The 1,153,433-nt window shown below is 45.4% G+C and overlaps 3 protein-coding genes across 9 annotated transcripts; 1 reads left to right on the forward strand and 2 right to left on the reverse strand.

Annotated features, from left to right (window-relative positions):
- Window positions 1-116,917: 116,917 nt before the first annotated feature.
- On the forward strand, window positions 116,918-698,587 carry OLFML2B (olfactomedin like 2B). Of its 3 annotated transcripts, none has more exons than XM_069737200.1 (8): window positions 116,918-117,490; window positions 394,602-394,865; window positions 470,469-470,576; window positions 483,467-483,637; window positions 541,766-541,976; window positions 595,375-595,884; window positions 651,591-651,767; window positions 697,485-698,587. In XM_069737200.1, exons 1-8 carry the CDS (start codon window positions 117,311-117,313, stop codon window positions 698,084-698,086), a joined length of 2,223 nt encoding a protein of 740 aa, XP_069593301.1. In that variant the 5' UTR covers window positions 116,918-117,310; the 3' UTR covers window positions 698,087-698,587. The 3 variants fall into 3 exon arrangements, with proteins under 3 accessions (XP_069593301.1, XP_069593302.1, XP_069593300.1); XM_069737199.1 differs by having other exon boundaries at window positions 116,919-117,490; window positions 595,372-595,884; XM_069737201.1 differs by lacking the exon at window positions 470,469-470,576 and having other exon boundaries at window positions 595,372-595,884.
- Window positions 698,588-776,231: 77,644 nt separating this feature from the next.
- On the reverse strand, window positions 776,232-958,570 carry ATF6 (activating transcription factor 6). Of its 2 annotated transcripts, XM_069737202.1 has the most exons (16): window positions 958,374-958,570; window positions 924,316-924,392; window positions 920,030-920,117; window positions 916,674-916,771; window positions 902,058-902,184; window positions 900,936-901,136; window positions 899,764-899,978; window positions 866,655-866,840; window positions 853,220-853,311; window positions 852,684-852,815; window positions 849,736-849,849; window positions 847,645-847,741; window positions 844,644-844,705; window positions 843,744-843,855; window positions 822,173-822,257; window positions 776,232-777,361 (listed from the first exon to the last, which is right to left on the reverse strand). In XM_069737202.1, exons 1-16 carry the CDS (start codon window positions 958,468-958,470, stop codon window positions 777,153-777,155), a joined length of 1,992 nt encoding a protein of 663 aa, XP_069593303.1. In that variant the 5' UTR covers window positions 958,471-958,570; the 3' UTR covers window positions 776,232-777,152. The 2 variants fall into 2 exon arrangements, with proteins under 2 accessions (XP_069593303.1, XP_069593304.1); XM_069737203.1 differs by lacking the exon at window positions 916,674-916,771 and having other exon boundaries at window positions 958,374-958,531.
- Window positions 958,571-1,003,136: 44,566 nt separating this feature from the next.
- On the reverse strand, window positions 1,003,137-1,102,969 carry DUSP12 (dual specificity phosphatase 12). 4 transcript variants are annotated; one of them, XM_069737207.1, is made up of 7 exons: window positions 1,102,862-1,102,969; window positions 1,078,259-1,078,548; window positions 1,058,325-1,058,438; window positions 1,051,481-1,051,599; window positions 1,024,656-1,024,746; window positions 1,020,808-1,020,985; window positions 1,003,137-1,003,837 (listed from the first exon to the last, which is right to left on the reverse strand). In XM_069737207.1, the coding sequence occupies exons 2-7, from the start codon at window positions 1,078,513-1,078,515 to the stop codon at window positions 1,003,691-1,003,693; spliced, it is 906 nt and encodes a 301-aa protein (XP_069593308.1). In that variant the 5' UTR covers window positions 1,078,516-1,078,548; window positions 1,102,862-1,102,969; the 3' UTR covers window positions 1,003,137-1,003,690. The 4 variants fall into 4 exon arrangements, with proteins under 4 accessions (XP_069593308.1, XP_069593307.1, XP_069593306.1 ...); XM_069737206.1 differs by lacking the exon at window positions 1,102,862-1,102,969 and adding an exon at window positions 1,085,324-1,085,388; XM_069737205.1 differs by lacking the exon at window positions 1,102,862-1,102,969 and adding an exon at window positions 1,085,089-1,085,313.
- Window positions 1,102,970-1,153,433: the final 50,464 nt, after the last annotated feature.

The raw sequence follows: 1,153,433 nt of genomic DNA on the forward strand, positions 1-1,153,433 counted from the left end.
GTCAACTGACTTTACAAAGCTGACATCAACCCCACAAATATTACTCCACTTTCCACCGCACCATGACAAGTGGGAAGAGCCAGGCACAGCGCCAGAATTTCCACATTTAACAGATGCACCCTTTCTGGGGTGGCTGCAGGCTGCTGTTTTTTAGGCTGGGGAGGACCAATGGCTCCTTCCCAGACTGAGAACACCTGCCCGCAGCTGTATGCTTTAGCTTAGATGGATATGAAAAAAGGGGAGACCCTATGCTGTTTTTTACATTATTTATTTAAATAATTTAAAAAAATGTAGGGACCCTTCTATTTTTTATGACCAGCTAAGATAAAGATGACGGATGGATGCAATCCGCAGCTGTCTGCTTTAGCTTGCCTGGTTATCAAGAATGGGGAGAATCCTATGCCATTTTTGTAAATTACTTATTTAAATACACTGGAGCTCAGCAACTGCAGGGTGTCACGCTGTGCTCTGCGAGATCCTGCTGCAGGGAACTGAGGTGACGCCAATAAAGTTATATCAATTCACAGTGCCCAATTCTCTCAAGTGCAGGGCGACTGTGAACTGATATAACCTTACTGTAAGACCACCTGAGTTCACAGCAGCTGGTTCTCATGCTGTGCAGCACCAGTGTCAGACTGATGAATGACCGCATTAATCAGTCTGGCACTTGAACTACAGTAAGACCCGGTTGCTCTGAACTCAGATAACTTTAAAGATTATCAGAGTACACAGCCAACAAGTCTCCCGGCAGCTGAGAGGCCTGAAAACCTCATGGGAATCTTTGAGAGACACTTTACCATAACTGGAAGTTTCAGCTGCTGGAACACCTGGAGGCTGTAAACTAAGGTTATCTTGGGTTTGTAGTTTACTGTTCTTATTTATAAATTAAAAGATAAATAAAAAAGGCAAGGTGTCCACCATAATTTTCTTAACCAGCTGAGGGAAAGTGTTGTGAGTTCTGTTTTTGGGCTCCCTCTGGTGGTTACTGATGGTACTGGGTGATTTGTGTTCTGCTGTCTCTGGTTTCCACCTGTTCTATTAGGATTTGGGAGTTTCCTATTTAACCGGGCTTTCTTGTCATTTCCCCGCCGGCTATCAAGGTTATCAGAGTGTTTTGTTACCTCAGCTTCTGGCTTCAGTAATCTTCAGGACAAGCTAAGTTTTTGATTTTCTTGTTCCACGTTTTGATTTATTTTTGTCTTGTCCAGCTTGCATATAATTGTTTCTTTGCTGCTGGTTGCTCTAGCGGGCTGTAATTGCTCCTCATGTTCCATGAGTTGGAACATGAGTTCAAGTAATTACAGGATGGTTTTTTGAAGGGTTTTTTGCTGACCGCGCAGTTTACTTTTGTATCCTCTGCTATCTAGTTTTAGCGGGCCTCATTTTGCTGAATCTGATTTCATACTGTGTATGTTCCTTCCTCTCATTTCACCGTCATTATATGTGGGGGGCTGCTATTTCTGTGGGGTATTTCTCTGGAGGCAAGAGAGGTCTGTGTTTCTTCTAATAGGGGAAGTTAGATCTTCGGCTGGTGCGAGACGTCTAGGATCAACGTAGGCACGTTCCCCGGCTATTGTTATTTTTGTGTTCAGGTTTAGGGTCGCGGTCAGCTCAGGTTCCATCACCCTAGAGCTCGTTGGTGCTTGTCCTTTTGTGATTCCCTGCCATTGGAATCATGACAGTATAGCCGGCCTCAAAATGTTTGGGCTGAAGTAGGAGGAAAAGTAGTCTGAGGAAGTTTTTTTTTTTTTTTTTCTCCTCTGAGGTTGCTGCCTAGCCCTAATTGCAGCCTGGCTGATTTTTTTTTTTTTTTTCCTCCTCTTAATCCTTGAATGGCTCTGACCTTAGCTGTTTATCATGGACGTCCAGAGTTTAGCTTCCAGCTTGAATAATCTTGCTGCTAAGGTTCAAAATATACAAGATTTTGTTGTACATGCTCCTATGTCTGAACCTAGAATTCCTATTCCAGAGTTCTTTGCTGGAGATAGATCTAGTTTTCTGAATTTTAGGAACAATTGCAAGCTGTTCCTTTCTTTGAAATCTCGCTCTTCTGGAGACCCTGCTCAGCAGGTTAAGATTATTATATCTTTCCTGCGGGGTGACCCTCAAAATTGGGCATTTGCATTGGCACCAGGGGATCCTGCGTTGCTTAATGTGGATGCGTTTTTTCTGGCATTGGGTTTGCTCTATGAGGAACCTAACCAAGAGATTCAGGCTGAAAAAGCTTTATTAGCTCTCTCTCAGGGGCAAGATGAAGCAGAAATATATTGTAAAAAATTTCGGAAATGGTCAGTGCTTACTCAGTGGAATGAGTGCGCCCTGGCTGCAAAGTTCAGAGATGGCCTTTCTGAGGCCATTAAAGATGTTATGGCGGGGTTCCCTGCGCCTACGGGTCTGAATGAGTCTATGACTATGGCTATTCAGATTGATCGGCGTTTACGGGAGCGCAAACCTGTGCACCATTTGGCGGTGTCTTCTGAACAGGCACTTGAGACAATGCAATGTGATAGAGTTCAGTCTAGAAGTGAACGGCAAAACTATAGGCGGAAAAATGGGTTGTGCTTTTATTGTGGTGATTCAGCTCATGTTATATCAGCATGCTCTAAACGCACAAAAAAGGTTGATAAGTCTGTTGCCATTAGTACGTTACAGTCTAAGTTCATTCTGTCTGTGACTCTGATTTGCTCATTATCATCCATTTCCGTCGATGCCTATTTAGATTCAGGCGCTGCCCTGAGTCTTATGGATTGGTCATTTGCCAAGCGATGTGGGTTTAGTCTTGAGCCTCTGGAAGTCCCTATTCCTTTGAAGGGAATTGACTCTACACCTTTAGCTATGAATAAACCTCAGTACTGGACACAAGTGACCATGCGTATGACTCCCGTTCATCAGGAGGTGATTCGCTTCCTGGTGTTGTATAATTTACATGATGTTCTAGTACTTGGTCTGCCATGGTTACAAACTCATAATCCAGTCCTTGACTGGAAAACAATGTCTGTGTTAAGCTGGGGATGTCAGGGGGTTCATGATGATGCACCTTCGATTTCTATCGCTTCATCTACTCCTTCTGAGGTTCCTGTATTTTTGTCGGATTATCGGGATGTTTTTGAGGAGCCTAAGCTCAGTTCGCTTCCTCCTCACAGGGATTGCGATTGTGCTATAGATTTAATTCCTGGTAGTAAATTTCCTAAAGGTCGTTTGTTCAATCTGTCAGTGCCAGAGCATACTGCTATGCGGGATTATGTTAAGGAGTCCTTGGAAAAGGGACATATCCGTCCATCTTCGTCCCCTTTGGGAGCAGGTTTTTTTTTTGTGGCCAAGAAAGATGGGTCCTTGAGACCTTGTATAGATTATCGTCTTTTGAATAAGATTACCGTAAAATATCAGTATCCTTTGCCTTTGTTGACTGATTTGTTTGCTCGCATTAAGGGGGCTAAATGGTTCACTAAGATTGATCTCCGGGGTGCGTATAATCTTATACGAATAAAGCAAGGTGATGAGTGGAAAACCGCATTTAATACGCCTGAGGGCCATTTTGAGTATTTGGTAATGCCTTTCGGACTTTCTAATGCTCCTTCAGTCTTCCAGTCCTTTATGCACGATATTTTCCGTGAATATCTGGATAAATTTATGATTGTGTATTTGGATGATATTTTGGTTTTTTCTGATGACTGGGAGTCTCATGTTCAGCAGGTCAGGAAGGTGTTTCAGGTCCTGCGGGCTAATTCCTTGTTTGTAAAGGGCTCAAAGTGTCTCTTTGGAGTCCAGAAGATTTCTTTCTTGGGGTATATTTTTTCCCCTTCTACTATTGAGATGGATCCCGTCAAGGTTCGGGCTATTTGTGACTGGACGCAGCCTGCATCTCTTAAGAGTTTGCAGATGTTCTTGGGCTTTGCTAATTTCTATCGTCGTTTTATAACTAATTTTTCTAGTGTTGTTAAGCCTTTGACGGATTTGACTAAGAAGGGAGCTGATGTTGCTGATTGGTCTCCTGCGGCTGTGGAGGCCTTTCAGGAACTTAAACGCCGGTTTTCTTCTGCTCCTGTGTTGCGTCAGCCTGATGTTTCGCTTCCTTTCCAAGTTGAGGTTGATGCTTCCGAGATTGGAGCGGGGGCGGTTTTGTCACAGAGAAGCTCTGATTGCTCGGTGATGAAGCCATGTGCGTTCTTTTCTAGAAAATTTTCGCCCGCTGAGCGGAATTATGATGTGGGTAATCGGGAACTTTTGGCCATGAAGTGGGCATTTGAGGAGTGGCTGGAGGGTGCTAGACATCGTGTGGTGGTCTTGACTGATCACAAAAATCTGATTTACCTTGAGTCTGCCAGGCGTCTGAATCCTAGACAGGCTCGTTGGTCACTGTTTTTCTCTCGTTTCAATTTTGTGGTTTCATACCTGCCAGGTACAAAGAATGTGAAGGCGGATGCTCTTTCTAGGAGTTTTGTGCCTGACTCCCCTGGAAATTCTGAGCCCACTGGTATCCTTAGGGATGGGGTGATTTTGTCGGCCGTATTCCCAGACTTGCGAAGTGCTTTGCAGGAGTTTCAGGCGGGTAAACCTGATCGTTGTCCGCCTGAGAGACTGTTTGTTCCGGATAGCTGGACCAGTAGAGTCATCTCTGAGGTCCATTCTTCTGCGTTGGCAGGTCATCCTGGAATATTTGGTACTAGAGACTTGGTGGCCAGGTCTTTTTGGTGGCCTTCCTTGTCTAGGGATGTGCGTTCTTTTGTGCAGTCTTGTGAGGTTTGTGCTCGGGCTAAGCCTTGCTGTTCTCGAGCCAGTGGATTGTTGTCACCTTTGCCTATCCCGAAGAGGCCTTGGACGCACATTTCCATGGACTTTATTTCGGATCTCCCTGTCTCTCAAAAAATGTCCGTCATCTGGGTTGTGTGTGACCGCTTTTCTAAAATGGTTCATCTTTTACCCTTGCCTAAGTTGCCTTCCTCCTCTGAGTTGGTCCCTCTGTTTTTCCAGAACGTGGTTCGTTTGCATGGGATTCCGGAGAACATCGTTTCTGACAGGGGATCCCAGTTTGTGTCTAGATTTTGGCGGACGTTCTGTGCTAAGATGGGCATTGATTTGTCCTTTTCGTCTGCATTCCACCCTCAGACGAATGGCCAGACGGAGCGAACTAATCAGACCTTGGAAACTTATTTGAGGTGTTTTGTTTCTGCTGATCAGGATGACTGGGTTACCTTTTTGCCGCTGGCCGAGTTTGCCCTTAATAATCGGGCTAGTTCTGCTACCTTGGTTTCTCCTTTCTTTTGTAATTCGGGGTTTCATCCTCGTTTTTCCTCTGGTCAGGTGGAGCCTTCTGATTGTCCTGGAGTGGACATGGTGGTGGATAGGTTGCATCAGATTTGGAGTCATGTGGTGGACAATTTGAAGTTGTCCCAGGAGAAGGCTCAGCAGTTTGCTAATCGCCGTCGCCGCGTGGGTCCTCGACTTCGTGTTGGGGACTTGGTGTGGTTGTCTTCTCGTTTTGTTCCTATGAAGGTCTCTTCTCCTAAGTTCAAGCCTCGGTTCATCGGTCCGTATAGGATCTTGGAAATTCTTAACCCTGTGTCGTTTCGTTTGGATCTCCCGGCATCGTTTGCTATTCATAATGTGTTCCATCGGTCGTTGTTGCGGAGGTATGAGGTACCTGTTGTTCCTTCGCCTGAGCCTCCTGCTCCGGTGCTGGTGGAGGGAGAATTGGAGTATGTTGTGGAGAAGATCTTGGATTCTCGTGTTTCCAGACGGAAACTTCAGTATTTGGTCAAGTGGAAGGGTTATGGTCAGGAGGATAATTCTTGGGTGGTTGCCTCTGATGTTCATGCTGATGATTTGGTCCACGCTTTTCATAGGGCTCATCCTGGTCGCCCTGGTGGTTCTCGTGAGGGTTCGGTGACCCCTCCTCAAGGGGGGGGTACTGTTGTGAGTTCTGTTTTTGGGCTCCCTCTGGTGGTTACTGATGGTACTGGGTGATTTGTGTTCTGCTGTCTCTGGTTTCCACCTGTTCTATTAGGATTTGGGAGTTTCCTATTTAACCGGGCTTTCTTGTCATTTCCCCGCCGGCTATCAAGGTTATCAGAGTGTTTTGTTACCTCAGCTTCTGGCTTCAGTAATCTTCAGGACAAGCTAAGTTTTTGATTTTCTTGTTCCACGTTTTGATTTATTTTTGTCTTGTCCAGCTTGCATATAATTGTTTCTTTGCTGCTGGTTGCTCTAGCGGGCTGTAATTGCTCCTCATGTTCCATGAGTTGGAACATGAGTTCAAGTAATTACAGGATGGTTTTTTGAAGGGTTTTTTGCTGACCGCGCAGTTTACTTTTGTATCCTCTGCTATCTAGTTTTAGCGGGCCTCATTTTGCTGAATCTGATTTCATACTGTGTATGTTCCTTCCTCTCATTTCACCGTCATTATATGTGGGGGGCTGCTATTTCTGTGGGGTATTTCTCTGGAGGCAAGAGAGGTCTGTGTTTCTTCTAATAGGGGAAGTTAGATCTTCGGCTGGTGCGAGACGTCTAGGATCAACGTAGGCACGTTCCCCGGCTATTGTTATTTGTGTGTTCAGGTTTAGGGTCGCGGTCAGCTCAGGTTCCATCACCCTAGAGCTCGTTGGTGCTTGTCCTTTTGTGATTCCCTGCCATTGGAATCATGACAGGAAAGCCAATGACTGAGGGCTGATGTTAATATTCTGTGAAGGAGCCAAAAGCCATAAAGTTTCTAGGCTCTTAGGGTATGTGCACATGTCAGGATTGCATCAGGATTTTGTCAGGATTTTTCATCAGTATTTGTAGCCAAAACCAGGAGTGGGTGATAAATGCAGAAGTGGTGCATATGTTTCTATTATACTTTTCCTCTAATTGTTCCACTCCTGGTTTTGGCTACAAATACTGATGAAAAATCCTGACAAAATCCTGACAAAATCCTGATGCAATCCTGACGTGTGCACATACCCTTAATATCAGTTTTTAGCTGTTTGCTTAGACTACACTAGCTATTAAAGGGGAGCCCCTCAAAAATTATGTGGGGTCCCTCTTATATTTACTAAGCATGAAAGGCTAATTAATACAGCTGCGGGCTGATATCAATAGCGTAGGAAGCGGATATGTATATTGGCCCCCTGCCCAAATAACAATATCAGCCCTCAGCCACCCCAGAAATGGTGTAATGGTGTATTCATAAGATGCACCAATTCTGACGCTTTGGATCGCTCTTCCAACTTGCCCTGGTGTGGTGGAAAGTGTGGAAAAAGTTGTTGGGTTGATGCCAGCTTTGTAATGTCAGCTGACATTAAGCCCAGGTGTTAGTAATGGAGAGGTGTCTATAAGTCACCATTAACCCCATAGTAAAATGTAATAAATTCAAAGACAGAGTAAAGTCTGTTAATTTGAATAAACACATAAAGTCCGTTATTTGAAATATAAACTTCCAGACCATCTTTTACCCATTTATTCAACAAAAATAAAAATGTAAAGTTATACTCACCTTTCCACTGATAATCCATTAATGGCCATGTCCCACGGATGGTTAGAAGAGCAGTCACATCAGTGACTGTTTATTTATTTTAGATGGATCACTCTTAGCTTTCTTCCCAAAGACATCAGGCGGGCTAGAATGTGGATGTAAAAATGTATTTTAGTCAGACAAAACTCAGTGAGTCTAACTGATATGGCAAAATGGAAAATCTACTCTTGTGTTAATTTGGGCTACTGGGTCTGTCTGATCTCCAGATTGGCATGGAAGGTGCAGGTAGTTCCGGCTGAAATGCAGACTGACAAGGCAGGTACTACCACGTACTGACAGGAAGAGGGCAAGAATCAATAGGTAGAGTAGGGACAGGCAGACACTAGTGGAACTCGCTGGCAGTAATTGAGAGGAACATGAGAACTAGCAAGTGTGTTTGTAAAACAGATTAACAATGTTGAAAATGCACCTCACTGCAGGTGGAGGTGTCTTAAATAGTGTCTCCCAGCCATTAGATGGGGTAAATTTAGGATGGCGCTCATGCCCTTCCCCCCTAAAAAGGAGGAAGCACGTGCACTGAGCGTAGCCCCTGGGGATCTGCGTGCTGCGCGTGGGCCCTAGGGAAAAGTCGGAGGGGATGGATGAACAGGTGTGAGACAGGGGGTGTGGCAGTGAGTTGGCCTCCATCCCGGGTAGAGAGGAGCAGTGTGCAGGGACGCCAGCGCTGCAGTGCATACGGCGCCAGTTAAAATTTTGAACACATATGTTTATGTAATGGTTTTCCTTGTTCTTATTGGAATGTGCATATGGTATTTTCAGATAGAAAGCTGTAAAACCACAAAAGACACACATATGGAAACAAGGCGTAAAGAAACATGTGAAACAACCAAACTATGTATTTACATTTAGATTCCTTAAAGTACCATTCCCATTTAGTCTGTTGACACCTTTATGTGCTTTTAGCATTCTCTCGAGCAGCTTTGTTAGGTATTCACTTGGAATGTTTCCATTGAACAAGTATAGCTCATCAAGAGTCCATGTGTGGAATCAACTGCCTTTGGAAAGTGTTTGCAACCATCAGGTGTGTTTTGCAGAGGCAGTGTTTGCACAGTGATCGCATACAGTGCTGATCTCTATTCCAAAACAATTCTAGGTCAGAATATGGCAAGAAAAATTCTGCTAATAAAAAAGGATCACAGTCCATCTTTACTTTAAGACATGAATGTCAGCTACTCTGGAAGATTCCTAGAGTCTTAAAAAATATGTTGAATTGAGAGTCCTCAGTGGTTGATACCTTTTAATGACTAACTGAAAAGGTGGTAACAAACTGCAAGCTTTCGAGACTACTCAGGTCTCTTCATCAGGCATAGACTAAAAGAAATTCTGAAGAATCACATATTTATGCACAACACAGAGCATAAAAATGCCATAGACAAGACAGGTGAAGCAAAAGTACCATTATGTGAGTGATAAACAGTTATGTCCATAAATATTGGAAGAGTTCATAGATAAGGAATGTTTTATTGTCCTCTGATTGGGGTCAGGTTCTGTTATGATGACCCCACATGGTCTGAGGAGCAAATTCCTTAGCAAATGAATGTGTCGCATGGATTTATGTCTTTTTACATTATCAGAACATTTCGATACAGAAGATTCAGAAAACACTCAGACTGAAGGAAAAGGGATCCTAACAACCAAGAGGTCAGACTGGACACCTACACCTGGATGCAACCCTCATTTGGATAAATTTATAGACTCCTTCAAACATTTAATAAAATCCACCATCATAGATACTAACAGGAGACAAGCATCCAACATTAGTGCCCAGGAGAGAAAGGCCATACAGCCTTTAAAAACCAACAAAGAAATCATCATTAATCCTGCTGACAAGGGTGGTGCAATTGTCATGATGAACACATCAGACTATATGAAAGAAGCAAACAGACAACTTATGGACACAAGCTACTACAAAAAATTAGAGTCGGATCATACACAGGACTATTACAAGGAACTAAACAAGTTAGTATCTTGTCTGCCCGACGAATCCATAAGCGCCGATGACCTGATACCAGAAAGGCCAACAAAAGGAACATTCTACATGCTTCCCAAAATCCACAAATCTGGAAATCCAGGAAGACCAATTATTTCATGTGTGGGCACCCTTATTGAGCAGGTATCTGGATGAGTAGAGGGTATTCTTAAACCACTGGTAAAGGATACACCCAGCTTCATTCAGGACACAACTGACCTATTGAATAAACTATCATCAATAGGTCCTCTACCAGAAGGAACCATCCTGGCCACCATGGATGTGGAATCTTTGTACTCTGATATCCCACACAAGGATGGATTAAATGCCTGCAAATTTTTCCTGGAAAACACAGGGACTGATGCTGATTCTTTGGTGAAACTTAAAAAATTCATCCTCACTCGCAATTACTTTGAATTTGACAACAAGCTATATTTACAGAAGACCAGCACAGCAATGGAAAGTAAAATGGCCCCAAAGTATGCAAAGCTTTTCATGGCCAAGCTTGAAAGCGACTTATTGTCCTCATGTCCCATCAGGCCTCTGGCCTACTACCGCTACATTGACAATATTTTAATCATATGGACGGAGTCTGAGCCACAGTTAAAGACATTCCATGAAAAGTTTAATGAATTTCATCCTACCATCAACTTAACACTCAACTACTCCTGCACTGAAATTAACTTTTTGGACACCATCATTAAGCTGCAGAACAATAAAATAGAACCGTCCCTGTATAAGAAGCCAGTCGACCATCCAACATATCTTAAATGATAGTTTCCATCCAAAACATATAAAAAATTATATTGTATACAGCCAAGCCATCAGATACAATCGTATATGTTCCAATCCCATGGATAGAGATGAACACCTTGGTCACCTCAGAAAGACCTTTTTGAATCAAGGCTACCATCCAAGAACAATTGAAAACCAGATTACAAGAGCCACCAGAATATCAAGGCATCATCTGCTAGACTGCTACGTTACAAAGCTAAAGAAGAAAACAATCGGGTGCCTCTAGTGGTCACCTACAATCCAAATCTGGAGGTGCTAAGGGGAGCTGCACGGAAATTACAACCTTTACTACAGAAAGATGCCCGACTACAATCCATTTTTCCAGACCTCCCATTACTGTGTTTTAGGCAGCCCCCAAATCTAAGAAGCATCATTGTCAGAAGCTTGCTGTCCTCTCCAACAGCTGCAGGAATCTTTCCTTGCAACCAGAAAAAATGTAAAACCTGTCCATTTATAATGACCATGGACAAGATAAAGATCCCCAATTCACATGAGGACTACAAGATACCAGGTCCTTTCAGCTGCGTCACTTCTATTATGGTGTACTTAATTATTTGTACTAAATATCCAACTGGGGGTCTGTATGTAGGGGAGAATGTGTGTATGTATGTATGTATGTATGTATGTGTGTATGTCCGGGAATAGCATCTGCACCGTCGCAGCTACAGCCACAAAATTTTGCACAGTCACACGTCTGGACCCCGAGAGCATCATAAGCTATGCTGTGAGGTGAAATTTTAACCCCGCGCATTCCTATTCACCAATTTTGCCCATATCTACATAATGGGGAAAAAGTGAAAGTAAAAGTTTTGGAGGCAAATTGACAGCTGGCAGATGTGAAGAAGGGGAATAAAAAAGAATGAGAGCGATGGCGCCAAAGAGTATATACCGTACAGTTGCTAAGGTGGGGCCTCAACATGGGATACTCACCACAAACGGGGATATGAACACTAGTGTTGAGCATTCCGATACCGCAAGTATCGGCTGTCAGCCAATATTTGCGGTATCGGAATTCCGATACCGAGTTCCGATACTTTTGCAATATCGGATACAGGAATCAGAAGTTCCCATAATGCAAAGAGCCAGTTTAATTTAATTTAGCCAATGAGGGAATGATTAGAAGTGTGGGCACATCTTGTTCTGCATGGTAGGCATGTAACTACTTGTACAAAAAGAAAAAATATGTAACCTAGGGAAAATAATAAGTTGTGTAACATGTAATCCCTTAAAACGTAGATTTATTAATATATATTAAAAATACCATTTCCCAGTGAGACAAAAAAAATATAGAGTAAAAATATGCACCTATCCTGTCAGGTATCCCTACACTTCACTACTCTCCCTACCTACCAGTGGAGGTTGGCACCCTAATAGATCGATTTGGCGCCCCCACTCAACGGCGGCTGACCCCAACTTGCCCTATTAAGTGTCTAGCAAGCTACAGGTGGGAAAACAATAAGCTGTAGAAAGAGATGAAGGAAGGTCTGAAGAATTACGCTAAGGTGCACAAAAAAGGACAAAAATAAATAAATACCCCCAAAAGCTGTATAGCATAATGTAACAAAACTTCTTATGTGTGCTGCATACAAGCAAAACACTATCACATAAGAGCTAAACCCATAGTGTACTGGCTAAGCACACACAACCAGAATGCACAGATACAGCCAGCACTACAAGGGGTCACAAGTACCAGCGTAATAGCAAAAATAATCGGGGTAGGTAAAATAACCTTAGAATAACCTGGTTCAATATATGTCAATCAGACTGTTAAAGACAGACCTTCTTGATAACAGCCTCAGGCAAAAATGTGCCACTGGTGCCAGGGTAAATAATGGGTGATGTGACATAACATCCATATATATCCAACGTAAAGGACAGTATAATTGTCACAAAACACACTAGAAAAATCTATTCCTTCCCTGAACACCCGGCTGAAGACAGATCAGCGTTACAACCATATACAGTCTCAGCATATTAATACATGTGATATACAAGACAACCAGAGGAGGACATTAGCCCAAATCAACTTAGCTGTCAGGTAATCGCCCCGACGCGTTTCCCCGTAAAGACGGTTCCTCAGGAGGCAGGGGATATCAGAACCAAAGAAACATAGATGCAGGCGCCATGGGAAATGGTATTTTTAATATATATTAATAAATCTACGTTTTAAGGGATTACATGTTACACAGGCATGTAACTACTGGCACGGCTGTGATTTGCTGCTGAAATGATGTCATGATGCACTATAAAAGTCGCCGCTGCCATTTTGGGTTCACTCTGCTGTGAATTCAGTTAGGGACAGGACGCTATGTTCTGACTGAGGGCCAGTTTTGAGATAGCGATTTGCTTCATTGTGTTTTACCCAGGCTAATTTAGCAACTGCTGTGTGAGAACCTTGCTTTTGCCTTGCAGCGCTGTTCACAGCCGTCTGCAAGGTCTCTGTGTGTGTGAGTGCAGCTCAATCTGTAGTCTGTCCGCAGCCACAGTCGGTTGTAATCAGCTCAGGGTGCGTCACTGCCTCATACTGTTCAATCCATTGTCCTTTTTTGCAAATAGTGCAGCCTGCTGCACATTTTTTCAAATTTATCCTATTAGTGGGTTTCCATCCGTATCATGCTAGATTGTGGAAAAACACTATATAGGATTAGATAGAGGAGCTTTTCTTGGCCATGCAGCGCCGTTCATGGCTGTCTGCACAGTCTCTGTGTGTCTGCAGCTCACTCTGTAGTCTGTTCTGCTGCCACAGTCGATTGTAGTCAGCTCAGGGTGCGTCACTGCCTCACACTGTTCAATTGTCCTTTTTTGCATTTGTGCAGCCTGTTGCACATTCTTTCAAATGTATCCTATTAGTGGGTTTCCATACGTATCCTGCTAGATTGTGGAAAAACACTATATAGGATTAGATAAAGGAGCTTTTCTTGGCCTTGCAGCACCATTCACGGCTGTCTGCACTGTCTCTGTGTGAGTGCAGCTCACTCTGTAGTCTGTTCTGCGAAGTTCACCAAACACTCCACTTTACAGTTGTGTAGGCCACATTAGCTCATATTAAAGTGTAATCCACACAAATTAGTGTTTCTTATACCTGTTAGCAGCTGTTCAGGAATAAGCACACTAAGCCCTTAGTACTTTTCTGCCTATCTTTATCAGTCTACCAAGATGAAGAAGGCAGGAAGTAAGGCACGTGGTCATGGACATGGAGCAGGGAGAGGATGTGGGGATTCTGTGCCTGCTGCGGGCACCGGTGACTCATCATCCCTCAGTTTTAGCAGGGAACAGTCCTTCATGCGCAGCTTTGTAGAAGCTCGCCGTAACCCCGCTGCTGTGGGACGAACAAATTGAAGCCGTTGTCGGATGGCTGGCAGCTAACGCATCGACTTTAATTAGTGCCACATCCCCTCAGGCACAGAGCACTGAAGAGCACCCATCTGTCTCTTCACCACCTGCCAAATTGCCCAGGCAGTCAGAGAGCCCAAAACAGGAGCTATCTCTACTTCTGTTCTCTGAATCTCTTGGCTTGGAAATAGGGGGCCAGCCAAGCAGCATTCTAGAATCTGAAGTAGAGGCAGTATGCAGTGATGCCCAACAGCTTTGTCTCTCTGAATCTGAAGAGGCGGGTGGGCCAGTGCTTCCGGTCAGCACAACTCAGTATGCATTTGATGATGAGACTCAGGTGCCACTTTCTGGTGCATACTGTGCTGCCGAGACTACCCAGGAGAAGCAGTTGTTGGAAGAGGGTAGTGTAGATGATGAGGTCCTTGACCCATCATGGCGTGAGGTACAGGAAGGTGGTGGGAGCAGCTCTGAGGAAGAGATTCCCTGAATGGCTCAAAGAGGGAGAGGGAGGGGGAAGACTGCATTGCCTGTAGCCTCCACTTCGGCACCCATTAGGAGCATGCCTCTTCCAAAACCCAAAACGGGCACTCCCAAGACTTGCAGTGCCTGGTCCTTTTTTGACACAGTTGCAGCTGACATTTGCTTTGTCAAATTCAAGCTGTCATCAGAAAGTCAAAAGAGGGAAAAGTGTCAGCAACCTCAATACCACAAATATGTGGAAACATGTGCGGACCAAGCACGTGGTGGAGTTACAAAAACACACTGAAGACCTAGGCCAACCTACAGCGGCACCTACCACCTCTTCAGGTCATGTTGGAGCTTCTTCCTCCAGCTCACACACAGCTGGTTCGACTTCCTCACATGATCGCCATGGAAGAACCTCTGGCCCTGTTGTCGAGAGACCCAGTGTAATTCCACCCACAGCAACATGTTTCCAGTCATATTCACACTCCCAGCCCACTCTACAGCCATCGGTAGCACAGACATGGGAGAAAAGGCAGCCATTCTCGGCAAACCACCCACGAGCACAGGCTCTGAATGCTGGCATTGCAAAACTACTGTCCCTTGAAATGCTGTCATTCAGGCTGGTGGAGACTGACACCTTCCGTAACTTGATGGCATTGGCAGTCCCACAATACAACGTTCCCAGCCACTTTTATTTCAGCAGGCAAGCTGTCCCTGCCCTGCAAAGCATGTGGAGGGAAACATTAAACATGCACTACTAAACACCGTCAGTAGCAAGGTCCACCTCACCACCGATGTGTGGGTTAGTCACCATGGACAAGGACGATACCTTTCCCTCACTGCCCATTGGGTAAATGTTGTGGAGCCAGGTACAGATCGTGAGAGTGGCGCTGTATGTGTTCTGCCAACTTCAAGGATTGCAGGAATCCAGTCTGTACACATTGACTCCTCCTCATACTCCAGTTCCTCTGAATCATCGCTGCAGGAGCTGTCATAGTCCACTTCCACATGGACCCGTAAACACTTACCTGTTACGACCAATATGAGGACAGCCGTGGCCAAACGTCAACAGGCTGTATTGAAATTAATTTCTTAGGGGAATCAAAGCCACACAGTGCAGGAGCTCTGGAATGCCATCAAGCAGGAGAGCGACGTGTGGTTTGTGCCAGCGAATCTCCAGCCAAGCATGGTAGTGTGTGACAATGGCCGAAATCTGGTGGCAGCTCTGGGCCTAGGCAACCTCACTCACATCACATGTCTGGCACATGTGCTCAACTTGGTTGTGCAGAGTTTTTTGAGTGACTATCCGGATCTTGATGCACTGCTGCACAAGGTCCGCCTAGAGTGTGCTCACTTGCGGCGTTCCAGCATGGCAAGATCGCGCATTGCAGCTCTGCAGCGCCGATTCCGCCTTCCGGAACATCACATCATATGTGACCTACCCACCAGGTGGAATTCAATGTTACATATGTTGGAGCGGTTGTGTGAGCAGCAGCCAGCAGTAATGGAGTACCAGCTGCATCAGGCGCAAAAAAGTCACACTGCACGCCGTTCAGACTTCACAACCACTGAGTGGGCCACTATGAACGACATCTGCCAGGTTTTGCATGCCTTCGATGATTCCACGCGGATGGTGAGTGCAGATGATGCATTAGTCAGCATGACTGTCCCCCTTATCTGCCTGCTTGAAAGAACACTGCAAGTGATAAGGGATGAGGTGGTGGAAGAGGTGGAGGATGAGGAGTCAGAAATGCCATCTGCTTCTGGACAGTCTGCGGGACATGGTTCCTCACAAAGGCCTAGGCAGGGGACACTTTGTGAGGAGGATGAGGTGGAGACAATGGAGGAGGAACACATCTGTCCAGAGGAGGGAGTTACACAATGAGTTACACAATGCTCCAGCAGTCAGTATGTAGAGCGAGGGTGGGGTGATGCAGAGCAGGCAGAGATCACGCCTCAATCAGGGGACAGCATTTCTTGGCCAGTTGGCAGTCTGCAGCACATGGTTGATTTCATGCTGCAGTGCCTGAGAAACGACCGCCGCATCGCCCACATTCTCCACACAGCTGATTATTGGGTGTACACCCTCCTAGATCCGCGCTACCGGGACAACTTACGAAGCCTCATAACACCATTGAACCGGGAGCGTAAAATGCGGGAGTACCAAAACACAATGGTGCAGTCCATCATCTTCTCCAGTCCAATCGAGAGAAGTGCTGCTAGTGCTTTTCAAAGCAGCTCAGTGCGTCGAGACAGTGGAGGAAGCTCTGCACAAAGAGGGAGCAAAAGCAGTGCCTCAGCACAAGGCAAGACCAGCATGGCCCAACTGTGGCAAACTTTTGTGTGCCCGCCACAAATGTCTACACCATCACAGATGGATCCAATCAGCAGGAGGCCACGTTTCCATCAGATGGTGACAGACTACATGTCTTGCCCTCTCAGTGTACTCCCAGACGGCTCTTCCCCTTCAAGTTTTGGGTCTTTAAGCTGGATACATGGCCAGAGCTTAGCCAGTATGCATTGGAGGTGCTGGCTTGCACTGCTGCTAATGTATTATCGGAACGCGTCTTTAGTGCTGCAGGTGGTGTACTAACAGACCGTCGCATGCGACTATCCTCCGATAACGTTGACCGGCTTACTTTTCTGAAAATGAACAAGGCCTGGATCTCGCAGGAATTTGCCACTCCTCTTTCAGATTATATAATTGGTTGGCACCAGTATCCAGGTCTCCTGTTGTGTTCATGTTTCTACCACCTGAACTTTTATCCCTGGGCTCCAACACCACCAGTTGCTGCTCAGAAGTGCCGTCTGCACACATGACCCAGTGTTATTGGGTTTCAGTAACGTCAGCTGATCCCCTGCTGTGTATCCGGCAATTGCTCCTGCTACCTCCACACTCACACTACTACAGAAATGAAAGGGAACCTGTCCCCCCACAGGCATTTGTAACTGAAAGAGCCACCTTTTGCAGCACTAATGCTGCACAAGGAACAGGTGCTCTTTTAGTTATGGTCCTTGCACACGCTGAACTTTACACTTATAAAATATGTGTCCCCTCATACCGTGAAACCGTCCCGGAGGTGGGACTTTCCTTCGTAATGAGACGCAGCACAGCCGGCATTCATCCCCCCTTGGCGCCGCCTCCTCAGCGTTGTTTGAATCTGTCCCGGAGCCTGCGCTCTTATGTTTAACCTTGGGCATGTGCACTTAGCGCTGCCTGTCTTCTGACATCATTTGATGCCAGGCTGACTGCGCGTGTGTGGCCATGCTGCCTGAGATCCCGCCCCGCAGTGTCTACTGATTTATTCACCCTTAGGGGCTGGGATTCATGGGCATGCGCAGTGCATATCTTCGCCTGTCACTCATCTTCCTCCGCCTTCTACAGACTGTGTGGCGTCAGCTGATCCCTATCCACATGCCACGGCCATGACGCCGCACACTCTGAAGAAGGTAGATGGAGAGGAGTGATAGGCGAAGATATGCACTGCGCATGCCCATGAATCCCAGCCCCAGAGTGGGAATAAATCTGAAAACACTGCGATGGGGGTTCTCGGGCAGCGCAGCCGCACAGGCGCAGTCAGCCTGACACTAAATTATGTCACAAGACGGGCAGCACTAACTGCGCATGGCCAAGGTTTAAAATAACAGCGCGGGCTCTGTGACAGATTCAAACAACGCTGAGGAGGCGGCGCCCAGCACCAAGGGGGTATGAATTCCGGCTGTGCTGTGTCTCATTACGAAGGAAAGTCCCACCTCCGGGAGAGTTTCACGGTATCAGGGGACAAATTTTATAAGTGTTTAGTTCAGCGTGTGCAAGGAGCATAACTAAAAGAGCTATCTTTTCCTTGTGCAGCATTACTGCTGCACAAGGTGGCTCTTTCAGTTCCAAATGCCTGGGGGGGCTTAAAGGTTCCCTTTCAACTTGCTCCAATTAGGCCTCAGCCAACACTCTGCTTCTCCTTTATTCCCTGGGCTCCAACACCGCCAGTTGCTGCTCGGAAGTGCCATCTGCAGAGTCAACAGCTGCTCTTCTGTTATTGGGGTTCAGTAACGCCAGCTGCCCCCCTGCTGTGTGTGCGGCAATTATTACACTCAGATTCTAGCATTGACCCTGGGCTCCAACAATGCCAGTTGCTGCCCAGAAGTGCTGTATGCACAGTCAACACTTGCTGCCGTGTTATTGGGGTTCAGTAATGTCAGCTGATCCCCTGCTGTGTATCCGGCAATATCTCGACTCTGTTTCTGCTGTAATCCCTGGGCTTCAACACCGCAAGTTGGTTCTCAGAAGTGCTGTCTGCACAGAGAAAAACAATCGCTCATGTGTTAGTGGGGTTCAGTAACGCCAGCTGCTCCCCTGCTGTGTATCCGGCAATTGCTCCTGCTACCTCCACGCTCACACAACTACAGATTTGAAACTAGCTCCAATTAGGCCTCGGCCTACACTCAGTTTCTGCTGTAATCCCTGGGTTCCAACACCACCAGTTGGTGCTCGGAAGTGCGGTCTGAACAGAGAAAAAAACTCGTTCATGTGTTAGTGGGGTTCAGTAACTCAACCTGCTCCGCTGCTGTGTATCCAGCAATTGCTCCTGCTACCTCCACGCTGACACAACTACAGATTTGAAACTAGCTCCAATTAGGCCTTGGCCTACACTCAGTTTCTGCTGTAATCCCTGGGTTCCAACACCACCAGTTGGTGCTCGGAAGTGCTGTCTGCACAGAGAAGAAAACTCGCTCATGTGTTAGTGGGGTTCAGTAACTCAACCTGCTCCACTGCTGTGTATCCAGCAATTGCTCCTGCTGCCTCCACGCTGACACAACTACAGATTTGAAAGTAGCTCCAATTAGGCCTCGGCCTATACTCAGGTTCTACTGTAATCCCTGGAGTCCAACACCACCAGTTGGTGATCGGAAGTGCTGTCTGCACAGAGAAAAACACTCGCTCATGTGTTAGTGGGGTTCAGTAACGCCAGCTGCTCCCCTGCTGTGTATCCAGCAATTGCTCCTGCTACCTCCATGCTCACACAACTACAGATTTGAAACTAGCTCCAATTAGGCCTCGGCCTACACTCAGTTTCTTTTGTAATCCCTGGGTTCCAACACCACAAGTTGGTGCTCGGAATTGCTGTCTGCACAGAGAAAAACACTCGCTCATGTGTTAGTGGGGTTCAGTTACGCCAGCTGCTCCCCTGCTGTGCATCCGGCAATTGCTCCTGCTACCTCTACGCTCACACAACTACAGATTTGAAACTAGCTCCAATTAGGCCTCGGCCTACACTCAGTTTGTCCTGTAATCCCTGGGCTCCAACACCGCCAGTTGGTGCTCGGAAGTGCTATCTGCACAGAGAAAAACACTCGCTCATGTGTTAGTGGGGTTCAGTAACGCCAGCTGCTCCCCTGCTGTGTTTCCGGCAATTGCTCCTGCTACCTCCATGCTCACACAACTACAGATTTGAAACTAGCTCCAATTAGGCCTCGGCCTACATTCAGTTTCTGTTGTAATCCCTGGGTTCCAACACCACAAGTTGGTGCTCGGAAGTGCTGTCTGCACAGAGAAAAACACTCGCTCATGTGTTAGTGGGGTTCAGTTACGCCAGCTGCTCCCCTGCTGTGCATCCGGCAATTGCTCCTGCTACCTCTACGCTCACACAACTACAGATTTGAAACTAGCTCCAATTAGGCCTCGGCCTACACTCAGTTTGTCCTGTAATCCCTGGGTTCCATTACCGCTAGTTGGTGCTCGGAAGTGCTGTCTGCACAGAGAAAAACACTCGCTCATGTGTTAGTGGGGTTCAGTAATGCCAGCTGCTCCCCTGCGATGTTTCCGGCAATTGCTCCAGCTATCTCCACGCTCACACAACTACAGATTAGAAACTAGCTCCAATTACGCCTCAGCCTACACTCAGTTTATCCTGTAATCCCTGGGTTCCAACATCGCCAGTTGCTGCTCGGAAGTGCTGTCTGCACAGAGAAAAACACTCGCTCATGTGTTTGTGGGGTTCAGTAACGCCAGCTGCTCACCTGCTGTGTATCCACCAATTGCTCCTGCTACCTCCACGCTCACACAAGTACAGATTTGAAACTAGCTCATATTAGGTCTCGGCCTACACTCAGTTTGTTTTGTAATCCCTGTGCTCCAACACCGCCAGTTGCTGCCTGGAAGTGCCGTCTGCACAGAGAAAAACACTCGCTCATGTGTTGGTGGGGTTAAGTAACGCCAGCTGCTCCCCTGCTGTGTATACAGCAATTGCTCCTGCTACCTCCATGCTCACACAACTACAGATTTGAAACTAGCTCCATTTAGGCCTCGGCCTACACTCAGTTTCTTTTGTAATCCCTGGGATCCAACACCACAAGTTGGTGCTCGGAAGTGCTGTCTGCACAGAGAAAAACACTCGCTCATGTGTTAGTGGGGTTCAGTTACGCCAGCTGCTCCCCTGCTGTGCATCCGGCAATTGCTCCTGCTACCTCTACGCTCACACAACTACAGATTTGAAACTAGCTCCAATTAGGCCTCGGCCTACACTCAGTTTGTCCTGTAATCCCTGGGCTCCAACACCGCCAGTTGGTGCTCAGAAGTGCTGTCTGCACAGAGAAAAACACTCGCTCATGTGTTAGTGGGGTTCAGTAACACCAGCTGCTCCCCTGCTGTGTTTCCGGCAATTGCTCCTTCTACCTCCACGCTCACACTACTACAGATTAGATACTAGCTCCAATTAGGCCTTGGCCTACACTCAGTTTGTCCTGTAATCCCTGGGTTCCATAACCGCTAGTTGGTGCTCGGAAGTGCTGTCTGCACAGAGAAAAACACTCGCTCATGTGTTAGTGGGGTTCAATAACGCCAGCTGCTCCCCTGCGGTGTTTCCGGCAATTGCTCCAGCTTTCTCCACGCTCACACAACTACAGATTAGAAACTAGCTCCAATTACGCCTCAGCCTACACTCAGTTTGTTTTGTAATCCCTGAGCTCCAACAACGCCAGTTGCTGCCCGGAAGTGCCGTCTGCACAGAGAAAAACACTCGCTCATGTGTTAGTGGGGTTCAGTAACGCCAGCTGCTCCCCTGCTGTGTATCCAGCAATTGCTCCTGCTACCTCCACGCTCACACAACTACAGATTTGAAACTAGCTCCAATTAGGCCTCGGCCTACACTCAGTTTCTTTTGTAATCCCTGGGTTCCAACACCACAAGTTGGTGCTCGGAAGTGCTGTCTGCACAGAGAAAAACACTCGCTCATGTGTTAGTAGGGTTCAGTAACTCCATCTGCTCCCCTGCTGTGCATCCGGCAATTGCTCCTGCTACCTCTATGCTCATACAACTACAGATTTGAAACTAGCTACAATTAGGCCTCGGCCTACACTCAGTTTCTCCTGTAATCCCTGGGTTCCAACACCACAAGTTGGTGCTCGGAAGTGCTGTCTGCACAGAGAAAAACACTCGCTCATGTGTTAGTGGGGTTCAGTAACTCCACCTGCTCCCCTGCTGTGTATCCAGCAATTGCTCCTGCTTCTCCACGCCCACACAACTACAGATTTGAAACTAGCTACAATTAGGCCTTGGCCTACACTCAGTTTCTGTTGTAATCCCTGGGTTCCAACACCACAAGTTGGTGCTTGGAAGTGCTGTCTGCATAGAGAAAAACACTCGCTCATGTGTTAGTGGGGTTCAGTAACGCCAGCTGCTCCCCTGCTGTGTGTGCGGCAATTGCTCCTGCTACCTCTATGCTCACACAACTACAGATTAGAAACTTGCTCCAATTAGGCCTCGGCCTACACTCAGCTTGTCCTGTAATTCCTGGGCTCCAACACCGCCAGTTGCTGTCCGGAAGTGCTGTCTGCACAGAGAAAAACACTCGCTCATGTGTTAGTGGGGTTCAGTTATGCCAGCTGCTCCCCTGCTGCGTATCCGGCAATTGCTCCTGCTACCTCCACGCTCACACAACTACAGATTTGAAACTAGCTCCAATTAGGCCTCGGCCTACACTCAGTTTCTCCTGTAATCCCTGGGCTCCAACACCACCAGTTGGTGCTCGGAATTGCTGTCTGCACAGAGAAAAACACTCGCTCATGTGTTAGTGGGGCTCAGCATCGCCAGCTGCTCCCCTGCTGTGTATCCGGCAATTGCTCCTGCTACCTCCACGCTCATACAACTACAGATTTGAAACTAGCTACAATTAGGCCTCGACCTACACTCAGTTTCTGTTGTAATCCCTGGGTTCCAAGACCACAAGTTGGTGCTCGGAAGTGCTGTCTGCACAGAGAAAAACACTCGCTCATGTGTTAGTGGGGTTCTGTAATGCCAGCTGCTCCCCTGCTGTGTATCCGGCAATTGCTCCTGCTACCTCTACGCTCACACAACTACAGATTTGAAACTAGCTCCAATTAGGCCTCGGCCTACACTCAGTTTCTCCTGTAATCCCTGGGCTCCAACAACGCCAGTTGCTGCCCGAAAGTGCTGTCTGCACAGAGAAAAACACTCGCTCATGTGTTAATGGGGTTCAGTAACGCCACCTGCTCCCCTGCTGTGTATCTGGCAATTGCTCCTGCTACCTCCACGCTCAGACAACTACAGATTTGAAACTAGCTCCAATTAGGCCTCGGCCTACACTCCGTTTCTCCTGTAATCTCTGGGCTCCAACAACGCCAGTTGCTGCCTGGAAGTGCTGTCTGCACAGAGAAAAACACTTGCTCATGTGTTAGTGGGGTTCAGTAACGCCAGCTGCTCCCCTACTGTATTTCCGGCAATTGCTCCTTCTACCTCCACGCTCACACAACTACAGATTTAAAACTAGCTACAATTAGGCCTCGGCCTACACTCAGTTTCTGTTGTAATCCCTGGGTTCCAACACCACATGTTGGTGCTCGGAAGTGCTTTCTGCACAGAGAAAAACACTCGCTCATGTGTTAGTGGGGTTCAGTAACGCCAGCTGCTCCCCTGCTGTGTATCCGGCAATTGCTCCTGCTACCTCCACGCTCACACAACTACAGATTTGAAACTATCTCCAATTAGGCCTCAGCCTACACTCAGTTTCTCCTGTAATCCCTGGGCTCCAACACTGCCAGTTATTGCTCGGAAGAGGCGTTTGCACAGTCAAATGTTGCTCCTCTGTTGTTGGGGTTCAGTAACGCCAGCTGCTCCCCTGCTGTGTGTGCGGCAATTATTACACTCAGTTTCTTGCATTGACCCTGGGCTCCAACACCGCCAGTTGCTGCAAGGAAGTGCTGTATGCACGGTCAACACTTGCTGCCGTGTTATTTGGGTTCAGTAACATCAGCTGATCCCCAGCTGTGTATCCGGCAATTTCCCCTGCTCCCTCCACACTAAGGCTGGTTTCACACTTACGTTTTGATCTGCAGCGTTTTGAACGCATCTGCAAGTGCAGGACAAAATGCATGTAAACGCGTACAAACGCAGCGTTTTTTAGACACATGCGTTAACGCATGCGGCTAAAAAGCACAGCGTTTGTACGCATTTACATGTGTTTTTTCCTGCGTTTGCGTTTTTGGTACACAATGGGACTAGAGAGGGCGTATATGATGGGATCTCTATATATAGACCCCAGGGCTACTGAAATTTTAACAGCTTGCTACTGTATCCTGTGTCATGTTGGATCTTCGCATGGAGAGCTTTTATTTCAACCTGGATTTCAGCTTCAAGCTGTTTCTTGCCTGTGCTTTTGCTAGGGAGCAAGACCGAAATCGCGAAAGATGGAGAAGGAGACAATGTGGGCGTTTTTGGAGGCACCCCATTATTGAACTGCGTGAGAGCCGTGGAGCCTATCGCATGCTCTATGCCGAGCTGAATGCCAACCCGGAGAAATTCCAGGAGTACACGAGAATGTCGCAAGAATCGTTCCGGGATTTGCTGTCTCGTGTCCAAGGAGCCATACGGCGACAGGACACCCAGCTCAGTAGAGCTATTCCACCCGAAGAACGTCTGCTGGTGACATTAAGGTACGTTAAAAATCTAAACCAATGACAGTCCAAATTTAGGTTATTATGACATGTATTTTTTGTGTATTTTCCTCTTTTTTTGTAACCACACCATAAAAAGAATAGATTGTAATGTTGTTTTTTTTGTTTGTGTTTTTCTTCTAGATTTCTTGCCACAGGGGAGAGTTTATCATCCCTCCACTTCCAATACCGGCTTGGAATATCCACCCTGTCCGGAATAGTTGTGGACACCTGTCGGGCTTTGTGGAATGTACTCCGGGATGAGTTTATACCATTACCCACCGCGGACATGTGACGTGAAATTGCAGAAAAATTCTGGAATGTGTGTGATTTCCCCAACTGTTTAGGAGCGGTGGATGGAAAGCACATCCGCTGTTATGTTTGCTAATGACAGGTGTTATGAAGGCAATCCAGAAACACAGTGTGCTAGCGATCAGAGCGCACACAGTGATCTGACAAATACCCAAAAATACAAGAACGAGCTCTGAGACGTGAAAACTCTGTAGACTGCACACCTGATCCTATCCTAAACACAACTAAAAGCGGCTGTGGATTGCGCCTAACAACTACCTAGGCAACTCGGCACAGCCTAAGAAACTAGCTAGCCTGAAGATAGAAAAATAGGCCTGACTTGCCCCAGAGAAATTCCCCAAAGGAAAAGGCAGCCCCCCACATATAATGACTGTGAGTAAGATGAAAAGACAAAACGTAGGGATGAAATAGATTCAGCAAAGTGGGGCCCGATATTCTAGGACAGAGCGAGGACAGTAAAGCGAACTTTGCAGTCTACAAAAAACCCTAAAGCAAAACCATGCAAAGGGGGCAAAAAAAAACCCACCGTGCCGAACTAACGGCACGGCGGTACACCCTTTGCGTATCAGAGCTTCCAGCAAAACAAAAGACAAGCTGGACAGAAAAAAAGCAACAAAAAAGCAAAAAGCACTTAGCTATACAGAGCAGCAGGTCACAGGAACAATCAGGAGAAGCTCAGATCCAACACTGAAACATTGGCAAGGAGCAAGGATAGCAGCATCAGGCGGAGTTAAGTAATGAAGCAGTTAACGAGCTCACCAGAACACCTGAGGGAGGAAGCTCAGAAGCTGCAGTACCACTTGTGACCACAGGAGTGAAGTCAGCCACAGAATTCACAACAGTACCCCCCCTCACCAGAGCCCCCAGGCCGACCAGGATGAGCCGCATGAAAGGCACGAACAAGATCGGAAGCATGAACATCAGAGGCAAAAACCCAGGAATTATCTTCCTGAGCATAACCCTTCCATTTAACCAGATACTGGAGTTTCCGTCTAGAAACACGAGAATCCAAAATCTTCTCCACAATATACTCCAATTCCCCCTCCACCAAAACCGGGGCAGGAGGCTCAACAGATGGAACCATAGGTGCCACGTATCTCCGCAACAACGACCTATGGAATACATTATGTATGGAAAAGGAGTCTGGGAGGGTCAAACGAAAAGACACAGGATTGAGAACCTCAGAAATCCTATACGGACCAATAAAACGAGGTTTAAATTTAGGAGAGGAAACCTTCATAGGAATATGACGAGAAGATAACCAAACCAGATCCCCAACACGAAGTCGGGGACCCACACGGCGTCTGCGATTAGCGAAAAGTTGAGCTTTCTCCTGGGACAAGATCAAATTGTCCACTACCTGAGTCCAGATCTGCTGCAACCTATCCACCACAGAATCCACACCAGGATAGTCCGAAGACTCAACCTGTCCTGAAGAGAAACGAGGATGGAACCCAGAATTGCAAAAAAATGGAGAAACCAAGGTAGCCGAGCTGGCCCGATTATTAAGGGCGAACTCAGCCAACGGCAAAAAGGACACCCAATCATCCTGGTCTGCAGAAACAAAACATCTCAGATATGTTTCCAAGGTCTGATTGGTTCGTTCGGTCTGGCCATTAGTCTGAGGATGGAAAGCCGAGGAAAAGGATAGGTCAATGCCCATCCTACCACAAAAGGCTCGCCAAAACCTTGAAACAAACTGGGAACCTCTGTCAGAAACAATATTCTCAGGAATGCCATGCAACCGAACCACATGCTGAAAGAACAAAGGTACCAAATCAGAGGAGGAAGGCAATTTAGCCAAGGGCACCAGATGGACCATTTTAGAAAAGTGATCACAGACCACCCAAATGACTGACATCTTTTGAGAAACGGGAAGGTCAGAAATGAAATCCATCGAAATATGTGTCCAAGGCCTCTTTGGGACCGGCAAGGGCAAAAGCAACCCACTGGCACGAGAACAGCAGGGCTTAGCCCTAGCACAAATCCCACAGGACTGCACAAAAGTACGTACATCCCGTGACAGAGATGGCCACCAGAAGGATCTAGCCACTAACTCTCTGGTACCAAAGATTCCAGGATGACCAGCCAACACCGAACAATGAAGTTCAGAGATAAGTTTATTAGTCCACCTATCAGGGACGAACAGTTTCTCTGCTGGACAACGATCAGGTTTATTCGCCTGAAATTTTTGCAGCACCCGCCGCAAATCAGGGGAGATGGCAGACACAATGACTCCTTCCTTGAGGATACCCGCTGTTAGGACTGGCGGAACGCACCAAGACAGATGATAAAGGTGCGTTCGCAGTCCGGGGTCCACCGTGCAGGTGAGAACCTGCTGCTAGCAATTAGCAGACAATATGGCGGTACACTAAAGTAAACACGCGTGGGTTAAACCTCACCCAGCGTGAAGAAAGCGATCCTGTTAATTCACAGGACCGCAGTACCGCACTAGTGCGCGAGCAAGTGGTCAGCGGACTTAACCCCAGAAGGGATTGGAGCCCGATTAGACCCTTGCTGGCGTAACACCGCAACTGGGTGTGTAGAGAACCTTAAGAAATCTATGTGCACAAGAGTGCGAGCGATGCCGCACTAACGGACGTCACTAACCACCCAGACTCGGGTATGGAAAGCGCAAGGCAGGCGCACGGCGCCGTACTGGCAGGCACAGCTACAGGACGCTGTGATGTGTGTTTAGTGCTGTAGGCTAAGTCGGGCGCTAGGTAGCAGCCATACACCTTCCGCGAACAGACATTCAATAGGGTAGGGGTTTCCAAGGACGACTTGCACTCACAACATACACACATAAGCAATTGTAAGACAATACTAGCGCATGGCCGTGCGGTCATGCGCAGTTTATATAGCAGCAGCACAGGAAGTGGCCACAGCACTTTTGCCCTTCTAGGACCTGCCAAGAGGACCAATGGAATGTGCTGCAGAGCCTGAGCACATGACCCTCGATCTCCAACGGGAGACCTTATGCTGGGCATGCTCAGTACATGCAGACAAGGACTTAGTCCCAGAGAAGTCCGCTCGCTGCTGACCAGCACTGACTTTAATGGCAGAGACTGGAGAAGCAGCACTAACTCTCAGAACAGAGTGAGAATGAGCAAGACGCTGGGACCGACGTCCTTGCTGAGCAGGCTCCACTGCAGCTGGACAAGAATGGGAGACCGCAGCGGAAGTGGCTCGAGATTCCCCCTGTGCAGAAGCGGGAACTCGACCCCTAACATTACCCCCCCTCCTAAGGCCCCCCCCTCCTTGGGCCTCGCTACGTTCGAAGGCAGCAATGAGCTGCGGAGCCCGAATGTGCTCAACAGGCTCCCAGGACCTGTCCTCGTGGCCATAACCCTTCCAGTCCACCAAATAAAATTTTTTACCACGCACCACCTTGCACCCCAAAATAGCGTTCACCTCATAATCGTCCGTAGACGAACCCGATGTCCCAGCAGATGACTCGGAAAAGCGGGACATATACACGGGTTTCAAGAGGGACACATGAAAGGTGTCGGTGATACCCAGGCGTGGCGGAAGGGCCAAACGATAGACCACAGGATTAACCTGCTCGAGGACCTTGAATGGACCCAAGTAGCGAGGAGCAAATTTAGTGGACTCAACTCGCAGCCTGATGTTACGGGCGGAGAGCCACACCAAGTCGCCAGGAGCAAAGGTCGGGGCGGGGCGCCGATGAGCATCAGCGGAGGACCTCATTCTCTCCTTAGAGGCCCGAATGGCATCCTGAGTGCGGTCCCAAATATCCCGTGCCTCCACAGCCCAGTCTGCCACCCTGGAGTCGGCGGAAGACACGGGCATAGGCACAGGTACCCGTGGATGCTGACCATAGTTGAGGAGGAATGGGGTTTGTCCAGTGGAGTCGGCAACGGCGTTGTTCAGTGCAAACTCTGCCCATGATAGCAAGGATGCCCAGTCATCCTGCCTGGCTGAAACAAAATGTCGCAGGTATGTGACCAAGGTCTGGTTGGCCCTCTCTACCAACCCATTCGTCTCGGGATAATAAGCGGAAGAGAGATTCAACTCAATACTGAGAAGACGACAGATCTCTCTCCAGAACCGAGACGCAAACTGGGGACCCCGGTCACTGACAATTTTGTCTGGCATACCATGTAGGCGGAAGATATGTCTGATGAACAACGCTGCCAAGGCCCGTGCAGAAGGTAACCGCGGCAGCGGCACCAAATGCACCATTTTTGAGAAATGATCGGTGATGACCCAAATGATGGTACAGCCGCGAGACTTGGGCAGACCCACAACAAAGTCCATCCCGACCATCTCCCAGGGCCTATCTGCCACCGGCAAGGGATAGAGCAAACCAGCTGGCCTTTGACGCGGAGATTTATTTTTGGCGCAGGAGACACACGCCAGAACATAATCCCTGACATCCCGGACCATATGCGGCCACCAGTACGTCCTCGCCAGTAGCTCAGATGTCCTCTTTGTCCCAAAGTGTCCACCCACCCTGGACGAATGAGCCCAAGAGAGAACCTCCGGTCGCAAATTAATGGGCACAAAAGTCTTGCCCGGAGGCACAGACTCTAGCGAAACCGGCGCCACGGTTCTCAGGCTCTCGGAAGGGACAATAAGCCGAGGCTCCTCTTCCTCCTCCTCAGTTGACATAAGGGAGCGAGAGAGAGCGTCAGCACGGATATTCTTCTCCCCGGCGAGATAATGAAGGGAAAAGTGGAACCGGGAGAAGAACAGGGACCATCTGGCCTGGCGAGAATTTAGCCGCTGGGCTGTCTGCAAATAGACCAAATATTTGTGGTCCGTGTAAACTTGGAAGGGAAACCGCGCACCTTCCAGAAGGTGTCTCCACTCCGAAAAGGCCAACTTCATTGCTAGCAACTCCCTGTCCCCGATGGAGTAGTTCCTCTCCGCTGGCGTGAAGGTCTTGGAGAAGAAGAAGCATGGATGCTTCCGACCTTGAGCATCCTTTTGGTAGAGGACTGCTCCAGCACCAACGGACGAGGCATCCACCTCCAGTAGGAATGGCTTATCCACATCGGGACGATGTAAGATGGGAGCGCTAGCAAAGTGGGACTTAATAGAAGTGAAGGCCTTGGAGACCCCTTCCGACCACAATTTGGGATTCGCTCCCTTCTTGGTGAGGGCTACCAAGGGAGCTACCAGAGTTGAGAAGTGGGGAATGAACTGGCGGTAATAGTTTATGAACCCCATAAAGCGCTGCACCGCTTTAAGAGAATGGGGCTCTTGCCAGTCCATCACAGCCTGTAGTTTGGCAGGATCCATAGCCAATCCCTGGGCGGAGATGATATAGCCCAGGAAAGGTAAGGACTCCTGCTCAAACACACACTTCTCCAACTTTGCGTAAAGAGAGTTTGCCCGTAGGAGGTCGAAGACTCTGCCAACATCTCTCCGGTGGGAGTCAATATCTGGAGAAAAGATGAGAATATCATCCAGATAGACTACAACCGAGGTGGAAAGCATATCCCGGAAGATGTCGTTGACAAAGTCTTGAAAAACGGCAGGTGCATTACAGAGCCCGAAGGGCATCACCAGATACTCATAATGCCCATCTCTGGTGTTAAATGCCGTTTTCCACTCGTCCCCCTCACGGATGCGAATCAGGTTGTAAGCACCCCGCAGATCTAGTTTCGTAAACACTCTAGCTCCCCGAAGCCTATCGAAAAGCTCAGATATCAACGGCAAAGGGTACTTGTTCTTAACTGTGATAGCATTAAGACCCCTGTAGTCTATGCATGGACGTAGTTCTCCATTCTTCTTCTGCACGAAGAAGAACCCTGCCCCAGCAGGTGACACTGACTTCCTAATGAACCCTCTTGCCAGATTCTCTTGTATGTACTGAGACATTGCCTCCGTTTCCGGGAGAGATAATGGATAGACTCGACCCCGGGGAGGCTCAGCACCAGGCAAGAGATCGATAGGACAGTCATAGGGGCGATGGGGCGGAAGGGTCTCCGCCGCCTTCTTGGAGAACACGTCTGCATAAGACCAATATTGCTTGGGGAGAGAGGATAGATCTGCGGGTACCTCAGTAGTAGCAACCTGAACGCACTCTCGGTGACACCTACCCCCACATGATTCACCCCATCCCAGAATTCTGCCTGAGGACCACTCGATGTGAGGAGAGTGGTACCGTAGCCAAGGTATCCCCAACAGGACCTCATCAATACCCTCAGGAATGACGAGCAGAGAAATAATCTCCTGATGGGATGGCGACAGGGACAGTGTAACAGGGATGGTCTGATGTGTTATCTGTGCGGGGAGTGTCGACCCATTCACCACTCGTACCGTTACTGGTTGGGATAGCATAACCAGGGGTATTGCGTGACGTTGGGCGAAGGCAGAAGACATAAAATTGCCCTCCGCCCCAGAATCCACGCAGAGGTCTACCGAGTGGGAGGATGAGCCAAAGGTAATTGTCCCCTTAAAGGACAATTTGGAGGCAAACGTCGCAGTGTCTAGTGCACCTCCACCTACTACCACTAGACGCTGACGTTTCCTCGACCGCTGATGACATCTGGTGGCAAGATGTCCTGACTGTTGGCAAACATGGCAACCCTGGAGTGCACGAGCAGTCTGGGACTTAGATCCCACTCGTGACACCACCTTAGGTCCCTGGAACTCAGGAGCCTGAACTGGAGATTCCAAAGGTTTGGCGAAGGTGGGAGCCAGCCGAAACCTCTGCCTACACTGGGCTCGCTCTAACCTCCGCTCGTGAAAACGGAGGTCAATGCGAGTAGATACTGCTATTAACTCCTCCAGTGTGGCGGGAATCTCCCTAGTGACCAGAGCGTCCTTAACGTGGTCAGCCAGCCCCCTCCAAAATATAGGGATAAGGGCTTTATCCGACCACTCCAGCTCAGATGCCAGAGTGCGGAAATGGACGGCAAAAAGGCTGACCAAGGACGAGCCCTGAGTCAGTGCCAACAGTTGGAGCGCCGTGTCATGGGTGATACGAGGTCCTAGAAAGACCTGTTTCAGAGTGCTCAGGAATAACGGAGCACTCTGCACCACATGATCGCCACGCTCCCACAGCGGCGTAGCCCACTGCAACGCCCTGTCCGACAATAAAGAAATTATAAAGCCCACCTTAGCCCGCTCTGTAGGGAAACGAGAGGCCAGAAGCTCGAGATGTATTGAGCACTGACTCACGAAACCCCTACAGGATTTACTGTCACCAGAAAATTTCTCTGGTAGCGGGAGGCGAGATAGCGTCGGTACAGGAGCGGCAGTGGACAAGGTAGCTGCAGCCACACTTGCAGCCTGAACAGCGACAGCAGTAACATCCACAGCTGAGGTTGAACGCTCAAAAGCCGCCAACCTTCCCTCCAACTGCTGGATGTACCGCTGTAAACGCTGATCGTCCGCCATTTTACTAGCCAGACCCTGGCGCTAGTATTCTGTTAGGACTGGCGGAACGCACCAAGACAGATGATAAAGGTGCGTTCGCAGTCCGGGGTCCACCGTGCAGGTGAGAACCTGCTGCTAGCAATTAGCAGACAATATGGCGGTACACTAAAGTAAACACGCGTGGGTTAAACCTCACCCAGCGTGAAGAAAGCGATCCTGTTAATTCACAGGACCGCAGTACCGCACTAGTGCGCGAGCAAGTGGTCAGCGGACTTAACCCCAGAAGGGATTGGAGCCCGATTAGACCCTTGCTGGCGTAACACCGCAACTGGGTGTGTAGAGAACCTTAAGAAATCTATGTGCACAAGAGTGCGAGCGATGCCGCACTAACGGACGCCACTAACCACCCAGACTCGGGTATGGAAAGCGCAAGGCAGGCGCACGGCGCCGTACTGGCAGGCACAGCTACAGGACGCTGTGATGTGTGTTTAGTGCTGTAGGCTAAGTCGGGCACTAGGTAGCAGCCATACACCTTCCGCGAACAGACATTCAATAGGGTAGGGGTTTCCAAGGACGACTTGCACTCACAACATACACACATAAGCAATTGTAAGACAATACTAGCGCATGGCCGTGCGGTCATGCGCAGTTTATATAGCAGCAGCACAGGAAGTGGCCACAGCACTTTTGCCCTTCTAGGACCTGCCAAGAGGACCAATGGAATGTGCTGCAGAGCCTGAGCACATGACCCTCGATCTCCAACGGGAGACCTTACGCTGGGCATGCTCAGTACATGCAGACAAGGACTTAGTCCCAGAGAAGTCCGCTCGCTGCTGACCAGCACTGACTTTAATGGCAGAGACTGGAGAAGCAGCACTAACTCTCAGAACAGAGTGAGAATGAGCAAGACGCTGGGACCGACGTCCTTGCTGAGCAGGCTCCACTGCGGCTGGACAAGAATGGGAGACCGCAGCGGAAGTGGCTCGAGATTCCCCCTGTGCAGAAGCGGGAACTCGACCCCTAACACCCGCTGGCTCAGATAAACCCAGAGAGTCGGGCACAAAACTCCTAGACAGAGCATCCGCCTTCACATTTTTAGAGCCCGGAAGGTACGAAATCACAAAGTCGAAGCAGGCAAAAAATAACGACCAACGGGCCTGTCTAGGATTCAAGCGCTTGGCAGACTCGAGATAAGTCAAGTTCTTATGATCAGTCAATACCACCACGCGATGCTTAGCTCCTTCAAGCCAATGACGCCACTCCTCGAATGCCCACTTCATGGCCAGCAACTCTCGATTGCCCACATCATAATTACGCTCAGCGGGCGAAAACTTCCTGGAAAAGAAAGCACATGGTTTCATCACTGAGCAATCAGAACCTCTCTGTGACAAAACCGCCCCTGCTCCAATCTCAGAAGCATCAACCTCGACCTGGAACGGAAGAGAAACATCTGGCTGACACAACACAGGGGCAGAACAAAAACGACGCTTCAACTCCTGAAAAGCTTCCACAGCAGCAGAAGACCCATTAACCAAATCAGCACCCTTCTTGGTCAAATCGGTCAATGGTTTGGCAATGCTAGAAAAATTACAGATGAAGCGACGATAAAAATTAGCAAAGCCCAGGAACTTTTGCAGACTTTTCAGAGATGTCGGCTGAATCCAATCCTGGATGGCTTGGACCTTAACTGGATCCATCTCGATAGTAGAAGGGGTAAAGATGAACCCCAAAAATGAAACTTTCTGCACACCGAAGAGACACTTTGATCCCTTCACAAACAAAGAGTTAGCACGCAGGACCTGAAAAACCATTCTGACCTGCTTCACATGAGACTCCCAATCATCTGAGAAGATCAAAATGTCATCCAAGTAAACAATCAGGAATTTATCCAGATACTCACGGAAGATGTCATGCATAAAAGACTGAAACACAGATGGAGCATTGGCAAGTCCGAACGGCATCACTAGATACTCAAAATGACCCTCGGGCGTATTGAATGCAGTTTTCCATTCATCTCCTTGCCTGATTCTCACCAGATTATACGCACCACGAAGATCTATCTTAGTGAACCAACTAGCCCCCTTAATCCGAGCAAACAAGTCAGATAACAATGGCAAGGGATACTGAAATTTAACAGTGATCTTATTAAGAAGGCGGTAATCAATACACGGTCTCAGCGAACCATCCTTCTTGGCTACAAAGAAGAACCCTGCTCCCAGTGGTGATGACGATGGGCGAATATGTCCCTTCTCCAGGGATTCCTTCACATAACTGCGCATAGCGGCGTGTTCGGGCACGGATAAGTTAAATAATCGACCTTTAGGGAATTTACTACCAGGAATCAAATTGATAGCACAATCACAATCCCTATGCGGAGGTAGAGCATCGGACTTGGGCTCTTCAAATACATCCTGATAATCAGACAAGAACTCTGGGACCTCAGAAGGGGTGGATGACGAAATCGACAAAAATGGAACATCACCATGTACCCCCTGACAACCCCAGCTGGATACCGACATGGAATTCCAATCCAATACTGGATTATGGGTTTGTAGCCATGGCAACCCCAACACGACCACATCATGCAGATTATGCAACACCAGAAAGTGAATAACTTCCTGATGTGCAGGAGCCATGCACATGGTCAGCTGGGCCCAGTATTGAGGTTTATTCTTGGCCAAAGGTGTAGCATCAATTCCTCTCAATGGAATAGGACACCGCAAAGGCTCCAAGAAAAACCCACAACGTTTAGCATAATCCAAATCCATCAGATTCAGGGCAGCGCCCGAATCCACAAACGCCATGACAGAAAACGACGACAAAGAGCATATCAAGGTAATGGACAGAAGGAATTTGGACTGTACAGTACCAATGACGGCAGACCTAGCGGACCGCTTAGTGCGCTTAGGACAATCAGAAATAGCATGAGTGGAATCACCACAGTAGAAACACAGACCATTCAGACGTCTGTATTCCTGCCGTTCAACTCTAGTCATAGTCCTATCGCACTGCATAGGCTCAGGTTTAACCTCAGGCAGTACCGCCAAATGGTGCACAGATTTACGCTCGCGCAAGCGTCGACTGATCTGAATGGCCAAAGACAAAGACTCATTCAAACCAGCAGGCATAGGAAATCCCACCATGACATCCTTAAGAGCCTCAGAGAGACCCTTTCTGAACAAAGCTGCCAGCGCAGATTCATTCCACTGAGTGAGTACTGACCATTTCCTAAATTTCTGACAATATACTTCTATATCATCCTGACCCTGGCACAAAGCCAGCAAAATTTTCTCAGCCTGATCCACTGAATTAGGCTCATCGTACAGCAATCCGAGCGCCAGGAAAAACGCATCGACACTACTCAATGCAGGGTCTCCTGGCGCAAGAGAAAATGCCCAGTCTTGAGGGTCGCCGCGCAAAAAAGAAATAATAATCAAAACCTGTTGAATAGGATTACCAGAAGAATGAGGTTTCAAGGCCAGAAATAGCTTACAATTATTTTTGAAACTTAGAAACTTAGTTCTATCTCCAGAAAACACATCAGGAATAGGAATTCTTGGTTCTAACATAGATTTCTGATCAATAGTATCTTGAATTTTTTGTACATTTATAATGAGATTATCCATTGAAGAGCACAGACCCTGAATATCCATGTCCACACCTGTGTCCAGAATCACCCAAATGTCTAGGGGAAAAAAAAAAAAGTGAACACAGAGCAGAAAAAAAAAAAATGATGTCAGAACTTTTTCTTTCCCTCTATTGAGAATCATTAGCTGGGCTCCTTGTACTGTTATGTTTGCTAATGACAGGTGTTATGAAGGCAATCCAGAAACACAGTGTGCTAGCGATCAGAGCGCACACAGTGATCTGACAAATACCCAAAAATACAAGAACGAGCTCTGAGACGTGGAAACTCTGTAGACTGCACACCTGATCCTATCCTAAACACAACTAAAAGCGGCTGTGGATTGCGCCTAACAACTACCTAGGCAACTCGGCACAGCCTAAGAAACTAGCTAGCCTGAAGATAGAAAAATAGGCCTGACTTGCCCCAGAGAAATTCCCCAAAGGAAAAGGCAGCCCCCCACATATAATGACTGTGAGTAAGATGAAAAGACAAAACGTAGGGATGAAATAGATTCAGCAAAGTGGGGCCCGATATTCTAGGACAGAGCGAGGACAGTAAAGCGAACTTTGCAGTCTACAAAAAACCCTAAAGCAAAACCACGCAAAGGGGGCAAAAAAAAACCCACCGTGCCGAACTAACGGCACGGCGGTACACCCTTTGCGTCTCAGAGCTTCCAGCAAAACAAAAGACAAGCTGGACAGAAAAAAAGCAACAAAAAAGCAAAAAGCACTTAGCTATACAGAGCAGCAGGTCACAGGAACAATCAGGAGAAGCTCAGATCCAACACTGAAACATTGACAAGGAGCAAGGATAGCAGCATCAAGCGGAGTTAAGTAATGAAGCAGTTAACGAGCTCACCAGAACACCTGAGGGAGGAAGCTCAGAAGCTGCAGTACCACTTGTGACCACAGGAGTGAATTCAGCCACAGAATTCACAACAATCCGCATTATCAAACCTGCCAGAACCGGATCGGAGTTTTTCAACTACAAAAAATATTTTTCTGTAGTGCTCATGGCAATAGCTGATGCGGACTGTCACTTCATCGCCATGGACATTGATTCCCAGACTTTCAAGAGCTCGGATATGGGCCGGCGTGTGTATGGCAACAATTTCAATTTTCCCCCTCCACAGCCTCTCCCCAACACTCAAGGTCCGCCGCTGCCATTTGTTATGATTGGGGATGAGGCCTTCCAGATGTGTGAACATCTACTGAAGCCCTATTCCAGTCGGGACTTGTACCACACTAGAAGGATCATCAACTACAGACTGACCAGGGCCCGAAGAACAGTAGACTGTACCTTTGACATTCTGATCGCTAAATGGTGCAATTCTGCATCAGCCATAAATCTAAAAGTGGAAACAGTTGACAAGGTGGTCAAAGCCTGTGTGGTTCTCCACAATTACATAATTACTAAGGAGCCACCCAACATTGAACTGGATGAACCAGTTGCACACCCACTGCCTGATTTCCAGCATCACCCGCTGCGGTCAACTGCAGCCGTTGGTCTCATGCGGGACCAATTTGCTGCATTTTTTTATTCAGATATTGGACGGGTGTCATGGCAGGACAATGTTGTGTAAATGTCCTGTTGGATCTTTATCTGTACCAGTAATTTTCTACAATGAAAATAATATTTCACATTAATAAACTTTAGTGTTGGTTGTGTTGACCGTGTCTCCTATCTTTTTCCTCTCTAAACCAAGGTTGTACAAAACCTGGCAGTATTTGATCGGTATTTAATATCATTTTTTGTAATCCAAAACCAGGAGTGGGCGATACAGGCAGAGGTGCTAGTTATTATGTTATCATAATTTACCTATCATTTTTCCACTCCTTGTTTTGGTTTACAAATACTGTTATAACACACTGGCCACGTACTGTTAATAATGGCAGCCATGTTGCTTTATTGGTAAGCTTGTTGACATCATTGCGTCAGGATTGTCTTCTCATGTATCCATTGGACACAAACTGAAGAGACAATCACTGTCACGCTATCTATACTCATCAAGTCCGGTGTCAGAAATAATGCATTCATGATAAACATATACAGGCTCATGAATTCACTATTTCAGACACATGGGCAGGTGAGCATGGATATGTAGCATGTGAGAAACATTGTGCCCTCAATTTGTGTGTAATAGATTGTAAAGTCAGTTATCTACTCAACAGGTCAGGTGTCATAACTAATGAGTTTTTGACACCTGACCTGTTCAGTAGAGGACTGCACTGTATTTCCACCATTTTCTCTTCATACTGGAACACTAGGCATAGACAAAAAGAGAATATGGAGATACATGTTATATTTTTTGGCCCACCTCATATCTGTATACTAAAGACACACAAAGCTGCAGTCTTTTTATTTTTAACTACTGGAGATATGATGTGGCCCAAAAAGTAGGTGTGTGGCGACGTTTCTTGGCGCACGGTGTGTGTTGCCGGCGGCGATAGACACAATAAACCGAACATAATTGTGGCAAATCAAACTTTTTTTAATTTTGTTAACAAACAACTGCAAAAAAATATTTTTTACTGCATCGGCTTGGGGTATAGTGATGTAAACGGGGTTTGTGAAGAAATGAGGCCTGGCTAACCGTGGATGACACAGACGTGGCAGGAGAAGGGGCAATGAAACTAGAAGGGTCTGGAAGTTCGAGGATGGGGCTTGACACATGAGAGGCTTGAGACGCACTGGAAGGGTGAGACAAAACAGACAATACAGACACATCGGTAGGTGAAGGAGGAGGAATACTAAGAGTTTTGGGTTTTTTTCTGAGTTTTTTTGGGTTTTGCCTGGTAGGGGGACGTCTTGGTGGGCTCATATGCTGTAGTGTGGTGGCGGGTGACCCATCAGGGTCCAGCTGCACTGTGTCACAGTCCATAGCGCTTGTCGAGCGATCGGCCATGCCAGAGTCCTGCTGCGTCGTGGTGGTGGGGTACATAAAGCCCTGCCAGGGTCCTGCTGCATCGTGGTGGGGCCGGTCCGAAAAGCCATGCCAGGGTCCTGCTGCATCGTGGTGGGGGCGGTCCTGAAAGCAATGGCAGGGTCCTGCGGCATCGTGGTGGGGGCGGTCCTGAAAGCCATGGCAGGGTCCTGCGGCATCGTGGTCGGGCCGGTCCTGAAAGCCAAGGCAGGGTTCTGCGGCATCATGGTGGGGCCGGTCCGAAAAGCCACGCCAGGGTCGTGCTGCATCGTGGTGGGGGCGGTCCTGAAAGCCATGGCAGGGTCCTGCGGCATTGTGGTGGGGCCGGTCCGAAAAGCCACGCCAGGGTCCTGCTGCATTGTGGTGTCAGTGGAGGAGGTCCAAGCCGGAGCAGCGGTTGTCATGGTGGTGGCGGTGGGATGTCCAACTGCACTCGTCATGGTGTTGGCGCTGTAGTGGAGTCCGCCTGTGGAAGGAATTGAGGTGGCCGTGCAGTGGTATGCAGCAGAGGTTGGCATTGAGGTTAATCGTGACAGTGACGGCACAGTTGGATATGCTGCCATTGTCTGCTGTAAATACCGACTCTGCTGCATAGCCTGCACAAAAGCAGCATTGCAGGCCTGCATCACACTGAGCTGGAGATCAGGGGTAAGGTGTTCCGACATGGCCTGCTCAATTTGGTTAAAAAAATGATGAGCTGGCCTCTGGAGGTCGGCTTTCACTTGATCAAGGCTTTTGGTGACCTCCTGGATACGGGCATTCAAGAGGATATGAGAAACATCCATTCGGTCACCTAAAGCCTTGATTGCTTCGTGTAAAGCCGAGCTCAAGTGCAAAAACTCGGGCATGAGTGACCTGTCCGAAGCCCTCTGTCGCTGCCGGGATGAGCCCCCAAAAAATGGTGCAGTGGAAGAGGACTGCGAAAGGGGAAGAACTGATGGGCCAGCTCCCTGGTCTCCAGTTAGTGTGGAAGGCCCACCTGCTGCTCCGCTGCTGGATGGCTGGGACTGGTCCGTGACTGCCGGATGAGGGACCGCTCCTGAAGCTGGGCCGACAGTCGTGCTGTGTGTGCTGTGAAAAAAGGAAACAGAAAATTAATACTAAAAAATAACCAGATGCTAAATCCTGTGGAATTTTAAAATACAGATTATGTCAATGCAATACAACCGAAAGCATGTGACAAAAACTTACGTTCTCTGGACAAGGACCGGTCTTAAAAATGACAGCACGCGAGGATACTTGTACAGTCTGATCCTTGCTCCTGAACCACTGGCAGCACGACTCTCTTGGCACATGTCCCTGTTGAAGCGGTCCTTCATGGAACGCCAACGTGTTTTTACTTTGTCCACTGTTAAAAAAAAACATTATGGTCAGGAAATGGACTTTTTGCCGTGCAAATACAACTGTTTGTGATGAGAGAAACTCCGGAGAGTTTCTTTCATCACACACAGTCAAGAGAGCACGGCCAAGGTCTCTGCTGCTTCACACTGCAGTGCAATACTTACCAAATGCACTGCGGACCCGTGGCGGGGCGTTGTCCCAGCCATCCCACAACGCTTGGGCCACCTCATTCCATAAACGGCGGAGAATGCAGTGGATCCCGGCTGTCCCACAACGGAACTCGCTCCTGGACCAGTGTTATTAGGAGGTCGTTGTCGATAAGGTCATCGTCCCGTTGTGAAACCTAAAAATTAAAGAAAATCATTAAAGTTTGCTCAATCACATAAGGAAAAGAAAGAGAACCGATGATGAGAAATGGCATTAATACGAAAGTCAACATACAAAAGGATTCAAGAAGAAAAATTTAAAGAAATACGAGTGTAAAGAAAGAAAGATTCAAGAATATTACAATGAGGACAGTCAGCCTTGTATACATACCCGCTGCCGTCTTCCCACCGGAGCTTGACTCCGCTGCTCCTGCCCGGTCTGTGCCTCAGTAGAAGTGCTCTAAAAAAAAGGAAAAATCTAATTGTCACATGTGTCGATGTGACAGTGAATACTTACCAAGCTGAAGAGGCAAATACTCACCTCACTGACATGCTCCACTTCCGACTGACGTGGCTGATATTCCTCATCAGATGAGGACTCCGCAGAAGACATTCTGATGCATGTAGAAAGAAATAAATGGAAGAAATTAGGACATGTAGAGCCAAAAAATAGAAAATAAAGGCATTGGTTAGGATATACTCACATTGATCTGGGTCTTGTCCTCCAAAATGCGGCCTGCCAGTGTCTTGTCTTCTTGAGAGTCTGATGAGAAGTGTCCTGAAACTGTCCCCAACCTCCCTTTTATCACCTTGATGGTAGGGGGTGGCTTATCAGTGTCTAGACATGCTTATCTTAATTGAAACGCATGCGTTCAAAAACGCAACCAAACGCATGTGTGTAAAAACGCATGCGTTTCCATAGACACCAATGTATTTTTTTGACGCAAATCAAACGCAAATGAACGCATGCGTTTCCATGCGTCAAAAAAACGCCTCTTAAAATTACTACATGTTGCATTTCTGCAATAGAACGCATGCAGCAAAAAAACGAATGCGTCGTTAAACGCGTACAAAAAACCGCATGTGTTTTTAACCCCTTCCCGACCCATGACGCCACGTAGGCGTCATGAAAGTCAGTGCCAATCCGACCCATGACGCCTATGTGGCGTCATGGAAAGATCGCGTCCCTGCAGGCCGGGTGAAAGGGTTAACTCCCATTTCACCCGATCTGCAGGGACAGGGGGAGTGGTAGTTTAGCCCAGGGGGGGTGGCTTCACCCCCTCGTGGCTACGATCGCTCTGATTGGCTGTTGAAAGTGAAACTGCCAATCAGAGCGATTTGTAATATTTCACCTATTATAACTGGTGAAATATTACAATCCAGCCATGGCCGATGCTGAAATATCATCGGCCATGGCTGGAAATACTAATGTGCCCCCACTCCACCCCTCCGATCGCCCCCCCAGCCCCCCGATCTGGCCGGTACACTGCTCCGGCTCCCCTCCGTCATGTGCTCCGCTCCCCCCCGTGCTCTTGTCCGCTCCCCCCGTGCTCCAATCACCCCCCCGTGCTCCAATCACCCCCCCCTGCACTCCGATCCACCCCCCCGGTGCTCCGTTCCACCCCCCCGTGCTCCATTCCAGCCCCCCCGTGCTCCGTTCCACGCCCCCCGTGCTCCGTTCCACCCCTCCCGCGCTCCGATTCCCCCCCCCCCGTGCTCCGATCCCCCCCCCCGTGGTCCCCCTCACCCCATCATACTTACCGATCCAGCCGGGGTCCCGTCCGTCTTCTCCCTGGGCGCCGCCATCTTCCAAAATGGTGGGCGCATGCGCAGTGCGCCCGCCGAATCTGCCGGCCGGCAGATTCATTCCAGAGTGCATTTTGATCACTGAGATATAATCTATCTCAGTGATCAAAATAAAAAAAATAATAAATGACCCCCCCCCCCCTTTGTCACCCCCATAGGTAGGGACAATAAAAAAATAAAGAAATTTTTTTTTCCCACTAATGTTAGAATAGGGGTAGGGTTAGGGTTAGGGGTAGGGTTAGGGTTAGGGGTAGGGGTAGGGGTAGGGTTAGGGTTAGGGGTAGGGTTAGGGGTAGGGGTAGGGTTAGGGGTAGGGGTAGAGTTAGGGTTAGGGTTAGGGGTAGGGGTAGGGTTAGGGCTAGGGTTAGGGCTAGGGGTAGGGTTAGGGTTAGGGCTAGGGTTAAGGTTTCGGTATGTGCACACGTATTTTGGTCCTCTGCGGATTTTTCCGCTGCGGATTTGATAAATCCGCAGTGCTAAACCGCTGCGGATTTATGGCGGATTTACCGCGTTTTTTTCTGCGCAGTTCACTGCGGTTTTACAACTGCGATTTTCTATTGGAGCAGTTGTAAAACCGCTGCGGAATCCGCACAAAGAAGTGACATGCTGCGGAATGTAAACCGCTGCGTTTCCGTGCAGTTTTTCCGCAGCATGTGTACAGCGATTTTTGTTTCCCGTAGGTTTACATTGAACTGTAAACTCATGGGAAACTGCTGCGGATCCGCAGTGTTTTCCGCAGCGTGTGCACATACCTTTAGAATTAGGCTATGTGCACACGGTGCGGATTTGGCTGCGGATTCGCAGCAGTGTTCCATCAGGTTTACAGTACCATGTAAACATATGAAAAACTAAATCCGCTGTGCCCATGGTGCGGAAAATACCGCGCGGAAACGCTGCGTTGTATTTTCCGCAGCATGTCAATTCTTTGTGCGGATTCCGCAGCGTTTTACACCTGTTCCTCAATAGGAATCCGCAGGTGAAATCCGCACAAAAAACACTGGAAATCCGCGGAAAATCCGCAGGTAAAACGCAGTGCCTTTTACCCGCGGATTTTTCAAAAATGGTGCGGAAATATCTCACACGAATCCGCAACGTGGGCACATAGCCTTAGGGTTAGGGTTGGAATTAGGGTTGTGGTTAGGGGTGTGATTAGGGTTATGGCTACAGTTGGGATAAGGGTTAGGGGTGTGTTGAGGTTAGTGTTGGAGTTAGAATTGAGGGGTTACCACTGTTTAGGCACATCAGGGGTCTCCAAACGCAACATGGCGCCACCATTGATTCCAGCCAATCTCGTATTCAAAAAGTCAAATGGTGCTCCCTCACTTCCGAGCCCTGACGTGTGCCCAAACAGTGGTTTACCCCCACATATGGGGTACCAGCATACTCAGGACAAACTGCGCAACAATTACTGGGGTCCGATTTCTCCTGTTACCCTTGTGAATCTAAAAAAATGCTTGCTAAAACATAATTTTTGAGGAAAGAAAAATGATTTTTTATTTTCACGGCTCTGCGTTGTAAACGTCTGTGAAGCACTTGGGGGTTCAAAGTGCTCCCCACATATCTAGATAAGTTCCTTGGGGGGTCTAGTTTCTAAAATGGGGTCACTTGTGGGGGGTTTCTACTGTTTAGGCACACCAGGGGCTCTGCAAACGCAATGTGACACCCGCAGACCATTCCATCAAAGTCTGCATTTCAAAAGTCACTACTTCCCTTCTGAGCCCCGACGTGTGCCCAAACAGTGGTTTACCCCCACTCATGGGGTATCAGCGTACTCAGGAGAAACTGGACAACAACTTTTGGGGTCCAATTTCTCCTGTAACCCTTGGGAAAATAAAAAATTCTGGGCTAAATAATTATTTTTGAGGAAAGAAAACGTATTTATTATTTTCACGGCTCTGCATTATAAACTTCTATGAAGCGCTTGGGGGTTCAAAGTGCTCACCACACATCTAGATAAGTTCCTTTCGGGGTCTAGTTTCCAAAATGGGGTCACTTGTGGGGGGTTTCTACTGTTAAGCCACATCAAGGGCTCTGCAAACGCAACGTGACGCCCACAGAGCATTCCATCAAAGTCTGCATTTCAAAACGTCACTACTTCACTTCCGAGCCTCGGCATGTGCCCAAACAGTGATTTACCCCCACATATGGGGTATTAGCGTACTCAGGAGAAACTGGACAACAACTTTTGGGGTCCAATTTCTTCTGTAACCCTTGGGAAAATTAAAAAATTCTGGGCTAAATAATTATTTTTGAGGAAACAAAACGTATTTATTATTTTCACGGCTCTGCATTATAAACTTCTATGAAGCACTTGGGGGTTCAAAGTGCTCACCACACATCTAGATAAGTTCCTTTGGGGGTCTAGTTTCCAAAATGGGGTCACTTGTGGGGGGTTTCTACTGTTAAGCCACATCAGGGGCTCTGCAAACGCAACGTGACGCCCACAGAGCATTCCATCAAAGTCTGCATTTCAAAACGTCACTACTTCACTTCCGAGCCCCGGCATGTGCCCAAACAGTGATTTACCCCCACATATGGGGTATCAGCGTACTCAGGAGAAACTGGACAACAACTTTTGGGGTCAAATTTCTCCTGTTACCCTTGGGAAAATAAAAAATTGCAGGCTAAAAGATCATTTTTGAGAAAATAATTTTTTTTTTTATTTTCATGGCTCTGCGTTATAAACTTCTGTGAAGCACTTGGGGGTTCAAAGTCCTCACCACACATCTAGATTAGTTCCTTTGGGGGTCTAGTTTCCAAAATGGTGTCATTTCTGGGGGATCTCCAATGTTTAGGCACACAGGGGCTCTCCAAACGTGACATGGTGTCCGCTAATGATTGGAGCTAATTTTCCATTTAAAAAGCCAAATGGCGTGCCATCCCTTCCGAGCCCTGCCGTGCGCCCAAACAGTGGTTTACCCCCACATATGGGGTATCAGCGTACTCAGGACAAACTGGACAACAATATTTGGGGTCCAATTTCTCCTATTATCCTTGGCAAAATAGGAAATTCCAGGCTAAAAATCATTTTTGAGGAAAGAAAAATTACTTTTTATTTTCATGGCTCTGCGTTATAAACTTCTGTGAAGCACCTGGGGGTTTAAAGTGCTCAATATGCATCTAGATAAGTTCCTTGGGGGGTCTAGTTTCCAAAACGGGGTCACTTGTGGGGGAGCTCCAATGTTTAGGCACACAGGGGCTCTCCAAACGCGACATGGTGTCCGCTAACAATTGGAGCTAATTTTCCATTCAAAAAGTCAAATGGCGCGCCTTCCCTTCCGAGCCCTGCCGAGTGCCCAAACAGTGGTTTACCCCCACATATGAGGTATCGTCGTACTCAGGAGAAATTGCCCAACAAATTTTATGATCTATTTTATCCTACTGCCCATGTGAAAATGAAAAAATTGAGGCGAAAAGAATTTTTTTGTGAAAAAAAAGTACTTTTTCATTTTTACAGATCAATTTGTGAAGCACCTGAGGGTTTAAAGTGCTCACTAGGCATCTAAATAAGTTCCTTGGGGGATCTAGTTTCCAAAATGGGGTCACTTGTGGGGGAGCGCCAATGTTTAGGCACACAGGAGCTATCCAAACGCGACATGGTGTCCGCTAACGATGGAAATAATTTTTCATTCAAAAAGTCAAATGGCGCTCCTTCCCTTCCGAGCCTTACCATGTGCCCAAACAGTGGTTTACCCCCACATATGAGGTATCGGCGTACTCAGGAGAAATTGCCCAACACATTTTAGGATCCATTTTATCCTGTTGCCCATGTGAAAATGAAAAAATTGAGGCTAAAAGAATTTTTTTGTGAAAAAAAAGTACTTTTTCATTTTTACGGATCAATTTGTGAAGCACCTGGGGGTTCAAAGTGCTCACTATGCATCTAGATAAGTTCCTTGGGGCGTCTAGTTTCCAAAATGGGGTCACTTGTGGGGGAGCTCCAATTTTTAGGCACACGGAGGCTCTCCAAACGTGACATGGTGTCCGCTAAAGAGTGGAGCCAATTTTTGATTCAAAAAGTCAAATGGCGCTCCTTCCCTTCCAAGCCCTGCCGTGCGCCCAAACAGTGGTTTACCCCCACATATGAGGTATCAGCGTACTCAGGACAAATTGGACAACAACTTTCGTGGTTCAGTTTCTCCTTTTACCATTGGGAAAATAAAAAAATTGTTGCTAAAAGATAATTTTTGTGACTAAAAAGTTAAATGTTCATTTTTTCCTTCCATGTTGCTTCTGCTGCTGTGAAGCACCTGAAGGGTTAATAAACTTCTTGAATGTGGTTTTGAGTACCTTGAGGGGTGCAGTTTTTAGAATGGTGTAACTTTTGGGTATTTTCAGCCATATAGACCCCTCAAACTGACTTCAAATGTGAGGTGGTACCTAAAAAAAATGGTTTTGTAAATTTCGTTGTAAAAATGACAAATCGCTGGTCAAATTTTAACCCTTATAACTTCCTAACAAAAAAAAATTTTGTTTACAAAATTGTGCTGATGTAAAGTAAACATGTGGGAAATGTTATTTATTAACTATTTTGTGTCACATATCTCTCTGGTTTAACAGAATAAAAATTCAAAATGTGAAAATTGCGAAATTTTCAAAATTTTCGCCAAATTTCCGTTTTTATCACAAATAAACGCATAATTTATTGACCTAAATTTACCACTAACATGAAGCCCAATATGTCACGAAAAAACAATCTCAGAACCGCTAGGATCCATTGAAGCGTTCCTGAGTTATTACCTCATAAAGGGACACTGGTCAGAATTGCAAAAAACGGCAAGGTCTTTAAGGTCAAAATAGGCTGGGTCATGAAGGGGTTAATGTTAAATATAGAAAAAAAACACATGCGTTTATATGCGGTACAAATGCTGCAGATCAAAACGCAAGTGTGAAACCTGCCTAAGACTACAATAGATATTTAACTTAAGTGGTACTGTGCAGTGTATTTACACAGACCAGGAGAAGTGGTACTGTGCAGTGTATGTATACAAGAGGAGTGGTACTGTGCAGTGTATATATACAGGACTGGAAGAGTGGTACTGTGCAGTGTATACTGTATATACAGGACAGGAGAAATGGTACTGTGCACTGTATATATACAGGAGGAGTGGTACTGAGCAGTGTATATATATGGGACTGGAGGAGTGGTACTGTGCAGTGTATATATACAGGACTGGAGGAGTGGTACTGCGCAATGTATATACTGGACAGGATGAGTGGTACTGTGCAGTGTATATATGCAGGACAGGAGGAGTGGTACTGTGGAGTTTATATATACAGGACAGGAGGAGTGGTACTGTGCAGTGTATATATACAGGGAAGAAGTGGTACTGTGCAGTATATATATACAGGACAGGGGGAGTGGTACTGTGCAGTGTATATATACAGGATTGGAGGAATGGTACTGAGCAGTATATATATACAGGACAGGATGAGTGGTACTGTGCAGTGTATATATGCAGGACAGGAAAAGTGGTACTGTGCAGTGTATATATATGGGACAGGAGGAGTGGTACTGTACAGTGTATATATACAGGAGGAGTGGTACTGTGCAGTGTATATATACAGGACAGGAGGAGTGGTACTGTGCAGTGTATATATACGGGACAGGAGGAGTGGTATTGTGCAGTGTATATATACAGGACAGGAGAAGTGATAATGTGAAATGTATATATATAGAATAATACAGATACTGAGGATCACATACAGTATACAGGACAGGATGAGTACTACTGTGCTGTGTATATGTGGTGCCCCAGGGTTCTGGTTGTCACAGTGGTATTACTTTCTTCTCGGGGAGAGTGATACTACGTTTGGAGGCAAGGAAGGGTAACTGCATCCAGGTACCACAAACATGCAACACATTCATACTCCAGGGCACCAGGGGGAGCTTTTGATCCTATTTACTAGGTGGCTCCCTATATATATATATATATATATATATATATATATATATAACTGGTAGTCTGTAGGGAAAGTTAGTTCCAGACAGTCTGAGCAGGACAGAGGGTCCACGGAGCTGTGCATGCCCTAACAGCTGCAGCTCCCAGAAAGAGACGATTTGAAAGCAGAATTGATTGCAGTGAGCGTGAAGGACAGCAAAGCATGGGAGAGGATACCAGAAGGGGACCAGCCCTGAGCAGGCTGCCTCCTTCTGAGGCACAGATAGCCGGTAGCCAGAACAATGAGGTAGTAAAGACCTCTACACCTTACTTCAGAGACCGGCAGGACAGCTGAACTTTACCTTACCTGTCCGCACCTACACCCAGGAGGCACGGTGACACCCCACAGAGCCGGGTTATCTAAGAGACCCTATAAACAGGCTCAAGTCACCAGTATTGTTGAGCATTCCGATACTGCAAATATCGGGTATCGGCCGATATTTGCTGTATCGGAATTCCGATACCGAGTTCCTATATTTTTGCGATATCGGAATCGGAAGTCCATAAAAAATATGGATATACTCACCCCTCCAACGAACCCTGGCTGTCACCGCTGCGAGCATCTGCCTCCATTTCTAAGAATGCAGTGAGTGAGGGACCTTCGATGACCGATCAGGTGAGCGGTCAAGTCACCTGACCGCAACGTCATTCCTCAGGTCAACGATGGTGAGCCGAAGGTAAATATTACCCACCACATTTAATAACCAATGTTTTACATGTCTAACCCTCGCTTGCTGTTTCAGCCAGGGCCAAGCAATAACAGTATATCTAATATATAAAGCTGAATGTGTGTATGTGTGTATGTATGTATGTGTGTATGTCCGGGATTGGCATCTGCACCGTCGCAGCTACAGCCACAAAATTTTGCACAGTCACACGTCTGGACCCCGAGAGCGTCATAGGCTATGTTGTGAGGCGAAATTTTAACCCCGCGCGTTCCAATTCACCAAACAATTTTGCCCCTATCTACATAATGGGGAAAAAGTGAAAGTGTTGGAGGCAAATTGACAGCTGCCAGATGTGAACAAGGGGGACTTAAAGAGTGAGAGCGATGGCGCCAAAGAGTATATACCGTACAGTTGCTAAGGTGGGGCCCTGATATGGGATACTCACCACACGGGGATATGAATACACACACACAAAATGCGCCACACACTACCACGTGCTTGAACACATATACCACCCTCAGCACACATTTCACCACACATACACCAACCTCGCCACATAAAAGTCGAAACACAAAAGTCGCCGCTCAAAACTCGCCACATGCAAAACTCGCCACATGCAAAACTAGGCTGACGCAAAACTCGCCACACGTGCAAAACTCACCTAATGGAAAACTCGCCACACGCAAAACTTGCACACGCGGAAAAATTGCCACATGCACAAAAGTTGCAACACATGCAAAAGTTGCCTCACATAAGACTTGCACATACTCAAAACGCACCACACATAAAACTCGCCATGCGCAAACTCACCATGTGCAAAACTTGCTGCACACAACTTGCTACATTAACCTGTCACATGCAACTTGACACACAAAAAGTTGCTACACGCACGTCGCCACACAAAACTCATCTCACAAAAGTCGCTACATGCATGTCGCCACATGCAACTCAACACACACAACTTGACACATGAAACTCGCCCTAAAACACACACAAGTCTGGTATTATCCTTCAAAAATAAAAATCTGATTAATAAGCAGACAAACTACAAGAGAAACAACTGTACCATAGGAAATACGGCAGCTGTCAGTCACATGACCTGTCTATTATGTGTATGTGTGAGTTAATATATACTGCCAGGGGGGAGGGCTTCCTGTTGGCTGGGGATTTATCAGGCTGCCAATTTAGCTTACAAATACTGAGGTAAAAATACTGACCAAATAACGTGTGAACGCGGTCTAATACAGAAGAGATGACACACAGGTATATACTATATACAGGAGGAGATGACACACAGGTATATACTATATACAGGAACAGATGACACAGGTATATACTATATACAGGAGCAGATGACACACACACATACTATATACAGTGGAGATGACTTACAGGTATATACTATATACAGGAGGAGATGACACACGTATATACTATATACAGGAAGAGATGACATACAGGTATATACTATATACAGGAGGAGATGACACACAGGTATATACTATACACAGGAGGAGATGACACACAGGTATATACTATATACAGGGGAGATGACATACAGGTATATAATATATACAGGAGGACATGACACACAGGTATATACTATATACAGGAGGAGATGACATACAGGATGTGTACTATATACAGGAGGAGATGACAACCTGGTATATGCTATATACAGGGGAGATGACATACAGGTACATACTATATACAGGGGCGATGACACACAGGTATATACTATATACAGTGGAGATGACACACTGGTATATACTATATACTGGAAGAGATGACACACAGGTATATACTATATAAAGGAGCATATGATACACAGGTATATACTATATACAGGAGGATATGACTTACAGGTACATACTATATACAGGAGGAGATGACACACATATATACTATATAAAAGAGGAGATGACTCATAGGTATATAGAGGAGGAGATGACATACAGCAGGTATTTACTATTTACAGGGGAGATAACATACAGGTATATACTATATACAAGAGAATACATACAGGTGTATACTATATATATGGGAGATGACAAACATGTATATACTGAGGTGAAAATGAGGGGTGTGAGGTGAAAATGAAAAGGTGTGAGTGCAAAATGAGAGGAGTGAGGGAAAATAGTGGAGTGATCGGAAAATTACAGATGTGAGGTCGAAATGACAAGTGTTAGGGGGAATGAGAGGAGTGAGGGGGGAAAATAAGAGGAGTGAGGGGGAAAATAAGAGGAGTGAGGGGGAAAATGAGAGGTGTAAGGGAGAAAATGAGAGGCATGATGGGAAAATAAGAGATGTGAGGTGCTATAACTAACCACAGATATTTACTATGCCCAGGCAACGCCGGGCTCTTCAGCTAGTTAATTATATATTTTTTCTCTTTGTTCCACAGCACCGTTGGGAGCGCCCGGGAGCCTGCAGCAGAGTTGAACCCTTCTGGAACTATCCCTCAGGAGCCCATCACAGAGGGACACTTCGACAGTCCCAGCCCCTCTGCACCTTCCCAGCCTTCCCACACATCTGATCCATCGGTACCATCCACCAGTGCTGGAGCATCCTGGCCGGCTCCATTGCATGAATCTGCTGGTAAGGATATATCTTTTCCTGTACCCACCCCTCTGCTGCTGCCACCTCTAGTACACCTGTGGCTTCGGGGCGGCAGCAGCAGAGAGGTCAGGTACAGAGCTATGCCCCCGAGTTCTTGCACCTGAATGCATCCTTTCAGAGCTGTCTGAAACTTTTGTCAGAGCAAATGGCCGCAGGTTTCAATTTGATAAGTAAAAGCATTCTCGAGTTGCATACACTTCTGCTACGGATGCATTCAGAGGCAAGTCAGTCACCGAACCACACTTTTTTCCGGTCAGTACTCGAGTGCATGGATAAGCTATCTACTGATCAGCAGATGCAAGTAATGGAATCATGCCAGTCTGCTCTAGCACTTGTTACCTCCCAAGCCAACAGACCTGCCCCCCTCATGCACCTGCCCCCCTTCCAGCCACTGTCCCTCACTCCAACCACTCCCATCATCCTGTTCCATACCAGCATCCTGACTATTACCAACATCGTGCTTGTGTCCCGTCCCACCATCCTGACCATTGCCAACATTGTGCCCGTGCCCAATCCCACCATCCTGAAAAGTACCAGCATCCTGCCCATGCCCCATCCCACCATCCAGACCAGTACCAGCATCACACCCGTGCCCCGTCCCACCATCCTGACCAGTACGAACATGCCGCCCATACCAGTTCCCAACAGCATCTTCCACGCCTCCTCTCCCTGCCCACTACCACCAGTCTCCTTCACCCATCATGTCACTATCCCAACCCTCTTCTCCACCCATCACCTCTTCTGCCTCCCAATCCATCAGCTACACCCCTCCATCATACCAAATTCCTAATCCAACTCCCAGTTTCTTGTCCACCCGTTCACTTTCTTTCTCCACCCCTTCAACGCTACCTACTGATCCTTCACCACCACAAACACATTCCTCTCTCCACACTCCCACTGTCGAAGTGTCCCAATCTGACAGCCCCTCCACCCTGAGTTATTCAAACTTATAAAAGTTTATTTTTGTTTTGCAAGAAAAGTTTAATAAAACTGTTTTGTTAAAATCTAATTTATATTTTATTTATAAGGTATAGTTAAATAAAAACAAGGTTTATTGGTTAGAGGTAAAATACATTGGGTACAACCCAAACAGGTACACAACTTTGGTAAAAGAAGGTAAAATACTTTGGGTACAACCCAAACAGGTACACAACTTGGGGAAAGTAAAATACTTTGGGGACAACCCAAACAGGTACACAACTTGGGTAATAGAAAGTAAAATAATTTGGGTACAACCCAAACAGGTACACATTTTTGGTAATTAAAGGTTAAATACTTAGGTGGAAACACAAACAGGTACTTGGGTGCAATATGGAAAAATACAGTTACAATATTCTTCCTTCAGGTGAAATAAAGTATTCTGCGAATTGGTCCCTCATTCGGGAAACTGCCACAGAACTTCTATACATAATGAATCAAAAAAGAAAGTATGGCACTCACCCCTGAAGATGCTGTAGTGAAGTCCTTTATTTGCTACAAACAGCAATCAGGTACACATGGAGAGGCGGCAGGACGTGAAGAGGAGAGGGTGCGGGGAACCGGTAAGGACTACGGCCGTTTCGTGCAAAGCGCTTCAACGGGTCCAGGTTGAACCCGTTCACTGGTTCATTGCCAGTCAAGTCTTTTTGATCCTCTGTGGATTGTCCATTGAGCACCACCCCGAGCTGTTTTGTCTGGATAGTGTTGCAGTCTGCTCTGCCGCCGCTTATTCGTACACCTGTGAATAATGTGCGGATCTAGTGCCGCACGGCTACCATTTTTTTGGTTTGGTTCTGGTTGTAACTACTGCTATACATAATGTTGTGATAATCCAGCAGGGTGGTTTCTTCTGAGAGGTTTTCAATGGAAATCTGTTCCTTACATATCACATAATTGTGCAGGATAACACACGCTTTCACCACCTCGTCAACAGTGTCAGTCTTCAAGTTTATAGCTGTCAATAGAACTCGCCATTTGGCGGTCAAAGTCCCAAAAGCGCACTCCACCATTCTCCATGCGCATGTGAGGTGGTAGTAAAATTCTTTTAGTTTGCGTTAATCCACTGCTGGAGTAGGCTTTCAGTAGGTGTTCCGATAGTTGGAAGGCCTCATCCCCAACACAAACAAAAGGCATTGGTGGCCCAGAGGTTTGAGGCAGTGGTCTTGGTGGGGGATTGAAAGGTGTTTCCATACAAATGACGCCCCATTGCAGACCGTTTGAAAACTTGGGAATCATTTAAGCGGCCATACACCCCAATATCCACCGCTATAAATTTGTACTCCGCATCGGCGATGGCCATCAGCACAATGGAGAAGTATTTTTTATAGTTGAAATATTCCGAGCCAGAACCAGCCGGTTTCATGATACGGATATGTTTCCCATCCACCGCGCCCAAGCAGTTGGGAAACTGACACACTTGCTGGAATTTCTCGGCTACTTCCCACCAACTCTCCATTGTGGGATGTGATATAAATTCACCGTGCAAAGAGTCCCACAGTGCATGGCAAGTGTGCTTGACAATTCCGGAGATGGTGGAAATTCCCAGTCTGAACTGGAAATGTAGTGACGAAAGGGATTCTCCAGTTGCAAGGAATCTGTGAATAAAAGCAATGCAAAAATTAGTACAAAATCCCAGCAATGACATTACAGTTATAAAGGCAGTAGGAGATACTATAAAAAACATCACTAAAAAATATTCTAGAAAAACAACAGCAAAAACATTAAAGTGTGCTTTACAGGAGTACATACAATAAAAATGGCTTACCGAAGAGTGACCATCAGACGCTCCGCCGGTGAAATGGAGAATCGGCAATAAGTATCACTCATTCGGATGAGATGTCCAATTCGGTCCACCAAACCATCAACGTTCTCCGCTTTCATCTGCACATATGAAAAAAACTAGATTGTGGCCCGATTCTAACGCATCGGGTATTCTAGAATATGCATGTCCCCGTAGTATATGGACAATGACGATTCCAGAATTTGCGGCAGACTGTGCCCGTTGCTGATTGGTCGAGGCAACCTTTATGACATCATCGTCGCCATGGCAACCATTATGACATCTACGTCGACACTGTGCCCGTAGCTGAATCAGAGACGCGGGATGTCTACATCCTTTATGACATCATCGTCGCTGTGCACGCGGCCTCGAACCAATCAGAGACGCGGGATTTCGAGGACAGACAGACAGACAGACAGACAGATGGAAAAACCCTTAGACAATTATATATATACTAGATTGTGGCCCGATTCTAACGCATCGGGTATTCTAGAATATGCATGTCCCCGTAGTATATGGACAATGATGATTCCAGAATTCGCGGCAGACTGTGCCCGTCGCTGATTGGTCGAGGCAACCTTTATGACATCATCGTCGCCATGGCAACCATTATGACATCTATGTCGATACTGTGCCCATCGCTGATTGGTCGAGGCGAATTCGCGGCAGACTGTGCCCGTCGCTGATTGGTCGAGGCAACCTTTATGACATCATCATCGCCATGCTGTGCCCGTCGCTGATTGGTCTATTCTAATGCATTCTAATGCATCGGGTATTCTAGAATATGCATGTCCCCGTAGTATATGGACAATGATGATTCCAGAATTTGCGGCAGACTGTGCCCGTCGCTGATTGGTCGAGGCAACCTTTATCACATCATCGTCGCCATGGCAACCATTATGACATCTACGTCGATACTGTGCCCGTCGCTGAATCAGAAACGTGCAATTTCTACGTCCTTTATGACATCATCGTCGCTGTGCCCGTTGCTGATTGGTCGAGGCCTGGTGGCCTCGACCAATCAGAGACGCAGGATGTCTACGTCCTTTATGACATCATCGTCGCTGTGCCCGTCTCTGATTGGTCGAGGCCGCCAGGCCTCGACCAATCAGCAATGCGGGATTTCCAGGACAGACAGACAGACAGACAGACGGAAAAACCCTTAGACAATTATATATATAGATAGATTTCTCTGGGTCTCCTCATAACTCCATGCATAGTGTAGAAAACACCCCACGTGTCATTCTTTGTGCGGTGATGGGGTGGATCCACAAACGGTGTCAGCGCAGATGCATGATGCTCCTTTTCAAGAACAATTGTCTTCAAGCGATTCGCCTCCACAGTGAAATCCACGTAGATCTTCATAATATTTGCAATAACAACATCCATCTTGCTCTCCAAACTCTTGCTCTTCTCCAACCTGTCACAGAAGGGCTGTAGGAACACTGTATATATAGTTTTCATGGGGCCAATCACATTTTGGAGCCTCCCAGGGCGTTTTTAAAAACCGGATCCGTCAAAAACCGGATGAAAAAACGGATGAAACGGATGCCAACCGGATGGAACTAATCCGGTTTTCCGCCGGATCTGGGCATCGGATCTCTGCAGCGCGACGCCGGAATCGGCAAGGCGCCAAAAACCTGATGTGTGAAAGTAGTCTAAGGGGGGCTGGCTGTGGGAACATTACAAATAGGGCTGGCTGTGGTGACATTATGAGGGGCTGAATGTGGAGACATTATGGGGGGGTTGGATGTGGGGGTATTATGAGGGGCTTGCTTTGGGGAGGATGCTGTTTAGTTAATGAGATTTACTTTAGTCTATACTCACACAAGAGGCTGCTGTTTAATATATACAGTGCCTTGTGAAAGTATTCGGCCCCTGGAACTTTTCAACCTTTTCCCACATATCGTGCTTCAAACATAAATACCAAATGTACATTTTTGGAGAAGAATCAACAACAAGTGGAACACAAATGTGAAGTTGAATAAAATTTATTGGTTATTTTAAATTATTGTGGAAATTCAAAAACTGAAAAGTGGGGCGTGCAATATTATTTGGCCCCTTTAACTTAAAACTTTTTTGCGACACCTTTTGCTGCGATTACAGCTGCAAGTCGCTTGGGGTATGTCTCTATCAGTTTTGTACATTGAGAGACTGAAATTCTTGCCCATTCTTCCTTGGCAAACAGCTCAAGCTCAGTGAGGTTTGATGGAGATCGTTTGTGAACAGCAGTTTTCAGCTCTTTCCACAGATTCTCAATTGGATTGAGGTCTGGACTTTGACTTGGCCATTCTAACACCTGGATACGTTTATTTGTGAACCATTCCATTGTAGATTTTGCTTTATGTTTGGGATCAATGTCTTGTTGGAAGACAAATCTCCGTCCCAGTCTCAGATCTTTTGAAAACTCAAACAGCTTTTCTTCAAGAATGGTCCTGGATTTGGCTCCATCCATCTTCCCATCAATTATAGCCATCTTCTCTGGCCCTGCTGAAGAAAAGCAGGCCCAAAGTTTGACAGTGGGGATGGTGTGTTCAGGGTGATGAGCTGTGTTGCCTTTACACCAAACATATAGTTTGGCATTGTTGCCAAAAAGTTTGATTTTGGTTTATCTGACCAGAGCACCATCTTCCACATGTTTGGTGTGTCTCCCAGGTGGATTGTTGCAAATTTTAAATTACACTTTTTATAGATATCTTTGAGAAATGGCTTTCTTCTTGCCACTCTTCCATAAAGGCCAGATTTGTGCAGTGTACGGCTGATTGTTGTCCTATGGATAGACTGTCCCACCTCATCTGTAGATCTCTGCAGTTCATCCAGAGTGATCATGGGCCTCTTGGCTGCATCTCTGATCAGTCTTCTCCTTGTTTGAGATGAAAGTTTAGAGGGACGGCCGGGTCTTGGTAGATTTGCAGTGGTATGATACTCCTTCCATTTCAATATGATCGCTTGCACAGTGCTCCTTGGAATGTTTAAAGTTTTGGAAATCACTTTGTATCCAAATCCGGCTTTAAACTTCTCCACAACAGTATCACGGACCTGCCTGCTGTGTTCCTTGGTCTTCATGATGTTCTCTGTGCTTTAAACAGAACCCTGAGACTATCACAGAGCAGGTGCATTTATACGGGGACTTGATTACACACAGGTGGATTATATTTATCATCATTAGGCATTTAGGACAACACTGGATCATTCAGAGATCCACAATGAACTTCTGGAGTGAGTTTGCTGCACTGAAAGTAAAGGGGCCTAATAAAAAAATGTATAATAACCAATACATTTTGTTCAACTTCACAATTGTGTTCCACTTGTTGTTGATTATTCACCAAAAAGTTACATTTGGTATCTTTATGTTTGAAGCATGATATGTGTGAAAAGGTTGAAAAGTTCCAGGGGCCGCATACCTTTGCAAGGCACTGTATAAGGTTTTTCTGAGTATATTCTCTCCCACATAGGATGGTGCTGTTTAGTTCATGTAATATTTACCTTAGCCAATACTATTTCACCACAAGATAGTGCTGTTCAGCTAATAAAACATTTACCTTAGTCTATTTCTTATTCCCCTCAAGAGGGTGCTAAGTAGATGAAAGATTGACCTTAGTCTATTTCTTTCTTCACCATAAGAGGGTGATATTCAGTTAATAAAATATTTACCTTAGTCCATTTCTTATTTCTCAACAAGAAGGTGCTGTTCAGTTAATAAAATATTTATCACAAGAGGGTGATGCTCCATTAATCAAAAGGTTTAATTTGGACTACTTCTTATTTCATCAATTCATTATTTCACCGTGTTAGCCCTCTGTGTCTGTACTGCTACATACTTAGGCAGGTAACTGGTTCATGCAGCTTTACATGAACACCCGAGCCTTACACTATAGCTGGTCCGAATAACTAAAGCAATTGTTACCATCCACCTCTCGTGTCTCCCCTTTTCCTCATAGTTTGTAAGCTTGCGAGCAGGGCCCTCACTCCTCCTGGTATCTGTTTTGAACTGTATTTCTGTTATGCTGTAATGTCTATTGTCTGTACAAGTCCCCTCTATAATTTGTAAAGCGCTGCGGAATATGTTGGCGCTATATAAATAAAATTATTATTATTTATTATTATTCCCCACAAGCCAATGGCAGCAGGCCACGCAACTACTATGGAGCCTTTGAGTGAGGGGAGCCCAGTGCCAGTGTCAGCACTGGGCCCCCCTGTTTGTCATCGCATGTTCAATTATACAGTCATCACAGTTGAAAGTAATGAGAGAGTCTAATCTTAGCATAACAAGCACGATGGCGTCACTACATAGGCCCTGTCATGCAGCTGCAGTGCACTCCTCTTGTTGGCAGCAGTGGGGAGGAGAGATTGCACACTCCCAGGGCAAGCCTGCACTGCAGCAGCCAAGGCTATCACCAGGTAGCAGCGAAAAAACCCAAAGCTGGGTTAGCAACAAGCAGTGATACAAAGTACCAGAAGTCTCAGCAAGCACGTGGTCAGAAACAAGCCAATAGGTCAAAATCAGATGGGCGCATGGTACTGGGGGAAAAACGGAAGGTTAATCAGAGACAAGTCAAGGGATCAGAAACCAGAACAAGCTAAACAGTACCAAAATGGAGAATAGAAACTCAGGTCAGGGAACAAGCCAGGTCATACACACAAAAGCAGGCATGTATACAGAAAAACACGATTACTAACAGACAGTGTGGCGCCCCAGGGTCCTGGTCGTCACAGTAGCATTGCTTTCTTCACGGAGAGAGTGATGTTGCATTTGGAGGTGATGAAGGAGATATTTTATCAGGTAACCACAATGCATACAACATGTTCACACTCCAGGCCAGAAGGGGGAGCTCTAAGCCTAGTTTAGGGTGAACTCCCCTGTAAATACATTCTGATCTGGAGGGAAAGGGTTCAGTTTGAGTTTCAGTTGAGAAAGTGAGAGACACAGAAGAGAGCAGACCGACATAGAGTGTCAGAAGGTCTGAAGGGGTCGTGTACTCTGAAGCACTATGCTCCTGGAAAGAGACATACATAAAACCAAACATTCAGTGAGTGTGCAGGAGAGCGCAGCATAGGAGAGGAACATCAGGGGAGACCAGCTGCAAATGAGCGATTCCCCTCTGAAGCGCAGATAACCGGTAACTGGACCACCGAGGTTGCAAGGGACTCTAAGACTTACATCAGAGACTGGCAGGACAGCTGAACTGCAAGTTACCTGTCCGCCACACACACCTGAGACACAGTAACACATGGAGCCCGGGGCGTGCTAGAGTCCCTGTAAAAAGGCTCGAGTTACCTGTCAAGCAGGTATTGTCCTATCCTATACGGGGGACAGAGAGAACTGTGAGGACCTTATCTGAAGCCATAGGTAGTAAGGGACTACAACACCACCGTGTTAGAGGAAGGCTTTTAACTCCACCTGGTAAAGGGGACTCTGGATTCGCTTCCAAGCCGGCCACACCCTGCCCACCCTGTGATCTGGTGCCCTGGAATGTGGCTGCCTGAAGTCTTCAGTAAACCAGGTAAAGAGACTACAAACCTGTGTCCTCGTTCTTTACTGCACCATTCACATCTTCCATCTACACACCGGGAGCCCTGGGGATACACTTCATCTGTGGGAAGTTATACCATCTAGCTGCCATAACATCACCCCAGTGGACCCCGTAAAGCAGCGTCGGTCCCCACTGACCGAATACCACAGGTGGCGTCACGAACATAAACTTTATTCCCTTTAAAGACCTTTCCCTTTTGCATGGGCGCCTGGGGCCACAGGCCGGGGCCCCACCGTGACATCCCCCTTTGAACACCGGACCCGGTAGCGGGTACCCCATGGCCCGGCGGGCGACTCAAGTAACCTAGATCATCTTCTCTAGCTGATGGACCGGAACTATCACCAATGCTGGACCTAGGTCATATGGCAGCTAAATAGCTGCCCTAACACCAGAGAGAGGCAGATACAATTAACCCCTGTCTGACCAGGACAGGATAAAGTCAAAACCCCATCCTGGATCATAACAGCACCGCAGTCTCGAAATGTGCAGTGTTTCAGAAGAACAATCACTGCAGAAACCAGAGTTGAGCTGATTTTTTTTTTTTTTAATCCGCGAGTACATTGTGGTTGCCATAATACTGTATGGAGAACTTTGTCAGTGTGCATTATACTATTTGGAGAGCTATGAGGAGAGCATTATACTATACTGAGTACTATGGGGTGCACTATACTATATGGAGGACTATAGGGCGCATTATATTGTGTGGAGGACTATGGGATGCATTATTCTGGATGGAGGACTATGGGGAGTGCATTATACTATTTGGAAGACTACAAGGAGTGCAATATACTGTATGGAGGACTATGGAGTACAGTATATTATACGGATGATTATGGGGTCTAGTATAGAATATAGAGGACTATAAGTCCCATTATACTATATAGAGGGTTATGTGGGATCTATTATAATACTTGGAAAGCTATGTGGTTGCCATTTTAATACTTGAAGAGCTTCGACGTTTGTGTGGGGTCCATCATACTGTGCGGAGGGCTGTGTGTGGGTCACTATACTGTTTGGAGTGATGTGTGGTGGTCAGTATACAGTGTATGTAGAACTATCATACTGCATGAAGGGGTGTGTGGGTGTCACAGTTGGGGAATCATACTTCGCCAGGGGAGTTGAGGTGGAGTACACTAGGGGTCATCATGCTGTGCATATGGATGGAACTGTGGCGGAATACACTGTGGCGGTATCATACTTTGCTTAGGGGGCACTTTTGTTGGCAGCATACTTTATAGGTGCAATGAAAGGGGGAATCTAGGGCTTCAGTGGGAGGAAAATTACTTTGTAAGGACTGCAAAGCTGTGAGGTATTCTTTTCTTTATGCAATATTTTTTTGGGGGGTGTGTGTCTGACCCAATTAAAACTTGTGCTATGGGGCTGCATTATTTTTATGTACACCCCTGCTCACATGATGATGCTGTTAATATAAATTTACTATAGTCTATTTCTTATTTCCTCCAAAGTGGCTGCTGATTAGTTAATAATTACCTTAGTCAATTTCATATTTCCCCACAAGAGGGTGGTGTTTAGTCAATAAAATATCTACCTTAGTCAATTTTCTATTTCCCCACAAGAGGGTGCTGTTCCTTTAAAGGGACTCTGTCACCTGAATTTGGCGGGACTGGTTTTGGGTCATATGGGCGGAGTTTTCGGGTGTTTGATTCACCCTTTCCTTACCCGCTGGCTGCATGCTGGCCGCAATATTGGATTGAAGTTCATTCTCTGTCCTCCATAGTACACGCCTGCGCAAAGCAATCTTGCCTTGTGCAGGCGTGTACTATGGAGGACAGAGAATGAACTTCAATCCAATATTGCAGCCAGCATGCAGCCAGCGGGTAAGGAAAGGGTGAATCAAACACCCGAAAACTCCGCCCATATGACCCAAAACCAGTCCCACCAAATTCAGGTGACAGGTTCCCTTTAATAAAAGATTTACCTTAGTTTATATCTTATTTCACTATAAGAAAGTGCTGTTCAGTCAATAAAATATTTACCTTAGCTTTTTTTTTCTTTCCGTGCAAGAAGTCACTGCTCATTTAAATTGACTTTAGTCTATGCCTTATTTCCCCACAAGAGTGTGCTGTTGCATCAATAATTACTTTAGTCTATTTTAAATTTCTCTGCAAGAGGGTGCTGTACAGATAATAAAAGATTTAAAGGGAACCTGTCAGCAGGATTGTGCACAGTAACCTACAGTGTCAGGTCGGTGCCTTTATATTGATTAGGCTGGAGTCACACTAGAGAGGAATATGGACGAGTGCTATGCGAGAAAAAATTGCATAGCACTCGGACCAATGTTAATGTATGGGGCAACTCCCATCACCGTATTTTTTCTCGGCCGTATTATACGTGTGAGATCGCAGCATGTTGCGACTTGCATCGTATATTGGCCGAGACTCGCCAATTCAAGTCTATGGGTGCGATAAAAAATGGAGAACACATGGACCATCAGTGTGACTTGCGAGAGATATACACGGCTGTCCTTTGAAAAGCCAGCAATTCAGTGTGGTGTACAGTAAAATCACACTGACAGCTTACAATAGAATAGATAAAATAGATATATACACGTAGAATAGGTGTGTATATACAGTACAGACCAAATGTTTGGACACACCTTCTCATTTAAAGATTTTTCCGTATTTTCATGACTATGAAAATTGTAAATTCACACTGAAGGCATCAAAACTATGAATTAACACATGTGGAATTATATACTTAACAAAAAAGTGTCAAAGCAAAAGGTGGCTACTTTGAAGATCCTAAAATATAAGACATATTTTCAGTTGTTTCACACTTTTTTGTTAAGTATATAATTCCACATTTGTTAATTCATAGTTTTGATGCCTTCAGTGTGAATGTACAATTTTCATAGTCATGAAAATACAGAAAAATCTTTAAATGAGAACGTGTGTCCAAACTTTTGGTCTGTACTGTATATATATATATATACATATATATATATATATATAAATATAAGCTGAAGAGCCCGGCGTTGCCTGGGCATAGTAAATATCTGTGGTTAGTTATAGCACCTCACTTCTCTTATTTTCCCATCACGCCTCTCATTTTCTCCCTTACACCTCTCATTTTCCCCCTCACTCCTCTTATTTTCCCCCTCACTACTATCATTCCCCCTAACACTTGTCATTTCGACCTCACATCTGTCATTTTCCGATCACTCCACTATTTTCCCTCACTCCTCTCATTTTGCACTCACACCTTTTCATTTTCACCTCACACCCCTCATTTTCTCCTCACACCTCTCATTTTCCCCTCAGTATATACATGTTTGTCATCTCCCTTATATATAGTATACACCTGTATGTCATCTCCTGTATATAGTATATACCTGTATGTCATCTCCCCTGTAAATAGTATATGCCTGCTGTATGTCAACTCCTCCTGTATATTGTATATACCTATGTGTCATCTCCTTCTGTATATAGTATATACCTGTATGTCATCTCTTCTGTATATACTATATACCTGTATGTCATCTCCTCCTATATATAGTATATACCTGTATGTCATCTCCTGTATATAGTATATACCTGTATGTCATCTCCCCTGTATATAGTATATACCTGCTGTATGTCATCTCCTCCTCTATAAACCTAAGTGTCATCTCCTCTTTTATATAGTATATACCTGTATGTCATCTCCTCCTGTATATAGCATACATGTGTGTCATCTCCTCCTGTATATAGTATATACCTGTGTGTCATCTCCCCTGTATAGAGTATATATCTGTGTGTCATCTCCGCTGTATATAGTATATACCAGTGTGTCATCTCCCCTGTATATAGTATGTACCTGTATGTCATCTCCCCTGTATATAGTATATACCAGTGTGTCATCTCCTCCTGTATATAGTATATACCTGTGTGTCATCTACTCCTGTATATAGTATATACCTGTGTGTCATCTCCCCTGTATATAGTATATACCTGTGTGTCATCTCCCCTGTATATAGTATATACCTGTGTGTCATCTCCCCTGTATATAGTATGTACCTGTATGTCATCTCCCCTGTATATAGTATATACCAGTGTGTCATCTCCTCCTGAATATAGTATATACCTGTGTGTCATCTCCATTGTATATAGTATATATGTGTGTGTCATCTTCTCCTGTATATAGTATATACCTGTATGTCATCTCCTCCTGTATATAGTATATACCTGTGTCATCTCCCCTGTATATAGTATATATGTGTGTGTCATTTCCCCTGTATATAGTATATACCTGTGTGTCATCTCCTCCTGTATATAGTATATATCTGTGTGTCATCTCCTCCTGTATTAGACCTCGTTCACACGTTATTTGCTCAGTATTTTTACCTCAGTATTTGTAAGCTAAATTAGCAGCCTGATAAATCCCCAGCCAACAGGAAGCCCTCCCCCCTGGCAGTATATATTAGCTCACACATACACATAATAGACAGGTCATGTGACTGACAGCTGCCGTATTTCCTATATGGAATAGTTGTTGCTCTTGTAGTTTGTCTGTTTATTAATCAGATTTTTATTTTTGAAGGATAATACCAGACTTGTGAGTGTGTTTTAGGGCGAGTTTCATGTGTCAAGTTGTGTGTGTTGAGTTGCGTGTGGCGACATGCATGTAGTGACTTTTGTGAGATGAGTTTTGTGTGGCGACATGCGTGTAGCACCTTTTTGTGTCAAGTTGCATGTGACCGGTTAGTGTAGCAAGTTGTGTGCAGCAAACTTTGCGCATGGCGAGTTTTGCGCGTGGCGAGTTTTATGTGTGGTGCGTTTTGTGTCATGATCCCAATGGCAGGGGATCACAAAAAGGACAAGCACAGATACAAACAAGCTCTAGGGCGATGGAACCTGAGCTGACCGCGACCCTGAACCTAACACACAAATAAAAGTAGCCGGGGAACGTGCCTACGATGATCCTAGACGTCTCGCTCCAGCCGAAGATCTAACTTCCCCTATCAGAAGAAACACAGACCTCTCTTGCCTCCAGATAAATACCCCACAGCAAATAGCAGCCCCCCACATATAATGACGGTGAAATGAGAGGAAAGCACATACGTAGTATGAAAACAGTTTCAGCAAAATGAGGCCCGCTAAAGCTAGATAGCAGAGGATACAAAAGTGAACTGCGCGGTCAGCGAAAAACCCTTCAAAAAAACCATCCTGAAATTACTTGAACTCATGTGCCAACTCATGGTACATGAAAAGCAATTTCAGCCCACTAGAGCAACCAGCAGCAGAGAATCACATATCTGCAGGCTGGACTAAAAACCAAATTAAGCAAAACACAAAACAGGAAAATCCAAACTTAGCTTGTCCAGAAGGTTCTAGGAGCAGGGAGCAGAGGTAACAAGACACACTGGATACATTGATAACCGGCGAGGAAATGCCAGCAAAGCCAGGTTAAATAGGAAACTCCCATATGCTGATGGAACAGGTGGAACCCAGAAACCCAGGAAAGACAAGTCACCCAGTACCATCAGTAACCACCAGAGGGAGCCCAAAAACAGAACTCACAACAGTACCCCCCCTTGAGGAGGGGTCACCGAACCCTCACGAGAACCACCAGGGCGACCAGGATGAGCCCTATGAAAAGCGCGAACCAAATCATCAGCATGAACATCCGAGGCAACCACCCAAGAATTATCCTCCTGACCATAACCCTTCCACTTGACCAAATACTGGAGTTTCCGTCTGGAAACACGAGAATCCAAGATCTTCTCCACAACATACTCCAATTCTCCCTCCACCAGCACTGGAGCAGGAGGCTCAAGCGAAGGAACAACAGGTACCTCATACTTCCGCAACAACGACCGATGAAACACATTATGAATAGCAAATGATGCCGGGAGATCCAAACGAAACGACACAGGGTTAAGAATTTCCAAGATCCTATAGGGACCGATGAACCGAGGCTTGAACTTAGGAGAAGAGACCTTCATAGGAACAAAACGAGAAGACAACCACACCAAGTCACCAACAAGAAGTCGAGGACCCACGCGGCGACGGCGATTAGCAAACTGCTGAGCCTTCTCCTGGGACAACTTCAAATTGTCCACCACATGACTCCAAATCCGATGCAACCTATCCACCACCATGTCCACTCCAGGACAATCAGAAGGTTCCACCTGACCAGAGGAAAAACAAGGATGAAACCCCAAATTACAAAAGAAAGGAGAAACCAAGGTAGCAGAACTAGCCCGATTATTAAGCGCAAACTCGGCCAGCGGCAAAAAGGTAACCCAGTCATCCTGATCAGCAGAAACAAAACACCTTAAATAAGTTTCCAAGGTCTGATTAGTTCGTTCAGTCTGGCCATTCGTCTGAGGATGGAATGCAGACGAAAAGGACAAATCAATGCCCATCTTAGCACAGAAAGTCCGCCAAAATCTAGACACAAACTGGGATCCCCTGTCAGAAACGATGTTCTCAGGAATCCCATGCAAACGAACCACATTCTGAAAAAACAGAGGGACCAACTCAGAGGAGGAAGGCAACTTAGGCAAGGGTACCAGATGAACCATTTTAGAAAAGCGATCACACACAGCCCAGATGACGGACATTTTTTGAGAGACAGGGAGATCCGAAATAAAGTCCATGGAAATGTGCGTCCAAGGCCTCTTCGGGATAGGCAAAGGTGACAACAATCCACTGGCCCGAGAACAGCAAGGCTTAGCCCGAGCACAAACCTCACAAGACTGCACAAAAGAACGCACATCCCTCGACAAGGAAGGCCACCAAAAAGACCTGGCCACCAAGTCTCTAGTACCAAATATTCCAGGATGACCTGCCAACGCAGAAGAATGGACCTCGGAGATGACTCTACTGGTCCAATTATCCGGAACAAACAGTCTCTCAGGCGGACAACGATCAGGTTTAGCCACCTGAAACTCCTGCAAAGCACGTCGCAAGTCTGGGGAGACAGCAGACAAAATCACCCCATCCCTAAGGATACCAGAGGGCTCAGAATTTCCAAGGGAGTCAGGCACAAAACTCCTAGAAAGAGCATCCGCCTTCACATTCTTTGAACCTGGCAGGTATGAAACCACAAAATTGAAACGAGAGAAAAACAGTGACCAACGAGCCTGTCTAGGATTCAGACGCCTGGCAGACTCAAGGTAAATCAAATTTTTGTGATCAGTCAAGACCACCACACGATGTCTAGCACCCTCTAGCCAATGACGCCACTCCTCAAATGCCCACTTCATGGCCAAAAGTTCCCGATTACCAACATCATAATTCCGCTCAGCCGGCGAAAACTTTCTAGAAAAAAACGCGCATGGCTTCATCACTGAGCCATCGGAGCTTCTCTGTGACAAAACCGCCCCCGCTCCAATCTCGGAAGCATCAACCTCAACCTGAAAAGGGAGCGAAACATCTGGCTGACGCAACACAGGAGCAGAAGAAAACCGGCGCTTAAGTTCCTGAAAGGCCTCCACAGCCGCAGGAGACCAATTAGCAACATCAGCACCCTTCTTAGTCAAATCCGTCAAAGGCTTAACAACACTAGAAAAATTAGTTATAAAACGACGATAGAAATTAGCAAAGCCCAAGAACTTCTGTAGACTCTTAAGAGATGTAGGCTGCGTCCAGTCACAAATAGCCTGAACCTTGACGGGATCCATCTCAATAGTAGAAGGGGAAAAAATATACCCCAAGAAAGAAATCTTCTGGACTCCAAAGAGACACTTTGAGCCTTTTACAAACAAGGAATTGGCCCGCAGGACCTGAAACACCTTCCTGACCTGCTGAACATGAGACTCCCAGTCATCAGAAAAAAACAAAATATCATCCAAATACACAATCATAAATTTATCCAGATATTCACGGAAAATATCGTGCATAAAGGACTGGAAGACTGAAGGAGCATTAGAAAGTCCAAAAGGCATTACCAAATACTCAAAATGGCCCTCAGGCGTATTAAATGCGGTTTTCCACTCATCACCTTGCTTTATTCGTATAAGATTATACGCACCCCGAAGATCAATCTTAGTGAACCATTTAGCCCCCTTAATGCGAGCAAACAAATCAGTCAACAATGGCAAAGGATACTGATATTTTACGGTAATCTTATTCAAAAGACGATAATCTATACAAGGCCTCAAGGAACCATCTTTCTTGGCCACGAAAAAAAAAACCTGCTCCCAAAGGGGACAAAGATGGACGGATATGTCCCTTTTCCAAGGACTCCTTAACATAATCCCGCATAGCAGTATGCTCTGGCACTGACAGATTGAACAAACGACCTTTAGGAAATTTACTGCCCGGAATTAAATTTATAGCACAATCGCAATCCCTGTGAGGAGGAAGCCAACTGAGCTTAGGCTCCTCAAAAACATCCCGATAGTCAGACAAAAACACAGGAATCTCAGAAGGAGTAGATGAAGCGATAGAAATCGGAGGTGCATCATCATGAACCCCCTGACAACCCCAGCTTAACACAGACACTGATTTCCAGTCAAGGACTGGATTATGAGTTTGTAACCATGGCAGACCAAGTACTAGAACATCATGCAAATTATACAGTACCAGGAAGCGAATCACCTCCTGATGAACGGGAGTCATACGCATGGTCACTTGTGTCCAGTACTGAGGTTTATTCATAGCCAAAGGTGTAGAGTCAATTCCCTTCAAAGGAATAGGGACTTCCAGAGGCTCCAGACTAAACCCACAGCGATTGGCAAATGACCAATCCATAAGACTCAGGGCAGCGCCTGAATCCACATAGGCATCGACGGAAATGGATGATAATGAACAAATCAGAGTCACAGACAGAATGAACTTAGACTGTAAAGTACTAATGGCAACAGACTTATCAACCTTTTTTGTGCGTTTAGAGCATGCTGATATAACATGAGCTGAATCACCACAATAAAAGCACAACCCTTTTTTCCGCCTATACTTTTGCCGTTCACTTCTGGACTGAATTCTATCACATTGCATTATCTCAGGTGACGGTTCAGACGACACCGCCAAATGATGCACAGGTTTGCGCTCCCGTAAACGCCGATCAATCTGAACAGCCATAGTCATAGACTCATTCAGACCAGCAGGCGCAGGGAACCCCACCATAACATCTTTAATGGCCTCAGAAAGGCCATCTCTAAACTTTGCAGCCAGAGCGCACTCATTCCACTGAGTAAGTACCGACCACTTCCGAAATTTTTGACAATAAATTTCTGCTTCATCTTGCCCCTGAGAGAGGGCCAACAAAGCTTTTTCAGCCTGAATCTCTTGATTAGGTTCCTCATAGAGCAAACCCAATGCCAGAAAAAACGCATCTGCATTAAGCAACGCAGGGTCCCCTGGTGCCAATGCAAATGCCCAATCCTGAGGGTCACCCCGCAGGAAAGATATAATTATCTTGACTTGCTGAGCAGGGTCTCCAGAGGAGCGAGATTTCAAAGAAAGAAACAACTTGCAATTGTTCCTAAAATTCAGAAAACGAGATCTATCTCCAGAAAAAAACTCTGGGACAGGAATTCTAGGTTCAGACATAGGAGCATGTACAACAAAATCCTGTATATTTTGAACCTTAGTGGCAAGATTATTCAGGCTGGAAGCCAAACTCTGGACGTCCATGATAAACAGCTGAGATCAGAGCCATTCAAAGATTAAGAGGAGGAGGAAGTAGCCAGGCTGCAATAAGGCTAGGCAGCAAACTCTGAGGGAAAGAGAAAGAAAAAAAAAAAAACTTCCTCAGACTACTTATCCTCCTACTTCAGCCAATACAATTAACACTTTGTGGGCCGGTTATACTGTCATGATCCCAATGGCAGGGGATCACAAAAAGGACAAGCACAGATACAAACAAGCTCTAGGGCGATGGAACCTGAGCTGACCGCGACCCTGAACCTAACACACAAATAAAAGTAGCCGGGGAACGTGCCTACGATGATCCTAGACGTCTCGCTCCAGCCGAAGATCTAACTTCCCCTATCAGAAGAAACACAGACCTCTCTTGCCTCCAGAGAAATACCCCACAGCAAATAGCAGCCCCCCACATATAATGACGGTGAAATGAGAGGAAAGCACATACGTAGTATGAAAACAGTTTCAGCAAAATGAGGCCCGCTAAAGCTAGATAGCAGAGGATACAAAAGTGAACTGCGCGGTCAGCGAAAAACCCTTCAAAAAAACCATCCTGAAATTACTTGAACTCATGTGCCAACTCATGGTACATGAAAAGCAATTTCAGCCCACTAGAGCAACCAGCAGCAGAGAATCACATATCTGCAGGCTGGACTAAAAACCAAATTAAGCAAAACACAAAACAGGAAAATCCAAACTTAGCTTGTCCAGAAGGTTCTAGGAGCAGGGAGCAGAGGTAACAAGACACACTGGATACATTGATAACCGGCGAGGAAATGCCAGCAAAGCCAGGTTAAATAGGAAACTCCCATATGCTGATGAAACAGGTGGAACCCAGAAACCCAGGAAAGACAAGTCACCCAGTACCATCAGTAACCACCAGAGGGAGCCCAAAAACAGAACTCACAACAGTTTTGAGTATGTGCAAGTTTTGTGTGAGGCAACTTTTGCATGTGTTGCAACTTTTGGCAATTTTCCCACGTGTGGCGAGTTTTCCATGAGGTGAGTTTCGCACATGTGGTGAGTTTTGCGTGAGCCTAGTTTTGCACGTGGTGTGTTTTGCACGTGGCGAGTTTTGAGCGGCGACTTTTGTGTTTCGACTTTTTTGTGGCGAGATTGGTGTATGTGTGGTGAAATGTGTGCTGAGGGTGGTATATGTATTCAAGCACGTGGTAGTGTGTGGCGCATTTTGTGTGTGTGTGTTCATATCCCCGTGTGTGGTGAGTATCCCACGTCGGGTCCCCATCTTAGCAACTGTACGGTATATACTCTTTGGCGCCATCGCTCTCACTCGTTAAGTCACCCTTGTTCACATCTGGTAGCTGTCAATTTGCCTCCAACACTTTTCCTTTCACTTTTTCCCCATTATGTAGATAGGGGCAAAATTGTTTGGTGAATTGGAACGCGCGGGGTTAAAATTTCGCCTCACAACATAGCCTATGATGCTCTTGGGGTCCAGACGTGTGACTGTGCAAAATTTTGTGGCTGTAGCTGTGACGGTGCAGATGCCAATCCCGGACATACACACATACATACATACATACACACATTCAGCTTTATATATTAGATATACCTGTAAGTCATCTCCCCTGTATATAGTATATACCTGTATGTCATCTCCCCTGTATATAGTATATACCTGTATGTCATCTCCTCCTGTATATCATATATAGCTGTATATCATCTCCCCTGTATATAGTATATACCTGTATGCCATCTCCTCCTGGCTGTCAATTTGCCTCCAACACTTTTCCTTTCACTTTTTCCCCATTATGTAGATAGGGGCAAAATTGTTTGGTGAATTGGAACGTGCGGGGCTAAAATTTTGCCTCACAACGTAGCCTATGACGCTCTCGGGGTCCAGACGTGTGACTGTGCAAAATTTTGTGGCTGTAGCTGCGACAGTGCAGATGCCAATCCCGGACATACACACACACACACACACACACACACACACACACACACACACACACACACACACACACACACATACATACACACACACATTCAGCTTTATATTTTATATATATATATATACAGTATATATATATATATATATATATATATATATATATATATCAGTGTAACATGTATATATATATATATCTTTATATTTCATAGACAGATAGATTGCAGAATAGCCGTTATTTCATTTGTAAAATCATTACAGAACCCGACAGGATAGGAGACATTGTTTACATACAGTAAACCGAAGCAGAACAGTTAGATTTATATATGTGAGTGACTAATACTGTTAGTAGTATGTGTGTGTACAATTTGAGACTTGTATGTATTTACCAAAAGAATGTATTCACAGAAAAAACTGGTGTGGGCTCCAGACCAATTTTCTGTGCCAGAGAGGGAAAGTCAGTGACTGAGGACAGATATTAATAGCCTAGAAAGGGGCCATGGTTATTGCCCCCCCCCCTGTCCTGGCTAAAAGCATCTGCCCCCAGCCACCCCAGAAAAGGGTGAAAGATACACCAATTTCGGCACTTAGCCTCTTTCTTCCCACTGCCCTGTAGAGGTGGCATATGGGGTAATAAAGGGTTGATGTCACCTTTGTATTGTAATGTGACATTAAGGCTCGATAGGTGCAAAATTGAAAGAAACGAATGGCACTCATCGATTAAAAAACATCTTTATTCCAATACTTTAAAACATCGGTGTCGGGAGAATGGGAGCAGGAGTGGAATGGAGGACAGCTGTTTCGCTCTGCAGTGGAGCTTCTACTGGTCACACAGGTGAGTGAGACTGATGAGTCGCCCGTCAGGGCCGTGGGGTACTTTGTACCGGTCCGGTCACACTTAAAGGGGTGGTCACGATGGCAATGACCCAGTCCGTGGCCCAGGGCGCCCAAGTAAATGGAACGGTCTTTAAAGGGGTTGTGGAAATACTGAAAGCTAGTGACGCCACCTGTGGTTCTCGGTCAGATGTGACCGAAGCTGCTTAAAGGGGTCCTCTGGGGGCGATGGTGTTGCAGCAGAGATGGTCTCGCTTCCAACAGAAGTGGTGTCCCCAGGGCTCCCGGTGTATATGGCAGGGATAGTGAATGCTGACAAATAAATGGAGGATACAGGGTTGCAGTCTTTACCTGGTTTACTGGTGTTAAGCAGCCTCAGTCCAGGGTAGCAGCAACAGATATAGATGGAGTCCAGGTAGCTTGAAGACAGGTGGAAATCCCCTTGACAGGTCAGTTAGGGAGCCTTCCAATATGCGCTGGTCTGTAGTCCCTTGCTGCCTGTAGTTATCTAACAAGGTCCTCTTTCTTCCCTGTTATGATCCGGTGACCTTGGAGCTGCATGAGAACTTTCACTGGAGAAGGTGGCCACTATACTGACCGCAATCCTGAACTTAACACCGCGACTAGAAGTAGCCGTGGAGTGTACCTAACACACCTAGACACCTCGTTACAGCCAGAGGACTACATACCCCTAAAGATGGAAATAGGAATACTATCTTGCCTCAGAGCAGATCCCCAAAGGATATACAGCCCCCCACAAATATTGGCGGTGAGTCGGAGAGGAAAAAACATACACAGGCAGAGAAACAGGATTTAGCACAGGAGGCCACTCTAGCTAGATAGGACAGGATAGGACAGAGTTCTGTGCGGTCAGTATTAAAACCCTTCAAAAATATCCACAGCAGAATATACAAAACCTTCCTACATCTAACTAAAAGATGTAGGAGCGTAAATCTGCAACTCCAGTGAATCCTACAATCAGAACAGGAATAAAACTGAAACAAGCACACAGCAGTGTGCCACAGATACAAAAAGCAAACACTTATCTTTGCTGAATTTGGCAGCAAGCAGGAGAAGCCAGAAAGTGATCCAACACTTCACAAGGAACATAGACAAATGGCAAGGGCTAAAGGATCCTGCACACCTAAAAATCCCAGTCAGAATTGTAATCATCCGATACACCTGGCCAGGACTGCAACTCAGAGACAACTGCATTCCCACCTACAACCACTGGAGGGAACCTAAGAGCAGAATTCACAACAGTACCCCCCCTTGAGGAGGGGTCACCGAACCCTCACCAGGGCCCCCAGGACGATCAGGACGAGCCAGATGAAAGGCATGGACCAAATCAGCAGCATGGACATCAGAGGCAAAAACCCAAGAATTATCCTCCTGGCCATAACCCTTCCATTTGACCAGGTACTGGAGCTTCCGCCTCGAAAAACGGGAATCCAAAATCTTCTCAACAACATATTCCAACTCCCCATCAACCAACACAGGGGCCGGAGGATCAACAGAGGGAACAACGGGTTCCACATATTTCCGCAACAAAGATCTATGGAAGACATTATGGATAGCAAAAGAGGCCGGAAGCGCCAGTCGAAAGGACACCGGATTAATAATCTCAGAAATCCTATAAGGACCAATAAACCGAGGCTTAAACTTAGGAGAAGAAACCTTCATAGAAACATGACGGGAAGACAACCAGACCAGATCCCCAACCGGAAACCGAGAACCAACACACCGACGACGATTAGCAAAACGTTGAGCCTCCTCTTGAGACAACACCAACTTGTCCACCACATGAGCCCAAATCTGCTGCAACCTGTCCACCACAGAATCCACACCAGGACAGTCAGAAGGCTCAACCTGCCCAGAAGAAAAACGAGGATGAAAACCAAAATTACAAAAGAAAGGCGAAACCAAGGTAGCAGAACTAGCCCGATTATTAAGGGCAAACTCGGCCAATGGCAAGAAAGCCACCCAATCATCCTGATCAGCAGACACAAAGCATCTCAAGTAAGTCTCCAAGGTCTGATTAGTTTGCTCGGTCTGGCCATTTGTCTGAGTATGAAATGCAGAAGAAAAAGACAAATCAATGCACAGCCTAGCACTAAAGGCCCGCCAAAACCTAGAAACAAACTGGGAACCTCTGTCGGACACAATATTCTTCGGAATACCATGCAAAAGAACCACATGCTGAAAAAACAACGGAACCAAATCTGAAGAGGAAGGCAATTTAGGCAAAGGCACCAAATGAACCATCTTAGAGAACCGGTCACAAACAACCCAGATAACAGACATCTTCTGGGAGACCGGGAGATCAGAAATAAAATCCATCGAAATATGCGTCCAGGGCCTCTCAGGGACTGGCAATGGCAAAAGCAATCCACTAGCACGGGAACAACAAGGCTTGGCCCGCGCACAAGTCCCAAAGGACTGCACAAAAGAACGCACATCACGCGCCAATGAAGGCCACCAAAACGACCTACCAACCAAATCTCTGGTACCAAAAATGCCAGGATGACCGGCCAACATGGAACAGTGAACCTCAGAAATCACTCTACTAGTCCATCTGTCAGGAACAAACAGTTTCCCCACAGGACAGCGGTCAGGTTTGTCAGCCTAAAATTCCTGAAGAACCCGTCGTAAATCAGGGGAAATGGCAGAAAGGACCACCCCCTCTTTCAGAATACCGACCGGCTCTAAGACCTCAGGAGAATCAGGCAAAAAACTCCTAGAGAGGGCATCAGCCTTAATATTCTTAGAACCTGGAAGGTACGAGACCACGAAATCAAAACGGAAAAAAACAAGGACCATCGAGCCTGTCTAGGATTCAGCCGTTTAGCAGACTCGAGGTAAATCAAATTCTTATGATCGGTCAAGACCACAATACGGTGCTTAGCTCCCTCAAGCCAATCACAGGGTAAAAGAAAGTTCTACTTCCGCACTGCCCCGATAATCTGACCCCAATGTGCACAACAGCAAAAACCACATGCAAAGGGCGTATATGGCTGATAATTTCCTTTTCATTACCAACGGGGTGCTGCATCCAACAATAGCATACAGAGTTCATAAAGGAAAAACGAGGAAAAAGATTGGAGCGCACTTACCCAGGTAAAATAGTCACCACTTTATTAGGACTTTGTACAAAAAGCAGGGAAGGGAGTGGATAAAGATCGGACGACGGCCGTTTCGTGCAGAGTGGCAAACACCGCCATACTGGACATGAGCCAGACAGGGTTAACACAGCATGATAGTCAGAGCACAGAGTAGTAGATGCTCAGAAACACCGGTTTCAAGAGACTCAAAATCACTGGGAGTGAGGCTCCAGATGCAAAGGGATTCCAGGAACATAATCATAGCAGACACAGTTCAGACAGGTACAGGACAGGTACAGGATCAAGGATTCGGGCCTAGACATACCACCTCCAGGACAGGCGCCAGAACAGGACAAAACAGGAATCAAGGCAAGGACTTTGGTACCAAAACCTAGACAGGAGAGGTGCATGAACACAAACACACCTAGCAAAGTTCAGGAGCTTTGTGAATAGATCAGGCCCCGCCCATAGGGCAGGGGAACTTTATATAGGAGCTGCCCCTCAGCAATTGGCTGGGGACAGTATTTGAAGTACACACCCTCACCTTGATAAAAGCAGGGGAGGTGTGGCTGCGCACGCCCTAAGCACAAACAGAAACCATTACAACACAATCAGTGCAGGATTTGAGGCTCAGGGCACCTGACTGAAACCGCATGCACTGACCTACTTGGAAAGTCATTCACCAGCTGCAAATGACCTCACAACCCGCAGACAGCTTCACAGCAGCAACCAGAGACCGCACATGAAGAAGGTATGCAGCAGGGCAAATACTTAAACACCCATGTACGACTGCGCAGCAGAGCAGGGAACTGAGAAGGCTCATCCAAGTAACAGCCAACAGTATCCCAACTCAAATTAGGGGGAAAAGAGTAAAGAGTTAAAGCAAACATATGCATTGTCACGCCGAAAACCAGATACAGACAGAACGGCGTGACAATACCATGATTGCCCATCATCTGCTGATGATGAAGTTGATTATGCAAATACTATCTTGTCTACTACACGCAGGGGCGGATTATAAGAGGGTCAATCTGGGCGGTAGCCCAGGGCCCAGTGGTGTGGGGGGGCCCTGGGCTACCGCACAGATTGCCCGCCGGCCGCCGCCATCATACTACACAGTGCAGAGTCCAGAGAGTCAGTGACACAGTGGCACTCACCAGCCGCCCCTGTCAGACTGGAAGTGCCGCGGCGTTATTACCTCCTGATTTATGTGCCGTGTGCGGCCGTGCCCCTGCCGTGCCGTCTCTGCCGTGCCGGGAGCCCCCCGGACCCGGTGGGCAGAGAGAGGGGGCCCGCATCGGGCCCCGTCTCATCTGCTCACCGGGCCCCTACCGGCGCTGCCTGCGGCGGTTTCCTATTGTATAGTTAACAACAGCTGCCAGCCAATTGGAGGCTGGCGGCCGAAGTCGGCCGCAGGCGCCGCGCAGTGCACATGTTGCCGGCGTCTGACGTCATAATCTGTCGCTGGCGAGTGCGCGCTGCTGGAGGGAGCTCACCGCCTGGATCGCTGGTAAGGTGAGGAGAATTTTTTTTTTATAACCTAATGGTGGAGCGGAGGAGTGTCGGACACTGGGGCTGGTGGGGAAGATTGCTGTACACACTGGGGGCAATGCTGGGCCTGGGAGCAGGACACAGTCTCTGGGGCAGTCTGATTTCTGGACACACTGGGGGCAATGCTGGGCCTGGGAGCAGGACACAGTCTCTGGGGCTGTCTGATTTCTGGACACACTGGGGCAATGATGCTGGAGGAGGACACAGTCTGGGGACTGGGGCAAATGATTGCATTTGCTGGACACACTGGGGCAATGCAGGAGACACTGGGGGGCGAGCAATGCTGGAGGACACAGTCTGGGGACTGGGGCAGATGATTGTTGGACACACTGGGGCAATGATGCTGGAGCACACAGTCTGGGGACTGGCCTGGGGCAGATGATTGCTGGACAGACACACTGGGGCAATGCGGAGAAACTGGGGCAATGCAGGAGACACTGGGGCAATGCTGGAGGACACAGTCTGGGGACTGGGGCAGATGATTGCTGGACACACTGGGGCAATGATGCTGGAGGACACAGTCTGGGGACTGGGGCAGATGATTGCTGGACACACTGGGGCAATGATTCTGGAGGACACAGTCTGGGGACTGGGGCAGTTGATTGCTGGACACACTGGGGCAATGATGCTGGAGGGAGGACACAGTCTGGGGACTGGGGCAGATGATTGCTGGACACACTGGGGCAATGCAGGAGACACTGGGGCAATGCTGGAGGACACAGTCTGGGGACTGGGGCAAATGATAGCATTTGCTGGACACACTGGGGCAATGCAGGAGACACTGGGGCAATGCTGGAGGACACAGTCTGGGGACTGGGGCAGATGATTGCTGGACACACTGGGGCAATGATGCTGGAGGACACAGTCTGGGGACTGGGGCAGATGATTGCAGGAGACACTGGGGCAATGCTGGAGGACACAGTCTGGGGACTGGGGCAGATGATTGCTGGACACACTGGGGCAATGATGCTGGAGGACACAGTCTGGGGACTGGGGCAGATGATTGCTGTACACACTGGGGGCAATGCTGGGCCTGGGAGCAGGACACAGTCTCTGGGGCAGTCTGATTTCTGGACACACTGGGGGCAATGCTGGGCCTGGGAGCAGGACACAGTCTCTGGGGCTGTCTGATTTCTGGACACACTGGGGCAATGATGCTGGAGGAGGACACAGTCTGGGGACTGGGGCAAATGATTGCATTTGCTGGACACACTGTGGCAATGCAGGAGACACTGGGGGGCGAGCAATGCTGGAGGACACAGTCTGGGGACTGGGGCAGATGATTGTTGGACACACTGGGGCAATGATGCTGGAGCACACAGTCTGGGGACTGGCCTGGGGCAGATGATTGCTGGACAGACACACTGGGGCAATGCGGAGAAACTGGGGCAATGCAGGAGACACTGGGGCAATGCTGGAGGACACAGTCTGGGGACTGGGGCAGATGATTGCTGGACACACTGGGGCAATGATGCTGGAGGACACAGTCTGGGGACTGGGGCAGATGATTGCTGGACACACTGGGGCAATGATTCTGGAGGACACAGTCTGGGGACTGGGGCAGTTGATTGCTGGACACACTGGGGCAATGATGCTGGAGGGAGGACACAGTCTGGGGACTGGGGCAGATGATTGCTGGACACACTGGGGCAATGCAGGAGACACTGGGGCAATGCTGGAGGACACAGTCTGGGGACTGGGGCAAATGATAGCATTTGCTGGACACACTGGGGCAATGCAGGAGACACTGGGGCAATGCTGGAGGACACAGTCTGGGGACTGGGGCAGATGATTGCTGGACACACTGGGGCAATGATGCTGGAGGACACAGTCTGGGGACTGGGGCAGATGATTGCTGGACACACTGGGGCAATGATGCTGGAGGACACAGTCTGGGGACTGGGGCAGATGATTGCTGGACACACTGGGGCAATGATGCTGGAGGACACAGTCTGGGAACTGGGGCAGTTGATTGCTGGACACACTGGGGCAATGATGCTGGAGGGAGGACACAGTCTGGGGACTGGGGCAGATGATTGCTGGACACACTGGGGCAATGCAGGAGACACTGGGGCAATGCTGGAGGACACAGTCTGGGGACTGGGGCACTTGATTGCTGGACACACTGGGGCAATGATGCTGGAGGGAGGACACAGTCTGGGGACTGGGGCAGATGATTGCTGGACACACTGGGGCAATGCAGGAGACACTGGGGCAATGCTGGAGGACACAGTCTGGGGACTGGGGCAAATGATTGCATTTGCTGGACACACTGGGGCAATGCAGGAGACACTGGGGGGGCAATGCTGGAGGACACAGTCTGGGGACTGGGGCAAATGATTGCTGGACACACTGGGGCAATTATGCTGGAGGACACAGTCTGGGGACTGGCCTGGGGCAGATGATTGCTGGACAGACACACTGGGGCAATGCGGAGACACTGGGGCAATGCAGGAGACACTGGGCAATGCTGGAGGACACAGTCTGGGGACTGGGGCAGATGATTGCTGGACACACTGGGGCAATGATGCTGGAGGACACAGTCTGGGGACTGGGGCAGATGATTGCTGGACACACTGGGGCAATGATGCTGGAGGACACAGTCTGGGGACTGGGGCAGATGATTGCTGGACACACTGGGGCAATGATGCTGGAGGACACAGTCTGGGGACTGGGGCAGTTGATTGCTGGACACACTGGGGCAATGATGCTGGAGGGAGGACACAGTCTGGGGACTGGGGCAGATGATTGCTGGACACACTGGGGCAATGCAGGAGACACTGGGGCAATGCTGGAGGGCAGTCTGGGGACTGGGGCAGATGATTGCTGGACACACTGGAGCAATGCAGGAGACACTGGGGCAATGCTGGAGGACACAGTCTGGGGACTGGCGCAGATGATTTCTTGACACACTGCAATGCAGGAGACACTGGGGCAATGCTGGAGGACACAGTCTGGGGACTGGGGCAGATGATTGCTGGACACACTGGGGCAGTGATGCTGGAGGGAGTACACAGTCTGAGGACTGGGGTAGATGATTGCTAGACACACTGGGGCAATGCAGGAGACACTGGGGCAATGCTGGAGGACACAGTCTGGGGACTGGGGCAGATGATTGCTGGACACACTGGGGCAGATTGCTGGACAAACTGGGCAATGCTGGACAATTGGACATACTGGGGCATATTGCTGGACAGGACACACTGGGGGCAATGCTGGACATACTGGGGCAGATTGCTGGATACACTGTGTGGAGGTAATATGCTGGACACACTGGGGGTAATATGCTGGACACACTGGGGCAGATTGTTGAACACACTGTCATGGGACAGGATGGAGATGGATGGGGCAGGATGGGGAAATCATATGGGGTAGAATGGATACTCATGAGTGCAGGATGCGAGAACATATTGCAGGAGCCAGGAATGAGATACACGGGGGCCAAGATGGGGAATATTAATTCCGTAGGGGCTAATTAAGGGATATTATTACTGCAGTGATGTATTTATTTTATTTTTTGAGTATACTGTTTTAAATGGGGGGGTGGTCCTGTTACTGTGCAGAGTGACACTATATCACCTTTTTTTCTTCATGTGGTGTATTGTTGAAATTGGGAAAAATTAAGTAATGTGTTCTGCAAGCGGAGCTCGAGATAACTGTGTTATTTCCTGCAGAAACAACAAACAAGCCCTGGCTGGAATAAATGATGGCGGTCTGTGCTTCATGACAGATGAAGGACTTCACCTAGAGACGTCGCTGGTGAGTCAGTGTTACCTATACACTGACACTATACACTGTAAACCAGGGGTGTCAAACTGCATTCCTCGAGGGCCTCAGCTCAGACCATGAGTGTTTTCAAGATTTCCTTTGTATTGCACAAGGTGCTGGAATCATTCTGTGCAGGTGATTAAATTGTCACCTGTGCAATACAAGGAAATCCTGAAAACATGACCTGTTTGCGGCCCTTGAGGATTGCAGTTTGACACCCCTGCTGTAAACCATATACAGAGCTCCTGTGTATAATGTCGCCAGTGATCGCTGTATAACCTCTACACAGACACTGCATACTAGGTACAGATCTCCTGTGAATACTGGCAGTTATGGTGATAGTATTTTGTTGTTTTATTTTTTTATTACTGTCAGTATTGTAGTATTCAGTCACTATGTGGCGGTAATATGTGGTCTGGAAATGGTGTTGTGGTATTTGTCCCTTGTATGTGCTATTTGGTCACCAAGTGGTGGTAATATGTGCTCTTGACATGGTGTAGCGATATTTGTTCCTTGTATGTGATATTATTCCCTGTCACATGACCCCCCCATCACATGACCCTCCCCCGTCACATGACCGGGGGGGCCCACAATGTCTGAACAGCCCGGGGCGCTGGCTACCTGTAATCCACCCCTGACTACACGTGTTCTTCCTTCACGTCGTCAGCCCCCTGGCATAAAAGTTTGTGATGTCTTAGCAAATTATTTTGTTTCAACAGAGGGATCAACTGTCTGGCAAGACAATGCTGTTTTGCTTTAATTTTGTTGTTATATTCTAACTTAATAACTTAATAAATAAAATAATGTTCCTGTTTGAATTGTGTAGTATGTTTGTCCTAACAAAATACTTCTTTTGTTAAGTAGTCACATCATGTATGTAGTATTAACAATACATAACACTCATATTTTTTAAAAACTTTTTACTGCTCAAAGCATATATCTAGTAGCAAACAACATATTCACATCATATGTAATTATAGGCATATTAACCTGAGCAAACAATAAAACATAACATGCCAAGGGCACAAATAACATTACACCAAAAACAGCGTAAATGACAGGCCAAAAACTGTTTATCAAAAATTACAGGTTCTGGTAGGTTGGGGATGGTGATGGCGGGTGGCCAGCATGTGCCGAACTTGGCCTAGGTGGATGACCAACCTGACTGTCAACCTGTGGTATGCCAGATGTGGTATGCCAGATATATATGAAGGGTTGTGCTGCAAAGATCTATCCTGTGTCTGAGGTAAAAATTATTGCTGAGGGTAGAAGTGCATTAACTCTTGTGAACTGGATCTTCCCACTTGGTCATACCCCCCAATATGGCCATGTCGAGCAGACACATGTTGGGACCAGCCTCCAAACATGTGTTTGCTCAAGTGGTCAGATTGGGCAGGTGGTGGATACTCATACATTGGCGTAGGTTGTGTTTGTTGGTTGCTTTGGGCAGGCTGTTGTTGTGGTGCAATACGTCACAGGGGTGGTGCTGCGACTGGTTGTGTTTGTTCCTGCGGAAGGTCTTGCACTGCCAGAAGGTTTGTAGATGACATTTGCCAACTTCCTAGGTAGTTAAACACAGGAGTAGGGATGTTTGGGGGTGTTGCCGCATTTATCACTATTTGTAGACAACCTCGGGTCCGCAGCCTGAGCGAGCATGGAATGGGACGAAAGTAGGACTGCGGAAGTATGCTTCCTCCCCATCGTCATGGGCAGCCCTGGACAAATAGTCCAACACCCCTGTATCCACTTGCCTCCTGGTGCCAGTGTTAGAAGGCACCCTTCTGCGCCGACCACGATGTGGTCTTGTAGTAGGCTGTGGTGATGTATCCAGAGCCAAGGTTGGACTGCTACTGTGGGCGCCTTCCTCCACCTCTGGATTGGCCTCCTGTGTGGCAGAAGATGCTGCTGCTGGTTGTGGTGGTGGTGGTGGTTGGTTGCTGCTTGTTGGTTGGCCTGATGGTCCAGCCACTTCGGCACCTTCACCAACGGGGTCAATCACCACCTCGGAGTCAGATGCAGTCTCCCTTTCTGTCAGATTTGACTCTGTTCTGGAAATCAAAAAATAATAAAAAAGCTTTAAAAAAAAATATTCACGTTATAACATGTGTTACAAATTTTGTGACATACATTCACTTACGGTCTGAGCTCCATCACCGGTGCAAGAAAATTAAGATGCTCAAAATAAAGATATTTTCTTTTTTGGGGGGCTGCATCACCACTACGCCCAAAAAGTTGACTTTCATGCCGGTATTGGTCCCTGCAACTCCACCAGCGTCTATTGACATAATTCACTGCAAAGAAACACAAGAATTGTTTTAACTATCAAGCACATAACTCCAACAGGTACAGGGTTTGCCATCGCACACGGGCCCTGGAGCCTAGGGGGACATAAAAGTCCCTTTGTCCTATATAAAAGGACTCTTTCTAGAAAATTTTACCCATATTAGAGTGTCATGTTGATGATTTTGCATCCGCAAGCAACATTTACCTCACTAATAATAAACACATCACATATGATGTGTTCATGGTTATTTTTATCAGGAACACAATTTTTGAAATATTTTGTTAAAGGATGGTACTTACAAATTTCTTGCTGAACATCATGAGGTCACTCATCAAAATCAGGGAACATGTGGTAACAGATTGCCCTCCATGCTGCGTCTTTACGTGCACGGTCCGCATAATGTGCGTCGCGTTGGTCCCATAATTCTGGTCTATCATGGACCAGAGCAATCAGAATCTCAGCATTTATATGCCTGGCCATGCTGCTACACAGTACACTCTGTGGAGGCGTGCTTCCTGGTTTTAATACAGCGTGGACCACAAATTTGCATGCCAAAGCTTCCTGATAATGGATGATTAAATTTCCTGTCACCTGGAGGTGTCTTCCGTATTTTTCGCAATGCACACGCATGGTCCGTGTGTAATCCGATTTTATCTCGCACCCATAGACTTGCATTGGTGATTCTCGGCCGAGATACACTGACAATCGCAGCATGCTGTAATTTCACTTGGATCCTGAATATGACTGAGAAAATATCCGATGATGGGAGCTGCCCCATAGATTAACATTGGGCCGAGTGCTATGCGATTTTTTATCGCATTGCACTCATCCGTATTAAGGTCTAGTGTGACTCCGGCCTAATTGTACCGCTATTATGTGTTCCCTTAGCAGCATCTGCCCAGGGTATGTTGCTGTGACTCGGCAACACATGTATCTACCTTTATCTTAAATATGTGAATCTTCTTGTCATTTATCTTTGCATTCAGGTACAATTGGACATTAGATTTTTTTACCACTAAAATATATATTCAAATGTCTTGCATCTCACATATCATGAGTTTACAGTGTTTCTGAGAGTTTCACCCCCTGAGAATTAGCTTTCTACAATCCACTGTGATTTATATTGGACAGATGTGGCATATAAAGATATATCTGCATTCTCTTTACTATCATTTAGTGCTAACTTCCTGCTTGTGCTGTCACATATTTTATGTCTTCACTAGGGTTGAGCGAAATGGATCGGTCAATTTCATAAGTCGCCGACTTTCTGCAAAGTCGGGTTTCATGAAACCCGACCCGATCCAAGTGGGGGTTCGGCCATGCGGTACGCGATCTTCGCGCCAAAGTCGCGTTTCATATGATGCGTTCAGCGCCATTTCTCAGCCAATGAAGGTGGACGCAGAGTGTGGGCAGCGTGATGACATAGGTCTCAGTCCCCACCATCTTAGAGAAGGGCATGACAGTGATTGGCTTGCTTTCTACGGCGTCACAGGGGCTATAAAGGGGCGTGCACGCCGACCGCCATCTTACTTCTGCCGATCTGAGCATAGGGAGAGGTTGCTGCAGCTTCGTCTGAAGCAGGGATATTGTTAGGGAGGCGATTTCCACTGTCCAACACCACCTTTTCTTTGCAGGGACAGTGGAGGCTAGATTTCTGTGCATCAGCTCTGTAGCTTATAAGGCTTCCTGATAGCTGCATTGCTGTTTGTACGCCGCTGTGCAAACCAACTGCTTTTTTCAAAGCAAAAATCCTGTTGCTCCTTCTTTTCAGCACACGTCTCTTGTTTCTTTGTCCACACTCATGTGTGCAGCAGTCCTTTTTATTGCTGCCATACTTGTCCTTTGATCATTGTAGGGAGATTGAAATTCTACAACAGCCCTTGTATTTTTTGATATATCTGCCAGCCACTTTCTGCCACTCAAACTGTGTAGTGTAATACAGTGGGCCTGATTTTTTCCTGCATTCTCCCACACATAAAAAAGGGAGATTTATATTGCCACTGAGTGCATCTGCGTCAGTCCTGTTTGTGGCATATCTGGCAGCCACTTTCTGCCACTCAAACTGTTTAGTGTAATACAGTGGGCCTGATTTTTCTGCTGTCTCCCACACATACAAAAGGGAGATTTATATTGCCACTGAGTGCATCTGCGTCAGTCCTGTTTGTGTCATATCTGGCAGCCACTTTCTGCCTTTCGAACTGTTTAATGTGATACAGTGGGCCTGATTTTTTCCTGCATTCTCCCACACATAAAAAAGGGAGATTTATATTGCCACTGAGTGCATCTGCGTCAGTCCTGTTTGTGGCATATCTGGCAGCCACTTTCTGACAATCAAACTGTGTAGTGTAATACAGTGGGCCTTTTTTTTCCTGCATTCTCCCACAGATAAAAAGGGAGATTTATATTGCCACTGAGTGCATCTGCGTCAGTCCTGTTTGTGGCATATCTGTCAGCCACTTTCTGCCACTCAAACTGTGTAGTGTAATACAGTGGGCCTGATTTTCCCAGCAGTCTCACACACCTATAAAGGGAGACTTAAATTCACAACAAGTTTACGTACACCTTCTAACTGGTTTTACAGTACCATATAACGTTTGTTAGTTTGGTAACATTTTTCCAAGAAGGAGGAAGTCTGTTGGAAGAGGTCGTGGCCGTGGGCGGTCATTGCCAGCTGGTAATGATGGTAGTGGTGGTGGAGCATCAGGTGGTTGTGGGAAAAGCAATATAGCACCTAAGTCTCGAGTTGTTGAGCCAGCGTCATCGTTTGGCTACACAAGGCCTCGAACGCTCCCTTTTCTGGGAGTAGGAAAACCGCTTTTAAAGCCGGAGCAGCAGGAACATGTTTTGGCTTTCCTTGCTGGCTCTGCCTCTAGCTCTTTCGCCTCCTCTTCGGAAAGTGCAAAATTTAAAAGCAGCGCGTCGTCAGTGGATGCTCCCGATCAGGAACAAGTCGCTTCCTTGTGTCCTTCACCCAGAACAACATAGAAGGATGCGTCAGGCGACACAACAGGTTACTCCATGGAGCTCTTTACACATACCGTGCCTGGGTTAGAAAGGGAAATTGTTAACAGGCCATGCCCATTACAAGATGAATCGGACATGGAGTGCACAGATGCACAGCCACAGCTAGATTATTATGCTGTTCCATTGACTCAGATCACAACATTGCCCTTGCAGTGTACTGAGCCAGAATCTGACCCTGATGAGACTATGATGCCCCGTCTCGAACACTATAGCACCGACTTACACGGTGACCCAGAGGAAGGTGCACAGGACATAGAAGAGGAGGTGATAGATGACCCAGTTGTTGACCCCGATTGGCAGCCATTGGGGGAACAGGGTGCCGCTGGCAGTAGCTCTGAAGCGGAGGAGGAGCCGCAGCAGGCATCTCCATCGCAACAGCTTTCATCTGGCAGGCCCACATCTGGGCCAAATCGTGTGTCAAAACCAAAAACAGTTTTAGGACAGCGTGGCCATCCAGTTAAAGTTGCTCAGTGTGCAATGCCTAAAAAGGTTTTTGATAGTAGGAAGAGTGAAGTCTGGCAATTTTTTAACCAAGATCCTAATGATCGGTGCAAAGTGATCTGTAAGAAATGCTCAAGGACCTTTAGCAGAGGTCAGAATGTCAAAAATGTAAATACAAGTTGCATGCGTAGACATTTAACCACCATGCACTTGCAAGCCTGGACTAACTACCAAATGTCCTGTAAAGTTGTTGCACCCGCTCACAATGAAGCTAGTCAGCAACGCTACATTCCTTCCCTCACTGAAAGCCCACCGTTTACGACACCACCTGCAGCAAATGTGGAGGTATCGTCGCAAGGCCAAAGCAGTCAGGGAATCACCAGGTTCTTGGTAGGAAACACTGTATGTAGCCCAACAGCAAGATTACCATCACCAACCCTCTCTCAGTCTGCCATGTTCACCACCACCCCCGCTAGTTCCACCATATGCAGCTCTCCAGTCCAGCTCACCCTACAAGAGACTCTCCTTAGGAAAGGGATGTACTCATCCTCTCATCCGCGTACACAGGGTTTGAACGCCCACATTGCTAGACTAATCTCGTTAGAGATGATGCCCCAGCGGTTGGTTGAAAGCGAAGCTTTCAAAGCCCTGATGGCCTACGCAGTACCACGCTATGACCTACCCAGTCGACACTTCTTTGCGAGAAAAGCCATCCCAGCCCTCCACCAGCATATCAAAGACCGCATTGTCGATGCACTCAGGACATCAGTAAGTAGAAAGGTGCACCTCACAACAGATGCATGGACCAGTAGGCATGGCTAGGGACGTTACGTGTCTATGATGACGCACTGGGTTAATGTGGTGGATGCAGGGTACACAGGGGACAGCCATAGTGGCACAGTTCTGCCTAGTCCACGGTCTAGGAAACAGTTGGCTGTAGGCATTTGCCCCTCCTCCTCCTCCTCCAGAAGCGAAAGCTCGTCCACAGAGCGCAGTCGTGGGACCACTCCATCCGCAGCTGCCAGTGTTGCAACCGTGGTGTCCCATTATGGAACAGCTTGTGGGAAGCGTCAGCAGGCTGTGTTGGAAATTAAGTGTTTGGGCGACAACAGACACACCACAGAAATTCTGTCCGACTTCTTGCAGCAAGAAACTAACTCATGGCTGGGCAGTGTACATCTTGAGGCAGGCAAGGTAGTCAGTGATAACGGAAGGAATTTTATGGCTGCCATAGCCCTTTCAGAACTGAAACACATTCCTTGCCTGGCTCACACCTTGAACCTGGTGGTGCAGTACTTCATGAAAAGTTATCCGGGGTTACCCGCCCTGCTCGTGAAGGTGCGAAGAATTTGCTTGCACATCGGCCGTTCGCCCGTACACTCCAGCCGTATGCAGAACCATCAGCGATCTTTGAAGCTTCCCCAGCACCGCCTTATAATCGACGTTGCAACAAGGTGGAACTCCACACTGCACATGCTTCAGAGGCTGTGCGAACAGAGGCGTGCTGTTATGTATTTGTGGGAGGATACACATACATGGGCAGGCAGTTGGATGGCAGACATGGAGTTGCCAGGTGTGCAGTGGTCGAAGCTACAAGATCTGTGTCAAGTCCTTCAGTGTTTTGAGGAATGCACATGCCTGGTTAGTGCAGACGACACCATCATAAGCATGAGCATCCCCCTAATGTGTCTGCTGATGCAAAGTTTGACGCACATAAAGGAGCAGGCGTCTGCAGCCGAGGACGAGGGTAGCCTTGATGACAGTCAGCCACTGTCTGCTCAGGGAAGAATCCTCGACGAGGTGGCAGATGAAGAGGAGGAGGACGAGGAGGATGATGGAGATGAATATTTATGGGAGGAGGAAGATTCTCAGGGGGCAATAGAAACTGGTGGTGTTGCAAGGTCAGGTACAGGGTTTTTGAGGGAGACAAGTGATGTTGATTTGCCAGAAAGTGCTCCTCAACCCAGCACAAGCAGTGAATTGACACCTGGAACATTGGCCCACTTGGCGGATTATGCCTTGTGTATCCTAAAATGGGACCCCCGCATTATCAAAATGATGACCGATGACGATTACTGCTTGGCCTGCCTCCTGGATCCACGCTATAAAGGGAAATGGCAAAATATCATGCCACATGAGAAAGTTGAGCAAATATTGGCTACCAAACAAGCAACTCTTTTAGGCCGTTTAGTTCAGGCATTCCCACCACACAGCGGCAGTGATGGTTCTCACACGAGCTGCAGGGGGCAACATGGCAGAGGTGTTAGAGGTGCACAAATCAGAAGTGGCGTTGAACAGAGGGGTTTTATGACCAGGTTGTGGAGTGATTTCGCAATGACCACAGACAGGACAGGTACTGCAGCATCAATTCAAAGTGACAGGAGACAACATTTGTCCAGTATGGTTACTAACTATTTTTCCTCCCTTATCGATGATCTCCCTCACAAGTCATTCCCATTTGATTACTGGGCATCCAAAATAGACACCTGGCCTGAATTGGCAGAATATGCATTGCAGGAGCTTGCTTGCCCAGCAGCTAGTGTGCTATCAGAAAGAGTATTCAGTGCTGCTGGTTCAATACTGACCGAAAAAAGGAGTCGTCTGGCTACCCAAAATGTTGATGATCTAACCTTCATTAAAATGAACCAATCATGGATTTCTAATTATTTTGCCCCACCTTTCCCTGCTGACACCTAGCTTTCCTGTAAAAAGGTCTTGCTTTTGGACTGGTCTTACTGACTGCTCCAATTTCTCCATTTGCAGCTGCTGTATGTCCAGCATACACCATTTTTACACCTCCCTAAATGGGCTGACTCCCCCCATGGGGCCGTGGTCACCACTTGGCGCAAGCACGCTTGCGAGTGCCGTTTGGCTGAAGAAGTGGGTGTGCCCACTTTTGGGCGACGGCACTGGCACAGGGTCCCTCATAGTACAATGAAGTGTCTCTGGCGGTGGTTGTGCGCACCCAACGTCAGACACACCATCGTAACATGAGGGGCCCTGGGCCAGTACCGCCGCCCACGAGAGAGTGTTCCCCCCCCAGCTCAAACAGTGCTCTACCACTTGCAAAATTATCTCTCACTGCTCCACCACTGTTTAGTCTGTGCGGTTAAATCCTTCAATGGCACTGCCAATACCAATTTGTTGACATGTATGATGCTAGTAAAAATATTCAGGGGCCCTGTCCTACATTTACACCAGTTAATATTTTGCGCCAAATACCACTGTCTGCAAGTCAGCAGAGGAGCCCACCCCTGTACATAGGTATGCCACCTGTTTATTTGTTAAATTATTTTTTTGCCAGACATTAACCCCCTTCTGCCAGCTGACGGAATAGTACGTCAGCTGGCAGATCCCCTGCTTTGAGGTGGGCTCCGGCGGTGAGCCCACCTCAAAGCCGCGACATGTCAGCTGTTTTGTACAGCTGACATGTGCGCGCAATGAGCGCGAGCAGAATCGCGATCCGCCCGCGCTCATTAACTAGTTAAATGCCGCCATCAAGCGCTGACAGCGGCATTTAACTAGCGCTCCCGGCCGCGCGGCCGGTGGTACTCGCACTGCGGACCCCCATCACATGATCGGGGGTCAGCAGTGCATCGCCATAACAACCAGAGGTCTCCTTGAGACCTCTATGGTTGTTGATGGCCGATTGCTTTGAGCGCCACCCTGTGGTCGGCGTTCAAAGCAACCCTGCATTTCTGCTACATAGAGGTGATCTGTACTTCACCTCTATGTAGCAGAGCCGATCGAGTTATGCAAGCTTCTAGCCTCCTATGGAGGCTATTGAATCATGCCAAAATTAAAAAAAAAAAGTGATTAAAAATATAAAAAAAATAAAAAAATATATAAAAGTTCAAATCACCCCCCTTTCGCCCCAATCAAAATAAAACAATTAAAAAAAAATCAAACATACACATATTTGGTATCGCCGCGTTCAGAATCGCCCGATCTATCAATAAAAACAAAGGATTAATCTGACCGCTAAATGACGTAGCGAGAAAAAAAATCAAAACGCCAAAATTACGTTTTTTTGGTCGCCGCGACATTGCATTAAAATGCAATAACGGGCGATCAAAAGAACGTATCTACACCAAAATGGTATCATTAAAAACGCCAGCTCGGCACGCAAAAAATAAGCTCTCAACCGACCCCAGATCGCGAAAATTAGAGACGCTACGGGTATCGGAAAATCGCGCATTTTTTTTTTTTTTCGCAAAATTTGGAATTTTTTTTCACCACTTAGATAAAAAATAACCTAGACATGTTTGGTGTCTATGAACTCGTAATGACCTGGAGAATCATAATGGCAGGTTAGTTTTAGCATTTAGTGAACCTAGCAAAAAAGCCAAACAAAAAACAAGTGTGAGATTGCACTTTTTTTGCAATTTCACCACACTTGGAATTTTTTTCCCGTTTTCTGTTACATGGCATGGTAAAATCAATGGTATCGTTCAAAAGTACATCTCGTTCCGCAAAAAATAAGCCCTCACATGGCCATATTGACGGAAAAACAAAAAAGTTATGGCTCTGGGAAGGAGGGGAGCAAAAAACGAAAATGAAAAAGCGGAAAAAGCTCCGGGGGTGAAGGGGTTAACCTCACTTTATTATTTTGGCCTACTAACTGTGTCAGACACTCCTTCCAATTGTCCTCTGCTGACCACACCAATGCTGCCTGTGTACCCCTGTAACCTATTTAAACCTGCATCAAGCCTACTTTTTTATTTTAGGCCTACTAAGTCTGTCTGCGGTTCCTCCTTGCAATCGTCCTCCGCTGACCACCCCAATGCTGCCTGGGTACCCTTGTAACCTATTTAAACCTGCATCGAGCCTACTTTTTTAATTTTAGGCCTACTAAGTCTGTCTGCGGTCCCTCCTTACAATTGTCCTCCGCTCACCAATGCTGTGCGTGTCCCCCTATAACCTTTTTTAAACTGCATTGAGCCAACTTTTTAGTTTAACTTGAGTATATAAAACTGGTGCACAGCCTAAGGATAAGTGGTGCTCAGGTAGGTTCCAACACCATGACCATATATAACAAAACCTGGCACTCAACTTTTATGTCTAAAGAAATATTTTATTTATCAGCAATGAAACGTTTCGGTCCCAAACAAACTGGACCTTCATCAGTCACTGAAAGTGTAAATAATGTACAGGATAACGTAAAAAATAAGAATACAAAAAATAAAGTATATACAGTGAAAGACATCTAATGTATGGCAATTTAGTTATTAAAGGTTCAACAACAGTATAGAACCGCCCACTAGTGGCACAATACTACTTCGGTTGGTAAGTGGTTAACAAGGTGAAAAGGTGGTAACATACCGTGCTTTTTAGCGTATATTTATAAGAGATGTGCTCCTATGGGTAGGCGATAGGAAGTATCTGTAATGGAAGGTTAAGCATGAGAGTGGTGGATAGAAAGGGTAGTGGTGTTGATGGAATGACACATACCAGTATAGCTGTCGGGAAATAGTCCGTATGGCTGCAAGGGCAGCATCCTATCGGAATGTTTAACGTAGGGAGTTAGAAAATGAACACTTATATGGCCCCATAGATATATAATGTGCGCGTGCACCTTACCGTGCAGGGATGGCTGTGATGACGCGGTGTCCACCGCTAGTCCAAACGCTTAACAGAGAGAACGCCATAGCAAGTATACGGTCTCAGCGGTATATACGCCGCCGACCGGAAGCGGGCGTGTCCGGCGCGCAATGACACGAGGCCTGGTACGTCACCACCAATATGGCGGTGCGTTCCAGGGAGCCGCTCGTGCGTGTCATACTAGGGGGTGTGTCCAAAGAACAGAGGTGTGTCTGCAACACTGCTACGTCACCACCAATATGGCGGTGCGTTCCAAGGGAGCCACTCGTGCGTGTCATATTAGGGGGTTTGTCCAAGGAACGGAGGTGTGTCTACAATACCGGTCTAGGAAGAAATGTACATGTACTGGCTAGGACATTGGTCCAGGACGCATATCAGGAATGGTAGTGCGTACCAGGAGACAATGTCAGGAGCAAGGCAATGATAGGTGTACTTAATAAAAAGAGATGATAGGAAAAAGATATAATAGTATAGTCCCACATAGATAAAGTAGTAATGCAGTCTGTGTAGGGATATGTAGTAAAATACTAAGAATGGGTCGCATATGGATACGAGAACACCTAAACAGAGAACATATACAGTGGGGCAAAAAAGTATTTAGTCAGTCAGCAATAGTGCAAGTTTCACCACTTAAAAAGATGAGAGGCGTCTGTAATTTACATCATAGGTAGACCTCAACTATGGGAGACAAACTGAGAAAAAAAATCCAGAAAATCACATTGTCTGTTTTTTTAACATTTTATTTGCATATTATGGTGGAAAATAAGTATTTGGTCAGAAACAAAATTTAATCTCAATACTTTGTAATATATCCTTTGTTGGCAATGACAGAGGTCAAACGTTTTCTGTAAGTCTTCACAAGGTTGCCACACACTGTTGTTGGTATGTTGGCCCATTCCTCCTTGCAGATCTCCTCTAGAGCAGTGATGTTTTTGGCTTTTCGCTTGGCAACACGGACTTTCAACTCCCTCCAAAGGTTTTCTATAGGGTTGAGATCTGGAGACTGGCTAGGCCACTCCAGGACCTTGAAATGCTTCTTACGAAGCCACTCTTTCGTTGCCCTGGCGGTGTGCTTTGGATCATTGTCATGTTGAAAGACCCAGCCACGTTTTATCTTCAATGCCCTTGCTGATGGAAGGAGGTTTGCACTCAAAATCTCACGATACATGGCCCCATTCATTCTTTCATGTACCCGGATCAGTCGTCCTGGCCCCTTTGCAGAGAAACAGCCCCAAAGCATGATGTTTCCACCACCATGCTTTACAGTAGGTATGGTGTTTGATGGATGCAACTCAGTATTCTTTTTCCTCCAAACACGACAAGTTGTGTTTCTACCAAACAGTTCCAGTTTGGTTTCATCAGACCATAGGACATTCTCCCAAAACTCCTCTGGATCATCCAAATGCTCTCTAGCAAACTTCAGACGGGCCCGGACATGTACTGGCTTAAGCAGTGGGACACGTCTGGCACTGCAGGATCTGAGTCCATGGTGGCGTAGTGTGTTACTTATGGTAGGCCTTGTTACATTGGTCCCAGCTCTCTGCAGTTCATTCACTAGGTCCCCCCGCGTGGTTCTGGGATTTTTGCTCACCGTTCTTGTGATCATTCTGACCCCACAGGGTGAGATTTTGCGTGGAGCCCCAGATCGAGGGAGATTATCAGTGGTCTTGTATGTCTTCCATTTTCTAATTATTGCTCCCACTGTTGATTTCTTCACTCCAAGCTGGTTGGCTATTGCAGATTCAGTCTTCCCAGCCTGGTGCAGGGCTACAATTTTGTTTCTGGTGTCCTTTGACAGCTCTTTGGTCTTCACCATAGTGGAGTTTGGAGTCAGACTGTTTGAGGGTGTGCACAGGTGTCTTTTTATACTGATAACAAGTTTAAACAGGTGCCATTACTACAGGTAATGAGTGGAGGAAAGAGGAGACTCTTAAAGAAGAAGTTACAGGTCTGTGAGAGCCAGAAATCTTGATTGTTTGTTTCTGACCAAATACTTATTTTCCACCATAATATGCCAAAAAAATGATAAAAAAACAGACAATGTGATTTTTTGGATTTTTTTTTCTCAGTTTGTCTCCCATAATTGAGGTCTACCTATGATGTAAATTACAGACGCCTCTCATCTTTTTAAGTGGTGGAACTTGCACTATTGCTGACTGACTAAATACTTTTTTGCCCCACTGTATACCACAAATATAGTGGGACTCAGTACGTGGAAGGACGTGCCTGGAGGCGATAATACATTAACTTATGCTGAAATAGTGCCGGTGAGTAGAGGGTGAGCCGTCATGTTAAAGTGAGTGCCACATGGGAGGGTTCTCGGTCCAAGAATCAATACAGGCGATTCTAGAATAAGCAAACAAAGGGAACAGTTAGCATAAATACAACTCAAGTAAAATTACACGGTGATAACTGGTACAGTAGTTTAAATAAATGCCAACAAATCATAGTCCCTGTTTAACCCTTTCGGTGTGAGGGTATCCAAAGTATGTATTCAGAACGCCTCTCGCTTCTTCAGAAGCGCAATACGGTCACCCCCCCGTCGTTGTGGTGGAATAGAATCAATTACTTGGTATCTCAATTGTGAAATGGTATGACCATGAGTCGAGAAATGATGGGGAACTGGTAGAAGAAGATTATTACAGCGGATGGTAGATTTGTGCTTCGATATCCTGTCTCGCACTGGTTGGGTCGTTTCTCCGATGTATAATAGGCCACATGGGCATTTAATGAGATAAATTACAAACGACGATAGGCATGTGTAATAGTTTTTAATCTCAAAGCTTTTACCTGTGTGCGGGTGTTGAAAAGTATGGCCTTTTTGCACATTCCCACACTGTGCACAGTGCAGACACGGGAATGTCCCCATTCTAGGATGTGACAGGAATCTGGATTTCATTGTCTGTGTGGTACCAAAATCCGCTTTAACCAGTGTATCCCTAAGATTATGTGGTCTTTTGTAGCACGGCAAAAAGGGAAGTTTAAATTCTGGTACTGTAGGGTATGCCGTTGAAAGTAATGGCCAGTGCTTTCTAATATGTTTGTGGAGGATGGAGGTAACCGGGTGGTAGAGATGTACGAAAGGGACCCTTTTTCCCTGATCACTATCCCGTGTCCGGGGAGGGGTTTTTTTTTGTTCCTCTAGGACGCGTTTCGGGTACCCACGTTGGTGGAATTTGGTAGTCATGTCCTGTAGGCGTTGCTCACATTTGTCTTGATCAGAGACAATGCGGCGTACACGTTGGAATTGTGATTTTGGAATGCAGCGTTTGACTGCTGGGGGATGGAAACTATCGTAGTGCAAAATGCTATTCCGGTCGGTGGGTTTTATATGTAAGTCAGTGGTCAAACGACCCTCTTGATCCTTAAGAACCGTAGTGTCCAGAAAACTTACAGTCCTAGTGTCATGGGTGATGGTAAACCTTATGCCCGGCCATGCCTCATTCAAAAACGTGAAGAATGTTTCCAAGGATTCCAACGTGCCCCCCCATAGGCAAAAAATGTCATCTATATAGCGTGTCCAATAAAGGACATGCGAAATGAAGAGATGATGTCTATAGATGACGGACTCCTCGAAGTGTGCCATATAGGCATTAGCGTACGGGGGTGCTATACATTCCGATAGGATGCTGCCCTTGCAGCCATACGGACTATTTCCCGACAGCTATACTGGTATGTGTTATTCCATCAACACCACTACCCTTTCTATCCACCACTCTCATGCTTAACCTTCCATTACAGATACTTCCTATCGCCTACCCATAGGAGCACATCTCTTATAAATATACGCTAAAAAGCACGGTATGTTACCACCTTTTCACCTTGTTAACCACTTACCAACCGGAGTAGTATTGTGCCACTAGTGGGCGGTTCTATACTGTTGTTGAACCTTTAATAACTAAATTGCCATACATTAGATGTCTTTCACTGTATATACTTTATTTTTTGTATTCTTATTTTTTACGTTATCCTGTACATTATTTACACTTTCAGTGACTGATGAAGGTCCAGTTTGTTTGGGACCGAAACGTTTCATTGCTGATAAACAAAATATTTCTTCAGACATAAAAGTTGAGTGCCAGGTTTTGTTATATATAACTTTTTAGTTTAAGGCCTACTACCTGTGTCTGTCTGCGCCACTCAATACAGCTGATATTTTAAATCTGAAACTGCATTTGAGCTACTAGTTTGGTTGGGGCCTACTAACGGTGTCTGCCGCTCCTTGCTTTTGTCCTCCACTGAACAAAGCTGACCTTCAATCTTCAGGCTTTCGGCCTATATTTACAAATTTTAAACTGCATTTGGCCTACTAGTTTGGTTGGGGCCTACTAACGGTGTCTGCCGCTCCTTGGTGTTCTCCTGGTTTTTTTTCCTGAGCTTCAATCTTCAGGCTTTCGGCCTATATTTTTAATATGAATCTGCATTTGGGCTACTAGTTTGGTTGGGCCTACTAACAGTGTCTGCCGCACCTTGCTGTTCTTCTCCACTGAACAAAGCTGACCTTCGATCTTCAGGCTTTCGGCCTATATTTACAAATTTTAAACTGCGTTTGGCCTACTAGTTTGGTTGGGGCCTACTAAAGGTGTCTGCCGCTCCTAGGTGTTCTCCTGGTTTACTTTCCTGAGCTTCAATCTTCAGGCTTTTGGCCTATATTTTTAATATTAAACTGCATTTGGCCTACTAGTTTGGTTGGGCCCCACTAACCGTGTCTGTCGCTCCTTGGTGTTCTCGTGGTTTGTTTTTCTGAGCTTTGATCTTCAGGCTTTCGGCCTATATTTACAAATTTTAAACTGCATTTGGCCTACTAGTTTGGTTGGGGCCTATGTTATGACCTGGTGGTCAGGACAATAATGGACCTGGTGGTTAAGAGCACACGGAATGACCTGATAGTTACTGATAATAAAGGACGAGCTCTGGGACGTGGGAACTCTGCTGACCGCAATCCCTAATCCAATCAAACACACTAGAAATAGCCGTGGATTGCGCCTAACGCTCCCTATGCAACTCGGCACAGCCTAAGGAACTAGCTAGCCCTGAAGATAGAAAACGAAAGCCTACCTTGCCTCAGAGAAATTCCCCAAAGGAAAAGGCAGCCCCCCACATATAATGACTGTGAGTAAAGCTGAAAATACAAACACAGAGATGAAATAGATTTAGCAAAGTGAGGCCCGACTTACTGAACAGACCGAGGATAGGAAAGGTTACTTTGCGGTCAGCACAAAAACCTACAAAAAGACCACGCAGAGGGCGCAAAAAAGACCCTCCACACCGACTCACGGTGCGGAGGCGCTCCCTCTGCATCCCAGAGCTTCCAGCAAGCAAGACAACAATAAAAATAGCAAGCTGGAAAGAAAAATAGCAAACCAAAGAAATACAAGCTGGAACTTAGCTTCTGCTGGGAAGACAGGTCACAAGAACGATCCAGGAGTGAACTAGACCAATACTGGAACATTGACAGGTGGCATGGAGCAAAGATCTAAGTGGAGTTAAATAGAGCAGCCAGCTAACGAATTAACCTCGTCACCTGTGGAAGGAAACTCAGAAACACCCACCAGAGGAAGTCCATGGACAGAACCAGCCGAAGTACCATTCATGACCACAGGAGGGAGCCCGACAACAGAATTCACAACAGTACCCCCCCTTGAGGAGGGGTCACCGAACCCTCACCAGAGCCCCCAGGCCGACCAGGATGAGCCAAATGAAAGGCACGAACCAGATCGGCAGCATGAACATCAGAGGCAAAAACCCAGGAATTATCTTCCTGACCATAACCCTTCCACTTGACCAGGTACTGGAGTTTCCGTCTCGAAACACGAGAATCCAAAATCTTCTCCACCACATACTCCAACTCCCCCTCAACCAACACCGGGGCAGGAGGATCAACGGATGGAACCACAGGTGCCACGTATCTCCGCAATAATGACCTATGGAACACATTATGGATGGCAAAAGAAGCAGGAAGGGCCAAATGAAATGACACAGGATTGATAACCTCAGAAATCTTATACGGACCAATGAAACGAGGCTTAAACTTAGGAGAGGAAACCTTCATAGGAACATAACGAGACGACAACCAAACCAAATCCTCAACACGAAGTCGGGGACCCACACAGCGCCGGCGGTTAGCGAAACGTTGAGCCTTCTCCTGGGACAATGTCAAATTGTCCACCACATGAGTCCAAATCTGCTGCAACCTATCCACCACAGTATCTACACCAGGACAGTCCGAAGACTCAACCTGCCCTGAAGAGAAACGAGGATGGAAACCAGAATTGCAGAAAAACGGCAAAACCAAAGTAGCCGGGCTGGCCCGATTATTAAGGGCGAACTCAGCCAACGGCAAAAAGGACACCCAATCATCCTGATCAGCAGAAACAAAGCATCTCAGATATGTTTCCAAAGTTTGATTAGTTCGTTCAGTTTGGCCATTTGTCTGAGGATGGAAAGCCGAGGAAAAAGACAAATCAATGCCCATCCTAGCACAAAAGGATCGCCAAAACCTTGAAACAAACTGGGAACCTCTGTCAGAAACGATGTTCTCCGGGATACCATGTGAACGAACCACATGCTGGAAAAATAATGGCACCAAATCAGAGGAGGAAGGCAATTTAGACAAAGGTACCAAATGGACCATCTTAGAAAAGCGATCACAAACCACCCAAATGACCGACATCTTTTGAGAGACGGGGAGATCCGAAATAAAATCCATAGAAATATGCGTCCAGGGCCTCTTCGGGACCGGCAAGGGCAAAAGCAACCCACTAGCACGAGAACAGCAGGGCTTAGCCCGAGCACAAGTCCCACAGGACTGCACAAAAGAACGCACATCCCGTGACAAAGACGGCCACCAGAAGGATCTAGCCACCAAATCTCTGGTACCAAAGATTCCAGAATGCCCAGCCAACACTGAACAATGAATCTCAGAGATAACTCTACTAGTCCATCTATCAGGGACAAACAGTTTCTCCGCTGGGCAACGGTCAGGTCTATCAGCCTGAAATTTTTGCAGCACCCGCCGCAAATCAGGGGAGATGGCAGACAAAATTACCCCCTCTTTGAGAATACCCGCCGGCTCAGGAACACCCGGAGAGTCAGGCACAAAACTCCTTGACAGGGCATCAGCCTTCACATTCTTAGAGCCCGGAAGGTACGAAACCACAAAATCAAAACGGGAGAAAAATAACAACCATCGAGCCTGTCTCGGATTCAACCGTTTGGCAGACTCAAGATAAGTCAAATTCTTGTGATCTGTCAAGACCACCACGCGATGCTTGGCTCCTTCCAGCCAATGACGCCACTCCTCGAATGCCCACTTCATGGCCAACAACTCACGATTACCAACATCATAGTTACGCTCAGCAGGTGAAAACTTTCTAGAAAAGAAAGCACATGGCTTCATCACCGAGCCATCAGAACTTCTTTGCGACAAAACAGCCCCTGCTCCAATCTCAGAAGCATCAACCTCAACCTGAAACGGGAGCGAAACATCTGGCTGGCACAACACAGGGGCAGAAGAAAAACGACGCTTCAACTCCTGAAAAGCCTCTACAGCCGCAGAAGACCAATTGACCACATCAGCACCCTTCTTGGTCAAATCAGTCAACGGTTTAACAACAGTAGAAAAATTAGCGATGAAGCGCCGATAAAAATTAGCAAAGCCCAGGAACTTTTGCAGGCTCTTCACAGATGTCGGCTGAGTCCAATCGTAAATGGCCGGGACTTTAACAGGGTCCATCTCGATAGTAGAAGGGGAAAAAATGAACCCTAAAAATGAAACCTTCTGAACTCCAAAGAGACACTTTGACCCCTTCACAAACAAGGAATTAGCACGAAGGACCTGGAACACCATTCTGACCTGCTTCACATGAGACTCCCAATCATCCGAAAAGACCAAAATATCATCCAAATACACAATCAGGAATTTATCCAGGTACTCTCGGAAGATGTCATGCATAAAGGACTGAAATACTGATGGAGCATTGGAAAGCCCGAATGGCATCACCAGGTACTCAAAATGGCCCTCGGGCGTATTAAATGCGGTTTTCCATTCATCGCCTTGTTTAATACGCACAAGATTATACGCCCCTCGAAGATCTATCTTGGTGAACCAACTAGCCCCATTAATACGAGCAAACAAATCAGACAGCAACGGCAAAGGATACTGAAATTTGACTGTAATTTTATTAAGAAAGCGGTAATCAATACAAGGTCTCAAAGAACCATCCTTCTTGGCCACAAAAAAGAACCCTGCTCCTAACGGTGATGACGACGGGCAAACATGGCCTTTCTCCAAGGATTCCTTTATATAACTCCGCATAGCGGCGTGTTCTGGCACAGATAAATTGAACAATCGGCCCTTAGGAAGCTTACTACCAGGAATCAAATTAATTGCACAATCGCAATCCCTATGAGGAGGTAGGGCACTGGCTTTGGGCTCATCAAATACATCCCAATAATCCGACAAAAACTCTGGAACTTCAGAAGGAGTGGAAGACGAAATAGACAAAAATGGAACATCACCATGTACCCCCTGGCAACCCCAGCTGGACACAGACATAGATTTCCAGTCCAATACTGGATTATGAACCTGTAGCCATGGCAACCCCAAAACGACCACATCATGCAGATTATGCAACACCAGAAAGCGGATATCCTCCTGATGTGCAGGAGCCATGCACATGGTCAATTGGGTCCAGTACTGAGGCTTATTCTTGGCCAAAGGCGTAGCATCAATTCCTCTCAATGGAATAGGATACTGCAAGGGCTCCAAGAAAAAACCACAGCGCCTAGCATACTCCAAGTCCATCAAATTCAGGGCAGCGCCTGAATCCACAAATGCCATAACAGAATAGGATGACAAAGAGTAAATCAGAGTAACAGACAATAGAAATTTAGACTGTACCGTACCAATGGTGGCAGACCTAGCGAACCGCTTAGTGCACTTAGGACAATCGGAGATAGCATGAGTGGAATCACCACAGTAAAAACATAGCCCATTCCGACGTCTGTGTTCTTGCCGTTCAGCTCTGGTCAAAGTCCTATCACATTGCATAGGCTCAGGCCCATGCTCAGATAGTACCGCCAAATGGTGCACAGCTTTACGCTCACGCAAGCGTCGATCGATCTGAATGGCCAAGGACATAGACTCATTCAGACCAGCAGGCATGGGAAACCCCACCATGACATCCTTAAGGGCTTCAGAGAGACCCTTTCTGAAGATTGCTGCCAGGGCACATTCATTCCACTGAGTGAGCACAGACCACTTTCTAAACTTCTGACAATATATCTCCGCTTCATCCTGACCCTGACACAGAGCCAGCAAGATTTTCTCTGCCTGATCCACTGAATTAGGTTCGTCATAAAGCAATCCAAGCGCCAGGAAAAACGCATCAACATCACGCAATGCCGGATCTCCTGGCGCAAGGGAAAATGCCCAGTCTTGAGGGTCACCACGTAACAAAGAAATAATGATCTTTACTTGTTGAACAGGGTCACCTGAGGAGCGAGGTTTCAAGGCAAGAAACAATTTACAATTATTTTTGAAATTCAAGAACTTAGATCTATCACCAAAAAACAAATCAGGAATTGGAATCCTAGACTCTGACATCGGATTCTGAACCACAAAATCTTGAATGTTTTGTACCCTTGTAGTGAGATTATGCATCCAAGAGGACAGACCTTGAATGTCCATGTTTACACCAGTGTCCTGAACCACCCAGAGGTAAAGGGGAAAAGAGAGACAAAACACACTGCAAAGAAAAAAAAATGGTCTCAGAACTTCTCTTATCCCTCTATTGAGATGCATTAGTACCTTGGGCCACCTGTACTGTTATGACCTGGTGGTCAGGACAATAATGGACCTGGTGGTTAAGAGCACACGGAATGACCTGATAGTTACTGATAATAAAGGACGAGCTCTGGGACGTGGGAACTCTGCTGACTGCAATCTCTAATCCTATCAAACACACTAGAAATAGCCGTGGATTGCGCCTAACGCTCCCTATGCAACTCGGCACAGCCTAAGGAACTAGCTAGCTCTGAAGATAGAAAAAGAAAGCCTACCTTGCCTCAGAGAAATTCCCCAAAGGAAAAGGCAGCCCCCCACATATAATGACTGTGAGTAAAGCTGAAAATACAAACACAGAGATGAAATAGATTTAGCAAAGTGAGGCTCGACTTACTGAACAGACCGAGGATAGGAAAGGTTACTTTGCGGTCAGCACAAAAACCTACAAAAAGACCACGCAGAGGGCGCAAAAAAGACCCTCCGCACGACTCACGGTGCGGAGGCGCTCCCTCTGCGTCCCAGAGCTTCCAGCAAGCAAGACAACAATAAAAATAGCAAGCTGGAAAGAAAAATAGCAAACCAAAGAAATACAAGCTGGAACTTAGCTTCTGCTGGGAAGACAGGTCACAAGAACGATCCAGGAGTGAACTAGACCAATACTGGAACATTGACATGTGGCATGGAACAAAGATCTAAGTGGAGTTAAATAGAGCAGCCAGCTAACGAATTAACCTCGTCACCTGTGGAAGGAAACTCAGAAACACCCACCAGAGGAAGTCCATGGACAGAACCAGCCGAAGTACCATTCATGACCACAGGAGGGAGCCCGACAACAGAATTCACAACAGGCCTACTAACGGTGTCTGCCGCTCCTTGCTTTTCTCCTCCACTGAACAAAGCAGTGCCGCCTGTTTACTACTGTTACCAATTTTGAACTGCATTTAGCCTACTTACTTATTTGGGTCTACTCACTGTGTCAGCCTCTCATTACAGTTGTCCTCCACTGAACAAAGCAATGCCGCCTGGTTAGTCCTGTTACCAATTTTGAACTGCATTTAGCCCACTTTATTATTTGGGCCTATATCTGTGTTTCCTTCTCATCCTGCCCATTGCCCAGCCAGTGCTAGATGAGTCTGCTGGTACATTGACCCAGACCACTACATTCCCCTTGCACGCTACACAGCCAGAATGTGACCCTGCTGAAAGTCAGGTTCCCCTTCCCGCATACTATACCACCTTACACGGGGACAAAGAGGAAGGTGCAGATGAAAGTGCAGGTTCCTTCATCAGGTGGGGGGGCATACTCGTTGGCGACGTCACTGGCACAGGGCCCCTCATAGTACGCAAAAGTGTCACTGCCGGTGGAAGGCGCCCCCGCCGTGCAAACACACCGTCGTACTTTGAGGGGCCCTGTGCCAGTACGAACGAGTGGGCCGCCCTGCTTGCTCAGGATCACAGTACTTGCAAAGTTGAAATACTTACCTCTCCCTGCTCCATCGCCGTGACGTAGTCCACGTTTCCTGGGCCTACTAAAAACTAGAACCAGCCCTACCTCCCACAACTTTAGCCAAATGACCCCCAATTTCCAATGCCTAACTATTATTATAAGGTAAATTAAGATTGACAAGCTTTAGTAACAAGAATGGATGTTTTTGCCATTAAAATGGGCACTGTAGGTTTTTTCCTGGCCTCCACTCACTGCCGACTATGCTTCCCCATTGACTTGCATTGGGTTTCGTGTTTCGGTCGATCCCCGACTTTTCGCGATAATTGGCCGATTTCACTCGACCCGACTTTTGAGAAAGTCGGGTTCTGCAAAACCCGACTCGGTCCTAAAAAAGTAAAAGTTGCTCAACCCTAGTCTTCACCATTCTCCTGATACTGTTTACTGTCTTTTTCAAGTTATCTTCACGTGAATATTACGATTTTTTTAAATATCTTCAATAAAGTTTAAGCTTTTTATAAGAAATAAGTTTTATACTTTTCTTTTTTTAGGGTACATAGGTGCGGCGCCCCAGGGTCCTGGTCGTCGCAGTGGTATTGCTTTCCTCTCGGGGAGAGTGATGCTATGTTTGGAGGCAATGAAGGATAACTGCATCCAGGTATCACAAACATGCAACACATTTCACACTCCTGGCCACCAGGGGGAGCTTTTGTTCCTATTTATTAGGTCACTCCCCACATTGGTAAAACTGGTGACCTGTAGGGAAAGTTAGTCAGTTGCTGGCTGAGCTCAGCTCAGTTAGTTGGTCCCTGGCAGGGTTGGGATCCTGTCAGAGAACGAAGGAGAAGAACACGGAGCTGTGCATGCCCTCAGAGCTGCAGCTCCCAGAAAGGGACATTCAGAAGGCAGAACTGTATTGTAGCCAGGGGTGGGCTGGGCCGGGTTGCAGGAAAACATATGCCCCCCCGGCTGGTGTGTAAGCAGCTGCTGAGGGCCGCTGGAGGACCTGCACTGCAGTGTGTGATGAGAAGGAACAGGAGGGCGGGACACGCAGCCTGCATCTGTGGCTGGAGCCATGGCCGGCTTCAGTGATGTGCCGGCTGCGGTGAGTGTGGGCAGCTCCTGGCACACAGAAGAGGAGGATGGGTGCAATACTTACATAGTGATCGCACTCAGCCTCCTCCTCTTCTGTGTGCAGATCTGTCTCTGATGTCCGATCTGCCAGGACCTGGAGGGGGAGGAGCCACAGTGTGCAAAGCAGCAGCACAGGACAAGAGGGCAGGAGAAGATGAGAGGTAGGCAGCTTTGTGTGCCCACTGCCCAGCACATTCCAGCTAATCTCTCCAGCTGCTCATCTCAAGGTTTGCTGTGCCAAGTAGCAGGGGGAGGAGGCATTTGACAAATTAAATATGGCAGGTCAGAGTATGTGTTTTTTTTTCTGAGTATGTGTGGTTTCCTATGTGTGTTTTCCTAGGTGTGTGTTAGGGTGCAGGGGTGTAACTACCACGGTTGCAGTGGTAGTGAGGTGTGTCTGCTGCCCATATGTCGCCGTCCTCATCCACCAGCATCCCCAGCCCCCTGTGACACCAGCCCCATTTCCTCCCTGCTCTCCTGTGCCCCATGTCCTTGTAGGTACCCAGAATTAGGTCATTGTGCCCCGGGCCCCCGAACACGCCTTGTCCCTCCTCCCCTGGTCCCCTATTGCTCCCCATCTCCCATGCCCTGAGTCCTCATGCACCCCATGCATTCCCTGCCCCTTGTCCCCGTGTGACCCGTCTGCCCTGCTCTCAAGTCTCCCCTGTCCCCTTTCTCTCCGTGTGTTCCCCATCTACCCTGTCCTCGTAATCCCTTTGCCCCCTTCTTCCCTGCTCCTGTTTCTCACCCCCGTCTTCCCCTGTACCCTTGCAGCCCCGTCTCCCCGTGAATCCCTATCTACTCTGCCCTCGGAGTCCCCTTGTGTCCTCTTGTGCCTGTCTCCCTTGCTTCCTAGTCCCTGTGTGTCCCCTTGTGCCCTTCTCCCCTTCTTCCTACTCCCCATGAGTCCCCTTGTGCTTGTGTCCCTTGTCTCCGTGTGTCCCCTTGTGTCAGTCTCCCTTGCCCACTTGTCCCTGTGTGTCCCCTTGTGTCAGTCTCCCTTGCCCACTAGTCCCCTTGTGACCTTCTCCCCTGCCTCCTAGTCCCAGTGTGTCCCCTTGTGCCTGTCTTCCTTGCTCCCTGGCCCCTGTCACCCTTTTGCCTGTCTCCCCTAGCCCTTTGTGTCCTTCTCCCCTGCCCCCTAGTCCAGGGCCGGCGTCAGCACCCGGCACAGCGGGCAAATGCCGGGGCCCTGGGGAGAGGGGGGGGGCCCACTCATGCTGTCATAGATACAGCTGGGAGAGCAGAGCAGGAGATAACATGCTCTCTCCCCCCACAAAGTCACTGCTGGCTGCGTTCTCTTAACCCCTATGTGCCAGCTCTGACACAAGCATCTTCTCACTCAGTCAGTGCAGCCAGGCAGGCACACATAGGGGTTAACAGAAGGCAGCCAGTGTGACTGTTTGTGGGCGGAGAGAGCACTTCTCTGCTCTCCCCCCTGGGTGGCTGCAGACAGTGCTGAAGTTTATCAGGCAGATTCCGAGGAGGAGCTCCGTCCTACCCGTGCCCCAGTGAGTGTTATGGTATCCAGCAGTGGTTGCAGTTGTGGCTCAGTCTGCTGCTGTCTGTCTCCGCTGCCTAAAAATGTGGGTGATGTCTGGAGGAGCAGCTGGTGGGGTGCAGTCTGCAGCCACCCAGCTCTCCCAGAACCCCAGAATACATGCATGCTGCACCAAACCTGCACCAGTGGGGTAGGAAGAAGCTTAACCCCTTCCCATCTGTATGAAGGTTATTGCTAAACCTTAAAGATAACAATCCGACCCGCATAAATGGGGTTAACCAGATGCCAGGAGGAAGGGGAGCTGCTGCCATGGATAAATCTGAGCTGTGGGCTGTAGGTTGGGGCCCCGTGGCCCCAGGCTGGTGACTGGAGGGACTCTGCCCAGTGCTGGCATGTGGGTGATTTCTGCTCCGGAGTCTCAGCTTCTCTCCTCCAGGTCACACTGTGCAGGCACAGCAACATTGGTTGTCTCTGTCCAGGTCCCAGCAGCTGCCACTGCTCCCACCACGGACATGGCATCACTTAACCCTTCCCCTGCAGCCACCGGCAACAAATCCACATTATTCCTTGATTAAATCAGGTTCCAATAGAGGAGCAGACATTTCCTGCTGCCATTAGGGTCCGGGAGGGGGTGACATTGGCTGCCCTGCTACTCTGTAGTGGGGGGTGACAAGTGTAACATGGGGTAACGATGAAGGAGAAATGCACAGGATAATAGTGAGCGCGACAGAGGGCAGTGTATGGTATGGAGCAGTCAGGGGGTGGCTGCAGGATCCCCCCATACTGTACATGACTGCTCGGGACAGGGAGGCGTTTAATGAGCTTCTAATGACGGGGCACTAATTGGGTCATTAGGGTTTGTGGAAAGGATTCAGCATCAGGTCCCTCATTAATGTCCGAGCCGCCTGTTACTTTGTAGCACAGATCTGTTGGGGCCACAAAACCAAACAACGTTGTTTATGTAGAAAAGTCTTTGCTTCATAGAAAAACTCAAAACAGAAAAGCACCTCTCCTGTATATATACACTGCACAGCACCTTTCCTCCTGTATATATACACTGCACAGCACCTCTCCTGTATATATACACTGCACAGAGCCTTTCCTCCTGTATATATACACTGCAGAATCTACAATAGCTGTCACTCATGTAAGAAGTGAAATCTGGCATTGTACTATACATTTCTCTGCCGTATCTGTGCATCATAAATCGGGGTATGTGTTAAAGGGGGGGGGGCCCACTGAGACTCTTTCGCCCGGGGCCCTCGAAAACCTGGAGCCGGCCCTGCCCTAGTCACTGCTTGCCTGTGTCTTTCTCACTGCCCCTGTATGGAGGAGCTGCATTATACTATGAGCGGGGCTGCATTATATTCTATGGGGGTTATATTATATTGTAAGGCAGGGCTGCATTATACTTTTGTGGAGTTGCTGCATAATATTCTGTAGAGTGGCTGCATTATACTATATGTGGGCTGCATTATACTGTATCGAGGACTATGGGGAATACATTATACTATATGAAGAACTATGGGGTGCATTATACTATGGGAAGTGAATTGTACGACATGGATGACTATGGCGGTGCATTATAGTATATGTAGCACTATGAGGAGTGTATTATACTATTTGGAGGACTGAGCAGTGCATTTTAATGTATGGAGGACTATGAGGAGTGTATTATACTGTATGGAGGACTATGAGGGGTGCATCTACTATATAATTGTCTAAGGGTCACTTCCGTCTATCTTTCTGTCACAGATATTCATTGGTCGCGGCCTCTGTCTGTCATGGAATCTAAGTCGCTGATTGGTCGTGGCAAAACGCCTTTGACCATTGCCACGACCAATCAGCGACGGCCACAGTCCGGCGGCAATATGGCCGCTCTTTCCTCCCCGCAGTCAGTGCCCGCTCCATACTCCCCTCCAGTCATCCAGTCAGCCCTCACACAGGGTTAATGCCAGTGTTGCCGGAGCGTTAACCCTGTGTGACCAAGTTTTTACTATTGATGCTGCGTATGCAGCATCGATAGTAAAACGATCTAATGTTACAAACAATAATAATAATAAAAAAAAGTTATTCTCACCCTCCAACGTCGTGTCCTGTCCGCCGGCAGGTTCCGGTTCTAAGGATGCTATGGGAGAAGGACCTGCCATGACGTCACGGTCATGTGACCGTGACTTCATCACAGGTCCTGCACGCCTGCACGAGAAGGACCTGCCATGACGTCACGGTCATGTGACCGCGACGTAATCATAGGTCTTGCAGAAGGACCTGCCATGATGTCACGGACATGTGACCGCGACTTCATCACAGGTCCTGCACGCCTGCGCGAGAAGGACCTGCCATGACGTCCCGGTCATGTGACCGCGACGTCATCACAGGTCATGCGCTCATAGTCATACCAACTCTGGCACTGGAAGCTGCCGCGTGCACCGTACACAGGAGCCAGGACTAAGGTGAGTATAGGTTTATTTTTTATTTTATGTCACTGGCTAATATACTACTTTACTGGGCAATATACTACGTGGCTGACCAATATACTACATACAACGTGGCTGTGCAATATACTACGTGGCTGGGCAATATACTACGTGGCTGGGCAATAAACAACGTGACTGGGCAATATACTACGTGACTGGGCAATATACTACGTGACTGGGCAATATACTATGTGGCTGGGCAATATACTATGTGGTTGTGCAATATACTACGTGACTGGGCAATATACTACGTGGCTGGGCAATATACTACGTGAGTGGGCAACATACTACGTGACTGGGCAATATACTACATGACTGGGCAATATACTACGTGACTGGGCAATATACTTCGTAGCTGGGCAATATACTACGTGACTGGCCAATATACTACGTAGCTGGGCAATATGCTACGTAGCTGGGCAATATACTACGTTACTGGGCAATATACTACGTCGCTGGGCAATATACTACGTGACTGAGCAATATACTACGTGGCTGAGCAATACACTAAGTGAGTGGGCAACATACTACGTGACTGGGCAATATACTACGTGACTGGGCAATATAATATGTAGCTGGGCAATATACTACGTGACTGGCCAATATACTACGTAGCTGGGCAATATGCAACGTAGCTGGGCAATATACTATGTTACTGGGCAATATACTACGTCACTGGGCAATATACTACGTGGCTGGGCAATATACTACGTGGCTGGGCAATATACTACGTGGCTGGGCAATATACTATTTGGCTGGGCAATATACTATGTGGCTGGGCAATATACTACGTGGCTGGGCAATATACTATGTGGCTGGGCAATATACTACGTGGCTGTGCAATATATTTCGTGGCTGGGCAATATACTACGTCACTGGGCAATATACTACGTCACTGGGCAATATACTATGTAGCTGACCAATATGCTACACACTACCTGGCTGTGCAATATACTACGTTGCTGGGTAATATACTACGTGGCTGGGCAATATACTACGTGACTGGGCAATATACTACGTGACTGGGCAATATACTACGTGACTGGGCAATATACTACGTGGCTGGGCAATATACTGTGTGGCTGGGCAATATACCATGTGGCTTGGCAATATACTACGTGGCTGTGCAATATACTACGTGGCTGGGCAATATACTACGTGACTGGGCAATATACTACGTGACTGGGCAATATACTACGTGACTGGGCAATATACTACGTGGCTGGGCAATATACTATGTGGCTGGGCAATATACTATGTGGCTGGGCAATATACTACGTGGCTGGGCAATATACTACGTCACTGGGCAATATACTACGTAGCTGACCATTATACTACATACTACGTGGCTGTGCAATATACTACGTGACTGGGCAATATACTACGTTGCTGGGCAATATACTACGTGGCTGGGCAATATACTACGTGACTGGGCAATATACTACGTGACTGGGCAATATACTACATCACTGGGCAATATACTACGTGACTGGGCAATATACTACGTGACTGGGCAATATACTACATCATTGGGCAATATACTACGTCAATGGGCAATATACTATGTAGCTGACCAATATACTACATACTACGTGGCTGTGCAATATACTACGTGACTGGGCAATATACGTCAATATACTATGTTGCTGTGCAATATACTACGTGGCTGGGCAATATACTACGTGAGTGGGCAACATACTATGTGACTGGGCAATATACTACGTGACTGGGAAATATACTACGTGACTGGGCAATATACTACGTAGCTGGCCAATATACTACATGACTGGCCAATATACTACGTAGCTGGGCAATATGCTACGTAGCTGGGCAATATACTACGTTACTGGGCAATATACTACGTGACTGAGGAGTGTATAATACTATATGGAGGACTATGGGGAGTGTATTATACTATATGGAGGACTATGGGGAGTGTATTATACTATATGGATGACTATGAGCTGTGCAGTATATTATAAGGAGGACTATGGGTGTGCATGATATTTCTTATATGGATTCCCATGACTTCTATGTAAGCCCCTGATGAGTATAATGGTTTATTTTCTTTTATACATTACATAACGGCAGTACGGGGGACAAATATATACCAGGATGGGGCACAGCATAGCTATGCCACTGAGGTCACACTATACAACTTTGCAATAAAATGAACCCATAAGAAAAAATGCACTAAGGGATCCAAACCATAAAACAATCAATTTATTAAATACATAAATACAAAATCTTATAAATCATAACAACATGCGGGATACCAAGATGGAAAATTCTACAGAATGGAACCACAGGTCAAAGGCAAATTCATATAATCAATAGTGCCAGCACCCTACCACAAATATAACTAACATACAGTATATAGCCATATTTATATTGGTCAGACAAGGTGTATAAGTATACTGGTAAATAACATCCAGTGACCAAAATTTTGAGGCTCAGGAAGGGAAACTAAGCCACATAATCCAACATAATTACCTTAGACCTGCGGTGCCACTGCCCCTATGCATGTTTCGGCTTGTGTGCGCCTAAATAATAAAGCTATAGTGTGCGAAATGAATAGGGAAAATGTGAATTTGGGTGGAAAATATTTTGGCGTGGGGGGGCCCATTTGAAAGTTTGCATCAGGGCCAATAATTTTGCAGTTATGCCACTGTGTGTGAGTTTTCCTGGGTGTGTGTGTTTTCCTGGGTGTATGTGTGGTTTTCCCAAGTGTGTGCGCGTGCATGTGTGCGTGTTTTTTCTGTCTTTGAGCGTGCATGTGTGTGTGTGAGCGTGTGGACAGCCCATAATTTCACTTTCGAATATCAAATTTGTAATGTGTGTTTATATATATATCAGTCCCAGAATACCCTGTATGGCGGATAGTCATTGGCCCCGGCGTATCCAGTGTAGCAATTAGTGATCGGCCTGGCGTATCCCGCGTGGTGAATAGTGGTCGGCCCCTCCAGAACCAGCGTGGTGTATAGTTTTCGGCCCCAACGTATCCCTTGTGACATAAACGGCATAATTAAAGTACCCCTGTCAGAAGGATTGTGCACAGGAACCTACAGACAGTGTCAGCTCGGCGCCGTTATACTGATTACAATGATACCTGGTGATGAAATCCGTCTTGCGGTTGTTGTCTGATCTTTATTTTCAGTTTTGTGTTAATAACATGCTCGCACTCCGGGGCGGCCCGTGGGGGGTCTTCATGTGGTGCTCTGATTAGGTATTCATAATGCAGACTGCTGATAGGTCACTGCTCCCTCACTGACCTGCCCCCTAGTTTACATAATGAATATTTTATATACGGTAAATAAAAATCCACTGATCGGGGATGGGACATGTTATAGTATGTGTGCTGGTGGGATTTGTGTGGCAAGGCTGCTTTTTGTCTCAGTCCGGCCTTGGACAGAGCCACCGAACGCAGAGCAGAATCCTGCACTGGACTGAGAACTGTGACCCGGGCAGCAGAACACCACTGATAAGACCATCTGTCTCCCTACCGCTCCATGTGTGTGTGTGTATACACACACACACTTTATGACCTTGCGTGTACATATGGATATGTGTGTGTGGTACTGTTCAGACACTGTAGGTTTTGCTGAGGCACAATATGATGGTATTAGTAAAGCATTGTTCATTGGTTAGTGAGGTAGTGTCCGGTTCTGTTGAGAAACTGTGTGGTGGACAAGATGTTACGGAGATATTCTATGGTGGAGTTATGGAGGTTTTGTATGGTGCCGTTATGGAGGTAGTGTATGGGCGGCGGACAGCGGGAATGGTGAGCAGTGATCCACATACGAGCTGAAGATTACATGGCCTGACAAGGGGAGTGGAGGGAAGGGAGTATTGGGCAAAGTGTTTTACTGCTAGCACAGATTCAAGGACTGTGGTGTGTGTGTGTGTCATTAAACAGTGGGGCTGTGCGTGTGTGTCATTATACAGTGGGGCTGTGCGTGTGTGTGGGTCATTCTATGTGACTGCAGACTTGTGAATCCTCACATTGCTTGCAGTGCTGTGGTTATTCGGCGGGCTTGTGACTGCAAGTTTGTGATTTGCATACATGTGGTCACATGCCGACTAGACTTGCATGGCTTAATGCAACTGTATTGAACAAGGCCAGAAACAGTCTAGTCGAAATGTGGCTTGGAATATATACACCAGAGAATCTTCACAGAGCACAGTGAGCATGATATGAGGATTTACACATAGTGACTGTAGACGTGTAGCATAAACTCTGACAACCCCTTTAAGGATGGGCCGCTACTCATGGGCCACTGCTGTGTGCTTGCCCCCCAGGCTAAAATTTGCCAACCAGCTCCTGATTGCAGCGAGTGTGAAGGAAGTTGTAGCAAAGGACTTGTATTGTTTAAGATTATTGTACTTGTTTTTATTATGTATACCCCTTCTCACATGTAAAGCGCCATGGAATAAATGGCGCTATAACAATAAATAATAATAATAATACCAGAAGGGGACCAGCCCTACACAGTCTGCCTCCTTCTGAGGTGCAGAAGCCTGGTAGCTGGAACACCGAGGGAGTAACGACCTTTATGCTTTGCTCCAGAGACTGGCAGGACAGCTAATTTCACGTTACCTGTCCGCCCTACACCCAGGAGGCACGGTGGCACCCCTTAGAGGCTGGGGCATGACAGAGTTCCTACAAACCACCTCAAGCCACCAGTCATACGGGTTTGTCCTATCCTATATGGGGGACAGAGAGAGAGACATTACATCTATGAGGACCTTATGTGAAGCCTTAGGCAGTAAGGAACTACAACACTGCAGTGCAAGGGAAGGCTACTGATTTCCAACTGGACAAGGGGACTCTGGACTTGCCTCCAAACCAGCCGGACTCTGCCTGCCCTCTGATCTGGTGCTCTGGACTGTGGATACTGAAGTCTTCAGTAAAGGTAAAGAGACTGCAACCTTGTGTCCTCGTTCTTCTCTGCTCCTCTCACCATACCACAATCTACACACCGGGAAGCCCTGGGGATACACTTCACCTGTGGGAAGGTATACCATATAGCTGCCATAACATCACCACAGTGGACCCCTTAAAGCAGCGTCGGTCACCCTGACTGAATACCACAGGTGGCGTCACGAAAATTCTTCTTAAAGACCTTTCCCTTTTACACGGACGTCCCAGGGCCATGGGCCGGGTCAGACACCGTGACATTCCCCTGTGAACTGCAGGACCCGGTACCGAGTACCCGACGGCCCCATGGGGACGCTCCAACTTTGGCATCACGAACAGGATCTACTAAAGCCTGAAAAATCAGGTCATGTGCGCCTAAAAGAACTGTGCCTAACTGATTTGTGCTAAAAGACTGTGTGACTGATGAACTGTGATTTGCCACCAAAAATTCCAGCCAAAACCGCCACCATTACAATGCCACGAGAAGCGCCGGAGAAGAAGGGTGTGCCATCATGGGAGGAGACTACCAAAGCGGCGCCAAAAGCGATGAACGCCCCCTCCGACTGCTGCTATGTGAGGGGGATGTGCCCATAAGCCAGGGATTTCCGCCTCCTGATTTGCAATGGCGGGAACAAGGAGAAGAAGCAGCCCAGCCCCCGAAGATGGAGGAGCAGGGTGCATGTGCGGCCGCAGATCCAGGAGCAGGGATGGCGACCAGTGGGTACCTGAACGACGAAGAAGTGACCCAGAACCATCCCAGGCGACTGGAAGCGAACCCGGATTTGTTGCTACAGGAGGATCCGGACTTCTTGGAACCGCAGGTGGAAGAGCTGAGCCACCAACTCCTGGACGCAGAACTGACCATGGTGAAGAAATGGAAGTCGGCCCTGTGCAGGAAGATCGCGCTGGAAGAATCGCGGTCCGGGCAGCAGCGGACTCCAGCATCCTCATCAGCGGAGTGGACTGGCATCGATGGAACCACATCGGATGCAGGTACAGAAAACGCCCCTGCCCCGGTGACCGATCCTGCTCCAACGACCGCTCTCCCTCCAGCCACTAATCCTGCTTCAGTGACCGTCCCTCTCCCAGACTACGACCGGACGCCAGTCTTCGCTCCAGCTCCAGTGACTCCCCACACCACTGACGAGACACTACTCCCGCTACTAGCGTCTGTGGGCTTACCGCTGGACATGAGCCCTGAGGGGGTGATCTTCCGATGGGACGCTCCGAGAGTCAGGTTGAACGGGTCTATACGAGAGGCCCAAAAGGGAGAATCCTATATCGGAGCCCTCACCTGGGAGGAATATAGACAATGCCTGATCTTAGAGTGGAAAGAAAGAAAGAAACAGGAAGCCCAACGTAAAGAGCAAAACCACAAAACCAAACGATGTAACCGGAGTCCAGCGAAGCGGGGAATAGTAGTAGCCTTTCATCCGAGAAGAGGCTGGGGCTTCATTCAGGAACCGGGACTGCTGGCAGAAGTCTATGTCACCAGCCGTGACGTGGAACCCCATCTCCGGGAAGGACATCCTGACCAGGGTTATTTCTTAAAGGGGTCCCTCGCTTAAAGGGATCCTCTGTTTACAGGGTTTCGTTTTGCTTCAAGGACATTTGGATCATGGACAGTGAATGGTCCATATACTTTCCATTGCACATAGTTGGCACCCACAAAGTGCACCTTGGTTCTGCCCACTTGCTGGTGTGGGTAGGGCTGGACTTGCTTGTAAATAGTTTGCATCTTCTTACAGGTGCTTCCTACTGGTTTTACAAAAGGAAGCTTTTGCAGAGACTGCTTCTGAAAGAGACTGCTGCTAATCTTGTTGTGAGAACTGCTTTGTTTTACAGAGACCTGAAGAAAAACCCGTTTGGCGTGGCAGAATTCCGGGTCAGGATACATGCCTTGTAGCCCGCCCAAAGCCAACTTTGAGGGTTAATGATGGGTCCCTCGCTTCGTTTCTGCTGTTACAACGTTATTAACTGACTTGAGTATTGATACTTTGTACTACCTCAAAAGAAAAAGGACTTGAATATAGTTTGCACCCTTAAAGAGGAAGTCTATTTGTTGCACTTTCTTAAAGTGGTAATGTTTTATATAAGCTGTTACTTAGTCTGATATGGTAATGCACCTTGAATAAAATGAAGAGAAAATATAGTGAGCCCGTGGGGGTTGATATGAAGTCTTGCACTTGAATAAGGAACGTGATTGTTTTAGATAGTGTTGGGTGTAGATGGCGAATATAATGGAAGTTTTACACTCTGAAGTTCTAAGATAGTATACCCGTTCAAGTAATCGTATTTCACAGTTAGTAAATTGCTGCACTGTTCCATTAAGTTGTTTTATGTTTGAAAGTGAATTCACAATGTAAGTATGTTATGTTATGTAACGTTCAAGAGTCCTTACTTCCCATAAAGGGAAGCATCAGTTATATTAATTTGTTTTATAGCATTTCAAAAATTTGTATGTCTTTTTGCTAACCTGTAGCTGTTGTTTCTTTTCCCAGTCCGGGAGTACTGGATTTAACGGGAGGGGGGTGCAGCACCCCAGAGTCCTGGTTGTCGCAGTGGTATTGCTTTCCTCTCGGGAAGAGTGATGCTATATTTGGAGGCAATGAAGGATAACTGCATCCAGGTATCACAAACATGCAACACATTTCACACTCCTGGCCACCAGGGGGAGCTTTTGTTCCTATTTATTAGGTCACTCCCCACATTGGTAAAACTGGTGACCTGTAGGGAAAGTTAGTCAGTTGCTGGCTGAGCTCAGCTCAGTTAGTTGGTCCGTGGCAGGGGTGGGATCTTGTCAGAGAACGAAGGAGAAGGACACGGAGCTGTGCATGCCCTCAGAGCTGCAGCTCCCAGAAAGGGACATTCAGAAGGCAGAACTGTATTGCAGCGAGCGTGGAGGAAGTCGTAGCAAAGGAATGGATACCAGAAGGAGACCAGCCCTACACAGGTTCTGAGGTGCAGAAGCCCAGTAGCAGGAACCCCGAGTGGGTAAGGACCTTTATGCTTTGCTCCAGAGACCGGCAGGACAGCTAATTTCAGGTTACCTGTCCGCCCTACACCCAGGAGGCACAGTGGCACCCCTTAGAGGCTGGGACATGATAGACATGATAAACAGCCTCAAGCCACCAGTCATACGGGTTTGTCCTATCCTATATGGGGGACAGAGAGAGAGACAATATATCTGTGAGGACCTTGTGTGAAACCTTAGGCAGTAAGGAACTACAACACTGCAGCGCAAGGGAAGGCTTCTGATTTCCACCTGGACAAGGGGACTCTGGACTTGCCTACAAACCGACCGGACTCTGCCTGCCCTGTGATCTGGTGCTATGGACTGTGGATGCTGAAGTCTTCAGTAAAGGTAAAGAGACTGCAACCTTGTGTCCTTGTTCTTCTCTGCGCCTCTCACCATCCACCATCTACACACCGGGAAGCCCTGGGGACATACTTCACCTGTGGGAAGGTATACCATCTAGCTGCCATAACATCCCCCCAGCGGACCCCTTAAAGCAGCGTTGGTCCCCACTGACCAAATACCACAGGTGGCATCATGAACATAAACTTTTTTCACCAAATCCCTTTAAAGACTTGTCCCTGTTACATGGGCGCCCAGGGCCACGGACCGGGTCACAGCCATGACTCTGAGCACCGGACCCGGTACCGGGTACCCCACGGCCCTGGTGAACGACTCATGAGTACAATACTGGGGTCAGTGAATTTACGCTAGTGGCACCACCGCAGTGCTGAAATAAAGCAAAAAAATTCCTGGAGTGGTGCTTTAAAATAGTAAACATTACGAATTCATCTGTGGACACTTTCAGTTTACAGAATTGCTTGTGTTAATTGGAGCTGACAAAACAAATTTGATGAAATATAGAACCAGTGGATTAACTTTGCTTGGAAATTTCCTTTCCTAGATTTTGACCTTGCAAAATCGTGGGCTGTAAGCATTAAGCGTTGGTGAATATAGCATTATTCATTTTCCTACATTTGTTTTTAAAGTTTTACATTCTTGTTAAAAAATGAAAACGTCATGAATGAAATTGAAAGAGTAGGGTAGAAATCACCTGCTTAGCTCAGCTGATTGGCAAACAGATCAACCAGGGTGGTACAGAATGTGGATGATATTAATTACTGAATTATTCATTATGCATTAAGTACATAATATATTGCATTATACATGTAACATTTGTTTAGGCTTTTATATTTTAATGTCTTATGTAAATAGTGAGCTCCTATGGCAAGGAAGTGCTGTGTCTGCACTTTGTCATCAGTAGCGGTGATGTTTTTGTTGGCATGGTTGACCGTTTGACATTTACTACAGAGAAAAACACACCTGACTTTCAAATAGTTCCTGGCAGTGAATATATTGCTCTGTTATAAATTGCTGTATCAGATTCTCAACTGGAAAAGTAGTTAGCTATGATTCCTTAAAAGTGAAGTAGCCGCTGAAGTCTCCTCCCCGACCTCTCTTCCCTTGTAGGGAGACAAGACTAGAGAGCTGCAGCAGCCAATTCTCCCAGCTGCTCAGAGCTCATAGCACCCAGAACTTCTCAGTTCTTCTGCACCTTTAGCCTTTTCTTGTCTTGTAACTTGAGAAGATTCTGTGTGGAGCTAAAGAAAGAAGCCCCTGCCTCTCTTGTCTGGCTGCCCCTCTTGTCTGGCTGCCCCTTTCATCCCTTTGCAGTTTCGGAAAAGGCAGACAACTCAACAAGTTGGCAGTACTTTATTAAACATGAAGGAGACAACCTGCATTTGAATCCGACTCTTACGTTTTACAAGTGTTATGTCGATGGCCCTTTCTGCCATTATTCTGTGATGATCAGCTGAAGATCCTCTAGAGTAGAATATTTTGGAGCTTTATGGTGACATCAACCTCTTGCAATTCTTATGGATCCACACAGGATTATTCTTCTGTGTTTCATTCATTTTTGTATGGGTTCAATTGCCCTTGGAGAAGAAAGCGAGAATCCTAGTCCTTCTCCAGTTCAGCCAGCAGAATCCAATTCAAGTTCAGAAGACAAAACACTGGAAGACGAGTCTGAGAACCAAGAAAACATTTTGTCTCAGGTAACGCAACTTTTGCACGTCTAATCCGTTTGCAGTACAGAAATCACAAATATCATGAAAATTCATGTGGGATATTATTTACAGTGGCTATTAATGCATTCGTAAGTTGAATCTACATTAAAGCCAATATCTTTTTTATTAAGTTGTATCAGTATTGGATTGGTCATATTAGGTTGAATATATAATTGTCAATAACGCATTTCATATTGTTAGATGAATTGAATAGTATATAAATATATAGATGAATTCTTGTTATGTAGTGGAATCTAAGAAAAGATAATGCAAACAAACCCTAGCTCCGAATCCCATAGATAAATTGTAGTGAACATTAAATCTAATTTGTCACAAGATTTCACAATACAAAAAAAATACTAAACAGATCAGTTACTCTCGATCATGTTGAGGTACTTACTTTTAAAACCCATGTCAGAATGGTTGTATAAAATTGATTCTAAGGAGGCTGACAAACTAGTTTTGATATTCTCTCATCTGCTGAATAAAATAAGAAAAAAAAAAAACATACTGTACATAGCTCTTGGACAGGCGCCATTCCTCCACTTAATGCGCTGCATCCCCTGATGATATCATGACATTGTCTATGTCACGTGAGTTCTTCAGCCTATATTTTTTTTATTTTATTCAAGACACTGGGGTCATTCAAAATTGGTTGCAACTCCTTTAAGATGAGCATTCTATGAGTGAAGCTGGACTCGGTGAAGCATGGCGTTTCAGAGCAATTATTCATTTTTCATCAGGTCTATGTGATCTTTTAAAAAATATATGCATGTGTTGATATCAAGTGACAGAACCTCTTTAAAAATCTCTTCAAAATGGAAGTCTGTCACACCCAAAATGCAAATTCCGCTAATTAAACATTTATATAGGGGACAGTAATATATATTTTAGTGTTGTAGTTGTAAATAAATTGACTTTTATTTTGTATGAAATCAAGGCACTTCCCTACCCTCTTGAAATAGCCACTGGAATAAATTAAGGCTAAGTTCACATTTGCGTATATGTGGTAGCGTATCGTCTGCATGCAAAACATGCAAAACATGCCTACGCCTGCGCATCATCTTGCGCATGACACAAACAAAAAGCGCTGCGTGTGCATGCGTTTAAGTGCATTTTAGCATGTGTTTGTGTTTTTTATGCGCATGGTGTGGGCAGTGACATCATTTTCTGGACATGCACAGTCTAAAGTACGCATGCTTATCGAGCACATGAGAACGCATGTCCTTGCGTACCAATGCGTTCCCATAGACTTTAATGCTTTTTTTTTACGCAATCATCCGCAATCGTCAACTTGCGGACAATTGCGAAATATTTGATGGCTCAAAAAATGCAACATATTGTGTTCGCCAGACCCCGCCGCACACCTCAAAGCCACACATGCGTACGCATTCGCAAACGCATGCAAAAACATATCCCTGCGTACACAATGTTAAAGATATGTACACATGACATTGATGCATATCGTACACTGCGCACACAGACGCAAATATGAACCCGGCCTAACACTGTCCCTGATCCTCATTGACAGTGCTGTTTTGCTCCTCTCTGAAGCCGCTCTTTACACCTCCAGGTGTAGCGCTCAGTGCACACAGACTGGCAGGAGCCACAGATTAGAGAGCACCCTTGCACTGTGTGCGCAGTGCCATGCTCCTCCTGTGTCTGTGCGCACGTACAGGAGCAATGATTTGAGTTTAGAAAAGAAAAAGTAGTCCATATGTAGGACCAACCAGTGGTGCATATTGGCAGCGTATTGGCAGAATGATAGATAATTGCAAATAGATTTGTTATGAGAAAATATGTGACCAATATGAGGTAGAGGTAGCAAATAGAATCCAGGGAGTATTACCATTACCACTGAGCTAAGGAATGCAGTGGTTAAGGAGCTGACGACCAGAGTGTAACATAAAATCAATGGATAATAATACAGTGCTGGGATTTCAACTGACATAAAGCTTCTAAATCTGGGAAGATCATATTTTTGTAGGGGCAGAGTGGAAATTTATCATCAGGTGGAAACAAAGGGTCTTTAATAATTACATATACATTTAACTAACACATCTTTGTCTGGATGCAGCCTCGGGGCAAAATCTGTTTTTAATGGTTTATATACAGGAAATATATATATCTTTATACCGTGTTAGCCAGTAGATAGAAAAATATTTAGAATTGAGAGTCCTCAGTGGTTGATATCTTTTAATGGCTAACTGAAAAGATGGTAACAAATTGCAAGCTTTCGAGACTATGCAGGTCTCTTCATCAGGCAAAGACTAATGCAAAATCTGAAGAATCACATATTTATACACAACACAGAACAGCGAGAAAGAAGGCGATAGATAAGACAGGTGACGTGAAGCAAAATTATCGTGTGAGAGGGATAGACATAGATATTGGAACAGTTCGTAGATAAGGAAGTCTTAATGTTTTATGGTCCTCTGAATGGGTCACACAGGTCCTTACAGGAAAAGGACGGTTATCTATACCAATGTTAAGGACTGCTAATTGGCCCGAGAGATTTATTCTAATAACCATAAGAGAGTTAATGAGATCCTCCACCGATCCCCAAAATACCTGGATCTTAGGGCAGAACCACCCCATATGCCCAATATTCCCCAATAGTTGACTCCCCTTCCAACAAGTGGAGGAAAATTGGGAGAGTAAGATGCCATCCTCAAAGGGCACATATGCCAATCTAACTGAATGTTTTTAATTTTCTCCACATGGTTAATACAGGAAGAGGACTTCAAAATCCATCTAGTCGATTCCCACCACTGTTCCAGTGAAGCATTAAATGAAAAGCTATTTTCCCACTTTATCATATAGATATACTTTGATTGAATATCTGTATTGTGTGATAATAGTTTGTACAACCCCTGGCAAAAATTATGGAATCACCAGCCTTCGAGGATGTTCATTCAGTTGTTTAATTTCGTAGAATAAAAACACAAAATTAAAGTCATTTCAAATGGCAACTTTCTGGCTTTAGGAAACACTAAAAGAAATCAAGAACAAAAAATGTGCTAGTCAGTAATGGCTACTTTTTTTAACCAAGCATAGAGAAAAAAATAGGGAATCACTCAATTCTGAGGAAAAAATTATGGAATCATGAAAAACAAACAAACAAAAAAACACTCCAAAACATCACTAGTATTTTGTTGCACCACCTCTGGCTTTTGCAGCAGCTTGCAGTCTCTGAGGCATGGACTTAATTAGTGTCAAACAGTACTCTGAGTCTTCATCAATCTGGCTCCAACTTTCTCTGATTGCTGTTGCCAGATCAGCTTTGCAGGTTGGAGCCTTGTCATGGACCATTTTCTTCAACTTCCACCAAAGATTTTCAATTGGATTGAGATCCGGACTATTTACAGGCCATGACATTGACCTTATGTGTCTTTTTTCAAGGAATGTTTTAACAGTTTTTGCTCTATGGCAGGATGCATTATCGTCTTAAAAAATTATTTCATCATCCCCAAACATCCTTTCAATTGATGGGATAAGAAAACTGTCCAAAATATCAACATAAACTTGTGCATTAATTGAAGACGTAATGACAGCCATCTCCCCAGTGCCTTTACCTGACATGCATTCCCATATCAATGACTGTGGAAATTTGCATGTTCTCTTCAGGCAGTCATCTTTATAAATCTCATTAGAATGGCACCAAATAAAAGTTCCAGCATGATCACCTTGCCCAATGCAGATTCGCGATTCATCACTGAATATGACTTTCATCCAGTCATCCACAGTCCACGATTGCTTTTCCTTAGCCCATTGTAACCTTATTTTTTTCTGTTTAGGTGTTAATTATGACTTTCATTTAGCTTTTCTGTATGTAAATCCCATTTCCTTAGGCGGTTTCTTACAGTTCGGTCACAGACGTTGACTCCAGTTTCCACCCATTCGTTCCTCATTTGTTTTGTTGTGCATTTCCTGTTTTGGAGACATATTGATTGAAGTTTCCGGTCTTGACGCTTTGATGTCTTCCTTGGTCTACCAGTATGTTTGCCTTTAATAACCTTCCCATGTTGTTTGAATTTGGGCCATATTTTAGACACAGCTGACTGTGAGCTGATCTTTTACAACATTGCATGATGATTTACCCTCTTTTAAGAGTTTGATAATGCTCTCCTTTGTTTCAATTGACATCTCTCGTGTTGGAGCCATGATTCATGTCACTTGACTTGGTGCAACAGCTCTCCAAGGTGTGATCACTCCTTTTTAGATGCAGACTAACGAGCAGATCTAATTTAATGCAGGTGTTATTTTGGGGTATGAAAATTTACAGAGTGATTCCATAATTTTTTCCTCAGAATTGAGTGATTCCATAATTTTTTCCCCTATGCTTGGTTAAAAACGTAACAATTACTGACTACCACATTTTTTGTTCTTGATTTCTTTTAGTGTTTCTTAAAGCCAGAAAGTTGCCATTTGAATTGACTTTAGTTTTGTGCCATGTCTGTGATCTGCTTTTTTTACTACAAAATTAAACAACTGAATGAACATCCTCTAATGCCGGTGATTCCATAATTTCCAGGGGCTGTATATGTAAGAAAGACCTTTGATTGGGGGGGTTTGAGACTCTAAAAAGTCTGCCCCAGTCTGCAGAATTCCTAGGAAGTCATTCACCACGAAAGATTGAGAAGTAGTGTTGAGCGATACCGTCCGATACTTGAAAGTATCGGTATCGGATAGTATCGGCCGATACCCGAAAAATATCGGATATCGCCGATACCGATATCCGATACCAATACAAGTCAATGGGACATCAAGTATCGGAATGTATCCTCATGGATCCCAGGGTCTGAAGGAGAGGAAACTCTCCTTCAGGCCCTGGGATCCATATTAAAGTGTAAAATAAAGAATTAAAATAAAAAATATTGTTATATTCACCTCTCCGGCGGCCCCTGGACATCAGCGGGAGGATCCGGCGTCCGGCACGGCTTCTTTCTTCAAAATGCGCGCCTTTAGGACCTGTGGAATGACGTCCCGGCTTCTGATTGGTCGCGTGCCGCCCATGTGACCGCCACACGACCAATCAGAAGCCGCGACGTCATTCCTCAGGTCCTAAAAGGCGCTCATTCTAGGACTTTAGCTGAGGAATGACGTCGCGGCTTCTGATTGGTCGCGTGGCGGTCACATGGGCGGCACGCGACCAATCAGAAGCCGGGACGTCATACCACAGGTCCTAAAGGCGCGCATTTTGAAGAAAGAAGCCGTGCCGGACGCCGGTTCCTCGCGCAGATGTCCAGGGGCCGCCGGAGAGGTGAATATAACAATATTTTTTATTTTAATTCTTTATTTTACACTTCCGATACCGATACCCGATATCACAAAAATATCGGATCTCGGTATCGGAATTCCGATACCGCAAGTATCGGCCGATACCCGATACTTGCGGTATCGGAATGCTCAACACTATTGAGAAGTAAATAAGTGTCTAATTTGTAAGTGTTGATAAAAGCAAGTCTTCCTGAGACCAAATTGTTCCTGCAGGGAACTGAAGCCTCTGAGTCTGGACTATTCAATCAAGAAATTCAGTTTAGAAATCCCCAACTCTTCACATTCCCCAGGCATAAGTCTGTGATATGTGCTTCAATAGCTCAGATAGAGATATCAGACAACAGAAAATTTAGGTAGTTGGGGTTAAATATTCCTCCATAGATTTACTAGGGTAGACATTGAATTTAATAGTAAATTATAATCTACTTTCCCAAGCAAAAGTGATTCCAATAACCAACGTGTGGAACCCCTAGGAGCATTTTGCAGTTCGATCTGCATCCATTTCTGTGTCCAGTCTTCTCGCCACCAGCTCCCAATTGCGTCTAGTATGGAGACTTTGTAGTAGTTGACTAAATTAGGGACCCCCATGCCTCCCAAATTGTAATGGTGGTACATTACATGCTATCTTTTTAACCCAAATAAACTTACCCAGCAATGATTGTAATTTGAGAATTCCTTCGGAAGGGAAGGATAAGGGAATGCACCTAAAAACATACAATATTTTGGGGAAAATCTGCACTTTCACAGCTTGAATTCTGGCATACCAAGATAAAGGAAGAAGGGTCTGCCTATCCAAATCAGCTTTTATTTCCTGCAACAATTACTTAACATTCTGTTGTACTGGTTCTTTAATTTTGGTTAGTTTAATCCCCAAGTACACCATATTTTCTTCATTCAAATAAATGGAAATATACGTTGAAGTTCAGATTACAGGTTCTTTTCTATTCCCACTCCGTATACTGTGGATTTTGTGGCATTCAATTTATAATACGACACCATAGCGAAATCCAAGAGGGTTTCCATATTGGCCTCTAGAGAGGTACTAACATTTTCACATGCGATAACAACGTCATCAGCATAAAGACCAACGTTATGGGAAACAGTCCCTATCTGAATTCCATGAATATTCGGGTTGGATCTTATGGACGCCGCCAGGGGTTCCATCACCAGCGCAAATATTACTGGTGAAAGTGGGCACCCCTGACAAGTCCCATTCAATATGGAGAACCTCCAAGACTGGAAACATGACGCATTAACTGATGCAACCAGGTTTTAGTACAGGAAAAGAATTGCATCTTTAGTTGGACCTATCAAACCAAACTTTTTTAAAACCTTCTCCAAGTAGCTCCCGTCAACCCTGTCAAATGCCTTTTCAGCATCAAGTGACAAGAGAACACGAGGGTGACCTCTCTTTTCCTGTGTTTACAGAATATTAATGATGCCTTGAACTCCATCTTTGGCCTGCCATCCTGGAACAAACCCAACTTGATCCAAGTCGACCAAGTCAGGCAGAACCAGCATCAGTCTTTCAGCAATAATTTTGGCATATAGTTTTAAATCACAATTTAAAAGGGATAAAAGGTGGAAGTTGCTAGGGGAAGTGGGGTTCTTTCCTGGTTTAGGAAGGGTTGTAATACTAGCTTCAAGGCTCTGGGGGCTTATGGATCCATTAATTTTTCAATATATAAATGTTTTAAGTAAAAATGGGGATAGAATAGATGAGAATTGGTCAAAGTATAGATTGGACAAACCATCAGGACCGGGAGCTGAGTTCTTTTAGATGTCGAGATTGCTTCCTTGATCTCCTGTAGGGTAAAGGGTGCATTAAGAAGGTCAAATTGGGATTGTGAGACTGCCGGAAGGTGTAATTTTTGAAGATAACTATGAATTCCCTCCATTGAAGGTTGAGTGACATCCGCATCCTCCATTAAGTTATAAAGTTTACTATAATATTGGCTAAATTTTTTAGAGAGTAAATATTTGTTGAGTCTCCATTTAAGGGTCTGTGCATATGTTACGGATTTGGCTGCGGATCTGCAGCAGATTTGAAGCTGCGGATTCGCAGCTTTCCATGCCTTGCATAGTACCATGTAAACCTATTGAAAACCAAATCGGCAGTGCACATGCTGTGGAAAATTCAGGGTGGAAATGCTGCGGTTTATTTTCCACAGCATGTCAATTCTTTGTGCAGATTCCGCAGCGTTTTACACCTGTTCCATAACTGGAATCCGCAGGTGTGAAAACACAAGTGAAATCTGCACAAAACCGTGGTAAATCTGCAGGTAATTTGCAGGTAAAACGCTGGGTGTTTTATCTGCAGATTTTTCAGATTCTGTGCGGAAAAATCTGCACACGAATCCACAACGTGTGAACATATAGTACCCTAAAAGATCTTGGGACTAATAAGGCATTAGTAACATGTATAGAGATTGGGGCATGATCAGACCAGGACGCATTACCAATATCAGCAGATTTACACCTGAGGGGGAGGTTATCATCAACAAAAAACGATCAATGCGACTGTAAGAGTTGTGCCTGAAAGTATCATCCCTCTCTACACCACGAGTGTATCTCCATACATCATGAAGACAAAATGATTTAATAATGGATCCCATTTCCTTCCTATTTCGCGCTGGCTGGAAACAGTCTAGTGATCTTTTCATTGGAAGATTAAAATCCCCCTATTAGTTCTAGACCTTTAGCAAAGTCTTAAACTTTTTGAAGAAAGGATCTAAGGAACCCAATCTGGGAAAAAATTAGGCTATCGTAAATTGGACACCATTTAGGGAGCAGTGGATTATAATAAATCTACCCTCTGGGTCTTCTATTTTGTTATGAAGGGAAATCGGGACAGAGGTAGTATACCCACACCAGCTCGCTTGTTATTTTGGCAAGCAAAAAATCTGTGCAGGAAGGTATCATTGTTTAAGCTACGTGTGTCTGGTTCAAGTAGATGAGTTTCTTGGATACAGATCACATCTGCTGCCATTTTGCAGATCTCTTTCCACAGGTGGGATCACTTACCCGGGGAATTCAATCTCTTCACATTAAAAGACATTATTCTAATACTCATATTTTATATATATATATATATATATATATATATATATATATATATATATATGGAAGAATTCAGTTAACCGGAGTATGCATAATATAACTAATAGTGGTGTCATTAAGAACAATAAACTGTAGTGGAGAAAAGCCCTGCAAAAAAAAGGTAAATGCATTCTATGACCATGAGAGGGCAGTATGGTACATCCTTAAGTTTGTGTATGGGAAGAGAAAAAGAAAAAAGGAAAAAAAAAAGAAAAAAGTGCAAATAGAAAAAACAGTCAACGGTTCAGTAATAGAAGTAAACCTTCTTTATTGGGGGAAGATCAAAACAATGATCAGTCAATACTACAGGTGGAGCACGAACGCCCAGCTCCATATGACAAGTAAAAAGAAAGGTGCAAGCACAAATAATTCAAGTGAGTGGGTAATAGAGTCAGACCGTGTCCCATTCTGGGTTCAGTTTCTTTTTGGGATGGTTGATATTTGAGGATCGCCGATACTTCTGATCCTTCACAGGGGTAATTCCCCAAGAGAGTTTCAAATTCTCTGCCTTGGGTGGGAATAAGCAGACGTGGGTGTCTTCTCTGTGGATTATCAACTTTACTGGGAAGGTCCATCTGTATCTTATGGCCTCCTTCATTAGAGCCAAAGTGCAGGGTTTGAATTCCCCTCTTTTGGCAAGGGTCCCGGTTGATAGATCAGGGAAAACAGAGACACTGGAACTCCTCTGGGATAGCAGGCCTTTTCCTTAGAGCTTGCATAAAGGCTCCTTTAGTGCCCGCAAAGTGTATTCTTGCCAAAACATCTCTTGGGAGACTGGGGTTTAAGGCTTTTGGTTTGGATACTCTGTGTTCATGTGGCTCCAATTCTGGTAGCACTTCCGCCAAGAATTTATCAAAGAACTTAGGCAGATCCAGGTCTGTGATGGACTCTGGGATTCCCCGGATCTTAACATTGTTGCTACGTGACCTATCCTCCATATCCCGGTTCTTATTCCGGACTTTTAGAGCTCTTCTTTTAGAGCTTCATACTCATCAATCATAAACAAAACCCACTGATATATCCTAAATATCGATATAAGCTGGCACTACCAATCTAAAAAACCAGTATAAAGTGTATAAGGACACTCCCATGCAATATATCCTATAGAAAACAACGGAGTTATAGTCCAGGAGAATATTTTAAAACCAAAAGTATTTTAGTTAAATAATTAGACATAAGAAAGATTAACAAGGCAGTATAAATATACAATTTATCCATCAGTTAGAAAGGCTCAGGTGGGAAGACCAAACCACATCCCAATATGTGGGCAGAACCAAGAGAATGCTACTCTACCTAGATTCTATTAACATATATAAGGTGCACATCAGATACACCACTGCAGCTACTGTAGCATAAATGTAAAGTGAACTGGTACCTCAGAATAGCATTAATTGCACAAGTGTTCCAAACTCAAAAGGAGGAGTACCAAATAGAAGTCTCACTAAGAGCTGCCTAGCAGAAGCGCTGACACAAAGCACCAAGGAAAATATAACCTATATAAATATACTGTATTAGGAGAGCAGCTTACCCATGGATATCTCTGCGGGATAGGAGGTCTAGTGCAGCCTCCTTGGTAATTTGTGTCAGCGCTTCTGCTAGGCAGCTCTTAGTGAGACTTCTATTTGGTACTTCTCCTTTTGAGTTTGGAACACTTGTGCAATTAATACTATTCTGAGGTACCAGTTCACTTTACATTTATGCTAGCTGCAGTGGTGAATCTGATGTGCACCTTATATATGTTAATAGAATCTAAGTAGAGTAGCATTACCTTGGTTCTGCCCACATATTGGGATGTGGTTTGGTCTTCACACCTGAGCCATTCTAACTGACGGATATATTGTATATTTATACTGCTTTTTATTCTTTCCTATGTCTAATTATTTAAATAAAATACTTTTGGTTTTAAAATATTCTCCTGGACTATAACTCCGTTGTTTTCTATAGGATATACTCATCAATCAGTCCACTATGTGCTGGTTACTAGTCCCTTGCTGCCTGTGGCTTCCTGACAAGGACCTCGTTTACTTTCTGTCCCTGACAGTCCCTGCATGGTGGTCAACGCGAGCCTTTCGCTTGGGGTCTCTATACACGGTGACTCCGGGCTCTGGATGTTGCTGTACCTCAGGTGTAGTGTGAGCAAGTCACTTTCAGCTTCCTGCCCTCCGGTTCTGCTGTGGGATTTGTAGTTCCACACAGCCTCGGGCTCCCGATGCCTGGTTTCTGCGCCTCTGCCTGGAAAGAGCCCAGTCACGGCTAACTAACTCCTCCTCCAGACCAGAATGTATAAAGGGAAGATCCCCTAAAACCGGGTTCAGAGCTCCCCTTCTGGCCTGGAGTCAGAATATGTTGAATGCACAGCTTACCTGCCAAAGGGATTCTCCTCGTTTCCAGGCATGGCATCACCCTCCCCAAGAAGAAGGCAATACCACTGTTGTACCTGAACTCCTGGGGTGCCACATGTACACTAGCTGGTAATCGAGAACTGAATATTGGTCTATGAAAACAGGATGTCAATTAAGTGATGCTTAAACAAAACTTCAGTTTATCGGATGAAATTATTTTACAACTTGCTTATCTTTCTTCTTTCTTGGCAGCACATTGTCCTGTGTAAACATGTGCTATCAAGAACAATTCTATTCTATACACATAGAACTACTGGGTTAAAGATTGTTTTATATACATGACAGTGCGGTTGGCTTGCATAAACTAACTTTTAAACAACTGACAATCGGCTTAGTATAGTAGAATGGTGATTGTTTAAAGGCTGTGATTGTGCAGTATAACTGCATTCTTAGATCCAGGTACCTTATAGGTGACGTATTTTCTGTTTGGAGTCGTTCTCATCCCTTTCTTCATCTTGTCCTGACACCATGATGAGTTTTCACAACTTGAGCTCGTGTATGCAAATTTTTCTCTTCTCTGGTCTTCTGCGAAACATCCCAACACGGTGTCTTTAAAAGTAATGTTGCCAGATTAAAAATTACCACCCATGGTGTGCCCTAAATAATGCCTAGATTGTATTTTTGAGTAAATGATTATAGTTCACAGTGCTCCTTGCAAGAAATATTATTCCCACACTGTCCCTCTTATAATACACTAGACTGTGGCCCGATTCTAACGCATCGGGTATTCTAGAATATGCATGTCCCTGTAATATATGGACAATGATGATTCCATAATTCGCGGCAGACTGTGCCCGTTGCTGATTGGTCGAGGCAACCTTTATGACATCATCGTCGCCATGGCAACCATTATGACATCATCGTCGCTGTGCCCGTTGCTGATTGGTCGAGGCCTGGCAGCCTCGACCAATCAGAGACGCAGGATGTCTACGTCCTTTATGACATCATCGTTGCTGTGCCCGTTGCTGATTGGTCGAGGCCTGGCGGCCTCGACCAATCAGAGACGCGGGATTTCTACGTCGATGCTGTGCCGGTCTCTGATTGGTCGAGGCCTGGCGGCCTCGACCAATCAGAGAGCCGTCGCCATGGCAACCATTATGAGATCTACGTCGATACTGTGCCCGTCGCTGAATCAGAAACGTGAGATGTCTACGTCCTTTATGACATCATCGTCGCTGTGCCGGTTGCTGATTGGTCGAGGCCGCCAGGCCTCGACCAATCAGACGCGGGATTTCTACGTCCTTTATGACATCATCGTCGCTGTGCCCGTTGCTGATTGGTCGAGGCCTGGCGGCCTCGACCAATCAGAGAGCCGGGATTTCCAGGACAGACAGAAAGACAGACAGACAGACAGACAGACAGACAGACGGAAAAACCCTTAGACAATTATATATATAGATTGCCTCAATGCCATACTCTTCTATAAAATATTTCTACCACACCGTCCCCCTTTATATATTACACTGGTCTACAAAAATAAAAAATTCTAGCATGGACTTTAAGAACAGTTTTAGACTAATTTGAGGGTGCTGAATTCAAATCTGATCTTATAATTTCTCTATCACATCACGTTTTTGCGCTATAGGTCTATAGCTCATTTTCATGAATTCCATGATAAATATAAGTAGTGTATGAAAAGTGCCGGTTTATACAGTTCACTAAGGTAAATTTAGTTTTCATTTAGTCTCCCAATAAATGTGAAAATATATTTTTTTTCTTTGAACATGCATAATTCCCATTTGTTATGATAACCCCCTTGTTTTCTGTGCTACTGGGACAGTAGAGCTACAGCAGAGCATTGGGTGAAAACTGAATGGTCTCAGCGACAGAGTTTGGCATCTGGCAATAAGAATGTCATCCATGATCCTGATGGACCTCAAATAAGAACACTTATGAGAGAACCAAATTTTATCACATCAATGAATGAGACAGAAGAAAGAGCTTGGAATACATTTTGTAATGTGGTGCAGAATTTTCTAGGGAATAAGAAAGCAGACAACTATGAAGAGATTGTGGAAGAGCTACTAATGAGTCTGCGAAATCCTGGATGTAGAATGAGTATCAATATTCACTATTTACACAGCCATTTGGACATTTTTCCAGAGAACCTTGGGGATGTGAGCGAGGAACAAGGGCAGCGTTTTCGTCAGGACATTAAAACAATGGAAGAACGGTATCAAGGCCAGTGGGACTCACATATGATGGCTGACTATTGCTGGAGCTTGATGAGAGACAACCCAGAAGCTTAGAAGCTGTACATCACAGATCAGCCAAGAAAAGAAAGTTCAAATAACTGCCATTTATCATTCATCTGTGTGCCATATATATGTGTTTTTATATTTTGTAGTTTAATTCTGCTATTATATTTGATTTGCTGTACATAGACTTTGTAATCTTTGTTATTCCTTGATTAAAAATATACAAACTGTAGTACCGAAAATCATGTGTTTTTATCATAAAACATTAGGAGTAATTTTCATCAAAAATTGAAAATATCTCGAAATCCTGATGTGATAGCCAAAAACGGAGTACATATTCATAATCAGCAGCCAAAATTGACTTAAAATATGTTTTAAAACCTTTTGCCAGAAAAATTTGTGTTGACCAGTGTTATAACAGCAATATCATCCTTCTAATTCTAATGACCTACAGTAGCTACATGGCCCTCTTATCAGGAAAATGTCACACTGTCCTCCTTATGAATTGTACCCACAACACCTTCATCCCTAAGAAACTATGACCTCTAAACATAGTATCATATTAAAATAGTTAGTAAGGCTGAAAAAAGACATTTGTCCACCCAGTTGAGCCTATATTCCATCAGAATAAATACCCAGATCTACGTCCTTCTAAAGAGCCTAATAACTGTAAGTTCTTCACACTTTTCCTTTCATGCTACCCCATCTTCACACTGTTTTCCCCATGCCACCATCACTCCATACTGAGTCTCCTCTTCAGACAGCACCTTCAGGCATTATACCCCCCCAATCTGATGCCCCAGGCTTTGGTGAGTACGGCCCTGTGTGTGTGTGTATCTATATACTGTAAGATTGCTCTCACTAAGTGTATTGGGGGACACGGAATTAACGTAGTCAGGCACGATTTTTGACTTAAACACAGTCTATACGGTTTATTAAAGTGTCATAAACCGGGTTGTGCACAGTTCACATTATACATTTCATCAAACACAAAAGGCACCAACTGGTGATATTAACTTGCAGCTTTGTCTTAAACACTTCATTTACGGCTTTGTTTCATGGACACTAAACATGCTGGACCTCTCACTTTGCCCAGTTACCATGGGTGTCCGTACGCCGTACAGTTCACCAATGCCCCAAGTCACATACAGCGCATATGACACTGGGTCGTGGTCTCTAAACACGCCGAACCTTACTCCGTTAAGTCACCGTGGGAGACCACACAGTTCATAGAACATTACAAGCACCAACAGTCTGTTTAGGTACCTGACTGGAGCTCCTGCTCCACCTGCTGACTTCTTGTCAGTCCACTCCTCCGGGAAAGCTGCCTCACAGGGATCACCAACTTGCCTGGGCGGCATATCTTAGTCAGTCCAGTCCCACTGAAGGACGGTAGCTTCCCCACATAGACATCCAGAATCATAGTCTTTCTGTGCGCTATTCAGGGATCTGGTCCTAGTCCCAGGACCTCCCAACACACCAGCATGTGCTCTTCAGGAAACCTACTCCCAGGTCTTCCAACACAGGTTGCCCAGTGTGCTATTCAGGATTCCTACTCCCAGGAAATCCAACACACTGGCGTCTCCTCTTCACATGAACTGCACATGTGACCTGTCCAGGTGCTATTTAGGACCTCGTCCAACACCCCAGGCATATGACCTGTCCAGGTACTATTCAGGACCTCGTCCAACACCCCAGGCATATAACCTGTCCAGGTGCTATTCAGGACGTCAGACCAATACCCCAGGCCACTAGCAAGTCCAAAGCCCCACCATGTACTCTTCAGGACTCCTACTCCCTGGACATCCAACACAGGTTGTTTAGTGTGCTATTCAGGGATCCGGTCCTACTCCCAGGACCTCCTTACACACAGGCTCTCCAGGACCTTCCACTGGAACCACACAGGAACATGTGACCCACACCCTGGCCACATTATATACCCTTAACCACTCCCCTGGGTGGGAGTGTGGATGTGTAGCTAGTTTGCCCCACCCATCTCACACAACTAGCCTAGTAAGTCTCCCTTACAACTACATCATACATATACACACTCTTGAGGGACTACAGGTCCCAGAACAACAACATTGCATCGACTCCCTCTGCGACACATATCGGCCATTCACAAAACAGCCAGTCACTGTTTCACCACGATTATCACAATAGATATGCCTCCATGCACATCCCAAGGAGCACTCACAGCGCCCCGTAGCTGTCACAGGGGTCACTGCATCACAATACATTGCTCAAAAAAATAAAGGGAACACTTAAACAACAGAATATAAGTCTAAGTAAATCAAACTTCTATGAAATCAAACCGTCCACATAGGAAGCAACACTGATTGACAATCAATTTCACATTCTGTTGTGCAAATGGAATAGACAACAGATGGAAATTATTGGCAATTATCAAGACACACTCAATAAAGGAGTGGTTCTGCAGGTGGGGACCACAGACCACATCTCAGTACCAATGCTTTCTGGCTGATGTTTTGGTCACTTTTGAATTTTGGTTGTGCTTTCACACTCATGGTAGCATGAGACGGACTCTACAACCCACAAAAGTGGCTCAGGTAGTGCAGCTCATCTAGGAAGGCACATCAATATGAGCTGTTGCAAGAAGGTTTGCTGTGTCTGTTAGCGCAGTGTCCAGAGGCTGGAGGCACTACCAGGAGACAGGCCAGTACACGAGGAGACATGGAGGAGGCTGTAGGAGGGCAACAAACCAGCAGCAGGACCGCTACCTCAGCCTTTGTGCAAGGAGGAACAGGAGGAGCACTGCCAGAGCCCTGCAAAATGACCTCCAGCAGGCCACAAATGTGCATGTGTCAGCACAAATGTTTAGAAACCGACTCCATGAGGATAGTCTGAGTGCCCAACGCCCACAGATGGGGGTTGTGCTCACAGCCCAAAATCGTGCAGGATGCTTGGCATTTGCTACAGAACACCAGAATTGGCAAATTCGCCACTGGTGCTCTGTGTTCTTCACACATGAAAGCAGGTTCACACTGAGCCCATGTGACAGACATGACAGAGTCTGGAGACGCCATGGAGAGCGATCTGCTGCCTGCAACATTCTTCAGCATGACCGGTTTGGCAGTGGGTCAGTAATGGTGTAGGGTGGCATTTCTTTGGAGGGCTGCACAGCCCTCCATGTGCTCACCAGAGGTAGCCTGCCTGCCATTAGGTACCGAGATGAGATCCTCAGACCCCTTGTGAGACCATATGCTGGTGCAGTTGGCCCTGGGTTCCTCCTAGTGCAGGACAATGCCAGACCTCATGTGGTTTGAGTGTGTCAGCAGTTCCTGCAAGATGAAGGCATCGAAGCTATGGACTGGCCCTCCCATTCTCCAGACCTGAATCCGATTGAACACATCTGGGACATCATGTCTCGCACCATCCACCAATGTCACGTTGCACCACTGACTTTCCAGAAGTTGGTGGATGCTTTAGTCAAGGTGTGGGAGGAGATCCCTCAGGAGACCATCCGCCACCTCATCAGGAGCATGCCCAGGCATTGTAGGGAGATCATATAGGCATGTGGAGGCCACACACTCTACTGAGCATCATCTCCTTGTCTTGAGGCATTTCCACTGATGTTGGATCAGCCTGTAACTTCATTTTTCACTTTGATTTTGAGCATCATTCCAACTCCAGACCTCCGTTGGATATTTGTTGTGATTTGCGTTGATCATTTTTAGGTTTTATTGTTCTCAACACATTCCACTATGTAATGAATAAAGATTTACAACTGAAATATTTCATTCAGTGTTATCTAGGAAGTGGGATTTTAGTGTTCCCTTTTTTGAGCAGTGTATATGATTATCATGGTATATTTTAAATGTCTTGAATAAAAGTATATATTTTTAGCCCATTTAGGAAGAGTTATCTTACTCTTAGTGGTTGTTTTCAAATCCTCCTTTCCTGGGGTAGATTTATTTCGGGATTGTAGGTTCTCATTGGTATTATGCATTAGGAAATCAGGCAGAATTTTCTCCTGCAAATCCTGAACATGTGCACAAAGCCTTATTCCTTGTCCTGTGTCCTCTCATCATTCATTATAAGTCCTCGATAGTATCATAATGAATTTGGGGGTGTCCCTGACAACATCTTTTCCCACCTTTCAATTCATTATAAAGTGTTCTATACTCGTTACCGCCTACTCTCCCACTCCCCAATAAATTTTAAGTCACTGATAGCATCACAGTGAATTGTGAGATGGAGGAGGACTTAGAAGCCTTCTCCACCACCTAATTCATTTTACATCGTCCTCAGCCCCCTGTTCATAAGTCAATTATAAGCCTCCCTTCTGCCCATCCCAATCACCAACCCACCTCATTGTCATCTACATCATCCCCCTTATTGTCCTCTTCCCCACCTCCATTATTGTCCTCCCCAACCTCCATCATTACCCTCTCCCACCTCCATCATTGCTCTCTCCTTTACCTCCATCATTGCTTTCTCCCCCACTTCCATCATTGTCCTCTCCACCACCCACATCATTGTTCTCCCCCACATCCATCATTGCTCTCTCCTCACCTCCATAATTGCCTTCTCCCTACCTCCATCATTGCCTTCTCCCCCACTTCCATCATTGCCTTCTCCTTCACCTCCATCGTGGCCCTCTCCCCCACCTCCATTATTGCCTTCTCCTCCATCTCCATTATTGCATTCTCCCCCACCTCCATCATTGCCTTCTCCCCATCTCCATCTTTGTCCTCTGCCACCACCATAATAGTCCTCTCCACCATCTACCTTATTGTTCTCTTGTCTCCCACCAATGCTGATTGTCCTGGACCTCTCCTCAGTGTATTATTGAAAAAAAAACACCACCACTCACCTCTTCGTCCATTCCCCTGCAGAATCTTTCTCTCTCACACAGGCACATGTTGCTGCTTACTAACATCATCCAGCCACATGTGCCTGTGTCAGACAGAAAGCAGAAGACATGAAGCAGAGGACGGATCCCTGAAGCTCTGCTCTGCTGCCATTTTCTACTAAAGGCAGTGGAGTTGCAGGGATCGCTCCCTGCCTGCGGCACATAAGAGCAATCTGGCCATAGCTCCATGGATCCTTTGGTTCCAAGAAACATGCTAGATTGCCCTCAAGATTAGCCGGCCTGCAGGTGCCCCCCTGCACCTCCAGGCATTGGTACAACTTCACAGGCTGCATCGGCGGTATGTATGCCCTTGAAGTTCAGCACCATTAAAACTCCAGTCCCATTTGTAAGAGACATTGCTGGCTACTATGTTACCTCTCCTTTTCTTATGAATAGAACTGTACTTCAGAAGCCACTGGAACAAAAATCCACTGATTGGTGGAGATGCAGGGTCATCAAATAGGCCTGAACAACACCTTGAAAGGAAAACCAAGAAAATGGGGTTTTCAAACCTTTGTCCACACATAGTCGAAGACATAGAAACAAAAGACTGCAGACACACAGTCACACAGAATGACTGCAGACACAGATTGACGCAGAATGACTGCAGACACACAGTCACACAGAATGACTGCAGACACAGTCACACAGAATGACTGCAGGCAGTCACACAGAATGACTGCAGGCAGTCACACAGAATGACTGCAGGCCGTCACACAGAATGACTGCAGACACACAGAGTTACTGAGAATGACTGCAGACACAGAGTGACACAGAATGACTGCAAACACAGAATTACGAAGAATGACTGCAGACACAGTGACACTGAATGACTGCAGACACAGAGCAACACAGAATGACTGCAGCCACATTGTTACGCAGAATGACTGCAGACACAGAGTCACACAGAATGAATGCAGACACAGAGTCACACAGAATGAGTGCAGACACACAGTCACAGAGAATGACTGCAGACACAGTCACGCAGAATGACTTCAGACACAGAGTTATGCAGAATGACTGCAGACACATAGTCACTAGTGATAAGCGATTATACTCGTTACTCAAGATTTCCCGAGCACGCTCTGGTGTCCTCCGCGTATTTTTTACTGCTCAGAGTTTTAGTTTTTATTGCCGCAGCTGAATGATTTACATCTGTTAGCTAGCATAAGTACATGTGGGGATTCCCTAGCAACCAGGCAACCCCCACATGTACTTATGCTGGCTAACAGATGTAAATCATTCAGCTGAACAAAAAAATTAAAACTCCGAGCACTAAAAAATACTCGGAGAACACCCAAGCGTGCTCGGGAAATCTTGCGTAATGAGTATATTCGCTCGACACTAATAGTCACACACAATGACACCAGACACAGTCTCATAGAATGACTGCAGACACACAGAGTCACACAGAATGATTGTGGACACACAGTCGCACAGAATGACTGCAGACAGTCACACAGATTGACTGCAGACACACAGTCACACAGAATGACTGCAGACACAGAGTCACACAGAGTGACTGTAGACACAGTGACACAGAATGAATGCAGACACACATTCACACAGTATGACTGCAGACAGTCACACAGAATTATTGCAGACACACAGAGTCACACAGAATGACTGCAGACACAGTGACAGAATGACTGCAGATACATAGATACACAGAATGACTGCAGATACATAGATACACAGAATGACTGCAGGCACAGTCACACAGAATGACTGCAGACACAGTCACACAGAATGACTGCAGATACAGTCACACAGAATGACTGCAGACACAGTCTCACAGAATAACTGCAGACAGAGTCACACAGAATGACTGCAGATACAGTCACACAGAATGACTGCAGACAGTCACACATAATGACTGCAGACACAGAGTTATGCAGAATGACTGCAGATACAGAGTCACACAGAATGACTGCAGACACAGAGTAACACAGAATGACTGCAGACACAGTCACACAGAATGACTGCAGACATTTCTTCTTAGACCAGACAACCCTTTTGCATACAAAGTAACTTCCAGTATGTGTGATGGCTCCTTTACTCCTGCAGGGAACAGTCATTACAGCTATCGTCTCTTTTTCCAACTCTGACAGCACTTTAAAACTTTATGAAAACACTGAACATTGTCAGATATGGATGCATTTTGTACAGAGTACAAATCCTGTTGATGTCACTACTTCTGTATAATTGTCCAGATGGCGGTACTATATGGCAACATAACGTGAGTTAGAAGGGTACAAGCACTCACTGCTGCTCACTTGCCGGACTATTACCACACCAGTCGTACTGGATGATATAGGAGGGATGTGGAAACCACAAAGAAACGACCAAAAGGAAGAACTATAAGTAATAAAAACAGCTTTTTTTTGTTAGATACAAATATTATAAAAATATATAGACAAAGATGGAACAAAAATGGGGGAAAATGGTACAGGTCATAATGCGAATACTGCCGTATAGATACCAAACGTGCAGGCCCAACACTGTCTCCCTACAGTATATAAGATGTAAGTATGGGGAGTAGACACCAATACACCAGAGTGGCTGGTATGTACATAATGTAACAACGCTCAATCATTAACCCCTGGAACACTCTGTAGAAAAAGTACATCCCTCACTTGCATAAAAACTGCTACATCAGTGTGTGTGAGAGGGTCGAAAAATCAATAACTGGAATGTCCAGGGATGCTGACAGCGCTAGTCATAAATAGCAGCCATCTCTGAAACCATTTAACACCGCACCAGGAAAAACACCAAGGTGGCACAAACACTACCCATATGTCAAACAGCCCATGCTGTATCAATATATTACCTGGTCCTGGGCGACCACGCCACGCCCCTGAGGAAGGAGCCCCGCTCCGAAACGCGCGTCGGGTAGACGTGCGGGCCGCACACTTAACACATATCAGTGCACCGCCCAGGACCAGGTAATATATTGATACAGCATGGGCTGTTTGACATATGGGTAGTGTTTGTGCCACCTCGGTGTTTTTCCTGGTGCGGTGTTAAACGGTTTCAGAGATGGCTGCTATTTATGACTAGCGCTGTCAGCATCCCTGGACATTCCAGTTATTGATTTTCCGAGCCTCTCACACACACTGATGTAGTAGTTTTTATACAAGTGAGGGATGTACTTTTTCTACGGAGTGTTCCAGGGGTTAATGATTGAGCGTTGTTACATTATGTACTCCCCATACTTACATCTTATATACTGTAGGGAGACAGTGTTGGGCCTGCACGTTTGGTATCTATACGGCAGTATTCGCATTATGACCTGTACCATTTTTCCCCATTTTTGTTCCATCTTTGTCTATATATTTTTATAATATTTGTATCTAATAAAGAGCTGTTTTTATTACTTATAGTTCTTCCTTTTGGTCGTTTCTTTGTGGTTTCCCAATCCCTCCTACTTCTGTATAATTGTCTATATATATAATTGTCTAAGGGGTACTTCCGTCTGTTTGTCTGTAACTTCCGTAACGGAAATCCCGGGTCGCTGATTGGTCGCACCCAGCCGTCCGTGACCAATCAGCGATATTGGGGCGGGATTTACCGCTTCACTTTTTACCATTGATGCTGCCTATGCAGCATCAATAGTAAAAACATATCATGTTAAAAATAATAAAAAAAACCAAAAAACATTATATTCTCAACTTCCGCCATCCGTGCCAGCCTTTCCTGCTCTTCGCGACGCTCCAGTCCCAAGAATGCATTGTGGCAATGACCGAGATCACGTGGCGGTCTCGCGAGACCGCTACATGATCACGGGTTATTGCCGCGAGGCATTACTGGGAACAGAGCATCGCAACAAGCATCGTCAAAGACCTCCTATTCAAGGATACCTCCTCTCTCCACAGCTCTCAGCCCACCCCATGAGCAGGGCACCGGTACCCCAGGTAACCATCACCCATTCGGGGCACATACAGTATTCCCTTTTATCTGACACCATTACCCATTTGCACTCTTTACTCCCCAGTGACTCTAACCATACCCACTGGACATATGCACAAAGCGACATGCAATTTTACTCCAAGTATGGTACGCCAGTCCATATTTCTCCTCTCTGCCTCCATTATAATGTATCTGAAATTGGGAATAGGTTTATTATGTGGTTTCTATGCATTTTTCTAATATCACCAATATGACCGATTCTACATTTTGTATATACTTTGTTTGTTTTTGTTTTCCCCTTGGTCCCCTCCTATTTCACTATTTTTTGTTTACTCATTATTTTGTCTTATTGATTTATTTATTTAATTTCTTATGTACTGTAGTAACTGAAGAAGGTTGAATAAGACCGAAAAGTTTTGTTGGTACTACGCAATAAATTTTTCAAGCCACACGCATTTAAGCTGAGTGCCAGGTTCTTTTATATTCATTATATGCATCAATAGTAATAACATATCATGTTAAAAATAATAAAAACAAACATTATATTCTCAACTTCCGCCGTCCATGCCAGCCTTTCCCACTTCTCGCGACGCTCCGGTCCCAAGAATTCATCGTGGCAATGACCCGAGATCACGTGGCGGTCTCGCGAGACCGCTACATGATCACGGGTTATTGCCACGAGGCATTACTGGGAACAAAGCGTCGCGACGAGCATTGCTAAAGACCTCGACTGGATCCGGGGGCCGCCGGAAAGTGAGTATAAGCTCACCAACACAACAAGAGGACTCAAAAATCCTCCAAAAAATTCAAAAAAGTCACAGAGAAAAAAGCAGAGATTTTTACCTGCTGAAGCCTTCAACCGAACGCACCAGCAGGGCGCAGCGGACCCGATAAATGATGGCAATCACACAGGTGCAAAAAATTCCGATGAAACAACCACTTTCAATCCAGTATTGGCTGTTTGGCATTAGTGCACAAAAAGATAAGAGATACTAGTCTGTATATGGCATAATTCACACACGCAATGCAGAGCATCTGGTTTGCAGCCTATTAGTAACGCACATACAGGTGGGCTGCCCAGTGCTACAAAATGCATGCTGTGTGAACAGGGGCCAATAGTTTACAGAGCCATCTTGGTCCGACTGCGCCCTGGAAGATAAAGTGCAAAAAGAAAACCACATATCAATGTATGTAAGGTATTAGTTTATATTGGGGCCTCAATACGTAAGCTGGCAACCCACGTCATGGGTCCTTACAATTTGCCAGTCCTAACGCTAAACATTGAATAAAAGCTCACCGACACAACAAGAGGACTGTGAGGTGAGTATATAACTATTTTTTATTTTCACTGTTTTTTAACAGGGATATGGTGCCCACATTGCTATATACTGCGTGGGCTGTGTTATATACTACATGGGCTGTGTTATATACTGCGTGGGTCGTGTTATTTACTACGTCGCTGTGCTATATACTATGTGTGCTGTGCTATATACTACGTGGCTGTGTTATATACTACATGGGCTGCGTTATACACTACCTCACTGTGCTATATACTACGTGGGCTGTGCTATATAATACGTGGCTGTGTTATATACTGCATTGCTGTGCAATATACTATGTGGCTGTGCTTTATACTATGTGGGCTGTGTTATATACTGCGTGGGCTGTGTTATATACTACCTCGCTGTGTTATAAACTACGTGGGCTGTGCTATATAATACGTGGCTGTGCAATATACTATGTGGCTGTGTTATATACTATGTGGGCTGTGTTATATACTACCTCTCTGTGTTATATACTATGTGGCTGTGCTATATACTACGTGGGCTGTGTTATATACTGCGTGGGCTGTGTTATAAACTGCGTGGGCTGTGTTATATACTACGTCACTGTGCTATATACTATGTAGGCTGTGCTATATACTACATGGCTGCGCAATATACTACACGGCCTGTGTTATATACGCATGGGCTGTGCTATATACTATGTGGCTGTGCAATATATTACGTGGCTGTGCTATATACTATGTGGCTGTTTAATATACTACATGGGCTGTGTTATATACTGTGTGGGCTGTGCTATATGCTATGTAGGCTGTGCTATATACTACGTGTTGGTCGCGCCCGGCCGGCAGCAAACAATCAGCGACAGGCGCAGTCCGGCCGTCAATTTGCGCGGGATTTTAACCACGCTTCACTGATTAGTCACGCCCGGCCGGCCGAATCCTGTGTATTCATTGCATTATTCTAAAATCTTCATAAATTAACTACATACATATTCTAGAATACCCAATGCGTTAGAATCGGGCCACCATCTAGTATTTAATATTAGCCTATGATGTCATGTTCTTTTCTCTTTTAATGACATTCACATCTGTTTTAAGTCAGTTTTCCAAAGCCTTTGTCTGTTTGTCAACCTTTTTAGTTATATGTGTATATGAAAACTTCTTCCATCTGATTTAATGTAAGACGCACACAGCTAAAATAATATTAGAGATTTTTTTCCCACTTTTTTATCTACAGTGGAAGGAAAATAAAGCTGCATAGTAATGTTAAAGCTAACTGCTAATTCTTATGTGTGTTATGCATGAACTCTTTCTAATGGAATGTATTTCACAACAAAATCCGAGATACAAAGCTGTGCTACTGAGTGGGGCAGCGGGATCCTGCAGCTTCTGGTTCTCATACAGAGCAGCTTGTTATACCAAGCTTTTGGCCTCATTCAGCCATCAGTGATTTTTGTCATTCACAAAAAATGATCTGAAATTCATCCATGTACTGGATTAGACTTCATCATCTTTTCTTATATGCAGCAAAAATGCACATGTGTTTTTTCACTTTTTTGCCCAGATTTGTTACAAAACCAGAAAAATTTCCTAGTGCAAACAAAGAGAATGACATTCCTGAAGTCTCATGCACACATTGCTTTTTTTTACTTGCAGATTTGCTGCAGATCTAAATCTGGAACATGTCAATTCTTTCCGCTTTTTTGCTGCAGATGTCACCCATACCAACGAATGGCGAAAAATATGCAACAAAATCACACGTAAGGCTGGTTTTACACTTGCGTTTCAAAACGCATGCGTTTTAAAAAAAAAAGCATGGTGAAAAAACGCATGTAAACGCGCGCAAACGCTGCGTTTTTTTGACGCATGCTTTTTTTGACGTATGCGTTTTTGCATGTGGTGAAAAAAACGCGGCGTTTTGATGCGTTTACATGCGTTTTTTCATGCGTTTGCATTTTTTAACCCCTTCATGACCCAGCCTATTTTGACCTTAAAGACCTTGCCGTTTTTTGCAATTCTGACCAGTGTCCCTTTATGAGGTAATAACTCAGGAACGCTTCAATGGATCCTAGCGGTTCTAAGACTGTTTTTTCATGACATACTGGGCTTCATGTTAGTGGTAAATTTAGGTCAATAAATTCTGCGTTTATTTGTGATAAAAACGGAAATTTGGCGAAAATTTTGAAAATTTCGCAATTTTCACACTTTGAAATTTTTTTCTGTTAAACCAGAGAGTTATGTGACACAAAATAGTTAATAAATAACATTTCCCACACGTCTACTTTACATCAGCACAATTTTGGAAACAAAATTTTTTTTTGCTAGGAAGTTATAAGGGTTAAAATTTGACCAGCGATTTCTCATTTTTACAACGAAATTTACAAAACCATTTTTTTTAGGGACCACCTCACATTTGAAGTCAGTTTGAGGGGTCTATATGGCTGAAAATACCCAAAAGTGACACCATTCTAAAAACTGCACCCCTCAAGGTGCACAAAACCACATTCAAGAAGTTTATTAACCCTTCAGGTGCTTCACAGCAGCAGAAGCAACATGGAAGGAAAAAATTAACATTTAACTTTTCAGTCACAAAAATGATTTTTCAGCAACAATTTTTTTATTTTCCCAATGGTAAAAGGAGAAACTGAACAACGAAAGTTGTTGTCCAATTTGTCCTGAGTACGCTGATACCTCATATGTGGGGGTAAACCACTGTTTGGGCGCACGGCAGGGCTTGGAAAGGAAGGAGCGCCATTTGACTTTTTGAATGAAAAATTGGCTGCACTCTTTAGCGGACACCATGTCACGTTTGGAGAGCCCCCGTGTGCCTAAAAATTGGAGCTCCCCCACAAGTGACCCCATTTTGGAAACTAGACGCCCCAAGGAACTTATCTAGATGCATAGTGAACCCTTTAATCCCCCAGGTGCTTCACAAATTGATCTGTAAAAATGAAAAAGTACTTTTTTTTCACAAAAAAATTATTTTCGCCTCAATTTTTTCATTTTCAGATGGACAACAGGATAAAATGGATCCTAAAATTTGTTGGGCAATTTATCCTGAGTACACCTATACCTCACATGTGGGGGTAAACCACTGTTTGGGCACATGGTAAGGCTCGGAGGGGAAGGAGCGCCATTTGACTTTTTGAATGAAAAATTATCTCCATCGTTAGCGGACACCATGTCGCGTTTGGAGAGACCCTGTGTGCCTAAACATTGGAGCTCCCCCACAAGTGACCCCATTTTGGAAACTGGACCCCCCAAGGAACTTATCTAGATGCCTAGTGAGCACTTTAAACCCTCAGGTGCTTCACAAATTGATCCGTAAAAATGAAAAAGTACTTTTTTTTCACAAAAAATTTCTTTTCGCCTCAATTTTTTTATTTTTACATGGGCAATAGGATAAAATGGATCCTAAAATTTGTTGAGCAATTTCTCCCGAGTACGCCGATACCTCATATGTGGGGGTAAACCACTGTTTGGGCACACGGCAGGGCTCGGAAGGGAAGGCGCGCCTTTTGACTTTTTGAATGGAAAATTAGCTCCAATTGTTAGCGGACACCATGTCGCATTTGGAGAGCCCCTGTGTGCCTATGCATTGAAGCTCCCCCACAAGTGACCCCATTTTGGAAACTAGACCCCCCAAGGAACTTATCTAGATGCATACTGAGCACTTTGAACCCCCAGATGCTTCACAGAAGTTTATAATGCAGAGCCATGAAAATAAAAAATAATTTTTCTTTTCTCAAAAATGATTTTTTAGCCTGGAATTTCCTTTTTTGCCAATGGTAATAGGAGAAATTGGACCACAAATGTTGTTGTCCAGTTTGTCCTGAGTACGCAGATACCCCATATGTGGGGGTAAACCACTGTTTGGGCGCACGGCAGGGCTCAGAAGGGAAGGCACGCCATTTGGCTTTTTAAATGGAAATTTAGCTCCAATCATTAGCGGACACCATGTCGCGTTTGGAGAGCCCCTATGTGCCTAAACATTGGAGATCCCCCACAAATGACCCCATTTTGGATACTAGACCCCCAAAGGAACTAATCTAGATGTGTGGTGAGCACTTTGAACCCTCAAGTGCTTCACAGAAGTTTATAACGCAGAGCCATGAAAATAAAAAAAAAAATTTCTTTTCTCAAAAATGATTTTTTAGCCCGCAATTTTTTATTTTTCCAAGGGTAACAGGAGAAATTTGACCCCAAAAGTTGTTGTCCAGTTTCTCCTGAGTACGCTGATACCCCATATGTGGGGGTAAACCACTGTTTAGGCACATGCTGGGGCTCGGAAGTGAAGTAGTGACGTTTTGAAATGCAGACTTTGATGGAATGCTCTGCGGGCGTCACGTTGCGTTTGCAGAGCCCCTGATGTGGCTAAACAGTAGAAACCCCCCACAAGTGACCCCATTTTGGAAACTAGACCCCGAAAGGAACTTATCTAGATGTGAGGTGAGCACTTTGAACCCCCAAGTGCTTCACAGAAGTTCATAACACAGAGCAGTGAAAATAATAAATACGTTTTCTTTCCTCAAAAATAATTTGTTAGCCCAGAATTTTTTAATTTTCCCAAGGGTAACAGGAGAAATTTGACCCCAATATATGTTGTCCAGTTTCTCCTGAGTACGGTGATACCCCACATGTGGGGGTAAACTACTATTTGGGCACTTGCCGGGGCTCGGAAGTGAAGTAGTGACGTTTTGAAATACAGACTTTGATGGAATGCTCTACGGGCGTCACGTTGCGTTTGCAGAGCCCCTGATGTGACTAAACAGTAGAAACCCCCCACAAGTCACCCCATTTCAGAAACTAGACCCCGAAATCAAATTATCTAGATATGTGGTGAGCACTTTCAACCCCCAAGTGCTTTACAGAAGCTTATAACGCAGAGCCGTGAAAATAATAAATACGTTTTCTTTCCTCAAAAATAATTTTTTAGCCCAGAATTTTTTATTTTCCCAAGGGTTACAGGAGAAATTGGAGCCCAAAAGTTGTTGTCCAGTTTCTCCTGAGTACGCCGATACCCCATGTGTGGGGGTAAACCACTGTTTGGGCGCACGTCGGGGCTCAGAAGGGAAGTAGTGACTTTTGAAATGCAGACTTTGATGGAATTGTCTGCGGACGTCACGTTGCGTTTGCAGAGCCCCTGGTGTGCCTAAACAGTAGAAACCCCCCACAAGTGACCCCATTTTGGAAACTAGACCCCCCAAGGAACTTATCTAGATATGTGCTGAGCACTTTGAACCCCCAAGTGCTTCACAGACGTTTACAACGCAGAGCCGTGAAAATAAAAAATCATTTTTCTTTCCTCAAAAATTATGTTTTAGCAAGCAATTTTTTATTTTCTCAAGGGTAACAGGAGAAATTGGACCCTAGTAATTGTTGCGCAGTTTGTCCTGAGTATGCTGGTACCCCATATGTGGGGGTAAACCACTGTTTTGGCACACGTCGGGGCTCGGAAGTGAGGGAGCACCATTTGACTTTTTGAATACAAGATTGACTGGAATCAATGGTGGCGCCATGTTGCGTTTGGAGACCCCCTGATGTGCCTAAACAGTGGAAACCCCTCAATTCTAACTCCAACACACCCCTAAACCTTATCCCAACTGTAGCCGTAACCCTAATCACAACCCTAACCCCAACACACCCCTAACCACAACCCTAATTCCAACCCAACCCTAAGGCTATGTGCCAACGTTGCGGATTCGTATGAGATTTTTCAGCACCATTTTTGAAAAATGCGCGGGTAAAAGGCACTGCGTTTTACCTGCGGATTTACCGCGGATTGCCAGTGTTTTTTGTGCGGATTTCACCTGTGGATTCCTATTGAGGAACAGGTGTAAAACGCTGCGGAATCCGCACAAAGAATTGACATGCTGCGGAAAATACAACACAGCGTTTCCGCGCGGTATTTTCCGCACCATGGGCACAGCGGATTTGGTTTTCCATATGTTTACATGGTACTGTAAACCTGATGGAACACTGCTGCGAATCCGCAGCGGCCAATCCGCTGTGAATCCTCAGCCAAATCCGCACCGTGTGCACATAGCCTAATTCTAAAGGTATGTGCACACGCTGCGGAAAACGCTGCGGATCCGCAGCAGTTTCCCATGAGTTTACAGTTCAATGTAAACCTATGGGAAACAAAAATCGCTGTACACATGCTGCAGAAAAACAGCACGGAAACGCAGCGGTTTACATTCTGCAGCATGTCACTTCTTTCTGCGGATTCCGCAGCGGTTTTACAACTGCTCCAATAGAAAATCGCAGTTGTAAAACCGCAGTGAAATGCGCAGAAAAACCGCGGTAAATCCACAGCGGTTTAGCACTGCGGATTTATCAAATCCGCAGAGGACCAGAATACGTGTGCATATCCCGAACCCTAACCCTACCCCTAACCCTACCCCTAACCCTAACCCTAGCCCTAACCCTAACCCTACCCCTAACCCTACCCCTAACCCTAACCCTACCCCTACCCCTAACCCTACCCCTAACCCTAACCCTACCCCTAACCCTACCCCTACCCCTAACCCAGCCCTACCCCTAACCCTACTCCTAACCCTACCCCTAGTTCTAACTCCAACCTTAGTGAAAAAAAAAATTCTTTATTTTTTTTTATTGTCCCTACCTATGGGGGTGACAAAGGGGGGGGGGGTCATTTACTATTTTTTTATTTTGATCACTGAGATAGGTTATATCTCAGTGATCAAAATTCACTCTGGAACGAATCTGCCGGCCGGCAGATTCGGCGGGCGCACTGCACATGCGCCCGCCATTTTGCAAGATGGCGGCGCCCAGGAAAGAAGACGGACACCGGCAGGCTCGGTAAGTATAAGGGGGGGGGGGAGATCAGGGCACGGGGGGGCGTCGGAGCACGGGGGGGGGCGTCGGAGCACGGGGGGGAGGCGTCGGAGCACGGGGTGGGGGGCGTCGGAGCACGGATGAGGATCGGTGTGAGTGCGGGTGGATTGGAGCACGGGGTGGGGGATCGCTGTGTGTGGGGGGGTGATCGGAGTGCGGGGGGGTTGACTGGAGCACGGGGGGAGCGGACAGGAGGACGGGGGAGCGGAGCACAGGACGGAGGGGAGCGCTGCACAGATCGGGGGGCTGGGGGGGGCGATCGGTGGGGTGGGGTGGGAGCACATTAGTATTTGCAGCCATGGCCGATGATATTGCAGCATCGGCCATGGCTGGATTGTAATATTTCACCAGTTTTTTAGGTGAAATATTACAAATCGCTCTGATTGGCAGTTTCACTTTCAACAGCCAATCAGAGCGATCATAGCCACGGGGGGGTGAAGCCACCCCCCCTGGGCTAAACTACCACTCCCCCTGTCCCTGCAGATCGGGTGAAATGGGAGTTAACCCTTTCACCCGATCTGCAGGGAAGCGATCTTTCTGTGACACAGCATATGCGTCACAGGTCGGATTGGCACCGACTTTCATGACGCATACGCTGTGTCACAGGTCGGGAAGAGGTTAAAAGCATGCTGAGAAATGTGTGACAGCTGGCAATCATCAAAATAAAGTAAAAAACCCACTATAAACAGAAATAGTTAGGGTTAGGGGTAGGGGTAGGGTTAGGGGTAGGGATCATAACCCTAACCCTAACCCTAAAGGGATCCTAACCCTATCCCTAACCCTACCCCTAACCTTAAGCCTAAAGGGATCCTAACCCTAACCCTAAAGGGATTAGGGTTAGGGTTAGGGGTAGGGTTAGGGTTAGGATCCCTTTAGGGTTAGGGTTAGGATCCCTTTAGGGTTAGGGGTAGGGTTAGGGTTAGGGATAGGGTTAGGGATAGGGTTAGGATCCCTTTAGGGTTAGGGTTAGGATCCCTTTAGGGTTAGGGTTAGGATCCCTTTATCACCTTTATGGTGGGGGGTGGCATATCAGTGTGTTTTCTGTTTTTTTGTTAATAAAAACGCATGCGTTTTTTTAATGCAAACAAACACATGTGCTTAAAAACGCATGCGTTTACATAGACATCAATAGGTTTTTTTGCTGCGAAAAAACGCATGCTTTTTTTGCGGCAAAAAAAAACGCCGCAAAAATTACTACATGTTGCATTTCTGCAAATGAACGCATGCAGAAAAAAACGCATGTGTCACGATTCCCCTGACCGCTGTCACCAATTGGTCAGGATTCCCACCGTGACCGTCACCCCTACGTCACGGATTGAGGTGACTTTACGCCAACAGACGGCTATCACATGTGCAGGGGGGCTTATCTTAGTTATCCCTCCACTCCACGATGTGATGAAAAAACACACACAAGGCTATTGACCTCTTAGTTTACAGCAGGGGCTTATTCTAGGTATCCCACTGCTTTTCTATATCCCACGAACTGCAGGGATTTATGTATATCCCGCTTACAGTTCCACTTAACACTTGCAGCTCTCTGGCGCCCCCTTACTCTCAGGTCAGATTAGGTACTGCACCCTGGGTAATTAGTCGCCAGAAAGGCTGCCTGCTATGTACTGGCTATTGGGCACGCTGCAGCGACGCGATAACTACTCCCACTCAGGCATGAACAATAATTATTAACGCCGCAGCCGCTACAACATAACCCAAAAGTCTGCACACTTCTCGCTGCCGCCAGCTTCGATTAAACGGGTCCGAAGCTAACCCAACACAGTAGCGTAATTCTCTTCAAGAGACAGGGTACGGCTTTTAGAGCATGGAGAACTGAACTAACATATAATAGTATATCCCATTAACAAATTAGGCAGTGCTTTATCAAAAATATTTTATAAAGATGTTACAAATGAGACAATTGCAAATATGTACATGGGTAATTATAACATAAAGGGAATAAATGAGAAAAGATAACACTCACATGTTAAAAGCATGGCGGACACCCCAGGCTAGTGCAGTTTCCATACATCCCAGTCCATGGGATGTATTCAGCTCTTCCAGGACAATAGGACAAGAAGTCCAGAAGAAGAAATCAAGCAGAGAGACTGAGCTGGGGAGCCTGCCAGACACTTAATACCTTAAGGCTTTGACATCACAGAAGGGTTGGCTTATCCAGACCCTCCTCTCTCTACATTGTGAGTACTTCAATCTTAAATTTATCTACTTGCTATAACTTCGCTACAACACATGACAGAGTCAGACCAAACTTATCATTCATCTCGGATTAACGTGAGCATTCTAATGAGATCAAATATGTCCTATCTGGGATACATATTTACAGAGAAAACCCTACTTCTTTACCAGATGGAGTTAGAAGCCCGAGTTTCAAGGGATGGGTAGATACACCGAGTGAGGATAAGAATATATATTTTCATATTTGGGGACATAGGATCGGTTTCACCTGCCTTCTAACACATGGGTAACTACTAGCTGCTATTTATTACTTCTTTGTCTCTGCGGTTTAGCTGGAGGACATACACTGTTGGTCTAGACCGACTTTTTATGCTCTGGGAGTTGTTTGTGGGTGGATAAGATATGGACTAATGGAGGACACATTATTTATGCTGCCTTAGGACTAGTTTAACTCCTTCCACATATACACCCCTGCTTCACTGCTTTACTCTTTGCCCATATTCATGGACATACGTTTCTGTCTGGTCTATGGATGCACTTTGATATATTCCTTGTGCATATAACCTTCAGTACCGTAGTCATGGACATTTTTTGACAGAGCATGTTACATCCTATGCAGTTATCTAGGTTTGGTGTACCGTTCATTATTTTAATTGGAATCTCGCTTGACACCTGTTGTTAATATTGCCATATTCTGTATTGATTGCTCATTTGAACTATAGATACTTTTTAAACAGTTCTGTTTTTTTTTGTTTATCTCACTAATAATAAAGCTTTTTCACATTTGTTACTATTGGCATATTTCTTTGACTCATTGTCCTCCTGTTTATATTAATATTTTCGTATTTCTAGCTTAAATCGTTTGCCTAATATCTAACAAAAACTAAACAAAGAATCTTTCATGAATTTTTGGAACCACTTTTCCATTCTAGCTAGTGGAAGATTCTAACCTGGTCGTAAATACCGTTCGGCCATAAAACTCCCCCACACTCTCTGAGAAGGAAAGCCAGGAATTGGCAGCTACAAACTGTTACTCCAAGAAGGGGGGCTTAGCCCACGCAGGCTAGCAAGAGAACTACTTATGATATTTCATACCATATCGTGACACCTCCCCCTTTTGGTGTGCGCTAGGGAGGTAGGACCTGATGGTTCTCCTCCATGCGCACCTCAGCAGGTTCACCCTGGTGGGCCAACCCATCACCATTGCCATGCTCTGGCTCCATGGTGCCTTCGCCTACCCGGTTTCCCAGGTAGTGAACCTCCCTCATGCCCATCTGACACTTTCCCGGCTTGATAGTCAGTCCTGCTTGGTGAATTCGCCTGAGCACCTCCTCGAGATGCTGCAGGTGTTCCTCCCAGGAGGAACTGAAGATGGCAATGTCATCCAAGTACGCCACGGCGTACTTCTCCAGTCCCTGAAGCAGGAGGTTGACCATCCGCTGGAAAGTGGCAGGGGCATTCTTCATGCCGAAGGGCATGACCGTGGACTCGTACAGTCCAAAGGGTGTGATAAAGGCGGACTTCTCCTGCGCCTCGGGGCTCAGGGGAATCTGCCAGTATCCTCGACTCAGATCCATTATTGTCAGGTATTTTGCGCCAGCTAACTTCTCAAGCAGCTCCTCGATGCGCGGCATGGGGTGCGTGTCAGAGGCTGTGATGGTGTTGAGCCCCCTGTAGTCCACGCAGAACCGGGTGGTCCGGTCCTTCTTTGGCACAAGAACTACAGGTGAGGCCCATGCACTCTTTGACCGTCGAATCACCCCCAGCTGTAACATCTCATCAATCTCTTGGCGCATAATCTGCTGCACCTGGTCAGAGATTCGATAGGGTGTTCGCCGTAGTGGGGCGTGATTCCCGGTGTCCACCTCGTGGACTGCTAACTCAGTCCTCCCAGGTCGGTTGGAGAACATGACCCGGAAAGGTTCCAGTGTGGTTTGCAACTGCACCCGCTGGGGTTCAGTTAACGAGGCGCTTACCTCCACATCCTCGATGGACCCATTGGCCTTGACTTGGGCCAGCAAGTCCAGGAGGGTGTCTTCCTCACCGTCTTCGGGCAAGCTGCAGACCGGTAGGACGAAAGGTTTACGTTCGTGATGAGCCTTCATCATGTTGACGTGAAAGGCCTTTCGCCTACCCCGAGCGTGGTCAAGCGTGACCACGTAAGTGACCGGGTTGAGCTGTTGATGGACGACGTACGGGCCCTCCCAGGCGGCCTGAAGCTTATCCGTTGGTACGGGGACCAGCACCCACACCTTTTGACCCACGTGGTAGGTCCGCTCCCGGGCGTTCTGGTCGTACCAGTGCTTCTGATCAGCCTGAGCCTGCGTCATGTTGTCATGCACCAACTGCGTCAAGGTCTGCATCTTTTCACGGAAGCGCATGACATACTCCACTATGGACACTTCAGAAGGGTTCGGCTCCTCTTCCCAGGATTCTCTTACCAACCCAAGGGGTCCCCGGACTCGCCTGCCGTACAGGAGCTCGAAGGGGGAGAACCCCGTCGAGGCCTGCGGAACCTCTCGGTAAACGAACAGCAGGTGTGGGAGGTACCGCTCCCAGTCGCGCCCTTGGGTCTCAACCAGCATGCGTAGCATCTGTTTGAGGGTACCATTGAAGCGTTCACACAAGCCATTGGTCTGTGGGTGATACGCACTCGATACCAGGTGCTTCACCTGCATTCCCTTACAGAGAGCCTCCATTAGGCGAGACATAAATTGGGTCCCTTGATCAGTAAGCATTTACCTGGGAAATCCTACACGTGAAAAGATAGCCAACAGGGCATCCGCCACCTTATCTGCCCTAGTTGACGACAGAGCTACTGCCTAATTGCTTTCCAGAGCTGCTGGGGACGGCCAGCGGGCCCACAATGTCCACCGCGATCCTCTGGAAAGGCTCCTCTATCACTGGCAAAGGGATCAGGGGAGCCTTAATAGCAGGCCCCGCCTTCCCCACTCTTTGACAAGTGATACAGGAGCGGCAGTAGTTTGACACATCTGTCCCCATCTTAGGCCAATAGAAGTGTTGAGACAGCCGGGCCTTAGTTTTGCTGATCCCAAGTGTCCAGCTAGCGGGATCTCATGGGCAATCCGCAACAACTCACCCCGGAATTGCTGTGGGACGACCAGCTGTCTTTCCCTCAACCACTCCTTTTGTGATTCTCCGGGTACTGTCTCCCGGTACAACCTTCCTTGTTCCCAGAACACCTTCTCCTTATCAGCCTCGGAGAAGTGCGTCCCGGCAAGTTGTCTCAAACTCTCTAGGCTCGCATCTGTGTGCAGAGCGGCCTGAAACTCCTGGCTAGGGGAAGCCAGAAGCGATGTCAGGGTCCCTTCCCCACGGGAACCCTCTTGGACCTGCTATGGGTCCACCTCTGGTTCAGTCACAGTGGTGACTGAGGAGGGTCCGGAAGGCTGACAGTTATCTGCGTTCCGGGCACTCTGACTGCGGGTGACAGCAGCTACGTAGGCTGTCTCCCCGGGGGTTTCTACAGTCCCATCAGCCGGCGCTGCTATGGGCTCTACCTCCCCATCCACCCCCAACACTTCAGGGGCAGTGCTACTTATGGGCCAGTTACCTTCCTCGGTGGTACTGGTCACTTTCATGGCATCACCTTCCTCACGGTTCCCATGTTCCCATGCATTTCCTCATTTCCTGTAGCACCGACACTTGCCCCTGTTAGGGGTTCCTCAGCCGTCTCACTCCGCAGAGCGACGTGGCTGGGCACGCCTGTACCTATGGACACATTAACCTTCACAGAAAAATCATTATCAGGTTCAGCTGGCACAGGTACAACATTTTCACCATCAATCCTAGGGAAAAAATGGTTATTAGATGCATCATTACAAGATAAAGCATGGTCAGGTAACACATGCGATCTCCCATCATCATCATCAGGGTTAACGTTACCCTTATTAGTAGATTGGGGAGGGGTATCAGTGACGTAGTATGCAAACATCCTCCCCAAATCAGTCCCCAACAAAACATCAGTGGGCAAATTATCAGACAGCCCCACTTCCTTCACCCCGCTCCCGGCACCCCAATCAATAAAAACCCGGGCCATCGGTAAGGGACAGCTGATGCCCCCAATCCCAGTGACAGTTAGGGTTTTCCCCGGAATGATTTCTTCAGGGGCCGCCAGTTCGGGTCGGATGAGGGTTCGTTCAGCCCCGGTGTCCTTGAGGCCTGTAGCAACATGGCCTCCCACAGTGACGGGCTGTACGTTGTCACACACCCTCCCAACCACACCACCCACCAAAAGAACTGCGGCATTAGGCCCTGGGGCCTTGGCTGGGGTGTTCTTCTGCTTGGCTGGGCAGTAGGTACTGATATGACCAGTCTGATTGCAGTGGTAACACTTGCGAGGTTCGGTGGTAGGTCTGGTGCTGTTGGCTAAGGGGACAGGACCTCTGGTGTGCTGGCTGGCAGGGGTACTGGCGTTGGTTGCAGGCTTACCCCCTCTCCAGCTGGTGGTGACTGGCTTCCACACTTCCGATCTACGGTTGGCCTCATAGGCATCGGCAATCTGCGCTGCTTTCGTCACGTCTTGGGGGTTCTCTGTCCATCACGAACTGTTGCACCTCAGCTGGGCAAAGATAAAAGAACTGGTCTTTGATCATCAGGTCTCGCAGCTGTGCAAAGGTGGTCACTGACAGTCCTTGGGTCCACTGGTCAAAGTGGGTCCCCAGTCCATGCACCACATCACTGTAACTGTCGTGTGGGCCACGTTGGAGGGTCCGGAACTTTCTACGGTACACCTCGGGTGTAAGCTGGTACTTGGCTATCAGAGCCTTCTTGATGGCCTCATAGTCACCATCTTGTTCTTGAGGGAGGGCAGCAAATGCCTCCAGAGCTTTACCTCTCAGCCCTGGTGTCAGGTATCGTGCCCATTCATCTGTAGGCAGCCGGTACTGTCTGCAGGCTTTCTCAAAGGCCCGCAGAAAAGTGTCCAAGTCCCCGTCCTTCTCCATAACAGGGAAGTGATCGTGCCGGGGCTTAGGTATCTGAGCGCTGCTGGGCTCACGGCTGGACTGGGACGACCCCTGCATTTGCAGTTGGGCTAACTGCAGCTGGTACTCGCGCTCCGCTTGCCGCTCGGCTCGCTGGGCCTCTCGCTCGGCTCGCTCGGCCTCTCGCTCGGCTCGCTCATGGTATTGCTGAATCAGCTGACGACGTCCCTCTAGGTCATCTGCGGCGCATTGTTGCAGAGCCAGCTGCAGGAGGAGGTCTGCGCCCCCCTGGTTACCAGTAGGGCCCGTATTCAGTGGTTGGACCTCTGCTGCAGCACCATGTTCGCTTGTGCTGGCTTCTGCGGCCTCTGGGCTCTGTGGCCTGGCTTGGTCTGCTTCAAATTGCACCAGTTCAGCGACCATTTGAGTCTTGGTCTTACCCTGGGGGTTCAGGCCATGGCACGTGCATATGCCAGCAAGAAAGTCCTTCTTCTGCTGGTTGTACCAGGCTTCCCCTTTCGCAGCCATGGTTGCCAAATAAAAGATAGGATAGAAAAACGAAGAGAAACGGAAGGGATAATTACCAGTACGCAATTGTCTCACAACTAAAAAGCACTGAGTTCGTTCTCCAAACTTATTTGCGCAGAGTCCTCGCAAGAAATTTCTGCAAGTTTTTAGTGAGAGGAATGATTACTCAAACCAAATCACTAATGCTCTAAGATATCCCACCGCTGCCACCAATTGTCACGATTCCCCTGACTGCTGTCACCAATTGGTCAGGATTCCCACCGTGACCGTCACCCCTACGTCACGGATTGAGGTGACTTTAGGCCAACAGACAGCTATCACATGTGCAGGGGGGCTTATCTTAGATATCCCTCCACTCCACGATGTGATGAAAAAACACACACAAGGCTATTGACCTCTTAGTTTACAGCAGGGGCTTATTCTAGGTAACCCACTGCTTTTCTATATCCCACGAACTGCAGGGATTTATGTATATCCCGCTTACAGTTCCACTTAACACTTGCAGCTCTCTGGCGCCCCCTTACTCTCAGGTCAGATTAGGTGCTGCACCCTGGGTAATTAGTCGCCAGAAAGGCTGCCTGCTATGTACTGGCTATTGGGCACGCTGCAGCGATGCGATAACTACTCCCACTCAGGCAGGAACAATAATTATTAACGCCGCAGCCGCTACAACATAACCCAAAAGTCTGCACACTTCTCGCTGCCACCAGCTTTGATTAAACGGGTCCGAAGCTAACCCAACACAGTAGCGTAATTCTCTTCAAGAGACAGGGTACGGCTTTTAGAGCATGGAGAACTGAACTAACATATAATAGTATATCCCATTAACAAATTAGGCAGTGCTTTATCAAAAATATTTTGTAAAGATGTTAACAATGAGACAATTGCAAATATGTACATGGGTAATTATAACATAAAGGGAATAAATGAGAAAAGATAACACTCACATGTTAAAAGCATGGCGGACACCCCAGGCTAGTGCAGTTTCCATACATCCCAGTCCATGGTATGTACTCAGCTCTTCCAGGACAATAGGACAAGAAGTCCAGAAGAAGAAATCAAGCAGAGAGACTGAGCTGGGGAGCCTGCCAGACACTTAATACCTTAAGGCTTGCCTTTGACATCACAGAAGGGCTGGCTTATCCAGACCCTCCTCTCTCTACATTCTGAGTACTTCAATCTTAAATTTATCTACTTGCTATAACTTCGCTACAACACATGACAGAGTCAGACCAAACCTATCATTCATCTCGGATTAACGTGAGCATTCTAATGAGATCAAATATGTCCTATCTGGGATACATATTTACAGAGAAAACCCTACTTCTTTACCAGATGGAGTTAGAAGCCCGAGTTTCAAGGGATGGGTATATACATCGAGTGAGGATAAGAATATATATTTTCGTATTTCTAGCTTAAATCGTTTGCCTAATATCTAACAAAAACTAAACAAAGAATCTTTCATGAATTTTTGGAACCACTTTTCCATTCTAGCTAGTGGAAGATTCTAACCTGGTCGTAAATACCGTTCGGCCATAAAACTCCCCCACAATCTCTGAGAAGGAAAGCCAGGAATTGGCAGCTACAAACTGTTACTCCAAGAAGGGGGGCTTAGCCCACGCAGGCTAGCAAGAGAACTACTTATGATATTTCATACCATATCGTGACAGCATGCGTTCATAAACGCGACCAAACGGGTATACAAAAAAACGCATGCGTTTTTAATGTTAAAGATAGGGAAAAAACGCATGCGTTTTTTTGCGGTAAAAACGCTGCAGATGAAAACGCAAGTGTGAAACCAGCCTAAAAACTGCAGCAAAATCATTTGTATTTTAGGCAGCATTTTTCCTGCCAAGAGATGCAGAAATGGTGCAGAAATTTTTGCAGCAAATACTTAACTTTTTTTTGCAAGCTTGACCTATCACAAAAGCATAAAAATATACATCACTATCATGCATTTGGGAAGGCATCTGAGTGCTGTCTGAGCTTTGCACAGAGCCATAAATGGCTAAATTCAGAATGTCATAGTAAAACTCTGTACAAATACATCAGCCAATTTTGGACATAGCGAGCTTTGTGTGGAGCACGGCATATAAGCTATCATTTGGATCATATGTCATCTGTTTTCCACATGGAAAGTACAAAGACCAAAAATTTGATCTCCTGAACTAACGCAATGGGTAAACTTAATCCATATAGGATATGTGCTCATGGCATCGTATAAATGTCGGCATGCCTCATATAGTTTTTGAAGCAAAACATACTTCAGGAAAGTGCTTGCAATGTGTTACGTGAAGTGGCTTCTTTGTTGCGTTTGTGGTGTTTTCACCACTTGCTTTTTTTATTATTATTTGAAACAGTGGTGACTTCAAAGCAAAAGAGATCACTTCTCTTGGGGTATGTGCACACGTTGCAGATTTGGCTGCGGATTTGGCTGCGGATCCGCAGCGGATTTGGCCCTGCGGATCCGTAGCAGTTTTCCATGCGTTGTACAGTGCCATGTAAACGTATGGAAAACCAAATCCGCAGTGCACATGCTATGGAAAATTCTGTCCGGAAACGCTGCAGTTTATTTTCCGCAGCATGTCAATTCTTTGTGCAGATTCTGCAGCGTTTTATACCTGTTCCATAATTGGAATCCGCAGGTCTAAAAATGCAGGCGAAATCCGCATAAAAATCGCACAAAATCCGCAGTAAATCCGTGGTGAATCTGCAGGTAAAACGCAGGGCGTTTTACCTGCGGATTCTGAAGAATCGACGTGGAAAAATCCGCAATGGAATCCGCAACGTGTGCACATACCCTTACAATCTTCACGGCTTTCAAATCCTAAAGCGGTTAAAAGATGTTAAAAAAGACAATATATGCACGGCAAGTCGTTTTGACACTGCAGTACATTATATTCATTATTTTTATTATATTCATTACATTCAGTAAGCTCTTTTTGAATCGGTTTCCAAGGGCATTTCACCTGAAAGAGACATTGTCTGCACATACCCTTTTACAGGAGAATCTTAGGCCAGTCTCACGCGTCCAGATAATTCCGGTACCGGAAAAATCGGTACCGGAATTATCCGTGTCCGTGTGTCCGTGTGCTCACGTGGCACATCAGTGTGGCACACGTGCGGCATCCGTGTGCTGACTGGGTACCACACGCACCATGCAGGAGACAGTGCTACAGTTAAGCGCTGTCCCCTGCATCTGGTGCTGAAGCCCCATTCATTTCTTCTCTCCAGCAGCGTTTGCTGGAAAGAAGGAATTAATAATCTTTTTTTTTAATTTATTTTTGTTTTTAAAATAAAGTTGCCGGTAATCTGCCCCCTTCCACCCCCTGTGCGCCCAAACCGCTGGCATTGAAATACTTACCCAGCTCCCTTGGCGCTTGCATCCTCTCAGCATCGCAGCTCTTCCTGTATGAGCGGTCACGTGGTGCCGCTTATTACAGTAGTGAATATGCGGCTCCACCCCTATGAGAGGTAGAGCCGCATATTCATCACTGTAATGTGCGGCACCACGTGACCGCTCATACAGGACAAGCAGCGACGTTGAGAGGATGGAGGCGCCGAGGGAGCTGGGTAGGTATTTTAATGCCAGTGGGCGGGCGCACAGGGGGTGGGAGGGGGCAGATTACCGGCAACTTTATTTTAACCTCTTTCTGACCTCAGACGGGATAGTACGTCCGAGGTCAGATCCCCTGCTTTGATGCAGGGCTCCGCGGTGAGCCCGCATCAAAGCCGGGACATGTCAGCTGTTTTGAACAACTGACATGTGCCCGTAATAGGCGCGGGCAGAATCGCGATCTGCCCGCACCTATTAACTAGTTAAATGCCGCTGTCAATCGCAGACTGCGGCATTTAACTACCATTTCCGGCCGGGCGGCCGGAAATGACGTCATCGCCGACCCCGTCACATGATCGGGGGTCGGCGATGCTTCAGAATAGTAACCATAGAGGTCCTTGAGACCTCTATGGTTACTGATCCTCGGCAGCTGTGAGCGCCACCTTGTGGTCGGCGCTCACAGCACACCTGCAATTCTGCTACATAGCAGCGATCTGATGATCGCTGCTATGTAGCAGAGCCGATGATGCTATGCCTGCTTCTAGCCTCCCATGGAGGCTATTGAAGCATGGCAAAAGTTAAAAAAAAATGTGAAAAAAAATGTGAAAAAAATAAAAAAAATTTAAAAGTTTAAATCACCCCCATTCGCCCCAATCAAAATAAATGAATAAAAAAAAAATCAAACCTACACATATTTGGTATCACCGCGCTCAGAATCGCCCAATCTATCAGTTAAAAAAAAGCATTAACCTGATCACTAAACGGCGTAGCGAGAAAAAAATGCGAAATGCCAGAATTACGTTTTTTTGGTCGCCGCGACATTGCATTAAAATGCAATAACGGGCGAACAAAAAAACGTATCAGCACCAAAATGCTATCATTAAAAACATCATCTTGGCACGCAAAAAATAAGCCCTCAACCGACCCCAGATCATGAAAAATGGAGACGCTACGGGTATCGGAAAATGGCGCAATTTTTTTTTTTTTTTTTTTTTTTTTAGCAAACTTTGGAATTTTTTTTTACCACTTAGGTAAAAAATAACCTAGTCATGTTTGGTGTCTATGAACTCGTACTGACCTGGAGAATCGTAATGTCAAGTCAGTTTTAGCATTTAGTGAACCTAGCAAAAAAGCCAAACAAAAAACAAGTGTGGGATTGCACTTTTTTTGCAATTTCACCGCACTTGGAATTTTTTCCCGTTTTCTAGTACACAACATGCTAAAACCAATGATGTCATTCAAAAGTACAACTCGTCCCGCAAAAAATAAGCCCTCAAATGGCCAAATTGACGGAAAAATAAAAAAGTTATGGCTCTGGGAAGGAGAGGAGTGAAAAACGAACACGGAAAAACGAAAAATCCCAAGGTCATGGAGGGGTTAAAAACAAAAATAATTAAAAAAAAAAGATTTTTCATTCCTTCCTTCCAGCGAACGCTGCTGGAGAGAAGAAATGAATGGGGCTTCAGCACCACACGCGGGGGGGACAGCGCTTACAGTAGCGCTGTCTCCTGCACGGCACACGGACTGCACACGGACAACATCTGTGTGCGATACGTGTTTTACACGGACCCATTGACTTTAATGGGTCCGTGTAATACGTGCGCTCCCACGAATACTGACATGTCTCCGTGTTTTCCAAACGGACACACGGTCCGTGAAAAGATGCTGACATGTGCAGAGACACATTGATTTTAATGTGTCTACGTGAGTCAGTGTCTCCAGTACGTGAGGAAACTGTCACCTCACGTAACGGAGCCACTGACGTGTGAAACCGGCCTTAAGAAAACTCCAGCTGTTTTTTGTTCCGTTCTAGAAAAAGTTCTCAAATGCTGCTGATAAAAATGTACACAGTGACCAAGCACTGATGAAAATCTCATTCAAAATACTGATGAAAAACGTGTTTTATTCATACGGGAAAAATCATTAACATGATTTAGAAAAAACTGATGATTTTAAATACAGTTTTTATGCTAATAATTGTCCATAAAACTGATGCCATACAGACAGAGCCTGGTCGGCACCCATTTTTCTAATATTTTGTTTAATATATATATATACTTGCATATGTTTGTATTCATTTTTATTTTAGTTTTCGTTTCTATACATTTGGCCATTTTGTGATATACAGCTCTGGCAAAAATTAAGAGACCACTGCAAAATGTTCAGTTTTTTTATACATATTAGTCCATATAAAGTTTAACCGAACACATTCAAAGATCTAATACGAACAAAAAAAAAACCCCCCAAGAATGTTATTCATAGCTCAGAATGTTTAGTTCAAACATACAACGTTTATTTATCAATAAGAAATATTTCATTTTTTTTAAAGACATACATAATAGAAAAATGTGTGCAAGTACCTCCGATCCAAATAAACAACTGGTTTATATGTGCTTGATAATTGATCCTGACATGCATATTAATTACTGATCTAGTGCATAAAGTCAAATGATTTCATACCAAATGCTATGCAGGCTTAAACTATGTCATTGCAAGGAGACAGCTCTCGATTTCTAAAAGTGCCAATGTGCATGAGTGCATATCTATGTATGGAGATTTTCAAGGAGCTAGCTAAGGTAATACTTAATAGAGTAGTAAAATATAACACCACTTCTTTTAGCTCAAATGTTGCATAAAGAACCCCTTCATGATCGGCACATGCCTAATTGAAACAGAGTTGGTAAGTATATAAAGGCATATTCACCTTGCTGAAGCGCACACACAACACCAGGAACCCCTACGCACGTTTCGATAGTATCTTCATCCGGGGGCGTGTCACACGCGTAGGGGTTCCTGGTGTTGTGTGTGCGCTTCAGCAAGGTGAATATGCCTTTATATACTTACCAACTCTGTTTCAATTAGGCATGTGCCGATCATGAAGGGGTTCTTTATGCAACATTTGAGCTAAAAGAAGTGGTGTTATATTTTACTACTCTATTAAGTATTACCTTAGCTAGCTCCTTGAAAATCTCCATACATAGATATGCACTCATGCCCATTGGCACTTTTAGAAATCGAGAGCTGTCTCCTTGCAATGACATAGTTTAAGCCTGCATAGCATTTGGTATGAAATCATTTGACTTTATGCACTAGATCAGTAATTAATATGCATGTCAGGATCAATTATCAAGCACATATAAACCAGTTGTTTATTTGGATCGGAGGTACTTGCACAAATTTTTGTATTATGTATGTCTTTAAAAAAAATGAAATATTTCTTATTGATAAATAAACGTTATATGTTGGAACTAAACATTCTGTGCCCTGAATAACATTCTGGGGGCTTTTTTTTTTTTTGTTCGTATAAAATGTTCAATTTGTCTGATTTTTCTCTTTATAAGTATATTTTTGACTAAAATGTAAATCGTTCTTCTATTCTATAAACTTCTGACAACATGTCTCCGAATCCCCAAGCAATAAATTTTGTATTTTTTTCTGACAAAGAAAAATGGTCAAAATTAAAAACAAAACAAAACAGTGCTTTCAGACCCCACAAAGTGAAAATAAAGCAAGTTCTTTATCATTTAGAATACTAATGCATTAACTCAGGAAGAGTTCAGAAATCAATATTGTGTGGAATAACCATGATTTTTAATCACAGCTTTCATGCGTCTTGGCATGCTTTCCACCAGTCTTTTACACTGCTCCTGATGCAAAAATTTAAGCAGTTCTTTGTTTGGTGGCTTGTGACTATCCATCGTCCTCTTGATTACATTCCAGAGGTTTTCAATGGGGTTCAGGTCTGGAGATTAGGCTGCCCATGGCAGGGTTTTGATGTGATCGTCTCTTAATTTCTGCCAGAGTTGTATATGTATTGATCTGGCGTGTGGGGTGGAGTTACTCATTGTATGTTACATCAGTTCCGGGACATGCTAAGGATATACAGTCATGGCTGTAAGTAGTGGCACCATTGAAATCTTTCCAGAAAATGAGGTATTTCTGCCAGAAAATGATTGCACTTACATGTTTGTTATACACATGTATATTTCCTTTGTGTGTACTGGAACAACAGAAAAAAGGAAAAAAGGCAAATTGGAAATACTTTCACATAAAACACCAAAATGGGCTGGACAAAATTGTTGGCATGTTTCCTGAATTGCAAGTAAATAACTTTATTTCAAGCATGTGATGCTCATTCAAACTCACCTATGGAAAGTAACAAATGAGGGCAATAAGAAAATCACAACTGAAACTAGAACAAAAGGGGAAAAGTTGACTCAATGTTTGTATTGGGTGTCTGTGTGTGCCACACTAAGCATGGAGAACAGAAGTAGGAGAAGGGAACTGTCTGAGAACCAAATTTGTTGAACAATATCAACAATCTCAAGGTTACAAGTCCATATCCAGAGATCTTAATATTCCTTTGCCCATGATGCTCAACATAATCAAGAAGTTTAAAATTCATGGCACTATAGCTAATCTCACCGGATGTGGACAAAGGAGAAAAATTAATGAAATTTTGCAACGCAGCATAGTTCAGATGGTGGATAAGCAACCCCAATCAAAATCCAAAGAAATTCAAGCTGTCTTTCAAGCTGAGGGTGCATCAGTGTTAATGCAAACTATCCGTCAACATTTGAAGGAAATAAAATGCTATGGCAGGAGACCAAGGAGGACCCCACTGCTGATACAGAGACATAAAAAAGCTAGACTGCAGGTTGTCAAAATGTATGTGAGGAAGCCAAAATCCTTCTGGGAAACCATTTTGTGGACAGATACAAACAAAATAGAGCTTTTTTGTAAAGCACATCATTCTACTGTTTACTAAAAAGAGAATGAGATCTACAAAGAAAAGGCCACAGTACCCACAGTAGAGGTTCAAAGATGTTGTGGGGTTGTTTTGTTTCCTCTGGCACTGGAATTTTGCATTGCAATACAGTGCCCAGTATCAGAAAACTGGGTTTGCATCCTAGGTCATGGATCTTACAGCAGGACAATAACCCCAAACATACTTCAAGAAGAACCCACAAATGGATGGAAACAAAGTACTCTAGAATTTTGAAGTGACCAGAAATGAGTCTGGATCTAAATCCCATGGAACACCTGTTAAGAGATCTTAAAATTGCTGTTGGGAGAAATCAGCCTTCAAATCTAAGAAACCTGGAGTAGTTTGCAAAAGAAAAGTGGTCCAAAATTACAGCTGAGAGGTGTAATAATTTTTTTGATGGTTATAGGAAGCTATTGATTGCAGCTATTTATTCCAAAGTGTTTGCAACCAAATATTAAGTTGAGGGTGTCAACAATTTTGTCCAGCCCATTTTGGGGTTTTGTGTAAACTACTGTCCAATTTGCCTTTTTTCTTGTTTTTTTGTGTGTCGTTCTGATACACAGAGAGAAATAAACATGTGTATAACAAAACATGGGTAATTGCAATAATTATCTGGGAGAAATACTTCATTTTCTGCTACAATTTCAAAGGTGCCAACACTTTCGGCCATGACTATATATTCATTGGGACTTTTCATATAAAATACCTATGAGTAAGGATATTGTCCAAAATGAGTAATGTGTTACATGTCCCATTTTGCTTATTTTATTCCTGTTTTTAATGTTGATCCAAGAAATAATTTATTTATTATGGTTCCGATTCTGGATTCCACCATCCCTTTCCATATTTTTTCTGGGATACCGGGGGCAAAGATCCATGCATCAAATATTTCCTGAATCCATGGATGTTTTATTATGGTTAATGGAGCTGATGGCATTTCTTTTTGATTGTCTATTACCGCTTGCATCATGATGCTACCTCTTGATTTAACTATTTTATTATTGGATTTAGTGATATACACACATGATCAAAATTGTTGATTCCCCTCGTTTAATGACAGAAAAACCCACAATGATCACAGAAATAACTTGAATCTGACAAAAGTCATGATAAATAAAAAAAATCTATAAAAATGAACAAATGAAAGTCAGTCATTGCTTTTCAACCATGCTTCCACATAATTTTTTTCTAAAATAAAACATGAAATAGGCCTGGACAGGAATGATGATACCCTTATCTTAATATTTTGTTGCACAACCTTTTGAGGCAATCACTGCAATAAAACGATTCCTGTAACTGTCAATGAGACTTCTGCTCCTCTCAACAGGTATTTTGGCACACTCCCCAAGAGCAAACTGCTCCAGTTGTCTCATGTTTGAAGGTTGCCTTTTCCAGACAGCATGTTTCAGCTCTTTCCAAAGATGCTCAATAGGACCCATAGAAGGCAACTTCAGAATAGTCCAGTGTTGTCCTCTCAGCCATTCTTGGGTGTTTTTAACTGTGTTTTTGAGTCATTATACAGTTACAAAACCCATAACCTGCAGCTGAGACCAAGCTTTCTGACACTGGGAAGCACATTTCTCTCTAGAATCCCTCGATAGTCTTGAGATTTCATTGTGCCCTGCACAGATTCTAGACACCCTGTGCCAGATGTAGCAAAGCAGCCCCAGACCATAACAGAGCCTCCTCCATGATTCACAGAAGGGACAGTGTTCTTTTCTTGATATGCTTCATTTTTCCATCTGTGAACATAGAGCTGATGTGACTTGCCAAAACGTTCAATTTTTGTCTCATCTGTCCATACGACATTCTCCCAGAAGCTTTGTGGCTTATCAACATGTAGTTTAGCAAATTCCAGTCTGGCTTTTTTATGATTTTTTCAACAATGGTGTTCTGCTTGGTCGTCTCCCATGAAGTCCACTTTGGCTTATACAACGACGAATGGTGCAATCTGACATTGAAGTTCACCTTTAATCTGTTTAAAAGTTTTTCAGGGCTCTTTTTTTGCCATTCGTATTATCCGTCTCTTTGATTTGCCATCAATTTTCCTCCTGTGGCCAGGTCCAGGGAGGTTGGCTACAGTCCCATGGATCTTAAATTCAGAATAATATGTGCAACTGTAGTCACAGGAACATCAAGCTGCTTGGAGATGGTGTAACAAGGGGCACCGGGGTGGTAGTCCGGACCGAGCTCACCCACTAAACAAGGCCCCTCGTACATGCAATCTGGGATGGATTCAGTCTTTTCCCCAACCAGAGTTACCTTCTCTCCTCGGGCCACAGCAGTTCAGGCAATCAGGATCCAGAAGTACAGTTCTGATCCAACAGGGAAATTTTTTATTTGTGAACAAACAAGGTAGGAAAAGTAGTTGCAGTAAATCCAATAAAAGTTCCTGCTCTGTCGCTGTTGCTAGTCACTGCATTGTCAGCAGCAGCCACAGCAGCGGTCACCATTCACAAGCAAAGGTAGTGAAACTTCCCTCGCCGGCATCTAGATGCTTCTAGTTCCTTCGGCATATGGACACTTAAAGTGCCTTCAGCGAAGGCCCCTCTATAGTCTAGAGAGCCTGTGTTGTAGTCCTTTTTTAGTCCTTGGTGATCTTTAGCCCAGAGCAACAGACTTTTCCCATCTGGTGGGTCTGGCAGTGCCCTGTCTGTCCGTACGTCTGCACTGGTCAGCGATCCCGGCAGTTCTGAGAAAGCAACAGCTTCCTCTCTCCTCCTGACTGCAAGTCCAGCCTCTATACACAGTCATAAAAGGGGAACTTACACAGGGATAAGTTGGAAACTTGGGCTGAAAGGTGGCAGATGAGGTTTAACAATGATAAATGTAAGGTTATACACATGGGAAGAAGGAATCAATATCACCATTACACACTGAACGGGAAACCACTGGGTAAATCTGACAGGGAGAAGGACTTGGGGATCCTAGTTAATGATAAACTTACCTGGAGCAGCCAGTGCCAGGCAGCCAAGGCAAACAGGATCATGGGGTGCATTAAGAGAGGTCTGGATACACATGATGAGAGCATTATACTGCCTCTGTACAAATCCCTAGTTAGACCGCACATGGAGTACTGTGTCCAGTTTTGGGCACCGGTGCTCAGGAAGGATATAATGGAACTAGAGAGAGTACAAAGGAGGGCAACAAAATTAATAAAGGGGATGGGAGAACTACAATACCCAGATAGATTAGCGAAATAAGGATTATTTAGTCTAGAAAAAAGACGACTGAGGGGCGATCTAATAACCATGTATAAGTATTATAAGGGGACAATACAAATATCTCGCTGAGGATCTGTTTATACCAAGGAAGGTGACGGGCACAAGGGGGCATTCTTTGCGTCTGGAGGATAGAAGGTTTTTCCACCAACATAGAAGAGGATTCTTTACTGTTAGGGTGGTGAGAATCTGGAATTGCTTGCCTGAGGAGGTGGTGATGGCGAACTCAGTCGAAGGGTTCAAGAGAGGCCTGGATGTCTTCCTGGAGCAGAACAATATTGTATCATACAGTTATTAGGTTCTGTAGAAGGACGTAGATTTGGGGATTTATTATGATGGAATATAGGCTGAACTGGATGGTCAAATGTCTTTTTTCGGCCTTACTAACTATGTTACTATGTTACTATGTTACACAATGCAAGGCATAACAATTACAGCACATACATTACATTACTTATAAAACATATGGGTGCATAACACATGTACATAAAGTGATCGTGGGGTCACAAGAAAGGAGGAGAGGGCACCTTTAGCACTGATAAGCCCTACTTAGGCCCCGCAATTTCCCCCTCTCCTCCGTTCAGTGTACCACGGGCCCTTTTGACAGTGGTGAGCTGCACTTTCAAACATGGGCCAGTCCAAGGGCAAAAAGGGGACAAAGTTCAGGAACAGACAGTCCAGCAGCCACATGTGGAGTCCACCGTCAGTAACCCCATGGAGTCCTGGTCCCGTGATCCAGCAGGGGGGACACCAACTGGTGTAAACAAAACTGGGAGAAGGGAGAAAACAAATAAATTTGGCCATCAACAAGTAGCCACCACAAATGGCATAATCCTTTTGGGGATGCGGAGCAGTCCCTCATATGACCAGGGTGCAACTGGCCCCAATTAACATTAATTCCTTAAGGGGCCGCTCAGTGTGCAAACAGCCGATGAGTTGCATAGTAGGTCACATGGGGACCCTGCACTATCACATACACTTGAGATGAGGACCCACTGGAGGAGGAGTCCCCACTGTTCCTCCAGCTCTTCACTCCCTCCAGTGGAGGTCCCGCAGCTCCTAGAGCCTCCAGCTCTGCCGACACATTGGCGGCCACCTCACTGCTCCGAGGCACCGCTCTCTCCTGCTGCTGCAGGACCTGCAGCTGCGGCAATTGGCTGCTCACCATGTGGGCCTCCCGTAGGTCGCCCTCCTGGTTGCAGGTCTTCTGTACAGCCACCCTATATGGCCCTTGGGGCCCCTGTTCCTTAAAGGCAACACGATCCCCCTCCTGCAGATGACAGTGGAAAATCAGGGATCCAGCATTTACATATACCTTTGTGCCGCCTGGATAAAGCCGTATCATCTGACATGGTCAGGATGCCGGACCACACCACTGGTCATCCGGCCAGCTGCAACTCCCCCACTGGGGCGCTGTAATTCTCTGACAATACGGTGCTCTCTCCGCTTCTTTTCCCGGATCCACTGGGCCTTGTCTGCGATGGCCATCCGGGCCTCCTCCACATGCGCACCGCTGGTGCCGCACAGGACAGGCACAGGTCGGGAGGAAACAGATGCCACCAACACTGGGGACAATGGTGAGGACGAGGGTCGGGGCATGACTGGAGATGTTGGAGGGGCCACAGGAGGGGAAACAGCAGCAGTCAGGGTGGTAGGTTGTTCGGATGGACACTTCCTACTTACCGCCACTGCGTCCGGTGACAGTCCTCCTGTGCGGCCACGGAAATCAGAGATGGTGGCCCCAACCATTCCCCTCAGCGCAGCCTCTAATGTCTTCCGGGCTCCTTCTGGTTCTGGCTCCTTCAGTCTCGCAGGTTCCTCACTCTCCACTGGCCGCCCGTCCAGAACGGATGCCACTCCACATCAGCAGGTAATGGTGTCTCTTTCACTACTTTTCTTTGCGTGCCACTCATTCGTGGGTGGGGTCACCTTCTGCTGCTCCACCCATTTCTCTAGGTTCAGCTGCGGGGGCAGGAGCTCTGTCTTCGCCTGCACCCATTAAAGGCGGGCATCTTCCACAATGGGGTGCGGCCTTCTCTCTTCTGTCACCAAATTCTCTGTATGACGCTCACAAAAGGCAGCGATTTCCCCATTTTTCGCGCCAACTGCCGCCATCTTCTACATAGCGGTTGGCGCCATTTGTAAATCAGCAATATCCGCCATCTTTACTTTTGCAGTGGTCCACTGCTTAAAGTCTCTATCATCCACCTGCGATGCTGTAACAGCGGACAACAAAGCACAAGTCCCAAATTCACAGTCATCAATCTCCTAATCTCTGTCAGCCGACAGCTCCATTTCTTCGATCTCAGGTAGCATATCACACCTTTGAGATTCATAGTCCAAGTCAGCTGCCATCTCTATTTCTCCCATGGCGGTCACTTCAAAATCACAGGTTTTAAGCATTCCATCATCAGTCTTTAGGCTGCGGGGGTCCACCCTGCCGACTATGCCAAGTGTAACAAGGGGAACCGTGATGGTATTCCAGATCAAGCTCACCCACTAAATACAGTCTGTAGACACCCCGGCCCCTTGTACATGCAATCTTGGATGGATTCAGTCTTTTACCAAAAGAGAGTTACCTTCTCTCCTCGGGCCAGAGCAGTCCAGGCAATCAGGATCCAGAAGTACAGTTCTGATCCAAAAGGGAAATTATTTATTTGTGAACAAATTAGGTAGAAAAGGGTAGAAAAAGTAGTTGCAGTAAATCCAATAAAAGTTCCTGCTCTGTCCCTATTGCTAGTCACTGCAGTGTCAACAGCAGCGGTCACCATTCACAAGTAAAGGTAGTGAAACTTTACCCACCGGAATCTGGACACTTCTAGTCCCTTCAGCAGGGCACTCACATAGTCCTGTGCCCCATCTGTCTGTACGTCTGCACTGGTCAGCGATCCTGATCCTGGCAGTTCTGAGGAAGCAACAGCTTCCTTTCTGCTCCTGGCTGCAAGTCCAGCCTCTCTTCTGCTGCTGGATCATCCCCTATCTTAACTATTTCTGTCGCTGACTCTATATATAGCCATTAAAGGTTTCATTTACACAATACAAGGCATAACAATTACATTACATACATTACAATACATTATTTATTACATAGAACAAAATAGTTTGGGAGCAAAACAGGAATATAAAGTAAAAACGATATACATAAAGACGTTTCGGCTCTACCAGAGCATTAATCGTTTTATCGCTTATTCCAAAGTAAGATCAAGAGTAGGGTGCAGATTAAGGGATAGAGTTCCCCGCAGTGCCTTGAAACGGCTGATATGTTACAGATGTATAACGGAGCTCCTGCGCCTAGCTGCAATGGCGGTGTATTTTGTTCTGCCTAATAAATATTTTGAATGAATTAGCATTACCCTGAGTGTGCAGTGAAATTATATTATACTGTCATTAGAACCTACTGGTCCATTACACTGGCACCTCACAATTTTAACAGAATGCACGCTAACTTTACTTCTATTACATTACATATAAAACATATGGGTGCATAACACATGTACATAAAGTGCTTGGGGCGGTCACAAGAAAGGAGGAGAGGGCACTACTGAGGGGACTGGCCACCTCCTTACAATGGTCTTATAACTTTTACCTTTAACATGTTTGTCTATAATTTTCTTTCTAATCTCCTGAGACAACTCTTTCCTTCGCACGTGCCACAAAGAGAGTACCGAGTACTGTATAGACTTTTGTAATCCACCTTACCAGCATATACTTTACCGCCCACGGAAGGCCCTGATTGTGCTGCAGCCTTGTTTGCTCTAGCCGCATATGTTCATTGACTAGAGGCTCAGTGGAAGGTACTGGGCACCACCACTGCTGCCAGAAGACGGACCGTTGTTTGCCGGACCCCACTGGAACAGCTGTTGTTGGTGTCATCGCCTGCTCCATAATTGCCACGGCCTGGAAGACGACTGACAGGCTAAGTTGATCTAACAGGAACTGTCACTATCTTTTCCCTTGTTTTCATTGACTCTGCACACCTTTTTGCATCTGAACTGTTTTTGTTCTCCCTTTAACTCTTTGCCTCCCTGCATGGAGTATTCCTCTGTTAAGTAAATTTGTTAACCCTTGCTCTTCCTCTGTCCGTCACTGCATCTCACAACCTGCTCACACAACCATAGAGCGGGTGGGAGGTTTTTAACCTTATCTCCACTCCAGGGTGTGGTCTGGGACTTAAGTAGTCGCCTTTCTGAGGCATTCAGTATTTAGTAGGCCTGGAAAGTGGAACTCCAGTGCTATGTTGTTTTTTCACGAATGGACAGATCCCCGCAACAACATGGTCTGAGCTGTATGTTCAATTTTATTTTTCCTTAGGCCAGAAAGGCCTTATTTATTTTTGCTAACTCTGCACTGGCTCATGCAACACCCCTAATAAACTAGCAAGAGACTTAAAAAGACAGCGTTCCTTTGTCTACCTCCATGTGCAGCCGAGTGAGCACATCTATCACAATATACATAAATTGGATAATTTCATCAGTAATACCAATACAATGCATTGTGTCATATATAAATTGTAACACCACTTATGTGGTCTATATGGCTACTTACACGTTGTGCAATAAATATTATACAGGTTGCACCACATGCACCCTAAAAAAGAGAATGGCGGAACATGTATCGGCTGCATCTCCATGGAATTCCATACAATCTCACAACATGACAAACAAACAACATGGAGAGTGTCTCAGCATTATGTAACCCTGATAAAGGAACAACATCAGCACATTTACTGAATCAGTCACAACTCAAATAACAGTTTTCCCACTAGATAGAGGCAAATCTGTGATGAAGTCCATGGGCAGATGAGTCCATGGTCTTTCTGGAATTGGCAATGGAGCCACTTCCCAAGCTGGCCAGTTATGACAGACATTAGTGTGCGTGCAAACTTTACAAGCAGATACAAAATTTGTAATATCATTATTCATACATGACCACCAAAAAATCGTAGTAATAACTTTCCACATACAATAGCCATTACACCAGGATGACCAGGATCAGCCCCCTTACATGTGAGATGAGTAATAGGTTTAGGCTATGTTCACACATAGGAAGGGGGCTGCGGGTTCTCCCGCAGCGGATTTGATAAATCTGCAGGGCAAACCCGCTGCGGTTATCTCTGCAGATTTATCGCGGTTTGTGTTGCGGGTTCCGCTGCGGGTTTAATCCTGCACTTGTTTTACTATTGATGCTGCACATGCAGCATCAATAGTAATGTTAAAAATAATAAAAATAATGATATACTCACCCTCTGACGTCCCGATCTCCTCGGCGCTGCAGGCGGCGGTCCGGTTCCAGAGATGCTATGCGAGAAGGACCTGCGTGACGTCACGGTCATGTGACCGCAACGTCACGGTCATGTGACCGCGACGTCACCGCAGGTCCTGCTCGCATAGCAAACCTGAGACCGGACCGCCGCGTGCAGCGCTGAGAAGTGAGTATAGCATTATTTTTTATTTTAATTCTTTTTTTTTACACAAATATGGTTCCCGGGGCCTCCACCCCGGGTACCACCCGCACATTATCCGCTTACTTCCCGCATCGTGGGCACAGCCCCATGCGGGAAGTAAGCGGATCAATGCATTCCTATGGGTGCAGAACCGCCGCGATTCTGCACAAAGAAGTGACATGCTGCGGGTTGTAAACCGCTGCGTTCCCATGCGGTTTTTCCCGCAGCATGTGCACAGCGGTTTGCGGTTTCCATAGGGTTTACATGTTACTGTAAACGCAATGGAAACTGCAGCGGACCCGCAGCTGCAAAATCGCCGCGGTTCCACGGTAAAAACCGCAAAGTGTGAACATGGCCTTAGCAATCTGAGAAAAACCCTCAATTAATTTTCTATAATAGTTTTAAATTATGCAGATCGTCTCTTCAGAGAGGAAGAGAACTGGAACTCTAGTGCCACCTATTGGAAGTAGCAATCCTAATTGTCAATGTTGACCCTTTAATGAGCTTGTCACATGACTTAGGATAATAGCCAAACCAGAATCTCAATTTGCAGGCACTGTGTTTTGGGGTACTGTCCCTCATCAGTGCAAAGTGGATATCTGTTTTGGCTGTGTGAGAGGCGTCCAACCGATATCCAAGAAGTATCGTTTCTCCTTGTGGAGATTGACATGATAAGCATGCCGAGATGAGGAGACTTAAACGATACTTCTTGGATATCGGTCGGACGCCTCTTACACAGCCTAACCAGATCTCCACTTTGCACTGATGAGGGGCAGTACCCCGAAACAGTGTCTGCAAATTGAGATTCTGGTTTCGCTATTATCCTAAGTCATGTGACAAGGCTCCATTAAAGGGTCTACTTTGACTTTTAGAATTGCTACTTCCAATAGGTGGCACTAGAGTTCCAGCTCTATTCCTCTCTGAAGAGACAATTTGCATAATTCCCAGAGGAGCATTGCGGCTTTAAGTCTCCTCATCTCGGCATGCTTAGCATGTCAATCTCCACAAGGAGAAACGATACTTCTTGGATATCGGTCGGACGCCTCTCACACAGCCTAACCAGATCTCTACTTTGCACTGATGAGGGACAGTACCCCGAAACAGTGTCTGCAAATTGAGATTCTGGTTTGGCTATTATCCTAAGTCATGTGACAAGGCTCATTAAAGGGTCAACATTGACTTTTAGGATTGCTACTTCCAATAGGTAGCACTAGAGTTCTAGTTCTCTTCCTTTCTGAAGAGACAATTTGCATATTTCCCAGAGGAGCATTGCGGCATGCTTAGCATGTCAATCTCCGCAAGGAGAAATTATACTTCTTGAATATCTATAATAGTTGTGAAATCCTTGAAAACATTGCAGGCTCCCCATGCCAGGCTCATGATCATTGCCTCAGCAACCTGGATCCTATTGAGTTTGTCATAGATCAAACCAAAGGCGTCAAAAAAGTATCAACAAAAGACAGTTCTAGGGTTTGTGGGGGCAAAAAGAATGCCCAGGTCTGAGAGCCCCCTTGCAGTATGGACATAATTATCCATCCCCACCTCTTGTAAATCATACACTGGAGACCGAGATTGCAGAAAATAGTCTACAGCTTTCACTGAACACGCTAAACTGGTTATTCTCCCCTGAAAATGTATCAGGGAGGGCCATTACATGTTCTGTCCATCAGAAAGTATCGATGTCACAGTCACTGCTGGCAGTGGAGGGCTATAGGATATTTCTATCAAACTAACTACTTGACCCTCCAAATGATATTGCAATGATTCAAGGCTCTTGCATTCCTTAGCCATATCCTGAATAATCTGCATCAGATTTGCCACCTGGTCACAGAAGGTGTGAACAGGTTTGAAACTGGTGAATAAGACAAATATATTGGCCAGTTGTAATGTGGCATTGAGTCACTACTCAAGGACAAGCCTTGAGAAAGGATAGTCAAGAGGTCCGTGATCAGATGCGAAGAGAGCTTGTCATAAACAGAGGGGTGAAAAAAAGATGTAGTCAGGTCACAGTTCAGGGACCGAATTCCAAGAAGGTAGTGGATCAAGACAAAATGGCTAGGCAATTGGATGGTCAAAGGTAAGGTCCAACAAAGATCAAAAAACAGGATCTTAGAGCACACAGTAAATGCACACTACTTGAGCTAAGCTACAACTGGCAAGGTCTGATAAACGCTAGTCAGTTAAATAGCCAGCTAATCACCAAGATGGGGTGACCACCTGGAAGACCATGCAGGCTCTTCCAGATGGGACAGCGGGGCTGTCAATCACAATAACGACAGCCCAGCATGCCCCTGCCTCAGATTGGGCACACACAGTCCTGAAATCTCAACACACACTTATCTAAAAGAGAGGCTGAGCTGTCACTGACACAGTGGTGGAATTGTGACAGCCTGTTATTATGGGGGAAGCTAATAATATGGTAATGACATATGGTGGTTTTAGTTCTTAGACACGACTGCTCAGTGAATCATCATCACCTATGCTATACCTCTGTGACGTATGCCCTATCATTATACCATTCAAAATAGTTACAGGAAGATAGCAAAGGCATATCACTAAATGTGTGTTCTAATTATATCTGTCTCATATTCAACAGTTGTGCTCAAACGTTTGCATACCCCGACTGAATTTTTGCTTTCTTGGCCTTTTTTCGGAGAATATGAATGATAACACCAAAACTTTTTCTCCACTCATGGTTAGTGGTTGGGTGAAGCCATTTATTGTTAAACTACTGTGTTTTCTCTTTTTAAATCATAATGACAACCCAAAACATACAAATGACCTTGATCAAAAGTTCACATACCCTGGTGATTTTGGCCTGATAACATGCACAGAAGTTGACACAAATAGGTTTGACTGGCTACTAAAGGTAACATCCTCCTCACCTGTTACCTGTTTGCTTGTAATCAGTTTGTTTGCAATGTGTATACATAAAAGCTGAGTGAGTTTCTGGGATCCAGACAGACTCTTATATCTTTCATCCAGCCACTGACGTTTCTGGATTGTGAGTCATCATGGGGAAAGCAAAAGAATTGTTAACAGATCTACGGGAAAGGTTGTTGAACAGTATAAAACTGGAAAGGGATACCAAAAGATATCCAAGGAATTGACAATCCCAGTCAGCAGAGTTCAAACTGTGATTAACAAATGGAAAATCAGGGATTCTGTAAAAACAAAACCACGGTCAGGTAGACCAACAAAAATGTTGTCCAAAACTGCCAGGAAAATTGTTCAGGATGCAAAGAAAAACCCAGAAATACACAGATGGTCAAAATTGTTGGTACCCCTCGTTTAATGACAGAAAAACCCACAAAGGTCACAGAAATAACTTGAATCTGGCAAAAGTAATAATAAATAAAAAATGTATGAAAATGAACAAGTGCGGTCTCAATCCTACAGCACAGTCAGTCACCTTCTTTCCATGCTCACTGCAGCCACTGAGGGTGAGGATCCAGGAAGAACACGACAGGCACAGTTCTGCTCCAACAGGGAATTCTTTACTGTACATGAAATAATGCTTCCTGCTCTGTCCCTGCAGCTACATGAGGCCAATCAGTATCAGTGGCTGCCTCCCGAACTGGAGAGTTACAACAGTCTTTCTGATTAAACTGCCTGGCAGACTAAGGCTGAGGTCTGTGGCAGCTTTTGACCCATCGTCCAGAGCTCCTTCTGCTCCTGGCTGTGTGGAGTGTCCTGCCACGTGTCGGGCACTGACTGGGAGACAGGAACTACCTGTTCACCGAATTAACTCTTGCTATCCCTAGTGTTAACATGTTCATTACAACACAGTATATACAATACAAGGCATAGATAAAAGAGCACCACACATTATACATAGTATTAATAAAACAGTAAAACATAGGCAAACCTTCAGGGCACCGCACGGGGTACTCATGCCCGGCATCTAGGAGAGAGGGAGCACTGAAGGTCCCAGCCACATCCTTACAATAGTCTGCACCTTGCACTTCATGGTTTGCATGGATTGTTATTTTAATTTATTTAATAAAAGTTCATTTTTATCCCAATTGTTACACTAAATTATATTTCTTGTTGGGTTACCACCATTTGTTGAATATTTTGTTATCCAGGAGTATTTTACTTTTTTAGTATGGTGTAAGAGCTAGCAGACAGGTAGTTGCTAAATATTTGTCTGTTCTACCTGACGCTGGCTCAGGGCGGTCACTGGCTGCTTCTGCCAGTAATTCTGCTGCTTCATGCCAACAGAGCAGCTCTTTCTCTTCCAGACTGCTCTGTCAATGGGGCGTCACTGCTGATGTGATGCTGACTGACAAATTGCTTCCCGTAGTAACTTAGCATGGAGCTGATTGTCAATCAGCATGACATCAGTAGTCATGACCCGCCAACAGAGCAGAGCGACAGAGAAGCCACTGCTCTGTTCATATTATGTCAAGAAACTCACTGGCAGGAGCTGTCTATGAGCAGGCAGAGATCGGCGGCAAACAGAACTGGCAGGTATTTAGTAACTACCTGCGTGTATGTTCTTAGCCCCATAGTAAAAAAAATAAAATAGTCCCGGATAACACCTTTAAGGATGCAGCTTAGTTAAACACCTAGTGAGAAACTGAAAGCCTTAACTTTGGTATTAATCCACTGGCATAGCTGTATAAGGAGTTGTTTGGTGTGTTGTATGCGTGGCACATCTTTGGAGGATATATAATGTATTGCTTAAAGGGATGTCCAGGCTAATGATATTAATGGCCTATTGTTAGGATAGGTTATCAATATCAGATCGGTGGGGGTCCAACAGTTCTTCTTTGAACTTCAGCTTATTACCATAATGTACTGGTGACTGCAATGTACTGGTCACTACAGCATACTGGTTACTACAATGGCAGTTTGCAATTTTCACACAACAATATCCACTGCTGCCTGTTTCTGGAAAACACTCATGGAGTCAAAATCGTGACTACATCTATAGATAAATTCCCGAAGGGTTATAATTTCCAAAATGTGGTCACTTGAGAGGTGATTCTGCATTTCTACCACTTAGGGCTCTTTAAATCTAGGAAAATCTGCGCTCTAGGAAGCAAATAGCGCTTTGTCCCTCCCGAATCACTCCATATGGTAAATTAGTACCATACAGCCACATTTGGGGTGTTTCTCCATTCAGCAGAGAAATTGTGGGACAAATTTTGGTGCCATTTTTACCCATTTCTCAGTTTGAAAATGTAAAACTTGGGACTAACACACAATCTTGGTGGTAAAAATTTAAATTATTTTTTCATCACTGCCCAATGGTATAAAAGTGTGGGACACACCTGTGGTGTCAATATAATCATTGCACCCCTAGATGAATTAATTGAGAGGTTTAATTGGTAAAATGGGTTCACTTATGGGAGGTTCTGCTTTTCTGGCACCTCAGGGGCTCTGCCAATGCAACATGGCACCCTCAAACAAGGGCAGCAAAATCTGCACTGTAAAATGGCGCTACTTCCCTTCTGAGCTTTGCACTGTGCCTCAAAAGTAGTCTTTGACCACATATGGGGTATTGGTGAACTCAGGATAAATTGCACACCAAACTTTGGGGTCCATTTTCTCCTTTTGCCCTTGTGAAGATACAAAATTTGTAGCTAAAAAAGATTTTTGTGGGAAAAATTTGATTTTTTTTATTTTCACGGCTTAACATTAAAAGCACCTTTGTGCTCAAGGTGCTCAATACATATCTAGATATCATCCCAAAGGAGTCTAGTTTCCAAAATGGTGTAATTTGTGGGGGGTTTCTACTGTTTAGACACATCAGGGGCTTTCCAAACTTGACACGACAACTGATAACTATTCCAGCAAATTTTACATTAAAAAAGTCAAATGCACTTCTTTCCTTCCAAGTCATGCCGTGCTCACAAACAGTAGTATTTCCCAACATATGGGGTATCAACGTACTCAGAAGAAAATGCACAACAAATTATATGGAGCAATTTCTCATGTTACCCTTATAAAAATGCAAAATATGGAGCTAAAAAATATTTATATGGAAAAATTTGAATTTTTTTAATTCAATGACTCTACGTTATAATCTTCTGTGAGGCACATGTGGGTTCAAGGTGCTCAATACACATCTAGATAACTTCCTTAAAGGGTCTAGTTTCCAAACTGGTGTCACTTGTGGGAGGTTTCCACTGTTTACACACATCTCCCTTTTTGGTGCGGGCTCCTTCGATGAGCCTGCACCTTTTCCAGCACATGACAGCTAATCTGATCAACTGATATGTGCTCCTAACAGCCGCAAGTGGAATCATGATTCATCCGCGGATGTTAACATGTTAAATGCCACTGTCAAACTCTGACAGCGGCATTTAAGATGCACACGCAGGAAGCACATCATTACCTCCTCCCATCGCCGCCCGTGTCACATGACTGCATGTCGCCGATGGGTTGTCATGACAACATGGGGTCCGCAGGAGACCCCTTTGGCTGTCATAGCTGGATAGCTGGATAGCTGTCAGCGCTCATACTGAGAAGAGCATGTATGTCTAAAAACATGTACTGTAGCTTAACAAGTGAAAGGAGTTGTCTCGTAAAATTAAAATCCTTGTCCATCATCATAGAAACAACGATGTCCTGTTCAAGTTAGCGGACTTCTACAGCCAGTCGCAGCCCTGAGGGGAACATTGATAGCATTGCTTCAGATGCCATCAGAGACCACTGGTTGGAGCAGCATGCAAAGGATTCATGGGGTGACAGCAGGTGAGTATGTCTGACTTTGTTCTTTTCACCCCATCTATGTCAACAGTAACTTTTTTATATAGTGATGGAGTGAGAGATACAGTGCACCTGACAAATGGTGTTAATGAGGAACATTCTGTGACGCCCAGGAGACCGGGATACCCAGCACCGGACCAATGGAGTCTGTCTCTTGAGGGGGATGTCACGGTTGGCTTGACCCGGTGCTGTGGCCTCAGGCAATGCACAGTGTAAGGGGTATCGTGAGGGGACAGGCACTTACTTGATCAGCAGCAGGTTCTCCCAGCGGTGACGATCCCGATCCTGGATAGATGGCTATTGTCCAAATGAAAGACTGAGGCACTGAAACGTTTAACCAGTTTACTTTAACATAAAAGGATTTACAACCAGTCCTGTCACCGGAGTCTGTATGGGAACTCTGAGTTACTTTGACCCTGCCGGGGTCTTCGCCTCTTATTGTGCGCAATTTCTGTGTGGCCCTGCTGCTGTATGTGAACTGGCTGCCGGCCCAATCTGTCCCCTCCGGGTCCTGGTTCGACGGGCAACCCGAGTCTTATTATCGGTTTACCCCCTCTGGGAGTACCGCTGAACTCTGTGTCTGTTGCTGCGTCCGGCCCTAGTGAAGCTGATATCACCTCACGTTTTTCCGGTTGCTGTATTATATGTAATGAATACAGCCACGGATCCGGTATCCGTCTTTGCGCCTGTTCTGGGTAGTGATTAATGCTACCCGGTTCTCACAATGTCCCTTTTCTCTATCCCTCTTCTCCTCAGGCCGGTGATTTAGGCCTGGTAACAGTCACAGGGCTGTTAGAGATTCAACTGTATGACCTCTCACTTTCAGCTCCTTGGCCCAACTGCCATTTCTTCTCTCAGACCAGAATGGATCAAGGGAAGTCTCTGGAGCTCCCCCTTCTGGCCGGAGGTGGTAGTGCAGTTTTGCTATCTTAGTATTTGTATTTATTGTCAGTAACTATTTTTGTGGCAAATACCCCTAGGGGTGCCACATTCCCCCTTAGTTAAGAACAGTACTCCGGGACTGTGGGACAATAACATTTTGAAATAACAATTAATATGTACAGAGTCTTAAAAATGAAAAGTTACAAAAATCACTCAAAGAAACAAAAAAAGAGTTCTGTAAAAAGTCACTTCAAATAGCGTCCATTAATACAGTCCTATCCTTGAAGGTACTAGGAAAGGCACTGCACTTTGTGTCCAGGAATTTAGTTCCATTTTTCCAACGGAGTTGCCAATATAAAGTCTAAAGAAAGTTCAAAAAGAGCAAAAAGCAAAGTTCAAAAAGCAGTCTTTCCGGAGCTTTGATTTAGTGCCTCCGGGCTGATAAAAAGTTCAAGAATATGCAATAAGTTCATACAGACAAGTCTCTGTAGGTACTGGGCTTAAACGTTGCAGACTGATAACAATGACTATACTACACTTTCTGTTTAACTATATACGGTATAACATATATACAATTCACATTATGAGCTTTGTAGTTGGTAATCTGCATACCTGGCCGGTAATTGACCCTGGGTACTACGCTGTGATCTACGTAATAGCGGTGTCTCTTCATGTGGTGTACTACTGTCTACTGTGGATGTAGTATCTGCCCGCTCTGCTAAAGATAATTCCACGACTATGGAGTTGGCAAGTCCACCGTGAATGGGATTACTCTGACCAGGAATCTGTTCTTCCTGGCCTGGAACCTCCTGTAGTACGGGGTCAGCCTCTTCCTGTCTTGGGACTTCTGGTATTGGGTTCGGTGTTGGGTAAAAGGCCACCATGGGAACCACTACTGCACCATGGTATGTTAGTAGGGTTTTGGGAAAGTCTCCTATACAGGTGTGATACACTTCCTCTTCTTTTTCCTTTACTGGTTGAACCTGTATGGGTTGAATAACTTCTGGTTCTGGCTGGACAACGTCTGGCTCTTTCAATGCTTCCGGACATAATTTAAGATTGTCTCTTGACACTAGTACAGATGTTAAGCCTCCGTTTTTGCTAATGAGACACATTTTAGGATTATCCACTCTTGTTGGTAAAACTGTGTAGGGTACGGCTTCCCACTGATTGTCCAGTTTATTGGTTCGACGATTTCTCTTGAGCACTTGGTCACCCGGTCTTAATGGGGTCGCTAGAGCATTCTGGTTGAAAGTTCGCTCTTGTCTTTCTCTAGTTTGCTGAAGGCTTCTTTCCACACTCTCTTGCACTTGGCGATACTGCTTTTGCCGTATGATATCCCAATTGGAGTCTTGAACTTCTGCGTCTGGTTTCAGAATTCCCATTTCTAGATCGATTGGTAATTGGCCGGGTCTTGCACGCATAAGGTAAGCTGGGGTGCAGTTGGTGGAGCTCACCGGGACATGATTATACAGATCCACCAAGTCAGGCAATTTCTCTGGCCATTGATTCCTTTCTGTCTCAGGTAAAGTCTTTAGTAGGTCTATTACAATATGGTTCATCTTCTCGCATAAGCCGTTTGTTTGTGGATGATAGGCCGTCGTCCGGATCTTTTTGCAACCATACATATTACAGAATTCTCTGAAGATCTCTGATTCAAAGGCTGTACCTTGGTCGGTGAGAACCTGTTCCGGATATCCATGGGGTCTACAAAAGTACGTTTGGAACGCTTTGGCTGCTGTTTTTGCTGTCAGATCTTTTACGGGTACTACTACCAAGAAGCGTGAATAATGGTCCACGATGGTCAAGGCATAGACATAGCCGGACCGGCTTGGTATTAACTTCACGTGGTCTATGGCTACAAGTTCAAGTGGTTGTTTGGTGATTATGGGCTGCAGTGGTGCTCTTTGGTTCTTTTGATCGTTTCTTCTGAGGTTGCACGGGCCACAATTTCTGCACCACTGTTCGATTGATTTTCTCATCCTGACCCAATAAAATCTTTCTCTTAGAAGTACTTCTAACTTTTTCCAACCGAAGTGACCAGCACCATTATGGTAAGCTTCGAGGACCATCTTCACATCTTGTTTAGGCACGATAATCTGCCAAACCAATTCATGTGTTTTCGGATTGGTGTACCTTCTACAGAGCTTCCCTTGATACAGGAACATTTTTCCTCTCTCTTTCCAGAGTTGATGTGTCTCTTCTGGGGCATCCTCATCGGGATATGCACTTTGCTCAGTTAACAGTTCCTTCACCAACTTCACAGCCGGATTGCTGTCTTGGGTGTCAGCCCATCTATGGTGTGCTAACAGATTAAAATTCACCTCTTGTTGTTTCTGATAGGTACTTGACTGATGATGTTTTGCCTTGGGATGATGGAAGGCTGGTAGTTCAATTTCTTCAAGCTCCCCCGTTTCTTCTTCTACATCTCTCAAGTGTGGCATCCGGGATAGGGCATCAGCATTTCCATTCTTGCGACCTGCTCGATACTTGATCTTGAAGTTGTAATTAGATAACCGGGCTATCCATCGCTGTTCTAACGCACCTAATTTGGCTGTGTCCAGGTGGGTCAACGGATTGTTGTCAGTATAGACAATAAATTCTGCAGCGGCCAGATAGTGTTTGAAACGTTCAGTCACAGCCCAAACTACTGCCAGTAGTTCCAATTTGAAGGAGCTATAATTTTCTGGATTTCTTTCAGTAGGCCGGAGCTTTCTACTTGCAAAGGCGATGACTTTCTCCCGACCTTCTTGCTTTTGTGACAGCACCGCTCCTAGTCCCACATTACTGGCATCGGTGTAGAGGATGAAAGGTTGATGGTAATCTGGGTATGCCAGAACCTCTTCTCCGGTTAGTGCCTTCTTTAGTTGTTCAAAGGAGTCTTCCCTTTCGTCGTTCCACTGGAAAGGAGGGTTTCGGTTTGAAGGTTTCTTCGTCTGCCCTACCAAGGTGTCTTGCAAGGGTGCTGCCAACTTGGTAAATCCTTTTATAAATCTGCGATAGTAACCCACCAATCCCAGGAATTGTCTCACTTCTTTTGCGCTGGTAGGTCTTGGCCAATCCCTTATGGCGCTTATTTTCTCGGGATCTGGTGCTACTCCCTCCGAACTCACGATGTGTCCCAGGTACTGTACCTTTGGCTTGAGAAGGTGACATTTGGATGGCTTGATTTTGATGCCATACCTGGATAAGGCTTCGAACACTTCTGCCAGGTCTATTAAGTGTTGTTCGTAAGTCTTTGAGTAGACGATCACATCATCTAGGTACAGGAGGACGGTCTCGAAGTTCTTGTGTCCGAGGCAGCATTCCATCAGCCGCTGGAAGGTACCGGATGCATTGCAGAGTCCGAACGGCATGCGATTAAATTCACTTAGACCCATTGGTGTGGTGAATGCCGTCTTTTCCTTATCTCTCTCAGCCACAGGGACTTGCCAATACCCGCTTGTTAAGTCTAAGGTGGAAAAATAATTAGCAGATTTCAAAGCAGTCAAGGACTCTTCTATCCTAGGCAAGGGGTAGGCGTCTTTATGGGTGATGTTATTAATCTGCCGGTAGTCTACGCACATTCTCATGGTTCCGTCTTTTTTTTTTGACAATCACCAGAGGGGCCGCCCAGGGGCTACAGCTGTCTCTTATTACCCCGGCCTGTTTCATCTCCCTCAGCATATCTTTTGCACATTGATAGTGAGCGGGCGGTATGGGTCTATATCTTTCTTTTATTGGGGGATGGTCACCGGTGGGGATTGTGTGTTCTACCCCTTCTATCCGTCCGAAGTCCAATGGGTGTTTACTGAAGACTTGTTCATATTCCATCACTAGCCTATACACCCCTTGTTTTTGATGGGTAGGTGTTGAATTTATGCCCACGTGTAGCTGTTGGCACCAATCCTCCATTTCTCCATCTGAGCCATTGCCTTTCACCTGACAGGTTGGTTCTAAGGGCTCAATGGTTGTGATGGCATTGTTGTCAACAGTATATAGCTTTGCCATTGTAGCATACCTTGGCAAAGTGACCTCTTCCTCTCCACAGTTCAAAAGTCGTACCGGCACTCGTCCCCGGTGTACCTCGACTATCCCTCGTGCTGTGAGTATAGTGGGCCTGCTGTCGGTGTACACTGGTTCTATTAAGGCTTGATAATCTCGTCCCTTAGTACCAATGGCTGCTCTACACCATACCAGCATTTCTGTTTTTGGTGGGATTACAATAGACGTTGGATCACTTACCCTCACACTGCCGATTTCTCCACCTGCAACTTCTACCTGTTGCCTTAACATCAATACTTTTATTTCCCTCCGGAGAACTCTCTGCTGGCAAGATTGGGCAGTTTCAGCAATTTGCTGTAAAACAGAAATGACTTCGGAAAAGCAGTTCTCTAACACATTCATTCCTATCAATACAGTTGGTTCACAGTTCCGCCGGTCAACATCAACAACAATTATACCCTGCTTCTTCAATTCTACTTTACCAATCTTTATGGTCATCTCCCTGAATCCTAGTTTCGGTACCAACTTACCATTACTGGCCCATATATCTAGTTCAACATCAGAGGGCCCTTTATCAATATCTGCATCAGCCCAGTACCTCTTATAAAGGATATACGGTATAGATGAAATCTGGGAACCTGTGTCCAGCAAAGCATTGAGAGGAATTCCGTCCAGCACGATAGGGATAATGGGTCGTCCTCCGATGTACCTGTCGTGCCAGGGTGTTGGGCCTTGAAAGTTCATTCCTGTGAAGCGGCCCGCATTCCCAGGGGATTCCCATTTAAATCACAATCTCGTGCAAAGTGGCCTGGCTGCTGGCAACGGCGGCAAATGGGCTGTCCATCTGGTTGGTAGCGGTCGCGGGGTCGTCCTCTCCATGTCGGGTATCTCCGGGGTCTCATCCATGGAACATCTTCTCTACGGTTTGCCAACTCCATCTTGGGTCCTCTCATCTCCTGCATGGTTTTAGCCATTGAAGCAACAACATCAGTTAAAGAGTCAAGCTTTTGTTGAAGAGCCTCATTAGTACTGGGCCCCAGGGGCTTAGCAATGGCCCCGGACATAGCTGATGTCACCGGTACTCCATGTTGTTGAGGAGCCTCTGCCATGAGTTGCGCAGGCTCCTGATCCCGAGGTGCTTCTGCCAGCTGGAGACGTATAACGCTCTCCTTTAATTGGGCAAATGTCAATTCAGGGTTCTTAAAAACAAGCATGCTCACATGCCCCCGGTGACAAGGGGTGTAGAGTCCCTCAATAAATTGATCTCTTAGCAGTTTATCCGCTCCGGTGTTAAAAATGGGTTCAGCCAGTGTAAGTGATTTAAGGGCTTCCTGCAGGTTTAAGGCAAAGTCTCTCACGCCCTCATTAACTTTTTGTTTGCAATTAAAGAATCGTACTTTAGCTTTGCTGCTGGCAGTGGTTTCAAATGTAGCTTTTAATCCAGCAAATATGCGTTCAACAGTGCCTTTTAGATCAGCTGCCCATGCTGTGACTTCTCGCTTAGCATGGCCACTTAACTGCATCATCAGGAGACTAACACGCTGAACTTCACCCACGGGGAACATGTCAAAATGGGCCAGCATCTTTTCTCTGAAATCGTCAAGGGTATTAGGCTCACCTTCATACATTGGAAGCCACGGGCCACCCGGGGTATATGGCATCAGCACCGGCATGATGGGCGCCACTCCTTGCACCGCTGCGCTGCTGGACTCTCTATCAACACTCTGTCTTTCAGCTGCATTAGCGTCGCCGGGTGCTGCGGCGTCTCCGTGCTGCGACATACTGTGCCCCCTTAGTTAATCCTGACCCTTCCGGTCCTCCGCTTCCGTCGGGATAGTGTAGATTCGTTCCGCTGTGCAGCAGGATCGGTTTTCCCCTTGCTCTGACGTCAGAGCGCTCAGCTTGGTGCCGCCCACAATGACACGCCCCCTGCTGCTCCCACCCGCCGCGCGCTCTGTAATGGCGGATTCTGAAGTTTTTCAGTTAGACTGGGGCTCAGGTGATGGCGTAGCTCAATTAACAGTCTCGTGCCTAACGGTTATGAGGTGATTACCTCAGGGGATGGCGGCCATCTTTTCTCCATTATAACCAATGGCGAAAAGTCACTTTCAATAGTTTTCAATGGGAAATGGAATTTTCTTTAATAAAGTCAATTTTCAAGATTTTTCATCCAAGTTTTCACAATTTTGGACTCCAATCATGGCACACAATACCCGGTATACGGGCTGGCTGAATCCTGTTCGTGACGCCAATTGTGACGCCCAGGAGACCGGGATACCCAGCACCGGACCAATGGAGTCTGTCTCTTGAGGGGGATGTCACGGTTGGCTTGACCCGGTGCTGTGGCCTCAGGCAATGCACAGTGTAAGGGGTATCGTGAGGGGACAGGCACTTACTTGATCAGCAGCAGGTTCTCCCAGCGGTGACGATCCCGATCCTGGATAGATGGCTATTGTCCAAATGAAAGACTGAGGCACTGAAACGTTTAACCAGTTTACTTTAACATAAAAGGATTTACAACCAGTCCTGTCACCGGAGTCTGTATGGGAACTCTGAGTTACTTTGACCCTGCCGGGGTCTTCGCCTCTTATTGTGCGCAATTTCTGTGTGGCCCTGCTGCTGTATGTGAACTGGCTGCCGGCCCAATCTGTCCCCTCCGGGTCCTGGTTCGACGGGCAACCCGAGTCTTATTATCGGTTTACCCCCTCTGGGAGTACCGCTGAACTCTGTGTCTGTTGCTGCGTCCGGCCCTAGTGAAGCTGATATCACCTCACGTTTTTCCGGTTGCTGTATTATATGTAATGAATACAGCCACGGATCCGGTATCCGTCTTTGCGCCTGTTCTGGGTAGTGATTAATGCTACCCGGTTCTCACAATGTCCCTTTTCTCTATCCCTCTTCTCCTCAGGCCGGTGATTTAGGCCTGGTAACAGTCACAGGGCTGTTAGAGATTCAACTGTATGACCTCTCACTTTCAGCTCCTTGGCCCAACTGCCATTTCTTCTCTCAGACCAGAATGGATCAAGGGAAGTCTCTGGAGCTCCCCCTTCTGGCCGGAGGTGGTAGTGCAGTTTTGCTATCTTAGTATTTGTATTTATTGTCAGTAACTATTTTTGTGGCAAATACCCCTAGGGGTGCCACATTTCTAAACTACAAGTTAGTGGAGAGAGACTGCCTTTCTCCAGGGCTTGTTCACCATCTGTGATCAATATGGAAGCATTTTACAGATGTTATCTAAATGCAGCCTGTGGATTTCTATTTTTAAACTTTGATGAGATAAATGAGGATTCTGCGGGTGTTTGCTGGAACAGCCACATGTACTGTGAATAAGCAGGAGAACAGAAAACATATGATGCATGTATAATTAATTTCAACTATGCTTATGACTGACAACATCTTAAGGAAATTAATGTAGGCATTCAGAAGAGCCACAAAACCTACAAATAAAAAACAAGTTTAAACACTTCTTTTTCATAGATTGCCAAAAAATCGTCAAACTCTTGAAGAATAAATCTTTGTCTTTACATAATAACTGTAAATTTTGGTATAGATAAAAATGATGCTAGTTAGTTATCAGATATTACTCACTTAAACAGCTTCTAAATGAAATTTGTAATAATCAGAATAATTATCTTATATTCCCTCAAGAAAATTAGATACACCAACTATTCTTCCACCTGTGCACTTTAACATGTCTTTTGCATAAGTGGAGGGTTTCTAGAATATATAAGAGGTACAAAACTAACCCTTAGGCTGTGTGCACACGTTGCAGATTTTTCGCGCTTTTTCACGTTTTTTCGCTATAAAAACGCTATTCATACGCATACATTATACATCCCATCATTTAGAATGCATTCCGCAATTTCTGTGCACATGATGCGTTTTTTTGCACGAAAAGAATGCATCTTGGTAAAAAACGCAGCATGTTCATTAATTTTGCAGATTTTTTGCGGATTTCCCACTATATTATTGCATTGGGAACCTCCGGAAAAATCAGCAAAAAAGCGGTATAAATGCGAGAAAAACACATGCTGATTTCTTGCAGAAAATATCCGGTTTTGCCCAGGAAATTTCTGCAAGAAATCCTGAACGTGTGCACATAGCCTTAGTATCGGACAGAGGTGTCAAGGCCTCACCGGTAACATTGATGCTGGAGGCCCACTGTTCAGCTTTATGCAAAAATAACCTGACCCTAGTACTCAAATTTACTGCTATATAACATTAAAATGGCTAATTTGTTAATGAATGATTAGATGCTGCCTCTGTTGTAAATACTGAGTCAAGTATTCATTAGCACCCATTCATGGCGGCCCACCGGGGGATACACCTGTTCCCCTGTGTACCAGTCTGACCATTATACTTTTCTCTGTCTATAAGGGCAGTCCCACACATCCAGATTAGAGTTGAGCGGCCTTGACCTTTTTAGAGTCAAGCCGGGTTTCGCGAAACCCGACTATCTCAAAAGTCGAGTCGAGTGGAATCGTCCAATTATCGCGAAAAGTCGGGGATCGACCGAAACACGAAACCCAATGCAAGTCAATGGGGGAGCATAGTCGGCAGTGAGTAGAGGCCAGGAAAACATGTGCAGAGCCCATTGTATTGGCAAAAACATCCATTCTTGCTACTGAAGCTTGTCAATTGTAATTTAGCTTATAATAATTGTAAGGCATTTGAAATTGGGGGTCATTTGGCTAAAGTTGTGGGGGGTAGGGCTGGTTCAAGCAATTAGTGGGCCAAGGACATCTGGACCACGTCACGGCAGTGGAGCAGGGAGAGGTAAGTATTTCAACTTTGCAAGTGCTGTGATCCTGAGCAAGCAGGGGGGGGGCCACTCGTTGGCATTGGCACTGGCACTGAGCCCCTCAAAGTACAGCGGTGTGTTTGCACGGCGGGGGCGCCTCCCACCGGCAGCAACACTTTTGCGTACTATGAGAGGCCCTGTGCCAGTGACGTCGCCAACGAGTATTCCTCCCCCCACCTGATGAAGGAACCTGCACCTTCATCTGCACCTTCCTCTTTGTCCCTGTGTAAGGTGGTATGGTATGCGGGAAGGGGGACCAGACTTTCAGCAGGGTCACAATCTTGCAGTGTAGCGTGCACGGGGAATGTTGCGTTATGGGTCAATGTACCAGCAGACTCATCTATCACTGGCTGGGCAATGGGCAGGATGAGGGGGAAACAGATATGGGCCCAAACAATAAAGTGGGCTAAATGCAGTTCAAAATTGGTAACAGGACTAACCAGGGGGCATTGCTTTGTTCAGTGGAGGACAACTGGAATGAGAGGCTGACACAGAGAGTAGGCCCAAATCAGTAAGTATTCTAAATGCAGTTCAAAATTGGCAACAGTAGTAAACCGGCGGCACAGCTTTGTTCACTGTAGGAGAACAGCAAGGAGCGGCAGACACAGTTAGAAGGCCCCAACCCAACTAGTAGGCCTAATGCAGTGTAGTTTTCAACAACTACTAAACGAGAGTCGGAAAACCGAAGCAATGGAGAGGAAACCTGAGGAACACCTTGGAGCGGAAGACACCGTCTCTACACCCCAGACCCAACTTGTAGGCCAAATGCAGTGTTGTTTTCAACAACTACTTAAGAAGAGCTTTAAGATTGAAGCAATGGAGAGGCAACCTGGGGAACACCTTGGAGCGGAAGACACCGTCTCTACACCCCAGAGCTAACTTGTAGGCCGAATGCAGTGTTGTTTTCAACAACTACTAAACAAGAGCTTTAAGATTGAAGCAATGGAGAGGAAACCTGGGGAACACCTTGGAGTGGAACACACCGTCTCTACACCCCATACCCAATTTGTAGGCCTAATGCAGTGTAGTTTTCAACAACTACTAAACAAGAGTCAGAAGATCGAAGCAATGGCGAGGAAACCTGGGGAACACCTTGGAGCGGCAGACACCGTTAGTAGGCCCTACCGAAGTAGTAGCCCCAATGCAGTTTTCAAATTCCTAGAGGCTGAAAACAAAACTATTGACGCTCTGCTTTTTTCAAAGGAGGACAGCTGTATTGAGTGGTGCAGACAGACATAGGTATTAGGCCTTAAACCAAAAATGTGGCTCAATGCAGTTTAAAAAAGGTTACAGGGGTACACAGGCAGCATTGCTCTGGACAGTGGAGGACAATTAAAAATAGTGTACCGCAGACAGACTTTGTACGCCTACTATTAAAAAAAGGATGCTCTATGCAATTAAAAATAGGTTCCAGGGGTCCACGGGCAGCAGTGGTGTGGTAAGTGGAGGAGTATTGGAAGGAGGGACCGCAGACAGGCGTAGTAGGCCTAACATAACAAAATTAGGCTGTAGGCACTTTAAAATTGGTTCCAGGGGTACACGGGCAGCAGTGGTGTGGTCAGCGGAGGACAATTTGAATTAGGGACTGCAGACAGACTTTGTAGGCTGTCCCCTGTGGACCATGCATCCAACACATTAACCCAGTGCGCCGTAATGGACACGTAACTTTTTGTGGACATGCCTACTGGTCCATGCGTGTCTTGTCAGGTGCACCTTTCTACTGTTTGATTGCCTGAGTGCTATGACAATGCAGACTTTTTCATGCCGGTGGAGGGCTGGGATGGCTTTTCTCACAAAAGAAATGTCGACTGGGTAGCTTGAACCGTGGTACAGCGTAGTTCATCTGGGCTTTCTAAATATAAAACAAAGAAAAAAAGTAGGCTCCACGCACTTTCAGCTGGGTTCCAGGGGTACACGGCCAGCATTGGTCTGGTCAGTGGAGAACTATTGGAAGGAGGGACCGTAGACAGGCTTAGAAGGCCTAACATAATAAAATTGGGCTGTAGGCACTTTATAAATGGTTCCAGGGGTACACGGGCAGCAGTGGTCTGGTATGGTCAGTGGAGGCCTAGTGGAAGGAGGGACCGCAGACAGGCTTCGAAGGCCTAACATAATAAAATTGGGCTGTAGGCACTTTATAATTGGTTCCAGGGGTACACGGGCAGCAGTAGACGGGTCAGTGGAGGCCAAGTGGAAGGAGGGACCGCAGACAGGCTTCGAAGGCCTAACATAATAAAATTGGGCTGTAGGCACTTTATAATTGGTTCCAGGGGTACACGGGCAGCAGTAGACAGGTCAGTGGAGGCCTAGTGGAAGGAGGGACCGCAGACAGGCTTCGAAGGTCTGACATAATAAAATTGGGCTGTAGGCACTTTATAATTGGTTCCAGGGGTACACGGGCAGCAGTAGACAGGTCAGTGGAGGACTGGTGGAAGGACAGACCTCAGACAGGCTTCGAAGGCCTAACATAATAAAATTGGGCTGTAGGCACTTTATAATTGGTTCCAGGGGTACATGGGCATCAGTAGACAGGTCAGTGGAGGCCTAGTGGAAGGAGGGACCGCAGACAGGCTTCGAAGGCCTAACATAATAAAATTGGGCTGTAAGCACTTTGATTTCTCTTGCAGGGGTACACAGGCAGCATTGGTGTTGTCAGCGGAGGCCGATTGTAATGAGTGTCTGCCAGTTAGTAGTCCCAAACAATAAATACATGTTAATGTCTTGCATTACAACAAAACGAAAACACAAAAGGGTGCAATCATTAGGTACAGGGGTGGGCTCCTCTGCGTAGTTTCAGACCTAGTAATTTGGCACAAAGTATTTACTTGGGTAAATATAGGACACTGCCCCTGACTATGTTAAGTACCATCATACATGTCAACACAATGGTATTGTCAGTGGCAGGAATTTACGGATGTCAGCGCATAGACTAAACATTGGTGGAACTGTGAGAGATAATTGTGCAAGTGGTAGAGCAATGTTTGAGCTGGGGGTGGGGGAACTCTCTTGTGGCCGGCGGTACAGGCCCAGGGCCCCTCATGTTACAACAGTGTGTCTGACGTTGGGTGCGCATCACCACCGCCAGAGACACTTTATTGTACTATCAGGGACCCAGTGGCAGTGCCGTCGACCAATAGCGGGCACACCCACCTCTTCAGACAAACAGCACTCTCACGGGTGCTTGCACCAAGTGGCGATACCACGGCCCCGTGTGGGGAGTTTGGCCATTTAGGGAGGTGTAAACATGTCGTATGCTGGACAATCAGCTGCTGCAAATTACGAGATTGGTAAAGTCATTCAGAGTAGTCCACAGGCAATACCTTTTCATAGGAAAGCTAGGTGTCGGCCGGGCAAGGTGGGACAAAAGAATTCGAAATCCAGTTGTGGTTCATTTTAATGAAGGTTAGATCATCAACATTTTTGGTAGCCAGACGAGTCCTTTTTTCGATTAATATTGAACCTGCAGCACTGAATACTCTTTCTGATAGGACACTAGCTGCTGGGCAAGCAAGCTCCTGCAATGCATATTCTGCCAATTCTGGCCAGGTGTCTAATTTGGATGCCCAGAAATCAAATGGGAATGACGGTTGAGGTAGAACATCGATAAGGGATGAAAAATAGTTAGTAACCATACTGGACAAATGTTGTCTCCTGTCACTTTTAATTGATGCAGCAGTACCTGTCCTGTCTGCGGTCATAGCAAAATCACTCCACAACCTGGTCAGAAAACCCCTCTGTCCAACGCCACTTCTGATTTCTGCACCTCTAACACTTCTGGTCTGCTGCCCCCTGCAGCTCGTGTGAGAACGATCACGGGCACTGTGTGCTGGGAATGCCTGAAGCAAACGGTAAACAAGAGTTGATTGTTTGGTTGCTAATAAAAGTTCCAAGTTCTCATGTGGCATAATATTTTGCAATTTGCCTTTATAGCGAGGATCAAGGAGGCAGGCCAACCAGTAATCGTTATCATTCATCATTTTCGTAATGCGTGTGTCCCTTTTGAGGATACGTAAGGCATAATCCGCCATGTGTGCCAAAGTTCCAGTTGTCAAATCTGCGGTTGTGCTTGGTTGAGGGGCAGTTTCAGGCAAATCTACGTCACTTGTGTCCCTCAAAAAACCAGAACCCGGCCTTGCCATGCCACCAATTTCCAGTGGCCCCGGAGAAGCTTCCTCATTAACAAAATACTCATCCCCATCATCCTCCTCGTCCTCCTCCTCCTGTTCGCCCGCTACCTCGTCCTGTACACTGCCCTGACCAGACAATTGCTGACTGTCATCAAGGCTTTCCTCTTCCTCGGCTGCAGATGCCTGCTCCTTTATGTGCGTCAGACTTTGCATCAGCAGACGCATTAGGGGGATGCTCATGCTTATTATGGCATTATCTGCACTAACCAGCCGTGTGCATTCCTCAAAACACTGAAGGACTTGACACATGTCTTGTATCTTCGACCACTGCACACCTGACAACTCCATGTCTGCCATCCTACTGCCTGCCCGTGTATGTGTATCCTCCCACAAAAACATAACAGCCCGCCTCTGTTCGCACAGTCTCTGAAGCATGTGCAGTGTTGAGTTCCACCTTGTTGCAACATCTATGATTAGGCGATGCTGGGGAAGGTTCAAAGACCGCTGATAGGTCTGCATACGGCCGGAGTGTACAGGCGAACGGCGGATATGTGAGCAAAGTCCGCGCACTTTGAGGAGCAGGCCGGATAACCCCGGATAACTTTTCAGGAAGCACTGCACCACCAGGTTTAAGGTGTGAGCCAGGCAAGGAATGTGTTTCAGTTGGGAATGGGAGATGGCAGCCATGAAATTCCTTCCGTTATCACTCACTACCTTGCCTGCCTCAAGATCTACTGTGCCCTGCCACGACTGCGTTTCTGTCTGCAAGAACTCGGACAGAACTTCCTCGGTGTGTCTGTTGTCGCCCAAACATTTCATAGCCAATACAGCCTGCTGACGCTTGCCAGTAGCTGGCCCATAATGGGACAACTAGTGTGCAACAGTGGCAGCTGCGGATGGAGTGGTTGGGCGACTGCGCTCTGTGGACGAGCTCTCGCTTCTGCAGAAGGACGAGGAGGAGGGGGTGCGAAAACCTACAGCCAACTGTTTCCTAGACCGTGGGCTAGGCAGAACTGTCCTGAAATTGATGTCCCCTGTGGACAGTGGACAGTGACGGCAGGGATGTAGCGTTGCTGACTAGCTTCATTGGCCGAGGGTGCTACAACCTTAAGGGACGTTTGGTAGTTAGTCCAGGCTTGCAAATGCATGGTGGTTAAATGTCTCCTCCTCCGCTTCTGAGCTACTGGCAGCGGCACCCTCTTCCCCCAAAGGCTGCCAATCTGGGTCAACAACTGGGTCATCTATCACCTCCTCTTCAATTTCATGTGCACCTTCCTCTGTGTCACCATGTAAGGTGCTATAGCGTTTGGGACGGGGCACCATAGTCTCATCAGGGGCAGATTCTGGCTCAGTACACTGCGAGGGCAATGTAGTGATCTGAGTCAATGGAACAGCATAATAATCTAGCTGTGGCTGTGCATCAGTGCACTCCATGTCAGATTCAACTTGTAATGGGCATGGCATGTTAACTGTTTCACTTTCTAAGCCAGGGACGGTATGTGTAAAGAGCTCCATGGAGTAACCCGTTGTGTCGCCTGCTGCATCCTTCTCTGTTGTTGTTTTTGCTGAAGAGGACAAGGAAGCGACTTGTCCCTGACCGTGAACATCCACTAACGACGCGCTGCTTTTACATTTACCAGTTTCAAAAGAGGAGGCAAAAGAGCTAGAGGCTGAGTCAGCAAGGTAAGCCAAAACTTGCTCTTGCTGCTCCGGCTTTAAAAGCGGTTTTCCTACTCCCAGAAAAGGGAGCGTTCGAGGCCTTCTGTAGCCAGACGACGAACCTGGCTCCACAGCTCCAGACTTAGGTGCAATATTTTTTTTCCCACGACCACCTGATGCTCCACTACCACTAGCATCATTACCAGCTGACAATGAACGCCCACGGCCACGACCTCTTCCACCAGACTTCCTCATTGTTTTTAAAAGGTAACCAAAGTAACGGTATTTGTTGCTGTCAAACAACTTACACGGTGAACTATAACTTCAGTATGATTTAGATATCCCTTTACAGGTGGGTGAGACCGCAAGGAAAATCAGGCACAATGTTACACACTCTGTTTTCGGTGGCACCAAATGAGAGAGATGCCACACACGCAGGACTGTCACTCAAGCACAAATGTCAATATTGATCTCCCACTTTTTTTTTTTTTTTCAGGGAGAATTTAGAAACCAAATAAAAAAAATTGATTTTTTTCAGGGAGAATTTAGAAACCAAATTAAAAAAATTGATTTTTTCATGGAGAATTTAGAAACCAAATTAAAAAAAAAAAAAGGCTTTCTATGGCCCACTATTTGAGAGAGAGAGAGAGAGATGGCACACCCAGGAGTCAGGACTGGCACACAAGCAGAAAGGCCAATATTAATCTCCCACTGATTTTTTTTATTTTTTCAGGGAGAATTTAGAAACCAAATTTAAAAAAATGATTTTTTCAGGGAGAATTTAGAAACCAAATTAAAAAAAATGATTTTTTTCAGGGAGAATTTAGAAACCAAATAAAAAAAAATTAAAAAATAGGCTTTCGATGGCCCACTATTTGAGAGAGAGAGAGATGGCACACCCAGGAGTCTAGACTGGCACACAAGCAGAAAGGCCAATATTAATCTCCCACTGATTTTTTTTTATTTTTTCAGGGAGAATTTAGAAACCAAATTTAAAAAAATGATTTTTTTCAGGGAGAATTTAGAAACCAAATAAAAGAAATTGATTTTTTCAGGGAGAATTTAGAAACCAAATAAAAACAAAAAAAAATAGGCTTTCTATGGCCCACTATTTGAGAGAGAGATGGCACACCCAGGAGTCAGGAGTGGCACACAAGCAAAAAGGCCAATATTAATCTCCCACTGATTTTTTTAGATTTTTTCAGGGAGAATTTAGAAACCAAATAAAAAAAAAACATAGGCTTTCTATGGCCCACTATTTGAGAGAGAGAGATGGCACACCCAGGAATCAGGACTGGCACACAAGCTGAAAGGCCAATATTAATCTCCCACTGATTTTTTTTTAATTATTTCAGGGAGAATTTAGAAAACAGATAAAAAAAAATAGGCTTTCTATGGCCCACTATTTGAGAGAGAGAGATAGCACACCCAGGAGTCAGGACTGGCACACAAGCTGAAAGGCCAATATTAATCTCCCACTGATTTTTTTTTTTATTTTTTCAGGGAGAATTTAGAAACCAAATAAAAAAAAATAGATTTTTTCAGGGAGAATTTAGAAACCAAATTAAAAAAATGATTTTTTTCAGGGAGAATTTAGAAACCAAAAAAAAAAAAAAAAAAAGGCTTTCTATGGCCCACTATTTGAGAGAGAAGAGATGGCACACCCAGGAGTCAGGACTGGCACACAAGCTGAAAGGCCAATATTAATCTCCCACTGATTTTTTTTTATTTTTCCAGGGAGAATTTAGAAACCAAATAAAATAAAAATTAGGCTTTCTATGGCCCACTATTTGAGAGAGAGAGATGGCACACCCAGGAGTCAGGACTGGCACACAAGCTGAAAGGCCAATATTAATCTCCCACTGATTTTTTTTTATTTTTCCAGGGAGAATTTAGAAACCAAATAAAAAATAAAAAAAATAGGCTTTTTATGGCCCACTATTTGAGAGAGAGAGATGGCACACCCAGGAGTCAGGAGTTGCACACAAGCAGAAAGGCCAATATTAATCTCCCATTGATTTTTTTTTATTTTTTCGGGGAGAATTTAGAAACCAAATAAAAAAAAAATAGGCTTTCTATGGCCCACTATTTGAGAGAGAGAGAGATGGCACACCCAGGAGTCAGGACTGGCACACAAGCTGAAAGGCCAATATTAATCTCCCACTGATTTTTTTTTATTTTGCCAGGGAGAATTTAGAAACCAAATAAAAAAAATAGGCTTTCTATGGCCCACTATTTGAGAGAGAGAGATGGCACACCCAGGAGTCAGGACTGGCACACAAGCTGAAAGGCCAATATTAATCTCCCACTGATTTTTTTTTATTTTTCCAGGGAGAATTTAGAAACCAAATAAAAAATAAAAAAAATAGGCTTTTTATGGCCCACTATTTGAGAGAGAGAGATGGCACACCCAGGAGTCAGGAGTTGCACACAAGCAGAAAGGCCAATATTAATCTCCCACTGATTTTTTTTATTTTTTCGGGGAGAATTTAGAGACCAAATAAAAAAAAAATAGGCTTTCTATGGCCCACTATTTGAGAGAGAGAGAGATGGCACACCCAGGAGTCAGGACTGGCACAAAAGCTGAAAGGCCAATATTTATCTCCCACTGATTTTTTTTTTATTTTGCCAGGGAGAATTTAGAAACCAAATTAAAAAAAATAGGCTTTCTATGGCCCACTATTTGAGAGAGAGAGAGATGGCACACCCAGGAGTCAGGACTGGCACACAAGCTGAAAGGCCAATATTAATCTCCCACTGATTTTTTTTTATTTTTTCAGGGAGAATTTAGAAAACAAATAAAAAAAAATAAAAATAAATAGGCTTTCTATGGCCTACTATTTGAGAGAGAGATGGCACACTCAGGACTGGCACACAAGCTCAAAGGCCAATATTAATCTCCCACTGTTTTTTTTTTTTCAGGGAGAATTTATAACCCCCCCCCCAAAAAAAAAAACAGAAAAATAAAAAGGCTTTCTATGGCCCACTATGTGAGAGAGATGGCACACACAGGGATGGCACTCTAGCAGAAATGCCAATCTTAATCTCCCACAACTTATTTTTTTAGGGAGAATAAAAAAAAACAAAAAAAAAACAGGGACTGTCCTACAATTACTATCTCCCTGCAGTAATCTCAGCCAGGTATGGCAGGCAGCAATAAGGAGTGGACTGATGCACAAATTAAATAAAAAGTGTGGACAAACAAACAAGATATCTGTGCAGAAAGGAAGGAACAAGAGGATTTGTGCTTTGAAAAAAGCAGTTGGTTTGCACAGCGGCGTACACACAGCAATGCAGCTATCAGGGAGCCTTCTAGGGCAGCCCAATGAGCTACAGCGCTGAGGGAAAAAAAAATGTAGCTTCCACTGTCCCTGCAAACAAAAGGTGGTGTTGGACAGTGGAAATCGCTACAGCACAAGTGGTTTGGTGGTTAATGGACCCCGCCTAACGCTATCCCTGCTTCTGACGAAGCGGCAGCAACCTCTCCCTAGGCTCAGATCAGCAGCAGTAAGATGGCGGTCGGCGGGAACGCCTCTTTATAGCCCCTGTGACGCCGCAGACAGCAAGCCAATCACTGCAATGCCCTCTAAGATGGTGGGGACCAGGACCTATGTCATCACGCTGCCCACACTCTGCGTCCACCTTCATTGGCTGAGAAATGGCGCTTTTAGCGTCATTGAAACGCGACTTTGGCGCGAAAGTCGCGTACCGCATGGCCGACCCCACACAGGGGTCGGGTCGGGTTTCATGAAACCCGACTTTGCCAAAAGTTGGCGACTTTTGAAAATGAACGATCCGTTTCGCTCAACCCTAGTCCAGATAATTCTGGTACCGGAAAAATCGGTACCGGAATTATCCGTGTCCGTGTGCCGTTGCGTTTCTGTGGGACATCAGTGTGGCACACGTGCGGCACACGTGTGCCGCCCGTGTGCCCACTGGGTACCACACGCACCGTGCCGGAGACAGCGCTAAAGTTTAGCGCTCTCCCTGGCATCGTGCTGAAGCCCCATTCATATCTTCCCTGCAGCAGCGTTTGCTGCAGGGAAGATATGAATATTAGTGTTTAAAATGCAGATCCAGGTCCAACTCCCTCCCCCCTCGCTGTGATGAAAATACTCACCTAGCTTCCGGATCCCTCGCCGCAGCGTCCTCTTCTGGCCGCAGCTTCTCCTGTATGCGGTCACGTGGGGCCGCTCATTTACAGTACTGAATATGCGGCTCCGCCCCTTTGGGGCTGCGGCCAGAAGAGGACGCTGTGGCGAGGGATCTGGAAGCTAGGTGAGTATTTTAATCACAGCGGGGGGGGGGGGGGGCGCACAGGGGGTGGGAGGGGTTGAGACCTGGATCTGCATTTTAAACACTAATATTCATATCTTCTCTACAGCAAACGCTGCTGGATAGAAGATATGAATCACGGCTTCAGCACTAGTGGGGGGGACAGCGCTTAATGTAGCGCTGTCTCCTGCATGGCACACGGACTGCACACGGACAATGTCCGTGTGCGGTACGTGTTTTACACGGACACATTGACTTTAATGGGTTCATGTAATACGTGCGCTCCCACGAACACTGACATGTCTCCGTGTTTGGCACACGGAGATACGGTCCGCAAAAAATCAATGACATCTGAAAAGATGCATTGATTTTTATGTGTCTACGTGTGTCAGTGGCTCTGGTACGTGAGGAAACTGTCACCTCACGTACCGGAGCCACTGACGTGTGAAACTGGCCTAATGTCTGATGGAAAACATGACAGCATAGATATCTGAAGATCAGGGCATATTTGTAGGTACAAGTATATTAGAAAGTTCAATGTATTAATTTTGGTAACTTATCTTAAGAACATTTTTTTGAAGATGGCAACACATTTAATCTTTTTCTGACATCCACTACATGTATATATATGGCACTGCCAAAAAGTTTGGTTCACCCTCTTGTAGTGCAGCGGTGTCCACGCTGTGCAGTGATGAGGCAGTGACCCAAGCAAGTTGAAAACAAAACGTGTTTAATGTCCAAAAACTCACACAGTGCACAGCACGCTGTATCCTCCGGATCACAGCTGGGAAAACAAAAGACAGTCCGGGATCGGTTGCATTAACCCCTTAACGACCGCCAAAATGCCTTTCAACGGCGGCAGTTAAGGGTACTTAAACCACAGCGGCGTTAATTAACGGCGCTGTGGAAAAAGTGAATAGCGCCCCCCAGAGTCGGATTTTCTCTGGGGTACATGATTCGGGGGGGGTTTTACCGACCCCCAGGTTGCGATCGCCGGTAATTAACCGTTTACCGGCGATCGCCAAAAAAAACACGCGATTTCCCATTTAATTTCTCTGTCCTCCGATATGATCGCACATCAGAGGACAGAGAAATGGGGTCCCCAATAGCCCCCCGATACTCACCTGTCTCCCCTGGTGCTCCTCGTGGCTCCCGATGGGCGCCGCCATCTTGTTCCAGCCAGAAAAATGGCGGCCGGCACCCAGAGGATCTTTGGGGTCTCGGCTGTAGGGGGTAGCCGAGACCTCAAAGAACATGATCGGGGTCGGCTTTTACCGACCCCTGTTTTGCGATCGCCGGTAATTAACTGTTTACCAGCGATCGCAAAGAAAAAAAAAAGCAATGTAATTCTCTGTCCTCTGATGTGATCGCACATAAAAGGACAGAGAAATAGGGGGATTCAGGGACCCTATCATACTTACCGGTGTCCCTGGGAGCTCCTGCGTCCTCTCCTGCCCGCCGGCTTCTTCATCTGGTAAGAAAATGGCGGGCGCATGCGCAGAGCGCCCGCCATATTCTGCCGGCCAGCAGGTGGAGTAGTTGGGGCTAAAATTAGGGTTAGGGTTAGGGGCTAAATTTAGGGTTAGGGTTGGGGCTAAATTTAGGGTTAGGGTTGGGGCTAAATTTAGGGTTAGGCTTCTTTCACACTTGCGTCGGTACGGAGCCGTCGCAATGCGTCGGCCCGACATACCGACACACGTTGTGAAAATTGTGCACAACGTGGGCAGCGGATGCAGTTTTTCAACGCATCCGCTGCCCAGTCTATGTCCTGGGGAGGAGGGGGCGAAGTTACGGCCACGAATGCACGGTCGGAAATGGCGGACGCGACGTACAAAAAAAGTTACATTAAACATTTTTTGTGCCGATGGTCCGCCAAAACACAACTGATCCAGTGCACAACAGACGCGACGTGTGGCCATCCGTCGCGATCCGTCGGCAATACAACTCTATGGGCAAAAAATGCATCCTGTGGGCACGTTTGCAGAATCCGTTTTTTGTTCAAAACGACGGATTGCAAAGGATGCCAAACGACGCAAGTGTGAAAGTAGCCTCAGGGCTAGGGTTAGGGTTGGGGCTAAATTTAGGGTTAGGGTTAGGGCTAGGGTTGGGGCTAAAGTTAGGGCTAGGGTTGGGATTAGGGTTAGGGTTTGGATTAGGGTTGGTATTAGGGTTAGGGTTGGCATTAGGGTTACGCTTGGGATTAGGGTTAGGTTTGGGATTAGGGTTAAGGTTAGGGTTGGGATTAGGGGTGTATTGGGATTAGGGTTAGGTTTGAGGTTAGGGTTGAGATTAGGATTAGGGGTGTGTTGGATTTAGGGTTTTGATTAGGGTTATGGTTAGGGTTGACATTAGGGTTGTTTTGGGGTTAGGGTTGTGATTATCGTTAAGGTTGTGATTAGGATTATGGATTGGGTTGGGATTAGGGTTAGGGGTGTGTTGGGGTTAGGGTTGGAGTTAGAATTGGGGGGTTTCCACTGTTTAGGTACATCAGGGGGTCTCCAAACACGACAGCCAATTTTGCGCTCAAAAAGTCAAATGGTGCTCCCTCCCTTCTGAGCTCTGCCGTGCGCCCAAACAGTGGGTTACCCCCACATATGGGGCATCAGCGTACTCATGATAAATTGGACAACAACTTTTGTGGTCCAATTTCTCCTGTTACCCTTGTGAAAATATAAACTTGGGGGCTACAATATCTTTTTTGCGGAAGAAAAAATATTTTTTATTTTCACGACTCTGCCTTCTAAAACTTCTGTGAAGCACTTGGGCATTCAAAGTTCTCACCACACATCTAAATAATTTCCTTGGGGGGTCTAGTTTCCAAAATAAGGTCACTTCTGGGGGGGTTTACTGTTTAGGTACATCAGGGGCTCTGCAAACGCAACATAATGCCCACAGACCATTCTATCAAAGTCTGCATTCCAAAACTGTGCTCCTTCCCTTCCGAGCTCTGCCATGCACCCAAACAGTGGTTTACCCCAACATATGGGGCATCAACGTACTCGGGATAAATTGGATAACAACTTTTGCGGTCCAATTTCTCCTGATATTCTTGTGATAATAGCAACTTGGGGGCTACAATATCTTTTTTTGTGGAAAAATTTTTTTTTTTTATTTTCACGACTCTGCATTATAAACTTCTGTGAAGCACTTGGGCATTCAAAGTTCTCAGCACACATCTAGATAAGTTCCATGGGGGGTCTAGTTTACAAAATGGGGACACGTGTTGGGGGTTTCTACTGTTTAGGTGCATCAAGGGCTCTCCAAACGCAACATGGCGTTCGATCTCAATTCCAGCCAATTCTACTTTGAAAAAGTAAAACGGCACTCCTTCTCTTCCAAGCTCTGTGGTGCGCCCAAAGAGTGGTTCACTACCACATATGGGGTATTAACGTACTCAGAAGAAATTCCACAACAACTTTTGTGGTCTAATTTCTCCTGTTACCCTTGTGAAAATAAAAATTTGGGGGCAAAAAGATCATTTTTATAGAAAAAATGCTATTTTTTATTTTCACGGCTCTACGTTATAAACTTCTGTGAAGCACCTGGGGGATCAAAGTGCTCACCACACATCTAGATAAATTCCTTAAGAGGTCTAGTTTACAAAATGGTGTCACTTGTGGGGGGTTTCCACTGTTTAGGCACATCAGGGACTCTCTAAACGTGACATGGCATCCAATCTCAATTCCAGCCAATTCTGCATTGAAAAAGTCAAACAGCGCTCCTTCAATTCCAAGCTCTGCGGTGCGCCAAAACAGTGGTTTACCCCCACATATGTGGCATCGGAGTCTTCAGGAGAAATTGCACAACAAAATATATAGTTTAATTTCTGTTTTTACACTTGTGAAAATAAAAAAAAAGGTTCTGAAGTAAAATGTTTGCAAAAAAAGTTAAATGTTCATTTTTTCCTTCCACATTGTTTCAGTTCCTGTGAAGCACGTAAAGGGTTAATAAACTTCTTGAATGGGGTTTTGAGAACCTTGATGGTTGCAGTTTTTAGAGTGGTGTCACACTTGGTTATTTTCTATCATATAGACCCCTCAAAATGACTTCAAATATGATGTGGTCCCTAAAAAAATGGTGTTGTAAAAATGAGAAATTGCTGGTCTACTTTTAACCCTTATAACTCCCTAACAAAAAAAAATTTGTTTCCAAATTTGTGCTGATGTGAAGTAGATATGCGGGAAATATTATTTATTAACTATTTTTCATGACATATCTCTCTCATTTAAGGGCATAAAAATACAAATTTGAAAATTGCAAAATTTAAATTTTTTTTGCCATATTTCCGTTTTTTTCATAAATAATCGCAAGGAATATCGAAGAAATGTTACCACTAACATGAAGTACAATATGTCAAGAAAAACATTCTCAGAATCAGCGGGATCCGTTAATGCGTTCCAGAGTTATAACCTCATAAAATGACAGTGGTCAGAATTGTAAAAATTGGCTCGGTCATTAAGTACCAAATTGGCTCTCTCACTAAGTGGTTAAGCGTCCACACTGCCATGTACGCAAGGGTGCCAGACCCTTTGGCTCCTCTTGACCCTGTGTTGCCTCACACAGGGAGTGCTCTGCAGACAAACTACTTTCTCTGTTTGCAAGACCAAAACTAACACTAGCACCTCAGTACCCGGCACTGCCGCCACCAGCGTTCATGCTGCATAGAAATACATGAAGCCACACACTCTGGTCCTGAGTGCTGACAGAAGTGCCGGGTATTGTGGTGCGAGACTCGTGTGAGTTTCTCGCAAGTGTGACCCAGACCTTAAACACAATATCTGTTTAATTTTTTAAATTTTTTTTTTTTAAAATGGCGTGGGCTCCCAACAATTATTTGCACCGGAGAGGGAATGCCAGCGACTGGGGGCAGATGTTTATAGCTTAGGAAGGGGTTAAAACCCATGGAACTTCCCAGGCTATGAATATAAGCCCGCAGCTACATACAGTATTTAGCCTTTATTGGCTATTAAAATAGGGGGACCCCCCAAAAAATGATGTGGGGTCCCCCTATAATTAATAGCCAGAAAAGGCTATGCAGACAGCTGCGGGCTGATATTCATAGCCTAGGAAGGGGCCATGGATATTGCCCCCCCGGCTACAAACACCAGTTCACAGCCGCCCGCACTTAGCCTCTCTCTTGCCACTGCCCTGTAACACTGGCATATGGGGTAATAGGGGTTGATGTCACCGTTGTATTGTAAGGTGAAATCAAGCCGACTTAGTAATGGAGAGGTGTCAATAAGATGCCTATCCATTGCTAGTCCTATCGTTGTTATAGGTTAAATAAAGACGCAGACAGAATAAATTATTTTAATGAAGTAAAACACTAAGCACATTTTCCCATAGTTATTGTACTGCTAATCCATGTGACACCCTCAATCTCCTGCAAAAAGAATAAACTAATAAACCAACACAAATACTACCTGGAGCCCCGATGTGACAGCTCTCCACGGGAGATCGTTGTGGGACACTCGTTATTAAATGGATTACATCGGAACAGGGAGTATACTGTTCGTTTATTTATTTTTTTTACAGGTGATCGAGGGCGTCGGGGATTAGCTGTGTGGTGAGTATATACTGTATATGTGTATGTGTTTTTTTTTTTACACGTACACAGTAGCCCGATGATGGGATTACTATTGTCACATCATTGGCTAGCTGTCACTGCAGCAGGCATAGCCGGATGGGACTAGTAATAATAATTTTATTTATATAGCGCCAACATATTCCGCAGCGCTTTACAAATTATAGAGGGGATTTGTACAGACAATAGACATTACAGCGTAACAAAAACACAGTTCAAAATAGATACCAAGAGGAGTGAGGACCCTGCTCGCAAGTTTACAATCTATAGAAAAAAGGGAGACACGAGAGGAGGATGGTAAAAATTACTTTCATTGTTCAGACCAGCCATATTGTAAGGATCGGGTGTTCATGTAAAGCTGCATGAACCAGTTAACAGCCTAAGTATGTAACAGTACAGACACAGAGGGCTATTAACTGCATGAAGTGTATGAGAACATGTGAGGAACCTGATTATGTTTTTTTTTTTTTTTTATGAGCCACACAGGGATAGTTAGGTTAATGCGTTGAGGTGATAGGCCAGTCTGATCAAATGAGTTTTTAGGGCACGCTTAAAACTGTGGGGATTGGGGATTAATTGTATTATCCTGGGTAGTGCATTACAAAGAATTGGCGAAGCACATGAAAAGTCTTGGAGACGGGAGTGGGAGGTTCTGATTATTGACGATGCTAACCTCAGGTCATTAGCAGAACGGAGAGCATGGGTAGGTTGGTAGATTGAGACCAGGGAGGAGATGTAGGTGGTTCTGAGCCATGGAGTGCTTTGTGGATGAGGGTAATAGTTTTATACTGGATTTTGGAGTGAATGGGTAACCAGTGTAATGACTGACACAAGGTAGAGGCATCAATGTAATGGTTGGTGATGAATATAATCCTGGCAGCAGCATTCAGGACAGATTGGAGAGTTTGGTAAGAGGGAGGCCGATTAAGAGAGAGTTACAATAGTCAAGACGAGAATGAATGAGTGAAACAGTAAGAGTTTTTGCAGTGTCGAAAGTAAGAAGAGGGCAAATTCTAGAAATGTTTTTGAGATGCAGATAACAAAAGCGAGCCAATGATCTGATGTGGGGGGGTGAAGGAAAGCTCGGAATCAAGGATGACCCCAAGGCAGCAGGCATGTTGTTTGGGAGTAATGGTGGAACCACACAAGGAGATGGCAATGTCAGGCAAAGGTAGGTTAGTAGAGGGAGAGAACAAGAGGAGTTCAGTTTTAGACAGGTTCAGTTTAAGATAGAGGGAGGACATGATGTTAGAGACAGTGGTAAGACAATCACTGGTGTTTTCTAAAAAAGGCAGGCGTGATATCAGTTGAAGAAGTGTATAATTGGGTGTCATCAGCCAATGTAGTCCTATCGGATGATGCCTGCCTACATACAGACCAGCACACACACACACAGCCCCTCAGACACCCGCACACCCACACACACATACACACAGACCCCTGCACACAGACACGCACATATTCACCACACACATAGTCTCTGCCCACACATAGTCTCTGCCCACACTCTGCCCACACACTCTTCATCCTCCCGATCTGCAGAGATTCTCGCACGCAACTCTGCAGCAAAACTGCAGATGGGTGCAGAAGCGCTGCAGATTCGCAAAAAGAATTGACATGCTGCGGAAAATAAAATGCTGCAAATCTGCATGTTTTTTTCCTCAGCATGTTCACAACAAATCTCAATTTCCAATTGACTAACATTGGTAGTGCACTATACTGCAAATTTGATGCAATTCTGCATGTCCAAAAACGTTGCGGAAACGCATCAAAATTAGCAACGTGTGCACATAGCCTAACAGCACAGAGAGGCTCCACCTGACACTGGCACTGTTAACAACAAGATTTTTGCTAGTTAGTTGGGCGGTTGTATATCAGTCAGATAGTGTAGCTAGCTAGTGTCTAGTGTGGCTGTTAAATTTACCTTCCAACATTTCTTTTTTGTCATTACTGAGGTCCACAGACAAAGCCAGCAGGGCACATGTACTACAAGTGCACTGCTTCTATTGTACTGCATGCATGAGTATAGCATTCATATTCATATAGCATAGAATGAATATTAATATATTTTTCATTAGCTAAATGTGAAACAGCCCACTGTATCCCACCTTGTCATTTAGTACTGTGGTGATATGAAACTGTCGGCAGACCTAAGGCACAATAAAAAAAATTATAATTTTTTATGTTGCTGAATGTGGTACAGCCCACCGTATCCCACATTGTCATGTTGAATATGCGCTCCAAACCTATGGGAGTGGAGACGCGTCCATATTCATCACCGTAATGAGCGGTACATAGTTACATAGTTATTAAGGTTGAAGGAAGACTATAAGTCCATCTAGTTCAACCCATAGCCTAACCTAACATGCCCTAACATGTTGATCCAGAGGAAGGCAAAAAAAAACCATGTGGCAAAGAGTAAGCTCCACATAGGGGAAAAAAATTCCTTCCCGACTCCACATACGGCAATCAAACTAGTTCCCTGGATCAACGCCCTGTCAAGGAATTTAGTGTATATACCCTGTAACATTATACTTTTCCAGAAAGGTATCCAGTCCCCTCTTAAATTTAAAAAATGAATCACTCATTACAACATCATACGGCAGAGAGTTCCATAGTCTCACTGCTCTTACAGTAAAGAATCCGCATCTGTTATTATGCTTAAACCTTTTTTCCTCCAAACGTAGAGGATGCCCCCTTGTCCCTGTTTCAGGTCTATGATTAAAAAGATCATCAGAAAGGTCTTTGTACTGTCCCCTCATATATTTATACATTAAATAAGATCACCCCTTAGTCTTCGTTTTTCCAAACTAAATAGCCCCAAGTGTAATAACCTATCTTGGTATTGCAGATCCCCCAGTCCTCGTCACAGCCGGAGGACTAAATACCCCTAATGATACAAATAGGAATACTATCTTGCCTCAGAGCAGATCCCCAAAGGATAGACAGCCCCCCACAAATATTGGCGGTGAGTCGGAGAGGAAAAAATATACACAGGCAGAAAAACAGGATTAGCACAGGAAGCCACTTCTAGCTAAATAGGACAGGATAGGACAGAGTTCTGTGCAGTCAGTATTAAAACCCTTCAAAAATATCCACAGCAGAATATACAAAAACTTCCTACATCTTACTAAAGATGTAGGAGCGTATATCTGCAACTCCAGCGAATCCTACAATCAGAGCAGGAATACAAACAAAAACAAGCACACAGCAGTGTGCCACAGAGACAAAAAACCAAACACTTATCTTTGCTGAATTTGGCAGCTAAGCAGGAGAAGCCAGAAAGTGATCCAACACTTCACAAGGAACATTGACAACTGGCAAGGGCTAATGAATCCTGCACACCTAAATATCCCAGTCAGAATTGTAATCAGCAGATACACCTGGCCAGGACTGCGACTCAGAGACAACTGCATTCCCACCTACAACTACTGGAGGGAACCCAATAGCAGAATTCACAACACTCCTCACCATCTTTCACCTACCGCGGGAGCCCTGGGGATACACTTCACCTGTGGGAAGTTATACCATCTAGCTGCCATAACATCACCTCTGTGGACCCCTCAAAGCAGCGTCGGTCCCCACTGACCAAATACCACAGGTGGTGTCACGAACATAAACTCTATTTCCCTTTAAAGACCTTTCCTTTTAACATTGCCGCCCTGGGCCATGGACCGGGTCGTCACCGTGACATCCCCCTGTGAACCACAGGACCCGGTACCGAGTACCCCACAGCCCTGTGGGTGCATCAACTTTTTGGCGTCACAAACAGGATGGACTGACCCAGTAAATCGAGTCATGTGCGCCTAAAAGACAGTGCCTGAACTGTTTAATTATGTGACTGTGCACTGTGAAATACCACCAAAATTGCTGGCAAAACCACCGCCATTACAGCGCCACGAGGAGCACCAGAGAAGAAGGGCGTGCCATCGTGGGCAGGTCCAGCAGAGCGGCGCGAAGAACATGCCCATCCCCCTGCCAGCACTGTGATGTGAGGAAGGAGGAAGAACCGGGAATCAACATGGCTGAGGGAGGTGAGCAGACCCCGGAGCGTGTGATGGAGCAAGAGGACTCTCCCAGCCGGGACCTGCAAGAACTGCACCAGTCACCGACAATGAGCCTGGACCTCCTGCGGAGAGAGGTGGAGGAGCTGGCCCGACGACCCCTGTGGCCCCAGATGACAGCAGTGACCGCATGGAAGGAGTCCCTGATTGAAAAGATGACGACCACACAGTGACAAAACTTACCACCAGCGCTCACAACCCCGACGGAGCCAGGAAGTAAGACAATGCCGGAAAGCGAGATGCTGCAAACGGAGATGACAACGCCGCAGCACAAGGCCCAGCAGCCCGCTGGCCAGGCACGGCAACAAGTGATCCTGACCCCAGCAGAGGAGCAGACCGGCACCGGAGGGACCGCATCTGAAGTAGGTATGAGGAACGACCCTGCCCCGGTGACCAACCCCGCTCCAGTTACTGCTCGTGTCACAGCTACTGACTCTGCACCAGTGACTGACCTTACCACGGCCACCGACTATGCCACGCTGCAGGCCGACGAATCACTGGTAGGCCCGCTCCCAGCACCATCAGACCCCAGACCTGGTTGGAGCCATTACAACGTTACAGGAACATCAGGAAACAGTAGCCATCAGGAGGTACCCTGGCCAAAGAGATAAACAGTTTTGCTTGCAAGTTTGAATATGACTGTACATGGTTAAAAGTTTACCTATTGTTGCTGCAAGTTTCAAAAATAACTGCACTGTTTAACGGTTAAATAAACCTGGCCAGGTTTATACTTAAAGGGTTCTGACGTTTAATGGGATCCTATATTTGCAAAAGTTGCATTTTGTTTAAAGACACTTGAGTCATGGACAGTGAATGGCTCACAAACTCCATTGTAAATAGTTTGCACCTTCTTACAGGGGTTTCCTACTGGTTTTACAAAGGAGCTTTTAAAAAGACTGCTTCTAACATTTCTATGAAAGTTGCTTTGTTTTATAGAGACATGAAGAAAAACACATCTGACGCAGCAGGATTCCAGGTCTGGATACACGCCTTGTAGCCCGCCCAAACCAACGTTGGGGTTAATGACAGGTCCCTCGCATCGTTGCTACTGTTCTAAAGTTTTGATTGACTGAAGTTTTAATTGCACTACCTTAGCATTGAAAGACTTGAATAACTGTTTGCACCCATAAAGGGAATGTTGAATCGTTGCACTTTGCTGAACTAATGCCTAGAGTTGGGTAGAAATGCACTTTATATGCTAGTTAGTTAATATATTAAAGAGTTAATATAGTGAATAAGAATAAAATTGAGATTTGGACTAGACAGTGTTGTGTGCAGATAGTTAGGAAGATATCTCATGGTGCATTTTTGAATAAAATGAATAAGATACAGTGAGCCCGTGTTTTTTTTTTTAAGTTTTGCACTTGAAAAGGAATAAAGAAAGCGTTTGTTTTGCACTTTGAAGCCTTAAGATAGTATACTGGTAGCGGGTAATCATTTTTCATAGTCAGTTCGTTATCATACTGTTCTATTAACTTGTTACATTCTTAAAAGTAGGCCTACAATGTAAATAGTTATTGCAACGTTCAAGTGTTCTCGCCTCCCATAAAGGGAAGCTCTAGTTTATATAGTATTAACTTGTTTTATAAGTTTATAGCATTCCAAAAATTGTTGTCTTTTTGCTAATTTGTATTGTTGTTCTTCTGTTCCTAGTCCGGGAGTACTGGATTTATCAGGGGGGTGGGTTGAGTGTGGCACCCCATAGTCCTGGCCGTCACAGTATGATTGCTTTCCTCACGGGGAGAGTGATGTTACGCTTGAAGGCAAGAAGGGATAACTGCAACCAGGTACCACAAACATGCAACACATTCACACTCCAGGCCACCAGGGGGAGCTTTTGATCCTACTTGCTAGGTGACTCCCCATATATACAGTACAGACCAAAAGTTTGGACCCACCTTCTCATTTAAAGATTTTTCTGTATTTTCATGACTATGGAAATTGTAAATTCACACTTAAAGGGAAGGTGCCATCAAAAAATTTTTTTTTCAGAAATTGTAAAAATGTAAAGAATTAATGATTATATTTTCTTAAAAAATATTATCATTTGTTTATAATTTAGTAAAATATGAAAAATTATTTGAAAAGTTTTGGAATTTCCACTTTTAAACACTAGGGGGAGCAGCTGCTGAAATTTCAGAAAAACCTAGTGTACAAATAGCTCACATTACAGCACTGCAGTAATTATGGGCGGAGTCTGCTGACGTGTGTGATGTCTCCTCTCCTCTCCTTCTGGGTGTTTGCTAAGTGATTAGAGATGATGATATTCAGGAACCCAGTGAGCAGCCATTTTGTTGGTGACTGCAGAGTATGGTCAGTATTTTACATCAGTATCTGTAAGCCAAAACCAGGAGAGGAACAATTAGAGGAAAAGTATAGTAGAAACATGTGCACCACTTCTGCATTTATCACCCACTCCTGGTTTTGGCTTACAAATACTGAGGTAAAATACTGACCAAATACTGCTAGTGTGAAGGCAGCCTTATACTGACAAGTAGACAGTCACCGAGGATGGCAGGCAGCAAGGATTCTGGGAGATATGTGGTGGAGGGAGCAGGGTGACAGCAGCACAGAGTATTTCAGGAGAGCAGTGTGCTGGTCTATGGGGGCCCCCTGTTCGGTGTGCGGAGCAGCCAGGGATTGTACATAGAGCACTGTCTTTTATACACATGGATGGACCGTCTGCTCCACAAAAATCCAGGAAACATTTCTGCGGATTGATGGCGTGGTCTGATCCAGACTTTGCATATAGACCCCATTCCCCTCCTCAGATCCTGTCTTCCCCATCCTGTCCTGGCAATGTGTGAAAGCGAGGCGACAGGCGCAGTCTGGGGTGACGCTGGGAAGGAAATGTAGCCATATAGTAACGATAAAAATGAGACCCCTCTCTTCAGCTGCCTCACCAGCCTTCCCCTGACTACACCTAACTGGAGGTCATGCTGCCCCCTCTATTACCCCAGACCCGCGTGCAGGTGCTCAGCCAGAACCACCATAGAATGGGTCCGCTTTCTGAAGATAATACTGCCATAGTGTTCTCACATAATACCGCCATAGAGATCACACACAATACCACCATATAGATCACACATAATACCACCAGTGTTCTCACATACCGCCATATAGATCACACATAATACCGCCAGTGTTCTCACATACCGCCATATAGATCACACATAATACCGCCAGTGTTCTCACATACCGCCATATAGATCACACATAATACCACCAGTGTTCTCACATACCGCCATATAGATCACACATAATACCGCCAGTGCTCTCACATACCGCCATATAGATCACACATAATACCGCCAGTGTTCTCACATACCACCATATGCTTCTCACATAATACCGCCATATAGATCAACCATAATGCCGCCACATAGATCTCACATGTATTGTAAATACTCGGCCAGAATAAAGTCCTTTATTAATATTTTTTTAAACCATACCGAACGCATAATCTTCGACTCCCTCATCTCCCACAACAAAAATAATAAACCACAATGGGGAAAGACACGCAAGGGGGAGAGGAGTGCATAGGAGAGGATTAGATACTGACTGCTGAGCCGTGTATCTAATCCTGTCCTGTGTGATACTGTGCTGCGCCGTGTATCTAATCCTATCTTGTGTGATACTGTACACAGGACAGGATTAGCTACACAGGACTAGATTAGCTACACAGGACAGAGGTAGCAGTGGTAGATGGTATATAGAGGCAGGCAGCAGTGGTATACAGGGGCTGGTAGCAGTGGTAGGTGGTATATAGGGGCTGGTAGCAGTGGTAGGTGGTATATAGAGGCAGGTAGCAGTGGTATATAGGGGCAAGTAGCAGTGGTATATAGGGGCAGGTAGCAGTGGTATATAGGGGCAGGTAGCAGTGGTATATAGGGGCAGGTAGCAGTTGTATATAGGAGCAGGTAGCAGTGGTATATAGGGGCAGGTAGCAGTGGTATATAGGGGCAGGTAGCAGTGGTATATAGGGGCAGGTAGCAGTGGTATATAGGGGCAGGTAGCAGTGGTATATAGGGGCAGGTAGCAGTGGTATATAGGGGCAGGTAGCAGTTGTATATAGGAGCAGGTAGCAGTGGTATATAGGGGCAGGTAGCAGTGGTATATAGGGGCAGGTAGCAGTGGTATATAGGGGCAGGTAGCAGTGGTATATAGGGGCAGGTAGCAGTGGTATATAGGGGCAGGTAGCAGTGGTATATAGGGGCAGGTAGCAGTGGTATATAGAGGCAGGCAGCAGTGGTATATAGAGGCAGGCAGCAGTGGTAGATGGTATATAGAGGCAGGCAGCAGTGGTATACAGGGGCTGGTAGCAGTAGTAGGTGGTATATAGGGGCTGGTAGCAGTGGTAGGTGGTATATAGGGGCAGGTAGCAGTGGTATATAGGGGCAGGTAGCAGTGGTATATAGGGGCAGGTAGCAGTGGTATATAGGGGTAGGTAGCAGTGGTAGATGCATAAGAAAATAAAAACTCTGTACTTACCTTCAGTCCTCTCCCAGGAAGTGCTGAATCATGTTCAGGGCAGAGCAGTGTGACATCTCCCTGCTCAGAACAGGTCGACAGTGAGCAGTGATTGCAGCCTGTGCTGTAATACTAAGTACAGGCTGCAATCACAGCTCCTGGCTGCAGATACTCACCAAGAACCTCGCTCCCAGCAGCAGCTTCTCCCTGGCAGCTCCTGCTATGATCGCATACACTGAGCTGTGTGTGCGATGACAGAGGAAAATAAAAAACAAAATGGCTGTGATCTCCTCTCACAGCTGTGACGTTGCAGCTAAGTGGGCGTGCCCAAGTCATAGCTGAGAGGCAGGAGAAGCGGCCTCAATGAAAGAGATGCCGTCGGGTCCGACCGTTGGCTCCTATGTCCATGGCTGCCGTAAGTGAGGTGTGCAAGTGTCGTGCCCAGACACTTACACCCACACTAATGAAAATGGCGGCCTCCAGTGGTAAAAGTAAAAATGAATAAATAAAAAAGTATGAAAGTAGCACATTTACTTTTGTATTAAAAATAATTGATTATATAATCAATAATTATTAATACAAAAACTAAAATCACGGCACCCTCCCTTTAAGGCATCAAAACAATGAATTAACACATGTGGAATTATATACTTAACAAAAATGTGTGAAACAACTGAAACTATGTCTTATATTGTAGGTTCTTCAAAGTAGCCACCTTTTGCTTTGATTAGGGTTGAGCGAAACGGGTCGAACATTTTCAAAAGTCGCCGACTTTTGGCTAAGTCGGGGTTTCATGAAACCCGATCCGACCCCTGTGCGGGGTCGGCCATGCGATACGCGACTTTCGCGCCAAAGTCGCGTTTCAATGACGCAAAAAGCGCCATTTCTCAGCCAATGAAGGTAAACGCAGAGTGTGGGCAGCGTGATGACATAGGTCCTGGTCCCCACCATCTTAGAGAAGGGCATTGCAGTGATTGGCTTGCTGTCTGCGACGTCACAGGGGCTATAAAGAGGCGTTCCCGCCGACCGCCATCTTACTGCTGCTGATCTGAGCTTAGGGAGAGGTTGCTGCCGCTTTGTCAGAAGCAGGGATAGCGTTAGGCAGGGTCCATTAACCACAAAACCGCTTGTGCTGCAGCGATTTGCACTGTCCAACACCACCCTCGGTGTGCAGGGACAGTGGAAGTTTTTTTTTTTTTTTTTCCCCTCAGCGCTGTAGCTCATTGGGCTGCCCTAGAAGGCTCCCTGATAGCTGCATTGCTGTGTGTACGCCGCTGTGCAAACCAACTGCTTTTTTCAAAGCACAAATCCTCTTGTTCCTTCCTTTCTGCACAGCTATCTTTTTTGTTTGTCCACACTTTTTATTTCATTTGTGCATCAGTCCACTCCTTATTGCTGCCTGCCATACCTGGCTGAGATTACTGCAGGCAGGGAGATAGTAGCTGCCTGCCATACCTGGCTGAGATTACTGCAGGCAGGGAGATAGTAATTGTAGGACATTCCCTGTTTTTTTTTTTTTGTTTTTTTTTTGGTGGGAGATTAAGATTGGCAATTTGGCATTTCTGCTAGAGTGCCATCCCTGTGTGTGCCATCTCTCTCACATAGTGGGCCATAGAAAGCCTTTTCATTTTTCTGTATTTTTTTTTGTGGGGTGTATAAATTCTCCCTGATAAAAATACAGTGGGAGATTAATATTGGCCTTTGGGCTTGTGTGCCAGTCCTGAGTGTGCCATCTCTCTCACAAATAGTGGGCCATAGAAAGCCTATTTTATTTTTTTTTGGGTTTTATAAATTCTCCCTGAAAAAAAGGGAGATTAATATTGGCCTCTGGGCTTGTGTGCCAGTCCTGAGCGTGCCATCTGTGCCAGCCCTGAGCGTGCCATCTCTCTCACAAATAGTGGGCCATAGAAAGCCTATTTAATTTTTTTTTTGGTTTTATAAATTCTCCCTGAAAAAAAGGGAGATTAATATTGGCCTCTGGGCTTGTGTGCCAGTTGTGAGCGTGCCATCTGTGCCAGTCCTGAGCGTGCCATCTCTCTCACAAATAGTGGGCCATAGAAAGCCTATTTAATTTTTTTTTTGGTTTTATAAATTTTCCCTGAAAAAAGGGAGATTAATATTGGCCTCTGGGCTTGTGTGCCAGTTGTGAGCGTGCCATCTGTGCCAGCCCTGAGCGTGCCATCTCTCTCACAAATAGTGGGCCATAGAAAGCCTATTTAATTTTTTTTTTTGGTTTTATAAATTCTCCCTGAAAAAAAGGGAGATTAATATTGGCCTCTGGGGTTGTGTGCCAGTTGTGAGCGTGCCATCTGTGCCAGTCCTGAGCGTGCCATCTCTCTCACAAATAGTGGGCCATAGAAAGCCTATTTAATTTTTTTTTTGGTTTTATAAATTTTCCCTGAAAAAAGGGAGATTAATATTGGCCTCTGGGCTTGTGTGCCAGTTGTGAGCGTGCCATCTGTGCCAGTCCTGAGCGTGCCATCTCTCTCACAAATAGTGGGCCATAGAAAGCCTATTTAATTTTTTTTTTGGTTTTATAAATTTTCCCTGAAAAAAGGGAGATTAATATTGGCCTCTGGGCTTGTGTGCCAGTTGTGAGCGTGCCATCTGTGCCAGTCCTGAGCGTGCCATCTCTCTCACAAATAGTGGGCCATAGAAAGCCTATTTAAATATTTTTTTGGTTTTATAAATTCTCCCAGAAAAAAAGGGAGATTAATATTGGCCTCTGGGCTTCTGTGCCAGTCCTGAGCGTGCCATCTGTGCCAGTCCTGAGCGTGCCATCTCTCTCACAAATAGTGGGCCATAGAAAGCCTATTTTTTTTTTTTTTTGGGTTTTAGAAATTCTCCCTGAAAAAAAAAGGGAGATTAATATTGCCCTTTGGGCTTGTGTGCCAGTACTAAGCGTGCCATCTCTCTCTCTCTCTCAGTCAGTGGGCCATAGAACGCCTATTTTTTGTTTTATTTGTTTTCTAAATTCTCCCTGAAAAAATCATTTTATTTTATTTGGTTTCTAAATTCTTCCTGATAAAATCATATTTTTTTTATAATAATAATAATAATAATCTTTATTTTTATATAGCGCTAACATATTCCGCAGCGCTTTACAGTTTGCACACATTATCATCACTGTCCCCGATTGGGCTCACAATCTAAAATTCCTATCAGTATGTCTTTGGAATGTGGGAGGAAACCGGAGTGCCCGGAGGAAACCCACGCAAACACGGAGAGAACATACAAACTCTTTGCAGATGTTGTCCTGGGTGGGATTAGAACCCAGGACCCCAGCGCTGCAAGGCTGCTGTGCTAACCACTGCGCCACCGTGCTGCCCTTATTTTTTTTTCTAAAGTCTCCCTGAAAAAAAAAAAAAAAAAAAAAAAAACAGTGGGAGATTAATATTGGCCTTTCTGCTTGTGTGCCAGTCTTGACTCCTGGGTGCGTCATCTCTCAGTCAGTGGGCCATAGAACGCCTATTTTTGGTTTTATTTGTTTTATAAATTCTCCCTGAAAAAATCATTTTATTTTATTTGGTTTCTAAATTCTTCCTGATAAAATCATATTTTTTTTATTATTTTTTTTTCTAAAGTCTCCCTGAAAAAAAAAAAAAAAAAACAACCAAAAAAAACAGTGGGAGATTAATATTGGCCTTTCTGCTTGTGTGCCAGTCTTGACTCCTGGGTGTGCCATCTCTCTCTCTCTCTCTCTCCAATTGTGGTCCATAGAAAGCCTATATTTTTTTTCCTTGATTTGGGTTCCAAAATCTACCAGAGAAAATAACTACATCAATCATTGGTAGAAAAATATTGGCCTCTGGGCTTGTGTGCCACTCCTGACTCCTGTGTGCGTCATCTCTCAGTCAGTGGGCCATAGAACGCCTATTTTTGTTTTTATTTGTTTTATAAATTCTCCCTGAAAAAATCATTTTATTTTATTTGGTTTCTAAATTCTTCCTGATAAAATCATATTTTTTTTATTATTTTTTTTTCTAAAGTCTCCCTGAAAAAAAAAAAAAAAAAACAACCAAAAAAAACAGTGGGAGATTAATATTGGCCTTTCTGCTTGTGTGCCAGTCTTGACTCCTGGGTGTGCCATCTCTCTCTCTCTCTCTCTCTCTCTCTCTCTCTCCAATTGTGGTCCATAGAAAGCCTATATTTTTTTTCCTTGATTTGGGTTCCAAAATCTACCAGAGAAAATAACTACATCAATCATTGGTAGAAAAATATTGGCCTCTGGGCTTGTGTGCCACTCCTGACTCCTGTGTGCGTCATCTCTCAGTCAGTGGGCCATAGAACGCCTATTTTTGTTTTTATTTGTTTTATAAATTCTCCCTGAAAAAATCATTTTATTTTATTTGGTTTCTAAATTCTTCCTGATAAAATCATATTTTTTTTATTATTTTTTTTTCTAAAGTCTCCCTGAAAAAAAAAAAAAAAAAACAACCAAAAAAAACAGTGGGAGATTAATATTGGCCTTTCTGCTTGTGTGCCAGTCTTGACTCCTGGGTGTGCCATCTCTCTCTCTCTCCAATTGTGGTCCATAGAAAGCCTATATTTTTTTTCCTTGATTTGGGTTCCAAAATCTACCAGAGAAAATAACTACATCAATCATTGGTAGAAAAATATTGGCCTCTGGGCTTGTGTGCCACTCCTGACTCCTGTGTGCGTCATCTCTCAGTCAGTGGGCCATAGAACGCCTATTTTTGTTTTTATTTGTTTTATAAATTCTCCCTGAAAAAATCATTTTATTTTATTTGGTTTCTAAATTCTTCTTGATAAAATCATATTTTTTTTATTATTTTTTTTTCTAAAGTCTCCCTGAAAAAAAAAAAACAAAAAAAACAGTGGGAGATTAATATTGGCCTTTCTGCTTGTGTGCCAGTCTTGACTCCTGGGTGTGCCATCTCTCTCTCTCTCTCTCTCTCTCTCTCTCCAATTGTGGTCCATAGAAAGCCTATATTTTTTTTCCTTGATTTGGGTTCCAAAATCTACCAGAGAAAATAACTACATCAATCATTGGTAGAAAAATATTGGCCTCTGGGCTTGTGTGCCACTCCTGACTCCTGTGTGCGTCATCTCTCAGTCAGTGGGCCATAGAACGCCTATTTTTGTTTTTATTTGTTTTATAAATTGTCCCTGAAAAAATCATTTTATTGTATTTGGTTTCTAAATTCTTCCTGATAAAATCATATTTTTTTTATTATTTTTTTTTCTAAAGTCTCCCTGAAAAAAAAAAAAAAAAACAACCAAAAAAAACAGTGGGAGATTAATATTGGCCTTTCTGCTTGTGTGCCAGTCTTGACTCCTGGGTGTGCCATCTCTCTCTCTCTCTCTCTCTCTCTCTCTCCAATTGTGGTCCATAGAAAGCCTATATTTTTTTTCCTTGATTTGGGTTCCAAAATCTACCAGAGAAAATAACTCCATCAATCATTGGTAGAAAAATATTGGCCTCTGGGCTTGTGTGCCACTCCTGATTCCTGTGTGCGTCATCTCTCACTCAGTGGCCCATAGAAAGCATATAGTTTGTTACATTTGTTTTCTAAATTCTCCCTGCAAAAATCTATTTTTTTTTTTTTTGGGGGTTTCTAAAGTGTTCCTGAAAAAAATAAAATAAAAAAAAAATAATAGTGTGACATTAATATTAACATTTGTGCTTCAGTGACAGTCCTGCGTGTGGGGCATCTCTCTAATTTGCAGCCACCAAAAAAAGAGTGTGTAACATTGGGCCTGATTTTCGCTGTGGTCTCACCAACCTGTAAAGGGGTAGCTAAATCATACTGAAGTTATAGCTCACCGTGTAAGTTGTGTGACTGCAACAAATAACGTTAGTTTGGTTACGTTTTTAAAACAATGAGGAAGTCTAGTGGAAGAGGTCGTGGCCGGGGGCGTTCATTGTCAGCTGGTAATGAGGGTAGTGGTAGTGGTGGAGCATCAGGTGGTCGTGGGGAAAAAAATATTGCACCTAAGTCTGGAGCTGTGGAGCCAGGTTCGTCGTCCGGCTACACAAGGCCTCGAACGCTCCCTTTTCTGGGATTAGGAAAACCGCTTTTAAAGCCGGAGCAGCAAGAGCAAGTTTTGGCTTATCTTGCTGACTCAGCCTCTAGCTCTTTTGCCTCCTCTCGTGAAACTGGTAAAAGTAAAAGCAGCGCGTCGTTAGTGGATGTTCACGGTCAGGGACAAGTCACTTCCTTGTCCTCTTCAGCAAAAACAACAACAGAGAAGAATGCAGCAGGCGACACAACGGGTTACTCCATGGAGCTCTTTACACATACCGTCCCTGGCTTAGAAAGTGAAGCAGTTAACAGTCCATGCCCATTACAAGTTGAATCTGACATGGAGTGCACTGACGCACAGCCACAGCCAGACTACTATGCTGGTCCTTTGACTCAGACCACAACATTGCCCTCGCAGGGTGCTGATCAAGAATCAGACCCTGATGAGACTATGTTGCCCCATCACGAACGCTATACCACCGAACGACACGGTGACACAGACGAAGTTGCGCAGGAGGTACAAGAAGAGTTATTAGATGACCCAGTTCTTGACCCCGATTGGCAGCCATTGGGGGAACAGGGTGCAGGCGGCAGCAGTTCTGAAGCAGAGGAGGAGGAGGGGCCGCAGCAGGCATCAACATCGCCACAGGTTCCATCTGCCGGGCCCGTATCTTGCCCAAAACGCGTGGCAAAGCCAAAACCTGGTGGAGGACAGCGTGGCCATCCGGTTAAAGCTCAGTCTGCAATGCCTGAAAAGGTATCCGATGCTAGAAAGAGTGCAGTCTGGCATTTTTTTAAACAACATCCAATTGATCAGCGCAAAGTCATCTGTCAAAAATGTTCTACTTCCTTAAGCAGAGGTCAGAATCTGAAAAGTCTCAATACTAGTTGCATGCATAGACATTTAACCACCATGCATTTGAAAGCTTGGACTAACTACCAAACGTCCCTTAAGGTTGTTGCACCCTCGGCCAATGAAGCTAGTCATCAACGCAACATCCCTTCCGGCAGTGTAGGACCACCATTTAGCGCACCACCTGCTGTATCTGTGCAGGTATCTTTGCCAGGCCAAAGCAGTCAGGGTCAGGGAATCACCAGTTTCGTAGTAGGAAACACTGCATCTAGGGCACCGGCGGCAACAATACCATCTCCCACCGTCTCTCAGTCTGCCATGTCCACCGGCACCCCCGCTAGTTCCACGATCTCCAGCTCTCCAGTCCAGCTCACCCTACATGAGACTATGGTTAGAAAAAGGAAATACTTAGCCTCGCATCCGCGTACACAGGGTTTGAACGCCCACATAGCTAGACTAATCTCGTTAGAGATGATGCCCTACCGGTTAGTTGAAAGCAAAGCTTTCAAAGACCTGATGGACTACGCTGTACCACGCTACGAGCTACCCAGTCGACACTTTTTTTCCAGAAAAGCCATCCCAGCCCTCCACCAGCATGTTAAAGAGCGCATCGTCCATGCACTCAGGCAATCTGTGAGCACAAAGGTGCACCTGACAACAGATGCATGGACCAGTAGGCATGGCCAGGGACGTTACGTGTCCATCACGGCACACTGGGTAAATGTGGTGGATTCAGGGTCCACAGGGGACAGCAAGTTTGGGACAGTTCTGCCTAGCCCACGGTCTAGTAAACAGTTGTCTGTAGCCGTTCGCACCCCCTCCTCCTCCTCCTCCTCCTCGTCCTCCTGCAGAAGCAAGAGCTCGTCCACAGACCGCAGTCGCACAAACACTCCATCCGCACCTGCCACTGTTGCACACCAGGTCTCCCAATATGGGGCAGCTACTGGCAAACGTCAGCAGGCTGTATTGGCTATGAAGTGTTTGGGCGACAATAGACACACCGCGGAAGTTCTGTCCGAGTTCTTGCAGCAAGAAACGCAGTCGTGGCTGGGCACTGTAGATCTTGAGGCAGGCAAGGTAGTGAGTGATAACGGAAGGAATTTCATGGCTGCCATCTCCCTTTCCCAACTGAAACACATTCCTTGCCTGGCTCACACCTTAAACCTGGTGGTGCAGTGCTTCCTGAAAAGTTATCCGGGGTTATCCGACCTGCTCCTCAAAGTGCGTGGACTTTGCGCACATATCCGCCGTTCGCCTGTACACTCCAGCCGTATGCAGACCTATCAGCGTTCTTTGAACCTTCCCCAGCATCGCCTAATCATAGACGTTGCAACAAGGTGGAACTCAACACTGCACATGCTTCAGAGACTGTGCGAACAGAGGCGGGCTGTTATGTTTTTGTGGGAGGATACACATACACGGGCAGGCAGTAGGATGGCAGACATGGAGTTGTCAGGTGTGCAGTGGTCGAAGATTCAAGACATGTGTCAAGTCCTTCAGTGTTTTGAGGAATGCACACGGCTGGTTAGTGCAGACAACACCATAATAAGCATGAGCATCCCCCTAATGCGTCTGCTGATGCAAAGTTTGACGCACATAAAGGATCAGGCGTCTGCACCAGAGGAAGAGGAAAGCCTTGATGACAGTCAGCGATTGTCTGGTCAGGGCAGTGTACATGACGAGGTACCGGGCGAAGAGGAGGTGGAGGATGAGGAGGATGATGGGGATGAGTATATTTTTAATGAGGAAGCTTTCCCGGGGGCACGGGAAATTGGTGGCGTGGCAAGGCCGGGTTCTGGTTTTTTGAGGGACACAAGTGACGTAGATTTGCCTGCAACTGCCCCTCAACCAAGCACAACCGCAGATTTGACAACGGGAACTTTGGCCCACATGGCGGATTATGCCTTGCGTATCCTCAAAAGGGACACACGCATTACAAAAATGATGAACGATGACGATTACTGGTTGGCCTGCCTCCTTGATCCTCGCTATAAAGGCAAATTGCAAAATATTATGCCACATGAGAACTTGGAACTAATATTAGCAACAAAACAATCAACTCTTGTTGACCGTTTGCTTCTGGCATTCCCTGCACACAGCGCCCGTGATCGTTCTCACACGAGCTCCAGGGGCCAGCAGACCAGAGGTGTTAGAGGGGCAGAAATCAGAAGTGGCGTTGGCCAGAGGGGTTTTCTGACCAGGTTGTGGAGTGATTTTTCTATGACCGCAGACAGGACAGGTACTGCAGCATCAATTCAAAGTGACAGGAGACAACATTTGTCCAGTATGGTTACAAACTATTTTTCATCCCTTATCGACGTTCTCCCTCAACCGTCATTCCCATTTGATTACTGGGCATCCAAATTAGACACCTGGCCAGAATTGGCAGAATATGCATTGCAGGAGCTTGCTTGCCCGGCAGCTAGTGTCCTATCAGAAAGAGTATTCAGTGCTGCAGGTTCAATACTAACAGAAAAAAGGACTCGTCTGGCTACCCAAAATGTAGATGATCTAACCTTCATTAAAATGAACCACAACTGGATTTCAAAATCTTTTGCCCCACCCTGCCCGGCTGACACCTAGCTTTCCTATGAAAAGGTCTTGCCTGTGGACTATTCTGAATGACTTTTCCAATCTCGTAATTTTCTTCACCTGATTGTCCAGCATACGACATGTTTCCACCTCACGAAATGGCCAAACTCCCCACACGGGGCCGTGCTATCGCCACTTTGCGCTTGGACCCTTGAGAGTGCTGTTTGTCTGAAGAGGTGGGTGTGGCCGCTTTTGGTCGACGGCACTGCCACTGGGTCCCTCATAGTACAATAAAGTGTCTCTGGCGGTGGTGGTGCGCACCCAACGTCAGACACACCGTTGTAATATGAGGGGCCCTGTGCCTGTACCGCCGGCCACAAGACAGTTCCCCCCCCCAGCTCAAACAGTGCTCTACCACTAGCAAAATTATCTCTCACAGCTTCACCAATGTGTAGTCTAGGCGCTGACATCCTTCAATGCCTGGCACTGACAATACCATTGTTTTGACATTTTTGTTATGTTAGGCCTTCGAAGCCTGTCTGCGGTCCCTTCTTTCTACAACTACTACACTGACCAGGCCACTGCTGGCCGTGTTACCCTGGAACCAATTTAAAAGTGCCTACAGCCAGCCCAATTTTGTTATGTTAGGCCTTCGAAGCCTGTCTGCGGTCACTCCTTCCACTAGACTTCCACTGACCAGACCACTGCTGCCCGTGTACCCCTGCAACCAATTTAAAAGTGCCTACAGCCAGCCCAAGTTTGTTATGTTAGGCCTTCGAAGCCTGTCTGCGGTCACTCCTTCCACTAGACTTCCACAGACCAGACCACTGCTGCCCGTGTACCCCTGGAACCAATTTAAAAGTGCCTACAGCCAGCCCAAGTTTGTAATGTTAGGCCTTGGAAGCCTGTCTGCGGTCACTCCTTCCACTAGACTTCCACTGACCAGACCACTGCTGCCCGTGTACCCCTGGAACCAATTTAAAAGTGCCTACAGCCAGCCCAAGTTTGTTATGTTAGGCCTTCGAAGCCTGTCTGCGGTCACTCCTTCCACTAGACTTCCACAGACCAGACCACTGCTGCCCGTGTACCCCTGGAACCAATTTAAAAGTGCCTACAGCCAGCCCAAGTTTGTTATGTTAGGCCTTCGAAGCCTGTCTGCGGTCACTCCTTCCACTAGACTTCCACAGACCAGACCACTGCTGCCCGTGTACCCCTGGAACCAATTTAAAAGTGCCTACAGCCAGCCCAAGTTTGTTATGTTAGGCCTTGGAAGCCTGTCTGCGGTCACTCCTTCCACTAGACTTCCACTGACCAGACCACTGCTGCCCGTGTACCCCTGGAACCAATTTAAAAGTGCCTACAGCCAGCCCAAGTTTGTTATGTTAGGCCTTGGAAGCCTGTCTGCGGTCACTCCTTCCACTAGACTTCCACTGACCAGACCACTGCTGCCCGTGTACCCCTGGAACCAATTTAAAAGTGCCTACAGCCAGCCCAAGTTTGTTATGTTAGGCCTTGGAAGCCTGTCTGCGGTCACTCCTTCCACTAGACTTCCACTGACCAGACCACTGCTGCCCGTGTACCCCTGGAACCAATTTAAAAGTGCCTACAGCCAGCCCAAGTTTGTTATGTTAGGCCTTGGAAGCCTGTCTGCGGTCACTCCTTCCACTAGACTTCCACTGACCAGACCACTGCTGCCCGTGTACCCCTGGAACCAATTTAAAAGTGCCTACAGCCAGCCCAAGTTTGTTATGTTAGGCCTTCGAAGCCTGTCTGCGTCCCGTTCTTTCAACTACAACTACACTGACCAGGCCACTGATGGCCGTGTTCCCCTGGAACCAATTTTAACTTGCCTACAGCCAGCCCTATGTTATTATGTTAGGCCTTCGAAGCCTGTCTGCGTCCCGTTCTTTCAACTACAACTACACTGACCAGGCCACTGATGGCCGTGTTCCCCTGGAACCAATTTTAACTTGCCTACAGCCAGCCCAATGTTAGGCCTTTGATGCCTGTCTGCCGTCACTCCTTCCACTAGGCCTCCACTGACCTGTCTATTGCTGCCCGTGTACCCCTTGAACCAACATCATTAAATATAAAAAAAATTAATTTGATTATAAAAAATAAGATCGTGTTGAGATCTCAAATGCAGACATTTTAACAATCAAAACAAACACACAACAAATATCTGGAACTGTACTACAAAGGTCCAACAGCTACAATTTCTTTCTCCTGCAAGAAGTTAACTGAAAGTTTTTTGGAGTTGTTAACACAGATATGGCATCCACCGAGTGTTGTCCTGTCGCGTCTCCTTTAAATTATTTCCAATAAGATGTTAAACTATTAATTTAATAAAATCAATAATTAAAAAAATAATTGAGTAAGTCAAAAGCACATTGCAAATAAACATTAATTACAAATCAAGAAGCATGGCGCGTCCGAGGGTGAGTAGATACCGAATAAGAATATAATCACCCTCGGACGCGCAATGCTTATTTAAAACAGCCTTCCTTCCTAAGAATCAGCCCTTCCGTGGTGTAGAGAGAGGTTGTGTTACACTCCAAGGTGTTCCCCAGGTTGCCTTTCCTGAGCTTCGATCTTCCGGCTCTCGTTTAGTAGCTGTTGGAAACTACGCTGCATTAGGCCTACTAATTGTGTATGGGTGAAACAGTGGCGCATCTGCGGTCCCTCCTTCCACTAGGCCTCCACTGACCTGTCTACTGCGGCCCGTGTACCCCTTGAACCAACCTAATAAAATATTTAAAAAATTAATTTGATTATAAAAAATAAGATCGTGTTGAGATCTCAAATGCAGACATTTTAACAATCAAAACAAACACACAACAAATATCTGGAACTGTACTACAAAGGTCCAACAGCTACAATTTCTTTCTCCTGCAAGAAGTTAACTGAAAGTTTTTTGGAGTTGTTAACACAGATATGGCATCCACCGAGTGTTGTCCTGTCGCGTCTCCTTTAAATTATTTCCAATAAGATGTTAAACTATTAATTTAATAAAATCAATAATTAAAAAAATAATTGAGTAAGTCAAAAGCACATTGCAAATAAACATTAATTACAAATCAAGAAGCATGGCGCGTCCGAGGGTGAGTAGATACCGAATAAGAATATAATCACCCTCGGACGCGCAATGCTTATTTACAACAGCCTTCCTTCCTAAGAATCAGCCCTTTCGTGGTGTAGAGAGAGGTTGTGTTACACTCCAAGGTGTTCCCCGGGTTGCCTTTCATGAGCTTCGATCTTCCGGCTCTCGTTTAGTAGTTGGTGGAAACTACGCTGCATTAGGCCTACAAATTTGGTATGGGGTGTAGAGACAGGTTGTGTTACACTCCAAGGTTTTCACCAGGTTGCCTTTCCTGAGCTTCGATCTTCATGCTCTCGTTTAGTAGTTGTAGAAAAGTACGCTGCATTAGGCCTACAAAATGGGTATGGGGTGGAGAGAGATGGTGTGTTACACTCCAAGGTGTTCCCCAGGTTGCCTTTCCTGAGCTTCGATCTTCATGCTCTCGTTTAGTAGGTGTCGGAAAGTAGGCTGCATTAGGCCTAAAAAATGGGGAATGGGGTGGAGAGAGATGGTGTGTTACACTCCAAGGTGTTCCCCAGGTTTCCTTGCCATTGCTTCGGTCTTCCGACTCTCGTTTAGTAGTTGTAGAAAAGTACACTGCATTAGGCCTAAAAAATGGGTATGGGGTGGAGAGAGATGGTGTGTTACACTCCAAGGTGTTCCCCAGGTTGCCTTTCCTGAGCTTTGATCTTCATGCTCTCGTTTAGTAGGTGTCGGAAAGTAGGCTGCATTAGGCCTACAAATTGGGTATGGGGTGGAGAGAGATGGTGTGTTACACTCCAAGGTGTTCCCCAGGTTGCCTTTCCTGAGCTTCGATCTTCATGCTCTCGTTTAGTAGGTGTCGGAAAGTAGGCTGCATTAGGCCTACAAATTGGGTATGGGGTGGAGAGAGATGGTGTGTTACACTCCAAGGTGTTCCCCAGGTTTCCTTGCCATTGCTTCGGTCTTCCGACTCTCGTTTAGTAGTTGTAGAAAAGTACACAGCATTAGGCCTACAAAATGGGTATGGGGTGGAGAGAGATGGTGTGTTACACTCCAAGGTGTTCCCCAGGTTGCCTTTCCTGAGCTTCGATCTTCATGCTCTCGTTTAGTAGGTGTCGGAAAGTAGGCTGCATTAGGCCTAAAAAATGGGGAATGGGGTGGAGAGAGATGGTGTGTTACACTCCAAGGTGTTCCCCAGGTTTCCTTGCCATTGCTTCGGTCTTCCGACTCTCGTTTAGTAGTTGTAGAAAAGTACACTGCATTAGGCCTAAAAAATGGGTATGGGGTGGAGAGAGATGGTGTGCTACACTCCAAGGTGTTCCCCAGGTTGCCTTTCCTGAACTTCGATCTTCATGCTCTCGTTTAGTAGGTGTCGGAAAGTAGGCTGCATTAGGCCTACAAATTGGGTATGGGGTGGAGAGAGATGGTGTGTTACACTCCAAGGTGTTCCCCAGGTTTCCTTGCCATTGCTTCGGTCTTCCGACTCTCGTTTAGTAGTTGTAGAAAAGTACACAGCATTAGGCCTACAAAATGGGTATGGGGTGGAGAGAGATGGTGTGTTACACTCCAAGGTGTTCCCCAGGTTGCCTTTCCTGAGCTTCTATCTTCAGGCTCTCATTAAATTGTGGTTAAATGGAACAACTGCATTTGGCGTACTAGTTGGTTTGGGGCCTACTATCGGTGTCTGCCACTCCTTGCTGTTCTCCTGGTTTCCTGTCCTGAAATTCCATTTTCAGCCTCTCGTTAAGTAGTTGTTAATGTTAGACTGCATTTGGCCTACTAGTTGGGTTGGGGCCTACTATCGGTGTCTGCCACTCCTTGCTGTTCTCCTCCACTGAACAAAGCTGTGCCGCCTGTTTACTACGGTTGCCAATTTTGAACTGCATTTCGACTACTTACTGATTTGGCCCTACTCTCTGTGTCAGCCTCTCATTCCAGTTGTCCTCCACTGCAATGCCCCCTGGTTATTCCTGTGTTACCAATTTTGAACTGCATTTAGCCCACTTTCTTCTTTGGGCCTATATCTGTGTTTCCACTTCATCGTGCCCATTGCCCAGCCAGTGATAGATGAGTCTGCTGGTACATTGACCCATAACGCAACATTCCCCGTGCACGCTACACAACAACATTGTGACCCTGCTGAAAGTCAGGTTGCTCTTCCCGCATACCATACCACCTTACACGGGGACAAAGAGGAAGGTGCAGATGAAAGTGCAGGTTCCTTCATCAGGTGGGGGGAGGAATACTAGTTGGCGACGTCACTGGCACAGGGCCTCTCATAGTACGCAAAAGTGTTGCTGCCGGTGGGAGGCGCCCCCGCCGTGCAAACACACCGCTGTACTTTGAGGGGCCCTGTGCCAGTGCCAATGCCAACGAGTGGGCCCCCCCTGCTTGCTCAGGTTCACAGCACTTGCAAAGTTGAAATACTTAACTCTCCCTGCTCCACTGCCGTGACGTGGTCCAGATTTCCTGGGCCCACTAATTACTTGAACCAGCCCCATCCCCCACAACTTTAGCCAAATGACCCCCAATTTCAAATGCCTTCCAATTATTATAAGGTAAATTACGCTTGACAAGCTTCATTAAGAAGAATGGATGGTTTTGACATTAAAATGGGTACTCTAGGTGTTTTCCTGGCCCCCACTCACTGCCAACTATGCTGCCCCATTGACTTGCATTGGGTTTCGTGTTTCGGTCGATCCCGACTTTACGTCATAATCGGCCGATTTCACTCGACCCGACTTTGGACATAGTCGGGTTTCGCAAAACCCGGCTCGACTCTAAAAAGGTCAAGGTCGCTCAACTCTAGTGGCGTCCGCTAGTGTGGCACAGCATACACTTCTGTGCATAATAGTTACCTCTGATACCCCTATTGTGGTGTCGATCGCAAGAGGTCTACATTACCTCTAATCCTGTGTCCTGGGTTAGAGTTCTGTCGTTCCTTGCTTGCGCTCTCAGTGCGGTACCGCGACCCTGTGACTTAACAGGGATCGCTTCCTTCACACAGGGTGAAGTTAACTCGTGTGTGTAATCACATTGTACCGCCATATAGTGCTGCCATTCACTTAGCAGCAGGTTCTTTCCTGCACGGTGGATCCCGGGTGGCGAACGCACCAATCTTACTTAATAAATATATTCGGTGCGTTCCGCCAACCCTAACACACGGTGGTTGGAACCAACGATCTCAAATTTTGACTCATCAGACCAAAGCGCTGATTTCCACTGGTCTAATGTCCATTCCTTGTGCTCTTTAGCCCAAACAAGTCTCTGCTGCTTGTTGCCTGTCCTTAGCAGTGGTTTTCTAGCAGCTATTTTACCATGAAGGCCTGCAGCACAAAGTCTCCTCTTAACAGTTGTTGTAGCGATGTGTCTGCTGCTAGAACTCTGTGTGGCATTGACCTGGTCTCTAATCTGAACTGCTGTTAACCTGCAATTTCTGAGGCTGGTGACTCGGATAAACTTATCCTCAGAAGCAGAGGTGACTCTTGGTCTTCCTTTCCTGGGGCGGTTCTCATGTGAGCCAGTTTCTTTGTAGGGCTTGATGGTTTTTGCAACTACACTTGGGGACGCTTTCAAAGTTTTCCCAATTTTTCGGACTAACTGACCTTCATTTCTTAAAGTAATGATGGCCACTCATTTTTCTTTCCTTAGCTGCTTTTTTCTTGCCATAATACAAATTCTAACAGTCTATTCAGTAGGACTATCAGACTTCAGCTCAACACAACTGATGGTCCCAACCCCATTTATAAGGCAAGAAATCCCATTTATTAAACCTGACAGGGCACACCTGTGAAGTGAAAACCATTTCCGGTGACTACCTCTTGAAGCTCATCTGGAGAATGCCAAGAGTGTGCAAAGCAGTCATCAAAGCTAGAGTTGAGCGACCTTGACCTTTTTAGAGTCGAGCCGGGTTTTGCGAAACCCGACTATGTCCAAAGTCGGGTCGAGTGAAATCGGCCGATTATGACGTAAAGTCGGGATCGACCGAAACACGAAACCCAATGCAAGTCAATGGGGCAGCATAGTCGGCAGTGAGTGGGGGCCAGGAAAACACCTAGAGTACCCATTTTAATGTCAAAACCATCCATTCTTCTTAATGAAGCTTGTCAAGCGTAATTTACCTTATAATAATTGGAAGGCATTTGAAATTGGGGGTCATTTGGCTAAAGTTGTGGGGGGTAGGGCTGGTTCAAGTAATTAGTGGGCCCAGGAAATCTGGACCACGTCACGGCAGTGGAGCAGGGAGAGGTAAGTATTTCAACTTTGCAAGTGCTGTGAACCTGAGCAAGCAGGGGGGGCCCACTCGTTGGCATTGGCACTGGCACAGGGCCCCTCAAAGTACAGCGGTGTGTCTGCACGGCGGGGGCGCCTCCCACCGGCAGCAACACTTTTGCGTACTATGAGAGGCCCTGTGCCAGTGACGTCGCCAACTAGTATTCCTCCCCCCACCTGATGAAGGAACCTGCACTTTCATCTGCACCTTCCTCTTTGTCCCCGTGTAAGGTGGTATGGTATGCGGGAAGAGCAACCTGACTTTCAGCAGGGTCACAATGTTGTTGTGTAGCGTGCACGGGGAATGTTGCGTTATGGGTCAATGTACCAGCAGACTCATCTATCACTGGCTGGGCAATGGGCACGATGAAGTGGAAACACAGATATAGGCCCAAAGAAGAAAGTGGGCTAAATGCAGTTCAAAATTGGTAACACAGGAATAACCAGGGGGCATTGCAGTGGAGGACAACTGGAATGAGAGGCTGACACAGAGAGTAGGGCCAAATCAGTAAGTAGTCGAAATGCAGTTCAAAATTGGCAACCGTAGTAAACAGGCGGCACAGCTTTGTTCAGTGGAGGAGAACAGCAAGGAGTGGCAGACACCGATAGTAGGCCCCAACCCAACTAGTAGGCCAAATGCAGTCTAACATTAACAACTACTTAACGAGAGGCTGAAAATGGAATTTCAGGACAGGAAACCAGGAGAACAGCAAGGAGTGGCAGACACCGATAGTAGGCCCCAAACCAACTAGTACGCCAAATGCAGTTGTTCCATTTAACCACAATTTAATGAGAGCCTGAAGATAGAAGCTCAGGAAAGGCAACCTGGGGAACACCTTGGAGTGTAACACACCATCTCTCTCCACCCCATACCCATTTTGTAGGCCTAATGCTGTGTACTTTTCTACAACTACTAAACGAGAGTCGGAAGACCGAAGCAATGGCAAGGAAACCTGGGGAACACCTTGGAGTGTAACACACCATCTCTCTCCACCCCATACCCAATTTGTAGGCCTAATGCAGCCTACTTTCCGACACCTACTAAACGAGAGCATGAAGATCGAAGTTCAGGAAAGGCAACCTGGGGAACACCTTGGAGTGTAACACACCATCTCTCTCCACCCCATACCCATTTTTTAGGCCTAATGCAGTGTACTTTTCTACAACTACTAAACGAGAGTCGGAAGACCGAAGCAATGGCAAGGAAACCTGGGGAACACCTTGGAGTGTAACACACCATCTCTCTCCACCCCATTCCCCATTTTTTAGGCCTAATGCAGCCTACTTTCCGACACCTACTAAACGAGAGCATGAAGATCGAAGCTCAGGAAAGGCAACCTGGGGAACACCTTGGAGTGTAACACACCATCTCTCTCCACCCCATACCCATTTTGTAGGCCTAATGCTGTGTACTTTTCTACAACTACTAAACGAGAGTCGGAAGACCGAAGCAATGGCAAGGAAACCTGGGGAACACCTTGGAGTGTAACACACCATCTCTCTCCACCCCATACCCAATTTGTAGGCCTAATGCAGCCTACTTTCCGACACCTACTAAACGAGAGCATGAAGATCGAAGCTCAGGAAAGGCAACCTGGGGAACACCTTGGAGTGTAACACACCATCTCTCTCCACCCCATACCCAATTTGTAGGCCTAATGCAGCCTACTTTCCGACACCTACTAAACGAGAGCATGAAGATCGAAGCTCAGGAAAGGCAACCTGGGGAACACCTTGGAGTGTAACACACCATCTCTCTCCACCCCATACCCATTTTTTAGGCCTAATGCAGTGTACTTTTCTACAACTACTAAACGAGAGTCGGAAGACCGAAGCAATGGCAAGGAAACCTGGGGAACACCTTGGAGTGTAACACACCATCTCTCTCCACCCTATTCCCCATTTTTTAGGCCTAATGCAGCCTACTTTCCGACACCTACTAAACGAGAGCATGAAGATCGAAGCTCAGGAAAGGCAACCTGGGGAACACCTTGGAGTGTAACACACCATCTCTCTCCACCCCATACCCATTTTGTAGGCCTAATGCAGCGTACTTTTCTACAACTACTAAACGAGAGCATGAAGATCGAAGCTCAGGAAAGGCAACCTGGTGAAAACCTTGGAGTGTAACACAACCTGTCTCTACACCCCATACCAAATTTGTAGGCCTAATGCAGCGTAGTTTCCACCAACTACTAAACGAGAGCCGGAAGATCGAAGCTCATGAAAGGCAACCCGGGGAACACCTTGGAGTGTAACACAACCTCTCTCTACACCACGAAAGGGCTGATTCTTAGGAAGGAAGGCTGTTGTAAATAAGCATTGCGCGTCCGAGGGTGATTATATTCTTATTCGGTATCTACTCACCCTCGGACGCGCCATGCTTCTTGATTTGTAATTAATGTTTATTTGCAATGTGCTTTTGACTTACTCAATTATTTTTTTAATTATTGATTTTATTAAATTAATAGTTTAACATCTTATTGGAAATAATTTAAAGGAGACGCGACAGGACAACACTCGGTGGATGCCATATCTGTGTTAACAACTCCAAAAAACTTTCAGTTAACTTCTTGCAGGAGAAAGAAATTGTAGCTGTTGGACCTTTGTAGTACAGTTCCAGATATTTGTTGTGTGTTTGTTTTGATTGTTAAAATGTCTGCATTTGAGATCTCAACACGATCTTATTTTTTATAATCAAATTAATTTTTTAAATATTTTATTAGGTTGGTTCAAGGGGTACACGGGCCGCAGTAGACAGGTCAGTGGAGGCCTAGTGGAAGGAGGGACCGCAGATGCGCCACTGTTTCACCCATACACAATTAGTAGGCCTAATGCAGCGTAGTTTCCAACAGCTACTAAACGAGAGCCGGAAGATCGAAGCTCAGGAAAGGCAACCTGGGGAACACCTTGGAGTGTAACACAACCTCTCTCTACACCACGGAAGGGCTGATTCTTAGGAAGGAAGGCTGTTTTAAATAAGCATTGCGCGTCCGAGGGTGATTATATTCTTATTCGGTATCTACTCACCCTCGGACGCGCCATGCTTCTTGATTTGTAATTAATGTTTATTTGCAATGTGCTTTTGACTTACTCAATTATTTTTTTAATTATTGATTTTATTAAATTAATAGTTTAACATCTTATTGGAAATAATTTAAAGGAGACGCGACAGGACAACACTCGGTGGATGCCATATCTGTGTTAACAACTCCAAAAAACTTTCAGTTAACTTCTTGCAGGAGAAAGAAATTGTAGCTGTTGGACCTTTGTAGTACAGTTCCAGATATTTGTTGTGTGTTTGTTTTGATTGTTAAAATGTCTGCATTTGAGATCTCAACACGATCTTATTTTTTATAATCAAATTAATTTTTTTTATATTTAATGATGTTGGTTCAAGGGGTACACGGGCAGCAATAGACAGGTCAGTGGAGGCCTAGTGGAAGGAGTGACGGCAGACAGGCATCAAAGGCCTAACATTGGGCTGGCTGTAGGCAAGTTAAAATTGGTTCCAGGGGAACACGGCCATCAGTGGCCTGGTCAGTGTAGTTGTAGTTGAAAGAACGGGACGCAGACAGGCTTCGAAGGCCTAACATAATAACATAGGGCTGGCTGTAGGCAAGTTAAAATTGGTTCCAGGGGAACACGGCCATCAGTGGCCTGGTCAGTGTAGTTGTAGTTGAAAGAACGGGACGCAGACAGGCTTCGAAGGCCTAACATAACAAACTTGGGCTGGCTGTAGGCACTTTTAAATTGGTTCCAGGGGTACACGGGCAGCAGTGGTCTGGTCAGTGGAAGTCTAGTGGAAGGAGTGACCGCAGACAGGCTTCCAAGGCCTAACATAACAAACTTGGGCTGGCTGTAGGCACTTTTAAATTGGTTCCAGGGGTACACGGGCAGCAGTGGTCTGGTCAGTGGAAGTCTAGTGGAAGGAGTGACCGCAGACAGGCTTCCAAGGCCTAACATAACAAACTTGGGCTGGCTGTAGGCACTTTTAAATTGGTTCCAGGGGTACACGGGCAGCAGTGGTCTGGTCAGTGGAAGTCTAGTGGAAGGAGTGACCGCAGACAGGCTTCCAAGGCCTAACATAACAAACTTGGGCTGGCTGTAGGCACTTTTAAATTGGTTCCAGGGGTACACGGGCAGCAGTGGTCTGGTCAGTGGAAGTCTAGTGGAAGGAGTGACCGCAGACAGGCTTCCAAGGCCTAACATAACAAACTTGGGCTGGCTGTAGGCACTTTTAAATTGGTTCCAGGGGTACACGGGCAGCAGTGGTCTGGTCTGTGGAAGTCTAGTGGAAGGAGTGACCGCAGACAGGCTTCGAAGGCCTAACATAACAAACTTGGGCTGGCTGTAGGCACTTTTAAATTGGTTCCAGGGGTACACGGGCAGCAGTGGTCTGGTCTGTGGAAGTCTAGTGGAAGGAGTGACCGCAGACAGGCTTCGAAGGCCTAACATAACAAACTTGGGCTGGCTGTAGGCACTTTTAAATTGGTTCCAGGGGTACACGGGCAGCAGTGGTCTGGTCAGTGGAAGTCTAGTGGAAGGAGTGACCGCAGACAGGCTTCCAAGGCCTAACATTACAAACTTGGGCTGGCTGTAGGCACTTTTAAATTGGTTCCAGGGGTACACGGGCAGCAGTGGTCTGGTCTGTGGAAGTCTAGTGGAAGGAGTGACCGCAGACAGGCTTCGAAGGCCTAACATAACAAACTTGGGCTGGCTGTAGGCACTTTTAAATTGGTTGCAGGGGTACACGGGCAGCAGTGGTCTGGTCAGTGGAAGTCTAGTGGAAGGAGTGACCGCAGACAGGCTTCGAAGGCCTAACATAACAAAATTGGGCTGGCTGTAGGCACTTTTAAATTGGTTCCAGGGGTACATGGGCAGCAGTGTATGGTCAGTGGAAGTCTAGTGGAAGGAGTGACGGCAGACAGTCTTCGAAGGCCTAACATAACAAAATTGGGCTGACTGTAGGCACTTTTAAATTGGTTCCAGGGTAACACGGCCAGCAGTGGCCTGGTCAGTGTAGTAGTTGTAGAAAGAAGGGACCGCAGACAGGCTTCGAAGGCCTAACATAACAAAAATGTCAAAACAATGGTATTGTCAGTGCCAGGCATTGAAGGATGTCAGCGCCTAGACTACACATTGGTGAAGCTGTGAGAGATAATTTTGCTAGTGGTAGAGCACTGTTTGAGCTGGGGGGGGAACTGTCTTGTGGCCGGCGGTACAGGCACAGGGCCCCTCATATTACAACGGTGTGTCTGACGTTGGGTGCGCACCACCACCGCCAGAGACACTTTATTGTACTATGAGGGACCCAGTGGCAGTGCCGTCGACCAAAAGCGGCCACACCCACCTCTTCAGACAAACAGCACTCTCAAGGGTCCAAGCGCAAAGTGGCGATAGCACGGCCCCGTGTGGGGAGTTTGGCCATTTCGTGAGGTGGAAACATGTCGTATGCTGGACAATCAGGTGAAGAAAATTACGAGATTGGAAAAGTCATTCAGAATAGTCCACAGGCAAGACCTTTTCATAGGAAAGCTAGGTGTCAGCCGGGCAGGGTGGGGCAAAAGATTTTGAAATCCAGTTGTGGTTCATTTTAATGAAGGTTAGATCATCTACATTTTGGGTAGCCAGACGAGTCCTTTTTTCTGTTAGTATTGAACCTGCAGCACTGAATACTCTTTCTGATAGGACACTAGCTGCCGGGCAAGCAAGCTCCTGCAATGCATATTCTGCCAATTCTGGCCAGGTGTCTAATTTGGATGCCCAGTAATCAAATGGGAATGACGGTTGAGGGAGAACGTCGATAAGGGATGAAAAATAGTTTGTAACCATACTGGACAAATGTTGTCTCCTGTCACTTTGAATTGATGCTGCAGTACCTGTCCTGTCTGCGGTCATAGAAAAATCACTCCACAACCTGGTCAGAAAACCCCTCTGGCCAACGCCACTTCTGATTTCTGCCCCTCTAACACCTCTGGTCTGCTGGCCCCTGGAGCTCGTGTGAGAACGATCACGGGCGCTGTGTGCAGGGAATGCCAGAAGCAAACGGTCAACAAGAGTTGATTGTTTTGTTGCTAATATTAGTTCCAAGTTCTCATGTGGCATAATATTTTGCAATTTGCCTTTATAGCGAGGATCAAGGAGGCAGGCCAACCAGTAATCGTCATCGTTCATCATTTTTGTAATGCGTGTGTCCCTTTTGAGGATACGCAAGGCATAATCCGCCATGTGGGCCAAAGTTCCCGTTGTCAAATCTGCGGTTGTGCTTGGTTGAGGGGCAGTTGCAGGCAAATCTACGTCACTTGTGTCCCTCAAAAAACCAGAACCCGGCCTTGCCACGCCACCAATTTCCCGTGCCCCCGGGAAAGCTTCCTCATTAAAAATATACTCATCCCCATCATCCTCCTCATCCTCCACCTCCTCTTCGCCCGGTACCTCGTCATGTACACTGCCCTGACCAGACAATCGCTGACTGTCATCAAGGCTTTCCTCTTCCTCTGGTGCAGACGCCTGATCCTTTATGTGCGTCAAACTTTGCATCAGCAGACGCATTAGGGGGATGCTCATGCTTATTATGGCGTTGTCTGCACTAACCAGCCGTGTGCATTCCTCAAAACACTGAAGGACTTGACACATGTCTTGAATCTTCGACCACTGCACACCTGACAACTCCATGTCTGCCATCCTACTGCCTGCCCGTGTATGTGTATCCTCCCACAAAAACATAACAGCCCGCCTCTGTTCGCACAGTCTCTGAAGCATGTGCAGTGTTGAGTTCCACCTTGTTGCAACGTCTATGATTAGGCGATGCTGGGGAAGGTTCAAAGAACGCTGATAGGTCTGCATACGGCTGGAGTGTACAGGCGAACGGCGGATATGTGCGCAAAGTCCACGCACTTTGAGGAGCAGGTCGGATAACCCCGGATAACTTTTCAGGAAGCACTGCACCACCAGGTTTAAGGTGTGAGCCAGGCAAGGAATGTGTTTCAGTTGGGAAAGGGAGATGGCAGCCATGAAATTCCTTCCGTTATCACTCACTACCTTGCCTGCCTCAAGATCTACAGTGCCCAGCCACGACTGCGTTTCTTGCTGCAAGAACTCGGACAGAACTTCCGCGGTGTGTCTATTGTCGCCCAAACACTTCATAGCCAATACAGCCTGCTGACGTTTGCCAGTAGCTGCCCCATAATGGGAGACCTGGTGTGCAACAGTGGCAGGTGCGGATGGAGTGTTTGTGCGACTGCGGTCTGTGGACGAGCTCTTGCTTCTGCAGGAGGACGAGGAGGAGGAGGAGGGGGTGCGAACGGCTACAGACAACTGTTTACTAGACCGTGGGCTAGGCAGAACTGTCCCAAACTTGCTGTCCCCTGTGGACCCTGAATCCACCACATTTACCCAGTGTGCCGTGATGGACACGTAACGTCCCTGGCCATGCCTACTGGTCCATGCATCTGTTGTCAGGTGCACCTTTGTGCTCACAGATTGCCTGAGTGCATGGACGATGCGCTCTTTAACATGCTGGTGGAGGGCTGGGATGGCTTTTCTGGAAAAAAAGTGTCGACTGGGTAGCTCGTAGCGTGGTACAGCGTAGTCCATCAGGTCTTTGAAAGCTTCGCTTTCAACTAACCGGTAGGGCATCATCTCTAACGAGATTAGTCTAGCTATGTGGGCGTTCAAACCCTGTGTACGCGGATGCGAGGCTAAGTATTTCCTTTTTCTAACCATAGTCTCATGTAGGGTGAGCTGGACTGGAGAGCTGGAGATCGTGGAACTAGCGGGGGTGCCGGTGGACATGGCAGACTGAGAGACGGTGGGAGATGGTATTGTTGCCGCCGGTGCCCTAGATGCAGTGTTTCCTACTACGAAACTGGTGATTCCCTGACCCTGACTGCTTTGGCCTGGCAAAGATACCTGCACAGATACAGCAGGTGGTGCGCTAAATGGTGGTCCTACACTGCCGGAAGGGATGTTGCGTTGATGACTAGCTTCATTGGCCGAGGGTGCAACAACCTTAAGGGACGTTTGGTAGTTAGTCCAAGCTTTCAAATGCATGGTGGTTAAATGTCTATGCATGCAACTAGTATTGAGACTTTTCAGATTCTGACCTCTGCTTAAGGAAGTAGAACATTTTTGACAGATGACTTTGCGCTGATCAATTGGATGTTGTTTAAAAAAATGCCAGACTGCACTCTTTCTAGCATCGGATACCTTTTCAGGCATTGCAGACTGAGCTTTAACCGGATGGCCACGCTGTCCTCCACCAGGTTTTGGCTTTGCCACGCGTTTTGGGCAAGATACGGGCCCGGCAGATGGAACCTGTGGCGATGTTGATGCCTGCTGCGGCCCCTCCTCCTCCTCTGCTTCAGAACTGCTGCCGCCTGCACCCTGTTCCCCCAATGGCTGCCAATCGGGGTCAAGAACTGGGTCATCTAATAACTCTTCTTGTACCTCCTGCGCAACTTCGTCTGTGTCACCGTGTCGTTCGGTGGTATAGCGTTCGTGATGGGGCAACATAGTCTCATCAGGGTCTGATTCTTGATCAGCACCCTGCGAGGGCAATGTTGTGGTCTGAGTCAAAGGACCAGCATAGTAGTCTGGCTGTGGCTGTGCGTCAGTGCACTCCATGTCAGATTCAACTTGTAATGGGCATGGACTGTTAACTGCTTCACTTTCTAAGCCAGGGACGGTATGTGTAAAGAGCTCCATGGAGTAACCCGTTGTGTCGCCTGCTGCATTCTTCTCTGTTGTTGTTTTTGCTGAAGAGGACAAGGAAGTGACTTGTCCCTGACCGTGAACATCCACTAACGACGCGCTGCTTTTACTTTTACCAGTTTCACGAGAGGAGGCAAAAGAGCTAGAGGCTGAGTCAGCAAGATAAGCCAAAACTTGCTCTTGCTGCTCCGGCTTTAAAAGCGGTTTTCCTAATCCCAGAAAAGGGAGCGTTCGAGGCCTTGTGTAGCCGGACGACGAACCTGGCTCCACAGCTCCAGACTTAGGTGCAATATTTTTTTCCCCACGACCACCTGATGCTCCACCACTACCACTACCCTCATTACCAGCTGACAATGAACGCCCCCGGCCACGACCTCTTCCACTAGACTTCCTCATTGTTTTAAAAACGTAACCAAACTAACGTTATTTGTTGCAGTCACACAACTTACACGGTGAGCTATAACTTCAGTATGATTTAGCTACCCCTTTACAGGTTGGTGAGACCACAGCGAAAATCAGGCCCAATGTTACACACTCTTTTTTTGGTGGCTGCAAATTAGAGAGATGCCCCACACGCAGGACTGTCACTGAAGCACAAATGTTAATATTAATGTCACACTATTATTTTTTTTTTATTTTTATTTTTTTCAGGAACACTTTAGAAACCCCCCCAAAAAAAAAAAATAGATTTTTGCAGGGAGAATTTAGAAAACAAATGTAACAAACTATATGCTTTCTATGGGCCACTGAGTGAGAGATGATGCACACAGGAATCAGGAGTGGCACACAAGCCCAGAGGCCAATATTTTTCTACCAATGATTGATGGAGTTATTTTCTCTGGTAGATTTTGGAACCCAAATCAAGGAAAAAAAATATAGGCTTTCTATGGACCACAATTGGAGAGAGAGAGAGAGAGAGAGAGAGAGAGAGAGAGAGAGAGATGGCACACCCAGGAGTCAAGACTGGCACACAAGCAGAAAGGCCAATATTAATCTCCCACTGTTTTTTTTGGTTGTTTTTTTTTTTTTTTTTTCAGGGAGACTTTAGAAAAAAAAATAATAAAAAAAATATGATTTTATCAGGAAGAATTTAGAAACCAAATAAAATAAAATGATTTTTTCAGGGAGAATTTATAAAACAAATAAAAACAAAAATAGGCGTTCTATGGCCCACTGACTGAGAGATGACGCACACAGGAGTCAGGAGTGGCACACAAGCCCAGAGGCCAATATTTTTCTACCAATGATTGATGTAGTTATTTTCTCTGGTAGATTTTGGAACCCAAATCAAGGAAAAAAAATATAGGCTTTCTATGGACCACAATTGGAGAGAGAGAGAGAGAGAGAGAGAGATGGCACACCCAGGAGTCAAGACTGGCACACAAGCAGAAAGGCCAATATTAATCTCCCACTGTTTTTTTTGGTTGTTTTTTTTTTTTTTTTTTCAGGGAGACTTTAGAAAAAAAAATAATAAAAAAAATATGATTTTATCAAGAAGAATTTAGAAACCAAATAAAATAAAATGATTTTTTCAGGGAGAATTTATAAAACAAATAAAAACAAAAATAGGCGTTCTATGGCCCACTGACTGAGAGATGACGCACACAGGAGTCAGGAGTGGCACACAAGCCCAGAGGCCAATATTTTTCTACCAATGATTGATGTAGTTATTTTCTCTGGTAGATTTTGGAACCCAAATCAAGGAAAAAAAATATAGGCTTTCTATGGACCACAATTGGAGAGAGAGAGAGAGAGAGAGAGAGAGATGGCACACCCAGGAGTCAAGACTGGCACACAAGCAGAAAGGCCAATATTAATCTCCCACTGTTTTTTTTGGTTGTTTTTTTTTTTTTTTTTCAGGGAGACTTTAGAAAAAAAAATAATAAAAAAAATATGATTTTATCAGGAAGAATTTAGAAACCAAATAAAATAAAATGATTTTTTCAGGGAGAATTTATAAAACAAATAAAAACAAAAATAGGCGTTCTATGGCCCACTGACTGAGAGATGACGCACCCAGGAGTCAAGACTGGCACACAAGCAGAAAGGCCAATATTAATCTCCCACTGTTTTTTTTTTTTTTTTTTTTTTTTCAGGGAGACTTTAGAAAAAAAAATAATAAAAAAAATATGATTTTATCAGGAAGAATTTAGAAACCAAATAAAATAAAATGATTTTTTCAGGGAGAATTTAGAAAACAAATAAAACCAAAAATAGGCGTTCTATGGCCCACTGACTGAGAGAGAGAGAGAGATGGCACGCTTAGTACTGGCACACAAGCCCAAAGGGCAATATTAATCTCCCTTTTTTTTTCAGGGAGAATTTCTAAAACCCAAAAAAAAAAAAAAATAGGCTTTCTATGGCCCACTATTTGTGAGAGAGATGGGACGCTCAGGACTGGCACAGATGGCACGCTCAGGACTGGCACAGAAGCCCAGAGGCCAATATTAATCTCCCTTTTTTTCTGGGAGAATTTATAAAACCAAAAAAATATTTAAATAGGCTTTCTATGGCCCACTATTTGTGAGAGAGATGGCACGCTCAGGACTGGCACAGATGGCACGCTCACAACTGGCACACAAGCCCAGAGGCCAATATTAATCTCCCTTTTTTCAGGGAAAATTTATAAAACCAAAAAAAAATTAAATAGGCTTTCTATGGCCCACTATTTGTGAGAGAGATGGCACGCTCAGGACTGCCACAGATGGCACGCTCACAACTGGCACACAAGCCCAGAGGCCAATATTAATCTCCCTTTTTTCAGGGAAAATTTATAAAACCAAAAAAAAAATTAAATAGGCTTTCTATGGCCCACTATTTGTGAGAGAGATGGCACGCTCAGGACTGGCACAGATGGCATGCTCACAACTGGCACACAACCCCAGAGGCCAATATTAATCTCCCTTTTTTTCAGGGAGAATTTATAAAACCAAAAAAAAAAATTAAATAGGCTTTCTATGGCCCACTATTTGTGAGAGAGATGGCACGCTCAGGGCTGGCACAGATGGCACGCTCACAACTGGCACACAAGCCCAGAGGCCAATATTAATCTCCCTTTTTTCAGGGAAAATTTATAAAACCAAAAAAAAATTAAATAGGCTTTCTATGGCCCACTATTTGTGAGAGAGATGGCACGCTCAGGACTGGCACAGATGGCACGCTCACAACTGGCACACAAGCCCAGAGGCCAATATTAATCTCCCTTTTTTTCAGGGAGAATTTATAAAACCAAAAAAAAATTAAATAGGCTTTCTATGGCCCACTATTTGTGAGAGAGATGGCACGCTCAGGGCTGGCACAGATGGCACGCTCAGGACTGGCACACAAGCCCAGAGGCCAATATTAATCTCCCTTTTTTTCAGGGAGAATTTATAAAACCCCAAAAAAAATAAAATAGGCTTTCTATGGCCCACTATTTGTGAGAGAGATGGCACACTCAGGACTGGCACACAAGCCCAAAGGCCAATATTAATCTCCCACTGTATTTTTATCAGGGAGAATTTATACACCCCACAAAAAAAAATACAGAAAAATGAAAAGGCTTTCTATGGCCCACTATGTGAGAGAGATGGCACACACAGGGATGGCACTCTAGCAGAAATGCCAAATTGCCAATCTTAATCTCCCACCAAAAAAAAAAAAAAAAAAAAAACAGGGAATGTCCTACAATTACTATCTCCCTGCCTGCAGTAATCTCAGCCAGGTATGGCAGGCAGCTACTATCTCCCTGCCTGCAGTAATCTCAGCCAGGTATGGCAGGCAGCAATAAGGAGTGGACTGATGCACAAATGAAATAAAAAGTGTGGACAAACAAAAAAGATAGCTGTGCAGAAAGGAAGGAACAAGAGGATTTGTGCTTTGAAAAAAGCAGTTGGTTTGCACAGCGGCGTACACACAGCAATGCAGCTATCAGGGAGCCTTCTAGGGCAGCCCAATGAGCTACAGCGCTGAGGGGAAAAAAAAAAAAAAAACTTCCACTGTCCCTGCACACCGAGGGTGGTGTTGGACAGTGCAAATCGCTGCAGCACAAGCGGTTTTGTGGTTAATGGACCCTGCCTAACGCTATCCCTGCTTCTGACAAAGCGGCAGCAACCTCTCCCTAAGCTCAGATCAGCAGCAGTAAGATGGCGGTCGGCGGTAACGCCTCTTTATAGCCCCTGTGACGTCGCAGACAGCAAGCCAATCACTGCAATGCCCTTCTCTAAGATGGTGGGGACCAGGACCTATGTCATCACGCTGCCCACACTCTGCGTTTACCTTCATTGGCTGAGAAATGGCGCTTTTCGCGTCATTGAAACGCGACTTTGGCGCGAAAGTCGCGTACCGCATGGCCGACCCCGCACAGGGGTCGGATCGGGTTTCATGAAACCCCGACTTAGCCAAAAGTCGGCGACTTTTGAAAATGTTCGACCCGTTTCGCTCAACCCTAGACGCCACTAACCACCCAGACCTGGGTAAGGTAAGTGCACTAATAGCGCACGGCGCTGCACTGGCGGTCACAGCAGATAGACGCTGCTTCGTGTGTTAAGGCTCTGAGTTCAGCCGGGAACTAGATTGCAACCATACACCTTACGCGAACAGTCATACACAAGGGATGGGATTTTTAAGGAACGACTTGCACTCATCAACACACACACGATAACAATAGTATACTAGCGCATGGCCGTGCGGTCATGCGAAGCTTATATAGCTGCAGCACGGTCAGGACCCTTCAAAGAAGGCCCAATGGATTTGCAGCAGTACCTGAGCATGTGACCCTAGATCTCCATTGAGAGATCTTGCCCTGGGCATGCTCAGTGTGTGCAAAGCAGGACTAAGTCCTAGCACCTATAGGACCTTCCTGAGCATGTGACCCTAGATCTCCACTAAGAGATCTTGCCCTGGGCATGCTCAGTGTGTGCAAAGCAGGACTTAGACCCAGAAAAGCCTGCTCGCTGCAGATCAGTGCAGGGTACCATAGCAGAGCCTGGAGAGGCAGTAGTAACCCTTTGCACAGTACCAGTCTCAGTGAGACGCTGGGAGCGACGTCTCCGCTGAGCAGGTTCCACTGCGGCCGATGCAGAATGGGAGACCACAGCAGACACGGATCGAGATTCCCCTTGTGCAGCAGAGGAAACTTGACTCCTAACATCACCCCCCCCCCGCTCCCCCCCAGGGCCCTCCCCCCTCGAGCCTCGCTACGCTCAAAAGCTGCAATGAGCAGTGGAGCCCGAATGTGCTCCACAGGCTCCCAGGTTCTATCCTCTGGGCCGTGACCCTTCCAGTCCACTAGATAAAATTTCTTGCCACGTACCACCTTGCACCCCACGATAGCATTCACCTCAAACTCATCCGTGGATGAACCGGACAGATGACTCAGAAAACCGGGACAAATGAACGGGCTTTAAGAGGGAAACGTGAAAAGTATCGGTGATACCAAGGCGTGGAGGAATAGGAAACCGTAGACCACAAGGTTGACCTGTTCCTGAACCTTGAGCGGGCCAATGTAGCGAGGCGCAAACTTAGTGGACTCAACTCGCAGCCTGATGTTACGGGCGGAGAGCCACACTAAGTCGCCAGGAGCAATGGTCAGAGCGGGGCGCCAGGGTGTATCAGCCGAAACCCTCATTCTCTCCTTGGAGGCCCGGATGGCATCCTGAGTGCGGTCCCAGATGTCACGTGCCTCCACCCCCCAGTCTGCCACCCTAGAGTCAGTGGATGACACGGGCATGGGCACAGGGACACGCGGATGCTGGCCGTAATTAAGGAGAAAAGGAGTCTGACCAGTGGAATCGGCTACGGCGTTGTTCAATGCAAATTCCGCCCAAGGTAGCAAAGATGCTCAGTCATCCTGCCTAGCAGATACAAAATGCCGCAAGTATGTCACCAGAGTCTGGTTGGTTCTCTCTACCAACCCATTCGTCTCGGGATGATATGCAGAGGAGAGATTCAGCTCTATGCTGAGTAAACGGCAGAGCTCTCTCCAAAACCGAGACGCACCTGGGGACCCCAGTTGCTGACAATTTTATCAGGCATTCCATGTAAGCGGAAAATATGTTTTATGAACAACACCGCCAAGGCCCGTGCAGAAGGTAACCGTGGAAGCGGCACCAAATGCACCATCTTAGAAAAATGATCGGTGACAACCCAGATAATGGTGCAGCTACGAGACTTGGGTAAGCCAACCACGAAGTCCATCCCAACCATCTCCCAGGGCCTGTCTGCCACGGGCATGGGGTAAAGCATCCCAGCAGGCCGCTGCCAAGGAGACCAATTCTGGGCGCAGGAGACACATGCCCGAATATAGTCCCCAACGTCACGGGCCATATGCGGCCACCAGTACATCCTCGCCAAAAGCTCAGATGTCCACTTGGTCCCAAAATGTCCACTCACACTGGACGAGTGAGCCCAAGAGAGAACCTCCGGTCGCAAATTCGCTGGCACGAAAGTCTTGCCCGGGGGCACGGACTCAAGCCACAGTTCTCAGGCTCTCAGAAGGGACAATAAGCCGAAGCTCCTCCTCCTCAGATGACACTATGGAGCGGGAGAGAGCGTCGGCACGAATGTTCTTCTCCCCGGAGAGAAAATGGAGAGTAAAATAGAACCGGGAGAAGAACAGGGACCATTTAGCCTGGCGAGAATTCAGCCGCTGGGCCGTCTGTATATATACCAAGTTCTTGTGGTCAGTGAACAAGAGATGTCTCCACTCATAAAAAGCCAACTTCATGGCTAGCAACTCCCTGTCCCCGATGGAATAATTCCTCTCCACTGGTGTGAAGGTCTTGGAGAAGAAGAAGCAAGGATGCTTCCAACCTTGAGCATCCTTTTGGAAAAGGACTGCTCCAGCACCAACGGATGAGGCATCCACCTCCAAGATAAATGGTTTATCTACATCGGAGCGATGTAGGATGGGAGCGATAGTGAATTGTGACTTAATCGAGAGAAAGGCTTTGGAGACCTCCTCTGACCACAACTTGGGATTTGCTCTCTTCTTGGTGAGGGCAACCAAAGGAGCCACCAAAGTTGAGAAGTGTGGAATGAACTGGCGATAGTAATTAATGAACCCCATAAAGCGCTGCACCGCTTTAAGAGAATGGGGTTCCTGCCAGTCCATCACAGCCTGTAGCTTGGCAGGATCCATAGCCAAACCCTGGGCAGAGATGATATAACCAAGGAAAGGCAAGGACTCCTGCTCAAACACACACTTCTCCAACTTGGCATAGAAGGAGTTTGCCCATAAGAGGTCGAAGACTTTGCGAACATCTCTCCGATGGGAGTCAATATCTGGAGAGTAGATGAGAATATCATCCAGATACACTACGACCGAGGTGGTGAGCATATCCCGGAAGATGTCGTTCACAAAGTCTTGGAAAACGGCTGGGGCATTACAGAGCCCGAAGGGCATCACCAGATATTCATAGTGCCCATCCCTGGTGTTAAAAGCTGTCTTCCATTCATCCCCCTCACAGATGCGAATCAAGTTGTAGGCACCCCGCAGATCTAATTTTGTAAATACCCTTGCTCCCCGTAGCCTATCAAAAAGCTCAGATATCATGGGTAATGGGTACTTGTTCTTAACGCTGATGGCGTTAAGACCCCTGTAGTCTATGCATGGACGTAAGTCTCCAGTCTTCTTCTGTAAGAAGAAGAACCCAGCCCCTGCAGGTGACACTGACATCCTAATGAATCCTCTAGCCAAATTCTCTTGAATGTACTGAGACATTGCCTCCATCTCTGGGAGAGATAACGGATAGACTCGTCCCCGGGGAGGCTCAGCACCAGGCAAGAGGTCAATAGGACAGTTATAGGGGCGGTGAGGCGGAAGAGTCTCCGCAGCCCTTTTGGAGAACATGTCTGCATAGGGCCAATAGTGCTTGGGGAGAGAGGAAAGATCTGCCGGTACCTGTGTTGTAGCAACCTGAACGCACTCCCTCTGACATCTACCCTCGCAGGATTTACTCCATCCCAAAAATTCTCCCTGAGGACCACTCTATATGAGGAGAATGATAACGTAGCCATGGTATCCCCAACAGGACCTCATCAATTCCCTCAGGAATGACTAATAGGGAGATAATCTCCTGATGTGATGGAGACACAGAAAGCGTGATAGGAATGGTTTGATGGTAATCTTTGAGGGTAGTGTCGACCCATTTACCACTCGAATGGTTACTGGCTTGGTGAACATCACCAGGGGTATTGCGTGACGCTGGGCGAAAGCGGATGACATAAAATTACCCTCCACCCCAGAATCCACGCATAGCTCTACCATAAGAGTGGATGGGCCTATGGTAATTGTCCCCTTGAAGGACAACTTTGAGGCAAACGTCGCCGTGTCTAGTGTACCTCCTCCTACTGCCACTAGACGCTGACGTTTCGACGACCGCTGAGGACACTTGGAGGCAAGATGTCCTGACTGCCGGCAAACATGACAGACCTTATGTGCACGAGCGGACTGGGACTTGGATCCCACTTGTGTCACCTCTGTGGCCTCATGTGACTCGGGCGCCTGGACTGGAGATTCCAAAGGTTTGGCGAAAGTGGGAGCCAGCCGAAACCTCTGCCTACACTGGGCTCGCTCCAACCCTCGCTCGTGAAAACGAAGGTCTATGCGAGTTGATACAGCTATGAGCTCCTCCAGTGTGGCGGGAATCTCCCTAATGGCCAAAGCATCCTTCACATGGTAAGCCAGCCCCCTCCAGAATACGGGAATGAGGGTTTTGTCTGGCCATTCCAACTCAGACGCTAATGTCCGGAAGTGAACAGCAAAATGGCTGACCATGGTTGAACCCTGAGTCAAAGCCAGCAGTTGGAGCGCTGTATCATGGGTGACTTGAGGTCCTACAAAGACCTGTCTCAGAGTGTCCAAAAACCGAGGAACACTCCGCACCACATGATCGTTGCGCTCCCACAGCGGCGTAGCCCACTCCAACGCCCTGTCCGACAAGAGAGATATTATGAATCCCACCTTTGCCCACTCTGTGGGAAAACGTGCAGCCAGGAGCTCGAGGTGTAAACCACACTGGCTCACGAAACCCCTACAGGACTTACTGTCCCCAGAGTATTTCTCAGGCAATGGGAGGTGAGAGAGAGTCGGAACAGGGGTGGCAGTGGGCAAAGCTGCTGCAGCCACGCTAGCAGCCTGAACAGAAATTGCGGTAACATCCACCGTCGAGGTTGCACGCTCAAGAGACGCCAACCGGCCCTCCAGCAGCTGGATGTACCCCTGCAATCGCTGTTTATCCGCCATTACTTAGCCAGATCCTGGCGCTAGTATAATGTTAGGGTTGGTGGAACGCACCGAATATATTTATTAAGTAAGATTGGTGCGTTTGCAACCCGGGATCCACCGTGCAGGAAAGAACCTGCTGCTAAGTGAATGGCGGCACTATATGGCGGTACAATGAGATTACACACACGAGTTAACTTCACCCTGTGTGAAGGAAGCGATCCCTGTTAAGTCACAGGGTCGCGGTACCGCACAGAGAGCGCAAGCAAGGAACCACAGAACTCTATCCCAGGACACAGGATTAGAGTTAATGTTGACCTCTTGCGATCGACACCACAATAGGGGTATCAGAGGTAACTATTATGCACAGAAGTGTATTCTGTGCCACACTAGCGGACGCCACTAACCACCTAGACTTGGGTAAGGTAAGCGCACTAATAGCGCACGGTGCTGCACTGGCGGTCACAGCAGATAGACGATGCTTCGTGTGTTAAGGCTGTGAGTTCAGCCGGGCGCTAGATTGCAACCATACACCTTACGCGAACAGTCATACACAAGGGATGGGTTTTTTAAGGAACGACTTGCACTCATCAACACACACACGATAACAATAGTATACTAGCGCATGGCCGTGCGGTCATGCGAAGCTTATATAGCTACAGCACGTTCAGGACCCTTCAAAGAACGACCAATGGATTTGCAGCAGTACCTGAGCATGTGACCCTAGATCTCCATTGAGAGATCTTGCCCTGGGCATGCTCAGTGTGTGCAAAGCAGAACTAAGTCCAAGCACCTACAGGACCTTCCTGAGCATGTGACCCTAGATCTCCACTGAGAGATCTTGCCCTGGGCATGCTCAGTGTGTGCAAAGCAGGACTTAGACCCAGAAAAGCCTGCTCGCTGCAGATCAGTGCAGGGTACCATAGCAGAGCCTGGAGAGGCAGTAGTAACCCTTTGCACAGTACCAGTCTCAGTGAGACGCTGGGAGCGACGTCTCCGCTGAGCAGGCTCCACTGCGGCCGATGCAGATTGGGAGACCGCAGCAGACACGGATCGAGATTCCCCCTGTGCAGCAGAGGAAACTTGACTCCTAATACCGTGTCTTTGTGCGATGCAGAAAAGTTGAATGGATGGACTCTACATGCCTGGTTCCCACCGTGAAGCATGGAGGAGGAGGTGTGATGGTGTGGGGGTGCTTTGCTGGTGACACTGTTTGAGATTTATTCAAAATTGAACGCATACTGAACCAGCATGGCTACCACATCATCTTGCAGCGGCATGCTATTCCATCCGGTTTGCGTTTAGATGGACCATAATTTATTTCTCAACAGGACAATGACCCCAAACACACCTCCAGGCTGTGTAAGGGCTATTTGACCAAGAAGGAGAGTGATGGGGTGCTATGCCAGATGACCTGGCCTCCACAGTCACCAGACCTGAACCCAATCAAGATGGTATGGGGTGAGATGGACCGCAGAGTGAAGGCAAAAGGGCCAACTAGTGCTAAGCATCTCTGGTAACTCCTTCAAGATTGTTGGCAGAACATTTCCGGTGACTAACTCTTGAAGCTCATTAAGAGAATGCCAAGAGTGTGCAAAGCAGTAATCAAAGCAAAAGGTGGCTACTTTGAAGAACTAGAATATAAGACATATTTTCAGTTGATTCACACTTTTTTGTTAAGTATATAATTCCACATGTGTTAATTCATAGTTTTGATGCCTTCAGTGTGAATTTACAATTTTCATAGTCATAAAAATACAGAAAAATCTTTAAATGAGAAGGTGTGTGTTAGGGGTCGAGTTCCCGCTTCTGCACAGGGGGAATCTCGAGCCACCTCCGCTGCGGTCTCCCATTCTTGTCCAGCCGCAGTGGAGTCTGCTCAGCAAAGACGTCGGTCCCAGCGTCTTGCTCATTCTCACTCTGTTCTGAGAGTTACTGCTGTTTCTCCAGTCTCTGCCATTAAAGCCAGTACTGGTCAGCAGCGAACGGACTTCTCTGGGACTAAGTCCTTGTCTGCGCATACTGAGCATGCCCAGGGTAAGATCTCCCGTTGGAGATCGAGGGTCATGTGCTCAGGCTCTGTGGCACATTCCATTGGTCCTCTTGACAGGTCTTGGAAGGGCAAAAGTCCTGTGGCCACTTCCTGTGCTGCAACTATATAAACTGCGCATGACCGCACGGCCATGCGCTAGTATTGTCTTGTAAATATGTGTGTGTGTTGTGAGTGAAAGTCGCTCTTTAAATACCCTCCCTATTGAATGTCTGTTCGCGGAAGGTGTATGTTTGCTATCTAGCGCCCGACTTGTCCAACAGCACGAAACACACATTGCAGCGTCCTCTTGCTGTGTCCGCCTGTACGGCGCCGTGCGCTTGCCTTGCGCTTTCCATACCCAAGCCAGTGTGGTTGGTGGCGTCCGTCAGTGCGGCATTGCTCGCACTCCTGTACATTTATATATTTATTCTTAGTTTCCTTACACACCCAGTTGTGGTGTAGTGCCAGCGAGGGTCTAATCGGACTTCAATCCCAGTTGGGGTTAAGTACGCTGACTGCTCGCTCGCGCTTTAGGTGCGGTGCCGCGATCCTGTGACGCAGCAGGATTGCTCCCTTCACGCTGGGTGAGGTTGAACCCACGTGTATATACTTTAGTGTACCGCCATATAGTCTGCTATTTACTAGCAGCAGGGTTTCTCCTGCACGGTGGACCCCGGACTGCGAACGCATCTTTCTTGGTGCGTTCCGCCAGTCCTAACAGAATACTAGCGCCAGGGTCTGGCTAGTAAATGGCGGACGACCAGCGTTTACAGAGGTACATCCAGCAGCTGGAGGGAAGGTTGGCAGCTCTTGAGCGTACAACCTCAGCTGTGGATGTCACTGCTGTAGCTGTTCAGGCTGCTAGTGTAGCCGCAGCCAGTTTGTCCGCTGCCACCCCTGCTCCGACTTTATCCCGTCTCCCGCTTCCTGACAAGTTTGCTGGCGACAGTAAACAATGTCGCGGATTTGTGAGCCAGTGCTCCATACATCTTGAGCTCCTGGCGTCACGGAACGGGCGAGAGTGGGATTTATTCTATCTCTCTTGTCGGGCAGGGCGTTGGAGTGGGCAACGCCACTTTGGGAGCGAGATGATCGTGTGGTACAGAGTGCTCCTCTCTTCTTGGACACTCTGAAGCAGGTCTTTTTAGGACCTCGTGTTACCCACGATACCGCGCTCCAGTTGTTGACTATTATTCAGGGCACGTCCGTGGTCAGCCAGTTTGCCATCCAGTTCCGGACTCTAGCTTCTGAGTTAGAGTGGCCAGACAAAGTTCTTATTCCGGTGTTCTGGAGGGGACTGGCAGACCATGTGAAGGACGCCTTGGCCACCAGGGAGATACCCGCCACACTGGAGGAACTTATTTCAGTATCTTCCCGCATCGACCTCCGTTTTCACGAGCGGAGGTTGGAGCGGACCCAGTGTAGGCAGAGGTTTCGGCTGGCTCCTACCTTCGCCAGACCTCTTGAATCTCCTGTCTTGGCGTCAGATTCCCATGAGGCCATGGAGATTTCTCGAGCGGGACCTAAGTCTCAGGCCGCTCGAGTACCCGTGGTTTGTAAAAACTGTCATCAACTTGGACATTACGCCAATAAATGTCCGCGGCGGTCGGGAAGACGATCGCGTCTAGTAACCATTGGGGGAGGTTCACTAGACACAGCAGCATTTTCCTCCAAACTGTCCTTTAAAGGGACAATCCTGTTAGGCTCCTCCACTCTAACAGTCGAGCTTTGTGTGGATTCAGGAGCAGAGGGAAACTTCATGTCCTCTGCTTTTGCTCTACGCCATGCTATACCACTAGTCATGCTCGCCAAACCAGTTACAGTTAGAGTTGTGAATGGGGCGACACTTCCACTGCAGATCACACACCAGACAGTTCCGTTCACGCTGTCCATGTCCCCTTCCCACCAGGAGATTATTTCCCTTCTTGTTCTTCCCGAGGGAATGGATGAGATTTTGCTGGGAATACCCTGGCTCCGTTTCCACTCTCCACATATTGAGTGGTCCTCAGGGAGAATATTGGGTTGGAGTAAGTCTTGTATGGGCAGGTGTGTGAGTGAGTGTCTACAGGTTTCTACTACTGAGGTACCCGCAGACCTTTCATCTCTTCCTAGGTGCTATTGGTGCTATGCAGACGTATTCTCTAAGAAGGCTGCTGAGACCCTACCGCCTCATCGCCCCTACGACTGTCCTATAGACCTCTTGCCTGGAGCTGAACCTCCTCGGGGAAGAGTATATCCCCTCTCTCTCCCAGAGACGGAGGCTATGTCTCAATACATTCAGGAGAATTTGGCAAGAGGGTTTATAAGGAAGTCGGTGTCTCCGGCAGGGGCGGGATTCTTCTTCGTACAGAAGAAGAACGGGGAGTTACGTCCTTGCATCGATTACAGGGGTCTCAATGCTATCACCATTAAAAATAAATACCCGTTGCCCCTGATATCGGAGCTCTTTGACAGGCTAAGGGGAGCTAAGATATTCACCAAATTAGATCTGCGGGGTGCCTATAATCTGATTCGTATCCGTGAGGGGGACGAATGGAAAACGGCTTTCAATACCAGGGATGGGCACTATGAGTACCTGGTGATGCCCTTCGGGCTCTGTAATGCCCCAGCTGTTTTTCAGGACTTTGTCAACGATATCTTCAGGGATATGCTTTCCACCTCGGTTGTAGTCTATCTGTATGATATTCTCATCTTCTCTCCAGATATTGACTCCCACCGGAGAGATGTTGGCAGAGTCTTCGAACTCCTACGGGCGAATTCCTTATATGCAAAGTTGGAGAAGTGTGTGTTTGAGCAGGAGTCCTTACCTTTCCTGGGCTATATCATCTCGGCCCAGGGATTGGCTATGGATCCAGCCAAACTACAGGCAGTGATGGACTGGCAGGAACCCCATTCTCTTAAAGCGGTGCAGCGCTTTATGGGGTTCATAAATTACTATCGCCAGTTCATCCCCCACTTCTCAACTTTGGTAGCTCCCTTGGTATCCCTCACCAAGAAGGGAGCGAATCCCAAATTGTGGTCCGAAGGGGTCTCCAAGGCCTTCGCTTCTATAAAGTCCCATTTTGCTAGCGCTCCCATCTTACATCGTCCCGATGTAGATAAGCCATTCCTTATGGAGGTGGATGCCTCATCCATTGGTGCTGGAGCAGTCCTCTATCAAAAGGATGCTCAAGGTCGGAAGCACCCATGCTTCTTCTTCTCAAAGACCTTCACACCAGCGGAGAGAAATTACTCCATCGGGGATAGGGAGTTGCTGGCAATGAAGTTGGCCTTTTCGGAGTGGAGACATCTCTTGGAGGGTGCTCGGTTCCCATTCCAAGTCTTCACGGACCACAAGAATTTGGTCTATTTGCAGACAGCCCAGCGGCTGAATTCTCGTCAGGCCAGATGGTCCTTGTTTTTCTCCCGGTTCCACTTTACTCTACATTATCTCGCCGGAGAGAAGAACATTCGTGCTGACGCTCTCTCTCGCTCCCTTGTGTCAACTGAGGAGGAGGAGGACGAGCCTCGGCTCATTGTCCCTTCGGAGAGTCTGAGAACCGTAGCTCCGGTTTCGCTTGAGTCTGTGCCTCCGGGCAAGACTTTTGTTCCCATCAATTTGCGACCGGAGGTTCTCTCCTGGGCTCATTCGTCCAGAGTGGGTGGACACTTTGGGGCAAAGAGGACATCAGAGTTGCTGGCGAGAATGTACTGGTGGCCACATATGGTTCGTGACGTCGGAGACTACGTTCGGGCATGTGTCTCTTGTGCCAAGAATAAGTCTCTCCGTCAACGGCCAGCTGGGTTGTTATACCCTCTGCCGGTGGCAGACAGGCCCTGGGAGATGGTCAGGATGGACTTTGTGGTGGGTCTGCCCAAGTCTCGTGGCTGTACCATTATTTGGGTAATCACCGACCATTTTTCTAAAATGGTGCATTTGGTGCCGCTTCCTCGGCTACCTTCTGCACGGGCCTTGGCAGCGTTGTTTATTAAACACATCTTCCGTCTTCACGGTATGCCAGACAAAATTGTCAGTGATCGGGGTCCCCAGTTTGCGTCTCGGTTCTGGAGAGAGCTTTGTCATCTTCTCACTATTGAGTTAAATCTCTCTTCGGCATATCATCCCGAGACGAATGGGTTGGTGGAGAGAGCCAACCAGACCTTGGTCACATATCTGCGACATTTTGTCTCTGCTAAGCAAGATGACTGGGCATCTTTGCTACCGTGGGCGGAGTTTGCTCTTAACAATGCTGTAGCTGACTCCACTGGACAGACCCCATTCCTCCTTAACTATGGTCAGCATCCGCGGGTACCTGTGCCCATGCCCGTGTCTTCCGCCGATTCCAGGGTGGCAGACTGGGCTGTGGAGGCACGGGACATTTGGGATCGCACTCAGGATGACATTCGGGCTTCCAAGGAGAGAATGAGGTCCTCCGCCGACGCACATCGGCGCCCCCACTCCAACCTTTGCTCCTGGCGATTTGGTGTGGCTCTCCGCCCGTAACATCAGGCTGCGAGTTGAGTCTACCAAGTTTGCACCTCGCTACTTAGGTCCTTTTAAGGTCCTCGAACAGGTTAATCCTGTGGTTTACCGTCTGGCCCTTCCTCCACGCCTTGGTATCACCGACACCTTTCATGTGTCCCTCCTTAAGCCCGTCTACATGTCCCGGTTTTCTGAGTCTTCTACTGGGACGTCGGGTTCGTCTACGGACGATTACGAGGTGAACGCTATCTTGGGGTTCAAGGTGGTTCGTGGCAAAAAATTTTATTTGGTGGACTGGAGGGGTTACGGTCCTGAGGATAGATCCTGGGAGCCTGCTGAGCACATCCGGGCTCCGCAGCTCATTGCTGCCTTCGAACGTAGCGAGGCCCAAGGAGGGGGGGGCCCTAGGAGGGGGGGTAATGTTAGGGGTCGAGTTCCCGCTTCTGCACAGGGGGAATCTCGAGCCACCTCCGCTGCGGTCTCCCATTCTTGTCCAGCCGCAGTGGAGTCTGCTCAGCAAAGACGTCGGTCCCAGCGTCTTGCTCATTCTCACTCTGTTCTGAGAGTTACTGCTGTTTCTCCAGTCTCTGACATTAAAGCCAGTACTGGTCAGCAGCGAGCGGACTTCTCTGGGACTAAGTCCTTGTCTGCGCATACTGAGCATGCCCAGGGTAAGATCTCCCGTTGGAGATCGAGGGTCATGTGCTCAGGCTCTGCGGCACATTCCATTGGTCCTCTTGACAGGTCTTGGAAGGGCAAAAGTCCTGTGGCCACTTCCTGTGCTGCAACTATATAAACTGCGCATGACCGCACGGCCATGCGCTAGTATTGTCTTGTAAATATGTGTGTGTGTTGTGAGTGAAAGTCGCTCTTTAAATACCCTCCCTATTGAATGTCTGTTCGCGGAAGGTGTATGTTTGCTATCTAGCGCCCGACTTGTCCAACAGCACGAAACACACATTGCAGCGTCCTCTTGCTGTGTCCGCCTGTACGGCGCCGTGCGCTTGCCTTGCGCTTTCCATACCCAAGCCAGTGTGGTTGGTGGCATCCGTCAGTGCGGCATTGCTCGCACTCCTGTACATTTATATATTTATTCTTAGTTTCCTTACACACCCAGTTGTGGTGTAGTGCCAGCGAGGGTCTAATCGGACTTCAATCCCAGTTGGGGTTAAGTACGCTGACTGCTCGCTCGCGCTTTAGGTGCGGTGCCGCGATCCTGTGACGCAGCAGGATTGCTCCCTTCACGCTGGGTGAGGTTGAACCCACGTGTATATACTTTAGTGTACCGCCATATAGTCTGCTATTTACTAGCAGCAGGGTTTCTCCTGCACGGTGGACCCCGGACTGCGAACGCATCTTTCCTGGTGCGTTCCGCCAGTCCTAACAGTGTGTTCAAACTTTTGGTCTGTACTGTACAGTATATATCTGGTAGTCTGTAGGGAACGTCAGTGAGTTCCAGGCAGGACCAGTCAGGAGACGGACTGGATCAGTCTGAGGTAGCAGAAGGTTTTACGGAGCTGTGTAGCCCCAGTGCAGCAGTTCCTGGAAAGACACATTCAGATAGCCGAATACATTGCAGAGAGCCTGCAGGAAAGCAAAGCACAGGAGAGGATATCAGGGGGAGACCAGCCCCGAGCAGGCTGCCTCCTTCTGAGGTGCAGAAACCGGTAGCTGGAACACCGAGGATCGTAAGGCCCTCTACATCTTACATCAGAGACCGGCAGGACATCTGAACTCTACGTTACCTGTCCGACCTAACACTCAGGAGGTACGGTGGCACTCCTACGAGGCCGGGGCGTGCTGGAGTCCTTATAATCAGCCTCAAGCCACCAGTCATACGGGTTATGTCCTATCCTACCCGGGGGACAGAGAGAGATAACATCTGTGAGGACCTTATGTGGAGCTTTAAGCCGTAAGGGACTACTACACCACGGTGCTAGTGGAAGGCTTTTGATTTCCACCTGGGTAAGGGGACTCCTAACTTGCCTTCAAGCCGGCTGGACCCTGCCTACCCTGTGATCTGGTGCTCTGGACTGTGGATGCTGAAGTCTTCAGTAAACCAAGGCAAAGAGACTGCAACCTTCTGTTCTTGTTTTTTACTGCATTCCTCACCATATTCCACCTACACCACAGGAGCCCTTGGGATACACTTTTCTTGTGGGAAGTTATACCATCTAGCTGCCATAACATCACCCCAGTGGACCCCTCAAAGCAGCGTCGGTCCCCACTGACTGAATACCACAGGTGGTGTCACGAACATAAACTCAATTTCCCTTTAAAGATCTTTCCCTTTAACATTGCTGCCAAGGGCCATGGACCAGGTCGCCACCATGACATGCCCGTGTGAACCGCAGGACCCGGTACCGAGTATCCCACGGCCCTGTGGGCGCGTCAGTAACACCCCTGATCTAGACTCTGTCCAGTCCAGTTCAGTTCAATCTCCTATCTCGATAACTCACCTCTTACCCTTTGTCCCCTATGAAATTAGGAGTATAACCACAACTTATTCATTTGTAGCTGTTCCCTAAAAACACATCTGTTTAGCGCGGCCTATCATGTTCCCTAATCAAAGTCCTTTTTATATATATAGCTTATTCTCTACTTCTCTGAACATAATTCACCATCAAACTCAACCGTACCCAAAAGGCTCATGCAGCCTTTATCTACCCCCCATTTCCTCAAGATGGTTGTACCATCATTGTAAATAAGCACCTGTAATTTGTGTCACTCCCACCTCATTGTAGATTGTAAGCTCGAAATAGCAGAGTTGTCATTATTTTTGCTTTAATTGTTTGATTATCTTAAATTTTTGTAACTTTTTACTGTTTTATATGAAATGCTGACTCGTAAAGCTATGCGTAATGTGGTTTTGATATATAAATAAATGTTATTATTATTGTTAGTAGATTGAAGATGGTGAAATTCAAGCTGTTAACTTTGCCATGTGTAGTAGTAAAAAAATCTTTTGTGTGAGCAAAACTGCACAAAACGAGGGTTTGCAGCTGTGGCGACAGAGGGTGGAGTAAGGTAAACATGACAAGCTGATGGATTGTGAGAGAGGTGCAGGCAAGGATGTTTCAGTGGATTGAGAAAGATGGGGTGTGCTTTGTATGTAAATTAGTCAAAAACAGTAGGCATGCATAATTCCATATCAACTGACAGGCTCTCAATCACCCCAACTGTAGGGGGTAAACAAGTGGAGGTTCTTCTTACAGAGACCTGTGTGACAACACTTGCCATGGTGAGGGAGGAGGAAGAATCAGAAGATGCGGTTGATGGGGTGGACAGTGATTGGCAAGATCCGCTAGTCTGCATTTTAGCACAATGACGTTCCCAGATTGATGCATGTTGATCGCGCATGTGCCAAGTCATGCATGTAGCACTGAAATTATTTCATTTTTTTTTTACTCTACTAGGTTGTTTTTAAAAAAGTAGACAGAAAACATGATTTGTTAGATTTTTGCACATGTTCTTTCTGGCCCTCATCTACAAAGAGTACCGTTGTACGGCTGCCAAAGAAAGGGTGCGGAGTTGCCCACCCAGTAACCGAAGTTGTAAAAATGCTTCATAAATTCTGACTGAAGCAAAACAAACCGACTTTTCAGCCCTCATATCATACCTCTCACAACCCTAAACAGCTATTCAGTACTTTCAATTCTTTCCTGCCTCCACCAGTTCCCCCTCCCTCTCCTCTCATATCAGCTGAATATTTTGCCTCACAACCTGTGAACTTGTCACAATAACCTCCCAACTCATTCCAAACTTTACCACAGTATTTATCACACACATAATATACCCCTTCAACTTGGTGTCTTCCATCCTGATTGAAGCATACCTCGATCACATCCATCCTCCAAAAGCCCACCCTTGACCGAACCTCTGTGTCTACCTATCGCACCTTATCATTTCTCCCATATATTGTACCTCCAAACTGCTGGAACAACACGTCCATTTTGAACTGACCTCCCACCTCTCCGCTTGATCCCTCTTTGACCGCTTACAATCTGACTTCAGACCGCACCATTCCACTGAAACTGCCCTGCCTAAAGTAAACAACGACCTACTAACCGCCAAATGAAAGTGACGTGAGTTTGTCCACCTCCTTCTCCTGGACCTGGCATCTGTCTTTGACACAGTGGACCATTGCCTCTTACTACAGACTTTCTGATCTGTTGAAATAACAGACTTGGCCCTTTGTTGGATCTCCTCATACCTAACAGACAGGACATTCACTGTCTCCCACTCACACACCACTTCCACATCTCACCCCCTATGTGTCAGTGTCCACCAAGGTTCAGTTGTACGACCGGGAACTATGCTTAGAGGGCGCACATGCGCGCTCTCTCTATCTTAAAGGGATTGCCCGCAGCAACCTAAGGTATTCCCAAAACATAGCTGGGCGACACCTTCTATTTAAGGTTTCTCCTCCAATATGGAGGTGCCTGAGCTATGTTGTTAGTTTGTCTTGCATGCTTGCTACCTGTCAGGTTCCACAGGTCCGCCTGTCTGCTTGTCTACCCTGTACCCGTCTGCTCTTACCTGTCTGTGCCCGTTTGCTTGTACCTGTCTGTGCCTGTTTGCTTGTACCTGTCTGCGCTCTTATATCCATCAGCTGGTCCAGATCGCACCTGCCAGCGACCATCTGTCTAACACCGGGTCCAGCTCACACCTGGCAGTGCTTTTCTGTTCCTCACCTGGTCCCCATGGAGTAGCATCTGGTGCCACCTTTTTGTTCCTCCTTGGGTCGCAGTTTTCACCTGTTGCCACTTGTCCGAGTAGGGATTTGGTAGGCCACCTAGTTACGCCCCTTCCAGGCTTTCAGAGGGATATGGAACAGGTAAAGTGGTGGATTCCACCACTTTACCAGTAACCGTCTCCATCTGCTGGGTTGGCTGTAGTGGAAGAGGTGTTGGACCCCGAAATATTATTCTACTTTATTGCAATTGATGCCACTTTGTTGGTGTCTACCACTAATTTTTGCAAATGTGTAGACTCCTGGTTTTGTCTACTTCATGCGTGTTGCCTGTAGCAGTAGGCCTCCAAGACACTCAGGCCTCCACTTGGACTTAACTACTCGTGTTAGTATCCTTAAATTTTTCTGGCAATGGCAGTCTACAAAACTGATATTTGTGCCACCTGAGTGTGGCTCAGCATGAAAGCAGGTAGAGGTGTTGCATGTTGTATCAGGGCTCCCAGCACAGGATTTCTACACCAATCTCTGACCTACCTCTTCTTACTGTGACGTTCAATTGATAGTTGTAAATGCTGTCCCAGACCCCGACACCTCATGCCTGGCTAATTGCTGCAGTTTCATTCTGCAATTTGTACTGTGGGTGAATTGAGGTCACTTTCCTGGTGTCTGCCCCTAATTTGATGTGTTTTGTCAGCATTTGGGGTCGTTATAAGGTGTTGTGCATGCGTTTGTTTTTGCCTCCCATTGAGCTGAATGGCGTTCGGTTATATTCGGCGAATATTCAACAAATTAGTTGGCTAATATTGCAAATTTGGCGATTGTAAACCAAGCCGAACATTTCAATATTGGTTCATCTCTGATCACAAGTGCAGATAGTTGTTCTCTGAACCCGATGTCAGGTCATGCATGACCTTTAGGTACAGTGGACTGTTAGGCTCTGCTAATAGCAGGGTACAATATGCTGTGTTAGTGACAAACTGACAGGCTCCATACCCTGCAGTGCATGAATACTGCAGTGTATTAGACCAATGATCAAATAAAAAAATGTCATGTCCCATAGGTCCATAAAGAAAGGATTTGTAAATTACTTTGAAAATTTGATGCAAAATTTTGACCTTTCTAACATCTTAAAAAAATAGAAGTACATTTGAAAAATTACACTGATAAATTAGGTATATGGGAAAACTTTATCAACTATTTTGTGTGGTATGACTATCACATTCAAAGTTTTGAAAATTGCTAATTTTTCAAAATTTTCCTCAAATTTCAGGTATTTTCATAAAAAATGCAAAACATATTGATCTAAATTTATCACTAGTGAAAAAGTTTAACATATTGGCCTTTCCCTCATTCTCTTCCACCATTTCATCCAGACTATTTTTGAGAGGGTCAACATACTTATTTTTCAGTATCTTAATGTTTATATAGTTGAAGAATATTTTTGTATTATTTTTACTTTTTTGGGAATGATTCTTTCTTTCTCAATCTTTGCTGTCTTGATTTGATTTTCACTCAGTTTTGCCTTCTAAAATCATTTAATGCCTTGTCCTTACCATCATACTTTAATTTTCTAAACGCTTTCTTTTTGTCATTTATTGTGCCCCTTACAGCTCCATTTAGCCATAGTGCTTTCCTCCTAGCTTGTTTATTTATATAGGGTATATGTTGTGCACAGATCCTATTCAGGATTGTAACGCTACTGCTGACATCCCCGTGTGTTCCCCCTCCCCCCTCCCGGCAGCGACGCGACATACTCACAGCCTCAGTCGCATGGTGGTGCCCCTGTTCCCTGTTTAGCTTCCTTCAGCTCTGGGTCTGCGAACGCCAAGCAGGTCTCCCAACTGGGTGTGTAGTATGCTAGTGCACTTCCCGATAGCTGGGAGGCATCATGTAAGGTAGCTTCCTCAGTAGGGAAGTGCCTGAGCAAACCCTGTATTTTCGCTACCATGAGTGTGCAACTAGTATGTTGCCAGTTCCTTGTCCTTGAGTTAGCTAGTGTTTAATCCCGTACCTGCTTCCTGAGAACAGTGTTGTACCTGAATCTGAAACTGTATTGGCAATCCCTGAGCCTGAAACCACATGTACGGTCACTGAGCCTGACACTGCTTCGGCAGTACCTGAGTCTGACATTCTGAAACCTCGCCGGCGGTACCTGAGCCTGACACCGCTCCGGCGGTACCTGAACCTGAAGCCGCACTGGTGGTGCCCAAATCTGAAGCAGCTCCAATGGAATCTGAACCCTGAATTTGCACCTTTGGTACCTGAACCATTAAGCCCCACAGGCGGTAACTTATCCCTGAAGACTTTCTGTTCAGTGACCCAGAGCCCGTGTTGTCTGAACAGTATCTGAATCCTGTCCTGCCAGTGACTCCGATGCCCCAGAACAGAAAATAAACTAGTGACCATCATTACTGAGCCCATATGGACCTCACCTCCAAATATTATGAGCCACTTATTCCTGAGTGTCGTTTTCTTTGAGAATTTTGTAACCTCATGGTGACTCAAAAGAAAATATTTGTACCAATATTAAATATAGAAAAAAGAATGGCACTCACCAGGCTAGTTTTTCAGACAGGTCTTCTGCCGGCTGCGGCTCACATAGGGATATGGACAGCAGCTCAGCAGGTGTTTAAGTGGTGCAGACTCTTTTAGTTTTTTCATGAGAAACATATTTGTACATCTGGCAATTTTTTACACAAAACCGTCCTTCATAATTTTTTAACTGGACCCTTAAACGCAGTAGAAATTATGACATTTTGGGGCCTAGTCCTTTACATGGTGTTAGTTAAGAACTGAGAACTTCATCAATGTTATAGTGTTGATGTTTCATACCACATTCCAGTATTCCGCATGGTTATGACTTATAAACAATTTGAGGCAATCCAAAAATGTTTGCATTACAGTGATAATGCACAATGACTTCCCCGAGATGACACCAACTTTCACCAATTTTTCAAAGTTTGGCCAATCATTGAGCATTTCAGCAACAAGTTTGCTGAAGTGTATGCTCCCGAAAAGGACATCTGCATGGACGAGTTTCTAATACTTTTCAAGGGTAGGCTCAAATTTCTGCAACACCTGCACAGTAAGAGGGCCAGGTATGGAATTAAATGCTACAAGCTATGCGAGAGTTGTTGTGAATTCTGTGGTCGAGCTCCCTCCTGTGGTCACAAGTGGTACTTCGGCTGATTCTGTCTATGGGCTTCCGTTGGTGGATGTGAGTGGTACTGCGGCTTCTGAGTTTCCTTCCTCAGGTGATGAGGTTAAGTCATTAGGTGCTGCTCTATTTAACTCCACCTAGTGCTTTGATCCTGGCCTCCAGTCAATGTTCTAGTATTGGTCTTGCTTCCTCCTGGATCGTTCCTGTGGCCTGTCTCCCAGCATAAGCTAAGTTCTGCTTGTGTTACTTTTGTTTGCTATATTTTCTGTCCAGATTGCTATATTTGTTTTTCTTGCTTGCTGGAAGCTCTGAGACGCAGAGGGAGCACCTCCGTACCGTTAGTCGGTGCGGAGGGTCTTTTTGCCCCTCTGCGTGGTTGTTTGTAGGTTTTTGTGTTGACTGCAAAGCTATCTTTCCTATCCTCGGTCTATTCAGTAAGTCGGGCCTCACTTTGCTAAATCTATTTCATCTCTGTGTTTGTATTTTCATCTTAACTCACAGTCATTATATGTGGGGGGCTGCCTTTTCCTTTGGGGAATTTCTCTGAGGCAAGGTAGGCTTATTTTTCTATCTTCAGGTCTAGCTAGTTTCTCAGGCTGTGCCGAGTTGCATAGGGAGCGTTAGGCGCTATCCACGGCTACCTCTAGTGTGGTGTGATAGGATTAGGGATTGCGGTCAGCAGAGTTCCCACGTCTCAGAGCTCGTCCTATATTTTTTGGTTATTGTCAGGTCACTTTGTGTGCTCTGAACTTCAAGGTCCATTGTGGTTCTGAATTACCTATTCATAACAGTACTGGAGGCCCAAAGTACTATGCTTCTCAATAGAGGGAAAAAAGAAGTTCTGAGACCATTTTTTTTTTCTTTGCACTGTGTTTGGCCTTTTTTTTCCCCTAGACATTTTGGGTGGTTCAGGACACAGGTGTAGTGATGGACATTAAAGGTCTGTCTTCATGTGTGGATCATCTCACTGCAAGAGTACAAAATATTCAAGACTTTGTGGCTCAGAATTCTATGTTGGAGCCAAGAGTTTCTATTCCTGATTTGTTTTCTGGAGATAGAGCTAAATTTCTGAGTTTCAAAAATAATTGCAAACTGTTTCTGGCGTTGAAACCTCGCTCCTCTGGTGACCCAGTTCAACAAGTTAAGATCATTATTTCTTTATTACGTGGCGACTCTCAAGACTGGGCATTTTCCCTTGCGCCAGGAGATCCTGCATTATGTAATATTGATGCGTTTTTTCTGGCGCTCGGATTACTGTACGATGAACCTAATTCAGTGGATCAGGCAGAGAAAAATTTGCTAGCTCTGTGTCAGGGTCAGGATGAGATAGAGATTTATTGTCAGAAGTTTAGAAAGTGGTCCGTGCTCACTCAATGGAATGAATGTGCGCTGGCAGCTATTTTCAGAAAGGGTCTCTCTGAAGCCCTTAAGGATGTCATGGTGGGATTTCCTATGCCTGCTGGTCTGAATGAGTCTATGTCTTTGGCCATTCAGATCGGTCGACGCTTGCGTGAGCATAAATCTGTGCACCATTTGGCGGTATTATCTGAACATAAACCTGAGCCTATGCAGTGCGATAGGACTTTGACCAGAGCTGAAAGGCAGGAACACAGACGTCAGAATGGGCTGTGTTTCTACTGTGGTGATTCCACTCATGCTATCTCCGATTGTCCTAAGCGCACTAAGCGGTTCGCTAAGTCTGCCACCATTGGTACGGTACAGTTGAAATTTCTTTTGTCCGTTACTTTGATCTGCTCTTTGTCTTCCTATTCTGTCATGGCATTTGTGGATTCAGGCGCTGCCCTGAATTTGATGGACTTGGAGTTTGCTAGGCGCTGTGGGTTTGTCTTGGAGCCCTTGCAGTGTCTTATTCCATTGAGAGGAATTGATGCTACGCCTTTGGCCAAGAATAAGCCTCAGTATTGGACCCAGCTGACCATGTGCATGGCTCCTGCACACCGGGAGGATATTCGCTTTCTGGTGTTGCATAATCTGCATGATGTGGTCGTGTTGGGGTTGCCATGGCTACAAGTCCATAACCCAGTATTAGATTGGAAATCAATGTCTGTGTCCAGCTGGGGTTGTCAGGGGGTACATGGTGATGTTCCATTTCTGTCTATCTCATCATCCACCCCTTCTAAGGTCCCAGAGTTCTTGTCTGATTACCGGGATGTATTCGATGAGCCCAAGTCCAATGCCCTACCTCCGCATAGGGATTGTGATTGTGCTATCGAGTTGATTCCTGGTAGTAAGTTTCCTAAGGGTTGACTGTTTAATTTATCTGTACCTGAGCACGCCGCTATGCGGAGTTACGTGAAGGAGTCTTTGGAGAAGGGTCATATTCGCCCGTCGTCATCGCCATTGGGAGCAGGGTTCTTTTTTGTGGCCAAGAAGGATGGTTCGCTGAGACCTTGTATTGATTACCGCCTTCTAAATAAAATCACGGTCAAATTTCAGTACCCCTTGCCGCTGCTATCTGATTTGTTTGCTCGGATTAAGGGGGCTAGTTGGTTCACCAAGATAGATCTTCGTGGTGCATATAATCTTGTGCGTATTAAACGGGGCGATGAATGGAAAACTGCATTTAATATGCCCGAGGGCCATTTTGAGTACCTAGTTATGCCATTCGGACTTGCCAATGCTCCATCAGTATTTCAGTCCTTTATGCATGACATCTTCCGAGAGTACCTGGATAAATTCCTGATTGTATACTTGGATGATATTTTGGTCTTCTCGGATGATTGGGAGTCTCATGTGAAGCAGGTCAGAATGGTGTTTCAGGTCCTGCGTGCTAATTCTTTGTTTGTGAAGGGATCAAAGTGTCTCTTTGGTGTTCAGAAGGTTTCATTTTTGGGGTTCATTTTTTCCCCTTCTACTATCGAGATGGACCCTGTTAAGGTCCAGGCCATTTATGATTGGACTCAGCCGACATCTCTGAAGAGTCTGCAAAAGTTCCTTGGCTTTGCTAATTTTTATCGTCGCTTCATCTGTAATTTTTCTAGTATTGCTAAACCATTGACCGATTTGACCAAGAAGGGTGCTGATGTGGTCAATTGGTCTTCTGCTGCTGTGGAAGCTTTTCAAGAGTTAAAGCGTCGTTTTTCTTCTGCCCCTGTGTTGTGTCAACCAGATGTTTCGCTGCCGTTCCAGGTCGAGGTTGATGCTTCTGAAATTGGAGCGGGGGCTGTTTTGTCGCAAAGAGGTTCTGATTGCTCAGTGATGAAGCCATGCGCCTTCTTTTCCAGGAAGTTTTCGCCTGCTGAGCGAAATTATGATGTTGGCAATCGAGAGTTGCTGGCCATGAAGTGGGCATTCGAGGAGTGGCGTCATTGGCTTGAAGGAGCTAAGCATCTCGTGGTGGTCTTGACTGATCACAAGAACTTGACTTATCTCGAGTCTGCCAAACGGTTGAATCCTAGACAAGCTCATTGGTCGCTGTTTTTCTCCCGTTTTGACTTTGTGGTTTCGTAGCTTCCGGGCTCTAAAAATGTGAAGGCGGATGCCCTGTCTAGGAGTTTTGTGCCCGACTCTCCGGGTTTGCCTGAGCCGGCGGGTATTCTCAAAGAGGGAGTAATTGTGTCTGCCATCTCCCCTGATTTGCGGCGGGTGCTGCAAAAATTTCAGGCTAATAAACCTGATCGTTGCCCAGCAGAGAACTGTTTGTCCCTGATAGGTGGACGAATAAAGTTATCTCTGAGGTTCATTGTTCGGTGTTGGCTGGTCATCCTGGAATCTTTGGTACCAGAGATTTAGTGGCTAGATCCTTTTGGTGGCAGTCTCTCGCGGGATGTGCATTCTTTTGTGCAGTCCTGTGGGATTTGTGCTCGGGCTAAGCCCTGCTGTTCTCGTGCCAGTGGGTTGCTTTTGCCCTTGCCGGTCCCAAAGAGGCCTTGGACACATATCTCTATGGATTTTATTTCAGATCTCCCCGTCTCTCAAAAAATGTCGGTCATTTGGGTAGTTTGTGATCGCTTCTCTAAGATGATCCATTTGGTACCCTTGTCTAAATTACCTTCCTCCTCTGATTTGGTGCCATTGTTCTTCCAGCATGTGGTTCGTTTACATGGCATTCCAGAGAACATCGTTTCTGACAGAGGTTCCCAGTTTGTTTCGAGGTTTTGGCGAGCCTTTTGTGCTAGGATGGGCATTGATTTGTCTTTTTCCTCGGCTTTCCATCCTCAGACAAATAGCCAGACTGAACGAACCAATCAGACCTTGGAAACATATCTGAGATGTTTTGTTTCTGCTGATCAGGATGATTGGGTGTCCTTTTTGCCGTTGGCTGAGTTCGCCCTTAATAATCGGGCCAGCTCGGCTACCTTGGTTTCGCCGTTTTTCTGCAATTCTGGGTTCCATCCTCGTTTCTCTTCAGGGCAGGTTGAGTCTTCGGACTGTCCTGGTGTGGATACTGTGGTGGACAGGTTGCAGCGGATTTGGACTCATGTAGTGGACAATTTGACCTTGTCCCAGGAGAAGGCTCAACGTTTCGCTAATCGCAGACGCTGTGTGGGTCCCCGACTTCGTGTTGGGGATTTGGTTTGGTTGTCATCTCGTTATATTCCTATGAAGGTTTCCTCTCCTAAGTTTAAGCCTCGTTTCATTGGTCCGTATAGGATTTCTGAGGTTCTTAATCCTGTGTCTTTTCGTTTGACCCTTCCAGATTCTTTTTCCATCCATAACGTATTCCATAGGTCATTGTTGCGGAGATACGTGGCACCTATGGTTCCATCTGTTGATCCTCCTGCCCCGCTTTTGGTGGAGGGGGAGTTGGAGTATATAGTGGAGAAGATTTTGGATTCTCATGTTTCGAGACTGAAACTCCAGTATCTGGTTAAGTGGAAGGGTTATGGTCAGGAAGATAATTCCTGGGTCTTTGCCTCTGATGTCCATGCTGCCGATCTTGTTCGTGCCTTTCATATGGCTCATCCTGGTCGGCCTGGGGGCTCTGGTGAGGGTTCGGTGACCCCTCCTCAAGGGGGGGTACTGTTGTGAATTCTGTGGTTGAGCTCCCTCCTGTGGTCACAAGTGGTACTTCGGCTGATTCTGTCTATGGGCTTCCGTTGGTGGATGTGAGTGGTACTGCGGCTTCTGAGTTTCCTTCCTCAGGTGATGAGGTTAAGTCGTTAGGTGCTGCTCTATTTAACTCCACCTAGTGCTTTGATCCTGGCCTCCAGTCAATGTTCTAGTATTAGTCTTGCTTCCTCCTGGATCGTTCCTGTGGCCTGTCTCCCAGCATAAGCTAAGTTCTGCTTGTGTTACTTTTGTTTGCTATATTTTCTGTCCAGCTTGCTATATTTGTTTTTCTTGCTTGCTGGAAGCTTTGAGACGCAGAGGGAGCACCTCCGTACCGTTAGTCAGTGCGGAGGGTCTTTTTGCCCCTCTGCGTGGTTGTTTGTAGGTTTTTGTGTTGACCGCAAAGCTATCTTTCCTATCCTCGGTCTATTCAGTAAGTCGGGCCTCACTTTGCTAAATCTATTTCATCTCTGTGTTTGTATTTTCATCTTAACTCACAGTCATTATATGTGGGGGGCTGCCTTTTCCTTTGGGGAATTTCTCTGAGGCAAGGTAGGCTTATTTTTCTATCTTCAGGTCTAGCTAGTTTCTCAGGCTGTGCTGAGTTGCATAGGGAGTGTTAGGCGCTATCCACGGCTACCTCTAGTGTGGTGTGATAGGATTAGGGATTGCGGTCAGCAGAGTTCCCACGTCTCAGAGCTCGTCCTATGTTTTTTGGTTATTGTCAGGTCACTTTGTGTGCTCTGAACTTCAAGGTCCATTGTGGTTCTGAATTACCTATTCATAACAGAGAGTACCTCAAGATACACCCACAGGTTTAGAGTTTATGAAAAGAATGACACCCGGATAGAACCCCCTGAATGTCCCTCTGTCCTGGGAGTGAGTGGGAAAATTGTGTGGGATTTGGTGCACACACTGCTGGATGCTATCACCCATTTGTAGATAATTTTTGTACCAGCATCAAACACTTCAAGTCCCTGTCTGCACAAGCTACTATACGCAAATATCATAGAGGCCTCCCTAAGATGCTCATAGGGTAGCTGTGCAGAAAGGGTGAGAACAGAGCACAATGCGGTGAAAACATGCTGATAGTCAAGTACAAGGGGGATGTCATTTTCTTGACTACAATACATCGTGATGGCATCACCCCCACCACTGTACGATGTACCTTAACAGGTCCACAAACCAAACTGTGTACTAGGGTAGAACAAGAACATTGGGCTAGCTGATCTCTCTGCTCATGACCTCCAGCCATACAGAACCATGAGAAAAGCCAAGGTGTGGTACAAGAAGCTGGTCGTGCACATCTTACAAATGGCAATGTACAATGCCTTTGTGCTATCATGATGTGCTGACCAGACCAGCTCCAGTAGGTAGTGATCAAGGCTCTAATCTTTGGAACTCAGGAAGAAGCCATCCCCAGAACTAAAGGTCAACAGTCCCTCAAACCACAAAGAAAGGAAAGTTGCAAAAGAGGTGCAGAGTGTGTTAAAGATGGGGGATAAGCAAAGACACCACTTATCAATGCGCCTGTACCTGTGTATAAAAGAATGTTTCAAACTGTACCATACATTCTTGGACTACTAAACTAATTTCTGACTTACACACCCCATGTTGCCAACTTGATCTACGCTACACAACTCACATATGCCAACCTGACGTACACTACAAAACTCACATATGTCAACCTGACGTACACTACAAAACTCACATATGTCAACCTGATTCACTCTACACTACTCATGTATGTACTCTATACAACTTACGTATACCACTACATAATAAAATTCACATATCTGGAAACACTAGATCAGTTTCCGCTGTTTATTAACATTGGGGCTTTGCAAAGCTGATGTGATGCCCACAGACCATTCCTTCAAATTCTTCATTACAAAACATCACTCCTTTTCTTCTAAGCCCTGTCATGTGGCCAAACAGTAGTTGGGCTATCATTGTACTCAGGAGAAATTGCACAACAAATAGGGGGGTCACTTGTAGGGGGTTTCCACTGTTTAGGCGCATCAGAGGCTCTCCAAGCGTGACATGGCAACCGCTAATCATTCCAGCCAATTTTGTGTTCAAAAAGTCAAACAGTTCTTGTTCCCTTGCGAGCCTTGCCATGGGCCCAAACAGTGGTTTTTCCCCACACATGGAGTTTCGCCGTACTCAGCGGAAATTACACAACAAATTTTTGGTCCTTTTTTTCTTTTGTTAAGCTTGTGAAAATTTTAAAAAAAGTGTCTAAAATAAAATTTTTGTGAAAAAATTTAATGTTCATTTTTTTAGGCCCCTCAAAGTCACTTGAAATGTGATGTGGTTCCTAAAAATAAAAATGGTAAATTTTGTTGGAATAATGAGAAATCGCTAGTCAAATTTTAATTCTCATAACTTCCTAACAAAAAAATATTGTTTCAAAAATTGTGCTGATATAAAGTAGACATGTGGGAAATATTATTTATTAACTATTTTATGTGACATAACTCTGATTCAAGAGCATAAAAATTCAAAAATTTTCACAATTTTTTATTTTTTTCCCAAATAAAAGCAAGACATATCTATTATGAAGTAGAATATGTCTTCAAAAACATTTTCAGAATCAGTAAGATCCATTGAAACGTTCACTCATAAAGTGACAATGGTCTGTCTGAATAGTAAAACTTGCCTGGTCATGAAGGTGAAAATAGGCTTGGGGGGTAAATGTGTTAAAGTAATTTAAAAAGTGAAGTGGTCCCTAAAAACACATGTTTTGTAAATTTTATTCAAAAAATTATAAATTGTTGCTTAACATCTAACCCTTCTAACATCCTAACATAAAAAGACCTTTCAAAAATGAAGACGACATAAAGTGTGAAGATTTCAGACAAGTGGATTTCATCTACCTACTAGTTGAAGTTACTGTATAACAAATAACGGCGGCAGTTAAGGGGCCTTATTCCTCCTGCACCTCATGCTCCTTCTATTTAAAAACAGCATTTTTCTGCAGCACAGATTTTATATATACACACAGTGGCAGGCAGTGTCACCGGGCAGAGAGCGCTGCCCCATCCCCTCCATGCCAGCACTGCCCCATCCCCTCCATGGCAGCAGTCGCCCTCTGCCACTCTCAGGTCATTCTTGTTAACCCTTATTAGGCCTGCGGGGTTCTATAACGGGGCACGGGTGTGACTTCCACCATCCGCACAGGTTTGTGCCTCTTCCTGCTAGCATACATGATGTTGGTGTTCATGTCCCTGTTCTTCTCCAGCACAAACTGACATCGGGGGCTCTGCCTGTGTATGGTGGCTTTCTTCTTTCCTCCTTCCTGCCAGGCCAGCAGCTGGTGCACAGATCCAATCCTGGGTCCAGAGAGTTTCTGTGCTTTATTGCTTTATTTCCCAATCAACACATTGGTGGCGGTGAGCAGCACATGACTTTTGGATATGGGATGGACCCCACTCCTTCTTAAAACCACCATAACTACTGTAAACATAGGTACTAAAATAAATACACAAAACACATTATTTTGGTTGTCAAAATGGCCACAGCTTTTATTCAAATCACAGGATTAAATAATCACAGTAGGAGTCAGGTGGAGTGCTAGTACATTGGGATTCACAAGTACTGCGATATCCCCAGCTGTCTGACATACAGCACCAGGACAGACAGCCATAAAGGGGCGGCACGCACTGGCTTGCCATTCAAGCAGAGCCAGTAAACTTTCAGGGCACCAATGACCCTATTATCCTCACTCCTGTGCTTAACCACTGTGCCCGCCCCTGATTGATGTTACCATTACAACGTCCTTGAGGCTGGCCACCAAAGCCGAGCCTGCTCACCACCATGAGGTTTTACATCCTCTATTAGTTAAAATGAGTCCACCTTAACTTGTCTGCAACTTCCACCTGACTCCTAAACCGCAAAGCCGTGACGGGTTATAAATTCCAAGTCTCATTTGACACTTTTTTTTTTATTTTTTTTATTATAATTAAATCATTTTTGCAAACTTAAAAATTAGGAGTCCCTGCAAAAGCATTAATGGGACTAAACTTGGCAAACCCCCGACTCACAAAGAGTCATCCTACAGCGCTCAGGAGAGGAAAAACCCCCTGTGGAGGAAACCTCCAGGGAACCATGGCTGAAGGATTGCCCTTCCCTTGGGCTTAGAAGGTTACCGCAAATAATAACTCTTTATAGCCAATATACAATTGAACCTGGTACAAGATATACAATGACAAATTCAAAAATACAATAAAGCATTTATCATTATACAAGCAATAATTAAAAAGTTTAAGGACAGAGATTATAAACTGGGCGGGAGGGCGGGTAATGTTTCCTCCTGTCCATCCTGTGAGAGAAAGAGGGAGAGCCAGAGTTGCCTCCCCTATATAAGCCCCACCCTCCTCACAGTAATACACCAGGCACAAACATCTAAACTCCTTCCTCTTAAAGCAACATCACTCTTGTTTAAAATCTACACTGCAATACAAACAAAGGCTGCAGGAGTTCTCAGTCCACCCATCCCCAAGTCATGTCCACCTCCGTCTAGTCTCCGGTGGTTTCTGACAGAGTGAAGCACCAGAGAGAGGCCATCACTGCTGCCGGAGAGGATGGCACTGCCCCCTGCTGCTGCCCCAGCTTTTTTGCTCTCTTTCCTGCCTGAACTCTCAGTAGATGTGAGATCCTGGGCAGCTAACGGACCTGTGATGATGTCTGGTCATGGGCTTGGGAGGAGGAGTCAGCTGCAGGGCTGTGCTGGTGTCGGAGCAAAAGTGTCAGCTCATGTCACAGAGCAGGGTCTTATATCACATCACTGGGGAAGTATAGTAACCCTGTATACATGGGATCAGAGGGTCCCTGCTGCAGAGCTCTGTGTGCAATATATGTGAGGCCAAACTGTGTGTCACAACTGTTGTTGGGTGTCCCTGGACCAGGGGCTCTTTCCCTATGGCTATGCGGAGAGGGTGGGGCTCTGTGGAGTGGGCGTGGCTTGATACATACACACACATACATACACTCAGCTTTATATATAGATAGATATTTATCACTAACAGAAAGTACAATGTGTTACAAAAAAACAAACCCTGGAATATATAGAAGCATTCCAGAGTTATTACTATACATAATGACATGTCAGAATTGAGAAATTTGGCCTGATCAGGAAGGTTAAAAAGTGGATTTGGCAGGAAATGTCGAAATAATAGACTGCATTTTTTCACCCTCTTTATTTTTATTTTTTTATCTCAAGAGACACAGATTTGCAAAGATATACACTAGGTGAATGCCAAAAAATTCCTAAAATTCCTAGATAATTGTCCACCTATAAATTTGCAACTGGAAGCAATATTGGTGTATACATACAGTGAAAACAGAGACGACGGACTTCTGTGTGACAGCCATTCTTTGTTACACACTAAAATGGAATTAAGTTAACTCAATGTATGCATATCATTAGTTTAACAAACTTTTTATAAATTATACTTTTTTTGGATATCTGTGATGACAGTAAAAGGATTTCCAAAGCTGTACAACCCTTCTTAATTGCATAAGTGCCAGACATAATATAAAATAATCAGCAGCAGCCTTCATATTTCTGTCAGATGGAACTGTGAAGGCTGCATTTGATCAGCAGCAGCAGATTGACTGCAAATGTCTCATGATTGACTGGAATCACTCCACTAACACTGCAGGTGCACCAACAAGGTAAGTATAGATGTTTTATGTTATGTGGAGCACTTAAGCAGTTAAGAAGCAGTAGACAAGTAGTGGACAACCCCTTTAAGAAATTGTACCTTTTGTTATTATTCCATAAGTATATAATAAAAATGGATGTTTTCACTAAGCATTGCTCTGTGGAAATCATGTTTCCGCTTCTTGGCTGGAGAGCAATCAGATAATCAAGAGCAGTTGAGCAGAGATGCCACGTCATTTATACTTTGCAGATGTTTCTTCCTAGAAAACAGCCGAAACCTGTATATACAATGCATTACAGTGTCTTGGAAACATTCTCATAGACACTAACTAGTGATGAGTAGAGTTGAGCGAAACGGATCGGACAAATTAAAAAATCACCGACTTTCGGCAAAGTCGGGTTTCGTCAAACCTGACCCGATCCTAGTGTGGGATCGGCCATGAGGTTGTCGATTTTCGCACCAAAGTCGCGTTTCATATGACGTTTTCAGTGCCATTTTTCAGCCAATGAAGGAGGACGCAAAGTGTGGGCAGCGTGATGACATAGTTCTCGGTCCCCACCATCTTAGAGAAGGGCATAACAGTGATTGGCTTGCTTTCTGCGGCGTCACAGGGGCTATAAAGGGGCATGCACGCCAACCACCATCTTACTTCTGCCGATCTCAGCATAAGGAGAGGTTGTTGCAGCTGCATCAGAAGAAGGGATGTAGTTAGGGAGGGAAGATTAACCCCCGAAACTGCTTGTGCTGTAGCGATTTCCACTGTCCAACACCACCTTTTCTTTGCAGGGACAGTGGAGTTTATATTTTTGTGCATCAGCTCTGTAGCTTATTACGCTGCCTTATAAGGCTCCCTGATGCATTGCTGTTTGTACGCTGCTGTGCAAACCAACTGCTTTTTTAAAAGCAAAAATCCTGTTGCTCCTTTCTGCACAGTTATCTTGTTTATTTGTCCACACTTTTGTGTGCAGTAGTCCTTTTTATTGCTGCCATACTTGTCCTGAGATCATTGTCGGGAGATTGAAATTGTACTACAGTCCTTGTATTTTTTTATATATCTTCCAGCAACGTTCTGCCACTTACATTGCGTAGTGTAATACACTGGGCCTGAGTTTTGGTGCAGTCTCCCCCGCAAAAAAAGGGAGATTTAAATTGCCACTAAGTGGATCTACGTCAGTTCTGTTAGTTTGTCGTATATCTTCCAGCCACGTTCTGCCACTTACATTGTGTAGTGTATTACACTGGGCTTGAGTTTTGGTGCAGTCTCCCCCCCAAAAAAGGGAGATTTAAATTGCCACTAAGTGGATCTATGTCAGTTCTGTTTGTCGTATATCTTCCAGCCACGTTCTGCCACTTACATTGTGTAGTGTAATACACTGGGCCTGAGTTTTGGTGCAGTCTCCCCCCTAAAAAAGGGAGATTTAAATTGGCACTAAGTGGATCTACGTCAGTTCTGTTAGTTTGTCGTATATCAGCCAGCCACGTTCTGCCACTTACATTGTGTAGTGTAATACACTGGGTCTGAGTTTTGGTGCAGTCTCCTCCCAAAAAAAGGGAGATTTAAATTGGCACTAAGTGGATCTACGTTGGTTCTGTTTGTCGTATATCTTCCAGCCACATTCTACCACTTACATTGTGTAGTGTAATTCACTGGGTCTGAGTTTTGGTGCAGTCTCCCCTCAAAAAAGGGAGATTTAAATTGCCACTAAGCGGATCTACGTCAGTTCTGTTAGTTTGTCGTATATCAACCAGCCACGTTCTGCCACTTACATTATACATAGTTACATAGTTACATAGTTATTAAGGTTGAAGGAAGACTATATGTCCATCTAGTTCAACCCATAGCCTAACCTAACATGTTGATCCAGAGGAAGGCAAAAAAAACCCATGTGCAAAGAGTAAGCTCCACATTGGGGAAAAAAATTCCTTCCCGACTCCACATACGGCAATCAGACTAGTTCCCTGGATCAACGCCCTATCAAGGAATCTAGTGTATATACCCTGTAACATTATACTTTTCCAGAAAGGTATCCAGTCCCCTCTTAAATTTAAGTAATGAATCACTCATTACAACATCATACGGCAGAGAGTTCCATAGTCTCACTGCTCTTACAGTAAAGAATCCGCGTCTGTTATTATGCTTAAACCTTTTTTCCTCCAACCGCAGAGGATGCCCCCTTGTCCCTGTTTCAGGTCTATGATTAAAAAGATCATCAGAAAGGTCTTTCTACTGTCCCCTCATATATTTATACATTAAAATAAGATCACCCCTTAGTCTTCGTTTTTCCAAACTAAATAGCCCCAAGTGTAATAACCTATCTTGGTATTGCAGACCCCCCAGTCCTCTAATAACCTTGGTCGCTCTTCTCTGCACCCGCTCCAGTTCAGCTATGTCTTTCTTAAACACCGGAGACCAGAACTGTGCACAGTATTCTAAGTGTGGTCGAACTAGTGACTTGTATAGAGGTAAAATTATGTTCTCCTCATGAGCATCTATGCCTCTTTTAATGCATCCCATTATTTTATTTGCCTTTGTAGCAGCTGCCTGACACTGGCCACTGAATTTAAGTTTGTCATCCACCCATACACCCAGGTCTTTTTCATTGACGGTTTTGCCCAGAGTTTTAGAATTAAGCACATAATTATACATCTTATTACTTCTACCCAAGTGCATGACCTTACATTTATCCCCATTAAAGCTCATTTGCCATTTATCAGCCCAAGCTTCTAGTTTACATAAATCATCCTGTAATATAAAATTGTCCTCCTCTGTATTGATTACCCTGCAGAGTTTAGTGTCATCTGCAAATATTGAAATTCTACTCTGAATGCCCCCTACAAGGTCATTAATAAATATGTTAAAAAGAAGAGGGCCCAATACTGACCCCTGTGGTACCCCACTGCTAACCGCTACCCAGTCCGAGTGTGCTCCATTAATAACCACTCTTTGTTTCCTATCCCTGAGCCAGCTCTCAACCCACGTGCACATATTTTCCCCTATCCCCATTATTCTCATTTTATGTATCAACCTTTTGTGTGGCACCGTATCAAAAGCTTTTGAAAAGTCCATATACACTACATCCACTGGGTTCCCTTGGTCCAATCTGGAACTTACCTCTTCATAGAAACTGATCAAATTAGTCTGACATGAACGGTCCCTAGTAAACCCGTGCTGATACTGGGTCATGAGGTTATTCCTCTTCAGATACTCCAGTATAGCATCCCTTAGAATGCCCTCCAGTATTTTACCCACAGTAGAGGTTAAGCTTACTGGCCTATAATTTCCGAGTTCAGTTTTTGTCCCCTTATGTAGTGTAATACACTGGGCCTGAGTTTTGGTGCAGTCTCCCCGCAAAAAAAGAGAGATTTAAATTCTCAACAAGTTTATATACACCTTCTACCTTGTTTTACAGTACCATATAACGGTTGTTATTTTGGTTAGATTTTTCCAAAAATGAGGAAGTCTGGTGGAAGAGGCCGTGGGTGGTCGTTGCCAGCTGGTACTGATGGTGGTGGTGGTGGAGCATCTGGTGGTAGTGGGAAAAGCAAAATAGCACCAAAGGCTCGAGGTGTTGAGCCAGTGTCATCGTCTGGCTACACAAGGCTTCGAAGGCTCCCTTATCTGGGAGTAGGAAAACAGCTTTTAAAGCCGGAGCAGCAGGAAAAAGTTTTGGCTTTCCTTGCTGACTCAGCCTGTAGCTCTTTCGCCTCCTCTTCAGAAAGTTCGAAATAGAAAAGCAGCGAGTCTTCAGTGCATGCTTCCGGTCAGGAACAAGTCGCTTCCTTGTGTCCTTCACCTAAACCAAAAGTGAAGGATGCGGCAGGCGACACTACAGTTTTTACTCCATGGAGCTCTTTACACATACCGTGCCTGGGTTAGAAAGGGAAATTGTTAACAGCCTATTACAAGATGAATCGGACATGGAGTGCACAGATGCGCAGCCACAGCTAGATTATTATGCTGTTCCATTGACTCAGATCGCTACATTGCCCTCACAGTGTACTGAGCCAGAATATGGCCCTGATGAGACTATGGTGCCCCATCACGAACACTAAAGCACCTTACACGGTGACACAGAGGAAGGTGCTCATGACATTGAAAAGGAGGTGATAGATGACCCAGTTGTTGACCCAGATTATTGGGGGAAGAGGGTGCCGCTGCCAGTAGCTCAGAAGCAGAGGAGGATGATCCGCAGCAGCCATCTACATCGCAACAGCTTTCAACTGGCAGGCCCGTATCTGGTCAAAAACATTTGCCAAAATCAAAAACAATTGTAGGACAGCGTGGCCATCCGGTGAAAGTAGCACAGCGTGCAATGCCAGAAAAGGTATTCCATAGTAAGAAGAGTGCAGTGTGGGAATTTTTTAAACAAGATCCGAATGATCAGTGCAAAGTTATCTGTAAGAAATGCGCAAAAATCTTTAGCAGAGGGAAGAATCTCCAAAATTTAAATACAACGTGCATGCTTAGACATTTAACCAGCATGCACTTGCAAGCCTGGACTAACTACCAAACGTCCCGTACCGTTGGTGCACCTGCTCAGAATGAAGGTAGTCAGCAACGCTACATTGCTTCACTCACTGTAAGCTCACCGGTTAGGACACCCCCAGCAGCAAATGTGGAGGTATCATCGCAAGGCCAAAGCAGTCAGGGAATCACAAGGTTCTTCGTAGGAAACACTGTATAAAGGCCAACATCAAGAATACCATCACCAACCCTCTCTCAATCTGCCATGTCAACCACCACCCCCCGCTAGTTCCACCATATGCAGCTCTCCAGTCCAGCTCACCCTACAAGAGACTCTCGTTAGGAAAATAAAGTACTCATCCTCTCATCCGCGTACACAGGGTTTGAACGCCCACATTGCTAGACTAATCTCATTAGAGATGATGCCCTACCCTTTGGTTGAAAGCAAAGCTTTCAAAGCCCCGATGGCCTACGCAGTACCACGCTATGACCTACCCAGTCGACACTTCTTTGCGAGAAAAGCCATCCCAGCCCTCCACCAGCATGTCAAAGACCACATTGTCCATGCACTGAGGCAATCAGTCAGTAGAAAGGTGCACCTAACAACAGATGCATGGACCAGTAGGCATGGCCAGGGACATTACGTGTCCATCACGGCACACTGGGTTAATGTGGTGGATGCAGGGTCCACAGAGGACAGCCATAGTGGGACAGTTCTGCCTAGCCCACGGTCTAGGAAACAGTTGACTGTAGGCATTCGCCATCCCTCCTCCTCCACCAGAAGCGAAAGCTCGTCCACAGAGCGCAGTCGCACGTCCACTCCATCCGCAGCTTCCAGTGTTGCACACAAGGTGTCCCATTATAGAACAGCTAGTGGTAAGTGTCAGCAGGCTGTGTTAGAAATGAAGTATTTGGGCGACAACAGACACACTGCGGAAGTACTGGCTGAGAACTTTCAGCAACAAACTCAGTCATGGCTGGGCAGTGTATATCTTCAGGCAGGCAAGGTAGTCAGTGATAACGGAAGGAATTTTATGGCTGCCATAGCACTTTCAGAACTGAAACACATACCTGGCCTGGCTCACACCTCGAACCTGGTGGTGCAGTGCTTCCTGAAAAATTATCTGGGGTTACCAGCCCTGCTCCTGCAAGTGCGAAGACTTTGCTCGCACATCCGTCGGTCCCCCGTACACTCCAGCCGTATGCTGAACCATCAGCGATCGCTGAATCTTCCCCAGCACTGCCTAATAATCGACGTTGCAACAAGGTGGAACTCCACACTGCACATGCTTCAGAGGCTGTGCGAACAGAGGCGTGCTGTAATTTATTTGTGGGAGGGTACACCTACACGGGCAGGCAGTTGGATGGCAGACATGGAGTTGTCTGGTGTGCAGTGGTCGAAGCTACAAGACCTCTGTCAAGTCCTTCAGTGTTTTGAGGAATGCACATGGCTGGTAAATGCAGACGACGCCATCATAAGCATGAGCATCCCACTAATGCATCTGCTGATGCAAAGTTTGATGCACATTAAGGAGGAGGCGTCTGCAGCCGAGGAGGAGGGAAGCCTTGATGACAGTCAGCCATTGTTTGCTCAGGGAACTCTCTTGGACGAGGTGGCAGATGAAGAGGAGGAGGAGGAGGATGATGAGGATGAATATTTATGGGAGGATGCTTCTCAGGGGGCAATAGAAACTGGTGGCGTTGCAAGGTCAGGTACAGGGTTTTTTGCGGGACACAAGTGATGTTGATTTGCAAGAAAGTGCTCCTCAACCCAGCACAAGCAGTGAATTGACACCTGGAACATTGGTCCACATGGCTGAGTATGCCTTGCGTATCCTAAAAAGGGACCCTCGCATTATCAAAATGATGACCGATGACGATTACTGGTTGGCCTGCCTCCTGGATCCACGATACAAAGGATAATTGCAAAATATCATGCCACATGAGAACCTGGAGCAAATATTGGCTACCAAACAAGCAACTCTTGTAGACCGTTTGGTTCAGGCATTCCCAGCACACAGAGGCGGTGATGGTTCTCACATGAGCTGTAAGGGGCAACATAGCAGAGGTGGTAGAGGTGCACAAATCCGAAGTGACATTGGACAGAGGGGTTTTATGACCAGGTTGTGGAGTGATTTCGCAATGACCGCAGACAAGACAGGCACTGCTGCATCGATTCAAAGTGACATGAGACAGCATTTGTCCAGTATGGTTACAAACTATTTTTCCTCCCTTATCGATGTTCTCCCTCACAGGTCATTCCCCTTTGATTACAGGGCATCTAAAATAGACACCTGGCCTGGATGGGCAGAATATGGATTACAGGAGCTCGCTTGCCCAGCTGCTAGTGTGCTATCAGAAACAAAAGGAGATGCCTACGTATGGAAGTAAACTCATATATAAAATAAATAAACTCATATATTATTTATTTTATATATGAGTTTACTTCCATACGTAGGCATCTCCTTTTGTTTCCAATCACCGAATGGTCTGCCATTCATCTTCTAAGTAGTGGTCTTTTATACATATTGTATATATATTTTTTCACTGGGACACTAATACACAATTTTGAGGTGATACTTACTATTTTTTACTTAAAATTTTTATTTATTTATTTTTGTCCTTTTGTGTTCATATTTTTTGTCCGCTGCTTTCTTTCTAGTGTACTATCAGAAAGAGTCTTCAGTGCTGCTGGTTCAATACTGACCGAAAAAAGGACACGTCTGGCTCCCCGAAATGTTGATGATCTAACCTTCATTAAAATGAACCAATCATGGATTTCAAATTATTTTGCCCCACCTTCCCCTGCTGACACGTAGCTTGCCTGAAAAATGTCTTGCTTTTGGTCTCCTCTTACTGACTGCTCCAATTCCTCCATTTGCAGTTGCTGAATGTCCACCATAGGCTATTTTTATACCTCCCTAAATGGGCTGACTCCCCCCCACAGGGAGTGCTCACCACTTGGCGCAAGCACCGTGCGAGTGCCGTTTGCCTGGACAGGTGGGTGTGCCCACTCTTGGGCGACAGCACTGGCACAGGGTCCTGTGTCTCTGATGGTGGTGGTGCACAACCAACGTCAGACACACTATCGTAATATGAGGGGCCCTGTGCCAGTACCGCCGCCCACGAGAGAGTGTTCTCCCCCAGCTCGAATAGTGCCCTACCACTTGCAAAACTTACCTCTCCCTACTCCACCACTGTGTAGTCTGTGCTGTTAAATCCTTCAATGGCCCTGCCAATTCAAATTTGTTGAAATGTAAGATGATGGTAAAAATATACAGGGGCCCTGGCCTCCATTTAGACCAGTTAATACTTTGCGCCAACTACCACTGTCTGCTACTCAGCAGAGGAGCCCACCCCTGTACCTAGCTATGCCACCTGTTTATTTATGAACAATTTTTTGGCAGACATTTAGCCCACTTTATTATTTGTGCCTACTAACTGTGTCAGCCTCTCACTACAGTTGTCCTCCGCTGAACAAAGCAATGCCGCCTTTTTAGTCCTGTTACCAATTTTGAACTGAACTGCATTTAGCCTACTTTTTTATTTTAGGCCTACTAAGTCTGTCTGCGCCACTCGTTATAGTTGTCCTCCTCCACTGAACAAAGCAATGCCGCCTGTGTACTCCTGTTTCCAATTTTGAACTGCGTTTAGCCTACTTTTTTATTTTAGGCCTACTAAGTCTGTATGAGCCACTCATTACAGTTGTCCAACTCCACTGAACAAAGCAATGCCACCTGTGTTCTCCTGTTACCAATTTTGAACTGCATTTAGCCTACTTACTTATTTGGGCCTAGTAACTGTGTCAGCCACTCCTTACAGTTGTCCTCCACTGAACAAAGCTATGCCGCCTGTGTACTCCTGTTACCAATTTTGAACTACATTTAGCCTACTTTTTTTATTTTGGGCCTACTAACTGTGTCTGCGCCACTCATTACAGTTGTCCTCTACTGAACAAAACTATGCCGCCTGTTTAGTCCTGTTACCAATTTTGAACTGCATTTAGCCTACTTTTTTATTTTAGGCCTACTAAGTCTGTCTGCGCCACTCACTTACAGTTGTCCTCCTCCACTGAACAAAGTAATGCCGCCTGTGTACTCCTGTTACCAATTTTGAACTACTTTTAGCCTACTTTTTTATTTTGGGCCTACTAACTGTGTCTGCGCCACTCATTACAGTTGTCCTCTACTGAACAAAACTATGCCGCCTGTTTAGTCCTGTTACCAATTTTGAACTGCATTTAGCCTACTTTTTTTAGTTTGGGCCTACTAACTGTGTCTGCGCCACTCATTACAGTTGTCCTCCACTGAACAAAGCTATGCCGCTTGTTTAGTTCTGTTACCAATTTTGAACTGCGTTTAGCCTACTTTTTATTTTGGGCCTATATCTGTGTTTCCTCCTCATCCTGCCCATTGCCCAGCCACTGCTAGATGAGTCTACTGGTACATTAACCCAGACCACTACATTCCCCTTTCACTCTACACAGCCAGAATCTGTCTACTGATCAGGATGATTGGGTGGCTTTCTTGCCATTGGCCGAGTTTGCCCTTAATAATCGGGCTAGTTCGGCTACCTTGGTTTCGCCTTTCTTTTGTAATTTTGGTTTTCATCCTCGTTTTTCTTCAGGGCAGGTTGAGCCTTCTGACCTGTCCTGGTATGGATTCTGTGGTGGACAGGTTGCAGCAGATTTGGGCTCATGTGGTGGACAATTTGGTGTTGTCTCAAGAGGAGGCTCAACGTTTTGCTAATCGTCGTCGGTGTGTTGGTTCCCGGCTCCGGGTTGGGGATCTGGTCTTGTTGTCTTCCCGTCATGTTCCTATGAAGGTTTTTTCTCCTAAGTTTAAGCCTCGGTTTATTGGTCCTTATAGGATTTCTGAGATTATTAATCCGGTGTCTTTTCGACTGGCGCTTCCGGCCTCTTTTGCTATCCATAATGTCTTCCATAGATCTTTATTGCGGAAATATGTGGAGCCCGTTGTTCCCTCGGTTGATCCTCCGGCCCCTGTGTTGGTTGATGGGGAGTTGGAATATGTTGTTGAGAAGATTTTGGATTCCCGTTTTTCGAGGCGGAAGCTTCAATACCTTGTCAAATGGAAGGGTTATGGCCAGGAGGATAATTCTTGGGTTTTTGCCTCTGATGTCCATGCTGCTGATTTGGTTCGTGCCTTTCATTTGGCTCATCCTGATCATCCTGGGGGCTCTGGTGGGGGTTCGGTGACCCCTCCTCAAGGGGGGGGGTACTGTTGTGAATTCTGCTTTTGAGCTCCCTCTGGTGGTAGTAGATGGTAATGCAGTTTTTCCTGGGCTGCAGTCTTGGACAGGTGTATCTGCTAATTGCAGTTCTGACTGGGGTATTTAGGCTTGCAGGACTCATTAGTCCTTGCCAGTTGTCAATGTTTTTTGGGATATGATGGATCTCTTTCTGGCTTCTCCTGCTTGGTTGCCATTTCAGCAAAGATAAGTGTCTGTTTCTTTTTCTCTGGCACACAGGCTGTGTGCTTGTTTTTGATTGTATTCCTGCTCTGATTGTAGGATTCGCTGGAGTTGCAGATTTACGCTCCTACGTCTTTAGTTAGATGTAGGAAGTTTTTGAATATTCTACTGTGGATATTTTTGAAGGGTTTTAATACTGACCGCACAGAACTCTGTCCTATCCTGTCCTATTTAGCTAGAGTGGCCTCTTGTGCTAAATCCTGTTTTTCTGCTTGTGTATATTTTTTGCTCTCCGACTCACCGCCAATATTTGTGGGGGGCTGTCTATCCTTTGTGGTTCTGCTCTGAGGCAAGATAGTATTCCTATTTCCATCTTTAGGGGTAATTAGTCCTCCGGCTGTAACGATGTGTCTAGGATTGGTTAGGTACACTCCACGGCTACTTCTAGTTGCGGTGTTAAGATCAGGATTTGCGGTCAGTATAGTGACCAGCTACTCCAGCGAAAGTTTTCATGCTGCTCCAAGGTCACCGGATCACAACAGTGGGCAGAATGCTTGGTGCACGATTTGTGCCATCTGGCGACGCCACTGCCTCTTTTCTTTCCTTGTGCTAGCTGATTCCCAATCACCTGTCCAAAACACTGGTGCAGATGCCTCCTGCCCTGCACCTATCCATGCACAATCTGACTTACCATAATCAGGGACTTCCAGATCCTTTTCCCAGACCAGCGTCCAGCAGTCTCTACCCCATCCTTTGAGCAAAAAAGAAAGCTCCCAGCCACCCACCCTCAGGGCGAAATTCTATACGGGTATATTTCCAGGCTACTTGCCTTGGAAATGTTGCCATTTAGGATTTCAGCCATTCCCCGGTACTTGGTCACCAGCCACCACTTCTTCTCCCGGTGTAGCTTTTTTGCCTTGTACCAAAACGTGGCCAGGAACATCACCTGTACCCTTACCAACACACTTATTGGAATTGTCCACTTATTGACCGACAAGTGGACAAGTACTTGCGACCAGTGATGCTACATTTCGTTTTCGACACACTGGATAAACATTGTGGAGGCTGTGGCCGAGTGATACCATGGAACAAAGCATGTGCTCCCGGAGTCGAGGATTACTGGCCCAGTGTTTCCTCCACATTTCTGCACCCCCTCCTGCTCCTCCTCATCCTCCATCTGTGATGTGGTATCTCAGAGCATGTCATCCACATGCGCCAAAAGTTGGAAGCTCTGCAGCACTGCTTCAGTGAAGCGGCAACAGGCTCTGCTGAGGCTATTTGACTAGGAGACAAACCATACATAGTGGCTGTCCCATCTCTTCTATGTAGATGGGCTGAGGAGGGGAATGAGGAGGAAGAGAGGGAGGAGGAGATGGAGAGTCATCATCATGGTGGAGACAGGGAAGTGTTGGCTGTATGGAACTTGGCAAATATGGCAGACATTATTGACCGCTGCCTTTTCCGCATTAAATTCATTTTGGCCAAAAAAGAGTACTGATTTTTCACCCTCCTAAACCCATGCTTCAAGAAAAACTTTGCATCTCTTCTTCCTGAGGTCTTCTAAAATGGTGCTATACCAGATGGACATTGTGGAAAATATATTGAAAAAATTCCCCTCAGACAACGCTAGCCGCAGGGGGCAAGCTTCTTTACCCAACCAAGAACGAGAGTCCAGGGAAACACACAGCAGACGCCGTGGTACACTATCAAACTCATGGGCCAATTTTTTTTTTTCCCAAATAACTTTATTGGATTTTAACAATTAACGGGGCAGGAAGGAAGAAGGAATAGGGGGAATGAGGGGAAAGGAAAGGGGAGGGGAAGGGGGGCTGGAAGGAGGGGGGGAAGAGAAGGGAAAGAAAAGGGGAGAGAAGACACTTGAAGTAAGCGTCAACAGGTAATCATATTTGTCAAATGTTTAAACAACGTTTGGAAGGTGAATAATCAAAATGCATGTGATCATAAAAGAAGGGTGGACAAACTGGCCAGTCCTGTATTTCAGACATTTTAAATCAAAGTCCAGATCACTTTGTGACAATTTCTGCTGTAAATTGCTACGGGAAAGCTTCTTCCCAACGAGCCCATTTTTTTGAGCATTTTTTGAGGCTGTCATTAGCTAGGGCGAATTTTTGCTTGTATGTTTTGTGGAGGGCAATACGATCTTTGATCTCTTGGAATGATGGAGGTTTAGGATTTTTCCAATTGTAGGCGATGGCATTTTTGGTGACCAAGAGAATGTGAATGACCAACGCTTTGAGAGGAAAGTGTGTGTCACTTAATCCCACAGAGAGCAATGCCGTCTGAGGAGTTAAGACAAAATTTTTATCCAGAAGTACTCCAATCAGATCAGAGATTTTAGACCAAAGTGTTTTTATTTTGGGACAGCTCCAGAAAATATGGAGCAAGTTGCCCCTGTGACCGCAAACCCTCCAACAATCTGGGGAGGTATGACCCCCTATCATGGACAGTCTTGCAGGGGTGAGGTACCAGTGCGTAACTAGTTTAAAATAGGACTCTTGTAACGACATAGAGATGGAAGCTGAGTACGTGTGGACCAAGGCACTTTCCCATTCATCTGGGTCAATTATTATTTGGAGATCTTGCTCCCATTTCAGCATGGAAGGAGATTTCGCGAAGTCTGAATCATGGTTAAACCAACTATAGATATATTTGTAGCTCCAGAAAATACTGTGGTCGGGGTTACAAATCAGATTTTGTGCCGCTTCAGAAAAGCTAGGCTTTTTTGACAAGAATTTTTGACATTGGTCCTTAATGATCAGGTACTCGCAAAACATAGAAGAGGGGATATTATAAGTGTTTTTGAGGGATTTAAAAGGTGCAAAATTTTCTCCGTCAAAGATGTGGGATAGTTTTGTGATTTTGTAATCGGACCATTTGGGATTGACCAATTTATTCTGCAGCTCGAAAATAAACGAGATAGCAAGATTGTTCAGAGACTCGACTCTTCCTGATCCTCTTTTGGACCTAGTAAATTTAGACCATGCATTACTTATTGCAATAAAAATAGGGTGGGAATTATTACTAGAATTTTTTATGTTCGTTAGCTGGTTTAGGATCAATTCTCTGGAAGCTCTATCCAAGTTTAGAGATGATTCGATCTCTAGCCAGGCTGGGGGTTCTGTTTTAGACCACCAGGAGCAACTCTGTTTAATCAAGTTTGTGTGGTAGTGAGCCAGAATGTTGGGAAGGCTCATTCCCCCTGACGCTTTGTTTCTGTAGAGAGTACTAATAGCTACTCTCGCTTTTTTATTATTCCATAGGAACTTGTTGATCAGTGTTTGAATATTAGTTAAGTAAGAGGATGGGATAGGAACGGGGATGGACCTAAATATATATAGGATTTTAGGGATTATAAATGTTTTTACTGATAGATTCTTTCCCCACCAAGAGAGATCCCTCCCTGCAAAGTGGTTCAGATCAAGTGAGATAATTTTGGTTAGGCAATCAAGATTGGTGGGAACGAGTGAGTCTATATTTTTGGTGATCTTGATCCCCAGATAGGTGAAATCGCTAGCCGCCCAGCTCCACGAGGTTGCTTTTGACAAATCTTTGATTTGAATGGGATCGAGGTTAAATTGCATAATTTGGGACTTGGATTTGTTGATTTTGAAGTATGAAAGCTGGGAGAAAGTATCTAATAAATTTTGGGTAGCAGGAACAGATATTAAAGGGTTTGTCAGGGTCAGAATGACATCGTCGGCGAAGAGGCCTATTTTGAATTCTCTGTTTTTTGTTTGAATGCCAGTTATGTTATCATCCTTTCTTATTGACTGAGCCAAAGGCTCCATCGCCAAAGCGAACAGGGGGCAGCCCTGACGCGTACCGTTTGTAATTGAAAAAGGAGATGAAAGGTAATTATTGGAGAAAACCCTGGCGGTGGGACCCGAGCACAGAGCCATAATTGCAGTTATAGATTTTGGGTTAAAACCAAATTGTTGCAGAGTGAGTTTTAGGTATGACCAGTTCAGGCGATCAAATGCCTTTTCGGCATCCAATGAGGCAAAGATTGAGGGGATTTTTTTGGAGTTGATAAACTTCATCAGGTTTATGATTCTTCTTGTACCATCGACCGACTGTCTGCCCCTGACAAACCCTATCTGATCATTAATTATCAAATTGGGAAGGAAGTTATTGATCCTATTTGCGAGGATTTTGGAATACAATTTAATGTCTGTATTGACTAAGGAAATTGGCCTATAGTTTGGGAGCTGATCAGGATCTCCTTTAGCTTTGGGAATCAAAATGATTGAGGCCTTCAACATTTCTTTTGGGAACTTGCCCAAAGTTGCGGCAGAATTGAAAATTTTAGACATGTGTGGGACTAGGATTTCACTGAAAGATCTGAAATATTCGTTGGTGAAGCCGTCCGGCCCTGGGGCTTTCAGAGATTTTAATTTTTTAATGTTTTCGGAAATCTCCTCAGGGGAGAACGGGGCGGTGAGTTCTTCTATGTTTTCCGGTGTGAGTTTAGGTAGATTAAGATTTGACAGGAATTTTTTAATATCAGAGTCCAATGGTTGTACTTGTTGGGGATTTAAGTTGAGATTGTATAATTCTGAGTAAAAGGCAGCAAACGCGTCCACTATGTCCTGTGGGTGAGTGAGCAAACGACCACCAGGGGGTACTATTTTTGTGATCCTTTTCTGGATCCTTTGCCTTTTCAGTCTGTTTAGCATGTACCTGTTGGGCTTGTTTAGGGAGGCATACTGTTTGAATTTTAAAGACCCAATTGACGCGTCATAAAAAGAGAAGATTAGAGCCCTCAACTCCTGCCTGAGGGATACCAATTCGGTATGTAAATTGGGAGAGTGAATGACTGAGTTGGCAAGTTCTGTTTCCTTGGTTTTTATTTTTGACTGTAACTCCTTAATTTTGGCCCTGTTTTGATTTTTTTCTCTAGCAGAAATTTGAATTAAGGCCCCCCTGATCACAGCCTTATGGGCGTTCCAAAGGGTGAATGGGTCAATTGAATCTGATTCGTTCTCTTTAAAGTAATTTTTAACAGTCTGGTTAATCGCGTTTTTATGTACTGGGTTACAAAGAATGGAAGAGTTGCACCTCCATGAGACGTGGGATCTGGAGGCTGGACCGCAAGTCAATTCTGCAATGACAGGAGAGTGGTCTGAAATTGTTTTAGGTAGGATTGAGATTTTTCTAAATTTTGGTAATGAAAAAATGCTGGAGATCATCAGGTCAATTCTAGAGGCGGAGTGATGCACATCGGAAAAATGGGTGTACTCAATCGAGGTAGTGTTGAGACATCTGAAAATGTCATACATTTCATTTTGGTGAAGCCACTTGTTTAGCGTCAAAGATTTGTGCCTGTTCTGGGATGAGGAGTCAAGGTGGCCATCAGGAACCACGTTGAAGTCGCCCACCATTATTAAATCTCCCTTCTTGATCTCCAAGCTTCTCATGAGCTTATTCAGAAATCTAATTTGGCCTTTGTTCGGGACGTATATGTTGACAATGGTGAAAGGATGGTTATCAATGTTACCGATTAGAATATGAAAATTGCCTTTTGAGTCCTTGCACTCCTTAATGAGTTCAAATGAGACATTGTGACTAATTATGGTCATAACACCAGCTTTCTTTTTTGCTACCACAAGATTCGAAAATCTGTGAAAACTTCCTATCTGTGAATTTTGGGTGATGGTTAGATTTAAATTTGGTTTCTTGTATGCACATGATGTCGGACTTTGATTTAACCAGCTCATTCTTGATAGAGAACCTCTTTCTCGGACTATTAAGACCCCTAACATTATATGACATTATTTTAAGAGACATGTTTGATTGAGGTTAGGGGGGTGGGAAGAAGTTATTCACCTGTAGATACCTGTGAGTAGATTTAGGAACTGTATAACAGAAATATACTAACTAAAGACTTAGGATTTACTTTTAGCGTGCAGCAAGACAGAAATACAGAAATAAAACAACACACACTTGGAAACTTAACTTGTCCTCTCCGAAGAAACCCTCCGGTGGGTTCTTCACTGTCCGGGGGAAAGTTCGTGAATGAGCTCAGGATAGAACTTGAGGCATCCTCCGGGATATATAGAGATAGTGGACAAAGGAATACAAATTTTAACATAAACATTATAACAGTTATAATATCTTGAACACTTTGGAACCTTATACAAAGAACCTTTTATAGGATGCAGGCTAAGGTCATATAGATTTATCAGAGAAAAATAACTCTTAAACTGACCTAAGTAATAGAGGTAATGAACCTTTCTCCATCTTCAGGAGTACTAATGGGGATTGTTTTGTTTTTATATAGTACCAGAAGCTTCAGCGGACACCCCCATTTATATGAGATTCCCATGTCTCTCAAAGGCTACGTTCAGATTAGCGTTGCGCGCCACTGCGTCGGCGACGCAACGCACGACGCACGAAAAAACGCGTGCAAACGCACGCAAAAACGCTGCGTTTTGCGACGCGTGCGTCGTTTTTTGACGAAAATCGGACGCAAGAAAAATGCAACTTGTTGTATTTTCTTGCGTCCGACGCTAGCGTCAAAAACGACGCACGTGTCGGAAAACGCAACAAGAAAAACGCATGCGTCCCCCATGTTAAACATAGGGGCGCATGACGCGTGCGTCGCCGCTGCGTTTCCCGACGCAGCGTCGGGAAACGCTAATCTGAACGTAGCCAAAGAGTTTGTCACCTTTTTAAAAGCTTTCCTGCCCTCTAGAGTCTCTCTGGATAGATCCGCGTATAGTTTTAAGTTCTCAAAGGGCTCAGGGAACCTTTTCTCCACTTTGATGAAATTTTGTAGCTGCTCTTTTCTGTGGAAGAAATGAATCCTGAGAATTGTGTCTCTAGGAAGGTCTGCAGCAACGCTTGAGGGCTTGGGCAGTCTATGGATCCTATCTATAGTGAGCTCCTGGGCTGATATGGATGGGATAACTTTTTTAATTAGAGATTGGGCGAAGTTGAGGAGTTTTTCGGGAGTGACATTTTCGGGAATGCCACGAATTTTTACGTTGTTACGTCTGTTTCTGTCCTCCAAGTCAGCCATTTTAAGTCTGAGACGGTCTACTTCTGACCTGAGATCTTTATTTTCGGCTGTATGCCTGGCCACTGTTTTCTCCAACCCCTTGATTTTTTCCTCCTGTTTTCCTAATTTTTCAGTAAACGCCTCCATTGATTTATGTATCTGGCTAGAGTGTTTTTCAAAATTGAGATGCATTTCCTCTCTGATTTGTTTGGTTATTATTTTCATGTGAGTATCCATCATACTCAGGAAATGTGAAGTAGAGTCCTCTAAACCAGTTTGTACATTTTTTTGTCCTTCTTCTCACCGGGCTTGCGTTCGGGGAAAAATCTTCCGACTCGTAGCCCGAATAATCAGAAGCAACCTTTTTCTCCTCCCCCCACTCATCTGGGCCCAGTCTTTTTTTTGAGACGGACGTATCCATTTCTGTGTCCTTGTTGTGATGTTGTGATGAAGGTTTGTTTTGGGACTTGTTACGTTGCACTAATTTGTCACCTGGACTATTTAGAGGAGTCCTTGGGGACCTAGATCTAGATCTGGCTTTGGCTGGGCTTATTACATTTACCAAGTCTCGAGAGGGGTTGCGACCTGAGGTGTTTGATTTATTGGATTTTTGAGAGTTGGGTTGGGGGAGTTTTGAGATGTAATTTTTGGTATTGGAGCGATTCATTATTTCTGAATAGGAAACTGGTTACAAGAGAGACTAGTTCGAGGATTGAGTGACTGGGCTGTCCTGAGAAGCTGCAATATCCCAAACACACACAAGTAATCAACAGCCACTCCCCAGGCCAGTACAGCTCGCTAATGCGACAGTTGTGCAATAAGGAAATATGTTCACTGGGAACGCCTACTGAGCCCAAACTTCGGCTGATAGATGAATCTATACAGGTTATGCAGAGTATAAAAGGAGATTACAGACACAGTTAAGCTCTCCCTTAACCCCTACTTAGTGTATGGAAGATATGGTAGGCTGAACAAACAATTATAGCAGAAAGTACTGTACAGCAAGCAAACAATGAGTTAAACTAAATGGAGGTGAGATAAGGTATAGCAACATATAGCAGTATGTGTTGAGGATAGAGACCAGTGAGTCAGATGCAGTCCCCTTGATCCCTAGCTCAGATAATTCAGTTTTGCCTAGAGATATAGCAGAGCCGAGCGGGCTCTGTTCTGTAACGGATATTGAACAAAGAGGGCTTCTTTAAAGCCTGCAGCAGGTCGTAGGGCTGTAATCCCCAAACCAGTCCCTGTAATTGTTAATGCTTATGCACTTCAGGTTTTCCAGCAGGAAGGGGATGAGGGCGCAGGGAAGTCTGCAATATATGGCATGAGCTGCAGTATGTGCCCCCTTTATGTTGCTCTAGCGGTTTATTCCTGCCCGAGAATAGGGAGCAGAGTGGAGAGGAGGAAGGGAGAGCTGTGTATGATGTGCTCACTCCTCTACAGAAATCCCAAGCTTGTTATGAGAGAGGCCGGGAGGCTGAAGAAAATGGCGCCAACTGCGGACCGCTGTACCCGCAGACCAGGGGTTAACAGCCGCGGCCGCACCGCTGTAGTCGTGCCGCCGGTGAGGGCAAACCGAGTGCTGGACCCGGGACGTTTGTCTCGGTGCAGGGGGGGGGGCGCCGGGGAGTCACTCACAGTGGTCTTTTCTTCGCGCTGATCTCCTAATGACTGCTCCGGTGCTTCTTCCAGCGGACTCCTTACAGCCACCGCTTGTAAGATGATGTGATCCTGTGGCTCTGCTGCCGCTTGTGCCGGGGGGAGCCCCCGCCTCTTGGATGCGGCTTAGAATCGCTCCCCGCAGGCCAGGAAGGGAGGAGGGAGACTGCGCTGCAGCGTCGCTACTGCCGACCGCAGCCTCGGGTCATCAGCAGGAGAGAGAGAGGGGGGGCCGCCTTGTCAGCGCTCACTGCGGGGTGTAAATGAGCGCGGGGAAGCCGGGGACCGCAGCCGCAGATGCAGCGCTGCAGCCGCGCTGTTGTAGGGGTTAAGCCTTCCGAGTGCCGGGCCCAGGACCTCTTACCTCCGGTGTGAGAAGAACGCTCCTGGTGTTGTGACTTAGCCGGGACCTCCGCGATCCCCGGCAGACGCTCCGGCGCGCACACACTCTCCGGCGGGTCCCCCGGGATCTGCGATTACTCCGCCGGCGGCTCTGTTCTTCAGCCGCTTCACCACGCTTGGTTACAGCGCGGACTGGAGGGCTCTCTGACGCTGCTTCTCACCTCCGGTCACCGGATGCAAGGAGAGGGGAGTGCGCTCCTACGCCTTCTACCCCCGGGGTCCGGCGGCCGCGAGGAACAGTTGTGGCGGCGACTTCCACTGCTTCACTCAGCCCGCAGCTCCAGCGGGACTGAGGCTTGGAGCCACAGAGGGGGAGAGGGGAGCGCGCTTCAGTGCTTACCCTCTCCAGATGGATGCGTCTCGGCGGCTGCTGTGAGCTGATGCAGGAGTGGCACTTACTGCTTCCCTCAGACCTCGGCAGCTGCGGGGCCGAGGCTTCAGGTCTCAGGAGCAGCAACTTCACCAAAGATGGTTGGGGCAATGACGGATAAGCCTGCTGGGAGCAGGATGGAGGCCCCTGGGTGGAGGGAGGGTTGCAATAAGCCCGGGATATGAAGAGCCCAGTTTATGAGGGCTTTAGCTGTTTGAGGCCTAGACTAGGCCCAGACCATGCGGCCTGCTCAGGAGTTTGACATGAGGGACCTTGAGATAGGCAATTTTGGTCTCAAAAGGATCCTGGTATCATGTGGATGTTGAATCCAGTGTCCAAATTGTAAAAAATAAAGATTTATAGCCAATGTTAGCCGATTATGAGGATGCCTCCTCAGAGCTCACTAGCAGCACACCCTACTCCATTGCTGCCTAGGCCACGCCCCCTCATGGGCCAATTTTTAAGTCTTCCACCCATGGCCTGATTAATGGGTAGTTTTGAGAAGGAGGGAAAAAATTTTAAAGATGGTCAAGCAATACCTGGCCAACCAAACCAGCATACTCACCAATTCTGCTGCGACTTTCAGTTATTCGGTCTCAAAGCTGGACACCTGGCTTGAGCTGTCACTCTATGCCTTGAACGTGTATTGATGCCCTGCTGCTAGATCTTTTCCGAGCATGTTTTTCGTGCCGCCGGGGGGTGGGGGGGTAGTCTTAATAGACAGGCGCTTTTGCCTGTTAACAGAGAATTCAGACAAGCTTACTCTCATAAAAATGAGAGTGAGACTGGATTAGCCCTTATTTTTCCACACCACCAGATGACAGCAGCACTAAAGTGTTTGTAATATTTGATATTTTAATGAGGGCCGCCAGTTGTTGCCTTCCAGGGGTCTATGGAGGACCTTAATCATATGTTCTGCAAGGCCTTTATGACTGTATAAGCACATCAACTACATCACCTACATTTTCAAAATATTGTCATTTAAAATTTTGCTATGGATTCAATGACTCATTCATACAGTTTAATATGGAAATTGTTGCATTACTGTGATATGTAAGACGTACAAAAGGTGTCAAAAGATAGTTCAGGATTAGATTACTCATCAATACAGTATATGCTTTCTGTCACATTTTGGTGGTATATAACAGTAGAAAAAGTGTAGAAGATTTTTCTTGTTTCTTCACATTTCTTACCTGTACACTACTCCATAATCTTGGGTACATTTTTGCGATATATGACTCAAACAAAAAAGTTTAAAAATGTTGCTGTGTTACATTTCTCAGCCATACAGTATTACATGTTCTTGAATACATTTTGTTGGTATATAACCCTCCAAAAACTTTTTTCAAAATGTTATCCTTATTACCGTATATTGATCACCCATAGACAGCTCCATGGTCTGGAGTTCATTTTGTCGATACGCAAGCCTAAAAAAAATGTTCAATATTTTATCACTATTATATTACTCACCTATAGGGTAATTTTATTGTTATTAAAATACTTATCCATAGACTGATCCATGGTCTGGAGTACATTTCGTTGATATATAACCCTCAAGAAACTTGTTCCAAATTTATCGGTATCATATTGCTCACCAATAGGGTATTACATCTTCTTGGGCACATTTAATTGCTAGATAAGCCTCCAAAAACTTCTTTCAAATTTATGGGTACTATACTGCTCGCCCATAGGGTATTACATCTTCTTCAGTACATTTTGTTGCTCTATGTCCCTCAAAAAAGTATTAAAAAGGATTATTAAACCCTCCTTATCTGTGTTTTCCCAGTCTGAAGACCCATTGGACCTGCAGCAGCTGGATGTATAAGTAAATTAACATTTTACTTTTTTCACAAAAAATTTACATTGGAACCAATTTTTTTTATTTTCAAAAGGCTATCCAGAGTAAATGGACCACAAAATTTGCTGTGCAATTTCTCCAGCCTCGGCGCGAGCGTTACATACTGGGTCTATCACAGTGATCAAAATGAACCAATAGGAAAACTCTCCTATTGTTGCTGGGTACCGACCGGCAGATCTCAGCGGGCGCACTGCACATGGGCCCACCATTTTCTTCCTGGAAGACCCCAAGGGCTAGGGTACAGAGCCGGAGGGTCCAGGGACACTGGAGGTACCAGGGGCTCGGTAGAACCCATTTCTCTCTCCTCTGGTATGCTAGATCATATCAGAGGAGAGAGAAATGAATGGGAAATCAGACTTTTTTTTTGCGATTGCCGTTATTTGGTAAATAATCATAATTACAAGACTGGGGACGATAAAAAGCTACCCGAATCATGCTCTCCGGGGTATCAGCTACTCCTGGTAGCCAAGACCCAGGAGATTTTCCAACGCTTGGGGACGCTATAACCTTATTTTTCATCGTCGTTAAAAAGCGGCGCTGAGGAATAAGTACCCTTAACTGCCGCCTTTAAAAGACATATTGGCGGTCCTTAAGGGGTTAAAAATAAAACAATGAAAACAACCTGACGCGTTTCTGGCAAAATGGTGCTTCCTTAGTCATAGGATACAATGAGAAGACAGATATAAATAAGAAGCAAGCACCAATCAGAGCAAAGGGAAATAATTGCAGCAGCTGTAACACAAAACAAATGAGGACTGGAAGTTGAATGGTTAATAGAATCAATAGGAGTAGGAGTTTGTGTTGATATTAGCGATATGTTCGGCAATCCTCTTTTTGAATTTACGGATCATGGAACTGATCAATTTGACTTGGCATGAAGAGCACTGAATGCAGCACACCACGTGTTTGGTATCACCATTAATAAAAGTGGATATCTGATGTTTTTTTGTGGGGATATCGGAAATGTTATTTTGCAGTCCAACACAGAGGGGCATACATTGCACCTAGTAGCGCCACACTTGTGGAAGACTTTTAATGTTAACCAATTAGAGGTGGAATAGAAACATCTGGGAAATCTGGGTGACAACATGTTGCCAAAGGTGACACCTAGTCTGGCAACACATCTATATTTGCCATCAATTATATTGTGCATGTATCCTGCTGATTTACAACAGGTAAGTCCTTGCAGATAATGTCGTTTTATTTGAGTAAACTGTGGGCTGTACGGGGTCAAAAACGTGATAGAGGATCGATTGTCTTGGGGGAGAGAAAAATCAGTTTCATCAGATAAAGAGGGTCTGGTTCATTTAATAGAGTTTTAAAAGTGTTTTTAACCTGCAGATTATTATAACCCCTTTCTATCAGACATTTAATAATGACAGCTAGGGTTGAGCGAAACGGGTCGTTCATTTTCAAAAGTCGCCGACTTTTGGCAAAGTCGGGTTTCATGAAACCCGATCCGACCCCTGTGTGGGGTCGGCCATGCGGTACGCGACTTTCGCGCCAAAGTCGCGTTTCAATGACGCGAAAAGCGCCATTTCTCAGCCAATGAAGGTAAACGCAGAGTGTGGGCAGTGTGATGACATAGGTCCTGGTCCCCACCATCTTAGAGAAGGGCATTGCAGTGATTGGTTTGCTGTCTGCGGCGTCACAGGGGCTATAAAGGGGCGTTCCCGCCGACCGCCATGTTACTGCTGCTGATCTGAGCTTAGGGAGAGGTTGCTGCCGCTTCGTCAGAAGCAGGGATAGCGTTAGGCAGGGTCCATTAACCACCAAACCGCTTGTGCTGTAGCGATTTCCACTGCCCAACACCACCTTCGGTGTGCAGGGACAGTGGAAGCTACATTTTTTTTTTTTTCCCCCTCAGCGCTGTAGCTCATTGGGCTGCCCTAGAAGGCTCCCTGATAGCTGCATTGCTGTGTATACGCCGCTGTGCAAACCAACTGCTTTTTTCAAAGCACAAATCCTCTTGTTCCTTCCTTTCTGCACAGCTATCTTTTTTGTTTGTACACACTTTTTATTTAATTTGTGCATCAGTCCACACCTTATTGCTGCCTGCCATACCTGGCTGAGATTACTGCAGGGAGATAGTAATTGAAGGACAGTCCCTGTTTTTTTTTTTTTTTTTGTGGGAGATTAACCCCTTCCCGACCCATGACGCCACGTAGGCGTCATGAAAGTCGGTGCCATTCCGACCCATGACGCCTATGCGGCGTCATGGAAAGATCGCGTCCCTGCAGATCGGGTGAAAGGGTTAACTCCCATTTCACCCGATCTGCAGGGACAGGGGGAGTGGTAGTTTAGCCCAGGGGGGGTGGCTTCACCCCCTCGTGGCTACGATCGCTCTGATTGGCTGTTGAAAGTGAAACTGCCAATCAGAGTGATTTGTAATATTTCACCCATTATAACGGGTGAAATATTACAATCCAGCCATGGCCGATGCTGAAATATCATCGGCCATGGCTGGAAATACTAGTGTGCCCCCACCCCACCCCACCGATCGCCCCCCCAGCCCTCCGATCTGGCCGGTACACTGCTCCGGCTCCCCTCCGTCCAGTGCTCCGCTCCCCCCCGTGCTCTTGTCCGCTCCCCCCGTGCTCCAATCACCCCCCCGTGCTCCAATCACCCCCCCTGCACTCCGATCCACCCCCCCCGGTGCTCCGTTCCACCCCCCCGTGCTCCATTCCAGCCCCCCCGTGCTCCGTTCCACGCCCCCCGTGCTCCGTTCCACCCCTCCCGCACTCCGATTCCCCCCCCCCGTGCTCCGATCCCCCCCCCCGTGGTCCCCCCCCCCACCCCATCATACTTACCGATCCAGCCGGGGTCCCGTCCGTCTTCTCCCTGGGCACCGCCATCTTCCAAAATGGCGGGCGCATGCGCAGTGCGCCCGCCGAATCTGCCGGCCGGCAGATTCGTTCCAAAGTGCATTTTGATCACTGAGATAGATTATATCTCAGTGATCAAAATAAAAAAAATAATAAATGACCCCCCCCCTTTGTCACCCCCATAGGTAGGGACAATAAAAAAATAAAGAAATTTTTTTTTTTCCACTAATGTTAGAATAGGGTTAGGGTTAGGGGTAGGGTTATGGGTAGGGTTAGGGTTAGGGCTAGGGTTAGGGTTAGGGTTAGGGTTAGGGCTAGGGTTAGGGTTTCGGTATGTGCACACGTATTCTGGTCCTCTGCGGATTTTTCCGCTGCGGATTTGATAAATCCGCAGTGCTAAACCGCTGCGGATTTATGGCGGATTTACCGCGGTTTTTCTGCGCATTTCACTGCGGTTTTACAACTGCGATTTTCTATTTGAGCAGTTGTAAAACCGCTGCGGAATCCGCACAAAGAAGTGACATGCTGCGGAATGTAAACCGCTGCGTTTCCGTGCAGTTTTTCCGCAGCATGGGCACAGCGATTTTTGTTTCCCGTAGGTTTACATTGAACTGTAAACTCATGGGAAACTGCTGCGGATCCGCAGCGTTTTCCGCAGCGTGTGCACATACCTTTAGAATTAGGCTATGTGCACACGGTGCGGATTTGGCTGCGGATCCGCAGCAGTGTTCCATCAGGTTTACAGTACCATGTAAACATATGAAAAACCAAATCCGCTGTGCCCATGGTGCGGAAAATACCGCGCGGAAACGCTGCGTTGTATTTTCCGCAGCATGTCAATTCTTTGTGCGGATTCCGCAGCGTTTTACACCTGTTCCTCAATAGGAATCTGCAGGTGAAATCCGCACAAAAAACACTGGAAATCCGCGGAAAATCCGCAGGTAAAACGCAGTGCCTTTTACCCGCGGATTTTTCAAAAATGGTGCGAAAATATCTCACACGAATCCGCAACGTGGGCACATAGCCTTAGGGTTAGGGTTGGAATTAGGGTTGTGGTTATGGTTAGGGGTGTGTTGGGGTTAGGGTTGTGGTTAGGGGTGTGTTGCGGTTAGGGTTGTGTTTAGGGTTATGGCTACAGTTGGGATTAGGGTTAGGGGTGTGTTGGGGTTAGTGTTGGAGGTAGAATTGAGGGGTTACCACTGTTTAGGCACATCAGGGGTCTCCAAACGCAACATGGCGCCACCATTGATTCCAGCCAATCTCGTATTCAAAAAGTCAAATGGTGCTCCCTCACTTCCGAGCCCTGACGTGTGCCCAAACAGTGGTTTACCCCCACATATGGGGTACCAGCATACTCAGGACAAACTGCGCAACAATTACTGGGGTCCAATTTCTCCTGTTACCCTTGTGAATCAAAAAAAATGCTTGCTAAAACATAATTTTTGAGGAAAGAAAAATGATTTTTTATTTTCACGGCTCTGCGTTGTAAACGTCTGTGAAGCACTTGTGGGTTCAAAGTGCTCACCACATATCTAGATAAGTTCCTTGGGGGGTCTAATTTCTAAAATGGGGTCACTTGTGGGGGTTTCTACTGTTTAGGCACACCAGGGTCTCTGCAAACGCAACGTGACACCCGCAGACCATTCCATCAAAGTCTGCATTTCAAAAGTCACTACTTCCCTTCTGAGCCCCGACGTGTGCCCAAACAGTGGTTTACCCCCACTCATGAGGTATCAGCGTACTCAGGAGAAACTGGAAAACAACTTTTGGGGTCCAATTTCTCCTGTAACCCTTGGGAAAATAAAAAATTCTGGGCTGAATAATTATTTTTGAGGAAAGAAAACGTATTTATTATTTTCACGGCTCTGCATTATAAACTTCTATGAAGCACTTGGGGGTTCAAAGTGCTCACCACACATCTAGATAAGTTCCTTTCGGGGTCTAGTTTCCAAAATGGGGTCACTTGTGGGGGGTTTCTACTGTTTAGGCACATCAGGGGCTCTGCAAACGCAACGTGACGCCCGCAGAGCATTCCATCAAAGTCTGCATTTCAAAACGTCACTACTTCAATTCCAAGCCCCGGCATGTGCCCAAACAGTAGTTTACCCCCACATATGGGGTATCACCGTACTCAGGAGAAACTGGACAACAAATATTGGGGTCAAATTTCTCCTGTTACCCTTGGGAAAATTAAAAAATTCTGGGCTAAATAATTATTTTTGAGGAAAGAAAACGTATTTATTATTTTCACGGCTCTGCATTATAAACTTCTATGAAGCGCTTGGGGGTTCAAAGTGCTCACCACACATCTAGATAAGTTCCTTTCGGGGTCTAGTTTCCAAAATGCGGTCACTTGTGGGGGGTTTCTACTGTTAAGCCACATCAGGGGCTCTGCAAACGCAACGTGACGCCCACAGAGCATTCCATCAAAGTCTGCATTTCAAAACGTCACTACTTCACTTCCGAGCCTCGGCATGTGCCCAAACAGTGGTTTACCCCCACATATGGGGTATCAGCGTACTCAGGAGAAACTGGACAACAACTTTTGGGGTCCAGTTTCTTCTGTAACCCTTGGGAAAATAAAAAATTCTGGGCTAAATAATTATTTTTGAGGAAAGAAAACGTATTTATTATTTTCACGGCTCTGCATTATAAACTTCTATGAAGCACTTGGGGATTCAAAGTGCTCACCACACATCTAGATAAGTTCCTTTGGGGGTCTAGTTTCCAAAATGGGGTCACTTGTGGGGGGTTTCTACTGTTAAGCCACATCAGGGGCTCTGCAAACGCAACGTGACGCCCACAGAGCATTCCATCAAAGTCTGCATTTCAAAACGTCACTACTTCACTTCCGAGCCCCGGCATGTGCCCAAACAGTGATTTACCCCCACATATGGGGTATCAGCGTACTCAGGAGAAACTGGACAACAACTTTTGGGGTCAAATTTCTCAAGTTACCCTTGGGAAAATAAAAAATTGCAGGCTAAAAGATCATTTTTGAGAAAATAATTTTTTTTTTTTTTTCATGGCTCTGCGTTATAAACTTCTGTGAAGCACTTGGGGGTTCAAAGTCCTCACCACACATCTAGATTAGTTCCTTTGGGGGTCTAGTTTCCAAAATGGTGTCATTTCTGGGGGATCTCCAATGTTTAGGCACACAGGGGCTCTCCAAACGTGACATGGTGTCCGCTAATGATTGGAGCTAATTTTCCATTTAAAAAGCCAAATGGCGTGCCATCCCTTCCGAGCCCTGCCGTGCGCCCAAACAGTGGTTTACCCCCACATATTGGGTATCTGCGTACTCAGGACAAACAGGACAACAATATTTGGGGTCCAATTTCTCCTATTATCCTTGGCAAAATAGGAAATTCCAGGCTAAAAAATCATTTTTGAGGAAAGAAAAATTATTTTTTATTTTCATGGCTCTGCGTTATAAACTTCTGTGAAGCACCTGGGGGTTTAAAGTGCTCAATATGCATCTAGATAAGTTCCTTGGGGGGTCTAGTTTCCAAAATGGGGTCACTTGTGGGGGAGCGCCAATGTTTAGGCACACAGGAGCTCTCCAAACGCGACATGGTGTCCGCTAACGATGGAAATAATTTTTCATTCAAAAAGTCAAATGGCGCTCCTTCCCTTCCGAGCCTTACCATGTGCCCAAACAGTGGTTTACCCCCACATTTGAGGTATTGGTGTACTCAGGAGAAATTGCCCAACACATTTTAGGATCCATTTTATCCTGTTGCCCATGTGAAAATGAAAAAATTAAGGCTAAAAGAATTTTTTTGTGAAAAAAAAGTACTTTTTCATTTTTACGGATTAATTTGTGAAGCACCTGGGGGTTCAAAGTGCTCACTATGCATCTAGATAAGTTCCTTGGGGCGTCTAGTTTCCAAAATGGGGTCACTTGTGGGGGAGCTCCAATTTTTAGGCACACGGGGGCTCTCCAAACGTGACATGGTGTCCGCTAAAGAGTGGAGCCAATTTTTGATTCAAAAAGTCAAATGGCGCTCCTTCCCTTCCAAGCCCTGCCGTGCGCCCAAACAGTGGTTTACCCCCACATATGAGGTATCAGCGTACTCAGGACAAATTGGACAACAATTTTCGTGGTTCAGTTTCTCCTTTTACCATTGGGAAAATAAAAAAATTGTTGCTAAAAGATAATTTTTGTGACTAAAAAGTTAAATGTTCATTTTTTCCTTCCATGTTGCTTCTGCTGCTGTGAAGCACCTGAAGGGTTAATAAACTTCTTGAATGTGGTTTTGAGTACCTTGAGGGGTGCAGTTTTTAGAATGGTGTCACTGTTGGGTATTTTCAGCCATATAGACCCCTCAAACTGACTTCAAATGTGAGGTGGTCCCTAAAAAAAATGGTTTTGTAAATTTCGTTGTAAAAATGACAAATCGCTGGTCAAATTTTAACCCTTATAACTTCCTAACAAAAAAAAATTTTGTTTCCAAAATTGTGCTGATGTAAAGTAAACATGTGGGAAATGTTATTTATTAACTATTTTGTGTCACATATCTCTCTGGTTTAACAGAATAAAAATTCAAAATGTGAAAATTGCGAAATTTTCAAAATTTTCGCCAAATTTCCGTTTTTATCACAAATAAACGCAGAATTTATTGACCTAAATTTACCACTAACATGAAGCCCAATATGTCACGAAAAAACAATCTCAGAACCGCTAGGATCCGTTGAAGCGTTCCTGAGTTATTACCTCATAAAGGGACACTGGTCAGAATTGCAAAAAACGGCAAGGTCTTTAAGGTCAAAATAGGCTGGGTCATGAAGGGGTTAAGATTGACATTTCTGCTAGAGTGCCATCCCTGTCTGTGTCATCTCTCACTCAGTGGGCCATAGAAAGCCTATTTATTTTTTTGCTTGATTTGGGTTATAAAATCTACCTGAAAAAATCACTACATCAATCAGTGGGAGAAAAATATTGGCCTCAGGGCTTGTGTGCCACTCTTGACTCCTGTGTGCATCATCACTCACTCAGTGGGCCATAGAAAGCCTATTTATTTTTTTGCTTGATTTTGGTTCTAAAATCTACCTGAAAAAATCACTACATCAATCAGTGGGAGAAAAATATTGGCCTCAGGGCTTGTGTGCCACTCCTGACTCTTGTGTGCATCATCACTCACTCAGTGGGCCATAGAAAGCCCTTTTTTTTTTTTTTTTTGCTTTATTTGGGTTCTAAATTCTACCTGAAAAAATCAATAAATCAATCAGTGGGAGATTAATATTGGCCTTTGGGCTTGTGTGCCAGTCCTAAGCGTGCCATCTCTCTCTCTCAGATAGTGGGCCATAGAAAGCCTATTTTTTTTTTTTATTGGGTTTATAAATTTTCCCTGGAACCAAAAAAAAAAAAGTGGGAGATTAATATTGGCCTCTGGGCTTGTGTGCCAGTCCTGAGCGTGCCATCTCTCTCACAAATAGTGGGCCATAGAAAGCCTATTTATTTTTTTGCTTGATTTGGGTTCTAAAATGTACCTGAAAAAATCACTACATCAATCAGTGGGAGAAAAATATTGGCCTCAGGGCTTGTGTGCCACTCCTGACTCCTGTGTGCATCATCACTCACTCAGTGGGCCATAGAAAGCCCTTTTTTTTTTTTTTTTTTGTGCTTTATTTGGGTTCTAAATTCTACCTGAAAAAATCAATAAATCAATCAGTGGGAGATTAATATTGGCCTTTGGGCTTGTGTGCCAGTCCTAAGCGTGCCATCTCTCTCTCTCAGATAGTGGGCCATAGAAAGCCTATTTTTTTTTTTATTGGGTTTATAAATTTTCCCTGGAACCAAAAAAAAAAAAGTGGGAGATTAATATTGGCCTCTGGGCTTGTGTGCCAGTCCTGAGCGTGCCATCTCTCTCACAAATAGTGGGCCATAGAAAGCCTATTTATTTTTTTGCTTGATTTGGGTTCTAAAATGTACCTGAAAAAATCACTACATCAATCAGTGGGAGAAAAATATTGGCCTCAGGGCTTGTGTGCCACTCCTGACTCCTGTGTGCATCATCACTCACTCAGTGGGCCATAGAAAGCCCTTTTTTTTTTTTTTTTGCTTTATTTGGGTTCTAAATTCTACCTGAAAAAATCAATAAATCAATCAGTGGGAGATTAATATTGGCCTTTGGGCTTGTGTGCCAGTCCTAAGCGTGCCATCTCTCTCTCTCAGATAGTGGGCCATAGAAAGCCTATTTATTTATTTTTTTTTTTATTGGGTTTATAAATTTTCCCTGGAAAAAAAAAAAAAAGTGGGAGATTAATATTGGCCTCTGGGCTTGTGTGCCAGTCCTGAGCGTGCCATCTCTCTCACAAATAGTGGGCCATAGAAAGCCTATTTATTTATTTTTTTTTGGTTTTATAAATTCTCCCTTAAAAAAAAAAGGGAGATTAATATTGGCCTTTGGGCTTGTGTGCCAGTCCTAAGCGTGCCATCTCTCTCTGTCTCTCAGATAGTGGGCCATAGAAAGCCTATTTATTATTTTTTTTATTTGGTTTATAAATTTTCCCTGGAACAAAAAAAAAAAAGTGGGAGATAAATATTGGCCTCTGGGCTTGTGTGCCACTCCTGACTCCTGTGTGCGTCATCTCTCACTCAGTGGGCCATAGAAAGCCTTTTTTTGTTTTATTTGTTTTCTAAATTCTCCCTGAAAAAATCATTTTATTTTATTTGGTTTCTAAATTCTTCCTGAAAAAATCATTTTATTCTATTATTTTTTTTTCCTAAAGTCTCCCTGAAAAAAAAAAAAAAAAAAACAAATCAGTGGGAGATTAATATTGCCCTTTCTGCTTGTGTGCCAGTCTTGACTCCTGGGTGTGCCATCTCTCTCTCTCTCTCTCCAATTGTGGGCCATAGAAAGCCTATTATTTTTTTAGCTTGATTTGGGTTCCAAAATCTACCTGAAAAAATCACTACATCAATCAGTGGGAGATAAATATTGGCCTCTGGGCTTGTGTGCCACTCCTGACTCCTGTGTGCGTCATCTCTCACTCAGTGGGAAATAGAAAGCCTTTTTTTGTTTTATTTGTTTTCTAAATTCTCCCTGAAAAAATCATTTTATTTTCTTTGGTTTCTAAATTCTTCCTGAAAAAATCATTTTATTCTATTTTTTTTTTTTCCTAAAGTCTCCCTGAAAAACAAAAAAAAAAAAACAAATCAGTGGGAGATTAATATTGCCCTTTCTGCTTGTGTGCCAGTCTTGACTCCTGGGTGTGCCATCTCTCTCTCTCTCTCCAATTGTGGGCCATAGAAAGCCTATTATTTTTTTAGCTTGATTTGGGTTCCAAAATCTACCTGAAAAAATCACTACATCAATCAGTGGGAGATAAATATTGGCCTCTGGGCTTGTGTGCCACTCCTGACTCCTGTGTGCGTCATCTCTCACTCAGTGGGCCATAGAAAGCCTTTTTTTGTTTTATTTGTTTTCTAAATTCTCTCTGAAAAAATCATTTTATTTTCTTTGGTTTCTAAATTCTTCCTGAAAAAATCATTTTATTCTATTTTTTTTTCCTAAAGTCTCCCTGAAAAAAAAAACCAAATCAGTGGGAGATTAATATTGCCCTTTCTGCTTGTGTGCCAGTCTTGACTCCTGGGTGTGCCATCTCTCTCTCTCTCTCCAATTGTGGGCCATAGAAAGCCTATTATTTTTTTAGCTTGATTTGGGTTCCAAAATCTACCTGAAGAAATCACTACATCAATCAGTGGGAGATAAATATTGGCCTCTGGGCTTGTGTGCCACTCCTGACTCCTGTGTGCGTCATCTCTCACTCAGTGGGCCATAGAAAGCCTTTTTTTGTTTTATTTGTTTTCTAAATTCTCCCTGAAAAAATCATTTTATTTTATTTGGTTTCTAAATTCTTCCTGAAAAAATCATTTTATTCTATTTTTTTTTTCCTAAAGTCTCCCTGAAAAAAAAAACAAAAAAAACAAATCAGTGTGAGATTAATATTGCCCTTTCTGCTTGTGTGCCAGTCTTGACTCCTGGGTGTGCCATCTCTCTCTCTCTCTCCAATTGTGGGCCATAGAAAGCCTATTATTTTTTTTAGCTTGATTTGGGTTCCAAAATCTACCTGAAAAAATCACTACATCAATCAGTGGGAGATAAATATTGGCCTCTGGGCTTGTGTGCCACTCCTGACTCCTGTGTGCGTCATCTCTCACTCAGTGGGCCATAGAAAGGCTTTTTTTGTTTTATTTGTTTTCTAAATTCTCCCTGAAAAAATCATTTTATTTTATTTGGTTTCTAAATTCTTCCTGAAAAAATCATTTTATTCTATTTTTTTTTTTTCCTAAAGTCTCCCTTAAAAAAAAAAAAAAATCAAATCAGTGGGAGATTAATATTTACATTTGTGCTTCAGTGACAGTCCTGCGTGTGTGGCATCTCTCTCATTTGTTGCCACCAACAACAGAGTGTGTAACATTGTGCCTGATTTTCGTTGTGGTCTCACTCACCTGTAAAGGGGTAGCTAAATCATATTGAAGTTATAGCTCACCGTGTAATTTGTGTGACAGCAACAAATACCGTTAGTTTGTTTACGTTTTTAAAACAATGAGGAAGTATGGTGGAAGAGGTCGTGGCCGGGGGCGTTCATTGTCAGCTGGTAATGAGGGTAGTGGTAGTGGTGGAGCATCAGCTGGTCGTGGGAAAAAAAATATTGCACCTAAGTCTGGAGCTGTGGAGCCAGGTTCATCGTCAGGCTACACAAGGCCTCGAACGCTCCCTTTTCTGGGAGTAGGAAAACCGCTTTTAAAGCCGGAGCAGCAAGAGCAAGTTTTGGCTTATCTTGCTGACTCAGCCTCTAGCTCTTTTGCCTCCTCTCGTGAAACTGGTAAATGTCAAAGCAGCGCGTCGTTAGTGGATGTTCACGGTCAGGGACAAGTCGCTTCCTTGTCCTCTTCAGGAAAAACAACAACAGAGAAGAATGCAGCAGGCGACACAACGGGTTACTCCATGGAGCTCTTTACACATACCGTCCCTGGCTTAGAAAGTGAAGCAGTTAATAGTCCATGCCCATTACAAGTTGAAACTGACATGGAGTGCACTGATGCACAGCCACAGCCAGACTACTATGCTGGTCCTTTGACTCAGACCACAACATTGCCCTCGCAGGGTGCTGATCAAGAATCAGACCCTGATGAGACTTTGTTGCCCCATCACGAACGCTATACCACCGACCGACACGGTGACACAGACAAAGTTGCACACGAGCTACAAGAAGAGGTAATAGATGACCCAGTTCTTGACCCCGATTGGCAGCCATTGGGGGAACAGGGTGCAGGCGGCAGCAGTTCTGAAGCGGAGGAGGAGGGGCCGCAGCAGGCATCAACATCGCAACAGGTTCCATCTGCCGGGCCCGTATCTTGCCCAAAACACGTGGCAAAGCCAAAACCTGTTGGAGGACAGCGTGGCCATCCAGTTAAAGCTCAGTCTGCAATGCCTGAAAAGGTATCCGATGCTAGAAAGAGTGCAGTCTGGCATTTTTTTAAACAACATCCAATTGATCAGCGCAAAGTCATCTGTCAAAAATGTTCAACTACCTTAAGCAGAGGACAGAATCTGAAAAGTCTCAATACAAGTTGCATGCATAGACATTTAACCACCATGCATTTGCAAGCCTGGACTAACTACCAAACGTCCCTTAAGGTTGTAGCACCCTCGACCAATGAAGCTAGTCAGCAACGCAACATCCCTTCCGGCAGTGTAGGGCCACCATTTTCCGCACCACCTGCAGTATCTGTGCAGGTTTCTTTGCCAGGCCAAAGCAGTCAGGGTCAGGGAATCACCAGTTTCGTAGTAGGAAACACTGCATCTAGGGCACCGGCGGCAACAATACCATCTCCCACCGTCTCTCAGTCTGCCATGTCCACAGGCACCCCCGCTAGTTCCACGATCTCCAGCTCTCCAGTCCAGCTCACCCTACATGAGACTATGGTTAGAAAAAGGAAGTACTTAGCCTCGCATCCGCGTACACAGGGTTTGAACGCACACATAGCTAGACTAATCTCGTTAGAGATGATGCCCTACCGGTTAGTTGAAAGCGAAGCTTTCAAAGCCCTGATGGACTACGCTGTACCACGCTACGAGCTACCCAGTCGACACTTTTTTTCCAGAAAAGCCATCCCAGCCCTCCACCAGCATGTTAAAGAGCGCATCGTCCATGCACTCAGGCAATCTGTGAGCACAAAGGTGCACCTGACAACAGATGCATGGACCAGTAGGCATGGCCAGGGACGTTACGTGTCCATCACGGCACACTGGGTAAATGTGGTGGATGCAGGGTCCACAGGGGACAGCAAGTTTGGGACAGTTCTGCCTAGCCCACGGTCTAGGAAACAATTGGCTGTAGCCGTTCGCACCCCCTCCTCCTCCTCTTCGTCCTCCTGCAGAAGCGAGAGCTCGTCCACAGACCGCAGTCGCACAACCACTCCATCCGCAGCTGCCACTGTTGCACACCAGGTCTCCCATTATGGGGCAGCTACTGGCAAACGTCAGCAGGCTGTATTGGCTATGAAGTGTTTGGGCGACAACAGACACACCGCGGAAGTTCTGTCCGAGTTCTTGCAGAAAGAAACGCAGTCGTGGCTGGGCACTGTAGATCTTGAGGCAGGCAAGGTAGTGAGTGATAACGGAAGGAATTTCATGGCTGCCATCTCCCTTTCCCAACTGAAACACATTCCTTGCCTGGCTCACACCTTAAACCTGGTGGTGCAGTGCTTCCTGAAAAGTTATCCGGGGTTATCCGACCTGCTCCTCAAAGTGCGTGGACTTTGCTCACATATCCGCCGTTCGCCCGTACACTCCAGCCGTATGCAGACCTATCAGCGTTCTTTGAACCTTCCCCAGCATCGCCTAATCATAGACGTTGCAACAAGGTGGAACTCAACACTGCACATGCTTCAGAGACTGTGTGAACAGAGGCGGGCTGTTATGTTTTTGTGGGAGGATACACATACACGGGCAGGCAGTAGGATGGCAGACATGGAGTTGTCAGGTGTGCAGTGGTCGAAGATTCAAGACATGTGTCAAGTCCTTCAGTGTTTTGAGGAATGCACACGGCTGGTTAGTGCAGACAACACCATAATAAGCATGAGCATCCCCCTAATGCGTCTGCTGATGCAAAGTTTGACGCACATAAAGGATCAGGCGTCTGCAGCTGAGGAAGAGGAAAGCCTTGATGACAGTCAGCCATTGTCTGGCCAGGGCAGTGTACAGGACGAGGTAGCGGGCGAAGAGGAGGAGGAGGACGAGGAGGATGATGGGGATGATTATATTTTTAATGAGGAAGCTTTTCCGGGGCCACTGGAAATTGGTGGCGCGGCAAGGCCGGGTTCTGGTTTTTTGAGGGACACAAGTGACGTGGATTTGCCTGAAACTGCCCCTCAACCAAGCACAACCGCAGATTTGAGAACTGGAACTTTGGCCCACATGGCGGATTATGCCTTACGTATCCTCAAAAGGGACACACGCATAACTAAAATGATGAATGATGACGATTACTGGTTGGCCTGCCTCCTTGATCCTCGCTATAAAGGCAAATTGCAAAATATAATGCCACATGAGAACTTGGAACTAATATTAGCAACCAAACAATCAACTCTTGTTGACCGTTTGCTTCTGGCATTCCCTGCACACAGCGCCCGTGATCGTTCTCACACGAGCTGCAGGGGCCAGCAGACCAGAGGAGTTAGAGGGGCAGAAATCAGAAGTGGCGTTGGCCAGAGGGGTTTTCTGACCAGGTTGTGGAGTGATTTTGCTATGACCGCAGACAGGACAGGTACTGCAGCATCAATTCAAAGTGACAGGAGACAACATTTGTCCAGTATGGTTACAAACTATTTTTCATCCCTTATCGATGTTCTCCCTCAACCATCATTCCCATTTGATTACTGGGCATCAAAATTAGACACCTGGCCAGAATTGGCAGAATATGCATTGCAGGAGCTTGCTTGCCCGGCAGCTAGTGTCCTATCAGAAAGAGTATTCAGTGCTGCAGGTTCAATACTAACAGAAAAAAGGACTCGTCTGGCTACCCAAAATGTAGATGATCTAACCTTCATTAAAATGAACCACAACTGGATTTCGAAATCTTTTGCCCCACCTTGCCCGGCTGACACCTAGCTTTCCTATGAAAAGGTCTTGCCTGTGGACTATTCTGAATGCCTTTTCCAATCTCGTAATTTTCTGCACCTGATTGTCCAGCATACGACATGTTTACACCTCACTAAATGGCCAAACTCCCCACAAGGGGCCGTGGTATCGACACTTGGCGACAGCACCCGTGAGAGTGCAGTTTGTCTGAAGAGGTGGGTGAGCCCGCTTTTGGTCGACGGCACTGCCACTGAGTCCCTCCTAGTACAATAAAGTGTCTCTGGCGGTGGTGGTGCGCACCCAACGTCAGACACACCGTTGTAATATGAGGGGCCCTGGGCCTGTACCGCCGGCCACAAGACAGTTTCCCCCCCCCAGCTCAAACAGTGCTCTACCACTTGCAAAATTATCTCACAGCTCCACCAATGTTTAGTCTATGCGCTGACATCCTTCAATGCCTGCCACTGACAATACCATTGTATTGACATTTTTGATATGTTAGGCCTTCGATGCCTGTCTGTGGTCACTCCTTCCACTAGGCCTCCACTGACCACACCACTGCTGCCCGTGTACCCCTGTAACCAATTTAAAATTGCCTACAGCCATGTGTTATTATTTTAGGCCTTCGATGCCTGTCTGCGGTCACTCCTTCCACTAGGCCTCCACTGACCACACCACTGCTGCCCGTGTACCCCTGGAACCAATTTAAAATTGCCTACAGCCATGTGTTATTATTTTAGGCCTTCGATGCCTGTCTGCGGTCACTCCTTCCACTAGGCCTCCACTGACCACACCACTGCTGCCCGTGTACCCCTGGAACCAATTTAAAATTGCCTACAGCCATGTGTTATTATTTTAGGCCTTCGATGCCTGTCTGCGGTCACTCCTTCCACTAGGCCTCCACTGACCACACCACTGCTGCCCGTGTACCCCTGGAACCAATTTAAAATTGCCTACAGCCATCTGTTATCATGTTAGGCCTTCGATGCCTGTCTGCGGTCACTCCTTCCACTAGGCCTCCACTGACCACACCACTGCTGCCCGTGTACCCCTGGAACCAATTTAAAATTGCCTACAGCCAGCCCAATTTATTATGTTAGGCCTTCGAAGCCTGTCTGCGGTCCCTCCTTCCACTAGGCCTCCACTGACCACACCACTGCTGCCCGTGTACCCCTGGAACCAATTTAAAATTGCCTACAGCCATGTGTTATTATTTTAGGCCTTCGATGCCTGTCTGCGGTCACTCCTTCCACTAGGCCTCCACTGACCACACCACTGCTGCCCGTGTACCCCTGGAACCAATTTAAAATTGCCTACAGCCATCTGTTATCATGTTAGGCCTTCGATGCCTGTCTGCGGTCACTCCTTCCACTAGGCCTCCACTGACCACACCACTGCTGCCCGTGTACCCCTGGAACCAATTTAAAATTGCCTACAGCCAGCCCAATTTATTATGTTAGGGCTTCGAAGCCTGTCTGCGGTCCCTCCTTCCACTAGGCCTCCACTGACCACACCACTGCTGCCCGTGTACCCCTGGAACCAATTTAAAATTGCCTACAGCCATGTGTTATTATTTTAGGCCTTCGATGCCTGTCTGCGGTCACTCCTTCCACTAGGCCTCCACTGACCACACCACTGCTGCCCGTGTACCCCTGGAACCAATTTAAAATTGCCTACAGCCATGTGTTATTATTTTAGGCCTTCGATGCCTGTCTGCGGTCACTCCTTCCACTAGGCCTCCACTGACCACACCACTGCTGCCCGTGTACCCCTGGAACCAATTTAAAATTGCCTACAGCCATGTGTTATTATTTTAGGCCTTCGATGCCTGTCTGTGGTCACTCCTTCCACTAGGCCTCCACTGACCACACCACTGCTGCCCGTGTACCCCTGGAACCAATTTAAAATTGCCTACAGCCATGTGTTATTATTTTAGGCCTTCGATGCCTGTCTGCGGTCACTCCTTCCACTAGGCCTCCACTGACCACACCACTGCTGCCCGTGTACCCCTGGAACCAATTTAAAATTGCCTACAGCCATCTGTTATCATGTTAGGCCTTCGATGCCTGTCTGCGGTCCCTCCTTCCACTAGGCCTCCACTGACCACACCACTGCTGCCCGTGTACCCCTGGAACCAATTTAAAATTGCCTACAGCCAGCCCAATTTATTATGTTAGGGCTTCGAAGCCTGTCTGCGGTCCCTCCTTCCACTAGGCCTCCACTGACCACACCACTGCTGCCCGTGTACCCCTGGAACCAATTTAAAATTGCCTACAGCCATGTGTTATTATTTTAGGCCTTCGATGCCTGTCTGCGGTCACTCCTTCCACTAGGCCTCCACTGACCACACCACTGCTGCCCGTGTACCCCTGGAACCAATTTAAAATTGCCTACAGCCATGTGTTATTATTTTAGGCCTTCGATGCCTGTCTGCGGTCACTCCTTCCACTAGGCCTCCACTGACCACACCACTGCTGCCCGTGTACCCCTGGAACCAATTTAAAATTGCCTACAGCCATGTGTTATTATTTTAGGCCTTCGATGCCTGTCTGCGGTCACTCCTTCCACTAGGCCTCCACTGACCACACCACTGCTGCCCGTGTACCCCTGGAACCAATTTAAAATTGCCTACAGCCATGTGTTATTATTTTAGGCCTTCGATGCCTGTCTGCGGTCACTCCTTCCACTAGGCCTCCACTGACCACACCACTGCTGTCCATGTACCCCTGGAACCAATTTAAAATTGCCTACAGCCATGTGTTATTATTTTAGGCCTTCAATGCCTGTCTGCGGTCACTCCTTCCACTAGGCCTCCACTGACCACACCACTGCTGCCCGTGTACCCCTGGAACCAATTTAAAATTGCCTACAGCCATGTGTTATTATTTTAGGCCTTCGATGCCTGTCTGCGGTCACTCCTTCCACTAGGCCTCCACTGACCACACCACTGCTGCCCGTGTACCCCTGGAACCAATTTAAAATTGCCTACAGCCATGTGTTATTATTTTAGGCCTTCGATGCCTGTCTGCGGTCACTCCTTCCACTAGGCCTCCACTGACCACACCACTGCTGCCCGTGTACCCCTGGAACCAATTTAAAATTGCCTACAGCCATGTGTTATTATTTTAGGCCTTCGATGCCTGTCTGCGGTCACTCCTTCCACTAGGCCTCCACTGACCACACCACTGCTGCCCGTGTACCCCTGGAACCAATTTAAAATTGCCTACAGCCATGTGTTATTATTTTAGGCCTTCGATGCCTGTCTGTGGTCACTCCTTCCACTAGGCCTCCACTGACCACACCACTGCTGCCCGTGTACCCCTGGAACCAATTTAAAATTGCCTACAGCCATGTGTTATTATTTTAGGCCTTCGATGCCTGTCTGCGGTCACTCCTTCCACTAGTCCTCCACTGACCACACCACTGCTGCCCGTGTACCCCTGGAACCAACATCAGAAAATATAAAAATAAGTATTTTGCTTATAAAAAAGAAAATACTGGAGAGATATCAAATGCAGACATTTTAACATTAAAAACAAACACATACAACAAAAGTCTGGTACAGTACTAAAAATGGCCACCAGCTACAATAACTTTCTCCTGCAAGTAGTTAACTGAAAGGTTTTTTCAATTTTAAACACAGATATGGCATCCACCGAGTGTTGTCCTGTCGCGTCTTCTTTATATTATTGCCAAGAAGATGCAAAACAATGAAAATAATAAAATCATTATTTACCAAAAAAATAGAGTAAGTCAAAACCACATTGCAAATAAACATTCATTACAAATAAAGAAGCAGGGCGCGTCCGAGGGTGAGTATATACCTAATAAGAATATAATCACCCTCGGACGCGCCCTGCTTCTTTCCGACAGCCTTCCTTCCTAAGAATCAGCCCTTCCGTGGTGTAGAGAGAGGGTTTGTTACACTCCAAGGTGTTCCCCAGGTTGCCTTTCCTGAGCTTCGATCTTCCGGCTCTCGTTTACTAGTTGTTGGAAACTATGCTGCATTGGGCCTACAAATTGGGTATGGGGTGTAGAGAGATGGTGTGTTCCACTCCAAGGTGTTCCCCAGGTTGCCTTTCCTGAGCTTCGATCTTCCGGCTCTCGTTTAGTAGTTGTTGGAAAGTACGCTGCATTAGGCCTACAAATTGGGTATGGGGTGTAGAGAGATGGTGTGTTCCACTCCAAGGTGTTCCCCAGGTTTCCTCTCCATTGCTTCGATCTTCATGCTCTCGTTTAGTAGTTGTTGGAAACTACGCTGCATTAGGCCTACAAATTGGGTATGGGGTGTAGTGAGATGGTGTGTTACACTCCAAGGTGTTCCCCAGGTTTCCTCTCCATTGCTTCGATCTTCATGCTCTCGTTTAGTAGTTGTTGGAAACTACGCTGCATTAGGCCTACAAATTGGGTATGGGGTGTAGAGAGATGGTGTGTTACACTCCAAGGTGTTCCCCAGGTTTACTCTCCATTGCTTCGATCTTCCGGCTCTCATTTAGCAGTTGTTGGAAACTACGCTGCATTAGGCCTACAAATTGGGTATGGGGTGTAGAGAGATGGTGTGTTCCACTGTAGAGAGATGGTGTGTTCCACTCCAAGGTGTTCCCCAGGTTTCCTCGCCAATGCTTCGATCATCATGCTCTCGTTTACTAGTTGTTGGAAACTACGCTGCATTAGGCCTACAAATTGGGTATGGGGTGTAGAGAGATGGTGTGTTCCACTCCAAGGTGTTCCCCAGGTTTCCTCTCCATTGCTTCGATCTTCATGCTCTCGTTTAGTAGTTGTTGGAAACTACGCTGCATTAGGCCTACAAATTGGGTATGGGGTGTAGAGAGATGGTGTGTTACACTCCAAGGTGTTCCCCAGGTTTCCTCTCCATTGCTTCGATCTTCCGGCTCTCGTTTAGTAGTTGTTGGAAACTACGCTGCATTAGGCCTACAAATTGGGTATGGGGTGTAGAGAGATGGTGTGTTCCACTGTAGAGAGATGGTGTGTTCCACTCCAAGGTGTTCCCCAGGTTTCCTCTCCATTGCTTCGATCTTCATGCTCTCGTTTAGTAGTTGTTGGAAACTACGCTGCATTAGGCCTACAAATTGGGTATGGGGTGTAGAGAGATGGTGTGTTACACTCCAAGGTGTTCCCCAGGTTTCGTCTCCATTGCTTCGATCTTCCGGCTCTCATTTAGTAGTTGTTGGAAACTACGCTGCATTAGGCCTACAAATTGGGTATGGGGTGTAGAGAGATGGTGTGTTCCACTGTAGAGAGATGGTGTGTTCCACTCCAAGGTGTTCCCCAGGTTTCCTCGCCAATGCTTCGATCATCATGCTCTCGTTTAGTAGTTGTTGGAAACTACGCTGCATTAGGCCTACAAATTGGGTATGGGGTGTAGAGAGATGGTGTGTTCCACTCCAAGGTGTTCCCCAGGTTTCCTCTCCATTGCTTCGATCTTCATGCTCTCGTTTAGTAGTTGTTGGAAACTACGCTGCATTAGGCCTACAAATTGGGTATGGGGTGTAGAGAGATGGTGTGTTACACTCCAAGGTGTTCCCCAGGCTTCCTCTCCATTGCTTCGATCTTCTGGCTCTCGTTTAGTAGTTGTTGGAAACTACGCTGCATTAGGCCTACAAATTGGGTATGGGGTGTAGAGAGATGGTGTGTTCCACTGTAGAGAGATGGTGTGTTCCACTCCAAGGTGTTCCCCAGGTTTCCTCGCCAATGCTTCGATCATCATGCTCTCGTTTAGTAGTTGTTGGAAACTACGCTGCATTAGGCCTACAAATTGGGTATGGGGTGTAGAGAGATGGTGTGTTCCACTCCAAGGTGTTCCCCAGGTTTCCTCTCCATTGCTTCGATCTTCATGCTCTCGTTTAGTAGTTGTTGGAAACTACGCTGCATTAGGCCTACAAATTGAGTATGGGGTGTAGAGAGATGGTGTGTTACACTCCAAGGTGTTCCCCAGGTTTCCTCTCCATTGCTTCGATCTTCCAGCTCGCGTTTAGTAGTTGTTGGAAACTACGCTGCATTGGGCCTACAAATTGGGTATGGGGTGTAGAGAGATGGTGTGTTCCACTCCAAGGTGTTCTCCAGGTTGCCTTTCCTGAGCTTCGATCTTCCGGCTCTCGTTTAGTAGTTGTTGGAAACTACGCTGCATTAGGCCTACAAATTGGGTATGGGGTGTAGAGAGATGGTGTGTTTCACTGTAGAGAGATGGTGTGTTCCACTCCAAGGTGTTCTCCAGGTTGCCTTTCCTGAGCTTCGATCTTCCGGCTCTCGTTTAGTAGTTGTTGGAAACTACGCTGCATTAGGCCTACAAATTGGGTATGGGGTGTAGAGAGATGGTGTGTTCCACTCCAAGGTGTTCCCCAGGTTTCCTCGCCAATGCTTCGATCATCATGCTCTCGTTTAGTAGTTGTTGGAAACTACGCTGCATTAGGCCTACAAATTGGGTATGGGGTGTAGAGACAGTGGCGTAGGAAGGGGGGTGCGGGGGGGGGGCGGTCCGCCCCGGGCGGCACAATGCTGGGGGCGGCCGGCGCTGCAGGAGAAGAAGATGGAAAAAAAAAAAAAAGACGCCCCTTTAAATCTTCGGGCGGCGCCGTCCGCCGCCACGACCAGGGCCAGCTCCCCCCACCCCCGGGTCCCGCCCCCGCCCCCGCCCCCGCCCCCGCCCCCCCGCTCTATACTCACCTCTCCTGGTTCCTGCGGCGCCGGCAGCTGCAGCGTCCTCTGACTCTGCGACGTCTCAGAGCAGAGGGCGCGATGACGTCACTACTGTGCGCGCCGCTCTGCCTCTCTGTCCTGAGCGTCGCAGAGCCGGAGAGACGCTGACTGCACCGGACCTGCGCTGGGAACGGGAGAGGTGAGGATTTTACTTTTTTTTTTTTTTTCTTTATGTCTGACTGTCTGGGGCTGGGGCAATGCTGGACACACTGGGGCAATACTGGAGACCATGGGGCAGATTGCTGGACACACTGGGGCAGTACTGGAGACCATGGGGCAGAATGCTGGACACACTGGGGCAATGCTGGAGACCATGGGGCAGATTGCTGGACACACTGGGGCAGTACTGGAGACCATGGGGCAGATTGCTGGACACACTGGGGCAATACAGGAGACCATGGGGCAGAATGCTGGACACACTGGGGCAATACAGGAGACCATGGGGCAGATTGCTGGACACACTGGGGCAATACAGGAGACTATGGGGCAGATTGCTGGACACACTGGGGCAATACAGGAGACCATGGGGCAGATTGCTGGACACACTGGGGCAATACAGGAGACTATGGGGCAGATTGCTGGTCACACTGGGGCAATACTGGAGACCATGGGGCAGAATGCTGGACACACTGGGGCAATACTGGAGACCATGGGGCAGAATGCTGGACACACTGGGGCAATACTGGAGACCATGGGGCAGAATGCTGGACACACTGGGGCAATACTGGAGACCATGGGGCAGATTGCTGGACACACTGGGGCAATACTGGAGACCATGGGGCAGATTGCTGGACACACCGGGGCAATACTGGAGACCATGGGGCAGAATGCTGGACACACTGGGGCAATACAGGAGACCATGGGGCAGATTGCTGGACACACTGGGGCAATACTGGAGACCATGGGGCAGAATGCTGGACACACTGGGGCAGTACAGGAGACTATGGGGCAGAATGCTGGACACACTGAATACTGGAGACCATGGGGCAGATTTCAGGACACATTGAGGCAATGCTGGAGACCCTGGGGCAGACTTCTGGACATACTGGGGCAATACTGGAGACCATGGGGCAGATTGCTGGACACACCGGGGCAGTACTGGAGACCATGGGGCAGATTGCTGGACACACTGGGGCAATACAGGAGACCATGGGGCAGAATGCTGGACACACTGGGGCAATACAGGAGACCATGGGGCAGATTGCTGGACACACTGGGGCAATACAGGAGACTATGGGGCAGATTGCTGGACACACTGGGGCAATACAGGAGACCATGGGGCAGATTGCTGGACACACTGGGGCAATACTGGAGACCATGGGGCAGAATGCTGGACACACTGGGGCAATACTGGAGACCATGGGGCAGATTGCTGGACACACTGGGGCAATACTGGAGACCATGGGGCAGATTGCTGGACACACCGGGGCAATACTGGAGACCATGGGGCAGAATGCTGGACACACTGGGGCAATACAGGAGACCATGGGGCAGATTGCTGGACACACTGGGGCAATACTGGAGACCATGGGGCAGAATGCTGGACACACTGGGGCAGTACAGGAGACTATGGGGCAGAATGCTGGACACACTGAATACTGGAGACCATGGGGCAGATTTCAGGACACATTGAGGCAATGCTGGAGACCCTGGGGCAGACTTCTGGACATACTGGGGCAATACTGGAGACCATGGGGCAGATTGCTGGACACACCGGGGCAGTACTGGAGACCATGGGGCAGATTGCTGGACACACTGGGGCAATACAGGAGACCATGGGGCAGAATGCTGGACACACTGGGGCAATACAGGAGACCATGGGGCAGATTGCTGGACACACTGGGGCAATACAGGAGACTATGGGGCAGATTGCTGGACACACTGGGGCAATACAGGAGACCATGGGGCAGATTGCTGGACACACTGGGGCAATACAGGAGACTATGGGGCAGATTGCTGGTCACACTGGGGCAATACTGGAGACCATGGGGCAGAATGCTGGACACACTGGGGCAATACTGGAGACCATGGGGCAGAATGCTGGACACACTGGGGCAATACTGGAGACCATGGGGCAGAATGCTGGACACACTGGGGCAATACTGGAGACCATGGGGCAGATTGCTGGACACACTGGGGCAATACTGGAGACCATGGGGCAGATTGCTGGACACACCGGGGCAATACTGGAGACCATGGGGCAGAATGCTGGACACACTGGGGCAATACAGGAGACCATGGGGCAGATTGCTGGACACACTGGGGCAATACTGGAGACCATGGGGCAGAATGCTGGACACACTGGGGCAGTACAGGAGACTATGGGGCAGAATGCTGGACACACTGAATACTGGAGACCATGGGGCAGATTTCAGGACACATTGAGGCAATGCTGGAGACCCTGGGGCAGACTTCTGGACATACTGGGGCAATACTGGAGACCATGGGGCAGATTGCTGGACACACCGGGGCAATACTGGAGACCATGGGGCAGAATGCTGGACACACTGGGGCAATACAGGAGACCATGGGGCAGATTGCTGGACACTGGGGCAATACTGGAGACCCTGGGGCAGATTGCTGGACACACTGGGGCAATACTGGAGACCCTGGGGCAGATTTCTGGACACATTGAGGCAATGCTGGAGACCCTGGGGCAGACTTCTGGACACACTGGGGCAATGCTGGACACTGGGGCAGATTGCTGGACACACTGGGGGTAATATACTGGACACACTGGGGCAATGCTGGACACTGGGGGTAATATGCTGGACACACTGGGGCAGACTGCTGGACACACTGGGGAAAGGCTGGACACTGGGGCAGATTGCTGGACACACTGAGGGCAGATTGCTGGACACACTGGGGGTAATATGCTGGACATACTGGGGCAGATTGCTGGACACACTGGGGGTAATATGCTGGACACACTGGGGCAGATTGCTGGACAACATGGGGGTAATATGCTGGACACACTGGGGCAGATTGCTGGACAACATGGGGGTAATATGCTGGACACACTGGGGGCAGGACTTGAGGCATGGGCAGAATGTAGATACGGGGCATGATTGGAGACACGGGGCAGGATTGGATCATGGGGCAGGACGGATACGATGGAGGCTGGTGGGGCAGGATGGGGAGATCATATGGGGTAGAATGGATACTCATGAGGGCAGGATACGACAACATATGGCTGGAGCCAGGAATGAGATAAACGGGGCCAGGGTGGGGAATATTATTACCATAGGGGATAATTAAGGGATATTATTACTGCAGTGATGTATTTATTTTATTTTTTGAGTATACTGTTTTAAATGGGGGGGTGGTCCTGTTACTGTGCAGAGTGACACTATATCACCTTTTTTTCTTCATGTGGTGTAATGTAGAAGTTGTGAAAAATTAAGTAATGTGTTCTGCAAGCGGAGCTCGAGATAACTGTGTTATTTCCTGCAGAAACGAGTCCTGGCTGGAAGGAATGATGGCGGTCTGTGCTGGATGAAAGATGAAGGACTTCACCTAGAGACGTCACTGGTGAGTCAGTGTTACCTATACACTGACACTATACACTGTATACTATATAGAGGTCCTGTGTATAATGTCACCAGTGATCTCTGTATTACCTCTACACAGACACTGCATACTAAGTACAGATCTCCTGTGAATACTGGCACTTATGGTGATAGTATTGTGGTTTTTTTTTATTACTGATCAGTATTGTAGTATTCAGTCACTGTGGTGGTAATATGTGGTCTGGAAATGGTGCGGTGGTATTTGTCCCTTGTATGTAGTATTATTCGGTCACTATGTGGCCTGGTCATGGTGTGGTGGTATTAAGTCACAGGTGTGGCATGTGGGGGTGACACCATTAGGCCCAGTTTAAGTTCTACAAAACAGGAAAACCATTTTTGGTAACCTTTGTCTGTATTGAGCTGGGGGAGGGGGGGAGGGGGGGGGGGGGGGGCGCCAAACTCGGGATCAGCCCCGGGCGGCAAAAGCTCTAGCTACGCCTCTGTGTAGAGAGATGGTGTGTTCCACTCCAAGGTGTTCTCCAGGTTGCCTTTCCTGAACTTCTATCTTCAGGCTCTCATTAAATTGTGGTTAAACGGAACAACTGCATTTGGCGTACTAGTTGGTTTGGGGCCTACTATCGGTGTCTGCCACTCCTTGCTGTTCTCCTCCACTGAACAAAGCTGTGCTGCCTGTTTACTACGGTTGCCAATTTTGAACTGCATTTCGACTACTTACTGATTTGGGCCTACTCTCTGTGTCAGCCTCTCATTCCATTTGTCCTCCACTGCAATGCCCCCTGGTTATTCCTGTGTTACCAATTTTGAACTGCATTTAGCCCACTTTATTCTTTGGGCCTATATCTGTGTTTCCTCCTCATCCTGCCCATTGCCCAGCCAGTGATAGATGAGTCTGCTGGTACATTGACCCATAACGCAACATTTCCCGTGCACGCTACACTGCAAGATTGTGACCCTGCTGAAAGTCAGGTCCCCCTTCCCGCATGCCATACCACCTTACACGGGGACAAACAGGAAGGTGCAGATGAAAGTGCAGGTTCCTTCATCAGGTGGGGGGAGGAATACTAGTTGGCGACGTCACTGGCACAGGGCCTCTCATAGTACGCAAAAGTGTTGCTGCCGGTGGGAGGCGCCCCCGCCGTGCAAACACCGCTGTACTTTGAGGGGCCCTGTGCCAGTGCCAATGCCAACGAGTGGGCCCCCCCTGCTTGCTCAGGTTCACAGCACTTGCAAAGTTGAAATACTTACCTCTCCCTGCTCCACTGCCGTGACGTGGTCCAGATTTCCTGGGCCCACTAATTACTTGAACCAGCCCTACCCACCACAACTTTAGCCAAATGAACCCCAATTTCAAATGCCTTCCAATTATTATAAGGTAAATTACGCTTGACAAGCTTCATTAAGAAGAATGGATGGTTTTGACATTAAAATGGGCACTCTAGGTGTTTTCCTGGCCCCCACTCACTGCCGACTATGCTGCCCCATTGACTTGCATTGGGTTTCGTGTTTCGGTCGATCCCGACTTTACGTCATAATCAGCCGATTTCACTCGACCCGACTTTTGAGATAGTCGGGTTTCGCGAAACCCGGCTCGACTCTAAAAAGGTCAAGGTCGCTCAACTCTAATGACAGCACCTTCTTTAATGAATGCATCTTTCATGGAACAGACTGTTGTATCCACTTTTTAATGTGTGAATTGCCGGACAAGAAAATGTTCAGGAAAGGAATCTCATTAGGCCGAGTTCATATTATCGTTTCTGTGCGCAGCGTATGATCCACATACATCCGCATGCATCATGCGTACATATCTTTAACATGGTGTACGCAGGGACATGTGTTTGCATGCGACGTTTCACGGTGTCTGGTGAACACAACATGTTGCATTTTTTGAGGCGTCAAATATTGCGCAATTGTCCGCATTACGCATTACAGTCTATGGGAACGCATTGGTTCGCAATGACATGCGTACAAATGCGTTTGATACGCATGTGTACTTTAGACTACACATATCCAGAAAATGATGTCACCGCGTCCACCATGCTCATAAAAAACACAAAAGCATGGCAAAACGCATTTAAATGCATGCACACGCAGCGTTTTTATTTGCGCCATGCGCAAGATGATGCGCAGGCATAAGCATGCTTTTGCATGCATTTTGACATGCGTTTGTGCATGCAGATGATACGCAGCTCACAGAAATGCTAATGTGAACTTAGCCTTACAGGGCATACTAACAGTGAAATTCAGATTGAGATTATTTGAATTTATGTAGGCTGAAAAATTATCTACTTTAAGTGGGTCTCCTTGTCAAACTACAATCAGGTTGTCCAGTTACCTGCCAAACCATGTGATATCATGAAAAAAGGGTTGTAACTGGAAAATATGAAAATTTCTTCCCACCAGGACATAGATAAAGACGGAGAGAATTTCGAGCCAATCGGGGTGCCCAGAACCTGGAGAAAGTATTTGGAGTCAAACATAAAAAAATTGTGGCATAGCAAATACTGAAAAACCATAATGATAAATTCCTAGGCTGTGTGCACATATTGAGGATTTTTCGCATTTTTTCACGCTTTTTCGCTATAAAAGCGCATAAAAACCGCATACATTATGCATCCCATCATTTAGAATGCATTCCGCAATTTTTGTGCACATGATGCGTTTTTTCCGCAAAAAAACGCATTGTGGTAAAAAACACAGTGCAGCGCCCCAGAGACCTGGTCGTTGCAGTATGGCACTCTGCCGCTAAGGAGAGTGGCGGTACGTCTGATGGCACTAAGGAGTTCTCCTGACCAGGTATCACCAGAACACATTACACTTCACACTCCGGCCACTAGGGGGAGAAAAAGGCTTTATTTATTGGGCCACTCCTCACATTGGTAAAACTAGGGGCTGGGGAGGAAGTTAGTCAGAAGCTGACTGGGTTGGAACCAGGCAACATCCCGTGGCAGGGGGTGTTGCAGGGAGAAGGCACAGGGGGGTCCCTGTCAGGTGTGGGAACCTGGCAGGTGCCTAGCGAACAGAACGTAACGGAACCGCGCCTGCACACCCTGCGGCGGTATCCAGGAGAGAGACACGAAGGGAAGGATATTGTAGAACAGTGTAAACGAGATCAAGCACAAAGGAGAGCCAGTAGGAGTCGTGCCGAGAGAGAGAGGCAACATCTTACTGAGGCGCGTAGTCGGTGGCCGGAACACCGCAGGAGTAACTGACTTCAGGCCTTACTTCAAACTCCGCCAGACAGTCAATTATAGGTTGGCTGTCTACCTTACTACACCTACGAAGACATAGGGGGCAACGCGTGGAGAGGGGCGTCTCTAGGGTCCCGGAAGAGCTCCGAGCCTTCCTGTCAAATGGGTGGCGTCCTAGCCATAACATACCTGGGGGACGTTAGAAACTAGAAACAGCTGGAACCAAAGAACTTCACCTGTGGGAAGTTATACCATCCAGCTGCCATTCCATCACCCCAGCGGACCCCACAGCAGCGTCGGTCACCCTGACCGAACACCACAGGTGGCGTCACGAACCCCTGACAGACTGTTCCACCATCTTCATTGGATGCCCCTTAGCAGGGTCGCGGACCGGGTCTAGCCACCGTGACAGCCTCAGAACCAAACCAGAGAGGCCCGGTACCGAGAACCCGTGGCCCTGTGTCTGGGGGCGATCCAACCTGGCGTCACGAACAGGATCGTACTTAAGCCTGAAGAATTGGGTCATGTGTGCCTTGGAACTGTGATTGAAACGTGTTTGGACTGTGATTTATTGCAAGGACTGTGTATTGCTATTTGCTAAGGTAGCTAGAAGGAATACAGAGCGCACATAGGGTCTTATCCGAGATAAAGGGAATATTCGTGAGAGATAGTATAAATTCACTCACCTATTATGGTTGTGTAAGACACAACCACTGCACTTAGCATTGGCGGCTGCTGCAAGCCCCGATGTGATGATCCTTGGCTAGATGAAGAGAATGGGGCATCAGACTGCGCTGCTCGCCTGTCAGGATAATGTACCAGAGAAGTCCAAATAGAAGTAGTAGAGAATAGACTTTATTTCTACTCGTTTCGTGGTGATCACACCACTTCCTCAGGACAGTCTATACGGTAAATGGTGGCAAAACTGCCACCATTGTAGCGCCACAAGGAGCGCAAGAGAAGAAGGGCGTGGAAGTGGGCGTGAGTAAGCTGGAGAGCGCGAAAGATAATGGCCGCCCAGTCTAAGTATTGTTGTATTCTGAGGGCGGGCCCGTCAGCCGCTGAGGTCCGACTTCTCATCCTCTATGGAGGGTGGGGACAGTGGGGATGGAGCCGCCCCCAAAAAAGAGCCCGGGAAGAAGATACAGAGGAGGGGACAAAGATGGCGACTTCCAGGCCACCGCATGGAGACGACCCGGCCAGGTGCAGGCCTGCACCACCCGCAGCGACCCCGGAGTCACCGCCGCTGCAGAGATCGACCGCTGTGGAGCTGCCTGAGGAAAAACCCGGCGGACGGATGCCTGATGGCTGGGTGGCCGCCGCTGAGGCTCGGTGGCTGGCGCGCTGCCTGGAGGCCCGCGCTCGGGTGAGTTCCCGGTTGGGCCACCCAACGGAGATCCGTCTCTCCCCCGTGTCCCCTCCTCTACCCACTTCGGCCCCTTCAGGTCCCTGCACCCGACCAGGGAGTCGCGCTCCGCAGGAGCCGGACTTGAGAATCCTGTCGGTGACGGAACACCAGCGACGCCTAGTGGTGGCATGGAGGAAACAGCCTCGACCTGTGACGATGATAGACCTCACAGAAGAGGAGAAGGTCCCACCGTCACAGTGGGGAGTGGTGGTCTTCTACAACCCCAAGGAGGAGAGGGGGGTCATCCAGGAGATTGGAGAACCCTTGCAGGTCCGTGTCGATCGGAGCAAGGTGGAGCCCTGCTATGGAACGGTTGAGGAGGACCGTGACCTGAGACCTGGGGATGCTGTGACTTATACCCGGTGGCGGAGGGAGACCGGCTGGGTGGCCAGGGCTGTCCAGCGATGCGCAGTCCTACAGGTTGCAGCTGAGGTTCCAGAGGGAGAAGCCCCTGCTGCGGACCAGGCCCCGCGTGCAACTGTGGATCTCACCCGTGCTCAACGGAGAGGAGTGGTCTGCGAGGTAAGACCACAACCTTCCCAGAACTAAACCTCGAAACCCCGACAGATGTAAATAGTTAACTGTTCCTTGCTGCTGCTTAAAACCCGACCAGGGTTAACTCCTGGGGATCCCTTTATTTACCCGGGATCCCTACTGTTTTCTATTACTTTTTGTTACTTTTGCACAAAGTTCATCATTGTTTCAAAGACTGCCGGATCATGGATGGTGAATGATTCAGAACTGCTTTGTATATAGTTTGCACCTTCTTAAAGGCGCTCCCTACTGGTTTTACAAGCAAAAGAAGACTTTGCGAAGACATGATGTAGAAGGTCTTGCTTGCAGTGAACTTGCAGACAGAGAGAGAATCTGCACTAGAGAGTTTGGTCCCTCTTAAAGGGAATGTTTTCATGATTGCCTTGGTAAAAGTTGAAACGTTAATAATGTTAAAAAATGTAGAAAGTTTGATAATGTTGACAGAGACTGAGGACAGGAAAGCTTGAAAGTGAACCCGTAGGGGTTAGAGAGAGAGTCCTCCTGAGAGATGTAGAAAGATGGTCGGCACAATGACAGTAGGCCCAGCCAAGGAGCTAGGCGGTCCTGCATTGGTGAAGTTGGAACGGAAAGAAAGTTGAATTGTTGCTATAGTATGTTATAGTAGGCCTTTAGTGGGTTCAGCTTATACGCCCTTAAAGGAAAAGTTGAATCAGAGTTTGCACTTAGTAGAATACCCGGCTGGGTACTGAGAGTTATTTATAGACAAAATGTTATTTAAAAATATTTAATCCTGTTTTTTGTTTGTAACGTTCAAGTGTCCTTACCTCCCATAAAGGGAGCACCTTTTCTATTTGCTTGTTCTAAGCATTTCAAAAATTTTGTATGTCTTTTGCTGTATTATATTGTTGTTCTTCCCAGTCCAGGAGTACTGGATTTAACCGGGGGGAGTGCAGCGCCCCAGAGACCTGGTCGTTGTAGTAAGGCACTCTGCCGCTAAGGAGAGTGGCGGTACGTCTGATGGCACTAAGGAGTTCTCCTGACCAGGTATCACTAGAACACATTACACTTCACACTCCGGCCACTAGGGGGAGAAAAAGGCTTTATTTATTGGGCCACTCCTCACATTGGTAAAACTAGGAGCTGGGGAGGAAGTTAGTCAGAAGCAGACTGGGTTGGAACCAGGCAACATCCCGTGGCAGGGGGTGTTGCAGGGAGAAGGCACAGGGGGGTGTTGTTAATTCTGTTGTCGGGCTCCCTCCTGTGGTCATGAATGGTACTTCGGCTGGTTCTGTCCATGGACTTCCTCTGGTGGGTGTTTCTGAGTTTCCTTTCACAGGTGACGAGGTTAATTTGTTAGCTGCTGCTCTATTTAACTCCACTTAGATCTTTGCTCCATGCACCTGTCAATGTTCCAGTATTGGTCTAGTTCACTCCTGGATCGTTCTTGTGACCTGTCTTCCCATCAGAAGCTAAGTTCCAGCTTGTATTTCTTTGGTTTGCTATTTTTCTGTCCAGCTTGCTATTTAATTTGTTGTCTTGCTTGCTGGAAGCTCTGGGACGCAGAGGGAGCGCCTCCGCACCGTGAGTCGGTGCGGAGGGTCTTTTTGCGCCCTCTGCGTGGTCTTTTTGTAGGTTTTTGTGCTGACTGCAAAGTAACCTTTCCTATCCTCGGTCTGTTCAGTAAGTCGGGCCTCACTTTGCTTGATCTATTTCATCTCTGTGTTTGTATTTTCATCTTTACTCACAGTCATTATATGTGGGGGGCTGCCTTTTCCTTTAGGGAATTTCTCTGAGGCAAGGTAGGCTTTATTTTTCTATCTTCAGGGCTAGCTAGTTTCTTAGGCTGTGCCGAGTTGAATAGGGAGCGTTAGGCGCAATCCACGGCTATTTCTAGTGTGGTTGATAGGTTTAGGGATTGCGGTCAGCAGAGTTCCCACATCCTAGAGCTCGTCCTTTATTATCAGTAACTATCAGGTCATTCCGTGTGCTCTTAACCACCAGGTCCATTATTGTCCTGACCACCAGGTCATAACAGGGGGGTCCCTGTTGTGAATTCTGTTGTCAAGCTCCCTCCTGTGGTCATGAATGGTACTTCGGCTGGTTCTGTCCATGGGCTTCCTCTGGTGGTTGTGAGTGGGGCTGCGGCTTCTGAGTTTCCTTCCACAGGTGACGAGGTTAATTCGTTAGCTGGCTGCTCTATTTAACTCCACTTAGATCATTGCTCCATGCCACCTGTCAATGTTCCAATATTGGTCTGTTCGCTCCTGGATCGTTCTTGTGACCTGTCTTCTCCAGCAGAAGCTAAGTTCCTGTTTGTTTTTCTCTTGTTTGCTATTTTTCTGTCCAGCTTGCTATTTTGATTTTTGTCTTGCTTGCTGGAAACTCTGGGACGCAGAGGGAGCGCCTCCGCACCGTGAGTCGGTGCGGAGGGTCTTTTGCGCCCTCTGCATGGTTTTTTTGTAGTTTTTGTGCTGACCGCAAAGTCACCTTTCCTATCCTCTGTCTGTTCAGTAAGTCGGGCCTCTCTTTGCTAAATCTATTTCATCTCTGTGTTTGTGATTTTCATCTTAACTCACAGTCATTATATGTGGGGGGCTGCCTTTTCCTTTGGGGAATTTCTCTGAGGCAAGGTAGGCTTATTTTTCTATCTTTAGGGCTAGCTAGTTCCTTAGGCTGTGACGAGTTGCATATGTCCTGTATTATTGTAACTATCAGGTCTTTCCGTGTGCACTTAACCACCTGGTCCATTATTGTCCTAACCACCAGGTCATAACAGTACAGGTGGCCCAAAGTATTAATGCATCTCAATAGAGGGATAAGAGAAGTTCTGAGACCATTTTTTTTTCTTTGCACTGTGTTTTGCCTTTCTTTTCCCCTAGACCTCTGGGTGGTTCAGGATTCAGGTGTAGAGATGGACATTCAAGGTCTGTCCTCTTGGATGGATAATCTCACTGCAAGTGTACAAAACATTCAAGATTTTGTGGTTCAGAATCCGATGTCAGAGCCTAAGATTCCAATTCCTGATTTGTTTTTTGGGGATAGATCTAAGTTTCTGAATTTCAAAAATAATTGTAAATTGTTTCTTGCTTTGAAACCTCGCTCCTCAGGTGACCCTGTTCAACAAGTGAAAATCATTATTTCTTTGTTACGTGGTGATCCTCAAGACTGGGCATTTTCCCTTGCGCCAGGAGATCCGGCATTGCGTGATGTTGATGCGTTTTTTCTGGCACTTGGATTGCTTTATGATGAACCAAATTCAGTGGATCAGGCAGAGAAAATCTTGCTGGCTCTGTGTCAGGGTCAGGATGAGGTAGAGATATATTGTCAGAAGTTTAGGAAGTGGTCTGTACTCACTCAGTGGAATGAGTGCGCCCTGGCAGCAATTTTCAGAAAGGGTCTCTCTGAAGCCCTTAAGGATGTCATGGTGGGATTTCCCATGCCTGCTAGTCTGAATGAGTCTATGTCTTTGGCCATTCAGATCGATCGACGCTTGCGTGAGCGTAAAGTTGTGCACCATTTGGCGGTATTATCTGAGCATAGACCTGAGCCTATGCAATGTGATAGGACTTTGACCAGAGCTGAACGGCAAGAACACAGACGTCGGAATGGGCTGTGTTTTTACTCTGGTGATTCCACTCATGCTATCTCCGATTGCGCTAAGCGCACTATGCGGTTCGCTAGGTCTGCCACCATTGGTACGGTACAGTCGAAATTTCTTTTGTCCGTTACTCTGATTTGCTCTTTGTCATCCTATTCTGTTATGGCATTTGTGGATTCAGGCGCTGCCCTGAATTTGATGGACTTGGAGTTTGCTAGGCGCTGTGGTTTTTTCTTGGAGCCCTTGCAGTATCCTATTCCATTGAGAGGAATTGATGTTACGCCTTTGGCCAAGAATAAGCCTCAGTACTGGACCCAATTAACCATGTGCATGGCTCCTCCACATCAGGAGGATATTCGCTTTTTGGTGTTGCATAATCTGCATGATGTGGTTGTTTTGGGGTTGCCATGGCTACAGGTCCATAATCCAGTATTGGATTGGAAATCTATGTCTGTGTCCAACTGGGGTTGTCAGGGAGTACATGGTGATGTTCCATTTTTGTCAATTTCGTCGTCCACTCCTTCTGAAGTTCTGGAGTTTTTGTCGGATTACCGGGATGTATTTGATGAGCCCAAATCCAGTGCCCTACCTCCTCATAGGGATTGCGATTGTGCTATTAATTTGATTCCTGGTAGTAAGTTTCCTAAGGGCCAACTGTTCAATTTATCTGTGCCAGAACACGCCGCTATGCGGAGTTATATAAAGGAATCCTTGAAGAAGGGTCATATTCGCCCGTCATCGTCACCATTGGGAGCAGGGTTCTTTTTTGTGGCCAAGAAGGATGGTTCTTTGAGACCTTGTATTGATTACCGCCTTCTTAATAAAATTACAGTCAGATTTCAGTATCCTTTGCCGCTGCTGTCTGATTTGTTTGCTCGTATTAAAGGGGCTAGTTGGTTCACCAAGATAGATCTTCGAGGGGCGTATAATCTTGTGCGTATTAAACAGGGCGATGAATGGAAAACAGCATTTAATACGCCCAAGGGCCATTTTGAGTACCTGGTTATGCCATTCGGGCTTTCCAATGCTCCATCAGTATTTCAGTCCTTTATGCATGACATCTTCCGAGAGTACCTGGATAAATTCCTGATTGTATATTTGGATGATATTTTGGTCTTTTCGGATGATTGCAGAGTGGTGTTCCAGGTCCTTCGTGCGAATTCTTTGTTTGTGAAGGGGTCAAAGTGTCTCTTTGGAGTTCAGAAGGTTTCATTTTTGGGTTTCATTTTTTCCCCTTCTACTATCGAGATGGACCCTGTTAAAGTCCAGGCCATTTATGATTGGACTCAGCCGACATCTGTGAAGAGCCTGCAAAAGTTCCTGGGCTTTGCTAATTTTTATCGTCGCTTCATCAGTAATTTTTCTAGTGTTGCTAAACCGTTGACTGATTTGACCAAGAAAGGTGCTGATGTGGTCAATTGGTCCTCTGCAGCTGTAGAGGCTTTTCAGGAGTTGAAGCATCGTTTTTCTTCTGCCCCTGTGTTGTGCCAGCCAGTTGTTTCGCTCCCGTTTCAGGTCGAGGTTGATGCTTCTGAGATTGGAGCAGGGGCTGATTTGTCGCAAAGAAGTTCTGATGGCTCCGTGATGAAACCATGTGCCTTCTTTTCTAGAAAGTTTTCGCCTGCTGAGCGCAATTATGATGTTGGCAATCGAGAGTTGTTGGCCATGAAGTGGGCATTCGAGGAGTGGCGTCATTGGCTTGAAGGAGCCAAGCATCGCGTGGTGGTCTTGACGGATCACAAGAATTTGACTTATCTCGAGTCTGCCAAACGGTTGAATCCTAGACAGGCTCGATGGTCGCTATTTTTCTCCCGTTTTGATTTTGTGGTTTCGTACCTTCCAGGCTCTAAGAATGTAAAGGCTGATGCCCTGTCAAGGAGTTTTGTGCCCGACTCTCCGGGTGTTCCTGAGCCGGCGGGTATTCTCAAAGAGGGGGTAATTTTGTCTGCCATCTCCCCTGATTTGCGGCGGGTGCTGCAAAAATTTCAGTCTGATAGACCTGACCGTTGCCCAGCGGAGAAACTGTTTGTCCCTGATAAATGGACTAGTAGAGTTATCTCTGAGGTTCATTGTTCGGTGTTGGCTGGTCATCCTGGAATCTTTGGTACTAGAGATTTGGTGGCTAGATCCTTTTGGTGGCCTTCTATGTCACGGGATGTGCGTTCTTTTGTGCAGTCCTGTGGGACTTGTGCTCGGGCTAAGCCCTGCTGTTCTCGTGCCAGTGGGTTGCTTTTGCCCTTGCCGGTCCCGAAGAGGCCCTGGACGCATATTTCTATGGATTTTATTTCGGATCTCCCTGTCTCTCAAAAGATGTCGGTCATTTGGGTGGTTTGTGATCCCTTCTCTAAGATGGTCCATTTGGTACCCTTGTCTAAATTGCCTTCCTCCTCTGATTTGGTGCCATTGTTTTTCCAGCATGTGGTTCGTTTACATGGCATTCCGGAGAACATCGTTTCGGACAGAGGTTCCCAGTTTGTTTCGAGGTTTTGGCGATCCTTTTGTGCTAGGATGGGCATTGATTTGTCTTTTTCCTCGGCTTTCCATCCGCAGAAAAATGGCCAAACCGAACGAACAATCAGACTTTGGAAACATATCTGAGATGCTTTGTTTCTGCTGATCAGGATGATTGGGTGTCCTTCTTGCCTTTGGCTGAGTTTGCCCTTAATAATTGGGCCAGCTCGGCCACTTTGGTTTCGCCGTTTTTCTGCAATTCTGGTTTTCATCCTCGTTTCTCTTCAGGGCAGGTTGAGTCTTCGGACTGTCCTGGTGTGGATACTGTGGTGGATAGGTTGCAGCGGATTTGGACTCATGTGGTGGAGAATTTGACATTGTCCCAGGAGAAGGCTCAACGTTTCGCTAACCGCCGGCGCTGTGTGGGTCCCCGACTTTGTGTTGGGGATTTGGTTTGGTTGTCGTCTCGTTATGTTCCTATGAAGGTTTCCTCTCCTAAGTTTAAGCCTCGTTTCATTGGTCCGTATAAGATTTCTGAGGTTCTCAATCCTGTGTCATTTCGTTTGACCCTTCCAGCTTCTTTTGCCATCCATAATGTGTTCCATAGGTCGTTGTTGCGGAGATACGTGGAGCCTGTGGTTCCATCCGTTGATCCTCCTGCCCCGGTGTTGGTTGAGGGGGAGTTGGAGTATGTGGTGGAGAAGATTTTGGATTCTCGTATTTCGAGACGGAAACTTCAGCACCTGATCAAGTGGAAGGGTTATGGTCAGGAAGATAATTCCTGGGTCTTTGCCTCTGATGTTCATGCTTTCATTTGGCTCGTCCTGGTCGGCCTGGGGGCTCTGGTGAGGGTTCGGTGACCCCTCCTCAAGGGGGGGGTACTGTTGTGAATTCTGTTGTCAAGCTCCCTCCTGTGGTCATGAATGGTACTTCGGCTGGTTCTGTCCATGGGCTTCCTCTGGTGGTTGTGAGTGGGGCTGCGCCTTCTGAGTTTCCTTCCACAGGTGATGAGGTTAATTCGTTAGCTGGCTGCTCTATTTAACTCCACTTAGATCATTGCTCCATGCCACCTGTCAATGTTCCAGTATTGGTCTGTTCGCTCCTGGATCATTCTTGTGACCTGTCTTCTCCAGCAGAAGCTAAGTTCCTGTTTGTTTTTCTCTTGTTTGCTATTTTTCTGTCCAGCTTGCTATTTTGATTTTTGTCTTGCTTGCTGGAAGCTCTGGGACGCAGAGGGAGCGCCTCCGCACCGTGAGTCAGTGCGGAGGGTCTTTTGTGCCCTCTGCGTGTTTTTTTGTAGTTTTTGTGCTGACCACAAAGTCACCTTTCCTATCCTCTGTCTGTTCAGTAAGTCGGGCATCTCTTTGCTAAATCTATTTCATCTCTGTGTTTGTGATTTTCATCTTAACTCACAGTCATTATATGTGGGGTGCTGCCTTTTCCTTTGGGGAATTTCTCTGAGGCAAGGTAGGCTTATTTTTCTATCTTTAGGGCTAGCTAGTTCCTTAGGCTGTGACGAGTTGCATAGGGAGCGTTGGGAGCAATCCACGGCTATTTCTAGTGTGTGTGATAGGATTAGGGATTGCGGTCAGCAGAGTTCCCACGTCCCTGAGCTTGTCCGGTATTATTATTAACTATCAGGTCTTTCCGTGTGCTCTTTACCACCTGGTCCATTATTGTCCTAACCACCAGGTCATAACAGTACAGGTGGCCCAAAGTATTAATGCATCTCAATAGAGGGATAAGAGAAGTTCTGAGACCATTTTTTTTCTTTGCACTGTGTTTTGCCTTTCTTTTCCCCTAGACCTCTGGGTGGTTCAGGATACAGGTGTAGAGATGGACATTCAAGGTCTGTCCTCTTGGATGGATAATCTCACTGCAAGTGTACAAAACATTCAAGATTTTGTGGATCAGAATCCTATGTCAGAGCCTAAGATTCCAATTCCTGATTTGTTTTTTGGGGATAGATCTAAGTTTCTGAATCTCAAAAATAATTGTAAATTGTTTCTTGCTTTGAAACCTCGCTCCTCAGGTGACCCTGTTTAACAAGTGAAAATCATTATTTCTTTGTTACGTGGCGATCCTCAAGACTGGGCATTTTCCCTTGCGCCAGGAGATCCGGCATTGCGTGATGTTGATGCGTTTTTTCTGGCGCTTGGATTGCTTTATGATGAACCAAATTCAGTGGATCAGGCAGAGAAAATCTTGCTGGCTCTGTGTCAGGGTCAGGATGAGGTAGAGATATATTGTCAGAAGTTTAGGAAGTGGTCTGTACTCACTCAGTGGAATGAGTGCGCCCTGGCAGCAATTTTCAGAAAGGGTCTCTCTGAAGCCCTTAAGGATGTCATGGTGGGATTTCCCATGCCTGCTAGTCTGAATGAGTCTATGTCTTTGGCCATTCAGATCGATCGACGCTTGCGTGAGCGTAAAGCTGTGCACCATTTGGCGGTATTATCTGAGCATAGACCTGAGCCTATGCAATGTGATAGGACTTTGACCAGAGCTGAACGGCAAGAACACAGATGTAGGAATGGGCTGTGTTTTTACTGTGGTGATTCCACTCATGCTATCTCCGATTGCCCTAAGCGCACTAAGCGGTTCGCTAGGTCTGCCACCATTGGTACGGTACAGTCGAAATTTCTTTTGTCCGTTACTCTGATTTGCTTTTTGTCATCCTATTCTGTTATGGCATTTGTGGATTCAGGCGCTGCCCTGAATTTGATGGACTTGGAGTTTGCTAGGCGCTGTGGTTTTTTCTTGGAGCCCTTGCAGTATCCTATTCCATTGAGAGGAATTGATGCTACGCCTTTGGCCAATAATAAGCCTCAGTACTGGACCCAATTGGCCATGTGCATGGCTCCTGCACATCAGGAGGATATTCGCTTTTTGGTGTTGCATAATCTGCATGATGTGGTCGTTTTGGGGTTGCCATGGCTACAGGTCCATAATCCAGTATTGGATTGGAAATCTATGTCTGTGTCCAACTGGGGTTGTCAGGGAGTACATGGTGATGTTCCATTTTTGTCAATTTCCTCGTCCACTCCTTCTGAAGTTCCGGAGTTTTTGTCGGATTACCGGGATGTATTTGATGAGCCCAAATCCAGTGCCCTACCTCCTCATAGGGATTGCGATTGTGCTATTAATTTGATTCCTGGTAGTAAGTTTCCTAAGGGCCGACTGTTCAATTTATCTGTGCCAGAACACGCCGCTATGCGGAGTTATATAAAGGAATCCTTGGAGAAGGGTCATATTCGCCCGTCGTCGTCACCATTGGGAGCACGGTTCTTTTTTGTGGCCAAGAAGGATGGTTCTTTGAGACCTTGTATTGATTACCGCCTTCTTAATAAAATTACAGTCAGATTTCAGTATCCTTTGCCGCTGCTGTCTGATTTGTTTGCTCGTATTAAAGGGGCTAGTTGGTTCACCAAGATAGATCTTCGAGGGGCGTATAATCTTGTGCGTATTAAACAGGGCGATGAATGGAAAACAGCATTTAATACGCCCGAGGGCCATTTTGAGTACCTGGTTATGCCATTCGGGCTTTCCAATGCTCCATCAGTATTTCAGTCCTTTATGCATGACATCTTCCGAGAGTACCTGGATAAATTCCTGATTGTATATTTGGATGATACTTTGGTCTTTTCGGATGATTGCAGAGTGGTGTTCCAGGTCCTTCGTGCGAATTCTTTGTTTGTGAAGGGGTCAAAGTGTCTCTTTGGAGTTCAGAAGGTTTCATTTTTGGGTTTCATTTTTTCCCCTTCTACTATCGAGATGGACCCTGTTAAAGTCCAGGCCATTTATGATTGGACTCAGCCGACATCTGTGAAGAGCCTGCAAAAGTTCCTGGGTTTTGCTAATTTTTATCGTCGCTTCATCAGTAATTTTTCTAGTGTTGCTAAACCGTTGACTGATTTGACCAAGAAAGGTGCTGATGTGGTCAATTGGTCCTCTGCGGCTGTAGAGGCTTTTCAGGAGTTGAAGCGTCGTTTTTCTTCTGCCCCTGTGTTGTGCCAGCCAGATGTTTCGCTCCCGTTTCAGGTCGAGGTTGATGCTTCTGAGATTGGAGCAGGGGCTGATTTGTCGCAAAGAAGTTCTGATGGCTCCGTGATGAAACCATGTGCCTTCTTTTCTAGAAAGTTTTCGCCTGCTGAGCGCAATTATGATGTTGGCAATCGAGAGTTGTTGGCCATGAAGTGGGCATTCGAGGAGTGGCGTCATTGGCTTGAAGGAGCCAAGCATCGCGTGGTGGTCTTGACGGATCACAAGAATTTGACTTATTTCGAGTCTGCCAAACGGTTGAATCCTAGACAGGCTCGATGGTCGCTATTTTTCTCCTGTTTTGATTTTGTGGTTTCGTACCTTCCGGGCTCTAAGAATGTGAAGGCTGATGCCCTGTCAAGGAGTTTTGTGCCCGACTCTCCGGGTGTTCCTGAGCCGGCGGGTATTCTCAAAGAGGGGGTAATTTTGTCTGCCATCTCCCCTGATTTGCGGCGGGTGCTGCAAAAATTTCAGGCTGATAGACCTGACCGTTGCCCAGCGGAGAAACGGTTTGTCCCTGATAAATGGACTAGTAGAGTTATCTCTGAGGTTCATTGTTCGGTGTTGGCTGGTCATCCTGGAATCTTTGGTACTAGAGATTTGGTGGCTAGATCCTTTTGGTGGCCGTCTTTGTCATGGGATGTGCGTTCTTTTGTGCAGTCCTGTGGGACTTGTGCTCGGGCTAAGCCCTGCTGTTCTCGTGCCAGTGGGTTGCTTTTGCCCTTGCCGGTCCTGAAGAGGCCCTGGACGCATATTTCTATGGATTTTATTTCAGATCTCCCTGTCTCTCAAAAGATGTCGGTCATTTGGGTGGTTTGTGATCGCTTCTCTAAGATGGTCCATTTGGTACCCTTGTCTAAATTGCCTTCCTCCTCTGATTTGGTGCCATTGTTTTTCCAGCATGTGGTTCGTTTACATGGCATTCCGGAGAACATCGTTTCGGACAGAGGTTCCCAGTTTGTTTCGAGGTTTTGGCGAGCCTTTTGTGCTAGGATGGGCATTGATTTGTCTTTTTCCTCGGCTTTCCATCCTCAGACAAATGGCCAAACCGAACGAACTAATCAGACTTTGGAAACATATCTGAGATGCTTTGTTTCTGCTGATCAGGATAATTGGGTGTCCTTCTTGCCTTTTTTACTGAGTTCGCCCTTAATAATCGGGCCAGCTCGGCCACTTTGGTTTCGCCGTTTTTCTGCAATTCTGGTTTTCATCCTCGTTTCTCTTCAGGGCAGGTTGAGTCTTCGGACTGTCCTGGTGTGGATACTGTGGTGGATAGGTTGCAGCGGATTTGGACTCATGTGGTGGACAATTTGACATTGTCCCAGGAAAAGGCTAACCGCCGGCGCTGTGTGGGTCCCCGACTTTGTGTTGGGGATTTGGTTTGGTTGTCGTCTCGTTATGTTCCTATGAAGGTTTCCTCTCCTAAGTTTAAGCCTCGTTTCATTGGTCCGTATAAGATTTCTGAGGTTCTCAATCCTGTGTCATTTCGTTTGACCCTTCCAGCTTCTTTTGCCATCCATAATGTGTTCCATAGGTCGTTGTTGCGGAGATACGTGGCGCCTGTGGTTCCATCCGTTGATCCTCCTGCCCGGTGTTGGTTGAGGGGGAGTTGGAGTATGTGGTGGAGAAGATTTTGGATTCTCGTATTTCGAGACGGAAACTCCAGTACCTGGTCAAGTGGAAGGGTTATGGTCAGGAAGATAATTCCTGGGTCTTTGCCTGATGTTCATGCTGCCGATCTGGTTCGTGCCTTTCATTTGGCTCGTCCTGGTCGGCCTGGGGGCTCTGGTGAGGGTTCGGTGACCCCTCCTCAAGGGGGGGGGGTACTGTTGTGAATTCTGTTGTCAAGCTCCCTCCTGTGGTCATGAATGGTACTTCGGCTGGTTCTGTCCATGGGCTTCCTCTGGTGGTTGTGAGTGGGGCTGCGGCTTCTGAGTTTCCTTCCACAGGTGACGAGGTTAATTCGTTAGCTGGCTGCTCTATTTAACTCCACTTAGATCATTGCTCCATGCCACCTGTCAATGTTCCAGTATTGGTCTGTTCGCTCCTGGATCATTCTTGGGACCTGTCTTCTCCAGCAGAAGCTAAGTTCCTGTTTGTTTTTCTCTTGTTTGCTATTTTTCTGTCCAGCTTGCTATTTTGATTTTTGTCTTGCTTGCTGGAAGCTCTGGGACGCAGAGGGAGCGCCTCCGCACCGTGAGTCAGTGCGGAGGGTCTTTTGCGCCCTCTGCGTGGTTTTTTTGTAGTTTTTATGCTGACCGCAAAGTCACCTTTCCTATCCTCTGTCTGTTCAGTAAGTCGGGCCTCTCTTTGCTAAATCTATTTCATCTCTGTGTTTGTGATTTTCATCTTAACTCACAGTCATTATATGTGGGGGGCTGCCTTTTCCTTTGGGGAATTTCTCTGAGGCAAGGTAGGCTTATTTTTCTATCTTTAGGGCTAGCTAGTTCCTTAGGCTGTGACGAGTTGCTTATGTCCTGTATTATTGTAACTATCAGGTCTTTCCGTGTGCACTTAACCACCAGGTCCATTATTGTCCTAACCACCAGGTCATAACAGGTCCCTGTCAGGCGTGGGAACCTGGCAGGTGCCTAGCGAACAGAACAGAACGTAATGGAACCGTGCCTGCCCACCCTGTGGCGGTATCCAGGAGAGAGACACGAAGGGAAGGATATTGTGGAACAGTGTAAACGAGATCAAGCACAAAGGAGAGCCAGTAGGAGTCGTGCCGAGAGAGAGAGGCAACATCTTACTGAGGCGCGTAGTCGGTGGCCGGAACACCGCAGGAGTAACTGACTTCAGGCCTTACTTCAAACTCCGCCGGACAGTCAATTATAGGTTGGCTGTCTACCTTACTACACCTACGAAGACATAGGGGGCAACGCGTGGAGAGGGGCATCTCTAGGGTCCCGGAAGAGCTCCGAGCCTTCCCGTCAAATGGGTGGTGTCCTAGCCATAACATACCTGGGGGACGTTAGAAACTAGAAACATCTGGAACCAAAGAATGAGAGAGAGAGAGAGAGCTGTAGAGAACGCACGAGAACAGCAGTTGTGAGGACTATTCCGAATGCTCAGCAGGGTAGGACTACAACACACAGGCGCTAGTGGTAGGCAACAATTTCCATCTGCGAAGGAAACTCTGGATGTGCCCATCGGACCGGCCGGTCTCTCATAGCCCTGTTAAACGTGCTCTGGATTGAGGATCCTGAAGTCTTCAGTAAAGAGGTAAAGAGACTGCAACCCTGTGTCCTCGTTATTGCCTGCACCTCACACCATCACCATCCACCTTACTGGGAAGCCCTGGGGACATACTTCACCTGTGGGAAGTTATACCATCCAGCTGCCCTTCCATCACCCCAGCGGACCCCAGATCACCCCAGTGGTCACCCTGACCGAACACCACAGGTGGCGTCACGAACCCCTGACAGACTGTTCCACCATCTTCATTGGACACCCCTTAGCAGGATTGCGGACCGGGTCTAGCCACCGTGACAGCCTCAGAACCGAACCAGAGAGGCCCGGTACTGAGAACCCGTGGCCCTGTGTCTGGGGGCGATCCACACAGCATGTTCATTAATTTTGCAGATTTTTTGCGTTTTTCCAGCTATTTAATGCATTGGGAAGCTCTGGAAAAAAACACATCAAAAACGCGTCAAAAACGCATCTGGATTTCTTGCAGAAAATGTCTGGTTTTGCTCAGGAAATTTCTGCAAGAAATCCTGAATGTGTGCACATTAAATTAACAGAATAGTTACTGTACTTGTCCAAATGGTGTCTATTGGCTGAAACAGCTAGATTGTGAGGGACGGTAAAGATTCACCACGTGCACATGATGAACCAGTAGTCCTCCATACATTTAAAATGTTCAAAAACACCCAGTACAGTAGTTGTGTCTTTCAAATAACCAGATATCCTGATCACTAGTGGTTCGAGATGCTCATCCAGTTATTGGCTTAAGTTCTCGTTTAAGGAATAGATGTCCAAAATAATGGGGCGATGGGGAGATGAAAAAACCCCTTTATGGGTTTTGTGAAGACCGTGGAAAAAGGGCATTATTTGATGGTCAGGTAGTAACCATCTTTGGAGTTTACTGTCTATGACACCCAAAGTGACACCCTCCCCCAAAAGCGTAGAAAGGGTATGTTTAAAGGAATCGGAAGGGTTAGAGGAAAGGGGTTTGTATGTGGTACAGTCACCCATTATCTCATAGACTAATTTCATATACAGTATAATGCTGCATCCAATATGGTAATAGAACCCCCTGGACTGGTATTTAGGAGCGTTTAGTGAATCATATTTGTGTTGGATCTTTAGAAATTCACAGAAAGTGGCAAATGTCTACATTTAGACATTCAATTTGCTTATTGCCAAATTTGTTTATATAAATTGCATCACTCAGAAAAGGCTCACATGACCCCAGCGGCAGCTGGATATGCTTTCCCATAATGCCTTGCAGCTCTCCAGGAGTGGCATACCATACGTGCACTCAATTCAGCTGTTCGTAGGAAAGGGCCCATACGTACCACAATTCTCAGTGCTGCTGTGATGGTTCCTCTTTTTCTCTGTGTAGATTCTTCTTTTCAAAACATTGGGGGAAAGACTCTCGTGTCTCCCTCTGTTCAATAGATGCTTTCATATGTTCAGTAATTAATTAGATATGAGCTGATCAGGCAAAACTGGAATTTGGCTGCTTGCGAAGATTTTCCCTGGAAATTTGATTCTCAGACAAGTTATTCTCAGCAAATTCAATGTCTATCACTGGTCAACGCAATTTTTCTGGCAAAAGGTTTTAAAACATATTTTAAGTCAATTTTGGCTGCTGATTACGAATATGAACTCCATTTTTGGCTATCACTTCAGGATTTCGAGATATTTTAAATTTTTGATGAAAATTACTCCTATCTACTGTTTTATGATAAAAACACATGATTTTCGGTACTACATTTTGTATATTTTTAATCAAGGAATAGCAAAGATTACAAAGTCTATGTACAGCAAATCAACTATACTTACAGAATTAAACTACAAAATATAAAAACACATATATATGGCACACAGACGAATGACAAATGGCAGTTATTTGAACTTTCTTTTCTTGGCTGACCTGTGATGTACAGCTTCTGGGTTGTCTCTCATCAAGCTGCAGCAATAGTCAGCCATCATATGTGAGTCCCCCCTGGCATTGATACCGTTCTTCCATTGTTTTAATGTCCTGATGAAAATGCTCCCCTTGTTCCTCGCTCACATCACCAAGGTTCTCTGGAAAAAAGTCCAAATGGCTGTGTAAGGGTACGTTCACATTTGCATTGTTGTGTGTTGCATCGAGGACGCAACTAACAACGCATGCAAAAACGCATGCAAAAACGCATGGTTCTGTGACGCATGCGTCCATTTGTGGCTTGCTTTTGGATGCAAAAAAAATGCAACTTGCTGCGTCCTCTGCGCCCTGACGCTCGTGCCAAAAATGACGCATGCATCACAAAACGCAAGACAACGCATGTCCATGCGCCCCCATGTTAAATATAGGGGCGCATGACGCATGCGTCGACGCAGCTGCGCCCGATGCAACGCTAATGTGAACGTAGCCTAAATAGTGAATCTTGATACTCATTCTACATCCAGGATTTCGCAGACTCATTAGTAGCTCTTCCACAATCTCTTCATAGTTGTCTGCTTTCTTATTCCCTAGAAAATTCTGTACCACATTACAAAATGCATTCCAAGCTCTTTATTCTGTCTCATTCATTGATGTGATATAATTTGGGTATCTCATAAGTGTTCTTATTTGAGGTCCATCAAATATTCCAGCCTTTTTCTTCTCTTCACTAAGACCAGGAAAAGTCGAACATATATAGTTAAAGCATTCTCCATTGTGATTTAGAGCGTTGACGAACTGCTTCATCAATCCAAGTTTTATGTGTAAGGGAGGAAAGACAATGTCCTTCCTATCCACTAGAGGATCATGGATGACATTCTCAGGGGCGGACATACCGCCGGTTCAGCCTGTGCAGCTGCACAGGGGCCCCGAAGGAGAGGGGTCCCGATCAGCTGCTGAAATGTCTTGTTCTGTCATAGAGGCAGCGGCAGCATCTCCAGTAAGTGGAGAGGAAGGGGGCCGATACCAGAGTCATTTGCGTTAGAAAGGGCCCTGCAATCTGCAGCAGACGCTGTAGGGGGCCCCCTTCCTCTCCTCTTAATGCTGCTGCTGGCTCTATGATGCAGGTCGGGAGAATCGCAGCATTGCTTTCAGTTCCACTTGCAGGGGGTGGCCCCTGCAAGGGACGCTATGGAAGTTTGCAATCAAACTATTTAGTATAGTTTGATTGCAAACTTCCATAGCATTCCTTGTGCATACACGCTGAGCTGGTCCGTGAAGCTCCTCCTCTGGGTCCTCTCTGCTTGTTGTCACATGCCTGCTGCTCCAGCATCCATCCTGTGCAGAGCGTGTCTCCTGCAGCTGCTACAGACCTCAAGGCCTCATATCTTGGAGCACAAGGTGAGGGATGGCTAGGAGTTATCACTGCTGCTGGTTAGTATCTGCAGAGCAGCAGTGTCAGGAGGCAGTGTGTCCATGACACCAGTGACTTAGTGACTGTGTGCTCGGTGCTACCTGGTCGGTGCAGTTAATGGCTGACAAACCTGACCCTGCACCGATCAGCTAGCAGGGAGCTGCAGCACAGGCACTAATTCACTGCTTGTATTGTAATCACTGACCCCAGATGCCTCCTGCCATTACTGATGCAATATCTCCAGGCTCAGAGTGGCCCCTGACCCCAGCTTTCCTCCTGTTCTGTATTTTGTATTGCTGCACTTAATATATACAGTATAATTCTGTATAATATGCGCACACAAACAGTATAGTACACAGATGTGTATTTTATGAGTATATTCCACTTGTGCAAAATCATAAAGAAATTCTCAATATAGATAAAACCAATTTTTTATTAATTAAAAGCAAGGCAACGGACCCCACGAATAGTGACAAATAACAACAAAAACCCAAACCAAAAAGACAAAAAAGTGCTACTAAAACACCGTAAAACTGATGGGGAATAACTATGTCACCCTAGCTGAGGCACCTAAATCCGCCCCTACCTGGCTGCGGAGGTAGACACCCTAGGGGGGAACGTTGTGGCGTCCCGCTCCACGATGACTGTCCCTAGGGGCCCTAATATGCCCTGCAGCCACTAATGAGAGCCTCTACCCAGAAGCTACAGGGTCCTCTAGCACTATACATAGACCAACTGTGCTAGGGAAGACCTATATCCCCAAAAGAACAAAGTTTTACATAGACACATATGGCGGTAACTGGTGAATGTACTGGATGATAATAGCTCCCCAGTGGACTATTAGAAGTATCTCACATTCATATGGATACACTACTACCGGACATACTTCATTATTTACACAGGCAGGAGCACCAGTGCTGTGTTCCCCTGTTGCATCACCAGTCTAGATGATAAGCTCTAACAGCATAAATAGTTTCCTATGCATCGATATATATGGAAGCCATCAGTACTCATCTGTAGGTAAGTCCACTGTGCCTTTGAGGCGTTCACTTTAGATGGCGGTGTGGTGGAGCACAGTGGACTTACCGACAGATGAGTACTGATGGCTTCCATATATATCAGTACTCATCCTTAATTGCATAATTTCCTCTTTACTAATGTATAACACCGTCCCTTATTACGTAGCATCCTTTTTAGTTATGCATGTTGCTGTCCTTTATTATGTAGTGTCCCCTGTTGTTAGCCTTCTCCAACAGAAAAAAAAACTATCATGCTCCATCAGCAATCATTTCAGTTTATATCTAGCAAAAGAGGATGGTATGAAATAAAGACCAGGGCACTGTAAATAACAGTACTGTATATAACGGAGAAGGCACTGTGTAATAAGAGATGGTGTTACACATAACAAGAGAGGGCACTGTGTAATAAGGGACTGGTGCTCTTTATAACAAGAGAAGGCACTGTAATAAGGGACTGTGCGTTATATAACAAGAGAGGGCACTGTGTAATAAGGGGCGGCAATATACATGAGAGGATACTATGTAATAGATGTATACTGTATATCTGTACATTGGTAGCCATAAAAGGAGGGGGGCCCAAACACATTTCTTGCACAGGGGCCCCAAATCGTCTGTGTCCGCCCCTGGACATTCTTATCACCAGATGCCAAACTGTCGCTAAGGCCATTCAGTTTTCACCCAATGCTCTGTTGTAGCTCTACTGTCCCAGTAGCGCAGAAAACAAGGGGGTTTTGTGTACCCTTCTTGCAGACCCAAAAGAAAGTTAACCATTTTCAAATCAACACAAATTAACCACCCATGAACATTATATTGTAACCTCTCTAGAACAATCTTGATGTTTTTATATTCTTTAAGTTTTACAGATTGACCTATTGGTACAGAGCCATATTTATTTCCATTGTGTAACAGAACATATTCTAAACTTCTTTTGGAACTATCAATGAAAAGCCTCCAATCCCTTGAATCATATGCTGGAAGTCCCATAAAGAGAAGTAGCCCTTCAACATCTCAATAGACAAGCTGGCCATCTGAATGGAAGTACTTACGCAGTTCTGCTTCCCTCTTACAATAAAATAAGGGTACCGTCACACATAACGATATCGTTAACGATATCGTTGCTTTTTGTGACGTAGCAACGATATCGTTAACTAAATCGTTATGTGTGACAGCGACCAATGATCAGGCCCCTGCTGGGAGATCGTTGGTCGCTGGGGAAAGTCCAGCACTTTATTTTGGTCACTGGATCTCCCGCTGACATCGCTGAATTGGCGTGTGTGACGCCAATTCAGCGATGTCGTCACTGGTAACCAGGGTAAACATCGGGTTACTAAGTGCAGGGCCGCGCTTAGTAACCCGATGTTTACCCTGGTTACCGTTGTAAATGTAAAAAAACAAACACTACATACTTACATTCCCAATGTCTGGTCATGTCCCTCGCCGTCAGCTTCCCGCAGTGCACTGACTGGTGAGCGCCGGCCAACCGTAAAGTACAGCACAGCGGTGACGTCACCGCTGTACTTTCCGGCCGGCGCTCAGTCAGTGCTGGAAGCTGAAGGCGAGGGACCTGACCAGACACCGGAATGTAAGTATGTATTGTTTGTTTTTTTACATTTACAATGGTAACCAGGGTAAACATCGGGTTACTAAGCGCGGCCCTGCGCTTAGTAACCCGATGTTTACCCTGGTTACCCGGGGACTTCGGGATCGTTGGTCGCTGGAGAGCTGTCTGTGTGACAGCTCTCCAGCGACCAAACAGCGACACTGCAGCGATCGACATCGTTGTCGGTATCGCTGCAGCGTCGCTTAGTGTGACAGTACCTTAAGACACTTGTACAGGGTTTCAACATTCGATTCTCTTGTAGTCTTGAAGCCAATAGTTCAGCAGACTCTTTAGGTAGATAAAGATCTCTAACCAGATCATTCAAAGCAGACTGAGTAAACAGAATTGGTTTGTCACAATGTTCATCACATGGCTGAAAAATATCCATACTGTCTTCTTCATCAGTATAACAATGTGAGGAGAGTTCTGTGTCAACGTTTCCTGGAAGCGCAGTAAATTTTGGAACAGGTATGTCTTCACTATGGGCAACTGGTCGAATAGCTGAAGGGATACTCGGGTATTGCAAATATTGCTTGTTTTTCTTATTGAAACCTTTTACATTGACAAGGCAGAAATAGCAGTCTTCTAAATGATTGCTTGGTTCTCCCCAAACCATAGGAACTCCAAACTGAAGTTTAGCATTCTTTCTTTGAGACCATGATCTCAAGTTCTCAATACAGGTTTTGCGCACTTTGTGAGGTGCCCAATGCTTGTCATGGTCTCTAAGTTTTACTTTGAAGTACGCAAAATACACCCTTTTAACAAAGTCAGTAATGTTGTGCCTCTGAGTCTTCACAGTAAAGTTTTCACAGATGTAACAAAAAATATTTGGATCATTTGAGCACTGTCTTCTGTGAGATGTAGAAGCCATTGTTAGATCAGCAAAACATCCTGCAGAGAAATACAAGATAAAAGTTGTTAGCTACCTGAGTTGTTCATTGAATACACACCTTAGGTATTGATTCACAAAACTCATTGAAAATTTCAATAAATAAAACAGTACCTGCACACAACTGTTGTGTGCGTTCAAAACTGTTTGTATACTTTCTTATCATATCCAAAGGGAATTATTCATGTTCAAAGAAAACAAAGATATTCTCACATTTATTGGGAGACTAAATGAAAACTAAATTTACTGTAGTGAACCGTTTAAACCGGCACTTTTCATACACTACTTATATTTATCATGGAATTCATGAAAATGGGCTATATACCTATAGCGCAAAAACGTGATGTGATAGACTAATTTGAGGGTGCTGAATTCAAATCTGATCTTATAATTTCTCTAAAACTGTTCTTAAAGTCCATGCCAGAATTTTTTTTTTTTTTTTTGTAGACCAGTATCATTAAAGTCTGTAAATTGTGAAATGTCATCCACTTTGATGATACTTTAAGGCAACGTTCCCACGATCAGTATTTGGTAAAGTTTTGACTTTGCAGAATTTCTGCACCTATTATGTAAATTAGGTTACTTGCATTTTTTTCATTGCGTTTTTTCTGTGCATTCTTATCACATTTATGATACTGCTTTTTTTGTCTCTCTTTGGTGTGTCATGCTTTAAATAAAACTTTTTCTTTTTTAAACTTCCTGGTATTTGACATTCTTAGGGGCAGAGTACACACGTGGAAATGCACTAAAATGCATGTGTGTTTTTTACCTGCGGATTTTACACATCTAGTGCAACACTATTGGGAAATTTTGCACCTAAGACTCACATCTCTGAGAGAAATTCCCATGCTGCGGATTGGAAAAACGCAACGCAGTTCGGTTTACGCAGCATAAGATTCCTATAAATCTCATCCACTTTACTGGTACTGTAAAACACTGTGTTTTTGCCACAGCAAAAATATACAGCGTCCAAAACATGATAAAACGTCATCGTCGGCACACAGCCTAATATGTAGCAAATTTGGAAATCTGATATGAAAGTCTGGTGTACAGGTATTATACCCACGTGGACATCTACCTTATGTGGGTATTTTTACATTTGTCCACCTGTGCATTTCTTGCAAATATCTTTAACTTTTATTGATACAGATAACAGATAATCAGTGTAATATCGTGAAGCTAGTCATTAGAAAATTATCAGCTTTAAAGTGAATCTGTCACAATATAAAATGCATATATTATTATTTATTATACTGATACAGATGCTGTATTTACTTTGAAAACCTGTCATAAAATTTAGATGAATCTCCTCCCACCTAACCCAACATGATTGACAGACCCTCCGTCTGCAGAGATCTCGCACTGCTCAGTGCATGATGCAGCTGTCAGGCTGGACGGGCGGACACTGAGGAGCTATTTCATTCTATAGCTGGACTCATAACATGCTCATCTTAGGCCAGCGTCACACTCAGCGTAGGGAAATACGGTCCATATTTTACATGCGATATACGCAGAAATATTCCCAAAATAGTGATCCGTGTGTCATCCATAGGCAGGGTGTGTCAGCGTATTATGTAAACCTCCGTATGTAATCCATATGGCATCCGTACAGCGAGATTTTCTCGCCGGCTTGCAAAACGGACAAAACGGCATTTGAATTACTGGCTTTTAAGCTATCTAGCGCTGTATGAAATATAAATTCATATACATATGTATATATGTGTCTCACTGACATAGAATAGGTATATATACAGTGGGGAAAAAAAGTATTTAGTCAGTCAGCAATAGTGCAAGTTCCACCACTTAAAAAGATGAGAGGCGTCTGTAATTTACATCATAGGTAGACCTCAACTATGGGAGACAAACTGAGAAAAAAAAATCCAGAAAATCACATTGTCTGTTTTTTTAACAATTTATTTGCATATTATGGTGGAAAATAAGTATTTGGTCAGAAACAAACAATCAAGATTTCTGGCTCTCACAGACATGTAACGTCTTCTTTAAGAGTCTCCTCTTTCCTCCACTCATTACCTGTAGTAATGGCACCTGTTTAAACTTGTTATCAGTATAAAAAGACACCTGTGCACACCCTCAAACAGTCTGACTCCAAACTCCACTATGGTGAAGACCAAAGAGCTGTCAAAGGACACCAGAAACAAAATTGTAGCCCTGCACCAGGCTGGGAAGACTGAATCTGCAATAGCCAACCAGCTTGGAGTGAAGAAATCAACAGTGGGAGCAATAATTAGAAAATGGAAGACATACAAGACCACTGATAATCTCCCTCGATCTGGGGCAAGTTCCACCACTTAAAAAGATGAGAGGCGTCTGTAATTTACATCATAGGTAGACCTCAACTATGGGAGACAAACTGAGAAAAAAAAATCCAGAGAATCACATTGTCTGTTTTTTTTAACATTTTATTTGCATATTATGGTGGAAAATAAGTATTTGGTCAGAAACAAAATTTCATCTCAATACTTTGTAATATATCCTTTGTTGGCAATGACAGAGGTCAAACGTTTTCTGTAAGTCTTCACAAGGTTGCCACACACTGTTGTTGGTACGTTGGCCCATTCCTCCATGCAGATCTCCTCTAGAGCAGTGATGTTTTTGGCTTTTCGCTTGGCAACACGGACTTTCAACTCCCTCCAAAGGTTTTCTATAGGGTTGAGATCTGGAGACTGGCTAGGCCACTCCAGGACCTTGAAATGCTTCTTACGAAGCCACTCCTTCGTTGCCCTGGCGGTGTGCTTTGGATCATTGTCATGTTGATAGACCCAGCCACGTTTCATCTTCAATGCCCTTGCTGATGGAAGGAGGTTTGCACTCAAAATCTCACGATACATGGCCCCATTCATTCTTTCATGTACCCGGATCAGTCGTCCTGGCCCCTTTGCAGAGAAACAGCCCCAGAGCATGATGTTTCCACCACCATCCTTTACAGTAGGTATGGTGTTTGAGGGATGCAACTCAGTATTCTTTTTCCTCCAAACATGACAAGTTGTGATTCTACCAAACAGTTCCAGTTTGGTTTCATCAGACCATAGGACATTCTCCCAAAACTCCTCTGGATCATCCAAATGCTCTCTAGCAAACTTCAGACGGGCCCAGACATGTACTGGCTTAAGCAGTGGGACACGTCTGGCACTGCAGGATCGGAGTCCATGGTGGCGTAGTGTGTTACTTATGGTAGGCCTTGTTACATTGGTCCCAGCTCAATGCAGTTCATTCACTAGGTCCCCCCGCGTGGTTCTGGGATTTTTGCTCACCGTTCCTGTGATCATTCTGACCCCACGGGGTGGGATTTTGCGTGGAGCCCCAGATCGAGGGAGATTATCAGTGGTCTTGTATGTCTTCCATTTTCTAATTATTGCTCCCACTGTTGATTTCTTCACTCCAAGCTGGTTGGCTATTGCAGATGCAGTCTTCCCAGCCTGGTGCAGGGCTACAATTTTGTTTCTGGTGTCCTTTGACAGCTCTTTGGTCTTCACCATAGTGGAGTTTGGAGTCAGACTGTTTGAGGGTGTGCACAGGTGTCTTTTTATACTGATAACAAGTTTAAACAGGTGCCATTACTACAGGTAATGAGTGGAGGAAAGAGGAGACTCTTAAAGAAGAAGTTACAGGTCTGTGAGAGCCTGAAATCTTGATTGTTTGTTTCTGACCAAATACTTATTTTCCACCATAATATGCAAAAAAAATGATAAAAAAACAGACAATGTGATTTTCTGGATTTTTTTTTCTCAGTTTGTCTCCCATAGTTGAGGTCTACCTATGATGTAAATTACAGACGCCTCTCATCTTTTTAAGTGGTGGAACTTGCACTATTGCTGATTGACTAAATACTTTTTTGCCCCACTGTATATATATATATACACACACCTATTCAATGTGTAGACATTTATTTTTGCTATTCAATTCTAACCTGTCAGTGTGATTTTACTGTACACCGCACTGAATTGCCGGCTTTTCTCTCTAACACCGCTGCGTATTTCTCGCAAGTCACAATGTTGGTCTGTGTGTAATCCATATTTTTCTCGCCCCCATTGACTTTCATTGGCGGATTTTTTGCGCAATACGCTGACAAACGCAGCATGCTGTGATTTTCTACGTCCGTACAAGACCGTATAATATGGATGCGTAAAATACGGCAGATAGGAGCTGCCTCATAGAAAATCATTGGTCCGTGTGCAATGCGTATTTTCTGCGCCTCTCATACGTCCGTAAAACTCGCTAGTGTGACACTGGCCTTGGTATGAGGATTATACAGCCATTCTGACAGATTTTCAAAGTACATAATCAGCGTTGTCACTTGTAAGCAGGGCCGTATTTGCCACTAGGCACGTGAGGGCACGTGCCTAGGGCGGGGACAATGCAGGGGGCGGCACCTGAGCAAGGTTTTTTTTTTTTTTTTTTTAAAGCTGGGTCACCTCCCGAACGACCCCGCCCCCCCCGCCCCACCTGGCCGCCCAAATCCACCCGCCCTCCTTGAAGACAATACAATACTCACCCTGCTGCTCCAGCGATGCCTGGTCTCGGCGTCTGGAGCTCGTCCTTAATGAGCGGTTACGTGGTACCGCTAATTAAGGTCATGAATATGCGCATATTTATGACCTTAATGAGCAGAGCGGTATCACCTGACCGCTCACGCAGGAAGAAGGTGCAGCGCGCCGGGAGTCGGGACAGCCAGAGGGACGTCGCGGCCGCGCGGTGAGGAGCAGGTGAGTATGAGGGATGGGGGGACAGGGGAGGGGGGAAGAAGGAGGACGGTAAGCTGCGCCATTCAAGATGGGGGTGGAGGAATATGAGCCATGCATACAGGTGTGGGGGGTGGAGGAATATGAGTCATGCACACGGGGGGGGGGTGGAGGAATATGAGCCATGCATACAGGTGTGGGGGGTAGAGGAATATGAGCCATGCACACGGGGGGGGGGGTGGAGGAATATGAGCCATGCATACAGGGGGGGTGGAATGTGAGCCATGCATACAGGGGGTGGTGGAATGTGAGCCATGCATACGGGGGGGAGTGGAATATGAGCCATGCATACGGGGGGGGTGGAATATGAGCCATGCATACAGGGGGGGTGGAATATGAGCCATGCATACAGGGGGGGTGGAATATGAGCCATTCATACAGGGGGGTGGGGAATATGAGCCATGCATACAGGGGGGTGGGGAATATGAGCCATGCATACAAGAGGGGGTCATTATACAGTATGGAGAACTGTGTGTGGCCATTATACAGTATGGAGCATCATGTGGCCATTATACAGGATGGAGCATCATGTGTGGCCATTATACAGTATGGAGCATCATGTGTGGCCGTTATACAGTATGGAGCATTGTGTGGCCATTATACAGAATGGAGCATCATGTGTGGCCATTATACAGGATGGAGCATCATGTGTGGCCATTATACAGTATGGAGCATCATGTGTGGCCGTTATACAGTATGGAGCATTGTGTGGCCATTATACAGTATTGAGCATCATGTGGAGCCATTATACAGTATGGAGCAGTGTGTGGCCATTATACAGTATGGAGCATCATGTGTGGCCGTTATACAGTATGGAGCATCATGTGTGGCCGTTATACAGGATGGAGCATCATGTGTGGCCGTTATACAGTATGGAGCATCATGTGCTGCCAATATACAGTATGGAGCATCATGTGCGGTCATTATACAGTATTGAGCATCATATGTGGCCATTATACAGTATGGCGCATCATGTGTGGCCATTATACAGTATGGAGCATCATGTGTGGCCATTATACAGTATGGAGCATCATGTGTGGCCATTATACAGTATGGAGCATCATGTGTGGCCATTATACAGTATTGATCATCATGTGTGGTCATTATACAGTATGGAGCATCACGTGCGGCCATTATACAGTATGGAGCATTGTGTGGCCATTATACAGGATGGAGCATCATGTGTGGCCGTTATACAGGATGGAGCATCATGTGTGGCCGTTATACAGGATGGAGCATCATGTGTGGCCGTTATACAGGATGGAGCATCATGTGTAGCCGTTATACAGGATGGAGCATCATGTGTGGCCATTATACAGGATGGAGCATCATGTGTGGCCGTTAAACAGGATGGAGCATCATGTGTGGCCAATGGCCATTATACAGTATTGAGCATCATGTGTGGCCATTATACAGTATGGAGCACTGTGTGGCCATATTTTTTTTGTTTATAATTATTGTATATAAAACAGTGTGATCAGCAGTGCTAAATGGCTGTGGTTGGGACGTGGATATGGGTGTGACTAGTTGTGAAATGGGTGTGGTCAGAGGTGTGGCCTAAAATTTGCCGCGGCGCACTTAGTGCGCCGCAAACTTCATAACTCCTTCCCTTTTTCAAAAGTTGGGAGGTATGGTACCGCATTTGCCAGATCATGGCAAGTGCCGCAAATCCCATAGGGAATGAATGAGGTTGAACGCAGTGTTGCCGTAAGGGATCCGGTATGCGGCAGATGCAGAAAAACTGCCGATCTGATGCAAAAGGCGACTGCCGATAGTGTCTTACTCACCAAAGTGGGAGGCAGCACTAAAAGTGCCTAGGGCAGCAGAAACTCTAAATACGGCCCTGCTTGTAAGAGATCTTTTCACCAATGTATGCAGTTTTTACTGTGAAATCTGATGACAGATCCATTTTATGATTGTTCTGTTAGAAATAATAAATAAATGTAAATGCCACAAGAACAAATAAGCATGGGCACAGTGTGTGAGTAAGATTTACTGCACAACTATAGAAATGTAATGCTGTTAATATGCTGGAATGAAAGGCAGAGCCATGCACTGTATAATGTACCGTATAATTATGTTCAAAGAGGAGGTTTCTTTTTTAATAACCACGGCTACATGAAGCCCTCTGAAGTTTAATGCACTCAGACACCTCCGACCCAAAATATTCAACGGTAGTAATTATTAGCTCACCAAAGGCTGCAGTGAGGATAAAGTGGACTTGACTTGCTGCTAGGGCTGGAAAATGTCTCTTCCTAAATTCTTGTGCTTTATACAATGAAAACTAAAGATATAGATTCACATAAAACTTAATTTGGGCAAAATGATAACAGAAAAGGCTACTTTACATTACATGCACAACAACAGGGATTATTCTTAGCGTATGTGTCCACGTTCAGGAAATGCTGCGTGTTTGACGCTGCGTAGAGCCGCAGTGTCAAACACGCAGCGTCCAGATGTTACAGCATAGTGGAGGGGATTTCATGAAATCTCATCTCCACTATGCGTTAAAAAAGCCAGGCGGCAGACCCGCATAAACAGACATGCAGCGTGTCTTTTCAGAGCACAGCATGTCTGTTTACAGTGTAAATTTCCCATAGATAATCATTAGATGCGGTAAAATCGCATCTAATGATTAGTGACATGTGTAGAAACTGCGTTAATGCAGCTTACTGCGCATGTTACATGCCGACTCACCTGTCCCGCTGCCGGAAGTCCCGTGTCCACTGCACTTCTCGCGCAAAGCTAAGTTCTCGCGATAACTTAGCTTACCGCGAGAACTGCCGTGCACGTGATCGGGGGTTATCTCCGGTCACACTAGGCTGGTTCTCACGGTCAGGTGACCATGAGTGCTAGAATGTAGGTGATCGCTGGAGAGTTATCTCCAGCAATCATCTACAAGCTCTGCTATGTCTGGATGTAAGGCATCCACATGTAGCAGAGCTGGACTCGTCGTGGGACACTCGTTATGGGATATCTGCGGACAGGAAGCATGAATTTGGTTTGTTTTTTTTGCTTTTTTGCAGGACGAGGGTCTTCAAGAGGATTGAGTGTACAATAAGGATATGGTCAAAAAGTGTGTGTAATCATTTCATTAAAATACTTTTTTCTAGTGTCTGTGTTTTATTTACACTTTGCTAGGATTAATAATGGATAGTGTTGTGAATTCCGTTCTGGAGCTCCCTCCTGTGGTTGCTAATGGTATTTTTGTGAGTTCTGCCCTTGGGCTCCCTCTGGTGGTTTTAAGTGGAACTGCTGCTCCTTTAGGTAGCTGTAGCAGCTGCCTTCACTAATCGCCTTGCCTGGGTTTGTTATTTAAACCTGCTCTGGGCTTTAGTCCATGCCTGCTGTCAATGTTCTTGGTTGGATTTGGTTCTCTCCTTGGAATTTTCATATGGCCAGTCCTTGTCTGCAAAAGATAAGTTTTTGCTAGTTTTTGTTTGTCCATTTGTTTGGACTCTATTGCTTTGCAAATATGCCTCTTAACCACCAGGTCATAACAGTACAGCAGGCCAGAAATGAATTAAATACATCTCAAAAGAAGGAAAAGAACCTTTTTTTCTGAACCATTTTTTTTTCTGTGCTCTGTTCTGTCTTTTTTTTCCTCTTGATATCTGGGTGGTGCTGGATATATGCTCTGGTATGGAGGTTCAGAGTTTGTTTTCTCGTGTGGATCAACTTGCTGCAAGAGTCCAGAGTATCCAAGATTATATTGTCCAGACTCCAGCTCTAGAGCCTAGAATTCCTACTCCTGATTTGTTTTTTGGGGACAGATCCAAGTTTTTGAACTTTAAAAATAGCTGCAAATTGTTTTTTGCTTTGAAACCCCGTTCTTCTGGTGATCCCATTCAGCAAGTAAAAATCATCATATCCTTACTGCGTGGTGATCCTCAAGACTGGGCTTTTGCTCTTGAAACAGGGAATCCGGCATTGGTGAGTGTGGATGCATTTTTTCAACCGCTCGGATTGTTGTATGACGAACCTAACTCAGTAGAGCATGCTGAGAAAACACTGTTGGCCCTGTGTCAGGGTCAAGAAGCGGCAGAGTTATACTGCCAGAAATTTAGAAAATGGTCTGTGCTCACTAAGTGGAATGAAGAGGCTCTGGCTGCTATTTTCAGAAAAGGTCTGAAACCCTTAAAGATGTTATGGTGGGCTTTCCTACGCCTACCGGTTTGAGCGAATCTATGTCTCTAGCCATTCAGATTGATCGGCGCTTGCGTGAGCGCAAGGTGGTGCACCATATGGCAGTGTCCTCTGAGCAAAGTCCTGACTCTATGCAAATCTGATAGGATTTTGACTAGAGCAGAAAGACAGAAATTCAGACGTCAGAATGGCCTGTGTTTTTACTGTGGTGATTCTGCTCATGCTATTTCTGATTGCCCTAAGCGTACTAGGAGGGTTCCTGGGTGTGTTACCATTAGTACTGTACATCCTAAATTTCTCTTGTCTGTTACCCTGATTTGCTCATTGTCGTCCTTCTCTGTTATGGCATTTGTGGATTCTGGCGCTGCCCTGAACTTAATGGACTTAGAATTTGCCAAGCGCTGTGGTTTTTCCTTGGAACCTTTGCAGAGTCCTATTCCCTTAAGGGGGATTGATGCTACGCCATTGGCCAAGAATAAACCTCAGTATTGGACTCAGTTAACCATGTGCATGGCTCCAGCACATCAGGAAAATATTCGCTTTTTGGTGTTGCATAATTTGCATGATGTTGTTGTGCTGGGTTTTCCATGGTTACAGGTACATAACCCAGTGCTGGATTGGAGATCTATGTCTGTAACTGGTTGGGGTTGTCAGGGGATACATAGTGATATTCCTTTGATGTCCATTTCCTCGTCCCCTTCTTCTGAAGTTCCTGAGTTTTTGTCGGATTTCCAGGATGTATTTGATGAGCCCAAGTCCAGTTCTCTGCCTCCTCATAGGGACTGCGATTGTGCCATTAATTTGATTCCTGGCTGTAAGTTCCCTAAGGGCCGACTTTTCAATCTGTCTGTGCCAGAGCATGCCGCTATGCGGAGTTATGTAAAGGAGTCCTTGGAGAAGGGGCATATTCGCCCGTCTTCGTCACCGTTGAGAGCGGGATTTTTTTTTGTTGCCAAGAAGGATGGCTCCTTGAGACCCTGTAATAATTATCGCCTTCTCAATAAGATCACTGTCAAATTCAAGTACCCTTTACCTTTACTTTCTGATTTGTTTGCTCGGATTAAGGGTGCCAGTTGGTTTACTAAAATCGACCTTCGAGGGGCGTATAATCTCGTGCGTATTAAACAAGGTGATAAATGGAAAACAGCATTTAATACGCCCGAAGGCCATTTTGAATATCTAATGCTCCATCGGTAATTCAGTCCTTTATGCATGATATCTTCCTGAATTATCTGGATAAATTCATGATTGTGTATTTGGATGATATTTTGGTTTTCTCCGATGATTGGGAGTCTCATGTAAAGCAGGTTAGGATGGTATTTCAGGTCCTTCGTGCTAATGCGCTGTTTGTGAAGGGGTCTAAGTGCCTCTTTGGAGTTCAGAAGGTTTCTTTTTTGGGTTTCATTTTTTCCCCCTCGGCTATTGAAATGGACCCTGTTAAAGTCCAGGCCATTCATGATTGGACTCAACCTACCTCTGTAAAGAGCCTTCAGAAATTTTTGGGCTTTGCCAATTTTTATCGCCGCTTTATTGGTAATTTTTCTAGTGTGGTGAAGCCTCTGACCGATTTGACGAGGAAGGGCGCTGATGTGGTGAATTGGTCCTCTGCGGCTGTTGAGGCCTTTCAGGAGCTTAAACGTCGTTTTACTTCTGCCCCTGTGTTGCGTCAGCCAGATGTTTCTCTCCCTTTTCAGGTTGAGGTTGATGCTTCTGAGATTGGGGCAGGGGCCGTTTTGTCTCAGAGAAATTCTGATGGCTCTTTGATGAAACCGTGTGCTTTCTTCTCCAGAAAGTTTTTGCCTGCTGAGCGTAATTATGATGTCGGCAATCGGGAGTTGTTGGCTATGAAGTGGGCATTTGAGGAGTGGCGACATTGGCTTGAGGGAGCCAAGCATCGCGTGGTGGTCTTGACTGATCACAAGAATCTGATTTACCTCGAGTCTGCTAAGCGGTTGAATCCTAGACAGGCTCGGTGGTTTCTGTTTTTCTCACGTTTTGATTTTGTGGTCTCGTATATTCCGGGTTCTAAGAATGTAAAGGCTGATGCCCTTTCTAGGAGTTTTTTGCCTGATTCTCCGGGAGTTCTTGAGCCGCCTGGGATCCTCAAGGAGGAGGTGATTCTTTCTGCCATCTCCCCTGATTTGCGATGGGTACTTCAGGAGTTTCAGGCTGATAAACCTGACCGCTGTCCTGTGGAGAAATTGTTTGTTCCTGATAGATGGACTAGTAGGGTAATTTCTGAGGTTCATTGTTCGGTGTTGGCTGGTCACCCTGGGATTTCGGTACCAGAGATTTGGTGGCTAGGTCCTTTTGGTGGCCTTCCTTGTCGCGGGATGTGCGTTCGTTTGTGCAGTCCTGTGGGACCTGTGCTCGGGCTAAGCCTTGCTGTTCCCGTGCCAGCAGGTTGCTTTTGCCTTTGCCTATTCCTGAGAGGCCCTGGATGCATATTTCCATGGATTTTATTTCTGATCTTCCTGACTCTCAGAAGATGTCTGTCATCTGGGTGGTTTGTGACCGGTTTTTAAGATGGTCCATTTGGTGCCGTTGCCTAAGTTGCCTTCCTCCTCTGATTTGGTTCCATTATTTTTTCAGCATGTGGTTCGTGTGCATGGTGTTCCGGAGAATATTGTGTCTGACAGAGGTTCCCAGTTCGTTTCTAGGTTTTGGCGGTCCTTTTGTGCTAAAATGGGCATTGATTTGTCTTTTTCTTCAGCATTCCATCCTCAGACAAATGGCCAAACGGAGCAAACCAATCAGACCTTGGAAACCTATTTGAGATGCTTCGTGTCTGCTGATCAGGATGATTGGGAGACCTTTTTGCCGTTGGCCTAGTTTGCCCTTAATAATCGGGCTAGTTCTGCTACCTTGGTTTCGCCTTTCTTTTGTAACTTTGGTTTTCATCCTCGTTTTTCTTCAGGGCAGCTTGAGCCTTCTGACTGTCCTGGTGTGGATTCCGTGGTGGACAGGTTGCAGCAAATTTGGACTCATGTGGTGGACAATTTGACGTTGTCTCAGGAAAAGGCTCAGCGTTTTGCTAACCGTCGTCGGTGTGTTGGTCCCCGGCTTCGTGTTGGGGATTTGGTCTGGTTGTCTTCTTGTCATGTTCCTATGAAGGTTTCTTCCCCTAAGTTCAAGCCTCGCTTTATTGGGCCTTATAAGATTTCTGAAATTATCAATCCAGTGTCTTTTCGTTTGGCCCTTCCAGCTTCCTTTTCCATTCATAATGTGTTCCATAGATCCTTGTTGCGGAGATATGTGGTACCTATGGTTCCCTCCGTTGATCCTCCTGCTCCGGTGTTGGTTGAGGGGGAATTGGAATATGTGGTGGAGAAGATTTTGGATTCTCGTTTTTCGAGGCGGAAGCTTCAGTATCTGGTCAAGAGGAAGGGTTATGGCCAGGAGGATAATTCTTGGGTTGTTGCCTCAGATGTTCATGCTGCCGATTTGGTTCGTGCTTTCCATTTGGCTCGTCCTGATCGGCCTGGGAGCTCTGGTGAGGGTTCGGTGACCCCTCCTCAAGGGGGGGTACTGTTGTGAATTCCGTTCTGGAACTCCCTCCTGTGGTTGCTAATGGTATTTTTGTGAGTTCTGCCCTTGGGCTCCCTCTGGTGGTTTCGAGTGGAACTGCTGCTCCTTTAGGTAGCTGTAGCAGCTGCCTTCACTAATCGCCTTGCCTGGGTTTGTTATTTAAACCTGCTCTGGGCTTTAGTCCATGCCTGCTGTCAATGTTCTTGGTTGGATTTGGTTCTCTCCTTGGAATTTTCATATGGCCAGTCCTTGTCTGCAAAAGATAAGTTTTTGCTAGTTTTTGTTTGTCCATTTGTTTGGACTCTATTTCTTTGCAAATATGTCTCTTTTTGTCCAGCTTGTCACTATGTCTTATTCAGGCAGCTGGAAGCTCTGGGAAAGCAGATTTGCCCCTCCACACTGTGAGTCGGTGTGGAGTTCATTTTTGTAAACTCTGCGTGGATTTTGTAGTTTTTTATACTGACCGCACAGTATCCTTTTCTCTCTGTCTATCTAATTTAGTATTGGCCTCCTCTGCTGAATTCTGATTTCATTTCTATGTACGTCATTTCCCTCTCCATTCACAGTCAATATTTGTGGGGGGCTATCTTTTCTTTTTGGGGTTTTCTCTGAGGCAAGATAGCTTTCTATTTCCTTCTTTAGGGGTAGTTATTTCTTAGGCTGTGAAGAGGTGTCTAGGGAGAGTCAGGAACATCCCACGGCTATTTCTAGTCTTGTTGTTAGGATTAGGGACTGCGGTCAGTAGAGATACCACCTTCTCAGAGCTCGCTCCATGTTGCGTTTTAGCCACCAGGTCATATCAGTGTGGCCTCTTAACCACCAGGTCATAACAGGATAGGTGTCTCATTGACGCTTCGCCATTTTTAACCGGGCTTAATGTAACCTAAGGTGTTATTAACCCCTTATTACCCCATATCCCAGGTACTCGGGAGTGGGAAGAGAGAGGCTAAGCGCCGGAATTGGCTAAGCGGCTGGAGGCTGGTATTTGTAGCCGGGGGCCAATATCCATGGTCCCTCTCTAGGCTATGAATATCAGCCCGTAGCTGTCAGCATAGCCTTTCTGTCTATAAATTATAGGGGGACCCCAGGCATAGCCTGAGAAGCTCCATGGGTATTAACCCCTTCTCAGGCTACAAATATCAGTCCCCCAGTCGATGGATTTCCCTCTCTGGCACAGAAAATTGCGTGGGAGCCCACGCCATTTTTAAAAAAAAAAAATTTTTAATTAAATATATTGCATTTAAGGCCGGGGTAAATATCCGACACTGCCGCAGGCACTCAGGACCGGAACATTCAGCTGCATAGAAATACATGCAGCTGCACACTCCGGTCCCGAGTGCCCGTGGAAGTGCCGGGTATTGAAGCGAGAGACTTGTGTGAGTTTCTTGCGAGTGTGACTCCAGCCTAACACAGATTTCATGTGTGTCTTTATTTAAGGCCGGGATCACACATGCGAGAAACTTGGACACTGCCGCCGGCACTCGGGAGTGGAGCGTGCAGCTGCATAGAAATACATGCAACAGCACGCTCCGCTCCCGAGTGCCGGCGGCAGTGCGGGGTATTAAGATGCGAGACTCGTACAAATTTCTCGCTTATGTGATCCATCAATCGTATCTATCTATTATCTATTTATCTATTATCTATTATCTATCTATCAATATATCTATCTATCGATATATCTATATATAGATATATTTATAGATAGATATATCGGTAGATAATAGATAGATATATCGATAGATAGATACCATAGATAAATACAATAGATAGATCCATAGATAGATATGATAGATAGATAGAATACATATCTATCGTATCTGTCTATCTATCTATGTGTGTATATTCTTCAATGGAGTATGTAAATGAAGAGGTTGGACAAGAAATGACATGACAATTCTTTTTTTTTGTATAACTTTATTGAGCTTACAAAAACACACACAAATCCTCATGAAAATAACGCATGAATTACACGTCAAAAATGCATCAAAAATCGCATAAAAAATGCAGGTGACCTGCCAGTGACCTCAGGTGCAGATTTGGTGCAGATTTTACTTGCATCAAATCCTGATCAAATCCTGATGCAATCCTGAACGTGGACACATACCCTAACACACCGGACTGCTGTCCATACATAGGGCTGCATATTATAGGTTCATAGTCTTTAAGGTTAAAGATAGTCATAAGTTCATCTAGTTCAACATATAACTTAACATGTTGCTCCATAGGACTGCAAAAACTCCATGTGGCAAATGCTAATTGTCACATATTAGGAGAAAAATGACTCCAGTGCAGCAATCAGACTGGTTCTCTGGACATATTCAAGAGAAGTGGGTTTAGAGATGCAGTTTTTATTAAATATAGATTTATCAGCAGGAGATTATTATAGTTAGTTCCAGAAGCTTCTAACAGAAACAACTGTGCTGTGCTGTTTGGTGGACTACAAGTTCCAGATACTCTAAGCGAGGGCTGCTGTGCGGAGAGAGGGCTACTGATAAGTGAATAGTTAAATGCAATATCATAGTTTAACACAATAGCATATTTTGGAGTTTTCCTTACTAGACTACTAATATTTTCTCTGCTTTTATCTGCACGGTTTATCCCCATTAGTATGAGCTCCAATGCTACCCGCTGTGCGTCTTGTGAGATGTATGCATGGCTTGAACAGCTTTTTGAGGGTGAATGTGTCTGCACTCAATGCCAGTGAGTTAAATGTTTGGAAGCCCAGGTAATGGATCTAAATGTGAAGCTGGCAACACTCAGGAGTATTGAAAACCTGGAGAGGAGTTTAGAGCTCACTGAGCTTGCGCTGGCTGGGGACAGTGATATGGAGGAGGGTGGAGGTGGGAAAGATCAGGACAGAGAAGTACATAATTGGGTACATTTTACAAGAAGGGGAAGGTGGAAAAGTGCCAGGGAGCCCAGTCCTGATCTGGCACAACCTAGTAAATATGCCTGTTTGACTGATATTAGGAATTCAAGCCCAGGACTGGGATCACTACAGCTGACATTGCTCCTAGCAACCAGGAAAATGAATGCTGTAGGTAGAAGAGACATAGCAGTACAGCAAATGCCAGACAGGTGTGGTAGGAAACTCTTTAATTAGACGGTTAGACGGTCATCTGCCACCAAGACCGTGAATGCCGAACAGTGTGTTGTCTGCCGGGAGATCGTGTTCGACACATTGCGGATCGTATAGCTGGATTGCTGGGTGGAGCAGGGGAAAACCCAGTGGTCGTGGCACACATCGTAACCAATGACAAAGTTAGAAGAAAGAGGAAGGTCCTGAAGAATGATTGGAACTAGGAGAGAAGCAGAAGGCCAGGACCTCCAAAATGGTGTTTTCAGAAATACTTCCAGTGCCACATGCATCACTAGTAAGACAGCGAGAGCTTAGGGAAATGAATAAGTGGCTTAAAAATTGGTGCAGAAAGGAAGGGTTTGGATTCATGGTGAACTGGGTCAACCTCTCTGTCGGCTACAGGTTCTACAGTAGGGACAGGTTGCATTTCAATGGAGAGGGTGCAGCTATGCTTGTTAAAAAAATAGTAAAATGGATGGAGGAGCTTTTAAACTAGGATCTGGGAGAGTGAAAAGAATGAAAACAAGACCACCAAGGGCCAAATATATAATAAGGTGCCAAAAAGACTAGTCCCCATGTGGATGTCTTAAATATAGATACACCTCACAGACACTCCCAATAAATACTGCAAACCGAATAGAACAAAATAGGAGTAACAACGCCCAATAGAGTTGACAAAAGGTAAATTTATTACTTATAAACAAGATACTATAACAATAAAACGGACTGGAATCAGGTAGTGAAGGCTACCAATGTCCAGACAATCAGAAACACAAATGGGCAGATACATAAAAGAGATTAGTGCATATTAAATCCAGGGGAACCGAATAGTACTGGGCATAAACAGTATAACACCGCAACAGCAGTGAATAAATGCGCGCAAATAAAGTAAATAAAGCCCCCGTTCCCCCATCTTAACCTTGCTTACCCATATTGTAACTGAGTCTGGACACGCGCCACGCCAACACCGACGCGCGTTTCGCTCAGCTTTTTCAAGGTTCCGGCAAGGTGTGGTCAAGGTGCACCGCACCTATATGGTTATAGTACCTTGTTTATAAGTAATAAATTTACCTTTTTTCAACTCTATTGGGCGTTGTTACTCCTATTTTGTTCTATTCAGTTTGTAGGATCTGGGGGAGGTAGGGATATGCAAGGAAAGCAGGGAGCTGAGTAGGTGTAACAAATGTGCTAATGAAAACATTGTGCGGAGTTACAGCAACTTACAGTCACTATGGGTAAATGTACATGGGGATGGCAAGAATGAAAAGCCGTTAACTGGAGTTTGCTCTTAAGCCTCCTAATATAGGTGAACAGGTAGAGTATGAAATCCTGCAACAAAAGAAAAAAGCAACAAACAGTATCAGGGTTCTTATAATGGGGGACTTTAACTACCCAGATATTCAATGGGACATAGAATCTTCTGGTTGTGCTAAAAGCTACAAGTTGTTATCCACAGTTCAGTACAATTACTTCCATCAGCAGGTAGATGAACCAACCAGGGAAAGTAATCTGCTAGATCTGGTTCTGTCAAAGAGAACAGATATGATTTCAGATCTACAGGTCATGGAGCATTTGCAATTTTCAATCAAACATTCAAAAGGGGAAATGCCAAAACCTGGAACTTTAGGAAAGATGATTTCTACAAATTAAGGGAAGAGCTTAATCATGTAGACTGGGACCATGTCATGGTAACTGGGTATACCAAACATGAATAGGGCATTTTTAAGTTAATACTACTAGAATCCTGCAGAAAACATATGCCCTCTGGTAATAAAATGTCAAGGAATTAAAAGAAATCATTATGGATAAATAAGACGGTAAAAAGTTTAATAATACAAAAACAAAGGGCATTCAAAATCGTGAAAGCCAAGAATACTGAAAAACTATTTAAAGAGTATAAAGATCTAAATAAGAAATGTAAAAAACAAATCAAGCTAGCAAAGTTATCTACAGATAAACAAATCACCATCGACATTAAAATAAATTCCCCAAATTTTTATAAATACTGTACATCAATGCCAAAAGGAAATAAACAGATTGTATCGGCCCCTTAAAAGACAACAATAGCAAGATAGTTATAGAGAACAAAGAAAAGGCTGAGATATTAAACAGGCACTTTTCATCCGTATTCACCAATGAACTGTCTGTTACAGGGATCATTCAAAAAGGCAAAAATCAAAGTTCACCACCTGATATAACTAGTTTAACACAAAAATAAGTACATCTACATCTGATCAACTTAACCCCTTCGCCGTACTAGTACTGCGCTGTGGGAGGTGCATTTGTGACCAGAGCAGTACTAGTATGGCGCCGTGATCACCGCGGCCTCACACTGAGTGCCGTGGCGATCGCGTATGGGTGTCAGCTGTATGTGATAGCTGACACCATGCAGCATCACCCACGATTAGTGCTAGCACCGATCATGGGCATTTAAACCCTCTGATGCCGCTGTCAGTAGTGACAGCGGCATAGAGATGCATCGTGCAGGGAGGGGCTTCCTGCGCACCTCCATCAGAACACCAAGATGGCCACAGGGTCCTTCTGGGTCCTACAGGGAAGGTGGCTTGTGCCAGCATGCCTCCTTCCCTGCCTGTCATATCACTGATCTGACACTCTGATGTGCAGTGTCAGTTCAGCGATCTGACATGATATAGTAATGTTCCATACTGGGACAATGTAATAAAGTTAAAATATATATTATAATGTTTAAAAATATATATTTTTTTAAATCCCCAAATAAAGAAAGTAAAATAAAGTAATTATTTTACCATTAAATACATTTATGTAAATAAAAAAACAATAAAAGTACACATATTTGGTATTGCTGTGTCCGTAACAACCCGCTATATAAAACTGTCCCACTAGTTAACCCCTTAAGTGAACACCGTAAAAAAAAAACGAGGCAAAAAATGTTTTATGATAATACTGCCGAACAAAAAGTGCAATAAAACGCAATCAAAAAGACAGATGTAAATAAAATTGGTACTGCTGAAATCGTCATTTTGTCCTTCAAAAAACAAGCCACCATCCAGCTCCATCAGCAGAAAAATAAAAAAGTTATATCTCTCAGAATAAAGTGATGCAAAAATAATTATTTTTTCTATTAAATAGTTTTTATTGTGTGAAAGACACAAAACATAAAAAAATGATATAAATGAGGTATCGCTTCGTACTGACCCGAAGAATAATGCTTCCTTATCAATTTTACCGCACACAGAACGGTATAAAAGAAAAAAGAAAAGCTATTCCTGAATTGCTGGTTTTTGTTCATTCTGTCTCCCAAAAATCAGAAGAAAAAAGCGATCAAAAAATGCCATGTGCCCGAAAATGGTACCAATAAAAACATCAGCTTGTCCAGCAAAAAAAGGAGCCCTCATATGACTCTGTCGGCTGAAATATGAAAACTTATAGGTCTCAAAATATGGTGATGCAAAAACTAGTTTTTGCAATAAAAAGCGTCTTTTAGTGTGTGATAGCAGCCAAACATAAAAACCTGATATAGATCTGGTATCGCTGTAGTTGCACCAACCCAAAAATTAAAGTTGCCTAATCACTTATACTGCATGAAGAACAGCATAAAAAATAAAAACAATTATTCACATGTTGATTTTTTCATTCTGCCTCCCAAAGATCGCAGGCTGGGTGCACATTTATCCTGTGCTCTGCACTGAGTACTGTCACTGGGGTTTCCGTGTAAATCTCTGAAATACGTGATTCAGACAGAACCCACGGCAGAAATTTCCCTATAATGAGGCATTGTGGGCACCATAGGGCCTCTGATCCGGCGGTGTTCATCTTTTTAGGATTGCATAGAAGTGCCATCGGCCACAGTTTTGTGCACTTCTGAAAAAAGGAAACCGCAGAACAGAGGCCAGATGGAGTCAAGAGTAACTCTGCTGCCTCACTATAGTGAAAATATCCATAGGGGGTTTCATCTGATTCACATCACTCAGATATTTAGATGGAAACTGCAAAGTGGTCAGCGTATAGCGCCGGATAGCTGTGATCCCAAACGTTATGTAAAATGTTCCCAAAAAAAGCTTCCACTGAATCCACAAAAAAAGCAAGTCCCCTCTCAGATCTGTCATCTGTTAAAGGAAATATAGGGGGCTTCCACGTTACTGCTAGTACAAAGGTTATGGAAAAGCAAAATGGCTCCTCACCCGCCAAAAGAAATTCAGCAAATTCTCCACTCCCAAATCCAAATGCTCCCACCTTCTGAGCCCCAGTGTGCCTAAACAACATTAGTGATGAAGCGAGTATACTTGTTGCTCGGGTTTTCCCGAGCACGCTCGGGTGAGCTCCCCAGTGTTTGTGACTGCTCGGAGATTTAGTTTTTGTCTCCGCAGCTGCATGTTTTGTGACTGTTAGACAGCTTGATTACATGTGGGGATTCCCTAGCAACCAGGCAACCCCCACATGTACTCAGGCTGGCTAGCAGCTGTAAATCATGCAGCTGCGAGAACAAAAACTAAATCTCCGAGCATTCACAAACACTCAGAGACCACCCGAGCATGCTCGGGAAAACCCGAGCAACAAGTATACGCGCTCATCACTAGGCCACATATTTGGCATTTCTTTGGTGATGAGAGCCCATCTAATTTACAAGTGCGGTGTCTTCAGAAGCATGAGCTGGGCATAATGTACTGGTCACTACAACGCCAGTTTGCAATTTTCACTAGGTAACATTCATTGCTGCTTGTTTCTGGAAAACACCCATGGAGTCAAAATTGTCACTACACCTGTAGATAAATTCCTAAAGGGTTATAATTTCCAAAATGGGGGTCACTTGAGGGGGGATTCTAGCACTTAAGGGCTCTTTGTATGGAATCCACGAACTAGTCTAGGAAAATCTGTGCTCCAGGAAGCAAATAGAACACTGTCCCTCTCGAGATTCTCTGTATGGCAAAGTAGTACTATACAGCCCCATATGGGGTATTTCTACACTCAGCAGAAATTGTGGGACAAATTCTGGTGTCGTTTTTATCCGTTTCCCAGTGTCAAAATGTAAAACTTGGGACTAACACACAATCTTGGTGGTAAAAATGTAAATTATTTTTTCTTCACTTCCTAATGGTATAAAAGTTTGTGACACTCCTGTGGTGTCAATATAATCACTGCACCCCTAGATGAATTAATTGAGAGGTTTAATTGGTAATATGGGGTCACTTAGGGGGGGGTTCTACTATTCTAGCACCTCAGGGGCTGTGTCAATGTAATATGGCACCCTTAAACAAGTGCAGCAAAATCTGCACTGTAATATGACGCTACTTCCCTTCTGAGCTTTGCACCTTGCCTCAAAAGTAGTTTTTGACCACATATGGGGTGTCGGTAAACTCAGGCGAAATTGCACAACAAACTTTGGGGTCCATTTTCTCTGTTTACCCTTGTGAAAATACAAAAATGTGTAGCTAAAAAAGATTTTTGTGGGAAAAATGTGATTTTTTTGAATTTTAATGGCTTAACGTTATAAACTTCTGTGAAGCACCTGTGTGCTCAAGGTGCTCAATACACATCTAGATAAGTTCCCAAAGGGGGTCTAGTTTCCAAAATAGTTTCACTTGTGGGGGCTGTCCACTGTTTAGGCACATCTGGGGCACTTCAAATGCAACATGGTGTCCGCTAATTATTCCATCAAATTTTGCATTCAATAAGTCAAATGGCGCTCCTTCCCTTCCAAGCCCTACCGAGCGCCCAAAAAGTGGTTTTCCCCCACATATTGGGTATCCGTGTACTTAGGAGAAATGGCACAACAAATTGTATGTAGCAATTTTCTCCTGTTACTCTTATGAAAATGCAAAATGTGGATCCTAAAAATATTTATTTGGGAAAAATTAGATTTTTTTATTTCCATGTCTCTACTCTATAAAGTTTTGTGAAGCACCTGTGGGTTCAAGGTGCCCAATACACATCTATATAAGTTCCATAAGGGGTATGTTTTCCAAAATGTTGTCACTTGTAGGGGGTTTCCACTGTCTAGGCACATCAGGGGCTCTCCAAACGCAACTTGGCAATCGCTAATTATTGCAGTATATTTTACATTCAAAAAGTCAAATAGTGCTCCTTCACTTTCAAGCTCTTCGGTGCGCCCAAACAGTGTTTTTTCCCCACATATGGAGTATCGGCGTGTTCAGGAGAAATTGCACAACAAAATTTATGGTCCATTTTCTGCTGTTACCCTTGTGAAAGTAAAAAAAAAATAGGTCTAAATAAATTTTTGTTAAAGAAAAGTAAATGTTTATTTTTTCTTACCACATTCCAAAAATTCCTGTGAAGCATCTGAAGTGTTAATAAACTTCTTGAATGTGGTTTTGAGTACCTTGAGGGGTACAGTTTTAGAATGGTGTCATTTTTGGATATTTTCTGTCATATAGGCCCCTCAAAGTCACTTCAAATGTGAGGTGGTCCCCAAAAAATGCTTTTGCAAATTTTGTTGTAAAAATTAGAAATTGCTGGTCAACTTTTAACCCTTATAACTTCCTAACAAAAAAATTATGTTTCCAAAATTGTGCTAATGTAAAGTAGACATGTGGGAAATGTTATTTATGAACTATTTTGTGCGATTTAACTCTATGATTTAAGGACATAGAAATTAAAAGTTTGAAAATTGCAAAATTTTCAAAAATTTTTGCCAAATTTCTGTTTTTTTCACAAATAAATGCAAGTTATATTGAAGAAATTTTAAAGCCATCATAAAGTACAATTTGTCATGAGAAAATATTCTCAGAATCACTGAGATCAGTTGAAGCATTCCAGAGTTATTATCTTATAAAATGGCAGTGGTCAGAATTGTAAAAATTGGCCTGGTCATTAAAGTGAAAACAGCCTAGGTCTCAAAGGGGTTAATCATTGACAAATTCCCCAGCCCAGATGGCATTCATCCACGGATACTGAGGGAATTGAGCTCAATAATTGACAGACAACTGTATCTCATATTTTTAGACTCTCTTGTAACAGGGATAATGCCATGGGATTGGAGGATGGCTGAACTGGTACTGATATTTAAGAAAGGTATGAAGGTGGAGCCAGTCAGCTATGAAAAGCCTAAGTAAATAGGGTAGCACACTGCAGCGCCAAAACATGCAAACTTGAAAACACGAAATTTGAACTGCATTACTGCACTAGAAATATGAAAAATGAGAGCTTTTAGCGCATAAAAATGGCCAATTTTATGTGTACCTCGTAGCCACTTTACGGCATCTCTCTTATACGAGGTCCTACGCTTGACCTACCTCGCTGAGAATAAACGTCTCCATCTGAATGGGTACATGTGAAACCTCTTCTTGGACTAAAATTCTCTCTCTCTGTGGAGGGGTATTGGACCTACTATAATTAAAACACCTGAAGCTAGGAGGCAGGGAGTGCACGATCAGAAGGCTAGAGAATACATTTCAAAAACCTGACCTGCACATCCAAACATAGCGTAGGACCTCGTATAAGAGAGATGCCGTAAAGTGGCTACGAGGTACACATAAAATTGGCCATTTTTATGCGCTAAAAGCTCTCATTTTTCATATTTCTAGTGCAGTAATGCAGTTCAAATTTCGTGTTTTCAAGTTTGCATGTTTTGGCGCTGCAGTGTGCTGCCCTATTTACTTAACTATATACGAGTTGGCGACTCTGGGTTCAGCACCTGTTCACACTCAGTCTATGTTTGGATGTGCAGGTCAGGTTTTTGAAAGCTATGAAAAGCCTGACATCAATAGTGTGCAAAATCTTTGAGAGCATTATAAGAGATGACCTGCAGAAATATATTGCAGAGAATAATATAATAACTGACAACCAGCACAGATGTATGAAGAATAAGTCGTGTCTAACTAACATGTTGGGTTTCTTTGAGCAGCTAAGTGCAAATCTGGATGTTGGTAATGCAGCTGATGTGATTTATCTGAACTTTGCAAAGGCATTTGATACAGTTCCACTTATCAGCTTTATACTGAAGCTCCATTAGCAATGACTGGGGGAAACTATATGCAGATTGTAAGAATTGGCTAAATGACAGAAAACAAAGAGTTGTCATAAATGGTCCATCCTATACATGGGATTAAGACAGCACCCCCTGCTTAAGACAGGATTAAGACAGGTCCCCCCGACCGCAGGAATCTGTGCTAGGACCGATAATTTTTAACCTTTTAATTAATGACCTGGTGGATCAAACTATGTAGGAAATTAAAATCTGACCTTGATATTACAATATTGCAAAACGATCTGAATAAGATGTCTGAATGGGCAAGCACTTGGCAAAGGAGATTAAGTGCACATGTTCAGGATTTTTCACAGTTTTACGCTATAAAAACGTGCCAAAACCGCGAAAATAACGCATACATTAAGCATCCAATTATTAGAATTCAATCTGCAATTTTTGAGCACGTGTTTTTTTCCGCGGTGGAATCGCATACCGGAAAAAAACGCAGCATGTTCATTCCTTGTGCGGAATCGCGGGGATTCTGCACACATAGGAATGCATTGATCTGCTTACTTTCCGAATGTGGCTAAGCCCACCATGCGGGAAGTGAGCGGATCATGTGCAGTTGGTACCCAGGGTGGAGGAGAGGAGATTCTCCTCCAGGCCCTGGGAACCATATAGTTGTTAAAAAAAAGAATTAAAATAATAAATCGTGATATTCTCACCTTACAGCCCCTTCGCAGCGTTCCCAGTGATGCTTTGCGGAAATGACCTGTGCTGACGTGGGTCTCGCGAGACTGCTACGTCATCTGAGGTCATTGCCGCTAGGCATTATTGGGAACGGAAGCATCGCGAGGAGCAGGAAGACTGCCGGGGATGCCGGAAGGTAAGAATATCACGATTTTTTTTTTATTATTATTTTTAACATTAGATCTGTTTACTATTGATGCTGCATAGGCAAAGAAACTCTGTTTGACAAGTGTGACCAACATTTCAATCAGTTTTCCAAGCGATGCTACAGATCGCTTGGAAAATGCTAGCATTATGCAAGCTAATTACGCTTGTAAAACGCTAGTGTTTAGTGGAAAAAACGCATGCCATTTCCGCATGTGTTTTACCCATGGCACAGTTGCGGAATTGCCGTGGAAATTTCCGCGGCAATTCTGGACTTGCGCACATAGCCTTAATGTTGATAAATGTAGAGTAATGCACCTAGGATGGAGTAATCCTATTGCTGTATATACATTATATAGGAGTATACTCAGGACTACAGAACACAGGAGAAGGACATGGGGATTCTGGTTACAAATAAGCTGAGCAGCAGAATTCAATGTCAAGCAGCAGCCGCAAAAGATTTTAGAAGGTATAAAAAGAGAGATAAAATCCAGCGATCCCAACATATTATTACCCCTTTCTAAATCATTGGTGATGCCACATCTAAAATACGGGATCCAGCTTTGGGCTCCATATTTTAAAAAGGATATTCAGAAGCTAGAATCGGCTCAAAGATGGGCAACTAGATTATTACAAGGGATGGAGGCCACTCATATGAAGAGAGGGTGGAAAGTTGGGCTTGTTTAACTTACAAAAAAGACACCTCAGAGAAGATCTCCTTTACATGTATAAATATCTATGTGGCCAGTACAAAACAATGACGCATGACTTATACCTTCCAAAGACCATAGTGAGGACTAGAGGGCACTCATTACGAGTGGAAGAAAGGTGATTCCTGCAGCTAAATAGGAAAGGGTTCTTTACAGTTAGAGCAGTCAGACTGTGGAATGTCTACCACAAGAGGTAGTAATGGCAGACACTTTAACAGTTTTTAAAAGGGCAGATGATTTCCTTGATACTCATAACATTGTGGGTTATAGTTAAATTAATGACAAAATGAACAGTTAATGGAGAAACGTTGAACTTGATGGACCTAGGTCTTTTTTCAACCTATGTAACTATGCAATTATGAAGAAGTCAGTCCAGCATCATAACGCTTCACAGTAACTTTAATAAAGGAATTGTTTTTCTGGGCTCAAATCCATATTGAGCAAATATGTTTCATATTACTTTTGAAAGTACTTTACACCAGTTTTCTGTTTTAAATGGAACTTGCCACCGGAGAAAAACGCTATTGACCTGCAGATATGGGGTTAATCTGCAGATTAATAGCGTTACTAACCTGTCTGGAACTATAACTTAGCCGAATGCTGTGGACAGAGACTGAACCCTATTCCCCCAGCAGTGTTCCGGTTTCAGCACCGCCGCTGGTTCAGTCACCAGTATGCAGAGCGACAGCTATAACCGCACTCCTGGCACTGACTGACACTCGCTCTGCATTAGATCCAGGTACCAGTCAGGACTGGGGGCACGATAACAGCTGCCGCTCTGTATACTCAGATCGGTGACTGAACCAGTGCAAGCACCGCCCCCTTGACTGAAACCGGAACCCTGGAGAATAAAGTTAATTTTCTCCCCACAGCATTTGGCTAAGTGCAGGCTCCAGGCAGGATAGTAACACTATTAACCTGCAGATCAAGCCCATATCTACAGGTTTATAGTGCTTATTTTGGTGACAGGTTCGCTTTAAGAGCTTTGATGAATCAGGTCCTTTGCGTCATCTACGGTAGAAGAACCTCTGAAGCAGTGCTGTTTGGGTAAGGTAAACTTTGGATGCCAGGAGAACTTTATATGGCTCCTTTCACACTGTTTTTTTCCATTACACATATTTGCATGGATTTTAGGAGCGTCATAATTTCACTATTATCCACCAATTTAGGATAAACAGCTGTATAGTGAGAAAAGGGACAAATAGCTCTGGACAACGGATTTGCAAATTACATGTTCCCAGATTGCTGATCTCAGCATTCCAGCTTGTTGAAGTTCAGTGGGACAACACTCCACTTCAGGACAATATGTGGTTAACCAGAATAGAGAAACTGCCAAATCTCCAAGACACAATAAAGAAATCCAAATTCATTCTAAACCATTGGAGCCGAGATCATTTTCCATGCAAATAAGACTAAAATATTATGTACCCTGGGAAAGTGACTTTTTACTTTTTTGCGAAACAGTGAAAAGTCATTAGGACACTGACTGATCTCTCCTTACGGGAAATAAAATATAATTGTTATTTACCGGGATGAGCAAGCATTATAATGTTCAGGTGCTAGTTGCTCGAACCGAGCAATTCCAAATACTCACATATTTGTTTTGAGTATAATGGGAGTCAATGAGAAAGCAGAGATTTTTTCCTGCAGTCCCTACAAAAATGTTTTTGGGGCAGTGAATGTGCCGAGAGCAATGCTGTCACACTTTTGCTTCTCTTTAAAGACTGACAATAAAATATTACAAACCGACGAGAAATTGCATTTTACAGGAAAAGATTGTTAAGAAACATTTTTTCCTGTATAATGACTTGTATATAAGACAACATTAAAAAAGGATTTAAAAAAAAATTATAATTTAAGTAAACCAAAATAGATTTTTTTAACAGAAAAAAGGGAAATTATAGTTGAATTAATGAAAGAAGCAAGAACTGCCAAAAATTAGGGACTCAGAGAGACTCAGATACACCCTGTATTAGGCATAAAGGAGGGCCTCATAAACATTCTGTTCAAATTTTCATGTATTGGTACTCCTAGAGTCATAAAGGCTATTCCCTCTTGAGGGTTATATACCAAGGAAATGTACTCCAGACCACGGAACAGTCTATGGGTGAGCAAAAAAATACCGATAAGGGTATGTGCACACGTTGAGTAAAATTTCTGCCCCGTTTCTGCATCTCTTGGCAGGAAAAAGGCAACTGCAAAATGCGCATTTTTGGTGCATTTTTGCCTGTGCTTTTCATTGATTGGAGTGAAGTCAATGGTGAAAAACGCAGGGCAGAAACACACAATTGACATGCAGAAGATTATTTTGTCAAAAATACTCAAGGTGTGCATGACACTTCAGGCTTCTCATTCACTTTGCTGGCATCAAGTTTTGCTTCAGGTTGTCACAAATATATACCAACGAAATGTACTCCATAACATGGAATAGTCTATAGATGAGCATTATAATGCAGATACAATTTTGACCAAGTTTTTTGAGGCTTTTATACCAAAAAATATAATACAGACCACGGAATACAATATGGGTGATCAATATACCGTATATACTTGAGTATAAGCCGACCCGAGTATAAGCCTAATTTTGCCACAAAAAACTGGGAAAACTTAATGACTCGAGTATAAGCCTAGGGTGGGAAATGCAGCAGCTACTGGTAAATTTCAAAAATAAAAATAGATACCAATAAAAGTAAAATTAATTGAGACATCGGTAGGTTACGTGTTTTTGAATATCCATATTGAATCAGGAGCCCCATATGATGCTCCATACGGTTTATGATGGGCCCCATAAGATGCTCCATATTAAAATATGCCCCATATAATGCTCCATATACAAATGTGCCACATGTAATGCTCCAGGCAGTTCATTATGGCCCCATAAAATGCTCCATATACAAATATGCCCCATATAATGCTCCATGCAGTTCAATATGGCCCCATAGATGCTCCATATACAAATTTGCCCCATATAATGCTCCATGCAGTTCATTATGGCCCCATAGACGCTCCATATACAAATATGCCCGATATAATGCTCCATGCAGTTCATTATGGCCCCATAGGCCATATGTGCCACATATAATGCTGCTGCTGCAGCAACAGAGAAAAAATGACATACTCACCTCTCGTCGCTGCTCCTCAGCGTCCCGTCTCTCCGCACTGACTGTTCAGGCAGAGGGCGGCGAGCACACTATTATGTCATCGCACACTCTGACCTGAACAGTCACTGCAGAGGATAGGAAAGATGGGGCAACAGTGGAATGAGGGAAAGTGATATTAAATACTCACCTGCTCCCGGCGCGGTCCCTGGCAGCTTCTCCCAGACAGATGGTGTCCGGCGCCCGCAGCTTCTTCCTCTGTCAGCAGTCACTGGTACAGCTCATTACAGGAATGAATATGCGGCTCCAACCCTATGGGAGTGGAGTTCATATTCATTACTTTAATGAGTGGTACCACGTGATCGCTGAATAGAGGAAGAAGGTGCCGGCGCCGGAGACCATGGGACATGCTGGGACCGCGTCAGGAATGCCAGGAGCAGGAGAGTATGTGACCGTTGTCACTCCCCCTCACCCGTTGACACTCCCGCCTTCCATGACTCGAGTATAAGCTGACAGTGGCACTTTCAGCCCATTTTTGGGGCTGAAAATCTCAGCTTATACTCAAGTATATACGGTAGTAATAACATTTTGAACAAGTTATATAGCAATGAAATGTACCCAAGAAGATTTAATTCCGTATGGGTGAGCTATATTATACCGATATATTTTGAACAAGTTTTTTAGGATTATATACCAACTAAATGTACTCCAGACCATGGAATACTCTATATGTGAGCATTATAATACCAATACATGTTTTACCAAGTTTTTTAAGGCTTTTATACCAACAAACTATACTCCAGACCATGGAATAGAAATAGGTGAGCATTGTAATACGATATGATACGATACGATACACTTTATTGATCCCGTGGGAAATTATGGTATCACAGCAGCACAACTTAAATCAAATCATAAAAATCATAAAAGAATTACATAGTTGACATGACAGCGGAGTTGACAGAAGAACATTATACATTATACATTAGAATAGGACATACACAACGAGTGAACTGAAATGTAGAGAAATAAGTAGACATTCACCTTGGTGGTTTAACCCTAATGTTATTGTTGTACATTCCCATGGCAGTTGGCACAAACGATTTCCTATATTTTTCCTTCTTACACCTCAGAAGTATTAGCCGGTTGCTGAAGGTGCTCTTCTGTCTCATAAATAGCTCATATAGTGGATGTGCATTATTGTTCATAATTGCCATACACTTTCTCAGAGTTCTTTTCTCCACTACCTCCCCAAAAGAGTCCAGATTGCAGCCCACAGCAGAACTTGCCTTCTTAATAATCTTATTCAGCTTATTAGCATCAGAGGCCCGCACACTACTACCCCAGAATGTGATTGCAAAAAAGATGGCACTTGCCACCACAGACTGGTAGAACATTTCTAACATTTTGCTGCACACATTAAAAGACCTCAGTTTCCTTAGAAAATACAATCTGCTCATCCCCTTCTTGTAGACAAACTCTGAGTGGCATCTCCAGTCCAGTTTGCTATCCAAATGGACCCCCAAATATTTGTAACTCTCCACCTGCTCTACCTCCTGACCAGCAATAGTGATCAGTAAGCATTCCAACTTAATCCTGCTATAGTTGGCCACCAACTCCTTGGTTTTCTTAACATTTAGTTGTAGATAGTTACCATTGCACCAATCCACGAAATTCGACACCACCCTTCTATATTCCTCATCCCCCTGATCTCCCCTAATGCATCCCACAACCACGGAGTCATCTGAAAATTTTTGAAGGTGGCAAAGTTCAGATTTATACTGAAAGTCTGAAGTATACAGTGTGAATAGAAAGGGCGCAAGCACCGTTCCCTGGGGGGCACCTACACTGCTCAGTAATCTGCTTGACACAACTGCTCCCATCTGTACAAACTGTGGCCGATCTGATAGGTAGTCAGTTATCCAATTTCTCATCCCCTCCTCAACCTTCATATCAGTCATCATTTTGTGTAGTAAAAGTGGCTGCAGGGAGTTAAATGCACTCGAGAAATCGAAGAACATCGCTCGCACCATGGTTCCGTCAATCTCCAGAAATGAATGTACCCTATGTAACAGAGAAAGAATAGCATCATCCACCCCCAATCTATGTCGGTCAGCAAACTGAAGGGGATCGATAAAAGCATTGACCCTTGGTCTTAAGTGAGCAAGCACTAATCTTTCCAAGGCCTTCATAGCGTGAGATGTTAAGGCTACAGGACAATAGTCATTTAGGGTTGCAGGAGAAGAAGTCTTGGGTACCGGCACCAGACAGGAAGTTTTCCATAACACTGGTACCCTCTGTGTTTGTATACTTCCATTAAATAAGCGTGTAAAGACAGTACACAGCTGGTCTGCACAAACTTTAAGGACACGTGAGCTGAGACCATCAGGTCCTGCAGCTTTACCAATGTTAAGTGACTTAAACTGCCTCCTCACATCATTTTCGGATACTCTAAATTTAGTCTGCTCATCCTCCAATATCGATGTTGCAGAATTTGCACCCAGTTCCCATCCACTATCAGTTGGCAGTGCACATGTACTACTAAACCTGTTGAAATACTCGTTCATCTCATTAGCCTTGTCCATTGTTCCTCGATCATTTTCAGGCCTCACCTTAAGCCCAGTCAGTAATTTCATTCCTGACCAAACCTCCTTGGTATTATTGTGGGACAGTTTCTTTTCAAGTTTAATTCTGAAGGCTTCCTGGGCCTCCTTTATTTTATGCTTCAATTCATGCTGTATCATTTTAATTTCCTCTTTGTCACCCAGTTTAAATGCCTTTTTTTTTCCTGTTAAGCAAATGCTTCAATTCCTTTGTTATCCATGGCTTGTTGTTTGCAAAACACCTAATCTTTTTAGCCGGCACCAACATATCAGTGCAGAAGTTAATGTAGTCAGTCACTCTACAAACCACTTCATTAACATTTGTATACTCGTCCATTGTCCCAAGCAACACATCCCAGTCTGTAAGATGAAAGCAATCCTGCAAAGCCTGTTCTTTTGTTGGACTCCACATTCTAACTAATTTAATGGTAGCAGGCTGTGTACTAACAACAGGTTCATAGACTGGTGAAAATAGTATAAGATTGTGATCAGACTTCCCCAAGGGCGGCAGGGTAGACGATGAATAAGCATTCTTGACATTCGCATAGAGTAAGTCCAAAGTAATTTTGTCACGTGTTGTACATTTAACAAATTGATAGAATTTAGGTAAGGCAGTAGAAATTTTAGCTCAGTTAAAATCCCCAGAGATTACAGTAAGCGAGTTGGGGTGTTTCAGCTGGAGCCGAGCAATGACTCCTGACAGCACTTCACCTGCAGCCTCATGGTTTGCAGTTGGTGGTATGTACAACACTATTGCAATAACAAGCGAGAATTCTCTAGGAATATAGTAAGGTCTGATGCCAACAGCTAGCAATTTAATGTTCGGACAACAATGGCGCTCCCTTACAGTCACATGCCCCTGATTGTACCAACCATTGTTTATGTAGAGTATAACTCCACCACCCTTTTTTTGCCGCTCTTCATAGTGTCTATCCGCCCGGACCATGTGAAATCCTGGTACTGAGACACTTGAGTCTGGGATCTCACCACGTAGCCATGTTTCAGTAAAACACATCAAACTGCATTCCTTGTATTCCCTCTGGGTCCGTATTAATGCCAGCAGTTCATCCGACTTATTACCCAGTGATTGAACATTCCCCATGATGATGGACGGAACTACAGGTTTAAACCGTCTTCGCCTTGCCTTAAGTTTTTTGCCCGCTCTGCAGCCTCTGTAGGGTCACCTTACCTCACACGGGACACGTGGTCTACCCACTGCAGGAGAAGGCATTAGCCTGCGCAGTTCCAGAAGTCGGCCCCTTGAGTAAGCAACACGTCTATGAACAGACTTAGGGACATCAATTAAAACCTTGCCCATGTTAGACGCACTAAGCCTGTCCGTGTAGGGAGGCATACAGTGCACTCCTCCAGACATAGCTGTGCCAATTCCCAGACAGGTAGTGGCCGCCTGGCAGTAGGTGCGTATAATACCAGTCCTAGATTGCAAGGTGATCACAAATGCACTGTAAATCCAGATAGCTGCGGGTAGCAGCAAACATCCAAGGGAAACCTTCCAGGGGAGCCAAGGATCAGAAGCATACATCCAGATAGCTGTGGGTAGCAGTATGCATCCAGGGGAAACAAATCAGAGGATCCCAGGTTCAGAAGCAACCAGCCAAGGGGAAATCCAAGGGTTCAGCATAAATCCAAGGGTTCAGCATAAATCCAAGGGAAGCATTCCAGCAGATCCAAGTTCAGAAGGAGAAGGTACTGGGGAAAAGAAAATTCCTTAGGAGTACCAAAAACTGAGGTTCAGAAAGAAAAAGGTTCACACATAACAAAAATAAAAATAATTCCAAAATAAAAAATAAAGTAAAATAAAACAAAACAAAATAAAACAAAACAAAACTATTGCTGCTGCAATGGGCTGCCACTAGCACGGCGCCTTATTGTCCTCATCCAGCAGAGAGCAGACAGACACGTCTGCTCTCCTTGGTGTCTTGGTGGAAATAACATTTTGACCAAGTTTTTTGAGGGTTATAAAGCAATAAAATATACTGAAGAAGATTTAATACCCTATGTGTGAGCAATATTATACGGATAATTTTTTCAAAAAATTGAGGCATTTATTCCAATTAAATATACCCTAGAAGATGTAATACTCTATGGTTAAGCACAAAATGTACTACACACCACAGAATAGTCTATAATTGAGCCATTAAATACTGATAAATTGTGAGCAATTTTTTCAGGGTTATATAGGAATGAAATAAACCTAAGAAGATGTGATATGCTATGAATGAGCAGTGTAATGCCGATACATTTTTTTAAGGCTTTTCTAACAGTAAAATGGACTCCAGACCATGGAAAAGTCTATGAGGGATCAATATAATAACAATAACATTTTGAATATGTTTTTTTAGGGTTATATACCAAAGAAATACACCCAAGAACACATAATACTGTATGGATGAGAAATGTAAACCAGCAATTTTTTTTTACTTTTTTTTATTCTTTTATATCACAAAATGTACCCTAGAACAAGTAATAGTGTATGAGTAAGAAATGCAAAGAAACAAGAAAAATTTAAAAAGTTTTTTCTACTTTTATATACCACCAAAATGTGACAGAAAGCATGTAATACTGTATGGATTAGTAATCTAATCCTGAAATATTTTTCTATGCTTTTTGTAAGTTTTACATACCACTGTAATGCAACAATAACCATGTTAAACTGTGTGGATCAGTCATTTAATCCATAAAATAACAAACAAAAAATGAACAAAAATACAGGTCTTCTAACAAAATTAGAATATCATCAAAAGTTAATTTATTTCAGTTCTTCAATACAAAAAATTAAACTCATATATAGAGTCATTACAAACAGAGTGTCACGATCTATGTTTGGATCTGTGGCAGATCTGGTTTCCTTCAGATTAAAATGTTGTTTCCTTTCAGGTCATTGGGGGTTAATGCAGTTTTCTCCCCCTGGTGGCCGCTGGTGATATTGCATTGCATTGCTGCTGGGTCAGCTGATGTTTGTTATCACTCCCACCTTCCTTTAAAAGGTCACCTGGTGCATCAGCTGACTATTGGTTATACAGGTCCTTTGGATATCAACCTTCCTGGAATTGCTGCTTGCTAAGTGCTTTGGTTCTGCAGCTGAATCCTCATTCCTGGTGCCTCACTCTGCTGTGCGGTGCATTGCAGCAGAGAAAGCTAAGTGTGGTGTTATTGTTTCTTTGTTCCTTTGTTGTGTAACTTTCCTTTTGTTGTATTAGTGCAGCGTTGGGACCAGTGCTCTCACCTGCCAGTTCCCTACATAGGGATTAGAGCAGGGCAAGTGAGGGACAAAGTATCTGGGTCGGCGATGGGTTTAAAAAACCCGTATAGGGACGGTAGTAAGATCAGGGCACAGCCTCAGGTGAGTGCAGGAGGTGCCCATTCCCCGTTCCCTACCGTCAGGGCCCACCATTGTTAGTGTCCCCGGTGTACCCTTGTGTGTTCCGTCGTATTGTGACCGACCCATCAGGTGTACCAGGACAGTCACTACGTGACACAGAGTGATCTATTTCAAGTGTTTATATCTATTAATGTTGATGACTATGGCTTACAGCCAATGAAAACCCAAAAGTCGTTATATCAGTAAACTAGAATAATGAACAAAAAACACCTGCAAAGGCTTCATAAGCTCTTAAAAATGTCCCTTAATCTGTTTCAGTATGCTCCACAATCATGGGGAAGACTGCTGACTTGACTAATGTCCAGAAGGCAGTCATTTAAACACTCCACAAGGTATATATATTAAACATGAGTAATACGCTTTATGCGTAGCAGTACTCAATATAGACAGTAATAATACATTTACATAATAGAGGAGAAAAAGGAACAATAACAATACCTCTTCCCCTACAAAAGCACAAGGATAGGTGCAGGGCTGAGTAGAATCTTTCTGCGTTATATCTTCCTCCATCCCCACCTGGTCCACATGCAAAGCTTCGTGTTTAATTGTGAACAGCAAGTGTTTAAGTAAGCACAGAAGCAGAATAGTTGCTCTGAATATGACGTCATCGCAGCTCACCTTCTTTGTGGAGTCCTCAAAGTCTCGGAGAACCAAGCAAATACCAGACATCCATGCCCACTTTTCAGATGTTATGTGCGGATGCTGACCAGAATACTGACTGACATGTTGGAGCTAGTACCCAACCACTGGCCTCATCTTATCACAAAGCCTTGCAGGCATGTGCAGTGTGGAGTTCCAGAGCGTGGTGACATCACATGCCAGTTGGTGAGCTGGCACTTACATGCACTGCTGCAACACTGCCAGAGTGGATGCACTGTAGCCGACTTGTGGACAGGAATGTGGATGCGGCGTCCCTTGACAAGAAGCTTGGGCAAATCTGGATATGTTTTCAGAAACTGCTGAACTACCAAGTTGATCACATTTTCCAAGCATGGTACGTGCGTGAGCTTGATAAGCCTCATAGCTACCACAGGTTACGCCCATTATCAAAGATGACCATGCCTGGTTGGAGGTTTAGCGGCAAAAAACACGTCTGTCTGGTCTGCTATTCCTTGCCGCGGAGCTTCATGCTTCTGTCTGATGTGGATGAATTGCTCAGAAATACCACATCGGAGATGGAGGATGAGGAGAAGCAAGAGGGGGTGAAAGCACAGCTGTAGGAGGTGGAGGAAACCCCTATAGAAGTAGGGCCAGCAATGCTTGGCGTCAGGAGCACAAGTGCTGTTCAAGGTTGTGACTCGGCCCCAGCCTCCACAATGCTCACCAAGTGTGCAGTCTGGGAAATGTAGCATTCCTGGCCACATGCGCTTGTCCACGTGTTGGTTATTAAGTGGACAGTGCCAGTAAGTATTTTGGTAAGGGCACTGGTGATGTTCCTGGTCACGTGCTGGAACAAGGCAGGGACACCACATCAGGAGAAAAAGTGCCGACTGGGGACCAAGTACTGAGTGATGGCTGCCGACATTAGTTGTCAGAAATCCTCCTTGTCTACCAGCCTAAATGGCAACATTTTGACAGCAAACATCCAGGAAATTTGCCCGTCTACCATTTGGGCATGTGGGTGTGTGACTGGGAACTTTATGGTTTCAAGGCCTGGGTATGTACAGCTGAATGCTGGGCTGGTACAAGGATTTGGAAGTCCCTGATGATGGTAAGTCAGAATGTGTAGGATGGGGACAAGGGCAGTTGTCATGGCCGATAGCAATCCCTCTATCACTCTCCGGCCTTTCCCCTCCATACAAACATATGAACCTCTCTGAGTACCTCGTGCAGTTCCTCTGCGCCATCAGGGTCTTCCCGGAACAGGACAGTTACCTCTGCAGACGATTCCAAGAATAAAGAGTTAGAGTCTGGTTTTGCTTCATCTTCAACATATTTACTCAGCAACTTGTTATCCAGGGCATACACTGTTACAGCATCGGGCATTGGTGTCTCTGACCCTTGCCTATCGCTAAGCCTGCTTTCAGGACAGTCCATACTATATGGTCCCACAGTGTCCTCAATGTCCAGTATTTGTGCTTTTCGTGGGGGCATTCCTTGCCATTTCGCACCGGTCCTGAGAATGGAAGACCACGCAAAAACCTACCACATCTTGGTGCACTTCCTCCCACTTTGCTCAACCTTCTTTTGTCCAGCAGCTGAAGTCCCACTAATACTGCACTGCTGATTCTGTAGTTCCTGTACTTTCTGTTCTTAGTTCTGGCCCCCTGGATACTTCTGCTGGGCCCAGTCTTCCTAGAAAAATTTTACGGCGTATGATGTGCCCTGGGCTAGCCAGCTCTGTAAGATGCACAGGTGCCCAGGTCCCAACTGACCCAGAACAGGAAGCCCTCACCATCTTATCCTCATCATGCCTCTCCTATCCTAACTATTCCCTATGCTATACCTTACATCTATGATGCCCCCATCTAGTGGCCAACTTGGGGTACTACTCCCCTAACACTATACGGGCCCAGAGCACTTACTTTCCCTAACAACAGTGGTATACATGTGGCACATGCACATATATATATATATATATATATATATATATATCATGAGTAATACGCTTTATGCGTAGTAGTATTCAATATAGACAGTAATAATACATTTACATAATGTAGCAGTATCTCATAGTACATGAACACATTAATTAAAGGCAAAGTACAAACGGGGGTAGAGGAGAAAAAGGAACAACAACAATACCTCTTCCCCTACAAATGCGTAAGGATAGGTGCAGGGCAGGAGGCATCTGTGCCAGTGTTTTGGACAGGGGATTGGGAAGCACCTAGCTCAGGGGAAGAGGTAGTTGTGTCACCCAATGACATAAAAATATGTTCTCAGGCATTCTGCCCACCGAGTTATGTGCTTAGATGACATGTGACTGATCATGCTGGTGGTGGCTAGATTCTTAGTGGTCAGGTCCCTGCTAATCTAGGCATGGCAGAGGTTGCAAATGGACATTTTGTTTGTCTCAAAACTCTCTTTAAAAAGTTCCAGACTGGGGAACATCTACAGTTAGGGCCAGAAATATTTGGACAGTGACACAATTTTCGCGAGTTGGGCTCTGCATGCCACCACATTGGATTTGAAATGAAACCTCTACAACAGAATTCAAGTGCAGATTGTAACGTTTAATTTGAAGAGTTGAACAAAAATATCTGATAGAAAATGTAGGAATTGTACACATTTCTTTACAAACACTCCACATTTTAGGAGGTCAAAAGTAATTGGACAAATAAACATAACCCAAACAAAATATTTTTATTTTCAATATTTTGTTGCAAATCCTTTGGAGGCAATCACTGCCTTAAGTCTGGAACCCATGGACATCACCAAACGCTGGGTTTCCTCCTTCTTAATGCTTTGCCAGGCCTTTACAGCCGCAGCCTTCAGGTCTTGCTTGTTTGTGGGTCTTTCCGTCTTAAGTCTGGATTTGAGCAAGTGAAATGCATGCTCAATTGGGTTTAGATCTGGAGATGGACTTGGCCATTGCAGAATGTTCCACTTTTTGGCACTCATGAACTCCTGGGTAGCTTTGGCTGTATGCTTGGGGTCATTGTCCATCTGTACTATGAAGCGCCGTCCAATCAACTTTGCAGCATTTGGCTGAATCTGGGCTGAAAGTATATCCCGGTACACTTCAGAATTCATCCGGCTACTCTTGTCTGCTCTTATGTCATCAATAAACACAAGTGACCCAGTGCCATTGAAAGCCATGCATGCCCATGCCATCACGTTGCCTCCACCATGTTTTACAGAGGATGTGGTGCGCCTTGGATCATGTGCCGTTCCCTTTCTTCTCCAAACTTTTTTCTTCCCATCATTCTGGTACAGGTTGATCTTTGTCTCATCTGTCCATAGAATACTTTTCCAGAACTGAGCTGGCTTCTTGAGGTGTTTTTCTGCAAATGTAACTCTGGCCTGTCTATTTTTGGTATTGATGAATGGTTTGCATCTAGATGTGAACCCTTTGTATTTACTGTCATGGAGTCTTCTCTTTACTGTTGACTTAGAGACAGATACACCTACTTCACTGAGAGTGTTCTGGACTTCAGTTGATGTTGTGAACGGGTTCTTCTTCACCAAATTAAGTATGCAGCGATCATCCACCACTGTTGTCATCCGTGGACGCCCAGGCCTTTTTGAGTTCCCAAGCTCACCAGTCAATTCCTTTTTTCTCAGAATGTACCCAACTGTTGATTTTGCTACTCCAAGCATGTCTGCTATCTCTCTGATGGATTTTTTCTTTTTTTTCAGCCTCAGGATGTTCTGCTTCACCTCAATTGAGAGTTCCTTTGACCGCATGTTGTCTGCTCACAGCAACAGCTTCCAAATGCAAAACCACACACCTGGAATCCACCCCTGACCTTTTAACTACTTCATTGATTACAGGTTAACGAGGGAGACGCCTTCAGAGTTAATTGCAGCCCTTAGAGTCCATTGTCCAATTACTTTTGGTCCCTTGAAAAAGAGGACGCTATGCATTACAGAGCTATGATTCCTAAACCCTTTCTCCGATTTGGATGTGGAAACTATCATATTGCAGCTGGGAGTGTGCACTTTCAGCCCATATTATATATATAATTGTATTTCTGAACATGTTTTTGTAAACAGCTAAAATAACAAAACTTGTGTCACTGTCCAAATATTTCTGGCCCTAACTGTAACTCTTTGATGGAGAAATTCAGTGTTGGTGCTCTGCGGAACAGTTGCCTACCTTCTCCCTCTGGTCACCCCACTGTCTTTTCCTGTCTGTTGGTGCTGATCTCTCCCCCTCAATGCTGCTGGCTTCGCTCTGCATGCCAGCTTCCCGGGTTTGGTTGGTGACTTCATCCACCACCTCATCTTCCACCACCGTGCCCTGGTCCTCCTGACTTCTTCACTTAACAACAATATTTAGCGGCAACTGTATCTCATCATTATCTTCCTCCTTATCTCAAATTTGCCGTTCCCACAGTCATGTTCTTCTGGCCGTGGCTGCTCTAAGTTTTGAGAATCACTAAACAGCATATTCTGATGCCACCTTTAAAGGGAACCTATCACCTGAATTTGGCGGGACTGGTTTTAGGTCATATGGGTGGAGTTTTCGGGTGTTTGATTCACCCTTTCCTTACCCGCTGGCTGCATGCTGGCCGAAATATTGGATTGAAGTTCATTCTCTGTCCTCCGTAGTACACACCTGCGCAAGGCAATCTTGCCTTGCACAGGCGTGTACTACGGAGGACAGAGAATGAACTTCAATCCAATTTTGCGGCCAGCATGCAGCCAGCGGGTAAGGAAAGGGTGAATCAAACACCCGAAAACTCCGCCCATATGACCCAAAACCAGTCCCGCCAAATTCAGGTGACAGGTTCCCTTTAATGCTGTATATCTGCCCCCAACCCAAACTGAAAGACAAGGAAAATAGCTTTTATTATACTCACATGGGGGCAGTCTGGTCCAAGGGGTGTTGCTGATCTTTGTCGGCACCTCCTTTCATCTTGCAATGCAGTCCTCTTTTTTGATTTGTGTGGATGACGCATCCCTACGTCATTCACACAGTGTTCCCAGCATCGTGCTACTAGCCAAAGCGCACTTCACTGCCCTGACTAGAGCAGAGTAAAGTACTGTAGTGCGCATTCTCCAGGGCCTCTTTGATCTTTCCCAGAGCATGCAAACTGCAGTACTTTGCTCTGCCCCAACAGGGCAGATAAATATGCCTGCGCACGAGCGTGATGCTGGGGAAACGGTGTGGATGATGTAGGAATGCGTCATCCACACAAAGAAAGAATGAGGACGACATTGTAAGAAGAAGGGAGGCACTGGACCAAGACCAGCGACAAGCCTCAGACCCGACTGCTCTCCAGCTGAGTATAATAAAAGCTGTTTTCCTTATCTTCCATGTTGGGTTGGGGCAGATATAAAGCATTATAGAATTGTGATGCTAGTCACTACTCACGGACAGACCGTGAGGCAAAAGAGTCAGATGTTCTGGGGTCAATGCCAAGAGAGTATGTAGATAGTCATGGGAAAAGATGAAGGCACAAGTCAGGTCACAGTCCAGGGTCAATATCGAGATAGCAGAACAAAAGCCAAAGGACAAGACTAGAGTTGAGCGACTCTTACTTTTTTCGGATCGAGACGGGTTTCGCGAAACCCAACTTTGTCAAAAGTCGGGTCGCCTGAAATCGGCCGATTATTGCGAAAAGTCGGGGGCCGACTGAAACACGAAACCCAATGCAAGTCAATGGGGAATCAAAGTCAGCAGTGAGTGGAGGACAGGAAAACACCTACAGTGCCCATTTTAATGCCAAAAACATTAATTCTTATTACTTAAGCTTGTCAATCTTAATTTACTTTATAATAATAGTTAGGCATTGAAAACTAGGGGTCATTTGGCTAAAGTTGTGGGAGGGTAGGGCTGGCTCAAGATTTTCGTGGGCCCAGGAAATGCGGAATACGTCATGGCGGTGGAGCAGGGAGAGGTATTTCAACTTTGCAAGTGCTGTGATCCTGAGCAAGCAAGGGGGGGCCCACTCGTTGGCACTGGCACAGGGCCCCTCATAGTACGGCGGTGTGTTTGACGGCGGGTGGCGCCTCCCACTTCCAGGGACACTATTGTGTACTATGAGGGGTCCTGTGCCAGTGACGTCGCCAACGAGTATGCCCCCCACCTGATGAAGGAACCTGCACTTTCATCTGCACCTTCCTTTTTGTCCCCGTGTAAGGTGGTATAGTATGCGGGAAGGGGAACCTGACTTTCATAAAAGACTGTAAAAAATGGTGGCGCAAAGTGTCACCGCTATTGATATTCCAGCAGCACTACCAACAGACTTCCACTTTTAAGTCTGTCAAAAATGAATACAAAACACATAAATATGTATATATACACGTAAGTAATATATACAGGTATGCGCTAGGAAAATAACGGAAAATGGCAAAAGGGAAATAAAATATAATAAAAGCCAAAATTGCCTTATTGAAGAAAATGTCCCGATATAGATAATCGAAATAGCCAGATAACCGCTGGCAAAATGACAATGTGTTCACCTAGCAGGGCAAAAAAGGTGTAACAACACTTCGGAACACTTAGGAGTAGTTCCTACCTGTACCACAGGATGAGAATCTTGAGCGCTTCCCTGAGGAAGGAGACAGGTGTCTCCGAAACGCGTCGGTTGTTTGGCCCCAGTTGCACTCCGTACTCACTTACTCGATCACCGGGAGTTACGGTCACGTGACTTACCACGTCACTCAGGTCCTGCGCACCGTTGGTACGTACCGCCGCCAAGACACGCGGCGTCGGCTCTGCAGGATCCCAGTCTCCACCCGGAGATCAGCTGTTTGTGGCTTGCCGCCGGCCGGGGCAGCCACTCGTCTAGACTATCTGTGCCCGCCGAGGGACCTCTCTTACAGCAAGAGCGCTCAAGATTCTCATCCTGTGGTACAGGTAGGAACTACTCCTAAGTGTTCCGAAGTGTTGTTACACCTTTTTTGCTCTGCTAGGTGAACACATTGTCATTTTGCCAGCGGTTATGTGGCTATTTCGATTATCTATATCGGGACATTTTCTTCAATAAGGCAATTTTGGCTTTTATTATATTTTATTTCCCTTTTGCCATTTTCCGTTATTTTCCTAGCGCATACCTGTATATATTACTTACGTATATATACATATTTATGTGTTTTGAACCTGACTTTCAGCAGGGTCAGATTCAGGCTGTAGAGAGTGCAGGGGGAATGTAGTGGTCTGGGTCAATGTACCAGCAGACTCATTTAGCAGTGGCTGGGCAATGGGCAGGATGAGGAGAAAACACAGATATAGGCCCAAAGAATAAAGTAGGCTAAATGCAGTTCAAAATTGGTAACAGGACTAAACAGGCGGCATTGCTTTGTTCAGTGGAGGACAACTGTAATGAGTGGCAGACACAGTTAGTAGGCCCAAATAAGAAAGTGGGCTAAATGCAGTTAAAAAAATGGTAACAGGACTAAACAGGCGGCATTGCTTTGTTCGGTGGAGGACAACTGTAAATAGTGGCAGACACAGTTGGTAGGCCCAAATAATAAAGTGGGCTAAATGTCTGCCAAAAAATAGTTAATAAATAAACAGGTGGCATAGCTAGGTACTGGGGTGGGCTCCTCTGCTGAGTAGCAGACAGTTGTAGCCAGCGCAAAGTATTAACTGGTCTAAATGAAGGCCAGGGCCCCTGTATATTTTAACTATCATTTCAACAAATTTGTATTGGCAGTGCCATTGAAGGATTTAACAGCACAGACTACACAGTGGTGGAGAAGGGAGAGGTAAGTATTGCAAGTTGTAGAGCACTGTTCGAGATGGGGGGGAATACTCTCTCGTGGGCGGCGGTACTGGCACAGGGCCCCTCATATTACGACGGTGTGTCTGACGTTGGTTGTGCACCACCACCGTCAGAGACACTTCATTGTACTATGAGGGACCCTGTGCCAGTGCGGTCCCCCAAGAGTGGGCACACCCACCTGTCCAGGCAAACGGCACTTGCACCGATGCTTGCGCCAGGTGGTGACCACGGCCCTGTAGGGGGAGTCAGCCCATTTAGGGAGGTATAAAAGTGGTCTATGGTGGACATTCAGCACCTGCAAATGGAGGAATTGGAGAAGTTAGTAAGAGGAGGCCAAAAGCCTACACGCAACCTCCGATCCTCCCAAGACCTCCTTCTCTACTCCCCTCTCATCTCTTCTTCCCATAACCGCATCCAAGACTTCTCCCGTGCTTCCCCCATACTCTGGAACTCTCTACCCCAACACATCAGACTTGGGCCTACCATAGAAACCTTCAAAAAGAACCTGAAGACTCATCTCTTCCGACAAGCCTACAGCCTGCAGTGATCCTCAACCTACTGAACAGCCGCACAGCCAGCTCTTCCCTCTCCTAGTGTATCCTCACCCACCCCCTGCAGACTGTGAGCCCTCGCGGGCAGGGTCCTCCCTCCTTATGTACTCGTGTGCCTTGTTATCTGCTCATGTTTAATGTAATTGTCTATATTTGCCCCGTATTCACATGTAAAGCGCCATGGAATAAATGGCGCTATAAAAATGTATAATAATAATAATAATAATAATAAAAGCAAGACATTTTTCAGGCAAGCTGCATGTCAGCAGGAGAAGGTGGGGCAAAATAATTTGAAATCCATGAGTGGTTCATTTTAATGAAGGTTAGATCATCAACATTTCGGGAAGCCAGATGTGTCCTTTTTTCGGTCAGTATTGAACCAGCAGCACTGAAGACTCTTTCTGATAGCACACTAGAAACAGGGCAAGCAAGCTCCTATAATACATATTCTGCCAATTCAGGCCAGGTGTCTATTTTAGATGCCCAGTAATCAAAGGGGAATGACCTGTGAGGGAGGACATCGATAAGGGAGGAAAAGTAGTTCGTAACCATACTGGACAAATGCTGTCTCCTGTCACTTTAAATCGATGCAGCAGTACCTGTCGTGTCAGCGGTCATTGCGAAATCACTCCACAACCTGGTCATAAAACCCCTCTGTCCAATGCCACTTCGGATTTGTGCACCTCTAACACCTCTGCCATGTTGCCCCCTACGGCTCGTGTGAGAACCATCACCGCCGCTGTGTGCTGAGAATGCCTGAACCAAACGGTCTACAAGAGTTGCTTGTTTGGTAGCCAATATTTGCTCAAGGTTCTCATGTGGCATGATATTTTGTAATTTTCCTTTATATCGTGGATCCAGGAGGCAGGCCAACCAGTAATCACCATCGGTCATCATTTTGATAAAGCAGGGGTCCCTTTTTAGGACACGCAAGGCATACTCAGCCATGTGGGCCAATGTTCCAGGTGTCAATTCACTGCTTGTGCTGGGTTGAGGAGCACTTTCTTGCAAATCAACATCACTTGTGTCCCGCATAAAACCCTGTACTGACCTTGCAACGCCACCAGTTTCTATTGCCCCTTGAGAAGCATCCTCCCATAAATATTCATCCCCATCATCCTCCTCCTCATCATCTTCGTCCACCACCTCATCCAGGAGAGTTCCCTGAGCAGACAATGGCTGACTGTCATCAAGGCTTCCCTCCTCCTCGGCTGCAGACGCCAGCTCCTTAATGTGCGTCAAACTTTGCATCAGCAGATGCATTAGTGAGATGCTCATGCTTATGATGGTGTCGTCTGCACTTGCCAGCCATGTGCATTCCTAAAAACACTGAAGGACTTGACAGAGGTCTTGGAGCTTTGACCATTGTACACCAGACAACTCCATGTCTGCCATCCAACATTCTGCCATGTCTGCCCGTGTATGTGTATCCTCACACAAATTAATTACAGCACGCCTCTGTTCGCTCAGCCTCTGAACCATGTGCAGTGTGGAGTTTCACCTTGTTGCAACGTCGAATATTAGACGGTGCTGGGGAAGATTCAGCGATCGCTGATGGTTCAGCATATGGCTGCAGTGTACGGGCGACCATCGGATGTGCGAGCAAAGTCTTCGCACTTTCAGGAGCAGGGCTTGTAACTCCGGATAATTTTAGAGGAAGCACTGCACCACCAGGTTCAAGGTGTGAGCCAGGCAAGGTACGGTATGTGTTTAAGTTCTGAAAGTGCTATGGCAGCCATAAAATTCCTTCCGTTATCACTGACTACCTTGCCTGCCTCAAGATGTATACTGCCCAGCCATGACTGAGTTTGTTGCTGCAAGTACTCGGCCAGTACTTCTGCGGTGTGTCTGTTGTCACCCAAACACTTCATTTGTAACACAGCCTGCTGACGCTTACCACTAGCTGTTCGATAATGGGACACCTCGTGTGCAACACTGGCAGCTGCGGATGGAGTGGTTGTGCATGAGCTTTCGGTTCTGGAGGAGGAGGAGGAGGGTTGGCGAACGCCTACAGCCAACTGTTTCCTAGACCGTGGGCTAGGCAGAACTGTCCCACTATGGCTGTCCCCTGTGGACCCTGAATCCACCACATTAACCCAGTGTGCCGTGATGGACACGTAACGTCCCTGGCCATGCCTACTGGTCCATGCAAGTGTTGTGAGGTGAACCTTTCTACTGATTGCCTCAGTGCATGGACAATGCAGTCTTGGACATACTGGTGGAGGGCTGGGATGGCTTTTCTCGCAAAGAAGTGCCGACTGGGTAGGTCATAGCATGGTACTGCGTAGGCCATCAGGTCTTTGAAAGCTTCGCTGTCAACCAACCGGTAGGGCATCATCTCTAACGAGATTAGTATAGCAAAGTGGGCGTTTTTAACCCTGTGTACGTGGATAAGAGGATGAGTACTTTCTTTTCCTAATGAGAGTCTCTTGTAGGGTGAGCTGGACTGGAGAGGTGCATATGGTGGAACTAGAGGTGGTGGTGGTGGACATGGCGGATTTAAAGAGGGTTGGTGATGGTATTCTTGATGTTGGCCTACATACAGTGTTTCCTAACCCTGTGACTCCCTGCCTGCTTTGGCCTTGCGATGATACCTCCACATTTGCTGCTGGTGGTGTCCTAATCGGTGGGCTTACAGTGAGGGAAGCAATGTAGCGTTGCTGACTACCTTCATTCTGAGCAGGTGCACCAATGGTATGGGATGTTTCGTAGTTAGTCCAGGCTTGTAAGTGCATGCTGGTTAAATGTCTATGCATGCACGTTGTATTTAAATATTGAAGATTCTTCCCTCTGCTAAAGGTCTTTGAGCATTTCTTACAGATAACTTTTGACTGATCATTCGGATCTTGGTTAAAAAATTTCCACACTAAACTCTTCCTACTATGGAATACCTTTTCAGGCATTGCACACTGTTCTACTTTCACCGGATGGCCACGCTGTCCTACAACTGTTTTTGTTTTTAACAAACGTTTTTGGCCTGATACGGGCCTGCCAGATGACAGCTTTTGTGATGTAGATGGCTGCTGCGGATCATCCTCCTCTGTTTCTGAGCTACTGGCAGCGGCACCCTCTTCCCCCAATGGCTGCCAATCTGGGTCAACAACTGGGTCATCTATCACCTCCTCTTCAATGTCATGTGCACCTTCCTCTGTGTCACCGTGTAAGGTGCTATAGCGTTCGGGACGGGGCACCATAGTCTCATCAGGGTCAGTACACTGCGAGGGCAATGTAGTGATCTGAGTCAATGGAACAGCATAATAATCTAGCAGTGGCTGTACATCAGTGCACTCCATGTCCGATTCATCTTGTAATGGGCAATTAACAATTTCCCTTTCTATCCCAGGCACGGTATGTGTAAAGAGCTCCATGGAGTAACCTGTAGTGTCGCCTGATGCAACCTTCACTTTTATTTTGTGTGAAGGACACAAGGAAACGTCTTGTTCCTGACCGGGAGCATCCACTGACGACTCGCTGCTTTTATATTTGGAACTTTCTGAAGAGGAGGCGAAAGAGGCTGAGTCAGCAAGAAAAGCCAAAACTTTTTCCTGCTGCTCCGACTTTAAAAGCTGTTTTCCTACTCCCAGATAAGGGAGCCTTCGAGGCCTTGTGTAGCCAGACGATGACGCTGGCTCAACACCTCCAGCCTTACGTGCTATTGTGCTTTTGACACTACCACCAGATGCACCACCACCACCACCATCAGTACCAACAGGCAACCACCGCCCACGGCCTCTTCCACGAGACTTTCCCATTTTTTGGAAAATCTAACCAAAATAACAACCATTATATGTTACTGTAAAACAAGGTAGAAGGTGTATATAAACTTGTTGAGAATTTAAATCTCCCTTTTTTGGGGGGAGACTGAACCAAAACTCAGGCCCTGTGCATAAAACAACACAATGAAAGTAAACACTTAGATAGGAGAAAAAAGGATCATCCCTGCGCTGCCGCAAGAAGAATTTCAAAAATTGTAGAGGTTTTCAACGTGGTTTATTCTACGCGTTTCAGGATTCAGGTGACCCCTTCATCAGGACATACCACAAATATTGGTACAATATTTTTTTCTCCTATCTAAGTGTGTGCTTCACACTGACCTGTGGATCTGCAGCAGCCGCCATTGATATATGTCCTTCCTTCAATCTCACCAGGTGAGTAGTTCTCTTGGTGGGCAACTTTGTGTAACGTTTGATAAGACCCTATTTGCGCTTTTGTGTCTCCCTCTTTTCACTGACTAACACAATGTAAGTGGCAGAAAGTGGCTGGCTGATATACGACAAACTAACAAGACAGAAGTATATCCACTTTGTGAGAATTTGAATCTCACTTTTTTGGGGGGAGACTGAACCAAAACTCAGGCCCAGTGTATATAACAACACAATCTAAGCGGCAGAAAGTGGCTGGCTGATATACAGCAAACTAACAGGACAGAAGTATATCCACTTTGTGAGAATTTGATTCTCACCTTTTTTGGGGGGGAGACTGAACCAAAACTCAGGCCCAGTGTATATAACAACACAATCTATGTGGCAGAAAGTGGCTGGCTGATATACGACAAACTAACAGGACTGAAGTATATCCACTTTGTGAGAATTTGAATCTCACTTTTTTTTGGGGGGGAGACTGAACCAAAACTCAGGCCCAGTGTATAAAACAGCACAATGTAAGTGGCAGAAAGTGGGTGGAAGATATATGAAAAAATACAAGGACTGTAGTACAATTTCAATCTCCCTACAATGATCTCAGGAAAAGTATGGCAGCAATAAAAAGGACTGCTGCACACAAAAGTGTGGACAAATAAACAAGACAACTGTGCAGAAAGGAGCAACAGGATTTTTGCTTTTAAAAAAGCAGTTGGTTTGCACAGCAGCATGCAAACAGCAATGCAGCTATCAGGGAGCCTTGTAAGGCAGCCTAATAAGCTACAGAGCTGATGCACAAAAATATAGCCTCCACTGTCCCTGCAAACAAATGTTGGTGTTGGACAGTGGAAATCGCTACAGCACAAGCAGTTTCGAGGGTTAATCTTCCCTCCCTAACTATATCCCTTCTTCTGATGAAGCTGCAGCAACCTCTCCTTATGCTACGATCGGCAGAAGTAAGATGGCGGTCGGCATGCACGCCCCTTTATAGCCCCTGTGACGCCGCAGAAAGCAAGCCAATCGCTGCCATGCCCTTCTCTAAGATGGTGGGGACCGAGACCTATGTCATCACGCTGCCCACACTCTGCGTCCTCCTTCATTGGCTGAAAAATGGTGCTGAAAGCATCATACGAAACACGACTTTTGCGCGCAGATCGGCGACCTCATGGCCGATCCCAAACTAGAATCAGGTCGGGTTTTATGAAACCCGACTTTGCCGAAAGTCGGTGATTTTTGAATTTGTCCGATCCGTTTTGCTCAACCCTAGACAAGACAGAGGGATAGTCTGAACATAGTCCAAAGGGTCATGCAGCATAGGATCAGCACTCAGAGCAACAGAATCAGGCTAACACTCACCAAGAAGCACAAACTACATCTGGCAGGGATCAGAGGCAGACAGCTCTTTTAAGTAGTTGGGCAATCCACCAGAACACTGAACACCTGGAGAAAGTTCCGCACCTCCCAGTCACAGATTGGACAGCTGAGCTGTCAATCAAAGCACTGTCAGCCCAGCAAGCCCATCACAGGATTGGACATGTGGTGTATCTTATATTTGTCAAACCTGACAGATTCCCTTTAAAGACACTCATATTTTGGCATTAAGGACACAGGAATTGTTTTCATGTTTCTTTTACTATGGTCCATCCAGTTTTTCCGGGGATGAATTGCAATTTAATGGTAGCATTTTATCTTACATGTGTGTTGGAAAACTTATAGTATCTTTTTTAGGCCCCATTCACGCTTCCGTGATTAAACATGTACACACGTGGTCAAAATTGTTAGTACACTTCGTTTAATGACAGAAAAACCCACAATGGTCACATAAATAACTTGAATCTGACAAAAGTAAAAATAAATCAAAGATCTATGAAAATGAACAAATTAAAGTCAGACATTGCTTTCAGTGATGAGCGAGTGTACTCGTTGCTCGGGTTTTCCCGAGCACGCTAGGGTGGTCTCTGAGTATTTGTAATTCCTCAGAGATTTAGTTTTTGCTGACGCAGCTGCATGATTTAAGGCCGCTAGCCAGCCTGAGTACATGTGGGGGTTGCCTGGTTGCTAGGGAATCCCCACATGTATTCAAGCTCTCTATCAGCTCTAAATCATGCAGCTGAGGCAATGAAAACGTAATCTCTGAGCACTTACAAATACTCGATCACCCTAGCGTGCTCGGGAAAACCCGAGCAATGAGTATACTCGTCAAAGAGGCAATTTGCATATTATTTTTATTAGAAATTAAACATTTGAATGTTTAACCCCTTCCTGTCCTGTAACATACTGTTACACAGTGGCAGAGATACATTTACTGTAAGCCATCATAATTGTACATCACCGTTATGGCATGGGCACAGAAGACGCGGAGGAGCCCCGGTATTTTACAGTCTACACTCTGCTTCACAAATAGCTGTAGTTTGGGGCCCTAGCATCCATTCTACCTTGCGGCCCTAAGCACCCCAATCCAACTATGTTTCTAATTATAATTTGTGGCAATGAAATTCCTTGTTTCACTACATGTTAGACATTGTTAGGTGTCACTCCTCCATACTACCAACAAGTGTCTGCCTGAATACTGTAAGGCAAGTAATAGGTGTGTACTATTATTTATGGACCCCTTTTGTTTTAGTAAGGAACTAGATATTTGCTATGCAGTTTTTCAGTTACTGTGAACTATTTATTTATGATTTATGTTTGGCTATAAATTAACTATGGGGGACATTTATCAGTCAAAATATGGCAGAATTCTGGTGCAATTTGTGCCAAAAAAACTGCCTTGCCTGACCTGCATCCTATTTATTTTGTGTTTTAGACACTTTCTACAACTTCGCTAATGTGAGTGTGTGGCCTTGATGAAAAAGATTGTGGTTTATCTGGAAAGGAGGCACGACACACAGCACAATATATAAAAATATGTCAAAATTGTGGCACACATTTTTGGCCCACAGTAAGCTAAATACAAAGTGGTGTAATCTTAGACTACACAGTCATAAAATAAGACAGATTTATCAAACAGCATGAGCCATTATGATAAATCTGGCATATTTTAAGACGGTCTACTGTAGTAGTCAAAATTTCCACTGATTAAGAATTAGACAGCATTGATAAACATGCCTCTATATATTTGCAAAGCTGCATGATCACTGTACTTCTCGGTGATCTGGAACAGCTTTACCCTTTAGAACAGGGGTGGGGAATCTTTTTTCTGCCAAGGGTCATTTGGATATTTATACCATCCTTCGGGGGCCGTACAAACTCCACCCACAAAGTACATCCTGACAGTGGCACTGGTTTCAGGACGTAATCTTTCATTGCATGCCCTTCAGTGTTCAGTAGTGAACACTGCGTGTGTGTGCTAACAGAGCAAGAAGAATTTAATGAGCTGGTTGTAATCAAAATACACCCCCTGCCCAAGAATGCGGTCCATGAGAATCTGCTCGGGGGGCCTGATAAAAGGTCATCGAGGGCCGTAAATGGCCCTGGGGCCTAAGGTTCACCACCCCTGCTTTAGAGGGTACAAACAAGGCGATTAGCTACAGTAGATGTAAAAAACAGATTGTCTATGAACTTCTAAACTAATTTTGTTTTTGTTTTTTCTTTTTACAGTTGCTTGGTGACTATGATAAGGTAAAAGCAATATCAGAAGGATCCAACTGCAAGTGCAAATGTGTTGTAAAACCATTAAATAGAGAGTCATGTGAAAGGTCTAAGAAGGGTCTGTCCCAGCCAGATGACTTCTATACTGTGGAGACCATAACATCAGGTCCAGACTGCAAGTGTGCATGTGTGGCCCCACCATCTGCTCTAAATCCATGCGAGGGAGATTTTCGTCTAAAAAAGCTTAAAGAAACTGAAAAAAATGGCTTTAAGGTATTTTTCCCTTTAATTTTACTAATCTGTGTATGAGAAGTTGAGAAGTTGAGAATGAGAAGTTGTGCACATATATTGAAAAACATATATAATAAATATATTGTTATTATTACATTGTTATTACTATTATTATTATTTTTAGAGCACCACTGATTCCATGGTGCTGTACATGTTAAAACTGTTTACATACAAAGTACATACAGTATATAAATTTATAATGAACAAATTAACATTGACAGACTGAATGATTACAATCTACAGGGTAATGGGAAAAGAGACTGTAGATTGGTGGGTTGCACATAGGGTCAAGAGAACAAGTGGTGGAGTGCGATTTGGAGAGAAGTTGAGTAAGCTTTCCTTCAATGATGGTGAGAAGGAAGGGTATGGGAGAAGGGCATTGGTCTTATATGGAAGAGTTTTGATGGTTGAAAAGTAAAGATTTGTCTGACTTGGTCGATCTTAGTTTTTGAAATGTGTGGAAAGCTTTCTGCAGAAATGAAGGAGGTCAAAGGAAGCAACCGTGGATGGGATAGAAGGAGTTAACAGTGTTGAATAGCTGTGGTCATAAAGAAGATATGATTGTTGTGATTCTTGTGAAGTAGTCCTGTTTAGCACAGATGAGGGCTGACTTCAGGTTTTCAAAAACTTAAAAGAAGTGGCCTGTCTATACTTCAGGTGTTTTCCACTTTAAAGCTGCTCCATACTTGCAAAACAAATCAATGAGAAGGCTACATTAATGCCACAAAGACACCTAGGTCTTTTGTAAGCATTTTTGAGTTTTTTTCACTTCATAAACAGTAAGCATTTTATTAATTATTTAATGTTTTTCAATAAATATGAGAAAATCACCCACAAAAAGTTTAAAATATACTAAGAAAACCTTTACAAAAACACCTTAGAAACATGTTAAGAAAACCCTTAACGGGTCTCTGTCAGTGTTAGGGCTAGCAGAACGCACCAAATAATAAAGAGGAAGATATGAGGTGCGTTCGCAGCCCGGGGTCCACCGTACAGAGATGGTACCTGCTGCTGAGTAAAGGAGGATGGACACTTGTTCACACGTGGGTTAGACTTCACCCCGTGTGAATAGTAGCGAACTCTGTTGCTTCACAGAACTGCCAAACTTTGCAGCGCTATGGTAACAGGCACAGGGTGCAGCTGCAAGACACTAGTGGGATCCCTATGAATGACCCCCAATAATATGGTGATTGGACTCGCTCTGACCCTCGGTGGCTTTTGAGCACGCGCCTGAGGATGCCCCGAGTCAGATGCAGAGTCCAAGCGGGAATTCCCACCTGACACTGACAGGCTGTCAGGAAAGCACACCGATTGCGCACGGTGCCGTATAAGCGGGCACTGCAAAAGGCACTGTAACTTGTGCTAGGTGTGCAGGTAGCACTGTTGGGCGCTAGATAGCTTCCACCATTCGCGAGCAGTCAACAACACTAGGAATGGGAATGATTAAGGAGTTTTCATCCAACGACATTCATTCATCTACACACGCACACGTTATCAAGTTTATACTAGCGCATGGCCATGCGGCCATGCGAACCTTTTATAGAGGAAGCTCTCCAGGGACCTTCCTAGTGGTCCAATAGGAGCTGCTACAAGACCTGAGCATGTGACCTCTGACCTCCAATGAGAGGTCTTTCATAGGGCATGCTCAGTAGAGGAAAAGCAGGACTTAGTCCCAGGAGCGTCTTCTCGCTGCTGAACAGTGCTGGTTACAATGGCTGAGCCTAGAAGGGCAGCAGTAACCAAGTGCACAGTTTCTTCCTGAGCCTGACACCGGGACCGACGTCTCTGCTGAGCAGGCTCCACTGCAGCTGGAGAAGAATGGGAGACCGCAGCGGAGGTGGTTCGGGATTCCCCCTGTGCAACGGCGAGAACTCGACACCTAACAGTCAGTAGAATCAATCCTCCTAAGCAGTCAATATTTTCATGTAGAGAAACGACAGCATGAGCACAACTACGAAATAAAGGGAGATTCTAGGGTTAGGTTCCCAAACCATATAGTTGCAAAATAGTAAACCCAGCACTCAACTTAAGTATATATTGCAACAAGGTTTATTGTAGTATGAATAAACTGTTTCGGTCTGTGGTGACCTTCATCAGCTACATAATGTTCAATTGTAGAAATAGGCCGTAGATAAGTAGTGCCGTTTGTATAAGGCAAGTATGGTGCTTCAAGCGCAATGCAGATCGCTATAGGAGAGAGTGAATGGTATTAGTACCTGGAGCAAACGTGCTCCCTGATGCGGAGTCCACCGTGGACTCCGCGTCAGGGAGCACGTTTGCACATTACTCAATATAGCACATTACTTATCTGGGATTCCAGATATGCTGTCAGTCCAGAGAGATTTCCTCATAACAGGTTTAAGATTCATATTGGAGCACAATGTTTTTGAATTCCAGGGTGAGCTGTTCTTGCAGCAGTTTGGCACAGCGATAGGGACTCGGGTCGCGCCCAGTTTTGCAAATCTCTTTATAGGGTGGTTTGAGTTCTCATCGCCTCTCAGACAACACCTTCTAAAGAAAACATATTGCTTTACAGGCATTATATAGATGACTAGCTGAAGAGCCCGGCATTGCCTGGGCATAGTAAATATCTGTGGTTAGTTATAGCACCTCACTTCTCTTATTTTCCCATCATGCCTCTCATTTTCCCAATCACATCTTTCATTTCCCCCCCTCACATCTCTCATTTTTTCCCTCACTCCTCTCATTCCCCCTAACACTTGTCATTTCGACCTCGCATCTGTCATTTTCCGATCACTCCACTATTTTCCCTCACTCCTCTCATTTTGCACTCACACCTTTTCATTTTCACCTCACACCTCTCATTTTCACCTCAGTATATACATGTTTGTCATCTCCCTTATATATAGTATACACCTGTGTGTCATCTCCTGTATATAGTATATACCTGTATGTCATCTCCTGTATATAGTATATACCTGTATGTCATCTCCCCTGTATATAGTATATACCTGTATGTCATCTCCTCCTATATATAGTATATACCTGTATGTCATCTCCTTCTATATATAGTATATACCTGTATGTCATCTCCTCCTGTATATAGTATATACCTGTGTGTCATATCCCCTGTATATAGTATATATCTGTGTGTCATCTCCTCCTGTATATACCTGTATATCATCTTCTATATATAGCATATACCTGTATGTCATCTCCTCCTGTATATAGTATATACCTGTAGGTCATCTGCTCCTGCATATAGTATATACCTGTGTGTCATCTCCTCCTGTATATAGTATATACCTGTATGTCATCTCCTCCTGTATATAGTATGTATCTGTATGTCATCTCCTCCTCTATATAGTATATACCTGTGTGTAATCTCTCCTGTGTATAGTATATATCTGTGTGTCATCTCCCCTGTATATGGTATATACCTGTGTGTCATCTCCTCCTGTATTAGACCTCGTTCACATGTTATTTGCTCAGTATTTTTCCCTCAGTATTTGTAAGCTAAATTGGCAGCCTGACATATCCCCAGCCAACAGGAAGCCCTCACCCTGGCAGTATATATTAGCTCACACATACACATAATAGACAGGTCATGTGACTGACAGCTGCCGTATTTCCTATATGGTACATTTGTTGCTCTTGTAGTTTGTCTGCTTATTAATCAGATTTTTATTTTTGAAGGATAATACCAGATTTGTGTGTGTTTTAGGGCGAGTTTCGTTTATCAAGTTGTTTGTGTTGAGTTGTGTGTGGCGACATGCATGTAGCGACTTTTGTGAGATGAGTTTTGTGTGGCAACATGCGTGTAGCAACTTTTTGTGTGTGGAGTTGCATGTGACAGGTTAGTGTAGCAAGTTGTGTGCAGCAAGATTTGCGCATGGCGAGTTTTGCGCGAGGTGAGTTTTATGTGTGGTGCCTTTTGAGTATGTGCAAGTTTTGTGTGAGGCAACTTTTGCATGTGTTGCAACTTTTCTGCATGTGGCAATTTTTCCGCGTGTGCAAGTTTTGTGTTATGAATAGTTAATTCAGAACCACAATGGACCTTGAAGTTCAGAGCACACAAGTGACCTGACAAAACCCACAAAACATAGGACGAGCTCTGAGACGTGGGAACTCTGCTGACCGCAATCCCTAAACCTATCAAACCACACTAGAGGTAGCCGTGGATTGCGCCTAACGCTCCCTATGCAACTCAGCACAGCCTGAGAGACTAGCTAGCCTGAAGATAGAAAAATAAGCCTACCTTGCCTCAGAGAAAATATCCCAAAGGAAAAGGCAGCCCCCCACATATAATGACTGTGAGTTAAGATGAAAATACAAACACAGAGATGAAATAGATTTAGCAAAGTGAGGCCCGACTTACTGAATAGACCGAGGATAGGAAAAATAGCTTTGCGGTCAACACAAAAACCTACAAACAACCACGCAGAGGGGCAAAGAGACCCTCCGCACCGACTAACGGTATGGAGGTGCTCCCTCTGCGTCTCAGAGCTTCCAGCAAGCAAGCAAAACCAAAAAAGCAAGCTGGACAGAAAATATAGCAACAAAAGTAACACAAGCAGAACTTAGCTTATGCTGAGCAGACAGGCCACAGGAACGATCCAGGAGGAAGCAAGACCAATACTAGAACATTGACTGGAGGCCAGGATCAAAGCACTAGGTGGAGTTAAATAGAGCAGCACCTAACGACTTAACCTCATCACCTGAGGAAAGAAACTCAGAAGCCGCAGTACCAGTCGTGACCACAGGAGGGAGCTTGATCACAGAATTCACAACAGTACCCCCCCTTGAGGAGGGGTCACCGAACCCTCACCAGAGCCCCCAGGCCGACCAGGATGAGCCATATGAAAGGCACGAACAAGATCGGCAGCATGGACATCAGAGGCAAAGACCCAGGAATTATCTTCCTGACCATAACCCTTCCACTTAACCAGATACTGGAGTTTCCGTCTCGAAACACGAGAATCCAAAATCTTCTCCACTATATACTCCAACTCCCCCTCCACCAAAACCGGGGCAGGAGGATCAACAGATGGAACCACAGGCGCCACGTATCTCCGCAACAATGACCTATGGAATACGTTATGGATGGAAAAAGAATCTGGAAGGGTCAAACGAAAAGACACAGGAATAAGAACCTCAGAAATCCTATACGGACCAATGAAACGAGGCTTAAACTTAGGAGAGGAAACCTTCATAGGAATATAACGAGATGACAACCAAACCTAATCCCCAACACGAAGTCGGGGACCCACACAGCATCTGCGATTAGCGAAACATTGAGCCTTCTCCTGGGACAAGGTCAAATTGTCCACTACATGAGTCCAAATCCGCTGCAACCTGTCCACCACAGTATCCACACCAGGACAGTCCGAAGACTCAACCTGCCCTGAAGAGAAACGAGGATGGAACCCAGAATTGCAGAAAAACGGTGAAACCAAGGTAGCCGAGCTGGCCCGATTATTAAGAGCGAACTCAGCCAACGGCAAAAAGGACACCCAATCATCCTGATCAGCAGAAACAAAACATCTCAGATATGTTTCCAAGGTCTGATTGGTTCATTCAGTCTGGCCATTTGTCTGAGGATGGAAAGCCGAGGAGAAAGACAAATCAATGCCCATCCTAGCACAAAAGGCTCGCCAAAACCTTGAAACAAACTGGGAACCTCTGTCAGAAACGATGTTCTCTGGAATGCCATGTAAACGAACCACATGCTGGAAGAACAATGGCACCAAATCAGAGGAGGAAGGTAATTTAGACAAGGGTACCAAATGGATCATCTTAGAGAAGCGATCACAAACTCCCCAAATGACCGACATTTTTTGAGAGATGGGGAGATCCGAAATAAAATCCATAGAGATATGTGTCCAAGGCCTCTTCAGGATCGGCAAGGGCAAAAGCAACCCACTTGGCACGAGAACAGCAGGGCTTAGCCCGAGCACAAATCCCACAGGACTGCACAAAAGAACGCACATCCCACGACAGAGACGGCCACCAAAAGGATCTAGCCACCAAATCTCTGGTACCAAAGATTCCAGGATGACCAGCCAACACCGAACAATGAACCTCAGAGATAACTTTATTCGTCCACCTATCAGGGACAAACAGTTTCTCTGCTGGGCAACGATCAGGTTTGTTAGCCAGAAATTTTTGCAGCACCCGCCGCAAATCAGGGGAGATGGAAGACACAATTACTCCCTCCTTGAGAATACCCGCCGGCTCAGGCAAACCCGGAGAGTCGGGCACAAAACTCCTAGACAGGGCATCCGCCTTCACATTTTTATAGCCCGGAAGGTACGAAACCACAAAGTCAAAACGGGAGAAAAACAGCGACCAACGAGCCTGTCTAGGATTCAACCGTTTGGCAGACTCGAGATAAGTCCAGTTCTTGTGATCAGTCAAGACCACCACGCGATGCTTAGCTCCTTCAAGCCAATGACGCCACTCCTCGAATACCCACTTCATGGCCAGCAACTCTCGATTGCCAACATCATAATTTCGCTCAGCAGGCGAAAACTTCCTGGAAAAGAAGGCGCATGGCTTCATCACCGAGCAATCAGCACCTCTTTGCGACAAAACAGCCCCCGCTCCAATTTCAGAAGCATCAACCTCAACCTGGAACGGAAGCGAAACATCTGGTTGACACAACACAGGGGCAGAAGAAAAACGACGCTTTAACTCTTGAAAAGCTTCCACAGCAGCAGAAAACCAATTGACCACATCAGCACCCTTCTTGGTCAAATCGGTCAATGGTTTAGCAATACTAGAGAAATTACAGATGAAACGACGATAAAAATTAGTAAAGCCAAGGAACTTTTGCAGACTCTTCAGAGATGTCGGCTGAGTCCAATCATAAATGGCCTGGACATTAACAGGGTCCATCTCGATGGTAGAAGGGGAAAAAATGAACCCCAAAAATGAAACCTTCTGAACACCAAAGAGACACTTTGATCCCTTCACAAACAAAGAATTAGCACGCAGGACCTGGAACACCATTCTGACCTGCTTCACATGAGACTCCCAATATTGCGAGAAGACCAAAATATCATCCAAGTATACAATCAGGAATTTATCCAGGTACTCTCGGAAGATGTCATGCATAAAGGACTGAAATACTGATGGAGCATTGGCAAGTCCGAATGGCATAACTAGGTACTCAAAATGGCCCTCGGGCGTATTAAATGCAGTTTTCCATTCATCGCCCCGTTTAATACGCACAAGATTATATGCACCATGAAGATCTATCTTGGTGAACCAACTAGCCCCCTTAATCCGAGCAAACAAATCAGATAGCAGCGGCAAGGGGTACTGAAATTTGACCGTGATTTTATTCAGAAGGCGGTAATCAATACAAGGTCTCAGCGAACCATCCTTCTTGGCCACAAAAAAGAACCCTGCTCCCAATGGCGATGACGACGGCCGAATATGACCCTTCTCCAAGGATTCTTTTACGTAAATCCGCATAGCGGCGTGCTCAGGTACAGATAAATTAAACAGTCGACCCTTAGGAAACTTACTACCAGGAATCAACTCGATAGCACAATCACAATCCCTATGCGGAGGTAGGGCATTGGACTTGGGCTCATCGAATACATCCCGGTAATCAGACAAGAACTCTGGGACCTCAGAAGGGGTGGATGATGAGATAGACAGAAATGGAACATCACCATGTACCCCCTGACAACCCCAGCTGGACACAGACATTGATTTCCAATCTAATACTGGGTTATGGACTTGTAGCCATGGCAACCCCAACACGACCACATCATGCAGATTTTGCAACACCAGAAAGCAAATATCCTCCTGGTGCGCAGGAGCCATGCACATGGTCAGCTGGGTCCAATACTGAGGCTTATTCTTGGCCAAAGGCATAGCATCAATTCCTCTCAATGGAATAAGACACTGCAAAGGCTCCAAGACAAACCCACAGCGCCTAGCAAACTCCAAGTCCATCAAATTCAGGGCAGCGCCTGAATCCACAAATGCCATGACAGAATAGGAAGACAAAGAGCAGATCAAAGTAACGGACAAAAGAAATTTTGACTGTACCGTACCAATGGTGGCAGACTTAGCGAACCGCTTAGTGCGCTTAGGACAATCGGAGATAGCATGAGTGGAATCACCACAGTAGAAACACAGCCCATTCTGACGTCTGTGTTCCTGCCTTTCAGCTCTGGTCAAAGTCCTATCGCACTGCATAGGCTCAGGTTTATGCTCAGATAATACCGCCAAATGGTGCACAGATTTACGCTCACGCAAGCGTCGACCGATCTGAATGGCCAAAGACATAGACTCATTCAGACCAGCAGGCATAGGAAATCCCACCATGACATCCTTAAGGGCTTCAGAGAGACCCTTTCTGAAGATTGCTGCCAAAGCACATTCATTCCATTGAGTGAGCACAGACCACTTTCTAAACTTCTGACAATAAATCTCTATCTCATCCTGACCCTGACACAGAGCCAGCAAATTTTTCTCTGCCTGATCCACTGAATTAGGTTCATCGTACAGTAATCCAAGCGCCAGAAAAAACGCATCAATATTACATAATGCAGGATCTCCTGGCGCAAGGGAAAATGCCCAGTCTTGAGGGTCACCACGTAATAAAGAAATAATGATCTTAACTTGTTGAACTGGGTCACCAGAGGAGCGAGGTTTCAACGCCAGAAACAATTTGCAATTATTTTTGAAACTCAGAAATTTAGCTCTATCTCCAGAAAACAAATCAGGAATAGGAATTCTTGGTTCTAACATAGAATTCTGAGCCACAAAGTCTTGAATATTTTGTACTCTTGCAGTGAGAAGATCCACACATGAAGACAGACCTTTAATGTCCATCACCACACCTGTGTCCTGAACCACCCAAATGTCTAGGGGAAAAAAAAGGCAAAACACAGTGCAAAGAAAAAAAATGGTCTCAGAACTTCTTTTTTCCCTCTATTGAGAAACATAGTACTATGGCCTCCAGTACTGTTATGAATAGGTAATTCAGAACCACAATGGACCTTGAAGTGACCTGACAAAACCCAAAAAACATAGGACGAGCTCTGAGACGTGGGAACTCTGCTGACCGCAATCCCTAAACCTATCAAACCACACTAGAGGTAGCCGTGGATTGCGCCTAACGCTCCCTATGCAACTCGGCACAGCCTGAGAAACTAGCTAGCCTGAAGATAGAAAAATAAGCCTACCTTGCCTCAGAGAAATACCCCAAAGGAAAAGGCAGCCCCCCTCATATAATGACTGAGTTAAGATGAAAATACAAACACAGAGATTAAATAGATTTAGCAAAGTGAGGCCCGACTTACTGAATAGACCGAGGATAGGAAAGATAGCTTTGCGGTCAACACAAAAACCTACAAACAACCACGCAGAGGGGCAAAAAGACCCTCCGCACCGACTAACGGTACGAAGGTGCTCCCTCTGCGTCTCAGAGCTTCCAGCAAGCAAGCAAAACCAAAAAAGCAAGCTGGACAGAAAATATAGCAACAAAAGTAACACAAGCAGAACTTAGCTTATGCTGAGCAGACAGGCCACAGGAACGATCCAGGAGGAAGCAAGACCAATACTAGAACATTGACTGGAGGCCAGGATCAAAGCACTAGGTGGAGTTAAATAGAGCAGCACCTAACGACTTAACCTCATCACCTGAGGAAGGAAACTCAGAAGCCGCAGTACCACTCGTGACCACAGGAGGGAGCTTGATCACAGAATTCACAACAGTTTTGCTTGTGGCGAGTTTTCCATGAGGTGAGTTTTGCACTTGTGGCGAGTTTTGCATGAGCCTAGTTTTTGCATGTGGTGAGTTTTGCGCGTGGCGAGTTTTGAGCGGTGACTTTTGTTTCGACTTTTATGTGGCGAGGTTGGTGTATGTGTGTTGAAATGTGTGCTGATGGTAATATGTGTTCAAGCACGTGGTAGTGGGTGGCGGATTTTGTGTGTGTGTTCATATCCCCGTGTGTGGTGAGTATCCCATGTTGGGGCCCCACCTTAGCAACTGTACGGTATATACTCTTGTGCGCCATCACTCTCATTCTTTAAGTCCCCCTTGTTCACATCTGGCAGCTGTCAATTTGCCTCCAACACTTTTCCTTTCACTTTTCCCCATTATGTAGATAGGGGCAAAATTGATTGGTGAATTGGAAAGCGCAGGGTTAAACTTTCACCTCACAACATAGCCTATGATGCTCTCAGGGTCCAGACGTGTGACTGTGCAAAATTTTGTGGCTGTAGCTGCGACGCCTCCAACACTTTTCCTTTCACTTTTTTCCCCATTATGTAGATAGGGGCAAAATTGTTTGGTGAATTGGAACGCGCGGGGTTAAAATTTCGCCTCACAACATAGCCTATGACGCTCTCGGGGTCCAGACGTGTGACTGTGCAAAATTTTGTGGCTGTAGCTGCAACGGTGCAGATGCCAATCCCGGACATACATACATACACACACACACACACACACACACACACATTCAGCTTTATATATTAGATCTTATCTTTTTGAAGGGCACTGAAAAATTAGCAATTTCACTTGTAGAAGAACTTAACAAGAATAATTGAGGCATATCATTTACACACAATATAAATAAAGAAAAAATCTATTACTTGGATCTAGAAATTAGTCATTCAGACAAAAAAAATTATCACCAAAACCTACTTTAAAAAAAACACATTCTAATTTTTTGGGGATTTTCGGGGCCCACATGTGGCAACCCAGGAGTCCGGATGCCACAGTGGCAATGCCTCCCTCACTGGGGGTAATGCCATGCCTGAAAGGAAGAAGGTGTCCCCTTAACAGGTAACACTAGCAACACTTTCCTGACTCCAGACCAGAAGGGGGAGCTCTAAACCCAGTTTCAGGGGAACTTCCCTGATAAGTTCTGGTCTGGAGGCGGGGTTAGTCAGTCAGTCAAAGACAGTGAAGGAAGAGGAAGCAAGTGAGGAGAAGCTGGGGATAGGAGCTGCGACTAAGCTCACCCCGGGACTGGGCGCAACAGACCGGACACCGGTGTTCGTGGTTATGTGGGAACTGCATGCACCGCAACTGAATCCAGAGAACAGAGATTGCAGGTCTCCTGGCTACATCTGACACCCAAACGTGCAGCAGCAAACTAGAGAGCCCGAACTCACCACGAGGGACTGACATTAGGAAAAGGCTCAATCTGCCTGCCATGTGGGTAGTGTTCCACCAAAAAGACAGACTGAGAGGGACTTGAAGAGAGCTTAAGGCATGAAGAACCTAAAGAACAGTGCAGTAGGGAGGCTTCCAACCCCACCTGGCAAAGTAGATTCTGAACTGCTTTCAGGCTGCCCAGATTTCCAATACCACCTGTACCTGTGCTCCGGACTGCACCTACAATTAAAGGTGAAGAAACTACAGTCCCTGTGTCCTCCAATCATTCCTCCACCCCAACTTCCACAACCCATCATAGACTGTTCTGGTAGCCCTGAGGCCCCGCTCCACCTGAGGAGAGCAGGACCATCCTAGCTGCATCACCATCGGCCCCAGCGGTCCCTTGATGCAGTGTCGGCCATCTATAGCTGAATACCACAGGTGGCATGATGAACAATCCGCTGCAAACATTCCCTCATGCCTTTTAATTGTGTGCCCAGGGCCGCGGACTGGGTCACTGCTGCCGTGACCACCCCTTTAAGAACCGTCCGACTCGGTTCCGAGTACCCCACGGCCCTAACGGATGTTGCACACACTATTCCAAATGGAAACAGAATATTCCGTTTAGTCAATATCGGTGCATCTAAAATTCTGACAAAAAAAATTTGGATAAAAAAATACCCGAAGAAACTCATAGCGGAAGCTTATGAAGCAAACTTGAACAAAAACTCAAAATGAGTGTCTAATAAAGAAAGTCATCATAAACAATAACAAACGAAGACATGCATAAACAGAAATGAAAACAGAAATAGAAAAAAATACTAGATGGGAATACAATTTTATTACTGCTTCTAATCAGGGAGGTGTGCAAGCAAGACAGATTTTAAATAAGTATTGGTACATCCTAAGAAAAGATTCTTTTTTAAAACAATGGTTACCTAAGAATCCCGGTATCATATTTTGGAGGCCAGTTACAATTAAAAATATCATCACGCCCAAAGTGTCAGTGCTGCAACATCATCAGTAGTGATGAGCGAGCACTAAAATGCTCGGGTGCGCCTTGCTCGGGTCGAGCAGATTGGAATACTCGGGTACTCGGCCATAACAACGAGCCCAATGTAATTCTATGGGAGACCCGAGTATTTTTACCGCGATGCCCCCCTGGGGTCCTTTTAGGCCATGTTCACACAGTGCGTTTTTTACCGCGGAACCGCGGCGGTTTTGCCGCTGCGGTTCCGCAGCTGTACACTGTACCCTATGGAAAACAGGACACACTGTGCACATGGTCCGGAAATTGTAAAAAAAAAGACGCGCTGAATAGCTCCCGGAAAAAAGAAGGAGCATGTCAATTCTTTTTCCGGAGCCGCAGCGGTTCTGCACCCATAGACCTCCATTGTGAGGTCCAAACCGCAGTAAAACCCGCAGATCAAAAATATATCTGCGGGTTTTACTGCGGTTTGATGTGCAGAACCGCTGCAGCAGGAAGTGCGGGGAGCGGGCGGAAGTGCGTGGGCGGAGTGTGGCTGCCCCCCCCGTGTTCCGATCCCGCCCCCCCGTGCTCCGATGCCCCCCCCCAGTGCTCCGATGCCCCCCCCCCAGTGCTCTGATGCCCCCCCCGTGCCCTAATCTCCCCCCCTTATACTCACCCGGCGTCCCGGTGTCCGTCCGGCCGTCTTCTCCCTGGGCGCCGCCATCTTGCAAAATGGCGGGCGCATGCGCAGTGCGCCCGCCGAATCTGCCGGCCGGCAGATTCGTTCCAAAGTGCATTTTGATCACTGAGATATAACCTATCTCAGTGATCAAAATAAAAAAATAGTAAATGACACCCCCCCCCCTTTGTCACCCCCATAGGTAGGGACAATAAAAAAAATAAAGAATTTTTTTTTTTTTTTTTTCACTAAGGTTAGAATAGGGGTAGGGTTAGGGGTAGGGTTAGGGTTAGGGGTAGGGTTAGGGTATTTTCAGCCATTTTAACCCTAAAAAAATTCCTAGAAAACACACAGACTCTGGCTAGAAAACTGCATCAAAAAAACGCATCAAAAAACGCATCAAAAAACGCATCAAAAACGGACCAAAAAAGGACCAAAAAAAGGACCTGCGTTTTCTGCCAAGAGCTGCAGTTTTTTAAAAAACAGTCAGGAAAAAAAAAGGATGGAAATCCTGAACGTGTGAACATACCCTTAAGGTCTAAAAACGTCTGAAAATGATGGAAACACTGCTCAAATAACACAGGGACATCATCGGGATCGCCCCTGGAAGCATTCCTGACTCCTAGTTCAAAGCCTTAATAATTTTTTTTCAAGATTCATGACATTTTTCCCGGTGCCACAAAAAAAAACATGAAAATGAAACCAAAATGGGTTTTGCTTGGAAAAATGTCAAGGTACATCCTTTGCAGGTTAATGACTTGCCTGTAAGGCCAAATATTTAACCCCAGACCGAAAATTTCCTCTCCCACTTAGGCTTAGTTCAGACTCAGCGTTTTTGAAGCGTTTTTCAACTGTAACATTGCTTTCAACCACTACAAATACATTCACTGGGAAATATCATTGTAACATTTAACAACCCCCAGCTGGCCATGTGGTGTGTGACACATAAGCAGACCCATCTTGTTTCATTTATGAAGGAGGGACTCTTAAAGTCACAGAGCCTATTTTTACTGGTGCATCAGGCGGAATTAATCTTCATAAAGGGCCATTATGAAACAGTGGGTCTCCTAAACTGTTGTAGCCTATGCTGTGAGTGGATGGGCTGCCAAGAATTACGACGCACCACAATACCCCTGTCATAAGATATCCAGGGGGGACTTCTGAAAAACTGTTGCACTGAATTCAATGCCTGCCCTGCTACCAATTCATATGCACCCCAATAAGCCTTTGAACCCACATAGTGGATAGGCCCCAGAAAATCCACTTCACAATATGCACTTTTTACTCCATCCTCCTTTATTTTACACAATGGCAGCAAGGCCAGCCCTGCTGCATAGTCAGTCATATGCACCCCATTAGGCCTTGGAACCCACATACTGGATGGGCCCATAAAAATCCACTTCATAATATGCATTTTGTACTCCCGTACTCCTTTGTTTTACACATTGGCAACAAGGCCAGCCCTGCTGCATAGTCAGTCATATGCACCCCATTAGGCATTGGAACCCACTTACTGGATGTGCCCATGAAAATCCACTTCCCAATATGCATTTTGCACTCTCGTACTCCTTTGTTTTACACATTGGCAGCAAGGCCAGCCCTGCTGCATAGTCAGTTATATGCACCCCATTAGGTCTTGGAACCCACAAACTGGACGGGCCAATGAAAATCCACTTCACAATATGCATTTTGCACTCCTGTACTCCTTTGTTTTACACATTGGCAGCAAGGCCAGCCCTGCTGCATAGCCATATGCACCCCATTACGTCTTGGAACCCACATACTGGATGGGCCCATGAAAATCCAATCGTATTTTTTAATGGTATGATGATTCCCTCTCTGCCGAATTATTTACAGGAGAATTTGGCAATTTTATTTGCCATGTCTTTAACACTAAGTTTCAGATACGGCTTTAAATAAGGCTAATACTTGCAATACAACGCAATTTTATTGCAAACTAAAAAAATCAAGGAATAGTATGATTGAATAGTGAGTGCGTACACTTTTCTATATGTTAACATACAAAGGTTAATAAGTACATATAAGGATTAAATACATATAGTGATTATGTATATATGAAGATTAACTACATGCAGTATACTTACTGTTATGATCCGGTGACCTTGGAGCTGCATGAAAACTTTCACTGGAGAAGGTGCCCATTATACTGACCGCAATCCTGAACTTAACACCGCAACTGGAAGTAGCCGTGGAGTGTACCTAACACACCTAGACACCTCTTCACAGCCGGAGGACTAAATACCCCTAAAGATGGAAATAGGAATACTATCTTGCCTCAGAGAAAATCCCCAAAGGATAGACAGCCCCCCACAAATATTGGCGGTGAGTCGGAGAGGAAAAAACATACACAGGCAGAAAAACAGGATTTAGCACATTAGGCCACTCTAGCTAGATAGGACAGGATAGGACAGAGTTCTGTGCGGTCAGTATTAAAACCCTTCAAAAACATCCACAGCAGAAAATACAAAAACTTCCTACATCTAACTAAAGATGTAGGAGCGTAAATCTGCAACTCCAGTGAATCCTACAATCAGAGCAGGAATAAAACTGAAACAAGCACACAGCAGTGTGCCACAGATACAAAAACCAAACACTTATCTTTGCTGAATTTGGCAGCAAGCAGGAGAAGCCAGAAAGTGATCCAACACATCACAAGGAACATAGACAACTGGCAAGGGCTAAAGGATCCTGCACACCTAAATATCCCAGTCAGAATTGTAATCATCCGATAGACCTGGCCAGGACTGCGACTCAGAGACAACTGCATTCCCACCTACAACCACTGGAGGGAACCCAAGAGCAGAATTCACAACAACTTACATCATCCACAAGAGGCTTGTAAACATCATCAGCCTGGAATATCAAAAAAGCAACAATAAGACAGAGAACCCCTGGGAGATTACCTACACTGCATGGGCGTCTGTTGTGAATTCTGTTGTCGGGCTCCCTCCTGTGGTCATGAATGGTACTTCAGCTGGTTCTGTCCATGGACTTCCTCTGGTGGGTGTTTCTGAGTTTCCTTTCACAGGTGACGAGGTTAATTCGTTAGCTGGCTGCTCTATTTAACTCCACTTAGATCTTTGCTCCATGCCACCTGTCAATGTTCCAGTATTGGTCTAGTTCTCTCCTGGATCGTTCTTGTGACCTGTCTTCCCAGCAGAAGCTAAGTTCCTGCTTGTATTTCTTTGGTTTGCTATTTTTCTGTCCAGCTTGCTATTTAATTTGTTGTCTTGCTTGCTGGAAGCTCTGGGACGCAGAGGGAGCGCCTCCGCACCGTGAGTCGGTGCGGAGGGTCTTTTTGCGCCCTCTACGTGGTCTTTTTGTAGGTTTTTGTGCTGACCGCAAAGCAACCTTTCCTATCCTCGGTCTGTTCAGTAAGTCGGGCCTCACTTTGCTAAATCTATTTCATCTCTGTGTTTGTATTTTCATCTTTACTCACAGTCATTATATGTGGGGGGCTGCCTTTTCCTTTGGGGAATTTCTCTGAGGCAAGGTAGGCTTTATTTTTCTATCTTCAGGGCTAGCTAGTTCCTTAGGCTGTGCCGAGTTGCATAGGGAGCGTTAGGAGCAATCCACGGCTATTTCTAGTGTGTTTTGATAGGATTAGGGATTACGGTCAGCAGAGTTCCCACGTCCCAGAGCTCGTCCTTTATTATCAGTAACTATCAGGTCATTCCGTGTGCTCTTAACCACCAGGTCCATTATTGTCCTGACCACCAGGTCATAACAGGCGTCCCCAATTTTGCAGGTATCAGCACACTGTACATGTACAGGTACCCCAGTTTTGGCATCTGTCTTAGTCATGTTTCTATGGTCTTATGTAGTGATTTACACCATATAGTAACTCTAGTTTCACCAAGACCTTCAAGTGGCCAGCTTTCAAGGTTGTATGAAACTGAGATATCATGGAGTCAGACGAGGGGCCATAAAACCCTAGAATATAAAAGCCACAAGGATTTAGATCAAACCACCACAGGCAAAGTTTCAGTAAACCTCAATGTTTTACAATGAGAAACAGCAAACATATAGAGGCTTACAACTCTTTGTGAAGTGAATAAAGAAACATTTCTCAAGATTGTGTCACTATGATCATTGTCTGTCACATCTGTAAATGTTTTACAAGAAATGCAGCTATGTGATTGTCTGAATGCGTCTGGTATACAGTATTTTAATCTTGATTCCAAATCACCATTTGTATATTCGCCATTTGTACATTTGAGGCAGCCAAAGTTATGGCTCTCAAGGAGAGAAACTAATATAGTCGACAAAGAAATATTTGCAATGAACTACTCAGCCAAACTAACAGCATTGCTTTATCAAATTCATTTATATGAAGTGTATTGTGTCCAATGTGAGCAACCAAGCAACACAAAAAAGGAGCTTTTCAAGTGACCTCTTTAAGGTACACAAATGTTATGAAGTCTTTGCCAACAAGGATGTGGTTTCACCAATGGGGGTACCTTTTTTAAAAATATAGTATTGCCATCACAGCCACTTGCCCAAAATGCACCGTACAGAGCACGTTCACCATGGTGATCTAGTGGCAGTTAAAGGACACATTGCAGGAGGCAGAATTAAGAAGTAGGCCCAATGTAATGTCATGCTCAATTCCCCAATGTGGGGTCCTTTTTTACAAAATAAAATAGTGCCATCACAGCCCCCTTGCCCAAAATTCACTGGTGTATAACAGTTCAGAGCACGTTCACTCTGGTCATCTAGTGGTTCTGGATGATTAGGATGAGGATAAGGAGGAGAGCAATAAACAGACCAAATCTGGAAGCGTATACACATGTGTGGTTTTGAGGAGGTGCATGAGAATACACCTCCCCGAAAGAGAGAATGTATTTGAGGTTATGTTTCGCTGTTTTTACTTGGTGGTGTACAGAAGTCTTTCCCATTCCAGCCCTTGTTCATTTTTATAAGAGTCAGCCTGTCAGCATTTTCAGTTGACAGGTGGATGCGCTTATCTGTTATAATTCCACCAGCGGCACTAAAAACCCGCTCTGACAGAATGCTAGCAGCAGGGCAGGCCATGACCTCCAAGGCGTAGAGAGCCAGTTCATGCCACGTGTCCAGCTTGGATACCCAATAATTAAAAGGCACAGAGGAATCACAGAGGACATTTGTACGATCTGCAAGGTACTCCCTCAGCATCTTCCCAAACATTGCACTTCTTGTGACAGCACCTCTTGCCTCTGTGCCATCACGATGGGAGGGTCTGAGAAAACTGTCCCAGAACTTTGCCATTGTTCCCCTGCCTGAGCTGGATTGTACTTCTGTCTCTCTCGCTTGGATGCCTTGGTTATACAACAAACTCTGATGTCTGCTGCCAGCGTTCTCACATGGGAATTTTCTAAGTAATTCCGCTACAAGGGCCCTCTAGTACACCTCTCTGCCTCTGGGAGAAGAGATTGAAAGTTCTCCTTGTAGCGTGGGTCTAGAACTGTCACCAACCAGTAATGAGTGTCACCCAAAATTTTTACGATGCGAGGGTCACGTGAAATGCAGCGCAGCATAAACTCAGCCATGCATGCCAGACTGCTAACACGCAAGACTTCCATGTCCTCACCAACAGTACGACTGACCATGTTATCCACCTCCTCCTCCTCCTCCCTGTCCTCAGGCCATCCCCGCTGAGCTGACGGTTTGACAGCTGTGTTTGTTGTACCATCTATAGTGCATGAAAATAGCTCCTGTTCTTCCTCCTCCTCCTCATTGACTACTAATCCACGTTGAGAAGGCATGAGGCTGGGCTGAGTGTAATCCCCCTGTATGGTTCCTTGCTCCATGTCCTCATGCTCTGTCTGCAATGCATCCTCTTTATTTGTGAGCAGAGAAGTTTTCAGAATGCTGAGAAGAGGGACGGTGATGCTAATTATGGCATCATCGCCGCTCACCATCTTCGTGCAGTCCTCAAAGTTTTGAAGGATGGTACATATGTCGGACATCCATGTCCACTCCTGAGGTCTTATGTGTGGAGTCTGAACTGAATATCGACGGCCTTGTTGATGTTGGTAGTCAACAACTGCCCTCTTCTGCTCAAAAATCCTTTCCAACATATGCAGCGTAGAGTTCCAGTGCGTGGGGACATCACACACCAGTCGGTGAGCTGGAAGCTGCAAATGTTGCTGAAGCATGGCAATAGTGGCTGAAGCTGTAGCTGACTTTCTAAAATGAGCAGTCAGACAGCGTACTTTCACTAGCAGATTCGGCAGCTCCGGGTTGCTTTTGTTACGCCGTCTAATACTTACCTGTCTGGCCAGCGCGCTCCCGATGCTCCTTCTCGCTCTCCTTCCTCTGGCTTCTCGGGCACTCGTCCTTTCTGCGGTCTGCGCATGCGCAGATACGCTCCTTTCACTGCTGTGGCTTCTGGAAGGTCGTGACCCGGTGGCTCCACCTCCAATATGGCGGTGCCGTCGGGTAATTCTTCCCAGCATCTGTCCAGGTAAGACGTCTTTTCGTCTATTGCGTTCGCTGGTTCCTTGCTGGCGTCTCTTTAGGTTCTTTGGCTCCAGTCTCTGCTCCTCTCACTTTTACTCAGTCTTGACTCGTCTCTGTTTGCCATTGCCAGTCCTGTGTTCCTGCTGTACCTACCAGTCCTGTGTTCCTGCCGTACCTACCAGTCCTGTGTTCCTGCCGTCCCTGCCAGTCCTGTGTTTCCAGCCGTCCCTGCCAATCCTCTGTTCCTGCCTGTCCTGTGTTTCCAGCTGTCCTTGCCAATCCTGCGTTCCTGCCTATCTTGTGTTCATGCCATATCTACCAGTCCGGTGCTCCTGTCGTTCCCCGCCAAACGTGTGTTTTCGCCATACCGGTCAGTACTTTGTCTTTGCAGTCTCTGCCCATCCTGTGTCTCCGCCATTCTGGTCACCTCAGTGGCTCCATCTCTCTCCTGTCTTCTGTTCTTCTTTGGTCCAGCCCACAGTCGTCCCTTTGGCTCTGGCAGTTGCGGCTTCACCCTCCTTAGGCCTGTCCCAATCACTCTCTGTACAGTGCCTGGGGTGGCATTATCTGGTCCGCTCGTCCTCGGGGGCTCTGAAGCCATGACCCAGAGGGTCCACTTCTCAAATTCTTATAGTACGCAAAGGCCATGGATCCCGCTGGAGCTGCGGTTGCTCAGAATGAACTTGTTTTCCTGCGGGAGAATCAGACTTGGATGATGTCCTTTATGAAATCTATTGACTCCCGTCTCTCAGCTCTCCAGTCCTCTGATCTGGGGTATGCCTCCCAGCTAGCCAGTTTGCAACAAGAACTGGCACAACAGCGTGATGCCCAGTCCCATATCCTGGGTTACATGGCATCTGTCGATAGCCGACTTATTTCTCTTCAGTCAGCTGCATCCGTTCCTTCACCAGCTCTTGCTCCCCATCCCTCTCCCCGTTTGGCCAAACCTCCTCATTTTAATGGAGATTCCAAACTATGTCGGGGATTACTTAATCAGTGCCGTCTTCATTTCTAGCTCCTTCCTCTGCAATATCCTACAGAATGGTCTAAGGTGGCCTTTATTGTTTTGCATTTGGAGGATGATGCTTTAGCATTGGTTAATCCTCTTTGGGAGTGGGATGATCCTGTGGTCCTTCAGCTCACTCCATTTTTGGAGACATTTTGTCGAGTATTCGATGAACCGGGTCCCTTGGCCTCAACCACTGAGGCTTTGTTTAATTTATAGCAGGGGTCTTTAACTGTTGGGCAATATGTTATCCAGTTTCGGACCTTATCTTCCGACTTGGGTTGGAATAATGAAGCGTTAGTGGGGGGCTATCTAGCCGTATCAAGGATGAATTAGCTGGCCGAGATACTCCAACTAATTTGGAGGATTTAATTGCGTTGGCTAGAGTTGAGCGACCTTGACCTTTTTAGAGTCGAGCCGGGTTTCGCGAAACCCGACTATCTCAAAAGTCGGGTCGAGTGAAATCGGCCGATTATGACGTAAAGTCGGGATCGACCGAAACACGAAACCCAATGCAAGTCAATGGGGCAGCATAGTCGGCAGTGAGTGGGGGCTAGGAAAACACCTAGAGTGCCCATTTTAATGTCAAAACCATCCATTCTTCTTAATGAAGCTTGTCAAGCGTAATTTACCTTATAATAATTGGAAGGCATTTGAAATTGGGGGTCATTTGGCTAAAGTTGTGTGGGGTAGGGCTGGTTCAAGTAATTAGTGGGCCCAGGAAATCTGGACCACGTCACGGCAGTGGAGCAGGGAGAGGTAAGTATTTCAACTTTGCAAGTGCTGTGATCCTGAGCAAGCAGGGGGGGCCCACTTGTTGGCATTGGCACTGGCACAGGGCCCCTCAAAGTACAGCGGTGTGTTTGCACGGCGGGGGCGCCTCCCACCGGCAGCAACACTTTTGCGTACTATGAGAGGCCCTGTGCCAGTGACGTCGCCAACTAGTATTCCTCCCCCCACCTGATGAAGGAACCTGCACTTTCATCTGCACCTTCCTCTTTGTCCCCGTGTAAGGTGGTATGGTATGCGGGAAGAGCAACCTGACTTTCAGCAGGGTCACAATGTTGTTGTGTAGCATGCACGGGGAATGTTGCGTTATGGGTCAATGTACCAGCAGACTCATCTATCACTGGCTGGGCAATGGGCACGATGAAGTGGAAACACAGATATAGGCCCAAAGAATAAAGTGGGCTAAATGCAGTTCAAAATTGGTAACACATGAATAACCAGGGGGCATTGCAGTGGAGGACAACTGGAATGAGAGGCTGACACAGAGAGTAGGGCCAAATCAGTAAGTAGTCGAAATGCAGTTCAAAATTGGCAACCGTAGTAAACAGGCGGCACAGCTTTGTTCAGTGGAGGAGAACAGCAAGGAGTGGCAGACACCGATAGTAGGCCCCAACCCAACTAGTAGGCCAAATGCAGTCTAACATTAACAACTACTTAACGAGAGCCTGAAAATGGAATTTCAGGACAGGAAACCAGGAGAACAGCAAGGAGTGGCAGACACCGATAGTAGGCCCCAAACCAACTAGTACGCCAAATGCAGTTGTTCCATTTAACCACAATTTAATGAGAGCCTGAAGATAGAAGCTCAGGAAAGGCAACCTGGGGAACACCTTGGAGTGTAACACACCCTCTCTCTCCACCCCATACCCATTTTGTAGGCCTAATGCAGTGTACTTTTCTACAACTACTAAACGAGAGTCGGAAGACCGAAGCAATGGCAAGGAAACCTGAGGAACACCTTGGAGTGTAACACACCATCTCTCTCCACCCCATACCCAATTTGTAGGCCTAATGCAGTGTAGTTTCCAAGAACTACTAAACGAGAGCCGGAAGATCGAAGCTCAGGAAAGGCAACCTGGGGAACACCTTGGAGTGTAACACACCCTCTCTCTACACCCCATACCCAATTTGAAGGCCTAATGCAGTGTAGTTTCCAAGAACTACTAAACGAGAGCCGGAAGATCGAAGCTCAGGAAAGGCAACCTGGGGAACACCTTGGAGTGTAACACACCCTCTCTCTACACCCCATACCCAATTTGAAGGCCTAATGCAGTGTAGTTTCCAAGAACTACTAAACGAGAGCCGGAAGATCGAAGCTCAGGAAAGGCAACCTGGGGAACACCTTGGAGTGGAACACACCATCTCTACACCCCATACCCAATTTGAAGGCCTAATGCAGCGTAGTTTCCAACAACTACTAAACGAGAGCCGGAAGATCGAAGCTCAGGAAAGGCAACCTGGGGAACACCTTGGAGTGTAACACAACGTCTCTCTACACCACGGAAGGGCTGATTCTTAGGAAGGAAGGCTGTTGGAAATAAGCATTGCGCGTCCGAGGGTGATTATATTCTTATTAGGTATATACTCACCCTCGGACGCGCCCTGCTTCTTTATTTGGAATGAATGTTTATTTGCAATGTGGTGTTGACTTTCTCTATTATTTTGGTAATTAATGATTTTATTATTTTCATTGTTTTGCATCTTCTCGGCAATAATATAAAGAAGACGCGACAGGACAACACTCGGTGGATGCCATATGTGTGTTTTCAATTGAAAAAACCTTTCAGTTAACTACTTGCAGGAAAAAGTAATTGTAGCTGGTGGCCATTTTTAGTACTGTACCAGATTTTAGTTGTGTGTTTGTTTTTAATGTTAAAATGTCTGCATTTGATATCTCTCCAGTATTTTCTTTTTTATAAGCAAAATACTTATTTTTATATTTTCTGATGTTGGTTCCAGGGGTACACGGGCAGCAGTGCCCTGGTCACTGTAGTAGTAGTTGAAAGAATGGACCGCAGACAGGCATCAAAGGCCTAAAATAAAAAAATTGGGCTGGCTGTAGGCAATTTTAAATTGGTTCCAGGGGTACACGGGCAGCAGTGGTGTGGTCAGTGGAGGCCTAGTGGAAGGAGTGACCGCAGACAGGCATCGAAGGCCTAAAATAATAACACATGGCTGTAGGCAATTTTAAATTGGTTCCAGGGGTACACGGGCAGCAGTGACCTGGTCAGTGTAGTAGTAGTTGAAAGAATGGACCGCAGACAGGCATCGAAGGCCTAAAATAAAAAAATTGGGCTGGCTGTAGGCAATTTTAAATTGGTTCCAGGGGTACACGGGCAGCAGTGGTGTGGTCAGTGGAGGCCTAGTGGAAGGAGTGACCGCAGACAGGCATCGAAGGCCTAAAATAATAACACATGGCTGTAGGCAATTTTAAATTGGTTCCAGGGGTACACGGGCAGCAGTGGTGTGGTCAGTGGAGGCCTAGTGGAAGGAGTGACCACAGACAGGCATCGAAGGCCTAACATAACAAAAATGTCAATACAATGGTATTGTCAGTGGCAGGCATTGAAGGATGTCAGCGCATAGACTAAACATTGGTGGAGCTGTGAGATAATTTTGCAAGTGGTAGAGCACTGTTTGAGCTGGGGTGGGGGGAAACTGCCTTGTGGCCGGCGGTACAGGCCCAGGGCCCCTCATATTACAACGGTGTGTATGACGTTGGGTGCGCACCACCACCGCCAGAGACACTTTATTGTACTAGGAGGGACCCAGTGGCAGTGCCGTCGACCAAAAGCGGGCTCACCCACCTCTTCAGACAAACTGCACTCTCACGGGTGCTGTCGCCAAGTGTCGATACCACAGCCCCGTGTGGGGAGTTTGGCCATTTAGTGAGGTGTAAACATGTCGTATGCTGGACAATCAGGTGCTGAAAATTACGAGATTGGAAAAGGCATTCAGAATAGTCCACAGGCAAGACCTTTTCATAGGAAAGCTAGGTGTCAGCCGGGCAAGGTGGGGCAAAAGATTTCGAAATCCAGTTGTGGTTCATTTTAATGAAGGTTAGATCATCTACATTTTGGGTAGCCAGACGAGTCCTTTTTTCTGTTAGTATTGAACCTGCAGCACTGAATACTCTTTCTGATAGGACACTAGCTGCCGGGCAAGCAAGCTCCTGCAATGCATATTCTGCCAATTCTGGCCAGGTGTCTAATTTTGATGCCCAGTAATCAAATGGGAATGACGGTTGAGGGAGAACATCGATTCAGAAAACCCCTCTGGCCAACGCCACTTCTGATTTCTGCCCCTCTAACTCCTCTGGTCTGCTGGCCCCTGCAGCTCGTGTGAGAACGATCACGGGCGCTGTGTGCAGGGAATGCCAGAAGCAAACGGTCAACAAGAGTTGATTGTTTGGTTGCTAATATTAGTTCCAAGTTCTCATGTGGCATTATATTTTGCAATTTGCCTTTATAGCGAGGATCAAGGAGGCAGGCCAACCAGTAATCGTCATCATTCATCATTTTAGTTATGCGTGTGTCCCTTTTGAGGATACGTAAGGCATAATCCGCCATGTGGGCCAAAGTTCCAGTTCTCAAATCTGCGGTTGTGCTTGGTTGAGGGGCAGTTTCAGGCAAATCCACGTCACTTGTGTCCCTCAAAAAACCAGAACCCGGCCTTGCCGCGCCACCAATTTCCAGTGGCCCCGGAAAAGCTTCCTCATTAAAAATATAATCATCCCCATCATCCTCCTCGTCCTCCTCCTCCTCTTCGCCCGCTACCTCGTCCTGTACACTGCCCTGGCCAGACAATGGCTGACTGTCATCAAGGCTTTCCTCTTCCTCAGCTGCAGACGCCTGATCCTTTATGTGCGTCAAACTTTGCATCAGCAGACGCATTAGGGGGATGCTCATGCTTATTATGGCGTTGTCTGCACTAACCAGCCATGTGCATTCCTCAAAACACTGAAGGACTTGGCACATGTCTTGAATCTTCGACCACTGCACACCTGACAACTCCATGTCTGCCATCCTACTGCCTGCCCGTGTATGTGTATCCTCCCACAAAAACATAACAGCCCGCTTCTGTTCGCACAGTCTCTGAAGCATGTGCAGTGTTGAGTTCCACCTTGTTGCAACTTCTATGATTAGGCGATGCTGGGGAAGGTTCAAAGAACGCTGATAGGTCTGCATACGGCTGGAGTGTACGGGCGAACGGCGGATATGTGAGCAAAGTCCACGCACTTTGAGGAGCAGGTCGGATATCCCCGGATAACTTTTCAGGAAGCACTGCACCACCAGGTTTAAGGTGTGAGCCAGGCAAGGAATGTGTTTCAGTTGGGAAAGGGAGATGGCAGCCATGAAATTCCTTCCGTTATCACTCACTACCTTGCCTGCCTCAAGATCTACAGTGCCCAGCCACGACTGCGTTTCTTTCTGCAAGAACTCGGACAGAACTTCCGCGGTGTGTCTGTTGTCGCCCAAACACTTCATAGCCAATACAGCCTGCTGACGTTTGCCAGTAGCTGCCCCATAATGGGAGACCTGGTGTGCAACAGTGGCAGCTGCGGATGGAGTGGTTGTGCGACTGCGGTCTGTGGACGAGCTCTCGCTTCTGCAGGAGGACGAAGAGGAGAAGGAGGGGGTGCGAACGGCTACAGCCAATTGTTTCCTAGACCGTGGGCTAGGCAGAACTGTCCCAAACTTGCTGTCCCCTGTGGACCCTGAATCCACCACATTTACCCAGTGTGCCGTGATGGACACGTAACGTCCCTGGCCATGCCTACTGGTCCATGCATCTGTTGTCAGGTGCACCTTTGTGCTCACAGATTGCCTGAGTGCATGGACGATGCGCTCTTTAACATGCTGGTGGAGGGCTGGGATGGCTTTTCTGGAAAAAAAGTGTCGACTGGGTAGCTCGTAGCGTGGTACAGCGTAGTCCATCAGGGCTTTGAAAGCTTCGCTTTCAACTAACCGGTAGGGCATCATCTCTAACGAGATTAGTCTAGCTATGTGTGCGTTCAAACCCTGTGTACGCGGATGCGAGGCTAAGTACTTCCTTTTTCTAACCATAGTCTCATGTAGGGTGAGCTGGACTGGAGAGCTGGAGATCGTGGAACTAGCGGGGGTGCCGGTGGACATGGCAGACTGAGAGACGGTGGGAGATGGTATTGTTGCCACCGGTGCCCTAGATGCAGTGTTTCCTACTACGAAACTGGTGATTCCCTGACCCTGACGGCTTTGGCCTGGCAAAGAAACCTGCACAGATACTGCAGGTGGTGCGGAAAATGGTGGCCCTACACTGCCGGAAGGGATGTTGCGTTGCTGACTAGCTTCATTGGCCGAGGGTGCTACAACCTTAAGGGACGTTTGGTAGTTAGTCCAGGCTTGCAAATGCATGGTGGTTAAATGTCTATGCATGCAACTTGTATTGAGACTTTTCAGATTCTGTCCTCTGCTTAAGGTAGTTGAACATTTTTGACAGATGACTTTGCGCTGATCAATTGGATGTTGTTTAAAAAAATGCCAGACTGCACTCTTTCTAGCATCGGATACCTTTTCAGGCATTGCAGACTGAGCTTTAACCGGATGGCCACGCTGTCCTCCAACAGGTTTTAGCTTTGCCACGCGTTTTGGGCAAGATACGGGCCCGGCAGATGGAACCTGTTGCGATGTTGATGCCTGCTGCGGCCCCTCCTCCTCCGCTTCAGAACTGCTGCCGCCTGCACTCTGTTCCCCCAATGGCTGCCAATCGGGGTCAAGAACTGGGTCATCTATTACCTCTTCTTGTAGCTCGTGTGCAACTTCGTCTGTGTCACCGTGGCGGTCGGTGGTATAGCGTTTGTGATGGGGCAACATAGTCTCATCAGGGTCTGATTCTTGATCAGCACCCTGCGATGGCAATGTTGTGGTCTGAGTCAAAGGACCAGGATAGTAGTCTGGCTGTGGCTGTGCATCAGTGCACTCCATGTCAGATTCAACTTGTAATGGGCATGGACTGTTAACTGCTTCACTTTCTAAGCCAGGGACGGTATGTGTAAAGAGCTCCATGGAGTAACCCGTTGTGTCGCCTGCTGCATTCTTCTCTGTTGTTGTTTTTGCTGAAGAGGACAAGGAAGCGACTTGTCCCTGACCGTGAACATCCACTAACGACGCGCTGCTTTGACATTTACCAGTTTCACGAGAGGAGGCAAAAGAGCTAGAGGCTGAGTCAGCAAGATAAGCCAAAACTTGCTCTTGCTGCTCCGGCTTTAAAAGCGGTTTTCCTACTCCCAGAAAAGGGAGCGTTCGAGGCCTTGTGTAGCCAGACGACGAACCTAGCTCCACAGCTCCAGACTTAGGTGCAATATTTTTTTTCCCACGACCAGCTGATGCTCCACCACTACCACTACCCTCATTACCAGCTGACAATGAACGCCCCCGGCCACGACCTCTTCCACCAGACTTCCTCATTGTTTTAAAAACGTTAACAAACGAACGGTATTTGTTGCTGTCACACAACTTACACGGTGAGCTATAACTTCAGTATGATTTAGCTACCCCTTTACAGGTGGGTGAGACCACAACGAAAATCAGCCACAATGTTACACACTCTGTTGTTGTTGGCAACAAATGAGATGGCACACACGCAGGACTGTCACTGAAGCGCAAATGTAAATATTTATCTCCCACTGATTTGTGTTTGTTTTTTTTAAAAGGGAGACTTCAGAAAAAAAAAAAAATAAAAAAAAATTATTTTTTACAGAAGAATTTATAAAACAAATAAAATGAAATGATTGTTTCAGGGAGAATTTAGGAAAAAAAAAAAAAGGCTTTGTAGGGCCCACTGAGTGAGAGAGGACGCACACAGGAGTCAGGAGTGGCACACAAGCCCAGAGGCCAATATTAATCTCCCACCGATTGATTTAGTTATTTTTTTTGGTAGATTTTGGAACCCAAATCAAGCAAAAAAATTAATAGGCTTTCTATGGCCCACAATTGGGGAGAGAGAGAGAGATGGCACACCCAGGAGTCAAGACTGGCACACAAGCAGAAGGGGCAATATGAATCTCCCACAGATTTTTTTTTTTTTTTTTTTTTTCAGGGAGACTTGAGAGAAAGAAAAATACAAAAAAAATGATTTTTTTCAGGAATAATTTAGAAACCAAAGAAAATAAAATGATTGTTTCAGGGAGAATTTAGAAAACAAATAAAACAAAAAATAGGCTTTCTAGGGCCCACTGAGTGACAGATGACGCACACAGGAGTCAGGAGTGGCACACAAGCCCAGAGGCCAATATTAATCTCCCACTGATTGATTTAGTGATTTTTTTCAGGTAGATTTTGGAACCCAAATCAAGCAAAAAAATTAATAGGCTTTCTATGGCTCACTATTTGTGAGAGAGATGGCACGCTCAGGACTGGCACACAAGCCCAGAGGCCAATATTAATCTCCCATTTTTTTTTTTTCCAGGGAAAATTTATAAACCCAATAAAAAAATAATAATAAATAGGCTTTCTATGGCCCACTATCTGAGAGAGAGAGATGGCACGCTTAGGACTGGCACACAAGCCCAAAGCCCAATATTAATCTCCCACTGATTGATTTAATGATTTTTTCAGGTAGAATTTAGAACCCAAATCAAGCAAAAAAATTAATAGGCTTTCTATGGCCCACTGAGTGAAGGATGGCACACACAGGAGTAAGGAGTGGCACACAAGCCCTGAGGCCAATATTTTTCTCCCACTGATTGATTGATTGATTTTTTCAGGTAGAATTAGGAACCCAAATCAACCCAAAAAATAAATAGGCTTTCTATGGCCCACTATTTGTGAGAGAGATGGCACGCTCAGGACTGGCACACAAGCCCAGAGGCCAATATTAATCTCCCACTTTTTTTTTTTTTCCAGGGAAAATTTATAAACCCAATAAAATAATAAAAAAATAGGCTTTCTATGGCCCACTATCTGAGAGAGAGAGAGATGGCACGCTTAGGACTGGCACACAAGCCCAAAGCCCAATATTAATCTGCCACTGATTGATTTAATGATTTTTTCAGGTAGAATTTAGAACCCAAATCAAGCAAAAAAATTAATAGGCTTTCTATGGCCCACTGAGTGAGAGATGGCACACACAGGAGTAAGGAGTGGCACACAAGCCCTGAGGCCAATATTTTTCTCCCACTGATTGATGTTGTGATTTTTTCTGGTAGATTTTGGAACCCAAATCAAGCAAAAAAATAAATAGGCTTTCTATGGCCCACTGAGTGAGAGATGACACAGACAGAGATGGCACTCTAGCAGAAATGTCAATCTTAATCTCCCACCAAAAAAAAAAAAAAAAAAAAAAAAAAAGGAACTGTCCTTCAATTACTATCTCCCTGCAGTAATCTCAGCCAGGTATGGCAGGCAGCAATAAGGAGTGGACTGATGCACAAATTAAATAAAAAGTGTGGACAAACAAACAAGATAGCTGTGCAGAAAGGAAGGAACAAGAGGATTTGTGCTTTGAAAAAAGCAGTTGGTTTGCACAGCGGCGTACACACAGTAATGCAGCTATCAGGGAGCCTTCTAGGGCAGCCCAATGAGCTACAGCGCTGAGGAAAAAAAAAAAAAAAAAGGAGCTTCCACTGTCCCTGCACACCGAAGGTGGTGTTGGGCAGTGGAAATCGCTACAGCACAAGCGGTTTTGTGGTTAATGGACCCTGCCTAACGCTATCCCTGCTTCTGACGAAGCGGCAGCAACCTCTCCCTAAGCTCAGATCAGCAGCAGTAACATGGCGGTCGGCGGGAACTCCCCTTTATAGCCCCTGTGACGCCGCAGACAGCAAGCCAATCACTGCAATGCCCTTCTCTAAGATGGTGGGGACCAGGACCTATGTCATCACGCTGCCCACACTCTGCGTTTACCTTCATTGGCTGAGAAATGGCGCTTTTCGCGTCATTGAAACGCGACTTTGGCGCGAAAGTCGCGTACCGCATGGCCAACCACGCACAGGGGTCGGATCGGGTTTCATGAAACTCGACTTCGCCAAAAGTCGGCGACTTTTGAAAATGTTCGACCCGTTTCGCTCAACCCTAGCGTTGGCTACTTGTATAGACATTCGCTTTCAGGAGCGAGATCTAGAGAAAAAATTTCCTCGTTCTTCTATGCCTTCTCGTAGACTTCCCGGTCCACGTCCCAGAGTCTCAGCTTCGGTTTCTGCTCCTGAGCCGATGCAAGTGGATCGTCTAAAACTCTCCGAACAACGTCGTAAGGAGAGACGTGCCCACGGTCTCTGTTTTTACTGAGGAAGCTCCTCTCATCTTCTCTGAGCCTGCCCAGATCGTCCGGAAAACTCCTCCACCTAGGTCAGGAAAGAAAGGCCTCCCTAGGTGCATGTGAAACCTCTCAACCCCTTACTCTGCCTGTTTTGCTGCATATTCATGATAAACGTTTTTCTCTTGAGGCTTGTGTGGACTCGGGTGCAGCGGGAAATTTTATTAGGTTAGAGGAGGTTATTAAGTTTTTTGTCCCCCTTAGGTCTTTAGAGAATTCTCTTTCTCGCTTCCGTAGACGGAAAACCTCTGCAAGAGACTATAACTCAAGTTATGCAGTTAGTAGAGCTTCAGGTAGGGGCTATTCATAGGGAGAGGATTTCGTTTTTTGATTTAGCCAACATCTCTCATTTAATTCTTCTCTGTCTTCCATGGTTGCGGGTGCACGAACCCTTCTTAGATTCACATACGGGCAACATTCTTCATTGGGGAGATTCCTGCTGGACTCGTTGTCTGCTGCCGGTGCGTCCTGTGGGTGTCCCCTGTTCCTCCCCCTTTCCTTCCGGGTTGCCTTCTGTTTATTTTTCCTTCGCTGATGTTTTTGACAAAAAGGAGGCGGACACTCTTCCGCCACATCGACCCTACGACTGTCCTACAGACCTCGTTGCTGGTACCACTCGTCCCAGAAGAAGAATCTATCCTCTCTCTCCTGCAGAGACTCAAGTTGTCAGACTATGTTCAGGAGAACCTCGCCACGGGCTTCATTCGAAAATCTTCGTCTCCAGCTGGGGCAGGTTTCTTTTTTGTGAAGAAGGATGGAGGATGGTACTCTCCGTCCTTGTATTGACTACAGAGGGTTAAACAACATTACTGTAAAGAATAAATACCCATTGCCTCTTATTTCAGAACTCTTCGACCGCCTGAGGGGAGCACGAATTTTTACCAAACTTGATCTTCGGGAGCCTACAACTTGGTTCGAATCCGTGCGGGGGGCGAGTGGAAGACCACATTCAACACTCGGGACGGTCACTATGACTATTTGGTTATACCATTTGGACTTTGTAATGCTCCTGCTGTATTCCAAGAGTTCGTCAATTATATCTTTCGTGATTGCCTGTATACTAGTGAAGTGGTCTACTTGGACGACATCCTCGTCTTCTCTCCAGATTTATCTACTCATCGATGAGACGTTTGCCAAGTCTTACTACATTTAAGGAAGGATCATCTCTTCGCGAAGATTGAGAAATGTGTCTTTGAACAGTCTTCCGTACCCTTCCTGTGTTATATTGTCTCTAAGGATGGCCTGAAGATGGATCCTGAGAAGGTGTCTGCTGTTCTAAATTGGCCATGTCCTTCGGGAGTAAAGGCTATTCAGCGATATCTTGGCTTTGCTAATTACTATAGACAATTTATCCTTCATTTCTCCTCCTTTACTAAACCAATTTCTGCTCTGGTCCGCAAGGCAGTCAACCCTAATCTCTGGCCTCCGGAGGCCGAAGCTGCCTTCCAAACGTTGAAGCAAGAATTTGCTTCAGCACCGGTGCTTCATCAACCGGATACCAATAGACCATTTATTCTTGAAGTGGATGTGTCTTCTATTGGAGCTGGTCTAACTCGGGTCGATAAGTCTCCTGTGGGTTTTTCTCTAAGGCATTTTCTCCTCCTGAGCGTACTTATTCCATTGGTGACAAGGAATTGTTGGCCATAAAATTGGCCTTGGAGGAGTGGCGGTACCTCCTTGAAGGGGCTGTACATCCTTTCATTATTTTTACGGATCACAAAAATCGGGCCTATGTCCAGTTCGCCCAAAGGCTGAACCCTCGACAAGCCAGATGGTCCTTGTTTTTAGGACGTTTCGACTTCGAGCTACATTTCCTATCTGGAAATAAGAACATCAAAGCTGACGCTCTGTCAAGATCATTTCAACCTCTAGATGAAGAGGAGAGACCAGCGCATATTCTTGATCCTGCTAAGATCGCTTCTTTAGCTCCCCTGGATGTGATCACTCCTCCACGAAAAACCTTCGTGTCAAATCTTGACAAAATGAAAGTTTTACGATGGGGTCATTCCGGTTCGCTGGACACGTTGGGGGCAAGAAGACTCTCTCCCTGATTTCTCACCATTATTGGTAGCCTTTGCTTCGCCAAGATGTCCTCGATTTTGTTGCTTCCTGTTCCTCGTGTGCTAGGAACAAAGTTCCCCGACAGCTAGCTTCCTTCGGGATCACTGCATACACTTCCTGTGCCTTCTGTTCCCTGGAGTCATATTGCGATGGACTTTGTCACCGATTTACCAAAGTCTTCTAATTGCACTGTAATTTTGGTGGTGTGGATAGATTTTCCAAAATGGCCCACTTCATCTCTTTACCTGGTTTACCTTCTGCTCCTGACCTAGCGAAGATCTTTTTACATCAAGTATTTCGACTTCATGGATTCCCTCAGCATATCGTGTCCGACCGAGGAGTTCAGTTTACATCTCGTTTTTGGAGAGCTCTTTGTGGACTTATGAAGGTATCATTGGATTTCTCTTCTGCATACCATCCCCAGTCTAATGGTCAAGTGGAGCGTGTAAATCAAATTCTCACATCTTATCTTCGCTATTTTACCAGTGCTCATCATGATGACTGGGTTTCTCTTCTTCCCTGGGCAGAATTTGCCTACAATAATCACACTAGTGAATCTTCGTCTAAATCTCCTTTTTTTATTGTTTTTGCGCAACATCCCGGCATTCCTTTCCCTGTACCAGCGGCAGATTCCTTGTCCTTGGAATTTTCCAAGATTTGGCAGGAGGTTAAGGAGGTGCTTGAGAGGGCTAGTAACAGAATGAAAAGGTATGCTGACAAGGCGATAAGGTCTGGCTATCCTTTCGCTACATTAGACTCAAGATTCCCTCTCAAAAGTTAGGTCCACAATACATCGGTCCCTTTAACATTTCTAGCCAAATTAATGATGTAGCTTACAAGTTGAAGTTGCCCGCCTCGTTGCGCATTCCTAACACTTTTCATGTATCGCTCCTCAAACCTGCAATTTTTAATCATTTTCATTCTGCTTCGTCGCGTTCTCATCTATCCATATCTTCCGATGCCTCTTTTGAAGTTAAGGATATTCTTGCTAAGAAATCTGTTAAAGGTAGGACTTTTTATTTAATTGATTGGAAGGGGTTTCGTCCCTAATAGTGCTGAGCGATACCTTCCGATATTCGGTAGTATCGGTATCGGATTTGATCGGCCGATATCGACAAAATATCGGACATCGCCAATACCGATTTATATATATTTATCTAAATATATATATAAATATATATATATATATATATTAAATAAATATATTTATCTAAATAATAGATAAACCATTATTTCTTATTTTTAGTGACTCTATAGCGACAGGGTCTGTTCCGCAGGACTGGCGCATAGCAAATGTGGTGCCAATATTCAAAAAGGGCTCTAAAAGTGAACCTGGAAATTATAGGCCAGTAAGTCTAACCTCTATTGTTGGTAAAATATTTGAAGGGTTTCTGAGGGATGTTATTCTGGATTATCTCAATGAGAATAACTGTTTAACTCCATATCAGCATGGGTTTATGAGAAATCGCTCCTGTCAAACCAATCTAATCAGTTTTTATGAAGAGGTAAGCTATAGACTGGACCACGGTGAGTCATTGGACGTGGTATATCTCGATTTTTCCAAAGCGTTTGATACCGTGCCGCACAAGAGGTTGGTACACAAAATGAGAATGCTTGGTCTGGGGGAAAATGTGTGTAAATGGGTTAGTAACTGGCTTAGTGATAGAAAGCAGAGGGTGGTTATAAATGGTATAGTCTCTAACTGGGTCGCTGTGACCAGTGGGGTACCGCAGGGGTCAGTATTGGGACCTGTTCTCTTCAACATATTCATTAATGATCTGGTAGAAGGTTTACACAGTAAAATATCGATATTTGCAGATGATACAAAACTATGTAAAGCAGTTAATACAAGAGAAGATAGTATTCTGCTACAGATGGATCTGGATAAGTTGGAAACTTGGGCTGAAAGGTGGCAGATGAGGTTTAACAATGATAAATGTAAGGTTATACACATGGGAAGAGGGAATCAATATCACCATTACACACTGAACGGGAAACCACTGGGTAAATCTGACAGGGAGAAGGACTTGGGGATCCTAGTTAATGATAAACTTACCTGGAGCAGCCAGTGCCAGGCAGCAGCTGCCAAGGCAAACAGGATCATGGGGTGCATTAAAAGAGGTCTGGATACACATGATGAGAGCATTATACTGCCTCTGTACAAATCCCTAGTTAGACCGCACATGGAGTACTGTGTCCAGTTTTGGGCACCGGTGCTCAGGAAGGATATAATGGAACTAGAGAGAGTACAAAGGAGGGCAACAAAATTAATAAAGGGGATGGGAGAACTACAATACCCAGATAGATTAGCGAAATTAGGATTATTTAGTCTAGAAAAAAGACGACTGAGGGGCGATCTAATAACCATGTATAAGTATATAAGGGGACAATACAAATATCTCGCTGAGGATCTGTTTATACCAAGGAAGGTGACGGGCACAAGGGGGCATTCTTTGCGTCTGGAGGAGAGAAGGTTTTTCCACCAACATAGAAGAGGATTCTTTACTGTTAGGGCAGTGAGAATCTGGAATTGCTTGCCTGAGGAGGTGGTGATGGCGAACTCAGTCGAGGGGTTCAAGAGAGGCCTGGATGTCTTCCTGGAGCAGAACAATATTGTATCATACAATTATTAGGTTCTGTAGAAGGACGTAGATCTGGGTATTTATTATGATGGAATATAGGCTGAACTGGATGGACAAATGTCTTTTTTCGGCCTTACTAACTATGTTACTATGTTACTATGTAATACCGATACCCGATACCAATGCAAGTCAATGGGACAAAAATATCGGAATTAAAATAAACCCTTTCTTTCCTTGTAGTTAATTCCACATGAAGGAAAACAACAAAGAATAACGTAGAATGTATCAGGGGAGGTGGAGGAGACATTAAAGGCATAGAGGTTTAGCCCAAATGAAATAGAAGAGCAGGAATTATTATTTTTTTAAGACGTTCGGAGTTACAAAGATATTGACTATGTTTAGATTTTTTATATTTTGTCAGATATTTATGTTTCACTACTTACATGCCCTGCACCTTTTTTTTACTTCTCCCACACTTTCCTCTTCATCATCCTCAGCAGCAGCATCTTTTTCATCAACATCTTCTTCACCTTATTCATCTTCTTCTTCACCTTCTTCCTATTATTCTTTTTGTAAAAATTCTCCATATTCTTCTTATTCAACTCTTATTCTTCTTAATATTCTACTTCTTCATCTTCTTCATATTCTTCTTCATAAAATTCTTATTTGTGACAGGCATTCCTGTAGTTGTTTTCTATAAAAGTTTGAAGATTACACCTTCCGTTCTGCCTGTCACAAAAGAGTTACATTTGTCCGCGTTCAGTTTGGCCTGCAGCATCAGGCTTTATCCAGGAGCACCACGAGGAAGAACGCACTCACCCCCATACACTGCTTTGTCTTCTTCTGCTTATAATTTAGATAATATCTTTTGCTCTGATTTTTAGTCTTATGCTTAATGTTCTTCTGCTTTTTGCTCTGCAGCTTCTTGTTCTTTTGCTTCGCGGTCTTCAGGGTCGTCATCTTTAGGGTGTTGAACTTGGAACTGTAGCAGGAGGTACAAGAAGGCTGAGGAACTGCCGAGAACCAGCTGACGGTACTGGAACCCGGATGGCTACCCGAAGGTAGAAGAGCCAATGGCACGACCAAGGACCAGCTGACGGTACTGGAACCCAATTACTAAGCAGGAGGTACCCGTGCCTGAAAGCAGTACCAAGGACCACATGACGTTGGTGGAACTCGGATACCCAGAAGGAGGCACCTAAGCCAAAGGCTCTGCCCAGAACCAGCTGACGGTGCTGGAACCAGGATGGGGAGCAGCAGGCAGAAGAGCAAAAGACACTGCCGAGAACCAGCTGACGGTACTGGAACCCGGATGGCGACCCGAAGGTAGAAGAGCCAATGCACGACCGAGGACCAGCTGACGGTACTGGAACCCGGTTACTAAGCAGGAGGTACCCGTGCCTGAAAGCACTACCAAGTACCACCTGACGTTGGTGGAACTCGGATACCCAGAAGGAGGCGCATAAGCCAAAGGCTCTGCCTGGAACCATATGACGGTGCTGGAACCAGGGTGACCCAGTCAAGTTTGTCTTCCCAAGAACCAGCTAACGGTGCTGGAACTCAGATAGGCAGCAGAAGGTCCACAGGAAAAGAAACAATAGTTAGGCCCCGGGCCGACCGCAGTTACCGAAAAACCACAGTCCTACAGGGGGAGCTTGTCCTATTTCCTATTGGCACTACTGAACCAGCCTTGATTGCCACTTCCCACAGCCCACATAGGAAGCACCTAAACTGCAGGTACCATGGAGTCGGCTAACCCGACCGCAACACGACAGGACAATGTTTTGGAGTCTAAGTGACCTTGACACTACCCGAAAACAGCAGGCGTGCTGGAACCAGGCTGGGCAGGAGTGAGTACCCTTGCCAAAGACACTTCTGAGCAGCAACTGGTGGTGTTGGAGCCCAGGGTCATAGCTAGAAACTGACTGTAATAATTGCCGCACACACAGCTGGGGATCAGCTGACACTACTGAACCCCAATAATAGAGGAGCAGCTGTTAACTGTGCAGACAGCACTTCTGAGCATGAACAGGTGGTGTAAGTGCTCAGGGACAGCAGGAGGAACAGAGTGTAGGCCGAAGCCTGCACTGGAGGGAGTTTAATATCTGATGTTCTGCCAGCATGGCGGTCGCATAACACATTGCTGCACACACAGCTGGGGATCAGCTGACGTTACTGAACCCCAATAACAGAGGAGCAGCTGTTTACTGTGCAGACAGCACTTCCGAGCACCAACTGGCGGTGTAAGTGCCCAGGGACAGCAGGAGAAGCAGAGTGTAGGCCGAAGCCTGCACTGGAGGCAGTTAAATATGTGATGTTGTGCCAGCGTGGCGGTCGCATGACACATTACCGGATACACAGCTAGGGATCAACTGACGTTACTGAACCCCAATAACAGAGGAGCAGCTGTTCACTGTGCAGACAGCACTTCCAAGCACCAACTGGTGGTGTAAGTGCTCAGGGACAGCAGGAGGAGCAGAGTGTAGGCCGAAGCCTGCACTGGAGGCAGATTAATGTCTGTTGTGTCTGCGTGGCGGTCGCAGGACACGTTGCTGGCTACACAGCAGGGGAGCAGCTGGCGTTACTGAACCCCACGGACACATGAGCGAGTGTTTTTCTCTGTGCAGCCTGCACTTCCGAGCACCAACTGGTGGTATTGGCGCCCAGAGAATCCAGGAGGAGCAGAATGGAGGCAGGTTAATGTCTGTTGTTGTGCCAGCTGGCGGTCGCTGAACACATTGCCTGATACACAGCAAGGGAGCAGCTGGCGTTACTGAACCCCACTGACACATGAGCGAGTGTTTTTCTCTGTGCAGCCTGCACTTCTGGGCACCAACTGGCAGTATTGGAGCCCGGGGCATCCAGGAGGAGCAGAATGGAGGCAGGTTAATGTCTGTTGTTGTGCCAGCGTGGCGGTCGCAGGACACGTTGCCGGATACACAGCCGGGGAGCAGCTGGCGTTACTCAACCCCACTGACACATGAGCGAGTGTTTTCTCTGTGCAGCCAGCACTTCCGGGCACCAACTGGTGGTATTGGAGCCCGGGGAATCATGGAGGAGCAGAGTGTAGGCTGAGGCCTGCACTGGAGGCAGGTTAATGTCTGTTGTGTCTGCGTGGTGGTCGCAGGACACGTTGCTGGCTACACAGCAGAGGAGCAGCTGGCGTTACTGAACCCCAATAACGCTAAGTCATGTGTTGTGCAGTATTAGTGCTGCACATGGTGGCTCTTTCAGTAACAAACGCCTAGGGGGGGGGGGGACAGGTCCCCTTACATTTTAGTTGTGCCAGCGTGGCGGTCGCATGACACGTTGCCGGATACACAGCTGGGGATCAGCTGACGTTACTGAACCCCAATAACAGAGGAGCGACTGTTGACTGTGCACACAGCACTTCCAGGCACCAACTGGCGGTGTTAGAGCCCAGGGACAGCAGGAGGAGCAGATTGGAGGTATTGCCGCACACACAGCTGGGGATCAGCTGACGTTACTGAACCCCAATAACAGAGGAGCGACTGTTGACTGTGCACACAGCACTTCCAGGCACCAACTGGCAGTGTTAGAGCCCAGGGACAGCAGGAGGAGCAGAGGAACAGAGTGTAGGCCGAAGCCTGATTGGAGCAAGTTGAAAGGGAACCTTTAACCCCCCCCCCAAGACGTTTGTAGCTGAAAGAGCCATCTTGTGCAGCACTAACGATGCAAAAGGAAAAGGTGGTTCTTTTAAATATGCTCCTTGCAAACACCGAAGTAAACGATAAAAATGTGTCCCCTTATACCGTTAAACCGTCCCGGAGGTGCGAATTTCCTTCGTAATGGGAAACAGCACAGCTGTCATTCCTATCCCCTTGGTGCCGTGCGCTGCCTCCTCAGCGTTGTTTTAAGCTGTCACGGAGCCTGCGCTGTTCTGTTAGCCCTTGGCCATGCCCAATTAGCGCTGCCTGTCTTCTGACATAATTTGGTGTCAGGCTGTCACTGCCTGTGCGTCCACGCTGCTCCAGATCCCACCTCGCAGTCTCGTCCAACGTAATCCCACTGCGGGCCTTGGAACCATGGACATGCACAGTGCATATCCTCGACTCTCACTCCCCTCCTTCCCTCTTCTTCAGACTGTGCGGTGTCACGGCCGTGGCATGCTATTAGGGATCAGCTGACGGCGCACAGTCTAAAGAAGGCGGAGGGAAATGAGCGAGAGCCCGAGGGGAAGATATGCACTGCGCATGCCCATGGATCCCAGGCCTGCAGTGTGACTCAATCAGAAGACACAGCGAGGCGGGAATATCGGGCAGCGCGGCCGCACAGGCGCAGCCAGCCTGACACCAAATTATGTCAGAAGACAGGCAGCGCAAATAGGGCATGCCCAAGGGATAACAGAACAGCGCAGGCTCCGTGGCAGCTTAAAACAATGCTGAGGAGGCAGCGCATGGCACCAAGGGGGTAGGAATGACGGCTGTGCTGCGTCACATTGCGAAGGAAAGTCCCAGCTCCGGGACAGTATAACGGTATCAGTGAACACATTTTATAAGTGTTAAGTTCTGCGTGTGCAAGGAGCTAAAAAAAAAGAGCTACCTTTTCCTTGTGCAGCATTACTGCTGCACAAGATGGCTCTTTCAGTAACAAACGACGGGGGGGGGGGACAGGTTCCCTTACATTTAGGTTGTTGTGCCAGTGTGGCGGTCGCAGGACACATTGCCGGCTACACAGCTGGGGATCAGCTGACGTTACTGAAACCCAATAACACTGGGTCGTATGTTTTTACTGTGCAGCCTGCACTTCTGAGCCGCAACTGGCGGTGTTGGAGCCCAGGAATAGCAGTTCAGGTGGTAGAAAGATGAACACAGCAGGAGACCTGGATGACACCCAATTACTTAATCAGGCAGAGGAGTGGCAAATTCCTGCGAGATCCAGGCCTGGTTCATTTTCAGGAAAGTAAGCCGGTCAACGTTATCGGAGGATAGTCGCATGCGACGGTCTGTTAGTACACCACCTGCGGCACTAAAGACACATTCCGATAAGACACTAGCCGCAGGGCAAGCCAGCACCTCCAATGCATACTGGCTTAGCTCTGGCCATGTATCCAGCTTAGAGACCCAAAACTTGAACGGGGAAGAGCCGTCTGGGAGTACAGTAAGAGGGCAAGCCATGTAGTCTGTCACCATCTGACGGAACCGTTGCCTCCTGCTGACTGGAGCCGCCGGTGATGGTGTAGACATTTGGGGCGGGCACACAAAAGTGTGCCAGAGTTGTGCCATACTGGGCTTGCTTTGGGCAGAGGCACTGCTTCTGCTCCCTCTTTGGGCAGAGCCTCCCCCACTGCCTCGACGCACTGAGCTGCTTTGTAAAGCACTAGCAGCACTCCTCTCAGTTGGACAGGAGAAGATGATGGAATTCACCAGTGTGTCGTGGTGCTCCCGCAATTTACGCTCCCGGGTCAACGCAGGGATGAGGTTTTGGACGTTGTCCCGGTAGCGAGGATCGAGGAGGGTGAACACCCAATAATCAGGCATGTTGAGAATGTGGTCGATGCGGCGGTCGTTTCTCAGGCACTGCAGCATGAAATCCACCATGTGCTGCAGAGTGCCAACTGGCCCAGAAACGCTGTCCCCTGCTTGAGACATGATCTCTGCCCGCTCGTCATCACCCCACCCTCGCTGTACACACTGACCACTGGACAATTGTGTCGCTCCCTCCTCTGGACGGAGCTCTTACTCCTCCATTGACTCCTCCTCATCCTCCTCACAAATTGGCCCCTGCGTACCCCTTTGTGAGGAACCACGTGGCGCTGACTCTCCAGAAGCTGATGGAAAAGGTGACTCCTCATCCTCCACAACATCATCCCTTAACCCTTGCAAAGTTTGCTGAAGCAGGCAGATAAGGGGGACAGTCATGCTGACTAGTGCATCATCTGCACTTGCCATCCGCGTGGAATAATCAAAAGGACGCAAAACCTGGCAGACGTCCTTCATAGTGGCCCACTCTGTGGTTGTGAAGTCTGATCGGCGCTGACTGCGACTTCTTTGCGCCTGATGCAGCTGGTACTCCATAACTGCTTGCTGCTGCTCACACAACCGCTCCAACATATGTAACGTGGAATTCCACCGGGTAGGTAGGTCACATATGATGCGGTGTTCCGGAAGGCGGAATCGGCGCTGCAGAGCAGCAATGCGGGATCTGGCCAAGCTGGAACGCCGCAAGTGAGCACACTCTAGGCGGACCTTGTGCAGCAGGGCATCAAGATCCGGATAGTCCCTCAGAAAACTCTGCACAACCAAATTGAGCACATGTGCCAGACATGGGATGTGAGTGAGGTTGCCAAGGGCCAAAGCTGCCACCAGATTTCGGCCATTGTCACACACTACCATGCCTCGCTGGAGATTCGCTGGCAGTAACCACACATCGCTCTCCTGCTTGATGGTATTCCAGAGCTCCTGCGCTGTGTGGCTTCGATGCCCCAATGAAACTAGTTTCAAGACGGCCTGCTGACGTTTGGCCACGGCTGTGCTCATGTCGGTCATAGGTAAACGTTCACGGGTCCATGTGGAGGTGGACTGTGACGGATCCTGCAGAGAGGAATCTGAGGAACTGGTGTAAGAGGAGGAGTCGATGCGTACAGACTGGATTCCTGCAATCCTTGGAGTGGGCAGGACACGTCCTGCGCCACTCGCACGATCTGTACCTGGCTCAACAACATTAACCCAATGGGCAGTGAGGGAAACATATCGCCCCTGTCCATGCTGACTGGTCCACGCATCGGTGGTGAGGTGGACCTTGCTACTGACGGCGTTCAGTAGCGCATGTTTTATGTTTGCCTCAACATGCCTGTGCAGGGCAGGGACAGCCTGCCTGCTGAAGTAAAAGCGGCTGGGCACCTTGTACTGTGGGACTGCCAATGCCATCAAGTCACGGAAGCTGTCAGTCTCCACCAGCCTGAACGAGAGCATTTCCAGGGACAACAGTTTGGCAATGCCTGCATTCAGAGCCTGTGCTCGGGGGTGGTTGGCCGAGAATGCCCGCCTTTTCTCCCATGCCTGTACTACCGATGGCTGTAGAGTAGACTGGGAGTGTGAGGATGACTGGGAAGGTGGTGCTGTGGGTGGAATTACACTAGGTCTCTGGACAACAGTGGAGGAAGAGGCAACACGAGATGAAGAGGTGGTAGCTGCCGCTGTTGGTTGGCCTACGTCTTCACTGTGTTTCTGTAACTCCACCGCGTGCCTGGTCCGCACATGTTTCCACATATTTGTGGTATTGAGGTTGCTGACACTTTTACCTCTTTTTACTTTCTGATGACACAGCTTGCATTTGACAAAACAAATGTCATCTGCAACTGTGTCAAAAAAGGACCAGGCACTGCAAGTCTTGGGAGCGTCCTTTTTGGCTTTGGAAAGAGACAGGCTCCTAACGGGTGCCAAAGTGGAGGCTACAGGCTCCGCAGTCTTCCCCCTCCCTCTCCCTCTTTGGCCCGTAAGGGGAAGCTCTTCCTCAGAGCTGCTCCCACCACCTTCCTGTTCCTCACGCCACGATGGGTCAAGGACCTCATCATCTCCACTACCCTCTGCCACCAACTGCTCCTCCTGGGTAGTCTCGGCAGCACAGTACGCATCAGAAAGCGGCACCTGAGTTTCATCATCAGATGCGTACTGCGCTGTGGTCACCGGGGGCACTGGCCCACCTGCCTCTTCAGAGTCAGAGAGAAAAAGCTGTTGGGCATCACTGCACACTGCCTCTTCTTCCATTTCTCCAATGCTGCTTGGCTGGCCCCCTGTTTCCAAGCCAAGAGATTCAGAGAACAGAAGTAGAGACGGCTCCTGTCCTGGGCTCTCTGACTGCCTGGCCAATTTGGCAGGTGGTGAAGAGACAGATGGCTGCTCTCCAGTGCTCTGTGCCTGAGAGGATGTGGCACTAACTGAAGTCGATGCCGAGGCGTTAGCTGCCATCCACCCGACAACGGCTTCAATTTGGTCTTCACGCAGCAGCGGTGCACGGCGCTCTCCGACAAAGCTGCGCATGAAGGACTGTTCCCTGCTGAAACTGAGTGACGACAAGTCACCGGCGCCCGCAGCAGGCACAGAATCACCACGTCCTCTCCCTGCTCCTCTCCCTGCTCCGCGCCCACGCCCACGTGCCTTACTCCCTGCCCTCTTCATCTTGGTTGACAGATAAAGATAAGCAGAAAAGTACTAAGGCCTTAGCATGCTTATTCCTGAAATGCTCCTCCTAACAGGTGTAAGAAACACTAATGTTGTAAAGTGTGGACTAAACTTTATTATTTTTCAAATGTGGCCTACACAAGTGTTAAGTTGTGTTTGGTGAACTTTACTTTTTTTTTTGTGCAGATCGGGCTACAGAGCTAGTTTAAATCACACGGAGACCGTGCAGACAGCCGTAAACGGCGCTGCAAGGCCAAAAAACCCTCCTCTAGGTTATCCTATGTAGTGTTTTTCCACTATTTAGCTGGAGACGGGTGGAAAGACACTAATAGGAATTTTTTTAAAAAAATTTTAAACAGGCTGCACTATTTGAAAAAAAGGAAATTGTTTTTCAAGGTATGAGGCAGTAACGCACCCTGAGCTGAATCCAACCGGCTATAGCTGCACACAGACTACAGGGCGAGCTGCACTCACACAGAGACCGTGCAGACAGCCGTAAACGGCGCTTCAAGGCCCAATAAACCCCCTCTAGGTTATCCTATGTAGTGTTTTTCCACAATTTAGCTGGAGACGGGTGGAAAAACACTAATAGGGAATTTTTTTTTAAAATTTTTAAACAGGCTGCACTATTTGAAAGAAAGGAAAATTTTTCTCAAGGTATGAGCCAGTAACGAACCCTGAGCTGAATCCAACCGGCTATGGCTGCACACAGACTACAGGGCGAGCTGGGCTCACACGGAGACCGTGCAGACAGCCGTAAACGGCGCTGCAAGGCCCAAAAAACCCCCTCTAGGTTATCCTATGTAGTGTTTTTCCACAATTTAGCTGGAGACGGGTGGAAAAACACTAATAGGGAATTTTTTTTTCAATTTTTAAACAAACTGCACTATTTGAAAGAAAGGAAAATTTTTCTCAAGGTATGAGCCAGTAACGAACCCTGAGCTGAATCCAACCAGCTATGGCTGCACACAGACTACAGGGCGAGCTGGGCTCACACGGAGACCATGCAGACAGCCGTAACCGGCGCTGCAAGGCCCAAAAACCCCCCTCTAGGTTATCCTATGTAGTGTTTTTCCACAATTTAGCTGGAGACGGGTGGAAAAACACTAATAGGAAATTTGAGAAAAAATGTGCAGCAGGCTGCACTATGAGCAAAAAAGGACAACTGTGTGAGGCAGTGTGAACCCCCCCTGAGCTGAATACAACCGGGTATATGGCTGCACACAGACTACAGAGTGAGCTGCACACACACACACACACACACACAGAGACCTTGCAGAACGCTGTTAAAACAGCGCTGCAAGGCAAGAGCAAGGTGAACAGTGAAGAACACACAGCGTTTTGCTAAATTAGCCTTTGGAAAGGAAAATAAAGCAATTAGCTAGCTCAACTGGCCCTCAGTTAGAACACAGCGTCCTGTCCCTAACTGAAATCACAGCAGAGTGAGCGCAAAATGGCGGCAGCGTTTTTTATAGTGCAGAGTGACATCATTTCAGCAGCCAATCACAGCCTTGCCAGTACTTACATGCCCACCATGCTAAACAGGATGTGCCCACACTTCCAATCATTCCTCATTGGCTGCTGCGTGCAGTTTGAATTCTGGGAACTTCCGATTCCGGTATCCGATACGCGGGAAGTATCGGAATTCGGTATCGGAATTCCGATACCGCAAATATCGGCCGATACCCGATACTTGCGGTATCGGAATGCTCAACACTACTCAGGAGTCACCAGTCTATAAAGACAACTTTCCTTTAAAAAAATATTAAAAGCACATATTATACCTGATGAAAGCCGTTGCGCGGCTGAAACATGTTGTTTTGTTCTTATTAAAGTGTCCTAATGAATTTGTTACTGAGCATATTATCTCAACTTTAAACTATCCTTGTCCTCCGGAAGCGCAGAGAAAGGAATTTTGTTTTATTTACCAGTACAGCAGAGCTGTGAGAGTTGCAGAAAATCTGTATGTATGGAAACAAGGGTCATGTCCTGTGTTATTACATGTCTCACAATGATAACTCCCCTTATCTTTTAAAATAATTTCTGGAGGCAAATTCTTATACAAATCAGTGTCCGGCCTCTAGCTTCTAACAGCTCATTTATATAAGACGTGGATTTCTCTGGGATAATACATTGGATCACAGATATCAAGTTATTATATTGTTCAGCTTTCTATGACCTACGTTCCCATAGAGACGGCTTAGGATGGTTAATCCTACTGATAGAATACCTTTAAAAATGTTAACAAAACATTAATTAAAACAATTTAGAATAAAAAAAAGAGTAGAAGATTCCATAAGGAAGTTGCATTTCCTGAAACAATTTCCACTTGAGAAATTTGCTATTTTTGACCACCTGAAAAAAAACTGTGTGTGCACTAAAGGCGTTAGCCATTTTTTTAAACATGTTGGGGACATGATCTAGTGACAGTTACTGATATATACTGTAAATGTTATACATTTCCCTTCTGTGTATCATAGTGTGGCTGCTGATAGAGGAGCATGTGACCAGAAAAGTTCACCAGCATCCTCCATTTCATCTCACATTAGAAAGTAATGGCTGGAGCAAGGCCACCCAACCCCCTCAACCAAGGCCTGAGCGGAGGCCAGCATGACAGGGGGTTGGAGGAGGGTATTTAGGGTAATTGGGAGGAGGGACTAGGTATGGGGGGTAATATGGCGATAGCTGGGGGTGGGGCCTGTCAGTTCCTGCTCTTCAAGCCCCCGGAGCACATATCCTACCATGTCGGCGTTGGACCGGGTCTTGGAGAGCCTCAGGGCAGCGGCTGCCTCGCACCCTGATGGCTGGCTGGAGGCGCAGGTGGCAGAAATCCTCGGGGGGAGCATGGCGGTGGCAGCGGCGTCTCCGCTGGAGCAGCGGGCCCGGAGATGCAGGACCCCGGAGAGACTGTCCCCGGATATGGCTCCCAGGGCCCCCCGCAGGCGCAGGAGCCCCTCCAGGGACCCTCCAGGCCAGGCGCCGGTGAGTAGCGGTGCCAGCAGGCCCCGGCCTGGGAGGAATCCTATCGCCGGGCGGGCCCCATCGGCGGCTGCTGGGCCTCAGTCTCGTGCTAGGAGGGGGGCAGAGTCAGCACGCGCCAGGCAGCGAGGGAGGCGCAGCAGTGCGGGGGGCCACAGCGGCGATGCTCCTGTCGCACGGCCTGTCCCTCCTCATGTGAGCAGCGGTGGAGCCAGCGGGGGGGGCGGACGGTGATGGGCAGCCCAGCTATGTGCCGGTCCTGTCACCGGGAGCATGGAATTATCCTGCACAGCTGGACAACAGTGGGGGCGCAGCAGCGTTGCCTGATCGGGCGTTTGGTGCACAGTGGGACTCGGCCGGAGGCTCAGGACTGGCAAGCACACCGTCCAGAAGCGGAGGGACACCCCATTCTTCAGCGGCAGCACCGGGTTATGCATATAAGGCGCAGCGATCGCAGCAGGTTTCACCGAGTCAGGAGTTCAGGCAGCAGGGACGCCAGGAGACCGGTATTCCGGCTGGAGGGGTCACAGCCTCCTCGCAGCCTGGTGAGTATATGTCTGTGTCTAGTCCAGTTATTCAAAACGTTTCCGTACCAGTTGCTGGTGGTACGCGGGGTAGTATGGCCTGTGCGGATGTGGCGAATGGGGCTGCCGTTGCGGGGGGGGGGGGGGCAGGTGTGCAGGAGGTGTTAGAAAGCGTACAGGCTTTATTGGCTAGGTTGGATAGGGGTTTATTGGAGCAGAGGCAGCTAGCTGCTTGGGTAGCCCCTTGCGGGCCCCCGGTTGGTGTAGTGGCGACAACGCAGGTGCAGGCGTCGCCGGTCTCTGTGTCGGTGCAGACGGAAAAGGAGAAGGAATGCAGGGTGCATCTTGATGGTAGGGCTCACGGGGAAGTCTATGTATGTTTTGAAGGTCCTCTGGGGGCCCATGTTAAAAAGGAAGTGAAAGAGAAAATCGGTAAAGATGAATACGTTGAGATATTTTCATTGCTTCCGCTAGAGAAGTTTGGATAAGGGCAAAAAAGAGGAAAGCAAGAAAGAGGATGAGGAAAAACGGAGGTGGCGTCTGATACCGCAGACGTTTTCGAACTGGCTGCAGGCGTTTGCGATTTTAGCCAGCGTGATTGCCGAAAAGGCTCCGGAGAACAGCGCTGGGTTGTTCTGTTATATGGATTCCATCGGTGAGGCTTATCGGGTTTACGGGGGGCAGGCATGGCTCAGGTATAATGAGCAATTTCGGCAGTGAAAAGCTATCCGGCCTGCCATAAGCTTGGATCAAAAGGATATCGGATTGTAGTTGAGGGTCATGGCGCAGTATAAATTCGGGCATTCCTTTCATGGGGGATCCGGATCCTCGGATCAGGCTAATCAGGCCGGTGGTTCAGGTTCCGGGGCCCAGTCGGGTAATTCGGGAGAGCGTAAGCTGGGTTTATGCTGGCAGTTCAATGAGGGGCAATGCAAGTTTGGGGCCAACTGCAAATTTAAGCATCTCTGCTCCCATTGTAGCGGCTCCTCGCATGGGGCCGCAAAATGTTTTAAAAAAGGCAAGCCCAAGTCAGGGGCTGGTAATACCCAAGGGGGCAACTGTCAAGATCCTGTCAGCACCGAAACACTGTCACGGCTGAACAGGGTGACTCACCCACACTACAGGAGGACCCGGGGTCAGATACCAAGGAAAACTCAGACAGACGGGACCTGCACAGCGTTCTGAGTATGGTAGAGAACAGGAGGACCTGCGATCATGTGACCACAGGAGGTGGGGCTTAGCGTCCTGCTGCGGGAGATGGGTGTAAGTCTTTACAGGGAAACTAAAGTAAAGGAGAGGGGAACTCAGGTCAGACAGGCGGGGGTACACAGAGAGGGCGGCGCAGTACACAGGGGCAATCAGAAGAATAGTCAGGACGAGGCAATAGATCAGAAAAACCAGAACGGGCAATAGACAGTACAAAAACAGCAGGCAGAAATCACAACAGCGACAGAACCAAATCAGAAACCAAACAGACAGACTAGTACTTGCACAAAGCAGGGGCACACCAGGGTCAGACACACTCAGCCAATGGTCAGAGTAAAAACGACAAGGACTGACCTCAGAGTGAGGCTATAAAAAGCCTCCCAGGACCCAGAAAGAGGCCATAAGAGTTAACCCTGCAACTACCTGACCCGAGAGCATAGTAAACCATGACAGTACCCCCTACTTAATGGGGGGCCACTGGACCCCCAGGTTTCTCAGGATTCCGAGCATGGAATGCCTGAACCAGATGATCAGCATGTACCGACCTGGCTGGCACCCAAGACCGGTACTCCGGCCCGTACCCCTTCCAATGCACCAAGTATTGTAGAGACCCACGAACCCACCGGGAATCTACAATATGTTGTACCTCGAATTCCAGATGCCCCTCGACCAAGACTGGGGAAGGAACAGCACCTGGATCTTCCACCACCGATCCTAAAGGTTTAAGCAAGGATCTATGGAATACATTATGAAGTTTCAACGAGGGAGGGAGGCGAAGACGATACGCCACCGGGTATATAACCTCAATGATCTCGTAGGGACCGATGAACTTGGGTCCCAGTTTGGCGGAGGGCATACGGAGACTTATATTTCGCGTAGAGAGCCACACCTTGTCCCCACACTGCAAAACCTGAGCAGAGTTCCTTTTTTTATCCGCAAAACGCTTATAATTCTCCTGAGCCCTGGAAATATTTAACCGGACTTTTGACCATAACTCCCTGATTCGGTTGACACAGTCCTCAGCTCCTGGACAGCCCGAATCTAATCGTGAGAATTCACCAAAATGGGGGTTCAGACCATAATTAATAAAAAATGGTGACTTACCGGTTGGTTGATTGATTGGTACGGTTGTTGAAAGCAAACTCTGCTAATGGTAGGGCATCACACCAGTCGCTTTGCAGAGCAGAAGTCAAACATCGAAGTATTTGTTCAAGCGACTGGTTGGTGCGCTCCGTCTGCCCGTTACTCTCTGGGTGATAAGCTGAGGAAAAATACAAACCTTTTGCAAAAAGCCCGCCAAAACTTAGCCACAAATTGTGCCTCTCTATCTGATACAATGTTCATAGGAACCCCATGTAACCGTACAATTTGAGCAAGGAAATGTTTAGCGAGGGTCTGTGCTGAAGGTAGACTTCCCATAGGTACAAAATGTGCTAACTTAGAAAACCTGTCTATGACTACCCAGATTACCGTTTTACCCCAGGACACAGGAAGGTTGGTAATGAAGTCCATGGACAAGTGAGTCCATGGTCTTCCTGGAATTGATAAAGGCATCAATTCCCCGGCCGGCCGGCAATGAGAGCTCTTAGAACGGGCGCATACCCCACACGCAGCGACATACCTCTTAATATCCGAAATCATTAAAGGCCACCAAAAGACTCTAGCAACTGAGTCTCGTGTGGCAGAAATGCCTGGGTGAGCACTCAGTTTCGAATCATGGAACTCTCGCAGGAGCTTGTAATTGCTGAGGAACAAACAATTTGTTTTTAGGTTTGGACCTTGGAGCTAAAGATTGAGCCCCCACAATCTCCCGTTCCAATTCTGATGACCCACCCCTACCTCCGAAGCATCAACTTCGACTACAAATGGATTGGATGAGTCAGGTTGCACTAGAACAGGAGCAGTTGTGAAACAGTTTTTCAAAGATAGAAAAGATTGTTTGGCTGACAAGGACCAATTCCTGACATCTGCCCCTTTACATGTGAGGTCAGTAAGGGGTTTAACAATCTGAGAAAAACCTTTGATAAACCTGCGATAGTAATTAGCGAATCCCAAAAAGCGCTGGAGTCCCCTAAGGTCCCAAGGCTGGACCCACTCCATAATGGCTTGCACCTTCTTGGGATCCATACGAAACCCCTGTGGAGAGATTATGAGACCCAAAAATGATAGCTCCTGAACAAAAAACGAACATTTCTCTAGTTTAACAAATAATTGATTTTCCCTGAGTCTTTGAAACACTGTTCTAACATGTGATAAATGAGAATGTCTGTCAGAGGAATATATCAGGATATCATCCAAGTAGATAACAACAAAGCGACCAATGAGGTCCGAAAAAACAACATTAATGAAATTTTTGAAACACAGCTGGGGCATTGGTGAGACCAAATGGCATCACCAGATTTTCGAATAACCCCTCTGATGTAAGAAATGCAGTTTTCCACTCATCACCTTCCCGTATTCTTATCAGATTATAAGCTCCTCTGAGGTCCAACTTCGAAAACCACGTGGCCCCAGAGAGCTGGTTACAGAGATCAGGAATCAGAGGCAGGGGGTATGTGTTCCTGACTGTAATTTTATTAAGTTCTCGAAAGTCGAGGCAGGGACGTAGGCCGCCATCCTTTTTTTTAACAAAGAAAAACCCCGCAGCTACTGGGGACACAGAAGGTCTTATATGCCCTTTACGAAGACTTTCAGCAATGTATTGCTTCATAGCTAGGCGCTCCGGGCCTGACAAATTAAATAGACGGGCTTTGGGCAATTTGGCTCCAGGGATATGATCAATAGCACAGTCAAATGGCCTATGCGGGGGCAGCGCCTCAGCCTCACTTTCAGAAAACACGTCCTCAAAGTCTTTTAGGTACTCCGGAATACCCTCCAGACTAACAGAAGACACCGAGACAGGTTTTGCAAGTTTCAAACAACAAACAGGTTTATGGCAACAATCAACACATTTGGATCCCCATTTAATAATCTCCCCTGTTTCCCAGTCAATTACCGGGTTGTGGCGTTGAAGCCATGGCATGCCCAACACTAGCCCTGCGGGCAATTTGTCCATAACGAAACATTCCATCTCTTCCTTGTGGGAAGAACCTATCTGTAAAGAAAACCTTTTGGAAACATAAAGAATTCCTGTACGTGTAAGAGGGGAAGAGTCGATGGCCACAATTTTAAGTGGCGTTTCCAGCCTGACTGTCCCTATCTTGTGTTGGGAGATGACACAGGAACTGACCAGGTTGAGGGATGAACCACTGTCCACCAAAGCTGTAGAGAAAAAACGATTATTGTCTACCCATAGTTCCACCTTTAACAAGACTTTAGTACACGAGGAAGACAGTACCTGAAGGTCTGAGCAGTCTCCTCGACCGCTACCCAGACCTAGTCGTTTCCCGTCATCTGAGAGGATGATGGACATGAGGGGCAATCTTTTCTCCAGTGTCAGGGTTCTCCACAATAGAAACAGAGTTTTTTCTCCCGGCGGCGTCTTCTCTCCTTCTCTTTTAGCGAGGTGACACCGATTTCCATGGGCTCAGGAGCAGACCCAATCTCTTTGCTGCCAGCAAACAGGGAAGTTTCACACTGCATTACACCCCTGGCACGTAACCTGCGGTCCATTCGTACGGCCTGGGTTATGGCATCCTCCAGAGTGTCAGGTGGAGGATGAAGGGCCAAAGCGTCCTGGAGGCGTTCAGACAGGCCCCTGCGGAATAGCCCTCGAAGGGCGGCATCATTCCAGGACACCTCTGCAGCCCACCGTCGGAACTCAAAACAGAACCACTCAGCTGAATGTTTGCCCTGCCGAACACTCATTACCATGTCCTCAGCCATACGGACTCTGTCAGGCTCATCATAGATGCGGCCCAGGGCACCAAAAAAAGCATCAACAGTCATCCTTTCAGGAGCAGAAGTAGATAGAGAAAAGGCCCAGGTTTGAGGAGCCCCGCAAAGTAAAGAAATAATGACCCCCACCCTCTGGAACTCATCCCCAGAAGAACGAGGCCTCAGGGAAAAAAAAAGTTTACATCCCTCCCTGAAGGCTCTGAACTCCTTTTTATCCCCTGAGAAGGTGTCGGGTAGTTTAACTGGAGATTCAGGAGACACCACCGACACATCTGTACTACCAGTACCAAAAGACCCCGCAGCGACAGCCCCCTGTACAGTATCTACCAGCTGCTGCTGGGTCTGAGCCATCGTGCGCTGCTCCACATTCAATTTCTGGAACATTTGCGTTAGGTGTTTCACCTGATCCGCTAATGCCTGCATAGGATCCATTCAGATAACACTCTTAAACCTCCCCCTAACAATGAGAGAGAGAGAAAAAAAAAACTGTGACGGTCGTTTATAATGTCAAGATCCTGTCAGCACCGAAACACTGTCACGGCTGAACAGGGTGACTCACCCACACTACAGGAGGACCCGGGGTCAGATACCAAGGAAAACTCAGACAGACGGGACCTGCACAGCGTTCTGAGTATGGTAGAGAACAGGAGGACCTGCGATCATGTGACCACAGGAGGTGGGGCTTATCGTCCTGCTGCTGGAGATGGGTGTAAGGGTACCGTCACACTATACGATTTACCTACGATCACGACCAGCGATATGACCTGGCCGTGATCGTAGGTAAATCGTAGTGTGGTCGCTGGGGAGCTGTCACACAGACAGCTCTCCAGCGACCAACGATGCCGAGGTACTCGGGTAACCAGGGTAAACATCGGGTAACTAAGCGCAGGACCGCGCTTAGTAACCCGATGTTTACCCTGGTTACAAGCGTAAAACTAAAAAAAAAAAAACAGCACATACTTACATCTGGTGTCCGTCACGTCCCTTGCCGTCTGCTTCCCGCACTGTGACTGCCGGCCGTAAAGTGAAAGTGAAATCACGTCACCGCTGTGCTCTGCTTTCACTTTACGGCCGGCAGTCACAGTGCGGGAAGCAGACGGCAAGGGACCTGACGGACACCAGAATGTAAGTATGTGCTGTTTGTTTTTTTTTAGTTTTATGCTTGTAACCAGGGTAAACATCGGGTTACTAAGCGCGGCCCTGCGCTTAGTTACCCGATGTTTACCCTGGTTACAAGCGAACGCATCGCTGGATCGCATCGCTAGATCGGTGTCACACACACTGATCTAGCGATGACAGCGGGAGATCCAGCGATGAAAGAAAGTTCCATACGATCTGCTACGACGTACGATTCTCAGCAGGATCCCTGATCGCTGCTGCGTGTCAGACACAGCGATATCGTAACGATATCGCTGGAACGTCACGAATCGTACTGTCGTAGCGATCGAAATGGTATAGTGTGACGGTACCCTAAGTCTTTACAGGGAAACTAAAGTAAAGGAGAGGGGAACTCAGGTCGGACAGGTGGGGGTCATACACAGAGAGGGCGGCGCAGTACACAGGGGCAATCAGAAGAATAGTCAGGACGTAGCAATAGATCAGAAAAACCAGAATGGGCAATAGACAGTACAAAAACAGCAGGCAGAAATCACAACAGCGACAGAACCAAATCAGAAACCAAACAGACAGACTAGTACTTGCACAAAGCAGAGGCACACCAGGGTCAGACACACTCAGCCAATGGTCAGAGTATAAACGACAAGGACTGACCTCAGAGTGAGGCTATAAAAAGCCTCCCAGGACCCAGAAAGAGGCCATAAGAGTTAACCCTGCAACTACCTGACCCGAGAGCACAGTAAACCATGACAGCAACTCCAGTGAGTTTGGAAAAGATGGCCCCTTATCTAAGTAGATACCTGGATAAGGAGAAGGCCGAATTACTATTTTCAGGTTTTAAGGATGGTTTCGTGATACCGGCGCCTAATTTTGTGGTGCCGCAAGGGGTTAAAAATTTACGTTCTGCCTTGTCACTGCTGTGGTCACTGAAAAATTAGGGAAGGAAGGGTCGTTGGGTCGTATGGTGGGCCCGTTTGAGGTACCACTGTTGCCGGATTTAGTGGTGTCACCGCTTGGGGTTGTGCCTAAGAAAGAGCCAGGAAAATTTCGTCTGATTCATCATTTGTCCTACCCGCGTGGGTTGTCCGTCAACGATGGTATAGCACCGGAGCTTTGCTCGGTGGTATATGTATCTTTTGATGAAGCGGTGGCTTGGGTGCGCAGGTCTGGAAAAGGGGCGCTGTTGGCGAAAACGGACATTGAATCAGCTTTTTGTCTGTTGCTGGTTCACCCCTCCAGTGTTAGACTGTTAGGTTATACACCAACTAAGAAAAACAGAGATCCCTAAAAAATAACTTTTATTAATATGATTAAAAAGACTATATTTATCCACAAATAAAACAGTATTAAATGTACCTAGTAGACCCTAGACCGAGCTACAATGAACCCTGCCTGACAGTGGAGGTTGGCACCCTACTTTACTGCGGTAGGCGCCCCCACTCCTCGACGGCTAGCCCTTACAAGCCCTATAAGGACCTATAATCAAAGGAAGACTAGTGAGCCCTGCTGAAATCTATGCTAATCACCTGCCTACCAGTGGAGGTTGGCACCCTAATTTTCTGCGGTAGGCGCCCCCACTCAGCGACGGCTAACCCTAGGGTCCCTAATAATCCCTATAATTCGGGATAGACAAAGAAATTTGTCCCACAAACACCACTGATACCCGTAGAAGAGAGAAAAAAACAGAACAAAATAGAAAAAGTAACCTAAGCAAAAAAATATAAACAACAAAAAAAAAATGTGTACTAGTACCGTACCATACCAGTGTAGAAAAATGCTATGATGGAGAAAACATGTACTCCAGGTACTGTACAGTAAAATACCTTAACCCAAATACGGGTATACTGGATGCAATAATATGTCCACAAGGAAATACCCAGCACTTAAATGAGGTCCATTCTTGTTACACTACAAAATATGCAGATGCTTGATGTAAAATAACAAATAGTGTATGTCCATGAAATATGGCACAATAACAATGACAAGAGATGGACAAAAACAAAAACGAGGAAAGCACCTCTAGAAGGCACACAGTCAGGACCACAACCACCACTCGGTCATAATATAGCGAGGGCTCCTCAGAGTAATTGTAGTGAGGATTAAAGGACACAATCGTCCCGTTAGTGCAAATAGATGTTGCACAACAGCATCTTTATTGTGTGTGTGACTACATAACCCCTGATGAACCCCCGCCATTCCCTATGGGGGGGGAAACGCGTTGGGCATTGCTGGGGAATTATCTGACAGACGCTGGTGATGTTCATCTACATGTAACCGCCCTGTATTTTTTGGCAACAGCCGGATCCACACCATGAGATTCCAGCAAATAGATGAGTACATTGGTTATAACATGAATCTGACTGTCTATTTGCACTAACGGGACGATTGTGTCCTTTAATCCTCACTACAATTACTCTGAGGAGCCCTCGCTATATTATGACCGAGTGGTGGTTGTGGTCCTGACTGTGTGCCTTCTAGAGGTGCTTTCCTCGTTTTTGTTTTTGTCCATCTCTTGTCATTGTTATTGTGCCATATTTCATGGACATACACTATTTGTTATTTTACATCAAGCATCTGCATATATTGTAGTGTAACAAGAATGGACCTCATTTAAGTGCTGGGTATTTCCTTGTGGACATATTATTGCATCCAGTATACCCGTATTTGGGTTAAGGTATTTTACTGTACAGTACCTGGAGTACATGTTTTCTCCATCATAGCATTTTTCTACACTGGTATGGTACGGTACTAGTACACATTTTTTTTTTGTTGTTTATATTTTTTTGCTTAGGTTACTTTTTCTATTTTGTTTTGTTTTTTTCTCTCTTCTACGGGTATCAGTGGTGTTTGTGGGACAAATTTCTTTGTCTATCCCGAATTATAGGGATTATTAGAGACCCTAGGGTTAGCAGTCGCTGAGTGGGGGCGCCTACCGCAGAAAATTAGGGTGCCAACCTCCACTGGTAGGCAGGTGATTAGCATAGATTTCAGCAGGGCTCACTAGTCTTCCTTTGATTATAGGTCCTTATAGGGCTTGTAAGGGCTAGCCGTCGAGGAGTGGGGGCGCCTACCGCAGTAAAGTAGGGTGCCAACCTCCACTGTCAGGCAGGGTTCATTGTAGCTCGGTCTAGGGTCTACTAGGTACATTTAATACTGTTTTATTTGTGGATAAATATAGTCTTTTTAATCATATTAATAAAAGTTATTTTTTAGGGATCTCTGTTTTTCTTAGTTGGTGTATATGCTTCTCTGGGATTCCGTATTATTGTGATTTGGTTTTTTTTAGACTGTTAGGTTGTTTTTGGAATGGGGTTTTTTTCGTGGACAGGTGTTTACCGATGGGTTGTTCCTTGTCCTGTGCTTTATTTGAATTGTTTAGTTCATTTTTGGAGTGGGTGGTCCGTGATGTGTCCGGTTGTGATTCTGTTATACACTACCTGGACGATTTTTTTTGCGTCGGCCCAGCAGGGTCCGATCGTTGCCAGAGGTTGTTGAGCGCGGTTCAGTGGGTGGCTGATCTTTTCGGTGTCCCGTTGGCACCGGGAAAGACTGAAGGCCCAGACACGTGTCTTTTGTTTTTGGGCATCGTGATCAACACAGTGCGGTGGGAGTTTCGATTGCCGATGGAGAAGGTGGAAGGTCTTCGGGCTGAAGTGGCCAGGGCCTGTCGTTTTAAAAAAGTTGTCTTTGCGCGAGGTGCAGTCATTGTTGGGGAAGCTTAATTTTGCGTGTCGGGTCTTGCCCATGGGGAGAGTTTTTCCAGATGGTTAGCTAGTGCTACGGCTGGAGTGCATGCCCCTCATCATTTTATTAGATTGTCTGCAGAGGTGAGGGAGGATTTGGTAGTTTGGAATAAGTTTTTGACGGAATATAATGGGCGCTCATTGATCATGGATGAGGTGATGGATAGCGACACGCTGGAGTTGTTTACGGACGCCGCAGGGGGCATTGGTTTTGGAGCATATTTTCAGGGGCAGTGGTGCATGGAACAATGGCCTGAGGCTTGGATTGCTGCTGGCTTGGTCAGGAATATCGCATTGTTGGAGATTTTTCCCATCCTTGTGGCGGTCCATTTATGGCAAAAAGACTTCCGTAATAGGCGTGTGCGCTTTAATTGTGATAACATGGGTGTTCTTTGCGCTATCAACGGGCTTTCTGCGGTGTCGCCTCCTGTGGTGCGTGTGCTGAGGCAGTTGGTTTTGTCATGCTTAGCGTTGAATGCGCATGTGACGGCATCTCACGTGCCAGGTTCTCACAATTCCATTGCTGATTCTCTTTCTCGTTCGCAGTTCGACCGTTTCTGATTGTTGGCCCCGGAGGCAGAAGTCGTCGGCTTGAGATGCCCTGCGGAGCTTTGGCAGGTGGTGTTCGAGACGCTGAAGGTTTGATTAGGTCATCGCTGGCACCTAGGACTTGGGATGCCTATCAGGCTGTGTGGTCGTCCTGGGAGGGTTTATTGGTGGCAGGGCATTATGAGGCGAGTGCGGATAATCAGGTGGGGGCATTATTATCCTTGTTAAGTGTGTGGGCATCTGAAGGTTGGTCCGCAGCTAAGGTGTCACGTACTTTGGCGGTGCTAGCCTTTGGTTTTAAATTAATGGGGCAGAGAGATCTGTCCAAGGTCTTTTTGGTAAAGCAGGCGGTAAAAAGGTTTTCGGAGGCGTCAGGGTCATGGGGATACTAGGCGCCCGGTTTCGTTTGCTTTGTTGGAGCGATTGGGGGAGATTTTGCCTTCGGTATGTTCGTCGGAATTTGAATGCAGTCTCTTCAGGTTGGCATTTTCGTTTGCATTTTTCGGGACGCTTAGACTTGGGGAGCTGGTTGCTCCCAGTAAACATGTGTTGGGGGGCATTCTAGCAAGGGATGTGTTATTGTCTCCCGATAGGGTGGAATTTTGGTTGCGGAGGTCAAAAACGGATCAGGAAGGTTGGGGTCAGAGAGTGGTATTGGGGAAGGTTGCGAGTTCGGTTATGTGTCCGGTGAGTTGTTTAGCTAATTTTTGTAGGCTGAGGCCAAAGGGGGATGGTGCTTTATTGTGTCATGCCGATGGTACGTTTCTGTCCAGATATCAATTTACGGTGGTTTTCAGGAAGGCGTTGAGATTATTGGGGCTGGACAGTTCGTGCTTTGCTCCTCACTCTTTTCAGATCGGGGCGGCAGCGGAGGCCGCATTGGGCGGTTTGGGTAGTGAGGACATTCGCCGAATTGGGCGGTGGCAGTCCAATAGGTATCGTAGTTATATTAGGCCTCATCGGGTGACCGCAGAGCAGTAATGCCTCGTGATCTGGGGGTATTTGCTTGCCTTGATGGTTTGTTTAAGTGTTGTTTTTTGTTGTTACAGGGTCTCCGCCGGTATTGGTGTGGATCTTCGGTCACTCATTCGTTCACTGGGGAGCCTTGCGTGCGGACGTGCGGAGAGAGGGGAGACAACTGGGTTTCGAGCGAGCGGAGGCTGTGGTTCGGTGGTTGGGTTTCCAGGGTATGCTTTGGAGCAGAGTTTTGAAAGACGTGCACAACAGCGCGAGTTTGGACAGGGCACCGGATATTTTGGTGTTGCACGCCGGGGGGAACGACCTTGGGGTACGACCTTTCCGGAAATTGGTTAGGGACATCAAGCAGGATTTGTTGCGGTTGTGGGTGTTGTATCCTGGCCTTACTGTCGTTTGGTCGGAAATTGTGCAACGTTCTCGTTGGTGGAACATGCGATCTTGTGTTAAAATTAACAAGGCCAGGGTGAAGGTGAACAGAGCGGTGTCGGCTTTTGTGTCACGGAACGGGGGTGTGGCGGTGCGACATTTCGAATTAGAAAAGGGTGAAGGTGGTTTTTGGTTGGCGGACGGTGTGCATATGAATGCAGTGGGTAGTGATCTTTGGGCTTTAGGCCTGCAAGAAGGGATTGAAAGGGCCATGGCTTTTCGGTCTGGGGGGTCTCGGGCCTTTGAGGTGGTCATCAGCCCTCGTTGTGGCGGCTGGGGGAGTCCTTGGAGTTGGTGGAAATTGGTTCTGGGGATCCATCGGCATATGGGTCCCCTGTTTTTCGGAGTTTAACAGGTTTTGGATCTGGTGAATTGTGGTGGGGACTTTCGGCTGGGGTGGCCGAATCCCCGTGAAGTTTTCGTGAACAGTTAAACCCTTGGGTTTATTGGTGCTCCCGAGCCAGGGTGGTAACGGCTGGGAGTAATTATATGTTTACTGTTATGTTCACAGTTATGTTTTGGATATTCGCCAGATCCTTTGTAGCTTCAAGGACTCCTCCTAGTATAAGAGTAATATTTACATTGTGGTGAATTGTTATTTATTTTATGTGTTAAGTAAAAGGCTGCTGTGGCCAAATTATTCCAAAGATAATTCTTGTCATGTGTTTTTGTGTGAATGGGAGTGTGGAGGGGTAACGGAGAAAAAGGGAGGTGATCAAGGGTGAAAGGTGCTCACCCGGTATACCCAGGGTCTCGACAATACCATTGTCAAGCTGTTTTTCTGTTGGACAGGGCTGATTGACCAATCTGATCACATGCTCCTCTGCCATCAGCCATTTTGTGAACAGGAGAATTGTGCAGTCTGTGAGGAAATAGCAAAATTGAACTAAGAAGTACAGGAGGAGAACCTGTAAGAGGTATAATTTAGTATATTTTACGCCACCTTAGTTTCCAAAAGAAAATGTGGAATTGTTTTGCTATTTTATACTTCTTTTTCTAGTTTAAAAAAATGAACGTGGTTTGCCAGTAATGAATATGACTGAATTGCAACTTTTTAAAAAAGTCACTCAGAAGTCCACAAATTCAAGCCAGTTGCGGGGATAAAAAGTGGAAAAACAAGTAAAGATGCGCTAAGTTTATCAAACTTTATGAAACACTGATATATTAGATTCAAATGAAAGCAATGCATCTGCAAATCAAAAAAGACATTAACCCCTTCCCGACCTTTGACGCATACGCTGCGTCATGAAAGTCGGTGCCAATCCGACCTGTGACGCAGCGTATGCGTCATGGCGGAATCGCGTTCCTGCAGGCCGGGTGAAAGGGTTAACTGTAATTTCACCTGGCCTGCAGGGACAGGAGGAGTTGTACTTTAGCCCAGGGGGGGTGGCTTCACCCTCCCCCCCCCCCCCCCCGTGGCTACGATCGCTCTGATTGGCTGTTGAAAGTGAAACTGCCAATCAGAGCAATTTGTAATATTTCACCTAAAAAACTGGTGAAATATTACAATCCAGCCATGGCCAATGCTGCAATATCATCGGCCATGGCTGGAAACACTGATGTGCCCCCACCCCACCGATCGCCCCCCCAGCCCTCCGATCTGTGGTCCGCTCCCCTCCGTCCTGTGCTGCGCTCCCCCGTCCTCCTGTCCGCTCCCCCCATGCTCCAATCCCACCCCCCATGCTCCAATCCACCCCCCCTGCACTCCGATCCACCCCTTCGCACTCCGATCCACCCCCCCGTTCTCCGATCCACTCCCCCGTGTTACGATCCACCCCCCCATGCTCCGATCCACCCCCCGTGCTCCGACGCCCCCCCCGTGCCCTGATCTCCCCCCCCTTATACTTACCGAGCCTCCCGGGGTCCGTCCGTCTTCTTTCCTGGGCGCCGCCATCTTCCAAAATGGTGGGCGCATGCGCAGTGCGCCCGCCGAATCTGTCGGCCGGCAGATTCGTTCCAGAGTGAATTTTGATCACTGTGAGAACACCTATCACAGTGATCAAACTAAAAAAAAACAGTAAATGACCCCCCCCCCCTTTGTCACCCCCATAGGTAGGGACAATAATAAAATAAATAATTTTTTTTTCCCCACTAAGGTTGGAGTTAGAACTAGGGTTAGGGTTAGGGGTAGGGGTAGGGGTAGGGGTAGGGTTAGGGGTAGGGTTAGGGGTAGGGCTAGGGCTAGGGGTAGGGTTAGGGGTAGGATTAGGGTTAGGAATGTGCACACGTATTCTGGTCCTCTGCGGATTTTTCCGCAGCGGATTTCATAAATCCGCAGTGCTAAACCGCTGTGGATTTTGTTGTGAATTCTGTGATCAAGCTCCCTCCTGTGGTCACAAGTGGTACTGCGGCTTCTGAGTTTCCTTCCTCAGGTGATGAGGTTAAGTCGTTAGGTGCTGCTCTATTTAACTCCACCTAGTGCTTTGATCCTGGCCTCCAGTCAATGTTCTAGTATTGGTCATGCTTCCTCCTGGATCGTTCCTGTGGCCTGTCTGCTCAGCATAAGCTAAGTTCTGCTTGTGTTCTTTTGTTGCTATATTTTCTGTCCAGCTTGCTTTAATTTGTTTTTCTTGCTTGCTGGAAGCTCTGAGACGCAGACGGAGCACCTCAGTACCGTTAGTCGGTGCGGAGGGTCTTTTTGCCCCTCTGCGTGGTTGTTTGTAGGTTTTTGTGTTGACCGCAAAGCTATCTTTCCTATCCTCGGTCTATTCAGTAAGTCGGGCCTCGCTTTGCTAAATCTATTTCATCTCTGTGTTTGTACTTTCATCTTAACTCACAGTCATTATATGTGGGGGGCTGCCTTTTCCTTTGGTGAATTTCTCTGAGGCAAGGTAGGCTTATTTTTCTATCTTCAGGCCTAGCTAGTTTCTCAGGCTGTGCCGAGTTGCATAGGGAGCATTAGGCGCAATCCACGGCTACCTCTAGTGTGGTGTGATAGGATTAGGGATTGCGGTCAGCAGAGTTCCCACGTCTCAGAGCTCGTCCTATGTTTTTTGCTTATTGTCAGGTCACTTTGTGTGCTCTGAACTTCAAGGTCCATTGTGGTTCTGAATTACCTATTCATAACAGTACTGGAGGCCAAAGTACTATGCTTCTCAATAGAGGGAAAAAAGAAGTTCTGAGACCATTTTTTTTTCTTTGCACTGTGTTTTGCCTTTTTTTTCCCCTAGACATTTGGGTGGTTCAGGACACAGGTGTGGTGATGGACATTAAAGGTCTGTCTTCATGTGTGGATCTTCTCACTGCAAGAGTACAAAATATTCAAGACTTTGTGGCTCAGAATTCTATGTTAGAACCAAGAATTCCTATTCCTGATTTGTTTTCTGGAGATAGAGCTAAATTTCTGAGTTTCAAAAATAATTGCAAACTGTTTCTGGCGTTGAAACCTCGCTCCTCTGGTGACCCAGTTCAACAAGTTAAGATCATTATTTCTTTATTACGTGGCGACCCTCAAGACTGGGCATTTTCCCTTGCGCCAGGAGATCCTGCATTATGTAATATTGATGCGTTTTTTCTGGCGCTCGGATTACTGTACGATGAACCTAATTCAGTGGATCAGGCAGAGAAAAATTTGCTGGCTCTGTGTCAGGGTCAGGATGAGATAGAGATTTATTGTCAGAAGTTTAGAAAGTGGTCTGTGCTCACTCAATGGAATGAATGTGCTTTGGCAGCAATCTTCAGAAAGGGTCTCTCTGAAGCCCTTAAGGATGTCATGGTGGGATTTCCTATGCCTGCTGGTCTGAATGAGTCTATGTCTTTGGCCATTCAGATCGGTCGACGCTTGCGTGAGCGTAAATCTGTGCACCATTTGGCGGTATTATCTGAGCATAAACGGTACAGTCTAAATTTCTATTGTCTGTTACTCTCATCTGCTCTTTGTCTTCCTATTCTGTCATGGCATTTGTGGATTCAGGCGCTGCCCTGAATTTGATGGACTTGGAGTTTGCTAGGCGCTGTGGGTTTGTCTTGGAGCCCTTGCAGTGTCTTATTCCATTGATAGGAATTGATGCTACGCCTTTGGCCAAGAATAAGCCTCAGTATTGGACCCAGCTGACCATGTGCATGGCTCCTGCGCACCAGGAGGATATTCGCTTTCTGGTGTTGCAAAATCTGCATGATGTGGTCGTGTTGGGGTTGCCATGGCTACAAGTCCATAACCCAGTATTAGATTGGAAATCAATGTCTGTGTCCAGCTGGGGTTGTCAGGGGGTACATGGTGATGTTCCATTTCTGTCTATCTCATCATCCACCCCTTCTGAGGTCCCAGAGTTCTTGTCTGATTACCGGGATGTATTCGATGAGCCCAGGTCCAATGCCCTACCTCCGCATAGGGATTGTGATTGTGCTATCGAGTTGATTCCTGGTAGTAAGTTTCCTAAGGGTCGACTGTTTAATTTATCTGTACCTGAGCATGCCGCTATGCGGAGTTATGTTAAAGAATCTTTAGAGAAGGGTCATATTCGCCCGTCGTCATCGCCATTGGGAGCAGGGTTCTTTTTTGTGGCCAAGAAGGATGGTTCGCTGAGACCTTGTATTGATTACCGCCTTCTAAATAAAATCACGGTCAAATTTCAGTACCCCTTGCCGCTGCTATCTGATTTGTTTGCTCGGATTAAGGGGGCTAGTTGGTTCACCAAGATAGATCTTCGTGGTGCATATAATCTTGTGCGTATTAAACGGGGCGATGAATGGAAAACTGCATTTAATACGCCCGAGGGCCATTTTGAGTACCTAGTTATGCCATTCGGACTTGCCAATGCTCCATCAGTATTTCAGTCCTTTATGCTTGACATCTTCCGAGAGTACCTGGATAAATTCCTGATTGTATACTTGGATGATATTTTGGTCTTCTCGGATGATTGGGAATCTCATGTGAAGCAGGTCAGAATTGTGTTCCAGGTCCTGCGTGCTAATTCTTTGTTTGTGAAGGGATCAAAGTGTCTCTTTGGTGTTCAGAAGGTTTCATTTTTGGGGTTCATTTTTTCCCCTTCTACTATCGAGATGGACCCTGTTAAGGTCCAGGCCATCTATGATTGGACTCAGCCGACATCTCTGAAGAGTCTGCAAAAGTTCCTTGGCTTTGCTAATTTTTATGGTCGCTTCATCTGTAATTTCTCTAGTATTGCTAAATCATTGACACATTTGACCAAGAAGGGTGCTGATGTGGTCAATTGGTCTTCTGCTGCTGTGGAAGCTTTTCAAGAGTTAAAGCGTTGTTTTTCTTCTGCCCCTGTGTTGTGTCAACCAGATGTTTCGCTTCCGTTCCAGGTTGAGGTTGATGCTTCTGAAATTGGAGCGGGGGCTGTTTTGTCGCAAAGAGGTGCTGATTGCTCGGTGATGAAGCCATGCGCCTTCTTTTCCAGGAAGTTTTCGCCTGCTGAGCGAAATTATGATGTTGGCAATCGAGAGTTGCTGGCCATGAAGTGGGCATTCGAGGAGTGGCGTCATTGGCTTGAAGGAGCTAAGCATCGCGTGGTGGTCTTGACTGATCACAAGAACTTGACTTATCTCGAGTCTGCCAAACGATTGAATCCTAGACAGGCTCGTTGGTCGCTGTTTTTCTCCCGTTTTGACTTTGTGGTTTCGTACCTTCCGGGCTCTAAAAATGTGAAGGCGGATGCCCTGTCTAGGAGTTTTGTGCCCGACTCTCCGGGTTTGCCTGAGCCGGCGGGTATTCTCAAAGAGGGAGTAATTGTGTCTGCCATCTCCCCTGATTTGCGGCGGGTGCTGCAAAAATTTCAGGCTAATAAACCTGATCGTTGCCCAGCGGAGAAACTGTTTGTCCCTGATAGGTGGACGAATAACGTTCTCTCTGAGGTTCATTGTTCGGTGTTGGCTGGTCATCCTGGAATCTTTGGTACCAGAGATTTGGTGGCTAGATCCTTTTGGTGGCCGTCTCTGTCGCGGGATGTGCGTTCTTTTGTGCAGTCCTGTGGGATTTGTGCTCGGGCTAAGCCCTGTTGTTCTCGTGCCAGTGGGTTGCTTTTGCCCTTGCCGGTCCCGAAGAGGCATTGGACACATATCTCTATGGATTTTATTTCGGATCTCCCCGTCTCTCAAAAAATGTCGGTCATTTGGGTAGTTTGTGATCGCTTCTCTAAGATGGTCCATTTGGTACCCTTGTCTAAATTGCCTTCCTCCTCTGATTTGGTGCCGTTGTTCTTCCAGCATGTGGTTCGTTTACATGGCATTCCAGAGAACATCGTTTCTGACAGAGGTTCCCAGTTTGTTTCGAGGTTTTGGCGAGCATTTTGTGCTAGGATGGGCATTGATTTGTCTTTTTCCTCGGCTTTCCATCCTCAGACAAATGGCCAAACTGAACAAACCAATCAGACCTTGGAAACATATCTGAGATGTTTTGTTTCTGCTGATCAGGATGATTGGGTGTCCTTTTTGCCGTTGGCTGAGTTCGCCCTTAATAATCGGGCAAGCTCGGCTACCTTGGTTTCGCCGTTTTTCTGCAATTCTGGGTTCCATCCTCGTTTCTCTTCAGGGCAGGTTGAGTCTTCGGACTGTCCTGGTGTGGATACTGTGGTGGACAGGTTGCAGCAGATTTGGACTCATGTAGTGGACAATTTGACCTTGTCCCAGGAGAAGGCTCAACGTTTCGCTAATCGCAGATGCTGTGTGGGTCCCCGACTTCGTGTTGGGGATTTGGTTTGGTTGTCATCTCGTTATATTCCTATGATGGTTTCCTCTCCTAAGTTTAAGCCTCGTTTCATTGGTCCGCATAGGATTTCTGAGGTTCTTAATCCTGTGTCTTTTCGTTTGACCCTTCCAGATTCTTTTTCCATCCATAACGTATTCCATAGGTCATTGTTGCGGAGATACGTGGCATCTATGGTTCCATCTGTTGATCCTCCTGCCCCGGTTTTGGTGGAGGGGGGAGTTGGAGTATATAGTGGAGAAGATTTTGGATTCTCGTGTTTCGAGACGGAAACTCCAGTATCTGGTTAAGTGGAAGGGTTATGGTCAGGAAGATAATTCCTGGGTCTTTGCCTCTGATGTCCATGCTACCGATCTTGTTCGTGCCTTTCATATGGCTCATCCTGGTCGGCCTGGGGGCTCTGGTGAGGGTTCGGTGACCCCTCCTCAAGGGGGGGGTACTGTTGTGAATTCTGTGATCAAGCTCCCTCCTGTGGTCACAAGTGGTACTGCGGCTTCTGAGTTTCCTTCCTCAGGTGATGAGGTTAAGTCGTTAGGTGCTGCTCTATTTAACTCCACCTAGTGCTTTGATCCTGGCCTCCAGTCAATGTTCTAGTATTGGTCATGCTTCCTCCTGGATCGTTCCTGTGGCCTGTCTGCTCAGCATAAGCTAAGTTCTGCTTGTGTTCTTTTGTTGCTATATTTTCTGTCCAGCTTGCTTTAATTTGTTTTTCTTGCTTGCTGGAAGCTCTGAGACGCAGACGGAGCACCTCAGTACCGTTAGTCGGTGCGGAGGGTCTTTTTGCCCCTCTGCGTGGTTGTTTGTAGGTTTTTGTGTTGACCGCAAAGCTATCTTTCCTATCCTCGGTCTATTCAGTAAGTCGGGCCTCGCTTTGCTAAATCTATTTCATCTCTGTGTTTGTACTTTCATCTTAACTCACAGTCATTATATGTGGGGGGCTGCCTTTTCCTTTGGTGAATTTCTCTGAGGCAAGGTAGGCTTATTTTTCTATCTTCAGGCCTAGCTAGTTTCTCAGGCTGTGCCGAGTTGCATAGGGAGCATTAGGCGCAATCCACGGCTACCTCTAGTGTGGTGTGATAGGATTAGGGATTGCGGTCAGCAGAGTTCCCACGTCTCAGAGCTCGTCCTATGTTTTTTGCTTATTGTCAGGTCACTTTGTGTGCTCTGAACTTCAAGGTCCATTGTGGTTCTGAATTACCTATTCATAACAGGATTTATCACGGATTTACCGCGTTTTTTTCTGCGCATTTCACTGCGGTTTTACAACTGCGATTTTCTATTGGAGCAGTTGTAAAACCGCTGCGGAATCCGCAGAAAGAAGTGACATGCTGTGAAATGTAAACCGCTGCGTTTCCGTGCAGTATTTCCGCAGCATGTGCACAGCGATTTTTGTTTCCCATAGGTTTACATTGAACTGTAAACTCATGGGAAACTGCTGCGGATCCGCAGCGTTTTCCGCAGTGTGTGCACAAACCTTTAGAATTAGGCTATGTGCACACGGTGCGGATTTGGCTGCGGATCCGGAGCAGTGTTCCATCAGGTTTACAGTACCATGTACACATATGGAAAACCAAATCCGCTGTGCCCATGGTGCGGAAAATACCCCGCGGAAACGCTGCGTTGTATTTTCCGCAGCATGTCAATTCTTTGTGCGGATTCCGCAGCGTTTTACACCTGTTCCTTAATAGGAATCCACAGGTGAAATCCGCACAAAAAACACTGGCAATCCGCGGTAAATCCGCAGGTAAAACGCAGTGCCTTTTACCCGCGGATTTTTCAAAAATGGTGCTGAAAAATCTTACACGAATCCGCAACGTGGGCACATAGCCTTAGGGTTAGGGTTGGAATTAGGGTTGTGGTTAGGGTTAGGGGTGTGTTGGGGTTAGGGTTGTGGTTAGGGGTGTGTTGGGGTTAGGGTTACGGCTACAGTTGGGATAAGGGTTAGGGGTGTGTTGGAGTTAGAATTGAGGGGTTTCCACTGTTTAGGCACATCAGGGGGTCTCCAAACGCAACATGGCGCCACCATTGATTCCAGCCAATCTTGTATTCAAAAAGTCAAATGGTGCTCCCTCACTTCCGAGCCCCGACGTGTGCCCAAACAGTGGTTTACCCCCACATATGGGGTACCAGCATACTCAGGACAAACTGCGCAACAATTACTGGGGTCCAATTTCTCCTGTTACCCTTGAAAAAATAAAAAATTGCTTGCTAAAACATAATTTTTGAGGAAAGAAAAATGATTTTTTATTTTCACGGCTCTGCGTTGTAAACGTCTGTGAAGCACTTGGGGGTTCAAAGTGCTCACCACATATCTAGATAAGTTCCTTGGGGGTCTAGTTTACAAAATGGGGTCACTTGTGGGGGGTTTCTACAGTTTAGGCACACCAGGGGCTCTGCAAACGCAACGTGATGTCCGCAGACCATTCCATCAAAGTCTGCATTTCAAAAGTCACTACTTCCCTTCTGAGCCCCGACGTGTGACCAAACAGTGGTTTACCCCCACACATGGGGTATCTGCATACTCAGGACAAACTGGACAACAAATTTTGTGGTCCAATTTCTCCTATTACCCTTGGCAAAATAGGAAATTCCAGGCTAAAAAATCATTTTTGAGGAAAGAAAAATTATTTTTTATTTTCATGGCTCTGCGTTATAAACTTCTGTGAAGCACCTGGGGGTTTAAAGTGCTCAGTATGCATCTAGATAAGTTCCTTGGGGGGTCTAGTTTCCAAAATGGGGTCACTTGTGGGGGAGCTCCAATGCATAGGCACAGAGGGGCTCTCCGAACGCGACATGGTGTCCGCTAACAATTGGAGCTAATTTTCCATTCAAAAAGTCAAAAGGCACGCCTTCCCTTCCGAGCCCTGCCGTTTGCCCAAACAGTGGTTTACCCCCACATAAGAGGTATCGGCGTACTCGGGAGAAATTGCCCAACAAATTTTAGGATCCATTTTATCCTATTGCCCATGTGAAAATGAAAAAATTGAGGCGAAAATAAATTTTTTGTGAAAAAAAGTACTTTTTCATTTTTACGGATCAATTTGTGAAGCACCTGGGGGTTTAAAGTGCTCACTTTGCATCTAGATAAGTTCCTTGGGCCGTCTAGTTTCCAAAATTGGGTCACTTGTGGGGGAGCTCCAATTTTTAGGCACACGGGGGCTCTCCAAACGTGACATGGTGTCCGCTAAAGAGTGCAGCCAATTTTCCATTCAAAAAGTCAAATGGCGCTCCTTCCCTTCCAAGCCATGCCGTGCGCCCAAACAGTGGTTTACCCCCACATATGAGAAATCAGCGTACTCAGGATAAATTGGACAACAACTTTCATGGTTCAGTTTCTCCTTTTACCATTGTGAAAATAAAAAAATTGTTGCTGAAAGATCATTTTTGTGACTAAAAAGTTAAATGTTCATTTTTTCCTTCCATGTTGCTTCTGCTGCAGTGAAGCACCGGAAGGGTTAATAAACTTCTGGAATGTGGTTTTGTGCACCTTGAGGGGTGCAGTTTTTAAAATGGTGTCACTTTTGGGTATTTTCAGCCATATAGACCCCTCAAACTGACTTCAAATGTGAGGTGGTCCCTAAAAAAAATGGTTTTGTAAATTTCGTTGTAAAAATGAGAAATCGCTGGTCAAATTTTAACCCTTATAACTTCCTAGCAAAAAAAAATTTTGTTTCCAAAATTGTGCTGATGTAAAGTAGACGTGTGGGAAATGTTATTTATTAACTATTTTGTGTCACATATCTCTCTGGTTTAACAGAATAAAAATTAAAAATGTGAAAATTGCGAAATTTTCAAAATTTTCGCCAAATTTCCGTTTTTATCACAAATAAACACAGAATTTATTGACCTAAATTTATGACTAACATGAAGCCCAATATGTCACGAAAAAACAATCTCAGAACCGCTAGGATCCATTGAAGCGTTCCTGAGTTATTACCTCATAAAGGGACACTGGTCAGAATTGCAAAAAACGGCAAGGTCTTTAAGGTCAAAATAGGCTGGGTCATGAAGGGGTTAAAAACCCCTCATGATAATTTCACCGCTGTGTGTCTGGGCTAGTCTCTTAGTGCTTGTAGCAGCCAAATGGAAAAACCTTGTGCTATTTTGGCTGCTGACAGGACAGACTGGTCGCTGTAATGTGCCACCCTTATAAAATAAATATAATCTTTATTTTTTTTTTTTTTAAATTCGTTTATTGAATTCAGGAAAGATCATACACATTTTGTTTGTATTTATCATTATCCATTGATTACAGGAAATCACCATACATAGCCATGTATAAGATATTATAAGGATAATAAATTGTGCATGTTAATCATTAATGCCTTATTTTAAACCTTAACTGTAACTACATTAACTTCTAATAAAGCCTCTAATACTAACGTAATGCCGCTTACGAAAAAGAGTTCTAAATAAATCCCGCTCTGTTGGTAAATAGTGTCTAGAGAATCATACACCCTTTTCTTATGCGTATATTGAGTCCTTTTAACTTATATAGTATGACAGGATGAATTCCATCTTCCCCATATCTTCTCAAATTTAGTTGGACAACCCCTATTCTGATATAGCGTCCGCTCATACGGAATAATTGAGTTTACTAAGTCAACCCATGCTCTAAGAGATGGACCAGAACCTCCCATCCAACGCAGCGCCAACACCTTTCGTGCCATAAACAGTGATTCCCTCAGGAATATTCCCGTGTGGTGATCCCAAGCCTCCGCCTCCCATACTCCAAACAAACATACCAGTGGCTCAAGTGGAACAGGGATCGACACCAAAGATGTCAATAGTACCGTCACTTCTCTCCAATATTGAAAAATAACAGGACACTTCCATATCATATGGATAAAATCTGCGTCACCAGAGTGACACCTCAAGCAGTCTGATGAATGAAGACGGCCCATTTTAAAAAGACGAGTCGGGGTCAAATAAGATTGATAGATTATATACAGTTGGATCATCTTATTATTGATTGATGGGGAGACCTTAGTTGGAGATTCCAAGATTTCATCCCATTCTTCTCCCAGTGTATCCGGAAGAAGTCTCCCCCACTTTCCCTTAATTGAATCTATGGCAGATTCTTCACCTATGGATATCAGGTAGGTGTATAGAGAGGAAATGAGTCCCTGGGGGCCCTGTGAGTTAAGAATTCCTATTAACGGCAGAGTTGAAATAGCTCTACCCGCACCCGTGTTTCGTATATGTGATTGGAAGGCAGATCTTAGTTGCAGGTAGCGGAAAAATTGAGACTTCGGTATATTATGAGTATTTTGTAATTGTTCAAAAGAAACAAAAACCCCCTGGCTATGTATATTGCTCACCGTGAGAACGCCATGTGATATCCAAAATTCGGTAGACGGGTGACCCAATAATCCCGGAAAGTAACTATTGTTCCATAACGGCATTTCTGCTGCTATATCGACATATTGTGTCACTTTTTTAATTTGTCTCCATATTGATCGTGCCAGGCGGAGCAAAGGAAGCAAACGAGGGACAGCAATTTTCTCCATCTCTAAAAAACCCATCGGGCAATCAACTTTAGCTGAATGTAATATATGGCTTTCAGAGTTGGGAAGAGATTTCCCGGGCATCCACTCACTTATCATTTTGGCCTGCCCAGCAAGGTAATACAGATAGAAGTCCGGCAAAGCCGCCCCGCCCCCCTGTTTGGGTCTCTGCAGGGTGGATAATTTAAGTTTAGGTCTAGCCTTCCCCCATATGAAGGATGTAGTAAGGGAGTTTAGGGTTGCAAAGAAAGATTTAGGTATTAAAACGGCACTATGTTGAAAACAGTAGCTCAATTTTGGGAGTAAAATCATTTTGATCAGGTTGATACGACCAGCTACAGATAGCGGGAGCTTGTCCCAGGTAGCATATTTAGATTTAACCACGTCAATTAGTGGATATATATTGAGATGTAAATCTAGGTGACTGCGCTGAGTCATATGTATCCCGAGGTACTTAAAATTGGAGACAATGGGCAGCAGCGAGAGGGTTTCAAGGCTTGGCATTGGGGTATGAGAGAGAGGCATCAGAGCAGACTTGTCCCAATTTATATATAGGCCAGAAAACTTACTAAATTTATCAATCATCGTTATTACTTTTGGTAATGTATCTTCTGTCTGGTCCATAAACACCACCATATCATCAGCATATAGACCTATAGTGTCCACCCGATCAGCAATATGTATCCCTTTAATATCTACAGAGGACCTCATCCGTATTGCCAAGGCTTCTATTGCCAAGGCAAATAAAGCTGGGGAGAGAGGGCATCCCTGGCGAGTTCCCCTATGCAAAGAAAATGGTGCAGACACAGAGCCGTTTACCACCATTCGCGCCCCAGGCTTCGCATATAATGTACCTATCCCTCTCAGAAATTTATTCCCAAACCCATATTTCCGTAGACATGCAATTAGAAAAGACCACTCGAGGGAATCAAAAGCCTTGGCTGCGTCCAGCGAAGCCAATGCCCACTTATTGTCCGGTTCTAGTGAACTATATTGAATAACTGATTGCACCCGCCTGATATTAATAGAGGTATTTTTCCCGGGCATAAAACCAGTTTGATCTGGGTGTATGAGATCCAATATGATCGTATTCAGTCTAGTAGCTAGAATTTTCGTAAAAATTTTATAGTCAACATTCACCAAAGAAATTGGTCTATATGATCCACAATCTAGAGGATCCTTCCCTTCCTTCCTGAGCACGACAATATTAGCATCATAAAATGTTTCAGGTACAGATTCACCCTCCCATATTCCCCTAAGTACCTTTAGCAATATAGGTGCCAATTTATCACGGTATTTCCTGTAAAATTCAATGGGGAACCCATCAGGTCCCGGGGCCTTCCCAGTAGCCATATCCGCTATTGCATGTTCTACCTCTTCCAGGGTGAATTCAGCCTCCATAAGGGCTCGTTGAGATGGGCTTAGCAAAGGGAATGTTATATCTGATAGATAATCCAAGCATTCATCAACATCAAGACCACTTTTAGACTTGTATAACAAAATGTAGTAATCGTAAAAGCTCTGAAGTATTTTATCAGTAGAGGATACCAACGAGCCATCAGACGCCCGGATCTGCAATACTGTGTTGGAGGTGTTATGTTGCCGCACCAAGAAGGCCAGGAGTGTGCTGGCTTGATTGCCCAGCTCAAAATAGGACTGCCGAGTAAAAAATAGTTTGCGTTTTGACTTAGCATCTGCATGCTGGTTATATAGTCTCTGGGAAGTAAGCCATTCAATTCTATTACTGCTGGACTGATTAGCTATATAAGTGGCCTCTGAGTCTTTTAATCTTTGCTCTATCTCCTTGTCCTCCCTCGCCGTTACCCTCTTGATATAGGAAATAGTTGAAGACAAGCATCCTCTCAGGTATGCCTTCAGGGTATCCCAAAATAAACCAGAGTTTTGGAGTTCCGAATGTGTTAGAGTAAAAACGTTCAACTGATCAACCGTCCTATCACTAGAGTCTATCAATTTCAACCAAAAGGGATTCAATTTCCAGAACCTATTACTATTATCGGATTGCTCATATTTAAGTTTTAGAATAATTGGACTATGGTCCGAGATCCCCCGATTACCATGTTCAATGCTATCCACCCGTAATGCCAACTCACTCGACCCAAATATATAGTCTATTCTAGATAGAGATTGTCTAGTTGACGAGTGGCAGGTGTACCCTCTAACTTCCGGATGATTTATTCTCCATAAATCTAACCACCCGCTCCCGTTCATAAACAATGCTAATTGAGAGGGTTGTTGAGGTAAAGTGTCCCCTGGTGTTACGTCATCCAGTCTCAATCTATCCATGGATTGATTCATAACTAAGTTAAAGTCCCCCATACAAATAACCTTGGCTTCTGGATATTTTAAGGAGAAGCCTAGAGCCATACGGAGGATTGACACATTAGCAGGAGGAGGATTATAGATGCACAACAACACATACTCTCGTGAATTAATAAATGCATGCACAAAAACGAAACGGCCTTCTGGATCACGTCTCGCCTCCCTGGCCTCCCATCTGACCTCCTTGTGTATCAGCAGAGAAACCCCTCTAGAGTAGCTAGTGTGGAATGTGTGCAAGGACCATTGTACCCACGATTTCTGCATACATCGAACTGTGTCCCTTGTTAAATGTGTCTCTATTAGTGCCACAACATGAGGGTGGTATTTTTTTATCTGCGAAAACACCTTAATTTTCTTTCGTGGGGTCTTTATACCTCGTATGTTCCAGGTCATACATATAATTTCAGCCCCCATGTTTACTCTCAAAGGGAAAATTAATGCATATCATTACTATTCGGGTGTAGTTCAGCGGCATTGCACAGAGCAAAGAGTCAGCATTAGCGGCAACTATACTTAGTAAACAACTAAATCTAATACATAAAACCAAATTGAACAAAACTTGAACAATAGAGGAGTATATTTCCATACTCCCACAGTCAAATTGAAAAAGGGATAACCTCACTGGATTCAGTGTCCGGTATTGTTGACATTTCCTGCACCCAGACAGAGAGCTCTATCTATACTGCCATTAGTCAGGGAACCCAGGTCAGGAGTCCTCCGCATTCGATCCCACACGGGACCGCAGCCACTCGATCGCCTCCGCTGGGTCTGTGAAAAATAAGGAGGAGCCCTTATAAATAATACGGAGCCGGGCCGGATAAAGCATAGAGTAGACAATGTTCTTCTCTCTAAGTTGTTTCTTGACATCTATAAATCGTGCCCGCTGCTTTTGAAGCTCCATGGAAAAATCTGGAAAGATCGATATGGTAGCATTATCGAATTTAATGAGGCCCTTCTGTCGCGCCAAGCGAAGGATGGTGTCTCTGTCTCTACAATTAAGGAGACGCGCCAGAAAAGGTCGCGGAGGGGCTCCAGGAGGGAGAGGTCTCGTCGGGACCCTATGGGCCCTCTCCACCGAAAATGTTGAGGAGAATCCATCTCCCAATGAAGACTTAAGCCATTCCTCCAGAAATTGCTCAGGCTGCTGGCCCTCTGACCGCTCCGGGAGACCTATAATTCGGATATTATTGCGGCGCAGCCTATTTTCCAAGTCGTCTGCCTTTTGCTTCCAGGCATTCACGGATCCAGCAGCTTTATTCAGTTTAGCTTCCATAGGGGTGATAGTGTCCTCTATATGAGACACCCTCGTTTCAACCTCTGAGATGCGCCCTCTCATAGCCTGCATGTCATGTCGCAGGCGCCCCACCTCAGTATGCACATTTTCTATTTTCTCCGTGAGAGATGATCTAGTGAGAGATATAGCTTGCATCAACTGTTCTGATGCCTGTTTAAGAGTCAGTTCATCCTCTCCTCTCTCCTCATTACCATCAGAGGGGCGACCTTTGCGCTGAGATTGTGCGGGGTTATTTCTAAGACTGCGCACATTATCAGGAGGATCATCCTTGGCATATTTTTTTAATTTTTCAGCGGCTGCAGCTCCTCTAGGGTGCTGCATGATGAGTGTTCACAAGAAGATTATGCAAAGCGACCTCAGAGGCAATTATGGGGAAGCTCAGAGATAGTCACTGTAACACGCAGGCTGTGTAGTTTCACAGTTACCACCGGGGAAGCAGCTAGAAAGGGGTTAATCCCTGTAGTGTTATGGCACTAGTAGGGACAATGTCCACCCGACAGGGGGGCGCAGGTCCCACTTTTTCAGGGCCCACACTGCACCACCCCTACTTCTTCAGGCACACTCTCACTGCCCAGCACCGCTGATGTAATTAAAAGCGCAACTCCCTATCTGCCAGGGTGTGCGCTATATTAATGGCCGCTGCCCCAGGCACGTACCGACACCTGCCAGTCCTCACCGCTCCTGCGTGCAAGCTCCCCGTCTCACTCTCCAGCACCATTCACCGCCGCTGCTTCCAAGATGAAAGGGATTCAGCAGCGAGCAGCGCCGTGTTCCATGCTCCCTCTCTGCTCCCACGTGCAGGTGCCCCGCTGCTCTCACCAGCGCGGTCAGCCGCCGTTGCCTCCGGGATGATAGGGGGCTCAGCTCCAGCAAAAGGCAGCGCCGCGTCCTGTGCTTCCTGGCGCGTGCTCTGAAAATGGCCGCCGTCACCTGCGGGGATCTCCTGTCCGCTCCGGTTCCTGCGGCTCCCGACTCCACGGATGTCTGTAGCGGTCCCCCAAAGATCCAGAGGGCTCTCTGGTATGTAGGACTCCGATTCGGGTTGGCACCACTCGGTCCCAATCAGTATTTGTGGCAGATATATCTCAGGATATACGGAGCTCTCTTAAGATGCTTCCGTCTTCTTCGGCTACATAGCCACGCCCCCATAATCTTTATTTTTATATAGCGCTAACATATTCCACAGCGCTTTACAGTTTGCACACATTATCATCGCTGTCCCCGATGAGGCTCACAATCTAAATTCCCTATCAGTATGTCTTTGTGTAGTGTAGCATATCAAGAGCTGAATTACAACAGGTTTCAGCTTTGCTGTGTTAATAATATTATTGTGTGATCTTCTTCAACAGCTTTCTGCTATTATAGAAATGTTGGAAGGGGCCTTCTATGGGCTAGATCTACTGAAACTGCATGCTGTCACTACAAAAATTGTTGGACGAGTTGATAAACTTGAAGAGGTAAGTTTACACAAAAAATCCAGTATGCATGACATGAACACAATTCTGCAGACAGCATTGTAGATCTTTGTTTCCAAGAGTATGGACATCGATGCACAGAATGGTCATGGGTAGGAATGAGCGTGTATATTCTCAAGTACTCGGTACTCGGCGAGTAATGCGGTACTCGCGGTATTCGGAACATAGCGAATATTTCACTACTCACCTAGCAATATTCGGATCTCCTGCACAGCATCATAGATCAGTCATAGAATAGGTGTATATATACACTGCTCAAAAAAATAAAGGGAACACAACAGAATATAACTCCAAGTGAATCAAACTTCTGTGAAATCAAACTGTACACTTAGGAAGCAACACTGTTTGACAATCAATTCACATGCTGTTGTGCAAATGGAATAGACAACAGATGGAAATTATTGGCAATTATCAAGATACACACAATAAAGGAGTGGTTCTGCAGGTGGGGACCACAGACCACATCTCAGTACCAATGCTTTCTGGCTGATGTTTTGGTCACTTTTGAATGTTGGTTGTGCTTTCACACTCGCGGTAGCATGAGAGGGACTCTATAACCCACACAACTGGCTCAGGTAGTGCAGCTCATCCAGGATGGCACATCAATATGAGCTGTGGCAAGAAGGTTTGCTGTGTCTGTCAGCATAGTGTCCAGAGGCTCGAGGTGCTACCAGGAGACATGGAGGGGGCCCTAGGAGGGCAACAACCCAGCAGTAGGACCGCTACCTCAGCCTTTGTGCAAGGAGGAACAGGAGGAGCACTGCCAGAGCTCTGCAAAATGACCTCCAGCAGGCCAAAAATGTGCATGTGTCTGTACAAATGGTTAGAAACCGACTCCATGAGAAAGGTCTGAGTGCCCGGCGTCCACAGATGGGGGGTTGTGCTCACAGCCCAACACCGTGCAGGACGCTTGGCATTTGCCACAGAACATCAAGATTGGCAAATTCGCAACTGGTGCCCTGTGCTCTTCACAGATGAAAGCAGGTTCACACCGAGCATATGTGACAGATGTGACAGAGTCTGGAGATGCCATGGAGAGCGATCCGCTGCCTGCAACATCCATCAGCATGACTGGTTGGCAGTGAGTCAGTAATGGTGTGGGGTGACATTTCTTTGGGGGGCCGCACAGCCCTCTATGTGCTCCCAGAGGTAGCCTGACTGCCATTAGGTACCGAGTTGAGATCCTCAGACCCCTTGTGTGACCATATGCTGCTGCGGTTATCCCTGGTTTCCTCATAATGCATGACAATGCCAGACCTCATGTGGCTGGAGTGTGTCAGCAGTCCCTGAAAGATGAAGGCATTGAAGCTATGACCTGGCCTGCCCGTTCCCCAGACCTGAATCCGATTGAACACATCTGGGACATCATGTCTTGCTCCATCCACCAAAGTCACATTGCAGCACAGACTGTCCAGGAGTTGGTGGATGCTTTAGTCCAGGAATGGGAGGAGATCCCTCAGGAGACCATCCGCCACCTCATCAGGAGCATGCCCAGGTGTTCTAGGGAGGTCATACAGGCACGTGGAAGCCACACGCACTACTGAGCATCATTTCCTTGTCTTGAGGCATTTCCAGTGACGTTGGATCAGCCTGCAATTTGATTTTCCACTTTGATTTTGAGCATTATTCCAACTCCAGACCTCCATAGGATATTAGTTGTGATTTACATTGATCATTTTTAGGTTTTACTGTTCTCAACGCATTCCACTATATAATGAAGAAAGTTTTTCAACTGGAATATTTCATTCAGTGATATTTAAGATGTGGGATTTTAGTGTTCCCTTTAACATTTTTGAGCAGTGTATATATACAGTATATATATATATATATATATATACAGACCAAAATTTGGACACACCTTCTCATTTAAAGATTTTTCTGTATTTTCATGACTATGAAAATTATACATTCACACTGAAGGCATCAAAACTATGAATTAACACATGTGGAATTATATACTTAACAAAAAAGTGTGAAACAAATGAAAATGTCTTATATTTCTAGGTTCTTCAAAGTAGCCACCTTTTGCTTTGATGACTGCTTTGCACACTCTTGGCATTCACTTAATGAGCTTCAAGAGGTAGTCACCAGGAATGGTCTTCCAACAATCTTGAAGGAGTTCCCAGAGATGCTTAGCACTTGTTGGCCCTTTTGCCTTCACTCTGCGGTCCAGCTCACCCCAAACCATCTCGACTGGGTTCAGGTCTGGTGACTGTGAAGCCAGGTAATCTGGTGTAGCACCCCATCACTCTCCTTGGTCAAATAGCCCTTACACAGCCTGGTGGTGTGTTTGGGGTCATTGTCCTGTTGAAAAATAAATGATGGTCCAACTAAACGCAAATCGGATGGAATAGCATGCCGCCGCAAAATGCTGTGGTAGCCATGCTGGTTCAGTATGCCTTCAATTTTGAAGAAATCCCCAACAGTGTCCCCAGCAAAGCACCCCCACACCATCACACCTCCTCCATGCTTCACGGTGGGAATCAGGCATGTAGAGTACATCCGTTCACCTTTTCTGCGTCGCATAAAGACACGGTGGTTGGTGTTGTGAATTCTGTTGTCGGGCTCCCTCCTGTGGTCATGAATGGTACTTCGGCTGGTTCTGTCCATGGACTTCCTCTGGTGGGTGTTTCTGAGTTTCACAGGTGATGAGATTAATTCGTTAGCTGCTGCTCTATTTAACTCCACTTAGATCTTTGCTCCATGCCACCTGTCAATGTTCCAGTATTGGTCTGTTCACTCCTGGATCGTTCTTGTGACCTGTCTTCCCATCAGAAGCTAAGTTCCAGCTTGTATTTCTTTGGTTTGCTATTTTTCTGTCCAGCTTGCTATTTAATTTGTTGTCTTGCTTGCTGGAAGCTCTGGGACGCAGAGGGAGCGCCTCCACACCGTGAGTCGGTGCGGAGGGTCTTTTTGCGCCCTCTGCGTGGTCTTTTTGTAGGTTTTTGTGCTGACCGTAAAGTAACCTTTCCTATCCTCGGTCTGTTCAGTAAGTCGTGCCTCACTTTGCTAAATCTATTTCATCTCTGTGTTTGTATTTTCATCTTTACTCACAGTCATTATATGTGGGGGGCTGCCTTTTCCTTTGGGGAATTTCTCTGAGGCAAGGTAGGCTTTATTTTTCTATCTTCAGGGCTAGCTAGTTTCTTAGGCTGTGCTGAGTTGCATAGAAAGCGTTAGGAGCAAACCACGGCTATTTCTAGCATGTTTGATAGGTTTAGGGATTGCGGTCAGCAGAGTTCCCACGTCCCAGAGCTCATCCATATTATCAGTAACTATCAGGTCATTCCGTGTGCTCTTAACCACCAGGTCCATTATTGTCCTGACCACCAGGTCATAACAGGTTGGAACCAAAGATCTCAAATTTGGACTCATCAGACCAAAGCACAGATTTCCACTGGTCTAATGTCCATTCCTTGTGTTATTTAGCCCAAACAACTTCTGCTTGTTACCTGTCCTTAGCAGTGGTTTCCTAGCAGCCATTTTGCCATGAAGGCCTGCTGCACAAAGTCTCCTCTTAACAGTTGTTGTAGAGATGTGTCTGCTGCTAGAACTCTGTGTGGCATTGACCTGGTCTCTAATCTGAGCTGCTGTTAACCTGCGATTTCTGAGGCTGGTGACTCGGATAAACATCCTCAGAAGCAGAGGTGACTCTTGGTCTTCCTTTCCTGGGGTGGTCCTCATGTGAGCCAGTTTCTTTGTAGCGCTTGATGGTTTTTGCCACTGCACTTGGGGACACTTTCAAAGTTTTCCCAATTTTTCGGACTGACTGACCTTCATTTCTTAAAGTAATGATGGCCACTCGTTTTTTTCCTGCCATAATACAAATTCTAACAGTCTATTCAGTAGGACTATCAGCTGTGTATCCACCAGACTACTGCACAACACAACTGATGGTCCCAACACCATTTATAAGGCAAGAAATCCCACTTATTAAACCCGACAGGGCACACCTGTGAAGTGAAAACCATTCCCGGTGACTACCTTTTGAAGCTCATCAAGAGAATGCCAAGAGTGTGCAAAGCAGTCATCAAAGCAAAAGGTGGCTACTTTGAAGAACCTAGAATATAAGACATATTTTCAGTTGTTTCACGCTTTTTTGTTAAGTATATAATTCCACATGTGTTAATTCATAGTTTTGATGCCTTCAGTTTGAATGGACAATTTTCATAGTCATGAAAATACAGAAAAATCTTTAAATGAGAAGGTGTGTCCAAACTTTTGGTCTGTACTGTATGTCAGTGACACACACACACACACACACATATATATATATATATATATATATATATATATATATATATTTTTTTTTTCTTCTGTAAAAATCAACCCGCAGCTGTCTGCATAGCCTTTTCTGGCTATTAATTATAAGGGGACCCCACGTCATTTTTTTTGGGGGGGTGTCCCATTTTAATACCCAGTAAAGGCTAAATATACAGCTGCTGACTGAGATTCATAGCCTGTGAAAATCCATGGGTTTTAACCCCTTCCTAAGCTATAAACATGGGCCCCCAGTTGCTGGCTTTCCCTCCCTGCTGGAGAAAATTACGCGGGAGCCCACACCATTTTTTCCCCAAAATGATTCTTTTATTAAATATGTACAAGTCCCATAATTTGCACACACACTTTACTAATTGTATTGGTCACACACATCTATATATGAAACTATTCTGCATGTATTTACTGTATGTAAACCATGTCTCCTATCCTGTCAGCTCCTGCATTGATTTTACAGAAGCCGACAAATGAATTACCAGCTAATCTTCTACCGGCTAATCTTCTATCTATATTTCTATGCAATATAAATATGTGTGTCACTGACATATATTATATATACTGTATATACAGTTAGGGCCAGAAATATTTGGACAGTGACACAATTTTCGCGAGTTGGGCTCTGCATGCCACCACATTGGATTTGAAATGAAACCTCTACAACAGAATTCAAGTGCAGATTGTAACGTTTAATTTGAAGGGTTGAACAAAAATATCTGATAGAAAATGTAGGAATTGTACACATTTCTTTACAAACACTCCACATTTTAGGAGGTCAAAAGTAATTGGACAAATAAACATAACCCAAACAAAATATTTTTATTTTCAATATTTTTTTGCAAATCCTTTGGAGGCAATCACTGCCTTAAGTCTGGAACCCATGGACATCACCAAACGCTGGGTTTCCTCCTTCTTAATGCTTTGCCAGGCCTTTACAGCCGCAGCCTTCAGGTCTTGCTTGTTTGTGGGTCTTTCCGTCTTAAGTCTGGATTTGAGCAAGTGAAATGCATGCTCAATTGGGTTTAGATCTGGAGATTGACTTGGCCATTGCAGAATGTTCCACTTTTTGGCACTCATGAACTCCTGGGTAGCTTTGGCTGTATGCTTGGGGTCATTGTCCATCTGTACTATGAAGCGCCGTCCAATCAACTTTGCAGCATTTGGCTGAATCTGGGCTGAAAGTATATCCCGGTACACTTCAGAATTCATCCGGCTACTCTTGTCTGCTCTTATGTCATCAATAAACACAAGTGACCCAGTGCCATTGAAAGCCATGCATGCCCATGCCATCACGTTGCCTCCACCATGTTTTACAGAGGATGTGGTGTGCCTTGGATCATGTGCCGTTCCCTTTCTTCTCCAAACTTTTTTCTTCCCATCATTCTGGTACAGGTTGATCTTTGTCTCATCTGTCCATAGAATACTTTTCCAGAACTGAGCTGGCTTCTTGAGGTGTTTTTCTGCAAATTTAACTCTGGCCTGTCTATTTTTGGTATTGATGAATGGTTTGCATCTAGATGTGAACCCTTTGTATTTACTGTCATGGAGTCTTCTCTTTACTGTTGACTTAGAGACAGATACACCTACTTCACTGAGAGTGTTCTGGACTTCAGTTGATGTTGTGAACGGGTTCTTCTTCACCAAATTAAGTATGCGGCGATCATCCACCACTGTTGTCATCCGTGGACGCCCAGGCCTTTTTGAGTTCCCAAGCTCACCAGTCAATTCCTTTTTTCTCAGAATGTACCCAACTGTTGATTTTGCTACTCCAAGCATGTCTGCTATCTCTCTGATGGATTTTTTCTTTTTTTTCAGCCTCAGGATGTTCTGCTTCACCTCAATTGAGAGTTCCTTTGACCGCATGTTGTCTGCTCACAGCAACAGCTTCCAAATGCAAAACCACACACCTGGAATCCACCCCTGACCTTTTAACTACTTCATTGATTACAGGTTAACGAGGGAGACGCCTTCAGAGTTAATTGCAGCCCTTAGAATCCATTGTCCAATTACTTTTGGTCCCTTGAAAAAGAGGACGCTATGCATTGCAGAGCTATGATTCCTAAACCCTTTCTCCGATTTGGATGTGGAAACTATCATATTGCAGCTGGGAGTGTGCACTTTCAGCCCATATTATATATATAATTGTATTTCTGAACATGTTTTTGTAAACAGCTAAAATAACTAAACTTGTGTCACTGTCCAAATATTTCTGGCCCTAACTGTATATGTATTCTATCTATTCTATTCTAACCTGTCAGTGTGATTTTACTGTAGCAGCATATGAATTGCCGGCTTTCCATTAGACACCGGTGCATAAAATCGGACAGCACTCACATGGTGCGAGTGCTGTGTGATTTATTCTCGCACCCATTGACTTGCATTGGACTCACTACTCGTTACGAGAACCCGAGTATTAGGACCTACTCGTTACGAGTACAGCGCGTCCGAATATTTCACTACTTGCTCATCCCTAGTCTTGGGTCTCCTGACTCCATGCACAGAGTCTGTGCACCACGGTCCATTCTTGGACGATGAAGCATGGATGTATGAGTTTGCCTAATAAGTAGTAATAGGGCTATGGTCCCACGGTGCGCTTTTGACTCTGCATATTTTTGAGGCATCAAAGTACAGTATCTTACAGTTCCAGCAAAGTGAATGGGATTTATGGAAATCCTATGTCCGCTGTGCTTCTTTTTAACCCAATATAAACAGACCTGCCGTGCGTTTCAAACGCGCAACATGTCACTGTCTCTTGGGAGTACACTGAGTTTTCTGTGCAGATTTTCCCCATAGACCTGCATTAGGTTTGGAAATTCCGCAGGTAAAAAAATGCACATGTGTTGTAAATGCGTTTCTGCAGTATTAATATATCAAAAACGCATATAATCCGCACCTACCGTAAGTATATAAATAAAGTTTTGTCAAAGCTAAATTCCATGAACTATCAAAAACAGAGCATGACATACAAAAGAGACAAAAACTGCAGTCAAAAACATAATAAAAAAAGTTAAAAAAAAACTAATGCTATAAAAAACATAAGCAACCTAATTTAAATAACAGGTGCAGAAATGGTGCAGAAATTCTGCAACACCAAAAAGTCAACAATGAGTTCCCACAATGATTATTCAGGGAGTGTTTGATGTTGCAGCGTTTCTGTAGGATTTCTGTACCTTTTAGGTCATTTGATTTGTTTGCCTTTTTTCATTGTGTTTTTGTGTGCCTTTTTTAACATGTGGTTTGATCGTGCTTTTGATACCGTAGCTCTTGTTTATTTTTGGTGTGTGATATTCAATTTACATCCTAATAGTTGTTTTTTTTCAAATACCAACATTTCATGTGCAGATTACATGCGTTTTCAGTGCATTTCCACTGTGAATTTTCGGCATCTATGGAAAAAATCTGCACATGAAACTCAGAGTACCCTCAAGGGAAATTTACATTTTGTGGATTTAAAACAAGCACTGCAGGTCAGATTATACAGAGTAAATAAAAGCACAATGGCCATGAGATTTTTATAAATCCCATCCACTTTTCTAGAACTGTAAGATGCAGCAAACACATTATAGCCTACGGAGTCTGTGTTTTCTACAGGTAAAAAACATATTTATAATGCATTTGTGGCGCCCCAGGGTCCTGGTCGTCACAGTAATGTCACTTTCCTCACGGGGAGAGTGGTATTACGTTTGGAGGCAAGAAAGGATAACTGTCACCAGGTAATCACAAGCATGCAACATATTCACACTCTAGGCCACAAGGGGGAGCTTTTGGTCCTATTACTAGGTGACTCCTATATATATATATATATATATATACACACATACACTGTGGTTTTGGAGGGAAAGGAAGAGAGTTCCTCAGTCTGTACCTCAGAGAAGCTGAAGAGAGTGTCTACGGAGCTGCAGCTCCCGGGAAGAGACACATAGAAAGCCGTATATGTTGCAGTGAGTGTGCAGGAAAGCAAAGCACAGGAGGGGATACCAGAAGGAGACCAGCCCCAAGCAGGCTGCCTCCTTCTGAGGTGCAGGACACCGGTAGCCAGAACACCGAGGTTGTAAGGACCTCCACGCCTTACATCAGAGATCGGCAGAACAGCTAATTGCACGTTACCTGTCCGCACCTACACCCAGGAGGCATGGTGACACCCCAAAGAGCCGGGTCATCTAAGAGATCCTATAAACAGGCTCAAGTCACCAGTCATACGGGTTTTGTCCTATCCTATCTGGGGGGCAGAGAGAGAGAGATAACATCTGTGAGGACCTTATGTGAAGCTTAGCAGTAAGGGACTGCACCACTACAGTGCAAAGGAAGGCTTATATTTCCACCTGAACAAGGGGAATCCGGACTTGCCTCCAAACCAGCCAGACCCTGCCTGCCCTATGATCTGGTGCCCTGGACTGTGGCTGCTGAAACCAACAGTAAACAAGGTAAAGAGACTGCAAACCTGTGTCTTCTTTCTTCTCTGCACCTCTCACCATACCACCATCTACACACCGGGAGCCCTGGGGACATACTTCACCTATGGGAAGATATACTATCTAGCTGCCATAACATCACCCCAGAGGACCCCTTAAAGCAGCGTCGGTCCCCACTGACCGAATACCACAGGTGGCGTCATGAACAAACTTTATCCCTTTAAAGACCTTTCCCTCTAACGTTGGTGCCCAGGGCGACGGACCGGGTCACCCCCGTGACATCCCTTTTAAGTACGGGACCCGGTACCGAGTACCCCAGCCCATGGGGTGCTCCACATTCCCACAGCAGAGCAACATTAATGATGCTTGTAATCTGTACATCTGTACGTGACTGTATCAATAAAGTTTGTAAAAGCCAAAGACCAGGAAATACCAAAACAAAGCAGTTTTATTTAAAGCATGACATACCTAAAAGGAGATACATTTTGCAGCTTCAAAACCACAGTACAAACACTTACAAGAAAACACAAGTAACCTAATTTTACCTTAAAATGTGCAGAAATGGTGCAGAAAAAGTCACCAAATAACTCATCGTGGGAATGTAGCCTTAAAATCGTGGTAAAAACACAATAAAAAAACTTGTAAAAAAAACAGACTAAAAATATGTGAACACAAAACACCTTTTAAACTTAGGTAAGCTTGCCTACTGGAGTATTTGAAGCAGAAGACGGTTCAAGAAATGCTGAAGTTTTTTCCTGAAGTGTTCTTTTGTGTTTTTCGGTTAATTTTTTTCGGTGACCAGAAAAATGCCCACAGGAAAAGTGCCCACAGGAAAATTGCCCACACAGAAAATTGCCCACACAGAAAATTGCCCACATGGAAAATTGCCCACACGGAAATTTGCCCACACGGAAAATTGCCCACATGGAAAATTGCCCACATGGAAAATTGCCCACATGGAAAATTGCCAATTGCAGCATCAAAAAGTTTCAGATCCATGATATTTGAGGTGCAAGGTGAAGAATGCCCTCAGAAAATTGCCCACAGGCTGAATTATAGGTTAAATGCTCTGTAGGACAGGGGGATAGTATATGCATGTATACTTGAGATGCTCTGCAGGGCAGAAGAATAATATATCATTATAGGTGAGATGCTCTGCAGGGCAGAATAATATAGAATTATAGGTGAGTTGCTCTGCAGGATAGAGAATAGCAAAGATCTATAGGTTAAATGCTCTGCAGGACAAGGGGATAGTATGCAGATATACGTGAGATGCTCTGCAGAACAGAGAATAGTATAGAATTATAATAGAGATGCTCTGCAGCACAGAAGAATGTCGGCGAAAATTGCCCTCATTAAAACTACCGACAAGTTTATTAAGAACAGTTTATTAAGAAGTTCTAATAACAACAATAACTTAAGTTTATTAAACAATCATTGAACACCTGCAAATAATTAGCTGCCGGGTGATTGTCCTTGACTTCCATGGGCTCCATTGAAATACAGCACAGCACAACACAGGCAGCAAAGAAAATGCAGAATGGATTTCAACAAAGGTCTCTGGGCCCAGTTTACTTCTCCAGGTTCTACAGGTTCGCTTCACTCATCCCTATTCCCAGAGTACGGATTCTGTTCTTAGGAGTTGTCATTCCACTATGCTCACAATAATTCCACTCTCAGTGTGGTGTGTCTGGTCCTAGAGACCCTTATTCCACTCTCAGTGTGGTGTGTCTGTGCCTAGAGACCCTTATGCCACTCTCAGTATGGTGTATATGGGCCTAGAGACCCTTATTCCACTCTCAGTGCGGTGTGTCTGGGCCTAGAGACCCTTATTCCACTCTCAGTGCGGTGTGTCTGGGCCTAGAGACCCTTATTCCACTCTCACTGTGGTGTGTCTGGGCCTAGAGACCCTTATTCCACTCTCACTGTGTTGTGTCTGGGCCTAGAGACCCTTATTCAAATCCACTCTGCATGTCCTTCCATCCTAGGCCTGCCTGCACCTGCAGTATATGTGTATGATACATAACTAGGTAGGGTCTGTTCACTCTTACTCTTGGCAGCCATAAGTGGACAGGGAAGGAAGTGCAGGCCCCAGATTCACTGCCGCTGAAGTCAATGGGAGAGCGGAGCTGCTATGGCACTTCCGCTCCTCTGATAGATTCTGACAGAATCTCACCTTTTTGCGGTGCCTTCTGGGCTTCCAGGACCATCTATCTCAGCCAGCAGCACCCTGCTTTTGGTGGGCACCCACTGAGATGATAATGTATTAGATCTGACCTGCAGTCCCATGTAACTCCACAGATAATACAGTGATTCTTTTGTGGGTACAGATAGCAGTGATGGCTCCTCTGGATCACACTGCTGCTGGCTCTGCATGTGCTGCTGTTCTGGGCTGGTGGGAGGAGTAAGGCAGAATCAGTGAGAGATGAGAGCAGGCTAGATCTATCTATTGCTGAGAATGACAGACTGCTACAGACCACAGATCTTCACCATGTTTGCAGTTTTGCACTAGGTCAGCTGTAAATCACAAGTTGATCACACATCATGTGAACATCCTCACCTTTCACCTCAAATATCAAATATCTGAAACTTTGTGATGCTGCAATTGGCAATGTTCCATGTGGGCAATTTTCCATGTGGGCAACTTTCCGTGTGGGCAATTTTCCATGTGGGCAATTTTCCGTGTGGGCAATTTTCCGTGTGGGCATTTTTCATGTGGGAAATTTTCATGTGGGCAATTTTCAGGGAACCTGGAGTCATGGTTCAAAATGACCCATATGAGTTTTCAGATCCATGAACATCCCGGACGGCACACAGAAGCCATCCAGGTGCTACTCGTGTGCTGTCTGTTTTTAACCCTTTCAAGATCTTGGGATTTTCCTTTTTTGTGTTATCGATTTTTGCTCCCCTTCTTCCCAGAACCGTAACTTTTTCATTATTCAGGCCATATGGCAATTTGTGGGCACCATTGATTTTATCATACATTGTACTGAAAAATGGGAAAAAAAAGTCTAAGTGCGGTGAAATTGAAAAAAGTACAACTCCACAGTTGTTTTGGGGGTTTTTTTTACCATGTTTTTGAAATGCTAAAACTGACATACCAATATGATTCTCCAGGTCATTACAAGTACGCAGATACCAAACATGTCTAGGTTTTATTTAATTTAAGTTGCGAAAAAAATTCCACAGTTTGTTAAACAAAAAAATGGCGCCATTTTCCAAGACCCGTAACATCTCCATTTTTTGGTGTCTGGGACTGGATGAAGGCTTATTTTTTGCATAACCAGATGATGTTTTATTGATTCATTTTTGGGGTAGATACAATGTTTTGATCGCCTGTTATTGCATTTTATTGCAATGATGCGACGACCAAAAAGCTGTAATTCTATCGGTTTTATTTTTTTTCGTCACACCGTTTACCGATCGGATTAATTCCTTTTACATTTTGAGAAATTGGGCGTTAATAAACTCAGCAATATCAAATGTGTGTAGTTTTATTTTTCTTTTTGTTTTATTTTGAAAAGACCACAAGGGTGATTTGAATGTTTATTTTTTTAATTCTTTATTTATGAAAACATTTTTTTACACTTTTCACTGAATTCAGTAGTGTCTGTAGGAGACTTCAGGTTGCAATCATTCGATCATTTACGTGTAGCAAAAATGATCATTTACTATGAATGTCATCTGCAATGACAGGCATGGGGGTCTTATGCAGACCCCTGGCTGTCATGCCAATCTATGTGACAGAGGCACAGATGGGTTTGTGACACGCTGCCATTAAGTGCAAATCAAATGCCGCTGCAAGAGATTGACAGCGGCTTTTAACATGTTAACAGCTGCGGGTGGATCGCAATTCCACCCTTGGCTGTTAGGGTTCACATGACAGCAGATCAAAAATCTCAATGCCAGAGCCCGCCTCAAAGAGAGGCAGCCTATAGGCAACATACCTATACGTCATAGGTCGTGAAGGGGTTAACTTTGGAAAATCTGTTCTAGCACACTTAAAAGTTGGCCTCTTGTTTTACACATGCGAGTAGAAAACAAATGTCTAAATGGTGCCTTAGAATTGTCTCCCATGGTCTGTTAATGTTTAAATGTGTGTCACAATGTTGCCAAACTATTTAATTCAACTAATTTAGCATCTATGTACTAAAGTATTAATTTAAATTGTCTTATATGATACAGGTTATTTCTAAAAATATCACAAAACAGCAAGAGAAAATTAAGGACAGAGTGGATGAAATTCTGACTGGAATGAATAAGAAAGAGAAGGAGAATGTCACTGTTGATGAAAATCTGCAAAATATTGGTACAATTCTACAGAGAGATGCAGCTGCAGTCTTCAGTTATACACATGTATGTATGTGAGCTGATAATGATAATGAATAACTTCTACTGTGGGAAACTATAAAGGAAGCAAACTAGGTTACAGATGTAGCCAAGGTTACTGAGCCCTATCTCACTCGAGAGGTCAGATACTGTAAGGTAGCACAAGCTATTCAGCTATGTAAAGCTGGATGTCATAACACTACACTTTATTGTGTCATGATATCCCAGTGCTGCATTATCTAAGTCAAGTTAACTATTGCCAAGTCTATAGTTTACTGCCAATTGTCAAGAATTACAAAGAAAAGTTAATAAATTACCTAGGTTTGCCTTAGTGTGACTGCAGACTTCTGAATTGTGACAGCGTGTAGTGTGCATATTGTCATGATTCCCTGGAATTGTCAGTTCAAATAAGCAATCATATGACTGCACGTAAAAGTTTTTCACACATAGTAACATACTTTTTAAGGTTGAAGGAAGACTTTAAATCCATCTAGTTCAACCCATAGCCTAACCTAACATGCCCTAACATGTTGATCCCGAGGAAGGCAAAAAAAACCCATGTGGCAGAGTAAGCTCCACATTGGGGAAAAAAATTTCTTCCGGACTCCACATACGGCAATCAGACTAGTTCCCTGGATCAACGCCCTATCAAGGAATCTAGTGTATATACCCTGTAACATTATACTTTTCCAGAAAGGTATCCAGTCCCCTCTTAAATTTAAGTAATGAATCACTCATTACAATATCATACGGCAGAGAGTTCCATAGTCTCACTGCTCTTACAGTAAAGAACCCGCGTCTGTTATTATGCCTAAACCTTCTTTCCTCCAGACGTAGAGGATGACCCTTGTCCCTGTCTTAGGTCTATGATTAAAAAGATCAGCAGAAAGGTCTTTGTACTGTCCCCTCATATATTTATACATTAAAATAAGATCACCCCATAGCCTTCATTTTTCTAAACTAAATAGCCCCAAGTGTAATAACCTATCTTGGTATTGCAGACCCCCCAGTCCTCTAATAACCTTGGTCGCTCTTCTCTGCACCCGCTCCAGTTCAGCTATATCTTTCTTATACACCGGAGACCAGAACTGTGCACAGTATTCTAAGTGTGGTCGAACTAGTGACTTGTATAGAGGTAAAATGATGTTCTCCTCATGAGCATCTATGCCTCTATTAATGCATCCCATTATTTTATTTGCCTTTGCAGCAGCTGCCTGACACTGGACACTAAATGCGAGTATGTCATCCACCCCAGAGGTGTATCTAGGTTTTCTGGCACCCAGGGCAAGAATTCAGTTTGGCACCCCCTCCCACCCTTCCCCCCAGCACATATGCAGTTTGCACACTTAGTCACGCGCCAACGGCCTGCTCTTCCTAATTCTCTCAATGTTCAGTGAAAAACAGAGAGAAGCAGGAAGAACACCTCATTGTCACGTAACAGTAAGTATGAAAATCACATATGAGTGAAGTGGCCATGTGATGACTGCTGGAACCTGAAAGCAGAGCTGGATCCTGACAGGATATTACACGTTTTTAGGACTGGCTACAGGGCTTCATTTTATAATTTAGATGAAAGTCTGCAGTCATTCTATGTGACTGTAGGCTTCTGAATTCTCTCAGCACAAGCACTGATTCTTAAAGGATTCTCTCTTGCTGGTGGCAAGAGTGGACGGTCATGACAGCACAAGTATGGGATTTGTATACTTCTGGCCACATTCCGACTAGGCCTGCCTGACCTCAGTCAATTCATTTTCATTGAGTGAGGCCACACATGTCTAGTCAGCAAGTGACTACATGTATACAAATTGCCAACACCAGAGAATCCTGACAGCGTGCAGTGTGCATTGTGAGAATTCAGAAGTCTGCGGTCACAAAGTATGACTGCAGACATATCACAAACATTGGCAACCCCTTTAATGCTGTTAACATAAATAACAATATGAGAATTAGTCAGTATCACAAAAAAAACACATTTACATCCAGGTACCTGATAGATGACGTTGTCTCTGGAGTTGCTTCTTTCTTTTCATCTTCATCTTGTCCAGATGCCATGATGACTCTTCTCGTTCACAGCCAGAGCTCGTTTCTGCAGACTTCCATCTTCTCCAGTCTACTGCAGCATATCCCGACACAACGCCCTTAAAGATAGCAGTGTTATTATAATGCTCCTGAATAAAAATACCTGCCCTAAGCTGAGCCCCTGAATAAATAATTGCCCCTCACTATATTCCCAGCACATAATATGACCCTCACTGTTCCTTATGGTACATGCCCTCCACACTGCCCTCTCTCTTTTCCATACTTCACACTGTCTTCTCATACTGTGTCCCTCCTATGGAGCCCAGTGTCTCTACTGTGCACGTTCATTACACTCCTCCTACTTGGCATACTGTCTCCTCCTGGCTGTTACTCTCACACTACTCAGTATCTATTCTGTGCCCACTCACACTTTCCTCCTCCCATACTGTCTGAACACATTTCTTGTAGCCTCCTCATGTACATCCCCCTGCTAACTATACTGTCTCCTCACTTATATACCCCTTCGCTCGCCATATTTCTTCCTCACACATCCCCCTGACTCCTCATACTGTGTCCGCACACATCCCTTTACCCTCATTCCCCATAGTTCATCCTCACACATCCCATCACCCTCGCTCCCAATACTGTGTCAGCACACATTTTTCCCTTCGCTACTGTGTCCACCCCCATCTCCCCACTCACCCTCCACAGAATATATTCACTCCCCTTCCGACAGAATAAATGCATTCCCCTCCACACAGAAAATAAATCCATCCCCCTCCACACAGAATAAATGCACCCTGCCAAACACTCAAATAAATTACCGCACCCCCACGTACAAACTGAATAAATTCCAAGCCCCCCACACACACACTGAATAAATCCCCCCACACACACTGAATAAGCACACACACACACACACTGATTAAATCCCCCCACGCACAATGAATAAATGCTCACACACACACATTGAAAAAATCCGACATCCCCCCCCACACACACACACTGAATAAATCCCTAATCACACACACACACACACACACACACTGAATAAATCCCTGACCATCCCACAAATGGAATAAATCCTGACCCCCAATACACAGACACACACACACACACTGAATATATCCCCACCCCCACACACTGAGTACATCTCACACTGAATAAATCCCTAACCACACACTGAATAAATCCCTGACCCCAGCCTAGCGGGGCTGCTACACTGGGTCCCCAGATGGAAAGAAATATGGGTAAGGACCGTTTTTGACTCATTGCGCGCACTACTTGTGTTCCCTAAAAAGGGATACATACCTTTTTCATTAGTTTGTCTTATTTGTTCTTTTTGGGATTGATTTTTAGTACCCATTACATGTTTGACTGCTCTATATGAGCTAATTGATATCAAGGGATCTTTAAGGAACATTAAGTGACTTTGTTTATTTGGGTGCTATGTCATTCTCTTGAATGACTGATCTTTACAAGGGAACAGCTCTATTTGGGTCGCACTTGCACTTTCTCTTGATAGCTATCATTCTCTGCCCTCCCTTCCACTAGTACTCGGGATCTTGGTGTTTTATACCTGGTATTCACTGAATTGCTTTATCTTTCATTGTATTTATTATGTCTTGTGTTTGTATGATATATGTGTTTTGAATACATTTTGAATTTTATCCTTGGTACGTTTTGTACTCTTTTTCTTTCTTGTATTAATCATGTCTCTGAGAATGTCCCTGAATACTTTACCCTCACTTATTATATTATGGAGTGTATGACTATTTAAAATTAACATGGTCTCTGATCTGAGGATTGTGCATATAATCCAGCAGAGCATCTCTTAGAAAACCCTCCAGGATTTTACCCACAGTAGAGGTTAAGCTTACTGGCCTATAATTTCCGAGTTCAGTTTTTGTCCCCTTTTTGAATATTGGCACCACATTTGCTATTCGCCAGTCCTGTGGTACAGACCCTGTTATTATGGACTCTTTAAAGATTAAAAATAACGATCTATCAATGACTGTACTTAATTCCTGCAGTACTCGGGGGTGTATCCCATCCGGGCCCGGAGATTCGTCAACTTTAGTGATTTTCAGACGCCGCCGCACTTCCTGCTGGGTTAAGCAGGTGACATCTAATGGTGAATAAATTTTTGTTATCACTGATCATATTGTCTGCCATGGGATTTTCTTGTGTAAATACTGTTGAAAAAAAGTCATTTAGCATATTGGCTTTTTCCTCATTCTCATCCACCATTTCCCCCAGACTATTTTTAAGGGGACCAACACTATCATTTTTCAGTTTCTTACTATTTATGTAGTTAAAGAATATTTTGGGATTATTTTTACTCTCTCTGGCAATGAATCTCTCTGTCTCAATCTTAGCTGCCTTGATTTGCTTTGTACAGATTTTATTTAATTTTCTGTATTTATTTAATGCCTCATCACTACCCTAACCACATGGGGTTATATGCCAAATAGACTCGCTTGGCATCTTTCAACTTACTTATTCTGAGAAAAGCAATATAGGAGTTGTCAGCACGTGAGCGCATACATACAAACTGCATACACTCAGCCATGTGCCGCATGCTTGCTCCAGTAATGATGGGGAATCATCACAGCAGGTTCACTGCACACTGTCAAGTTTCAGAAGTCTTCAGTGACAGAGTGACGCTTTCCCACATGTCATTGTGCCTCTGAAGCCGGATGTACGCTTCCTGCAGTTTTAAAATGAATGAAAAAGTACAATTTGAGCTAAATGCAACGTTTGCGTGCAACGTGACATATCACTCTCTCGCACTGTTTTAATATTGGACTATGTACTTGTGATGGGATATGCGACAGAGCAGGAAGAGACACCAGGCCGATAAACAATCCAACAAGATTTATTGGAACAGGTAACTGGGACAACACAAATGAAAGTAATTCTGTAGCGTCCGCAATGAGTCCACACAAAGGGAGCAGATCCGGGGGTGCCACACGGCAATCCGACGCCAGGGAAACAAAAATAGTCCTTGAGTGAATTCAATGGCTCCAGCAGATGAGGTTCGCAACACAGTCCAATGTGGTAGCTTTTAACCCTCCACACACTGGCACCAGGCACCTGGCACCAGGATCTCGCCTCAGCATAAGATCCCAGCCCTTCGCAAGTCACCCTACAACTGAATCAGCCAACACATGAGTCTATTGTTCTGTGTCCTGAGATCCACCCTTCCATGGAGGAGGGCTCCCCCCACTGGTTGTTGACTCAAGCCTGATTACATGGCAGTCCAGGGACACGGGCTATTTAAAAAAAACAATTTGGACAGAAAATTGTACATTGACATCTGACATTCCAAATAAATGTATTTAAAGGGAACCAGTCACCAGGTTTGGCTAATAAGAGATACGGCCATCACCTTTCAGGGCTGATATACAGCATTCTATAATGCTGTATATATCTGCCCCCAACCCGACCTGCAAGACAAGAAAAATAACTTTTATTATACTCATCTGCGGGGCGGTCTGGTCCGATAGGTGTCACTCTTCTTGGTCCGACACCTCCCTTCTTCTTGCGATGCCGCCCTCGTGCTTGCTTCATGTGGATGACGTGTCTCCTCGGCACCGCGCTCCTGTGCAGGTGCACTTCTCTGCCCTGTTGTGGGGACCTGTTGAAGTGCAGGAGGCGTGAAACGGCCATCGTCCAAAGAGTTTCTCGTGAGTACCTTCCTGCAGGCATGTTTTAATTAAGTATGCACGGGCGGCACGGTGGTGCAGTGGTTAACACTGCAGCCTTGCAGCGCTGGGGTCCTGGGTTCAAACCCCACCAAGGACAACATCTGCAAAGATTTTGTATGTTCTCTCCGTGTTTGCGTGGGTTTCCTCCGGGCACTCCGCTTTCCTCCCACATTCCAAAGACATACTGATAGGGAATTTAGATTGTGAGCCCCATCGGGGACAGTGATGATAATGTGTGCAAAATGTAAAGCGCTGCGGAATATGTTAGTGCTATATAAAAATAGATTATTATTATTATTATTATTAAGTATACAAAATTAAGGAAGTTTTTGTTTAGTACCGGTGAGTGCAACCATTTATATTTTTTGGACATTATTTGCATAGCTTTTCTCATGGTCTGCACCCAGTCATCCAGAGGCTTGGTGGAAATCATTGTCAGCTAAACCAGCTAGCCACAGGTGTTACAGCAGTGCCGGTTTTTCTTCTGTTACTGCAGTGTGCAAGTGCCAGGAAAGCTCAAAGAGCCCCGGCGCATGCCCACTGCAGTACATTGCTCTGCCCTCGACAGGGTAGAGAATTACGCCTGCGCAGGAGCAGTGTGCCGAGGCGACTGTGTGGATGACAAAGGAACACGTCATCCACACGAAGCAAGTAGGAGGACTGGGATTGTAAAAAGATGGAAGGCCCCAGACCAAGACCAGTGACGCCCATCGGACCGGACCAACCCGCATGTGAGTATAATAAAAGTTATTTTTCTTCTTTTAGAGGTCAGGTTGGGGGCAGATATACAGCATTATAGAATACTGTATATCACCCCAGAAAGGTGATGGCCGTATCTCTTATTGGCCAAACCTGGTGACAGGTTCACTTTAACAAGTCTAGAAGGTTGCTCCAGTGTAACCGTGCCAAAATTTGTATGTGATAGGCATAGAGTGCCAGAGTTAAAGCTAGCATCTTAACAATTTGATGCAAATCAATCCATTTTAATAAATGTGGGACACTATTTTAAATTCCAGGGTTTTGATAATAAATTTAGAGATAAGCAAATTGATTATGATCAAATTGAATTCTTGATGAATTTTTAAGACTTAGTTGAAACCAGCAAATTCAAAAATATTTGATTTGTTTCTCGCAAATGGCCTAAAATGGCCACAGCCTTTTCATACATTGCAAATGATTGCATCAGCTAGACAAAGATCAGATGACCTTGTGTGCAGCCATATGGGCTTCACATAATTGCCTTGCAGCTATAACATGGTACAGTGCAGTCAATCAGGAGAAGGAACTAACATAGAAATAGTACCACACCATGACCACACCAAATATTACCACCACATAATGATCACCACATGCAACAGAGAAATACCACCGCACCATGACCAAACCACATATTACCACCACATAGTGACTGAATAACACCACATAAAAGAAACAAATACCACCACACGATGACCAGATCACATATTACCACCAAATAGTGACTGAATACTACAATAATGATCAGTAATAAAAAAACACAATACTAATATTACCATAAGTGCTATTATACACAGGAGCTCTGTACATAGTATACAGTGTATAGTATTAGTGTACTCACTCACAGTAGAGTGACTCACCGTTGACATTATACACAGGAGCTCTGTATATAGTGTCAGTGTAGAGGTAATACAGTGACCACCAGTGACGTTATACACAGGAGCTCTGTAGATAGTGTCAGTGTATAGGTAATACAGCGATCACTAGTAACATTATACACAGGAGCTCTGTATATAGTGTCAGTGTACAGGTAATACAGCGATCACTATTGACATTATACAAAGGAGCTGTTACGGAACTGCAGCACAGAACTAGGATAGAAGGGGGAAAGCTGACCCTGCACTAAGACTAGGCTGATACCCTACGATGGAGTGGGCGACCCATTCCTTGCGAATAGACCCACCGACGATCCTAGGTTAAACGCAGTGAAGACCTATAGATAGGAGGAAGGAGGTCCATAAAATATCTAAGGACTGGGTATAACAAACAGGTCACCTCCTAATAGGAAACACAGAGAAGGCTGCAGAAACCAACTGAAAACAGAAACAAAAGATAGCAGAACCAGCGATCCCAGAACTGCACAATATCAAATACAGAAAGCTGTCAAAGCACCTAGCCACAACTCTAGCGGATTAACACTGTTGTCCAGCAAGGAATTGGAGGCAGGTGCTGGGTAATAAAGGGTGATACAATCACCTGACCTAAGACAACCCAGCACCAGGGAAAAAAGACCAGAAGCCAGAAAAACACAACAAGATGGCGAATGGTCACAACAAATCAGATTTTAACAGTACCTCCCCTTTTACAAGGATCCTCTGGATCCTCTTGGCTGAGCCTTATTTAGAAATCTCCTGTGAAAAGCCTTAATCAGCCTTGAGGCCGAGACGTCCTCAGCTTTCACCCAGGAATTATCCTTGGGACCGAAACCCTTCCAGGACACGAGATACTGCAAACTTCCTCTGTGCCACCTGGAATCTAGAATGTGTGAAATCTCAAACTCGCCGTCCTCATTAACTGGAGGAACAGTTGGCATCGGCTCCTTATCTGGTGTGTCAATTTTCTTCAGTAAAGATACATGAAAAACTGAATTAATTCTCCAGGACGAGGGGATGTCTAATCTCACCGCTGCCGAGTTGACAACATGAACCACTTTGAAGGGTCCTACAAACTTAGGCCCCAGTTTTTTTAGAAGGGATCTTCAAAAGCAGATTCCTGGAGGACAACCTGACCATGTCCCCAACTGCAAACAACGCCTCCCTTCTTTTCTTGTCAAAATATTTCTTTGACCTCCTATTTGCCTCTTTCAGATTATGGCGTACATTGGTCCAAACCCTGTCCAAATTTCCAGAATAACTCTCCTCCTCAGGCACCACTGCCCCAATCTTTGAAAATGGACCGTAAGATGGATGCCTCCATGTACAGCAAAAAAAAAGGAAAACACCCAGCCGTTGAAGATGTATGGTTATTAAGAGCAAACTCAGCTAGTGGTAGATATTCTGACCACATCTCCTGATTGTCTGCTACAAAACATCTCAAAAACGCTCGACATCCTGGTTCTTCCTTTCAGTCTGTCCATTGGACTCCGGATGATAATCTGATGAAAATGACAAATGAACCTTTAATTTGTCACAAAAAGCATGCCAAAAGCGAGCCACAAACTGTGGTCCTCTGTCAGAAACAATGTCCGTGGGAACCCCATGGAGCCTGGCAATCTCTTTTACAAATGCCCTAGCTAGAGTCTTGGCGTAGGGTAATTTATTGAATGGGACCAGATGACACATCTTACTAAACCGGTACACAACAACCCAGCTGACAGAAATACCCTCAGAGATCAGCAGATCGGTGATAAAATCCATAGCAAGATGTGACCATGGTGAACTAAGAACCTCCAAAGGGCACAGCAACCATGCAGCCGGGGCATGTGAGGCCCTCGACGTAGCGCACACAGTACACTGACGCACCCACTTGATGATTTCTCTTTGCCACCCTGGCCACCAGAAACTTCGACTGATCGACTTTCTAGTTTCCGAAATCCCTGGAAGACCCGCCAACCGAGACTCATGATATTCAGCAAACAAAGATTTCCGCAAGGCTCTAGGCATAAATAATTTACCAAACGGAGTGTTAGTTGGTGCAGCATTCTGGGCCTCTAGGATGCTCTCCAACACAGAAACCAATGCTGCCACCACCACCCCTCTCTGCAAAATACATTCCTCCTTCTCAGTATTGACTGTTGGAGAGAAACTACGAGACAAAGAATCCGCTTTAACATTCTTTGTCCCAGTGATGGAGAAATGAAACTGAGCAAAAAACAGTGCCCACCTAGCTTGATGGGTATTCAAACGTTTAGCAGCATCCAGATATATCAGATTCTTATGATCAGTAAAACCTCTACCTCAACCTCTACCAGAAAAGGCTTGGTCTCATCCATCTGGATCAAAACAGGAGCACAGCTAAACCTCTCCTTGAGATGCTCAAAAGCCTTAACAGCCTCAGAGGACCATTGGACAGTATTAGAACCCTTATTGGTGAGATCAGTTATAGGTTTAGCGATCACAGAAAAATTATTTATGAATTTTCTATAATAATTGGCAAACCCTAAAAATCTCTGAACCGACTTCAAACATTCAGGCCTAGGCCACTCCAGCACTGCCTGAACCTTCACCTGGTCCATCTCAAACCCATTACTGGAGACAAGGTACCCCAAAAAAACTCATTTTCTGTACCACAAACTCGCACTTCTCCAATTTACCAAAGAGTGAGTTTTCACTCAAAATCTGTAGAACTTCGCAGACTCTCTGCCAATGCGACTCCAGATCAGGTGAATAGATCAAAATATCATCCAAATAAACAATAACACTCCTACCGATCAATAACCTCAGAATGTCATTAATTAAATATTGAAAAAGCGCAGGCACATTAGAAAGGCCAAAAGGCATCACCAGACACTCAAAAGGACCTTTTGGGGTATTAAAGGCTGTCTTCCATTCATCACCCTCCTTCACCTGCAGCAAATTATATGCCCCACGAAGGTCAATCTTATAGAACAACTTCACTCTAGTTAGTTGGTTAAACAAATCCGGAATCAGCGGCAACGGGTAAGGATTGCGCACAGTGATCTTATTATTCTCCCGAAAATCCAGACACGGCCTAAGGCCCCCATCCTTTTTTGACAAAAAAGAATCCTACAGCCACAGGGGATTTAAAGGGTCTTATATGACCTGCAGCTAAACTAGTCTGTAGGAATTCCTTTAAGGCCTCCCTCTCGGGAATCGTCAGATTAAATAAACGACTCTTAGGAAGTGTGGCACCTGGGACAAACTCAATAGCGCAGTCATAATCTCTATGGGGTTGTAGAGCTAGCGACTCGACCTTCGAAAATACCCTCCAGAAATCCTAAATGGCTTCAGGTAGCTCCTTCTTCACAACAGCAGCAATGTGAACATTACATAACACCCCTGACCCCAGGACCTTATAGTACTAGACGACCAGTCCAGCAAAGGATTGTGCATTTTAACCAGGGTAAACCCAAGACGACAGGGCAAGGTAATTTAGCAAGGACAAACAAGTCTATACACTCCTGATGTTAAATATTCACAATAAGTGGGAACTCGGTAACCTTTCGAGAAATACATCCATGTTCAGAGGAGTATTATCAATAGCCACAACAGGAATAGGAGATGACAATGGTTCAGAATCAAACTTATATTTGTCTAGGAATTATTGATCAATCAAATTAAGTGCAGAACCACAATCCACCACTACCTGAAAATCAATGGAATGGCCATGATATGTGGTATTACCAGAAAAAAAAACTCCTGCTGTCCATAAAAAACACAATACGAACTGGAGTGTTACTCCTACTGACCTTTTTTTTTTTTTTCTTTCCTTATGCGAACCTCACATTGCTTAATAAAATGGTCAGCCTTACCACAATACAAGCATAGTCCTTCAGCGAACCTCTTCTCCCCTCCTGGGAACGAGAGGACATCGCCCCAAGTTGCATCAGTTTCCCGTTGTCCACAGGGCTATCCTGAAAGACTGGATCCAGCATTAAAAGAGCCTTCTCGTCATTCTGTCTGTCTCTCAATCTTCTGTCCACACGGATAGCTAACTGCATAGCAGTTTCCAAAGTATCAGGTGCAGGATATGCAATGGGCAAATCTTTAACTCTTTCACTCAAACCTGCTAAAAACTGACTCGAGCGCTGGGTCATTTCACCTGACCTCTGCGGACCATTGTCTGAACAGGGTGCAATACCTCTCAGCATCAACAGAGCCCTGTTTAAGCCATCTGAGCTCTGCCTCAGCTCATGTGACCCGATCAGGATAATCATATAACAACCGCATAGCAGAAAAAATGCTTCTACTGATGTCAAGCAAGGATCTTCAGGATGTAATGAAAATGCCCAGATTTGGGGTTCACTTCGCAATAAAGACATAATAATCCCCACACGCTGTAATTCACTCCCTGAGGATCTGGGTCTAAGCCGAAAATATAGTAAACATGCATTTTTAAATGTAAAAGATTCCTGCCGTTTACCAGAAAAAAATTCAGGTAATCCTACCTTAGGTTCTCCAGAGCATGCTCCAGAGTAATTACTCACATGCTGTTGCAGGTTGGCTACTTCCAAAGTTAACCCTTGCAAGCGTTGAGCAAGTTCCTGGACGCTGCACATATTGAAAGAATCCGGGATTTTTTTTTTTTTTTTATATGTGTGGCTGGACAAACTGTTACAGAACTGCAGCACAGAACTAGGAGAGAAGGGGGAAAGCTGACCCTGCCCTAAGACTAGGCTGATACCCTACGATGGAGTGGGGGACCCATTCCTTGCGAATAGACCCACCGACGATCCTAGGTTAAACTAAGCAAAGACCTATAGATAAGGGGAAGGAGGTCCCTAAGAGAAGGCTGCAGAAACCAACTGAAAACAGAAACAAAAGATAGCAGAACCAGTGATCCCAGAACTGCACAATATCAAATACAGAAAGCTGTCAAAGCACCTAGCCAGAACTCTAGCGGATTAACACTGTTGTCCAGCAAGGAATGGGAGGCAGGTGCTGGGTAATAAAGGGTGATATAATCACCTGACCTTAGCCAACCCAGCACCAGGGGAAAAAGACCAGCTGCCAGAAAACCACAACAAGATGGCAGATGGTCACAACAAAACAGATTCTAACAGGAGCTCTGTATGTAGTGTCAGTGTACAGGTAATACAGTGATCACCAGTGATATTATACACAGGAGCTCTGGACATAGTATTCAGTGTATATATCTCCCTATATAAGCACTATATAACCTTCCATCCTGTCCCATGTGTCTCAATCCTGCCCCATCTGACCTCCCATCCTGCCCCATATTACCTCCTATCCAGCCCCATCTGTGTCCATCCTGCCCCATATGACCTCCCATCCTGCCCCATATGATCTCCCACCCTACCCCATATGACCTCCCATCATGCCCCATGTGTCTCCATCCTGCCCTATGTGTCTCCATCATGCCCCATGTGTCTCTATCTGGCCCATATGATCTCCCATTCAGCCCCATGTGTCTCCATCCTGTCCAATATCACCTCCCATCCTGCACCATATGACCTCCCATCCTGCCCCGTTTGTCCCCATCCTTCCCCATATAACATCCCATGTGTCCCATATGACCACCCACCCTTCCCCATGTGTCTCCATCTTGTCCCCATATTGCTCCTTTCTGTACAAAAAAAAGAAAAAAAAAGGAGGTCCATCAGCATCCATCCCCTCCCTCATCTATTTGACGTGACGTCATACGCTGGTGATGTGTGCTCCTACGTCAGCTGCCGACTTGTGATTGACTTCCCCCATGGTAATAGATTTTAACCGAAAGTGTGTCCGAGGCCTCACATTCAGTTACTAAACCAGCAGCATCCTGCCCCTGAGGCACTGTGAGCAGAGGTGTGCCCGGTCCGGGCTCCGTCTGCTCCCGGTTCCCATATGCCAGTAAGGGCAGTAATGCCCTGATGGCGACTCTGTGTATATGACATGATGGATCTGATGTTTTATCATTCATCGCATCAACCTGATGCACATGTGTCTACATCCAGCCAGCCATGTGTCTCCTTCCTGTCTCATATGTTTCCATCCTTCCCCATCTGTCTTGATCCTGCCAAATGTGTCTCCATCCTGCCCATATGACCTCCCATCCTGCCCTATATGACTTCCCATCGTGCCCCATATGACTCCATCCTGCCTCATCTGGCCCCATCTGTTGTGAATTCTGTTGTCGGGCTCCCTCCTGTGGTCATGAATGGTACTTCGGCTGGTTCTGTCCATGGACTTTCTCTGGTGGCTTTGGGTGTTTCTGAGTTTCCTTCCACAGGTGACGAGGTTAATTCGTTAGCTGGCTCCTCTATTTAACTCCACTTAGATCTTTGCTCCATGCCAGCTGTCAATGTTCCAGTATTGGTCTAGTTCACTCCTGGATCGTTCTTGTGACCTGTCTTCCCAGCAGAAGCTAAGTGACTGCTTGTTTTTCTCTGGTTTGCTATTTTTCTGTCCAGCTTGCTATTTGGATTGTTGTCTTGCTTGCTGGAAGCTCTGGGACGCAGAGGGAGCGCCTCCGCACCGTGAGTCGGTGCGGAGGGTCTTTTGCGCCCTCTGCGTGGTCTTTTTGTAGGTTTTTGTGCTGACCGCAAAGCTACCTTTCCTATCCTCAGTCTGTTCAGTAAGTCGGGCCTCACTTTGCTTAATCTATTTCATCTCTGCGTTTGTATTTTCATCTTTACTCACAGTCATTATATGTGGGGGGCTGCCTTTTCCTTTGGGGAATTTCTCTGAGGCAAGGTAGGCTTTATTTTTCTATCTTCAGGGCTAGCTAGTTCCTTAGGCTGTGCCGAGTTGCATTGGGAGCGTTAGGAGCAATCCACGGCTATTTCTAGTGTGGTTGATAGGATTAGGGATTGCGGTCAGCAGAGTTCCCAACATCCCAGAGCTCGTCCTATATTATCAGTAACTATCAGGTCATTCCGTGTGCTCTTAACCTCCAGGTCCATTATTGTCCTGACCACCAGGTCATAACAGTACAGGTGGCCCAAAGTACTAATGCATCTCAAGAGAGGGATAAGAGAAGTTCTGAGACCATTTTTTTTTCTTTGCAGTGTGTTTTGTCTCTCTTTTCCCCTTTACATCTGGGTGGTTCAGAACACAGGTGTAGACATGGACATTCAAGGTCTGTCCTTTTTGATGGATAATCTCACTATAAGTGTACAAAACATTCAAGATTTTGTGGTTCAGAATCCGATGTCAGAGCCTAGGATTCCAATTCCTGATTTGTTTTTTGGTGATAGATCTAAGTTCTTGAATTTCAAAAATAATTGTAAATTGTTTCTTGCCTTGAAACCTCGCTCCTCAGGTGACCCTGTTCAACAAGTAACGATTAGTGTTGAGCATTCCGATACCGCAAGTATCGGAATTCCGATACCGAGATCCGATACTTTTGTGATATCGGGTATCGGTATCGGATCAATAGGGATGTGTAAAATAAAGAATTAAAATTAAAAATATTGATATGCTCACCTCTCCGGCGGCCCCTGGACATCACGCTGCTAACCGGGAGGCTTCTTTGTTTAAAATGCGCGCCTTTAGGACCTGCGAATGACGTCCCGGCTTCTGATTGGTCGCGTGCCGCCCATGTGACCGGCACGCGACCAATCAGAAGCCGTGACGTCATTCGCAGGTCCTCAATTCCTAGAATTAGGAGTTTAGTGAATGAGAATGACGTCGCGGCTTCTGATTGGTCGCGTGCCGCCCATGTGACCGGCACGCGACCAATCAGAAGCCGCGACGTCATTCTCATTCACAAAAACTCCTAATTCTAGGAATTAAGGACCTGCGAATGACGTCGCGGCTTCTGATCACATGGGCGGCACGCGACCAATCAGAAGCCGGGACGTCATTTGCAGGTCCTAAAGGCGCGCATTTTAAACAAAGAAGCCTCCCGGTTAGCAGCGTGATGTCCAGGGGCCGCCGGAGAGGTGAGCATATCAATATTTTTTATTTTTATTCTTTATTTTACACATCCCTATGGATCCCAGGGCCTGAAGGAGAGTTTCCTCTCCTTCAGACCCTGGGAACCATGAGAATACCTTCCGATACTTGATGTCCCATTGACTTGTATTGGTATCGGATATCGGTATCGGCGATATCCGATATTTTTCGGGTATCGGCCGACACTATCCGATACCGATACTTTCAAGTATCGGACGGTATCGCTCAACACTAGTAAAGATCATTATTTCTTTGTTACGTGGTGACCCTCAAGACTGGGCATTTTCCCTTGCGCCAGGAGATTTGGCATTGCGTGATGTTGATGCGTTTTTCCTGGCGCTTGGATTGCTTTATGACGAACCTAATTCAGTGGATCAGGCAGAGAAAATCTTGCTGGCTCTGTGTCAGGGTCAGGATGAAGCGGAGATATATTGTCAGAAGTTTAGAAAGTGGTCTGTGCTCACTCAGTGGAATGAATGTGCCCTGGCAGCAATCTTCAGAAAGGGTCTCTCTGAAGCCCTTAAGGATGTCATGGTGGGATTTCCCATGCCTGCTGGTCTGAATGAGTCTATGTCTTTGGCCATTAAGATCGATCGACGCTTGCCTGAGCGTAAAGCTGTGCACCATTTGGCGGTACTATCTGAGCATGGGCCTGAGCCTATGCAATGTGATAGGACTTTGACCAGAACTGAACGGCAAGAACACAGACGTCGGAATGGGCTATGTTTTTACTGTGGTGATTCCACTCATGCTATCTCTGATTGTCCTAAGCGCACTAAGCGGTTCGCTAGGTCTGACACCATTGGTACGGTACAGTCTAAATTTCTATTGTCTGTTACTCTGATTTGCTCTTTGTCATCCTATTCTGTTATGGCATTTGTGGATTCAGGCACTGCCCTAAATTTGATGGACTTGGAGTTTGCTAGGCGCTGTGGTTTTTTCTTGGAGCCCTTGCAGTATCCTATTCCATTGAGAGGAATTGATGCTACGCCTTTGGCCAAGAATAAGCCTCAGTACTGGACCCAATTGACCATGTGCATGGCTCCTGCACATCAGGAGGATATCCGCTTTCTGGTGTTGCATAATCTGCATGATGTGGTCGTTTTGGGGTTGCCATGGCTACAGGTTCATAATCCAGTATTGGACTGGAAATCTATGTCTGTGTCCAGCTGGGGTTGCCAGGGGGTACATGGTGATGTTCCATTTTTGTCTATTTCGTCTTCCACTCCTTCTGAAGTTCCAGAGTTTTTGTCGGATTATCGGGATGTATTTGATGAGCCCAAAGCCAGTGCCCTACCTCCTCATAGGGATTGCGATTGTGCAATTAATTTGATTCCTGGTAGTAAGTTTCCTAAGGGCCGATTGTTCAATTTATCTGTGCCAGAACACGCCGCTATGCGGAGTTATATAAAGGAATCCTTGGAGAAGGGTCATATTCGTCATCACCGTTAGGAGCAGGGTTCTTTTTTGTGGCCAAGAAGGATGGTTCTTTGAGACCTTGTATTGATTACCGCCTTCTCAATAAAATTACAGTCAAATTTCAGTATCCTTTGCCGTTGCTGTCTGATTTGTTTGCTCGTATTAAAGGGGCTAGTTGGTTCACCAAGATAGATCTTCGAGGGGCGTATAATCTTGTGCGTATTAAACAAGGCGATGAATGGAAAACAGCATTTAATACGCCCGAGGGCCATTTTGAGTACCTGGTTATGCCATTCGGGCTTTCCAATGCTCCATCAGTATTTCAGTCCTTTATGCATGACATCTTCCGAGAGTACCTGGATAAATTCCTGATTGTGTATTTGGATGATATTTTGGTCTTTTCGGATGATTGGGAGTCTCATGTGAAGCAGGTCAGAATGGTGTTCCAGGTCCTTCGTGTGAATTCCTTGTTTGTGAAGCGGTCAAAGTGTCTCTTTGGAGTTCAGAAGGTTTCATTTTTGGGGTTCATTTTTTCCCCTTCTACTATCGAGATGGACCCTGTTAAAGTCCAAGCCATTTACGATTGGACTCAGCCGACATCTGTGAAGAGCCTGCAAAAGTTCCTGGGCTTTGCTAATTTTTATCGGCACTTCATCGCTAATTTTTCTAGTGTTGCTAAACCGTTGACTGATTTGACCAAGAAGGGTGCTGATGTGGTCAATTGGTCCTCTGCGGCTGTGGAAGCTTTTCAGGAGTTGAAGCGTCGTTTTTCTTCTGCCCCTGTGTTGTGCCAGCCAGATGTTTCGCTTCCGTTTCAGGTTGAGGTTGATGCTTCTGAGATTGGAGCTGGGGCTGTTTTGTCGCAAAGAAGTTCTGATGGCTTGGTGATGAAGCCATGTGCTTTCTTTTCTAGAAAGTTTTCGCCTGCTGAGCGCAATTATGATGTTGGTAATCGAGAGTTGTTGGCCATGAAGTGGGCATTCGAGGAGGGCCGTCATTGGCTTGAAGGAGCCAAGCATCGTGTGGTGGTCTTGACAGATCACAAGAATTTGACTTATCTTGAGTCTGCCAAACGGTTGAATCCGAGACAGGCTCGTGTTGTGAATTCTGTGGTCAAGCTCCCTCCTGTGGTCATGAGTGGTACTTCGGCTGGTTCTGTCTATGAGCTTCCTCTGGTGGATGTGAGTGGGGCTGCGGCTTCTGAGTTTCCTTCCTCAGGTGACGAGGTTAAGTCGTTAGGTGCTGCTCTATTTAACTCCACCTAGTTCTTTGTTCCTGGCCTCCAGTCAATGTTCCAGTATTGGTCTTGCTTTCTCCTGGATCGTTCTTATGGCCTGTCTGCCCTGCATAAGCTAAGTTTTGCTTGTGTTACTTTTGTTTGCTATATTTTCTGTCCAGCTTGCTATATTGGTTTTTCTTGCTTGCTGGAAGCTCTGAGACGCAGAGGGAGCACCTCCGTACCGTTAGTCGGTGCGGAGGGTCTTTTTGCCCCTCTGCGTGGTTGTTTGTAGGTTTTTGTGTTGACTGCAAAGCTATCTTTCCTATCCTCGGTCTATTCAGTAAGTCGGGCCTCGCTTTGCTAAAGTCTATTTCATCTCTGTGTTTGTATTTTCATCTTAACTCACAGTCATTATATGTGGGGGGCTGCCTTTTCCTTTGGGGAATTTCTCCGAGGCAAGGTAGGCTTATTTTTCTATCTTCAGGGCTAGCTAGTTTCTCAGGCTGTGCCGAGTTGCATAGGGAGCGTTAGGCGCAATCCACGGCTACCTCTAGTGAGGTATGATAGGATTGGGGATTGCGGTCAGCAGAGTTCCCACGTCTCAGAGCTCGTCCTATGTTAGTAACTATCAGGTCACTTTGTGTGCTCTTAACCACTAGGTCCATTGTGGTTCTGAATCACCTGTTCATAACAGTACTGAAGGCCCAAAGTACTAATGCTTCTCAATAGAGGGAAAAGAGAAGTTCTGAGACCATTTTTTTTTCTTTGCACTGTGTTTTGTCTCTCTTTTCCCCTAGACATTTGGGTGGTTCAGGACACAGGTGTAGTGATGGACATTAAAGATCTGTCTTCTTGTGTGGATCATCTCACTGCAAGAGTACAAAATATTCAAGACTTTGTGGTTCAGAATTCTATGTTAGAGCCAAGAATTCCTATTCCTGATTTGTTTTCTGGAGATAGAGCTAAGTTTCTGAGTTTTAAGAATAATTGTAAACTGTTTCTGGCTTTGAAACCCCGCTCCTCTGGTGACCCAGTTCAACAAGTTAAAATCATTATTTCTTTATTATGTGGCGACCCTCAAGACTGGGCATTTTCCCTTGCGCCAGGAGATCCTGCATTATGTAATATTGATGCGTTTTTTCTGGCACTCGGATTGCTGTATGATGAACCTAATTCAGTGGATCAGGCAGAGAAAAATTTGCTGGCTCTGTCTCAGGGTCAGGATGAGGTAGAGATATATTGTCAGAAGTTTAGGAAGTGGTCTGTGCTCACTCAATGGAATGAATGTGCGCTGGCAGCAATTTTCAGAAAAGGTCTCTCTGAAGCCCTTAAGGATGTCATGGTGGGATTTCCTATGCCTGCTGGTCTGAGTGAGTCTATGTCTTTGGCCATTCAGATCGGTCGACGCTTGCGTGAGCGTAAAACTGTGCACCATTTGGCGGTACTATCTGAGCATGGACCTGAGCCTATGCAGTGCGATAGGACTTTGACCAGAGCTGAACGGCAAGAACACAGACGTCAGAATGGGCTGTGTTTTTACTGTGGTGATTCCACTCATGCTATCTCCGATTGTCCTAGACGCACTAAGCGGTTCACTAGGTCTGCCACCATTGGTACGGTACAGTCGAAATTTCTTTTGTCTGTTACTTTGATCTGCTCTTTGTCATCCTATTCTGTCATGGCATTTGTGGATTCAGGCGCTGCCCTGAATTTGATGGACTTGGAGTATGCTAGGCGCTGTGGGTTTTTCTTGGAGCCCTTGCAGTATCCTATTCCATTGAGAGGAACTGATGCTACGCCTTTGGCCAAGAATAAGCCTCAGTACTGGACCCAGCTGACCATGTGCATGGCTCCTGCGCATCAGGAGGATATTCGCTTTTTGGTGTTGCATAATCTGCATGATGTGGTCGTGTTGGGGTTGCCATGGCTACAAGTCCATAACCCAGTATTGGATTGGAAATCAATGTCTGTGTCCAGCTGGGGTTGTCAGGGGGTACATGGTGATGTTCCTTTTCTGTCTATTTCATCATCCACCCCTTCTGAGGTCCCAGAGTTCTTGTCGGATTACCGGGATGTATTTGATGAGCCCAAGTCCAGTGCCATACCTCCGCATAGGGATTGTGATTGTGCTATCGATTTGATTCCTGGTAGTAAGTTTCCTAAAGGTCGACTGTTTAATTTGTCTGTGCCTGAGCACGCCGCTATGCGGAGTTACGTAAAGGAATCCTTCGAGAAGGGTCATATTCGCCCGTCATCGTCGCCATTGGGAGCAGGGTTCTTTTTTGTGGCCAAGAAGGATGATTCGCTGAGACCTTGTATTGATTACTGCCTTCTAAATAAAATCACGCTCAAATTTCAGTACCCCTTGCCGCTGCTGTCTGATTTGTTTGCTCGGATTAAGGGGGCTAGTTGGTTCACCAAGATAGATCTTCGTGGTGCGTATAATCTTGTGCGTATTAAACAGGGCGATGAATGGAAAACAGCATTTAATACGCCCGAGGGCCATTATGAGTACATGGTTATGCTATTCGGGCTTTCTAATGCTCCATCAGTGTTTCAGTCCTTTATGCATGACATCTTCCGAGAGTACCTGGATAAATTCCTGATTGTATACTTGGATGATATTTTGGTCTTCTCGGATGATTGGGAGTCTCACGTGAAGCAGGTCAGAATGGTGTTCCAGGTTCTGCGTGCGAATTCTTTGTTTGTGAAGGGGTCAAAGTGTCTCTTTGGTGTTCAGAAGGTTTCATTTTTGGGGTTCATTTTTTCCCCTTCTACTATCGAGATGGACCCTGTTAAAGTTCAGGCCATTTATGATTGGACTCAGCCGACATCTCTGAAGAGTCTGCAAAAGTTCCTGGGATTTGCTAATTTTTATCGTCGCTTCATCAATAATTTTTCTAGTATTGCTAAACCGTTGACTGAGTTAACCAAGAAGGGTGCTGATGTGGTCAATTGGTCTTCTGCTGCTGTGAAAGCTTTTCAAGAGTTGAAGCGTCGTTTTTCTTCTGCCCCTGTGTTGTGCCAGCCAGATGTTTCGCTCCTGTTCCAAGTCGAGGTTGATGCTTCTGAGATTGGAGCAGGAGCTGTTTTGTCGCAAAGAAGTTCTGATGGCTCGGTGATGAAACCATGCGCCTTCTTTTCCAGGAAGTTTTCGCCTGCTGAGCGTAATTATGATGTTGGCAATCGAGAGTTGCTGGCCATGAAGTGGGCATTCGAGGAGTGGCGTCATTGGCTTGAAGGAGCTAAGCATCGCGTGGTGGTCTTGACTGATCACAAGAACTTGACTTATCTCGAGTCTGCCAAACGGTGGAATCCTAGACAGGCTCGTTGGTCGCTGTTTTTCTCCCGTTTTGACTTTGTGGTTTCGTACCTTCCGGGCTCTAAAAATGTGAAGGCGGATGCCCTGTCTAGGAGTTTTGTGCCCGACTCTCCGGGTTTGTCTGAGCCGGCGGGTATTCTCAAAGAGGGGGTAATTTTGCCTGCCATCTCCCCTGATTTGCGGCGGGTGCTGCAAAAATTTCAGGCTAATAGACCTGACCGTTGCCCAGCGGAGAAACTGTTTGTCCCTGATAAATGGACGAGTAGAGTTATCTCTGAGGTTCATTGTTCAGTGTTGGCTGGTCATCCTGGAATCTTTGGTACCAGAGATTTGGTGGCTAGATCCTTTTGGTGGCCGTCTGTCGCGGGATGTGCGTTCGTTTGTGCAGTCCTGTGGGATTTGTGCTCGGGCTAAGCCCTGCTGTTCTCGTGCCAGTGGGTTGCTTTTGCCCTTGCCGGTCCCGAAGAGGCCCTGGACACATATCTCTATGGATTTTATTTCGGATCTCCCCGTCTCTCAAAAGATGTCGGTCATTTGGGTTGTTTGTGATCGCTTCTCTAAGATGGTCCATTTGGTACCCTTGTCTAAACTGCCTTCCTCCTCTGATTTGGTGCCATTGTTCTTCCAGCATGTGGTTCGTTTACATGGCATTCCGGAGAACATCATTTCTGACAGAGGTTCCCAGTTTGTTTCGAGGTTTTGGCGAGCCTTTTGTGCTAGGATGGGCATTGATTTGTCTTTTTCCTCGGCTTTCCATCCTCAGATAAATGGCCAGACTGAACGAACTAATCAGACTTTGGAAACATATCTGAGATGCTTTGTTTCTGCTGATCAGGATGATTGGGTGTCCTTTTTGCCGTTGGCTGAGTTTGCCCTTAATAATCGGGCCAGCTCGGCTACTTTGGTTTCGCCGTTTTTCTGCAATTCTGGTTTCCATCCGCGTTTCTCTTCAGGGCAGGTTGAGTCTTCGGACTGTCCTGGTGTAGATACTGTGGTGGATAGGTTGCAGCAGATTTGGACTCATGTGGTAGACAATTTGACTTTGTCCCAGGAGAAGGCTCAACGTTTCGCTAACCGCCGGCGTTGTGTGGGTCCCCGACTTCGTGTTGGGGATTTGGTTTGGTTGTCGTCTCGTTATGTTCCTATGAAGGTTTCCTCTCCTAAGTTTAAGCCTTGTTTCATTGGTCCGTATAAGATTTCTGAGGTTATCAATCTTGTGTCATTTTGTTTGGCCCTTCTTGCTTCTTTTGCCATCCATAATGTGTTCCATAGGTCGTTGTTGCGGAGATACGTGGCGCCTGTGGTTCCATCCGTTGATCCTCCTGCCCCGGTGTTGGTTGAGGGGGAGTTGGAGTATGTGGTGGAGAAGATTTTGGATTCTCGTATTTCGAGACGGAAACTCCAGTACCTGGTCAAGTGGAAGGGTTATGGTCAGGAAGATAATTCCTGGGTTTTTGCCTCTGATGTTCATGCTGCCGATCTGGTTCGTGCCTTTCATTTGGCTCGGCCTGGGGGCTCTGGTGAGGGTTCAGTGACCCCTCCTCAAGGGGGGGTTACTGTTGTGAATTCTGTTGTCGGGCTCTGTTATGTTTGCTAATGACAGGTGTTATGAAGGCAATCCAGAAACACAGTGTGCTTAGCGATCAGAGCGCACACAGTGATCTGACAAATACCCAAAAATACAAGAACGAGCTCTGAGACGTGGAAACTCTGTAGACTGCACACCTGATCCTATCCTAAACACAACTAAAAGCGGCTGTGGATTGCGCCTAACAACTACCTAGGCAACTCGGCACAGCCTAAGAAACTAGCTAGCCTGAAGATAGAAAAATAGGCCTGACTTGCCCCAGAGAAATTTCCCAAAGGAAAAGGCAGCCCCCCACATATAATGACTGTGAGTAAGATGAAAAGACAAAACGTAGGGATGAAATAGATTCAACAAAGTGGGGCCCGATATTCTAGGACAGAGCGAGGACAGTAAAGCGAACTTTGCAGTCTACAAAAAACCCTAAAGCAAAACCACGCAAAGGGGGCAAAAAAAAACCACCGTGCCAAACTAACGGCACGGCGGTACACCGTTTGCGTCTCAGAGCTTCCAGCAAAACAAAAGACAAGCTGGACAGAAAAAAAGCAACAAAAAAGCAAAAAGCACTTAGCTATACAGAGCAGCAGGTCACAGGAACAATCAGGAGAAGCTCAGATCCAACACTGAAACATTGACAAGGAGCAAGGATAGCAGCATCAGGCGGAGTTAAGTAATGAAGCAGTTAACGAGCTCACCAGAACACCTGAGGGAGGAAGCTCAGAAGCTGCAGTACCACTTGTGACCACAGGAGTGAATTCAGCCACAGAATTCACAACAGTACCCCCCCCTTGAGGAGGGGTCACCGAACCCTCACCAGAGCCCCCAGGCCGACCAGGATGAGCCGCATGAAAGGCACGAACAAGATCGGAAGCATGAACATCAGAGGCAAAAACCCAGGAATTATCTTCCTGAGCATAACCCTTCCATTTAACCAGATACTGGAGTTTCCGTCTAGAAACACGAGAATCCAAAATCTTCTCCACAATATACTCCAATTCCCCCTCCACCAAAACCAGGGCAGGAGGCTCAACAGATGGAACCATAGGTGCCACGTATCTCCGCAACAACGACCTATGGAATACATTATGTATGGAAAAGGAGTCTGGGAGGGTCAAACGAAAAGACACAGGATTGAGAACCTCAGAAATCCTATACGGACCAATAAAACGAGGTTTAAATTTAGGAGAGGAAACCTTCATAGGAATATGACGAGAAGATAACCAAACCAGATCCCCAACACGAAGTCGGGGACCCACACGGCGTCTGCGATTAGCGAAAAGTTGAGCTTTTTCCTGGGACAAGATCAAATTGTCCACTACCTGAGTCCAGATCTGCTGCAACCTATCCACCACAGAATCCACACCAGGACAGTCCGAAGACTCAACCTGTCCTGAAGAGAAACGAGGATGGAACCCAGAATTGCAAAAAAATGGAGAAACCAAGGTAGCCGAGCTGGCCCGATTATTAAGGGCGAACTCAGCCAACGGCAAAAAGGACACCCAATCATCCTGGTCTGCAGAAACAAAACATCTCAGATATGTTTCCAAGGTCTGATTGGTTCACTGTTATGTTTGCTAATGACAGGTGTTATGAAGGTAATCCACAAACACAGTGTGCTTAGCGATCAGAGCGCACACAGTGATCTGACAAATACCCAAAAATACAAGAACGAGCTCTGAGACGTGGAAACTCTGTAGACTGCACACCTGATCCTATCCTAAACACAACTAAAAGCGGCTGTGGATTGCGCCTAACAACTACCTAGGCAACTCGGCACAGCCTAAGAAACTAGCTAGCCTGAAGATAGAAAAATAGGCCTGACTTGCCCCAGAGAAATTTCCCAAAGGAAAAGGCAGCCCCCCACATATAATGACTGTGAGTAAGATGAAAAGACAAAACGTAGGGATGAAATAGATTCAGCAAAGTGGGGCCCGATATTCTAGGACAGAGCGAGGACAGTAAAGCGAACTTTGCAGTCTACAAAAAACCCTAAAGCAAAACCACGCAAAGGGGGCAAAAAAAAACCACCGTGCCGAACTAACGGCACGGCGGTACACCCTTTGCGTCTCAGAGCTTCCAGCAAAACAAAAGACAAGCTGGACAGAAAAAAAGCAACAAAAAAGCAAAAAGCACTTAGCTATACAGAGCAGCAGGTCACAGGAACAATGTTAAAAATCGTTATTGCGCAAAAATATCTCATCAAGACTTAACCAGGTGCGTTATTCTTAAAATAAAAATGTCATGATATTCTGACGAAAGTATAGTGGTTTATTGAGTTATCCACCATCGCAACAAAAACATAAAAGGTAGATGAAACAATTACAAACAGAGTGTCCATGTGTAAATATCAGCGCTTCTCCTATTACTCATCTTTCCAGGGTCCTGAATGGTAGAAGTCATCTGTCTGTGTGAAAGTCTGAAGTCATCATGGCATGGAGTAGCTAACAGCTGTTGTTCCTCGTGTCTTGTCCCATGTCCATGGAGAATGATGGTGAAGGAAGGGAGGTGACCGTCCCACGTGACAAAAGCCCCCCACCCCCTCCTAAGAGACGTTTATATATGCTCAACACTGATCACGTGTTCCCTGTATATGGCGTTAACTTATACTCTGAGCTACATACACAGAAATAGCTTTGGATAATGTCAGCAAGAAACCATGTGCTCGGTACAGAATAAAAATAAGAATAATTAATATTTAACAATTCCCCCTTTTGAGGGTGACAGACATTGATTGGAACCCTCAAATTAAAATAATAATAAGATCTTCTTTCTTCTTTGGCAAAATGATGTAATAAATAATATCAATAATAATATTGTTATATGTTCTCAATAATATAATGATATGTAAATTCATGTTATGGTAGGCCGTGACTAATATTCATATAAAATATATATATATATATATACTTCCCTATATCTACTTGAAGCATCTCAGGTCTGATGTCATCTGGTCTTCATATTGATGTCTTCTTCTTTTAAAACAATCTTTATTATAAGTCTTTTGTAATAGATGATAACATGTAGATATGTAGAGACTGTGTGTCATGTGTCAATCAAAGTCCATAAATTCAAATGTTGATAAGAAAACAAAGTTCATAGATGAAATGTAGCTTTAATATCTGTGCAGTGTCACCTTTAGAGACCTGGACTTACATTGGCTCGCCTTGGAAATCATCTGGAATCCTTCCATATCATCCGCACTGGTCTTGGGACAGGTGTGACATCTTTGGTCAGCACAGCAAGGGTTACATTGACTCTTCCTTGCTAAACATAGCACCATAACCAGTGCTTAGTGCACAGGACGCATGTCAGGGTTATTACCTGAGTGTTCACCAGCTTTCATGGAAGTCTTATAGGTGATAGGAAACCACTGGATCGTGATAAGAACGTAATAACACAGTTCATCTTTGATACTGTACTCATAGTCAGTGATGGATGCTGTAGTTGTTGTCAGTAGTGACATGAATTGTATTTGACACAGTCTATTATTACTCAGAAATCAGAACATTGTTACCTTGTGGAACTTCTGGATAACGGCTTTTCTTCTTGCAACTTTTAAAAATCAATTGAATTTAGAAAAATGTAAAGTCTTTATTAACGTATCTCCGGTATCTTGATTGAAGTCTTCATTCCCTATTCTATACCAAATCTGGTTCTTTTCCCTAACTTATAACATCACAGCGTACCATAGCAATCAATAATATCCATATAATTATTAAATGATATTAAAATGGAGTTTATATTTGGAAAAATAAAATAATAATAATAATAATAATAATAATAAATGATATATATTATTTACCATATTCTTCATGTGATTGGACATTTTTATGTCATAGGTGTAATTTCTTTTTGAACCCATAGATGTCAGTGTGTCTTTTATGTAACAAGTGCTGATATTTAGTATTAAAACTTTATTAAATTATGTTCAGTAGACCAATAATATGTAAGCATGTATAGCCATGAACCAAAATAAGTATATATATGAATAAATGAATGAATGAGTGAAAGAATTGTTGTATTTAACTCAGAATTGAAATTTTCTTATATAATGAAACCATATGATCACTATATTTGATAAAGCAATATGCTTGTAGACATTACTCTATTAAATATTGATTTTTCCTTGATGAAAAATAAGAATGAAAAATAAAAATTGAAAGAAAAGTGGAAAAAAAAATGAAAAATAAAAATGAGAATAAAAAATAAAAATAAGGCCTTTATATGTTGATGACAAATGCTGAGGTTATGTCTCAGTAACACATTCCCTTAATATTTTCCTCATGTAGATGTTGTCATAACCTTGGATTACCAAAATATTGAAATTATGCAACTTTGCATAGAATACCCTTCATAAGAGAAAAAATGATATTTATAATAGTTATTGTTATTATACCCAATAATACCTTATTAATATTTCTTCTTTATTAAAATGTGTGAAGAAGAGGTATTGATGAAATGTGATGATGTGATCAGGATCAAAAACACATTTCCCCCTTAATATCAAAAAATATTATTTTATGAAAAAATTAATTTGTAAAAACCCAAGTGAAAAATCATTATTTTTATAACTGTCATATCAACTTGTGCCATATATTTGTTTGAAGATGTGTACTCATCTATGTAAATATAAAAAACACTGAAATATGAAAAAATTATCATTAGGAAAAAATGTTCTAAATGTAGGTTTTCTAGAAAAATCATATTGATGTATTATTGTACTTATTAAATAATGATCACCAAAGAAATATATGTTGCATAATAATATTTAAATATATCTTAATATTCTAATAATTTAACTGAATCCTTTTATTATTATTTTTTTTTTAAACACACAGTTGTTGGGTTTTTTCTGACATACCATAAATCATGAGGCCTCAGTCAAACTGTGCATCCACATTCCACATACCACATACCACATTCCACATACCACGCTCTGGTCACTCTTACATCACATCTCATGTCAAATTCACTCAGCAGCTGCTCATATGTTCTCTCACCTGTCACATGTGACTCACATAGACGTTCACAATACATTTCACATACAAAGAATAAAAAACATGTATATTAACCCAAAATATTGTATCCTAATTATCAATCAATGCGCATTGTAATCTATTAAATTTAGTATTCTAATATTCCTTTGAATATTCCCCAAATATTATGTAACAGTATGTTTTAACCTATAGAAAGGACTCCTCCATTTACAAGAAACCCAAGTTGAATGTTTCAACACTATTTCGGTACAAGCCTGTTACTGAAACCATTTGAATGTAAAGGCTGAGGAAAATTCCTAAAATTAAAAAAAAACAAGGCTATATGATATTCCTTAACTCACAGCTGTCACGTCATGCACCATGCAGTGGGAGGAAAAAAAAACACGTTTTAGATTATTACAGAAAGAAAATTTACATGTAGTACACACATTTTTAGGTTGTTAGATATATTATTTATTTTGTTAGTGTTAAATATATAAAAATCATGCAGTTAATATAGCTTCCTGTGTGAATAAGACATAAATTCATGAAACAGGTATTTTTTGTTCAATCCTCGCTTTGAAAGTAAAATTCTAAGGGAAATGAAAGATAAAGGTTAATTTCATATTTATTTCAAAACAAAATAATTTAAATATCTTATACATATGAATATATTTAATAAATGTATTTAATTGCAATTCTAAATATTTTTTACTGGAGTAAATTTTAATTATTTCACTATATATATAAAAATGCAGTTAATATAATTTCTACTTATACAAATATGCTACAGTATTTACTGTATACTATATTAATATATGTAACTGCAGAATTATATTGAATAAAATAATTACATTAATAAATAATACATTGTATAACTCATCATATAATATAATTAATTTTTAGCCAATTCCTATCCCAAAATTTGGCTGTTTGTCGATAATCTGCTGAAATGCTAAATTTAGTAAGGTCAGTTTTAACCCTATGGACTCTTTGAAGAGCTGCTGTGATAATGGAGTGTTCAGCTGAGCTCCCCCTGGGATACTCACCTGCTTCCGTCTGTCAGTTTCCGCCATCTTTAGAGACAGATCTGAGCCTTCAGATTTTAAATCTTTCAGATAAATTTCTTTAATAGACTCCTGAATCTTTTCATAGGGTTTGTAGCAAATATGTAATTTTCTTCGTACTTCATAGATTTGATTTTGGATCAGATTTGAAGATTTTGATTTTGGCTTTTGATAAGATTGAATTCTGACTGGTTTCAAAAACTTAGTAAAATGTGTTTTCCTTTCAAGATTCTCGTGTTTTCTAGAAAAATCAAGGGATTGGGCGCATTCGTATAAAGAATTTTTCTGTGTAGCAATTATACGAGATACAGGATTTAAGAATTTAAACTTGTTTACAAAACAATTTATCATGGATTGTTGATTCAAATTCGTACAGACCAATTTATAAATCCTTTCAAAAATGGCCATAAAAGTAAACGTACATTCTTCCCGGCCAATCTTCAATTTTAGAAGAATATCAAGATCTGGATAATTTTCTTTTAATCCACAGAAAATCAAAATTCTTAATCTTTCTACATCAGTCATCTTTTCGTGGAACTCATCAGTCTGCATTTTTAGTGAGAGTCTTCTGGAGAAGATTACCGGAAGCCAAATTTTAAACAAATTATTTCTCTGCACATTAGTCAAATCAAACTTATCAGCAAAACTCTCAAATATCTCTGAATTTCTGCACACATGGATTTTGTCATCATATGCAGGAATGATTTTGCATAATTTTAGCAGGATTTTCCTAGATTTAAGTTGGAGTTGGGCCTCTGAGTCGTCTATTTTTAAGGGCAATGGTACATCTGTCCCTCGTAGATCATCTTTGTCAATTGTCATGTCTCCTTCACTTCCTCCATCTTGTTTTTCATCTTGTGTCACAAAGTCAATGTCACTTTGGGTGGTCATCGTCATTACAGATACGTGCGTCACATCTTTCTCACTCTTCTCATTACAGTCAATCTTGGGAACATCATTCGTTTCCTTAGAAATTCTTTCTACACTGTCTTTTTTGGACTTCTCTATGACAAACTCGTTAAATACATAAACCATATGTAAGATATTTTTAATTTGCTCTTTTTCTTTTTTCTTAGACATTAGCTTACAATCTAAATTCAAATTCGCGGTTCTGCATTCTGAAAATAAATTAGACCAAAATATTTCTAAGCTAGATCCGTACAAACTTACAAAGTCTATCTGACTTGATTTAGCATATGAATTTATCAAATCCATTTGTCTTACCTTGAAATCTCAGCTTGTAGTTCCTTTGCTTTTACAACGCTGGGCTCCGGACTTCAGCACGGCTATTTTTAGCACGTCTGTTCTTCAGCACTACCAGTGCTTGCTGTCAATCCGTACAACACCTGTTAGTCTCCGTCATTCGTAGGTTCTTGTATGAGTTCTTTGTGACTTGAAGTTTTGAAGTGGAATTCCTGAATACTTGCACAATCTAGCAGAACTCTTCTGTCTTCCCCCGTGTGCAAGAAGAAGGAAATTCACGCAAAAATAGCACAAAAAAAATCAAAACTGGCTGGCTAGGCCAAATGTTAAAAATCGTTATTGCGCAAAAATATCTCATCAAGACTTAACCAGGTGCGTTATTCTTAAAATAAAAATGTCATGATATTCTGACGAAAGTATAGTGGTTTATTGAGTTATCCACCATCGCAACAAAAACATAAAAGGTAGATGAAACAATTACAAACAGAGTGTCCATGTGTAAATATCAGCGCTTCTCCTATTACTCATCTTTCCAGGGTCCTGAATGGTAGAAGTCATCTGTCTGTGTGAAAGTCTGAAGTCATCATGGCATGGAGTAGCTAACAGCTGTTGTTCCTCGTGTCTTGTCCCATGTCCATGGAGAATGATGGTGAAGGAAGGGAGGTGACCGTCCCACGTGACAAAAGCCCCCCACCCCCTCCTAAGAGACGTTTATATATGCTCAACACTGATCACGTGTTCCCTGTATATGGCGTTAACTTATACTCTGAGCTACATACACAGAAATAGCTTTGGATAATGTCAGCAAGAAACCATGTGCTCGGTACAGAATAAAAATAAGAATAATTAATATTTAACAAACAATCAGGAGAAGCTCAGATCCAACACTGAAACATTGACAAGGAGCAAGGATAGCAGCATCAGGCGGAGTTAAGTAATGAAGCAGTTAACGAGCTCACCAGAACACCTGAGGGAGGAAGCTCAGAAGCTGCAGTACCACTTGTGACCACAGGAGTGAATTCAGCCACAGAATTCACAACAGTAATCTCATCCTGACCCTGACACAAAGCCAGCAAATTTTTCTCAGCCTGATCCACTGAATTAGGCTCATCGTACAGCAATCCGAGCGCCAGGAAAAACGCATCGACACTACTCAATGCAGGGTCTCCTGGCGCAAGAGAAAATGCCCAGTCTTGAGGGTCGCCGCGCAAAAAAGAAATAATAATCAAAACCTGTTGAATAGGATTACCAGAAGAATGAGGTTTAAAGGCCAGAAATAGCTTACAATTATTTTTGAAACTTAGAAACTTAGTTCTATCTCCAAAAAACAAATCAGGAATAGGAATTCTTGCTTCTAACATAGATTTCTGATCAATAGTATCTTGAATTTTTTGTACATTTATAACGAGATTATCCAGTGAAGAGCACAGACCCTGAATATCCATGTCCATACCTGTGTCCAGAATCACCCAAATGTCTAGGGGAAAAAAAAAAGTGAACACAGAGCAGAAAAAGAAAAATGATGTCAGAACTTTTTCTTTCCCTCTATTGAGAATCATTAGTTAGGCTCCTTGTACTGTTATGTTTGCTAATGACAGGTGTTATGAAGGCAATCCAGAAACACAGTGTGCTTAGCGATCAGAGCGTACACAGTGATCTGACAAATACCCAAAAATACAAGAACGAGCTCTGAGACGTGGAAACTCTGTAGACTGCACACCTGATCCTATCCTAAACACAACTAAAAGCGGCTGTGGATTGCGCCTAACAACTACCTAGGCAACTCGGCACAGCCTAAGAAACTAGCTAGCCTGAAGATAGAAAAATAGGCCTGACTTGCCCCAGAGAAATTTCCCAAAGGAAAAGGCAGCCCCCCACATATAATGACTGTGAGTAAGATGAAAAGACAAAACGTAGGGATGAAATAGATTCAGCAAAGTGGGGCCCGATATTCTAGGACAGAGCGAGGACAGTAAAGCGAACTTTGCAGTCTACAAAAAACCCTAAAGCAAAACCACGCAAAGGGGGCAAAAAAACCCACCGTGCCGAACTAACGGCACGGCGGTACACCCTTTGCGTCTCAGAGCTTCCAGCAAAACAAAAGACAAGCTGGATAGAAAAAAAGCAACAAAAAAGCAAAAAGCACTTAGCTATACAGAGCAGCAGGTCACAGGAACAATCAGGAGAAGCTCAGATCCAACACTGAAACATTGACAAGGAGCAAGGATAGCAGCATCAGGCGGAGTTAAGTAATGAAGCAGTTAACGAGCTCACCAGAACACCTGAGGGAGGAAGCTCAGAAGCTGCAGTACCACTTGTGACCACAGGAGTGAATTCAGCCACAGAATTCACAACAGGGCTCCCTCCTGTGGTCATGAATGGTACTTCGGCTGGTTCTGTCCATGGACTTTCTCTGGTGGCTGTGGGTGTTTCTGAGTTTCCTTCCACAGGTGACGAGGTTAATTCGTTAGCTGGCTCCTCTATTTAACTCCACTTAGATCTTTGCTCCATGCCAGCTGTCAATGTTCCAGTATTGGTCTAGTTCACTCCTGGATCGTGCTTGTGACCTGTCTTCCCAGCAGAAGCTAAGTGACTGCTTGTTTTTCTCTGGTTTGTTATTTTTCTGTCCAGCTTGCTATTTGGATTGTTGTCTTGCTTGCTGGAAGCTCTGGGACGCAGAGGGAGCGCCTCCGCACCGTGAGTCAGTGCGGAGGGTCTTTTGCGCCCTCTGCGTGGTCTTTTTGTAGGTTTTTGTGCTGACCGCAAAGCTACCTTTCCTATCCTCAGTCTGTTCAGTAAGTCGGGCCTCACTTTGCTTAATCTATTTCATCTGTGTTTGTATTTTCATCTTTACTCACAGTCATTATATGTGGGGGGCTGCCTTTTCCTTTGGGGAATTTCTCTGAGGCAAGGTAGGCTTTATTTTTCTATCTTCAGGGCTAGCTAGTTCCTTAGGCTGTGCCGAGTTGCATAGGAAGCGTTAGGAGCAATCCACGGCTATTTCTAGTGTGGTTGATAGGATTAGGGATTGTGGTCAGCAGAGTTCCCACGTCCCAGAGCTCGTCCTATATTATCAGTAACTATCAGGTCATTCCGTGTGCTCTTAACCTCCAGGTCCATTATTGTCCTGACCACCAGGTCATAACACCCATCCTCCCCGATCTGTTTCCATCCTGCCCCATATGACCTCCCATCCTGCACCATATGACCTCACATCCTGCCCCATGTGTCTCCATCCTGCCCATGTGTTTCCATCCTGCCCAATGTGTCTCCATCTTACCCCATGTGTCTCCATCCTGCCCCATATCATCTCCCATCCTACCCCATATCATCTACCATCCTGCCCCATATCATCTCCCATCCTGCCCCATCTGTCTCCATCCTGCCCCATATCACCTCCCAAGTGCCTCATATGGCCACCTACCTTGCCCTATGTGTCCCCATATTGCTCTTTTCAGTACAAAAAAATAAACAAAAAAGTCCATCAGCATCTATCCCCTCCCTCATCCATTTGACATGATGTCATGTGCCATTGATGTGCGCTCCTACTCAGCTGCAAGCCTGTGATTTGCTTCCCTCACGGCAATAGATTTTAACTGAAAGTGTGTCTGAGGACTTACTTTCAGTTACTGAACCAGCAGGATCCTGCCCCAGAGGCCCGGTGAGCAGAGGCAGAGAGGAGTGCCTGGTCCGGGCTACCTCTGCTCCCCGGTTCCCATATGTCAGTAAGGGCAGTAATGCCCTGATGGCGGCCTGTGTATATGACATGATAGATCTGATGTTTTATCATCCACTGCACCAACTTGATGCACATCAGCAAACAAAAATGAAGTGTCTGAATAACAAGGTTCAGTTGTACCTAAACTGTGTACCTTCAATTGCAGATACACTGACCCTAAGCAGAATAGACCAGTGGCAAGAACTGGCCAAATTAGCCACGGGTGTACTGTCTTGTCGAGCTTCCATAATACTGTCAGAGAAGATATTTAGTTCAGCAGATTGTTACAGTGGGGAAAATAAGTATTTGTTACACTGCCAATTTTGCAAATTTTCCCGCCTACAAAGAATGAAGAGGTCTGTAATTTTTTTCATAATTAATTTGCATTTTATTGCATGAAATCCTCATTTGATGCAATAAACAGAATTTAATGTTTGGTACAGAAACCTTTGTTTGCAATTACAGAGGTCAGACATTTCCTGTAGTCTTTGACTAAGTTTGCACACACTGCAGAAGGGATTTTGGCCCACTCCTCCATACAGAACTTCTTCGTATCTTTCAGGTTTCGGGGCTGTCACTAGGAAACATCGAGTTTCAGCTCCCTCCAAAGATTTTCTATTGGGTTCAGGTTTGGAGATTGGCTATGCTACTCCAAGACCTTGAAATGCTTCTTACAGAGCCACTTCTTAGCTGCCCTGGCTGTGTGTTTCAGGTCACTGTCATGCTGGAAGACCCAGCCATGACCCATCTTCAATGCTCTTACTGAGGGAAGGAGACTTGTTGTGAATTCTGCTTTTGGGCTCCGTCCGGTGGTTGTAGGTGGTAATGCAGTTGTCCCTGGGTTGCAGTCCTGGTCAGGTGTATCTGCTGATTGCAGTTCTGACTGGGGTATTTAGGTGTGCAGGATTCATTAGTCCTTGCCAGTTGTCCATGGTTGTTGGGAGGTGTTGGACCTCTGTCTGATTCCTCCTGCCTTGCTGCCAAATCAGCAAAGATAAGTGTCTGGTTTTGTTTCTGTGGCACACATTCTGTGTGCTTGATAATTCAGTGCTATTCATTTTTTTTTCTTGTCCAGCTTAGATTGTGTCAGTATTTTCTCAGTCTAGTTGGATTCTCAGGAGTTGCAGATATACGTTCCACGTCTTTAGTTAGATGGTGGAATTTTTTGTATTATCTGCTGTGGATATTTTTGGAAGGGTTTTAAAGGGAACCTGTCACCCCGTTTTTTCAGATTGAGATAAAAATACTGTTAAATAGGGCCTGCGCTGTGCGTTACAATAGTGTATGTAGTGTACCCTGATTCCCCACCTATGCTGCGAAATACATTACCAAAGTCGCCGTTTTCGCCTGTCAATCAGGCTGGTCAGGTCAGGTGGGCGTGGTGACATCGCTGTTTCTTCCCCAGGTTTCCGTTGGTGGTGAGTTTGCATCTCGGCTTCAGGAAAATGGCCGCCGCGATCTCCATCTGCGCACGCGCGGCATCCCGCGGCCATTTTCCTGAAGCCCCGTGCAGCAGAGCACTCCATCTGCGCACGCGCGGCCCCAGGAAGATTGCCGACCCCACCTATGACAAGGGTAATAGCGCAGATTGCGCGCTGTTTCTTCACGTGCGCGCAGTGGATTCGGCACTTGGACATGCGCACACCACTACGCCTCCAACAGAAAGCTGGGGAAGAAACAGCGATGTCACCACGCCCACCTGACCTGACCTGACCAGCCTGATTGACAGGCGAAAATGGCGACTTTGGTAATGTATTTCGCAGCATAGGTGGGAAATCAGGGTACACTACAAACACTATTGTAACGCACAGCGCAGGCCCTATTTAACAGTATTTTTATCTCAATCTGAAAAAACGGGGTGACAGGTTCCCTTTAATACTGATCGCTTAGTATTCTGTCCTATCCTTTCCTATTTAGCTAGAGTGGCCTCTTTTGCTAAATCCTGTTTTCTGCCTGCGTGTGTCTTTCCTCTCCTACTCAGTCAATATTCGTGGGGGGCTGCCTACCCTTTGGGGTTCTGCTCTGAGGCAAGGTAGAATTCCTATTTCCATCTATAGGGGTATTTAGTCCTCCGGCTGTGTCGAGGTGTCTAGGGTTTGTTAGGCACACCCCATGGCTACTTCTAGTTGCGGTGTTAGTTCAGGATTTGCAGGCAGTACAGTTACCACCTACTCCAGAGAAAGTTTCATGCGGCTCCAAGGTCACCGGATCATAACAGAGACTGTTGGTCAAAATCTTGCGATACATGACCCCATCCATCCTCTCTTCAATACGGTGCAGGTATCCTATCCGCTTTGCAGAAAAGCACCTCCAAAGTATGACGTTTCCTCCATCATGCTTTATGGTTGGGATGGTGTTCATGGGGTTTACTCATCCACCTTCCTTCAAACATGATGATTTTGGTCTCATCTAACCACATACATTCTACCTTGCCTCCTCTGGATCATCCAGATGGGCATTGTCGAACTTCAAATGGGCCTGGACATGTGCTGATGTAAACCGTGTACCAGGGTGGGTTCCCCAGGACACAGCAAAGCCGTGGACAAGGAAAGCAGTAAATACTAAATTTGTCAAATTACCTTTTGCTGTTAAACTTAGACTGATTCCGCTTCTACCAACTAACAAAATGTAACAGATTAATTCACATACACCCGGTCAGAACCGACCACTGACCACTCTGCGGCATCACTCAGGAGGCACGGAAATGTTCTGTGCATTACTATAATTTACTTAACTGTGCACCCACCTAGAGGAGGTACCAAGCATTTACATGGATACGTTTTTCGCCCGATCCATTGCTGTGCGTTTTTTCGCCGGACAGAAAAACCGTTCCTCTGTATGTGTTTTCCGTCCAGCGGAAACAGCTTTTTTGATGGATCCGGCAAATAACGGATGAAACGTGTGGCCATCAGGCGCAATCGGCGCTAATACAACTCTACGAGAAAAAACGGATCCGGCGGAAAACTGGATCAAATGAATGCCAGGGGTGGCCTATTTGTGATGCAGTACAGTAGCTTAAAAACTTAAAAAGATGACTTTAAACCCCCTAGGTAGACCCCATTTATTGAATTATACACCTTCATGTTCACTTTAAAGTGCAATGGGCTGCTCCTCGGATCACCTCAGTATACTTCGGTAAATCCCCTTTAATACTGTAGTCTCTGGAAGTCACTAGTAGTTCAGCAAACTGAGTCTGATGGGCACTGATGTATTCAAGTGCCTGTATCTGCCTGTCTGAGCTTGACGCCAAAATGGGCATGAGCTCAGGATTAGTGTTGAGCGATACCTTCCGATATCGGGAAATATCGGATCAGATTGGATCGGACCGATACCCAAAAAATATCGGGTATCGCCTATACCGATACCGGAACCATTGCAAGTCAATGGGACCCAAATATCGGAATGAAAATAAGCCCTTTCTTTCCTTAGCACATCCAGTTCCGGAGGGGGGAATAGTGTGGGCGGTGCGTGGGCAGAGACTGCGTGTCTTTGTGTGTGGGCGGGGTCTGTGCAGGACCGTGGGGGGTCTGTGCGGGCCTGCTGGGGGTCTGTATGGGCCTCTCGGGGGTCTGTGCGGGCTGCCGGGGGTCTGTGTGGGCCTACCAGGGGTCTGTGCGGGCTGCCGGGGGTCTGTGTGGGCCTGCCAGGGGTCTGTGCGGGTCTGCCAGGGGTCTGTGCGGGCCTCTCGGGGGTCTCTGTGTCTGTGTGCAGGCATCGTCCGATGGGACTACAAGTCCAATTGGGCTATGCCTGCTACAATGACAGTGATTGACACACTAGCCAGTAATAGTCTCATCATCCGGCTAATGTGTTGAATGTAAAAAAAGCAAAACACAAACATACATACTATATACTACATACATACAACATACATACATACATACATACATACATACATACAACATACTATATACTACATACATACATACAACATAATACATACATACTACATACATACATACAACATACTACATACATACATACAACATACTACATACATACAACATACCACATACATACAACATACATACAACATACATACTACATACATATTACATACATACAACATACTACATACATACTACATGCATATTACATACAATACATACATATAGACATACAGTACATATAACATAGAGTACATACTCACCATCACTTGTCACTTTGATACCCGAAGCCAGTGTCATCTGTAAAAAATATTGAAATAACAAACAAACAATATACTCCCTGATCCGCAGAAATCCACGAGTGTCCCACGACGATATCCCATGGAGAATGGCAGCATCAGCTGATGCGACTGCTCTCTAGGGGCTCCAGGAATACAATGACGGGAGGAAGGTATCCTTCCGCACTGTATTACTCCACCGCTGTAAAAAAAATAGTCCCTAGTCTCATTTTTGGCATTGCTGTATGAGAAATTTCCCATGCAGCAATTGACATAAAGTGAGACTCTGAACTATAGTAACCTCTCAGTGATGCACTACAGGAGCCATTGTCTCCTGTCAGTGTGTCACTGAAGATCCTATAGAGCAGTGACATCACCCGATGTCACTGTTCTATAGGGGAGATCGTCGTGGGACACTCGTTATTAATTGGACTACGTCGGACAGGTAGTATACGGTTTATTATTTTATGTTTTTTGCAGGCGCTGAAGTATAGTAAGTATGGTTAAAAGAAGAATATTAAAATACTTTTTTTTGGCTGTGTCTTTATTTTTTCACTTCACTAGGATTAATAATATTAATTAATAAGAATATCAGCCCGCAGCTGTCTGCGTAGCCTTTCTGGCTATAAAATATAGGGGGACCCCACGTCATTTTTTCAGCTGTGGGCTGATACTCATAGCCTGGGAGGGGTCATGGGTATTACCCCCTTCCCAGGCTAAAAATATTGGCCCCCGGCCGTCGGCTTTCCCCCTCTGGCGCAGAAAATTGCACGGGAGCCCATGCCGGTTTTTTTGTTTGTTTTTTTTAAATTAAACGCTCATTAAGGCCTCTTTCACACTTGCGTCGGTACGGGTCCGTCGCTATGCGTCGGGCCGACGTACCGACGCACATTGTGAAATTTGTGCACGATGTGGGCAGCGGATGCACTTTTTCAACACATCCGCTGCCCATTCTGAAGTCCGGGGAGGAGGGGGCGGAGCTTCGGCCACGCATGCGCAGTAGAAAATGGCGGACGCGACGGACAAAAAAAGTTCCCTTGAACGCTTTTTTGTGCCAACGGTCTGCCAAAACAAGTCACTAATACAAGTCTATGGGTAAAAAACGCATCCTGCGAGCGCATTTGCAGGATCTGTTTTTTTTCCCAAAATGACGGATTGCGACGGATTGCTAAAAACGCAGGTGTGAAAGTAGCCTTAGAAACATCGGCCTTTCTATTATTATTGTATCGGAACTCCGATACAGCGAATATCGGCCGATACACGATATTTGCAGTATCCGAATGCTCCACACTACTCAGGATTTATTGACCTATGTCTGTTTGCTGTGTCGTATGTCATTGCAGAGATGAGCCCGCTTGGACAACTGCTGTTAGGCCAAGGAATGATGTGTTTCTAACCAATGCTTGAAACTACAGCTGACTTGATGGAGGGCCCTCCGGGTGTGTCATGGATGTTGGATCCTGGGGATTTTGGCTCCCCAGAAGGCACTTGATGGAAATGTCACACGTCCTCCTCCTTCCAGATCGCACCAAGCTCTCTCAAGATGGCAAGCGAAGCAACTCCTTCCTGTCAAGCACTTCCAGCCCAGCTACTCTGCCCCCTGGAATTGGGCTCTGTCTGGTTCTGTCAAAATAGCAGTTCGAACCAGCAGAACAGAGTCCATTTAGCATAACAAGTCTATGCAAACAGAATCACTGCTTATATTTTCTCCTCAAGGAACTGGAGTCACCACCTCAGATTCAGTATCCTGCACAAACCAGTTTAAGCCACAGTCATAAAGCAGTAACAGGAGAAACATTGGCCTCCTGTTGCCAGTGATTAGTTCTGCGGGCAACAGATGTCTAAATGTATTCTCCATGTACAGTACAATACTACCAAAAGAGATCAGCAACAGCAAATTACATGCAAACGGTTAATGGTAGGTGACAGTCAGTGGCATATTCACCATCACCTCACACTAGTGTGAGTAGGGGGACCTTGCATGCACTGCAGGATTTTAATCCATGACGATGTAGTATATTACTAATGATAACACTGGTCAACGCAATTTTTCTGGCAAATGGTTTTAAAACATATTTTAAGTCAATTTTGGCTGCTGATTACGAATATGAACTCCGTTTTGGCTATCACATCAGGATTTCAAGATATTTTCAATTTTTGATGAAAATTACTCCTAATGTTTTATGATAAAAACACATGATTTTCAGTACTGCATTTTGTATATTTTTAATCAAGGAATAACAAAGATTACAAAGTCTATGTACAGCAAATCAAATATACTTACAGAATTAAGCTACAAAATATAAAAACACATATATATGGCACACAGATGAATGACAAATGGCAGTTATTTGAACTTTCTTTTCTTGGCCGACCTGTGATGTACAGCTTCTGGGTTGTCTCTCATCAAGCTGCAGCAATAGTCAGCCATCAGTTGTGAGTCCCACTGGCCTTGATACCGTTCTTCCATTGTTTTAATGTCCTGATGAAAATGCTCCCCTTGTTCCTCGCTCACATCCCCAAGGTTCTCTGGAAAAAAGTCCAAATGGCTGTGTAAATAGTGAATCTTGATTCTCATTCTACATCCAAGATTTCGCAGACTCATTAGTAGCTCTTCCACAATCTCTTCATAGTTGTCTGCTTTCTTATTCCCTACAAAATTTTGCACCACATTACAAAATGCATTCCAAGCTCTTTCTTCTGTCTCATTCATTGATGTGATAAAATTTGGGTCTCTCATAAGTGTTCTTATTTGAGGTCCATCAAATATTCCAGCCTATTTATTCTCTTCACTAAGACCAGGAAAAGTTGAACATATATAGTTAAAGCATTCTCCACTGTGATTGAGAGCTTTGACGAACTGCTTCATCAATCCAAGTTTTATGTGTAAGGGAGGAAAGACAATGTCCTTCCTATCCACTAGAGGATCATGGATGACATTCTTATTGCCAGATGCCAAACTCTGTTGCTAAAGCCATTCAGTTTTCACCCAATGCTCTGCTGTAGCTCTACTGTCCCAGTAGCACAGAAAACAAGGGTGTTATCATAACAAATGGGAATTATTCATGTTCAAAGAAAACAAAGATATTCTCACATTTATTGGGAGACTAAATGAAAACTAAATTTACCTTAGTGAACCATATAAACAGGCACTTTTCATACACTACTTATATTTATCATTGAATTCATGAAAATGGGCTATATACCTATAGTGCAAAAACGTGATGTGATAGAGAAATTATAAGATCAGACTTGAATTCAGCACCCTCAAATTAGTTTAAAACTGTTCTTAAAGTCCATGGCAGAAATTTTTTTTTTTGTAGACAAGTGTAATGTTTCAGACTGTAGTCCAAGCTCTCCTCAGGTCTTTGACCAGGACTTCCCATGTAGTTCAGGGCTGATTCCTGACCTTTCTCAAGTTCTTCCTTACCTGACGAGGCAAGATCTTGCATGGAGCTCCAGACCGTAGCAGACTGACAGTCATCTTGTGTTTCTTCCATTTTTTAATAATTGTGCAACAGTTGTTGCCTTCCCACCAAGCTGTTTGCCTATTGTCCTTTAGCTCATCCCAGCCCTGTGCAGGTCTACAATTTTCTCCCTGGTGTCCTTAGACAACTCTTTTTTCTTGGCCATAGTATAGAGGTTGGAGTGTGATTGATTGAGTGTGTGGGCAGGTGTTTTTTAAACAGGTAATGAGTTCAAACAGGTGTAATTAATGCCACCAATGAGTGCAGAGTAGGAGGGCTTCTTAAAGAAAAACTAACAGGTCTGTGAGAGCCAGAATTCTTGCTGGTTGGTAGGTGATCAAATACTTATTTCATGCAATAAAATGTAATTTAAGTACCCTATATACTTCAGTATAAGCCGAGATTTTCAGCCAATTTTTGGGGGTTGAAAGTCCCCCTCTCGGCTTATACTCAAGTCATACCCAGAGGTCGGCAGGGGAGGGGGAGCGGGAGCTGTCTAATTATACTCACCTGCTCCTGGCGCGGTCCCTGCAGGTCTCTGGTTCCCCAGCGCCGGCAGCTTCTTCCTGTAGTGAGCGGTCACATGGTACCGCTCATTACAGTAATGAATATGCGGCTCCACCTCCCATAGGGGTGGAGCCACATATTCATTACTGTAATGAGCGGTAACGGTGACCGCTCAATACAGGAAGAAGCTGCGGCACCGGGGAAGCAGGGACTGCACAGCGCCAGGAGCAGGTGAGTATAATGGGGAGGGGAGCGCAGCGCTGCGCGATATTCACCTGCTTCTCGTTCCGGAGCCGCTCCATCTTCAGCGTCTTCTGCAGTGATGCTCAGGTCAGAGGGCGCGGTGATGTGGTTAGTGCGCACCCTCTGACTGAACGTCAGTGCAGATGAAGCTGAAGATGGAGTGGCGCCGGGACGAAGTAAGGTGAATATTGAAAGTGCCGGGGGCCTGAGCGCCGAGAAGTGAGTATGTGATTTTTTTTTTTTTATCGCAGCAACAGCAAATGGGGCAAGTGTCTGTATGGAGCATCTTATGGGGTCATAACGTTTGTGTAGCACCATATGGCTCAAATATCTTTATGGAGCATCTTATGGGGCCATAATCAATGTTTGTGCAGCATTATTTGGGGCAAGTGTCTGTATGAAGCATCTTATGGGGCCTTAATTAATGTTTGTGCAGCATTATATGGGGCAAGTGTCTGTATGGAGCATCTTTTGGAGCCCATCATAAACTTTATGGAGCATTTATGGGGCCATAATCAATGTTTGTGCAGCACTATATGGCGCAAATATCTTTATGAAGCATCTTATGGGGCCATGGTTAGATGAAAGCTATGACTGGGCAGTTAACTTACAGGGTTACAGTCTGTTTAGAAAGGATCGTAAAAATCGGAGAGGAGGAGGGGTTTGTCTCTATGTAAAGTCTTGTCTAAAGTCCACTTTAAGGGAGGATATTAGCGAAGGAAATGAGGATGTCGAGTCCATATGGGTCGAAATTCATGGAGGGAAAAATGGTAACAAAATTCTCATTGGGGTCTGTTACAAACCCCCAAATATAACAGAAACCATGGAAAGTCTACTTCTAAAGCAGATAGATGAAGCTGCAACCCATAATGAGGTCCTGGTTATGGGGGACTTTAACTACCCGGATATTAACTGGGAAAGTGAAACCTGTGAAACCCATAAAGGCAACAGGTTTCTGCTAATAACCAAGAAAAATTATCTTTCACAATTGGTGCAGAATCCAACCAGAGGAGCAGCACTTTTAGACCTAATACTATCTAATAGACCTGACAGAATAACAAATCTGCAGGTGGTTGGGCATCTAGGAAATAGCGACCACAATATTGTACAGTTTCACCTGTCTTTCACTAGGGGCACTTGTCAGGGAGTCACAAAAACACTGAACTTTAGGAAGGCAAAGTTTGACCAGCTTAGAGATGCCCTTAATCTGGTAGACTGGGACAATATCCTCAGAAATAAGAATACAGATAATAAATGGGAAATGTTTAAGAACATCCTAAATAGGCAGTGTAAGCGGTTTATACCTTGTGGGAATAAAAGGACTAGAAATAGGAAAAACCCAATGTGGCTAAACAAAGAAGTAAGACAGGCAATTAACAGTAAAAAGAAAGCATTTGCACTACTAAAGCAGGATGGCACCATTGAAGCTCTAAAAAACTATAGGGAGAAAAATACTTTATCTAAAAAACTAATTAAAGCTGCCAAAAAGGAAACAGAGAAGCACATTGCTAAGGAGAGTAAAACTAATCCCAAACTGTTCTTCAACTATATCAATAGTAAAAGAATAAAAACTGAAAATGTAGGCCCCTTAAAAAATAGTGAGGAAAGAATGGTTGTAGATGACGAGGAAAAAGCTAACATATTAAACACCTTCTTCTCCACGGTATTCACGGTGGAAAATGAAATGCTAGGTGAAATCCCAAGAAACAATGAAAACCCTATATTAAGGGTCACCAATCTAACCCAAGAAGAGGTGCGAAATCGGCTAAATAAGATTAAAATAGATAAATCTCCGGGTCCAGATGGCATACACCCACGAGTACTAAGGGAACTAAGTAATGTAATAGATAAACCATTATTTCTTATTTTTAGGGACTCTATAGCGACAGGATCTGTTCCGCAGGACTGGCGCATAGCAAATGTGGTGCCAATATTCAAAAAGGGCTCTAAAAGTGAACCTGGAAATTATAGGCCAGTAAGTCTAACCTCTATTGTTGGTAAAATATTTGAAGGGTTTCTGAGGGATGTTATTCTGGATTATCTCAATGAGAATAACTGTTTAACTCCATATCAGCATGGGTTTATGAGAAATCGCTCCTGTCAAACCAATCTAATCAGTTTTTATGAAGAGGTAAGCTATAGGCTGGACCACGGTGAGTCATTGGACGTGGTATATCTCGATTTTTCCAAAGCGTTTGATACCGTGCCGCACAAGAGGTTGGTACACAAAATGATAATGCTTGGTCTGGGGGAAAATGTGTGTAAATGGGTTAGTAACTGGCTTAGTGATAGAAAGCAGAGGGTGGTTATAAATGGTATAGTCTCTAACTGGGTCGCTGTGACCAGTGGGGTACCGCAGGGGTCAGTATTGGGACCTGTTCTCTTCAACATATTCATTAATGATCTGGTAGAAGGTTTACACAGTAAAATATCGATATTTGCAGATGATACAAAACTATGTAAAGCAGTTAATACAAGAGAAGATAGTATTCTGCTACAGATGGATCTGGATAAGTTGGAAACTTGGGCTGAAAGGTGGCAGATGAGGTTTAACAATGATAAATGTAAGGTTATACACATGGGAAGAAGGAATCAATATCACCATTACACACTGAATGGGAAACCACTGGGTAAATCTGACAGGGAGAAGGACTTGGGGATCCTAGTTAATGATAAACTTACCTGGAGCAGCCAGTGCCAGGCAGCAGCTGCCAAGGCAAACAGGATCATGGGGTGCATTAAAAGAGGTCTGGATACACATGATGAGAGCATTATACTGCCTCTGTACAAATCCCTAGTTAGACCGCACATGGAGTACTGTGTCCAGTTTTGGGCACCGGTGCTCATGAAGGATATAATGGAACTAGAGAGAGTACAAAGGAGGGCAACAAAATTAATAAAGGGGATGGGAGAACTACAATACCCAGATAGATTAGCGAAATTAGGATTATTTAGTCTAGAAAAAAGACGACTGAGGGGCGATCTAATAACCATGTATAAGTATATAAGGGGACAATACAAATATCTCGCTGAGGATCTGTTTATACCAAGGAAGGTGACGGGCACAAGGGGGCATTCTTTGCGTCTGGAGGAGAGAAGGTTTTTCCACCAACATAGAAGAGGATTCTTTACTGTTAGGGCAGTGAGAATCTGGAATTGCTTGCCTGAGGAGGTGGTGATGGCGAACTCAGTCGAGGGGTTCAAGAGAGGCCTGGATGTCTTCCTGGAGCAGAACAATATTGTATCATACAATTATTAGGTTCTGTAGAAGGACGTAGATCTGGGGATTTATTATGATGGAATATAGGCTGAACTGGATGGACAAATGTCTTTTTTCGGCCTTACTAACTATGTTACTATGTTACTATAATCAACATTTTAGCAGCACTATATTGCGCAAATATCTTTATGGAGCATCTTATGGGGCCATAATTAACGTTTGTGGAGCAATATATGGGGCAAGTGTCTGTATGGAGCATCTTATGGGGCCATAATCAATTTTTGTGCATTACTATATGGGGCAAATATCTTTATGGAGCATCTTATGGGGCCATAGTCAACATTTGTGCAGCATTATATTGGGCAAATGTGTCTATGGAGCATCTTATGGGGCCATCATTAACTTTTATGCAGGATTATATGGGGCATATTTTAATATGGAGCATCTTATGGGGCCGTCATAAACTTCTTTTCATGAACATTTAAGGATGCTTGTGTAGCAGTAGAATTGATTGATCTTGTCTGGATACCTGTGGTTCCCTTCGCTTACCTCTATTGTGAAATTTTGCTCTGGTTTTGAGGCACTCATTTTAATTGTGTGTATTGTTTATATGTGAATAAAGTTTTTTTTCTTAAATCAATAACACTTTGTGATTAAGTATAGTTTAATAACTCTACAGTCAGTATGTTAATATCAAGTTTGGAGTGTAGCCCATCCTCAGTTTAAGGAACTGGGCTGGTGCGTTATGTTTATTATGAAAAAGAAAAAGTAATTTTGTCAAACAGCAACCACTAAAATAATAATAATCATCCATTTATTTTCCATATGTCATATTGACAGGGCACTGGACTTTTGTCTTTCCATTGTTTCTTCATTTGCAACACTGTCTGGACCCTAGTGCCTCCCCATTCTTTATTCCCTTGAAAACAAACATCAAACCCACTACTTCACAAGAAGGCTAAAAGAAGTTAAGCGCCTGCGTCTCATTTTCCAAAGACCAATGCTGCTTCAACTCTCTGAAAAGGGAAAATGTTTTGAACATTGCTTGTTAAAAAACAAAATGGCAGGAACCCTGTTTGCCCCCAATGGATAATTTTTGAAATTTTTTTTAGCTTTCAAAATCAAAAAATCTAACAGTGCAGTGTATTTTTAAACAAGCTGTTGAGTGCCACCAGTTACCAGCCATTTATCGAAAGCCATAAACATTGACATCATTATAACATTACTAATGCACTTTTTGCATTAAAATGCTTGCTAGCACTAAGACACAGTCCTAGGAGTGTAGTGCACATATTTTACGGGCAGTTGAAGGCTTTTAGAGCACTCTTGATTCACGGTAAATTGAATTAATGCACATTAAATTTCCCATCGAAATTTATGGCAAATTTACTGTAACACTGACAAATTATGAGAACAACATTAGGTTCTCTTAATAAATATGAATGTCCATTGCTATGTGGAAAGCACTTGCAGAAACGTAATGTTATTTTGAGCAACAAAAGTTAATAGTCTGATATATGCAACAAACATACAGTACAGACCAAAAGTTTGGACACACCTCCCATTTAAAGATTTTTCTGTATTTTCATGACTATGAAAATTGTAAATTCACACTGAAGACATCAAAACTATGAATTAACACATGTGGAATTATATACTTAACAAAAAAGTGTGAAACAACTAAAATTGTGCCTTATATTCTAGGTTCTTCAAAGTAGCCACCTTTTGCTTTGATGACTGCTTTGCATACTCTTGGCATTCTCTTGATGAGCTTCAAGAGGTAGCCACCGGGAATGGTCTTCCAACATTCTTGAAAAGTTCCCAGAGATGCTTAGAAATTGTTGGCCCTTTTGCCTTCACTCTGCAGTCCATCTCACCCCAAATTATCTCGATTGGGTTCAGGTTTCGTGGCTGTGGAGGCCAGGTCATCTGGCGTAGCACCCCATCACTCTCCTTCTTGGTCAAATAGCCCTTACACAGCCTGGAGGTGTGTTTGGGGTCATTGTTCTGTTGAAAAATAAATGATGGTCCAAATAAACGTAAACCAAATGGAATAGCATGCCGCTGCAAGATGCTTTGATAGCCATGCTGGTTCAGTATGCCTTCAATTTTGAATAAATCCCCAACAGTGTCACCAGCAAAGCACCCCCACATCATCACACCTCCTCCTCCATGCTTCACAGTGGGAACCAGGCATGTGGAGTCCATCTGTTCACCTTTTCTGCGTCGCACAAAGACACGGTGGTTGGAACCAAAGATCTCAAATTTGGACTCATCAGTAGTGTTGAGCCACCTCCCTAGTGTTCGAGTTCGGTTCGGTTCGTCGAACTGGGACGTGTTCGACGAATGTTCGTCGATCGTTCGACGAACACCATCGAACCCCATTGAAACCAATGGCAGTCAAACACAAACACATACAAACACACAGAAAACACATAGAAAACACCTTAAAAGGTGTCCAAAAGCTGACAAACTGCTCAGAAGACACAACAAACACATGGAAAAGTCACAAATACATATAGTCATGCGAAAAGAAAAAAGGTGGAGGAGTAAAAGGAGGAGGAGACACAGATATAGGCATGTCATGCCCTTCTAAAATCAAGAAAAGCTGGAGTAAAAATCTAAAATCACCCTACCAATGCAGCGCCCCAGAGATCTGGTCGTTGGAGTAACGTCGCTCTGCCACTAAGGGGAGTGATGGTACGTCTGATGGCACTAAAGGAGTTCTACTGATCAGGTATCACCAGCACACATTACACTTCACACTCCGGCCACTAGGGGGAGAAAAAGGCTTTATTTGTTGGGCCACTCCTCACACTGGTAAAACTAGGGGTTGGATAGGAAGTTAGATCAGAAGCTGACTGGGTTGGATTCAGGCAGCATCCCTCAGCCGGGGGTGCTGCAGGGAGAAGATTCAGGGGGGTCCCTGTTAGGCGTGGGAACCTGGCAGGTACCTAGCGAACAGAACAGAACGTTACGGAACCGCACCTGCACTACCTTGCGGCAGTATCCTAAGAAAGAGACACAAGGCGAAGGATATTGTGGAACAGTGAGAAACGAGATCAGCGCAAGGAGAACCAGTAGAAGTCGTGCCCCGAGAACGGCAACATCCTACTGAGGCACGTAGCTGGTGGCCGGAACACCGAGGAAGTAACAGACTCTATGCCTTACTTCAAACTTCGCAGGACAGTTAATTATAGGTTGGCTGTCTACCTTAAATTTCCTACACAGACATAGGGGGCAACGCATGGAGAGGGGCATCTCTAGGGTCCCGGAAGAGCTCCGAGCCTTCCCGTCATACAGGTGCGTCCTAGCCATAACATACCTGGGGACGAGAAACTAGAAACATCTGGAACGAAAGAGAAAGCATTAGAAAGAAATAGAACGAACGAACGAGAACAGAATTTGTGAGGACTATTCCAAATGCTCAGCAGGGTAGCACTACAACACACAGGCGCTATTGGTAGGCAACGATTTCCACCTGTACAGGGAACTCTGGATGTGCCATCGGACCGGCCGGTCTCAGATAGCCCTGTTAACTGTGCTCTGGATTGAGGATCCTGAAGTCTTCAGTAAAGAGGTAAAGAGACTGCAACCCTGTGTCCTCGTTATTGTCTGCACCTCACACCATCACCATCCACCTTACTGGGAAGCCCTGGGGACATACTTCACCTGTGGGAAGGTATACCATCTAGCTGCCATCACATCACCCCAGTGGACCCCAAGCAGCGTCGGTCACCCTGACCGAACACCACAGGTGGCGTCATGACACCTTGACAGACTCCTATCACCTTTTATTGGATGCCCCTTAGCAGGGTCACGGACCGGGTCCAGCCACCGTGACATCACCAGAACTGAGCCAGCAGAGGACCGGTACCGAGTAACCCGCGGCCCTGCGTCTGGGGGCGCTCCACCAACACCCAGACGTCGTGACAAAAAAATTTAAAAATAAATATTTTTAGGTAGAATGACGGCGGGTCCATTCAGAACACTTTCGTTAGAAGACGTAGTGGTACCCCCGTTGGGAGTTGTGCAAAAAAAGGAACCCAATACATTCAGACTAATCCACCATTTGTCATATCCAAGGGGCAGGTCAGTAAACGACAACATCAACGTGGAACCAAGTACAGTACTATGTACTGTACCTCCTTTGACGAGGCAATCAGGTGGGTCAAGAAGTTGGGAAGGGGCACACTAATGGCCAAAACAGACATTGAGGGGGTGTTTCGATTACTACCTGTGCCTCCGAATAGTGTCCTCCCATTGGGCTGCTTCTGTGAAGGAGCATACTACATAGATCGCTGTTTGCCCATGGGGTGCACCATATCCTGCTCACTATTTGAGGTGTTTAGTTGCTTCCTCGAATGTGTCGTCATGGACGTTTGTAAGTCGGCACATATTATCCATTACCTCGACGACTTCTTATGCCTGGGCCCAAAAGATTCGCCACAGTGTGAATACACACGGTAGTCCACCTGTGAGAAGGAGAGAGCTGGAGGGAGAGTGGACACCCCAGAGTCGAAGGAGTTAGATTGAGAAAGGAAGAAGGTGGTGTAGCTTGCTTCATGGGTGGGGTACTCTGCTAAGTAGCAGAAATTGCTACTAGGCCCAAAAGGATTTCCCATGCCAGATGCCGTTAAAATATAGTACTTAGGTAAACAGGCGGTGTAGCTTGCTTCATGGGTGGGGTACGCTGCCTAGTAGCAGAAATTGCTACTAGGCCCAAAAGGATTTCCTAGACCAGATGCCGTTAAAATATAGTACTTAGGTAAACAGGTGGTGTAGCTTGCTTCATGGGTGGGGTACGCTGCCTAGTAGCAGAAATTGCTACTAGGCCCAAAAGGATTTCCTAGACCAGATGCCGTTAAAATATAGTACTTAGGTAAACAGGCGGTGTAGCTTGCTTCATGGGTGGGGTACGCTGCTGAGTAGCAGAAATTGCTACTAGGCCCAAAAGGATTTCCTGAGCTAGATGCCATTAAAAAATTTTACTTAGGTAAACAGGCAGTGGGTGGGTGGGCTACTCTGCTGACTAGCAGACGCTGAAGCTTTGGAGCAGACTTCTGAATCCCAGGCCATAGTATGAGTAAACAACTCTGCAGACGACCCCACCCACCTGGAATTGACAATGGCAACGTCATGTAAAACACAGCAAGGGGACTCAATAAAGAGTCTCCATTTTTTCCAAAAATTCGGCCACAGACACCACTTAAGTAGCATCAATTTCGCCAGAGTCGGTGAGGTGATTTTCAAAAATCATCAAGCTTTTAGTCTCCCCAGGATGACACTTGGGTAGAAAAGTCCTTGCGGATCCAGGATTTGTTCATCTTGATGAACGTTAGTTTGTCTACATTGTCACTGGTCAGCACACCACCAGCATCGCTGAACACACGTTCAGAGAGAACGCTGGCTGCGGGGCACGACAAGATCTCCAAGGAGTGAGTGGCGAGTTCTGGCCATTTTTCAAGATTTGAAGCCCAAAATGAGCAAGGGTCCAGTTCCACAGTCATGGCATCGATGTTAATTTGGAGATACTCTTTTACCATCCTCTCTAGGTGTTGGCTGTGTGTCAGACTTCTTGTCTCCTGTGGCCTTGCAAAGGATGGTCTAAAAAAATCTTGAAACGATTGGAAAAAATTGCTGTTACCACCAGATAGATGTTACTGTTACGGTTTGAGTGATGACTCGATAGTCCCACGGTTGGCAAGTTAGAACTCAGAGATTCACTATGTGCACCCCTGGTGTTTTGTGGAAAAGCAGATGTTAGATTCTGTAACAGTCTCTGCTGATACTCCTGCATGCGTGAATCCCTTTCTATGGCAGGAATTATTTTGCCAAATTTACTTTTGTATAGGGGATCTAAGAGTGTGACAACCCAGTAGTACTTTGGATTCTGACAATCTGAGGGTCATGTTGCAGGTAGGGCAGCAAGAAGGCACTCATGTGTCTTGCGCATCCAGGAGGACCAAGTCCTTGTCTTGGTGGTCGCAAGGTGAAAATCATGCTTCCTTCCTCTGCCCTCTCCCCCCAACCTCGTACAACAGAAATTTGATCAAGGTCTCCCTCATCTGATGAGTCTTCCATGCCTAGCGCCAGTTCGTCCTCCACTTCTTCCTCACCTCCTGCACCTTCCTCAACAGTTTGGCTGCTACCATGCACCCTCAGTAATCCCTCTCCCCCAGCCTCCAATGCCAGCCGCCTTGGTGCTGCCAACCGTCTGGACCTTGGAGATATCTCTTCCACATACGACTACTCCTGTTCCTCCTCCTCCTCCTCTTGTTCCACCACCTGACTCTGAATACTGTTTAAGATGTGCTCCAGCATGTAAATCACCGGAATAGTCATGCTGATAATGGAATCGCCAGCACTAAACATCTTCGTTGCTATTTCAAAACTGTGCAGAAGGGTGCATAGGTCCCTGATCTGAGACCACTCGTGCAGCATGATTTGCCCCACCTCTGGATCTTGTTGGCCCAGGCTATACGTCATAACGTATTGCACCAGGGCTCGTTGGTGCTGCAACAGTCGCTGCAACATGTGCAGAGTTGAATTCCACCATGTGGGCACATCGTATTTCAGCCGGTGAACTGGCAGGGCCAACGATTTCTGTAGAGATGTAAGTCGTTGAGCTGCGGGATGCGAACGGCGGAAGTGAGCACCAAGTGACCGTGCCCTCTGCAGAAGCCCATCTAGTCTGGGATAGTGGGATAAAAATTGCTGGACAACCAGGTTCAAAATGTGAGCCATACAAGGCACGTGTGTGATATTGCCCCGGCGAGGGGCCGCACCCAGGTTTGCAGCATTGTTGCACATGGCCTTCCCTGGCTGCCGGTTGAGTGGAAAAAACCATTGATGGAACTCGGTCTCCAGAGCTGACCACAACTCCTCAGCTGTGTGACTCACATTTCCCAGATATTTCAATGTAAACACTGCCTGATGCCGTTGAGCCCTGGTGACAGCATAGTAAGGAGGTGTGCAGGATTACTTCTGCGCAGTTAGAACGCGGGTGGCATTACCAGACAGGCTTTGAGTGCAGGTGGAGGACCGAGAGGAGGTTGAGGAGGCAGAAGCAGTGGAGGAACTTATAGATACAGAGGATCAATGAGCAACTCATGGGGACGGCAAGACTTGGATAGCAGCCCCATCTCCTAATGTAGCCATAGTTACCCTGTGCCCAGGCACCGACATGTAACGCCCCTGTCCATGTCTACTCGTCCAAGTGTCTGTGGTGAAATGCACCCTGTCACACACAGAGTTTCTCAGGGAAGCAGTGATGTTGTGTGCGACATGCTGGTGTAGCGCAGGCACAGCTTTCTTTGAGAAGTAGTGGTGACTGGGCATCTGGTACTGGGGCACTGCAACGGACATAAGGTCTCAAAAATCCTCTGTGTCCACCAGGCGGAAAGGCAGCATTTCTGTAGCCAACAGCTTGCAGATGGCAAAATTCAACCTCTTAGCTTTGTCATGGCTAGGAGGAAATGGTCTTTTACTTGTCCACATCTGAGGGACTGAGGGCTGGCTGCCATGCTTACTGTAGACGGAGTTGAGTATTATGTTCCCGGCAAACTGCCGGTCTGTGAGGAAGGTGCAGGCAGAGATGTTATGTTGCCTTGATCAAAATGTGGTGTAGATGTTGGAGATGGAGAACACTCAACACCAGCAGGTGTTTCCACTTGCAAATGTCCTGACGACCTGCCAATCACACTGGCTGTTGCGGGTAAAGAGGTGGAAGGTCTGCGTCCAAAACCATGTGCGACTGCTGTCCCCACAGTCACAGAGGATGAAAAGGATGCGGATGCATTTGATGGGGCAGACGGTGGTTGACCCGGCCCACTAGGCCGCATTGTAGCACAGTGAGCTTACCACTGCAACTTATGCCTCATATCCATGTGACAGTTCATGCATGAAGTACTCAAGCTTGTCATTTTTTGGCCTCTACTGAGATTTTGATGACAAATCATACAGACAACATGAGTTGGGTCATCCTTTGCGATGTCAAAAAATGCCCAGGCGATGCAAGGCTTAAAGCCCATGTGACGTGAAGAGCCACCACGACTTCTGCTGAGAGGCACAGTTGGGGTTGAGGATGCAGTTGCTGACATGCTTCCAGTACTCCGTCTCTGTCCAGGAAGGCGCAGCGTAACCTCATCGTCAGGCTCGTCACTAGCATACTCCTCCACCTCCTCTGCTGACCTCATGGACTGGCGGACTGTGGGTTGACAGTAAGAGGGGTCTCCAACCTCGTCATCATCATCCTGTGTGTTTTCACACCCGTCGTCCTCAGGGCCAACCTCTTCCTGCCCTGACCAAAAAAGTCAAGTTTTCATTCCAATCAGTTATCTCAGTCTCATCATCATCTTCCTCATTGTCTCCACCAACAAGAGTTACAGTTTGGGAACGAGGGTCTACATTATGCTCAGAACCTTTTTCATCTAGGCCTGGATACGATTCACAAAGATTCTGGGCATCAGTGCAGATCATTTCCTCGTCTGGATTCACAGAAGCTCTGGAGCAGACCTCTGATTCCCAGGCTTTAGTATAAGTAAACAGCTCTGCAGACTCAACCTTCAATGTGACCCCATACTCAGACGGGCGGCTGGAGACTTGGGAGCTGTGAGGAAGCAAGTGCGATTGGGGTGACACAACTGAGGACTGGAGTAGTTGTGTTGTTGAAGTTGACATGGAGGAGAGCCCACTTGAACGAGCATTTGATATCCATTCAAGCACCTGCTGTTTTTGTGCCTCATCTGGAATTTTTGGCGATGCTCGTAGTGATGGTCGTAAGTAGGGTTGAGCGAAACGGGTCGGCCATTTTCAGAAGTCGCCGACTTTTGGCAAAGTCGGGTTTCATGAAACCCGACCCGACCCCTGTGTGGGGTCGGCCATGAGGTCGGCGATCTTCTGAATCTGGTATCGGAATTCCGATACCGAGTTCCGATATGTTTGCAATATCGGAAATCGGTATCGGAATCCATATTTAAGTGTAAAATAAAGAATTAAAATAAAAAATATTGCTATACTCACCCTCTGACGCGCCCTGGTACTAACCGGCAGCCTTCCTTCCTTACAATCAGCGCGTGAAAGACCTTAGATGACGTCGCGGCTTGTGATTGGTCGCGCGACCGCCCATGTGACCGCTCACGCGACCAATCACAAGCCGCGACGTTACCGAAGGTCCTTCAAGCGCTGATTCTTAGGAAGGAAGGCTGCTGGAAAGAAGCAGGGCGCATCCGAGGGTGAGTATATTATACTCCTTCCTAAGAATCCTTCCTAAGAATCAGCGCTTGAAGGACCTTCGGTGACGTCGCGGCTTGTGATTGGTCGCGTGAGCGGTCACATGGGCGGTCGCGCGACCAATCACAAGCCGCGACGTTATATATTATACTCACCCTCGGACGCGCCCTGCTTCTTTCCAGCAGCCTTCCTTCCTAAGAATCAGCGCTTGAAGGACCTTCGGTGACGTCGCGGCTTGTGATTGGTCGCGTGAGCGGTCACATGGGTGGTCGCGCGACCAATCACAAGCCGCGACGTCATCTAAGGTCTTTCACGCGCTGATTGTAAGGAAGGAAGGCTACCGGTTTGTACCAGGGCGCGTCAGAGGGTGAGTATAGCAATATTTTTTATTTTAATTCTTTATTTTACACTTAAATATGGATCCCAGGGCCTGAAGGAGAGTTTCCTCTCCTTCAGACCCTGGGAACCATTAGAAACCCAATGCACTGCATTGGGTTTCGTGTTTCGGCCAACCCCAACCCCAACTTTTCTATAGGATCGTCCGATTTCACTCGACCCGACTTTTGAGAAAGTCGGGTTTCGTGAAACCCGACCCGATCCTATAAAATAAAAGTCGCTCAACCCTAGTCGTAAGAAAGGGATCATATCAGATTGTCCACGAAAAGAAGTAGACATCTTACTTTGGCTGGAAGATGGTCTTTCTTCTGCAGATGTTACTGTTGCTTTACCACCTACCCCACGGACACAACCTTTTTTTCCCTTTCCAACATGCCTATTCCCCTTTCCACCAGCAGCAGGCCTTTTGCCACTCATTTTGGTGCTTTACTAATTGGCAACTCTGTATCTGTAGTTGTTGGCACAACAACCGATGGATGAAAACCGAGCAGAACTGAGTGGCCAAACTGTGGTACTAGGCCCAACACTATTAACTGAATTAGATGCAGTGAAAATTGCGATACACATGCGGTATAGTTTGTTTCACAGGCGGGCTACTCCGCTGACGTGCAGACACTGCTCCTAGGCCCAAAACTATTTACTGGGTTAGATGCAGTAAAAATTTAGATACATAGGCGTGCAGACACTGCTCCTAGGCCCAAAACTATTTACTGGGTTAGATGCAGTAAAAATTTAGATACACAGGCGTGCAGACACTGCTCCTAGGCCCAAAACTATTTACTGGGTTAGATGCAGTAAAAATTTAGATACACATGAGGTGTAGTTAGCTTCACAGGCGGGCTATTCTGCTGACGTGCAGACACTGCTCCTAGGCCCAAAACTATTAACTGAATTAGATGCAGTGAAAATTGAGATACACATGCGGTATAGTTTGTTTCACAGGCGGGCTACTCCGCTGACGTGCAGACACTGCTCCTAGGCCCAAACTATTTACTGGGTTAGATGCAGTAAAAATTTAGATACACAGGCGTGCAGACACTGCTCCTAGGCCCAAAACTATTTAATGGGTTAGATGCAGTAAAAATTTAGATACACATGCGTGCAGACACTGCTCCTAGTCCCAAAACTATTTACTAGGTTAGATGCAGTAAAAATTTAGATACACAGGCGTGCAGGCACTGCTCCTAGGCCCAAAACTATTTACTGGGCTAGATGAAGTAAAAATTTAGATACACAGGCGTGCAGACACTGCTCCTAGGCCCAAAACTATTTACTGGGTTAGATGCAGTACAAATTTAGATACGCAGGTGGTGTAGCTAGCTTCACAGGTGGGACACTCAGATGACAATGCTACTAGCCCAAAAGGATTGGCTGAGCTAGATTACACCAAATGCGGTGACAAACACTTGCACAGCACTGGCACAGACCTGTCTGGCAAAATGTGCTAGGAACTGCTGTAACCTACCTTTACAACTAGTCCCGACTCCTCCCGACTCCCTAAACCTATCTCTCTGACAATTTACTCGCAATTCACACTATTATAATCTATAGCACCCATAGCAGCAGTTGTGCTGTCTAAGACTAAGCTGCAGCAGTGAAGAAATGGTGGCGACGGGGCAAATGGCTGGTTCTTATAGGGCAAGGACATGTGACATGCACAGCCAATGACACATGCCCTTGCTTGTGTGCATCACAGGCACATTGCTGTGTGTGTGTGCACTGCTGATAGGCTGAGAGACTGCACCGCCCCACTGTATATGTGGGAAAGAAAAAAAGAATGGAGTTCGGCATTAAATCAGCACAGACCTATCCCCCCCCCTGCCCACTATACACTGAAACAGTCTATTAATAATGATAAACCGTTTTAATGTGCAAATCAAGTTAGGCTTTTGGTGACTGAACAGTTATCGAACAGAAACTTGGACAGCGGAATTTTAAGCAAATTGTTCAAGTTCAACAAACGACTCGAACACCGCCCAAAACAGCTCGAATTTGAAATTGGTGAACAGTTCGACTCGAACACTGCTCATCTCTACTCATGAGACCAAAGCACAGATTTCCACTAGTCTAATGTCCATTCCTTGTGTTCTTTAGCCCAAACAAGTCTCTTCTGCTTGTTGCCTGTCCTTAGCAGTGGTTTCCTAGCAGCTATTTTACCATGAAGGCCTGCTGCACAAAGTCTCCTCTTAACAGTTGTTGTAGAGATGTGTCTGCTGCTAGAACTCTGTGTGGCATTGACCTGGTCTCTAATCTGAGCTGCTGTTAACCTGCGATTTCTGAGGCTGGTGACTCGGATAAACATTCTCAGAAGCAGAGGTGACTCTTGGTCTTCCTTTTCTGGGGCGGTCCTCATGTGAGCCAGTTTCTTTGTAGCGCTTGATGGTTTTTGCCACTGCACTTGGGGACAATTTCAAAGTTTTCCCAATTTTTCAGACTGACTGACTGACCTTCATTTCTTAAAGTAATGATGGGCACTCGTTTTTCATAACTTAGCTGCTTTTTTCTTGCCATAATACAAATTCTAACAGTCTATTCAGTAGGACTATCAGCTGTGTATTCACCAGACTTCTACTCAACACAACTGATGGTCCCAACCCCATTTATAAGGGAAGAAATCCCACTTATTAAACTTGACGGGGCACACCTGTGAAGTGAAAACCATTTCTGGTGACTAATTCTTGAAGCTCATCAAGAGAATGCCAAGAGTATGCAAAGCAGTCATCAAAGCAAGAGGTGGCTACTTTGAAGAACCTAGAATATAAGACATATTTTCAATTGTTTCACACTTTTTTGTTAAGTATATAATTCCATATGTGTTAATTCATAGTTTTGATGCCTTCAGTGTGAATTTACAATTTTCATAGTCATGAAAATACAGAAAAATCTTTAAATGAGAAGGTGTGTCCAAACTTTTGGTCTGTACTGTACATAGATGTGATGTTCTGGAGTTCACATATTTTTGGCCATTAATTTTATTTCCAATTTAGACATCCAATATGTTATTTCCTAATGTATTCTTATATTCCCTTTTATAAGAAATGTTTCAGCTATACTCATTTAATGAACTTCTAATGAACAACTTTGTATATCATATCTGAAATATAGCAAAAGTTTGTGCTTTTTTTAACAAGGAGAAGATTGAAGAACGATATCTTAGAGATGAACAGGATAAGTTTATAAGTCCCAAACCACATCCCGCACCACCACAACAAGTACAAAGGAGTCCACTTTCTCAAAGGCAAATTAATGTTCGAGCAAAACCAGCGCCGAAGCCGGTCATCCGTGGAATTACATTTTACAAGGCCAAAGTAACAGAAGATGACAGTGAATCGGATGACCAACGTAAGAAAAACAATACTTATTTTTATTATGTGATCATTTATTTTTGTGATATCCGTTAATTTATGTATTCTTGAATACATGAAGTAGTTTGGTCACCACAAAATAAGTCAGATGAACATGTTAGAACATTTAGTTCTGGTCTTATCTTAGCTGATGCTGCATTATGGTATACTAGATGGTGGCCCGATTCTAACGCATCGGGTATTCTAGAATATGCATGTCCACGTAGTATATTGCACAGCCCACGTAGTATATTGCCCAGCCATGTAGTATATTGCCCAACCACGTACTATATTGGCCAGCCACGTAGTATATTTTACAGTGACGTAGTATACAGCACAGAGCCACGTAGTATACAGCACAGAGCCACGTAGTATACTGCCCAGTGACGTAGTACATTGGCCAGTCACGTAGTATATTGCCCAGCCACATATGTAACAGGTTAAAAAAGACTTAAAATATATAATAAACATATACTCACCTTCCGAAAAGCCCCTTGTAGTACTGACAAGTGCCCACGGCAGCTTCCGGTCCCAGGGTTGGTATGAGCGCAGGACCTGTGATGACGTCGTGGTCACATGACCGTGACGTCATGGACGGTCCTTCTCCCATAGCATCCTTTGTACTGGAACCTGCCGCTTGCACTCGCGAGGACAACGCGACGTTGGAGGGTGAGAATAACATTTTTTTTATTATTATTATTTCTAACATTAGATTTTTTTACTATTGATGCTGCAAATGCAGCATCAATAGTAAAAAGTTGGTCACACAGGTTTAATAGCTGCGTTAATGGAGTGCCTTACACCGCGGCATAACGCGGTCCATTAACGCTGCCATTAACCCTGTGTGAGGGCTGACTGGAGGGGGTATGCAGCGGGCACTGACTGCGGGGAGCAAGGAGCGGCCATGTTGGCGCCGGACTGTGCCCATCGCTGATTGGTCGTGGCAATGGTCGTGGGTGTTTTACATGACAGATAGAGGCCGCGACCAATGAATATCTGTGACAGAAAGACAGATGGAAGTGACCCTTGGACAATTATATAGTAGATATGCTTATGTTATTCACTAGATGGTGGCCCGATTCTAATGCATCTGGTATTCTAGAATATGTATGTAGCTTATTTATGAAGATTTAAGAATACACAGGATTTTCCTGGTAAAATATATACATTATCATTACATTTTATTGCTCATAGAACTTAATACAACTGAATGAAATTATTAAACAGATCATCAAAATATGTAAACCATTACATGAATATCTAACTGTATTTAAATAAATCATCGGACAAAAGAAGTACATCAACACTATAATATATTTGTTAACAATATCAACCCAAAATATTTTTGTACACCACATTGACTGGACTGACTGAATGTGTTCAGTAAACGTGAGTGAACGATGTCACACTGTGACTGACAGAATGTGTTCAGTAAACGTGACTGAACTATGTGGCACTGTGATTGACAGAACTTGTGCAGTAAACGTGAGTGAACTACATCACACTGTGACTGACAGAACTTATTCAGTAAACATGAGTGAACTATGTCACACTGTGACTGACAGAACTTGTTCAGTAAACGTGACTGAACTACGTGGCACTGTGACTGACAGAACTTGTTCAGTAAACGTGAGTGAACTATGTTGCACTGTGACTGACAGAACTTGTCCAGTAAACGTGACTGAACTACATCACACTGTCACTGACAGAACTTGTTCAGCAAACGTGAGTAAGTGGGGCTTAAATTCCGCACCAATAACCCTGATTGGTCGTGGGCAACCGGGCACGACCAATCCGCAAAGCGAGGTTTAAATTGCGCACCAATTTCGCTGATTGGTCGCGGGCGGCCAGGCGCGACCAATCAGCGAAGTGGTGTTTATATCCCGCACCAATATCACTGATTAGATGTGGCTAGCCGGGCGTGACCAATCAGCGAAGCAGGGTTTAAATCCTGCACCAATATCGCTGATTGGTCGTGGCCGGCCAGGCGCAACCAATCAGTGAAGCGTGGTTCAAATCCAGCGCCAATTCGCGGCCGGACTGCACCAGGCGCTGATTGGTCGCGGCCGGCCGTGACCAATCAGTAAAACGGTGTTTAAATCCCACGCCAATACCGCTGATTGGTCACGGTCAGCGAAGCAGGGTTTAAATCCCGCGCCAATATCGCTGATTGGTCGCTGTCAGCGAAACGGGGTTTAAGTCCTGCGCCAATATCGCTGATTGGTCGCAGCTGGCCGGGCGCGACCAATTAGCGATATTGGGGCGGGATTTAAACCCTGCTTCGCTGATTGGTCGCGGCCAGCGGGTAGTATATAACACAGCCCATACAGTATATAACACAGGCCACATAGTATAGAGCACAGCGATGTAGTATATTGCCCAGCCACATAATATATACCACAGCCACGAAGTATATAGCACAGAGACGTAGTATATAACACAGCCCACGCAGTATATAGCACAGAGACGCAGTATATAACACAGCTCACGCAGTATATAACACAGCCCACGTAGTATATATGCCAAAAAACGGGGCAAGTAATACAAATGCTCAGCCATCTATATATGTATATGTGAAGACCAAAAAAACAACTAGGCCCAAGAGCTATAGAAATATACTGTAATGTAAACTTTATTGTACACAAATTAAAAACAGCATACAAATATTAAGTGGTATGATGACACAATATAGAAAAGATAAGACAACATCCTAGTGCAGCAAACAGGAAACAGGATATAGCCTCAGGCAGAGTATACACAAAATGTGAACAATAATTAAATACACATCAAAGATGTGTGTAGAATATACAGACAAATGCAATACTTAATACTGCCCAGCTAATCAAGACTCAGAATATCAAACAAGGAGTATCATAAAGTGCATAGTGCAAAAGCTGCAAACGATCCAAAAGGTAACTATACTGGCACATAGAAAATGAGTAAATAAATCCCAAGTGGGAAAAATGCTAGTAGTATAAATAGTAGGAGTACCAGTCGGATACACATATAAGCGGTATTGCACAATAATTAATCCAGGTAGGAACAAACCTGCATGAGACTAAAGGTACCGTCACACATAACGACATCGTTAACGATATCATTGCTTTTTGTGGCAGGGCCGCGCTTAGTAACCCGATGTTTACCCTGGTTACCATTGTAAATGTAAAAAAAAAACACTACATACTTACATTCCGGTGTCTGGTCACGTCCCTTGCCTTTAGCTTCCCTGCACTCACTGTGAGCGCCGGCCGTAAAGCAGAGCACAGCGGTGACGTCACCGCTGTGCTTTACGGCTGGTGCTCAGCAGTGCGGGAAGCTGAAGGCGAGGGACGTCACCAGACACCGGAATGTAAGTATGTAGTGGTTTTTTTTTACATTTACAATGGTAACCAGGGTAAACATCGGGTTACTAAGCGCGGCCCTGCGCTTAGTAACCCGATGTTTACCCTGGTTACCCGGGGACCTCGGGATCGTTGGTCGCTGGAGAAATGTCTGTGTGACAGCTCTCCAGTGACCAAACAGCGACGCTGCAGCGATTGGCATCGTTGTCTAGATTGCTGCAGCGTCGCTTAATGTGACGGTACCTTTAGTAGTATAATAAGCATTAAGATCAACTACTTATGCAGAAGAAAAAGGGATATGGAGAATCATCCCGTACCTGAATGCAGGACGGTACCCCAATGTACGTTTCGCACACTTGCTTCCTCGGGGACATTTTTTTTTTTTATAACACAGCCCACGTAGTATATAGCACAGAGACACAGTATATAACACAGCTCACGCAGTATATAACACAGCCCAGGTAGTATATGGCACAGCGATGTAGTATATAGCACAGCTGACGTAGTATATAGCACAGAGACGCAGTAGATAACACAGCCCATGCAGTATATAACACAGCCCACGGAGTATCTAACACAGCCCACGTAGTATATAGCAATGTGGGCACCATATCCCTGTTAAAAAAAAGAATTAAAATAAAAAATTGTTATATACTCACCTTCCATCGGCCCCCGAATCCAGCCCAGGCGTTTACCGATGCTCCTCGCGACGCTCTGGTCCCAAGAATGCATTGCGGTCTCGCGAGATGATGGCGTAGCAAGACCGCTATGTCATTATCTCGCGAGACCACAATGTATCGACCGGAGTGTTGCGAGGAGCATGAAACGCGACGGAAGGTGAGTATATAAACTGTAAAGCGCTGCGGAATATGTTAGCGCTATATAAAAAATAAAGATTATTATTATTATATAATAATTTTTTATTTTGTTTATTTCATTTAACATTAGATCTTTTTACTATTGATGCTGCATAGGCAGCATCAATAGTAAAAAGTTGGTCACACAGGGTTAATAGCAGCGTTAACGGACTGCGTTACTCTGCGGCATAACGCGGTGTAACGCAGCCATTAATCCTGGGTGAGTGCTGACTGTAGGGGGCACTGACAGAGAGTAGGAAGGGGCGAATTCGCGGCCTGACAGTGCCCGTCGCTGATTGGTCGCGGCCGCAGGCACTGGGCCTCTCTGACCTTTCCTGGCATCTGCGCACTGCAGTACTATGCGCAGATAAGTGCGACTGCACAGGAGCACAATGCTGAGGAGCCATGATGCAAGCAGGACAGCGGCAATCATAAGAAGATGGGAGGCGCCGGACCTGGAGCTGTGACACTCATCGGACCGGACCGTTCCCGGGTGAGTATAATAAAACTTATTTTTCTTTTGCAGGTTGGATCGGAGGCTTATATAAAGCATTATAGAATGCTGTAGATGAGCCCTGAAAGGTGGTGGCTGTATCTTATATCTGTCAAACCTGGTGACAGGTTCCCTTTAACAGGGCATTCCCGGGGCCAGAATAAATCGCCAATGCAGCTGCATCGGCCCAGAAGTGGAGTGCAGCCACTGACACCAGCGAATATTTCAGCTCGATCTGCATCCTTGGACGCACATTCAGCTGACATATATTGCAGCGTCGGTGATCCGCCAGTTCCGCTGCAGTACACGCCTCTGACCAATTTGCATCCAGCATCTGACCTCGGTGTGTCCATGACTGGGGGATATATGGCAGTGATGACAAGTCAGCTGGCGGCTCTTGCACCGGTTGCAGAAGAGGACGCCGTGTGGCGTGGGAGCGGAGAAAGGTGAGTAGAGTCTGTTTTTTTTTTTCATGTGTTGCAGAAGAACAAGACAAATTATCAAAGAAAGGGGCATGTAGCAATATGCCTGACATGGTGTCCTTTCCTCCCTCCATGCAGGGACACCAGCTTACTCACCGGCCCATGGCACTGTCTCCAGCATGCTCCTGCCTTCTACCTCCACTGCACTGTGTCCCGATGGCGTGCCTAGGGTGCATGTGTGCGCACTCCCCTGTTCTAAAAGGGGCAGCACGTGCACATTGTAAATGCTCAGCTGGGAGGCATTTAGTTAAATGTGTGTTCACTTGCAATGTGTCTCCCAGCCAAAAGCATGGAGACATCTTGTATAAAAAGCACCCTCCTCAGTAGGGAGGTGCCTGAGCAATCCTTATAGTTACAGTATGTTAGGTGGTTGGTGTGTATGCAACTGTATGTTGCCAGGTCCCCCATCCCTAGCCTGACATAGTATCCCATGTACTCTTATTAGTGCTCGCTTCCTGTGTAATAAGGGACGGCGCTCCACGTAACAGGACGCTTAGTGATGAGCGAATATACTCGTTACTCGAGATTTCTCAAGCACGCTCGGGGGTCCTCCTAGTATTTTTTAGTGCTCGGAGATTTAGTTTTCTCCGCAGCTGAATGATTTACATCTGTTAGTCAGCATAAGTACATTGTGGGGGTTGCCTGATTGCTAGGGAATCCCCACATGTACTTATGCTGGCTATCAGATGTAAATCATTCAGCTGCGGCAAGAAAAACTAAATCTTCGAGCACTAACAAAATACTCGGAGGACCCCCGAGCGTGCTTGGGAAATCTCGAGTAACGAGTATATTCGCTCATCACTAAGCGTCCTGTTATGTGGAGCGCCATCCATTATTACACAGTGTCATCTCTTGTCATCTACAGCATCATCCCTTACATTGAGTATTCTCATTATTTTTGTTATTCACAGTGTCTTCTCTTTATTGCATGGTGTCCCCTCCTGTAAATTGACTGCTGAGGGAGCAGCATCTGACCAGAAGACCAGTCCATCAGCTGCATCCATAACAGAAGAAGCTTTTCCATGCTCCATCAGCCATCATTTCAGTTTATATCTAACAGGAGTGGATGATATGTAATAAAGAACAGGGAGGTATAAATAACAAAAATAATGAGAATCTGATATGTAAGGAACGATGCTGTACATAACAAGAGGGAACTATATGATAAGGGAAGTTGCTATACATAAAGAGAGAGCACTGTGTAATAAGGGGTGGCAATATATATGAGAGAAGACTGTAAAAAAAATATGTATATCTGTAGCTTGGTCGTGATGAAAGGAGGGGGGCCCTGATACATTTCTTGCACAGGGGCCCTAAGCTGTCTGTGTCCGCCCCTGCTAAAACCTATACATATGGCTCAGCAGTAGTGTTGAGCATTCTGATACTGCAAATATCGGGTATCGGACGATATTTGCTGTATCGGAATTCCGATACAGAGTTCCGATATTTTTGCGATATCGGAAATCGGAATCGTAAGTGTTCCCAGTCATCTTCGGTGTGTGCGGTGCGTATGGTTCCCAGGGTCTGAAGGAGAGGAAACTCTCCTTCAGGCCCTGGGATCCATATTCATGTAAAAAATAAAGAGTAAAAATAAAAAATATGGATATACTCAGTTACTCAACCCTCCGACGAACTCTGGCTGTCACCGCTGCGAGCGTCTGCCTCCGTTCCTTAGAATGCAGTGAGTGAAGGACCTTCGATGACGTCACGGTCAGGTGAGCGGTCAAGTGACGGAGGCAGACGCTCGCAGCGGTGACAGCCAGGGTCCTTCAGAGGGGTGAGTATATCCATATTTTTTATTTTTATTCTTTATTTTTTACATGAATATGGATCCCAGGGCCTGAAGGAGAGTTTCCTCTCCTTCAGACCCTGGGAACCATCCAGGATACCTTCCGATATTTGTGTCCCATTGACTTGCATTAGTATTTGGTATCAGTATCGGCGATATCCGATATTTTTTGGATATCGGCCGATACCATCCGATACCGATACCATTGAATATCGGAAGGTATCGCTCAACACTACTCAGCAGTGATAAAAACTTTCTAGATGGGCAAGCTGCCCATTTCTTTGGCACTAATACAATTCCATACAGTCAGAGATGCATGAACTGTGCACTGATAACAAGCTCGATGGTCCCTCTCCTCTGCAGGACACAGCATCCATGGTTTCCATAAAGAATTTCATATTTTGTTTCATTTAACAACAGAAATTTCCTTTTTGCCTCAGTCTATTCTAAATGAGCTTTGGCCCAGCGAAGAAGGCAGCATTTCTGGATTGTGTTGCTATGTGACTTCTTCTTTGCAGGATAGATTTGCATTTGTGGATTGCATAGCGAACTGTGTTCGCAGACAATGATTTTTGGAAGTATTCCTGAGCCCTGAGATTAATCTTCAAAAACAATACTTCCCTTCTGATATATATGGTTAACATGCAGGTAAATAGATTATATTCGGCAATTACTGTGTAGTAGGCGGTGACTGTAACCGCTCCTTGCACTGCCCAATGCCGAAGTTTCTTGTTGGAACTACTCCACATGGGAAAGTTCAAGAAAAATGCTCAAGGAACATACAAAATAAAGATTATATTTTGATTAGGAAAGAAATATATTTCTTAAAGTAACCTGTCACGTGAAAAATGCTATTAACCTGTAAGTTAACTCCTTCACCCCAAGCCTGTTTTCACCTTCATGACAAGGTGGTAATAACTCTGGAAGGCTTCAACGGATCCCACTTATCTGAGATTGTTTTTTAGTGACATATTGTACTTCATGACAGTGGTAACACTTCTTCGATATGACTTGTGTTTATCTGTGAAAGAAATGGAAAATTGGCTAAAATTGTGCAGTTTTCAAAATTGTATTTTTACGCCCTTAAATCAGATAGTTATGTTACACAAAATAGTTAATAATTGACATATCCCACATGCCTCCCTTACATCAGCACAATTTTTGACATATGTTTTTGTTAGAGAGATATAAGGGTTAAAAGTTGACCAGTGATTTCTCATTTTTCAAACAAAATCCACAGTCATTTTTTTAGGGGCCACCTCACATTTGAAGTGACTTTGAGGGGTCTACATGACAGAAAATACTCAAAAGTGACACCATTCTAAAAACTGCTCTCCTCAAGGTGTTCAAAACCACATTCAAGAAGCTTATTAACCCTCCAGGTACTTCACAGGAATTAATGGAATGTGGAAGGAAGAAATGAAAATGTAAATTTTTTTTAACCAAAATTTTATTTTAGACGCAATTTTTTTTTTATTTTTGCAAGGGTAACAGGAAAAAATTGAACCCAAAATTTGTTGTGCAATTTCTCCTGAGTATATACCCCTTATGTACGGGACAACCACTGTTTTGGCACACAGCAGAGCTTAGAAGCGAAGGAGTGCAAATTGAATTTTTGAATGAAAAATTTGCTGAAATAATTAGCGGATGCCATGATGTGTTTGGAGAGCTCCTAATATACCTAAACAGTGTAAACCTACCACCGGTGACACCATTTTGGAAACTAGACCTCGCAGGGAACTTATTTAGATGTGTAGTGAGCACCATGGACCGCCAAGTTCATAATTTTATAATGTTGAGCCATGAAAATAAAAAATCACATTTTCAAACAAAAATGTTTTTAGCCACAAATTTTGCATTTTAAGAAGGGTAACCAAAGAAATTGCATCATACAATTTTGTTGTGAAATTTCTCTTGAGTATGCCGATATAGTATATGTGGTGGAAAACTACTATTTGGGCACACGGCAGGTCAATGGAAGGAGCACCATTTGACTTTTTGAATGTAAAACTTGTTGGAATAATTAGCTGACATCATGTCATGTTTGGTGAGCAACTGATGTGCCTAAGCAGTGGAAACCACATTCAAGAAGTTTATTAACACTTCAGGTGCTTCTCAGCAATTAATGGAATGTGGAAGGAAGAAATTAGCATTTAACTTTTTTCACCAAAATTTTACAATTGATCCCTGTTAAAAATCGTTATTGCCCAAAAATATCTCATCAAGACTTAACCAGGTGCGTTATTCTTAAAATAAAAATGTCATGATATTCTGACGAAAGTATAGTGGTTTATTGAGTTATCCACCATCGCAGCAAAAACATAAAAGGTAGATGAAACAATTACAAACAGAGTGTCCATGTGTAGATATCAGCGCTTCTCCTGTTACTCATCTTTCCAGGGTCCTGAATGGTAGAAGTCATCTGTCTGTGTGAAAGTCTGAAGTCATCATGGCATGGAGTAGCTAACAGCTGTTGTTCCTCGTGTCTTGTCCCATGTCCATGGAGAATGATGGTGAAGGAAGGGAGGTGACCGTCCCACGTGACAAAAAGCCCCCACGTGACAAAAAGCCCCCCACCCTCCTTAGAGACGTTATTTATATGGTTTCTACAGATCACGTGTCTTCTGTATATGGAGTTAACTTATACTCTGAGCTACATACACAGAAATAGCTTTTGATAGTGTCAGCAAGAAACCATGTGCTCGGTACAGAATAATTAATATTTAACAATCCCCAAAAAAATTTTTCACAAGGGTAACAGAAAAAACTGGAACCCAAAATTTGTTGTGTAATTTCTCCTGAGCATGCTGATACCCCATAAGTGGAAGAAAACCTCTGTTTGGGCTCACAGCAGAGCTCAGAAGCAAAGGAGCGCCATTTGAATTTTTAAATGTAAAATTTGCGGATGTCATGTTGCATTTGGAGAGCCTCTTATATGCCTAAACAGTGGAAACCCACCACAGGTGACACCATTTTGGAAACTAGACCCCTCAGGGAACATATCTAGATGTATGGTGAGTGCCATGATCTCCTAGGTGCTTCACAGAAGATTATAATGTTGAGCCGGGAAAATTTAAAAATCACTTTTTCCCACAGAAATGTTTTTATTGCCATTTGTTGTGCAATTGCTCCTAAGTATGCTGATGCATGTCATATGTGGGGGAAAACTACTATTTGGGTACATGGCAGGGCTCAGAATAGAAGGAGTGACGTTTTGGAATGCAGACTTTGATGGAATGGTCTGAGGGTGTCCTGTTGTGTTTGGAGAGACCCTGATGTGCCTATGGATTGCCCCAATGGGGCCGTGGGGTACTCGGTACCAGGTCCTTCGGTTCTCAGGGGGATGTTACGGTGGCTGACCCGGTCCGTGGCCCGTGGGACATCCGTGTTAAAGGGAAAGGTCTTTAAAGGGATATGTTCGTGATGCCACCTGTGGTATTCAGTCAGGGTGACCGACGCCGCTTTAAGGGGTCCACTGGGGTGATGTTATGGCAGCTAGATGTTATACCTTCCCACAGGTGAAGTATGTCCCAAGGGCTTCCCAGTGTGTAAATGGTGGATGGTGTGAGGCACAGTGAAGAACGAGGACTGTTCTGACCTGGTGGTCAGGACAATAATGGACCTGGTGGTTAAGAGCACACGGAATAACCTGATAGTTACTGATAATAAGGACGAGCTCTGGGACGTGGGAACTCTGCTGACCGCAATCCCTAATCCTATCACGCACACTAGAAATAGCCGTGGATTGCTCCTAACGCTCCCTATGCAACTCGGCACAGCCTAAGGAACTAGCTAGCCCTGAAGATAGAAAAATAAAGCCTACCTTGCCTCAGAGAAATTCCCCAAAGGAAAAGGCAGCCCCCCACATATAATGACTGTGAGTAAAGATGAAAATACAAACACAGAGATGAAATAGATTTAGCAAAGTGAGCCCCGACTAACTGAACAGACTGAGGATAGGAAAGGTAGCTTTGCGGTCAGCACAAAAACCTACAAAAAGACCACGCAGAGGGCGCAAAAAGACCCTCCGCACCGACTCACGGTGCGGAGGCGCTCCCTCTGCGTCCCATAGCTTCCAGCAAGCAAGACAACAATAAAAATAGCAAGCTGGACAGAAAAATAGCAAACCAAAGAAAAACAAGCAGGAACTTAACTTCTGCTGGGAAGACAGGTCACAAGAACGATCCAGGAGTGAACTAGACCAATTCTGGAACATTGACAGGTGGCATGGAGCAAAGATCCAAGTGGAGCTAAATAGAGCAGCCAGCTAACGAATTAACCTCGTCACCTGTGGAAGGAAACTCAGAAACACCCACCAGAGGAAGTCCATGGACAGAACCAGCCGAAGTACCATTCATGACCACAGGAGGGAGCCCGACAACAGAATTCACAACAGTACCCCCCCCTGAGGAGGGGTCACCGAACCCTCACCAGAGCCCCCAGGCCGACCAGGATGAGCCAAATGAAAGGCACGAACCAGATCGGCAGCATGAACATCAGAGGCAAAAACCCAGGAATTATCTTCCTGACCATAACCCTTCCACTTGACCAGGTACTGGAGTTTCCGTCTCGAAATACGAGAATCCAAAATCTTCTCCACCACATACTCCAACTCCCCCTCAACCAACACCGGGGCAGGAGGATCAACGGATGGAACCACAGGCGCCACGTATCTCCGTAACAACGACCTATGGAACACATTATGGATGGCAAAAGAAGCACGAAGGGCCAAACGAAATGACACAGGATTGATAACCTCAGAAATCTTATACGGACCAATGAAACGAGGCTTAAACTTAGGAGAGGAAACCTTCATAGGAACATAACGAGACGACAACCAAACCAAATCTCCAACACGAAGTCGGGGACCCACACAGCGCCGGCGGTTAGCGAAACGTTGAGCCTTCTCCTGGGACAATGTCAAATTGTCCACCACATGAGTCCAAATCTGCTGCAACCTATCCACCACAGTATCTACACCAGGACAGTCCGAAGACTCAACCTGCCCTGAAGAGAAACGAGGATGGAAACCAGAATTGCAGAAAAACGGCGAAACCAAAGTAGCCGAGCTGGCCCGATTATTAAGGGCGAACTCAGCCAACGGCAAAAAGGACACCCAATCATCCTGATCAGCAGAAACAAAGCATCTCAGATATGTTTCCAAAGTTTGATTAGTTCGTTCGGTTTGGCCATTTGTCTGAGGATGGAAAGCCGAGGAAAAAGACAAATCAATGCCCATCCTAGCACAAAAGGATTGCCAAAACCTCGAAACAAACTGGGAACCACTGTCAGAAACGATGTTCTCCGGGATACCATGTAAACGAACCACATGCTGGAAAAATAATGGCACCAAATCAGAGGAGGAAGGCAATTTAGACAAAGGTACCAAATGGACCATCTTAGAAAAACGATCACAAACCACCCAAATGACCGACATCTTTTGAGAGACGGGGAGATCCGAAATAAAATCCATAGAAATATGCGTCCAGGGCCTCTTCGGGACCGGCAAGGGCAAAAGCAACCCACTGGCAAGAGAACAGCAGGGCTTAGCCCGAGCACAAGTCCCACAGGACTGCACAAAAGAACGCACATCCCGTGACAAAGACGGCCACCAAAAGGATCTAGCCACCAAATCTCTGGTACCAAAGATTCCAGGATGCCCAGCCAACACTGAACAATGAATCTCAGAGATAACTCTACTAGTCCATCTATCAGGGACAAACAGTTTCTCCGCTGGGCAACGGTCAGGTCTATCAGCCTGAAATTTTTGCAGCACCCGCCGCAAATCAGGGGAGATGGCAGACAAAATTACCCCCTCTTTGAGAATACCCGCCGGTTCAGGAACACCCGGAGAGTCAGGCGCAAAACTCCTTGACAGGGCATCAGCCTTCACATTCTTAGAACCCGGAAGGTACGAAACCACAAAATCAAAACGGGAGAAAAATAACGACCATCGCGCCTGTCTCGGATTCAACCGTTTGGCAGACTCAAGATAAGTCAAATTCTTGTGATCTGTCAAGACCACCACGCGATGCTTGGCTCCTTCAAGCCAATGACGCCACTCCTCGAATGCCCACTTCATGGCCAACAACTCTCGATTACCAACATCATAATTACGCTCAGCAGGCGAAAACTTTCTAGAAAAGAAAGCACATGGCTTCATCACCGAGCCATCAGAACTTCTTTGCGACAAAACAGCCCCTGCTCCAATCTCAGAAGCATCAACCTCAACCTGAAACGGGAGCGAAACATCTGGCTGGCACAACACAGGGGCAGAAGAAAAATGACGCTTCAACTCCTGAAAAGCCTCTACAGCTGCAGAAGACCAATTGACCACATCAGCACCCTTCTTGGTCAAATCAGTCAACGGTTTAGCAACACTAGAAAAATTAGCGATGAAGCGCCGATAAAAATTAGCAAAGCCCAGGAACTTTTGCAGGCTCTTTACAGATGTCGGCTGAGTCCAATCGTAAATGGCCTGGACTTTAACAGGGTCCATCTCGATAGTAGAAGGGGAAAAAATGAACCCCAAAAATGAAACCTTCTGAACTCCAAAGAGACACTTTGACCCCTTCACAAACAAGGAATTCGCACGAAGGACCTGGAACACCATTCTGACCTGCTTCACATGAGACTCCCAATCATCCGAAAAGACCAAAATATCATCCAAATACACAATCAGGAATTTATCCAGGTACTCTCGGAAGATGTCATGCATAAAGGACTGAAATACTGATGGAGCATTGGAAAGCCCGAATGGCATAACCAGGTACTCAAAATGGCCCTCGGGCGTATTAAATGCTGTTTTCCATTCATCACCTTGTTTAATACGCACAAGATTATACGCCCCTCGAAGATCTATCTTGGTGAACCAACTAGCCCCTTTAATACGAGCAAACAATTCAGACAGCAACGGCAAAGGATACTGAAATTTGACTGTAATTTTATTAAGAAGACGGTAATCAATACAAGGTCTCAAAGAACCATCCTTCTTGGCCACAAAAAAGAACCCTGCTCCTAACGGTGATGACGACGGGCGAATGTGGCCTTTCTTCAAGGATTCCCTTATATAACTCCGCATAGCGGCGTGTTCTGGCACAGATAAATTGAACAATCGGCCCTTAGGAAACTTACTACCAGGAATCAAATCGATAGCACAATCACAATCCCTATGCGGAGGTAGGGTATCGGACTTGGGCTCATCAAATACATCCCGGTAATCCGACAAAAACTCTGGAACTTCAGAAGGAGTGGAAGACGAAATAGACAAAAATGGAACATCACCATGTACCCCCTGGCAACCCCAGCTGGACACAGACATAGATTTCCAGTCCAATACTGGATTATGAACCTGTAGCCATGGCAACCCCAAAACGACCACATCATGCAGATTATGCAACACCAGAAAGCGGATATCCTCCTGATATGCAAAAGCCATGCACATGGTCAATTGGGTCCAGTACTGAGGCTTATTCTTGGCCAAAGGCGTAGCATCAATTCCTCTCAATGGAATAGGATACTGCAAGGGCTCCAAGAAAAAACCACAGCGCCTAGCAAACTCCAAGTCCATCAAATTTAGGGCAGTGCCTGAATCCACAAATGCCATAACAGAATAGGATGACAAAGAGTAAATCAGAGTAACAGACAATAGAAATTTAGACTGTACCGTACCAATGGTGGCAGACCTAGCGAACCGCTTAGTGCGCTTAGGACAATCGGAGATAGCATGAGTGGAATCACCACAGTAAAAACATATCTCATTCCAACGTCTGTTTTCTTGCCGTTCAGCCCTGGTCAAAGTCCTATCACATTGCATATTTAAGTAAATAGGGCAGCACACTGCAGCGCCAAAACATGCAAACTTGAAAACACAAAATTTGAACTGCATTACTGCACTGAAAATATGAAAAATGAGAGCTTTTAGCGCACAAAAATGGCCAATTTTATGTGTACCTCGTAGCCACGATAAGGCATCTCTCTTATACGAGGCCCTACGCTTGACCTACCTCTCTGAGAATAAACGTCTCCATCTGAATGGGTACATGTGAAAACCTCTCCTTGGACTCAAATTCTCTCTCACTGTGGAGGGGTATTGGACCTATTATAATTAAAACACCTGAAGCTAGGAGGCGGGGAGTGCACGATCAGAAGGCTAGAGAATACATTTCAAAAAACCTGATCTGCACATCCAAACATAGACACAGTGTGAACAGGTGCTGAACCCAGAGTCGCCAACTCGTATATATTTAAGTAAATAGGGCAGCACACTGCAGCGCCAAAACATGCAAACTTGAAAACACAAAATTTGAACTGCATTACTGCACTGAAAATATGAAAAATGAGAGCTTTTAGCGCACAAAAATGGCCAATTTTATGTGTACCTCGTAGCCACGATAAGGCATCTCTCTTATACGAGGCCCTACGCTTGACCTACCTCTCTGAGAATAAACGTCTCCATCTGAATGGGTACATGTGAAAACCTCTCCTTGGACTCAAATTCTCTCTCACTGTGGAGGGGTATTGGACCTATTATAATTAAAACACCTGAAGCTAGGAGGCGGGGAGTGCACGATCAGAAGGCTAGAGAATACATTTCAAAAAACCTGATCTGCACATCCAAACATAGACACAGTGTGAACAGGTGCTGAACCCAGAGTCGCCAACTCGTATATATTTAAGTAAATAGGGCAGCACACTGCAGCGCCAAAACATGCAAACTTGAAAACACAAAATTTGAACTGCATTACTGCACTGAAAATATGAAAAATGAGAGCTTTTAGCGCACAAAAATGGCCAATTTTATGTGTACCTCGTAGCCACGATAAGGCATCTCTCTTATACGAGGCCCTACGCTTGACCTACCTCTCTGAGAATAAACGTCTCCATCTGAATGGGTACATGTGAAAACCTCTCCTTGGACTCAAATTCTCTCTCACTGTGGAGGGGTATTGGACCTATTATAATTAAAACACCTGAAGCTAGGAGGCGGGGAGTGCACGATCAGAAGGCTAGAGAATACATTTCAAAAAACCTGATCTGCACATCCAAACATAGACACAGTGTGAACAGGTGCTGAACCCAGAGTCGCCAACTCGTATATATTTAAGTAAATAGGGCAGCACACTGCAGCGCCAAAACATGCAAACTTGAAAACACAAAATTTGAACTGCATTACTGCACTGAAAATATGAAAAATGAGAGCTTTTAGCGCACAAAAATGGCCAATTTTATGTGTACCTCGTAGCCACGATAAGGCATCTCTCTTATACGAGGCCCTACGCTTGACCTACCTCTCTGAGAATAAACGTCTCCATCTGAATGGGTACATGTGAAAACCTCTCCTTGGACTCAAATTCTCTCTCACTGTGGAGGGGTATTGGACCTATTATAATTAAAACACCTGAAGCTAGGAGGCGGGGAGTGCACGATCAGAAGGCTAGAGAATACATTTCAAAAAACCTGATCTGCACATCCAAACATAGACACAGTGTGAACAGGTGCTGAACCCAGAGTCGCCAACTCGTATATATTTAAGTAAATAGGGCAGCACACTGCAGCGCCAAAACATGCAAACTTGAAAACACAAAATTTGAACTGCATTACTGCACTGAAAATATGAAAAATGAGAGCTTTTAGCGCACAAAAATGGCCAATTTTATGTGTACCTCGTAGCCACGATAAGGCATCTCTCTTATACGAGGCCCTACGCTTGACCTACCTCTCTGAGAATAAACGTCTCCATCTGAATGGGTACATGTGAAAACCTCTCCTTGGACTCAAATTCTCTCTCACTGTGGAGGGGTATTGGACCTATTATAATTAAAACACCTGAAGCTAGGAGGCGGGGAGTGCACGATCAGAAGGCTAGAGAATACATTTCAAAAAACCTGATCTGCACATCCAAACATAGACACAGTGTGAACAGGTGCTGAACCCAGAGTCGCCAACTCGTATATATTTAAGTAAATAGGGCAGCACACTGCAGCGCCAAAACATGCAAACTTGAAAACACAAAATTTGAACTGCATTACTGCACTGAAAATATGAAAAATGAGAGCTTTTAGCGCACAAAAATGGCCAATTTTATGTGTACCTCGTAGCCACGATAAGGCATCTCTCTTATACGAGGCCCTACGCTTGACCTACCTCTCTGAGAATAAACGTCTCCATCTGAATGGGTACATGTGAAAACCTCTCCTTGGACTCAAATTCTCTCTCACTGTGGAGGGGTATTGGACCTATTATAATTAAAACACCTGAAGCTAGGAGGCGGGGAGTGCACGATCAGAAGGCTAGAGAATACATTTCAAAAAACCTGATCTGCACATCCAAACATAGACACAGTGTGAACAGGTGCTGAACCCAGAGTCGCCAACTCGTATATATTTAAGTAAATAGGGCAGCACACTGCAGCGCCAAAACATGCAAACTTGAAAACACAAAATTTGAACTGCATTACTGCACTGAAAATATGAAAAATGAGAGCTTTTAGCGCACAAAAATGGCCAATTTTATGTGTACCTCGTAGCCACGATAAGGCATCTCTCTTATACGAGGCCCTACGCTTGACCTACCTCTCTGAGAATAAACGTCTCCATCTGAATGGGTACATGTGAAAACCTCTCCTTGGACTCAAATTCTCTCTCACTGTGGAGGGGTATTGGACCTATTATAATTAAAACACCTGAAGCTAGGAGGCGGGGAGTGCACGATCAGAAGGCTAGAGAATACATTTCAAAAAACCTGATCTGCACATCCAAACATAGACACAGTGTGAACAGGTGCTGAACCCAGAGTCGCCAACTCGTATATATTTAAGTAAATAGGGCAGCACACTGCAGCGCCAAAACATGCAAACTTGAAAACACAAAATTTGAACTGCATTACTGCACTGAAAATATGAAAAATGAGAGCTTTTAGCGCACAAAAATGGCCAATTTTATGTGTACCTCGTAGCCACGATAAGGCATCTCTCTTATACGAGGCCCTACGCTTGACCTACCTCTCTGAGAATAAACGTCTCCATCTGAATGGGTACATGTGAAAACCTCTCCTTGGACTCAAATTCTCTCTCACTGTGGAGGGGTATTGGACCTATTATAATTAAAACACCTGAAGCTAGGAGGCGGGGAGTGCACGATCAGAAGGCTAGAGAATACATTTCAAAAAACCTGATCTGCACATCCAAACATAGACACAGTGTGAACAGGTGCTGAACCCAGAGTCGCCAACTCGTATATATTTAAGTAAATAGGGCAGCACACTGCAGCGCCAAAACATGCAAACTTGAAAACACAAAATTTGAACTGCATTACTGCACTGAAAATATGAAAAATAAGAGCTTTTAGCGCACAAAAATGGCCAATTTTATGTGTACCTCGTAGCCACGATAAGGCATCTCTCTTATACGAGATCGTGCACTCCCCGCCTCCTAGCTTCAGGTGTTTTAATTATAATAGGTCCAATACCCCTCCACAGTGAGAGAGAATTTGAGTCCAAGGAGAGGTTTTCACATGTACCCATTCAGATGGAGACGTTTATTCTCAGAGAGGTAGGTCAAGCGTAGGGCCTCGTATAAGAGAGATGCCTTATCGTGGCTACGAGGTACACATAAAATTGGCCATTTTTGTGCGCTAAAAGCTCTCATTTTTCATATTTTCAGTGCAGTAATGCAGTTCAAATTTTGTGTTTTCAAGTTTGCATGTTTTGGCGCTGCAGTGTGCTGCCCTATTTACTTAAATATATACGAGTTGGCGACTCTGGGTTCAGCACCTGTTCACACTGTGTCTATGTTTGGATGTGCAGATCAGGTTTTTTGAAATGTATTCTCTAGCCTTCTGATCGTGCACTCCCCGCCTCCTAGCTTCAGGTGTTTTAATTATAATAGGTCCAATACCCCTCCACAGTGAGAGAGAATTTGAGTCCAAGGAGAGGTTTTCACATGTACCCATTCAGATGGAGACGTTTATTCTCAGAGAGGTAGGTCAAGCGTAGGGCCTCGTATAAGAGAGATGCCTTATCGTGGCTACGAGGTACACATAAAATTGGCCATTTTTGTGCGCTAAAAGCTCTCATTTTTCATATTTTCAGTGCAGTAATGCAGTTCAAATTTTGTGTTTTCAAGTTTGCATGTTTTGGCGCTGCAGTGTGCTGCCCTATTTACTTAAATATATACGAGTTGGCGACTCTGGGTTCAGCACCTGTTCACACTGTGTCTATGTTTGGATGTGCAGATCAGGTTTTTTGAAATGTATTCTCTAGCCTTCTGATCGTGCACTCCCCGCCTCCTAGCTTCAGGTGTTTTAATTATAATAGGTCCAATACCCCTCCACAGTGAGAGAGAATTTGAGTCCAAGGAGAGGTTTTCACATGTACCCATTCAGATGGAGACGTTTATTCTCAGAGAGGTAGGTCAAGCGTAGGGCCTCGTATAAGAGAGATGCCTTATCGTGGCTACGAGGTACACATAAAATTGGCCATTTTTGTGCGCTAAAAGCTCTCATTTTTCATATTTTCAGTGCAGTAATGCAGTTCAAATTTTGTGTTTTCAAGTTTGCATGTTTTGGCGCTGCAGTGTGCTGCCCTATTTACTTAAATATATACGAGTTGGCGACTCTGGGTTCAGCACCTGTTCACACTGTGTCTATGTTTGGATGTGCAGATCAGGTTTTTTGAAATGTATTCTCTAGCCTTCTGATCGTGCACTCCCCGCCTCCTAGCTTCAGGTGTTTTAATTATAATAGGTCCAATACCCCTCCACAGTGAGAGAGAATTTGAGTCCAAGGAGAGGTTTTCACATGTACCCATTCAGATGGAGACGTTTATTCTCAGAGAGGTAGGTCAAGCGTAGGGCCTCGTATAAGAGAGATGCCTTATCGTGGCTACGAGGTACACATAAAATTGGCCATTTTTGTGCGCTAAAAGCTCTCATTTTTCATATTTTCAGTGCAGTAATGCAGTTCAAATTTTGTGTTTTCAAGTTTGCATGTTTTGGCGCTGCAGTGTGCTGCCCTATTTACTTAAATATATACGAGTTGGCGACTCTGGGTTCAGCACCTGTTCACACTGTGTCTATGTTTGGATGTGCAGATCAGGTTTTTTGAAATGTATTCTCTAGCCTTCTGATCGTGCACTCCCCGCCTCCTAGCTTCAGGTGTTTTAATTATAATAGGTCCAATACCCCTCCACAGTGAGAGAGAATTTGAGTCCAAGGAGAGGTTTTCACATGTACCCATTCAGATGGAGACGTTTATTCTCAGAGAGGTAGGTCAAGCGTAGGGCCTCGTATAAGAGAGATGCCTTATCGTGGCTACGAGGTACACATAAAATTGGCCATTTTTGTGCGCTAAAAGCTCTCATTTTTCATATTTTCAGTGCAGTAATGCAGTTCAAATTTTGTGTTTTCAAGTTTGCATGTTTTGGCGCTGCAGTGTGCTGCCCTATTTACTTAAATATATACGAGTTGGCGACTCTGGGTTCAGCACCTGTTCACACTGTGTCTATGTTTGGATGTGCAGATCAGGTTTTTTGAAATGTATTCTCTAGCCTTCTGATCGTGCACTCCCCGCCTCCTAGCTTCAGGTGTTTTAATTATAATAGGTCCAATACCCCTCCACAGTGAGAGAGAATTTGAGTCCAAGGAGAGGTTTTCACATGTACCCATTCAGATGGAGACGTTTATTCTCAGAGAGGTAGGTCAAGCGTAGGGCCTCGTATAAGAGAGATGCCTTATCGTGGCTACGAGGTACACATAAAATTGGCCATTTTTGTGCGCTAAAAGCTCTCATTTTTCATATTTTCAGTGCAGTAATGCAGTTCAAATTTTGTGTTTTCAAGTTTGCATGTTTTGGCGCTGCAGTGTGCTGCCCTATTTACTTAAATATATACGAGTTGGCGACTCTGGGTTCAGCACCTGTTCACACTGTGTCTATGTTTGGATGTGCAGATCAGGTTTTTTGAAATGTATTCTCTAGCCTTCTGATCGTGCACTCCCCGCCTCCTAGCTTCAGGTGTTTTAATTATAATAGGTCCAATACCCCTCCACAGTGAGAGAGAATTTGAGTCCAAGGAGAGGTTTTCACATGTACCCATTCAGATGGAGACGTTTATTCTCAGAGAGGTAGGTCAAGCGTAGGGCCTCGTATAAGAGAGATGCCTTATCGTGGCTACGAGGTACACATAAAATTGGCCATTTTTGTGCGCTAAAAGCTCTCATTTTTCATATTTTCAGTGCAGTAATGCAGTTCAAATTTTGTGTTTTCAAGTTTGCATGTTTTGGCGCTGCAGTGTGCTGCCCTATTTACTTAAATATATACGAGTTGGCGACTCTGGGTTCAGCACCTGTTCACACTGTGTCTATGTTTGGATGTGCAGATCAGGTTTTTTGAAATCTATCACATTGCATAGGCTCAGGCCCATGCTCAGATAGTACCGCCAAATGGTGCACAGCTTTACGCTCACGCAAGCGTCGATCGATCTGAATGGCCAAAGACATAGACTCATTCAGACCAGCAGGCATGGGAAATCCCACCATGACATCCTTAAGGGCTTCAGAGAGACCCTTTCTGAAGATTGCTGCCAGGGCACATTCATTCCACTGAGTGAGCACAGACCACTTTCTAAACTTCTGACAATATATCTCCACTTCATCCTGACCCTGACACAGAGCCAGCAAGATTTTCTCTGCCTGATCCACTGAATTAGGTTCGTCATAAAGCAATCCAAGCGCCAGGAAAAACGCATCAACATCACGCAATGCCGGATCTCCTGGCGCAAGGGAAAATGCCCAGTCTTGAGGGTCACCACGTAACAGAGAAATAATGATCTTTACTTGTTGAACAGGGTCACCTGAGGAGCGAGGTTTCAAGGCAAGAAACAATTTACAATTATTTTTAAAATTCAAGAACTTAGATCTATCACCAAAAAACAAATCAGGAATTGGAATCCTAGGCTCTGACATCGGATTCTGAACCACAAAATCTTGAATGTTTTGTACCCTTGTAGTGAGATTATCCATCCAAGAGGACAGACCTTGAATGTCCATGTTTACACCTGTGTCCTGAACCACCCAGAGGTAAAGGGGAAAAGAGAGACAAAACACACTGCAAAGAAAAAAAAATGGTCTCAGAACTTCTCTTATCCCTCTAGTGAGATGCATTAGTACTTTGGACCACCTGTACTGTTATGACCTGGTGGTCAGGACAATAATGGACCTGGTGGTTAAGAGCACACGGAATGACCTGATAGTTACTGATAATAAGGACGAGCTCTGGGACGTGGGAACTCTGCTGACCGCAATCCCTAATCCTATCACGCACACTAGAAATAGCCGTGGATTGCTCCTAACGCTCCCTATGCAACTCGGCACAGCCTAAGGAACTAGCTAGCCCTGAAGATAGAAAAATAAAGCCTACCTTGCCTCAGAGAAATTTCCCAAAGGAAAAGGCAGGCCCCCACATATAATGACTGTGAGTAAAGATGAAAATACAAACACAGAGATGAAATAGATTTAGCAAAGTGAGGCCCGACTAACTGAACAGACTGAGGATAGGAAAGGTAGCTTTGCGGTCAGCACAAAAACCTACAAAAAGACCACGCAGAGGGCGCAAAAAGACCCTCCGCACCGACTCACGGTGCGGAGGCGCTCCCTCTGCGTCCCAGAGCTTCCAGCAAGCAAGACAACAATAAAAATAGCAAGCTGGACAGAAAAATAGCAAACCAAAGAAAAACAAGCAGGAACTTAACTTCTGCTGGGAAGACAGGTCACAAGAACGATCCAGGAGTGAACTAGACCAATACTGGAACATTGACAGGTGGCATGGAGCAAAGATCCAAGTGGAGCTAAATAGAGCAGCCAGCTAACGAATTAACTTCGTCACCTGTGGAAGGAAACTCAGAAACACCCACCAGAGGAAGTCCATGGACAGAACCAGCCGAAGTACCATTCATGACCACAGGAGGGAGCCCGACAACAGAATTTACAACAGAGGACACAAGGTTGCAGTCTCTTTACCTTTTATTGAAGGTTTCAGCATCCACAGTCCAGAGCACAGATCACAGGGCAGGGAGAGTCTGGCCGGTTTGGAGGCAAATGCAGAGTCCCCTTATCCAGGTGGAAATCAGTAGCCTTCCTCTAGCACCTTGGTGTTGTAGTACCTTACTGCTAAGCCTCTCATATGGTCCTCACAGATGTTATAGATGTTATTGATGTTATATCTCTCTGTCCCCCAGATGGATAGGACAACCAGTATGACCGATGGCTTGAGGCTTTTTACAGGGACTCTATCATGCCCGGGCTCTCGTGTGTGCCACCTTCCCTTCTTGGTGTGAGGCGGATCAGTAACTTGCAATTAGCTGTCCTGCCGGTCTCTGGAGCAAGGCATAAAGGACTGTTGCTCCCTCAGTGTTCTGGCTACCGGGATCCCGCGCCTCAGAAGGCGGGGCAGAACTCCTTCTGGTATCCACTCCTGTGATATGAGTTCTTCACCCTCTCTACAATACAGTTCTCTTTTCATGTCCTTTCTTAGGTACTGCCGCACTTAGGGCAGGCGCAGCTCCATGACCTTCCGTCTAGGCCTCTGACAGGCTCCCACCCCTGTCAGGGACCAAATACCTGAGCAAAGCTCAGTCAGCAACTGCCAAACTTCCTCTCCAGGCCACCAGTTTTACCTAAGTGTGAAGAGTGCCCTAATAAATAGGAGCATAGCTCCCCCTGAGGACTGGAGTATGAAATGTGTTGTATGTTTGTGTTACCTGGTAAAGAAATCTCCTTTATTGCCTCCAAACATAACATCACTCCCCCCTAGAGGAAAATGACATTACTGCAATGACCAGGACCTGGGGCACTGCACCTAAACAGTGGAAATCTCCAACAAGTGACCCCATTTTGGAAACTAGACACCTCAAGGAATTTATCCAGATGTGTGTTATGCACCTTGAACCCAAAGGTGCTTCACAGAATTATACAACGTTCATCTGTGAAAATGAAAGAAAAAAATATTTTTCCCACAAAAATGTTTTAGCCCCATATTTTTTCATTTTTACAAGAATAGCAGGAGAAAATAGAACCTAAAATTTGTTATGCACTTTCACTTGATTACACCGATACCCCACATGTGGTTGAAAACTACTTTTGAGGCACAGTGCAAAGCTCAGAAGAGAAGAAGTAGACTGGTTTGAGGGTACCATGTCACATTGGCAGAGCCACTGAGAAGCCAGAACAGAAGAACCCCTCATAATAATCCCCATTTTACAAACTACACCTCTCAATTAATTAATTTAGACATGCACTGATCATATTGACACCATAGGTGGGTCACAAAATGTTATACCATTGGTCAGTGAAGAAAAAATAACTACGTTTTTACCACCCAACTTCGGATTTAGTCCCAGATTTTACATTTTCATACTGGGAAATGGGTAAAAACGGTATCATAATGTGTCCCACAATTTCTGCTGAATGTAAAAATAACTCATGTGTGGCTGTACAGTACTGCGTAGCCATATGGCAAGACTCGTAAGGGAAGGAGCGCTATTCGCCTCCTGGAGCGATAATTTTCCTAGAATAGTTTGCGGAATCCTTATACAGAGCCCCTAATAACTAGAAAAGCAGAATCCCCCTTCAAGTGATGCGATTTTGAAAATTATACCCCTTTGGGAATTTATCTACACGTGTTTAAATTGCCAGGAGCAATGCGGGCACCGCTTCTGGCAGTGGGTGCCAGGTGTCACCTGTCAGAATCAGCTGATAAGCAGCATCAATTGCGCGTTCACAGGACCTGTGCGCGCAAAATCGCCAGGACGCATCCATCGTGAAGGAGTTAATAGCATTCTGAATCTGCATGGCACAAGTATTTAGACTCCTGCTGCAAAGAGGAAATTAAAGGGAACCTGTCACAAGAAATAACACTGTTAACTTGCAGATATCCGCTTAATCTGCAAGTTAACAGCACTATGATGCTACACAGCGTCTGAACGCAGCCAAATGCAGCTGGAAGAAAATTATCTTTATTGACTGAGACATGGCTGCTCCACAGAGGAATAAACTTAATTTAGTCCTGTCAGCAGTGGTCTAAGTTCCAGAGCCGGGCAGCATCAGAATGCTATTAATCTGCAAATTAACCCCATTGCAGGTTAATAGTGTTTTTTCAAATGACAGGTTCTCTTTTAAATGTATTTTTTAAATTGTTCCTAAAACAAGGAGAAAAATATTAAAAAATGTAGCTATTATATTATTCTTTGCAAAACTGACACACTATAGAGTTAGTGTTCTTTTGACCCAGTAATAAAATGATAAAATACTAATTATTGAGCCCGTTCTACACCAGGGTGGCGAGCATTTTTATTGGTACATTTTTAAATTCAAGCCATATTTTTAAGAGACTGTGTCTAAAAAATTCGCATATACAGTGTCTTAAATAAAATACTGCTAGAGACTGCGGTATTACGCATGGGCTGACTCGTTGCCATTTTATTGAAGTAATGTACTACAATAGTGATGGCAAACCTTTTAGAGACTAAGTGCCAACTCGGCAATTTAATCTGAATACAGAAAGGCGGCGGGGCAGCATAAAGTAGACGGGGGCAGCAGAGAGCAGACGGGGCAGAGGGCAGGCAGGTGTATCAGAACACACAGAGGCAACAGAGAGCAGGCAGGGGTCCAGCCACAGACAGGAGCAAGGGTACCAGACTGCAGATATACAGGTATATTCTCCACCATTCAGATATATGCTCCCCCATCCTGGCATATGTCCATCCATCTTGGTATATGCCCCCATCCTAGTATTTGTTCACCATCCTGGTATATGTGCCCCCATCCTGGTAGATGTCCCCCCTTCCCAGCATATGTCCCGCCATCCTAGCATATGCTCCCCCATCCCGGTATATGCCTACCATGCTGGTATATGCCCCCTATCCTTGTATATGGCCCCCCATCCTTCTATATGGTCCCCCATCCTGGTATATGGTCCCCCATCCTGGTATATGGTTCTCCATCCTGGTATATGTCCCCAATCCTTCTATATGACCCCTGTGGAGACACAGGGGTCAATGGATGCTCTCGTCCGCTGGCTTGGGTGTCTTTAGAAAGACTGCAGGGTATACAGTATATCATCCATCCTTGTATATGCTTCACATCTTTTAGGTTTCCCACTATCCTTGTATATGGCCCCTCATCCTTGTATAGGCTCCCACATCCTGGTACATGCTCCCCCATCCAGGTATACGCCCCCCATCCTTGTATATGCACCCACCCTGGTATATACCTCCCATCTTTGTATATGACTCCTGTGGAGACACGGGGGTCAATGGGTGCTATCATTCACTGGCCCGGCTGTCATTAGAAAGACTACATGGACCAGGGCTCATACCACTGAACGTCCTCTCTGTCTTCCCATGGGCAGAAAACTACTCAGACAACACAAGGTGACGGTAAAACAGTATGGCAATCATTTATTGAACAACCAACACCCAATAGCATACAGAACAGTGCCAGCAAATACCCAAGATGATGCAAATTACAGAGTCTCACCCTTCCGCTGACACACCGGCCTTACAGCTGCTTCCAATGCCATATTCCCCCACCAGTGGCTCCCCGCTTTTGGCGGGCCCCGCAGTGAGGAGGTAATGACAAGCTTAGAAAGCTAACAGAGAGCAGTGAGGCACAGTACAGACCAAAAGTTTGGACACACCTTCTCATTTAAAGATTTTTCTGTATTTTCATGACTATGAAAATTGTACATTCACACTGAAGGCATCAAAACTATGAATTAACACATGTGGAATTATATACTTAACAAAAAAGTGTGAAACAACTGAAATTATGTCTTATATTCTAGGTTCTCCAAAGTAGCCACCTTTTGCTTTGATGACTGCTTTGCACACTCTTGGCATTCTCTTGATGAGCTTCAAGAGGTAGTCACCGGGAATGATCTTCCAACAATCTTGAAGGAGCTCCCAGAGATGCTTAGCACTTGCTGGCCCTTTTGCCTTCACTCTGCGGTCCACCTCAACCCAAACCATCTCGATTGGGTTCAGATCTGGTGACTGTGGAGGCCAGGTCATCTGGCGTAGTACCCCATCACTCTCCTTCTTGGTCAAATAGCCCTTACACAGTCTGGGAAAACTTATTGACTTGAGTATAAGCCTAGGGTGGAAAATGCAGCAGCTACCGGTAAATGTCAAAAATAAAAATAGATACCAATAAAAGTAAAATTAATTGAGACATCAGTAGGTTAAGTGTTTTTGAATATCCATATTGAATCAGGAGCCCCATATAATGCTGCATACAGTTCATTACGGCCCCATAAAATGCTCCATATACAAATATGCCCCATATAAAGCTCCATGCAGTTCTTTATGCCCCCATAAGTGGCCCCATATAATGCTACATGCAGTTATGGCCCCATAGATGCTCCATTGTTGTGAAAGGTAATTCAGTACCACAATGGACATAGAGGTCAGCGCACATACAGTGACCTGGCAATAACCCAAAAAACAAGAACGAGCTCTGAGACGTGGGAACTCTGTTGACCGCAATCCCTAATCCTCTCAAACCACACTAAAGGCAGCCGTGGATTGCGCCTAACGCTCCCTATGCAACTCGGCACGGCCTGAGAAACTAGCTAGCCTGAAGATAGAAAATAAGCCTACCTTGCCTCAGAGAAATACCCCAAAGGAAAAGGCAGCCCCCACATATAATGACTGTGAGTTAAGATGAAAAGACAAACGTAGAGATGAAATAGATTTAGCAAAGTGAGGCCCAACTTTCTGAACAGAGCGAGGATAGGAAAGGTAACTTTGCGGTCAACACAAAACCCTACAAACACCACGCAAAGGGGGCAAAAAGACCCTCCGTACCGAACTAACGGCACGGAGGTACACCCTCTGCGTCCCAGAGCTTCCAGCAAGCAGTAAAAAGCAAATTGACAAGCTGGACAGAAAAAAAACAGCAAACAAATAGCAAAGAGGAACTTGGCTATGCAGAGCAGCAGGCCACAGGAACGATCCAGGAGGAAACAGGTCCAATACTAGAACATTGACTGGAGGCCAGAATCAAAGCAGTTAAATAGAGCAGCACCCAACGACTTCACCACCTCACCTGAGGAAGGAAACTCAGAAGCCGCAGTACCACTTTCCTCCACCAACGGAAGCTCACAGAGAGAACCAGCCGAAGTACCACTTGTGACCACAGGAGGGAGCTCTGCCACAGATTTCACAACAGTACCCCCCCCCTTGAGGAGGGGTCACCGAACCCTCACCAGAGCCCCCAGGACGACCAGGATGAGCCATATGAAAGGCACGAACAAGATCGGGAGCATGCACATCAGAGGCAAAGACCCAGGAATTATCTTCCTGAGCATAACCCTTCCACTTAACCAGATACTGGAGTTTCCGCCTTGAAACACGAGAATCCAAAATCTTCTCCACAATATACTCCAACTCCCCCTCCAGCAAAACCGGGGCAGGAGGATCAACAGATGGAACCATAGGTGCCACGTATCTCCGCAACAATGACCTATGGAATACGTTATGTATGGAAAAAGAATCTGGAAGGGTCAGACGAAAAGACACAGGATTAAGAACCTCAGAAATCCTATACGGACCAATAAAACGAGGTTTAAACTTAGGAGAGGAAACCTTCATAGGAATATGACAAGAAGATAACCAAACCAAGTCCCCAACCCGAAGTCGGGGACCCACACAGCGTCTGCGATTAGCGAAACGTTGAGCCTTCTCCTGGGACAAAGTCAAATTGTCCACTACATGAGTCCAAATCTGCTGCAACCTGTCCACCACAGTATCCACACCAGGACAGTCCGAAGACTCAACCTGCCCTGAAGAGAAACGAGGATGGAACCCAGAGTTGCAGAAAAACGGCGAAACCAAGGTAGCCGAGCTGGCCCGATTATTAAGGGCGAACTCAGCCAAAGGAAAAAAGGACACCCAGTCATCCTGATCAGCAGAAACAAAGCATCTCAGATATGTTTCCAAGGTCTGATTGGTTCGTTCGGTCTGGCCATTAGTCTGAGGATGGAAAGCCGAGGAAAAAGACAAGTCAATGCCCATCCTACCACAAAAGGCTCGCCAAAACCTCGAAACAAACTGGGAACCTCTGTCAGAAACGATATTCTCTGGAATGCCATGTAAACGAACCACATGCTGGAAAAACAATGGCACCAAATCAGAGGAGGAAGGCAATTTAGACAAGGGTACCAAATGGACCATCTTAGAGAAGCGATCACAGACCACCCAAATGACTGACATCTTTTGAGAGACGGGAAGATCTGAAATAAAATCCATAGAGATATGTGTCCAAGGCCTCTTCGGGACCGGCAAGGGCAAAAGCAACCCACTGGCACGAGAACAGCAGGGCTTAGCCCGAGCACAAATCCCACAGGACTGCACAAAAGTACGCACAACCCGCGACAGAGATGGCCACCAAAAGGATCTAGCCACTAACTCTCTGGTACCAAAGATTCCAGGATGACCAGCCAACACCGAACAATGAACCTCAGAGATAACTTTATTCGTCCACCTATCAGGGACAAACAGTTTCTCCGCTGGGCAACGATCAGGTTTATTAGCCTGAAATTTTTGCAGCACCCGCCGCAAATCAGGGGAGATGGCAGACACAATTACTCCCTCTTTGAGGATACCCGCCGGCTCAGATACACCCGGAGAGTCGGGCACAAAACTCCTAGACAGAGCATCCGCCTTCACATTTTTAGAGCCCGGAAGGTATGAAATCACAATGTCAAAATGGGCAAAAAACAACGACCAACGAGCTTGTCTAGGATTTAACCGCTTGGCGGATTCGAGATAAGTCAAGTTCCTATGATCAGTCAAGACCACCACGCGATGCTTAGCTCCTTCAAGCCAATGACGCCACTCCTCGAATGCCCACTTCATGGCCAGCAACTCTCGATTGCCCACATCATAATTTCGCTCAGCAGGCGAAAACTTCCTGGAAAAGAAGGCGCATGGTTTCATCACCGAGCAATCAAAACTTCTCTGCGACAAAACAGCCCCTGCTCCAATCTCAGAAGCATCAACCTCGACCTGGAACGGAAGCGAAACATTTGGTTGACACAACACAGGGGCAGAAGAAAAACGACACTTCAACTCTTGAAAAGCTTCCACCGCAGCAGAAGACCAATTGACCAAATCAGCACCTTTCTTGGTCAAATCGGTCAATGGTTTAGCAATACTAGAAAAATTGCAGATGAAGCGACAATAAAAATTAGCAAAGCCCAGGAACTTTTGCAGACTTTTCAGAGATGTCGGCTGAGTCCAATTATGGATGGCTTGGACCTTAACAGGGTCCATCTCGATAGTAGAAGGGGAAAAGATGAACCCCAAAAATGAAACCTTCGGAACACCAAAGAGACACTCTGATCCCTTCACAAACAAAGAATTAGCACGCAGGACCTGAAACACCGTTCTGACCTGCTTCACATGAGACTCTCAATCATCTGAGAAGATCAAAATGTCATCTAAGTACACAATCAGGAATTTATCCAGGTACTCACGGAAGATGTCATGCATAAAGGACTGAAACACTGATGGAGCATTGTCAAGTCCGAATGGCATTACTAGATACTCAATATGGCCCTCGGGCGTATTAAATGCAGTTTTCCACTCATCGCCTCGCTTAATACGCACAAGATTATACGCACCACGAAGATCTATCTTGGTGAACCAACTAGCCCCCTTAATCCGAGCAAACAAATCAGATAACAATGGCAAGGAGTACTGAAATTTAACCGTGATCTTATTTAGAAGGTGGTAATCTATACAAGGTCTCAGTGAACCATCCTTCTTGGCTACAAAAAAGAACCCTGCTCCCAATGGCGACGATGACGGGCGAATATGCCCCTTCTCCAAAGACTCCTTCACATAACTCCGCATAGCGGCGTGCTCAGGCACAGATAAATTAAACAGTCGACCTTTTGGGAATTTACTACCAGGAATCAAATCAATAGCACAATCACAATCCCTATGCGGAGGTAGGGTATCGGACTTGGGCTCATCAAATAAATCCCGGTAATCAGACAAGAACTCAGGAACCTCAGAAGGGGTGAATGACGAAATAGTCAGAAATGGGACATCACCATGTACCCCCTGACAACCCCAGCTGGACACAGACATGGATTTCCAATCTAATACTGGATTATGGACTTGTAGCCATGGCAACCCCAACACGACCACATCATGCAGATTATGCAACACCAGAAAGCGAATAACCTCCTGATGTGCAGGAGCCATGCACATGGTCAGCTGGGTCCAGTACTGAGGCTTATTCTTGGCCAAAGGCGTAGCATCAATTCCTCTCAATGGAATAGGACACTGCAAGGGCTCCAAGAAAAACCCACAATGCCTAGCATACTCCAAGTCCATCAAATTCAGAGCAGCGCCTGAGTCCACAAATGCCATGACAGAATACGATGACAAAGAGCAGATCAAGGTAACGGACAGAAGAAATTTTGACTGTACCGTACCAATGGTGGCAGACCTAGCGAACCGCTTAGTGCGCTTAGGACAATCAGAGATAGCATGAGTGGAATCACCACAGTAGAAACACAGCCCATTGAGACGTCTGTGTTCTTGCCGTTCAACTCTGGTCAAAGTCCTATCGCACTGCATAGGTTCAGGTTTAAGCTCAGGTAATACCGCCAAATGGTGCACAGGTTTACGCTCGCGCAAGCGTCGACCGATCTGAATGGCCAAAGACATAGACTCATTCAGACCAGCAGGCATAGGAAATCCCACCATGACATCTTTAAGGGCTTCAGAGAGACCCTTTCTGAAAATAGCTGCGAGCGCACCTTCATTCCATTGAGTGAGTACGGACCACTTTCTAAATTTCTGACAATATACCTCTATCTCATCCTGACCCTGACACAGAGCCAGCAAATTTTTCTCTGCCTGATCCATTAAATTAGGTTTATCGTACAGCAATCCGAGCGCCAGGAAAAACGCATCAATATTACTTAATGCAGGATCTCCTGACGCAAGAGAAAATGCCCAGTCCTGAGGGTCGCCACGCAAAAAAGAAATAACGATCCTAACTTGTTGAACTGGGTCACCAGAGGAGCGAGGTTTCAAAGCCAGAAATAGTTTACAATTATTTTTGAAACTCAGAAATTTAGTTCTATCTCCAAAAAACAAATCAGGAATAGGAATTCTCGGTTCTAACATAGAATTCTGAACCACAAAGTCTTGAATACTTTGTACTCTTGCCGTGAGCTGATCCACACATGAAGACAGACCTTTAATGTCCGTTGCTACACCTGTGTCCTGAACCACCCAAATGTCTAGGGGAAAAAAAAGGCAAAACACAGTGCAAAGAAAAAAAATGGTCTCAGAACTTCTTTTTTCCCTCTATTGGGAATCATTAGTACTTTAGGCCTCCAGTACTGTTGTGAAAGGTAATTCAGTACCACAATGGACATAGAGGTCAGCGCACATACAGTGACCTGGCAATAACCCAAAAAACAAGAACGAGCTCTGAGACGTGGGAACTCTGTTGACCGCAATCCCTAATCCTCTCAAACCACACTAAAGGCAGCCGTGGATTGCGCCTAACGCTCCCTATGCAACTCGGCACGGCCTGAGAAACTAGCTAGCCTGAAGATAGAAAATAAGCCTACCTTGCCTCAGAGAAATACCCCAAAGGAAAAGGCAGCCCCCACATATAATGACTGTGAGTTAAGATGAAAAGACAAACGTAGAGATGAAATAGATTTAGCAAAGTGAGGCCCAACTTTCTGAACAGAGCGAGGATAGGAAAGGTAACTTTGCGGTCAACACAAAACCCTACAAACACCACGCAAAGGGGGCAAAAAGACCCTCCGTACCGAACTAACGGCACGGAGGTACACCCTCTGCGTCCCAGAGCTTCCAGCAAGCAGTAAAAAGCAAATTGACAAGCTGGACAGAAAAAAAACAGCAAACAAATAGCAAAGAGGAACTTAGCTATGCAGAGCAGCAGGCCACAGGAACGATCCAGGAGGAAACAGGTCCAATACTAGAACATTGACTGGAGGCCAGGATCAAAGCACTAGGTGGAGTTAAATAGAGCAGCACCCAACGACTTCACCACCTCACCTGAGGAAGGAAACTCAGAAGCCGCAGTACCACTTTCCTCCACCAACGGAAGCTCACAGAGAGAACCAGCCGAAGTACCACTTGTGACCACAGGAGGGAGCTCTGCCACAGAATTCACAACACTCCATATAATGCTCCATACAGTTCTTTATGGCCCCATAGATGTCCCATATAAAGCTCCATGCAGTTCTTTATGGCCCCATAGATGCCCCATATAATGCTCCATGCAGTTCTTTATGGCCCTATAGATGCCCCATATAATGTTCCATGCAGTTCTTTATGGCCCCATGGATGCCTCATATAATGCTCCATGCAGTTCTTTATGGCCCCATAGATGCTCCATATAATGCTCCATGCAGTTCTTTATGGCCCCATAGATGCTCCATATATCATTGTGCCACATGTAATGCTGCTGCTGCACTAAAAAAAAAAAATATCACATACTCACCTCTCGTCGCTGCTCCTCAGCGTCCCGTCTCTCCGCACTGACTGTTCAGGCAGAGGGCGGCGCGCACACTAATACGTCATCGCACCCTCTGAACTGAACAGTCACTGCAGAGGACGTGGAAGATGAGGCGGCGGTGGAACGAGGAAAGGTGAATATGACATACTCACCTGCTCCCGGCGCTCCTGACGCGGTCCCCGCATGTCCCACGTCTCCGGGAGCTGCAGCTTCTTCCTGTAGTGAGCAGTCACGTGGCACCGCTCATCACAGTAATGAATATGCGGCTCCACCCCTATGGAAGTGGAGTCCATATTCATAACTTTAATGAGCGGTACCAGAGACCGCTGAACAGGGGAAGAAGCTGCAGCTCCCGAAGACCCGTGGGACATGCGGGAACCACGTCAGGAGCGCTGGGAGAAGGTGACAATGTGACAGGCGTCGCTCCCCCTCACCTGCCGACCCCCCCGCCTTCCATAACTCGAGTATAAGCCGAGAGGGTCACTTTCAGCCCACTTTTTTGGGCTGAAAATCTCGGCTTATACTCGAGTATATACGGTATTTGGATTGTATACAAGTCTTTCCTGAGAGCAGATCTGCCATAATATAAATGATAAATCTGACAATATATTTAAAAGTAAAAACTAGGGTAGCTTCGAGAGAACTCAGCTAACAGTGCAGACATCCGAAAAGTTTCCTCCATTAGCATTACAAGTATCTTTCCAAATAACTTTCCAACTAGATAAATGTTCATATTTTTCATGTAGTGTCAGACTACAACACAAAGAACAACATAGTAACATAATTAGTAAGGCCGAAAAAGACATTTGTCCATCCAGTTCTGACATTTTTCCATCAAGTCAAATATTTTGTAAAATAAAATAATTTGTGAAAGTTTTTTTTCTTCTTCGCAGAGATCCATTTCTACTTTTACTTTAAGAAGACAGATTAAGGAGAGCAGACTTCCTAAACACGGTGTGACCTTATACCGCCATAGAGTGTATAAATAAAATAGGCATATAGACAAATATTGTTGGCTATGGTAGTGGAGGGGTTAGAGTGTGCTTTCCTAGAGACATACGTTACTTGAAAAGTTAATGGCTGCTTAACCAGTAGTCTAATGCATTAGCACTGGTTTAACACCCATTTTCCTGGTGGTTTAATATAGTAAAAGGCAACTTTCCCAATGGTCTAGGGTAGTGCACTCATTAATTATTAATTACTTGGTGTCAAGGGCATTAGAGTGCTTAATAAACTAATAGTCTTAGTAAAATAATGCAGTTTTTTTATTGCATTGTACCTAACTACGAGGGGTGTTAATTAAAGATTTTCCCTGACCCACTTCCTGTGGACTGAGAGCAATGAAACTTGGCACAGTTATTAATCCTTCTCTGCATAGATGCCACCTAGGGACACACACTTCTCCCATCTCTTTAAGCAACTGTAAACACATCACTTATAGAAGTTGGCAGGTTGCTCCAAAAGCAGCATTGTGACTTTGGAAGTCAAAGTCTCATCATCTGGAAAATGCTTTTCCTTCAAAAATAACTTCATTCTTGGAAAGAGGTGCAAGTCTGATAGTGCGAGGTTGGGTGAATAAGGGGGATGCAGTAGAATTTCAAAGCCACAGGAGCATGCTTCCATTTGGGCAACATGTGAATTTTCAATGGGTGCATTGTTCTGCAGAAGGCAGACACCTTTGGTGAGCATGGCGCATCTCTTGGTTTTGATGGAATCCTGCAATTTCTGCACCAGTGAAGCATAGTATGCCCCATTGATCATGGTACCCTTTGCTAGGAAATCCATCAGTACTATTCTGTGCTGGTCCCAAAATACTGTGAGCATGACCTTACCTGCCGAGGGTTGGGCACGTGCCTTTTTTTGAGGTAGCGAGTCATGATGCTTCCATTGCATCGACTGGACTTTAGTCTTAGGATCATAATGATGGACCCAGCTTTCATCCTGTGTGATCAGTCTGTTCAAAAATTCCTCCTTGTTTTCTTGGCACATCGTCAATAAAGCCTGAGAGCATTCCACTCACTCCTGCTTCTGGAAAGGTGTGAGCAGCTGGGGAACCCAACAAGAGGATACCTTATGCATGTGAAGATGGTCTTGGATGATTTTTTCCACGGACCCCACACTAATCTTGAAATTTTGGCCTAGGTGGCGAATGGTTACGTGGCGATTTACCAAAATGGAAACCTCCACTTGCTGGATGGTGTGTTCATCAGTAGCAGAGTAGGGTCACCCTGGATTTGGAGCTGTTTGCACCAAAGTCTGACCACATTTGAATTGACGATGCCAGTTCTTAACTACATCATATGATGGGGAATCATCATCATAAACCTCTTTCATCTCATCGAACGTCTCCTTTGATGTGGAGCCTTTCAAGAAAAGGAACTTGATGACTTCTCTGTATTCCACTGGGTCCATTATCACACCTCACACCACTTCAGCACCTGTAAAATCAAGACCGTTATCAGTTCTGAGCTGCGAAATGGCACGTTATCTATATAGACTTATATCATTACTTGGTTTCAGCATCTTGTGATAAATAGAAGTGGGACAAGGTAAATCTTTAATGAACGCCCCTCGTATGTCAACAATTATTTTATATTTTTCATCTGGAATCATCTTGGGAACAACTTAAAATTCTCTCTATTAATCTAAAAAAAAGTGATTTTTTTTTAACTGTCATCACGTCATCTGCTCCTTTCTTGTTGGCAAAATATCCCTGTAATGTCCGCTCAAATGTAGGCAGGGTCAGCATTCATTATGCATAAGTCAGTAAGGGAAGTCAAACAAGGCAGTACTTGGCAGCATGTTGAGGAAAAATAACATAGGGACATTAGAGATCAGAGGTAACTTGGTGGATGAGGGATGTGCACTACAGAAGTGTCGTCAACTGGTACAAGTCCATGAATTGTTACTTGGAATTAGGATAATGCACAATGGCACAACTGTTGCCTAGTTATAAAAGAAGAAACACCTGAGTGCTTTTCAATGCCAGATTTCCTGTTGGTCAGAGGTAGGGCCAGTTTTAGAATAAAGTGTGGCCCTGGGTGAAAATTAACAGTTGATTCCCAAATATTCCATCATTGGAAATGCTATGGAAAACTGTTGAAGGAAAGAGCGCAACTAGTGTCTTGTCTGAGAAGGTTAAAAGGTTAATTACCTAAGGTAAACTTTTCTGCGCAGAAATTTACTACAATGATCCCAATCTGTATCATTGGAAATAAACATTTGCATTTACAAGAGCCATTTTCAGATCACAAAATCATCACAGATCAACTATGGAAAAATTGTCTAGCACATGTTTACAATGCATGGTGAAACATGTTGTAGACTAACTTATACATTTGTTTAGTAGTAGTAGTAGGTATTATGCTATTGGCAGAACATGTCCTGTATACAATGAGCAATGTTCTGCCAAAAAATTATGTTTTTTTAATCCAACATAAAAGATACAGTGACCCAATAAATGAGTGTTTTCATTTTCACTAGTAGAGCAATCTGAGTACATAAAACATCATATTATTAGCAGCACATGACTGGTTACACAGGATAATGTGCTGTCGAGAACAATGATTTTTAAACAAGCTTAGCCCCTTAGCAACCTTGGACATAGCCTCACGTCCTGGTTGTGAAGGGGCTCCAGACCTTGGAGGTAAGGATACGTCCTGGTGATCATGCGAGCACTGTGTCTGAAGGCAAGGTGATTATATGAAGGTGTCTGCTGTTTCTGACAGCAGACCACCTGTGCTCATTTCCACAGGGCTTTGCTCCCTCCGCCCCACCACAGCTATGATAGCTGTGATTAGCTTTTCAATTCTGAACTGACAATCACAGCACTTCAGGGTTTCAACAAATGAAATTGCCTGAAACAGTGATGCCCAGCCTAATAGGTGCTGTAACAGCATCAATCATAGGCTGGAGCTTAGCAACGGCAGCATCACCAGCCCCAGCACGGATTGGAGACGTGAATAGAGGCACTGTCCGAACTCACAATGACCGTTTTGCCCTACCTCATTCCAGCTTGGAGACATTGCAGAATATTCACTGTGCCATTCTGGTGCTGATCTGCTGGGCCTTGTGGTGCCACCACTTCTTGTGCTGCTGTTCATAAAACAGAGAAGATGTTCCTGACCCCTTCTTTTTTCGAATCCATCCCAATCCTTCTCACCCCCTTTCTCCTGTTTTCCCACTTCCAACCTCTTCCTAACCCCTTCTATACCCCACCTTCTGACACTGAATACTTTATTGCTGGACAGTACTTGATTGCTTGTTTTTTGGCAGTTTTCTTTTGCACCACCTTGGTGCAGGCGTCCTGCAGATGCTGAGCTCTGATAAGTGATGCACATCACTGGCCAGCGTCTGTCCTCCCTTTTCACTAGGACTTTTATTTCCTGTCCATTTTTGTCCCCCAAGCTTTTCATCACCTCTGTACTGGCGTCCTGCAGCCACTGAGCTTCTGATAAGAGACCCACATCACTGATCAGCGTCTGTGCTCGCTTTTGGCTAGGATTTTTTTTTTCCTGTCCATTTTTTTCTCAACTTTTGCATCAAATCCGCACTAGCGTCCTACATTCGCCAAGTGCTGATCAGTGACACACTTGATTGAATGGTATCCGGCTGTTGTTATTTTTCCAACAAGTGTTAAAAAGAATCAAATAAAAATAATAATTTAGATTAGTTGATAGGGCTGGATTAAGTACAAGTAAAATATACCATAGTAGTTAGCATCTACTACAGTATTTTTTTACTAAATATAGTCAGGGTTAGTGTCAGATAGTTGTGGGCGCTCAGTAATTTTTCTTTTTAACCAACATCCGTTTAGAAAGTTTGGTGTTTATTTTACCACATGTTTATATTTTATTTTATTTTTATTTTTTCCTTTCTAGATTATTTTCTTACATTTTTTTCTATTCTATTCTAATAAATAAAAAATGTTTACATCACTCACACCCTCACCTGAATAATTTTTTTTTTATTTTACACACATACACCAGACACGTGAAAAAATGTTCCGCTCGTCCCAAACACTGTATTCAGCCGAGGAGACATACACCTTCCTTGCCTCCAGCACTGATGGTGGATGCCACCTTACTTTATTTTTCCTCCTACTCTTAGGCTGGTTTCACATTTGCGTTTTTTTGGGTGCGTTTTTGCGGTAAAAAATGCAAAAAAACGCACGGTGAAAAAACGCATGTAAACGCATGCAAACGCTGTGTTTTTTTGACGCATGCGTTTTTGCATTTGGTGAAAAAAACACGGCGTTTTGACGCGTTTACATGCGTTTTTTCATGCGTTTGCGTTTTTTAAACGCATGCTGAGAAATGTGTGACAGCTGCCAATCATCAAAATAAAGTAAAAAACCCACTATAAACAGAAATAGTTAGGGTTAGGGTTAGGGGTAGGGTTAGGGGTAGGGATCATAACCCTAACCCTACCTCTAACCCTAAGGGATCCTAACCCTACCCCTAACCCTACCCCTAACCCTAACCCTAAAGGGATTAGAGTTAGGGGTAGGGTTAGGGGTAGGGTTAGGGTTAGGGGTAGGGTTATGGTTAGGATCACTTAGGGGTAGGGTTAGGGGTAGGGTTAGGGTTAGGATCCCTTAGGGTTAGGGGTAGGGTTAAGGTTAGGATCCCTTAGGGTTAGGGGTAGGGTTAGGGTTAGGATCCCTTAGGGTTAGGGGTATGGTTAGGGGTAGGGTTAGGGTTAGGGTTAGGATCCCTTTATCACCTTTATGTTGGGGGGTGGCATATCAGTGTGTTTTCTGTTTTTTTAATATAAAAGCGCATGCGTTTTTAACGCAAAAAAATGCATGCACAAAAAAATGCATGCGTCCCCATTGACTCCAATGTATTTTTTTGACCCCAAAAAAACGCATGAAAACGCATGCGGTTTTTTGGTCCAAAAAACGCCTCTCAAAAATACTACAAGTTGCATTTCTGAAAATGAACGCATGCAGAAAAAAAACGCATGCGTTTCAAAACGCGACCAAACGCATACAAACAAAAACGCATGCGTTTTCAATGTTAAATATAGGGGGAAAAAAACGCTGCAGACAAAAACGCAAGTGTGAAACCACCCTTACTCAAGTGATAATGAACCACCACGCAGATGCCCCAGGACATCAAATGAGCCCGTGCCCAATGTTAGCAACCCCCTATGTACTTTACCCCCGAAAATTATGAGGCACAGATTCCTGATTTTATGGCTGATCAGGAATCCAATTTGATACTACTGGCCTCACAGAAATCAACTTTTTCTGGGGATTTTGTAAACTTCATGGTGGTCGAAACAAATTTATATGCCCAACAACTTTTGGCCCAAAACCACAATTCATTATTTTCTAACTGGACTCCCATAGATGCAATAGAAATTCTGGATGTTTTATTGCATTTTTCTTCACATGGAGATAGTGAAGAAGCCAGAACTTTGGCAACATTGGTGTGTTGATGCCTTATGTACATTGATGAGCAAAAGGGTAACAATGTTTTAAGCTTTTAACTTTCAGGCTCCATATCTCACAATGCAGTACTGCTTCGAACATGTGACTACCTGTTAAGGTTGGTGGATTGCACTAAATATAATTATGATGAAGTGCAATCGCAACCCAGGGTTCACCATGCAGAGATGGAAAACTGTAGCTAATGTGAACAACGGTGGAACACACAGCGAGCAATAGTTGGCTCGCACTGAGTTAAACGTCACTCAGTGTATAGAACACAAGGCTGTGTCACTCTCACACAGCAACAGAAAAGATGCTCTGCAGTAGAGCTGTGTCACTCGCACACAGTAACAGGTATGGCACCAAACATGATCCCTGTTAACCTCACAAGGGCAAGGGAACAGGTAGTGGACACAATCACAAGAACTCCTCTCCGGTGGTGCTGGAATTCTAAAGGCTATACAACTTCCCTGAATTCACCCAAACTCCTCTCCGGAGGTGCTGGAATTCTAAAGGCTATATGTTATGATACGGTGGTCTAGGAGCAACATGGATCGAGCTCTGAAGGAAGTGGTACTGACCGCAGTCCCTAAGCTCAACACAAGACTAGAAGTAGCCGTGGAATGCTCCTAACTCTCCCTAGGCATCTCGTCACAGCCTAAGAGCTAACTACCCCTAAAGAAAGAAGCAGGAAAACTATCTTGCCTCAGAGAAAATCCCCAAAGGATAGATTAGCCCCCCACAAATAATGACTGTGAGTGGAGAGGGAAAAGACATACACAGAATGAAACCAGGATGAGCACAGGAGGCCAGTCTAGCTAAATAGATAGGACAGGATGGAATACTGTGCGGTCAGTATAAAACACTACAAAAATCCACGCAGAGTTTACAAAAAATCTCCACACCTGACTAAAGGTGTGGAGGGCAAATCTGCCTCCCAGAGCTTCCAGCAAGACAGAATTAATTCACACTGATAAGCTGGACAAACATAGAAATCACAGAATGGATAAGTCCACAATCTATGGACAGAAAAGAGCAAGCAAAAACTTAGCTTTGCTGAACTGCTCAGGATAACAGGGAACTCCAAAGAGATGTGAATCCAACCAGGAACCATTTACAAGTGGCACCGGCTGAAGAAAGAGCCAGGCCTAAATAGCCGAGCAGAAGAGACGATAAGTGGAGGCAGCTGATCACAGCTAACTCCAAGGAGCAGCCATACCACTAGAAACCACAAGAGGGAGCCCAAGAGCAGAACTCACAAAAGTGCCAATTACAACCACCGGAGGGAGCCCAAGAGCGGAATTCACAACAGCTATATGCCTGCCCTGAGCACATGCAGACAAGTCCACAATACCATTATGTTCCACACACACATATGACATTAATGATCTTAGCACACCAACGCGCGCTCCAGGAAACCTTTTATACATTCCTGTTCAAGTCTAGTCAGACAGGACCTTGCTCGTGGACCAATCAGGAACTGCCACATCACCCAAGCAGCTGGCGACCGACCACCAATGAGAGGTCACCACCTTACAAGCATGCTCAGTAGAGTGATTTCTGGACTTAGCCTCAGGAACGCCTGTTCGCCGCTGCCTATTGCTAGCAATGCTAGGTTCCCATTGCGATAATGGGAACGCGCTAAAGGACAGCGTTGCACTGCGAAATTAACGCCGTGCAACACGTCCGTTAGCGCGCCCATTCACGGCAATGGGAACGCGCAGCACTAGCGCGTGCCATGTTCGGCACGCGCTAGCGACGCGCCGGTGTTTTGTGGTGCGCCGCGGTCCGTTCCCCGCTCTCGCAGATCGGGGATCTACAAGAGCGGGGACGTTACCGCGACCCCGTAACGCAGCCCCGGTAAAAACATTGCGTTAGCGCAATCTGCTTGCGCTAGCGCTAAAGGGATTGCACTAACGCAATGTGACCCTAGCCTTACTATAGCTTTGGCTGGAGAGCCTGCAGTAACCAAGTGAACAGCACAAGTCTTGACAAGACGCTGAGACCGACGTCTTTGCTGAGCTGCTACCACTGCAGCCAAAGCAGAATGGGAGACCACAGAGGCAGACAAGGCTTGGGATCTACCCCGTGCAGTGAGAGAATCCCAGCGCCTAACACTATTATCATTTTATAGACAATCATCTTGGCATATCTCATACATAAATTTGACTTGCAACTATTTAGCATATAACTACTTTTGCAGATGCTTGTCATGTCACTGCGTTGTTACTGTTTTGCTCCTAGTGTTGGAAAAATCATTTTATTCCTGTATATTACAAATACAACCTGTTTTCACATTCCCTGATAGCTCAGTGTGCCATTAAATTGATTCCCAAGTGAAAGGTCACTGGTTGGAATTGAAGATCAGCCATGAAGAAGATTTCCCAAGAAAAGAGAAACAGCATCATCAAGCTCATCGATAGTAGACTCTCAGCCAATAAAATTGCCAAACTGCATCATGAGAGTGCCATGACAGTTGGAAGAATACGAAAGGAAGCCCATACATCCGTTCATAAGTCAAGAGGTGGGTGTTCAGGCAAAATATCAGAGTCAACAAGTCAGCTCATCACAAAATCTATTAGTTCTGGTGGGACAAACAGCAGTGGAGAATGATGGCTCGTATGCTTCATAATAGTGAGATCACAGATGTCCATGCAAGCACCATGTAACACATGTTACACAAGTCTGGAGTGGTGGCCCGAAAAAAGATGAAGAAGCCTCGACTTCAAAATCGTCATTAGAAGCATTGGCTCAAGTTTGCAAAAAGGTGGACAGTAGAAGATTGGAAACGGGTGATTTTTAGCGATGAGACGAAAGTCAATAGACTAGGCTCTGATGGGTAAAAATGGGTCTAGGAAAAAGAAGGGAAAAAGACGGATCAAGAAATTAAAGGAACTGTCAAGTTTGTTGGAGGAAGCCTGATGATATGGGGTTGTTTCATAACCAAAGGCATTGGATATTTGATCAGGATCAATGGTGGTCACAATGCTGAGCTCTATGTGAGTATCCTACAAGACAACTTACTTTGTGCATTTGATTACTGTGAGTATGAAAAGGACGACATAGTATTCCAGTAGGAGAATGACCAAAATCATACATCGAGATTAGCAAAGAAATGGTTCAATGACAATGAAGTAGAGGTGCTGGATTGGCCCCACAGTCCCCAGACCTCAGCCCAATCAAAGAATTGTAAGCAGAGTTGAAGAAAAAGCTGTGTACATAACCAAGTGAGTCGACCAATATGCACAAACTTTGGGAAGTAGAAGAGACCTGGATCAAATTTCTTTCGAGACTTGCTTGAATCTGATAGAGAGCAGACCTGAAAAGATTCAAGCAGTGTTTAAAGCCATTGGTTGATTTACAAAATACTATCAAAATAGCAAAAATTCTAATTTAGATTTTTAGGAGCAAAACAGTAACAATGCAGTGACATGACAAGAATCTGCATAACTAATCATGTGCTAATAGTTTCAAGTCAAATGTATGCATGTGATATCCAAGATGATTGTCTATAAAATGATGGTTGTCTTACGTTCAAAGTAGTAGTGGATGGTGAGATACGGAGCCTGAAAGTCGAAAGTTCAAAACATTGTTACCCTTTTGCTCGTCAATGTTTCCATGTTCCGCATGGCTTTGAGGACACGCTTTTAGACCATCCACAAATTTTAGCTTTATTACAATAAAACAAAGTGCCCTCCCTGAAATGATCCCAACTTTGATCGACTTTTCAAAATTCGGTCGGTTATTGATGCTTCAGCAACAAGTTTGCAGAGGTGTACATTTCCTAAAGGGATATATGCATGGATGAGTCCCTAATACATTTCAAGGTTGGGCTCAAATTCCAAAAATACATGCCCAGTAAGAGGTTCAGATATGGAATTAAACTCTGCAAGCTGTGCGAGAGTACCGCAGGATACAACCACAAGTATAGAGTTTATGAATGAAAGGACAACCGGATTCAACCCCCTAAGTTACCCCTGTCTTGGGAGTGAGTGGGAAAATTGTGTGGGATTTGGTGCACCCACTGCTTATCACCTTTACGTATGTAACTTTTATGCCAGCATTCCACTCTTCAAGTTTCTCACTGCCAAAGATACAGTATATATGTCACAAAGCTTCCAGGAGAATGTCCTATGGACAGAGGAGACAAAGATGGAACTTTTTGGCAAGGCACATCAGCTCTATATTCACAGACAGAAAAATGAAGCATATCAAGAAAAGAACACTGTCCCTACTGGGAAACATTGAGGAGGTTCTGTTATGTTCTGGGGCTGCTTTGCTACATCTGGCACCGGGTGTCTAGAATCTGGCACAGGGTGCAATGAAATCTCAATACTATCAAGGGATTCTAGTGAGAAATGTGCTGCCCAGTGTCAGAAAGCTTGGTCTCAGTCGCAGGTCATGGGTTTTGCAACAGGATAACGACCCAAAGCTCACAGATAAAAACACCCAAGAATGGCTAAGAGGAAAACATTTTACTATTCTGAAGTGGCCTTCTATGAGCCCTGACCTAAATCCTAATGAGCAACTTTGGAAAGAGCTGAAACATGCCTTCTGGAAAAGGCAACCTTCAAACACGAGACAACTGGAGCAGTTTGCTCTTGAGGAGTGGGACAACATACCTGTTGAGAGGTGCAGAAGTCTCATTGACAGCTACAGGAATCGTTTGATTGCAATGATTGACTCAAAAGGTTGTGCAACAAAATATTAAGTTACGGGTACCATCATTTCTGTCCAGGCCTATTTCATGAGTTTTATTTTTTTTAATTCTGTGGAAGCATGGTTGAAAAGCAATGTCTGACTTTCATTTGTTCATTTTCATAGATTTTTTTTTATTTATTACTACTTTTGTCAGATTCAAATTATTTCTGTGACCATTGTGGGTTTTTCTGTCATTACAATAGGGGTACCAACAATTTTGACCACGTGTGTATGGGGTATCAGCATGCTCAGAAGTTGCACAACAAATTTTAGGGTTCTTTTCTCCTACTATCCTTGTGAAAACAAAAAATGTGTGGTTTAAACAACATTTTTGTGGGAAAAAATTTTTTTTTCATTTCCACAGTTCAAAGTTGCAAAATTATGTGAAGCATCTGTGGATTCAAGGTGCTCACCACACATCTAGATAAGTTCCTTGAGGTGCCTAGTTTCCAAACTGAGGTCATTTGTGTGGGGTTTCTACTGCTTAGACACATCAGGGCTCACTAAACGTGACATGACGCCTGCAGACCATATCTTTCCAAGCCCTGCTGTGCGCCTAAACAGAAGTTTTCCCCGACATATGGGGTATTGGCATACTCAGGAGAAATTGCACAAAAAACTTTGGATTCCATTTTCTCCTTTTACCCTTGTGAAAATAACAACAATGGGGCTAAAAAACATTTTTGTGAAAAAAGTAAAATTTGCATTTTTTTTCCCACAGTGCTTTGATTCCTGTGAAGCACCAGAAGGGTTGATAAACTTCTTGAATGTGATTTTGAGCATTTTGATGCTGCAATTTGCATGTGATGTTGTCCCAAAATAATGAATTTGTAAATTTTGTTGGAAAAATTAGAACTTGCTGATCAACTTTTAACCATTCTATCTTCATAACAAAAAAAAGTTTAAAAAATTATGCAACTGTAAAGTAGATATGTGAGAAATGTTATTTATTAACTACCGTATTTTGTGTGACATAACTCTCTAGTTTAAGGGCATAAAAATGTAAAGTTCCTCCCTCTTGTCTTCCTTCCTCTAGCTCTCAAACTGAATCCTTAACACTTGAAGGTATGGTGGGCAGAGCCAGAAGGGGTATGTCTAAAGGGGATGGAAGGATTTCCTCCCTTCTAGCAATGCTGGAGGAACTGGTGATCCCTCACAAACTTGAGGCTGGGCAGTGTAAATTTTTCTGGCAAAGGGATGGCCACACTCTGAGAGAAGTAGCAGACCACCCCTCATGGCAGATGCAACTTTTGCACTAAGATTCCAACCAGTGAAATTGCACTGGTAAAGCAGGACTGCTATTATGAGTGCAGTCTCTGTCTTGTCCAGTCAAGGGGCCCTTTTGCGGATGGAGTCCTGGGCAAATGCCCAGTTCTTACTTCTCTTCCCTTCCTATCCTGGGCCCCCATAGGTAGTGGAAACGTTAATGGCTGCTTTTCCGTCATGTGCGCATGTATGGAGTGGGTTCAGCATATATGGCATGTGCCATGGCATTTTGTTGGTTTATCAAAGCTGGCTCCAATTGCTACTGTTAAACTATATCAATTCCACTATTAATCTCTGACAGCAGCATTTATGGATTGAGATCTGAACTGAGTCTATTCTGATGATAATAGGTCTCCTCTGGACACAATCCTACTCAAGTCCCCACAACCAAATGAAGGTCCCCATCATCACCATCTTCATGCTCCTATGCAGCCCAGCTTGTGGGAGATGGTTATTTTCACTGTATACCGCAATACTATAAAAAATGGAAAGGTATCCAGCAACAGATCCATCCAAATCTTTATAACATGGTTAAAATTATGGTATAAAACCATTAGTTTAGAAAAGAAGGAAGTAACCTGGGAAACTCATGGCCTTATGCATTTCAAACCGACTGGATCTTAATCATAGTTTAGAGTGTTACCATACTCAAAGTAGCCCTAAAATAAATAAGGGAGTGGAGGGAAATAAAAAGAGAGACATCACAACGTTTTTTAATTACCACAGGGGTGATGTCACGGTTCCACCCTTCAGAGTGTCTGAGATACAGTTACTGACAGCTCGGCCATCCAATCTGGTATAGGGGTGTGCTGAAGCTGTCAGTACTGTGATTAACAGGTTAACCAGCCAATCTGGTACAGGGGCATGCTGAGATGTCAGTGTGTTGAATGACATCTTGACTATCCAATCTGAGACTGTGTGCCATCGGCTGCCTCATGTGTTCATTATTCCACTTAATGGCCATGCTTCTTAACTGAGCTGAGTTTCCCAGAACACTGCCAGACATACATTCATCTTGTGAGGTTTGTGCTGTGCTCACTGTGCCTTGAGTTCTATATGTTTGATCTGTTGCCTGACCTTGGACTTTGTTCTGACTACCCGCCTGTTTAACCACTTCAGCTCTGATCCATTATCCTCCTGGTACTCTGACCTCGGAACGTTACCTGACTACACTTTTGTCTCTTCCTTCTGTTTTCAGATTACTCCCTTACCGTAAATGAAAATAGAGGAATATTTTTTTTTTATCTGCGCTGTAAAAGTCCACTCTATCAAAATCTAAAATGAACCACACCATAAGATAAACACTGTAAAGGAGAAAAAACAAAACACAAGAATTGCATTTTCAGTTACAACTACAACTCAAGTCACCATGCACCATACAGCTACATTAACGAAAAAATAAAGTTGCTGGTCTCAGTAAATACAACACAAACAAATTCTATTGTTTTTAAACTACTGAAATATAAAAAGAAGCTTAACATGTTTCGTAATCATAATCATACTTACCTGAACAATCAAGATACCTGGTTATTTTTACATCACAATTATCTCTCTAGAAATCAACCCCAAAAGCAATAGTGAAATTGTGTTTTTTTCATCATTACTCCACAGTTGTATTTTTTCCCATTTTTCAATAATTATATAATAAAGTGATTGGCATCATCTAAAACTACACATGTGCCACACAAAAAACAAGTATGCTTATAGCTCTGTTGAAGAAAAAAAATGAAAAAATATATGACTATTGAAAGAGGGGGACCAAAAATAAATATGCAAACAATGAAAATTGGTCCTGTCGGGAATTGGTAATGGTAAGTATTTTTCGGTAGTGATGGTGTTAATATCTGAGGTCCAATATTGGTTTATTGACCTACCCCAGTAATAGCTGAGAAATGCTTCCTCTGATTAGTAGGAGGTCTTGATGAATGGGCTTCTCAAACAGTACGGTAACATTCATTCTGAGCCCCCTTCCCTTTAAGTTACGCATTCAGCAGCTGCACTGTGTATATAGTAACTGATAGGGTTGAGCGAAACGGATCTGACAAATTCAAAAATCGCCGACTTTCGGCAAAGTCGGGTTTCATGAAACCCAACCCGATCCTAGTGTGGGATCGGCCATGAGGTCGCCGATCTGCGCGCAAAAGTCGCATTTCGTATGACTCTTTCAGCGCCATTTTTCAGCCAATGAAGGAGGACGCAGAGTGTGGGCAGCGTGATGACATAGGTCTCGGTCCCCACCATCTTAGAGAAGGGCATGACAGTGATTGGCTTGCTTTCTGCGGCGTCACAGGGGCTATAAAGGGGCGTGCACGCCGACCGCCATCTTACTTCTGCCGATCTTAGCATAGGGAGAGGTTGCTGCAGCTTCATCAGAAGAAGGGATATAGTTAGGGAGGGAAGATTAACCCCCAAACTGCTTGTCCTGTAGCGATTTCCACTGTCCAACACCACCATTTGTTTGCAGGGAGAGTGGAGGCTATATTTTTTTTGCATCATCTCTGTAGCTTATTAGGCTGCCTTATAAGGCTCCCTGATAGCAGCATTGCTGTTTTTACGCTGCTGTGCAAACCAACTGCTTTTTTAGAAGCAAAAATCCTGTTGCTCCTTTCTGCACAGTTATCTTGTTTATTTGTCCACACTTTTGTGTGCAGCAGTCCTTTTTATTGCTGCCATACTTTTCCTGAGATCATTGTAGGGAGATTGAAATTGTGCTACAGTCCTTGTATTTTTTCATATATCTTCCAGCCACTTTCTGCCACTTACATTGTGCTGTTTTATACACTGGGCCTGAGTTTTGGTTCAGTCTCCCCCCAAAAAAGTGAGATTCAAATTCTCACAAAGTGGATATACTTCTGTCCTGTTACTTTGTCGTATATCAGCCAGCCACTTTCTGCCACTTACATTGTGTTGTTATATACACTGGGCCTGAGTTTTGGTTCAGTCTCCCCCCAAAAAAATTGAGATTCAAATTCTCACAAGGTGGATATACTTCTGTCCTGTAAGTTTGCTGTATATCTTCCAGCCACTTTCTACCACTTAGATTGTGTTGTTATATACACTGGGCCTGAGTTTTGGTTCAGTCTCCCCCCAAAAAAAGTGATATTCAAATTCTCACAAAGCGGATATACTTCTGTCCTGTTACTTTGCCGTATATCAGCCAGCCACTTTCTGCCACTTAGATTATGTTGTGATATACACTGGGCCGGAGTTTTGGTTCAGTCTCCCCCCAAAAAAAGTGAAATTCAAATTCTCACAAAGTGGATATACTTATGTCCTGTTAGTTTGTCGTATATCAGCCAGCCACTTTCTGCCACTTACATTGTGTTGTTTTATGACCAGGGCCTGAGTTTTGGTTCAGTCTCCCCCCCCAAAAAAAAAAAAAATGGAGATTTAAATTCTCAACAAGTTTATATACACCTTCTACCTTGTTTTACAGTAATAATATCATATGTCCATAAACAGTGTAAAGCACACCTCAAATAATTCATGTCAAAAACCAACTCCCCATAACAAAATATTACAGGAAAAAAGAGGCTATAGCTAGAAGTATAAGATAAAATAACATTTATTTATAAAGATTAAAAATGAACAGCAGAAAAAATCTTCCCTAAAAATACACTGGGAACAGCACACAAATAGGCCACTAAGGTCCAATAGCATAGTGTAGTGTAATATAGCATAACAGTCTAAATAAAGCAGCAAATGCACAGATGTAATTACACAATAGCATATAAATATTTCTAACAAAAGAGGATATAAAGGGAGGGAGGTATAGACTAAAAACAACCAAACTCTTAATGAGGATAATACACAAATGCTAAAAATATCCCCATAGAGAATCTAAATAAATACCTATACACCTCAATGCCAGCAATATATATATGTATAACTACTGTATATGAAGACAAAGTCTCTATGTAACAAAGGCTATGCACCATCAGGGGCTAATAACCTCCCAACATCATATTGGGAAAAGTGCAAAATACTGCTGCCAAATAGTGCAAACTAACGTGCAAATCCTGCACCAATCAGTGCTAATATCCCTCCAACATAATGTTGGGAACAGTAAAGCGCATGGTATAGTAAACAATAGACCATATAAACTACTACTGCCAAATAGTGCCAACTTACAATGACAAGTGGTCCTAACAAGGTGCGTTCCACAGCGACCCCGACAGCGCCGTTTCGCCTGACTGGCTTCCTCAACAAGGGGGCGTAAGTGTCTAAAAGCTAACTATCCTGACCTTATATATGGGCGACACAGCTGTAGGAAGCGTCAGTGTTAAGAATACACACGCTGCGCTGATCTTCGGACGTCACTCAAGAGGATGATATATAATTTTCTTTTCCATATGTCCTTTGTATCACTAGTATTCACATATAGTTTATATTGGTATTCAGTTGTATCCCCTCCTTTTTCTTCATATTTACCTATGGATTTATTATAACTGGCTGCCCTTGTTTGTATTCCCGTATTTGCCTTTCCTTTGTTGCGCTCTTAGAAAGTTCCTGCCTCTGTGTGTGATGTGCGCATGCGCTGGTCTAGCATTGTCATGGTGACTTTTGGCTCCGTGCGTATGGGAGAACGAAGCGTCTCGCGCTCGCTTTCCGGGTGCGGAGTACCGGAAGTCATCCTCTTGAGTGACGTCCGAAGATCAGTGCATGCGCCGGTGTGTAATCATTACACAGACGCTTCCTACAGCTGTAAGCTGTAATGCGTAATGCTGTAAGCCCTCACGTGGGTGAGAATTATGCTATTGGTTATATCTGATTATGTGGACCTATATTTACCCGGTTGTAGCCCTCATTTCCTATCACTCCCTGACGAAGCAACGCATGAAATGCGCGTTGGAGTGTGGGGTAGTAGTAGCACCACATGGGAAATGAATCCTCGTTAGTATATGGATGTTTTCATCATGTTTTAGTAACTCCCTTATTAGGAATCATTATATGTGATTTATTCGTGTGCAGTTTATAATATATTTTGGGGCTACATGTACCCTGTTACTTATGCACTTTATATGATACTACTTGGATTTGGATACATATCTATAAGCACTTTATTAATTAATTATTATTTATGAGATTGTGAGTATGAAATATGTGTTTCCCTATTTATGGTTAGTTGGATTTACATAGCACCGTATGCTATTTTGGTAATTAATTCGGATTACAGGTGGTGCTCTGCTCCCCTTGTTTTTTAGACTTGTATGTTTTTTAATCATGTTTTTGTGTTAAATTGGATTGGTGTCTTCAATAAACTAATTTATATTTTGAATATAATTGTTTATGTGATTATTTTTGGTTTTATTTATATATATTTTTTTCAAGTGGTTCTTTTTTGGTATAGTATTTTGTTGTCTGCTTGAACTTAATTTGATTATGTGATAGGTTCTCTTATGCTCCTATTTTTTTGGTTTACACTATTATTTGGGCCTACTAACTGTGTCTACCACTCATTAGTGTTGTCCTCCACTGAACAAAGCAATGCCGCCTGTTTAGTCCTGTTACCAATTTTTAACTGCATTTAGCCCACTTTATTACTTTGGCCTACTATCTGTGTCTGCCACTCATTACAGTTGTCCTCCACTGAACAAAGAAATGCCGCCTGTTTAGTTCTGTTACCAATTTTTAACTGCATTTAGCCCACTTTATTACTTTGGCCTACTATCTGTGTCAGCCACTCATTACAGTTGTCCTCCACTGAACAAAGAAATGCCGCCTGTTTAGTCCTGTTACCACCCTGTAGCACAGGGCCCCTCATAGTACGCAAAAGTGTCGCTGCCGGTGGGAGTCACCACCCGCCATGAAACACACCGCTGTACTATGAGGGGCCCTGTGCCAGTGCCAACGAGTGGGCCCCCCCTGCTTGCTCAGGATCACAGCACTTGCAAAGTTTAAATACTTACCTCTCCCTGCTCCACCGCCGTGACGTATTCCACGTTTCCTGGGCCCACAAAAATCTTGAGCCAGCCCTCCCCCCCCACAACTTTAGCCAAATGACCTCCAGTTTTCAATTCCTAACTATTATTATAAAGTAAATTAAGATTGACAAGCTTAAGAAATAAGAATTGATGTTCTTTGCATTAAAATGGGCACTGTAGGTGTTTTCCTGTCCTCCACTCACTGCCGACTTTGATTCCCCATTGACTTGCATTGGGTTTCGTGTTTCAGTCGGCCCCCGACTTTTTGCAATAATCGGCCGATTTCAGCCGACCCAACTTTTGACAAAGTCGGGTTTTGCGAAACCCGACTCGATCCGAAAAGTAAAAGTCGCTCAACTCTAGTAACTGACTTATTCCAAAAGGGATAAATTACATCAATCTTCAAGACACATAAATACATTTCCTGTACTATGTATTCAACTATATACAGTAAGTAATAGTAATTCTATGTATTATATGAGTTATAGTAACATGCTTTCACTCATTGTGCAAACTATTTAACACATACAACATTGAGCAGGTCCAGAAATGCTGAGCTTTATCCAGCAGACTTCTAGTCAGTTCAGGGAAAACAATCCTGATCTCTGACAGCTGGATCTACACTAAGTACAGGATGTGTTGTACAACTGTCAGAGAATGCTTTTAGCCCCAGACATCCTTTATTATATAAAGAAAGTTTATTCTGTTTCACAAAACCAATGTCCTAGTATGGCTCCTGTTGTAGGACCTTAGCTGGAACAGTATTTTTTTACTTGATCCACAATAAACCTAAGGGCTTATGTAACCACCATGTTGTAAACCGCAGCTCCATCATAGTACACTAGTAAGTACTCTACTGCAAAGACCAAGAACTACTGTTTAATAGTAGATCCTAATACACTCGGCTTCCAGTTCTTCAGAAGCAAAGCTGCCTCACATAACAGCTTAGGGAGAACATAGTTTGGGCCATCAGCTTAGCACTTAGCAGTGCTCACCGTCCAGTAATAGGAAAGAATGGAAGCTACTGAATGGGGTCACATCTGACAAAATATGTTACTAGCCCTGTAACTAACCTAGCTAATGATGGCTCACTATTGCTTTAAAGCTCTCTATTTTTTTTTTGGCTGCAATTTTGGATCACCTGGTCTACAGGGAGCAGTGCCCAGGTCCATAGTTCCACATCTCACTAACTACAAAGGTGCAGAAAGAGCAATGGATAGGCCAAAATGGGTGCTCCAATGCATCCAAACCATATCAGTGGTCTAGAACCAGGGCAGGCTTATTCTATGAATCAGTGGTATTTGCAAATTATTATTATTAATAATTATTAAAATGATGGTTTCCTTAATACCGTGCAGCTTTGGGAGAACAAATATCTTACTTTACCATGATGTAACTTTTTTATATTTTGTTTTAATACGCCGCCCTTTGTTCTTAGTAGACATTGCATTTATAGTTACTTTTATTTTAGGTTGTTAATTTTTAAAACAAAATGTTGATAACATTTTTCTTATTTTTTGTATTTGTCTTGCTAGAAGATGATTCATACAGTGGAGACAATGCCATTGACATGTTGATTGAAGATCAGCTTATAAAGCATGAATTCCAGCCTGTCAGTACTACAGAGAATCTCACTCCAGCCAAATTATCACTAACCTCAAATTATATCAAAGGACATACAAAACTCTCTGACTTGTCTGTTATGGATATTTCTACCTCGTCTGTTGAAAACTTAGTAGACACTGTAACAACAAAATTGACCAAACAATCCAGTTCTTTGCAACAGATAACTACTGAACAGACTAAAACAGTAGAAAGCACAACAATCGGGGCCGAAACAATTGCACTAACAGCCCAGACTAAACAATCATCAGGAACTATACAGTCTACTCAGCCAAAGGTATCCAAATCCATTCATACAAGCACCGCTGCCCCAATGAGTTCAGATGCTCCATTATCAAGCTCTAAACCTTCAAAGCCTACTAAAATATTTAGCCTAAGCACTGATAGTAACAAAGAAGGAGAAGATGATCTTCACAAAGTCATTGGTAAGTTTGAATCTTTTCATTGATATTATCTTTTGTTTGAAGTTGGTCTAAGGTGCTACAGACTAAACATTTTTATAGTATTTTTTTAAAGAGTTCATACTACAGCCCCGGTCTCCCCTCTTCCGGAGCTGGATATAAAAAATTTGTTACAGATGTCTGATAAGAAAAGCAACTTGCAAATTAAACTTATTAAAAAAAATACAAAGGGATGTATAATGGGAATATGTTATATTGTTATTTTTAAAGCTGAAATAACATTTTTTTAAAGATTTTTTGATAATTTCTTTTACTGTTTATAAAATATGAAAAATGGACCGTGAGTCACCAGACGAAAACCTATTTGAAACCTTTTATCAAGAAAGAGGGACAGTATAAATAATAAGAGAATAAAAATCTGTCACAGGAAATTTGGTCTGAATGAAGGGGGATGGTCTTCAGAGAGAGGTGGACTTTATAAAGGACAACATTTCAGATGTGGTGCCAGTCAATCTATAACTTTTAGTGGGGCTGGAGGTCAAGTTCCCAGATCCATATTATATACAGCAATGTCTGAAGGGACAGGAGCGCTGCAACACCAAGCTAAAATAATATCAGAGTTCAAGAGAGATGTTGCCTAGTGAGTGCAACACTGTAAGACCTTAAGAAGCGGACAAATGGCCGTGTAACATGGACGATGATCGTAATGCTCGGACTTGCCAGGTGCTCTCCTGGCAAGAACATTACAGCTTCATGTATTTCTATAACTAGTAGTCCTGTGGCCAATGTCTGGATACATTAATACAATTATTATAATTCTATATACTTTAAAGTGCCTTTCTAAGTATAACAAATAAACCACCTTTTAACTTGATATCTATGCAAATCGACTAACAACTATGGCTCGCCATCAACACATGAAGCAGCATTACCTGCTCATATGGGAAAAGCAACTTGACTAGTAATATGAGCAATACTCAGGCTGCCCTCCTCTTTTTTCTCATGATCATCTTTCTGGTAGCCAGGTAGCATCTTCAAATAGTGCTTGGTCATTGTTCTCATCACCATCAACATCATAATCTTCATCTACCACTTCCATTGTGTCACCAGATAGTCATGTACCCAAGAAAAATGCATCCACTTTTATGGAAACACAACTCCCACATGTCCAACTTCACCACAATTGCTGCCCTACCATGTGGATTAGCTTACCTTTTCCAACATGATGGTATGCATTCAGCCTCAAAAATACCTATCTTGTTTCTTGAAAAAAGCCATCCCTGTTTTGTACTTTCACATGGCTGAGACCTTGGTCTGCTTTTTGAAATTGACATTGTGCTGCAAAGAGCATTCCACTGTTAACAGCAATTATGGCCAAGGACTTTGTATGTATTTTATTGCTCATTGAGTTAACGTTTTGAAGGGCAATGATTTTTTGGAATGTTTATAAAAAATGAACATTTAACTTTTTTTCACCAAAAAAATTACTTCAGATCCAGTTTTTTTTATTTTCCCAAGGGTAACAGGAGAAATTGGACCCAAAAAGTTATTGTGCAATTTGTCCTGAGTACGCTGATACCCCATATGTGGGGGGAACCACTGTTTGGGCGCAAGGAAGAGCTTGGAAGGGAAGGAGTGCCATTTGACTATTTAAGCGCAAAATTGGCTGGAATTGAGATCGGACGCCATGTCGCGTTTGGAGAGCCCCTGATGTGCCTAAATAGTGGAAACCCCCCATAAGTGACACCATTTTGGAAAGTAGTCCCCCAAGGAACTTATCTAGATGTGTGGTGAAAACTTTGAACCCCCAAGTGCTTCATAGAAGTTTATAACGTAGAACCGTAACATTAAAAAATCATATTTTTTCCACAAAAATGATATTTTCGCCCTCAATTTTTTATTTTCCCAAGGGTAACAGAAAAAATTTGACCCCAAAAGTTGTGCAATTTATCCTGAGTATGCTAATACCCTATATGTGGGGTAAACCACTGTTTGGATGCATGGCAGAGCTAGGAAGGGAATGAGCACCGTTTGACTTTTTCAAACTAAAATTGGCTGTAATTGAGATCCGACGCCATGTCGTGTTTGGTGAGCCCCTGATGTGTCTAAACAGTGGAAACCCCCCACAAGTGTCCTCATATTGGAAACTAGACCCCCTAAGGAACTGATCTAGATTTGTGAGGAGCCCTTTGAACCCCCAAGTGCTTCACAGAAGTTTATAACGTAGAGCTGTAAAAATAAAAAATCATATTTTTTTCACAAAAAATGATCTTTTCACCCTCAATTTTTTATTTTCACAAGGGTAACAGGAGAAATTGGACCCCAAAAGCTGTTGTCCAATTTGTCTTGAGTACACCGACAGCCTATATGTGGGGGTAAATCACTGTTTGGGCACACAGCAGAGCTTGGAAGGGAAGGAGCACCATTTGACTTTTTCAACTCAGAATGGGCAGGAAATGAGATTGGATGCCATGTCACATTTGGAGAGCCCTGATGTGCCTAAACAGTGGAAGCCCCTCAATTCTAACTCCAACCTTAACCCCAACTCACCCCTAACCCTAATCCCAGCCCTAACCATAACCCTAACCACAAACCTAACTCTAACACACCCCTAACCCTAATCCCAGCCCTAACCATAACCCTATAACCACAAACCTAACTCTAACACACCCCTAACCCTAATCCAAACCTTAATCCAAACCCTAACCTTAATCCAAACCCTAACCCTAAATATAGCCACAACCCTAACCCTAACTTTAGCCACAACCCTAACCCTAACTTTAGCCCCAACCCTAACCCTAACTGTAGCCCCAACCCTAACCATTAGAAAACGGAAATAAATACATTTTTAAATTTTATTATTTTTCCCTAACTAAGGGGGTGATAAAGGGGGGTTTGATTTACTATTTATAGCGCGTCTTTATATCAGGTTTTTATGTTTGGCAGCCGTCACACACTAAAAGACGCTTTTTATTGCAAAAAATTGTTTTTGCATCACTACATTTTGAGAGCTATAATTTTTCCATATTTTGGCCCACAGAGTCATGTGAAGTCTTGTTTTCTGTGGGACAAGTTGATGTTTTTATTGGTACCATTTTCGGGCACATGACGTTTTTGCTTTAATTTTAATTTTATTACTATTTTTGGGAGGCAGAATGAACAAAAAACAGCAATTCCTGAAATTCTTTTGGGTGGGGAGCTTATACCATTTCCCGTGTGGTAAAATTGATAAGGCAGTTTTATTCTTCAGGTCAGTACAATTACAGCAATACCACAATTATATCATTATTTTATGTTTTGGGGCTTTTATACAATAAAAACTATTTTATATAAAAAATTATTGTTTTTGCATCGCTTTATTCTGAAAGCTATAACTTTTTTATTTTTTGCTGATGATGCTGTTTGGTGGCTCATTTTTTGCAGGACAAGATGACGCTTTCAGCGGTACCTTGTTTATATACATATCCATCTTTTTGATCGCGTGTTAATCCGCTTTTTTTTCGGCAGCATGATGGCAAAGCATTGTTTTTTGCCTCGTTTTGTATTTATTTTTTACAGTTTTCACTGAAGGGGTTAACTAGTGGGACAATTTTATAGGTTGGGTCGTTAAGGACGCGGCGATACTAAATATGTGTACTTTTATTGTTTTTTTTTTTATTTACATAAAGAAATGTATTTATTGGAACGATATTTTTTTTTTGCTTTATTTAGGAACTTTTTAAAAAATTATTTTTGCACAGATTAATTTTTATTTTACTTTCTTACATTGTCCCAGGGTGGGACATCACTGTGTAAAGCCAGATCGCTGATCTGACACTTTGCACAGCACTGTATCAGATCAGCGATCTGACAGGCAGTGAAGGAGGCTTGCCGCTGCCTGCTCTCAGCAGGCACTGAGAAGCCACCTCCCTGCAGGATCCAGAAGGACCCAGTGGCCATCTTGGATCTGGGGGCCTGCAGGGAGGAGACCCTTGGAACAATACAATTACATCGCGTTGTTCTGAAGGTCTCAGGGAAGCAAACAGGAAGCCCCCACCCTGCACGAAGCTTCTCTATGCAACCGGAACGCTGCAGTCTTGTTTGATCGCAGTGTTCTAGGCGTTAAAGTGCTGGGAGCGGTCCATAACTGCTCCTGGCACTTAGTACAAATTGTCAGCTGTGCTAATCAGCTAGCACTCGGCCGCGATCGGCCACGCTCCCTCCCGGGAGCGCGGCTGATCGCATGTGACGCACTGTTCCATCCATGGGAATTAGGGCCCATGTCACATGGACGGAGTAGTACGTTGGATGGCAGAAAGGGGCTAAGGGTAGGTTAATTTTTGACATTGAGAGATAGAATATCAAAAATAAAATCCATAAAATCACATTGTATAAATTACAGAAATGTATTTGCGTTTTGCAGTGAGAAATACGTATTTGATCCCCTACCAACCATTAAGAGTTCTGGCTCCTACAGACCAGTTAGATTTTCCTAATCAACTTGTTACCTGCATTAAAGACACTTTTCTCACGGCAAAATGCAAATAAATTTATATAATTTATACAATGTGATTTTCTGGATTTTATTTTTGATATTGTATCTCTCAATGTTAAAATTAACCTACCCTTAAAATTATAGACTGTTCATGCCTTTGTCAGTGGGCAAACTTACAAAATCTGCAAGGAATCAAATACTTATTTCCCCCACTGTAAGAGGGAAGTGGCAGATCATGATAATTGAGGGCAGAAATTTTCATGAAGCACTTGTAGCCAAGCCAAGGATGCATTGAACACCCTCATTTGCAAATAAACAAACTATTTTTATGCACATCAAATGCAATGTTTATTACACCAAAGGTAGGTATGATTTTTATAGCAGCTAAGTCCCTTATTTGACCATTGGTATAGTTTAAATAGTATTTCATTCTAGACTTATTAGACAAGTAGGCTGTCCTAATTAGTACATACATGCTAGCCACCTTAGGGAGAGACCCAAGTTGGGCTAAATGTAGCGGGACGAAAGAGACCGAAAAGCCCTCTACTCAAAGGAAATACATAGTGGATGCTTTCCTGAAATGGAAAGTACTTGCAAGCAGCATAATACAAAGAATAGCAGGTTTACCCAGAATCCTTTGCAGTAGGCGGAGCTATGCAAATAATCTCTTTCCACCCCTGTCTAATCCACAGCGCTTGGAACCGCCAAGCGTGCAATGCTGCGGATTAGTTTCTAAATTTACACAGCCAACCAATTCCTACCTGTGGACACGTGTTTCGGGCTTTAGGCCCTCATCAGCACAGGGCTGGAATTGGTTGGCTGTATGGAGTGGGGCTCGGTGAGCAAGCGATACATACATGCTAGCCACCTTAGGGAGAGACCCAAGTTGGGCTAAATGTAGCGGGACGAAAGAGACCGAAAAGCCCTCTACTCAAAGGAAATACATAGTGGATGCTTTCCTGAAACGGAAAGTACTTGCAAGCAGCATAATACAAAGAATAGCAGGTTTACCCAGAATCCTTTGCAGTAGGCGGAGCTATGCAAATAATCTCTTTCCACCCCTGTCTAATCCACAGCGCTTGGAACCGCCAAGCGTGCAATGCTGCGGATTAGTTTCTAAATTTACACAGCCAACCAATTCCTACCTGTGGACACGTGTTTCGGGCTTTAGGCCCTCATCAGCACAGGGCTGGAATTGGTTGGCTGTATGGAGTGGGGCTCGGTGAGCAAGCGATACATACATGCTAGCCACCTTAGGGAGAGACCCAAGTTGGGCTAAATGTAGCGGGACGAAAGAGACCGAAAAGCCCTCTACTCAAAGGAAATACATAGTGGATGCTTTCCTGAAACGGAAAGTACTTGCAAGCAGCATAATACAAAGAATAGCAGGTTTACCCAGAATCCTTTGCAGTAGGCGGAGCTATGCAAATAATCTCTTTCCACCCCTGTCTAATCCACAGCGCTTGGAACCGCCAAGCGTGCAATGCTGCGGATTAGTTTCTAAATTTACACAGCCAACCAATTCCTACCTGTGGACACGTGTTTCGGGCTTTAGGCCCTCATCAGCACGTGTCCACAGGTAGGAATTGGTTGGCTGTGTAAATTTAGAAACTAATCCGCAGCATTGCACGCTTGGCGGTTCCAAGCGCTGTGGATTAGACAGGGGTGGAAAGAGATTATTTGCATAGCTCCGCCTACTGCAAAGGATTCTGGGTAAACCTGCTATTCTTTGTATTATGCTGCTTGCAAGTACTTTCCGTTTCAGGAAAGCATCCACTATGTATTTCCTTTGAGTAGAGGGCTTTTCGGTCTCTTTCGTCCCGCTACATTTAGCCCAACTTGGGTCTCTCCCTAAGGTGGCTAGCATGTATGTATCGCTTGCTCACCGAGCCCCACTCCATACAGCCAACCAATTCCAGCCCTGTGCTGATGAGGGCCTAAAGCCCGAAACACGTGTCCACAGGTAGGAATTGGTTGGCTGTGTAAATTTAGAAACTAATCCGCAGCATTGCACGCTTGGCGGTTTCAAGCGCTGTGGATTAGACAGGGGTGGAAAGAGATTATTTGCATAGCTCCGCCTACTGCAAAGGATTCTGGGTAAACCTGCTATTCTTTGTATTATGCTGCTTGCAAGTACTTTCCGTTTCAGGAAAGCATCCACTATGTATTTCCTTTGAGTAGAGGGCTTTTCGGTCTCTTTCGTCCCGCTACATTTAGCCCAACTTGGGTCTCTCCCTAAGGTGGCTAGCATGTATGTATCGCTTGCTCACCGAGCCCCACTCCATACAGCCAACCAATTCCAGCCCTGTGCTGATGAGGGCCTAAAGCCCGAAACACGTGTCCACAGGTAGGAATTGGTTGGCTGTGTAAATTTAGAAACTAATCCGCAGCATTGCACGCTTGGCGGTTCCAAGCGCTGTGGATTAGACAGGGGTGGAAAGAGATTATTTGCATAGCTCCGCCTACTGCAAAGGATTCTGGGTAAACCTGCTATTCTTTGTATTATGCTGCTTGCAAGTACTTTCCGTTTCAGGAAAGCATCCACTATGTATTTCCTTTGAGTAGAGGGCTTTTCGGTCTCTTTCGTCCCGCTACATTTAGCCCAACTTGGGTCTCTCCCTAAGGTGGCTAGCATGTATGTATCGCTTGCTCACCGAGCCCCACTCCATACAGCCAACCAATTCCAGCCCTGTGCTGATGAGGGCCTAAAGCCCGAAACACGTGTCCACAGGTAGGAATTGGTTGGCTGTGTAAATTTAGAAACTAATCCGCAGCATTGCACGCTTGGCGGTTCCAAGCGCTGTGGATTAGACAGGGGTGGAAAGAGATTATTTGCATAGCTCCGCCTACTGCAAAGGATTCTGGGTAAACCTGCTATTCTTTGTATTATGCTGCTTGCAAGTACTTTCCGTTTCAGGAAAGCATCCACTATGTATTTCCTTTGAGTAGAGGGCTTTTCGGTCTCTTTCGTCCCGCTACATTTAGCCCAACTTGGGTCTCTCCCTAAGGTGGCTAGCATGTATGTATCGCTTGCTCACCGAGCCCCACTCCATACAGCCAACCAATTCCAGCCCTGTGCTGATGAGGGCCTAAAGCCCGAAACACGTGTCCACAGGTAGGAATTGGTTGGCTGTGTAAATTTAGAAACTAATCCGCAGCATTGCACGCTTGGCGGTTCCAAGCGCTGTGGATTAGACAGGGGTGGAAAGAGATTATTTGCATAGCTCCGCCTACTGCAAAGGATTCTGGGTAAACCTGCTATTCTTTGTATTATGCTGCTTGCAAGTACTTTCCGTTTCAGGAAAGCATCCACTATCTAATTAGTACAGTTATCTCTGAATCCACACTTAATGCCTGTCACGGTTCAACCTTTCAATGTGTTTGGACACAGTGAATTACTGTCTGCTATGCAATCTTGAGTTGGGTTTTGCTGAGCTGTCAGTGTCTTGCATGTCAGTTGAGCTATCAGATGGCCTCTTCTAAACCTGTAGTTGCTCTCCCTGATAAATTTTCAAGGGAGAAAGATCGGTTCAAGGAGTTTAGGGAGAGCTGTAGGTGTTTTTTTACACTGCGACTTTGGTCTTCAGGGAATGAATCCCAGTGGGTGGGAATAATCATGTCCCTACTGTGAGGAAGCCCTCAGATTTGAGCATTGTCTTTGTCCCCACCAGCCCCAGAACAGGGTCCAGGTCGCACAGGCAAAGATCATGACACTGAGACAGGAGGACCACAATGCTGAGAATTTCTGTACCGAGTTCAAGCAATGGTCTTATGGAATAGCTGTGAAATCATGCAGCACTCAGGTGCCAGTTCCGCTGAGGTCTCTAAGATACACTCAAGGATGCTCTGGCTCTACATACTTCACCTCTTTCCTCGAAGGAGGCCATGACCCAGGTTATTCGCTTGATATTTGAATTCGGGAGAGGCGTGATGAACAACAAGAGGATTCGGTCATTCAATCCTACCACCTGTCCACTTTTTTAAGGAGGAACTGATGAAGGTTGGCACTACCAGCTCTTGGGATGTTGACAGGAGACAATCTCAGAATCTGCCTTTCCTGTGGTCAAGCTGGACATTTTCTTTGGGACTTCATGATACGCCCTCAAGCAAGCAAGCTGGAGGGTAATGCCTATACTGAGGTGATTGTCTAGGAGATCTCCGTGACTTTCAGGTACCTTTTTACTCCTCTGATAAAGTACTGCTTACCAAAGAACTATCTTTTCAGAACCTGTAGTTGTCTACACTTGCTTTCATTGACTGTGGGTTTGCAGTCAACTTTTTTGATTCAGGACTGGTTCTTAATAAAGGATTAAGGACAGTTATTAGAGAGATCCATTCAAATTGTCGCCATTGACAGGACACCATTACTCCTGAGCTTTGTCCAACTGGCAATTGTGGAATTCCTGCTATGTTTTGGATAACTTGTCTGTCAACTTGGTGTTGGGGTTTCCATGGTTGCGTATTCACAATCTTGTTATCGATTGGTGACAGAAGAATATTAAGTGGAGCCCCAACTGTCATAAGAGATGTCTTAGTTATGCACAGATTTGCTCTCCTGGTCGAAAGAGTCTGCGTATCTAAAATAGAGGCAGATATACTACCTCCCCATCATCCTTATGATTGTGCTACTAATCTTATCGCTAATGCTAAATTACCTCGCCTGTTTGTCGGGACTTAAATGTACTGCCATGAAAGAAAATCCAAGCAAAATTTTACAGAAAGATCATATCCTTCCTTCCTCCTCCCCTGTAGCTGCTGGTTCCTTTTTTGTGAAAAAGAAAGATGGGGTCTCCGCCATTGCCTCAATTTCCGTGAATTAAACTAAATTATGGTTAAGAATACTTGCCCAGTTCCACTCATCCCTGTCCTGTATAATCAGCTTACTGGGGCTAAGTTGTTTTCTAAATTTGATCTTTGAGGGGTTATAATTTGATACGCATCCAGAAGAGTGATAACTGGAAGACAGCTTTTTTTAACATCTGAAGGTCTATTTAAAAATCTTCTCATACCATTTGGTTTAACCAATGCACCAGCAGTCTTTCCAAATTTTAGGAATTACATTTTTTTCTGATATTATTGGAAGATTTATTGTGATATACCTTGATGACATTCAAATTTTTTAACCTGATCTGGATTTGCACTATGAGCATGTTTGTTCTGTTTTACAAAAGCTCAGGGAAAATTCTTTGCAAAAGTGTTAAAATGTAGTTTTTCTGTTCAAGAAATATCGTTCTTGGGGTTCATTGTGTCTGCGGAAGGGTTTAAGATGGATCCTGGGAAGGAGCTACCTTGTGACCTTAATTGCAACATTTCAGAGGATTCACCAATTATTATAGAAAATGTATTAGGGATTTCTCTCAGATTGTTAAGCCTCTTACAGATCTCACACATAAGGGGGTGGATCATAAAGTTTGGTTTTTGGATGCTATTGGGGCCTTTAATAAATTAAAACAGTGCTTCCTGTCCTCTCCAGTTGTGATCCAATCTGATCTCCAGAAACCATTCTTCGCAGAGGTGGATGCCTCAGAGTTGAGAGTAGTCTTTTCTCAAGGACATAAAACTCTGACCAACTTGTGCATGTTTTTTTTTCTTGGAAATTTTCATCTGCTAAGAGAAATTATGATGTTGGAAATTGTGAGCTACTTGCTGGCAAATTAGCTTTTGAAAAAGAGGCATTTTTTGGAGGGAGCTATTCATCAGGTATCTATTGTGACAGATCATGAAAATTTAGCTTATATTGAATCTACTAAACGTTTAACCCCCAAAAAGGCAAGATGGCCCTTATTTTTTTTCGAGATTCAATTTTTCCATTATGTTCAGGCCATGGTCCAAGAATGTTGATGCTTTGTCATGCAGCCTTGATTCAGTTTCTCCTCCAGAAGCTACATTCTCGATTCTTCCCCAGGGTATTATTATTATTTATTATTATACATTTTTATAGCGCCATTTATTCCATGGCGCTTTACATGTGAATACGGGGCAAATATAGACAAATAGATTAAACATGAGCAGATAACAAGGCACACGAGTACATAAGGAGGGAGGACCCTGCCCGCGAGGGCTCACAGTCTGCAGGGGGTGGGTGAGGATACACTAGGAGAGGGAAGAGCTGGCTGTGCGGCTGTTCAGTAGGTTGAGGATCACTGCAGGCTGTAGGCTTGTCGGAAGAGATGAGTCTTCAGGTTCTTTTTGAAGGTTTCTATGGTAGGCGTGAGTCTGATGTGTTGGGGTAGAGAGTTCCAGAGTATGGGGGAAGCACGGGAGAAGTCTTGGATGCGGTTATGGGAAGAAGGATATTGTGTATTTCTATGGTTCCCTCGGAGTTGGAAACAGATAGCCGTGAGGTCCAGTTGTCGGCTCCTTTCACTACTCTAGGACGTAAATTATTTGTGCCTGTATATCTAAAATTAAGTCTGTTGCAGGAGTTTCATGATTCCATTTTGAGTGGCGGTCATTGCTATGCAGAAAGCTATTGCTAGACTCTGATTGTGGCCATCCATGTTTAATGATATTAAAGATTTTGTGTCTGCATATGAAGTTTGTGCACGCGCTAAAGTCTGTCATAACCAGCTGGCCTGGGAATTAGCTCCATTGCCAATTCCAGAAACAAAATGAACTAATTTGTCCATGGATTTCATTACGAATTTACCTTTGTCAGGAGGGAAGACTGTTATTTGGGTGATAGTTGACTGATTCAGTAAACAGGCACATTTTGTTCCTTTATCAGGGTTACCCAATGCTGAAACCCTTTCCAGGTTGTTTATCAATCAAGTGATGAGATTGCATGGAATGATCATTGTGTCTGATAGAGGAGTGCAATTTGTCTCCAAGGTATGGAGAGCATTTTATAAGAAATTCTTAGGTGTTTGGTTGTGGCTCAGCAGGAGGATTGGTCCTCATTCTTACCTCTTGCTGAGTTCACATTTAACAGTCAAGTTAATCAGTCTACTGAAAACTCGCCCTTTTTTATAATTATGGTTTTCATCCCCATTTTGGTGAATTCTCTAGAATGAGTTCTGGGTGTCCTGGAGTAGAGATTGCATGCAGAAACTTGTTGAGGTTCATAAGAATATTGCAGTAAGACTCTGCTCACATTTATCCTGAGCGTTTACATCGGTGTTTCCGTGTAAATCTCTGAAATATGTGATTCAAATGAAACTCCCAGAGGAAGATTAACTGTAATGAGGCAGATGAAGACACTGTGGACTCTGTCTGTCCTATGGTTTGGTGGAGTCTGTCTTTTTTTAAACATGCTTTTAAGCGTGGTTGGACACAGTTTTGTGCACTTCTGAAAGAAGGACAATGCTGAACTGAGGCCAGATGGAGTCCAGAGTAACTCTGCTGCATCATTACAGTGATTGGATCTCTCGGGGGTTTCATCTCAATCATGTCATTTGGAGATTTAGATGGAAACCCCGATTTAAGTTTTCAGCGTAGAGCACAGGATAAATGTGATCGAAAATGTACAAAAGCTTCAACTCAATCCACAAAAAAAGCAATTCCCCACTCAGGTTTGTCATTTGTTAAGATAAATATTGGGGGCTTCCACGTTAGTGGTAGCACAAATGCTCTGAAAAACCGCTATGGCTCCTCACCCCCAAAAGAAATCCAGCAAATTCTGCTCTCCCAAATCCAAATGCCTCCCTCTCTTCTCAAGCTCACAGTGTACCTCAATCACATTTAGCATTCACATGTTTGTCCACATTTCTGGAGAGATGAAATCCCACCTAATTTAAAGGGTCCATCACTCCAGAAGAACGTGCTGGGCACAATATATGAGCGCTACAATATATGGGGGCTTCTGCTCTTCTGGCACTTAGGGATTCTGTATATGAAGACTGCAAACTATTCTATGATCATTTGTTCTCCAAGAATTAATAGCGCTCTTTGATTCCTGAGTCTTGCTGTGTGGCTAAGCAATACAGTATAGCCACATACGGGGTATTGCCACATGCATCAACAGAAATTATGTGACAAATTTTGCTGCCAGTTTTACTAAAAAAAATTGGTTTTGCCCCAAATTTTACATGTTCACATGGGAAAACCATGTGAACATGTAAAATCTGGGGCAAAACCAATTTTTTTGTTGCAAAAATATAATAAATTTTTCTTCACTGTGCAATGGTATAATATTCTGTGACACACCTGTGTAATCAATATGATCACTACACCCGCGGCATAATGCAGTGTAACGCAGTCCATTATTGCTGCCATTAACCCTGTAAGTGTGACCAACTTTTTACTATTGATGCTGCCTATGCAGCATCAATAGTAAAAATATATAATGTTAAAAATAATAGTAAAAAAATCATTATATTCTCACCTTCCGGCATCCACGGCAGCCTTTCTCGCTCCTCGTGACGCTCTGGTCCCAAGAATGCATTGCGGCAACGACCCGTAATGACGTAGCTGGCTCGCGAGACTGCTACATCATCATGGGTTATTGCCGCAAGGCATTACTTGGAACAAAGCATCGCAAATGGCCTGGGCTGGATCAGAGGGCCACCGGAAGGTGAGTATATAACTATTTTTTATTTTTATTCTTTTTTAACAGGGATATGGTGCCCACATTGCTATATACTACGTGGGCTGTGTTACATACTGCATGGGCTGTGTTACATACTGCGTGGGCTGTGTTATATACTGCGTGGGCTGTGTTATATACTACGTGGCTGTGCTCTACACTACGTGGGATGTGCTATATACTACGTGGCTGTGCATCGGATCATATTCTAGTATACCCGATGCGTTAGAATCAGGCCACCATCTAGTTATTAATATCTGCCAAATGCCAGAATAATGATAGAGAGAATGTTTTAAGGCATTTTTATTACTTTACTGCATGTCAAAAGTTTACATGCATTAATATTACTATGCCCTTAAACAATTGTGGATTGCCCATATGATGCTGTCATGAGTTTTGAAGCTTCGGACAGGTTTTTTGGCAACATTTGAGTTAATTAGAGACACACCTGTCGATGTATTTTAATGCACACCTGAAACACACTGCTCTTTGTGTAGCATCGTGGGAAAGTCTAAAGAAATCAGCCAAGATATCATAAAGAGAATTGTCAACTTGTACAAGTCTGGGTGATCCTTGGATAAAATTTCTAGATACTTTAAGGTGCATCATTCAACTGTACAAAAAAATATAAACGCAAGTACAAACAAGATGGGAATGTTCAGCCATCATACCGCTAAGGAAAGTAGACAGGTTCTGTATCCCAGAGATGAACGTGCTTTTGTCTGACATGTGCATATCAACCCATGGACAAAAGGCAGACCAGACTACACTGACCAGACCACTGCTGCCCGTGTAACCCATGGAACCAATTTCAAATTGCCTACAGCAAGGCCAATTTTTTTATGTTAGGCCTTTGAGGCCTGTCTGCGGTCACTCCTTCCACTAGACCTCCACTGACCAGACCACTGCTGCCCGTGTAACCCATGGAACCAATTTCAAATTGCCTACAGCAAGGCCAATTTTTTTATGTTAGGCCTTTGAGGCCTGTCTGCGGTCACTCCTTCCACTAGACCTCCACTGACCAGACCACTGCTGCCCGTGTATGCCGATGGGCGGGGGTTTATGATGCGCTTCCGGCACAGGTATGTTAAATGCTGCTGTCAGAGATTGACAACAGCATTTAAGATGTTAACAGCCATGGGTGGATCGGAGAAAAGTTGCAGGCTCATCACTGCATCAAACAGGGGGAGGCAACCTTGGACGAGCCTATACATTTTTACCTTGTCCCAGTATGGGACATCTATGTTTCCTGATCTCATACTTTGCAATGCATTTAAATTGCAGGGCATCAGATCAGCGTCTTGCAGGCAGGGAGGAGGCATTTCAGCTCCTACTCTCAAAGAGCTTAAAGGCCAAGGCCATAGTCCCTGGGTGACCTTGCAGCCATCTTTCATCCCGGGGTCACCATGGAGACCGTCGGCACAAAGCAATGGCAAACGCATTGTGATCATGGGAGCAGAGAGGGAGCTACCACCCTCTGCGATGCCCATTGTTGTCACTGTCACTATTGTCAGCAGCATCAGAGGGGCTAAACGCCCACGATCAATGCTAGCAGGGCGTCACCTCTCATATTGAGTTGACACCCACATTTGATCGTGACGGTGCTTGGTGTGAGCTCATGTGATCCCACAGCACTGTACATATATGGCGCATGTTGGGAAGGGGTTAAGAAAGAAGTGTGTAAAGACAGAAGACACAACCTTCAAAGAAATCAAGCATTTTGGAAATTAAGAAAAGTAAACACTGAATCAGAAGGCAAACATTTTAATAAAGTTCACAATACTAATAACAATACCACACACAATACAATACAACCACTCACCGATTCATCAAACCTACATACTAAAGATGACCTGCTAATAGTTGTTATCACATTTTACTGTCTTTATAAGTATAACAGCAGCTCTAGAATGTAGTCTTTATGTTGTTTTTTATCTATTTTGAAACACTACTGCTTTTGACAGAACAAACTTGACATTTCAGTCTGTCTTAAAATATTGTGCACAGGGCAACAAGCTCAGAGTACAAAACCAGCACTAAAACAACATATAAATTATGCAAAAGGAATCAATGAAGAAAGTAATGCAATAAAAGGAACAAATAATGTCATGTCAAATGCATACAGGTTGCTGGGGAGAGGATGTATGCCTACAAAAAAGTGCTGAATGATTGCCCACTGTCCTTAAAATCTGATGATACCTATGGTGCTAATTACAATCAGTTCCTTCTATAAAATCTTACAATGGCTTTAAAATATAAAACATTAAGTAGCAATGAAGAAAGTGTTTAAGTAGGAAAGATGGATATGCTTCTTAGACCAGCTAATTTTCCTTACTGCTCAGTTCACAGATCTGGGGGTATGACCTAGAATAATGGCCCAACAGACGGAACTTGCTAACATTTCACCTGAGAAGAGCTGACAAGTGTCCATTCAGTTTTTTTTATATAAGACAGTAAAGGCATAACAATCATTTCCAAACCATGAAATCTTTGAGATCTCTTAGAGCAACAATTAGAAAAAAAATATAATGTTATTCTGACTCATGGATATGTAGAACATAGTGGTGCCTGGATAGACCCTTCTTTTTAGGCGCTTCCGTATTCACCTGTACTCACGTTCATACCGATTAATCAGACAGCTTAACTCAGCCACGATCTCATGTAAGAAGACTCCAGGAAAAGAGAGTTGCTTTAACTGAAATTCTTGTATTATGATGAAAGTAGCAGGTAAAAAGGAATATTCAACAGAGGACATGTAGTAGGATGCATACAGATGGAGGAATGATAACAAAATGGAGAATAAGGGCGTGAACAAACATACATCACAAGACTACAGTGAGAGAGTTGGGACAAAATACAGGGAAAGGCAACCTTCTGCCTAGAAAGAAGGAACGAACACAAGCAATGCAAATATTAAATGATTTCTCAAGTCGTGAGACATGACACTCCCCGTCTGAAGTCCTTGGATTTCACGATGTCCGTAATTCTTCGAAGTCGTTCGAAGCTGAAAAAGAAAAACAAGAGGAAAGAAAACATGCATGCAATAATAAACATCAAAGAATTTAAAGTCCAAACTCGTTGTTGTCGACCCGTAGATCAAACCGAAAGATAAGTCCAAATATATTAAACCCATCTTCAGATTGGGGAAGCCGCAAACATGCCAACTCTTCCACCAACCCAGAATCCAATGGGAATGTTAACAGTTCAATAAACTGGGAGACGAGGAGGAATGCTCCCCGCCGTGAGCAACGTCCAGGAGCATGTTCAGTTCATGTGATGTCCTCCTTTCGTAGAAGCAGCACGAGTTCAGTGACCGGGTGGAAGAAGGTTCGGGTAGAGCCCCCTTTTGTCACCTTAACTTCTACCTTACGAGTCTTTCCGTCCTCACTGGGTAGGACCTTGGCGATAAGTCCCATTGGCCAGTCATTGCGATGAGCCTCTTTGTCCTTTAAGAGAACGAGGTCTCCTTCTTGGAGATTGGGACTGGGCGTCTGCCATTTGTGACGGTTTTGAAGCAAGTGCAAATATTCAGTCTTCCAGCGATGCCAAAACACGTTAGCCAGATGTTGTACTTGCCTCCACTGACGTTTGTAAATGTCCTTGTTATCGAAATTCCCAGGCGGAACTGTAGCAGCTCCAGTCTTCTGTGTAAGAAGTGTAGCCGGAGTAAGGATCGCTGGAGCATCGGGGTCAGATGATACTGGAACCAAAGGTCTAGCATTTATTATGGCCGACACTTCTGCGAGGAAAGTGACCAGAACTTCATGAGTAAGGGGAAGTTTATGGTCCAGCAACATGGAATCGAGGATCCTTCGTGCAACACCAATCATGCGTTCCCAAGATCCGCCCATGTGTGAAGAGTGTGGAGGGTTGAATACCCAAGTGCATCCATTGTCGGACAAGAATTTGTCAAACTGCAGTTCCTTGCAGGCTCCTACAAAGTTTGCGCCACAGTCGGACCGGAGTTGCTTGGCAGGTCCACGGATGGAAAAGAATCTTCTTAGGGCATTGATGAAGCTGGAGGTATCCATGGATTCAATTACCTCGATGTGAACTGCCCGGATACTGAGACAGGTGAATAGGACAGCCCACCGCTTACTGTTCGCGGCTCCTCCACGGGTTTTCCTGGTAACAACCGACCATGGCCCGAAGACGTCTACACAAACATATGAGAACGGTTGATCCGTGCTCAGTCGATCTGCTGGAAGGTTTGCCATTTGTTGTTGTTGGTGTTTTCCTCGTAACCTTCGACACTTGACACATCTATGGAGAACTGAGGAGATGCACCTTTTCATTCCCATGATCCACAAGCCAGCAGACCTGATGGCACCTTCAGTAAGATGTCTGCCTTGGTGCTGTACTCGTTCGTGATAGTGCCGAATCAACAGAGTAGTGACGTGATGTCGACCTGGAATGATGATAGGGTTCTGCTCCTTATCGTATAAGTCTGATTTACTTAAACGTCCACCCACTCTTAGAAACTTGAGATGATCGACTACTGGGTTCAAGTCGAGTAGGGTGCTGTTTTTGGACACACTGACTCCCTTGGTAATACTACCAATCTCATGTGAATATTCTTGTTGCACACACCTGATGATGACTTGTTCAGCATGGTCTATGTCGTCGGCAGTAAGACGACTCTTACACACGTGCCAACCATGGCACCCTGAGAGCTTGTCCTTTGTAAAACAGCGAGCAATGTGGATAAGACGAGCTACAGTTCGTACAATGGAGGACCAGCTTGAGAAGCGTTCAAAGCGGTGAGACTTCAAACCTTGCCTAGATGTCATTGAAGTATAATGAGCAGAGATAGTTTGTCTTATCTCCTTGTCAGATTCGGGTTCCACCAGCTCATAAGCATTTTTGGTGTTGTTCGCACAGAAATCTTCATACAGGAGACTAGGAGGCGCCAACCACATGTTATCACCAAGTTTAGAAGCAGCTGTGAGTCTTGTACCTCGGTCGGCTGGGTTTAAATCGGTGGAGATGTGATGCCACTGCTCAGGGGTAGAAAAACTTCTGATGCGCTCTACTCTGTTGCTCACATATGTATAGAACTGTTTCGTTTGGTTGTGTATGTACCCGAGTACCACCCTGCTGTCTGTGTAGAAGGTAAAGGAATCAATTGTAATGTCCATTTCGTCTCGTACAACTTCAGATGCATCTGAAGATGCATCAGATGCATCTGTAGATGCATCAGAGAAAATATGGACTTCTCTTCTGATTGCAGTCAAAGGTGATCTTGGAGAATACCAACGTGGAACTTGGAGTTGCTGTAAGAACTCCAGAGACTTCTTCCATGCTTCCCACCTTTGCTGTTTCTGAGTTGGAAGTGGGGTGTCCCAATCCGTGTTCTCGGCCGTAAGCTGTCTTAACAGTATCTTGCCTTGAATAGTGATGGGTGCTACAAACCCGAGAGGATCATAGATGCTATTTATGACAGATAGGACTCCTCGTTTGGTAAAGGGTTTGTCATAGGGTGACACTTGGAAGGTGAAGGTGTCCCGTTTGATATCCCACAATAGACCAAGGCTGCGCTGTGTTGGAGGAACATCAGAACCCAAGTCGAGGTCTTTTAGGTTTGTGGCATGGTCTTCAGATGGAAACGCGTTCATTACCTCTTGACTGTTAGAGATAATCTTGTGGAGTCTGAGGTTTGATGTGGATAGCATTTCCTGTGTCCTGGAGAGTAGGTCGATTGCATCTTCACTTGTGGGCAAGGACTTGAGCCCATCGTCCACGTAGAAGTTCTTCTCTACAAATTGCCGAGCATCGGATCCGTACTCTCTCTGACCTTCCTGGGCTGTCCGTCTCAGACCATAGATCGCCACAGCAGGTGAGGGACTATTGCCGAAGACATGGACCTTCATCCGGTAGTCTATGACCTGATTGTTGACATTGTTGTCTTTGTGTCATAGGAACCTAAGATAGTTTCTGTTGTCTTCTTTCACGATGAAGCAATGAAACATCTGCTGAATGTCGGCCATTATGGCGACAGGTTCTTGTCTGAAGCGGATCAATACTCCAAGGAGGCTGTTGTTCAGGTTGGGCCCAGTTAGGAGCAGGTTATTGAGAGAGAGGCCTTCAAACTGAGCACTGGAGTCAAACACCACTCTGATCTGATTAGGCTTGCGAGGGTGATAGACACCAAAGGATGGAAGATACCAACATTCTTCTCCCTCCCTCAGTGGTGGCGCAGGTTCGGCATGATCTCTGTCAAACATGTTCTGCATAAAGTCAATGAAATGCTTCTCCATCTCTGGTTTCCTCTTTAGGGTACGCTTTAAGGATAAGAACCTTGCAGTAGCTTGTTGCAGGTTGTTCGGCAACCTCACTCTTGGGAAACGAAAGGGTAAAGGAGCTACCCAACTGTTGGAGTCATCTTGAGCAAATTCTTTATCCATAACCTTTATGAATTCTTTATCTTCCCTTGTGGGTGCCAATTTGTTGTCACTACTTGTAGAGTCAAACCCTGATGACCCGAGGTTTTCATCCCTGGGCTGGTGCGTGTTCATGTTGTTGAAGGATTCCTGTTGCCACTTGGTGTTGCTCACTTTCTCTTTCACCCAGTAGTGATGTGGGCATGGTTGGAAATGGGTGCTGCGACCATTTGACAAGATGTGTGTTTTGTAAGAGGAGATGTTGTTAGGTCTCTTCATCTTATGTATGCAAACATTGCCTACGATTACCCAGCCTAGATCTAAGCGTTGGGCAAATGGTGCATCGTGTGGTCCGTTAATTTGCTGACGTACCTTGTGCAGCCGGAGAATGTCTCTGCCCAACAGAATCAGGATATCTGCTTTGTTGTTGAGGGCTGGTATCTTGTTTGCTATCCTCTTGAGATGTTGATGATGAAGAGCAGCCTCTGGCGTTGGGATCTCTTCTCGATTGGATGGAATCTGGTTGCACTCGACCAGTGTAGGTAACGGTATCTCGACGGTGTTCTCAAGAGATGTCGCTGTAAGGCCACTGGCCCTTCTCCCAGAAACCTCTGTAACACCACTGCAGGTACCTAAGGTGTAAGGGTAAGCATTTCCCTTTAAGTTAAACATATCAAAGAGTTCTGACCTTGCAAGTGATCGGTTGCTCTGATCATCCAGAAGGACATACACCTTCACGGCTTTCTCTGGGTGACCGTTGGGATACACGTTCACCAGGCAAATCTTCGCACAGGACTTGTCCCAGAGGTCTTCTCCGCAGACTTCTGTGCATGAAGAAGATATTGTGGTATGGCTTGCAGTTTGAGCTGCGTCCTCCCCGTCATGGCTCATGGTGAGGGAAGGAGTAAGTGTAGAGTCAGGACGGAATGGGTGGAGTGCTTGTACGTGGTCCTCACTGTCACACTCCATGCACTTAATTGTAGTTTTACAGTCTTTAGCAAGGTGTTCAGTAGAAGCACAACATCTGTAGCATACCCCGAACTTCTTTAGAAGCTCCTTGCGTTCTTCGAGCGGTTTCTTCCTGAAGCCGATGCACTTTTTTAAGGGATGTGGCTTCTTGTGGATGGGACATTCACGATTTGGGTTCTCTATCTTTTCACCCTTGTTACTGTTGCCTGGGGCTGATGTTGGTAAGGGAAGAATATCCGTCTTCTTCACTGACACTGGACCCCTGCGGTTTCTGTCATTCGAGCGTGCGCTGACGTATTTAGAAGGAGGTGAAGCTGGGCCACTGGATTCTTCGTAGGAAAAGCTTGGGTCGTTCTTACGCTCTGCCACGTCTTTTATAAACTCACAGAAGTAGGAGAATGGAGGAAATGACACTTGATGTTCTTTCTTGTATTTTGACCCTAGTGTAGTCCACTTTTCTTGTACATTGTACGGTAGCTTGGAGATAATGGGATTTACTCCACGAGCAGTGTCCAGGTAACTGAGGCCAGGTAGGTGGGTGTCTGCCTTGGCCAGCTGGAGCTCTAACAGCAAGTCACTGAGCTCTAGGAACTTTGAACTGTCTTTGCTTGATATCTTTGGAAAACTCTGTAATCGCTTGAACAGTGCATCCTCTATGGCTTCTGGACTGCCAAAGTTTTACTCTAGTCTTTCCCATGCAGCCATGAGACCAGCCATTGGATTACTGATATGTACAGACCTGAGTCTCTTGACACGCTCTGTGGATTGTGGTCCTAGCCATCTGATTAGCAGGTCCAGCTCTTCGGTAGCAGTGATGCCGAGGTCACTAGTTACGGTTCTAAAGGCATTTTTCCAACCTCTGTAATTTTCAGGTTGGTCGTCAAACCTTGTGAGACCGGTTTTAGTAAGTTCGCGGCGAATCATGTACCTTGCGAAGTCGGACATGTCTGTTCTTTCTGACTTAGGCTGAGCAGTGTTGTACATAGGGGTGGAGACGTCCTGGCCTTGAGACGTGGGTAAGTATGGAGTGGCATATGCATTTAGTCCAGCAACCGGTTTGGTGGGTATAGTCTCTGCTACATGCGGAGCTGGCACTGCGCGGTTGTCGAGAGTATAATGACCTGCCGGCATATTGGGTTGCGTGTAGATAATAGCCTGTGGAGTTTGGTGAGATGCGGGGTCTTGGCGCATACTGGAATACGAAGGAAGTTCAAGTTTGGGAGCATTGTACTGACCTTGAATGCAGGGTTCTGTAAGTGGATCTGCATCCTAGTGCCCTGGAGAAGCATGAACGCTACCAGGAGTGTTAGTAATGATCTGCGGTTTGCCATTTTGGCTTAGCACGTAGTCTCTTGTGCGTTCAATAGGGTCTTCTGCCTCCACTTCACACAAACTGATGCTGTCTCTTTGACTCCCACTGATAGCTTGCTCCAGGATCCTTAACTCTGCCATGGCTGTCGCGTGCTCGCATTCCTTCTCCAGAGCTTCCTTGCGTGCTGCATCCGCATCCATTTCTGCTCTCCTTTGTGCTGTGGCTGCATCCATTTCTGCTCTCCTTTGTGCTTCGGCTGCATCCATTTCTGCTCTCCTTTGTGCTGTGGCTGCATCCATTTCTGCTCTCTTTTGTGCTGTGGCTGCATCCATTTCTGCTCTCCTTTGCGCAAAGGCAGCTTGTATCTTAGACGTTTCGGCCTTAGCACGTGCTCTTATAAGCTGCTCGCTGAGAGTGGAATATTTTGATGAACTTGACCTAGATGAGCGTTTTGAGTGCTTGGACAATTTGGATGAGCGAGTTGATGCATCTGGTGTCCGTGCAATTTTAGCCTCTAACTTGGTTTTAATGTCACGTACGGTGCAGTCTCTTTCAGAATTAAGCTGCTGGAAACTTTGCAATTCGTTTAAAGTCTCTGGCAGATTCAGTTTTTTCAGGAGAATAATGTATTGGTCACTCTTCTCCATATACATTTGGTATGCTGTGCATAATTGTTCTAGGGCTCCCTCAAGTGGTAACTCATGAGAAGCAGGCCTTCATACAGTGTCTATGTGATTCAGCACTTTCTCCCACAGTGAAGACACATCACTATATACGACACATTTTGCAGTCTCTAAATTCTCCATGACTTTCCATGTAGGTTTGACTGTACGTTTTCCCCTTTCACTAGCTGGTGGATGGGGATCTTTCCTGTGTTTGTAAGTCTGGTAGGGACATTGTATTCCTTGCTTCAGACATGATTTGATTGCAGGCAGGAAGAGTGGAGGATGAGGGTTATACTTCTTCCTGTTTATCTGCAGTGTGTCCTTCTATGCACGCTGGGGTCTGGTTGGGAACTGGGTTACTATCTATCTGGGAAATGTCCTTTTCCACTGAGGTTCAGCACAGACCTTGAGTTACTGTCTCTGAAGGCAGGCTATTCCTTTTTACTATTCTGACTCATGGATATGTAGAACGTAGTGGTGCCTGGATAGACCCTTCTTTTTAGGCGCTTCCGTATTCACCTGTACTCACGTTCATACCGATTAATCAGACAGCTTAACTCAGCCACGATCTCATGTAAGAAGACTCCAGGAAAAGAGAGTTGCTTTAACTGAAATTCTTGTATTATGATGAAAGTAGCAGGTAAAAAGGAATATTCAACAGAGGACATGTAGTAGGATGCATACAGATGGAGGAATGATAACAAAATGGAGAATAAGGGCGTGAACAAACATACATCACAAGACTACAGTGAGAGAGTTGGGACAAAATACAGGGAAAGGCAAATTTCTGCCTAGAAAGAAGGAACGAACACAAGCAATGCAAATATTAAATGATTTCTCAAGTCGTGAGACATGACAAATGTGACTCATTAGAAATACATACAGTGGGGCAAAAAAGTATTTAGTCAGTCAGCTATAGTGCAAGTTCCACCACTTAAAAAGATGAGAGGCGTCTGTAATTTACATCATAGGTAGACCTCAACTATGGGAGACAAACTGAGAAAAAAAAATCCAGAAAATCACATTGTCTGTTTTTTTAACATTGTATTTGCATATTATGGTGGAAAATAAGTATTTGGTCAGAAACAAACAATCAAGAGTTCTGGCTCTCACAGACCTGTAACTTCTTCTTTAAGAGTCTCCTCTTTCCTCCACTCATTACCTGTAGTAATGGCACCTGTTTAAACTTGTTATCAGTATAAAAAGACACCTGTGCACACCCTCAAACAGTCTGACTCCAAACTCCACTATGGTGAAGACCAAAGAGCTGTCATAGGACACCAGAAACAAAATTGTAGCCCTGCACCAGGCTGGGAAGACTGAATCTGCAATAGCCAACCAGCTTGGAGTGAAGAAATCAACAGTGGGAGCAATAATTAGAAAATGGAAGACATACAAGACCACTGATAATCTCCCTCGATCTGGGGCTCCACGCAAAATCCCACCCCGTGGGGTCAGAATGATCACAAGAACGGTGAGCAAAAATCCCAGAACCACGCGGGGGGACCTAGTGAATGAACTGCAGAGAGCTGGGACCAATGTAACAAGGCCTACCATAAGTAACACACTATGCCACCATGGACTCAGATCCTGCAGTGCCAGACGTGTCCCATTGCTTAAGCCAGTACATATCCGGGCCCGTCTGAAGTTTGCTAGAGAGCATTTGGATGATCCAGAGGAGTTTTGGGAGAATGTCCTATGGTCTGATGAAACCAAACTGGAACTGTTTGGTAGAAACACAACTTGTCGTGTTTGGAGGAAAAAGAATACTGAGTTGCATCCATCAAACACCATACCTACTGTAAAGCATGGTGGTGGAAACATCATGCTTTGGGGCTGTTTCTCTGCAAAGGGGCCAGGACGACTGATCCGGGTACATGAAAGAATGAATGGGGCCATGTATTGTGAGATTTTGAGTGCAAACCTCCTTCCATCAGCAAGGGCATTGAAGATGAAACGTGGCTGGGTCTTTCAACATGACAATGATCCAAAGCACACCGCCAGGGCAACGAAGGAATGGCTTCGTAAGAAGCATTTCAAGGTCCTGGAGTGGCCTAGCCAGTCTCCAGATCTCAAACCTATAGAAAACCTTTGGAGGGAGTTGAAAGTCCGTGTTGCCAAGCGAAAATCCAAAAACATCACTGCTCTAGAGGAGATCTGCATGGAGGAATGGGCCAACATACCAACAACAGTGTGTGGCAACCTTGTGAAGACTTACAGAAAACGTTTGACCTCTGTCATTGCCAACAAAGGATATATTACAAAGTATTGAGATGAAATTTTGTTTCTGACCAAATACTTATTTTCCACCATAATATGCAAATAAAATGTTAAAAAAACAGACAATGTGATTTTCTGGATTTTTTTTTCTCAGTTTGTCTCCCATAGTTGAGGTCTACCTATGATGTAAATTACAGACGCCTCTCATCTTTTTAAGTGGTGGAGCTTGCACTATTGCTGACTGACTAAATACTTTTTTGCCCCACTGTATATAAGACACTTTATAAGCGTGCCCCGAGGAACACTCCGGTATAAAACATCAGAAAATATAAAAATAAGTATTTTGCTTATAAAAAAGAAAATACTGGAGAGATATCAAATGCAGACATTTTAACATTAAAAACATACACATACAACAAAAATCTGGTACAGTACAAAAATTGGCCACCAGCTACAAAAACTTTCTCCTGCAAGTAGTTAACTGAAAGTTTTTTTTCAATTGAAAACACAGATATGGCATCCACCGAGTGTTGTCCTGTCGCGTCTTCTTTATATTATTGCCAAGAAGCTGCAAACCAATGAAAATAATAAAATCATTATTTACCAAAAAAATAGAGTAAGTCAAAACCACATTACAAATAAACATTCATTACAAATAAAGAAGCAGGGCGCGTCCGAGGGTGAGTATATACCTAATAAGAATATAATCACCCTCGGACGCGCCCTGCTTCTTTCCGACAGCCTTCCTTCCTAAGAATCAACCCTTCCAGGACCTTCGGTGACGTCAGCGGTGACGTCGCGGCTTGTGATTGGTCGCGTGAGCGGTCACATGGGCGGCCGCGCGGCCAATCACAAGCCGCGACGTCACCGCAAGGTCCTGGAAGGCTGATTCTAAGGAAGGAAGGTTCCCGATTAGTACCAGGGCGCGTCAGAGGGTAAGTATTGCGATATTTTTTATTTTAATTCTTTATTTTACACTAAAATATGGATCGCAGGGCCTGAAGGAGAGTTTCCGCTCCTTCAGACCCTGGGAACCATGGAAACCCAATGCACTGCATTGGGTTTCAGGTTTCGGCCGACCCCGACCCCGACTTTTTTATAGGATCGGCCGATTTCACTCGACCCGACTTTTGAAAAAGTCGGGTTTCGTGAAACCCGACCCGATCCTATAAAAGTAAAGGTCGCTCAACCCTAGCCCCCATGTCTGTTCTGCTCTCCCTGAGGGCATCCCTCAGACTAAAGAACATTCTAGACTTGCCTGGAAAACAGCTCCTCCTATTGACCATGTGACTAGGAGCTGGCCAATAGGACAACAAATTCACATCTCAGATCAGTACAAACCAATAATTGTGAGTCATTGTACACTTTCACCATTAGATGACTCCAGAACACAGCAAGTGGAGGTGACTAGAAATGGAGAATTACAGCTCACAAATGCTGGTAATAATGAAGGGGGCAGTTAGAGAGTGAGCTGTAGTGTACAGAAGCTACTCACAATCCAGTATTACTTAACCCCTTCCCGACCCATGACGCCACGTAGGCGTCATGAAAATCGGTGCCAATCCGACCCATGATGCCTATGTGGCGTCATGGATAGATCGCGTCCCTGCAGATCCGGTGAAAGGGTTAACTCCCATTTCACCCGATCTGCAGGGACAGGGGGAGTGGTAGTTTAGCCCAGGGGGGGTGGCTTCACCCCTCCGTGGCTACGATCGCTCTGATTGGCTGTTGAAAGTGAAACTGCCAATCAGAGCGATTTGTAATATTTCACCTATTATAACGGGTGAAATATTACAATCCAGCCATGGCCGATGCTGAAATATCATCGGCCATGGCTGGAAATACTAATGTGCCCCCACCCCACCGATCGCTCCCCCAGCCCCCCGATCTGCCCGGTACACTGCCCCGCTCCCCTCCGTCCTGTGCTCCGCTCCCCCCCGTGCTCTTGTCCGCTCACCCCCGTGCTCCAATCACCCCCCCATGCTCCAATCACCCCCCCTGCACTCCGATCCACCCCCCGTGCTCCGTTCCACCCCCCCCCGTGCTCCGTTCCACCCCCCGTGCTCCGTTCCACCCTCCCCGTGCTCCGTTCCACCCCTCCCACGCTCCGATTCACCCCCCATGCTCCGATCCCCCCCCCCGTGCTCCCCCCCACCCCATCATACTTACTGATCCTGCCGGGGTCCGTCCGTCTTCTCCCCGGGCGCCGCCATCTTCCAAAATGGCGGGCGCATGCGCAGTGCGCCCGCCGAATCTGCCGGCCGGCAGATTCGTTCCAAAGTGCATTTTGATCACTGAGATATAATCTATCTCAGTGATCAAAATAAAAAAAATAATAAATGACCCCCCCCCTTTGTCACCCCCATAGGTAGGGACAATAAAAAAATAAAGATTTTTTTTTTTCCACTAATGTTATAATAGGGTTAGGGTTAGGGTTAGGGGTAGAGTTAGGGCTAGGGTTAGGGTTAGGGTTAGGGGTAGGGTTAGGGCTAGGGTTAGGGCTAGGGTTAGGGGTAGGGTTAGGGGTAGGGGTAGGGTTAGGGCTAGGGTTAGGGGCAGGGTTAGGGCTAGGGTTAGGGTTAGGGGTAGGGTTAGGGGTAGGGTTAGGGCTAGGGTTAGGGGTAGGGTTAGGGCTAGGGTTAGGGTTTCGGTATGTGCACACGTATTCTGGTCCTCTGCGGATTTTTCCGCTGCGGATTTGATAAATCCGCAGTGCTAAACCGCTGCGGATTTATGGCGGATTTACCGCGTTTTTTCATTTTACTGCAGTTTTACAACTGCGATTTTCTATTGGAGCAGTTGTAAAACCACTGCGGAATCCGCACAAAGAAGTGACATGCTGCGGAATGTAAACCGCTGCGTTTCCGTGCAGTTTTTCCGCAGCATGTGTACAGCGATTTTTGTTTCCCATGGGTTTGCATTGAACTGTAAACTCATGGGAAACTGCTGCGGATCCGTCCCGTTTCCGCAGCGTGTGCACATACCTTTAGAATTAGGCTATGTGCCCACACTGCGGATTGGCCGCTGCGGATTCGCAGCAGTGTTCCATCAGGTTTACAGTACCATGTAAACCTATGGAAAACCAAATCCGCTGTGCCCATGGTGCGGAAAATACCGCGCTGAAACGCTGCGTTGTATTTTCCGCAGCATGTCAATTCTTTGCGCGGATTCCGCAGCGTTTTACACCTGTTCCTCAATAGGAATCCGCAGGTGAAATCCGCACAAAAAACACTGGAAATCCGCTGAAAATCCGCAGGTAAAACGCAGTGCCTTTTACCCGCGGATTTTTCAAAAATGATGCTGAAAAATCTCACACGAATCCGCAACGTGGGCACATAGCCTTAGGGTTAGGGTTGGAATTAGGGTTGTGATTAGGGTTATGGCTACAGTTGGGATTAGGGTTAGCAGTGGGGGGGTTAGTGCTGGAGGTAGAATTGAGGGGTTTCCACTGTTTAGGCACATCAGGGGTCTCCAAACGTAACATGGCACCACCATTGATTCCAGCCAATCTCGTATTCAAAAAGTCAAATGGGGCTCCCTCAATTCCGAGCCCCGACGTGTGCCCAAACAGTGGTTTGCCCCCACATATGGGGTACCAGCATACTCAGGATAAACTGCGCAACAATTACTGGGGTCCAATTTATCCTGTTACCCTTGTGAAAATAAAAAAATGCTTGCTAAAACATCATTTTTGAGGAAAGAAAAATGATTTTTTATTTTCACGGCTCTGCGTTGTAAACGTCTGTGAAGCACTTGGGGGTTCAAAGTGCTCCCCACATATCTAGATAAGTTCCTTGGGGGGTCTAGTTTCTAAAATGGGGTCACTTGTGGGGGGTTTCTACTGTTTAGGCACACCAGGGGCTCTGCAAACGCAACGTGACGCCCGCAGACCATTCCATCAAATTCTGCATTTCAAAAGTCACTACTTCCCTTCTGAGCCCCGACGTGTGCCCAAACAGTGGTTTACCTCCACACATGGGGTATCAGCGTACTCAGGAGAAACTGGACAACAACTTCTGGGGTCCAATTTCTCCTGTAACCCTTGGGAAAATAAAAAATTCTGGGCTAAATAATTATTTTTGAGGAAAGAAAACGTATTTATTATTTTCACGGTTCTGCATTATAAACTTCTATGAAGCACTTGGGGGTTCAAAGTGCTCACCACACATCTAGATAAGTTCCTTTCGGGGTCTAGTTTCTAAAATGGGGTCACTTGTGGGGGGTTTCTACTGTTTAGCCACATCAGGGCCTCTGCAAACGCAACGTGACGCCCACAGAGCATTCCATCAAAGTCTGCATTTCAAAACGTCACTACTTCAATTCCGAGCCCCGGCATGTGCCCAAACAGTAGTTTACCCCCACATATGGGGTATCACCGTACTCAGGAGAAACTGGAAAACAAATATTGGGGTCAAATTTCTCCTGTTACCCTTGGGAAAATTAAAAAATTCTGGGCTAAATAATTATTTTTGAGGAAAGAAAACGTATTTATTATTTTCACGGCTCTGCATTATAAACTTCTGTGAAGCACTTGGGGGTTCAAAGTGCTCACCACACATCTAGAAAAGTTCCTTTCGGGGTCTAGTTTCCAAAATGGGGTCACTTGTGGGGGGTTTCTACTGTTAAGCCACATCAGGGGCTCTGCAAACGCAACGTGACGCCCGCAGAGCATTCCATCAAAGTCTGCATTTCAAAACGTCACTACTTCAATTCCGAGCCTCGGCATGTGCCCAAACAGTGGTTTACCCCCACATATGGGGTATCAGCGTACTCAGGAGAAACTGGAAAACAAATATTGGGGTCAAATTTCTCCTGTTACCCTTGGGAAAATTAAAAAATTCTGGGCTAAATAATTATTTTTGAGGAAAGAAAACGTATTTATTATTTTCACGGCTCTGCATTATAAACTTCTGTGAAGCACTTGGGGGTTCAAAGTGCTCACCACACATCTAGATAAGTTCCTTTCGGGGTCTAGTTTCCAAAATGGGGTCACTTGTGGGGGGTTTCTACTGTTAAGCCACATCAGGGGCTCTGCAAACGCAACGTGACGCCCACAGAGCATTCCATCAAAGTCTGCATTTCAAAACGTCACTACTTCACTTCCGAGCCCCGGCATGTGCCCAAAAAGTGGTTTACCCCCACATATGGGGTATCAGCGTACTCAGGAGAAACCGGACAACAACTTTTCGGGTCAAATTTCTCCTGTTACCCTTGGGAAAATAAAAAATTGCAGGCTAAAAGATCATTTTTGAGAAAATAATTTTTTTTTTTTTTTATTTTCATGGCTCTGCGTTATAAACTTCTGTGAAGCACTTGGGGGTTCAAAGTCCTCACCACACATCTAGATTAGTTCCTTTGGGGGTCTAGTTTCCAAAATGGGGTCATTTCTGGGGGATCTCCAATGTTTAGGCACACAGGGGCTCTCCAAACGTGACATGGTATCCGCTAATGATTGGAGCTAATTTTCCATTTAAAAAGCCAAATGGCGTGCCTTCGCTTCCGAGCCCTACCGTGCACCTAAACAGTGGTTTACCACCACATATGGGCTATCAGCGTACTCAGGACAAACTGGACAACAACATTTGGGGTCCAATTTCTCCTATTACCCTTGGCAAAATAGGAAATTCCAGGCTAAAAAATCATTTTTGAGGAAAGAAAAATTATTTTTTATTTTCATGGCTCTGCGTTATAAACTTCTGTGAAGCACCTGGGGGTTTAAAGTGCTCAATATGCATCTAGATAAGTTCCTTGGGGGGTCTAGTTTCCAAAATGGGGTCATTTGTGGGGGATCTCCAGTGTTTAGGCACACAGGGGCTCTCCAAACGCGACATGGTGTCCGCTAACAATTGGAGCTAATTTTCCATTCAAAAAGTCAAATGGCACGCCTTTCCGAGCCCTGCCGTGTGCCCAAACAGTGGTTTACCCCCACATATGAGGTATTGTCGTACTCGGGAGAAATTGCCCAACAAATTTTATGATCCATTTTATCCTATTGCCCATGTGAAAATGAAAAAATTGAGGCGAAAAGAATTTTTTGTGTGAAAAAAAAGTACTTTTTCATTTTTACAGATCAATTTGTGAAGCACCTGAGGGTTTAAAGTGCTCACTAGGCATCTAGATAAGTTCCTTGGGGGGTCTAGTTTCCAAAATGGAGTCACTTGTGGGGGAGCTCCAATGTTTAGGCACACAGGGTCTCTCCAAAAGCGACATGGTGTCCGCTAACGATGGAGATAATTTTTCATTCAAAAAGTCAAATGGCGCTCCTTCCCTTCCGAGCCTTACCATGTGCCCAAACAGTGGTTTACCCCCACATGTGAGGTATTGGTGTACTCAGGAGAAATTGCCCAACAAATTTTAGGATCCATTTTATCCTGTTACCCATGTGAAAATGAAAAAATTGAGGCTAAAAGAATTTTTTTGTGAACAAAAAGTACTTTTTCATTTTTACGGATCAATTTGTGAAGCACCTGGGGGTTCAAAGTGCTCACTATGCATCTAGATAAGTTCCTTGGGGCGTCTAGTTTCCAAAATGGGGTCACTTGTGGGGGAGCTCCAATTTTTAGGCACACGGGGGCTCTCCAAACGTGACATGGTGTCCGCTAAAGAGTGGAGCCAATTTTTTATTCAAAAAGTCAAATGGCGCTCCTTCCCTTCCAAGCCCTGCCGTGCGCCCAAACAGTGGTTTACCCCCACATATGAGGTATCAGCGTACTCAGGACAAATTGGACAACAACTTTCGTGGTTCAGTTTCTCCTTTTACCATTGGGAAAATAAAAAAATTGTTGCTAAAAGATAATTTTTGTGACTAAAAAGTTAAATGTTCATTTTTTCCTTCCATGTTGCTTCTGCTGCTGTGAAGCACCTGAAGGGTTAATAAACTTCTTGAATGTGGTTTTGAGTACCTTGAGGGGTGCAGTTTTTAGAATGGTGTCACTTTTGGGTATTTTCAGCCATATAGACCCCTCAAACTGACTTCAAATGTGAGGTGGTCCCTAAAAAAATGGTTTTGTAAATTTCGTTGTAAAAATGAGAAATCGCTTGGCAAATTTTAACCCTTATAACTTCCTAGCAAAAAAAAATTTTGTTTCCAAAATTGTGCTGATGTAAAGTATACATGTGGGAAATGTTATTTATTAACTATTTTGTGTCACATAACTCTCTAGTTTAAAAGACTAAAAATTCAAAATGTGAAAATTGCGAAATTTTCAAAATTTTCGCCAAATTTCTGTTTTTATCACAAATAAACGCAGAATTTATTGACCTAAATTTACCACTAACATGAAGCCCAATATGTCACGAAAAAACAATCTCAGAACCGCTAGGATCCGTTGAAGCGTTCCTGAGTTATTACCTCATAAAGGGACACTGGTCAGAATTGCAAAAAACGACAATGTCTTTAAGGTCAAAATAGGCTGGGTCATGAAGGGGTTAAAGGAAAGGACACACTCTCGACTGGGTCACTACAGTACCAAATACTAATGAAATGTATGTAAACTTTTGACTTTGCAGTAAGTAATAAAAATGCCATAAAGCATTCTATCTCTCTCATTATTCTGGTATTTGGCAAATATTAATAATTATGGTAATGGCAATTGACCTAAAATGGAAACAGTTTATTCTGATTTCACGTCAGATATCGAGAAAAACTTGCATATGTGTCTTTTTGACCATCTGTCTGTTTAATCCTTTCTGCTCTGATCCACTATCATCCTGGTATTCTGACCTTGGGAGGTTATCTGAATATGTCTTTATCTCTTCCTTCTGTTTATGATGTACCCATCTGGCTTTTGACCTTGGGCTCCTTAACTATCCCTTCTCATGGCTTGGCCATGAGAAGTGACTCAGCATGACTCAGTGTCACAGAAAGTTTTTTTGTCCTCTGATTGAGGTCTGGTCCAGGGTTATGATGCATGAAAATGGTCTGAGGAGTACATACCTTAATTGATGTAGAAAGACATAAATCCTTGCTACACATTCACTCCTGTTCTGGATGTGTCAAAGGTCATCATAAGTTTGTATTCCAAGACTCTTCTGTCTCTCTGGGATGTGAAGTTACCTTTCAATACCAGTAATTTCATATCCATGATGCTGTGATCAGGGCTACAAAAATGTTTGTTCACAGGTAGATCTATTCTTCTTTAATTTTGGGGGCAATGAGAATTCATCCTTATTTTAAGCTTTTGTCTTGACTCCCCATACATCTTTTGCCTCTTCATTGTGTCTTTTTTACTTTATGTTATGCTATTGGAAAAGCTGCCTTGCAGATGGTAAGTAAACCTTAAACTACTTATAAAAGGGGATAATTTTTACACGGCTTTCATTGTTTCTTCACATTCCGAACTGTAAACCTAATTTCGGAAGACTTGTAAAAAAGCTATTACTTTTTCATCTTGTAAACAACAAGCATGTTTCTACTCCCCTAAAAGGTAATTTTTTTGGACCACCACTTGTCATAAGCCATAGCTTCTTCCATATATATACCACCTTTTATAACATCAGTACTAGAAGCATCTGTCTCAAAAACATTTTTAATGATTTCTCCATTTTAAAAAGCACAAAAGTTTATCAGTGCAGTGAAACATTAATCTCTTCCCGCAAATGGACAAAACTGTAAATCCAGATCACAGACGATTTCACGTAATTGGGTTCACAGTTACATCTTATGGATTGCATGGGCATAGGAGTTTACCTGTGCCTTTGCAGCAGGACCTGACTGTTATACACTGCTGAGCTCCTGCTTCATATGCTGGGATCGGACATAATGTTGATCCAATACTTTAATACCTCAGATGCTGCCATCAGTAGTAACAATGGCGTGACAACAGTTTCAGCCCATCAGTAACCCTCCAATGTGATCACTGATTTCCAATGGGTTACAATCAGGCCAATCAGGAACTATGTAATTTTTCATCTCATATGGTGAACAGCATCACAAAGAATTTGAAACACTGTACCACAATTGCTATTTGGTTAGTCTTGTGTAAAACAAAAGTGAAATAAAAGTGATCAAAAAGTGATCTGTATTCCAAAATCATATTCATGATTATAGCTCTTTATGTAAAAAAATAACTTCTCATACAGCTCTGTATAGTGAAAAAGAAAAGAGTTAGGGCTCATAAAATATGACAAACAATAAAAAGCAATAGTTGTGAAAAAAATAATTTTACTTGTGAAAAAGAGGTATGGGTCTAAACTGGGTATCAACGTAATTGTGTTGACCCACAGAGAAAAGTTATCATGTGAATTATACTGCATATTGAACTCTGCCTACTACAAAATTGAGTTAAACAGTGATCAAAAAGTTGTATGTATTAAAAAATGGAATCAGTAAGAACTATGGCTTGTCCATCAGAAAACAAGACCTCATACACTTCCCCATACATACCTAAGGAAAAAAGGTTATGGATATCAGAATATGAGTCCAAAAAAAATTTTCATTTTTAAAAGTTAATTTTTGTGCAAAAGTAGCAAACATATAAAAATAATATATAAATTTGTTATTGGCGTTATCGTAACAACCAGAATAAAGATAAGCTGACAATTATACTAAACTGTGAAAGGCGTTTTTTAAAATAAACAAAATATAGAATTGCTGTTTTTTAAGCTTTCTGCTTCCCAAAGAGTTAATAAAAAGTTATACATTGGACGACAAAATGGCACCAATGAGAACTACAGCTTGTTACAAAAAAACTAAAGTGTTTATTCACCAAAGTGTTTAACTGGTGTATACCACTTTGATAAGTTGCAAAATGCTTGCGCAGTCCAGTTCTACTTAGCCAACGAAGGAGGAGCACTGGCGGGATGTGGGCATGGCAACAGCTTTACTTGGGGTGTACCTTACTCCAGAAATCTCACTCTGATCCCTGACTGGAGTAAGATTTCTGGCGCGGCACACAAAGGCGTCTGACTCTTGTAGGATGTGTCTGATTCATTAACCCCTATCTGACATATGACGTACTATCCTGTCGAGGTGGGGTGGGCCCGTATGACCACCGACGAGATAGTGCGTCATAGCGATTGTCCGCGCTCACGGGGGGAGCGTGGCCGATCGCGGACGGGAGTCAGCTGACTATCGCAGCTGACATACGGCACTATGCGCCAGGAGCGGCTAGGGTTAGAGTTAGGGCTAGGGTTAGGGTTAGGTTTAGGGCTATGGTTTGGGCTAGGGTTAAGGTTGGGGCTAGGGATAGAGTTTCAGTTAGAATTGGGGGTTTCCACTGTTTAGGCACATCAGGGGCTCTCCAAACGCGTCATGATGTCCGAACTCAATTCCAGCCAATTCTGTGTTGAAAAAGTAAAACGGTGCTCCTTCCCTTCCGAGCTCTCCCGTGCGCACAAACAGGGGTCTACCCCAACATATGGGGTATCAGCGTACTCAGGACAAATTGGACAACAACTTTTGGGGTCCAATTTCTCTTTTTACCCTTGTAAAAATAAAAACTTGGGGGGCTAAAAAAACATTTTTGTGGGAAAAAAAAGATTTTTTATTTTCTCGGCTCTGCGTTATAAACTGTAGTGAAAAACTTGGGGGTTCAAAGTTCTGACAACACATCTAGATAAGTTCCTTGGGGGGTCTAGTTTCCAATATGGGGTCACTTGTGGGGGTATCTACTGTTTAGTTACATTAGGGGCTTTGCAAATGCAACGTGACACCTGCAGACCAATCTATCTAAGTCTGCATTCCAAATGGTGCTCCTTCCCTTCCGAGCTCTGCCATGCGCCCAAACGGTGGTTCTCCCCACATATGGGGTATCGGCGTACTCAGGACAAACTGGAAAACAACTTTTGGGGTCCAATTTCTCCTGTTACCCTTGGGAAAATACAATACTGGGGGCTAAAAAATAATTTTTGTGGGAAAAAATTATTTTTTATTTTCACGGCTATGCGTTATAAACTGTAGTGAAACACTTGGGGGTTCAAAGTTCTCACAACACATCTAGATAAGTTCCTTGGGGATCTAGTTTCCAATATGGGGTCACTTGTGGGGGGTTTCTACTGTTTAGGTACATTAGGAGCTCTGCAAACACAATGTGACACGTGCAGACCATTCAATCTAAGTCTGCATTCCAAATGGCGCTCCTTCCCTTCCGAGCTCTGCCATGCGCCCAAACGGTGGTTCCCCCCACATATGGGGTATCAGCGTACTCAGGACAAATTAAAAAACATCTTTTGGGGTTCAATTTCTCCTGTTACCCTTAGAAAAATACAAAACTGGGGGCTAAAAAATAATTTTTGTGGGAAAAAAATCATTTTTATTTTCACTGCTCTGCATTATAAACTGTAGTGAAACACTTGGGGGTTCAAAGCTCTCACAACACATCTAGATAAGTTCCTTAGGGGGTCTACTTTCCAAAATTGTGTCACTTTTGGTGGGTTTCAATGTTTAGGCACATCAGTGGCTCTCCAAACGTAACATGGCGTCCCATCTCAATTCCTGTCAATTTTGCATTGAAAAGTCAAATGGCGCTCCTTCCCTTCCGAGCTCTGCCATGCACCAAAACAGTGGTTTACCCCCACATATGGGGCATCAGCATACTCAGGAAAAATTGCACAACAACGTTTGGGGTCCAATTTTTTCTGCTACCCTTGGGAAAATAAAAAAATGGGGGTGAAAAGATCATTTTTGTGAAAAAATATGATTTTTTTATTTTTACGGCTCTGCATTATAAACTTCTGTGAAGCACTTGGTGAGTCAAAGTGCTCACCACACATCTAGATAAGTTCCGATAAGTTCCTTAGGGGGTCTACTTTCCAAAACGGTGTCACTTGTGGGGGTTTCAATGTTTAGGCACATTAGTGGCTCTCTAAAAGCAACATGGTGTCCCATCTCAATTCCTGTCAATTTTGCATTGAAAAGTCAAACGGCGCTCCTTCCCTTTCGAGCTCTGCCATGCGCCTAAACAAAAAAAAACACTAAATAAAATTAGTGCAATAGTCCAAAATAATGCAAATCATAGAAAGTTTATTAAAGGGAAACAACAAAGCATGTGGGCATAAAAATGGCCCCTGAAGAAGGCTAGCACCGAAACGCGCGTTGGGGTGGGTTCTTGGCCAGCGTGGTTCCCGGCATATTCTGGTATGTGTACAATGTGTCTCCATACGGCTTGTGTTCTATTTGTATGCACTGTAATTTTTACCATTATCGATATGGTTTCGTATATACTTCCAGCTTTATGTGTTTTATCTAATAGTACATATCCAGATTATGTGTTAGGTTTCCACCTCTCCTATTTCCATGCGTATGCTGTCACATACCCCCATTTTTATGCCCACATGCTTTGTTGTTTCCCTTTAATAAACTTTCTATGATTTGCATTATTTTGGACTATTGCACTAATTTTATCTAGTGGTTTTTCTTATGTTAATTAGCTGTGTGTCCAGCACATTTCCATTTGCAGGCTATATATATATGGGATACTTCCCTATAATAGCATGACTTTACATCTGTTTTTGCAATTTTACCTGCTGTGTTTTCCTCATTTTCTATTTTCCATGCGCCTAAACAGTGGTTTACCCCCACATATGGGGTATCAGCGTACTCAGGACAAATTGCACAACAACTTTTGGGGTCCAATTTCTTCGCTTACCCTTGTGAAAATAAAAATTGGGGGCGAAAAGATCAATTTTGTGAAGCACTTGGTGGATCAAAGTGCTAACCACACATCTAGATAAGTTCCTTAGGGGTCTACTTTCCAAAATGGTGTCACTTGTGGGGCGTTTCAGTGTTTTTCAGGGGTTATTTTCTATCATATAGACTGCCCAAAATGACTTCAAATGAGATGTGGCCCCTATGAAAAATGGTGTTGTAAAAATGAGAAATTGCTGGTCAACTTTTAACCCTTATAACTCCCTAAAAAAAACATTTTGGTTCCAAAACTGTGCTGATGTAAAGTAGACATGTGGGAAATGTTACTTATTAAGTGTTTTGTGTGACAAATCTCTGTGATTTAAGGGCATAAAAATTCAAAGTTGGAAAATTGCGAAATTTTCAAAATTTTCGCCAAATTTTCCTTTTTCTTCACAAATAAACACAAGTCTTATCGAAGAAATTTTACCACTATCATGAAGAACAATATGTCATGAGAAAACAATGTCAGAATCATCAGGATCTCTTGAAGTGTTCCAGAGTTATGACCTCATAAAGGGACAGTCATCAGAATTGTAAAAATTGGCCCGGTCATTAATGTGCAAACCACCCTTGGGGCTTAAGGGGTTAAGAAAAAGAAGTGGAATATTCTGCAATGGTTAAGTCAATTTACAGATGTCTCTGCCATCGAGGAGCATTTAACATTCTTAAGGCAAAACTTAAAGAATAAAAGACTGACAAGCAAGCAACAACTGAAGTCAGCTGAAGTAAAGGCCTGGCAAAGCATCACATGGGAGAAAACCCAGCATTTGGTGACATCCAGGGCTAGGGTTAGGATTAGGGCTAGTGTTAGGATTAGGGCTAGGGTTAAGGATATGGTTAGGGTTAGGGGTAGGGTTAGGGTTAGTGTTAAGGCTAGGGTTATGATTAGGGTTAGGGCTAGGGTTAGGGTTAGGGCTAGGGTTAGGGCTAGGGTTAGGGCTAGTGTTAGGGCTGAGGTTAGGGCTAGGGTTAGGACTAGGTTTGGGGCTAGGGTTAGGGTTGGGGTGTCAGTTAGAATTGGGGGGTTCCACTGTTTAGGCACATCAGGGTCTCTCCAAACGCGACATGGCATCCAATCTCAATTCCAGCGTTGAAAAAGTAAAACAGTGCTCCTTCCCTTCCGAGCTCTCCCATGCACCCAAACATATGGGGTATCAGCATACTCAGGACAATTTGCACAACAAATTTCTTCTCTTACCCTTGGGAAAATAAAAAATTGGGGATGAAAAGATCATTTTTGTGAAAAAATATGATTTTTCATTTTTACGGCTCTGCATTATAAACTTCTGTGAAGCACTTGGTGGGTCAAAGTGCTCACCACACATCTAGATAAGTTGCTTAGGTCTACTTTCCAAAATGGTGTCACTTGTGGGGGGTTTCAATGTTTAGGCACATCAGGGGCTCTCCAAACGCAACATGGCGTCGCATCTCAATTCCAGTCAATTTTGCATTGAAAAGTCAAATAGCGCTCCTTCCCTTCCGAGCTCTGTCATGTGCCCAAACAGTGGTTTACTGCCACATATGTGGTATCGGTGTACTCAGGACAAATTGTACAACAACTTTTGGGGTCCATTTTCTCCTGTCACCTTTGGTAAAATAAATCAAATCGGAGCTGAAGTAAATTTTTTGTGACGGAACGTTAGGACAGGTACCACAATGGCCTGATTTATTTGAGTCCAGGACTGGGGAAAATCGCCAAGAACAGTGTGTATCATCTTCTCTTCTTCCACGGGCAGAGAAATCCTGGGATCTGTTTCCCCACCTTTCAGCTTATCCGGGCATATTTTCAGGTGTTCTCTGGATATGGCCGCTGAGGTCTCCCCTCCGTCCTTACTGATGAGACAGACCTTTGTATTGTCGAAGTCGGAGGGGAGAATGGTATACGGTTCCGCTTCCCATTGATCGTCAAGCTTGTGTAGTCTCCTCTTTCTTTTGAGTACTTGCTCATCAGGTGCCAATGGAGCCGCGGGAGCATGCTGGTTGTAGTCCCTCTCTTGCTTCTGTCTGGCCTGAGCGAGACTCTTTTCCACACTTTCCTGTACTTTGCGGTACCTCTGCTGCCTCTTTGTATCCCAATCCGCATCTGGTGATATATCTTCAGGGGTCAGAACCCCCATGTCCAGATCGACGGGTAACTTACTAGACCTTCCTCGCATCAGGTACGCTGGGGTGCAGTTGGTGGAATTCACCGGAATGTGGTTGTACATGTCCACCAAGTCTGGTAACTTTGTAGGCCACAAGTTCCGCTCCTCTACAGGTAAGGTTTTCAGTAAGTCGATCACCACTTGATTCATCTTTTCACACATCCCGTTGGTCTGTGGATGGTACGGCGTGGTTCTGATCTTCTTACACCAGTACAAATTGCAGAACTCCTGGAACACCTCCGCTTCAAATGCCGGCCCCTGATCGGTCAACACCTTCTCTGGGTATCCATGGGGTTGACAGAAGTACTGCTGGAAGGTTTTGGCAGCCGTCCTAGCCGTCAGATCTTTGACTGGTACGACTACCAGGAACCTGGAATAGTGGTCCACCATGGTGAGAGCATAGATATACCCTGACCGGCTGGGTGTTAGCTTTACGTGATCCAGCGCGACCAACTGGAGCGGTCGTTTGGTGATGATGGGCTGCAGGGGAGCCCGTTGGCTGTCACGATCCTTCCGGCGTAGGCCACAGGGGCCACACTCTCGACACCACTTCTCGATAGCCTTCTTCATGCCGACCCAGTAGAACCTCCCACGGAGTAGCCTCTCCAGCTTTCTCCATCCAAAGTGTCCTGCCCCATCGTGGTATGCTCCCAGGACCATGGGCACATCTTGTCTGGGGACCACAATCTGCCACACTAATTCATGAGTGCAAGGGTCGATGTTCCTTCGGCACAGCTTGCCATTGTGAAGAAACAGCCTGCCCCTCTCCTTCCACAACTGTAATGTCTCCGGTGGATCATCCGGGCCAGGATGCAAACCTGCCTGTGTCAGGAGCTCCTTCACCCGACGGACCGCAGAGTCACCATCCTGGTTCTCTGTCCACCCGTGGTGGGGCAGGGGATTCAGTGGGGCGCCCTGTTTGTTTCTGCACCTGTTCTCCACCTGATGGGAACACTGAGTTGCCTTGGGACGATGGAAAGCGGGCAGTTCCACTTCTTCAAATGCTTCTGGGTCTTCCTCCATTTTGGGTAGGTGAGGCATTCGGGACAATGCATCGGCATTCGCATTCTTGTGCCCCGCCCGGTACTTGATGGTGAAGTCGTAATTAGACAACCGGGCCATCCACCGCTTCTCCAAGGCGCCGAGTTTCGCTGTGTCCAGGTGCGTAAGTGGATTATTATCCGTGAAGACGGTGAATTTCGCTGAGGCCAGATAGTGCTTGAACCTCTCCGTCACGGCCCAAACGACTGCGAGGAACTCCAGCTTAAAGGAACTGTAGTTGTCTGGGTTCCATTCAGTGGGGCGAAGCTTCCTGCTGGCATAGGCGATTACTCGTTCCTTGCCCTTCTGGACCTGGGACAGCACCGCTCCCAGCCCCACGTTGCTGGCGTCCGTGTACAATACAAATGGTTGATCGTATTCCGGGTAGGCTAGTACTTCCTCTCCCGTTAATGCCGATTTTAAGAAAGTGAACAATCTTTCCAGTCCGTCGTTCTAATCCAGCGGGGTATTCTTACCCTTGGGTTTCTTGGGCTGGCCCACCAACAGGTCTTGCAACGGCGCGGCCTTCTGGGTGAAGTCCTTGATAAACCTCCGGTAGTAACCCACCAACCCGAGGAACTGCCGGACCTCATGAATGTTACTGGGCTGCGGCCAGTCCCTGATCACTGTGACCTTGTTGGGGCCTGGGGCCACTCCTTCGGCACTCACCACATGGCCCAGGTACTGTACTTTGGGTTTGAGCAGATGGCACTTGGACGGTTTCACCTTTATGCCAAAGTTGGACAGCGCTTCAAAGACCTCGGCCAGGTGCTTCAGATGGTCTTCATAGGTCTTAGAGAAGACAATGACATCGTCCAGATACAGTAGCACGGTCTCAAAGTTCTTGTGTCCCAAACAGCACTCCATCATCCTCTGGAACGTCCCCGGGGCGTTGCACAATCCGAAGGGCATGTAGTTGAACTCGCAGAGACCCATCGGCGTCGTGAAGGCTGTCTTTTCTTTGTCCGCCTCTGCCACGGGAACCTGCCAATACCCACTGGTGAGATCTAAAGTAGAGAAGTAATTAGCAGACTTTAATGCAGCCAAGGACTCCTCTATCCTAGGCAGGGGGTATGCGTCCTTATGTGTAATGCGGTTTAATTGCCTATAATCCACACACATCCTCATGGTGCCATCTTTCTTTCTAACGAGGACTAATGGAGCTGCCCAGGGGCTACAGCTGTCTCTCACTACCCCAGCCTCCTTCATCTCTCGCAACATGTCCTTGGCACACTGATAATGAGCTGGGGGTACAGAACGGTATCTTTCTTTTACGGGCGGGTGGTCTCCTGTGGGGATGTGATGTTGAATCCCTTTTACCCGCCCGAAATCAAGGGGGTGTTTGCTGAATACCCGCTCATACTCGTGAACCACCCTGTAGGCCCCCTGTATCTGGTGAGATGGGGTAGCATCAGTGCCCACATGTAATTCTTGGCACCAATCTTTTGATTGTTCTGCAGAGCCGTTATCCTCCGCCGACCTGGACGGAGCCAAGGGCCCGGGTGCCTGTATCACACTATTATTAACAGTAAACAGCTTGGAAAGTGTAACATATTTAGTGAGGTGGACTTCCTCCTCCCCGCAGTTAAGAACACGTACCGGCACCCTTCCCTTGCGGACATCAACCACCCCTCTGGCTGTCAGGATGGTAGGCCTATTCTCTGAATACACGGGTTCTACCAGGGCCTCATAGTCTTTACCTCCGAGACCTATGGCTGCCCGACACCATATTAACATTTCACTCCTGGGGGGTATTGCAATGGGGTTCGAATCACTCACTGTGACCCGGCCAATTTCACCACCAGTCAGCTCCACTTGCTGTCTCCGCATTAGGGCTCGGATTTCTTTCTGTAAGGCACGTTGTTCACTGTGACCAGCTGTCTCTGCTACTTGCTGCAACAAAACAATAACTTCTGCAAGACAATTTTCTATGACATTAGTACCGATGGTCATCATGGGGTTACGTTCACGCCGGTCAATATCAACAATGACAATTCCTTGGGCCTCCAATTCTACCCAGCCCACCTTAATAGTGACCTCTTTGTATCCCATTTGCGGCAGTGGCTGACCATTGCTAGCTATTATGGTGAAATCATCATCGGGGGCACGGGTGATGTCAGTGTCCTCCCAATAACGTTTATAAAGGATGTAGGGCATAGTTATCACCTGGGAGCCGGTGTCCAGCAAAGCGTTCATGGGGATACCGTCGATCACAATAGGGAGAACAGGACGCCCCCCAATGTATTTGACTCTCCAATTTTGCGGGCCTGGATGTTCTACTCCTGGGGGTTGGCCCTTGGCCCCAGGGGTTGCTCGTTTAACTGACAGTACCTTGCAAGGTGGCCCACCTGGTGGCAACGGCGGCAGATAGGTCGTCCATCCTGATGAAAACGATCGTCGTCTCTGCCTCTGGTCGATGGAACCCTCCTTGGTCGTTGCCAGGGGACATCCTCCGGTCTGGAAGCCAGCTGGATCTTCGCCTTGGGGGCCTCCTGTAGGGACTGGACGGTCCGGGCTAGGGCAGCAACGCTCCTGGTCAGTTCCTGTACTTGGAGACGCAGTCCTGCAGGGGAGTCGTCTCCAGGATCTGGGCATCGGCCTCGGCGGAGACAGGTGCGTCCGGCGCCACCTCCTGGTGGTATGTGAGGGCTTGCCGCCTGGGAAGTGTGGCACGGCTGGGCTGCCGCTCCGGTAGCGCCTGGATAGCTTTATCTTTGAATTGCGCGAAGGTCAGGTCTGGATTCTGCATGGCCAGGAAGTGTAGCTGGGCCCTTTGATTACTGCACAGGAGCCCTTCGATGAACCGCTCTTTCAGGAGTTTATCTTCATCTTGCATGCTGCTTGGGTCACTTTGCTTGATGGCCCGCAGCGCCTCCTGCAGATTAAGGGCATAGTCCCGTAAGCTATCCTGCGACCGCTGCTTGCACCCATAGAAAGTCAATTTAATTTCCGTAGCGGTGCGGGTGTCAAAGGTGGCTTTAAGCTTGGCAAATAATTGTTGCGCAGTTTTCTTGTCCGCAGCGGGCCAGGACTTTACTTCCCTCAATGCCGCTCCAAAGAGTTGGCCGATTATCATATGAACCTTCTGAGGCTCCGTCAAGGGATAAAACTCAAGCAGGCTACAAATCCCTTCTTTAAAGTCAGTTAACGTATGAGCTTCTCCAAAGTATCACGGGAGCCAGGCGGCTCCTGGTAGGTACGGCATGGAGAAGGGCATTATGGCTGCTGTAGCGGCAGCACTATCCGGCTGGTTGGTGGAAGCGGTAAGCCCCGCGGCCTCTAGCGGTGATACCGGGTTTGTGGCTGCACTTACCGCGGAATCCGGAAGTGCTCTCGAGTCTGCAGCCGTGGCCGCCGCCTCCGCTCCTCCGGGGTCCGACATGGCCGTTCCTCCCCCTTGCTAATCGGTCGGGGTTCTCCTTCCGGGGTCGGCGCCTCACCGCGTCTTCCGCTCCGCGCGCTTTTCCAGCCGGCTCCACCCACGAACCTATGACTCCTCCCTTCGTGCTCCACGCGGCGCGGCAATGGCGGATTTTGGGCGGCAAATAGTGGTACACAGTATTTGTAATAAGTCACAGTTCAATCACAGTTCCAAGGCACACATGACTCGATTCCTCAGGCTTAAGTACAATCCTATTTGTGACGCCAAGTTGGAGCGCCACCAGACACAGGGCCACAAGTCACTCGGTACCAATCCTTTCTGCTCGGTTCTGCAGTTGTCACGGTGGCTGGACCTGGTCGTGACCCTGCTAAAGGGCGTCCAATAAAGGTGGTGGTGCATAGTGCGAGGAATAACGAGGACACAGGGTTCAGTTTCTTTACCTTTTACTGAAGATTTTCAGGATCCTCAATCCGGGGCACTTTCACCAGGGCTGTCTGAGACCGGCCGGTCTGATGGGCACATCCAGAGTTCCCTTTGCAGGTGGATATCAGTGTCTACCCACTAGCGCCTGTGTGTTGTAGTGCTTCCCTGCTGAGCATTCAGGATAGTCCTCACAACTGCTGTTCTCGTCCGTTTTAGATCTTTCTCTTCTCCGTCCCCCCAGGTATGTTATGGCTAGGACGCACCTTTAGGACAGGTAGGCCTGGAGGTATTCTGGAACCCTAGTGTCGCCCCTCTCCTACGTTGCCTCCTATGTCCTTCTTAGGTGTTGTATGGTAGACAGCCAACCTGTAATTAACTGTCCTGCCGCTGTTTGAAGTAATGCGTGGAGACTGTTACTTCTTCAGTGCTCCGGCCACCGACTATGCGCCTCAGTAAGATGTTGCCGTTCTCGGGGCACGACTCCTACTGGATCTCCTTTGTGCTGATCTCTTTTCTCACTGTTCCACAATATCCTTCCTTTCTTGTCTCTTTCTTAGGATACCGCTGCAAGGTAGTGCAGGCGCGGTCCCGTAACAATCTGTCCTTTCACTAGGTACCTGCCAGATTTCCCAGGTCTGACAGGTCCTCCCTGGAACTCTCCCAGGCTTCATTCTCCCTAACTTCCTGTCCGACCCCTAGTTTTACCAATGTGAGAAGTGGCCCAATAAATAAGCCTTTTGCTCCCCCTAGTGGCCGGAGTGTGAAATGTAATGTGTGCTTGGTGATACCTGGTCAGGAGAATTCCTTTAGTGCCATCAGACGTACCATCACTCCCCTTAGTGGCAGAGCGACGTTACTGCAACGACCAGATCTCTGGGGCGCTGCATAATACACTGGGCCTGAGTTTTGTTGCAGTCTCACCCCCAAAAAAGGGAGATTTAAATTGGCACTAAATGGATCTACGTCACAGTTCTGTTAGTTTGTCGTACATCTTCCAGCCACGTTCTGCCACTTACATTGTGTAGTGTAATACACTGGGCCTGAGTTTTGTTGCAGTCTCCCCTCAAAAAAAAGGAGATTTAAATTGGCACTAAGCGGATCTACGTCACAGTTCTGTTAGTTTGTCGTACATCTTCTAGCCACGTTCTGCCAATTAGATTGTGTAGTGTAATACACTGGGCCTGAGTTTTGTTGCAGTCTCCCCCCAAAATAGGGAGATTTAAATTGGCACTAAGTGGATCTACGTCACAGTTCTGTTAGTTTGTCGTACATCAGCCAGCCACGTTCTGCCACTTACATTGTGTAGTGTAATACACTACGCCTGAGTTTTGTTGCAGTTAACGGTTGTTATTTTGGTTAGATTTTTCTAAAAATGAAGTCTGGTGGAAGAGACCGTGAACGGTCGTTGCCAGCTGGTACTGATGGTGGTGTTGGTGGTGGAGCATCTGGTGGTAGTGGGAAAAGCACAATAGCACCTAAGGCTGGAGGTGTTGAGCCAGCGTCATCGTCTGGCTACACAAGGCCTCAAAGGCTCCCTTATCTGGGAATAGGAAAACAGCTTTTAAAGCCGGAGCAGCGGGAAAAAGTTTTGGCTTTCCTTGCTGACTCAGCCTCTAGCTCTTTCGCCTCCTCTTCAGAAGGTTCGAAATCTAAAAGCAGCGAGTCGTCAGTGGATGCTCCCGGTCAGGAACAAGTCGCTTCCTTGTGTCCTTCACCCAAACCAAAAATGAAGGATGCAGCAGGCGACACTACAGTTTACTCCATGGAGTTTTTTACACATACCGTGCCTGGGTTAGAGAGGGAAATTGTTAAAAGCCCATTACAAGATGAATCGGACATGGAGTACACAGATGCACAGCCACAGCTAGTTTATTATGCTGTTCCATTGACTCAGAACACTACATTGCCCTCGCAGTGTACTGAGCCAGAATCTGACCCTGATGAGACTATGGTGCCCTGTCACGAACGCTATAGCACCTTACACGGTGACACAGAGGAAGGTGCACATGACATTGAAGAGGAGGTGATAGATGACCCAGTTGTTGACCCAGATTGGGGAAGAGGGTGCCACTGCCAGTAGCTCGGAAGCGGAGGAGGATGATCCGCAGCAGCCATCTACATCGCAACAGCTTTCATCTGGCAGGCCCATATCTGGCCAAAAATGTTTGTCAAAACCAAAAACAGTTTTACGACAGCATGGCCACCTGGTGAAAGTAGCACAGCGTGCAATGCCTGAAAAGTTAATCCATAGTAGGAAGAGTGCAGTGTAGGAATTTTTTAACCAAGATCCAAATGATCGGTGCAAAGTTATCTGTAAGAAGTGCTCAAAGACCTGTAGCAGAGGGAAAAATCTCCTAAATTTAAATACAACGTGCATGCATAGACATTTAACCAGCATGCACTTGCAAGCCTGGACTAACTACCAAACCTTCAGTATCGTTGGTGCACCTGCTCAGAATGAAGGTAGTCAGCAACGCTACATTGCTTCCCTCACAGTAAGCCCACCGGTTAGGACACCACCAGCAGCAAATGTGGAGGTATCGTCGCAAGGCCAAAGCAGTCAGGGAATCACAAGGTTCTTGGTAGGAAACACTGTAGGTAGGCCAACATCAAGAATACCATCACCAACCCTCTCTCAATCTGCCATATCCACCACCACCCCCGCTAGTTCCACCATATGCAGCTCTCCAGTCCAGCTCACCCTACAAGAGACTCTTGTTAGGAAAAGAAAGTACTCATCCTGTGATCCGCATACACAGGGTTTGAACGCCCACATTGCTATACTAATCTCATTAGAGATGATGCCCTACCGGTTGGATGAAAGCAAAGCTTTCAAAGCCCTGATGACATACGCAGTACCACGCTATGACCTACCCAGTCGACACTTCTTTGCGAGAAAAGCCATCCCAGCCCTTCACCATGTCAAAGACCGCATTGTCCATGCACTGAGGCAATCAGTCAGTAAGAAGGTGCACCTCACAACAGATGCATGGACCAGTAGGCATGGCCAGGGACATTACGTGTCCATCACGGCGCACTGGGTTAATGTGGTGGATGCAGGGTCCACAGGAGACAGCCATAGTGGCACAGTTCTGCCTAGCCCACGGTCTAGGAAACAGTTTGCTGTAGGCGTTTGTCACCCCTCCTTCTCCTCCTCCTCCTCCAGAAGCAAAAGCTCGTCCACAGAGCGCAGTCTCACGACCACTCCATCCACAGCTGCCAGTGTTACACATGAGGTGTCCCATTATGGAACAACTAGTGGTAAGCGTCAGCAGGCTGTGCTACAAATGAAGTGTTTGGGTGACAACAGACACACCGCGGAAGTACTGGCCGAGTACTTGCAGCAAGAAACTCAGTCATGGCTGGGCAGTGTACATCTTGAGGCAGGCAAGGTAGTCAGTGATAACGGAAGGAATTTTATGGCTGCCATAGCCCTTTCAGAACTGAAACACATACCTTGCCTGGCTCACACCTTGAACCTGGTGGTGCAGTGCTTCCTGAAAAATTATCTGGAGTTACCAGCCCTGCTCCTGAAGGTGCAAAGACTTTGCTCGCATATCCACCTGTCGCCCGTACACTCCAGCTGTATGCTGAACCATCAGCGATCGCTGAATCTTCCCCAGCACTGCCTAATAATCGACGTTGCAACAAGGTGGAACTCCACACTGCACATGCTTCAGAGGCTGTGCGAAAAGAGGCGTGCTGTCATTTATTTGTGGGAGGATACACATACACGGGCAGGCAGTTGGATGGTAGATATGGAGTTGTCTGGTATGAAGTGGTCGAAGCTCCAAGACCTCTGTCAAGTCCTTCAGTGTTTTGAGGAATGCACACGGCTGGTATGTGCAGACAACGCCATCATAAGAATGAGCATCCCACTAATGCGTCTGCTGATGCAAAGTTTGACGCACATCATGGACCAGGCATCTGCAGCCGAGGAGGAGGGAAGCCTTGATGACATTCAGCCATTGTCTGCTCAGGGAACTCTCCTGGACGAGGTGGCGGACAAAGAGGAGGAGGAGGAGGATGATGGGGATGAATATTTATGGGAGGAGGATGCTTCTCAGGTGGCAATAGAAACTGGTGGCGTTGCAAGGGCAGGTACAGTGTTTTTGCGTTCAAAAAGTGATGTTGATTTGCAAGACAGTGCTCCTCAACCCAGCACAAGCAGTGAATTGACACCTGGAACATTGGCCCACATGGCAGAGTATGCCTTGCGTATCCTAAAAAGGGACCCCCGCATTATCAAAATGATGACCGATTACGATTACTGGTTGGCCTGCCTCATGGATCCACAATACAAAGGAAAATTACAAAATGCCACATGAGAACCTTGAGCAAATATTGGCTACCAGACATGCAACTCTTGTAGACCGTTTGGTTCAGGCATTCCCAGCACACAGCGGTGGTGATGGTTCTCACACGAGCTGTAGGGGGCAACATGGCAGAGGTGTTAGAGGTGCACAAATCTGAAGTGGCGTTGGACAGAGGGGCTTTATGACCAGGTTGTGGAGTGATTTTGCAATGACTGCAGACACGACAGGTACTGCTGCATCAATTCAAAGTGACAGGAGACAGCATTTGTCCAGTATGGTTACCAACTATTTTTTCTCCCTTATCGATGTTCTCCTTCACAGGTCATTCCCCTTTGATTACTGGGCATCTAAAATAGACACCTGGCCTGAATTGGCAGAATATGCTTTACAGGAGCTCGCTTGCCTAGCTGCTAGTGTGCTATCAGAAAGAGTCTTCAGCGCTGCTGGTTCAATACTGACCGAAAAAAAGACACGTCTGGCTACCCGAAATGTTGATGATCTAACCTTCATTAAAATGAAACAATCATGGATTTCAAATTATTTTGCCCCACCTTCCCCTGTTGACATGTAGCTTGCCTTAAAAATGTCTTGCTTTTGGCCTCCTCTTACTGATTGCTCCAATTCCTCCATTTGCAGCTGCTGAATGTCCACCATAGGCCATTTTTATACCTCCCTAAATGGGCTGACTCCTCCCCACAGGGCCGTGGACACCATTTGGCGCAAGCACCCGTGCGAGTGCCGTTTGCCTGGACAGGTGGGTGTACCCACTCTTGGGCGACGGCACTGGCACAGGGCCCCTCATAGTTCAATGAAGTGTCTCTGATGGTGGTGGTGTACAACCAACGTCAGACACACCGTCGTAATATGAGGGGCCCTGTGCCAGTACCGCCGCCCACGAGAGAGTTTTCCCCCCCAGCTCGAACAGTGCTCTACCACTTGCAAAACTTACCTCTACCTGCTCCACCACTGTGTAGTCTGTGTTGTTAAATCCTTCAATGGCACTGCCAATACAAATTTATTGAAATGATAGATGATAGTAAAAATATACAGGGGCCCTGGCCTCCATTTAGACCAGTTAATACTTTGTGCCAACTACCACTGTCTGCTACTCAGCAGTGGAGCCCTCTCCTGTACCTAGTTATGCCAACAGTTTATTTATGAACAATTTTTTAGGCAGACATTTAGCCCACTTTATTATTTTGGCCTACTAACTGTGGCAGCCACTTATTACAGTTGTCCTCCACTGAACAAAGCAATGCTGCCTGTGTACTCCTCTTACCAATTTTGAAGAGCATTTAGCCTACTTTTTTATTTTAGGCCTACTAAGTCTGTCTGAGCCACTTATTACAGTTGTCCTCCACTGAACTAAGCAATGCCGCCTGTGTACTTCTCTTACTAATTTTGAACTGCATTTAGCCTACTTTTTTATTTTGGGCCTAGTAACTGTGTCAGCCTCTCATTACAGTTGTCCTCCTCCACTGAACAAAGCTATGCCGCCTGTGTACTCCTCTTACCAATTTTGAACTGCATTTAGCCTACTTACTTATTTGGGCCTAGTAACTGTGTCAGCCTCTCATTACAGTTGTCCTCCTCCACTGAACAAAGCTATGCCGCCTGTGTACTCCTCTTACCAATTTTGAACTGCATTTAACCTACTTTTTATTTTAGGCCTATTCAGTCTGTCTGAGCTACTTATTACAGTTGTCATCCACTTAACAAAGCAATGCCGCCTGTGTACTCCTGTTACCAATTTTGAACTGCATTTAGCCTACTTTTTTATTTTAGGCCTACTAAGTCTGTCTGAGCCACTTTTTACAGTTGTCCTCCACTGAACAAAGCAATATCGCCTGTGTACTCCTCTTACCAATTTTGAACTGCATTTAGCCTACTTACTTACTTGGGCCTAGTAACTGTGTGAGCCTCTCATTACAGTTGTCCTCCTCCGCTGAACAAAGCTATGCCGCCCGTGTACTCCTCTTACCAATTTTGAACTGCATTTAACCTACTTTACTATTTGGGCCTATATCTGTGTTTCCTCCTCATCCTGCCCATTGCCCAGCCACTGCTAGATGAGTCTGCTGGTACATTGACCCAGACCACTATATTCCCCTTGTACTCTACACAGCCAGAATCTGACCCTGCTGAAGGTCAGGTTCCCCTTCCCGCATACTATACCACCTTACACGGGGACAAAGAGGAAGGTGCAGATGAAAGTGCAGGTTCCTTCATCAGGTGAGGGGCATACTCGTTGGCACTGGCACAGGGCCCCTCATAGTACGCAAAAGTGTCTCTGGCAGTGGGAGGCGCCGCCTGCCGTCAAACACACCTCCGTACTATGAGGGGGCCTGTGCCAATCCCAACTAGTGGGCCCCCCTGCTTGCTCAGGATCACAGCACTTGCAAAGTTGAAATACTTACCTCTCCCTGCTCCACGGCCGTGACGTTTTCCGCGTTTCCTGGGCCAATGAAAATCTTGAGCCAGCCCTACCCCCTTACAACTTTAGCCAAATGACCCCCTGTTTTCAATGCCTAACTATTATTATAAAGTAAATTAAGATTGACAAGCTTAATAAATAAGAATTGATGTTTTTGGCATTAAAATGGGCACTGTAGGTGTTTTCCTGTCCTTCACTCACTGCCGACTTTGATTCCCCATTGACTTGCATTGGGTTTCGTATTTCAGTCGGCCCCGGACTTTTTGCAATAATCGGCCGATTTCACCCGACCCGACTTTCTCAAAAGTCAGGTTTCGCGAAACCCAACTCGATCCTAAAAATGTAAAAGTCGCTTAACTCTATTTGTGACACCAAGTGGTTAAACAGATTAAACGGACTTTTGATTACCATATTTGTGGGAGCGTGAACACACTGTCTGTACAGACCATGCAGAGACAGACTTCCTGTGGTTATTATTAGTATTATTATTTATTATTATAGCGCCATTTATTCCATGGCGCTTTACATGTGAGGAGGGATATACATAATAAAAACAGGTACAATAATCTTGAACAATACAAGTCACAACTGGTACAGGAGGAGTGAGGACCCTGCCCGCGAGGGCTGACAATCTACATGGGATGGGTGAGGATACAGTAGGTAAGGATAGAGCTGGTTGTGCAGTGGTTTGGTCGATCAGTGATTACTGCAGGTTGTAGGCTTGCCAGAAGAGGTAGGTCTTCAGGTTATTTTTGAAGGTTTCGATGGTAGGTGAGAGTCTGATATGTTGTGGTAAAGAGTTCCAGAGTAGAGGTGATACGCGAGAGAAATCTTGTATGCGATTGTGTGAAGAGGATATAAGAGGGGAATAGAGAAGGAGATCTTGTGAGGATCGGAGGTTGCGTGCAGGAAAGTACCGGGAGACGAGGTCACAGATATATGGAGGAGACAGGTTGTGGATGGCTTTGTATGTCATGGTTAGGCTTTTGTACTGGAGTCTCTGGGTAATGGGGAGCCAGTGAAGGGATTGACAGAGGGGAGAGGCCGGGGAATATCGGGGGGACAGGTGGACTAGTCGGGCAGCTGAGTTTAGAATAGATTGGAGGGGTGCGAGAGTGTTCAAGGGGAGGCCACAGAGCAGGAGGTTACAGTATTCGAGGCGGGAGATGATGAGGGCATGGACTAGGGTTTTTGCAGATTCTTGGTTTAGGAATGTACGGATCTGTGAAATATTTTTGAGTTGGAGGTGGCAGGAAGTGGAAAGGGCTTGGATATGAGGTTTGAAGGAGAGATCAGTGTCAAGGATTACCCCGAGACCACAAGCTTGTGGGACTGGGGAGAGTGGGCAGCCGTTTACTGTAATTACATAGTTACATAGTTATTAAGGTTGAAGGAAGTCTATAAGTCCATCTAGTTCAACCCATAGCCTAACCTAACATGCCCTAACATATTGATCCAGAGGAAGGCAAAAAAAACCCATGTGGCAAGAGTAAACTCCACCTTGGGAAAAAATTCCTTCCCGACTCCACATACGGCAATCAGACTAGTTCCCTGGATCAACGCCCTATCAAGGAATCTAGTGTATATACCCTGTAACATTATACTTTTCCAGAAATGTATCCAGTCCCCTCTTAAATTTAAGTAATGAATCACTCATTACAACATCATACGGCAGAGAGTTCCATAGTCTCACTGCTCTTACAGTAAAGAATCCGCGTCTGCTATTATGCTTAAACCTTTTTTCCTCCAGACGTAGAGGATGCCCCCTTGTCCCTGTTTCAGGTCTTTGATTAAAAAGATCATCAGAAAGGTCTATGTACTGTCCCCTCATATATTTATACATTAAAATAAGATCACCCCTTAGTCTTTGTTTTTCCAAACTAAATAGCCCCAAGTGTAATAACCTATCTTGGTATTGCAGACCCCCCAGTCCTCTAATAACCTTGGTCGCTCTTCTCTGCACCTGCTCCAGTTCAGCTATGTCTTTCTTATACACCGGAGACCAGAACTGTGCACAGTATTCTAAGTGTGGTCGAACTAGTGACTTGTATAGAGGCAAAATTATGTTCTCCTCATGAGCATCTATGCCTCTTTTAATGCATCCCATTATTTTATTTGCCTTTGTAGCAGCTGCCTGACACTGGCCACTGAATATGAGTTTGTCATCCACCCATACACCCAGGTCTTTTTCATTGATGGTTTTGCCTAGATTTTTAGAATTAAGCACATAATTATACATCTTATTACTTCTACCCAAGTGCATGACCTTACATTTATCCCCATTAAAGCTCATTTGCCATTTATCAGCCCAAGCTTCTAGTTTACATAAATCATCCTGTAATATAAAATTGTCCTCCCCTATATTGATTACCCTGCAGAGTTTAGTGTCATCTGCAAATATTGAAATTCTACTCTGAATGCCCCCTACAAGGTCATTAATAAATATGTTAAAAAGAAGAGGGCCCAATACTGACCCCTGTGGTACTCCACTGCTAACCACTACCCAGTCCGAGTGTGCTCCATTAATAACCACCCTTTGTTTCCTATCCCTGAGCCAGCTCTCAACCCACTTACACATATTTTCCCCTATCCCCATTATTCTCAGTTTATGTATCAACCTTTTGTGTGGCACCATATCAAAAGCTTTTGAAAAGTCCATATACACTACATCTACTTGGTTCCCTTGGTCCAGTCCGGAACTAACCTCTTCATAGAAACTGATCAAATTAATCAAGTAATGGATAGGTTCATTGGGAGGGTCGCGTGAGATGGGGGAAAGACAATGAATTCTGTTATGTCCATGTTAAGTTTTAGAAATCTAGCGGAGAAGAAGGATGAAATAGCGGACAGACATTGAGGGATTCTGGTTAGTAGGGTGGTGTTATCTGGTCCAGAGATGCAGATCTGTGTGTCATCGGCATTGAGATGATACTGAAAACCGTGAGATTCTATGAGCTGTCCCAGGCCAAAAGTGTAAGTGGAGAAGAGCAGGGGCCCTAGAACTGAACCTTGCGGGACTCCGACAGATAGGGGTCGAGGTGAGGAGGTGGTGTGTGAATGGGAGACGCTGAATGTTCAGTCAGTTAGGTATGACGAGATCCAGGATAGGGCCAAGTCTGTGATGCCAAGGGATGAGAGGGTCTGTAATAATAGGGAATGGTCCACTGTGTCAAAGGCAGAGGACAGGTCCAGGAGGAGGAGGACAGAGTAGTGTCGCTTGCTCTTGGCAGTTAATAGATCATTAGTGACCTTAGCTAGGGCTGTTTCAGTGGAGTGGTGTGACCGGAAGCCTGATTGTAAGCAGTCAAAAAGAGAGCAGGAAGATAGATGGGAGGACAGTTCAAGATGGACGTGTTGTTCCAGGAGTTTTGAGGCATAGGGGAGAAGTGATGTAGGGCGATAGCTAGATACAGAGGATTGGTCAAGAGAGGGCTTTTTGAGGATAGGTTTGATTGAGGCATGTTTAAAGCTTGAGGGGAAAACACCAGTTGTTAGTGATAGGTTGAAGAGATGGGTTAGAGCTGGGATGAAGACTGTGGCGAGGTTTGGGATGAAGTGGGAAGGGATCGGGTCAAGTGCACAGGTGGTGAGATGCAATCCTGAGAGTAGAGTGGAGAGTCGATCTTCTGTAATAGTGGAGAAGTTGGTTTTGGAGGTGGAGGGCTGGGTAGTTGGGAGGAAGGGCTCTGGGGGTTGTTGACTAAAACTGTCTCTGATGTTCTCATTCTCAATCTTCTGCTTGAAAAATGAGGCAAAGTCTTCAGCTGAGATGAGTGGGGAGGGAGGAGGTGCTGGGGGACTGAGGAGAGAGTTGAAGGTGTTGAATAACTGTTTAGGGTTGTGAGACAGGGAGGATATGAGAGATGAGAAGTAGGTTTGTTTAGCTGTGGCGAGTGTGGTCTTGAAAGTAGTGAGGGACTGTTTGAATGCGATAAAGTGCTCGTTGGAGTGGGATCTTTTCCATCTCCGCTCTGCAGCCCTGGAAGCTCGCCTCAGTTCTTTGGTTCTGTATGAAGTGGCAGTAGGCAATTCACGTGTAGCAATGTGGTGCACTATATGGCCCTATAATATGGACAGAGCATGTCTCCAGATGAAATCCCAGGCATACAGAAATACAGGAGAGCCCCATAGAAGCGAATGAACGCCGTATTAGAAAGCCATAAAAAGTATCATTCGCACTACTTGAAGGAACACATTATCTATTGTAATCTGAAATTCCTTCATCAGAAAAAGGAACAGAACGTTTTGTAAACAAAAAAAACACCTGCGATAAAAGATGACTGATAAAACTTGTAATAATAAAACCTTGTCTCTTTTTAAGAACACTATTCTTCATTTCATTTATTTTGCACAATGCATAACACAGTGTTTGCCAGATTAGGAAAATAAGTCTATAGTAGCAACAGGTCAGAACATACAATAGACTTAATTGTTATGTGATGTATTTTATTGTTTGGCCAGCTGTCTCCATTACACCCACTTTCCTTTACCACTGATATTACATCTGTGACTGCAGTCATTTTGTCATGATCTCATTGTTTGGACTTTGCTGTGTTTCGCCTAGATCTGCACTTTTATTCCCACAAGTCTTTCTGTAGTGAAAGGTATTGCAGCAATTTCACTATACAACCTATATACACACAAAGTCATGCTAGAACCATTATCTAGTAAATGTGATCTTGTGAAGAGACAGCAGGAAGGAAGATGTAAAGACTCGTTCATAAAAGTTAATGTGTATTGCACATGTTAAATCCCACTATGAAAGCAACTTTACAGGCTCTTGTAACTTTCTCTTATTTTTCTCTTGAAACACATCAGGACGATGCAAAGATACTCTGTCCACCATTTCTGGTCCCACAACTCAAAACACTTACGGACGGAATGAGGGAGCCTGGATGAAAGATCCATTGGCAAAGGATGAGAAGATTTATGTAACAAACTACTACTATGGAAATACCTTAGTGGAGTTTCGAAATCTGGACAACTTTAAACAAGGTAAAATTTAACCTGCCTGTTTTAAGCTAGTTTCACACTATCATTCGGCAGGGCTGAGGATGGCAGCCTTCTTCCTCTGCTAAGCCCCGCCCACTGCCGCACCTCATCCTTCAGCTCCGCCTACGTCAGCATGCGTCCTGCACACCCTATCTTTAACACTGGGTACGCAGGCCATGCGGATGCCTCCACATGCATCGTTTTGACACTGCGCAGACGGCTACACAATGCAACATGTTGCGTTTGACGCAGGTCAGTGCAGCGTCAAAACGACGCATGCAGAGGCATCCGCATATATTCGCATGGCCTGCGTACCCAATGTTAAAGATAGGGTACGTAGGAGACATGCAGACATAGGCGGAGCTGAAAGAAGAGGCGCTGCAATGGGTGGGGCTTAATGGACAAAGAAGGCTTTCATCCGCAGCCCTGCCGAACGCTAGTGTGGCTCCCCAGGGTCCTGGTCGTCACAGTAGCATTGCTTTCCTCATGGGGAGAGTGATGTTACTCTTGAAGGCAAGAAGGGATAACTGCAACCAAGTACCACAAACATGCAACACATACACACTCCAGGCCACCAGGGGGAGCTTTTGATCTTACTTGCTAGGTGACTCCCTATATATATATAACTAGTAGTCTGTAGGGAAAGATAGTCAGTTCCTGTCAGAGAGACACAGGGGAAGGAAGCAGAAAGATTTGATAGAGAGAGAGAGATTGCCAGAAGGGAGCTTGTCATGGAACATCAGCTGAGGCGGAGCTGGTACGATAGGAGAAAAGCTGAACAGACGTGGGGGTCTGCAGCTCCTGGCAGAAAGAGGAAACTGAGAAGCAAAGAACATCGTTCAGTCTTGCCAGGAAACAAACTGGATCAGTCTGTGGCAGAGGAAGGTTTTACAGAGCTGTGTAGCCGCAGTGCAGCAGTTCCTGGAAAGAGACATTTAGAAGGCCGAATTGATTGCAGCGAATGTGCAGGAGAGCAAAGCACAGGAGAGGATATCAGGGGAGACCAGCCCCGAGCAGGCTGCCTTCTTCTGAGGCGCAGAGAGCGGTAGCCAGAACACCGAGGTTGTAAGTACCTCTATGACTTACATCAGAGGCCGGCAGGACAGCTGAACTCCATGTTACCTGTCCGACTTAATACCCAGGAGGCACGGTGGCACCCCTCAAAGGCCGGGGTGTGCTAGAGTCCCTATAAACAGCCTCAAGCCACCAGTCATACGAGTTATGTCCTATCCTACCCAGGGGACAGAGAGAGATCTGTGAGGACCTTATGTGAAGCTTTAAGCAGTAAGGGACTACACCACCACGGCGCTAGAGGAAGTCTTTTGATTTCCACCTGGGTAAGGGGACTCCTAACTTGCCTTCAAGCTGGCTGGACCCTGCCTGTCCTGTGATCTGGTGCTCTGGACTGTGAAGGCTGAAGTCTTCAGTAAACCAAGGTAAAGAGATTGCAACTTTGTGTCCTCATTCTTTACTGCACTACTCACCATCTTCCATCTACACCACGGGAGCCCTGGGGAAACACTTCACCTGTGGGAAGTTATACCATCTAGCTGCCATAACATCACCCCAGTGGACCCCTTAAAGCAGCGTCGGTCCCCACTGACCGAACACCACAGGTGGCATCACGAACATAAACTTTATTCCCTTTAAAGACCTTCCCCTTTAACGTTAATGCCCAGGGCGACGGACCTGGTCGCCACGTGACATCCCCCTGTGAACCGTAGAACCTGGTACCACGTACCCCACGGCCCTGTGGGTGCGTCACTAGTCTGAAACCAGCCTTACTAGGATCTGCCAGGTTTACTTTATTACACCTCTCTACCTGACATTGACTTTCAGTGGGACTTTGGCTTAATTTTCAGTGATGAGAACATGTTATGAAGAACAGTGTTTCCCAAACTCCAGTTCTCACGGCCCGCAAAAGATCATGTTTTCAGGATTCTTTAGTATTACACAGGTGATGGAATTATTATCAAGGCATCAAAATTGCCTCAGGTTATCTCACCTGTGCAGTACTAAGGAAATCCTGAAAACATGATCTGTTGGGGGCTGTGAGGACTGGAGTTTGGGAACCATTGTTCCAAATAATTGCTGAATTCCATGGCCATACATCTTATATAGAAAATCTGCACCTCTGCTATAGGGACTGAATTAATCGGGTTGTAACTTGTGAATACTCGCAGCCTGCTATGCCGCTGCCAGGAGTGGGTGATCATATGAATGCAAGTATGCAATTTTCATACTCCCAGCCACATTCTGACTAGACAGCTTCTCTCAATTCACTTGTATTGAGTGAGGCTGTGCACGTCTAGTCGGCATGTGGCCGCATGTATACTTGCAGTTACGCAGCCGCCCGCTCCTGACATTGGAACTGGAGAATCCTGACAGCGCACACTGTGCATACTGTGAGAATTCGCAAGTCTGCAGTCACTTAGAGTGACTACAGACTTGTACCCTAAGGCCCTAAGGTAGACATAAACTCAGCCTAGCTTTTTTATATATTTTTACAGTACTCTCTTCTGAAAATATACAAAGAAGAGCGATGGAAGCTAGTAGGCCTACACTAATAGCACTGAATGCTTGAAATAAATCAGGGTGGATTTTAACAAACTACTTAATGGGAATCTATTACCTATGTTATTTTTTACTAATTAAAATTAAATTCTAAAACTTTTTTTTAATTATCTGTATTTCATTTTTATTGTAATATGTGTATTCTGCTTTTTGTACTTGATTATGGGTGCAGTCAATTTGACAAAGTTGGTTTTAGCGGAAATGCAGCAAATATAACAAATATAACAATAGTCTGGAGATGTTCATTGACTTTTATAGGAGATTGCATTAGTCATTCCTGCAATCTGTGCATAGGTCATTGTCATGAAAGGGACAGGTTGTGAACTGTGATCATCCTTGTAGAGTGATATGTCGGTGCCCCTGCATGATGTCCCCTTTTCCCTCCATGCAGGGATGCCGGCTTACTCACCGCCCTGGCCCCACAGCGTAGTCCATGGCGTACTCCAAGTGGTGTGCCTAGTTCAAACAGATTCCCTCCCCTGCTCTTAAAGGGACAGCACACTCATTTTGCTACATGCCATCACCCTGTTGCTGAGAGGCATTTAGCATTATGTGTACACCTACAAGATCGCTCACTGCCAATAGCTGGGAGGGAGTTGCCAAGCAGCAAGTTGAGTCATTAGGTAGTTGGTGCTCTACCAGTGCAATTGTGAGGTCCCCTGAACCCAGTGTGGCTAGTATCCTGAACCCGAATTCCTGGTCCCAGTGCGGCCAGTGTCTAGTACCGAATCGCTGATCCCCATGCAGCCATTGTCCAGAACCTCATCCCCTGGTCTCAGTGTGGCCAGTACCTGAACATTGTCCCCTTGTCCCGATGCAGCCAGTCCTGTTTTCAAAGTCCCCTGGTCCCAGAGTGGCCATTGACTGCACAATGTTCCTGGTCCTGTAGTGGCCAGTCCTGAATCCAAACTCCCCTGTTCCCAGTGCGGCCAGTCCTGTTCCCAAACTTTGCTGATTCCAGTGCGGCCAGTGCCTGAACATTGTCTCCTGATCTGTGTGCGGCCAGTCCCTGATCCAGTATCTTAGTTTGGTGTGTATGATACCTAAGCAGTGTCAGTGAACCTGACCCCTGGGGTCAGAAGCTGCAGTACGTTGATCTGCCTATAAGTGGTACCCAGCGGCTACCTGCAGCGCAGCCTCTCTCCACCATCAGGAGCTTCTGTTTGCCACTTAGCTATGCCCCTCTCTAGGTAGACCCGGTCTTGTGGCAAAGTGGGTCTACAAACCCACATGCGCAACTGCTGGCCATAACAATACTGTATGATTTTTATGGGAGAGTATTGTGGGCATGATGTATGATCTGTGCAGAGGTCATTGTACAGGGAGGGGAAAAGTTGGGTTGTCACCATGAATTATTGTGAATTACCTGTCATTGTAATTCTATGTGTGATGATATTGTAATGACTAGTGTTGAGCATTCCGATACCGCAAGTATTGGGTATCGGCCGATATTTGCGGTATCGGAATTCCGATACCGAATTCCGATACTTCCCGCGTATCGGATACCGGAATCGGAAGTCCCCAGAATTCAAACTGAACGCAGCAGCCAATGAGGAATGATTGGAAGTGTGGGCACATCCTGTTTAGCATGGTGGGCATGTAAGTACTGGCAAGGCTGGGATTGGCTGCTGAAATGATGTCACTCTGCACTATAAAAAACGCTGCCGCCATTTTGCGCTCACTCTGCTGTGATTTCAGTTAGGGACAGGACGCTGTGTTCTAACTGAGGGCCAGTCGAGCTAGCTAATTGCTTTATTTTCCTTTCCAAAGGCTAATTTAGCAAAACGCTGTGTGTTCTTCACTGTTCACGTTGCTCTTGCCTTGCAGCGCTGTTTTAACAGCGTTCTGCAAGGTCTGTGTGTGTGTGTGTGTGTGCAGCTCACTCTGTAGTCTGTGTGCAGCCATATACCCGGTTGTATTCAGCTCAGGGGGGGTTCACACTGCCTCACACAGTTGTCCTTTTTTGCTCTTAGTGCAGCCTGCTGCACATTTTTTCTCAAATTTCCTATTAGTGTTTTTCCACCAGTCTCCAGCTCTATTGTGGAAAAACACTACATAGGATAACCTAGAGGGGGGTTTTTGGGCCTTGCAGCACCGTTTACGGCTGTCTGCACGGTCTCCGTGTGAGCCCAGCTCGCCCTGTAGTCTGTGTGCAGCCATAGCCGGTTGGATTCAGCTCAGGGTTCGTTACTGGCTCATACCTTGAGAAAAATTTTACTTTTTTTCAAATAGTGCAGCCTGTTTAAAATTTGAAAAAAAAAATTCCTATTAGTGTCTTTCCACTCGTATCCAGCTAAATAGTGGAAAAACACTATATAGGATAACCTAGAGGAGGTTTTTTTGGCCTTGCAGCGCCGTTTACGGCTGTCTGCACGGTCTCCGTGTGAGCCCAGCTCGCCCTGTAGTCTGTGTGCAGCCATAGCCGGTTGGATTCAGCTCAGGGTTCGTTACTGGCTCATACCTTGAGAAAAATTTTACTTTTTTTCAAATAGTGCAGCCTGTTTAAAATTTGAAAAAAAAAAATTCCTATTAGTGTCTTTCCACTCGTATCCAGCTAAATAGTGGAAAAACACTATATAGGATAACCTAGAGGAGGGTTTTTTTGCCTTGCAGCGCCGTTTACGGCTGTCTGCACGGTCTCTGTGTGAGCGCAGCTCGCCCTGTAGTCTGTGTGCAGCCATAGCCGGTTGGATTCAGCTCAGGGTGCGTTACTGCCTCATACCTTGAAAAACAATTTCCTTTTTTTCAAATAGTGCAGCCAGTTTAAAATTTGAAAAAAAAAATTCCTATTAGTGTCTTTCCACTCGTATCCAGCTAAATAGTGGAAAAACACTATATAGGATAACCGAGAGGAGGGTTTTTTGGCCTTGCAGCGCCGTTTACGGCTGTCTGCACGGTCTCCGTGTGATTTAAACTAGCTCTGTAGCCCGATCTGCACCAAAAAAAAAGTAAAGTTCACCAAACACAACTTAACACTTGTGTAGGCCACATTTGAAAAATAATAAAGTTTAGTCCACAATTTACAACATTAGTGTTTCTTACACCTGTTAGGAGGAGCATTTCAGGAATAAGCACACTAAGGCCTTAGTACTTTTCTGCTTATCTTTATCTGTCAACCAAGATGAAGAGGGCAGGGAGTAAGGCACGTGGGCGTGGGCGCGGAGCAGGGAGAGGAGCAGGGAGAGGACGTGGTGATTCTGTGCCTGCTGCGGGCGCCGGTGACTCGTCGTCACTCAGTTTCAGCAGGGAACAGTCCTTCATGCGCAGCTTTGTCGGAGAGCGCCGTGCACCGCTGCTGCGTGAAGACCAAATTGAAGCCGTTGTCGGGTGGATGGCAGCTAACGCCTCGGCATCGACTTCAGTTAGTGCCACATCCTCTCAGGCACAGAGCACTGGAGAGCAGCCATCTGTCTCTTCACCACCTGCCAAATTGGCCAGGCAGTCAGAGAGCCCAGGACAGGAGCCGTCTCTACTTCTGTTCTCTGAATCTCTTGGCTTGGAAACAGGGGGCCAGCCAAGCAGCATTGGAGAAATGGAAGAAGAGGCAGTGTGCAGTGATGCCCAACAGCTTTTTCTCTCTGACTCTGAAGAGGCAGGTGGGCCAGTGCCTCCGGTGACCACAGCGCAGTACGCATCTGATGATGAAACTCAGGTGCCGCTTTCTGATGCGTACTGTGCTGCCGAGACTACCCAGGAGGAGCAGTTGGTGGCAGAGGGTAGTGGAGATGATGAGGTCCTTGACCCATCGTGGCGTGAGGAACAGGAAGGTGGTGGGAGCAGCTCTGAGGAAGAGCTTCCCCTTACGGGCCAAAGAGGGAGAGGGAGGGGGAAGACTGCGGAGCCTGTAGCCTCCACTTTGGCACCCATTAGGAGCCTGTCTCTTTCCAAAGCCAAAAAGGGCGCTCCCAAGACTTGCAGTGCCTGGTCCTTTTTTGACACAGTTGCAGATGACATTTGTTTTGTCAAATGCAAGCTGTGTCATCAGAAAGTAAAAAGAGGTAAAAGTGTCAGCAACCTCAATACCACAAATATGTGGAAACATGTGCGGAACAGGCACGCGGTGGAGTTACAGAAACACAGTGAAGACGTAGGCCAACCAACAGTGGCAGCTACCACCTCTTCATCTCGTGTTGCCTCTTCCTCCACTGTTGTCCAGAGACCTAGTGTAATTACACCCACAGCACCACCTTCCCAGTCATCCTCACACTCCCAGTCTACTCTACAGCCATCGGTAGTCCAGGCATGGGAGAAAAGGCGGGCATTCTCGGCCAACCACCCCCGAGCACAGGCTCTGAATGCAGGCATTGCCAAACTGTTGTCCCTGGAAATGCTCTCGTTCAGGCTGGTGGAGACTGACAGCTTCCGTGACTTGATGGCATTGGCAGTCCCACAGTACAAGGTGCCCAGCCGCTTTTACTTCAGCAGGCAGGCTGTCCCTGCCCTGCACAGGCATGTTGAGGCAAACATAAAACATGCGCTACTGAACGCCGTCAGTAGCAAGGTCCACCTCACCACCGATGCGTGGACCAGTCAGCATGGACAGGGGCGATATGTTTCCCTCACTGCCCATTGGGTTAATGTTGTTGAGCCAGGTACAGATCGTGCGAGTGGCGCAGGACGTGTCCTGCCCACTCCAAGGATTGCAGGAATCCAGTCTGTACGCATCGACTCCTCCTCTTACACCAGTTCCTCAGATTCCTCTCTGCAGGATCCGTCACAGTCCACCTCCACATGGACCCGTGAACGTTTACCTATGACCGACATGAGCACAGCCGTGGCCAAACGTCAGCAGGCCGTCTTGAAACTAGTTTCATTGGGGCATCGAAGCCACACAGCGCAGGAGCTCTGGAATGCCATCAAGCAGGAGAGCGATGTGTGGTTACTGCCAGCAAATCTCCAGCCAGGCATGGTAGTGTGTGACAATGGCCGAAATCTGGTGGCAGCTTTGGCCCTTGGCAACCTCACTCACATCCCATGTCTGGCACATGTGCTCAATTTGGTTGTGCAGAGTTTTCTGAGGGACTATCCGGATCTTGATGCCCTGCTGCACAAGGTCCGCCTAGAGTGTGCTCACTTGCGGCGTTCCAGCTTGGCCAGATCCCGCATTGCTGCTCTGCAGCGCCGATTCCGCCTTCCGGAACACCGCATCATATGTGACCTACCTACCCGGTGGAATTCCACATTACATATGTTGGAGCGGTTGTGTGAGCAGCAGCAAGCAGTTATGGAGTACCAGCTGCATCAGGCGCAAAGAAGTCGCAGTCAGCGCCGATCAGACTTCACAACCACAGAGTGGGCCACTATGAAGGACGTCTGCCAGGTTTTGCGTCCTTTTGATTATTCCACGCGGATGGCAAGTGCAGATGATGCACTAGTCAGCATGACTGTCCCCCTTATCTGCCTGCTTCAGCAAACTTTGCAAGGGTTAAGGGATGATGTGGTGGAAGAGGTGGAGGATGAGGAGTAACCTTTTCCATCAGCTTCTGGAGAGTCAGCGCCACGTGGTTCCTCACAAAGGGGTACGCAGGGGCCAATTTGTGAGGAGGATGAGGAGGAGTCAATGGAGGAGGAAGAGCTCCGTCCAGAGGAGGAAGCGACACAATTGTCCAGTGGTCAGTGTGTACAGCGAGGGTGGGGTGATGACGAGCGGGCAGAGATCATGTCTCAAGCAGGGGACAGCGTTTCTGGGCCAGTTGGCACTCTGCAGCACATGGTGGATTTCATGCTGCAGTGCCTGAGAAACGACCGCCGCATCGACCACATTCTCAACATGCCTGATTATTGGGTGTTCACCCTCCTCGATCCTCGCTACCGGGACAACGTCCAAAACCTCATCCCTGCGTTGACCCGGGAGCGTAAATTGCGGGAGTACCACGACACACTGGTGAATTCCATCATCTTCTCCTGTCCAACTGAGAGGAGTGCTGCTAGTGCTTTACAAAGCAGCTCAGTGCGTCGAGGCAGTGGGGGAGGCTCTGCCCAAAGAGGGAGCAGAAGCAGTGCCTCTGCCCAAGGCAAGCCCAGTATGGCACAACTCTGGCACACTTTTGTGTGCCCGCCCCAAATGTCTACACCATCACCGGCGGCTCCAGTCAGCAGGAGGCAACGGTTCCGTCAGATGGTGACAGACTACATGGCTTGCCCTCTTACTGTACTCCCAGATGGCTCTTCCCCGTTCAAGTTTTGGGTCTCTAAGCTGGATACATGGCCAGAGCTAAGCCAGTATGCATTGGAGGTGCTGGCTTGCCCTGCGGCTAGTGTCTTATCGGAACGTGTCTTTAGTGCCGCAGGTGGTGTACTAACAGACCGTCGCATGCGACTATCCTCCGATAACGTTGACCGGCTTACTTTCCTGAAAATGAACCAGGCCTGGATCTCGCAGGAATTTGCCACTCCTCTGCCTGATTAAGTAATTGGGTGTCATCCAGGTCTCCTGCTGTGTTCATCTTTCTACCACCTGAACTGCTATTCCTGGGCTCCAACACCGCCAGTTGCGGCTCAGAAGTGCAGGCTGCACAGTAAAAACATATGACCCAGTGTTATTGGGTTTCAGTAACGTCAGCTGATCCCCAGCTGTGTAGCCGGCAATGTGTCCTGCGACCGCCACGCTGGCACAACAACCTAAATGTAAGGGAACCTGTCCCCCCCCCCCCCATCGTTTGTTACTGAAAGAGCCATCTTGTGCAGCAGTAATGCTGCACAAGGAAAAGGTAGCTCTCTTTTTTTAGCTCCTTGCACACGCAGATCTTAACACTTATAAAATGTGTTCACTGATACCGTTATACCGTCCCGGAGCTGGGACTTTCCTTCGTAATGTGACGCAGCACAGCCGTCATTCCTACCCCCTTGGTGCCATGCGCTGCCTCCTCAGCGTTGTTTTAAGCTGTCACGGAGCCTGCGCTGTTCTGTTATCCCTTGGGCATGCCCTATTTGCGCTGCCTGTCTTCTGACATAATTTGGTGTCAGGCTGGCTGCGCCTGTGCGGCCGCGCTGCCCGAGATCCCGCCTCGCAGTGTCTTCTGATTGAGTCACACTGCGGGCCTGGGATCCATGGGCATGCGCAGTGCATATCTTCCCCTCGGGCTCTCTCTCATTTCCCTCCGCCTTCTTTAGACTGTGCGCCGTCAGCTGATCCCTAGCATGCCACGGCCGTGACACCGCACAGTCTGAAGAAGAGGGAAGGAGGGGAGTGAGAATCGAGGTTATGCACTGTGCATGCCCATGGTTCCAAGGCCCGCAGTGGGATTACGTTAGACGAGACTGCGAGGTGGGATCTGGAGCAGCGTGGACGCACAGGCACTGACAGCCTGACACCAAATTATGTCAGAAGACAGGCAGCGCTAATTGGGCATGGCCAAGGGCTAACAGAACAGCGCAGGCTCCGTGACAGCTTAAAACAACGCTGAGGAGGCAGCGCACGGCACCAAGGGGATAGGAATGACAGCTGTGCTGTGTCCCATTACGAAGGAAATTCGCACCTCCGGAATGGTTTAACGGTATAAAGGGACACATTTTTAGTGTTTACTTCGGTGTTTGCAAGGAGCATAATTAAAAGAGCAACCTTTTCCTTTTGCATCCTTAGTGCTGCACAAGATGGCTCTTTCAGCTACAAACGTCTTGGGGGGGGGGGGTTAAAGGTTCCCTTTCAACTTGCTCCAATCAGGCTTCGGCCTACACTCTGTTCCTCTGCTCCTCCTGCTGTCCCTGGGCTCTAACACCGCCAGTTGGTGCCTGGAAGTGCTGTGTGCACAGTCAACAGTCGCTCCTCTGTTATTGGGGTTCAGTAACGTCAGCTGATCCCCAGCTGTGTGTGCGGCAATACCTCCAATCTGCTCCTCCTGCTGTCCCTGGGCTCTAACACCGCCAGTTGGTGCCTGGAAGTGCTGTGTGCACAGTCAACAGTCGCTCCTCTGTTATTGGGGTTCAGTAACGTCAGCTGATCCCCAGCTGTGTATCCGGCAACGTGTCATGCGACCGCCACGCTGGCACAACTAAAATGTAAGGGGACCTGTCCCCCCCCCCCCAGGCGTTTGTTACTGAAAGAGCCACCATGTGCAGCATTAATACTGCACAAGGGAAAGGTCGCTCTTGAAATTATGCTCCTTGCAAACGCTGAACTACACACTCATGTAATGTGTCCCCTCACACCGTCCAACCGTCCCGGAGGTGGGACTTTCCTTTGTAATGTGACGCAGCACAGCCGTCATTGCTACCCCCTTGGCACCGTGCGCTGCCTCCTTAGCGTTGTTTGATTCCGTCATGGACCCTGCGCTGTTATGTTATCCCTTGGCCATGCACAGTTTGCGCTGCCCGTCCTCTGACATCATTTGTTGTTGTCCTGGCTGCGCCTGTGCGTCCACGCTGCCCGAAATCACACCTCGCAGTGTCGTCTAATGTGATCCCACAGTGGGCCTGGTATCCATGGCCATGCGCAGTGCATATACTAGCCTCTCACTCCCCTTCTTCACGCTTCTTCAGACTAGGCGGCGTCAGCTGATCCCTAATAGCATGCCACGGCCGTGACGCCGCACAGTCTGAAGAAGCAGGAAGGAGGTGAGTGAGAGGCGATGATATGCACTGCGCATGCCCATGGATCCCTGGCCCGCAGTGGGACTACATTAGATGACACTGCAAGGTTGGATCTCGGGCAGCTTGGACGCACAGGCACTGCCAGCCTGACACCTACATGATGTCAGAAGACGGGCACCACTAACTGTGCATGGCCAAGGGATAACATTACAGCGCGGGCTCCGTGACAAAACTAAACAACGTTGAGGAGGTGGCGCCTGGCACCAAGGGGGTTGGAATGACGGCTGTGCTGTGTCACATTACAAAGGAAAGTCCCACTTCCGGGATGGTTTGACGGTGTGAGGGGACACATTATATGAGTGTGTACTTCAGCGTTTGCAAGGAGCATAATTTTCGGAGCCACCATTTTCCATGTGCAGTATTACTGCTGTACAAGATGGCTCTTTCAGCAACAAATGCCTGGGGGGGGGGGTTAAAGGTTCCCTTTCAACTTGCTCCACTGCAGGCTTCGGCCTACACTCTGCTCCTCTTTGATTCCCTGGGTTTCAACACTGTCAGTTGCCACCTGGAAGTGTTGTCTACACAGAAAAAACACTAGGTGATGTGTCAGTGGGGTTCAGCACCGCCAGCTGTTCCCCTGCTGTGTAGTCGGCAACGTGTCCAGCACAAGCCACGCTGGCACAACAGAACAAAAGCTGCCACCAGTGCAGGCTTCGGCCTACACTCTGCTCCTCTCCTCCTCCTGCTGACCCTGGGCTCAAACACCGCCAGTTTCTGCCCGGAAGTGCTAGCTGCACAGAGAAAAACACCAGCCAATGTGTTAGTGGGGTTCAGCACCGCCAGCTGTTCCCCTGCTGTGTAGCCGGCAACGTGACCTGCAAACGCCACGCAGGCACATGAACTGAAATTGAAGGGAGCCTGCCCCCCACCCCCAGGTGTTTCTATGTATAATAGCCACCTTGTACAGCAGTACTGCTGCATTTGTACAAGGTGGCTGACTTTTTCTCCTTGCCCACGTTTAATTAAACACGTACTAAATGTGTCTCATTGAGACCATTCCACTGTCCCTGAGGTGTGACTTTCCTTTCTAATGATACGCAGCACCACCCTTGTTAGCGCTGCCCGTCTTTTGACATCATTGGTTAGCTGGCTGCGCCTGTGCGTCTGCCCTGCTCGAAACAATGCCCCTCGGTGTCTTATTTTTTTGGACAGCGAGGGTGTGATTGATGGGCATGTGCAGTGCATATGTTTGCCTGTGTTCACTCATCTCCTTCCGCCTTCTTCAGACTGGGTGTCCTCATGGCCGCGGCAGGCGATAAGGGATCAGATGAGGCCGCCCAGTCTGAAGCAGGTGTAAGGACATGTGTGAGCGTCAAACATATTTACTGAACAAGGCCACGAATCCCAGCCACGCAGTGTGATTTTTTGAAAACACACTGTGGGTCTGGGATTCATGTCCATCGCTAACCGTAACGGCCGACATGAAATGAGGTCAGAAGACAGGAAGCGCTCACAGTGCATGGCCAAGGGATCACAATAGCGCAGACTCCTGTACAGCAAATAACAACGCTCAGGAATCTGCGCACAGCAGCTAGGTGTAAATTTTGACACCTGTGCTGCATCTCCTTAAAAAGACAAGTCACGCCTCCACTACTGTTTGACAGTATAATGGGCTAAATAGTGTACGTGTTTTATTCAGCGTGTGCAAGGAGCAAAATTAAATAGAGCAACCTTTGACTTGTGCATCATTAATGCTGTTCAAGGTGTGGCTCTTGTACCTTGCAGCACCTGAGGGGGGGGTTAAAGGTAACCTTTGAAATTGGTTCAACTAGGCTTCGGCCTACACTCTGCTCCTCTCCTCCTCCTGCTGACCCTGGGCTCAAACACCGCTAGTTTTTGCCCGGAACTGCTAGCTGCACAGAGAAAAACACCAGTCAATGTGTTAGTGGGGTTCAGCAACGCCAGCTGTTCCCCTGCTGTGTAGTCGGCATCGTGTCCAGCACAAGCCACGCTGGCACAACTGACCAAAAGCTGCCACCAGTGCAGGCTTCGGCCTACACTTTGCTCCTCTCCTCCTCCTGCTGACCCTGGGCTAAAACACCGCCAGTTTCTGCCCGGACATGCTAGCTGCACTGAGAAAAACACCAGCCAACGTGTTAGTGGGGTTCAGCACCGCCAGCTGTTCCCCTGCTGTGTAGCTGGCAACGTGTCCTGCAAACGCCATGCAGGCACATGAACTGAAATTGAAGGGAGCCTGCCCCCCACCCCCCCAGGTGTTTCTATGTATAACAGCCACCTTGTACAGCAGTACTGCTGCATTTGTACAAGGTGGCTGACTTTTTCTCCTTGCACACGTGGAACTCAACAAGTACAAAATGTGTCTCATTACAGACCATTACAATGTCCCTGAGGTGTGACTTTCCTTTTTAATGACACGCAGCACCCCTATTGTTAGCGCTGACCGTCTCCTGACATCATTGGTTGGCTGGCTGTGCCTGTGCGTCCCCCCTGCCCGACACAACGCCCCCCGTTGTCTCATATATTTTGACTGCGAGGGTGTGATTGATGGGCACGAGCAGTGCATATGTTCCCCTGTCTTCACTCCCCTCCTTCCGCCTTCTTCTGACTGTGCGGCCTCATGGCCGCGGCATGCGATAAGGGATCAGCTGAGGCCGCCCAGTCTGAAGCAGGTGTAAGGACATGTGTGAGCGGCGAACATATTTACTGCACAAGGCCACGAATCCCAGCACCGCAGTGTGACTTTAGGAAAAGCCACTGTGGGTCTGGGATTTATGGCCATCGTTAACCGCACCGGCCAACATGAAATGAGGTCATGAGACGGCCTGCACTAACAGGGTATTGCCAAGGGATAACACAAGAGCGCAGTTTCCTGTACTGCAAATAACAACGGTAAGGAATCTGCGCCCAGCACCTAGGTGTAAATTTGTACACCTGTGCTGCGTCTCCTTAAAAAGACTAGTAGTCACGCCTCCACTACTGTTTGACAGTATAATGGGCTAAATAGTGTACGTGTTTTATTCAGCGTGTGCAAGGAGCAAAATTAAATAGAGCAACCTTTGACTTGTGCATCATTAATGCTGTTCAAGGTGTGGCTCTTGTACCTTGCAACACCTGAGGGGGGGGGTTAAAGGTAACCTTTGAAATTGGTTCAACTAGGCTTCGGCCTACACTCTGCTCCTCTCCTCCTCCTGCTGACCCTGGGCTCAAACACCGCTAGTTTTTGCCCGGAACTGCTAGCTGCACAGAGAAAAACACCAGTCAATGTGTTAGTGGGGTTCAGCAACGCCAGCTGTTCCCCTGCTGTGTAGTCGGCATCGTGTCCAGCACAAGCCACGCTGGCACAACTGACCAAAAGCTGCCACCAGTGCAGGCTTCGGCCTACACTTTGCTCCTCTCCTCCTCCTGCTGACCCTGGGCTCAAACACCGCCAGTTTCTGCCCGGACATGCTAGCTGCACAGAGAAAAACACCAGCCAATGTGTTAGTGGGGTTCAGCACCGCCAGCTGTTCCCCTGCTGTGTAGTCGGCATCGTGTCCAGCACAAGCCACGCTGGCACAACTGACCAAAAGCTGCCACCAGTGCAGGCTTCGGCCTACACTTTGCTCCTCTCATCCTCCTGCTGACCCTGGGCTCAAACACCGCCAGTTTCTGCCCGGACATGCTAGCTGCACTGAGAAAAACACCAGCCAACGTGTTAGTGGGGTTCAGCACCGCCAGCTGTTCCCGTGCTGTGTAGCTGGCAACGTGTCCTGCAAACGCCACGCAGGCACATGAACTGAAATTGAAGGGAGCCTGCCCCCCACCCCCAGGTGTTTCTATGTATAACAGCCACCTTGTACAGCAGTACTGCTGCATTTGTACAAGGTGGCTGACTTTTTCTCCTTGCCCACGTTTAATTAAACACGTACTAAATGTGTCTCATTGAGACCATTCCACTGTCCCCGAGGTGTGACTTTCCTTTCTGATACGCAGCACCCCCCTTGGTAGCGCTTCCCATCTTCTGACATCATTGGTTGGCTTGTTGCGCCTGTGCGTCCGCCCTGCCTGAAACAATGCTCCTCGTTGTCTTATTTTGACTGCGAGGGTGTGATTGATGGGCACGAGCAGTGCATATCTTCACCTGTCTTAACTCATCTCCTTCCGCCTTCTTCAGACTGTGCAGCCTCACGGCCGCGGCATGCGAGAAGGGATCAGCAGAGGCCGCCCAGTCTGAAGCAGGTGTAAGGACGTGTGTGAGCGGCCAAAATATTTACTGCTCAAGGCCACGAATCACAGCACCGCAGTGTGACTTTATGAAAAGGCACTGTGGGTCTGGGATTTATGGCTTATCGTTAACCGCACCGGCCAACATGAAATGAGGTCATAAGACGGGCAGCTCTAACAGGGCATTGCCAAGGGATAACACAAGAGTGCAGACTCCTGTACAGCAAATAACAACGCTCAGGAAGCTGCGCCAAGCACCAAGGCGTTATTTGGGACACCTGTGCTGCGTCTCCTTAAAAAGCCAAGTCACGCATCCACTACAGTTTGACTGTAGAATGGGCTAAATTGTGTACGTCTTTCATTCAGCGTGTGCAAGTAGACAAATTAATAGAGCAACCTTTCACTTGTGCAGCATTAATACTGCACAAGGTGTGTCTCTTGTACTTTGTAACACCTGAGGGGGGGTTAAAGGTTTCCTTTGAAATTGGTTCAAATAGGCTTCGGCCTACACTCTGCTCCTCTCCTCCTCCTCCTGCTTCAACACGGGCTCTAACATCGCTAGTTTTTGCCCCCAAGTGCTAGCTGCACAGAGAAAAACACACGCCATTGTGTTAGTGGGGTTCAGCAACGCCAGCTGTTCCCCCACTGTGTAGCCGGCAAAGTGTCCTGCAAACGCAACGCAGACACAAAGCTGCCTCCAGTGCAGGCTTCGGCCTACACTCTGCTCCCCCTGCTTACCCTTAGCTCCAACACCGCTAGTTGGGGCTCTAGGAAGACAATCTTTAATAGGCAACGCATCTGGGTTCCATCACCGCCAGCTGGTTCTCGGCAGTGTTCTTGTCACAGGTACTCCCTCGTGCCAAGCCTGGTTTCAGCACCGTCAGCTGTTTCCGGGTTGTGTCAAGCTCACTGAGACGCCTATGCTTGCCCCGTCGTGGTGCGGTCGGGTTAGCCAACTCCAGGGTGCCTCCAGTTTAGGAGCTTCCTATGTGGGCTGCGTGAACTGGTAGTCAAGGCTGGTTCTGTAGTGCCAGTAGGCCCAGCTCCCCCTGTAGGACTGTTGGGGTTCGGTAACTGCGGCTGCCTCGCGGCCTAGCTGTTCTCTCCTCTCCTGTGGACCTTGGGGTCCACCACCTGGTTCCAGCACCGTCAGCTGGTTCCGGGCCGAGCCTTTGGCTTAGGTGCCTCCTCCTGGGTATCCGAGTTCCGCCAACGTCAGGCGGTCCTTGGTAGTGCTTTTAAGCGCGGGCACCTACAGCTTAGTAACCAGGTTCCAGCACCGCCAGCTGGTCCTCGGTCGTGCCATTGGCTCTTGCACACTGGGGCAACGCATCAGGGTTCCAGCACCGCCAGCTGGTTCTCGGCAGTGTTCTTGTCACAGGTACTCCCTCGTGCCAAGCCTGGTTTCAGCACCGTCAGCTGTTTCCGGGTTGTGTCAAGCTCACTGAGACGCCTATGCTTGCCCCGTCGTGGTGCGGTCGGGTTAGCCAACTCCAGGGTGCCTCCAGTTTAGGAGCTTCCTATGTGGGCTGCGTGAACTGGTAGTCAAGGCTGGTTCTGTAGTGCCAGTAGGCCCAGCTCCCCCTGTAGGACTGTTGGGGTTCGGTAACTGCGGCTGCCTCGCGGCCTAGCTGTTCTCTCCTCTCCTGTGGGCCTTCGGGTCCACCTCCTGGTTCCAGCACCATCAGCTGGTTCCAGGCCGAGCCTTTGGCTTAGGTGCCTCCTCCTGGGTATCCGAGTTCCGCCAACGCCAGGCGGTCCTTGGTAGTGCCTTTAAGCGCGGGCACCTACAGCTTAGTAACCGGGTTCCAGCACCGCCAACTGGTCCTCGGTGCCATTGGCTCTTGCACACTGGGGCAACGCATCTGGGTTCCAGCACCGCCAGCTGGTTCTCAGCAGTGTTCTTGTCACAGGTACTCCCTCGTGCCAAGCCTGGTTTCAGCACCGTCAGCTGTTTCCGGGTTGTGTCAAGTTCACTGAGACTCCTATGCTTGCCCCGTCGTGGTGCGGTCGGGTTAGCCAACTCCAGGGTGCCTCCAGTTTAGGAGCTTCCTATGTGGGCTGCGTGAACTGGTAGTCAAGGCTGGTTCTGTAGTGCCAGTAGGCCCAGCTCCCCCTGTAGGACTGTTGGGGTTCGGTAACTGCGGCTGCCTCGCGGCCTAGCTGTTCTCTCCTCTCCTGTGGGCCTTCGGGTCCACCACCTGGTTCCAGCACCGTCAGCTGGTTCTCGGCAGTGTCTTTTGCTCTTGTACCTTCTGCTCCCCATCCTGGTTCCAGTACCGTCAGCTGGTTCCGGGCAGAGCCTTTGGCTTAGGTGCCTCCTTCTGGTTATCCAAGTTCCACCAACGTCAGGTGGTCCTTGGTAGTGCTTTCAGGCACGGGTACCTCCTGCTTAGTAACCGGGTTCCAGTAACGTCAGCTGGTCCTCGGTAGTTCCATTGGCTCTTGGACCTTCGGCTACCCATCCGGGTTCCAGTACCGTCAGCTGGTTCTCGGCAGTGTCTTTTGCTCTTGTACCTTCTGCTCCCCATCCTGGTTCCAGTACCGTCAGCTGGTTCCGGGCAGAGCCTTTGGCTTAGGTGCCTCCTTCTGGGTATCCAAGTTCCACCAACGTCAGGTGGTCCTTGGTAGTGCTTTCAGGCACGGGTACCTCCTGCTTAGTAACCGGGTTCCAGTAACGTCAGCTGGTCCTCGGTAGTTCCATTGGCTCTTGGACCTTCGGCTACCCATCCGGGTTCCAGTACCGTCAGCTGGTTCTCGGCAGTGTCTTTTGCTCTTGTACCTTCTGCTCCCCATCCTGGTTCCAGTAACGTCAGCTGGTTCCGGGCAGAGCCTTTGGCTTAGGTGCCTCCTTCTGGGTATCCGAGTTCCGCCAACGCCAGGCGGTCCTTGGTAGTGCTTTTTAGCACGGGTACCTCCTGCTTAGTAACCGGGTTCCAGTAACGTCAGCTGGTCCTCGGTAGTTCCATAGGCTCTTGAACCTTCGGGTAGCCATCCGAGTTCCAGTTCCATCAGCTGGTTCTTGGCATTTTCTCAGCCTTCTTGTACCTTCTGCTACATTTCCAAGTTTAAGACCCTAAAGTCGACGACCCGGAAGACCACCCCGATGACGACGACCCGGAAGACCACCCCGATGACGACGACGGCGGAGACGACGACGGCGGAGACGACGACGGCGTAGATGACGACACTGAAGACGACGACCCTGGAGACGACGACATGGAAGACCGAGAAGCAGAAGAACAAGAGGCTGCAGAACAAAGAGCAGAAGAACATTAAGCATAAGACTTAATATCAGAGCAAAAGATATTATCTAAATTATATGCAGAAGAAGACTAAGCAGTGTATGGGGGTGAGTCCATTCCTCCTCGTGGTGCCCCTGGATAAAGCCTGATGCTGCAGGCCAAACCGAACGCGGACAAATGTAACTTTTGTGACTGGCAGAACGGAAGGTGTAATCTTCCAACTTTTATAGATAACAACTACGGGAATGCCTGTCACAAATGAGAATATGATGAAGAAGTAGAATAGGAAGAATAATAACAGTGGAATAAAAAGAATATGTAGAATAGGAAGAATAATAATAGTTGAATAAAATGAATATGAAGAATGTAATAAAAAAAAAAAAATAGGTAGAAGATGAAGAAGAAGATGAATAAGGTGAAGAAGAAGTTGATGTCAAAGATGCTGATGATGATGAAGATGAAAGTGTGGGAAAAGTAAAAAAAAAAAAGAAAAAAAAGAAGGGGAAGGGCGTGGAATAGTGAAACATCAATATCTGACAAAATAAAAAAAAATTTACATAGTCAATATCTTTTTCACTCCGAACGTCTTTAAAAAAAAAAAATTCATGCTATTCTATTTGATTGGGCTAAACCTCATTGCCTTTAATGTCTCCGCCACCTCCCACAATACATCCTACATTATTCTTAGTTGTTTTCCTTGATGTAGAATGAACCTACAAGGAAAGAAAGGGTTTATTTTAATTCCGATATTTTGGTCCCATTGACTTGCATTGGGATCGGGTATCGGTATCGGCGATATCCGATATTTTTTGAATATCGGCCGATCCAATCCGATACCGATACTTTCCGATATCGGAAGGTATCGCTCAACACTAGTAATGACTACTATAATAATGGATCTCAATGGAACAGTTGATGTCAGTCTTTTATTAAGGTCCCTGCAAACATTAGAAGAAAGTTGGCTGAGGTAGACCTCCAGACTCTTCTCTGACAGAATAAGTCAAGGGATCCATAGGGCAGTTGGAATTTCAACACTCTATCCTTTTATTTTCAGGGGAGATACGTTTTCTCCTTTCGCTCCCTGCTAAAAACAAATGAATGATTGCCCAAATGCTGATGTGTATGAAGCAGTCCTTAGAGATAGTTGTCTGCGCAACAAATTTTTGACTGCCAGCACTCAGATGTGCATTGCCAGCATTAAGCTTTGTTGAAAATTTTAAATGGATTGTGAATTATTTAAATTAAGTAGTATGGGAAATTAAAAATATAGCCAAACATTTGAAAAATATGTTTAACATAAAAACTTAATTTACATTATTTTCATGACACATTCCGTGTACGGTTGTGTTTTTAATATACTCTTCTCAGCAATGAATTTGTAACACCAAGATTGAAAAGTTGTAGAATTATCAAATAAATTGACATTGTAATAGTGTGCAAATTATGAAACAATGGAAACAAAATTGTTAAAACCTCTCAATCTCTTCAGTATTAAGTATGAGCACGGCACACCTTGACATGCAAACAATGAGGTTTGTTAATGGTTGTCTCAGAAACTTTCTGCCACTCTGAATGCACTTGGAAGCAAATCATCAGTCTTTGCAGCTGGCAGCTCCCTTTGCAGTTGTTGATCAATGATGTCACAGATGTGTTCGATGGAAGACAAGTTCAGAGACACAGCAGGTGTCACAACTCTGTTGTCAGGTGTCCCAGAACCAGAGGATCCTTCCCTGTACCTAATGCTAGAGGCATCCTAGCTCGTCCTGATCCCCGGATTACTTCTGATGGTGAAGATGCGGGGGCCGCGTACCTTGCTTTAGCTCCTGAATCCACCCTCAGGCTGTATCCTTCCCCACTCAGGGAAGAGGGGAGCAGTAGTGTAAAATACCAATCTGACTAACAAGATAATACATGGGTAACCAAAAATACCAAGCATACAAACATACTCATGCAGAGAACAAATAAATACATTGAGGAGTGGAGGATGGGGTTAAACCAAAGTAGGAGAAGAAAGGGAATTATCACACACTAAAAACCTAACAACAGTCACAGATAAATGCATCAAATGCCTTTCTCCAATAACAACTATTAACAACCTCCAGCCATGAAGAACAAGCTTGGTCTGACAATGAGTGCTAGCCAGGGCCCAGATTATATAAGAGATGGGAGAGGCTAACAGTGCACAGCTGATAGCCTAAATGCTCCAGGATCTCTCAACTGAGCAGATTAACCCCTGCACTGCTAAAATAAATTTACACTGTTTAATACGAAGGTGAAGTGGTTCTAATCAGTGCAGGAGTAGAAGAAATCAGATGCTGTGGTCTTCTGGCTCCTCTCTGTCTTGGTAAACCCATGACAGAAGGCCATGGTGGCACATTTAAGACTTGCAGGGTGCTCACAGTAGAATGAACAACATGTGACCCAACATTGTCATGTTAACAAATATGCTCCTGGGACACTTTCACTTTCCTTTGTGAAGGCCTCTTTGTAACTTTACTTTGTGGTCTACAGACCAACCTACAGATTACATTGCTTCCAATACAAAAGCTGGATTCAATACTGAAAAGGGGTAAACCTCCATTCCTGTCTCTATTCACATCTTGCTTTTCACCGTATTAGCCTTTCAGAGTTGTAGAGTGAGGTCAATAGAACATCTGTATCTTGCAAATGTCTTCTGATTTTTGTAGACACCGATTGATGCCAGGCATGGTATGTCATGTCTAATATCATTTTTAGTACAGAATACATCACTACTTACTATTCCTCGAATATGACAAGACCACGTGGATAATGCCATGAAGAGACCTTCATGATAGACTGATAGGGCTCCTTCTCACTTGCGTGAAATACGGCCGAGTCTCGCACGTTAAAACCTGGCTCTGCCACAGGCACTCCAGAGTGGAGCGTGCGGCCTCATAGGGATACATGGAGCTGCACGCTCCGCTCCCAAGTGCCAGCAGCAGAGACGGGTGTTACCATGCAAGACTCGGCCGTATTTCACGCAAGTGAGTATGAGCCCTTACACTGGTTCTACACACAGGATTTTGTTGTGGCATGGAATAGTGTATGGTAGCCAAACCTCTCTAATCTTTATTCCAAGTACACTAACAGCTCGGTGTTACATAGATTTACTGGTAAAAACAGTGGTCCCAGAAGCCATTATGCAACACAACAATGCCAGGTGATGCTGCATGTTGCTCGTGCTACTGTGAGCAGACTGTGTGGCTACCATGGCCTGCAGTGTTTTCAGACTTGTCTTCCCTCGAGCACATATCAGATATCATTGGTTGGTGTTAGAGTAAGGAAGGGGTTAATGTCTCCAGGCCTGCCAAAATCTCATAACATGTGGTAATTCTCACATGAACTCACTGGAACATACAGCTGTTGAAGGAACTTATTATGCTTCTATTTGCTTTCATATAAGAAACAGCTACATTTATCAATGGTATGCCTATATTCATGAATGGGATAAATAAAAGTAATCTTCATTTTTTGAGTGGAGTAACTTGGAAATCACACGTCTATGCATTTTCATTGTCCTCTCCGGCTGTAAAATGGATCTCAGAAACTATTAAAAGGGAGTTGGAACTGCTCCAATAGTTAGTAATTGCAAAGGGAGCTGCCAGCAGAGGATCTAGATGCTTTGCATGCCCAAGTACATTCAGCATGGCAGAACATTCCTCAGACAGCCATTAAGAAACTCAGCGATAGCAGCCAAGACTTATAAGTGTGAGGAGGGGTTAAATGGCGGAAAAAATTGGCGTGGGCTCCCGCACAATTTTCTCCGCCATTTAACCCCTTAATTTAATAGCTAGAATGGCCAAATTTTGCATAGACACACTACTGACATTAGTAGTGTGGAATATGCAAAAAAAATGGGGAGAAGACATGGTTTACTGTATGTAAACCAGGTCTCAAATCATGTCGGGTTTTAGGAAGGAGAAAGCAGAAGCCGGCAATTAAATTACCGGCTTTCTGCTATATCGCGCTGGATGAAATATTAATATATATATATATATATATATATATATATGTGTCTCACTGACATATATATATATATATATATATACCTATTCTTTGTGTACACATTTATTCGACCTATTCTATTCTAAGCTGTCAGTGTGATTTTACTGTACACCGCACTGAATTACCGGCTTTTCTCTCTAACAGCGCTGCGTATTCCTCGCAAGTCACACTGCTGGTCCGTGTGTGATCCGTATTTTTGGGGCTTCCATAGACTTTCATTGGCGATTCTCAGCCGCGAAACGCTGACAATCGCAGCATGCTGCGATTTCACTCGGATCCTGAATACGGCCGAGAAAATATCGGATGATGGGAGCTGCCCCATAGATTAACATTGGGACGAGTGCTATGCGATTTTTTATCGCATTGCACTCGTCCGTATTACGGTCTAGTGTGACCCCGGCCTTAGGCCGGCATCACACATGCGAGAAATAAGTCCGAGTCTAGCATGTCAATACCCGGCATTGCCGCCGTAACTCAGGAGCTGAGCGTGCGGCTGCATAGCAATACATGCAGCCGCACGCTCCGCTCCGCAGTGCAGGCGACAATTCGGGTATTAACATGTGAGACTCGGACGTATTTCCCGCATGTGTGATCCCAGCCTTAGAGGAGAACGCACAGGCTGTGTGCACCAAACTGCAATATCAGTGGTTGCTATGGACAATAGCCATTTCGTGTGACCGAACTGAGACTCGCACAGCCATGTTTGAAGAACCAGTGAATATGAGTCTGAGTGAGACCCTGTTATTACCGTACTTTGCCTTCATTGAAAACGGACTGTGATTTTTGTTTTTACGAGTGTACTGGAAAAAAAGGCTATTTTTCATTTAAACAACTGTGCAAGTTTTTGGAGGTCAATAAACCTCACACTGCTCTCACACAAGAATCCGGTTCCTGAGAGTGTGAATCCCTACAGTTCATATTTTATACTAAATAAATCGAGATGTTTTGAAAATGTTGTTTACATTTTTTCATCAGTTGCATATCATTAAAATGCCTATCCATACCATGATTTTCTTAATTCCACGACTTTTCCGTCTTGGTCTTCCAATTTCAATGTTGAGGAGTGCATGCTTCACTATATAAAAATAATTCAGAAGTATCAAAGTAGCACAATTACAGTTGACCTTCGCAGGAAAGTTCTTACACCTGCAGAAATGTAATGCCAGTCAAAAATAATTGTGACTCGCATAAAAATAACTGCACAAATGTGGTATTTCCTGTCAATCGGCACTTCTAGCAACCTGCACACTGTTAAATGCCAATGACCCTAAACTAATTTAAACTGCATATTGCTGAATTGAATACCTTTGCTACTACTGTTCGGCACAAGACTAATGAACTAGTAAATATAGTCAGTCATTATGAAAGAAGCGTTATGGTGTGTAAGAAGCTTGGACCTGCTGATGTCATTCTTTTTCCAGTCTATCATTTCCTGCTTAATGTTCAAGATAGAATATGTGATTTCCCAGATGACTAATAGGTGGAACAACCCCTAACTGTAATCTAAATGCTCATTCCAGGCTTGAGATATTAGACTGGAGCTACATGATGATTTTGACATGACAGAAGATGCACAGCTAATTGTTTCAGTGTGCCGCTGCTATCTTGCAGCCCAACACTTGTGAATGGGGTCCCATTGCCAACCCTAGTGTACTTCAACCACAAGAAGCAAGTTGTGAATACTCCACCTGGGTCTGACTTTTTGTGATGTGCTGTCACACTATCGTTGGGGTCCCAGTACTATAATAGATCCTGCATTATTCTGCAATGCACATGAAGATCTTTGGCCTTGCTACCTCTGTTGCGACCAAAGTTGCCTTGTAGCCCCAGCCTAATATGTTCAAATAGATACGTACACACATATCTGATCAATCTATCTACATTCCAGAAATTGAAGCCGCACACTGTGTGTGCCAACGTATATGCAGACTGAGATTGAGTATACGAACAGTAGTGAGTAAAAGGAGTATTCTTATCGCATACAATTATAGCATACGTATAGGACAATGGACATCAAGTCAGGATATACCATAATGTCTAGTAGATGTGTGTCCTATCAATGGGGTGCACATTTATCTTCAGAATATGGCCCTATGGCAGGCTACTGTCAGTGGGAAAGATCCTCGAAATTCCCATGAAAATGAATCTAACCACTTCTCCACTGACAGATGAGTGCTTTGGGACCCAGTCTAGAGATAGATATGCGGCGCCCCAGAGTCCTGGTCGTCGCAGTGGAATTGCTTTCCTCTCGGGGAGAGTGATGCTACATTTGGAGGCAAAGAAGGGTAACTGCATCCAGGTATCACAAACATGCAACACATTTCAAACTCCAGGCCACCAGGGGGAGCTTCTGACCCTATTCATTAGGTCACTCCCCATATATCTATATATATAATTGTCTAAGGGTTTTTCCGTCTGTCTGTCTGTCTGTCTGTCTTTCTGTCTGTCTGTCCTGGAAATCCCGCGTCACTGATTGGTCGAGGCCGCCAGGCCTCGACCAATCAGCGACGGGCACAGCAACGATGATGTCATAAAGGACGTAGACATCTCGCGTCTGATTGGTCGAGGCCGCCAGGCACAGCGACGATGATGTCATAAAGGACGTAGAAATCCCACGTTTCTGATTCAGCAACGGGCACAGTATCGACGTAGATGTCATAATGGTTGCCATGGCGACAATGATGTCATAAAGGTTGCCTCGACCAATCAGCGACGGGCACAGTCTGCCGCGAATTCTGGAATCATCATTGTCCATATACTACGGGGACATGCATATTCTAGAATACCCGATGCGTTAGAATCGGGCCACAATCTAGTATATATATATAACTGGCAGTCTGTAGAGAAAGTTAGAAAGTTCCAGACCAGAGTCTGAGGAGGATGGAAGGTTAAAGGAGCTGTGCATGCCTTCAGAGCTGCAGCTCCCAGAAAGAGACATTGAAAGGCAGAATTGTATTGCAGCGAACGTGAAGGAAGTCGAAGCAAAAGAGAGGATATCAGAAGGGTACCAGCCCCGCTCAAGCTGTCTCCTTCTGAGGTGCAACATCCCGGTAGCCCGAATACCGAGGGAGTAAGGACCTCTACGCCTTATTTCAGAGACCAGCAGGACAGCTAATTGCAGGTTACCTACGCCTACACCAAGGAGGCACGGTGACATCTACAGAGCCGGGTTATCTAAGAGACACTATAAACAGGCTCAAGTCACCAGTCATACGGGTATTGTCCTATCCTATATGGGGAACAAAGAGAGCGAAACACCACATCTGTGAGACCCTTATGTGAAGCCATAAGCAGTAAGAGACTACACCACCGCAGCGCAAAGGAAGGCTACTGATTTCCACCTGGACAAGGGAACTCTGGACTTGCCTCCAAACCGGCTGGACTCTGCCTGCCCTGTAATCTGGTGCCCTGGACTGTGGATGCTGAAGTCTTCAATAAAGGTAAATAGACTGCAACCCTGTGTCCTCGTTCTTCACTGCGCAATTCATCATTCGCCATCTACACACCGGGAAGCCCTGGGGATACACTTCACCTATGGGAAGGTATACCATCTAGCTGCCATAACATCACCCCAGCAGACCCTTTAAAGCAGCGTCGGTCACCCTGACTGAATACCACAGGTGGTGTCACGAACATTCCCCTTAAAGACCTTTCCCTTTTTACACAGATGTCCCAGGGCCGCGGACCGGGACAGCCACCGTGACATCCCCCTGTGAACCGAAGGACCCGGTACCGAGTACCCCACTGCCCTTGGGGGGCGATCCATTTACAAGTCCCATTAGTGGGACTCACAGTTACTATACAATTATGAAATACTAGATGGTGGCCCGATTCTAACGCATCGGGTATTCTAGAATATGCATGGCCATGTAGTATATTGCTCAGCCCATGTAGTATATTGCCCAGCCACGTAGTATATTGCCCAGCCACATAGTATATTGCCCAGCCACATAGCATATTGCCCAGCCACGTAGTGTATTGCCCAGACACGTAGTATATTGCCCAGACACGTAGTATATTGCCCAGCCACGTAGTATATTGCCCAGCCACGTAGTATATTGCCCAGCCACGTAGTATATTGCCCGGCCACGTAGTATATTGCCCAGCCACATAGTATATTGCCCAGTGACGTAGTATATTGCCCAGCTACATAGTATACAGCACAGAGCCACGTAGTATATTGCCCAGCCACATAGTATATTGCCCAGTGACGTAGTATATTGCCCAGTTATGTAGTATAGAGTACAGAGCCACATAGTATATTGCACAGCAACATAGTATACAGCACAGAGCCACGTAGTATATTGCACAGCGATGTAGTATATTGCCCAGCCACGTAGTATATTGCCCAGTGACATAGTATATTTCCCAGTGACGTAGTATACAGCACAGAGCCACGTAGTATATTGCCCAGTTACGTAGTATATTGCCCAGTGACGTAGTATACAGCACAGAGCCACGTAGTATATTGCCCAGTGACATAGTATACAGCACAGAGCCACGTAGTATATTGCCCAGCCACATAGTATATTGCCCAGCGACGTAGTATATTGTCCAGCCACGTAGTATATTCCCAGCCACGTAGTATATTGTCCAGCCACGTAGTATATTGCCCAGCGACGTAGTATACAGCACAGAGCCACGTAGTATATTGCCCAGTGACATAGTATACAGCACAGAGCCACGTAGTATATTGCCCAGTGACGTAGTATACAGCACAGAGCCACGTAGTATATTGCACAGCGACGTAGTATACAGCACAGAGCCACATAGTATATTGCCCAGCCACGTAGTATATTGCACAGACACGTAGTATATTGTCCATCCACGTAGTATATAGCCCAGTCATGTAGTATATTGCCCAGCCACATAGTATATTGCCCAGTGACATAGTATATTGCCCAGTCACGTAGTATATTGCCCAGCCACGTAGTATATTGCCCAGTGACATAATGTACAGCACAGAGCCACGTAGTATATTGCCCAGTGACGTAGTATACTGCACAGAGCCACGTAGCATATTGCCCAGTGACGTAGTATACAGCATAGAGCCACGTAGTATATTACACAGCGACGTAGTATATAGCACAGAGTCACGTAGTATATTGCACAGCGACGTAGTATACAGCACAGAGCTACGTAGTATATTGCCCAGTCACGTAGTATATTGGCCAGCCACGTATGTCACAGGTTAAAAAATAAAAAATAAACATACTCACCTAACAATCCGAGGGCCCCTTGTAGTTTAACATACTCACCATTCTGGTCGCTGCTCCTCAGCGTCCCGTCTCTTCGCCTCCTGGGATCTAACGGCGCTGTGTCGATGGGCGCGCGGCTGCCACCATCTTCCGTTCCCAGGATGCTTTGCGAAATTACCCAGATGACTTAGCGGTCTCGCGAGACAGCTAGGTTTTCTGGGTAATTTCCCAAAGCATCGCTGGGAAAGGAAGATGGCGGCAGGCGCGAGCGCCTCAGCGGACAACGGAGGGTGAGTATAGCAGGTTTTCTGTTTTTTTAACATTACTTTATTTACTATTGATGCCGCATAGGCAGCATCAATAGTAAATGGTTGGGGACACACAGGGTTAATAGCGGCGGTAAAGGAGTGTGTTACCCGCGGCCCGTTACCGCCGGCATTAACCCTGTGTTAGCGGTGACCGGAGGGGAGTATGGAGCGGGCGCCGGGGAGAGTGACTGCGGGGAGCGGGGAGTATGGAGCGGGCGCCGGGGACACTGCAGGGAGTATGGAGCGGGCGCTAGGGACACTGCGGGGAGTATAGAGCAGGCGCCGGCCACTTACTGCGGGGAGTAAGGAGCGGCCATTTTCTTCCGGACTGTGCCCGTCGCTGATTGGTCGTGGCTGTTTTGCGGCGACCAATCAGTGACTTGGATTTCCATGATGGACAGATGCCACGACCAATGAATTTCCGTGACAGACAGATAGACAGAAGGACAGACGGAAGTACCCCTTAGACAATTATATAGTAGATGCTATAGGCATGCCATAAATATTTCAGAAACACCTTTAAACACAAAAATATGACATAGTTCTACATACAGAATTCCTTTTTAGGTGTGGCATTCTAAGAGTTTAGAGGGGCACAAACTATGTTCACCATAATTATCCCACCACAATATCTGTCTGAAGTAAATTAAAGAGGCAGAATAAATCCTTCATCACTACGCGCAAACAGGGCAATCTGTTTTTACCTATAAGGCCGCCGTCACACTTGCGAGTTTTACGGATGTATGAGCGCAGAAAATACGTCCGTAAAACTCGCAAAACAAACGTCCCAATTATTGTCTATGCCCCGGCTCCTATCTGCCGTATTTTACTGATAAGTACTATACGGCTTTCTACGGCCGTAGAAAATCGCAGCATGCTGCGTTTGTCACCGTATTGCGCAAAAAAACACCAATGAAAGTCTATGGAAGCCAGAAAAATACGGATTACACACGGACCAGCAGTGTGACTTGCGAGAAATTCGCAGCGGTGTTAGAGAGAAAAGCCGGCAATTCAGTGCGGTGTACAGTAAAATCACACTGACAGCTTACATTAGAATAGGTAGAATAAATGTGCACACATAGAATAGGTATATATATATATATATACAGTGGGGCAAAAAAGTATTTAGTCAGTCAGCAATAGTGCAAGTTCCACCACTTAAAAAGATGAGAGGCGTCTGTAATTTACATCATAGGTAGACCTCAACTATGGGAGACAAACTGAGAAAAAAAAATCCAGAAAATCACATTGTCTGTTTTTTTTATCATTTTTTTTGCATATTATGGTGGAAAATAAGTATTTGGTCAGAAACAAACAATCAAGATTTCTGGCTCTCACAGACCTGTAACTTCTTCTTTAAGAGTCTCCTCTTTCCTCCACTCATTACCTGTAGTAATGGCACCTGTTTACACTTGTTATCAGTATAAAAAGACACCTGTGCACACCCTCAAACAGTCTGACTCCAAACTCCACTATGGTAAAGACCAAAGAGCTGTCAAAGGACACCAGAAACAAAATTGTAGCTCTGCACCAGGCTGGGAAGACTGAATCTGCAATAGCCAATCAGCTTGGAGTGAAGAAATCAACAGTGGGAGCAATAATTAGAAAATGGAAGACATACAAGACCACTGATAATCTCCCTTGATCTGGGGCTCCATGCAAAATCCCACCCCGTGGGGTCAGAATGATCACAAGAACGGTGAGCAAAAATCCCAGAACCACGCGGGGGGACCTAGTGAATGAACTGCAGAGAGCTGGGACCAATGTAACAAGGCCTACCATAAGTAACACACTACGCCACCATGGACTCAGATCCTGCAGTGCCAGACGTGTCTCACTGCTTAAGCCAGTACATGTCCGGGCCCGTCTGAAGTTTGCTAGAGAGCATTTGGATGATCCAGAAGAGTTTTGGGAGAATGTCCTATGGTCTGATGAAACCAAACTGGAACTGTTTGGTAGAAACACAACTTGTCGTGTTTGGAGGAAAAAGAATACTGAGTTGCATGCATCAAACACCATACCTACTGTAAAGCATGGTGGTGGAAACATCATGCTTTGGGGCTGTTTCTCTGCAAAGGGGCCAGGATGACTGATCCGGGTACATGAAAGAATGAATGGGGCCATGTATCGTGAGATTTTGAGTGCAAACCTCCTTCCATCAGCAAGGGCATTGAAGATGAAACGTGGCTGGGTCTTTCAACATGACAATGATCCAAAGCACACCGCCAGGGCAACGAAGGAGTGGCTTCGTAAGAAGCATTTCAAGGTCCTGGACTGGCCTAGCCAGTCTCCAGATCTCAACCCTATAGAAAACCTTTGGAGGGAGTTGAAAGTCCGTGATGCCAAGCGAAAAGCCAAAAACATCACTGCTCTAGAGGAGATCTGCATGGAGGAATGGGCCAACATACCAACAACAGTGTGTGGCAACCTTGTGAAGACTTACAGAAAACGTTTGACCTCTGTCATTGCCAACAAAGGATATATTATAAAGTATTGAGATGAAATTTTGTTTCTGACCAAATACTTATTTTCCACCATAATATGCAAATAAATTGTTAAAAAAACAGACAATGTGATTTTCTGGATTTTTTTTTCTCAGTTTGTCTCCCATAGTTGAGGTCTACCTATGATGTAAATTACAGACGCCTCTCATCTTTTTAAGTGGTGGAACTTGCACTATTGCTGACTGACTAAATACTTTTTTGCCCCACTGTATATGTCAGTGAGACACATATATATATATATATATTATTACTTCATACAGCGCTAGATAGCTTTAAAGCCGGTAATTCAATTACCGACTTTTGCTATCTCCTTCCTAAAACCCGACATGATATGAGACATGGTTTACATACAGTAAACCATCTGAAATCACCTTTTTTTTGCATATTCCACACTACTAATGTTAGTAGTGTGTATATGCAAAATTTGGCTGTTCTAGCTATTAAATTAAAGGGTTAAATGGCGGAAAAAATTGGCGTGGGCTGCCGCGCAATTTTCTCCGCCAGAGTAGTAAAGCCAGTGACTGAGGGCAGATATTAATAGCCTGGAGAAGGTCCACGGTTATTGGCCCCCCCTGGCTAAAAACACCTGCCCCCAGCCACCCCAGAAAAGGCACATCTGGAAGATGCGCCTATTCTGGCACTTGGCCACTCTCTTCCCATTCCCGTGTAGTGGTGGGATATGGGGTAATGAAGGGTTAATGCCACCTTGCTATTGTAAGGTGACATTAAGCCAAATTAATAATGGAGAGGTGTCAATTATGACACCTATCCATTATTAATCCAATAGTACTAAAGGGTTAAAAAATACACAAACACATTATTAAAAATTATTTTAATGAAATAAAAACAAAGGTTGTTGTAATAATTTATTCTACGCTCAATCCAATCACTGAAGACCCTCGATCTGTAACAAAAAACAAAAAAAACAATATCCATACCTTCCGAAGATCTGTAACGTCCAACGATGTAAATCCATCTGAAGGGGTTAAAATATTTTGCAGCAAGGAGCTCTGCTAATGCAGCGCTGCTCCTTGCTGCAAAACCCCGGGGAATGAAAGTAAAGTAGGTCAATGACCTATATTTACCTTCATTTGCAGTGAGGCGCCCTCTGCTGGTTGTTCCTAGATCGTGGGAACTTTCCTAGAAAGCTCCCAGGCTCGAGTTCATATGAGGACAACCAGCAGAGCGCGCATCTTATGAACGCTAGCCTGGGAGCTTTCTAGGAAAGTTCCCACGATCTAGGAACAACCAGCAGAGGGCGCCTCACCGCAAATGAAGGTAAATATAGGTCATTGACCTACTTTACCTTCATTCCCCGGGGTTTTGCAGCAAGGAGCAGCGCTGCATTAGCAGAGCTCCTTGCTGCAAAATATTTTAACCCCTTCAAATGGATTTACATCGATGGACATTACAGATCTTCGGAAGGTAAGGATAATGTTTGTTTATTATTTTTTGGGGGTTACAGAACGAGGGTCTTCAGTGACTGGATTGGGCGTTGAATAAAATATTACAACAACCTTTGTGTTTATTTCACTAAAATAATTTTTAATAATGTGTTTGTGTTTTTTTTAACCCTTTACTACTATTGGATTAATAATGGATAGGTGTCATAATTGACGCCTCTCCATTATTAATTTGGCTTAATGTCACCTTACAATAGCAAGGTGGCATTAACCCTTCATTACCCCATATCCCACCGCTACACGGGAATGGGAAGAGAGTGGCCAAGTGCCAGAATAGGCGCATCTTCCAGATGTGCCTTTTCTGGGGTGGCTGGGGGCAGGTGTTTTTAGCCAGGGGGGGGGGCCAATAACCATGGACCCTCTCCAGGCTATTAATATCTGCCCTCAGTCACTGGCTTTACTACTCTGGCGGACAAAAAAAATGCGTGGGAGCCCACGCCAATTTTTTCCGCCATTTAACCCTTTAATTTAGTAGATAGAACGGCCAAATGTTGCATATACACACTACTAACATTAGTAGTGTGGAATATGCAAAAAAAAAGGTGATATGACATGGTTTACTGTATGTAAACCATGTCTCAAATCATGTCGGGTTTAGGAAGGAGATAGCAAAAGTCGGTAATTGAATTACCGGCTTTAAAGCTATCTAGCGCCGTATGAAGTAATAATATATATACATATATGTGTCTAATGACACATATATATATATATATAGACAGTATATATATATAATTTTTTTTTTTTAACACATGGATCCCTTGTATAGCCGTGTGTTGGTTTTGCAAGCCTGCGAGAAAAACACGCAGTACGGATGACATACGGATCACATACGGAGGATGCCATGCGCAAAAAACGCTGAAACACCCTGCCTACGGAGGAGCTACGGACCACTTTTTTGGGGACTTTTCAGCGTATTACGGCCGTAATATACGGACCGTATTGTCTTACGCTGAGTGTGACGCCGGCCTAAGAACTCAAGAACATGGCTGTACAACATTCCCAATCATAGTGGTGCCACCCAAAGCACCTTTACATTCTTCGATTGTCACTGAAATTGGGGCATATTCTGTGGGACTCCATGTGTCCATTACTTTGTGCACATAGCACCTGAGAATGGCTGTATTGCAGCTCCTGAATGCAGTGCGGCCACACTGGAGCTTCCATGCAGTGCCGCTCACCCTCCATACACAGGAATCTGATGTGTACGTCATCAAGCACGTAGGTAATGTTCTTCTAGGTGATTTTTCAGCTGTGTTCTGCACCTTCTTATAACTTTCTCACCAGGTGTAAAAACAGCTTTTAAATGCTTTCCTCCAGCACTAAAGAACCTTTCAGAATTTCTTCATTAGTTAGATGAGGTAATTAGTTGTGTCAGTGAAGTGAAGCATTATTTTTTGTTCTCATTTATCATCACACTTGTTGAGCTACCAAACTGTTTTTAGAGTGTTTCATACGACAGCTCATAAAATAAGTAATTTATTCTCATTAGTCATATTTCTCTGTGCCTGATATAACAGACAAGATTAGCAGGATGGCTGTCTCCAAGGGGCAGACAGTTGGCACATAGCAGCCGTCTCACAGAAAAATCCCCAGAAACCAGACTGTTCTTGTGTACACACTCAGTGATGAAATGCAGCAAACGTGTTGACTGATCGCAGACATTTTTACTTCTCACCAAATTAAACAAGAGTTTAGGCTTTATAGAAATGATAAGATACCAGAATACTAACATTCCGTGATGTAATCCCCACACTATCCCTCACATCGGAAGGGTGACCACAGGAAAATTAAGGGCTTATTTTTTGCGTGCCGAGATGACGTTTTTAATGATAGCATTTTGGTGCAGATACGTTCTTTTGATCGCCCGTTATTGCATTTTAATGCAATGTCGTGGCGACCAAAAAAAACGTAATTCTGGCGTTTCAAATTTTTTTCTCGCTACACCGTTTAGCGATCAGGTTAATGTTTTTTTTTAATTGATAGATCGGGCGATTCTGAACGCGGCGATACCAAATATGTGTAGATTTGATTTTTTTTTTTATTGATGGGAGGCTAGAAGCAGGCACAGCACGATCGGCTCTGCTACATAGCAGCGATCTGTTGTTCGCCGCTATGTAGCAGAAATGGAGGTGTGCTGTGAGCGCCGACCACAGGGAGGCGCTCACAGCTACCGGCGATCAGTAACCATAGAGGTCTCAAGGACCTCTATGGTTACAATACTGAAGCATCGCCGACCTCCGATCATGTGACGGGGGTCGGCGATGACGTCATTTCCGGCTGCCCGGCCGGATGCGGTGGTTAAATGCTGCTATCTGCGTTTGACAGCGGCATTTAACTAGTTAATAGGCGCGGGCAGATCGCGATTCTGCCCGCGCCTATTATGGGCACATGTCAGCTGTTCAAAACAGCTGACATGTCCCGGCTTTGATGCGGGCTCACCGCCGGAGCCCGCATCAAAGCGGGGCTTCTGACCTCGGACGTACTATACCATCCGAGGTCAGAAAAGGGTTAACAATACAACCTTATTCTTCATGCACCATATTCAAACACAAGGCGCAAGAAAAAATCTCTGGAAGTTGACTAAATTTTTTTTTTTTTCTTTTAAACTACAATAGTTTATTAATTTATTCAAGACATAATAAAAAATGTTCAGGAGTGTAATAAATACTGGAAAAACAGAGGTTGAAAGAAGGATTACTATAGCATCAATGGCAAACAATTTCAAATATCAAAGCATAACACCAAATAGCAACAAATTGATAAATGGCAAATTATAATAATAAATTAAATATTAAATACTCATATCAAAATATTAATTAAAATGCATAGTGCCAAGAAATTGTTTGTAGTATAATTATTACATTAATGCCATTAATATCACAATTGGCCACGAGGTGGTGCTGCGACTCTCAAAAAAGAGAAAAAAATGCATGTATATAATGCCACCATCTAGCCAAACACACCTATACCAGCGTTTTAAGCACAAATCTATATGTGAATGTTTAAACTATGCACATATTATAAGGTGCAGTTCTTCTTTTTTTTTAGTCTAATGGTAGTCTGTTTCTATTCCATTGATAGCTCCTTTGACTACATGTTGTGGTTTCTGTTATGTTTGCTAATGGCAGGTGTTATGAAGGCAATCCAGAAACACAGTGTGCTTAGCGATCAGAGCGCACACAGTGATCTGACAAATACCCAAAAATACAAGAACGAGCTCTGAGACATGGAAACTCTGTAGACTGCACACCTGATCCTATCCTAAACACAACTAAAAGCGGCTGTGGATTGCGCCTAACAACTACCTAGGCAACTCGGCACAGCCTAAGAAACTAGCTAGCCTGAAGATAGAAAAATAGGCCTGACTTGCCCCAGAGAAATTCCCCAAAGGAAAAGGCAGACCCCACATATAATGACTGTGAGTAAGATGAAAAGACAAAACGTAGGGATGAAATAGATTCAGCAAAGTGGGGCCCGATATTCTAGGACAGAGCGAGGACAGTAAAGCGAACTTTGCAGTCTACAAAAAACCCTAAAGCAAAACCACGCAAAGGGGGCAAAAAAAACCCACCGTGCCGAACTAACGGCACGGCGGTACACCCTTTGCGTCTCAGAGCTTCCAGCAAAACAAAAGACAAGCTGGACAGAAAAAAAGCAACAAAAAAGCAAAAAGCACTTAGCTATACAGAGCAGCAGGTCACAGGAACCATCAGGAGAAGCTCAGATCCAACACTGAAACATTGACAAGGAGCAAGGATAGCAGCATCAGGCGGAGTTAAGTAATGAAGCAGTTAACGAGCTCACCAGAACACCTGAGGGAGGAAGCTCAGAAGCTGCAGTACCACTTGTGACCACAGGAGTGAATTCAGCCACAGAATTCACAACAGTACCCCCCCCTTGAGGAGGGGTCACCGAACCCTCACCAGAGCCCCCAGGCCGACCAGGATGAGCCGCATGAAAGGCACGAACAAGATCGGAAGCATGAACATCAGAGGCAAAAACCCAGGAATTATCTTCCTGAGCATAACCCTTCCATTTAACCAGATACTGGAGTTTCCGTCTAGAAACACGAGAATCTTTAATCTTCTCCACAATATACTCCAATTCCCCCGCCACCAAAACCGGGGCAGGAGGCTCAACAGATGGAACTATAGGTGCCACGTATCTCCGCAACAACGACCTATGGAATACATTATGTATGGAAAAGGAGTCTGGGAGGGTCAAACGAAAAGACACAGGATTGAGAACCTCAGAAATCCTATACGGACCAATAAAACGAGGTTTAAATTTAGGAGAGGAAACCTTCATAGGAATATGACGAGAAGATAACCAAACCAGATCCCCAACACGAAGTCGGGGACCCACACGGCGTCTGCGATTAGCGAAAAGTTGAGCTTTCTCCTGGGACAAGATCAAATTGTCCACTACCTGAGTCCAGATCTGCTGCAACCTATCCACCACAGAATCCACACCAGGACAGTCCGAAGACTCAACCTGTCCTGAAGAGAAACGAGGATGGAACCCAGAATTGCAAAAAAATGGAGAAACCAAGGTAGCCGAGCTGGCCCGATTATTAAGGGCGAACTCAGCCAATGGCAAAAAGGACACCCAATCATCCTGGTCTGCAGAAACAAAACATCTCAGATATGTTTCCAAGGTCTGATTGGTTCGTTCGGTCTGGCCATTAGTCTGAGGATGGAAAGCCGAGGAAAAGGATAGGTCAATGCCCATCCTACCACAAAAGGCTCGCCAAAACCTTGAAACAAACTGGGAACCTCTGTCAGAAACAATATTCTCAGGAATGCCATGCAACCGAACCACATGCTGAAAGAACAAAGGTACCAAATCAGAGGAGGAAGGCAATTTAGCCAAGGGCACCAGATGGACCATTTTAGAAAAGCGATCACAGACCACCCAAATGACTGACATCTTTTGAGAAACGGGAAGGTCAGAAATGAAATCCATCGAAATATGTGTCCAAGGCCTCTTTGGGACCGGCAAGGGCAAAAGCAACCCACTGGCACGAGAACAGCAGGGCTTAGCCCTAGCACAAATCCCACAGGACTGCACAAAAGTACGTACATCCCGTGACAGAGATGGCCACCAGAAGGATCTAGCCACTAACTCTCTGGTACCAAAGATTCCAGGATGACCAGCCAACACCGAACAATGAAGTTCAGAGATAAGTTTATTAGTCCACCTATCAGGGACGAACAGTTTCTCTGCTGGACAACGATCAGGTTTATTCGCCTGAAATTTTTGCAGCACCCGCCGCAAATCAGGGGAGATGGCAGACACAATGACTCCTTCCTTGAGGATACCCGCTGGCTCAGATAAACCCGGAGAGTCGGGCACAAAACTCCTAGACAGAGCATCCGCCTTCACATTTTTAGAGCCCGGAAGGTACGAAATCACAAAGTCGAAGCGGGCAAAAAATAACGACCAACGGGCCTGTCTAGGATTCAAGCGCTTGACAGACTCGAGATAAGTCAAGTTCTTATGATCAGTCAATACCACCACGCGATGCTTAGCTCCTTCAAGCCAATGACGCCACTCCTCGAATGCCCACTTCATGGCCAGCAACTCTCGATTGCCCACATCATAATTACGCTCAGCGGGCGAAAACTTCCTGGAAAAGAAAGCACATGGTTTCATCACTGAGCAATCAGAACCTCTCTGTGACAAAACCGCCCCTGCTCCAATCTCAGAAGCATCAACCTCGACCTGGAACGGAAGAGAAACATCTGGCTGACACAACACAGGGGCAGAACAAAAACGACGCTTCAACTCCTGAAAAGCTTCCACAGCAGCAGAAGACCAATTAACCAAATCAGCACCCTTCTTGGTCAAATCGGTCAATGGTTTGGCAATGCTAGAAAAATTACAGATGAAGCGACGATAAAAATTAGCAAAGCCCAGGAACTTTTGCAGACTTTTCAGAGATGTCGGCTGAATCCAATCCTGGATGGCTTGGACCTTAACTGGATCCATCTCGATAGTAGAAGGGGTAAAGATGAACCCCAAAAATGAAACTTTCTGCACACCGAAGAGACACTTTGATCCCTTCACAAACAAAGAGTTAGCACGCAGGACCTGAAAAACCATTCTGACCTGCTTCACATGAGACTCCCAATCATCTGAGAAGATCAAAATGTCATCCAAGTAAACAATCAGGAATTTATCCAGATACTCACGGAAGATGTCATGCATAAAAGACTGAAACACAGATGGAGCATTGGCAAGTCCGAACGGCATCACTAGATACTCAAAATGACCCTCGGGCGTATTGAATGCAGTTTTCCATTCATCTCCTTGCCTGATTCTCACCAGATTATACGCACCACGAAGATCTATCTTAGTGAACCAACTAGCCCCCTTAATCCGAGCAAACAAGTCAGATAACAATGGCAAGGGATACTGAAATTTAACAGTGATCTTATTAAGAAGGCGGTAATCAATACACGGTCTCAGCGAACCATCCTTCTTGGCTACAAAGAAGAACCCTGCTCCCAGTGGTGATGACGATGGGCGAATATGTCCCTTCTCCAGGGATTCCTTCACATAACTGCGCATAGCGGCGTGTTCGGGCACGGATAAATTAAATAATCGACCTTTAGGGAATTTACTACCAGGAATCAAATTGATAGCACAATCACAATCCCTATGCGGAGGTAGAGCATCGGACTTGGGCTCTTCAAATACATCCTGATAATCAGACAAGAACTCTGGGACCTCAGAAGGGGTGGATGACGAAATCGACAAAAATGGAACATCACCATGTACCCCCTGACAACCCCAGCTGGATACCGACATGGAATTCCAATCCAATACTGGATTATGGGTTTGTAGCCATGGCAACCCCAACACGACCACATCATGCAGATTATGCAACACCAGAAAGCGAATAACTTCCTGATGTGCAGGAGCCATGCACATGGTCAGCTGGGCCCAGTATTGAGGTTTATTCTTGGCCAAAGGTGTAGCATCAATTCCTCTCAATGGAATAGGACACCGCAAAGGCTCCAAGAAAAACCCACAACGTTTAGCATAATCCAAATCCATCAGATTCAGGGCAGCGCCCGAATCCACAAACGCCATGACAGAAAACGACGACAAAGAGCATATCAAGGTAATGGACAGAAGGAATTTGGACTGTACAGTACCAATGACGGCAGACCTAGCGGACCGCTTAGTGCGCTTAGGACAATCAGAAATAGCATGAGTGGAATCACCACAGTAGAAACACAGACCATTCAGACGTCTGTATTCCTGCCGTTCAACTCTAGTCATAGTCCTATCGCACTGCATAGGCTCAGGTTTAACCTCAGGCAGTACCGCCAAATGGTGCACAGATTTACGCTCGCGCAAGCGTCGACCGATCTGAATGGCCAAAGACAAAGACTCATTCAAACCAGCAGGCATAGGAAATCCCACCATGACATCCTTAAGAGCCTCAGAGAGACCCTTTCTGAACAAAGCTGCCAGCGCAGATTCATTCCACTGAGTGGGTACTGACCATTTCCTAAATTTCTGACAATATACTTCTATATCATCCTGACCCTGGCACAAAGCCAGCAAATTTTTCTCAGCCTGATCCACTGAATTAGGCTCATCGTACAGCAATCCGAGCGCCAGGAAAAACGCATCGACACTACTCAATGCAGGGTCTCCTGGCGCAAGAGAAAATGCCCAGTCTTGAGGGTCGCCGCGCAAAAAAGAAATAATAATCAAAACCTGTTGAATAGGATTACCAGAAGAATGAGGTTTCAAGGCCAGAAATAGCTTACAATTATTTTTGAAACTTAGAAACTTAGTTCTATCTCCAAAAAACAAATCAGGAATAGGAATTCTTGGTTCTAACATAGATTTCTGATCAATAGTATCTTGAATTTTTTGTACATTTATAACGAGATTATCCATTGAAGAGCACAGACCCTGAATATCCATGTCCACACCTGTGTCCAGATTCACCCAAATGTCTAGGGGAAAAAAAAAAAGTGAACACAGAGCAGAAAAAAAAAAAAAAAATGACGTCAGAACTTTTTCTTTCCCTCTATTGAGAATCATTAGTTTGGGCTCCTTGTACTGTTATGTTTGCTAATGACAGGTGTTATGAAGGCAATCCAGAAACACAGTGTGCTTAGCGATCAGAGCGCACACAGTGATCTGACAAATACCCAAAAATACAAGAACGAGCTCTGAGACGTGGAAACTCTGTAGACTGCACACCTGATCCTATCCTAAACACAACTAAAAGCGGCTGTGGATTGCGCCTAACAACTACCTAGGCAACTCGGCACAGCCTAAGAAACTAGCTAGCCTGAAGATAGAAAAATAGGCCTGACTTGCCCCAGAGAAATTCCCCAAAGGAAAAGGCAGCCCCCCACATATAATGACTGTGAGTAAGATGAAAAGACAAAACGTAGGGATGAAATAGATTCAGCAAAGTGGGGCCCGATATTCTAGGACAGAGCGAGGACAGTAAAGCGAACTTTGCAGTCTACAAAAAACCCTAAAGCAAAACCACGCAAAGGGGGCAAAAAAAACCCACCGTGCCGAACTAACGGCACGGCGGTACACCCTTTGCGTCTCAGAGCTTCCAGCAAAACAAAAGACAAGCTGGACAGAAAAAAAGCAACAAATAAGCAAAAAGCACTTAGCTATACAGAGCAGCAGGTCACAGGAACCATCAGGAGAAGCTCAGATCCAACACTGAAACATTGACAAGGAGCAAGGATAGCAGCATCAGGCGGAGTTAAGTAATGAAGCAGTTAACGAGCTCACCAGAACACCTGAGGGAGGAAGCTCAGAAGCTGCAGTACCACTTGTGACCACAGGAGTGAATTCAGCCACAGAATTCACAACAGGTTTCACAGCAACAACTTCCAAATGCAAATGCCATACCGGAATCAGCTCCGGACCTTTCAGCTGTTTAACTAATGATGGATAATTTCACATAAAGCTCCAAATATGGGCCAGACAAAATTCTTGTCACCTTTCCAAAACTGTGGGTAAACAACTTTTTCTTAAGCATGTGATGCTTGCTCAAACTCAACTGTGGCAAATAACAGATGTGGGCAATATGAAAATAAGATCAATAGAGGAGATGTTGACTCAATCTTTGTGTGTCTGTGTGTGCCAAATTAAGAATGGAGAACAGAAATAGGAGAAGAGAACTTTCTTAGGACTTAAGAACCAAAATTGTTGAAAAATCTCTCCATCTCCAGAGATATTGATGCTCCTTTGTCCAAGGTGCGCAACATAATCAAGAGGTTTACAATCCATTGCATTGTAGCTAATCTCTCTGGACATGCATGGCAGCCAAATATTGATGAATGGTTACAACACAGGTTACCCCCACAACCCCCACATGTACTTATGCTAGCTAACAGATGTAAATCATTCAGCTGCGGCAAGAAAAACTAAATCTCCGAGCACTAAAAATACTCGGAGGACCCCTAAGCATGCTCGAGTAACGAGTATATTCGCTCATCACTAGTGAAATGATGTCCAATTTTCCTTTTTTCTCTGTTTTTTGCGTTGTTCCAAATACACACAAAGGAAATAAACATGTATATAATTGTGATGAGCAAATATACTCATTACTCAAGATTTTCCGAGCACGCTCTGGTATCCTCCGAGTATTTTTTAGTGCTCGGAGATTTAGTTTTCATCGCCTTAGCTGAATGATTTACAGCTATTAGCAAGGCTAAGTACATGTGGGGGTTGCCTGGTTTCTAGGGAATCCTCACCTGTAATCAGCCTGGCTAATAGCTGTAAATCATTCAGCTGCGGCGAAGAAAACTAAATCTCCCAGCACTAAAAAATACTCGGAGGACACCCGAGCATGCTCGGGAAATCTCAAGTAACGAGTATATTCGCTCATCACTAGTATGTAACAAAATATGTGCAATTGCAATAATTTTCTGGAATAATTGCAAGAGGGACAACATTTTTGCCCATGGTTGTATAGTTGAAATCTGTCATATCTCCCTCTCCTTCTTTATATTTTAGTCCTTCCAGGGTATCACTTGGCTGTATGATATAGTATCTAGAAGTGTAGACATCCTCCTTATCAGTTATTACTGCCTTTTTCTACCCACTATATGAGATTCAATATAGCATCTAGGGAATCACAGGGAATATTAGGGACAGACAACTTGTGAGTAGAGGTGTCACTTGTGTACTATTTTTATATGCAAATTGCCTCTTCAGAGAAAAAGAGGACTTGAACTCTATAGCGCCACCTGTTGGAAGTAGCGATCCTACAAGTCACAATCAACCCTTTAATGAGTCTTGCAATATGACTTAGGATAAGAGTCAAATCAGTATCTCAATTCGCAGACACAGCGTTTCAGGCTGTTGGCCCTCGTCAGTGCGAAGCATGAGAACTGATTAGGCTAGGTGAGAGCCTCTGAACTGAGGTCTAAGGGTAAGGTTTCTCCTTGTGGAGAGTGACATACCAGTTCTGGCTTGTTAAGGTAAGGAGGCTTATTCGCTGTGCAATGCTCCTCTGGGAAATTTAATATGCAAATTGCCTCTTCAGAGAAAAAGAGCACTTGAACTCTATAATGGCACCTGTTGGTAGGAGCGATCCTACAAGTCATAATCAACCCTTTAACGAGTCTTGCAATATGACTTAGGATAAGCGCCAAATCAGTATCTCAATTAACAGACACGATGTTTTGAGCTATTGGCCCTTGTCAGTGCGCAGCATGAGAACTGATTTGGCTAGGTGAGAGGCTCTGATCTGAGGTCTAGGGGGTAAAGTTTCTCCTTGTGGAGAGTGACATATCAGCTCTGGCTTATCAAGGTAAGAAGGCTTATTTGCCGTGCAATGCTCCTCTGGGAAATTTAATATGCAAATTGCCTCTTCAGAGAAAAAGAGGACTTGAACTCTATAGCTCCACCTGTTGGAAGTAGGAATCCTACAAGTCACAATCAACACTTTAACGAGTCTTGCAATATGACTTAGGATAAAAGCCAAATCAGTATCTCAATTCAGAGACACGGTGTTTCGGGCTGTTGGCCCTCGTCAGTGCAAAGCATGAGAACTGATTTGGCTAGGTGAGAAGCTCTGGACTGAGGTCTAAGGTTTCTCCTTGTGGAGAGTGGCACACCAGCTCTGGCTTGTCAAGGTAAGGAGGATTAGTCACCGTGTAATGCTCCTCTGGGAAATGTAATATGCAAATTACCTCTTCAGAGAGAAAGAGGACTAATCCTAAGTCTTATTGCAGGATTCGTTAAAGGGTTGATTGTGACTTGTAGGATTGCTACTTCCAATAGGTGGTGCTATGGAGTTCAAGTTCTCTTTTTCTCTGAAGAAGCAATTTGCATATTAAATTTCCCAGAGGAGCATTGCACGGCGAATAAGCCTCCTTATTTTGACGTACTATTGTTAGAGTGCCAACCCCTGTGGTCATGAAGGATAAATCTAGGGGATAGTAAGGAGATACTATAGTCCATAGGAGTAAACTCTCTTTTTCTATATCCTATTGAGTTTACTTTTTTATATACTTTATAATACTTAGTTATCACTGTATTTGCAGTCTTGTGAGATTCACTGATGATAGTCATTAGATTTATCTTTGATGAGGACCTGTCATACTGCTAGGGTTATTAATTATACCCTATATCTGGGATACATATCTTTTTCGGTTTAATATAGTAGTGAATGGACAAATAGTTTATATATACAATCTTTTCTCTGATTTTATGCATGCTCTTTCTCACTTTTGTTTTTTGTTGGGATTTTTTGATATTTTAAGTATAAGTAAAGTATAAGTTTTGAGGGGATATTTATGTTAGCTTTTTTTGATTTATCCTTCTATATTGTTAGCTGATTTTAGAATGTATTCTATCAAAATTTGCACTTCAAAAGTCAAATGGCCCCTCTCCTTCCAAACCTGCTGAGTGCCCAAACAGCCAGCCCCTCTTTCTGCTACATGAAACTATAAGCCTATGACATGAGCCATGATCAAGGTCTGGGACAGTCCAGAACTGTCGACCTTTCAGTTTCCACATGTTGACTTAGTAATAAAACTTGCTCAATGCAGCACTTAATACATTTCTTGAGGAGGTGCAGTTTACAAAATCCATTTGCAACCTGTTCCAGAAAAATTGTTCTCTAACGTTAAAAAGTGCTCTTTCCCTGCTGTCCTGCTGTGTGCTGAAATAGTGGTCCCCAACCACATGTGAGGTATTGGCATACTCAGAAGAAAAAGGATCTATTGTGCAATTTCTCCAGTTACCCTAGTGAAAATGAAAAAATTGGGGCTCATGCAACATTTTCATTTGAAAAAAATATATAATTTTCACAGCCCAATATTATAAAATTCTATGAAGGACCTGTGATCATCATACCAGTACTTGAATTCCTTAAATAAGCACTCTTATCAAGCTTTTTTTCCTTTTTATATACTACAATCATATTATATAGCACTTTGAACTTACAATTGCTAATTTTGCCTTTCTACAAAGTTATATCTTATCTTTTCTCTGCACTAGGTAGAAACAGGAAGTCTCTTTTCCCTGCATATATTATTTCCCTTTTGACCTTCTGACCGAGCTTCGCCTTCCTCCCCCTGCCAGGGACTTTTGCAATGACTTATGACTCGCAGAGGGAAAATAAACTTACTGTTCCTACATAGAGCTTTGAAGAATTCAGCTTGTTAGTTTTTAATCATGTGTTGTCATAGACTTAACAGAAAAGAGAAGAATTAGCTGGGCAAAATTAGCAATTGTAAGTACACAGTGATATATGATATGACGATTGCAATATATGAAGAGGATAAAAAATTTTGATGGGAGTGCTTCTTTAAGGGTTTATTTTCACATTTTACCCTTGTGAAAGTGAAAAATATTGGGGTTAAAGCAATATTTTAGCACAAAAAATATAATTTTTCATTCTTTTATTCCAGTTTGCTTTAATTACCGTGAAGCAGGTGTAGAGACAACAAAATTTGTCTAGTTTGTGGGATTCAGATATATAGGTCCCTTAAAGTCACTTTACAAGTGAAGTGGTCACTAAAAGTATAAGTTTTGTAAATTTCATTGAAAAAATGAAAAATTGCTGCTAAACTTTTAACCTTTCAGACCAAAGCAAGTATGTGTAAATCTGATGTCTACTTTGTGCGGCATAACTATCTTACTTAAGGACATAAAAAATCTTAGATTGCGAACTGAACATTTTTCTAAATGTTTGTGAAATTCTAAATATTTTCATAAATAAATCTTATCAACCTAAATTTACCACTAACAAAAAGTACAATGTATCACGAAAAAGCATCACAGAATCACAGATATATGAGGAAGCATTCCAGAGTTATTACCACATAAAGTGACATGTCAGATTAAAAATAATTGGCCTGGTCAGGAAGGTGAAAACAGGCTTCAGCAGTAAGGGATTAAGTATTAGCTTAAATTAGACAATGTGATAATACTCAGCATCATTGATACCAAGTAGATGGTGTATAAGTGGAAGGATTGATATACAATAATGAAGATGCTGCAGTGGAGCCAGTCGATCATTGATAGTTGGATAACATTCTGGGTTACTGAAATGTAAAATCCTTTTAATAAGGAACTAAAATAGTGAAAATGCAGCTGTGCGTTTTTTATTAAACACTTTTTTGGTTTGCTTTTTTCAGGTCGTTGGAGCAATTCTTACAAGCTTCCTTACAGCTGGATTGGTACAGGACATGTTGTATATAATGGGTCTTTCTACTATAACAGGGCATTTACTCGCAATATCATAAAATATGATTTAAAACACAGATATGTGGCAGCTTGGTCCATGCTGCATGATGTGGTTTTTGAAGAGGCCACCCCGTGGAGGTGGAAAGGTCACTCGGACATTGACTTTGCTGTGGATGAGAATGGATTATGGATCATCTATCCCGCTATTGATGAAGAAAGATTTCTGCAGGAAGTAATAGTCCTCAGCAAATTAAATGCTCAGGACCTTACAACTCAAAAGGAGACAACTTTCCAGACTGGACTAAGAAAGGATTTCTTCGGCAACTGTTTTGTTATCTGTGGTGTCCTGTATGCTGTGGATAACTATAATAAGAAAAACGCCAATATATCTTATGCCTTTGACACTCATACAAACACTCAGATAGTTCCAAGATTACTTTTTGAAAATGAATATTCTTATACAACACAAATTGATTATAATCCAAAAGATCGCCTGTTATATGCTTGGGACAATGGACATCAAGTCACCTATCAGGTGATATTTGCATATTAAGGCTATTTTCCAATTTCTCTCAATGTAACATCAGACATTTTATCAACAACACCAGTTTTACACCTGATTATTTACACACTCAATGTGTTTGTCTGTTTGTTCTTTTTACCGAAATTGATATACTCCATGCTTCTGTGCTCAATAACACTACGGGATTCGCCATTTTATAATATGTATTCTAACACATAAGGTTGCTTAATATAAATAGTACTCGGATTTGTAAATCAATTACAAGAGGTAAAAAGTTTATATAAAAAAAATACTTTCAAAATATCGTTTACATAAATATTCAAATATAATGTTTAAACTCAGAGTCTCTTGCATCAAAACCTTGCAGACATTTAAAAAAGCTCTCCCATCAAAATGTTTATCCTTTTAATATATTACGCTCATCAAATTATCTAACACTGTGTACTTACAATTGCTCATTTTTCTCTTCTACCCAGCTAATTCTTCTCTTGTACATTAAGTCGATAACATCATGTGATTAAAAACTGACTAGCTGAATCCTTCTAAGCTTTGTATAGAAAGAGGAGCTCTCTTTTCCCTGCATGAGTAAGCATTAGAACTACAGTTCTACATCACTGCAAAGTCTGTAAGGGGGGAGTAGAGCAGAACTTTTACAATGGTAACCAGGGTAAATATCGGGTTACTAAGCACGGCCCTGCACTTAGTTACCCGATGTTTACCCTGATTACCCGGGGACTACGGCATCGTTGAAGACAGCTTCAACGATGCCGAAGTCGTTCCCCTGATCGTTGGTCGCTGGAGAAAGCTGTCTGTGTGACAGCTCCCCAGCGACCACACAATGACTTACCAACGATCACGGCCAGGTCGTATTATCACTGGTCGTGATCGTTGGTAAGTCGTTTAGTGTAACGGTACCTTAAATTCAGCTAATCTGCTATGAATCACATGATATCATAGACACAGCGCTATACTGTATAATATGATGATCTATATATATAATTGTCTAAGGGGTACCTCCGTCTTTCTGTCTGCAACTTCCATAACGGAAATCCCGCGTCGCTGATTGGTCTCGCCAGCTGCCTGTTTTGGCTGCCACGATCAATCAGCGACGGGCACAGTCCGATTAGTCCCTCCCTACTCCCCTGAAGTCAGTGCCCGGCACCTGCATGCTCCCCTCCAGTCACCGCAGTCAGTGCCCGGCGCCCGCATGCTTCCCTCTAGTCATCGCAGTTAGTGCCTGGCGCCTGCATGCTCCCCTCCAGTCACTGCAGTCAGTGCCCGGCGCCCACATGCTCCCCTCCAGTCACCGCAGTCAGTGCCCGGTGCCTGCATGCTCCCCTCCAGTCACCGCAGTCAGTGCCCAGCGCCCGCATGCTCCCCTCCAGTCACCGCAGTCAGTGCCCGACACCCGCATGCTCCCCTCCAGTCACCGCAGTCAGTGCCCGGTGCCTGCATGCTCCCCTCCAGTCACCGCAGTCAGTGCCCAGCGCCCGCATGCTCCCCTCCAGTCACCGCAGTCAGTGCCCGGCGCCCGCATGCTCCCCTCCAGTCACCGCAGTCAGTGCCCGGTGCCTGCATGCTCCCCTCCAGTCACCGCAGTCAGTGTCCGGTGCCTGCATGCTCCCCTCCAGTCACCGCAGTCAGTGCCCAACGCCCGCATGCTCCCCTCCAGTCACCGCAGTCAGTGCCCGGCGCCCGCATGCTCCCCTCCAGTCACCGCAGTCAGTGCCCGGTGCCTGCATGCTCCCCTCCAGTCACCGCAGTCAGTGTCCGGCACCCGCATACTCCCCTCCAGTCACCGCTCACACAGGGCTAATGCAAGTGGTAACGGACCGCGTTATGCCACGGGTGCACTCCGTAACCGCTGCTATTAACCCTGTGTCCCCCCAACTTTTTACTATTGATGCTGCCTATGCAGCATCAAGAATAAAAAGATGTAATGTTAAAAATAATAAAAAACCTGCTATACTCACCCTGTGCTATATATTACGTGGCCAGTGTTATATACTGCGTGTGCTGCGCTATATATTATGTGGCCAGTGTTATATATTATGTGGCCTGTGTTATATACTACGTCGCCTGTGTTATATACTGCGTAGCTGCTATATACTGCGTGGGCTGTGTTATATAGTACATGGGCTGTGTTATATACTGTTTGGGCTGTGTTATATACTGTGTGGCCACTGTTATATATTGCGTGGCCTGTATTAACGCATTGGGTATTCTACAATATGTATGTATTTTTGTATATAGCAGCCACATAGTATATAGCACAGGCCACATCGTATTTGTCTGCTATATACTACATGGCTCCTATATACTACGTGGCCTGTGCTATATACTATGTGGCTGCTATATACATACATACCGACATTTTCTAGAATACCCGATGCGTTAGAATCGGGCCACCATCTAGTTGCAATATATTAAGATAAACACTTTGATGGGAGGAGGAGTGCTTCTTTAATAAAAATGAAACAATTGATTGTTAAAGAATGAACACTGTAGCACAGAGACAACAGAATGGAGTTGTGATGGAGTACTCCATATTTATTTAATCAGATATTGCAACAGTTTGGGCACACAGATGCCTATCTGGACAGTTAAGATTGTGAGAAATTCAATTAAAAATGGGACGACCTGCCTCTGGCGAGATTACTTATGTTAAAGGCCCCTTCACATTAAGCGACGCTGCAGCGATACCGACAACGATCCGGATCGCTGCAGCGTCGCTGTTTGGTCGCTGGAGACTCCAGCGACCAACGATCCCGAAGTCCCCGGGTAACCAGGGTAAACATCGGGTAACTAAGCGCAGGGCCGCGCTTAGTAACCCGATGTTTACCCTGGTTACCAGCGTAAAAGTTAAAAAAAACAAACCCTACATACTTACCTACCGCTGTCTGTCCCCGGCGCTGTGCTTCTCTGCACTCCTCCTGTACTGGCTGTGAGCACAGCAGCCGGAAAGCAGAGCGGTGACGTCACCGCTCTGCTTTCCGGCTGACCGACGCTCACAGCCAGTGCAGGAGGAGTGCAGAGAAGCTGAGCGCCGGGGACAGACAGCGGTAGGTAAGTATGTAGTGTTTGTTTTTTTTTATTTTTACGCTGGTAACCAGGGTAAACATCGGTTTACTAAGCGCGGCCCTGCGCTTAGTTACCCGATGTTTACCCTGGTTACCAGTGAAGACATCGCTGGATCGGTGTCACACACGCCGATCCAGCGATGTCCACGGGAGATCCAGCGACGAAATAAAGTTCTGGACTTTGTTCAGCGACCAACGATCTCCCAGCAGGGGCCTGATCGTTGGTCGCTGTCACACAGAACGATATCCTTAACGATATCGTTGCTACGTCACAAAAAGCAACGATATCGTTAACGATATCGTTATGTGTGAAGGTACCTTAAAAGATACATTTTGATAACAGCATATAACAAATTTGTGACACATTAGGTTCAATCCTGGACCAATGTACAATATCCAAGCAGAATTATATTGTCCTTTAACAATGTCAGATACATGAAAATGTTTAGACACTTCTAGTTTGTGCACACATCTTAGCTCCAGCACTAGGAGACGAGACATTCAACCACATGTAAAGAATACTAAGGAATCTATTTAAATAACAAAGTTAAAAATGGTGCAATATACATTTTAGAAATATTTGTTACGACGGAAAAAAATATAAAACCTAGTAATATATTTTGTATGCCCTAAAGTGAATACTTCTATTGTGAAAATACTTTTAAAGGTGTTTCTCATGAAGACAGTCCCCTTTTTAATAGAACAACATGGCAATCAGTCGATCAGTGTGGGTCCAGCTTTTCTAATATAGCCAATTGCTGTTATCACTGTTAGGAAGTTTATTGAGGCCACATTAATAGCCATTTGGTTCATAATGAAGGTCCTCAGCGGGGACTTTCATGCTCTCAGAATACCCAAACAGGAATATGGAAATATGGAGAAATATTTGTGTACATTTCTGCCATTTACACCAGATGCATAGCTATAGTGAGTACGCCACTAACACTCAGGGTCTGCTGCCAAACAGGCTCAGTGTCCTCTATGCCGTACAGGAAGACACTAGCATTATTAATGGCGCATGGTAGTTGAGGGCTCTGATTGCCCTGGCACTAAAGCTACAATTTATACCTGCCAATCTGTATTATACTGTATTAACCGGTAATTGCAATACCTTACGAGACTGCTGGATTTTGCTTCAAAAGCAAAGAAAACTACAGCATCTGTTTCATAAAACTATTGGCCTAACTCATCTATATGGGGATGTAGGTCATAGAAAACTGAATATAATGGCACCTTGATATTTATGATTTGATATCTTATTCCAGAGAAATCCGTGTTTTTCTTGTATGTAAATGTGCTGTTAAAAACTATGTGCCGGAAATATTTTTAGTAAAAGAGGGCATTACCATTGTGAGACATGCAACTAACACAGAACAGTAGAACTGAACTTTGTATCATAACAAACACGTTAGCAGCTGCAGCTCTCACAGCTCTGCTGTATTGCAGCAATATTGCTGCCCTGTCTGCCTGTGAGCTGGAGGCTGTGAGGAACCTGCAGATGTGTGAGGTATAATCACACACAGCTCTGCAGTGAGATCAGGAGAGCAGAGAGCGGCCATCACAGAGGTAACCATTACACATCACACTGGGAACCATTATACCCCCTATAATATAAAACAAGCTCTAGAGGAAGATTCTGAGGAGATCTATGTCCTGCCCATAGTCCTGAATAGCTCATTTACATATTACAAAAACATGGATTTTTCTGGAATAAGACATCAGATTGCAGATATCAAGATATTTTATTCAGCTTCCTATGACATGAATGCCCACACAGACGACTTAGGTCATACAAGCCCATATAGATGGAGGGTTGATCATACTGACAGATTTCATTTAATGTCGCCTTTGTACATGCTTGTCTTAATGAATGAAAATGCAGAAGTAAGATACGCCTAGCTCATTAAGAGGCGTACTGTACTTAATGAATTTGCTGTATCATACGAAAGCCCTGCTCCTCTGCGAGAGATGTATTCCAGTCAGGGACTGAAGTACATTTCTAGCAAAAGTTACACCATTAAACAACTATAGTGACTTATTAAAGTGTTCTGCACAAGAAAACTGCCCAAACCCCCTAGAATAATGGCTCATGTGTTTATATTACCACCCATGTGCATATTAAAAACACAAACATTTCCACATAAAGTACTGTAGTTGTTTCCTTTCCTTAAATAACATGGTGACAGATTAACTTTAGACCAGAAAGCCTCCAAAAAGCAGAACGTTGCTACAAACTTCAAGTGATGAAGTGTAATCTATGGTATTTTAAGGTTTGTGAAATAGAAGATGTAAATGGTGTGTGATAATGGTGCTAGTGTTAACTACTACAACATCTATTTTGCTTGGACTTTAAATTTACTGTAGGATTTTTGTTTTCTCTAATGAACTGATAACTTGAAGAGATTACAACCCAAAATGTGTTCATACGAAAAGCTATAACTTCACTTTAGTATACTATGTATGTGGAGAATATGGGGGAATGTCAAACAGTCAAACATATTTTGAAAAGACTAAACAGAAAAGCAAAAAGCTTTCTTACATGTTGTACATTAGAAATTGAGCTAATTACAGGGAAAAACTTCAGAGAAATACGAGATTATACTGAATTGCTACTTTTTATTGATGGTTTTGTATAAATTGCAGAATTTGTTTATATTCCACTGCAGACTGTGGACCAGTTTGCTAAATTGCTTCAATTCTTATTATAATTTTACATGCTTAAACTGTATTAAACATGTGGAGTCTTGGTCGCATAATTGTGATAATTTATTTATCTTTTCATAAGCACGTGGCACCGTTTTTTCAATGACAGCAATGTCGGTGATCACTAATGTTTTCTGCAGCAACGTTTGAACTTCATTACATTCTATGTGCAAGTGAAAATTGATACTGATTTTGCTTCAATGATTATTGCATGGGTAAATGAGCACAGTATTTTGGACTCCATTCCCAGGATTATCAAATATGAATACTACATTACTGCAGGTTTGAAAAGAAGATTCAGATTTGTGGCAAGGAAATTCAAAATCAGATGAAGAGGAAATTGTAGAAAATGAACACTGGCTTGGATTTTCTATACAATAAACATACAATACATATACAAGTGCTTCTCGCAAAATTATAATATCATCAAAAAGCTAATTTATTTCAGTTCTTCAATACAAAAAGTGAAACTCATATATTATATAGAGTCATTACAAACAGAGTGATCTATTTCAAGTGTTTATTTCTGTTTATGTTGATGGTTATGGCTTACAGCCAATGAAAACCTAAAAGTCATTCTCTCAGTAAATTAGAATCATTAACAAAAACACCTGCACAGACTTCCTATGCATTTAAAAAGGTTCCTTAGTCTGCTTCCATAGGCTCCACAATCCACAATCAAATTCCCCCTGATGGCATTGATATTGAACTCCAGATACTCCTGCACCATCCTCTCCAGTCCTTCACAACATGTTAAACTTGTACTCTGTTCTGCTGGTGCACAGGCTCGTCTAAAAAAGTGTATAAAACTGCTCACAGAAATTGCTTCTCCCACTTACAGTGCTGCTGCTGCCAATATTTTTGTATTGACAATTCAACGTTCCTGAGGTTGGAAGTCTACAACTGTGATGTACACTGTGTGCCTCACTGCTGTCTTGGTGAAATCCACTCTTAAGATTGTCTGCAGGCATGTTTCAATATTCCAATATGCGTGCGTCCCTTTCCAGGGGGAGGATCTGGCAAAATTGACTCTTGTGCTGTGGTTCTAACAGAATAGCAACCAATACGGGTATTATGTTAAAGATAGTGCAGCAAGAAGTCACTAATGTGTATGACACTTCTATGAGGTCCAAGTATATGGTGTGTTTGTGAAGGGGTAACATTCAAGCTTACTTCCTCAGTCCCTTCCCACCAACCACGGACAACAGAAAGGAGGTCATTATCCTCTTCATCTCCTGATTGTTGTGCGCCCATTACCTCTTCTTCCTCATCCTTCCCCATTTGTTCCTCAGCTCCTGCACCTTTGCTAACAGTCTGTGTGGTGCCATGAGCCCCCCTTGATCGCTGCAATACACCTTCCCATGACATCCCCCTGTGCGAAGACAGTCCAGAACTTAGAGATATTGTTATCCCTACCGCATCCTCCTCTGCTTCCACCTCTTCCTCTGGGACTACCACCTTCTCCTGCAGACTAGTCAAAGTGTGCTCCAGCATGTAGATGACCAGAATAGTGATGCTGATAATGCCATTGTCAGCGCTAACCATCTTGTTAGCCATTTTGAAACTGCAAAAGGCTGCAGAGGTCCTTCATCAACTCCGCAAGATTGATTTGCAACATGTCCGTACTGTGCTGGCCCAGGTTATGCAAAAGTACATGCTGCACAAGGGCTCATCACTGCTGCCATAGTGGCATATCAAATAGTTAAACAGTAGGCCAAAAGATCTCTGTAGTGATGCAAGTCGATGATCCACAGGGTGCGAACGGTGGAAGTGAGCACACAGCAACAGTGTTTTCTGTAGCAGTGCATCCAAGCCGGGATAGTGGCAGAGAAATTGCTGTACCATCAGGTTGAGGATGTGAGTCATGCAAGTTTACACCTTCCCTGGCTCCAGGTTAAGTAGAGACAGCTATAGCTCAAACTTGGACTGGATAGCTGTCCACAACTGTTGAGGTGTGTGACTGCGATCACCAAGGCATATTAAACACTACTAATTGCGTTGAACACTGGTTGCGCAGTACACAGATGGGGGGATTCTTTCTGCATTGTTGGAATACGTGTCTCATTAAGGGAGAGGTTGAAGGCGCAGGTGGAGGCCCTAGAGGAGCTGGAGGAGGCAGAAGCAGTGGAGGAGGTATTAGATACAGAGGTTTGTTCCGCAAGCTTTGGGGATTCCAAGTCTTGGGGAGCAGCCCCTTGCCCATGTGCCTCCACAGCCACCAGAGTCACCCAGTGCCCAGGCAGCTAGATGTCAAGCCCCTTCACACAGCGTGCTTGCACACAGATCTCCCCCATCCAGATGCCTGATGAAGGTCAGGTATTGACCGAAAAAAGTCTCTTAATTTTCTGGAATTTCTTCATTCAATAAATAAGTTATTGAATACACCTATATGAGTGCCAAGTATTTCTACATCGCAGCTGACGGATTTGGTTATCCTACTTGAGCACCACCAGAATTCCAGAAGTGCTGTGTTTTCTTAATTACAGTAGGTACAGAAAGTATTCATACCCCTTTAAATTTCCCACTCTTTGTTTCATTGCAGCCATTTTGTAAATTCAAAAAACTTTATTTGTTTTCTCATTAATTTACACTCTGCACCCCATCTTGACTGAAAAAAAACAGAAATGTAGAAATTTTTGCAAATTTATTAAGAAAGAAAAACTGAAATATCACATGGTCATAAGTATTCAGACCCTTTGCTCAGTATTGAATAGAAGCACACTTTTGAGCTAGCACAGCCATGAGTCTTCTTGGGAATGATGCAACAAATTTTTCACACCTGGATTTGGGGATCCTCTGCCATTCTTCCTTGCAGATCCTCTCCACTTCTGTCAGGTTCGATGGTGAATGTTGGTGGAGAGCCATTTTCAGGTCTCTCCAGAGATGCTCAATTGGGTTTAGGTCAGGGTTCTGGCTGGGCCAGTCAAGAATGGTCACAGAGTTGTTCTGAAGCCACTGCTTTGTTATTTTAGCTGTTTGCTTAGGGTCATTGTCTTGTTGGAAGGTGAACCTTCGGCCAAGTCTGAGGTCCAGAGCACTCTGGAAGAGGTGCACATACTGCATAGAATTATCACCAAAACGTTCTATCTTCATCTCATCAGAGCAGAGAATGTTATATCTCATTGTCTGGGAGTCATTCATGTGTTTTTAGCAAACTCTATGCAGGCTTTAATATGTCTTGCACTGAGGAGAGGCTTCTGTCCGGCCATTAAGGCCTGACTGGTGGAGGGCTGCAGTGATAGTTGACTTTGTGGAACTTTCTCCAATTTCCCTACTGCATCTCTGGAGCTCAGTCACAGTGATCTTGGGGTTCTTCTTTACCTCTCTCACCAAGGCTCTTTTCCCACAATTGCTCAGTTTGACTGGACTGCAATGTCTAGGAAGACTTCTGGTGGTCCCACACTTCTTCCATATAAGGATTATGGAGACCACTGTGGTCTTAGGAACCTTGATTGCTGCAGAAATTCTGTTGTAAACTTGGCTCGATCTGTGCCTTGCCACAATTCTGTCTCTGAGCTCCTTGGCCAGTTCCTTTGACCTCATGATTCTCATTTGGTCTGACGTGCACTGTGAGCTGTGAGGTCTTATATAGACAGGTGTGTGCCTTTCCAAATCAAGTCCTATCAGTTAAATAAACACAGCTGGACGCCAATGAAGGAGTAGAAACATCTCAGGGATGTTCACAAGGAAATGGAAAGTATGTGACTTAAATATAAGTGTCTGAGCAAAGGGTCTGAATACTTATGACCATACTTCAGTTTTTCTTTTTTATTAAATTTGCAAAAATTTCTACCTTTCTGTTTTTTTTTCAGTCAAGATGGGGTCCAGAGTATACATTAATGTGAAAAAAATGAACTTTTTTGAATTTACGAAACGGTTGCAATGAAACAAAGAGTGAAAAATTTAAAGAGGTCTGAATTCTTTCCGTACTCAGTGTATATATGACATAATCCTACGTAATAATGGGACAGCCCTATACATAACACCCCCGGTCACACACATGCCAATGTTAGCTGCCATCCTCTGGCCCCCGCCATATATTGCAGCGCTGGGAGGCGTCAGGTCCCTGCACCACAATACATCAAGCTGAAATTGCAACTGATGTCATCAAGCCCCCTCCACCTCGGGGCCCCCGATGTATCTGCATCAGTGATATTTCCGCTCCTGGTGCAGTGAGTAGCTGGGATCCCTGACATCCCTGAGCCTGCACTGTGCTTTCCTGATGTATAGTGATTTGTGATGAGCCAATACATTCAGCACTATTCGTTACTCATTAATCTTACGTGACAATTTAGCAGCCGCAATAATGTTCAATACACCCCATTTGGAGTGTCATACAGTAGGGGATCTGACTTTAAAATAGTTTGTAGCATCTAGTGTGTTATAGTGGTCTAATCCAAAGGCCACCAAAAAAATTCTTCCATACCATCTCCGCCTGAACGTCTCTCACGGTCCAACAGTTTGGTTCACCGTACTCCGCCCTTACTCAGCACTGCAGCCAGCCTACGATTCTGCAGTTGTGGTCACAAAAAAGATTGTTTCCTCCTAGGCATGACAAAGCTAAGAGGTTGAATTCCATCATCTCCAATCTGTTGGCTACGGAAATGCTGCCTTTCCACTCGGTAGATACAGTACAGACGGTTTCTGAAACCTGATGGCCGTTGCAGTTCCTCAGTACCAATTGCGCAGTCAACATTACTTTTATAAGAAAGCTGTGCCTGCGCTAAACCAGCATGTTGCAGACAACATGCTCCTTGACTAAATCTATGCCTACCAGAGTGCATTTCACCATAGACACTCTGACGAGTAAGCATGGCCAAAGGCGCTACATGACTAGGCACTGAATGACTCTGATAGCTGTGGGGGCAGGCGCTGCTCCACAAGTCTTGGAATCCCCAAGGCTTGCAGGACAAACCTCTACATTTAACACTTCTAACACTGCTTCTGCCTCCTCCTTTACCTCTTCTAGGGTCTCTTCCTCACCCTCAACCTCTGCCTTAATGAGCATGTGTTCAAACAGTGCAGAGCGAATCCCCACCACCTCCGTACAGAGCAGCCAGGGCTTACCGCTAGTGTTGAGCATTCCAATACCGCAAGTATCGGGTATCGGCCAATATTTGCGGTATTGGAATTCCGATACCGAGTTCCGATATTTTTGCGATATAGGGAATTGGGATCGGGATCCATATTCATGTGTAAAATAAAGAATAAAAATAAAAAATATGGATATACTCACCCACGGACGCGCCCTAGTTGTAACCGCTGCAACCGGCAGCCTCCGTTCGTAAGAATGAGCAAGTGAAGGACCTGCGATGACGTCGCGGCTTGTGATTGGTTGCGTGAGCGGTCATATGAGCGGTCACGCGACCAATCACAAGGCGTGACGTCATCGAAGGTCCTTCACCCTGCATTCTTAGGAACGGAGGCTGCCGGTTACACCGCTAAGGTCCAGGGTTCGCTGGAGGGGTGAGTATATCCATATTTTTTATTTTTATTCTTTATTTTTTACATGAATATGGATCCCAGGGCCTGAAGGAGATTTCCTCTCCTTCAGACCCTGGGAACCATCGAGGAATACCTTCCGATATTTGTGTCCCATTAACTTGTATTGGTATCGGGTATCAGTATCGGCGATATCCGATATTTTTTGGATATAGACCGATACAATCCGATACCGATACTTTCAAATATCGGAAGGTATCGCTCAACACTACTTACCGCAATCAGGCAGTGTTAAAGTTGATATGCCTTGGAGATTGCAGTCATACAGCTGAAGAGTTATGGACAGCTCTCCAAGCTGACTATGATTAATGGCTGTCTTCGTTGAACCTGCATCCAGGGAAGGCCGTGTCTGATAATGGTGCGAACCTGGTGGTGGCCCTACGGCGAGGCAAGCCCACACACATGCCTGACATGGCTCATGTCCTCAATCTGGTGGTACAGCGTTTTCTCCGCCACTATATTGGCTTGGGTGAGCTGCTCCAGAAAGCACGTAAGCCGTCTGCTCATTTTCACTGTTCACACCCCTCAGGTCATCAACTTGCATCGATACAGAGGTCTTTGTCCATGCCAGTTAACACTAGGACTACTGGACTCGTGACCCTGACTAGAACTACTGCAAGTAAGTACTCAAAATGACTATACCAGTAGTCCTAGTGTTAACAGGTTGATATGCGATGTGGTGACATGGTGGAATTCCAATCTACACATGTTGCAGTGACTGTGGCAGCAGCAACAAGCCCTGATGCAGTATGTCATGTCGTATAGCCTGGGTCAGCACAGTACGGACATGGCGCATATCACATTTATGGAGAGGGCACAGATTAAGGACCTCTGCATCCTTCTGTACAGTTTTCAAAACGGCTACTAAGATGGTTAGAGCTGATAATGCCATCATCAGCATCATTATTCCAGTCATACTGAAGCAGAATTTGAATAGCCTACTGGAGGAGATGGTTGTCCCAGAAGAAGAGGAGGAAGCAAAGTATGATGCAGAAGAGATAACATTGTCTCTAAGTTCCACACAGGCAGGTGTCAAGGGACGGTGGATTACTGCCATCGAGGGAGGCTGGTAATAACAGGCAAACTGTTATGGAAGGTGCAACAATTTGAGGAACAAAAGAAGAGGTGATGGTCGAGCAACTGTCAGATAAAGATAATCCTCCCCCCTCTGTTGTTCATGGTTGGCGAGAGGAGACAGAGGAAACAAGCATCATTATCAGCCAGTCAACACTGCATGGGCTTGGACCTCATGATAGAGCCCAACATATGAGTGCCTTCATGCTGCACTATCTGCAACATGATCCCCTTATAGTTATGATTATTTACACTGCTGATTACTGGGTTGCCAATCTGTTAGATCCATGTTATAAAACCAAATTTTGCCAGATGCTTCCCACCCTGGAAAGGGACCCTTGAATGCTGGAGTATCAAATCAAACTTTTACACAACCTTAAGAGAGCTTTTCCTCAAGACAGCAGTGAAGCACACAGTTCGCAAAGCAGCTCTAGACTTCCAACCTCCGGCAAGTCAATTCAATGCCAAAACATTATCAGCAGCAGCATCAGTGTAAGTGGAAGAAGCAATGTCTGTGAGCCCTTTGACACTTTTTATTAGACCAGTTCGTGCACGAGCACAACAGAGTCTTACACGTGGGGAACAAATGCAGTGGATGGTGCATGAGTATCTAGAACTGAATATCAATACTATCAGGGAGGGTTTGGACATTTTCACATTTTGGTCCTCCAAAATGGATGAGTGGCCTGAGCTGACCTCACACGCCTGAGGTTTTATCGTGCCTGGCAGCCAGAGTTCTCTCAGAAAGAGTCTTCAGCGCTGCTGGTGGTGTCTTGACATATAAGTGCATCCAGCTGTCCCCTGAAAGTGTAGACTGCCTAACGTTTCATCAAGATGAACAAGTTATGGATCTCCAACGACTTTTGCCTTTTTTCCGGACACTCCAATTTAATGGGAAATCCGCAAAAAATCCGCAAAAATAATGAACATGCTACTTCTTTTTGCGGAATGCGTTTTTTTGGCGGAAAAAAACGCAAACATGTACACAAAACATGCAGAATTCATTCTAAATGATAGGATGCATATTGTTTGCTTTTTTTAGCGATTTTATAACGTTTTTATTGGGAAAATCCGCAAAAAAAACGCAAAAAATCCTGATGTGTGCACATAGCCTAAAAGAACACACTTTATTCACAACACACAGAATATATAACACAGATACAGAGGGCAGGCCAATAGAAAAAACAGGCCAGACATACATTACAATAGCCACAGGGGGCCGGAGCCTGCTGGTATTTACTGTGGGAATTACAAAGGTGGGGGAGGTCAGAAGGAGAATATCTTGTTCCCTCTGCCCAGAAATGCAGCCTGTGGACTGATGCATTTCACATGGAACCTATTATACATAATATATATATAAAGACACAAAAGAGAATAGTAAAACCAAAAACACTCAGTTTGAAAAAATGTTGCAGTAATCCGCAAGTGCTAGTAAAAGATGTAAAAAACAGGGTATTTGGTTGATACGTTTTTTGCAAAAAATGTATACTAAGCTGCTCTACCAATCTTCACGGTATACCCTTATCAGAGCAGTCCTAACTAATGTATGCAATCCCTATCTGATGTATTTAAAAGCCTGATCATCTGTATATAACCTGTGTGAACAGGGTTCAGAGAGGAAAAATCCATGTGTGCATACAGGGTAGAACAGCTTTTGTGCAGATAGCCCAAGAGGAGTGGTGGAACTCCCCAGTCTTGTAGACACAAGAGAACAATTATGGAAACAGGAACACATGGGCTACTTGCACAGTGAACAAGTCTGTATGATCATGTTCACACACCACCAAGAAACCTGAAGACACAAAAGAGAATAGTAAAACCAAAAACACTCAGTTTGAAAAAATGTTGCAGTAATCCGCAAGTGCTAGTAAAAGATGTAAAAAACAGGGTATTTGGTTGATACGTTTTTTGCAAAAAATGTATACTAAGCTGCTATACCAATCTTCTACCACTCCTCTTGGGCTATCTGCACAAAAGCTGTTCTACCCTGTATGCACACATGGATTTTTCCTCTCTGAACCCTGTTCACACAGGTTATATACAGATGATCAGGCTTTTAAATACATCAGATAGGGATTGCATACATTAGTTAGGACTGCTCTGATAAGGGTATACCGTGAATATTGGTAGAGCAGCTTAGTATACATTTTTTGCAAAAAACGTATCAACAAAATACCCTGTTTTTTACATCTTTTACTAGCACTTGCGGATTACTGCAACATTTTTTCAAACTGAGTGTTTTTGGTTTTACTATTCTCTTTTGTGTCTTCAGGTTTCTTGGTGGTGTGTGAACATGATCATACAGACTTGTTCACTGTGCAAGTAGCCCATGTGTTCCTGTTTCCATAATTGTTCTCTTGTGTCTACAAGACTGGGGAGTTCCACCACTCCTCTTGGGCTATCTGCACAAAAGCTGTTCTACCCTGTATGCACACATGGATTTTTCCTCTCTGAACCCTGTTCACACAGGTTATATACAGATGATCAGGCTTTTAAATACATCAGATAGGGATTGCATACATTAGTTAGGACTGCTCTGATAAGGGTATACCGTGAAGATTGGTAGAGCAGCTTAGTATACATTTTTTGCAAAAAACGTATCAACCAAATACCCTGTTTTTTACATCTTTTACTAGCACTTGCGGATTACTGCAACATTTTTTCAAACTGAGTGTTTTTGGTTTTACTATTCTCTTTTGTGTCTTCAGGTTTCTTGGTGGTGTGTGAACATGATCATACAGACTTGTTCACTGTGCAAGTAGCCCATGTGTTCCTGTTTCCATAATTGTTCTCTTGTGTCTACAAGACTGGGGAGTTCCACCACTCCTCTTGGGCTATCTGCACAAAAGCTGTTCTACCCTGTATGCACACATGGATTTTTCCTCTCTGAACCCTGTTCACACAGGTTATATACAGATGATCAGGCTTTTAAATACATCAGATAGGGATTGCATACATTAGTTAGGACTGCTCTGATAAGGGTATACCGTGAAGATTGGTAGAGCAGCTTAGTATACATTTTTTGCAAAAAACGTATCAACCAAATACCCTGTTTTTTACATCTTTTACTAGCACTTGCGGATTACTGCAACATTTTTTCAAACTGAGTGTTTTTGGTTTTACTATTCTCTTTTGTGTCTTCAGGTTTCTTGGTGGTGTGTGAACATGATCATACAGACTTGTTCACTGTGCAAGTAGCCCATGTGTTCCTGTTTCCATAATTGTTCTCTTGTGTCTACAAGACTGGGGAGTTCCACCACTCCTCTTGGGCTATCTGCACAAAAGCTGTTCTACCCTGTATGCACACATGGATTTTTCCTCTCTGAACCCTGTTCACACAGGTTATATACAGATGATCAGGCTTTTAAATACATCAGATAGGGATTGCATACATTAGTTAGGACTGCTCTGATAAGGGTATACCGTGAAGATTGGTAGAGCAGCTTAGTATACATTTTTTGCAAAAAACATATCAACCAAATACCCTGTTTTTTACATCTTTTACTAGCACTTGCGGATTACTGCAACATTTTTTCAAACTGAGTGTTTTTGGTTTTACTATTCTCTTTTGTGTCTTCAGGTTTCTTGGTGGTGTGTGAACATGATCATACAGACTTGTTCACTGTGCAAGTAGCCCATGTGTTCCTGTTTCCATAATATATATATAGCATAACATATTCTTGGTGCTGGGGGTTCTGTAACACGGCTCCCCTTTTCAGCGACGCGATCGGCATACACAGTCTGATCCTTAACGGATCGGTTTGGGGATGACCGAAGTTTATGGGGTTGGTACAAGTTCCGTTTGTCGACTTAGTCCATCGGCATTACCGTTTTGTTTGCCGGATCTGTAGTGGATGGTGAAGTCCAGAGGTTGTAGGGCTAAACTCCGCCGCAGTAATCTGGCGTTGTCTCCGGAGACCCGATTAAGCCAGACTAGGGGATTATGGTCCGTTAGGAGGGAAAACTGTCGTCCATTCAAATATGGTTGCAACTTTTTGAGTGCCCATACTATTGCCAGGCACTCCTTCTCGATGGCCGCATAGCTCACTTCACGGGCAGTAGTTTCCGACTCAGGTAAGCTACCGGGTGTTCTTGGTCGTCCGGCCTGACTTGGCTTAGTACTGCCCCCAATCCAAACATAGAAGCGTCTGTGTGAACAATGAACCGTTTAGTTGGATCGGGTGCGGCCAATACAGGGGTACTGGTGAGGGCGTTCTTTAGCTGGCAGAAGGCTTCCTCACACTCTGGGGTCCAGGTTGCCTGGCGGGGTTGGTTCTTATGGGTCAGATCAGTGAGGGGCTTGGCCACGCTGCTGTAATTGGAAACAAATTTCCTTTAATACCCCGCTGTCCCTAGAAATGCCATGACCTGGGTTTTAGTGCGTGGGGTGGGCCATTTGGCTATGGCCTCAATCTTGGCTGGTTCTGGTCTCTGTTTCCCACTTCCCACCCAATGCCCTAAATACTGAACCTCTGCTTTGCCCACGTGACACTTGTTTGGGTTCAGGGTGATTCCGGCCTTGTGGATCTTGTCTAATACTGTCTCTAGGTGATTTAGATGCTCTTCCCATGTCGCGCTGTAGATGGCGATGTCATCCAGGTAGTCCTGGAGACCATCCAGAAGCCGGTCAGCCAGCCTCTGGAAGGTCGCCGGGGCAGTCTTCATCCCGAATGGCATAACTCGAAACTGGAATAAGCCAAACGGGGTGACAAATGCCGACTTGGGAATAGCATCAGGACTAAGGGGAATCTGCCAGTAGCCTTTGCATAGATCGATGGTGGTCAAATACTTTGCCTCTGCCAGCCGGTCTAACAACTCATCCACACGCGGCATGGGATACGCATGCGTCACTGTTTTCTCATTGAGCTTACGATAGTCTACACAAAACCGTGTAGTCCCATCCTTCTTGGGCACTAACACTACGGGGGATGCCCAGGGACTATCTGACTCTTCAATGACCCCCTAAACGCAACATCTCTTGTATCTCATGTCGCATCCCTTCTCATACAGACTCAGGGACGCGGAAGGGGAGTTGTCGCAGGGGGGTCTGATCCTGGGTCCCAACCTTGTGTTGTGCCAGGTCAGTGTACCCGGGTTTCCCCGAAAACATCCTCTGTCGCTGCCTCAACAACTCCTCCGCCTGCTGTCTCTCTCGGGGACCTAAGTCTTCACCCCAGTGTACCTGGTCCCATATTTTAGACTGAATCCTCTCCCCTAAGACATCAGGCAAGGGAAGTCCGGCTAAATCCTCTGCTTCAGGTGCACAGATGGCCACTACCTCTTCAGGGCGCTCCCGATAGGGCTTCAGCATATTCATGTGGAACATGCGGATAACCCTGGGGTCGTTACAATCGGTGACATTATAGGTGGTGTCGACTATTTTCCCCACTACCTGGTAGGGCCCCTGCCAAGCAGCTTGGAACTTGTTCTGCCTAGTTGGCTCTAACACCAGGACCTTCTGCCCTATTTCCAAGGTGCGCTCTCTGGCCCTCCGATCGTACCATACGCACTGGCGCCACTGGGCCACCTGCATGTTCCCACGTACAGCCTGGGTCAGCTCTTGTAGGCGGTTCCGGAATTCCAGCACATAGGGTACAATAGGAACCCCTTCTATGATGCCCTCCCCTTCCCAGTGTTCTAGCACTAAGTCTAGTGGTCCCCTTACCCGTCTCCCGTATACCAGTTCGAATGGGGAGAACCCCGTGGATTCTTCGGGCACCTCTCGATAGGCAAACAGGAGGTGAGGCAAGAATTTCTCCCAGTCCCTGTAGGTCCTGGTAAAAGTCCCAATGAGTTGTTTTAACGTCCCATTAAAGCGTTCAAACAACCCATTGGTTTGCGGGTGGTACGGGTTGCTTCTAATGGACTTTACGCCGCACAGCTTCCACAGTTGGTTGGTCACCTCTGCTGTTAACTGGGTACCCTGGTCTGAGATAATCTCCTGGGGAAATCCAACCTGTGAGAAAACCTGGAGCAGGGCAGCCGCCACCGTCTCTGCCAGTATGTTAGGTAATGCAACCGCCTCTGGATACCGTGTGGCATAATCTACCACTGTCAATATATACCTTTTCCCTGATGGACTGGGTTTAGCTAATGGCCCTATCAGATCCACCACTACTCGGCTAAATGGTTCCTCCACAATGGGAAGGGGGCGTAATTTGGCCTTGCATCGATCTCCCCTCTTGCCAATGCCCTGGCAACTGTCACAGGACTGGCAGTATTGACGAACATCATAGGTTACCCCCAGCCAAAAGAAGTTTTGTGTCAGATGATGCCTGGTGCGACTGATGCCGAAGTGCCCAGCCCAGGGTATGTCATGAGAGATTTGCAGTAACTCCTGCCTATACTTCTTGGGAACTACCAGCTGTCGTTTTATAGTGGGGCTCGTCCCTGTGTGGTGCTGCTCTGTGATCCGGTAGAGGAGTCCCTGCTTCCATATAAACTGTTCCCCTTCAAGTACCCCTCTCCCCTCCTGTGCCTTCCCACGATATCCCTCCAATGAAGGATCCTCAAGTAACTCCCTCTTAAATTCATCTGGGGTGGCCCAAGAAATGTGTCTGGCTATGAGAATACGCGTAGGGCTGGGATGTCTTACCTGGGCCTCCTCTGAGTGTGATTCCGCCTCCACAGCTTGAGTCTGTCTCCGGGTGGTCACAGGATATGTCTCAGCCAGAGGGGCAACCGAGAAGGCAGACAACATGGGCCCCAAGTCATTTCCCAGCAAAACGTCTGTAGGCAAATCCTCCATCAAGCCGACCTCAACAAGGCCATCCCCAACTCCCCAGTTCAGGTGAATCCTGGCAGTGGGCAGTCGATGTATAGCTCCCCCTGCTACACGGACTGCCACTGTCCGGTCCATCTTCTCTTGGTCCCGGATGAGATGAGGCTTCACAAGGGTCAAAGTTGCTCCGGAATCTCTTAGTCCCTGCATGCGTTTCCCATTAACCCACACGACCTGTCGATGCTGTTGTCGATTATCTGCCCGGGCTGCCTGCACGGGGTCTACTTCATGTAGCACTTCCTCCATGTCTTCCACCCCTTGGTTAGTTGTAGCCCCCAATGCCGGGTCAGCTTCGCCTTGGTAGCAGTGTACAGCAGCCCAGCGGAAGGTAGCTGTTCCCGCCTTTGGCCACTGGGTATGCTGAGTCCGGTTGGGACATTGTCTTTGCAGGTGGCCCAGCTGATGGCAGGTGTGGCATCGCGCCCCAGGGGAACTGTGGTAGGCCGCGTTTCTAGCTGGTCCCCTACAATCTTCGGTGGTTTGGGGCCCTCCAGGTCCATGGGCGGACCCCTAGTGACCATCTTTGATCCGGACAACTGAGGCCTCCTGGCGTCATGATGTTCATCGGCCAGACGAGCGGCTTCCTCAAGAGTCATTGGCTGCCTGTCGTGAAGCCATTCCTGTGTCTCGGGGTTTAGTCCATTAAAGAATCTTTCTAACAAGAAGAGCTGGAGGACGTCCTCCTTAGTGGTTGCTTGGCTCCCTTGTACCCACTGTAGCAGTGACCGCCGTAATTTACAGGCCCATTCAGCGTGGGTATCAGTTACTCATTTTATAAGTCCGCGGAACTTTTGGCGGTATGCCTCTGGTGATCCGCTCATAGTCCATACAGTCCTCATCAGGTACCGTGCGATAGGCGTCCACTGCCTGGCCTGTCAGCTTGCTGGCCAGAATTTGAACCCATTCCTCCGGCTTCACTTGATGAAGGGCACACTGCCGCTCAAAGTCCTGCAGAAAGCCATCAATGTCTTCCTCTGCCTCCCCCAACTGTCGGAAGGCATTATACTGGATCTTTTTGTGGTTTACTGTTGAAGGTACCTGGGCGGAGGCCAGAGCTCCCCTTGCTCACTGACTCTCCTCTCTCCGCTCTGCCATCTCCATCTTGGCCAGCTCCACTTTGTTCCGCTCTGCCATCTCCATCTTGGTTAGCTCTATCCTGGTCCACTCGGCCATCTCTTCCTGCAAGCGCTGATTCGAAGGAAGGAAGGTTCCCGGTTAGTACCAGGGCGCGTCCGAGGGTGAGTATATACCTAATAGGAATATACTCACCCTCGGACGTGCCCTTCTTCTTTCCGGCAGCCTTCCTTCCTAAGAATCAGCGCTTGCAGGACCTTGTGTGACGTCGCGGTGACGTCGCGGCTTGTGATTGGTCGCGCGAGCGGTCACATGGACGGCCGCGCGACCAATCACAAGCCGCGACGTCACCGCGACATCACCGCAAGGTCCTGCAAGCGCTGATTCGAAGGAAGGAAGGTTCCCGGTTAGTACCAGGGCACTTCAGAGGGTGAGTATAGCGATATTTTTTATTTTAATTCTTTATTTTACACTTAAATATGGATCGCAGGGCCTGAAGGAGAGTTTCCTCTCCTTCAGACCCTGGGAACCATTGGAAACCCAATGCACTGCATTGGGTTTCGAGTTTCGGCCGACCCCGACCCCGACTTTTTTATAGGATCGGCCGATTTCACTCGACCCGACTTTTGAAAAAGTCGGGTTTCGTGAAACCCGACCCGATCCTATAAAAGTAAAAGTCGCTCAACCCTAAAAAACAATATTAATTATTGTTTAGGCAATATTTCTTAATGGGAAAATATCATGTTAATCTAATTAATGGCCATGATAGTTTTGAACTGCTAATTACTTTTTTCTACATTTACATATGATTTTTTGCATTTTTAATTGTCTGTCCAATTAATGTCACGTGTATACTATATATATATGTCTCTAATGCACTATGAGGTAGATCAGGAGTAAGGCTTTTTAGTTGAAACCCGTTGATCATCCACACTGGTGTACCAGGTGTTTGCTATGCATATTTTTTGAAGAACATTATACATTTTTAAGTTGTCCAATAAAGATTCATAAAGTTTTATCCGCCTCCGCCTCGAGCTGGATCATTTCTCCTCTTGTTCTCATTTGGCGTGGGTGCTCACCCCGATCCATGCTGGGCGTTGGAAGGCTTGGGGATCTCATTGCAGACTGGTAAGCTGACTACCTTTTTAATTAATCATGATGAAATTGATGCCACTTCGGTGGTGTCTGCCAATAATTTTTGGAAATGTGAACAGTACACTCCTGGTTGGGTGTCCATCTGCTAGATTGGGTGTAGTGGAAGACCTGTCAGTGCCTTTTATACTATTTTTACTGTGGTGAAATTGATGCCACTGTGGTAGTGTCTGCCAGTAATTTTTTAAATATTGATTAGGTCTCTTTCATGTGTGTTGCCTGTAGTAGTAGACCTCCAAGACTGTCAGGCCTCCACTTCCTTGGACTCAACTACCCATGTTACTATCCTTAAATTTTTCTGACATGGTAGTCTACGAAACTGATATTTGTGCCACCCGAAAGCAGGTAGAGGTGTTGCATGTGGTTTCAGGGCTCCCAGCAAAGTAGGCCTACACCGATCCCTCACCCACCTCGTCTTACTGTGACATTCAATTGAAAGCTGTAAATGCTGTCCCAGACTCCGATACCTCCTGCCTGGCTGATTGCTGCAGTGCCATGCTACAATTTGTATTGTGAGTGAATTGTCCGTCCCTCATTTGTTGATGTGTTTTGTCAGCATTTGGGGCCGTTATAAGGTGTTATGCATGTGGGGGGTTTTTTGCCTTCCATTGACATGAATCACGTTCGGTTATGTTCGGCGAATATTTGTCGAATTAATCGGCATTTACTGCCAATTCGGTGATTGTAATCTGAACCGAAAATTGAAATATTCGCTCATCTCTAATGTTTATCTAGCAGGTGTGTGACTGGCACAATCCGGGTAGAGATAATCTTACGTGACAATTTAGCAGTGGCAAATATAATCTTCATTACTCCACATGTGGAGTGTGTCAGCAAGGCAATCTAAAAAAACATAATTTTCTATTGGTTTAAACATAGCATATTTTTATCTAACAATTGTGCGACTGGCGCAACGCCTGCAGAGATATGCAAATGTGACTATTTACCTGTAATATATGTCAGTCTCCTGTTGCCGTGTATAATCAAGATGTGATCTCTAAAAAACTAGTCACACAGTGAATTGGTACCTAAGCCAGTATTTTTTGTTTCATAAGTACATTGCATTCAAGATGAGACAGGGTTACGTCCCTTAACGTAACCCTGTCTCATCTTGAATGCAATGTACTTATGGATGTGGTGGTGCTCGCCAAGGCCGTGTGACAGATCCGAAAGTGACTGTATCTCATTCTAGCTTCCTGTCAAAATTTGGTCAGCGTGCTACACCAGTAACGAACCCAGACAAGTGTGAGGATGTTGTAGGTTGGATGGCAGACAAAGGCTCAAGTGTGTTAACAAGCAGCACCACGAAGTCTTCCATATGGTCCAGTCTCAGTAGCCAAGAGGCTTGGCCTCTGAATCCTCAACCTGGTCCTCCTCCCTCCCATTATCAAGAGTCCCGAAGAACTTGTAATTCGTCAGGCCTCTAAACGTGCACCATTATTAAAGAGGGTCATGAGGAGGTGGAGTTCAGTGATGCCCAAACATTTGAGCACCCACGGCCAGGAGAGGTGGAGGATTATCATGACGAACAGTTGCCATCAGGTCAGCCTCAAATCACAACTCAAAAAGAGGATCAGAGTGAAGAGTTGGAAGTCGACTGTTGTGAATTCTGTGGCAGAGCTCCCTCCTGTGGTCACAAGTGGTACTTCGGCTGATTCTCTCTGGGATCTTCCGTTTGTGGAGGAAAGTGGTACTGCAGCTTCTGAGTTTCCTCCCTCAGGTGATCTGGTGAGCTCGTTAGCTTCTTCTCTACTTAACTCCACCTGATGCTTTTATCCATGCTTCCTGTCAATGTTCCAGTGTTGGACTGGTTTTTTCTCTGGATCATTCCTGTGGCCTGCTGCTCTGCAAAGCTAAGTTTTGCTTTTGTTATTTTGTTGCTATTTTTCAGTCCAGCTTGCTTTATTGGTGTTTTTCTCGTGTGCTGGAAGCTCTGAGACGCAGAGGGACGACCTCCGTACCGTTAGTCGGTGCGGAGGGTCTTTTTGTCCCCTCTGCGTGGTTATTTATAGGTTTTTGTGCTGACCGCAAAGTTATCTTCCCTATCCTCGTTCTATTCAGCTAGTCGGGCCTCACTTTGCTAAATCTGTTTCATCTCTATGTTTGTGTTTTCATCTTACTCACAGTCATTATATGTGGGGGGCTGCCTTTTCCTTTGGGGAATTTCTCTGAGGCAAGGTAGGCTTATTTTTCTATCTTCAGTCCTAGCTAGTTTCTCAGGCTGTGACGAGGCGCCTAGGTTCTGGTCAGGAGCGCTCCACGGCTACCTTTAGTGTGGTTGGATAGGATCAGGGATTGCGGTCTGCAGAGTTCCCACGTCTCAGAGCTCGTTCTATTATTTTGGGTGTTTGTCAGACCACTGTATGTGTTCTGACTGCTATGTCCATTGTGGTACTGAATTGCCTTCATATCAGTTTTCATAACAGTCGACGTGGTCGATGATGAGGCCACTGATCCAAACTGGTGCTGTGGCATGCGAACACAGCAGTGCAGAGAGGAATTGATCCGTAGCAAAAAAACAGGCAAGAAGAGGTAGTGCTTTGAACAGAGGTAGAACTTGGTCAACTGTTCCACAGAGCCCACTACTTGGCTAGATAACAGGCGAAGGGTGCGTTGTTCCCTTGTAAAGCAGTTTTTTTCTGAAAGTCCTTCAGATAAAACAACTGTAATTTGAAGCATCTGCCAAACCAAGTTAAGAAGAGGAAAGAACACTGCCATCCTGAGCACCACCAGCATGCAAAAGCACATGGCAGACTTGGCAGAAGGTTCACCATCCAGCAAGACAATGACCCTAAGCACACAGCTAAAATAACAAATGAGTGGCTTCAGAACAACTCTGTGACCATTCTTGACTGGCCCAGTTAGAGTCCTGACCTAAACTCAATTGAGCATCTCTGGAGAGACCTGAAAATGGCTGTCTACCAATGTTCCAACCGTCCAACCTGACGGAACTGGAGGGGATCTGCAAGGAAGAATGGCAGAGGATGCCCAAATCCAGGTGGGAAAAACTTGTTGCGTCATTCCCAAGAAGACTCATTCCCAAGAAGACTCCCAGGTGCGCTGTCTGGGTGTTATGTTTGACCCTGATCTCTCCTTCACCTCCCATATACAATCTCTTGCCCGCTCATGCCGCTTACACCTACAGAACATCTCTAGAATCCGCCCTTTTCTCACCATGAAAACAACAAAAACCCTCACTGTCGCCCTGATCCACTCCCGCCTGGACTACTGTAACGCTCTATTAATTGGCCTCCCCCTCACTCAACTTTCCCCTCTCCAGTCCATCCTTAATGCAGCAGCCAGAGTTGTCCATCTGGCTAATCGTTACTCGGACGCATTCGCTCTTCGCCAGTCGTTACACTGGCTGCCCATTCATTACAGGATACAATTCAAAGTACTTGTTCTCACACACAAAGCTCTCCACAGTGCTGCACCCCCATACATCTCCTCCCTCATTTCTGTCTATCGGCCTAACTGACCACTGCGCTCTGCAAATGACTTTCGACTAACCTCTGCCCTAATCCGTACCTCCCACTTCCAACTCCAAGACTTCTCCCGTGCTGCGCCAATCCTCTGGAATGCTCTACCCCAGGATATTAGGACCATCCACAATTTGCATAGTTTTAGGCGCTCGCTCAAAACACATTTGTTCAGAGGGGCCTATCACATTCAGTAATTAAAGTCATTTTATGTTTGTGTGTGTAGCCCATTCACTAGCTACATCTATCCCCCACCCCCTGAAGATGGCTGGACCATCATTGTAAATACATCATTGTAAATACAAACCTGTGCTTTGTATCTCCCCCACCTTATTGTAGATTGTAAGCTCTCACGAGCAGGGTCGTCTTATTTCGCTTTAATTATTGTATTGTTAACGTTGTTACTTATGACTGTTGTGTTTGAAACTGTTTAACTGTAAAGTGCTGCGGAATATGTTGGCGCTATATAAATAAAGATTATTATTATTTATTATTAAGACTCATGGCTGTACTAGCTCAAAAGGGTGTTTCTACTCAATACTGAGCAAACGGTCTGAAAACCTGTGTTGTCCCAAGAATAAAGGGGATACTAGTCTGCCCGATCTACGAAAATACCGTCAGTCTGCGATTCTTTGGAGAGCAATGAACTTTTTCAAGTCTGTGGAACATAAGCAATGGGTGAAACTGGAAGGGGACCTCTATCCCTGGACACTCACATCTTTACCTTGCATCAACAAAATATGTGTACAAACTAAACAGTTACCAATACTCACTTAACACTTTTTGCAAACATGGGAGCATGTCTTAATTTCATCATCTATATCCTGGAGGTTTGGTCCATTAATGCTCTTGTCTGATTCCCCCCTATCGCTTTTTGTATGGACTCATTTGTAATCTGGTACAGATCTGCTTGGGTTAGATTGAGACACGTGGGATCAGGCTGATTTCCTTCTTTTACAGAACTTGGTGGCTTTTGGCCAGATAGTCAATTATCCTGGCTGACATTTTTCCAGCTCAGGTCATTTATAAATTCTCACATATCCCTGACTAGTATGAAGGCTGAACTTACTCCATTTTAAACCTTAATTGCTCAAGTAGATCCCTGTACTCCAGCTGCTGCTACGCTGGCACAGGGAGGGCCCCCTTGATTCAGGGGCCCCATAGCCACTGGCTGGGAGCCCCTGGAGCAGTGGGGGCCCTAGGCAGCTTCTGGCCAGTATGCCAGCAGGTGTCAGTGCCTGGGCCCACCGGAGAATCCTCCGGTTCTCCAGTGGGCCAGCCGAGACTGTCCATGCAGTTCAACAATGATTCATACAATGTATTAATGAAGTCATCAGGAATAGCAAAGAATGCAGTCTTACATGCCTCCCAGAGGTCATCTAGATTTTTTGGTTTTGTCTCCCAAGCTTCCTCTTTCATCCTACCCCAAACATGCTCAATGATGTTCATGTCTGGTGACTGGGCTGGCCAGTCCTTGAGCACTTTGATCTTTTTTGCCTGGAGGAACTTTGTTGTAGAGATGGATGAATGAGAAGGAGAACCATCCTGCTGCAGAATTTGACCCCTTTTATGATTTGGAATATAAGAGGTAGCTAATACTTCTTGATATTTTAGGCTATTGATATTGCCTTCCACCTTGCAAATGTTTTGCACACCCCCATACTGAATGTAACCCCAGACCATGGTCTTTCCACCACCAAATTTAACTGTTTTCTGGGTGTATTTTGGATCCATACAGACTACAATAGGTCTCCTGCGGTATTTGCGGTGGCTGTGGTGTAATTCTACTGAAGATTCATCAGAGAAATCCACGTTCTGCCACTTTTCCAACGTACATCTATTTAGCAGGCTGTGGGACTTTGCAAATGCCACACGCTTTTTTATTTGCCTTTTGTTTAGTGCTGGCTTCTTGGCACTGATTCGACCATGGAGGCCATATCAAGACAGAATCCTAAAAACTGTTCTAGTTGACACAGGTACTTGAGGTTACCAGGCCTGTTGGCGCTCTGCTGCAGTGGAAGAGGGGATTGCTTTTGATTTTCTAACCTACAAACGTTCCCCCTGAGCAGTTGTCTTACGGGGTCTGCCGGACCTGGGCTTGTCAAACACATCTCCTGTCTCTTCAAATCTTTAATTCTTTGTACTTGATGCTGAGACACATTAAAGGTGCCAGCCACCTCTGCATTGGATCTGGTCTTCAGTCTCTTGATAATCCAGGCTTTGGTCGTGGGGTGGATTTTTGGCATGTTGTCAGAGCTCAAGTTGCACTTCAAGTGAAGGTCTGGGGTGCTGGGTTTCTTTTTATACACACAGACTAATTAACCGATCATTTACTGAGAACAGGTGAGGATATAAACTAGGATTGGGTGCATTATATGACCAGGCGACAAAACTTTTGTCTTGCCAAAATCTGACCATTCTATGTTCATTAACTGATCAATATTTCTGCATTGATGCCTGTGAAGAAACCAGATTGTATCTTAATTTCCCAGACAACCATGTTTTTTTGCAAACCAAAAGAACTGGCTTTTTATCTGTATATTGGCTTGTGAATTTAAGTGTTTATGTCTGGTGGGTCAAGAAGACAGACTTGCCAACTGATATACTATCTAACATACTGTGTAAAGGTACCGTCACACTCAGCAACTTTGTAACGAGAACGACAACAATCCGTGACGTTGCAGCGTCCTGGATAGTGCTCTCGTTGTGTTTGACACGCAGCAGCGATCTGGATCCCGCTGTGCCATCGCTGGGCGGAGCTAGAAGTCCAGAACTTTATTTCGTCACCAGGTCGGCGTGTATCATCATGTTTGACATCAAAAGCAACGACACCAGCAACGTTTTACATGGAGCTAACAACCAGCGAGAACGATAAGTGAGTCGCCGTTACGTCACTGGATCGCTCCTGCATCGTTCTGGAGTTGCTGTGTTTGACGTCTCTACAGCGACCTAAACAGCGACGCTCCAGCGATCTAGTTTAGGTCAGCTCGCTGTCTATATCGCTGCAGCGTCGCTGAGTGTGACGCTACCTTAAAGGTACCGTCACACTGAGCAACTTACCAACGAGAACGACAATGATCTGTGACGTTGCAGCGTCCTGGATAGCGATCTCGTTGTGTTTGACATGCAGCAGCGATCAGGATCCTGCTGTGACATCGCTGGTCATAGCTGAAAGTCCAGAACTTTATTTGGTCGTCAGGTCGGCGTGATTCGTCATGTTTGAAAGCAAAAGCAACGATGCCTGCAATGGTTTTTCATGGAGCGAACAACCAGCGAGAACGATAAGTACGTCACTGGATCGCTCCTGCATCGTTCAGCTGTTACAGTGTTTGACGTCTCCTAGCGACCTAAACAGCGACGCTGCAGCGATCAGCATTGTTGTCTATATCGCTGCAGTGTCGCTTAATGTGACGGTACCTTAAGTCTGTAATAGTGACTGTACATAGGGTGTGTTAAGCTTTGTTTATTGATGTGTGCTTATATGTTAATAGTGCTACTTAATCCCATCACCATTGTTTACCTTATCTTGATGTTGGACTGAAGGACCCTGGGTAATTCTGAAAATAGCTTACATGCCTTGGGTATAAAAAGACTCAGAGATCACATCCTGGGAGACTGAAGTAACACAGAGCTACCAGCCAGACATTCTGCAAACCACCAACAGACAAGAGAACGGACTGCAGCCAATTCATCATGGCACCATCACGAGGGACACTGATCTATGATTCTATAGGAAACAACCTAGGGGTTTTCAGCTCCGGTTGGAAGGACACTTATCTGATCCAGTGACCATCTCTGAACCATGGATATGTTTGGAGAAAGCCAGGTTTGGGACCCGCTGGTCGCCTGGTTCCATGGAGATGGTCAGATAAGCCAGGTGGTGACTCTCCTGTCAACTGGCTTTGGACCTTATACTGAAAGAGAACACCTCATATACTATTGAAAGCAACCAAAAAAGGAGGGGGGGATTTAAACCTCCACATGAGCATATATACCAATAGAGAAACAACCGGAGGAGCAATTCCCAATATGACACTGTTTATTAATTAAAATAATTGTGGTACAAAATACATATTATGCAGAAGTAAGCAAAAAGAGAGTACATATCAGCTTGTACAACCATCTGTAAACTAATGTCGGCAGAAAAAGAAAATGGGAACAGAACACCGGGACCAAAAAGACCTAAACAGTTACACAGGATGCTTAATAAAAATGAGCTCAAGTAAATGTGCCATGTGCAGGACATTATAATGGATGTAAGATAATAATGCCATAAACATCTATTTCAACATAATCACTGCCACGTATATTGCACTATACCCGTAAGCCCAAAGTAACATATTAGCCCATGTTGTGGCATAAGAACAATGGCACACGCATAATACCTGTGGTCATGATGGCCCAAGTGTGGCTTTGTACCTTGTATGGACTCTATGGACAGTTCTTGGTCATCTCCCTATGCTTGTCGTTACCCCTTCTCTGTGCGTGCATCCACAGATGGAGTAGCGAACCTGGGAGCTCTGACATCATGTCAACTGGCTTTGGACCTTGTATGGACTCTATGGACAGTTCTTGGTCATATCCCTATGCTTGTCGTTACCTCTTCTCTGTGCGTGCATCCACAGATGAAGTAGCGACCCTGGGAGCTCTGACATCAGGTCATACTGGAAATACGTGGAGATGCAGTGATCTTTTATATGCGCCCATGTAACCAAACCATCCCAGCCATGGTGGGATTGTTCTGTTTGCTATTGTGTGTTGTGGTTCAATAAAGTATTGCCACACTGTTTTACCTTAACCCTGTGTAGTGTATTGCCCACTGGGAGATAGAGCGGGCGTTCAGTGGTATGAGCCGTGGTCCATGCAGTCTTGCTAAAGACAGCCGGTCCAGCGGATGAGAGTACCTACTGACCCCGTTTCTCCACAATGCCAATTTATTTTCTTAACCTAAACCACATTTTAGAGGGTTTCAGCTTTCAAAAGAATAATTTATGCAACCAATGGATGAAATTTACTTCAGGTTATAAGTAGTGTTGAGCATTCCGATACCACAAGTATCGGCCGATACTTGCGGTATCGGAATTCCGATACCGAGATCTGATACTTTTGTGGTATCGGGTATCGGTATCGGATTAATAGGGATGTGTAAAATAAAGAATTAAAATAAAAAATATTGATATGCTCACCTCTCCGGCGGCCCCTGGATATCACGCTGGTAACCGGCCGGCTTCTTTGTTTAAAATGAGCGCCTTCAGGACCTGCGAATGACGTCGCGGCTTCTGATTGGTCGCGTGCCGCCCATGTGACTGGCACGCGACCAATCAGAAGCCGCGACGTCATTCTCATTCACAAAACTCCTAATTCTAGGAATTAAGGACCTGCGAATGACGTCGCGGCTTCTGATTGGTCGCGTGCCGTCACATGGGCGGCACGTGACCAATCAGAAGCCGTGACGTCATTCGCAGGTCCTGAAGGCGCTCATTTTAAACAAAGAAGCCGGCCGGTTACCAGCGTGATGTCCAGGGGCCGCCGGAGAGGTGAGCATATCAATATTTTTTATTTTAATCCTTTATTTTACACATCCCTATGGATCCCAGGGCCTGAATGAGAGTTTCCTCTCCTTCAGACCCTGGGAACCATGAGAATACCTTCCGATACTTGATGTCCCATTGACTTGTATTGGTATCGGATATCGGTATCGGCGATATCCGATATTATTCGGGTATCGGCCGATACTATCCGATACCGATACTTTCAAGTATCGGACGGTATCGCTCAACACTAGTTATAAGCTTAAATTTACATAACATAGATAATTGTCTTAATCCTTACACTCCCTGACAGAAGTTAAGACAATTATTCCAAGTTACTGGAAATCCCCCAAACCTCCCACTTTGGCTGAATGGGTGGAACAGGTTAACAATATTAGGAAAATGGAAAGCATGATTGCACATAGCAATTGCCGCTAAGCTTTTCATCATCTATGGACATGTTAGATATTATTCAGTGGGGGGGATGATCTGGCAATCTGGATGTCACAAAAATAATGCTTAAAATAGAATGTTGTGGTAGATGTGGTCTCCTCAGAAGTGCTTGTTTCAAAAAGTTGTGTGCTTTTTTTGTACCCCCAAATCTCCTTTTCCTTCCCATTCTTTCCGCCTCCTTTCTGCTTTACCACTGCTCTAGAGGATACCCCACGAGGTGAGATTTTGCATAGTGCCCCATTGATGTCAATTGACAGTCATTTTGCATTTCTTCCATTTTCTTACTATTGCACTAACAGTTGTCTCCTTCTAACCCAGCGTCTTACTTATGGTTTTGTAGCCCATCCCAGCTTTGTGCAGGTCTAGGATCTTATCCCTGACATCCTTAGAAAGCTCTTTGGTCTTGCTCATGTTGTAGAGGTTAGAGTCCGACTGATTAATTGAGTCTGTGGACAGGAGTATTTTATCAAGGTGACTATGCAAACAACAAAACAAGGAAAGAAAGCGTGATAGTGTCTTAACTGGTAACAAAAAGTTGGCAAGGAAACGGATCCACTCACCTTATATAATTGCTACAAAGCAACATGTAACTGGCATGAAATAGATATCAGCTGCTTCAAGGACATTGGTCACTAGAAGGACCAAGCAATACAAAAATCTTCATCAGGACAGAAAACCTTGTTTCTGTCGTGATAAAGAGGTCCTGCACGGCCTCCAAACGCGTTAACCCTGTAAACCTGATTTATAAATAAATTTTATCCGTTGGAAAACATTGTGGGTTCGCCATCATTTCATAAAGGTGTAAGACAGCTGTCTTTAATGCAGGTACCGAGTTGATGAGGAGCGTCTAACTGGTCTGTAGGAGCCAGAACTCTTAATGGCTGGTAGGGAATCAAATATTTATTTCTCACTGCAAAATGCAAATAAATTTAAGTAATTTATACAATGTGATTTTTCTGGATTTTATTTTGATATTATAACTCTCAATGTTAAAATTAATCTACCCTTAAAATTATAGACTGTTCGCGTCTTTGTCAGTGGGCAAACTTACAAAATGAGCAAGGGATCAAATACTTATTTTCCCCACTATGTATTCTAATGCTTAATGACAATTCAGTATTAGCAAACGTCAACTTTTTTATTATTATTGCACGTAATTGGAGCGTTCTGTTTTCAAATCAATGTTAAAACCCAATAAAAATAGTTCAAGTAAAAAAAGAACCTATGATGAACTGATCATTTGTAATACATGATGTAATTATAAAATGGTCAATAGATCATCGACCATGTGAATAGAAGTCCTCAGAAGTGTTAGTCTTGTGAGAGAATTGATAAAGTAACTTCCCACAATCCTTAAAGGCTTGCAGTTGTAAAAGCTGGCACATGAAAATAGCAACCATGCCAGTTTCCATTTCTGCATTCACGGGGGAACATGATCAACAACTCTATGTAATGTTTGTGCAACAGCAGTTTGGAAAAAAGCAATTCATATGATATAATACGTATGTTTAATGAACCATCACAGAACATCTAACAAATCTTACATGTTTTCCAGCGCTAGAAATTTATTAACTGCAAAACCTTTCAAGGTGAAGAGGTTCCCAAGGCAAACAATGAAAATGGTCACGAAACTATGACCAGATCACTGGCTACTGACAAATGGGCCTTGTGCAAGCAGTGCATTTGCCCATTTCTTCAATTCAGACCTACAATTCAGACTGCACAAGAGTAATTTATACCATAATAAAGCCAAATGGTTGTAGCTACTCTCTGATATCAGCCTTTCTGATGATGGTGCTCTGTAACAATAATTCACAGCATGGCACTCGCCAGATAAAAATAATTTATTTTACTATATCCAATGTGCATTACAAGAATAAAACCAAAGACAAACGACGCTCAGGTTATAGTTGTTTTGCGTTAGCAGATACTTTCTCAAGTCTCACAAACTCAAGTCTTGAGAAAGTGGCCATAGAAGTAAACTAGCTGTACAGTCATGGACAAAAATTTTGAGAATGAGACAAATATTAATTTTTCCAAAGTCTACTGCTTCATTTTTTCTAATGGCAATTTGCATATACTCCTGAATGTCAGAGTGATCAGCTTAACAGCAATTACTGTACTTGCAAAGTCAATATTTGCCCAGAAAATGAACTTTAACCCCCAAAACACATTTCAACATCATTGCAGTCCTGCCTTAAAAGGAGCAGCTAACATAGTTTTAGTGATTGATCCATTAACACAGGTGTGGGTGTTGAGGACAGGGCTGGCGATCAATCAGTCATGATTAAGAATGACATCACTGGACACTTTAAAAGGAGGCTGGTGCTTAGTATCATTGTTTCTCTTCAGTTAACCATGGTTATCTCTAAAGAAACACGTGCAGCCATCATTGCACTGCACAAAATTGGCCTAACAGGGAAGAGTATCGCAGCTACAAAGATTGCACCTCAGTCAACAATCTATCGCATCATCAAAAACTTCAAGAAGAGAGCTTCCATTGTTGTCAAAATGGCTCCAGGGCGCCCAAGAAAGACCAGCAAGCGCCAGGACTGTATCTTAAAACGGTTTCAGCTGCGGGATCGGACTACCAGCAGTGCCGAGCTTGCTCAGGAATGGCAGCAGGCTGGTGTGAGTGCTTCTGCACGCACTGTGAGGCGGAGACTCTTTGAGCAAAGCCTGGTTTCAAGGAGGGCAGCAAAGAAGCCACTTCTCTCCAGAAAAAACATCAGGGACCGACATATTCTGCAAAAGGTACAGGGAGTGGACTGCTGAGGACTGGGGCAAAGTCATTTTCTCTGATGAATCCCCTTTTCGATTGTTTGGGACATCTGGAAAACAGCTTATTCGGAGAAGAAGAGGTGAGCGCTACCACCAGTCTTGTCTCATGCCAACTGTAAAGCATCCTGAAACCATTCATGTGTGGGGTTGCTTCTCAGCCAAGGGAATCGGCTCACTCACAGTCTTGCCTAAAAACACAGCCATGAATAAAGGATGGTACCAGAATGTCCTCCAAGAGCAACTTCTCCCAACCGTCCAAGAGCAGTTTGTCGCCCAACAATGCCTTTTCCAGCATGATGAAGCACCTTGCCATAAAGCAAAGGTGATAACTAAATGGCTCATGGAACAAAACATAGAGATTTTGGGTCCATGGCCTGGAAACTCCCCAGATCTTAATCCCATTGCGAACTTGTGGTCAATCATCAAGAGACGGGTGGACAAACAAAAACCAACAAATTCTGGCAAAATGCAAGCATTGATTATGCAAGAAAGGACTGCTATCAGTCAGGATTTGGTCCAGAAGTTGATTGAGAGCATGCCAGGGAGAATTGCAGCGGTCTTGAAGAAGAAGGGTCAACACTGCAAATATTGACTTGCTGCATTAACCCATTCTAACTGTCAATATAACCTATTGGTACTCATAATATGATTGCAATTATATTTCTGTATGTGATATAAACATCAGACAAACACTAATAAAAACCAGAGGGCAGCAGATCATGTGAAAATATAATTTTGGTGTCATTCTCAAAAAATTTGGCCATGACTGTAGGCATGTTCTTATAAAGGCACGGATGATTGACCTCGTGGAGACCAAAACATCCAACACCGCGGAGACACCATCACGTGTTTCTCAACGCAGTGATCCAGAACACTGCCCCCAGATATGCAAATGCAAGTAGAGGAGCTGCGGAGACACCATCACGTGTTTCTCAACGCAGGCAGTGAATAGCCAGGCCTTTCACCGGGAAGGAACAACCAAGGGAAGGGCAGCATCCAATAAAGGAAAACATCCAATAAAGGAAAACCACCTATGCCAAGCATGGTATCCATCCACAGACAGCTGTTTCGGGGTTTTTGCCCCTCATCAGTGTGGAGTAGGAAACTGGCTATCAGGAGCAGTGCCTAGTAGAAAGTCTATAAAGGCACGGATGATTGACCTCGTGGAGACCAAAACATCCAACACCGCGGAGACACCATCACGTGTTTCTCAACGCAGTGATCCAGAACACTGCCCCCAGATATGCAAATGCAAGTAGAGGAGCTGCGGAGACACCATCACGTGTTTCTCAACGCAGGCAGTGAATAGCCAGGCCTTTCACCGGGAAGGAACAACCAAGGGAAGGGCAGCATCCAATAAAGGAAAACATCCAATAAAGGAAAACCACCTATGCCAAGCATGGTATCCATCCACAGACAGCTGTTTCGGGGTTTTTGCCCCTCATCAGTGTGGAGTAGGAAACTGGCTATCAGGAGCAGTGCCTAGTAGAAAGTCTATAAAGGCACGGATGATTGACCTCGTGGAGACCAAAACATCCAACACCGCGGAGACACCATCACGTGTTTCTCAACGCAGTGATCCAGAACACTGCCCCCAGATATGCAAATGCAAGTAGAGGAGCTGCGGAGACACCATCACGTGTTTCTCAACGCAGGAAGTGAATAGCCAGGCCTTTCACCGGGAAGGAACAACCAAGGGAAGGGCAGCATCCAATAAAGGAAAACATCCAATAAAGGAAAACCACCTATGCCAAGCATGGTATCCATCCACAGACAGCTGTTTCGGGGTTTTTGCCCCTCATCAGTGTGGAGTAGGAAACTGGCTATCAGGAGCAGTGCCTAGTAGAAAGTCTATAAAGGGCAGCTGTCTGTGGATGGATACCATGCTTGGCATAGGTGGTTTTCCTTTATTGGATGTTTTCCTTTATTGGATGCTGCCCTTCCCTTGGTTGTTCCTTCCCGGTGAAAGGCCTGGCTATTCACTGCCTGCGTTGAGAAACACGTGATAGTGTCTCCGCAGCTCCTCTACTTGCATTTGCATATCTGGGGGCAGTGTTCTGGATCACTGCGTTGAGAAACACGTGATGGTGTCTCCGCGGTGTTGGATGTTTTGGTCTCCACGAGGTCAATCATCCGTGCCTTTATAGACTTTCTACTAGGCACTGCTCCTGATAGCCAGTTTCCTACTCCACACTGATGAGGGGCAAAAACCCCGAAACAGCTGTCTGTGGATGGATACCATGCTTGGCATAGGTGGTTTTCCTTTATTGGATGTTTTCCTTTATTGGATGCTGCCCTTCACTTGGTTGTTCCTTCCCGGTGAAAGGCCTGGCTATTCACTGCCTGCGTTGAGAAACACGTGATGGTGTCTCCGCAGCTCCTCTACTTGCATTTGCATATCTGGGGGCAGTGTTCTGGATCACTGCGTTGAGAAACACGTGATGGTGTCTCCGCGGTGTTGGATGTTTTGGTCTCCACGAGGTCAATCATCCGTGCCTTTATAGACTTTCTACTAGGCACTGCTCCTGATAGCCAGTTTCCTACTCCACACTGATGAGGGGCAAAAACCCCGAAACAGCTGTCTGTGGATGGATACCATGCTTGGCATAGGTGGTTTTCCTTTATTGGATGTTTTCCTTTATTGGATGCTGCCCTTCCCTTGGTTGTTCCTTCCCGGTGAAAGGCCTGGCTATTCACTGCCTGCGTTGAGAAACACGTGATGGTGTCTCCGCAGCTCCTCTACTTGCATTTGCATATCTGGGGGCAGTGTTCTGGATCACTGCGTTGAGAAACACGTGATGGTGTCTCCGCGGTGTTGGATGTTTTGGTCTCCACGAGGTCAATCATCCGTGCCTTTATAGACTTTCTACTAGGCACTGCTCCTGATAGCCAGTTTCCTACTCCACACTGATGAGGGGCAAAAACCCCGAAACAGCTGTCTGTGGATGGATACCATGCTTGGCATAGGTGGTTTTCCTTTATTGGATGTTTTCCTTTATTGGATGCTGCCCTTCCCTTGGTTGTTCCTTCCCGGTGAAAGGCCTGGCTATTCACTGCCTGCGTTGAGAAACACGTGATGGTGTCTCCGCAGCTCCTCTACTTGCATTTGCATATCTGGGGGCAGTGTTCTGGATCACTGCGTTGAGAAACACGTGATGGTGTCTCCGCGGTGTTGGATGTTTTGGTCTCCACGAGGTCAATCATCCGTGCCTTTATAGACTTTCTACTAGGCACTGCTCCTGATAGCCAGTTTCCTACTCCACACTGATGAGGGGCAAAAACCCCGAAACAGCTGTCTGTGGATGGATACCATGCTTGGCATAGGTGGTTTTCCTTTATTGGATGTTTTCCTTTATTGGATGCTGCCCTTCCCTTGGTTGTTCCTTCCCGGTGAAAGGCCTGGCTATTCACTGCCTGCGTTGAGAAACACGTGATGGTGTCTCCGCAGCTCCTCTACTTGTAGGCATGTTCTTGTCCTCTCTGCCCTTATTCTTGTATTACATGTACAAAATAAAGGATTTTTATTATCTTGTGAGGAAACCATATTAAACAATGCACAAATTAAAGTATTTAAAATAGTATTTAGGAAGATTGTGAACCTTTTAGGTGCTTCACATGAACTCACACTAAGTGGAAAGATAAAATAAAAAAAATCTTTTTTTTTCTGATAACATTTTTCATTTTCTCAAGGAATAACAGGAGAAAATAAAACCTGTGAATTGCTATCCAATTTCTTCCCAGTACAGCAATACCCTACAATTAGTAATACTCTACTCTTTTAATATATGGCATGTCTCAGAGGTAACAGAATGACAAAATTTGTAATTCAGTTTTATTCACCAAATTGTATCCCTTAGGCTACTTTCACACATCAGGCTTTTGTTTCAGGCACAATCCGGACATTTTTAAAAAAAACGGATCAGTTTTTTTTTACGCCGGATCCATTTTTTCCCATAGAGTTGTATTAGTGCCGGATTGTGCCTGATGTTAAGACATTTCATCTGTTTTTATCCGGATCCGTCCGAATAGTCGTTTCCGGCGGACGGAGAAAACGTCCACTGCAACTTTTTGTTGTCCGGCGAAAAAAAACGCACAGTGACGGAACCGGCCAAAAACACATGAAACTGAGGCTTGAAACAATGAATCCAGTGCCCGGATCCAGTTTTCAAAGCATTTTCCATACAAATCATGTATATTTTCCATTCTGGTCTCTCTCTCTCTCTCGTCCCCGGAACCAGGAAGTCAAAAATCCATGCGCATTAAAGAAGGCCGGATCCAGCTAAAAAACGGATCCGGCGCATCAGTTTTTCACAATTTACATCAGATCTTTTTTTTACATATTAGCCGGATTTAGCCTGAAAACAAAAAACTGATGTGTGAAACTAACCTTAAGGTATTAGTACCAAGCTTTATGAGGGCTTATTTTAGGAAAAACAATCTGCACTTTTTATTGGTACTATTTTGGAGTCTGACTTTTTAAATAACTTTATTCAATTTTTCGTGAGACAATGTGAAAAATAAATAGATATTCTGTAATTTTTTACTAGCTATTGAATTCGTTCTATGCCCGGGTGGCGAGTATTTATATTGGTATATGGTCTCAATCCTGGTATGTGCTTTCATCCTGCGCCTTAATCTTGTCATGTGCTGCTACCATCTTGTGCCCCCTTCCTTTCATGTGCAGCCCCCATCCTGCGCCCCCATTCTTTCATGTGCTGCACCCATTCTGCTCCCCCATTCTGTCAACTCTATAGCATAAGGCAGCCCCCATAGGCATACTCTGTAGTATAAGGCAGCACCCCATAGGCACTCTGTAGTATAAGGCAGCACCCCCTACAGGCAGACTCTGTAGTACAAGGCAGCACCCCCCACAGGCAGACACTGTAGTATAAGGCAGCATCCCCCCCACAGGCAGACCCTGTAGTATAAGTCATACCAGGAAAAAATGGAGTACAAATCCAAAATAATACAAAGATAATATAAATTTATTACAAAATACATCAGACAACAAAATTTACATAAAATGTCAGCAGAGAAACATATAATGCTCAGCGAGGAAAAGCAAGATGGACACAAGCTATGTGGCCGCCTACCACTGCAAACTATATGGAGAATAAAGTGCCATATGCTATGTAAGTAAATAGGATAAGGAGACACTCCAGGACATAATGACTAATGTTTCATACGTATAAGTTCATGGAACAGACCACAATCATAAACATCTCACCAGCCTAAGTACATGCCCAGTCCTGGGTCCATTACCCATATTGCAGTGACAGGAGATCCACACGGTGCAGCCCCAACGCGTGTTTCGTGTCGGCTTCATCAGGGGGCGGTGCTGAAGTGTGTTTGTGGCGCGGTCTTATAAGGCCCCAAATTACCCCTAATGAGCCACAATCAGTGGCGCATGTGACTCGCTGGCCGCGCTGGGAGCTGCATCCCTTCCGGCATCCACCATGACACTGCGGCCCACACGGACGTCGCGATGACGTCAGTGAACCGCAGACGTAATTTCCGGGCACCATCCGCAATGCCCCAGACTGCAGGCCACAGTAGACATGCGCACTATGGTTCAGTGCGAGAAGATGCTGATGTCATTCAAGAGAATCCTAAACTAATTAAGTGTAAGAGGTGTATTTGAGAATATATTAAAAGAAAACCCCTTACTCACACCTCATAGTGACTGCATGTGATTGAGACAAACTAAGGGGAATAAAGTGAAGATGGAAATGCCGTCACAAGTTGATGAATATATGTGCATATGATAATTACTAACATGGGTAAGTATACAACAATATGACAAATATAAATAAAAGTTGTGAATAGACATGACAATAAATCAACATAATTATTACCAAACAGGACAAACCAAATAAGTACAATATACATGTACGTCTTAAAGGTAAAAATTAAAGATGATAATAAAGAAAATGACAACACATATATAATAGTGAAAACAATGTCATATAGGATTCCAGTTGCATCTGTTATCTCATCAAACATTAAAAACCAGGGGTAATATATTGGGGACCTTCCCATGATATCAAGCCACTGTATCGTTTCCATATAGATATTGGCATCATCACATGTAAATACACGAACATCACTAAAGTAATCTACTATATAAAGCTGAATGTGTGTGTGTGTGTGTGTATGTGTATGTCCGGGATTGGCATCTGCACCGTCGCAGCTACAGCCACAAAATTTTGCACAGTCACACGTCTGGACCCCGAGAGCGTCATAGGCTATATTGTGAGGCAAAATTTTAACCCCGCGCGTTCCAATTCACCAAACAATTTTGCCCCTATCTACATAATGGGGAAAAAAGTGAAAGGAAAAGTGTTGGAAGCGTCGCAGCTACAGCAACAAAATTTTGCACAGTCACACGTCTGGACCCTGAGAGCGTCATAGGCTACGTTGTGAGGTGAAATATTAACCCCGCGCTTTCCAATTCACCAAACAATTTTGCCCCTATCTACATAATGGGGAAAAAAGTGAAAGGAAAAGTGTTGGAAGCGTCGCAGCTACAGCAACAAAATTTTGCACAGTCACACGTCTGGACCCTGAGAGCGTCATAGGCTACGTTGTGAGGTGAAATATTAACCCCGCGCTTTCCAATTCACCAAACAATTTTGCCCCTATCTACATAATGGGGAAAAAAGTGAAAGGAAAAGTGTTGGAGGCGTCGCAGCTACAGAAACAAAATTTTTCACAGTCACACGTCTGGACCCTGAGAGCGTCATAGGCTATGTTGTGAGGTGAAATTTTAACCCCGCGCTTTCCAATTCACCAAACAATTTTGCCCCTATCTACATAATGGGAAAAAATGAAAGGAAAAGTGTAGGAGGCAAATTGACAGCTGCCAGATGTGAACAAGGGGGACTTAAAGAATGAGAGCGATGGCGCCAAAGAGTATATACCGTACAGTTGCTAAGGTGGGGCCTCGACATGGGATACTCACCACACACGGGGATATGAACACACACAAAATGCGCCACACACTACCACGTGCTTGAACACATATTACCCTCAGCACACATTTCACCACAAATACACCAACCTCGCCACATAAAAGTCAAAACACAAAAGTCGCCACTCAAAACTCGCCACGCGCAGAACTCGCCACATGCAAAAACTAGGCTCTTGCAAAACTCGCCACAAGTGCAAAATTCTCCTCATGAAAAACTCGCCACACGCAAAACTTGCACACGCGGAAAAATTGCCACATGCACAAAAGTTGCAACACATGCAAAAGTTGCCTCACACAAAACTTGCACATACTCAAAAGGCACCACACATAATACTCGCAACGCGCAAAACTCGCCATGTGCAAAACTTGCTGCACACAACTTGCTACACTAACCTGTCACATGTAACTCGACACACAAAAAGTTGCTACACGCATGTTGCTACACAAAACTCATCTCACAAAAGTCGATACATGCATGTCGCTACACGCAACTCAACACACACAACTTGACAAACGAAACTCGCCCTAAAACACACACAAGTCTGGTATTATCCTTCAAAAATAAAAATCTGATTAATAAGCTGTTATGTTTGCTAATGACAGGTGTTATGAAGGCAATCCAGAAACACAGTGTGCTTAGCGATCAGAGCGCACACAGTGATCTGACAAATACCCAAAAATACAAGAACGAGCTCTGAGACGTGGAAACTCTGTAGACTGCACACCTGATCCTATCCTAAACACAACTAAAAGCGGCTGTGGATTGCGCCTAACAACTACCTAGGCAACTCGGCACAGCCTAAGAAACTAGCTAGCCTGAAGATAGAAAAATAGGCCTGACTTGCCCCAGAGAAATTCCCCAAAGGAAAAGGCAGACCCCCACATATAATGACTGTGAGTAAGATGAAAAGACAAAACGTAGGGATGAAATAGATTCAGCAAAGTGGGGCCCGATATTCTAGGACAGAGCGAGGACAGTAAAGCGAACTTTGCAGTCTACAAAAAACCCTAAAGCAAAACCACGCAAAGAGGGCAAAAAAAACCCACCGTGCCGAACTAACGGCACGGCGGTACACCCTTTGCGTCTCAGAGCTACCAGCAAAACAAAAGACAAGCTGGACAGAAAAAAAGCAACAAAAAAGCAAAAAGCACTTAGCTATACAGAGCAGCAGGTCACAGGAACAATCAGGAGAAGCTCAGATCCAACACTGAAACATTGACAAGGAGCAAGGATAGCAGCATCAGGCGGAGTTAAGTAATGAAGCAGTTAACGAGCTCACCAGAACACCTGAGGGAGGAAGCTCAGAAGCTGCAGTACCACTTGTGACCACAGGAGTGAATTCAGCCACAGAATTCACAACAGTACCCCCCCCTTGAGGAGGGGTCACCGAACCCTCACCAGAGCCCCCAGGCCGACCAGGATGAGCCGCATGAAAGGCACGAACAAGATCGGAAGCATGAACATCAGAGGCAAAAACCCAGGAATTATCTTCCTGAGCATAACCCTTCCATTTAACCAGATACTGGAGTTTCCGTCTAGAAACACGAGAATCCAAAATCTTCTCCACAATATACTCCAATTCCCCCTCCACCAAAACCGGGGCAGGAGGCTCAACAGATGGAACCATAGGTGCCACGTATCTCCGCAACAACGACCTATGGAATACATTATGTATGGAAAAGGAGTCTGGGAGGGTCAAACGAAAAGACACAGGATTGAGAACCTCAGAAATCCTATACGGACCAATAAAACGAGGTTTAAATTTAGGAGAGGAAACCTTCATAGGAATATGACGAGAAGATAACCAAACCAGATCCCCAACACGAAGTCGGGGACCCACACGGCGTCTGCGATTAGCGAAAAGTTGAGCTTTCTCCTGGGACAAGATCAAATTGTCCACTACCTGAGTCCAGATCTGCTGCAACCTATCCACCACAGAATCCACACCAGGACAGTCCGAAGACTCAACCTGTCCTGAAGAGAAACGAGAATGGAACCCAGAATTGCAAAAAAATGGAGAAACCAAGGTAGCCGAGCTGGCCCGATTATTAAGGGCGAACTCAGCCAACGGCAAAAAGGACACCCAATCATCCTGGTCTGCAGAAACAAAACATCTCAGATATGTTTCCAAGGTCTGATTGGTTCGTTCGGTCTGGCCATTAGTCTGAGGATGGAAAGCCGAGGAAAAGGATAGGTCAATGCCCATCCTACCACAAAAGGCTCGCCAAAACCTTGAAACAAACTGGGAACCTCTGTCAGAAACAATATTCTCAGGAATGCCATGCAACCGAACCGCATGCTGAAAGAACAAAGGTACCAAATCAGAGGAGGAAGGCAATTTAGCCAAGGGCACCAGATGGACCATTTTAGAAATGCGATCACAGACCACCCAAATGACTGACATCTTTTGAGAAACGGGAAGGTCAGAAATGAAATCCATCGAAATATGTGTCCAAGGCCTCTTTGGGACCGGCAAGGGCAAAAGCAACCCACTGGCACGAGAACAGCAGGGCTTAGCCCTAGCACAAATCCCACAGGACTGCACAAAAGTACGTACATCCCGTCACAGAGATGGCCACCAGAAGGATCTAGCCACTAACTCTCTGGTACCAAAGATTCCAGGATGACCAGCCAACACCGAACAATGAAGTTAAGAGATAAGTTTATTAGTCCACCTATCAGGGACGAACAGTTTCTCTGCTGGACAACGATCAGGTTTATTCGCCTGAAATTTTTGCAGCACCCGCCGCAAATCAGGGGAGATGGCAGACACAATGACTCCTTCCTTGAGGATACCCGCTGGCTCAGATAAACCCGGAGAGTCGGGCACAAAACTCCTAGACAGAGCATCCGCCTTCACATTTTTAGAGCCCGGAAGGTATGAAATCACAAAGTCGAAGCGGGCAAAAAATAACGACCAACGGGCCTGTCTAGGATTCAAGCGCTTGGCAGACTCGAGATAAGTCAAGTTCTTATGATCAGTCAATACCACCACGCGATGCTTAGCTCCTTCAAGCCAATGACGCCACTCCTCGAATGCCCACTTCATGGCCAGCAACTCTCGATTGCCCACATCATAATTACGCTCAGCGGGCGAAAACTTCCTGGAAAAGAAAGCACATGGTTTCATCACTGAGCAATCAGAACCTCTCTGTGACAAAACCGCCCCTGCTCCAATCTCAGAAGCATCAACCTCGACCTGGAACGGAAGAGAAACATCTGGCTGACACAACACAGGGGCAGAACAAAAACGACGCTTCAACTCCTGAAAAGCTTCCACAGCAGCAGAAGACCAATTAACCAAATCAGCACCCTTCTTGGTCAAATCGGTCAATGGTTTGGCAATGCTAGAAAAATTACAGATGAAGCGACGATAAAAATTAGCAAAGCCCAGGAACTTTTGCAGACTTTTCAGAGATGTCGGCTGAATCCAATCCTGGATGGCTTGGACCTTAACTGGATCCATCTCGATAGTAGAAGGGGTAAAGATGAACCCCAAAAATGAAACTTTCTGCACACCGAAGAGACACTTTGATCCCTTCACAAACAAAGAGTTAGCACGCAGGACCTGAAAAACCATTCTGACCTGCTTCACATGAGACTCCCAATCATCTGAGAAGATCAAAATGTCATCCAAGTAAACAATCAGGAATTTATCCAGATACTCACGGAAGATGTCATGCATAAAAGACTGAAACACAGATGGAGCATTGGCAAGTCCGAACGGCATCACTAGATACTCAAAATGACCCTCGGGCGTATTGAATGCAGTTTTCCATTCATCTCCTTGCCTGATTCTCACCAGATTATACGCACCACGAAGATCTATCTTAGTGAACCAACTAGCCCCCTTAATCCGAGCAAACAAGTCAGATAACAATGGCAAGGGATACTGAAATTTAACAGTGATCTTATTAAGAAGGCGGTAATCAATACACGGTCTCAGCGAACCATCCTTCTTGGCTACAAAGAAGAACCCTGCTCCCAGTGGTGATGACGATGGGCGAATATGTCCCTTCTCCAGGGATTCCTTCACATAACTGCGCATAGCGGCGTGTTCGGGCACGGATAAATTAAATAATCGACCTTTAGGGAATTTACTACCAGGAATCAAATTGATAGCACAATCACAATCCCTATGCGGAGGTAGAGCATCGGACTTGGGCTCTTCAAATACATCCTGATAATCAGACAAGAACTCTGGGACCTCAGAAGGGGTGGATGACGAAATCGACAAAAATGGAACATCACCATGTACCCCCTGACAACCCCAGCTGGATACCGACATGGAATTCCAATCCAATACTGGATTATGGGTTTGTAGCCATGGCAACCCCAACACGACCACATCATGCAGATTATGCAACACCAGAAAGCGAATAACTTCCTGATGTGCAGGAGCCATGCACATGGTCAGCTGGGCCCAGTATTGAGGTTTATTCTTGGCCAAAGGTGTAGCATCAATTCCTTTCAATGGAATAGGACACCGCAAAGGCTCCAAGAAAAACCCACAACGTTTAGCATAATCCAAATCCATCAGATTCAGGGCAGCGCCCGAATCCACAAACGCCATGACAGAAAACGACGACAAAGAGCATATCAAGGTAATGGACAGAAGGAATTTGGACTGTACAGTACCAATGACGGCAGACCTAGCGGACCGCTTAGTGCGCTTAGGACAATCAGAAATAGCATGAGTGGAATCACCACAGTAGAAACACAGACCATTCAGACGTCTGTATTCCTGCCGTTCAACTCTGGTCATAGTCCTATCGCACTGCATAGGCTCAGGTTTAACCTCAGGCAGTACCGCCAAATGGTGCACAGATTTACGCTCGCGCAAGCATCGACCGATCTGAATGGCCAAAGACAAAGACTCATTCAAACCAGCAGGCATAGGAAATCCCACCATGACATCCTTAAGAGCCTCAGAGAGACCCTTTCTGAACAAAGCTGCCAGCGCAGATTCATTCCACTGAGTGAGTACTGACCATTTCCTAAATTTCTGACAATATACTTCTATATCATCCTGACCCTGGCACAAAGCCAGCAAATTTTTCTCAGCCTGATCCACTGAATTAGGCTCATCGTACAGCAATCCGAGCGCCAGGAAAAACGCATCGACACTACTCAATGCAGGGTCTCCTGGCGCAAGAGAAAATGCCCAGTCTTGAGGGTCGCCGCGCAAAAAAGAAATAATAATCAAAACCTGTTGAATAGGATTACCAGAAGAATGAGGTTTCAAGGCCAGAAATAGCTTACAATTATTTTTGAAACTTAGAAACTTAGTTCTATCTCCAAAAAAAAAATCAGGAATAGGAATTCTTGGTTCTAACATAGATTTCTGATCAATAGTATCTTGAATTTTTTGTACATTTATAGCGAGATTATCCATTGAAGAGCACAGACCCTGAATATCCATGTCCACACCTGTGTCCAGAATCACCCAAATGTCTAGGGGAAAAAAAAAAAGTGAACACAGAGCAAAAAAAAAAAAAATGATGTCAGAACTTTTTCTTTCCCTCTATTGAGAATCATTAGTTGGCTCCTTGTACTGTTATGTTTGCTAATGACAGGTGTTATGAAGGCAATCCAGAAACACAGTGTGCTTAGCGATCAGAGCGCACACAGTGATCTAACAAATACCCAAAAATACAAGAACGAGCTCTGAGACGTGGAAACTCTGTAGACTGCACACCTGATCCTATCCTAAACACAACTAAAAGCGGCTGTGGATTGCGCCTAACAACTACCTAGGCAACTCGGCACAGCCTAAGAAACTAGCTAGCCTGAAGATAGAAAAATAGGCCTGACTTGCCCCAGAGAAATTCCCCAAAGGAAAAGGTAGACCCCCACATATAATGACTGTGAGTAAGATGAAAAGACAAAACGTAGGGATGAAATAGATTCAGCAAAGTGGGGCCCGATATTCTAGGACAGAGCGAGGACAGTAAAGCGAACTTTGCAGTCTACAAAAAACCCTAAAGCAAAACCACGCAAAGGGGGCAAAAAAAACCCACCGTGCCGAACTAACGGCACGGCGGTACACCCTTTGCGTCTCAGAGCTACCAGCAAAACAAAAGACAAGCTGGACAGAAAAAAAGCAACAAAAAAGCAAAAAGCACTTAGCTATACAGAGCAGCAGGTCACAGGAACAATCAGGAGAAGCTCAGATCCAACACTGAAACATTGACAAGGAGCAAGGATAGCAGCATCAGGCGGAGTTAAGTAACAAAGCAGTTAACGAGCTCACCAGAACACCTGAGGGAGGAAGCTCAGAAGCTGCAGTACCACTTGTGACCACAGGAGTGAATTCAGCCACAGAATTCACAACATAAGCAGACAAACTACAACAATTGCACCATATAGGAAATACGGCAGCTGACAGTCACATGACCTGTCTATTATGTGTATGTGTGAGGAGCTAATATATACTGCCAGGGGGAGGGCTTCCTGTTGGCTGGGAATTTATCAGGCTGCCAATTTAGCTTACAAATACTGAGGTAAAAATACTGAGCAAATAACGTGTCAAATACAGGAAGAGATGACACACAGATGTATACTATATACATGAGGAGATGACACACAGGTATATACTATATACAGGGGAGATGACATACAGGTATATACTATATACAGGAGAGGACATACAGGTATATACTATATACAGGAGGAGATGACACGCACATATATACTATATACAGGGGAGATGACACACAGGTATATTCTATATACAGGAGATGACACACTGGTAAATACTATATACAGGGGAGATGACATACATGTACATACTATATACAGGGAAGATGACACAGGTATATACTATATACAGGGGAGATGACACAGGTATATACTATATACAGGGGAGATGACACACAGGTATATACTATATACAGGAGGAGATGACACATGTATATACTATATACAGGAGGAGATGACATACAGGTACATACTATATACAGGGGAGATGACATACAGGTATATACTATATATAGGAGATGACATACAGGTATATAGTATATACAGAAGAGATGACATACAGGTATATACTATATACAGGAGGAGATGACACATAGGTATATACAATATACAGGAGATGACATACAGCAGGTATATACTATTTACGGGGGAGATGACATACAGGTATATACTATATACAGGAGATGACATACAGGTGTCTACTATGTATAAGGGAGATGACAAACATGTATATACTGAGGGGAAAATGAGAGGTGTGAGGTGAAAATGAGGGGTGTGAAGTGAAAATGAAAAGGTGTGAGTGCAAAATGAGGGAAGTGAGGGAAAATAGTGGAGTGATCGGAAAATGACAGATGTGAGGTCGAAATGACAAGTGTTAGGGGGGAATGAGAAGAGTGAGGGGGGAATGAAAGGAGTGAGGGGAAAATAAGAGGTGTAAGGGAGAAAATGAGAGATGTGAGGGGGAAAATGAGAGACGTGATGGGAAAATAAGAGAAGTGAGGTGTTATGACTAACCACAGATATTTACTATGCCCAGGCAACGCCGGGCTCTTCAGCTAGTATATAAGAAAGAAGGAAACAAAGATTAAAAATACACAAAACAGAAAAGGTGTATAAAATTTAAAACCGGAGACATATCACTACAAAAAAGAACTGAAACTTAATTGCTCATTCAAGCCTGCTGGAACAATGGTATTTAGTATAGTAATCCAGCTGCATTCTATCTGTGCCAATTTGCATTTTAAATCACCCCCTCTGATGCCAGCACGAATTTTGTCAATACCCCAGATCCTTAAATCTTTCGGATTGCATTTGTAATATAACCGAAAGTGTTTCAGAATAGGTTTTAAAACTGACACTTCCTCCACGTCACATGCCACCACAATGTCCCCAATATGTTCACCTTACTTCATCTACACTCCTGTTGTGGTGGTTGTCCTTAGTAGGGTCCACTTGGGGCCTGTCCTTGTAAGAACAGGAGTTACAAAGGGCTATACAGGGTAGATAGTAACACTGAACCCTACCCCCCTTCTACAGCATTGGACCCTGTTCCTTCAGTGGAGAGACTGGGAAATATACCAGTATATGTCAGTCTTCATTTGGTGGGACCAATCCAATTTTTATTCTTGAGCACTGGTTCACTTGAGCACTTTGTTTTTGTTTGTGTCTGTGTTGGGTGTACATTATATTTTAATCTTACATTATTAAAAGTTATATTTTAGTAGTGGATATCCTCCATAGCTGATTCTGCTTGTTGACCCAGAGGGTATATTCATGTTGTGGTTACTCTACATTATTGCTTTCTGCAGCGATCTGGGGCCCTGGCAACATAGTGGCTGTGTACCAGCATGTCTCGAATGTTGCTACTCCTTCGTGCCATCAACAGAGGCCAATCAGGAAGGCACCTCTGCAGAATTGAATCAGTTTTGAGAATTGGCCAATGTTTCTTTAAGATATCTCTCATCACGTCCCATCTGTGATTAAAGGTAGAGATAAATCTCACTTGACTATCCCTTGTTTTTTTCTTCTCCTTATTCATTCCCAGAAGATCACTCCTACAGGTCTTTTTAGCCCCTCTTCATGGAACGTCTACTACAGGGGTCCCCAACTCCAGGCCTCGAGGGCCGCCAACAGTGCAGGTTTTCAGGATTTCTTTAGTATTGCATCGGTGGTAATGTGATCATCTGCACAGGTGATGATTCCAACCCCTGTGCAATACTAAGGAAATCCTGAAAACCTGCACTGCTGGCGGACCTCGAGGCCTGGAGTTGGGGACCACTGGCCTATTATAACCACACTGACTAAAGTGTTTCCCTAGGTCCACAGCTTGCCTTTCAAACAAGGCATCCGAGGTACATATCCTTCTTGCACGAAGGAACTGTCCAATAGGGATGGCTCTTATCGTGGATGAGGCATGCAATAAGGCATTAACGGAAGTTTCCTGCCGGTACATATCCGCATAGATGTATCCATTCTCCTGTACCTGAAGTGAAGTGTAATATTCATTCTTTCTGATGGTACATATATGTAAGTCTGATATTGGAATCATTCACGGGCAGCACGGTGGCACAGTGGTTAGCACTGCAGCCTTGCAGCGCTGGAGTCCTGGGTTCTAATCCCACCCAGGACAACATCTGCAAAGAGTTTGTATGTTCTCTCCGTGTTTGCGTGGGTTTTCTCCAGGTACTCCGGTTTCCTCCCACATTCCAAAGACATACTGATAGGGAATTTAGATTGAGAGCCCCATTGGGGACAGCGATGATGTGTGCAAACTGTAAAGCACTGCGGAATATGTTAGTGCTATATAAAAATAAAGATTAAAGATAAAGATTCTGATTAAGTCCAACCATAAACATCTGTAGTTCAGAGACAGAACCCTGCCAGATGAATAGGACATTGTCAATGTACCTATACCATCCTAGGATTTGAGGGGCGGCCTGTGCACCATCAAAAGCTGTACCCCTCTCCCAAAAATAAATTTGCATATGAGGGTGCACAGGCAACCCCCATTGCAGTGCCCTGTCTCTGAAGAAAGAAAAAAGTTATGGGTAACGACAAAATCCAATAACTCCAATACCAGTTCCCGTGTATCAGCCTCCAAGTTGCTGGACTCAAGAAAAAATCTTGTCACTCTCAACCCATTCACATGGCGGATGCTGGTGTAAAGCGACTCAACGTCAGCCGTCACCAAGATCATATCATCCTCCAACGACAAGGCCATCAACCCTCCTCAGAACGTCAGAAGTGTTTCTGACATAGGAGGGCAACGTTTCCACCTGTGGCCGTAAGTAATGTTTAATAAACTTACATGTTGCATCACATAGCCTTCCCATGCCAGAGACAATAGGATGCCCCAGGGGAGTTGGATCCTTGTGGATCTTCGGGAGAAGGTAGTAGGGCTAGGCACCACCCTGGCCTTTCCTATTGGATGTTGTTGTTATGGTGATGGTTTTTGTAGTGCACTAATCATGATGTTCTTTAAATTTAAAGCCCGCCCAAGATTTTTTTGGTAATTATACCTCTTTCGAATGCCATTTCGAGGATGTTATTCAATTGACTCTAAAATTTAGGGAGGGGATTCTGCAGCAACCCTGCCCAGGCAATTCCGGCTATAATGGAGGTCCTGAAAGATTTTGGCAAGTGCTCAGGCTTTGGTACAAAAATGCTTGTCCAGTGAAGTATCCTGCCTGTATTGAGAGATCGTGACTGGCTTGGTTAATCCCAGAAATATAAAAGAGATGAAATATCTCGAGGGCTATTAAGGCCAACATGTATGCAGTGGTTAAAATAGATATGGGAGAGCAGTAGCGCTTTGGAGCATGCGTAATGACCAATAGCATCCGGAAAAAAAAAGGTTACACACAGTCTGCGCCTGCGCACCAGTATGCAAGATAAATATCTTCAGAATGGAATAATGATCCAAGTGGCGCAGGCACAATAGGTGAGACGCACAAGTGAAGCGCAAGAGTATTCACGCATGCGCAGTTGATCGCGCCTACGTAAATATCTTCAGAACGGAACAATGATCCGAGTGGCGTAGGCGCAATAGGTGAGATGCACAAGTGAAGCGCAAGAGTATTCACGCATGTGCAGTTAATCACACCTGCGTACATGGATTACAGGAAGTGCAGTCACGTAACTTCCAAACATGTGGGGCACTTGGAACGCTGGACGGGAACCGGATATGTGGGGTGCTGATACGCACGCCAAGGAACCAGGTGATCTGGCCGTATGAATGAGGCTATATAACATATGCATTTGGGCACTTGTTCTGAGGCATTATATCAAGAGGGGACCTGTCCTGAGGTGCTGAGGATCATATTGTTTGTAACCGGTCATCTATGGATAAGCTAAGTAGTCCTATGGCATAAATTTTTTACTCCTGATGAAACTCATATACTTATAGAGGGGAAACGCGTCGAGTTTCTGAGGGACATACTTATTGATGAGTTTTCTAAAGGAAATATTTGGTGATTTATAGCTTCCAGTGTGGGTATATGTATTTGACTAGATAAAGGTATTAAGATCATTTACTTTGAATACGTGTTTGGGCCGGTTGATGGCCAATTTATAAGCTCTAGATAAGCTGGTATTCTGTCTTCTATATATGAGCTACGAATGAACGTTACACTAAGAGAACCCATATATGTATATGTGTAGGAAACTCTGAATATTTCCAACTATTGGCACTTTAAAGCACTAAAGCACCTTATTATTTTTGGTTTAGATCTAATAAGTGAAAAAATAGGGCATCAGCCGTTGAGGAGTGGGGGCGCCAATCACGCGAGATTTATCAATAGGGTGCCAACCTCCGCTGACAGGCAGGGACAAGATAGGGACAGCCCCACGTCGCCACTATATCCTTGTGGACCAAATTCTAATTATGATAGTCGGCACATTGTATGCATGAAAAACATCTATCCCACCCTATAAGGGCCCAATAGGGGTAATAGGGATTGTCGACTGAGCACCGGCGCCATCTGCGTAGGTAATAGGGTGCCAACCTCCGCTGATAGGTAGGGTGCATATAGTGAAGTGTAGGGCTAGGCACCACCCTGGCCTTTCCTATTGGATGTTGTTGTTATGGTGATGGTTTTTGTAGTGCACTAATCATAGTAACATAGTAACATAGTAACATAGTTAGTAAGGCCGAAAAAAGACATTTGTCCATCCAGTTCAGCCTATATTCCATCATAATAAATACCCAGATCTACGTCCTTCTACAGAACCTAATAATTGTATGATACAATATTGTTCTGCTCCAGGAAGACATCCAGGCCTCTCTTGAACCCCTCGACTGAGTTCGCCATCACCACCTCCTCAGGCAAGCAATTCCAGATTCTCACTGCCCTAACAGTAAAGAATCCTCTTCTATGTTGGTGGAAAAACCTTCTCTCCTCCAGACGCAAAGAATGCCCCCTTGTGCCCGTCACCTTCCTTGGTATAAACAGATCCTCAGCGAGATATTTGTATTGTCCCCTTATATACTTATACATGGTTATTAGATCGCCCCTCAGTCGTCTTTTTTCTAGACTAAATAATCCTAATTTCGCTAATCTATCTGGGTATTGTAGTTCTCCCATCCCCTTTATTAATTTTGTTGCCCTCCTTTGTACTCTCTCTAGTTCCATTATATCCTTCCTGAGCACCGGTGCCCAAAACTGGACACAGTACTCCATGTGCGGTCTAACTAGGGATTTGTACAGAGGCAGTATAATGCTCTCATCATGTGTATCCAGACCTCTTTTAATGCACCCCATGATCCTGTTTGCCTTGGCAGCTGCTGCCTGGCACTGGCTGCTCCAGGTAAGTTTATCATTAACTAGGATCCCCAAGTCCTTCTCCCTGTCAGATTTACCCAGTGGTTTCCCGTTCAGTGTGTAATGGTGATATTGATTCCCTCTTCCCATGTGTATAACCTTACATTTATCATTGTTAAACCTCATCTGCCACCTTTCAGCCCAAGTTTCCAACTTATCCAGATCCATCTGTAGCAGAATACTATCTTCTCTTGTATTAACTGCTTTACATAGTTTTGTATCATCTGCAAATATCGATATTTTACTGTGTAAACCTTCTACCAGATCATTAATGAATATGTTGAAGAGAACAGGTCCCAATACTGACCCCTGCGGTACCCCACTGGTCACAGCGACCCAGTTAGAGACTATACCATTTATAACCACCCTCTGCTTTCTATCACTAAGCCAGTTACTAACCCATTTACACACATTTTCCCCCAGACCAAGCATTCTCATTTTGTGTACCAACCTCTTGTGCGGCACGGTATCAAACGCTTTGGAAAAATCGAGATATACCACGTCCAATGACTCACCGTGGTCCAGTCTATAGCTTACCTCTTCATAAAAACTGATTAGATTGGTTTGACAGGAGCGATTTCTCATAAACCCATGCTGATATGGAGTTAAACAGTTATTCTCATTGAGATAATCCAGAATAACATCCCTCAGAAACCCTTCAAATATTTTACCAACAATAGAGGTTAGACTTACTGGCCTATAATTTCCAGGTTCACTTTTAGAGCCCTTTTTGAATATTGGCACCACATTTGCTATGCGCCAGTCCTGCGGAACAGACCCTGTCGCTATAGAGTCACTAAAAATAAGAAATAATGGTTTATCTATTACATTACTTAGTTCTCTTAGTACTCGTGGGTGTATGCCATCCGGACCCGGAGATTTATCTATTTTAATCTTATTTAGCCGGTTTCGCACCTCTTCTTGGGTTAGATTGGTGACCCTTAATATAGGGTTTTCATTGTTTCTTGGGATTTCACCTAGCATTTCATTTTCCACCGTGAATACCGTGGAGAAGAAGGTGTTTAATATGTTAGCTTTTTCCTCGTCATCTACAACCATTCTTTCCTCACTATTTTTTAAGGGGCCTACATTTTCAGTTTTTATTCTTTTACTATTGATATAGTTGAAGAACAGTTTAGGATTAGTTTTACTCTCCTTAGCAATGTGCTTCTCTGTTTCCTTTTTGGCAGCTTTAATTAGTTTTTTAGATAAAGTATTTTTCTCCCTATAGTTTTTTAGAGCTTCAATGGTGCCATCCTGCTTTAGTAGTGCAAATGCTTTCTTTTTACTGTTAATTGCCTGTCTTACTTCTTTGTTTAGCCACATTGGGTTTTTCCTATTTCTAGTCCTTTTATTCCCACAAGGTATAAACCGCTTACACTGCCTATTTAGGATGTTCTTAAACATTTCCCATTTATTATCTGTATTCTCATTTCTGAGGATATTGTCCCAGTCTACCAGATTAAGGGCATCTCTAAGCTGTTCAAACTTTGCCTTCCTAAAGTTCAATGTTTTTGTGACTCCCTGACAAGTCCCCCTAGTGAAAGACAGGTGAAACTGCACAATATTGTGGTCGCTATTTCCTAAATGCCCAACCACCTGCAGATTTGTTATTCTGTCAGGTCTATTAGATAGTATTAGGTCTAAAAGTGCTGCTCCTCTGGTTGGATTCTGCACCAATTGTGAAAGATATTTTTTTTTGGTTATTAGCAGAAACCTGTTGCCTTTATGGGTTTCACAGGTTTCTGTTTCCCAGTTAATATCCGGGTAGTTAAAGTCCCCCATAACCAGGACCTCATTATGGGTTGCAGCTTCATCTATCTGCTTTAGAAGTAGACTTTCCATGCTTTCTGTTATATTTGGGGGTTTGTAACAGACCCCAATGAGAATTTTGTTACCATTTTTCCCTCCATGAATTTCAACCCATATGGACTCGACATCCTCATTCCCTTCGCTAATATCCTCCCTTAAAGTGGACTTTAGACAAGACTTTACATAGAGACAAACCCCTCCTCCTCTCCGATTTTTACGATCCTTTCTAAACAGACTGTAACCCTGTAAGTTAACTGCCCAGTCATAGCTTTCATCTAACCATGTCTCGGTTATTCCCACTATGTCAAAGTTACCTGTAGATATTTCTGCTTCTAGTTCTTCCATCTTGTTTGTCAGGCTTCTGGCGTTTGCGAGCATGCAGTTTAGAGGATTTTGTTTTGTTCCAATCTCCTCACTGTGGATTGTTTTAGAAATGTTCTTACCTCCCTTCTGAGTATGTTTTCCTGGGTCGTCTTTGTTCGAGTCTAATGTTTTTCTTCCCGTTCATGACGTTCTTTTAAATTTAATTATTAAAAGGTAATATTTTAATCATTTAGCACTGGGGCTTTTCTTCTGTGAATTTGTTGTCAAGTATACCCCCAAGGATATTTTTTCTTTTTCTGTGAATATTAAGTGGAGATTGGGAGGAATAGTATGGATGGTTTTCTCGGGAATACGAGATTAGTGTCGGCATCCACAATTAGCATTTACGCTTTACTATGCAAAAAGTGGTCATGGGAGGGGAGAGATATGGGATTAGCGAAATGGTCAAGGGACATTCCAGGCTTTGAGACAGATGACTTCTTTAATGCCACTGCAGCACAAAGAAAGATCTTGGCTTATAGCAGCTATACGGATATAGCTCTATTGATATTACACAGGTCCTATATAACCCCATATATCCAAATAAAAATGTCTCTCAACTCTTTATTCATGCTCTAAATGCAAAATACGAAACACTGATATATACCATCATTCGTGGAGTTGTTCAAAAATACAGGAGTAATGGGGTATCGTACATGCGGAGCTACAGAAGATGTGTTGGATAACCTTTCTGCTCACACCACAGTGGGCTATCTTTAATACTCTGGAAGAAACTCAATGGAAATTACTTAAACATATTAAAGCTACTCTCACAATTTGGGCCTCGGCCACTAGGAAAAGCATATTGCACCACTGCTTGAGCCCAGCTGTACCACCACAATCATTTATACACACTAAGATTATGCTCCTTTTCAAAATGGATTGGCGGGAAGCGCTGATCAGTAAAGAAAGATTGTCAGGGAAATTTTTAAACACATGGTCTCTCTTTTTTCCATCTCTTCCTTCAGGGATCAAAGAAAAACTACAAGCACAATTTGAGAATATCCAATGGTGCCTAATGCAGGGAATAGGTGGTCATACACCAATTCTATAGCACAACTCAAATAATAGTTGCACGCAGAGAAGGGTAGGGTGGGATTGGGGAGGGTTAGGCTACTTGGGCATTGGTATTGCTATATGATTTGCTTAAATGTACTTTATATGTACTGTTATATTAAATTTAAGAAACAGAATTTAAACAAAAGTTAAAATAAAACCATTGACCACAGATTGGTTTTGCTTGTGTACATAGCTATTAGTTGATCTTGTGTATCAACTACCCCTTATAATCAAATATCTGCAGCTTTTTGTCATCTTGGCTACTTACTGCATTATGGCTATCAGAATAACTGGTTTGTTTTTGAGAATGTTGAGTAAAACGTTGAACTATAAGCATCTCTTTTTGCAATGATAACTTACAGCAGCTCAGGCTTGCTTTTCCTTACAGTGCCCAGCATTGTAGGTTTTTGTTTTAGCAACAGCGCTGAATTTGCAGAATGGGCAAAACAAAAATTGGAACAGGACCCTCAGTTTAAACAGAACATTATGTTCAGTGATGAGGCTAACTTTTTTGGGTGGGCCATTTAAATAGATACACCTAAATATAATGGGAATGGTGACCGTTTTCTTGCGTAGGGTGTCTTGCATTGAAATCTGCTGCAATGATCCGGGTACTGCGTTCACCAGACAACACAATTTCTATCCGCTCCTCACGTGTTAACCTCTGCGACATGTCAATGGCTGTAAACAAAGAGAAACTTGTAAATAACTCATGAAAGAATAAAGTTATGTTAAAACCAAGCACACCATTGTTTTTCTTGTGAAATTCTCAATAAGTTTAATGTGTCACATGACACCCTATCCATTGGAAAAAATAAAGTTGGATGCAAAATGTGCCCCTGCTGTGTACTGTGTAATGGCTGTGTCTGACCATACAGGAATATGGTCTGATCATACAACAGCTCCTGGGTAGGGGGGCGGAAAAGACAGCAAAACATTTCGCTGCCTGTTTTTAAGCAATATTTTACCTCAAAGAAATAATTATTTGCGATCTCATGCTGTAATGTCTGTACACTTTTTTTCCTTCTCTTCTGTGCCCAAAAGATGTGGTAGGATCAAACTATGTAATCACACAGTACACAGCAGGGGCACATTTATAAGATTATCTCAGCACAAGAACATTTTATACACATCCAATTGTGGAAATTATTGTTCAAGGATCTATTCATTAAATTGTGTACATAGTAACATAGTAACATACATAGTAACATAGTTAGTAAGGCCGAAAAAAGACATTTGTCCATCCAGTTCAGCCTATATTCCATCATAATAAATCCCCAGATCTACGTCCTTCTACAGAACCTAATAATTGTATGATACAATATTGTTCTGCTCCAGGAAGACATCCAGGCCTCTCTTGAACCCCTCGACTGAGTTCGCCATCACCACCTCCTCAGGCAAGCAATTCCAGATTCTCACTGCCCTAACAGTAAAGAATCCTCTTCTATGTTGGTGGAAAAACCTTCTCTCCTCCAGACGCAAAGAATGCCCCCTTGTGCCCGTCACCTTCCTTGGTATAAACAGATCCTCAGCGAGATATTTGTATTGTCCCCTTATATACTTATACATGGTTATTAGATCGCCCCTCAGTCGTCTTTTTTCTAGACTAAATAATCCTAATTTCGCTAATCTATCTGGGTATTGTAGTTCTCCCATCCCCTTTATTAATTTTGTTGCTCTCCTTTGTACTCTCTCTAGTTCCATTATATCCTTCCTGAGCACCGGTGCCCAAAACTGGACACAGTACTCCATGTGCGGTCTAACTAGGGATTTGTACAGAGGCAGTATAATGCTCTCATCATGTGTATCCAGACCTCTTTTAATGCACCCCATGATCCTGTTTGCCTTGGCAGCTGCTGCCTGGCACTGGCTGCTCCAGGTAAGTTTATCATTAACTAGGATCCCCAAGTCCTTCTCCCTGTCAGATTTACCCAGTGGTTTCCCGTTCAGTTTGTAATGGTGATATTGATTCCCTCTTCCCATGTGTATAACCTTACATTTATCATTGTTAAACCTCATCTGCCACCTTTCAGCCCAAGTTTCCAACTTATCCAGATCCATCTGTAGCAGAATACTATCTTCTCTTGTATTAACTGCTTTACATAGTTTTGTATCATCTGCAAATATCGATATTTTACTGTGTAAACCTTCTACCAGATCATTAATGAATATGTTGAAGAGAACAGGTCCCAATACTGACCCCTGCGGTACCCCACTGGTCACAGCGACCCAGTTAGAGACTATACCATTTATAACCACCCTCTGCTTTCTATCACTAAGCCAGTTACTAACCCATTTACACACATTTTCCCCCAGACCAAGCATTCTCATTTTGTGTACCAACCTCTTGTGCGGCACGGTATCAAACGCTTTGGAAAAATCGAGATATACCACGTCCAATGACTCACCGTGGTCCAGTCTATAGCTTACCTCTTCATAAAAACTGATTAGATTGGTTTAGATTGGTACTAAAATTAACTTTGAGGGAAACCTCTAAAGTTCATGACCTTGGCACAGTTGACTCCCCGTGACTCCCCAGACCTTTCTTGAATAACCACACCACACCCGTATTTTTGGATAATAATGGCCACAGCAGCCAGTTTATTATTGATCTTAATAATCAAAAGACCCTTGGTGAGGCCCTCGAAGCTAACCCGATCCTGGTCTGGTGATTATCCTGTCGGCACTGCCTCTTCCCTCTCAGCCTTACTTCCAGCCGCGTTTTTCCCATGCTCGGAAGCACCATGATTTGAGGGGAGAGGTTGCCTCCACACCGTTAGCCTGTACCCGACTTCCATCGTCAGGTACCCACCCATCGGTACCGCGCACCCGACCTCCAACATCCCTCCGGGTTCCCCGATAACGTGACCCCGACCTGCCTCGTCAGGTATCATGCAGGTATCACCAGACCACCAACAAAGTAACTATCCACGGTAGGGGGGTCCCGCAATGCAAGAATCCCCCCTTTACTGAACTTTTCCGCCAGCTTCGAGGACCCACCAACGCCACACCGAGAGCACTTGGCCCCCCTTCAAGTGCTCGAGACCCCACCAACAAACCCTGCTGTGGCCTTCCGTATACCCTCAATCCATAAGTCAGTCCCCGCGGTGTTCAAGTGCACCCCGTCCCCTAACCAGCAATCTCTCTCTGTGGAATCCAGGCCTGCATGGCGTATCGTCACCCCTCCGTTTCGTGACACAGACTTAGATACCTCTTTTTTAACTTTTACCCGGGCTTTGTTAATCTTTCCAACTGACCGTGCCCCTCGCCACTTTCTTCTAGGTACCATGTCAGACCATATTAGCCTCAAGTTTGGACATGCTAACCCAAGTTGTCCAACATCCCTTCTGATTTTGGCACTCAGCCCTTTTCCCGAGCTAGCCCCCAAGTCATTACCCCCGGCATGTAATACTAATATATCTGGGACCCTGTAGAGGTCTACCGCCCGGTAAAACTCGTGCAGTACGCGGCCCCATGTTAAACCCCGATATCCCAACCACCTAATCACCACCCTATCCCTTGCAATACCTAGCTGTCTCCCACCTGTCCGTCTGTCAGCCCGCTGTGCTCCCCAATAAACGTATGAATGTCCTAAGATCCAGATGACGATCGGGACTTGTCCTGTAACAAACCAAAAGAAATTAGTGTGATGTACCAACTCTGGGGGGAATCCCTGCCTCGTAACCTTGAGGTCGTACGTAAGACCTGTACCTTTGCGACTCCCACTGGCCAATTCGCTTCACTGTCTCTGGGCTCAGCCCACCCACCGCGGCCTCCGTTGCCGCCCCGATCCTAAATGAATGGCCTGTGTATCTGCCAGGATCCATACCTGCCCTTACCACACATATCCGGAATACTTTGATAAATTGATATCTGGACAAAAATGACCCATCCTCGTGACATAACATCGGTCCCCCCTGTTTAGGCCTGGCTGCCGAGAATATATCGAAAAATTTCCATGGACACATGTTAGAACCGCTGACTTTTCCCAATAACACCTTTTTTCCCTTTTCCATTTTGGTCCGTCTTTGATCTCCTAATCCAAAATTCCAACCCTTTTGTCTTTATAATGTCTTCGGCTAGTATGCCCCCCGCTATGGCCTTGCCTGGTGCTACCAGTTCCCCTACCCTCATAGCTCCAAAGAATGCAAGTGAAAAAGCCAACCTAAACAGGCCAGTCTCAAATTGTGTCCTGCACACCAACTCTAACTGCCTTCCTAGTTCTTCTAACATGCCAAATGACACCGACCGCCTGCTGTCCTTTCTATCCCTTCCCTTACGGTAACCTTTTATGGCCTGTCTGACTAAAAAACTCTTTGTCAAATCAGCTCTGTTCCTCAGCTTAAACCCAAATGCTAGCCCTGCAATCAGTTGACTAATTTTTGCCGCTGACCAGCTATCATCTGCGGCCCGCCTAATTCCCATCAATAACACCCCAATCTGTTCCTCCTCTGACAAGTCCTCGCTCCCACGGCCTAGCCATTGTTCCCACTGCCTCCACGACCGCCCGTACGCCGCCCACGTGCTACTTGTTACGGATAACTTGATCAGCGGTCCGGCAGCCCTGATGCCACGCTCCATAGTCCGGGAGGGCAGGGTAAGCCCTCTTCTTCTGCTTCGGGGGCCAACGCCCGAAACCGCTGCCACTGAAAACGAGAAAGTGCATCAGCGATCGAGTTAAATTCTCCTGGAACATGAGATGCTGTAATATGAGCATTGATAACTAAGCATTCCAACACCAGCTGTCTCAATACTCTAATTACTGGCGGCGAAGATGCGGTGATATTATTTATGGCCATGACCACTCCCATGTTATCGCACTTAAACTGAACCTTTCGGTTCTTCAGCTGATCTCCCCATAATGTTACCGCCACCAGGATTGGGAAAATTTCCAATAATGCAATGTTTTTTATCAGCCCTGCACCCACCCATTCCTCTGGCCATGCTGCCGTGCACCACTGCCCCTGACAGTAAGCTCCAAAACCATGACTGCCCGCTGCATCCGTGTATAATTCCATATCCGAATTACAACATCCCCCTTTCCATCAACAAGGAAAGCCCATTGTACTTTTCTAAAAATGTGCCCCAAACCGCCAGATCTGCCTTGTTATCTGCCGTCAGTCGCACATAATGATGCGGCGATTTTACGCCGGCCGTCGCCGCCGCCAATCTCCTCGTGAATATCCTGCCCATTGGCATGACTCGACATGCAGAATTTAAACTCCCCAGCAAAGACTGCACCTCCCGCAGCTTCAGTTTTTTAACTTTCCTGGCCCTGCCTATTTCCTCCTTCAGGGCTGCCACCTTCTCTCCCGGGAGACGACACTCCCACCGTATAGTGTCGATCATGATTCCCAGAAAAGAGATACACGACGTTGGGCCGACAGTTTTTTGGGGGCCAATGGCACCCCGAACTCCTTAGCAACCCCCTGCAAACCTGTTAAGATGAAACCGCACACCTTTGATTGTGCCGGACCTACACACCAAAAGTCATCGAGGTAGTGGATCAACGATCCCAATCCCGTGATATCCTTCACTACCCACTCCAGGAGTGTGCTAAAGGCTTCGAGCAACGAACATGACAACGAGCATCCCATTGGCAAACACCTGTCTATGAAATACTCTCCCTCCCAATAGCACCTGAGCAATCGCTGACTCTTGGGGTGTACCGGCAGTAGCCGAAAGGCAGCTTCTACATCCGTTTTTGCCATCAGCGCCCCCTTTCCGCATTTTCTTACCCAATCTAACGCCAGATCAAATGATGCGTATAGCACCGTACATAACTCCGGATCGATGCCGTTGTTGACGGACTTACCACGAGGATATGACAGGTGATGGATCATTCGGAACTTGTTTGGTTCCTTCTTTGGTACAATGCCCAATGGAGAAACCACCAAGTCCGACACGGGTGGGAAACTAAACGGACCCGCCATCCGGCCCATCAGCACCTCTTTCTCAAGTTTCTGCTTTACAACTGCAGGGTGCTGATAGGCCGAACAGATTCCTCAGCTTCCGTGGCGTTTGGCACGCCGGGGAAGGGATAACAAACCCATCCTTGAAACCTTTGCCTAATAAGTCCGCTTTTTCCCTATCCGGGTATCTACTTAGATAAGGGAGCATCGCGTGTAGCTTGACCGGTGTTTGGCCCTTGACCATGACCGGCTCCTCCCCCCTTACCAGCGTACTTCCTAGGACACCTATTGGCCCCATGTGCCGATCCCCCACAATTGGAACATGTGTGCCTGAATTTACAGCCTGTTCCGAATTTGCACTGTCCCTCGTTGAATTGCCAGCAGAGCCCATGTTTTTGATTCCCGCCCCGACCTTGGAAGTTCCCCCCGCCATGCTTCCCGCGCTGTATCCTGTATGGCCGGCGCCACCGGCCCCTCCCTAAAAGGGCATCTAATGTCTGTGATTCTGAGACATAATCTGAAGCCACAGGCCAATATCTTTTTGATCCCATCTCATAGATGGTCGCATGGCCTTGCGCTGACGAAACTGTTCGTCATACCGCAGCCAAGCTTGACCCCCATATGACTTGTAAGCCTCCCCAATGGTATCCATGTAGCAAAACAATTGCGAGCAATTTTCTGGCGCCTTTTGCCCAATGATGCTACCAAATATCACAAAAGCATGCCACCAATTTGTAAACGTATGTGCCACCGTAATTGTTCGCTCCTCTTCTTTCCTCCCTCCATCCCTTCCTAACTTTGTGCTCAACCTCTCTACAGGTAAAAGCGCGAAAATGTCCACATACTCATCCCTCCATATTTTTTCTTTCATCTTTCTTAAGATGCATACCCAAGTTACCCGTAAAACAAAAATATATATCCCCCCGCGCCGTGTCCTCTAACTGCCCATAGTCATCCCCGCCTGCCGCTGACTCGGAGGCCCTGTTTATATCGTCCCCACCCCCAGCGGCACCAGGCCGCAAGTATGGGCTCGTCCAAGCTGATAGATGCCCAGGCCCGCGTCCCTCAAAACGGTCCATTCTGTCTGCCAGACTCGCTATCATTGCCCTCGTTTCCCTAGCGGTGGCCTCCAAGGACCCTAAAATAGTGGCTACACTATCCATCTGTGATCCCTGGCTCCCCCCATCCACAATGGGCCTGCATCTGGGTATGATGGAAACATGGATTCATAGTTACCAGGCCGCGTGGGAGTCATCCTCCCCCCGGCCGCTGTGCTCCTGGAATCCTCCTCGCCGTTGCCGTCGCTGTCCGCGTCCAGGGATGAGGGCCATGTTGCTCCTTGCGACCAGCGTCCGTCCTCCGCGCACTCGTCTCCCGTTCTTTCTTTGCTCCCGTGGCTATATAGTGTGGTGGCCACCCTGTCGCTAGTTCTGTTCCCCTGCCTGGCTCTGCCCTGGGTGTTCTGCTGGTGGCTCTGCAACCCGATGCATGGCCTTTGCTGCCTGGGGGTGCTCACCATCCTGGGCCGTCGCCGTCTATTTACGCTTGCCCCCCGCTCCCTCGAAGGGCTCCTTGTCCTGCGCTGCTGCCCCCTTACTGGCATCTCCATGGCCAGCCTTTCGGGGGGCCTAGTCCTGCGAGTTGTTCTCCTCCCCCCCCCCTTCCCCCACGGGCATCTGGCTGGACGGCCCCAGATTCTGCCTTCTTTCAACAGGCACCTCGCTGGGCAGCCCGCTTCCCTGGGGCCTTTGAGAAGGACCCCGGAAACAAGATGGTGCCGCCCATGTGTCCTGGCTCTCCTGCCTGGCTGCGGGGGGAACGCTCACACCCCCGGCTGCTTCTGCTGCCTGAACTACAACCGGAGGCCTCCCTGGAGATCCCTGTCCCTGCTGCTGCGCTGCGGTGGGTCTTGTGGACTCCCTCCTCCGCCCCCCCATCGGCTCCGGACCGCATTCTCCCTGCCTTTCATGCCCGGCGAAGCATGCAGCATCCGCCGCCCGACGCCTGCTAGCCGGCGCACTCCTCCTGCCGCTGCTACCTCCTGCGGGGTCCTGCGCTGCCCTCACTACTGTGCCCCAGACCTGCCCCACCAGCTTGCACCGAGGACTCCCCACTACCACCGCTCACCCCCAGGATACCTTCCGCAATGCTTTCCAACCATCCTGGGGGGTGAGCGCTGGCAGCCGCCTGGAGCCTGGCGATGACGTCCATGCCGGTAAGATACGTCCATGGGATGGGAGAGCTCGGTGTGCCTGCGGGCGGGAGAGGAGCTTGCTTGCTGTCCGGACGTCCTGAGGGAAAGAGGGTCCGGCTCCGTCTTGCGTCCTCTTTTAACCCCGTGTGCCCGCCTCTTTCCCTCGTCCTAGTCACTTCCCCTTTGCTCAATCCCCTACTACTTCTCCCCCTCTCTCCCTGCCGTCCCACTGCCTTTTTCTTAACCCCCCCCCCCCCCCAATTATCTCCGTCACTTGCAACCTGCCCGGTCATGGCCCCCTCCTTTCGGACCCTCCGTGCCTTATCCGGGGGTTACTTTTAGTTGGAATCAGAAGTCTTATAAATACTTGTACATCGATCATCAACTTGTCGACATTGGCTTTTGGTTTACAGGTTTTCATTTTTGTACTGTAGAGGGGTTGGGGGTACACATTTTTTCACCTAGCGCACCAAATTGCCCTGTCCAGACCCTGTGCTTTTTAATTAGAACTCTAAGTGAACCAATCAATATTGCTGCATAGTTATCAAATCTGACAATTTTTGCCACTTTGCAATATTTTCCACCCCTCCTCCAACCCCTATTATATAAATTATGGTTGTATCTTATTATACTACATGGTAAGTTCTCTATTATTGCAGGCTACCAAATGATTAATAAATAGGGATATTACAGGCAGCTTTATCTACAATGCAAAATAATTAGATTTACTGCAGTACCTGTAGGTTAAGCTTTTTGCCTGCCTTAGTGTAAATACTCCAAATAACTAGAAACTCCTTTGACTCGCTATGTGTCTAATATAAAATAAATAACCCTTATATTTTACAAAACAATGTTTCTGTCATGAACCGTTCCAGGGTTTAGTCTGTCTGCTCTTTTTCTGGGCGGATCATGTCAAGGGTTAACTTTGCTCTGCCTCACTCTGGGTTCAGGTTTGCCATTTATCTCCCAGGCACCCTGCTGGTGGTGTTAGCTCTAGTTCTGCCTTCCGCAGGTGAACCTGACTCTGGTAACCCTTTATTTGTCCTGCTGTGATCCCCGACTTGCCAAGTGTCTGTTGTCTTTCTCTGTCTGCCCTTTTCCCAGTGTTTTCTGTTTGATTATCTGGTTTCTGACTCAGCCTGTATTCAGACTCGCTGCTATTACGGAGAAGCGGGGTCAGTGGGTGCTCTTGTCCGCTGGCCCGGCTGTCTTTAGCAAGACTGCATGGACCACGGCTCATACCACTGAACGCCCGCTCTATCTCCCAGTGGGCAATACACTACACAGACAACACAGGGTTAAGGTAAAACAGGGCGGCAATACTTTATTGAACCACAGCACACAGTAGCAAACAGAGCATTCCCAACATGCCTGGAATTGTATGGATACATGGGCGCATATAAAATATCACTGCGTCTCCAGTATGACATGATGCCAGAGGTCCCAGGGTCGCTACTCCATCGTGGATGAACGCACAGAGAAGGGGCAACGACAAGCATAAGGAGATGACCAAGAACTGTCCATAGAGTCCATACAAGGTCCAAAGCCAGTTGACACGAGTCACCACTTGTCTTATCGGACCATCTCCATGGAACCAGGCGACCAGCGGGTCCCAACCCTGGCTTTCTCCAAACATATCCATGGTGCAGAGATGGTCACTGGATCAGATGTGTCCTTCCAACCGGAGCCGAAAACCCCTAGGTTGTATCCTATAGAATCCTAGTCCCTCGTGATGGGGCCATGATGAATTGGCTGCAGTCCTTTCTTCTGTCTGTGGTTTGCAGAATGTCTTGCTGGTAGCTCTGTGTACTTCAGACTCCCAGGATGTGATCTCTGATCCTTTTTATACCCAAGGCATGTAAGCTATTTTTAGAATTACCCAGTGTCCTTTAGTTCAACATTTATATATAGCAAACAATGGTGATGAGATTACATAGTACTACTTGACCATTCAATCTATTTGCACAGTCTTTCCTTCTCTGCCTTAGAAGTCACCAAGCTAGTTCTGGAATTCAATGCACAGTTAGCATATCAGCACACATCAATAAACAAAGATAAACACACTATGTACAAGTCACTATTACAGACTTACACTGTATGTTAAATGGTATCAGTTTGCAAGTCTGTCTTTTTGACCCACCAGACATAAACACTTAAATTCACAAGCCAATATACAGATAAAACAACAGTTCTTTTGTTTATGCAAAAACATAGCTGTCTGGGTAATTAAGATACAATCTGGTTTCTTCACAGCTGCTGCTTTCTGTCTTTGTCTTATCCGCTTCTGACCATTGCTAACCCGCCTGGCTTGCTCCTGACCACGTATATTGCTTACTCCTTTTTGTACTTTGCCTCTGAACATTTATTGACTCGACTTGTCTGACCACTCTCTCACCACTTGGTGGCACCTGTGCTGCTGCTTTGTGGAGCTACTCGGAGTACGCAGTCTCACTTCCCTCTCAAGCTCCCTCTGGTGGAGGTTGCGTTACACTGCATTGTGGCAGACTGACTGTAAGCACTCTAAGGCCGGCGTCACACTTGCGAGTTTTACGGACGTAAGAGCGCAGAATCTACGTCCGTAAAACTCGCAAAAAATACGGCACAATTATTCTCTATGCCCCTGCTCCTATTTGCCGTATTTTACTGATCAGTATTATACGGCTTTCTACGGCCGTACAAAATCGCAGCATGCTGCGTTTGTCACCGTACTGCGCAAGAAATACGCCAATGAAAGTCTATGGAAGCGTGAAAAATACGGATTACACACGGACAAGCAGTGTGACTTACGAGAAATACGCAGCGCTGTTAGAGAGAAAAGCCGGCAATTCAGTGCGGTGTACAGTAAAATCACACTGACAGCTTACAGTAGAATAGGTAGAATAAATGTGTACACATAGAATAGGTATATATATATATATATATATATATATATATATATATATATATATATATATATATATATATATATATATGTCAGTGAGACACATATATGTATATATATTAATATTTATTCCAGCGCTATACAGCTTGAAAGCCGGTAATTCAATTACCGGCTTTTTCTTTCTCCTTCCTAAAACCCGACATGATTTGAGACATGGTTTACATACAGTAAACCATGTCTTCTCTCCATTTTTTTTGCAGATTCCACACTACTAATGTCAGTAGTGTGTATCTGCAAAATTTGGCCGTTCTAGCTCTTAAAATAAAGGGTTAAATGGCGGAAAAAATTGGCGTGGGCTCCCGCGCAATTTTCTCCGCCAGAGTAGTAAAGCCAGTGACTGAGGGCAGATATTAATAGCCTGGAGAGGGTCCACGGTTATTGGCCCCCCCCCTGGCTAAAAATATCTGCCCCCAGCCACCCCAGAAAAGGCACATCTGGAAGATGCGCCTATTCTGGCACTTGGCCACTCTCTTCCCATTCCCGTGTAGCGGTGGGATATGGGGTAATGAAGGGTTAATGCCACCTTGCTATTGTAAGGTGACATTAAGCCTAATTAATAATGGAGAGGCGTCAATTATGACACCTATCCAGTATTAATCCAATTGTAGTGAAGGGTTAAATAAAACACAAACACATTATTTAAAATTATTTTAATGAAATAAAAACAATGGTTGTTGCAGTATTTTATTCAACGCCCAATCCAGTCACTGAAGACCCTCGTTCTGTGAGTAAAAAAACATAATAAACCAACAATATACTTACCCTCCGCAGATCTGTAACGTCCAACGATGTAAATCCTTCTGAAGGGGTTAAAACATTTTGCAGCAAGGAGCTGTGCTAATGCAGGCTGCTCCTCGCTGCAAAACCCCAGGGAATGAGGCTAAAAATAGATCAATGATCTATATTTAGCTTCATTTGCGGTGAGGCGCCCTCTGCTGGCTGTTCATAGATCGTGGGAAATTACCTAGAAAGCTCCCTGGCTTTCTAGATAATTTCCCACGATCTATGAACAGCCAGCAGAGGGCGCCTCACCGCAAATGAAGCTAAATATAGATCATTGATCTATTTTTAGCCTCATTCCCTGGGGTTTTGCAGCGAGGAGCAGCCTGCATTAGCACAGCTCCTTGCTGCAAAATGTTTTAACCCCTTCAGAAGGATTTACATCGTTGGACGTTACAGATCTGCGGAGGGTAAGTATATTATTGGTTTATTATGTTTTTTTACTCACAGAACGAGGGTCTTCAGTGACTGGATTGGGCGTTGAATAAAATACTGCAACAACCATTGTTTTTATTTCATTAAAATAATTTTAAATAATGTGTTTGTGTTTTATTTAACCCTTCACTACAATTGGATTAATAATGGATAGGTGTCATAATTGACGCCTCTCCATTATTAATTAGGCTTAATGTCACCTTACAATAGCAAGGTGGCATTAACCCTTCATTACCCCATATCCCACCGCTACACGGGAATGGGAAGAGAGTGGCCAAGTGCCAGAATAGGCGCATCTTCCAGATGTGCCTTTTCTGGGGTGGCTGGGGGCAGATATTTTTAGCCAGGGGGGGGCCAATAACCGTGGACCCTCTCCAGGCTATTAATATCTGCCCTCAGTCACTGGCTTTACTACTCTGGCGGAGAAAATTGCGCGGGAGCCCACGCCAATTTTTTCCGCCATTTAACCCTTTATTTTAAGAGCTAGAACGGCCAAATTTTGCAGATACACACTACTGACATTAGTAGTGTGGAATCTGCAAAAAAAATGGAGAGAAGACATGGTTTACTGTATGTAAACCATGTCTCAAATCATGTCGGGTTTTAGGAAGGAGAAAGAAAAAGCCGGTAATTGAATTACCGGCTTTCAAGCTGTATAGCGCTGGAATAAATATTAATATATATACATATATGTGTCTCACTGACATATATATATATATATATATATATATATATATATATATATATATATATACCTATTCTATGTGTACACATTTATTCTACCTATTCTACTGTAAGCTGTCAGTGTGATTTTACTGTACACCGCACTGAATTACCGGCTTTTCTCTCTAATATATGTGTCTACTGACATATATATATATATATATATATATATATATATATATATATAGACAGTATATATATATATTTTCTTTTCTTTTTGGGACACATGGATCACTTCTATAGCGGTATGTTGGTTTTGCTAGCCTGCGAGAAAACCACGCAGTACGGATGCCATACGGATTACATACGGAGGATGCCATGCGCAAAAAACGCTGACACACCCTGCCTACAGAGGAGCTACGGACCACTTTTTTCGGGACTTTTCAGCGTATTACGGCCGTAATATACGGACCGTATTGTTTTACGCTGTGTGTGACGCCGGCCTAACACTGTTGATGTTTCATTGCACTCTCTTGAACCTACAGTCAAGCTCCCAGATATCTTCTCTGGTGAGGAGAGGAGAGATTCCATACTTTTAGGGAGAGTTGCAAGCTATTGATTTCTCTTAGACCCACATCTTCTGGTGATGAGAGTCAGCATTCCTCCTCAAGGTGGGTTCCTTGCACCAGGAACAAATTTCATGTTATGTTATGAATAATCTTCCTGCTGGACTGGTGTTGGGGTTCCCCTGGTTGCAGAGGCCTAAATCATGTTATAGACTGGGGATCTTGCGATACTGTGAAATGGGGTCCTAATTGTTCCAATGGTTGTCCTTCTGCTGTTTTTGTGTCTGCCATAAGTCCGGAGGGTATTCCGGAGTACCTGAAGGACTTTGGGGACATGTTCTTCGAAAAAGAGGTTGAGGTCTTGCAACACCATCGTCCTTAAGATTAATGGTACAATCTTATTCTGGGTTCTAAATTGCCCAAAGCCCGTTTGTACAATCTTTCTGGCCCGGAACGTATTGCTATTAAAAACTAGATCTCTGATAGTCTACGCAAAAGTCACATCCGTCCCTCTGTCTCACCGGTGGCCGCGGGATTCTTTTTTTATCAAGTAAAAAAGATGGTGGTTTACACCCGTGCCTCGATTTCCGGGAACTGAATAAAATTACAGTGAGAAATACCTACTCTCTCTTCCACTCATTGCTGATCTTTATAATCAATTGTCTGGGGCTAAGTGGTTTTCCAAACTTGATCTCAGGGGAGCATATAACCTTATCCGTATTCAGGAAGGGGATGAGTGGAAAACTGCATTTCTGACCTCCGAGGGTCTGTTTGAAAATTTGGTCATGCCCTTTGGTCTCACGAACACGCACACGGTCTTTCAGAACTTCATGAATGATGTTTTCTCTGATTTTAATCGGGCGCTTTTTGTATACCTGGAGGATATCCTTGTTTTCTCGCCTGACAAGGAATCCAACATTGGTCATTTACATGCTGTTCTTCACAGGTTACGGGGAAATTCTCTGTTGGCTAAACCCGAGAAATGTTTGTTTTGTGTCCAGTAGCTTTCCTTTCTGGGTATCATCCTTTCTGCCAATGGGTTTCGGATGGATCCCGGAAAGGTACAGGCCATTTTTGATTGGGTGCAACCCAGAGACCTCAAGGGGTTAGAGCGTTTTCTGGGTTTCGCCAACTATTATCGAAAATTCATCAGAGGTTTTCTCAGGTGGTCAAGCCACTCACCGACCTCACTCGCAAGAAAGCGGATCTCAAAGTTTGGTCACCCTTGGCAGTTGAAGCATTTTTTTTACTTTAAAGAAGTGTTTCATGTCTGCTCCTGTATTGGTTCAGCCCAAGCTATCTGAACCGTTCATTGTAGAGGTGGACGCATCAGAGGTGGGAGTAGGGGTGATGTTGTCTCAGGGACCCATTACTTTGACCAATTTAAGACCATGTGCCTTTTTCTCCTGGAAGTTTTCTTCTGCAGAGAGGAAGTATGACGTTGGTAACCGGGAGTTAGTGGCCATAAAATTTGCTTTTGAAGAATGGAGGCATTTTTTTGGAGGGGCCGGTTTATCGGATTACGGACCACAAGAACTTGTCTTACATTGAATCTGCCAAATGGTTGACTCCTAGACAAGGCTAGGTGGTCACTTTTTTTTCTCGCTTTCACTTTTCAATCACTTTTTTTGCCTGGTTCTAAGAATGTCAAGGCTGATGCCTTATCTCGCAGCTTTGATCCGATATCACCCCCGAACCTCCTTCCTCCATTCTTCAGCATGGGGTGGTTGTGGCGGGGTATCCTCTGAATTGGAACAGGAGATTCTGAAGGCTCAGTCTCTTGCTCCTCCCTCTTTGCTGGATAATAAGCTCTTTGTCCCGGTTCAGTAGCGGTTGAGGGTTCTCCAGTTCTACGATTCTGATGCTGATGCGGTGGTGCAACGATTGGCGGAGGTGTGGAGGGAGGTCCAGAAGAACATTGGGGAGGCTCAGGGTAAACAAACTTTTTGCGGATAAGCGACCGTCTGTAGGACCTATATTCCTGGTAGGAGATAAAGTGTGGCTGTCTACCAGGAACATTCGTCTTAAGGTTCCTTCTGCTAAGCTGGGGCCCAGGTTTAGTGGTCCTTACGAGATCATTGAGGTGGTCAATCCAGTTGCCTTTCGCTTATGGCTTCCTCCATCGCTTCTGATCCCCAATGTGTTCCATAAGTCCCTTCTTAAGTCGTTTGTCCCATCCTCTGTGGGGCCTCAATCTCCTGTCTCTGTGGATGGTCAGACCAAGTATGAAGTGGAATAGATTGTGGATTCTCGCATGGTCCATAGTTCACTTCAGTATTTGGTCCATTGGAGGGGTTACGGTCCGGAGGATCGATCTTGGGTCCCGATGCAATCTATCAATGCTGATCGATTGGTCCGGTCATTTCACGCTCGTCATCCTGTCCAGTGGCCCCCCTTGAGAGGAGGGTACTTTCATGATCTGTTCCAAGGTTTAGTCCTGTCTGCTTTTTTTCAGGAAGAATCATGTCAAGGGTTAACTTTGCTCTGCCTCACTGCGGGCTCAGGTTTGCTATTTAGCTCCCAGGCATCCTGCTGGTGGTATCAGCTAAAGTTGTGCCTTCGGCATGTGAACCTGACTCTTGTAACCCTTGATTTGTCCTGCTGTGATCTCTGACTTGCCCCATGTCTGTTGTCTTCCTCCATGTGCCCTTTTCCCAGCGTTTTCTCGGTTTGATTATCTGGGTTCTGACTCGGCCTGTATTGGGACTTGCTTTCAGTCTTGGTCTTAACCCGCTTCTGACCATTGCTGACCCGCCTGGCTTGCTCCCGACCACGTATATTGCTTACTCCTTTTTGTTCTTTGCCTCTGAATGTTTATTGACTTGGCATGTCTGACCACTCTCTCGCCACTTGGTGGTGCCTGTGCTGCTGCTCTGTGGAACTACTCTGAGTACGCAGTCTCACTTCCCTCTCAAGCTCCCTCTGGTGGAAGTTGCGTTACACTGCACTGCAGCAGCATGACTGTTTCCTTGTGCTTTTCTATTGCAAATAAAACAGTGCAAACTTTCTTAATTTTTAAAACCAAAAATGCAACAACTTGGAGATATTAATTTTATTAAATGAAACTTTGAAATAAACTGACAGATCTGCATGCATGAGTGAAATAGTTTCTGCATTGTATTTACGTAGACACTTATATCTGAAGGTTTACTAAACTTAACATTGTAATATTTTTCATAATTATAAAAAGTTTGGTCACCCAGGAAATTACATTTTGCAGCATTCTGAAAAATTAATATCTACTCGTTTTACTACTGAAAACCTAAACAATAATTAAAATGCATACAAATAACTGTGGACACATGAAAATCTTTATTATACTACAGCCTCTTTGTAGAAACATACCTCAATCTGAAGCGGTGCAGCACTGCTATGATATTAGCTGCTTGCCATCTTCTATTTTTGATGAGATTACATTTGGGAGATTTTGTAATGAGATCTCTTACATGTATTTAATGTAATACAAAAAATACATCTTATTCACAGTGCTAATCTGGGAGAATCTGGGAGCGGAAACCTTAGCACCACACAGCGCTTTCTTCACAGGTTAATTACTAGTCTTAATACATTAAAGGGACACTGTCACCTGAATTTGGAGGGAACAATCTTCAGCCATGGAGGCGGGGTTTTTGGGTGTTTGATTCACCCTTTCCTTACCCGCTGGCTGCAATATTGGATTGAAGTTCATCCTCTGTCCTCCATAGTACACGCCTGCGCAAGGCAAGATTGCCTTGTGCAGGCATGTACTACGGCGGACAGAGAATGAACTTCAATCCAATATTACAGCCAGCATGCAGCCAGCGGGTAAGGAAAGGGTGAATCAAACACCCAAAAACCCCGCCTCCATGGCTGAAGATTGTTCCCTCCAAATTCAGGTGACAGTGTCCCTTTACGCAAGTAACAATTTCACTTCATTTGTTTTTTATTTTCTGCTTTCAGATGGCAAGACGTGATGTATAGTGTGTTGTGTTGCTGTGATGCCCCTCTAAACAAAACGCAATATTTAGCTGTCCCAATATCTGGCTTTAGTAAGTATTAGGCTCCTTTCACACTAGCGTCGGAATCTCCCCGTCGCAATGCGTCGGGGAGAGATACCGACGCTAGCGTTTGCTGCATTGCACAATGGAGGCAGCGGATGCATTTTCCGGCGCATCCGCTGCCCCATTGTAAGGTGCGGGGAGGTGGGGGCGAAGTTCCGGCCGCGCATGCGCGGTCGGAAAAAGCGGTCCGTCGGGAGAAAATAACGTTACATGTAGGGTTTTTTCTCCCGACGCTCCGCCAAAGCACGACGCATCCGTCGCAAGACGGATTCGAAGTGTGCCAATCCGTCGCAAATGCGTCGTCAATAGAAGTCTATGGGGAAAAACGCATCCTGCAAGCACTTTTGCAGGATGCGTTTTTTCTGCAAAACGACGCATTGTGACGGATTTAAAAAACGCTAGTGTGAAAGTAGCCTTATATATGACATGAAACCGTGACACTGGAGCATCTTCTCTCGTAACTCTACATCAGGGGTGTCAAACTGCATTCCTCGAGGGCCGCAAACCATGCATGTCTTCAAGATTTCCTTAGCTTTGCACAAGGTGCTGTAATCATTATGTGTGTAGGTGATTAAATTATCACCTGTGCAGTACAAGGAAATCCTGAAAACATGACCTGTTTGCAGCCCTTGAGGATTGCAGTTTGACACCCCTGCTCTACATTGTTGTGCCAGTTATCTCTCCAAAAATATTTATGAATGAACTAACGACTAACGAGGTGTTCGCATCCCACACTGTGCTCTCTGATTGGACACCAGTACACTGCTGAGACCCAGTTATTTACACATCTACAATGAATTTCAGCAACCATTCCAATACAAGACGCTTCTGGATTAATTTTCCATGAGGAACAAGTCCTTTTTAAGATAATCAGATTTTTCTGTAATATTTTAATTGGGCAGACAGGGAATCAATAAACATCTGGTAAAGTCAGTGTAATCAGAAATCTTACCCCCCCAAAAAAAGGGAAGTACAAAACCTAAGGTAAAACTAGAATATTTTATTCAGAAATAGATACAATCAAGAATCATAAGTATAAATAAGGGAAGCTAACAAGGCAGAGTGCGCTCCCAGCAGCCCATACCATAATTAATAATATTAACAACCACATGCAGAGTAATAAAAATCAGTGTGCCTCAAATAGATCAAAATATTTTGTGGAGTTAGCATATATTAGATATATAGGTGCCCAATCACTTTACACTGCGGTTGACCGAAAACTCATAACCGCACACCTATATCTTCCGTTTTCCCCAAACACATACAAGTCTGACAAGTGATCACACAAAAAATACCAATGGACAGTTGCCACCTATATACTGAAGGTGCGCTAGCTAAACTATATCAAATGCAAAAAAAGAGGAAATTTTAACAATATGAATCTTTATTGTCAAGCCTAAACAAAACATTTAAAATGCACACAATGCAACAATCTGTTTCAGAGTCTAAAATTTGCCACCGGATACAACCTATACTAGTGGCATGATAACCAACACAGCCAATTAGATATGATCAATATCTGAAGTATAAAAAGGCATTACCCCTAAAGTGATGTCAAAAAGTGCGTTTTTGTGTTTGAAGAGGGAAAGGGGAGTAATAAAGTGTCAGAGACCTTTCCCCACACAAACAAAAGGATTGGGCATTGGAATTCAACATGCCTAAACTGGCTATTCCCCCAACATCATCTGCCAGGAAAAGTTAGGAAGGCAGCAAACACAGATTGTCGATATGTACAAAAATGTGTGGGTTTGGCAGACTTTAATTTGAAGATGTTGTCAAGGCTTGGGATGAAAGTCTGCAGTCTCTATGTGCTGGAAACTTCTGAACCCTGAGATTGCAGGATTCTTCAGCACTGCTGGTGAGAGCGGCAGTTCACGATTGCAAGCTTGAGATTTTCCATGTCTAGTCACAATGTGAGCAGGAGATTGTAAATCATAAACTTGTGGACACGCGACCGCCTGCTCTCATCAACCTAAAAACAAGGAATTCTGACAATGTAAGCACCACATGTCAGGATTCAGAAGGCTGCAAACACAGATTGACTTTCATCCCAACACTGGACACCCCCTTAAAAACTTTGATTACCCATTCAGATGCAAATCTATCCTCTATTTTTCAACAGGACAATGACCCCAAACCCTCCTCCAGGCTGTGTAAGGACTATCTGACCAAGAAGGAGAGTGATGGGGTGCTACCCAAGATGACCTGGCCTCCACAGTCACACGAACTGAACCCAGTCGAGATGGTTTGGGGTGAGCTGGACGGCAGAGTGAAGGTAAAAGGGCCAACAAGTACTAAGCATCTCTGGGAACTCCTTCAAGATTGTTGGAAGAAAATTACCGGAGACTACCTCTTGAAGCTCATCAAGAGAATGCCAAGAGTGTGCGAAGCAATAATCAAAGCAAAAGGTGGCTACTTTGAAGAACCTAGAATATAAGACAATTTCAGTTGTTTCACACTTTTTTTTTAAGTATATAATTTCACATGTGTTAATTCATAGTTTTGATGACTTCAGTGTGAATTTACAATTTTCACAGTCATAAAAATACAGAAAAATCTTTAAATGAGAAGGTGTGTCCAAACTTTTGATCTGTACTGTGTGTGATTATATATATATATATACATATATATATATATATATATATATATATATATATTTTATACACACGCACACATACACACAGCAGTATCACCTATATAAATTCCACCCACGGCTGTCAGAAGAACATGTCAGTTGTTCAAAACAGCTGACATGTGCCTGAGAAGGACATGGGCTCAACGCTGGTGCCCACATCAAAGGGATGGATTCCAACATCGGCGTACTATTATGCCCGATGTCAAAAAGGGATTACAAGGTGTTGTGCCACAAGTAAAAGTATCTTTTAATCAACAGATCTTGAAATAAAAATAAACTCCATAATTGAATGTGTTTAAAAAAAAAATGTTCCTGCCCCGAGATAATTGAGATGTGCCCAAGTGTAATTGCGGTGTCTGACGGTAATACCGTACAAGCACCTGGTTCAATCATACCACAGCTCCTGGGCAGGGGAAAAAAAGAAGTATACAGATATTACAGCACAGGATTGCAAATGATTCTTTCAGGTTGAATATTTAAAAACTGGCAGTGAAATGTTTTACTCACGAAAAGAATCAGTTGCGATCCCCTGCTGTCCTGCCTGTATACTCTTGTGTCCTCCCCTGTCTAGGAGCTGTGGTATGGTCAGACTATGTTCCTGTACAGTCAGACACAGCCATTACACAGTACACAGCAGGGACACATTTATAATATTGTCTCCCCACAGGAATATTTTATTTTTCATATTAACACATCCAATTGTGTAGTTTATTTTTAATCTGTTGATTAAAGTGTACTTTTGCTGATGGCCCAACCCCGTTAAAGAGTAAAACTTGTAATATATCTCATCAGAGAACTCTTCGCCAGAACTGATCATTCATTCTCCAAATTCCTCATTTCTGGGTAAAATCTGTATTCAGTGAAGATGGATTGTTACATTACACACAGAGGAGATTGAGAGGGGAGGAGCTAAAGACAGCTCCTCCCATCACTTTACATTTAGCATATTCACAGATGATCTATTTGAGTAATATCAAAATCCGTCGGCAATGAAAATATTCTTAAATTATTTAATCTGTTAAGAATGGAACAGTCCTGGAGGAGAAAAAAAGCAGATTTTGCCAATAAGATATATTACACAGTTTATTTTCATGGCTACTATTGATTTATGAAACAAAAATTAAAACAATAGTTACACTTTAAAGGACCACTTTTTTTTATTGTATTCAAATACTTACAGGTGGCCATGAAGTGTCATTCTTAGTCTTATAGACTTCCGATGCACTCAGAAGACGCTGTGCGAGACATCAGATCATAAATCCAATGAAAAGATGCCGAAGCAACGATCAAAACAGCAGAAGTTGCCAACTGGTAAGTACCTGAATACACTCTACACAAACACTCATAACTGACAACTGGGAAAAACAAAAACTGCCAGCGTGGTCCTTTAAAGTTAACGCTTCACAGCGCATTCATGCTTCCTTCTATGAGGGCATCAAGACGTAATGACAGTAAAGCTAATTTTACAGTTAATATGCTGCACACCATGCAAGTGTATTGAACGGGAGTCCGGCGTCTTTATGAATGTCATCAATTCCTTTATTCGTATTTATCCTGATTGACCGCCATTTCTCCATACACAGCATAGGCAGGAAGCCATCAAGTCAGCATTTATGGATGGGCAATCCCACAGCTCATGTACAGGTTTAACTAATAAAATGTAGATTTCACAAAAAAATGACACCAGTGTCACACAAATGACGCAAGCTGCAATGAGGGTCTCACTACATCCTGCTTCCCACAGAGATGGCAGCAGAACCTTACTGCCCGCTTCCCTTTCAAATCTTATTTTCAGTAGGACTTTCAGAGCTTTATTCATAAAAGATTCTTTCTTTGGCTCTACATGATATAAGAAATTAAAAAGAAACAAAACAAAAAAAAAAATTAACGAAGAATCAGCTTGACCTAGGACAGAATTTTATAAAAACTTACAACAGATTAATGTAAATACATTTGTCTAAACATTTTAGAAAAAAGGCAATGTATCATTAATATACAATAGTTCCTTTACCTTGTACATCAGGTTGTCTTCAGATTAATAAACATTATACTATTGTAAACCCATTCCCTTATTATCTTCTAACTAAACTAACAGTGCAATGAGACTCAGCAGGATACAGCATTATAGCACGTCAGCTGTACACTCGGTATTATAGGTTACAGAAGGCAGCAAAGTGTAGTTTCCAGGTTATACAGTACAATCATACTTATGATCAGCCTCGTCATCAGCGAGTCATCTTCTTATACAAAGAATATCTGTAATAAGGCCTAATGAACTTGTGATGGTGCAAAGTCTTGGACTGTATTCAGAAACCTATACAATTACTAGTTAGGTTTCATGTTTTCAATGAGAAAATGTTTACAAATTTAATTCTTTTAGGATAACTCTTTAATGGACATGAAAAAAAATACAAAAATAAAATGTATTAAGATTTCCATCATGGTTGCAAAAAAGGTGGAAAAATAAACTCATTTGGTACAAAGATTGAAAAAAACAGACATTGTGATTGCTCAGTAAGAAAATTAATAGACTTAAATCCTCTAAAGAGCCTATATAGTTACAAGTGACAAGCCATACACATGGTGGATTTGTTACATTGATGTTCACCCGTTTGTTCTAAGAGGTTGTGTAGAAATCCAGCTGTGTAAGTACTTCTTCTGATAAAATATAGACTATATGCAGGAATGAGAAATAATTTATTGCCAACATATAAAAATTAAATACTGCAAACATTCACACCACTGGGCTTATCGCCGCTCTAAACTTAAGAGATTCTTGGAAGTGTCATCCAGAAACTTGAAGACCTAGTTTTCCATTAAAGTGAAGACTCGGAGATTGTGCTTACAACACGGGCATGCTCAGAGCCTGAAGAGGCAGAGTTGTAGAAAGCATTGGTTTGGTTCTCACGATGTTCTCTAAGAAATGGCGGGATGGTTGCAGACTTTACATGCAAAATCCTTGTGTCCATGACTTCACAGTCTATTTGCATCATCACTTCATATTCCTGCTCGTTAATCACATTCTCTGTAGAAGATGCAACATAATTGGTTACTGGTTTCACAACAAAACCAAACAACATAAATTTAAATGCAGGAAAGGTAAAAAAAAAAAAACAAATAGTTATGTACTGTATACATTTAGATTTTACACTTACACAGGAAAATATTCTGTCCATTCCCAGGGTACTTACATTTCAGACCGTGCCTGAAGCGGCCCTTTTAGTCTTAGGGTTCATTTAGAGGCGGATACTATACAGATATGTGCTGAGTAACAATCGCACAGCACACTGACAATATAATTCAATTGGGCTGTTCAGATTGTTTTATATAATATATTTTTTTAAATGTAATCAATCTCAGCATGCACTACTCAGTTTTAAGTCTTACTCAAGTCTATGGATGCAGAAAAAAAATGTATATATATATTGGATGCTACACAGATGATCCTTATGAGATAGCTATCTCATAAGGATCATCTATGTAGCATCCATTTTTACTAATACATTGCCATTATAAACCTAGAACACTGTATTTTATCATGTACATTTTAAACTATTGTTGTATAAAATCTCATGCCACAACTGGAGACACGGATGCCAATAAATTAAATTATGTGTAATAATGAGAAATGACACTGGGAAAAATTTTTTTTAACACCTGAAGAGGTGCAAAAAGCCAAGAAAAGTCATGACGCCAACTGAAATCTATCAGTTATTAGAAAGCAATCCTGCCACTTCATGACAAATATCAGATGGTTCAACTCATGGGCTAAGTAAAGGTGTCTGATTACCAAGGTGTCAAAGAAGAAACATGTCATGATGGGTAAAACCAGTGGGCTGTCTCAAGACCTGCACAATCTTATTGTTGAAATACACAGTTATGGCATCGGTTACTAAAGAATTGCTAAACTACTGAAGGTTCCAAGGAACACTAATGGGGCCATAATTCAGAAGTGCAAAGAACATTTCATCGTAAACTGGCCATGACCAGATGCTCCCCACAAGATTTCAGACAGGCAGAGGCCTGAAAACAATTAGAGGAGTTGTCCAAGAACCAATAACCACCAGTGGAGAGCTACAGACAGACCTGGAATAAGCAGGTGCAATTGTTTCAAAGAAAACAATAGGTAATGCACTCAACCTGTTTGCAAGCCCATCACACAAGACTCCACAAGCACGTTTAGAGTTTGCTCAACAAAAATTAGAAAACTCTCTGAAATACTGGGACAATATGAGACCAAAATTGAACTTGTTAAGATGTCATAATGCACACCATATTTGGAGGCCAAAAGGCACTGTATACCCCCCAAAAAACATACAAAACAGTGAAGTCTGAAGGTGGGAACATCATGGTGTGGGGCTGTTTTTCAGCGTATGGCCCTTGCAAACTTCATATCAATGAAGGAAGAATGAATGGACAAATGTAAGGAAACTCTCAACTGGTTTCAGAGAAAGAAAATAAGGCTGCTAAAATGGCCCCCCAAAAAACACCTGACCGGAATCAAATAGAAAATTTATGGCAAAAACTAAAGCTGAGAGTTCATAGAAGAAGCCCACAAAATCTTCAGGGTTTGAAGACTCTGGAAGAATGGTCCAGAATCACACCTGAGCAACGCATGCGGCTAGTTTCTCCATACAGGAGTCATCTAGAAGCAGTCATCACCAACAAAGGCTTTTGTACGACGTATTAAATAAATTTCAGTATGCGTGTTCAATACATTTTCCCTATCATTTCTCATATAACTTAAATTTATGAATATCTATGGCTTGATATCTTTGCCTGTGTGGATTGGATGGGTTAGCAACATCTGGTGAGAATTTCATGTCTATAGCACCTTCCTAATATATACTTACTTTGTAATGTCATTACATCCTGTTGCATCCAGATATGTCCGGATCCGAGAATTCCAAGCGGCGGAAGTTCACCGACCACCATATTGGGACACCCAAGTGATGGGTGTCTCAATATGGAAACTGCTGGTGGTACGAGCCTCTTGTGCGGTTCCACCAGTGGAACACTATCGCACCACACACTGCATACGCCGTATGCACCACACACACACACTGTATACACCGTACACAACACACTGTATACACCGTACACAGCCTTTTGCGCGGTACCACCAGTGGAAAACCGTACCGAACACACCACCGCCGGGATCAGCCAAATGATTCACTGACAGCCGCCATCTTTGTACAGGAGGAGCGCATGCACAGTTTTGACGTGACCGCCATCTGTCTGCACAAAGATGGCAGCAGTCTGATTTACTGCGTCTGCGCGAATTACGCGCAGGTGAAGTGAATCATTCGGCTGATCACGGCGGCAGATGTGCGACGTGTCTACAGGCAGAGGAAGCCAGTCACATTAAAGGGGTTTTCTCACAAACGAAAGTTCATTTTAAAAATTGTCTGTGTCTGACTGTGTACAGAGCATACCACATCTCCTTTGCAGGGGAGGAAGCAAAAGACAATACTGACATTACAGAAGGGGATCACCGAGGATTCATTTTGTCAGGTAAAATATTTCACTGACTGTTTTTAAACAATATTTTACCTCACAAAGTGTATCCTCTGCGATCTCCTGCTGTAATGTCAGCATTGTCTTTTGCTTCCTCCTCTGCCCAGGAGCTGTAGTATGTTCTGTACACGGTCAGACACAGACAATTTTTTAAATGAACTTTCTTTTGTGGGAAAACCCCTTTAAAAACCAAATATCAACGCCAACATGGCTCCTCCTAAAAAGTATGCCAATGACAATGAAAGGAAAGCAGGAAAGGCACAATGTCGAAGACAACAAAGGGCAAATGAGACTCTTGAAGAGCAACAGCATCGCTGGGACTTTGCTTTCATTTTAACACAAGGATAGGGGTGAGTGCATATAGGAAAGAGGAAACACATGGGGGAGACAGCTCAAACGAGAGAACACATGAGGGAGGAAGACGCACAGTGGTGGAGATAAAGAGCACACAAGGGGTAGAGCACATGGGGTACACAGGTCAAAGAACAGATGACATGAGAGGAGAAGATAGCATATGGGGAGAAAGCGCACAGGGGTGAAAGACAAAGCACAGGGGGGTGACAGCTCAAACGGGACAGCACATGAGGGGAGAACACAGAACAGGAAGGCAAAAGACAGCAGACAAGGGGGATATAGCACATGGGGTAGACCGGTCAAAGAAGAGAGCACAGACGGGAGAAGTCAGCACATATTGAAAGAGAGAGTGGATAGGTGGGTGAGCACATGGGGAGGGGGGAGATTCTCAACGCTGCAAAGCCTGCCCCCATCGTGAGATAACTAGATGGAGGCCCGATGCTCTCGCATCGGGAGGGCGGTAATTATATATCTATCTATCTATCTATATACAGTATATAAAATCTATCTGTTATACAAAACATTCATATAAAATGTAAAAAAAAATCTCTTACAAAATATACAAACCCACACAGTAAATTTTCAATAGATGGCGTTAAACATAGGACCTAGAGCTATATATCTACTGCACTTGGCCTTATAAAGTTAAAAAGTTGTGCCGTGAATAGTTTTCCTATATGGTCTACTAGGAGCCATGACTACTTTTTTTGTTGGAATACATGAATCCATTCACTTTACCATACAGTGTACTGAAAAGCAGGAAAAATATCCTAATTTTGATGAAACTACAAAAAACAAAACTGAATTCTCCTATTTTTTGTGTGTTTATTTTCATGTAACAGTGAGGGCTTGTATTTTTACATTGCGAGTCAGCGATTTTATTGATGGCATTTTTAATTAAATATAGTTTTAAATGCTTTTTATGGCATTTCTTTTGGAAAATCAGTTTTTGCGCGTCAGTTTTTATTAGGTTTAAGGGTTGCATAATTTACTTTTTCATATATATATATATATATATATATATATATATATATATATATATATATATATATATATATATATATATATATATAAAAATCGGTCTTTTTCAGATGTGTCCAATACAAAATACGTTTAGCTGGGGGGGGGGGTGAACATTTTTTTTAGATTATAATTTGTTTTAATTTAATACTTTTTTTTTTATATAGTCCCTTTACTGAAGTATTGTAGTATATAGACAAAATAACTAATTAAAACTCCTAAGAAATGCATGCCTTCAGCGAGTGTATTGAAGTGGGGCATTGGCACTCAAATGAGCAAGCGGCCCTGACTGCACATTGCTCCTCTCAATGACTTAAGAGCATTTAAGAGTTCCAGAGCAGCAACTCCTGCTAGCTATGGTTGCATGGAGGTGGGGAGGGGGAATGTATGTTGGGAGACATTGTTTTTTTTTTTTTTTTTATTTGGCTAGCACTGGTTGTGTGTAAAGTAGGCTCACTACTTCAGTATGCTCCATAGACACTCACCTGACATGTGCCATACATGTGTCTCAGATGTCAGGAAGGGGTTAATAAACTACTTAGAGATTTGAATAAAAAGAAGAATCTAGTACAAAATGTAACAATATGAACTTGGATTAGGAAAGTGCATATATTTCCGCCAGTGGGGCTGTGGGACCCTACATTAATATCCAAGTTACACATAGTAACTGCATTTTTCAGCCTCCACCCAGTGCAGGCATGTAATAAGAGGAAGCTGTGAGAATCTCGCAAATCTTAAATGCATTTAAAATTTTATAAAAAAAATAAGAAAACAATCAGGGAAACCATAGCTGCTGTTCTATAAAAACAAAGCTACTAATATGTCCATCATGAAACCAGAAACTGCAAGCAGGCTCCGCAAATAATGTTCATGAACAGCTATATGTCTTAAGTGATTGAACCCCCCACGATAATATATAAAAATCAAACATTCAAATGTATTTATAAATTGCAGATACAAAATTATTTTTTTAATTTAACCCCTTTACCCCCAAGGGTGGTTTGCACGTTAATGACCGGGCCAATATTTACAATTCTGACCACTGTCCCTTTATGAGGTTATAACTCTGGAACGCTTCAACGGATCCCAGTGATTCTGACATTGTTTTCTCGTGACATATTGTACTTCATGATAGTGGTAAAAATTCTTTGATAGTACCTGCGTTTATTTGTGAAAAAAATGGAAATTTGGCAAAAATTATGAAAATTTCGCAATTTTTCAACTTTGAATTTTTATGCAATTAAATCACAGAGATATGTCACACAAAATACTTAATAAGTAACATTTCCCACATGTCTACTTTACATCAGCACAATTTTGGAACCCAAATTTTTTTTTGTTAGGGAGTTATAAGGGTTAAAAGTTGACCAGCAATTTCTCATTTTTACAACACCATTTTTTTTTTCAGGGACCACAACTCATTTGAAGTCATTTTGAGGGGTCTATATGATAGAAAATACCCAAGTGTGACCCCATTCTAAAAACTGCACCCCTCAAGGTGCTCAAAACCATATTCAAGAAGTTTATTAACCCTTCTGGTGCTTCACAGGAATTTTTGGAATGTTTAAATAAAAATGAACATTTAACTTTTATCACAAAAAATTTACTTCAGCTCCAATTTGTTTTATTTTACCAAGGGTAACAGGAGAAAATGGACACCAAAAGTTGTTGTACAATTTGTCCTGAGTACACCGATACCCCATATGTGGGGGTAAACCACTGTTTGGGCGCATGACAGAGCTCGGAAGCGAAGGAGCGCCATTTGACTTTTCAATGCAAAATTGACTTGAATCGAGATGGGACACCATGTTGCGTTTGGAGAGCCACTGATGTGCGTAAACATTGAAACCCTCCACAAGTGACACCATTTTGGAAAGTAGACCCCCTAAGGAACTTATGTAGAGGTGTGGTGAGCGCTTTGACCCACCAAGTGCTTCACAGAAGTTTATAATGCAGAACCGTAAAAATAAAAAATCATTTTTTCACAAAAATTATTTTTCGCCCCCAATTTTTTATTTTCCCAAGGGTAAGAGAAGAAATTGGACCCCAAAAGTTGTTGTACAATTTGTCCTGAGTATGCTGATACCCCATATGTGGGGGTAAACCACTGTTTGGGCGCATGGGAGAGCTCGAAAGGGAAGGAGCGCCGTTTGACTTTTCAATGCAAAATTGACAGGAATTGAGATGGGACGCCATGTTGCGTTTGGGGAGCCACAGATGTGCCTAAACATTGAAACCCCCCACAAGTGACACCATTTTGGAAAGTAGACCCCCGAAGGAACTTATCTAGATATGTGGTGAGCGCTTTGACCCACCAAGGGCTTCACAGAAGTTTATAATGCAGAGCCGTAAAAATAAAACAAAAATTTTTTCTCACAAAAATTATTTTTTAGCCCCCAGTTTTGTATTTTCCCGAGGGTAAGAGGAGAAATTCGACCCCAAATGTCATTGTCCAATTTGTCCTGAGTACGCCGATACCCATATGTGGGGGGGGGGGGGAGGGGAACCACCGTTTGGGCGCATGGGAGGGCTCGGAAGGGAAGGAGTGCCATTTGGAATGCAGACTTAGATGGAATGGTCTGCAGGCGTCACATTGCATTTGCAGAGCCCCTAATATACCTAAACAGTAGAAACCCCCCACAAGTGACCCCATATTGGAAACTAGACCCCCCAGGGAACTTATCTAGATATGTTGTGAGAACTTTGAACCCCCAAGTGTTTCACTACAGTTTATAACACAGAGCCGTGAAAATAAAAAATCTTTTTTTTTCTCCCACAAAAATTATTTTTTAGCCCCCAGTTTTGCATTTTCCCAAGGGTAACAGGAGAAACTGGACCCCAAAAGTTGTCCTATTTGTCCTGAGTACGCTGATACTGCATATGTTGGGGTAAACCCCTGTTTGGGCACACGGGAGAGCTCAGAAGGGAAGGAGCACTGTTTTACTTGAATTGAGATCGGACGCCATGTCGCGTTTGGAGAGCCCATGATGTGCCTAAACAGTGGAAACCCCCCAATTATAACTGAAACCCTAATCCAAACACACCCCTAACCCTAATCCCAACAGTAACTCTAACCACACTTCTAACCCTGACACACCCCTAACCCTAATCCCAGCCCTATTCCCAACTGTAAATGTAATCTAAACCCCTAACTTTAGCCCCAACCCTAACTTTAGCCCCAACCCTAACTGTAGCCTTAACCCTAGCCCCAACCCCAACCCTAGCCCTAACCCTACTAACCCTAACCCAGCCGTCACACACTGAAAGACGCTTTTTATTGCAAAAAATATTTTTTGTGTTACCACATTTTGAGAGCTATAATTTTTCCATATTTTGGTCCACAAAGTCCTGTGAGGTCTTGTTTTTTTGCGGGACGAGTTGACGTTTTTATTGGTAACATTTTCGGGCACGTGACATTTTTTGATCGCTTTTTATTCCGAGTTTTGTGAGGCAGAATGACCAAAAACCAGCTATTCATGAATTTCTTTTGGGGGAGGCGTTTATACCGTTCCGCGTTTGGTAAAATTGATAAAGCAGTTTTATTCTTCGGGTCAGTACGATTACAGCGACACCTCATTTATATAATTTTTTTATGTTTTGGCGCTTTTATACGATAAAAACTATTTTATGGAAAAAATAATTATTTTTGCATCGCTTTATTCTCAGGACTAACTTTTTTATTTTTTGCTGATGATGCTGTATGGCGGCTCGTTTTTTGCGGGACAAGATGACATTTTCAGCGGTAGCATGTTTATTTATATCTGTCTTTTTGATCGCGTGTTATTCCACTTTTTGTTCGGCGGTATGATAATAAAGCATTGTTTTTTGCCTCTTTTTTTTCTTATGGGGTTTACTGAAGGGGTTAACTAGTGGGCCAGTTTTATAGGTCGGGCCGTTACGGACGCGGCGATACTAAATGTGTACTTTTTTTTTTTAATTTACATAAAGAAATGTATTTATGGGAATAATATATATATATATATATTTTTTTTTTTTTTTACACATTTCGAAATTTTTTTTTTTTTTTTTTTTAACTTTTTTACTTTGCCACGGGGGGGGGGGGGGGGGGGGGGAGACATCACAGATCAGTGATCTGACAGTTTGCACAGCACTCTTTCAGATCACCGATCTGACTTAGAGCACAGCAGGCTTCACAGTGCCTGCTCTGAGCAGGCTCTGTGAAGCCACCTCCCTCCCTGCAGGACCCGGATGCCGCGGCCATCTTGGATCCGGGCCTGGAGCAGGGAGGGAGGTAGGGAGACCCTCGCAGCAACGCGATCACATTGCGTTGCTGCGGGGGGCTCAGGGAAGCCTGCCGGGAGCCCCCTCCCTGCGCGATGCTTCACTGTACCGCCGGCACATCGCGATTATGTTTGATCGCGGTATGCCGGGGGTTAATGTGCCGGGAGCGGTCCGTGACCGCTCCTGGCACATAGTGCCGGACGTCAGCTGCGATAGGCAGCTGACACCCGGCCGCGCTCCCCCCGTGAGCGCGGCCGATCTCGTATGACGTACTATTCCGTCGATGGTCATAGGGGCCCACCCCACCTCAACGGGATAGTACGTCTAATGTCAGAAAGGTGTTAATGACATTTTTTTTTCAACATTAGTAATAAAAATTGTATTGTAGGCAATATCATTTAAATATAAAAATATACATGAAAGATGACCCATCACCCCCTGGGAAATTTTGAGTTAGGATAAGATCAAAATATAACCCTTTAAAAACATAGTCATGGCCAAAAGTGTTAGTACCCTTGAAATTGTCCCAGAAAATGAAGTTTTTCTCCAAGAAAATTATTGCAGTTACACGTCTTGTTATACACATGCTTATTTCCTTTGTGTGTATTGGAATACAAAGGAAAAAAAAACAGAGGAAAAAAGGCAAATAGGACAATTTACAATCCATGGCATCATAGCTAATCTTCCTGGACATGGACGTCAGAGGAAAAATTGATGAAAGGTTGCAATGCAGGATAGTCCAGATGGTAGATATGCAGCCCCAATCAAGTTCCAAAGAAATTCAAGCTGTCTTGCAGGCTCAGGGTGCATCAGTATAAGAGCAAACTATCCGTCTACATTTAAATGAAATAAAATGCTATGGCGGGACACCCAGGAGGACCCCACTGATGACCCAGACATAAAAAAAGCTAGATTGCAGTTTGCCGAAATGTACATGAATACGCCAAAATACTTCTGTGAAAGCATCTTGTGGACAGATGAGACAAAGATAGAGTTAATTTGGTAAAGCACATCACTCTGTTTACTTAAAATGGAATGGAGCCTACAAAGAACAGAACACAATACCTACAGTCAAATATGATGAAGGTTCTAAAAAGTTTTGGGGTAGTTTTGCTGCATGTGGCACTGGGTGCCTTGAATGTGTGCAAGGCATCATGAAATCTGAAGGTTAGCAAAAGGATTTTGGGTTACAATGTAGTGCCGTGTCAGAAAGATGGGTTTATGTTCCAGGTTATGGGTCTTCCAGCAGGACAATGACCCCAAACATACTTCCAGAAGAATCTAGAAATGGATGGAAACAAAGTGCTGGAGAGTTCTGAAGTGTCCAATAATGAGTGCGGATCTAAATCCCATTGAACACCTGTGGAGAGATCTTAAAATAGCTGTTGGGAGAAGGCACCCTTCAAATATGAGAGACCAGTCTGCAAAAGAACGGTGGTCCAAAACTCCAGTTGAGAGGTGGAAAAAGCTTACTGATGGTTATCGGAAGCGACTGATTGCAGTTATTTATTCAAGAGGGTGTGCAACCAAATACCAAGTGGAAAGTGCCATCAATTTTGTCAGGCCCATTTTTGGAGTTTTGTGTGAAATTATGTTCAATTTGCCTTTCCGTTTTTTTTGTATGTGTTGTTCCAATACAAACAAAATGAAATAAACATGTGTATAACAGAATAAGTGCTAGAATTTTCTGGGAGAAATACTTAATTTTCTTAAACAATTTCAAAAGGTGCCAACACTTTTGGCCAGGACCGTAAGTAAAATAGGAAAATAAATGTCCTCTTTAATAAACCTAATGAAAACTTGGGCCCATTAACCCATTACTTGTCAAATTAAAAAAAATAAAAATGAAAATTGCTAATGACAAATTTTTAAATGATTTGGGTTCTAATGAATCAAACATAATTTGCAACATTTTTACAAGTACAGATTTTTCAGAAAAGGGCGTCCCAATATTCAATTAAAAATGACAATGACATGATTTCCTATTTTGAAAACATTCATTTTACAAACACAACACAAAAAATTGGACCTAATTATAAAAATTATAAAATCTTAGTTGCTAGAATCTAAAGATTAGGCGTCCCAAAAAAAGGACATTGGTAGATATTGGGTTAAGAGAGAGGGAGACTGAAGTCAGGCTCTCCACTGTGTGAGGCATCCTGCTTCTGAGCTGGAAGATACCAATGTGTGCAGCAAAAACTGAAAAAATGAACAACAGGAGAAGCCATGTCCCATAGTTTGCAGATTAACCCATTGGTAGCAGCTGTGTTGGTCTTGGTTAGCTGGGCTGCACAAAACACAGTGGCATCTTATTTCTTAGCGGATAAATAGCAATATTCTGTATGCAGTAAGGTTCAGGCTCCTGGCAGTGGAGGAGATACGTTTTGCCTGAATTGCTCTTCACTTATACACGTGAACATTGGATCTTAATTACCGGTATGTACTTCTGATAAGTTTATCCGAAAAGTTGGTGAATCAATCCTCGCAGTATGCTCCACAAACCAGTGACTTAACAAAACCATGAAAGAGGCAAATTATTCCTGGATAGATCTGAGCACAAGGCTCCATTCACTATTTAGATGCTACTTTGAAACAAACTCCCAGACCAACAACTGTCATTGATACCCATCTTCTGTCTATTTATAAGGATACTGCAGTTTGGAAAAGTGCTAGAAATGTTATTATTGGAGTAATGCTAAGACGGGCTTATGGGTAATCTGAAAACTGCCAATATCAGAGCATATTTGAAACAAATGCATCTAAAAATGATAAATGGTCCTTACAACCCCACAATAAATGAAGGTACCATTCAGACGTTAGCATATTCCACAAGTTGTGGGAGAGCTTGTTGTTGTGCAATAGCTGTCCAAGACGTATTTAGACAAGCGTGCCTGTAAATTAATTTATCATTTGCTACGTGAAAAAAAAAAAAAAAAAAAACACCCTTAAAAGTAATACAATAAGAATGTAAAATAATAACAGCAAAACTGCAATTATTTTTTTCAAAAGGTTTCCTTTTAAGGATATGCATATTTGCTGTGATATTTGGTGCGTTAGTTGATTAGCTCGGATTTACACAACAAACCACAAGCTAAATTATAAGTGAACTAAGCTATAGAGGGATTCTCAAGTTGTCACTACAGCAGTTCAGAGCAATGCAGTCTCCACACTTCATGCTTACTGGCAGGGCCGGCTCTCCTCCTCCAGTGACAGCTCTGGAAAATAGTAGGACTATAAAGCTCAGCACAAGCTCTGCTATAACAGTGGCTTGTTCTGGGGTCTACACTGCTACCACTGAATTGCACAGAGATAACAGCAGCTAACTGCTCTATAGAAATCAATGGGCTGCAGAGAGTTAATCCCTCTCTTGGAATGTAACTACTGCTCACTCTAGTCCAGTGAGGAAACGGTCACACAGCTGTCGGATGACCCGGGTCTCATTTCCTGTCCCTAACACTAGGGGGCGCCCTAACTTGCTCTGTTCCCAGGGATACTTCCGAAGGAGAAGATGCCGGGGGCTCCACCCTTGCCTTATCTCCTGAGTTGCCCTCTGTCTGCTCACCTCCACCACCCAGGGAAGAGGGGCGCTACCATACACCATAGTACACCAACCCGACAAAACAAGGCAACACAAACAAGGGTTAACAGAAAACTCCAGGCATACAAAATATTCACTCATGTAACAGAGGAATGCGCCGAGGTGTGAAGGTAGGGGAATAAACCAAAACAGAGAAGGATATGGAATTACCACACATACAAACCAAGCAACAGTCACTGATAACTCCTCCAACTCTCCTTCTCATAAGAACTCCTGTTCCTCCATTAGCCATGCAACAATAAAGCTAGCTCTGACAAGGATATGTAACAGAGCCCAGATTATAAAAGGGGAAGGGAGTGGCTAACAGAGCACAGCTCTGAGCACAGGGATTTCTAACATGGCCAGTTAACCCGTGCTCTGCCAGAAGGAATAAACATTGAAAATGAAGGAGAAGTGCTTCTTCTCAGTGCCGGAGTAGGAGCAATCAGATGCTGCGGTCTTCTGGCTCCACACTGTCATGGTAATCCCGTGACAGAAAAGCTGTACACTATAAAAAATAAAAGCTCTCATTGCGGGAGAATGAGAGCAGAGAGAAAAAGTCAATTGCAAACTTGTTTATTTTCATGGTGCTTAATCAAAGCATTTTAAAAACACCCTTTAACCCGGTCTTGATATGACACACAGTTATGTCATATGTCAGGTCCCACATCTGCATCGTTCCCAGCAGATGATGCTGAATTCTAAAGCCATCGGTCAGCACGATTTAATGTATGTTGGAAGGGATGTAGTCATTCCACATGCCCATGACATGATCGCAGGGTGCCCTTACAGCCAGGGGTCTACTGAAGACCTTCGTGCTTGTTGCCATTATTTGTATGGAATATCCTAAAAGAGAAAAAAAACGTGGCGCTATCTAAGCGTAGTAAGTTTATGTCAAGTTATAAAAGGAAACTTGCTCACTTGATATAGTTGTGCTGCCTGAGGCACAACGCTCATTTTGGTTTGGATTCAAAAGTGATCGACTGCAGCTAATGCCGGAGAAACCGCTTCCAGGAGTTTCCCACAGTGGAAGAATGAGAACTGGAGACAAGGATCAGCGCTGTCTTCTGCTGCCACAACTGAACCAAGGATGATATATTTTTGATTGTTTCAATGAGCATTTATTTAAAAATAAAAGATTATTAAAAACACTAGTTGCACAACGCGTTTCGGCTGCTTACAGCCTTCATCAGGAAGGAGTATAATAAAGATGTACTTATCAAACTTTATATCCTCCAATACCAGGAAGTAGGAGGAATGGAAAGGGCAGGGTGACTGGGGAGGAAAAGGTTTAAACACGTGTATATTCACCCCTTGCTCTGTGATTTTGTTTATAACCATTGTAAGATGGCTGCCGGACAAGTCCTTGAGGGGAGATGTGTGTCAGCACGGCTGTTAGCTGTGGCGATGTGAGCTCGGAAGTATGCTCCAGCAACTATCGTGCGGAGAGAGTTATTTGGGCCATTCCAGGGCCGGGTTTTACGAGCGATCATAACAAATAGGTGGGAATGACCGATCACATATCCCAACCCCAGGGGCGTGGTTTGGCAAATAAAATAGAGGCAGAGTCTCTCATCTCATTCAGTGTCTGTGGCTGGAGGTGTGGAGACCTCCAGTGAGCGGGCGGACCTGTAGGGCTATATGGACTATTGACTTGCAGTTCGGGTTTACCTTCGGTGTGTGTGGCTAAAGGCACTGACCTGAGCGGGCGGACCAGCAATACCACATGGACTGCTTGGTTTTCACTTTGTGCCAGAAAAGGCTCCGTTTTGTTTTGCCTCCCGAAGCGGTTTATGAAGCAAAATAAACTTGCCTGGACTATTGCATGAGAACCACCTGCTGTGCCTACCTCATGAGCAGCTGAGAACAAACCTCTGCACCCTATTCACACTGTGGCACCTAACCCTGATCCTGTTTAACACTTTCTGCCACAAGGAGAGATTAAATTACCAAAATACATCTGTTAAATATATAGCGTGTATAAAAATGCAATAGCACTATACAAAATATAAAAACAAACAATGGGGGCTAATGCAGCCTTATAGGAGTCACAATCATTCAAGTGCAAAACAATATTGTATTCACCGCGGAATAATGTCCAGGTCTCTTCAGTGCGATATCAGCTACAATGCAGGATTGTTATGTCACTGGAGAGTAAAAGCCAATAATAAGCACAGCTATGTTACATAGTTACATAGTTAATAAGGTTGAAGGAAGACTAAGTCCATCTAGTTCAACCCATAGCCTAACCTAACATGCCCTAACATGTTGATCCAGAGGAAGGCAAAAAAAAACCATGTGGCAAAGAGTAAGCTCCACATTGGGGAAAAAAATTCCTTCCCGAATTGTTGTGTCCCATTTTTGGACTAGTGTAAAATAGGCCCAAGATGGTCAAGAAAAGTGGGTAAGATTCAGTCAGACTTTAGAAATAGAGGCCATGCCTTATAGAATTACAATTTCCCTGTACTCTTAACTGTCCTTGAAAACAATGTTGCACTGTAAGAATATAAAGAATCAAATTATGTTTTATTACAGAATCTCTAAAATATTTCAGTTTAAGATACAAACATTAAGTTATTGGCTGTAAAGTGGAAATGGGAAGTTTCACTTATGACACACATTATAGGAATTGAAATTGAACTATAGTCTGTATAGTTCTAAATAAGACCAGATCAGAAGCCTTCCAAGGGTCAATTTCTCAGGACTTGTTTATGAGCGAGCAGTAATCAGCCCACAGAAAAAGAATGTGGCTAATTCTACTCCCAAGGGGTAACAAACGGTACTGACTGGGAGTCAGATTTTAGACAGTCTGGGTCTGGAACAAGATGCTTACATTCCAGACAAATGTTACACAAAACTGACTGGAATTCTCACACGCTACATCGTCTGTTCAAGGATTCGGACAAAATAACCAGAAAGGACAGCTATATCCTGTTAGTCAATATAAACCCTATCAGTTCACAGAATTCCTTTAAATCTAGGAAATTGTAATAATCTGGCAATTGCTTCTGGCACAGACTTCAAAATAGCCTGGAATCTAACAAATCTGGAGCCAAAAGACAGAGCAGAAAGTGTCAGCTATCGTAGAAGGTTATGTTAGCGCTCTATTGTGAGCGCACGTCCCAGATGAGCTCGCCATAATAAATCTTACATTTCTTTCCTTCTAATAAAGCTTCTAAGCTAATGTTTAATGTGTAGTAATTAGTGATGAGCGAATATACTCGTTACTCGAGATTTCCCAAGCACGCTCGGGTGTTCTCCGAATATTTTTTAGTGCTCGGAGATTTAGTTTTTATTGCCGCAGCTGAATGATTTACATCTGTTAGCCAGCATAAGTACATGTGGGGGTTGCCTGGTTGCTAGGGAATCCCCACATGTAATGAAGCTGTCTAAGATGTAAATCATTCAGCTGCGGCAATAAAAACTAAATCTCCGAGCTCTAAAAAATACTCTGAGGATCCCCGAGCGTGCTCAAGAAATCTCGAGTAACTAGTATATTCGCTCATCACTAGTAGTAATGTTCTGGAACTGAAGCTTTCACTGATCCGAAAAATATATAAACAAACACTTAAAGGGACACTGTCACCTGAATTTGGAGGGAACAATCTTCAGTCATAGAGGCGGGGTTTTCGGGTGTTTGATTCACTCTTTCCTTACCCGCCGGCTGCATGCTGGCTGCAATATTGGATTGAAGTTCATTCTCTGTCCTCCATAGTACACGCCTGCACAAGGCAAGATTACCTTGTGCAGGCATGTACTACGGAGGACAGAGAATGAACTTCAATCCAATATTGCAGCCAGCGGGTAAGGAAAGGGTGAATCAAACACCCCAAAACCCCGCCTCCATGGCTGAAGATTGTTCCCTCCAAATTCAGGTGACAGAGTCCCTTTAATGCACCTAATAATTTCTATATCACTGAATCCAAGAAATACAGATGTTTTAAATACAGAAACAACTGATACATAGAAGAAAGTACAATAAACATAAACAGGGTCGGACTGGCCCACCGGAGGCTTCTCCGGTGGGACCAGGCACTGACACCTGCTGGCATATTGGCTGTTGTGAATTCTGTTGTCGAACTCCCTCCTGTGGTCGTGAATGGTACTTCGGCGGGTTCTGTCCATGGGCTCCCTCTGGTGGCTGTGAGTGAAGCTGCTGCTTCTGAGGTTCCTTACACAGGTGACGTGGTTTATCCTTTGGTTGGCTGCTCTATTTAACTCTACTCAGATCGTTACTCCATGCCAGCTGTCAATGTTCCTGCATTGGTTCAGTTCGCTCTTGGATCTTTCTGGTGACCTGTCTTCTCCAGCAGAAGCTAAGTTCCTGATAGTTATTATTTGTTCATTGTTTCCTTGTCCAGCTGGTTATCATGATCTTGTCTTGCTAGCTGGAAGCTCTGGGATGCAGAGTGGCACCTCCGCACCGTGAGTCGGTGCGGAGGTCTTTTTGCACACTCTGCGTGGTCTTTTGTAGTTTTTTGTGCTGACCGCAAAGATACCTTTCCTATCCTCTAAAACACCTACATAGAAATGCCCTCACGGCCAGCAGGGGGCATACCTCTAAGCCAAAACTAAATAAACCTAGAAAAGAATCGCACCAGACACTCAGATAAGCCCTAGATCCAGCATGGATCACGCAGGGAAAGGTAATTAACCATAGGTCTGGGCAGATCAAAATAGAGGTACAAGAGAAATGTATATAAACGTAATCTTTATTAAAGTATCAAATATACAAAAAGAGTATAATAATGAAAAAATAACAGTACAAGGACAAAAACAGGTAGCAGGGAAGAAGCAGCTAAAAGAAAGCATGTACAAGATGGCAAATACAATGCTAGAGACAACATGAGGGGAAAATTGAGCACCCTACACTAACTGCAGACCAAGGACTACTGAATCGTGCACTAGGGAGATGATCCCATATGTGCACTGAAGTAGTAAGTAACACCACTGCAAAAGATCCACTAAAGATATACTAGGTGGCGGCGGATATGCAACAGAGTCAAGGCAACATAATGTGAATATGAAAGATGTACTTAAATAAGTATAACGTTACCTTGTGACATTGCTGCAGTGAGGACCGAGGTACTGCAGGCAGAGAGGGGAGCCTCAACGCGCGTTTCACCTGAATGGCTTCGTCAGGAAGCGTGGCCGTTAAAAACACAGGCTGGGGTATATGTAGGGAGACAGAGCGCCGATGAGCCAATCGGCGCACAGTTCAGGATGATGCAGGAACCGACAGACAGCTGGGCGAGCCGCGCGCCACAGGACATGGGCGGGAGGACGGACGTCGTCTCCGCCCATCCCCATAGCAACGCGGTCCGCCCACAAAGCCACCCGGGGAACCGCAGCGCATACCTGATGTGCGCTCAGGCCAAAGGCAGCTAGGAAGGAGGAGACAACGCCATATAAGTACATGGTAAATGAAAAATAGAATCAGATAATAGTCCGGACTGCCGCTGGCTATGGGGTGTATAAGCCCACCAGGTAGATAACGACGTTGGCTCACAGCAGCGCAAGAATGGGGCAATACTGAGATCGCGCCTACTCATAAAGGAATATCGCTAGATGGAAGCGACATTGCCAAAGAGAATATATTAGGCGCTTGCATAATGCATCACGCCATAAAGGAATAGACAAACAATCAAAGATATGACATATGCTTCAAAGAATAAAGCCAAAAAAGTAGGCAAAGCATCGGGGTCTCTGCATAAGCACACAGATGCAGAGATCCCCATGCCGGCCACAACAGGGACACAATACAGGTGAAAATATAAAAGACGTACATAATAGTAACGTAGACAATTACTACTGGCAGAGAATATTACTGCAGGTAAACTATACAAATATCAAAAGTAATATCCATGTATAGGGAAACCGTAGGTATACAATCATATTAATTACTCAAGGTCACCAACACTGCAGTATCGCTTATAGATTATCATATCCGCTAGCAGGATCGGCCAGTGTTTTCTAAAGATGTTATTAATAGCCGACCAGTTCGTATTAAATTTTGTAATGAAACGTGGTGCTGAGTTGGCATTCTTGGGAGATTTTTTAGGCCGACCTGCTAGCAAAGAGGGTCTGTCAAGGTATAAGGCACGGGAATAGCCCCTATTGATGTCTGCATATTTGTAGCCCCGCATTCTAAAGCGCCGTGTGAGGTCCGCTGCCTGTTTGTGAAATGCGCCATCATCAGAGCAGATGCGACGCATCCGCAAAAATTGGCCCACTGGTATGGAGCTCTTCAATTTGGGTGGATGTGATGAAGAGAAGTGGAGGAGCGCCTAAGGTTCACAAGGACCCCTCATGCCCTCCAGGTAGACCTATTGTCTCGGGCAGAAAACACTGGCCGATCCTGCTAGCGGACAGGGACCTGTCCAGTCAGATTACTCCTCACCCACTTATTACGTGGCGTAGATCTCGTACACTGGGAGACGTGTTGTGCGACAGTCACTATGTACCCCCGAAGGGTAACCCCTTTGGCATTCGCCAGAGGGGCCCCCCTTGGGGTTGTTTTTCCTGCGGGAATTGTTCCGCCTGCAAATACATCTGCAAAACGAAGGAATTCTCGAACTCTGCTGGGGACAAAACCTATAGGATAGTCCATCATATTACTTGCAATACAGAGGCCATTATCTATTATGCCCAATGTCCCTGTAAGCGGATTTATATCGGCATGACCACAAGAGCGTTCAAAGTCCGAGTTCAGGAACACATCAGGGACATTCATAACGCAGTCAAATGCCCTGAGCCGGCCCTCCTAAAATCCATTCCAAGGCATTTCTTCGAGGTCCACAACAGTAACCCGAAAGGCCTTTGTTTCCGTGGGATTGATCGCGTCTATACAGGGATCAGGGGCGGCAATACCAAACAGACTCCTCCAAAAAGAGACACGTTGGATGGTCACGTTGAATACCCTCTCACCACTTGGCCTTAATGAGGCCATCAGCTTCAAGTCTTTTCTGTAATTTTGAGCTTTCTTTTAATTTATCTTGTTCAGGTCTGGGTAATTTTATTTTTAAATCACTTTTTCATTTTTTCTTTCATTATTATTTATTGTTTGTCTGTGTTTTGCTTCGTTACTTATATGTTTTCATTTTGATTTAGATCTTACCTTATTCGCTTTTTCATCCTGTCCATTGGGAGGTATTCATGGAGGAGATCTTCATGCCTTATCCTTTCCGGATCCTCGTTTCATCTATGGGGTTTAACGAATTGAAATTACCTGAGAAGTACCTTCTTTTTCCCTTCGTCGCATCATTTTGGACTTCAATATGATAATCTATAAGCGATACTGCAGTGTTGGTGACCTTGAGTAATTAATATGATTGTATACCTATGGTTTCCCTATACATGGATATTACTTTTGATATTTGTATAGTTTACCTGCAGTAATATTCTCTGCCAGTAGTAATTGTCTACGTTATTATTATGTACGTCTTTTATATTTTCACCTGTATTGTGTCCCTGTTGTGGCCGGCATGGGGATCTCTGCATCTGTGTGCTTATGCAGAGACCCCGATGCTTTGCCTACTTTTTTGGCTTTATTCTTTGAAGCATATGTCATATCTTTGATTGTTTGTCTATTCCTTTATGGCGTGATGCATTATGCAAGCGCCTAATATATTCTCTTTGGCAATGTCGCTTCCATCTAGCGATATTCCTTTATGAGTAGGCGCGATCTCAGTATTGCCCCATTCTTGCGCTGCTGTGAGCCACCGTCGTTATCTACCTGGTGGGCTTATACACCCCATAGCCAGCGGCGGTCCGGACTATTATCTGATTCTATTTTTCACTTACCATGTACTTATATGGCGTTGTCTCCTCCTTCCTAGCTGCCTTTGGCCTGAGCGCACATCAGGTATGCGCTGCGGTTCCCCGGGTGGCTTTGTGGGCGGACCGCGTTGCTATGGGGATGGGGGCGGAGACGACGTCCGTCCTCCCGCCCATGTCCTGTGGCGCGCGGCTCGCCCAGCTGTCTGTCGGTTCCTGCATCATCCTGAACTGTGCACCAATTGGCTCATCGGCGCTCTGTCTCCCTACATATACACCAGCCTGTGTTTTTAACGGCCACGCCTCCTGATGAAGCCATTCAGGTGAAACGCGCGTTGAGGCTCCCCTCTCTGCCTGCAGTACCTCGGTCCTCACTGCAGCAATGTCACAAGGTAACGTTATACTTATTTAAGTACATCTTTCATATTCACATTATGTTGCCTTGACTCTGTTGCATATCCGCCGCCACCTAGTATATCTTTAGTGGATCTTTTGCAGCGGTGTTACTTACTACTTCAGTGCACATATGGGATCATCTCCCTAGTGCACGATTCAGTAGTCCTTGGTCTGCAGTTAGTGTAGGGTGCTCAATTTCCCCCTCATGTTGTCTCTAGCATTGTATTTGCCATCTTGTACATGCTTTCTTTTAGCTGCTTCTTCCCTGCTACCTGTTTTTGTCCTTGTACTGTTATTTTTTCATTATTATACTCTTTTTGTATATTTGATACTTTAATAAAGATTACGTTTATATACATTTCTCTTGTACCTCTATTTTGATCTGCCCAGACCTATGGTTAATTACCTTTCCCTGCGTGATCCATGCTGGATCTAGGGCTTATCTGAGTGTCTGGTGCGATTCTTTTCTAGGTTTATTTACCTTTCCTATCCTCAGTCTGTTTAGTAAGTCTGGCCTCCCTTTGCTGAATCCTGTTTCATTTCTGTGTTTGTGACTTTCATCTTTCCTCACAGTCAATATATGTGGGGGGCTGCCTTTTCCTTTGGGGAATTTCTCTGAGGCAAGGTAGGCTTTATTTTCTATCTCTAGGGCTAGCTAGCTCTTAGTGCTGTGAAGAGGCGTCTAGGGAGAGTCAGGAACGCTCCACGGCTATTTTTAGTTGTTGTGATAGGATTAGGGCTTGCGGTCAGCAGAGCTACCACATCCCAGAGCTTGTCCTGTGTGAGTTTAACCATCAGGTCGTGCCGGGTGCTCCTAACCACCAAGTCATAACAATTGGCCAGCAGCTGCCTAGGGCCCCCAACTGCTCCAGGGGCCCCCCAGACAGTGGAGTGTCGCTAATAGCGGCACACCCAACTGCTATGGGGCCCCTGAGTCAAGGGGGGCCCTTCTGGTGCCAGAGAGCAGCAGATGGACAGGAGCCTGTCCCCGCTGCTAAAGAGAAATGAATATTCACGCTTCCCCACGCCCCCATGGGCGTGGAGAGGCGTGAATACCATTTCACTTTAATGGTGGGCAGCATTAGCCGCAGGCTGAGGCTAACACTGCCCGCCGCTGCTGCTGAATGGTGGGCCCCGGAGGTGGGCACCTAAAGGGCGGCGATCCTCTACTGCGATCCCTGTAGCTTGGGACCAGAGCGGAGCTGCAGGGATCCACGCCGTCCTCCTTCCTGCCCCGCACTTCCTGTCTGAATCAGTGTGGCTGGATGACATCATTCAGCGCGGCTGTTTCAGACAGAAAGTTGCCGGGATGTGCTGCGGCTGCTGGGAACGAGAGGTGAGTGGGTGCTGTGTGTGTGTGTGTGCCTGCGTGTGTGTGTCTCTGCCTCCATGTATGCAGCTGTGTGTGTGTGTGTGGGGGGGGGGGAGGCAATGATGATGGTGCTGGAGGCAATGAGGACGGTGGTGGGGGCAATGATTAATACGGTGCTGGGGGCAATGATGATGGGGGTGGGGCAATGATGATGATGGGGGTGGGGCAATGATGATGATGGGGGTGGGGCAATGATGATGATGATGGGGGTGGGGCAATGATGATGATGATGGGGTGGGGGCAATGATGATGGTGCTGGAGGCAATGATGATGGTGGTGGGGGAAATGATTATGGTGCTGGAGGCAATGATGATGATGGTGGTGGTGGGGGCAATGATGATGGTGGGGAAGAAAGCAATGATGGTTGTGGTGTAAATGACAAAGATGGTAGCGGTGGAAAGGACAATGGTGGTGGGGAAGGAGGCAATGATGGAGGTGGTAATGAGTACAATGGTGGAGGGGGAGAAAAATGATGATGGTGGAGGGGGCTGCATTGTACCCTAAGAGGGGGGTACATTATAATTCTGTGGGGGCTGTATTATTCTCTGAGGGGGCTACATCATATTATATGAGGGGAGCTGCATTATGCCCTATGAGGGGCTACAGTATATTCTATGGGGGGCTGTCTTATGAGGGGGGCTACATTTTATTCTGTGGAGGGGCTGCATTATTATCTCAGGTGGCTACATCATACTATATGAAGGAAGCTGCATTATGCCCTATGAGGGGGCTACAGTATATTCTATGGGGGGTTGCATTATACTCTGAGGGGTTACATTATATTCTGTGGAGGGGCTGCATTATGCCATATGAGGGAGCTACATTATATTCTATGGGGGGCCTGCATTATACCTTATGAGCGGGTTGCATTATATTTTGTGGGGTTCTGTATTATACCCTATGAGGGGGGCTGCATTATATTCCAAGAGTGAGGCTACATTATATTCTATGAGGGATCTGCATTATATTCTATGGGGGGCTGCATTATATTCTGTGGGAGACTACATTATATTCTACGAGGGCGGCTACTTTATATTCTGTGAGGGGGCAACCCCAACCCCTGCTACATAATTAAGATATGTACTACCTTATATTATGCCCTGATATTAGCGTGTTTTACCGCACAATTGATGGTCTTGAATGTATTTCTATGTAGCTACATAGTGGGCCCCAAGAATGATTTTCTCTGGTGGGCCCAAGGTGCTCCAGTCTGACACTGAACATAAGTTTAACCCCTTAGTGACAGAGCCAATTTTTTAAAATCTGACCAGTGTCACTTTATGTGGTAATAACTCTGGAACGCTTCAACATATCCCAGTGATTTTGAGATTGTTTTTTCGTGACACATTATACTTTATGATAATGGTAAATTTAGGTCGATATGTTTTGTGTTTATTTATAAAAAAAATATATCAGAAATTTGATAAAAATGTTAAAAAATTAGCAATTTTCAAACTTTGAATGATTATCCCTTTAATCCAGATAGACATGCCACAGCAAAACAATAATAAATAACTTTTCCCTCATGTCTGCTTTATATCAGCACCATTTGTAAAAGCATTTTAGGAGGTTTAAAAATGTAGTAGTAATTTTTCATTTTTTCAAGGAAATGTACAAAATTTATTTTTTTAGGGACATATCCATGTTTGAAGTGCCTTTAGGGGTCCCATATATTTAGAAACCCCCAAAAGTGACACCATTTTAAAAACTGCTGTCAGGTAGTTTATTAACCCTTCCGTTGCTTTTCTGGAATTAATGCAAAGTGACATGACAGAAATGAAAATGTGTATTTTTACCACCTAAATGCCTCTAAACTTCTGAACAGGTTACAACAGCCGGCAGACTCTTAGGCCAGAATTTGGTCGTGAATTGCCACGGCAAACATCAGGACCACAAAATCATGATCTGAGAGCACAAATTGGGATTAGGAGGAAGCCCCCACAGTCTGTTAACCATTTATAATGATGTAGTCACTATTGAAAGCAGCATCTAAGGGGTTAAACAGATTTGGACGGTGCAAACACTGATTGTGGCTGATGCAGCTATAGTCTACAGCCGACAGCTGCTGGATTGTCACCTGTATGGGGATGCTATTCTCTTATATCTCAGGTCAGTTAAAAGACGTATTGGCGGTCATTAAGGGGTATTCTCAAGTTTGAAAGTTATCCGCCATCACTGGGGGTCTGACCAATGGGATCCATACCAATCCCGAGAACCCCAGCTAAATGGTGTGGAGGTAGACCATGCACACTGCCATTTTATTCATTCAGCCTTATGGGAGTGCCAAAAACCAGATGAGCGCAGCACTCTGGAATCTCCAACGGTCTAATGAAGAATGAATGGAGCGGCAATGCGGCCACCACATTCATACAAAGCCTCAGTTCTCGGGCTCTAAGGGGGTTTCAAGCGGTCAGACCCCCAATGATAGGGATATTATCACCCATCCCAGACAGCTAGGAGATGTCTAGTAAACTTGAGAATACCACTTTAACCCCTCTGTGACCTTAGACGTACTATCCCGTCGAGGTGCCCTGGGCTTATCTGACCCTGGACGGGATAGTACGTCATAGCCGATCGGCCGCGCTCACGGGGGGAGCGCGGCCGATCGCGGCCGGGTGTCAGCTGCTTATCGCAGCTGACATCCGGCACTATGTGCCAGGAGCGGTCACGGACCGCCCCCGGCACATTAACCCCTGGCACACCGCGATCAAAGATGATCGCGATGTGCCGGCGGTGCAGGGAAGCACCGCGCAGGGAGGGGGCTCCCTGCGGGCTTCCCTGAGCCCCCCGCAGCAACGCGATGTGATCGCGTTGCTGCGAGGGTCTCCTCACCTCCCTCCCTGCTCGAGCCCCGGATCCAAGATGGCCGCGGATCCGGATCCTGCAGGGAGGGAGGTGGCTTCACAGAGCCTGCTCAGAGCAGGCACTGTGAAGGCTGCAGCGCTGCATGTCAGATCAGTGATCTGACAGAGTGCTGTGCAAACTGTCAGATCACTGATCTGTGATGTCCCCCCCTGGGACAAAGTAAAAAAGTAAAAAAAAAATTTTCCAAATGTGTAAAAAAAATTAAAAAAAATATTCCAAAATAATGAAAAAAAAAAAAAATATATATTATAATATTATTCCCATAAATACATTTCTTCATCTAAATAAAAAAAAAAAAACAATAAAAGTACACATATTTAGTATCGCCGCGTCCGTAACGACCCGACCTATAAAACTGTCCCACTAGTTAACCCCTTCAGTAAACACCGTAAGAAAAAAAAAAAAAAACGAGGCAAAAAACAACGCTTTATTATCATACCGCCGAACAAAAAGTGGAATAACACGCGATCAAAAGGACAGATATAAATAACCATGGTACCGCTGAAAGCGTCATATTGTCCCGCAAAAAAAGAGCCGCCATACAGCATCATCAGCAAAAAAATAAAAAAGTTATAGTCCTGAGAATAAAGCGATGCAAAAATAATTATTTTTTCTGTAAAATAGTTTTTATCGTATAAAAGCACCAAACCATAAAAAAATGATATAAATGAGGTATCGCTGTAATCGTACTGACCCGAAGAATAAAACTGATTTATCAATTTTACCAAACGCGGAACGGTATAAACGCCTCCCCCAATAGAAATTCATGAATAGCTGGCTTTTGGTCATTCTTCCTCACAAAAATCGGAATAAAAAGCGATCAAAAAATGTCACGTGCCCAAAAATGTTTTCAATAAAAACGTCAACTCGTCCCGCAAAAAACAAGACCTCACATGACTCTGTGGACCAAAATATGGAAAAATTATAGCTCTCAAAATGTGGTATTGCAAAAAATATTTTTTGCAATAAAAAGGGTCTTTCAGTGTGTGACGGCTGCCAATCATAAAAATCCGCTAAAAAACTCGCTATAAAAGTAAATCAAACCCCCCTTCATCACCCCCTTAGTTAGGGAAAAATAAAAAAAAATGTATTTATTTCCATTTTCCCGCTAGGGCTAGGGTTAGGGCTAGGGTTAGGGCTAGGGTTAGGGCTAGGGTTAGGGCTAGGGCTAGGGTTAGGGTTAGGGCTAGGGTTAGGGTTAGGGTTAGGGCTAGGGTTAGGGTTAGGGTTGGGGCTACAGTTAGGGTTGGGGCTAAAGTTAGGGTTAGGGTTTAGATTACATTTACAGTTGGGAATAGGGTTGGGATTAGGGTTAGGGGTGTGTCAGGGTTAGAGGTGTGGTTAGGGTTACCGTTGGAATTAGGGTTAGGGGTGTGTTTAGATTAGGGTTTCAGTTATAATTGGGGGGTTTCCACTGTTTCGGCACATCAGGGGCTCTCCAAACACGACATGGCGTCCGATCTCAATTCCAGCCAATTCTGCGTTGAAAAAGTAAAACAGTGCTCCTTCCCTTCCGAGCTCTCCTGTGTGCCCAAACAGGGGTTTACCCCAACATATGGGGTATCAGCGTACTCAGGACAAATTGGACAACAACTTTTGTGGACCAATTTCTCCTGTTACCCTTGGGAAAATACAAAACTGGGGGCTAAAAAATAATTTTTGTGGGAAAACAAAAAGATTTTTTATTTTCACGGCTCTGCGTTATAAACTGTAGTGAAACACTTGGGGGTTCAAAGTTCTCACAACACATCTAGATAAGTTCATTGAGGGGTCTAGTTTCCAATATGGGGTCACTTGTGGGGGGTTTCTACTGTTTAGGTACATTAGGGGCTCTGCAAACGCAATGTGACGCCTGCAGACCATTCCATCTAAGTCTGCATTCCAAATGGCGCTCCTTCCCTTCCGAACCCTCCCATGCGCCCAAACGGTGGTTCCCCTCCACATATGGGGTATCAGCGTACTCAGGACAAATTGGACAACAACTTTTGGGGTCCAATTTCTCCTGTTACCCTAGGGAAAATACAAAACTGGGGGCTAAAAAATAATTTTTGTGGGAAAAAAATTTTGTTTTATTTTTATGGCTCTGCATTATAAACTTCTGTGAAGCCCTTGGTGGGTCAAAGTGCTCACCACACATCCAGATAAGCTCCTTAGGGGGTCTACTTTCCAAAATGGTGTCACTTGTGGGGGGTTTCAATGTTTAGGCACATCAGTGGCTCTCCAAACGCAACATGGCGTCCCATCTCAATTCCTGTCAATTTTGCATTGAAAAGTCAAACGTCGCTCCTTCCCTTCCGAGCTCTCCCATGCGCCCAAACAGTGGTTTACTGCCACATATGGGGTATCAGCGTACTCGGGACAAATTGGACAACAACTTTTGAGGTCCAATTTCTTCTCTTACCCTTGGAAAAATAAAACATTGGGGGCAAAAATATAATTTTTGTGAAAAAATATGATTTTTTATTTTTACGGTTCTGCATTATAAACTTCTGTGAAGCACTTGGTGGGTCAAAGTGCTCACCACACATCCAGATAAGTTCCTTAGGGGGTCTACTTTCCAAAATGGTGTCACTTGTGGGGGGTTTCAACGTTTAGGCACATCAGTGGCTCTCCAAACGCAACATGGCGTCCCATCTCAATTCCTGTCAATTTTGCATTGAAAAGTCAAATAGCGCTCCTTCCCTTCCGAGCTCTCCCATGCGCCCAAACAGTGGTTTACTGCCACATATGGGGTATCAGCGTACTCAGGACAAATTGGACAACAACTTTTTGGGTCCAATTTCTCCTGTTACCCTTGGTAAAATAAAACAAATTGGAGCTGAAGTAAATTTTTTGTGTAAAAAAGTTAAATGTTCATTTTTATTTAAACATTCCAAAAATTCCTATTAAACACCTGAAGGGTTAATAAACTTCTTGAATGTGGTTTTGAGCACCTTGAGGGGTGCAGTTTTTAGAATGGTGTCACACTTGGGCATTTTCTATCATATAGACCCCTCAAAATGACTTCAAATGAGACGTGGTCCCTAAAAAAAAATGGTGTTGTAAAAATGAGAAATTGCTGGTCAACTTTTAACCCTTATAACTCCCTAACAAAAAAAAAAAATTGGTTCCAAAATTATGCTGATGTAAAGGAGACATGTGGGAAATGTTACTTAAGTATTTTGTGTGACATATCTCTGTGATTTAATTGCATAAAAATTCAAAGTTTGAAAATTGCGAAATTTTCAAAATTTTCGCCAAATTTCCGTTTTTTTCACAAATAAACGCAGGTACTATCAAAGAAATTTTACCACTATCATGAAGTACAATATGTCACGAGAAAACAATGTCAGAATCACCAGGATCCGTTGAAGCGTTTCGGAGTTATAACCTCATAAAGGGACAGTGGTCAGAATTGTAAAAATTGGCCTGGTCATTAACGTGCAAACCACCCTTGGGGGTAAAGGGGTTAAAGAGTAACCGACTACTACAGAATTAGATGGAGGTGTTACCAATGAGGGCTTACATGCCATGAAGGAATAGAGAAAGACAGCAGGTGAGGGTAGAAGCTGTTTGTACCATAGGGAAGAAGGGTATCGTATATTCCAACCTTTACAGAAGAGGTGGATTTTAAGATTTCTTTAGAAAGATTGAAAAATGGGAGTCTGGTCTGTTATAGCAAATGGTTCAAGAATGTGGAGTCTGCAGAAAAGGAATCTTGGAAACAATGTGGAGCCCTACCAGACTGAACTAACCCTAAGGGCTGTAATAAAATGTAGGTGTTTGAGAGTATTACCTTGTTAGGGCATATTGAAAGCATGCGCCATGAATATCTAGTACGTGCTACTTCTAATTATAGGACTCCCATCTATGAGGAAGATAGAGGTCCCTTTTCCACACAAATTTGGATCCATCAACAGGATAGGTAATAACTTGCTGATTGTGGGGGTCTGACCACTGGGACACGCACAGATCGGCAAAATAGCCAATTTTTATCCTCATCAGAATGCACCAGCAGTGCTCACTATCAACTGCAGCTCTACTAATAACCCATGGGGCTGCCAAGCACTGCACTCAGATTTTTCTGGCAGCCCCATAAAGTATAATGGGGCATGCAGCATTCAGGCATCAGACCTGTCACTCCAGTTTGTAGCAAGCATAAAATTGCCCAAACAGGCACGTTCTGCCTTTCAGTGTGGGTCTCAGTGGTTGGACTCCCAGTGGTGTAACTACAAAGTTATGAGCCCCGATGCGAACTTTCAAATGGGGGGCCCCCACCATGCCAAAATATTTTCCACCCAAATTCACATTTTCCCTATTCATTTAGCATACTATAGCTTTATTGCAAAGTTGTATAGTGTGACCTCAGTGGCGTAACTATCCGGTGCCCCATCCTGGTATATATTTGTCCCCCGTACTGCCAATTGTTATGTAATGTATACAAGAAAATAAATCATTATACTCATCAGGGGCTTACATAGAAGTCATGGGGATCCATATAAGAAGTATAATGCACCCCCCATAGTCCTCCTTATAATATAATGCACCCAGATAGTCCTCTATATAATATACTGCACAGTTCATAGTCATCCATATAGTATAATACACTGCTAATAGTTCTCCATATAGTATAATACACTCCCCATAGTCCTTCATATAGTATTATACACTCCTCAGTCCTCCATATAGTATAATACACTCCTCATAGTCCTCCATATATTAAAATACACTCCTCATAGTGCTCCATATAGCATAATACACGCCTCGTAGTGCTCCATCTAGTATAATACACTGCTCAGTCCTCCATATAGTATAATGCACTGCTCAGTCCTCCATATAGCATAATACACTCCTCTTAGTGCTCCATATAGTATAAATGCACAGCCACTGTCATCCATGTCGTACAATTCACTTCCCATAGTATAATGCACCCCATAATCCTTCATATAGTATAATGTATTCCCCATAGTCATCGATACGGTATAATGCAGCCCACATATAGTATAATGCAGCCACTCCACAGAAGTATAATGCAGCCCCGTCATACAATATAATGCAGCCCCTCTATACAGGGGCAGTGAGTAAGACATGGGTAAACTGTGACTAGGGGACGGGAGAAGGACACAAGGGGGCTAGGGGAGACAGGCAAAAGAGTGACACAGGGCGGCTAGGGAGCAAGGAAGATAGGCACAAGGGGACACACGGGGGTTAGGAGGCAGGGGAGAAGGGCACAAGGAGACTAGTGGGCAAGGGAGACTGACAAGACGACACACCGGGACTAGTGGGCAAGGGAGACTGACACAAGGGGACTAGTGGGCAAGGGAGACTGACAAGAGGGGACAAGGGACACAAGCACAAGGGGACAAGGGCAACAGGCACAAGGGGGCTCATGGGGACTAGGAGGAAGGGGAGAAGGGCACAAGTGGGCAAGCGACACAGGCACAAGAGGACACAAGGAGACTCCGAGGGCAGAGTAGATATCGACGCATGGGGAAATGGGGGTGCAAGGGGACAGGGGAAGACGCGGGGGGGGGGGGGGGGGGAGGTAGTTGGAGACTTGGGAGCAGGGAAGAAGGGGGCACAGGGATTACGAGGACAGGGTAGATTATTATTAATTATTAAGGTTGAAGGAAGACTATAAGTCCATCTAGTTCAACCCATAGCCTAACCTAACATGCCCTAACATGTTGATCCAGAGGAAGGCAAAAAAAACCCATGTGGCAAGAGTAAGCTCCACCTTGGGGAAAAAAATTCCTTCCCGACTCCACATACGGCAATCAGACTAGTTCCCTGGATCAACGCCCTATCAAGGAATCTAGTCTATATACCCTGTAACATTATACTTTTCCAGAAAGGTATCCAGTCCCCTCTTAAATTTAAGTAATGAATCACTCATTACAACATCATACGGCAGAGAGTTCCATAGTCTCACTGCTCTTACAGTAAAGAATCCGCGTCTGTTATTATGCTTAAACCTTTTTTCCTCCAAACGCAGAGGATGCCCCCTTGTCCCGGTTTCAGGTTTATGATTAAAAAGATCATCAGAAAGGTCTTTGTACTGTCCCCTCATATATTTATACATTAAAATAAGATCACCCCTTAGTCTTCGTTTTTCCAAACTAAATAGCCCCAAGTGTAATAACCTATCTTGGTATTGCAGACCCCCAGTCCTCTAATAACCTTGGTCGCTCTTCTCTGCACCCGCTCTAGTTCAGCTATGTCTTTCTTATACACCGGAGACCAGAACTGTGCACAGTATTCTAAGTGTGGTCGAACAAGTGACTTGTATAGAGGTAAAATTATGTTCTCCTCATGAGCATCTATGCCTCTTAATGCATCCCATTATTTTATTTGCTGCCTGACACTGGCCACTGAATAGGAGTTTGTGTGGAGAACACACGGTGAGAAAGGGGACAGGGGAGACTTGAGAGCAGGGCAGACGGGTCATACGTGTACATGGGGCAAGAGGGGTGCAGGAGGACTAAGGGCATGGGAAATGGGGAGCATTGGGGACCAGGGACAAGGTACATACGGGGCCCCAGAGGAGCACAATGACCTGAACCTGGGGACCTATGAGGACATGGGGCACAGGAGAGCAGGGAGGAAACGGAGCTGGTGTCACAGGGGGCCACAGACGGCAACACATGGGAGGCAGACACACCTCACTGCTACTGGTCCTGTACACCTCCATATTCCGATTCTCCACATGGCTGAGCTGCTGCGGCATCCCCCTCCTGGGCAGCTCAATCCACGCGCCCCGCCAGCTCTGGAGCCGCCTGTTCCAGGTCACAGCAGCTGCCACAGGCTCCGCCAATATGGCAGCCGCCATCACCTGTGCAGACGCTGCACTGCCTGGGCCCCGCACACAGCGGATGCGCAATGAAGTGACATCATCGTGTACCCGCAGTGTCAGAGGGCAATGATGGGAGAGGGAGCGTCAGCTCTCTCCTCCATCATTGCTTTGAACTGTACCGGCGTTTATGACGCCGGTATAGTTTCATGCGGTGGCGAGGGGGGAGTCGGGTGCCTCTCACCTGCCAGGCTCCTGACCTGTCAGGCCTGTGGTAGTTACGCGGCTACGCCCCTGTGTATAGTATAGGGTAGGTATAGAGTATATATTGGCCATGTATAGGGTAGTTACAGGGTGTGTACACGATAGTTACATGTCCCCTTATGGATCATGCACAGAAAATAACTTCCCCGCACAGCAGCACCAGACAAGGCTGCACTGGCAGAATCCCCCCTGGGAGGAGTGGACGCCATCGGTAGCACACACACACTTGAATGTCCAGCATGGAAGGTCTGAGAGGCGCTGGCCCCGCCTCCTCCCTGTGACTTTCATCTTCCCTGCAGCCTCCTCCTCTCTCCATCCTGACCCTAAGCCTCGTCTTGTCTGGTCTCCTCTGCTCGGGTTTCCTCTATGTTCAGTGAGCTGCAGGTGACCGCCTCCCCACCACCTACGGCCCTGTGCTCCCTGACATGCCTGTCACCAGTCAGCGCCGCACTCGTCACTATGGTAACCTGTCGACGCAGGCTGCGTTCTTTGCGGGGTTAGACCAGTGAGGGCTGTGGTGAGGGCTGCGGTGACTGCGGCGGTGAGGGCTATAGGGTGCATGGAGAGCATATAGGACCGTTGCCGCCTGTAATGCGGCCACATTGACAGTGAGGAAGGTTAACTCTTTCAGGAGCAGTGCCTTACAGCAGTCACAGGACCCTGACAGGAGGATGGTTCCTCCTAAACCTGTATATGGCATATAGGTCATAGACGCCGATATAGTTTAATGAGGAAGCGGCGGCGTGAGTCAGGTGCCTCTGACCTGCCGGGCCCTGACCTGCCGGGCCCGGTTGCAGTAGCGACCGCTGCGACCATGGTCGTTACGCCCCACCGATCAGTAAGTTATCACCTAGCCCGTAGATAGCCATTTTCTCAACTCACATTAAACTGGTTGAGTGTTTTCCTTCTCCCATAAACTACAATGACTCATGCATGTTCACTTCACCTTACTGAGTATGTTTCGTGCTGTGGGACGCCCCCATTATGCCAAATATTGAGGTCCCAGAGATGGCCACACAGTTCACAAATACAATGCAAAATGTATGTGAACAGCTACCAGACACCATGAAGCATATCTTTGGCCAGATGTTTGAGAGCTGCATAGAAAAGTACTGCGGGCAACATGTGATTTACCCCCCCCCCCCCCCTCTGGGCCACAGGTTGTGCATCCCACACTGTAGATGAAACATTGTCTATGTCAAAGGGAATGCCTGACACTTCTGAGCAGCCACCTAGTGGAGATATTCTAGTCTTTATTAGCAAACATGCCAGACATCACTGTCTGGTAGAGGGCAAGGCCTAATTCAGATGTTCGTATTTGTCTCGTATGCAAACATTTTTCTGTGGTTGATCCACTATCTTGTACCTAGCCTGACAGTGGAGGTTGGCACCCTAAGTTTCCACGGTATGGCGCCCCCCCACTCATTGGTGGCTTTCCCTGATGTCCCTAATAAATCCCTATTGGCCAACCATATCCTGATGTGGCCTTCTGATCCCCTGATGAACCCCTAGGAATGTTCTAGGGGGAAAACCTGTTGGGTATTGATTTGGGGTGCTGCTACATGCTACCATATTATGGATCATGCCTGACTAAGGCTTGAACTTTAGCATGAGAATCACTGCCACTGAATTGACCATCCCCAATAGATCAACCAGATGAGTACATGATTACTGCGCCCAGTTTGCCTACATTATTTATGGTGATATCTGATATGTAGCTATTGTTGTACATTTTCCTACACATGATACATTTTTGATATTATTGATTTCGTATTAATACATGTGCATAGGTATCCATATACATATATATATATTTTACCAGCTTAATACACAACATTGTTGGTTATTCACCAGCTCACCATTACTCTATTTAAACTTCACGGGTATGGGCATTACCTACAACCACAAGCTGACTTGTGCAGCAGTATTGGGACTAGATTGGCTGAATTTATTAAAATATTTTACAACTTTTGGCTTCATTTTAAAAAAAAAAAATGAAACGGGTTAGGCGTAGTGTAATCACATAGCTGCCGGGGACAATTTTTTTACACCTGTGACAAATTTTTAACACTCACTGATGATAAACAATTTTCAATGAACAATATTTTCCATATTTTTCAAAAAAATATGTAGCTTTTTCCCTTTTAAATGAGTGGCCCAAGCAGAGCCTTAGACCCACCTCCTGTAAAGAAATTGCTTAAAGGGAACCTGTCACCTGAATTTGGCGGGACAGGTTTGCGGTTATATGGGTGGGGTTTTCGGGTATTTGATTCACCCTTTTCTTACCGGCTGGCTGCATGCTGGCCGCAATATTGGGTTGAAGTTCATGCTGTGTCCTCCGTAGTACACACCTGAGCAAGGCAATCTTGCCTTGCGCACGCACAGTGTGCTTTGCCCAACTGTGGGCAAAGCCGAAAAGCATTAGTGCGCATGCGCCGGCGCACTATGTCCCGAAACACAGCAAAATACTTCCGGGACATATGCATTGAGACCCGTAGAAGCGTGACAGCGCGAAACGGCCGTCGTCTTTTGTCCACGTTCTCCCCAAGTGTGCCTTGCACATGTTCTGAATAAAGGACCGGTGAGTGCATTTCTGTTTTTTCCTTCCCTTGGATTTAAAGGGAACCTGTCACCTGAATTTGGCGGGACTGGTTTTGGGTCATATGGGCGGAGTTTTCTGGTGTTTGAGTCACCCTTTCCTTACCCACTGGCTGCATGCTGGCTGCAATATTGGATTGAAGTTCATTCTCTGTCCTCCGTAGTACACGCCTGCACAAGGCAAGATTGTTTTGCGCAGGCGTGTACTATGGAGGACAGAGAATGAACTTCAATCCAATATTGCACCCAGCATGCAGCCAGCGGGTAAGGAAAGGGTGAATCAAACACCAGAAAACTCCGCCCATATGACCCAAAACCAGTCCCGCCAAATTCAGGTGACAGAGTCCCTTTAAACACTCAACATGTGTGTGTGGCCTTATAGGTTTTCTTAGTTTCTTATAGGTTTTCTTAGTAACCAACCGCATGCGATCAGTCTGGAGAGTCTACAGTGGCCTATATCGTAGATCTGTAAGTTTTTTTGTCATTTCAAATGCGGTATCTTTCTTATAAAATATTTTTAGAAAAACTTCTGCTTTAATCTAGTCTGAAGGAATATATGATCCAGTGTCACAAAATGAAAAAATAAGGCTGGGATCGCTAATGGAGAGTCTTAGGCCGGCATCACACTACCATGTTTTACGGACGTAAGAGGTGCAGAAAATACGGATTGCATACGGTACAATGCTTCTCTATGCCCCTGCTCCTATCAGCCGTATTTTACTGATCCGTATTATACGGTCTTCTACGGCCGTAGAAAATCGCAGCATGCTGCGTTTGTCACCGTATTGCGCAAAGAAAAAAAAAAAAAAATCGCCAATGAAAGTCTATGGGGGCGAGAAAAATACGGAATACACACGGACCAGCAGTGTGACTTGCGAGAAATACGCAGCAGTGTTCTATAGAAAAGCCGGCAATTCAGTGCGGTGTACAGTAAAATCACACTGACAGCTTACAATAGAATATGTAGAATGAATGTGTACACATAGGATATATATAGATATATAGATATATAGATATATATATATATATATATTTTTTAATATTTCATCCAGCGTTAGATAGCTTTAAAGCCGGTAATTCAATTGCCGGCTTTTGCTATCTCCTTCCCAAACCCGACATAATATGAGACATGGTATACATACTATATATATAATTGCCTAAGGGTTTTTCCGTCTGTCTTTCTGTCTGTCCTGGAAATCCCGCGTCTCTGATTGGTAGAGGCCGCCAGGCCTCGACCAATCAGTGACGGGCACAGTATCGACGTAGATGTCATAATGGTTGCCATGGCGACGATGATGTCATAAAGGTTGCCTCGACCAATCAGCGAAGGGCACAGTCTGCCGCGAATTCTGGAATCATCATTGTCCATATACTACGGGGACATGCATATTCTAGAATACCCGATGCGTTAGAATCGGGCCACAATCTAGTATGTGTAATATATATACATATATATATATATATATATATATATATATATATATATATATATATATATATATATATATATATATATATATATATATATATATATATATATATATATATATATATATATATACACACACTCTCATGGATCCATTGTATGTCGGTTTTGCAAGCCTGCGAGAAAAACACGCAGTACGGATGCCATACGGATTACATACGGAGGATGCCATGTGCAAAATACGCTGACACACCCTGCCTACGGAGGAGATACGGACCACTATTTTGGGGACTTTTCTGCGGATTACGGCCGTAATTTACGGACCGTATTTTTATACGCTGAATGTGAGGCCGGCCTTAAGGTATGAGATCGATGTGTACTAGCTATTAATATAGTTGCCCATATTGTATAAATTATGTTGACATGGCTACATGAAAGCTAGACATAACAGTTCTTAAAAATAATGACGGAAATCTAACAAGCTGCCATGGAGAATTAGGTTTTCCCATTTGCATGGAATTCATGGCTGCTCGTGTCTACAAGGCTTTTGTTACAGTTGTATGGAATTTTAGAATCACTTGGAAAGTGTTCATAGATGGATTGAAAAAAAGATTTAAGCCCCTCATATTTAATCTTTTACACCATAGCATGGAAAAATGGTTTCTGGCTCCTACTGACAATCAGAAAGATTCCTGGAAGGCGCTGTTCACATTGTGTTCAGGAACGATTATTGGCGTGTATTTATTTAACCCCTTAGAGACCACAAATATGCTTTCTTACTGACCCGAGACGCAAGAATAGCATCACCCTACGAGTAAAAATGCAGCAGCTGTCACCTACCTGGACATTATAGCCGACATCCTGCTGCAACCACAAGTGTTGGCACTGACCACAGCTATTTAACCCTTAGATGCTTCTGTCAATAATGACTACGGCTCCTTTACCCCCATAGATACCCCGAGATCATAATTGTATGGTCCTTTTGGTTACCATGGCAACTCACAGCCAAACAACAGCCTTAGAGTCTGCCGGCTATAATGACCTGTTCAGGTAATATTTAGGTGGGGTGACTAAGGCCTTGCTCCCACTAGCCTTTATATATAAAAATCACTGATATTAATCCAGAAAAGTAGGACGAGTGTAATGCGAGTACCAATGTGATTTTTCTCACATAGCATCCGTAGGACATGCTTTTCTTTCTCTGCAACCATTTCCAATCACTTAGAGGACCACTTACAGTGTTCTATGCTACAGAATGGTAATATATCCATATAAATCGGACGGCATACGTATGGTCCGTGCTTTTTCTCGCACCCGTTGACTTGCATTGGCGAGTCTTGTCCGATATGTGCAGCCAGTCGCAGCATACTGAAATTTTTTCTTCAGTCCGATTTCAGCTGAGGGAAAAATCGCAGATGAGCAGGGAGTAGTGTTGAGCATTCCGATATCGGGTATCGGCCGATATTCGCGGTATCGGAGTTCCGATACTAAGCTCCGATACTTTTAGAATATCGAATACCGGAATCGTAAGTTCCCATAATGCAATGAGCCAGTTTGATTTTATTCAGCCAATGAGGAATCCTAAGTGTGGGCACATACTGTTATGCATGTTAACTAATGGCATGGCTGTGATTGGTAGCTGAAATTATGTCATTATGCACTATAATGGAGTGTGTGCGATGCGTGGGCGGAGATTGCGTGCCTCTGTGTGTGCGGGCGGGGTCTTTGCAGGCCTCTCGGGGGTCTTTGTGTCTGTGTGCAGGCACCGTCCGATGGAACTACAAGTCCCATCGGGCTATGCCTGCTACAATGCAGTGATTGACACATTAGCCAATGATGGGACAGTAGTAGTCCTATCATCCGGCTAATGTGTTGAATGTAAAAAAAAAAAAAAAAAAAAAAAAAAAAAAACCACAAACATGCATGCTACACACAACATACTACATACATACTACATACTACATACATACTACATACAATACATTCATACATTACATACAATACATACATATAGGCATACAGTACATATAGCAGAGTACATACTCATCATCACTTGTCACTTTGTTCCCCGAAGCCAGTGTCACCTACAAAAAATATTAAAATAACAAACAAGCAATATACTCCATGATCCGCAGAAATCCACGAGTGTCCCACGACGATCTCCCATGGAGAGCAGCAGCATCAGATGATGCGACTGCTCTGTAGGGGCTCCAGGAATACAATGACGGGAGGAAGGTATCCTTCTGCACTGTATTCCTCTGCCACAGTAAAAAAATAGTCCCTAGTCTCACTTTTGGCATTGCTGTGTGAGAAAGTTCCCATGCAGCAATTGCCATAAAGTGAGACCAGTGAACTACAGTAACGTCTCAGTGATGCACTGCAGGAGCCATTGTCTCCCGTCAGTGTGTCACTGAGGGTCCTATAGAGCAGTGACATCACCCGATGTCACTGTTCTATAGGGGAGATAGTCGTGGGACACTCGTTATTAATTGGACTGCGTCGGACAGGGAGTATACAGTTTAGTATTTTACGTTTTTTTGCAGGCGCTGAAGTATGGTTAAATTAAGAATAATAAAATACTTTTTTCTGGCGGTGTTTTTATTTTGTTTTTAACCCTTTCACTACTCTAGGATTAATAATGGATAGGCATCTTATTGACACCTCTCCATTATTAACCCGGCTTAATGTCACCTTACAATAGCAAGGTGACATTAACCCCTTATTACCCCATATCCCACCGCTTCCCACCGGGAGTGGGAAGAGAGGGGGCCAAGTGCTGGAATCTTACAGATTCGCCTTTCTGGCTATAAAATATAGGGGGACCCCACGTCTTTTTTTTGGGTCCCCTTATTTTAATAGCCAGTAAAGGCTACGTACACAGGTGCGGGCTGATATTCATAGCCTGAGAAGGGCCATGGGTATTTACCCCTTCCCAGGCTACAAATATTGGCCCCGACCGTCGGCTTTCCCCCTCTGGTGCAGAAAATTGTGCGAAGCCCACGCCATTTTTTCCCCCCGTTTTTTTCTTTATGTTCATTAATCAACATCTGCCTATCTATTCATATATCTAACTATAGATATATCTATAGATACATAGATGTTTCTATCCATATAACTATCTGGCTAATTTCACACATCAGGTTTTTGCCGTCAGGCACAATCCGGCGAGTTTTGGAAAAAAAAACGATCCTTTTTTTTCCTGCTGGATCCATTTTTTCTCATAGAGTTGTATTAGCGCCGGAATGCGCCTGATGGCCACATGTTTTATCCGTTTTTTGCCGGATTCGTCAAAAACTAGTTTTCCGGCGGCCGGAGAAAATGGATCCAGCAAAAAAAAAAAAACGGATCTGTCGCATCAGTTTTTCACAATTTGCAACGGATCCGTTTTTTTCTAAAATTCGCCGGATCCTGCCTGACGGTAAAAACCTGATGTGTGAAAGTAGCCTTAGCCCTATCCTGGATCTCGTCATATCTAACAGACCGAACATTCAGTGTTTCCCTCTCCCACACCACTTCCTCAACTTGCCCCTTGTCTGCCGGTGTTCCTCAAGGCTCAGTTCTAGGACCCCTACTCTTCTTCATCTACACCTTTGGCCTGGGACAGCTCATAGAATCCCACGGTTTGCAGTATCATCTCTACACCGATGACATGCAGATCTACCTATCCGGACCCGACCTCACCTCCTTACTCACCAAAATACCACACTGTCTGTCTGCTATCTCAGCCTTCTTTTCTGCTCGTTTCCTAAAACTGAACATGGACAAAACAGAATTCATCATCTTTCCCCCCCATCTCACTCTACCATTCCACCAGACCTATCCATCAATGTCAATGGCTGCTCACTTTCCCTAGTCCCACACGCCCGATGCCTCGGGGTGATCCTCGACTCTGCCCTCTCTTTCAAGCCACATATTCAAGCCCTTGCCTCTTCCTGCTGTCTCAAACTCAAAAATATTTCCAGGATCCACAAATTCCTTGACCACGAAACCACAAAAACACTAGTGCACGCCCTTATCTCCCGCCTTGACTACTGCAACCTCCTACTCTCTGGCCTCCCCTCTAGCACTACTCCAATCCATCCTTCACTCGGCTGCCCGACTAATCTACCCGTCTCCCCGCTATTCCCCAGCCTCTCCTATGCCAAGCCCTTCACTGGCTTCCTATCGTCCAGATACTCCTGTTCAAAACCCTCAATCTATATATATAATTGTCTAAGGGTTTTTCCGTCTGTCTGTCTTTCTGTCTGTCCTGGAAATCCCGCATATCTGATTGGTCGAGGCCTGGCGGCCTCGACCAATCAGCAACGGGCACAGCGACGATGATGTCATAAAGGACGTAGAAATCCCACTTTCTGATTCTGCGATGGGCACAGTGTCGACGTAGATGTCATAATGGTTGCCATGGCGACGATGATGTCATAAAGGTTGCCTCGACCAATCAGCGATGGGCACAGTCTGCCGCGAATTCTGGAATAGTCATTGTCCATATACTACGGGGACATGCATATCCTAGAATACCCGATGTGTTAGAATCGGGCCACAATCTAGTATTACATAAAAAGCCATCCACAACCTGTCTCCTCCATACATCTGTGACATGGTCTCCCGGTACTTACCTTCACGCAATCTTCGATCCTCACAAGATCTCCTTCTCCACTCCGCTCTTATCTCTTCTTCCAACAATCGCATTCAAGACTTCTCCCGTGCTTCCCCCATACTCTGGAACTCTCTACACCAACACATCAGACTCTCGCCTACCACGGAAACCTTCAAAAAGAACCTGAAGACTCAACTCTTCTGAAAAGCCTACAGCCTGCAGTTATCCTCAACCTACTGAATCGCCGCACGACCAGCTCTACCCTCTCCTAGTGTATCCACACCCATCCCCTGTAGACTGAGCCCTTGCAGGCAGGGTCCTCTCTCCTTCTGTACCTGTTAGTGCCTTGTTTTTGCTCATGTTTATTGTATTTGTCTTTTCACATGTAAAGCACCACGAAATAAATGACGCTATAAAAAATGTATAATAATAATGTTATAACAGACTTTTGTTAAGGACTTAAAGCTTTTGTAATTGTTTTTAGTGTATGTTTAAATACAAATATAATTAAACATCTTCAAAATAACATCCCATTAAATATACATACAATGCCCACCAGATATAAGTCTGTCAGTCATACGTTATAACTCCTTTAGGACTTTTATGACTTCACTGGTATCTGTATCTATAAGATGAAGATACAGGTGAAATTGTGAAACTAGGCAGCAGATAGATGCGTGGTGTGGTATACCACTGAATCCAGTCCTTCGGCTGTTCCTGTCCAGCCAGAGGACAGTGACAACCGAAGAGCCACACTTTGCCCAGGTCTGGCAAGGACAGTTCATTCTTTAAAATTTTTTAAAAGGATTTAGGGGATTAGTAATTGATGGCCTAACTTTACGAAAGGCCATAAATATTAGTGGAGGTAAATGATTGAAACTTTAGAAAGATACAGAATGAAGGGGTTGTAGGTCTCATTAAAGTGCCACGACCACTTTATTTGTTTTGAGGCCAGTAATGCCAAACAAGTTTAGCCATGTCTGTGTAGCAATAAAGTCCCATTAAAATAAATGTGCAACTTGATTTAAAAAAAAATTTACAACCTGCATTCAATAATTTTCTAGTAGTTTTTCGTATTAAAAAGGCTTCTGTACAAATCTGTAGAGAGCAGCCTAAAGAATGTTTTACATAGGACATTGATCCACTGAATGGGAATTAACTAACATTCAATCATTGCCCCATGAAAACACACAGTGATCAGCCAACAAACTAGGAAACACCAATTTGTCACCTGATGGCATTTCATTCTGCAAGCTGTAGAATGTACAGTTGTATGTACTGTTCGTTTCAACTGAGATGAGTTATATATATATATATATATATATATATATATATATATATATATATATATATATATATATATATATATATATATATATATGTACGTGGGATACAATGTTCCCAGTTGTGCTACATGTTAAAGGGAACCTGTCACCCCGTTTTTTGAGATTGAGATATAAATACTGTTAAATAGGGCCTGCGCTGTGCGTTACTATAGTGTATGTAGTGTACCCTGATTCCCCATGTATGCCGAGAAATACATTACCAAAGTCGGCGTTTTCGCCTGTCAATCAGGCTGGTCTGGTCAGGTGGGCGTGTTCACAGCGTTCTTTTCTTCCCCAGGTTTCCGTTGGTGGCGTAGTGGTGTGCGCATGTCCAAGGTCCGGATTCCCTGTGCCCACGTGAAGACACAGCGCGCGATCTGCGCTGTCATTCCTTTCATCGGTGCGGGCGGCCATCTTCCTGGGGCCGCGCGTGCGCAGATGTAGTGCTCTGCTGCACGGGGCTTCAGGAAAATGGCCGCGGGATGCCGCGCGTGCGCAGAAGAGATCGCGGCGGCCATTTTCCCAAAGCCGAGTTTGCATCTCGGCTTTGGGAAAATGGCCGCCGCGATCACTTCTGCGCACGCGCGGCATCCCGCGGCCATTTTCCTGAAGCCCCGTGCAGCAGAGCACTACATCTGCGCACGCGCGGCCCCAGGAAGATGGCCGCCCGCACCGATGAAAGGAATGACAGCGCAGATCGCGCGCTGTGTCTTCACGTGGGCACAGGGAATCCGGACCTTGGACATGCGCACACCACTACGCCACCAACGGAAACCTGGGGAAGAAAAGAACGCTGTGAACACGCCCACCTGACCAGACCAGCCTGATTGACAGGCGAAAACGCCGACTTTGGTAATGTATTTCTCGGCATACATGGGGAATCAGGGTACACTACATACACCATAGTAACGCACAGCACAGGCCCTATTTAACAGTATTTATATCTCAATCTCAAAAAACGGGGTGACAGGTTCCCTTTAAGCAAGAAAGATCGCAAAAAGCATTTACCGTATATACTCGAGTATAAGCCGACCCGAGTATAAGCCGACCCCCCCTAATTTTGCCACAAAAAAACTGGGAAAACGCATTGACTCGAGTATAAGCCTATGGTAGGAAATGCAGCAGCTACCGGTGAATTTCAAAAATAAAAAGATTCTCCATACCGTTCATTATTGCCCCATAGATGCTCCATATAAAGCTGTGCCACATATAATGCTCCATACATTTCATTATGGCCCCATAGATGCTCCATAGAAAGCTGTGCCATATAGAATGCTCTGCACCGTTCATTATGGCCCCATAGATGCTCCATAGAAAGCTGTGCCATATAGAATGCTCTGCACCGTTCATTATGGCCCCATAGATGCTCCATAGAAAGCTGTGCCATATAGAATGCTCTGCACCGTTCATTATGGCCCCATAGATGCTCCATAGAAAGCTGTGCCATATAGAATGCTCTGCACCGTTCATTATGGCCCCATAGATGCTCCATAGAAAGCTGTGCCATATAGAATGCTCTGCACCGTTCATTATGGCCCCATAGATGCTCCATAGAAAGCTGTGCCATATAGAATGCTCTGCACCGTTCATTATGGCCCCATAGATGCTCCATAGAAAGCTGTGCCATATATAATGCTGCTGCAATAAAAAAAAAAAATGGCATACTCACCTCTCTTGCTGCCTGCAGCTCCTCAGCGTCCCATCTCGGCGTCACTCCGCACTGACTGTTCAGGCAGAGGGCGGCGCGCACACTAGTACGTCATCACGACCTCTGATCTGCACAGTCACTGCAAGAGGACGCGAAGACGGAGCGGCGCCCGGCGGGTGGAACGTGGACAGGTAAATATGACATACTTCATGACTAAGGGTGCTGTGCCACCTGAAACGCGTAGATAGTGCTTTTATCTATAATGTGCTGATGTTTTATCCTCTGCTTCTAACATGAAGTGAATAAAGTACCAAGTTTTTACTTTTCACTACCTCGTCGAGCTGGAATTCTTCTTTTGTTCTCTGGTTTCTTCACGCCTTGACACAGCGTTTCCGTGCTCCGAGTTCTTTTTGGGATCGTCACTATGGTGAGCTGGATTTCTTTTTTCGTTACTAAATATGACATACTTACCTGCTCCGGCGTCCCTGGCTCCTTATCCTGGACAGATGGTCTTCGGGTGCCGCAGCCTCTTCCTCTGTCAACGGTCACCGATACCGCTCATTAGAGGAATGAATATGCGGCTCCACCCCTATGGGAGTGGATTCCATATTCATAACTTTAATGAGCAGTACCATGTGACCGCTGAACAGGGGAAGAGCTGCGGCACCCGAAGACCATGGGACAGGCAGGGGGAGCGCCAGGAGCCCCGGAAGCAGGTGAGTATGCGACAGTCCTCTCTCCCCCTCACCCGCCGACCGTGACTCAAGTATAAGCCGAGAGGGGCACTTTCAGCCCAAAAATTTGGGCTGAAAATCTTGGCTTATACTCGAGTATATACGGTACATGAGTATAATAGCTGTGTATGGAGTCCCTGCCACCCCAACGCATGTTTTGCTTCTTCGTCAGGAGGCGCATAACTGGGAACATTGTATCTCTTGTACCTATACCACTGGCTCATTTTTACTAAGGAGTCTCATGCACTTTTATCACTTTTGTACTTAATGCTATGCTGTCCCTGTTTGGTTAGCAGTTACCTTGTCCATATCTATTCCCTTTTATTCTTGCTAAATCATTTAATAGCTTTTTGATTGTTTTTATTGGCAATTTACACTGTTAGTGCTTTTTGTTTATTTAATTTCAGATTTTGCCTTTATACCTCATTCTTTTAGGTTTATTTGTATTTATGCTTAGAGATTAGTCTTTTTTTTTGTTAAATAACCTAACCCCACTTTATTCTTCTCTACAACTTTATCCCTGACCTGTCTTGTGTGTCCCTCCGTTTTCATGATGTTGTTTGATACCTTGTGAGTTCTGGAGGCATAGGTCATATATTTATAGGGCTTGACCATTGACCTAAGGTTCTTATGCCCAGAAGTACTATACCGCATGTTTTTACCACCTTTTGACCTTGTTATTTCCACTCCGTATGTGCGGCCATACTGACAACTACGGTATATGTCTTTATATGTATTATTCATATTCTATGCATAGTGTGAATACGCTGTCCATGCAGGTTTTTGAGATACATTTATATACGGTATCTTCCCCCACCCCCCCCCCCCCTTCACCCCCACCCCCCTTTCATCTCTGTACAGGCACTTTCCTTATTACAGGTATTGTTCTATTGGTTTTTAGAGGTTTTTAAAAATGTTTGTCCTGTGTTTTTCACCTTAATAAAGCTGTGTTTTTTGCACAAATCCTTGTAGTTTGGTGATCCCCAGTCTATATGGCCTCTGCTGTTTCTCTCTTTTCTTGTGATTCTGGAGGCAATTGGTCACTCAGGATATCACACGACAGGGGACTAAACACAAGTGCACATAGCAATTTTCAGATTTATATTTTTAACTAGAAAACCATGTATAATTTCCTTTACGCTTAACAAAAAGTTGTTACTATGTTTTGGAATATCAATAAAATCCCAATAAAAAACATTTGTTTGTTAGTGGAACATGAGAAAACAAAAATATGAAAAAGTTCATGTGGTAAGAACACTTATTAACACTGAGATTATAGATACTGTACATACACAGTGTGCTGAACATCTTGCTTTATATCAATATAATTTTTCCAATATGCGCCATTTAACTTACCATTAACATTTGTGGAGGGCAAAATAATTGACATTTTTGGCCTGCTGGTTTTATTTCTGTTGGTAGCTGGCAACAGCAAGTGGTCCTGCAAAATGCACAAAAATCCAAAATATAAAATTACTATAAAACAAACTAAAAATATTAATATCACCTTTGAACTTTTTTTTCAGGCAAAACAGGCCATAAGGCAACCTTTCTCCATGGATGCTTGAAGCCTTGGGAGAAGCGAAAATACTCCCAGATATGCCTTGCATGAACAATAAAATGTATCACCTCCCTAGACCAGTGTTGTGAGCAGTGACATATATGTGCAGTAATCACTACTGAGTGTGAATGGTGTAACTCGGTTAGCTGCCTCTAGACTTATATAAAAGGAGTTACCAGTCACTGTAATCCTGCCATACAATGATAATTAGAAGATTGCAAACAGCTCAGTAGTGATTTTATTTCTCATGAAAACAAATACCTAGGGTGCTGAAACTCCAACTACCCAATCTTTCTCATCTTTTGGGGTAAAGTTGAGGCACCATACACCCCAGATGGATGGCCGGTCTCAGTGACTTCCATCCAATATGTATGGGAACTACAAGCATCTCTTGCAAAACACACATTGAGTGGCTTTGGTAATATGCCTTTTACCCATTATTTTGTTCTTAGGGTGTTTGTGTCCAAGTAGTTATTGAATTGTTAAAAGGGGTTATCAGGGACTTTGCACAAAAGAAAAAAAAATGTGCCTAAGCATCAACAGGCAGGTAGTTGCGTACTACCTTCCTGTTGTGCTTGGTGCTGTTCTTTGCTAGCAGAGCATTCCTGCCAGCGATTCAGCTGCTCCTGCTGACTTCCAGCCAACAGCGCGACTGCTTTTCCGCTCTGCTCTACTGACATGGAACGACTGCCAACGTCATGCTGACAGATAGCCGGCTCTCCGTTGCCTTATTTTATTGGCAGGACCAAATAAACATTAGTTTCGCTAATGCACGTGCACAGTAGGGAGAAGGGACTGTGGGAACGATAGATGGGAATATATATATATATATATATATATATATATATATATATATATATATATATATATATATATATATATATATATATATATATATATATATATATATATATATATATATATATATATATATATATATATATATATCTATCTCTAACATAACGCTGGGAGCGTCACTCTGTCCGAAGCCTTTTCTTCAAGAAAATGGCACCGGAAAGTGCGGACTGCGCAGGCGCCGATTCCGCCAGCAGGAGGACGAAGAAAATGGGCGGAAAGGAATGGCGTAAGTAACAAATTGCTGTGGCATGAAGCTGTGGCACTTCATGCCACAGCAATTTGTTACTTACGCCACCTGATTCCTTTGTCCTGCTGCCGGAATCGGCGCCTGCCCACTGCAGTGTGTCTTCAAGAAAATGGCGCCGGAAAGCGCGGACTGCGCAGGTGCCGATTCCGGCAGCAGGAGGACAAAGAAAATGGGCGGAAAGGAATGGCTTAAGTAACAAATTGCTGTGGCATGAAGCTGTGGCACTTCATGCCACAGCAATTTGTTACTTGCGCCATCTGATTCCTTTCTGCCGCCATTTTCTTGGTCCTGCTGCCGGAATCGGCGCCTGCGCAGTCCACGCTTTCCGGCGCCATTTTCTTGAAGACTGCAGTGTGTCTTCAAGAAAATGGCGCCGGAAAGCGCGGACTGCGCAGGTGCCGACTCCGCCAGCAGGAGGACCAAGAAAATGGCGGCGGAAAGGAATCAGGTGGCGCAAGTAACAAATTGCTGTGGCATGAGGCTGTGGCACTTCATGCCACAGCTATTTGTTACTTACGCCACCTGATACGGGGAATATACTATGGAGCATCTTATGGAGCAGCGAAAGGGGCATATGGATGGGAGCAGCAAATTAAAGAATGGTGGCGCAGGATGGGAGCAGCACATGACAGAACGGGGGCGCAGGATGGGAGCAGCACATGACAGAATAGGGCAGCACATGACAGAACAGGGGCGCAGGATGGAAGCAGCACATGACAGGACGGGGGCGCAGGATGGGAGCAGCATATGACAGGATGGGGGCGCAGGATGGGAGCAGCATATGACAGGATGGGGGCGCAGGATGGGAACAGCACATGACAGAATGGAGGCGCAGGATGGGTGCAGCACATGTCAGAATGGGGGCGCAGGATGGGTGCAGCACATGACAGGATGGGGGTGCAGGATGGAGCAGCACATGACAGGATGGGGACGCAGGATGGAGTAGCACATACCAGGATGGAGACCATATACCAATATAAATGCTCGCCACCCGGGCATAGAACGGGTTCAATAGCATAATATATATATATATATATATATTATATATATATATATATATATATATATATATATATATATATATATATATATATATATATATATATATATATATATATATATATATATATATATATATATACATACATACATACACACACATACTAGATGGTGGCCCGATTCTAACGTATCGGGTATTCTAGAATATGTAGGTAGTATATAGCACAGGCTACGTACTATATTGCAGTGACGTATATAACACAACCGACGTAGTATATAACATAGCTATGTAGTATATAACAGAGCTACGTAGTATGTAACACAGCGTACGTAGTATATAGCAGAGCTACGTAGTATATAATACAGCCACGTAGTATATAACATAGCCACGTAGTGTATTGTACAGGTATGTAGTATATTGGTCAGCCACGTAGTATATAGCAGAGCCATGTAGTATACAGCAGAGCCACGTAGTATATAGCAGAGCCACGTAGTATATAGCAGAGCCACGTAGTATATAGCAGAGCCACGTAGTATATTGTAGAGCCACGTAGTATATTGCACAGGCACGTAGTATATAACACAGTCACATAGTGTATTGCACAACTATGTAGTGTATTGCACAGCTATGTTGTATATTGCTCAGTGAAGCAGTATATAGCAGAGCCACGTAGTATATAACATAGCCATGTAGTATATTGTAGAGGCACGTAGTATATTGCATAGCTATGTAGTATATTGCACAGCCACGTAGTATATTGGACAGTCACGTTGTATATTGCACAGTCACGTTGTATATTGCCCAGCTACATAGCATATAGCACAGAAATGTAGTATATAACACAGCCCACGCAGTATGTAACACAGCCCACGTAGTATATAGCAACGTGGGCACTATATGCGCGGTTAAAAAAGACTTAAAATAAAAAATAAACATATACTCACCTTCCAAAGGCCCCTTGAATTCCTGGCGCCTTCGTGCGGTGCACGCGGCAGCTGCCGGTCCATGGTTGGTATGAGCGCAGGACCTGTGATGACGTCGCGGTCACATGACCATGACGTCACGGCATGGTCACATGACAGCACGACTTTGGAGGGTGAGAATAACTTTTTTAATTATTATTTGTAACATTAGATCTTTTTACTATTGATGCTGCGTACGCAGCATCAATAGTAAAAAGTTGGTCACACAGGGTTAATAGCTGCGTTAACGGAGTGCGTTACCCGCGGCATAACGCGGTTCGTTACCGCTGGCATTAACCCTGTGTGAGCAGTGACTGGAGGGGAGTATGTGGGCGCCGGGCACTGACTGCAGGGGAGTAGGGAGGGACTAATCGGACTGTGGCAGTCGCTGATTGGTCGCGGCAGCCATGACAGGCAGCTGGCGAGACCAATCAGCGACGCAGGATTTCCGTTACGGAAGTTGCAGACAGACAGACGGAAGTACCCCTTAGACAAATTATATATATATATATATATATATATATATATATATATATATATATATATATATATATATATATATATATATATATATATATATATATATATATATATATATACTAGATTGTAGCCCGATTCTAACGCATCGGGTATTCTAGAATATGCATGTCCCCGTAGTATATGGACCATGATGATTCCAGAATTCGCGGCAGACTGTGCCCGTTGCTGATTGGTTGAGGCAACCATTATGACATCATCGTCGCTGTGCCCGTTGCTGATTGGTCGAGGCCTGGCGGCCTCGACCAATCAGAGACGCGGGATTTCCAGGACAGACGGAAAAACCCTTAGGCAATTATAGATATATATATACATAGATAGATATATACATACATACATACATACATACATACATATATATATATAGATATATATATATAGATATATATATATATAGATATATAAGAGATATTTATTATCTACATATATAATTGTCTAAGGGTTTTTCTGTCTGTCTGTGTCTGTCCTGGAAATCTGGCGGCCTCGACCAATCAGAGACTGGCACAGCATCGACGTAGAAATCCCGCGTCTCTGATTGGTCGAGGCCGCCAGGCCTCGACCAATCAGCAACGGGCACAGTGACGATGGTGTCATAAAGGACGTAGAAATCCCGCGTCTGATTGGTCGAGGCCGCCAGGCAACGGGCACAGCGACGATGTCATAAAGGACGTAGACATCTCACGTTTCTGATTCAGCGACGGGCACAGTATCGACGTAGATGTCATAATGGTTGCCATGGCGATGATGATGTCATAAAGGTTGCCTCGACCAATCAGCGATGGGCACAGTCTGCCGCGAATTCTGGAATCATCATTGTCCATATACTACGGGGACATGCATATTCTAGAATACCCGATGCGTTAGAATCGGGCCACAATCAGGCTGCCAGGCCTCGACCAATCAGCGACGAGCACAGCGACGATGATGTCATAAAGGACGTAGATATCCCGCGTCTCTGATTGGTCGAGGCCGCCAGGCCTCGACCAATCAGCAACGGGCACAGCGGCGATGATGTCATAAAGGACGTAGAAATCCCACGTTTCTGATTCAGCGACGGGCACAGTATCGACGTAGATGTCATAATGGTTGCCATGGCGACGATGATGTCATAAAGGTTGCCTCGACCAATCAACGACGGGCACAGTCTGCCGCGAATTCTGGAATCATCATTGTCCATATACTACGGGCACAGCATGGCGACGATGATGTCATAAAGGTTGCCTCGACCAATCAGCGACGGGCACAGTTTGCCGCGAATTCGCCTCGACCAATCAGCGACGGGCGCAGTATCGACGTAAATGTCATAATGGTTGCCATGGCGACGAAGATGTCATAAAGGTTGCCTCGACCAAGCAGCGACGGGCACAGTCTGCCGCGAATTCTGGAATCATCATTGTCCATATACTACGGGGACATGCATATTCTAGAATACCCGATGCGTTAGAATCGGGCCACAATCTAGTCTATATATAATTGTCTAAGGGTTTTTCCGTCTTTCTGTCTGTGTCTTTCTGTCTGTGTCTTTCTGTCTGTGTCTTTCTGTCTGTGTCTTTCTGTCTGTGTCTTTCTGTCTGTGTCTTTCTGTCTGTGTCTTTCTGTCTGTGTCTTTCTGTCTGTGTCTTTCTGTCTGTGTCTTTCTGTCTGTGTCTTTCTGTCTGTCCTGGAAATCCCGCGTCTCTGACTGGTCGAGGCCGCCAGGCCTCGACCAATCATCGATGGGCACAGCGACGATGATGTCATAAAGGACGTAGACATCCCGCGTCTGATTGGTCGAGGTCGCCAGGCCTCGACCAATCAGCAACGGGCACAGCGACGATGATGTCATAAAGGACGTAGAAATCCCACGTTTCTGATTCAGCGACGGGCAAAGTATCGACGTAGATGTCATAATGGTTGCCATGGCGACGATGATGTCATAAAGGTTGCCTCGACCAATCAGCGACGGGCACAGTCTGCCGCAAATTCTGGAATCATCATTGTCCATATACTAAGGGGACATGCATATTCTACGTTATATTCTGTGTTATATGCTACGTGGACATGCATGTTCTAGAATACCCGATGCGTTAGAATCGGGCCACAATCTAGTGTGTGTGTGTGTGTGTGTGTGTGTGTGTGTGTGTGTGTGTGTGTGTGTGTGTGTGTGTGTGTGTGTGTGTGTGTGTATGTATGTATGTATGTATGTATGTATATGTATATGTATATATATATATATATATATATATATATATATATATATATATATATATATATATATATATATATTATACACCTTTAGATGTTATTCTTTCAGTTTTTGCCTAGGAGTGCACATAGATTTCTGGACACTATAATCAAACACGTAGGCAACTGTGAGATGGTCAGATTGTAAGAGTATGTTTCCATGGGGCGTAATCTCTGTGCTTTGGATGCAGCGGATACCCAGCTCTGCCCAAAGCACCTCCCCCTGTTGTACGCGCGGTGATTCTGGATGTCTTCATTGAACACATGTGGAATCACTGCATCGTATTCATAGACTTATTTATCTTGCGGAGTTGGAGCGTCTCCGCAAGCTAAATAGACATGCTGCGGTCTATAAAGACGCGCCGCATGTCCAGTTAAGCAGGGCCGCTGGATGAGGACCTGCACGAATAGTGGAGACAGGATTTCATAAAATCCCCTCCACTAAGCTGTAACATCTGGACGCTGTGGATTGGACGCTGCAGATGTATGCAGCGTCCAATCCACAGCGAATACTGAAGGTTTTCTGACTGTGGAAACATAGCCTTAGAGGTCTCCTATTTTTCACAGCAACGAAGGATTACATGTTGAAATCCAAAATGCCTGGATCTGTTTTATTCTCTGCCATTAGGCTGTACGGCCAGCATAAGATCTAACTTCCTCAAATTACTCAACTTTGTATAGCTTTTCTTTTGTCTCTTACAAGTTTTATATTTTATTCCCTTTTCCCCTTCCCTCCATTAGTTAAGCACCCATCCTCTAATTTTCCCCAAAGTTTCTTTGCAATGCTTAAGACATAGTAATCAGAAGGTACGGACAGCAATTGGGGGTAATTCTACTATACCATCCATATTTGTAGAGATAAGGAGCCTGAAACAGGAAGGAAATATTTCTTAACGACTTAAAAAGTGAAATATGTACTGGAATTTTTGCTAACAATTCTTCCCCTGTGATTCTTCCCCTGTGAAAGTAATAATTCTTTCAACATTACTGTTCCTGATTCAGCTAGGATTATACCCATGCAAAGAGCCATCAACTAGATGTTCGCTTCTACGAGCAGAATGTGGCTATTGTACTAGGTAATCAGATCATTTACTCAAGAAAATCTCATGGAAAATATCTGAGTTATAGGGTTTTTTTAATTTGATAAAATAATTGTGTGTGCGCAGGACACAGGAAAGCTTGACAATCAGACTGCTGGATGTGTACGATGCAATAGGAAATATTATAAAATATTGCTGGGAGATATAGTAAAAGTTCTGAACCCACATCCTGCAGCGTCCCCGGTCTGTGCCCACATTCCCCCAGACCTCACCGCTAATACTTTGGGAGGTGTCAGAAGCAGACAGCATATTCTTGTTTTAACTCTCTAATAAATTTTTATGTAACAACGTCAACCTGTGGATTACGATAAAATAGGTTTTTCAAATCTTCTATGTGTGATCACCTATTAGACAATGGTTTTTTTGTTGTTTTTTTTAAAACTGTACATGTTCTAAAATACACGGTACTCCCCTCTGCAACCCCGGAGATTCTGCACTGATGCTCTGGTGTTAAGCCTGGTCCTTGTTCTCCAGAGGCTGACACACGACCATTGTAGACGGTGATATTCATTACAGGGCAATTGGCACCAGAGCGTACACGGTGTTTATTTTGGGACTTACACACATCAGTACTGCCACCATTTATCACATATGGGTGTGGGGGACAATTTGGGTTATGCTGGGCGCAAACTGTACTGCAGCGGCGGGGAGTGTCAGACCATTCATTCCTTATAATCACATACATGTCATGACCGTGTAGAGGGGCCTTCCATGACAGTCTTACAACAGCAAGTCTAGCCAGCACACAAAAACACACAGAGTTTGCCATGATTTGGCCAAGCACTGAAGTAACAGATCTAATCAGATTCTACAACTATGTGCCGAACTATTTACTCATGGACATGAAACCAGAAGAACAGCTCACCATCCACACAACACTCCAGGCAATCCCTCAATAATTTACCACACTTGTTCCGCAATGTTCCTTAAAGGGAACCTGTCTGCAAAACGGTGCTGTGTAACCTACAGACAGTGTCAGGTCGGCACCGTTATACTGATTAAAATAACACCTTGGTTGATGATCTACCCCCTAGTTTACATAATGAATAAAGATATATATATACAGTGGGGCAAAAAAGTATTTAGTCAGTCAGCAATAGTGCAAGTTCCACCACTTAAAAAGATGAGAGGCGTCTGTAATTTACATCATAGGTAGACCTCAACTATGGGAGACAAACTGAGAAAAAAAAATCCAGAAAATCACATTGTCTGTTTTTTTAACATTTTATCTGCATATTATGGTGGAAAATAAGTATTTGGTCAGAAACAAACAATCAAGATTTCTGGCTCTCACAGACCTGTAACTTCTTCTTTAAGAGTCTCCTCTTTCCTCCACTCATTACCTGTAGTAATGGCACCTGTTTAAACTTGTTATCAGTATAAAAAGACACCTGTGCACACCGTCAAACCGTCTGACTCCAAACTCCACTATGGTGAAGACCAAAGAGCTGTCAAAGGACACCAGAAACAAAATTGTAGCCCTGCACCAGGCTGGGAAGACTGAATCTGCAATAGCCAACCAGCTTGGAGTGAAGAAATCAACAGTGGGAGCAATAATTAGAAAATGGAAGACATACAAGACCACTGATAATCTCCCTCGATCTGGGGCTCCACGCAAAATCCCACCCCGTGGGGTCAGAATGATCACAAGAACAGTGAGCAAAAATCTCAGAACCACGCGGGGGGACCTAGTGAATGAACTGCAGAGAGCTGGGACCAATGTAACAAGGCCTACCATAAGTAACACACTACGCCACCATGGACTCAGATCCTGCAGTGCCAGACGTGTCCCACTGCTTAAGCCAGTACATGTCCGGGCCCGTCTGAAGTTTGCTAGAGAGCATTTGGATGATCCAGAGGAGTTTTGGGAGAATGTCCTATGGTCTGATGAAACCAAACTGGAACTGTTTGGTAGAAACACAACTTGTCGTGTTTGGAGAAAAAAGAATACCGAGTTGCATCCATCAAACACCATACCTACTGTAAAGCATGGTGGTGGAAACATCATGCTTTGGGGCTGTTTCTCTGCAAAGGGGCCAGGGCGACTGATCCGGGTACATGAAAGAATGAATGGGGCCATGTATCGTGAGATTTTGAGTGCAAACCTCCTTCCATCAGCAAGGGCATTGAAGATGAAACGTGGCTGGGTCTTTCAACATGACAATGATCCAAAGCACACCGCCAGGGCAACGAAGGAGTGGCTTCGTAAGAAGCATTTCAAGGTCCTGGAGTGGCCTAGCCAGTCTCCAGATCTCAACCCTATAGAAAACCTTTGGAGGGAGTTGAAAGTCCGTGTTGCCAAGCGAAAAGCCAAAAACATCACATCACTGCTCTAGAGGAGATCTGCATGGAGGAATGGGCCAACATACCAACAACAGTGTGTGGCAACCTTGTGAAGACTTACAGAAAACGTTTGACCTCTGTCATTGCCAACAAAGGATATATTACAAAGTATTGAGATGAAATTTTGTTTCTTATTTTCCACCATAATATGCAAATAAATTGTTAAAAAAACAGACAATGTGATTTTCTGGATTTTTTTTTCTCAGTTTGTCTCCCATAGTTGAGGTCTACCTATGATGTAAATTACAGACGCCTCTCATCTTTTTAAGTGGTGGAACTTGCACTATTGCTGACTGACTAAATACTTTTTTGCCCCACTGTATGTATGTATGTATATGTATGTATGTGTATATATATATATATATGTATGTATGTATGTATGTGTGTATATATATATATATATATATATATATATATATATATATATATATATATATATATATATATATATATATATATATATATATATATATATATATATACATATACATACATACTAGCTATTGAACCCGTTCTACGCCCGGGTGGCGAGCATTTGTATTGGTATATGGTCTCCATCCTGTCACGTGCTGCACCCATCCTGCGTCCCCATCCTGTCATGTGCTGCACCCATCCTGCGCCCCCATCCTGTCATGTGCTGCACCCATCCTGCGCCCCCATCCTGTCATGTGCTGCACCCATCCTGCGTCCCCATCCTGTCATGTGCTGCACCCATCCTGCGTCCCCATCCTGTCATGTGCTGCACCCATCCTGCGCCCCCATCCTGTCATGTGCTGCACCCATCCTGCGCCCCCATCCTGTCATGTGCTGCACCCATCCTGCGCCCCCATCCTGGTATGTGCTGCACCCATCCTGCGTCCCCATCCTGTCATGTGCTGCACCCATCCTGCGTCCCTATCCTGTCATGTGCTGCACCCATCCTGCGCCCCCATCCTGGTATGTGCTGCACCCATCCTGTGTCCCCATCCTGTCATGTGCTGCACCCTTCCTGCGTCCCCATCCTGTCATGTGCTGCACCCTTCCTGCGTCCCCATCCTGTCATGTGCTGCACCCATCCTGCGTCCCCATCCTGTCATGTGCTGCACCCATCCTGCGTCCCCATCCTGTCATGTGCTGCACCCATCCTGCGTCCCCATCCTGCGTCCCCATCCTGTCATGTGCTGCACCCATCCTGCGTCCCCATCCTGTCATGTGCTGCACCCATCCTGCGTCCCCATCCTGTCATGTGCTGCACCCATCCTGCGTCCCCATCCTGTCATGTGCTGCACCCATCCTGCGTCCCCATCCTGTCATGTGCTGCACCCATCCTGCGTCCCCATCCTGTCATGTGCTGCAGCCATCCTGCGCCCCCATCCTGTCATGTGCTGCACCCATCCTGCGCCCCCATCCTTTCATGTGCTGCACCCATCCTGCGCCCCCATCCTGGTATGTGCTGCACCCATCCTGCGTCCCCATCCTGTCATGTGCTGCACCCATCCTGCGTCCCCATCCTGTCATGTGCTGCACCCATCCTTTCATGTGCTGCACCCATCCTGCGCCCCCATCCTGTCATGTGCTGCACCCATCCTGTGTCCCCATCCTGTCATGTGCTGCACCCGTCCTGCGCCCCCATCCTTTCATGTGCTGCACCCATCCTGCGCCCCCATCCTTTCATGTGCTGCACCCATCCTGCGTCCCCATCCTGTCATGTGCTGCACCCATCCTGCGTCCCCATCCTGTCATGTGCTGCAGCCATCCTGCGTCCCCATCCTGGTATGTGCTGCACACATCCTGCATCCCCATCCTGTCATGTGCTGCACCCATCCTGCGCCCCCATCCTGTCATGTGCTGCACCCATCCTGCATCCCCATCCTGTCATGTGCTGCACCCATCCTGCGCCCCCATCCTGCGCCCCCATCCTGTCATGTGCTGCACCCATCCTGTGTCCCCATCCTGTCATGTGCTGCACCCGTCCTGCGCCCCCATCCTTTCATGTGCTGCACCCATCCTGCGCCCCCATCCTTTCATGTGCTGCACCCATCCTGCGCCCCCATCCTGTCATGTGCTGCACCCATCCTGCGTCCCCATCCTGTCATGTGCTGCACCCATCCTGCGTCCCCATCCTGTCATGTGCTGCACCCATCCTGCGTCCCCATCCTGGTATGTGCTGCACCCATCCTGCGCCCCAGACCTGTCATGTGCTGCACCCATCCTGCGCCCCCATCCTGTCATGTGCTGCACCCATCCTGCGTCCCCATCCTGTCATGTGCTGCACCCATCCTGCGTCCCCATCCTGTCATGTGCTGCACCCATCCTGCGCCCCCATCCTGTCATGTGCTGCACCCATCCTGCGCCCCCATCCTGTCATGTGCTGCACCCATCCTGCGCCCCCATCCTGGTATGTGCTGCACCCATCCTGCGTCCCCATCCTGTCATGTGCTGCACCCATCCTGCGTCCCTATCCTGTCATGTGCTGCACCCATCCTGCGCCCCCATCCTGGTATGTGCTGCACCCATCCTGTGTCCCCATCCTGTCATGTGCTGCACCCTTCCTGCGTCCCCATCCTGTCATGTGCTGCACCCTTCCTGCGTCCCCATCCTGTCATGTGCTGCACCCATCCTGCGTCCCCATCCTGTCATGTGCTGCACCCATCCTGCGTCCCCATCCTGTCATGTGCTGCACCCATCCTGCGTCCCCATCCTGCGTCCCCATCCTGTCATGTGCTGCACCCATCCTGCGTCCCCATCCTGTCATGTGCTGCACCCATCCTGCGTCCCCATCCTGTCATGTGCTGCACCCATCCTGCGTCCCCATCCTGTCATGTGCTGCACCCATCCTGCGTCCCCATCCTGTCATGTGCTGCACCCATCCTGCGTCCCCATCCTGTCATGTGCTGCAGCCATCCTGCGCCCCCATCCTGTCATGTGCTGCACCCATCCTGCGCCCCCATCCTTTCATGTGCTGCACCCATCCTGCGCCCCCATCCTGGTATGTGCTGCACCCATCCTGCGTCCCCATCCTGTCATGTGCTGCACCCATCCTGCGTCCCCATCCTGTCATGTGCTGCACCCATCCTTTCATGTGCTGCACCCATCCTGCGCCCCCATCCTGTCATGTGCTGCACCCATCCTGTGTCCCCATCCTGTCATGTGCTGCACCCGTCCTGCGCCCCCATCCTTTCATGTGCTGCACCCATCCTGCGCCCCCATCCTTTCATGTGCTGCACCCATCCTGCGTCCCCATCCTGTCATGTGCTGCACCCATCCTGCGTCCCCATCCTGTCATGTGCTGCAGCCATCCTGCGTCCCCATCCTGGTATGTGCTGCACACATCCTGCATCCCCATCCTGTCATGTGCTGCACCCATCCTGCGCCCCCATCCTGTCATGTGCTGCACCCATCCTGCATCCCCATCCTGTCATGTGCTGCACCCATCCTGCGCCCCCATCCTGCGCCCCCATCCTGTCATGTGCTGCACCCATCCTGTGTCCCCATCCTGTCATGTGCTGCACCCGTCCTGCGCCCCCATCCTTTCATGTGCTGCACCCATCCTGCGCCCCCATCCTTTCATGTGCTGCACCCATCCTGCGCCCCCATCCTGTCATGTGCTGCACCCATCCTGCGTCCCCATCCTGTCATGTGCTGCACCCATCCTGCGTCCCCATCCTGTCATGTGCTGCACCCATCCTGCGTCCCCATCCTGGTATGTGCTGCACCCATCCTGCGCCCCAGACCTGTCATGTGCTGCACCCATCCTGCGTCCCCATCCTGTCATGTGCTGCACCCATCCTGCGTCCCCATCCTGGTATGTGCTGCACCCATCCTGCGCCCCAGACCTGTCATGTGCTGCACCCATCCTGCGTCCCCATCCTGTCATGTGCTGCACCCATCCTGCGTCCCCATCCTGGTATGTGCTGCACCCATCCTGCGCCCCAGACCTGTCATGTGCTGCACCCATCCTGCGTCCCCATCCTGTCATGTGCTGCACCCATCCTGCGTCTCCATCCTGTCATGTGCTGCACCCATCCGGGGGCCTGAGCAGGCGGGGACACCGGCGCGCTGTGGGGGTCAGGTGCCGGTATTGCCGCCAGCTCAGGCCCCCCAGCACTTACTATATTCACCTGTCCTGCGTTCCACCGCTGGGCGCCGCCATCTTCCCGGTCTCCTGGCTGTGACTGTTCAGTCAGAGGGCGGCGCCGGCGCGCATTAAGTGCGTCATCGCACCCTCTGAACTGAAGGTCACAGGCCAAAGATCGGGAAGATGGCGGCGCTCAGCGGTGGAACGGAGGACAGGTGAATATGGCCGATACTCACCCTCCTGGCGGTCCCTGTTTCTCTGTTGGAGATCGCAGTGTGCGTTCAGTGTGAACGCATACCGCGATCTCCCGGGAGCGTCACTCTGAGGCCCAGACTGCGCCGGCGCTTGCGCCTGCGCAGTCTATAAAGGCTTCGGACAGTGACGCTCCCAGCGTTATATTATAGAGAATATATATATATATATATATATATATACACATACACACACACATATATACATACATACACCCACCCTTCTGCAGCATAATCACGTTTACTTTGTGCAGTTATATGAAAAAGTTTGGGCACCCCTATTAATTTAAGCTTAATGTTTTGTAAAAATTGTTTTTTTTTGCAACAACTATTTCAGTTTCATATATCTAATAACTGTTGGACACAGTAATGTTTCTGCCTTGAAATGAGGTGTATTGTACTAACAGAAAATGTGCAATCTCCATTCAAACAAAATTTGACAGGTGTATAAGTACACATTACTGTGTCCAACAGTTATTAGATAGGTGAAACTGAAATAGCTGTTGCAAAAAAACCTATTTTTATAAAACATTAAGCTTAAGATTAATAGGGGTGCCCAAACTTTTTCATATAACTGTAAATAATTATGGTTGAGGTGATCCGCATATTTTAAAAATAAAAATCCATTTGAAAGTGGCGTCCACGGCGCCTCTGCATTTGCAGCTATCAGTGTGTAAAGAGGTGATCCGATAGCTGCTACTGCGCAGGTGCCATCTTGCAAGAGAAAAAAAAGCCATCCTTCAATATGGCTGCGCCGCCTCCGCAATAGCAGCTCTCTCAGCATCTTATCTTTTAGTGACATTTTTCTGATGTATTCCTGGATCTTCCTTGTTTCATCCGTGATGGTGGCTTGGATGCTTATCAAGCCTCAACCACCCTCCTTTCGGTTGGTATACAAGCTTTTTGTGTTAGGGTGGAAACCTCCATATATTGTGAGGAGCTTTCGTGTCTTCACTAGTGTTGAGCGATACCTTCCGATATCAAGAAAAATCGGTATCGGATCGGCCGATATCCAAAAAATATCAGATATCGCAGATACCGATACCCGATACCAATGGCAATGGGACACAAATATCGGAATGTAAATAAGCCCTTTCTGTCCTTCTACATCCTGTTCCGGAGAGGGGAAGAGTGTGGGCGGTGCGTGGGCGGACACTGTGCGTGTCTGTGTGTGCGGGCCTGCCGGGGATCTGTACGGGCGTCTCGGGGCTCTGTGCGTGCCTGCCGGGGCTCTGTGCGTGCCTGCCGGGTCTCTGTGCGTGCCTGCCGGGGCTCTGTGCGTGCCTGCCGGGGCTCTGTGCGTGCCTGCCGGGGCTCTGTGCGTGCCTGCCGGGGCTCTGTGCGTGCCTGCCGGGGCTCTGTGCGTGCCTGCCGGGGCTCTGTGCGTGCCTGCCGGGGCTCTGTGCGTACCTGCCTGGCTCCGTGCAGGCATCGTCCAATGGGACTACAAGTCCTATCGGACGATGCCTGCAACAGTGACAGTGATTGACACATTAGCCAATAATCGGACAGTAGTAGTCCCATCATCCGGCTAATGTGTTGAATGTAAAAAAAAACAAAACACATACATACAACATACATACTACATACATTACGTTCATACATTACATACATATAGACATACAGTACATATAACAGAGTACATACTCACCAATACTTGTCACTTTGTTCCCCGAAGCCAGTGTCACTTGTAAAAAATATTAAAATAACAAACAACCAATATACTCCCTGTCAACAGAAATCCACGAGTGTCCCACGACAATCTCCTGTGGAGAACGGCAGCATCACTTGATGCGACCGCTCTCCAGGGACTCCAGGAACACAATGACGGGAGGAAGGTATCCTTCCGCACTGTATTCCTCTACCGCTGTAAAAAAATAGTCCTTAGTCTCACTTTTGGCATTGCTGTGTGAGAAATTTTCCCATGCAGCAATTGCCATAAAGTGAGACTTTGTCCTAAGGTAACCTCTCAGTGATGCACTGCAGGAGCCATTGTCTCCTGTCAGTGTGTCACTGAGGGTCCTATAGAGCAGTGACATCACCCAATGTCACTGTTCTATAGGGGAGATCGTCGTGGGACACTCGTTATTAATTGGACTACGGCGGACAGGTAGTATAAGGTTTATTATTTTACGTTTTTTGCAGGCGCTGAAGTATGGTAAGTATGGTTAAATGAATAATATTAAAATACTTTTTTCCTAATGTGTGCGTGTTTTATTAACCCTTTCCTACTATTGGATTAATAATGGATAGGCGTCTTATTGATGCCTCTCCGTTATTAACCTGGCTTAAAGGGAACCTGTCACCCCGTTTTTTCAGATTGAGCTATAAATACTGTTAAATAGGGCCTGCGCTGTGCGTTACTATAGTGTATGTAGTGTACCCTGATTCCCCATGTATGCTGAGAAATACATTACCAAAGTCGCCGTTTTCGCCTGTCAATCAGGCTGGTCAGGTCGGGTGGGCGTGTTCACAGCGCTCTTTTCTTCCCCAGCTTTCCGTTGGTGGCGTAGTGGTGTGCGCATGTCCAAGGTCCGAATTCCCTGCGCCCACGTGAAGACACAGCGCGCGATCTGCGCTGTCATCCCTTTCATCGGTGGGGGCGGCCATCTTCCTGGGGCCACGCGTGCGCAGATGGAGTGCTATGCTGCACGGGGCTTCAGGAAAATGGCCGCGGGATGCCGCGCGTGCGCACAAGAGATCGCGGCGGTCATTTTCCCAAAGCCGAGATGCAAACTCGGTCTATGCAAATTCTGTAATGGCGTCTGGTTCTTGCTCTAGGTGGTTGCTGTGTTTCATCCTCAGATCTTGCAGCCACATTGGACTGGTGTTGTGTGTTTTTTCCTTCTCTCATATGTTGCTCCAGTATTGTTCAGTCTCTGCTATTGGAGGAGTTGCTGCCCTTGTGCTGTTACTCTGTAGTTGGGAGTACACCTTGGATGGTTCTTTGGAGAACAGGGAATTTATCTTCTTGGCCTCAGCTTCTCTAGTGTATCTCCCTAGTCTTGCAGTGAGTGCTGTGAGACTTTGCTTAGCAGTCTCTAGGGCTTAAGTTGGGGTCAGGCCTTTTGTACTTGTCCAGCTTGGTCTTATTCTTGATCTTTACACCATTCTATATTTCTGTTAGTTGGCTGATTTCCCTTCATGTCGCCTTGATCTCAGTCTCCAGTCTGCTTTTCCAACCTGTGCACGTACTTCTGCTGTTCTTGCTGGTTGCATAGCCAAACATTTCCATGATTGCTGAGGCAGTAGCATAGATCAGTTCATTAGTTTGAGTTATGGTGGTGGTAGGTATTGATGCAAGTGCTCTATAGGTATCTTCTAGCATACTGTCTGGTGGTGTGGCTTTGCTGAGCCTTGGTAATCGATCTCTGATACCGATAGTATTTCGTTTAACTAAGATCTTCTGTTTCAGATCAGCTTCAGTGCTCTCTAGTTGCAGATTGGATCAGGATTTTCAGGGGGTTGCACATGTGGAGTGGATCTGCAGTTCAGTTAATCCATCACAAGTTGGGAAAATAGCCTTCTCTTTATGACATTGAAACGTTGCCGACTAGTTGTTTCTCAGTCAGTGGACATGCAGGTCATGTATCCATCCAGAGTATCCCCATGTGCTTCACATATCCTCTCTCATTTGGTCTGCTGTTATGGTAGCATTTTATCAGATGTAAAGTGCCATGGAATAAATGGCGCTATAACAATAAATAATAATAATAATAATCAGATCCAAGTTCTCTTGCCCATTTATCATCAGATTGTCCTGGTTCCTCAACATCTGATGAGGGCCTTGTTAATCCGGGTGACATCCGAGCCGGCATGACTCTTTGTTTGTGGCCCTCATGTTTATGAAGGTAGGCACTACAGTGTTAGTAGTCATGCCCAAGGACCACTACTGTTGTATTCTTTTCAACAGGGCAGAGCGGGGATTTGAACCCCAGTTTCCCATGTTGGTGGTGCACTTTAACCACTACGCTATAACAGCCACCTCTAAGGTAGGTATTCTAGTTTTAGGAGCCTTGGTATATAATTTATTTAATTTCATTTTTCCACAGGGCAGGGGGCAGGTCGCAGAGGGATCAGTGACCCGTCAGCAGTCTTCATTATGAATAACTAAGCAGAGCACCACATGAAGACCCCCAGAGACTGCCCCGAAGCATGAGCATATCATTAACTCAAAATTGAAAATAAAGATTAAACAACCAAAAGACGGATTTCATCACCCAAGGTATCATTTTATTCAGTATAATGGCACCGAGCTGACACGGTCTGTAAGTTACTGTGCACAATCCAGCTGACTGGTTCCCTTTAAATATAGGAAAACCGCTCTGATGATCTTTCATAGCCACTTAAAGGGTGGTCTGAAAGGAACAATTATTTTAATCCTAAATGTCTATTTAATGCCATAATCTAATGCCTTTTCTAATATACTTTAATTGAAAAGTCCCTACAGTCCCCCTCGCTACTCACTGACGTTACATGTGGGGTGTCATTGCTTTTCCTTCATATCGGGTAATCTTACAATGCTAAAGAAGAAAATGTCCAGCTTCACCAAATCTGTGAAAAAAAGGTTTCTTTATTCACAAACTTGTAACATAGAGGATACAAACTTCAGCACAAAACCATATTGTTCTGAAGTTTGTATCCTTTATGTTACAAGTTTGTGAATAAAGAAACCTTTTTTTCACAGATTTGGTGAAGCTGGACATTTTCTTCTTTTGGATTCTAAACGCCTGGACACAGTGGGTCCGTGCTCCCGAAGCTCAGCTTATGCATCACGGGTGAGCTGGTTCATATTTCTTCTCCTCAAAATCGTACAATGCGCACTAACAGTGCACTGTTGCTGGCTTATTACTTTTTATATATAAACCAGCCCAGAGAATGTGTATAAAATATAACTTTTAATTCATAATGTTTAAAAGACTACCTTATCAGAAAAAGTTACCAAGTGCATATTAAAATCTCACTTATCCACTATACGTCCAGCCGGACAAAAATAACATAGGGATATTGGTATCTCTTATCAAAGAGTCCCTATACGATATTGCTTGTGACCAATTCCAATTCTGATCCACATTAAGATTAGATACCAAATCATATTTAGTTAGTTAGGGCTTTACAGGGCTTAATAGGATAAGAGCACCCCACTCCCCTGTATGGAGCCTGGCTATCTGGAAATGGAGAGGTGACGGTCGGTACCTGCGCTGCTGATAGGTGAGATCCCTCAATTTTTTTTTAATTATTGTGGAAATTAATATAAGCAGCCAAGCAAGTGAGTCCACGCAGAGACTGTGTTTGTTTTGTGTGGATCAAACATCGGGTATGATGTCGGGATCGTTGGTAAAAATTCACGGTCAATAAATATATGATTTGGTATCTAAGCTAAATGTTGATCAGAATTGGAATTGATCACAAGGAATATCGTATAGGGACTCTTTGATAAGAGATACCAATATCCCTATGTTATTTTTGTACGGCTGGACGTATAGTGGATAAGTGAGATTTTAATATGCACTTGGTCATTTTTTTTCTGATAAGGTAGTCTTTTAAACATTATTAATTAAAAGTTATATTTTATACACATTTTCTGGGCTAGTTTATAGTTAAAGGAGAGAGCATTCGGGCTTTGAACTGGTTTTGCTGGTTATCCTTATTACTTTTTACTAGAGCCGGCGAGCGAGAGCACTGTCACTGTGCATATTGTACAGTGACAAGATTCTACTGAGCATAGGTCAGAATTGACAGACACATGCTCAGTAGAGCAGGGACTAGGTCAGCACCTGAGATGGAGGTGAATGATGATGCTTTGTCACCCTGTCCTTCAGAAATGCAACAGTATCCTTAGATCTGTGGTTTTGATCACTGTCATATAGATAATGTGCACACCTACCAAGGGTACAGCGTGATGGTAGCATCTTCTCTTTCAATTAAGAGTAGTACATCTGTGATTTTTATGATATCAATGAAATTTAGCTCCCCTACACCTGCAGCGCTCATGTAGCCCTACATAAGAACACTGCCACCACCATGGTTCACTGTGGGCACTATGCATTTCACTTTGCACTCTTCACCTTTGAGAAGCCATAGAGTTTTTAATCCAACAGTTCCTATAACATTTAGTTTTGTCTCATCACTCCGGAATATAGTCACAGTAGTCTTCATATTTTTCAGCATGAACCCTGACAAACTGTAGGTGGGCTTTTTTGTGTTTTGTCCATGTCCTTTAGGAGAGACTTACTTCGTGGACAAAACTCATGTATGCCATTGCTCTTCAATGTACTCAATATTGTGTCATAGGCTAAAATGGGTTGAGTTTTTTTCTTCCACTTCTTTAGCTAGCTGCAGTGAATTGCATGTTGATTTTCTTCAACTCTTATCAAAAAATGCTCATGTTTAGGTGTTTACTTCAGTGATCGGCGTGAACATCAGTGAGATGGCTGACCTAACATTTTTGTTAAATGTTATTTTTGCTACAGTATTCAGACCGATAAGTAAAGCTTTGCTGATCCTGTAGTCTATATCTTTTATCCCTTAAAAGAAATTATGCTCTTTCTCAGGTCTTGTGACATTTCTCTTCCATGTAGTACCATAGCTGACAGCATGAAAAGGAAAGAGATTTTATTTGTTAAAGAGGTTGTCCACTACTTTTTGATTGATGACCTATTTTTAGGAAAGATCATCAATGTCTGATCGGCTGGGATCTGACACATGGAATCCCTGCTAAAAGATAGATCAATCTAAAGTAGTGGATAACCTCTTTAATTAATGGCCTTTTAAACACTTGTTTAATAAATAATTAGGTTTAACTGTGGATTAATTATCTTTAATTAGAATTTTGCAGTCTAAACTTTAGCTTTGCTCCCAAGACTTTCATTGGGGTGTACTCATTTTGTAATATAGTTTTGAATAAGTTTGTTCGAGAAATTAGTGTACATTTTTTTGGATGTGGAAAATAAATCATGTTTGCAATCAATGGCCCACATTTCTGGGAGCACTTTGTAGAATTCGATGTTATTAAAATGTTGATTCTGAAAGGAAACAAAGGTTTTCTGACAAGTCTGTTGGGGTGTACTCATTTATGCTGAGCGCTGTATTAGATTTTAAAATCAGAAGGCTGATTGTAGGTTTCTTGTCCTGTATGTGGGTGGGTTATACCAAGTATTGATTGATTTACTGAAGCTGCCAATAAATCAACCTTCTTACTACCGTCGCCAGTCTGGATTAGTGAGATGTTGCCGTCTTTCAGCAGTAGTATTAGTGCCAAGACTTAATTATGCAAGCCGTAGAGAGCCTGGCTTATGTTCAGGTGGACCTTAAAGAATCTTAAAGGGGATGTCCTCTATTTTGATACTAATGATCTAACCTAAGTCAGCAATATCAGATCTGTGGAGGTCCGACACACAGCACCCCCACCAATCAGCTGTTACTAGTTCTGATGGCAGCCAGATGCATACAGGATGTGGAGTGGAATAGCATGGCCCATATGCTGTGCCGTGGTTGTTGCGGACCTGAACCAGTTGATCTGTGGGTGGGCCGCATCCCCAAATATCAGAAATTTGAAGAGTTATCCAAACGAACAGTCGACACTATCAAAGTAGAGGACAGCCCCTTTATAGAAGCTGGCAGCAGATTACTACTATAGATCGGAGTTTTGAATTCAACATGCACACAACCTTTTTTTTTCTCTTGCCAGTAACATTACATGTGGTCGAAAAAAGTTCCCCCCCTCCAAACACCGACATAATTACACTGTATGCAACTCAAAAAAATACCACTATACATTATACCTACCCTACGAAAAGACACAATATAAAATGTATCTCCTCTTCTGCGGATAGCTTCCAAAAACTCCTGATAGCTTCTTGGTGAGGAATAATAGATCTGCAACTCATTTACTGGGTTCCTAGGAAAGCAAAGAATGAAGAGAGTAAATGTTTGCCTAGCACACTACTCACCAGAAAGCTAAATAAATCTGGGAAAAGATCTATTCATTCCAACCAATTTGCAACATCCATCATGGACTTCACCTATTCTAAACAAAAATGCTGAGAGCTTCTCTAGTAACAGCTCTGGGAATTGATGGGATAGACGGCTCGATATCATGTGAAGCTGTTCTCCCATGACACTATGGGCCACATCCATAGCAGAACAGCGCTGCAGAGACGTATTTCTATGTCATCCTTTGTGCTGTTAATGCAAACAAAGGAACTGAAAGTCCCATTTTTGGGGACAAGCCATTCAAGTCCTGGTAGCATGGGGAGAGCCGGAAAGTGTGTGCAATACACAATCTCCATGCTGACACCAGTGTCGGCACTGAACTGCTTCCTTGTCTGTGTGGCAATCACACACTGTGATTATCCATGTGGGGGCACTGTGGCTAGCACAGCGGGCACGTAGGGCAGCGGTCATCGGGTGGTTTGTGGCTGTATTGAAAGGAATGTGATGTAGACGCGAGAAGCAAGGGCAGCAAACTGCAGACGTGCATCACTAGACATGCTAGAGCGGCAATAATTATAGCATGCATGCTATATGGACTTATGATAAGAAAAATAATATTTGTGGTTGTGGAATTACACCAACACGTGGAACATGTGGTGCTACTTAGTGTTGGTTAGGCTTATTAGAAGTAGCTTTCCCTCATGTATATCCCCCCACGACCAATAACCAACGCCCTGTGTGACATTTACTTACTTTAAGCTGGTCTCCGTGTATTGCATTGTCACCAGTTGTGTACCATCTTTTCCATCGGTTTTCTGTCATATAAAGTATATATAGATTATATATAGATATTAATACAGAATATATATATGTTTATTTAATTTTCTTGGAATTAAAGTGGAGATTTAGGAAAAATGTTGACAAATGACGGCCACTGGTAATTGTTGATATGCATGATGTTTAGAGCCATTTTTCTACCTTAAAGGGGATCTGTCACCCCCTGGATAAATTTGATCTATTGCTATGGGCATTCCAGTAATAGAATGGTTAAACCAGTCTCACCTGGGTGCCTCATAGCTGCGGTGTAGATCTTGAGAAATTAATTTATAGCGTTATATGCTAATGATTTCTCCCAAGCTTCGGGGCATGCGGTGCCTGGAAGAAATCACTGCCTCCTGACTTTATTATAATGGCACCCCCTCCCACCAGCGGCACACTGACCTGCTCGACGCTGTAATCCCGCGTATGTGCCATGCACACGCACTGTTATGCGCACCCTGTCCGCCCCCTATGGGCAGTGTCTGCACAGGAACAGTGAGCGAGTCACTGCGCAGGAGAAGAGACTCGGAGCCTGCACAAAAGATTAACGCAGACACTGCCCATATTTTAGTAATGTTTTTTAAACCAAATACACATTAAAATCCAAGATAAATACAGGATAAACATTGCAGTATACAAAAAAGGTACAATACTAATTAACACATAATATAAGAGCACGTTTACTGCATACATAGAAAACAAGCAAAAAGCATAGACGCTAGAATACAGAGCCCAGTGATCCTCCCCCTACTCCATAAAGGTATTCTTGATCCCCATAAATGACATGTTTGTAATTAGCACTCAAAGGGAATCGGTCACCAGGATCAACCCTCCTAAGTAGTCTATACGGGCATGTACCTACAACATGTAACATGGAAGTCTTACTCCACAGAGATCATCTTTTTCACATATGTAAATGAGCTGTTCCAGGCTGTGGGGAGGAGGCTGCCTGGAAGATAACTCTGCCCCAGAGATTATTACACATGAAGGGGAGTTACCAGTGTGATGTGCGATGGCCGCTCTCTGCTCTACTGGAGAGCTGTGTGTGATTATACCTCACACATCTGCAGGTTCCTCTCAGCTTCATACACAGAAAGATTGCAACCCACCAGTAGAGATGGGCGAACCCAAACAGCAAAGCTCACCGTCGGAACCAAACACCTACTCTTCAGGCATGGACACCGAACATGGACTTCACCAGGAAGTCCGTGTTACTGTTCAGGTTCGACACCCCGAACACCGGGTGTTTGTCGCACTGTCATGACCTCTTCTGATCGGCTGTGAAATCATCACTGCCGGTCAGAGAGACGCAGTTCACACGTTGTCAAAAGACAGTGTGAGCACTCAGCTGTGATCGGAGGTATAAAGCTCATCTCTGGTGTCAGCTAATGGGACTACAGCTCCCATCAGCCGATGCCTGCTGCCGATAATAACACTGAGAGCAGGAGTGGCTGATGGGAGTACTCATGAGCCGACTTCTGCACTGTAAATAAAAAAAAAAACAGCCAGGCAATACACACAGCTGATGTCGTCCCAGACACCAATGACCAGTGGTGAACTTTATACCTCCGATCACAGCTGTGCACTCATGCTGTCTTTTGACAGAATGGGAACCGTGGCTCTCTGACCGATCAGAAGTGGTGTCTGCCATGCTGTCATGCACATGACACCGTGACAAACACTGGATGTTCCTGCACCCCATTTAAGTGAATGGGGTCCAGGTACTGTTCTGGTACCCGAACTTTTTGGAACTGATCGGCAGAACCCGAACATCCAGGTGTCCGCCCATTTCTACCCACCAGTAAATAAATAATGTTTACACAATTTGCAGTAATCCTGCATACAGTTTTATTCCAAGGTACCGCTGAATGTAAATGGAATATTCTTGCTACGTGTCAGCTCCAACAAAATAAAAAAATAACTAGAAGCCCACGTAGTGCACATTTATCAAATATGCTCACAGGCAACTGGTTAATTTTTCAACTACAATATCTTTTGTAACTTGTTAAAAGTGCAATCTGATCATTTCACCTGCAGAGCGCCACAGAGCCATGTGGAAAGAAAGAAGGCAGAAGAAAGACCATTAACCCCTGAGAGCTGGAAGATTATCTGCTATCATTTTTTCCTCAAGATCTATTGATTTTTTTTTTAATATTTCCACCCACTTAGCCACAAGAAGACTTTTTATGCAGGATGAATTATACTTCTGTTCTGCATGACACCATTCAAATTACCATATATTGTAATAGAAAATGGGAAAATAAATCCATGAGGTTAAATTGAGAAAAAACGCAATCCCACAATTGTTTTTTGGGCTTCGTTTTTATGGCATTCATTGTTCTGTAAAAATGACCTGGAAGTAGGTTTATCCTGGTTAGTACGGTCACATCGATACCAAATTTGCATGTTTTTTTTTTTTTGTTACAAAATTTTGTCTTTTAACTAAAAAAAAAAAGCAAAATAACAAACAACATTAAAATTGTTGTTTGTGTTGTCATTTTCCGAGACTCGTAACATTTTACATTTTTTAGCTGATGTAGCTGTGTGAGGGCAACCTGATGCTTTAATTGATGCTATTTTGGGTTGGATAAGACCTTTAGATTGTTTATTATTGCATTTTTTTGAGGAGTTATGGTGTATTGATTCATTTTTTCTTTACAACATTTACCAACTGGGTGGGTGAATTTATTTTGCTAGATCGGACCTTTACGGACACGGTGATACCACGTGTATTATTTTAGTGATAAAATAAAAATTAAGATCTTTATTTTAAGTGGGCAGAAAAGAAGGGATGCAAATCTATGAGCTTTATTTTTTTTTCACTTTTTACTGTATTAGTCCTTTCAAAAAGACTTGAAACTGATTGCTTGTACTATATACAATATACGCTTGGCGATAAGGGGCTAAAGGTAACCACTAAGAAATGCGACCTCACCTGCACTGGCCTTGCTTTGTGGGTGATAGGTGTTCGTCTGGACTTTGTTCGTTCAACCTCATGTCTGTGGACCCAACCACGAAGTTCTTGGTTTAACCTAATTTAAAGGAAAAAAACAAACATTTTGTGAACCCAATTTTCTTCATGTATGTAATTTTTGCTAATTGCACATTCCAAACACTGAGAACATGAAAAGCCGCTCACGGAAGATGTATGGTACCAATCAGACACGGTTTATATTCCCCTGCTTAAGGTACCGTCACACATAGCGACGCTGCAGCGATACCGACAACGATCCGGATCGCTGCAGCGTCGCTGTTTGGTCGCTGGAGAGCTGTCACACAGACAGCTCTCCAGCGACCAACGATCCCGAGGTCCCCGGTAACCAGGGTAAACATCGGGTAACTAAGCGCAGGGCCGCGCTTAGTAACCCGATGTTTACCCTGGTTACCATCCTAAAAAGTAAAAAAACAAACGCTACATACTTACCTTCTGCTGTCTGTCCTCGGCGCTCTGCTTCTCTGGTCTGGCTGTGAGCGCCGGGCAGCCAGAAAGCAGAGCGGTGACGTCCCCACTCTGCTTTCCGGCTGACCGACGCTCACAGCCAGAGCAGGAGGAGTGCAGAGCACAGCGCTGGAGGACAGACGGCTGTAGGTAAGTATGTAGTGTTTGTTTTTTTACTTTTAGGATGGTAACCAGGGTAAACATCGGGTTACTAAGCGCGGCCCTGTGCTTAGTTACCCGATGTTTACCCTGGTTACCAGCAAAGACATCGCTGAATCGGTGTCACACACGCCGATTCAGCGATGTCTACGGGGAGTCCAGCGACGAAATAAAGTTCTGGACTTTCTTCCCCGACCAGCGATCTCCCAGCAGGGGCCTGATCGCTGCTGCCTGTCACACTGGACGATATCGCTAGCGAGGACGCTGCAACGTCACGGATCGCTAGCGATATCGTCTAGTGTGACAGTACCTTTAGTCTGCTACCTATTGCCGCTTCTCTCTAATTTCACTCTTCCCAGACCTGGCTGGGCGCCAAGTGACTCCCTCCATTCCCATAGTCTATAGGATGGGACTATAAGCTGATGTACACACAGTCAATTATTTCCCTTTGTTATGCTTGCTGGAATTACACGTTATAAATGTTATTACTATGGTGAGCCAAGGTAATTTTTTTTTTAATATAAAACAAAATACTATACACCCAAATATAATAAAAAATTAAAGTCTGTGTTCAGCATGCATTGCAACAAAACACAATACTTAGAGCCCAGAAGAATCTACCATGGGTCATCAATCTTTGTCAAAAAACATTGTCATTTTGCAAATGAGCAACAGAAAGAGTTCTGCTGTCATCATGAAACTAGTAAGTGGCAGTCTTGTATGGTCCTACTTAAGAACGGATGTATGCAATGGAAAACTTCAAGCGTCCCTCCACCCCTCAGATAAGTCAAATCATAACTAAGAAGGATAGCAATGTAAAAGGCGGCCAAATTCAGACTGCCAGGAGAGAAAAGCTTTTTTAGCTTTGTCTATACAAATATGACAGATCTGGCTAAGAAGAACACTCCACAAATCACATGGATGATCACTCATTCACAGCCACTGATGGAAAGGACTTGGAAAATCATGTTTCTTACTCCAGCAGATCAGGTCTAATAGTAGACTTCTTTCACACTTCCGTCTTCCAAATCTGCACAGGATCCGTCAAGACGTTGAAATGACGGATCCTGTGCAGATTGTGGAAAACGTGTGCATTGGGCCCATCTTTCTGACGGACCCGTCGAGGCTATGTGCACGCTGCGAAAACGCATACACTACACAAACCAGGCCCGACGGACCGTTTTTACGCAGGATCCAGTGCACGACGGATGAAATGGATGGCCATCCGTCACAATCCATCGCTAATACAAGTCTATGAGAAAATGCGGGAACCTGCAAATTTCTTGGCAGGATCCTGCATTCTCAAAAATCGACGGATTGTGACGGGAGCTGAAAGACGGAAGTGTGAAAGAAGGCTGTACAAGGGCCACATCGAGTATGTGGACGCGCTTCTACAAGCTACACAATTTAAAGTGAGATTCTGCTGACCTGAGGGTTTCCGTTTGGTTGACATGTGGTTGGCAAGGAGGAGGAGGAATGTAAATCAGTGGATCCTCTTTCACAACCATTAATGCCTTTTCTGTTGACATAGGTTGTTCAAGCCTAAAAGCAAACATTACAATTATTGGCAAAGTGTGGTGACAAAAAAATCCACATAGGACACCTCATGAGCTAAAGGTGGACAATCCGTCACTATCTCACAAACACATTGAGGGAACTTATCAATTCGAGTTTCAGATGCAAGTCTTTAACATATAGCCAACTGGAATAAGGTGTGCCAATATTTTTAGGACTGACAGGTTTTATACTAGAAATAAACAAATTAATTAGAAGAGCCTGGTCCAGCACCACGTCATTGAGCTGTGACCAGCGGGAAGGAGCTCTGATTTGTAGTTCCTCAGCAACGTCTCGCAGGACTTCTGTCCAGACAAGGCTGCTGCACCAGGATTCTGCAAACTAACTTGCTCATTTCTACTTTCAAATAGTTTTTTTTTTATTTTCCAGCCACATAGACATATGAAGGCTTGGTTTTTGAGGGACGAGTTGTAGTTTTGAAGAACATAAATTATTTTACCAAATGAGGCACTGGGAAATGGGAAAAACTGCAGTGAAATGTCAGAAAAAAATGCAATACTGTCATTGTTTGGCGGATTTAGTTTTTACAGAGTTCATCGCCTTTCAGCAAGCACGATTACTGCGATTTTAAATTTGCATATTTCAATAAGGTAGTGAAAAAAAGTTCTGATATTTATGTACGGTATATAAAAATAAATTAGGGCTGTGCAGCCATTTTCTGACATCCGTTATGTTTTGATTTATCCATCTACAGAGCTATGTACAGGTAAGGGACTGTTTTTGTGTGGTAACAGGACATTTTTATCCATAGTTTGGGGTTCCTATGAGGTTTTTATTTTGTTTTGTTGTGTTTTTGAGGGGAAATGCAGCAACTGGAAAACAGCTATTCTGGAGTTTTGATTTTTTTTTATCCATATACCGTAAATAAATGTTATAATTTTCAGAGTTCATACTTTTACAGACATGGATCTCCATATGTTAATAATTTAAAAAAAAAGTAAGTTCTTGTTTAGAATTTTCATTTTTTTTTTTTTTTTAAACTTGGCATCCATGCGGACCTTCACAAGCCCTTTGACTGCTATGGCAACCATTCGACACACAGCAATTATGTTGTGGGGGAGGCCGATAAGCGCCCAGAATATCGTAACCTCAAGGCTGCACACCATAAATGCCGCCATCCGAGAGGAACATTAGAGATTTAGCTACTCTATGAAGATGTCAGCTGTATAGCACAGTCGGCATCTGCAGGGTATAGTGCATGCTCAGCTCCCGAGTATCCCCAAAGCCTTCACACATTCATGGCAGCCCCAACACAATACAGTATCTCCACAGCTGCTCACACAATAGTATGGGGTCCCCACAGCCCCTCACACATTATGGTGGCCTAGTGAGGGGTGTAGGTTCATCATACTTGTGTGATCTCATGATGTCACTGTGATTGCTGAGCAGAGACCGTGTCACATAAACATTCGCGTTCCATCATTGTATTCACTGGCATCTACGTCCTGAGGATGCAGATACCGGTGAGATTGAGACCCCGAGCAAAGTGCGGCCTCATGTTGTGGGGTGCTACTATATTCAGCCTTTTGCCTGTCCCAGCCCTCAAAATGGCTAAGAGCAGCCAAAGGGTTGGATGTGGCACATGGGCTGCGCTTTGCCCAGGTCTGAGTTATATAAATGAGTTATAGGATCATGGTACACTACAATTGTATATCTATACCTAAGGGCAAGGTTTAAGTATAATATTTAATGGGGGAAGAAACTATAAAATGTGGAGAAATATGTAGAAGTCTCCACATAGGAATACACTCTACTTAGATGGGGGAAAAAAATGGACAGCAAGTAAACATACAGTCTGTCACTGAACCCCAAATTCATGTGTCCCTTCCTTCCCGCAGGAGCCGACACCCTGAAATTTGATGTGGCACCCATACTCCTCGACGGCTTTCCCTAGACGCAACCCTGAACAATCTCAAAACCAAAGCAGACTAATATGCACTGGTGAAAATGGTAATACATCAATGCGAACCATCCTTATATGATCAGTCACTGATCTAGAGAGCGTACACAAGTGGATTCAGCATTCGCAATGTATTTGTCTATATTTGCCCCGTATTCACATGTAAAGCACCATGGAATAAATGGCGCTATAAAAATGTATAATAATAATAATAAAAATAATAATAATAAGCCACTTGACATTGCTCTTCTCATTTTAGACCAAGTCTCGGGTCTAGAGTGGGTGGAGGCTAAGAAAAAATAAAATCATTTATCGGTTTAAGCCAAGGTTCGCATATGCTAATGCTTATTTACATTTAATATGCAATTTGCCTCTTCAGAGAAAAAGAGGACTTGAACTCTATAGCGCCACCTATCGGAAGTAGCGATCCTACAAGTCACAATCAACCCTTTTTCCATTTACCACTTTTTAAAATGTGATATTGTGGTTATTCACCCCATTCTGCCCTTTTCTAAAGAGGGTGACTAAAGTCCCCTTTTTTTCTGCAAAAGTGAATGTTTTGAGGAGTTGGGCTGTGACCACCATCTATTGTCAATCACACGTTTCTGTGTTATTTAGGCATATAATTGTTACATTTCATTGTAATCTGGCCTGTGATAAAGGATATTATTACAGAAAAGGAAAAATCAGCCTAATAAAAGGCTTTGAGGCCACAGTGAAATTGTTAATAGTCAAGAAAATACAGAAAACAGGAATTGGAAGAAAAAAACCGCTTTCACCAATATTTCGTAGCAAATACATTTAACATAAAAACGCCATTTCAGCAAAACACCATTTTTATACATACAGCTTTGCTTAAGGTTTTAAAAATATATACAACAAAATCACTAAATTAAATTACCGTAAGTCACGGGAGGAAATTTCTCTGTCCTTCATATTTATTTTACCAGGTGAAAATTCAAGCAAGTGTCTACTACTTGGGCGAACAGGGCTCACCTCCACATCAAAGGGACCTGGACTAGACTCCAATATACTACAGAAAAAGAGAAATATTAAACATTGCTTTAAAATCAAAAAAGGGAACACATAAATAAACAAATATTTTTTGTAGAAATCCTGCACAGATTAAAGTGGTCAACCTCTTGATAGTCTATTTTTTTGGAGGCTGCAGAACAACTGAAGAGGTGGTACACAATCTGTTTCTCGTGAGCAGAGCCAAGGGGAGAGGCTCCTGCTGCAGCCATTTGTCTCACCATCAGATACAGAACAACAGGAGAGGGGCATAGCTGAGATCCATGGACAGATTTTTCTGTTGTAACTATAAGCACATGCACAAAGTGCAATACACCGAAATCTCAGCGGTGGCCATGCTACTACTTAACGTTTATAGGTTGTCTTCTACACCTGGCTAAGACTTGCCCATCCCACATTACTTACCTTAGAGGGTTAAAATTAATCATTAAGAAAGCAGCCAACATCATAAGACAAACGGCTCTTCTCTTTGGAGCAGTTACTTTAAGCTTCTGATTCTGCAGGGAGACAAACATTTTTGAGAACATATTCACGACTATACCATTAGATTTTGTAGATTTTTTACAAACTGTCTGAAAGGACTCTAAACACAGCAGAAACAACAAATTACAAAAAGGCCATAAAATAGTTGGATTGTAAAAAGGCCATAATGCGTCACCCACAAATTCACCGTTAGGCTACGTTCACACAACAATATTATTAGTACAAGTGCTGTTCGGGGAAGACAGCAATTAGGATTTTTTTTTTTGTTCATAGACCAAGTGCCGATGTTATGCATTGGTTTCTTCAGTATGTTGGAAGTCTTTGGATATGCAAAAGAAAAAAACAGCAAAACATCCGCACCGCTGTTATTCGTTAGACCCTCATGAAACTCCTTAACTATACCGCACTGCCGTACATAGCCTCATGAAAAACATCACATACCGGGGTGCTCCTCTTGCAATAGTCCATATACAAATCCACAAAAAAGAAAAAAAGAAGAAAAGAGCGCACTCACCGGTAGTGAAACGTCAGATTTATTCGGATAATGACATAAAGAACGCAGGGAGGGTAGTGAATGCACACGGACGACGGCCGTTTCGTGCTCAATGCACTTCAACTGGTCGAGTTGAAGTGCATTGAGCACGAAACGGCCGTCGTCCGTGTGCATTAACTACCCTCCCTGCGTTCTTTATGTCATTATCCGAATAAATCTGACGTTTCACTACCGGTGAGTGCGCTCTTTTCTTCTTTTTTTCTTTTTTGTGGAAAAGAAAAAAACGGTAGTTAGACCTACCGGTAATTGTATTTCCAGAAATCCATCCTGACAGCACCATGGAGGACATCCTTCTTATCCATAGTGGGACAGGAAACCACAAAAGTTTAAAAGGACCCTCCCCTTACCACCCTTCAGTGATTTTTCAAAGTCACACCTCTGCATGGATGCAAAAGGAAAATTTTATTTGAACACACACAATTGTTATACAAATGTTACATCACATAGGTATGAACTGTTCTTGAAATAGGGAGGGAACTAACAGTGCTGTCAGGATGGATTCCTGGAAATACAATTACCGGTAGGTCTACTTACCGTTTTCCAGGTCATCACCTGACAGCACCATGGAGAAGTACCAAAGGAGGTTTTGATCCTAGGGTGGGAGTACAGCTTGAAGCACCTTCCTGCCAAAAGCTAACTGAGATGACACTACATCTAGTTTGTAATGCTTAGAGAAGGTACGGAAACTAGACCAGGATGCAGCCCTGCAGATCTGTTCTGCCGAAGCCCCTCCTTTCTCTGCCCACGAAGCGGCCATAGCCCTGGATGAATGAGCTTTAAGACTATGTGGAGGACTCTTTCCTTGAACCTGATAAGCTAGGCTAATGGTGGACCTAATCAATCTCGCAATGGTAGATTTTGATACTTTTTTCCCTTTATTTAAAACCCCTATAAAAGGACAAACAAGTTACTATCCTGTCTCCAGGTCCTAGTTGCCTCCAAGTACTTAAGTACTGTCTCCCTAACATCCAAGTTATGGAAAAACCTCTCTTTCTGGTTTTTAGGATGCTGGCAAAATGAGGGAAGCACTACCTCCAGATTTATAGTTGAATCTGAGACCACTTTAGGAAGAAAAACTGGATCAAGTTTTAAGACCAGTCTATCTTCAAAAACCTGCAAATAGGGGTTCTGAGTTGATAGAGCCTGAAGCTCTCCTAGTCTTTTAGCAGACGTAATGGCTACCAAAAAAGCGGTTTTGAGAGAAAGATAACCAATCTCTATATCTTCTGCTAGATCAAACGGACCTTTACATTACTCGTTAAGGACCAGGTTAAGATCCCAAGGAGGGACAGTCTTCCTAATTAAGGGTTTTAACCTTTGAACGGCTCTGGAGAATCGGCCTATCCATGGGTGGGAAGCCAGGGACGAATCATAGAATACACTGAGGGCCGCTAACGGGACCCTCAGAGTATTAGGTCTAAGACCTTTCTCAAATCCCTGTTGTAAAAAAATCAAGTATTTTGGGAATGTCAGGAGGTCAGTATCAACTGCTGTGTCTCCACAGAAACTGCAGAATTTTTTCCATACTTTTAAATAAATCACTGAGGTCACTGGCTTTCTACTTGCTTGAAGAATGGAGATGACTTTGTTTGAGAGCCCTCGTGCTTTCAGGATCTGGCGTTCAGGATCCAAGCTGCTAATTGGAGGCTCTCTGGATTCTGGTGTAGAACCGTACCCTGAAGAAGTAAATCTTTCCTTTTTGGCAGGAGGAAGGGTTCTTCTATTGACAATTTTCTTAGTAAGGGAAACCAGCTCCTCTTGGGCCAGACGGGAGCCACTAGAATGACCTGAGCTCTGTCCTCGTATATTTTCCTGAGGATCCTTGGGATCAGTGCGAGAGGTGGGAAAGCATATAACAGACCCCTGCTCCATGACAGAGAGAGCATCTACCCCCACAGGGTTTTCCCAAGGGTTCAGAGAGTAAAAGGTTCTGACTTTTGCATTCCATCTTACCGCAAATAAGTCTACCTCTGGTGTTCCCCAGCATTGGCACAACTCGCTGAATACCTTGTTGTTTAGCTCCCATTCCATCGCTGATAGTTTTTCCCTTCTCAGAAAGTCTGCGACCTGGTTCTCCATGCCCTTTAGATGCACTGCTGGAATTGAAAGGACAGATCCTTCCGCCCATCTGAAAATCCGATCCGCCAGATTCTGTAATCTTGGATGTCTCGGGCCTCCTTGATGCCACAGGAAAGCAACCATGGTTGTGTTGTCTAATAGAATATTTAGGTGTTTGTTTTTCAGCAAGGTCTGTGCTGAATAAAGGACCTTCCAAAACGGATGTAGTTCTCTCAAGTTCGAGGAATTCTTGCTGTCTTCCAAACTCCATTGCCTCTGGTAGTATCTACCAAGGACCTGACCACCCCAACCTTGTTGGCTTGCGTCCGTGGTTATCGTGACTGCTGGAGACCGAATCCATGAAACACGGACCTGAAAATTTCTGGGGATGGTCCACCAATGTAGAGATCATCTGATCTGGTGGGATAAACGGAATTCTTTGTCCAGCGAGTTCTGCCTTCTGTCCCAGGAAGCGAGAACCGCCCTCTGTAGCTGACGGGAATGAAACTGGCTCCAACTGACACAGGGAATACAGGCTGTCATTAACCCGAGGATCTTCATTGCATCTCTGATGGAGACCAGACTTCTTGAAAAATGATGAATCCGGTTTATTAAAATCGGTCAGCTTCCCATCTGGAAGAAACGATTTCCTGACACTTAAGTCCAGGATAACTCCTAGAAATGTTATTCTTGGTTTGGGTGTCAGGTCTGACTTTGACCAGTTCACTACCCATCCCAACTTCTGCAGCGTGAAGATCACCAGTTGCCAGTTGATTCTGAGCTGACTTACTGAATCTGACACTATCAGCAAATCGTCTAAATAGGGTACTATCGTGATGTCTCAATTTCTCAATATCTCACCATTCTTACCCCTGATAAAGCCACTGCAGTGGTGACACGCGTTGGGTCTCTGACCCCCTCTGGACCCCCAATTCAGTTTGCATACTTTTTTGGGCATGCCTAAATGATAATTTTTTTTATTATGGCTATCTCTCTATTTGATTAATAATATTTTTGGAGCTACAGGTCATTCTTGGGTGTGCAGTTGTAGCCGATATGCCACACAGAGGAATCCAGCTGGTAATTTTTTTTTCTTTTTATCTAGTATTGCACTAGGTTTGGTATTTGTTTGACAATAACAATTGATCTTGCCATATATGCCATTACTTGTCCTCATAACCATCATAGGACTCTGTATTGTTATATACATATATATATATATATATATATATATATATATATATATATATATATATATATATATATATATATATATATATATATATTTTCTTTTCCTTGGATTGTTTTGATAATAACCTATTTTGGAGGTATATGTGTTCTTCTGTCAAGCATGTTTGTTATTATAATAGACTGACTTATATTTATCTCATTTTCCTCTATGTAACCTGCACTTGCTCATTATATGAGGTTTGTTACATATTGTACACTGCCTTTGTTATTTTTTTGAGTATTGCAATATCAACAATATTGTAGGTTTGGTCCTAGGGGGGGGGTCTACCTAAATGTTTTTATCGATTCTTGTGTGTTTTGGACTTTAATAAATATTCAAAAGATTAAGTGAGATTTGATATGGATATTTTGGGTGTTCCCCAGTTTGGGTATGTCTCTTTTTTTCTTCTTTTTTTCTTGTCTACATTTTTTGACATACCTTGGGTAGATCCCCTTTAATATCTAATTCATTGTGGTTGGTGCCCTCCATCCCCTGTTTTGTTTCTCGATTTCTCAATAAGCCACTACTTCTATCATAAGTTTTGTGAAAATTTCTGGGCGCTGTTGCTAAACCGAATGGGAGGCAGCGGAATTGGTAATGGTAGATCATTTAGTGCATGTAATTGCCACCTGGTATGCTGCTCATCTACTCAGCTTTTCCTGCAATGTCTGTTTATGTGAAGTGCATGTAATTGCCACATGGCATGCTTTGCTTACCCATTATTTTCTATCCATATGTACTTCACTCCTCTTTTGTCTTCCTGGCATACCTGAGTGGCCATTCTACCCCACCCCCTCTTTATAACCTGGCTTAACTGTGAACATGTGCTCTGGACACACACGCCCACATCCCCCCTCTCAGCTGTGAGCCCTTAGGTGCACATAAATTCAAAGCCATGAGTCTGACCAGACGTGTCTGACCATCTTTGAAATCCCATCTTTTAAATCACAGATTTTTAATCACTATGAATTAGACTAGAATTGACTGGAATGTAAAGGAATGGAAAACTAATATAATGTTTCGGTTTCTTGTAACATTCACCCTCATACTAGTTTATTTCTTCCTATCTCCTGTAATCCCTCCACCCAGTAAGGAACTAGTCATTTCTTCCTCCATCCTCCCCAGCCACCTCACCTCCTCCACAGAACTATTCCCCCACATACAATACCTTCTCTCCAGGCACACACGGCCACATCATGACCTATCCAGCTCCCACCTTCTAACGCTCTGTCTGCTGCTCCTCATTGCTGGCGACATATCCCCAAATTCTGGCCCTCCTTATGACATCCCCACACTCATTTCTGATCCCTTGCCACGATCCTCTACACGTCTTTGCAACCACAGTAACCTCATACCCATTCATCCAGCCCCCAATCCCCCAATTTCCCTATCTGGAGCACTATGGAACGTACGCTCTGTCTGCAATAAACTGTCATTTATCCACGACCTCTTTATCAATAGCAAACTCTCCTTCCTCGGCATCACTGAAACCTGGCTCACCCCCTCTGACTCAGCCTCTCCAGCCGCGCTTTCCTATGGTGGATTCCACCTCTCTCAAACCCCTCGCCCCAGCAACAAACGTGGTGGAGGGGTTGGCTTGCTCCTGTCCAATACCTGCTCCTTTACCCCAATTCCACTACCACACTCTGCTACTCTTCCCTCATTTGAGGTGCACTCCGTCCGCATCTACTCCCCCTCCAATCCACAGCTGGCTGTCATCTACCGCCCCCCAGAACTAGCCATCTCCACTTTTCTTGACCACTTCACCACCTGGCTACTTCATTTCCTCTCAGCTGACATCCCCACTATCATCATGGGTGACTTCAATATCCCCATTGACACTTCCACCTCAGCCGCCTCTAAACTTTTATCGCTCAATGTCTCCTTTGGTCTCACTCAATGGTCATCTGCAGCCACCCATAAAGATGGCCACACACTGGACCTCATCTTCACCCACCTTTGTTCCCTTACTAATCTCACTAACTCACCCCTCCCCCTGTCTGACCACAACCTACTGAAATTTTCTTCTCTCTCCCCTCCTAGCGCACAACCTCCACTCCACAAACTCACTCATCCTCGCAGAAATCTCAAACACCTCAATTTACAATCACTTTCTGAGTCCCTTCTCCCTCTTACAGACATAGCCTCCCTTCATGACACAGACGCTGCTGCCTCTTTTTATAACACCACAATAACAGCAACACTCGATTCGGCCACCCCACTCATGCATAACAAAACTCGTAGAATCAAGAGGCAGCCCTGGCTAACCAGCCTGGCCAAAGAACTGAGACGGGCTTCCAGGATCGCTGAACGGCGATGGAAGAGATCTCGTTCTGCTGAGCACTTCACTGCATACAAGCAGTCCCTCGCCAGCTTCAAGTCCGCGCTCACTGCCACAAAACAAACTTACTTCTCATCTCTCATATCCTCCCTGTCTCTCAACCCTAAACAGCTCTTCAACACTTTCAATTCTCTACTCCGTCCCCCAGCATCTCCTCCCTCCCCTCTCATTTCAGCTGAAGACTTTGCCTCTTTCTTTAAGCAGAAGATAGATAACATCAGACAAAGCTTTGGCCCGCAGCCCCCAATGCCCCTCCTCTTGACTTCTCAGCCCTGTTCCAAAGCCAGCTTCTCCACCATAACAGACAATCAGCTCTCCCTCCTATCAAGATCACATCTCACCACTTGCACGCTTGACCCGCTCCCATCCCACCTCATCCCTAACCTCGCAAAAGTCTTCATCCCAACCTTAACACAACTCTTCAACCTCTCACTTACAAACGGTGTCTTCCCCTCATCTGTCAAACATGCATCAATCACACCTATCCTCAAAAAACCCTCCCTCGACCCATCCTCTGTGTCCAGCTATCGCCCGATATCTCTTCTCCCTTTTGCCTCAAAACTACTGGAACAGCATGTCCATCTTGAACTGTCCTCCCACCTCTCCTCCTGCTCCCTCTTTGACCGGTTACAATCTGGCTTCCGAACACATCACTCAACTGAAACTGCCCTAACTAAAGTGACCAATGGCCTACTAACCGCCAAGAGCAAGCAACACTACTCTGTCCTCCTCCTCCTGGATCTGTCTTTTGCCTTCGACACTGTGGACCACTCCCTCCTGTTACAGATCCTCTCATCTCTTGGCATCACAGACTTGGCCCTATCCTGGATCTCATCATATCTAACAGACCGAACATTCAGTGTCTCCCTCTCCCACACCACCTCCTCATCTCGCCCCCTGTCTGTCGGTGTTCCCCAAGGCTCAGTTCTAGGACCCCTACTCTTCTCCATCTACACCTTCGGCCTGGGACAGCTCATAGAATCCCACAGTTTACAATATCATCTCTACGCTGATGACACGCAGATCTACCTATCTGGACCCGACCGCCCTTACTGACTAAAATACCACAATGTCTGTGCAATTTCATCATTCTTTTCTGCTCATTTTCTAAAACTGAACATGGACAAAACAGAATTCATCATCTTTCCCCCACCTCACTCTACCCCTCCACCCGACCTATCCATCAATGTCAATGGCTGCTCACTTACCCCGGTCCCGCACGCTCGGTGCCTCGGGGTGATCCTTGACTCTACCCTCTCTTTCAAGCCACATATACAAGCCCTTGCCTCCTCTTGCCGATTCCAACTCAAAAACATTTCCCGGATCTGTACATTCCTTGACCACGAAACCACAAAAACACGTAGTACATGCCCTTATCTCCCGCCTCGACTACTGCAACCTCCTACTCTCTGGCCTACCTTCTAGCACTCTGGCACCACTCCAATCCATCCTAAACTCTGCTGCCTGACTAATCCATCTGTCTCCCCGTTACTCCCCAGCCTCTCCTCTCTGCCAGGCCCTTCACTGGCTTCCTATTGCCCAGAGGCTACAGTTCAAAACACTAACAATGACATACAAAGCCATTCACAACCTGACTCCTCCATACATCTGTGACATGGTCTCCCGCTACCTACCTACACGCAACCTTCGATCATCTCATGATCTCCTACTCTACTCCTCTCTCATCTCTTCCTCCCACAACCGCATCCAAGACTTCTCCCGTGCTTCCCCCATACTCTGGAACTCTCTACCCCAACACATCAGGCTCTCACCTACCACGGAAACCTTCAAAAGGAACCTGAAGACCCACCTCTTCTGGCAAGCCTACAACCTGCAGTGATCCCCAGTCTACTGAACCGCCACATGACCAGCTCTACCCTCACCTAGTGTGTCCTCACCTATCCCCTGTAGACTGTGAGCCCTCGCGGGCAGGGTCCTCTCTCCTCCTGTACTTGTGTGTGCCTTGTTTTACTCATGTTTATTGTACTTTTCTATATTTGCCCCATTCACATGTAAAGCGCCATGGAATAAATGGCGCTATAAAAACAAATAATTCCTTCTTTTTCCACAGCAAATCTGAGGTATTTTTGGTGGTCTGCAAAGATTGGAACGTGGTAATATGCACTTTTTAATTCTAAAGTGCACACTACCACATTTTTCCCCAGCAGGGGAATTGTAGATTTTATGGATTCCATCTTGAACCTCTTGTATACCAGCCAACTGTTTAGGGGTATGAGGTTTATTATAGTTCTGGATTCTCCTGAAGCCATTTTTAAAGAGAAGAGGCCAGAGTAATGACCTCTTCCTACCTCCATAGGTACGGCGATATTACTGCTACCTGCAGGAGTTCCTGAATGTCCAACCACATAGGCGAGGTTGAAGAGAGCTGGACATTGGACACAAAAATAATTTCTGGGGGTAAGGAGTCGAATTCTATTCTTTACCCTTGGGCGATAATCTGGAGAACCCAAGGGCTTGTGGGTATCCTTTCCCACTCTACGAGGAAATTCAACAGCTGTCCCCCTACCCGAATGGCATAATTTCCTTCGGAACCCCGACCTAGAAGTTGAAGAACCCGAATCTCTGTTTTTGTTCCTATCTTCTCCCCCTTTCCGATAGCTCCACCTCCCCTGCTTTCCCTTACCCCTATAGTCTGATCTTTGACTATAATAGGGCCTGCAAAATGGCTGGTACTGTTTTCGTTTTTCTTCTAGAAACCCCTTCTTTTCATCTGAAGCTTTTTCCAGAAAATCGTCAAGGATGGGGCCCAAGACTACCCCCTAAGAATGGAATAGAACATACCTTATTTTTAGATTGAACATCTCCTGACCAGCTTTTCAACCAAATAGCTCTCCTGGCTGCATTTGATAAAGATTGACCTCTGGCTGTGAACCTAACCGATTCTGCAGTAGCATTTGCTAGAAAGCCAGATGCCAGCTTTAGCAGAGGGACAGCTTTAAGAATAGATTCTCTAGCAGTTCTAGCTGACAGCTGCTCTTTCAAGTCGTCTATCCACAAATGCATAGCCTGAGCCACAGATATTGCTGCTATATTTGTGCGAATGACCGCCGCCGAGCTTTCCCAGGCTCTTTTTAAGAGCCCATCCGCCTTGCGATCCATCGGCTCCTTTAAGTTAGAGTCGTCCTCAAAAGTAATGGCGGTTCTCTTAGAAACTTTAGCAAGAGGAATGTCAAGTTTGGGAATATCCTTCCAGTCCCTGACCTCTTCATGATCAAAGGGGAGGCGAAGTCTGAAGTCTCTAGGGATTGATAGTCTTTTCCGCTTCCTCCCATTCCTCTAGAATCATAGAACGAATATGGGCATTTACAGGAAAGAATTTTGAGGTCTGGGAACGTAGACTCCCAAACATTTCATCTGGAACTGTCGGAGTGCTTGAGGGTTCCTCAAACTGCATAGTCTGTCTAACTGCTCCCAGAAGTTCCTCTATATCATTAGACGAAAACAAATATCTTTTCCCTCTCTCCGGAAGATTCTTGTTCTATTGTTAGTCTTCCAGCTCTGATGCAGAAAAACTATCCTCAGACGAAAAATCTGATTCTCTCTGCCTTTTCCTAGATGTCCGCAGGTCCTGGGGGTCAGACTGTACTGGCTGAGGAAAAGTCAGACCAGAGATTGAGGCGTGTACCTCTTTTCTGACAATAGCTCTCATATTAGTCATGAGAAAAGCCTGTTCTTCTCCAACAATCCTACTGGTGCAAGACTCGCAGAGAGATTTCTGCCAGGAATCCTTAAGCTTTATGACGCCAATGGGACACTTTTTGTATTTAGCACTATCCTCCATACTGCTTTTTAGCTAGTACCCGATAGCCACTCATACATTTAACTCCTAAGTGATGGGTTTTGTTGCCGCCGCTTGTCCCGGACCCTTCTCACACTGGCGCGGCAGCAGCGACCCGGAAGTGACGCTCGGGCTAGTCGCACTCCCGGATCCAACGGACACGTCCAGATCGCGCTCTTACCCCTGCTGTACTGCTTCCTGGACACGCTTGTAAAGGGTGCACCTTACAGAGGCGTCTTCACATGCAGGTACTTGGGGCCTCGTCAAGGGTCGAGAGTGCCCACCAGGGGGAAGCGACCCTGAAACCAGGCGCAGCGCTACACTGGTGCTGCTGAGGGACCCTATTACTTGGGTGTCAGCAAAGCAGAGTCTTGTAGTGGGAAGGAATAGGCCGAGCCCCCCCGATCCTCACTCTGCACGGGACGGACGGATCTCTCGTCGTTCCTATCCACAGTGAGACAGGAAAAAACTCTGAAGGGTGGTAAGGGGAGGGTCCTTTTAAACTCTTGTGGTTTCCTGTCCCATTATGGATAAGAAGGACGTCCTCCATGGTGCTGTCACGTGGTGACCTGGAAAATATATTTATCAGATCCCATACAATTCATCTGTGTAGAATAATTTTTATGGATGCATTGCAATTCTTCAGGAATTTGTTAATAATGGCCTATGTATAAATACAGATGCAGTCATAGATTAAAAAAAATAAATAAATACCGTATATACTCGAGTATAAGCAGAGATTTCCAGCCCATTTTTCTCGGCTTATACTCGAGTCATACCCAGGGGTCGGCAGGGGGGGGGGAGCGGGGGCTGTCTAATTATAATTTATACTCACCTGTTCCTGGCACGGTCCGTGCAGGTCCCTGGCTCCCCAGCTTCTTCCTGTACTGAGCGGTCACATGGTACCGCTCATTACAGTAATGAATATGCGGCTCCACCTCCCATAGGGGTGGAGCCAAATATTCATTACTGTAATGAGTGGTAACGGTGACCGCTCAGTACAGGAAGAAGCTGCGGCGCCACGGAAGCAGGGACTGCACCGCGCCAGGAGCGCGAGTATACGGGAGGGGAGCGCTGCGCGATATTCACCTGCTCCTCTTTCCAGCACCGCTCCATCTTCAGCGTCTTATGCAGTGACGCTCAGGTCAGAGGGCGCGGTGACATGGTTAGTGTGCGCCCTCTGCCTGATCGTCAGTGCAGAAGACGCTGAAGACAGAGCGGCGCCGGAACGAAGTCAGGTGAATATTGAAAGTGCCGAGGGCCTGAGCAACGGAGAGGTGAGTATGTGATTTTTTATTTTTTATCGCAGCAACAGCAAATGGGGCAAGTGTCTGTATGGAGCATCTTATGAGGCCATAACATTTGTGCAGTACTATGTGGGGCAAGTGTCTGTATGGGGCCATAATCAACGTTTCTGCAGCACTATATGGGGCAAGTGTCTGTATGGAGCATCTTATGGGGCCATAATCAACATTTGTGCAGCATTATATTGGGCAAATGTGTCTATGGAGCATCTTATGGGGCCATTATTAACCTTTATGCAGGATTATATGGGGCATATTTTAATATGGAACATCTTATGGGGCCATCATAAACTTTATGGAGCATTATATGGGGCTCCTGATTCAATATGGATATTCAAAAACAACCTACTGATGTATCAATTAATTTTACTTTTATTGGTATCTATTTTTACTTTTGACATTTACCAGTAGCTGCTGCATTTCCCACCCTAGGCTTATACTCGAGTCAAAGTTTTCCCAGTTTTTTGTGGCAAAATTAGGGGGGTCGGTTTATACTCGAGTATATACGGTAATAATGAAGCACATTTTTGTGCCTGTGTTATGTGATGTACTTGTGCATATTTGGATTTTTTAATGTAACAATCTAGGTATTGCAAGTGAAAATTGTGTGAAGGAGATCTCCAATTTATCTAGGACCAAAAAAAAGAAAAATCAACTTAAAATTGCAAAACTTAAACGTGTTCTCCTTTCTCACTGTACTTGAAGACTGACAGCGGGCCAAAAAGGCAGAACTTCCAACCAAAGCCCAAATCAGACATCCATGGAACACACCTGAGTAAGGCTATGTGCACATGTTGCAGAATTGCCACAGCAATGCAGAATTGGCATGCATATTCCCGCTAAACACTAGCGCTTTACAAGCGTAATTAGCTTGCAGAATGCTAGCGGTTTCCAAGCAATCTGTAGCATCGCTTGTAAAACTGATTGACAGGTTGGTCACACTTGTCAAACAGTGTTTGACAAGTGCGACCAAGTTTTTACTATTGATGCTGCATATGCAGCATCAATAGTAAAAGATAGAATGTTAAAAATAATTTAAAAAAATAAAAAAAATCGTGATATTCTCACCTTTCGGCATCCCCTGCAGCCTTCCAGCTCCTCGCGATGCTCCCGTTCCCAGTGATGCTTTGCGACAATGACCCCAGATGACAAAGCATCACGCGAGACCGCTACGTCATTACAGGTCATTGTCGCAAAGCATCACTGGGAATGGAAGGGCGGCGGGGGACGCCGGAAGGTGAGAATATAACGATTTTTTTTTTTTACAGGTATATGGTTCCCAGGGCCTGGAGGAGAGGAGACTCCCCGGGTACCATATGTAGATGATCTGCTTACTTCCTGCATAGTGGGCATAGCCACATGCGGGAAGTAAGCGGATCAATGCATTCTTATGTGTGCGGAATCCCCGTGATTCCGCACAAAGAATGAGCATGCTGCATATTTTTCCGCAATGCGATTCCGCCACAGAAAAATAGGCAGCATTAGCACAGCATTGCGGAATCCTATTGAATTCAATGAGGTATGTTGTGTATGTGTTTTTGCGGCGAAAAAAACGCGGCAAAAACGCATACAATCTGCAACGTGTGCTCATAGCTCAAGAGTCATATTTGTATGAGGCTGTAGGGATCAGGTCAGGAGACCCGTGGCCAGTCTGTACAAGTTGTCTGCACTCAGTTTTTCACAGACGGCTGGTAAGTGGTTGAATTCAAGCCTTTTTATGCCGGCAAGCTAAAGGCATATGTTCAGAGACCCAGAAATGTGACGCAGCAGGCATAGCACGAATTCACTTTTTTAAAAATGTGAATTGTATTACATTTTGTAAGCAGTCATTGGAAAGTGGGTTCCTCCTCAGGTTTCAGGTCTCCCAAATCCAGGAGACAAGTGTGAAAGGCTGAAAATGCACCTTCCCTCTAGTAGGACGTCAGTCCTGCATTAGATGGTTTCATGTCCATAGGACAGAATTAGAAGAAAACTAAAGACATCTGTAGATTTTTCTTTTAGGAAATACGATAAGACTAATGAGCTGAAATCTTAGACACAGAAGTCTGAAGCCCGGCAGCCATCGGCTTACCTCAGACACCACTTCTTCCAGTAGTTTCTGCAAGGAGCCATTTTCCTTTTGGAGCCTCTCGTTTTCGGACAGGGCTGCTCTCAGTCGCATTTCCAAACCTTGCATATATTCCTTCTTCTTCCTTCTGGACTGAAATGCCGACTCGCGGTTTTTAATCATTCTTTGTTGCCTTCGCATTACGTTTAGCTGTTTAAAGAAAGTTTGTACCGTATGTTGTAAGTTAAATAATGTAAAGAATGGGTAACACTACCAAAGATGCCCAACTTATCTTATATGGTACAACCCTGGTAAAATACCACAATACAAGCTGCATACATGAAACAGATCTGTCACACCTGTTGAAGCTGGTGTATTAACTTTGAACAGTTCAGCCATCATGATAATAAAGACGAGCATTTTAAGAATACAGCAACAGAAATAAACGGCCCCAGAGTCCATGTGTGAGCTCCGCATCTGCAGGGAGGAGGGCCACTGAGGGGTTATGCAGCCATTCTGATAGGAGTTTTCTAAGTAAAACCAGCATCTGATCAGGTCTAAGATCTATTTAGTAATGTGTGCAGATTGTATTGTGAGATCTGGTGACAACTGCATTAAAGCACAAGGAATCTTTTCTCAATATGCTCTAGCAGAACATAAATTATTGCACAATGGATATGAGGAGACTCAATAAAAAAGGTTCCTAAACACACTTTCTCAATTATGATTCCTTGGATGCCAAGATATTTTTAGCTTATCTGCCATAAGCAAAGTAAGAGACATAAGTAACATAAAAGAGGTGTTGAATGGCAGGACGGCGTATTGGTGACCGTGTCAGACAGCCGCACTGGGGAAGAGGGGAGCAGAGATCGCCAAGCCAGACAGAGGATTACAGGTCCAAACATGAAGGGACGCGCTTAAAGGTCATGAACACATCGAGTGGAAATACTCTGCACATCATGCATTACACAGGCCTATGGCGTCAGCCTCATTCTGCACATCGTGGCCCAAAACTCACTACTATCACCTATCTCAGATGAAAACACATTTGTTTGAGAACATGGCCAGTCATCAAATTATCTGAATATTCCTATTCATGAGCAAAGCTACGCAAAGATTTCAGATTCTTAACCCATGATGGAGAGACACTCAAAAAAAAAAAAATCAAACGCATTTTAACAAGTTACTCCAACACCAGAGCAAGTAGCTACATCCACTTGTATATACAGTTATATGAAAAAGTTTGGGCACCCCTATTAATCTTAAGCTTAAGGTTTTATAAAAATTGTTTTTTTTTGCAACAGCTATTTCAGTTTCATATATCTAATAACTGTTGGACACAGTAATGTTTCTGCCTTGAAATGAGGTTTATTGTACTAACAGTTCATGAATCAGTGACAAAGTTGAAGTTACGCAGGGGATGGATCTTTCAGCAAGACAATGATCCAAAACACCGCTCCAAATCTACTCATGCATTCATGCAGAGGAACAATTACACTGTTCTGGAATGGCCATCCCAGTCCCCAGACCTGAATATCATTGAACATCTGTGGGATCATTTGAAGAGGGCTGTCCATGCTCGGCGACCATCAAACTTAACTGAACTGGAATTGTCTTGTAAAGAGGAATGGTCAAAAATACCTTTAGCCAGTATCCAGGAACTCATTAAAAGCTACAGGAAGCGACTAGAGGCTGTTATGTTTGCAAAAGGAGGATCTACTAAATATTAATGTCACTTTTCTGGTGGGGTGCCCATACTTATGCACCTGTAAATTTTGTTTGAATGCACATTGCACATTTTCTGTTAGTACAATAAACCTCATTTCAAGGCAGAAACATTACTGTGTCCAACAGTTATTAGATATATGAAACTGAAATAGCTGTTGCAAAAAAAAAAAAACAGTTTTTATAAAACATTAAGCTTAAGATTAATAGGGGTGCCCAAACTTTCATATACCGTAACTGTACTAAAACAATTCTGCCCTTGAGATACTAATAGCCAATATGTTCAGTGGTATATAACAGCTTTGCCTCTCCGCTGCTGCTGCAGCCTCTGGCGATTAGCTGCAGCGGTGTGGATATGTCACCACTGCAGCCTATCACTGATCTCAGGCTGATGTAGACAGCGCACGATGCCGAACTCCCTAATAGGCTGCAGAGCTGGGCACATGATTGCTGACAAGCTGATACACTGCTAAGATGGAGCACTAGTGGAGGCATCACTGGACCTGAGAAGGTGGAGCAAAAGCTCCATTAGGGTGCTATCAGGCACACATTCAGTGGCAGCATCCAAACACCCAACAAAACGGGATTCACACACATGCAACGACAGGGGCAGAGACCATAATGGTGCCGGCAGAGGGAGCGTGCAACACTTTAGAGGTGGACTGCATGTGAGTGTCTGCCACCAGTAGACAAACATGACAAAATGATGCACGTCGGAGCGCACGTTCGCACTGCCGGCACCATCATGGTCTATGCCCCAGTCAGCACACACGTCCGAATATAGTTTTGTGGGGTTTTCGGACGCAAGCCCTGACAGGGCCACCGAACAGGTGCCTGAACTCAACATGAAAGAACCCTAAGCCTATGTGCTAATAATATGTGAAATAGGACAAGCTATTTGCACTAGTTTTTGGCAGAAAAAAAAAGTTTTACATTTCAGTGCCCAATTGTTTTGAACCCCTAAGTATATTTGAAGCATTTTACTCTCAGACTTTTGTTTAAGCCTGGGACATGAAGCACCGAGTAATACAGCCACAGCTAGATGATCATGGAGCAGAGAAGGTTTACAGCTATGGTCAGTAATGAAGACCAGATGTCCAGGCATGGAGGGTTGTATGACTCACCTCAAAAAAAGTTTAAAGTTAATATTAGTTCAAGGTGTTTCAGTTGTGTTATATATTACTGTTTTTATGTTGTTTAAGTCTTCACAAATTCTTGCGTGTGTATATTTTGACCTCCTCATGGTATCGTGCCTTGTGCAGGCTAGTTTTGAGTAAATCTTTGAAGCACAGAACTACTGTATGTTGCCTGGAGTTTTTCCCCCCTTTGAGGGTTACGTATTGCATTATCAGTGATACAAGACAACTTAAAAAAAGTAAAAACAAAAGGTGAAGCCCCAAAATGTACTGGCAACATTAAACTACTACTATGCAAAGTATGAATGCCAATACAGAATCCATAGTGGGGCCCCTTAGGTCAGAAGGCATTCATGATCAATAGTCAGGATTCCCCAACCACATCATGTTAGAAAATCTACTTGCTATTATTTGATCCTTCTTCTCAAAAGGAAATAGAAGCCTAACAAATAAATCCACATAATATGGTCGTCGAAAAGAGTTCTATAAACAACTAATCAGCCAGTGTGAGATATTTGTTATTAAGAGGGGTTTCCACTACTAAGACAACCTGTTCTTGTTCTCCATGTTTGCCCCATTAAAACAAAAAAACTTGTAATCTCCTCCCTTGCCGGTACTGTTCCAGCGTGTCGACACTTGTGTTCTCGGGGCTCACGTTATGACACATGAGCCCTGCACCCAGTCCACGCTGGCGTCACTGTCCCCGCCTTCACATGTAGAAGTAATCATGACTGGCCAGAATAAGCCAGGCACATATCCTGAACTGAAGAATGAAAATCCCATACTTACAATTATACTGGAGAATCCTGACAGTGTGCAGTCACATGCTGTAAGGGTTCACAAAGTGCCTGCAGACTTATCAGAAGACCGGATAACGCCTTTATATACTAGGTGAAGTCACATCCATTCTAATACTACTGTAAAGAGCCAGCATTACTTCTGGGATAGGAAAGTGAACAGTATCTCTAGTCTGGAATGATACTTAACGGTAAGAACACTACTACTACATTAATTCAACTGGCACAATATTTCAGGTGAGTTGCCAACTATTTTCTGCTTTGGAATAAGCAGATTATGATGACTTTTCCATGTTTTAAAAAATGCTTAGATTGAATATAAATAGGGTATAGATTCTGCACATGCAACACATTAGTAAGCCAACTGAAAATGCCACATCATAAAACAATGAATACCACTTCCAGCTACCAAAATATTCTCTGTACCTTCATAGTAATACATGCACACAAGATCCCTATCTACCCCAATTTCATCTATTGGGTGAGAGCTGAGCCCAGAACTTCATGGGGGGACCAGGCCGATAACCTCAAGAGAGCTGGAACCAGTGTCTCAAATATTACCATTAGTAAGGCTAGGGTGTCACATTGCATTAGGGCAGTCCGTTTAGCACATAGCGCTAAGGACTGCGCTAACGCAATGTCCCAAAAGGGATCGCGTTTGCCGATCCCGCTAGCGCAGATCCCCGATCTGCGCTAGCGAGGAACGGACCGCGAACGCTGCAGGCAGCGTTCGCGGTCCGTCACTCAAATGACGGCACATTGCTAGCGCATGTCCAATGTGGGCGTGCGCTAGCGATGCGTTCGCCATTACAATCAATGGCGGCGTTAACGGACTACATTACACTGCGTTATGCCGCGGTGTAACGTAGTCCGTTAAACGTACCGCCATAACGCAGTGTGACCCTAGCCTAACACACTACGCCGTCTTGGATTAAAATCCTGCAGAGCCCGCAAGGCCCCCTTGCTCACACCAGCACATGTCCAGGCCTGTTTGAAGTTCGCTAATGATCATCTGGATGATCCAGAGGATACATGGGAGAAAGTCATGTGGTCAAAATAGAACTTTTTAGTATCTACTCCAGTTGCGGTATTTGGAGGAAGAAGGATGAGTACAACCCTAAGAACACTGTCCCAACCTTGAACCATGGTGAGGAGACATATTTTGGGGGTGATTTTACGCAACAGGATGACTGCACCGCATTGAAGGAAAGATGAATGGGATCATGTATCGCAAAATTTTGGCCAAACATCTCCTTCCCTCAGTAAGAGCAATAAAAATGGGTCGTGGCTGAGTCTTCCAGCATGACAATGACCCAAAACACACAGCCAGGGCAACTAAGGAGTGGCTCTGTAAGAATAATTTCAAGGTCCTGGAGTGGCCTAGCTAGTCTCCAGACTGGAGTCCAATAGAGAATCTTTGGAGGAGCTGAAACTCAAAGTTGCCCAACAACAGCCCCGAAACCTGAAAGACCTGGAGAAGATCTGTTGGGAGGAGTGGGCCAAAATCCCTGCTGCTGTGTGAGCAAACTAGGTCAAGAACTACAGGAAACATCTGGCCTCTGTAATTGCAAACAAAGGTTTCTGTGCCAAATATTTTTTTTATGCAATAAAATGCAATTATGTAAAAATCATAGGCTATGTTTTCCATGGTCAGGAAACGTAGCTCTTTGGACGCAGTGGATACTCCGCTCTGCCCAAAGCGCGGCCCTTCTTTGTATGCGCTGTAATTCTGCCTGTGTTCATTGATCCTATCCATAGAGTGGGTTATTTATCTTGCGGAGACAGAGCATCTCCGCAAAATAATAAGACGTGCTGCATGTGCGCACATAGTGGCTCATAAAATCCCCTCCACTATGCTGTAACATCTGGATGCTGCGGATTGGACACCGTGGCTCTACGCAGCGTCCAATCTGCAGCAAATCCTGAAGGAATACGCCACGTGGAAACATACCCATACAATGTGATTTTTTTGGTTTTTATTTTTAGATTCTGTCTCGGAGTTGAAGCGTACCTACAATGAAAATTACAGACCTCTCCATTTTTTGCAGGTTGGAAAACTTGATAAATCAGCAGTGTAGCAAATACTTATTTTCCCCACTGTATAACAGTTTTTAAAAAAGGGCTGGATGATTTCCTCAATAGACATGGGTTATAGATAATTTAGAGGAAAAAAAATTATAATTGGTGTAGCAAGCTTACATTTGATGGACTGTAACTACTTAAAGTGAACCTGTCAGCAGTTTTGGCCGATATAAGATACGGCTATCACCTTTCAGGGATTATATTCAGTCCACTGGGGCGGTCAAGTCCAACAGGTGTCGCTGGGGTCTTGGTCTAGCGCCTCCCATCATCTTATGATCACTGTCCTCCTTCTTGCTTCGAGCTGATGACGCCTCCCTACATCATCCACACAGTCTCCTCAGCACCGCGCTCCTGCGCCGGGGCTCTTTGACCTTTTCAGACACCGGCGCAATGCAGTACTTTGCTCTGCCTTCAACAGGACAGAGAAGTGCGCCTGCGCCGGAGCACAATGCTGAGGAGACTGTGGATGATGTAGGGAACCGTCATCCGCAAGAAGGCAGCAGGAGGGCGGCGATCATAAGAAGATGGGAGGTGCCGGACCAAGACCAGCGACACCCATCGGACCGGACCGCCCCGCAGGTGAGTATAATAAAAGTTATTTTTCAGTTTTTTTAGGTCGGGCTGGGGGCACATATACAGCATAGTAGAATGATGTATATAAGCCATGAAAAGGTGGTGGCTGTATCTCATATTGGCCAAAATTGCTGACAGGTTCTCTTTAACTATGGATTTATCCTAGATTTTAGTTTTTTTCTTCATTTGTCAGGGAGAAAAGTAGAGACAAATGCTAGCAAGTAAGAGTAAAAGCGCTTAAAAAAACTAATGGGTATGGGATATTTCCAAAATGGAGAAATTCATCAGTTTTAGGATAATACACTTTTTTTTTTTATAAATCAAATAAAAACGGGCAAAACATTTTTAGGACATGTGTCAGGTAGTCAAACTACAGCATGGGAACATCTGAGTATTGAGCACCAAGTCAAGATACTGCTCTGATTGATCTGATAGGATATAAACTAAATCATTGGGCTGCTAAATTATAGCAAGCTTCCATGGTGACAAAGTAGAATACTGGTTGCTTCAGATACATATGTAGATGAAACAAAGTAAATGGTTACCATGAATATATAAATCTTAGAACTCCCTGTGAAATGATTGCTGTACATGATCATCACTCAGTAGATTCTTCCAAGATTCCCTTTGTAGATGAGGACATCTAGTGACCATAATGGTGAACGGTTTTCGTTTCTCCCACATTCAGAGATTTCTAAATTATATTTAAGCATGCAAAATAATCCCAAAGTATAATCAACAGTTTTAGCAATACTTTAAGCAGGGGATGACTGCATGTGTGGCTCAGGACGAAGCAGAAACTGTCCAGGGTTCAGGCCCATCATCAAGTGTTCCTGCAATGACTGTACATGAGACCAGAACTGGCCAGAAACGTAGGGTGCCAGACCAGACCATTTCTCCATGCTGCATCTAACACGCTATTGCCATTTCTGTGAGTGGCGCAGTGAGCTTTACCAGCACCTTCTCCTGTAGCCTCCTACTGCCCTCATATAAAAGGTGGAGAGTCCCACTTTGTGAAATTGACAGTGACAATTAAAGACCAGTCAATAGTTAAGGGCAAGTATCACAAAGAATCCTATGAATGACCTAGCTCATATCACAGGACAACAGAGCTCAATTATACAGTGCTACAAAGGTGGCAATTACCAGTCTGTGAGGGGCTTTCAACTGGTAAACAGCAGGAATTATACTTTCTGCTCCATAGACGATAAACAAGAACTCTTAATTTCCCCAAAGGCTCTTCCATACTAAGCAGAACTCTTCCACCCCTCCAGACCTGCGTTTTGATGGCACACAGACCTGAGAGGCCTGATGAGAGGGAATAGACCTTTAACTAGGAGTTGTCCTGCTAGCTCAGCCTAACAACTCCAAACCAGGGAATTAGAATTACAATAAAATGTACAATACCTGAACGTCACCGAGAAGGTCTTGGTTCTCTGTCCAACTATCTCCAAGTGTCAAACGTGTATTTTTTTTTTTACCTCATTAATCGCTTGCATGTTAAAGTGCAGTAGTTTTATAGAACGCACATCAGAGTCTGACATATCCCTCACACGCCTCCATCCCCCTTCCTCCAGCCACTGACAGGTTTCTCCTTATTGAGTACCTGTCACCAGATTAAAAAAAAATGCCCGGTTTCTGCCCTTATTTTATTCCCACTGCTCCAGAGTATAAAACATAATGCATAGCAGCCTTCAGACATGTCCCCAGAGAGTCCTGTGAGCAATGCCCACTTGTAAAGACCATAAAGTTAGCACTAAAAGGGAGCCCATTATTTAAATCCTCCAATGTGATACTCGGCGTAATACTCCGGAGCAGAACAAAAAAAGGAAAACAACTACCCACTCTAACCTGGCGATAGGTCCTCTTTATGCACAGTTATTATGGTCTCTATGTAGAAACTAGTGATGAGGGAGTGTACTTGTTGCTTGGGTTTTCCCGAGCACGCTCGGGTGGTCTCCCAGTATTTGTAACTGCTCGGAGATTTAGTTTTCGCTGCCTCAGCTGCATGATTTACAGCTGATAGACAGCTTGAATACATGTGGGGATTTCCTAGCAATCAGGCAGCCCCACATGTACTCAGGCTGGCTAGCAGCCGTAAATCATGAGGCTGAGGCAGCAAAAACTAATTCTCCGAACACTAACAAATACTCGGAGACCACCCGAGCAACGAGCATACTCACTCATCACTAGTAGAGACAGTAGTTCCCTGATGCAAACATCTGAATAAAACTGCTTTGGTGGGATGCACATGACTTCTACAAGCCATGACCAAATTACCAGGGTAGTCAGAGTGATTTATATGCTAAAGCTGCACCCCAAAGAAGGCTGAACAAGTATTCTGGTCAATTTTCAACCACAGAGTTAGTCTTAGGCTACTTTCACACTAGCGTTTTTTGCAATACGTCGCAATGCGTCGTTTATGGGAAAAAAACGCATCCTGCAAAGTTGTTTGCAGGATGCGTATTTGCCCCATAGATTAACATTAGCCACGCATTGCGACGCATTGACACGTCGCAACCGTCGTGCGACAGTTGCGCCGTGTTGTGGCAGACCGCCGGGAGCAAAAAACGTTACATGTAGCGTTTTTTGCTGCCGACGGACCGCTTTTTCCGACCACACATGCGCGGCCGGAACTGCGCGCCCACCTTCCCGCACCTTACAATGGGACAGCGGATGCGCTGGAAAAATGCATCCGCTGCCTCCGTTGTGCGGCGCATTCACTGCTAGCGTCGGAACCTCGGCCCGACGCACTGCGACAGGCCAAGTCTGACGCTAGTGTGAAAGTAGCCTTAAGGTACCGTCACACTCAGCAACTTTGCAACGAGAACGACAACAATCTGTGACGTTGCAGCGTCCTGGATAGCGATCTCGTTGTGTTTGACACGCAGCAGCGATCTGGATCCCGCTGTTATATCGCTGGTCGGAGCTAGAAGTCCAGAACTTTATTTGGTCGTCAGGTCGGCGTGTATCGTCATGTTTGACATCAAAAGCAATGACGCCAGCAACGTTTTACAAGGAGCGAGAACGATAAGTGAGTCGCCGTTACGTCACTGGATCGCTCCTGCATCGTTCTGGAGTTGCTGTGTTTTACGTCTCTACAGTGACCTTACAGCGACGCTCCAGCAATCTAGTTTAGGTCGGCTCGTTGTCTATATCGCTGCAGCGTCGCTGAGTGTGACGGTACCTTTAGGGTGCTATCACATTGCGTTCGTCGGGCCTGTTGGCGTATACGTCTGAACCCCCCCTCCTGCAAAATAGAGTTTGGACATATGCGCCAACAAGGCCATAAATTGCAATGGTGAGAGCAGAGTGAATGTGCGCTCTGACGTGCCTCATTTTCAGGAGTGTAAACCTACAGGAGGCGGACACCCAGATGCAGTCTGCCATTTCCGAGTGTCCACCTCCTGTAGGCATACACTCCTGAAAATGAGGCACAGCTGAGCACACAATTGCTCTGTCTGCATCATTAGTCTATGACCCGGTCAGCGAATATGTCCGAATCAAGTTTTGTGGAGAAGGGGGTTTGGACTTATGCACCGACGAGATCCATGAACACAGTGTAAAATCATCCTTATACAAATACCATTGTTTCATTTAACAAGGAAAATAATACTTTTGGAGGTTCTCAAAACAGATTTGTTACCAGATTTCACCCCATAAACTGATATTACAGGCAAATGTACAAGTCTCAGATTTATAATGTCAGAATGGCCATAGAACATTGCTCTACAGCCAAATTGGTTCAGAGACGAAGACAGTTGAGCTTGAATAAATTTGGTAGTGCTGAAAATGAGTATGATGCTTAATATTTGCCGACTGGCTTTAATTCTCAAGATCCAGGAGGCTGAAATTACTTATGACACCTTTCATGCAGGCTTATGGAAAAATTGCATCTTTAATCATTATTATTGCATTGTTAGTTAGTAGCTAGTCTATCACATCATATATTTAGTCTATTGAGTCTGTAGTATTCTATCATCTTAGGGTGACCTATCAAAAACACCAACTCCGCTCTGATGACATAATCCTATAATAACAGCTGCATCACCTATTTTTATAAATGTTTTTTGTGTAAGCTATACAGTTTTAGGATTTCTTAGGTTGGATTCTTAGCATAGTGACAGGTTTCTATAGGTTTTTCAGATATGCCTCGTTCTTGCAATAACAAAATCGGTAAGTTTTGCCTTTGTGACGCAAAAGTGATTTCCCGTCATATGTAGCAAAATCTGACTACCATGATAAGGAAAGCCTACAACCTGTATTTTGGCTGCAGAATAGGAGATCAGAACAAAAGTTGGCCTTCACACATATGCATCACATCTTAGCCAGTGATTGCATGAAGAGAGGCAATATATGCCTTTTGCAGTCCCAACAATCTGGAGAGAGCGAGAACTGATCAGACTACCAGTTGCTAATTATGCATGCTCCTCCCCCCCCTTCCCCCATTAGAAAAGGAGTTTCAGGGAAGAAGTGGGCTTAATCCATCTGCAATACGTTCATACAGAATAACCACCAGTTCCAAGGTCAAGAAACATTTTCAGTCAAGTCAAGCAAGTAAGAAAAAGGCGCTTGGTGTCATGAAGCATCTTCCTCTCATGGCCCAGATTTCTGTCGGGAACCTCAACTGAACCACACCTTATAACACAAAGTTTTCTGAACGATCTTGGACCTGCCGACAAGTAAGGCTGAGCTCTTAGGTTCCATGCTAAAGCAGTGTAATCTCCTAGCAATGTTCAGATTTTTTTATTCCACAACTATGATAAAGATATTGTCCAATGCTTCTTCATGGAGGGTGATCTTCTGGCAAGCATCAACATCAACAGTTTAATAGAAGCGCTGAAGATAAGTTATAATCCAGAGGAATGGAGGCTCATTGATTCGTGCAAAACAAGCCTAAAAGCAATCTTGCTGCATAATGACAATGCGCTACCTTCAATTCCAGTTGAATATGCAATTCAGATGAAAGAAACCTATAACATGAAACAGCTGATGAGGTGCCTAAACATTTGTGGCCCAACTGTGGTGACATAGGTGGCTGCTCTCTTCCTTGGTCTCCAGGTTGGATATACAAAATACTGCTGCTTTCTATGTGAGTGGGATAGTCGTGCCAGACAACATCGCTACAATAGAAGACAGGCGTCTCCAACATTCATTTCAACCAAGGAGTAAAAATGGCCTGCATCCAGGACCTGTTGAACCACCATTGAGTGACAAAAACGAAGAGAGATTTAACCAACATATTGCAGCTATGGCGAAAAGATATCGAGGAAAATTGAAGCCATCAATGCTTGCAGATTACTGTTGGACTGTTGTAAGACCTGATCCGATGCAGGAGTACAAGAGACAAGCAAAAATAGAGTTATTGTTGCCCAGTTTCCTCTAATAAATATTAGAGGAATCTTTATATTTGCAAAAATACTACATGTTTCAAAGTTCTGAAAGTTTAATACATTAATTATATGAAGCAGTAAGATGAAAACTCTGATGTCACAGAAACAAGACCCAACTAAAAATGATCACAGTCAAATTTTAATTCAAGAGGTCAAAATCATTAAGAAATGGCTCATTTCATAACTTAACCTGTCAACCAAAATATGTAGAATAAAAATAATCAGAATATTAAAATTAGCATTTCATGAATCCAGTTATGAAGGAAAGGGCTAGTCTCCAAGTATATTCTATCTGTGGCCACCCAGCCATTCCGCTGCAGCTTGCACCGAGCAGTCCAAGATCGTAGCAGGAAGGAGGGACACTGAGGAGCGGTTACTCAGACTAGGTTGGTGGAGATGGATTTACACTGTCACACAAGGATACACAGCTACTCTCACATGAATGCAATACTTTACCAGGTCTAAGATCTATTTAGTTATGATTGCTGTGAGGTCTGGTGACATGCTTTTACTACTAACCCAATCTGAACCTTGCACAGAGGATACCTATAGCAAATAAGGGAATGTCCGTCACTGGAAAAGCCAAGACAGATTTATTAACCTAAGTTTTATAAAAAAAAAAGAAAGGTTTTACAAGCTAGTCATAGATCTAGGATTTCTTGTATAATTATATGACCCCAGAAGAACAGCATTACAATATAAAGCACAGAGCCCACAGGAATAATAAAGAGCACGGCAAGAAACGCCTCACAGTTTCCATTCTGTCTCCAGCCAACGTGTTTCCACATCAGGAGGATGAGGTTAGAGCTGTACAAGAAAGTATTAACTCTTTAATGTCAAGAATACAGCGCAGCAGAATGTAAAACCATGCTAAGTGCTTATCCTGACGTTAGGCAGTCTTCAGAGACAGTCTCACAACCTGCGCCATATTTTTAATCATCACAATTTGAGGAAGTCTGTCACCTATAAGACCACGGGCACACGGTCAGTATTTTACATCAGTATTTGTAAGCCAAAACCAGGAGAGGATCAATCAGAGGGAAAGTATAATGGAAACACGTCACCACTTCTGCTTTTATCACCCACTCCTGGTTTTGGGAAACAAATACTGATGTAAAATACTGACCAAATACTCAGCATGTGAACGTGGCACAAGTTATCCATAAAAAATAGTATCTGTTTATTCTCAAGGAATTCTGCTGGGGAAATGCTTCTGGTGCCACTAATCTGAGCCAAGAGAAAAGCAGATGGGCTAGGAAATGTGGATTACAAAATATGGCTGCAATATGGGCATGAGGATTAGTGAGAAGACTATGGCCAATTACATGACTACCTCTTATTTTCATTTTGCTAAATAGTTGTATTCTTCAAAAAATACCTACAGTTAGAGCATTTTTTTCCTTTTTCTTAGGAATCTGTATTATACCATTTAGTTTGTCCTGTAAAGACGTGGTCAACCCCTGGTTTATGGGACATGTCCCTATAACAGTCTGACACTGTGCATTAGTGCTAATTAGTGAGGCAGATGGAGTCACTTGATTTTGTCTGTCCTTTGGTCCAGTGGTGACCTGTCTCTTTAACCCCTTCATGACCCAGCCTATTTTGACCTTAAAGACCTTGCCGTTTTTTGCAATTCTGACCAGTGTCCCTTTATGAGGTAATAACTCAGGAACACTTCAACGGATCCTAGCGGTTCTGAGACTGTTTTTTCGTGACATATTGGGCTTCATGTTAGTGGTAAATTTAGGTCAATAAATTCTGCGTTTATTTGTGATAAAAACGGAAATTTGGCGAAAATTTTGAAAATTTCGCAATTTTCACATTTTGAATTTTTATTCTGTTAAACCAGAGAGATATGTGACACAAAATAGTTAATAAATAACATTTCCCACATGTTTACTTTACATCAGCACAATTTTGCAAACAAAATTTTTTTTTGTTAGGAAGTTATAAGGGTTAAAATTTGACCAGCGATTTCTCATTTTTACAACGAAATTTACAAAACCATTTTTTTTTAGGGACCACCTCACATTTGAAGTCAGTTTGAGGGGTCTATATGGCTGAAAATACCCAAAAGTGACACCATTCTAAAAACTGCACCCCTCAAGGTACTCAAAACCACATTCAAGAAGTTTATTAACCCTTTAGGTGCTTCACAGCAGCAGAAGCAACATGGAAGGAAAAAATGAACATTTAACTTTTTAGTCACAAAAATTATCTTTTAGCAACAATTTTTTTATTTTCCCAATGGTAAAAGGAGAAACTGAACCACGAAAGTTGTTGTCCAATTTGTCCTGAGTACGCTGATACCTCATATGTGGGGGTAAACCACTGTTTGGGCGCACGGCAGGGCTTGGAAGGGAAGGAGCGCCATTTGACTTTTTGAATCAAAAATTGGCTCCACTCTTTAGCGGACACCATGTCACGTTTGGAGAGCCCCCGTGTGCCTAAAAATTGGAGCTCCCCCACAAGTGACCCCATTTTGGAAACAAGACGCCCCAAGGAACATATCTAGATGCATAGTGAGCACTTTGAACCCCCAGGTGCTTCACAAATTGATCTGTAAAAATGAAAAAGTACTTTTTTTTCACAAAAAAATTATTTTCGCCTCAATTTTTTCATTTTCACATGGGCAGTAGGATAAAATGGATCATAAAATTTGTTGGGCAATTTCTCCCGAGTACGCCGATACCTCATATGTGGGGGTAAACCACTGTTTGGGCACTCGGCAGAGCTCGGAAGGGAAGGCGCGCCATTTGACTTTTTCAATGGAAAATTAGCTCCAATTGTTAGCGGACACCATGTCGCGTTTGGAGAGCCCCTGTGTGCCTAAACATTGGAGCTCCCCCACAAGTGACCCCATTTTGGAAACTAGACCCCCCAAGGAACTTATCTAGATGCATATTGAGCACTTTAAACCCCCAGGTGCTTCACAGAAGTTTATAACGCAGAGCCATGAAAATAAAAAATAATTTTTCTTTCCTCAAAAATGATTTTTTAGCCTGGAATTTCCTATTTTGCCAAGGATAATAGGAGAAATTGGACCCCAAATATTGTTGTCCAGTTTGTCCTGAGTACGCTGATACCCCATATGTGGGGGTAAATCTGTGTTTGGGCACATGCCGGGGCTCGGAAGTGAAGTAGTGACGTTTTGAAATGCAGACTTTGATGGAATGCTCTGTGGGTGTCACGTTGCGTTTGCAGAGCCCCTGATGTGGCTTAACAGTAGAAACCCCCCACAAGTGACCCCATTTTGGAAACTAGACCCCCAAAGGAACTTATCTAGATGTGTGGTGAGCACTTTGAACCCCCAAGTGCTTCATAGAAGTTTATAATGCAGAGCCGTGAAAATAATAAATACGTTTTCTTTCCTCAAAAATAATTATTTAGCCCAGAATTTTTTATTTTCCCAAGGGTTACAGGAGAAATTGGACCCCAAAAGTTGTTGTCCAGTTTCTCCTGAGTACGCTGATACCCCATGTGTGGGGGTAAACCACTGTTTGGGCACACGTCGGGGCTCAGAAGGGAAGTAGTGACTTTTGAAATGCAGACTTTGATGGAATGGTCTGCGGGCGTCACATTGCGTTTGCAGAGCCCCTGATGTGGCTTAACAGTAGAAACCCCCCACAAGTGACCCCATTTTAGAAACTAGACCCCCCAAGGAACTTATCTAGATATGTGGTGAGCACTTTGAACCCCCAAGTACTTCACAGACGTTTACAACGCAGAGCCGTGAAAATAAAAAATCATTTTTCTTTCCTCAAAAATTTTGTTTTAGCAAGCATTTTTTTAGATTCACAAGGGTAACAGGAGAAATTGGACCCCAGTAATTGTTGCGCAGTTTATCCTGAGTATGCTGGTACCCCATATGTGGGGGTAAACCACTGTTTGGGCACACGTCAGGGCTCGGAAGTGAGGGAGCACCATTTGACTTTTTGAATACGAGATTGGCTGGAATCAATGGTGGCGCCATGTTGCGTTTGGAGACCCCTGATGTGCCTAAACAGTGGTAACCCCTGAATTCTACCTCCAACACTAACCCCCCCACACCCCTAACCCTAATCCCAACTGTGGCCATAACCCTAATCACAACCCTAATCACAACCCTAATTCCAACCCTAACCCTAAGGCTATGTGCCCACGTTGCGGATTCGTGTGAGATATTTCCGCACCATTTTTGAAAAATCCGCGGGTAAAAGGCACTGCGTTTTACCTGCGGATTTTCCGCGGATTTCCAGTGTTTTTTGTGCGGATTTCACCTGCGGATTCCTATTGAGGAACAGGTGTAAAACGCTGCGGAATCCGCACAAAGAATTGACATGCTGCGGAAAATACAACGCAGCGTTTCCGCGCGGTATTTTCCGCACCATGGGCACAGCGGATTTGGTTTTTCATATGTTTACATGGTACTGTACACCTGATGGAACACTGCTGCGAATCCGCAGCCAAATCCGCACCGTGTGCACATAGCCTAATTCTAAAGGTATGTGCACATGCTGCGGAAAAGCAGCAGTTTCCCATGAGCTTACAGTTCAATGTAAACCTACGGGAAACAAAAATCGCTGTACACATGCTGCGGAAAAACTGCACGGAAACGCAGCGGTTTACATTCCGCAGCATGTCACTTCTTTGTGCGGATTCCGCAGCGGTTTTACAACTGCTCCAATAGAAAATCGCAATTGTAAAACCGCAGTGAAATGTGCAGAAAAAACGCGGTAAATCCGCCATAAATCCGCAGCGGTTTAGCACTGCGGATTTATCAAATCCGCAGCGGAAAAATCCGCAGAGGACCAGAATACGTGTGCACATACCGAAACCCTAACCCTAACCCTAGCCCTAACCCTACCCCTATTCTAACATTAGTGGAAAAAAAAAAATTTCTTTATTTTTTTATTGTCCCTACCTATGGGGGTGACAAAGGGGGGGGGGGGTCATTTATTATTTTTTTTATTTTGATCACTGAGATATAATCTATCTCAGTGATCAAAATGCACTTTGGAACGAATCTGCCAGCCGGCAGATTCGGCGGGCGCACTGCGCATGCGCCCGCCATTTTGGAAGATGGCGGCGCCCAGGGAGAAGACGGACGGGACCCCGGCAGGATCGGTAAGTATGATGGGGTGGGGTGGGGGACCAGGGGGGGGGGGATCGGAGCGCGGCAGGCGTGGAACGGAGCACGGGGGGGCTGGAACGGAGCACGGGGGGGTTGTAACGGAGCACGGGGGGGTGGAACGGAGCACGGGGGGTGGTGGATCGGAGTGCAGGGGGGGTGATCGGAGCACGGGGGGGTGATCGGAGCACGGGGGGAGCGGACAAGAGCACGGGGGGGAGCGGAGCACTGGACGGAGGGGAGCCGGAGCAGTGTATCGGCCAGATCGGGGGGATGGGGGGGGGGCGATCGGTGGGGTGGGGTGGGGGCACACTAGTATTTCCAGCCATGGCAAGAGGATATTGCAGCATCGGCCATGGGTGGATTGTAATATTTCACCCGTTATAATGGGTGAAATATTACAAATCGCTCTGATTGGCTGTTGAAAGTGAAACTGCCAATCAGAGCGATCGTAGCCACGAGGGGGTGAAGCCACCCCCCCTGGGCTAAACTACCACTCCCCCTGTCCCTGCAGATCGGGTGAAATGGGAGTTAACCCTTTCACCCAGCCTGCAGGGATGCAATCTTTCCATGACGCCACATAGGCGTCATGGGTTGGATTGGCACCGACTTTCATGACGCCTACGTGGCGTCATGGGTCGGGAAGGGGTTAAACATGAGTGCATGTGTATGCGTGTGTATGTGCAGGCATGTGTATGAGTGTGCGTGTATATGTATTGTGATGCAGTGACCCCTGTAACAGGTAGGGGGCGCTGCATGGTCTCCCCAGTATACGCACTGAGGCGTATTGAGGCTGTGAGAGTGCATGGCAGTTGCATGCATGGATGTGATTATGTGACAAAGTCCGGCATTGTGGTGAATGGCCGATATATGTGACGCAGAGGAGGAGACTCTGCGCTGCCAGCCTGAAGCGATGTGGTGTTCTGGGACCTGTAGTCCTATAGTTATAGTGTTGTATAATAAGTCATGGAAGGTTTGGCAGGGCTAGTTATGTGAGATGGGCGGGACAAACTAGCCACACATCCACACTCCCACCCAGGGGAGTGGTTAAGGATATATAATGTGACCAGGGTGTGGGTCACATGGTGCCTGTGTATGGTCGCTGTGCGTGACCTGTATGTTCCTGTGTGGTTCCAGTGGAAGGTCCTGGAGAGCCTGTGTGTTGGGAGGTCCTCGGAGTAGGACCGGATCCCTGAATAGCACACTGAACTACCGGTGTTGGATTTCCTGGGAGTAGGAGTCCTGAAGAGCAGATGGTGGGGGCTTTGGACCGACCTGGTGGCCTGGGGTGTTTGACAAGGTCCTGAATAGCACCTGGACAGGTCACATGTGCGGTTCATGTTGGGGGAAGCTACCGTCCTTCGGTGGGTCTGGATTGACTAAGATATGCTGCAAAGGCAAGTTGGTGATTCCCGTGAGGCAGCTTTCCCAGAGGTCTGACAAGGAGTCAGCAGGTGGAGCTGGAGCTCCCGTCAGGTACCTGTACAGACTGTTGGTACTTGTGATATGAACTGTGTGGTAACCCACGGCAACTGGTCAGGGGAGGACCAGCGTGTTTAGTTGCTGCAACCTGTTGGTGCCTGTTGTGCTCCATGGACATTGGTGAAGTATACGGCGTACGGACACCCATGGTAACTGAGCGAAGTGAGAGGCCCAGTATGTTTAGTGTCCGTGAAACAAGCCGTAAAAGAAGTGTTTTAGACAAAGCTGCAAGTTAATATCACCAGTTGGTGCCTATTGTGTTTGATGAAAGTATAATATGAACTGTGCACAACCCGGTTTATGACCCTTTGATAAACCGTACAGACTGTTTTGTGTTCAAAAATCGTGCCTGACTACGTCAATTCCTGTGCCAAGCGAGTGTCCCCCAATACACTTAGTGAGAGCAATCTTACAGTATGTATGTGTATACATGTGTGTATGCGTGCACGTGTGTATATGTGTGCACATGTGTATATTTATGTATGTGTGCGTGCGTAAGCGTGCGTGTATATGTATGTATGTATGTATGAGTGCATGTGTATGTGTGCATGTGTCAATCCTGCTGACAGGTTCACTTTAACCATCGAGATGCCACTGTTACCACAGACAGCAGCATCTAAGGGGTTAATGAGCAGTGATCTGTTCCAACACTGACCAAGGACCAAGGCGGCATCATTATCAGCTGTCATGTCTAGCAGACACCCATGGCATTTCTGCTTGTCAGGGGGTGCTATTCACTTAATCCTCAGTGCAGTGAAAAAGGAAACCCTTAATGACCTCTGTAAAAAGCAGTACTGGAATCAGGCAGTTTCTTAGTTTTACCAAATCCTGCACCAGAAGCGGATTCCACTGTCTTCAACTGTATCGTTCCTACATATCGAGTGCATTAGTCTTTGTGCTAAACAGGTCCAGATGCCGTTCTAGGGACTGACCAGATCACAACTTTTGATACAAAAGATATTCGATCCAGCTGATAGCCTTACTCCCAGGTATTTCACATCACTGAAAGATTCTGTGCTGTAAACTGAGAGAAGGAGGAGGTTTGGGTGTCTGGCGGCAGATGTATCCGCCCTCCCTCAGCTCTAATCAGAGGTGTATCTAGCCTTTCCTGCACCCGGGGCAAAGGATCAGTTCGGCCCCCCCCCCCCCCCCTGCACCCGGGGCAAAGGATCAGTTCGGCACCCCCCCCCCCCCTAAAACCTCTCCCTCCACCTCCCCCATTTGAACATTAACTGTAGCTCTGCTACATCTGACATATCAGGACTACAAGAGCTGCTACATGTGAATGACATTTCACAAACTTAGATAGGTGGCACTTAACAAACTCAGCTCTACAATATCAGACAATCTCAGCTCTGCTACATCAGATCATCACATCTCTTCTGCATCAGACCATCACAGCTCTGCTACATCAGACCATCACAACTCTGCTGCATCAGACCATCTCAACTTTGCTTCATCAGACCATCACAGCTCTGCTACATCAGACCATCACAGCTCTGCTTCATCAGACAATCTCAGCTCTGCTTCATCAGACCATTTCAGCTCTGATGCAGCATAGCTGAGATGGTCTGATGAAGCAGAGCGGCGATGGTGTGATGCAGCAGAGCTGAGATGGTCTGATGAAGCAAAGTTGAGATGGTCTGATGCAGCAGAGTTGTGATGGTCTGATGAAGAAGAGCTGTGATGGTCTGATGTAGCAGAGCTGTGATGGTCTGCATCAGACCATCTCAGCTCTGCTGCATCATACCATATCAGCTCTGCTTCATCAAAACATAACAGCTGTGCTGCATCAGACCATCTCAGCTCTGCTGCATCAGAACATAACAGCTCGGCTGCCTCACACAATCTCAGCTCGGCTGCCTCACACAATCTCAGCTCGGCTGCCTCACACAATCTCAGCTCGGCTGCCTCACACAATCTCAGCTCGGCTGCCTCACACAATCTCAGCTCGGCTGCCTCACACAATCTCAGCTCGGCTGCCTCACACAATCTCAGCTCGGCTGCCTCACACAATCTCAGCTCGGCTGCCTCACACAATCTCAGCTCGGCTGCCTCACACAATCTCAGCTCGGCTGCCTCACACAATCTCAGCTCGGCTGCCTCACACAATCTCAGCTCGGCTGCCTCACACAATCTCAGCTCGGCTGCCTCACACAATCTCAGCTCGGCTGCCTCACACAATCTCAGCTCGACTACGACTACCTCACACAATCTCAGCACGGCTGCCTGTGAAAAATCAAACACACCAACACAGTTCTGCTGTGCAGTGTATATTACAGTGTCTCTTGGGATGTGGGCTGTAGCTGCCTATGACAATCAGGGAACTTGGAGTCACCCGGTGGTCCCCGCTGCCGCGGTCTGGAGTAGTGGAGCACGACGCACCTGTCCTGACCCTGACCTGACCTACCACCGACGACGTCACCGTCCAACCACGCAACAACAGCACCTACACACTGTGAGTGACTACTGACTAAACACACAGGACACCCGCGAACGAACCTAGTCACCGACGCTGCGGCGCAACGACGAACGATGCAGCAGCAGCCTGTCACACGCTCCATTACGTCAGCCGCTGCTGGTGCTTCCCTGATGCGGAAGTGCCAGCGGCGGTCAGAGCGCCTCTCAGCGGTTGTCAGAGTCCGGCCCAGGGCGCAGGCAGCAGGCTTTAAACAGAGAAGGAAGGGACTCCTCTTGTCTCACAAGGCAAGAAAGCGAACCGCAACCGCCGGGTACTAGCGCAGCAGCACGGGACTATTATCTCACTGGTCTGTGGGGCCGGCAGAATGCCGCCGACGAGGAGCCTAGCTTTTGACAGCTGCAATGCCGCATCACATCAGGCGGCCCGCTGGCGCCCCCCTGTCAGCTGCGCCCGGGGCACATGCCCCGGCTGCCCCCCCCCTGGATACGCCACTGGCTCTAATATACTATTAAGTGTCTTGCGGTAGCTGCACCCGCCCTTTCCCCTTCTCTCAGTTTACATATACTACTAGGTGCAGTCTCCTTCTACGGTACTTTGCACATACAGATTCTTCTCTGGGAACAACACTATATATTTGCCCAGCACATTACCTTACTGATGAAGGTCCATGTGGACCGAAACTTTTATCTCATGTGCTACAATAAACTTATTCTCACGCATTTAAGTTGAGTGCTAGGTTTACTTCAACTATATTGACGGTTTGGAAACCTAATCTTAGAACCACCTCTTAGCTGCACACACGGTGTTTTTTGTATATGTAAGTTCTCTTTAATGACCAGGCCACATTTTTTCTATATCTGACCACTGTCACTTTATGAGGTAATAACTCTGGAATGCGTCGATGGATCCCATTGCATTTGAGACCAGTTTGTCGGGACATTGTATTTCATGATGGTAGTTAAATTTTGGTAGATATAATTTACGTATATATATGAAAATATTGGAAAAAAAAGGTAGAACAATTTAGTAATTTTAAAACTTTAATTATTTTGTGTGACATAACTCTCTGATTTAAAGGGAATCTGTAACCCCATTTTTGACCTATAAGCTGCGGCCACAGGCATCAGGGGCTTATCTACAGCATTCTGTAATGCTGTAGATAAGCCCCCAATGTATCCTGAAAGATAAGAATAACAGGTTATATTATACTCACCCAGGGGCGGTCCCGGCGTGGTCCGGTCCGATGGGCGTCACGGTCCATGTCCGGCTCCTCCCATCTTCATACAATGTCATCCTCTTCTTGTCGCAGGTCCGGCGCAGGCGTACTTTGTCTGTCCTGTTGAGGGCCGAGCAAAGTACTGCAGTGCGCAGGTGCCGGGAAAGGTCAAAGAAGCCCAGTGCCTGCGCACTGCAGTACTTTGCTCTGCCCTCAACAGGACAGATAAAGTACGCCTGCGCCGGAGCCGTGACAGGAAGCAAAGAAGAGGACGTCATCGCATGAAGATGGGAGGCGCTGGACCTGGACGCCCATCGGAACGGACCGCCCCTGGGCGAGTATAATCTAACTTGTTTTTCTTACCTTTCAGGTTACATCGGGGGGCTTATCTACATAAAATGGGGTGACAGATTCCCGTTAAAACCATAAAAATGTAAACGACATTTCCCACATGTCTACTTAACATTGGCACAATTTGAAAGAATTTTATTTTTGTTAGGAAGTTAGCAGGGTTAAACATTGACCAACGATTTAATTTTCCACCCAAATTTACAAAACCATTTTTAAGGACCACATTACATTTGAAGTGACTTTGAGGGGCCTATATGACAGAAAATAACCAAAAAGGTTACACCATTCTAAAATATACACCCCTCAAGGTACTCAAAACAACATTCAAGTTAATTAACTCTTCAGACGAGTCACAGGAATGAAAGATTATGTGGAACTTTGCTTTTGCCCAAAATTGTTTACTTGCACAAGGATAACAGGAGAAAAAAAGGACCAAAAAAAGTTGTTGTGCAATTTCTCCTGAGTATGCAGATGCCCCATATGTGGGGGAAAACTATTGCTTGGACACACAGCAGCGCTCGGAAGACAAGCAGCACAGTTTGACTTGAATGCAAAAATGGCTGAAATCGATACTGAACACCATGTCGTGTTTGAAGAGCTCCTGATGTGCCTGAATAGTGGAAACCCATTTTTGGAAACTATACCCCTCATGGATTATATTCAGGGGTACAGTAGAAGTTTTTTTTAAGCCAAGAGGTATTACACAGAATTTGATAATTTTAGGATGTCATATTGAATATTATGTCATTGCAAAAGGATTTTTTATTATTTTTGCAGTCTATACAAAAGGATTTTATATTTTTGCAATGTAAATCCATTTGCAATGACATACTAAGTTGAGTGCCAAGGTTTTTATTTTACTGCACATTGGTAACCTACTTGAGCACCTCACGGTAGTGCCACGCTATACTTCACGTCATATTGAATATTATTATTATTATTATTATTATTATTTATTTATATAGCACCATTAATTCCATGGTGCTGTACATGAGAAAGGGGTTACATACAGGGTTATAGGTATCGTTAACAGTATACAAATTTACGATGACAGACTGGTAGAGAGGAGAGAATATGTCATTATTTGTGTTGTACATAAGTGCTCGCCACTTGAATTTGCTTAGCGGTGCTCCTGTATGCACCAGGTATAGCGGGTGCTCGAGGGGCTCTGATGTAAACTTGAGTAGTGAGCACTTGTGAGCAACATTTGCAGTGACTTTTTTTTCTTTTGAAAAAACCCTAACCCCAACGGCAAAGAATGAAAGAAATAAAAGTTATAAAATAAAAAAAAGAAAACTGTAATCTGATTAAAGGGATGACACACTAATTATTGTTTTTTGATCACTGTGATAGGGTCTGGAAAAAAAACTGGCCCTGATAGTGTTCTCCAGTATTTCAGCTTTCGGGGGTAGCCGAGACTCCAGAGAGTTTGTGACACTTGGGAAAGGGGGTTGGGGGAAAGGGGGTGTCCTATCTTTATTCCCAATCGCCATTTTAAGAACAGCAATGAGGGACTAAGGCCATTTAACAGCCACCTTTTTAATGCGTATCTGAGGCCGTTAAGAGGTTAAAAACATTTAAAAGACAAAGAAACTCCTATAGAATGTGATCCACCGGATACCTGATCAAGAGAAAATTATGTTAAGGATACCAAGCAACAAGGTAAGAATTTCCAGAATAACACCCTTAATCATATTACATGAATATATGCCACAAAACACAGCAGAAGAGGAGAATCTAATGCTTATTAGGGTTAGCAAATGCTATGAGCCACTCAAATACTACCAGGGGCGCCCCCGGAAGAAGCCAAGGGCGAAACGCGCGTCGGGGCAACAGGGGAGTACGGAATTACCTGATACCATCTGATTTACTGCCCTAACAAATCCACGTGTTACAGCTGCGAGGTTATATATGTTCTAGGATTTGTGCCTGTATATGAGTATGATTTACGATGTATGCCCGGTCAGGGCACTGCTGAATGAATAATTCTTATCTCATGTATTTGGCAGATCTGGTAGTATTTGAGTGGCTCATACCTGTTCTTTTTAAATTTTTAGTAATAAACTAAGATATTTTATTGGTATCCTTTGGTTCTCTTCTTTGGGCTCAGGGGTTAGTTCGCACTGAGTTTCCCATATGTGGGTTATTTATCTTGCTGAGACGGAGCGACTCTGCAAGATAAATAGACATGCTGCGGTCTAGAATGACGTGCCGCATGTCCGGATACGCAGGGCCATCGGATGTGGCCATGTGCACATCGTGGAGACGGGATTTCATAAAATCCCCTCCACTATGTTGTAAGATCTGGACACTGCGGCTGTACACAGCGTCCAATCCGCAGCAAATACTGATGTAATTCACAAACATACCTTACATGTCTCCTGATTTGATATATGGTAGAACGCAGGTGTTTGACGACATAGAAGATGACACGATTTCTGATTGGTCACAAGATTGCGAGGTTACGCAGTATACACTTCCTGATGACGAACCCTGCTCCAGTACTGGCTTCCTGCTCTCACATGTGGTAATTATTGTGTTCTTCTTTATGTTAAAATACAACCTGAGCACACCCTTACCCCTGATGAAGCCACACCAAAATCAATGGTCCATTTTATACACAGGTTCTACTGTTCCGTATGTTAGGCAAAATTAGGAGTGGACATGAATCCTTTTTGTTCACAGCCATATAGCTTTGTACTCCAAGTTTTGAAATTATTGATCTACAGCATACGGATATTTGGATACTCCATGTTTATATGATATTATATTGCCTGTTATCAATATGCCATAAATTATTTCAAAACATTATTTTAAGAAAGATGATATACGGTAATTGGATTCAAGTGATATGCTATTGCTTGTTATCACATCTCTTTCATTAGATATAGTTGTGTCATCATACACTAGCTTTGGATTATCATTTTTCTATAGATTATGCGGTGCCATTAATTATCTAGTAGTTTGAAAGATCCATTATCATATGGTGATACAAGCTTTTGTCTATGATCATCTTGGCTACCTTTTGAAGTATGCCCTCTACTATGTGTCTAGCACCTTACCATGATATAGAAATATAGCCGTACGTTTGTCTATTAAATATCATTGGACTTTTTCAGATATTCTAAGCTTATTGTGGAATAACCTGTAGTAGACACTGGACATGTCAGACCCAACACAGACACATCCCGAGGATCATATTCTATAACAGTTTTTGCTTTGTAAAGGTTTTTAAATCATTGTATATTATTTATTTGGATTGCTAAATTTATATAGTATTCTATTTGGTTACTCCAAATATCTATCTCTTTTTATCACTTCTTCTGCTTTTGGCGTGTTGTTGGCTGATCCCGTATTGGTGCTGCACTCAGTAATTCTCGAACATTCTAATAAAAGGCAATGAAAACACGGAATCTACTCAGTAAAAATGTCAGCTCAAGGTGCAAAAATAAGCCTTCATATAGCACCATAACCCGATAAAAGAAAATGTCATGGGTCTCGGAAAATTGGGACAATATTTTTTGCTAATTAATTTTTTCTCTTTCTATTACAAAAAAACACTATGCATATTTGTACTCGTACGGACCCGGGGAATCATATTTCCAGGTCAGTTCTACCATAGAGTGAATATGGTAAATTGAAAAAAAAATAAAAATAATTTTTTTTTAAATTTCACTTTTTCCCCCCCAATTTCAATGCACTTGTAATTTTTTCCTACTTTCAATTGCATCACAAGATAAAATAAATGGGGTTATTCAAAATGACAACTCGAAGAATGTAAGCCCGCAAGGGCAGGGTCCTCACCCCTCTGTTTAGGCTCTGTGCACACGTTACGGATTAGGCTTAGGGATTTCTGGTGTGGATTCTGCCTCTCCTGGCAGAAAACGCACCTGCGGATTTGTCGCATTTTGTGCAGTTCCAAAGCGGTTTTTGTGCTTTTTTGCTGCGGTTTTCTTGTGTATTTGCTGCGTTTTTTACCCCTGCGGTTTTCTATAATGGAATGGGTACAAAAACGCTGCGGATTCACAAAAAAGAAGCGACATGCTACTTTTAAACCGCAGCGTTTCCGCAAAGTGTGCACAACATTTTTTTTTTCTCATTGATTTACATTGTACTGTAAATCAATTGCGGATCTGCTGCGTTTCTGCACCTCAAAAAATGCTGCGGATCCGCAGAGAATCCGCAACGTGTGCACATACCCCTAGTCTGTCATTGTTAGTTTGCTTACTGTAAGTGATATCTGTAATTTGTATGCAACCCCTCCTCATGTACAGCACCATGGAATCAATGGTGCTATATAAATAAATAATAACAAAAATTACTTTTCCCGCAAAAAATACTACCGGGGGGCGAGTTATGGTTCTTGGAAGAAGGGAAGAAAAATGAAAATGAAAAATGGCCCAGGTGAAGGGATGATTTCTGAACTAAAATATGTTGGAATATATGTTTATTACAAAACTCTACAAGGTAATTGATCACCAGGTTTTTGCTACACCATGAGAGGGCAGCATGATATAGGGAAAGAGTCCCAGATTTCAGTGATGTATCACTTAGTGGGCTGCTTGCTGTAGTTTTGATAAAAATCAGAGTTTTCCTTGCTGCAGGGCTCTGAATGCTGAGCTCTGTATAACCCCACCCACATCTCTGATTGGCAGCATCAAGACTGCGCACAGTGTACAGAGAGCTGCCAGTAGTGGGGACGGGGTTATACAGAGCTCATGAATAAGGAGGACTACACGGCAGGAACGTTACTAGTCCTCTAGTGAGAATCTACTGCTGACAAAACAGTGATTTTAGAAGAAAAACAGCAGCAGCCCAGTAAGGGTTACATCGCTGCATTCAAGGTCTTTCCCTTCATTGTTGCTCTCAGATTACCATAGTTCACAAAAACCTGGTGACAGATAAAATTTAGTGCATAATCAGCATTCTAACAGAAACCCCCCACAAACCGTGCCCCTCCCTGTAACACTGCGCTCACTACACGTCTCCAGAGTTTACCAATGCAGGCGCAATGACAGCGCGGCCATCCGCTGCACGCGGCATGTTGTATGCGCTGCACGCGGCATGTTGTATCCGCTGCACGCGGCATGTTGTATGCGCTGCACGCGGCATGTTGTATGCGCTGCACGCGGCATGTTGTATGCGCTGCACGCGGCATGTTGTATCCGCTGCACGCGGCATGTTGTATCCGCTGCACGCGGCATGTTGTATCCGCTGCACGCGGCATGTTGTATCCGCTGCACGCGGCATGTTGTATGCGCTGCACGCGGCATGTTGTATCCGCTGCACGCGGCATGTTGTATCCGCTGCACGCGGCATGTTGTATCCGCTGCACGCGGCATGTTGTATCCGCTGCACGCGGCATGTTGTATCCGCTGCACGCGGCATGTTGTATGCGCTGCACGCGGCATGTTGTATGCGCTGCACGCGGCATGTTGTATCCGCTGCACGCGGCATGTTGTATGCGCTGCACGCGGCATGTTGTATCCGCTGCACGCGGCATGTTGTATCCGCTGCACGCGGCATGTTGTATCCGCTGCACGCGGCATGTTGTATCCGCTGCACGCGGCATGTTGTAACCGCTGCACGCGGCATGTTGTAACCGCTGCACGCGGCATGCATCCGCTGTGGTGACAAGTATTAGCAAGTCAGACATCAGCTCACGTTTTATTTTTCCAATGATCATTACCTAAATAATTAAAACATGGATTAGATAATATTTATATTGAAAAAGACATTATTCTGACCTAAGAGTAATACAGCTCACACACCCAGACATCACTTTATTATACCTTTGTAAGCAGTATGAGGAAAAACTCCAAATTTTATTCAGATTTTGACATTCAAGTCTAAGGGAATGACCAGGGAAGCCATGCATGTTCCCTGAACCAAGATGAACATTGGTAACAATTAGGCCGGCTTCACACTTGCGAGTTTTACGGACGTAAGAGCGCAGAAACTACGTCCGTAAAACTCGCAAAAAATACGGCACAATTATTCTCTATGCCCCTGCTCCTATCTGCCGTATTTTACTGATCAGTATTATACGGCTTTCTACGGCCGTACAAAATCGCAGCATGCTGCGTTTTTCACCGTACTGCGCAAGAAATACGCCAATGAAAGTCTATGGAAGCGTGAAAAATACGGATTACACACGGACAAGCAGTGTGACTTGCGAGAAATACGCAGCGGTGTTAGAGAGAAAAGCCGGTAATTCAGTGCGGTGTACAGTAAAATCACACTGACAGCTTACAGTAGAATAGGTAGAATAAATGTGTACACATAGAATAGGTAGATATATATATATATATATATGTCAGTGAGACACATATATGTATATATATTAATATTTATTCCAGCGCTATACAGCTTGAAAGCCGGTAATTCAATTACCGGCTTTTTCTTTCTCCTTCCTAAAACCCGACATGATCTGAGACCTGGTTTACATACAGTAAACCATGTCTTCTCTCCATTTTTTTTTGCAGATTCCACACTACTGTCAGTAGTGTGTATCTGCAAAATTTGGCCGTTCTATCTACTAAATTAAAGGGTTAAATGGCGGAAAAAATTGGCGTGGGCTCCCGCGCAATTTTCTCCGCCAGAGTAGTAAAGCCAGTGACTGAGGGCAGATATTAATAGCCTGGAGAGGGTCCACGGTTATTGGCCCCCCCCTGGCGAGACCGCTAAGTCATCTGGGTAATTTTGCAATGCATCCTGGGAACGGAAGATGGTGGCAGCCGCGCGCGCAATGCTAGAGCTTCGCTGGATCCCAACAGGTGAGTATATAACTATTTTTTATTTTAATTATTTTTTTTAACAGGGATATGTGCCCACACTGCAATATACTACGTGGGCAGTGTTATATATTACGTGGGCTGTGTTATATACCGCGTGGCTGCTATATACTACGTGGCCAGTGTTATGTACTGCGTGGGCTGTGCTATATATTACGTGACCAGTGTTATATAGTGCATGCCCTGTGTTATATACTGCGTGGCAGCTATATACTGTGTGGCCACCATTATGTTGCGTGGCGTGTATTAACGCATCGGGTATTCTCCAATATGTATGTATGTATATAGCAGCCACATAGTATATAGCACAGGCCACGTAGTATTTGCTATATACTACATGGCTCCTATATACTATGTGACTGCTATACACATACATACATACATATTCTAGAATACCTGATACGGTAGAATCGGGCCACGATCTAATAAATAGAATATATCTATCTATCTATATATATATCTATATCTATCACCAACTCCACCTAGTGGACGAAGATGAAAACAACACAACTTTAAAATGGGGTATTCCCATTTCCAAGTTTCTTCATCATCATCCCTACTAAATATTGTGATAGGATTTTGGAGATGGGAATACCCCTACAAACCGTTTGGTTCAGTAGAAGCTCCCAGTACTAACTCTTAGTGTTATACATAGATATCATTATAATCAGAATTACATATAATAATGCAAAAAATACTGCTAAAGTCGTTACGTCACTAGGTTACTGAAAAATATATTCTGGTATATGTGAGTGAATTTTATATGGTTCTGAAGAGTAAATCCACGGGTAAGTACTAATGAGTAAAATTATAAATATAATATAAAGTGCTAATGATGGTATAATTATGCACGCTCATTATCACTTTATATTATAAATTATATTCATTAGTATTTACCGGTGGATTTCCTCTTCAGAATCATACAGAAATTCACTCACATATACAGTCATATATAGTTTTGTCAGTAAGCTAGTGACGTAACAACTTTAGCCATATTTTTTGCACTATTATATGCAATTCTGATTATAATTCAATGCTATCTATAACATTAAGAGTCAGTACCGAGAGCTTCTACTGAACTCCAGTTTAATGATGCTCGTTTTTTCATCATCGTTCACAAGGTGGTGCTGGTGCTCTCTCTATATCTATAGCCACACACACACACCTCCTGCAAAAATTAAGAGACCACTGCAAAATGTTGAGTTTGTCTGATTTTTCTCTTTATAAGTATATATTTTTGAGTAAAATGTAAATTGTTCTTTTATTCTATAAATATCTGACAACATGTCTCCGAATTTCCAAGTAATCGATTTTGTATTTATTTTCCGAAAATTAGAAATAGTCAAAATAACGGAAGAAATAATAAGGGATAATATGACCAAAATAGTAATTGCAAGGATTGTTACTCATCGCAAGGAAGCTGATCGCTAAATTTTGGATTAGAGAGGAGCCTCCGACTAGATGAGACTTTATTGCACAGACAAATCACATAATTCTACTTGAAAAAAGCATTTATACCAAGTGAAATAAGCTGGAGATATTCCACAAGATATGGCAACCGTGGACTGATTGGAGCTAGGGCGGTGGGAGTGATATATGACACTAAGTGGTTGTCATGGGATGTGTTTGTAAGTTATTTGAAAATGTGTTAAAGTGAGGAATGCTGTTTGCTTCTGATACGGTCTCTAAGGGGTGGGATACTTTACTTTTCACTCAGATAATTTTTAAAGTAATGTGATTTGTAATACTTGTTTTATTTTGTCATATTCAATAAAAATGTATCTGATTAAAAATAAAGAAATGGTCAAAATAACAAAAAAATGCATTGCTTTCAGACCTCAAATAATGCAAAGAAAACAAGTTCATAATCATTTAGAAACAACTACTAATACTAATGTTTTAACTCAGGAAGAGTTCAGAAATCAATATTTTGTGGAATAACCATGATTTTTAATCACAGCTTTCATGTGTCTTGGCATGCTTTCTACCAGCCTTTCACACTACTTCTGGTGCAAAAATGTAAGCAGTTCTTCTTGGTTTGATGGCTTGTGACTATCCATCATCCTCTTGATTACATTCCAGAGGTTTTCAATGGGGTTCAGGTCTGGAGATTGGGCTGGCCATGACAGGGAATTGATGTGGTGGTCCTTCATCCACACCTTGATTGACATACCTGTGTGACATTGGTGCATTGTCCTGATGGAAAAAAACAGTCCTCAGAGTTGGGGAACATTGCCTGAGTAGTAGGAATCAACTGTTTTTCCAGGATAACCTTGTATGCGGCTTGATTCATATGTGCTTTGCAAAGAACAACCTGCCCAATTCCAGCCTTGCTGAGGCATCTCCAGATCATCACCGCTCCTCCACCAAACTTTACAGTGGGTGCAAGACACTGTGGCTTGTACGCCTCTCCAGGTCTCCATCCAACCATTAGATGACCAGGTGTTGGGCAAAGCTGAAAATTAGACTCATCAGAGAAGATTACCTCACTCCAGTCCTCTATGGTCCAATCCTTATGATCTTTGGCAAACTTCAGCCTGGCTCTCCTCTGCTTCTCATTGATGAAAGGCTTTCTCTAACTTTAGGCTATGTGCACAAGTATAATGGTCCACTGCAGATTTTTCCGCAGTGGATTTGATAAATCTGCAGGGCAAAAACGCTGCGTTTTTGCTGCAGATTTATCGTGGATTTACCGCGGTATTAAACTGTGGTTTTCTATAGGAGCAGCTGTAAAACCGCTGTGGAATCCGCAGAAAGAAGGGACATGATGCGGAATGTAAACCGCTGCGTTTCCGCACGCTTTCTTCCGCAGCATGTGCACAGCGCTTTTTGTTTCCCATAAGTTTACATTGTAATGTAAACTCATGGGAAACTGCTGTGGACCCGCAGCTGCAGATCCGCATCGTGTGCACATACCCTTACATGACTTGAGCCCTGCCTCTAGGAGCCTGTTCTAAACTGTTCTTGCCGTGCACTTCACCCCAGCTGACATTTGCCATTCCTTTTGTAGGTCACTTGATGTCATCCTGCGGTTGCTGAGTGACATTCGAATAAGATGACAGTCATCCCGGTCAGTGGAGAGTCGTTTTCGCCCCATGCCGGTCTGCAGCTTTGTTGTCCCCAATGTCTGCAGATTGACCTTGTTGAAATGGACTTCCACCTTAGAAATGTTATGGATGGAGGGAACATGACGCTCAGTGTCCTTCTGCTAGTAAAGCCAGAATTGAGCCCTTCTTTTCCGCACTCAAGACTTTTCTTTTCAAATCCTTTGGCATCCTTGTTTTGCCATCCAGCTTGTCCAATTGCAAGAGAATTGTGAACACCACAGCAGGGTGTTTTTTAGGCTACTTGCACACGTTGCGGATTAGGCTCAGGAATTTTTTGTGCGGATTCTGCATCTTTTGGCAGAAAACGCAGGTGCGGATTTGTCGCGTTTTTGTGCAGATTTGCACAGATTTCTTGCGATTTTTACCCCTGCGGATTTCTATAATGGAATGGGTACAAAAACGCTGCAGATCCGCAAAAAAGAAGTGACGTGCTACTTCTTTTAGTCCACAGTGCTTCCACATGGAATTTTCTGCACCATTAACACAGCGGTTTTTTTTCTCATTGATTTACATTGTATTGTAAATCACTTGCGGATCTGCAGTGTTTCTGCAGGGTAAAAAATGCTGCGGATCCACAGGAAATCCGCAACGTGAGATAATACTTTCTTTCGTTAAATAAAATTTGGTTCTGCTGATCACAATCAGAAGCACATTAAGTAGAATGAGGTGTACTCTGGTTGCAATCCAATACTGACACACACACACTACTATAGTCTCTGTACAATTTCTACCCCCTTGATTTTTAATTGTTTTCATTTATATTATGTAGTCAATGAAGAGTTATATTTTATGCATAAATTCTGGACAGTTCAATCTCTGTTGATTTTCCCACAAAAGAGGACCAACAACTGCATCATCCTACTAATGGAAAACATAAAATAATCATACAACCGAAATACGCAAGAACTGACATCCGACACAGACAACACGTTCAACACTACTTACATCAGCTCCACAATCAGTTGTCTGGATGGAGGTCGGCGAAAGTGGTTTGACTGGTGAAGTTTTCACGTACTGAGCTGTGGTGGGAGACAGCAGGTTTATAGATGGTGTTGAGAGAGGCTGTGGCGCTCCACTTACAGTGAGAACAGGCTGGGGGGTTCCTATCCCAGAGCCAGGAAGTTGTACAACAGCAGAAGGGGCTAGAAGAACTTGTTGACCTGTTGTAAAATAGAAATAGTCACCATGTAACTCCATAGATCAGTCAGCTGTCATTGACTTTACCCGCTTCCCCTACATTAGCACATGGAATTTGCTATGATTTGGTTGACATGGTTAAACTGCCGTGATTGGAGCTGCAAGAGACCAGGTAGAGTGCGGGCTCAGCTTCTGAGCCTACTCCATGCAGGGTCACGCCACGTACAATGCAATCTTATGTCCTACGTCAGGAACATGCTAGATCTCTACCTTTCAAACACACCTTGATGACTTTTCTTTAGGTCTACTGTACTTTTGTACATCACATAAATTAGGAAAATGCTGTAACTTAAACTTCTTAATCTACATGTTCACTTGCCCAATTTTCTATATTTGTGAATTGCTCAAGAAGTGTTTTGTTTTGAAAATATGACAAACTGTTCCGGGTGTGGACTTGGCCTCCAAATATCAGAGACCTTTACCCAATCATGTACCTTGGCAAAGAGCCAAGGAATATCTGAAACATGGGAGCCCCAGGTCACAACTTACAGGACCTGTCACTTGCTCAAACAGATTAGTTAAATACTTGTAAAAATCCCATGCGTTCCCCCGATTCTGCCACTTTCCATTTTGAAGGATCTGTTGCTTTTGTTAGGGTGCCAGATGTCACAAGAAACAACATATCGCATAACCGATTTACTTAGGACTGTAAAATTAAATGCTTTAATTGTTTTGGACTACTTCATGCACTGGGGCTACTGTTTTTATTTGCTGGTGTCAGAGCGTGACAGACACAAGGACGGCAGCCCCAGCCCATAGGAGACTACAGTCAGCGCTGTCACCATGTCCTATGCTATAGACTCATCAGCTGTGAACCGTGCATTGCCCCAGCCCAGTACAGAGCTGGAGGTGGAGCGTAGATCCATTGTAGCCCAGCACTGGACTCCCACAATGGCTGCACCATGTTAAACTTTTCTTACCGGCCTGCGATGGTGGCTGAATTGTCATCAGTGGCTGTGGCTTTGGCAACAATGTGGTAAGAGGCTGAAGAATAACAGTTTTAGAGGTAATTCCTGAGGATGACTGCACGTCTGCAGAGGTCGGAACAAAGATAATTTTTGGTTGGATGGATAACTTAGGCACAACTGGAGCAAGTTTCCTCAATTTGTTGGAAGAGTTAGCTGCAATGAAGATACAATGAACACAAAATATGAAATATAAGCTCAATATGGCATGCCGAAAAAGAAAAGAAATACTTTTGCATAGTAAGAATTAGGGGAAAAAGAAGAAACAACAGGTCCATTACATAACAGGAACGACTACAATAGGATTTCAGGCTACGGCTATGGCCTTTCATCCAGTGAAAATGTGAACTTGCAATGCAGCCCTTTAACCTCTTAACATCACCGGTACACCTTTTAATGGCGGCCGTTAAGGGTATTTTATTGTTCAGTTCCTTTTTAATGGCGCTGAGAAATAAGGGTGTAGCGCTCTATAGAGTTGGAAAAAACTCTGGGGTCTGGATTCCACGGTCCTCAGTCACATGATTGTTATTCACCAAAATAACAGCGATCAAAATACAAACAAACAAAAAAAAGATTTAAAATTAATTTTTCTCTTCTCTGAAATGATCTAATATATTAGAGAAGAGAGAAATGGGGTCCCCCGAGCCCCCCCGCTGTGCCCTGGATATTTGCGTCATTTTCCTGGAAAAAAAAAAAAAACGCGCAGTGCGCCTGCCGAGATCTGCTGGCTGGTACCAGACAACATACGGAATTTTTCCTATTGGTTCCTTTTGATCAACATGAGGGTCTATCACAGTGATCAAAAGAAAAAAAATAGTAAATCAAATCCTCCTTTGTCACCCCCCTTAGTTAGATAAAAATTAGTAATTTTTTCCCTTCCATTCTTTGCAGTTAGGGTTGGGGTTAGAAAAAAATAAATAGAAATATGAGCAGAGATGGGGGGCTGTTGGACAGCGTGAATCAGCTGGCTGGGATTGGACAGTGCGAATCAGCTGGCAGGTTCCCTTTAAAAGCAATTATAAAAGGAAACTTTTCTTATTGCTAAGTACAATAATGTCCACAAGTAACAGTACACACCCGTGCTAAGTGGTAGTGTCATTTTTGGCTTCTCTTCCGGAAGATCTGGGGATCTCGGACTTCTCGATGCTTCTGAGTATAATGAAACCGGAGACATTTGGGAACTTGAGGAAATATCAATCGCTTCCTGTTGTGAATAGATTGAAAACAAAACCTCAATATTTAACCCCTTAAGGACACACGCAATTTTAATTTTGAGATTTAATTTTTCTTCTTTCCCCGCTGACATAGCTGTATGTATGAAGGCGGGTTTTTGGCAGGACAAGTTGTAGCTTTGAATATTACCATTACATTTTCCTATATTATGTAATGAAAAATACAAAGAACAATTTGAAGTTAAATGAAGAGATGCAATTCCATGTTTGTTTTCTTCTTAAGAATGGGTTTTTACAGCATTCAGTGTGTGGTAAAAAGATCTGACAATAGGACGCCATTATTTCAAGACCAGACCATTTACCCTTCTTCCTGACCCGGCACATTTTTGTTTGTTTTTTTGCACACGTGGTTTACAGAACGGACCAACAAATTTTACAAATATTCAAATAAGGTTTGCATCTTCTTATCCACGATACATGGAGCATAATTTGTACGCTATTTTTATACTTTTTTTCCTCTGACATCAGTGGGAAGATCATTTTGTGTCTGTTTTTCACATGTGGAGATTCAGTCTCCTGCTCCCTCTTGAGGCCCCGAGATCATATGGCTATGCGCACACATTGCGGATCGGCAGCAGTTTTCCATGCGTTTTACAGTAGCATGTTAACCTATGGAAAATCAAATCCACTGTGCACATGCTGCGGAAAATACCGCGCGGAAACGCTGCGGTGTATTATCCGCAGCATGTCAATTCTTTTTGCGGATCTATAGCGTTTCTGCACTCATTGACTTCCAGTGTGTCAGGCACATCCACAGCAAAACCGCAGATGTAAAAAAGAAATGTGGTTTAGCTGCAGATGAAATGCTGCTTATCGGGAGGATGAAAGTGTGTGGACGGTGACTGTGTGAGTGTATAGTGTGTGTATGTATATATGTGTGTGTGTGTGTGTGTTATGCCTGCTACATTGACGGTGATTGACATTAGCTAATGATGGGACAGTAGTAGTCCCATCATCCGGCTAATGTGTTGAATTAAAAAAAAAAAAAAAAAAAAAAAAAAAACACACATATACAGTACATACTCACTAGTCACCTTGATCCCAAAGCCATTAATCACCTGTAAAAAAATATTAAAATAATAAACCAACAATATAGTCCCTGATCCGCAGTAATCCAATTAAAACAAGTGTCCCACAACGATCTCCCGTGGAGAGCTGCCACATCAGCTGATGCGACCGCTCTCCAGGGGCTCGGGCGATACAATGACGGAAGGTATCCTTCCACACTGTATCCCTCCGCCGCTGTGAGTACAGTATAGTTCATACTCTCACTTGCGGCACTGTTGTGTGGGAAAATTCCCACGCAACATTGCCATAAAGTGAGAGCGAAGCAATGAACTACAGTAACCTCTTCAGTGATGCACTGCAGGAGCCATTGTCTCCTGTCAGTGTGTCACTGGAGGCCCTATAGAGCGGTGACATCACCCAATGTCACTGTTCTATAGGGGAGATCGTCGTGGGACACTCCTTATTAATTGGACTACGGCGGACAGGTAGTATACGGTTGGTTTATATTTTATTTTTTGCAGGCAATCGAGGGCGTCGCAGGAATTAGACAGGCTTGTAAGTATGGTGAAATTAAGAATATTTAAATTCTTTTTTCTGGCTGTTTTTTTTTTTTTTTAACTCTTTCACTACTATAGGATTAGTAATGGATAGGAGTCTTATTGACGCCTCTCCATTACTAACCAGGCTTAATGTCACCTTACAATACCAAGGTGACATTAACCCCTTATTACCCCAAATGCCACCGCTACAGGGCAGTGGGAAGAGAGGCCAAGTGCTGGAATTGCCACATCTTACAGATGCGCTATTTCTGGAGCTGCTGGGAGCTGGCATTTGTAGCCGGGGGAGAGATAATATCCATGGCCCCTTCCTAGGCTATGAATATCAGCCCGCAGCCATCTGCGTAGCCTTTATGGCTATAAAATATAGGGGGACCCAACATCATTTTTTAGAGGTCCCCCTATTTTAATAGCCAGTAAAGGCTATGCAGATAGTTGCAGGCTCATATTCATAGCCTGGGAAGGGGCCATGGGTATTGCCCCCTTCCCAGGCTACAAATATTGGTCCCTGGTCGTCAACTTTCCCACTCTGGTGCAGATAATTGCGCGGGAGCCCATGCCATTTTATTTCCCATTTTTTATCAAAATTAAACATATTGTTCATTAATAAATGCTATTATAGATCTATGGATATATCTATAGATGGATATCTATGAATATAACTATGGATATATCCATCTATAGATATATTTATAGATATATCTATGTATCTATAGCTATATCTATCCATATATCTATCTACAACTATCCATAGATATATCATAGTAACATAGTTATTAAGGTTGAAGGAAGACTGAGTCCATCTAGTTCAACCCATATCCTAACCTACTGTAACATGCCCTAACCTGTTGATCCAGAGGAAGGAAAAAAAAACCCATGTGGCAAAGAGTAAGCTCCACATTGGGGAAAAACATTCCTTCGCGACTCCACATACGACAATCAAGACTACTTCCCTGGATCAACACCCTATCAATGAAACTAGTATATATAACCTGTAACATTATACTTTTCAAGAAAGGCATCCAGTCCCCTCTTACATCTTAGTAATGAATCACTCATTACAACATCATACAGCAGAGAGTTCCATAATTTCACTGCTCTCAGGCCATGTGCACACGTACAGTATTACGCTTACATATGCCTCCTATTATTTACAATGTATTCCGCATTTCTTGTGCAAATGTTGCCTTTTTTTCCGTGAAAAAAATCGCATCGCAGAAAAAAAACCAACATGTTCATTAAATTTGCGGAATTGCGGTGACTCCGCACACCTAGGAATGCATTGATCTGCTTACTTTCCGCATGGGGCTGTGCACACCATGCGGGAAGTAAGCAGATTATGTGCGGTTGGTACCCAGGGTGGAGGAGAGGAGACTTTCCTCCACGGACTGGGCACCATATAATTGGTTAAAAAAAAAAAAAGAATGAAAATAAAAAACAGTGATATACTCACCTTCGATGTCTTCCTGCCTCTCAGCGGTGCACGCTGCCGCTTCCGTTCCTATAGATGCTCTGTGTGAAGGACCTGCGATGACGTTGCGGTCTTGTGATTGGTCACGTGACCGCGACGTCATGGAAGGTCCTGCACACACACAACATCTATAGGAACGGACGCCGCTGAGGAGATCGGCTGTCTGCGGGTGAGTATAACCATTTTTTTTATTTTATTTTATTATTTTTAAACAGTCTATCCTTTACTATTGATGCTGCATAGGCAGCATCTATAGTAAAAAGTTGGTCACACTTGTCAAACACTATGTTTGACAAGTGTGACCAACCTGTCAGTCAGTTTTCCAAGCGATGCTACAGATCGCTTGGAAAACTTTAGCATTCTGCAAGCTAATTACGCTTGCACAATGCTAAGAAAACCGGGAAAAAAAACGCAAAAAAAAAATGCGGATTTCTTGCAGAAAATTTCCGGTTTTCTTCAGGATAGTAACCCATCTTGGTATTGCAGACCCCCCAGTCCTCTAATAACCTTGGTCGCTCTTCTCTGCACCCGCTCTAGTTCAGCTATTTCTTTCTTATACACCGGAGACCAGAACTATACACAGTATTTTAAGTGTGGTCGAACTAGTGACTTGTATAGAGGTGAAATTATGTTCTCCTCATGAGCATCTATGCCTCCTTTTATGCATCCCATTATTTTATTTGACTTTGTAGCAGCTGCCTAACACTGGCCACTGAATAGGAGTTTGTCATCCATCCATACTCCCAGGTCTTTTTCATTGACAGTTTTGCCTAGTGTTTTCCAATTAAGCACATAATTATACATCTTATTTGATCTACCCAAGTGCATGGCCTTATATTTATCCCCATTAAAGCTCATTTGCCATTTATCAGCCCAAGCTTCTAGTTTACATAAATCCTCCTGTAGTATAAAATTGTCGTCCTCTGTATTGATTACCCTACAGAGTTTAGTGTCATCTGCAAATATTGAAATTCTACTCTGTATGCCCCCTACAAAGTCATTAATAAATGTTAAAAAGAAGAGGGCCCAATACTGACCCCTGTGGTACCCCACTGCTAACCACGACCCAGTCCGAGTGTGCTCCATTAATTACCACCCTTTGTTTCCTATCCCTGAGCCAGCTCTTAACCCACTTACACATATCTTCCCTTATCCCCATTGTTCTTATTTTATGTATCAACCTTCTATCAACTGATCCATACATATATTTATCCATACATACAGTGGTGTTCAAAAGTCCTGCATAGGATAAATTGATGGATTTTTCAAGTTTTAAACGTTTTCTGTCGAATATATTTGATGCTAATATGACATATTATATATGGTTTTGTTCAGAATTCAATTTTGCATTCTTTCCCTGTAATATTTTTAGCTTTTGAAGCAGTTTTGCCTGAAATTATTGCAACAATATGGGAATTGAAAGCAGAACTAAACATTGGCTAATTTTGGATCTGAAGCTGTACAATCACAGATGAGGTTCTTGTGACCATCATAACCGGGATATGGCAGCCAATCACATTGCATTACATCTGCCGCTTTGTTTGTTTGTTATATCTGTTGGTCTATCTAGTGAATCATACTGTAGAGTTTTATGATGGGAGCCTTCAGATTTTTGCCAGCGGAGGATCGTGTGCGAGTTGTGGTGCTACATGAAGAGGGTTATACTGGCCCCCAGATCGCAAGGAAGGTCGGCTGTAATCAGAGTACAGTCGTAAGAATTTTGCAGAAACATAAGCAGCTTGGAATCACCCAGGACAGGCCCAGATCTGGTCGGCCCAGAAAGTCAACTAAAAGGGAGGATAGAGTACTGATAAGAACATCCCTTGCCAATCGAAAGCTCACCTCTCCTCAGCTTCTGCGAGAATGGCAAGAAAAGTGCAATATTGAGGCAGCAACATCAACTGTTAGGAAGAGATGATTGGAAGCAGGATTGAGAGGGTGCAAGGCCCGAAAGAAGCCATTGATGACAGCCATACAAAGACAAAGGCGAAAACTGTGGGCATTGAAATAGTTAAAATGGAGGAAGGAGGAGTGGGAAAAAGTGCTATTTAGTGATGAAAGCACTTTTTGCATTTTAGGAAATGATGGCAAGTCTTATGTGAGAAGGTTCCCACATGAAGAGTACAAGCCAGAGTGTTTGAGCTCCTCTGTGAAACATCCGATGAAAGTAATGGTCTGGGGCTGTATGGCAGCCAATGGTGTTGGAAGGCTTCATATTGTGGAGGGTATGGTTAATGCAAAAAAATACATAGACATCCTTAATAAGAAAATGCTGCCTTCTGATCAACACTCTGAATTAAATAAAAAATAATAAATCTTAAAAAGTAAAATTTAAGTCTGTGTGAACTTGCATTGGAAGTTAGTGAACTTAGAAACCTGTTCACCATTCTACACACTGTACTAGTGTAGGTATGGTTATGCTGTAAAAAAATTATCAAAAATGCACATACCATAACAATTTATACACTTGGGACATTCAAAAATGAGTATGGCATACAATGAGGGATTACAAAAACATATCTGTTCCACCAGTTTCACTGTAGAGATGCAGAAGTATGAAACATATAGTTTTCTTCACGCCTATGCAGGACTTTTGAACACCACTGTATATCTATGTATCTATAGATCTATCTCATTCCATCTATCTATAGATCTATCTATCTGTGTGTAATGGAGAATGGGTTGGACAAATGTAAAAGAGGAGGTTGGACAAGAAATGACATCACAATTTTTTTTGTTCAATAATAGATCTTTATTTAGCTTTTAAAAACGCATGAAAAAAAAAGGACCTGCGTTTTCTGCCAATAGATGCGGATTCAGTGTGGAAAAATCCGCAACGTGTGCACATAGTCTATGGCTGCTGGTTCCAGAGGAGAAAGCATGGCTAGCGCTTCCTATATGCTGTTCATACAGTGCTTGTTCAGAGCAGTGTATACAGTGATCAAAGACAGTAATAAACCATCTCTGCCTTCTCTGTGGGGAGTTCGGCAGTGTCTCCATTGGCTCCCCAATCCCACAGATGTACAATCGGGTGTGGCTGCTCCACTATGCAGTGACATTCTGGAACATCACAGCAGAACGGAGCACGGCCAACCAGATGTTTATTGCCCATGGTCTGGATAAAGTTAAAAAATAATAATTTGAAAAAAAAAAGGTTGAGGCTTGTTTTGAACATGCCGAATTGTCACTTCTAATGGTACTGTAAATATTGTGTTGCTTAGTACAGGGCTTTGATCGCTTTTTATTGCATTTTTAAAGGAGGTGCAGCAACAGAAATACAGTATTTTTTTCTTTTATCGCTTATATCTTATGGTTTAAATTCTTCTATGTTTTGGTAGATTGGACAACTTTTTTTTCTTTCTTTTTTTTTTTTTTAACAGAAGTCCAAATGTAGCAGAAAAGGAACGGGGGAGGGGTCTGGCTGCCAGAGCAACCCATTGGCATCCTGCATGATGTTGAAGGACATGAAAAGATATGGGTGACCAGATGGACACACCACCAAGATTGTATTACGGTACTTAAACGCTGTTGTCACAGATTGGCAATTAAGTAGCTGAACACCAGAGCTCCTATCACTGGTGCTAGAGGCCGGCAACCGCCCAGTATGGAGCGCTCATCTCCTAAGTCAGCCCCATACAACCACATCAAGAGGAAATCATGGTAGTATATCATTGAGTGGGAAAGAGTCCAATGTGGCCCCCGTCAGCTTCTCCTTGCACTGCTCCAGCTGAAAGGTCCTTCCAATGTGTGTACAGAGACCTGTCAATCAATTAGAGTGGGGCAAAAAGAAGCCAACCAGGAGCAGCGTCGGACTCGTTACATCTGTACCTGCGATACTCTTCAAACTATTATTTCTTTGAAATGATGTGACGTTTCAGATAATAAAAAAAAAAAAAACATAACTTAACTGGATGCAATCCTGTTATCTTTAACCTATTTTAACTACTTTAAAAGGGCATATTCTTTGCAAAGTATATTTCCATTACTGTATTCCCAGAGAATGTATATGACAACTTAAAGGGAACCTGTCACCCCCCAAAATCGATGGTGAGGTAAGATCACCGTCATCAGGGGCTTATCTACAGCATTCTGTAATGCTGTAGATAAGCCCCCGATGTAACCTGAAAGAGGAGAAAAAGAGGTTAGATTATACTCACCCAGGGGCGGTCCTGCTGCGGTCCGGCCAAATGGGTGTCTCAGGTCCGCTCTGGCGCCTCCCATCTTCATTCCATGACGTCCTCTTCTGGTCTTCACGCCGCGGCTCCGGCCCAGGCGTACTTTGTCTACCCTGTTGAGGGCAGAGCAAAGTACTGCAGTGCACAGGCGCCGGAAAGGTCAGAGAGGCCCAGCACCTGCGCACTGCAGTACTTTCCTCTGCCCTCAAAAGAGCAGACAAAGTACGCCTGCGCCGGAGCCGAAGAGGACATCATGGAATGAAGATGGGAGGCGCCAGAGCAGACCTGAGACACTCATTTGACCGGACCGCAGCGGGACCGCCCCTGGGTGAGTATAATCTAACCTCTTTTTCTCCTCTTTCAGGTTACATTGGGGGCTTATCTACAGCATTACAGAATGCTGTAGATAAGCCACTGATGACGGTGAGCTTACCTCACCATCGATTTTGGGGGTGACAGGTTCCCTTTAACACCTATTCATTAGGGTGCAGTACAGTATACAGTTAGCAAAAAAAAACCTATCCACAAGAGATGACCAAAAGTAGTCTGTGTAATCCCTCTAAAAACAATAAATTTTATCAATAATATGCATTAAAAAAATCATCATTACCTTGTAAAATGGACATGAAAATAATAAAATTACATAGAAGGACATCCGTTTAGTTACAGAAAACCTGAAGATATATAAGAAGTCCTTTCCCAATGATTTATATAAAAGAATCCCTGACAGTAATATTCTGTCATTCCCCATCTTCGCCTGACTGCAGAGGTTGGCATCCTAATGCAGGCAGAACGGCGCCCCTGCTCATTGGTGGCTGTTCCCAACTCTCCCTGTTACACCCTGATATAATGAGCTAGGTCTGAGTGTAGGTAACAGAGTAAATATAAATACTAAACAGTCTAGTAAAACATAATGGCGATAAACAAGAAACTTATTACTTGTAGAAACCGTCTCAATGCATTTCCCCGTCTATACGGTTCATCAGGAGGTTTGATGCATAAATGGATAATGGCAGGCTCATGATGGGCAGGCACAGGATAAGGGTGGCTTTAGCCTAAAGGTAGCGATAGCCTGTGCCTGCCCATCATGAGCATGCCGTTATCCATCAAGCCTCCTGACAAACCCAATGGACGGGGAAACTCTGACACAGTTTCTACAAGAAGAGCGGGGCGTCATTTCACCGGCATTAGGATGCCAACCTCCGTGGTCAGGTAGTATCCGCTCAGGCACCGAATAGGGAACGACAGAATATTGCCATCTGGTTTTCTAGTATATAAAATGATTGGAAAGGGGAAGGACTGCTTATGTATCCTGAGGTTTTCTGTAAGGAAAAATGATAATTACTTACCGGTAATTTGATTTTCCAGAACCATGACAGCACCGTACGTGAGAGATGGCATCCGCTCCCAGGAACAGGAAACCTGCAGCAGAGATAAAAGAAGGGGCGACACCTCTCTCCTCAGTTTGTTTCAGAGTATGGAAGATGACCGCCTTGTTAGTACACACACGTCACATTCATTTTGTATAGTCACTTATTTGTTTCTATGTCTGTACATTCCCCTTTTTTTTTTTTTTTGGTTTTGTGCATCACACAACCATCACCTAGATAGGGCGGGAATTAATGCGGTGCTGTCATGGTTCTGGAAAATCAAATTACCGGTAAGAAATTATCATTTTTTCCCTTCACCATGACAGCACCGTACGTGAGAGGAAGAAATAGAAAGACTCCTAGGGTGGGACAACAGTAGATAGTACTTTTCTCCCAAAAGAAAGGTTTGACAGACCTAAGTTTAGCCTATAATGTCGGAAGAAGGTGGAGGGTGAAGACCATACCGCTGCTCTGCGAATCTGTTCCATGGAAGCATTTGCCCTTTCTGCCCAGGATGTAGCAATAGCACGCGTGGAGTGAGCCGTAACACCAAGTGGGGGAACTTGACGGAGGAGGAATATGAAAGTGAAATAGCCGCATGCAACCACCGTGCAATAGTTGACCTTGAGGCCTTTTTTCCCCGTTTGTCCCCTGGAAGGAGACAAAAAGGGCTGATGACTGACACCAAGTTTTTGTGGCTTCTATGTATTGAAGTAGGCAGCGTCTGACATCAAGACAATGGAAGGTTTGTTCTCCCTGGGATTTTGGTTGAGGACAAAATGAGGGCAAAATTATTTCCTGGTCTCTATGGAATTTTGAGTTGACCTTTGGAAGGAAGGCCGGGTCAGTTTTAATTATCACTTTGTCATCCTGAAAGGTAGTGTAAGGGGGATTTACCGAAATAGCTGGCAGCTTGCAGGTACGTCGAGCTGAATTTAAGGCAACCATTAGGACTGTTTTTAGGGTTGAGGCCATTATTGAAATGGAAGAGAGGCTCAAAGGAGGGGGGGAGGTTAGGGCATTTAGAACAAAATTTACATCCCAGGGAGCCACCTTAGGTAGTAATTTTGAGAGTCTGGCTGCAAAGGAGGCCCGGATGAACCTATAGACCCAAGGGTTGTCAGCAAGTTTTTGATCAAACAACGCACCCAGGGCAGAGACTTGCACTTTTAGGCTATGTGCACACGTACAGGTTTTTTTGCGCTAAAAACGCTATAAAAACTCATTAAAAACGCATACATTATGCATTCTATCATTTAGAATGCATTCTGCATGTTTTGTGCACATGGATGCGTTTTTTCCGCGAAAAAAAAGCATTGCGGAAAAAAAAATGAGCATGTTCATTATTTTTGCAGATTTTCTGCGTTTTTCCCGCAATTCTATGCATTTGGGAAAAAACGCACAAAAAAAAAATGCACCAAAAACGCGTCAAAATCGCGGTAAAAACGCATGCGGATTTCTGGCAGAAATCTCAGGTTTTTGTCAGGAAAATTTCTGCAAGAAATCCTGACGTGTGCACATACCCTTAGGCTATGTGCACACGTTCAGGATTTCTCGCAGAAAATTCCTGAGAATTCCGGACATTTTCTGCAAGAAATCCGCATGCGTTTTTGCCGCGATTTTACCGCGGTTTTGCAGCGTTTTTTTCCGGACACTTCCCAATGCATTTTGGAGTGGGAAATCCGCAAAAAAACGGAAAATTAATGAACATGCTGCGTTTTTTTGCCGCGATGCGTTTTTTTCGCGGAAAAAACGCATCATGTGCACAAAACATGCGGAATTCATTCTAAATGATGGGATCCTTATTGTATGCATTTTTTTTGCGGTTTTATAGCGTTTTTATCGGGAAAAACCGCGAAAAAAACGCGAAAAAACCGCAACGTGTGCACACAGCCTTAAGTTGCTAGTAGATAGCCCCCTTTCTAACCTTTTTTGAAGAAATTCTAGAATTTCTTTTACCGGTATTTCTTGGCTCGTTTCGGACAATTGTCGCCCTGAGAATTCCAGGAATTTCTGCCAAATTTACTGGTATTTGTCTGACGTGATCTTTTTCCTACTGGTGAGCAACGTGGTCACCAAAGGGTTCGAGAATCCCTTTGCAAATAGGAGCCCCCTCTCAAATTTCAAGCGGTGAGATGGAGCTTGCATACTTGAGGGTGTTGTACCGGTCCCTGGTGTAGGAGGTTCGGAGTATCTGAAAGGATCCACGGGTCCGAGATAGACATGCGTCTGAGCCACGTGAACCATGCCCTTTTTGGTCAAAAGGGAGCGACAAGGATTACTCGTGCCTAGTCTTCCCGAATTTTCTTGAGGACTGTCGGGATTAATGGTATCGGGGGAAATGCATATGCTAGATGAAAGTTCCATCGGTAGAGAAGCGCATCCACTCCCTCCGGTGTTCTCTTGGGTTCAGAGAATAGAACTTCCTCGCCTACAATTTTCTTTTGTGGCAAACAAGTCTATTTCTGGAGTGCCCCAGCTGGCACAGATTTTCCCAAATATTTCCTGGTTCAGGGACCTCTCTCCTTGATGTAATATGTAACGGCTTAAGAAATCGGCTACCAGATTCTCTGACCCTTTTAAATATGTTCCCGCTAAGGAAAGAAGATTGTTTTCTGCCCACATGAACAGTTCTTTGGCCTCTGCCATAGGGGATGCTGATCTTGTTCCCCCTTGCCGATTTATGTAGGCTATCTTTGTGTTGTTGTTGGACAACACCACCACGTTTTCCCTCTATTTTTTCCCCCTACATGAAGAAGTGCTTGCCTCACCGCTGACAGTTCTTTTAGATTGGAAGATGCTGCTCTCATCAAAGCCCCCCATTGACCCTGTAGGAATTGACATCGGTAGTCAGCACCACTGGATTCTGCACTGACCAAGGCACCGCATTGTTTACATTTTCTGTTCTCAGCCACCATCTTAATGAGTCTTGAACTCTTGGTGATAGAAGAATTTTCTGATTTAAGTTGTATGGATTTTTCGTTTGCTCGGATAGCTTCTGCCATTGTAATTCTCTCGTGTGGGCTTGTGCCCATCGGGTCGCTGGGATTGTTTTTGATTTTTTTTTAGGTTTACTATCCAGCCTAGCTTGGTCAATACCTCCAGTACTCTCGTGACTGTTTTTACACAATTTTCTTTGTTGTTTGCTATTACAAGAAAATCGTCCAAATAGGGAACCAGTATTATATCTTCCTTTCTGATAAAAGACGCTACTTCGGAAATAATTTTTGTAAATATACGCGGAGCTATAGCCACCCCGAAGGGAAGGCATTGATATTGCAGATGGGTGGGAATTTTTGCAATGTTTACCACTAAGGTTAGGTATTGTTGATGTTGGCCAGCAATTGGCACATGGTAGTAAGCATCTGTTAGATCTATTACTGCCATGTAACAGTCCGGGTCCAGTACTTTTATTGCCGTTCTTAGAGTTTCTACTTTGAAGCTCTCCACTTGAATACAGCGGTTTAGTGCCTTTAGATTGAGTATTGCTCTCAGCGAGCCGTCCAGTTTTGGCGTGAGGAATAAGGTGCTGTAGAAACCTTTCCCTATCTCCAGGTGAGGTACTCTTATTAGGACCCCTTTTTGTATGATGAGATGGACCTCTCTCTCTAGCGTGGCCTGATTTTTTTTTCGGCCACCTGGGTCATTATCAAGTGACTTGGCGAGGGGCTGGAGAATTTGAACCGTAGACCTTCCGACAAAAAGCTGGTTACCCACTGAGAAGCTGGTAATGCTGCCCACTGGTGGACGAACAATCGTAATCTTCCCCCCACTGGGATTTTGGCGTCATTGTTTGAGGTCAGGTCACTGAAGAGGAATCCCCTCTCTTTCCAGGGTCTGCCCTGCATAGACCTATCGTCTGATCGGCCTCCTCTATATCCGGACCCACGAAAGGACGAGCGAGATGTAGTATTCCACCGCTGTCTAGGAAAAGGAGGAGGCGGAAACTGTTTTTTCTTGTCCGATGCCTTCTCTAGGATTTCATCTAAGGCTTTACCGAAAAGATATTGTCCCTCACAGGGTACTGCACAGTTTGACTTTTGATTGGAAGTCTGCAGTCCAATTTTTTAGCCACAATGCTCTGCGTCCTGAGTTGGATAAGGCGCATGCACGGGCGGCACATCTGACAGAGTCGACGGAAGCATCTGCTAGGAATCTTGCCGCCCCCTGCAGGGAGGGTAATGCCTCAAGTCTCTCTTTAGGGCATTTGTTTTTAATCTGATCACCCAGTTCCTCTAAACACTTAACCATAGCACGTGCTGTGCAAGTGGCGGCCACACTGGGTTTAAACGACCATGACGCTGCCTCCCAGGCAGATTTCAGAAAAGCATCTGCTTTCTAGTCAAGGGGATCTCTTAGGGCTCCCATGTCCCCAAATGGTAGCGCTACTCCTTTAGAGGTACTGGCAATGGCTGCATCTAACTTAGGAGCTTTCCCCCCCACTTTTCACAGACCTCTTCGTTAAAAGGGTATTTGCGCTTTAACGCCTGCGGGATAGATATCTTTTTATTTGTTTTTTTCCACTCTCCCTTGATCATATTTAAGATATTATCATGAAAAGGAAAAAATTTGCGCTTTTTTCCCTCCAGATTGCTGAACATAGCGTCCTGAATTGATCGTGGCTCTCTAGGGGTTTCCACCCTCATAGTCGCCCTCAGAAGTTTGCGCAATTTTCCGATATCTTCGGATTGAAAATAAGGGCGGCCATACTCTCCATCTGAGGAGCCCAGGTCTGAGACATCAGAGGGGGTTAACTCTCCCGGCTCTTCTCCTGAATCTACATCAGTCCTCTGGACACTTGTTGGGGGAAGGGGGGGGGGGGGGGGGGAGTTCCCTTTGTTGCATGGTGTTTTAATTGTTCTTTAACAGTTGATTTTAATATTCTGCAATAGGGAAGACGACTCTTCTGCTACTGTTTTATCAATGCATGGCTGGCAGATTTTCTTGCTGTACAGTCTAGGGAGGGTTTCTTTGCATAGTGCACAAGCCCCATTCTTCTGCATTGAGGTAGCTTTCTTTCCCTAAAAAACACATGGTGTAAAGGACATCAGTATGTGAGTCTTGCCTTACAAAGGAACTCACCCCTCCAGGACCATGGATACCCCGGTAGCTTGTGCCTCTTCATTCATCTTGGCTACAGGTTCCGCCTGTATGTCAGGATCCGCTGCGGGATCTGCCATGTTTAGAAGGCAGTCCGCATTTACTTTCTCCCTGTTTTATGGTAGGAGCGGTGTGCGTGCCTCGGGAGCAACTTCCACCCGGAAGTGTCCAGCACCCCGGCTCCCCCGGCGTGTGACGTCACTTCCTGTGCAACCAGAAGTCATCACCTTAACTTCTGTGCCAGCGTCAGTGAAGGACACACCCCTTTTCCCGGACCAGGCTCCTTAACAGAGCGGACGCCTGGGAGTCCAGTGGGGGGGGGGGGGAAAGAGGCGCGGCTCGCAGCAGCTCCCTCGGCCTCAGGATTCCCTGACAGCACCGAACGTGATGCCGCCGAGTACGGCTGCCCCCACCGCAGGCCTCAACCTCCAGACTGGCGATCATCAGAGGGAGATCCCTCTGGAGGTAGGCGCTCTGCCACAGGCATCCACCTGCAGGAACAGGAAACCAAACTGAGGAGGAGAGAGGTGCCGCCCCCTTCTTTTATCTCTGCTGCAGGTTTCCTGTTCCTGGGGGTGGATGCCATCTCTCACATATGGTGCTGTCATGGTGAAGGGAAAACAGATGTCTTTCTTTCTAATGTATTATTTTTATGTCCATGTTACATGGGTAATGGTGCTTTTTTAGTGAACATTAGTAAAATGTATTGTTTTTAGAGGGATTACATGTTCATGTAGTATAGGTTTACAGCCTTCTTTAGATGCCCAAGAAATTCCTTACCGGTACATATTGTGAGGAGCGTGGGGAGTCAGCAGACAAAGGCGACTGTAAAGAACAGCTGGAAGATGCGGGTGACAATGGTTCTGGTTTTACGTCATCTAGTAAAAGGCAGATCGTAAAAATTAAGCACCGAATCTAGCAGCACACAATCACATATAGAATAAGCACCACTACATGTCTACATATTTCCGTGCCGGCATCCGGGATCTGTTTTCCTTGTGTGCTTTAGAAATGCCTCATCTCAGCCACTGACATTTCGATAAAGTTAGGATCATCATGACATCTCAGTCATGGAGATTATGTGGTATAGCCAGACCTTAGTGGTGTTGTACATTGAAGACTACCAAGATTACACTTTTTGCCACAAAACTGATTTTTGATCCTTTTGTTTCCCCAATTGGTAGTTTGTAAAAATGTCAGGAAATTTCTGATCAGTGTAAAGTGATAGATAGAATATTCGGATCTGCAAGAGTATAACATTGCTCTAAAACCTCCCACAATGAAGGGGTCTATGAATGATGCTCCAGGTTGGTGAAACTTGGAACACACATATTATATATTTATTTATTTTCCATTTGTTAAACACAATGAACAGATGAACAATAGAACCATTAGAATCAATAAGCATCAATGTCCACTGAAGACAGCTTCAGGTCTGACTTGGGGGAATATTATTAGTTGCAAAGAATGAACTAACAACTAAATAATCCTATCCATACACAGCACCAATCATACCGGCCCCATGCCCACCATTTCAGGGGATGGGATAGTCCCCAAAATGCCAAGAAATAACACCTTAAGAAGATAAATATGCAGAAGGTTCTGCTGGGAACCCTGTTGGGATTATTAACCCCTTCATCCCCAGCTGGATTTCACCTTCCTGACCAGGCCAATTATTCCAATTCTGATCAGGGTCACTTTATATGGTAAGGATTCTGGAATGCTTCAATGGATCTTACTGATTCTGAGAAGGTTTTTTGTGACACTCTTAGACCATGCTCTCAAAATGGTCTAACAAGCACACCATAGCTGGCTGACCTGGAGATAGTCATGTGACCTTAGGTTGCCATGGCAGCAATTGGCCGCCCACAATGACGATGCGGGGGCTTCAATCGTACAGTAGAGGGAGCCCCGTCCCTCTCTCAAATGCTGCAATTGCTATTGATACAGCATTTAGGAGGAGTAAATAGCCCGGGGACGTCAGTGTCCTGCATGATCGCCATGACATATCCATATGTCAAAGGATGTGAAGGGGTTACATTTATAAGCACATCTCCTATTTGTATAGAAAACTTTATATAGAGGAATATATTTTTTGTAGGCAACGGCGCATGCAGGAGACGTCTTGTGAATTTCCTTTTTTTTTTTTACCAGAGAAAAACAAATCTTAAAAAAAAAAAAAAAATGGGCTGGGGAGTCCATCATAGGACCCATCAATATACTCCTCTATTATCCCAGCTGGCACGTTTTAGGGGACAAGACCCTCGGGAATTTAAGGGGTGCATGTAGAAATAGGAGTGGTTCAGACCAGAATGGAAGAAATCTTTGCACAGGGCCAAATTTGAGTGCAGAAAGGAGCTCACCGCCACTTGGTAATCAAAACTAATTGTGCCAATCCAAATCTCCTCAAACTCTGGAGTATCATAAACCCTTTATAGAATTTTCATCTGGATTAAACAGTCCCCACCATTCCAGGAATAAAATGCATCTTCCACCTCCCCCAATTCAGCCAACACTTAACATAAGCCTCATCAGAAGACTTGACAACAGTTGACTGGAGAAGAGAATATGTTTGTGTGAGGGGGCTTCAGTAAATCAGAGGTCCCCAAGAGCCCCTCCAGTCTGGAAAAGCCCGGGGAGTCTGGCAGTTTTCCAGACTGAGCACGCAGTACTTTACAAAGTTATATGTATAGAAACGTGGCGGTATCAGGAACCCCATATATAGCTTGGAAATCCTCATAGGTAAGCAATTTTACATTATCTGAGAAAATAAAAAAAAATGAGTTTCACACCGTGCCCCACTTAATGACCACATCAGGAAGAGAATCTAATGTGGAAGATGAGGACTAAACCAGAGCGGCACCATAGATGACCCTAGTAGTGTACCCAAGCCCCTCAGAATATTCTATGCTGATGCCCACACTGTAGCCACCGGCTTGCTCACGCTAATATATATCTAACAATAGGTAAACACTAACTGATCAGCCAGGAGGAAAAGACAGTAAGTTAGGGGCTGCCAGGCCGCCATGATGTTCCAGCTCTTGCGAACTAGATAAGGCTAAGTTCAAATTGCGTTAGTGCAGTCCGTTCAACGTATATGTTAAACGGACTGCGCTAATGCAAGTGCCGACTTTGCACAGTGCTAGCGCAGATAGAGCATCTGCTAGCTCCATCTGTGCTAGCAGTGACGAACCCGGAAACGCTGCAGCCCGCGTCTCGGGTCCGTCACTCAAATGAAGGCACATCGCTAGCGCACGCCCATTGTGGGCGTGCGCTAGCGATGCGTCCAACATTGCATTCAATGGCGGCGTTAAGGGACTACGTTACACTGCATTATGCCGCGGTGTAACGTTGTCCGTTTAATGTAATCACTAGGGTTGAGCGAAACGGGTCGGCCATTTTCAGAAGTCGCCGACTTTTGGCAAAGTCGGGTTTCATGAAACCCGACCCGACCCCTGTGTGGGGTCGGCCATGAAGTCGGCGATCTTCTGAATCTGGTATTGGAATTCCGATACCGAGTTCCGATATGTTTGCAATATCGGAAATCGGTATCGGAATCCATATTTAAGGCTGCCGGTTAGTACCAGGGCGCGTCAGAGGGTGAGTATAGCAATATTTTTTATTTTAATTCTTTATTTTACACTTAAATATGGATCCCAGGGCCTGAAGGAGAGTTTCCACTCCTTCAGACCCTGGGAACCATTGGAAACCCAATGCACTGCATTGGGTTTCGAGTTTCGGCCAACCCCGAATTTTTTATAGGATTGGCCGATTTCACTCGACCTGACTTTTGAAAAAGTCAGGTTTCGTGAAACTTGACCCTATAAAAGTAAAAGTCGCTCAACCCTAGTAATCACTGAACGCAATGTGAACCTAGCCTAAGCCGATTCAAGGGGCCCCCCTTGTCAGTAGAAGATGCGCACCAGACTCCCCAAGAGGGAAAATGTTTTCTATTAATCACACAGAGGGAAGAATGAAATAATGTATCATATATAATTTTAAAGTGTGTGTGTGTGTGTGTGTGTGTGTGTGTGTGTGTGTGTGTGTGTGTGTGTGTGTGTGTGTGTGTGTGTGTGTGTGTGTGTGTGTGTGTGTGTGTGTGTGTGTGTGTGTGTGTATAATATATTATAATTTACCAGTAAACTGCTGAGCAGAAGCGGCCCATGGATAAGAATTCCAGGACATTAGATCCATTGTAATATCAAGATCATCTAGATAGGTTTCCTACAAATTAAGAAAATGAGATCATAAAGTTATTCTGCAATGATACATATCTGTTGGCAGTCACATCAGCTAACAATTATTAATTTGTTCTAGGAACCTTGTAACATAAAAAGTGGATTGAATTTTAGAGACCCCAAGTCTGTAGAAACATCATTAACCCCTTAGTGACAGAGCCAATTTGGTACTTAATGACCGGGCCAATTTTTGCAATTCTGACCACTGTCACTTTATGAGGTTATAACTCTGGAACGCTTCAATGGATCCCGCTGATTCTGAGATTGTTTTTTCGTGACATATTGTACTTCATGTTAGTGGTAACATTTGTTCGATATTTCATGCAAAGCAAAAAAGTAGAGATCGGAAGGCACTAGGGTAGTTTGTCGGCATAAATTACCTTTTTGCACGCTGGATTCAATTCAGGACATTAAGCGGCACAGGCTCAAAGTTAGCAATTATCGGGAGGTGCTCAACATGAAGCTGAATACTACTGTAGATTCATAGAAGAACAAATGAAGGTGGCACTCACCCAGGTATTGCTGAATAGAGATGTCCTTTATTCAGAAGAATACGGACCCGTAGAAGCGCGCAAGCGCGAAACGGCCATCGTCCTTCACCTCCCTCCCGCACCCTAATTGCTACCAGCCGCTGCTCTGTCTTATGTATGTCCATCTGTTCTTCTGAATAAAGGACATCTCTATTCAGCAATACCTGGGTGAGTGCCACCTTCATTTGTTCGATATTACTTGCGATTATTTATGAAAAAAACGGAAATATGGCGAAAATTTTTAAAATTTTGCAATTTTCAAACTTTGTATTTTTCTGCCCTTAAATCAGAGAGATATGTCACGAAAAATAGTTAATAAATAACATTTCCCACATGTCTACTTTACATCAGCACAATTTTGGAAACAAAATTTTTTTTTGTTAGGGAGTTATAAGGGTTAAAAGTTGACCAGCAATTTCTCATTTTTACAACACCATTTTTTTTTAGGGACCACATCACATTTGAAGTCATTTTGAGGGGTCTATATGACAGAAAATAATGAAGTGTGACACCATTCTAAAAACTGCACCCCTCAAGGTTCTCAAAACCATATTCAAGAAGTTTATTAACCCTTTACGTGCTTCACAGGAACTGAAACAATGTGGAAGGAAAAAATGAACATTTAACTTTTTTTTGCAAACATCTTAATTCAGAACCATTTTTTTTATTTTCACATGTGTAAAAACAGAAATGTAACCATAAATTTTGTTATGCAATTTCTCCTGAATACGCCAATACTCCATATGTGGGGGTAAACCACTTTTTGGGCGCACCGCAGAACTTAGAAGTGAAGGAGCGCCGTTTGACTTTTTCAATGCAGAATTGGCTGGAATTGAGATCGGACTCCATGTCGCGTTTGCAGAGCCCCTGATGTACCTAAACAGTGGAAACTCCCCACAAGTGACACCATTTTGGAAACTAGACCCCTTAAGGAACTTATCTAGATGTGTGGTGAGCACTTTGAACCCCCAAGTGCTTCACAGAAGTTTATAACGTAGAGCGTGAAAATAAAAAATCGCTTTTGTTTACACAAAAATGATCTTTTCGCCCACAAATTCTTATTTTCACAAGGGTAACAGGAGAAATTAGACCACTAAAGTTGTTGTGCAATTTCTCCTGAGTACGTCGATACCCAATATGTGGGGGTAAACCACTGTTTGGGCGCACCGCAGAGCTTGGAAGAGAAAGAGTGCAGTTTTACTTTTTCAATGTAGAATTGGCTGGAATTGAGATCGGACGCCATGTCGGGTTTGGAGAGCCCCTGATGTGCCTAAACAGGAGAAATCCCCCACAAGTGACCCCATTTTGGAAACTAGACCCCCCAAGGAACTTATCTAGATGTGTGGTGAGAACTTTGAATGCCCAAGTGCTTCACAGAAGTTTAGAATGCAGAGTCGTGAAAATAAAAATTTTTTTTTTTTTTTCACAAAAAAGATATTGTAGCCCCCAAGTTTTTATTTTCACAAGGGTAACAGGAGAAATTGGACCACTAAAGTTGTTGTCCAATTTATCCTGAGTACGCTGATGCCCCATATGTGGGTGTGTAAAACACTGTTTGGGCGCACGGCAGGGCTCGAAAGGGAAGGAGCGCCGTTTTGGAATGCAGACTTAGATAGAATGGTCTGTGGGCGTTATGTTGCGTTTGCAGAGCCCCTGATGTACCTAAACAGTAGTAACCCCCCACAAGTGACCCCGTTTTGGAAACTAGACCCCCCAAGGAACTTATATAGATGTGTGGTGAGAACTTTGAATGCCCAAGTGCTTCACAGAAGTTTAGAATGCAGAGTCATAAAAAAATATATATATTTTTCCACAAAAAGGATTTTGTAGCCCCCAAGTTTTTATTTTCACAAGGGTAACAAGAGAAATTGGACCCCAGAAGTTGTTGTCCAATTTATCCCGAGTACGCTGATGCCCCATATGTGGGGGTAACCCACTGTTTGGGCGCACGGCAGAGCTCAGAAGGGAGGGAGCACCATTTGACTTTTTGAGCGCAAAATTGGCTGTCGTGTTTGGAGACCCCCTGATGTACCTAAACAGTGGAAACCCCCCCAATTCTAGCTCCAACCCAACTCCAACACACCCCTAACCCTAATCCCAACCCGATCCATAATCCTAATCACTAACCCTAACGATAATCCCAACCCTTACCCCAAAACAACCCTAATGTCAACCCTAACCATAACCCTAATCAAAACCCTAAATCCAACACACCCCTAATCCTAATCTCAACCCTAACCTCAAACCTAACCCTAATCCCAATACACCCCTAATCACAACCCTAACCTTAACCCTAATCCCAAACCTAACCCTAATCCCAAGCGTAACCCTAATCCAAACCCTAACCCTAATCCCAACTCTAACCCTAACTTTAGCCCCAACCCTAACCCTAAGGCTACTTTCACACTTGCGTCGTTTGGCATCCGTCGCAATCCGTCATTTTGGACAAGAAACGGATCCTGCAAATGTGCCCGCAGGATGCGTTTTTTGCCCATAGACTTGTATTGCCGACGGATCGTGACGGATGGCCACACATCGCGTCCGTAGTGCACTGGATCAGTGTTTTGGCGGACCGTCAGCACAAAAAAAGTTCAATGTAACTTTTTTTGTACGTCGCATCCGCCATTTCTGACCGCGCATGCGTGGCCGTAACTCCGCCCCTCCTCCCCAGGACATAGATTGGGCAGCGGATGCATTGAAAAACTACATCCACTGCCCACGTTGTGCACAATTTTCACAACGTGCTTCGGTATGTCGGGCCGATGCATTGCACGCAAGTGTGAAAGAAGCCTAACCCTAAATTTAGCGCCAATCCTAACCCTACCCCTAGCCCTAACCCTAGCCCTAACCCTACCCCTAGCCCTACCCCTAACCCTAATTTTAGCCCCAACTGCTCTTCTCCTGCCGGCCGGCAGATGGAGACAGATGGCGGGCGCACTGCACATGCGCCCGCCATTTTCTTTTGCCCAGAAGATGCCCGCGGCCAGGAGAAGCAGCAGGAGGATCCAGGGACACAGGTGAGTATGATAGGGTCCCCGAATACCCCTATTTCTCTGTCCTCTGATGTGCGATCACATCAGAGGACAGAGAATTACACTTTACTTTTTTTTTTTTTTTTTTTTGCGGTCGCCGGTAAACAGTTAATTACCGGCGATCGCAAAACAGGGGTCGCTAAAACCGACCCCCGATCATGCTCTTTGGGGTCTCGGCTACCCCCGGCAGCCGAGACCCCAAAGATTCTCGCGGGGCCGGCCGGTGGGCGCACTGCGCATGCGCCCGCCACTTTCAAGATGGCGGCGCCCACCGGGAGCCACGAGGAGCATCGGGGGAGATAGGTAAGTATTGGGGGGCTACCTGGGACTCCTTTTCGATCACATCGGAGGATAGAGAAATTAAAAAGAGATCGCGTTTTTTTTTTTTTTGCGATCGCCGGTAAACAGTTAATTACCGGCGATCGCAAATGCGGGTTGGGTTAAAAACTACCAGAATCATGTTCATGTTAATTAACGGCGCTGTGGTTTAAGTACCCTTAGCGGCTGCCGTTAAAAGGCGTATCGGCGGTCGCTAAGGGGTTAAATGTGGATTCAAGTAATGACGTTCAAGAAAGACTCTTGTAATTTCATAATATAAAATGTCACCAACCCGAATACTTACATAGGCATTGCATTTTCCATCTTCAAAGAGGTCATCAACATCTATCAGGTCGCTCAGTTCATCAAACAATGAAGAATCTGATTAAAAAAAACAAAAAACACTGTACAATAGATGTGTGTACTGCAACCAAAGTATCACCAAAACAATCTGTCGCTACAATCTGACTCAGGGATCAGAACAACAAACTAGAGATGGGCGAATATGTTCAGAAAACAGTCGCCAAACAAATTCAGCATGGTACATTCGGATTCAAAAAAAGTCGGTAACATTCGGTAAAAGAATGAAAGCCGGAAATTCATATGCGGCGTACAGTAAAATCAACTGACAGGTTAGAATAGAATAGATATATACTCATAGAATACATAAATACACATAAAATCACTGCAATAGCAGACAGGATAGAAAAGATGGATTACATACAGTTAATAGAATAGGTAGATATATAGATATCTGTGACAAATACAATTAGTTCAGTGTGTGTGCACCTTGCTGTACATGTATTTAAAAATATATATTTTTCTGAAGAAAAAAAAAAAAAAAAAAAAGTGTCGTGGGCTCCCACGTAAATTTTCATAACTAGCAGAGGGGGCTGACGTTTATAGCCTGGAAAGGGGATAATACCCATGGAGTTTCCTATCAGCTCACAGCTGTATACTTAACCTTTACTGGCTACTAAAATGGGGGACCCTAAAAAAAAAATAAAAAAAAAAAAGACGTAGGGCCCCCCTATAATTAACAACCAGAAGGCAAAGGCTATGCAGGCTATGCAGGCAAAGGCGGGCTGAAATTAATAGCCAAAGAAGGGGCCATGGATACTGCCACCCCTCAGGCTAAAAAAAAAAAAAAAAAAATCACCTCTCAGTCACCCCAGAAAAAGCGCATCTATATGAGCCGCCAATCCTGGCTCTTAGCCTCGCTCTTCCCACTTGCCCTATAGTGGTGGCAAGTGGGGTGATAGTTGGGGGGGTTGATGTCACCTTTGTATTGTCAGGTGACATCAAGCCCCGAGGTTAGTAATGCAATCTGACACCCCCATTACTAACCCCAGTCACATTGTAAGTAAACACAGACACCCAGAATAAAGTCCTTTAACCCCTTTATGCCATCGGACGAAATAGTACATCCGATGGTAGAACCACGCCGAGAGAAACTCGCATGGTGCAGAGGCGAGTTCACCGGGAGAATTTCACTGTGGTGAACTCACCTCTGCACCATGCAACTTTCTCACGGTGCTAGAGGGGATCTCACTGAGGTCACCGCAGTTCAGCCCGGCTGGGAACACAGCCTCAGTGATGTCACTGCTAGTCACTGAGGCTGCGCTCGCAGACGCTCAGTCACCAGTGGTTCTCAGCCTGGACGGTCGCATCTTGGCACCGTCCAGGTTGAAAACTATTTCTCCCTCAGACATGGATTACAGTGTGGGACAGAATGACAGACAGGTATGGTATATTGTTGATTATTTTTAGTTTATTACAGGTGAACGAGGGCTTCGGTGGAATTAGACGAGGTTGTAAATATGATTTCATTAAGAATATTAAAGGAGTCTGTGTCATTCTTTCAATTAGAGGACTTTTCTGGGTGTCTGTTTTCATACAATGTGACAATGGGGTTAATAATGGGGGCATCTTATTGACGACTCTCCATTACTAACCTCGTGGGCTTGATGTCACCTGACAATACAAAAGGTGACACCTTTCCCAGCCCATTCCATGCGACTCTTTTTTAGGCAGGGCCACCTGATGCTTTATCATTCATGTGAGGTATCCTATACTTGATTCATTTTGATCTTCTGTGTAGGCGGTTAACTTGTGTCCACTTATTTGGTACTGGATCACTCCTGCCTTTGAATTGCAGTTTTTGCTATATTAGGATTCCCTGTGTTCCCGTTTGTCTCTAGATTATATTTTCATTATCAATCGGCATTAGGTCTCATTTCGTTGGCATATTTTCATTGCTGTGGATTTATTTTCAGACTGTCACACATAACAGTATCACTGTAGGTATATATATATATATATATATATATATATATATATATATATATATATATATATATATATATATATATATATATATATATATATATATATTAATTACACACATTTTTATTTATCTCCAGAGTGACTCATGGTTTCTGGTATACTATTTTTGATGATATATATGTGAAAAAAAAAAACTTTTTTCATTGTGGTGTTCTGATCGTATCCATTTATACCCACACACATCATGTACTGGTATCTGTATTCTTGATTTCAGCATTTTTTTTTTTGCATGTCACCTGGTTATGGGCTCATGTTGTATTCTGACAACGTGGGAACCGCGGTTCTGACCAGCGGCGATGATTTCACCACCGATCAGAAGCACTACACCAGTGTTTCCCACGATGTCACACAGCTTGGGAACAGCTGACTTTTATGCTATGTATGTTCGGCTATATTCGGAGATTTAATCAATGATTAAATTGGTGAATACTGCAAATTTGATGATGATATGAACCGAATATTGAAATATTTGCTCATCTCTAGCACTAACACTGTAACCCCCACAAACAGAGAAATACTCGTCAATAACTGGCACCTAATGTTTTTTTTCCAGGCTGTTACAATGTATAACACCAACATATTTATACTACATGTCTCAAAACAAATTAAAAAAAAAAAACGAACCTCACTGGCAGGGCATGATGGGCTTTCTCCTTTAAGGAAAAGTGGGGGTTCCTTAATTGATAATATGAGCGTCCTACTTCCCAATTAATCGATGGAGCTGCACAGTGATTGGACAAGATAGATGATGAGGGGCTGCTCTGACCAATGGTAGGACAGTTTTGCTTCTAAATTAACAGAAAAAAAAAAGAGGCAGGACAATGCCCTCTACACTGGGGGATCTCCATGAAAAAAACTGTCCAAATATTCATATATATTGAAAGGCAATGAAATAGACTCCAATATGAGGTTGCTATGGAAGCCATAGAGTAATTCTTCTCCCACAGTCTTACTTGTTCTTATTTTCCACCTGCCTTCCCCCCGACACTTCTTCAATCCTCCCTTTCTGTAGGTGCTCATACACTTCAGGCCACTCTTCGGCCAACAGGTCATTTCCCCCCATGTGGCTACACACATCAGATTTCATATGTGGGGATAAAAGGCTGGAAGTGATAACACCCAACATGCCTGACGCTTCTTCCCCTCCACATGCCGTGATATTCAGCGGCTTTGGCCTACATTCCTGTATTGTGAATGGGTAATGGGAGGATTTCTGCATCCTAAACAGGCAGCCCATTCTTAGAAGAGGCGATAACTATTCGATCTATGGATGTCCACCTCTTGGTAGCCGCACCAATCAGCTGGTAATACTAGGCTTATAAAGTACAGCGCTGTGGCTGGAAGCAACCAAGGGGATTGCCACTTGCTGAAGAGTTGTGGCCCCTTCAAATAGCCGACTACCATTGTACCCCACTTTTTCTCTTCCCTTTCGCATAGTTTTACAATCTGTAGTGACATTACACAGGATGGAGGAATCTATATTGTATCTATGCATCTCCTTTTTGTTTGCGGCTTTTAGCATTTTTAATGATAAAAAAAAAGTAGAAATACATTAGAGCTGTGTAACGGAGAAAAATAATATGTTACGAATGGCAATGACTATTATAGATGATCCACAGCTGAATAATGTGATCTGATCTGTAGCATAGAGGCTAAAAGGGCTTTCCCAGCTAGTAAATGAAGGCCACCAGAATCTGTGATCTATGGCACCTACAATGCAGGGGCTGTGCGGCTACTGGCATTTTCTCAGCACACTCTGTGGCTGGACGGCAGGGCTGGTACAGCTCGAGGTCAGAAGTGGCGCTGTGCAGAGTGAACCCAGAAGGTGCCCACCCGCCCATCTGTGCTAGGGATAAGTCTTCATTTAGAAATGATTTCCTCATCATCTTCATAGGAGGAGTGGTGAGCGTTACACTGCACTGATGCCGCCCAGTCATCACCTGCATCGTGATTTCCATTCATGATGGACAATGACTGATCAGACGCACGACTGACAGCCCCCACTAAAATATCATGGGTCCTGCTGAGGAGTGCATTGATTTAACTGGAACAATAGCCCAGTGAACCTTTACAGAGGTCCAGCAAGTAGGTATTTCCCCTGTTCCCAGAGCTTTATTATTGCCACAATACCGGAGATTGAGGTTATATTTAGTCACTGAGAAAAAGACACAGTTCAACACCTGCTCACTGTCCATTAAACAAGCGGCAGCCTGGGAAGCCGAGCCCCTCAGACCCTTCCCCCAGATTCATTTTTGGCAATGTTAAATTAACTGTCCCAAATTTAAACTTAAAAAGGTTGTCCAATCAGTGGATACAGATGACGGGTTTGTGACGGGGTGTACGGCAGAGCAAGAAGGGGCAACAGGCCAAGGGATGATTCCACAGATTATCAAGAACGCTGGAACAACACATGCAGGTAGAGCTACAGAGTCCACAATTAGTCCAACGGAACAGGTTCGGGGGCACCTCCCGATAATCCTTGTGCCAGGTAACAAAGCAATAGTCCACACGAGTCCAAGGGATCCCAAAACAATCTCACGAACGACGAGATATGTCCTCAGCTCAAGTCTCGCCACGTTCGCTTCCACAGTCCCAGATGGGCGTGGGGTCTTGCCTCAGCTAAGAATCCCCACTCCTTCTCCTTCAAGGATCAACTCACATCTGATCTCAAAATAAGAATGGATTGTCTGAGCTCCTGGGATCCGCCCATGAAGGGGGGTAGGGGTCACACCTTCTATTCAATGGTTGGGTCCACCAGAAGATTCTAGACTGGTGGGCTCCACGTAGTCAATGTAGTATGTACATTTGACTAGCCACCTGCTGTGAGGAAGAATGGCTATTCTTTCACTAGTGGTGTTGACAAAGCTTAATTACATTATAGCTTAGGGCTGCAAGTATTGGGGAAAGGAGACATATTGTTACAGGTGAACTCCCCGCACAAGAAAATACATAAATTACAGCTAATAGACACCAGAGAACAGTTACATACATCAAATGGCATATTATTCAAATACAGGACAAGGCAAAAGTACATATCATGACAGGGTCCAAGGACATGTCATTATCAGATCAGTGGGGGCCGACACCTAGCACCTACACTGACAATATGGTTGTCATGATGTGACTGTCCTGGTGTGACACGACCTGGCAGGTGGTCGGTCACAAAACGGCGAAACACACAAGGGTACACCGGGGACACTATAACAACGGTGGGTCCTGTTGGTAGGGAACGGGGAATGGGCACCTCCTGCACTCACCTGAGGCTGTGCCCTGATCTTGCTACCGTCCTTATACGGGTTCTTTCAACCCGTCGCCGACCAGGATACCTAGTCCCTCACTTGCCCTGCTCTAATCTCTATGTAGGGAACTGGCAGGTGAGAGCACTGGTCCCAGAGCTGCACTAATACAACACTGGGAAAGTTACAAACAACAAAGGGACAAAGAAACAATAACACCACACTTAAGGTACCGTCACATTTAGGGACGCTGCAGCGATCTAGACAACGATGCCGATCGCTGCAGCGTCGCTGTTTGGTCGCTGGAGAGCTGTCACACAGACAGCTCTCCAGCGTCCAACGATGCCGAAGTCCCCGGGTAACCAGGGTAAACATCGGATTACTAAGCGCAGGGCTGCGCTTAGTAACCCGATGTTTACCCTGGTTACCATTGTAAAAGTTAAAAAAAAAAAAAACTACATACTTACATTCCTGTTGCATCCCTCGCCTTCAGCTTCCCTGCACTGTGTAAGCGCTGGCCGGAAAGCAGAACAGTGACGTCACCGCTGTGCTCTGCTTTACGGCCGGCCGGCGCTGACACTGGGGGACGCAGGGTAAACAATGGTAACCAGGGTAAACATCGGGTTACTAAGCGCGGCCCTGCGCTTAGTAACCCGATGTTTACCCTGGTTACAAGTGAAGACACGCCGATTCAGCGATGTCAGCGGGTGATCCAGCGACGAAATAAAGTCCTGGACTATCCCCAGCGACCAACAATCTCCCAGCAGGGACCTGATCGTTGATCGCTGTCACGCATAACGATTTCGGTAACGATATCGTTGCTACATCACAAAAAGCAACGATATCGTTATGTGTGACGGTACCTTTAGCTTTCTCTGCTGCAATGCACTACGCAGCAGAGTAAGGCACCAGGAATAAGTATTCAGCTGTAGAACAACAGCACTCAGCAAGCACCTATTCCAGCAAGGTTGGTATCCAAAGGACTTGTATAATTAACAGTCAGCTGATGAACCAGGTGACCTTTTAAAGGAAGGTGGGAGTGGTCACCACCCGCAACAGCAGAACAAGCTGCAATGCAGTTACACCAGCGGTCACTGGGGAAAAACTGCATTAACCCCCGATGACCTGAAAGGGAAAAAAAGGTTTTAATCTGAAGGAAACCAAATCTGCCACAAATCCAAACATGGATCGTGACAGTACCCCCCTTTCAATGAGGGGCCTCTGGACACTCAACACCGAACCTCACCACATAACCTATAGTGAGGATGCCTCAATCCTCCAACGTTCACCTCGGCAGTCACCTGACTCCCAGGTTTACGGGAAACGTGGCCTGATGAAAATGCCACCAGCGAAGGCTCCGGAGGCGCCACAATCCTCCAGAGGGTCAACCTGGGGAATGAGTTGTGTACATGCATAACTGGGGGTAACTCCAACTGATAAGTCCCTGGGCTAAGAATAGCTGACACCCGATATGGCCCAATCACCCTGGAACTCCAGGACCCTGTTGCACACTGCCACCTGATGTTTTTGGTGGAAACCCATACATACTCATTCACACCCAGGTCCGGACCGGAACGTTTATTTCCATGCATGCGTCTGCCACAATATGGCGAACTCCTAGAGGAATTGACAACAGAGGCGTCCCCCTGTGTCACCAAACTCACACCCCCATTATGCTCAGAGGGAGCCACCACCCTCCTCTGACCCCTCCTCCTAAGAGGTCTCTGACACAACGGCATAGCATAAAGTGTGGGTAGAGTCTTGCCCCTACTTTCTGGCAGCATCTCTGCTGCCCCCACTGGAGAGGAAGGGGTAGGTTGTAGAAGGACGGCAGAGACAGTTGCCCCTGGGCAGCAGCCCTCACAACTGATCCCAGCTGACCACTTCCCTTGACCGCCAATCTATGACCGGGTTGTGTTTTTTTAACCAAGGGAGTGCTAAAATGATGGGTGTTGGTATTCCCCCCCTCCAGACGTAGCACGACAGGAACTCCTCATTATGAGTCCCTATACGCAGGTGTATATCATCCACGACTTGGGTCACCCACCCCTGGCTGAGTGGTACGGAGTCAATGGCCTGGACGTTTGGGGGTTTAGTTAGTGTTGTACACCTCAGGCCATGGGTCTGAACAAAATGAGCATCCACCAGATTGACACCTGCTCCACTGTCCACAAGCACCGGTATACACTCAGTTACCCCGCCAACCACTACTTCAGCTGACAGGTTACACTGAGGAGAAGATATGGAGGAAATATACAATCCCTGGCCGCCTCCCTCCACACGACCAGGGGGACGTGGCTTCTTAGGTGGTACAGGTATTTTGGCGCGAGCTGGGCACACACCGATAAAATGACCAGTCTGCCCACAGTAAAAACATGCACCCACACTAACGTGAACCACAGGCAACCCCGTTTGGGAAACAACTCCTCCCACCTGCATGGGTTCATCCACCTGCTCAGGTGTGTCCCCCTCCCTAGCAATGACTACCGGAGACACATTAGGTGTATGTCTCTCCCTCAAGCGTCTATCTACCCGGATGGCAAGGGACATGGCGGCCTCCAATGACCTGGGGGCGGCATACTGCACAAGAGCATCATGCAACCTTGGAGACAGACCCTGCCTAAAATGGCTCCTAAGGGCAGGGTCATTCCACTGTGTGTCAGTGGCCCACCTCTTGAACTCCGAGCAGTAATCCTCAGCCTGCCGAGCCCCTTGCTTGATTTTACGCAGTCGAGATTCTGCCAGGGAGACGCCATCAGGATCCCCATTCAGAAGCGCCAAAGCCGCAAAAAACTCATTCACCGACCGTAAAGATGGCGAACCGGCAGGCAGGGAGAAAGCCAAGGATTGAGGATCACCCTTAAGAAGGGAGGTTAACACCCCCACACGCTGTTCCTCACTCCCTGGTGAACGAGGGCGGAGCCTGAAGTATAGTTTACAGGCTTCCTGAAAAACCAAAAATGTATCTCTCCCTCCAGAGAACCTGTCAGGAAGAGATATATTGGGCTCTGGTTGAGCGTGTACCTGGGCCAAAGCCCAAAACCCACCAACTGCTGCACCACCTCACCACGAAGCACCTTAAACTCATCGGTGAGGGTCTGAAGCAGTTGGGCAAAGGCCTGCATTTGAGCCATAGCTCCCCAGAAAAAAAAAAATGGGATGGTTGGTTATAATGTCACGATGTGACTGTCCTGGTGTGACACGACCTGGCAGGTGGTCGGTTACAAAACGGCGAAACACACTAGGGTACATCGGGGACACTATAACAACGGTGGGTCCAGTCGGTAGGGAACGGGGAATGGACCCCTCCTGCACTCGCCTGAGGATGTGCCCTGATCTTGCTACCGTCCCTATACGGGTTCTTTCAACCCGTCGCCGACTAGGATATCTAGTCCCTCACTTGCCCTGCTCTAATTCCTATGTAGGGAACTGGCAGGTGAGAGCACTGGTCCCACCACTGCACTAATACAACACTGGGAAAGTTACAAACAACAAAAGGGACAAAAACAATAACACCACACTTAGCTTTCTCTGTTGCAATGCACCACACAGCAGAGTAAGGCACCAGGAATGAGTATTCAGCTGTAGAACAACAGCACTAAGCAAGCTCCTATTCCAGCAAGGTTGGTATCCAAAGGACCTGTATAACCAACAGTCAGCTGATGCACCAGGTGACCTTTTAAAGGAAGGTGGGAGTGGTCACCACCCACATCAGCAGAACAAGCTGCAATGCAATTACACCAGCGGCCACTGGGGAAAAACTGCATTAACCCCCGATGACCTGAAAGGAAAAAAGGTTTTAATCTGAAGGAAACCAGATCTGCCACAGATCCAAACATGGATCGTGACAATGGTATTTGCACTATCGAATGTAAATATGGAACAGAACTGCAAAACGTAATTCATTCAGTGTGAAGCGGCCGCTGTTCGGCAGCACCCAGAGCAAGCATCCTCTGACTGAGCAAACCTTTAATGGCCCTGACTGCAGAGGTGATGGGATGCTGGGGAATACAGCAACGTACATTTTACGTAATCCTATATGGAAGCATTTACAGGACCCAAAACTGTGTGCCACCATTCTGGCCGACTCTTCACACTTGTGATTGTACAAATAAAACGTAAAAATAGATTTCATTATTATAAAATGGTTTAACGTTCCTTACTGAAAGCTGTATACAGAGCCGCAGGCCCCGCCGTTAATAGTAATGTGTCCAGGTATACCGGCCGTGGTGATGATTACTCCTGGGTGACACACGCCAATACCCAGATGTGATGTCAGCTGTATACAGAGCCGCAGGCCCCGCCGTTACCAGTAATGTGACCAGGTATACCGGCCGTGGTGGTGATTACTCCTGGGTGACACATGCCAATACCCAGATGTGATGTCAGCTGTATACAGAGCCGCAGGCCCCGCCGTTACCGGTAATGTGACTAGGTATACAGGCCGTGGTGGTGATTACTCCTGGGTGACACACCAATACTCAGATGTGATGTCAGCTGTATATACACCGCCCCAGAGTCCTGGTCGTTGCAGTAATGTTATTCTTCCACAAGGGGGAGTGATATTACGTCTGATGTCACTACAGGAGTCCACCCTGCCAGGTATCACAAACCATACACCACACTTCACACTCCAGTCCACCAGGGGGAGCAAAGGTTCTATCTACTAGGCCACTCCTCACATTAGGGTAAAACTGGTGGGTTTGATAGAAAGTTAGAGAGAAGCTGACTGGGCATTGCCCAGGCAACACCTGTCAGGCAGACAGCGGGAAAGGAGGAACACCACAAAGCTGCGGACAGAGGGCCCCAGACAGGGGTGGGACCCTGTTGCAGGCCTAGCACGAGACAGAAAGACACGGAGCTGTGCCTGCAACCCATGCGGCAGCATCCTAAGGAAGGACGAGAAAGGAAGTGTATTGTAGAAAGTGAGACACGAAGTCATAGCACAAGGAGAAAACCAGAAGGAGTTCTGCTCTGAAAGAGGCTGTCTCCCTCTGAGGCGCGTAGCCGGTAGCCGGAACACCGAGGGAGTAATAGACTCTACGCTTTACTTCGGAGGACAGTCAATTCCAAGTTGGCTGCCCGACCTAAATACCTAAGAAGACACGGTGGCAAATTGTGGGGGTCGGGGCGTCTCTAGGGTCCCTATAAACAAGCCTCAGGCCATTAGTCATACGGGTTTGTCATATCCACACCATCTGGGGGACAGAGAGGAAGAGATAACATCTAGAACATCTACAAGAGTTGTGAGGACCTTACCGAGTTGCTCAGCAGGGAGGTACTACAACACCCAGGCGCTAGTAGAAAGGCTACTGAATTCCAGCTGGATAACGGGACTCTAGATGTGCCTTCGGACCGGCCGGACTCTGCCTACCTTGTGGTCTGGTGCCCTGGACTGTGGATGCTGAAGCCTTCAGTAAAAGGTAAAGAGACTGCAACCCTGTGTCCTCGTTATTCCTGTGCTTTACATCATCCACCATCTACTACTTACTTCACCTGTGGGAAGATATGGCAGCTAGCTGCCATAACATCACCCCAGCGGACCCCTAAGCAGCGTCGGTCAACCTGACCGAATACCACAGGTGGCGACACGAACCTTATTCTATAAACTGTCGTCCTTTTATTGGACGCCCCGAAAGGGCCACCGACCGGGTCAAGCCACCGTGACATCCCCACCAAGAACAGTAGGGCCCAGATCAGAGTACCCCATTGCCCTGACATGAGGGCGATCCATATACAGAGCCACAGACACCGCCGTTACCGGTGATGTGACCAGGTATACCGGCCGTGGTGGTGATTACTCCTGGGAGACACATGCCAATACTGAGATGTGATGTCAGCTGTATACAGAGCCGAAGACCCCGCCGTTACCGGTAATGTGACCGGGTATACCGGCCGTGTTGGTGATTACTCCTGGGTGACACACACCAATACTGAGATGTGATGTCAGCTGTATACAGAGCCGCAGGCCCCGTCGTTACCGGTAATGTGACAGGGTATACCGGCCGTGGTGGTGATTTCTCCTGGGTGACACCAATACTGAGATGTGATGTCAGCTGTATACAGAGCCGCAGGCCCCGCCGTTACCGGTAATGTGACCAGGTATACCGGCCGTGGTGGTGATTACTCCTGGGTGACACACGCCAATACTGAGATGTGATGTCAGCTGTATAGAGCCACAGACCCTGCTGTTACCGGTGATGTGACCGGGTATACCGGCCGTGGTGGTGATTACTCCTGGGTGACACGCGCCAATACTGAGATGTGATGTCAGCTGTATACAGAGCCGCAGGCCCCGCCGTTACCGGTAATGTGACCAGGTATACCAGCCGTGGTAGTGATTACTCCTGGGTGACACACGCCAATACTGAGATGTGATGTCAGCTGTATAGAGCCACAGACCCTGCCGTTACCGGTGATGTGACCGGGTATACCGGCCGTGGTGATGATTACTCCTGGGTGACACGCCAATACTGAGATGTGATGTCAGTTGTATACAGAGCCGCAGGCCCCGCCGTTACCGGTAATGTACGAGGTACACATAAATATGGCCATTTTTATGCGCTAAAAGCTCTCATTTTTCATATTTCTAGTGCAGTAATGCAGTTCAAATTTCGTGTTTTCAAGTTTGCATGTTTTGGCGCTACAGTGTGCTGCCCTTTTTACTTAACTATATACGAGTTGGCGACTCTGGGTTCAGCACCTGTTCACACTCAGTCTATGTTTGGATGTGCAGGTCAGGTTTTTGAAATGTATTCTTTAGCCTTCTGATCGTGCACTCCCCGCCTCCTAGCCACAGGTGTTTTAATTATAGTAGGTCCAATACCCCTCCACAGAAAGAGAGAATTTGAGTCCAAGAAGAGGTTTCACATGTACCCATTCAGATGGAGACGTTTATTCTCGGTGAGGTAGGTCAAGCGTAGGACCTCGTATAAGAGAGATGCCGTAAAGTGGCTACGAGGTACACATAAATATGGCCATTTTTATGCGCTAAAAGCTCTCATTTTTCATATTTCTAGTGCAGTAATGCAGTTCAAATTTCGTGTTTTCAAGTTTGCATGTTTTGGCGCTACAGTGTGCTGCCCTTTTTACTTAACTATATACGAGTTGGCGACTCTGGGTTCAGCACCTGTTCACACTCAGTCTATGTTTGGATGTGCAGGTCAGGTTTTTGAAATGTATTCTTTAGCCTTCTGATCGTGCACTCCCCGCCTCCTAGCCACAGGTGTTTTAATTATAGTAGGTCCAATACCCCTCCACAGAAAGAGAGAATTTGAGTCCAAGAAGAGGTTTCACATGTACCCATTCAGATGGAGACGTTTATTCTCGGTGAGGTAGGTCAAGCGTAGGACCTCGTATAAGAGAGATGCCGTAAAGTGGCTACGAGGTACACATAAATATGGCCATTTTTATGCGCTAAAAGCTCTCATTTTTCATATTTCTAGTGCAGTAATGCAGTTCAAATTTCGTGTTTTCAAGTTTGCATGTTTTGGCGCTACAGTGTGCTGCCCTTTTTACTTAACTATATACGAGTTGGCGACTCTGGGTTCAGCACCTGTTCACACTCAGTCTATGTTTGGATGTGCAGGTCAGGTTTTTGAAATGTATTCTTTAGCCTTCTGATCGTGCACTCCCCGCCTCCTAGCCACAGGTGTTTTAATTATAGTAGGTCCAATACCCCTCCACAGAAAGAGAGAATTTGAGTCCAAGAAGAGGTTTCACATGTACCCATTCAGATGGAGACGTTTATTCTCGGTGAGGTAGGTCAAGCGTAGGACCTCGTATAAGAGAGATGCCGTAAAGTGGCTACGAGGTACACATAAATATGGCCATTTTTATGCGCTAAAAGCTCTCATTTTTCATATTTCTAGTGCAGTAATGCAGTTCAAATTTCGTGTTTTCAAGTTTGCATGTTTTGGCGCTACAGTGTGCTGCCCTTTTTACTTAACTATATACGAGTTGGCGACTCTGGGTTCAGCACCTGTTCACACTCAGTCTATGTTTGGATGTGCAGGTCAGGTTTTTGAAATGTATTCTTTAGCCTTCTGATCGTGCACTCCCCGCCTCCTAGCCACAGGTGTTTTAATTATAGTAGGTCCAATACCCCTCCACAGAAAGAGAGAATTTGAGTCCAAGAAGAGGTTTCACATGTACCCATTCAGATGGAGACGTTTATTCTCGGTGAGGTAGGTCAAGCGTAGGACCTCGTATAAGAGAGATGCCGTAAAGTGGCTACGAGGTACACATAAATATGGCCATTTTTATGCGCTAAAAGCTCTCATTTTTCATATTTCTAGTGCAGTAATGCAGTTCAAATTTCGTGTTTTCAAGTTTGCATGTTTTGGCGCTACAGTGTGCTGCCCTTTTTACTTAACTATATACGAGTTGGCGACTCTGGGTTCAGCACCTGTTCACACTCAGTCTATGTTTGGATGTGCAGGTCAGGTTTTTGAAATGTATACAGAGCCGCAGACCCGCCGTTACCGGTAATGTGACCAGGTATACCGGCCGTGGTGGTGATTACTCCTGGGTGACACACACCAATACCCAGATGTGATGTCAGCTGTATACAGAGCCGCAGACCCCGCCGTTACCGGTAATGTGACCGGGTATACCGGCCGTGGTGATGATTACTCCTGGGTGACACACACCAATACCCAGATGTGATGTCAGTTGTATACAGAGCCGCAGGCCCCGCCGCTACCGGTAGTGTGACCAGGTATACCTGCCGTGGTGGTGATTACTCCTGGGTGACACGCCAATACCCAGATGTGATGTCTGCTGTATACAGAGCCGCAGACCCCGCCGTTACCGGTAATGTGACCGGGTATACCGGTCATGGTGGTGATTACTCCTGGGTGACACGCCAAAACTGAGATGTGATGTCAGCTGTATACAGAGCCGCAGGTCCCGCCGTTACCGGTAATGTGACCGGGTATACCGGCCGTGGTGGTGATTACTCCTGGGTGACACACGCCAATACTGAGATGTAATGTCAGCTGTATACAGAGCCGCAGGCCCGCCGTTACCGGTAACGTGACCAGGTATACCGGCCGTGGTGGTGATTACTCCTGGGAGACACACGCCAATACTGAGATGTGATGTCAGCTGTATACAGAGCCGCAGGCCCCGCCATTACCGGTAATGTGACCAGGTATACCGGCCGTGGTGGTGATTACTCCTGGGAGACACGCCAATACTGAGATGTGATGTCAGCTGTATACAGAGCCGCAGACCCCGCCCCGGCCGTGGTGGTGATTACTCCTGGGTGACACACGCCAATACTGAGATGTAATGTCAGCTGTATACAGAGCCGCAGGCCCCGCCGTTACCGGTAATGTGACCGGGTATACCGGCCGTGGTGGTGATTACTCCTGGGTGACACACGCCAATACTGAGATGTGATGTCAGCTGTATACAGAGCCGTAGGCCCCGCCGTTACCGGTAATGTGACCGGGTATACCGGCCGTGGTGGTGATTACTCCTGGGTGACACACGCCAATACTGAGATGTGATGTCAGTTGTATAGAGAGCCGCAGGCCCCGCCGTTACCGGTAATGTGACCGGGTATACCGGCCGTGGTGGTGATTACTCCTGGGTGACACACAGATACTGAGATGTGATGTCAGCTGTATACAGAGCCGCAGGACCGCCGTTACCGGTAATGTGACCAGGTATACCGGCCGTGGTGGTGATTACTCCTGGGTGACACACAGATACTGAGATGTGATGTCAGCTGTATACAGAGCCGCAGGCCCGCCGTTACCGGTAATGTGACCGGGTATACCGGCCATGGTGGTGATTACTCCTGGGAGACACACACACCAATATCCAGATGTGATGTCAGCTGTATACAGAGCCGCAGGCCCCGCCGTTACCGGGAATGTGACCGGGTATACCGGCCGTGGTGGTGATTACTCCTGGGTGACACACACCAATACTGAGATGTGATGTCAGCTGTATACAGAGCCGCAGACCCCGCCGTTACCGGTAATGTGACCAGGTATACCGGCCGTGGTGGTGATTACTCCTGGGTGACACACGCCAATACTGAGATGTGATGTCAGCTGTATAGAGCCACAGACCCTGCTGTTACCGGTGATGTGACCGGGTATACCGGCCGTGGTGGTGATTACTCCTGGGTGACACGCGCCAATACTGAGATGTGATGTCAGCTGTATACAGAGCCGCAGGCCCCGCCGTTACCGGTAATGTGACCAGGTATACCAGCCGTGGTAGTGATTACTCCTGGGTGACACACGCCAATACTGAGATGTGATGTCAGCTGTATAGAGCCACAGACCCTGCCGTTACCGGTGATGTGACCGGGTATACCGGCCGTGGTGATGATTACTCCTGGGTGACACGCCAATACTGAGATGTGATGTCAGTTGTATACAGAGCCGCAGACCCGCCGTTACCGGTAATGTGACCAGGTATACCGGCCGTGGTGGTGATTACTCCTGGGTGACACACACCAATACCCAGATGTGATGTCAGCTGTATACAGAGCCGCAGACCCCGCCGTTACCGGTAATGTGACCGGGTATACCGGCCGTGGTGATGATTACTCCTGGGTGACACACACCAATACCCAGATGTGATGTCAGTTGTATACAGAGCCGCAGGCCCCGCCGCTACCGGTAGTGTGACCAGGTATACCTGCCGTGGTGGTGATTACTCCTGGGTGACACGCCAATACCCAGATGTGATGTCTGCTGTATACAGAGCCGCAGACCCCGCCGTTACCGGTAATGTGACCGGGTATACCGGCCGTGGTGGTGATTACTCCTGGGTGACACACGCCAATACTGAGATGTAATGTCAGCTGTATACAGAGCCGCAGGCCCGCCGTTACCGGTAATGTGACCGGGTATACCGGCCGTGGTGGTGATTACTCCTGGGTGACACACGCCAAAACTGAGATGTGATGTCAGCTGTATACAGAGCCGCAGACCCCGCCGTTACCGGTAATGTGACCGGGTATACCGGCCGTGGTGGTGATTACTCCTGGGTGACACACGCCAATACTGAGATGTAATGTCAGCTGTATACAGAGCCGCAGGCCCGCCGTTACCGGTAACGTGACCAGGTATACCGGCCGTGGTGGTGATTACTCCTGGGAGACACACGCCAATACTGAGATGTGATGTCAGCTGTATACAGAGCCGCAGGCCCCGCCGTTACCGGTAATGTGACCAGGTATACCGGCCGTGGTGGTGATTACTCCTGGGTGACACGCCAATACCCAGATGTGATGTTAGCTGTATACAGAGCCGCAGGCCCGCCGTTACCGGTAATGTGACCAGGTATACCGGCCGTGGTGGTGATTACTCCTGGGTGACACACAGATACTGAGATGTGATGTCAGCTGTATACAGAGCCGCAGACCCCGCCGTTACCGGTAATGTGACCGGGTATACCGGCCGTGGTGGTGATTACTCCTGGGTGACACACCAATACTGAGATGTGATGTCAGCTGTATACAGAGCCGCAGGCCCCGCCGTTACCGGTAATGTGACCGGGTATACCGGCCGTGGTGGTGATTACTCCTGGGTGACACACGCCAATACCCAGATGTGATGTCAGCTGTATACAAAGCCGCAGGCCCCGCCGTTACCGGTAATGTGACCGGGTATACCGGCCGTGGTGGCGATTACTCCTGGGTGACTCACCAATACTGAGATGTGATGTCAGCTGTATACAGACCGCAGGCCCCGCCGTTACCGGTAATGTGACCGGGTATACCGGCCGTGGTGGTGATTACTCCTGGGTGACACACGCCAATACCCAGATGTGATGTCAGCTGTATACAGAGCCGCAGGCCCCGCCGTTACCGGTAATGTGACCGGGTATACCGGCCGTGGTGGTGATTACTCCTGGGTGACACACGCCAATACCCAGATGTGATGTCAGCTGTATACAGAGCCGCAGGCCCCGCCGTTACCGGTAATGTGACCGGGTATACCGGCCGTGGTGGTGATTACTCCTGGGTGACACACGCCAATACTGAGATGTGATGTCAGCTGTATACAGAGCCGCAGACCCCGCCGTTACCGGTAATGTGACCAGGTATACCGGCCGTGTGGTGATTACTCCTGGGTGACACACGCCAATACCCAGATGTGATGTCAGCTGTATACAAAGCCGCAGGCCCCGCCGTTACCGGTAATGTGACCGGTGTAAGACTCATGCTGGTGTGGTAGTTGGAGGCAGGTATATCTCGCCCAGGTGTTTGTCCTATGTGAATTAGGCCACTCAGTATCTTCAGGGTGCTAATGGGCTAATGATTGCAGGAATAAAAGATGACCAGCTGGGTGTTTCCAGTGTCTGCCTGGGGCACACAGATTGCCTGCCTGTGTGGGACAAACGTGAGTGAAGAGCTCTGCTTAAGAATTGTGTGATGTTAGCTGGGTGGGAGAAGCCCCCCCAGTTGTTGAGATAGCTACGTATTTGTTTAGTTAGTGCCGGACAGGCTAGGATTTATTTTTATGTTTTGTTTTTGTGTTGCTTTCACGTTAATAAATCTGACCTGAGGTCAGCCTACTCAGAAACCTGCTGTACGCCTCAGATTCAATGCACAAACCACGTGACCTTTGACCCCAGCAAAGGCGATCCCAGAGTGTTTTGTCACATTGTGGTGGAGAACGCGGGCATACCGTGGCACAGGCGACAGCATGGAAGACGTGGTGAAAGCCTTAGTACAGTCCACTGCCGTACAGCAGCAGGCCACTGCCGCACAGCACGAAGCTAATCGCTTGATGGCCGCACAGCTGAAGGAGTTAGTGGACATGACGGTTGCAGACCGCCAACTTCAACAGGTGGCGCAGCGCCTGGTGAGCATGCCTGACGCTGACCCGGAAGCAGAGTCCAGAAGGATCCATGTGAGTCGATACTGGCAAAAGCTGACTGCAGAAGATGACGTCGAGGCATACCTGACAACGTTTGAGCGGACGGCGTTGAGAGAGAAGTGGCCGAAGGCACGATGGGCCGATTTGATCGCCCCGTTTCTCTCCGGCGAGGCCCAAAAAGCTTACCATGATTTGGACCCGGAGGTCGCTCAGGACTTTGAGAAACTGAAAGCTGAGATCCTGGCCCGGCTGGGTGTGACGACGGCTGTCCGGGCACAGAGGGTACATCAGTGGACATACCAGCAAGATAAACCGGCGCGGTCTCAGATGTTCGACCTGATCTACTTAACAAAGAAATGGCTGCAACCCGAGGTACTGACAATACCCGAAATAATCCAGCGGGTTGTCCTGGACAAGTACCTGAGAGTACTACCCCCAGCGCTGAAAAGGTGGGTAAGCCAAGGAAATCCCACGACAGCGGATCAACTTGTGGAGTTGGTCGAGCGTTATTCCGTGGCAGAAGGACTTCCCGACGACACCGCCAACCCCCGGTCTGTGCCTCCTCCTCGTGGAACCGGTAAGACTGTTCCAGGGACTACGGGTGAAGGAAAATCGCTTAAAACTGTGGGGGAGGAACCCGGGACTGCTCGTACTCCGAGACCAAGAGTATTGGACGGTGGTCTCAGTAGGGGACCTGTTAGGTGTTTCCGCTGCCATGAGAAGGGTCATGTTTCTGCGAACTGTCCTGTTACCGCTGAACCAATGCAGTGCGACGTTATAGACTCTAGAAAACGCATATCTTTGGTTACACACCTAGTGAGTGTGAATGCGGGTCAAAATGATACAGCAAAACACCTGTGTGAATTATCTGTTGATGGGAAAAATGTTGTGGCATTACTAGACTCTGGGAGTGTGGTGACTCTGGTGAAAACTAGTCTGGTGGCACTTCCGTCTGGTCTGTCTGACAAGTTTTCTGTGACGTGTGTGCATGGTGACACCCGCTCGTACTTAACAGCGGTCATATGGATTTCTACTCCCTATGGGTCAGTGCAGCACAAAGTGGGACTCGTTCCCGCATTGTTACAGGATGTAATCCTGGGCAGGGATTTTCCATATTTCTGGCAGTTGTGGGAGAATCAGTTGCTCCTTCACGGTAGCTGTACCCGTGAATCTTCTCCCATGCCATCTGGAGGTCCTGAGTCCCTAGAGGAGACCCCACAGGAAGATGTTGCTGGGGAGATTAGTGAATCTAACCTTCAGTTCCCCTTCTCCGTCATGGCGGGGGAAACAGAGGAAACTGAGGAACCTCAGAGAGAGGCGGAGGCAGACAGCCAACCGGCACCCTGCCTGCCAGATTTGGGAGTCCAGGTGGATGACTTCCACAGCGAGCAAATGAAAGATCCTACCCTGACTCCGGCTAGGAAAAATGTAAAAATGATAGATGGGGTACCCGTAGAACCTGACACTAGGCTAGCGTACCCGTATATGGTTCTTGAAAATGATTTGCTCTACCAGGTAGAAAAAAAAGGGGAAGACACAGTGCAACGGTTAGTGGTACCCAAACCTTATCGGCGGAAGGTACTGGATTTGGCCCACGGACATATAATGGGGGGACATCTGGGGGTACAGAAAACCACAGAAAGGATATTGCATTGTTTTGTGTGGCCTGGAATACATTGTGATGTGCGTAACTATTGTGAGTCCTGTCCAGAGTGCCAAATCGCGGCCCCTAAATCTCAGTTCCGTAGCCCTTTGGTACCCCTTCCTATCATCGGGGTCCCTTTTGAGAGAATTGGGATGGATTTGGTTGGGCCCCTTCCACGATCCGCACGCGGGCACCAACATATCCTCGTCATCGTGGACTATGCCACTCGTTACCCGGAAGCCGTCCCTTTGCGTAACACAGCTACCAAGACGATCGCCAAGGAATTGGTACAAGTGTTTAGTCGGGTGGGAATTCCACAACAGATACTCACCGACCAGGGGACTCCCTTTATGTCGAGGGTAATGAAGGAGCTCTGCAGGCTCTTACAAATAGACCCGTTGCGTACGTCTATCTATCACCCTCAAACAGATGGCCTGGTTGAGCGCTTCAACAAAACCTTAAAACAGATGCTCCGGAAGGCGATAGACAAAGATGGGAAGAACTGGGATTACTTGTTACCCTATTTGCTGTTTGCCATTAGGGAAGTTCCCCAGTCTTCCACAGGGTTTTCGCCTTTCGAACTGTTGTACGCCCGTCGTCCCCGGGGACTGCTGGACGTCGCAAAAGAAACCTGGGAAGGTCAAGTCACTCCCTTTAAAACGGTGATCGACCATGTAACACAAATGCAGGATCGTATTGCCGCTGTCATGCCCATTGTTAGGGACCATATGTTACAGGCCCAGGGAGCCCAGAGGCAAAGTTATGATAGAGGCGCTAAGGTCCGTACATTTGCACCCGGCGATAGGGTGTTGGTCCTAATCCCTACGGTGGATAGTAAATTCCTGGCGAAATGGCAGGGCCCATTTGAGGTCCGAGAAAGAGTTGGTGAAGTGAACTATAAAGTGTACCAGCCGGGTAAGAGAAAACCGGGACAGATTTATCATGTGAATCTGATAAAAACCTGGAAAGACCGCTCTGCCCTAACGGCGGATCTGCCCCGTCCGGTTTGTTCACCTACTGTACCAGAGGTGCAGGTTGCTGAGACTCTCTCAGAACGACAAAAATCTGAGGTTAAGCAATTTTTGTTACAGAACCGACAGTTTTTCTCCGAAAAACCTGGCCGGACTAAGTTGGTGAAACATGAGATTGTCACAGAGCCTGGCGTCACTGTTCATGTGAAGCCCTACCGGATTCCGGAAGCCCGCCGTGAAGCCGTCTCCCGGGAAGTGATGGCAATGTTGGACTTAGGAGTCATTGAGGAGTCACACAGCGCCTGGTCCAGTCCAATTGTGTTGATACCTAAACCGGATGGCTCCATCCGGTTTTGTAATGACTTTAGGAAACTGAATGCAGTTTCTAAATTTGATGCGTACCCTATGCCCCGGGTCGATGAGTTGATCGACCGGCTTGGTAAAGCCCGATACATTACGACCCTGGATTTAACAAAGGGGTACTGGCAGATTCCTCTGGCCGAGGCAGCCAGAGAGAAGACGGCATTTGCTACACCGGAAGGTCTGTTCCAGTAAGTCTATATGCCGTTTGGACTTCACGGAGCTCCTGCAACGTTCCAGAGATTGATGGATCGAGTCTTGAGGCCTCACAGACAGTACGCCTCTGCCTACCTGGATGACATCGTAATTTACAGCATGGACTGGGAAACTCATCTCCAGAAGGTACAAGCGGTGATTGATGACCTGCGAGATGCAGGTTTAACGGCAAACCCCAAGAAATGCCACATCGGGCTTGAAGAAGCCCGATACTTGGGCTACGTGATTGGCCGAGGAGTGGTTAAACCCCAGATCGATAAAATACAGGCAATTCAGGGCTGGCCACAACCAGTGAACAAGAAACAAGTGCAGGCTTTCCTGGGGATTGCCGGCTATTATCGCCGGTTCATACCCAATTTTGCAGCCATGGCTACTCCCTTGACGGATCTTACCAAGGGGAAGGGTTCCGTCATGGTAAAATGGACCTCAGCTGCTGAAGAGGCCTTCCACAGCCTGAAACGGGCTTTGTGCTCTCAGCCCGTACTAGTGACTCCTGATTTCAGCAGCGAGTTTGTGGTACAAACTGATGCCTCTGATACTGGTGTCGGAGCTGTACTTTCCCAGGTGAGGGATGGAGTCGAACACCCGGTCCTCTATCTCAGTCGGAAACTGAATGTACATGAGCAGAGGTATGCGGTGGTTGAAAAAGAGTGCCTAGCCATTAAATGGGCTCTCGACTCCCTCAAGTATTACCTGGCTGGTAGGAAGTTTAGGCTGGTCACAGACCATGCCCCTCTCAAGTGGATGCACCTCCACAAGGACCGTAATAGTCAGGTAACCCGGTGGTTCCTTGCCCTGCAGGCTTACTCTTTTACGGTGGAGCACCGACCTGGGGTGCAGATGGGGAACGCCGATGCCCTATCCCGAGTGCACTGTTTCAAAAGTGTTCTTGCTCGACCGGAGTGGTCTGAGCAAGGGGGGGGGGGGGATATGTAAGACTCATGCTGGTGTGGTAGTTGGAGGCAGATATATCTCGCCCAGGTGTTTGTCCTATGTGAATTAGGCCACTCAGTATCTTCAGGGTGCTAATGGGTTAATGATTGCAGGAATAAAAGATGACCAGCTGGGTGTTTCCAGTGTCTGCCTGGGGCACACAGATTGCCTGCCTGTGTGGGACAAACGTGAGTGAAGAGCTCTGCTTAAGAATTGTGTGATGTTAGCTGGGTGGGAGAAGCCCCCCCAGTTGTTGAGATAGCTACGTATTTGTTTAGTTAGTGCCGGACAGGCTAGGATTTATTTTTATGTTTTGTTTTTGTGTTGCTTTCACGTTAATAAATCTGACCTGAGGTCAGCCTACTCAGAAACCTGCTGTACGCCTCAGATTCAATGCACAAACCACGTGACCTTTGACCCCAGCAAAGGCGATCCCAGAGTGTTTTGTCACACCGGGTATACCGGCCGTGATGGTGATTACTCCTGGGTGACACACCAATACTGAGATGTGATGTCAGCTGTATACAGAGCCGCAGACCCCGCCGTTACCGGTAATGTGACCGGGTATACCGGCCGTGGTGGTGATTACTCCTGGGTGACACACCAATACTGAGATGTGATGTCAGCTGTATACAGAGCCGCAAACCCTGCCGTTACCGGTAATGTGACCGGGTATACCGGCCGTGGTGGTGATTACTCCTGGGTGACACACCAATACTAAGATGTGATGTCACCTGTATACAGAGCCGCAGACCCCGCCGTTACCGGTAATGTGACCAGGTATACCGGCCGTGGTGGTGATTACTCCTGGGTGACACCAATACTGAGATGTGATGTCAGCTGTATACAGAGCCGCAGGCCCCGCCGTTACCGGTAATGTGACCGGGTATACCGGCCGTGGTGGTGATTACCCCTGGGTGACACGCCAATACCCAGATGTGATGTCAGCTGTATACAGAGCCGCAGGCCCGCCGTTACCGGTAATGTGACCAGGTATACCGGCCGTGGTGGTGATTACTCCTGGGTGACACACAGATACTGAGATGTGATGTCAGCTGTATACAGAGCCGCAGACCCCGCCGTTACCGGTAATGTGACCGGGTATACCGGCCGTGGTGGTGATTACTCCTGGGTGACACACCAATACCCAGATGTGATGTCAGCTGTATACAGAGCCGCAGGCCCGCCGTTACCGGTAATGTGACCGGGTATACCGGCCGTAGTGGTGATTACTCCTGGGTGACACACGCCAATACTGAGATGTGATGTCAGCTGTATACAGAGCCGCAGACCCCGCCGTTACCGGTAATGTGACCGGGTATACCGGCCGTGGTGATGATTACTCCTGGGTGACACACCAATACTGAGATGTGATGTCAGCTGTATACAGAGCCGCAGGCCCGCCGTTACCGGTAATGTGACCGGGTATACCGGCCGTGGTGGTGATTACTCCTGGGTGACACACGCCAATACCCAGATGTGATGTCAGCTGTATACAGAGCCGCAGACCCCGCCGTTACCGATAATGTGACCGGGTATACCGGCCGTGGTGGTGATTACTCCTGGGTGACACACGCCAATACCCAGATGTGATGTCAGCTGTATACAAAGCCGCAGGCCCCGCCGTTACCGGTAATGTGACCGGGTATACCGGCCGTGGTGGTGATTACTCCTGGGTGACACACCAATACGGAGATGTGATGTCCGCTGTATACATAGCCGCAGACCCCGCCGTTACCGGTAATGTGACCAGGTATACCGGCCATGGTGGTGATTACTCCTGGGTGACACACGACAATACCCAGATGTGATGTCAGCTGTATACAGACCGCAGGCCCCGCCGTTACCGGTAATGTGACCGGGTATACCGGCCGTGGTGGTGATTACTCCTGGGTGACACACGCCAATACCCAGATGTGATGTCAGCTGTATACAGAGCCGCAGGCCCCGCCGTTACCGGTAATGTGACCGGGTATACCGGCCGTGGTGGTGATTACTCCTGGGTGACACACGCCAATACCCAGATGTGATGTCAGCTGTATACAGAGCCGCAGGCCCCGCCGTTACCGGTAATGTGACCGGGTATACCGGCTGTGGTGGTGATTACTCCTGGGTGACACACCAATACTGAGATGTGATGTCAGCTGTATACAGAGCCACAGACCTGCCGTTACTGGTAATGTGACCGGGTATACCGGCCGTGGTGGTGATTACTCCTGGGTGACACACCAATACTGAGATGTGATGTCAGCTGTATACAGAGCCACAGACCTGCCGTTACTGGTAATGTGACCGGGTATACCGGCCGTGGTGGTGATTACTCCTGGGTGACACACCAATACTGAGATGTGATGTCAGCTGTATACAGAGCCGCAGGCCCCGCCGTTACCGGTAATGTGACCGGGTATACCGGCCGTGGTGGTGATTACTCCTGGGTGACACACCAATACTGAGATGTGATGTCAGCTGTATACAGAGCCGCAGAAACCGCCGTTACCGGTAATGTGACCGGGTATACCGGCCGTGGTGGTGATTACTCCTGGGTGACACACCAATACTGAGATGTGATGTCAGCTGTATACAGAGCCGCAGGCCCCGCCGTTACCGGTGATGTGACCGGGTATACCGGCCGTGGTGGTGATTACTCCTGGGTGACACACGCCAATACCCAGATGTGATGTCAGCTGTATACAGAGCCGCAGGCCCCGCCGTTACCGGTAATGTGACCGGGTATACCGGCCGTGGTGGTGATTACTCCTGGGTGACACACCAATACTGAGATGTGATGTCAGCTGTATACAGAGCCGCAGAAACCGCCGTTACCGGTAATGTGACCGGGTATACCGGCCGTGGTGGTGATTACTCCTGGGTGACACACCAATACTGAGATGTGATGTCAGCTGTATACAGAGCCGCAGGCCCCGCCGTTACCGGTGATGTGACCGGGTATACCGGCCGTGGTGGTGATTACTCCTGGGTGACACACGCCAATACCCAGATGTGATGTCAGCTGTATACAGAGCCGCAGAAACCGCCGTTACCGGTAATGTGACCGGGTATACCGGCCGTGGTGGTGATTACTCCTGGGTGACACACCAATACTGAGATGTGATGTCACCTGTATACAGAGCCGCAGACCCCGCCGTTACCGGTAATGTGACCGGGTATACCGGCCGTGGTGGTGATTACTCCTGGGTGACACACCAATACTGAGATGTGATGTCAGCTGTATACAGAGCCGCAGACCCCGCCGTTACCGGTAATGTGACCGGGTACACCGGCCGTGGTGGTGATTACTCCTGGGTGACACACCAATACTGAGATGTGATGTCAGCTGTATACAGAGCCGCAGACCCCGCCGTTACTGGTAATCTGACCGGGTATACCGGCGTGGTGGTGATTACTCCTGGGTGACACCAATACTGAGATGTGATGTCAGCTGTATACAGAGCCGCAGACCCCGCCGTTACCGGTGATGTGACCGGGTATACCGGCCGTGGTGGTGATTACTCCTGGGTGACACGCCAATACTGAGATGTGATGTCAGCTGTATACAGAGCCGCAGGCCCCGCCGTTACCGGTAATGTGACCGGGTATACCGGCCGTAGTGGTGATTACTCCTGGGTGACACACAGATACTGAGATGTGATGTCAGCTGTATACAGAGCCGCAGGCCCCGCCGTTACCGGTAATGTGACCGGGTATACCGGCCGTGGTGGTGATTATTCCTGGGTGACACACCAATACTGAGATGTGATGTCAGCTGTATACAGAGCCGCAGGCCCCGCCGTTACCGGTAATGTGACCGGGTATACCGGCCGTGGTGGTGATTATTCCTGGGTGACACACCAATACTGAGATGTGATGTCAGCTGTATACAGAGCCGCAGACCCCGCCGTTACCGGAAATGTGACCGGGTATACCGGCCGTGATGGTGATTACTCCTGGGTGACACACACCAATACTGAGATGTGATGTCAGCTGTATACAGAGCCGCAGACCCCGCCGTTACCGGAAATGTGACCGGGTATACCGGCCGTGGTGGTGATTACTCCTGGGTGACACACGCCAATACTGAGATGTGATGTCAGCTGTATACAGAGCCGCAGACCCCGCCGTTACCGGTAATGTGACCAGGTATACCGACCGTGGTGGTGATTACTCCTGGGTGACACACCAATACTGAGATGTGATGTCAGCTGTATACAGAGCCGCAGGCCCCGCCGTTACCGGTAATGTGACCAGGTATACCGGCCGTGGTGGTGATTACTCCTGGGTGACACACGCCAATACCCAGATGTGATGTCAGCTGCATACAGAGCCGCAGGCCCCGCCGTTACCGGTAATGTGACCAGGTATACCGGCCGTGGTGGTGATTACTCCTGGGTGACACACCAATACTGAGATGTGATGTCAGCTGTATACAGAGCCGCAGGCCCCGCCGTTACCGGTAATGTGACCGGGTATACCGGCCGTGATGGTGATTACTCCTGGGTGACACACCAATACTGAGATGTGATGTCAGCTGTATACAACGCCGCAGGCCCCGCAGTTACCGGTAATGTGACCGGGTATACCGGCCGTGGTGGTTATTACTCCTGGGTGACACACCAATACTGAGATGTGATGTCAGCTGTATACAGAGCCACAGACCTGCCGTTACTGGTAATGTGACCGGGTATACCGGCCGTGGTGGTGATTACTCCTGGGTGACACACCAATACTGAGATGTGATGTCAGCTGTATACAGAGCCGCAGGCCCCGCCGTTACCGGTAATGTGACCGGGTATACCGGCCGTGGTGGTGATTACTCCTGGGTGACACACGCCAATACTGAGATGTGATGTCAGCTGTATACAGAGCCGCAGACCCCGCCGTTACCGGTAATGTGACCGGGTATACCGGCCGTAGTGGTGATTACTCCTGGGTGACATGCCAATACCCAGATGTGATGTCTGCTGTATACAGAGCCGCAGACCCCGCCGTTACCGGTAATGTGACCAGGTATACCGGCCGTAGTGGTGATTACTCCTGGGTGACACACTAATACTGAGATGTGATGTCAGCTGTATACAGAGCCGCAGGCCCCGCCGTTACCGGTAATGTGACCGGGTATACCGGCCGTGGTGGTGATTACTCCTGGGTGACACACGCCAATACTGAGATGTGATGTCAGCTGTATACAGAGCCGCAGACCCCGCCGTTACCGGTAATGTGACCAGGTATACCGGCCGTGGTGGTGATTACTCCTGGGTGACACGCCAATACCCAGATGTGATGTCTGCTGTATACAGAGCCGCAGACCCCGCCGTTACCGGTGATGTGACCGGGTATACCGGCCGTGGTGGTGATTACTCCTGGGTGACACACCAATACTGAGATGTGATGTCAGCTGTATACAGAGCCGCAGGCCCCGCCGTTACCGGTAATGTGACCGGGTATACCGGCCGTGGTGGTGATTACTCCTGGGTGACACACCAATACTGAGATGTGATGTCAGCTGTATACAGAGCCGCAGACCCCGCCGTTACCGGTAATGTGACCGGGTATACCGGCCGTGGTGGTGATTACTCCTGGGTGACACACCAATACTGAGATGTGATGTCAGCTGTATACAGAGCCGCAGACCCCGCCGTTACCGGTAATGTGACCGGGTATACCGGCCGTGGTGGTGATTACTCCTGGGTGACACACCAATACTGAGATGTGATGTCAGCTGTATACAGAGCCGCAGACCCCGCCGTTACCGGTAATGTGACCGGGTATACCGGCCGTGGTGGTGATTACTCCTGGGTGACACACCAATACTGAGATGTGATGTTAGCTGTATACAGAGCCGCTGACCCCGCCGTTACCGGTAATGTGACCGGGTATACCGGCCGTGGTGGTGATTACTCCTGGGTGACACACAGATACTGAGATGTGATGTCAGCTGTATACAGAGCCGCAGACCCCGCCGTTACCGGTAATGTGACCGGGTATACCGGCCGTGGTGGTGATTACTCCTGGGTGACACACCAATACTGAGATGTGATGTTAGCTGTATACAGAGCCGCTGACCCCGCCGTTACCGGTAATGTGACCAGGTATACCGGCCGTGGTGGTGATTACTCCTGGGTGACACACAGATACTGAGATGTGATGTCAGCTGTATACAGAGCCGCAGGCCCCGCCGTTACCGGTGATGTGACCGGGTATACCGGCCGTGGTGGTGATTACTCCTGGGTGACACGCCAATACTGAGATGTGATGTCAGCTGTATACAGAGCCGCAGGCCCCGCCGTTACCGGTGATGTGACCGGGTATACCGGCCGTGGTGGTGATTACTCCTGGGTGACACGCCAATACTGAGATGTGATGTCAGCTGTATACAGAGCCGCAGGCCCCGCCGTTACCGGTAATGTGACCGGGTATACCGGCCGTAGTGGTGATTACTCCTGGGTGACACACAGATACTGAGATGTGATGTCAGCTGTATACAGAGCCGCAGGCCCCGCCGTTACCGGTAATGTGACCGGGTATACCGGCCGTGGTGGTGATTATTCCTGGGTGACACACCAATACTGAGATGTGATGTCAGCTGTATACAGAGCCGCAGACCCCGCCGTTACCGGTGATGTGACCGGGTATACCGGCCGTGGTGGTGATTACTCCTGGGAGACACACCAATACTGAGATGTGATGTCAGCTGTATACAGAGCCGCAGACCCCGCCGTTACCGGTAATGTGACCGGGTACACCGGCCGTGGTGGTGATTACTCCTGGGTGACACACCAATACTGAGATGTGATGTCAGCTGTATACAGAGCCGCAGGCCCCGCCGTTACCGGTGATGTGACCGGGTATACCGGCCGTGGTGGTGATTACTCCTGGGAGACACACCAATACTGAGATGTGATGTCAGCTGTATACAGAGCCGCAGACCCCGCCGTTACCGGTAATGTGACCGGGTATACCGGCCGTGGTGGTGATTACTCCTGGGTGACACACCAATACTGAGATGTGATGTCAGCTGTATACAGAGCCGCAGACCCCGCCGTTACCGGTAATGTGACCGGGTATACCGGCCGTGGTGGTGATTACTCCTGGGTGACACACCAATACTGAGATGTGATGTTAGCTGTATACAGAGCCGCTGACCCCGCCGTTACCGGTAATGTGACCGGGTATACCGGCCGTGGTGGTGATTACTCCTGGGTGACACACAGACTGAGATGTGATGTCAGCTGTATACAGAGCCGCAGGCCCCGCCGTTACCGGTGATGTGACCGGGTATACCGGCCGTGGTGGTGATTACTCCTGGGTGACACGCCAATACTGAGATGTGATGTCAGCTGTATACAGAGCCGCAGGCCCCGCCGTTACCGGTGATGTGACCGGGTATACCGGCCGTGGTGGTGATTACTCCTGGGTGACACGCCAATACTGAGATGTGATGTCAGCTGTATACAGAGCCGCAGGCCCCGCCGTTACCGGTAATGTGACCGGGTATACCGGCCGTAGTGGTGATTACTCCTGGGTGACACACAGATACTGAGATGTGATGTCAGCTGTATACAGAGCCGCAGGCCCCGCCGTTACCGGTAATGTGACCGGGTATACCGGCCGTGGTGGTGATTATTCCTGGGTGACACACCAATACTGAGATGTGATGTCAGCTGTATACAGAGCCGCAGACCCCGCCGTTACCGGTGATGTGACCGGGTATACCGGCCGTGGTGGTGATTACTCCTGGGAGACACACCAATACTGAGATGTGATGTCAGCTGTATACAGAGCCGCAGACCCCGCCGTTACCGGTAATGTGACCGGGTACACCGGCCGTGGTGGTGATTACTCCTGGGTGACACACCAATACTGAGATGTGATGTCAGCTGTATACAGATCCGCAGGCCCCGCCGTTACCGGTGATGTGACCGGGTATACCGGCCGTGGTGGTGATTACTCCTGGGAGACACACCAATACTGAGATGTGATGTCAGCTGTATACAGAGCCGCAGACCCCGCCGTTACCGGTAATGTGACCGGGTATACCGGCCGTGGTGGTGATTACTCCTGGGTGACACACCAATACTGAGATGTGATGTCAGCTGTATACAGAGCCGCAGACCCCGCCGTTACCGGTAATGTGACCGGGTATACCGGCCGTGGTGGTGATTACTCCTGGGTGACACACCAATACTGAGATGTGATGTTAGCTGTATACAGAGCCGCTGACCCCGCCGTTACCGGTAATGTGACCGGGTATACCGGCCGTGGTGGTGATTACTCCTGGGTGACACACAGATACTGAGATGTGATGTCAGCTGTATACAGAGCCGCAGACCCCGCCGTTACCGGTAATGTGACCGGGTATACCGGCCGTGGTGGTGATTACTCCTGGGTGACACACCAATACTGAGATGTGATGTTAGCTGTATACAGAGCCGCTGACCCCGCCGTTACCGGTAATGTGACCAGGTATACCGGCCGTGGTGGTGATTACTCCTGGGTGACACACAGATACTGAGATGTGATGTCAGCTGTATACAGAGCCGCAGGCCCCGCCGTTACCGGTGATGTGACCGGGTATACCGGCCGTGGTGGTGATTACTCCTGGGTGACACGCCAATACTGAGATGTGATGTCAGCTGTATACAGAGCCGCAGGCCCCGCCGTTACCGGTGATGTGACCGGGTATACCGGCCGTGGTGGTGATTACTCCTGGGTGACACGCCAATACTGAGATGTGATGTCAGCTGTATACAGAGCCGCAGGCCCCGCCGTTACCGGTAATGTGACCGGGTATACCGGCCGTAGTGGTGATTACTCCTGGGTGACACACAGATACTGAGATGTGATGTCAGCTGTATACAGAGCCGCAGGCCCCGCCGTTACCGGTAATGTGACCGGGTATACCGGCCGTGGTGGTGATTATTCCTGGGTGACACACCAATACTGAGATGTGATGTCAGCTGTATACAGAGCCGCAGACCCCGCCGTTACCGGTGATGTGACCGGGTATACCGGCCGTGGTGGTGATTACTCCTGGGAGACACACCAATACTGAGATGTGATGTCAGCTGTATACAGAGCCGCAGACCCCGCCGTTACCGGTAATGTGACCGGGTATACCGGCCGTGGTGGTGATTACTCCTGGGAGACACACCAATACTGAGATGTGATGTCAGCTGTATACAGAGCCGCAGGCCCCGCCGTTACCGGTAATGTGACCAGGTATACCGGCCGTGGTGGTGATTATTCCTGGGTGACACACCAATACTGAGATGTGATGTCAGCTGTATACAGAGCCGCAGACCCCGCCGTTACCGGTGATGTGACCGGGTATACCGGCCGTGGTGGTGATTACTCCTGGGAGACACACCAATACTGAGATGTGATGTCAGCTGTATACAGAGCCGCAGACCCCGCCGTTACCGGTAATGTGACCGGGTACACCGGCCGTGGTGGTGATTACTCCTGGGTGACACACCAATACTGAGATGTGATGTCAGCTGTATACAGATCCGCAGGCCCCGCCGTTACCGGTGATGTGACCGGGTATACCGGCCGTGGTGGTGATTACTCCTGGGAGACACACCAATACTGAGATGTGATGTCAGCTGTATACAGATCCGCAGGCCCCGCCGTTACCGGTAATGTGACCGGGTATACCGGCCGTGGTGGTGATTACTCCTGGGTGACACACCAATACTGAGATGTGATGTTAGCTGTATACAGAGCCGCTGACCCCGCCGTTACCGGTAATGTGACCGGGTATACCGGCCGTGGTGGTGATTACTCCTGGGTGACACACCAATACTGAGATGTGATGTTAGCTGTATACAGAGCCGCTGACCCCGCCGTTACCGGTAATGTGACCGGGTATACCGGCCGTGGTGGTGATTACTCCTGGGTGACACACAGATACTGAGATGTGATGTCAGCTGTATACAGAGCCGCAGACCCCGCCGTTACCGGTAATGTGACCGGGTATACCGGCCGTGGTGGTGATTACTCCTGGGTGACACACCAATACTGAGATGTGATGTTAGCTGTATACAGAGCCGCTGACCCCGCCGTTACCGGTAATGTGACCAGGTATACCGGCCGTGGTGGTGATTACTCCTGGGTGACACACAGATACTGAGATGTGATGTCAGCTGTATACAGAGCCGCAGGCCCCGCCGTTACCGGTGATGTGACCGGGTATACCGGCCGTGGTGGTGATTACTCCTGGGTGACACGCCAATACTGAGATGTGATGTCAGCTGTATACAGAGCCGCAGGCCCCGCCGTTACCGGTGATGTGACCGGGTATACCGGCCGTGGTGGTGATTACTCCTGGGTGACACGCCAATACTGAGATGTGATGTCAGCTGTATACAGAGCCGCAGGCCCCGCCGTTACCGGTAATGTGACCGGGTATACCGGCCGTAGTGGTGATTACTCCTGGGTGACACACAGATACTGAGATGTGATGTCAGCTGTATACAGAGCCGCAGACCCCGCCGTTACCGGTGATGTGACCGGGTATACCGGCCGTGGTGGCGATTACTCCTGGGTGACACACCAATACTGAGATGTGATGTCAGCTGTATACAGAGCCGCAGACCCCGCCGTTACCGGTGATGTGACCGGGTATACCGGCCGTGGTGGTGATTACTCCTGGGAGACACACCAATACTGAGATGTGATGTCAGCTGTATACAGAGCCGCAGACCCCGCCGTTACCGGTAATGTGACCGGGTATACCGGCCGTGGTGGTGATTACTCCTGGGAGACACACCAATACTGAGATGTGATGTCAGCTGTATACAGAGCCGCAGGCCCCGCCGTTACCGGTAATGTGACCAGGTATACCGGCCGTGGTGGTGATTACTCCTGGGAGACACACCAATACTGAGATGTGATGTCAGCTGTATACAGAGCCGCAGGCCCCGTTACCGGTAATGTGACCGGGTATACCGGCCGTGGTGGCGATTACTCCTGGGTGACACACGCCAATACTGAGATGTGATGTCAGCTGTATACAGAGCCGCAGACCCCGCCGTTACCGGTAATGTGACCAGGTATACCGGCCGTGGTGGTGATTACTCCTGGGTGACACACCAATACTGAGATGTGATGTCAGCTGTATACAGAGCCGCAGACCCCGCCGTTACCGGTGATGTGACCGGGTATACCGGCCGTGGTGGTGATTACTCCTGGGAGACACACCAATACTGAGATGTGATGTCAGCTGTATACAGAGCCGCAGACCCCGCCGTTACCGGTGATGTGACCGGGTATACCGGCCGTGGTGGTGATTACTCCTGGGTGACACACCAATACTGAGATGTGATGTCAGCTGTATACAGAGCCGCAGACCCCGCCGTTACCGGTGATGTGACCGGGTATACCGGCCGTGGTGGTGATTACTCCTGGGAGACACACCAATACTGAGATGTGATGTCAGCTGTATACAGAGCCGCAGGCCCGCCGTTACCGGTGATGTGACCGGGTATACCGGCGTGGTGGTGATTACTCCTGGGTGACACACCAATACTGAGATGTGGTGTCAGCTGTATACAGAGCCGCAGGCCCCGCCGTTACCGGGAATGTGACCGGGTATACCGGCGTGGTGTGGCCGGCAGTCCCGAGGGCAGTGACACCGCCTCATGTCTGGACCGTGGGGCCTCTGATAACTCCGGTACATTCAGCTGGGCGTGACGTCACTGACACAGGTGAGCCGCTGCTGTAATCACTCCTGACACGCTGTATACCGACATTCACCGCAGACAGCAGGAAGTGCCATGGCTGCTCTCCCTCTCCGCACTGCTTACCCCAGTCTAGTCCGTCCAGAGACGCGCCGTCCCCGCCGCCACCGGGCCCAGGGCCCTGAACTCCGCTGAACATCCGGCTGTGTATCTCGGTTGTCATGTCGCCTTGTTTCCGCACTACTACTGACTAGTACTACACGTCTGTCTAACCATCACAGAGTGACGAACTACGGGAGCCGGACGAGGTCAAGACGACAACAAATGCGCATGCTCCAGAAGCTATTTCACCCATGTTACAACATGCAGCTAGACACAGCCGCTGTGTGGGCGGGGCCTATGGAGCTGCTTTGATTGGCTGCGTTATTTAACCGTCTGCGCTCCACACCTGACTCCACAGAAGCGCCTTCGTTAGCTCCTAGTCGCGCATGCTCCATTATAATCCTGTCACTAATGAGCCATCCTATAATGTAGGCACTCTCTCCCTACGGGCACGTTCACACGAGGCGTGTTTTTCAGCAGTTTCTTTCTTCAGCAAAAACTGATCTTTTGGCAGGAAAGAGGCTGCAGCAAAAATGTTTAACTTCATTTTTTGCGGCGGTTTTGAAATTCTAAATTTGGCTGTTGTGCGTGCTGATAAAAAAGTTCTCAAACAAATAATCAAGTTTTGTCACAAAAAAAAACGCTGCAAAACAGGATACCTGCTGTTTTTGTGCATTTCTTCTCCCTCCATTCAAGTCAATCAGTAAAAAAACACTGAAAGAAGTGACTTGATGACACAAAATGTGTGTGCGTGAGATTTCTGAAATCTCATAGGCTTTGCTGCTACTGTAAAACGCAGCTGAAAATTAGCATAAAAATGTCCAGTGTGAACTTAGCCTTACAGGGATTGTATGATAACTCTGACCGTGTACAATGCACACGCTATCACACCTCCCACGGTGTACAACGCACACGCTATCACACCTCCCACGGTGTACAACGCACGCGCTATCACACCTCCCACGGTGTACAACGCACACGCTATCACACCTCCCACGGTGTACAACGCACGCGCTATCACCTCCCGCCGTGTACAACGCACACGCTATCACACCTCCCACGGTGTACAACGCACACGCTATTATTCCTCCCCCCGTGTACAATGCACGCGCTATCACACCTCTCACCGTGTACAACGCACACGCTATCATTCCTCCCCCCGTGTACAACGCACACGCTATCACACCTCCCGCCGTATACAACGCACGCGCTATCACACCTCCCACGGTGTACAACGCACACGCTATCACACCTCCCGCCGTATACAACGCACGCGCTATCACACCTCCCGCTGTGTACAACGCACGCGCTATCACACCTCCCACGGTGTACAACGCACACGCTATCACACCTCCCGCCGTATACAACGCACGCGCTATCACACCTCCCGCTGTGTACAACGCACGCGCTATCACACCTCCCACGGTGTACAACGCACACGCTATCACACCTCCCGCCGTATACAACGCACGCGCTATCACACCTCCCGCTGTGTACAACGCACGCGCTATCACACCTCCCACGGTGTACAACACACACACTATTATTCCTCCCCCGTGTACAATGCACGCGCTATCACACCTCTCACCGTGTACAATGCACACACTATCATTCCTCCCCCCGTGTACAACGCACACGCTATCACACCTCCCACGGTGTACAACGCACGCGCTATCACACCTCCCGCCGTGTACAACGCACGCGCTATCACACCTCCCGCAGTGTACAACGCACGCGCTACCACACCTCCCACCGTGTACAATGCACGCGCTGACACCTCCCGCCGTGTACAACGCACACGCTATCACACCTCCCCCCGTGTACAAAGCCCACGCTATCACACCTTCCGCCGTATACAATACAACGCACACGCTATCACACCTCCCCCGTGTACAACGCACGCGCTATCACACCTCTCGCCATGTACAATGCACACACTATCACACCTCCACGCTCATTTTCCGTGTACAATGCACACACTATCACACCTCCCACTGTGTACAATGCACACACTATCACACCTCCACGCTCATTTACCATGTACAATGCACACACTATCACACCTCACTGTGTACAATGCACACACTATCATACCTCCCACTGTGTACAACGCACGCGCTATCACACCTCCACGCTCATTTACCGTGTACAATGCACACACTATCACACCTCTCTCCATGTACAATGCACACACTATCATTCCTCCCACCGTGTACAATGCACATGCTATCACACCTCCCACCGTGTACAATGCACACACTATCACACCTCCACGCTCATTGACCGTGTACAATGCACACACTATCACACCTCTCACCGTGTACAATGAACACACTATCATACCTCCCACTGTGTACAACGCATGCGCTATCACACCTCCCACCGTGTACAATGCACACACTATCATACCTCCCACTGTGTACAATGCACACGCTATCACACCTCACTGTGTACAATGCACACACTATCATACCTCCCACTGTGTACAACGCACGCGCTATCACACCTCCACGCTCATTTACCGTGTACAATGCACACACTATCACACCTCTCTCCATGTACAATGCACACACTATCATTCCTCCCACCGTGTACAATGCACATGCTATCACACCTCTCACCGTGTACAATGCACACACTATCATTCCTCCCCCCGTGTACAACGCACACGCTATCACACCTCCCACGGTGTACAACGCACGCGCTATCACACCTCCCGCCGTGTACAACGCACGCGCTATCACACCTCCCGCAGTGTACAACGCACGCGCTACCACACCTCCCACCGTGTACAATGCACGCGCTGACACCTCCCGCCGTGTACAACGCACACGCTATCACACCTCCCCCCGTGTACAAAGCCCACGCTATCACACCTTCCGCCGTATACAATACAACGCACACGCTATCACACCTCCCCCGTGTACAACGCACGCGCTATCACACCTCTCGCCATGTACAATGCACACACTATCACACCTCCACGCTCATTTTCCGTGTACAATGCACACACTATCACACCTCCCACTGTGTACAATGCACACACTATCACACCTCCACGCTCATTTACCATGTACAATGCACATGCTATCACACCTCACTGTGTACAATGCACACACTATCATACCTCCCACTGTGTACAACGCACGCGCTATCACACCTCCACGCTCATTTACCGTGTACAATGCACACACTATCACACCTCTCTCCATGTACAATGCACACACTATCATTCCTCCCACCGTGTACAATGCACATGCTATCACACCTCCCACCGTGTACAATGCACACACTATCACACCTCCACGCTCATTGACCGTGTACAATGCACACACTATCACACCTCTCACCGTGTACAATGAACACACTATCATACCTCCCACTGTGTACAACGCATGCGCTATCACACCTCCCACCGTGTACAATGCACACACTATCATACCTCCCACTGTGTACAATGCACACGCTATCACACCTCCCACCATGTACAATGCACACACTATCACACCTCCACGCTCATTTACCGTGTACAATGCACACACTATGACACCTCCCACCGTGTACAATGCACACACTATGACACCTCCCACCGTGTACAATGCACACGCTATTACACCTCCCGCCGTGTACAACGCACGCGCAATCACACCTCCCCCGTTTACAACGCACACGCTATCACACCTTCCGCCGTGTACAACGCACACGCTATCAAACCTCCCGCCGTGTACAACGCACGCGCTATCACACCTCCCACGGTGTACAACGCACACACTATTATTCCTCCCCCCGTGTACAATGCACGCGCTATCACACCTCTCACCGTGTACAATGCACACACTATCATTCCTCCCCCCGTGTACAATGCACACGCTATCACACCTCCCACGGTGTACAACGCACGCGCTATCACACCTCCCGCCGTGTACAACGCACGCGCTATCACACCTCCCGCAGTGTACAACGCACGCGCTACAACACCTCCCGCCGTGTACAATGCACGCGCTGACACCTCCCGCCGTGTACAACGCACACGCTATCACACCTCCCCCCGTGTACAAAGCACACGCTATCACACTGTTGAGTCCTTTTCCGTCCCTGGCTTCCTGGATGTAGGGATCGAAGTAAATGACACGCAGCACAAAGGTTGTGTGGTCATAAACAGGGGTAGCCCCGGAGCACGCCTGCCTCACTGGGTGCTGTCCCTTCTTTATATAGTAAGAAGTTAGGCATTTACAGACATGCGCACATATTTCACAATCTCTTACAAAACAAATCTATACTAGTGAAATGTTACAATATCTGGTATGTGGGTGAAGGACTATGATAACAAGAAGGAATGCGCGCGTGATTACTTCCATAAAAGGAAATGTCAAGTTTGCTGTTTAGAAGCAGATTTCTCAGGAGGAAGACAAGATGGATTCTTTGGTTCAGTCTGGTCTCCACAATTCCCCCCTTTGACATATTCTTTTATAATCTATCATAAATTCTTGCATGAAGTCTGTGCATTCTCTTCTTTATACGGCAGTATACTAAAACATTACAAATTCAAGCATAAAAAAATGACAAGGATTAATATGACGATCGGATAACATATAAAAAACTTTATATTCTCGTATCAATTACACAAAATTTATTTGTGCATACCGAGATACCCTTGAGTACAACCTTGAACAATACATATATAATTACAATAACAATAACTATATGTATTAGGCTTTGCATAATTCCGGTAACCCACCCACCGATCCCTCTGAACCAATTGGCCGGGTTAAGAAAAGAAAAGGTATCTGACCACCAGCTATCCTTATTTTGGTCATTGTCTTTGTCATACTGATCCCTGAGTCGTTGTACGTCTTTTAATTTAAATATCATACTCATAGTACTATTAGGGTCTATATAATGACAGCAGGTGGGTCCGATGATTTGACACATACCCCCTTGTGAGGCAGTTAGGTAATCCAATACCAGGGTATGTTGGTTAGTGACTATTATAAGCTGATTCTGTACAGCTATACTGGTATTTAATATGTCCAATATGTCCCAAATCTGATCATCTAGATAATCCGTGGCTCTAACTAATTTATCCCACATTTGTGTTAACATAGGATAAATAAAAATGGTACTAGCAATTTTGTTGGGAATTCCCATTTGTACTATATGTGGCCTCCCCGAGGGACGTGGTGAGTTATCTGCAGCTCTTTTATACAGTGTGTGCTTGGGCACGGCTTGCATATTCACTTGTTTATTTGAAATTATGAAAGTAGCCGGGGTTAGGCGTCCTAATGTACAAGTACCCTTTATACCTACGGGAAGCCATTTATATGCTCCTTCTCCGCATATCCAAAATGTACCCTCAGGCAGATCCCACAAAGCTGAGTGCTGCAATACCAATCTGTGAGCCAAATCCACAAAACTAGATACATTCTGAAGCATACACCAAGAGGGTTTTTGTCCCAAGGGGCTACAGTACCCGGCTGCGGGATTCCCACATACATGCATTCCGTTGACATACTCATTGGATTCATTACAAACCAGGTTCCCTGGCTTGCTTGTACAACTGTCTGCATCACCTTGGGGGAACAACTCAGAATGTTCCCATTTTCTATTATGTATGTATCTTTCCAATACTGTAGGTTTGAAAGCATCAGAGGAAGGGGTGGTTGTACTGAAACTGAGCTGTAGATTTTCAGTGGGGACCTGTCCTAACTCAGTTAATCCAGTCTTATTCCTAGGTACCCAGGCCCCACCCTTATAGGCCAAATATTGTAGATGTGTACTACTTCCTGAGAGATTACCTTGCCACCAAGGAAATTCTACCCATCCCACAATTGGTATAGCGATTGTAGTATTCCATAGTCTAGTGTTGCCAGATTGGTTGTTGGCCAGGTTGTCTGAACAATTAGGCCAAGCGAATATCTCTTCAGCTGACACGGGAACTGCTAGAAAAGGTATACTTGTGGCTGATACTGGTGAATGGGTACAGATCCAACAATCTGCCAGGGGTTGCGTATTATTTAACAAGTCATGCACTAATTTTCTATGATGTTGCACGAATCTATTGTTAAAAGGGGCTAGAGAATTCAGTCTTTCCCATGCCTCCGTTGAGGTTAACATTATTAACATCAATATCATGAGTCTTATACTGCCTTTTTGCAATGACTTGCATGTATCCATGATGCCTTTCCTTCAAGCTTGACTGATGTAGGTGTTGTCAATAGGACTTGGAAGGGTCCGTCAAATCTTGGTTCAAGAGCCTTTCTGGTGTGTCTTTTTACATAGACTTGATCACCTGGTTCCAACTTGTGACTTCCTTCAGTGTTGTCAGGATCTGGAAGGGAAGCAAAAACTTGTGCATGCACCTTAGTTAATTGTTTCTGAAGATTTTGCACATAAGAAGTCAATGACTCAATATTTAACACAAGTTGCTGTGGAAAATAACATCCTAAATTGGCAGTCCTGCCAAACAAAATTTCATATGGAGACAGTTTAGTCTTACCCCTTGGGGTATTGCGTATTGAGTAAAGGGCCAGTGGAAGGCATTCTGTCCAAGGCTTTCCTGTTTCAGCCATGGCTTTCTGTATTTTTAATTTTAAAGTTCCATTCATGCGTTCCACCTTACCAGAACTTTGAGGATGATACGGAGTGTGTAACTGACTTTCAACACCCAACATTTTCAGTACATTTTGAAATATTTCTCCAGTGAAATGAGTACCCCTATCTGACTCGATCACTTCAGGGAGACCATAACGGGGCACCAGTTCGGCAACTAGCTTTACAGCAGTGTTTTTAGCTGAAGCCTTTCGAACTGGATAGGCCTCTGGCCACCCCGAGAACATGTCCACACACACCAACACATACTCATACCCATTACTCTTTGGCAGCTGGATAAAGTCTATCTGTAACCGTTGAAACGGGTAGAGAGGTCGGACGTGGTGCTTCATAGGGGTCTTTGCTGTCTGTCCGGGATTATGTGCCAGGCATATAACGCATGCAGCACAATAGTCTCTTGCGTAGTTGCCAAAACCTGGAGCCAACCAGACTTGCTTTGCCAGTAGTGTCATTGCATTTGCAGACACATGCGTAGGGTGGTGCAATCCACCAACTACAATCGGGTACCAGGCTCTAGGTAGACATATTAGTCCATCTTTCTTCCAAATTCCCGCTTGTTCTTCTACCCCTTCCTTTTTCCACCTGTCCCTCTCCTCTTCTCCTGCATCTTCCTGTGCTTGTCTCAGTCTATCTTCAGTATTTTCTGTGAGGTTTACAGTATGGACCTGTTGTAAGGGTTTGACAGCTGCTGCTTTGGCTGCTTTATCAGCCCTATCATTTCCCCTAGATTCCCTAGTGTCGAGTCTCACATGTGCAGCTACCTTGATTACTGCTACTTCTTTTGTTTCTTGTGCAGCCTCTAAGATCTGTTTGATCAGAGAAGCATGTTTTACAGGTTGTCCTGACGCTGTCATGTAACCTCTAGCTCTCCAGATTACTCCAAAATCAAACACAATACCATGTGCATACCTAGAGTCAGTGTATATATTAGCTGTCTGATTCTCAGCTATTTTTAGAGCTTCAATCAATGCTGTTAGTTCTGCTTCTTGTGCAGATTGTTTCGGTGGAAGCGGTTCTGCTTTGAGAGTTTCAGATTCTGACACAACTGCATACCCTGTATGGAAGTTACCTGTGTCATCTGCAAACCTACTACCATCTATAAACAGCTCTAAATCTGGATTTTGAAGTGGTGTTTCGGATACATTGGGTAAGCCTACCGTTTCTTGTAAAATGAGCTCTGTACAATCATGTGTGTCTGTAGGGAAAAAATTTGCGTATGGATCAGTGTCCTTATTCCCCCCTTTAGACTCGAGAGGTAGCAGTGTAGCTAAATTGAGAGTCTGAAGCCTAGCAAATGTGATAGTAGAGGGGAGCAGCAAAGAACACTGCAGCCGCAAATGTCTGGCCATGGAAATGTGTTTTGGTTGGACCTGGTTTAATATCCCATAAACATCATGTGTAGTTTGAACTGTGAGTGGATACTCTAGAACAATTTCTGATGCTTTGTCCAACAATAGTGAGACAGCAACAACTACACGTACACAGGTTGGCGCTGCTCTAGCTACGGGATCTAACCTTGCTGAAAGATATGCAATTGGTCTTTGTTTCCCTGCATGCTTCTGGGTAAGAACTCCTGTAGCATGGGAATCAACTTCTGCAGCCATAAGCTGAAATGGTTTAGTGTAGTCTGGTAGCCCTAACGCTGGAGCTGAAACAAGGGCATCTTTTAATTGTTGGAACGAAATCTGACCTTCTTTTGTCAACATGTAAGGTTCACTTTTTACACAGTCATACAGTGGTTGCATTAGTTGACTGGCATGTATAATCCATTGTCTACAATGAGACACTATTCCTAAAAATGCTCGTAGCTGTTTATGATTTCTAGGCTCATTCATCTGTCTTATTGCTTCAGTTCTTTGAGGTGTAAGATGCTTTTTACCTTGAGAAATGCAATGACCTAAAAAGACCACTTTGGTCTGACAAACTTGTAGCTTTTGTCTATTCACTTTACACCCTTCTTTTTCTAGAAAACATAGTAAACTCACAGTGGACCTTTCTGCAGTTTCTAGATCTGGGCAGCAAAGTAGTAGGTCATCCACATACTGCAAAATTACTACCTGTGGTTCGGGTTCAAACCTCTGAAGGACTGTTTGTAGGGCATTTGAATAAAGAGTAGGGGAGTGTATCATTCCCTGTGGAAGGCGTGTCCACGCCAACTGTTTGCCCTTAAATGTAAATGCAAACAAATGCCAACTGTCTTGGTGTAAAGGAACCGAGAAAAATGCATTTGAAAGATCTATTACAGTAAACACTTGAGAACTGGCTGGTATCTGTGATAGTAACGTATGAGGATTGGGTACAACTGGGGTGATTGGATCTAGAACTTTGTTTATTTCTCTTAGATCATGTACCATACGCTATTTGGGCATAGAACCCTTATCAAGAGTTCTCTTCTTGACTGGATACAGAGGAGTGTTAGCAGGTGATTGTATCTCTACCAAAACTCCTTTCTCTCTATATCCCTCTATCTGTTTTGTAATCGCTAGTTCCTGCTGGGCACTCACAGGGTATTGTCTGAGCTGTGGGAGAACAGTTCCTGGTTGCACAGATAGTTTTACAGGAGAGATATGCAATAATCCCACATCAGTGTCACCCTGTGCCCACAGTGTTTCTGGGACCGTTGAGAGGTCTAGATCTGTGGTGTACTCTTTTTCTTCAGTATAATCCTCAAAAGCCTGAATTCTGACATATTGTTCTAATATTTCTGCATCATCAGGGATAGTCAGCATAACTGTGCCATCTTCCCTAAAATTGATGTTAGCTTCTAACATGTTGGGGCACCTCTGGCATACAAAAATCTGGATGCAAAACATTTAGGTCCTAATGAGACCTCTAGGGGCACAGTATATGGCAGTGTTCGAATTACCCCATCATAACCCTCAGCCAAAGTTGTTTGCTGTGAAACATCTTCTGGGTTCGGAAGAAAATCTTGATTCAAAATTGAGGAAGTTGCACCTGTATCTATCAAAAATGGAATCTCTCTTCCCCCCACATTCACCTGTATTATAGGTCTTCTAGCTGGTATGGAAGTTTGTAACACATTGAGTCAATCTGAGTCTGGTATGGGACCATCCACTATGGATGTCTGTTGGGTGTCTGAGGGCTTATTCTTTGGTACAAATTTTCCTGATTTTATGTCTGCCTGCTTCTTTCTACATTCACTCTGGAAATGTCCTGGTTTCTTGCAGTAATGACAGGGAAAATTATGTCTTGCCCTTCCACCTGTTGTGTTTGCTTGCGCTATTCTGACAGGTTTTTTCTTTTCTCTTAAATCCATAGCAATGCCCATACATCTTTGTTTCACTATCTGTGGTTGTTCTAGAGTTCTCCAATCTGGCGTAGCTGACTTGAATCTTTCCTTAATGCCTGGTTCAAGTCCCTCAATCGTTTAGTATAGAGCCGGAGGACTCCTGGATCAGCAATATTTAATCCCTCATCCCTAAAGCTATCTTCCAGCTCCCGGGAATACTCATCTATGGATTGACCTGCTTTCTGCATAACTATGCCTGTGGATCCTCTCTCCCTCTGTTTTCCTTGCATGAACTGATTTAGAGCCTCTACAAACCGGTTTCCTGACTCTATCACAAAAGGTGCTCTTACATTTTCTCCTGCTGGTCTTTGAGCCTGTGTTGCTACAATCAGCTCCTGAAACATTCCCGATGGCATTTTTAGCCTACATAATTCCATTCCATCCATCCATGAACCATTATGTGTGCGAATTATTTGCTCTATATAACTAGCAAATCTATTTGGGTATCGAGTTGGATCTGGTGCATTCATAAGAAGAGACATACCCTCAGCTGGTGTCCATGGAAAATACTGCTGTGTTTCAATTTGCCTAGTAATTCTTTGATTAGGATTCTCGGGATCAGCTTCTCTCACTCCCTTTGTTATTATCCTAACAGGTGCTAATAACTGATGGCCTTTAGGGGCCCCACAGGCAGAACACTCAGTTCTCCAATCCGGATTCTGCTGGCCACAATTTTGGCATACCCATCCTTCCACCCCGCTTAACCCAGGATATAAATTTGGTATGGGTTTCCCTTCCTCTGTACCTCCTGAAGGTACAAATGGTTGAACATTCGGATCTAGATAAGGAGGAGGAACTGAATGAGTCGTAGCACAACATTTTCTCGTACCCATACTCCATTTGGAAGTGTCTGGATCATACTTCCAATTCTCCTCTTTAGCTGTTTTTGAGACCTTTATCATACAGTGTATGATTTCTTCCCACCCATTATCCCTGATAATTCCACCTCGTTCTTTACTCAGTCTTTCCCATTCAGTGCTAAACATAAGTGCTTCTGAAATTCCCAATTTTTTTCTTACCCTTCTGATCTGCCTTCTGACTGTCCTTCCACATCTTTCCTGTATGATATCTTTTGCTTCTACTTGTCCTAAGACGGTTTTTGTCTGTTTATTTCCCATTTTTCTTTTCAATAATAGCTACACTTATCCTAGGTGACGTTTGGACAACCACCTCTCTGGAGTGATGTCTCGTTGCCTTCTTCCTAGGGAGCTAAAATATTGAAGGGCTGATCTGCTCCGTTCTTTCTAATGTGCAGAATAAACTTGATTCCTACAATGCACGCAAACAGGATCAGCAACACCAAACAGATCACCAAACTTTCCGTCTCTGTTATCATACTTGTCCCAGGCTCATGGACCCGTGTCCTGGGCTCATTCTATCAAACTCTTATCCAGAAATGAAGAAACAAGTTCTTAAAGAGAGTCAAGCATGGGCGGAGGTCTCCCCGAAAGGACGCAACCACATGACCCAGTTAGGCTGACTTCACTAATAAGACTTGTCCTAACAATTTCGGCTTATTGTTTTACGTACATTTATCCTTCTTTCATAACATGCCACAACCTTCACACTGTTCACACACTGCCAGGGACAGGACTCATAAATCTATACAATATGGTAACCCGAGTTTTATAGGTATCTACTCACTACTAGACTAACCCAGCGTGACACGGCTCGTAGAGATCTTTCGGATAATACAGGGCAGATAAAAGAGAACTAATAATGTCTCTTACCTGGCCAGGTTTTTCAGTTCATTTGCCGTCCATTATCCCAGATCTCCGTTGTCCGTATCCACAGGTGAATCTCGAGCAGATACTCTCGCCTCGGGTCCCTGTTTCGGGCGCCAAGAAATGTTGAGTCCTTTTCCAGCCCTGGCTTCCTGGATGTAGGGATCCAAGTAAATGACACGCAGCACAAAGGTTGTGTGGTCATAAACAGGGGTAGCCCCGGAGCACGCCTGCCTCACTGGGTGCTGTCCCTTCTTTATATAGTAAAAAGTTAGGCATTTACAGACATGCGCACATATTTCACAATCTCTTACAAAACAAATCTATACTAGTGAAATGTTACAATATCTGGTATGTGGGTGAAGGACTATGATAACAAGAAGGAATGCGCGCGTGATTACTTCCATAAAAGGAAATGTCAAGTTTGCTGTTTAGAAGCAGATTTCTCAGGAGGAAGACAAGATGGATTCTTTGGTTCAGTCTGGTCTCCACAACACCTCCCGCCGTATACAATACAACGCACACGCTATCACACCTCCCCCGTGTACAACGCACGCGCTATCACACCTCTCGCCATGTACAATGCACACGCTATCACACCTCCATGCTCATTTACCGTGTACAATGCACACACTATCACACCTCCCACTGTGTACAATGCACACACTATCACACCTCCCACTGTGTACAATGCACACACTATCACACCTCCACGCTCATTTACCATGTACAATGCACACACTATCACACCTCACTGTGTACAATGCACACACTATCATACCTCCCACTGTGTACAACGCACGCGCTATCACACCTCCACGCTCATTTACCGTGTACAATGCACACACTATCACACCTCTCTCCATGTACAATGCACACACTATCACACCTCCACGCTCATTGATCGTGTACAATGCACACGCTATCACACCTCTCACTGTGTACAATGCACACACTATCATACCTCCCACTGTGTACAACGCACGCGCTATCACACCTCCACGCTCATTTACCGTGTACAATGCACACACTATCACACCTCTCTCCATGTACAATGCACACACTATCATTCCTCCCACCGTGTACAATGCACATGCTATCACACCTCCCACCGTGTACAATGCACACACTATCACACCTCCACGCTCATTGACCGTGTACAATGCACACACTATCACACCTCTCACCGTGTACAATGAACACACTATCATACCTCCCACTGTGTACAACGCACGCGCTATCACACCTCCCACCGTGTACAATGCACACACTATCATACCTCCCACTGTGTACAATGCACACGCTATCACACCTCCCACCATGTACAATGCACACACTATCACACCTCCACGCTCATTTACCGTGTACAATGCACACACTATGACACCTCCCACCGTGTACACTGCACACGCTATTACACCTCCCGCCGTGTACAACGCACGCGCAATCACACCTCCCCCGTTTACAACGCACACGCTATCACACCTTCCGCAGTGTACAACGCACACGCTATCACACCTCCCCCCATGTACAACGCACACGCTATCACACCTACCGCCGTGTACAACGCACATGCTATCACACCTCCCCCCGTGTACAACGCACGCTCTATCACACCTCTCGCCATGTACAATGCACACGCTATTACACCTCCCCCCATGTACAATGCACACGCTATCACACCTCCACGCTCATTTACTGTGTACAATGCACACACTATCACACCTCCCCCGTGTACAACGCACGCGCTATCACACCTCCACGCTCATTTACCGTGTGCAATGCACACACTGACACCTCCCACCGTGTACAATGCACACACTATCACACCTCCACGCTCATTTACCATGTACAATGCACACACTATCACACCTCTCACCGTGTACAATGCACACACTATCATTCCTCCCACCGTGTACAATGCACACACTATCATTCCTCCCACTGTGTACAATGCACACACTATCACACCTCCACGCTCATTTACCATGTACAATGCACACACTATCACACCTCTCACCGTGTACAATGCACACACTATCACACCTCCCACTGTGTACAATGCACACACTATCACACCTCCACGCTCATTTACCGTGTACAATGCACACGCTATCACATCTCCCACCATGTACAATGCACACACTATCACACCTCCCCCTGTGTACAACGCACGCGCTATCACACCTCCCGCCGTGTACAATGCAAGCGCTGACACCTCCTGCCGTGTACAATGCACGCGCTATGACACCTCCCCCCGTGTACAACGCACACGCTATCACACCTCCTGTCGTGTACAACGCACATGCTATCACACCTCCCCCCGTGTACAACGCACACGCTATCACACCTCCCGCCGTGTACAACGCACACGCTATCACACCTCCCCCCGTGTACAACGCACGCGCTATCACACCTTCCGCCGTGTACAACGCACACGCTATCACACCTCCCCCCGTGTACAACGCACACCCTATCACACCTCCCCCCGTACACAACGCACACGCTATCACACCTCCCGCCGTATACAACGCACACGCTATCACACCTCCCCCCGTGTACAATGCACACGCTATCACACCTCCACGCTCATTTACCGTGTCCAATGCACACACTATTACACCTCCCCCCGTGTACAATGCACACACTATCACACCTCCCACTGTGTACAATGCACACACTATCACACCTCCCACTGTGTACAATGCACACACTATCACACCTCCCACTGTGTACAATGCACACACTATCACACCTCCACGCTCATTTATCGTGTACAATGCACACGCTATGACATCTCCCACCGTGTACAATACACACACTATCACACCTCCACGCTCATTTACTGTGTACAATGCACACACTATCACACCTCTCACCGTGTACAATGCACACACTATCACACCTCCCACTGTGTACAATGCACACACTATCACACCTCCCACTGTGTACAATGCACACACTATCACACCTCCACGCTCATTTACCGTGTACAATGCACACGCTATCACATCTCCCACCGTGTACAATGCACACACTATCACACCTCCGCGCTCATTTACCATGTACAATGCACACACTATCACACCTCTCACCGTGTACAATGCACACACTATCATTCCTCCCACCGTGTAAAATGCACACGCTATCACACCTCCCACCGTGTACAATGCACACACTATCACACCTCCACGCTCATTTACCGTGTACAATGCACACACTATCACACCTCTCACGGTGTACAATGCACACACTATCATACCTCCCACTGTGTACAATGTACTCACTCTCACACCTCCACGCTCCTTTACCATTTCTTTCTACCCTGGCAGGAGGGGATTTCAAGTGGGCAGTAGCAGTGAGGGACATTTAGCAGATGCCTGAAACTGCAGGGCGTAGACCGAAACCAGGACTGTCCGCTGTATCCAGGACCAGGGCTGCCACCAGGAATTTCAGGGCCCCATACTGGCAACATTTTCATGCCCCCTTGAAACTCCGCCCAGGCTCCACCCCCACTCCATGAACATTCCACAGTCCCACCACACTCTCTTGGAAAAACTCCACTTCCTCACCAATCACACATTAAGGCCGGGGTCACACTTGCATGTGCAATGCAAGAAACTTGCCTCAATACCAGGCACTGTGAACCGGAGTGTGCAACTTCATGTTTTTATATGAAGCTGAACGCTCCAGCCCAAACTGCCGTCAGCAGTGCCAGGAATTGAGGCGAAAGACTCATGCGACTCATCATCTCGCATTGCAGTTGCAAGTGTGGACACCGGCTTAACAGTTCGCATCGAACACCACATCACATACATATCCATCAGCTTTTGTTTTGGCCGAAAGATTTTTTTAATCCGCCACCACGACTAGGTACTCCTTTGGCCGGGCTCTACTCTAACTTATTAAAAATGTCTTAAAATACCAATCTTTTTAGGTATATTATTTACCTATTTTTTTAAGGGAATGTGTCACATACATTTTTTTAAAATGATCAATAATACCATATACAAGGAACAAATACCACACCATGGCCAGATCACATATTACCACCCCCATAGTGACTGAATACCACATACAAGGAACAAATACCACCACCCCATGGCCAGACTACATATTACCACCACATAATGACTGAATAATATCACATACAAAGGACAAATACCGCCACACCATGTTCGAACCATATATTACCACCACATAGTGACCGAATAATACCATGTGCAAGGAATAAATACTGTCACACCATGACCAGATCACATATTACCACCACATAGTGATGGAATAGTACCACATACAAGAGGTAAATGTCGTCACACCATGACCAGACCACAAGGTGACTGAATAATACCACATACAAGAAACAAATACTGAAACATCATTGATGGACCACATAATAAAACCACATAGTGACCGAATAATATCACATACAAGGGACAAATACCACCACACCATGGCCAGACTACATATTACCACCACATAATGACTGAATAATACCACATACAAGGGACAAATATCGGCACACCATGTTCAGATTATATATTACCACCACATAGTGACCGAATAATACCATGTACAAGGAATAAATACTGTCACACAGAGCCAGACTGGCCATCTGGAAATTCTGGCAAATGCCAGAAAGGCCTTTCTGGTCATGGGCTGCCTTGTCTGCTATGTTGTTAACAAAATCGGTGTTCTCAAGATACCCATACTTTTAAGAGTTGTGACGGAGCGTGTTATGATCTGGTAATTCAGTACCACAATGGACATAGAAGTCAGAGCACATACAGTGACCTGACAATAACCCAAAAATATAGAACGAGCTCTGAGACGTGGAAACTCTGCTGACCGCAATCCCTAATCCTCTCCAACCACACTAGAGGCAGCCGTGGATTGCGCCTAATGCTCCCTATGCAACTCGGCACAGCCTGAGAAACTAGCTAGCCTGAAGATAGAAAATAAGCCTACCTTGCCTCAGAGAAATACCCCAAAGGAAAAGGCAGCCCCCACATATAATGACTGTGAGTTAAGATGAAAAGACAAACGTAGAGATGAAATAGATTTAGCAAAGTGAGGCCCGACTTTCTGAACAGAGCGAGGATAGGAAAGGTAACTTTGCGGTCAACACAAAACCCTACAAACAACCACGCAAAGGGGGCAAAAAGACCCTCCGTACCGAACTAAAGGCACGGAGGCACACCCTCTGCGTCCCAGAGCTTCCAGCAGGCAAGAAAAAACAAATAAGCAAGCTGGACAGAAAAAACAGCAAACAAAATAGCAAAAGCAGAACTTAGCTATGCAGAGCAGCAGGCCACAGGAACGATCCAGGAGGAAACAGGTCCAATACTAGAACATTGACTGGAGGCCAGGATCAAAGCACTAGGTGGAGTTAAATAGAGCAGCACCTAACGACTTCACCACATCACCTGAGGAAGGAAACTCAGAAGCCGCAGTACCACTCTCCTCCACCAACGGAAGCTCACAGAGAGAATCAGCCGAAGTACCACTTGCGACCACAGGAGGGAGCCCTGCCACAGAATTCACAACAGGAGCGCAAACTTGCTGACTCCGTCACTTACCCCAGCAGGCCACGGGTATCATTAGAAATATTAGTCTTGTGGAAAATCTTCCATTCCTCCATCTAGGGTAATATTAGTAATATTTTTCCATCTGGTTCATGGGGACAGGAACAACATGGGCCTGTGTGATTTCAAATGCCTGGACTGAATTTCAGCCCCAGTCAGTACCTGCTGTCACACCATGACCAGATCACATATTACCACCACATAGTGTTTGAATAATACAACCTACAAGGAACAAATAATGTATCACCATGGCTGGACCACATATTACCACCACATAATGACCGAATAATACCACATACAAGGAACAAATACTGTCACACCCTAACCAGATCACATATGACCACTACAAAGTGACCGAATAATATAACATACAGGGAACAAATTATGTCACACCTTGACCAGACCATGTACACTGCTCAGAAAAATAAAGGGAACACAAACAACACAACATAACTCCGAGTCATTCACCCTAATGTGAAATTAACCTTTCCATTTAGGAAGCAACACAGATTGTGCATCATTTTCTCCTGCTGCTGTGCAAATGGAACAGATAACAGGTAGAAATGATAGGCAATTAGCAAGCGAACCCCTATAAAAGGAGTGGTTCATCAGGGAGTGACCACAGACCATTTCTCTGTTCTCATTCATTTTTGGCTGTTTTGGTCACTTTTGCATTTTGTCATTGCTCTCACCCCAAGACATACTGAAGCATGAGGAGGTGTCTACAATGCACAGAAATTGAATGAAAATATCATAAAAATTATCACATCACGGTGACTAGAGGCCACATGGCGTTTAGTAGGATTGTCAAGGGCAACAGGTTACTCCAAAACATGGATGCAAAAGAGAAGACAGGGAGTACAATGAAGCCCTTTTTAAAAATTACAAAAATCTTTTATTATATAATATCATGACATCATAATCAAAGTAATTGCAAGACATATATGGTCAAAAAATTAAATATGAAGGACTAGCACAATGGAAGGTCTGAGGCAAACACAGACTATATGGACCGGGAAGGCTCTTTCCTAAAAATACTGTGTCATAGCAGTACATATCATAGTAATTAGTGATGAGCGAATATACTCGTTGCTCGGTGACCTTCGAGTATTTGTAACTGCTTGGAGATTTAGGGTATGTCCACACGTAGAATGGTCCTCTGCAGATTTTTCCGCAGTGGGTATGATAAATCTGCAGGGCAAAAACGCTGCATTTTTGCTGCAGATTTATTGCAGATTTACCATGGTTTTTGTGCGGCTTTCACTGCGGTTTTACATTGGAGCAGGTGTAAAACCGCTGCGGAATCCGCAAAAAGTGACATGCTGCGGAATGTAAACCCCTGCGTTTCTGTGCGCTTTTTTCCGCAGCATGGGCACAGCATTTTCTGTTTCCCATAGGTTTACATTGTAATGTAAACTCATAAGGAACTGCTGCGGACCCACAGCTGCGGATCCGCAGCAAAATCCGCATCGTGTGCACATAGCCTTAGTTTTCCTTGTCTCAGCTGGATGATTAACGGCTGCTAGCCAGCCTGAGTACATGTGGGGGTTGCCTGGTTGCTAGGGCATCCCCACATGTAATCAAGCTGTCTAGTAGCCACAAATAATGCAGTTGCTGCAAGGAAAACTAAATCTCTGAGCAGTCAAATACTCGGAGACCACCCGAGCGTGCTCGGGAAAACCCGAGCAACAAATATAGTCGCCTGTAGCGTAGCTGCCAGGGGGGCAGAGGGTGCGGTCGCCCCGGGCCCGGAGCTCAGAGGGGGCCCACCTGGAGCTACGCTACCCTTAACTATATTAGCCTGCTGTGCACGCCAATATAGTTGAGCTCTGAGGTAGAGCAGGGACAGAATCTCCCTGCACTGCCGCGGACTGTTCTGTAGAGGAGCATGTACCCGGGGACGCTGGGTGCCGGCACTGTACCTGCTGCCTCCAGCATACTGCAGACACGCACACATTGCCGGCTGTGTGGTGTCTGCTGAAGAGACTTCAGGACGCTGCTTCTTTCCTCCCTGAGCCCTGCATACAGGAGCAGGACAGGAGATAGGACAACGTAGCTCAGGCTGTAGGTGACTGCACTGTGCAGTAAGGAGGAGGCAGGACACTGTTCCCCTCCTGACATGTCCCTGAGGTTTCTTGCATCCGTTTTGCTCTGTCTAAGTCTGTCTCGCTCTCTCTCAGTCTGTCTCGCTCTCTCTGTCTGTCTCGCGCTCTCAGTCTGTCTCGCTCTCTCTCTGTCTCGCTCTGTCTGTCTCATCTCTTGCTCTCTGTCTGTCGGTCTCTCGCGTTCTCTGTCTGTCTCTCGTGCTCTGTCTGTCTCTCGCGCTCTCTGTCTGTCTCTCGCGCTCTGTCTGTCTCTCGCGCTCTCTGTCTGTCTCTCGCCCTCTCTGTCTGTCTCTCGTGCTCTCTGTCTCTCACTCTCTGTCTGTCTGTCTCTCTCTGTGTGTGTCTCTCTTGTAATGTGGTCCTGTAGCCGGGGTCAGGGTCCTATCAGTCCAATGTGTCTCATCTCATATCAGTAAATACAAGGTAACAAACATGAAAATGCCATTTATATAAACAATAAAAATCCCCATAAAGTTGAGGATAAATATATATGATGAAGAGCCACATAGAATAAAAATGGGAACAGCCAGTAGGTGAGTATAGATAATCACAATCACATATATATGTATACTCAGTCTGAATAACATGGCCCACAAATGGGGAGAAGGTAAAAAAAGAGATGGCATACAGGGGGGCGCACTTTCTTCTTTCATTGTGTGATATTTTACCTCCCCCCTTTCTTCTGCTTTCCTCTTTCTTTCCATTCACCTCTTTAGGGTCTTGTCCAGACAAGAGTATTCTTTTTAGGGTTACCTGGATTCATTCAGGGACCTATTCCCATATGGTGGACTCTATACGCATTTACTGGTTGTTTTTATTTTCTGCAATTTGCAGCCCACAGAAAGGGACAGAGACCAGAATCCAAGGGAGATACAACGTGGGGGCTAATGCGGGGGCCATTATATATTTTCAATTACAGCAGGATCATCTGCTGAGGTTCCCCCTATACCCGTGATTAAAGTGTGCCACCATAGTTGTAATCAAGGTTTAGGGGCCCACTCAGATGGTTCGCCCCCCCTGAGCTGAACCCTTAGCTACGCCTCTGATACTTGCTCATCACGAATAGTAATCCCACATAAGAGCAAATAGTGCAGTATATAAACTACTATATATTGAACATGATTCAGCATGAAGGCAGAGTGCCACTAGTTAATCACCGCATTTGTAGGGGGACACAATACATTAACCTCTTTCTGACCTCGGACGGGATAGTACGTCCTAGGTCAGATCCCCCGCTTTGATGCAAGGCTTTGGCGGTGAGCCTGCATCAAAGCTTGGACATGTCAGCTGTTTTGAACAGCTGACATGTGCCCGCAAGAGTGGCGGGGGAAATCGCGATTCACCCACCGCTATTAACTAGTTAAATGCCACTGTCAAACGCTGACAGCGGCATTTAACCGGCGCTTCCGGCCGGCGGACGAAATGAGCGCATCGCCGACCCCGTCACATGATCGGGGGTCAGCGATGCTTCTGCATTGTAACCATAGAGGTCCTTGAGACCTCTATGGTTACTGATGCCAGCCTGCTGTGAGCGCCCCCCCGTGGTCGGCGCTCATAGCACACCTGCATTTCTGCTGCATAGCAGCGATCTGATGATCGCTGCTATGTAGCTGAGCCAATCGAGTTGTGCCAGCTTCTAGCCTCGAGGCTATTGAAGCATGGCAAAAGTAAAAAAAGAAAAGTAAAAAAAAATGTGCAAAAAAAAAAAAAAAAAAAAGTTTAACCCCTCTGTGACCTTAGACGTACTATCCCGTCGAGGTGCCCTGGGCTTATCTGACCCTGGACGGGATAGTACGTCATAGCCGATCGGCCGCGCTCACGGGGGGAGCGCGGCCGATCGCGGCCGGGTGTCAGCTGCTTATCGCAGCTGACATCCGGCACTATGTGCCAGGAGCGGTCACGGACCGCCCCCGGCACATTAACCCCTGGCACACCGCGATCAAAGATGATCGCGATGTGCCGGCGGTGCAGGGAAGCACCGCGCAGGGAGGGGGCTCCCTGCGGGCTTCCCTGGGACCCCCGGAGCAACGCGATGTGATCGCGTTGCTGCGAGGGTCTCACCTCCCTCCCTGCTCCCTCCAGCCCCGGATCCAAGATGGCCGCGGATCCAGGTCCTGCAGGGAGGGAGGTGGCTTCACAGAGCCTGCTTAGAGCAGGCACTGTGAAGGCTGCAGCGCTGCTAGTCAGATCAGTGATCTGACAGAGTGCTGTGCAAACTGTCAGATCACTGATCTGTGATGTCCCCCCCTGGGACAAAGTAAAAAAGTTAAAAAAAAAATTTCCAAATGTGTAAAAAAAATAAAAAAAAATATTCCAAAATAATGAAAAAAAAAAAAAAAATATTATTCCCATAAATACATTTCTTCATCTAAATAAAAAAAAACCCAATAAAAGTACACATATTTAGTATCGCCGCGTCCGTAACGACCCGACCTATAAAACTGTCCCACTAGTTAACCCCTTCAGTAAACACCGTAAGAAAAAAAAAAAAAAACGAGGCAAAAAACAACGCTTTATTATCATACCGCCGAACAAAAAGTGGAATAACACGCGATCAAAAGGACAGATATAAATAACCATGGTACCGCTGAAAGCGTCATATTGTCCCGCAAAAAAAGAGCCGCCATACAGCATCATCAGCAAAAAAATAAAAAAGTTATAGTCCTGAGAATAAAGCGATGCAAAAATAATTATTTTTTCTGTAAAATAGTTTTTATCGTATAAAAGCGCCAAACCATAAAAAAATGATATAAATGAGGTATCGCTGTAATCGTACTGACCCGAAGAATAAAACTGATTTATCAATTTTACCAAACGCGGAACGGTATAAACGCCTCCCCCAATAGAAATTCATGAATAGCTGGCTTTTGGTCATTCTTCCTCACAAAAATCGGAATAAAAAGCGATTAAAAAAATGTCACGTGCCCAAAAATGTTTTCAATAAAAACGTCAACTCGTCCCGCAAAAAACAAGACCTCACATGACTCTGTGGACCAAAATATGGAAAAATTATAGCTCTCAAAATGTGGTATTGCAAAAAATATTTTTTGCAATAAAAAGGGTCTTTCAGTGTGTGACGGCTGCCAATCATAAAAATCCGCTAAAAAACTCGCTATAAAAGTAAATCAAACCCCCCTTCATCACCCCCTTAGTTAGGGAAAAATAAAAAAAAATGTATTTATTTCCATTTTCGCATTAGGGCTAGGGTTAGGGCTAGGGTTAGGGCTAGGGTTAGGGCTAGGGTTAGGGTTAGGGTTAGGGCTAGGGTTAGGGCTAGGGTTAGGGCTAGGGTTAGGGCTAGGGTTAGGGCTAGGGTTAGGGCTAGGGTTAGGGTTAGGGCTAGGGTTAGGGCTAGGGTTAGGGCTAGGGTTAGGGTTGGGGCTACAGTTAGGGTTGGGGCTAAAGTTAGGGTTAGGGTTTAGATTACATTTACAGTTGGGAATAGGGTTGGGATTAGGGGTGTGTCAGGGTTAGAGGTGTGGTTAGGGTTACCGTTGGAATTAGGGTTAGGGGTGTGTTTAGATTAGGGTTTCAGTTATAATTGGGGGGTTTCCACTGTTTCGGCACATCAGGGGCTCTCCAAACACGACATGGCGTCCGATCTCAATTCCAGCCAATTCTGCGTTGAAAAAGTAAAACAGTGCTCCTTCACTTCCGAGCTCTCCTGTGTGCCCAAACAGGGGTTTACCCCAACATATGGGGTATCAGCGTACTCAGGACAAATTGGACAACAACTTTTGTGGACCAATTTCTCCTGTTACCCTTAGGAAAATACAAAACTGGGGGCTAAAAAATAATTTTTGTGGGAAAACAAAAAGATTTTTTATTTTCACGGCTCTGCGTTATAAACTGTAGTGAAACACTTGGGGGTTCAAAGTTCTCACAACACATCTAGATAAGTTCATTGAGGGGTCTAGTTTCCAATATGGGGTCACTTGTGGGGGGTTTCTACTGTTTAGGTACATTAGGGGCTCTGCAAACGCAATGTGACGCCTGCAGACCAATCCATCTAAGTCTGCATTCCAAATGATGCTCCTTCCCTTCCGAGCCCTCCCATGCGCCCAAACGGTGGTTCCCCCCACATTTCGGGTATCAGCGTACTCAGGACAAATTGGACAACAACATTTAGGGTCCAATTTCTCCTGCTAACCTTGGAAAAATACAAAACTGGGGGCTAAAATATAATTTTTGTGGAAAAAAAAATATTTTTTATTTGCATGGCTCTGCGTTATAAACTGTAGTGAAATACTTGGGGGTTCAAAGCTCTCACAACACATCAAGATGGGTTCCTTAGGGGGTCTACTTTCCAAAATGGTGTCACTTGTGGGGGGTTTCTACTGTTTAGGTACATTAGGGGCTCTGCAAACGCAATGTGACGCCTGCAGACCATTCCATCTAAGTCTGCATTCCAAATGGCGCTCCTTCCCTTCCGAGCCCTCCCATGCGCCCAAACGGTGGTTCCCCCCCACATATGGGGTATCAGCGTACTCAGGACAAATTGGACAACAACTTTTGGGGTCCAATTTCTCCTGTTACCCTAGGGAAAATACAAAACTGGGGGCTAAAATATAATTTTTGTGGGAAAAAAATGTTGTTTTATTTTTATGGCTCTGCATTATAAACTTCTGTGAAGCCCTTGGTGGGTCAAAGTGCTCACCACACATCCAGATAAGTTCCTTAGGGGGTCTACTTTCCAAAATGGTGTCACTTGTGGGAGGTTTCAATGTTTAGGCACATCAGTGGCTCTCCAAACGCAACATGGCGTCCCATCTCAATTCCTGTCAATTTTGCATTGAAAAGTCAAACGGCGCTCCTTCCCTTCCGAGCTCTCCCATGCGCCCAAACAGTGGTTTACTGCCACATATGGGGTATCAGCGTACTCAGGACAAATTGGACAACAACTTTTGAGGTCCAATTTCTTCTCTTACCCTTGGAAAAATAAAAAATTGGGGGCAAAAATATAATTTTTGTGAAAAAATATGATTTTTTATTTTTACGGTTCTGCATTATAAACTTCTGTGAAGCACTTGGTGGGTCAAAGTGCTCACCACACCTCTAGATAAGTTCCTTAGGGGGTCTACTTTCCAAAATGGTGTCACTTGTGGGGGGTTTCAATGTTTAGGCACATCAGTGGCTCTCCAAACGCAACATGGCGTCCCATCTCAATTTCTGTCAATTTTGCATTGAAAAGTCAAACTGCGCTCCTTCCCTTCCGAGCTCTCCCATGCGCCCAAACAGTGGTTTACTGCCACATATGGGGTATCAGCGTACTCAGGACAAATTGGACAACAACTTTTGAGGTCCAATTTCTTCTCTTACCCTTGGAAAAATAAAAAATTGGGGGCAAAAATATAATTTTTGTGAAAAAATATGATTTTTTATTTTTACGGTTCTGCATTATAAACTTCTGTGAAGCACTTGGTGGGTCAAAGTGCTCACCACACATCCAGATAAGTTCCTTAGGGGGTCTACTTTCCAAAATGGTGTCACTTGTGGGGGGTTTCAATGTTTAGGCACATCAGTGGCTCTCCAAACGCAACATGGCGTCCCATCTCAATTCCTGTCAATTTTGCATTGAAAAGTCAAATAGCGCTCCTTCCCTTCCGAGCTCTCCCATGCGCCCAAACAGTGGTTTACTGCCACATATGGGGTATCAGCGTACTCAGGACAAATTGGACAACAACTTTTTGGGTCCAATTTCTCCTGTTACCCTTGGTAAAATAAAACAAATTGGAGCTGAAGTAAATTTTTTGTGTAAAAAAGTTAAATGTTCATTTTTATTTAAACATTCCAAAAATTCCTATTAAACACCTGAAGGGTTAATAAACTTCTTGAATGTGGTTTTGAGCACCTTGAGGGGTGCAGTTTTTAGAATGGTGTCACACTTGGGCATTTTCTATCATATAGACCCCTCAAAATGACTTCAAATGAGACGTGGTCCCTAAACAAAAATGGTGTTGTAAAAATGAGAAATTGCTGGTCAACTTTTAACCCTTATAACTCCCTAACAAAAAAAAAAAAATTGGTTCCAAAATTATGCTGATGTAAAGGAGACATGTGGGAAATGTTACTTATTAAGTATTTTGTGTGACATATCTCTGTGATTTAATTGCATAAAAATTCAAAGTTTGAAAATTGCGAAATTTTCAAAATTTTCACCAAATTTCCGTTTTTTTCACAAATAAACGCAGGTACTATCAAAGAAATTTTACCACTATCATGAAGTACAATATGTCACGAGAAAACAATGTCAGAATCACCAGGATCCGTTGAAGCGTTTCGGAGTTATAACCTCATAAAGGGACAGTGGTCAGAATTGTAAAAATTGATCTGGTCATTGACGTGCAAACCACCCTTGGGGGTAAAGGGGTTAAGTCACTCCCCTTTCGCCCCATTCAAAATAAATCAATAAAAAAAAAATATCAAACCTACACATATTTGGAATTGCTGCATTCAGAATCACCCGATCTATCAATAAAAAAAGGATTAACCTGATCGCTAAACGGCGTAGCGAGAAAAAAAAAATTAGAAACGCCAGAATTACGTTTTTTGGTCGCCGCGACATTGCATTAAAATGCAATAACGGGCGATCAAAAGAACGTATCTGATCCAAAATGCTATCATTAAAAACGCCAGCTCAGCACTCAAAAAATAAGCCCTCACCCGACCCCAGATCATGAAAAATGGAGACGCTGTGGGTATCGGAAAATGGCACAATCTTTTTTAGCAAAGTTAGGAATTTTTTTTCACCACTTAGATAAAAGAGAACCTAGCCATGTTTGGTGTCTATGAACTTATAATGACCTGCAGAATTATAATGGCAGGTCAGGTTTAGCATTTAATGAACCTAGTAAAAAAGCCAAACAAAAAACAAGTGTGGGATTGCACTTTTTTGCAATTTCACAGCACTTGGAATTTTTTTCCTGTTTTCTAGTACACAACATGCTAAAACCAATGATGTCGTTCAAAAGTACAACTTGTTTCGCAAAAAATAAACCCTCACATGGCCATATTGACGGAAAAATAAAAAAGTTATGGCTCTAGGAAAAAGGGGAGCAAAAAACGAACATGGAAAATCCCAAGGTCATGAAGGGGTTAAATCTTTAAAGAAAAAAAAAGGGACACTGCAATAGGAAGGGTCCTTACCCATGTGAGTCCCTGTGAGCAGTCAGACCACGCAGCCCCAATGTGCATTGCGACTGCTTGGTCTGACTGCTCACAGGGACTCACATGGGTAAGGACCCTTCCTATTGCACTGTCACTTTTTTATAGATTTAACGTGTCTCCCTACAAATGCGGTGATGAACTAGTGGCACTCTGCCTTCATGCTGAATCATGTTTAATATATAGTAGTTTATATACTGCACTATTTTCGCTTACGTGGGATTTCTATGATATGTTTTGATATGACAGTATTTTTAGGAATGAGACTTTCCGGTCCACATAGTCTGTATTTGCCTCAGACCTTCCATTGTTCTAGTCCTTCATATTTAATTCTTTTTGTCCGTATAGGTCTTGCAATTACTTTGATTATGATGTCATGATATTATTTAATAAAAGATTTTTGTAATTTTTAAAATGGGTTTCATTGTACTCCCTGTCCTCTCTGTTTTCAATGCACAGAATTTGCTCAGGCAGTGCAGCTCATCCAGGATGGCACATCAATGCGAGCTGTGGCAAGAAAGGTAGCTGTGTCTGTCAGCACTTGTCCAGAGCATGGAGCAGATACTAGGAGATAGGCCAGTACACCAGGAGATATGGAGGGGACCTTAGGACTAGAGGGCAACAACCCAGCAGCAGGTCCGCTACATCCTCCTTTGTACAAGGAGCAGTGCCAGAGCCTTGCAAAATGATCTCTAGCAGGCCACTAACAACTTATCTGCTCAAATTGTCAGAAACAAATTCCATGAGGGTAGTGTCATGATACGTACTTTTGCCCTGTCCTGTATTTGAATAATACGCCATTTGATGTATGTAACTGTTCTCTGGTGTCTATTAGCTGTAATTTAGGTATTTTCTTGGGCTGGGAGTTCACCTGTAACAATATGTCTCCTTCCCCCAATACTTGCAGCCCTCAGCTCTAATGTAATTAAGCTTTGTCAACATCACTAGTGGAGGAATAGCCATTCTTCCTCACAGCAGGTGGCTAGTCATATGTACATACTAGATAGCCTAAGCGGAGCCGACCAGTCTAGAATCTTCTGGTGGACTCAACCATTGAATAGAAGGTGTAACCCCTACCCCATCATGGGTGGATCCCAGGAGCTCAGACAATCCATTCTTATTTTGAGATCAGATGTGAGTTGATCCTTGAAGGAGAAGGAGTGGGGATTCTTAGCTGAGGCAAGACCCCATGTCCATCTGGGACTGTGGAAGCGAACGGGGCGAGACTTGAGCTGAGGACATATCTCGTCGTTCGTGAGATTGTTTTGGGATCTATTGGACTCGTGTGGACTATTGCTTTGTTACCTGGCACAAGGATTATCGGGAGGTGCCCCCGAACCTGTTCCATTGGACTAATTGTGGACTCTGTAGATCTACCTGCATGTGTTATTCCAGCATTCTTGATAATAAATCTGTTGAATCATCCCTCGGCCTGTTGTCCCTTCTTGCTCTGCCGTACACCCCGTCACAGGTAGTATGCGGGCCTGATGTCCACAAGTGGGTGTTGCGCTTACAGCCCAACACCATGCAGGGCGATTGGCATTTGCCATAGAACACCAACATTGGCAGATTCGACATTGGCACTCTGTGCTCTTCATAGATGAGAGCAGGTTCACACTAAGCAATTGTGACAGACGTGACAATGTGGAGATGTCGTAGAGAACCATCTGCTGCCTGCAACATCTACCAACATGACCGCTCTAGAAGTGAGTCAGTAATGGTGAGGGGAGGCATTTCTAGGAGGGCCGCACAGCCCTCCATTTGTTAGTCAAAGGTACCCTGACTGCCATTAGGTACCAGGATGAGATCCTCAGACCCATTGTGAGACCATGGGCCCTGGGTTCCTTCTAATGCATGATAATGCTAGGCCTCATGTAGCAGACGTGTGACAGCAGTTCCTGTATGATCAAGGCATTGATGCTATGGACTGGCCTGCCCGTTCCTCAGACCTCAATCCAATTGAGAACATCTGGGACATCATGTCTTGTTCCATCCACCAACGCCACGTTGCAACACAGACTGTCCAGGAGTTGATTAATGCTTTAATCCAGGTCTGGGAAGAAATCCCTCAGAACACCCGTTGCCTCATCAGGCGCATGCCCAGACATTGTAGGGAGGTAATACAGTAATGTGAAAGCCACACACCCTACTGAGCATCATTTCCTTGTCTTGAGGCATTTCCACTGAAGTTGGATAAGCCTGTAATTTGATTTTCCAGTTTGATTGGGAGTATCATTCCAAATCCAGACATTGATCACGCATTTCATTATGTAATAAAGATTTGCAACTGGAATATTTAATTCAGTGACATCGAGAATGTGGTATTTTAGTCTTCCCTTTATTCTTTGAGCAGTGTATTGCCACTATATAGCGATTGATAATATCACATACAAAGAACAAATACCGTCACACCCAGGGCCGCCATCAGGGCATTACAGCCGTTACTGGTGTATGGGGCCCGGTCAGCAGCAGTACACAGAGGGGCCCGCAGATCCGGGGTCCCACTGTTGTGCTTCTACTGATCGGGCCCCATCATGCACTAAAATACTCTGCACTGCGGCACACACGTCGGCGCTGGGGCCCGGGAGCCTTCTTGGAGCTGTGCACGGCCGTCTCACCTAGTCGGCTGCGCAGCTCCTGCTCGGCTGTAGCTAGAATGTATGGGCTCCCTGCAGGTCCTGACTACAGCCCATACATTCTAGCCGTCTCAGTAGTGAATGTGCTAGAATGTAGGGGCTCCTGTCAGGTCCTCTCAGCAGCCCATACATTCTAGCTGCTGCTTCACTGCTGGAAACACTAGACGACCCCGGAACGACTGAGGTAAGTATAAAAAACATTTTTGTTTTTTTTTAAATAGGTGAGGAGAGGGGGAGTGAGACTGCAGATGATGGAGTGTGTTTTAGGGAGTACTGCATATGATGAAATAATAGGGGGCTGCAAATGATAAAGTGTATTTGAGGGGGTACTGCACATGAAATGATTGGGGCTGCAAATGATGAAGTAAGGGGGACTGCAGATGAAGTGAAGGGGGGATAGGGGACTGCAAATGATGATGTGGGGGTGATGGGAACTGCGAATGATGATGTGGGGGTGATGGGGACTGCAAATGATGATGTGGGGGTGATGGGGACTGCAAATGATGATGTGGGGGTGATGGGGACTGCAAATGATGATGTGGGGGTGATGGGGACTGCAAATGATGATGTGGGGGTGATGGGGACTGCAAATGATATGGGTGTGATGGGGACTGCAAATGATGATGTGGGGGTGATGGGGACTGCAAATGATGATGTGGGGTGATGGGGACTGCAAATGATGATGTGGGGGTGATGGGGACTGCAAATGATGATGTGGGGGTGATGGGGACTGCAAATGATGATGTGGGGGTGATGGGGACTGCAAATGATGTGGGTGTGATGGGGACTGCAAATGATGTGGGGGGACTGCAAATGATAATGTGGGGGTGATGGGGACTGCAAATGATGTGGGGGTGATGGGGACTGCAAATGATGTGGGGGTGATGGGGACCGGTAAATGATGTGGGGGGACTGCAAATCATGATGTGGTGGTGATGGGGACTGCAAATGATGATGTGGGGGTGATGGGGACTGCAAATGATGTGGGGGTGATGGGGACTGCAAATGATGTGGGTGTGATTGGGACTGCAAATGATGTGGGGGTGATGGGGACTGCAAATGATGTGGGGGGACTGCAAATGATGATGTGGGGGTGATGGGGACTGCAAATGATGATGTGGGGGTGATGGGGACTGCAAATGATGAAGGGGGACTGCAGATGAAGTGAAGGGGGGATAGGGGACTGCAAATGATGATGTGGGGGTGATGGGAACTGCGAATGATGTGGGGGTGATGGGGACTGCAAATGATGATGTGGGGGTGATGGGGACTGCAAATGATTATGTGGGGGTGATGGGGACTGCAAATGATGATGTGGGGGTGATGGGGACTGCAAATGATGATGTGGGGGTGATGGGGACTGCAAATGATATGGGTGTGATGGGGACTGCAAATGATGATGTGGGGGTGATGGGGACTGCAAATGATGATGTGGGGGTGATGGGGACTGCAAATGATGATGTGGGGGTGATGGGGACTGCAAATGATGATGTGGGGGTGATGGGGACTGCAAATGATGATGTGGGGGTGATGGGGACTGCAAATGATATGGGTGTGATGGGGACTGCAAATGATGATGTGGGGGTGATGGGGACTGCAAATGATGATGTGGGGGTGATGGGGACTGCAAATGATGATGTGGGGGTGATGGGGACTGCAAATGATGATGTGGGGGTGATGGGGACTGCAAATGATGATGTGGGGGTGATGGGGACTGCAAATGATGATGTGGGGGTGATGGGGACTGCAAATGATGTGGGGGGACTGCAAATGATGATGTGGGGGTGATGGGGACTGCAAATGATGATGTGGGGGTGATGGGGACTGCAAATGATGTGGAGGTGATGGGGACTGCAAATGATGTGGGGGTGATGGGGACTGCAAATGATGTGGGGGGACTGCAAATGATGATGTGGGGGTGATGGGGACTGCAAATGATGATGTGGGGGTGATGGGGACTGCAAATGATGTGGGGGTGATGGGGACTGCAAATGATGTGGGTGTGATTGGGACTGCAAATGATGTGGGGGTGATGGGGACTGCAAATGATGTGGGGGGACTGCAAATGATGATGTGGGAGTGATGGGGACTGCAAATGATGAAGTAAGGGGGACTGCAGATGAAGTGAAGGGGGGATAGGGGACTGCAAATGATGATGTGGGGGTGATGGGAACTGCGAATGATGTGGGGGTGATGGGGACTGCAAATGATGAAGTAAGGGGGACTGCAGATGAAGTGAAGGGGGGATAGGGGACTGCAAATGATGATGTGGGGGTGATGGGAACTGCGAATGATGTGGGGGTGATGGGGACTGCATATGATGATGTGGGGGTGATGGGGACTGCAAATGATGATGTGGGGGTGATGGGGACTGCAAATGATGATGTGGGGGTGATGGGGACTGCAAATGATGATGTGGGGGTGATGGGGACTGCAAATGATGATGTGGGGGAGATGGGGACTGCAAATGATGTGGGGGTGATGGGGACTGCAAATGATGATGTGGGGGTGATGGGGACTGCAAATGATGATGTGGGGGTGATGGGGACTGCAAATGATGATGTGGGGGTGATGGGGACTGCAAATGATGTGGGTGTGATGGGGACTGCAAATGATGTGGGGGGACTGCAAATGATGATGTGGGGGTGATGGGGACTGCAAATGATGTGGGGGTGATGGGGACTGCAAATGATGTGGGGGTGATGGGGACTGCAAATGATGTGGGGGGACTGCAAATGATGATGTGGGGGTGATGGGGACTGCAAATGATGATGTGGGGGTGATGGGGACTGCAAATGATGATGTGGGGGTGATGGGGACTGCAAATGATGATGTGGGGGTGATGGGGACTGCAAATGATGAAGTAAGGGGGACTGCAGATGAAGTGAAGGGGGGATAGGGGACTGCAAATGATGATGTGGGGGTGATGGGAACTGCGAATGATGTGGTGGTGATGGGGACTGCAAATGATGATGTGGGAGTGATGGGGACTGCAAATGATGAAGTAAGGGGGACTGCAGATGAAGTGAAGGGGGGATAGGGGACTGCAAATGATGATGTGGGGGTGATGGGAACTGCGAATGATGTGGGGGTGATGGGGACTGCAAATGATGATGTGGGGGTGATGGGGACTGCAAATGATGATGTGGGGGTGATGGGGACTGCAAATGATGATGTGGGGGTGATGGGGACTGCAAATGATGATGTGGGGGTGATGGGGACTGCAAATGATGATGTGGGGGTGATGGGGACTGCAAATGATGATGTGGGGTGATGGGGACTGCAAATGATGTGGGGGTGATGGGGACTGCAAATGATGATGTGGGGGTGATGGGGACTGCAAATGATGATGTGGGGGTGATGGGGACTGCAAATGATGATGTGGGGGTGATGGGGACTGCAAATGATGTGGGTGTGATGGGGACTGCAAATGATGATGTGGGGGTGATGGGGACTGCAAATGATGAAATAAGGGGGACTGCAGATGAAGTGAAGGGGGGATAGGGGACTGCAAATGATGATGTGGGGGTGATGGGAACTGCGAATGATGTGGTGGTGATGGGGACTGCAAATGATGATGTGGGAGTGATGGGGACTGCAAATGATGAAGTAAGGGGGACTGCAGATGAAGTGAAGGGGGGATAGGGGACTGCAAATGATGATGTGGGGGTGATGGGAACTGCGAATGATGTGGGGGTGATGGGGACTGCAAATGATGATGTGGGGGTGATGGGGACTGCAAATGATGATGTGGGGGTGATGGGGACTGCAAATGATGATGTGGGGGTGATGGGGACTGCAAATGATGATGTGGGGGTGATGGGGACTGCAAATGATGATGTGGGGGTGATGGGGACTGCAAATGATGTGGGGGTGATGGGGACTGCAAATGATGATGTGGGGGTGATGGGGACTGCAAATGATGATGTGGGGGTGATGGGGACTGCAAATGATGATGTGGGGGTGATGGGGACTGCAAATGATGATGTGGGGGTGATGGGGACTGCAAATGATGTGGGTGTGATGGGGACTGCAAATGATGTGGGGGGACTGCAAATGATGATGTGGGGGTGATGGGGACTGCAAATGATGTGGGGGTGATGGGGACTGCAAATGATGTGGGGGTGATGGGGACTGCAAATGATGGGGGGGGACTGCAAATGATGATGTGGGGGTGATGGGGACTGCAAATGATGATGTGGGGGTGATGGGGACTGCAAATGATGAAGTAAGGGGGACTGCAGATGAAGTGAAGGGGGGATAGGGGACTGCAAATGATGATGTGGGGGTGATGGGAACTGCGAATGATGTGGTGGTGATGGGGACTGCAAATGATGATGTGGGAGTGATGGGGACTGCAAATGATGATGTGGGGGTGATTGGAACTGCGAATGATGTGGGTGTGATGGGGACTGCAAATGATGTGGGTGTGATGGGGACTGCAAATGATGTGGGGGTGATGGGGACTGCAAATGATGTGGGGGGACTGCAAATGATGATGTGGGGGTGATGGGGACTGCAAATGATGTGGGGGTGATGGGGACTGCAAATGATGTGGGGGTGATGGGGACTGCAAATGATGTGGGGGGACTGCAAATGATGATGTGGGGGTGATGGGGACTGCAAATGATGACGTGGGGGTGATGGGGACTGCAAATGATGTGTGGGTGATGGGGACTGCAAATGAAATGATGTGGGGGTGATGGGGACTGCAAATGATCTGGGGGGACTGCAAATGATGATGTGGGGGTGATGGGGACTGCAAATGATGTTGGTGTGATTGGGACTGCAAATGATGTACGGGGACTGCAAATGATGATGTGGGGGTGATGGGGACTGCAAATGATGATGTGGGGGTGATGGGGACTGCAAATGATGAAGTAAGGGGGACTGCAGATGAAGTGAAGGGGGGATAGGGGACTGCAAATGATGATGTGGGGGTGATGGGAAGTGCGAATGATTTGGTGGTGATGGGGACTGCAAATGATGATGTGGGGGTGATGGGGACTGCAAATTATGTGGGTGTGATGGGGACTGCAAATGATGATGTGGGGGTGATGGGGACTGCAAATGATGATGTGGGGTGATGGGGACTGCAAATGATGATGTGGGGGTGATGGGAACTGCGAATGATGTGGGTGTGATGGGGACTGCAAATGATGTGGGTGTGATGGGGACTGCAAATGATGTGGGGGTGATGGGGACTGCAAATGATGTGGGGGGACTGCAAATGATGATGTGGGGGTGATGGGGACTGCAAATGATGTGGGGGTGATGGGGACTGCAAATTATGTGGGGGTGATGGGGACTGCAAATGATGTGGGGGTGATGGGGACTGCAAATTATGTGGGGGGACTGCAAATGATGATGTGGGGGTGATGGGGACTGCAAATGATGTGGGGGTGATGGGGACTGCAAATGATGTGGGGGTGATGGGGACTGCAAATGATGTGGGGGTGATGGGGACTGCAAATGATGTGGGGGTGATGGGGACTGCAAATGATGTGGGGGTGATGGGGACTGCAAATGATGTGGGTGTGATTGGGACTGCAAATGATGTGGGGGTGATGGGGACTGCAAATGATGTGGGGGGACTGCAAATGATGTGGGGGTGATGGGGACTGCAAATGATGATGTGGGGGTGATGGGGACTGCAAATGATGTGGGGGTGATGGGGACTGCAAATGATGTGGGGGTGATGGGGACTGCAAATGATGTGGGGGTGATGGGGACTGCAAATGATGTGGGTGTGATTGGGACTGCAAATGATGTGGGGGTGATGGGGACTGCAAATGATGTGGGGGTGATGGGGACTGCAAATGATGTGGGGGGACTGCAAATGATGATGTGGGGGTGATGGGGACTGCACATGATGTGGGGGTGATGGGGACTGCAAATGATGTGGGGGTGATAGGGACTGCAAATGATGATGTGGGGGTGATGGGGACTGCAAATGATGTGGGGGTGATGGGGACTGCAAATGATGTGGAGGGACTGCAAATGATGATGTTGGGGTGATGGGGACTGCAAATGATGATGTGGGGGTGATGGGGACAGGAAATGATGTGGGAGTGATAGGGACTGGAGATGATGAAGTGTGTTTGAGAGGGTTCTGCACATGATGAAATGATGTGGGCTGCAAATGATGAAGTAAGGGGGACTGCAGATGAAGTGACGGGGGGATAGGGGACTAAATGATGATAGAGGACTAAATGATGAAGTGGGGGTGATGGGGACTGCACATGAAGTGAGTGTGAGGGACGTGGACAGCAATTGAATTGAAGGTGGGGGGAAGAGCAAATGGTGTATTGAAGGTGGGAAAAGCAAATAATGAATTTTGAAGGTGGGGAAGAGCAATTGATAATGAATAGAGGGTGGGAGTGAGAGAAGACATGGCAATGAATTAAGGTAGAAGGGGCATGTAACTATAATGAATTGGGGTAAGGGTTAGAGCGGGAGGTAAATAGTGGGGGTCGTTGAGGATAAAGTGACTGGTAATAAATTGGGAGAAAGAATACAGGTGCTAATTTATATATTAAATGGGGAAAGTGGCTATTTACAGATAGTGGGGGCACAGTGGCGGATTATAATTTATATTTGGAATGGTGGGTTGCATAATAACCAATTATGTATTAATGGTGGGTGAACGTCTGTAGTCAGATGTGTAGGGTAGAAGAAAGGAAAAAAATGGGCAATGTGCTCTGGAAGCGGTGCTCTAGATAACTGTGTTATTTTATGCAGAGACGAGTCCTGGCAGAAAGAAGTGATAGCGGTCTGCGCTGGATTAAAAAGAAACGCAAAGATGAAGGACTTTAGCTAGAGACGTCACTGGTGAGTATGTTACCTGTACACTGACACCATACACTGTATACTGTATACAGAGCTCCTGTGTATAATGTCACTGGTGATCACTATATTATCTGTACACTATACACTATATATAGAGCTCCTGTGTATAATGGCATCGGTGACCACTGTATTACCTGTACACACACTGCATACTAAGTACAGATTTCCTGTGTATAATGGCACTTATGGGGATAGTATTTTTTTTTTAAATTAATGATCAGTATTGTACCATTCAGTCACAATGTGGTGGTAATATGTTGTCCGGCCATGGTGTAGCGGTATTTGTTCCTTCTATGTGCTATTATTCGGTCACTGTGTGGTGGTAATATGTGGTCTGTTCATGTTGTGTTGGTATTTGTTCCTTGTATGTAGTTGGTCACCATGTGATGGTAATATGTGGTCTGGACATGCTGCGGTGGTATTTGTCCCTTGTATGTGATATTGTTCAGTCACTGTGGTGGTAATATGTGGCCTGCACATGGTGTGGCGGTATTTGTTCCTTGTAGATAGTATTATAGGTTACTATGTGGTGATAATATGGTGTCTGGTCATGGTGTGGTGGTATTTGTCCCTTGTATGTGGTATTATTGGTCATTTGAAAAATTGAAAAATAAATAAAAATACACCTAAATTGTATTGCATATTTTAACAAATGTTTAATAGGTTAGAGTAGAGTAGGGCCCGGCCAAAAGAGTCTACCTTGTTGTCGTCTCAGATTCGAGGGGTGGAGGCGGGGCTGGGGTGGAGTCTGGGCGGAGGCTTAAGGGGGCCCTGAAAATTTTGCCAGTATGGGGCCCTGAAATTCCTAGTGGCAGCCCTGCTCACACCATGACCAGACAGCATCTTACCACCTCATGGTGATCAAATAATACCACATACAAGGTGTAAATAGTATCAAAAAAGTATCCTTACTAGGTGCAAAGAGAGATAGTAAGAGGTTTTTTCAAAAAAAAAAAGAAAGAAAATACCCGAATAATTGCATCTAAACTACTGGACAAAACTTATATAGTTCTACGTTAGTTTAAATAGGAACATATAGACAAAAAACGTATATTGAACAAAGTAGAAAATTTATTAATAATCGCAACAAAGCATAACAAAAATTATTTAAAAAGTAGCCATGAGTGCCTGAAAGGAGCAAAAATAGATCTCAGTGGCACCACCTTGGGAAAACAAGCAAGGCAGGTACGAGTACAACTTAATGGCAAGGAATGGCAATGTTATACTAAGTGTCTGTGACATAGACAAATAAATGCATCCTGAAACAATTGGTAATCCATATCAATTGCAATACATAATTAGACTCATATGACATGAGGATGAAGGTTTCAGGATTAGATAGTGCAAAAAGACACCAATGCTGCCAGTGCCAGAAAAAGGATTGAAAATACCTTAAATTATAGTGAAAAGTTGCCTTGCCTAAACCCAGATGGTGGTGCCACTTCCCCTACGCACGTTTTGGCGGAGTGCCTTTGTCAGGGGGAGTGGCATCACGACCAAAGCATGTCCATTTTAATCCCCGGGTGACCAATAGTAATACAAAGCATAGAATCATGTGACCACAAAGGAAAGGAAGTAGGTGCAAAGGATGCCGGTATTTGTAGTTTTAGCAAAACATAAGATCATGTGACCGCAAAGGAAAGAAAGTAGGTACAAAGGATGCCGGTATTAGTAGTTTTAGCAAGAGAGCTCACGGTCACATGTAATCCAATCATGTGACCATGGTAAATGAAGCCTGTGTTTTTAGAAAATTATAAAGAAAAAGAGCTGAGAGCACAATCTGGCGGCAGATGATCGGCGCATGTGAACACCGATAGTGCCGGATCAAATGGGGCGAACGAGAGCGTCGCGGCAAGGGGGAGAAGCCACAGGACCATCCCACACACACGTAAAGACGTGGGCAGGGAGAGTACCTGGTGAACCGCCCATCGCCAGTGAGTGACACAGTTGTCGGCAACATGTCCAGGACATCAGTGCACATGCGCACCAGCCGAATATAGAGGATTGCATGTATAAGATGATGTATGGCTGACAGTCGGGTAAAGAATAAGCAGGAAGCAAAAAGTAAAATAAAAGTGCCAAACAATGTACACCATAAGCAAACTAGGGGGAAAAGAAAAATAGGGGAATTTTACCACACAGGTTAAATTATCTTAAAGGTGAATAAATGAAGAGTGAGCAAAAAGAAAAGACTGTGATATATAGTGAACAGTATGCCATGACTTAAGGCAATCAGAAATAAAGTGCAAAAGTGCAATTTGTTATAGAAGCAAAAGAATAATCAAAAATTGTAGATAAAAATATATAAAATACAGAGCATATAGAGTGAAACAAAACCCAATAAAATGGGTTACCATAATTAAGAATAAATAGTGACGTCATGAAAAAAACCACGTGGACGTAAAAGGAAACATAAAACGAGTAGTACAAAAATCATTCAAAAAGGATGATAAAATAGGAACTGACAATTAAAAAAGAGCAGTCAAGAATAAGACTACTCCTACTCAACATTCTGGATGTTCAAAGTTTTTCATAAAATAGTTATAAAAAATCTTCGAAGCTTGATGCTTGACAGGTATAGCCTATCAACCAAATATCAGCCAAGGTCCACATAGAACTCCCATCCAGACTGTAGACATCTTTTTGCACAAAGTTATTCACAGTAAATTTGAAGTTTCATCACAGGATCAAACGTCACAGGTATAATCAACCGAAGGGGGTCACACTAAAGGGCTTGAAGCAAAGATACGTAAATATGGAGAATAAAAACAGAATAAAAAAATAAAAAACAATCTAAAAACAAAAAAACATAAAATAAAGATGCCAAAAAGAGATCTAGAACAAGGGGTCAGGGTGTCAGATGAATGGAGCAAAGCTAAGTGATTCATTGAGTCCATCTGGCTGCATAGTGCGGAGGGTCCAAATCCACTTGGCTTCTTTTTAGTCAATGTCCTTAACCCGAAGACCTGATGGATCACAGGTGTGGTGGTATTTTTTAAAATACCACCACACCATGACTAGAACACATATTACCACCACGTAGTGACTGAATATGACCACATACAAGGGACAAATACCATCACACCATGGCTGGACCACATATTGCCACATAGCGACTGAATACCACCATATACTATGAACAAATATCTCCACACTATGACCAGACCACATAATACCACCACATAGTACTACACATGCAAGGGACAAATACCGTCACACAATGGTCGGACAATATATTACCACCATATAATGACCAAATAACATCACATACAAGGAATACCGCCACACCATGACCAGATCACATATTACCACCTAGTAGTGACCAAATACTACCATGTACAAGGGAAAATACTGCCACACCATGGCCAGACCACATATTACTACCAGATAGTGGCCGAATACTACAATACTGATCATTAATAAAAAAATACAATACTATTACCTTAATTGTCATTATACACAGGAGCTCTGTACATAGTGCACAGTGTATAGTGACAGTGTACAGGTACAGTTGTGCTCAGAAGTTTACATACCTCGGCAGAATTTTTGCTTTCTTGGCCTTTTTTTTAGAGAATATGAATGATAACACCAAAACTTTTTCTCCACTCATGGTTAGTGGTTGGGTGAAGCCATTTATTGTTAAACTACTGTGTTTTCTCTTTTTAAATGATAATGACAACCCATAACATCCAAATGACCCTGATCAAAAGTTTACATAGCCTGGTGATTTTGGCCTGATAATAAGCACAGAAGTTGACACAAATGGGTTTGACTAGCTACTAAAGGTAACATCCTCACCTATGACCCTAGATGACGAAAAATAGAGATGCTACGTGTATTGGAAAATGGCAGAGTTTAGTTTTTTTTAAACAAAATTTGGAATTTTTTTTTCACCACTTACATAAAAAAAAGAACAGAGACATGTTTGGTGTCTATGAACTTGTAGTGACCTGGAGAATCATAATGGCAGGTCAGATTTAGCATTTAGTGAACCTAGCAAAAAAGCCAAACAAAAAACAAGTGAGGGATTGCACTTTTTTTGAAATTTCACTGCACTTGGAATTTTTTTCCTCATTTTCTACAACAATACATGGTAAAACCAATGGTGTCATTCAACCTTTATAGAACTGAAGTAGTGGAAAGTCTACTGTCAACATCACTAGAGACTTACTGAGACTGGTGCGAATGTACGGGGTTGTAAAGTCTAACCCCTTAAGTGATGTCCTGGTTGTATTTATTGCTGCTGTACAGTATGTGTATATATATTTTGTATGTCTGTTGTTTTTGTATGTAGTTTTAGCGTTGTAGTAGTTAAATAGGAGGGGCACGGTGGATAAGGCAGGAAGGATTTCCTGGTAGATCCCAGTAGGACCCAGGGCGCCCGTGCAGCTCACTTGGGCTAGCCAGCCCCGGGCAACACCGTGCCACGCAACATTGAAGAAGTTTAAGGCCCAGCCATGTAGTATTAGTTGGACTGCAGTTGCTAGAAAAGGCTAAGCAGTACGGGCAGGTCACTCATCATGTGGCAGCTTATTGCGTGGGCTAACGCCGTCAGAACCGGTGCGAAATGGCGGAGGGAGTCCCCAAACGGAGTAAGACTGAGCAGAGAGGAAGCTGAGGGATCGAAAGGTACGGTCCATCCTGGAAGCAAACTTAGCGACAGAGGAGGACAAGGACAGAAGAGAAATTGCACGTTGTAAAACCTGACGTCGATGCTGGAAAGAATGTGAATATTATGCGTACCGAATCAAGTAAAGCTGTTGTTGTTGTTGTTAAAGTTGAGATGGACTGTGTCTCCCTTTGTGTGGTACCATCTACAAAGAACCTCATGCAGCCCAGGGTGGACCCTGATGGCACAGAGACCCACAACACAAGTATGCAGAAGGAAAGACATTACTGTATTGTGAGGGGAGGCCAGGGTGTGATACAGGGTTTGCTCTCAGCCATGACTACCGCCCTGGCCCACCCTCACGCGTATATATCGCACAGGCAAGAGCAGGACAGGAGTGCAAAGCGTCCTAAAGCTGCCCACAAAGAACGTCCTGATTCTGATTCATCAATGCTCATGTAGCATTTATAGAACTCACATAATGGGAGGTCTGCAGTATACATCACATAGGAGTCCCCAAGACTGTTGTATACACATCACATAGGAGTCGACAAAACTGCTGTATGCATATCAAATAAATGACACAAACAGCTGTACTTATATCATATAGGAGACACTGATATTGCTGCATATGCATCACATAGGAAACACGGACTGCTGTACTCACATCACATATGAAATAGACTGCAGAACACATCAGAGACAAAAGAGCGGAGCATACTATTTGCATTCACAAAGAACGTCCTGATGCTGACACTGGCTAGCATCAAACTTAAAGGGACACTGTCACCTGAATTTGGAGGGAACAATCTTCAGCCATGGAGGCGGGGTTTTTGTGTTTTTGATTCACCCTTTCCTTACCCGCTGGCTGCATGCTGGCTGCAATATTGGATTGAAGTTCATTCTCTGTCCTCCATAGTACACACCTGCGCAAGGCAAGATTGCACCTTTTGCAGGCATGTACTATGGAGGACAGAGAATGAACTTCAATCCAATATTGCAGCCAGCATGCAGCCAGCGGGTAAGGAAAGGGTGAATCAAACACACAAAAACCCCGCCTCAATGGCTGAAGATTGTTCCCTCCAAATCCAGGTGACAGTGTCCCTTTAAGCCACGTTGTGTGCACTGCAGCGGAGGCCAGTAGTGAATGCCGCATGCGTATGGGCACACCCTACTGACAAGTGAAATGGTCAACGGCCCAAGTACTGCTGCCCACTGGAAATCTGCCCAAGGACAGGATCAAATGATATACAGTCATGGCCAAAAGTATCAACACCCCTGCAATTCTGTCAGATAATACTCAGTTTCTTCCTGAAAATGATTGCAATCACAAATTCTTTGGTATTATTATCTTCATTTAATTTGTCTTAAATGAAAAAAAACACAAAAAGAATTGTCCTAAAGCCAAATTGGATATAATTCCACACCAAATATAAAAAAGGGGGTGGACAAAAGTATTGGCACCGTTTGAAAAATCATGTGATGCTTCTCTAATTTGTGTAATTAACAGCACCTGTAACTTACCTGTGGCACCTAACAGGTGTTGGTAATAACTAAATCACACTTGCAGCCAGTTGACATGGATTAAAGTTGACTCAACCTCTGTCCTGTGTCCTTGTGTGTACCACATTGAGCATGGAGAAAAGAAAGAAGACTAAAGAACTGTCTGATGACTTGAGAAAACAAATTGTGAGGAAGCATGAGCAATCTCAAGGCTACAAGTCCATCTCCAAAGACCTGAATGTTCCTGTGTCTACCGTGCGCAGTGTCATCAAGAAGTTTAAAGCCCATGACACTGTGGCTAACCTCCCTAGATGTGGACAGAAAAGAAAAATTGACAAGAGATTTCAACGCAAGATTGTGCGGATGTTGGATAAAGAACCTTGACTAACATCCAAACAAGTTCAAGCTGCCCTGCAGTCCGAGGGTACAACAGTGTCAACCCGTACTATCCGTCGGCATCTGAATGAAAAGGGACTGTATGGTAGGAGACCCAGGAAGACCCCACTTCTTACCCCGAGACATAAAAAAGCCAGGCTGGAGCTTGCCAAAACTTACCTGAAAAAGCCTAAACGTTTTGGAAGAATGTTCTCTGGTCAGATGAGACAAAAGTAGAGCTTTTTGGGCAAAGGCATCAGCATAGAGTTTACAGGAGAAAAAAAGAGGCATTCAAAGAAAGGAACACGGTTCCTACAGTTAAACATGGCGGAGGTTCCCTGATGTTTTGGGGTTGCTTTGCTGCCTCTGGCACTGGACTGCTTGACCGTGTGCATGGCATTATGAAGTCTGAAGACTACCAACAAATTTTGCAGCATAATGTAGGGCCCAGTGTGAGAAAGCTGGGTCTCCCTCAGAGGTCATGGGTCTTCCAGCAGGACAATGACCCAAACACACTTCAAAAAGCACTAGAAAATGGGTTGAGAGAAAGCACTGGCGACTTCTAAGGTGGCCAGCAATGAGTCCAGACCTGAATCCCATAGAACACCTGTGGAGAGATCTAAAAATGGCAGTTTGGAGAAGGCACCCTTCAAATATCAAGGACCTGGAGCAGTTTGCCAAAGAAGAATGGTCTAAAATTCCAGCAGAGCATTGTAAGAAACTCATTGATGGTTACCGGAAGCGGTTGGTCGCAATTATTTTGGCTAAAGGTTGTGCAACCAAGTATTAGGTCGAGGGTGCCAATACTTTTGTCTGGCCCATTTTTGGAGTTTTGTGTGAAATGATCAATGTTTTGCTTTTTGCTTCATTCTCTTTTGTGTTTTTTTCATTTAAGACAAATTAAATGAAGATAATAATACCAAAGAATTTGTGATTGCAATCATTTTCAGGAAGAAACTGAGTATTATCTGACAGAATTGCAAGGGTGTCAATACTTTTGGCCATGACTGTGGCATGCCAGAAATGGCCCATGGGCTGAAGGTTCCTCACCAGAAGTACAAGCCCATTACAATGTTAGTTCCCCATGCAATGACTTTATACAAAGTCCAACAATAGCAAAGAGAATTATAACAAACATGCAATAAAAAGAAAATTTTTTAGGGATTTCTTCACATACAATATTGTGCAAAAGTTTTAAGCAAGTGTGGCAAAAACGTGCAATAATACATCCACAATAGATCTGTAGTTAGTTTTCCAAGATCCTTGGAACAACCTCCCAGACGAGTTCCTTCAAAAACTGTGTAAGGCCCCTTTCACACATCAGTTTTTTGCCATCAGTCACAATCCGTCGAATTTTGAAAAAAATAGATCCGTCGCAGATTGTAAAAAACTGATGCGACGGATCCGTTTTTTCGCTGGATCAGCTAATTGGATCCTAAAAAAATTGGAGCATGCTCAGTTAAAAAAAACAGAATCCATCTCCGGATTCTGTCATTTGACGGATCCGGCGCCATAGGCTTTCATTCTAGCAAACGACGGACGGCGACGGATCTGTCGCTGTCCGTTTTTTTCGACGGACACAAAAAAACTGTAGTATGTCCGCTGTCTACGGCCGCCAGACAAACAATTTTTGACGGATCGGCGAACGACAGGCCATCCATCGCTAATACAAGTCTGTGAGAAAAAAAACAGATCCGGCGGCATCAGTCTCCGGATATGTTTTTTTCAAAATTCGACGGATTGTGAATGATGGCAAAAAACTGATGTGTGAAAGGGGCCTAAGTGTATCTAGAAGAATTGATGCTTTGATGATGTTTTGAAGGCAAAGTGTGATCACCCCAACAATTGAATTGATTTGAATTTCTCTTGTTCATTCACTTTGCATTTATTTTTATTAATTGGTAAAAAATAAAAATATATATTACTTCTATTTGTAAACTCTTTCTTACTTTGCAGCACTTTTTCTACACATGCATAAAACTTTTGCTCACTATTATATACTGAGGTGATATAGTTTGTGGAGGGGGTGGTCACACATGACAACACATCCCTGCCCCCCTCCATTGTGTAAGGATTTTTGCAGGCATAATGGTTCTCAGATTGTGCTATAATTAAAAACACATAATTACATATCGAAAATTCTCCTTGTGTAACATCAGGAACCTCCCATGGACATAATTTATCGACAGTCTATTGTTTAAGGCAAGAATCTTACTCTACTCTCACACTTCGCGCCTTTGTCCACACTGAATGTGCAGTCATATGTTAGCTGCACTTTTATTTTTATGTAGAATATGATACAAATGAAGTCTCGCAAACAATGTGTAAACTGTTTAATGTGTATATACAATGATTTGTCAGAACTGTGACGTGTACCACGGGGGGCAAATGTCCACTGCAAAATGTAAAGCTTTTCTGGATCCGGCTTCACGCAACATTTTTACATTTTTAATTGCTTTTGTTGCACATTTTGTTTTTTAAACAAAAAAGTCAATGGACATCTATTGTCATTGGTGCTTTGTTGTGTTTTTGGAGTCAGCGACTTATTTTTGTTTTGTTTTTTTAAATGCAGCATGGTTTTGTTCTGTTAAATTTTTAGAGTCTATTTTATAGATTTTCAAGGAATAAACAGATGTACTTATGGTCAGCCCCCAAAAAATGCTAGTGTACACAATTCCGTTCTTGATGAATAGGGGCCTTTGTCTTCTGGCTTCTTGTGCATCTCCAAACTGATTTGGTAACAGTATATTGTGATGTGTGTCATCACCGGCAGCATCAGCTACATTTTCCAGTTAATAGTTCTAAACAACGTAATAAAAGCACATATGGTTTATTCGGTCCTAGACAGCAGCATTGGTCTGTGTCAGCATTCTCATCTTCCATGAACTGGCAAAGGCTTGACTTCATCCACCCGATTCTTATGCACCTGGAATGCTGGCGTCACCCATCGCCCACATGAACACTGTTCTCCATACCAGTTGAAGGAACCCAGTTTGGCATTACACTTGGGACAGAGAAGCTGTAAGGATTACAACAGAAATGTAGGACTCAGATACACATGGACATAGTTTAATCTTATGTATATGAGCTCGAAGAGATCTTCACTTTGTCTTGTCCCACATTGAAAAAACAACAGATTGTGTCGCTATTATCTGTAACATGCAGCAGTATTTTGCTGTTGAAAAGGGATTGTTTTTTTCACGGTGGGGTGACTTTTGTATATACAATTATGAGGTACATATGTTTTGCTCAGCTACTCAACCAAAAAACATCAATTCCGGCACTTCAAGCTTTTTTTTCCCGTTACAACATTTCAAGTTAATTTTAAGTTTTGTTAAACTGGACTTTTTTTTTAAATTTTTTTTTACATTTCTGTATTTTAAAACTGGGAAATAAGGGCTAGTTTTTTTTGTTTTGTTTTTTTAATTATTTAAAAGATTTTTTTTACTGTACTTATTAGTCCCATCATGGGACATAAAGGGAATCTGTTAGCAGGTGTTTGCTATTTAATCTGAGAGCAACACTTTTCAGAGACTCGGATTCCAGAGATATATTACTTAAGGTACCGTCACATTTAGCGACGCTGCAGCGATATAGACAACGATGCCGATCGCTGCAGCGTCGCTGTTTAGGTCATTGTGTGGTCGCTGGAGAGCTGTCACAGAGACAGCTCTCCAGCGACCAACGATGCCGAAGTCCCCGGGTAAACAGGGTAAACATCGGGTTACAAAGCGCAGGGCTGCGCTTAGTAACCCGATGTTTATCCTGGTTACCATTGTAAAAGTAAAAAAAAACAAACAGTACATACTTACATTCCGGTGTCTGTCCCGTCCCCCGGCGTCAGCTTCCCTGCACTGTGTCAGAGCCGGCCGGCCGTAAAGCAGAGCACAGCGGTGACGTCACCACTGTGCTCTGCTTTACGGCCGGCCGGCGCTGACAGTCAGTGCAGGGAAGCTGACACCGGGGGACGTGACAGACACCAGAATGTGAGTATGTACTGTTTGTTTTTTTTAACTTTTACAATGGTAACCAGGGTCACACACGCCGATCCAGCGATGACAGCGGGTGATCAGCGACCAAAAAAAAGGTCCTGATCATTCTCAGCGACCAACGATCTCCCAGCAGGGGCCTGATCGTTGGTCGCTGTCACGCATAACGATTTCGTTAACGATATTGTTGCTACGTCACAAAAAGCAACAATATCGTTAACGAAATCGTTATGTGTGAAGGTACCTTTACTGGACTGTGTGTTGTAGTAATCAGTGTTTTATCAGCAGGAGATTACCACTAGAAGACTAGGTTTCAGGTGAAGGCCAGTCAAGCTAATCCGTGTAATCCCACCCATCCCCATCACTGATTGGCAGCTTCCTGTGTACACTGTCAGCAAGCTGTCAATCAGTGGTGGGGACAGGCTTATATGCAGCTTAGCATTCTGAGCACTGCTACATCTACTACATCTACAAAAGATAAAATAGAGATTCTATTCAAACTATACCACTCAGTCCAGTATGTGACATTACTGGAATCAGGGTCTCTGCCTCTACATTATGCTGTTCTCAGAATACATTGCAAAAAACTGCTGACAAATTCGCTTTAAACCTGCACTCATTTGATCTCTTGTAATATGTAATGCAACACTACAATATTGTAATAAACAGTTAAAATTAGGTTCTTTAGTGAAGCCCAGTCATATACTTGGCTTCATAATAGGACAAAGGTGTGCAGCTTCGTGTGGTTGGCTGCCAGTCCACTTAAATGCTGCCTTTATTGATTAACATTTAAAGGGAACCTGTCAGCAGAATTGTGCACAGTAACCTACAGACAGTGTCAGGCTGCCGCCGTTATACTGATTACAATGATACCTTGGTTGATTAAATCCATCTTGTGGTTGTTGTTTAATCTTTATTTTCAGCTTTGAGTTAATGATATGCTCGTGCCCCGGGGCGGCCTGGAGGGGGGTTCTTTGTGGTGCTCTGATTAGGTATTCATAATGCAGACTGCTGACAGGTCACTGATCCCTCACTGACCCGCCCCTAGTTTGCATAATGAATATCTATACATAAAAAAAAACAACACCTTTCTGCAGTCAGGTGGCGGCCATGGCATCTGCTCTGCAGCATAACAGCATGTTTAGTGTCCTAGTTATAACTGCTCTTGATGTTACTAAGCAAGTAAAAAAAAAATCAATTTGAAAATGACGCCTGAGAAGAAGTATAGCTGTGATCCGATAGCTGCTACTGCGCATGCGCCATCTTACTGGAAAAAAAAATCCTCGTCCAAGATGTCGCTGCCTGCGCAGTAGCAGCTCTCTGCAATCTCCGAGCTGCTACTGCGCAGGTGGCACCATCTTGGAGGAATTTTTTTTTCTCCAGTAACATGGCGCCGCTGGCGCATGCGCAGTAGCAGCTGTCAGATCTCTATACACACCGATAGCTTCTACTGCGCAGGTGAGGCGAGCGCTATTTTAAAATTGATTTTGTTTTTCTAGCTGAATAACAAGAACAGCAGTTATTATTGGCTCATGAAAGATGCGATTATGCTGAAGTTTTTTTTTTAAGTATGTACTGATATTCATTATGTAAGCTAGGGGGCAGGGCAGAGAGGGATCAGTGACCTGTCAGTCTGCATTATGAATACCTAATCAGAGCACCACAAAGAACTCCCCTCCACAGGCCACCCGGGGCACGAGCATATCATTAACTGAAAAGCATTAACCCCTTAATCCCATATGATGCACTATCCCGTCAAGGTGACCTGGGACTTAATTCCCAGGGATGGGATAGTACGTCATAGCGATCGGCCGCGCTGACTATCGCAGCTGACATCTGGCACTATGTGCCAGGAGTGGTCACGGACAGCCCCCTGCACATTAACCCCCGGCACACTGCGATCAAACATGATGATGTACTCACCTTGTACCGAGCGTCTCCTCTCTGCAGGACCCGGATCCAAAATGGCCGCGGGGCTGCATCCGGGTCCTGCAGGGAGGTGGCTCTGAGCAGGCGCTGGTAAATCTGCAGCCCTGCTTGTCAGATCGCTGATCTGACACAGTGCATTGCAAAGTGTCATATCAGCGATCTGACCTTATAACAGGATTACTTTCCAAAATGATGTCACTTGTGGGACTTTCAATGTTTAGGCACATCAGGGGCTCCCCAACGAAACATGGAGTCCCATCTCAATTCCAGCCAATTTTGCACTGAAAAGTCAAAAGGCACTACTTCCTTTCCGAGCTCTGCCATGCACCCAAACAGTGGTTTACCCCCACATAGGGGGTATCAGCGCACTCAGGACAAATTGCACAACAACGTTTGGGATACAAGTTCTTCTGGTAACCTTGGGAAAACAAAAAATTGGGGGCGAAAAGTTCATTTTTGTGAAAAAATATTTTTTATTATTACGGCTCTATATTATAAACTTCTGTGAAGTACTTGGTGGGTCAAAGTGCTCACCACACAGCTAGATAAGTTTCTTAGGGGGTCTACTTTCCAAAATGGTGTCACTTGTGGGGGGTTTCAATGTTTAGGCACATTAGTGGCTCTCCAAACGCAACATGGTGTCCCATCTCAATTCCAGCCAATTTTGCATTGAAAAGTCAAATGGTGCCCCTTCCCTTCCGAGCTCTGCCATGCGCCCAAACAGTGGTTTACCCCCACATATAGGGTATTGGGGTACTCAGGACAAATTGTACAACAACTTTTGGGGTCCATTTTCTCCTGTTACCCTTGGTAAAATAAAACAAATTGGAGCTGAAGTAAATTTTTTGTGAAAAAAAATTAAATGTTCATTTTTTTTTTTAAACATTCCAAAAATTCCTGTGAAACACCTGAAGGGTTAATAAACTTCTTGAATGTGGTTTTGAGCACCTTTAGGGGTGCAGTTTTTAGAATGGTGTCACACTTGGTTATTTTCTATCATATAGACCCCTCAAAATGACTTCAGATGTGGTCCCTACAAAAAAAATGGTGTTGTAAAATTGAGAAATTGCTGGTCAACTTTTAACCCTTATAACTCCCTAACAAAAAAAAAAATTGTTTCCAAAATTGTGCTGATGTAAAGTAGACATGTGGGAAATGTTACTTATTAAGTATTTTGTGTGACATATCTCTGTGATTTAAGGGCATAAAAATTCAAATTTGGAAAATTGCAAAATTTTAACAATTTTCGCCAAATTTCTGCTTTTTTCACAAATATACGCAGGTAATATCAAAGAAATTTGACCACTACCATGAAGTACAATATGTCTCGAGAAAACAATGTCAGAATCACCAGGATCCGTTGAAGCGTTCCAGAGTTATAACCTCATAAAGGGACAGTGGTCAGAATTGTAAAAATTGGCCCGCCCATTAACGTGCAAACCACCCTCGGGGCTTAAGGGGTTAAGCTACTTACCGATAGCTGCGTTTTTCGGAGGCCCATGACAGCACCACGAGAGAGGGGATCCGTCCTTCAGGAACAGGAAACCTACAGATACAAAAGGGCGGTACCTCTCCCACGTATCAGTTGTATTTCAGAGCCTGAGAGGACTACTGCGGTTAGTAGCACACATATGGCAGTAATTTTGTGCCTTTTTTGCCCAACACGCTTCTTGCGACCCTCTTGGCTATTTGCCATGAAACGCTTGAATGTTCGGTGATCACGCTTCAAAAGTTTGGCAATTTCAAGACTGCTGCATCACTTTGCAAGACATCTAAAACAATTTTGGAATTTTCAGAGCCCGTCAAGTCTCTCTTCTGACCCATTTTGCTAAAGGAAAGGAAGTTGCCTAATAATTAAGCACACCTAATATAGGGTTTTGATGTCATTAGATAACACCCCTCCTCATTACAGAGATGCACATCACCTGACTTACTTAATTGGTTGTTGGCTCTCAAGCCTGAACAGCTTGGGGTAGAACAACATGTATAAAACGTATCATGTGATCAAAATACACCTTTGCCTAATAATTCTGCACACAGTGTACTGAAAGACTCCCAGGACCATTAAGGACCCAAAGATATAATGGTATGCGAAAGGGAAGGGCCACATGTGAAAACTCCCTGCGAGAAAGACCCTACTCGCAGTTTCACTGGAATAAGACGGAAAAGTCCTAGTTCCGCAAACGAAAAAACAAACAAACGAAAAAAAAAACCTAACGTGGTCCGAGCGGATCTCCCAGGACCAATGGAGGCCTTCCCGCTTCAAAACGACTCTCTGAGGTAGTGGAAGGGGGGGTTACGGAAACTGGTACCACGGAAAAGAACCAGAGCATTCACTGCAACGGTTTTTGGATCTCGAGGCCGAACTATGAACTTGAGTACATTGGCGTTCAGTCTGGACGTCATCCGATACACATCTGGAGTGGCCCAGAGAAGGCAGGTCTGATAGAAGACTTCCGAGAGAGGTTCCAACTCACTTGAGGCGGGTCCCTGACAGCTGAAGAAGTCTGCTGTTCAGAGGTCTACTCCTGGGATGTGTACTGCCGAGATCACCGAATGATAGATCTCGGCCCATCAGAGAATGTGAGGCACCTCGTCCATGATGCCTGACCGTGGATAACCGGCTGGAAGATTGACATATGGGACAGCCGTGGCATTATCCGATTGAATTCAGATGGAAGACCCACCACGAAGCAGAAGACCTGCTGTAGGACTAGTCGTATCATTCTGATCCACAGAACAACGATCAGGAGAAGAAGGCTGTCAACGGTAGTTACTAATAATCATTGAACCAGAAGGAACTCCCCCCGGATCAGGAAGGAGCTCAGAGACTACCCTCTGAAAGCCTGTTTGACCTACAGAAAACGAGCGAAGCAAAGGAAAACTGCTTCCATTGCTGTCACCATTTTTCCTCATGACCCTCCCAGCAGTCGAATGGAATAAGGGAATGAGAGGTCAAGTAAGAGAGTTCTGAGTTGGAGAGCCACGGCCTTGTCTCAAGGGAGAATTACCAACCCCCTAGAAGTGTCCAGGATCATCCTCAAAAAGGATATCTGCTGGGCTGGAAAAACTTGTCTAGATGAAGCTGCCAATCCAGGTGAGAGAGGGTATAGCAATTGATATAGACGACTCAGCGTAGTCCTGGAAGAGCATCTAGAAAGTCGACCGGACAGGGCAGGACGACAATGCCTCTAGGGTGCAAGAGGAACATGACAGCCGTCATGACCCTTGCAAACACTCAGGGTGCAGTAGTAAGGCCGAAGGAGCAGGTTGTGAATTGAAAATGCGGATGGAAAAGCAAAATTATTATTTTTTTTTTTTTTAAAGAGGGGAAACTAGGAACGTGAAAGTAAGCATCCCGAATGTCAGTGGATGCCAGAAACTCCACCCTTTTCCGTTGAAGAGATAGTTGAGCGGAGAAACTCCATCCGAAGAAGGAGGACCTTGTCAAACTTGGTAGAAGTTTGAGGTCCAGGATTAGTCTTACCTTTCAGTCCCTCTTTTTGGAACCAAGATCCCTTAGATCTAGACCATCCTGGACAACTCTTCCACTGCTGGTTGGGTCTATAGGAAACATGTGATCCCAGGGAGTGATGTCAGAGGTTTATTGAATGCAGAGTACACTTCCATTCTCTGAGCTATAATGCCCTTCTGGATGTAAGGGTATTTTGCTGCTGACAGCGCCGCACAACTAGCCGCATCCGAGAGGCGTGAACCGGCTAGTCTCCTGCTCAAGAAATTCGATTGATCAGCTGTACGGTCTTCGAGAAAAGGTTACTGTTGTGAATAAAAGTAGTAAAGGTCTTTGACCAGGAGACCATTGCTCTAGCAACCAAGAGGTGGTTATGGAGAGCACTAAACCGGAGGCTGCAAGACGGAACAAATCAGATCTGCTATTTGATAGTCCGTAGTAATTTTAATTGATAACCCCTCGGGCCGAAATACTGGTAGATATGTCACAGGAGATTTTCCCCCGGTTAATCTGCCAAGTGGCAGAACGTGCGGCTGCATCAAGAAGGTCAGAAAAAGTAGTCTCTTGCGACCTCCGCTATTTTGACGGTGCGGAGTTAAAATGATGAACCCTTCATCCACCACCCTTTTAACAGGGAAGTGGAGAGATTGTTCGCCTTCTTGCCTCCTCTGCTAAATAGTGGTTATGCAGAGGGGAGTGCTTGGATGCCAAAAAAAAGGGGTGCCATTGTACATCCACAGAGTTCAGGTCTCCGGGTGGACAGGGCTGGTTCCGGTGCTAGGCCTGGCTGCAGAAGAGTATACATGGAGGAGATATACGTACGCTACTCACCTGGTAGCAGTGTTTTTTCAGGAGCCATGACAGCACAACGAGAGAGGGGATCCGCCCTTCAGGGACAGGAAACCTACAGACATAAAAAGGGCGGTACCTCTCTCCCACGTCAGTTGTTTCCAGAGCATGAGAGGACCACCTTGGTTAGTAAAACATATGCAGCATGTATATAAACACATTTTATTATGCCAGTGAACATGGAATATAACGCAAAAACCAACAGGGTGTTGAAACATCCAAAATTATAGGGTAGGGAATTTAAGGGTGCTGTCATGGCTCCTGAAAAAACACTGCTACCAGGTGAGTAGCGTACGTATTAAGGCTACGTTCACATTAGTGTCGCGTCGCTGTTGCGTCGGCAACGCAGTGGCGACGCACGGAAAACCGCGCGCAAACGCACGCAAAAACGCGCGAGTTTTGCGACGCGTGTGTCGTTTTTTGCCGAAATCGGACGCAAGAAAAATGCAACTTGTAGCGTTTTCTTGCGTCCGACGCTAGCGTCTAAAACGACGCACGTGTCGGAAAACGCGTGCAAAAAGACGCACGCGTCCCCTATGTTAAACATAGGGGCGCGTCGCCGCTGCGTCGCCGACGCAACAGTGACGCGACGCTAATGTGAACGTAGCCTTATTCAGTCGCCATGACAGCACAACGAGAGACTTTCAGAGACGAAAGATTTAGGGGGGGATAATAGCTTCTAGCACTCTTCTCCCAAACGTAAGGTCTGAGGAACTACCCAGATCTAATCTGTAATGTCTAAGAAAGGTAGAAGGGGAAGACCATGTGGCCGCCTTACATATGTCTTCGATTGACACTTCTGACCTCTCCGCCCAGGAAGATGCCATGGCCCGCGTGGAGTGTGCCTTTATACCATCTGGAACTTCGTTGCCACCTGCGGTGTAAGCGAGAGAGATCGCCTCCCTAATCCATCTGGCTAGAGTGTTTTTAGATACTCTAAGACCCTTCCTTACCCCTTGATAGGCTACAAATAAAGAGTTATATTTTTTCCAGGAATCTGAAACTGCAATATATCTAAGGAGGCATCTCCTCACATCTAAGCAATGGAATTTACTTTCTTTATCGTTAGTAGGGTTGGAGCAAAAGGAGGGTAGGACTACCTCCTGAACCCTGTGAAATTTAGACGCAACTTTAGGCAGATATAGGGGATCGGGTTTCAATATGACCCTATCCTCCCTAACCTGCATGTATGGGGGATGTCTGGAGAGTGCCTGCAGATCACTAACCCTTCTAGCAGATGTGAGAGCAACTAACAGGGCTGTTTTGATTGACAGGATCTTCACAGGAATAGTATCAATGGGCTCGAATGGGGCTATCGTTAGGGCTGAGAGTACTAAATTTAGGTCCCATGGGACTATCCTTTGTAATTGGTCTAGACCTGGTGACTGCTTTAAAGAATCTAGAAATCCAGTGATTACTGGCTAAATTAAGATTATATAACGCTCCCAGCGCTGACACCTGAACTCTAAGAGTACTTGTGGCCAAGCCTATTTCCAGGCCTTTTTGTAAAAATTCAAGAAACTGGTTAATACATGGTTCTTGGTCAATTTGAGTCCCTGAAAATGATAAAAATTTTCTCCATACCCTCACATAAATGCCCGTTGTAGAGGGTTTCCTACTTTTAAGGAGAGTATTTACCAGATTCTGAGAGAACCCTTTCCCCCTCAGTAAGGACCTCTCAAGTTCCATGCCGCTAGGTGTAAGTTGGCTACTTGAGGATGGAGGATTGGTCCCTGGGAGAGCAGATCTGGTAGCTCTGGAAGAATCCATGGTTGGCAGACAGACATCTTCCTCAGCCAAGGAAACCAAGCCCTCTTGGGCCAAAATGGAGCTATCAAGATTACCCGGGCCTTGTCCTCCCGAATCTTCCTCAGGACTAGGGGAATCAGATTTAGAGGGGGAAAATCATACGCGAGCCTGAAGTGCCAAGATATCAGCAGAGCGTCCACAGCGTATGGGTTGTCTTTTGGATTTAGGGAGCAGAATTGGTGTAATTTTTTGTTCTCTCTGTTGGCAAAAAGGTCTATCTCCGGACAACCCCATAACTGAATGATCTGACTGAAAATGGCTGGATTTAACGACCACTCCCCCTGTCTGAGCATGTTGCGGCTTAGATAGTCGGCTTTGGTGTTGATACTTCCTTTTATATGAAGCGCCGTCAGGGAGAGAAGATGTACTTCGGCCACCTGAAAGATATGATTTGCGACCTCCATCAATGTACTGGATCGCGTGCCACCTTGACGATTAATGTAGGCCACAGTTACCCGATTGTCTGACAAAAGCCTGACGTGTCGACCCTGTAGGGGTACAAGGAATCTATTTAAGGCATGTTTTACTGCCAACAGTTCTTTCAAGTTGGAGGAAGAGTCCTGTTCAGACTGAGACCATAGTCCCTGAACCCAATCCTCCCCTAAGTGAGCCCCCCACCCTTTGGGGCTAGCGTCCGTAGTCAACACCCTAGATATGTGATTTATCCAAGGGACCCCCCTGTGTAGATTCGAAGTGTGAGTCCACCAACCAAGCGAATGTACAGTCTTCGCAGAAAGTGTGAATTTACTGTCGAGGTGAGCTTTTAGACGACGGGAATTGTGTAACACGTCCCACTGTAAAGCCCTCGTGTGGAACTGTGCCCAGAGAACTGCCGGGATGCAGGACGTAAGAGAACCCAAGATTGACATCGCACTTCTGACTGATACTAAGGGATTATTTATTGCCCTGGTGACCAACTGCTTAATCTTAGCAACTTTTGTGTCCGGCAGGCGACATTCCTGCTGACTAGAGTCAATAACATATCCTAGGAATTCTTGTACTTTTAGGGGCTGAATGCGCGATTTTTTTATATTGACCATCCAGCCCAATTTGTGTAACGCATCCATGACTTTCTGTAGTTGGTCTGTGCAATGCGACTCAGAATGACCCACAATTAGCAAATCATCCAGGTAAGGGACTATTAATATATCCTGTTCATGCAAGTGCGCCATAACCTCCACCATGATTTTTGTGAACACCCTGGGTGCAACTGCGACTCCGAATGGAAGTGCCTGATATTGAAAGTGTTCTACTGTGCCAGCTAGGGAAACCGCCACCCTAAGAAATCTCTGATGATCAATATGAATTGGTACATGGTAATAGGCGTCTTTGAGATCTAAGACAACCATAAAACAGTGGTGAAAGAGTAATTTTATTGCTGTCTTGACCGACTCCATTTTGAAGGAGGGTATCAACAGAAAATTATTCAGGCCTTTTAAATTAATAATGGTGCGATATGAACCATCAGGTTTTTTGACCAGGAACAGAGGGGAATAAAACCCCCTACCTTCCTCGCCTGCAGGGACTTTGACTAGAACATTCTTCTGTTGGAGCTCCCGGACCTCAGACTCCAGCGCCAACTGTTCTGTAGAGGAGGAACGAACAGGTGTTAACATAAATTTGTCCCGAGGAGTATGGTGGAAGTCTAAGGTTAGGCCTTTCTCCACAATGCCTAAAATCCATGGATTGTTTGTAATCCGCACCCAGGCTGGGTAGAAGGCCGAAAGCCTACCCCCCACCTGGTCCGCTAGTCATTGTGGTTTCTTAACCTCTCGTGAAGGATTAAACATAAATCCTCTACCCCTCCTTCTGCTGTTGTCATATCTAGTAGATTCTCTGTTGGAGTCTCTATATGGTCTTCTGCGGTTGGACCATCCTCTATTATAGTCCCGTCTGTAGAAGGGTCTTCCTAGGAAGGGAAAGCGTTTTTTATTATCCCCTGCTTTTTCCAATAGCTCGTCTAGGACTGGTCCGAACAAGTGAGCTCCTTCACAAGGAATGCTACATAATTTTGTTCTAGCTTGTAAGTCCCCTGGCCAGCATTTTATCCATAGCGCTCTCCTGGCTGCATTGGATAATGCCGAGGACCTGGCGGCCAACCTGACCGAATCTGCTGTAGCATCTGAAAGGAAGGCTGCGGCATCCTGGATTATGGGCATGGAGGACAATATTTCCGACCTAGGGACTTTATCTCTGAGCTGATCTTCGAGGTGACCCAACCATACCATCAAGGATCGAGCGGTACAAGTGGCTGCTATAGCTGGCCTCAAGGACCCCGCTGAAGTCTCCCAAGCTCCTTTAAGGAAGATGTCGGCTTTCCTATCTAACGGGTCTTTCAAATTCCCCAAGTCGTCGAAGGGGAGAGACGTTTTTTTGCATGCCTTAGCGACTGCTGCATCCAGCTTCGGGACTTTATCCCATGAGGACGAAGCCGCTTCCTCAAAGGGATACCGTCTTTTAAAGGCTGGCGGAAGCGACCCCTTCCTTTCTGGTTTCTTCCATTCTTTTGAGATTAACGATTTGATTTTGTCAATCACTGGAAAGGCTCTTCGGGATTTTCGCTCAATACCCCTGAACATAACATCCTGAATGGAACATTCCGACTGGGTATCTTCTATCCCCATTGTGCTGTTAACTGCTTTGACCAGATGGTTAACCCTATCTAGGGACAAACAGGCTCGAGTAGACTCCTGATCCTCAGAGGAGGAAGTAGACGGAAGAGACCCTGAGCTTAGCTCACCCGAGTCCGAATCTACCTCAGATAAAGGGGATGATCTTTTAGCCTCTGCTCCCCGAGACTTGGATCTCTCGGCACCTTTAATTTCCTGTCTCACCATCTCTCTTATTGTAGAGGTTAGATCAGGCGCCTCCTCCTCCAGTAAACGTTGAATACATATTTTACATAACTTTTTCAAATGCCCATCTGGAAGCGGCTCTGCACATTCGGCACACTGCCTATGTTTGGCTTTGGACAAACTTTTCCTCCCCTGATAGAGGAAAAAAGACAAGGGGAACACAATCATCACTAAGTGGACTTTCACGAAGCTCACTTACCCCGTCCAGTAATGAGTGGTACCGTAGATGGGGGGTCCTTCGTAGCCGGCAAATCCTTACGGCCTGAGGACTTTGGTATAGAGATCCGTGCCTCCTTAGCTCCACCAGCGCGGCTACTGCCACTAGACCGACGCTGGGAGCTTCTACGAGGCTTATCTGACTGCTGCTGCGGCTCCTGCTGCTGCTGCTGGCTGATAGTTCCTTCTGGTGACTCCATTATGGAATGGGTGAGGAACTCTGATCATCCCAGCTTGCCGCCTTAAATACCCCCAAGGTACCGCCCCCAGATGGGGGCCAGCAGGGAATCCCAGGTGGTCATTAATCGTCCGCCGCTGCGCTGCGCTACCCCTCCCTGAAGCCCCAACCGCTCCCGCAGCTGGGCGCTGCCATTAGCCGGAGATGACGCTACTGCGCATGCCCAGCCGCGTCATCCGGCCGCGCCGCCCGCCGCGTCATCCGGACACGCCCCCTTCAGGACGCGGCGGCGGCGCCAAGCCGACACGCGGACCAGGACGCCAGCAGAACCCCTCCGGACCAATGCCGCGTCCCTGCCCGGAACAGCGTGACTCCCGGGACCCCAAGTAGCCAAGCACCTCTTCATAGGTACCTCTGCGCTGCGGACGCCCGAGAAGCTAGCCTATGTCAGAGGCTGCTTCCTCCTGCTGCCACCTACACCGCGCAGTGCCCCTGCCGTGTGGTGCTTCCTGCCTCCTGGACGGGCCGAGGTAGGGGACCCCCGCTACCTGTACCGGGCCGCCAGGAGTGGGGAGTCTTCTTAACTTCGACCCTCTTCTCAGGGCCTGTCTGAAAGAGGTTCCGCCGTCAGGGACAGGAAACCAAACTGACGTGGGAGAGAGGTACCGCCCTTTTTATGTCTGTAGGTTTCCTGTCCCTGAAGGGCGGATCCCCTCTCTCGTTGTGCTGTCATGGCGACTGAATAAACTCCATGTGCTCGTCTATTGATGGTATGGGGACATCGGTGCCCTTTAAAAAGGACCCGTCGCCCCAAGAATCAGACCAGGTATGGCATCTCACGTTGTAGCGAGGTATACGTGGAGGGGATACCCCACATGTTTGCATATTGGCTGAAAAAAAGGATATGTTGGTGTCGACCTGAGGCTGCCTTCAGATATTTGGCCGAAAATCTGTGGGACTTCGATCCCCCTGATTTAGGCTGTTAAAACTGCGTTTTTCCCAATGGGTTGTCTCTGTAAGAGATCTGACAATCTCTGTCCTGATTAGGTCGACCTGGGCCAGTGGGGTTTGCCGCTGTGGTCCACCCGAAAAGACTTAAAACATGCCTGAAACTGGCGACGAAATGCTGCCTAAACCTTTGCTGTGGGAGAAAATTGATTTCCCCTCCTGTGGTATCAGAAATGAGCTGATCCAATTTTTCGCCAAATAATCAGCCACTCTGATAGAGCCGAGCAGTAAGAGACTTCATCCAAGAACGCATTAATCAGATAGTTACCTGCTAGGGCGACCTGATTCGAAATCTCGGTCACCTCTGATGGCAGATCCCTATACTGTTGAGCTCTCCTCAAAGACTCTGATATGGCCTTGGCCACCCAAGACGCCGCAAAAGAGGGCGAGAGGATTGAGCCTGAGGCCTCAAATACTGAACGTGCCAGGCCTTCTATAAGTCGATCAGATGGATCCCTAACAGAAGAACCATTAGGAATGAATAATAACATCTTTAGAAGCTAAACGAGGTACGGGAGGGTCTACTGAAGGGGATTCCACACACTTCTTACGAAACTCCGGGGCGAAAGTATATCTTGCATTTAGAGCCCTCTGCCCTGAGAACGTCTATCCGCCGCTCCCAGACACGCTGTACTAAATCCTCAAACTCAGGATGAGAACAAAAAAACTCTATGGGGCTGTTTGGTCCGATTAAAATACACCTTATGACCGGAAGCCAAGGCGGATACGTCCTCTAACCATAGGTTTTAGTTGACGGCTTCAATGAGGCAGTCTACTGACTCCTGGTAATCAGATGCCTCTAAATTGAGGGGCCCTTCGGAATCGTACACCGAACCATGTTCACTAATCTCCACTGGTGAGGGTGAACGAGAGACGGAACTCAAGGATGCAGATGCACCCGACTGACCGGGAGACGCGGAGTGGGTTCGTTTCCTCTGCGTCTGCCTAGTGAGAGAGCGGCCCCTGCAGGCCGGAGGCTCCTGTGAGTCGGAGGACCTCTCCGGGACAGGCGGACCGCTGCCCCTGGACCCAGATGGGGTCTGAAGGGACTCTATTGCCTTTGTTAGGGACGCCATAGATTGTGACAAAGACAAAGCCCATTTTGGGGGAAAGACTACACTTCTGCTCCTTACACACTGGGCTGAGTCGCAGGGGAGGGCTCCTGAGCGTGCTCGGAACCACAGGCCTCACAGAGACGAGCACTCTGGGCAAGCGGAACGACAAGTGAGACAAGAGGTATATAGAACCGTATGAGCCTTGGTCCTTCTTGACATGCTGACCTACCTGCCAGTATAATCTTTGCATAAAAGGCAGGTAAAAGCAAGAGTATCAGCCAGGCTGGAGGGAGTAGCAATTAGCCAAGTCCTGAAAACCCAGACCGGCCTATTGAACACGTCTCAGAGCACAGCAGGAGACTTTTCCTGACACAGGCTCCAAAAAAGTTTGTGGGCGGAGATTCTGAGGCCAAATGAAGGCCGAAAGCAGACCCTAACCTCTCCTCCCCCGGCGTCCGCCCAATAGTAGAAGGAGCGGAACCGCCGGAAGATGACACAGCGAGGAGGGCGGGGCTTCCGCCTGAGGCCTAGCGCCCCAGAAACCGGGGGCTAAATTGACCAGCGTCCATCCGCAGATAGGGAGGGCGGATGCGGCGGGCCTAACCTTTCGGAGCCCGCCCGAACTTACTGGAGTGGGGCCGGAGATATGGCTAGAGAGCCGCAGATCCAGAAGCCTGGAGCAGGTGAAGCGCTGCAGCAGGAGCCCTCCCAGCCCCATGATCCAAGGTTAGCAGGGGGGCTATAATTCAGGATGGTGCAGGCACCCTAACTCCACCATCCCTTCAGGAGGTGAGGAGAGGGACCATCTGCCTCCTTCCATCACCGCAGTCTCAGCATTGGTGATGCAGTGAGGGCTGCACAGACTCCCATACGCACCAGTACAGCCTAGGGTTTCACTACCTTAGGGTGGTCAGGGCTGAGTCCGGCATAGTGTCCCACGTTGCGGGAGAGGATACGTGGAGGCAACACTCCACGTGCTCGCCCGTTGATGGTTTGGGGAGATTGGACCCCTTTAAAAGGGTCTGTCACCCCTGTCTCATCTTCACGGTAAAAAAAAAAAAATCTGGGGAAAACCCAGAGATGTGCCTCCTACGGACACTAAGCATGAACTGGTTAGCTGAGTGCCAGCAGGAAAGTGTATACTGCTGGGGAGGAGCGAACTTTTTTTGTATCACTTAGTGTCAGCCTCCTATTGGCAGCAGCATACACCCACGGTCTGTGTCCCCCAATGAGGCGAAGGAGAAAAGAACGCTGGCCACCTCTCCCTGCTGTGAGCATCACTGCCGTGCAGTCCTACCAGGACCACCGTAACGCCTCCAGGAACTCCGCACCGACCGAGGTAGGAGACCCCCTCGCTACCTGAGTCAGCTGGCCGGCCGGCCTGTGATCCATTCTTCTGTAGGATCCAGTCCCTATAGGAACAGGAAACCAACTGATACGTGGGAGAGGTACCGCCCTTTTGTATCTGTAGGTTTCCTGTTCCTGAAGGGCGGATCCCCTCTCTCGTGGTGCTGTCATGGGAGTCCGAATAAATAAAGATTACACAACAACCACAAGAAGGATCTCATCAACCAAGGTATCATTGTAATCAGTATAGCGGCGCCGACCTGACACTGTCAGTAGGTTACTGTGCACAATCCTGCTGACAGGTTTCCTTTAAATTGTTAAACAGCAGTAACCAGAGCTTGCTCCTATGCACATTCCAGTTGTACTATTATGTCATATATAGGAAAGGAGTTATTTTATTTTTAACTACCGTAGTTTTATTTTTAATTATTTTGCTTTACATTTTTTAATCTCTTGTCCTGGTATCAGAACTGGATACTGCTGTTATAAACTAGATATACACGGGTCTGACGAAACATGGCAAGCATTGCATTACAGCAGTACAGGGATGACTGGGTCTGACAGTGGAGCAGTTTCTGGCTATTCTAGAGACATGAACAAAACAGGGCTAGTTCCTTGCCCGTGGGCCAAAGGCTGGGAACTGCAATCTGATCTGGAGACACCATGCAGCAGAAACTTTACATTTCTCAGGGTGAGGGATCGCAAACATACAGTAGGGCCAAAGACTAGCAGATCCCTAGATGTTGGCTATTTTTGTTACTTGATCCAAAGAGGTTAAAACACAAAAAGATATGGGTATGGATCATGTCTTTTAGATTGTATGAATGTGTTTCGGTTATGCTTTATCAAGTGTAAAAATTGCCCTGGTAGAGAAAAGGCTAAATACCCGGCACTGAGGTAGTGTCTGATCCTGGACGCGGCAACACAGTGTCAGCCGTGATATACTCCTGTGCCAGAAATGTACGGAAATCCCTTGAGATTTAACAATAGATCAATACTTGCCTGTCACCATTTTTAGGACAATAATAGGACAATTATTCAGCTACATTTTAACACATTTTACTAAATGAATTAATGATGGAAAGCTCTTCTCTATATCCAAGACAATCCATAGAAATAAACCCACAATTTCAAAATGTGCCATGTGCCATAGGAATAGGAAATAGGAAAAAAATGTATTTCATAAAATGAGGATCAGTCCGTATTTACGATAGCTAAACTACAAATCAGCCAGTATGAATGGGCTAACAGATCTACTTAGAGGATAGAAAACTAAGTTTACCTGTCCATCCAGTACTCCTAAAAGAGCATCGCCCATCCACTGCACTGGCTCCACAAAAAATGAAGTGCACTTTGTAGGGTCTGAAACTTTTAACGGTGCCAGTCTTTTATGAGCAAATGCGGTCGCTCCGTCACCTAATGCATGGTTCAAGATACTTCCGGCTCTGAACAAGGAACGTCTGAATGAACAGAAAAGAAAAGTGATGCAGAAAGACACAAGTAATGCTGTAACCATTCCTAAATACAGAAGACAAAAGAAAGAACGTACAAGAGGCTGTCCTGGGAGATCCAATGTATGGGAAATGCAGATTACAGTAATTACAGCCCCAATCTCAGCTCCAGCTCATTCCACTTTTGGGACTGTTCAAAACAGAAAAGGCGCTCCCCTTCCAGTGTGCGGTTACCACGGGCTCTGTCCAAGAGCCAGCCCAGCCCCCTTCCCATTTCTGAATCAGCCATGATGGAAAAGGGCGCTGAAATGGCTATTGAACAAGGTCACACTAGAGATTTTCCAGCAACGTAAAAATAATCCTTGGTGCATGTTTGAGCAGTGCATAATCTGCAGAACCTCCAACGTAGGATATGCGCCACTAATCACATTGTGGACCTATCCTGTGAACAGCCTTAACATCCAGTACTGACCAGCCCACAGGCTCAGATTTAACATTCACCCTATACTGATCAGTATGGCTGGACTTGGACAAAAAAGCAGCCCCGTCACACAGACCCCGCATATAAATATTCTATTCTCCATGAAAACACCACAGAATAATAAATCCGTGCAATGAGCAGCAAACTTTACTTTATTTTATGCCACCTTCATTCTGATGGAACCCCCAATCGAAATCCTTAATATCACGGTAAGCTACGGTCATAGCTGGAGTAAGGTCCAAAGTAACCCTTTCTGCTCCATCTTAATGAATGTTGTGGGGATTTTATTTGAATCCTGTTTTTGGAGGATTAGGTGGAACATCTACTGCAGTGCATAGAGCACAGCATACATGTGAACCTAGAGTCCGGCAGCTCATGTGGCTCCAACATGAGTCTGCACTTATCACTGGCACCGTGTCACTCACATCACGCCCCTGCCTACATACCCTGCCCACCCCTACGTTATGGCAAGGTTTGTGCTCACATCAATATTGGTGGAGGAAGATACCTATCCTGACTTAGGGTTCACTGGAGAGTTTAGTTGGTCTGTGTGCAGACTGCGTAGACAGCACATAGGCCCATGATAACGGTGTCCCAATGCACGTGGACAATGTTCCGTGCATGGATATAAATTGCAGTATTACAGACCAGAGCAATGCATGCAAAGAAGACAGCTCTGGCACCCATCTGCAATGCCAACACACACAGAGCTGAACACAGAGCCAGTCACATCAGTAATTCGTGTTCATGACTTGCCGATTTCCAAACCTGCTGTCTGAACCACATTCTGCTGTACACATCCATGCGACACATCCTAGTGCTGCCCGTTATTTCTCAGGCAGCACACAGACCCATAGAGGGTCACTGGTCCATACAAAAAATCGTTTTAAAAATGGGTTCAGGGCTCAGTATGAGACTTGGAGCATATCCTATTCTCATCTGTTTTGCCGATGAAACTCAGGCATTAAAGTCTATTAGGATCCGTGAGTTCAGACTGTCTACAGGTACAGGGAAAAAATAGAAAAAAAGGGATAAGAAAAAACAAACGTTCAGACGGTCTACGGCTATGGGGAAAAAAAAAACTAAAGCAACTAGAAACACCTGAGAAAAAAAAATGTATCGTCTTCTCTGTGATGGTAACACACAGGGATGTGACCGCAGCCTAATGTGGACCCATCCTGCAGAGCAGAAACGTTCTGCAGCAAGGACATACTAATTAGTGAATGATTTCATAGAACTTTTCATCACTTTTTTACCTGGCTAACTGGCTACACCATGATAAAGTGGCTGAAGATCTGAATGAAACAGATTTGATATTTTTTACTTTTCATCGCTACTGTGGAGATAGCAGCGTGTAAAGTGTAGCTGGTAGTTTACCCCACAACAAATGGGGCATCAGCAGAGCGTTTCTTCTCTGGGGATGATTATTATTTCCTCTGCAAGACATTGCCTAATCATAAGTAGGCAACATCTTAGGCCTCCTTCACAGGCCCGTGTTTGCAGTACATAAGGCATCTGTTTACTCCACACGTACCCATTACAACCTATGGTGCTGCAACACGGATGACAAAGGCGAATACAAGTCTATGGGTCCGTGTAAAGCATGTACAGAATATGGATGACATCTGTGTGCTGAACGCGTTTAGCACTGCAAAGTATAGGAGAAGCTTTGGCGCTGATTTCTGTTAATACTCGTAATATTCACAGCACTATTACAGTAAAGGGATGTGGTGCCCAAGTAGGGTATTCAGCACGGAGCAAATGCAGTTGAAGAAACTTGGCACTCACTAATAAAGCATAAAGAAAAAATTCCATTTATTATGCATCCAACAAAATATATCATTGTTAAACGTTTTCGGTCCTGACATGGACCTGGTAAATTTACAGAAATTCTATTTCCCAGTGTAGTTGCCCTGTCATCTAGTGGTTCTTAAACAAGGACTCCGGCTGCCTGGATGCCATGTGGGAGAGAGGAGGAACCCGGTGCAGGCGATCTACGTGGCTGGGGATGCACAATAAATCGAACTCTTTCTTCATACTCTATTTTCTTCGTGAGTGCCAAGTTTCTTCATCTGCAATTGATTTTTCTTAAGCCATACTGGAAAAAAACAGATGGCACAACAATCAAAAACGCCGACGGGACACACCGATCCAAAACACTGATGGGACCGGTACCATTTTTACAGTTATTATACGGACAGGTGAAGGGGCCTTACAGGGGGGGGGAAAAGAAACCGCCTCCAGAGAAGCTTAGAACGGTCTTTCTCACAGCGATCTGGTTAGACTGATGTATCAATCCAGGTGACGCGGAGATCTCACTGCCAGCACTTACTGTCTACAAGTGAAGTCAGAGCAGAACTGCGCCGTAATGCCTTTATATACACCAGTCTGCAGATATCCCCGGCATCAAGGATTAATGCCTGGACAGGATCTAGATGTAGAGCAATGTATGTGACATGCTGCAGCATTCTTCCGGGAAGTAATGACATTATGGATGACATGACAGCACAGGGAGACTATAACCAGATCACAGGGAGACTATAGGCAGATCACAGGGAGACTATAGGCAGATCACAGGGAGACTATAGCCAGATCCCAGGGAGACTATAACCAGATCACAGGGAGACTATAACCAGATCACAGGGAGACTATAGCCAGATCACAGGGAGACTATAGCCAGATCACAGGGAGTCTATAACCAGATCACGGGGAGACTATAACCAGATCACAGGGAGACTATAACCAGATCACGGGGAGACTATAGCCAGATCACAGGGAGACTATAGGCAGATCACGGGGAGACTATAGCCAGATCACAGGGAGACTATAACCAGATCACAGGGAGACTATAACCAGATCACGGGGAGACTATAGCCAGATCACAGGGAGACTATAACCAGATCACAGGGAGATTATAGCCAGATCACAGGGAGACTATAGGCAGATCACAGGGAGACTATAACCAGATCACAGGGAGACTATAGGCAGATCACAGGGAGACTATAGCCAGATCACAGGGAAAAAGCCAATTGTAAGCTTGGGGGAAGCTTCATCTGCCCTGTATAACGCTGCCTGATTAGGAATGGGCAACATCATACAGAGAAAACTGAAAATGTCCCCAGAGAAGAATAGATAACCATGTAATACAAGGATGCATTGCTTGTTATTTTACGTATATGTAACAAATATAAAAATTACCTGCATTTTCTGCATCTGAATTGGATTTCTTTACTTTGACCCAAAGAGGCTGGATCTGAGGCAAATACTTCATGTGGAACTTTCTGTAACTCTTAAAGAAAATCAGAGAATTGCTGTTACAAAGTTACAAAATAAAAATCGAAATAAACATTTTCCAAAGTTTAACCCCTTAATGACAGCAAGTATATGATTTTTTTGACAGTCATGAAAGTGTCTTATTTCTCAGTGACACCTTTTTGTAGCACTGAGGAATATCTATATACCATCCCCAGAAGAGCAAAAATGCGGAGGCCGTCAGCCGACAGGGGAGGACTACAACATACAGACGTACCAGACGATCGAGGCGAAAGGATGACCACCAGGTCCCAGGTAAGTCTACAAACCTGGTAATTAATATCTCTAGTTACCTTCTCTCCCCTGCAGAGTTATCACTTCTACAGAAAGGGCTATCCTTTTGCCCAACCCCCAGTTGGGATGATTTTCAACTGGAGAGGGAACTACAGCGCTTTTTTCGAACAGTTAGACTTAAGACTCATTTTGGAACAAAGGATGATACCAACAACAACGCTACAGTATTGCAAGGAACAACCTCTATCCCGGTGGTATCTATTTCATCACTGGGTCTACGGAATCCCAGCAACTACCAACCACCACGTTCTTACCACGCCACAGAGACCTTTATTGAGCTAGTGGATCGAGAGGTTAAGCAACTCTCGCACCAACAAAAACTGGGTTTGTTTCCAACACACCCTAACCTAGCACCAAGTGAGAAAAGGGCACTAAAGTCAATGACTGAGAATAAGGGGATTATCAAAAAGCCAGCGGACAAGGGTGGGGCGACTGTAGTCATGGACCGACATACTTATTGCCAGGAAATCCATAGACAATTGTCAGATACTGAGACCTACCAAGCCATACCAAGGGATCCCACTTTTGATATTGACCGAAAGATTAAACATATAGTTAAATCATATCTTGACCGGAATATCATAGACCACAAAACAGCCACTTTTCTGTCACACCCTCATTCGATCACACTTGTGTTTTATATCCTACCAAAGATACACAAATCACTCATCAACCCGCCAGGGAGACCAATTGTAGCTTCAACGGAGTCCATCCTCTCGCCCCTATCTGTCTTCCTGGAAAAGATACTAACTCCTCTAGTTAGGAAAACCAAGTCCTTTCTATTAGACACCGGACACTTCCTAACCATCCTCAAACAACTTGGGTCAGTCCCCCCGGACAGTTTACTAGTAACTTTTTACGTTAATAGCCTCTATATATCGATCTCACACGACAAGGGGATTGAGGCTACCAAATCACTACTAGAGGAATCCAATCACACACCAGATACGGTCCAACTTTGCCTGGACCTCCTGAGTTTGGTTCTCTATGAAAACTATTTCCTATATGAAGACACGTTCTATAATCAACAACGGGGTACCGCGATGGGGTCTAACATGGCACCGGCCTATGCTAACGCTTTTATGAACCATTTTGAGGTTAGACATGTCTTTACTAATCCATTATTCCAACAAAATGCTATTTGCTATCACAGGTTCATAGATGACATATTCCTCATCTGGAAAGGCACGACCACTACTCTTGACACATTTTTTACATTCCTTAACTCCATTTACTATGAATTGAAGTTTACCATTCACCATGATAACAACTCCGTACCTTTTCTTGATACATTAGTAGTCAAAGATTCAATGGGCAATCTCCAGACTGACTTATTCTGTAAACCTACGGATTGCAACAGTATACTGCACTATACTAGTTGCCATCCCAAGAGTACAAAAAATAGCATACCTCGTTCACAATTCCATAGGGTTACACGAATTGTTTCTGAAACGACCACAGCTACTACCAGACTTGAAACAATGGCACAAAAATTTCAAGAACGCAGCTATCCATCTAACTTAATAGCCAAAGAAAGAATCCGAGCCCTTACTCCATCTTCACCGCCTCCACGTAAGCAACAGAATGAAAGGGTGCCGTTTGTGCATACATACCATCCCCTTATGCCTAAAGTCCACTCTATTATTAGGAAACACTGGCCACTCTTAGCCCGGGCCTATCCCAATATTGAATCATTCAATAACCCCACATTAATGTGCACCAAGAGGGCAGCCAATCTGAGAGACAAACTGGTACGAGCGGACATAGGCAGCGCTCAACCAACAGTCACACAGAGACTATTGGGTACGAGACGTAATGGTACATTTCCCTGCCTCAGTTGTGCTTCCTGCTCTAACGTCATAAAATCAGAAAATATTGTGCATCCCAGAACTGGTAAATCCTACCCCATAAAAGGATATTATACCTGCAATTCTAACTTTGTTGTGTACCTGGTGAAATGCCCATGTGGCCTCCTATATGTAGGAGAGACCACACAACATATAAAAGACAGGATATCCAGTCACAAATCCACCATAAGATGCAGCAAGACCTGGCTCCCCCTACCAGACCATTTCTTAAAAAATCACCATTCGATAGCACAACTCAAATTTCAAGTAATAGAGCAAATAGACCGCCCTAGGCGTGGGGGCGATCGTGTGAGGACCCTTAAACAAAGGGAGAGTTATTGGATCCACACCCTGGATACGTTAGAACCCAGGGGTCTTAATAGGGAAATCAATTGGCTAATATAATACTAACCATTCTTCCTTTTTACTCCTTTTTTAGACACGCTGATGCCATTCGGTTCTAGGTGAGTGTCTACTCCTGGCTCCCCGGGTTCTATTTTTTCTGTTTTATTTTATTTTATTTTGATTTTTATTTTATTTTTTCATTTTATTTTTTCTATTTTTTCTTTTTCATTTTTTCTGTTCCATTTTATTTTTATTTTTATTTTCACTTTTGCCTACATATGCATTCATATAATCGTTTTTCCCCCCCCCCCTTGCAATTTTATTTTATTTTTATTTATTTCATTATTTTCCGTTTTTTCCATCCAGGCTTATTGTATTTTGTATTTTTTTATTTTTTTTTTTTAATTTTTATATTTATTTTTATTTCCTTTTGTTCACTATTTTCCAATTTAAATCTCCTATTTTCATTTTATTTGTCTGCATTACTTTATTCTATATCCGGTAGGATGGTATATCCCTCAGCCCTCCAAGCTCCTCAAGATATAGATAGGGACATGAATAATTTCCTGCCTCCTTCTATTAGTAGCCATGACTTATCCCTGGGACGCGTGATAGCACATCCATATAGGACGCTACATCCTGACACACCCCCTCCCTGTGACAGCGCTATGCCACATCCTATTAAGGATTTCTCCCTCACACGCAGCGGCGCCAGGCAGATTCAGGGACATGCGCACAAGCGCACAAGAGGCGCTGCATGACGCACCTATCACTGGCCCCCTGCATTTAGCTTAGAGCGGCGCCATGAATCCACATGGAACGCCGGGGCATGCGCACACACACTGTTCCAGGGTGCATTACATCACTTCCGGTCATCCATAGAGCGGCGATAGTACATAAGGGGCTCCACAGGACAGTAAACATGCCTCACATCAGGACACAGGAGCGCGATTCACCGGCCACTACAGGTACAATTATGCAGATCCCTCATTACTTCTGGAAGTAGGTGCCATACATTGTATCACACCTATTTGTTTGACTTTGATCCCTATAGGGTTATATGCCATTACAAACAACAGCAAGACGCGGATGCGCCGCTGTTACCACAGTCCAAGGTAATGATCGTTCACCCTCCCTGGGACACTCCTATATAAATAACCGTTTCTCACTGGATCAACCTATGATATTTCAGGTTTTCCCTGGAAACACTATACCCAGAAGGCTGCATGCACTTTACCTATTACCTATAGTACATAAATCATTACGGCCGGAGGAGGTAATTACCTTTTACCATGATCATGGGGCTTTATATATTTTATCTAATCTACTTTATTTTCTATATCATATTACCACTATACATATAACTTTCCAGATTGTACCGAAAGGCGAACCAGCCCCTAAACTAAATAACAATCATCAGCAGGACACTGAAACATCACCATTGGTCTTTATTAAGGTAACCACCTTGTCCAATCTCTTTGGGATTCTATTACCCACTATTACTCACAGTTGTATGTGACTTTACAGGTCACATCTAGAGACAGATCAATCTCGAGGCTGCACTTAAATATCAAAAGACTATACCTGGTAATTTACCTTCCTAGATACATATACTTGACCTTGACCTATGATATTCACCACCGGATATTAATTTTATTTTATTTATATAATTATCATTTTCCATAGCCCCCGGATATTACAGGGACATCATTTCTGTTCTAAGAACTATTCACGTAGCCTGGACTAAGGTAATAATCCTACTTGATGAGATTGAAGTTCTCGTGAGATACTATGTCACTTGACAGACTCCCTCTACAGTGTTCACCAGAGCCCAGCCTCATAGTATTAATAGTTTACAGATGGGGAGCACTTACTAAAAAATCAAACTATAATGTATATATTGTATCATATATTTGTCTGTTGTATTGTATTTGTTAATAATCTATGTTTATTATCGATGTTTAGATTTGTATATATCGCTTTATATTCACAGTGCGACCACAAGAATAAGACCCGGGAAGGGTCGAAACGTCGGAAATCATATTGAGTCGCATTCACAATTTTTGTAATAATTCTGATTTGATCTGATATATCTGAATGATTGTTCTTTTGCACAAAATAAATTAGCAAATTTCAAAAAATTGAATTTCTGTATAAGATATTCCACATAGGGAGTGCGGTGGATCCTATTACAATACTTGTTATAGACCCTATGGTCTGTCACACCAGCACCCCGACTCAATTATAGAGTGCAGGCCAATATATTTGTATTTATAAGCCGACATCCTGCTGCATCGGCCATGATCAGTGTTTATACTGATGGTGACAGCTTAACCCACCAGATGGAGCTATCAATAGTGACAGGCCAAGTAATGGCCTTAGTGTCTTCCAGCCACAGTGACCTGCGATACCTTCCTACAAGCTGGACGAAACAGGCCGCATGTGTGTAACAATGACAGGTCTGATGGCCTGCAAACCACACCATTCGCAGTGTAATAGACCAGTGGCCAGATCACTGAACTTGTCAGTGGGACCAAGTAAAGTAAAAGTTCAATAATTTTTGTAAAAGTATACAAAAAAAATAAAAATTGTGAAAAACTGTTTTTTCCCTAAAAACAGTTATGTAAAAACATTCGCATAATTGGTATTGCTGTGACCAAAAAGATCTGAACAATAAAACAATCACATTATTTATCCTGTACATTGAAAGTAATAAACATATAAGCAAAAACAAAGACTAAGATGTAACTTGTTAATCTTACTAATACACATAAAATGGTGTAAAAAGCGATCAAAAAAGTAATTTGTAATAAAAGAAAATACTAGAATAGCTTAGTCAGCATACAAATAAAAAGGATCAGTTGTTTTATTTTTTTTCCATGGACGAGAAAAAAGGGCCAAGATTTTTGATCAGTTTCGGTAAAGTGTTCTCACACTTTGGGCCACATTTCATCAGTTTTTCTAGGATGGGAATAAAAAGATTCTCCATCTTTGCCAATCAGTCCGTGAAAAACAGAAAGCACTTGGGTGGCATCTGAGTGATTTCTTCATGGCTCCATAAACTTGCATTGCCAATTGTGATCTGACACTTGGATCAATATCGGACATGTCTCCACAATTTTACACAGAGCGCTTGGTCCAACAAAAAGGTAGTGAACAGCCTCAGTCTACTACATAGTTCCATCCACTACTATAGGATTGATCCATGAAAATTATGGATAGAACTTGTAAATAAATACAGACCTCTGAATGAGACCCTTTGCACTTCGAAAAATATTTTTTTTTTAAAAACCTACTTTAAGTGTGCAAAAGTAACAAAACATAAATAACCTTTATAGACATGGTATCGAAACTGACCCGAAGAACAGAACTGTCTTTATTTTTTTTATTACACAAGGAAAGGAATAAATAAAAACAATTCACCAATTGCAGGCTTTGTTTATTTTAGGTTTGAAAATTGTGACTAAAAGGCAATAAAAAAAAAAATGATGTGCTCCAAAATGGTAACAATGAAAACTCCAACTCCTCTATCCCCCCAAAAAAGCACACAAACAGCGCCATCGGTCAAAAAATAAAAAAAAGTAATAGCTTTCAGAATATGATGGCAGTTTTTTTTTTGTTTTTAAATAAAAAATAATTTTTAACTTGCAAAATTAGCCAACATTAAGAAATCTATGTAAATGGGGGCCCAAGGTTGAAGACATTAAATAAAGGGGTGGCTTATGGTGACAAGTGGGGACATAATTACTGTATGGGCCAATCAAGGGACATGATTATTGCTGCAATTTAATTTACTTTCGAGGATACTGTCTTCCATGGGGGGAACAAAAGGGAGTCCTGTTGCTGTACAGTGGCACTATGTCGCTTTTTTTCCTTCATCTGACAGTGTAGAAGTCTGGGAAAAAGTGGGGAAGGTGCTTTGGAAGCGAGCAGCCATAGATACTGTATTTTTCGGATTACAAGACGCACTGGACCATAAGACACTCCCCAAATTTTCAGAAGGAAAATGGAGAAAAAGAAAAGTTAATGCGTCAAATGGCGGTCCCTCTTACAGTCCTGAATTCAGCTTACCGGGAAGGGGGTGGGGGGGGGAGAATCGGCAGCGCTGGTGGAGCGGAGTCACAAGGGGTGTCTGGTGATCTGGCGATATGACCCAGACTGGTTCGCAGGTTTGGCGGTGCGGGGGGCTACAGCGACATTTTGTGAAAGCTCAAAGTCCCCGCACTTCTATTGCCTTAATGCGGTGGCCTCCAGGAAATTGGCTGCCGGAGGCGGCACATGCGTAGATTGAGATTTCAGGATCTCAGGAGCCAGCTGCCATTTTCCGGGAGGCCACCGCATCGAGGCAATAGAAGTGCGGGGGCTTTGGGCTTTCACAAAATGTCTCCGGCGCCCCCAGCACCACTGAGCACCGCCGAACCAGCCTGGGATGGGAGCGAGATCATCGCCATACAGCATCGGACCACCGGAAGAATCGCCCGACTCCTGCTGCCACCACGCTAACTGTAAGTACATACCGACTATAAGACGCACCACTGTTTTCCCCAAAACTTTTTTGGGAAAAAAGTGCGTCTTATAGTGGTCACTGTAAGACGCACTATACTATATGCACAAGAGCTCTGTATATACTGTAATGTCATTACCTGTACACTAAAACGATATACAGAACTCCTGTGTATACGGTCACTGGTGGTAATATTAGTGTTATTAGTATGATGATTTTTTTATTTTTTTTATTTATTAATGATCAGTATTGGAGTTTCCGTTCACTATGTGGTGGTAATATGTGATCTGGTCATGGTGTGGTTGTCATATGAGGTCTGGTCATGGTGTGACTGTATTAATTCCCTGTATGTGGTATTAATCAGTCACTATGTGGTCTGGTCATGGTGTGGTGGAATTTGTTCCTTGTATGTGGTATTATTTGGTCACTATGAAGTGGTAATATGTAGTCTGGTCGTGGTGTGACTATTTGATCCTTGTATGTGGTATTATTTAGTCACTATGTGGTGGTAATATGTGCTCTGGTCACGTTTTGGCGGTATTTGTTCCTTGTACGTGGTATTATTGGTCTTGGTATAGGGGATTGTGTTGTGTATGGAGTTCACCTGTTCTCTCTGATATCAATAAGGGGAAGATTATTGATTTCCAATAGAAGTTAAATACTTGGACATTTAACCCTTCCCTGTACAGTGACAAATACACAGTAGCAAATTGCACTTACAGGGGTTCTATGGTGAAAACAAGTAATCTGCAGTGTTTCTAGTATGAAAAAATGGTAATTAGACCTACTGGTAATTGTATTTCCAGGAATCCATCCTAAGCACCATGGAGAACGTCCTTCTTATCCATAGTGGGACAGGAATCCACGAAAATTTAAAAGGACCCTCCCCCTACCACCCTTCGGTGTTTTTCCTGTCCCACTGCAGATAGGAACGACGAGAGATCCATCTGTCCCATGCAGAGGATGAGGATCGGGGGGAATCGGCCTCTTCCTTCCCACCTCAAGAACTCTGCTAAGCTGACACCCGATTAGAGGGTCCCTCAGCAGCAACAGTGCAGCGCTGCTCCTGGTTACAGGGTCGCTTCCCCCTGGGGGGCTCTCGACCCTTGACGATGCCCCAGATGTACCTGAGCCCAGGGATGCCTCTGTGAAGTTACAGCATCAGCAAGCGGATTCTGGAGAAAAACGTGGGTGCCTTTGTCATCATGCTAGGACGCGGTCCGGGCCGGCGTGTGTGGCTGCGGGATCCAGGAGCACGGCTGCCGCGTGCTCTCGCTTCCGGGTCGCGGCCGGCAGTCACTTCGGGGCTGCGGCGCGCGTCACTTCCGGGACTGCGGCCGGCAGTGTGGGGCAGAGTCTCCTCCTCTTCTACACTTTGGAACGCCAGGAGGGTCCGGGGCAGGTCGCAGCGGCAGCGGATGGACTCCGCAAGGAGGCACCACATATATATATATATATATATATATATATATATATATAGGTAAAGAGTGTGCTACTATCCTGTCCTAACTTATGGAGCAGTATGGAGGATAACACTAAACCTGAGATGGTGCAGGAGAGCCAGGCACATGTAAGTTCCCAGTTAGGGGTTCCCCTCAGTAGGATACAGTTCCATGAGGCATCTAAATTTATGTATTAAAGGGGCTTTCCACCACGATGGAAAAGAATAAGAAGTCTGGAAAGTATAAGAAGTGCACCATTTGTGCCGTTAGGCTTAAGGACTCCTGGCAGAAATCTCTCTGCGAGACATGCACCAGTCGAATTGTGGGGGAGGAACAGTCTTCACTTATGACTAATATGAGGGCTATTGTCAGAGAAGAGGTGCAGGCCTCGATATCTGGCTTGGTATTCCCCCAGCCCGTGCAGTCAGACCCCCAAGGATCCAGAAAAAGACCGAGGGAATCAGATCTGTCATCTGAGGAGAGCTTTTCCGGATCAGATCTGGAAGAAGAAGAGTTAAGCAGAGATCTTCCAGAGAAAGGGAAGAGATATTTGTTCTCATCTGGGGACATAGATGAGCTCCTGGGGGCAGTAAGACAGACTGCAGATTGAGGAGCCCTCAACTACTCCAACAGTTCAGGACGAGATGTTTTGGGGGCTACGTTTTCAGACCTCAAAGGTCTTCCCAGTGAACTCCCACATTCGGTCTATGCTTTTAAGAGAATGGGAAGAGGTGGAAAAGAGACTATCTATTCCTAGAGACTTCAGGCTTCGCATGCAATTTGATCATGAGGAGATCAAGGACTGGGAGGATGTTCCCAAAATAGACATTCTGCTGGCCAAGGTGTCAAAAAGAACCGCCATTCCTTTTGAGGACTCCTTTAACCTGAAGGAGCCTATGGATCGCAAGGCGGATGGCCTTTTGAAGAGAGCCTGGGAGAGTTCAGCAGCGTTCGTCCGTACATATATAGCAGCAACATCTGTAGCGCGTGTTATGCATTTGTGGGTGAACGATTTGAAAGAACTGTATCAAAAAGCTTGGCACTCAATAATGCTTGTAGAAAATAAAGTCATTTATTTTACATCTGGACAAACAGATCAGCTGTAGCTCGTATCTTGCTAAACGTTTTCGGTCCTTTGTGGACCTTCCTCAGAGCAAGTTTATCTGGAGCGTAGGATCTGGACATTTAATCAGATGCATGAGTATGCTGACAATATATGTAGAGGCAAATTTCAGAGGCAGCGTGACTCCCTCAGCGTCTCAGCACGCCACCAGCGCTCCAGGCAACAGAACGTGCACAGTGTGGGCACATCGTATGCCCAAGCAGCTTACTCTGATCACAGTCACAGTCTCCATTACTGCCTCTGAAATTTGCCTCTACATATATTGTCAGCATACTCATGCATCTGATTAAATGTCCAGATCCTACGCTCCAGATAAACTTGCTCTGAGGAAGGTCCACAAAGGACCGAAAACGTTTAGCAAGATACGAGCTACAGGTGATCTGTTTGTCCAGATGTAAAATAAATGACTTTATTTTCTACAAGCATTATTGAGTGCCAAGCTTTTTGATACAGTTGATTTAAGGGGGGTGGAAACCCTACTTGAGCACCTCTACTCACAAATCTATAGAGTGCCGTGTATCTTGTTCTTGATTTGAAAGAACAGCTGTCAGTCAGAACCCCTAGAGAGTCTATCCTAAAATCTCTTCCCCCTACTAAAGCTGGCAACCGGCTTTCTAGCAGATGCTACCACAGAGTCTGTTAGATTCACAGCTAGGGGCCAGTCTTTATCCAATGCAGCCAGAAGAGCTATCTGGCTAAAGAACTGGTCGGGAGATATTCATTCTAAAAATAAGCTGTGCTTCATCCCTTTCTTAGGGGGTAGGGTCTTTGGCCCCATCCCTGATGACATACTAGAGAAGGCCTCAGATGAAAAGAAGGGGTTTCCAGAAGAGAAACGTAAAAAGTACCAGCCATTTCGCAGACCCTATTATAGTCAAAGATCAGACTATAGGGGGAAGGGAAAGCAATGGAGGTGGAGCTATTCCAAAGGGGGAGAAAGTAGGAACAAAAATAGTGATTCGTGTTTCTCAACATCAAGGTCTGGGTTCCGAAGGAAATGACGCCATCAGAGTAAACATAGTAAGGCCGAAAAAAGATATTTGTCCATCCAGTTCAGCCTATATTCCATCATAATAAATCCCCAGATCTACGTCCTTCTACAGAACCTAATAATTGTATGATACAATATTGTTCTGCTCCAGGAAGACATCCAGGCCTCTCTTGAACCCCTCGACTGAGTTCGCCATCACCACCTCCTCAGGCAAGCAATTCCAGATTCTTACCGCCCTAACAGTAAAGAATCCTCTTCTATGTTGGTGGAAAAACCTTCTCTCCTCCAGACGCAAAGAATGCCCTCTTGTGCCCGTCACCTTCCTTGGTATAAACAGATCCTCAGCGAGATATTTGTATTGTCCCCTTATATACTTATACATGGTTATTAGATCGCCCCTCAGTCGTCTTTTTTCTAGACTAAATAATCCTAATTTCGCTAATCTATCTGGGTATTGTAGTTCTCCCATCCCCTTTATTAATTTTGTTGCCCTCCTTTGTACTCTCTCTAGTTCCATTATATCCTTCCTGAGCACCGGTGCCCAAAACTGGACACAGTACTCCATGTGCGGTCTAACTAGGGATTTGTACAGAGGCAGTATAATGCTCTCATCATGTGTATCCAGACCTCTTTTAATACACCCCATGATCATGTTTGCCTTGGCAGCTGCTGCCTGGCACTGGCTGCTGCAGGTAAGTTTATCATTAACTAGGATCCCCAAGTCCTTCTCCCTGTCAGATTTACCCAGTGGTTTCCCGTTCAGGGTGTAATGGTGATATTGATTCCTTCTTCCCATGTGTATAACCTTACATTTATCATTGTTAAACCTCATCTGCCACCTTTCAGCCCAAGATTCCAACTTATCCAGATCCATCTGTAGCAGAATACTATCTTCTCTTATTAAGAGCAGTATTAACTGCTTTACATAGTTTTGTATCATCTGCAAATATCGATATTTTACTGTGTAAACCTTCTACCAGATCATTAATGAATATGTTGAAGAGAACAGGTCCCAATACCGACCCCTGGGGTACCCCACTGGTCACAGCGACCCAGTTAGAGACTATACCATTTATAACCACCCTCTGCTTTCTATCACTAAGCCAGTTACTAACCCATTTACACACATTTTCCCCCAGACCAAGCATTCTCATTTTGTGTACCAACCTCTTGTGCGGCACGGTATCAAACGCTTTGGAAAAATCGAGATATACCACGTCCAATGATTCACCGTGGTCCAGCCTATAGCTTACCTCTTCATAAAAACTGATTAGATTGGTTTGACAGGAGCGATTTCTCATAAACCCATGCTGATATGGAGTTAAACAGTTATTCTCATTGAGATAATCCAGAATAACATCCCTCAGAAACCCTTCAAATATTTTACCAACAATAGAGGTTAGACTTACTGGCCTATAATTTCCAGGTTCACTTTTAGAGCCCTTTTTGAATATTGGCACCACATTTGCTATGCGCCAGTAGCAAATGAGTAGGGGGATGGTGGCTGTCAAAATTCCAGGAAGAGTGGAAAAAAGTTTCTAGGAGTCCTTGGGTACTCCAGGTTATCTCCCAAGGGTACAGAAAAGAATTTGACGCCCTTCCCCCCAGAAAGATTCTTGTGTCCAACCCCCATCTCTTTTCAAGCTCCCCTATGTGGTCGGACATTCAGGACCTCCTACACGTGACAGCAATCTGTCCAGTACCTCCTCAGGAAATAGGAAGAAGACATTACTCGGGCCTCTTCTCCATAAAAAAGCCATCAGGGGAATTCAGAACAATATGCAAACAACAAGAGAAAAGAAATAAGCCAGCTCACCGATGACGATCACAGGTGTATGGATCTCCGTTGCAGGTAAACGAACAAGTCCTCCAGAGAAAAAAAAAAGGGATTGAGATCCAGCTCCTAAAATTCAGTAATTATTATTAGATTCCAAAGACGATAAAATCCACAAACATGGAATAACCAAACTCCCTCCAGGTGGGTGCCCCTGCACATGAAGGGCTATACGGCAACGCCTTTCGATCTGACGATCTTTTTCATAGCCATATCCTAATCTGGTTTAGCTGTCCTATATGAGGGAAATCCACCAACCAGATTGCCTAACTAGATCACATGGTACTTTTAGACAAATTATGATTAAAATCATTATACATACATCAAAATACAATAAAATAATCACTTCTTATTTGGCCATACTTATTTAACAATAATGTAACATAGTTTCATTACGTTTGTTAAGTCCCCCGGGGGATCGGGTATTCAGATGAAATATCCAGTAAGCTTCACGCGTGAGTAGACGCCTCCTGGAATCTCCGCCACGAAGAGGCACTTTAACCTGTTCGATGCCCTGAACCTGAAAGTTAATAGTGCTTCGTGCATGGTGAGTCACAAAGTGTCTGGAGACTGCTGACATGTTCCTATTCGAGCCCTGTATAGTATTTATATCATATAGATGTTCCCGAATGCGCGTCTTCAATTTTCTCTTTGTACATCCCACATAGGATAATTTACACTCTCTACAAGAATTAAAAGAAACTGTAGTCTGGAGAAGGATTTGAAAGGAGAGCTCGGACAAATAGAAAGGAAACTTAAAAATCGGGAATATCCCCAATGGACAATCAATCGGGCAAAGAAAATTGTAGAAAAAAAGGAACGTAAAGAGCTTATAACATCCAATAGCAATAGGAATTCGAATATGATAAAAAAAAAAACCCTATATATGCTTTCAATTTAGTCCTCAATTCAATAAAATCAAAAATATCATTCATAGACATTTACCAATTCTGTATGAGGACCCACAGCTATATGGTATATTGAACTCTGGTGTCAATGTGGTGTCAAGGAGAGCACCGACTATCGGAAATCAAATAGCCCCTAACATATTTTGCTCAGAGACAGTCAAATGTCCAAAAACATGGCTAAATTACCCGGGTTTTTATAAATGCGGTACAAATACTTGCAGTACGTGCAAATATGCCTTAGTAGCTAAAACGTTCCACAATGCAGAAGAAACAATTGGATTTAATATTAAACACTATATAAATTGTAATTCTACCAATATAGTATATAAAATTAATTGTAGAGAGTGTAAATTATCCTATGTGGGATGTACAAAGAGAAAATTGAAGACGCGCATTCGGGAACATCTATATGATATAAATACTATACAGGGCTCGAATAGGAACATGTCAGCAGTCTCCAGACACTTTGTGACTCACCATGCACGAAGCACTATTAACTTTCAGGTTCAGGGCATCGAACAGGTTAAAGTGCCTCTTCGCGGCAGAGATTCCAGGAGGCGTCTACTCACGGGTGAAGCTTACTGGATATTTCATCTGAATACCCGATTCCCCGGGGGACTTAACAAACGTAATGAAACTATGTTACATTATTGTTAAATAAGTATGGCCAAATAAGAAGTGATTATTTTATTGTATTTTGATGTATGTATAATGATTTTAATCATAATTTGTCTAAAAGTACCATGTGATCTAGTTAGGCAATCTGGTTGGTGGATTTCCCTCATATAGGACAGCTAAACCAGATTAGGATATGGCTATGAAAAAGATCGTCAGATCGAAACGCGTTGCCGTATAGCCCTTCATGTGCAGGGGCACCCACCGGGAGGGAGTTTGGTTATTCCATGTTTGTGGATTTTATCGTCTTTGGAATCTAATAATAATTACCGAATTTTAGGAGCTGGATCTCAATCCCTTTTTTTTTTCTCTGGAGGACTAATTCAGAACAATAATATACCTCAGACCCCTAAACAGATGGCTAGGGTACAAGAGGTTCAAAATGGAATCTATAAGGTCCACAACTCCCCTCTTAGGGAAAGAGGTGGTAATGTGCACTTTAGACTTAAAAAGTGCATATTACCACGTGCCAATTTTTTCAGATCACCAAAAGTATCTCAGATTTGCGGTGGAGAAAGAAGGAAGGGTCTACCACTATCAGTTTTGTTGCCTCCCATTTGGCTTAGCAACAGCACCCAGAATATTCACAAAGCTTATGGTAGAGGTAGTGGCTTATTTAAGAAATCAGAACGTCACGATAGTCCCTTATTTAGACGATTTCCTAATAGTGGCAGATTCTGTAAGTCAACTCAGAATCGACTGTCAATCAGTGGTCTCCACACTGCAGAAATTGGGATGGGTAGTGAACTAGTCAAAGTCAGACCTAGTACCCAAACCAAGAATAAGATTTCTAGGAGTCATCCTAGACTCAAGGGTGAGAAAATCTTTTCTTCCAGAAGAAAAGCTGACCGATTTGATAAAAAAGGTTTGCCAGCTCTCAAGAAGCCGGGTCTCCATCAGGAATGCGATGAAGATCCTCGGACTAATGACAGCCTGCATTCCTTGCGTCAACTGGAGCCAGTTTCATTCTCGGCAATTACAGCGGGCAGTTCTCACTTCCTGCATTTAAGAGTGTGCGGTGAATTTCTACTACTGAACTCACTTCCTGGGACAGAAGGCAGAGCTCACTAGACAAAGAGTTCCATCTATCCCATCAGGTCAGAAGATCCCTACATTGGTGGACTATTCCCAGAAATCTCCGAGTCGGGGATTCGTGGATCCAGTCTCCCGACGTCACAGTAACCACGGACGCAAGCCAGCAGGGATGGGGTGGACACGTCCAGGGAAGATATCAGGGACAGTGGAGTTCGGAAGACAGCACAAAAACCTCAAATCACAGAGAACTGCATGCAGTTTGGAAAGTCCTTTCTTCAGCGCAAGCTTTACTGAAGAACAAACACATAAAGATACTGTCAGAAAACACAACGACGGTAGCTTTCCTTCATCATCAGGGTGGTCCAAGACATCCAACATTGCAATATCTAGCAGATCAGATCTTCAGATGGGCAGAAAAATCTGTACTTTCAAAGTCGGCGGTACACCTGGAAGGTACAAAGAACCAGATTGCAGACTTCCTAAGCAGGAAAAAATTATCAGCAACGGAATGGGAGTTGAACAACGAAGTATTCAGCGAGCTGTGCCAGCGCTAGGGAACACTGGAGGTAGACCTATTCGTGGTCAGACGGAACGCAAAGGTCAGAACCTTCTATTCTCTGAACCTCCGAGAAAACCCAGCGGGACTAGATGCCCTTTCACAGTCATGGAGCAAGGGTCTGTTGTATTCATTCCCTCCTTTCCCACTGATTCCAAGGGTTCTCAGAAAGATATACGAGGACAGAGCTCGGGTCATTCTCGTGGTTCCGTTTTGGCCCAAGAGGAGCTGGTTTCCCTTACTGAAGAAGTTGTCGATAGAAGAACCCTTTCTCCTTCCAAAAAGAAGATACTTACTCCTCCAAGGTCTGGTTCTACATCAAAACCCAGAGAACCTCCAGTTATCGGCTTGGATCCTGAGCGCCAGATCCTGAAAACTAAGGGTCTCTCAGAGGGGGTTATTTTTATTCTTCAAGCAAGTAGAAAGCCAGTGACCTCCGTGATTTATTTAAAAATATGGAGAAAATTCTGCAGCTTTTGTGGAGACACGACAGCTGATGCTGACCAACCCGACATTCCCAAAATACTTGATTTTTTACAACAGGGATTTAGGAAAGGTCTTAGACCCAGTACTCTGAGGGTCCAAGTAGCAGCCCTTTGTGTATTCTATGATTCTTCCCTGGCTTCCCACCCTTGGATAGGCCGATTCTCCAGAGCAATTCAAAGGTTAAGACCCTTAATAAAAAAGACTGTCCCACCTTAGGATCTTAACTTGGTCCTTAACGAGTTGTGCAGACGACTATTTGATCTAGCAGAGGAGATAGAGATTGGTAATCTTTCACTCAAAACTGCCTTTCTTGTAACCATCACGTCAGCTAAGAGACTGGGGGAGCTTCAGGCCCTATCAATTCAATATCCCTATTTACAGGTGTTTGATGATAAACTGGTTTTGAGACTTCATTCAGCTTTTCTCCCTAAAGAAGTCTCAGATTCAAATATGAATCAGGAGGTGGTGCTTCCCTCATTTTGTCAGCTCCCTAAAAACCAGAAAGAGAGTTTCTACCATAACTTAGATGTTAGGGAGACAGTACTCAGATACTTGGAGGCAAATAGGGCCTGGAGACAGGATAGTAATTTGTTTGTCCTTTATAGGGGTTCAAATAAGGGAAGAAAGGCATCGAAATCAACTATTGTGAGATGGATCAGATCCACAATTAGCCTAGCCTATGAGGCACAGGGGAAGAGTCCCTCAGACAGTCTTAAAGCTCATTCATCTAGAGCTGTAGCCGCTTCATGGGCAGAGAAAGGGGGGGCTTTGGCAGAACAGATCTGTAGGGCTGCATCCTGGTCTAGTCTCAGTACCTTTTCTAAACATTGCAAAGTAGATGTAGTGTCATCTCAATTAGCATTTGGCAGGAAGGTGCTTCAGGCAGTAGTCCCACCCTAGGACCAAAATCTCCTTTGGTACTTCTCCATGGTGCTGTCAGGTGGTGACCTGGAAAACGGTAATTAGACCTACCGGTAAATGTATTTCCAGGAATCCATCCTGACAACACTGTTAGTTTCCTCCTTATTACAAGAACACTTCATACTTATGTGATGTAACATTTGTGTAACACTTGTGTGTGTTCAAATAAAATTCTCTTTTTTGCATCCATCCAGATGTGTTACTTCTGGAAAATCACTGAAGGGTGGTAGGGGGAGGGTCCTTTTAAACTCTTGTGGTTTCCTGTCCCACTATGGATAAGAAGGACGTCCTACATGGTGTTGTCAGGTGGTGACCTGGAAATATAAATTATAGCCAATGAGCAATTCAGAGTAGGGTATTAGTGCCGATTGCGTTTCTGGTCCCCGATGGGAAACTGCACCTATGTACACACATTCATATATTTAAAATACACACATATTTGTAGGTTATACACTACACAGGCAAATACACAGTACACTTCTATATACCCACATTAGATACACTGAAGCCACACTTTACAGCTACAGTTGAAACCAGAAGTTTACATACACTATATAAAAAGACACATATGATTTCATGTCAGATATTGAGGAAAAACATGCATAATAAACCTTTCCAGTTTTAGGTTAATTAGGATTACCATACTTACTAATATTTGCCACATGCCAGAATAATAAGATAGAAAATGTTTTAAGGCATTATTACCTACTGCAAAATCAGAAAAAAATACATAACCTAATAGTACTATGTCTTTAAACAATTCTGGACTATCCATATGATGATGTCATGTAGATTGTAAGCCCTCACGGGCGGGGTCCTCTCTCCTCCTGTACCAGTTGTGACTTGTATTGTTTAAGATTATTGTACTTGTTTTTATTATGTATGCCCCTCCTCACATGTGAAGCGCCATGGAATAAATGGCGCTTTAATAATAAATAATAATAATGTGTTTGGAAGCTTCTGAGTTACTTAGCAACATCTGAGTAAATTAGAGACACACCTGTAGATGTATTTTAATGCACACCTGAAACACACTGCGTCTTTGTGTAGCATCATGTCAAAGTCTCAAGAAATCAGCCAAGATTTCAGAAAGAGAATTGTGGACTTGCACAAATCTGGCTCATCCTTGGGCACAATTTCAAGATATCTGAAGGTGCCTCGTTCATCTGTACAAACAATTAAGGTACCGTCACACATAACGATATCGTTGCTTTTTGTGACGTAGCAACGATATCGTTAATGAAAAAATCGTTCTGTGTGACAGCGACCAATGATCAGGCCCCTGCTGGGAGATCGTTGGTCGCTGGGGAAAGTCCAGAACTTTATTTAGTCGCTGGATCTCCCGCTGACATCGCTGAATCGGCGTGTGTGACGCCGATCCAGCGATGTCTTCACTGGTAGTCAGGGTAAATATCGGGTTACTAAGCGCAGGGCCGCGCTTAGTAACCCGATATTTACCCTGGTTACCAGTGTAAATGTAAAAAAACAAACACTACATACTTACATTCCCGGTGTCTGGTCACGTCCCTCGCCTTCAGCTTCCCGCACTGACTGAGCGCCGGCCGGCCGTAAAGCACGCTGTGACGTCACCGCTGTGCTTTCCGGCCGGCGCTCAGTCAGTGCGGGAAGCTGAAGGCGAGGGACGTGACCAGACACCGGGAATGTAAGTATGTAGTGTTTGTTTTTTTACATTTACAACGGTAACCAGGGTAAACATCGGGTTACTAAGCGCGGCCCTGCGCTTAGTAACCCGATGTTTACCCTGGTTACCCGGGGACTTCGGGATCGTTGGTCGCTGGAGAGCTGTCTGTGTGACAGCGACCAAACAGCGACGCTGCAGCGATCGACATCGTTGTCGGTATCACTGCAGCGTCGCTTAGTTTCCTACTGTCACACTAGACGATATCGCTAGCGATCCGTGACGTTGCAGCGTCCTAGCTAGCGATATCGTCCAGTGTGACAGGCAGCAGCGATCAGGCCCCTGCTGTGCTGTCGCTGGTCGGGGAAGAAAGTCCAGAACTTTATTTCGTCGCTAGACTCCCCGTAGACATCGCTGAATCGGCGTGTGTGACACCGATTCAGCGATGTCTTCGCTGGTAACCAGGGTAAACATCGGGTAACTAAGCGCAGGGCCGCGCTTAGTAACCCGATGTTTACCCTGGTTACCATCCTAAAAGTAAAAAAACAAACACTACATACTTACCTACAGCCGTCTGTCCTCCAGCGCTGTGCTCTGCACTCCTCCTGCTCTGGCTGTGAGCGTCGGTCAGCCGGAATGCAGAGCGGTGACGTCACCGCTCTGCTTTCTGGCTGCCCGGCGCTCACAGCCAGACCAGAAAAGCAGAGCGCCGAGGACAGACGGCTGTAGGTAAGTATGTAGCGTTTGTTTTTTTACTTTTTAGGATGGTAACCAGGGTAAACATCGGGTTACTAAGCGCGGCCCTGCGCTTAGTTACCCGATGTTTACCCTGGTTACCGGGGACCTCGGGATCGTTGGTCGCTGGAGAGCTGTCTGTGTGACAGCTCTCCAGCGACCAAACAGCGACGCTGCAGCGATCCGGATCGTTGTCGGTATCGCTGCAGCGTCGCTATGTGTGACGGTACCTTTAGTGTGACGGTACCTTAACATGCAAGCACAAACAAGATGGACATGTCCAGATATCACACCGCTTAGGAAGGAGATGGGTTCTGTGTCCCAGAGATCAACGTGCTTTGGTACAACATGTGCATATCAACCCAAGGACAAAAGCAAAAGACCTTGTGAAGATGATGGCAGAAGCTGATAAGATTGTGTCAATACCTACAGTGAAACAAGTACTGTATCAACATGGGCTGAAAGGCCACTCTGCCAGGAAGAAGCCATTACTCCAAAAGAAACATAAAAAAAGTCAGATTAAATGTTTGCAAATGCACACAGGAACAAAGACCTTAATTTTTGGAGACATGTCCTGTGGTCTGTTTGGGCATAATGACCATCGTTACGTTTAGAAGAAAAAGGGAGAAGTTTGGAAGCCTAAGAACACCATCCCAACTGCGAGACAGGGGTGTGGCAGCATCATGGCGTGGGGTTGTTTTGCTGCAGGAGGGACTGGTGCACTTCACAAAATAGATGGCATCATGAGAAAAGAAGATTATGTGGCAATACTGAAGCAACATCTCAAGACATCAGCCAGGAAGTTAAAGCTTGGGTGGAAATGGGTCTCCCGAATGGAAAATGACCAGAAGCATACTGCCAAAATGGTAATAAAACCAATGTTTTGGAGTGGCTGTCACAAAGCCCTGATATCAATCCTATTGAAAATCTATGGGCGAAGCTGGAAATGTAGGTGTGAGCAAGGCGACTTACAAACCTGGGTCAGTTACACCAGTTTTGTCAGGAGGAATGGGCCCAAATTTCGACCAACTATTGTGAGAAGTTTGTAGAAGGATATGCCAAACGGTTGACCCAAGTCATTCAGTTTATGGGTAATGGTAACCAAATACTAATGAAATGTATGTAAACTTTTGACTTTGCAGTAAGTACGGTAATAAAAATGCCTTAAAACATTCTTTGTCTCTCTTCATTCTGGCATTTGGCAAATATTAACCCCTCTGTGACCTTAGACGTACTATCCCGTCGAGGTGCCCTGGGCTTATCTGACCCTGGACGGGATAGTACGTCATAGCCGATCGGCCGCGCTCACGGGGGGAGCGCGGCCGATCGCGGCCGGGTGTCAGCTGCTTATCGCAGCTGACATCCGGCACTATGTGCCAGGAGCGGTCACGGACCGCCCCCGGCACATTAACCCCTGGCACACCGCGATCAAAGATGATCGCGATGTGCCGGCGGTGCAGGGAAGCACCGCGCAGGGAGGGGGCTCCCTGCGGGCTTCCCTGAGCCCCCCGCAGCAACGCGATGTGATCGCGTTGCTGCGAGGGTCTCCTCACCTCCCTCCCTGCTCGAGCCCCGGATCCAAGATGGCCGCGGATCCGGGTCCTGCAGGGAGGGAGGTGGCTTCACAGAGCCTGCTTAGAGCAGGCACTGTGAAGGCTGCAGCGCTGCATGTCAGATCAGTGATCTGACAGAGTGCTGTGCAAACTGTCAGATCACTGATCTGTGATGTCCCCCCCTGGGACAAAGTAAAAAAGTAAAAAAAAATTTTTCCAAATGTGTAAAAAAAATAAAAAAAAATATTCCAAAATAATGAAAAAAAAAAAAAAAATATTATTCCCATAAATACATTTCTTCATCTAAATAAAAAAAAAAAAACAATAAAAGTACACATATTTAGTATCGCCGCGTCCGTAACGACCCGACCTATAAAACTGTCCCACTAGTTAACCCCTTCAGTAAACACCGTAAGAAAAAAAAAAAAAAAACGAGGCAAAAAACAACGCTTTATTATCATACCGCCGAACAAAAAGTTGAATAACACGCGATCAAAAGGACAGATATAAATAACCATGGTACCGCTGAAAGCGTCATATTGTCCCGCAAAAAAAGAGCCGCCATACAGCATCATCAGCAAAAAAATAAAAAAGTTATAGTCCTGAGAATAAAGCGATGCAAAAATAATTATTTTTTCTGTAAAATAGTTTTTATCGTATAAAAGCACCAAACCATAAAAAAATGATATAAATGAGGTATCGCTGTAATCGTACTGACCCGAAGAATAAAACTGATTTATCAATTTTACCAAACGTGGAACGGTATAAACGCCTCCCCCAATAGAAATTCATGAATAGCTGGCTTTTGGTCATTCTTCCTCACAAAAATCGGAATAAAAAGCGATAAAAAAATGTCACGTGCCCAAAAATGTTTTCAATAAAAACGTCAACTCGTCCCGAAAAAAACAAGACCTCACATGACTCTGTGGACCAAAATATGGAAAAATTATAGCTCTCAAAATGTGGTATTGCAAAAAATATTTTTTGCAATAAAAAGGGTCTTTCAGTGTGTGACGGCTGCCAATCACAAAAATCCGCTAAAAAACTCGCTATAAAAGTAAATCAAACCCCCCTTCATCACCCCCTTAGTTAGGGAAAAATAAAAAAAAATGTATTTATTTCCATTTTCCCATTAGGGCTAGGGTTAGGGCTAGGGCTAGGGTTAGGGCTAGGGTTAGGGTTAGGGCTAGGGCTAGGGTTAGGGCTAGGGTTAGGGCTAGGGCTAGGGTTAGGGCTAGGGCTAGGGTTAGGGCTAGGGTTAGGGCTAGGGCTAGGGTTAGAGTTAGGGCTAGGGTTAGGGCTAGGGTTAGGGTTAGGGCTAGGGTTAGGGCTAGGGTTAGGGTTAGGGCTAGGGTTAGGGTTAGGGCTAGGGTTAGGGCTAGGGTTAGGGCTAGGGTTAGGGTTAGGGTTGGGGCTACAGTTAGGGTTGGGGCTAAAGTTAGGGTTAGGGTTTAGATTACATTTACAGTTGGGAATAGGGTTGGGATTAGGGTTAGGGGTGTGTCAGGGTTAGAGGTGTGGTTAGGGTTACCGTTGGAATTAGGGTTAGGGGTGTGTTTAGATTAGGGTTTCAGTTATAATTGGGGGGTTTCCACTGTTTCGGCACATCAGGGGCTCTCCAAACACGACATGGCGTCCGATCTCAATTCCAGCCAATTCTGCGTTGAAAAAGTAAAACAGTGCTCCTTCCCTTCCGAGCTCTCCTGTGTGCCCAAACAGGGGTTTACCCCAACATATGGGGTATCAGCGTACTCAGGACAAATTGGACAACAACTTTTGTGGACCAATTTCTCCTGTTACCCTTGGGAAAATACAAAACTGGGGGCTAAAAAATAATTTTTGTGGGAAAACAAAAAGATTTTTTATTTTCACGGCTCTGCGTTATAAACTGTAGTGAAACACTTGGGGGTTCAAAGTTCTCACAACACATCTAGATAAGTTCATTGAGGGGTCTAGTTTCCAATATGGGGTCACTTGTGGGGGGTTTCTACTGTTTAGGTACATTAGGGGCTCTGCAAACGCAATGTGACGCCTGCAGACCAATCCATCTAAGTCTGCATTCCAAATGATGCTCCTTCCCTTCCGAGCCCTCCCATGCGCCCAAACGGTGGTTCCCCCCCACATATCGGGTATCAGCGTACTCAGGACAAATTGGACAACAACATTTAGGGTCCAATTTCTCCTGCTAACCTTGGAAAAATACAAAACTGGGGGCTAAAATATAATTTTTGTGGAAAAAAAAATATTTTTTATTTGCATGGCTCTGCGTTATAAACTGTAGTGAAATACTTGGGGGTTCAAAGCTCTCACAACACATCAAGATGAGTTCCTTAGGGGGTCTACTTTCCAAAATGGTGTCACTTGTGGGGGGTTTCTACTGTTTAGGTACATTAGGGGCTCTGCAAACGCAATGTGACGCCTGCAGACCATTCCATCTAAGTCTGCATTCCAAATGGCGCTCCTTCCCTTCCGAACCCTCCCATGCGCCCAAACGGTGGTTCCCCCCCACATATGGGGTATCAGCGTACTCAGGACAAATTGGACAACAACTTTTGGGGTCCAATTTCTCCTGTTACCCTAGGGAAAATACAAAACTGGGGGCTAAAAAATAATTTTTGTGGGAAAAAAATTTTGTTTTATTTTTATGGCTCTGCATTATAAACTTCTGTGAAGCCCTTGGTGGGTCAAAGTGCTCACCACACATCCAGATAAGTTCCTTAGGGGGTCTACTTTCCAAAATGGTGTCACTTGTGGGGGGTTTCAATGTTTAGGCACATCAGTGGCTCTCCAAACGCAACATGGCGTCCCATCTCAATTCCTGTCAATTTTGCATTGAAAAGTCAAACGGCGCTCCTTCCCTTCCGAGCTCTCCCATGCGCCCAAACAGTGGTTTACTGCCACATATGGGGTATCAGCGTACTCGGGACAAATTGGACAACAACTTTTGAGGTCCAATTTCTTCTCTTACCCTTGGAAAAATAAAAAATTGGGGGCAAAAATATAATTTTTGTGAAAAAATATGATTTTTTATTTTTACGGTTCTGCATTATAAACTTCTGTGAAGCACTTGGTGGGTCAAAGTGCTCACCACACCTCTAGATAAGTTCCTTAGGGGGTCTACTTTCCAAAATGGTGTCACTTGTGGGGGGTTTCAATGTTTAGGCACATCAGTGGCTCTCCAAACGCAACATGGCGTCCCATCTCAATTTCTGTCAATTTTGCATTGAAAAGTCAAACTGCGCTCCTTCCCTTCCGAGCTCTCCCATGCGCCCAAACAGTGGTTTACTGCCACATATGGGGTATCAGCGTACTCAGGACAAATTGGACAACAACTTTTGAGGTCCAATTTCTTCTCTTACCCTTGGAAAAATAAAAAATTGGGGGCAAAAATATAATTTTTGTGAAAAAATATGATTTTTTATTTTTACGGTTCTGCATTATAAACTTCTGTGAAGCACTTGGTGGGTCAAAGTGCTCACCACACATCCAGATAAGTTCCTTAGGGGGTCTACTTTCCAAAATGGTGTCACTTGTGGGGGGTTTCAATGTTTAGGCACATCAGTGGCTCTCCAAACGCAACATGGCGTCCCATCTCAATTCCTGTCAATTTTGCATTGAAAAGTCAAATAGCGCTCCTTCCCTTCCGAGCTCTCCCATGCGCCCAAACAGTGGTTTACTGCCACATATAGGGTATCAGCGTACTCAGGACAAATTGGACAACAACTTTTTGGGTCCAATTTCTCCTGTTACCCTTGGTAAAATAAAACAAATTGGAGCTGAAGTAAATTTTTTGTGTAAAAAAGTTAAATGTTCATTTTTATTTAAACATTCCAAAAATTCCTATTAAACACCTGAAGGGTTAATAAACTTCTTGAATGTGGTTTTGAGCACCTTGAGGGGTGCAGTTTTTAGAATGGTGTCACACTTGGGCATTTTCTATCATATAGACCCCTCAAAATGACTTCAAATGAGACGTGGTCCCTAAAAAAAAATGGTGTTGTAAAAATGAGAAATTGCTGGTCAACTTTTAACCCTTATAACTCCCTAACAAAAAAAAAAATTGGTTCCAAAATTATGCTGATGTAAAGGAGACATGTGGGAAATGTTACTTATTAAGTATTTTGTGTGACATATCTCTGTGATTTAATTGCATAAAAATTCAAAGTTTGAAAATTGCAAAATTTTCAAAATTTTCGCCAAATTTCCGTTTTTTTCACAAATAAACGCAGGTACTATCAAAGAAATTTTACCACTATCATGAAGTACAATATGTCACGAGAAAACAATGTCAGAATCACCAGGATCCGTTGAAGCGTTTCGGAGTTATAACCTCATAAAGGGACAGTGGTCAGAATTGTAAAAATTGGCCTGGTCATTAACGTGCAAACCACCCTTGGGGGTAAAGGGGTTAATAATCATGGTAATCCTAATTGACCAAAAACGGGAAAGGTTTATTCTGATTTCATGTCAAATATTGAAAAAAAACATGCAGATGTGTCTTTTTATAGAGTGTATGTAAACTTCTGGTTTCAACTGTACATGCCGAGATTATCTAACCCTGATTTGCAAATTCCATGTCAACAGTTTTATAAGACTGAATGAGAAGGTTGCTGCGTTTACGTGTGGTCACATCAACACTGAACAACATGGACAATGTGGGTATCTGGAAATGGTGGACCCTCATTCACCCAACAGGTGAGTAACAGAGATGGCAAATTCTATAAAAGGCAAGCATGAAAGTAGAGGCCCCATTGTGGGTGAAAACAGCCTCAGCAGAAGGTTTTACTGCAAGTTGTTCGGCTATGTGCATACGTAGGAAATGTGGTGCAGAATTTTCTGCACTAAATCTGCATCTCCTGGCAGAATCCGCAGGTGCGTTCTTTATGCGTTTTTTATGCGTTTTTAGTGAGTTTTTTGTGCATTTTTTATGCGTTTTTTGTGCATTTTTTGTGCAGATTTTACCACTGCAGATTTCTATTAATGGAGGGGTGCAGAAACGCTGCAGAAACGCACAAAAGAAGTGACATGCACTTCTTTGAAATCTGCAGCGTTTCTGCGCAGATTTTTCTGCACCATGTGCACAGCTTTTTTTTTTTTCACATTGATTTACATTGTACTGTAAATCACAGTGCAGTTCTGCACCAATTCTGCACTAAATCTGCACTAAATCTGCATCGTGTGCACATACCCTTACACTCTTCAAGTGATTGTCATAGCTGTGTGGGTTTCAAGTGCTGTAGTTTTATCTAGAAACCATACATTAATTAGCAATCAATTTTGAATATATATTTTTTTTAATTTGGTAAAAAAGCTGTTGTCTCCATGTGCCGGGAACATACACACACACAACATGGCAGGCCGCAGTGAGATGCTGCAGGATGAGGTGTGGGGACTGAGCTTATGCTGCCATGTCAAGGATGCTGGGCGCAGGGAGGGAGAAGCTGGGTAGTCTGCATTTGCTCTGATCATTCCTGGAGAATTCATCTACTCCCCTGTGGTTCAGGTGCTCCCCAAAGGTGCCTCTGTTAATCAGGGCTTGGTCTTCTCACTTTATTCTTCACCAAATTCATGAAATGTTCTTTAAATATGGGAAGTGGGCAGAACGTAGCTTCATTTTCATCCTGTACTCTACTTCCCGTAGGCTAGACATAATCGAAATGCTATTTATTTGCAGAATCCCTCTATATCTGCAGGTAAATAGTATTTCTGCACGTGACTGGTGTCCTCTAAGAAATTACATAAATGTCACTGAATCGGTCCATTTTTTAAAGAGAAATATGAAAACTTTTTTCAGTGAAAGCCAAAAACCCTTGTGTTCATTACCGGGGTATTTCTGTGTCAGTTTCTGTAAGCGATACTGTTTGTAGCTTGCGCTGCTGATATCCACTTCACAACCCATGTCTTCAAATATCGCCAGCTGGTTAACAAACTCATCATGGATTCTGAAAGAAACATATAGAGCTCATAAGTCGGATGAGCTTCTCTGTATGCACCATCTGCCATAGACTGCTCTTTCTCCTCCTCCGGATGTCACTTACGTCCGATGGAGGGGATAGTGAAGACTGCACTGATTGGCTGCAGGGATTGCATGACAATGTCACATGAACCCTGGGAGAACGCCACCGGAGGGGAGTATAGGGGCTATTATTTTACTGTCTAGAAACACAGAGAATGACAAACTATTGTCCGAGTAGTACACAAAATCTTTAATGAAAAGCTGAAGAGTCGCCTTGATAAATACAAGTAGATAATCCTCGCGGGCAGGGTCCTCTCTCCTTCTGTACCAGTTGTGATTTGTATTGTTCAAGATTATTGTACTTGTTTTTACTATCTATACCCCTCCTCACATGTAAAGCGCCATGAAATAAATGGCGCTATAATAATAAATAATAATAGTAATGCTCAATTCACAGCAATTACCCCATCTGATGCAAATTAATCCATTATTAACCCATTCACTGCATTAGTACAAAAAAATGTCCTTGGCGGGGTCCGCAAGTGTGGAGGGTGATTAGGAGTGATCCCACTCCACACGCAGTAGATGCCGGCTATGTTACATAGCTGGAATGTGTGTCTAACACCAGCATTGGATGTTAATCATTCAAATGCTGCAATCTCCATGTCGGCGCTCGTCCCATCATCCCCTCCCCTTGCATCACGAAGTACCGATGAGATACCATGACAGCGGCCTGCTGAAGACCCCATGACTGCCATCCTCGTACTCCTGTGAAGCCCAACCACAGGCAGAGATCCATAGGGGACCATGATTTTTCCTATAAACTGCAAAAAAGAGTCCCGAGTATCATCAGTCTTTTTAAAATATGAAAAAATAAATAAATTTAAAAAAAAAACTTCTATTCTTGGCAAAGCTAATCATGGACAGCACAATGATGCCATCTGTGTGCTGTCTATGATTTTCACAGACTGATATATTGGTACTTTTCATCCGTGATGATATATATAAAAAAAAAAAAATAGATGCCGCCATGCAGATGTGTTCCACAAAAAATACAGATGGGTGAACAATCCTAGGTTATAATGGGTACATGTTCTACCCATCACAGAAAGAACATGTAAGTGAAAAACCAATGTCAGAATTGCATTTTTTTTACCATTTCATCAACTTGAAAAGGTTTTTCAGCACATTGTATGGCAAAATGAATGATGTCATTCATTATTACAGCTTATCCTGCAGAAAAAAAGAAAAGCCCCCATGCAGCTATGTCAACAGAAAAATTTAAAAAAAAGTTATGGCTCTTGGAACAAGTCAAGTGAAAATAGAAAAACATCCCTGTTCATCAAAGAGTTACTAAAACACAAGCGGTGCCCAACTATCAGATTAATTGCACAGTTTCTCCTTTATATACAGTCACACACTACTCTGATCAGCCATAACATTAAACCAGCTAATAGGCGAGATGGATATCAGAGATGATGTCATGAGAACGCCACCTGTACAGAGAGGGACATACTACAACGCAAGTGAACCTTCAGTTTTTGAAATTCTTGTCTGTCAAAAAGAAAAATAAGTAACTCTAATTATACTGAAAGCAGGAAAGAAAAAATTACCAGCAGCCATAGTGCTAGCATGTAGGCAAACGTCATTTTAAGCTTATGCTGCAGTGTAATGTGGTGTTTGGCTGCAGGAAAAAAATTAAGTTATGTTCTCCAATCAGCCGCTTGCTCACAGACCAATGGCTGGAAGCGAGCAGCTGCAAGGAGAATATGAGCTTTCACAGCCCCAGCCATCTACTCATCACATTTTAGTCATTTTTTAACCCCTTCAAGTCGCGGCCCTTTTTCATTTTTGCGTGTTCGTTTTTCGCTTCCCTCCTTCCCAGAGCCATAACTTTTTTATTTTTCCGTCAATATGGTCATGTGAGGGCTTATTTTTGTGGGACAAGTTGTACTTTTGAACGACACCATTGGTTTTACCATGTCTTTTACTAGAAAACGGGAAAAAAATTCCAAGTGCGGTGAAATTGCAAAAAAAAGTGCAATCCGACACTTGTTTTTTGTTTGGCTTTTTTGCTAGGTTCACTAAATGCTAAAACTAACCCACCATTATGATTCTCTAGGTCATTACGAGTTCATAGACACCTAACATGACTAGGTTATTTTTTCTCTAAGTGGTGAAAAAAAATTCCAAACTTTGCTTAAAAAAAAAAAAAAGTGCCATTTTCCGATACCCGTAGCGTCTCCATTTTTCGTGATCTGGGGTCGGGTGAGGGCTTATTTTTTGCGTGCCGAGCTGATGTTTTTAATGATACCATTTTTGCGCAGATACGTTCTTTTGATCGCCCGTTATTGCATTTTAATGCAATGTCGCGGCGACCAAAAAAACGTAATTCTTTCGTTTCGGATTTTTTTCTCGCTACGCCGTTTAGCGATCAGGTAAATGCTTTTTTTAATTGATAGATCGGGCGATTCTGAGCGCGGCGATACCAAATACGTGTAGGTTTGTTTTTTTTTTATTGTTTTATTTAGGATGGGGCGAAAGGGGGGTGATTTAAACTTTTATATTTTTTTCATATTTTTAAAAACATTTTTTTTTTACTTGTGCCATGCTTCAATAGCCTCCATGGGAGGCTAGAAGCTGGCATAGCCTGATCGGCTCTGCTACATAGCAGCGATCATCAGATCGCTGCTATGTAGCAGAAATGGAGGTGTGCTGTGAGCGCCGACCACAGGGGGGCGCTCACAGCAGACCTGCATCAGTAACCATAGAGGTCTCAAGGACCTCTATGGTTACCTTCCTGATGCATCGCCGACCCCCGATCATGTGACGGAGGTCGGTGATGACGTCATATCCGGCTGCCCGGCCGGATGCGGTAGTTAAATGCCGCTGTCTGTGTTTGACAGCGGCATTTAACAGGTTAATAGCGGCGGGTGAATAGCGATTTCACCCGCCGCTATTGCGCGCACATGTCAGCTGTACAAAACAGCTGACATGTCGCGACTTTGATGTGGGCTCACAGCCGGAGCCCACATCAAAGGGGGATTCACGGCATGCGCAGTACTAGTACGGCGCATGTCGTGAAGGGGTTAAATTACTTAAATCCTTTAAGAGATCCAGGGAAACAATAAATAAATAAACGGTCTTGCCTGCAGCTATATTGGTAATCTGCAAGTAAACACAGTTCTAAACACGAGACAGTCTAATGTGAAGTTTGGCTACACAGGGAGAAAATGAAGTCATGTTCTCCTTGCAGCTGCTCATTTTCAGTCATCAGGCTGATGCCAGAGCTTTGAGCTGCGTGATTACAGCGCTCTCTGTGCAGAATACTGTCACAGCTGCCCATGTAACCAAGACTAGTTTCACACTAGTGTTGGGCAGGGCTGCGGACCAAAGCCTTCTTCCTCCGTTAAGCCCCGCCCACTGCCGCGCCTCGTCCATCAGCTCTTATCTTTAACAATGGGTACGAAGGCCATGCGGATGTATGCGGATGCCTCCGCATGTGTCGTTTTGAAGCTGCGCTGACCACAACAAAATCATAACATGTTGCGTTTGATGCAGGTCAGTGTAGCATCAAGACGACGCATGCAGAGGCATCCACATACATCTGCGTGGCCTGCGTACCCAGTGTTAAACATAGGGTACGCAGAACACATGCAGACATAGGCGGAGCTGAAGGAAGAGGCGTGGCAGTGGGTGGGGCTTCCCGGAGGAAGAAGGCTTTCATCCGCAGCCCTGCCGAACACTAGTGTGAAGCCTGCCTAAGTGAGCGGTTGCAGAGAGACTATAACTCTATGACTTCACTTTCTCCCTGCATCCAAACATAATATTAGACTGCCACATATGTATAAAACAGTGTTTACCTGCAGATAACCACTATGGCCGTAATTTTAATGACCAGTTCCCTTTAAGGATTTGGGCAACTTTGAGGCCAATTTCCCACAATGAGTTTTTGAAGCTGCATATTTTTGCTGCACAAACAAACGCAACATCTTTACAGTTCCAATAAAGTGGATGGGATTTACAGAAATCTCGTGCCTACAGTGCTTTTTTTCTACACTGCGCAAGATGACCTGCGGTGCACGTTTAATATCCACAACATGTCAATTTCTCTTGTGGGTACTCTGAGTATTATGTGTGGACTGTATTTAATGCGGAGAATCGGAAAGTAAAATCGCATATGTATTTTTAGTCTGGTTCTGTTGCGGAAAATACACTAAAACACATGTATTCCACACATGACCATATCAATATAGTCAAAACCAAACACTAAGAAGTATGAAAAACAAAGCAGCTTTATTGAAAACATAACATACCCTAACAAGATTAAAAATACAGCGTCAAAAACGTGATAAAAATGCTTGTAAAAACACAAGTATCGTATTCCCTCGTGTATAAGCTGAGCTTTTCAGCACATTTTTTGTGTTGAAAATGACCCCCTTGGCTTGTCCCACAAGGGGGAGGGGGAGAGGCGGAGCAGCAGGTGACAGGAGGCAGAAGCGAAAAATGGCGACGCTACGGGTATCAGAAAATAGCGCAATTTTGTATTTTTGGCCAAGTTTGGAATTTTTTTTCAACACTTAAGGTACCTTCACACATAACGATATTGTTAACGATATCGTTGCTATTTGTGACGTAGCAACGATATCGTTAATGAAATCGTTATGTGTGACAGCGACCAACGATCAGGCCCCTGCTGGGAGATCGTTGGTCGCTGAATAAAGTCCAGAACTTTATTTCGTCGCTGGATCTCCCGTGGACATCGCTGGATCGGCGTGTGTGACACCGATCCAGCGATGTCTTCACTGGTAACCAGGGTAAACATCGGGTAACTAAGCGCAGGGCCGCGCTTAGTAACCCGATGTTTACCCTGGTTACCATGCTAAAAGTAAAAAAAAACAAACACTAGATACTTACCTAACGCTGTCTGTCCTCCAGCGCTGTGCTCTGCACTCCTCCTGTACTGGCTGTGAGCCGGAAAGCAGAGCGGTGACGTCACCGCTCTGCTTTCCGGCTCACAGACAGTACAGGAGGAGTGCAGAGAAGCAGAGCGCAGCGCTGGAGGACAGACGGCTGTAGGTAAGTATCTAGTGTTTGTTTTTTTTTACTTTTAGCATGGTAACCAGGGTAAACATCGGGTTACTAAGCGCGGCCCTGCGCTTAGTTACCCGATGTTTACCCTGGTTACCGGCATCGTTGGTCGCTGGAGAGCGGTCTGTGTGACAGCTCTCCAGCGACCAAACAGCGACGCTGCAGCGATCCGGATCGTTGTCGGTATCGCTGCAGCGTCGCTTAATGTGAAGGGGCCTTTAGATAAAAAATAACCTAGAAATGTTTGGTGTCTATCAACTCGTTATGACCTGGACAATCACAATGGCAGGTCAGTTTTAGCATTTAGTGAACCTAGCAAAAAATCCAAACAAAAAACACGCATGGGATTGCACTTTTTTTGCAATTTCACCTCCCTTGGAACATTGGTTTTTACACCATCAGTATTTTGTGCTTTACTTGTTTTTTTTGGACATAGAGCAAGTCACCTCTCTCAGCTCTTTTTTTATCCGTTGACTTAAATGGGTGGTGAAAAAACACTGAAAAATGCACCAAAAATGTTGCGTTTTTTTGTGCCAAAACCTGATTCTATAGGACTTTTTTTTTCAAGACTAAACTTTATCAGCATGCACAAGAGACAAATCTAGAATTCCGAAACCGCCGCGAAAAAACAAGGAAAACATGCTTTTTTTCTGCAGCTTCTTTACTGTCAAGAGATTAGACTTTGATACTGAAAAAACACCTAGTGTGAACTTACGAATAAACCACATGGTCTAAAGGTATCACGTTTTGAAGTGTAATCAACTTCTTTATCAGGAAAACCACAATAATGGCCAGTATCCCCCTCCCTGGGGTGGCTGAGGTGGTCTCTAGTTTACAACATGGGTAAGCAGTGGCAGCATTTTGTGACATAAGTGTATATTTGTGCCCCTGTTACGGGAGATCACCCCGGATAGTCTGTTTATAGATGGGAGCCATTTTTAACATGTGTGAGCGTCTACCTTTGCCCCTTACCAGGTATACCTCGCTCTTTACTTGACCTTTCCTCTTTTGTACTTTACTTTTGTTATTTGTGTATAGTCGTTAATTTGTGTAATAAAACTTTTGATATATTTTCACTATGTGCGAGTGGTTTGTGAATACCTGTGGTATTCATATGTAGCCATTAATATTGGAGGAATCCACTCCACTGACTGGTTGTAGCCAATAATAATGTATCTATGCTTTATGAATATGAATGTGCTTACAGATCTAAGTACTACAGGCAGCCATTTATTACCATTGGTCCGTGCCTGTGAACGCTCATGTGAACTACCACATTGACTTGCATTGGTGTGCCATCTGCTGTCAGTTTTGCATAAGGAGAACACAATGACATTTATTACATTGGTTTGAATGAGCCCTTAATTGCAAATTTAAGGTATTACTCAGTCTTGATTAATGACCAAATCAAAACTGAACTTTAATATAGTCTTAAATTAGCTCTAGAAGATCATACAACGAAGGAGGACAAGGGGCCGGGGAATGAGCGCCATTCTGCTGCAGCTATGTACTGTGATACATAAAACCTACAGAAATCAAGCAACACTAAATTTATATTAAAACCCTACAGACAAAAATATACAAGCAAGAAGAAATCATGACCTGTTCTGTGGAACCTACTTAATATCAGATTTTTTCTCTTGCAGCGTCTGGTAAGCCTCGTCAAACGTGCACCGTGTGGTGTTCATCATGTACGCGGCGATCACAGCAGCGCTTCGGCTTACTCCAGCGTGGCTATTAAAGACAAAACAGGAGCTGAAACATGAAATGTTTAATTCATGGGAGAAACGGTATTTTACCAACAAAGTAATGTGAAGAATGAAAGGTGTTTTTAGGGTTAAAGGGAACCTGTCAGGACTCCCAAAGCTATTAACCTGCAGGTATAGGGTTAATCTGCAGGTTCCTAGCGTTACACTGCTGCCTGGCCGCGGTACTTAAAGGTCGGCTGCTGGGAGAAAATGAACTTTAACTCTCCCTGAAGCAATAGAGGTGCAGCTTCAGTCTCCGCTCACAGCACTGTAAGGACGGCCGGCACATTGCCTGACAAGTCACGAGGCACGGATGCCTTTCAGAGCAAGCGGTCAAAGTGTTGGGGTTTAGTTACAATAACCTGATGATTAATCCAATATTGGCCAGGTTAATGTTTGTAGACATGACAAATTCCCTTTAAGATCCAGTAAAACAAATCTGTCAGTTGTGCAATACTTGACGTAAAATCATGATTGTGATTACACAATGCAAATATAATGTAACAAGTAAGGATGATCGAATAGGTTCGGATAAGTGCTTATCTGAATAGCAGCATCGGTAACCCGGATACCTGGGGCGCTCCCGATAACCAGCTGTCCGGCTCCGCAGCTCCATGTGTCAGTCACAACCTGTTTGTTGTGCCCTCCATGTTGTGACTGTCACACAGCCGCCACACATACGGCTGCGGAGCCGGACAGCTGATCAGCTGGAGCGCTCCAGGTATCCGGGTTACCGATGCAGCTATTCGATCATCTCTAGTAATCACTATTAGTTCATAATCAAAAAAATATGGATGCACAACAGAATTTAAAAAATATGTATATAAAAATACAAAATTTGGGTTGGTATTTATGATATTGTATTGACTATGACTGTGGGATCAGGATTGATGGTGGCTGATACTTACGCGATCATGATTTGTTGAGGCTCCTATTCATTTATGTCTTGATCAGCATTTTTTAGATTCCCATTAAATATATTATATATTTTCCACTTAAATATTATATCTACAAGGACGACTGCACTACGCACTTTTTTATTATCTAATGATTTATTTTATTAATTTGACACCTGTAGCAAGCGGATACTGAATATTTTGACAAATATCTCCCGATCCCTCTGTGATACACGTTATTGAGTATTGATTTCCCCTTATGTTATTTCATCTTGCATACCCTGTTCCCCTCATTTTTATATTTCGCCTTTTTTTTTTAATAGTCTGTTGTGAATTCAAGTTTTTTATTATGTTTTTTGATTATGAACTAAAAGTCATTGCATTATATTTGCCTTATTTGAATCCATTTTTTGGTAGGATTGGTATTCATATGTTATTCATGGGTTATTATATTGTTTCTTATTTATGGTATTTCTTTTCTATATAGTTTTTCTTACAATCATGATTGTTCTTATGAATGAAAATTGCTTTATATGGGAGAAAAATGAAACAAGTAACACTAGAGATAAACAAAATATCCATCCTCTCAGGCAAAAATCCACAAAGTAGCAACAGAAAGCATCACTGAGACGTCCAAGTCATGCTCGTGTTTCATCAATAGAACATGCACCCATTACAGTCTAAGGGGTTGATCCGCATTACAGATGAAATTGACCAACACCAGTCTACGGGTCTGTGGAAATGAAGGACAGCACATGGATGCTATCAGCGTGCAGTCTGTGTGCTGCTCGTGACTGACATCGTAATGAACTGAAGCTTCAGTAAGACCGGAGTCACACTGCCATATAGCACAGCCCAGTGCTCTGCGACAAAACATCACATAGCACTCGGCCCAGTGTTACTCTATGGGGCAGCTCACATCTGGGATTATTTTCTCATGTTGAATCGGCATGCGAGAACAATGGCAGCATGCGGTGACTGGCAGAGAGACTCGGCTCACTATCACCCATAGAAGTGTGTGAGTGACAACGCACAGCACTCAGATACCACCCGAGTGCGGAGCGATATACGCCGACAGCGGAGAAGATGGAGAAACGTCTCGGCCTCCTCCGCAGCTGTGCTCTGTGAGACAGGATGGGAGTACAGTAGCAGAGCTGGAGCCCAGGGTCATCACCATATTGTATCCAATGCTCTCACATCAGATGCCATACGCTGGGATGACTCCAGCCAAAGGCGGCATTCATAAATCATACATGTATGACATTTGAAATGTACAAGTTGCGCCAAGTATTTCTATTTGGTAACACACAGATTAATTTAGCTAAATGGATCAATCAAGGCATTCATTAAAATGGTAGATTTTCATGCCTTTCAAGTATTAACTTAATACAGTTGCTTAAGGATCGCTCACACGAATGCATAATTCGGACGAGTGCCAACCGATGTTTTATCAAATAGCACTCGGCCCAATGCTATACTATGGGGTAGTACAGTTATGCGATTATTTCTGCATGAGAAAACTCTCAGCATGCTGTGAGTGGCTACAGAATTTAAATCATGAGCACAGTTACAAGTTTATGAGTGTGTATGAAACATCGAACTACACTCGGATGTCATCAGAGTGCAGTCAGACATCCGCAGACGCAGAGAATGGAGAAATTAAGTTCTCTGTCTTCTCCACACCTGTGCTTGGATTCTTGCATGTGTGAGAATCTGATTGAGGCCGGGGTCACACTAGACCGTATTACGGACGAGTGCAGTGCGCTAAAAAATCGCATAGCACTCGTCCCAATGTTAATCTATGGGTCAGCTCCCATCATCCGATATTTTCTCGGCCGTATTCCGGATCCGAGTGAAATCGCAGCATGCTGCGATTGTCAGTGTATCTCGGCCGAGAATCGCCAATGCAAGTCTATGGGTGCGAGAAAAAATCGGATTACATACGGACCATGCGTGTGCATTGCGAGAAATACGGAAGACTTCTCCAGGTGACAGGAAATTGAATCATCCATTATCAGGAAGCTTTGGCATGCTAATTTCTGGCCCACGCTGGATTGCAAACCAGGAAGCACGCCTCCACGTAGTGTACTGTGTAGCAGCATGGCCAGGCATATTAATGTGGAGATGCTCATTGCTCTGGTCCATGATAGGCCCGAATTATGGGACCAACGCGACGCACATTATGCGGACCGTGCACGTAAAGACGCAGCATGGAGGGCAATATGTCGCCACATGTTCCCCGATTTTGATGAGCGACCTCAAGAGGTTCAGCAAGAAATATGTAAGTACCATTCTTCACCAAAAAATGTTGTTTATTATTAGTTTTTTCCTGATAAAAAAATAAGCCTGAAACCATCATATGTGTTTTGTTTATGATGGGAGTAAATCATCCATGCTCTTGGTTGAAGATGCAAAAACATTGCCAAGAGACACAAATATGGATTAAATTTATTTTAGCTATAGTCCGTTAATATAGGGCCAAAGGAATTTTATGTCCCCCTAGCCTCCTGGGCCCATGTGTTATTGCAAACCCTGTAACTGTTTGTGTGTGATATTTATATCGAATATTTTGTATATTTGCAGTCAATGATGTCAATAGACGCTGGCGGAATTGCCGGGACCAATACCAGCGTGAACGACAACTTTCTGGGCGGAGCGGTGATGCAGCCCCCAAAAAAAGGAAATACCTTTATTACGATCGGCTAAATTTTCTTGCCCCGGTGATGGAGCTACGACCGTAAGTGCATGCATGTCTACAAATATTTTACACATCTTATTATGTGAATATGTATGTATTTTTTAATATAAATAATCTTTTGTGAAATACAGAACAGAGTCAAATCTGACTGAAAGAGAGACTGGATCTGACTCAGAGTTGCTGACTGACCCTGTTGCTGAAGATGCAGAAATGGCTGGACCATCTGGGCAAGCAACAGGCAGCAACCACCCACCCCCAACACCACAACCAGCAGCAGCGTCTTCCGCTCCACAGGAGGCAAATCCTGAGGTTGATGAAGGAGCCCAGAGCAGCAGTCCAACATTGGCTCTGGATACATCACCACAGCCTACTACCAGACCAAACCGTGGTCGTCGCAGAAGGGTGGCTTTGAACATTGGCACCAGGAGGCAAGTTGATACCGGGGTGTTGGACTATTTGTTCCGAGCTGCCAATGACGATGGGGAGGAAGCTTACTTCCGCAGTCTTGCCCGCTATTTACGGCCCATTCCACGCTCGCTCAGGCTGCGGACCAGAGGTTGCATCCAAATTTTGCTAGATGCGGCAACACCCCCAAACTAATATTTTTAATTATCTGGAACGGTGGCAAATGTCATCTACAAACCTTCTGGCGGTGCAAGACCTTCCACAGGACCAATCACAAACTGTGTCAGCACCACCCCCGCAACCTATAGCTCCACAACAACAGCCTGCACAAAGCACACAACAAGCCCAAAACAGGGGTATTTATGATTTTGCAGCACATCCCCAATCTGACCACTTGAACAGACACATGTTTGGAGGCTGGTCCCAACATGTGTCTGTTCGACATGGCCATATTGGGGGTTCTGACCAAATTGGTCAATCCAGTACCCAGGACTTGATGCCCTTCTACCCTCCACATCAAGTGTTAGCTCATACACATGATCGCAACTTGCAGCAACACCCTCAATTTATATCTGCAATAACACAGGTAGACAGAGTGGTTGGTCAACCACCCAGGCCAAGTTCTGCACATGCTGGACACCCGCCATCACCATCACCACCCCCAACCTACCATAACCTGTAATGTTTTTGATGTTATATTTTGGCTGTCAATTGGGCTTTTTGTTGGCCTAAGTTTTTTGTGACCATGGCATGTAAAGCTGTGTTGTTTATTTTGCTCAAATTACATATGAGAATGGAAATATGTTTTTTGAATACATATATATATGCGCAGAGCAGTACAAATTTGTTCTGAAAACAGAGTCTTATGTATTGGTCCAGCTACATACATGATTTGTCAACTTTACACACTTACATCTTTTCATCATCAGATACATATTACACCAATTTCTGAAGCAAATTATGTGATTTATTAACTTAGAATCTAAATCAAAATTAAGGCAAAACAGCATTGTCTTGCCAAACCGTAGATCCCTCTGGTGACACAAAAAAATTGGTTAAAACATCACGAACTTTTAGGCCAGAGGGCTGACGACGTGAAGGACGAACACGTGTAGTGGTCAAGACAATATTTGCATAATCAATGTCATCTCCAGCAGATGATGGGCAATCATGGTCTCTTGTAAAGTTGTGAAGAACAACACATGCTTTAATCACGCCATTTACATTGCCTTCGCTCAGTTGGATTGCAGACTGAAGGACCCGCCATTTTGCACTGAGAATGCCGAATGAACACTCGACCAGACGGCGGGCACGGGAAAGACGCAAATTAAAGATTCTGCGCCGGTAGTCCAGGCCTCTCCGTGGATAGAGTCTCATGACGTTCCTTGATAATTGAAAGGCCTCATCTGCTACCATCATGTAAGGGACCGCATCCAAATTAGCCCCTGGTATGTGACTTGGGGGTGGGAGATCCAATTCATTGTTGCGCAGCCGCCGACCCATAATGGAAGAACTGAAGACTCTAGAGTCTCCAGTTCTCCCATAGGCCCCAATATCTACAATTATAAACCTGTAGTTGCTGTCGACTAGGGCCAACAGCACTACAGAGAAAAACTGTTTATAATTATAGAATTGGGTCCCTGAACCTGGCGGCTTACGCACACGGATGTGCTTTCCGTCAAGAGCCCCAATACAGTGCAGAAACTGGCATGTGTCCTGAAATCCTTGAGCAATACGTAACCAGTCTGCAATTTTGGGTTCAGGCATCACCTCTTGATGGAGTCTTCTCTAGATTTCCGTGCATGTATCCCGCACAATCCCAGAAATTGTAGATTTGCCCAATAAAAACTCTAAATGCAGGGCCGCATATGATAGGCCAGTGGCAAGGAAGCTAAAAGACAAAAGAATATTGTTTTCAAATATAAAATTAACACAATACAGGGTTATATGGGGCAATAAAACCCTAAAAAAAAAAACATTAAGGACATGCTATGGCTTTGATCTTTGCAAAAATTTAAGGTAAGAAAAGAAGGACAAATGATGTTGAAGTTACTTAACCATTTAAGTATCTAATTTGAATAAGGGGGATCGACCAAAAAATGTGTAACAGATTGGGTCAATTAGTATTAAGGCATACCGCAAGGTAAGGATAAGGCGCTCCTCAGCTGAAATAGATTTGCGCATCCTGGTGTCCTTCTTCGTGATCCCTGGACGCAAAATCTCCAACAAAATGTCAAAGGTTTGAATCCTCATCCGACAATAGTTGAAGAACTTGTCCGGATTAGTCCTCAGAGCAGCATACAGACGGCTGAAATGGCCTTTAGTGATACGTTGTTTGATAAGTGGATGTACCCACATCCGTCTCCGCCTCCTCGGATCTACAATAACTGTGTATGGCTGGCCAAAACGTTGGGAAAGTACCCAGTTGAAAAGCACACGCTCTGTGGTGTTGAAAGTCAGTCGATCAGACATGTTGCTCATCAATCCGAAGTGCACCAACACAAGCAGGGACTCTACTGCATAGATTGGTGGGTGACACCTGTGTTTAGGGCCATTAAATAATGTTCTTGGTGATGATTTAAATTTTTTTCAGGTGGAAAAACCGTTATATGTCCATTTTGCAAGCCTGCGAGAAAATCTCGCCATACGGATGCCATACGGATGTCACACGGATGTCAAACGGATCATTTGATGCGATAAAATCGCATCCTCGCACTGCACACGGATCACTGTTTTGTTAAAATTTGTGCGATTCTCGTCCGTCAAAAACGGACCGTTTTTTTATACGTTGTGTGTGTCCCCGGCCTGAGTGAACTGACACTCAACTCAAATTCTGATAATCTGAACAGAGCGTCATTAGCATAATCACACAACTCAAATTCTGATAATCTGAACAGAGCGTCATTAGCATAATCACACTCCTCAAATTCTGATAATCTGAACAGAGCGTCATTAGCATAATCACATTCAACTCAAATTCTGATAATCTGAACAGAGCGTCATTAGCATAATCACATTCAACTCAAATTCTGATAATCTGAACAGAGCGTCATTAGCATAATCACACTCCTCAAATTCTGATAATCTGAACAGAGCGTCATTAGCATAATCACATTCAACTCAAATTCTGACAATCTGAACAGAGCGTCATTAGCATAATCACACAACTCAAATTCTGATAATCTGAACAGAGCGGCATTAGCATAATCACACTCAACTCAAATTCTGATAATCTGAACAGAGCGTCATTAGCATAATCACACTCAACTCAAATTCTGATAATCTGAACAGAGCGTCATTAGCATAATCACACTCAACTCAATTTCTGATAATCTGAACAGAGCGTCATTAGCATAATCACACAACTCAAATTCTGATAATCTGAACAGAGCGGCATTAGCATAATCACATTCAACTCAAATTCTGATAATCTGAACAGAGCGGCATTAGCATAATCACACAACTCAAATTCTGATAATCTGAACAGAGCGACATTAGAATAATCACACTCAACTCAAATTCTGATAATCTGAACAGAGCGTCATTAGCATAATCACACTCCTCAAATTCTGATAATCTGAACAGAGCGGCATTAGCATAATCACACAACTCAAATTCTGATAATCTGAACAGAGAGTCATTAGCATAATCACACTCCTCAAATTCTGATAATCTGAACAGAGCGGCATTAGCATAATCACACAACTCAAATTCTGATAATCTGAACAGAGCGGCATTAGCATAATCACACAACTCAAATTCTGATAATCTGAACAGAGCGTCATTAGCATAATCACATTCAACTCAAATTCTGATAATCTGAACAGAGCGTCATTAGCATAATCACACTCAACTCAATTTCTGATAATCTGAACAGAGCGTCATTAGCATAATCACACTCCTCAAATTCTGATAATCTGAACAGAGCGTCATTAGCATAATCACACAACTCAAATTCTGATAATCTGAACAGAGCGGCATTAGCATAATCACACAACTCAAATTCTGATAATCTGAACAGAGAGTCATTAGCATAATCACACAACTCAAATTCTGATAATCTGAACAGAGCGGCATTAACATAATCACGCAACTCAAATTCTGATAATCTGAACAGAGCGGCATTAGCATAATCGATCCGATTATCTTGCATGAGAGAATCATCGCTTATGTGACCCCGGCCTTAGAACAATTATGGAAATACAAAATTGATACTTTATTACTTTCATATAATACCCTAGAAAAAAAATCATTTGTTTTTGTGTTGCCTATTCTTAGAGTCTACAGGGCTTTTTCTGGGAGGTGATAAGATGTAGTCTTCATTGGTCCAATTTTTGGGCAAGTGTGACATTTTGAGAGTTGGGATGACCAAAAAAAGTAATTCCGGTCTTTGTTTTTAAATACCACTCACCATTAACCCCTTCATGACCCAGCCTATTTTGACCTTAAAGACCTTGCCGTTTTTTGCAATTCTGACCAGTGTCCCTTTATGAGGTAATAACTCAGGAACGCTTCAACTGATCCTAGCGGTTCTGAGATTGTTTTTTCGTGACATATTGGGCTTCATGTTAGTGGTAAATTTAGGTCAATAAATTCTGCGTTTATTTGTGATAAAAACGGAAATTTGGCGAAAATTTTGAAAATTTCGCAATTTTCACATTTTGAATTTTTATTCTGTTAAACCAGAGAGATATGTGACATAAAATAGTTAATAAATAACATTTCCCACATGTTTACTTTACATCAGCACAATTTTGGAAACAAAATTTTTTTTTGTTAGGAAGTTATAAGGGTTAAAATTTGACCAGCGATTTGTCATTTTTACAACGAAATTTACAAAACCATTTTTTTTAGGGACCACCTCACATTTGAAGTCAGTTTGAGGGGTCTATATGGCTGAAAATACCCAAAAGTGACACCATTCTAAAAACTGCACCCCTCAAGGTACTCAAAACCACATTCAAGAAGTTTATTAACCCTTCAGGTGCTTCACAGCAGCAGAAGCAACATGGAAGGAAAAAATGAACATTTAACTTTTTAGTCACAAAAATTATCTTTTAGCAACAATTTTTTTATTTTCCCAATGGTAAAAGGAGAAACTGAACCACGAAAGTTGTTGTCCAATTTGTCCTGAGTACGCTGATACCTCATATGTGGGGGTAAACCACTGTTTGGGCGCACGGCAGGGCTTGGAAGGGAAGGAGCGCCATTTGACTTTTTGAATCAAAAATTGGCTCCACTCTTTAGCGGACACCATGTCACGTTTGGAGAGCCCCCGTGTGCCTAAAAATTGGAACTCCCCCACAAGTGACCCCATTTTGGAAACTAGACGCCCCAAGGAACTTATCTAGATGCATAGTGAGCACTTTGAACCCCCAGGTGCTTCACAAATTAATCCGTAAATATGAAAAAGTACTTTTTTTTTCACAAAAAAATTCTTTTAGCCTCAATTTTTTCATTTTCACATGGGCAGTAGGGTAAAATGGATCATAAAATTTGTTGGGCAATTTCTCCCGAGTACACCAATACCTCACATGTGGGGGTAAACCACTGTTTGGGCACATGGTAAGGCTCGGAAGGGAAGGAGCGCCATTTAACTTTTTGAATGAAAAATAATTTCCATCGTTAGCGGACACCATGTCGCGTTTGGAGAGCTCCTGTGTGCCTAAACATTGGCGCTCCCCCACAAGTGACCCCATTTTGGAAACTAGACCCCCCAAGGAACTTATTTAAATGCCTAGTGAGCACTTTCAACCCTCAGGTGCTTCACAAATTGATCTGTAAAAATGAAAAAGTACTTTTTTTTTCACAAAAAAATTCCTTTCGCCTCAATTTTTTCATTTTCACATGGGCAGTAGGGTAAAATAGATCATAAAATTTGTTGGGCAATTTCTCCCGAGTACGTCGATACCTCATATGTGGGGGTAAACCACTGTTTGGGCACTCGGCAGGGCTCGGAAGGGAAGGCGCGCCATTTGACTTTTTGAATGGAAAATTAGCTCCAATTGTTAGCGGACACCATGTCGCGTTTGGAGAAGCCCCTGTGTGCCTAAACATTGGAGCTCCCCCACAAGTGACCCCATTTTGGAAACTAGACCCCCCAAGGAACTTATCTAGATGCATATTGAGCACTTTAAACCCCCAGGTGCTTCACAGAAGTTTATAACGCAGAGCCATGAAAATAAAAAATAATTTTTCTTTCCTCAAAAATGATTTTTTTAGCCTGGAATTTCCTATTTTGCCAAGGATAATAGGAGAAATTGGACCCCAAATATTGTTGTCCTCTTTGTCCTGAGTACGCAGATACCCCATATGTGGGGGTAAACCACTGTTTGGGCGCACGGCAGGGCTCGGAAGGGATGGCACGCCATTTGGCTTTTTAAATGGAAAATTAGCTCCAATCATTAGCGGACACCATGTCACGTTTGGAGAGCCCCTGTGTGCCTAAACATTGGAGATCCCCCAGAAATGACACCATTTTGGAAACTAGACCCCCAAAGGAACTAATCTAGATGTGTGGTGAGGACTTTGAACCCCCAAGTGCTTCATAGAAGTTTATAACGCAGAGCCATGAAAAAAAAAAAAAAATATTTTCTCAAAAATGATCTTTTAGCCTGCAATTTTTTATTTTCCCAAGGGTAACAGGAGAAATTTGACCCCAAAAGTTGTTGTCCAGTTTCTCCTGAGTATGCTGATACCCCATATGTGGGGGTAAACCACTGTTTGGGCACACGTCGGGGCTCAGAAGGGAAGTAGTGACTTTTGAAATGCAGACTTTGATGGAATGGTCTGCGGGTGTCACGTTGCGTTTGCAGAGCCCCTGGTGTGCCTAAACAGTAGAAACCCCCACAAGTGACCCCATTTTAGAAATTAGACCCCCCAAGGAACTTATCTAGATATGTGGTGAGCACTTTGAACCCCCAAGTGCTTCACAGACGTTTACAACGCAGAGCCGTGAAAATAAAAAATCATTTTTCTTTCCTCAAAAATTATGTTTTAGCAAGCATTTTTTTGGATTCACAAGGGTAACAGGAGAAATTGGACCCCAGTAATTGTTGCGCAGTTTGTCCTGAGTATGCTGGTACTCCATATGTGGGGGTAAACCACTGTTTGGGCACACGTCAGGGCTCGGAAGTGAGGGAGCACCATTTGACTTTTTGAATACGAGATTGGCTGGAATCAATGGTGGCGCCATGTTGCGTTTGGAGACCCCTGATGTGCCTAAACAGTGGTAACCCCTCAATTCTACCTCCAACACTAACCCCCCCACACCCCTAACCCTAATCCCAACTGTAGCCATAACCCTAAACACAACCCTAACCGCAACACACCCCTAACCACAACCCTAACCCCAACACACCCCTAACCATAACCACAACCCTAATTCCAACCCTAACCCTAAGGCTATGTGCCCACGTTGCGGATTCGTGTGAGATATTTTCGCACCATTTTTGAAAAATCCGCGGGTAAAAGGCACTGCGTTTTACCTGCGGATTTTCCGCGGATTTCCAGTGTTTTTTGTGCGGATTTCACCTGCGGATTCCTATTGAGGAACAGGTGTAAAACGCTGCGGAATCCGCACAAAGAATTGACATGCTGCGGAAAATACAACGCAGCGTTTCCGCGCGGTATTTTCCGCACCATGGGCACAGCGGATTTGGTTTTTCATATGTTTACATGGTACTGTAAACCTGATTGAACACTGCTGCGAATCCGCAGCCAAATCCGCACCGTGTGCACATAGCCTAATTCTAAAGGTATGTGCACACGCTGCGGAAAACGCTGCGGATCCGCAGCAGTTTCCCATGAGTGTACAGTTCAATGTAAACCTACGGGAAACAAAAATCGCTGTGCCCATGCTGCGGAAAAACTGCACGGAAACGCAGCGGTTTACATTCCGCAGCATGTCACTTCTTTGTGCGGATTCCGCAGCGGTTTTACAACTGCTCAAATAGAAAATCGCAGTTGTAAAACCGCAGTGAAATGCGCAGAAAAACCGCGGTAAATCCGCCATAAATCCGCAGCGGTTTAGCACTGCGGATTTATCAAATCCGCAGCGGAAAAATCCGCAGAGGACCAGAATACGTGTGCACATACCGAAACCCTAACCCTACCCCTAACCCTACCCCTAACCCTACCCCTAACCCTAACCCTACCCCTACCCCTAGCCCTACCCCTAACCCTACCCCTAACCCTAACCCTAACCCTATTCTAACATTAGTGGAAAAAAAAAAATTTCTTTATTTTTTTATTGTCCCTACCTATGGGGGTGACAAAGGGGGGGGGTCATTTATTATTTTTTTTATTTTGATCACTGAGATAGATTATATCTCAGTGATCAAAATGCACTTTGGAACGGCCGGCAGATTCGGCGGGCGCACTGCGCATGCGCCCGCCATTTTGGAAGATGGCGGCGCCCAGGGAGAAGACGGACGGGACCCCGGCTGGATCGGTAAGTATGATGGGGTGGGGGGGCGACCACGGGGGGGGGGATCGGAGCACGGGGGGGGGAATCGGAGTGCGGGAGGGGTGGAACGGAGCATGGGGGGCGTGGAACGGAGCACGGGGGGGCTGGAACGGAGCACGGGGGGGTGGAACGGAGCACCGGGGGGGGTGGATCGGAGTGCAGGGGGGGTGATTGGAGCACGGGGGGGTGATTGGAGCACGGGGGGAGCGGACAAGAGCACGGGGGGGAGCGGAGCACTGGACGGAGGGGAGCCGGAGCAGTGTACCGGCCAGATCGGAGGGCTGGGGGGGCGATCGGTGGAGTGGGGTGGGGGCACACTAGTATTTCCAGCCATGGCCGATGATATTTCAGCATCGGCCATGGCTGGATTGTAATATTTCACCCGTTATAATAGGTGAAATATTACAAATCGCTCTGATTGGCAGTTTCACTTTCAACAGCCAATCAGAGCGATCGTAGCCACGAGGGGGTGAAGCCACCCCCCCTGGGCTAAACTACCACTCCCCCTGTCCCTGCAGATCGGGTGAAATGGGAGTTAACCCTTTCACCCGATCTGCAGGGACGCGATCTTTCCATGACGCCGCATAGGCGTCATGGGTCGGAATGGCACCGACTTTCATGACGCCTACGTGGCGTCATGGGTCGGGAAGGGGTTAAAGATAACTGACACTCCACTTTATTTCTGCAGATCTGCACGATAATGAGAAAATCTAATTCATTTACCATAGTTTTCTTTTTTTTGCTCCTCATGAAGAAAAGTTTTTTACTTGATAATTATAATAAAACCACTATACACATCAACTTCATTGTAATGATCACATAATCGCCTGCAGGGCCTGGGATAAGAGGCCATTTTCTGGTGTCCAGTCCACTCTATAGGTATTTATACATTTCTCATTCACAATAACAATATCCCAGGGTACTACAAATCAGACGTCCCCTGGGCACCTCCAGAGATCCAAAGATGTCATTGGACATATGCCGTACCCCTAGAGAGAAAACGGATCTGTGATTGGAAACTCATGCATGACATGTAAAGTCCTCCGAGTCTGGCATGTGACCCAAATCCTCCAATATTACCAGGATTAAAGCCCTCCTCACAAAGGCATGGACCACCTTCTATGCCTTCCCATGTATGGATCAGGTCCAGTGACAACAGTGGTGTGTCCATCCTGGGCAGAGAAAGTCAGGTAAGGAATGGTTCAGGCATTTCACAGTGTCCCCAATGCCTATGCGGCAGCCATACTGGAGATGAACAAAACAAGGCGCTGACCTTACAGAGGGAGGCAGCGGCAGCAGAATAGATGACGCCACATACGGTGCCACATTAGAAATGTATGTCGGGGAGGAAGGTTGATCTAACACAAAGCCCACGGTGGTGCGCCAGTTAATGGATCCAGCACATCTTATCAGTGGCGTGCTCTGTCTGGGATTGTAGTAACATTTCTGGTGAATCTGATGGCTGGGCGTAGCCACGCTCTGCCCCCTCCAAAGATCTGACCAATGTAGCAGAGCAGTCACAAAAAGTCTTCTGAAAGTGTTTTAAAGAGTAAGTTCACACTAGCTGTTTTTTCAGCAGCAAAACCTGATTTCTTGGCAGGAAAGAAACTGCAGAAAAAAGCATGTTTTCCTTGGATTTTCTTGCGGATTTTGCAGCAGTTCAAGGCTATGTGCACACGTTGCGGATTAGGAATTTCTGGTGCAGATTCTGTATATCTTGCCAGAAAACGCAGCTGCGGATTTGTCGCGTTTTTTGTGTGGATCCGCAGTGTTTTTGGTGTGGTTTTGCTGCGGATTTTTTACGTTTTTTACCACTGCAGATTTCTATAATGGAAACGCTGCAGATCCGCAAAAAAGAAGTGACGTGCTACTTCTTTTAATCCGCAGCGTTTCTGCACTGAATTTTCCTCACCATGTACACAGCTTTTTTTTTTCTCACTGATTTACATTGTACTGTAATTCAATTGCGGATCTGCAGTGTTCCTGCACCGCAAAAAACTCTGTGGATCCGCAGCAACGTGTGCACATACCCTTAGCATACTAGATTTGTCTTTTGTGCATGCTGATAAAGTTAACTATTGAGAAAAAAGTCCCATTGCAAAGAATTAGGTTTTTCCACAAAAAACACTGCAAAACATGACAGCTGTGTTTTTGGTGTGTTTTTTTTACCACCCATTCAAAGTCAATGGGTGAAACTTGAAAAAACGCTGAAAGTGACGTGCTCTATGTCCAAAAAAACCATGCATAGCGCAAAATACTGAGGACAAAGAAACAATGTGTGTGTATGAGATTTGTGAAATCTCATAGGCTTTGCTGGTTCTGTAAAACGCAGCTGAAAATTAATATTAAAGTGCATAATAAAGCAGCAAAAATGCCCAGTGTGAACGAAGCCTAAGGGTATGTGCACACGATGCAGATTTAGTGCAGAACTGCAGCAGATTTTTCTGCAGCAGAAACGCTGCAGAACTGCACTGTGATTACAGTGCAATGTAAATCAATGTGAAAAAAAAAAAAGGCTATGCACATGGTGCAGAAAAATCTGCGCAGAAACGCTGCAGATTTCAAAGAAGTGCATGTCACTTCTTTTGTGCAGTTCTGCAGCGTTTCTGCACCCCTCCATAATAGAAATCTGCAGGTGCGTTTTTGATGCGTTTTTGATGCGGTTTTTTGTGCAGATTTGTGCACATAAACGCATCAAAAACGCATCAAAAACGCATCAAAAACGCACCTGCAGATTCTGCCAGGAGATGCAGATTTAGTGCAGAACTGCAGCAGATTTTTCTGCACCAAATCTGCATCGTGTGCACACAGCCTTAGTGTTTTTTACACCAGTTTTCTGGCATGAACACTTTGAGGAATTGGAGCCAAAATGTTTTAACCATTAACCCTTTCATGACCCAGCCTATTTTGACCTTAATGACCTGGCCATTTTTTGCAATTCTGACCAGTAATAACTCAGGAACGCTTCAACGGATCCTAGCGGTTCTGAGATTGTTTTTTCATGACATATTGGGCTTCATTTCATGTTAGTGATAAATTTAGGTCGATAATTTTAGCATTTGTGAAAAAAATGGAAATTTGATGACAATGTTTAATTTTTATTCTGTTAAACTAGAGTTATGTGACATAAAATACTTAATAAGTAACATTTCCCACATGTCTACTTTACATCAGCACAATTTTGGAAACAACATTTTTTTTTGCTAGGAAGTTATAAGGGTTAAAATTTGACCAGCGATTTGTCATTTTTACAACAAAATTTACAAAACCATTTTTTTTTCAGGCACCACCTCACATTTGAAGTCAGTTTGAGGGGTCTATATGGCTGAAAATACCCAACAGTGACACCATTCTAAAAACTGCACCCCTCAAGGTGCTCAAAACCACATTCAAGAAGTTTATTAACCCTTCAGGTGCTTCACAGCAGCAGAAGCAACATGGAAGGAAAAAATGAACATTTAACTTTTTAGTCCTAAAAATTATCTTTAAAGCAACAATTTTTTTTATTTTCCCAAGGGTAAAAGGAGAAACTGGACCCCGAAAGTTGTTGTCCAATTTGTCCTGAGTACGCAAATACCCCTTATGTGGGAGGGAACCACTGCTTGGGCGCACGACAGGGCACGGAAGGGAAGGAGCGCCATTTGACTTTTTGAATGAAAAATTATCTCCAATCGATAACGGACACCATGTCGTGTTTAGAGAGCCCCTGTGTGCCTAAACATTGGAGTTCCCCCACAAGTGACCGCATTTTGGAAACTAGACCCCAAGGACGTTATCGAGATGCATAGTGAGCACTTTAAACTCAGGTGCTTCACAAATTGATCCGTAAAAATGAAAAAGTACTTTTTTTTTTTCACAAAAAATTTCTTTTAGCCTCATTTTCACATGGGCAACAGGATAAAATGGATCCTGTTGTGAATTCTGTGCTCGGGCTCCCTCCTGTGGTCATGAGTGGTACTTCGGCTGGTTCTGTCTGTGGGCTTCCTTTGGTGGATGTGAGTGGGGCTGCGGCTTCTGAGTTTCCTTCCTCAGGTGACGAGGTTAAGTCGTTAGGTGCTGCTCTATTTAACTCCACCTAATTCTTTGTTCCTGGCCTTCAGTCAATGTTCCAGTATGGGTCTGGCTCTCTCCTGGATTGTTCTTGTGGCCTGTCTGCCCTGCATAAGCTAAGTTCTGCTTGTGTTACTTTTGTTTGCTATATTTTCTGTCCAGCTTGCTATATTGATTTTTCTTGCTTGCTGGAAGCTCTGAGACGCAGAGGGAGCACCTTCGTACCGTTAGTCGGTGCGGAGGGTCTTTTTGCCCCTCTGCGTGGTTGTTTGTAGGTTTTTGTGCTGACCGCAAAGCTATCTTTCCTATCCTCGGTCTATTCAGTAAGTCGGGCCTCACTTTGCTAAAATCTATTTCATCTCTGTGTTTGTATTTTCATCTTAACTCACAGTCATTATATGTGGAGGGCTGCCTTTTCCTTTGGGGAATTTCTCTGAGGCAAGGTAGGCTTATTTTTCTATCTTCAGGGCTAGTTAGTTTCTCAGGCTGTGCCGAGTTGCATAGGGAGCGTTAGGCGCAATCCACGGCTACCTCTAGTGTGGTATGATAGGATTAGGGATTGCGGTCAGCAGAGTTCCCACGTCTCAGAGCTCGTCCTATGTTAGTAACTATCAGGTCACTTTGTGTGCTCTTAACCACTAGGTCCATTGTGGTTCTGAATCACCTGTTCATAACAGGATCCTAAAATTTGTTGGTCAATTTCTCCTGAGTACACCGATACCTCATATGTGGGGGTAAACCACTGTTTGGGCGCACACCAGAGCTCGGAAGGGAAGGAGCGACTTGACTTTTTGAATGAAAAATTAGCTCCAATCATTAGCGGACACCATGTCGCGTTTGGAGAGCCCCTGTGTGCCTAAACATTGGAGCTCCCCCACAATTACCCCCATATTGGAAACTAGACCCCCCAAGGAACTTTTCTAGATGTGTGGTGAGCACTTTGACCCCCAAGTGCCTCACAGAAGTTTATAACGCAGAGCCGTGAAAATAAAAAAATAATTTTTCTTTCCTCAAAAATTTTTTCGCCCGCAATTTATTTTCACAAGGGTAACAGGAGAAATTGGACCCCAAAAGTTGTTGTCCAGTTTGTCCTGAGTATGCTGATACCCCATATGTTGGGGGAACCACTGTTTGGGCACACATCGGGGCTCGGAAGGGAAGTAGTGACGTTTTGAAATGCAGACTTTGATGGAATGGTCTAGGGACGTCACGTTGCGTTTGCAGAGCCCCTGATGTGCCTAAACAGTAGAAACCCCCCACAAGTTACCCCATATTAGAAACTAGACCCCCCAAGGAACTTATCTAGATGTGTGGTGAGCACTTTGAACCCCCAAGTGCTTCCTAGAAATTTATAACGCAGAGCCGTGAAAATAATAAATACATTTTCTTTCCTCAAAAATAATTATTTAGCCCAGAATTTTTTATTTTCCCAAGGGTTATAGGAGAAATTGGACCCCAAAAGTTGTTGTTCAGTTTCTCCTGAGTACGCTGATACCCCATGTGTGGAGGTAAACCACTGTTTGGGCACACGTCGGGGCTCAGAAGGGAAGTAGTGACTTTTGAAATGCAGACTTTGATGGAATGCTCTGCGGGTGTCATTTTTTCACACAAAAATACGTTTTTTAGCCCCCATTTTGTTATTATCCCATGGGTAACAGGAGAAATTAGACCCCCAAAGTTGTTGTGCAATTTTTCCTGAGTACGCTTATGCCCCATATGTTTGGGTAAACCCCTGTTTGGGCGCACGTCGGGGCTCGGAAGGGAGGGAGCACCATTTGACTTTTTGAACGCAAGATTGGCTGGAATCAATGGTGGCGCCATGTCGCGTTTGGAAACCCCCTGATGTACCTAAACAGTGGATACCCCTCAATTCTAACTCCAACACTAACTCCAACACACCCCTAACCCTAATCCTAACCATGACCCTAATCACAACCCTAACCCCAACACCCCTCTAACCACAACCCTAACCCCAACACATCCCTAACCCTAATCCCAACCCTAACCTAAACCCTAACCGCAACACACCCCTAAACCTAATCCTAACCATAACCCTAACCACAAGCCTAACCCTAACCCTAATCTTAACCCTAATTCCAGCCCTAACTCTAATTCCAACCATAACCCTAAGGATATGTGCCCACGTTGCGGATTTGTGTGCGGATTTTTCCGCACTGTTTTTGAAAAATCCGCAGGTAAAACACAGTGTGTTTTACCTGCGGATTTAATGCGGATTTCCAGTGTTTTTTGTGCGGATTTCACCTGATTCCTATACAGGAACAGGTGTAAAACGCTGCGGAATCCACACAAAGAATTGACAATGCTGCGGAAAATACAGAGCGGTATTTTCTGCACCATGGGCACAGTGGATTTGGTTTTCCATAGGTTTACATAGTACTGTAAACGTGATGGAAAACTGCTACGAATCCGCAGCGGCCAATCCGCTGCCGATCCGCAGCCAAATCCGCACCGTGTGCACATAGCTTAATTCTAACCCTAAATCTAACCCTAATTGCAAACCTAACCCTAACTATAACCCTAACCCTAGTGGAAAAATAAAAATAAATATATTTTCATTATTTTATTATGTTCCCTACCTATGGGGGTGATAAAGAGGGGGTTTATTTACTATTTTTTTTATTTTGATCACGGTGATAGGTTCTATCACAGTGATCAAAATGTACCTGGAATGAATCTGCTGGCCGGCCATTTTGGAAGATGGCGGTGCCCATAGGAGAAGACGGAGGGACACCGGGACTCGGTACATATAAGTATGGGGGGGTTGGATAGGACATCGGGAGAGGGCAGAGGGGACGACGTGGGGGGGGGGTGCGGAGGGGAGAGGAGGGCAGCGGAGGACAGAACGGAGGGGAAGAAAGACTGACAGCGGCGGCAGATCGCCCCCCGTGGCTGAAGTACCACTCCCCCTGTCCCTGCAGTTCGGGTGAAATTTGAGTTAACTAAGGGTTAACTAACGCTTTCACCCGATCTACAGGAACGCGATCATTCTGTGACATAGCATATGCGTCACAGGTCAGATCGGCACCTACTCATGATGCATACACTGTGCCACAGGTCGGGAAGGGGTTAATATACTTAGAAGAACATGAACACAGGCAGGTTACATGTTAAGGACACGTCATCACACAGGACCATGGAGGAGCCAGCAAACATTCAGCAGAGAAAAGTAGTAGAATGTATGTACATTTACAGAAAGTGGGCTACTCCGGAAAACCCCAGTACCGTTACGAGCAATTACTGAAGGGTATTTGAACATTTCTGCCACTTACCAATGCACCAGCGCACATGATCCTGGATATTTAAGAGCATCTTTTAAAAACTCTAAACACTCCGGTAAATGGCTTAGAAGATCGGCACTGGAATCATCCAAAAGATGAATAAACTTCTTCTGAAATGAGCCTTGTTGGTCACATTGCTCTGTGCTGTCTACGGTCAGTATGTGAGAAATGCCAGCACCCTGCAAGGACGGTACATCTGTGGCAGCACTGACGCTGCCAATGTACAGGCCTGGCAGAACACAAATCATCTTGTAGTTACAGTTCAGCTGAAAAAGATTATCCTGCAAAAAATAAATACGGTAAATAAAATATAATTTGAGTCACACAATTTAGGAATACATTTCTGTTCACATTTGCATTTTTACAGGCTTCTATGGATATGTATGTACAAACCCGGCACTTCCATAATCCTTAGGGGCTGATCCCATCTACAAGGTGCGACCTGCTTAGTACTTTTCTTAGTGGAGGTGCATGGTATGGCAGCATTGCCCAATTCCCTTGAGTTAGTTAACATAATATGCAAATTGCCTCTTCTGAGAAAAAGAGGACAAACTCTATAGCGCCACCTGTTGGAAGTAGTGATCCTACAAGTCACAATCAACCCTTTAAACGAGTCGTGCAACATAACTCCCTTGCTGTTCCTCTAACAAGGGATCAGGGGCATGCATAGAAATCACAGCGACATCAAGGAGTATGGTAGAGGGAGTGCACTTTCTGTCTGCTCCCATCGGCACAATCGTGCGTTGGGGCCGCAGTGGAGACTATGGGTGAGGGCTTTATTTAGCACCCTCAGAAATGCAAATGGATTTTTAAGGCGATACACACTTGTTTTTTTTGCCGTGTTTCATTGGAACTGGTCTGATTGTCATTCTGCTCTCCACTGTTCCCTATTTGCAGCATTTTACATTTTGATACTGTGTTTTTGTATATAGCATTTGGAGCTGCTACTTTGAACAGCATGATTTCTCATGCCAGTGATAAATTGATCTAGTGTGATTTCACTTCATACTTATTGTACCGACATTTTCTGATGTAGTGTTTTTTCAGTCCTCCCATCCACCTTAATATAGGCGGTTCTCTGGGTGTTACACCTGTGATATCAGCTATTCCACTTTGTTTATGAATTTTTTTGTGGCTACTTTGTTATGTCTGATTTTATCTGGGATGTTTTTTGCTCTTTTTTCTTGTGTTGAAAGGCTATTCGAGAGTGTCCTGTGCTACTGTAGCACCCCTACTACTTGCATTAACCCCTTTACCCCCAAGGGTGGTTTAATGACCAGGCCAATATTTACAATTCTAGCCACTGTCCCTTTATGAGGTTATAACTCTTGAACGCGTCAACAGATCCCAGTGATTCTGACATTGTTTTCTCGTGACATATTGTACTTCATGACAGTGGACAAATTTCTTTGATATTCTCTGCGTTTATTTGTGAAAAAAAACGGAAATTTAGCAAAAATTTTCGTAATTTTCCAACTTTGAATTTTTATGCCCTTAAATCACAGAGATATGTCACACAAAATACTTAATAAGTAACATTTCCCACATGTCTACTTTACATCAGCACAATTTTGGAACCAAAATTTTGTTTTTGTTAGGAGTTATAAAGGTTAAAAGTTGACCAGCAATTTCTCATTTGTACAACACCATTTTTTTTTTAGGGACCACATCTCATTTGAAGTCACTTTGAGGCGTCTATATGAAAGAAAATAACCAAGTGTGACACCATTCTAAAAACTGCACCCCTCAACGTGCTCAAAACCACAATCAAGAAGTTTATTAACCCTTCAGGTGTTTCGCAGGAATTTTTGGAATGTTTAAAAAAAAAAAAAAATGAACATTAACTTTTTTTCACATAAAATTTACTTCAGCTCCAATTTGTTTTATTTTACCAAGGGTTAAGAGGATAAATTGGACCCCAAAAAGTTGTTGTACAATTTGTCCCGAGTACGCTGATACCTGATATGTGGGGGTAAACCACTGTTTGGGCGCATGACAGAGCTCGGAAGGGAAGGAGTGCAAAATTGGCTGGAATTGAGATGGGACGCCATGTTGCGTTTGGAGAGCCCCTGATGTGTCTAAACATTGAAATCCGCCACAAGTGACACCATTTTGGAAACTAGTACCCCTGAGGAACTTAACTAGATGTGTGGTGAGCACTTTCAACCACCAAGTGCTTCACAGAAGTTTTATAATGTAGAGCCGTAAAAATAAAAAATCATTTTTTCACAAAAATGTTCTTTTCAACACCAATTTTTTTATTTTCCTAAGGGTAACAGAAGAAATTGGACCCTAAAAGTTGTTGTACAATTTGTCCCGAGTATGCTAATACCCGATGTGGGGGTAAACCGCTGTTTGGGCGCATGGCAGAGCTTGGAAGGGAAAGAGCACCATTTGACATTTCAATGCAAAAATTGACTGGAATTGAGATGGGACGCCATGTCACGTTTGGAGAGCCCCTGATGTGCCTAAACATTGAAACCTCCCACAAGTGACACCATTTTGGAAAGTAGACCCCCTAAGGAACTTATCTAAATGTGTTGTGAGAACTTTGAACCCCCAAGTGTTTCACTACAGTTTATAACTGTAGTTGTTGTTCAATTTGTCCTGAGTACACTGATACCCCATATGTGGGGGGGAACCACCGTTTGGGCGCATGGCAGAGCTCGGAAGGGAAGGAGCGCCATTTGGAATGCAGACTTAGATGGAATGGTCTGCAGGCGTCACATTGCGTTTGCAGAACCCCTGATGTACCTAAACAGTAGAATCCCCCACAAGTGACATGTTGGAAACTAGACTCCCCAAGGAACTTATCTAGATGTGTTGTGAGAACTTTGAACCACCCATGTGTTTCACTACAGTTTATAACGCAGAGCCGTGAATATAAAAAATCATTTTTTCCCCACAAAAATGATTTTTTTAGCCTCCAAATTTTTATTTTCCCAAGGGTAACTGAGAAATTGGACCCCAAAAGTTGTTGTCCAATTTGTCCTGAGTATGCTGATATCCTATATGTTGGGGTAAACCCATTTGGGCGCACAGGAGAACTCGGAAGGGAAGAAGCACTGGTTTAGTTTTTCAACGCAGAATTGGCTGGAATTGAGATGGGATGCCATATCGCGTTTGGAGAGCCCCTGATGTGCCTAAGGCTACTTTCACACTAGCGTTGTACCGACGCTAGCAGTGAATGCGCCGCACAACGGGGGCAGCGGATGCATTTTTCCAGCACATCCGCTGCCCCATTGAGTTGCGGAGAGGTGGGGGTGGAGTTCCGGCCGCGCATGCGCGGTCGGAAATGGCGGACACAGCACTGCAAAAAACATGTTACATGTAACGTTTTTTGCTGCCGATGATCCGCCACAACACGGCGCAACCGTCGCACGATGGTTGCGACGTGTGGCAAAGCGTCGCAATGCGACGCTAATGCAAGTCAATTGAGAAAAAACGCATCCTGCAAGAACTTTTGCAGGATGCGTTTTTTCTACAAAACGACGCATAGCAACGTGCAGTGCACGACGCTAGTGTGAAAGTAGCCTAAACAGTGGAAACCCCCAATTCTAACTGAAACCCTAACCCAAACACACCCCTAACCCTAATCCCATCCCTTACCACACCCCTACCCCTGACACACCATCTCAACCGTAAATGTAATCCAAACCCTAACCCTAACTTTAGCCCCAAGCGTAACTGTAGCCCCAACCCTAATGGGAAAATGGAAATAAATACATTTTTTTAATATCATTATTTTTCCCTAACTATGGAGGTGATGAAGGGGGGTTTGATTTACTTTCATAGCAGGTATTTTAGCGGATTTTTATGATTGGCAGCTGTCACAGACTAAAAGACACTTTTTATTGCAAAAAATAGTTTTTGCGTCTCCACATTTTGAGAGCTATTTTTCCATATTTTGGTCCACAGAGTCATGTGAGGTCTTGTTTTTTGCGAGTTGACATTTTTATTGGAACCATTTTCGGGCACGTGACATTTTTTGATCGCTTTTTATTCCGATTTTTGTGAGGCAGAATGACCAAAAACCAGCTATTCATGAATTTCTTTTGGGGGAGGCGTTTATACCGTTCAACGTTGGGTAAAAGTGATAAAGCCGTTTTATTCTTCCGGCCAGTACGATTAGTGATACCTCATTTATATCATTTTTTTATGTTTTGGCGCTTTTATACGATAAATATTTTATATAAAAAATAATTATTTTTGCATCGCTTTATTCTGAGGACTGTAACTTTTATTTCTTCACGGATGACGGATTCTCGTTTTTTTGCAGGACAAGATGACGTTTTCAGCGGTACTATGGTTATTTATATCCATCTTTTCCACTTTTTGTTCGGCAGTATGATAATAGAGCGTTGTTTTTTGCCTTTTTTACGGTGTTTACTGAAGAAGTTAACTAGTGGGACAGTTTTATAGTTTGGCGATACTAAATGTGTACTTTCACTGTATTGTTTTTTTTAATTTAGATAAAGAAATGTATTTATTGGAACAATATTTTATTTTTATTTACACATGTACGTATTTTTTTTTTTTACTTTATCCCAGGGGGGGACATCATGTTATAGTGTCAAATCGCTGATCTGACACTTTGCACAGCACTGTGTCAGATCAGCAATCTGACAGGCAGTGCTGCAGGCTTGCCAGCGCCTGCTCTGAGCAGGCGCTTGCAAGCCACCTCCCTGCAGGACCTGGAAGGAGCCCAGCAGCCATTTTGGATTCGGGGCCTGCAGGGAGGAGGACGTAGGAGACCCTCTGAACAACGCAATCACATCGCGTTGTTCCGAGGGTCTCAGGGAAGCACGCAGGGAGCTCCCTCCCTGCGCGATGCTTCCTTATGCCACCAGAACGCTGCGATCATGTTTGATCGCAGTGTTCCAGGGGTTAATGTGCCAGGAGCGATCCGTGACTTTCTCCTGGCACATAGTGCCAGATGTCGGCTGGGATAGTCAGCTGACACCCGGCCACACTCCCCCTGTGAGTGCGGCTGGTTGGTAAAGACGTACTATCCCACCGATTGTAATAGGGGCCCAGACCACCTCGACGGGATAGTACGTCGGATGTCAGAATGGGGTTAAGGGTAATATGAAACTAAGGAAATGTTTTCTGCTCTCAAGTTTGTAGTTTTGTTTCTGGACTGGAAAACACCAAAATGTGTACGTTTCTGTGACACATCTGTGAAGTCAATATGATCACTGCACCCCTAGATTAATTCATTGAGGGGTATAGTTTGTAAAATGGGATCACTTATAGGGGGAGGGGTGGATTCTGCTATTCTGGCACCTTTGGGGCTCTCACAGTGGGTCATGGCACCCTCAAACCAGTCCAGCAAAATTTGAACTCCGGTTAGGTGCTTTTTCCCTTCTGAGCTTTGCACTGTGCCTCAAAAGTAGTTTTTGACCACATATGGGGTATCAATGTACTCAGTAGAAAATGGACCCCAAAATTTGTGCAATGTCTACTGTTAACCTTGTGAAAAAGCTAAATTTGGGGTTAAAAAAACATTTTTGTACAAAAAATTTGATTTTTTTATTTTCACTGCTCAACGTTCTTAACTTCTGTGGAGCACCTGTTGGTTCAAGGTGCTCAATACACATCTATATAGGTTACCTGAGGGGTCCAGTTTCCAAAATGGTGTCACTTGTGGGGGATTTTCACTGTTTAGGCACATCAGGGGCTCTCCAAACGCAACATGGCATCCGCTAATAATGTCAGCAAATTTTAAATTCAAAAAGTCAAATGCTGCTCCTTCCCTTCTGAGCCCTGCCGTGCGCCCAACCAGGTTTTCTTCCACATCTGGGCATCGGTGTACTCAAGAGAAAATGCACAAAACATTTTGGGGTCCATTTGCTCCTGTTACTGTTGTAAAAGTAAAAAAAATTGGGTCTAAAAGAAAAATTTTTATGAAAAAAAAAGATAAGTGTTCATTTTTTCCTTCCACATTCCAAAAATTCCTGTAAAGCACCTGAAGAATTAATAAACTAATTGAATGTGGTTTTGAGCACCTTGAGGGGTGCAGATTATAGAATGGTGTCACTTTTGGGTATTTTCTGTCATACGGGCCCTTCAAAGTCACTTCAAATGTGAGGTGGTCCCTAAAACGGTTTTGCGAGTTTTGTTGTAAAAATTAGAAATTGCTGCTTGACTTTTAACCCTTATAACTTCCTAACAAAAAAAAAAAGTTATGTATCCAAAGTTGTTCGGACGTAAAGTAGACATGTGGGAAATGCTATTATTTTGTGTATCATAACTCGGATTTCAGGGTAAAAAGTTAAAGGTTAGAAAATTGCTACATTTTCGCCAAATTATGTTTTTTTCAACAAATAAATGTAAACCATATTGAAATGTTACCACTATCATAAAGGACAATATGGCACGAAAAAAAAAAGCCTCAGAATCAGAGGGATCCGATGAAGCGTTTCAGAGTCATTGACAATGGTGACAGTGGTGAGAATGTGGCCTGATCAGGAAGGTGAAAAGCGGCTGGGGGTGAAGGGGTTAATCCATATAATCCTCTTGGTAGAAATAAATGATGGCAGAGGGTCTCTCCTCACCCCACCTCCGGCATCAGAGAGGGACGTGTACCCCACAAAAAGCATTGGGTTATGGCTCCAGAACACGGAGACACAAACACCAACTATCGTTTTCTTACATTGTCTTTATTGTGCAAATGTAATAAATATAAAAGATACATTGTCATCACCTTCATCCATAAATGTGGCGCCATGTCTACCATGGGGTGAACTGCCCCCCAAAGGGTTATTTTATTGCAAACCCCTCTCCCACCACGCCAATAGAAAACACTACAGAAAACCTACAAAATCTAAGTGACAACACGAGCCCCGCAGGAATATGGCGAAGAAGAAAGGCTGCAGAGCCGAGAGCCGGTGCGGAGCCGCATCCTCTGCTGTACACAGCCGCCCAGGGCACATTGCAGGGGAGAACAGAGGCTGCGCAGTGATGGCCGGCGCAGCCCCTCTGTGCACACCCTGCCCCGCACAGCGCTACCTGCGGTGCTTCTCTCACTGGTCCCTGTGTGTGACGTCTCCTTACCCTGCAAGACAGCGACACCAACTGAGCGCGGAACGATGATGTCAGCGTCATGTGTCAGTCACGTGTGTGGGAGGAGCTAAACTCCAGGCACTGCGGGTGCACTTCATAATGTGACTGTGACTGTTATCCCGGAAGCGAGTATTGAATTCGCAGGTTGAATGTATTGTGGGCGTGTCAGGGGAGTGGCAGTCTCTGTGAGCAGCAGCGCTGATTGGTTCATCAGGGCATCGAAGGCGGTGCATTTAGGAGCGCGCTCTGTTCCTGTCTGAGACGACAGGCTTGCAATATGGAAGGAGCACTTTCAGGAGCGCGCATTTGGAGCGCGCATGTCTGCCGGCGCGCTTTCAGGAGCGCGCATTTATGCCTTTCGGCGCGCATTTCGAATGTAAGGAAGCGCGCATTCAGGATCGCGGATCCTTAGTCTGCCTATAGTAATCTGTTGCCTTTATTCCCAGCGGATCCGTATTCTGCCTGTAGTAAGCTGTTGCGTTTATTCCCTGTCGGATCCGTATTCTGCCTGTAGTAATCTGTTGCGTTTATTCCCAGCTGATCCGTATTCTGCCTGTAATAATCTGTTGCCTTTATTCCCAGCGGATCCGTATTCTGCCTGTAGTAATCTGTTGCCTTTAGGCCGGCGTCACACTAGCGAGTTTTACGGACGTAAAAGCGCATAAAATACGTCCGTAAAACTCGCCTAACAAACGTCCCAATTATTCTCTATGCCCCTGCTCCTATCTGCCGTATTTTACTGATCAGTATTTTACGGCTTTCTACGGCCGTACAAAATCGCAGCATGCTGCGTTTGTCACCGTACTGCGCAAGAAATACGCCAATGAAAGTCTATGGAAGCCAGAAAAATACGGATTACACACGGACAAGCAGTGTGACTTGCGAGGAATACGCAGCGCTGTTAGAGAGAAAAGCCGGCAATTCAGTGCGGTGTACAGTAAAATCACACTGACAGCTTACAGTAGAATAGGTAGAATAAATGTGTACACAAAGAATAGGTATATATATATATATCTCTCTCAGTGAGACACATATATGTATATATATTATTACTTCATACAGCGCTAGATAGGTTTAAAGCCGGTAATTCAATTACCGGCTTTTTCTTTCTCCTTCCTAAACCCGACATGATATGAGACATCGTTTACATACAGTAAACCATCTCATATCACAATTTTTTTTGCAGATTCCACACTACTAATGTTAGTAGTGTGTATGTGCAAAATTTGGCCGTTCTAGCTATTAAATTAAAGGGTTAAATGGCGGAAAAAATTGGCATGGGCTCCCACACAATTTTCTCCGCCAGAGTAGTAAAGCCAGTGACTGAGGGTAGATATTAATAGCCTGGAGAGGGTCCATGGTTATTGCCCCCCCCCCCCCCCTGGCTAAAAATATCTGCCCCCAGCCACCCCAGAAAAGGAACATCTGGAAGATGCGCCTATTCTGGCACTTGGCCACTCTCTTCCCATTCCCGTGTAGCGGTGGGATATGGGGTAATGAAGGGTTAATGCCACCTTGCTATTGTAAGGTGACATTAAGCCACCTGCGCACTGCTGTAATTTACTGTGCACTGCACTACGGATCCGCTGGGAATAAACGCAGCAGATTACTACAGGCAGAATACGGATCCGCTGGGAATAAACGCAGCAGATTACTACAGGCAGAATACGGATCCGCTGGGAATAAACGCAACAGATTACTACAGGCAGAATACGGATCCGCTGGGAATAAAGACAACAGGTTACTACAGGCAGAATACGGATCCGCTGGGAATAAAGGCAACAGGTTACTACAGGCAGAATACGGATCCGCTGGGAATAAAGGCAACAGATTACTACAGGCAGAATACGGATCCGCTGGGAATAAAGGCAACAGATTACTACAGGCAGAATACGGATCCGCTGGGAATAAAGGCAACAGGTTACTACAGGCAGAATACGGATCCGCTGGGAATAAAGGCAACAGATTATTACAGGCAGAATACGGATCAGCTGGGAATAAACGCAACAGATTACTACAGGCAGAATACGGATCCGACAGGGAATAAACGCAACAGCTTACTACAGGCAGAATACAGATCCGCTGGGAATAAAGGGAACAGCTCACTACAGGCAGAATACGGATCCGCTGGGAATAAACGCAACAGATTACTACAGGCAGAATACGGATCCGCTGGGAATAAAGGCAACAGATTACTACAAGCAGAATACGGATCCGCTGGGAATAATGGCAACAGATTACTACAGGCAGAATACGGATCCGCTGGGAATAAAGGCAACAGATTATTACAGGCAGAATACGGATCCGCTGGGAATAAAGGGAACAGCTCACTACAGGCAGAATACGGATCCGCTGGGAATAAACGCAACAGATTACTACAGGCAGAATACTGATCCGCTGGGAATAAAGGCAACAGATTACTACAAGCAGAATACGGATCCGCTGGGAATAATGGCAACAGATTACTACAGGCAGAATACGGATCCGCTGGGAATAAAGGCAACAGATTATTACAGGCAGAATACGGATCCGCTGGGAATAAACGCAACAGATTACTACAGGCAGAATACGGATCCGACAGGGAATAAACGCAACAGCTTACTACAGGCAGAATACGGATCCGCTGGGAATAAAGGGAACAGCTCACTACAGGCAGAATACGGATCCGCTGGGAATAAACGCAACAGATTACTACAGGCAGAATACGGATCCGCTGGGAATAAAGGCAACAGATTACTACAGGCAGAATACGGATCCGCTGGGAATAAAGGCAACAGATTACTACAGGCAGAATACGGATCCGCTGGGAATAAAGGCAACAGATTACTACAGGCAGAATACGGATCCGCTGGGAATAAAGGCAACAGATTATTACAGGCAGAATACGGATCCGCTGGGAATAAACGCAACAGATTACTACAGGCAGAATACGGATCCGACAGGGAATAAACGCAACAGCTTACTACAGGCAGAATACGGATCCGCTGGGAATAAAGGGAACAGCTCACTACAGGCAGAATACGGATCCGCTGGGAATAAACGCAACAGATTACTACAGGCAGAATACGGATCCGCTGGGAATAAAGGCAGCAGATTACTACAAGCAGAATACGGATCCGCTGGGAATAATGGCAACAGATTACTACAGGCAGAATACGGATCCGCTGGGAATAAAGGCAACAGATTATTACAGGCAGAATACGGATCCGCTGGGAATAAACGCAACAGATTACTACAGGCAGAATACGGATCCGACAGGGAATAAACGCAACAGCTTACTACAGGCAGAATACGGATCCGCTGGGAATAAAGGGAACAGCTCACTACAGGCAGAATACGGATCCGCTGGGAATAAACGCAACAGATTACTACAGGCAGAATACGGATCCGCTGGGAATAAAGGCAACAGATTACTACAGGCAGAATACGGATCCGCTGGGAATAAAGGCAACAGATTACTACAGGCAGAATACGGATCCGCTGGGAATAAAGGCAACAGATTATTACAGGCAGAATACGGATCCGCTGGGAATAAAGGCAACAGATTATTACAGGCAGAATACGGATCCGCTGGGAATAAACGCAACAGATTACTACAGGCAGAATACGGATCCGCTGGGAATAAAGGCAGCAGATTACTACAAGCAGAATACGGATCCGCTGGGAATAATGGCAACAGATTACTACAGGCAGAATACGGATCCGCTGGGAATAAAGGCAACAGATTATTACAGGCAGAATACGGATCCGCTGGGAATAAACGCAACAGATTACTACAGGCAGAATACGGATCCGACAGGGAATAAACGCAACAGCTTACTACAGGCAGAATACGGATCCGCTGGGAATAAAGGGAACAGCTCACTACAGGCAGAATACGGATCCGCTGGGAATAAACGCAACAGATTACTACAGGCAGAATACGGATCCGCTGGGAATAAAGGCAGCAGATTACTACAAGCAGAGTACGGATCCGCTGGGAATAATGGCAACAGATTACTACAGGCAGAATACGGATCCGCTGGGAATAAAGGCAACAGATTATTACAGGCAGAATACGGATCCGCTGGGAATAAACGCAACAGATTACTACAGGCAGAATACGGATCCGACAGGGAATAAACGCAACAGCTTACTACAGGCAGAATACGGATCCGCTGGGAATAAAGGGAACAGCTCACTACAGGCAGAATACGGATCCGCTGGGAATAAACGCAACAGATTACTACAGGCAGAATACGGATCCGCTGGGAATAAAGGCAACAGATTACTACAGGCAGAATACGGATCCGCTGGGAATAAAGGCAACAGATTATTACAGGCAGAATACGGATCCGCTGGGAATAAAGGCAACAGATTATTACAGGCAGAATACGGATCCGCTGGGAATAAACGCAACAGATTACTACAGGCAGAATACGGATCCGCTGGGAATAAAGGCAACAGATTACTACAAGCAGAATACGGATCTGCTGGGAATAAAGGCAACAGATTACTACAGGCAGAATACGGATCTGCTGGGAATAAAGGCAACAGATTACTACAGGCAGAATACGGATCCGCTTAGAATAAAGGCAACAAATTACTATAGGCAGACTAGGGATCCGCGATCCTGAATGCGCGCTTCCTTACATTCGAAATGCACGCCGAAAGGCATAAATGCGCGCTCCTGAATGCGCGCCAGCAGAAATGCGGGAATTGCGCGTCGGCACAAATGCGCGCTCCTGAAAGTGCTCCTTCCATATTGCAAGCCTGTCGTCTCAAAACAGAGCGCGCTCCTAAATGCACCGCCTTCGATGCCCTGATGAACCAATCAGCGCTGCAGCTCACAGAGACTGCCACTCCCCTGACACGCCCACAACACATTCAACCTGCGAATTCAATACTCGCATCCCGGAAATAGCAGCGACATTGACTCCACCCTCCCTTAGTCACTGTATATACACACTAAGCTCTGCACACTATATACACACTAAGCTCTGCACACTATATACACACAGCTCTGCACACTATACACACTAAGCTCTGCACACTGTATATACACACTAATTAGCTCTGCACACTATATACACACTAAGTTCTGCACACTGTATATACACACTAAGCTCTGCACACTGTATATGCAGCGCCCCAGAGATCTGGTCGTTGCAGTATGGCACTCTGCCGCTAAGGGGAGTAGCGGTACGTCTGATGGCACTAAGGAGTTCTCCTGACCAGGTATCACCAGAACACATTACACTTCACACTCCGGCCACTAGGGGGAGAAAAAGGCTTTATTTATTGGGCCACTCCTCACACTGGTAAAACTAGGGGCTGGGGAGGAAGTTAGTCAGAAGTTGACTGGGTTGGAACCAGGCAACATTCCGTGGCAGGGGGTGTTGCAGGGAGAAGGCACAGGGGGGCCCCTGTCGGGCGTGGGAACCTGGCAGGTGCCTAGCGAACAGAACGTAACGGAACCGCGCCCGCACACCCTGCAGCGGTATCCTAAGAAAGAGACACGAAGGGAAGGATATTGTGGAACCGTGTAAACGAGATCAAGCACAAAGGAGAGCCAGTAAGAGTCGTGCCGAGAGAGAGAGGCATCATCTTACTGAGGCGCGTAGTCGGTGGCCGGAACACCGTAGGAGTAACTGACTTCAGGCCTTACTTCAAACTCCGCTGGACAGTTAGCTATAGGTTGGCTGTCTACCTTACTACACCTACGAAGACATAGGGGGCAACATTGGGAGAGGGGCGTCTCTAGGGTCCCGGAAGACCTCCAAGCCTTCCCGTCATACGGGTGGCGTCCTAGCCATAACATACCTGGGGGACGTTAGAAACTAGTAAATCTGGAACCAAAGAACGAGAGAGAGAGCTGTAGAGAACGAACGAGAACAGCAGTTGTGAGGACTATTCCGAATGCTCAGCAGGATAGGACTACAACACACAGGCGCTATTGGTAGGCAACGATTTCCATCTGTGAAGGACACTCTGGATGTGCCCATCGGACCGGCCGGTCTCTGAGAGCCCTGTTAAACAACGTACTCTGGATTGAGGATCCTGAAGCCTTCAGTAAAGAGGTAAAGAGACTGCAACCTTGTGTCCTCATTATTGACTGCACCTCACACCATCGCCACCTACACCACTGGGAAGCCCTGGGGACATACTTCACCTGTGGGAAGGTATACCATCCGGCTGCCATTCCATCACCCCAGCGGACCCCATAGCAGCGTCGGTCACCCTGACCGAACACCACAGGTGGCGTCACGAACCCCTGATAGACCGTTCCATTACTTACATTGGACGCCCCTTAGCAGGGTCGTGGACCGGGTCTAGCCACTGTGACAGCCTCAGAACCGAACCAGAGAGGCCCGGTACCGAAACGCGTGGCCCTGTGTCTGGGGGCGATCCAACTTGGTGTCACTAACAGGATCGTACTTAAGCCTGAAGGATTGGGTCATGTGTGCCTTGGAACTGTGATTGAAACGTGTTGGACTGTGATTTATTGCAAAGACTGTGTACTGCTATTGCCTCAAGATTCCCGCCAAAAACTGCGGCCATTGCAGCGCCACGAGGAGCGCAAGAGAAGAAGAAGGGCGTGGAAGTGGGCGTGAGTAAGCTGGAGAGCGCGAAAAATAATGGCTGCCTAGTCTAAGTATTACTGTATCCTGAGGGCGGGTCCGTCAGCGGCTGAGGTCCATCTTCTATGGCGGGCGGAGACCGAAGAAACAAAACTATGACTCAGACGGAGTGGAGCTGGAAAGCCGAGGAGGCTTGCGGAGAAACATGGCCCAGTCTAGGTCCCCATCACCGGAGGATTATACCGGCATGCCGCCGCTGGGGAAGATTGAGTCCTGGGAGCTGTCCGCAGAGCCCCCGCTACCTGCGCCAGACCAGGTGGCCGCCCCTGAGGAACGGCGAGGAGCTGCCAGAGCCCCCACCTACGAGCGAGCTCGGTACCCTGGCCGATCGGGGATCGGAGTTCCGCCGACGCATGACCCGACTACCGGCGCGGTTGGTGGAGTCCCGGAGTCCGCATCATTCGACCCGGAAACGCGTGAGTGGGACATGGGCTCCTTCCCCTGGGGGGATTATCGGAAGCACCTCATAGCTGAGCATGCCAGGGACGTGGAACGGGAGGCCCGCGGTGAGCTGCTGGATGGGTCATTGCCGAAATGGGGAGTGGTGATCGTTTACCAGCCCCAGGGAGGAAGAGGCTTTGTCCAGGAAATCGGATCGACAATAAGGGTCCATATCACCCGGAAGGTGGTGGAGGCTGGCCTGCGGGGCGACAGTAAGGCCCGCCCTGCTGCCGGGGGATGCGGTAAGCTACCGCAGATACCAGAAGGGCCACGGTTGGTGGGCTTGGGATATCCAGCGCTGTACCTCCGTCCTGGTTGCTGCCAAGCCCTTGGAGGAAGAACGGACTGAAGCAGCGGCAGCCGCTGCTGCTGTGCCTCGGATCGCTCACTGGACTCCCGCACTGCCAGAAATAGGCCGGGATTTGAGGCTTCCCAGACCCTCAAGGTCTGCCTGTCCGGTTAGGCCCTGGCAGAGGCCACCAGAGCAGAAGTAAACCTCGAAACCCCGAAATGTACATAGTTAACTATTTCCTACTGTTACTGCTACTTTAAACCCGTCCAGGGTTAACTCCTAGGGATCCCTTTGTTTACCCGGGATCCCTAATGTTTTCTATTTCTTTCCTACCTTTGCACAAGTTCATCACTGTTTAAAAGACTGCCGGATCATGGACGGTGAATGATTCAAAACTGTTTTTGTATATAGTTTGCACCTTCTTAAAGGTGCTCCCTACTGGTTTTACAAGCGAGAGAAGACTTTGCGAAGATGATGCTTCCAGATATGACGCAGAAGGTCTTGCTTTCGGTGGACTGGCAGACAGAGAGAGAATCTGCACTAGAGACTTGGGTCCCTCTTAAAGGGAATGATTACATGATGACTCTAATAAAAGTTGAACATTAATAATGTTAAAATTTAGAAAGTTTGATAATGTTAATAAAGATAGAGGACAGGAAAGCTTGAAGTGAACCCGTAGGGGTTAGAGAGAGTCCTCCTGAGAGATGTAGAGAGATGGTCGGCACAATGGCAGTAGGCCCAGCCAAGGAGCTAGGCGGTCCTGCATTGGTGAAGTTGGAACGGAAAGAGAAGTTGAGTTATATAGCATTCTATGGTGGGCCTTTAGTTGGTTCAGCGTATACGCCCTTAAAGGAAAAGTTAACTTATTGTTCAAAGTTTGCACTTAGTAGAATACCCGGCTGGGTACTGAGAGTTATTTATAGTCAAAATGTTATTTAAAAATATTTAACCTTGTTTTTTGTTTGTAACGTTCAAGTGTCCTTACCTCCCATAAAGGGAAGCACCTTTTCTATTTACTAAGCCTTCCAAAAATTTGTATGTCTTTTGCTGTATTATATTGTTGTTCTTCTTCCCAGTCCAGGAGTACTGGATTTAACCGGAGGGGGGGAGTGCAGCGCCCCAGAGATCTGGTCGTTGCAGTATGGCACTCTGCCGCTAAGGGGAGTAGCGGTACGTCTGATGGCACTAAGGAGTTCTCCTGACCAGGTATCACCGGAACACATTACACTTCACACTCCGGCCACTAGGGGAAGAAAAAGGCTTTATTTATTGGGCCACTCCTCACACTGGTAAAACTAGGGGCTGGGGAGGAAGTTAGTCAGAAGATGACTGGGTTGGAACCAGGCAACATCCCGTGGCAGGGGGTGTTGCAGGGAGAAGGCACAGGGGGGCCCCTGTCAGGCATGGGAACCTGGCAGGTGCCTAGCGAACAGAACGTAACAGAACCGCGCCTGCACACCCTGCAGCGGTATCCTAAGAAAGAGACACGAAGGGAAGGATATTGTGGAACCGTGTAAACGAGATCAAGCACAAAGCAGAGCCAGTAAGAGTCGTGCCAAGAGAGAGAGAGGCAACATCTTACTGAGGCGCGTAGTCGGTGGCCGGAACACCGTAGGAGTAACTGGCTTCAGGCCTTACTTCAAACTCCGCTGGACAGTTAGCTATAGGTTGGCTGTCTACCTTACTACACCTACGAAGACATAAGGGGCAACATTGGGAGAGGGGCGTCTCTAGGGTCCCGGAAGACCTCCAAGCCTTCCCGTCATACGGGTGGCTTCCTAGCCATAACATACCTGGGGGACGTTAGAAACTAATAACATCTGGAACCAAAGAACGAGAGAGAGAACTGTAGAGAACGAACGAACGAGAACAGCAGTTGTGAGGACTATTCCGAATGCTCAGCAGGATAGGACTACAACACACAGGCGCTATTGGTAGGCAACAATTTCCATCTGTGAAGGAAACTCTGGATGTGCCCATCTCTCTGAGAGCCCTGTTAAACGTACTCTGGATTGAGGATCCTGAAGCCTTCAGTAAAGAGGTAAAGAGACTGCAACCTTGTGTCCTCACTATTGACTGCACCTCACTCCATCTCCACCTACACCACTGGGAAGCCCTGGGGACTCACTTCACCTGTGGGAAGGTATACCATCCGGCTGCCATTCCATCACCCCAGCGGACCCCATAGCAGCGTCGGTCACCCTGACCGAACACCACAGGTGGCGTCACGAACCCCTGACAGACCGTTCCACTACTTACATTGGACGCCCCTTAGCAGGGTCGCGGGCCGGGTCTAGCCACCGTGACAGCCTCAGAACCGAACCAGAGAGGCCCGGTACCGAAACGCGTAGCCCTGTGTCTGGGGACAATCCATATATACACACTAAGCTCTGCACACTGTATATACACAATAATTAGCTCTGCACACTATATACACACTAAGCTCTGCACACTGTATATACACACTAATTAGCTCTGCACACTGTATATACACACTAAGCTCTGCACACTGTATATACACACTAAGCTCTGCACACTGTATATACACACTAAGCTCTGCACACTATATACACACTAAGCTCTGCACACTGTATATACACACTAATTAGCTCTGCACACTGTATATACATACTAAGCTCTGCACACTATATACACACTAAGCTCTGCACACTGTATATACACACTAAGCTCTACACACTATAGACACACTAATTCGCTCTGCACACTGTATATACACACTAAGCTCTGCACACTATATACACACTAAGCTCTGCACACTATATACACACTAAACTCTGCACACTGTATATACATACTAAGCTCTGCACACTGTATATACACACAGCTCTGCACACTATATCCACACAGCTCTGCACACTATATACACACTAAGCTCTGCACACTGTATATACACACTAAGCTCTGCACACTGTATATACACACAGCTCTGCACACTATATCCACACAGCTCTGCACACTATATACACACTAAGCTCTGCACACTGTATATACACACTAAGGTAACGTTCACACTAGCGTTACGCTAATTTGCGTCGGGCGACGCAGCGGCGACACATGCGTCATGCGCCCCTATATTTAACATGGGGGACACATGCGTTTTTTTTGTTGCGTTGTGCGACGCATGCGTCTTTTTTGCCGCAAGCGTCGGACCAAGAAAACGCAACAAGTTGCATTTTTCTTGCGTCCGAATTTCGGCAAAAAACGCCGCATGCGTCGCAAAACGCAGCGTTTTTGCGTGCGTTTTGCCGCGTTTTTGCGTGCGTTGTGCGTTGCATCGCCGACGCAGCGGCGCACAACGCTAGTGTGAACGTAGCCTAAGCTCTGCACACTATATACACACCAAGCTCTGCACACTGCATATACACACTAAGCTCTGCACACTGTATATACACACAGCTCTGCACACTATATACACACTAAGCTCTGCACACTGTATATACACACAGCTCTGCACACTATATACACACTAAGCTCTGCACACTGTATATACACACAGCTCTGCACACTGTATATACACACTAAGCTCTGCACACTATATACACACTAAGCTCTGCACACTGTATATACACACTAAGCTTTGCACACTATATACACACTAAGCTCTGCACACTGTATATACACACTAAGCTCTGCACACTGTATATACACACTAAGCTCTGCACAATATATACACACCAAGCTCTGCACACTATATACACACTAAGCTCTGCACACTGCATATACACACTAAGCTCTGCACACTGTATATACACACAGCTCTGCATACTGGTTACTGTATATACACACTAAGCTCTGCACACCACACACAGCTCTGCACACTATATACACACTAAGCTCTGCACACTATATACACACTAAGCTCTGCACACTGTATATACACACTAAGCTCTGCACACTGTATATACACACTAAGCTCTGCACACTGTATATACACACTAAGCTCTGCACACTGTATATACACACTAAGCTCTGCACACTATATGCACACAGCTCTGCGTACTGGTTACTGTATATACATACTAAGCTCTGCACACTGCATATACACACTAAGCTCTGCACACTACACACAGCTCTGCACACTATATACACACTAAGCTCTGCACACTATATACACACAGTTCTGCATACTGTTACTGTATATACACACTAAGCTCTGCACACTACACACAGCTCTGCACACTATATACACACTAAGCTCTGCACACTACACACAGCTCTGCACACTATATACACACTAAGCTCTGCACACTATATACACACTAAGCTCTGCACACTATATACACACAGTTCTGCATACTGTTACTGTATATACACACTAAGCTCTGCACACTACACACAGCTCTGCACACTATATACACACTAAGCTCTGCACACTATACACAGCTCTGCACACTGTATATACACACTAAGCTCTGCACACTATATACAGCTCTGCACACTGCATATACACACTAAGCTCTGCACACTACACACAGCTCTGCACACTATATTCACACTAAGCTCTGCACACTACACACAGCTCTGCACACTATATACACTCTAAGCTCTGCACACTATACACAGCTCTGCACACTGTATATACACACTAAGCTCTGCACACTATATACAGCTCTGCACACTGCATATACACACTAAGCTCTGCACACTACACACAGCTCTGCACACTATATTCACACTAAGCTCTGCACACTACACACAGCTCTGCACACTATATACACTCTAAGCTCTGCACACTACACACAGCTCTGCACACTGTATATACACACTAAGCTCTGCACACTACACACAGCTCTGCACATTATACACAGCTCTGCACACTATACACAGCTCTGCACACTGTATATACACACTAAGCTCTGCACACTACACACAGCTCTGCACACTATATACACACTAAGCTCTGCACACTATACACAGCTCTGCACACTATACACAGCTCTGCACACTGTATATACACACTAAATTCTGTATACGGTATCTACATACTAAGCTCTGCACACTGTATATACACTTTAAGCTCTGCACACTATAGTTGGAGCGCCCCCAGACGCAGGGCCGCGGGTTACTCGGTACCGGTCCTCTGCTGGCTCAGTTCTGGGGATGTCACGGTGGCTGCACCCGATCCATGACCCTGCTAAGGGGCGTCCAATGAAAGGTGATACGAGTCTGTCAAGGTTTTGTGACGCCACCTGTGGTGTTCGGTCAGGGTGACCGACGCTGCTATGGGGTCCGCTGGGGTGATGTGATGGAAGCTAGATGGTGTACCTTCCCACAGGTGAAGTGAGTCCCCAGGGCTTCCCAGTAGTGTAGGGGGGTGATGATGTGAGGTGCAGACAATAATGAGGACACAGGGTTGCAGTCTCTTTACCTTTTTACTGTTGACTTCAGGATCCGCAATCCAGAGCACAGTTAACAGGGTGTCTGAGATCGGCCGGTCCGAAGGCACATCCAGAGTTCTCTTTTCAGGTGGAAATCAGTGCCTACCATTAGCGCCTGTGTGTTGTAGTGCTTCCCTGCTGAGCATTCGGGATAGTCCTCACAACTTCTATTCTCGTTTCTTTCTAATTCGTTCCAGTTCTTTCTAGTTCTCCGTCCCCCAGGTATGTTATGGCTAGGAAGCCACCCGTTCGACGGGTAGGCTCAGAGTTCTTCCGGGACCCTAGAGACCTCCCTCTCCACGCGTTGCCCCCTATGTCTGCTTAGGAGATGTAAGGTAGACAGCCAACCTATAATTAACTGTCCTGTGGAGTTTGAAGTAAGGCATAGAGTCAGTTACTTCCTCGGTGTTCCGGCCACCGGCTACGCGCCTCAGTAGGAAGTTGCCATTCTCGGGGCACGACTCCTACTGGATCTCCTTTGTGCTTGATCTCGTTTCTCACTGTCCACAATATCCTTCGCTTCGTGTCTCTTTCTTAGGATACCGCCGCAAGGTAGTGCAGGCGCGGTTCCGTAACGTTCTGTTCTGGTTGCTAGGTACCTGCCAGGTTCCCACACCTGACAGGGCCCCCCCTGAATCTTCTCCCTGCAACACCCCCTGCCACGGGATGTTGCCTGAATCCAACCCAGTCAGCTTCTGACTAACTTCCTATCCAACCCCTAGTTTTACCAGTGTGAGGAGTGGCCTAGTAAATAAAACCTTTTGCTCCCCCTAGTGGCCGGAGTGTGAAGTGTAATGTGTGCTGGTGATACCTGGTCAGATGAACTCCTTTAGTGCCATCAGACGTACCATCACTCCCCTTAGTGGCAGAGCGACGTTACTGCAACGACCAGATCTCTGGTGCGCTGCATACAGTATATACACACTAAGCTCTGCACACTATACACACAGCTCTGCACACAGCTGTGCACACTGTATATACACACTGAGCTCTGCACACTATACACACAGCTCTGCACACAGCTCTGCACACTGTATATACACACTAAGCTCTGCACACTATACACACAGCTCTGCACACAGCTCTGCACACTATATACACTCTAAGCTCTGCACAGTATACACAGCTCTGCACACTGTATATACACACTAAGCTCTGCACACTACACACAGCTCTGCACACTGTATATACACACAGCTCTGCATACTGTATATACATACTAACCTCTGCACACTGTATATACACACTAAGCTCTGCACACTATACACAGCTCTGAACACTATATACACACTAAGCTCTGCACACTGTATTTACAGACTAAGCTCTGCACACTGTATACATACTAAGCTCTGCACACTGTATATACACACTAAGCTCTGCACACTATACACAGCTCTGCACGCTGTATATACACACTAAACTCTGCATACGGTATCTACATACTAAGCTCTGCACACTGTATATACACATTAAGCTCTGCACACTACACACACAGCTCTGCACACAGCTGTGCACACTGTATAAACACACTAAGCTCTGCACACTGTATATACATACTAAGTGATACAAAACGGCACACCCTCATATCCGATAACAGGATCCCTTCATGAACAAGCGTATACACACCAGTAGAGCACTATGAAGACACTGGATCTGAAGTGTAAATACTAAAAGCCATAAATTTTATTACAAAAGATTAAAAATTCATACAAAGCATATAACAAACTGGGGAGGCGTTACAGTCAACAAGTACAAGGTCAAAACAGAAGCTACAGACTGATGGGACTCCCCTACAGAAACCATATGTAAGGTAATTAGTAACCACCATATGCTAATACTTCCCTTGTTGTGCTGATAATACAGCTGACACACAGAGTATGTAACAATAGATAACCTACAGCTTGTAAGCGTGGGCACAATAGTAGATAACTCTATAATGATAGATACCAGCTAAGAGTCATATATACCTGTAGTCATTCTTGAACCAGGGAGAGAGGAGTCGTACAGACTGAGCGCACCTCGACGCGCGTTTCACTGCGAAGGCAGCTTCGTCAGGAGGTAAGGTGGCGTTGCTGCTGGAGCCCTTATATAGTGGACCCTGATACTCAAATGCCCGGCACCTGTACAGCGGCGCACCGGCGCCATGTTGCGGCGTCACCGAGGGGACCGCGCTCAGTGTGCGCGTCATCCGGTCATGTGACCGGGCATGTAACCAAGACGACAGGACACATCAAGAGAGCGCTTCCCCACAGCGGCACCACAGCGCATGCGAGCCGTGCGCACACAAGTACCAGCAGGAAACGGTATGTATATAAACAAAATGTGAGCTCTGCACACTATACACAGCTCTGCACACTATACACACAGCACTGCACACTACACACAGCTCTGCATACTGTATATACACACTAAGCTCTGCATACTGTATTTACATACTAAGCTCTGCACACTATATACATACTAAGCTCTGCACACTGTGTATACACACAGCTCTGCACAGGCAGAGCTACAAGCCCACGGAGGAAAGACTGTGCCAACACTGTGATCAGGAGGCCATAGAGGACGAAACCCACTTCCTGCTACACTGCTCCAAATACTCAGCAGTCAGGGACACTCACTTCAGGAGACTCTCACAACTCTTCCCAGACTTCATCACCATGAAGGAGGAAGAGAAAACATATATCCTGCTGGGAGAAGAAGAGAGAGCAGTGGAGATAGCAGCGCGGTATGTGAGCGAATGTCATAGACTGCGAGAAAGAGAACTATGATGCCATGGACTATAGCCCCCACAATGGATCTGCCCCATCCACCTCCCCTATGCCATGGACTATAGCCGCCACAATGGATCTGCCCCCATCCACCTCCCCTATGCCATGGACTATAGCCCCCACCCTGGATCTGCCCCATCCACCTCCCCTATGCCATGGACTATAGCCCCCATCTTGGATCTGCCCCATCCACCTCCCCTATGCCATGGACTATAGCCCCCACAATGGACCTGCCCCATCCACCTCCCCTATGCCATGGACTACAGCCCCCACAATGGACCTGCCCCATCCACCTCCCCTATGCCATGGACTACAGCCCCCACAATGGATCTGCCCCATCCACCTCCCCTATGCCATGGACTATAGCCCCCATCTTGGATCTGCCCCATCCACCTCTCCTATGCCATGGACTATAGCCCCCACAATGGATCTGCCCCCATCCGCCTTCCCTACAGCTCCTACCCAACATCCCCACAGTCCCTATCCCTATTGCCTTTATACACTTGCTTTGGCAAAACTGATGTGTATTTGGTCCTGCCAATAAAGCTTCTTTGAATCTTTGAATCTGCATCTACATACTAAGCTCTGCACACTGTGTATACACTAAGCTTTGCACACTATACACACAGCTCTGCACACTATACACACAGCTCTGCACACAGTATATACACACTAAGCTCTGCACACTGTATGTACACACAGCTCTGCATACTGTATACATACTAAGCTCTGCACACTATAAACACAGCTCTGCACATTGTATATACATACTAAGCTCTAAAAACCAAAAACACATGGGCTACGTGCACAGTGAACAAGTCTGTAGAAACCTGTTCATACCACCAAGAAACTAATAATTATTCAAAACATATATACATATTCTACCACTGTACACAGTGGTGATAATTAATTTCCCAGGGTAGAGGGAGGAAGGGGGAAGGGAAAGAAGGGGGGCAGGGATAAGGGCCTAAAAAGTGAAAATATATATATATATAAAACATGCATATAGACAACAACAAACATAATATAAAATTCGCGCTAGCCTAGGAAGGATTTGAGACTAATATACTCATTTAACCCTTTGGGGGCCATCGTGTCCAGATCCACCTTCCATCTCGTTTCTTTTTTCAATAATTCTTTCTTATAATTGCCACCCCTAATGCCTAGTTGTACCCGATCGATCCCTCCTACTTTAAATGTTTTAGGGTTGCTTTTGTGATATTTTCTAAAGTGCTTTGGTATGGTTTTTAAAGCATCTACATCCAATGCCATGGCCCCATTCTTGATATCCCGTACATGCTCCAAAACACGCACACGTAATTCACGTGTGGTCATGCCGATATAAATTAGGTTACATGCGCATTTGGCATAGTATATCACGTTGTCTGTCCTACAGTTAATAAAGTGGGTAATAGAGAAGACCCTGTTACCACTGCTGCTTTCAAATGTGGAGGTTCTCTCCATAAATTGACATGCAGAACAATCTCCACATTGAAACGATCCCCATCTTTGACCAGTCCTTTCAGAAAAGAATGTTATTTGGGGTGCCACATAGTGACTGTTGGTCAACATGTCTTTCAAATTCTTTGACCTGCGCCACGTCACAGACGGATGGTTAGAGATGTGTGGTGCCACATCCTCGTCTGCCAATAGCACAGGCCAATATTTCCTCAAGATACTCAATACCTCTCTCCACTCAGATTTGAAGGAGGTGATAAAGCGAACAGGTAAATAATCCTGATGCTTATTTGAGGTCTTATGTCCAGGTTGGGCTAGGAGTGTGTCCCGTGACGCAAATTTAGCCCTCCTATACCCTGCGCGTATCGCCTTATGATTGTATCCTCTCTGTTGAAGATTACTCTTGAGGATCTTAGCCTGTTGTTCAAATGCGTGGTCATCAGAACAAATGCGCTTAATGCGCAAAAATTGACTGATAGGTACTGATCTAAATGTCTGGGGATGGTGCGATGATGTTGCATGTAGCAAGGCATTAGTGGCGGTAGACTTACGGAATATATTCGTGGAGATGAATCCTTCACTATCCTTCACAAGAGTCACATCCAAAAATTCCACTTTTTCTCTACTGTACTTCCACGTCAGGTTAATATTCAATTGGTTATCGTTCAACCTATTGAGGAAGGAATTAAGAAAGACCTCAGAACCTTGCCATAGAAATAATACATCATCTATATAGCGAGACCATAAGACCACGGCATCAATACCCTCTATATTTTGGACAACCTCCCGCTCCCACAGCTCCAGGAAAAGATTAGCGTATCAGGGCGCACAAGTCGCCCCCATCGCAGTTCCCTGGAGCTGTATGAAGTAGCGGTCCTTAAAGGGACACTGTCACCTGAATTTGGAGGGAACAATCTTCAGCCATGGAGGCGGGGTTTTTGGGTGTTTGATTCACCCTTTCCTTACCCGCTGGCTGCATGCTGGCTGCAATATTGGATTGAAGTTCATTCTCTGTCCTCCGTAGTCCATGCCTGCACAATCTTGCCTTGCGCAGGCGTGTACTATGGAGGACAGAGAATGAACTTCAATCCAATATTGCAGCCAGCATGCAGCCAGCGGGTAAGGAAAGGGTGAATCAAACACCCAAAAACCCCGCCTCCATGGCTGAAAATTGTTCCCTCCAAATTCAGGTGACAGTGTCCCTTTAAAAACGAAAAAATTATGGGTAAGGGAAAAGTGTAATAAGTCCAAAATAAAACAACAAAGTCGGTCATCGGTATGGGCCATGCTAAGAAAAAATCTGGACGCTGCGATCCCATGGTCATGCCATATAGATGTGTAGAGTGACTCAACGTCACATGTCACTAAATACATATTGTCTTCAAGTTGTATACCATTGAGGCGGTTAAGGATATCTGTTGTGTCTCTTATGAAAGATGGCAATGTCTCCACGCATTGCTGGAGATAAAAGTCAATATATCTACAAATCCTCTCAGTAAGGCTCCCTATGCCTGACACTATAGGACGGCCAGGCGGATTAGTTGTATTTTTGTGAATCTTTGGTGTAAGATAGAATGTAGGGACTATGGGAAATTCCACCATAAGCCCCTCCATCATCTTAGTTGAAATAACACCAGTATCTTTAGCCGACTTGAGTATTGAGTCAAGTTCCATTTTATAACACTCAAGTGGGTTACTTGCCAGCCGTCTATAGCATTGTACCACATTCAGTTGTTTGAATGCTTCACATTCATACATATCTGCTGGCCAGACCACAACATTACCCCCCTTATCAGCAGGCTTAATAACTATATCCTTCATATTTTTAAGTTCTTTAATGGCTTTGTTTTGCGCTGCTGAGAGATTGTAATGTGTAGGTTTTGTTGAGATATTGATCATGTCCCTTTTGAACAGTTTGACAAAGATGTCGACATTGGGACATATCCCGCTAGGGGGGAAATGTTGTGATCGGCCGTGCAGATACGTAGGAACACTCGCCTGACCCTGTGTCTCCTGTTCAGCTAAGAGGTCCTGTTCTGTCCTCACTAAATAAGGCAGGCTCACGTAGCTATACAGTCAGCTAAACCGCTATACCGGAGGTCCAATAAGGAGACTGTGGTTGAGTCTGTGCTTTATTAAACGTAGTGGTATATTGATGCGGTGAAACTGTGAACAATGATATACATAGAATCAGTGCATGGCATAGAACAGATACATAATACACATGATATACATTATGCATAACATTTAGAAAGCTAGTGACTAAACTAGGAGTACAACTGGTTAAACTAAGCTAATATAGAGCAGAAATATCTATAGGAAGCATAAAGACATACCGGCAATGCAATCGCAAGGGGGATGAAGTGAAGCGTCTTTCCTTGAAGGCAAACCGAAGAAAGTGAAAGGAAAAATGGAGGGAAATGGAGGCTGAGCTACCATAATGCATTGCAAAGGAGGAGGAGAATCAGACATGGATAATACAAAAACAAGATTGAACTGCCAACATAACTCTGACCGCTAGAGGGAGCGAAAGCACTAAAAACAAATAAAGATATGAACATCCATACTGAGAAACCTGCAATTACGCAAACAGATAATCAGGGTAACAATATTAGATGGCGGAGACAGAACACTCCCCGTCTGGCATCAACGGATGTCACTACTCCTTTCTTCCAAAGGCAACAATAGGACCAGTTCAGATACCGGTCTGGAAAATGTCTTAGGTTCATTCCCTTTGGTCATCCTTAGCTCAACCTTGCGGACGTTGCCGTCCTTGCTCGGGAACGTTGCGGTAACTAGACCAAGTGGCCACTGGTTCCGGTGAATCTGACAGTCTTTCACAAGAACAAGGTCACCTATGTTCAGATTAGGTTTAGTAGATTGCCACTTTGTACGTGGCTGCAGGGTAGACAAATATTGTTTGCGCCACCTGTCCCAGAAAGTATTTGCAAGACTTTGTACCTGTCTCCATTGGCGCTTGTAGAGGTCCTTCGCGTTGAATCCTCCTGGAGGGGCACTGGACAGTCCCGTTTTCTGGGTAAGTAGAGTAGCTGGAGTCAATAACAAGGGTTCCTCAGGGTCGTTAGGAACTGGAACCAGGGGTCTTGCATTGATTATAGCTGCAGCTTCAGCCATGAAGGTGATGAGGCTTTCGTGGGTGAGCCTCGCTGCTCCTTCTGTAAATAGTCTTCCTTGGTGCTTGACCAGATCGTGGTAATGTTGTACGATTAGGTAGGCAACGTGACATTTTCCCGGAAGAATAAGAGGGAATTTCTCCACAAACTCCATCTCAGCTTCTTTGAGTCGGCCTCCTACTCTCAGTAGGCCGCTGATGTCGATGAATGGGTCGAGTTTTCTCAATACGCTGCTCACTGGTATTGGAGCTTTATTAATAAGACATTGGATTTCTGCAAAGTAGGTTTCTCTTTGAACAGTGAGGATGATATGATTTCTAGAGAACTCTAAGTCGGAGGTAACGTAGGTATTTTTACAAAGATGCCAACCTTTACATTTTTCTGTGCCACAAGTTCTGGTAGCCATGAATGAGCGAGCTATATGTGTCAGGCAGGTAATGGCTCGAGTAAGTGACTTCCAACTTGAGAATCTGTCGAACCTGCAAGATCCAAGCTGGATAACAGAGGTCATTGTATGTAGTGTAGACACCTGAGGGCGGATTTCAGCATCTGAGTCCTCTCCTACTAGTTCGAAGGTGTCTGGAAAACATTCCTCAATGTACAATAGTTTTGGTCCAGAGAGCCACGTTGTGCTTCCTAGTCGACTTGCGTCAACTGCTCTAGTTGCATGATCTGCGGGATTCTGGTCTGTGGGTATGTAATGCCACTGCTGTGGGTGAACTGATCTCCTGATTCGTAGCACTCTGTTATTGACATAAACGTAGAATTGCCTGGTTTCGTTGTGGATATATCCCAGGACTACTTTGCTGTCTGAGTAGAACTTGGCCTGTGTCAGGTCGATATCCATTTCGGATGCGATGAACTCCGCTAACTCAACGGCTAAGACTGCGGCACAAAGCTCTAACCTGGGTATAGTGTGCTCTGGTTGTGGTGCGAGTTTGGCCTTTCCCATGACGAAACCAATGTGGCACTGACATTTGGAGTCTACAGTTTTGAGGTAGGCAACAGCGGCAATTGCTTTGACAGAAGCATCAGCAAATACGTACAGTCTTTGGCTCTGTATCTCAGTAGATGGCACAGGGGTGTATGGTCTTGACATATGCAAGTTGGAGAGTGCCGCTAACGAGTTCTTCCACTCTTCCCACTGGATCCTCTTAACAGGTGGCAGAGGTGCATCCCAGTCAGATGTTTCCCTAGTTAAGTCTCTTAGTAGGGCCTTGCCTTGTATAGTAACAGGAGCTGCGAAACCCAAGGGGTCGTACAGACTGTTGATGGTAGACAGGACGCCTCTACGTGTGAAAGGCCTTTCTTCCTGGCTGACCTGAAAGGTGAAAGTGTCTGATTGTAGATTCCAGAGAAGCCCGAGGCTGCGTTGCATTGGTGCGGGGTCTGACCCCAGGTCCAGATCTCTGAGACCATTACATAGGTCCTGAGAAGGGAACGCTTCCATGAGTTCTTGGCTGTTTGAGGCTATTTTATGAAGCCTAAGGTTCGAGCAGGCAAGCATGTCCTGAGCTCTCCTGAGAAGACTGATGGCAGTCTCATTTGAAGGCATGGCTTTTAGACAGTCGTCGACATAAAAGTCCTTTTCTATGAATTGTCTGACATCTGCTCCGTATTCTGCTTCTCCTTCCTGAGCCGACCTTTTGAGTCCGTAAATGGCGACTGCAGGTGAAGGACTGTTGCCAAAGATGTGCACTCTCATGCGATACTCTGTGACTTCTTTAGTAGGATCATTGTCTCTGTACCAGAAGAATCTTAGGAAGTTCCTGTCTCTCTCTCTCACAAGGAAACAATGGAACATTTGCTGGATGTCAGCGATGAAGGCAATGGAATCCTTACGGAAGCGCATAAGTACACCCAGTAGTTTGTTATTGAGGTCTGGTCCTGTCAGCAGAACGTCATTCAGGGAGACATCATTAAATTTAGCACTGGAATCAAACACGACTCTGATCTGGCCTGGTTTCTTAGGGTGGTATACTCCGAACATGGGTAGGAACCAGCATTCTTCAGAGTCTTTGAGAGCGGGAGCTAGTTCTGCGTGACGGTTTTCAAAAATCTTTGACATGAAGGAGAAAAAGTGATCTTTCATCTCTGGTTTCTTTTGCAGATTACGAATGAGAGAGGAGAAACGTTGTAATGCCTGATTTCTGTTGTTCGGTAGACGTGGTCTGTGGGTTTTGAAGGGAAGAGGTGCGACCCAGCTGTTGGTCTCATCTTTAACGAGTCCCTTGTCTATTACCTCTAAGAACAACTTGTCCTCTACCGACATTGCCACTTGGTTGTCCTGCTTAGTTGTCTGGAAGACTGTGCACCCTAACTGATCCTCATAGCTTCCCGACACTATACTGCTGTCGTGAGTAAAGTCTATTAAATGATCATGTAGTTGGATGCTGTGTGGCAGTTCCCTGACATGAAACTCATTGTTACAAGGTTGAAACAGAGATGGATGTCCTTTCTCCAATGTATTTGTCAGCATGCTTGTCACAGAAGATGGGACGTGCATGCGTCCCAAGCATACGTTGCCAATTATGACCCATCCTAGGTCTAGCCTTTGGGCATAGGGAGCATTGTGGAGTCCATTGATATGACGTCTCACTTTATGAACCTGCAGGATATCTCTCCCCAACAGCAGAATTATCTGGGCCTGATGGTCGAGTTCTGGTATAAGGTGTGCTATTCGTTTTAAGTGAGCGTGATGGATTGCTACATCTGGTGTAGGGATTTCAGATCTGTTGTCTGGGATCTGGTTACATTCGATGATCGTAGGTAGCGGTAGGCAGAATTGTCCGTCTAAAGACTCGATCTGGTAGTCAGTAGCTTTCCTGCCTGCTGTTGTCACAGTACCTGCACACGTCTTTAAGGAGTAGGGAGTGCTTGGCCCTTTGATGTTGAATAGGTCAAAGAATGTTGATCTAGCCAAGGATCGGTTACTTTGATCATCCAAGATAGCATACAGTCTTACAGCTTGGTCTCTATGGCCCTTCGGGTATACTTTGACGAGGCATATTTTTGAACAGGACCTACTGTCTATTGTCCCTTTGCAGACCTCGGTGCATTGTGAAGTGATCTCTGGCGTAGCTGTATCAGTGTTCCTTTCCTCCCCGCCATGCTCACTGTCAGCAGGCGTGTTTTGTGTATTCCATGGAGCTGGGCCAGGGTGTAGGGCGGTGTTATGGTCTGTGGTGCCACATTCTGTGCATTTTACATTGACCTTGCAATCCTTGGCGAGATGAGCTGTGGACGAGCAGCACTTGTAGCAGATACCGTTTTCTTTCAGGAAGCTTCTGCGATCTGGCATAGATTTTCCTCTGAAGGCTTTGCATTTCAGGAGAGGATGAGGCTTCTGATGAAGTGGGCACTGCTTGTCAGGGTCCTGCACCTTTGTCTCTGATTGGGAGCAGCCAGCAGACCTGTAATTAGAACCTGAAGAAGAAACATAAGTCTTGTGTACTGCCACAGATGTTCTGCGTGGATTTGCAGGTGGTGACGGTGTGGCATATGGTATTGCAAAGTCAAAGCTGGGATCGTTTCTAATTCTCGCTTGTTGGTGTATGAAGTCTACAAAAACGGAGAAGGGAGGGAATGGAACGCTGTGTTTGTATTTGTACGTGGAACCATGTGTGAGCCACCTCTCCTGTAGATTGTAGGGCAACTTCTGGACTATAGGGTTAACACCTCTGGCTGTGTCGAGAAATGCAAGTCCCTGTAGGTCGTCCTCGTATTTGGCAACTTGGACTTCCTTTAGCAAGTCGCTTAGCTCTCTAAGTTTCTGGAGACCTTTGTTGGATATTTTAGGAAAGTCATCGATTCTTTTGAACAAGGCTCTTTCTATTACTTCTGCTGAGCCGTAACACTCATCCAGCCTTTTCCAGATCTCTTTGAGGCCAGTCTCAGGGCGGTTTATATTAATGTCTCTGATCCTTACTGCGTGTTTGACTGACTCTTCTCCCAGGTATTTGACTAACAGGTCTATCTCTTCTCTGTCTTGTAGCCCCAAGTCTCTAATGACATTTTGGAAGGAAGCTTTCCAAGCTCTGTAACCTTCAGCTCGGTCAGTGAATTTCATGAGTCCCTTGGCAACCAGTTCACGTCGTGTGAAGAACTTGGCAAATTCTGTCGTGAACCGGTTGTCAGCAGAGTAAACTGGTGATGGGTCGCCCTGATAGTGATGTGAGGTGCGTTTGTACCTGTTAGTGTCCTCATGGTGGCGCCAGCCGGTGTCGTATTGCTTCGGCCTGATGTACGGTGCGTCAGCAGGGTGATCCACGTTGGTTACCTGATGAGGGGCAAGGTAGTCATTAGCAGAGTTGTTTTGCCTCACATTTTCGAGTTTGTTTCTGTCCTGAGCCTCGTGACGACTCTCGCTCACTTCGCTGGAGGTGTCGTATTCTGGTTTTGGTACTGGTTCAGGGTTATAGTTTGGATCAGGAAGGTCATTAACATACTGAGATGTGCTTTGTGGTGAGTCTTGCAGTGGAAACTCCAGACTCGACGTACTGCTTTGGCTATGCAGCTTGGGATTTTGCGCGGCTTCTAGCGATTCTGCTTCGGCGAGGGTTGCGGCAGCTTCCCTTTTTGCTGCTAGGCTTTCTAAGGCGGCATCCACACGTGCCTTCTCTAACTGCGACCTTCTCTCTTGATCGGCTCTCTCATCATCTATGCGTGCTTTTTCTAACTGCAACCTTCTCTCTTGATCGGCTCTCTCATCATCTATGCGTGCTTTTTCTAACTGCAACCTTCTCTCTTGATCGGCTCTCTCTAACTGCGACCTTCTCTCTTCGTCATCTAGGCGTGCTTTTTCTAATTTAAGTTGCATCTCTTGGTCAGCAAAGCTCGCTCGTATTTTGGCAGCTTCAGCATTTGCGCGGGCAATGGCGACAGCGCTGCTGATGGATGTTGTCTTTGAGGAGACGGAAGTAACAGATCTTGTCCTATGCGATTTGTGAGACATGGTGTCTTGGGAAAGTGCTTGGCTGTGCAGAGATTGCTGTAGCTGTATTTAGTCTCTGAGTAGCCGGTGACTTGAATCCCACTAGTTGGATGGCTGCCGTTTCACTGTTCTGTCCTCACTAAATAAGGCAGGCTCACGTAGCTATACAGTCAGCTAAACCGCTATACCGGAGGTCCAATAAGGAGACTGTGGTTGAGTCTGTGCTTTATTAAACGTAGTGGTATATTGATGCGGTGAAACTGTGAACAATGATATACATAGAATCAGTGCATGGCATAGAACAGATACATAATACACATGATATACATTATGCATAACATTTAGAAAGCTAGTGACTAAACTAGGAGTACAACTGGTTAAACTAAGCTAATATAGAGCAGAAATATCTATAGGAAGCATAAAGACATACCGGCAATGCAATCGCAAGGGGGATGAAGTGAAGCGTCTTTCCTTGAAGGCAAACCGAAGAAAGTGAAAGGAAAAAAGGAGGGAAATGGAGGCTGAGCTACCATAATGCATTGCAAAGGAGGAGGAGAATCAGACATGGATAATACAAAAACAAGATTGAACTGCCAACATAACTCTGACCACTAGAGGGAGCCAAAGCACTAAAAACAAATAAAGATATGAACATCCATACTGAGAAACCTGCAATTACGCAAACAGATAATCAGGGTAACAATATTAGATGGCGGAGACAGAACAGGTCCTCAAGATCAGACAATGTTCTGGCTTCGATATCAATAGGAGAGATGTTTCTAGTCTGATTAGCAAAGTACTTCTTAAAATTAAGTTACCGTATCTGGAAAAGAGTTCGAGATCTTTAATCATAGTGAAGGAATTAAAGGGAGCCACTGGTGCAAATGTCAGCCCCTTCTCCAACACTTGTGTTTGTGTAGGCGTGAGCAATCTATCTGAAAGATTTATTACCTTTAGTACCGATGTTGTCGTCTCTCTCTCCTTGCTGAATTCCTCATACGCATTGGAGGGAATGGGGTGGCGGATTTTTGGGGTGGTTGGTCTACCCGTCGTCCCTCTCCTGCCCCACCCCGTTTGTCTAAAAAAGACTCTCCACATGATTCTTCAGATTGTGTAGATACAATTGACGAGGATCTTGAATATTGTTTACGATCAGATTTTTTGCTGTTACTAAATTTCCACCTATAGACTCTTTTCTGCTCGTAGTCTTGCTGGTCTCTATGGAATTTCCTTATCTTTTGGCTCTGTATATCTTGTTCCCACATATTTAATTCAGCCTCAATTTCTTTGTCAAATTTATTACATTCCTCTACCGTCAAGATGGCCTGTATTCTTGTTCTCAATAGATCAATTTCGCCTTCAATATTTTCAAGTTTCATTTTATCAGACCCAATTAACAGCTCCAACAATGTGCGTGAGCATTTGGACAAAGTGTCTTCCCACTTGCTTGTGAATGCTGAATCACAATCAGATGTTGGGTAGATCTGGACTCTAAGCCCCCTCGGAATAATCTCTTTGTGGAGGCAGTTCTCCAATGACACTTTATTCCACCACACCTTAGTACGTTTATGGAGTAAGTTCTTGATATTAGCTTTCAAATCCTTCACATCACCGGCTTCCGTGTCTGACCCTGACTTCTCACCAAACAGGACCCCTAACTGGTTAATCCAAGCTTTATCGCATTCACGGAAGTCCATGTACTCAATGATAGAGGTATCTGTAAACACAGACAAACATAAATGATACAAAATGGCACACCCTCATATCCGATAACAGGATCCCTTCATGAACAAGCGTATACACACCAATAGAGCACTATGAAGACACTGGATCAGAAGTGTAAATACTAAAAGCCATAAATTTTATTACAAAAGATTAAAAATTCATACAAAGCATATAACAAACTGGGGAGGCGTTACAGTCAACAAGTACAAGGTCAAAACAGAAGCTACAGACTGATGGGACTCCCCTACAGAAACCATATGTAAGGTAATTAGTAACCACCATATGCTAATACCTCCCTTGTTGTGCTGATAATACAGCTGACACACAGAGTATGTAACAATAGATACCTACAGCTTGTAAGCGTGGGCACAATAGTAGATAACTCTATAATGATAGATACCAGCTAAGAGTCATATGTACCTGTAGTCATTCTTGAACCAGGGAGAGAGGAGTCGTACAGACTGAGCGCACCTCGACGCGCGTTTCACTGCGAAGGCAGCTTCGTCAGGAGGTAAGGTGGCGTTGCTGCTGGAGCCCTTATATAGTGGACCCTGATACTCAAATGCCCGGCACCTGTACAGCGGCGCACCGGCGCCATGTTGCGGCGTCACCAAGGGGACCGCGCTCAGTGTGCGCGTCATCCGGTCACATGCTCCGTGACCGGGCATGTAACCAAGACGACAGGACACATCAAGAGAGCGCTTCCCCACAGCAGCACCACAGCGCATGCGCGCCGTGCGCACACAAGTACCAGCAGGAAACGGTATGTATATAAACAAAATGTGAGCTCTGCACACTATACACAGCTGTGCACACTATACACACAGCACTGCACACTACACACAGTTCTGCACACTGTATATACACACACTAAGCTATGCATACTGTATTTACATACTAAGCTCTGCACACTGTATACATACTAAGCTCTGCACACTGTGTATACACACAGCTCTGCACACTGTATATACACTAAGCTTTGCACACTATACACACAGCTCTGCACACTATACACACAGCTCTGCACACAGTATATACACACTAAGCTCTGCACACTGTATGTACACACAGCTCTGCATACTGTATACATACTAAGCTCTGCACACTATAAACACAGCTCTGCACATTATATATACATACTAAGCTCTAAAAACCAAAAACACATGGGCTACTTGCACAGTGAACAAGTCTGTAGAAACCTGTTCATACCACCAAGAAACCTGAAGACACAAAAGCGCACAGTGAGGTCAAAAATACTCTGTTGTAAAAAAAGTCACAGTAAATAAGCAAGTGCTAGTCAAAAAATGAAAAAAGTGCAGGGTATTTAGTTAATACGTTTTTTTTTGCAAAGAAATGTATATTAAGCTGCTCCATCAATCGTCAAGGTATACCCATAATAGAGCAGTCCTATCTAATGTTTATAATCCCTATCTGATGTATTTAAAAACCTGATCATCTGTATAGTACCTGTATACGCAGGGTTCAGAGAGAAAATATCCATGTGGACATGCTGGATGGAACAGCTTTAGTGCAAATGACCCACAGAGGAGTGGTGGGCTCCCCAGTCTTGTAGAAACAAGAGAACAATGATAGAACCAAAAACACATGGGCTACTTGCACAGTGAACAAGTCTGTAGAAACCTGGGTCATTTGAATTGAAGCTGTTCCATCCAGCATGTCCACATGGCTATTTTCTCTCTGAACTCTGCTTATACTATTATTATTATTTATTAATATAGCACCATTAATTCCATGTACTATACAAATGATCAGGTTTTTAAATACATCAGATAGGGAATAGATACATTAGATAGGACTGCTATATTATGGGTATACCTTGATGATTGGTGGAGCAGCTTAATATACATTTTTTTGCAAAAAAAGGTATCAACTAAATACCCTGTTTTTTTTATTTTTTGACTAGCACTTGCTTATTTACTGTGACTTTTTTACAACAGAGTATTTTTGACCTCGCTGTGCTCTTTTTGTGTCTTCAAATTTCTTGGTGGTGTGAACAGGTTTCTACAGACTTGTTCACTGTTCAAGTAGCCCATGTGTTTTTCGTTCTATAATTGTTCTCTTGTTTCTACAAGACTGGGGAGTCCACCACTCCTCAGTGGGCCATTTGCACCAAATCTCTTCCATCCAGCATGTCCACATGGATATTTTCTCTCTGAACCCTGCTTATACAGGTACTATACAGATGATCAGGTTTTTAAATACATCAGATAGGGATTATATACATTAGATAGGACTGCTCTGTAAGGGTATACCTTGACGATTGGTGGAGCAGCTTAATATACATTTTTTTTGCAAAAAAATGTTTTAACTAAATACCCTGTACTTTTTTCATTTTTTGACTAGCACTTGCTTATTTACTGTGACTTTTTTACAACAGAGTATTTTTTTACCTCGCTGTGCACTTTTGTATCTACATACTTGTGATGGGGTGTACGGCAGAGCAAGAAGGGACAACAGGCCAAGGGATGATTCCACAGATTTATTATCAAGAACGCTGGAACAACACATGCAGGTAGATCTACAGAGTCCACAATTAGTCCAACGGAACAGGTTCGGGGGCACCTCCCGATAATCCTTGTGCCAGGTAACAAAGCAATAGTCCACAATTAGTCCAATGGAACAGGTTCGGGGGCACCTCCCGATAATCCTTGTGCCAGCTAACAAAGCAATAGTCCACACGAGTCCAAGGAATCCCAAAACAATCTCACGAACGACGAGATATGTCCTCAGCTCAAGTCTCGCCCCGTTCGCTTCCGCAGTCCCAGATGGGCGTGGGGTCTTGCCTCAGCTAAGAATCCCCACTCCTTCTCCTTGAAGGATCAACTCACATCTGATCTCAAAATAAGAATGGATTGTCTGAGCTCCTGGGTTCCGCCCATGAAGGGGGGTAGGGGTCACACCTTCTATTCAATGGTTGGGTCCACCAGAAGATTCTAGACTGGTGGGCTCCACATAGTCTATGTAGTATGTACATTTTCACCTGCTGTGAGGAAGAATGGCTATTCCTCCACTAGTGATGTTGACAAAGCTTAATTACATTAGAGCTTAGGGCTGCAAGTATTGGGGGAAGGAGACATATTGTTACAGGTGAACTCCCAGCACAAGAAAATACATAAATTACAGCTAATAGAAACCAAAGAACAGTTACATACATCAAATGGCATATTATTCAAATACAGGACAGGGCAAAAGTACATATCATGACTAGTGTTGAGCGATACCTTCCGATATCGGAAAGTATCGGTATCGGTTTGGATCGGCCGATATTCAAAAAATATCGGATATCGCCGATACCGATACCCGATCCCAATGCAAGTCAATGGGACCAAAATATCGGAATTAAAATAAACCCTTTCTTTCCTTGTAGGTTCATTCTACATGAAGGAAAACAACTAAGAATAATGCCGGATGTATTTGGGGAGGTGGCGGAGACATTAAAGTCATAGAGGTTTATCCCAATCAAATAGAATAGCATGTTTTTTGTTTTTTTTTAAGACGTTCGGAGTGACAAAGATATTGACTATGTAAATTTTTTTTTTATTTTGTCAGATATTGATGTTTCACTATTCCACGCCCTTCCCCTTCTTTTTTTTCTTTTTTTTTTTCTTTTCCCACACTTTCATCTTCATCATCATCAGCATCAGCATCTTTGACATCAACTTCTTCTTCACCTTATTCATCTTCTTCTTCATCCTTTACCTTTTTTTTTTTTTTTTTATTACATTCTTCATATTCATTTTATTCAACTATTATTATTCTTCTTATTCTACATATTCTTTTTATTCCACTGTTATTATTCTTCCTATTCTACTTCTTCATCATATTCTCATTTGTGACAGGCATTCCCGTAGTTGTTATCTATAAAAGTTTGAAGATTACACCTTCCGTTCTGCCAGTCACAAAAGTTACATTTGTCCGCGTTCAGTTTGGCCTGCAGCATCAGGCTTTATCCAGGGGCACCACGAGGAGGAACGGACTCACCCCCATACACTGCTTAGTCTTCTTCTGCATATAATTTAGATAATATCTTTTGCTCTGATATTAAGTCTTATGCTTAATGTTCTTCTGCTCTTTGTTCTGCAGCCTCTTGTTCTTCTGCTTCTCGGTCTTCCATGTTGTCGTCTCCAGGGTCGTCGTCTCCAGTGTCGTCATCTCCGCCGTCGTCGTCTCCGCCGTCGTCGTCGTCGTCATCGGGGTGGTCTTCCGTGTCGTCGTCATCGTGGTGGTCTTCCGGGTCGTCGACGTTAGGGTCTTCAACTTGGAAATGTAGCAGAAGGTACAAGAAGGCTGAGAAAATGCCAAGAACCAGCTGATGGAACTGGAACTCGGATGGCTACCCGAAGGTTCAAGAGCCTATGGAACTACCGAGGACCAGCTGACGTTACTGGAACCCGGTTACTAAGCAGGAGGTACCCGTGCTAAAAAGCACTACCAAGGACCGCCTGACGTTGACGGAACTCGGATACCCAGAAGGAGGCACCTAAGCCAAAGGCTCTGCCCGGAACCAGCTGACGTTACTGGAACCAGGATGGGGAGCAGAAGGTACAAGAGCAAAAGACACTGCCGAGAACCAGCTGACGGTACTGGAACCCGGATGGGTAGCCGAAGGTCCAAGAGCCAATGGAACTACCGAGGACCAGCTGACGTTACTGGAACCCGGTTACTAAGCAGGAGGTACCCGTGCCTGAAAGCACTACCAAGGACCACCTGACGTTGGTGGAACTTGGATACCCAGAAGGAGGCACCTAAGCCAAAGGCTCTGCCCGGAACCAGCTGACGGTACTGGAACCAGGATGGGGAGCAGAAGGTACAAGAGCAAAAGACACTGCCGAGAACCAGCTGACGGTGCTGGAACCAGGTGGTGGACCCGAAGGCCCACAGGAGAGGAGAGAACAGCTAGGCCGCGAGGCAGCCGCAGTTACCGAACCCCAACAGTCCTACAGGGGGAGCTGGGCCTACTGGCACTACATAACCAGCCTTGACTACCAGTTCACGCAGCCCACATAGGAAGCTCCTAAACTGGAGGCACCCTGGAGTTGGCTAACTCGACCGCACCACGACGGGGCAAGCATAGGCGTCTCAGTGAAGTTGACACAACCCGGAAACAGCTGACGGTGCTGAAACCAGGCTTGGCACGAGGGAGTACCTGTGACAAGAACACTGCCGAGAACCAGCTGGCGGTGCTGGAACCCGGATGCGTTGCCCCAGTGTGCAAGAGCCAATGGCACGACCGAGGACCAGCTGACGGTGCTGGAACCCGGTTACTAAGCTGTAGGTGCCCGCGCTTAAAAGCACTACCAAGGACCGCCTGGCGTTGGCGGAACTCGGATACCCAGGAGGAGGCACCTAAGCCAAAGGCTCGGCCCGGAACCAGCTGACGGTGCTGGAACCAGGTGGTGGACCCCAAGGCCCACAGGAGAGGAGAGAACAGCTAGGCCGCGAGGCAGCCGCAGTTACCGAACCCCAACAGTCCTACAGGGGGAGCTGGGCCTACTGGCACTACAGAACCAGCCTTGACTACCAGTTCACGCAGCCCACATAGGAAGCTCCTAAACTGGAGGCACCCTGGAGTTGGCTAACCCGACCGCACCACGACGAGGCAAGCATAGGTGTCTCAGTGAGCTTGACACAACCCGGAAACAGCTGACGGTGCTGAAACCAGGCTTGGCACGAGGGAGTACCTGTGACAAAAACACTGCCGAGAACCAGCTGGCGGTGCTGGAACCCGGATGCGTTGCCCCAGTGTGCAAGAGCCAATGGCACGACCGAGGACCAGCTGACGGTGCTGGAACCCGGTTACTAAGCTGTAGGTGCCCGCGCTTAAAAGCACTACCAAGGACCGCCTGGCGTTGGCGGAACTCGGATACCCAGGAGGAGGCACCTAAGCCAAAGGCTCGGCCCGGAACCAGCTGACGGTGCTGGAACCAGGTGGTGGACCCGAAGGTCCACAGGAGAGGAGAGAACAGCTAGGCCGCGAGGCAGCCGCAGTTACCGAACCCCAACAGTCCTACAGGGGGAGCTGGGCCTACTGGCACTACAGAACCAGCCTTGACTACCAGTTCACGCAGCCCACATAGGAAGCTCCTAAACTGGAGGCACCCTGGAGTTGGCTAACCCGACCGCACCACGACGAGGCAAGCATAGGTGTCTCAGTGAGCTTGACACAACCCGGAAACAGCTGACGGTGCTGAAACCAGGCTTGGCACGAGGGAGTACCTGTGACAAAAACACTGCCGAGAACCAGCTGGCGGTGCTGGAACCCGGATGCGTTGCCCCAGTGTGCAAGAGCCAATGGCACGACCGAGGACCAGCTGACGGTGCTGGAACCCGGTTACTAAGCTGTAGGTGCCCGCGCTTAAAAGCACTACCAAGGACCGCCTGGCGTTGGCGGAACTCGGATACCCAGGAGGAGGCACCTAAGCCAAAGGCTCGGCCCGGAACCAGCTGACGGTGCTGGAACCAGGTGGTGGACCCGAAGGTCCACAGGAGAGGAGAGAACAGCTAGGCCGCGAGGCAGCCGCAGTTACCGAACCCCAACAGTCCTACAGGGGGAGCTGGGCCTACTGGCACTACAGAACCAGCCTTGACTACCAGTTCACGCAGCCCACATAGGAAGCTCCTAAACTGGAGGCACCCTGGAGTTGGCTAACCCGACCGCACCACGACGAGGCAAGCATAGGTGTCTCAGTGAGCTTGACACAACCCGGAAACAGCTGACGGTGCTGAAACCAGGCTTGGCACGAGGGAGTACCTGTGACAAAAACACTGCCGAGAACCAGCTGGCGGTGCTGGAACCCGGATGCGTTGCCCCAGTGTGCAAGAGCCAATGGCACGACCGAGGACCAGCTGACGGTGCTGGAACCCGGTTACTAAGCTGTAGGTGCCCGCGCTTAAAAGCACTACCAAGGACCGCCTGGCGTTGGCGGAACTCGGATACCCAGGAGGAGGCACCTAAGCCAAAGGCTCGGCCCGGAACCAGCTGACGGTGCTGGAACCAGGTGGTGGACCCGAAGGCCCACAGGAGAGGAGAGAACAGCTAGGCCGCGAGGCAGCCGCAGTTACCGAACCCCAACAGTCCTACAGGGGGAGCTTGGCCTACTGGCACTACAGAACCAGCCTTGACTACCAGTTCACGCAGCCCACATAGGAAGCTCCTAAACTGGAGGCACCCTGGAGTTGGCTAACTCGACCGCACCACGACGGGGCAAGCATAGGCGTCTCAGTGAAGTTGACACAACCCGGAAACAGCTGACGGTGCTGAAACCAGGCTTGGCACGAGGGAGTACCTGTGACAAGAACACTGCCGAGAACCAGCTGGCGGTGCTGGAACACGGATGCGTTGCCTTGCCTATTAAAGATTGTCTTCCTAGAGCCCCAACTAGCGGTGTTGGAGCAAAGGGTAAGCAGGGGGAGATGAGTGTAGGCCGAAGCCTGCACTGGAGGCAGCTTTGTGTCTGCGTTGCGTTTGCAGGACACTTTGCCGGCTACACACTGGGGGAACAGCTGGCGTTGCTGAACCCCACTAACACAATGGCGTGTGTTTTTCTCTGTGCAGCTAGCACTTGCGGGCAAAAACTAGCGATGTTAGAGCCCGTGTTGAAGCAGGAGGAGGAGGAGAGGAGCAGAGTGTAGGCCGAAGCTTAGTTGAACCAATTTCAAAGGAAACCTTTAACCCCCCCCTCAGGTGTTACAAAGTACAAGAGACACACCTTGTGCAGTATTAATGCTGCACAAGTGAAAGGTTGCTCTATTAATTTGTCTACTTGCACACGCTGAATGAAAGACATACACAATTTACCCCATTCTACAGTCAAACTGTAGTGGATGCGTGACTTGGTTTTTTGATGAGACGCAGCACAGGTGTCCAAAATAACGCCTTGGTGCTTGGAGCAGCTTCCTGAGCGTTGTTATTTGCTGTACAGGAGTCTGCGCTCTTGTGTTATCCCTTGGCAATGCCCTGTTAGCGCTGCCCATCTTATGACATCATTTCATGTTGGCCGGTGCGGTTAACGATGGCCATAAATCCCAGACCCACAGTGTCTTTTCATAAAGCCACACTGCGGTGCTGGGATTCGTGGCCTTGAGCAGTAAATATTTTGGCCGCTCACACACGTCCTTACACCTGCTTCAGACTGGGCGGCCTCTGCTGATCCCTTCTCGCATGCCGCGGCCATGAGGCTGCACAGTCTGAAGAAGGCTGAAGGAGATGAGTTAAGACAGGCGAAGATATGCACTGCTCGTGCCCATCAATCACACCCTCGCAGTCAAAATAATTAAGACAACGAGGAGCATTTTATTCAGGCAGGGCGGACGAACAGGCGCAAGTAGCCAACCAATGATGTCAGAAGACGGGAAGCGCTACCAAGGGGGGTGCTGCGTATCATTAGAAAGGAAAGTCACACCTCAGGGACAGTGGAATGGTCTCAAAGAGACACATTTTGTACGTGTTGAGTTCCACGTGGGCAAGGAGAAAACATCAGCCACCTTGTACAAATGCAGCAGTACTGCTGTACAAGGTGGCTGTTATACATAGAAACACCTGGGGGTGGGGGCCAGGCTCCCTTCAATTTCAGTTCATGTGCCTGCGTGGCGTTTGCAGGTCACGTTGCAAGCTGCACAGCAGGGGAACAGCTGGCGGTGCTGAACCCCACTAACACATTGGCTGGTGTTTTTCTCTGTGCAGCTAGCATTTCCGGGCAAAAACTAGCGGTGTTTGAGCCCAGGGTCAGCAGGAGGAGGAGGAGAGGAGCAAAGTGTAGGCCGAAGCCTGCACTGGTGGCAGCTTTTGGTCGGTTGTGCCAGCGTGGCTTGTGCTGGACACGATGCCGGCTACACAGCGGGGGAACAGCTGGCGTTGCTGAACCCCACTAACACATTGGCTGGTGTTTTTCTCTGTGCAGCTAGCATTTCCGGGCAAAAACTAGCGGTGTTTGAGCCCAGGGTCAGCAGGAGGAGGAGGAGAGGAGCAAAGTGTAGGCCGAAGCCTGCACTGGTGGCAGCTTTTGGTCGGTTGTGCCAGCGTGGCTTGTGCTGGACACGATGCCGGCTACACAGCGGGGGAACAGCTGGCGTTGCTGAACCCCACTAACACATTGGCTGGTGTTTTTCTCTGTGCAGCTAGCATTTCCGGGCAAAAACTAGCGTTGTTAGAGCCCAGGGTCAGCAGGAGGAGGAGAGGAGCAGAGTGTAGGCCGAAGCCTAGTTGAACCAATTTCAAAGGTTACCTTTAACCCCCCCTCAGGTGTTACAAAGAACAAGAGCCACTCCTTCTGCAGCATTAATGCTGCACAAGTAAAAGGTTGCTCTATTAATTTGTCTACTTGCACAAGCTGAATGCAACACGTAGACTATTTAGCCCATTATACTGTTTAACAGTAGTGGAGGCGTGACTTGTCTTTTTAAAGAAAAGCAGCACAGGTGTCGAAAACAACACCTTTTTGCATGGGCGCAGCTTCCTGAGCGTTGTTAGTTGCTGTACAGGAGTCTGCGCTCTTGTGATCCTTTGGCCATGCGCTGTGAGCGCTTCCTGTCTTATGACCTCATTTCATGTTGGCCGTTGCGGTTAGCGATGGACATGAATCCCAGACCCACAGTGTGTTTTTAAAAAATCACACTGCGGTGCTGGGATTCGTGCCCTGGTGCAGTAAATATGTTTGCCGCTCACACATGTCCTTACACCTGCTTCAGACTGGACGGCCTCATCTGATCCCTTATCGCCTGCCGAGGCCATGAGGACACCCAGTCTGAAGAAGGCGGAAGGAGATGAGTGAACACAGGCAAACATATGCACTGCACATGCCCATCAATCACACCCTCGCTGTCCAAAAAAATAAGACACCGAGGGGCGTTGTTTCGAGCAGGGGAGATGCACAGGCGCAGCCAGCTAACCAATGATGTCAAAAGACGGGCAGCGCTAACAAGGGTGGTGCTGCGTGTCATTACAAAGGAAAGTCACACCTCAGGGACATTGTAATGGTCTCTAATGAGAAACATTTTCTACGTGTTGAGTTCCACGTGGGCAAGGAGAAAAAGTCAGCCACCTTGTACAAATGCAGCAGTACTGCTGTACAAGGTGGCTGTTATACATAGAAACACCTGTGGGTGGGGGGCAGGCTCCCTTCAATTTCAGTTCATGTGCCTGCGTGGCGTTTGCAGGTCACGTTGCAAGCTACACAGCAGGGGAACAGCTGGCGTTGCTGAACCCCACTGACACATTGACTGGTGTTTTTCTCTGTGCAGATTGCATGTCCGGGCAAAAACTAGCGGTGTTAGAGCCCAGGGTCAGCAGGAGGAGGAGGAGAGGAGCAAAGTGTAGGCCGAAGCCTGCACTGGTGGCAGCTTTTGGTCGGTTGTGCCAGCGTGGCTTGTGCTGGACACGATGCCGGCTACACAGCGGGGGAACAGCTGGCGGTGCTGAACCCCACTAACACATTGGCTGGTGTTTTTCTCTGTGCAGCTAGCATTTCCGGGCAAAAACTAGCGGTGTTTGAGCCCAGGGTCAGCAGGAGGAGTAGAGGAGCAGAGTGTAGGCCGAAGCCTAGTTGAACCAATTTCAAAGGTTACCTTTAACCCCCCCCCTCAGGTGTTGCAAGGTACAAGAGCCACACCTTGAACAGCATTAATGATGCACAAGTCAAAGGTTGCTCTATTTAATTTTGCTCCTTGCACACGCTGAATTAAACACGTACACTATTTAGCCCATTATACTGTCAAACAGTAGTGGAGGCGTGACTACTAGTCTTTTTAAGGTGACGCAGCACAGGTGTACAAATTTACACCTAGGTGCTGTGCGCAGATTCCTTACCGTTGTTATTTGCAGTACAGGAAACTGCGCTCTTGTGTTATCCCTTGGCAATACCCTGTTAGTGCAGGCCGTCTCATGACCTCATTTCATGTTGGCCGCTGCGGTTAACGATGGCCATAAATCCCAGACCCACAGTGGCTTTTCATAAAGTCACACTGCGGTGCTGGGATTCGTGGCCTTGTGCAGTAAATATGTTCGCCGCTCACACATGTCCTTACACCTGCTTCAGACTGGGCGGCCTCAGCTGATCCCTTATCGCATGCCGCGGCCATGAGGCCGCACAGTCAGAAGAAGGCGGAAGGAGGGGAGTGAAGACAGGGGAACATATGCACTGCTCGTGCCCATCAATCACACCCTCGCAGTCAAAATATATGAGACAACGGGGGGCGTTGTGTCGGGCAGGGGGACGCACAGGCACAGCCAGCCAACCAATGATGTCAGGAGACGGGCAGCGCTAACAATGGGGGTGCTGCGTGTCATTAAAAAGGAAAGTCACACCTCAGGGACATTGTAATGGTCTGTAATGAGACACATTTTGTACTTGTTGAGTTCCACGTGTGCAAGGAGAAAAAGTCAGCCACCTTGTACAAATGCAGCAGTACTGCTGTACAAGGTGGCTGTTATACATAGAAACACCTGGGGGGGTGGGGGGCAGGCTCCCTTCAATTTCAGTTCATGTGCCTGCGTGGCGTTTGCAGGACACGTTGCCAGCTACACAGCAGGGGAACAGCTGGCGGTGCTGAACCCCACTAACACATTGGCTGGTGTTTATCTCTGTGCAGCTAGCATGTCCGGGCAGAAACTGGCGTTGTTTGAGCCCAGGGTCAGCAGGAGGAGGAGAGGAGCAAAGTGTAGGCCGAAGCCTGCACTGGTGGCAGCTTTTGGTCAGTTGTGCCAGCGTGGCTTGTGCTGGACACGTTGCCGACTACACAGCAGGGGAACAGCTGGCGTTGCTGAACCCCACTAACACATTGGCTGGTGTTTTTCTCTGTGCAGCTAGCCGTTCCGGGCAAAAACTAGCGGTGTTTGAGCCCAGGGTCAGCAGGAGGAGGAGGAGAGGAGCAAAGTGTAGGCCGAAGCCTGCACTGGTGGCAGCTTTTGGTCGGTTGTGCCAGCGTGGCTTGTGCTGGACACGATGCCGGCTACACAGCGGGGGAACAGCAGGCGGTGCTGAACCCCACTAACACATTGGCTGGTGTTTTTCTCTGTGCAGCTAGCATTTCCGGGCAAAAACTAGCGGTGTTTGAGCCCAGGGTCAACAGGAGGAGTAGAGGAGCAGAGTGTAGGCCGAAGCCTAGTTGAACCAATTTCAAAGGTTACCTTTAACCCCCCCCTCAGGTGTTGCAAGGTACAAGAGCCACACCTTGTGCAGCATTAATGCTGCACAAGTAAAAGGTTGCTCTATTTGTTTTGCTCCTTGCACACGCTGACTAAAACACGTACACTATTTAGCCCATTATACTGTCAAACAGTTGTGGAGGCGTGACTTGTCTTTTTAACGAGACGCAGCACAGGTGTCAAAATTTGCACCTAGGTACTGGGCGCAGATTCCTGAGCGTTGTTATTTGCTGTACAGGAGTCTGCGCTATTGTGATCCCTTGGCCATGCGCTGTGAGCGCTTCCTGTCTTCTGACCTCATTTCATGTCGGCCGTTGCGGTTAGCGATGGACATGAATCCCAGACCCACAGTGTGTTTTCAAAAAATCACACTGCGTGGCTGGGATTCGTGGCCTTGTGCAGTAAATAGGTTTGCCGCTTACACATGTCCTTACACCTGCTCCAGACTGGGCGGCCTCAGCTGATCCCTTATCGCATGCCGCGGCCATGAGGCCGCACAGTCAGAAGAAGGCGGAAGGAGGGGAGTGAAGACAGGGGAACATATGCACTGCTCGTGCCCATCAATCACACCCTCGCAGTCAAAATATATGAGACAACGGGGGGCGTTGTGTCGGGCAGGGGGACGCACAGGCACAGCCAGCCAACCAATGATGTCAGGAGACGGGCAGCGCTAACAATGGGGGTGCTGCGTGTCATTAAAAAGGAAAGTCACACCTCAGGGACATTGTAATGGTCTGTAATGAGACACATTTTGTACGTGTTGAGTTCCACGTGGGCAAGGAGAAAAAGTCAGCCACCTTGTACAAATGCAGCAGTACTGCTGTACAAGGTGGCTGATATACATAGAAACACCTGTGGGTGGGGGGCAGGCTCCCTTCAATTTCAGTTCATGTGCCTGCGTGGCGTTTGCAGGTCACGTTGCAAGCTACACAGCAGGGGAACAGCTGGCGTTGCTGAACCCCACTGACACATTGACTGGTGTTTTTCTCTGTGCAGATTGCATGTCCGGGCAAAAACTAGCGGTGTTAGAGCCCAGGGTCAGCAGGAGGAGGAGGAGAGGAGCAAAGTGTAGGCCGAAGCCTGCACTGGTGGCAGCTTTTGGTCGGTTGTGCCAGCGTGGCTTGTGCTGGACACGATGCCGGCTACACAGCGGGGGAACAGCAGGCGGTGCTGAACCCCACTAACACATTGGCTGGTGTTTTTCTCTGTGCAGCTAGCATGTCCGGGCAGAAACTGGCGTTGTTAGAGCCCAGGGTCAGCAGGAGGAGGAGAGGAGCAAAGTGTAGGCCGAAGCCTGCACTGGTGGCAGCTTTTGTTCTGTTGTGCCAGCGTGGCTTGTGCTGGACACGTTGCCGACTACACAGCAGGGGAACAGCTGGCGGTGCTGAACCCCACTAACACATTGGCTGGTGTTTTTCTCTGTGCAGCTAGCATTTCCTGGCAAAAACTAGCGGTGTTTGAGCCCAGGGTCAGCAGGAGGAGTAGAGGAGCAGAGTGTAGGCCGAAGCCTAGTTGAACCAATTTCAAAGGTTACCTTTAACCCCCCCCTCAGGTGTTGCAAGGTACAAGAGCCACACCTTGTGCAGCATTAATGCTGCACAAGTGAAAGGTTGCTCTATTTGTTTTGCTCCTTGCACACGCTGACTAAAACACGTACACTATTTAGCCCATTATACTGTCAAACAGTTGTGGAGGCGTGACTTGTCTTTTTAACGAGACGCAGCACAGGTGTCAAAATTTGCACCTAGGTACTGGGCGCAGATTCCTGAGCGTTGTTATTTGCTGTACAGGAGTCTGCGCTATTGTGATCCCTTGGCCATGCGCTGTGAGCGCTTCCTGTCTTCTGACCTCATTTCATGTCGGCCGTTGCGGTTAGCGATGGACATGAATCCCAGACCCACAGTGTGTTTTCAAAAAATCACACTGCGTGGCTGGGATTCGTGGCCTTGTGCAGTAAATAGGTTTGCCGCTTACACATGTCCTTACACCTGCTCCAGACTGGGCGGCCTCAGCTGATCCCTTATCGCCTACCACGGCCAGGAGGCCGCACAGTCTGAAGAAGGCGGAAGGAGATGAGTTAAGACAGGCGAACATATGCACTGCTCGTGCCCATAAACCACACCCTCGCTGACAAAATAAATATGACAACGAGGGGCGTTGTTTCTAGCAGGGCGGATGCACAGGCGCAGCCAGCTAACCATGATGACAAAAGACGGGAAACGCTACCAAGGGGGGTGCTGCGTATCATTACAAAGGAAAGTCACACCTCAGGGACAGTGGAATGGTCTCAATGAGACACATTTTGTACGTGTTGAGTTCCACGTGGGCAAGGAGAAAAAGTCAGCCACCTTGTACAAATGCAGCAGTACTGCTGTACTAGGTGGCTGTTATACATAGAAACACCTGGGGGGGTGGGGCCAGGTTCCCTTTTAATTTCAGTTCCTGTGCCTGCATGGCGTTTGCAGGTCACGTTGCCGGCTACACAGCAGGGGAACAGCTGGCGTTGCTGAACCCCACTAACACATTGGCTGGTGTTTTTCTCTGTGCAGCTAGCACTTCCGGGCAAAAACTAGCGGTGTTTGAGCCCAGGGTCAGCAGGAGGAGGAGAGGAGCAGAGTGTAGGCCGAAGCCTGCACTGGTGGCAGCTTTTGTTCTGTTGTGCCAGCGTGGCTTGTGCTGGACACGTTGCCGACTACACAGCAGGGGAACAGCTGGCGGTGCTGAACCCCACTGACACATCACCTAGTGTTTTTTTCTGTGTAGACAACACTTCCAGGTGGCAACTGACAGTGTTGAAACCCAGGGAATCAAAGAGGAGCAGAGTGTAGGCCGAAGCCTGCAGTGGAGCAAGTTGAAAGGGAACCTTTAACCCCCCCCCCCAGGCATTTGTTGCTGAAAGAGCCATCTTGTACAGCAGTAATACTGCACATGGAAAATGGTGGCTCCGAAAATTATGCTCCTTGCAAACGCTGAAGTACACACTCATATAATGTGTCCCCTCACACCGTCAAACCATCCCGGAAGTGGGACTTTCCTTTGTAATGTGACACAGCACAGCCGTCATTCCAACCCCCTTGGTGCCGGGCACCACCTCCTCAACGTTGTTTGGTTCTGTCACGGAGCCCGCACTGTAATGTTATCCCTTGGCCATGCACAGTTAGCGGTGCCCGTCTTCTGACATCATGTAGGTGTCAGGCTGGCAGTGCCTGTGCGTCCAAGCTGCCCGAGATCCAACCTTGCAGTGTCATCTAATGTAGTCCCACTGCGGGCCAGGGATCCATGGGCATGCGCAGTGCATATCATCGCCTCTCACTCACCTCCTTCCTGCTTCTTCAGACTGTGCGGCGTCACGGCCGTGGCATGCTATTAGGGATCAGCTGACGCCGCCTAGTCTGAAGAAGCGTGAAGAAGGGGAGTGAGAGGCTAGTATATGCACTGCGCATGGCCATGGATACCAGGCCCACTGTGGGATCACATTAGACGACACTGCGAGGTGTGATTTCGGGCAGCGTGGACGCACAGGCGCAGCCAGGACGACAACAAATGATGTCAGAGGACGGGCAGCGCAAACTGTGCATGGCCAAGGGATAACATAACAGCGCAGGGTCCATGACGGAATCAAACAACGCTAAGGAGGCAGCGCACGGTGCCAAGGGGGTAGCAATGACGGCTGTGCTGTGTCACATTACAAAGGAAAGTCCCACCTCCGGGACGGTTGGACGGTGTGAGGGGACACATTACATGAGTGTGTAGTTCAGCGTTTGCAAGGAGCATAATTTCAAGAGCGACCTTTCCCTTGTGCAGTATTAGTGCTGCACATGGTGGCTCTTTCAGTAACAAACGCCTAGGGGGGGGGGGGACAGGTCCCCTTACATTTTAGTTGTGCCAGCGTGGCGGTCGCATGACACGTTGCCGGATACACAGCTGGGGATCAGCTGACGTTACTGAACCCCAATAACAGAGGAGCGACTGTTGACTGTGCACACAGCACTTCCAGGCACCAACTGGCGGTGTTAGAGCCCAGGGACAGCAGGAGGAGCAGATTGGAGGTATTGCCGCACACACAGCTGGGGATCAGCTGACGTTACTGAACCCCAATAACAGAGGAGCGACTGTTGACTGTGCACACAGCACTTCCAGGCACCAACTGGCGGTGTTAGAGCCCAGGGACAGCAGGAGGAGCAGAGGAACAGAGTGTAGGCCGAAGCCTGATTGGAGCAAGTTGAAAGGAAACCTTTAACCCCCCCCCCCCAAGACGTTTGTAGCTGAAAGAGCCATGTTGTGCAGCACTAAGGATGCAAAAGGAAAAGGTTGCTCTTTTAATTATGCTCCTTGCAAACACCGAAGTAAACACTAAAAATGTGTCCCTTTATACCGTTAAACCGTTCCGGAGGTGCGAATTTCCTTCGTAATGGGACACAGCACAGCTGTCATTCCTATCCCCTTGATGCCGTGCGCTGCCTCCTCAGCGTTGTTTTAAGCTGCCACGGAGCCTGCGCTGTTCTGTTAGCCCTTGGCCATGCCCAATTAGCGCTGCCTGTCTTCTGACATAATTTGGTGTCAGGCTGTCAGTGCCTGTGCGTCCACGCTGCTCCAGATCCCACCTCGCAGTCTCATCTAACGTAATCCCACTGCGGGCCTTGGAACCATGGGCATGCACAGTGCATAACCTCGACTCTCACTCCCCTCCTTCCCTCTTCTTCAGACTGTGCGGTGTCACGGCCGTGGCATGCTAGGGATCAGCTGACGGCGCACAGTCTAAAGAAGGCGGAGGGAAATGAGCGAGAGCCCGAGGGGAAGATATGCACTGCGCATGCCCATGGATCCCAGGCCCGCAGTGTGACTCAATCAGAAGACACTGCGAGGCGGGATCTCGGGCACCGCGGCCGCACAGGCGCAGCCAGCCTGACACCAAATTATGTCAGAAGACAGGCAGCGCAAATAGGGCATGCCCAAGGGATAACAGAACAGCGCAGGCTCCGTGACAGCTTAAAACAACGCTGAGGAGGCAGCGCATGGCACCAAGGGGGTAGGAATGACGGCTGTGCTGCGTCACATTACGAAGGAAAGTCCCAGCTCCGGGACGGTATAACGGTATCAGTGAACACATTTTATAAGTGTTAAGTTCTGCGTGTGCAAAGAGCTAAAAAAAAAGAGCTACCTTTTCCTTGTGCAGCATTACTGCTGCACAAGATGGCTCTTTCAGTAACAAACGACGGGGGGGGGGGGGGGGGGACAGGTTCCCTTACATTTAGGTTGTTGTGCCAGCGTGGCGGTCGCAGTACACATTGCCGGCTACACAGCTGGGGATCAGCTGACGTTACTGAAACCCAATAACACTGGGTCGTATGTTTTTACTGTGCAGCCTGCACTTCTGAGCCGCAACTGGCGGTGTTGGAGCCCAGGAATAGCAGTTCAGGTGGTAGAAAGATGAACACAGCAGGAGACCTGGATGACACCCAATTACTTAATCAGGCAGAGGAGTGGCAAATTCCTGCGAGATCCAGGCCTGGTTCATTTTCAGGAAAGTAAGCCGGTCAACGTTATCGGAGGATAGTCGCATGCGACGGTCTGTTAGTACACCACCTGCGGCACTAAAGACACGTTCCGATAAGACACTAGCCGCAGGGCAAGCCAGCACCTCCAATGCATACTGGCTTAGCTCTGGCCATGTATCCAGCTTAGAGACCCAAAACTTGAACGGGGAAGAGCCGTCTGGGAGTACAGTAAGAGGGCAAGCCATGTAGTCTGTCACCATCTGACGGAACCGTTGCCTCCTGCTGACTGGAGCCGCCGGTGATGGTGTAGACATTTGGGGCGGGCACACAAAAGTGTGCCAGAGTTGTGCCATACTGGGCTTGCCTTGGGCAGAGGCACTGCTTCTGCTCCCTCTTTGGGCAGAGCCTCCCCCACTGCCTCGACGCACTGAGCTGCTTTGTAAAGCACTAGCAGCACTCCTCTCAGTTGGACAGGAGAAGATGATGGAATTCACCAGTGTGTCGTGGTACTCCCGCAATTTACGCTCCCGGGTCAACGCAGGGATGAGGTTTTGGACGTTGTCCCGGTAGCGAGGATCGAGGAGGGTGAACACCCAATAATCAAGCATGTTGAGAATGTGGTCGATGCGGCGGTCGTTTCTCAGGCACTGCAGCATGAAATCCACCATGTGCTGCAGAGTGCCAACCGGCCCAGAAACGCTGTCCCCTGCTTGAGACATGATCTCTGCCCGCTCGTCATCACCCCACCCTCGCTGTACACACTGACCACTGGACAATTGTGTCGCTCCCTCCTCTGGACGGAGCTCTTCCTCCTCCATTGACTCCTCCTCATCCTCCTCACAAATTGGCCCCTGCGTACCCCTTTGTGAGGAACCACGTGGCGCTGACTCTCCAGAAGCTGATGGAAAAGGTGACTCCTCATCCTCCACCTCTTCCACCACATCATCCCTTAACCCTTGCAAAGTTTGCTGAAGCAGGCAGATAAGGGGGACAGTCATGCTGACTAGTGCATCATCTGCACTTGCCATCCGCGTGGAATAATCAAAAGGACGCAAAACCTGGCAGACGTCCTTCATAGTGGCCCACTCTGTGGTTGTGAAGTCTGATCGGCGCTGACTGCGACTTCTTTGCGCCTGATGCAGCTGGTACTCCATAACTGCTTGCTGCTGCTCACACAACCGCTCCAACATATGTAACGTGGAATTCCACCGGGTAGGTAGGTCACATATGATGCGGTGTTCCGGAAGGCGGAATCGGCGCTGCAGAGCAGCAATGCGGGATCTGGCCAAGCTGGAACGCCGCAAGTGAGCACACTCTAGGCGGACCTTGTGCAGCAGGGCATCAAGATCCGGATAGTCCCTCAGAAAACTCTGCACAACCAAATTGAGCACATGTGCCAGACATGGGATGTGAGTGAGGTTGCCAAGGGCCAAAGCTGCCACCAGATTTCGGCCATTGTCACACACTACCATGCCTGGCTGGAGATTCGCTGGCAGTAACCACACATCGCTCTCCTGCTTTATGGCATTCCAGAGCTCCTGCGCTGTGTGGCTTCGATGCCCCAATGAAACTAGTTTCAAGACGGCCTGCTGACGTTTGGCCACGGCTGTGCTCATGTCGGTCATAGGTAAACGTTCACGGGTCCATGTGGGGGTGGACTGTGACGGATCCTGCAGAGAGGAATCAGAGGAACTGGTGTAAGAGGAGGAGTCGATGCGTACAGACTGGATTCCTGCAATCCTTGGAGTGGGCAGGACACGTCCTGCGCCACTCGCACGATCTGTACCTGGCTCAACAACATTAACCCAATGGGCAGTGAGGGAAACATATCGCCCCTGTCCATGCTGACTGGTCCACGCATCGGTGGTGAGGTGGACCTTGCTACTGACGGCGTTCAGTAGCGCATGTTTTATGTTTGCCTCAACATGCCTGTGCAGGGCAGGGACAGCCTGCCTGCTGAAGTAAAAGCGGCTGGGCACCTTGTACTGTGGGACTGCCAATGCCATCAAGTCACGGAAGCTGTCAGTCTCCACCAGCCTGAACGAGAGCATTTCCAGGGACAACAGTTTGGCAATGCCTGCATTCAGAGCCTGTGCTCGGGGGTGGTTGGCCGAGAATGCCCGCCTTTTCTCCCATGCCTGTACTACCGATGGCTGTAGAGTAGACTGGGAGTGTGAGGATGACTGGGAAGGTGGTGCTGTGGGTGGAATTACACAAGGTCTCTGGGAGGAAGCCAAACCAGCTGTGCGTGAGCTGGAGGAAGAGGCAACACGAGCTGAAGAGGTGGTAGCTGCCGCTGTTGGTTGGCCTACATCTTCAGTGTGTTTCTGTAACTCCACCGCGTGCCTGGTCCGCACATGTTTCCACATATTTGTGGTATTGAGGTTGCTGACATTTTTCCCTCTTTTTACTTTATGATGACACAGCTTGCATTTGACAAAACAAATGTCATCTGCAACTGTGTCAAAAAAGGACCAGGCACTGCAAGTCTTGGGAGCGCCCTTTTTGGCTTTGGAAAGAGACAGGCTCCTAACGGGTGCCAAAGTGGAGGCTACAGGCTCCGCAGTCTTCCCCCTCCCTCTCCCTCTTTGGCCCGTAAGAGGAAGCTCTTCCTCTGAGCTGCTCCCACCACCTTCCTGTTCCTCACGCCACGATGGGTCAAGGACCTCATCATCTCCACTACCCTCTGCCACCAACTGCTCCTCCTGGGTAGTCTCAGCAGCACAGTACGCACGAGAAAGCGGCACCTGAGTTTCATCATCAGATGCGTACTGCGCTGTGGTCACCGGAGGCACTGGCCCACCTGCCTCTTCAGAGTCAGAGAGAAAAAGGTGTTGGGCATCACTGCACACTGCCTCTTCTTCCATTTCTCCAATGCTGCTTGGCTGGCCCCCTGTTTCCAAGCCAAGAGATTCAGAGAACAGAAGTAGAGACGGCTCCTGTCCTGGGCTCTCTGACTGCCTGGCCAATTTGGCAGGTGGTGAAGAGACAGATGGCTGCTCTCCAGTGCTCTGTGCCTGAGAGGATGTGGCACTAACTGAAGTCGATGCCGAGGCGTTAGCTGCCATCCACCCGACAACGGCTTCAATTTGGTCTTCACGCAGCAGCGGTGCACGGCGCTCTCCGACAAAGCTGCGCATGAAGGACTGTTCCCTGCTGAAACTGAGTGACGACGAGTCACCGGCGCCCGCAGCAGGCACAGAATCACCACGTCCTCTCCCTGCTCCTCTCCCTGCTCCGCGCCCACGCCCACGTGCCTTACTCCCTGCCCTCTTCATCTTGGTTGACAGATAAAGATAAGCAGAAAAGTACTAAGGCCTTAGTGTGCTTATTCCTGTAATGCTCCTCCTAACAGGTGTAAGAAACACTAATGTTGTAAATTGTGGACTAAACTTTATTATTTTTCAAATGTGGCCTACACAAGTGTAAGTTGTGTTTGGTGAACTTAACCTTTTTTTTGGTGCAGATCGGGCTACAGAGCTAGTTTAAATCACACGGAGACCGTGCAGACAGCCGTAAACGGCGCTGCAAGGCCAAGAAACCCTCCTCTAGGTTATCCTATATAGTGTTTTTCCACTATTTAGCTGGATACAAGTGGAAAGACACTAATAGGAATTTTTTTTTTCAAATTTTAAACTGGCTGCACTATTTGAAAAAAAGGAAATTGTTTTTCAAGGTATGAGGCAGTAACGCACCCTGAGCTGAATCCAACCGGCTATGGCTGCACACAGACTACAGGGCGAGCTGGGCTCACACGGAGACCGTGCAGACAGCCGTAAACGGCGCTGCAAGGCCAAAAAACCCTCCTCTAGGTTATCCTATATAGTGTTTTTCCACTATTTAGCTGGATACGAGTGGAAAGACACTAATAGGAATTTTTTTTTTCAAATTTTAAACAGGCTGCACTATTTGAAAAAAAGGAAAATTTTTCTCAAGGTATGAGCCAGTAACGAACCCTGAGCTGAATCCAACCGGCTATGGCTGCACACAGACTACAGGGCGAGCTGGGCTCACACGGAGACCGTGCAGACAGCCGTAAACGGCGCTGCAAGGCCAAAAAACCCTCCTCTAGGTTATCCTATATAGTGTTTTTCCACTATTTAGCTGGATACGAGTGGAAAGACACTAATAGGAATTTTTTTTTTCAAATTTTAAACAGGCTGCACTATTTGAAAAAAAGGAAAATTTTTCTCAAGGTATGAGCCAGTAACGAACCCTGAGCTGAATCCAACCGGCTATGGCTGCACACAGACTACAGGGCGAGCTGGGCTCACACGGAGACCGTGCAGACAGCCGTAAACGGCGCTGCAAGGCCAAAAAACCCTCCTCTAGGTTATCCTATATAGTGTTTTTCCACTATTTAGCTGGATACGAGTGGAAAGACACTAATAGGAATTTTTTTTTTCAAATTTTAAACAGGCTGCACTATTTGAAAAAAAGGAAAATTTTTCTCAAGGTATGAGCCAGTAACGAACCCTGAGCTGAATCCAACCGGCTATGGCTGCACACAGACTACAGGGCGAGCTGGGCTCACACGGAGACCGTGCAGACAGCCGTAAACGGCGCTGCAAGGCCCAAAAACCCCCCTCTAGGTTATCCTATGTAGTGTTTTTCCACAATAGAGCTGGAGACTGGTGGAAAAACACTAATAGGAAATTTGAGAAAAAATGTGCAGCAGGCTGCACTAAGAGCAAAAAAGAACAACTGTGTGAGGCAGTGTGAACCCCCCCTGAGCTGAATACAACCGGGTATATGGCTGCACACAGACTACAGAGTGAGCTGCACACACACACACACAGAGACCTTGCAGAACGCTGTTAAAACAGCGCTGCAAGGCAAGAGCAAGGTGAACAGTGAAGAACACACAGCGTTTTGCTAAATTAGCCTTTGGAAAGGAAAATAAAGCAATTAGCTAGCTCAACTGGCCCTCAGTTAGAACACAGCGTCCTGTCCCTAACTGAAATCACAGCAAAGTGAGCGCAAAATGGCGGCAGCGCTTTTTTATAGTGCAGAGTGACATCATTTCAGCAGCCAATCCAAGCCTTGCCAGTACTTACATGCCCACCATGCTAAACAGGATGTGCCCACACTTTCATTCATTCCTCATTGGCTGCTGCGTTCAATTTGAATTCTGGGAACTTCCGATTCCGGTATCCGATACGCGGGAAGTATCGGAATTCAGTATCGGAATTCCGATACCGCAAATATCGGCCGATACCCGATACTTGCGGTATCGGAATGCTCAACACTAATCATGACAATACTAAGCTCTGCACACTGTATACACACAGCTCTGCACACTATACACACATCTCTTCACACTGTATATACACACTAAGCTCTGCACACTGTATACATACTAAGCTCTGCACACTATACACACAGCTCTGCACATTGTATATACATACTAAGCTCTGCACACTATACACACAGCTCTGCACATTGTATATACATACTAAGCTCTGCACACTATACACACAGCTCTGCATACTGTATATACATACTAAGCACTGCACACTGTATACATACTAAGCTCTGCACACTGCATACATGCTAAGCTCTGCACACTGTATACATGCTAAGCTCTGCAAACTATACACACAGCTCTGCACATTGTATATACATACTAAGCTCTGCACACTGTATACACACAGCTCTGCACACTGTATATACACACTAAGCTCTGCACACTGTATACACAGCTCTGCACATTGTATATACACACTAAGCTCTGCACACTGTATATACACACTACGCTCTGCACACTGTATATACACACAGCTCTGCATACTTTATATACTTACTAAGCTCTGCACACTGTATATACACACTAAGCTCTGCACACTGTATACATACTAAGCTCTGCACACTATACGCACAGCTCTGCACATTGTATATACATACTAAGCTCTGCACACTATACACACAGCTCTGCATACTGTATATACACACTAAGCTCTACACACTATATACATGCTAAGCTCTGCACACTATACACACAGCTCTGCATACTGTATATACATACTAAGCTCTGCACACTGTATACATACTAAGCGCTGCACACTATACACACAGCTCTGCACATTGTATATACATACTAAGCTCTGCACACTGTATAAATACTAAGCTCTGCACACTATACGCACAGCTCTGCACATTATATATACATACTAAGCTCCGTACACTATACACACAGCTCTGCATACTGTATATACATACTAATCTCTGCACACTGTATACACAGCTCTGCATACTGTATATACATACTAAGCTCTGCACACTGTATACACACTAAGCTCTGCACACTATACACACAGCTCTGCACATTGTATATACATACTAAGCTCTGCACACTGTATACATACTAAGCTCTGCATACTGTATATACATACTAAGCTCTGTACACTGTATACATACTAAGCTCTGCACACTATACACACAGCTCTGCACATTGTATATACACACTAATCTCTGCACACTGTATATGCACACTAAGCTCTGCACACTGTATATACACACTATGCTCTGCACACTATATACACACTAAGCTCTGTACACTGTATATACACACAGCTCTGCACACTGTATATACATACTAAGCTCTGCACACTGTATATACACACTAAGCTCTGCACACTGTATATACATACTAAGCTCTGCATACTGTATATACATACTAAGCTCTGCACACTGTATATACACACTAAGCTCTGCACACTGTATATCCACACTAAGCTCTGCACACTATATACACACTAGGCTCTGCACACTATATACACACTAAGCTCTGCACACTATATACATACTAAGCACTGCACACTATATACATACTAAGCTCTGCACACTATATACATACTAAGCTCTGCACACTGTATATAAACACTAAGCTCTGCACACTGGATATACACACTAAGCTCTGCACACTGTATATACACACTGAGCTCTGCACACTGTATATACACACTGAGCTCTGCACACTATATCCACACAGCTCTGCACACTATACACACGCTAAGCTCTGCACACTGTATATACACACTAAGCTGCACACTGTATATACACGGCTCTGCATGCAATATATACATACTAAGCTCTGCAAACTGCATATAGACACTATGCTATGCACACTCTATATACATATGCAGCGCCCCAGAGATCTGGTCATGGCAGTAACGTCGCTCTGCCACTAAGGGGAGTGATGGTACATCTGATGGCACTAAAGGAGTTCTACTGACCAGGCATCACCAGCACACATTACACTTCACACTCCGGCCACTAAGGGGAGCAAAAGGTTTTATTTACTAGGCCACTCCTCACACTGGTAAAACTAGGGGTTGGATAGGAAGTTAGTCAGAAGCTGACTGGGTTGGATTCAGGCAACATCCCGTGGCAGGGGGTGTTGCAGGGAGAAGATTCAGGGGGGGCCCTGTCAGGCGTGGGAACCTGGCAGGTACCTAGCGACCAGAACAGAACGTTACGGAACCTGTTGTGAATTCTGCTCTTCGGTTCCCTCCAGTGGTTGTTGGTGGGAATGCAGTTGTCTCTGACTCGCAGTCCTGGCCAGGTGTATCGGATGATTACAATTCTGACTGGGATATTTAGGTGTGCAGGATCCTTTAGCCCTTTCCAGTTGTCAATGTTACTTGTGAAGTGTTGGATCACTTTCTGGCTTCTCCTGTTGCTGCCAAATTCAGCAAAGATAAGTGTTTGGTTTTTGTATCTGTGGCACACTGCTGTGTGCTTGTTTCAGTTTTATTCCTGCTCTGATTGTAGGATTCACTGGAGTTGCAGATTTACGCTCCTACATCTTTTAGTAGATGTAGGAAGTTTTTTGTATATTCTGCTGTGTATGTTTTGAAGGGTTTTAATACTGACCGCACAGAACTCTGTCCTATCCGGTCCTATCTAGCTAGAGTGGCCTCCTGTGCTAAATCCTGTTTTTCGGCCTGTGTATGTTTTTTCCTCTCCGACTCACCGCCAATATTTGTGGGGGGCTGTCTATCCTTTGGGGATTTTCTCTGAGGCAAGATAGTATTCCTATTTCCATCTTTAGGGGTATTTAGTCCTCCGGCTGTGACGAGGTGTCTAGGTGTGTTAGGTACACTCCTGTTATGATCTGGTGGCCTAGGAGCAGCATGTGACGTACTCTGGAGAAGGTGGTACCTGTACTGACCGCAAACCCTGAACCTAGCAGCGCAACTAGAAGTAGCCGTGGGGGGTACCTAACACTCTCTAGACCCATCGACACAGCCTAAGAACTAACTTCCCCTAAAGACAGAAACAGGAAACCTATCTTGCCTCAGAGAAAATCCCCAAAGGATAGATAGCCCCCCACAAATATTGACTGTGAGAGGAGAGGGAAATAACATACGCAGACATGAAATCAGAATTTAGCAAAGGAGGCCTTTCTCGCTAAAAGGAAAGAATAGAACAGAGTACTATGCGGTCAGTATTAAAACACTAGAAAATATCCACCACAGAAAATACAAATCACTACATCTGACTAAAGACATGGAGGGTATATCTGCATCTCCTGAGACACAGCTTGGCTGCAAAAAATCCTTCACAGACAAAGCTGGACAAGACAAAACATGAAAATGCACAGAACTATAAGGTCCACAGCAGGTGGACAGCAAAAACAAAGCCAGGACTTATCTTTGTTGAAAAGAACAGCAAAACAAGAGAGACCAGTCAGGGATGTGAATCCTCCAAAAACAATGGACAACTGGCACTGATTAAAGGATCAAGCAAGACTAAATAGCCCAGTCCAAATTGCAATAAGTGGACACACCTGATAAATGCTGCGATCCAAAGACAGCAGCACTACCACTCATAACCACTGGAGGGAGCCCAAGAGCAGAATTCACAACAGTACCCCCCCTTGAGGAGGGGTCACCGAACCCTCACCAGAGCCCCCAGGCCGATCAGGACGAGCCAAATGAAAGGCATGAACCAAATCGTCAGCATGAACATCGGAGGCAACAACCCAAGAATTATCCTCCTGGCCATAACCCTTCCATTTGACAAGATACAGAAGCTTCCGCCTCGAAAAACGAGAATCCAAAATCTTCTCAACCACATACTCCAACTCCCCATCAATCAACACCGGAGCTGGAGGATCAACAGGGGGAACAATGGGCACCACATTCTTCCACAACAAAGATCTATGGAAAACATTATGGATGGAAAAAGAGGCTGGAAGGGCCAAACGAAAAGACACTGGATTGATAATCTCAGAAATCCTATAAGGACCAATAAACCGAGGCTTGAACTTAGGGGAAGGAACCTTCATATGAACATGACGGGAAGACAACCAGACCAAATCCCCAACCCGAAGCCGGGAACCAACACACAGACGACGGTTAGCAAAACGCTGAGCCTCCTCCTGAGACAACACCAAATTGTCCACCACATGAGCCCAAATTTGCTGCAGCCTGTCAACCACAGAATCCACACCAGGACAATCAGAAAGCTCAACCTGCCCTGAAGAAAAACGAGGATGAAAACCATAATTACAAAAAAAAGGCGAAACCAAGGTAGCAGAACTAGCCCGATTATTAAGGGCAAACTCGGCCAATGGCAAGAAAGCCACCCAATCATCCTGATCAGCAGACACAAAGCATCTCAAATAAGTCTCCAAAGTCTGATTAGTTCGCTCGGTTTGGCCATTTGTCTGAGGTTGAAATGCGGAAGAAAAAGACAAATCAATGCCCAGCCTTGCACAAAAGGCCCGCCAAAACCTAGAAACAAACTGGGAACCTCTATCATACACAATATTCTCCGGAATGCCATGCAAACGAACCACATGCTGAAAAAACAACGGAACCAAATCAGAAGAGGAAGGCAATTTAGGCAAAGGTACCAAATGAACCATCTTAGAAAACCGATCACAAACCACCCAGATAACCGACATCCTCTGGGAAATCGGAAGATCTGAAATAAAATCCATAGAAATATGCGTCCAAGGCCTCTCAGGGACCTGCAAAGGCAGAAGCAACCCACTAGCATGGGAACAACAAGGCTTGGCCCGCGCACAAGTCCCACAGGACTGCACAAAAGAACGCACATCCCGCGACAAAGAAGGCCACCAAAAGGACCTACCAACCAAATGTCTGGTACCAAAAATCCCAGGATGGCCAGCCAACACAGAACAATGAACCTCAGAAATCACTTTACTAGTCCATCTATCAGGAAAAAACAGTTTCCCCACTGGACAGCGGTCAGGTTTATCAGCCTGAAATTCCTGAAGAACCCGTCGTAAATCAGGGGAGATGGTAGAAAGAATCACCCCTTCCTTCAGAATGCCGACCGGCTCAAGGACCCCAGGAGAATCAGGCAAAAAACTCCTAGAGAAGGCATCAGCCTTAACATTCTTAGGCTGGGTTCACACTTGCGTTTTTGAACGCATGCGTTTTAAAAAAAAACGCATGGTGCAAAATTGCATGTAAACGCGTGTAAACGCTGCGTTTTTTTGACGCATGCGTTTAACGCATGCGTCCAAAAAACGCAGCGTTTACACACGTTTACATGCGTTTTTGCATCCGTTTGCGTTTTTTTAGCATTTCGCCCCCCAAAAAAAGAGCAAAAAAAAAGGTAACCAGACACAACCAATGGGAATAGAGAGGGCGTATATGATTGTCTCTCAATATATTGACCCTAGGGGTACAGAAATTTTCCCAGCTTGCTACTGTTTCCGGTGTCATGATGGATCTTTCCATGGAGAGATTTTATTTTAACCTGGATTTCAGCTTCAAGATTTTCCTGGCCTGTGCTTTTGCTTGGGAGCAAGACCGAAACCGCCAAAGATGGAGAAGGAGACAGCGTAGGCGTTTTTGGAGGCACCCCATCATTGAAGTGCGTGAGAGCCGTGGAGCCTATCACACGCTCTATACGGAGCTGAATGCCAACCCTGAAAAATTCCAGGATTACACGAGAATGTCACAAGAATCGTTCCGGGATTTACTGTCTCGTGTCCAAGGATCCATATGGCGACAGGACACACGGCTCCGTAGAGCGATTCCACCAGAGGAACGTCTGCTAGTGACATTACGGTACGTTCCAAAACTAAACCAATGACAGTCCAAATTTTGGTTATGACATGTATTTTATGTGTTTTTTGTTGTTGTTATTTTTAACCCCTTTCTGACATCAGACGTACTATCCCATCCATGTGGGGTGGGCCCCTATGACCATGGACGGGATAGTACGTCCAGTGCGATCGGCGGCGTTCACGGGGGGAGCGCCGCCGATCGCGGCCGGGTGTCAGCTGCCTATCGTAGCTGACATCCGGCACTATGTGCCAGGAGCGGTCACGGACCGCCCCCGGCACATTAACCCCTGGCACACCGCGATCAAAGATGATCGCGATGTGCCGGCGGTGCAGGGAAGCACCACGCAGGGAGGGGGCTCCCTGCGGGCTTCCCTCAGCCCCCCGCAGCAACGCGATGTGATCGCGTTGCTGCGAGGGTCTTACCTCCCTCCCTCCCTGCTCGAGCCCCGGATCCAAGATGGCCGCAGATCCGGGTCCTGCAGGGAGGGAGGTGGCTTCACAGAGCCTGCTCAGAGCAGGCAATGTGAAGCCTGCAGTGCTCTGAGACAGATCGGTGATCTGACAGAGTGCTATGCAAACTGTCAGATCACCGATCTGTGATGTCACCCCCTGGGACAAAGTAAAAAAGTAAAAAAAAAAATTTTCAAATGTGTAAAAAAAAAATAAAAAAAAATATTCTAAAATAATGGAAAAAAAATATATATATTATTCCCATAAATACATTTCTTTATCTAAATAAAAAAAAAAACAATAAAAGTACACATATTTAGTATCGCCGCGTCCGTAACGGCCCGACCTATAAAACTGGCCCACTAGTTAACCCCTTCAGTAAACACCGTAAGAAAAAAAAAAAAAAAACGAGGCAAAAAACAACGCTTTATTATCATACCGCCGAACAAAAAGTGGAATAACACGCGTTCAAAAAGACAGATATAAATAACCATGGAACCGCTGAAAACGTCATCTTGTCACGCAAAAAACAAGCCGCCATACAGCATCATCAGCAAAAAAATAAAAAAAGTTATAGTCCTGAGAATAAAGCGATGCCAAAATAATTATTTTTTCTATAAAATAGTTTTTATCGTACAAAAGCGCCAAAACATAAAAAAATGATATAAATGAGGTGTCGCTGTAATCGTACTGACCCCAAGAATAAAACTGCTTTATCAATTTTACCAAACGCGGAACGGTATAAACGCCTCCCCCAAAAGAAATTCATGAATAGCTGGTTTTTGGTCATTCTGCCTCACAAAAATCGGAATAAAAAGCGATCAAAAAATGTCACGTGCCCGAAAATGTTACCAATAAAAACGTCAACTCGTCCCGCAAAAAACAAGACCTCACATGACTCTGTGGACCAAAATATAGAAAAATTATAGCTCTCAAAATGTGGTAACGCAAAAAATATTTTTTGCAATAAAAAGCGTCTTTCAGTGTGTGACGGCTGCCAATCATAAAAATCCGCTAAAAAACCCGCTATAAAAGTAAATCAAACCCCCCTTCATCATCCCCTTAGTTAGGGAAAAATTAAAAAAATGTATTTATTTCCATTTTCCCATTAGGGCTAGGGTTAGAGTTAGGGCTAGGGTTAGGGCTAGGGTTAGGGCTAGGGTTAGGGCTAGGGTTAGGGTTAGGGTTAGGGCTAGGGTTAGGGTTAGGGCTAGGGCTAGGGTTAGGGCTGAGGTTAGGGCTAGGGTTAGGGCTAGGGTTAGGGTTAGGGCTAGGGTTAGGGCTAGGGCTAGGGCTAGGGTTAGGGCTAGGGTTAGGGCTAGGGTTAGGGCTAGGGTTAGGGCTAGGGTTAGGGTTAGGGCTAGGGTTAGGGTTAGGGCTAGGGTTAGGGCTAGGGTTAGGGCTAGGGTTAGGGCTAGGGCTAGGGTTAGGGCTAGGGTTAGGGCTAGGGCTAGGGTTAGGGCTAGGGTTAGGGCTAGGGCTACAGTTTGGGTTGGGGCTAAAGTTACAGTTAGGGTTTAGATTACATTTACGGTTGGGAATAGGGTTGGGATTAGGGTTAGGGGTGTGTCTGGGTTAGAGGTGTGGTTAGGGTTACTGTTGGGATTAGGGTTAGGGATGTGTTTGGATTAGGGTTTCAGTTATAATTGTGGGGTTTCCACTGTTTAGGCACATCAGGGGCTCTCCAAACGCGACATGGTGTCCGATCTCAATTCCAGCCAATTCTGCGTTGAAAAAGTAAAACAGTGCTTCTTCCCTTCCGAGCTCTCCCGTGTGCCCAAACAGGGGTTTACCCCAACATATGGGGTATCAGCGTACTCAGGACAAATAGGACAACAACTTTTGGGGTCCAATTTCTCCTGTTACCCTTGGGAAAATACAAAACTCGGGGCTAAAATATATTTTTTGTGGGAAAAAAAAAGATTTTTTATTTTCACGGCTCTGCGTTATAAACTGTAGTGAAACACTTGGGGGTTCAAAGTTCTCACAACACATCTAGATTAGTTCCCTGGGGGGTCTAGTTTCCAATATGGGGTCACTTGTGGGGGGTTTCTACTGTTTAGGTACATTAGGGGTTCTGCAAACGCAATGTGACGTCTGCAGACCATTCCATCTAAGTCTGCATTCCAAATGGCGCTCCTTCCCTTCCGAGCTCCGCCATGCGCTCAAACGGTGGTTTCCCCCAACATACGGGGTATCAGCGTACTCAGGACAAATTGGACAACTTTTGGGGTCGAATTTCTCCTCTTACCCTCGGGAAAATACAAAACTGGGGGCTAAAAAATAATTTTGGGGGGAAAGATTTTTTTTTTTAATTTTCACGGCTCTGCGTTACAAACTGTAGTGAAACACTTGGGGGTTCAAAGCTATCACAACACATTTAGATGAGTTCCTTAGGGGGTCTAGTTTCCAAAATGGTGTCACTTGTGGGAGGTTTCTACTGTTTAGGTACATTAGGGGCTCTGCAAATGCAATGTGACACCTGCAGACCATTCCATCTAGTCCTCATTCCAAATGGAGCTCTTTCCCTTCCGAGCCCTCCCGCGCACTCAGGACAAATTGGACAACAAATTGTGGGGTCGAATTTCTCCTGTTACCCTCGGGAAAATACAAAACTGGGGGCTAAAAAATAATTTTTGTGGGAAAAAATTTTTGTTTTATTTTTACGGCTCTCCATTATAAACTTCTGTGAAGCCCTTGGTGGGTCAAAGCGCTCAGCACACATCTAGATAAGTTCCTAAGGGGGTCTACTTTCCAAAATGGTGTCACTTGTGGGGGGTTTCTACTGTTTAGGTACATTAGGGGCTATGCAAACGCAATGTGACACCTGCAGACCATTCCATCTAAGTCTGCATTCAAATGGCACTCCTTCTCTTCTGAGCCCTCCCATGTGCCCAAACAGTGGTTCCCCCCACATATGGTGTATCATCGCACTCAGGACAAATTGGGCAACAAATTTTGGGGTCCAATTTCTCCTGTTACCCTGCGGAAAATACAAAACTGGGGGCTAAAAAAATAATTTTTGTGGGAAAAAAATTTTGTTTTATTTTTACGGCTCTGCATTATAAACTTCTGTGAAGCACTTGGTGGGTCAAAGTGCTCACCACACCTCTAGATAAGTTCCTTAGGGGGTCTACTTTCCAAAATGGTGTCATTTGTGGGGGGTTTCAATGTTTAGGCACATCAGTGGCTCTTCAAACGCAACATGGCGTTCTATCTCAATTCCTGTCAATTTTGCTTTGAAAAGTCAAACGGCGCTCCTTCCCTTCCGAGCTCTCCCATCCACCCAAACAGTGGTTTACCCCCACATATGGGGTATCAGCGTACTCAGGACAAATTGTACAACAACTTTTGGGGTCCAATTTCTTCTCTTACCCTTGGGAAAATAAAAAATTGGGGGCGAAAAGATAATTTTTGTGAAAAAATATGATTTTTTATTTTTACGGTTCTACATTATAAACTTCTGTGAAGCACTTGGTGGGTCAAAGTGCTCACCACACCTCTAGATAAGTTCCTTAGGGGGTCTACTTTCCAAAATGGTGTCACTTGTGGGGGGTTTCAATGTTTAGGCACATCAGTGGCTCTTCAAACGCAACATGGCGTCCCATCTCAATTCCTGTCAATTTTGCATTGAAAAGTCAAACGGCGCTCCTTCCCTTCCGAGCTCTCCCATCCGTCCAAACAGTGGTTTACCCCCACATATGGGCTATCAGCGTACTCTGGACAAATTGTACAACAACTTTTGGGGTCCAATTTCTTCTCTTACCCTCGGGAAAATAAAAAATTGGGGGCGAAAAGATAATTTTTGTGAAAAAATATGATTTTTTATTTTTACGGTTCTACATTATAAACTTCTGTGAAGCACTTGGTGGGTCAAAGTGCTCACCACACCTCTAGATAAGTTCCTTAGGGGGTCTACTTTCCAAAATGGTGTCACTTGTGGGGGGTTTCAATGTTTAGCCACATCAGGGGCTCTCCAAACGAAACATGGCGTCCCATCTCAATTCCAGTCAATTTTGCATTGAAAAGTCAAATGGCACTCCTTCGCTTCCGAGCTCTGCCATGCGCCCAAACAGTGGTTTACCCCCACATGTGGGGTATTGGCATACTCAGGACAAATTGTACAACAATGTTTGGGGTCCATTTTCTCCTGTTACCCTTGGTAAAATAAAACAAATTGGAGCTGAATTAAATTTTTTGTGAAAAAAAGTTAAATGTTCATTTTTATTTAAACATTCAAAAAATTCCTGTGAAGCACCAGAAGGGTTAATAAACTTCTTGAATATGGTTTTGAGCATCTTGAGGGGTGTAGTTTTTAGAATGGTGTCACACTTGGGTATTTTCTATCATATAGACCCCTCAAAATGACTTCAAATGAGATGTGGTCCCTAAAATAAAATGGTGTTGTAGAAATGAGAAATTGCTGGTCAACTTTTAACCCTTATAACTCCCTAACAAAAAAAAAATTTTGGTTCCAAAATTGTGCTGATGTAAAGTAGACATGTGGGAAATGTTACTTATTAAGTATTTTGTGTGACATATCTCTGTGATTTAATTGCATAAAAATTCAAAGTTGGAAAATTGCGAAATTTTCATAATTTTCGCCAAATTTCCGTTTTTTTCACAAAAAAAACGCAGGTACTATCAAAGAATTTTTACCATTGTCATGAAGTACAATATGTCACGAGAAAACAGTGTCAGAATCACCAGGATCCATTGAAGCGTTCCAGAGTTATAACCTCATAAAGGGACAGTGGTCAGAATTGTAAAAATTGGCCCGGTCATTAACGTGCAAACCACCCTTGGGGGTAAAGGGGTTAAACACACCATAAAAAGAGTAGATTTTAATTTTTTTTTTTTGGTTCTTTTTCTTCTAGATTTCTTGCCACAGGAGAGAGTTTATCTTCCCTCCACTTCCAATGCCGCCTTGGAATATCAACCCTGTCCGGAATCGTTGTGGACACCTGTCGTGCGTTATGGAATGTACTCCGTGAGGAGTTTATACCAGTACCCACTGTGGACATGTGGAGTGAAATTTCTGATAAATTTTTGAACGTGTGTGATTTCTCCAACTGTTTAGGGGCGGTGGATGGAAAGCACATCCGCATTATCAAACCTGCCAGAACCAGATCTGAGTTTTTTAACTACAAAAAATATTTTTCGGTAGTTCTCATGGCAATAGCGGATGCGGAGTGTCGCTTCATCGCCGTGGACATTGGAGCTTTTGGCCGTGGCAATGATTCCCAGACTTTTAAGAGCTCGGATATGGGCCGTCGGGTGTATGGCAACAATTTTAATTTTCCCCCTCCACAGCCTCTCCCCAACACTCAAGGCCCACCGCTGCCATTTGTTATGGTTGGGGATGAGGCCTTCCAGATGTGTGAAAATCTCCTGAAGTCATATTCTAGTAGGGACTTGGACCACACTAGAAGGATCTTCAACTACAGACTGACCAGGGCCAGAAGAACAGTAGAGTGCACCTTTGGCATTCTGGTTGCTAAATGGCGCATTCTTGCAACAGCCATAAATCTGAAAGTGGAAACAGTGGACGAGGTGGTCAAAGCCTGTGTGGTTCTACACAATTACCTCATTGCTAAGGAGCGACCCCACATTGAACTTGATGAACCAGTTTCACACCCACTGCCTGATTTTCAGCATCACCCGATACAGTCAACTGCAGCCGTTGGTCTTAAGCGGGACCAATTTGCGGCCTATTTTGTTTCCGATATTGGACGGGTGTCATGGCAGGACAATGTTGTGTAAATGTCCTGTTGTATGTTTATCTTTACCAATTATTAAATACTGATACAAAATTTTCAAATTAATAAACTTGAGTGTTGGTTGTGTTGACCGTTGTTCTGCCCATCTTATTGTGCAGAAAGTTAATTATCTTGTAATTCAAGTTGTGGCCACTGGAGGTCATCAGTTGCCTACTTTTCGTGTTGTTTACCAACCTTTCACTCAGAACAGCAATGTCTTCTGGGTAAGTTCCGCCCTCATTCTTTTTGTGGAAGACAAGCTTCAGTAGCCATTTTCCTCTGGTCTGAAGAGAGGCACACGTGCTCCTGTCTCGCTTACTTTCTTACCCCTGGCCTAACGGATCTCGGTACGTTTATAAAGGTTTAATGCATCTTATGTTTGTGTTAGTATTTAAGCCTTGTGCAGCTGCTATAGTCAAATATAGTTAGGCAGATTGTGCTTTGCAGCTTGCAGTTAGGTTAATGTGTACTCTGCATTTAGATAGATGCATCTTTGTATAGAATAGGGCAGTGTTGCAGAAATACTGTGTAATGCACTCTGTATAATTTCTGCTGTAATGTCCCAGTTATTTATGTGATTGCACCCTGTATGTGCTTATACTGAAATGCTGTTATTCTTTACAGTTTTTCACCAGTCATCCACTATGATCAGTCATCCACTATGATCAGTCATCCACTATGATCAGTCATCCACTATGATTATTCACTGAACATCCACTTTGTACATCAACATCATTCACTATTCGATCATCTACTATGAATACTGTCCATCATTGTTGTTCAACGTTATAGTTTTGGTTATCATCACCCTAATAAATAAGACTTAAGCATCAACACAGTCTGTTTACTGGGATGTGGATGAAGGTTTAGCCGTATGTTGGAATCCACACAGCATCCTACGTGGAGGAAGACAGATCAGTGAAAAACGAGACCGCCAGTCGCAGGCGGTGATTGTAAAGTAAGAACAGATTAGCTGCCTTCAGTGAAACTGATAGCCGGTCGCAGGCTGTAGTTGTTCAGACTGTAGGGAACCGCTAACACCCACACTGCTCCGCATTTGGGTATCACAGCAGCCGCCATACAGCCGCGGGACTATACTGCAGCCCGCCAAGAGGAGCTACATCATTCCCGCCACGCGGAAGCTCACCGCACCTAGACTCAGTTTCCCGCCAAAACACTCAGCAGTATGCAGCTAAGCGCACAATGTCTCGAAACAGCACATCCTCACTCAAGACGAGGTCACGAGCAAGCTCTAACAGGTCATCATTAGCAGAGCTGGCTGCTGTCGCTCGTGCTGAAGCTGAAGCAGCCAAAGCGAGGTCCTCCTTTGCCGAGAAAGAAATGCATCTAAAGCTGAGACAAGCAGAGCATGAGGCAGAAAATGTACGTTTGCAGGCAGAACAAACTGCACGCCTGCAAGCCGAAACCGCACGTTTGCGGGCAGAGCAAGAAGCAGAAGGTGCACGCCTGCAAGTGTCTCTAGAAAGACTTATGGTAGACAAAGAGGCAGCAGCTGCAATAGCTAAGGCAGAGTACTTGGAAGCCATGAAGGATCCTGATTATGAGAGACGCAGCAACGTTCTTGGAACAGATCTAGAGCAGCAAGATCCAGCTCAGCGCGTCGCAGAGTACGTTCATCGACACTCCAGCATGGACAACACCCTCGACAGACTACAACGATCAGCCTACGCCGATAATCATCGATCCAACCCCGAACTTCACTACTACAAACAAGAAGACGTCCAACACAGAGGAGTCGACCACAGCTACCGTTCCACTGAGAAGAAGGTACAGCTCCCACCTCACCTTAAAGAGACATCTTCTTCACCAGAAAGGTACTATGCAGACTGTCCGAAGCCAAGAGCGTCTCACAGGTATGGTGATGCACCACACACTAGACATGGCTATAACATACCGGCTCGTACCAACACTGATCAAGCCACCATAGACTTGGCAAAGTTCTTTGCCCGCCGAGAACTGGTAACAAAAGGACTTGTAAAGTTCACTGACAAAGCCGAAAACTAAAGGTCGTGGCGAGCTTCGTTCCAGAACGCCATTCAGGGACTGGACCTTTCTAGTAGTGAGGAGTTAGATCTCCTGGTAAAGTGGCTTGGAACTGAATCGGTCGAGCATGCTAAAAGACTAAGAGACATTAACATAGAATACCCACACATAGGTTTACGTAAAGTGTGGGAAAGACTTGACGAATGCTATGGGTCCGTAGAAGTAATAGAGAATGCTTTATTTAAAAGAATTGATGATTTCCCTAAGATAGGGCCCAAGGGTTATCAAAGACTTAGAGAATTGAATGATTTATTGATAGAGTTACAGGTCGCCCAGAAGGAAGGTCACTTGGCTGGATTGGCATTCTTAGACACTGCTAGGGGTGTCAATCCAATAGTACAAAAACTTCCTTACAATCTTCAAGAAAGGTGGATTATACATGGTTCACGGTATAAACAAATTCATAACGTACCATTCCCTCTTTTTACTGTATTTGTTGAGTTTGTCACCCAGCAAGCCAAGATCAGAAATGACCCTAGTTTTGATTTCACTCTGTCATGTTCCACTACCCCTGGTGTCAAACCCAGTAAGACACCCGTGGCAGTCCATAAAACTGATATTGATTCCACAGGTCCTCCACACAAGACAACTAAGCCCCCTACGGAAGAGCGCAAACCTCAGGATGTCAATAAGCAGTGTCCTCTACACAGGAAACCACATCCTCTACTAAAGTGCAGAGCCTTCAGGGAGAAGACTTTAGAGGATCGCAAAGGTTTCCTCAAGGAAAACAACATCTGCTTCAAATGCTGTGCTACGACCTTTCACTTCGCCAGGAACTGTGGAGCTAGCGTGAAATGTGCAGAATGCAGCAGCACGGATCACAATACAGCCTTGCAATCCTGGACCACCTCCAGGAGTGTTGTCACAAGCAGAGGAGCACGATGAGAAACAGAAGAACACCGACGAAGACACCCCTGCGGTCACCTCTCAATGTACGGAGATCTGTAAGGGACTCAAGGGAGGAAGATCCTGCTCAAAAATCTGCCTTGTCCGAGTCTATCCAACAGGCCACAGAGACAAAGCGCTCAAGATATATGCAATCCTAGATGACCAAAGTAATAGGTCTTTAGCCAGGTCCATCTTCTTTGACAACTTCAGCATTGTAGGCCCCGGTTCTCCCTACTCCCTTAGGACATGTTCAGGTACCGTCGAGACGGCGGGGAGGAAAGCAACCGGATACAAAGTGGAGTCCATGGATGGCCAGACCTGTCTGTCACTACCGACCATCCTGGAGTGCAACCAGATTCCTGACAACAGGTCTGAGATACCGTCACCAGAGGTGGCAACGTATCACCCCCACCTGAAGCGTATAGCCCACCTGATACCTAAGTTGGAACCAGAAGCGCCAATAGCTTTACTTCTGGGAAGAGATATACTACGAGTCCACAAGACTAGAGAATATATCAACGGCTCACTGAATGCTCCATACGCGCAGAGGCAAGACCTTGGATGGGTCATTGTAGGAGATGTCTGTCTAGGAGGAGCACACAAGCCGGTCTCAGTCAACAGTATGCTTACCAGCACACTAGAAAATGGACGTCCATCTCTCTTCCAGCCGTGTCACAATAGTCTGCTGGTAAAGGAACTACCGAGCAGCACTCCCCTACCTTGCCCTTTCTCAGTTCCTATCAACGAAGACCACGCCTGTGAAGGTGAACAAGACCACATAGGATGTACAGTCTTCCACAGGACGAAGGAAGACAACAAGGTAGCGATGTCTATAGAAGACAAGATATTCCTGGACATCATGGACGAACAAATAGTCAAAGATACGGCGAATAGTTGGGTCGCACCTCTACCATTTCGACCTCAGAGGAGACGCCTACCCAACAACAAGGAATTGGTCTACAGCAGATTCATCTCCCTAAGACACAAGCTTCAGAAGTCACCTGAGACGAAGGAACATTTCTTTACCTTCATGGGAAAGATATTCCAGAACAACCACGCAGAGATTGCACCTGCACTTCGACACGGAGAGGAGTGTTGGTACCTGCCCATCTTCGGAGTGTACCATCCTAAGAAGCCAGGTCAAATTAGAGTGGTATTCGACTCAAGTGCCAAATGCGAAGACGTGTCATTGAATGATGTCTTACTGTCGGGCCCAGACCTCAACAACAGACTTCTGGAAGTATTACTCTGTTTCCGTAGAGATTCAGTGGCATTTATGGCCGACATACAACAGATGTTCCACTGTTTTCTCGTCAAAGAGGAACACAGAAACTACCTGAGGTTCTTTTGGTACCGTGACAACGACCCGGATGAAGACATCGCAGAGTACCGGATGCGGGTACACATCTTTGGGAACAGTCCTTCCCCAGCGGTCGCCATCTACGGCCTCCGACATTCTGCCAAAAAGGGTGAAGAAGAGTATGGCTCGGACGTCAGGTCCTTTGTGGAAAAGGATTTTTACGTGGATGACTGTTTGAAGTCCACACCGACAAGTGAGGCTGCAATCAGTCTACTAAAGAGGACTCGTGACATGCTCGCTCAGTCTAACCTAAGGTTACACAAGATTTCTTCCAACAGCCGAGAGTTGATGGAAGCCTTTCCCTCTGAAGACTATTCCAGCGATCTAAAGGATTTAGACCTCAGCATCGACCCCCTTCCTATGCAGCGGAGTCTTGGATTGCTGTGGGACCTGAAGACAGATACCTTCACCTTTCAGATCAGCAAGGATGAGAAACCCTTCACGCGCAGAGGAGTTCTTTCCTTCGTGAATAGTTTATACGACCCCTTGGGGTTCGTAGCTCCAGTAACCATCCAAGGAAAGCTGATGCTCAGGGACTTCACCCAAGACACTACTGATTGGGATGATCCACTTCCAGCGGGAAAGGCTGACCTGTGGGCAGAGTGGAGGAAGTCTCTAGAAGCCCTGACCAACCTTCATGTGAAACGACCGTATGCTCCTGTGCCATCCACAGAGGTCAAAACGCAAACACTTTGTATTTTCTGTGATGCATCAGTCAAAGCGATTGCAGCAGTAGCGTACCTCAAATCCACAGACGTAAGCGGACAATGCCATATCGGGTTCGTTATGAGCCGGACGAAATTGGCGCCACTTCGTGAACACACGATACCCAGACTGGAACTCTGTGCTGCTGTCCTCGCAGTTGAGTTGGCCGAGCTGGTCTCGGATGCGATGGGCCTGAAGATCGGGGATGCAGAGTTCTACACCGATAGCAAGGTGGTACTGGGGTACATCTGTAACGAGACACGACGCTTCTACGTCTACGTCAGCAACCGGGTACTTCGGGTAAGAAGATCCACCGACCCTAATCAGTGGCACTACGTACCTACTCATCACAATCCTGCGGACCACGCGACTAGATCCGTTGCACCCAGTCATCTGAAGGACACTTCATGGTTCACAGGTCCTACCTCTTTGTACCGTTCGATGTCCCACATCAGCAGGCCTGAAACTTTCGAACTAGTGGGTCCAGACACAGACAAAGAGATCCGACCTCAAGTGTCTGCTCTACATACAGAGATTTCAAGCTGCCACCTCGAATCTTACCGGTTCAGCAGGTTCTCCACATGGAAGTCACTTGTTCGAGCTATAGCTTGTCTATTTCATGTAACCCAGTCCTACAAGACAGCACTTTCTAGTGATTCTGGAGATCCATCCATCCTTACTCCTGCAATGTTACTCACACAGAAAACCTGTGTCCCGAAAGCTCCACTCGGAGAATTCAATGACAAAGACCTCTACAGACGACAATGGAGGCAAGTACAAAGCGTGTCCAATGTCTTCTGGAATAGATGGAGGAAACAGTATCTCTCCACTCTGCAAACCAGGACAAAGTGGCAGAAAGAACGCCCAAACATTCAATCTGGCGATGTTGTACTCGTCAAAGACAGTCAGTCACATCGGAACGAGTGGCCACTCGGCCTAGTCATTAAGACCCTTCCCAGTAAAGATGGGAAAGTACGGAAAGTAGAGGTCAGAGTGTGCAAGCTTGGGGAGAACAAACTGTTCCTCAGGCTCGTTACTGAGCTTGTATTATTATTTTTCCCAAAAGAACCTAATTGTGGCATCTATTGACGCCAAGCGGGGAGTGTTCTGCCCATCTTATTGTGCAGAAAGTTAATTATCTTGTAATTCAAGTTGTGGCCACTGGAGGTCATCAGTTGCCTACTTTTCATGTTGTTTACCAACCTTTCACTCAGAACAGCAATGTCTTCTGGGTAAGTTCCGCCCTCATTCTTTTTGTGGAAGACAAGCTTCAGTAGCCATTTTCCTCTGGTCTGAAGAGAGGCACACGTGCTCCTGTCTCGCTTACTTTCTTACCCCTGGCCTAACGGATCTCGGTATGTTTATAAAGGTTTAATGCATCTTATGTTTGTGTT

Source organism: Ranitomeya imitator, chromosome 8 (assembly GCF_032444005.1).
Source record: "Ranitomeya imitator isolate aRanImi1 chromosome 8, aRanImi1.pri, whole genome shotgun sequence".
NCBI classification, from domain to species: domain Eukaryota; kingdom Metazoa; phylum Chordata; class Amphibia; order Anura; family Dendrobatidae; genus Ranitomeya; species Ranitomeya imitator.

Excerpts from the sequence above, each read along its gene's own strand:
- OLFML2B (XM_069737199.1), top strand. The coding sequence starts at position 117,311 with ATGGATCCACACAGGATTATTCTTCTGTGTTTCATTCATTTTTGTATG. Across the intron at positions 470,577-483,466 it reads GAGTTGATAAACTTGAAGAG|GTTATTTCTAAAAATATCAC; the intron begins GTAAGTTTACAC and ends TATATGATACAG. Across the intron at positions 651,768-697,484 it reads TCTGGACAACTTTAAACAAG|GTCGTTGGAGCAATTCTTAC; the intron begins GTAAAATTTAAC and ends TGCTTTTTTCAG.
- DUSP12 (XM_069737205.1), bottom strand. The coding sequence starts at position 1,085,202 with ATGTGCCCTGGGCGGCTGTGTACAGCAGAGGATGCGGCTCCGCACCGG. Across the intron at positions 1,078,549-1,085,088 it reads CGTGTTGTCACTTAGATTTT|GATAATCTTTTTCAGCTGAA; the intron begins GTAGGTTTTCTG and ends TATTTTTTGCAG. Across the intron at positions 1,051,600-1,058,324 it reads GAGAAAAAATCTGATATTAA|AATCCATGATGAGTTTGTTA; the intron begins GTAGGTTCCACA and ends TGTTTCTTTCAG.
- ATF6 (XM_069737202.1), bottom strand. The coding sequence starts at position 958,470 with ATGACAACCGAGATACACAGCCGGATGTTCAGCGGAGTTCAGGGCCCT. Across the intron at positions 899,979-900,935 it reads TCAGCCACCATCGCAGGCCG|GTCAACAAGTTCTTCTAGCC; the intron begins GTAAGAAAAGTT and ends ATTTTACAACAG. Across the intron at positions 777,362-822,172 it reads GCCCTCCACAAATGTTAATG|AGAATGTGATTAACGAGCAG; the intron begins GTAAGTTAAATG and ends CATCTTCTACAG.